Consider the following 1153433-nt stretch of genomic DNA (forward strand, 5'->3'; position numbering starts at 1 on the left):
AGAATTGAGAGATTGGCCATTTTACAAGATAAACCCAGGTTCAGAACATAATGGTCCAATTATTGTTGGCAAAGTGTTACAATGAATACACTTACAGCTGTGCATGCCACCGCAAAAAACAGAGGAAGGAGACAATCTAATGTCGCTTTTTCAAATGTAAAATAATTACAACTTTGTAGAAGAAAGGTCAGCAACATATAAAGGATTTTCAAGTGCTAATTTTCTGAAGACTTACCTTTTTTATACATACAACTAAAAGAAATAGTTTTTTACTGTTCATTCAGTATAGTTTCTATAATCCTGTAAACATTTGAACTGAAATAACATTAGGAATTATTAAATAGAAGTCCATAAGCAGGAATCTCACCTGAAATTATTGTAATGTCCATTAAGAACAACTCAGTTGGGCACAAGAGTTCACCTTTTTTGTTTTATCAAAATATGTGTTATATAGGTTTCTCAAATGGTCCAAGCAGTGTTCATTAGTTTAACCTGGCTTCTCCTATTCAACTACATGTTATTCACTTCAATTGTTATGAAAAAAACTTTAGAAAGCCACAGTAAATATTAGTAATTTGGCTACTGTAATTGATTATGTAGTGTTTGTTGCAAGAGAGTTATTTGATTGAACAATGTTGTTGTTGTTTGAATGTGGCTTTACAAAAACAAACATTATTATTAGAGTCTTACTGTGGCATTGTATTCACCTCATTATGAGTTACAGATATTATCAGGACTACACTAGATAATTAGAGATCACAGCATATGGTCAACATCCGGATTATTTTGTTAATACTGAAGATTATATTTAAGATGTTTGCCCCCTGATTCAGGTGAAATCCATGGGGAATCTGAGCTAAAATCTGAGAGACGGCCTCCAGACTTACACATCATTCACAATTACACTGTCCAGTCACATTAATATGGGCACCTGTCAAAAGCCTGAATAACCACCTTTTGCAGGTGGACCACTGTGAGACATGTAGGAAGAGAGTCGGTGGGATTCTGAAAGGTACAGATGGGGATGTGGAGCCATGTTGCCTTCAGTGCCATGGCACTCTCGTTTGAGCAGCCATGTCTCGAATAGCGTGATTGATGTGGACACCCCCTCCCCCCCCCCCCCACCACTAAATTCTCAATTGAGCTTAAATGAGTTTAAATCCAAGGATTTTTATGGCCAAGGGAGTATGGTACACTCATCTTGGTGCTCTTCTAACCACACAGGTACACTGTGAGCTGTGTGACATGTTGCATTGTCCTGCTGGTAGATTCCATCATGTGAGGAAATAAACTGCATGCCGGGACGGACATGCTCCCGAAGTATAAAATGCGTACTTATATTGATCCATTGTGCCTTCCAGAATGACTGTCATCCAGGGAATACCCCCAGCCTGGACCCTTCTGAAGAGTGTCGTAGACTGCTTACTTTCAGACATTCCACACCACACACACCATTGGCCATCTGTCCAATGGAGCATAAAACATAATTCATCTGAAAAGGCCACCTGTCGACATTTAGTGAACATCTAGTTGTGATTAAGTGGACAGCTAGTTGTGGTACTGGCATACAAATTCCAGCTTTCATCAATGATGAACAGTAAGTAGCATGGGTGCATGAACCAAAGCATCTACTGCAGAGTCCCATACACAATATGTTCACTGAACATTTGTTGAGGAGACTGTTTGTAGCTACTTGGTCCCTCTGAGTTGTCAGTTGCTCAACTATTGCACATCTTTTTGCCCATATGGACCTCCACAGTCATCATTTCCCCATCGTAGTGCACCACAGTTGCCGTGGCACTGGCTTTGTGTAGCGCCATTTTATCATACTCTGTATACCACAGCGGCACATGAAAAGTTTACAAGCTTAGGCATTTCAGAAATGCTTTTACACTTGACCCTGAAAGCCAATGATCATATCCTTTTGAATGTCAGTTGAATCGCTTTGTTTCCACATGACAGCAACTGCACTGTTTACCATTAGCAACATGCTTTATATACCCTCCAGTGCTAGTGCTGCCACCTACTGTGTGTGAATAGCTATTTCATGATGATGTCCAACATAGGTGGTATTCATTGGTTATAATAGAGGGAAACATTCCACGTAGAAAATATATATCTAAAAACAAAGATGATGTGACTTACCAAATGAAAGTGCTGGCAGGTCGACAGACACACAAACAAACACAAACATACACACAAAATTCAAGCTTTCGCAACAAACTGTTGCCTCATCAGGAAAGAGGGAAGGAGAGGGAAAGACGAAAGGATGTGGGTTTTAAGGGAGAGGGTAAGGAGTCATTCCAATCCCGGGAGCGGAAAGACTTACCTTAGGGGGAAAAAAGGACGGGTATACACTCGCACGCACACACATATCCATCCACACATATACAGACACAAGCAGACATATTTAAAGACAAAGAGTTTGGGCAGAGATGTCAGTCGAGGCAGAAGTGCAGAGACAAAGATGTTGTTGAATGACAGGTGAGGTATGAGTGGCGGCAACTTGAAATTAGCGGAGATTGAGGCCTGGTGGATAACGGGAAGTTTGCCGCCACTCATTCAACAACATCTTTGTCTCTGCACTTCTGCCTCGACTGACATCTCTGCCCAAACTCTTTGCCTTTAAATATGTCTGCTTGTGTCTGTATATGTGTGGATGGATATGTGTGTGTGTGCGAGTGTATACCCGTCCTTTTTTCCCCCTAAGGTAAGTCTTTCCACTCCTGGGATTGGAATGACTCCTTACCCTCTCCCTTAAAACCCACATCCTTTCGTCTTTCCCTCTCCTTCCCTCTTTCCTGATGAAGCAACAGTTTGTTGCAAAAGCTTGAATTTTGTGTGTATGTTTGTGTTTGTTTGTGTGTCTGTCGACCTGCCAGCACTTTCATTTGGTAAGTCACATCATCTTTGTTTTTAGATATATAGGTGGTATTCACATTAACATGAATGGACCAGGTATAAGTAATATGCATCAAGGATGCCCATATGACAGTTTGGGGGTCCCAATACCTGGGGTATGGAGTATTTTTAATATTTTGGAAGATGAATGGCATCTTGTAAGTAGCCATTAAAATTTTACAGTTCTTACCCTGTTAAAAACCTATGTAATACTGACTTCTAAATCATTTTCTGGGAAGGAAAAAACCTGACTACACTAACAACCTTTCCCTATGTTCTAGGGGGACCATGCCCCCTCCCCCCTTGCCTCTGTTTATGAGCAGTCTTGGTACGGGTCAGGAGGTAGAATTAATTTCATGTAAAATGAATCTGATGTCTTTAGAAACCACTGCAATTACCTGGCTTTTAGATAAAATTCATATGCTTCCAACAGGTTTACTAAAAGTACAGATATTTGGGTGAATACAACATCCAACAATATTTAAATTTTGCCCATGAGCAGTGAACTTTGAACATAGTGTTGTGTTCTGAGCATAAGTAATTAAATTCTGTGGAGCTTGTTAAATCATAATAGTCTTTATCAAAACATCATGCATACACACAGTGTAAAAAGAAAAAAATTCTCTCAGTTCTTAGAAAATATGAGTTCAGCTTTACAAGTATCAAGCACTTTTGTTAACCTATGGAAAAGGGAAACACATATTAGTACAAGAGTGTGCTGGAAAGTAATGCCTATAAATTTTTTATGTGAGAACTATTAAAACTTTTTAAATAAAGCAAACATTATTAATATTTTACATCTTTACTCTTCATGTCTACGCTTTGCAGCCCTCTGCTGCTAGAGGCCTCTGAATTGTAGTGTGTAACATGGCAGAGTGTAACAGAACTACGTTGGTGTATGAGAAACAGTCTGCTGTAATTGAGTTTTGAAATTGAGGCGTTCATGCAGATATGGAGCACCCTCCCTTTCATCATGACAATGCCAGACCACACTTGAGTGCTGCTACACCTGCAACAATCCGACACTTTGGGTTCATCGTCATCAATCTTTCTCCATAGTCCTGACTTGGCCTCATCCAGTTTTCATCTGTTTTCAAAACTTAAAGAACACCGAGGACTTAACTTTGTAGTGATGAAGCAGTGCAAGGCTAGGTTGTGGCTCCACCAAAAAGACAAACAGTCTACATTGACAGAATCAAGAAACTGGTCTCTTGTTGGGGGAAATGTGTTCATTATCAGGCCGACAAACTTGAGAAATAAATATGTAGACATAAAGAATAAAGATGCAGTATCTTAACAGCATTTGTTTTATTTAAATAGCCTTAAGATCTTTTGTACAAGAAACTCTAAGGGATTACTTTTCACCATGCATTAGTTTGTATGTTCATTGGTGGTGGTGGAGGCTGCAACTCTATTCCAAGAATACACAGTTTCTTCCTGAATAGAATGAGCATTTCACCTCAAATTATGGATGTGTTTCCAGTGCCTAGACAGACCAATACTGGTGTAAGACATGCATCCCTACAAATCACCCTGAACAGTTGGAGGAGGACAGGGTTGTAACTGACAGCGCTTTCTTGCTTGTCGCTTGGCCTCTTTGTGTCTGTAGCATTCTCCTTCAAACTAGTTGACAGCAGTGAATGTAGTGTTCCTCCACAGTAAGTGGTCCATAACACAGTCTTCCCATGTTGTCTAGTTGTCATCGTGATGGATTTTAAGTGACACTTAAAAAGCCTGAGAGAGTCTCCATGTCAGCTGTCAGAGCAGAGTTCACCATAAGGGATTTGGTGCGAAAGCTTTGTATTACATAAGAATAAACAGTCAGATTACATGAAATTGTTGTATGTTTTATCAATAAAAAATGAAAAGTGGTCACCCTGCTCCAATGCTATGTCTAGCATGTAGATACTGAACTCAGGGAGAGATAATCCTGGGGCATGTTGTGTGAGTACCTTCATTTTTCCCACATTGATGGTAAGACCAAAGTGATTACTTGCAGTTTTGAAGCAGTTGACTCACTGTTGTAATTCTGCTGGTATTAGAGCAGGAGTTGCAGTATCTTCGGCATACTGTAGTTCTGTCACACAGATACAGTGCAGACAGTATTGTTGCTCACAGTGGCCTTGTGTGCACTTGCTTATGTAAAAGAGATCATCTAACTGGTCTGGAGGTGTCTCCGATTGGATCATGGGTGTGAAGACATTTTGCTACAGACTTGAATAAGTCGAGGGAGGAATCATGATTTATTCATTTATCTATTGGACTTGACATCCATGTTATCACTTGCTAGCGTGACTTGGAGGAGTGCCTTTAACCATTCACTTTGCAAAGCTTAAACACTAGCACTCCTACACAAAGTTTGTAGTAGAACAGGCTTACATTTCTCATGTTAGGTGAGCATACATTTTAAAATTGGCCTCACAGATCATAATTTCTCAAGATACAGAGTACTACCAAAAATATTTACATATTTCATAGGAAACAAGAACTGTAATCTACAATGACCACATACATTTATAAGAGCGTGATGTTTTGGCCTTGACCATACAGACATGTGCCATCACAAACTTATCATACTTACTGAAGGTATAGGACATCATTGTTTATTTTCAAAGGTACATGTCTCTGCATATACTATACCTACATCAGAATATGAGAAGTACACTGTGTATAACCTGGAAAGGAAAGCAACGGTAAGCTCAAGAATGATAGACATCGAAATTTCCTAGCTGTGAACAAGTGTAAGTTGCACAGTAGATTGTGCAAAGCTCATATAGGTCTAATATTATTACCCCTATGTCTATGAATCTCCACAAACATGAACTTGGAAACTGTTCTTACACTACTGTCTTATATTGCCATGTATGTATACATACAGTAAAGGAAAGGCAACCGCTCACCTGTGGCAGATTGATGCATGGAACACAGTAACACAAAATAGAAAACAAGAAACAATATTCACACTAGCTTTTGAGCACTTTCTCTTTTCGCAGCAATAGTACACACGTTCACCCACACAGCCATGGGTTTGAATGTTGTATGTGTGAACGTGTTTATTACTTATGGAAAAACAGCTAGTGCTCGAAAGCTAGTCTGAATGTTGTTTTCCGTTATGTGTTACTGTGTCCACACATCGATACACTGTGGGTGAGTATATATATTGTGTGGCCAGAATCAGTCTGAGGAGCATGAAAGAGTGTTGCAGGATAGGTTGTGCTGAGAAATTATTTGTAAGAAAAAATTTGATATGTTGTGCTGCTTCTGAGCTAATTAGCATTGAAGTTAACCAATCAGGCTATTCATGTGCAAATTCAAGAGATAATGTTACCATACATGTTCTCTGTTTGAACAAAATAATGATAGAAAACTTGGACATGGGACAACAATAAAGATCAAACCAAAGCTATAGGCTGACCAAGCTCATGCAGTATCGTTTCTACAATGAGAACAACTGACACCAATTGTGTCTGGTGGGTCATTTGAACTTGTACTCACAATGGTCTGATTCGGTAACTTCAATGCTAATTAACTTGGAAGTGACATGAGTACTGACCTTTTTTCTTAACAATTATTTCTCAGTACAGCTGCAACATCCTTACAATCTTTGTAGACTGATTCTGATTACTATGTATGTTCATATACACATATCAAAAACAGTTTCGCATCATCCCTGTTCCCAGAACTCCTGAAGATAGACGTTGACTGTTGATATGGTATCACAGACATAATACCTTTGGCTGTTCAGAGATGCCACTAAACCTGCCTCAAGACATAAACAACCTTGCTTGAGCAGCAACTGTTAGACGGAGGGGGTAAAACAGCCGATCAGTTCCAGTCATTCCACCAGGAAGGAGGTACATGGCTCATGTTGTCTGTAGTTCAATCATGCCTAGATGGTCAATACCACGGTTCGATAGCATCTGCATTGCTACTTTGTGCCAGGAAGGACTCTCAACAAAGGGAGTGTCCAGGTGTCTTGGAGCGAACTAAAGCATGTTGTTTGGACATAGAGGAGATACAGAGAGACATGAACTGTCGATGACATGCCTCGCACAGTCCGCCCAAGGGCTACTACTGCAGTGGATAACCACTACCTACGGATTATGACTCAAAGGAATCCTGACAGCAACACCACCATGTCTAAATAATGCTTTTCATGTCATGTTATGACTCAAACTGTGCACAATAGGCTGCATAATGTCCAACTTCACTCCCGACATCCATGATGAGGTCCACCTTTGCAACCACGACACCGTGGAGAGTGGTACAGATGGGCCCAACAACATGCCAAATGGACCGCTCAGGATTGGCATTATGTTCTCTTCACCAATGAGTGTCGCAAATGCCTTCAATCAGACAATAGTCGAAGACATGTTTGTAGGCAACCCCGGTCAGGCTGAATGCCTTAGACACACTGGCCAGTGAGTGCGGCAAGGTGGAGATTCCCTGATGTTTTGGGGTGGTATTATGTGGCGCCAATGTACACCATTGGTGATCATGGGAACCGCCATTATGGCTGTACAATGCGTAAATGCCATCCTACAACCAATAATGCAACCATGTCAGCAGCATATTGACGAGGCATTCATCTTCATGGATGACAATTCATGCCCCCATTGTGCAAATCTTGTGGATGACTTCCTTCAGGATAATGACATCGCTCGACTAAAGTGACCAGCATGTTTTCCAGACATGAACCCTATCGAACCTGCCTGGGATGGATTGAAAAGGGCAAGTGATCATGCTACTGGGTATTAGAGGTATTGGTGTGTACAGCAATCTGGACCACCATCACTGCAGGTCTCACTGTATTGTGGTACAACATGCAGTGTGTAGTTTTCATGAGCAGTAAAAAGGTAAGAAATGATTTTTATGTTGATCTCTGCTCCAAGTTTCTGTACATGTTTCAGAACAGAGGAGATGCAACACTTTTTTTTATGTGTGTATAACCACAAAGAATCTTGAATTGTGTACTTATCCTACACTGCCCTTGTACATTTTCTTTTGTATCAGTTTTGCCCATAATGATAGTAAAAATATTCTTTTTACTGCTAATTATTACTCATGGAGCACAGGTATTATATCATGGACACTATAAATCATCCAGCTCTTGTCTTCACTGCATTGACAACTGTGTGAGTGTCAACCACAATCTTAGTGAATATATATTTGACTCTAGAAACCATATGACAATATACACAGTAAAACATACTGTCTCAGCAGTAACTTGTGCATTCCTAATGGAACACAAGAATATTTTGTTTTCTGTGCAGTCCAATGAATATCTCTTCTTAATAATATTAATTTTCATAGTTCAGTGAACTACTAATAATTATCAACATGGACACTGTTGTCAACAGAACTGTCATTAACCTTTGGTAGCACAGTCCTGTTCCGATTTCAAATACTTTAAAGAATTTTATCCTAGGTGCTTTCTCACTACTATATACTTACATAAAAGTAGGGTATAGATGGAGGGGGATTAGTCTAGTTAATCACTCACTCACTCTGTTTCTATGTTTGCACGACTCATTTAATTGTTGTTGTTGTTGTTGTGGTCTTCAGTCTTGAGACTGGTTTGATGCAGCTCTCCATGCCACTCTATCCTGTGCAAGCTTCTTCATCTCCCAGTACCTACTGCAACCTACATCCTTCTGAATCTGCTTGGTGTATTCATTTCTTGGTCTCCCTCTATGATTTTTACCCTCCACGCTGCCCTCCAATACTAAATTGGTGATCCCTTGATGCCTCAGAACATGTGCTACCAACCGATCCCTTCTTCTGGTCAAGTTGTGCCACAAACTTCTCTTCTCCCCAATCCTATTCAATACTTCCTCATTAGTTATGTGATCTACCCATCTAATCTTCAGCATTCTTCTGTAGCATCACATTTCGAAAGCTTCTATTCTGTTCTTGTCATTTAATTGACAGAAGGCAATTTCTGATTCTGTATATTCTTTGAATTACATATTAAATAACTATATAATATACCTATGTTATATGTTCTTGAAAACATTTCATCTCAATCACTACAGTTTATTCATACCCTTTGCACTGTTACATAAATTACGTAAATGGATTTTTTCTCAATTCCTATACAGCAGCAAACTTCAGTATAGATCAAAATTTTTTTGTACTTACACAAACACGTAATATTTAAAGTTACTGTACGTATTTCTTTAGGTGCTGGTGAAGGTACAGTACTTTAATCCTGTTTGAATCAGGGAAGACTAACAAGTAGCTCCCTTTGTTAGATATTCTAACTATTTTAAGTGAGCGTAAATACATCAGTTGCCATATATGATTTTTCTTCTTTAAAACAGGTGGCTTCAGGTGTGTCCTCAAAGGGATTTTATCCACCACATGGAATTCTTATGTATGTGTTAACCTTTTATCAAATTGTATCAATGAGAATAATCAGCTTTTGAAAATATAATATTACTGGTTAGCTAAAAATTCTACTTACAAAATGGTGGCAAGAGAACGCACATATCAAAGTGCTGAAATTTGCAGTCTTTAGGAACCAGTGGCTCCCTTTTTGTAGAAGGATTGAAGGGGAAGCAAGAAGGGTGAAGGAAAATTACTGGTGGGACTTAGGACAAGAGTCCAAAAAAGTCGTCCAGAGCCCCAGGTCAGGGAGTATCTTATGGGATGGGGAGGAAACACTTGGGGACTGCACCAGTCTAGATTTGAAAACCTAAGAGTTTAAAGGCAACGTGCTGGCATACAACTTTGCCAGCACACCGGTCAGCACTACTAAACATTGTATAGCAGGTGCTGAACTAAGCGCACTTGTGACGAGGAGACTGAGACACGCCCCCAGGCTATGCGCTGACAACACCACCTGGACAGCGTGCATATAGGCCACCGCCGCTGACAAGCTGTCTCAGTCTCAATCTCAGTACCTCAATATGTCACACTGTGCTCTAGTCTTCCACAGTGATAGTCATTGCCTGACACCTTAGCTAGCTGTGAGGGTATGTTAGTCATTGTACATAGTTGTGATATGGACACGGACAAGATTTAAGAATTAGTACATGTTATTTGCATGTAAGGATATAGAGGCTTATCTCATGAGGGGTAATATAGATACTGCCTACAGGAAAATTAAAGAGACCTTTGGAGATAAGAGAACTAGTTGTATGAATATCGAGAGCTCAGATGGAAACCCAGTTCTAAGCAAAGAGGGGAAAGCAGAAAGGTGGAAGGAGCAAAATACTAACATGCATTCTTTACAGACGAATGGAAAAACTGGTAGAAGCTGACCTCGGGGAAGATCAGTTTGGATTCCGTAGAAATGTTGGAACACGTGAGGCAATACTCACCTTACGACTTATCTTAGAAGAAAGATTAAGGAAAGACAAACCTATGTTTGTAGCATTTGTGGACTTAGAGAAAGCCTTTGACAATGTTGACTGGAATACTCTCTTTCAAATTCTAAAAGTGGCAGGGGTAAAATACAGGGAGCAAAAGGCTATTTACAATTTGTACAGAAATCAGAGGGCAATTATAAGAGTCGAGGGACATGAAAGGGAAGCAGTGGTTGGGAAGGGAGTGAGACAGTGTTGTAGCCTCTCCCCAATGTTATTCAATCTGTATATTGAGCAAGCAGTAAGGGAAACAAAAGAAAAATTCAGAGTAGGTATTAAAGTCCATGGAGCAGAAATAAAAACTTTGAGGTTCGCCGATGACATTGTAATTCTGTCAGAGACAGCAAAGGACTTGGAAGATTAGTTGAATGGAATGGACAGTGTCTTGAAAGGAGGATATAAGATGAACATCAACGAAAGCAAAACGAGGATTATGGAATGTAGTCGAATTAAGTGGGGTGATGCTGAGGGAATTAGATTAGGAAATGAGACACTTAAAGTAGTAGAGGAGTTTTGCTATTTGGCGAGCAAAATAACTGATGATGGTCGAAGTAGAGAGGATATAAAATGTAGACTGGCAACGGAAAGGAAAGCTTTTCTGAAGAAGAAAAATTTGTTAAAATCGAGTATAGATTTAAATGTCAGGAAGTCGTTTCTGAAAGTATTTGTATGGAGTGTAGCCATGTATGGAAGTGAAATGTGGACGATAAATAGTTTAGACAAGAAGAGAATAGAAGCTTTTGAAATGTGGTGCTACAGAAGAATGCTGAAGATTAGATGGGTAGATCACATAACTAATGAGGAGGTATTGAATAGAATTGGGGAGAAGAGGAGCTTGTGGCACAACTTGACTAGAAGAAGGGATCGGTTGGTAGGACATGTTCTGAGACATTGAGGGATCACCAATTCAGTATTGGAGGGCAGCGTGGAGGGTAAAAATCGTAGAGGGAGACCAAGAGATGAGTACACTAAGCAGATTCAGAAGGATGTAGGCTGCAATAGATGAAGAAGCTTGCACAGGATAGAGTAGCATGGAGAGCGGCATCAAACCAGTCTCAGGACTGAAGACTACAACAACAGACAACATGTTATTTGATTGCTATTAACAACAGAATTATAGATTGGACATCACTGAAGTTAAGAACTTTATTGGTTCCTGTAATAAAGTGTATTTTAACCACATGTGCATCTTGTGTTTTAGTGATAGGAAACCGGTCACCCACCTATCGTACCACCTTCTCCTTATGTAGCCAGGGACCACAAAACATTTCAATAATGCACAGCCACAAGAGGCATGAGATAGGATAATAAGCAAGACATAGATTACTGACAAAACATCATGAAAAAGCTAGTAAGAGCATAAAGTTAAGTGTGTTACATGTGCTACTGGTGGGGGACAGAGAAAAATAGGTCAGAAAACAAAAGATATACAAAACTAAAATGAAGCAAGAATGGACTAGTTACGTAGAAGAAATGCTGAGACTGAAGAAATTAATGTAAATTATGGCCAGGTCGGTAGTGAGAACCAAAGATACACTGTATCACCAGTTCCCATCATCCGAGTTCTGAGAAGATGTTGTCTGAGGAAAGCATGTGTGGTGAAACAGACACTAAAGCCATGACTGTCATGTTGTAGAGCATGCTCTGTGACAGGATACTGTGTGTTGCCAGTATACACCCTCTGCCTGTGCCCATTCATCCTAAGCAATAACTTGGTAGTAGTCATGCCAATGTAAAAGGCTGAACAATGTTTGCATAATGGTTGGTACATGACATGTCTCATTTCACATTTGGCTCTCCATTTGATAATAAATGTTTTGCCAGTTACAGGGCTGGTATAGGTGGGGGTAGGAGAGTGTTTAGGTCAAGTCTTACAGGGGGGGAGGGGGGGGGGGGGGTAGGTCACAGGTGTGGGAGCCATAGCGTAGGGAAAAGTACTGGAGCATAGGGTCTGACAAGGATATTGGGAGGGTGACAAAAATCTGTGTTAGGTGTGATGGTCAAAATGTCAGACAGAATGGACCTCATTTCAGAGCATGATTTTTAAGTCATAGCCTTGCTAAAGTAGCTGATTAATGCATTTGAAAATAGGATAATACTGATTGACAAGAAGTGTACTAATAAGTCATTTTTTGGAGGGATCAGCAGTTCCAGGATTGGATGTGATAGTGTGAGAAATCTGCTTTTGAACTAGGCTGATGGGGTGATTACATCCAGTGAAGGCTGATATAACTAGTTCACTGAGATAAGCATGGTGATGTATTGCTGTAAACAGTGTGCATCCGCACAAATATAATATCTGGATTACTTCACAACCCGTCTCTAGGTCCCTGCAACATGATCCTAACCTAGCCTTAGCAGAACTCTAGGTTCTTCATTCCCTAAAAACTGATGATTCCATCATTTTCCTCTCAGGAGACAAGTGATCTACCACTCTGATACTTGACCAATAGGTTTATGTAAAACCGATGGGGGTATGTAAGCGAGGTTCTACGTCAACTATCTGACACCTATATGTATAGCATCTACCATCAAGATCCCATCCCTGTGATACAAATTGGCTTACAGTCCCTCCTCTAAACTTGAGGTCCTTCAAAAGGTCTGTCACTTCAATCCATAGACCTTCTTACCCCATCCAACCATGCACCTTCGCCTTTTACCTTCTTCTGAATATCCACAAAACCAATCACTCTGGCGGTTGCATAGTTTCTGACTTCAAAGTATCCACCAAACATACGTCTGTCTTAGTCGATCAGCATCTGCAGCCTACAGTACCAATGGCTTCCCTCCTATATTAAAGACACCAACAACTTCTTAGATCATCTGAAATCTGTGCCCATAACACTCCTACTACATACCATGCTTGTCACCATTGACACCACCTCTCTCTATATCAACATGGCCCATGTGCTTGATCTGTCTGCTGTTGAACATTTTCTCAATCAGCACCTACCTGACTGCAAACCTATGATGTCATGCCTCTTCACCTTAATCAACTTCATACTTAGCAACAAGTACAGGGTTATTACAAATGATTGAAGCGATTTCACAGCTCTACAATAACTTTATTATTTGAGATATTTTCGCAATGCTTTGCACACACATACAAAAACTCAAAAAGTTTTTTTAGGCATTCACAAATGTTCGATACGTGCCCCTTTAGTGATTCGGCAGACATCAAGCCGATAATCAAGTTCCTCCCACACTTGGCGCAGCATGTCCCCATCAATGAGTTCGAAAGCATCGTTGATGCGAGCTCGCAGTTCTGGCACGTTTCTTGGTAGAGGAGGTTTAAACACTGAATCTTTCACATAACCCCACAGAAAGAAATCGCATGGGGTTAAGTCGGGAGGCCATGACATGAATTGCTGATCATGATCTCCACCACGACCAATCCATTGGTTTTCCAATCTCCTGTTTAAGAAATGCCGAACATCATGATGGAAGTGCAGTGGAGCACCATCCTATGGTACGTTTAGCTCCCTGCTTGCTTTATTCGTCAACTTCCGTGGGCTACGCGTGAAACTTGCCCGCACGCGTTCAACCGTTTCTTCGCTCACTGTAGGCCGACCCGTTGATTTCCCCTTACAGAGGCATCCAGAAGCTTTAAACTGCGCATACCATCGCCGAATGGAGTTAGCAGTTGGTGGATCTTTGTTGAACTTCGTCCTGAAGTGTCATTGCACTGTTATGACTGACTGATGTGAGTGTATTTCAAGCACGACATACGCTTTCTCGGCTCCTGTCGCCATTTTGTCTCACTGCGCTCTCGAGCGCTCTGGCGGCAGAAACCTGAAGTGCGGCTTCAGCCGAACAAAAGTTTATGAGTTTTTCTACGTATCTGTAGTGTGTCATGACCATATGTCAATGAATGGAGCTACAGTGAATTTATGAAATCTCTTCAATCATTTGTAATAGCCCTGTACTTTACTCTTGAGGGGTGGACATACAAACGGATCTGGTGAATGGCCTTAGGAACCACAGTGGCTCCTTCCTATGCCAGCCTCTTCTTGGGTTGCATAGAGGGGGCTTTCCTGTGATCCATAGACCTTCTGCCCCTGGTTTGGTTTAGATCCATTGATGATATGACCAGTTAAAATTCTTGGAATCTCTAAATACACTTTTCCAATTAAATTTCACATGCACCTTTTCCATATTCCATCCCAGTTTCCTTTGTGTTGGCCTCATCCTCATAAAGGGTCAGCTACACACTTCTATTCACATTAAACCTACTAACAATCAACAGTACTTATGAGTCATTTTGACAGTTGCCATCATTTCTACATCAAATGTTCCCTCCGTTACAGTCTTGGTATTTGAGGCAAATGTTGTTAATCAAATGCAGACTCTTTACAACAATACTCCGCTATTCTCACCTCATCCTTCACTGGATGTAATTACCCCACCAGCCTAGTTCAAAAGCCCATACCTCAGGCCATCACATCCAATCCTCATACTGATGATCCCTCCAAAAATCAGCTTATTAATACACCACTTGTTAGTCAGTATTTTCCTGGTTTTGAGTGTATTAATCAACTACTTCAGCAAGGCAATTACTTCTTAATAATCATGCTCTGAAATGGGGTCATTCCATCTGACATTTTCACCATAACACCTAAAATAGATTTTCGTTGCTTTCTCAATCTCCACAATATCCTTGTCGGACCCAGTGCTCTTTCTGCACCGGTTCCCCTATCCTGTGGCTTGAACCCCTGTGACCATCCTCACTGTAAGACTTGGCTTATGCATGCTCTACCACAACCTATAGCAGACCTGTAACTGGCAAATCATATACTATCAGACAGAGAACCACCTGTAAAATGACACATCATGTACCAGCCAGTAAACAAACACTGTTCAGCCTTTTACATTGGCATGACTACCACCAAGTTATTATTTAGGATGAATGGGTAAAGACAGAGGGAATATACTGGCAACACACAATATCCTGTTGCAGAGCATTCTCTGCAACATAACAGTTATGATGTTAGTGGCTGTTTCATTACATGTGACATCTGGATCCTTCCCCCAGACACCAGTTTCTCAGAACTCTGCTGGTGGGAACTGGCATTACATCATGACCTTGGTTCTTGCCATCCACCTGGTCTTATTTTATATTAATTTCTTCATTCTCAGGATTTATTCTCAGTAAATATTTCTTTCTTCATTCCCTTTCAGTTTTCTATGTCTTTTTATTGTCTGATCTGTTTATTTTCTCCTGCACGTAAAATGTGCTTAGCTTTCTGGTTTTATTAACTCTTGCACAATGTTTTGACAGTAATCTCTGTCTTGCTTATTATCTTATCTTCCACCTTTAAGCTCTCAGGTTTTCAAATCTTGTCTGCTGCAGTTGCCAACAATCAATCTATCCTTCTCGTCCCGTGAGGTATGTCTCCCCTGACCCTGGGTTCTGGGCATCTTTTCTGAACACTCCCCACTTCCTAAACCTCACCATTTCTTTTCCTTCATCCCTCTTGCTTCCACCTCAACCCTTCTTCTGCCACAAGAAGGAGCCACTGGTCCCCCAAGCTTGCAGACTTCAATATTCTCCTTCTGTTGCTTGGTTGAGCTGATTTTTTATGTATGTAATCACAGTATACTTTATCATATTGTGTTTTCCTTAAATGAATGGTTTCCGTTAATGTACTGTAATCAATGTTTGTCTTATTTTCTCTTCTCTGGAGTTTTCCTTCCTCAGGATTTAGGGTAGTGGTTCTATCCACTAATTTCTTTCTGATTGTTTAAGTGTGAATTCAGCTAGTGTGTACAGGGTCAGGTGTGTGGGAAATAATTGACTATTTATTCAAAATGCCTAAGGTTCTCAATGCAGTATGTTTGCTTATTGGCAGCATAAGTACGAATGAATTGATTAAATTCCCTATACTTCTTTCATCATAAGAGCAAACTTGATGTAAACAAACACAAAGGCAATGATTGGTCAGAAGCCTTATTATCTTTTTTCTGTGAAGTACTGAATGGGTTGTGCACTGGTGTTGTTCTGCTCTTGGAAGTAGATCCAACTTACATATTAGATATCTTATTACTATGTCACTGTAAAAGAAACTTTAAGACATTCTGATGTCTTAACAGCTATCTACATTTTTCTTGATCATACTTTAGCTGTGTAACTTTTTATTTCAAAAATCATGTACAGTCACAGTCTCTGCAAATGCTACTTTCGCTCTGATTGTCTTTCTCTTCATATGTACCGTGAAAATGGATGACCCTGCTTTCTGTTCATACCGACACGTGTGTGGAACACCACTAACGGTGTGAAACAAGTTGTTGTTAATGTTTTCCACAAGATTACGGAGAAAAATCAGCTTTGACGTTTTTTGAGAAACACTGTGCAGTAAAAATAAGGGCAGGCATTTTAATTATATTTGTGGTGTAATCAATAGCGTCATAGATTGTTGAGTGTGTGTGCTAGTGGGTGGCAGTTCAAAAAATTTTTTTTTCGGTTTGAATACCTAAATCATTTAAATATAAAATTCACAAATATATGGTAATTAACTCATATTTAACCATCATTTTTCAAGTAAAATGTATGTCTTTTAGTTTCTAAATTATATACCTCGTACAAATTTCTCGTTTTCATTGCAGAAACACATTCTTAATTATCCATATTTTATAAACAATTGTTAAAGATTGTTGAAGTTAAGAAAATATTATACAATTAAATTTTTTGGAGAAAAATGAAAGATCAAGTACTCTTTGTATGAATATGCACATAGTTTTGTAGGACAGATGTGGTCTCACATGAGCTAAAGTGATAAGCATTGTAGAAGCATGGAGAACATTAATGTTCATGATGTTGAGCACACTGTACAAAAGCTGTATTTTTACAGTTGTCACCTTAACACTGCAATCTGAATCCAATGGAATTGATCCAGAGCAAAGTTAACGGATTTGTCGTGAGAAATAACAAGACATTTGAGCTACCAAATATACTGGAACTAATGCACGAAGCTTTGTGACATGCCACTGCTGAACAATGGCAAAATGCAGAACCGCATGTCATTAAAGAGGAGGAGGAAATGCGAATTTTTTTTGATGGCTGCCAGAGCAGAGTTCACCATGAAAGATTTGGTGTGAAAACTTTGTATCACCTATGTGATGAACATAGCCTAACCGTCTCAGTTGATGAGCAGTGATGGTCGCCTCACAGCTGTTTAGATGCACTTTCTCGAGAACCACAATGTGGGTCACATGGTCCTCCCACTTAATGTTCAAGATGTCTCATTTTTTGTTGGTGGAAGTGCTTGTGTTTCTTGATATCACAGCAATAGAATGTTCAAGTTTCACAGCCATATAGGGGTGTGGAAATAACAACACGTCTGTACACTGTGAGTTTGGGGGAGCAGCTTTAGGTTTTTATTGATGAACACTCTGTGTATTAAACATTCAAATGCTGCTAGGGCAGTCCCAATCCCATTATCAACATCTTGTGTGCAGGTAAATTGTTTAGACAAGATGCTTCCAAGACATGAAAAGTAGTCAACCTGCTCTAGTGCTGTGTCTAGGATGTAGATACTGAACTCAGGGAGAGATAATCCTGGGACAGGTTGTGTGAGTATCTTCATTTTTCCCACATTGGTGGTAAGACCAAAGTGATCACAATCAGTTTTAAAGCAGTTGACTGACTTGTAATTCTGTTGGTCTTAGAGCAGGAGTTGCAGCATTTTCGGCATGCTGTAGTTCTGTCACCCGGGTAACCTCAGTACATCTTTGCAAACAAAGTCTTGCCAGATTGAAGAGATCTTCATCAAAACAAAATTTAATCTCCATGCCTGGATTGTCTGCAGATGTTTGATGCAGCACTGCAGCCATGAACAATTCAAAGAGTGTTGGAGTGAGCTCACAGTCTTGTTTCATACCCTGAGTGATTGGAAATGAGTTATGACAATGCGAGCTAGGATAGTTTTAATTCCCCTCTTGTTTTGCCATCTGCCTCCTTAAATTTGTTTTGTTACTTTTAACTATTTACCATTAACATACGTGAATATAATCTGCATTTTCATAAAAGAGAAAGGTTGGCCCTCAGTTTTAAAGAGTATAACACCAGATCTAATTTTGTGCTTAGTTTTATGTATGTAATTGATTTTCTAATTTATTTTGACTATTACTAGTTAGTATTTTTTATTATAGGGCAAAATCAGTAATTCTTTTGTAACTTAAATTCTATTGTTGATGTACAAACAAATATAAATTCTGTGCTAATTATAAACATTTGGAGGAACAACTAATATTATTCTGAAAGTATTTATTTGGTTCTATTCGAAAACATATTAGCAAAGCAAGCCCTTAATTAATTCCAAAGTAATTAACAGTTTTGTCCAAAGTATTGTATGCATACTTATATTTGTTAATTTCACGATTTAAACAAATAATTCAGCCTAACCCTTGTAGTAGAAGACACTGTTAAAAAGACAGAATTTTTCAATGTATTCAGTTAATTTAATGAGTTAAGTTTTAATTGTAAATTAAACTTCAAACAATGTGTAGTTTCAGTATCTATTATTGTGAGGCCCAGCTTTTGGTCATGAGACAATCAGTCCAAGGCAGAGTTTCAGATGAGAGGTGTTGGTTAGAACAACAACAATGCTTCAACTTAACTGTGAAATAAGTGTTACACAATTAGGTCGTGTCTTAAGACAATGACAATGTCTGCTCCATACATACCTGATTATTCTGAAAGAACTGTGAACTTTGCGGTTAGGTTTTAACAGCTCTTAGATGTTCAATAGTAAACTATTGTAGCAGTATGTGGAAGTTTGCCTGCAAATTATTAATGAGGCTTATCGAAAGTTAAACAATAGTGCACTGGCCAAATAACTGTTTATTATTAGGGAGTTTTGAACAGTGAAATTAAAGTACTGTGAAATACAACTGTGCACCTGTCGGCAACATTATTTACAGTAATCAGTGTGAGAATCCACAACCCATTTTTCAGCCAGTGTAGCAACGCAGTACGTCGACACTGAGGACAACAAACGAAGGAAATGAAGCAGGCGGAACCACTACAGAGCCTGATGCAGAGTTACCAGTAAGATCCTGTGCAGACACACCATAATGTAGAGCTTTACACAGTTCCACATAGTATCCATGATATCCAAAGTGTCTTAGTACCCTCCACACGGTAGATCTAGGTGCAGAATGAAAGGCTTTTTCCAAGTTATAAAAAACTAAATATAAAGGCTCTTGCTGAAAATATCATATCTGTTGTGTGTCTGGAGCCTCAAAAACACATTGAGATAAAAGCAAAACCCACTCTGAAATAATTTGGGTCCAATTTAATAGAAGTGTTGTAAGAAATTTACCTGCAACTGACATTAGTGAGATACCATGCCCACATACACTACGGACACCTTTCTTAAAGATAGTGATGATGGTAGCATTCTTCAAGTCATTAGGTACTTCTAATGTTTCCCAAATTAAGAGGAACAGTATAAAAGGTCTAGTCTTCAAAGGTATACCTCCATTTTGTTTCAATTCCAGAGGAAAATTATTTGGACCAGGAGCTGTTCTTGGCCTTAATTGTTTGAGTGCTTTGATAAAATCTCTGTATTTGGGTGGAAGTACCAGCCACGGTAGTTGGGGTTGCTGAGGGGCACAATTTAGAAGCACAGAGAAATGTTCCTTTGAATGCTGTAAGACTTTTTTCATTCTCAGTTAAATTGACGGAACTGTCAACAGTGGTGAGGATCGAATTGGGCCTTAAATCTCCCTTATGTCTGCATAGAAGTTTTGCAAGTCATGGGCATCAGATAATCTTTGCAGTTATTCAACTTCTCGTTGCCACCAGTTACTCTTAATTTCTCTAATTTGTGGCTGACATTTCCCCGTAAGTTCCATTAAATGTGATTTCTTCACAAGGTACATGGATCTTGAAGAAAGGATAGATGAACTTCCCACTTGGCATTGATCAGACCCATGATTTAAATGATTAATGGAAAATCTCATATAAAGATGTGAGACAAATACTAACAAAGAGATAGAGGGGCTGGCCAGTACTTACCTCAGCTCAGTACAGCCGATAGATACACAAAAAACAGAACCGAAAATTTACGTTCCTAGCTTTCGGAACAAATGTTCTTTCATCAGGGAGGAGAGAGGGGAAAGAAAGGGAAGAAGGGAAAGTGGATTCAGTTACTCACAACCCAGGTTATGAAGCAACAGGGAAGGAAAACAGGGAGGGTAGCAAGGATGGAGGCATGGTTGTCAGAGGGAAGCCAAAGATATTCTACTGTAAGTACTGTGCCAGCTTCAAACCAAAGAGGATGCAACAGAAGTAAAGAGGTATACAGTATAAAGATAAACACAACTATGTAGGATGAAAAGATGCGTGAATGGCTAAAGAGGAAAGGGAAACAGGAGAAGACTAAAGAGTAAATGGGAGTGAGGTTGTTTAACGTAGGTTCAGTCCTGGGGGATGGCGGGATGAAAGGATGTGTTGGAGTGCAAGTTCCCATCTCCGCAGTTCAGAGGGACTGGTGTTGCGTGGGAGAAGCCAAATGGCACATATGGTGTAGCAGGTTCCTAGGTCCCTAGAATTATGCTGGAGGGCATGCTCCGCTACTGGGTATTGGACATCTCTTAGGCGGACAGTTCGTCTGTGTCCGTTCATGCGCTCAGCCAGTTTAGTTGTTGTCATACCGATGTAAAAGACTGTGCAGTGCACGCATGTCAGCTGATAAATGACATGTGTAGTTTCACACGTGGCCCTGCCTTGAATTGTGTATGTTTTACCAGTAGCGGGGCTGGAGTAGATGGTTGTTGGGGGATGCATGGGGCAGGTTTTGCAGCGGAGTCGGTTACAGGGGTAGGAACCGCTGGGTAGAGAAGGTAGTCTGGGAATATTGTAGGGTTTAACAAGGATGTTACGGAGGTTAGGGGGGGTGACGAAAGGCAACTCTGGGTGGTGTGGGGAGAATTTTGTCAAGGGATGATCTCATTTCAGGGGCTGACTTGAGAATTTATTCATTATTTTCGTCAAACAAGTTTTGTCATTCTTTCTTCACAAAACCTGTTGTTCCTTAGCTGACTCCTGATTTGCACTGTTAGTGCTGACTTTACTAGATGGCTAGTCAGCTTATTTGTGGTAGTGTTTCTGTAATCTGTAGCAATCGATTTAATGTGAAGTTTAGAAGTGTTGACTTTCCATCTGGACAGGTCATAGATGGATCATTTTTGGTTTATAACAGACTGAGGGCCTCAGCTGCCAGGAAAGGAGCATACGATCTGTCCAGCAGTCCTCTACTTTTCTTGCAGTTCTGGTGACGAGGATATCCTTTTTATTACATTACCTTCTGATTACATAGTCCAGGATGTGCCAGTGCTTCAAGTGAGTATACATCCAAGTGATCTCGTAACGATTAGGTTGGCAGAACTGGGTATTGGTAATACCCTATTATCCCTCACCCTCCCTGCCCCAGCCTCCTCCTTACCTCCACCCAGTCACCACTCCCATCATGCACTTGTGCTGCTGCTTACACTATGACTTCAATTGCCAGAGACTGCAGTCATATGTGTGTGAGTTGTGTTTGCGAGAGTGTGTTTATATAAATGTATGTGTATGTGTGTGTGTGTGTGTGTGTGTGTGTGTGTGTGTGTGTGTGTGTGTGTGTGTGTGTGTGTGTGTTCTATTTTTGATGAAGGCCTACCTAGCCGAAAGCTCCTTTATGACAGTCTTTTTGTTGTGCCTATCTGCAACTCAGCATCTCCACCATATGGTCAGTAGCAACTTTCCTTTGATAAAATTAATAAGAGCTTGTTTCAAGATGGTACTTTGGCAGTGGTTGTGCTCAGTGGGCTATAGATCTGATCTTTAGTGTCTACATCAGCATCCAAGATGGGTTCATATGCAGAGATGAGAGTCATAAATTTATCTTCAGACAGTGGGATTTGGAGAGACATAATTCTTTCACTGACAGCAGCTGAAGTTAGCTAATGATCATTCACCAATGTGGTCTTCACAGAGAATCCAACACCATGAATGCAGCGTTTTCCCTCATCCTTGCACCTCCTGAAGATCATGCAACCTGATTTGAAGTCTGCAGTTTTACCTTTTCTGGACAATCTGGTTTCACTTAAGGCAGCAATATCAATGTTCATTCAACCAACTTCCTTGGTGACAAGTGCTGTTCTTCTCTCAGGTCTGTTATTGTCTTTCAAATCAAGTAAGATTTGAACATTCCAGGTTTCTGTTATTAGAGTTTTGATAATCTTAATATTTTACCCACATGTAGAGTGACCTGCTGGATGCTGCCTCCCAGCAGGCTTGGAGTGTGACTAATTGTGGTTAGCCCACATTTCATAGGGCTTACCCCTTTCAGGGTGTGCAGCAGTGATCCTAAAAAGACCTGCCGAAACACAGAGACAGACTTTCAAGTCGTAAGTCTTTTGACTGCTTTGATGTGGACAACCACAAGTTCCTCTCATGTACCAATCTTTTCATCTCTTAGTAACAGTTGCAACCTACATCCTCAATTATTTGATGTATGTATTCTGATCTCCATCTTTCTTTACAGTTTTTATCTTCTACAGCTCCGCTTAGTACCATGGCAGTAATTCCCTGATGCCTTAATAGATGTCCTATCATCCTATTCCTTCTCCTTCTCAGTGTTTTCCATATATTCATTTCCTTACTGATTCTGTGGAGAACCTCCTCATTCCTTACTTTATCAATCTACCTAATTTTCAACGTTCTCCTGTAGCACCATGTCTCAAATGCTTCAGTTCTTTCCTCTTCCAGTTTTCCCACAGACCATCTTTCATTATAACACAATCCTGAGCTTCAAGCTTACATTCTTAGAAACTTCCTCTTGAGATTAAAGCCTATGTTTGATACCACACTTTGTAAGCAATGCCTTTTTTTGATAGTGTTAGTCTGCTTGTTATGTCCCCCTTGTTCTGTCCCATGGATCATTTTGCCACCTAGGTAGCAGAATTCCTTGACTTTGTTTTCTTCGTGATACCTAGTTCTGATGTCAAGATCTCACTGCTTTCATTTCTGCTACTTCTCATTACTTCTGTCTTTCTTTGATTTACTCTCAGTCCACATTCTATACTCATTAGACTGTTCATTCAGTTCAACATATCCTGTAATTCTTCTTCACTTTCACTGAGAATAGCACTGCCATCAGCAAATCTTATCATTGATATCCTTCCACCTTGAAGTTTAATCCCTCTCTTGAACCTTTCTTTTATTTTCACCATTTCTCCTTTGATGTATAGATTGAATGGTAGAGGCAAAAAACTACATCCCTGTCTTACACCCTTTTTCATTTGAGCACTCCTTTCTTGGTGTTACAGCCTCAGTGTTTCACATGGTTCTTGTACACATTGTGTATTACCCATCTTCCCCTATAGTACCCCTATTTTCTCAGAATTTTAAACATTTTGCACCATTTTACATTGTCAAACACTTTTTCCAGGTCAACAAATCCTGTGAGCATATCTTGATTTTTCTTCAGTCTTTCTTCCATTATCAACCACAACGTCAGAACTGCCTTTCTGTGCGTTTACATTTCCTAAAGCCAAAGTGATCATCATCTAACAAAATGTCAATTTTCTTTTCCATTCTTCTGTATACTATTCTCAATTTTCTTTTCCATTCTTCTGTATATTATTCTTTTCAGCAACTTGGATGCATGAGCTGTTAAGCTGATCGTGTGATAATTGACACTCTTGTTGGCTCTTGCTAGATTGTGTAGATGTTGTTTTTCCAAAAGTTTGATGGTATATTGTTAGTCTCATATATTCTACACACAAATGTGTACAGTTACTTTCTGGCCACCTCCCCCAATGACTTTAGACATTCCAAAGAATGTTCTCTGCCCCTTCCAACTTACTTTATCTTACATTGTCCAAAGCTCTTTTAAATTCTGATTATAATACTGGATCCCCTGTCTCTTCCCTGCTGACTCCTGTTTCCTCTTCCATCACATCATCAGACAAGTCCTACCGCTCATAGAGGTGCCTTCAATGTACTCTTTACATTTATCCGCTCTCTCTCGTCAGCATTTAAAAGTGGAATTTCTATTGCATTCTTAGTATTACCACTTTTGTTTTAAATTTCACCAATGGCTGTTTTGACATTTTTGAATCCTAAGACAGTCCTTCTGACAGTCATTTATTTTTCAATTTCTTCACATTTTTCATGCAGCCATTTCTCCTTAACTTTCCTGCATTACCTATTTATTTCATTCCTAAATGACTTGCATCTCTGTATTCCTAAATTTCTCTGCAAATTTTTGTACTTCCTTCTTTTTTTAATCAGCTGAACTATTTCTTCTGTTACCCATGTTTTTTTTGCAGTTGTGGGTTTTACGTGGCGTTGAACCATAATAACACACTTTTAGGATTGAAACAACATTTATTTCATTGCTCAATAATGTGAATACAGAAAGATGGCTGTCAAACATAGTGCTAGAACACAAAGACAAGAAGACAAAACCAAAGATCATAGTTAAAGAACTGTCACTTCACATCAGAGATGCCACAAATCCCCCCCCCCCCCTCCTTCCCCCGTCCGGCAGTGCAGAGCACGTCAGGGCACAGCTAGCACACGTCCACAAAAAAATCTTTATGCCAGTGCATTGGGCGGAGGTGGCTTTTGGTGCGCAAAGTGTGCTGCTCGGGCACTTTGTTGTCAGGGTCTCGTGTGCCAGACTGCTGCACATGCAGTGGTGGGTTGAAGAGGGCCACGGTGGCAGCTTTAAACGTTGTACCAAATCTGTACTTGTGCAGCTGTTGAGAAGAATCATGAATGTATTGACCCCATAGCATAATACATGGTGCGGGCCAGAGTACAGAGATTGCAGAGCTGCATGAACAGAGTCATCTTTTAACATGATGAAATCACATGATATTAAGTCCTTGTGAACAAACACCTGTGGCGTGGTGTGAGCACAAGGTAGAGGCAAGTGAAGGCGGGGTGCGTGAGCACGCAACCACTCAGTAAGGGCCAGCAGGTCAGTAGTGTCCATTGGAGAAGGGTCCTTGATGAATTTGGCAGGCAGGATGAGTGGTTAACCATACAGGACCTCCGCCATCAAAGCATGGAGGTCCTCCTTGTGCGCGGAGCGGATTCCCAACAATACCCATGGCAGAGCCTCAGCCCAAACCCTGCCGTGGCACATGAGTGCAGCTTTTAGCGTTCTGTGCTAACGCTCCACTAGGCCATTGGCCTGCAGATGATATGCAGTCATTTGAAATTTCACCACCCCGCACAACTCACACAGGTGAGTGAAAAGTGACGACTCGAATCGGCAGCCCTGGTCTGTGGTAAGTGACAGGGCGCAACCAAATCTAGCCACCCACGCTGAAATGAACACATGAGCAATTGTCTCAGCTGTAATGTCCAGCAGGGGTACCGCCTCAACCCAATGGGTGATGCGGTCAATCATGGAAAGGATGTATATGTATCTCTCGGACGGGGAAGAGGACTGACCACATCAATGTGCACGTGGCACAGGCAGCCACTGAGGATGTCGAACTATCCTAAAGGCAGTTGTGCATGTCTGCTCACCTTGCTTCACTGACAAGGAAAGCACATGTATGACCACGAGTGGCAATCGTGCCGCACTCCCGGCCAGACGAAATGTTCGGTTACGAGTCATGTGGTTCCCCACATTCCGAGGTGGTCAAGATTATGTGTCACGTCAAAAATCCTGCGCCAAAGGAGGGAAGGCACCAAGGGGTGGGGCAAAGCAGTAGAAACGTCACAGATGATAGGAGTTGAGACCCGTGCAGGGCAATAGGTTTGATTACGAGCGAAGATCCGTCGTCCAATAACAGACGTTCGTTGTGTGTCCGCATCTTCAGCCTGAAGCCGCACCAGTTCCTCTAAGTTCAATGGGGCGGAGATAATTGAAATTCAGGAGAGGTAGTCGGCAACTACATTTTCCACACCGTGGATGTAACAAGTGTCCAAATAATGTTGGCAAATGAAGTCCATGTGCCAGAAGCGGTGCGATGGGAGATCTTTCACCGGGTTGCAGATTGCATCAAAAAGAGGTTTATGGTCTGAATAGATGATGAAAGCATGTCCTTTGATGTCGCTCCTGAAATGTTTGATTGCCTCATAAACCACGAGGAGCTTGCGGTCAATGGCCGACCATTTACACTGACTCCTTCTAAGCTTTTTTGAGAAGAAACAGAGCGGCTGCATTGAGTCTGCAGTGAGCTGTTGGAGGACAGCATCTACTGCCGACTTGCTAGCATTGGTAGTGATAGAAATCCATGCTTCAGGGTCGGGTTGCCTGAGAGTGATAGCCTGTGTGATGGTCGATTTCAGATTGTTGAAAGGGTCCAGCATGGGCCCAGTCCAGCCCAGTTTACACTTTCCTGTTGTATTTGTACCAGAGAGGGCGTCAGTTAGAGCCAACTGGATGGAGGCAGCCCGAGGTATAAGTCACCGATAAAAGTTCACCATACCTAGGAAATGGTGCAGTTGTGTGTAATCCTCGGGAAGAGGCAGAGTGAGGATGTTCACGATTCATGAGTCTGTAGGGTGGAGGCCAAGGATTCGGTGGCAGATGCCGTTGCTGACTGCTGACCCACAAAGGGAGGCATGCATGGTGGAGCGAGAGGGGGGGCACGAGTGGTGGCAGTTGACTGACCTTGATGTGCCAGGATGACGTGTATGAAGCGTCGGCATTAGACAATGGCTGAGCATGTGGCGCAATAGCCAGAGAAAGCGAGTGATGTGAAAGATCCCACAAAACGAGGCCAGGAGCGTCCTGCAGGTCCAACTGCATCTGTGCAGAATTGGCAGCAGTAAAGGTGCAGCTCGACACAGGAGCAAAGCAAAGCAAAGACTCAGTAGGAGAGGGAGGCTGCATTGACAGGAGTGGCTCTGCAGAGAGGCAGTGTAAGGCAATCCATGCATGAGACAATTCAGCAGACATGGTAACAATGCAGAAGCGTAACACCATGTTACAAGTGTGTAGTCAGTCGATCTGCCTGTGGACATCCGATAAATCAGAGAGGCAAGCCTTAATATCTTCATGCAGAGAAGCATATGTGAAAAGTGTGGCCAAGGATGCAGAGAGAGGAGACGCACTGCACTGAACGGTAGAACCAGATGCATGGCAGAGTGCAGCAGCCTGTAGGTCTGGCAAAAGCTCATAATGGTGTAGAAAAACCAACCCAATCACAGGTTTGTCCACATTGGCGATGTGGAAGGTTCAAGGAAATGTCACGCCCGAAGACAGACGGAGCAACATCTTGACGGAGTCAAGAACCACAATATGAGGGTGATTAGTGGTGATCAGTGCAAGTTTAGCAGGAGAAATCGTGTTGTCCACAAGCTTGGCCAGGATAATGCTGACATCGGCGCCGGTGTCGATGAGAAAGCACATGCCAGACGACAATTTTGTGTCATAGAGGTGTTGCGCCATTGGTGCAAGTGGTACGGCATTGGGAGGTAGATGCCATTGATGATCATGGTGGGACGTGGCACCTAAACATGCCTGCTGAAGTCATTTGTGTACGCACAAGGTTTGTGGCAGTAGCGAGTGGCGTCCCCGTAGGTTGCATGGTTCCAGCAAAGTGGGTAAGCTTTGAGGTGACACATTGCGGGGCAGGCAGGGGATGCAGATGGCTGTGTCATAGCTTGAGAACAGTCGGGCTGCTGCTCGGGTGAGGTCAGCTGCTGTCGGGAGGGTGCTGGTAGTACCTCCTGTAGGCCACCAGGAGGCAGCTCCTGGCAGGTCACTGAGCTACTAAGGCACATTCACTGGCCTCTACCGGCAGCTGAGGTGACCAGTGTCACCAAGATGGCATGCAAGGGGGGGGGGGCTTCAATGACGTCAAGCAAGTAAGGAAGTGAGACCCCACGTGCATGAGCGTTTGGAGTACAGTGCTCTAACTGTGCCTGCACATTAAACCAACCGGAAGGCGCCTGCTTAACTGGAGGGTGAAACACGTCCTTCACACAATTATCATTCACAATGTCAGTGAGCAGTGCGCACTGTCCGGGCGGCAGGCCCTGCTGCATAGTAGCATTTGATGGTGGCCCTGGTGGGCCGGCAATGGTTAAGTGGCCACTGGCATGGCAGGAGCCAGTAAATTGTTCACTTTTAACCAACTCTACATTAGGAACACTATTAAAAACACAAGCACAATTGCTAGGGTGCGACGGACTTGTACAAAACGACACTGATAGATCTATTGTTCTCAAGACAATGTGGGCTGGCACACGGAGTCTGTTACTGATGAAAATAAGCACAAAATAATTTCCGAATGCACAATGTTGAAGCCGGGTTCACCACAATATGTTTTACATGGTGTTTAACAATAATAATACACGTTTAGGATTGAAATAACATTTATTTCACTGCTTAGTAGAGCAAATACAGAAAGATGGCTGTCAAACATAGTGCTAGAACACAAAGACAAGAAGACAAAACAAAAGAGCATAGTCAAAGAACTGTCGTTTCATGTCAGCGATGCCACACAGTTACCTTCCTTGTACCAATGTTTCTCTTTCCAGCTTCTGTGATTGCCCTTTCTAGAGATGTCCATTCCACTTTAACTGAACTGCCTACTGAACTATTAACTGTAAAAGTATCTACAACTTCAGAGGACTTCAAGCATATCTCTTCATTCCTCAATACTTCCGTATCCCACTTCTATGTACCTTGATTCTTCCTGACTAGTCTCTTAAACTTCAGCCAACTCTTCAGCATTACTAAACTGTGACTTGAGTATATATCTGTGCCTGGATGTTGATTAGGTACAAAATGCCTAAAAAATGAAGCTAAGCATAGGAATGGTTTACATTTTTTTCAGCTAGGTGCAGGAAATTTTTTTGTTGCACTCATTTAGTCACATTTGGCACTATTCCCATAAACAAAATTATATGTTAAAGACATTTGATTTAACCTTTCCAGCTTTAGATTTTTGAGTTTTACAGTAATACCTGCATCTGAAAACTTCTATAATACTATTTCTATTGAAATAAGTTGTTCCTGCCTTGTGGATGTTGTGTTGAGTAGATTATCAACATGCAGGATTACCTTATCTAACAGATCAGGTTACAGCACAGTATTTAGTGCAATAATAAATATGCCTGTACTGACATTTAAATCAAAAGGCAAAAAATGAAACTGGCAAATTCTACCTGCAGATATAAACGTAGTATATATGTGAGATTCCCGTTAACAGGAACTGTCAATAGAAGATCCTCAAATCATTGCGTGTTCAAAATTCTACACCATGAAACTTTGGTATTTGTTCATCCATTTCTAAAGTGTAGTAGTGATGAGAAAAATAGCTTGATTAATCCCTCTAGCATCGGGCAAAAGGCAAATGTTACACCAGGTTTACCCATGGCTAATAGCAGACTGCAATATGTTGATAACAATGACTCAGTAGTCTTCCAGGATAACATTTTGTGTATTACTTGGTAACAGCCTCTCACTGTGACCATGGGGTGGAATAAGATGTATGACAATAGATTTTGTGAGGAAATATGTTGATGTGATATTTATAATCTCAAGTTTTGGTTTTCCTGCAAATAAGTCTACATATTTTAATAACAAATTAACTAGTTCAGCCTACTGTTGTGAATTAAGGTACGTGAATCTGATACTTTGTCTTTAATATAATCTTTATTAGAGTTCATAACCATGTAAGGAGACTGTTGACTGCAAGTATGTAGCACTTTTTTTAAACAAATTTGACCTTTACAACATGACAGTACTTGCCATGTTTGGCTTTTGTTTCCAATAAATCTACAGTAATATTCTTTCCATCAACACGAAGGTAGCATTTACTATTAGAGAGGCCTAATTTTAGATCCCTCTCTCATAAAAATTCCGTACCACACATGCTACAATTAGAAATATCCATCTAATGGCTCCATTTCTTAGGATTACAGGCACTTGTGTTTGCCTCTTGACATTGCTCAAGCTAGAACTGACTGCATGAGTAATCCTACAATTCTGGCCTGTACAATTGTAGTTGATATGTTTCTCACTACAGTATTAACAGGAATCTGAAGTAGAGTTTCATGTTGTTCATTACCCATGTTAAAATCAGTATACAACTCATCTCTGATATATGTTCCAACATTGTATTGCAACAGGTTAACAAAACTGGTATCACTGCCCTCACCCCACCCCACAACCATCATTGGAGGCATAACCTGGTCACTTTAATTAAGTTTGTTGAATTTGGCATAATAGGGTGACCATCTTCTGTTACCTAAACCACACTAACTGATGGAGTCTGAGTGTGCCATTTTGTTTTGGCAGTGTGGTCTTACACTTTGTTATAACGTCAAGTTGAACAAATATATTTCTAGGATGACACAATACATGTAAGTCACAAAGCATGTAAACAAAGTAAGATGAGTGTTCACTGTAACAGTCAAATCAGCACTGAGTGCAAGTCTAGCGGCCACTGGCTGGCTGCCCGCTTAGGTGGCGTGGCTGCTGCGTGGCTGGCAGACAGCACCGCATGTAGAGGATGCGTGTAACTGCGCGACAGCACTTTGAAAGATCGGCGAGTTACAACACACTTGATCATTACCTTGTTGAGTATTATTTTCATCTGAATGACCATGATTTTTTAATGTAGGATTCCACCTATTGTAATGGTTATTATGCAACTGATTTCCCTCATTAACAATGTTTCCAAAATTGTACCTACTGTCATGTCTTCTTCTGTTGTTTAGGTTCATCAGTCTCTGATTTCCTTGCATATGGTTATTCATCAGAGGTTCTACCAGTGGCTCCATGCAGTTGTCACAGCAATTGTTTGCTGTGCTTTGATTGTTGAAATGGTTATAGGTGTAACGCCGGAAATGCATATCCTCCTATTTCCATCTATTGTACTATAATTTGTTTTCCTTATTTTTGTTACCTGAATATATGGCATTTCTGTCTCTTTATATATTGTAATTGTTTTACTGTTTGTATATATATATTTATGCATTTATGTCAATGTATAATTGGTTTGTTTCGTAAATATCATTTGTATTTTTACGCTGGGTCTTGCCTAGGGAAAACTGCTATCGAACGATTACATCGATAGGTCGTGTGAAGACTCAAAGTGTGTAGGATTTTTGGTAGTGTTAACTCTGCCGCGTGAAGCGCGGGCGGAGCAGTGAGAGTCTGGCGGGAGTAGCGAGTGGAGCAGGTGTTGTGTGACGCTCCCGCGAGTTGCCGCGCTTTCGGGGTTTGGCAGCATGTAATTGCGCTCGACTCGCGATGATAGTTTCTGACATGGTGTCGCGGACGGGAAGCATTAGCTGGCGCACATCAAGAGCCCGTTTCGCCTGGTGACCGTGTCGAGAAGAAGGCGCGCCAACATCCAGCTTCTGCAACAGCGACGGCCGACAATGAGTGACTGTCGCCACCTCCTCGATCGACGGCTTCAAACCTTCAATCAACCAACAAGGAAGACTAAAAGCACGTAAAGTTTCAGAACTGTATGGCAGACCTCAGCTTTTCAAATTGTTCCATTTGCCTCGCAAAATTACAGCAACTTAGCATGAACCTTTGTTGCTCATTGTCCCAATTGCATTGCCAAGCAGGGTCCCTTCCTTTTCCGAAATGAACCCGAGTGTCGTTGAAATTCAAACGCCAGCATTAAAATAATATAATTAGATTTCACTGCTTTAATTTCAAAGTTCAGTAGCTGGCTACAATATTTAGGTTACACGAGCACAAATTAAGAGTGCGAGTTTTGTTACCGTATTTTAGTTACCTGTGACTGCAGCTCAGCTTGGTACGTACTAAATTTTACTATTGTTAATAGTTCAGAATCATTTAATTCAAGTTCAAAGTTAAATCTCTTGTTTCTAAATTGCGTAGAGTCAAGTTGCTTTTGAAATGATTGTTGAGGTAGTCCAAGACTAACCGTATTTTACTGGATTTCGATGTGCTTCAGAAAGAAAGCTCACTATTAACTTCAGTCACTAAATTAACTTTCGATTTTCCGGTTTTATTAATTCTTTTGCTAAATTAAGTCAGAGTGTAGCGAAATTTATTACTTCTGACAAACTTTCAGTTTTCACACTACACGTGTCAACCTTCAGTTGCCACGCTTCCAGTGTTAATTATATGTGTAATAACCTTTCTTTTTCAGTTACTATAGTAATTGTCCTTAGGACTGGCGACCGTGATTTCCCCCAAATCTCAAATATCTAATTACCGCTAGTTAATTGTTAACGTAACGGCCGCACATTTACTTTCTTTATTAACTTTACCCCTTTTCAAAATTGATTTCCACCAGTTTCATTTGCATTTTTCCTTTCGTTTAGATGTAACCCTTTCCTCCCTCTTTACCGACAGATTAACTTCGGTGACGATTGCTTTTCCCAAATTTCCATTAGGTACACGCGGTTTAATTTTTCACTGTCATTAAGGTCGATAAGTGAGGGGGGAGGTTACACGTGGCGACCTGGTGACAGGACAATCTTCAAATTTGAGGTTGTTCTGGACACGAATTTTGCATTGTGCAAATCTCGTAACAAAGTACTGGTTACGAAATGGTCGATACGTCAGCGAGAATATTCGTGTGAGGAATCCTAATTAGAGTTGAGATTTTGCATTTATATTAAAAATTATTAAAATGAGTGAAGGCAACAATTACCAAAATTTGGTAGACTTAGATACGGAACAATCGGTCGAACAGTGGGAAACGCGCACAGCGGTACCCATTGTTCCGGGGCAGGCGGCTAGCATGAAAGATGCGACCGCCGAAACGCAATAAAGAGCAGAAATGGAATTCCAGACTTTAGAAAATGTTTCGGAATCGGAAGTGAAAATCAAATCTGAATCCCTTGATGACGAATACGGGGGGACAATGAAAGAGGAAGCTGCTACGGAAGTAAAACCGGTGGTTTCCGGGAATTTAACTGATTTATTGAATGTTTTGATTAACGAAATCAAGAGTCAATCGGCAGAAATTAAAGATCAGGCTGCCAAGCAAGAAGCTCAGGCTGCCGAGCAAGCAGCTCAGGCTGCCAAGCAAGTAGCTCAGTCTGAAAAAATTGAACGAATGCTAGACAATCAGAACAAAGCTATTAATGTTGTTAACAACAATGTTGAAGTTGTTAACACAAAAGTTGATAAAATCAAAGACGATATTGTCGTGATTAATACCGAAATCGGTAACCTTAAACAGGAAATGATAGGCGTTCAGGCGGAAATTGCGAGCATAAATACTCATTTTGATTCCGAAATTAGCAGAATCGAGAAAAGTGTAGGAGACGCAGTTGCTCCGATCATCGAGAATAAGGTGACGGAACAAATTGAATTAGTGAGAAAAGAGGATCAACAGAAGGTGGAAACTTTAAAGGCTTTAGTATCCGAAGTAGATACCAAAGTGACGAAGCAGGCTAACACCTGCGAAGAGAAAAAGAGGGAAGTGGAAACGCTTGCGACAACCACTTGCCAAGTGATTACGAGGGTGTCGGAATTAGAAAGGAAACTTGACGAAAAACAGAGCTATGTGCCAATCTGTGCACATAGTTCGGAGTTGTTGACGAAAGAGGAGCGGTTCGACCCCTTGAAAAAAGGCGGTATACACCCGACGGATTTCATTAAAAATTGTGAAAGAGTTTTACCCAGATCATGGACTAATGAGAGAAAAATTAATGCGGTTATTGATGTGTTGGCTGGTGATGCCAAGCGTTGGGGCCTAAACCTCAACATTACGAACCTGACTTTTGACGAGTTTAAAAATTTGTTTCTGGCTGAATACTGGTCAGAGCAAAAACAGCAAAGTGTCTGGCGCGAATTTGTCGTATCGAGGCCTTTCGATGCGAATTCGCGCGGCTCGATGAAGGAGTTTTGTGAGGGCTGGATCCGCAAGTTGGAATATTTGCGTGATCGCCGCACGGAATCCGAAATAGTCTGGGAACTCTACAAAAAGCTTCCAGATGATAGAAAACGCTACGTAGGAAGCAATTACAGGACAATAAATGATTTCCTGGAAAGAGTGGAGGACAAGGACAATTGGCGCAATAATCGCGACAGTGGTAGAGGCCGTGGTAACAACAATGGGTACCACAGGAACCACACCAACGATAACCATGGGAATAATGCATACCGCAACCATGGCAGCAATAACAATAATGGTTCGGACCGTAATAACAATCGGTACAATGCAAATAATAACCGGAATGACGGAAACCAGTATCATACTAGCGTGATACGGGCTGCGCAGAATAGTAATAACGCCAGAGGGTGTGACCAGCCGCCTCAGCAGTATCCGGGGAGCGTATCTGCTGGGACGAGACAGGGAAACCATTAGCCGCGCCGGTGAGGGGCCGACCGGGCGTGGAGAAATTTTGGCGGCCCAATAACAGGAGAAAACCCAGGTGTCGTCGTTATGAAAATTCCGTATGGAATAATCAACGGCGGGAGAGTGTGCCAGTGTTAGGAGAAAGGAGTGCGCCCACAAGTAGTAGATCAGCTGTAGACACGGCAGTAGGAAGTACATTCACTGTCAGTGAGAACAATTTAAGTAGTGTTCCGGAAATCGATTATAAAGTGGCAGCTGTAATACCCACAGCGGAACTGGAGATTGAATTTAAGAATGATTCACAAGTGTTGAAAGAAGATCAGATGTCAGATAAAACGTCCGTCATCGAGCGAGGAGATGCAGAGAGGGATGAGGTCTGGTTAAGGCAGTTCGGTCGCTTATACGACGAACTAAGAGATTATAGGGGCCTGTACGGGAGAAGTGTTTATGGGGAGCGCGGGCAGGATTTGCCGCGTCTCGTCCCGCAGGAAGATAGTGATTGTGAAGTGATAGAAAGTTCTGGCCCTAACCGGCAGACTTTACTAGAAATAGTTGATGTTAATGGGGAGCACGAGCAAGATGCGTCGTGTTTCGTCCCGCAGGAGTTGAATGTTGAAGTAGTAACGGAAAGTTCTCGCCCTAACCGGCAGACTTTACCGAAAGTTGTAATGGTAGAAGTAGCCGACCCATCCGACGCGAACATCCAGTTTAAACATTGCGAGAGTATTAAGGAGAAAGATTACGAAAATTTTAGTGATAGCCGAACACGATTGGTAGAAAAGCACGTAGATTACAGCGTGTATGAGGTTAGAGCTGACATTATACGGTCAGAAGATAACAGTGTGGGTTGCGCAGATCTAGAGGAAGTAATTGCAGGTACTACTGGGCACATGTCTCCAGGTAGATTGGCAGATGAGATCAATCTGATTAAAGAGGAATCAACGAAGGTGACAATTAGTGAATTGATAGCAAAGCAACACTCACTAGTTGACGAGTTACAGGAAAAGGTTTCGGTATTGGAGGCGACGCTACAGACTAAGCCTCAGGACAAACGTGTTGAAATTAAAACTGTATGTGAACAGAGGCTGAAAAAGCCGCCAGATAAACCGGATTTAGGATCAAAGCCGGATGGTTTTTTCTGGAATGACCTGGATATAGACGAGGATTTACTGTGGGAAAATAAAGAAACAATCGAGGACAAGTGTAGACAGATAGTAGTGCCTGTTAATATGCACGACCTACAACTAAACGTATTGATTGACACCGGTGCAGAATTGAGTGCTGTATCTGGGAAAATATTTGAGTTACTGAAAGACAGACCTGGCATCGTAGTTATGCCAGTAACAGGAGTGAAAATTATCGGTGCTACTGGGAAGGCCAGTAAACCGGTCACAAAACAGATTTTTGGCAACTTCGAGATATGTGGGGCACGATTTGAACAAGAGTTTGTCGTCGTGCCAGACTTAACTACGGAGGTAATTATCGGGTTAGATTGGCTATTAAATTACCGTGCAGTGATTAACTGCGAAAGCAAAACTTTGACATGTACGTCCCAAGATAAAACAATAGTAGTTAGTTTTGACGAGGCAGGAGACGGTGTGCATAGGCAATACCAGCCTATACACATTGTTAACTGGCCGGATGACATTGACGTAGGAATGAGTTTGAACTGCCGTAACATGAGGAATTTCGGCATTGGAAAAAGTGTAGAAAGTGAATTAGAAGAGATAATCAAATTCCCTCCACGGATTAACATTAGTATTGGTGTGAAAAAAGATCGTTTGCGAGAAGTAATGAAGCTAAAAGCCGATGCTCGCATACGTCGTCATGACGCTAAAGCGCGTTTTGCTAAGTTTGCAATCGGAGACTTAGTACTTGTAAAAGCTCATGAGAAATCGAGCGAGATAGACAATGAAATCTCTAAATTTAAGTTTGTTTATAATGGACCATATAAAGTCATTGGTATACCTCACACAAATGCTTATTGCTTAGAGTATCCAAGCTCTGGAAAGCTATTAGGTATACGAAACATTGTAGACCTGAAATTGTACCAACCAAGGATTGATTAGTACCACAGATAGGGTAATTTGTACAGTATGTAGATATAGAGTGTAAGATTTAAGGATGTGCCATGTGGCGATGCTTTTGACTGACCAAGGTCATTAAAGAAGTTGTAATTAATAAGTAATTTATGTTGATTAAATGATTTAAGAGTTACTGAATATTAATCAATTTAAAAATCCAAGCTGCTAGTTTAAGTTTTCAGCTGGGTCACAGTAGATCAAGCAATGTAAATATGATTTTGTAACTAGCTGTAAGATTCCATGAATATGTGTTTTACTAGTCATTGCCGATGTACTTAGACGCTGTTTTAAGTTTCAGGCTTGTACATGTGTGATGATGGACAGTGTTGAGTTATCCACTGTGATAGTGTTAATGGACTCCTTGAGATTACTCGGGAGTGAGTTTTTCCGAAAGAATTCAGTGAAACGGACGTTCTGGAAATGCCGTTACACAGGCGAGTGAGATCAAGCGTGCCGCGCAGGCGGGCGCAACAATACTGGCGAGGCGGTGCCGCTGTCGGCTCTTGTGCCGCTGTCGGCATTCTTTGTACTTGCGAGTACGGAAGGCGGAATTGTTTTTCTTCCCGGACAGATGATGTGAAAGAATTCTGCTGTCAATACTTATGTTTTTTTCGATCTACATAATATTATTTTCTTGTTTAGCATTAAGTGGACTCTCATGGCAAGCGTATTAATTACGAAAAGGTTATATAAAATTTGTATTCTATGTAATTAATAATTAATTTGCGTATTTTGATCTACCTGTTTTTATGACCATGTACTCTGATTAATTTTGTAAATAGTATTCCATTTCATGATAGTGTTACGGATTTTGACGATTTTGGAATAGCTAAACCATTTTCTATTATCTTCTATGAATTTTAATATGTTGTCAACCTGTTTTATTTTGATCAAGATGACAGAGTGGAATAAGATTAGGAGTGTCTCCACTCAATTATTATCGTCTAAAAATTGGTTTATGGTTAATTAGGCGAATGCTAAATTTTTTTGATGTTTTGAGCATATGCATTTCCGCTGTTTCTTTTTTTTGGACATTTTATGAGTCTGTTTGCGTTACACGAACATCCTCAGACAATGTGGGGCACGTGTAACGCCGGAAATGCATATCCTCCTATTTCCATCTATTGTACTATAATTTGTTTTCCTTATTTTTGTTACCTGAATATATGGCATTTCTGTCTCTTTATATATTGTAATTGTTTTACTGTTTGTATATATATATTTATGCATTTATGTCAATGTATAATTGGTTTGTTTCGTAAATATCATTTGTATTTTTACGCTGGGTCTTGCCTAGGGAAAACTGCTATCGAACGATTACATCGATAGCTCGTGTGAAAACTCAAAGTGTGTAGGATTTTTGGTAGTGTTAACTCTGCCGCGTGAAGCGCGGGCGGAGCAGTGAGAGTCTGGCGGGAGTAGCGAGTGGAGCAGGTGTTGTGTGACGCTCCCGCGAGTTGCCGCGCTTTCGGGGTTTGGCAGCATGTAATTGCGCTCGACTCGCGATGATAGTTTCTGACATGGTGTCGCGGACGGGAAGCATTAGCTGGCGCACATCAAGAGCCCGTTTCGCCTGGTGACCGTGTCGAGAAGAAGGCGCGCCAACATCCAGCTTCTGCAACAGCGACGGCCGACAATGAGTGACTGTCGCCACCTCCTCGATCGACGGCTTCAAACCTTCAATCAACCAACAAGGAAGACTAAAAGCACGTAAAGTTTCAGAACTGTATGGCAGACCTCAGCTTTTCAAATTGTTCCATTTGCCTCGCAAAATTACAGCAACTTAGCATGAACCTTTGTTGCTCATTGTCCCAATTGCATTGCCAAGCAGGGTCCCTTCCTTTTCCGAAATGAACCCGAGTGTCGTTGAAATTCAAACGCCAGCATTAAAATAATATAATTAGATTTCACTGCTTTAATTTCAAAGTTCAGTAGCTGGCTACAATATTTAGGTTACACGAGCACAAATTAAGAGTGCGAGTTTTGTTACCGTATTTTAGTTACCTGTGACTGCAGCTCAGCTTGGTACGTACTAAATTTTACTATTGTTAATAGTTCAGAATCATTTAATTCAAGTTCAAAGTTAAATCTCTTGTTTCTAAATTGCGTAGAGTCAAGTTGCTTTTGAAATGATTGTTGAGGTAGTCCAAGACTAACCGTATTTTACTGGATTTCGATGTGCTTCAGAAAGAAAGCTCACTATTAACTTCAGTCACTAAATTAACTTTCGATTTTCCGGTTTTATTAATTCTTTTGCTAAATTAAGTCAGAGTGTAGCGAAATTTATTACTTCTGACAAACTTTCAGTTTTCACACTACACGTGTCAACCTTCAGTTGCCACGCTTCCAGTGTTAATTATATGTGTAATAACCTTTCTTTTTCAGTTACTATAGTAATTGTCCTTAGGACTGGCGACCGTGATTTCCCCCAAATCTCAAATATCTAATTACCGCTAGTTAATTGTTAACGTAACGGCCGCACATTTACTTTCTTTATTAACTTTACCCCTTTTCAAAATTGATTTCCACCAGTTTCATTTGCATTTTTCCTTTCGTTTAGATGTAACCCTTTCCTCCCTCTTTACCGACAGATTAACGTCGGTGACGATTGCTTTTCCCAAATTTCCATTAGGTACACGCGGTTTAATTTTTCACTGTCATTAAGGTCGATAAGTGAGGGGGGAGGTTACATAGGGCAGAGTAGACTGTGTAATGTATCACCTTTCTTCCCCTGTATGTACTTCATTGTTTTAATCTTGCTCATGAAAGTAAAATGTAATCAAAGGAAGGGTGCATGAATTGCTGATATGAGAAGAAAACGTGATCATAGAATTGGCAAATTCAGGCCAAACAGTCATCATTGGAAAGCAGCAAACTTGGTGGTGAAAAATTGTGTAGTCTTAATCATTAACAAAAAGAATTAATTTTGCATAATAATGACAACAACAATAATAATAATTACAATTGAACCTCATTTGAAACATATGCTGGATGTTCAGATTGTGAATGTTGAAATATGATAACGACAGCATGCTTCTGGCGCATAATCATCGTGTCACTGAACTGACTAATTCCAACTAATTTACAGGTCAAAAATCCTGCAAAACAAACTTTATTAACGTGGGGACACAGAGTTTCATACTATGCTACCAAAATGAAAAGAAAATATTTCAAACAGTATTGTTATTTAACACGGAACACAAGTTACAGGTATGATACAAGCTTATATCACTGATCTTTGAAGAGCAAGAAGTAAGAAGGAATATTGTCAGAGAAGAAGCTGAGTAGCACCATGGTGTAGTGGTTATGATACTAAACTGTTGCATGGAGGGTTGTGAGTTCAAAATGCACCTGGACTGTACAATTTTAATTTCTATATTCGGTTTGAGTACATTCTAGAAGTATCCACAAATATCAAGGATCATTGTACTGGAATGTTCTGTAGCTGTATATATACTGTATGTGTTCTTGCCGGAGGCAGTTTGCTCCATGCCCTTGTATGTGAAAGTGCTGAATAAACCTTCGTTAAGTGAAGTTGGTGTTCATCATTCATCTAATTACACCTCCTTCTACGTGACATTACTCTGGTGGAGGCACTGGGTATTGGAACTTGTGATAGCACACATTATCGACAACACTGTGGCTCCCATCAGGCCACGACGGAGCTGCAGTTTACGTGGTGAGAATCCCGAGTTCGAGCCATATTTAACAGTTCACAATCTATTGGAGACAGAAGAAGCAGAAGAAGAAGAGGAGGAGTACTTTACAATGACAGCAACTGTGTGCCACCACATGGGACATCCTTCCAGGTTCTCTGGTGATGATGGCCTAGATCCAAACAAGTGGCTGAAGGTATAGGAGTGTATAGCCAAATTTAACAAATGGGATGACACCGTGTGTTTGGTTAACGTAATTTTCTACTTGGAGGGCACTGCCAAGCAACGGCATGAGAACAACGAGGAGAAGTTCACAAGCTGGGAACTGCGGAAGTATTTCACCAACACACAATGACAGAAGTGCAAGGCTGAAGATAAATTAAAGTGCAGGGCACAGTGTCCAGGAGAAACTATAGCATCCTACATTCATGACGTCTTGGAGCTGTGTGAAATAGTAGATCCTAGAATGAAGGAGGAAGACAAGGTTGCAAATCTCATGAAGGGTGTTACTGAGGACATGTATCAAGTACTACTCCTGAAGGAAGTTTCGACTGCAGACGACTTCATAAAATGGTGCCAGTATATTGAGACAATGCATCAAAAAATGAATTACACGCAAGAAATTTGAATGGCTTCCAAACATTGTATTGATGTCTGTGATGGAGGAAGCAACTGATTTCACAAGTGTTTTCCATCAGATAGTGAGAGAGGAAGTTCAGAAGGCACTTGGATTGCATGGCTAGCAAAAAACCAAGACACATCAAGAGGTCATAAGGGAGGAAGTGGAACAGACATTGAACCCAATCTCTCGTCCTTCATTTCCCTTTAAAATGGTGAAAAATTTGAGACCCAGGCGGAGTTATGTCCCTACAATGGCGCATGAGGAACCTGTTTGGGCACCAAGGAAGAGTGACGTCTGGAGGACCCAGGATAACCATCCAGGATGTTTCCATTGTGGACAACTGGGGTATGTGGTGTGCTATTGTCAAGAAAGGTGGCAGATATTTGATGATGCCCGTACCAGAAGACAGCAGACTGATCTTAGCTGACGCCATCTCCAGGACAATAAAGATGAACAGGAAGATGTGGGTGCAGAACGACGTAGGTCACCATCGCCACATGCTAGCCGCTGGAGAGGACGCTCCCCAACACACCGATCAAGGTCTCCATCATCGTTTAAAAGCTCCAGCTGATCACCTAGCCACTGTAACCTGGAAAACTAAGGGTGCGACCTTTCTTGGAGGTGAGGCTGCCGAAAAGAAAAATCCTCCACCGTCAATCACTACAAAAATGATAGGAAACTACGTCAATATCCTCATGGATGGCCAACCAGCCCAAGCTCTTGTGGACTCTGGAGCATCATATTCAGTCATTTTGGAGAAGTACTATCACCAGCTGCAGAAAATCGTATTCGTTGACAACAAAACATCTTTGCTGAAGGTGGCTAATAGGAAATATTTAAAACCTACAGGAAGATGTACCATTCATGTGGGTATAAGTGGCCATACACAGCCCTTAGAATTCATCGTTTCCTTTGCTAATATCTGAATGAAAGTATTTACTTTGTCTGTGCAGAAGTGTCTTTTATATTCCCATTTATATTTTATTACATTGGGTATAGAAGAATTTAAACACATGATGAGTGTGTTGTGATCTGAATGACCTAAGTTTATGCTTTGGGCCTCAGTGACACCATTTTTAATGTTTGTGAAGATATTATCTAATAGGGAAGAGTGGTTTCATGTGAAAGCTGTTTAGGATACTCAGATGCTGTCTCTTTTCTTCACTTCCAGTCAACATGTTAATATTAAAATTCCCACATAAAAATAATTTCACTTCATTTCTATATAAAGTGCTTGAAGCTGCCTCCAGCCTTTTAAAAAATATATTTTTATCACCCATTGGTGATCTATATATTGATATGACAATTTGTTTTTTACTCTTCTCCTCAGTTTTTATCTCAGATATATTTCTCCTCTTCTTGTAGATATAATTAATGCATCTTTCAGTACTGGCACTTTCCCTAGAAAGCTGAAACAATCAATTATAAAACCATTATACAAAAATGGGGATCATTATGATGTAAAAAACTACAGGCCTTTATCAACGTTATCTTGTTTTGCAAAAATTATAGAAAGAGTAATGTATAGAAGACTCTCTACTTTCCTAAAAAAAAAGTGGAATATTGGTCGATGAACAAAATGGCTTTCGAAAGAATAGATCAACTGAAACAGCTATATACAACTTTCTAAAACTTGTCCTAAATTCCATTGATAATAATGAAGTAAATTGTGGGGTCTTTTTAGATTTATCAAAGGCCTTTGACGTTATTGATCATAAACTACTGCTCGAAAAACTTAGTTGCTACGGACTCCGTGGTACTGCTCATGCATGGTTTAAGTCATATTTATCTGGCAGATCCCAGAAATTAGAAATAGTTCATGATGGAAAGTCATACTTTTCTGGTTATAAGGAAGTTAGTTATGGGGTGCCCCAAGGTTCGGTGTTGGGACCCCTGTTGTTCTTGACCTTTATAAATGACTTGCCAAACTATTTAACACAAGCTGATTGTGTACTTTTTGCTGATGATACAAGTCTCTTTATTAAAGCTCAGAATGAGACTGACCTTAACAGCAACATTGAAACAACAGCAGTTGAAGCAAGTAAATGGTTCAGGGACAACAGTTTATTTGTGAATGAGGGGAAAACATTATGGATGAATTACAGACATGTTTCAAATAATATGAAGCCCAATATAACTGTGAAGCTAGGCCAACAGAATATACTACAAACGCCAAATACAAAATTCTTAGGAATTTGGTTAGATGAGCATCTAAAATGGGACAAGCATATAGATGTGCTCAATAAAAAGTTAAGTAAATGTTGCTATGTATTTAGAATGCTCAAAAATTGCTGCGGTGATCCAACAGTATTGTGTACATATTATGCATTTATGCATAGTCTTTTGCGATATGGTGTCATATTTTGGGGCAATTCAAGTCGAGCAAAACGCTCCTTTATTATTCAAAAACGAGCGATAAGAATCATAAAAGGAGCTGCACCTAGAGATCGATGTAGGGAAATTTTCAAGGAATATAAAATCATGACTCTTCCATCCATTTACATCTATGAAAGTATATGCTTTCTGAAGTCTCACCCCCCAGTTTTCTTCTTTAAACAGTGAGTTCCGTGACTATACAACAAGACAGAGTAATGAATTTCACAGAGAAGTGCATAAGAAAGCCCAATACAACAAGAGTGCAATATACCACCCAAAAATTCTCTATAGTGCTCTTCCCTTAAAAATAAAAAGGATTCAGCAGCTGAGCAGTTTTAAAAGTGAACTCAAAAGAATGTTAATCAGTAATAGTTTTTACAGTGTTAGTGAATATATGAATTCTTCAGAAAGATAGTGTGCCTTCACCTATCTTATAAGTTACTCATATACAAACTTGTGTCGTGGGGTAGACTCTTTTACGTACACACAAAAATTAATTAATCTGTCAATATAGAGTGTTACAATCATTGTTTCTTGTTGCCGTCCATTATACACACAATATATGTAACTTATTTGTGTCCTATATTGTTACAAATTTATATCATGTAAGCTATAATTGTTTTTGCCCATATATTTAATTCAGATTATTCACTGATAGTTTTTGCATAATATGTTGTTATTCATATTTTTTCTGTATGTAACATATGACAAATCCCATATCATTGTACATGATAAAATGGGTGCTCAATAAACTAAACTAAACTAAACTAAATGATTCAAAATGTTTCTCGGTATTTAGATGGTCCAGTTCTGCTTTTGCTTTAAAGTTTAATCCTGGTCTATTATAAATGCATACTCCACCAGTTTTGCATACGCTGTGGTAGTAATGAGGTGCTAATTTAAATTTTCTTATATTTGTACGACTTAATTAATTTTCCTTGCACCATTGTTGAGATAAACAAATATATGAGACACCAGCAAAATTATCTAAAGTTACTTCTAAATCTAAAACTTTGTTCTTGATGCTTGTATGTTTTCCCACATTATACTGAACATTTTGCAAATATTTTTGTTTTTGTCATTACCTGATAATGTGCTGCTTTTTTCCTGATGTTTGTCACTTATCTGCAAGTTTTCAGGCTGATTTGTCACAATCTTTTCCTTTTCTGCGTTTGAAGCCATAAAAAATCCTCATTAAGTGGAATAGAAGTAGCTTGCCTTTGGCTCCTCATTAAGCAGTGTTGTGCTCCTACTGCGATTGTTGTTGCTGTTGGTGCTGATGCAGATATGATTCTTTGGGCAGTAGCTGTCTTTGCTTCTTTTGCTGATGCTGTTGGTACTGCTGATGTTGGATCTGCTGTTTTGGCTGATGGTTTTGGAGCTGCTGTTGCTTTTGCTGCTGTTACTGGTGATGGTTCTACTATTTGTGCTGAATCTTCTGCTGCTACTGATGCTAATCTTGCTGTTTCTGTTGTTGTTGTTAGTGGTGGTTGTGATGCTGCTGCTACAATTTCAGTTGTATTAGCTGCTACTGGTATTTTTGATTTTACTAGTAGTGATACTGTTGTTGGTATTGCAGATGCTTATTTGTGCCTCTTGATTTCTTCCAGTAATTTCTGCATGTCAATTTGCTTCCCTAGGCCATTCAAGTGAAGTCCGTGTGAAGTGTAAAATCTGCAGCCAACACTATTAATACCAAGAACATAGACATTTTTGAATTGTTTGCAAATACTTGAAAAATGCTCATTGGTAGCACTAACCTCCTTGTTGGCACAAGACCAATGTTGCTTATTGTAGTGGTTTGGTATGTTCACAAAGTGGAGGTTTGTGTGTGACAAGTCAGCCAGCTACTCCTTTAATTCAATGCAAGCTGTGGATGTTTCATTCTTGTATACATCATTTGAGCCACCAAACAGGGCTAAAAATCATTTAGAGACAACTTGATGATTTTTGCAGTGTGGGCATTCTTGATTATCTCAGAGAACGATGTCTCAGGCTTGACAAAACTAATGGATTTCATAATTCATTCTTCATTAACGGGTTAGTTGGTTCTGTGTCTGTGGCTATCAGCTAGGATGTGAAGCTTTGCTAGTTGATTATGATATTTTTTCTGTGACACAGGTATATTTTGGTGTGGTTTTAGAGTATTCTGGGGAACAGTAACAGCTGAATCACATATCTGTGAACTTTCAGTAATGTTTCCTGAAGCACTTTGATAACAATTCATATCTGTCTCTTAGTGAAACATCTCTGCAGTTATCACATGTCCACTTTGTTATTGTGTTTTCATTTGTTTTGAGCAACAGATTAACTTTGCTCACCAAAAATGGAACTTAGTTCCACGTAAAATGCATATGTCCCCATTTCTGCCTACTCTGCCCAGTCTGGTGTGATATCAATTTTATCAATGTGTACTAACAGAGACAGTAAAACATGATGAATAAATGGTAGCCCAGCAGTGACTGAGCAGCACTGCTAAATGGCAGGGCTAAATGGCCAGGGCTATCACTGCTGAAGTACTGGTTATTCTTCATGTTTTTGCTGTCCCTGTTAATGTATGTCGATAGAATAGACATCTCACCAGGCTAATTGCAGACCACTCAATTGAATGGGCATGTACCATTCTGATTTAAAAATCACTGTGTAATGGGAAATGAACTGATGCTTTCTGTCAACACTGAGGATCACACAAAGTATGTGATGAGCAGAATTGTTTGCTGACACAGGTAGCATAGAGTAATGCAATACAATAAGAAAATGTTCTTATGGCAGTAGATAGCAGAAGTTATGGGATTCTAGATTGTGTTGGTGGTCAGATGATTCAGTTGATGAAAGTGAGGTAAGACGGACACAAGGACAAGATGCAGATGACAGTTGTTGGATGCTTGAGTATCCAATGTGAAGGACAGGATACAGACAGTGAGGTAGATGACCAAATCAGCTGATAGGATGCCTCATCATAGTTTTATTGCATCCCAAAGAGGCATTAGAAATTCCATTGTACTCAGGTTACATGTAACAGTTGCAGAAAAGAACCAGGAACATGTAATATATGGCTCACATAAGAATTATTTAGCAACAAAGGAGATCACTCACTGAAAGGCAGAAGTGCTGTGTCATCAATAGGTACACAAACAAAGCTACAGAGCTTGCTAGCTTTTGGCATGAACTTCCTTTTTTAAGCTTGTAAGAAACACACACACACACACACACACACACACACACACACACACACACACACACACACACACACACACACACACATATGCCTGTCTTGATACATTGAGCTCCGTCGACTGCCATCTCTTTCCTGGCCCATGGTGAGTGTATTGGGGTGAGGTGGTGGTTCAGACTGGGGTGGGATGAGGGATGGCGAGAGGCAGGAAGCAGGGAAGATGTTGAAGAGGAAGCATCTAGTGGCTCAGGCAAGAGTGAGGAGCCTTCTGTAGGCTAGCTAGTGGTGCAGGTAGAGGGCAGGTGGCACATGGTTTGGCATGTGATTTCACAGACTAAGGCATGAGATAGCAGCATACAGCTAGCTGACACAAATTGGGTGGGTGTACTGGGTCTTGAGTAGATGGTGCTGGGTGGATAGATTGGGCAGGTATTGCATCTGAGACTCCTACAAGTGTATGAACCCTGTGGCAGGGGACTGACAGCAGGAGTGGCATAGGGATGGACTGGGATGGTGTGGATGTTGGGCAGGCAGCGCAACACAACAATGGAAGTGTCTTATGTAGAATTTCCCTCATTTCAGGGCACAATTATACATAATCAAAGCCCTGATGAAGGAAGTGATTCAGTCATTCCAGTCCTAGGTGGTATTCAGTGACAAGGGGGGCACTTCTTTGTGGTTGGTTCTTGGGATGGATATGAGCATCAGATGTGTGTGGGCATGTGGCAGGAGAAATCTGTGTATTAGATCTGGAGGGTACTGCCTGACTGCGAAGGCCTTCAGAATACTGGGCAAGGAAGTTCTTATCATTGCAGATGTGTGAACCACAGGTGGCCAGGCTGTGTGGGAGGGAGTTATTGGTGTGGAAGGGGTGGCAGCTGTCAACATTAAGGTACTGTTGGTGAATAGTGGATTTCTTATGGATCGAGGTGTGGATGGAACCATTGAGAGGAGGAGATAAACATCTATGAAGGTGGCACAATAGTTGGAGGAGGGCCAGGTGAAGTAGATGGGAGAGAAGATGTTGAGATTGTTGAGGAATGAGGAGAAGGTGCCGTGGCCTTGGGTTAAGGTTATAAAGATGTCATCAGTAAACCTGGATTGGACCAGAGAGTGGGGGTTTTGGGAAGCTAGGAATCTTTCCCCAAGGCAGCCCATGAAAAGGTTGCCATAGGAGGGTGTCATATAGGTGCCCATGGCTGTGCCATCAATTTGTTTGTATACCTTCCCCTCAAATGAGAAGTAGTTATGGGTTAGGATGTAGTTGGTTAGGTGTGGGAGGAATGAAGTGGTGGGTTTCGAATCTGCAGAGCACTGGGAGAGGTAGTGTTTAATTGCGGCAAGGCCACGGGCATGAGGGATTTTGGTGTATAAGGAGGTTGCATAAAGAGTGATGAGTGGGGACTGGGGATGTAAGAGTGTGGGGATGGTGGAGAGCCAGTGCAGGAAATAGTTGGTATCTTTAATGTAGGGAGCTGGGTTTTGGGTGATTGGTTGTAGATGCTGATCAACAAAGGCTGAGATTCTTTTGGTGGTGGCACTGTAACCAGCCACAATGGAGCACTCAGGATTATTAGGTTTGTGGATTTTGGGGAGCGTGTAGAAGGTGGGTGTGCAGGCTGTTGTGGGAGTGAGCAAAGAGATGGGGTCAGGGTAGAGGTACTGGGAAGGGCCTAAGGATTTCAGCAGGAATTGGGGGTTATGTTGGACTTCTGGGATGGAGTTACTTCGGCAGAGCTTATAGGTGAAGGTGTTTTTAGGTTGTGTAGGTCAGTCCTCTTTCTGCTGAAATGTTGTAGTTCCTAGACAGGGACCTGGGCAAGGATGGTGAGGCCAGGTTGGAAGTTTGGAATTCCTGAAAGGTGATCAGGGGATGGTTAGGTGGGAGTGTGGGAGGGTCACAGCTGGATGGTGGAAGGAACTGGGACTGGCAGGGTTCAATGTTAGAATTGGACTGGCTTTGGTTGAAGGGTTTGTGACAAAGAAGTTTTCCCACTGTAGGGAGTGGGAGAAGGATGGCTGGTCTTTCACAAGTCCAACATGGTTAAAACTGGGAGTAGAGCTGAATGTGAGGCATTAGGATAGTACTGAAACTCCTGTGGAGCTAAGGATTTTGGTGGAGAAGTTAACATCAGTGTTCTGGGATTGTATCAATTCTGGATTTCGTGTAGTGTTGGTAGGGGATTTTGGAGGATGTGGTATGTTGAAAAGGTCAGCTAGGCAGGGTCTGGGTGCTATGTGGACTTGACAAGGAGGGAGACAGTGATTAGGATTTGGGGTTGGATAGTGGTGCCTCAAGGTGGGAGTTAGGATTTCAGCAGGCTGAATAACTTGTGGAAGTGGTGTTTGGAATGTTCTTCTAGGTGTTGGAGAGTCAGGTTTTCAATTTGGATGATGTGGTGTAGGTAGTGGGGATTGTATAGTGATGTGTTTTTGTAGAACCAGGTTTGTGCAGGAAAGAGACTTGCAGGATCAGAAAATGTGAAGTTCATTGTGGAAGGAGGGACGGGATCCAGAAATAGGGATCTTAATGGTTAGGCCACTGGGGGGACACCATGGCTTAGATAGCATTTAAGGAACAGCATATGGGAAAAGGTTGCAGGTGACTGCATGGAGTATTGAATAACATTTACGGGTGTAAGGAGTGAAAGGAATTCTGTTGGCGGAAGGGGGTAGTATTGTGACTGAGATATATTTGATCGTGAGTGATACATTGTCATATGCATGAAATGAATTTGATTTCACATGATTTATCATCACACATAAGAGAAAAAAAAGAAAACATGGACAGGCAGATTGGGAGCGATATGTGAGGGAGGGGAGGATTTTGTGTTGCTAAAAGTGTGTTATACTATTATTGAGCGTTGCATGGCACATGGAGCTGTGTGTGTGGCTATCATAACAGATGCAGCTGTAACAACAGGGTATGTAACCATGTGTGTCATGGCTGTTATGGTGTGTGTCATAAAGGTGAAAGGGAAGAAACATATGAGAAAGAAATGGACGAACAATAGGGGGCAGCTAGATAAAGGAGACAATAATGAAGAATGAATGACATGAGATTTGGTTGAAAGGGAGTCACTAGGTGGTATGATAATGTACAGAAAATTCTGGTTGAGAATTACAAATTATTTAGGAATAAAGGAGATGACTCACCAAGAGGCAGAAGTACTGCATTGTTGACAGGTATACAAACAAAGCTACAGAGCTTTGCTAGTTTTTGGAATGATCTTTCTTTTTCAAGCTTATAGGAAAAATGTGCACATAAACACAGACACATACTCACTCACAAGCCCACACCTGTCTGCCTATATTGTTCTCTGTTGACTGCCAGCTCTTTCCTGGCCCATGGTGAGTATACTGGCGTGAGGTGGTAGTGCAGGGTGGGGTAGGATGAGGGTTGGAGAGAGGTGGGAGCAGGAAGGGTGAGGGTGATGGGGTGAAGCATGGAGCTGCTCATGGGAGAGTGGGGAGCTGTCTCTGGGCTAGTTAGAAGTGCTGGTAGAGGGGCAGGTCATAGACAGCTGAACATGCGATTTCACAGACTAAGATGGGAGATAGCAGCACACAACAAGCTGACATAAATTGGGCAGGGGTACTGGGACAGGAGATGATGTGCACACACCCACACGCACACACACACACACACACACACACACACACACACACACACACACACACACACACACACACACTCTCTCTCTCTCTCTCTCTCTCTCTCTCTCTCTCTCTATTGGATGGGGGGGGGGAGGGGGGGGATAGGAGGACAGCAAGACAGCGAGTTACCTGAGGTTTAAGCCATGGCAGTTACGGGAGCGAAGGATATGCTGTAAGGTTAAATGTTGTGCCACTGGTGGTTCAGATAGATTTTGGCAACAGTTTGACGGTGACCATTTATTCTGATTGAGAGCTGGTTGGTTGCCATACCAATGTAAAACGCTGTGGTTGCAGCAGAGCTGGTATATAATATGGCTGCTTCCACAGGTGGCCCGGTCTCTGATGGGGTAAGATAAGCCTGTGACGGGACTAGAGCAGGAGGTGGTGGGTGGATGGATAGAGCAAGTGTTGCATCTGGGTCTTCTATTAGGGTATGATCTCTGTGGCAGGGGATTGGGGATGTGGGAGTAGCATAGGGATGTACTAGGATGTTGTGGTGGTTGGGTGGGCAGTGGAACACCACTCTGGGAAGGGATGGAAGTACCTTGGGTAGGATGTCCCTCAATTCAGGGCATGATGATAGATAATCAAAGTCCTGATGAAGGATGTGGTTTAATCATTCCACTCACAAGTGGCATTTCTTTGTGATTGGTTCTTGGGATGGATGTGAGGATCAGGTGTGTGTGGGGATATGGCATGGGAGATCTGTTTGTGTATTGGATCTGGGGGGTATTGCCTCTCTGTGAAGGCCTTTGTGAGGCCTTCAGCATACTGGGCTAGGGAGTTATAATAACTGCACTTGTATCTGCCACAGGTGGCCAGGGTGTACAGAAGGGGAGTTTTGGTGTTGAAGGGGTGGCAGCTGTCAATGTGCAGGTACTGTTGGTGGTTGGTGGGTTTGACGTGGACTGAGGTGTGAATGAAGCCATCCGAGAGGAGGAGATGTACATCTAAAAAGGTGGGATGATGGGTGGGACCATGTGATGTGAATGGGAAAGAAGGTGTTGAGATTGTGAAGGAATGAGGATAAGGTGTCCTGTCCTTGGGTCCAGATTATAAAGATGTTATCAATAAACCTGAACCAGACCAGTGGTTTGGGGCTTTGGGAAGCTATTAATGTTTCCTCTAGATAGCCCATGAAGAGTTTGGCATAGGAGTTTCCATGTGGGTGCCCACAGCTGTGCCACAAACTTGTTTGTGTACCTTTCCTTCGAAGGTGAAGTAGTTACAGGTTAGAATGCAGTCGGTTAGGTGTTGAGGAATGAAGTGATGGGGTTGGAATCTGTAGGGCGTTGGGAGAGATAGTGCTCAATTTTGTGAGGGCTGCAGGCATGAGAGTGATGGTGTATAAGGAGCTTTCATCTACAGTGACAAATAGTGACCTGGGAGGTAAGGGTGTGGGGATGGTGGAGAATCAGTGCAGGAAGTGGTTGGTATCTTTACTGTAGGAGGCTAGGTTTTGGACAATTGGTTGTAGATGTTGGCCAACAAGGGCCGAGATTATTTTGGTGGGGGCACTGTAACCAGCCACAATGAGGTGCTCAGGATTGTTATGTCTGTGGATTTTGGAAGGCATGTAGAAACTGGGTGTGTGGGCTGTTGTTGGGGCGAGCAGGAAGATTGATTTAGGGGAGAAGTTCTGGGAAGGGCCTAAGGATTTCAGTGGGGACTGGAGGCTATGATTGACTTCTGGGATGGGGTCACTATGGCAGAGCTTGAAGGTGGAGGTGTTGGACAGCTGGCAGAGGGCCCTCAGCCAGGTAGTCACTCCAGTTCATCACAACAGTGGTGGAATCCTTGTCTGAGACTGCAGTTGTTTGTGTGAGTTGCATTTGTGTGTGTGTGTGTGTGTGTGTGTGTGTGTGTGTGTGTGTGTGTGTGTGTGTGTGTGTCTGTGTGTCTGTGTGTCTATGCATATGCGTGTCTATTATTGACGAAGGCCAGTGGCCGAAAGCTTTAATTTTGAGAATCTTTTTGTTGTGCCTGTCTGCAAATCAGCATCTTTGCTATATTGTGAGTAGCAACTTCCCTCCTCATAATATTGATAACAATAGTAAAACAGACAGGTTACAAGATCAGATGGGTCAACTTAGTAATCAAGTTTCGAAGTTAAAAAATGGGTTGTCAGAAACGTTAGAAAGTGTGAATGAAAAAGATGATGTTTTAGAAAATAAGTTTATTGTTTCAGAAAATGAGTTTGTAGCTGAGTCAGCAAAACAATTAAAGAATGTTGATGAAATCAGAGTTGAACAGAAGGCCGTAGCAGAAATACTTAGTGAGTTGGAAGCTACCACCTAACAAAAGTCTCCAATTTAAACCAAAAAAAATTTAAATGTAGAAAACAATATGGAAACTAATGTAACTGTTTTAGATCAAAAAATTTCAGCAGTTGAGGAAAGTTGTATCAGCAAAAATCTGTGTGCAAACAATGGTACTGCATGGTACAACACTCCTATCAAAAGTGGATTTACGGCACCACTATGTAGATAGCTTTGTGTCAGGCATGAATGACAATCAAAAAGCTAAATTTGTTAAAAGATTTGTTGAAGGTGGAGCTCTGCCATGGGTAAATTTATATTTGAGTCAGCGAGAAACATAACAGAGTTTTGAGAAAAGTTTTTTAAGTAAATTTTGGTCAGAAGCAGAACAGGGGAGAACCAAAAGTGAATTTTTGATTGGTTCTAATCATAGGAATAGAGATGGCACTTTGAAAGAGTTTTGTAAGAACCAACTTAAAAAGTTAGCACATCTTAACAAACCATTGGCTGAAATGACCTTAATTTATACACTTAAAAGGAAATTACCAGAAAGAATGCAGTGGGATGTGGTACACGGACCTGACGAGTGTCTTAAACAGTTTTTACAATATGTTGACAGGCAGGATAGGGCAGCAGAAAGAAGTACGTAGCATAATAATAGGAATGATAGAAATCACAATGGGAGTAGTCACAGAAACAGAGATAATGGTAACTTCCATCAGGATCAAAGTGACAATAGAGAGATAAATCCTGAACAGCAGCAGTTTAGGAATAACGGGAACAATCATCGGCATTTAATAGGTGAAACAGTCACATAAGTAACTACTCAGGAAATAGCAGTTTGTCTCAAGATTGTTGATGAAATCAGAGTTGAACAGAAGGCCGTAGCAGAAATACTTTGTGAGTTGGGAGCTAACACCCAACAAAATGTTGCCAATTGAAACCAAAACGAAAACCCACAGTTTTGGGGTGAAGAAACATAACAAGAACAGGACCCCTAAGTTACACTTGCAATTAGACAGTAATGACAGTGTTAACTATATGGCACATATATCTGAAACTGAACAGAAGCAATATCAGATTTCTGATTTAAGCTTTGGTCAAAAGTTTTGGTATACTATGTTTAATTGTGGTGATGTAAGTGCTAATCACAAACCAGAATGTTAGTGTAGTGAGAATTTTGGTGTAGTACTCATATGTACTAATGATTTATTCTCTTGTGCACAGACTAGTGTTGTTGTCATATGTAAATTGTGTGATGACTGTATTGGATCTGAACTGGGTGGTTTTTTGTGTGTGTGTGTGTGTGTGTGTGTGTGTGTGTGTGTGTGTGTGTGAATGAGAGCTGTGAAGTAACTAAGGTTGGTAAGTCTAAGACTGATGGTTTATTGCAAATGAACAGAAGTGAGGTAAGTGACTTTGATGGAGATGAGACTTGTACTGCCAGTGATGTTGTTGATGAAGTAATTTTGGAGGAGTATGATAACAATTAGTATTAGGTATCTGTGGAGTATAAGAATAATGAAGTTCCTGAGATATTTGTAAATGATGTTGATAATACAGGTAAGGCAAGTGATGTATGTGATGTTGTAAGCAAGGGTCATGGAATAACATTCCAGTCAAAACAGTTTTTCACCAATGTCATGCAGAGTAATGATCCAAACAATGAAGGTGAGGTATCTGTGAACATGGAGAATAAAGGTGAAAACTTTTTGAAGTTTGTTTGGGACTAGCTTGATGATAACATGGATAAAGGTGGATTCTTGAATAAGTTAGCTGTGGTTAGTCATAATTTGAATTCCAATTGGTGGAATGAAGTGAAAGAGGATCTAAGCAGGGAGTATAATTTTGACAGTAAGGTGTTTTGTGTTCCTTCTGTAACAAGTGATGTTAGTTGTTCCATGGAATCTATTCATTGTGTTCAATCTTTACCTGACAACATGAGTAATCAAAGTAATGTTATGATACCTGTAAAGTTGATAAAACTTTGTGAAGACAGTGTGGATGGAGCATTTGATGAAATTGAAAGTGATGTTTTGCACGAAGTGTCTGACAACAGAGAGGATGATTCAAATTTTGCATGTCCTTACATTAAAATTAAGATTGATCAGTGGGAAGGCAACTGTTTGATTCATACAGCTAGTCCAATTTGTGGTATATCTGAACAATTTAGAGACAAGATTCAGTATAGTAAGAATTTTGTGGAAATGCCCATTGTAGGTGTAAAGTTAGGAGGAGCTACCAGTAATCAAAAGCAAATTGGTAAAATCTCAGATACTTTTAACTTTTAGTATAGAAGATGAGACCTTTGAACATGGATGCTTAGTGATCCCAGTTTGGAAGAAAATATAATTTTTCAGTATGGATTGGATAGCGAAATTGAGGATGGAATGTTAAAGAATTGTTTATTTTGGGATCTAAAAGTAATACTTATGTGAAAACTAATTTCTGTATTTTAAACTGTGGGAAAAGTTGTAACTATTTGCAAAACATTGTGAACTGAGGTGAGTACCAGATGTTTTATGACAATATAAATTTTGATGAGACTGAGGATCAGGATTTTGAAAGTGTAGTAGATTCTAAAGTGAAGGAAGCTAAAACTCTTAATGACCAGCAAAAGGAACAACTTAGGAATTTTTTATTGAAGTTTAGAAATGTGTTCACTGAAAGACCAGGCAAAGTGAAAGAATAAGAATCTTTATTAGCCATTCAGTATTTTCTTATACAATGGGCCTCATCAGTAAGTTCAACTATAGTATAAAGATGGTTATGTTCTCATAACAATGTATATATAAATCATATGAATGTTAGTGTAGCTCAATAGCACACATTTGGAATTTTGTATAGTGTTAATTCCACAATAAAAAAGAAAACATTATACAAATTTATATTAAGCGGGGAGTATTCATGTTGATGACACTATGTCATTATCATATACATGTTGATAACACTATGTCATTATCCTAAGATACTGATACAAATATAGAGCTCTCAAAATAGGTTCAAAAATGGTTCAAATGGCTCTGAGCACTATGGGACTCAACTGCTGAGGTCATTAGTCCCCTAGAACTTAGAACTAGTTAAACCTAACTAATCTAAGGACATTACAAACATCCATGCCCGAGGCAGGATTCGAACCTGCGACCGTAGCGGTCTTGCGGTTCCAGACTGCAGCGCCTTTAACTGCACGGCCACTCAAAATAGGTCTATGCCTATATGTTAGATATTGTTTTTCCAAATTTAGGTCCTACAACAGACAGAGTACCTTTCTCTATGTTAAAACAGCAAATCTGCCATATTACAATCTTTATATTCATCAACTGAGTAAAATGCTTTACCTTTGAGCCATTCACCCAATGTTGTCTTAAATTTATTTTTAGATACTGTCTGTACAATTTTAGGGAGCATATTAAACAGTTTGAGGCCTACATATTTATAACTATTATGTATCTTGGACAATCTAGAGTATGGCAGATCAATTGTGTGGTTTTGTCTTGTATTATGGGTGTGGACAGATGACCTAAGGGGATATTGAACTAGGTTTTCTTTTACATGTAATAAGCAATAATAGATGTATAAACAAGGAACTGTCATAATGTTAAGTTTTTTGAAATGTTCCCTGCATGCTTTTGATGAAATCAAAGGATAGTTGTGCCAAAGTAAGATATTGTTCAGACCAGATTTCTCTCTTCCTTTTTGTATTATGACAGACAGTAGTGATGTTGGTTTGGAAGCTCATTTATTTCAGGAGGTTGAAGTTAAAGGTGTTTTTGAGCACAGGTTACTTGCATTTGCTAGTAGAGCATTGCAGAAGTATGAAAAGACATATACTGTAACTGAGAAAGAACTTTTGGCTGTATACTGGGTGTTCAACAAGTTTAAAAGTTATTTACTAGGTCACAAAGTCATCATCTATACTGATTCAGTTATGAAATCAGATACATTAAAGCCACAGACAATGTAGCTGCTAATGGTCTGTCTAGGCTACCTTTTGGGAGTGACTCATCTAACAGCTTTGGAGAAGCAGAGAAAGAGTTTAAAATTATTTTCTTCAGAGGTGTGAAAGAGGAAAAAGAGATGTTGAAAATTTGCAAAGACATCTGCAGGTAGCAAAATCATGATCTAAATTGGAAATTGATTAAGAGCATGCTGGGTAAGAAATGAGGAGAAAAGACTGGACAATATTATAAGGTACACAAGGGTATTTTATTCAGGAGACATAAGATTGACTCAGATTATTGGAAACTGTATTGGCCAGAAAAATGCATTGATACTTTAATTACTTATACACATGAGATTTTTGGTCATTGTGGATCAGCCAAACGTATACAGAAGATTCAGGAAAACTTCTATTTTTATAACATAGGAAGGAGAATCAAGAAGAAGAAGAAGAATGCCATCTGTGACAGATGTCAAAAAGTGAAGGTAAGTAACCAAACAAGTAGAGGTCAAATGCAAAACATACTGCATAATAGTAACCTATACCTCATGTCTGTGGACACCTATGGGCCTTTGCCTACGTCTAAGAACAGATCTTGTTATGTTTTTGTTGATGTATTTTCGAAGTTCATAAGGCTGTTTCCTCTTAAGAAAGCTACCAGCAAGCAAATCATCTCTAAGTTTGAAAACATATATTTTCATTAGGTGGGTATTCCTAAAACAATTTTATCTGACAATGGTTCTCAGTTTACATCACAGGTTTGGAAAGACTTCGTTGATCATGCAAAAATAAGGTATACTCTAAACTCTGTGTACCAGCTAACAACATTCTTCAACAGGTTTTTCACCATTTGAAACCATATCTAACCACAGGCCAGCTAACTCTATTTCTGAGAATTTTGAGTTTCCACCATATAAAATTCTGTCATTGCAAGAGAGAGAAGAGTGTATCAGGGAGATGATGAAAAAGCAGGGGGATAAAAGAAAGCAGAGACATGATGGTGAAGGCAGATTTTCTAAGTTTGAGGTAGGAGCTCTTGTGTTGATCAAAGCCAAAAAGAAATCTAAAGTGTTGACATCTGAGATAAAGAAATGCTTTGATATTTACATAGGACCATTCAAAATTCTTGAAAATCTGCATCCTAATGCATACAGACTTGTGTATCCTAAATCTATGAAGTTGTTTGGATTATGCAATATCACTGAACTGAAGGCTTATGGACATCTACATCTACATATATACTCTGCTATCCACCAAGTGGTGTGTGGCGGAGGGCACTATTCATGTCAAAGTCATATTTCCTCTCCTCTGGTCCACTTGCGGATCATGCGAGGGAAAAATGACTGTCTGAATGGCTCAGTACAAGCTCTGATTTCCCTTATCTTTGAATAGTGATCATTGCATGACTTCAAAGTTGGTGGTAATAATATAATGCTCTACATCCTCGGCAAAGATTGCATTTTGGAATTTAGTGAGCAGTCCCTCCCATTTAGCGCGTCTTCTATCTGCAAGTGTGTCCCACTTCAATCTTTCTATGATATTTGTAACACTCTCATGATGGCTAAATGTACCAGTCATGAATCTTGCCAATCTTCTTTGGATCTTCTCAATCTCTTGAATCAGACTCAACTGGTAATGGTCCCATACAGACGTACAATACTCTAAGACTGGACGAACTAAAGTATTGTAAGCAATTTCCTTTGTTGAAGGACTGTGTCACATGTGTAACCTGATCATTCCATTTGAGATCATTTCGAATAGTCACAACCAGATACTTGACGGATGTTACTGTTTCCAAAGACTGGGCATTTATTTTATACTTGTACATTAATAGGGATTTTGCTTCGTTATATGCACTTACTAATATTGAGAGATAACTGCCAGTCATTACACCACACATTTATTTTCTGCAAATCCTCATTGATTTGTTCACAACTTTTGTGTGATACTACTTTCCTGTAGACTACAGCATCATCAGTAAACAGTCTAATGCCACTGCCAATACCATCAACCATATTGTTTATGTAAATCATAAACAGCAGCTGACCTATTATGCTGCCCTGTGTCACACCTGATGTTACGCTTGTTTCTGTTGAAGTCTCCCCATTCAAGATGACATACTGCTCTCTGTCTGTTAGAAAACTTTCTATCCAACCACATATGTCATCAGATAGACCATAAGCATGCACTTTTTGGAGCAAGTGACAGTGTGGAACTAAGTTGAATGCCTTTCGAAAGTCGAGGAATATGGCATCAACCTGGGAGCCAGTACCTAGAGTCTGTTGTAAATCATGCACAAAGAGGGCCAGCTGTATCTATATTTTTTTTTCTTTCTGCTTTGTCAGGAATGTAGTAAGTAAGATGATGTGATTTCTAAAGTTCTCTCTTGTCTAATGACTGAGTTTAAGTCTTTGCCACACTATATTTGCAGGTTCATACAACTATATAATTCTGTAATGTACTAGATTTGTGCTTTAGATTTTTATACATATATGTCATGTGACTAAATGGGTAGATCTTTTTACAATTTTGAAATGTAACAATGCCATTAAATATCTAGTGATAGATTTATATTTTTAAAACACTATTAGTGTTAAATGTTATTATTATTCTTGTGTACTCTGCAGATAGTGATTTAATTTAATTGTCAGGAACTCTTTTGGGTAAAGTCATAGGTGTTGTGGTAAATGTGCATACCAAACACATGGGTATGTTAAACACAGAATTTTTATGTCAGTATGTTGTGTACTATAGTACATACCTCATTTTGTAGGCATTTGTTGGATGCTGCATCAGTGCAGTCCAACTTGTCTTGCTTGTATACATAATTGCCAAGTTAATGTTACGTTGAGAAATCTTTAGTATATATATGTATATTACCTTACTAGTTCATTTTTTCATCACACTTAGCTCTGTATATTAATGTACCGTATGTGTGAACACCTTTTAATCCACTCTGACATAAACCCTGAATACTTATTTTCTCAATACAGATAGGCAAAACATTCGGTGTGTGATGTGATGGAGGTATTTAACAGCATACTTCATACATAAAACAATGTTTCAGGATTCGATGTGAAAGCTAGACAGGAAGTTACCTATCTGTTGGAGTGTGTGATGAGAAATCTAGGGAAGAAACTGAAATATGTGGGTGGATCCACACCCACACTCCTGCATGGCTGCACCCTTGTTGGTCCAGTCGACTTTCAAGAGATCATAGGTGCTGGGTAATGTACTCAAGCATCTGTCAACTACATTGGTCTTGTGACTGAAATTTGTAAATTTTTTCCAAGAAATCATCCTATATGCAAAATTCTTGTTTTTATATAAATTTCAAGGAACTGTTTGTTTAGAAAACAAGTCGCTGCTATGGACAGTGTTATTCCACATAAATGTTTCTTTTTTTCCCCCTTCAAGTAGGGGTATTGAATTCCCAATACATTATGTAACTTTAAATCTTGTTTGTCTTGGGTAAATGCTGTGGAAGGTTGTTGTTCTATTACTGATGATTTGTTATGTTCAACACTGAAATGTGAAAACTTAAAAAGTTCAGGAGTATGTTTTATGAACCATTTTGCATGTAAATAATCTTCAGATTCTGATAAAATTAGGCACTGTTAGGTTAGTAGTTATACATTTCAATGAATTTCACTAGCCCAATGCTCAGGCAGGTCGATAGACACACAAACAAACACAAACATACACACAAAATTCAAGCTTTCGCAACAAACTGTTGCCTCATCAGGAAAGAGGGAAGGAGAGGGGAAGACGAAAGGAAGTGGGTTTTAAAGGAGAGGGTAAGGAGTCATTCCAATCCCGGGAGCGGAAAGACTTACCTTAGGGGGAAAGAAGGACAGGTATACACTCGCACACACACACATATCCATCCACACATACAGACACAAGCAGACATATTTAAAGACAAAGAGTTTGGGCAGAGATGTCAGTCGAGGCAGAAGTGTAGAGGCAAAGAAGTTGTTGAAAGACAGGTGAGGTATGAGTGGCGGCAACTTGAAATTAGCGGAGATTGAGGCCTGGCGGATGACGAGAAGAGAGGATATACTGAAGGGCAAGTTCCCATCTCCGGAGTTCGGATAGGTTGGTGTTGGTGGGAAGTATCCAGATAACCCGGACGGTGTAACACTGTGCCAAGATGTGCTGGCCGTGCACCAAGGCATGTTTAGCCACAGGGTGATCCTCATTACCAACAAACACTGTCTGCCTGTGTCCATTCATGCGAATGGACAGTTTGTTGCTGGTCATTCCCACATAGAATGCGTCACAGTGTAGGCAGGTCAGTTGGTAAATCACGTGGGTGCTTTCACACGTGGCTCTGCCTTTGATCGTGTACACCTTCCGGGTTACAGGACTGGAGTAGGTGGTGGTGGGAGGGTGCATGGGACAGGTTTTGCATCGGGGGCGGTTACAAGGATAGGAGCCAGAGGGTAGGGAAGGTGGTTTGGGGATTTCATAGGGATGAACTAACAGGTTACGAAGGTTAGGTGGACGGCGGAAAGACACTCTTGGCGGAGTGGGGAGGATTTCATGAAGGATGGATCTCATTTCAGGGCAGGATTTGAGGAAGTCGTATCCCTGCTGGAGAGCCACATTCAGAGTCTGTTCCAGTCCCGGAAAGTATCCTGTCACAAGTGGGGCACTTTTGTGGTTCTTCTGTGGGGGATTCTGGGTTTGAGGGGACGAGGAAGTGGCTCTGGTTATTTGCTTCTGTACCAGGTCGGGAGGGTAGTTGCGGGATGCAAAAGCTGTTTTCAGGTTGTTGGTGTAATGATTCAGGGATTCCGGACTGGAGCAGATTCGTTTGCCACGAAGACCTAGGCTGTAGGGAAGGGACCGTTTGATGTGGAATGGGTGGCAGCTGTCATAATGGAGGTACTGTTGCTTGTTGGTGGGTTTGATGTGGACGGACGTGTGAAGTTGGCCTTTGGACAGGTGGAGGTCAACGTCAAGGAAAGTGGCATGGGATTTGGAGTAGGACCAGGTGAAACTGATGGAACCAAAGGAGTTGAGGTTGGAGAGGAAATTCTGGAGTTCTTCTTCACTGTGAAGTCTGCCAACCCAAAGTTTGGTACAGATTTATTGATGACATCTTCATGATCTGGACTCATATATATATATATAATTTTTAATTTATCAGCATGATTCTTTCTCTCAGGGATATTATCTTTTCTCATCACATTTACTTACATGCATAAGTAAATATGAAACAGGTTCTTGAAGGGCAGCTGTTATTCATATACCAACTTTAGATTTTGAACGTGATGACTAAAATATAGTTGCTTAACTGAATTGAATGTAATTTTGTTAATTTCTATTTATTGATTGCAAAACAAGGCTTGAGAGAATTTCGATTGTTGCCGTGGAGCTACCAAGATAAAACTTACTGAACTCATAGAACCTGTATAATTTAAAAAATGAACTTAAACATTAAATTAATTATCTGTTGCAATTTAGAAAGGTTGTTACAACGAAATCTCTCACATTTACAGTTACTATTAACACTTTGAAAAATAAATTAGTACTTCGGCATGTAATGGCCGAGCAGAGGCTGCATCGGAAGATGAGCTTCCCGCAGTGCAAATTACTGAAAAAAAATGCTTATTAAAAATAATTAGTTGCTGCGACCATTTGAGGTGACAACTATTACAAAGAAATTCATTTTGTGATAAAAATAATTAGTTTATTTTAGCAGAATACAGAATAACTTACATAAAATATGTGTAGCCGCTCAATGACTGCCTTCCGTATCGCGAAACAAAACAATGTGTGTACCATAAAGTACGTCTGTCCTCCTCAGCCATACAATTGCGTCTCTTAGCGATCCTTTTTTATTTTCATAGACATGTTTTATATAAAGGTGCTACTTTTAAATTATCGCTGCATATCAGTTTTTTTTATCAAGAACTTTAACTGTATCTTTTATGCTAATTATATTAGTAAAATATGTTAAGTGTTTACAAATAATGTTTAGTTCATCCTTAACACTTCACAATATTGTTCACTGCTTACAACTGAACAACTGATAAAAATGTCGATATTTATGAGATGTACCGTCGCAATAGATTAGTTTGTATGAACAGTTAGCAAATAGTGCAGAAGACATTTATGTTTGTGATCATAAATTGCGTGTAGACTGTATAACAAGACGTATGCATTTCAGGTTTCACACTTCTTTGGACTATAAACAAATTGTAAGCAAGAAGAATTCTGTTTGTTGTAATCAGAAATTTGTCGGATGCTATGTATTTCCTTCTGTACCTTTTGCAGTTTTTTGTGCGCTAACCTGTACTTATGTTCATAGGGAAGTGATAATCATACAACCTAAAAATTTTTTGTAATTTTAGAATTTAGCTTTGACAGTCTGTATTCCATCTTTTGGCATTATTTTGTACACCATTTGGAAAACCTTATAATAGATCACAAAATATTGTAAACATATTGTTTCCATATTATGTGAGGGAGATGTTATAACAGGACAACCTCCTCTAGTGTTACTTTTCTTCAACAGTTGTTGTTGATACAAGTATTATTTTTTTAACTTTGGACAGATCAATATCAGCTCAGTTGCTTCTCTGATAATTTTAATATAATTTTATACACAGTATGTTATATTTCAAGCTAAAATTTATGAAAAGGAATTACTTTATAAAATATTTTAGTTTCAGTGTTATAATTGATTAGTACTAGTTCTGACTGTCAGTTAAAATTATTTTTTTTTTTTTTTTAGATACATTTGAAATTACAAATTACTTGCAGACTGAAAATGTCTATTATTAATTACATAATCCTGAACTGTTTACAGTGTTTATTTCTGGATTCATTTATGAACTAATAATTGAAGTTAATAATGTAACAAAAACTATTAGGAGTTCATTTGTTAAGAAAAATTGTAAACCCTTTGGAATATTGTTATTTCCACAGAGTGTGTGAGTCATGAGCTTGCCTCTGATGTGATCAGACATATTTTTGTGTAATAGGTGCAAACAATGTAATTTTGGCTTTGTTAATGTCAAAAATCAAAATATTATGTGATATACTAAAATGTGAGAAGATCAGTGGAAAATACATTTATGTAAAACAATCTGCAGCAACAATCTTCCAATTTATTTAGTTCAAACCAAACATGAGGACCTGATGTTAGATTTTCAACTTCAATAATCAGACCCCTAGACAAGAAGAACTGGAGCCATCTCACATGACAAGCTAAGTAAACTTGAAATTTTATTGTAATCTCCACTTCTCTCAAATCTTCATAAAACACTTTGGTTATTAATTACTAGGACTGGGCATTGTTTAATGTGAACAATAGATTGAAGAAGGTAGGAGAGAGGAGAGTACAACCCTGAGTCCTTCCTGGTCCCTGTCTATCTTGTACAGGACACATAGCATTGCCACTGAAATGCCACTCACACTCAGGTGGATGAGTAATGACAGATCCCATACTTTCTTCAGAGAAGACAGGATATGCAGGAGAGGACAGTATTTGAGGTACCTTTGGTACTACTACCACAGGTACATGACTCTCGGGATATCTTCCAATACAATGATTTGCAGCAGTTACCAATTACTTGACAGTGGTCTGGGTGATTTCTAACTGTTTATGAATGTCAACCTACTCCCTTATACACACCAGTTGCCACAGAAAGCATAATATAACTGTGTTCAGAAGAAGTGCTTTCTATTATTTAGTAGAAAGTAAAAAAAAATTATCACAGCTTCCAGATCCCAGGATGAAACTGCAATGGACAAGAAGTGCACCTATTAATGTGTACTGCACAGTTTTTTTCTAAATAGTTAGCATTTCAGAATTTGAGGGTAACACTTGCAGTCTGAGCATACACATCTCAAAAATTACGGAAGGCTACTCTTTGGCACCATCGTCCAAGACCCAGAATAAATTATATGCTGAGAACCAATGTAATGTGGACAAGAAGAATACACTCAGAAAAAAATCAGAGGAAATCAACAATTTTGAAGAGAATAATTACTGATAAATATTTCTGTTGTCATTCGCAAAGAACTCAACAGCCATGAGTTCACCATGAAATAAAGAAACATTTATATCTGAGAAGAAGAAGAAATATTTTGTCAACAAATAGCAATTGTATAAACTGACAATAATTACATAGCAGAAGACTTTTAAAAACTATGATTCAGAAGATTGTCGGCTGGAGCTGTAAAATGACTATGACTGTTTTCATCAGTTCCATAATGATACCCCAGCAGTAAACAGTAATCACATTTGCTACTCATCAACCTACAGCAATGCAATGTGATGAACACAGTGATCCAGTTTCCTGTCATCTTCATGACATGCCAAGACATGCAAGCATGTTTGTGTGGTTTGTGTTGCGGAGCATTTCTTTAATGAAAAGATAGATACACATCATTAGTCACTAGCAAGAGAAGATTGGTTTCAATTGAGTTATTTTGTAAGTGTAGGCAGGTATCGACTTGGAGATTGGCACAACCACCAGAAGAATTATTTAAAACCTTCACAAACAGTTAACTGCTCAACTAGAGGCAAATAAGGCTGAATTAAAAGCAGTCCTAAAACATTTCAATACTAACTTAAAATAATCAATCTGTTGGATTCAAGAAAACTTTGGCTGAGAGGAATGAACAAAACTGATTTAAGTGAGAGATTAGAGATTAATAATGCTACTATGAAAACAGAATTAAATGTGCCTATAGACACTCAGCGGGTTAGAGCTGAGCACGCTATTACTGAAACCAATAAAAAGCTAGATATAACTAATACCAACTTAAGAAAAAAAAATTAATTGACCTATGTCAAGAAAAGGTAGAAATAAATAATAAGATTTCTAAATTTCATCCAGCAGCACCAAATTTAATAGGAGAAATATATTCAGAGCTTATTAAACAATGTGACTTACTAAAAAGTGAGGTTAATGTACAGTTAATGTACAGTTCAGGAATGTGAATAAGGATTCAAAAGAGATTAGAGATTATTCTGAACAAAAATTTACAGAAGTGCATAACAACTCTCAGACATTACAACAAGCTTAAATGTTTTAGAACAAAATAAAGATTCCAGCAGAACTGAAATCTCAGGCTCTACACCTCTTAACTTTGAAGAAATGTGTTAGTGAATTAATTTAATAAAAAATTCATGAAAAAGTTGAATTTTCTGTCAATACACCCCACTATTCAGTTGGCACAGATGTGGAGTTCCAAAAAACCTGGTATAAATTAGGTAAAACTAAGCACAAGACTGACAAAAATAGAGGGAATGACAATTGAAGCTTTGAAATACCAAAGGGGCCAAGGGTCATTTTGGTCAAAATATATATTTTTCCACAGATGCATGTCAATCGGGGTAAGTGCCATGAGCCTTGTAAGCAGTTCACAACAGCATTGTGTGCATAGTCCGTGGGTCTTTGCAGTTTCAAAGGGGGTGTGTGCCATAGGATTAAGAAAGAATACAGCTACTTCCCAACAACCAGGTAGTGATGTATGCTGTATCTATGTTGACTTGGAATAGGTACTATGTGTGCCTACTCCAACACACACTGAAATATTTTATAGAAAGCAGCTTTCTTGTATTATTATATTATTCTGTATTAATATAGGTGACAGGCACTCTTACATGGGATGAAGCTGTCACTGGAAGATGAAGTAGTAAAATATCCTTTTGCCTTTTAACTGTGTTGAATATGGGAGTCACTACAAAAAGCCACCAGACTACCTGGAGTGATAACTGCACAGGTCAGAACAAGAATAGGGTGCTTGTATTTATTCTCATGTATAGAGTCCTTAGAAAACAAGAAATTATATGGGTACTGAAAACATATTATTGTCTCTAGCTACGTGTTTGGAAAAAATCCACACTCTAAATCTGGGATTCAAAGACTATAATTTGAGGGGCTGTGTGGGTTTTGTTTCCTCAGATGGCCTGCCTTGCTGTTTGGTAGGATTATGCTGGTATTGGATCCATGTGACACACTGAGTTATAACCTTCGCCACTTTATTTCCTTGAGAGGTTGCACAACAGAAGGCATTGCAACATTTATCTCATTTGCAGACAGAGTAACGATTGGCACTGATGAGCAAGCTTTTAAAATCACAACTTGGCACATGACATATGCTGTAGACACAAGACAGATTAACAAAAGTAAGAAGAACACAATTTTGACTATTAAGTATGGATTAACATTACTTGAAGATTCAAACGATTTAATCCTGTTTGAATGAAATTTAACTCATTGTTAGCAGTCATTATTTTTTCTTGGATATCCATAATTGAATGATTTTCCTTGGGAAAATTGGTCAGGGAACGATTTGCACATGTTAGTGTGTATGATTCATTAGAGAAAACTGATAACATCCTCATTTATACAAGCTTTCCATATGCATGAAATGTATTTGGCAAAACAGATGGCATATCAAACAGATCACTTGATAAATCACAATGGATGGTATTTAAAATTAATACACTACCATTTAATTTAAGTGTGAAAGGAAGTTCAGGTGTATGAGAAGTTGTATGTGTAAAAGTGTCATAAAGAGTCAAACTGAAAGAGTAAATTTTACCTTCAGAACAGCATTAAGAAATAGCTGATACAGATGCATTAAACTCCTAGGGCAAATCATCTCTCAGAGGATTGTTCACAAACACTTTTTCCTCACACTCTACACTCAACTGTCTAAGAATATTGCCTATTCTGGGTAAATTAAATTATGACTACACTTATATGCATGCAGGTCATCCTCATTCAGAGATAATAAATACCTTCAATCCTTATTGATCAGTAAATAATGCTTTAGCTGACACATGACATGAATGCTAGCTTGTTGCCACATGACAGGGTAAGTATGTTGTAATTAACTTCTAGTAAGCATATAAATTATAAGAATTAAAAGGGTAAATCATAGTACGGATTGTATCTAACTTAGTTCAGTTAGTAGTAGGATCTGTACAAATTAGTCTGGATGCAATAGTACAGTGCTTAACAATCATTTGAACTATTTTCTAGAGCTGATCTTAATTAAGAGCATCAATTCTAGCATTTGATAGACTGTCAGCAATTCTTACCAAAAGGGTGTTTAAATCTAAGTGAGCACCTACAGCATCTAATTCTTCAAATGACTTGTGACTGTTGCATTCAGTTCACCATGGATAATCTTGAAATGTGTAATGATTAGCTTTACAATCTGCTCATCAAAAACAGTGTGGTTAGTAATGGTTCTTTGCATATTCCGTAATACAGTTATTTCATTAGAGATGATAACTGAATTCATCCTAGACTGTTGTTCAAGAGAGAAAATTTTGTCTTTAACATCCTGACTCTTCTTCAACTCTACATTTCGGAGGCAGATAAGATCTCTGATCCAATACTGCTTGGTGATTGTGTTGTTTTGCTTGTTACAGAAAAGATTGATTGTTCTGCTGTTTCACTCCCTTCCAATCCTCCTTTAGCTTGAGTGCTAAGTTCTTCTACACCTGCATAGATACTCCGCACACTGTATGGTGCATGGCAGTAGGTACTCTGTACTACTACCAGTCACTTCCTTTCCTGTTCCACTTGCAAATTGAGGAAAAAATGACTGTCTATGCACCTCCATTTGGGCCTTAATTGCTCATATCTTATTTTTGTGATCCTTAGGCGCAATGTATGTTGGTGGCAGTAGAATCGTTTGGCAGTCAGCTTCAAATGATGGTTCTCTAAATTTTCTCAGTAGTGTTTCTCAAAAAGAAATGTCGCTTGCCCTCCAGGGATTCTCATTTGAGTTCCCAAAGCATCTGTGCAACACTTGTGTGTTGTTTGAACCTACTGCAAACAAATCTAGCAGCCTGCCTCTGAACTGCTGTGATGTCTTCCTTCAATCCGACCTGGTACAGATCCCAAACACTCAAGCAGTACTCAAGAATAGGTTGCACCAGCATCGTATTATGCAGTCTCCTTTACAAGTGAACCACTCTTTCCTAAAATTCTCCCAATAAACCAAAGTCGACCATTTGCCTACATGCTCATTCCACCTCATATCACTTTGCAATATTACACCCAGTTATTTAAATAACTTGACTGTGTCAAGCAGGACACTAGTAAAACTGTATCCAAACATTACAGATTTGATCTTGCTACTCATGCACATTAACTTACATTTTTCCACATTTAGGGCTAGCTGCCATTCCTTTATTGTTCATCACTGATTCCAGTGCTCGGTCAGGCAAAATCCAAGGGTGATGCATCCTTCGTTCATATACAATTCCATATGGACTTAAGGCCAGTTGACTGTGCATTTTTGCATTATAAGCACCCATAACATATGGAAGACACAGATCCCAGTTGTGCTCACTGCTTACATAATAATAATAATAATAATAATAATAATAATAATAATAATAATAATTTTATTGTCTTTAAGCCATTACAGCAATAGACAAAGTCATACATATAATACAATACAGTACGGTACATGCTATAGAAGGACAGAATTGTTAAAAACTTTACAGTTTAATATCACAGGTCATGAAATCCTTTACATTGTAGAATGGGTTTGCAACTAACCAGTCATAAAGTGTTTGTTTGTATTGTTGCTCTGGTAAATTTTGTATACCTTGTGGAAGTTTGTTAAATAATTTGTGGCCCATAAGTTCATAACTGTTGACTGATTTTGACAGTCTGTGGTAGGGCATATAGATAGAGCTGTTTGTCCTAGTGCTGTAACAATGTATATTTGCCCTGCGTTTTACTTTAGGTAAGTTCTTTTTTGTGTAGATTAAAACATAATAAATATATAGGTTTATTATTGTCATGATTTTTTGTTGAGTAAACAAAGGTTTACAATGAGCCTTGTATGGTGAGCCTGTAATTATCCTAATAGCTTTCTTTTGCAGCAGTAGTATATCATGCACACAAGTGGAGTTTCCCCATAAAATAATGCCATAGGATATGATGCTTTGGAAAAATGAGTAGTAAGATACTCTAACATAATTTTTAGGTACACAGTGCATTAATCGCCTTAACAAATAGATTACCCTAGACAATTTACAGCTAATATACTTAATATGTGGATTCCAAGAAAGTTTATCATCCAAATATACCCCCAAAAATTTAACACAACTAGGATCATCTGATGGAAACTTGTCTTTTAAACTAAATACCATCTGCTGGGTTTTGCTTTCATTAAGCAAGAACCCATTTGCTTTAAACCAGAGTGAAGCTTGCTCAATTGTCTCTGTAACACATGTTTTAAGGCTATTAAGATCATTACTGCTGTTCAGAAATGTTGTATCATCAGCATAGAGTACTGTTCTGGATTTGATAAATGATGGCAGGTCATTTATCATTATTAGGAAAAGGAAAGGGCCCAGCACGGATCCCTGCGGAACACCTACCTCAACTTGTTCTATACTGGACATTTCTTTCCCAACACAGACGGCTTGCTTACGGTTTTGTAAATATGATCTTAACAGCTTAAGGCTGTTACCTTTAACACCGTAAAAGTCCATTTTTTCGAGTAGCAGTGTATGTTCTACACAGTCAAAGGCTTTGCTTAGGTCACAAAAAGTCACCTGGGCAAAGCATTTATCTTCAAATACTTGATGGATGTATTTAACAACATTGTCTATGGCATCAATGGTTGACAGGTTTTTCCTAAAGCCATACTGTGATCCACTTATTAGTCCTATGTTATCAAAGTAAACAGATAATTGTTGGTAAATTATGCATTCTAGAACTTTTGAGAAAACTGGGACTATGGATATTGGCCTGTAACTAGAGACAGAATTTTTATCTCCTTTTTTATGTACTGGAACTACCCTAGACAGTTTTAGCTCATCAGGGAAAAAACCCTCCAGTATACACTTGTTTATACAATATGTTAGGGGGTACACTATACAGTCTATTACTTTCTTAAGCATGTTACAAGACAGGTCATATATGTCTACACTGTCTGATGATTTTAACTGCTTCACTATTCTTAACACAAAACCAGGTGAGACCTCAGAAAAATTGAAGGTACTTGTGTTTTTTGATGACCTAGCAATATTTTTTGACAGTAACTGTGATGAGCTGATTTCAGGTTTAATTATAGCACTTCCTACTTCCTCAACTGATTTAATAAAAAAGTCATTAAATTCCTGGGGAGAGATACTAATTTTGTCACTTCTTTTATCTTTGGCGACACTATTTATTAGAGTCCATGCTGCTTTGCACTTATTGGTGGATTTCTCAATACTTCTGAGATTGTGTGCTTGTTTGGCTTCCACAATTGCTTTTTTGTACTCATTCCTAGATCTAACATAGGCTAGTTTAGCATGGTTGGTTTTCAGATTTTTATAAATATTGTACAAGAACATAACTTGATTTTTCATAGTAGACAGCTGTTTTGTGTACCATGTATTTTGTCTATTTGGAACTTTTGCTTTTAGGACTCTGTCAGTTACTTTGCATTTCTTTATTGGTATGCAGTCATTAAAGTGTCCAAAAAATGCTTTGAGAAACCTATCAAATAGTACCTTTGCTGGCAGATAATTGCTTAGAGTATAATGTGTCTCATCATAACACAGGCGAATAACTTTAAGCTGGAACTCACTCAGTCTCAAAGCCCACCTTGTTAATCTGGAACTTGGATCCTTTAAGCTCAATGATGATTTGCAAGCAATTAAAGGTCTTTACATAGATAGTCAGGCAGCGGTTAGAGTTGACGGTAAATTGAGTCCATGGTTCAGAGTAGTTTCAGGAGTAAGACAAGGCTGCAACCTGTCTCCACTGTTGTTCATATTATTTATGGATCATATGTTGAAAACAATAGACTGGCTGGGTGAGATTAAGACAGGAGAACACAAAATAAGCAGTCTCGCATATGAGGATGACTTAGTTGTGATGGCAGATTCTATTGAAAGTTTGCAAAGTAATATTTCAGAGCTAGATCAGAAATGTAAGGACTATGGTATGAAGATTAGCATCTCCAAAACAAAAGTAATGTCAGTGGGAAAGAGATATAAACGGATTGAGTGCCAAATAGGAGGAACAAAGTTAGAACAGGTGGACGATTTCAAGTACTTAGGATGCATATTCTCACAGGATGGCAACATAGTGAAAGAACTGGAAGTGAGGTGTAGCAAAGCTAATGCAGTGAGCGCTCAGCTACGATCTGCTCTCTTCTGCAAGAAGGAAGTCAGTACCAAGACTAAGTTATCTGTGCACCGTTCAATCTTTCGACCAACTTTGTTGTATGGGAGTGAAAGCTGGGTGGATTCAGGTTACCTTATCAATAAGGTTGTGGTTACGGATATGAAAGTAGCTAGGATGATTGCAGGTACTAGTAGATGGGAACAATGGCAGGAGGGTGTGCACAATGAGGAAATCAAAGAAAAACTGGGAATGAACTCTATAGATGTAGCAGTCAGGGTGAACAGGCTTAGATGGTGGGGCCATGTTACACGCATGGGAGAAGCAAGGTTACCTAAGAGACTCATGGGTTCAGCAGTAGAGGGTAGGATGAGTCAGAGTAGACCAAGGAGAAGGTACCTGGATTCGGTTAAGAATGATTTTGAAGTAATAGGCTTAACATCAGAAGAGGCACCAATGTTAGCATTGAATAGGGGATCGTGGAAGAATTTTATATGGGGGACTATGCTCCAGACTGAAAACTGAAAGGCATAATCAGTCTTAAATGATGATGATGATGATTTTAATGCGAAATGGTCTGTAAACACTGTAAATTCTCTTTCTGTCAAGAAACATCTATTATGTGTTTGAGAAGAAAACCAAAGCATGAAGTCAGTGATGTCTTCTGCTGGTGTGGAGCTGTGCTTTATTGTTTATTATGATTGCCACAGAGCCTGTGTAGGATGCAGAGAGTTTTGCACTGGTTATTATGCTCTGAAAATTGTGTTGTACACTTTTTTATATGACAGTTCTGCACTCATGATTTTGACAACTTCATTTCTCCTCCTTGGTACACTGGTGGAGCTGTAACATTACAATACTGCACCACTATTTATTTTTCACTGTTTTTCAGTCGTGGGCAAAGTAGGTGGTAGACTTAAGTTTATTGGTAGAATACTGGGGAAGTGCAATCAATCTACAAAGCACTTATTTGACCAGTTTTAGAATATTATTCAAGTGTGTGGGACCCATACCAGATAGGACTAACAGGGGATATTGAACATATGCAGAGGGCAGCACAAATGGTCACAGATTTGTTTACTCCTTGGGTGGTACTGAAGGAACTGAACTGGAGACTCTTGAAGATAGATTTAAACTATTCTGAGAAAGTCTATTAACAAAGTTTCTAGAACCGGTGTTAAATGATTATTCTAGGAATATACTACAATGCCCTATGTATTGTTCACATAAGGATGGTAAGGATAAGATTAGAATAATTACTGCAAACACAGAGGCATTCAAACAATCATTCTCTCCATGGTCTATACATGAATGGAACAGGAAGACACCCTAATAATTGGTAAAATGGGACATACCCTCTGTCGTGCACCTTATGATGCTTTGCTGAGTGCTGATGTAGATGTAATTCACTTTACAATTTTTTCTAGAAATATGTAAACACTGTACACGTAACACAACATGGTGGTCTTGCAGCATCTCAGTTATCACATTTCACAGTGGCATTCATCATGCTAATAGCCTGTTAGTCATTTGTTTCACATATACATATCTTAAATCTATTGCACTGGAATTGACTTATCACTACTGAAGTATTTTGAGGTTTTGAAATCGGTTATCTCATTAAAAATATTGTCTCCATATTTTGTATTATGATCAAAAATTTCAGTTCCTACCATGATATCCATTCTTTTAACTTCTGGTTTTCTGCAAAATTTCAAGACTGCCTTTGATTTTCAAAGAGTGGCCTGTACCTTCAATGAGTGTTGCTGCTGCTGATTTGTTACATTTACCCAATGTGTAGCAGTCCTTTAAATCAAGTTCTGAAATTTCTGCCTGTTTGGCCTATATAATATTTGTTGCACTCACTGAAGTTAATTGTGTAAATTTCAGATGCTTCAAGATCTGTATCTGGTGGTTTAAGGTGTTTGTAAGCTTCACACCTAGGTGGTTGTTGGTGCTGAAGCTAGTTTTTACATCTGTGTTCTTGAATAGCCTGGCTAATCTGTCAGACATTATACCAAGATTTGGCAGTTTTACATATTTAACTGCTGGGGTGCTGTCAGTAGTGAGGGCAGTTTGATGTTACTTGTTCAGCTAATTTTTTTATCTGTTGGGACACTGTATAAATGAGTGAAAGAGCATATCCATTATGTATTGCAGTACATTTTATGGTTTCTTTTTCTTGCTGAATACTGGATGAGGGCTTTGTATAGCATTGATCTATGTGCAGCTTTTTTGTAGGAGGTGGGATGTTTAGAGGAGTTCGGTACAGTGGTGGACGTACCAGCAGGTTTTCTGTAAATACTGAAAGACACCTTTTGGTTCTGTTTTGACATTTTCATGTCAAGAAAAGGTATGGTCTTGTTATTCTCATGCTCAAGAGTAAATTGGATATTTTTATCAAGGCTATTGAATTTATTAATACTGCATCGGTAACAACAAATAGACTGAAGGTGTCATCTAGATATGTCTTACAGAATTTAACATTACTTGGGATACTATCTTGTCATGTCAGTATTTTATTCTCTATATGGTTGATAAATATTTCTGCTATTAGGCAATCAAGAGGACTTCACATTGCTAGCCCTAGGTCCTGCTTGTAAATTTTATAGTTGAAAGAGAAGTAATTATGTGAGAGTACTAAATTAAGTACTCCTGTTAAGTTCTATTATTCCTGATCTACTCATGGTCTTGCTTTCTTCTGGTTCTTTCATATTATTTCAACCGTTTCATATATTGGTATAATGTTGTTCCCATACAGTGCAATTAAAAGGTGTTTTGATCTTTAACCATACAACAAAACAGGGATACATGCTATTGATAGTCAACAAAGGCATCAACAGATTTAAACTACTGATATATTGACAACACTATCAGCTACCGCCCATCCCTACTTTAGCCAAGACCAACTACTGTGTTGTTCACTTATTTGAGCTAAGCTGTTGTTTTTTAATTATTTCAGTTCTTACTTACAGCATTTAATTAAAGTGCTGCCATTTATTGTTTTTGTGCTGTTGTGATAGTTTCTAATTATGGATGCGTTTGTAGCACAAAAGAAGAGGAAAATCTATTTTGATGGTAAGTTTAAAATATTTACGCACTTCTATAATTTCCTAGTCACCTATCTATAGCAGTTTGATGTTAGCACTAGAATCATTATTTGGAGAATCACAGAACCTTGGTGTTGCAAGATTTCAGTATATCACAAGGCAGTGGAGCTGTTAACATCACTACAAATAACAGTAAATTAAAATCAGTTAATAAAAACAAACTTGGATTTTCCCGTGTCGCAAAATATCTTGCTGAGCACAAAAATAATGCCCAATTGTCAATGATTGCACTTCATTTAAAAAACCGCTCAAAAAATCTGTCATTAATAGCACAAGTCGCAGAATATTGTCCAATCTGATCACCCAAATGTTACTCAGTTATGAAAATCATTTCCAGTATGAAATGATGGGGAGGGGTTTGTGGAGAGTGCAAGGGGTCTAATAACAGCACATTTTATACTCTGTGTTTAAAAGTCTGCTTGCATTCGTCTGAGTCAACTGCCCCTCCAGTCTCCCCCCCCCCCCCCCCCCCCTTTTTTATCCGAAATCTATATACATTCTTGTAAAACTGCAATGCTCAACAAAAGTTTGGAAAACTATTGTAAAATTTAGTCTACGATACTACAGATCTCCTAGACCTAGGCACTTCATGCGTTATCCAGTTAGAGCCGATATACTGGATGGCGTTTACTACTAGCATGCTTTGTGACCATTTCCTAGTCATGTAAACATACCACTACCTTAACAGCACACCACAAACAGTCTAGAATCAATAACAACTTCACTCAGTTGTATTCAGCATTGCAGTACTTGCCACATAGAGGCAACAACAGTTTGACAGAATCACGATAGTGGCTTTACTTTCAGCGGGTTGTACACAGCAAGATGCTGCTGATTGGTTACATGTCACTCATAGTGTGTCTAAGGTTTGGAGAAAGTAGAGAGAGATGGGAAATGTGAATGACTGACCACACAGTGGTCATCCTTGTATGATATCATCAATGCAGGGTCACTTCTTCCAGGTGCCCAACAGAGTTGCCAGAAACGACTTCTCCCAGGCAACAGGCATTTGTATCTCAGGCCAAACGGACCATAGAAGATTGCATCAGTATGGTCTTCACTCCAGGACACCAATGAGAAATTTTACATTGAATCAATGGAATCCACGCAATTGAAGGACTTAGGCTCTTGCACATCAACATTGGGCCGTTGGAGAATGAACTAATGTCATGTTTGCTGACATGACCAGGATTGGTTTGGTTTGCAGCCTGTCACTAGAGGTGTTAGGGTTTTGAGAAGTGCTAGATGACACTAAGAATACAAATACATTCAGGAAGTCCACCCATTTTCCAGTGGAAGTGTAATGTTCGGGGCAGCAATAATGATGGGACGGCAGACCCCTCCAATTCCCATCTATGGTAGTTTGACTGGTGCCTCCAACAGGCCCTACAAAGGACTGTTAATGCCCTGTAGATGCGACATTGATGACAGCTTCATCTGAGTTGAGAACAATGCAAGAATGCACCATACTGTAGAAGTGTCTCGGTATCTTTAAAGATGCAACATCAACCAAATTCTTTGGCCAGGACAGGCCCCAGACATGAATGCGATTGAGCATGCATGGGACTTGTTGAAGGTGGCCATTACACAGCATCTGAATCCACCTGACAATCTTCAGGACTTCTCCAAAGTTGTCATTGGGATGTGGGACCTCATACTCCAACATAAACTGGACAGTCTCATCCAGAGCTTGCCTCACAGAGTAGAAATACTCATCCATGTGAGGGGAGGACATAAACGTCATCATGAGATAAAGGTTTCCACTGGTTTTGAGATACATACTTAGAAGAGAGAGCCTGCTCTTGTTTTCAGAAGGAATTATGTTTATTTTGTTAATAAGTTATTGTACAAACCTCAATGATTGTACTATAAGAAGTCATTGTAAACTGTACGATATTCAAAACTGTTGTTGAGACATGTATTATAACTGAAGCCAGAAGTACAATTAAATCTTAAAATATGCAAGTGTTTGTGCACTATCAAATGTTTTTCCAAATTTTCCAGCAACTGGAGTAGCTCTGTGCATCGAGACACTGAGCTAGCTATCTCTGGATTCAGAAGGTAAGGAGGTTTTTAAATCTGTCCACCAGCAACCTTGAAAATGGTTTTCTGTTGTTTCCCATTTTCAATTTTGACAAATGCCAGAGTTGGTCCCTCACTACAGATCTCAGCCAATTCCTTCCAAATTCCTTTCTTTAATGGCAGAGTCCAATCCCGTTAAACATGCTGCCTCTCTGCTTAAATGAAAGGACCTGTGCCAAAGGCAAGCTGAAAATCTCTTCAGAGACTCCTGGCACTACAAGCCAAATTTACATCATATTTATATTAGAAGTTGGCTAGCAATCACCATTTTGTACTATAAAGGGTGAGTCACTAACTATTGCCACCAAGAATGACTCTGAAAGTATGATAGAAGCTGAAAAGTTTTGGGACAAAAGTTGCATGGGACAACGGGGGCCATAATATGACGTCGGTTTTTTGTTGCTAGGTGGGGTCGCTTCAGAGATATGAAGGTCAACTTTTTTTTTTAATGGAGTGCTATAGTTTGGTACTTATTTTCTGATAGCGGCTATCAAGACGAATCCAATGATGTGTAACAATAAGGTCTTTAAAGGTCAACAAAGGTCACAAAGGCGGCATGAGCGTCCATTTACAGAAGGTGTTCGAAGTGATGACCATTGGTAGCATTGCAGTGCTGCAATCTTATCATCATGGATTGAGTAACATTCCTTATCACTTCAGCACTTATAGAAGTACATGTTCTGACAATTCTCTCTCGTATATTGTGCAAATAGTAAATATTCACCAAATGTGGCATACCCATCTAACATGCCATTGACATGTAAATGATTATTTGATGGGTTCACATTAGAACACTAATAGGAATGGTAAGACTAATATGATTGAATCAAGCAAATGTGAATGATGTATTCCTTCAAAGAACAAGTCGATATGCTTGTCATTTATGAAGAATGCCAATGGAATTCAGTGAGAGCTAGTGACCTGTATCCTCAACATACTCACCTTTCATGTCATACATTTAAATGTGTATGATAAATTGAGAACAACTGGATCTCTAAGTTACTAATAAGGAAACGGAAATTGGTACTCTTGCCACTGTGGTTCGAGATCCTTGTGTCAGTTCGCATCAGATCACAAGGGAATCTGGCATGAGCCAGAGTAGTGTTGTTTGTGTTCTGCATCACCATAAATATCATCCTTACCATATCAGTCTCCACCAAGAATTAACTGGTACAGATTGTATGCATAGCATTGAATTCTGCTGATAGGCTCAACTTCAGATTCAGAGGGATGACACATTTATTAATTTGATTTTATTTACTGACAAGGCTATATTCACGAACCATGGAAGTGGTAATTTGCGTAACGTGCATTTTTGAGCAACTGAAAATCCATGTTGGCTGTGGCAAGTTGCACACCAAAAACCGTGGTCGGTGAATGTATGGTGTGGGATTCTGGAGGACAGAATTATAGGCCCCTATTTCATCGAAGGAAATCTTAATGGTAGGAAGTACACCACATTCCTGCAAGAACCATTAGGTCAGTTACTGAACGAAGTACCTTTAGAAACAAGGAACAGAATGTGATATCAACACGACGTGTGTCCGGCACATTTTTGGCTGATGGCTAGAAATGAGTTACAGAGACAATTCCCAAATCATTGGATTGGATGTGGAGGAGATGTGTCATGGCCAGCTCTTTTGCCAGACTTGACGCCTCTGGATTGTTTTCTTGTGGGGATTTGCATGAGACATTGTTTGTAAAGACGTTCCAGCTACACCTGAAGATATGTGAGTGAGAACTGTCAGAGCATGTGTTTCAATAACTGCCAATGTGATAAGAAATACCACTCAATCCATGATTAGAAGATTGCAGCACTGCAATGCTACCAATGGTCATCACTTCAAACACCTTCTGTAAATGGACGTTCATGCTGCCTTTGTGACCTTCAAAGACCTCACTGTTACACATCATTGGATTTGTCTCAATAGCTGCTAGCAGAAAATAAGTACCAAACTACAGCACCCCTTTTAAAAAAAACAACGTTCACCTTTATAGCTCTGAAGCGACCCCACCTAGCAACAAAGAGCAAATGTCATATTATGGCCCCCATTGTCCCATGCAACATTTGTCCCACAAACTTTCCAGCTACTATCATACTTTCATAGTTATTGATTGGTGGCAATACTTTGTGACTAACTCTGTGTACAGTTGAGAATATATACATTATTTTATTAAGAAGAAGATTTTTTTTGCTTATATACCAAACACTATTTGTATGAAGCCCTCCCAAAAGCAATTTATGTACATAAAATTGAGAAAAATAGTTTTTTTCAAAATAAAATGAAAAACATGAGCCTCTTCAAGGTCCCCTTTAACAAATCAGATCACCTCTGACAAAGTCTGGCTACATCCTTGCAGAGGCACCAAAAGAAGAGGTGAAATGCAGATAAGAGAAGGTGTGAAACTTCTCATCTCCTTATATACCCATAGCAGTGTTTTGCAGAATTGTGGTGAAATTTAGTGCCAATTTGACACGAGTAATGCTCCATACATCTCTCACAAACTTCTGAGCTCTTCCCTTTTTTTTCGCAAGTGTCAACACCTTGCTTTTTGACGTGTCACCGAGTCTGAGGGTGCCACGCTTTTGTGCCATTACAGAAGGGTGTAGCACCTTGAGCCAAATTCTCCTTTGCAATTGGAGACAATTAAGGCATTTCAAAAAAGTGATCCTTTGTGCTTTGCAGTGTACTAAATTTTCCGAGTTTGCACTGACTATTACCTACTTCAAGTATTTTGAAGAAGTAGGTGGAGTTGCCATTGCATTCCCACTGGCACCTAGGCTGATAAATCTCTGCATGGAACATACTGAAATGGTAGCACTTGCAACCACCTGCCAAAAACCTAAGCACTGCTTTCCGCTATGTTGATGATACATTTGTGGTGCGCAGACATGCTGGACAGGTTCTGAGTAAGTTCTCAACAGCATCCATCAAAAGTTTCCATTCATTATGGAAGTAGGAGAATGGAACCTATCTTCCTTCCTTGCATTCCCACTGGCACCTAGGCTGATAAATCTCTGCATGGAACATACTGAAATGGTAGCACTTGCAACCACCTGCCAAAAACCTAAGCACTGCTTTCCGCTATGTTGATGATACATTTGTGGTGCGCAGACATGCTGGACAGGTTCTGAGTAAGTTCTCAACAGCATCCATCAAAAGTTTCCATTCATTATGGAAGTAGGAGAATGGAACCTATCTTCCTTCCTTATATATACTACTAAAGAAGGCAAGTAAGACCCCCACAGACCAGCGGATGAATGCTACAAGCTACCACTGCTGAGCACAGAGGCAGACAGTAGTAACTACCCAAGTACATAGGGTTCATCACGTCACAGGTCACCTGTGACAAAGAAAGCTTCTCAGATGAGCTGCAATACCTGAAGGAAGAGTTCTGTAAAACATGGGTATAGTCAGGCACAGATTAGAAGGGTATTCATGAAAAGAGAGGATGCAGCAAACTGGAAAGAGGGGGAAGAAGGCAAGAAACTCACTTTCCTTCCTTACCTGGTCCACTCTCAGCCAAGATTTCAAGGCTGCTTGGAAAATTTAACATAAACTCCATCTTCTGACCATCACTTAAGACCTGTAAGTTCTTTGCCTCTCCAAAAGATCCCACCAAAACTGAACACATCAGGGATATATAGTGTTCCTTATGAATGTGGCTGCCAATAAATGGGAAAACACAGTAGTGTCTAAAGCAGCAACAATGATACACCGAATTATTTATATTATCTGAAACATTAACTTTCCACATAATATGCCAACATATGACACTCTAGCAATATCCATCCACATGTACTGAAACTGTTGAATGTAGTTAATTTATATATTATTTTTTGCTTGGTCTAAATTCCACATAGCACACTTAGGAGGTTGCTAGTACCTATATAGTGGATGAACCAGAATTCCACTTACGAACTTTCAGAGGTTGCTTTATACCACCTTCAGAATATTTTGGTATGAGGGACCCATGGTCTCTGGTGGCTCATTGCAGAGTAACAATGTAATTATGATTTTAGTTAGTTATCCACTTTTTCTGAAAAATACCTTACAACTGTGGCAGTGGAAAGGTCTGAAAAATGTAATACAGAGGGATGAAGGACGGGTGGGGGAGAGGGGGGGGGGGGGGGGGGGGGGAGAGAGTTGCTAAATCTACAATCCAGACAGACCAGCAGAGATAGATGTAGATATAGTAAGATAATTAGTGGTAGTGGTTACCAAGCTGTCTAAGGAAAAAAAATTCTTGCCCTAAATCTAGTGGTAATTTGTTGAAGACGTATGTACCAGATCACAGAATCCCACTCTTAATTCCATGCAATAAAGCCACTCCCACATCAAAAGTACTTTGTGTGTCATTATGTCACAGTATCAGAAACTGATTATTATTTCAAAGAAATTTAATTAAGGAGCAAACATCCGGGATGTGAGGAACAAGCCTAACATCTTCGAAGAGGCCTCTACAGTAAGCAGCAAGCTTATTTTACACAATTTTTTTTACTACTTTCTTTAGCAGAATAAATAGTCTATTTACTTTAGCTGCACTGTTCCAGAAGAGACTCTTAAAACAAGAAAAGACAGCAGGAAGTGGAAGAAGCAATATATAACATTAGCAAGCACGTCAGTCTTCAGCTCAGCTCAACATAACTGAAGCAATGAAATTTCTTCAGAGCAGAATCACATGAACTTTGTAAAACTTAAGAAAATTTTAACATTATATATATATTTTGTAAGTGGAATCCTTTACTTTTTCACACAAGCTATTTCTTATTATACCACCATCACATCAAAGGAAAATCTCTTACTGAAGTGGTCTTTCTGTTAGTGAAATGAAAACTAAATGAGAGGCCGGAAGAGAAGGCACTGAAATCACTCCTTGAAAACTGCTTGGCTCACATACTGCTAGAGTATTTGCTTCTTAATTGTCACAATCAGTAAACGTGACACAAAACTTGAAAAATTTCCAATTTACTGATTACAAACACTATTTTTATTTTCAGAACTAGTAAAACCCTTCCCCAACAGGCATTACCACATAGCAGCAGCAGCAGATGAAGGGAACAAAAAGTGCTGTCTTCAGGACTAGATCCTTTATGGCTTCCACAGAATATTTTGGTGTCAACGGACACTGGTCAGATTCACAAAGGGCAGGGCATTTAGAGATGGTCAGGATCTGCAGCTGCAGCACAAACATTAAGCTGTTAGTGTGGTCAAGAGAGCTTTGGCAGCCACAAACTTATGGAACTAATTTGAATAGAACTACAATGTTTGCATTTAACAACAAACAACATTTACTTTTGGTTTTGAAACAGTAATCATTTTATAACACAAAAAGAAGTACTTTTTCAATGCTCTGCTTTATAGTTTTAGTCATGATCCATTTGGACTGGCTGATAACTGGTGAGTGCAGCTTACATAAGTTCACTTATGTATTCAACAGCTAGTTCACATCAATATTCAAATTTTATGCACTTTAAAGTAGAGAACAGTGATTCACACATGTAACTGGGCACAAACTGAATCAAGTCTCTTGTCCCACAATTTTTTTAGTTGTGTTTCTTCTGCAACTTCTCCCAAACTCAATAGTTGAACCCCTCCCAAACTCAATAGTTGAACCCCATCTCAATACTCTGTTTCTTCTTCTTCTTCTTCTTCTTCTTCTTGAAGTTCCAGTAGCTCTAAATACAAAGCTGCTAAATGCTATATAATAGATGGTGAAACAAGACAGCCTTTCCCACAAAACCAGCAGCAAGTGGTTCTTTTGATTTGTCAGTATATTTGTTGTCTGTAGGAATAGTGTAAAACCTGCCTTAAATTCTGCAGTATTTGTGTGTAGAGTTTCACTGTAGGCTGATACTAGTGATTATAGATACCTGTAGCCATATATCAGAAATCTGAGCAATTGGTATTCCCTGTGCATAAGCTGAAGAAACAAACATACTTTCTAGGATTGTGTCATACGCACTGTATGCAATCATAATGTGCAGCCTGTACAACTACTTTCACAGAAAATGTTGTTCAGACAAACAAACTAACACTCAACAACACTTTTTTTAACCTTGACAACATCGCACTAATGAGATTTTACCAAATTATCTTACCCATCTAAGGATTATGCATTATGCCATTTTTCAGAATTCAGTTTCACATACGTGGAAGAATGTATTTCATTTGAAAACACTTCACACTACTGGATTAGTCCTATAATAGTAATCAGCAATAACATAATTAAGTTATTAGTAACTGAAAACTAGGAGACACTGCTATAAATACAAACTTTTATTACATTAATTTACAAAGACTCTTTACTTATTTTTTCCTGTCTGACAGCAGTCAATACAGTACATAATGGCTTGCTCATTGTTCAACAGCATAGTCATCTCATAAAAATAAACTTCATAAATTTTCTAAATTTTAAAAGCTGCCAAATCAAATTAATTATCACATTTCTAATTGGTGAACATAATTTATAGTACTGAAAAATCATTCTGCTTCTCATGTAAACTGCACATTCAACACAGTAAAACAGTTGTTAGCAGTCATTATGACTGCAGACTGGACTCAATCCAACTGCAGGCACTAAATACACTGAATAAAAGTGTCTGGAATTACTCATGTAGGAAATGTTGAATTATCAAAAATATATTATGTATGTATATTTTTACTGTTAGTATTATACTTGAGCTTAAGTTTAACTATTCAAAGTTATATTTATTCTTCAAAATATATTTAAGGCAATTGGATACAGATTTAAAGACTTTTCATACCCATATTAAATGAATCAGTTTTGGACTTTTTAACTGCCTAAAATTACATCAACATAAATTTTATGTTGGGAAATTGTGCTAATGAATAAAAATTTCATTTAATGCCATAAGGTCATAAAAAAATTTGACAAGCTTTATATGGGGGAGGTTGGGGGGGGGGGGGGGGGGAGAGAGAGAGAGCGAGAGAGAGAGAGAGAGAGAGAGAGAGAGGCAAATATGCATCCTGTTTAAAAATAGATTGAATTTGCAGCTTTTTTTCCTTTATAAATGTCAGCACTGTACAAAAAGCACAGTTTAGCAAAGTTTATTAATAAATACTGTGTTCAAGGAAGTCCTGTACACATTTTCCATTTGTGTATTTACAGTAGTTTTAATACTAATATAAGTACATCATTACATTCTGATATTAGAAAATTAAACATCTGCAATGTATGAATTGTACACAAGTTATTTCACTTTTACAGTGAATCTTAAATACACTGTTATAATGAAGCAGTCCTGCACTACATGAGTGTTTATGCACACGAGAACTAGGTGACAAGCACCAAAAACACACACACGCTCTTTTAAAAATGTTTTGAATAGTTTGAGGAAAGTCAATAAATGAAGTTATGTTTAGTATAGCACCTCATTTCAAAGTTTTACTGACATTTCATCAGGAACAACACCAGAGTCTGGTGACTGAAGTTCTGTTGTTTCTTGTCCCTTCACTTGAACACCTTCGAGACAGGTTTTAAGATCTTCTGTAGGTGATACTGGCGATAATGAAGAATCAAGTGAAACAGATGTAGCTGAACTGTTTGACCGTTCTACATGCCAGTGACTTGCATCTGCATCCTCCGAGCCCAATGACATATCTGCTATGATCCCACTCTCTGTAAAAAAACAATAATTCATATGAAAAAACAGTTTGTGTAACACATAAGTTATAAACAATAACAATTCTTTGTGCTTTAGGAATTTTCTTAAAAACTAAGTCACTGAAGGGTGTAAATTGAATCATTTTCTTGTAGTACTTTACATGAAGCTACAGATATACTCTCCGATTTAACCCTTTTAACCCTGTTTCTGATGTGACACACTCAACGTAACAAAATTTCTCCCTCTGACTACCAATAAATCAGCAAACATAATTATTTGACACTTACCAGTAGAACACTGGCTGTGCAGTGTCGTGGAGCGATGGTGAGCCCTTGGGCTGTCTACAGACTCAAAGCCCAGGTGCAGCGTCCCATGGCTGCTGTTACTGCCAGCAGATGATGATGAACTGCTCACTGAGATTATAGAATGTGGCCGCTTGTTATTGCGCGAGAGCTCTCCTGGTGCCACCGTGATAGAGTTGCGGAATCGCGGGGCAGCTATGTAGGTAACAGAAAACAATATTCAAGTTATTTGTTCCAGTAAACAGTTTATAATAGCAGACAAAGACTTGAGGCAATATTCCAATATGAAAAGCCAATTAATACCTTATTGCTATTTAACGATATTTTTTGATGGTGTACTGAAAAAGTTCATTAATAATTCTGCTTTGCTTTGTTCTTAAAGCAGTTTTATCAAAATATATTGTTCTGCGTATGTTTCTCACAAAATAGTTGTGTTCTGGATGGAAAATAAATCTCTGTTTTTTAAAGATACTGTTCCAGCTCCTACAAATATCAATGAATAAGTTATAGAAGAAACCTCTTTCTCAAGCATATGTACACAAAACATTACGTATGTCAGGGGTACCCAACCTGCAGCTCAAAGCAAGTATTATATGATCAATAAAAAACCTGTCTACTAAATGATTTTTTTTTTTTTTATCTGCTGAAATTTTTGAATTCTTGTCATTTTGCAGTTCTCTACCAACACCGTACAGATGCAAATTTGGATTAACTAAATTTTTTGACAAAGCTATTGGCCTTTTAATGATGAAACTAGCATTCTGCAACATTCTCAATCTTTCCTTAGCTGGTCTTTATCTAACCATTATGGTCTGTCACTGGTACTATGGGTAAAATATGCAGTTTTTAAGTTCTTCAATTTCTATAAAATATTACCAAATGAACATGAAATGTTCAAATTATTTTTCTTCCATATGTAATAATTGTGCCATATTATTGTCAAAGACTAAGCAGAATTATAATGATGTGTGAAAATTCTACCACAAGATTTAATTCCATATAAGTTTAATTTATCACACTGCAGAAGTAAATTTCAATGTCACACACTTACTTTTGCTCAACTGTGCAATGCTGATGGACCTGTCATTAATCTGATCTGCGCTTGGCCTGATGTCTAAACATGGTTTGTTTCCAATGCCCATGGAAGACATTTCAGCGAGGCGCATCTCTGTAAACAGAGATTTCTTATAATTATCTAATTATGAAACTGACATACTCATACAAACTAAATTTAGAGAATTACAATTTCTACGGACTATCACAATTAAACACACCTCTATTTCTCAGCGCCTGTTTCCACAGAAGTTTTGATATTTCTTCAGTCCATGCTTGTTTAATTTCTTCAGACATGGACTGCAATGTAAAGGTGTCATTTGGTTTTCGTTTCCTAAACCATATTTCAAACTTGGTTGGGCTATCTCCAATCTTAGCTGTTAGTCCAATATCTGTCATTTTAATGCTATTCTTGTAGATATACAAGTCCAAATTCTGCAATAAAAAATTGTCATTAATATTAAGAAGAGAAGCAGTTTTAAACAAATTAAGGAATGCAATTCAAAATAATTACGTAGATAAATACCTTCCTGTCAGGAAACCGCCTTGCTTTACTAAAGAGGATAAGTTCTTCAAACAGAAAGACATGTCGAAGGCACTTCTTTCCTTTTCCCTGCCAAACTAGGAATTCATTTTGACGTAGTAATCTTCCTTGTTCTTTCACATTCACCTGAAACAAACGCATAATTAAAAAGCTGCAACTTACATTAAAGAAATGAAATATATCTAAAGCTAGTTTTTACTTCATTATTTATTGTGAGTCCAAGACTAATAATGTGTCAAATATGTTTTCAAGTATTAAAAAGTTAAACTCTCCAATTTTCCACCACATATGAACTTTATGTTGTGGCCTTTTTTATGTTCGGAAATTTCAGATTGCGAATCTGAAGTTCTGGGGTAATTCCTCTGTCAGTCTTTGGATTCCCCCTCCCCAACTTATCACTTCACTCAACTCTGGCAGTCATTTGTACATGCCCAAAACTTCAGGTTGCACTACGGTTTGGAATCTTAATCAAACTGCAATTCCATGTATCTTGCAGTTTCCATGTGAGTTTAAAGGTTGGAGGAAGGGAAGGGCGTAGCACCTCTATTCTGACCATTGCCAGTAAAAGACTGTGGTGGTGAAATCAACCTTCAGGTTTAAATGGCTCAATTTATTGTAGCATCTTCTCTGATACTTACAACATTCATTGGTGTCACTATTATACATACATTTATAAATAGTATTTACATAGAAAAAATTAATTTCTTTACAGCTGACAACATCTAGAATTTTACTGCTGTCATAATAAATATAACTGTTAGTATAATGTTCTCTAAATAACAAGCAGTATGAAAGTAATGACAGATATTTATAGGTATTTGTATCACAAGATTTGCCTAGAATTTACAATACTTACATCACAATCTCTAAGAGAGTCCATAGCCAGAAGATCATTGCCGTGACGTAGCTGGAAACGAACCATCTGTTCAGCTGCGCGGATATCAGCAATCTCACTCTCTTTGTCAGGATATGCTTTCATTAGCTGCTGTAGCAGTAGAGCATACTTTCCCATTCGCTGTACTGGTTTAAGTAGATAGCTAGCCAAATCCATTTTATCACCTAGCTCAAGCTGCTTACCCTGAAATCAACCACAAAAATTTTATGTTAGATCTAGTTAAAAAAAAATCCACAAGACAAATGTCATTTTATGCAAGGCAGAATTCCTTCTCTTCTTGCATTAACATTTTTACTTTTCATGGTATAGGTGATTTTCACTCTCCATATCAACCACATAGAACCTGCACAAGCTATATTAAGCTGTAGTCTAGAAACTGTTGTGATAAATAAAACAATGTAAATAATGCGTAAAATAAGGGAAAGGCAACCACTCATCTACAGCAGATCAATGCCTAGAGCACAGTGAACTGTATCACAAAACAGCATTCACACTAGCTTTCAAATATCAGCTCTTTTTCCAGCAGTAGTCTTGCTGTGGCCACAGAAGTATAATTTTGCTTGAAAGTTAGTGTGAATGTTGTTTTCTGTTGTGTGTTACTGTGCTCCACATATCAATTCACTATAGGTGAGTAGTTGCCTTTCCCTTCTTTTTTATAGATTTTCATCACTGTTATAAAAGTAAATAATTTAGGAGTACAGGTAACAAGTCTTAATAATTTACGAGTGATGGAAACAACAACTCTTATCTTTACTCCTAAATCATTCACATTCCAACATAACTAGCTGCTTAATTTGAACAAATAAGGTTACATGAATTAATTAAGACTGATGCACAGTTACAACACATTATAGGTTTAATAAGCAAGTTCCTCTTCAAAAAATCAAAATTAATCTTAGAATGTTTACCCCACATCTGAGGATAAAATATATTTTTACCTTAAAGAAGGAAGTTCCATATTCCGACATAAGAGAATCTGACTTTGGTTTGTTTTTGTTATACAGTGCATACAGGTAAAATTTCTTCTCCTGAAATGAGTACACAAAATTTCATTAAACAACATCACTGGCAAAAATCAGAGCTTACACACAAAACAATTAAACACAACCCTAAATTTGTAGCAACTTACATGTCGAAGGAAACTCTGCCCTACAAGTAACGGGCTGTTTTCACAGCGTTCCAGTTCTTGCAGAAAGTATTGGCTATGAAATTCAAATATCTTTTCTATATTGCCAAAAATAACATTTCTCTGTCCTCTTAGTGCTTGTGGAATATCTTCTCTTAGAAGTTCTGGAATGTAGTTCTGTAATATTTTTACAAATGTTGTTAAAGCATGTTCAACATCACAATACTCTCACATATATGCAAGTTTCAAGGATTATACTTCATAAAACACATTCACTCAGTGTCATAAAAACAGGATAATTCTTCCTGTTCTGTTAGAAATTTGAATGTATTACCTGAATAACGTACTCCAAAGATTTAACGTAATCTCGTTCAGTCTGTATCATCTCCCTCATTATTAACAACAATGTTCTGGAAAATAAAAGTTATGTTAATTTATTTTGACATTAAGCTGTCAAAGAAGAGAAGTAACATGAAAGGTACTTACTTCTGTGTCTTCAGCTCCTTAGCTGAGTCCGCCTGGATGTTTAAATTAGATGTGTGACAATGCAGGTGACTGTTCACAGGGACTGGTGGCATTGGTTTACTGCCACTTCCACTAGAATTATCATGCTCTTCCAAGTCCTCCCCACTATAGAAAAAAAAACACATAGAATGAAAAACAAACAAACACATGATGGACAGGGGGAGGGGGAGACCTTCCTTACAACTAAGCTCTTGCATGAAAATCAGTTTCTAACAAAACAGGCTTTTCAGGTACTTGTGGAGTTGTGGACAAATATTGCAATTTCTGGGTTTTTAGTTTTTTCTCTGATATTTTTTTTACACATGCCATAAAACTGCATAAGTGAAGAGTGACAAACTGCATTTTAGTCTGTGTATCATGCTAAACTTATACGCCCCCTTTAATGGCTGGGTGAAGGAAGGAGGCATACCTCCTTTGTGCCTATCAAAGTAATGACAGTGTAACATTTTGAATGATAACTACTTTATTTTAAACAACTTGAAAATTGACTCATGCTATGCTCTTTATTATTAATTGGTTGTTCACATTTTATAATCCCAAATTTTCTCAACTGAGAAACTGCAGAAGTTACTTACTTCTTTGGGCAGCCATCACTGCCATCTGTTGTGCTGCCGCCACCCGAGTAGCCACATTTATCATCTCCACCGGTACAGGAGACACCCTCGTCTTCAAAACTCTCCACAGGGTACTGCCAGGTACAGGCTCGCCTCAGCGGCCTTTTCCCCACAAACTGCTGGGGATGGTCAGTCTGCTGGTGGTCACAGCGGGTACATTCGTCTTCCGCTATGGTGGCAGACACACTGCTTTCTTCATCTTTGTTACCATCCTCGGAACCCTGTTCATGAATGAATTGACATATATTATCACAGCCAAGAGTTTTCAGTGCTCCATAATATGGTTTACAATTTTAATGGTTTAAGTGCAATGTATGACCAGTTCTTTGATCATTTTGTAACAGATGTCAGATTCACATATTTTTATGATTATGCGCAAATAGCTGAAAAACTGTACTTTAAAGTAGGCCCCTAACACCCTTGCTGTTTCTGATAAATAGAATATAGTGAGCAATCTCTGACTTCCATTAACTGTCCAAGATATAGTTAATAATTCAAGGATTAATGCTACAATTCCCAACTGAGTAAGGGATTTGCTGACACTTTAGATGACACTCAGCTACACAAATTTTTCTGCAATGAGAAACAGGTTTCTGATACTTAACACTTTGGTCACCAAGTGTGAGTGTAACTTTGGTCAGAACACTGTTCAAAGCACTGCCCACAAATATATATCTCGAGCTGTGATTTTTGTAATGCATGAGCCACCTGTTGCTCAAAACGGGAAAATGTATAGATATCTCACTATCTGTTTTGTTGACAGGAGCTGCCTTCTGTTACCAACTTCCAGAATCACTTTGAGATAAGTAGTAGCAAACATAAGAGCTTCCGACTCAACTGAGCCAATGTGCGATCTTTTTGTCTTGAGGTTCGTATGTGAACTCGAAGTTTTTAAGCTTGCTGTAATTCTGATATAAAGTTGCCATGTTTTTTCACTGCAGAAAATTTTTGGGAACTGTTTACAAGGAATTCAGTGTTTCTGGATAAGAGAGAAATATCTGAGTGAGTCTGTAGGTGGTTAGTCAGCTAAAATTTTTCGTCACTAATGTTGTCACTGCACATATTGCTGCTGTAATTACAATTTAATTATGTTTTATTTGTCTTACTATCATTGTCTAGCTCATGAATCTTATGATGAAACAGCGTCCCACATGTATTTCCAAGATTCATTCAGAGAACACGAGAAATTAGAGGGAAATCAAGCAGGAAAGAAACAACCTGTTATTGCCCTGATTTTAACATACCTCTCTGCATGCCAAAATGCTTTGGACATTTCCATACAGAAGCCAGTTGCTGAGCTAAATTGCTCAAGAATTAACCTTGAACTTGTTTTTGTCATCATTATTGTAAAACTTTTAATCTATTGAAGAACTGAAACAAATGTGAAAAATAAACTCTGAAGCTTTGTCTCTTTTTTAGTGAGTACTATACCTGAAGATAAATAAACACAAGTGCGTCCGTAACATTTTAAACAATGGTTTGCCTCAAAGTGTTAATAATTAACATTTGCATTCCAGAGCATTACACGTTTCAGAAGTGAAAACAGAAATAAAAACAGCGAAAAAACTTTGGCCTGGAATATCACTGTCTGAAGTATAATTGTGTTCTTAGACGACCAGCAAAGATCTGAAACTGCCCTGGACAGCAGTCAGATACCAACCTGACTGTCACCCTCCATACGATGGTCAGGGATGCCATTCATTTCACAGCCCTTCATGAGATAATGCCCACCCACACATGGAGAGACCTTCTACTGGTTATCTTTATGCTTGCCAAACCCTGCCTTGGCCAGTAAGGAGCTGTATCTATCTCCGACTGAGAATGTTTGGAGAATTATGGGCAAGGCCCTCCAACCAGCTTGGCAGTTTGACCATATAATGCACCAACTGGACAGAATTTGGCACAATATCAATTGATGCCAAGTTAAACTGTTAGTTGCAAAGGGCCAGAGGTGGACCAATGCATTGCTGACTTGCTCAATTTGTGAAGCTCTCCCTCTCATTAATATATCATCCAATTTTTCCAAAATTGTAACCATTTGTTTGTCTTTACATCTACTGATTTCCTACCCATTCTGGTAATTCCTTCATGGTGCATCCCTTTTTTAGTGCATTTGTTCACTGTGTTCATGATCACTAATCCATAATTTGTCCTGTCTGGGTATATTGGGCTTTGTTAGCAGAATAATGGGCTGTATCACATCTACAATGTCCACAAATAGCTTACAGGAAAACACTAAATAGTTCAACATATTTTCACACATCAATTTCCTGCAGCTCAGTCCTGTCTAGCAACTGTTGGACTATTCAGAATAGTGCACAAACTCTGAAAGAGCCTCCCCTATATTCCCTTCGATAGATGTAGGTAGCACTGCAGACAGCAGAGCTCCAAGAACTTCAACTTACTGTATCACCTTCATCTCGTGAAAGTGTCAGGAATGTTGGAAATGAGTTACTCTGTACACTAGCAGGTGGTGATAAGAACACGACTAGGCAAGCTCAGATTCTCAGACATTTGATCACTAGATTTGGGCTGGGAAAACTTTCCCCGCTTGCAAAATAACTTGACACTTTAAAGGCTCTTACCTCCCGCTCCTCTTCACGGATGCCATTGAGGCGGCTGCCAGAGGCACTTGCGCCACTCGTGCTGCTGTTGCCACTGCCGGTGCCACTGGTAGCAGACGAGGCGTAGTCCGGAGGCGGTGGTGTGGGGTCACAGCAGGAGCAGGCTCGGCCCTCTGCGTGGTGGCTGCATTTGTAGATGTACGGGAAAGCACCCAGCGAGCGGCGCCGTCCTGAGCTGCAAGGTGTCGTGCTGCTGGCGGAAGTGCCGGTGGTGGCGACTGCAGCTGTCACCAGCTGATCCAGCCCCAGCAGCAGGGCCTCGTCGCTGTCTGCATCCTCTGCCCCTAGATCGCGACGCATGCGCACCAGTCGCGTCTGCTGCTCACGGATCAGCTCCATTGTCTCTTGACACCGCGCCTGTGCCACCTGCACCACACGATTCACATGCCATAAGCAACTTTCTACAGAGGTATATTACAGTAAATCAGTTGGGGGAGGGGGGATCACTAAAAGAGTAATAATTTGGAGAAACAAAAACTGATATCATCATCTGATGAAGCAAATCTAAGGACAGGCCGTGGGGCAGAACTGACATATTGGTATACACATGACTGTTTTCCAAGAAGAAAGCTTACATTGCTAACAAATGCCAGTGACAGGTCAGACACCCAGAAGTTTTAGTGAAGCATTACAATTGCAAACCAATGGCACATTTACTGTTATAAATTTTAACAAATGGAATAAGAACTCAACAACTAACATGTAGCTCTGCTGCAGTAACCAGGAGGGTAATACACCAAGCAATATACACAGAAATCATTAAGATATGTTAATTTGGTGAGTAAGCATGTAATGTTTACTAGTCACAACACATGCAAACATTTGCAGTGGACATTTCGTCGCCTACAAATCAATTGAGTTAGTTCACATACATGAATCATTCCAGGACATTTAGTAGAGATGGGAAAGGGGGGTGGGGTATTATTCAGTAAGAAGAAACAAAATTCATCAAATATTTGTGATAATTATGCCTTCACATAAGGTATATGTGAGGGTATGTCGTCTTTTGGTGGACACACAGACATCGATATGCTCCCAAGTGAAATAACTAAAAGGTCTATACATAGTGTCATCCTTGTTACTAATTAACACCCTTATACCTGTGCAATGTGAGATTATTTCATTGTAGAAAACAATGCCTGATCACACGTGGCTCATCTTATGGACAAATAACAAACAGCATATGATTCTATGCATAGGAAGGATCTGACCTAAATCCCCCAGAGCATGTTTGGAATGTTCTCTTTGAGAGCATATTCAATAGAAGATAGCCAAAACTTTGCAATGAACTGATACATACAGGGGTTGCACAAATACATGGAAACGCCAAAAACACAAGACGTTACTGTGCCTAATACAGTGTGGAAAACTGCTGGAGTTCATAACAGATTCCAGTCTTGGAATGAATAAATACAGGTCCTGTATTGTTTTCAATGGAATCTGCAAAACAGTGGCAAGTTCAGGTAACTTGATGGAGGTGGAAAGAGGGGCCACTAACCCTCCTGTCCACAGTGGACCACAAAGACTCAATAATATTGACATCTAGTGACTATGGTGGTCAAGAGTGCATACAAAAAAATCATCCTCTCACAGAACCACTCCTGGATGATGCAAGCTGTATGAACAGGGGGCCTGTTGCCTCTGAATGCAGTATCACAATGGGAACAAACACTGTACCATTGGGCTGGAGCTGATCAGCGAAAATCGTCACTCAAATCTTGGCAGTGATGCGACCTCACAGAGTACCGATGAGCTCATAGGATTCTACAATATGGCTACCCAAATCCTCACTGAACTGCCAACTATCTTCAATCTTGGGGCATAAACTCTGCCTGAAGTTAAAAGTGTAAAAGTAGACTCATCTTACCAAATGACTTATGGCTATCACATCAGATTTTCCTGTTGCTGGCAGCTGAACCACTGACGAGTGGTTTTGAAATTCCAACTTTCCCTGCAATTCCCTGCTTATGGAGCTCCCTTTGTGTTACTTCGGTGCTCACAGCATTCACAAATACAGGTCAGTTCTGTCCCATGGCCTGCCCTTAGGTTTGCTTCATCAGATGATGGTATCAGGTTTTGTTTTTCCAAATTTTTACTGTTTTAGTGACCCCCCACTTTTGTTTGCTTTGTGAATTAGAAGCTCGTGTTTCTCTGTTCTCTCTGTACACAGTATAAATCTTCTATATGGTGTCTCATGAAATGCTGAACACTTCTGCTGCCTTGACTACAGAAGCACCCACTATTATGAGCATGAACAGTTTGTCCACGTATGAATGTCCTGAGCTCTGACATAATGCAGAACTCTGTTCTGACCATGACTAACATTTGCACTGTACTGAGATGTCATCTGTGGTCAAATACAACAGCCCAACCTGCAGTATTCGTTTCTCATGGTGTTCCCTTATTTTTGTCCAACTGCTGTATCATCACTAAGAGCACCATACATTCCCGTGTGTGTTTTACTTCTCAGTATTGACACTATGGTACTACTTCTGCTATATATTAAACTTACATGGACTAAAACAAAGTTTGAACAAATTTTGAGTTGCAATTTTGTGTGTTTTCCTTGCAACCTCCACACTGACTGGAGTGCTTAATGCTTGCAAAATTTAAGAATTATCAATAGTTTTCTTAATTTTCGGAAATTAGTGCATAACAATACTGGAACCAATACTACGCCCTGGGGTATTCTTTCTGGTGTTCATTAGTTTTGAGATATTCCTTTTACACTTGGAATACCAACAACAGCAGCAGAAGAAGGTGAAAGACTCCTGCATAAATTTTTCTCAGCTATGTGCGTTTCAGATGAGGCTTCTGGAATTTTGTCGAAAAGTTAAAATTAGTTACAGCTTACCCGACAAGGATTCAGAAAATTACAAGTTAAATTACAATCATTTATCCCTTAAAGCAGTTCCTGTCAATTACCTCATTTTCTAGCGTCGAGGATTGACAGCACTTTTACAAATGTAGCTCATTTTTAAGAAAGCCACAAACTGGTGAACTACAAAGACCAATGCCAATCTTTGACATGGGGACATGTAAATGGTAAGCAATCAGTTGCAAATCAACACGCACACAGCGTAACAGAAGCAACAGTTCTTTCAAAGAAAGTATCTTCCGATAAATTTTGCTGAGGTTTGGCAGTAATTTTTCCAATGCACAAAAATTGACTGAATTTGATAGCTGACTAACAGTTAAGTAGCACCAAATTTATGGAAAGAAGTTATTAGTAAAATATCTTATAATTTACGGTCGGTACGTAGCTTACTGATGACGCTGTATTGTGGGTTTGACAAGTCTGTCAAAAACACTAGTGTTGAGAAGTCGCCCAACATAAAAGTTTATAAAATTGGGTAACGGCACGAAGCTGCCTCAGAAGTATGAGTCACTTTCGACGGAAATGACACGTTCGGAGAAGTCTTCAGTCGGAGGGGGCATTGTCCAAGAGCGCTTTCCCTCTACGTAAAGCGATTGGCCACACACCAGCCACGCGTAGCCAATGAGAGACGAGGAAAAAGGCGATGTATTTTGAGCGCCAAAAGTTGAAACCATTCGATAATTTTCGCAGAGTATACGTAGTTAAGTCGAACCACGAAGTTGCCGCCGCCGCCGCAACTTCGATTTTTTTATACTATTTTTCGCAACAGGTTTCGGTGACCATAATTTGAAGCCTAGCCTCGGGCCTAGGTTCTAGGTTATCATCGGCTGCGAGATTGTCAACGAATGGGACGTCATGAGAAGCTCTGCTACAGGAGCCGAACAATTCAGAAGACAATACATCATAGCTCATTTGCAGTGAAATGTCGGCTGTAGTAATATCTCACCATTTGTAAGGGCTTGATCCTATTCCGAGCGGGTTGGAGAACGGGGATAATGATCGTTTAAATGACTGTGCTGTAATCAGGTTAATTTTGTCTTCGCGATCCCTTCGGGAGAGATGCGCAAGGAACTTTAATAATCTCAACATTCCTCAATACTGGTTCTTGAGACTTAGTAATTAGGTTTTTTGCGGAATAATTTGCGTCGATCGTGGGGCGCCCTGACCTTACAGGTATCTCGGGATTTCCCTGACGCTCTCCTGTGTTTCGAACCTATGATCATTCGTGCTGCCGTCTTTTGAATGCTTCAATATCCTTCGCTAGTCTCCTCTGGCAGGGGTGCAAAATACTTGAGCAATACTGTGAGATGGGCCGCACGATTGTTTTGTGAGCGGTCCTCTTTGTAACCAGAGTGCATTTTGCCAGTACCATACAAAAACCTGCCACCAGATTTACCTACGACTGAGGCTATGTAATAATTTCATTCCTTATCCCCAAAAATTCTTAACCCAGGTATTTGTCTGAGTTGACAGGGGGTTTATTGATATTACAGTGATAAGATACATTTTTTGTGTTTAGTGAAGCGCAAAAGTTTACTGTTCTTGTCATTTAACGCAAGTAGCCGATCTTTGCGCCATTTTTAAATCTTAGCAAGACGCGACAATATTTTTGCAGCTTCTTAGATTAGATTTTTTCGTTACACAGTCACAAAAATGAAATGATTCTCGTGGGTGTTGAGCATGGCAGAACGTATAACATGAAAAAACATAGAACATTTGAATATAATTCTCATTTCCCTGATCACTTGTCACAAGATTGTCAAGGTGTGGGAATACATTAAACTGGAACTGCTAATATTTACAGAATTACACTGTCGGGGTGAAAAATAGTTACGCACTTTTAATAAATTTATCATACACAAAATACCTAAGCTTGACAGGTACTGTTTCATGACAGACAACTGCATCTTTGCAAAATGGTCCGTCTACCGTTCGACAGTGTCTCCTAAAAATTAGGAACAGCTAATTATAAGCGCCAGATGGTAACTTTAGGTGTTGCTTTTATGACAAGAACTGTTTCTGTCGAAACCGATTGACTGTCATAGTTCTGTCAAATGTGATTAAGACTTTCGTAAATGAAAAAAACATTTCAAATTATTGCGTGGCACAGTTTGACAATGCCAAATTTCACTGACTCGAAATTATTTCTATGCCCGTGGATGAGTCCATTCCGCGGCTGCTTGGTTACGCGTGTGACCATATACAGGCTGCTTCTGTAAAACAGACAGTTTCTGTTCAGGATGTGAAGGAGAAATATCTAATTTACATCTGAAAACACTTCTATCTGTCAGACTTTTATTTCCCTGAGTATATGGTCGAAGAGCTTTATAGCTGCATATTTCACCCCTTTCTGTGCCGAAGTTAAATTCATTAAAAAGTAATGCAGATCATTTTTTCTTCAGGTGTCGTACTTGTGAATACCCCCTTTGCTCTCAAACTGAGATGGATTGTTGATACATGAGGCATGGTTAACCCTACAAGTGTACACCTGTGTATTCTGGCTATGGAGAGATTTTGTTGTTTTAATCAATCTGACCAATATTTTTTGAATGGTCACTGTGACACATATTCACATTGCGTACGTGTTACGTTGCCGAGTGTGAATTACAGTTATGTGGAAATGGCACGTAGGAACGGCATTTTACTAACGGAAGATGCTACACGGTAAGGACTGTTTAGAGGGATTCAATCGTGAGAGTGGTATGAGTGACTTCCGTGATTTAAGTCATTCTGAAGCTGATGTTCCTGCAGCAATTGTGGGCAATGACAAAACTGATCAGTCTGTCGAATCTTCAGACGGCGGAGAAGAAAACAAAACAGTCATCCACAGTAAGAGTGACCACTGCTGGAACACAACTGCCCCTAACAGAAGAGGCCTGCCAATTGCCGATAACATAGGACGTATGCGGTGTCTCAGTTCATTCATTGTTGTTGATAACGGAGGGCAGTCTCCAACTTAAGCATGTTTCTGCAGACTTCTTGTGAAACTATGGTGGATGTATTCGACGTCTGTGTCAGACACTCAGGGACGGGCCAGCGATTTGCCTTTACACAAACAACCTGTTTCTCGGAACTGTTCATGCCATCGTCTAATGCTCTCGGACGATCCACACCAGACCTAATACAGAAGTCACGCAGTCGCACTGCGCTAAACATAGAACACAAAACGCTTTCTGTTGTCCCAGCACCATTTTTACTAGAACTGAAGTGGACCAAGTTTGCTCTTTCCAATAGTTCAATGTTCACACACATCTCAAATAACACAATAGTTATTTTTTAAATCGGATGATTGTTTCTGAAACACACTGTATTCTATATTCAGGTATACATACCATTGAGGACCGATGCCGAGAACATCAATGGCACACTAGATTGCAACAGCCCAGTAAGTCGGCAATCGCTGAGCATTGCTTGTCGGAAATCCACAGCATAGATTATGACCAAACCTAAGTCCTGACACAGACTTCCAAATCTGGGACTGTGACATCAAAGAAGCTATAGAGATCAGAGTAAGGTAGCCACAACTAAATCGTGACAGCGGTTACATCTTTAGCAAGGCGTGGGAACCCGCAATCACCCGCATTAAGAAGAAAAAGGGTATTTCCCAGATTGTACCGACTTCGGGGGAGGAGGGAAGAATAACGAGAGCGGTGCCGGCAGACCCTCCTGAACGAGAAGACCTAGGACGCAGCGCCCAGACGGCGGGAGAACGGACGCTGCATATATATATATAATATATATATATATATATGGCGCCGGCCCACCGCCGGTCAGTACATCAGCGCACCTGATGACGGCAACGTGGTCGATTGCCGAAATATTGTGTCCTATGCACCTCATACCAGGCTGTTCACCTGAGATTTATTTCGTTGTATCCAGACAGTTTCTCTAGCAAATGACTGAGGTTCAATGTGACCCTAGTGTACAGTTCGTGTGACAATTTACGAGGTGTACAATACTAGGATTAGGCTGAAAGACGCCTGTGAGCGAGATCTTCAAACAATTATGTTTACTTCCTTTGGTGCAATGGATACTTGTTACCTATATTTAGTGAGAAGTCATTACCTAATACGACATCAGTGAATGATGAGTTACAAAGTTGGCTATTATTCAAGTGGCAAAAGTTGCCGAACCTGGACGTTTTATCAGTGCCATTCTGTAGACTTTCCACTTAAAAGTAGGTATTAAAGAAGTAGGTATTAAAATTCATGGAGAAGAAATAAAAACATTGAGGTTCGCCGATGACATTGTAATTCTGTCAGAGACAGCAAAGGACTTGGAAGAGCAGTTGAATGGAATGGACAGTGTCTTGAAAGGAGGATATAAGATGAACATCAACAAAAGCAAAACAAGGATAATGGAATGTAGTCGAATTAAGTCGGGTGATGCTGAGGGAATTAGATTAGGAAATGAGACACTTAAGGCTGTAAAGGAGTTTTGCTATTTGGGGAGCAAAATAACTGATGATGGTCGAAGAAGAGAGAATATAAAATGTAGACTGGCAATGGCAAGGAAAGCGTTTCTGAAGAAGAGAAATTTGTTAACATCGAGTATAGTTTTAAGTGTCAGGAAGTCGTTTCTGAAAGTATTTGTATGGAGTGTAGCCATGTATGGAAGTGAAAGATGGACGATAAATAGTTTGGACAAGAAGAGAATAGAAGCTTTCGAAATGTGGTGCTACAGAAGAATGCTGAAGATTAGATAGGTAGATCACGTAACTAATGAAGTATTGAATAGGATTGGGGAGAAGAGAAGTTTGTGGCACAACTTGACAAGAAGAAGGGATCGGTTGGTAGGACATGTTGTAAGGCATCAAGGGATCACCAATTTAGTATTGGAGGGCAGCGTGGAGGGTAAAAATCGTAGAGGGAGACCAAGAGATGAATACACTAAGCAGATTCAGAAGGATGTAGGTTGCAGTAGGTACTGGGAGATGAAAAAGCTTGCACAGGATAGAGTAACATGGAGAGCTGCATCAAACCAGTCTCAGGACTGAAAACAACAACAACAACAACAAGTTTCCATCACTACGCACACACAAGAACTGTTGGCGTACTATACTGTTAGGAGGTGGGCTGCTTCTCTCGTGGCTTACCTTGGCCTGCTCGAGCAGCTTGTCGTTGGCGAGCTTGCGCGCCAGCGCCAGCATCTCGTGGAAGTGGTCCTCCGCGATGGGCGGGTGCGCCATCAGGTACTGGCGCAGGTTGCGCAGCAGCTGCAGGCCCTGCTCCGCCGTCGCCGCCTCGCCAGTCTTCACGCGCGACACGTACTTCATCGTCTCCAGAGCCCACTCGTACGCCTGCAGGCACCACACCAAACAATGCACCTTTCTGGCGGCAAAGATATTGGTCTACCCCTCCCCCAACACCCTGAGAAACTGATTACGGTGACGTCGCCCGAGGTCTAGTTTAAGTTGAAAGGTAATAGATGAAGTTGGCGACACTAACGAATGTGAACGCCAAATAAAGCTTGAGATAATTTACAGGCCTGTAGTGTAGCCTAATGTTTACATTCGCGGCATATTTAACGTAGTTTTCGTAACATAAACAAAAGTGCACGGTAAATTCTAAAAGCCTTTATTAGACAAAGGGAACCTCTTAGACGATTTCTTGTGATGTGTATTAAGTACAGGTTGACCGCCTACCAATTAGGAGAAATGAAATGGGGGCAGGGAGTCAACTATCTTTTACCCATTTTCCACCCACCTTACGGGGAACTGCAGTCGGGTGAGATCGAAGATTGTACTTATCAAGGGTTAACCAGTTCTCCATTGCAAAATTAACTTAGCCGAAAGAACTTTCAGGGAAAAAAGTGTCAAGCAATAAGACAGGACCGGATTTACGCAGATGCCAGGTAGGCTCGGGCCTATGGCGAAGTTTTTATTTTCGGCAGATGTTTTAAAAGATGAGACATTTGCGTGGAATTCGAAAACATTTCAAACAAGCGAACAGCACCGTGTATAGCGTAGCCATTGGTTCATTGTCGAGTTCAGTGGGCAGGCGATTGTTGCCGTCGCTGATCGCAACTGTTGTAAGGTGTTTCGTGTCGGTTGGTGTACGTGTTTACATTCTTTTAGTTGTTAATTGTCATTTGCTCTGTTAACATGCAACACGTCTCCCGAAAGACGAAAATCGCCGATGTTGGCAGTGGCCGGACGCAAAAACACTCGTGGGCCTGAATCACACACCTCTACCGGCTTCAACAGATCTTGAGCTAGGGAGTGTACAAAGAACACCCGTCTTGCCATCCAGAACAAGGCACAAGTCGGCCTTGTTACTTCCCTACTTCCAATGTATGTCTTAAGAGCAGTGTAACAACTTTAGGGCTGAGCTCATGTTTCTTTCATTATATTTTTTGCAATATGGAATTTTAATTTTTTAGTTTAACAAAAAATGACTGGAAACTACAAACGTCGAAAACAAAATGGGAAAGAGTAGCGCAGGGAAAATCGTGCGGTTTGCAAGTACGGAAAAATCTCTGGCCCAGCGGGTAAGGTGAAGTTTCTCGTCTAGCATCGACAGTTCTGTCATCACAGCTGTATTACGCGATTGAATTTGCGTTACTCGGTTCTTCACACCTTTCCCTGCTAGACATTAGATGCACCAAATGAATCATCACGTGTTTCGATGTGTCCCTTTCATGTTTTATTATATCCGGACTGGATACACTAGCTGTTTTAGGTTACTTACGTAAGTAGTGGAAACGATCAAGCAAAACAGTGTATACGCAAAAACCTGCCAATTTTCTGAACGGAGAACCAGACCTGACACATTCAAGGCTTAAGGAAGTTATTGGATAATACAAGAGAACATCGTCGATTAGCCGACGAGAATGCAACTATTCTTGTGCTGAAGCAACACTGGTAGTGGAAACCTCAGAAAACTGACGCTCAGTCCAATTCGATCATGCGCGTCTTATTTACTTTGACCGGCCGGCACAACAATATAGGACATGACAGATACATTACATAAATAATATACAGGGTGTCCCAGCTATCTTGTCCACCCAAAGTATCTCTGGAACAATAACAGCTTTTGGAAAACGACTTTCACCGGTATCAATGTAGGGCTGGGCCCCATGATTGTACATATTTGGAAACATTCTAAAACGAAAGCATATGTGTTTTTTTAACACAAAAGCACATACACAATGGCGTTGATTGCACCGCTATATTCCCATTACATCCCGAGATATTAAGACGCGAAGTTGACGCTTGAAACACCCGACATGCGCTGCTAGCGCACGTCCTGAGGCTCAGGCGTGAACTCCATGCTGCCCGTAATCGCGATGTGATTGACATGCGTAATCACACTTCCATACTTATCAAGAGGTCCGAAACGAATAATACGGTCTGCTGCCATCCTGCATTTACGTCGTACATTCCAGCAGGTATTTATCCCATAGGCTAGGGGTGATACGGTTCTGTAACATATCTGTGTACCGCAACGTTAGTCACAAAGTTAACTTCGCTTATCGTTAATCCGTTACTAAAAAGGTAATGCCGTTCAACGTTAAAACTTTACTTTACTTTACTGTAGATCTAGTGCAAGTGACAGTTAATCATTCACTCGTAATAGTAAAATTCATGTTGATGGTTTTAGTGAAACGAGCAAGTGGACTAAAAGTTTTACCGTTGTTTCGGACCTCTTGAGAGGTATGGAGGTGTGATTACGCATGTCAATCACATCGCGATTACGGGCAGCATGGGGTTCACGCCTGAGCCTCAGGACGTGCGCTAGCAGCGCATGTCGGGTGTTTCAAGCGTCAACTTCGCGTCTTAATATCTCGGGATGTAATGGGAATATTGCGATGCAATCAACGCCATTGTGTATGTGCTTTGTCATGCTATGGATTGCTGAAGAAAAAATATAGGAGGTCCATTTAAAAAACATGTTTGTGTTAAAAAACACACATGCTTTCGATTTAGAATGTTTCCAAATATGTACATTCACGGGGCCCAGCCCTACATTGATACCGGTGAAAGTCGTTTTCCAATAGCTGTTATTGTTCCAGAGATATTTTGGGTGGACAAGATAGCTGGGACACCCTGTATATCTTTACAGTGTGGTAAGAATCAGTCCGAGAAACTCGGAAGGGTGTTCCAGGGGACGTTGTTCTGGGAAATAATTGTTAAGAAAAAATTCAATACGTTGCGCCGCTTCAGACATTTAGCACTCAAGTTAGCCAATTGGGTAGCTCCGCGCGCAAAATCAAAGACTTGCGGAGTCCTTAAATCATCACTGAAACGCTCATCGGCAGTTACGTGTGCCTCTTTCGGAAATGATAAATATAAGCAAGGAGAGCAAAAGCTACGCATCTCCGGTTTGAGGTAACTAGAATTTCCACATGAGAATATCTGATTGCCTGACTTCAATGCTAAATAACTGAAACAGCGCAACGTACCGATTTTTTTTTCTGAATACTTCTCTCTCAACACAACTTGCCCTGCAACTCTTTTCATGCTGTTTCTGGCCACCCTGTGTAACATATATAAAGTATAAATAGGCTCGGTGAATGCGAGGATAGGGCAGGAATTCGGCCATGGCCTTTTCAGCAGACCCAATATAGCATTCACTGAAGTTACTAAGGCGAATGTTAGGGTGATTCCATTAAAAAGGCCTAGACCGAGATATTGGCCCGTCGTCCTAATCCGACCTTACTTCATGTTTTGCATACCTATGTGATTATTACTTTAATGTATCTGACATGTCACATACTGTTGATCCAAATGGTCAAAGGACGAATGAATATGTTCAAAAGTCTTATGAGAGTACTTCGAATTACATGAATGTTAATCTTGCTTGTAGAATATTAAAAGCAAAGACTGCAAAGGCAAGGCGACGAAGAAAGACATACGAAATCCTGTGATAATCACTGTAGAACCACTGGTTGCGTGGTATTTCCTTTTAAAAAACAAAAGTAAACCTATTTTGAGAAAAAATATACGAATTACATAAACTGAGCGTTAAGATAGTTAAATTTCCTCATGATCTTGTGTATCGGAAAGCGTCATGTGGCGTGATGACTTAAACGTATATAACTTCGCACTATTTGTAAAACTAGGAAGTTCAGTAAACTCGTATGTATACAGCCTTTTCTAAATATTTTTGCCAAACTTCCAGTTCACCGCGTGGTTCATTCAGTGAAATAACATGCGAGATGCTGTGTTATTCAATAACCACATTCACCACCACCACTTACGTGAATCTGTAACGCACACGGCAGTGACAAATATCAATCCTCTTAATTTTACAGGAGTTTAAATGAAATAATTACCGATATGAAAGTATAAAGAGATTGGTGAAAAACATAGTAAAAAAGGCAGAAACTATACTTTTGCCGAGAAAAATTAAGCGCAGAAACATTCAAGGCTGTATGTAGACGCATGATTTACCCACAAGTCTTCAGTTTTCGAATCAGGGAAAACAACAATTATAGTGTAGACACTTCTTAGCTTGCAATGCTCCCAATTCGCTGCCCTCGTGGCAATATTATGAACACCTTCTGGCAGCTGCCTTGGCTGTTATAGTCGAGTCAAATTTAACAGCTTCAACTGAAATGACAGTTCCGTTTTTCTGCACAGTATGTGGAAAGCGACAGAAGTTGAAACCGTCTGAATTCAGACGGCGAGCATTCCTCAAGACCACTGCCGCAGCACTTTGAGACGATCAGGTTAGTCGTTTAAACGTCGTTGAAACTGATAGCGTCAACCGGTATGAAGGAAAGGTTTTGTGAATCAAGACCGGAAAAAACATGAGCATTTAACAGGTTTTCCTATAATTTAATGCGTGGCTGCCTGTACACTTGTAACCCCTTACCGTAACTAGCATGCAATAGTTTCACGTGTTGTTCACGTTTGCCGGCCGGAGTGGCCGTGAGGTTCTAGGCGCTACAATCTGGAACCGCGAAACCGCTACGGTCGCAGGTTCGAATCCTGCGTCGGGCATGGATGTGTGTGATGTCCTTAGGTTAGTTAGGTTTAAGTAGTTACAAGTTCTAGGGGACTGATGACCACAGAAGTTAAGTCCCATAGTGCTCAGAGCCATTTTTTTCACCACGTTTTTCGTTTTGTCAACATATGAAGTGACGTAATGGCCACCATATATATGACCATATGCTTATGACGTCATCGTCTGGTCATGACATGAGTTGCCATGCACTGTCAAAGCCCTCAATGATAACATGCAAAAGAGTGACTTTAGGTAGGTCGCCAAATCTAATGCCGAAGATGCATTCCAGAATTTTACTCTACTGATGCTAAGACCTCAACACGTCGAAGTATGTCCCAGCTGATTATCTATCTAATAGCATTTAACGAGTGCAATACAGTTGTCAGACAAGGCTACATTATGTCAGCAATACACTTTCACGGTTACTGATCATGGTAATAACACGACAGGAACTTTAGATTTATCTACAAAACGCTCTCGTAACCGACTCTCGCACAGTTTTTCCACTTGTTCGAGACAACACAATGGTTAAAACTGTTCAAATAATATTTTAGAAGCGTGTTGAATGGGAAAAAATTAGATAACATTAGTTAGCAATCAGGTCTTTTAACTACAATAGAGCTTTACTGTCCTGTCGAATGACTGAATTATGTAATAACACGAAAAAAATCGCGTTTCATGTTGATAACACTACTAAAAATACTCGGAAACACTCACGCCACAGACAACGGCGACTTTAAACGATATATCCTTCGCGTTGTCACTTCGCTCAACAGAAACCATCTCATCGAACTTCTCAGCTGCAGAAACATACATTTTGTCACTTCTCATCAAAAAGAATGTGTACACCAAGCAGAATGTAACGAGCACTTGAGTAATGGCACTGGAAAAAACAAGGGATAGAAAAGCGACGTCCGGGTAAAAACACAAACACAACCACAGCGCTAGCACAGAGCAACTGGCAACGAAAATCATCACACACGCTCTGCGCTGGTGGAGGATACTGGCGTTGTTTGCTTCGATATCCAAAGAGCAGACAAATGTAAACGTCATGTCGTTTGTTCTTCCCCTACTCGATCCGTGCCGATAGAGGGCAGCGATGACACGGGAGTAGTAATGTTACCTACATACACGTTTGAAAGCTCTCGCAAACGACTAGCAAAAAGAATTGTGCGGCACTACTAGTGTAGAAAGACACAGACAGGGCTATTATCGCGTAACCACAACAAACTGGCAATTTTTTGTTAACAAATATCTACGGTAGAAAGAAAGATCTTTTACCCTACAGTTTCACGATATGAATTATGGCCCGTAATAGCGACGACAAAATTTTACTGTGGTAGCCGAGGGTAACATAAAAACGTATAGAAAGAAAAGCAGGTACCGTCTGATATAATTCTATTTTCTGGTATGGATTGTTACATATTATGTTGATGATGTTTTGAAGTGCAATTCACATCTTTAAAAACGGATGAGAATTTAAATGTTATTGCCCCTTGTTGGATGTCAGAAGTAGTTGCATTAAATCGCAAACTAATAACCTCTGCTCAAGTGTAATCAGAAAGGATTTCCGCTAATTTCTTATTATTGATAAGCTCCTCAGCAAAAAAATCATTAGAATATGCTAGAATGAAGGTCTCTAAATTAATTAAGTTGAAGAGAAATTCTGGACTTTGTATACAATGTCCACGTTAACATGGACGCCCCTAATATTTCATAAGAGGGTCGAAATTCCAAACCCGACGTTCAGCAAGCAATAGAAGACAAAAGTGTGGCGACAGATTGATCCATAGCTTCTCTCGTAGTCTGGTTTAGGTTGTAAGGTGACAGTTCGGTTGTGAGTTTGCGCACACTGTGAATGTCATGAAGATCTTTTTGTTGCAGTTATATTTACGTCCCCGATGAACACCCCCATTTTCATACTATGCACTGATATTTTCAAGTTTTTAATATATTGAAGGCGTTAATAACAAGAACTTGGACGCCCAAAACCCTCATGCTGCCGCGGGTACCAAGGTGCAAATACTATAAAACAGGCGTGTTATGTGACGTCATTGTCGTCGTACTGACTGACAGCGTCACAAAACAGAGGTTAAAGATTGTATGTGTAATACTTCTGGTAAACGAGATGCAAGTAATCATAGAGTGAAATATTCACGGCTTCGAGTACAGCCACTTCCGCAAACATTGTCTCGAATATCTTGAAGCTTTTATGGAATGTCTGGGCTTACAGTTTCCAGATTTCACAACGGCGATGCCTATGTCAAAATCACTTCTGCCACCAGCAGACGCAGGATATCATTTCACGAATAACTGTATTCTGTTTGCAATCTTTGTTACAAGTTACCGACAAATTAAAAGCCATTTAATTTTTCCAAGTTAGGAACAAGCCATCGAATATTCAGAGTACTCTTTCAATAGTAAGATTCAACACACGTCCGAAAGTTTACTATTTTCTGAAACTTGTGGCAGGAACAGAGGTTGAACGAGAAAGATAATTATTAGAACTTTTTACACGTTTATAGTTCAACACTGATATATTACTGTAAAAACGTTGGTTCTTAAAGACGGACTTCCATCGGTATTTAGTAAGCAACAACTCGAAAGAGTCATTCTTAATTTTCCGGTTTTTATGTTCATCTGCCCTAACATCCCACAATGTCGACAATGGTTTGTACATTTAGACGCAGTCTAATACGGACGACTTTTCTATTTTTTTTGAACTCATTTTTGCAGGTTAACACAACAGGGAACACAAAGTAGCCTAGATGCTGTACTTCAACGAAACACGTGAACGACTGGAAAGGATATTCTTAATACTGCCTACAGACGGCACAGAATTTCCCTGGTAGCGCAATAATTTCAAAACTTGCTGATAAGCGTAAATCATTGCACTACCTCTCCACCCTTCCCAATATTACTGTACATCCGAAAATATTGACCGTTTAGGCGTCTCTTAACGAAAACAAGCAAATTCTAAGTGGAGCTTCGTTCGCCAGTAATGAAAAGCCGACAAGCGTTATCGCAACACATGCCAAATCGGACAAAATACGTCTTACCTTCAAGAAATGTAAGCACGATACCCACTGGCAAAAGGAAAATTGTTTTTCATTTCAGTATACATCTAGCTAACTTGAACATTTCTAGAAATTAGAACTTTGGACTCACATTACTGGATGGATACTAAGTCTTTTTTTTATTTTTGCAATATGAATAGCATTACCTTTCTCCAGAAAGCTGTGAAACGTGCTAAAGCATCCATTTTCAACATTCTCCCACTACAAGCACAGAAACAAAACAACGAATCGTAGCACTCAGTTTGCTTGCCGCGGACTTACCTGGCAGTGGGCACAACACTGTAGGCGCACATGAAAAAGAACCGCGCGGCAGCATGAAAAGAATGCCGCCTACTGTGGACCAACAATTGACGTGCTCGTGTGCGACATAATCAAACGACGGAACTGCAGCGAACTTTTAAAGTGGGGGAAATAAATTACTCATACAGAGAGCCCATTGACCTCGTACGGTATTCCTCGATCGCTATTACCCTCACAATGGCCGACAGTTTGTCACTTGTGCCACGACGTAAAAACATCACGACTGACTGAACTTCTCAGGCGTTCTGTTTCTGGCGGGAAAAGCTTCTGGTTCTGTTTCCTGCCACACTCCAGTTCTCTGTTTAAAAACGTTGTTCTTTATAAGTCGGGAAAGCTACTAAACAATAACTGTATATATTTCACACGAGGATGAAAACCACTTTCCGTTTATTGCAGACAACGCTTCAGTATTCAAATAAATAATATTAATGGCGTTAATGCGCACACATGACAAACAGTGAGTTTCATACACAGTTTTCAATTACTACATGCTTTTCGCCACTTTGAAAGTTCATTCCTTTACACACCCAACTTCCAATAGAACGCGGATCGATGTATTCAGCGAAAAAGGAAACCCTTATCGACCCCGAACCATGGTCGTACCCAGAAGGGGCAGCTGCCTCCTCCAGAAAAAAAGAAAATCTTACTAACTGAATTCGCATCACGCCTGACACCGGAGCATTTGAGGAATGGATCAGCTAGATCTTGGTATCTCGTTTCATATCTTGCCTTCTACAATTTCCGTGCTTTCCTGTTACAATTCAACACAGCACGAAGATTTTTACTAATACTTTATTCGTATTAGAGAGCGATGAGAACAAAAGAGAACGCTACTACCCTCAACTTAGCACAGTGCAATTAGGCTACCTGACGAGTACGGGTAAATACTGTGATGGTACCACGAGAAGAGGCTAGTGAACTCTATAAACAACTTGGCTGCCCCAAAAATGTCTCGTTAATGGACAGCGGGTTCATCCGTTGATAATGTGGGCTCTCTTAGTTACACGGATCAATGCGATTTAATCCGTAACTCAGTGCGTCAGAGTGTATCTTTCACCAGTCTACATGCTCAAGAAAACTATCATTTTCGGAACAACGTCTTTTCATAACCGCAACCCATCACAGTTTGTCGTCACCTAACCGTTAGTGAAACACGTATTTATTGACATTTACGAACGACGTCAGAATGGTTATACAGTGTTTTCAATCCGAAGTTTAAGAAACATTTTGTATAGCTTGCACATTCCTTTTTCGTAATAACGAGCTTTTTTATATTTCTTTACAAATACGTTTGTCCAGTTTTAACATGACCACTGCCCACCCCATTGACGGCTTCTTCCTGTTAAACGCTAGCTATACGGCTCAGTGTTAGTGAAGAAATTTGTACAAATAAAGCAACTTGTAATTGATTGCTTCACGTGTACATTGTTCAACTTGCAGATATTAAAATACTACTCGTAGCTGAGCTTAGATGCAAGGGATAACAGCCAGCGAGACTGAAATATACTGCTGCCGACGTAAATAACGAGAGTTGCTTCAGTTTAATTGGGCCAGATCAGTCACCAGTCATCATTTTATACTTACTGCAACCAACATTCTCAGAGACCTGCTTTGCTTTACTTGAGTCTTGTGCCTTTCTGCATCTTTTGATTCCAACAGTCTATCATACTAGTTAGTTCTACAATACGAGTACAAGTAGATCCGGGTCCCATCCATTGCGATGACAGCACCGAGATTTATGAACGCATTTATATTTCTCATTCTATGCACAAAGCTTCCTTTCCTGTAACGCCAGTATCCAAACTTCAAAGGTATAGTATTTCAGACACATTCAGCTACTATTCTGCAGGGAACATCCGACATTCCGTACAATTTTAGAACTTTCTGTTCGGTTCTAGGTTAACGTTGAACTTCAGTTATCTAATACTGTACAGCACATTTTTCTGCGTGAGTCTCAGTTAATTCGTAGATTTTCCTTCGTATTGCTCGTCATTTTAAAATTTTTGTGGATTACTGTTGTATTGTTTTCCTATCCTCGTTGTCCTTCTTTCCAATAAATGCCTCACACAGTAGGCAACACATTCCGCTTCGTAATACTACATGCCCTTTTTCCTGCGAAACACAATTGTACTGATGCCCTTTGTCTTGACATTCGTTCCTCTCCTCCATTTTAGTTTCCTTATTTTCAAAATATTCTCTTTTGACAAACTTTAGAAATGATGAAACTTCCTGGCAGATTAAAAAAATTTAGAAATGATGTACGTAACTCGTGGTTTCTCCTTTTGGGTAAAGACTTGAAGTGTGTTACGCAATAAGTTCACAAGTCTCGTTTCTTACTTGTCAGTATTATTTAGCTATCTATTACGTACTTTTTTCAGTCTATCGAATACCCTCTACCTTCACCTCGTCACGTAAAAAGCTTTTTCCATGCACTGAACCCAACTGGCTGTGTTAACTCGTTTTTATCTATTAATGAGTAAAATATGTAACAGCTGACTAGTTTGGTACAAAAGTCAAACAATTATTTAAGTTGCTTTGGTTTTCGAGGTGACTTCTCACGTGAGGAGTCTCGACAGTATTATCTGCCTGAGGCTATGCGCTAGCAGACTCCATTAGCCCGATAACGGGAGAAGAAAGTGGAAAGAAAAGCCGCCACCGAATGCGATACGACCATATCAGGGGCCTGTGACGGGGAAATCCCATTCTGTTGAGTGTTTTCCAAGACAATGGTCTACGGGAGAATGTCGTAGTTCGTAGAACTATATTATAAAACCTGGCACCTATCTTAACGCTGTATTTATTACAGAGATTATTCCATTCCATGGTCGACTGACTGGTACAGCAACCGGTTTTCATAATTATATAAAGAGATAGCCTCGGTTGCAAAGTTATGTTTTATGTTTTTATTTTTATTTCGCAACCTAGACTGTCTCTTTACTGCATTTATTTTTATTTGCTGTGACTGACTGCTGCGTCAATTCTAAATGGACATTTGTAAGGGTCTAATGCAGGTTGGCAAAAGATTTCAATGTGACACGTTCCTTTATGAATTCGGCTTTTCAGATTGTAATGTTCTACGCTTCTCGCGAGCATAGCGTTTGGCATGGAAAACAATGCTAATTTTTTGCAGGAATTTATTTTATTCTTAGTTATGTACACGGTATTTTAATTTTATGTGACTAGTTGAAACTGGTTCTTATTAATGAGCAACACACACGAGGAAAAATTCATAGCACCAATATTTCCCTGGTTCTCCTCTGTTTCTCATAAGTTCCAAATAAGAAAAACGAGAGAGCGCTCAGAGGCAAGTTGGAGCTTTGAATCTTTGCTCGTCCGGGCTCTTGCTCGTCCGGGCTCTACGATCTGAAGACACTATGGAGTGTACTAAAGAAAAGAGGTTATCCTATGCACGTCATAAAGCTGCTGAAATATATGTACACAGGTACTAAAATAATAATTAAAGCAGGTGAAAAAATTCCACGTATAGTACCTGTGAACCAAGGTGCCAGGCAAAGATGCAGTTTATCACGAACATTATTTAATACATACGCTGACGACATCATAAGAAGATGGAAACAAGAAACAGAAGCAGGGTTAGAGATATCGCAGCATGGAAGCACAAAAACAGCCTTCTTGCAGACGATCAGCTTACTGTATTTAACGATGAAAATAAATTACAATATGCTACGCCTAAGTCGCACCTGCTGAGCAAAGAATAGACTACGGAAATGTCAAATAATAAAACAATGGTAGCGGCATTTAAAGGAGTTGAGCTAATTAGATCAGAAACTATTATCAATAACAGAATAACTGAACAAGTCAGCAGTTTTAATTATTTAGGAAAACAAATAAGTTAGAATGAAATGAATACCCCCAGCTGCATACAGGCGTTGATGTAAGTCAACGGGGACAGTTGAAAATGTGTGCCCCGACCGGGATCTCCTGCTTACATGGCAGACGCTCTGTCCATCTGAGCCACCGAGGACACAGAAGATAGCGAGACCCACATTCGCAACTTACTGTCCCGCGCTATATTCATAGTGCCCCTGCCCATTATACTCATTACTCGTGGCTTTACCGCCGATCCCCGCCGTAAGAGTTCGGACGATGTTTGTGCATCTGCACAGGAGAAGATGGTCAAATGGCCGGTGAGCCTTAACTATATATATATATATATATATATATATATATATATATATATATATATATATAACCAAATAAGTTGCTAGCATAACAGAGATATAGACAACAAGCTTCATCAGTTTCGATATCACTGAATTATGTACACGGTGTTCCAGGAGGAATGGTCAGTATTCAAGGATATGACAGAAACGATCATTCGAAGCAAAGGTCTAGTGATCGTGGGTTCTGCATCTTCAGGTCTATCAGCGTGTCTTCATCTTCGCTACTGAGAAACAAATCTCTTCCGCTTTTAAGGTGTGCATTTTAGACCGCACGCTTACTAGACAATTTTTTTTTGTTTTCATCCATACTAACTGTTCCCACAATATGGAAAGCAAAGAGCTTGCAGTAGAAGAGATTTGTTTCTCAGTATCGAAGATGAGGAAGTGCTCACAGCTCTTATGGTATGCGTTTTAGAGGTCGTGTTTACCAGACCTTTTTGCTTCGAATGATCGTTCCTGTGATATCCCTGAATAATGGTCATTTCTGCTGCGACGCACTGTACACAGCGCCACCATTAATAAAACGGACAAATAGCAGTGAATGTTTCCTGACTGGAAATGGAGGGAACAAAAGGTCTTACGAACATGTTGTGCGGAAATGCATCGTTGCCACCGTAGATGGCGCTGACGAATGACAATTCCTTTGACCACGTGTGATGTGTTCCTCGTGTGTTGCAGGCTGTGTGATTGACACAGCGTACTGTAAGCGGCAGAATGGTCCGGTAGTCATGTCGGGAACCAACCGAGACTGTGTTTGTGCACATCACACAACATTTCAAGCCCTTTTTGTGCGTTTGTGTGATCAGGGGTTCTTTCAGACAGACGAACGTGCGGAGAGGCAGCGGTCTGTACGTGCACCAGATTTGGAGCTTGTACTAGGGTTCAGCTCAATGTCCTGTAGAACCCCGACTTCCAAATTTGATGTACGCATGGACCGCTGCCTCCCTGCACGTCCACCTGTCTGAGCAGACCCATGATCACACAAACGTTCAAAAACGGCTCGAAATGTTGTGTGGTTGGTATCTATGAGGGTACTTATTTCGCTATAGTTATGCTGCTTCTCGACTGTTTCCACCTGCTTCGTTGTACAGAAACAGTATTCAACTCTAGAATGAATTTTCACTCTACAGCGGAGTGTGCGCTGATATGAAACTTCCTAGCGGATTAAAACTGTGTGCCGGACTGAGACTCGAACCCGGGACCTTGGAAGGTAGGAGATGAGATAGTGGCGCAATTAGAGCTGTGAGGACGGGGCGTGAGTCGTGCTTGGGTAGAGCACTTGCCCGCGGAAGGCATAGGTCCCGAGTTCGAGTCTCGGTCCGGCACACAGTTTTAATCCGCCTGGAAGTTTCAGTATTCAACTCGTTCCCGAGATGAACACCAGGCCATTCTGCTGCTTACAGTACACTGCGCCAATCACACAGCCTGCAACACTCAAGGAACACACCGCACGTGGTCAGGGGAACTGTTATTCCTCCGCACCATCTACCGTGGTAACATTGCATTTCCGGACACATGTTCGGAGGACCTTTCCTCCTCCATTCCCAGTCAGGTATCCGTCCCTGCAATTTGCCAGTTTTATTAATGTTCACCCTGTATGTGGCACTATTAATAGATCCTTAAAGAACGGTGTTAGGATGGAAGCAAAAGCAAAGTTTTGTAAAATTATGGCTGTGACATCTCTGTAGTGAAACTACGGTTTTGGCAAACAGGGATAAGTGCAAAATACAAATAGCTGAAATGAGTGTAAACAGTCTTCACGGGTTTGCCGCCGGATGATATTGTGCAAATTCCACAATATTGCCTCGGAGCAACTGTCCGACATTTTCAGGTGGTTGACCCTTGCTGGTGGCTAGGAACAACTGATGACTGACGGCAATACTGTGGAATTTGCACAATATCATCCGGCGGCAAACCCGTGAAGACTTGTTGCAACATATCCACTGGGAAAGCTTGCAGAGTCACAGCTGAAATGAGATTTCTAGAAACAGTGATAGGCTGCACATAATAAGCCCGGATTAGGAATGGGCAAATTAGAGAAGAACTGAATGCTGAAGGGATGAACGACACGAAACACGTGGAAAGACCACGTGAGCAGAACGACAGGAGAAAGGCTGATGGAGCAACTGTGAAGGTACAGTCCGAAAGGAAGAAGGGACACTGGTTGGTCCAAAATGAAATGGGCTCAACAATAACCTTTGAAGACGGAACAAACTGTTAGCCAAATCCTACAGGGTTGGCGCAGACTGAACTAGGCTGACCTTGTCGAGGAGGCAGAAGCAGCGCGAGGTGTCCTCGAGTCGCTCCCGCGTGTCCTCGAGTCGTTCGCTGAAGCCGAGCAGGTGGGTCTTGAGCGAGCGCGCCAGCTCCCGCAGGCCGCCACCGCGGGCCTCTCCGGAGCACTCCTCCAGCAGGTCCGAGCCCTTGTCCAGGTGGCGCTGCAACAACAAAGACAGCCACATCAGCACCGCTGCAAGTTGTCTCTGTATACATACTCAATAAAAGCTTTCTGGTCCAAATACATGAAGTGGAAGGCCGAGTATGGGATCAAAAATTGCCTTGTCGCAAGGGCAACATATCCAACAGCTGGAAAACATACTGTGAAGCGCAGTAGTAAGACATATTTTGTATTGACCTTCGTGTTCAACCAAAAAGTCTCTCGTTTTCGGAGGCGCAATTCATGTAAAATGGGGCAAAAAATGGCTAATGGATCGCAGTTGAGGCCAATTGGATCAAATATAGAGTGTGTTTCAAAATCTTGGCATCAAACGTTTAGGGCTGACGGATCACTTCATGGGGAACAACTTTTGTTGGAGACAAAATTTTGGCTTACGCTCCCTGGCGACGGTGGGCATCGTTTAAGACTGGTTATGCCCCTTAGAGGCGACACGGTGTGGGCACTCTGCAGCGTTCCTATGTAATGCGTGTTGCCTATCATCCAGTCATCTGCCCCTTGCGAAACAGGGGGAGCGCGCGGACACGGAATTTAGCGGCAGTCAGTAGCGAGCCAGTGGGTGTGTTGGACCTTGCATCGAGCTACAGACCCCCTTGAAGATGTCTCCGGCAGACGAGGACGAAACGTTGGGAATTAACACAGAAATCATCAACCGACCACGGCATAACAGCCCGGATAATTATAATGGATATTACGGAAAAACAAATTTTTTGTCGAAAACGGACATATCGTGACTGGTTACCTTCTATCCTCGCCATTTCGCTGTAGAAACAACGGCGGTCCTTTGACCACTGTGTCTGAAATGCTGTTACTGAGTATTACGATCAAAAATATGTTCAAATGTGTGTGAAATCTTATGGGACTTAACTGCTAAGATCATCAGTTCCTAAGCTTACACACTACTTAACCTCAATTATCCTAAGGACAAACACACACACACACCCCTTCCCGAGGGAGGACTCGAACCTCCGCCGGGATCAGCCGCACAGTCCACGACTACAGCGCCCTAGACCGCTCGGCTAATCCCCCACGGCAGTATTACGATCCCTGTAATTTAGTGGTGTCCGAATTTATGAACTAGTGGTCTGTCTCGATCCCTCTTTAATGTCGCATATGCGACCGTATCTCTCCGGTTCTGCGGGCGGCAGCCGCCGCCACGGGCCGCAAGATGAGCGTCCGGCGGAAGGCGGCGGCGGCGGCGGCGGCGGTGGTCGCTGTTTGCTGACACAGCGTGGCGCCGATGCGCGCCCGTATCGACCCCCCGCTGTTTGGCAGTTCCAGATTTAAAAGTCCATCGCCAGCGCCTAACGGGGTCAGCGACGCTCCCGCTGTTTACGCGGCCCGCTGCGTGGCAGATGCCATAAAAATACGCCGGCACGATCGGAAACAAAACAGCGGCTCGTGGAGGTCGTTCACTCACGCACTGGCAAGGCGCCAACTCCGGGGGTGCTCTGCAGTTCCGCGCGGTGTCGTCCGGCTTTGAACACGTCACTTGGGATGAGCTAGAATAGGAGTTTATAACCAAATTCTGCACGGCCGCAGAGGTCAGTGAAAGCGGAATGACACACCGAGATCGTGACGACTCATATGTGATTTGTTGGCACAACATTGTCAGAGAAATCCACCATAGATTCAGCGCCGTTGTCTACAAAGCTCTCAAGAATCTCGCCATTGACGTCAGGAGCCTGTACATATGTACTGATATTGTTGTTGTCGTTGTGGTCTTCAGTCCAGAGACTGGTTTGATGCAGCTCTCCATGCTACATACAGTAAAGCTGCATGCCCTCGGGAAAAATTACGGCTGTAGTTTACCCTTGCTTTCAGCCGTTCGCAGTACCAGCACAGCAAGGCCGTTTTGGTTAGTGTTACAAGGCCAGAAGAGTCAATCATCCAGACTGTTGCCCCTGCAACTACTGAAAGGGCTGCTGCCCCTCTTCAGGAACCACACGTTTGTCTGGCCTCTCAACAGATACCCCTCCGTTGTGGTTGCACCTACGGTACGGCTATCTGTATCACTGAGGCACGCAAGCCTCCCCACCTACGGCAAGGTCCATGGTTCAAGGGGGGTGGGACTGATATTATGCTACCTGAATTTTCAAATTAAAACATATCCGTTACGCTGCCTAGCGTTTCTACACACATTTTTATATGTCGGTCGTCAGGAAGCGGAAGTTATCTACCAGTTGTAAGATGTAAAAAAACTGGCTGAATCTACCTTTTGCACATCTCCACAGACAAAACGTGTTCCGGCGTAACGTCAAGCACCGGCACTTCGGCCAAGAACGTTACAGCGGAGAGGGCTGCGAGACGACGTCATACAACAGTATGCTCACAGACCCCTCTCTAGGACGACACCGAGACAGGAGCGGCATCTAGGATTGGGTTGATTAGGAGGGAGGAGACCAGACAGCGAGGTCATCGGTCTCATCACTTTAGGACGGGGAAGGAAGTCGGCCGTGCCCTTTCAAAGGAACCATTCCGGCATTTGCCCGGAGCGATTTAGGGAAAGCACGGAAAACCTAAATCAGGATGGTCAGACGCGGGATTGAACAGTCGTCCTCCGGAATGCTCGGTGCGGCATCTAGAGAATATAAGCTCCGCTCCGCCTGGCCGCAGCCCCAGTCGAAGTCTAGCCGATCTACGAGAGCTCCAGCAGTGACTTAGGTAATGTATTGTTTTCCTGTATTGGAAATGTATATGCTGAAGAGACTGCTTATTTGTCTGTTCCCATTTGCTTGCGATACCACTGTAATTTGTCAAAGTTAAGTATTGCCATTTATCTTACTGTAATAAAAATCTATTAATACGATTTGCTTGAACTGTTGTTTATCGAGCCCAAAAAGCAGGTCTCCTAGGCACCATATACGATAGTTGTCCAGAAAGTAAGTTTCGATCGTTCTCGAAATGGAAACCAAAGTGAAAACCAGAAACGTTTGAAACTTCCTGGCAGATTAAAGCTGTGTGCCAGACCGAGACTCGAACTCGGGACCTTTGCCTTTCGCGGGCAAGTGCTCTACCATCTGAACTACCCAAGCACGACTCACGTCCCGTCCTCACAGCTTTACTTCTGCCAGTACCTCGTTTCCTACCTTCCAAACTTTACAGAAGCTCTCCTGCGAACCTTGCAGAACTAGCACTCCTGAAAGAAGGGATATTGCGCAGTTGCGGAGACATGGCTTGGCCACAACCTAGGGAATGTAGGAGAAGGTAGGAGACGAGATACTGGCAGAAGTAAAGCTGTGAGGGCGGGGCGCGAGTCGTGCTTTGGTAGCTCAGTTGGTTAGCCGGCACGGTAGCTCAGCGTGTTCGGTCAGAGGGTTAGCAGCCCTCTGTGAAAAAAAAAAAAAAAAAAAAAAAACTGAGCTAAACGATCAACAACGAACTTAAACGGATGTCTTACGACGTCCGCCTCGAGCAGAAGCAACGAACAACAGCGAACAAAATGAGATTAAAAAAAAAAGTTGGTAGAGCATTTGCCCGCGAAAGGCAAAGGTCCCGAGTTCGAGTCTCGGTCCGGCACACAGCTTTAATCTGCCAGGAAGTTTCACATCAGCGGACACTCCGCTGTAGAGTGGAAATTTCATTCCAGAAACGTTTTATTTGCAACAGTTAGGTACACCTTCCACCTACTTCTCTACATAGACGCTGCTCCAACTTCGAGTTTTGTCGTAGTGTCGTATCAACTTTCCAATATCCTCGTCATAGAAAGCAGCTGGTTGTGCTTTTGGACAGTTATCTGCACTGGTCTGCAGCTCGTTATCTGTGGAAAAATTTTGTCTTCATAGCCAGCGGTACTTGCGAGCCGAGATGAGACTCAGGGGGAGCTAATTATGGACTGAATTGTGGGTAATCAAACACTTCTCATCAGAAACGCTGCAGGAGCGTCTTCATTGCCCCTGCAGCGTGCGGTCGAGAATTGGCATGAAAAATGAACTGCTCGACAATTGTGTTATGTGGGCTGCATGACACAGGCGAAATCTCTAACCAGGCCCTCGTACTTGGCAGGAGACACTATTCCCCACGCATCTTTACGCGCTCACTGTTCACTCAAAACTGAAAAGAGCGACGCGACACGATCGACGGTCATACTAGAGACACTGTCCAACACATCTGTGCAAAGCTTTACCGGATTTTCGCAGTGGTTTCCATTTCGTGACCGATCGGAACTTACTTTCTGGACAACCCTCGTATTAGACGAGTGGGCAGAACACAACAAAAATGGGGAACATTAAGGTAGTGGTTCACTTTTTCCAAAGCCATAAGCTTGAGGAACTTGAACTCGTGAACTGTGATTGACAGCTAGGCCCATGATGAATAGTGATGGAATCCAAGGAGTCGCGACAGTAAAGACCCGTGACGCTAAAATGAAACCCTCAAGGAGAAATACTGGCTCTGGATGAACTCAGACGGTCAGCCACAGAGATGTAGTGGCTGTTATTCACTTTTGACGCTGGAGGTCCCGTACAAAGACAGTATTCCTCCATTTATTTCTTTCGCCGTCTCCTCAGAGAAGTGATTTACATACCAGTATGTGAGTCATAATATTCGTATCTTCGTACAGTACTGTGAATGGTATCGTAGATCGATGCCACCGCATTGGCGTCCCACAGTTGGTAGTGGCAATGCAAGTTTCTGTCAGTCCCCGAGAGCGGTCGTACGAGATCCGCAGACCCAATGGCACGCGCCCGCTGAGCCACGCCTCGAGTGCCTCCGTACCATGAGGGCCCTCTGCTACAGCGATACAGGATGGCCGGCGGCAGTCACACAGTCCATTCACAATGAGCTGCAGACCAGTCACAATGGTGTCGCCACCGAGGCACAGCCCAATCTCAGCCTTGTCACTATCGCTAATGCGATATTTAAGAGCGCCTCTCCCTGAAAAGCTCTTGTTACTATTACATTAGCTGGACTCTATTTCTTGCTGCATTATTTGGAATATGTCTTCATATGCTTTAAGTAAGCTACCAGTTAAGTAAAGCTTATGTTTACCGTGTTTACTTGTTCGCTAATCATTTCTGCTCCTGAAACTTCCCGTCAGATTAAAACTGTGTGCCGGACCGAGACTCGAACTCGGGACCTTTGCCTTTCGCGGTCAAGTGCTCTATCAATTGGGCTATACAAGCACGACTCACGCCCCGTCCTCACAGCTTCAATCCCGCCAGTACCTCGTCTCCTACCTTCCAAACTTCACAAAAGCTCTCCTGCGGGCCTTGCAGAACTAGCACTCCTGGAAGAAAGGAATATTGTGAAGACGAGGTACTGGCGGAATTGAAGCTGTGAGGGCGGGGCGTGAGTCGTGCTTGTGTAGCTCAGTTGGTAGAGCACTTGCCTGCGAAAGGCAAAGGTCCAGAGTTCGAGTCTCCGTCCGGCACAAAGTTTTAATCTTCCACGAAGTTTCATATCAGCGCACACTCCTCTATAGACTGAAAATTTCATTCTATTTCTGCTCCTGCCCCTTTAACTTTCCTACGACGACAACTGCTGCACCAATCTGTAGCCCACCTCATCTTATCACTGTGTACAAAGTAGTACACAACACTGTAAATAGCCTGTTTCTTTTCAAATCCAGGTCCAGTCCTATGACGATGGACGAATATAAACATTACAAAAAGCAAATTACAACTAGAAGGTAAAGGTCGTCATAAAATGGACAGTAGTGTTCGTAGTAGAGGTAAATCTAATGGTGGTAATGGGAAGTGGAATAATAGTAACTTTAGTAAGGGATAATCTAAACAACAAGAAGTAGTAACAGTAGTCATTTGTGGAACTATAATGATTGTCATCATGTGCAGGTGTGGTAGTAAAATCTGGAGCGTTCGTAAACGGACAAGCTGAAACTGGAAGCAGTACAAAAATCGTGTTGGAGGAGGACGTTAAAAATTAAATGGATTGACGAAGTGCAAAATGGTGTATTAGAAAGAAGAAGCGGGCATAATTTTTACCCCCAGTAAGGACCACATTAGTGAGACGTCACATAAGGCTTTTGGGAATAATGCACTGATCAAATGAGACTGGAGAATAAAGAAATACGAACTGCTGTTCATGATGATGTGGTGTACTATAGTGAACCAAGCTAGAGGCTATAGTGAATCAATAAGCAGACAGATGAAAGTAGATAAACAGTAACGTCTTTCGTACAGTAGAATCGATCTTAACTGTTTTAAATTTTCGAAGTGGCCGAGCGGTTCTAGGTGCTACAGTCTGGAACCGCGCGACCGTTAGGGTCGCAAGTTCAAATCCTGCCTCGGGCATGGCTGTGTGTGATGTCCTTGGGTTAGTTAGGTTTAAGTAGTTCTAAGTTCTAGGGGACTGATGACCTCAGAAGTTAAGTCCCATAGTGCTCAGAGCCATTTGAACCAGTTCTAAGTTCTAGGGGACTGATGACCTCAGCAGTTGAGTCCCATAGTGCTCAGAGCCATTTGAACCATTTTTTTGAGTCCCATAGTGCTCAGGACCACTTGAATTTTGTTTTAAATTTTGGAAGTAGCTTGCGCCAGAATGAAATCTAGGAGTTTTTCGATACCCCGTTCGACGAATTGCATCGCGTCCTGGCGGTATCTGGATAATGACAGTCAATGCTGTTGTTCGTGGCTCGGGAGAGCGCAGTGGGCTTATGAGCGGCAGCCACGGCTATCTGTAGCGTCAGGCAGAGGGACCGGAGCGAATGACGCACGGTACCCCGCTCGCGTCACAGCTGACGGAATACCGTGGCAACGTACCGGCGTGTTGTGCCCACCGTGTTATCTCCGGCCGACTGACTGACCTTCCGCTGCAGACACGCCGTCTCGATTACTTAATCTGTCCTGCGCTGGCGGTCAAGGTACAGTTCGGCAGGTTGATTACGGAACTCATAGAATTCTGCTCTATCTCTGTTTTGACTAGGATGAGGTGCGTATCCCGTGCATATTTTAATGGGTGGAACTTAGAAAATACTAATCTCTATATACAAAGGAAAATGTTCTGACTGACTCATGGACTCCCAGCCCAAACTGTTAAGGATACAAAGTTGAAATTTAGAGAGACTGTTACTGTTATGCTGCACGCATCGTTTAAGAATGGATTTTTTCCAAATTCCACCCCTAAGGATGTGAAAAATTGTATGAAAAGTTTTTTGAAAATATGTTGCTGTTACGGCAATATTGAAGCTAGAATTAGGAAAATTGGTATTTGATTTCTCGGCGAGAAATAAAATAAATTCGTGTTCCCGCGTTTTTAGAAATTTAACCCCTATGGGGGTGAAATAGTGGGTGAATGTTTCTCTAAATAAATCACATTGAAGAACTACTAAAGCATTTTTAAAGTTACATCTATGAAAATTGGTATTTGACTTCTCGGCTACAAATTATATAAAAAAAAAAAAAAAAAAAAAAAAAAAAAAAAAAAACGGGTTTTTATGTTTTGCCAAATTCAACCCTAAGAAGGTGAAATAGGTGATGAAATATTTTATTATGAAAGCATTTCTAAAGCTAAATCTATAAATGTTTCAGTTTGGCTTCACGCTTCGAAATAAAAAGATATATGTTTCAGTAATTTCGGAAGTTCGCTGAGGCTTTTTGCGGATGATGCTTATCGAGAGGTTGTCACAATGGAAAATTGTACTGAAATGCAGGAGGACCTGCAACGAATTGACGCATGGTGCAGGGAATGGCAATTGAATCTCAATGTAGACAAGTGTAATGTGCTGCGAATACACAGAAAGAAAGATTCTTTATCATTTAGCTACAATATAGCAGGTCAGCAACTGGAAGCAGTTAATTCCATAAATTATCTGGGAGCAGGCATTAGGAGTGATTTAAAATGGAGCCGGCCGCTGTGGCCAAGTGGTTCTAGGCGCTTCAGTCTGGAACCGCGCGACCGCTGCCGTCACAGGTTCGAATCCTGCCTCGGACACGGATGTGTGTGATGTCCTTAGGTTAGTTAGGTTTAAGTAGTTCTACGTTCTAGGGGACTGATGACCTCAGATGTTAAGTCCGATAGTGCTCAGAACTATTTGAACCATTTAAAATGGAATGACCATATAAAATTAATCGTCGGTAAAGCAGATGTCAGACTGAGATTCATTGGAAGAATCCTAAGGAAATGCAGTCCGAAAACAAAGGAAGTAGGTTACAGTACACTTGCTCGCCCACTGCTTGAATACTGCTCATCTGTGTGGGATCCGTACCAGATAGGGTTGATAGAAGAGATAGAGAAGATCCAACGGAGAGCAGCGCGCTTCGTTGCAGGATCATTTAGTAATCGCGAAAGCGTTACAGATATGATAGATAAACTCCAATGGAAGACTCTGCAAGAGAGACGCTCAGTAGCTCGGTACGGGCTTTTGTTGAAGTTTCGAGAACATACCTTCATCGAGGAGTCAAGCAGTATATTGCTCCCTCCTACGTATATCTCGCGAAGAGACCATGAGGATAAAAATAGAGAGATTAGAGCCCAAACAGAGGCATACCGACAATCTTTCTTTCCACGAACAATACGAGACTGGAATAGAAGGGAGAACCCACAGTGGTACTCAAGGTACCCTCCGCCACACACCGTCAGGTGGCTTGCGGAGTATGGATGTAGATGTAGATGTAAATTCAGACATCGATGTTCTGCACTATTTTCGCACAGGGGCAAAAAAACTACAGTGGTTTTGCAGGACGCGTTACACGTACGTATAGCGACCGAGCTGTCGACGTTGTGCTGTCGACAATGCGGGGCGGAGTTCGCCAGCGCCATCATGTGGGCCGTGGGGCGTGGGGCGGTGACAGCGCGTGGAGGCGGCGGCGGCGGTGGCCCGTGACGTCAGCGGGTACCCACCCTGCGCCGGAATGCGGCGCAGCTCCCGCCTCCGCGTTTTTCGCAGGTCCTAGGTCTGTAGGTACCTCCTGCTCCTCGCCGGCTTGGTTTTAATGTTGCTCGCACTCCGGAGGAAAGACGAATTCCCCGAAGCACATTGACGTAATCATCGTTCATCGACCTCTTTTACCTGCCACTTACAGGTTGGAGGGCGCTGAGTGGATGAGGGTGGGGGTTAGGGCGTTCAGTTCACAACTGAATCACTCTTACGCCGTAACAAGGCATTCTTGACGTAAACAAATAACTATCAAAGGAATCTTGGAGTGGGAAGTGCTACCAAATATTTGTGAGGCAAAATCGAACCTTTCGACCCAGTTATGTGTCCATGGGCACCTTTGCACAACTTTGTAATACACTACTGGCCATTAAAATTGTTACACCAAGAATAAATGCAGGTGATAAACGAGTATTCATTGGACAAATATATTATACTAGAACTGACATGTGACTACATTTTCACACAGTTTGGGTGCATAGATCCTGAGAAATCAGTACCCACAACAACCACCCCTGGCCGTAATAACGATCTTGATACGCCTGGGCATTGAATCAAACAGAGCTTGGATGACGTGTATAGGTACAGCTGCCCAGGCAGCTTCAATACGATACCACAGTTCATCAAGAGTAGTGACTGGTGTATTGTGACGAGCCAGTTGCTAGGCCCCCATTGACCAGACGATTTCAGTTGGTGAGAGATCTGGAGAATGTGCTGGCCAGGGCAGCAGTCGAACATTTTCTGTATCCAGAAAGGCCCGTACAGGACCTGCAACATGCGGTCGTGCATTATCCTCCTGATATGTAGGGTTTCGCAGGGATCGGATGAAGGGTAGAGCCACGGGTCGTAACACATCTGAAATGTTACGTCCACTGTTCAAAGTGCCGTCAATGCGAACAAGATGTGACCGAGACGTGTAGCCAATGGCACCCCATACCATCACGCCGTGTGATACGCCAGTATGGCGATGACGAATACACGCTTCCAATGTGCATTCACCGCCATGTCGCCAAACACGGATGCGACCATCATGATGCTGTAAACAGAACCTGGATTCATCCGAAAAAATGACGTTTTGCCATTCGTGCACCCAGGTTCGTCGCTGAGTACACCATCGCAGGCGCTCCTGTCTGTGATGCAGAGTCAAGGGTAGCCGCAGCCATGGTCTCCGAGCTGATAGTCCATGCTGCTGCAAACGTCGTCGAACTGTTCGTGCAGGTGGTTGCTGTCTTGCAAACGTCCCCTTCTGTTGACTCAGGGATCGAGACGAGGCTGCACGATCCGTTACAGCCATGAGGATAAGATGCCTGTCATATCGACTGGTAGTGATACGAGGCCATTGGGATCCAGCACGGCGTTCCGAATTACCCTCCTGAACCCACCGATTCCATATTCTGCTAACAGTCATTGGATCTCGACCAACGCGAGCAGCAATGTCGCGATACGATAAACCGCAATCGCGATAGGCTACAATCCGACCTTTATCAAAGTCGGAAACGTGATGATACGCATTTCTCCTTCTTACACGAGGCATCACAACAACGTTTCACCAGTCAACGCCGATCAACTGCTGTTTGTGTATGAGAAATCGGTTGGAAACTTTCCTCATGTCAGCACGTTGTAGGTGTCGCCACCGGCGCCAACGTTGTGTGAATGCTCCGAAAAGCTAATGATTTGCATATCACAGCATCTTCTTCCTGTGGGTTAAATTTTAGCGTCTGTTGCACGTAATCTTCGTGGTGTAGCAATTTTAATGGCCAGTAGTGTAGTAAACCGAAAACAAGTAGAACAAAGTTGGCTAGGACGGGATTTAAGTGGTGCCTATCTTTCTAAAATTCATCATATATTACACTACCGGAGTGAATGGCTCGAATGAAACCAAACACGAAGAACATGTAGGACCGAATGCTGGCTCTAATTCATCTAAAACGCACAGTGATATGGCACACGTAGGTCTTGCAGGCCTCTCTCTTCAAGAGCCTGGAAAGGTCAGTGTTGTGTTAAGCTTATTCAGTTAACAGCCACCAAACGAAGTGGAAACCTGAACGAACGTGCTAGTACACCTCGCTGACATCAAAAGGCTCAATATCAGTCTGGGAGAGAGTTCAAACGGGACGGAATGAACGGCCTCCTATAAATATCGTTACCTTCAGTTTCGTGTGGGGCATGCATGTTCGGTAGTGATACACGTGTGGAATCAGCGGGCAGCAGACGGTGCTGCAGAGCACCAAGCGGATGCAGGACCATGCAGCGTGACCAAAGCACAGATCCTGGCTGCACGTTTGTAGCTGCACTCATAGTTCTACATCTACATCAGCATGGATACTTTGCAAATCACATTTCAGTGCCTGGAGAGGGTTCATCGAACCACCTTCACAATTCTCTATTATTCCAATCTCATCCGCCCCTAGTAGCTGAGCGGTCAGCGCGACGGAATGTCCTACCTAACGGCCCGGGTTCGATTCCCGGCTGGGTCGAAGATTTTCTCCTCTCAGGGACTGGGTGTTGTGTTGTCCGTATCATCATCATTTCATCCCCATTTTTATTTATTTATTTATTTATTGTTCCGTGGGACCAAATTAAGGAGAAGTCTCCATGGTCATGGAACGAGTCAATACATGAAATTATAACACGCCTAGGAACTTGAACTGTTCCGTCTCGCTTATAATGTGCCCATTCTGTCTGATCAAAATATCGGTTCTTGTTGAAATGTGAGTTAGAAACTGTAAAAACTGAGTCTTACTGTGATTTAGCATCAAATTATTTTCCACAAGCCACGAACTTATTTCATGAACTACATTATTTAGATGGATAGATTAGATGGGTAGATCACATAACTAATGAGGAAATATTGAATAGGATTGGGGAGAAGAGAAGTTTGTGGCACAACTTGACCAGAAGAAGGGATCGGTTGGTAGGACATGTTCTGAGGCATCAAGGGATCACCAATTTAGTATTGGAGGGCAGCGTGGAGGGTAAAAATCGTAGAGGGAGACCAAGAGATGAATACACTAAGCAGATTCAGAAGGATGTAGGTTGCAGTAGGTACTGGGAGATGAAAAAGCTTGCACAGGATAGAGTAGCCTGGAGAGCTGCATCAAACCAGTCTCAGGACTGAAGACCACAACAACAACAACACATTATTTGTTACTGTTTCAATATTACACACAAGATCCTTCACTATCAAGCTGGTGTTATCAGCAAACAGAAATATTTTTGAATCACCTGTAATACTAGAAGGCATATCATTTATATAAATAAGAAACAGCAGTGGCCCCAGCACCGACCCTTGGGGAACGCCCCACTCAACAGTGCCCCATTGGCACGCAAGTCGCCGAAGTGGCGTCAACTCGAAAGACTGGCATCAGGCGAACGGTCTACCCGACGGGAGGTCCTAGCCACACGGCATAATAATAATTCCAATCTTGTATAGCGCGCGGAAAGAACGAACACCTATATCTTTCCGTACCAGCTCTGATTTCCCTTATTTTACCGTGGTGATCGTTTCTCCCTATGTCGGTGTCAACAAAATATTTTCGCATTAGTACACAGTGTTCGTCTGACTCTGAATATTGCAACGGATGTCGACCAGTCTGCGTCGACAGTTCGACGTATGCTGCTGCTTGATTGACAGGTGGTACGCGTGTCACTTAGTCGGTGTCCGCTGTCTAAAAACCGCAAACGTCTCAGACTCCTAGTTCAGATGGACAAGGATGGGAAAGGAACTCTTGCTTTACGGTCTGGCAGAGAAAAACAACCACATTGCCCTGCATTAATATTTTAGGGAAATCTTGTAACGGTGACGAATGGAAGTTTTCAGTTTTCTCTTAAATGGGAACAAGAAGGCTTGTAAATGAGACCTTGTGGTGCGATTATATTGAGATGAGAGGTACTTCCACTGTGATGCGATGGATGGACGGATGGAGAGGGTTTTAAGGGCGCACGACGGCAAGGTCTTCAGCGTCCGCTCAGTAACAGTTGAGACGGGTGTCAAGAAAAGACTCAGAACAATAAGATAAAACAGAAGGTAGGACACAGGAAACAAGCTTGGAAAAATATGTGCCTACCCACACCGAAGCGTGGGACGAAGGATGTCGTCAGCAGTAAAACATGGGCAACACAGGAAGAAAATGGTAAAAGGAGCTAAATATAGCAGATGGAAGTGGCTGGCTGATCGCAAGGAAAAAAGGGAGGAGTCATCCACTCTGCAATACACTAAAACTTCCAGCCTAAAAGTATAGACCAGAGTCCAGACATATCACAAAACTTTAAAATCCTAGACACATACGTCTCATCATTAGTTAAAACACAGAGCAGATCCCCATCAACTTGTCCTTCTGCCCTTGCATCACGGTATAAAATGCAGTCAGTTAAAATGTGCCGGACAGAGATGTGCACACCACAAGCATCACAAAACGGGGGATCCTCCCGCCGTAATAGAAAGCTATGTGTGAGAGGACAGTGGACAATCCGAAGACGCGTGAGGGTCTCTTCTTCCCGCCGGCAGGAGGGAGTTGCTGACTTCACCAACCGTAGATTATTGGCCGTCACCGCCAGCCATTCTTCCTCCCACAACTCCATGTGATGCGAAGTAGTAGGGCTGGTAGACACTGAGGAGCGGATGAAGCAGACACAGCGTATGGTAGTCGCGTGACAAGTCTGACCGAAATTACCTTCACTTTGCTTCTGGAGCATTGACGTAGCGAAATACACTCCTGGAAATGGAAAAAAGAACACATTGACACCGGTGTGTCAGACCCACCATACTTGCTCCGGACACTGCGAGAGGGCTGTACAAGCAATGATCACACGCACGGCACAGCGGACACACCAGGAACCGCGGTGTTGGCTGTCGAATGGCGCTAGCTGCGCAGCATTTGTGCACCGCCGCCGTCAGTGTCAGCCAGTTTGCCGTGGCATACGGAGCTCCATCGCAGTCTTTAACACTGGTAGCATGCCGCGACAGCGTGGACGTGAACCGTATGTGCAGTTGACGGACTTTGAGCGAGGGCGTATAGTGGGCATGCGGGAGGCCGGGTGGACGTACCGCCGAATTGCTCAACACGTGGGGCGTGAGGTCTCCACAGTACATCGATGTTGTCGCCAGTGGTCGGCGGAAGGTGCACGTGCCCGTCGACCTGGGACCGGACCGCAGCGACGCACGGATGCACGCCAAGACCGTAGGATCCTACGCAGTGCCGTAGGGGACCGCACTGCCACTTCCCAGCAAATTAGGGACACTGTTGCTCCTGGGGTATCGGCGAGGATCATTCGCAACCGTCTCCATGAAGCTGGGCTACGGTCCCGCACACCGTTAGCCCGTCTTCCGCTCACGCCCCAACATCGTGCAGCCCGCCTCCAGTGGTGTCGCGACAGGCGTGAATGGAGGGACGAATGGAGACGTGTCGTCTTCAGCGATGAGAGTCGCTTCTGCCTTGGTGCCAATGATGGTCGTATGCGTGTTTGGCGCCGTGCAGGTGAACGCCACAATCAGGACTGCATACGACCGAGGCACACAGGGCCAACACCCGGCATCATGGTGTGGGGAGCGATCTCCTACACTGGCCGTACACCACTGGTGATCGTCGAGGGGACACTGAATAGTGCACGGTACATCCAAACCGTCATCGAACCCATCGTTCTACCATTCCTAGACCGGCAAGGGAACTTGCTGTTCCAACAGGACAATGCACGTCCGCATGTATCCCGTGCCACCCAACGTGCTCTAGAAAGTGTAAGTCAACTACCCTGGCCAGCAAGATCTCCGGATTTGTCCCCCATTGAGCATGTTTGGGACTGGATGAAGCGTCGTCTCACGCGGTCTGCACGTCCAGCACGAACGCTGGTCCAACTGAGGCGCCAGGTGGAAATGGCATGGCAAGCCGTTCCACAGGACTACATCCAGCATCTCTACGATCGTCTCCATGGGAGAATAGCAGCCTGCACTGCTGCGAAAGGTGGATATACACTGTACTAGTGCCGACATTGTGCATGCTCTGTTGCCCGTGTCTATGTGCCTGTGGTTCTGTCAGTGTGATCATGTGATGTATCTGACCCCAGGAATGTGTCAATAAAGTTTCCCCTTCCTGGGACAATAAATTCACGGTGTTCTTATTTCAATTTCCAGGAGTGTATTACTTCAGATAAACGAGGAATGAACTGGGTGGACAAGCGTCACCACATACAAAGTCACTGAGCAGTAGATCTTAATGGGAACGGTGAGATCAATAGAAACAGTGGAACAAGGTAATGACCAGAATATGTGCCGCAGATTACTGAGGACAGACGTGTACAGATGCAGCTTTTTGTACAGGAGAGGTAGACACAACGGTCTACAACAAGGAAGTGCTGAACTGCAGTCTCGGCAGGTCCCTGGGCGAGCAGCTCGCAACGCCGGACTGATCTGCAGCAGCTGTGGCCCGCGGCCCGCCTCCGTGGCGCCGTGCCGCTTCCGGTTGCAGGAACCAGCCGACGTAATCCCCACAGCTAACGACCCGCGATTGTCTTCTATTTATACTGTGGCGGCGAGTACACACGCCACGCCCCAACACTTTCCGCACAGTACGCGCTCCCACAGTGCGCAACCAAGAAAGAGAGAGAGAGATAGAGGTGGGGGCAGGGATGGAGACAGCGAGAGCGGAGGAGGGAGAGATTGAGATTGAGAGATAGAGAGAGAGAGAGAGAGAGAAAGAGAGAATGGGGTACGGGCGAGAGCGAGAGGGGAGGAGGGAGGGAGGGAGAGATTGAGTGAGTGAGAGAGAGAATGGGGTAGGGGGGGGGAGAGCGAGAGGGGAGAAGGGAGGGAGAGACAGAGAGAAAGAGAGAGATTGAGAGAGAGAGACAGAGAAGGAAAGAGAGAGAAGGGGACGGGGATGGAGACAGTGAGAGGGAAGGACGGAGGGAGAGATTGAGAGAGAGAGAGAGAGAGAGAGAGAGACAGGGGGAGGGGGAAGGAAGCGGAGGGGGGGGGGTGCGAGAAGGCATTAAAAATTGAATCAGCTTACTTTACTTTTTCGTGTCTGGAAACTACAATTTGTTTGCCCAGTATTGGGCAATGTCCAATGCCATAGATCGGCGAGGGTGCATCTGTGGGGGCAGGCAGGGCATTGTAGAAGATGTTCCATTCCTGTCGAGTGCCGCAGTCGCATTTGTCGTCATTTTCGTCCAACAAACCCCATTTGATCATATTAGATTTCGCAGGAGCCACCCCAGTTCTGATGCGGTTAAGCATTCTCCAGGTTTTCCAATCACCAGAAACGCCGCTTGGTGGGTCCTCTCTTAGTGGATAGTAGATTGGGGGCTCATCTAAGGCGCAACTTAGGAAACGGCGTCTGGATTTGAGTCTGCTGGGGCCACACTCTAGGCCAAATATTGAGTGACGGGTATCCAAGGTTTGTTTTAGGTTCTCGGTATGTTCATGGGCTTTCCTACGTGAGTCAGGGTTTGTGAAACCTGCGGCCCTATGAAGATTTTCTATGGGGGTTGGTTTCATGCAGCCTGTCACTATCCTGCGTGTTTCATTCAAGCTAATATCTACCTTTTTTGCGTGGGTGGATCTGCGCCATACCGGGCAGGCATATTCGGCAGTTGAGAAGCACAAAGCTTGGGCTGAAGTTCTGACCACGGTAGGTTTGGCACCCCATTTTCTATTGGACAGCTTTCTTACGAGGGAATTTCGTGCTTCTACTTTTTTGCGTGTTTTTTCGCAATTATATTTGTATGTCAACAAGCTTCGGTAGATCGCTGCCTTGTCAGTTATTGTTGGGTGTTAAAGACTTATTCGCAGAAGCAGAAGCTGAAGCTGTCTTCAGTTAAAGAACGTGCAAGTATTTGTGTGGAGTGTAGCCGGGAATGGAATGAAACACGCACAGTTTACACAAGAAGAGAATGAAGATGAGGTACCATAGTCCAAGGAGCGTAGGGGACGATGCAGGAGACCCGCACCGCCGTACTAGGCAAGGTCCTAGTGGAGGTGGTATGTCGTTGCCTTCCTCCGACCGTAATAGAGATGATGATGATGATGATGATGATGATGATAATGATGCAGACGACACAACACTACCCAGTCATCTCCGCCGGGAATCGAACCCGGGACCCCGTGCGCGGGAAACGAGAACGCTACCACAAAACCACGAGCTGCGGACCAAGAAGAGAATAGAAGTTTTTGAAATATAATGCTACAGAAGAATGTTGGAGATTAGATGGGTAGATCACATAACTAATGAGGAGATACTGAATACAATTGGGGAGAAAAGGAATATGTGGCACAACTTGAGTAGATGAAGGGATCAGTTGATACATTCTGAGACATCAAGGGATCACCAATTTAGTACTAGAGGGAAGTGTGAGTGGTAAAAATCGTAAAGGGAGACCAAAAGACGAGTGCAGTAGCAGATCAGAAGGATTAAGTCGCTGTAGTTGTTCGGAGAGGCTTGCACAGGATAGAGTAGTATGGAGATTTGCATTAAATCAGTCTTCGGACGGAAGGCTACTACAACAACAACAAATACAAATGATGGAAGTAGATACGTATACGACCTAAAGAAACCACATATTGGTACAAGCGAACGATGTAATACAAAGTTTTATCAACATGTCCGTGCTGTACTGCAGAGTCTGCAATTCGATACCGGCAGACACAAAGCACGTTATGAGCCTTGTTAACTGGTGGCTCTCATTTATGAGTTGAAACTGCTGCGACCCTCCTAACTGCCCTGTAATTGGATTTATGCAGCTAATTCAAAGTCTGTGGTGCTTTGGAAGGGAGGTCACTGCTGAACTTTGTGATGAGACACTTGTTCCAACCACTGTGCACAAATACACAGCGCACCGCTTGGTGCGGTTGGATTTTTTAATATTATGATAATTATTCGTATTCGTACTCGCGATTACGGTATGCGTACACAGCGATACCGACTATTCACTGACGGGGCAGTGCGCATAGGCTGGCTGAGATACGACGTAGTTTGCCACTCGGTAGTAAGCCGCTGCTTTAGCAGAACCCTTTCGACAGTGCGCTGTCGCGGCCCACTTTTACAGACGGTGTTTTTCCCACACGTTGTTATGGACACGGCGGCCAAGGCCGCAGGGTCCGTTTCGTGTCACATAGCTCTTGCGGTATTGCCATTCACCAAGCCGCACCTAGACTGTGAAGTAAGAGGCCCATCGCCGATGCACATTAAATGATAGGGAAATATTTGTTACGTATCTTTACCCTTGTTTTACGTGAGTTAGCAGCAGTTACTTTAGTTGCCGGCACCTTTTGTGTTGTTGTATTTGGGGGGGGGGGGGGGGGTGCGTCATGAATGGTCACAGATACCTCGCGTTAATTTTCATACAGTTCAAAATGGTTCAAATGGCTCTGAGCACTATGGGACTTAACATCAGAGGTCATCAGTCCCCTAGACTTAGAACTACTTAAACCCAACCAACCTAAGGACATCACACACATCCATGCCCGAGGCAGGATTCGAACCTGCGACCGTAGCGGTCGCGCTGTTCCAGACTGAAGCGCCTAGAACCGCTCGGCCACTCCGGCCGGCCTTTCATGTACTATCACACACCGATCCGCAAGCTACTTGAAGTTTTCGAGTCTTTATACAGATGATTTCAGTAAGTTGTTTTCGTATATTCCACCGATATTTTCAACAGAAGATCGGAAAAAGAACTGAATGTTCGATGATGTTCTGCATTGCTGGTACAATCGGTGGAATATTATTCAGAGAGCTCTTGCCAATCTTCCGATGGTAGATACATAAATCATCTGTCCTAAAGTTTCCGAGACTAGTTTTATTCCTGGCGTATAAGCGGCGTCAGCGAGATACGGGGGCAGCCTGAACCAACAACTATAAACAACAAATGTGCTTTCGGCCAGTCAGTTGTGCGCAGGCAGTGTTAAATAGTGGGCATGTGGCCGTAGTGCGTCAATGTTGTTATGTCACAAATCGCAGTGGAGCTACGTCTCTAAATCAAGTGTTCAAGACATTCTTCAGAATATTCTGAAAAGGAGAAAAGTGTGTGCAAAAGTCTGTACCTCACACCTTGACTTCCGAACAAAAACAACGACGCGTCGACGACTGCCGCGACTTGATTGAAATGTAAAACGCGGGCAATTTCCTTCTGGAAAAAAATCATCACAGGTGACGAGACTTCGTGTTGTCAATACGAATCTACCACAAAACGACGAAGTGCAGACATTTACATGAAGGGTCAGCGCTCTGACGACACAACCCACATTCAAGCGAATGTGACGCGCGAGTTGAATAACATCCAAAAGAAGGACTTTTCTGACAGTTTAACATATTTGTGTGTACGCTCTGAGGGCTGTAGTCAAGTTTCGGGAGACTGTAGAACACCTGATGTATTAATATCACCATCTTACCTTTTGTCTAATTTTTATTCAAATGGTTCAAATGGCTCTGAGCACTATGGGACAACTTCAGAGATCATCAGTCCCCTAGAACTTAGAACTACTTAAACCTAACTAACCTAAGGACATCACACACATCCATGCCCGAGGCAGGATTCGAACCTGCGACGGAAGCGGTCACGCGGTTCCAAACTGAAGTAATTTTTATTGGTGCACTCTCGAAACAGTTTGGACTGACAGGGTATGTTGAATCCGAACCACGCTGAGAAGTTGAAGCTGAAGAGCATTTTAAAATCTTAGCGGTAGTTTACCATTAAGCCGTAGGAAGAGCAGTGGGAATCATAACATGAACAAATATTCACGGAATAGTAATTCTAAATTCGACAACAGTTGCTTTAATTTCGAGTAATGTGGTATCACAATGATCCTAACTTGTCGATTACGAGCGAGTTGATACATATCCATCACATCGTTCAACTTTACCGTGTTTCACACACACACAGACAGACACACACACACACACACACAAACACACAAACACACACACACACACTGACACAAACAAACACGTAACGGGTGTAATGTCTCCTAAGAGTCGTTAGACAAATTTTCTCTGGTGTTTCGAAAGATATTTACAATTGCGTTTCTGTAAAGTGTATCTGAAGTGAGCCTATATAAATACTGTTAATCGTATTTTAGAAACTGGAGAAACTACAGGATAGTTGCTTAATCCAAAATGATTTTATTGGGTACACGACCGGTTTGGGAACAGTTACGGTTCCATCATCTGGTGTGAAAAATAAAATCACTTAATCGTCTCAGGCCATCCTCTGCCCAGCGTTGTGATGGTACACTGTGGTACGACGTGTTGGTTCCACGACACCACTGGGATGAGGATGACATCAGGTGATTCGGTGATTTTCCTTTTTTACAGCAGATGATGGAACTGTAACTGTTGCGAAAAAGGTCGTGTACCCAGTAAAATGATTGTGGATTAAGCAGCTGTCCTGCGGTTTCTTCATTTTCTTGTGGCTGCCCCATAAGAACTCTTTGTTAATCTATGTTTCGTTCCATGACCAGTCAGTTTAATCTGATTACAAACAAGTTTTTATTTTTTTAATTTTTTTTTTACATTGGAGTTTTATGTGCTCATTCGAGAGTACAGTCCCCAATTAGTCTGCTGCGATGTTCATTTTAGAGAAGTATTCCGTAGCGCTTTTCTTACCCGTAGACATTTGTTCGCCACTTTTCCTCGCTTGCGGCGCACCACTGATATGCAGTAACGCTAGTCAGTCGCTGCTGGATTATTGGTCATTCTGTTGCTGTCCCTGTTAACCCATTAGACTAACCTGCAACCACCCTGCCGAATGGACGCGTAGAATTCCACTAAACAGTTGTTAGTAACGAGAAACAAACCATTTTTTCGTTGCCACATTGTGTAGTGGTATTTGTTTTACCTACAGCTGAAACAAAATAGTAAGTACCTGACGAAAACTAAAGAAAATGCGTCTGACTTGAGTACAGACTAAGCAGTACAGTACGAAATCCTCTATGCCTCTCCGCAGCTCGTGGTCGTGCGGTAGCGTTCTCGCTTCCCGCGCCCGGGTTCCCGGGTTCGATTCCCAGCGGAGTCAGGAATTTTCTCTGCCTCGTGATGACTGGGTGTTGTGTGATGTCCTTAGGTTAGTTAGGTTTAAGTAGTTCTAAGTTCTAGGAGACTGATGATCATAGATGTTAAGTCCCATAGTGCTCAGAGCCATTTGAACCTCTGTGCCTTTTATGTAGTTGTTTTCCTCTACTGCACGACTTCCTAGCCGTTTGGATTTGCCTAAGAGAGGGCAGTCGGCCGTTGTACTCACAAAGAAAGGAGAAAAACTTTTTATTTGCAATTAATTTAGTTATTAGGAACTTCGATAGACTTCGGTTCTACATTATTCAATCCAGGGCAAGGCAGTCCTCGTATTTTCGTGAAAAGAATCCCGTTTTGTGCCACGTCGCACAGAGACCCTTTGTTCTTCCATTCCGTACAGTGACCACCAGTTTATACTAAACGTGTCGTTTCTATTGGCGACTGGGTGCTGAACTCTTTTGAGACTCCTTCCCTCTCATCTCCCATCCACACCAAACGCGTCAGAACCTGTTTAAGTTACTTCATCATGCTTTATGAAACTAATCCTGTAAAAAAAAAAAAAAAACTAGAAGTTTAAATGAACGCATTCTACCTGGTTCAATATTTCCTTAGGACTTGCAGCATGAACACAAGAGTTTTAGTTGGTACAATGATTCTCTAGACACAGATATCTGGGAGTAAGTATTCCTCGGTGAAACTCACACATTTACAGTGTTGACAGTTCCCTTACAAATGGATTTCGGTAAGTATTCCGCATTTAGGAGGCAGATATTTTACTCCAAAAATGAGAAAGACACCTGAAACTGCAAACTGCGTCAGTAGCCTTTTTAGATACTGATTTCTGTAGGGTTTAGTCTTGATGTCCTATCGGCATTCAACAGTTTACTACAAAACCACAGTCGCAGTACAGGAGACTTTATACACTGAGAAAAAAATCCCATTTCACGACAGCTGGAACTTCTCGAGACGCCGCTCCTGGTCGTCTGGCAGCACTAGCGAGAAACAAAAGAGAGCGGTTGATGAAAACGCGTCTCGCTGGACGTCACGCCGTGCTTCTCATACCGTTTCTCGGACAATAACCTTCCCCAGGGCAGTGGCTGGCGGTAATACTACGAGCGGTCGCCGACCCCGGCCATTAAGCGTGACTGATGAGAAACAAGCTGGGCCTGTCTCGCGTCTCGGAGCGGCAACTCGGTTACCTTTTATCGGCATGGAAGAGGGTCCTTTGTGTGGCGGCCAGCGTTCGGATTACAGCCTCCCATTCATTCCGCTGCAATGGACAGAGGGCGTTCTCTAATACTAGAGTGTCTTAAGCCTTAGGAAGGACGCTTATGTAATGAAAGCGGTTTGCACAGCAGCGCCCTACCTACGGTCATGTTAGCGATGGGTTCATTTGTCGGCTTTCGTGCAAGCAGTTACTATAAAATGCGCGAGACTGCTGACAACACGGAAAGACGGCCGGGGTCCGTTCAGTGTGCAGTCGAAAACAGGATACGTTTCAGATCCGACAGTAATGCTTCTGGCGATAGTAAAAATGATGTGGAAGCGAAGGAGACTTACACTCCAGCTGTCGACATCTACAGGGTGTTCGGAATTTCCCGTTACAAACTCATAGGACTTGTAGAGGAGGGGTGAGTACTTAATATTTCGAACAGGATCCCACGCCGGCCGGCCTTTGAGGCCGAGCGGTTCTAGGCCCTTCAGTCCGGAACAGCGCGACCGCTACGGGCGCAGGTTCGAATCCCTGCCCGGCCTTGAAAGCACGGGGTTTTGAGGAATAAGAGAGAAAAACTAACCGACATACGTTTTCTACGCAACGAAAGCTAGCCCATTCGTTGTTTATGAAGGAATACTGGGCGAAAAGGAAGGCCAACAAATGTTGATTACGCGTGGTCCTAAGTGATCCATCCGCGAAGAAGAAGAAGAAGAAAGTGCGTAAATTAAAGCGTGAAAGGTGTTTTCCCAGAACCTTGTCTAGCCGTTCCACGTTCACTTTCTAAAACTGTTCTTACGTTTTGATTGGTCATCTCATCTATCCTACACGTCGTAGGACGAGTGATGATTACGCAGCCTCCTACTATAATCGACAAGTAAATTAGCTTCAGTGAGCATCCGCTAGGTTTGCTCACTCTTTCCTGCCGCGTGTACAATGGGCTTACAGGTGGAGCGCGCCTTGAAGACGATCGCTGTGTGGGAACGTTGCGTCACGTAGCGTACCGCTTAGCGGAAGAGCGCCTTCTTTTAAGGCTGGACACCTGTACAGGGCGCAGTCTGTCCTTTTGTAGCGGCTGCTGCCTGGAGGAAGGGCGGAGCCGCGACGGACAGTGATTAATGCCGCAGCTCTGTCTGGCCGGGACCGCCTGGGAACGTCGGCCCATGGCTCTGCGAGTCAACAACAGGGCGGAGGCGCGTCCACAAAAGACAAGTATCGTTCGACCTGGGCCGGCGCGATTTCTCCGACAAAGCCGTCCCAGTCAAACGTAGCCCTATACAAATTTTCCTTGCGAAGCTTGAAAGGAAAGAAAGGAGAAAAGAGAACAATAAAGCTTGTGCAGCCGTGTACTGAGACACAAGGGTGGCAAGCAGTTTTTCAAGGTGGAACCTATATTGTGCTGTTTGAAACTTTCCCGACGTAATAACCGCTTGTTGTTTCACGGGCATCGCGTCGGATAATGTTGTGAAAGTTGCATAATATTTGAACGAGACAGCTGCTCCTCATCTTCAGATGGTTACTAACGTGTAGCTGCAGTGGCTCGCCAATATCTTGCTTGTTATTTATATTACTAAAACGCTAACAATGGATACGGATCCAGTTGCAAGTTGCTTCTAGGAAACATAAATTTTTTTACTTTCAATATTTCATTCAATTACTGACACGATTTAAAATTCTGTCATAGTCTCCTCATTAAGAGCTATAATCTTATGTTAAAGGTTTGACATAATAAGCCAATTGTTGCAGTAAGGAAATGTGTATATGTCTTGGGCAGTGTAATTCAAGGCGCGCAAATTACCAAGACTCTCGTCATCCAGTATTTGAAAATGAGAGCGTTCAGCGACTTGGAACAAACTTTATACATAAACCCTTGCGAAAATTTTCTCGCTAACGCCCCCCACAATACGACCAAAGGAGAAAATGAATTTTTTATTACGTTTTCGCTGTTCAAGCAGTAAAACTTGAGAAACAGGCATGGTATTTTAATTTATTACTTCTTTACTACTTACTCCATTCGCAAGCCTTTATGCAGACAGTATCCTCATTTACCACTGAATGTTCCTGCAAGATTATATTACCGAACGATACATAGTTCAGTACATACGACGTTTCATACATGAGAGTTTATTCTTCAAAGAATCCGGTATGTGGTTTCACTGATTTTGACTAATGAAGCAGAGGTAGAAACTGGAAACAGTTCTTCGAAACCTGTAAGAGGACCCTGTGGCATCAAAATTATCGAGTGGTCTAATGTGAAGCGCAAGATCGAAAGAAATCGTGTCAATCACAAGATTGTCTTTACAATATGACGATGATGAAACTTAAAAACTGCAGCACTGAATTTTCATTGAACCTTCCTAGCAGTTTTAAATGTGTGTTGGACTGGGTCTCGAACCCGGAACTTCGGCGGTCCATGCTCTTACTAAGTGAGCTATCCGGTGGGACAAGTAGGCAGAAGTGGAGCCGGGAGGTCAGTCTGTGAGTCGTGCCTGGATAGCTCACTTGTTGAGAACATTGCCCTCCGGAGTCAAGGTTCTCGGTTCGAGCCTTTGTGCGGCACACAGTTTCAGTCTACCTGGAAGTTTGAAAACCGCACTCATTCCGCTGCAAAAACGATTAATTCTGGGACAATTTTATTGTTCGCCCAGTTTTGTGTTTATCTTCATCCTGAGAAAATAAAAGCCGTTAGCTAAGTAGCACGAATATCAAACTTCGATAGAAATTGTTATAGTACAGCTTCTGAGTAATGTTCTGACTGTCTGGGCATCCGTAAGTACGACACGTAAATACACAAAGAAATGTTTTCCTTTTTAAGTATTTTTATTGTCTCGTAATTGAATTATGTGACAAAAAAACCACAGAAATACATTATGTGCCTGCTTCGTTTTTCTAACATTGAAGTAAAGTTGAGTCTTGTTTGCAGCCTGATACTATGTGGTAACGAGGCCACTCTAGACAGATGGCACATATCACAGAGCAGTCACTGGTCTTCAGAAGCGTTCTCAAGCGACTCACTCTCATGCCTGTCTCGAGTGCGCGGTCTTTCAAAAAAATGGTTCAAATGGCTTTGAGCACTATGGGACTCAACTGCTGTGGTCATTAGTCCCCTAGAACTTAGAACTACTTAAACCTAACTAACCTAAGGACATCACACACACGCATGCCCGAGGCAGGATTCGAACCTGCGACCGTAGCAGTCGCACGGTTCCGGACTGCGCGCCTAGAACCGCTAGACCACCGCGGACGGCGCGCGGTCTTTCACTTGGCGCAACAGCATCACCTTTGCTTTGTCACTTTTATACATTGACTAATATCACTCTACATGTACTACCCGCCAGTTCGTTTCGTTTCCAGTCTTTCTGTGTCCAAGATGTAGTAATACACATTACTGACACTGTTATTTTTAAAGCAGCACCTGGGGCGTGACAAAACATGGAACGAGTCAGAACAGCAGAGTAACCGACTCCTTTGTAAATACACTGAGGGATAAAAAAATCGAAGCATCAAAAAAATAACTAATGTTGAGTAACGAAATTTCGGGTATACATATGTCCAGGTAACGTATTTAAGTGGTTAACACTGCAAGATCACAGATTAATGTAAGCGCGAGATAAGCTAGTGCAAATATAAAAGGCATGCATTGTGTTTTACAGGTGCCGGATGTCAATTTGTGTCTGTTGCACTTGCCGGTCAATACAGGTATGGTTAATGCTGTTTGGGATGACGCTGGAATTGTCGTTCAAAATGTTCAAATGAGTGTGAAATCTTATGGGACTTAAGTGCTAAGATCATCAGTCCCTAAGCTTACACACTACTTAACCTAAATTATCCTAAAGACAAACACACACACCCATGCCCGAGGGAGGACTCGAACCTCCGCCGGGACCAGCCGCTCAGTCCATGACTGAAGCGCCCCAGACCGCTCGGCTAATACCGCGCGGAATTGTAATCCGATGAAGTTCAATATATGGTCGACTGGACAGATTTGGTCATCGAACAGGCCAAGGCAACAAGCTGACACGCTGTAGAGCATGTCGTGTTACAACTGCGGTATGTGGGCGAGCGTTATCCTGTTGGAAGACCCCCCTTGGATGCCGTACATGAAAGGCAACACAACAGGTGGAATCACCAGACTGAAGTTCAGATTTGCAGTAAGGGTGTGTGGAATAACCGCAAAAGTGCTCCTGCTGTCACACGAAATCCCAACACCGACCGTAACGCCAGTTATGGTCAGTGTGTCTTACACGCAGACAAGTTGCCTGCAGGCACTCAAGCGGCCTTCTAACCAAGACACGGCTATCTCTAGCACCGAGGCAAAACCAGCTTTCATCAGAAAACACAACAGACCTCCACCCTGTCCTCCAATGAGCTCTCGCTTGACACCACTGAAGTTGAAAAATGGCGGTGGTTTGGGGTCAGTGGAAAGGCACAATACAGGGCGTCTGGATCGGAGCTGTCCTTGAAGTAACCGATTTGTAACAGTTCGTTGTGTCACTGTGGTACCAAGTGCTGCTCAAACTGCTGCTGCAGATGCAGGACGATGCGCCAGAGACATCCGCCGAAAACGATGGTCTTCCCTATTGGTAGTGCCTCGTGGCCATCCAGAGCCCGTTCTTCTTGCGACCGCCCATTGTCGTGGCCTCCTCTGCCAGCAATCATGTACAGTGGCTACATTTATGCCAAGTCTTTCTGTAATATCGCAGAAGGAACATTCAGCTTCTCGTAGCACTATTTCTCGAACTCGTTGAAACTCAGTGAGGTGTTGATAAAGGCCTCTTTGTCACCTTAAAAGCATTCATGACTAGCAGCTCCTCAACAACTTCATTCTTAAAGGTAACTAACGCTTACGACTGTTACCGCGCGTATTTAAAGCAAACCCTTTGTCGCCTCATCATGGGACTGGTGCAAAATCTGAATAGACTTCGTCTATTTGATGTTGAAACGCGGCTACCAACTTCCGTTTTTGTCGCAAAACTCCTTGTCGGTGTTGCGATTTTTTTCCCCGTCAGTGTATATCCCGCGCTTTGCTTCGTCGAGAGGCTTGAAACGGAGTACGATACCGTATGTGTGACGTCACGCAGCGCGGCTGAATATTGGCCTTTTGCCCCCGCGAGGACGATAAAGTAAGTATGCATGCCAAGGCCCATCGCATTTCGCCACTTCTCGCTCAACCTCGTACAGTTCCCCGCGCGCTGCGCAAACAGAATCCATCTCATCGCAATCGAGAGAATTCGCAAACTCGTCTCGCAATCCTTTTGGCAGCCAGGCACCGGAATGGCTTCATACCACGGTCTCTTGCTGCATAGCTGACGTCTCCAGCTGACCTTTGTCGTGTATATACGGCTCGGACGCAGATGTGCACATTCTGATACTTGTCCCTAGGACAACATCTATTCCACGCCCTACCTGCGCTAGTAGTCATATTTACATTAATCTTTCTTCACATTGTTCAAACACGAATTAATATTTACAAAACGAGAGCGGCACTGAAAACCACTTTCTCGAGGGGGGGCGGGGGGGGGGGGGGGGGGAGGGGCAGGAGGGGGGGAGATTTACAAAAGACAAAAAAGGCCGTTTCTCTTAATATCTGATTAGTTCGTATCCTTCGTACGTTTCAGCATCCGTCGACGGAGCTTTATTGGAAATAAAATAACGAAAGAAGGAACGAACTGCCAGGGAACTTGTCTAAAGTTTTTTTAAATTTTTTTAGAATTTTTGTTATGATAGAATAAATAAGGAAATTTACCGATGAATTATCAAGATGTGTCTTCAGAAGGGGGACCCGTTTTTCCCAGTAATGACTTTGAGGATAGCTTGGTTAAATAAGAAAGGAAATCTGCTGTCTCTGCTTTGAGCAGAGTCGGTCAGCATGTTTCGGAAGTGAGGTACTACGGTAGCCATTGAAACAACTGTCGACAGGATACACAATTACCCATATGTATGGCCCGCTCTTCAGTTGCCACTGTTCGAGTGAAACGATGGAGCTTTGGGGAGAAGTGTGCAGTTACGGAAAACGCTGCTTTCATTACTGCGACATAACCAAGAGTGTTTCGAGAGAGGCCATTATGGAGAGAGAATCGCACTGGCCCTCTGGGCGTTTAGTCAGCAGTTAATGGAACTTTAATGGGAGAGGGATGGCTGTGTCTCTGCCCACAAAAGTGCCGAGCTGAGCGGAGTCCTGTGACTCATGAGAAATTAATGTCATATTAGGCGTCTTTCGGAGATCGTCGACACTGTTGTTAGCAGCAGAAGGTGCAAGCTAGAACACGTGAGTACCACCGACGATATGATTCACAACATGCCGTTCATCCCTTCAAATAAAATGAGTAGTGACTCTGACCACCTTTCGAAAAAGCACCGCGGTAGTCCTATGCTGCTTCTTACTGCGATATTCAAGCGTCTTTTACACATTCCAATATAGGGATGATGATGCAGTCAGTGGCTCAGTATCTTGGTACTCATACTACAAAGTCTTCTAATTACTCGATTCGCTGCTAGCAACGACTGATGTGTTCCTCTTTGCTGTTTTCTGACGTAATTACCACTGGACTCCATGTACTGGCTTTATTATCTTATTAACTTGCTATTATCAAAGATATTATATATTTTCTATTATTTAATTCAGCGCTTCAAATGTTTTGTTTGTTATTCTTCTAGCTCTATTGCGTAACACTAATGTTTGTACAAAAAATAAACGGTAATAATACTCGATTAGTGTTGGATTCTTTTCTGTGTCACTAAAGATTAGTTTGCGTGACTGCAATAAAATTTAGGAATTCCTTCTGACTTCACGGGAAACACAAAATTCGTAGCAGTAGAAGTGGAAGTTCAAATCATATGTACAGATCCATGTAACTTACACATTCTTTAATCCTCCAACGGAATACTTCTCCGGTCCATTTCATTTTGTATGCTTAATTCGTTACCAAATCTATTACCTCCGTATCAGGACATGATGTACTGATGTTCGCTAACCACGAGGCAAAGAAATGTCTAATCTTTGGAAAATCAGTAACCAACTAATCTGCGAATATCCTCCGATTAGGTGAGCCCTGTAAGCCGGAGAAAATCGTCCGGCGGGCTGTCCACGGTTTATTTCGTAATTTGCTCTGCAGGCACCGAGGTGAAATTAGGTTATGATTACAAATTAGTTACAGTACGTCTGGTGCAGTGCCGCGGAAGCGAAGGGAAGCCACAGAGTCGCGTAATTAATTCATAATCCGTGAAATCGCGCGCGACCTCACGGTGAATGCGACAAATTTCCGGGTGATTTTTACGCCGGAAGTGTGACCCAAATAGGGTGTCACGCTGGCGTCAAATGTGGCGCAAAGCCTCCACTACCAATGCAAGCGGGCGGAGAGTACTTCTTACCTTACTGTTTCAGGTCCCCTCTGCAATTCCTATTCACTCTTATTCAGCCTGCGCAAGAACTCAAAAGTTATTTCCTATCAAGTTGACACTTTTGTTTTTTCGACATTCGTCCAGACAACACTTCACCAACCATAATTTTTACTTCAGTTTGCAGTCAATCAGAAGACGCAAAATTTGTCACTGCACCCCTGGCACCCACTATAGAGAAAACCAGTTTTAGCCAAATTTGTTGTGATCCCTCAATATAAGACTGAAGCAGAAAAAAAGTTTCATTTATATACTGTAACGGAGTTATCAGTGCACCATCGTAAAGGTAGATTATGTTCCTCCACCACAAATTTATGACTACACGTCAAAAGGCAGAATGATATTATCCGTTTTCTGGCTGTAAAGTATATCAGTGTTGTGCAGGTTCACTGTCGTATACAACCCATATAGAGCATAATTTTACTTTATTAGTCTTATGAAAAGTGTAAGGGAGATATTCTTACGTGCAGACGCTGTACTAATTATCGTATAATGTAGAATATAATTGCTTGATGAATGTCAGTCTCGTGATGACTGGGTGTTGTGTGATGTCCTTAGGTTAGTTAGGTTTAAGTAGTTCTAAGTTCTAGGGGACTGATGACCATAGATGTTAAGTCCCATAGTTCTCAGAGCCATTTGAACCATCTGAATGTCAGTCAGGAGACGAAAAATACAATACTAGTCTTTGTCAGACCACAATATAATTGTGCAGAAACAGTTTCCATTATCTTCTGTCAACTCCCATTATGTAATGTCTAGTATAATGAACGTAATAGAATACCTTATTAATGAAAAATTAATTACACAATGTCCCATTACAGATTTATTTTCTCTCTAGAGTGTGATATATATCCACAAGTATCGTTTCGTATCTCCTCGCCGTTACAGTAATTTTGTCGAAAACATTTCAGTAAATATTTTGACTGTTAATAATATTTTAGATACACCCGAGTACCTTTGAAAGTTAATTAGTCTTCAACATGACACTGCTTTTCCAGTCAGAGTCCCACAAGTGATGGAATGGGTTTGCCTTCCTACGACCTGAGAAATGATTATAGGGTGACGACAAGTTTAACATGTAATGGAAACCACCATGCATCTTGGAACTATTAATTGATGAAAAAGCGATAGTTATGAATGAAAGAGAAGATATAAGCTTGTAATTTAGTAATTTACGATTTCGCAGCAGTGTACAGATGTAGTCATCCTCTTGCATCTAAGCAATTTATGATGATAAATTCTTAGTCCTGGCAGCGTTATATTCTCGGTGCGGTTTTTCATGCCTTGTGGATAATCCATCCTTGTCAGTGGTGGTATATCCAGTTTCTGTTACCTGCTGTGAGGTCACCCGGCGTCTAGTACGACGCACAGCGGGCAGACGCGTCCGAGTTACAGTAGGTTGTGAACATCACGTACGTATCAGAAAATTACATATTAGTAATTATGCACTTTTTTGCAACGCCCTAGAAATTTTATTTACGATAACGCAGCTTCTTCAGATTTTCGATGTGTGGAAAATCAGTATTATGAAAAGTTCCACTGAAAAATCAAGATTAATCGAAGACTGATTCCTTGCTCGCCAGCAGATTTTTCAGGGTTTAGGAGTAGCAACTGAGTAAGAGATTCATATTTAGTATCTCCCTACAATAGCTTTCGGTGATCTTCCCGTCGCTGGCCAAATTATCTTCACAGATGTTGCATCTCTTTCTGACCTAATTGCTCTTCATGCTATTCAGTTCAACGCGTACTGTTCCAAACGTCACTTGAAACCTTTTTACGATGTCGGATGTCTGGTTTAGAGAGCTCATCCTTTGCTCGAGGTAGGACACATGCCGGCGGCTGTGGCCGAGCGGTTGTAGGCGCTTCAAACCGGAACCGCGCTGCTGCTACGGTCGCAGGTTCGAATCCTGCCTCGGGCATGGATGTGTGTGATGTCCTTAGGTTAGTTAGGTTTAAGTAGTTCTAAGTCTAGGGGACTGATGACCTCAGATGTTAAGTCCCATAGTGCTACGAGCCATTTGAACCATTTTTGCAGGACATATTTTCCATTAAAGGCCTCTTTCAAACTCTTGGCACGTTCGTAGGCTGCGTTTCTTTGCACGTTTTCTAAGGCTGAATGTTCCTTGCAGTTACGCCACACATTTATAGTAGTGCGTTTCTTTCCATGACCAGATTCTTCAGCACTGGGAAAAAATACTCAACTACAGAGAAATTTTCGGTGCGATTATGTCCGAGTGCCAGTCACATCTGGCTAAGTTTCCGAGGATCCCGTTTCATTCGTATAATTGCTCGGCCGTGTGTTGTCAGTGGGTTTAATGGCTCAGAGGTTCTCAGACGCATGAGTCCCGTATGGAAGCAGGGCAGCAGACGTCTACGTGTGCTTTCAGCTCTAAAGTTGGACTAGGCTCGAAGTCGTCGTACGCACGAGGCGGTGACCGTGAAAACCCGCACGCGGAAGTTTGCGGCGTCGGGTGGAAGAGAGCCAGCAGCCACGGCGCAGCGTGCGTGGGCGTGGGGAGGGAAGCTGGTGCCAGCAGCACGGGCCTTCCCCAGGACACACGCCGGCACGTCGCCGTGTACCGCTTCTCCACCTCCTACCTGATGTCTACCCGACATTTAGCATTTTCTTCCTAACTGCCGCCAAAAAACAACATTTCCTGTAAATAGGTAAAATCTAAGGGCTAAATGCGGCGGGCTTCAGTGATAGCCCCGAGAATGGACTGTTCGTACAATCTCCCTAGCCGCTGCCAATAGTCAGGGCGATGACATCACATGCAAGGGGATCAGGATTCAAATCCACGCCTGACTCTCCTGATTTAGGTTTTAATTGCTGTTGCTGCATCACTTCAGGCGTTCAAATGGTTCAAATGGCTCTGAGCACTATGGGACTCAACTGCTGTGGTCATAAGTCCCCTAGAACTTAGAACTACTTAAACCTAACTAACCTAAGGACATCACACACATCCATGCCCGAGGCAGGATTCGAACCTGCGACCGTAGCGGTCGTGCGGTTCCAGACTGTAGCGCCTTTAACCGCTCGGCCACTCCGGCCGGCTTACTTCAGGCGTGTAGGAGTGGTCCATCTCTCCCATGACCGCGACGTCGACGAGATGTTTAATTCTGATCTCTCTTCTTTCGTTCGCATACGTGCGATTACTCTCGTAGAACAGTTAACAGCAAAAGGAAAAGAAGGAAGGGCCCAATTTAACTTCCCGTCGATGTCAGAGTTATTAGGACGAAGGATTTGCTCAACTAGAGCAGGATACGCCCCGTGACCTTGTGGAGGAGTCATCCTGGAACACGATTTAGAGAACAATGAAGTAGCTGAACCAGGGTGGTCGAATGGCGATTTGAAACTGCCTCTGTTAGTCCAACACAGTCTTTGTCACATCTGCATATGGAGTAAATCTGCAATGAAAACTGGAAATCTACACCGTTTTTTTAGTTCCTTCTTATATTATATTGGTCAGACACAGGATCATATATGGTCCATCCCCTTATATGCGTATGATATACGTAGGGTGTAACGGAAGTAAGTGCGGACATTCTACTGGTGACTGAGGACACTGTTCTGAATTACATTACATCGGTATTTACATCATTTGCAGACTAATAATCACAGCCATTAAAATTCGTATGTTTTTCTACATCTACATCTACATTTATACTCCGCAAGCCACCCAACGGTGTGTGGCGGAGGGCACTTTACCTGCCACTGTCATTACCTCCCTTTCCTGTTCCAGTCGCGTATGGTTCGTGGGAAGAACGACTGTCTGAAAGCCTCCGTGCGCACTCTAATCTCTCTAATTTTACATTCGTGATCTCCTCGGGAGGTATAAGTAGGGGGAAGCAATATATTCGATACCTCATCCAGAAACGCACCCTCTCGAAACCTGGACAGCAAGCTACACCGCGATGCAGAGCGCCTCTCTTGCAGAGTCTGCCACTTGAGTTTATTAAACATCTCCGTAACGCTATCACGGTTACCAAATAACCCTGTGACGAAACGCGCCGCTCTTCTTTGGATCTTCTCTATCTCCTCCGTCAAACCGATCTGGTACGGATCCCACACTGATGAGCAATACTCAAGTATAGGTCGAACGAGTGTTTTGTAAGCCACCTCCTTTGTTGATGGACTACATTTTCTAAGCACTCTCCCAATGAATCTCAACCTGGTACCCGCCTTACCAACAATTAATTTTATATGATCATTCCACTTCAAATCGTTCCGCACGCATACTCCCAGATATTTTACAGAAGTAACTGCTACCAGTGTTTGTTCCGCTATCATATAATCATACAATAAAGGATCCTTCTATGTATTCGCAATACATTACATTTGTCTATGTTAAGGGTCAGTTGCCACTCGTTGCACCAAGTGCCTATCCGCTGCAGATCTTCCTGCATTTCGCTGCAATTTTCTAATGCTGTAACTTCTCTGTATACTACAGCATCATCCGCGAAAAGCCGCATGGAACCTTCGACACTATCTACTAGGTCATTTATATATATTGTGAAAAGCAATGGTCCCATAACACTCCCCTGTGGCACGCCAGAGGTTACTTTAACGTCTGTAGACGTCTCTCCATTGATAACAACATGCTGTGTTCTGTTTGCTAAAAACTCTTCAATTCAGCCACACAGCTGGTCTGATATTCCGTAGGCTCTTACTTTGTTTATCAGGCGACAGTGCGGAACTGTATTGAACGCCTTCCGGAAGTCAAGAAAAATAGCATCTACCTGGGAGCCTGTATCTAATATTTTCTGGGTCTCATGAACAAATAAAGCGAGTTGGGTCTCCTCGAAGTACATGTGGCAAAGAAAGACCTTAATGTTCATTTTTCCCTCGACAGTTGGTCAGGTGTGTAGACGCGTGGACGCAAAACGGTTAGTCTATACTGACAGGCGTAGGGCACTTAGTGGTGCAGTTGCGGCGGTGCACAGAACATTTGGTCGTAGAGTTTGTGACGTGGTTGTAGGAAGACTATTGGACGCAAACAAAAAAACAACTAACACACGAATGTATGTACATATTAAGGTAACACTTATAAAAATATCTGCACTTATGCCAACTGCATCCTGTACAGTGTCCCTCCTAAGAGTTGTCAGCCGCAATATGTAACTGCAGTCAGCCCAATTAAATACTACTCATCGCGTATTTCATGCGACGGAAAGCCTCAGTTTGTTTCCCGTTACAAACAAAATAATTTTTAAAGTGACCAGACTAACATGTGGAATGAGCGGATAAAATTCTGCTTAAAACATAATTTTGTTTGTAACTGAAAACAAACCGACGCTTTGTGTCGACACTGGGCGCCGTATGAAAGACTTTATGAACAGAATTTGTAACAAAAGCGGCACTGCAAATGTTTGCCGAAACACCAGTCAAAATACGCCTGATGGATGTTAGGAGGGTCACCTGGCGCCTGGTATATATGTAATTAATAATGCCATACGTACTGAATATAAGCACAGAATGATTAGTGTATAAAGCTGTACGAGCTGACAAGCTGAATTTTGAAAAATGTCTGCTGTTCGAGACAGAGCGGGGGAGAGGATGGCTGGAAGATGTAAACAAGCAGTCAGCGTAAGCGACAAAAGCCATAACAAATGCGGCTGATGGCGGCATCCTGTTACATTATAGCTAAAAGTCCTAAAAACTCCTACATATTGAATCATAAGGACGAAGAGAAGACGCGCAAACAATAATGGTCGGATTGATCGATGCAAGTTATCACTTTTTCTTGTAACGTACCCTTCCCTTGAATGACCATCTATTTTTGGAGATAGGCTAGGATACAGTCTAAAAGAATCCTATTACTTAACAGCTGTGCACGAGAATTTCAGTTTGCATAATGTAAAATACTGTTTAGCTCACTGTCTTTCCAGCGACATTACTGTTAGAGGAGGGCGCAGTCGTAAGATGTTAGACTAGCGTCCAGGTGTAGGATGATTAAAATCCACGTTTGACCAACTACATTTAGGCTTTCCGTCGTTTCACTAAGTCGCTGAAGGGAAACGCTGAGAAGGTTCCTTTCAAATCGACGTGGCCAGTAATCTTTGATACCGTTCCTCAATACGAGTTTGTTCTCCATTTTAAATGGTCATGTCGTCGAGAAGCGTTAAGCCCTGATCTTCCTTCCTTCTTCTTATTGATGATAAATTCGGTTGGGAGGAGCACACCACAGAACTGCAGAAACGCCTTAACAAATCTGTATTTGCAATTCGAGTGTTAGCAGACATAGGCGACATAAAAATGAAAAAGCTTGCATACTTTGCCTACTTTCATTCCATAACGCCATATGGTATAATTTTTGGGGTAACTCTTCAAGTCAAACAAAAGTTTTCAGAGTCCAAAAGCGTGTAATACGTATTATTTGTGGGGTAAATTCACGGACGTCTTGTAGAAACATGTTCAAAGAACTGAGTATACTAACTACTGCCTCTCAGTATATTTACTCCTTAATGAAATTTGTCCTAAATAATATATCTCTTTTTCCGACGCCGGCCGGGGTGGCCGAGCGGTTCTAGGCGCTACAGTCTGGAACCGCGCGACCGCTACGGTCGCAGGTTCGAATCCTGCCTCGGGCATTGATGTGTGTGATGTCCTTAGGTTAGTTAGGTTTAAGTAGTTCTAAGTTCTAGGGGACTGAAGACCTCAGAAGTTAAGTCCCATAGTGCTCAGAGCCATTTGAACCATCTTTTTCCAACAAACAGCTCAGTTCATACATACAATACCAGGAACAAAAATGATGTGCACAAGGACTTAAAAGCACTTACTTTAGTTCAAAAAGGGGTCCACTACTCAGGAACACTCATCTTCAATAATGTGCCAGCAAACATAAAAAATTTAGTTACAAATAAAGATCAGTTTAAAAGGAGCCTGAAAGACTTACTAGTGGCCAACTCCTTCTACCCCACTGCTGAATTTTTTAATAGAAACAAATGATGTATTGTATATATTCATACTATTAGTATTGTTATTTCAGCTTAAAAAAAAAATTGATATGTTCCACATCCACGAGGATCTCCTCAGCACGGATCTGTGGAACGAGAAACTAATCTAATCTAATCTTCATTCCTTCATGCCTTCGTATCTTTGTTTCTTCCCCTGACTTAAATAATTACCTGCAAGTGGATGTTGGAGCAGAAGTTCTGCCTAATTTATCGCTGTTTCTACGTTTACTATTCAATATTTATCGTCTGATCTGCATATCGTACGAAAACTACTGAAGAATTGCTCTTCAAATCACTTTTCGCAAGTTTTATATATTTTTGACAAGTAATACGACGAATGAGGCACACGAGGCTAGGCAGACGCTGGTGCTGTAGCCACAGGAGCCGGAGGCTGGCGAGGTTGGCGACCCTGGAGCGACCTGTGAGCGACGACGGCGGGCTGGCGCCGGCCGCTCCTGAGCTTGGCCTGGCCTGTGCCCTGAGCGCGAGGCCGTCCAGCCGTGACGTCGCGCCGTCCAGAGGCGCCGTGCGGGAGCTGCAGCGCGGCTCCCGACCTCCCGGCTACCTGTCTGCCTGTCTGCCGCGTCGCCGTGGCTACTGCTGTCCCGCGACCTGCTCCTCCGCCGAGACCTCCCTCACATGCTGCGCCTAGCCGTAACTCACTCTCTTAAACGTGCCCTTAGCGCTAGGATTTCACCCGGAACAAGTCCCGCCCATTCACCCCCCTCCACGCCTATCCATAGTGTAAGGCCCTCCCCTAAACAGTCGCCGGTTCCACAAACTGGAAGCTACATCAAAGTTGTTATCGTCACAGTTCAACACATGTTACACTGTGATGAGAGTCAGTAATGATAAGAAATTTAAGTTTTTCTGGATGGTAATATAGCATGAATTTGCATTATTGCCGGCCGCGGTGTTCTCGCGGTTCTAGGCGCTACAGTCTGGAGCTGAGCGACCGCTACGGTCGCAGGTTCGAATCCTGCCACGGGCATGGATGTGTGTGATGTCCTTAGGTTAGTTAGGTTTAAGTAGTTCTAAGTTCTAGGGGACTGATAACCACAGCAGTTGAGTCCCATAGTGCTCAGAGCCTTTTTTTTTGCATTATCAAAGAAATAAAAATATTTATAGAGAATTGATAGCATCGCCAGCAATAGAAAACAAAAAAATAACGCGATGTTATTTAAGGGCAATAAGGACAAATTTTCATTAACTAATTCACTTATTATAATACGTTTATTTGAGGGTAACAGCAGAACAAACATACAATGCGAAAACAATGGTCTTGAATCTGTCATGTCGGTAGTAAAGCCACGGATGCAGTCGACTAACTCTGTTGTCCTAAATCAACGTTATATAGAAATAAGTGAAAGTCGTTTTGTTTATGTAGGCCCTCATAGTAACTCACGAAAATTTAGGAATATAAGAATGCCATAAAGTAGAAATACCTAATGAAAGCAGTACGATATTTGCTTATATGACATATTTCGTTAGTATTTGCATGGGTAATGGGTGAATTTGTACTTGTAAATTCTTCCAATGCCATACCTGCGCATTATAAACGAGGTTATAAAGAATTGTGGCTGTTTCTGTGCGATTAATGTACTATATGCTGTTGCAAACGTCTCAGGGAAATAATCTGTCGTTATTCTTTGTCCTGTCTATTTTTAACCAAAAGATTCATTAATTTTGTAAATTTCATTCAAACCATTTTAAAAAAATAATAGTGATGATGTGTATGTTTGTCACAGACCAGTTATGGAAGAAATAAATGCTGCAGCTGTAAAACGTCCTTCATGCTGTGCTAGCTCTTCTTCCACCCCTAAAACTTTTCAGCAAAACTATTCAGTGAATAACACGCGAAAACAGCCTGGATCGATCTAGCAAAAACAAAGTAATTTTGATGCCCTCTGGAATTATAGTGAACACTGATGCCTGTTTCGCGTATACTGTCTGAGTTCTGAAACTCTAGTGTCAAGTATACCGTTGTTCATATCTCTCCGAGCAAATTATTCTTTGAGGGTAGATTTTTCCTGTTTTAGCTTTGGGTAGTTTTTCTCACATAGAAATATGTTTCTTCATAGGCTATTCATCTGAATACTGAGTTCTCGTATTTAAAGAATTCAGTGCACAATTGTTTTCTCCTATGTTTGCTGTGGAAGCACCCGGCACAGCTGAGGCCAACTGTGCACGTTTTTTGTAACGTGTCTTTTAACTATGTCGCAAAATTTAAGACCTAGCAAGATATTAGTTTAACATTCACTCTGAGCGAGTGCAGCCGAACGTGGTAAACCACGTGGGTCAACTGAAACGACGCCCAGGCGCCGAACAAAGACGGGGAATACCGGGGGTGAGTGGGCGGGACTTGTTCCGGGTGAAATCCTGACGCTAACGATTCCTCTCTCTTAAAGGCGACATTGACAACCTAAGTAGCCCTACGTATCAAAAGTGCTCCGTCGAGCGATGCTCCAAATGGTTACCACGACAGGTGCCAAACGGCAGTAAAGCCGGCTAAACGGTCGACACAGTTAATGTTGACTCGGACCCGGATGAGGGCCGTTGGCACGCGGCACGAGCTGATTAACGAGCTTTTGCACTCTCAGCGCTCTCCAGCGGCAGTTCTCGACTTTATTTGGCTCGTAAACTACACAGTTTGTTTACCTCCGAGGATGTCTCCCGCAGTCGGAGACGAAACGTCAGGGGAGAGTTTTATACTTCGACCATGGCCTATCAGCCCGGAAGCTTTAAGTGAAGACGTCCCCTTATTGGTCACGGGATGTGAAAGATAATTGTGAGGGTCGTTGCTAGGTATTTGCCGCCCTAGACGAGAACTGGAAAAAACGTCCCCTCATTGATCGTACAATGTAAGCTTTCCCGCTGTACCTCCGAGGATGTCTCCCGCAGTCGGAGACGAAACGTCAGGGGAGAGTTTTATACTTCAACCACGGCGTATCAGCCCAGAAGTGAAGACAATACCTGCTGTGAAAGCCTACATTGTATGATCGAACATGAACACAGTTTCTTTACGAACATGAACACAGTTTGTTCACGAACATGAACGCGGGTAAAATTCCTACGTTATCTCTATTAAAACGTAAATTTCTTCCCTTGTCCATGTGCTTCTCATGTTGTTCCGTCTGTGGTATATATAAATAAAAACTTCGATATGTAATCAGACAAAAAGGAAAGATACGTGTCCAGTCAGGACATCAGCTTCTAAAAGGTTGCAAAATCGAAAAAACTCTCTCCTGACAGGGAGCGCACTTATATTTACACAGCAACAAAATTACCGAAATTATTTCTCTTGACGAGTTGGATGTGACCTCCGCCAGTTATGCAAAACAGTGTGTTCTGCATAACTGGCAAACCTCACATCCAAAAATTTTAACTGCAAACACGGCCAATACAAGGAGCTGCAAATCAAAACGATGGATCTATTGACGAGTGCTACAAGCTTTTAGAAAAAGCGAAGGTGAAAAAAATCTGAATAGAGCAGGACACGATACGATATCCACTATTCTCTAGCATGGTGTCCATACCAGTTAAGCTACACTGGAGTCCCGCAGTGAACAAATGGCTCTGAGTACTATGCGACTTAACTTCTGAGGTCATCAGTCGCCTAGAACTTAGATTAGTTAGGTTTAATTAGCTCTAAGGACATCACACACATCCATGCCCGAGGCAGGATTCGAACCTGCGGCCGTAGCGGTCACGCGGTTCCAGACTGAAGCGCCTTTAACCGCACGGCCACACCGGCCGGCCCCGCAGTGAACAATTTTATATTTTATCCTACGGTCTTCTGAAAGCTGTAATCGCTCAAATTTAGTTATAACATGAAATTATAACAACAGCTATCAAGAACACGTATTTGATGAATCTTTAATATGTCATTGCCTTAAAACGGGGTACTGCATAGCACGCGAGTTGTTAAGACAAAAATAACTAAACACAAAAATTCTTTAAGCACCAATATGACGTTTTACTACACTTTATTACAACAAATCTCGATTCAATCTGCTGGTGCTTACAAGCGGCGTATATTCACAGGGTGTAAGCTATAACATGGAACGCACCGAATATGAGTTTCAGCTCAACACGACAACTGCAATATGACATCTATTATGTTCTGCTTGAGAAGTAGAGAGCGTTCTTGCTGCATATTGATTCTACTTTGTGTGACACGTTGCCGAAGTATCACAGAACTTATTTCATGTGGCGAAATGGATTCTCAAAGTGAACTTCCAGGGAGTGACGTCACAGAACTCGTGGAGCGCCACGTCAAGGTTAACTAACTCGTTCCGTCTGACGACAGCTTAAGGCAAGCTCTAGTGACCCCCAGGTAAATGAGGTACAATACGCTTTTTGCTTATTTGTTAGTTTTCCTGCATGAGGAGGGAAAATTTGAGTCTATTGAGCCTACCGATACCAGAAATAGGCTTTGACCCGTGAATTAATGCAGTGGCGTGTGACGTCACATTTGCGCAAACATAAAGATAACGGAACATTAATAATACCTGTTTTGCGTCTATTTTATCTTTTAAAATGTATTTTGTGACAGACTGATCTGTGGCGTAGCCTGAGGTCTAGGTTAAATTGAAACATGACAGTTTTGGCGGTGTGCTGGCGAATCCAATGAACGTGATGTCATGAGACACTATAATTCTTATTATAGTGCTCAAGTTACACGTACTGCATTTCGATGAGTCTTTTACGCCCGCCATTTTGATGGCATCGTGGCGCAAATCCGACGCCTGGTATCGTTGGCTTCAGTTAACCGTAATATTTCACTTTAGCATCTGGTTGACAACAGGCTCATTAGAATGACAGTCATTATTTACTGTACACCTTTCTTTAACGTTGATCAATCTATCGATATGCACTTTACTTATTTACCATGAAAGGGATAGTAAGAAAACTAATCCACAATTTTCTGTGACTTATGTTTTGATAAAACGTTTCCATTGTGTGTATAAACATCCGTATTGGACATAAATTTATAGTAGATCCTTTTTGCCTTGTAATGTCATTCAAAATCACACGTGGAACTAAAAGTGGAAATACCGAAACAATGAAATGTGTATTTGGCCTTTTTTGTTCTGCAGATCCTTTCTGGGGAATTCGGCCATGTGGTACAAGTATTTTTATTTGAAGCCGCTTCGGCAACTTGCGCGTCGATGATGATGATGATGAACTGCTGATGCGGACAACACAAACACCCAGCCCGGGTGGAGAAAAACCTCCGAGATGGGCGTGACTCGAACCCGGGACTCCGTGATCGAACATCAGCAAGGCTAGCCACAAGACCACGTGCTGGTAGAAATACCGAAGAAGCTATCTCGATCGATAAGAACCTTCACACGAGTCAAATGCGTTCACGTTCACTCTCCACTCATTGCTGTCTTCCGAGGTGCAGTACACAATCCTGGCTCTGAGAAGTGGCAATTTAGCTCATTTGGAATAGCCTTGCCGGGAGCTGTTTGTTGCACCGGCGATAACACAATACGAAACACAAAGAAACTATTTTCTGTGCTAAGCGCAACATAACGCCTACAGCGGTTTCAACAGCGGCTTTGGTTCTCAGTTAACTAAAAATGGTGAAGGTTTCTCTGAAGAACCAATGTGGCATTTTCGCGGGTAAATTAAGGAAAAGTATTAATTTTGCGGACCTCAGCAAGTGTGAGTCCAACTTTTCATTAACAGGCTCTTAGTTTCCAGAATGAGATTTCACTCTGCAGCGGAGTGTGAGCTATATGAAACTTCCTGGCAGATTAAAACTGTGTGCCGGACCGAGACTCGAATTCGGGACCTTTGTCTTTCGCGGGCAAGTACTCTACCATCTGAGCTATCCAAGCACGACTCACGCCCCGTCCTCACAGCTTTACTTCTGCCAGGTTCGCAGGAGAGCTTCTGTAAAGGTTGGAAGGTAGGAGACGAGGTACTGGCAGAAGTAAAGCTGTGAGGACGGGGCGTGAGTCGTGCTTGGGTAGTTCAGATGGTAGAGCATTTGCCCACGAAAGGCAAAGGTCCCGAGTTCGAGTCTCGGTCCGGCACACAGTTTTAATCTGCCAGGAAGTTTCAGGCTCTTAGTTTTTCTATTAAAAATGAAATTCCTCCAGCTGTACTTAAGATTTAATATTTATTTGGCTACTAGTTTCGACATTGCGTCAACGCCATCTTCAGGTCACGCCTGAAGATGGCGTTGACGCAACGTCGATACTAGTAGCCAAATAAATATGAAATCTTCAGTACAGCTGGAGGAGTTTCATTTTTAATAAAAATTACACCAGCTGATGTCCCACCATCATCCAATTTAAATATGGATGTACGAGGATCTTAGTTTTTCGCCGATGCGCTGTCTCACACGACGCAGAGTGGTATTTACATTCTGTCTAAAGATAGGTAAAGCTGAAATCAGGCCTTCTTAGATGCATAACGCCATTCTCAGCAATCTTCGTGCTACAGTGTCTTGTTCGAGAAGCTAGACAAGAAATAAAATAGAGAGTTTTTGTTTTATATGAGCCACTAACGGTGAAATATCTGTGGCTCTATAAAATTTGTCGCTGTTTGCTGTGCTAGCGCTCACAGCCGTAGCTATCGTCGCCCAATACAGGCAGCTCGCAAACTTGCACCGAACGGCAAGGTGCGCCCACTTGTGCGCCGTCAGTGTTGCGAAATGATTGGGTGCTGCTGTGACGCAGCTAATGGGCTCTTGCCAGCTGTGTAGGCGGTTTGCCAATACCCACCAGGGCCACACCGGTGGAGGTGGTCCAGGCCCACTGGTCAAATAACACACCTGACACTTATTCGAGAAAGGAGAGTGGTTGCAACCCTATTTCGACCATTTAGATTACCTTGGTTTTCCCCAATTTTGGGAGAGGTGATCACCACCTGGAATGCCTCGTATTTTCGTAACTGATAATTATACATGTCCGCCTCCGCAACTGGGTGGTAAGCATGTCCGATTTTCCTTTACAGGAGTACTCTAACGGCGACCTGTCAGCCTCGTGATGCCAAATGAGGAGCGATCTCAATTAGCATTAGGTGCTCCAAAGTCTGGAAAGCTAACAAGGGCCGGAGAGAGTTGTGCTGACCTCGTGCACCTCCATACCGCATCCGAATGAAGCAAATGGCAGAGGACGACATGGCAGCGTCTGGGCACCGAATGGACCATCTGGCCCAAAGCGCGGATCTCATCAGCCGTAGGAGAATACTACTGAATAGGAGGGCAGTGCAAAATTTGCCTTCCCATTCCGCACAAAGCAACTGTATGAAACAGGGAACTAGTCACAAAGAACGATACACACTGAAGAGCCAAAGACACTGGTACACCTGCCTAATGTCGTGTAGGGCCCCCACGAGCACGAAGAAGTGCCGCAACACGACGTGGCATGGACTCGACTGATGTCTGAAGTAGTGCTGGAGAGAATTGATACATGAATCCTGCAGGGCTGCCCATAAACCCGCAAGAGTACGAGGGGGTGGAGATCTTTTCTAAACATCACGTTGCAAGGCATCCCAGATTTTCTCAATAACGTTCATGGCTCAATTGGCTCTGAGCACTTAACATCTGAGGTCATCAGTCCACTAGAACTACTTAAACCTAACTAACCTAAGGACATCACACAACACCCAGTCATCACGAAGCAGAGAAAATCCCTGAACCCGCCGGGAATCGAACCTGGGAACCCGGGCGCGGGAAGCGAGAACGCTACCGCACGATCTGTCATCAAAGGTACACGAGTGGGCCTTCGGCTCCGAAAGCCCACATCGATGATATTTCGTTGAATGGTTCGCAAGCTGATACTTGTTGATGGCCCAGCATTGAAATCCGCAGCAGTTTGCGGAAGGGTTGCACTTCTGTCATGTTGAACGATACCCGTTCTTGTAGGATCTTTTTCCGGCAGCAGCGATGTCGGAGATTTGATGTTTTACCGGATTCCTGATATTCACCGTACACTCGTGAAATAGTCGAATAGTCGTACGGGAAAATCTCCACTTCATCGCTACCTTGGAGGTGGTGTGTCCCATCGCTCGTGCGCCGACTGTAACACCACGTTCAAACTCACATAAATCTTGATAACCTGTCAGTGTAGCAGGAGTAGCCGATCTAACAACTACGCCAGACACTTCTCTCATATGGGCATTGCCGACCGCGGCGCCGTCTTCTGTCTGCTTACATATCTCTGTATTTGAATACGGATGCCCATACCAGTTCATTTGGCGCTTCATGTAAGTGTTACTTCTCCACCAAGACGAATCCAGAATTGATAAGACGCATCGTGAAAGTAAAAGAGAAGGTTACACAATGAAAGTTGCAAACAAGATTAGTGGGAAAAACAGTTTACAGAAACCGTCATTTGTCGAAGAAACGGTATACAACGAAATATCGAATATTCGATGACATTTACATCCTGAGCTGTATAATTCACTGTGTTTTCTCAGGTAATATCTTCGTTATGAGTAATTTAATTGGAACTGTAGTGTAATATCAGATACAGGATGATGCTAAGACGCGAACAAATGTATAGCGACGGAAAGAGTGACTGAAAACATTATCTGGACTCCAACTTATAAGCGGCTTTGCTTCGAATCGTTTTCTCAGTACGAAAATACTTCTTACGTAAGGTCACGACGACCGCTTTGAGTGTGATGATCAGATGAGATGGATATAGTGAACAATTCTGGTAATCTTTTCTGTAACGGTTGCTATGACAAACCGTTGTACATCTGGCTAAAATTGCGTAAAAGTCATAAGTCACTTCCACATGCTCGAAAGCGAATGATATAATTTCATGTACTGCATCTTCTAGACCCATTACTAATGAAAGCACTCGGATGCCGTTATCATCATAATACTGATTATCACGCAAACCATAACATTAGGAAATTTACTGAGGATCATTCAGTTAATTCCTACCCACGAAGTTGAAAAGAATTAAATGTAAGAACCAATTCACTGATTTATAATTAAGGAAATAATAACTACCACAGGAAAGAATGCTGCGCAAAGCATGAAAGAGAAAGTGTTACGTCATGATGAAGCAACAGAGTTGAGCTGTTCACAAACCACCCATTGCTCTTAATTGCCGAGGAGGAGGAGAGAGATTATCCTTCCTGTCGAGAACTTGCGCCTGCGGCTTCCGCTTCGCTGCAACACAAAGGGGGCAGGCGGCTAGTCGGGGTACGATCCGACTCGCTTTCGTAGACGCAGCTTTTTGCGCCGATGCTTCACGTCTCGGGGTCTGCTATAGCGAAGAGCAGGTCCCTCAACAAACTGAGGCGCGTGTATTCAAGCGCGAGAGTATACGGCATAATGATCTGAAGAGAAGTTTTGGCAAAATAATTTCAGCAAAGGTAACGTGTGCCCAAAACTGATTCAACATCACATATCAGTACTGACAGGAACACCCTTATGTTGAGGTGGCCTCATCTCTGGTAACTATATTCAGGATATCTGGAATAGACAAGGGTTATGATTGCTATACAAAACAGTATTTTTTTTTCTCCGAACACGTGGATAGGCTAGTGAACAGCTGGGCTCTGAGAAGTATGCTACATCAGACACTTCAGTCAAAGCCAGGAGATAAACTCTAATTCCCGCTCGATTTCCCAGCTGGGAAGCAGACATGCAGTTGTCAACGAAATCAGTACAAATTAAAGCTTGTGTGATTCGCTCTTCAGACAAGAGTATGATCAGCGGCTAACAGCTCGGGATTTACTACAAATGTTAATCACACAATTAGAATGTTTTCTTTGCTGATCAAACGCTAAACTTGAGTTCACTCTTTCTCCTTGGTCGGTCACTCTAAACTTTAACAATAACAGTCACTAAAGAGATTGAGTGTAGTTTTATATTTATCTTTAAGATTTAAGCACTCAACTGTATTACACATTTACGAGCATAAAATTTGTTTCTCACTCTGATCTGTAAGAATGTTGACAGTCGTGCAACCACCTTGAAGTCACATTAATTACTACAGCCAGAAAGTTTCTTACCTCATCATGACGTATCTTCAGCCAATGATAAGCAGGTTAGGCAATGTTACTGGCACATTTTTATATCTAAGACCTCAATGCACTGAAGACATACTGTTATTACTAGAATGCTTAAACATCTATATGGGTTAAAAAAAAAGAAGTCTTCTGTTATCGAATTGCGATCTAGAGCCAGTTACGGTGATCACCAATTAGTTACTCAGCTTCGAAATTCAGTATCATCAGTAAATAAGCATACACCTAGGGTTTCTTTATTTACGGCAACAACTTCGGAAAAGTGTGTATGGCCGAACCAGGCGGACATGCGCGCTTATCATAACAAGCACCCACTGCCAGGTGCCGGAAACAGCAGCGACTCGGTTCGTGTTGACGATATGCGGCGGATACAAACAAAGACTCAGCGGCTCGACGACATTCGCCTGGGAACTTTGCATCGAGGCCCCGAGAAAGCAGGATGTTTCCTAAGTTACGGCCCTCTTCAATTGGTTCACTACTGAAACGTTTCGTAAATTTGGCGACCAACGTTCTCGTATACAAGGAGGAGCTTCATGAAATCTTTGTGAAGTGTTCATTTTGCGTACTGAATTTGTTGGTTTCATGTGTAAGTAGGCTGTTTAGGTTTTTATATTGGTAACGCCACGTAGCGCTCTGTATGAAAATCACTGGCTCTGCTGTGTGCAGTCTGTGGCTGGTTTGCATTGTTGTTGGCTATTGTAGTGTTGGGCAGTTGGCTGTTAACAGCGCGTAGCGTTGCGCAGTTGGAGGTGAGCCGCCAGTAGTGGTGGAAGTGGGGAGAGAAATGGCGGAGTTTTGAAATTTGTAAGACTGGATGTCATGAACTGCTATATATATTATGACTTTTGAACACTATTAAGGTAAATACATTGTTTGTTCTCTATCAAAATCTTTCATCTGCTAACTATGCCTATCAGTAGTTAGTGCCTTCAGTAGTTTGAATCTTTTATTTAGCTGGCAGTAGTGGCGTTCGCTGTATTGCAGTAGCTTGAGTAACGAAGATTTTTGTGAGGTAAGTGATTTGTGAAAGGTGTAGGTTAGTGTTAGTCAGGGCCATTCTTTTGTAGGGATTATTGAAAGTCAGATTTCGTTGCGCTAAAAAATATTGGCTGTCAGTTTAGTGCTGATCAGAATAGGTAAAGAGCGAAATGTCTGAGTACGTTCAGTTTTGCTCAGCTGTTTGAAAATCAAATAACGTAAGGGATTTACCAGCACAGTAATTCACTAATTTTTCTAAGGGGACGTTACATACATGTTCTTCCGGCTTGTCCTCTGTGAACTACAAATCAATAGTGATAACTCTCAAAGTACTGGTTTGCGTGAAGAAAGATACATAACTCTTCGATTCCTTCCAGCATTATCAATTGGATCTTTGATTTTACGTACCCATCGGAAAGTCGCACCGTATAACAATGTGACTTGTCGGTTATTATGTACTTTTTTCTCATTAAAATACAGACAAAGGGTGGGTAGCACGTGTTCTACGTTGCAAGAAGTAGAATCAGTAGTAAGACGAGGAAAATAAAGAGTAGGAGTTGCAAGCGTTGTCATCTGTAGAGGTCGTCGCGGAGAAGTGCTCGAATAACAGAGCAAACTCTTAAATCAGATTAGCGTGACAACTACTTACGGCAGTTAATAGGCCGTGCTCCGGCTAATAGCGTTCCGAACTCGTGAGGGGAGCTGCTAACGAAGTTTGCTTCCTTACAAATGTTTGCCCTCATCCGCTTTACATGCGGCGCCTCCAGACTTTGCCCCCCATTTCCTGCCAGGCAGGAAATCGTCCTTCAGACAATATGGCCGTCGCTACTGTCAACAGGCAGCAAGGCGCGATGGGTTCCTGGAGGACAACAGGAGCGTGGCTCAGAAATGAGAACGCCGGGTAAATTCTCTGCACGACGGGAAAAGAGCATGCGGCGTGCCGCTGAGTCCGTCACAGTGGCTTTTTTCCGAGAGGTCGTAAAAGTGAGTTGCAAGTTTTTCGATTAAAGATGCAAGCCTACTTTGGATTTTGTGGAGCAAGACCCCGATACAAGAATAGGAGCCGTTTCAATTAAACTTAAGGCGTCGTACCCTGTCTGCCTGACATCCAAGAACTTTACCTGCTGTATTTGTGTGTTATTCAGCTTTTTATTATGTGGCGCTACCACCACGACTGGAAATTATTTCAGTCATTCCACTGTTATTCAATTAAAGTCTTCCCTGCTGTCTTCGAATTTTACATAGTTGAAGAAGCAATTTGTCTAGACGCTTCTGTTTCAAGAGAGTTTATTCCTCAGGGTGTTTCATAACCTTTGCATCAAACGTGTACAGGTCACGAGATGCGGAACAACTTTTGTTAGAGACAAAGTGTTCGCTGATGTTTCCCAGTGATGCTAGGCGCTCTTTTGTATTGGTTATGCCACTGAGAGTTGACAGAGCGTAATCGCCTTGTGTATTGCCTATAATCCAGTCATCTGCTCCGTATGAATGGGAGTAGACCCAGCAAATTTAAAGTTCCTGATTTGCTGGTAAGATATCCTTCTCCACTTAGAGACAATTGTTTTTAAGGTTTTCTTGTTGAATGTCACTCTGTAAGTTTACTTGGGTAATTAGTATGCACCTAGTTCGGTGAAATCTCGTCGTCACTGGAAGCATCAGCGAATATTTTTTCTCTAGCCAAAGTTGCTCCTCCTGACGTGATCCACCAGTCTTACAAGTTTGGTGCAAAGAATTTGAAACACCCTGTATAGTTCCTTCCGTGATTCGCCAATAGACTGACCCGTGTCATGAACAAATAAATACTTGGACGTAAGTTACACGACTGCTTCTCGCCTTCTTTAATCTCCCCAGTTAGGGCCTATATGGTTGCGATTTTTCTGAACCATACCAATTTTGATTTAAAGTGATGTTGATGCATCGAAAAGAGTATGAATGACAACGTATTAGCAACCAGTATTAAAAATTGGTCTGTTGTAATGAGAGAGGTTTCCTTTGAAAATCTTTGCTGTCTTGTGGAGTTTCTAGGATGTATACGATAATATCATAAACGTGAAATAAATAATATGTATGAACCGTGAGAATCAAGATCAAAATTACATCACTCGTTATAATTACACAAATTTTAAAACAATCTCACTACAACACGTTTGTAAATCAGACTAAAAAGTATAAATTAATTTCTCCGACCCTTATATGGATTCCTAATCCCATACTTCTAAAAATTTGTGATTGTGAATTTTTGACAGCTGTGAAAATACTAGTAACATTCAAAGAGAAAATCGTGGGGCACAAGCAGTACATACAAGTACATGCAAGTCTAGTTCACCTCCTTATTATTATCCACTGGATGCACCCCAAGTTTTTCTTTCTAAATCTTCCAGGTATTTTGTTAAAAATTCGCAGTCACAAAATTTCAGGACTATCTGTACAGAGTTAGGAATCTGTATGGGGCTAGGAGAAATTATTTTATTCTTTTCAGTCTGATTTTAAAATGTGTTATATTAAACACGTATTTTTTAATTTAAATATTGTTTTCTGGTTTTTAGTCCATTGTATGAAATTTCTCGCCGGCCGGTGTTGTCGAGCGGTTCTAGGCGCTTCAGTCTGGAACCGCGCGACCGCTACGGTCGCAGATTCGAATCCTGCCTCGGGCATGGATGTGTGTGATGTCCTTAGGTTAGTTAGGTTTAAGTAGTTGTAAGTTCTAGGGGACTGATGACCTCAGATGTTAAGTCCCATAGTGCTCAGAGCCATTTGTATCATTTTGTAATTTCTCAAGGTATTTTAAGCATTTTGATTTGAATATAATTATAAATATATTAGATTTTTACCTGCAGTTTTGCCGGTCTACGTTTATGCCACATATATTGCACACCCTTCACCTGCCTCTGTCCATTTCCTCCGCTATCCTCCCCCCCCCCCCCCTCCTCCTCTTTGCTTAGCTGTGCATGTCCCCTTGCATACTGCCTGAAACACATTCCGATACTACCCACACAGCACAATGATCCTGCAGGGCAGCCGAGATGTTAGGCATTTCCAACATTTTCCACGCCCATCCCCAATCACACTGAAGAGCCCGACAAAAAAGGTTAATATTGCACTTTCATCCAGTTCTCAGCTACATTTAAAATTTCAAGTCTCCTACCACATTGGGAAGTTAGTTTAAATCAGTTGCAAAATTTGTTACTTTTGAATACATTCTGGGAGTGACAGTGATCAACGTGTTACAAATATTTACTATTAAAAACATTCTTGATCACAATTTATTTATCACGGTGACCAGTTTCGACCACCACTGTGGTCATCTTCAGACCAATGAGTAAGAACCTCGGCCCGCATCTCGTGGTCGTGCTGTAGCGTTCTCGCTTCCCACGCCCGGGTTCCTGGGTTCGATTCCCGGCGGGGTCAGGGATTTTCTCTGCCTCGTGATGGCTGGGTGTTGTGTGCTGTCCTTAGGTTAGTTAGGTTTAAGTAGTTCTAAGTTCTAGGGGACTGATGACCATAGATGTTAAGTCCCATAGTGCTCAGAGCCATTTGAACCATTTTTTGAGTAAGAACCTCCTCCTTCTGGAGAATCACTACTAGTGAGTAGTGAGTAGGTTCTTACTCATTGGTCTGAAGATGACCACAGTAGTGGTCGAAACCGGTGAGTAGTGATTCTCCAGCAGAAGGAGGTTCTTACTCATCGGTCTGCAGATGACCACAGTAGTGGTCAAAAGCAGTCACCGTAATAAATAAATTGTTCTCAAGACTGTTTTTAATAGTAAATATTTGCAAAATTTGTACTGAACAGACAGACAGGCAGGAAAGCGATCTAATAAAAACGCATTAAAAAAGATATCGTTGTTGCACAGGCGTCAAGTTTAACCCGATGGCAGGATTGACGAAACTTTTGTAAGCGAATGAGGGCATTGGTAACGGCGAAAAATGTGTCAGTCTGCTGTGATACTCTCAATTCGCGTCGTGATGGCTCAGGCTGGAGTGATCTAATGCGAGTGTATTAGCTGCATAACTTTCTTTTTCCTTTTACAAATCACATTCACAAATAACAACACCACAGCCGCGGCAGTCACTACCTGGTACACCGTGCTGGCATACACTACTGGGCCATTAAAATTGCTACACCAAGAAGAAATGCAGATGATAAACGGGTATTCATTGGACAAATGTATTACACTGGAACTGAAATCTGATTACATTTTCACACAATTTGGATGCATATATCCTGAGAAATCAGTACCCAGAACAACCACCTCTGGCCATAATAACATCCTTGATACGCCTGGGCATTGAGGCAAACAGAGCTTGGATGGCGTGTACAGGTACAGCTGCTCATGCAGCTTCAACACGATACCACAGTTCATGAAGAGTAGTGACTGGCGAATTGTGACGAGCCGGTTGCTAGGCCACCATTGACCAGACGTTTTCAATTGGTGAGAGATCTGGAGAATGTACTGGCCAGGGCAGCAGTCGAACATTTTCTGTATCCAGAAAGGCCCATACACGACCTGCAACATGCGGTCGTGGATTATCCTGCTGAAATGTAGGGTTTCGCAGGGATCAAATGAAGGGTAGAGCCACGGGTCGTAACACATCTGAAATGTTACGTCCACTGTTCAAAGTGCCGTCAATGCGAACAAGAGGTGACCGAGACGAGTAACTAATGGCACCCCATACCATCGCGCCAGGTGATACGCAAGTATGGCGATGACGAATACACGCTTCCAATGTGCGTTCACCGCGATGTCGCCAAAAACGGATGCAACCATCATGGAGCTGTAAACAGAACCTGGATTCATCCGAAAAAATGACGTTTTCCCATTCGTGCACCCAGGTTCGTCGTCGAGTACACCATCGGAGGCGCTCCTGTCTTTGATGCAGCGTCAAGGGTAACCGTAGCTATGGTCCCCGAGCTGATAGTCCATGCTGCTGCAAACGTCGTCGAACTGTTCGTGGAAATGGTTGTTGTCTTGGAAACGTCCCCATCTGTTGACTCAGGGACCGAGACGTGGCTGCACGACCCGCTACAGCCATGCGGATAAGATGCCTGTCATCTCGACTGCTAGTGACACGAGGCCGTTGCGATCCAGCACGGCGTTCCGTATTACCCTCCTGAACGCACCGATTCCATATTCCGCTAATAGTCATTGGATCTCGAGCAACGCGAGCAGCAGTGTCACGATACGATAAACCGCAATCGCGATAGGCTACAATCCGACCTTTATCAAAGTCGGAAACGTTATGGTGCGCATTTCTGCTCCTTACACGAGGCATAACAAGAACGTTTCACCAGCCAACGCCGGTCAACTGCTGTTTGTGTATGAGGAATCGGTTGGAAACTTTCCTCATGTCAACACGTTGTAGGTGTCGCCACCGGCGCTAACCTTGTGTGAATGCTCTGAAAAGCAAATCATTTGCATATCACAGCATCTCCTTCCTGTCGGTTAAATTTCGCGTCTGTAGCACGTCATCTTCGTGGTGTAGCAATTTTAATGGCCAGTAGTGTACTTTCTTCAAAAATATAGCTTTTAAGTTCAGCTGTAACACGTGGGGCAAGTTCGACGCAGTCTGCGTAATTAAGTCTCGTAACTCTCACCGTGCTAAGTGCAAATTTTTCGTGTGGAACGTCAACGAGAAAATGTGGAAACGTCGCGTTACGGCTGTGGAATGCGGGCTGGAGTTATGACGGCGAGTCACGCTGCTGCCCTGTACTGGCAGTGGAGGGGGCTTCAGAAAAGCGGTGACCACGCGCACCGGCATCGCCGCGTCACCCGGCAAGCACGCGCCGCCGCTGCTATCCTTAACGGGCGCATAAAGCGGCAGTAACGGCCGACCGTGCCGTCCTTCGAGTGTCGCCGAGGCAGCGCTGCACGTAACACAGGCTGTCGCGCAGCGCGCTGCTGTAAGGGGCGGGGTCCTCTGCGGGCAGAGGGTCCTCACACGGCGTTAATCAGGCCATTGAGCCGGCGGCGGTGCGTGCACGCACGTGCGTAGGGCGCTGGAGACGGTGCAGGGTGCGGGCTAATTAGAGACCCACAAACAAGCGCTGATTATAATCAGCCTTCTGCCGCGCTCATCTCGGTTCCATTAGCCGTAAAGCCGCACTTCGACAACATTAACGCGGGCTGTTTTTAGACCGGCTTTTAACTTTTACAGAAGCACGTTCCCTTTGAGTCAGCCGTGACCTGTCATAGCCAAACCACATGGGCAACCCACTGCTCTTTGTACTACGAATTAAAACTTGGTCACGAAGCAAACCGAGCGAGGTGGCGCAGTGGTTAGCACACTGGACTCGCATTCGGTAGGACGACGGTTCCATCCCGCGTCCAGCCATCCTCATTTAGGTTTTCCGTGATTTCCCTAACTCGCTCCAGGCAAATGCCGGGATGGCTCCTTTGAAAGGGCACGGCCGACTTCCTTCTCCGTCCTTCCCTAATCCGCACGAGACCGATGACCTCGCTGTTTGGTCTCCTTCCCCAAACAACCCAACCCAACCCTCACGAACCAACAGAAGTCGGCCGCTGTGGCCGAGTGGTTCTAGGCGCTTCAGTCCGGAACCGCGCTGCTGCTACTGTCGCCGGTTCGAATCCTGCCTCGGGCATGGATGTGCGTGATGTCTTTAGGTTAGTTAGTAGGGGACTGATGAACTCGTATGTTAGCTCCCATAGTGCTTTGAGCCATTTTTTAAAGCAATAGAAGCATCCTGATCAAAAAAAAAATGTTCAAATATGTGTGAAATCTAATGGGACTAAACTGCTAAGGTCATCATTCCCTAAGCTTACACAATACGTAACATAAATTATCCTAAGGACAAACACACACACCGATGCCAGAGGGAGGACTCGAACCTCCGCCGGGACCAGCCGCACAGTCCACGACTGCAGCGCCTTAGCATCCTGATCATCAATACAGAACTTCTAACCAGCGTTACAACTGGGAATCTTAAAATTTAGTACGGGGTCGGAAGTGAACCTTGTGGGTGTAGGTTAACAGCCGTCGACAAGAACGAATTGCGGGCAGCAGATGGCCTAACTGGAGTCTGGAATGATAGCTTGGTGACGTCAGCGGTTGATTACAGTGACAGAGAACGAACAGGTGTACTATCAGGAAGATGCACCAATCATTCAACAAAAAAGAAAAAAAAAACGGAAACTTTTAAAAGAATCTATTACAAGAATAGAATACAACTCTTATTTATGTTTGGACATAATCAACGTAAAGTTTTGCCAGAGCTGGTCAGGTTTCTCAGTTTCCATGTCCAAAGAATTCTTGGCGGCGTGTGAAATTCGAAATTTATAGTAAGGTCTTATGGGACCAAACTGCTGACGTCATCGGTCCCTAAGCTTACCACTACTTAATCTATCTTAAACTAACTGACGCTAAGGACGACACATACACCCATGCCCGAGGGAGGACTCGAACCTCCGACGTGGGGAGCCTGCGGACCGTGACAAGACGCCTCTGACCGCGCGGCTAACCCGCGGAGCTAGGGGCGCGTGTGAGTAACCAGTTCTGCACTGCTTCCTGGCAGATTAAAACTGTGTGCCGTACCGAGACTCGAACTCGGGATCTTTGCCTTTCGCGGGCAAGTGCTCTACCATCTGAGCTACCCAAGCACGACTCACGCCCCGTCCTCACAACTTTACTTCCACCAGTACCTCGTCTCCTACGTTCCAAACTTCACAGAAGCTCTCCTGCGAACCTTGCAGAACTAACACTCCTGAAAGAAAGGATAATGCGGAGACATGGCTTAGCGACAGCCTGGGGAATGTTTCCAGAATGAGATTTTCACTCTGCAGCGGAGTGTGCGCTCATATGAAACTTCCTGGCAGATTAAAACTGTGTGCCGGACCGAGACTCGAACTCGGGATCTTTGCCTTTCGCAGGCAAGTGCTCTACCATTTGAGCTACCCAAGCACGACTCACGGCCCCCTCCTCACAGCTTAACTTCTGCCAGTACCTCGTCTCCTACCTTCCAAACTTCACAGAAGCTCCCGAGTTCGAGTCTCGGTCCGGCACACAGTTTTAGACTGCCAGGAAGTTTCATATCAGCGCACATTCCGCTGCAGAGTGAAAATCTCATTCTGGAATGTGGTGTACGTAAATTATATATAAAATCAGCTTGCTTTAAGAAAAAAATGTGTTGTATTACTTGTTGAGCGACCCTCATACGTTGCCTGTCACGCCTGGCCGCTGTATATCTCACTTTGGAGGACGTGAGCGGTGAAAGGGATTCTGCTGACGGTTCGGCTGTGGTGCACCTGCCACATGGGCGGACACACCCGCGGCTAATCTGAGAGCTGTCAGAACGTGCGCCAACAGCTGTGCGGCAGATAGCGAGTACAATGGGCGCCGCGCGCCGCTGGGGGCGGCCTTTGTCGCACTTCTCCTGCCGGCACGTGCGTGGCCGAGCCGCAGCTGCTGGCCGTAGACAGCTGGGGCTCCGGGAATCGCCAACGGTCCCATAGCTCGTGAAACCTCCTTCCATCCAACAGCAGCCTGCCAGCGAAACACTAGAGCCATTAAGCGATGTACACGACGAGTCTTCTTCACCGAGCGAGGTGGCGCAGTGGTTAGCACACTGGACTCGCATTCGGGAGGACGACGGTTCAATCCCGTCTCCGGCCATCCAGATTTAGGTTTTCCGTGATTTCCCTAAATCGTTTCAGGCAAATGCCGGGATGGCTCCTTTGAAAGGGCACGGCCGATTTCCTTCCCACTCCTTCCCTAACCCGAGCTTGCGCTCCGTCTCTAATGACCTCGTTGTCGACGGGACGTTAAACACTAACCCCCACGACGAGTCTTCGTCACGTGACCGTCACAGGGCCCACGGAAGACATCGGAAGGATTAATGAAAAAGTCGAGGAATTGCAGTGAAGAGTTTCGTGACTTGGTCCACTGCGACACCTCACGTGTCGATTCGGTACGCAACCAGGATGAATGCCGGACATTTGCCACACCGGACATTTTCCACGCCGGACATTTGCCACACTTGCCCCTTCGCCAGGTAGCTTGAGTAGCGATCCCTCAGGTAAGGGACGCCCTTCCTCGTACTTCTTCTGTCCGCTTTGAAACCGCTGTCTCCACATCTTACTCGATACAAGCAGTACGTAAGGGACCTTCTTCTTCGACATCTTGGCCAAATACAGAGCTTCTTTTCCGAAACCGAAATATTTATAACTTTTGGGAAACGAAAACAATACCGACGATTATGTCAGTATGTAATTAGTTCTGCCGGGTATAAATACAGATCCCTCTGTCTGTATGGTAGCTTCCATTCGCGCTCACTGATTGCGATAGAAACAGTCCATTGCCGTGGGAGCAACAGGAAAGGAACGATGTAAAGTGAATGCGAATGTACGCTAATCATTTCTTTTTGATCACTGCATTTGTGCCTACTTTAATTACTACAACTGCATGCCCAAAAGACAACAAGGAAAGAAGAAATGGGTATGTGAATGTGTGACAAACATTAGTTAATAAAGTGTAGCCGGACAATGTTCAGAACATGACTGAAAATACGTTCACTAAATAGAGGTAAGAACACCTATGATTGACATGTCATCTAAAGTCGACGTACAATTTTAAAATGTTAGAAATAAGGAAATGAAGTAATACAGAATGCTATGCTTGTAACGTACGTTGTTGTTCTACATTGTTTAGCTCTGGTATTTACAGGGTCACAGAGAGAGCATCCTAGGTTTTGGAGGGATAAGCCTTAATTGTAATGATCTGCACTACAACGTAAACAAGAAGCACAACTTAAGGAAAAATAATGTAATATCTGTTCCAGCTCACAAGCGACATTGAAGCAGATAGTTCCTCTGACATAGTATGAGCAGAGGTTATATTCGACAACCTGAATAAATTAATAACTGGCTCCTTTTACCGACCCCCGGTCTCAAATGGAACAGTTGCTGAACAGTTCAAAGAAAACTTGAGTCTCATCACAAATATGTACCCTACTCATACAATTATAGTTGGCAGTGACTTCAATCTACCTTCCGTATGCTGACAAAAATACATTTTCAGACCCTACTGTAGATAGAAAACAACTTCCGTCATTGTTCTAAATGCTTTTTTCAAAATTATTTTGAACAATTAGTTCACGAGGCCATTCAAATTGTAAATGGTTACGAAAACACACTTCACGTGTTAGCCACAAATAATCCTGAGCATCACGACGGATACAGGGATTAGTGAGCACACAGTCGTAGCGAGGCTCAATTCCGTAACAAAGAAATTCACCAAAACTAAACGCGAAATATATCTATTTATAAAAGCAGCTAAAAATTCGGTTGACGTCTTCGTAAGAGACAGTCTCCAATCCTTCCAAACTATGTAAGTGAAGACCACATGTGGCTTAAGTTCAAAGAAATAGTATCAACAGCACTTGAGAGATTCATACCAAATAAATTAATAAGAGACGGAACTGATCCCCCATGGTACACAAAACACGACAGAAAGCTGCTGCAGGAGCACCGAAAAAGGCACGTATAATTTAGACGAACGCAAAATCTCCAAGATTGGCGAAGTTTTACTGAGGCTCGAAATTTGGTGCGGATTTCAATGCGAGATGCATTTAATAGTTTCCGCAACGAAACTCTCTCTAGAAATGTGGTGGAAAATCCAAAGAGATGCTGGTTCTATGTTAAGTAAACCAGCAGAAAGGCTCAGTAAACGATGAGGAGGAGGAGGGGGGGGGGGGAGGGGGGAGACAAGGGACCCAACCCTTCGGAGCAGGTAAAATCGTGGCAAATGTCCGGCGGGCGTGGCAAATGTCTGCACACCACCAGGGTTGCCGAGGGTCTTGCCTCGTTTAATACATCGTTGCCAGTACCTGGATGGGGAACGGGGAACGGCCTGGCACCAAGTGCCGTTGGCTGCTTTGCCCTCGCGGCAAAGGGGAGGAACGCTGGTGACCTGAAGTTCTTGGTCATCAGACTTCGCGCCAATGACCTGGATTAGATTCCAAATCTCTCTCATGAAATGAGGGCATTTGAAACTGTTGAGAGTGATCTGTCGCCTGATAGAAATGTTAAGACTGGCAGCTCTCTCTGTACTATTCGAGGGGAGGAGGCTGTGTGCCGTCGCCGCATTTCATCCTATCCCTTTCCTCATCATCGTCCAAAACAAACACAACATCACACCGTAAAGACCCATTAGCGTCATCTTGTAAAGCTTACTTTAAAGCGATATCGGTAAATCGTAATATGGTGCAATATGGCACAACACATACTGCCTGGGTAGAAGACAGTGGTGGTGCTGACATGACCATTTGCGGCGTCACAAACCTCCTGGAAACAGCGTCCTCGCTTGCTGTTGGCTGAACAATGTTCGACCATCTAAGGTGACCACGAGGTTTCCGAGACTGCTAGCGGCTAAAACGCTCGAGACAGAAGCTCGCTTGTGGTGGGATAGGCACATGGGTGGTACGAATTTTAAATCGCTGAATTATGTCGAACTTGACGAAAGCTGAAAAAGTACTTGATCCTGGCCTGCGCCCGAATGTTTCCAATAAAGAACCGCGGCCGGGAACCAAGTGTAGTGGCGTACGATTAGCAAGACTGTAAAATGCTGTTGATCTGTTATGATTCACGAGTGTCAAGCACTCCATGGTGTGGTGTTGTTCTTCTTGTGGTCTTCAGTCCTGAGACTGGTCTGATGTAGCTCTCCATGCTACTCTATCCTGTGCAAGCTTCTTCATCTCCTAGTACCTACTGCAACCTATATCCTTCTGAATCTGCTTAGTGTATTCATCTCTTGGTATCCCTCTACGATTTTTACGCTCCACGCTGCCCTCCAATACTAAACTGGTGATCCCTTGATGCCTCAAAACATGTCCTACCAACCGATCAAGTTGTGCCACAAACTCCTTTTTTCCCCAATTCTATTCAATACCTCCCCATTAGTTATCTGATCTACCCATCTAATCTTCAGCATTCTTCTGTAGCACCACATTTCGAAAGTTTCTGTTCTCTTCTAGTCCAAACTATTTATCGTCCATGTTTCACTTCCATACATGGCTACACTCCATACAAATACTTTCAGAAACGACTTCCTGTCATTTAAATCTATACTCGATGTTAACAAATTTTTCTTCTTCAGAAACGCTTTTCTTGACATTTCCAGCGTACATTTTATATCCTCCCTACTTCGATCATCATCAGTAATTTTGCTCCCCAAATAGCAAAACTCCTTTACTACTTCAAGTGTCTCATTCGCTAATCTAATTCCCTTAGAACTACTTAAACCTAACTAACCTAAGGACCTCACACACATCATGGCCGAGGCAGGATTCGAACCTGCGACCGTAGCGGTCGCGCGCTTCCAGACTGAAGCGCCTAGAACCGCAGTGATGTATGGAGGAGATGTTACAATATGAAGGTGTTTTTCGTGGATAGAGTATGGCGTCCGTAATGCACTTGGGAAACCACTAAATGGAGAAGGATATGAACGCATTTTACAGCTTATGTAACTTGAAGGATGAGGGGAGAGAAAGGAAATGAAAGCTGCATCGGAACTTTATGCGGAATGAGCGGCGAAGAGTGAAAATGTGTGTCGGACCAGGGTTCGAACACAGGAACTCCTGCTTACTAGGAAGCTGCGTTAACTACTGCACTATCCAGACCCGACTTAATTCGACTACATTCCATTATCCTCGTTTTGCTTTTGTTGATGTTCATCTTATATCCTCCTTTCAAGACAGTGTCCACTGCGTTCAACTGCTCTTCCAAGTCCTTTGCTGTCTCTGACAGAATTACAATGTCATCGGCGAACCTCAAAGCCATTGTGTGTAATATTTGTAAAATTAATAGTGCTGTGGCAAGAAGCACAGCATAGAAAAAAAAGGCGTCTCTTGGAACAAATTTTATGTACTTTTTACCGAAAGGGAGTTACGGATTTTCCTGCGATTCTCACCGTTACAGCACCACATCTACCGAGCGTTATTTTATGCAGCGAGAGGGATATCTTTAGGAGAAACCAGGCAAGAGAACTAGAACATTTGCTATGTGTGAAACAAACTACTGAGACACGTCTTATTCATACTGGACATGATGTAACCTATACATATCAGACACACTTACACACACAAGTCTCATACTTCGCGAAGGAAGAGTGTCATCGGTGCAGCTGGAATGTGTGTGCGGGATAACTGGCTATCGTATTTTGGGACTAGTCTTCTTTCCACGTCGCCTAACAGACCAGAACTACCGACGTTCCTTGCGGGTGACTTTGCATCCCCTCCTGCAAAAAGAGCCATTCATGATTCGAAGGCTGCTACATGATGGTGCCCCAGCCCAGTTCGCCGTTAACGTCGGAGACATCTCAATCGTGTCTTCCCTGGTCGATGGATCGGACGAGAGGGTTGAGGTGCACGGCCTGCTCATTCATCGGATCTCAACCCTTTCGGTTTATGGTTACGAAGCCATCTCAACAGCATCGTGTGTGCCGAGCCGATTCCAGGCGTGGAGACACTGGAGCAGCGTATTGATGCTGCCTATGACACTGTTGGCATGTGGCCTGGCCGATGTGAACGTGTGAGACAGCTACGGCGTATACACGTATGCGCTGAGGCACGTGGAAACCATTTTCAGCACATATTGTAACTGTGACTGCAGGGTACAGCGCGTATTACACCTCAGTCTCTGGAACAATGTATGATTGAATAAATGGTCTCTGAAGTGTTGGCAGAAGAGCCAACACCGTGTTGCTAGAGGAGGCCGAAATGCACGCGTTTAAGCTCACGCAGACTGGCGTGAGGTCTGGAACAGTTAAAGGAGTTGAGTCTAGTAAATAAAGTACGTAGTTGATGTAATACTTAACTTTAATCCACAATTGGTGTACATCGCTCTTGACGGTACATGTTATAACCTCAATATAAACTGGTAATGGCGCCTTGCTAGGTCGTAGCAAATGACGTAGCTGAAGGCTATGCTAACTATCGTCTCGGCAAATGAGAGCGTATTTGTCAGTGTAGCATCGCTAGCAAAGTCGGCTGTACAACTGGGGCGAGTGCTAGGAAGTCTCTCTAGACCTGCCGTGTGGCGGGGCTCGGTCTGCAATCACTGACAGTGGCGACACACGGGTCCGACGTATACTAATGGACCGCGGCCGATTTAAAGGCTACCACCTAGCAAGTGTGGTGTCTGGCGGTGACACCACAGTCTCTAGCATGGAAACCATGCGATCTGGGTATAGTTTCGTTATTCCTTTTTTGTTCCGTATTCTCTCGTCGATCAATCCGTAGAATTTGTACACGGTGAAAAAAAATGACGCCGTATATCGTTATTTTCTGAGGTATCGATATCGTTGTCCTCGATGGTGAGTGTTTATCGGAGGCGAGGGTATCATTTGGAGTGCCCCAGGGAAGTGTGGTAGGTCCGCTGTTATTTTCTATGTACATTAATGATGTTTTGGATAGGATGGATAGCATTGTGCGATGATGCTGTGGTGTACGGAAAGGTGTCGTCGTTGAGTGACTGTAGGAGGATACAAGATGACTTGAACAGGATTTGTGATTGGTGCAAAGAATGGCAGCTAACTCTAAATATAGATAAATGTAAATTAATGCAGATGAATAGGAAAAAGAATCCCGTAATGTTTGAATACACCATTAGTAGGGTAGCGCTTGACACAGTCACGTCGATTAAATATTTGGGCGTAACATTGCAGAGCGATATGAAGTGGGACAAGCATGTAATGGCAGTTGTGGGGAAGGCGGATAGTCGTCTTCGGTCCGTTGGTAGAATTTTGGGAAGATGCGGTTCATCTGTAAAGGAGACCGCTTATAAAACACTAATAGGACCTATTCTTGAGTACTGCTCGAGCGTTTGGGATCCCTATCAGGTCAGATTGAGGGAGGACATAGAAGCAATTCAGAGGCGAGCTGCTAGATTTGTTACTGGTAGGTTTGATCATCACGCGAGTGTTACGGAAATGCTTCAGGAACTCGGGTGGGAGTCTCTAGAGGAAAGGAGGCGTTCTTTCCGTGAATCGCTACTGAGGAAATTTAGAGAACCAGCATTTGAGGGTGACTGCAGTACAATTTTACTGCCGCCAACTCACATTTCGCGGAAAGACCACCAAGATAAGAGAGATTAGGGCTCGTACAGAGGCATATAGGCGGTCATTTTTCCCTCGTTCTGTTTGGGAGTGGAACAGGGAGAGAAGATGCTAGTTGTGCTACGAGGTACCCTCCGCTACGCACCGCATGGTGGATTGCGGAGTATGTATGTAGATGTAGATATATCGATAGATTATGAACAGCCCCAGTTTGTACCCGATATACGCTCGGCATCCCGGGATGCGCGAGACTCACTACCAGCTGGGGCCATCAGTTAGCCCGATTTTCCCCTACGTGTAGACATCTCTGTGTGTTTGTGGTGCGTCGAGCGCGGGCCCTTTGAGGCCAGCTTGTGCGTGTGCGATGTGTGAAGCGCCGTGTGCGGGGCATCGCGAGTGGAGTCACGCGAGGCCCGGACTGCCGGCAGCTCCGCTCATAAATATTTCATAGCGGCCTGGGCCGGAGCAGACTGAACTGAATCTCGGCGGCCGTGTTCTGAGGGCCGCTCCGCCCCGGATGTAACCGGCCGGCAGATGGCGAGCAATGTTACGCGCCACAAAAGCGCCGCCTGCAGCCGCGCGGACTGCTACAAAGCCCCGCTGTCCGCGGCGCGGCGCAGCATCTGCGACAGCGCGCACCAGCGGCGCGGGACGCCGACACGCCGCCAGCTGCGCAGCCGAGCTCGTCGGCTGTCCTCCGTCTAGGGACCGCCGACACACCTCCGTGGCAGACACAACTCTCTTCGTATAAGAGGCCCTGAGCCGACCCGGTTTCACACCGGCTGTCTCTCCTAACCCTCTTGGGACCCAACAGTCAGTGGCCCGCCTGACGTTCACTATCAGGTAAAAAATATCTGGACAATATTCTTCTCGGGTGTGCAGCCGGATCATAAAGTCATCTTGACACAATATTTCAGCGGTCCAACTGGCCGCCATCTTCAGGTGAGAGTGCTGGTACAGGATCTCGCCGGAACTGTGATCGTGTAGCAGCACTCTCACCTGAAGATGGCGGCCAGTTGGACCGCTGAAATATTGTGTCAAGATGACGTTATGATCCGGCTGCACACCCGAGAAGAATATTATCAATTATGACGCCGGGAAAGCCTTCGTAATCACAATATCTGGACAACTACCAATGGACACTAAAGTCGGGCGTGCCCACCCTTCGTCTTTACGACGACTTGGATTCTGCCTTCAATGACATGTCTGAATGTCTGTGGACGTATGACAGCCCATTCTTCCTCAAGAGCCGACACTAGAGACTGTAGTGCTCTTGGAGGCTGGCGTCTGCAGGAAGATGTCGCTCCAGCCCATTTCGAGGTGTTCCATTGGGTTCAGGTCGGGAATCTGGGCAGGCCAGTCCATTTCAGGAATATTATTGTCCACAAACCAGTGTCTCACAGATGCCGCTTTATGACAGCGTGAATTGTCATGCTGGTACATTCATTGTCTCCCAACTGTCCCTCTGCTGTAACCAGCACACAATGCTTCGAAATGTTATGTAAACTGAACATGGAGGGTGGAGAAAGGAAAGAAATGGAAAGGAGCTAGTGATGTCAATTGCATCGGGACTTAATGCGAAATCAGCAGCAACAAGTGAAAATATGTGCCAGACCAGTATTTGAACCTGGGATCTCCTGCTTACGAGGCAGTTTCGTCAACCACTGCGCCATCCGGATACAGTATTTATCGCAAATGCACAGACCATCTCGACACGCCTCCCGGCCAACCCACATCCTCACCTAGCGCCACATATCTGCAGCCCCCATCCATGTCCTCCACGCTCGCTACTTTGAGATTCCCGCTGGAGGTCGAACGTAACAAAGCATTCGCACTGAACAGGGACTGCGGATGGGAGGGGGTAGGTTGCAGTGTGGGTCGGCTGGGAGGTGTGCCCAGGTAGTCCGCGCAGTTGCGATAAATACTGTCTCTGGATGGTGCAGTAGTTAACGCAGCTTCCTAGTAAGCAGGAGTTCCTGTGTTCGAACCCTGGTCCGACACACATTTTCACTCGTCGCCGCTCATTCCGCATAAAGTTCCGATGCAGCTGACATCAATAGTTCCTTCCCTTTCATTTCCTTTCTCTCCCCTCATCCTTCAAGTTACATAAGCCGTAAAATGCATTCATATCCTTCTCCATTTAGTGGTTTCCCAAGTGCATTACGGACGCCATACTCTATCCACGAAAAACACCCTCATGTTGTAACATCTCCTCCATACATCACTGCGGTTCTAGGCGCTTCAGTCTGGAACCGCGCGACCGCTACGGTCGCAGGTTCGAATCCTGCCCCGGGCATGATGTGTGTGATGTCCTTAGGTTAGTTAGGTTTAAGTAGTTCTAAGTTCTAGGGGACTGATTACCTTAGCAGTTAAGTCCCATAAGATTTCGCACACATTTGAACATTATTTTTTTTGTTTGAAATTTATGTGCCCACTTTATAGAGCGGTGCCGAATTAGTCTAACGTTTGACGATATGTACTCCAGCAGCAATCGAGTAGCGATGCTGCATGGCTGTTGCAGGAAGACGTTGCGACGGAGACAGTCACACCAGGTGGGAGACGCCGGGCAAGGGAGACGTGATAGTCAAATGTTTTCGATCTTACAGTCGAGAGCAAGCCACAGTACTGATGCAGCATCATACAGTTTCACTTTCAAGACACTTTCGCCAGGTGTTTCAGTTTGCACATTCTTAATACGATAATATCTACAATATTTTTTGTTGTCTTATGATTTAAAAGCCAACGGCCTTGCCGCAGTGGTAACACCGGTCCCCGTCAGATCACCGAAGTTAAGCGCTGTCGGGCTGGGCTAGCACTTGGATGGGTAACCATCCGGTCTACCGAGCGTTGTTGACAAGCATGGTGCACTCAGCCCTCCTTGGTTCAAATTGCTCTGAGCACTATGGGACTCAACTGCTGTGGTCATCAGTCCCCTAGAACTCAGAACTACTTAAACCTACCTAACCTAAGGACATCACACACATCCATGCCCGAGGCAGGATTCGAACCTGCGACCGTAGCAGTCGCTCGGTTCCGCACTGCGCGCCTAGAACCGCGAGACCACCGCGGCCGGCTCAGCCCTCCTTGTGAGGCAAACTGAGGGGGTACTTGATTGAGAAGTAGCGGCTCTGGTCTCGTAAACTGACATACAGCCGGGACAGCGTTGTGTTGACCACTGTAATGATACTTGAATTACGTAACCATTACGGCACCTCACCTCAACCTCTCGATACCAGCAATATTCTACTGTGTTTCTGTAAAATAGTTAACATATTTGTGTGACAACATTCAGACCTGATTTCATTAACGTAGAGGTACTTCGATACATCGATATGTATATATTGCAATGATATTATTGTTATGTGTATTCTTTCTTTTGTCACTATGATCTTTGACGTACTTGTAACTCTGATTTTTGGGCGCGTAAGCGCTTATTAGAGGGTCAAGCTTTGGTCGTCATGTTAAAAAGATGGAAATTGTAGTCAGTTTATGAAATGTGAACTTTAACAGTGAGGAAGATATTTGCAAGTATGTTTTATACTGTGAACTGATTTTTTGGAACGAGTTAAGTGAAATTGCAACGAAAGTAATAAAAAAGAAGTGTAACTTAAATTCGGAGTGCTGATTACTTTTTTACATCACCATTGTCCTAACTTGCAAAAGTTTAAACTTCAAGAATGATTTATGAAACACATCTATAAAACTTTTGAATATCGCAGAATAACACCTAGGCCTCTTTGCATCCGAGGTTGGAATCATCACTACCTAGATTTTCGACGATTGAGCCATGAGTTCACAACGAGACCAGCGTGGGAAACACGAAAAGATGAGTGCCTAGTTTATCCATTATTTCAAGAAATGACTTTATTAACTGTGTTCTAATGACACCTTCCACATAATATAACTTTGTTGTTGCCCGAAAATGTAATATTTAGCAGCGTGAGCAACACTACAATCATAATTAACTTTTGACCTTTGTTGTGGTAGGGTTGTTAGACCACATACCCCTCCATATCCGCAATCGGTGACGCCTGTGGGAGGATGACACGGCGGCCGGTCGGTACCGTTTGGCCTTCCAAGGCCTGTTCGGGCGGTGTTTGGTTTAGTTTATGATTTAAAAGAAATGACAGCTACCTTCTGTGCCGCCTACAAGTGATCACATCGGTAAACAGTTATTCGTTTTCCTTACACTTCGGTGACAGCATTGCAGCTACACTTATAACATCCTCAGTAGTCTGACACGAGATTCTGAAGCGATGTCTGTAGTTGCTGTGGGCTTATTACACCAGTGGTGACTCACACAGTGTATATACAGTGGGTGTCTTCCATGGAGTGAAACTTATTTGCAGCTCCTACTAACAACCCGCTATGCAGACGTAATGAACGCAAATTAGCTCGCCGAGAAAGTCGTTCAGTGTGCAGCACGCATAAGATACCTGCGGCTAGGAGCCGCCCAGACGACACCTACACACACATACACACACACACACACATACACACACACACACACACGCCTGGTGCATCCGGCTGCACTCTGCGGTTGCCTCACCTCACGTGGCAGACCTTTCGCTGTGTCGCAACGCCTTCCGTCAGTGTTCGCTACCTTACATATTAATTGGCTCTTGTGTCACCGCCAACGGTCCGCAAAGCGGCAGTGGAAATTTATGTGGCAGCGCGCTTTCCTTCCCTCGCGCACAGAACCTACGCGGCATTAAAGTTGCAAACATTTACACTGGCAATCTGCGCACGCCCTGCCTCGTATATGTGAAACATGATCTAGATTACTTGCATTAGTGTTAGAGCCTCGTAGTGGGGCTTGTATTTACATTCCGAGGCGAAAAAGCAGTCGATGATGACAGCGAGAACATCTTCTCATGGGCACGGAATACATTATAGCATATAACATTTCACTGGTTTTTCGTATTTCTTTTTAAAAGTACTTTCCAGAATATGACGTCATTCGCATATTCCTTGAAAATTCTGGATTAAAACGTGGTCTGTCGTCTAACAGTCTTACATAACCACTTGTCAGTGCTAAGAAAATCATTGGGCAGGGTACATTGTACATTTAATAGTTTGAAGTCACTCAAAGATCGGAAAGAATTTAGCTCCGAAGTTAACAATATTTTTCCCCCATATTAAACCACTTCGTGAAAGAATCAACCAGCAGCCAACCCCTGACCATAACTACGTTCCGTATCAAACTTTACCCGCTTTAAAACTTGATCCCGTGCGATTGCTATCTGATTTGTTGGCAGCGGAGACATTATAACGGGTGTAACCTTGCCTAGTACGGCGGTGCGGGTTTCCCGCATCGTCCACTACGCTCCCCGGAGTATGGGACGACATCATCATCATCGTAACGAAATAGTGATATGACAGCTGAACTAACAAATTCGTTGATGTTTAGTTTAAGGAAGCAGTTATCATCGCACTGTTTCTCCACAAAGGCTTTATTGATATCTCTTCCCCTCCGTCAACTGCCTCCGCGTGAAAGGTCGCTGACGCAGACGAACGCGGTTGTGCTCGGTTCGGATGCTGACGTCTGTATCATTGTGGGGGTAGAACTTGGGCAACAAGATGAGGAGAGCTGTTGGCGTGCAACACCTGATCACGAAACCATGCGCCGTTGTCGTCGATTAAATACTAAACTCCTCTCTCTGTTCGTCTCATGAAAACAACACGTATGCGATTGTTGATGGTGATGGTTAAATTAGGTGAACCCCTCGGTAATATTCTAGAGGAGCACCCCATTTGATAGAAGCTTTCATCTTCGCTTTTTCATTCATTTCAAGATCCTTTACAACAAAATAACACCACATTTCCTTGTACACACGGATATCACAGCCACGTATACTATGTAGTTGCACACTTAACAGACAATTCGTCCACAATCTCCATACATCCGTTTGTCGATTAATAACAGTTGTTATTATATCTTTATGTAGTAAAAATGACACCTTTAGCTGTATTTATAGCTCTTATCTGCAATGTATTTCGGTGTTGCGTTACACAATCTTCAGGCTCCTCTGTGATCCTACGCGATCTTTTGGATACTTGGTAGTCATCATTATACATCTCAGACAGGGTACAAAAAAAACTGTTGTCCGTTGTGCTTATCCTTCTTTCCCGCTTATGTTAGTACTAGTTGTTTAGTTAGTGCCTAGTGTTTTATGGCGCTAAACGGCGAGGTCATTAGCGCCATTACCTCGAGTTCAGGAAATTGGAATGTGTACAATGACTGCAGTCATGCAACTTCAGCCATAAATAATTATGTAACTTGTAGGTAATTACACAAGCTGTGGCATGATAGCGAATGGAACAGTGACCCAAAAATGTAGAATAAATTTCATTTATTTCATGTCCATCGTCACAAACTTGTAGGTCCTCAGACTACCGGTTTCGGTCAGCAGTGACCATCTTCAGGTCCGTTTTATATTAAGACATGTTTTGTATGAAACAGAGCTGATAATGGTCACTGCTGACCGAAACCGGTAGTCTGAAGACATACAAGTTCGTGACCATAGATTTGAGATAAATGAAATTTATTCTACATTTCTGGGTCAATGTTCCATTCGCCGTCATGTCGCAGCTTGTGTAATTACATAATTCCGAGTTTAGTTAATATACTGCCGCCGTTGACACCATAAGCAGGAAGAGAAACGAGATGTGTAATAGTCATCGACGTGTACCACGGAGGGTCCTGAAGATCTTGTAATGTAACACCGAAATCGACTGCAAATAAAACGAAACCCATGAACACAGCTGAATGTGACATTTCTACTACATAAAGATACCGCTGTCAGATCCGAGGCAAGCGACCGCGAACCAGTAGCATTAGCATCTTGTCAATGCTCCGAGGCTCAACATTAGCTGTGATCGGCACTGACTTCGTTTCTCCGTTTTGCTGGACTTAGTATGGTAGATAACACACGTCAAACGAATGACGAGGAAGAACGTGTAAAAGAAATAGATTATGCACAGTCCTGCCCTATCCGTCCGGATAGCCACGCACGTTAACACGCCGTTTTAAGGGATTCGGGGAGACGCGCTGACAGCGGATCGAATCCATTCGCCGGATTAACGACGAAGGGTTGTGTGTCGGACGGCCTGGATGTGGTTTCCAGGCGGTTTCGAACATCAGTTTAGGTGAATACCGGATTGGTATCCACGTCCAACCTCAGTTACACAATTCGCATACATTTCGAAAACATTCTCACGCTTTTACATGGGATGAGCTACCGGCAGACAGATGGGGTATACAACTACCGTGCCGGGGGGGGGGGGGGGGGGGGAGGGGGAGGGAAGAAGAAGAGGAGAGGCACCCGGTCACTCTCTACCACTAACTTTGCCAAACCCAGACTAGCATGCCGACCCCGTAAACATACCGGTCAAGATCAGGGATATTGCAAAACTTGACCTCCTGGCTGCCGGCTGATCATCTTACCAGCCGCGGTTGGTTACCAAGAAAAAGCCATAACCATACTGGACATACATTTACTTCGGGCATTCTACAAAAAAAATCCCTTTTTTACCTACAGCGGTCGTAAAACAAAGCAGTTACAATATTACTCATTAATTAGAGCGTAAATTTCTTTATTCACCGTACACTATTCAGGGCTGTTTGAATACGAAACCAACAGTGTAAGTACAAATAAGACAGGTTAGGATATTTGACTCCGCCAGAGAGCGCCTTCGAACTGGTGGCGAGATGGCGATCTGGACGCTCGCCTATTGATCTAACGGGCGCGGGACTCCAGCCTTGACTGGCAGTTGACCTCGCACTCTCGACCTCGCATTTTCGACCTTGCCCCGTACATACAGCTGTTGAAGCTGACAACAGGAATGCGAATCAAACGCGGTACTTCCCGCGGCTGCCCGCGAAGGTCGTGCGAAAACTGCCGAGTCACCGACAGACAGCCAGTATAGTGATGGGCGTACGGAGACTGTGCCGTAAGGACCTCCAACGGGCAGAGAAACGCATAAAGCAAGACAGGGGCTCCACAGCCAAAGGACAGGCTAACAAGTTATTCTGCCGCAAATAGGGCTGGTGCATATTTCTTGGGTGTTTCACTATCTTCCTCCCTTTCTTTCCCAAATTCACCAACACTTACGCTCCGTGACACTTCAGAAGAACTCGTTAGGCTTGACAGCACTATGCGGTTACACTGTGATATGTCACAAACTAGGATCAAGAAATGAACTGACATTTAAACTGAGCTCCTGCCAAGGTTACATGGAAGAGCCTTCGTGGACACCATTTTTAGACTTTTCAGCGTGGAGCCGCATTTCTTTTTCTTTCCCTTCGTTATATTTCTATCACTGGAATCACATACGTCTTCTTCAGTTTTAATTTCTTTTAAGCAGCCCAGTAGTCTAATTCAATTGTTTCCTCATGGAGGACGAGATCGATAACCCGAAAGTAAAAGGTCGAATTTCTAGTCTGGGACACCTTTGAAAACATCTCGAAACGTCAGCCTAACTTCGAAATCCTGTGACTTGCTTTATTCTCCTAAATGATGGTCTCTTACGCATTCCAGCAGGAGTATTTCTGTCAACGAAGTGAAAACAGAAAAATAATAACTATATAAAGAATAAAAAGTATGAATCAGACGCTTAGTGGGTAAGAATCAGACTACTAATCCAATAGTCTGGGGTTCGATCCTGAGCCTATCCTAAGCTTTTTTGTATCACTCGTCGGTTATTTCACCTCTGCCATTGATTTTTCAAGTTTCTGTGGTTCAGTCTTGTCGTTAGAGGTGCGGAGTGTCCATGTTTGCACAGAAGTTTTAGAAATCTACGAAAGCCAGTTTAAATCAGAGATCCCTATAATGACGTGGACGTTTAGATGACTAATCTAGGTACGTGCATGGGGCCCTGAAGATTGTGCCAATGAAGGCACAGGTTGAGATGTTAATGTGAAAAGTGTCAGGCGATACCTTGATTGGGAAATTACGATAAATTGTAGCTCCCACTGCGAGTGGTAGGTCCGTTCATACGTCGGTAGAAGACATGAATATATCGTCTCAAAAAATACCATGCCTTGTCAGACACTATGTTGTTCAATCCAGCCTCCGGATTGACGACACTTTTACTTTCACTTGCCTTCCAAACACGAGTACAGAATGGAGGTTTAAGGAACGTTCCAATTGCGTGGTTGTTTAACCCCTTTCTAGGTAAAGTATTCTCTTACCCGCTGTGGGCACCTTGGTAACGACTGTAGGTATTTAGCAGGTGAGGGTCTAAACGTCCGTATATCATGTATCAAATAGTCTACAACAAAGAAACACTTGATTATTCCCGTACAATTGCAACCAAATTCAAATCACTCATCACAGAATTCAGTGCTGTCAGTGATGCGAATCCTTATCCTGTACACACTGGACTCGCATTTTGGAGGACGACGGTTCAATCCCGCGTCCGGCCATCCTGATTTAGGTTTTCCGTGATTTCCCTAAATCGCTCCAGGCAAATGCTGGGATGCTTCCTTTAAAAGGGCACGGCCGACTTCCTTCCCCGTCCTTCCCTAATCCGATGAGACCGATGACCTCGCAGTTTGGTCTCTTCCCCCAAACAACCCAACCCCAACCCCCTTATCCTGTAAGTTTAGCACATATCTCACCGCTGTGCGTAGTACCTTCCTTCACTGTTGAGGCACTCAGTACTTGTTTACCGTTAGGATTGTGAGTTGGCTAGTTCGTTACAGAGTTCCGTGCATGATTTGAACGACATCTTTTATCAAAATGACGTGGAACTAGTCAGTTTACAGGATATGTATACGTGGTCAGTTTGAACGTTAATTAACATACATTTTAGTCCTATTCACGCTATTACAGTTAAAATCTAGTTTTTTTTACAGACTACATTTTTTAAATAAAAATTCGCCCGTGGTATACAAGAAGTTGTCCAGAAGAAATGATTTTAGGTTACATTTCAAGTTTGCTTCGCTACATGTCAGACATGTTATGTTATTGGGCAAGTGATCAAAAATTTTTGTTACTGCATATTGAGTTCCTTTCTGAGCCACCGTCACTTTTAAGATGGGTAATAAACATCGCTTATCGTGTTATAGGAATGAAAATGGCTGTTCTTCTTAAACTCTGTTGGGTTATTTACGGCCGGCCGAGTTGGTCTAGCGGTTCTAGGCGCGCAGTCCGGAACCGCGCGACTGCTACGGTCGCAGGTTCGACTCCTGCCTCGGGCATGGATGTGCGTGATGTCCTTAGGTTAGTTAGGTTTAAGTAGTTCTAAGTTCTAGGGGACTGATGACCACAGATGTTAAGTCCAATAGTGCTCAGAGCCATTTGAACCATTTTTTGTTATTTACGTCGAATTTCATTAGCGAATATCTGTATTGTGATGGAGCAGCTAAAATGCCCAACTACTTGGAGAAGTACCTGCAAGACGACGTCGGGTGAACAGCACATATTCATCTTAGGATTGTTTTAATTTCCCGTTACCAACTGGAATTACAGCTTTTCTAAAGTAAGATCAGTGACTGGACAGTATACATTCTTATGAACTTTTATCTTATCTATGAAACGGGAGCATTCCTTGATGACGTGACGCATATTGAGAGACACAATAATACTTCGAGAGATGTAAGCGTAGGCTTCCGCGGCCGTTGTCTTCTTCAATAAAATTCTTCAGGGTATCAGACCGCATCGTCATAATTTTAAAATGCGCCAACGTTTCGGCCAGCGTTGCAGCTAGCCTTCATCAGGGCCTTACGTTAACGTAAGGGCCTGATGAAGGCTAGCTGCAACGCTGGCCGAAACGTTGGCGCATTTTAAAATTATGACGATGCGGTCTGATACCCTGAAGAATTTTATTGAAGACTTCGAGAGATGTTTGCAACAATCACGATACTTGAGGGATCGAGGTACGCTTCATGCCTCGAATTGTTTGTCATCTATTAGATGGCTTCCTATTACTAGATTTGTAGCATTCCCGTCAACTGAACGGGGCTTCCTCGAAGAATTTATTTTGCGGTGTCGAAAATTGCGTACCTAGCCAACTTGCGGGGGTCCGGGCGCGCTTAGGTGGCCACTCCAGAGAAGAAATACGAGGAGGGCGGCTTTGCGGCAATCCCATTAAGTGAAGTCAGCCCCGAGCGCTCCAACTTAATCAGCTCTGGGTGAGGAATTAGGGGGCGGTAAGATGGCGCCCCTCGGCTCCCCGTGCGGGTGTAGCAGCGGCCTAGGAAATCAAAAGGACGGAGGCAGCGGTGCGCTGCTCAAACTGAGCGCAGCGTCCGCCTGCTAATCGAATCTTATCGTTCAGAGCCCGCTGGGAAATGTACCCGCGAAAGAGCCGGCTCAGTTCCATCTGCAGGAAGGCGTGGCAATGAATGCTGCGGGTATTTATCACCGTTCAAGTATCGAAAAATGACAGAACCTTGTGTTCATTTGTAATTACGAGCAGGGAGCAACGGTGATCACTTGTTTCAGAAACCAACGATGCAGAACAACTCTCACCCGCAAATCGGCCATCAGAGAACCAGCAGGAGTCTGAGTACACCTACCAAAGTCTAGTCAAACTATGGTCTAAAGCAAATACCGAACAACCATAAATTTAAACAAACTGTATCCTTTTTCGCGCTTTCTGTTTCATTTTTACCCTTTTATAAGGTAAATTGTCCTATACCCTTACTGCAGCATAAATTGCTACCATTTCCTTCTGTATTTCTGTCAGTTATGATGCTAGTGTACGTATGTCTACACTAGAAATCTCTAACATCTCGTGCGGTATAAGAAAGGCCCTGTAAAAAGTAAATTGGGCGAGATACATAACCCTATAAATAAGCAAATAAAAATAAATGTGTTTTTAAATTTCGGGTATTAGATGAAAATATCGTCATCGTATTTTTAATTGTGGAGTAGCACAACTGCCCGGACTAGTTGATCGGCTCAGGCTTTTTTTTTGGTCAAATCTGCGTTTTATCTTCCCCATCATCGTTGTCCAAGAGCCATCTTTGGCAAACGTACACCTGAATTTCTTAAGTTTGTTGTCATCATCGTTGTCTTCGATTTTATAGTTCGCAGCAAAGATTTTCTCTTCGATTTAGATTGTTTTACAATTTCAAAGGCAGCCAAAGGCAGAAGAAATTCAGCTGAAAGCTTATAGCTATTATTCGTTTTTATTTACAGGCGAAAGACTTCTGGGATCTTTTCTTGAGTCAAATGATTTGGATCTTTTAACTTAGAACCGTTAACCTCAAGCTGCGCTTTTGACTTCTTAGAAATGCCTTGAGAAAACTTCTGATTAAGGGGTTTGTCCGTTGGGCCAGTTATTTAAACTGTTAACAGATATTTTGCTGTCGGACATCACGAAATGTCTCCGGAAAGAGAAGTGAGACATGAAGTGTCATGTTTTAGAGAGCGATTTTAAATCGTTGTTTGTGGAAAAGTCTAATGAAATTACGCTTAAGTTTTTTTTACGAAATAATAATGCAGTTTCCTCACTTCTAAGGAGACGCTACGACAGTAAATGCTTACATTTTGTTTCAGAATCGGTGGATGTACTGCATCCAACACTTTTTAATTCTCAGGGTCTGACATAGAGACGCTGTACTTTAATCAAGCAGCGAACGAGGCAGTGAAACGATTAAGGCACTGGACTCGTATTCGGGAGAACCGTCCGCAAATTTGCCACATGCATTCCGTAGTTACCCTGAACCGATTCAAGTGAACACCGGAGTGTCATCTTCATTAGGGGCACAGCACATTCCCTTTCATATTCACGTGTAGCCGCCTGTCGGCAGATGTCTGGAGTGATCTGTATTAAAAATCTCCAGATACCAGGCTTTGAACACTGCCCCCCCCCCCCCCCCCCATTTTGACCGGAATCGAGGTTGAAATCTTCCTACACCTTGGTCAGGGGGCCTCAAGATTGCGTAATATATCGCAAAAACTGGTTGCCCAATAAAATGACAGTTTGGAAATTAGACTGCTGAAAGGTGTTTGATTTGAAATTCTGAAATTGAACAAACTCCATAACTTATCTGGAAGTAGGCATTAGGAGTGATTTAAAGTGGAATGACCATATAAAATTAATCGTCGGTCAAGCAGATGCCAGACTGAGATTCATTGGAAAAATCCTAAGGAAATTCAATCCGAAAACAAAGGAAGTAGGTTACATACAGTACACTTGTTCTCCCACTGCTTGAATACTGCTCACCGGTGTGGCATCCGTACCAGATCGGGTTGTTTGAAGAGATAGAGAAGATCCAACGGAGAGCAGCGCGCTTCGTTGCAGGATCATTTCGTAATCGCGAAAGCGTTACGGAGATGATAGATAAACTCCAGTGGAAGACTCTGCTAGAGAGAAGCTCTGTAGCTCGGTACGGGCTTTTGTTGAAGTTTCGAGAACATACCTTCACCGAGGAGTCAAGCAGTATATTGCTCCCCCCTACGTATATCTCGCGAAGAGACCATGAGGATAAAATCAGAGAGATTAGAGCCCACACAGAGGGATACCGACAATCTTTCTTTGCACCAACAATACGAGACTGGAATAGAAGGGAGAACCGATAGAGGTACTCAAAGTACCCTCCGCCACACACCGTCTGGTGGCTTGCGGAGTATGGATGTAGATGTAGATCGCACGTGATCAGTACACAGCAGTGCACTGAATAAACGACAACTAACCTCTGGCGTCCGGAGAGTACTTCTGTGGACGGAACTACGGCTGTAAGAGGACGTCCAACCTGCGGTTTCGCCGCTAGCGGAACGGGGCATCGTTGCGTGTCGCCAAGGTCGAACGGAGACAGTACCAGGTCAAAGAAGAGATCTCTTGTGGAGAAGCGTGGCACTCCTTCTGTTACGATGTGGTTTTCGCACGCAGGATCCTTACGACAGAAAGCTGACATCAATAAACTGTCTCTAGTTTACAACGCAACCGTGCGCCACCTCCACCACGACAATGCCTTCTCCGCTACGGTATTGAATCGCCCACGAGCTGCTTCAGTCATTCAGCCGAGAAGTAGCGTTATTCTGGCCAGAACTGCGCTGTAAAGAAGCTTACGCTACGCGTTTATGGAGGTTAAAGAGACAGGAAGGCGTGACCGAGTGTACTTACAACGAACGTTTATTTGGCAGCTGCATTCAAGCGTTGCCGCTCCTCCGCCCTGTATTTCGCTATCGGATCATTTCAGTAACGCTAATATTTATCGCAATATTTGAGCAAGTTTCTAAATAGCCGTTTACTGGTCGGTTCGTCGGTAAGCGAGACGTAGCGCTGGGCAGTAACGTTGCCGATTGCCCGCCGGCGAGAGAGAGATCGATCTACCCGTAGATCGTCCAGGAAATGTCGAAGTCAAAACGGACAGCGCGTACGCCAAACCAATCCACGAATGTGAAAGGACAAGGGAACCCTGTAGAGGAATTAATCAAAATCAGGTAGCGGAACATGCGTGATGTTCGGCATTTTAATTACTTCGCGTTTTTCCAATACCATCACACTGTTACCTTACAAAAACGGCAGCCCGAGTACAGCGGTACGACAATGGAATTTGCTGATTTAAAAACGCTTGCCCTGTTTGGGCTGACCACGTTTTCTCGTCCACGTCAACCATTTTTCCGTCAGTAACGTTGCTTGGCAGTACCTTACAAACCGAACAGCAGTGGTCACCGTTCTGGACTCCAATTGGGGAGGAAGCCACTTCATATCCCTGTTTATGTCACCGACGTTTCCCTTTCCCCGGCATATTTCCTCTCGTTATCCTTCCCGAAATCCGATTTTGAGCTGCGTTCCTAATGGACAAGCCGTCAACTCAACGTTAAGCACTAATCGTCTTTCCCTTCTTTCTTGCACCTCAGACCTTAACTATCATCAGCTTGATTCTGCTGTGTTGTATGTATCTATGATACTTTCAACGTCATCCGTATAAGATGAGTCTTACAAGGGGAGGACGCCAATTGTGAAATTCAGATTCGATTCATACTGCGCATAATAAAAGCTCACGGCCAGAGGTGTAATGTGGCGAAGCACCAAGATGCACTTCTCAGCCATTGTCGAGAAAATCGACGGTTAAAAGAAACCGTTACGGTGAAATACTCTCTACGATTAATAATTTTCTACAGCGTCGTGGCGCAGCGGTAAGCGCTCGGGTTCGTAGTCAAAACTCCGCTGAACATCCGAAACTACGCCATAAACTCATCTTTGCAGTAAATTATGGAACAGACACTGAACGTGGTGGCGCAGTGGTTAGCACCCTGGACTCGCATTCGGGAGGACGACAGTTCAAACCCCTCGTTCGGCCATCCTGATTCAGGTTTTCTATCATTTCCCTAATCGCTTCAGGCAAATGCCAGGATGGTTCCTTTGAAAGGGTACGGCCGATTTCCTTCCCGATCCTTTCCTAATTCGAAGGGACCGATGACCTCACTGTTTGGTCCCCTCCCTTAAACCAACCAACCAACGAAACAGGTATAATCAATTACACATTGTCTCTTCGAATTGATTCTAAGCTGATATGTCTGTCAGTCAGAGAAGGGAGTGTTTCCCTTGAAACGGGGGGGGGGGGGGGTGTCGGGGGCAGAGGATGGGAGGGGGGGGGGGACTGCTCTCCGTCTCTCTTGGGAGCCCAAACAAGTATAATAATTGGTACTCACTACTCATGCAACTTGTCACCAATAACAGACACCAGCACAATCAGTGTGTATCGGGTTCTGCTAAATGCTAGACGCGTGAATAGCGCCGACGTCACCCCGGGCATCTCAAATGGTTCGCCGTTCTCATCAGGGTAGGAAGCCAACGAGTAGATGCGTGCTCGAGGAACAATACGACCCTCAATGTGAAGTGGAGTGCGCGGGGGCTACCAGTGGTATTAATCCAACACGACGGCAGCAGGGAATACTATTGAAAGCTGTCAGGCACAGCCGCTGTTTGTGGATCGCGGCACTAACAGCGCGCGGGAATACTCACACGTGATTCGTCACTGAATGTCCTGTCATCTGAGCAGTAACTCACCTGTTGCTCGCTGTTCTGTCGCCACAGCCGCAACGGCTGTTGGGTAGGAAACCGTCCGGACGGCAAGGTATCCTTTTAATGCCTACTGCAATCGTTGCATGAATTTAAAATTTACCTTAAAGAGAGGAAGAATACAATCGAGAGTCTGAGCTCTTTAACATAAGTGCGAGGTACTGCCAGCAGAGAAGTTCGTTCAGAAAGCCCTAGCCATTCGGAAGAGGGGACGGAGGCGTGAGACATTAGAACGCGTCGCATTCAGAAACTCAGAAAATCTGCCCTAACTGCCTTAAATCGCATCATGCGAATTTCGGGTTGGTTCATTTCTCAGCTGTTATCTAGTTGGAAAAATGTTACGTCGTCGATGTAGGTGGTAAACAGTTTATTGAACTTAGTCCCGGTTGTTAGCTTTCCCACAGAATTATTTCGGTTGAAAACAAAGTGTCTTCTGGTTAAACTACACATAAAATTTTGGACATAATCTCACTCATGGACTGTTTCTCCACAGCCCCAGAAAATGTTCAATTAGAGTTTGGTGTATTTTACGTCCTCATGAAATCAGTTGTATCCAAAAATATATGGTTCAAATGGCTCTGAGCACTATGGGACAGCTTCTGAGGTCATCAGTCGCCTAGAACTGAAAACTACTTAAACCTAACTAACCTAAGGATATCACAGACATCCGTGCCCGAGGCAGGATTCGAGCCTGCGACCGTAGCGGTTGCGCCGTTCCAGACTGTAGCGCCAAAAATATAGTCCACAGAAGAATCCACTGAATACATCTGACCCTGAAAGGAACTGCTAGTTATTAAATGACGCCGTGATAATAAACTTTCTTGCTTGCTCCACCCCACTGATAGTTAAAATAAAATAAAGTCGTCCTCGCTGGAGATCGAGTCGGCGGCCTTTGTAGCAGGTGATATGTCTTAAGCTGTTACGTGACGATTTAATTTTGCAATAGAAGGTATCCTTTTAATGCCTACTGCACTTGTTATAATACAGTACAAATTATAAATAAATGATGAGCCATTCTTGATTTTTCCGTTTACTTGCGTCTCACAATTTATGCGCAGAGCAGACATCAAGTTTCTACGTACTGATTGAGATGACGCTGTAATTAAGACAATGGACTACTCATTTTCGGGAGGACCGTGCCTCAATTCCCGTTTATGGTAATCGAGATTTAAGTTTCCTTGGTTTCCCTAAATTGAGTAAGGCAATTGCCATGATGGTATCTCTCAGAAAGACATATCCAATTTCACTTCTCTGCCGCCGGCCGCTGTGGCCGAGTGGTTCTAGGCGCCTCAGTCTGGAACCGCGCACCTGCTACGGTCGCAGGTTCGAATCCCGTGTGTGATGTGCGTAGGCTAGTTTAAGGAGTTCTAAGTCTAGGGGACTGATGCCCTCAGATGTTAAGTCCCATAGTGCTTAGAGCCATTTGAACCATTTGAACCCTTCTCTGTCCGAGCCTGTCTGTCTCCAACGATCTTGTGTCCGACATGACATTAAAGTCTAATCTTCCTTTCTTCAAGTCACAAGCAGTGCGAGGCGACTCATATACTTTTAACATAATTACGTGAGAAGGCAATGGAAATGCGGCGGATAAATTTCAGTACTTACAGTGTTTGAAACCGTATCCGACACAACTCCACAACCGAGAACAAATATCTAAAAATAAATAAATAAGAAATAAAAATAAGAAAAGGGTTTATAACCATTTAATCTGAAATACTGTGTAGTTTATTTATTTATTGTGCTTAACATAGTCCATTGGGTAAAGTGTAATTTCAACATTAAGAAACAAATTTGATGCACAACACTCTATGCAAGTGATTCTATCTTTGCCTATAATGTTTGGTTACCAAAGAATCAGTGTCCCGTTCAGACGGTAGTCGACTGTTTTCTGAAGATGGCCCATAAGCCGAAAGCTTGTTCGAAATAAATAAAAATCAGTAGTACAAGAACAGTGTACTTGTTATTTAACATTAAATATATACGGCAGTAATTTTGATCAGTTTCGCAGGCACACAACGTGAGTGAACCCATCCGACGACTCCTTGCAAATAGATGTTTCTTCTGGAATGGTATCACAGCCCAAGCCTCATAGCAACCCGTACCTCCTTTTAACACCTTAGTTCACTACAGATACCTTACCTTCCATCCAGTAAAAGGGAACAAGATCAAGAATTTCAGGCACGTGGGAGAAATTGTCCCACTGAACAAGGCAGGAAATTAAAAAAGAAAGTAGTAAAGTTAAACATCTGGTAGACGTCGAGGGCGTTAGACGCGGAGAATTAGTGCACTTGGAAGAAGAGAAGTGAAGGCAGTGGACTGTTTAATTGACCGAGAGGAAACAAAAGTTAGACTGAGAGGACAGGGGATCGAACTCTATGCCTTCCGAGAGCCAATGTAGTGCCTTAACGACTCTTATCGTTAGTGCCAGCTCTCGCAGTCACCAAAAGTGTGTTCCAGTGCTGTTAGAAATAAATGTACGCCTACAATTATTTAGGCACTTTCGTGTTTCTTATTTGACACCCATCAAGACAAAAGATGAAAGCGACGCATTACGGCTATTGTTGGGTGGGCCTACAAAAAACTTGGCGCGCGCAGTACTGTGTCTGCTGCGAATACTCCTCGACAACCAGGCCGTGACAGCCCGTAATTCCCCTCACTGCCGTGCCGTGGCCACAGATGAGAAGCACGAAGCACGCTCCAGGAACCAAGTAACGTAGTCGCTGCTGCACTCCAAGGAATAGGGAAGCGCCTCTGAGGTTCCCGTTGATCGTTACTACCTCGTTACAAGTTTACTCGGACGCGTTGTCGGGCTGATCGACTCGTCAGTCATCATCATCATCAGCATCATTTCCTTAGGGCTTTGTGCCACTTCAACGCGGGGTCGGCCTTGTTACTATCGATGTGGCAATGGTAGTGTGAGAGGGTGGCCAGATTCCCTTCCTGTCGCCATCCTGCAACCCTTGGGATAGAATTAGTGAACCCCAACTGTTTGCGTCTAGTGTAAGCCATGAAAGAGTGCGAACGTTTACAAGTGTCTGCGAGTCGTGTAACTGAGGCGGGACGAGAGGACCAGCCCAGTATTCACCAAGTGGGATGTGGGAAACCGCCTAAAAATCATATCCGCCGGGCGGATTCGATCAGGGGGCCGGCGCACCTACCCGAGTCCAGGAAGCAGCGCATTAGCGCTCTCGGCTAACCTGGCGGGTCTGATCGACTCGTCATTAGGTAACCAAAAATCTGTACTACTTCGAACAGAGCAGAGTTTCACGTTTGGTAGCTGACTAGGCCATCAACGGCTGACAAGGGATAAATATTCGGCCGTTTATTTCCAACACCAGCGTTGCAACTAATAATGTTCAAAGGCAGCTTCACGTTATACAGTGCTCACTGGTTCGGTCTCCTGTTACTTTTTTATTTCCATTAATTGCTATAAGAAAACTCTTTCATTAATAACAATAAAAATCAAATAAGATTGTGTAACAATATTTGGAAAGAAGAGAAAAAAAACATCATTATTACTATTAGTTTCTTCATGTCTGGATATTAGAATAACATCAATTACCGTCAGATGAAAATTCGTAGCTGTCTCCTCTCGACAGGAATAAATAATTAATGGCGCGAGCTGTAAGAGAGTAGTTTTACGAAACTCGCCCGCTCTGTGGACCTAGCAAACTGCATTTGCGTAATTAGTCGCTCGGTGAGGGAGTCACCATGCAGGGGATGGATGTATCATATGTCGGACAAGCCAGCCACCTGCATTAGCTGATATCAGGTTTCGAAAAGGCGGTTGCATGTACGTGTAACATACCCGGCCTTTCAACCGGAAGTAAGTGACCGTCCCCTAACTCCCATTTCGATTTTATCCTCACCAACATACATAAAAAAATAACAACTGCTGTAAGTACTGTATTCGTATTAACCGACCGACACACACAAAAGCGTTGCACATTGTCAGAATTATCAGAAAGAATCAAAGAAAAAGCAGGTACTATCGGCAAACATAGACTTACCGGTGTACAAGACTTGACATCTCGGTTGAGACGTTACTCGACTGGCAGAGTGAACGTGTTTCGCTAGAGAAGTCCTTATGCTCTTCAGTTCCACTAGTAGAAAAATACCTTTCTCTGTCTAATATTTCTGTTGACGACACGGAGCGTTGAAGCGTGTTGCAGTGGGTAATGACACCTTGGCGGAAACTTCAAAATGGTTCAAATGGCTCTGAGCACTATGGGACTCAACTGCTGTGGTCATCAGTCCCCTAGAACTTAGAACTACTTAAACCTAACCAACCTAAGGACATCACACACATCCATGCCCGAGGCAGGACTCGAACCTGCGATCGTAGCGGTCGCGCGGCTCCAGACTGTAGCGCCTTTAACCGCTCGGCCACTCCGGCCGGCTTGGCGGAAAGTGAGCAAAGTACTGGCTCGTGTATCTTTGGCGTTACATGATTTCTGCATGCAGATGAAATTATTCAGTTTCGTGTGTGGTATCGGACAGGCGGAAAGTGAAGAGGTTATGTGCCGATGTCAACACAATGCGTCTTTCGATTTTCATGGAACATCTATGGTTAAAACTCAAGGCTATTCTTACGATATTGACCAGTTATGGCATTTCACAGAGACTGCCCACGAAAAGATTATTGACAATGATGTAATGCACATGGAATTTTCCTTTGTTCCAGGCAATAGCTATTCTGTTTTCAGAAACGTTTTCACTCGCGTTTTAATGTGTATTGCTAGAGATACCCCGAATGCCAGGTGGTTCACAAAAAGTATTAATGAAGCACTGGAGTAGGAGCTGTTCTAGTGCGCCATATACTCTATGGAAACAGAGGACAATACGTGTATTTAGTGTTTTCAGGTCAGAGAGAAAGTCGCTTCGGAGCCAGTGTTGTTCAGTACGCGCTCAATAGGACGTGAGCGGAGCGGGTGGGCGGCCACAAAATTCGCCCTCGATATCGCTGATTTCGCGGTGGAATCCTCTTATCTGACGGAGCCGAAAAACAATCGATGTAGGGGAGGGGGCAGGGGGTGGGGCCGTTCAGGTGTGGGTGGCCGGCCACACCCCTCGCACGCTGTTGTCTGCTGCGACCGCCGCTGCGCGGCGCCACCTGTTCCGATCGATGGAGGACCGTCGCTGACGTCAGCGAGTGCCGCCCGCCGCCCCCCCCCCCCCCACCCCACCGGCTGCTCATTCGGGCGCCTCTGACATTGTGACGTCACTGGAAGCCAATCGCGCAGGAGCGAAGCGAGGCGAAAGAAGTGTTCGCGCCTTGTTAGGTCCCATCAGAAATTTCGTACACAGCCTCTTGATTCACATACGTCGGACTACCAATTCCTGCTTTCCAGTTTATATTCCCTTCTTTTAAAATTATTATTTCCTTTTTCCCTGACAATCCATGAATATCGAGTAGCTATACAAAGCTTTTTAGCTTAGTCTCGGCAAGACACGACAAGAAAGTTAAGTTGAAGCTGAAGGTATCATTTCTGACACTTCAAAGCTGTCCACGTCGGAGAGATTTTGCACTCTACCGCGCACGACACATTTCCATCGAGATCGCCCCGACCCCGTCATCCTCCTCCCACCCACAATGAAGCTTCACTGTGTAGATAAGGGATTCCTCACATTGCAAGCTAAATGACACCACAGTGACTGAGACCCTCACAGCGGGTCAAGCGTCATCGCCGTCAAAAAAAAAAAAGTTCAAATGTGTGTGAAATCTTATGGGACTTAACTGCTAAGGTCATCAGTATCTAAGCTTACACACTACTTAACTTAAATTATCCTAAGGACAAACACACACACACCCATGCCCGAGGGAGGACTCGAACCTCCGCCGGGACCAGCCGCACAGTCCACGACTGCAGCGCCTGCGACCGCTCGGCTAATCCCGCGCGGCCATCGCCGTCAGCCAGACGGTGTAAACCCTGATGATGGCCCGTAATTAAAAGGCAGAAACCGGTCAGAGGTTAATATCGGCCGCGGTCAAGACTGCTTTTAAATAATTTTATGAATGACTGAATGCTTTATTCTTGTTCGTACCGCTCATATATAGTTCTGCTGCCTCTTAAATGGGTATGGTGACATCGTGAATAAGGCTCTGAATTGCCATTCAGTAAGATAGAGGGTCCTGTCCTCTCCTGGATATTCTTACTTTTCCTGATCACACAAGAATAACCCGGGTATGGTTCCTCCATCAACGTTTGTCAGATTCCTAGAAGCTGCCCTCTCGGCGTTAAACCCACTCTTTCCTGCCGGCTATTACACACCACTTAAGGAAGTAAAAAAAGAAAAAAGAAAGTTTCCATTGTTTCTATTCCTGTATCCCTTGTCCGTTGCTTCGTCATTCGTTCTTTCTTTATCTCCCCGCAAGTACTAAATACCAACGCCTACCGTTGCACCACATCTTAGTTTGTTGCCCGACGCTTCCAGCCTTTGTGGCCGAGCGGTTCTAGGCGCTTCAGTCTGTAACCGCGCGACCGCTACGGTCGCAGGTTCGAATCCTGCCTCAGGAATGGATGTGTGTGATGTCCTTATGTTAGTTAGGTTTAGGTAATACTAAGTTCTAGGGGACTGATGACCTCAGATGTTAAGTCCCATAGTGCTCAGAGCCATTTGAACCGACGCTTCCTGGTGGTTGACCGTGTAGAATTACTTTGGTGGGCCTCCTGTCATCCATTCATCCTTTTATTTCGATACTTGCCTATTGTCTCCAGAATGCATATTGTCTCTGGCTCTTTCATTGCTTATGTGGTCTAGCAATGACACTTCTTCCATCCCTTCTTTGTTGTTATATGAGTTAATCCACACGCGTAACTTGACAGCAACAGACTCTTAATCACAAACTGATTATTTCATAGGTAATGAGGAGACTTGAAAACTGTTCAGAGAAATGAGGGTGTTTATAGGATCAGACAATTATTAAGTAGAAGCGAAAAAGAAAGTAATACACACATGCGTAAGAAAAACTCCAAAACTTATTCTGTTATTATGCCTCATTTAACTTTTCTTTGGACTGGAACCTTCTTATTGGTTTCCTACATTAGTCTATCAGGCTGTTCAATTCAAGTCGCTAAGAAAGCGTGCCTTCACACACTCTACATTCGTGTACTGATTTCTTCTATGCGCAAGCTCCAGTTTCCTCTAACACTGGATATGAACTACAACAAACCAAGCAACTCCTATAACTAGGCAACACTGCGAACCTCAACTTGTCGTCTACTTGCTACGTTGTTCCATACGGTTGATCACTTTTTGAGTGCCACGTCGCAACACTGCTGTCGTAACCGGCACTGTCAACGTCCGAAGGACAGACGCGCCGGAAAAAGTTGGAGACGAATCTCGGAGAAGAAAGAGAGACGCCCAAGGTTTGCGGCTACGACGATGATGGAAGCGCGTGTTTTGCAGACGAGTCACGCACTCATCCGTGAAGCGGGCACACGGCGCGCGGGCCTCCGCTGACTTTCCGAGCCGGACCTCAAGCACGCTTAAGGCACTAGGCTTGCGAGTTCGAAACGTCAGGTGAACACACCTGCTAAACTTCGAATCTGTTTTAAGATGTGTGCGGAAAACTCATATGTCTGCCAAAGTTTCTGTTTCTATTTTTCCTGTAGTCTGTATTCTGTTCTTATTTTCACATCACTGTTACTGACCTGCAAATGCAATAAACATTCACTTTTCATTGAGAGCAAGAAGTCAGATTAGGATTTGTCTTTATGCTTCCTTGAGCTGTGCTTTTTGGTTCATCAGTCACACGTGGACGCTTACGTTCAGAAAGTTTTGCTTTTACAAGATTGTAATGCAAGGTCTCTCTCAGGAAAGCAGACGGCGCCTCTGACTGTTATGAACGCCTGCGTTCGATATATTTGTGACGTGCGACTCTTTGATCATATTCCACCATCGTATGCACAGCTACATCTACATCTACATAGATATTCCGCAAGCCAACGTACGGTGCGTGGCGGAGGATACCTGTACCACTACTTGCCATTTCCCCTCCTGTCCCACTCGCAAATAGAGTCAGGGAAAATCGACTGTCTGTACGCCTCCGTATGAGCCTTAATTTCTCGTACCTTATCTTCGTGGTCCAAACGCGCAATGTATGTTGGCGGCAGTAGTAACATTCGGCAGTTATCTTCAAATGCCGGTTCTCTAAATTTTCTCAATAGGATTTCTCGAAAGAACGTCGCCATCCCTCCAGGAATTCCGATTTGAGATCCCGGAGCATCTCCGTAACATTTACGTATTGTTCGAACCAACAGGTAATAAATCTAACAGCCTTCCTCTGAATTGTTTCGATGTCTTTCTTCAGTTCGACCTAGCACAGATCCCAACCACTCCAGCAGTACTCAAGAATAGGTTGCACCAGCGTCCTCTATGCGGTCTCCTTAAAAGTCAACCACTGTTTCTTAAAATTCTTCCAATAAACCGAAGTCGACCATTTGCCTTTCCCCACCACAGTTCTCACATGCTCTTTCCACCTCATACACCTTTGCAACGTTACTCCCAGATATTTAAACGACTTGAATCAGTCAAAAATGGTTCAAATGGCTCTGAGCACTGTGGGACTTAACATCTGAGGTCATCAGTCCCCTATAACTACTTAAACCTAACTAACCTAAGGACATCACACACATCCATGCCCGAGGCAGGATTCGAACCTGCGACCGTAGGGGTCGCTGGTTCCAGACTGTAGCGCCTAGAACCGCTCGGCCACACCGGCCGGTATTTGTCATATTAAAATTGTTGTTACTTCGTAGGAAACTGTGATGCAAAAAAGGTATTGTATGCCTGAAACCATGGTCCGGCATTAGAGAGGGCCTGAAGGCGCTAATCCGATCACGTTAAATAAACAATAATGATTTCTCCGTTGCAGCACTTTAACCTTTGCATCTCAACTCTTGGCTTCCTCAATTTGACAGAGGCCACCTGCCCTACAGAAACCCACACGAAAAACTGTGTGTCATTACCCACCTGTACTTCCTTCCGTTCCATGATTCACTCTAAGAGCCAATACGAGTTCCCCCCATCCCACACCCGCACCCCCACCCCCGCCCCCCACCCTTTCGTTCTCTCTTCTACTCAGTACTCTCGTTGTCCCTACTGAAGCTTCCGCACAGAAAGCAAAATGATTTTATTTTTTGTTTTTTGAAAACGCCCGTATCACATACGTTTTCGCTCGTGACCTTTCTGCAGTCTCCCTAGACAACATCTACGCGTTAGACAAGCACCCGAATTCACAAGTAGTGAGTGGTCCAGCGCGGCACGCCAGTCACGTGCGGTTTCGCGAGTGGAGGAACCGCTAGCTGATGTCCTTGGAGACCGCCTGCTGCCCACGTCTGCAACAACGCCTAACACGTTCCTCATATGGGCAGCTACGAGCCGAGCTGCTGGCCTTGGCGAATTCTAACGTCACGCGTGATCTTGAAAAGAGAAGGCGGCTGTAACAACTATAACCAGCTACGGTCGTTCTTAGAGGGTGGTGAGATAAACATTGGCCAAGGGTGAAGGCGCAAAAAGTGACCATAAAGAACCGTGAAAGAAACATGGTTTAAGAAATAAGCAGGAAAGTTATCCTGATGTTCTTTCTTACGAGAAAAGCTTCTACCTCGGTCCGCGACTGTAAACATACGTTATTGTCACAGTGTCATTTCTGTAGTGCTATTTCGTTCAAGCAACCTCATACAAAACCACTGGTACTGAACAGACGTCTGTCACTATACTGTGTCCATCTAAGTCGAAAAAGTGAAAGTAGACTGTCAGTTAGTTATGCCGATAGAAGACGACATGTTGATCGCCCTGAAGATAAACCGCTGCAAAGTCGACCGAAACATCGGCAATTTAGTTGCTTTAGTGTTTCTTAAAGACGCAGCCTAATACCCGGAATTATTTTATCCAGAATACGCGACGTCTCCTAAACTTGACTCCGGGAACAAGTTGGCTCGCTCAAAGCAATAAAGTGCAATCTAAAATTATAATAATAAAATAATTCTTGGCTATGGATATTTTCTCAACTCTGATTATAGCCTTCTGCTTTTGTGTCTAATTAGTAATTTATGAGGAGCAAGTAAAATCTGTTCTTTATTATGCGTCATACCAAACCCAGCGTCCTGTAGCTGTCATAATCAATACGATATAGATTTTTCCCTTGTTTTCAATTTTCTTAGAAAGTTTATACAACTTGTAATTTATTTATTGTATGCTATATTTTTCATCAATATAGTTCTTTCATGTGTCAACGGCCTTACCACAGTGATCACCGAAGTTAAGCGCTGTGGGTTTGGCTACAGCTCGGATGGGTGACCATCCGAGTTTGCAGAGTGCTGTTGGCAAGCGGGGGTGCACTCAGCCCTTGTGAAGCCAACTGAGCAGCTAGTTCATTGCGAAATAGCGACCCCAGTCACGAAAACTGACAACGGCGGGTGAGCAGTGTGCTGCCCACATGCCTCTCCATATCCGAATCCAGTGACATCTATCGGTGAGGATGACTCGGCGGTCGGTCGAGAGGCTTTCCGTGGCCTGTTTTGATGTATTTTAGTTTTAGTTCATTTAGGTAATATTTAGTAATAATGATTCATTTTTATTAAAACTATTTCAAAATTTAAAAAGAAATTCTAAATTTGCGCAGTAAAAAATGCAGAAAGGTAAGACAAGTGGCGAGTGCAGGCAGCTTTGGCAGATCTGCCAAGGGCGCAGGACCACATTGGTACGACCCTAACTAGTGTCGAGAAAATGAGCCTGCTGACAGAAATAAAATGCCTGTCATGTGCACAGTTTTAATGTGCAATGGCAGCGCACACTAGGCTGGAAAGTGGAAGTCACAGCTAAACATAATTTCAAGTATAATCAACCGTAATGATGTTAGCGATGCACCTTGACCAGTGACTATATCAGCAGAAGTACATTTTTGTTTTCTCTAATATATACTGGTTTGGGAATATTTATGGAATATCCCGATAGTTCTTGGAGGAACATAGACATACTAATATTTGAATACAAAGTATTGAAGCACTCCGCATTCAGCCTACAAATGGACCATGGGGACCATCCGACCTCCGTGTCATCCTCATTGAGGGTGCGGATAGGAGGGGCGTGTGGTCAGCACACCGCTCTCCCCGTCGTTGAGATGGTTTTCTGTGACCGGAGCCGCTACTATTCGGTCGACTAGCTCCTCAATTGGCATCACGAGGCTGAGTGCACCCCGAAAAATGGCAACAGCGCATGGCGGCTGGATGGTCACCCACGCCCGACAGCGCTTAACTTCGGTGATCTCACGGGAACAGGTGTATCCACTGCGGCAAGGCCGTTGCCTGAATACAAAGTATTAGTGTTCCAAAATTAAATTGATTAGTTCGTTATGAATCGGCTTTCGGCTTCGTAGGACATCGTCAGATAATTTTATGCTAAACAGGTAGGCCACACAACTTCAGCGACAATTCGTAGCTGTGCAAAGAATCCTGTACAGTTATGTGACATTTTATGACTAGATCGACACAAAACATAAGCATGTTCTCGTACCTAGATACTGAACAAATAAATCTTATGGTACCATTTATTGAAATATTAAAATTTTTCGAGCGCATAAAACAGAAATGTGCTACAAGTGAGTAATGCCACCGGCTACTATGTCATATGGATGGTAAATGTGACGAACAGACCGAATAAAGGGAGGGGAAGAAAGACGTCTACGGAATGTGGGTATGTGACCTGGTCCTTAATGATCAAACACAGTTCCACTACTCACCCTTATTTAAGTAGCAGCCAGTTATTATTCTTCTCACTATAATGCTAGTAAGATTGCTATAACCTCATCCACATTCCATAGACGTCTTTCTTCCCGTCCCTTTATTCGGTATGTTCGTCACATTCACCATCCATATGACACAGTAGCTGGTGGCATTACTCTCTTGTAGCACATTTCTGTTTTATACACTAGCAAAGTTATAACATTTAAATATATAGTACTATAAGATTTGTTTGTTGAGTATCTAGGTACGAGATCATGCTTGTGTTTTGTATCGATCTAGTCATAAAATGTAACGTACCTCTGTACAGCATTCTTTGCACAGCTATGAATTGTCGCTGAAGTTGTGTGACCTACCTGTTTACCATAAAGTTATCTGACGATGACCTACGAAGCCGAAAGCCGGTTCATAACGAACTAGCAAATATTATTGTGGAACATCAATACTTTGTATTCAAGTTATTAATACTGGTACGGTACTTATGAAAAAAGAATGGTACGATTCACCTTCATGGATGGAACCTTTTAGGAGCGTTCAGCTTTCTTTATTGGTCTATTTAATACACATGATTTCGAAACTATACGATTGCATTTGCAGATGTGCTTGTCGCAGTCAGCTGCATTTCGTATGCGTAAGCCACTATCATTAATTGTTATTTCAAGCTGATCCAAAGCATGATTACATAAGAATATGCTTACGCTGGAACAAGCTGTAACTATAGTTGGTGTCTTATGGGAGTGTTGATGTAGCGGGGTGGGTGTGAGGGGTGGCAGGGGCGAAATACTAACTCCATTACACGCAGCCGCTCAACTGCGGCATATGTTGGAGGTAGTGAATCTGCCACCAACAGGTCTTCATTCTGCCCATGAAGAGGTTAGGTGCTGGCCACATCTGGTAACACTTAACTAACAGGCGAGAAAGTGCACAAAGAGCTTAACGCAGACGGAGTTTGACAGACGCTTCCTGCACAAACAGATAGATGGCGCGTAGACGGCGGACAGTGGGGGAGATAGGGGCAGCGTTCAGACGCAGTGCGAGGGCGCAGATCCCCTGGTTGGGCGTGGCTGCGTGGGGTGACAGTCGGTGGGCGGACCTGCTGCCAGGACCTGAGCTGCAGATCCACGCCGCAGCGCCGCACCTGCTTTCACAAGCCACGTCGTGCTGTCGTAGGTCTGTGGAATACTCTCGCGTTCCTGGACTTACAAGTCTCTGTTTTTATGGACACAATGCATTGCAACATTGATGTCGACTGATACGTGAAAGGGACGAACGCTTTACGCAGGAACTAGAGACAATGAATGATGGTGATGTCGGTAAATTCCAACGAAACTTGTACACTTTTAAATTCACGCCAACCAATGCTGGAGGGACTTTACTAGCAATCGAGTACCTTATGTGCCGTGGTAATATGTGAAGCTTCAGGAAAATCCCGATAGATAAATTGAAAAAATCTCTACTCTTACAGACACCCACTCAATAACGGTCTTTCTGTTTGTTACATGTACGATTACAGAAACAGCTTAAAATTCCTGTCAGATAACACATTGTATGAAATAATCATCATACTGTTTGTAGCACTTTAGTCAGAGAATTAGGTGTCTGTCAAGATACGGTTTAACCAATTAACGTTCCAAATCAGAATAATATTGCAACTTTTCTAGAAATTAGTATCGTAAAACTTTGGTTTCTTAGCCTTTTATAGTTCTCCAGATGCATCGCAACTCAGCTCTCGATTTATCGGCGGTTCGGCATTTCGTAATGAGATAAAGTCAGAAAGTTAATTTGCTTCGCAGAAATAACTTGGATACAAGTATATAGGTAGGACACTTATCTGTAATACGAAATGGTTCAAATGGTTCTGAGGACTATGGGACTTAACTGCTGTGGTCATCAGTCCCCTAGAACTTAGAACTACTTAAACCTAACTAACCTAAGGACATCGCACACATCCATGCCCGAGGCAGGAATAGAACCTGCGACCTTAGCGGTCGCGCGGTTCCAGACTGTAGCGCCTAGAACCGCTCGGCCACTCCGGCCGGCTATCTGTAATACGATTAGGAGTAGACACCCTAAGCTTGTGTACAGTATTGGTGAGATTGTTTGATGCTGTAGTAAAGCATTCGTTAAGTACTTCATTTTCTGTATAGACCAAATACTTGGCAGACTCCAAGATTAAATTCGGCGTCATGTAATACGTGGCTTTCAGCTTTTATAGATAAGTCCATTTAGAAACTTGCTCATCTAAACACACTCACGTAAAACTCGCAAGACTTCCTCACTCCGGCGCTGCTATTGCGTTTCCCACCATAATGTGTCACTTCCCCACCTTCTCCTCCTCCCTCCCCCCATCTCTGCCCCACTCCTATACTGTTCCCTTTATTGCCCACTTTTCAACTGATTAACAGCGTCTTTTTGAATCAAAGTTGCCCCAAGATTTCAAGTAACGCTCTCCGGTAGCATTCATTTCTTCTGGAAGACACAATTACGCTGACGATAACCCGAAAATATGGAGCCTGTGGTATTCGCCGAGAAATCCTCTTATCTCATAGGGCGTAAACTTATTACCAATCCATCCTCTTTACCATCCAGTCCACTGTATGTGTCAGAGGAGAAATTACAAACAAAGAACGCAGTTTTTTCTTTGAATTAAAATACAAAACGCTCCCAGTTATTCGGATGCGTGTTTTCCACGCATGCTTCGATGATTTTGAAAAAAAAAAAAAAAAAAAAGAACTCTGAAGTACTCCGTTATAACTGGAACTTATATTTCACTTGCGCGTAATTCGTTTTACCGCTGGAAACAGTCCGTAAGCAATGGAATAGGCTTTCAGATGCGAACTGTAGCATGTTTTGTAAATACTCGTACAATATACAGCATTTTCGAGTAAAAACATGAGTAGTTTGTATTATCCACGTTTTTCGGTTATCCTTACAGAGTCGGGACCGCATTAACCCGGATAATCGGCTGTAGATTACTTGCGTGCTATCCAGACAACCTCAACGTCTTTCTGCAATCGGCGTTAAACGTATAAGACAGCATGTGAGTACAGAACGATGCCGATGTACAGAATAAGATCTCTAGCCTTTTCCAGCAGTCTACAAAGTCATCTGCGGTCACGTGGTCACAAATAGTGCACCACCTTTGATGATTACAGAGCCCGTTTTATACGAAGCAGCAGCGAGTCAACGTGAGACCGATCCTAGTGGTAGTACGAATGCAAAAACGCAGGAGAGACTGCACTTTAGGCACGGTTGCAACGTCAGTTGGTCGCTAGTAAGGCTTCGCGTGTAATGGGCTTTAGCACTCTTTCAGTACAGCTTCCCCCACCACTGTGATTCGTCTTTGGATACCCCCACCCCCCTACCTCTTGCCTCCGAGACCACGTGATATTCCGCGCGGGCGCGAGCGCAAACACACACACACACACACACACACACACACACACACACGCACGCACACACGCTGCAGACTGACCTCCATAAGCCGGCAGCGACCGGCCGGCAGGTCTCTAGTCGGCGCCACGTAGCACGTCGCTCGGAGTACAGTCAGTGCTCCAGACGTACGGGGAACGACTGTGGCGCTTCGCGGGCAAGTCCGCTGCGACTGCCTAACCCGCCATCGACAGCAGCGTGGGCCCGGCTTGGCTTGGCGCCCACGGTCGGACGCAGCCGCCCAGTCCCTCCGCCTTACACGGCTCCAGACCACGCCACGCCGCAGGTGTCTGTCTCGCTGACTCAGCCGGCACTTAAAGTCTGCGCTACCCGCCGCCTCCAACCAGTTCGCCGATCCCAGCTTCCCCCTATGGTCAGCGCCTACGCGCATGCGATTTAATGAGAGCATAGCGGGGGCAGCTTGCAGGAGGAGCTTGAGACGATCTGCCTAGCCAACAGCCTGCCTGGATCCCAACTCAGCATTCAATTTGGACTTCACAGATACACTACTAGGGCGATTCACGGTCACCTTGGTAAGGACAAGGCAATCGTTACATCCAGCATGTAAGTGTAAGTTCAGACAGCTAAATTCAGACCAGACATTTTCATATATGATGAAATTACAAATCGAATGTCCGGAATCATCGAACGATTACAAAAAATGTAGCATCGCCCTGATACGTCGTGCAAGGGTGTTGTTATTATTTGTAAACATACACACGGGTTCGTGAGCGGCAACCTGCGGCTAGAACGCCTCGAAAGGACTGCAGCATTTCAGTTGTAAATAAAGCACTCGTTTGGCCCCATTAGGGACACCTGGGGAGCAGAGGAGTAAACATCCATTGTGCCTCGAAGGATAATCGCGACCAATGACCGGGTCCGCGTCATCACGTTAAATGTAGAAGTCTTATCAACCAGAGATGGCTTGACGGGTGTACCGGAGTCAGAATGGTGTGGATATGGAATTGCTTCCAGTGTTGAGGACCGCAGAGGCCGTCCATGTTCGACAGGTGCACAGTATGGTCGATATTCCCAATTTTTTGAGTCAAAGGAATCTTGGGCTGAGTGCTCCAGGACTCAGTTCAGTGTTCGAAGATGGTACATCACGTATCGCATCAGATTGTTAGCAGGTGACCGCATGATGTGAATCGCCGTTCCTGTCGAGTAAGGCGAACACCGTGTTGTACACCCAGCAGCATGGACTCCGTTGGAGATGGACAAGAAATCATACAGAATGGATGCCCCATGATTGAATTCTGGTGCTGAATGGTTCAAATGGCTCTGGGCACAATGGGACTTAACAGCTGAGGTCATCAGTCACCTAGAACTTAGAACTACTGAAACCTAAGTAACCTAAGAACATCACACACATCCATGCGCGAGGTAGGATTCGAACCTGCGACCGTAGCGATCGTGCGGTTCCAGACTGAAACGCCTAGAACCGCTCGACCACACCGGCCGTCTCGGGTGTTGATTAACAGACGAAACTCCGATCTGTTTGTGCCCCGATAACCGAACACAACGTGTTTGGAGAAACCCTGCAATGTTGAACACTATCAATATTGTGTTCCGCATGTGCAAAAAGGTATTGGTGGAGTGATGTTCTCGGGTGGCACTACATGGGGGCATCGTACAGTTCCCGGAGTTGTTGAAAGCGATCTCACTGCTCTACAGTGCACGAGATACTGCAACCATTAGTGGGACCGTATCGCCAGTGTTTTGGTGAAAATTTCATTTCGATGATTAATAACTTACATGGTCATCGTAGTGTTCTCGTAAACATGTTTCTTCGGCATGCTAGGATCACCAGACTGGAATTGCCAGGCTGTTGTCCGGCCATGAATCCAATCGAAAATGTTTGGAATCCACATGTTTTTGAAAATCGACAATGTCAACGTACTCCGTGCGACTTCCGTCCCTTCCAAGAGTGGCACAACGGGCCCGCCGAGGTTAATAAAGCATCTGGCGGACGAATCCTTATCAACACAGACAATCTCACATGCCCTCACTTCACGAAACACACGGAGAGATTTGGCATTTAATCCAGGACATTTGTGCGAAGTGTGTTAACCGGGAACTTTATTCTGTGACCTTTTCCTCCGCTAATTGGCAACATGTTGGCAGTTAAAAATTCTTCCATGCCCACAAATCGAACCGGAAAAATATTTAATGCTAACATTGAGTTAAAACATTTTAGTGGTAAAACCGCACCAATTTTCAGCTGACACTTACCGAAAAATAAGGAAAATTTATTTCTTTACGAGAGTACATTGTCAGATGATATTTAATTTAAAACATTGTGAGCATTAATTTGGATTTATTACTTTCGTCGAATCAGTGACATAAGTTATGGAAGGGTAAACTTTGACTTTACACCTTCCACCTTCGCTCAGCCCTGTATCACCTCCCCATTATTTTGTTGAGTCCTCATCGCTGCGGAGCCCGTTTATTGAGATCAAATGACAGTACAGTGAAGAAAAACGTACAAAACTGAAACATTATTTTTTACACTATTCAAAACGTGGAACAATAGACAGTCTAAAATCGTATTGCCCGCTATAATAACGCGATTGTCTCTTCAATGTTTCGTTGGAGATCAATACAAAGCCATAAAAAAATGCTCTTCACACTTTCGTTACTTTCGCTCATTTGGCATAACGAGAGTGACTCCGGCAAGTAACCAGAAACAAGCAACGAGCGTCTCCGTAGCTAATACGCGTACGTCTTACGGAACTATTGTTTCACGCAGTCCAATCCGAATCTCCGCATGATTTCCTTTCATATATCTCCGCCCCCTCGCTGTTTCGGTGGCCTCCAAAACATTCCCTTCTTCTTTGTTCAAAATGGTTCAAATGGCTCTATGGGGCTTAACATCTGAGGTCATCAGTCCCCTAGAACTTAGAAGTACTTAAACCTAACTAACCTAAGGACGTCACACACATCCATGCCCGAGGCAGGATTCGAACCTCCGACCGCAGCATCCGCGCGGTTCCAGACTGAAGCGCCTAGAACCGCTCGGTCACCGCGGCCGGCCCTTCTTCATCTTCTCCCCTCTCGTACTTTGCCCTCACCATTCCCCCTTTCTCTCGCATTCTTATTTTTTTTTCTTTTTTTTTTTTTTTTTTTTTTTGCCCGTCAAAAATTGCGCCTCCACAGAAACGGCGACCAGGACGTACGGCCCTGATGGAATATTGCAGTTACGGCACTTCCGTATCTATAGTGGCAAAAAGTCGACACTGTTGAATGGTGGTGTGAATTTTGCACCATACTTCGCCTGACACGCTATTATCGTGAAATGAATAATGTTCCTAGTTCGATGACTGGCAGGACCTAGCATACAGCAGAATTTCCGCTGTAAGCAGAAACACGGGTCCGGAGCAACTTCGCGGCAGCGCTGTCTGTGTTGTGTTGAGGCGAGGAGCGCAACACGGCGGCCGCGCCCGCCCATCCACCCCCGCCGCCACCCCCCGCCGCCCCCGGACGCTTCCGACGTCGTTAACCCGCCTCCCCAGCCACGACCGCGTCGTGACGGTAGCGTTGCGTCAGCCCCAGTTCCGGGCCAAGGATAACCGCCGCTGCTCCCCGCGCTTATGATAGCCTCTGAGCGCGTCTTCACCTGTAATAAGTCAACCGGGCGGAAAAGGTCTCACCGAACCGCAACCCGACGTGGAAAAGCGGATCTACTGAGCGCGCAGGAACTGCTGACTATGATCAACAAGCTGTCTAAAGTACTTAACGGACGACATCGTGCAACGACCAAAAGCCGTTGCAGTGCATATTTATTCCCAGACAATTAGTTTCCGACAAGCGACTATCTCCGAGTCACGGATTACCACTAGATGGAATTTAAGGAAGGTTCCTCGGCGTCAGATACGTAATTTCAAAATAATTTATCGACCGGTACAATCACAATAACTTCAAACGAAGTAATCGGTTTCGACCAGCATCGACCACGCTCGGACCATAAAACACACGCCGAGGTTCAATGGCATCACTGCGTGAACCACATTGTCAGTGTCACTGACCATGTCGTTTCCATAGTGGCGCCACTGAACTTTGGCCTGTGTTTTATGGTTCAAATGGCTCTGAGTACTACGGGACTTAACATCAGAGGTCATCAGTCCCCTAGAACTTAGAACTACTTAAACCTAACTAACCTAAGGACATCACAAACATCCATGCCCAAGCCAGGATTCGAACCTGCGACCGTAGCGTTCGCGCGGTCCCAGACTGAAGCGCCTAGAACCGCTCGGACACTCTGGCCGGCTGTGTTTTATGGCTCAAGCATAGCTGACGCCGGCCGAATCCGATCACTTCGTTTGAAATTGTTGTGACTGTCCCGGGCAATAAATTATTTTCAAAACAGTCAACCACTGTACGTCAAATGGTTCAAATGGCTCTGAGCACTATGGGACTTAACTTCTGAGGTCATCAGTGCCCTAGAACTTAGAACTACTTAAACCTAACTAACCTAAGGACATCACACACATCCATGCCCGAGGCAGAATTCGTACCTGCGACCGTAGCGGTCGCGCGGCTCCACAATGTAGCGCCTAGAACCGGTCGGCCACATCGATCGGCCACTGTACCTCTCCAGCTCCACTAGAACGTCGTTGTTTCCAAAATACATAGTTGTTTTTGGTTTCAGCATTTGCCCCATACAGCTGCGTCTACTATGTTATACATTTTTCATCAGTCATCAAATGCAAAAACAGAAAGACCGTCGCAGTGTCCAGTATGCTGTCTGGCCGAAGCCGTACCATAACTGTTATTATACACTGAAGAGCCAAAGGAACTCGAATACTTGCCTAATATCGTGTAGGGCACCCGCGAGCACGCAGAAGTGCCGCAACACGACGTGGCATGGACTCGACTAATGTTTGAGGTAGTGCTGGAGGGAACTGACACCATGAATCGTGCAGGGCTGTCCATAAATCCGTAAGAGTACGAGAGGGTGGAGAGGTCTTCTGAACAGCACGTGGCAAGGCATACCAGATATGCTCAATAATGTTCATGTCTGAGGAGTGTGTTGACCAGGGGAAGTGTTTAAACTCAGAAGAGTGTTCCTGGAGCCACTCTGTAGAAATTCTGGACGTGGGGGTAGTCGCATTGCCCTTCTGGAACTGCTCAAGACCGTCGGAACGCACAAAGGGCATGAATGGATGCAGGTGATCAGACAGGATGCTAACGTACGTGTCACCAGTCAGAGTCGTATCTAGACGTATCAGGGTTCTCATATCACTCCAATGCGCCACACCACTGCAGAGCTTCCACAAGCTTGAACAATCCCCTGCTTACATACAGGGTCTAACAGAAGCAAAGCGTAAAAAAGCGATAGGTGCATTTTAGGCCCAACATTTGGTAAATATACGTGACATTATATAGAAAAATACTGATTAATTGCAGATGACAAACTGGAGCAAAATATCAGCTCTACTGGAATTGTCAGCACTCACAAAACATGAATATGTGATTCTAAGGTATATGTTTTTCTGCTAATAATTTCATAAATGTAGATACGATAATCTCTAAACAATATGTATTATCATTCATAATTTCTTCACACGTTGATTGACAGAAAACAAATGGACCCACTGACGATGGTGAAACTTCACTGGAACACATTTGGGTGTTCCAACTAGAAGAATTTGTGTTTGCTCAAGGAAGAACCGAATTTCCATAATCATACAGGGATGATGAACGGTAAATGTGCCAAGTTGAACTAAGGGACGCCGGTCCGGAAACGACTTAGTCAAAAGTAATCACCGAAAGTCGTTCTGGTATCTCCGACAGTAGATTTCTTTTACTGTAAGCTCTTTGCTTTCCATATTTTGGGACGAGGTAGTATGTTTCAAAACAAGAAAAAAAAATCATGCCCTCTAAAAACCTTAAGAGCTATGAGCAGGTTTTCGGTAGAAGAGATGTGTCTCGTAGTAACAAAGATGAGCAACTTCTCATAGCTCTTAGGGTGTGCACATTAGAGCCCAAGACTTTTTTTATCTTGTTTCGGTCCGTACTACCTCCTCCCAAAATATGGAAAGCACAGAGCCTGTAGTAGAAGAGCGCACGGAGGAGAGAGTATTCCTGCTAACGACTGTGAAACTGTTGCATTCATTTGTTGCAGTTTATGTGGCAAACTCTTATGTTTTCACCACTTTTTTGGGAGTGATTATCACATCCACAAGAAAACCTAAATCGGGCAAGGTAGAAGAATCTTTTTACCCATTCGCGAAGTGTACAAGTTAGGTGGGTCGACAGCATATTGGTCATGTGACGCGCATGCCGTCACCAGTGTCGTATAGAATATATCAGACGTGTTTTCCTGTGGAGGAATCGATTGACGTATGACCTTGTGATGTTTTCGGTTCCCATTGGAGAGGCACGTCCTTTCGTCTACTAATCGCACGGTTTTGCGCTGCGGTCGCAAAACACAGACACTAAACTTATTACAGTGAACAGAGACGTCAATGAACGAACGGACAGATCATAACTTTGCGAAAATAGAGAAAGTAAACTTTTCACTCGAGGGAAGACTTGAAGCAGGGACCTCTCGCTCCGCAGCTGCTCACGCTAACCACGGGACCGCGGCGCTCCTGAGCTCACACTATCCTTGATGTTGCCTATCTTGCGCATGGACTACTCAGTTTGTATATTTCGCTTATTTTTTTCATAGTTCCACACAACTTCTTCCTGTTGTCTCGATTGATCTGTGTTCAGTTTTTCAAGGCCTATCCACTGTGCCAACTTATAACCAAATCTGAGGGGGGTGCGATGGGGAGGTTCCCTCGTGAGTCTCGGCTAGAAGGTGATGCCCGACCCCGGCGTGTCGGCTAGCTGCCGGAGACTCCCCCGCCGGACGAGACGCGGCTCCTGCCCTACCTGGTCCATGGCGTCGCGGCTGGCCCGGACGCTTCGCGCCGCCCGCTGTCCACTGAGCACTGAGCACTGAGCACTGTGGACTGGCGACCGCGCGGCCCACCGGCCAGCGCCGGCTCCGCCCGCTATTGAGGGCCGCCAGCACAAAGCGGCGCGTCCTCCCACCTCCTGGAGGCCGCCGCGCCGGAAGTTAATCACCCGCGCCCGCAGGTGACCGCCTGACCGCGGGAACGCAGCCGCTCGCTGCCTCTGCCGCTCACGTCGCAGACTCCCGACACCGAACAATATGGAGGACAAGTCCTGCACCGTCTGGGGTCTAGCCCGCCTGTAAGCTCTGGTGCGGCCTGCCGCTGCTGTCAGGCGAATACAGAGGAACGTATTGTTGAGATGCATTGGGGTATACAACACTAGTCCCACAGATTCACTGTTGGTAATCATGGGTCCACTGGACCTGATAATAAGGTAGCTCGCAGCCTTCTACTGGCTGCACAAACAGAACATCGACAAGGTGCAGAATATAATGGGCAGTCCTCTGTTGTTGGTTGTTTTTGGGGAAGGAGACCAGACAGCGAGGTTAGCGGTCTCATCGGATTAGGGAAGGACGGGGAAGGAAGTCGGCCGTGCCCTTTGAAAGGAACCATCCCGGCATTTGCCTGGAGCGATTAAGGGAAATCACGGAAAACCTAAATCAGGATGGGCGGACGCGGGATTGAACCGTCGTCCTCCCGAATGCGAGTCCAGTGTCTAACCACTGCGCCACCTCGCTCGGTGGCAGTCCTCTGATAAGCGTTAAAGCTATTAGAGAAAAAATGCTTGACATTTGGCAGGACGAATGGGATGGGTCCAGTACGGGCCGTAGAGTCCACAGGTTTCTACCCACGGTAAGCGAAAGACTAAAGAACAAGATAATGAAGCCTAGTTCACTTCCTTACAGGTCACGGTTCCTATCCCACTTTTTTTTTTTTTTGATGTGGCCCGCCACGAATTCCTTTCCTGTGCTAACCTCTTCATCTCAGAGTAGCACTTGCAACCTACGTCCTCAATTATTTGCTTGACGTATTCCAATCTCTGTCTTCCTCTACAGTTTTTGCCCTCTACAGCTCCCTCTAGTACCATGGAAGTCATTCCCTCATGTCTTAGCAGATGTCCTATCATCCTGTCCCTTCTCCTTATCAGTGTTTTCCACATATTCCTTTCCTCTCCGATTCTGCCTAGAACCTCCTTATTCCTTACCTTATCAGTCCACCTAATTTTCAACATTCGTCTATAGCAACACATCTCAAATGCTTCGATTCTCTTCTGTTCCGGTTTTCCCACAGTCTATGTTTCACTACCATACAATGCTGTACTCCAGACGTACATCCTCAGAAATTTCTTCCTAAAATTAAGGCCGGTATTTGATATTAGTAGACTTCTCTTGGCCAGTAGACTTCCCACGTACCTGCATAAACTAGGGAAAAGACCAACACCAGAATGTGACTGTGGTGCCCACGAGGGATCGCCAGAACACACAGTGTTTGAGTGTCCAATATACGAACAGGCTGTCTCAGTTGAGAGACAGCTTCTGCAAACAAGGAATGTCAATGAAATATTGACGAATGGCGAATTGTTCAGCAATTTCGCAAAATTGGTAAACAAAATATCGAGGGAGGCATGTGAAGCTGACTGCCACACGATTCTGCTGCCGCAAACATTCTTTGGGCGTAAGGACCACGAAGATATGAGAAATTAGGGCTCATACGGCGGCATCTAGACTGTCGTTTTTCCCTCGTTCTATTCGCGACTGGAACAGGAAAGGAAATGACTAGCAGTCGTACAAGGTACCTCCCACTACACAGCGTACGGCCGCTTGCGGAGTACCTATGCATATGTAGAAGTAATTACAGTAACACAGACAGAGCCGAAATGAGTCATTTCCTGTTCAACTTTTTTAGGATCGAAACTATTTTATGGTCTATAACAGGAACCGTCTACACAGAGATAACTGAACTACGTAATCGATTGAAATAACACCAGAGTAACCACGCGAAACAAGGCTGATTGCCTTGCGTCATTAACAGGGGTGCTGTTATCATGCAGCTTCCGCCCCGATAGCTCAGTGGTCAGCATGACGGATTGCCGTCCTACGGGTCCGGGTTCGATTGCACACAGGGACTGGGCGTTGTATTGTCTTCATCCTCATTTCATCCCCATACGGCGGGCATGTCGCCCAATGTAGCGTCGAATGTAATAAGAACTGCACCCCGCCAGGGGCTCCCGGCCAATGACGCCAAACGCTCATTTCCATTTTTCATCATGTAGTGAGCTAGAAGCTGGGACCTTGTAAAAGAACACCGGCAAGCGCAGACTAGGGTGGATGATTGTCACCATCACGTAACTTGTCGGCCACGGATTAGGGTAATCTCAGATATACGAGAAAACACAAACAAGTTAAATTAACAGACAAAATTCGATGAGTGTGTTGCACAGTTGTTTTAGGCAGCCTCCAACTTCAGATTGGGCTGCTTCTTTATTTTTCTTATACATCCACAAAGAATGGAGAAATGGTAGGAAATAGGGTGAAAAAAAACCCTTCCCCATATGAAGATTAGATGCGCAGATCGGACAATTAATGAACGGGTACTAAACCGAATTGAGGGAAAAATGGCACAACTCAGCTAGAATAAGGGATCGGTTCACGTAACACATCCTGAGACATCAGGGAATGGTTAATTTCGTAATAAAACGAAGTATTTATGGCTGCGAGCGCGTGTATGCTTTTGTGTTTGTATACATATGTATCTGTGTGTGTGTGTGTGTGTGTGTGTGTGTGTGTGTGTGTGTGAGAGAGAGAGAGAGAGAGAGAGAGAGAGAGAGGTCTCTTAGTATGAAACATCAGCCTTAAGTCGGAAATGATATTTTTGAGAGTGTACGTTTGGAAACAGCATTGTATGGATGCAAATCATGGGTTGTGGGAAAAGTGGAAGAGAATTGAATTTTTTGAGATATGGTTATGTACAGGGCTATTACAAATGATTGAAGCGATTTCATAAATTCACTGTGGCTCCATTCATTGACATATGGTCACGACACACTACAGATACGTAGAAAAACTCATAAAGTCTTGTTCGGCTGAAGCCGCACTTCAGGTTTCTGCCGCCAGAGCGTAACAGTGCAACGACACTTCAGGACGAAGTTCAACAAAGATCCACCAACTGCTAACTCCATTCGGCGATGGTATGCGCAGTTTAAAGCTTCTGGATGCCTCTGTAAGGGGAAATCAACGGGTCGGCCTGCAGTGAGCGAAGAAACGGTTGAACGCGTGCGGGCAAGTTTCACGCGTAGCCCGCGGAAGTCGACGAATAAAGCAAGCAGGGAGCTAAACGTACCACAGCCGACGGTTTGGAAAATCTTGCGGAAAAGGCTAAAGCAGAAGCCTTACCGTTTACAATTGCTACAAGCCCTGACACCCGATGAAAAAGTTAAACGCTTTGAATTTTCGGCGCGGTTGCAACAGCTCATGGAAGAGGATGCGTTCAGTGCGAAACTTGTTTTCAGTAATGAAGCAACATTTTTTCTTAATGGTGAAGTGAACAGACACAATGTGCGAATCTGGGCGGTAGAGAATCCTCACGCATTCGTGCAGCAAATTCGCAATTCACCAAAAGTTAACGTGTTTTGTGCAATCTCACGGTTTGAAGTTTACGGCCCCTTTTTCTTCTGCGAAAAAAAACGTTACAGGACACCTGTATCTGGACATGCTGGAAAACTGGCTCATGCCACAACTGAAGACTTCATCTTTCAACAGGATGGTGCTCCACCGCACTTCCATCATGATGTTCGGCATTTCTTAAACAGGAGATTGGAAAACCGATGGATCGGTCGTGGTGGAGATCATGATCAGCAATTCATGTCATGGCCTCCACGCTCTCCCGACTTAACCCCATGCCATTTCTTTCTGTGGGGTTATGTGAAGGATTCAGTGTTTAAACCTCCTCTACCAAGAAACGTGCCACAACTGCGAGCTGGCATCAACGATGCTTTCGAACTCATTGATGGGGACATGGTGCGCCGAGTGTGGGAGGAACTTGATTATCGGCTTGATGTCTGCCGAATCACTAAAGGGGCACATATCGAACATTTGTGAATGCCTAAAAAAACTTTGAGTTTTTGTATGTGTGTGTAAAGCATTGTGAAAATATCTCAAATAATAAAGTTATTATAGAGCTGTGAAATCGCTTCAATCATTTGTAATAACCCTGTACAAGGATGTTGAAAATTAGATGGACAGATAAGGTAAGAAATGAGCAAGTTCACTACAGAATCGCCGAGGATAGCAAGAGGTGGAAATCTTTGACAAGCAGGAGGCCCAGGATGATAGATCTGTTAAGAAATCAAGGAGTAACTTCCATGCCACTTGAGGAACCTACAGACAGTAAAAACTGGGAAGGAAAATGATTGAAGCACATCCAACAAAGAGTTATGACAAGTAGACTGGGTATTATGGGCATAAGTGCAGATATTTTTGTTGGTGACTGAGGATAGTGTACTGAACATCACAGCAGTATTTACTTCATTTGCAGACTAATAATTACAGCTCTTAGGAGTAGTATTTTTTTAGTTGGTTAGTATCTCTTAAGTACATATGGCAGGAGCACGCCATTAATCCTTATTTTCCCCTGGGCAGCAGTTCAAGTGTTGAAGTGTGGACACATAGACGTAAAATGGTTAGCCTATACTGACAGGCGTAGTCTACAGCCACGCAGAAAACATCAAGTAGTAAAGAATGCGATGAGTTTGTGGGAAGACTGTTTGACGCAGAAAAAAAAACACCCAGCACACTGATGAGTGAACATATTAAGGTACCAAATATGAAAATAGCTGTGCGTACCTCCGTTACACCCTGTATATATTTCACACCAAGAGAAATTGGTGAATATAACACTCACGTAACATCTTGTGTTGATCGTCCTTTCTTGTTCTCCTGCTTCATTGGTATTGTTCCCCACTTCTTCATTTTCCACACGATGAAAGAGACATGCTCTTCAAGGATCCAGCGTTGTTTCGTTTCTATTGATTGCTTTTTTTGTCTCCATGTGGTCCCCTTACTCTCTAAGATGGGAGGAAAAGACGTTCACTCTACTTGCACAGATTTTGATTGTGTGTTTTCGTGACTGAACTGTACATGTGATGAATCTTCAGGACACAGATTGGAGACGTGTGTGGGATTAGCCCGATGGGTTGTGGACCACCACCTGTAAACAACATTAACGTTGACCGGGTACCAACAGCAGTTAATGCAACACGTGGGTTTCAATCGAGTCTGGAGCGCCTAAAAGTGCCGCAACGTAGCTCTTCACCTGTTACAAGCTAGCTTTTCACCTGTTACAGTACATGACCGAATTAAACGATCAATCGTCCTGAATAGTGTGTGATGGCAGGGGAGGGTCTACCAACTCATCCATGCCACCTTCATTCATATCATGTACCACTCCTGCAGTACGCCAGATCTTTCCCTCCCCGACGAAAATGCTGCAGGCTAGCTCGGATATGTGATATAATCAACGGCATTTCGTCGTATCTACCTAGAGAACAGCTTACGCTATTCGATATTCATTAGAAAATGACACCATTAATAAAATAAACTGCTTTTTTATTCCACGTTTCCTACATACCTGTATAAGAAACGTTCACAACTCCTGATCGCTATTTTTCGACATCAAGACTAGTAGATTTATCTCCTTGGGTATATTTTAGAAATCTGTTCGTGTGCTGTCTGTAAAAGTGTCCTACAATTGAATGTAACGACGTTATCGGAAACATGTCTGTCGCTCATCACAGAATTATAGAAGCCTCATGCCTAGTACAGCACTGCGGTTCTCTGCCTATCTTCGGCTGGTGCGAACGACTTGATGTTTATGATGTTGCAGTAACGCAGAGTGTTTGACCGCATTAAAGCATATGGCACTGCAGTCATTCGCCACGTTGCTATAGCTGTTTGTACTGGAGCTCCTTCTGTTCCAGTTGCAAGAGAGTGTGCCAAACGAAGCGGAACCTAGCGGCCTGGATAGTGAGACGTGTAAATACAAGGTCTTAAATCGGGTGCGGGGCGGCGCTGGATTCATTGTGAAACCATGTCAACAAGATGTAAACTGGCGAAGTGCTGGCTGGAGTAGGGTCGTTTGCAGGGCCGAGTCTGCGCGTAATTTGCATCTGCGACCTTTCTTCCCTGCGAGGAGCGCAGCCGGCGGTGAATGGGCGCTCGTGACCAGCGCGTGGCGGAGGGAACTTTCACGGTTTTGGAGCGGCCGCTGTGTGGCAATGGCAGGCGCCGTATGGGTCCTAATTGGGTGCCGACGACCGCTCGGCATTTTTCCTTTCGCAATCCGCCGGCCCGCGGCCTACGAACAGTTATTCTCGCCTGGAGGGACCACTCCATAATTGGAGAGGCCGTACCTGTTGCTCTTAGCGAACCGTTACGCAATTCTGTTCCGTCTGGTCGTCACACGGCGTCTTGGTAGATCTGTAAGTGCCGGCTTACGGCAAAAGCTGCTTCGTGCCTCGCGAATTTTGAGCGAGCGGTCCTAAAGCGCTACAACGGTGCCCGTTCCGTTACAGTCGCTAAGAATAGCAGCGGAATGTTCTGTACGAGAGCTGACGAATGGGAGGAAAGGGAAAGCTCTGAGTGAACGTATGTCGAGGAGTGACTGTAAACAGATTTTATGTTCTCGAGATAAGGGGCTGGACAGCTTTTAGTGTTGTGAAAGGGGAATGTCCAGTTCGTAGTGTTACGGTAGTTAACTTCTCTACACGAGTTTTTTGGCTACGGTATATATTTTTACGATACCCTAAAGGAGTTTTTGTATCGTACCATGTTCAGTCTTGTGTAGTATCTAATAATATTCTACAGAGAGACGGAACTACTTTACAAAAAACATACGCACAGTGCCAGACGAATGATGTATTTCTTAAATGGTTTTAATGGATAATTTTAATGTACATATTTTCTGGTATAGTAGCAAGTTACGAGAAAATACGTTATATCTGTTACTTAAGAGAGAAAGAGATAGTCTTCATCTTTTGTCCGATATATTTTTCTTTTGTTTTTGCAAGTGTGACAACTAAAATATGTGGGCAAACTATGATGATCTCGACGTCTCGCAGCAGCTCACTGCTGCTCTGGTTCTGCGATTTTTTTTTTTTTTTTTAATTTCGTTTCTATCGTTACATGCTTCCTGTTCCTTGACCAACACTATTAGGAAAATGAAATCCTTATCTTTCTGTCGCAGGTTTCTTCAAGAGCTCCCTTGGCCGTACGTACTGCAGGACGCTTATACGAGTTATTATCAAAGAAAGAAAGTTATTGTTTGTTTTGTAAATAAAAAAACGCCTTCTCTTCGTGCACTGTGTTTTTTTCCGTACGCGTTTCTCCTTTTTTCGCTTTAAGGCATCATCAGTGGGATCTGTAATGATACAGTTACGATGCACTTTTGTTTTGATATGTATTATTCGTAGATTGTAATACAGTTCACTTCTTGCTTTTTATATAAATAAGTGATTACTTATGGTTCTTCCTGTTTTTAGCTACAATCGGTGTTTCCTCTCGTCTGGTCACATGAAGGTCGCACAACCGCTCTATTTACGAAATCTAAGCATGTTTTTGTGTTTCGAACATTTTTCTTCCTATTTTTCATTTTGTTTGCACTTTTTGTGTCTTCTGGGCTAATATAGACATAACCCTAATACTACTTTGAGTCCACTGTGTATGTCATCCCGTTCGGTTTGTTTACATGCACGTACACGTTGCAGTCTAACGAAGTACATGCTGAAAACTAACATCTATTCATTTCTGTTACGTCTATAACTCTGTGTGTGTGTGTGTGTGTGTGTGTGTGTGTGTGTGTGTGTGTACGTGAGCGAGAGAGAATATTCATGCACTCGGACACACACACACACACACACACACACACACACACACACACGCCGGCCGAAGTGGCCGCGCGGTTCTGGCGCTGCAGCCTGGAACCGCAAGACCGCTACGGTCGCAGGTTCGAATCCTGCCTCGGGCATGGATGTGTGTGATGTCCTTAGGTTAGTTAGGTTTAACTAGTTGTAAGTTCTAGGGGACTGATGACCTCAGCAGTTGAGTCCCATAGTGCTCAGAGCCATTTTTTTTTGAACACACACACACACACACACACACACACACACACACACACATTGAACTACAGATCCATATCACTGACCTCATTGCAGTAGGATTTTGGAGCCTATACTGTACTCGAACATTATGAATCACCTTGAAGAAAATGACTTATTGATACATAACCAACACGGATTCAGAAAATATCGTTCTTGTCCAACACAGCTAGCTCTTTATTCCCGTGAAGTAATGAGCGCTGTCGGCAAGGGATCTCAGATCGATTCTATATTCCTAGATTTCCAGAAGGCCTTTGATACCGTTCCTCACAAGCGACTATTAATCAAATTGCGTGCATGTGGAGTATCGTCTCAGTTGTGTGACTGGATTCGTGACTTCCTCTCAGAGAGGTCACAGTTCGTAATGATAGACGGTAAAACATCGAGTAGAACGCAAGCGATATCTGGCGTTCCGCAAGGTGTCATAGGCCCTCTGCTGTTCCTGATTTATATAAATGATCTACGTGATAATCTGAGCAGCCCCCCTTAGATTGTTTGCAGATGACGCTGTAATTTACCGTCTAGTAAAATCATCAGACGATCAATTCCAATCACAAAATGTTCTAGAGAGAATTTCTGTATGGTGCGAAAAGTAGCAATTGCCACTAAACGAAGAAAAGTGCGAGGTCATCCACATGGGTACTAAAAGAAAGCCGATAAATTTAGGATATACGATAAATCGCACAAATTTAAGGGCTGTCAATTCGACTAAATACCTAGGAATTACAATTACGAGCAACTTAAATTGGAAAGACCACACAGATAACATTGTGGGGAAGGCGAAATAAAGACTGCGCTTTGTTGACAGAACACTTAGAAGATGCGACAAACCCAGTAAAGAGACAGTCTACATTACACTTGTCCGTCCTCTATTGGAATATTGCTGCGCGTTGTGGGATCCTTACCAGGTAGGATTGACGGAGGACATCAAAAAAGTGCAAAGAAGGGCAGCTCGTTTCGTGTTATCGCGCAATGGGGGGTGAGAGTGTCACTGACAGTCATTGAAACAAAGGCGGTTTTCTTTGTGGCGAGATCTATTTACGTAATTTCAATCACCAACTTTCTCTTCCGAATGCGAAAATATTTTGTTGACGCCCACCAACGTAGAGCGAAATGATCATCATAATAAAATAAGAGAAATCCGAGCTCGAACGGAAAGATTTAGGTGGTCCTTTTTCCCACGCCCCATTCGAGAGTGGAATGGTAGAGAAGTAGTATGAAAATGGTTCGATGAACCCTCTGCCTGGCAGAATTGCAGAGTAACCATGTAGATGTAGATGTAGATGTGAAATAAGTGAACGAGAGACAGTATATTGAAACCTCCCCTTAGAAAAATTTATGAATGACTGTGCTGATAAACCTCTTACGTTATTTGATTTTCAAACAGCTGAGCAGAACTGAACGTACTCAGACATTTCTCTCTTTACTTATTCTGATCAACACTAAACTGACACACAACATTTTTAGCGCAACGCAATCTGACTTTCAATAATCCCTACAAAAGAATGCCGCTGACTAACAATAACCTATACCTTTCACGAACCACTTACCTCACAAAAATCTTCGTTACTCGAACTACTGCAATTCAGCGAGCACCAATACTGCCAGCTAAATAAAAGATTCTAACTACTGAAGGCACTAACTACTGATCGGCATAGTTAGCAAATGAAAGATTTTGATAGAGAACAAACAATGTATTTACCTTAATATATATAAGTTCATGACATCCAGTCTTACAACTTTCGCTTTTCTGACGGACACACGTTCAGATCGTCTGCTCTCAAAACTCTGCCATCTCTCTTCCCACATCCACCACTGTGCTGGCGGCTCACCTCCAACTGCGCAACGCTACGCGCTGTTCACATCCAACTGCCCAACACTGCAATAGCGAATATTCCAACAATGCCAACCAGCCACAGACTGCACACAGCACAGCCAGTGATTTCCATACAGAGCGCTACGTGACGTTACCAACATAAAAACCTAAACAGCCCACTTATATGTACGAGTCGTACCTAGCCACCAGTAAGGTTCAGCCACCTGAAGATGTCGGAAAGTTGCTCCGAGGGAATGATGTTGTGGAATTTGCACAACGTCATCCGGCGGCAAACGCATGAAGACTATTTGCAAGTGTACAAATTCTTCCCAGAATCAAGACAGCGTGTTTGTAACAGCTGCACCACAGAGCACTGGGAAGTAATCTGACGATTGAGCCCACCCGCGCGACCGCCCCCACAGGAGTAACGTGTGTGCTCACAGGAAAGGCCTTTCGTGGGCAGCTAACAAGGGGAGGCCGCCAATTGCGAAATTCAGATTCGATTCATACTGCGCATAATAAAACCTCATGGCCAGAGGTGTAATGTGGCAAAGCACCAAGATGCACTTCTCAGCCGTTGTCGAGAAAATCGGCAGTTAAAAGAAACCGTTGCGGTGAAATACTCTCTATGATTAATAATTCTCTACAGCGTCGTGGCGCAGCGGTAAGCGCTCTGGTTCGTAATCCGAAGGTCGCCGGATCGAATCTCGCGCTATGCAACCATTTTTTTTAGTATTTGTTTTTTATAATTCAAATATATTTAATTCCCGGCAATCAGTTGCAACAATTATGCATATAATAAGTTGTTGAAAGTCGTTTGTCGTGGAAAAACTGGCGACTTCGAACATCATTATGTTTTCGGCAAACAAAGTTGTATTTCACAAATGTTATTAATTGTCTTCAAAATGTTAACTACTTGTAGTTAACGGAAGACGTAGAAACGATATTCCGAAACGAATACGTATAGCGTAAGTCAAACGTTCGAATTAGAATAGAGACCCCACGAACACAAATTTGCTGTGGCAGGTATGAAATATAAAGTCCGTTACTCGCTCGTTACACTTGAATGACAGATGCTGAATGGGCCGAAACGAGCCGCCGCATAACAGCGTAGTTGCCTGCTAACTTCGAAAGAAGGTAGATGCGGTCCCTAGCGCAACTTATAACGTTGTCGAAAATCAGTGCGGACGGGAGAGCTTTGGTACACCCTGTTAAAAAAAACGGAAAAATGGAGGCGGTACAATTGGAGAGCGATCCGCCTTCACCAACATGCATACGCAATTCATTAATAGTTTGTGTGTGTGTGTGTGTGTGTGTGTGTGTGTGTGTGTGTGTGTGTATACACTTGAATTACAAAAAACTAATAATAAAAAAAGTTGCATGGCGCAAGATTCGATCCGGCGACTTTCGGATTACGAACCCGAGCGCTTACCGCTGCGCCACGACGCTGTAGAAAATTATTAATCATAGAGAGTATTTCACCGTAACGGTTTCTTTTAACCGTTGATTTTCTCGACAATGGCTGAGAAGTGCATCTTGGTGCTTCGCCACAATACACCTCTGGCCATGAGCTTTTATTATGCGCAGTATGAATCGAATCTGAATTTCACAATTGGCGGCCTCCCCTTGTAAGTCCAGTCCAGCGGCTGGACGTACAGGCTCTCCATCAAAGGGCCGGCAGCAGGGTGTGCGTACAGGACGGAGCGCGTCACGCGGCGGAGCACGAAAATGGGTCAGTGGGCGCCACTGTGCAGACAGGCGGGCATCGATCGCGGAGGCGCCGGCAGCCGCTGGCCACCTGCCTGCCACTGCGGGTTGTCTTGCCAGCTGCACCAGCTGAGGTCCATACCCCACGTTGGGCACTGCCAGCCGGTCCTCCCGTGTCGTAACAACGCCAGCAGGCTTGCGGGGTGGCAGCACTTCCCCTGAATCAGCGCACAAAGTGCTGATGAGATAGACGCCTCCTCCCATTCAGCACCGATACTCACTGACTTCAGTAATACAAGTTTAAAATACAGGGTGATTCAAAAAGAATAGCACAACTTTAGGAATTTAAAACTCTGCAACGACAAAAGGCAGAGCTAAGCACTATCTGTCGGCGAATTAAGGGAGCTATAAAGTTTCATTTAGTTGTACATTTGTTCGCTTGAGGCGCTGTTGACTAGGCGTCAGCGTCAGTTGATGCTAAGATGGCGACCGCTCAACAGAAAGCTTTTTGTGTTATTGAGTACGGCAGAAGTGAATCGACGACAGTTGTTCAGCGTGCATTTCGAACGAAGTATGGTGTTAAACCTCCTGATAGGTGGTGTATTAAACGTTGGTATAAACAGTTTACAGAGGATGGGTGTTTGTGCAAAGGGAAAAGTTCTGGACGGCCGAGAACGAGTGATGAAAATCTAGCACGCATCCAGCAAGCATTTGTTCGCAGCCCAGGAAAATCGACTCGCAGAGCTAGCAGAGAGCTGCAAATTCCACAATCAACTGTATGGAGAGTCCTACGAAAAAGGTTAGTTATGAAACCTTATCGTCTGAAATTGGTTCAAGCACTGTCTGCAGCTGATAAGATCAAAAGAATCGATTTCTGTGATTTTATCCTTGCTCAAATGGAAACAGATGAATCTTTCGTTTCAAAGATTGTGTTTAGTGATGAAGCACCTTTCCACACTAACGGGAAATTCAACCGTCACAATGTCTGTATATGGGGCACTGAGAATCCGCGGGAAACAACTCAGTATGAACGTGACTCGCCTAAGGTGAACGTTTTCTGTGCCATTTCAGCCAATAAAGTTTTTGGTCCCTTTTTCTTCGAAGGTGCTACTGTAACTGGACTACAGTATCTGGAGATGTTAGAGAATTCGCTGTTCCCTCAGCTCGGACAAGAAGCACAACAATTCATATTTCAGCAGGATGGAGCGCCACCACGTTGGCACTTATCTGTCCGTAACTACCTGAACGTCAACTACCCGAGGCGATGGATCGGCCGCCAGGCAGCCCGTGACACAGCACTTCATCACTGGCCTCCAAGAAGCCCTGATCTTACCCCCTGCGATTTTTTCTTATGGGGGTATGTTAAGGATATGGTGTTTCGGCCACCTCTCCCAGCCACCAATGATGATTTGAAACGAGAAATAACAGCAGCTATCCAAACTGTTACGCCTGATATGCTACAGAGAGTGTGGAACGAGTTGGAGTATCGGGTTGATATTGCTCGTGTGTCTGGAGGGGGCCATATTGAACATCTCTGAACTTGTTTTTGAGTGAAAAAAAAAACTTTTTAAACACTCTTTGTAATGATGTATAACAGAAGGTTATATTATGTTTCTTTCATTAAATACACATTTTTAAAGTTGTGTTATTCTTTTTGAATCACCCTGTATACACGGTACTAGGGTAAAAAAGCTAATATTTTTATTGTTGACTGAGGACGGTGTACTGAACATTATTACAGCAGTATTTACATCATTTGCAGACGTAATTCAAGCTATTAGAAGCAGTATGTTTTTAGGTTGGTTAGTTCCTCCGAGTTTTCATCCCCATCGACTCGCAAGTCGCCGAAATGGCATCAAATAGAAAGACTTGCACCCGGCGGACGGTCTACCCGAGGGGAGGCACTAGTCACATAGTACCTCCCAGTACATGTGGCGAGACCAAGCCATTAATGCTTCATTTTCCCTGGGCGGCAGGTCACGTGTTGAAGCTTGGACGCAGGGATGCAAAATCGTTAGTCTATACTGACACGCAAAGTCGACTCAGTGGTCCAGTTACGATCGTACAGAAATATCGGGTACTAAATTATGTCACTTTTTGCAGCGACACTGTTGTATACAGAGTAAAGACAACTAACGCACTGAAGTGGGGACATATTAAGGTAGCAATGATCACAATATCTGCGCTCAATCCCTTACCAAACGGCATTTATACAGGGTGTATGGGGTATAAGTCCGGATATTTTTATATGTGTTACCTTAATATGGACATACATTAGTGTGTTAGTTGTTTTTTGTCTGCCTCCAATAGTCTTCCTACAAACACGTCACAAACTTTACGACCTGATGTACTCTGCATGGCCGTAACTGTACCACTAAGTGGACTACGTCTGTCAGTATAGACTAACCGTTTTGTGCCCACGCGTCCATACACCAGATTCTTGTTTGCTTTTTCCTTGTTTCGAACAGTCTTCCCACAGACACATCAAATACTTTGCAATCTACACTATGTGGTCAAAAGTACCGGACACCCCCAAAATCATACTCCATACCAGCGACCTCAATAGTCATTAGACATCATGAGTGAGCAGAATGGGGCGCTCCGCGGATCTCACGGACTTCGAACGTGGTCACGTGATTGGCCGTCACTTGTATCATACGTCTGTACGCGATATTCCCACACTTCTAAACATCCCTAGATCCGCTGTTTCCGATGTGATAGTGAAGTGGAAACATGAAAGGACACATACAGCACAAAGGCATACAGGCCGACCTCGTCTGTTGATTGACAGAGACCGCCGACAGTTGAAGACGGTCGTAATGTGTAATAGGCACACATCTATCCAGATCATCACACAGGAATTCCAAACTGCATCAGGATCCATTGCAAGTACTATGACAGTTAGGCGAGAGGTGAGAAAACTTGGATTTCATGGTCGAGCGGCTACTCATAAGCCACGCATCACGCCGCTAAATGCCAAACGACGCCTCGCTTGGTGTAAGGAGCGTAAACATTGGACGATTGAATAGTGCAAAAAGGGGTGTGTGACGTGACGAATCACGGTATACAATGTGGCGATCCGATGGCAGGGTGTGAGTATGGCTCAAATGGCTCTGACCGCTATGGGACTTAATATCTGAGGTCATCAGTCCCCTAGACTTAGAACTACTTAAACCTAACTAACCTAAGGACATCACTCACATCCAGACCCGTGACAGGATTCGAACCTGCGACCGTAGCAGCAGCGCGGGTGGGTATGGCGAATGCCGGGTGAATGTCATCTGCCAGCGTATGTAGTGCCAACAGCAAAATTCGGAGGCATTAGTGTTTTTCATGGAGGGGGCTTGTACCCCTTGTTATTTTGCGTGGTACTATCACAGCACAGGGCTCCATTGATGTTTTAAGCACCATCTTGCTTCCCACTGTTGAAGAGCAATTCAGAGATGGCGACTGCATCTTTCAACACAATCGAGCACCTGTTCTTAATGCACGGCCTGTAGCGGAGTGGTTACATGACAATAACATCCCTGTAATGGACTGGCCTGCACAGAGTCCAAACCTGATTACTATAGAACGCCTTAGGGATGTTTCGGAACGCCGACTTCGTGCCAGGCCTCACCGACCGACATCGATACCTTTTCTCAGTGCACCACACCATGAAGAATGGCCTGTTATTCCCAAGAAAGCTTGAACGTATGCCTGTGAGAGTGGAAGCCGTCATCAACGATAAGGGTGTGCTAACGCCATATTGAATTCCAGCATTACCGATGGAGGGCGCCACGAACTTGTAAGTCATTTTCAACCAGGTGTCCGGATACTTTTGATCACATAGTGTACATCATTATGTGGATTACGTCTGTCAGTATAGAGCAACCATTTTGCTCCCATGTATCCACATTTCAACATCTGACCTGCTGCACAGGGCAAAATAAGCATTAATGGCTGTCTCTTGCTACATTTACTTGGAGATAATAACCAATCCAAAACACGCTACACCTAATAGTTATTATTATTAGTCTGCAAATGACGAGAATACTGATGTAATGTTGTTCAGTACACCATTCTCAGTAACCAATAGAAATATCTGCAATCATATCCATTACACTCTGTGTAACGTATACAACTTTTAAGTCATACAGAGGAAATGATGCATACTCGACGTTTTCCATATTGTTTGCTCTTCGCTGAATAACACAAAATAACTGTTTTTTCGAATGATCAGCAACTACGTTATTTTTATAGTTCTCTATATCAAACAAACAGCCTTTTTCTGTAGGCTGCAATATATTATGTCTTCTTGAAACAAATGTATTCCCTTTCATTTGAAAGGCAACTTCACCTGGCAACTTGCTTGGTTCTATACATAAAAATGCATTCTCCTCCTCCTCCTCCTCCTTTTCAATCTTGTCCTCCTGTCATAGAATTTGCCCTAGTTTCACAATTTGACAGTTATCACATTGGTTTTAACTTTGTGACCAGAAGTTCTTCCTGCCGCACAGTTGTGTCTGTGAACTGTGTACGTTCTCTTCCAAACCATCCCCCGTGAAAACTTTTCTTGTATTTGATTACTAAGTCATGGGCGTTTTGTGAACTTTGCCGCGAGGAAATACTGTGCAGAGTCATGGTATCTCCTCATGCAGTGTAAAACCAAGGTATACCAACAACAGAAGTCACATCAGTGCTGAATTTTTTTCAAACTGTTATTATTTGACATTATTGAATTAGAGTCCTACAAAAAATAAAATCCCTGGAGTTCTGTATTTTTACTACAAGAAATTCAGGCAGTTAAACCGGTATCATCAAGCGTATGAAAAAAGACCTATGAAAAACTGACGTATTATCAAAGGAGAAATTCGTGACCGACGTAACATTTCATCTGGTGTCAACAGACTGTAACAACGCACAACCTGTGTAACTGTGTGATGTTACAGCATGCTGTTTATTGAACGGCGCTCTGAAGATGACAAGAGATGATAGAAACCTGTCAGCTGTGAACAGATGAAAATGGTTATTAAACGACTACATCACTCCAAACCTCAGAGAGTTCTTCTTATTGTGAAGTTCTGACTTTTTATACGCATTATTGCGACCTATAGTACGTCTAGTTTTCTCTTCACCATACCTAAGAAAGCGGAATGTAGACACGTATATAATGTTTCCATTTTCCTGAACATCGGTTCAACAAATGTGATAAGCGCTGTCTCGACGTCATCACTATGTGCTTGTTTTTGATCTTGTACGTGTAGTACTTGCGTGTGACAAATATCTCACCATTTCCACTGCTCTTATTTGAATGCTCTCAACAGACCAGGTTAATCGAATCAGATTTGGGGATCTCACATACTAGAGCAGTGTTCTAATATAATTCGTACTGTACTTCATAAACAATCTCTTTCGTAGACAAAGGACAGTTCCCAACGTAAGTGAACAAATGTTTTCCACTTGATTCACATACACCAGGAGCTATGTACTCGCAAAGACCGATATGTATCTAAGAGTTAATTAAATGAGCTTCCGAATTTCAAGAAGGTATTCGATGTACGGTGTAGTAGTTACTGGAGTTAGCTAATTGTAGAATCCGAGGGAAGGGATTTTCCTCCAGTATCGGTTCCATGCCGCAGAACGCCTTCCCCTCGACACTACACTAGTGCGCGCAGGTGCTTGGACACTGGATATAGGGAGAGGAGGCGTGCGTGTGACTTTCCCAGCGCCCGCATGCGAGGCCCGCATGCCCCGTGCCGTGGCCCAGATGTTCGCCTTTCCTGGTCACCTGATGCTCCAGCCGACACAGAGCACGATTCACTTTCCAGTTTTCGTGTCATCTATCCGCCGGGGACTAAATTTCCACAGACTCTGCAACTTTCAAGCGGTTCTAAATATTCAGTGGCTGGAGCAGCAGTTGCTGGGAAACTGCCCATAAGCATGCTCAGCCTCATCTATATGCAATGTAGATGTTTACGAAATATACTGAAAATGTTAATTCACAAAACTACCACGTCGAATCCTGCCATAAGGAACCCAAATGATCACTGCAAGAGGGAAAAAAATATAATTAATCTTTTTTTTTAGGGAAGAGAATAGTTGCAGTATGTGAGATCACAGCTGCTGCATCTCGATCGATACAACAACAAACACAAGCTCCGTGGGCAGCGACAACGTGTGCTTAAGCATCTCTACGCCCAGCAAGAGCTCTGTGGTTGCTTACTTTTGAGAGCGCTCCAGCACAGGAATCGTTCAAGAAGAGTCCACAGATGCGGACGGACGCGGAGAAGTGGTCGGAGGAAGCAGACGAATGGTAACCGAGTAGCGTACTGAATATTATGGTCGCGCGACGGGCGAACTAAACTAATTAATACTGAAGAATAATTCGCAAGTATGGAATCTTGTCCAAGATTGAAGCATTGATGAATGTTGAAGTTTTATCCGAATATCGTGGCATAATTTTGTTACTGCAATTCAACTGAGGTTTCGTCGAAGGATGTAACAAACCAATAGGAACATCTCAGTCCATTGTTTTAATGGACTCCACGCGTCCGACTGTTACATAATGGTAGTTAAGAAACAGCCAATAATTAACAAGCAGAGGAGTAATTATCAACGACGTGAACAACCGGGAATCTCAAGGTTTAGATTAACTTCACTTTCTTATCAATGCAACAAGTAGAATTCCAGTGCACGAAGCCTGCTGGCTGCCTTCATGCCACTTAACCATGGAAGTCAACTCTTCCCCTGGGCATTACGGACATCTTGTCTCCTATAATCACCATTTCTTTGAGTGGGACTAAGATTTTTCTCAAAATAATTCTCTCTTTGGTTTCCATTCCCCAGTGAATTTTTTTTTCGTTGCGGGCCATTATGATTTACCCTAGTACCGTGTATACAGGGTGATTCAAAAATAATACCACAACTTTAAAAATGTGTATTTAATGAAAGAAACATAATATAACCTTCTGTTATACATCATTACAAAGAGTATGTATATATTCGTACAGGATTACTTGGTAAAGTTCCGTATGGCACCCTTGTTCCAGATAAGCCATTTACATTGTCTACAAGAAGAAAGAAGAAGCTCAATTCTGACGAATATATATATATGTCAGAATTGAGCTCATGTGATGCTATTCCATCTAAATAGTGATCGAATTCGGCCTTCAACAATTTGGACCTTTTGCTACAAACCCGCTTGATGTGCTGTTAGTCAGTTTTCATTTTGTTCAAGCTTGATGCGAACGTTTCGTTCTCTGAAGTGTTTCATTCAATACAGTCACCTACGCATTTTTGATTTCTGTTTCTTCTTCTTATTATTATTATGCTGGATGGTTATAATTAAAGTGCAAGTACTCACAGAGGTCCAGTGTGCGTTGTAATTATCCTATGGCAACGAAATTTGGTAGATATTCTAATGTGTTTATACGGAATCGATTTACGTTGACGAAATAGTTGCATTTTGGCCACCAGGTGCAAATCTGGCGCTGTGACTGCAAGAAAGACGTATAGAAATATTTCCATATGTAATGGATTAGGAACGGGACGTGGGCAGAAAAAGTCAAGCAAATGAAAAGGGCTTAATGTTGATTCTATTACTAACCGCCAGTTACACAATTTGTTGAATATGAGCACAGGGAACGTCGACGAGATTGTGTACAGCGCCAGATTTACACCTGGTGGCCAAAATTGGAACCAATTTTTTCCAGTGTAAATGGGTTCCGCATTAATGTTTCGGTGCTATGTGATAATTACAATCGACGCCACTTTAGTTATAATCACCCGGTATTTAGATTTTAACTTCGTTGCCAGTACTTGCTGTCTTACGTCTACTGAAGGAAAGACTCATTATTCGTTTCCAAAGATGTCCTCAGGCTAGAAATCCGACGTTTTATTGTAGGATCAATGGGATTGTACCGTATTAAGTACGAAATTGCAGGGAGTGGCTGCTAAAGCGGAACCTTATACCTCCAACAAAAAGTGCATACGTGCGCGTACAGGAAATTCCTTGAAACGTCACCGAGTGACCGAGGCCGTGACGTCACCACAGCGACGTCAGACGGCTGCCTTGCATCACGGCAGGTAAGCGACATTCCTCCGTTACACCGGCCTCGCGCCGCCTTTCGCGGCATACCGCAAACCACCCGGCAGCCGGCGCCCCATCAATGGGCAAGTGGCGGCAGCTGCCCTCTACCCGCGACAGTACATTTTGTCGCTGCGAGAGTGCGTCACTTCCGCCTTGCTCGATGTGGCACGTCACCTCTGACCTCCACAGGAGGAAACCTCTCGTGCACTCAGCAGTCTTCTACGCACAGGTTACACGATGACAGTCAGAAGCCCCACTCGCAGCAGTAATCGAATTGAAGCTGCTTCAGTCGCAGTATTAGCGACTTGTCGTCGAAACTCGTGCTCTGACGTTAATACAAAATGTCACTTCAGGAACTTCCACTAAGGAAAAGTACTAATGTGGTAGCACACGACTTTAGTGTAGTTTGGTGCGATGCCGCTCAACTCGGAAGTAACAGGTTCGAATCTTGGTGGTAGACAATAGCGATATGAGAAGAAGGGATGTGTGACAGTATATTGTCACCAAATCACATGTCAATAACCAGGATTCAGTCCCCAAGCGCTTCATAATGTCTCCTGGATGTAGGGGATGTCACACCATTGATGCTAATCTGCCCGTCGGATGGGATGTAGGCTCGGCGCCCCCCTTGGTGCTATTCGAGGGGAGGAGGTTAACTGCTTGCACACGGCTTCACTCCCCTCCGTCCTGTCATCTATAACGACACAGATACTGCACTGGGTACGCAATAATGACTGCCATCGACGCAATGCAGATATACGCTTGAGACTGATCTGTATAAAGGAAAGAGGCACTGCATACTATTTATCACTCGGACAAACATGAAACGTGAGCTCAAACTTCCGATTCTGGCTAATAACTAGACATGAGACGGAAAAGGAGGATATTTTGCAGTTGCAGATTCTGGCTCTTTGAGAATAATTTCAGTTCACACATAGATAATTAACTAACTAATTTATATACAAATACGACAAACACAGATATCTCCGTATATCCATAATTAAAACGGACGACTTGGGACGTCAGCTGGTATAATATATGTTAAAAAATGACGTAATTCCTCCAACTGATATCAGTTCCTGCCTGCCTTCCGCATGGAACACGCCCATCTCACCACTGACTACTAGTGTTAGACACATACGGTTACTGTCAACAAGTATGGACCTGAAGATGACGTAACAACATCAAAACTAGTTACCAATAAACCAATACCTTAATACAGCTGGAAGAATTACGTCATTTTTAACATATTTTTAACAAAAACGCAGATCTGTCCTCGCTTGTATTACTGTAGTACACAATCCTTCACGTTCTATGACCTCTTCTCCCTTCTATTTATTCTATTTTTGAGTAAAGTACCATCTCTGCATTTTAAATGTGTGTACTACATTAGTTGTGACTGAATTGTTCTTTGCATTTCAGCTACATTCCCCGCCGATATGGTAATCTTATTTACGATTTTATATAGTCATAAACCAAAAATTCATCTTATCGTTCTCGTTTCTACAAGTCAGAGCCGTTCTGTTTATAGGACTATGGATGGACATATGTTAATGTATTTAATTACAGCTTGTCCAACAGGTTTTACTAGAACCAAAATTTTTAGTCATACAATGTGCGTGGAAATTGTCTCCAGTTACTCCCACCCGACTGAACCTAGCTATTCCCACTTAATATTTTTGCTCCGTTTTCATCAAACAAGGAGTCAACGTAACTACAGGAAGTATTCTGCCTTTCGTAGTGCAGTTTCAAATCTCTGTAATCTAAAGTTTCACAGATAGTCAACTGGCGCTCATCTAGTGTGCTGGAATCGATACAAAAATTCCATCCTGAATCACATTTTCCGTTATTTTCTTGAATTGCTTAAGGTGAATGTTTGGGCTGTTCATTCAGCGAGGGAACATATGATTCACTCGCGCATCAATGTAAATCTAAGATGGTGTGCCGTTTCTGACTTCAAAGTGGATGTTACGTTGTACTCTCCTCCAAGTGACTTCCCTGACAGGTCACTGTGTTATTGTGAGCTGATGAATCACGGCCTGCTGCAAGTCGTTAACCTAACTTTGACTATTTGGGGGTTACATGTCTTATGCATAGTTGTCTCATGGAAAGGACTGTAATGAGACTGCGTATAGTGTTGTGTCGTGTTGTTATTGATGATGCTCATACATGACAGAGAGGGTGAAACTTGATGCCGAGACATGGATTGCGTTGTTAGTATAACATCAAGGAGTCGCCGTGCTTAAAATCCTCATCCGAAGGACAGAACATTAACAGTGTAGCATGCCGTCAGTCAAGGTGACATGTGGAGACGTTTATAACTTAACGCAGGATATTGTTGCACAGTCTGATGATCAGCAACTGTATACCATCACCTCTCGGCAGCCAAATATTGGCGTTGAAATTTTCTGCCATCACCGGGGCTTGAACTGGCTCAGCACATACGAATCCAATACAGCGGAGCACCAATCTGTTTGTCCAGCAGCAAGGAAAATGTTCAGACACACTATTCGGTCTCACAGCTAGTTTGTAAAGATACATTGTTTACTGCTGTTTCTCTGGGAAGACAGATGAGCTTTTCAGGTAATAACATCTGATTCACGGGGAAGAGGCCGCGACACGTTTAATGCATTATCGTTCAGGGATTGTTTCTATAGAAGACATTATATGAGTGCAAATAAATGCGAGCTCTGCATGGTACAGCTACACATAAGGCACCTGGTATGGAAAATGGCTCAAATGGCTCTGAGCACTATGCCCGAGGCAGGATTCGAACCTGCGACCGTAGCAGTCGCGCGGCCTGGTATGGAAGCCGCCCAAGTAGCATAAATTACAAAAAGATTTGCTGCACACCGCAATGTTCAAAATAAGCAGCCTGCAAAAAAGTGAAGCACCCAAAGAGGAGGAGGAAAGGAAATGAAACTTTGGTGGTAGAGAAAGCATGCAGGGCCACTGTGATATCTGTAATTACAAAACTGAGTAATTTTAAAAAAAAGAACCATGGCAACAGGAGTCCGCTTATCAGTATAACGCTGCGCCCCTCTGACCTGGATGCATGCAGTGATTCCCTTGTGAAGTGTGTCATAAAACCGTTGTGTCTTCTCCTGAGCCAAGATGGCTAACAAGTGTTGTGAGTGGTCCTTGATATCTTCGATGCTGGCTCTGAGGAGGAATTCACGTCTGAGCTAGTCCCACACATGTTCTATCGGGGACAGATCTGGCGATCTCGCTGCTGTGGGTGAATTTCAACGTCTCGCAGACAGAGCAAGCATTGTCCTGTTGAAAATTGGCATCCCGATACTGTCGCATAATAGGTAGCACGAGGACGCACGATGTCTGCGACACACCTATTCGCCACCATTCAAGCACAACTAGATATGACCTGAAATCATGCCTGATGGCTCCACACTGCATAACGCCAGGAATAGAAGCGCTGTGCGTCTCCGAAACATTCAGAACGTTGGAAGACTGGGACTTCACCCCAGTTCGCCACCATGCTCGACGACGATGGTCATCCGAGGTAGTGCAAAACAACGATTCAGTGCTGAACACAATGCGACGACATTCATCGGTACCGCTCCAAACGCAGCCATTTGTGTGGTGGTGTTAAAGCCAGCCACCGTGTGGCACCAGTTTCCTAGTTCGACTGCTGCTAGTCTCTGACCAATGGTCTCTGACCAATGGTATCATATAGAATGTTGCAGTGAATCCATTAGTTGTTCTCGGACAGCAGGCGCAGATGTTAATGGGTTAGGATGTGCCTGGTGCGCAATACGGCGATCCTTCCTTGTGTTAGGCAGACGTGCGGTCGGCCGGAACCTTGACGACGATTATGTGCGCCTTCATGCTCCCACGCAGTTCAGCATCAGGTCACTGTCATATCCGAATAGCCCACAAATCTCGATACTGCACGATTTGACCAGCAGCCTAATTAGATTCCTTTCCAACTCTGGCAGGTGCTGATAACACAATCTCACACGAGTACACAGCATGTCCGTGTCCTTCAGACTGATCACTCAAGGTATGACGCTTACCAGGGCAGGTAAGAACACCAAACTCGAACACACGAACGCACTCTGGTGACCGTTCTACCTGCTACAGAGAATTGCAACTCTGCCGAAGGTGCTACACCTTTTTTTGTGAGACACTATAACTTCATCGTGCATGATGATAGCGACGAAACGCTGCGATTTTACGCGAATATCCGGTCCCCAGTCCCACGATCCCTCACGCGGCGAACAGGTCGATGCGCTGGTAGAGACAGCGCAGAAAAAGTTCCGTCCACTCCAGCGCACTCCACATACGGTAATAGACGGCAACAGGAATGCGCCCCTAGCGTATGCTTCAAGCACTACACGCACCAGCAGCGGCGCTATGCCGAACAGTGGAATGCCGGCAGCCTGTGGTCGGGAGGCGGGCTCCAGAATGCCGCGCTGGTAGCGGAGGCGATGCATTCCTGAGCAAGCTGGGCTGGCCGCGCCGTGGCAGACTGGTTACGCAATGGCCGCGGGCGACGCCTATCTGGCGGGGGCATCTGGAGCGCGCCAGCCAGCGCTAGTAACGCTCCAGCTTTCTCCAGGACTCCAGCCTGCGTACCGAGGATGACTGCTCTTCTCGCCGCTCTGAAATCCACTGGTGGCACTCGCTCATTCGTTCATCGTGTCGTATGTCTAGCGGTTCGTGGACCAGATCTCTACTCACCTCCAGCTGAAATGAGAAACAGCTCCGTTCATGCCTTGTTTTTCCGAGCGAACCTAGCTGAGCGAGCCGGAGCAGCGGTTAGTTTATTTTGGGCGGGTTATCAGTCTTCAGACTGGTTTGATGCGGCCCGCCACGAGTTCCTCTCTTGTACCAACCTCTTCATCTCAGAGTAGCACTTGCAACCTACGTCCTCAGTTATTTGCTGTATCTATTCCAATCTCTGTCTTCCTATACAGTTTTTTCCCTCTACAGCTCCCTCTGATACCATGGAAGTCATTCCTTGATGTCTTAACAAATGTCCTATCATCCTGACCCTTCTCCTTGTCAGTTTTTTCCATAATTCCTTTCCTCTCCGGTTCTGCGCAGAACCTTCTCATTCCTTACCTTATCAGTCCTCCTAATTTTCAACATTCAACTGTTGCACCACGTCTCAAATGCTTCGATTCTCTCCTGTTCTAGTTTTCCCACAGTCATACAATGCTGTGCTACAGACGCACATTCTCAAGAATTTCTTCTTCAAATTGAGGCCTATGTTTGGTACTAGTAGACTTCTCTTGGCCAGAAATGCACTTTTTTCCAGGGCTAGTCTGCTTTTGATGTCCTCCTTGCTCCGTTCGTCATTGGTTATTTTGCTACCCAGGTAGCAGAATTCCTTAACTTCATCTACTTCGTGACCATCATTCCTGATGCTAAGTTTCTCCCTGTTCTCATTTCTGCTACTTCTCATTACTTTCGTTTTTCTTCGAACTGCTCTCAGTCCATACACTGTTCAGAAATGGTTCAAATGGCTCTGAGCACTATGGGACTTAACTGCTGAGGTCATCAGTCCCCTAGAACTTAGAACTACTTAAACCTAACTAACCTAAGGACATCGCACACGCCACTATAATTACCGACATTTTGTTCCATATCCGTGATGTGTTTATCCCAGAAAGCTCTGAATAGATGTATTTTACTATTTAAGAACTGATAAGGACCTTATGCGCTCGCTGCTTCGGTAGGTAAATACGTACCAAATAAATATGAATCGACAATTTGAAATTAGTAAGCTATCGTCAAATTGGGGTTTCTTTGATAGCCATAGTCGTGCATTACTCATAGTCCTACAGGATGAGACCCTTTATAGTCTCTGAATTTTTAGCCCATCACCTTACCAGTTGCGAAGTGATTATCGTATTATTTCGAATTAAAACCACAATACGACTCAAGAAAGAAAAATTACGGGCAGAGGCAGATATCAAGAGAGGGCGTCATAAAATTCCCACGGACTAACTTGGGGCAGTGCTCGGAATTTATCGATTAGTAGTCAGGTGACTAACACAGCAGAAAAAGTACGATTAAAAAATTTACCTACTATTTAGCGGAGTTTAATCAATCACAGATCACACCTAGAGTGACGTGGGGAAGAATTGTAAATATAAATCAAGGTATGTTACGTGGCATCTGAACTGCAACATTTCACAGTATAAGAAGCCATAACTTTCCGCTTCTTTGGGAATTCGCTCAGTGGTGATGTTTACTCCTAGCAATGACCTGACAACAAACACAAAATTGGTACAGTATTGCTTGATGCATTACAGGCGCTAAAATCATTCTGATGTTTGTAAATGTCGAAGGATATATTAATTATTGTACAATCACAAGGACGTCCAGCCGGAACTGCGGGTGTTCGTATTTTATGTCTTTCAGATGAGTCGTCAAACACTAAACGAATCGTGTTCAGAAAGCAGTGGAAAGCGGATGTAAACGAGGCGCAGGCGGAAGCCGAAGAAGCGCCCGTGTCAAGGAATTTATGAGGCAGGAGTGAGTGTCTGTTGTTCGCCCGTCTCACAATCGGAACCGCTGAAGGAGGCGGCCGGCGTTGAAAGCGAAGCTGAGCAAGCTTCCGTTCTGACATCAAAGGCTCCAGCGCGCGGAGATATCTCTGACGCAGAATACACATCCAATAGGCTTAGCGTGGCCTGTCGCCTGGAAATATGCGCCTAAGAAGATTTAAATGGATTTTCGGCCATTGATATCACAAGAAACAAAGGATTTTTAGGCTACTGCTAAATCTCAATTAGAATAATTCTTTCCGTGCTCTTGACAATAAAGCAAAGCGCGCATGCTGTTTTTTTAAGAGACCTTTGTGCGTAAGCGACATTTTAGATCAGACAGGGTAAGGCAATACGTTATTTTCCACCGTCTGCCCAAAGGCTAAGAATGAAAATAGCTTCTCGATGTAGAGCTACGGGGGATTTGTTAAGGGCACTGGGAGATTTCTGTCCGTGATAATTTATCTTCACAGGCCAGTGAAACAAGCAGAGTGGTCGGCCGACGGCCATGTTTTTTGTCGTTGGTCGATCTCTCTGGTATTATAGCACAGATACGGCAGTGTTGTCGCTTTGTTATCAAGATTACACTTATCACTGATTTAGGTACACAGCCAGATACTGCAGATCCCAAACGTCAACATGTGCACAGCTACAGTGGCTGTTTGTTTGGCTGATAACGCGCCAGCGAAGGAGGAAACACACCCGCACGTGTATTCGTCAGGCACGGTTCGTGAAACGAGTACACTGAGACGACAAAAATTGTGGATCGTCCTACCGGATCAATGAGTAACAGATAAGACGTCGGCCATGCGGTTGTGTGTGAGTGATGCCTTCTACAGAAATATCGACTCAGTCCTTCTCCAGGCTCAACATAAACAGCAGCGCATGGGTAAAAAGGTGTGAAAATATTGCCCCTTCTCCATATGTTAGTTCAACAGTCGTGTAATAACTTTAATTACGTGGATTTAGCTAATGTGCCGCGCGGAGTGGCCGCGCGGTTTGAGGCGCCCTGTCACGGACTACGCGGCCCCTCCCGCCGGAGGTTCGAGTCCTCCCTCGGGCATTGGTGTGTGTGTGTGTGTGTGTGTGTGTGTGTGTGTGTGTGTGTGTTGTTATTGGCACAAGTTAGTTTAAGTTGTGTGTAAGTCTAGGGACCGATGACCTCAGCAGTTTGGTCCCTTAGGAATTCACACACACATTTTTTTGTGAATTTTGCGCTACAAAAGTTGAATTTAACCTAAAAAACAAGAGAAGGACACGACAAAATGTAATATAGCAGCATATTACATGTTCCACAAACACGTTTATTGTATGTATAAAAGGAAACATGTATTACAAGCCACTGATGATGCTCCCCAAATAAAAGAAGCGAAACGCGTATGGCAATAACCGAACTGCCTTCAGCTAGTTGCATAGACCGTACATAGCTCCACGAAAGAAAATTCAGATCTGAAAGGGTTAAGGTAATGCGAGGGGTGTTCAAAAGAAAAGGTACGAAACAAGACTTTGGGTATAAGTGAACACTTTATTCAAAAGTAATCACCAGAGGCCTGATCGCAACTATTTCACTATTTCACGAGTTGAAGGATTCCCTGTTCGCAGAATTCCTGCGGCTACATCAGGAGGTACTTCACCACTGTATGCCTCAGTTCGTCGTCCGAGCTGAAGCATTTCGCTTCGAGATTTTTTTCTTTTTTTAGTGAGCCAAACGGGCTGTAGGGCATGTTCAAATGGTTCAAATGGCTCTAAACACTATGGGACTTAACGTCTGAAGTCATCAGTCCCCTAGAACTTAGAACTACTTAAACCTAACTAACCTAAGGACATCACACACATCCATGCCCGAGCCAGGATTCGAACCTGCGACCGTAGCGGTCGTGCGGTTCCAGACTGTAGCGCCTTTAACCGGCAGCCATTTCGTCTTAGCTTCCCTGCACTTCCTATTTATTTAATTCCCCAGCGACTTGTATTTCTGTATTCCTGATTTTCCCGGAACATGTTTGTACTTCCTCCTTTCATCAATCAACTGAAGTATTTCTTCTGTTACCCATGGTTTCGTCGCAGCTACCTTCTTTGTACCTATGTTTTCCTTCCCAACTTCTGTGATGGCCCTTTTTAGAGATGTCCATTCCTCTTCAACTGTACTGCCTACTGCGCTATTTCTTATTGCTGTATCTATAGCGTTAGAGAACTTCAAACGTATCTCGTCATTCCTTAGTACTTCCGTATCCCACTTCTTTGCGTATTGATACTTCCTGACTAATGTCTTGAACTTCAGCCTACTCTTCATCACTACTATATTGTGATCTGAGTCTACATCTGCTCCTGGGCACGCCTTACAATGCAATATCTGATTTCGGAATCTCTGTCTGACCATGATGTTATCTAATTGAAGTCTTCCCGTATCTCCTGGCCTTTTCCAAGTATACCTCCTCCTCTTGTGATTCTTGAACAGGGTATTCGCTATTACTAGCTGAAACTTGTTACAGAACTCAATTAGTCTTTCTCCTCTTTCATTCCTTTTCCCAAGCCCATATTCTCCTGTAACCTTTTCTTCTACTCCTTCCCCTACAATTGCATTCCAGTCGCCCATGACTATTAGATTTTCGTCCCCCTTTACATACTGCATTACCCTTTCAATATCCTCATACACTTTCTCTATCTGTTCATCTTCAGCTTGCGACGTCGGCATGTATACCTGAACTATCGTTGTCGGTGTTGGTCTGCTGTCGATTCTGATTAGAACAACCCCGTCACTGAACTGTTCACAGTAACACACCCTCTGCCCTACCTTCCTATTCATAACGAATCCTACACCTGTTATACCATTTTCTGCTGCTGTTGATGTTACCCGATACTCATCTGACCAGAAATCCTTGTCTTCCTTCCACTTCACTTCACTGACCCCTACTATATCTAGATTGAGCCTTTGCATTTCCATTTTCAGATTTTCTAGTTTCCCTACCACATTGAAGCTTCTGACATTCCACGTCCCGACTCGTAGAACGTTATCCTTTCGTTGATTATTCAATCTTTTTCTCATGGTAACCTCCCCCTTGGCAGTCCCCTCCCGGAGATCCGGAATCTTTTGCCAATGGAGAGATCATCATGACACTTCTTCAATTACAGGCCACATGTCCTGTGGATACACGTTGCGTGTCTTTAATGCAGTGGTTTCCATTGCCTTCTGCATCCTCATGTCGTTGATCATTGCTGATTCTTCCGCCTTTAGGGGCAATTTCCCACCCCTAGGATGACAAGGCCGTTGGCAGAATGAGACTGACTTCTTATGCCGGAAGTCTTCGGCCGCCAATGCTGATTATTTATCAAAATTTAGGCAGTGGCCCCGGGGATCGAACCCGGGACCGAAGACGTTTTGATTATGAATCTAAGACGCTACCCCTTTTATTGTTTTTTTTGTTTTTTTGTTTATTTTTTCTTTTCTTTTTCTTTTTTTAGACGCTACCCCTTTTTTGTTTTTTCTTTTTTCTTTTTTTATTTATTTATTTATTTTTGTTTTTTTTGTTTTTTTTAGACGCTACCCCCTTTTTGGACCACTTTTTTCCCTTAAAAAGCCCCTTAGGAAAATGGAACTAAAAAAATAAATAAATAAAAAATAAAAAAACCTAAGTGCCACCGCCACTTGTCATCCTATAACAAAAAAAATCTGATCCACTTGAGGCGTTGGCTCCTGAGTAAACCCACCCCAGAGAGCTGCCTATAGACCAGGGGAAGTATGGGAATCAAGGTTAGGGCTATTCGTTGCCACTTTTTCTTATTTTTTTATATGATTACATTTAGGGAGCGTGTACAAATGAGAATTCTAGTAACTAAGTGTTACAAGTAAGTGTTACAACAACAAAGGTGGCATAAAAGAGTAATCAAAAAAATAAAAATATAAACCACTGATGTAATTCTAACTAAAAGGTTCTTCAATAATGTAACTGGTTCCACTTGGAGCCTTGCCATCGTTATCTGAAATCTCCAATAGCGCCTTTGAAGGGCATCTGCTTCGCTAGTGCCTCAAGGAAAACAGTATCCTTGCAGCAGCTAGTCTCTTCCTTTGGTCGTGGCTGACAAGGCAGAACGTTGAGCCGTTAGTGTGATGCGGCACAGCACATTAACCACAGCCTGGCACTCCCCAGCTGAGTGGGGGGTTAACGAAAACGCTGCGTAAATAATTTGCGAAGAGCGTACGGTATTTCGGTGTGCGTTCGAGGGTATTGTGAGCATTTTGTAGGAACCACCAGTAATCAAGCTGCTCTTTCTCTCCGTCGCTAAAGATGTAGGCGACGGTAAGTCCCTTGAACCATGTAAGCGCATGATATTTTGCAGCCGGAAAGTAAGTTTCATCGGGACAGAGTAGGGTCTCCGGGTCAATCATATCAGGTGTGACCCGGAGGTAACAAGCCAGTATTTTCTGTGTTAGTCGCCAAACTCCTGACGATGATGCGCAAGTAAAACGATGTTCATCGGTATCCAAAAGGTGACAATCTGGGCAATAAGGGGAGTCTGCCAGTCCAATAGTGTGAAGTCGCTGGCGTGTGGCATATTTTTTGTTGGCGATCTGATACCACTTCGATCGCACCGTGGATGACAGAAAGTGGTGGTGTATCGTTTTCCACACTCTTGGCCAGTGAACCGTAGGGTACTTGTTTTCCACCACGTTATGGTGAACAGCCCGCAGAAGGTTGGTACAAAAATCTTTCGCCTTCGGTGGACGTGTGGCGGAGAGGTTCAAGCTGACATAGCTGTAATCAAGAATGAAGGTCGACACATGGGAGAGCTGTGGTGCGACGTGCGCAACCGACACCGGCGGGACGTTAGAGGCTGGCATCAGAACCTGTAGTAAACGACCCGTGAGAGAGGTATGTTGACTTTTCCATCGTTTCCTCATGTTGCTCATATAGACCACGGGTCTAACGAGGCAAAATTATGATAAACAGTTTTAAACAACCAGAGGCTCGTCCTAGTATTCATGTTGTCTTAAATGACTAATTATTGAATATAAATAAACAAAATCGGAGACTTTGGCGCGAAGATGGCGGTACTTCCCGTCATGTATATTTCCCAGGCCGACGCTTGTTGCTAAGGTCCAGCGCCGAGCCCCACCCCACTACGCGCGACATATGGTCGCTTCGTCACCTAGACAGCCAGCGTGGGAAATGCTCTCCGACTCCTGGCCGGCTACGGACTACAGCACTTCCTAACTATCGTGAATACATCAATGAGAGACAATAATTTATTAAAACTGGTAAAAATGTCTTCCTGACGTAAGAGGCACCTTACAACTCGCGTAGGCTGTGTCGCACTATACATCACTGTTAATGGTTTCTCCGTGCTCTAGGAATTCGATGAGTATCGGATATCGGACCTCGAAAAGACGGTGAGCATCACCATGTCTGCTGAAGGTACAGCTTTTTTTTGGGGGTGGGGGTGGGGGTGGCGAGGTGGCTTCCATTGCATAGATGTCACACTACGGTAATCCCTACGCAGCATACGGAAATTTCAACCGGTTTGGTTGTTGCGACGTTTCGTGCCTTTTCATTTGAACAATCCGTGTAATTTACCTTTTCGTAAATCTTGTAATAAAATATAATACTTCTACACAACGTTTTAGTAATGGTTCGCGGGGAGCTAGGGAGTGGCCAAGAGAAAATCGCACGTCTGTTGCTAGTTATACAGTGCCAGTACTCACGGTAAGGGCAGTTTCGGGCAAGTTGTGGAGTTCGGGTGCTGGGCAGGTAGAAGTAGCGGACTTCGTATGAGCCTCTTTAACAGGTATCGAATATCAAGAACCAGAACACATACGTTCTCACTGGCAGGGTCTTCAACGCCTACTGCGGCTTAGCGAGCAGCGCTCCTTGCAGTTGTCAGCGCAGCGCTACGTGTGTCTGAAAGAGAAAGCGGATCAGCGGCGCATTCCAGCGGGTAGCGGCGTCACGCGAGGCCAGCTGACGGGAGCCATCCGCGTCGGCGGCCTCTCGCCTGCAACGCGGCGCACCTTCCACCCCGCTGCGGCCTGCGGGCGCGTCTCATAACCCGCCGGTCGCTGCGAGTAATATAGCGGGGTGGCGCTCCCTTAATAATCCACCGCTCGCCGGGGGAGCGGCTAACGTGGGGGTGAGTGCGGCTCAGCCCTGTCTTCGACACGCCTTGGGGGGCGTCGCGCAGTTTTTTGCTCCCTTAGGGAAGGCGGGCCACACGAGGAAAGAGATCGGCGCCGAGTTCTTCGGTGTGAATACACGACAGAACGAGGCTTATTACATTGAATGCCTCTGAAACATCGATGTTGTTATTAGTGCGTACGAAAATCTCTTATTATTTTAATGGGATGAGTTGCCGGCCGGTATGGCCGAGCGTTTTATGCTTCATTGGATAGATGCTCGTTGGCGTGTATAGAGTGAAACGTCTGAAATCAAACACCTTTCAACAATGTAAGGAGACACCTACAGCCTTCCTTATGATGTCATTTATTGTGTGGCTAACAGTTTCGTTGCTTCTGTGCACCATCTTCAGGCCTTAGCTGACGTCCGAAATGGTATGGTCATTGGCTTTCAGACCGAAGCATTTCCGAGACGGCTAAGCTTGTAAACATCCGTATAGACGATGCATCAGTGGCCAACGTATCTGGTTTATGCAGACTGTAGCAGTGATGTTGTTTCTCCAAACAATCAACAATCGTCGGAAGGGTGCAGACCGGAGGTGGGGGCATTGTGGTCTGGGGAATGATTTCGTGGCATTACCTGGGTGATCTCGTAATTCTGGAATGGATCAACACAAGTATGCACGCGTCCTTCGGGACCATGTCACACCTACATGCAGTTTGTTTTTCCTCGGCACCATGGTATCTACCAGCAGGACAATGCAACATGACACACGACTAGCTGTGTACATGCGTGTTTCCAAGAGGAACAGGGTGAGCTTACCGCACGTCTCTGGTCACCAAACTGTCCGGGCGTAAACTCAACTAAGTACCTCTGTTATCACCTCGATCGGACTGTTTGCGCCGTGGATCCTCAAACGAGAAAAACAAGTGGAAATGAGCGTTTGGCATCGTTGGCCGGGAGGCCCCAACCGAGGAAGTTGGCGCCACATTGCGCGCCGGGAATGAGGATGAAATGATGATGAGCACAACACAACACCCAGTCCCCCAACGGAGAAAATCTCCAACGCGGCCGGGAATCGAACCCGGTCCCCCTTGCATGGGAGGGGAGCACGTTATCATCCAGCTAAGCAGGCGGACCTCAAACGAGAAACCTGGTGCAGCTGCCATGACATTATAGTCGGCATGGTTTCACATCTCTGTCGGTGCCTTCCAGAAGCACACTGACACTCTTCCTCCACGTTACGCAGGCTTTTAACGGGTGGTCACATTAATGTGACCGAGCGAGGTGGCGCAGTGGTTAGCATACTGGACTCGCATTCAAGAGAGCGACGGTTCAATCCCGCGTCCGGCCATCCTGATTTAGGTTTTCCGTGATTTCCCTAAAATCGCTCCAGGCAATCGCTCCAGGCAAATGCCGGGATGGTTCCTTTGAAAGGGCACGGCCGACTTCCTTCCCCGTCCTTCCCTAATCCGATGAGACCGATGACCTCGCTGTTTGGTCTCTTCCCTCAAAACAATACAATCCATTAATGTGACTGGACAGTGTATTTTCATTCACATCCCCTAATCACGGCCGAGTTTTGTTTCTACGTGTATTTATTAATGGCTACTAGTTTACAACAGTTGTGATGCTTCTTTTCTATTTATCTTGTGCGAAATCTTGCACGTCTCGATGAACCCTCTGCCAGGCACTTAAATGTGATTTGTAGAGTATCCATGTAGATCTAGATACACCGAACATACCCAACTTGTGTTACACGTACCTGTCTTTGTCGACCCCTGCCGTGTTATCCAGCTCGTGCTCCCTCGTTCTGTGCGAGTGTCGAATCAATTACGGACAAAGGAAGGGAACGGTAAGCGCCAAGAGGAAAGGAATCCACGAGGGCATCGGGGTCTTTAACAGCAGACGGGGAAGGACGCTCCCCCGGCATGCCGCATTCCTGGAGGGTCGCCCGTGACGTGTATCGCAGCCTGCGGCACAAAAAAGCTTCCGTATAGCTGCGAGGTGGCGAGGCCGCACGCACAGGGAAATCAGCTGCGTACCGCGCCAGCTGCCAGGTGGATTAGGGGCGGGGGGGGGGGGGGGGGGAGGGGGGACGCAGCGCCTGCCGAACCGGTTGGCGATGGGCGGCGTTCACTAGCCAGCGTCGAAACCGAAAGCGAAACCTCGGGCCGAAATAGCGCCGTCGTCATAGCGCTCTTGCTGGAAGCCCCTATGTAGTACCATGGTGAACCAGATTTTTCGAACAAAGAGCTGCATCTGCACAAGCGGAGGACATTTCTGGTACAAATAAAATTTTCCCTCCTTCTCTGTTTAATTCGACTATCGCGCGCGAGAAGAATGAGCTTCCGTTAGCCTCCACATGAGCTCTGAGCGAATTCTCTGTTTCTTTGTCTCTTTTTTTTACGCTGTGGAAGTCTCACGAGACTTACGTGAGAGGAAGTACTCTACGCTGCCCAACTCTTCTTGGAGCGCGCGCTCTCGGTACTCGACAGCAAAGCTCTGCTGACGCACAACTTATGTAATGTAGCATCTGCACCCGAAGTTTGCTGAGCTTTTCCACCGCAACGCTTTCGTTCTCACCAAACCACCCTATGGCGATAATAATGATGTAAACTCCAGTTAATAACAGCACTATAAATGGCTCTGAGCACTATGGGACTCAACTGCTGAGGTCATTAGTCCCCTAGAACTTAGAACTAGTTAAACCTAACTAACCTAAGGACATCACAAACATCCATGCCCGAGGCAGGATTCGAACCTGCGACCGTAGCGGTCTTGCGGTTCCAGACTGCAGCGCCTTTAACCGCACGGCCACTTCGGCCGGCTAACAGCACTATAGATTCGTCACAAGTAGTACGGCCTCTATATGATGATGGTATCTGTTGAAACTTCCTGGAAGATTAAAACTGTGCGCCGAACCGAGACTCGAACTCGGGACCTTTGCCTTTCACGAGCAAGTGCTCTACCACTGAGCTACCCAAGCACGACTCACGCCCCGTCCTCACAACTTTACTTCCGCCAGTAGCTCGTCTCCTACCTTCCAAACTTGCCCGCGAAAGGCAAAGGTCCCGAGCTCGAGTCTCGGTCCGGCGCACAGTTTTAATCTGCCAGGAAGTTTCATATCAGCGCACACTCGGCTGCAGAGTGAAAATCTCATTCTGGATGGTATCTTCATACAGTTAACGCTAACCGGGCATTGACCTTCTTCTGTGCGGATGCACACGCATTGCCCGAAGTCTTACGGGACTCGGTAAGATTGTCTGCCGCCAGTAATGAGTGTAATGGGCAGGGGCACTACGAATGTAGTGTGTGGACATTAAGTTGGGAATGTGGGTCTCACGGGAAGCGTACAAAGGATAAGTCCCTGGAGTCGCTCTATCCTCTGTGCCCTCGGCGGCTCACATGGATAGAGCGTCTGCAATGTAAGCAGGGATCCCGGGTTCGAGTCCCGGTCGGAGCAGACATTTTCAACTGTCCCCGTTGATGTATATCAACGCCTGTCGACAGCGTAGAGTCTTGATCTAATTATCATAGTACGGCCGGCCTCGTCTAGAGATATGCGATATCCGGCATTGTTACCACGACCAGGCCTACATCGATTCACTCAGTCAGCTAATGTGTAACCGATCGCTGTGTTGGCATTATAGTGTTGTTAGTCTCTTCAGGTTCTGTCAGTTTCATACTTCTGGATCAGTGAGATCCCAACAACATACTTTCTCACACTTTGTGTGTCTGTCTCTCCCTCTCTCTCTCTCTCTCTCTCTCTCTCTCTCTCTCACACACACACACACACACACACACACACACACACATACCTATACTGAATCCATTAACATGATCATCAGCTGCTGGCCAGCTTCTCTGCTTCATACGTGGCACTTATACAGTTTACTCATCATACGGAACATATGCAAGATGGATTAGTAAAAGGGAGTTGATACGATCGAAAGATGAAGAGGGGCCATTGTGTAGGGAACGGTTTTTAGCTACATTTTACGTTCTCGAATTTTATGGAAATAGCGGTGTTCCCACTAGTGTAACGAAATTAGCTTCCTGCTTCGTGACCTGCTACTAACGTCAATGTTGACGAATTGTACGATCCCCAATGATAAACTATCAAGGTATTAAATATTTTCACATCGACGGAAGATGAAGAGGGACGAAAATTTATTTCAGTTGCGGTACTACAGTTTGCCATATTGTTGTTAGTGTACAAGAATTCAATAGTGCCACGAATAACATTTTAGTGTGAGGACCGCTCGGTGAGTCGTGACAGAGATCATATACATTTGTATTTTCAGAGGTCCGTACGATATGCAGAGGAGGAAAGGTGCTGTAGCAATATTATTTTATACCCTTCCGTTCGCATTTCCGAATAGGATGTGAAAGGTACGAAGATCGCTACGCCTTCAGTACACCTGGGCTTCCTTCATTCTGCCGTATTTCTTATTACGAGAGATCTATTTTAAGTATTTGTCGGTGCTCTAAATTCATGGCGGAGAAGTAACATCATCTCCTTAGGTCTTTCCGTGATAGGACATCTCTATAGTTGCAGTTCTCAATAAACGCTTGGTGACGCTCTCGTGCTGGGTAAAGATACCCGTGACAAATCGCTCAGTTCCTATTCGAAGCTTCCCTGTTGCTGCCATTAATTAACATGGCAGGCCCTCTAGACTTAAGAATCCTGGGGATTCGGCCAGACGAGCATTACCGAAATCCTTCTACAGAAAACAACGAATAAATTTGAGTCTGGCATCCGCCTTCCTCTCAGATGTTGGTATGGTTGTTTCACCTCGAGGCGCTCCAACATATACCTCAAGATGTTTGGGGTCTGCAAAGGAGTTCAGCGATTGATAGGTAAATGTAAGTATTTTGTAAACAATATCGGTTCCTTTCGTCTTTTTTACGAAGGTTACACAAAGTGTTTACAGAAGAATGGGAAAAAAAACTGGTAGAAGCCGACCTCGAGGGAGATCACTTTGAGTTACGAAGAAGTATAGGCACACTCGAGGTAATAGTGATAATACAATTTATCTTAGAACATAAACTGAAGTTTTGTAGATTTAGAGAATGCGCTTGACAATTTTTACTGTAATACTGTCTTTGAAATTCACAAAGTAGTAGGGATAAAACACACGGTTAGCGAACGTATCTCCAACTTCTACATAAACAACACTGCAATAAAATAAGAGAAATCAGAGCTCGATCGGAAAGATTTAGGTGTTCCCTTTTCCCACGCGCCATTCGCAAGTGGAATGGCAGAGAAGTAGTATGAAAATGGTTCCATGAACCCTCTGCCAGGCATTTAAGTGTGAATTGCAGAGTAACCATGTGGATGTAATTGTAGATGAACTATAAGAGTCGAAGAACATGAAAGGGAAGCAGTAGTCGAGGAGCGAGTCATTCAGTCTATATTTAGCAAGCAGTAAAGGAAACCAAAGAGAAATATGGAGACGGAGTAAAAGTTCAAGGAGAAGAAGTAAAAAGTTTTCAGTTCGTCGATGGGAAAGGACTTGGAGAAGGAACTGAATCCAATGGATAGTGTCTCGAAAAGACGTTATAATGCGAATCTCAAGGAAAGTAAAACAAGGATACTAAAATGTAATTGAATTAAATCGGATGGTGCATACAAAATTAGATTATGAAATGAGACACTAGAAGTGATCGATGAGTTTCGCTCTTTGGGGAACAAGGTAACTGACGGTGGCTGAAGTACACGGGATATACGCAGCAGACTGGCTATAGCAAGAAAAGTGTTTCTGCAAAAGAGAAATTTCTTCAATACGAATATAAAGTAACTTAAGTGTTAGTAAAGCTTTTTGTTTTCAAAGGTATATGTCTGAAGTTTTTCATTGTACGGAAATGAGCCGGCCGAGGTGGCCGAGCAGTTCTAGACGCTACAGTCTGGAACCGCGCGACCGCTACGGTAGCAGGTTCGAATCCTGCCACGGGCATGGTTGTGTGTGATGTCTTTAGATTAGTTAGGTTTAAGTAGTTCTAAGTTCTAGGGGACTGATGACCTCAGAAGTTAAGTCCCATAGTGCTCTCAGCCCTTTTTGAACTATGGGACTTAACATCTGACGTCATCAGTCCCCTAGAACATAGAACTACTTAAACTTAACTAACCTAAGGACACACATCCATGCCCGAGGCAGGATTCGAACCTGCGACCGTAGCGGTCGCGCGGTTCCAGACTAGCGCCTAGAACCGCTCGGCCACACCGGCCGGCCCTAAGGACATCACACACACACACCCATGCCCGAGGCAGGATTCGAACCTGCGACCGTAGCAGTCGCGTGGTTGCTGACTGTAGCGCCTAGAACCGCACGGCCACTCCGGCCGGCTGACCTCAGAAGTTAAGTCCCATAGTGCTCAGAGCCATTTGAACCATTTGAACGGAAATGAGACGTGGATGATAAGCAGTTCAGACAAGGAAAGAGTATAAGCTTTTGAAATGTGGTGCTCCAGAAGAAAGTTGAAATTTAACTGGGGAGGTTGAATTAACTAATGAGGAGTTACAGAATCGAAATCGAGGAAGAAAGAAATTTGCGGTTCAAGTCGACTATAAGAAGAGAGCGTATGGTAGGATAAATGGCGAGGCATCAAACAATCATGACTTTGGTAATGGAAGGAAGTGTGAGAGAGAAAAAATGTAGAGGGAAAGCGGTAAGCAGGTCCAGACAAATGCAGTTTGCGGTAGCGATGGACATATGGAGAGACTTGCACAGTATGAACGTGCGTGGAGAGCTGCACCAGACCAGTCCTCAGACTGAAGACCACCATCACAACAACAACACTACGGTAGCAGGTTCGAATCCTGCCTCGGGCATGGATGTGTGTGATATCCTTAGGTCAGTTAGGTTTAAGTAGTTCTAAGTTCTAGGGGACTGATGACCTCAGATGTTGAGTCCCATAGTGCTCAGAGCCATTAGAACCAATTTTGAACAACAACAACAATAACAAAATTCAATTTGGTCATGTTGAGGGCGAGCTGCTAGTCGTTGCACCAAGCAGTTATCATCTTCGGATACTGATAGCAGCGTCACGTGTTACGGAATACAGAGAAGGTCGGCGATATTTTTACTGTTGTAAGAGTAGGCTACAGCGTATCAGAGTCGTGGTAATGGCTCGTGACGCGCTATTGGTGACACGGCCGGCCACGTACCGCTGGGTGCGTAACCGGGCGGGGGCGGCGTGAGGTGACGGACAGCAGGTAGAGCGGAGACGGCGCGGCCAGCCAGCGTGTCGCCCTGCGGCCGGCCGGATGCTCGGACAATGGAGCGGGCGCCGCTCAAGTGTGAGCGTCGGCGTGGGTGTGGGTGTGGGTGGGGGCGCGGGCAGTTAAAGCCGACGCGGCGCCGTGACAGCTTCCAGGCGCCCTGCCTTCCGGAGGGAGCGCCACAGACTGTACGACTCACTCGGCTGCCCGTACTGCGATCAGGTTGCAGCGCAATCCATCAGCTCGAGTGGGCACACACACACTGCGCGCTCCGCGTCTCGCGTTGCAGATTACAGCCTTCCTTGGCGTCGGTGTCGCGTCTCTCGCTAGTGGCGCGGATCAACGGCGCAACGGCGAGCTGTCAGCCTTCAATTTACGAGGGCACAGGCGCAACTCGTGGGAACAGCTCCCACACTTCCGGCCGGCGTATTGTTAGGCGTGTGTTCCCGCGTGTGTTACCTGTTACGCGAAACGAATTCTGCTGCTAGCTGAATCCATTTCAACGTCTGAATGTCTTCATTTACCTCTGTACTCTACGAGCAACGATGCATTGTGTGGCAAGAGGTACACATCGAACAGACAGCAATACACGCTGAGGAAGGCGTCTTGCAACAGTAGCCGAAACGTCGGAATTTTATAGATGACAATGCGGCCTCTAACCCAGAAGAATTTTATTGACAGCTTCTTCCCGATCTTCTACTAATTTTTAGACCGGTGTGGACGAACAACAACTGTCGGTACTCCTCTATAAGAAGGGAGTGACGTCAGAAGACTATAGCGATCTGCAGGAAGACGTTGAGTAGGTTGATGTATGGTCGAAGGACTAGCTGCTGACTTCCAACGTAAATAAATGTAACATATTTGGCATACATGAGAGAAAAAACCCGCTACCGTAAAAGGACACTATTGCTATCGTAAAATATCTAGGGGTAATCGTCCGCAGCGCTGTTTAAATATAATGACCACATAAAACAAATAGTGGGAAAATGAGATGAAAGACAGACTCTTACGAAGAGTCTTAAGCATACGTAGCTCACCCACGAAATAACCGGGGTACAAAACAACCCAAAAAATGTTCAAATGTGCGTGAAATCTTATGGGACTTAACTGCTAAGGTCATCAGTCCCTAAGCTTACACACTACTTAACCTAAATTATCCTAAGGTCAAACACACACACCCATGCCGGCGGGAGGACTCGAACCTCCACCAGGACCAACCGCACTGTCCATGACTGCAGCGCCTTAGACCGCTTAGCTAATCCCGCGCGGCTACAAAACAACTATTCGATATATTCCTGAGTATCGTTTATCAATAAAACAAAAGTATTGGCACTAGGAGGAAGTAAGTAAATAAAAATTATGCTGAATGGAGAAACACTAGAACAGGTGCAAAATTTTAAGTATCTTGGAAGCAGGATAGACACCGACTCGAAGTGCACCACAGAAATTAAAACAAAGATAGCAATGGCAAAAGAGGCGTTTTATAGGAAAAGGAGAATTTTCTGCAGCGGTCTGGACAGAGAACTCAGAAAGAGACTCATAAAATGTCTTGTATGGAGTGTTCTTCTATATGGCGCTGAAACATGCACTATGAGGAAGAAAGACAGAGAAAGGCTGGACGCTTTTGAGACCTGGACATGGCGGAGGATGGAAAGAATAAGTTGGATGGACAGAGTAAAAAATGAAGAGGTACTGAGAAGAGTGGGAGAGAAAAGACAGTTACTAGATGTAATAAAGAGAACAAAAAGAAATTGGATTGAGCATATATTAAGAAAGAATGACGGACTTATAAAAACAGTTTTAGAAGGTTATGTAGAAGGGAAAAGGAAGCGAGGAAGGAAGAGATTCCAGATACTGGATGACATGATGGACAGTACAACACACAGCAGCCTTAAGAAGGAAGCAAAGGATCGCAGAAAATGGAGAGGCAAAGGACCTGCTAATATAGCAGATAACTGATGATGATCGTTTATCAGTCTGGGAACCTTACTGGACTGGATTAATAGAAAAGGTAGAGAACATCCAATGAGGAGCGGCGCGTTTCCCCGACCTTTTGTCGGCGCGAGAGAATTACTGACATGCCCAACAAACTTCTGTAGCAGACATCACAAGAGGGGCGTTGGGCATCGTGGGCAGATTTAGTATTGAAATTCCGAGAGTGTGCGTTCTGGGAAGAGTCCTCGCACTTACGTCTTGTGAAATGAACACAACAAAAAAATTCGAGAAGTCAGAACTAATACGGAGATCTACCAACGACCATTCTTCCCACTCGCCATTCCCGAGTGGAACAGAGACAAGGGGATCAGATTTTGGTAAGCAGAAGTACCCTCCGCTAAACTTCGTCAGCTTGTTTGCAGAACGTAGATGCAAATAAGTAATTTTTGAGAACATTTCCCTCGGAGAACAGCGGTTTTTTTTACTGAACATAAACAGTCACACGCAAGAAACTTTTTTTTTTTTTTAGTTACCGGTTTCGGTCTGTTTTAGACCATCTTCAGAACTCATACCATGATGGTAACTGCAGTTAGCGTTCGTGGAGTCGAAGCGCCTCTTCCGTTCACCGTCACCGCGTACCACCATTGCATGAGGTCTGAAGATTGTCTAAAACAGAGAGGATTCGAAAACCTCAAAAAAAAAAAAAAAAAAAAAAAAGTTTGTCTCGGTTGTGACTATTTTCATTTTACAGATATAGATGTTCAAGAGTGAGACAAAATTTCTCTCATTTACATTCATCACTATTACGCCTTTATCTATATTACACATATCGTCGTTGCTGTAGTTCCTCGACATAGATTACATAATGACGTGCAAACTGCCAGAGGCAACCGTATCAGAATCAGAGTGCGACTGACCCATAGCTACTAAAACAGCATGCAGATAAATGCCTTTGCGAACCGGCGCCATATTAACCCTTTCGCTGCTACAGAAGTGCTCTTTCCATTCCGTGCTGAGGGCGTCTTCTCTTTAGCGTTCGGCCCAGATGCTAGTGCCTGTTCTGAGGCACGGCGTTCCGGCTTATATGAAACACTTTTTATCCGATTTTTCGAAAAGAATTCGACCAAAAAACTTTGATTTTTACACATCTTACAGTCTGATATCTTCTCTCGATAAAGAAAGGAACTTCTTTTCGCTATCCGTCATACTAACTGCGCTGCATAGGATTAATTAAAACATTCCACGAAATTTTAAAGATTTTTACTGAGGTAAGAAGCCATGGAGTAAATTTTGCGTATGACTGACTTTAGCTGACACTTTGCAGCGAATCGAATGTAAATAGGATATCGAAATTTTATTTAAAGCTGCGAGCAGAACGATATCTCACTTCGTTCTCGAGTTATTGGGTTTTATATCCGATGGATGATCGCGCCCTACGCGTCCATTCACGTTTTTGCGCGTCGCTAACTTTGTGGTCGTAACAGTCGTCATATCTCATAACCGATTCAAGATATCGAAACGAGGTTTTTTTTTTTTTTTTTTTTTTTTTTTTTTTTTTTTTTTTTTTTTTCCAAATTGTAGCACCCCATGAGGCACATATATTGTACGATAAGTACTCGACACTTTTTTGTCCATCGAGATATGGAAATAACGCGTCGCAGCGGTGAGAGGTCGGCGGCTCGCGAGGCATGCAGACGTCCGTAACACTGTAGGAAAACGCGAACAGCGCGCATATACTCGTCCACAGCACCTGCGAAACGACATAGTGGGACATATAGCGTGACAATTATTGGACTACATGAAAAAAAAGTGAATTAGTTACAAACTGTGGCGTGTATAGACTTTATTCAACATGTAAACGTCACTACAGACATTCGGATTTAGATTATGACATGTTCGAGATGCCTGCCATCATTGGCGATGATGTGGCGCAGACGAATAGCGAAATCCTGCATGACCCGCTCACGTGTCGGATCATCGATACTGTCCGGAGACATCCTGAATGGCTGTTTTCAGCTGAGCAATGGTTCTGGGGTTATTGCTGTACAACTTGTCTTTAACATAGCCCCACAGAAAGGAGTCGCATGGGCCCCCAAAGCACTCCTTCAGGACATCAAAAGTTTTCCTGCTTAAAGACAGCCAACACTGATTTCTGGTATAACTCTGGAAGTTGAAAGAGCGCAACATCTTTTCTGAGTCAGCAGGAACGAGTTGTCGGAGCAGTGAGCCACGCACACTGACTAATGAGAACACAGTGCCTCATACTGCAGGGTGACAATTATTGAACTATATGAAAAAAATGTAAATTAGTTACAAATTACGGCGTGCACACACTTTATTCAACATATAAACGTCAGCCGCACAAATAGGAGTCGCATCTCTTCAGATCCGGAGAATATGGCGGCCAATAGAGACCCATGCCAGTAGTCTCTGGGTATCCCAGAGCCAGAATACGGTCCCCAAAGTGCTCCTCCAGGACATAAAACACTCTTCTGCTTCGATGGGGTCGAGTTCCGTCTTCCACGAACAACATCTCGCGAAAATCAGGGCAACTCTGGATAATGGGGATGAACTTGTCTTCCAAAACCTTCACGTACAGTCGGTGGTCACCGTGCCATCAGGGAATATCGCACCGATTATTCCGTGACTGGATGCTGCACACCACACAGTCACCCATTTTGGGTGAAGAGACTTCGCTATCTCGAAATACGTATTCTCAGTGCCCCAAAACTCGCCAATTTTGCTTATTACGAACCCATCAAAATGAAAGTGGGCTTCATCGTTGAACCAAACCATATTTACGTACTAATTCCCATGATGCCCCGCGGCCAACCGTGCAGTTTGAACGTCCTAACGCCAACCGTTCAGAAGTTATCACTATTTTATTTCATATAGTTGAATAACTGTTAGCCTGGAGATACACGTCCACAGCAGCGAAAGAGGCTGAGTGTCGCAAAAAATATAAATAATAGAGGGCTAATTGTAACGCCCTTTCCTAACAAACAGATGGGAGGGGGGGGAGCGCAACCTTAAACTTAAATGTCCCTTCGGTAATGAACCATTAAGGAGGGTGTTACGAATTAAATCTACAAAAAATAACGAGTGCCAAGCTGCACTACACAGAGTGTTTATCGTCACTTTTATTTATGCAGCTGTGGAACCCTGTTAATAGATGAGACAGGCCACATGAATGACAGGCGGATAAAAATATAATGACAGCAGCGCATCAGCCCGAAACAGTGGAGCTGCGCGTGACGTAGCAATCTGGCAGGAGCCACGGAACAACAAAACGTTAAGACAATGCGTAGGAGGCGAACGGCAAAGGAAGCGCGAGCTAGCAGCGGAAGCCAACGAAAAGCGTCGGGTTGTCCCTCGTGGGCACTCAAGAAGACACACATCGGCTTCCGCCCTTCGCCCACAGAGCGCACCCGTGGCCGCCGAACCGGAAGCAAACATTCGGCCGCCACACGTGCAATTAACTGTGTACATCCAGACGAACAAATTTTTTTGTCCCTCCCTAACTTTGATTCCTCGATAATGTACGAAACGGTACAGTACAGTTTTAAGTATCACCTGGAAAAAATACAATTACTTAATTAATTTCGTCTTTGTTTGCAGGCACGTGTTCTCAGTTCCAGTTCACACTGAAAGCTCCACGGAACAGTACTGCAGGTAGTATGACTCTAGACGAGCCACGACGCAACGGTTCAGTCCATCTACACAGCGCTGCGCCAGTTTCTGTTGTACGCCATATTCAACAACAGAACTGCGACTTCAGTCGCTTGACAAATAGTACGGCATGCCCTGAAATATCGAACTGTTACTGACATAGTACTGACACTGGCTTGTGCGTACCACGAAATGTTAATAAGGATGTGCACGAAACTAGTAACGACAGACGAAATGGGAAGGCGTCCAGGTGAAGGCGGAGGTGTGAAAAAAAAAAAAAGAATCCTTCACTCTTCGTGCGAGAAGAAAAGCAAACGTGTCCTGTTGTTGTCGCCCCAATCCCCTCCAGCCTGGATGACAACCGTATCCACTCCCAGTCGAGAACCTGCCTAGAAAGACACAGCAAACGGGTACTCAAAAAAAAAACTCGAAGTTACTAATAACTCGATCACACCACTGGAAACAGAACGATCTCGTCCTAGCGAGCAATGAACTTGAGCTCCACAATACGAAAGGTTTTATACATTTCATGGTTTTATACATTTCATGGTTTGTTTACCCAATCTCTCCTCGGCTAGTATGAAAATCTCTTTACGCAGTAGTTCGTCCGTGCAAAAGAAAATAACAGCAGCATATATACACACTGGTGTATGATATGAATCAACAATACTGACACAAAGGGTACGGGAACTGTTGGGCAGAGGTTCAGCTAGTTCGCAAAACAAACAATGAGTCATACTCTTCGTGTCAGAACCGAAACAGGAAGAGCAAAGTTATAATGTACTAGTCTTTCAGGATTTCATGAACACTCTTCTGTCATTAAGAATATGTAGCGGAAGCTGGGAGTAACTTTGTAAAGAAATAAAACTCTAAATGCGCTATAATTCGCTGATACATGTACGACGGTTGGAACTTTAATAGTGGCAACTATTTATTTACAGCTCGTACAAAATAGATGTGTGTTTCAAAGTAGTCACCAGCATTGAGCATAACCCGTTGCCAGCGATGTGGAAGTCGTAGGATGCTCTTAGCAGTGCCAGTTGTGTTGACAGTTCGAGCGGCGCGGTGTACTGCCCGACGAATTTGTAGCATTTGTGAAGCGAATGCCGTGAAATGGTTCCTTCAGTTTAGGAATCGAGTTGAACTCACGACGGCTTAAGTCAGGGGAGTGCAGCAGGTGGTATAGCACTTACCAGCCCCATCAGTCAACAAATCAGTAACAGCTTGCACTGTACGTGCTTGAACATTGTCCTGCAAAATGATGGTCAGATCCTGCAGAAAGTGTCATCACTTCTGTCCCTGAGCTGGTCGTAGGTTGTGTTCCGAAAATGAACAGCATAGAGGAGGAAGTGATGACACTCTCTGCAGGACCTGACCATGTTTTTGCAGGACAATGCTCAATGATCTTAGAAGAAATATTAAAGAAAGGCAAACCTAAGTTTCTAGAATTTGTAGACTTAGAGAAAGCTTTTGACAATGTTGACTGGAATACTCTCTTTCAAATTCTAAAGGTGGCAGGGGTAAAACACAGGGAGCGAAAGGCCATTTACAATTTGTACAGAAACCAGATGGCAGTTATAAGAGTCGAGGGGCACGAAAGGTAAGCAGTGGTTGGGAAGGGAGTGAGACAGGGTTGTAACCTCTCCCCGATGTTATTCAATCTGTATATTGAGCAAGCAGTAAAGGAAACAAAAGAAAAACTCGGAGTAGGTATTAAAATTCATGGAGAAGAAATAAAAACTTTGAGGTTCGCCGATGACATTGTAATTCTGTCAGAGACAGCAAAGGACTTGGAAGAGCAATTGAATGGAATGGACAGTGTCTTGAAAGGAGGATATAATATGAACATCAACAAAAGCAAAACGAGGATAATGGAATGTAGTCGAATTAAGTCGGGTGATGCTGAGGGAATTAGATTAGGAAATGAGACACTTAAAGTAGTAAAGGAGTTTTGCTATCTGGAGAGCAAAATAACTGATGATGGTCGAAATAGAGAAGATATAAAATGTAGACTGGCAATGGCAAGGAAAGCGTTTCTGAGGAAGAGAAATTTGTTAACATCGAGTATAGATTTAAGTGTCAGGAAGTCGTTTCTATGGAGTGTAGCCATGTATGGAAGTGAAACATGGACAATAAATAGTTTGGACAGGAAGAGAATAGAAGCTTTCGAAATGTGGTGCTACAGAAGAATGCTGAAGATTAGATGGGTAGATCACATAACTAATGAGGAGGTATTGAATAGAATTGGGGAGAAGAGGAGTTTGTGGCACAACTTGACGAGAAGAAGGGACCGGTTGGTAGGACATGTTCTGAGTCATCAAGGGATCACAAATTTAGCATTGGAGGGCAGCGTGGAGGGTAAAAATCGTAGAGGGAGACCAAGAGATGAATACACTAAGCAGATTCAGAAGGATGTAGGTTGCAGTAGGTACTGAGAGATGTAGAAACTTGCACAGGATAGGGTAGCATGGAGAACTGCATCAAACCAGTCTCAGGACTGAAGACCACAACAAGAACAATGCTCAATGACGTACAGTGCAAGCTGTTACTGATTTGTTTGACTGATGGGGCTGCAAAGTGCTATACCAGCTACTGCACTCCCCTGACTTAAGCCCTCGTGATTTCAACTCGATTTGTAAACTCAAGGAAACACTTCATGGCATTCTCTTCAGAACTGCTACAAATTCGTCGGGCAATAGACCGCGCCGCACGAACTGTCAACACAACTGGCACTGCTAAGAGTATCCTACGACTTCCATATCGCTGGCAACGGGTTATACGCAATGCTGGTGACTACTCTGAAGGTCAGTAAAACTTTGAAACACGTATCTATTTTGACGATCTGTAAATAAATAGTTGCCACTATTAAAGTTCCAACTCTCGTATTTCCCGACTATCCACCGAAGAACGACTAAAGAAATATATTTGGTGTCAGAGGTCTCACGAAATACAATATATTATGGTTAACTAACTATAATGCTTAACATCATTCTTAATGAGTTGTCTGCAAGTGAGTCCTGAACTGCATCGATGCATTTAGTAAACTGTTATACCCGTGGATGTCATAAAAGTACTGACTCTATCGAAACAAAATCTGCAAATTATAGAAATACTGTTCGTAAAAGAGGAAACAGAATACATAGCAGATTAAAAAAATTTGAAAGCTCATAGGAAATTTGGCATTATTCTGCCCAATGTACCTGAGAAGCAGTCGAGCAGAACCTTTTAATACTTTACACAAAGAGATATCTAACAGCAGACTGGAATAGGGCAATTCCATATTATTTCTTCACATTTTACACAGAAATAAGACGAATTAAAATTGGGGGTACAGAACCTTCAATGTTCAAATGGTTAAAATGGCTCTGACCACTATGGGACAACTTCTGAGGTCATCAGCCCCCTAGAACTTAGAACTACTCAAACCTAACTAGCCTGAGGAAATCACACACATCAATGCCCGAGGCAGGATTCGAACCTGCGACCTTAGCGGTCGTGTGGTTCCAGACTGAAGCGCCTAGAACCACTCGGCCACACCGGCCGGCAACCTTCAATGTGCAAACAACAAATCGAACATATGCTATAAGACAACCAGTTTTCAAAACAAACAATCACTAAAGGCTCAAGTTTATGTCGTTCTCTCCAGTATAATTTGAATTCAGCAGTGACGCAGAAAATACTGTGACGCCATGACACAAAGTATTGCAACACAAATTTTATTCAGAAATCGAGCTCTTGCTGCTAATGTACAGAGGAATATTAGGTGAAATAGTCCTGTGCAAAGCCGGTACGATCTGGGACACATTTATCACACTTGCAATCGCCTTGACGTCGGCCCACTTGACTTTAATATATGTTGTGGCGATGCGTCTTACGAGATGGGCATTCAGGGCGAGCTGTCCGCTGCGCTTCGGCATCTGCTGCCAATTAGTCAACGCCCCTCCCGGAGATCCACTCTAGATATCAGTAAAATGGTCGCTTTCTGCGCTTATGAAGTCTGCATAAGGTGTGGCAGGCGTAGAAACCTGACAGGCAGCACGATGCAGACAAACAGATCAAGGCTCCACCCATGTCTGTGATGTAACTTGAGGCCGCGCTCTCTTCAGTAACAACAACTGTGTGCTGTTGATTTATTTCGGAGCATAAATCCCCACGAGATATGATCCAGACAGACACGCAGACTACGTAGTGAATCTAGAAAAACTGATAAACTATCGGCGATAATTGTTGACCCGAGTGTTCACTGACATAATCGGAATGAAGGAAGTTGCACTGCTTGTAGATGAAGAAAAGAGAATAATTACCACCATGCTAGGGATCTGAGCGCGAATATTTTCTGAGTTGTAGATTCATATCCAATAAACCAAGAAGCAACGTTCGTAGCTAATTGTAATAACATATTTACTTGCTTTGGTAGAAATCATTGCACCATTTATCGAAATTTGATTGTACATTTTCAGAATACATAGTAAGAACTAGAAATATATACGGATTTACTGTAACTACAGTCCAGAAAAAACGGAAACTAACATAGTAATTAAGTACAGTGAGTGATAATATCATTGTTATAAATAAGAAAAGAACTGTTTTGGACTTATAAGAATTAACGAAAGTAATATACAAAACCACATAACATCATCCTACGGATGATGGATTATAGGATAATAAACATATGAAATCCTCTGGGAAAAAGAAAATCATATTTCCGATACATTCTAATCAACAAACAAAGACAGATTTTGACTTCACTACGTAACTGCTAGCACTCGGCGAAAATCTGCAATAATTTACATGTGTTTATGCTCGTTTGAATACAAGCCGGCCGTTGTGGCCGAGCGGTTCTAGGCGCTTCAATCTAGAACCGCGCGACCGCTACGGTCGCAGGTTCGAATCCTGCCTCGGGCATGGATGTGTGTGATGTTCTTAGGTTAGCTAGGTTTAAGTAGTTCTAAGTTCTAGGGGACTGATGACCTCAGATGTTAAGTCCCATAGTGCTCAGAGCCATTTGAACCATTTTAGAGAATACAAGATAACTTAGACGGAATTTCTAGTTGGTGTGATGAATGGCAGCCTGCTCTAAATGTATATAAATGTAAGCTTATGCGGATAAGTTGGAAAACCAATCCTGTAACTTTCGAATGGTAATATGCTGCATGACACAGTCATATAGATAAAATATGTAGGCGTAACGTTGCAAAGCGACAGGAAATGGAATGAGCTCGTCAGGTTGTTAGTCGGGAAGGCGAATGCTCGATTTCGTTTGATTCGGAGAATTCTGGGAAAGTGTAGCTCATCTATAAAGCACGCAGGTGCGACCGATACTTGAGTACTGCTCTAGCGGTTGGGGTCCCCATCAGGTAGGATTAAAGGGAGACATTGAAGCAGTTCAGAAGCGTTCTGCAAGGTTTGTTTCCTGGTAGGTTCGATCAAGAAGGAAGTATTACGGAAACGCTTCGTGAAGCCAAATGAGAATCACTAGAGGGAAGGCAATATTGCGGAAATTTAAAGATCGGCATTTGAGGCCGACTGAAGGTCGATTGTACTCTCGCCGACGTTCATTTTCCGTAAGGACCACGAAGACGAGAGAAATTAGGGCTCGTGCCTAGGCTTATAGACAGTCGTTCTTCCGTTGCTCTACATGATAGGAAATGACTAGTAATGGTAGGCGGTACTCTCCGCCATGCACCGCACGGTGGCTTGTGGAGTGTGTATATAGATGTATATGTAGGGGGGAAGGGAAATTCGCGAGAAATGTTGCGCAGTGAACACCCGTTCAGAAATTCATGAGACTGTTAGATGCCATTTTATTCGTATAATGAAGCACGAGATACCGTACGTAGCTTTACGAGAGACGGTATTGTAAACTTCTGCAACATCCTGTCTATCACAGTGGAGACTAACGCATTCTATGGATTAAGTTCAATCCTAGCAGAACTGTAGTTTGCGCTATTCAGTGATTGCTGATTGTTTAAGGTTAACACTAAACATCTGCGTTGCTACAGCATCACGTTTTATTAGAGGTGAAGCCGTCGTAATCCTAAACTGACATTTGACAGACTGTTTTAAGCTGCAATACTTTCACCACAGTGTCAGGTGTCATCTGTAGAGAAGGCAGACACGGAGGGCCCATCACTGAGGAATTTGAAGCTGTGGGCGCTTTCACTCTGCGGCGACAGACGAAGTTGCCTTGCTGCGAGGAGATACGCTAACATTCTCCACCCGTAACCCCGCAGCCTGTTCGTTTCTGTTAAACGATTTTTAGCGTCACATTCAGACATTACGTAATTTCTGTGTTCGGGTAAGGCAACGTATCTTCTTTGCCTGAATCTTTTATCTTAGTATTTATACAGTGTATATGGTACCTGCGAAATAGCAAAATATCTGCTCTTTCCATCTGAACGAATCCAGCGCGAATGGAGTATTCCCTGATCTTTCTCCTCTCAAGTGGAGCATATAACAGAACAGTGCATTCGACAGTCCTCCATGAAATCTCTTGCCGGCCGAAGTGGCCGTGCGGTTAAAGGCGCTGCAGTCTGGAACCGCAAGACCGCTACGGTCGCAGGTTCGAATCCTGCCTCGGGCATGGATGTTTGTGATGTCCTTAGGTTAGTTAGGTTTAACTAGTTCTAAGTTCTAGGGGACTAATGACCTCAGCAGTTGAGTCCCATAGTGCTCAGAGCCATTTGAACCATTTTTTTTGAAATCTCTTGTCGATATGAAAATTATATGTTTAACTTTAGCAGTGTTGGTTATTGCGTAACTGTTCTTAAAACGTAGTTCTTCCAAAAATCGCTAAGACATTTCTTGGAAATGCTGGTGTGCATACTCGTGTCCACGACACGAAGTTTGACAGCATTTCTCGTTTCCATCTTCAGACCGTTCCAGGTGCTGATTAATACTCGTAGTATACGGTATAGTGCTCGGAAGTCGACTGAAGAAATAATCCGATGCATCGTGCTTCGGCTGTGACAAAAGCTAACGGCACTGTCCATTAGGTTCGGCAGACATTTTTTGTTATAAACAGTTTGTGCATTTCAATGACGGCACTTACACACGAAGAATTATACCGCCACACTCGCCACTTGACGGTTAAATAAATGACTAACCCGAAACTATATGGTGATGTACGCTGGCGTAAAAATAATAAACCACTTTCTGGTTAAATAAACGACTAATCCGAAACTGTATAGTGATGTACGCTGGTGTAAAAGTAATCAACCGTAACATTTTATCAAATATCGAAATACGCCAACAGGTGACTATCCTTCTAAAATGGAACAAAACAAATCTTGAAGTCATAATTTCTAGTTTGTGTCTTCTGAGGTTTTCATGTTAGTGGTACTGTAACTTTTTTCTCGTCTTTTGACAAATACTACTCAAGTAGCCTTTAATGTCTTACGTACACAGAACATAAACTGTCTATAATAATAATAATAATAATGATAATGATAAGAATACTACATATGAGAGATTCTCCCTCGATTATATCGAAGAACCGTTATTTGTACATGTCGAAAGGCTCGTGTTTACTAATACGAAAGTAACTATGTGTATTGGCTCTATGTTATCTGAAGTGTTGGTACAAACGAGAGAAAGTTTGCACATGATAAAGTATAAGAGGAAGTCAACCAAACCCATAATTGTGGTCGGTTTCAGATGGGAGAAGCTGTGCTCATACAATTTGTAAATACGAAATTGTGCGAAATGTGTCCTTAAAGACACAAGAAGCGAAGGACAAAACATAAATATTATTCTATTCATACGTGCCATGTGAGATAACAGACACAGAATTTTGCAGCATTGGAGGCTTAAGAACACAAAGGAGTTTGGGCTCGTTTCTTCATATGAAGCAAATGAAAAGCTGAGGAAATTTTCCAGTGACGTGCCAGTCGTCACAACAGCAGGTGTTTTTGGCTGCCAGAGACAGCCCCCGGGTGTCGTTTGTGTGGTGATTCCAGTGTCATTATGAGCAGCAGCGGGGAAAGTCGGAAGCCTGGGCGACGTGTCAGCGCTATGGCTATGATTTTCTACGTGTGCACGCACCAAGTTGCCGTGTACTATCACCAAGGACAGTAATTGGACACGCTGTTGTCGGAAGTGCCTGCATGGAAAGCTCACGGCTCACGTACTTTACCGCTCCTTTCTCAACTGTTACGTAAACACGACGTAACATGAGCTGTGCTTTCCGTGATATAACCAGACCCGTGGCGGTCGCTGGCTGGCTTGATCCACATTCCGTTTGTCCCCGTTTGTTCCGCTCCATGTCTCTTGTAATGGCGAGACACAGTTACAGTTGCACTCTACCAAAACTACGGTTCGGTAGATTTGGTAGACTATATAAATGACATTGTAAAATGGTAGGATTACCGGCAGTACAGGTTGCATTGGTAGAGAAAGAAACATAAATGAATATGTAAAAGAGACGACGACTTCTCTTTGATTTTTTGTTTGCTTTGTTGTTTGTTTTGCACATAATTATAACCGTACATTATTCAGTGTTAGTCCATTGTGGATTTTGTATCCTTACAGTGTATAAACTACATTTTGTAAATAATAAAAGTTAGTTGGTCGCGTAACTTCTGCGCTTTCATACAACTAAAGCAGTTACTTTTAAGGCACGTACAGTTTACATGCACAGACAGACAAAAATATGTATATATACACGTAATTATTGTTGCAACTTTGTATTCAACAGAACATTCTTCTCTATGATTGACGGCAAGAGTTTCCTGGTGTTATTGATAAATGTAAAAGTTGTTTATGAATAACAGAAACACTTTTTACACATGTTCGACGAAGTACTGAAGACATGATTTGCGTTTTTTTTTTTAAATTTTACCTTTTTGTTGAGGAAATTGCGTTTCCTAGAGCTATATGATAAATCTGTATTTTTTCTTAATTTTTCTGCAACATCTCTCTGTTTCACGTTACAAGTCAATAATTTTCGAGTAAAATCTGAATTAAACATTGACAATTTCAAAATGGTTCAAATGGCTCTGAGCATTATGGGACTTAACATCTATGGTCATCAGTCCCCTAGAACTTAGAACTACTTAAACCTAACTAACCTAAGGACAGCACGCAACAACCAGTCATCACGAGGCAGAGAAAACCCCTGACCCCGCCGGGAATCGAACCCGGGAACCCGGGCGTGGGAAGCGAGAACGCTACCGCACGACCACGAGCTGCGGACCAACCGTTTGTCACCGGACGGATAAAAACGTCCTTGCGAAATACATCACAGTTCACTATTAAAAAGTATTCAGCATTCTTGTGTAACGCCGCATTTCAAAAGCTTCTATTCTCTTCTTGTCGTCCACATTTCATTGCAGCACAAGACTACATTCTAGACAAAAACCTCGTAACAAACTTCTTTAGACTTAAATTCACATTCGATGTTAGCAAAAAAATGCAGATGGCTCTAAGCACTATGGGACTTAACGTCTGAGGGCGTCAGTCCCCTAGACTTAGAACTGCTTAAACCTAACTAACGTAAGGACATCACACACATCCATGCCCGAGGCAGGATTCGAACCTGCGACCGTAGCAGCAGCGCGGTTCCGGACAGAAGCGCCTAGAACCTCTCGGCCACAGCGGCCGGCGATGTGAGAAATTTGTTTTTTCCAGAAAAGCTGTCCTTGGTATTGTCAGTGTTATTATATCTTCTCTACTTCGGCTATTCGCTACGTCACACGAATGTCTTCTGTCTTACTGTCCACATGTTTCAACGTATATCAGACTTCATTCTTTAATTATCGCGTACGAAACTTAATAATTTGATTCTTTCAACGTCAGGAAAAGTTTCCATCATAAATCGAACTTTTACATTTGTGTTACAATGCAGTGGTGTTGGTACTACTTATATGTGATCTTGTTTGCGATTTGTTTACGCGGAGAGGCATTCAGTTGATGGGCGACGGCTTTCCTACAGTCCCGTTCAGTGCCTGAATGCCGTAAACACGTATACTTCCTGACGAACGCCTCACGAATCATCCTGTCTTCTTTGAACTATTTAGAAATCTTTTAGTGCGTTTTTTCGCATGATCCGAGGTATTCCTGTAAGTGCTTAAATGTAGGTACAGCAACAAGCTGAAGCCACTGATCGATTACTAGATTCCGTAGAGGGTACGACACTACTGGCATGTTGATCGCTACGTTTCACCCTCCGTCCAGCACTAGTAGAGATTTTCTATGGGCTGACATCAGCTGATTTAGCAGGCACGTATGCGGGCATCATCCCTGAGAGCACAGATGTGTCACCTTGGAGCGCCCACAGTACACTCGACACGAATACGTAGAACAAAGCGCAAAACTTGGTTACAGAGAATGTTGAAATGAACAGCCTGGCTCATGCTCACGGTAACTTGAATGAGTCGATCCAAGTCATACTACGGAAACACCCACAGAACCTCGTTCAGCCTAGACTACAACCTCGACACTGTGGTTTAAACGCTTCCAAGGGCCATCATTACACACGAAGGGGGATAAGCTCTGTCTGCCATTGTGAGCAATGCCTTTTGCGTAGTACCCGATTTCAGATGCCGATTATATGCAATCCCTTTCGCAATTTTCACTCGAAAACTAGTTCAGATGGGCCAGCATTCACCAACAGCCGCAATCCCTGTCAGGTTTTAAAGCGATTGTCATTGACGAGACGTGACATTCGTCTCCAGACCCTGCTAGAAGTCAGTGGTATCGCATATTCCAGTACCTCATAAGTGCAAATTCGGTCCAGAACACACATTGCATTCCTACTCACATGGTTGCCTGGTATCAGGTCAACTTCAGACGCTCGGAATCGACCAGTGTGCTCTTTTATAAGGGGGTGCCTGGATGTCTTAAGATTTTGTCTGGTGAGCGTGTACTGAGAATGAAAGTGTGGTAAAAGGCACTACGAAGCAGTAGGTTTATCAAAATGTTAAGGCAAGGCACAATCCACTGCTTTATAGTAACTCGAATTTTATGACTCACTGTAGCTAACATGGCGATGTTTATCACAAGGAGAACATCAACTTTCCATTTTAGGTGATACAGATGGTGCTAAGACGTAGCGGGCAGTGATAGCAGAGTAATAGGCCGGATCTCCCCGGGAAGTAAGACAGTGCGCGCGACCCCTCGACGTGATGAGCGCGTGAGGGAGGGATAAAATGCGGACGCGTCCCTCCCTTGTGGCTAGCCTTGAGGGGCCGCTTTCTTTGAACGTCTCCCCTCGCGCCAAGGCTGCATAGCGCCAGAAGATACACAGACTGAAGCCCCCTTCCTGCGTCCCGAGAGCACAAATAACGTCGAATAGCGCCTTAAAATAAATTATACGACTGCAAAGCTAACTAGAATCTGCCAGTGAAACGGTGTCTTGGTCATTGTTTACGAAGTGCTCTGTAAAATTAGCCGAGAGCAGCCATTACTAGGTCACCAGAACTCATATCGAAATGATTATGATGTTGAGAAGCTTGCTGCTTGTATCAGAGGTTACTTCGGCAATAAATAATATGCTTTGAGGCCTCTGCCTTGAGCAAAAAACAATTTATTGTTTGTTTCTCTTCACCCACATGTTTTTTGGTTACCCTCTAACGTACTTAACATCACTTCTTGTTGTTCATCTCGCTCTCCCTTCTGAATGTCAGCTGATGTTTCAATACAATATGTTATCCACAGATTTTTGTTGTTGGTAGTTTTGGTTCCTACTTCGTAAAAGCACTATGAACTGTAAGTTGCCAACACAGTTCACAAGAGTTTTACCGCTATAGAAAACACGAACACCAACAACAAATCTGCAGATGACAAACTGTACTGAAATATCAGCTGTCATGCAGAAGACAACACTGTTAAGTACTCCAAGAAATCACGGAAACTTGCATTGCTAAAGAACTTTATATGAATAGATTTCACCTGTGAAACCCTTTGTTATTATTGAAATTTGTTCTCTTACGTGAGCTGAATTTAGGAAAGAGTACGCGAAAAACACAAAGAACGGTTAGAGGCTAATTTATAGTTGAATGTATCAGTAGGAAGAGAAATAAAAAACCAAAGGGTTCTTGTTCAAGCGACTTTTGTCTAAATTGATTAAAGAAAAACACGGAAAAAAGTAAATCAGGTGCCCGAAAGGAGATCTATAAGCTTTTCTTCACATAAGTACACTCTTCAGTTGGTCGTGTAATCACGCTGCTCGGCCAAAACACGATAATTCTTTCTGTTATGATTGCGGATTTCATTTTGGAGATTATTATCTGTAAGTACCCCTGCAGAAATACTGAAATAGCAATAACAGACTCTGAAAGAAGGCATCAGCGTGCAAAGTTTTTGAATCCAAAGTGGCACAACATTTCAGAAATCGCCAGGAAAGCTCATTGCTCTTATTTGATTCGCAAACCGAGTGTACGTCACTGTGCTTGTTTCTGGAGGACGAACATCCAGAGTCAACTTCTCCACGATTGCCCCAAATTGTTTAAAGCGGGCCGATTTCCTTTCCTACATTTGCCCAATCCGACCTTAGTGACCTTCTCTAATGACATCGTCGTTGACGCAGTGTTAAACCCCAATATTACTTCGTTCTGATGCACACTAATGACGAAACAAGACCAGTTGTCAATACCGCTATATTTTCATATTTCTAACATTCGCTGTCCCACAGACAGGCCACCTTATGCAATAATTAATATGGGGTACAAGTATCCTTTGAACTAGTTGGATCCTACTTTTTTTGCATTGCTCACAGGTACTAGGATCGAAACAGAAGACAGAATGGATGTTCGATGATCATTGCAATATTCACAAAATATCGATGTTAAAGTTTCTGTAATACTGTAACATCGATATTAAAGACAAGATATCGACCGCCGACGCTGAAAATAGACAAAAAAAACCGCTAGTTTTCACCACAGTCAATAATTTTTTCGTTATTCAAAACAATCTTTTTTCAGAACATATCTAATAGCAACACCAGCGCAACAAAAATGCGACTTGTCAAACGTTGCCATAGAGTGGGGTGGGCAATATTTTTGAAGGAACGAACAAAGGCTATTTTTGTAATTAAGAGTGGACTAATGCCTTTCACTGTTCATCCATTTCATGCTTTCGTGATGTGAAATACTGTACGCTCGTACTGTCTGGATTATTTCTTTTAACTATTACGAATGATACTGCGAATTATGCAAGTACATTTTTATGAACGTACATTTCCCGTTCGTGATACGTAAGATTACATTTAATGCACCTAAATTTAAGCACTTACAGGAAATCAATATATTCACAATGTTTGTAGCCTATCAGTTCTCAAATAATTTTACACTTTTCGTTCGTTATTTTGAAAGCTACTTACTACGAATAATAAACACTTTCGGCTCTCTTTTCCATTTTCCCGAGATCTGTGTTAACGCCGGCCGAAGTGGCCGTGCGGTTAAAGGCGCTGCAGTCTGGAACCGCAAGACCGCTACGGTCGCAGGTTCGAATCCTGCCTCGGGCATGGATGTTTGTCATGTCCTTAGTTTGGTTAGGTGTAACTAGTTCTAAGTTCTAGGGGACTAATGACCTCAGCAGTTGAGTCCCATAGTGCTCAGAGCCATTTGAACCATTTTTGTGTTAACATTAAAGGCGATTACCAAATGGTACAACAGTATAGCAACGTCCCACTCGCCGACGACCGAAATCAGCGGCTTGTTAACGGTAGATATTTTTCATTATTTGACGTTTATATTGTTTCGGAAGGCATCACAAAACTGGAGGAGAATTCCGTGTTACGTGCAATGTGGAGTGAGCAGAAAGAATTGGTTTATAGGTGTATCATTACTGGTACTACCAAAATGTAATAAAAAGCATTACAGTCTGTAGACAAAACCTTATGCAATGCGTAATGTTAATTGTCGCTGTATTTACTGATTAATAAGTGTTACATATTTGTACACCTCATGATGTAAATTCATTATTTAGCAACGATGTTAACGGGTCGATTGAGCCGGATGACCGCTACGGTCGCAGGTTCGAATCCTGCCTCGGGCATGGATGTGTGTGATGTCCTTAGGTTAGTTAGGTTTAATTAGTAATTAGTTCTAAGTTGTAGGTGACTGATGACCTCAGAAGTTAACTCGCATAGTGCTCAGAGCCATTTTTAACAGGTCGATTATTATCGGTCATCGATGTTTAGACATCTTTGATGAAATCGAAATCAGCATCCGCGATTTGCCATATTTTCTCACGTATCTAGTGTAGAGTATACTATCTGTGGCTCTGAATACGCCGTCCAAAACTGCGAGACAGACGCGTTTACGAAGTGGTTTCTGCAGCTGTTTCCCCTGACTCTCAGGCCAAAGTTGGGAATGTTTGCACCTCCCCCGTGCTGCCCCCTGTCTGCAAATCAAATAGAGAGGAGTACCCCAACATCGCACACTGCGGCTGGAAATGATCTTGCGCTGCCCCTGGCTACCATAGCCAGCAGGGATGGGGAGATGAAAGACAGATAAAAAGAGTTGTACGAACGACACGGCGGGGTATGGAAGGGTGGAGACTGTAAGAGAAAGTCTGTGTATTGTTGTAACCAGACAGCAAAACGGGGAACGGATACTAAGATACGAGGGTTTCTCCAAAACAAATGCACACAATTTTTTTTTTAAATCCATCTCTTATTCTACATGTTTGAAAGTTTTACAGTGTGTAGATACATCCTTTAGGAACAATATTTTCATTTCTCCACATAATTTCCATCACTCTCAACTGCCTTACGCCATCTTGGAACCAACGCCTGTATACCCGCACGGTAAAATTCTGGACCAACCTGTTGGAGCCACTGTTTGGCAGCGTGCACAAGGGAGTCATCATCTTCAAACCTTGTTCCACCAAGAGAGTCTTTCAGTTTCCCAAAGAGATGATCGATAGTCACATGGAGCCAGGTCAGGACTGTAATGCGGGTGTTTCAGTGTTGTCCATCCGAGTTTTGTGATCGCTTCCACGGTTTTTTGACTGACATGTGGCCGTGCATTGTCGTGCAACAGCAAAACACCCTGCTTTTGCCGATGTGGTCGATTATGACTCAGTCGAACTTGAAGTTTCTTCAGTGTCGTCACATATGCATCAGAATTTATGGTGGTTCCACTTGGCATGACGTCCACAAGCAAGAGTCCTTCGGAATGGAAAAACACCGTAGCCATAACTTTTCCAGCAGAAGGTGTGGTTTTGAATTTTTTTTCTTGGGTAAATTTGCACGATGCCACTCCATTGATTGCCTCTTCGTTTCTGGTGAAAAATGATGGAGCCACGTTTCATCACCTGTCACAAGTCTTCCAAGAAATTCATCTCCACCATTCTTGTATTGTTCCTAAAGTTCGCTGCATACAGTTTTTCTTGTTTGTCTGTGAGCCACTGTCAACATACTGGGAACCGACGTGGCACAAACCTTTTTTAACGCCAACACTTTGTATTCCGTAAACACTTCCTTCCCCTATCCGAACGTAGCGTGACAATTCGTTCATTGTGATGCGTCTGTCAGCAGTCACCAAATTCGGTAACTCTCTGCACATTGTCTGGAGTGTGTGCAGCGCGAGGCCTGCCGCTGCGAGGACAATCCTCAATATTGCCGTGCCTGCTTTCATCACGTAACCTGCTTGCCCACCGACTAACTGTACTACGATCGACAGCAGCATCTCCATACCCCTTTTTCAACCTCTTGTGGATCTTTCCCACTGTCTCATTTTCACAGCACAGGAATTCTATGACAGCACGTTGCTACTGACGAACGTCAAGTGTAGCAGCCATCTTGAAGACATGCTGTGAGGGCGCCACTCACGGGAACAGTTTGAACTATGAAAACAAGCGGGAAGGATGTATCTACACACTGTAAAACTTTCATACATGCAGAATGAAAACTGTATTTTTACAAAAATAGTGTGCATTCTTTTGGAGTGAAGATAAAGCGAGGACAAAAGTAGTAGTGGTTTGGTTTTACATAGATTAGTCATCTACCTGTTTCGGTTTCACAAATTTTGTGTCCATCGTTTCGTTGACTGTAGCAGACGAGCGAGGGCGAAAGGCAGGCCTCTGGCGCCTCAGGACTGGAACTTTCCTTCTTGGGAAAACAATCCTGGGCCGATAAAGCGGTCACAAGAAAGAAACGCAAAAGCAGGGAGCAAAGTAAAGCTTGTCAACAGTTCGCAAGGGAAAAAGATTGAAGGACGAGATGGAGCGAATGTTCACGGACGGGCCCGCGCGCGCGATATTTTCATCTAGAAACTTGTCAGAGCGTTTATATAACATCATCCTCCGAGTTCCCAGAACTAGAGCGGCGCGTGCGGTGACGGCCGAGTTTAGCACCTGATGCACGTCCCATCAAAACACCCCGGCGCTAATTCGGACGGTGCCTCAGGGTTTGCTCGGGGACGGCCCTGCGGGCGCGTGCAGTCGCTGGGAGCTCGCCAGCCGCGCTTCGCCGTTGCCACGGCGACGACCCCGGGGCCTTCGCGATGGCAGATCACGGGCGCCCTTCACTCCGCGCACACAAGTGTGTCTGGAATCCGACGCCGACGCCGGATGCGGACCGACGCGCCACCTCCTTTCCATTCTCGCGGGACCGCCGCTGAAAGAAGAGACCGCCCCTGCCCGGTCTTCTGTCGGTATCTGCTTTCCAGCCGGCTACAGCTTTCGCCGCGCCCCCTGCTGCGAACTCTCGGAGCATTCAGCGGAACAATCGGAATTCTCCCAGTGGAAAGCCGAATCGAGAAAAGTATTTCTTGTATTTAGAGAGCGGCGCTGGAACTTTGCTCGTTAAACTGCACTCAGTGCGGACGTCAAAGATAAACATTTTCGCTCGGAGTAAACTTCCTTGTCGTGCCTCGAGGCGAAAGGCGATTAAGGCCATTTATTTGTTGCTTTCCTCCACCCGTCCCTCCAGAGGACTCTCAAACGAACGCTTTGTCAAACGGAAATATATTTTCAGAAGTCGCTATCAGTTCAGTTTCGTGAAGAAGTAAACTAACAAAATTCTGTAAAAACAACGAAACAACGCAAGTCAAAAACTTAAAAAAAAGATGCGATAGCACCAATAAATGCGCAACAGTGTTGATGATATATTTGTGTTGTCAAGGAGCGTTCTGAATCAATGACATTTTGTTAAAATTCTACTGTGGCATGAAACCTAAGTCTCAACGGCGAGTATCTGTAACTGTTTTCAATACTTGAGCCACCATTACAAGGATGCCTCTTGAAAGGCAACGTACAATAATTCCGCTGTTAGAAATGTGGTAAGATCTCATGGGACCAAACTGCTTAGGCCATCGTCCCCTAAGCTTAGACCCTACTTAATCTAACTTAAACTAACATACGCTAAGGACAACACACACACCCATGCCCGAGGGAGGACTCGAACCTCCGACGGGGAGAGCCGCGCGGACCGTGACAAGACACCTAAGACCGCACGGCTACACCGCGCGGCCCGCTGTTAAGAGAAGAGGTGTTAGTTTACGGCAAATGGTACTACTGCCACGTTAGGCGGAGTGTGAGGATGTGGATGTGTGTGATGTTCTTAGGTTAGTTATGTTTAAGTAGTTCTAAGTTCTAGGGGACTGATGACCACAGCTGTTAAGTCCCATAGTGCTCAGAGCCATTTGAACCATTTTTTTTTTGAGTGTGAGGATAGAAATATAGGTGAAAAATAAGTTAATTTCTCATATTCAGGCCTTTTGTTTTGCAGTAGTCGAATAGGAGACTTTACGGACATGTGCACCGAAGTCATTTTATAACCTAAGTCGATTAAGCATTGCAATTATTTCGCTTGTTCAAAGCTTGTGCTCGAAATTTTCCATCAGATGTCCTGTTCGCCGCGTTGTTAACATTCAGTTTCCGTCATCCAGTATCACGTCTCCCAAACAACAATAATTCATTTAGCAACATGATCCAGGTAATTCATCGGGTGTGGTCGTAACTCTGTGTGGATTACGTATGCAGGGCAGATGTCTATCACAAAATCGAACCTTAAAAATGTGTGAACTTTTCGCGTTGCAGATTAACGCTCGTATATTTTCGTTATTAACTATACAATAATACCCAGTGAATATGACTGAAACTGACAGAAAAATAACCCATATAGATTATAAAAATGTATTTACGTATTTTCCACAGCTCACCCTAAGCCACTGTACCGATTTCAACCAAACTTGTTACACATATTCCTTACTGTCAGGTAACACTCGCCGTGGGTGTAAGAAACACCTGCATCTCATAGTTCAGCAGATATGACGCCATAAACATTGAGATGAGTGAAAAAATGCATGAAGTTTTAATACATTTACTCTTCACTTCTAACACTTCTACAGTCGAGTCAACTTAAGGAAATCCCTGACACCTGGCAGCCCTTTCTGACAGCTTTCTTCTGCAAAGCGCAAACGGTTTTAGACGAAAACAATAACTGTCTATAGAGCTTTGAAGAGGAATTGCCATAGAGACGTTTACAAAACTGCGAAGCAGCTGTGCCCAGCATAAACAAACTCCCCGGAATACTATAAATATACATTTGCACATTATGCATATTTCATTTACGATTGCTTCACAATTTCGAAGGTGTTTTCAAGAATACATGTAACTGATTTTTCTCGATATTATACTAAAAACAAAACACATTTTCTATTTTTGTTTCTAACAGCAAATTGGCAAAATGACTACCTGGACAATGCCGTGTTTTTCGGCTAATATAAAGGACAACGTCGTGTTTTTCGGCTAACATAATGTACAGTGTGTATTTATGTGGGTGGCGCTTTTTGGGGTCTTAATAAAAATAGCTGCAGACAATCTGGCCAACGGCCATGCCGCAGTGGTAACACCGGTTTCCGTCAGATCACCGAAGTTAAGCGCTGTCGGGCTGGGCTAGCACTTGGATGGGTGACCATCTGGTCTGCTGAGCGCTGTTGGCAAGCGGGGTGTACTCAGCCCTTGTGAGGCAAACTGAGGAGCTACTTGATTGAGAAGTAGTGACTCCGGTCTCCGAAAATGGCATACGACCGGGAGAGCGGTGTGCCGACCACATGACCCTCCATATAGGCATCCAGTGACGCCTATGGGATGAGGATGACACGGCGGCCGGTCGGTACCGATGGGACTTCATGACCTGTTCGGGAGGAGTTTAGGTTTTTAGTTAGTAGCAAACAATCTGAATGGCTGTATGAAACTGTTTGCAAAAACAAATAAACGCAAAAGAAATAAACACTCTCTCAGGGTGGAGAAATTTTATGTGATATGATGAAATGAGTCCTATGAACTGGTCACGCAGGCACTGTGCTAGCGAAGGGCAGTACAGTGTATGGGCCATTATGTGCAAATGTGTTAGTGAAGTAATAATGAACTTAGTACACGTACTTCACTGCTTATGTGGAAGAGCCAATATCTACGGCCGAAAACGTTTTCTCTTTAAAAAGTTTCGAATATCCGTTTAGTGGGTGTGGCCACGCGACATGTGTAATCCGCAAATATTGTGGGCCAGCCTCTCCGACTGCAAGTATTAGGTCATATGCCTGACGCAGTAAAAGAGGAACAAACGATTGAAACCACTTTGAATTAACTCTACGAGAACGGAGCGACGAAAACGAGTGACACTACACTGTTTGGTGCGTCACAGCTCTTTTCGCTTTCTGGAGACGGAGTGATCAGTGCTAAACACCAGCAAGATATGGCAAATGTGTGAGTCACGCACGCAAGTGTCCTTCCATGTAGATTACTACAGCATTGAGACGCACCTGGAAAACTTATTTAACTTCTTGTATGTATAGATCACGCATATTTTATCAATTTCCTGACGTATTTCAGCCACTGACCACCTTCAAAAGCTCATGATACAAAATATCTCATCATTGTCTTCGGTAGAAAGCGCAAGTCAAAAATTTAGCACTCGCTGATGTTGGTAAAAATCGTACACGGAAAAAAGGGGTCTTTCATCTGTTCTGATTATTCGACGCTCTCTTTCGAGCGCACAAATAAGCAAGGATGTTTAAACGGCAAATACTTTGGTATCTACTACTGAATTCAAAGAAAGACTTCACATTTGTCCTTTCAATAGTCGTCATTGACAAATACGAACAGTAGACTCTTTTGTGCACCATGAGCAAGCGCCGCTGCAGAGTTGTCAATAACATAAAGATGTACACCTCGAAAGCTGAGTGGTGGAGGGTGGTTCGTCTACGATTGTCACTTCTTCCAGTCTCGAATGGTGGGCGGGAAGAGCAATTGTTGACACGCCTACATGTCATCTCCAGTCTCTCTCTAATCTTCGTTCAAGGCATCCTCGCGGTAAGAGGAAGCAATATAGTGGCTTTTCTATAAATGCAAAACGCTTCAGAAAGTTAATAGACTATTTCTGGCCCATAAAAACATGTAATTAAGTTACGTATGTGCAACGGCGACCGCTGCAGGTCACTTTGCGTTCACGCAATTTGTTTCCACGTCTGCAAGGCGTTTGTGGTGCACCGAGACTCACCCTGAGCCGTGGTACGGACGCCGCCCTCGCCATCGAGCTGCGCCGGCGGGCCATCCTCTGCAGGTCGCGCTCCCTGCGCTGCTGGACACGGGGGCAGCAGCCGCCCCCGTGCTCGGGGGAGGCGGTCGCCACCGCCACCGACTTGAGGTCGGCGCCGGGCAGGCTGCGGACGGCCACGAGGCGCACGCAGCCATCGTCGTCGGCGGGCACTGCTTCCATCGCCAGTTCACATCGCGGCCCACACGGACACGGGCGACCACTGCGAGCACTCGGTACACACGTCCGCACCGCGCGGCACCCACTGCGCGACTGCCCGCCTCCTGCGCTGCGCTGGCGCTGCGGGGAGCGGAGCGCCTGCCCGCTAGGCAACCCCTCCTACGCGCCACTCTCCTCGCCGCCGGCGCCGTGCGCGCGCCGCGCCGCACCGAACTAACCGCGAGGCCCGTAGCCACTTGCTCGGCCGAGTAACTTTTTCAGCCACCGTACGCACGCGATATTACGCTGCCGGTACTAGAATGTTTCTTCCGCCTCCCTCTGCGCGACAGCAACGGTAATGTTTCCGACGACAGTGCGACTAAAGCGGAGATACTAAACATGCTTTTCCGAAAAGCCCTTAACCGAAGAAGACGCAATAAATATTCCAAAACAAAGCAGCCGCCAACATGAGTAACTTAGACGTAGATACGCTCACACCCGTTCAGGATCCTCAGTACATGGCAGGTGTCAGCCGTGGTTAAAACAGTGTCCTGCGCTGGAGCTAAGCGAATTCGAACGTGGGCAAATTGTTGGTGCTCGAATGTGAGGTACTTCCGTAACTTAGGGATTACAATCACAAATAACCTAAATTGGAACGATCACATAGGTAATATTGTGGGAAGAGCAAACCAAAGACTGCGATTCATTTGCAGAACACTTAGAAGGTGCAACAGGTTGTAATGGTACTTGAATTACGTAACCATTACGGCAAACCTCTCGATACCAGCAGTGTTCTACTGTGTTTCTGTAAAATAGTTAACATATTTCTGTGACAACATTCAGATTTGATTTAATTAATGTAGAGGTACTTCGATACATCGATATGTATATATTGCAATGATATTATTCTTATGTGTATTCTTTCTTTTGTCACTATGATCTTTGACGTACTTGTAACTTTGATTTGTGGGCGCGTAAGCGGTTATTATAGAGTCAAGCTTTGGTCGTCATGTTAAAAAGACGCAAACTGTAGTCAGTTTATGAAATGTGAAATTTAACAGTGAGGAAGATATTTTCAAGTATGTATTATATTGTGATGTTTTGGAACGAGTTACGTGATATTGCAACAAAAGTAATAAAAAAGAAGTGTAACTTAAATTCGGAGTGCTGATTACTTTTTTACATCACCATGGTCCTAACTTGCAAAAGTTTAATCTTTAAGCATGGTTTATGAAACACATCTATAAAACTTTTGAATATCGCAGAATAACACCTAGGCCTCTTTGCATCCGAGCTTGGAATCATCACTACCTATATTTTCGACGTTTGAGCCATGAGTTCACAACGAGACCAGCGTGGGAAACACGAAAAGATGAGTGGCTAGTTTATCCATTATTTCAAGAAATGACTTTATTAACTGTGCTCTAATGACACCTTCCACATAATATAACTTTGTTATTGCCCGAAAATGCAATATTTAGCAGCGTGAGCAACACTACAATCATAATTAATTTTTGACCTTTGTTGTGATAGGGTTGTTAGAAGGTCTAACAAAGAGACTGCTTACACTACGCTTGTCCGAACTATTCTGGAGTACTGCTGTGCGGTGTGGGATCCGCATCATGTGGGACTGACGGATGACATCGAAAAAGTACAAAGAAGGGCAGCTACTTTCGTATTATCGCGAAATAGGGGAGAGAGAGTCACAGACATGATAAGTGAATTGGAGTGGCAATCATTAAAACAAAGGCGTTTTTCGTTGCGACGGCATCTTCTCACGAAATTTCAATCACCAGTTTTCTCCTCCGATTGCGAAAACATTCTGTTGGCACCCACCTACATAGGGAGAAATGATCATCACGATAAAATAAGAGAAATCAGGGCTCGCACGGAAAAATTTAAGTGCTCGTTTTTCCCGTGTGCCGTTCGAGAGTGGAACGGTAGAGAGACAGCATGAAGGTGGTTCATTGAACCGTCTGCCACGCACTTTATTGTCAATAGCAGAGTAATCACGTAGATGCAGATGTAGATGAAGCTAGCTGAAGTGTGTTTCAAGAGGCAGCGTATCGAAAATTAAAGCGCATTGTAGAAGATTATCACGAAAAGTAGAACGATAATTCCAAATGTCACTGTAGAACTGAATGTCACACTCCAGAACCCTATCAGCATGAAAACAACACGAATGGAGCTCCACAAGCAGGAAACTGAAAGGCGATCTGGAATTTCAGAACCATTTATGAGCGACGCAAATGTCCGTAACAGGAAAATTTTATGTTGACGTCATAAACATGGGCGATGCAGAAATGGAAGGAAGTCATTTGGTCGGTTGAGCCTTGTTTCACGCTATTCGTAACTTCTGCTCGAGTTTACGTCTGGCGTGCGCCATTCCAAGTCTACGATGCTGAATGCTTGCTGCCAAGTATGACATATGGCAAGGGTTTCGGTGATGCTTTGGCAGCAATGACGTCGCATTCCATGGGCCACATGGTTACTCCAATTTCGAGTTACTGCCGCAGATTATGTGACCATTTTGGCTGATCAGGTCTGTCCCGTGGTACAATGTGTGTTCCCCGTTGGTGATACTGTTATCCGAGACAAGGGCCCCTGTTCGAACAGCTCACATCGTCCAGGGCCAGTGTTGTGAGTAAGAGTATGAATTATCGCATCCCCTTTGGCCACCACAATCACTAGATCTAGAGTTGCTACTTGCAGCGCGGTTCCTCTATCCCCTTTGTTTTAAATAAGGAATAACGCTATTTGCTTACAACGGGACGTGAATAATGGAGAGTGGTTCAAAAATGGTTCAAATGGCTCTCAGCACTATGGGACTTTTCATCTGAGGTCATCAGTCTCCTAGAACTTACTACTGCTTAAACCTGACTAACCTAAGGATATCACACACATCCATACCCGAGGCAGGATTCGAACCTGCGACCGTAGCAGTCGCTCGGTTCCGAACTGAAGCGCCTAGAACCGCTCGGCCATCGCGGCCAGCGATGGAGACTGGCTCTGAGGCAGTTATCTTTCGGCGATTACCTATTAAAAAAAAATCTGTATCACCTGAGGATGCGTCTTTTAGTAGCGCGAAACAGGTCGTGACTGTTAATAAAAAGTATTCGACAGCCAGTGCGGATTACTTCTTTCAAATGTGGAATTTTGGCTGCGGTGGCACGCAATTTAAAATAACATGCACAGTACTATTGAGCCTTTCTCCTCTACTTTGGCGAGATGGGTGCGTGAGCTCTACGCACTTCAGTCGTCATTACCTGAACTTACCACTATTTCACACTGTTCCATTGAAAAGCATAGAGGACCTGCATTTATCCGTTTTGAGTGCCGACGGTTTTCCTACACCGTATTACGCATGGTAATATGTTTTTCGTTTTTTCATGTCTTCACCCATCCGAGAAAACGTGCGTTGGTACTCTTGCGAACGTGCTTAGCTAGCATACACTGTTTCCCGTAATCTGTGCTGTATTCGTAGCAGCAGCAAAAACGTGCTCCAAGGTCGGTGCAGATGTTACTCCTTGCTCGGTGGCGTGACATTTAAGCAACCTTGCCGCTACGCTTTCCTTATTGAGGTGCATCTGGGTTCGCGCCAGGGACCTTGGACATCAAGGGACCTTGGATATCACTGCTGAAAAGAGCCGATGATAGCTTAATGTTTCAGCTTTTCACACTGAAGATACTCAGTACTGCGTACTTCTGTAAGCCTCCGTATTCCAAAGCAGCTTCTAGTCGTCCCGAAACGGATAATTACAGTTCTTCTATGGTTTGCAAGACAATCTTATACCACTGTACCTGCAAAATAATGGCAAGTTCAGCTAAAGACGACGAGGGTGGATAGAAATAACACCGCCTTCTCTCCAAAGTAGACAACAAATGCTCCATAATATTGGTATGTGGTGACTTTGGCGGCAGAGACGCGTCAATTCGTCCTCATGCTCACAAAACCAAATCTGGACAATGAGAAGCGTGTCAACAGGAGCCCTGTCGTCTTGAAACACATCACCACCACTTGAAAACAAACACGATACCATGGGATGGACATGATGAGCCAAAATGGTCACATAATCCTAGGCAGTACTGCGACCTAGTAACCCCGGGGCCCATGGAATACCTCGATATTGCTACCCAAACATCACCGTACTTGCTGCCATTTTTCACTCTTGCGAAGTAAACATGGCCATAAGTTGAAATGATCTGAAACAAAATCGATCCGACCAAATGGCTTTTTCCATTGCCCACAATCCAAGTTTTATAACTTCGGCATCAAGTTTTCCTGTAACGGGCATTTACACTACTGGCCATTAAAATTGCTACACCACGAAGATGACGTGCTACAGACGCGAAATTTAACCGACAGGAAGAAGATTCTGTGATATGCAAATGATTAGCTTTTCGGAGCATTCACACAAGGTTGGCGCCGGTGGCGACACCTACAACGTGCTGACACGAGCAAAGTTTCCAACCGATTTCTCATACACAAACAGCAGTTGACCGGCGTTGCCTGGTGAAACGTTGTTGTGATGCCTCGTGTAAGGAGGAGAAATGCGTACCATCAAGTTTCCGACTTTGATAAAGGTCGGATTGTAGCCTATCGCGATTGCGGTTTATCGTATCGCGACATTGCTGCTCGCGTTGGTCGAGATCCAATGCCTGTTGGCAGAATATTGAATCGGTGGGTTCGGGAGGGTAATACGGAACGCCGTGCTGGATCCCAACGGCCTCGTATCACTAGCATTCGAGATGACAGGCATCTTATCCGCATGGCTGTAACGGATCGTGCAGCCACGTCTCGATCCCAGAGTCAACAGATGGGGACGTTTGCAAGACAACAACCATCTGCACGAACAGTTCGACGACGTTTGCAGCAGCATGGACTATCAGCTCGGAGACCGTGGCTGCGGTTACCCTTGACGCTGCATCACAGACAGGAGCGCATGCGATGGTGTACTCAACGACGAACCTGGGTGCACGAATGGCAAAACGTCATTTTTTCGGATGAATCCAGGTTCTGTTTACAGCATTACGATGGTCGCATCCGTGTTTGGCGACATCGCGGTGGACGCACATTGGAAGCGTGTATTCGTCATCGCCATACTGGCGTATCACCCGTCGTGATGGTATGGGGTGCCATTGGTTACACGTCTCTGTCACCTCTTGTTCGCATTGACGGCACCTTGAACAGTGGACGTAACATTTAAGATGTGTTACGAACCGTGGCTCTACCCTTGATTCGATCTCTGTGAAGCCCTGCATTTCAGCAGGATAATGCACGACCGCATGTTGCAGGTCCTGTACGGGCCTTTCTGGTTACAGAAAATGTTCAACTGCTGCCCTGGCCAGCACATTCTCCAGATCTCTCACCAACTGAAAACGCTGGTCAATGGTGGCCGAGCAACTGGATCGTCACAATACGCCAGTCACTACTCTTGATGAACCGTGGTATCGTGTTGAAGCTGCACGAGCAGCTGTACCTGTACACGCCATCCAAGCGCTGTTTGACATAATGCCCAGGCGTATCAAGGCCGTTATTACGTCGAGAGGTGGTTGTTCTGGGTACTGATCTCTCAGGATCTATGCACTCAAATTGCGTGAAAATGTAATCACATGTCAGTTGTGGTATATTTGTCTAATGAATAACCGCTTATCATCTGCATTTCTTCTTGGTGTAGCAAATTTTAATGGCCAGTAGTGTACATCACTGATGAGTAGTTTTGGAATTCTATCTTGCCCTGTAATTCCCTCCTTATGGAGCTCATTTCGTGTTGTTCTGGTGCTAACAACGGTCGTGAGTGCGTCATAAAATTCTGCCGTGTCTTCTGCACCTGTCGTCCTCTTATTTTTCGTCACAGTCCTCTTCAATGACGATAACTCAACACACACTTTCGTCCGCGTCATGACTTAACGGATCACGTTTTCCGACTTTCGCTGTATTCGGTGTAAACCTTCGATAAGGTGCCTCTTGACACACGAAAACCAAGTCACTTAGCTTCGTTACAGAAGCATCCACCGTAAGAGCAACAGCAGTTTGCCCACGTTCAAATTTACTTAGCTCCCGCGTAATGCAGCCACTACGAGAGAGAAGACTGTTGTGAACACGACTTACAATTGCAGCGTATTGGAAACATTCCACAGATGCTGTTCGTGGTCAAATACAATAGCGCAACTTGCACGCTTGGCTGACACCTGCATTTACGTTCAAGTATGCATTTCTCTCGATGTTTACATAACTTCGTCGCGTGAATGTGCAGTAAAGAGGAGTCTAGGAAATACGCTGCCGGCTAGAAGCAACTTTGCAGACGCCCGACGCGTCAGGAGCTCAGTGTACACGTCTTCCTTCTTTTATTTTAAGGATGTGTCATTGCTCACTCTCCTCTGGCGCATCCTCTCAGTCTTCGAGACTACTCTCGAACAATGATGGCGTGTCTGTTCCTCCAGTGCAGCTGGGAGATTTTGCATTCATTTCATGTTTGCAGTATTCAGAACACCGTAGCGGCATACGAAATAGAAGAGCTGGTATTCATCAATGGTGTTTAGAGACCGACAAGAGTCAGACACCTTTAGATGCATTCAGTATTAAATATCGAAGTGTTTGCGCTTTTGACGTAAGCTCACCAGACAAGCCACTGGAAGAAGTGCAGTTGCCTCCTGTAGATAAGAAGGGTAAAAGAACGGACCCGCAACAAAATTACAGACCAATATCCTCAACATCGAATTTCTGCAGTATCGTAGAACATATTCTGAGTTTGAATATCATAAATTTCGTATAGAGCGAAAAGCTAATGCCCACGAATCGTCACAGTTTCGGAAAGTATCGCTTGTGTGAAACTCAGCTTGCCCTCTTCTCACATGATATACTGCGAACTATGGATGGAGGGCAATTCCGTATTTCTACGTTTCCGGTGCACCACTGCAGACCGTTAACGAAAGCACGAGCATATTGAAGTGGTTCCCAGTTACGCGAGTGGCTCGAAAACTTCTTAAGTAAGAGAATCGAGTATGTTGTCCCTGACCACGAGCGTTTATCACATACAAAGGTATCGTTACGAGTGCCTCAGGAAAGTGTGATAGGAGTGATATTATTTTCTACATCCCTACATCATCTGGCGGACAGGGTGGGCAGCAATCTGGCGCTATCGTGTAAGGGTAGCTGTCGAATGTAGGTCACCATGGGAGGACACAGGATGATCAAATGGTTCAAATGGCTCTGAGCACTATGGGGCTTAACATCCGAGGTCATCAGTCCCCTAGAACTTAGAACTACTTAAACCTAACTAAGGACATCACACATACCTATGCCCGAGGCAGGATTAGAACCTGCAACCGTAGTAGAAGCACTACAACCGCTCGGCCACCGCGGCCGGCATACAGGATGACTAAGACACGGTTTCTAGTTGGTGTGATGAATGGTAGATAGCTCTAAATGTAGAAAAATGTGAGTTAATGCGGATGAGTGGGAAAAAATAACACCGTAATGTTCGGATACAGCATTTGTAATGTCCTGTTTGTCACAGTTACGGAGTTTAAATACTTAGGCGTAACGTTACAAAGCAATATGAAGTCGAACGAGGATGTGAGGATTGTGGTAGGCAAGGGGAATAGTCAACTTCGGAGAATTTTAGGAAAGTATGGCAGAGGCAGTTTGCTAGATTTCTTACTGCAAGTATTACGGAGATGCTTAGGGAACTGGGAATCCCTGTACAGAAAGGAAGCAGCATTTGCAACTGGCTGCAGAAAGATTCTACTGCCACCAACATGCATTTCGCATACGCACCATGAAGGTAAGACACGAGAAATTGGGTTTCAGGCAGAGACATACAGACATTCATTTTTACCTTTCCCTCTTTCTTTCGGAACAGGAAAGGAAATAACTAGTAGTGGTACAGGATACCCTCCGCCACACACCGTAGTATGTAGACAACTTGTTCCTCACCTCGTTAAAAGAGCACACAGGTTGCTTTGGAGTACTGTACGTGGAGCAGACCAGTACCGTACGGTCCTGTCACCCTCCACTGCTGAAGTAAGTCATGGTAGTGAAGTACCTGTCGGTTGGGTGAAATCAATGTCGATGTGGAGACGTGACACAATGACAGAAAGCAGCTGTCTTGTTTGGCTGAGCCCATGACCACACCGTGAATTAAGTTACGCAGTTCGTTGGTGATTGACAACGTGTCCACAAGGAATGGCGTACCACTCCCAGTCACGTACCAGGCGGTAAAAACGTGGATCATAAAAAGATACGAACCTACAGGGACCAGAGTCAACGATTGTCAGTGGCACTGGATTACTGCTGCCTGTGAATGGAGGTACATCTCAACGAGTTTCTGAGCGAACATTGCGAAGGATGCTACACGTAATGCACGTGCAGAGTCTGGTACCTCGCCTAATGTTCACAGCGAAATATAAAGCTGCAAGTCTTGAATGGGCCAACCATAGAAACTGGACAGTAACTGACTGGTGGTATGTAGCGTGCTCCATTTTGCCTTGACTCAAATGACGTCGAGCACAGAGAACTCCGACGACTAAATGAGATGTTCATACCACGGTGCGTAGAGAGAGTAGTGTAGGCTGGTGGTGATTCTATAATAATTTGGGGATGTTTTCCGTGCCATGATCTGGGGCCACTCATTTAGGTTACCGTGAACATGAACCAAGATGTTTCCAGAATGAAATTTTCACTCTGCAGGGGAGTGTGCGCTGATATGAAACTACCTGGTAGATTAAAACTTTGTGGCGGACCGGGATTCGAATTCTGGACCTTTGCCATTCACTGGGAAGTGCTCTCTACGTCCCGAATTCGAGTTTCGGTCCGGCACACAGGCTTAATCTGCCAGGTAGTTTCGTATCAGCACACATCCGCTGTACAGTGGAAATTTCACTCTGAAACCATGCCTCAGGCTGTTGCTAAGCCATGTCACCGCAGTATCCTTTTTTCCAGGTGTGCTAGTCTTGCAAGTACCGCAGGAGAGCTTTTGTAAAGTTTGGAAGGTAGGAGATGAGATACTGGCGGAAGTAAAACTGTGAAGACGGGTCGTGAGTTGTGCTTGGGTACTCAGTCGGTAGAGCACTTGTCTGCGTAAGGTAAAGCTCCCGAGTTCGAGTCTCGGGTAAGCAAACGGTTTTAATCAGCCAGGGAGTTTCATGCACCAGGATATTTATTTCAACATTCTCGGTGAACTTTTTTTCTACCTGCTCATGATGAGTGTGCTGTGGACACTCCCAAGACGATAACGGAGGTGTTCACAGGGCTGCACGTCTACATTCCTGTTCTGATGCACACTCAGGCACCCTGCCGCACCTCGAATGGCTACTGGTTCCCCGATCTCAATTCTACAGGAAACGTACGGGACTATTTGGAGCAGCAAATGGAACGTAGCAATCAACAACTCCGCAGTTTGGTAACTGTACGGGACCTAATCATCAACGAGTCGCTTCAGCTAGACTGGAATGATTGAGTGGACATGTGGACTCTATTGTTTGCCGAATTTAGGCATTTATCGAAACCGCAAGCGGTGTTACACGGTAACAGCGCGGTGTCTTTCGTGGCTGACAAGATTTTTGTTTCACAGCAGGGCGAAAGATGCAGCTACTTGCCGTCGTGGAGCGCTCCGGTAGTGCTACGGACGGGTTGATACAGCGGAAACTATCTGTGAGTGCGGAGGTGTGTAAACGTTGTTATCGTCAGAGGCGGACGCGGTGTGGCCGATAGCGGAGGCAGTGCCCGCTGCCGGCCAGAAGGACGGGGGACTTCGCGGCGGTGGAGGATCGCAGCCTGCTCCGTCCTGTTCTCGTTTCGAAGCCGCGAGCTGCCGGCGCCTTGCTCAATCGCGCCCAGTGCGTGCCCGGTGAAAGCTAATAATTGCAAACCGAAGCTGTCCGCGGGCCTGCGGGATCACAACCTCGTAACGCAACGCCGGCACCGCCGCCGCCTCCTCTGCTATTTGCTGCCGCCCTGTTCTGTCAGCCACCTGGTACCCACAACATTGCTCTCAGCGTAGGTGGAACGTTTTTCACTACAGGCAGAAGCACTACTTAAAAGCACACATTAACAAACATCTACATCTATCTTTATACTCCGCAAACCACCCAACGGTGTGTGGCGGAGGGCACTTTGCGTGCCACTGTCATTACCTCCCTTTCCTGTTCCAGTCGCGTATGGTTCGCGGGAAGAACGACTGCCGGAAAGCCTCCGTGCGCGCTCGAATCTCTCTAATTTTACATTCGTGATCTCCTCAGGGGGTATAAGTAGGAGGAAACAATATATTCGATACCTCATCCAGAAACGCACCCTCTCGAAACCTGGACAGCAATCTACACCGCGATGCAGAGCGCCTCTCTTGCAGAGTGTGCCACTTGAGTTTGCTAAACATCTCCGTAACGCTATCGCGCTTACCAAATAACCCTGTGACGAAACGCGCCGCTCTTCTTTGGATCTACTCTATCTCCTCTGTCAACCCGACCTGGTACGAATCCCACACGTTGTTAAGAAGCCACGGAAATCTGAAAGCCTTTTATAAAAAGTTCAAAATAACTAAAGACGCACAGTGCACATGTAATGGAGGACAAAAAACTATTGACAATCTGCTTTTAGTCTGTACCAATGTTACGACATCAATAAAGAACACTTAGTTAATAAATTTGTAAAACATTTTTACAACTTTTGTAATGCAATAAGATTCTCATTAGTATGACAGTCTTTTGATGTCAAGTGTAACTTCGCAAATGCCCAGAAAAACCTAAATGTATGCTGGAAGGCTAACAAATTTTTTCTTGCAACTCATACGATCATTGACGCAGTTATTATATATCCATAATTCAACGTTCACAGATACGTACATACAGATATAACTAAGTTAATTGTTACGTTTTGACATATTCTAATTTCGTACAAGTGGCGTTCAAAAAGTAATGCAACATAATTTTCTTTTCTGCAAGCAGGTTGGTTTTATTCAGAATTCCAATACACCGTATTATTCCCCACTCTTTTGCCTACGAAACCCTATTTTTGAGCATAATCTCCGTTCAGTGTGACGGCCTTATTCTACCTCTCTGTGAGGGCCTGTATGACCGCATGTTATCACTGCACTGGTTGACGTCGGAGCCAAAGTCTTGCAACAACAACAACCAGCCCATCATCCATGTACTGCTTCCCGCTGAGTGCGTCCTTCGTTGCGCCAAACAGACGGAAATCGGAAGGTGTGAGATCGGGGCAGTATCGTGGTTGAGAAAGAACTTTCCAATTCAGTTTTGTGAGCTCCTCCTGGGTGTGCAGGTTAGCGTTGTCATGGAGAAGAAGTCCGTTTGAATTTTTGTGACGACGAACACAGGGACAACATCAAACAGAATAAACCTTTCAGAGTCTCAGAAGACGGTCGCCATGACCACCGCCTGAGGGTGCGGCTTTGAACTTTTTCTTCTAAGGAGAGGTGGTGTGACGCCACTTCACACATTGCCGTTTTTGTTTCCGGTTCGAAGTGACGATGTTCGACAATAATTGTCTCGAAGCAGCCTCGCAACGCTCAAGCACATGGTCCTTCGTTGGCCTTTCTGCTCTTCTCTTAGGCGGCGAGGAAACCAGCGGCTGCAGTCATGGACTGTGCGGCTGGTCCCGGCGGAGGTTCGAGTCCTCCCTCGGGCATGGGTGTGAGTGTTTGTCCTTAGGATAATTTAGGTTAAGTAGTGTGTCAGCTTAGGGACTGATGAACTTAGCAGTTAAGTCCCATAAGATTTCACACACATTTGAACATTTTTTTGAAGTCAGCGGCCATACACCTTCGAGTTCCCCAAGTAGTGAATGTCAGCACTAAGAACACAGGCGTCCACTTGAGCAGGCAGATGTTTGATTGTGATCTGTCCATCACCTCCAATGAGAGTGTCTGCACGTTCCAACATTTCAGGAGTCACGGCTGCGTGCGGCCGGTCGGCATGCGAGAGATCGAACAGGTTTACGCGATCTTGTTGCGATGTTGACAGAAGTCTCGACCATCGACTCACCGTGCTTTTGTTCACTGCCAGGTCTCCGTAGACGTTCTGCAAGCGTGTATGAATATCTGCGATGTTCTGGTTTTCCGCCAGAAGAAACTCTCTGCCTGGAACGCACGTCCGTTACAGACGCCATTTTGAAGTCTTGATATAGCGCCGCCATCTATCGGAACTTCATGAAACTATATTATTTGATCCATACCGGATGTTGATTAACTCGGTGGCTGTTTTTCTGTTAAAGATTGAATCAGGCACCAACACTTTTAGAAACTTTATTTTATTACGATGACCCATTGCGGGCCACTTCTGACTGTTTCCAGCAGATAGGCGCAGGACAAATATCGAATAGTGTGCTAAGCGAGCGGTACGTAACATACACTTCAGCCAGTCAGAAGCGGCTAAATGACGACTGATCCCACGATGCACACTTCCATGGCCGGTATTTGTGTCCTTTATAAAATTTGTTTTTTTTTTTTGCATTAGGTTGTGGTCCAAGGCATGTTTATCTATGTAACGATTCGTCTGCTATGTGAGTTTTTACAACCGCTAAATGTCTTTAGCATTAGGTGACAAAACTTCAGGCGCAGAAACAGGCCATAAGCTACGTCGTCCTTCTCATACAATAGATCTCGTTAAATGACCACTGCCGAAGCCGCTTGTAGGGTTATAAGTAATTAGTTAGCTATTTGTAAATTTTCATAACAGTTTGTAAAGAAAAAAAAAGTTCAAATGTGTGTGAAATCTTATGGGACTTAACTGCTAAGGTCATCAGTCCTTAAGCTTACACACTACTTAACCTATATTATCCTAAGGACAAACACACACACCCATGCCCGAGGGAGGACTCGAACCTCCGCCAGGACCAGCCACATGGTCTATGACTGCAGCACCTGAGACCGCTCTGCTAATCCCGCGCGGCGTTCGTAAAGAAGAAATTGTCCGATCGACTCACAAAATCCAACAAACCCACCCACACACTAACAGTCTAAGTCCCTTGTCATCCACAGAGTCTGTCTATCTTCTGTTTATAGTATCTGAAACATAATCAATATGTTACCTGAACCATTTGTTACGTAACAGATGTAAGTTTTAATGCAGCCACTAACTGGTACATGAGCCACTAACTTTAGCTCCACACAAAACGCTCCACATCTAGAACTAGAATTCGTATGTCATTATTTATGTACAACTTTTGTGGCATGAGGCATACGCCTATTGCAAAAAAGATCCGTATTCTTAACAACCACAGCTCTGCCTTACTGCCTTACTTCTAACTGCGCTCTCTCTGAGACCTCCCCCCCCCCCCCCCCCCCCCACCTCTCTCTCAGACACACACACACACACACACACACACACACACACACACGCGCCCGCGCGCGCGCGCGCTCGCACACGCACACACAATATAAACCAATATAAACGCAATGATGTAATAACGGTGTTTAAAAATGTTATATAAATTTGTCAGTGTTCACAATTCACAACATTGTTATTTTAAATGATGCACTTGCTGGCTTCTAATACGGCAACTTCGCTCACTACAGTGCATAAAAAAGTGTAATTGACGTTGCAGGTGATGTGAACATAACATGAAAAGGAGCCTGAGAACACTGGATGTATTTACATTTTTATTACTGCCGGTCTTTGCAATCAAAGACCTCCACAAAACTTTAGGCTTTTACTAAAATAGTGTTTTGGGTTGGGTTGTTTGGGGGAACAGACCAAACAGCGAGGTCATCGGTCTCATCGGATGAGGGAAGGACGGGCAAGGAAGTCGGCCGTCCCCTTTCAAAGGAACCATCCCGGCATTTGCCTGGAGCGATTTAGGGAAATTACAGAAAACCTAAATCAAGATGGCCAGACGCGGGATAATAGTGTTTTGTTATCTCTGCTGCTGCCATACAGTTACCCAAAAGCCGTATACACAACGTATGCATATCTTATTCGATGACATTAATCCACCTGACGATGAATGTTTAACCCTCTGAAACGCGTAGTGAGAGTAAAAGTAAAATGTGACTGACTGCTGTAAGCTCGTAGGTACTGTTGATACGAACTGAATCGTTCGAAGCGAAAGGCTTTGTGAAATATAGTATCTTAGGGCTATGTGGCAACGGCCCAGTCGTTGTGGGGACGGCAGCATAGTCCCCATTCTGTTGATTGAGTATACGGACACAGATAAGGGATATGGTCGCCAGTCGCGGGTGTTTTAATCTGCACCCACAAATCCGGCACAGCGCGCTGGGGCCACGTGTGCGATATGGGACAGGCATGTAATAACGAGTGTATACAAGCGGGCCGTTAAAGTTAACGATTTTCCTCCCGTTTCCTCTCCCCTCTCGACCTTCCCCTCCTTTCCATGTCCACACACTAGATCGAGTCTGCCTTATTACCGGGCACATTGCTGGACGGTTTTGAACTTGCGATGTCTCAGAAAAGCACCCGCTGGTGGGATCGCGCTTCGTTGACGTTGACGTGTGTGTGTGTGTGTGTGTGATCCGTGGCCGAGAGTTGCCGGCTGCGGCTGTGTAACGGATGCTGGCTGGCTACGACGAAAGTGAAACGAAAGGTATTACCTGGCGCTCGTAACGCGGCGTTGTGCGCGACTCGCGGGCGAGACCGGCACAGCAGATAAGAGTTTTCGGGCGGACAATGGTCGCGGTGAGAGGCGGGCGGAAAATGGAGCGTGACAGTCGAGGAAGTGCCGTGCCGGAAGAATGCTTACCGGCTGGACGCACGCTGATAAGTCGGTTCTACGGAACTAGTGCTCGCAGGATTCTATACTGGCTGGAATAGCTTGTCACCCTCTTTTATCTTCAATTTGTACTCTGGAGGATTATGTTTAATAACTCATCACGACAGCTTGACATAGATAACATATGATTCTTTACCCCATCTCTCAGAGTACTGCTTTAATATACTCCTTTTTCTCCTCCCTCAGCCTTCAGATGCCCACTCTTAGACACAGACCTCCTTGTGGATCTTTTCCTGAGCGGTCTGGACCCAGTTTTTACCCGCGTGTCTCCAGAACTTCCCTTTGACTCCCTCGAACGTCACAGCATTAGTGTTTTGGTCCATTTGATATTGTGTCTGGCCGCGTCTGCTGCCCAACGCCATTTCAGTCTCGCTGTCCGCTGGACGCGCATGATGCTGTAGTATATCGAAAGGTTGTAACAATGGAAAATTGTACTGAAATGCAGGAGGATCTGCAACGAATTGACGCATGGTGCAGGGAATGGCAATTGAATCTCAATGTAGACAAGTTTAATGTGCTGCGAATACACAGAAAAAAAGATCCTTTGTCATTTAGCTACAATATAGCAGGTCAGCAACTGGAAGCAAGGAATTCCATAAATTATCTGATTATCTGGGAATAGGCATTAGGAGTGATTTAAAATGGAATGACCATATAAAATTAATCGTCGGTAAAGAAGATGCCAGACTGAGATTCATTGGAAGAATCCTAAGGAAATGCAGTCCGAAAACAAAGGAAGTACAGTACACTTGTTCGCTCATTGCTTGAATACTGCTCACCAGTGTGGGATCCGTACCAGATATGGTTGATAGAAGAGATAGAGAAGATCCAACGGAGAACAGCGCTCTTAGTTACTGGATCATTTAGTAATCGCGAAAGCGTTACGGAGATGACAGATAAACTCCAGTGGAAGACTCTGCAAGAGAGACGCTCAGTAGGTCGGTACGGGATTTTGTTGAAGTTTCGAGAACATACCTTCACCGAGGAGTCAAGCAGTATATTGCTCCCTCCTACGTATATCTCGCGAAGAGAGCATGAGGATAAAATCAGAGAGATTAGAGCCCACACAGAGGCATACCGACAATCTTTCTTTCCACGAACAATACGAGAATGGAATAGAAGGGAGAACCGATAGAGGTACTCAAGGTACTCTCCGCCACACACCGTCATGTGGCTTACGGAGTATGGATGTAGATGTAGATGTAGAAAGCGTCGTACGCCTCCGATCGTCTCCTTACCTCTTCATTCTTGGTCCTGTCTATCAGATTCACTCCACACACTGTTTCGGCTGTTGCAATTTGACAGACCCGGTGTCGGTTTGCGCTGCTTAGTGTGTAATTGTTTAGAGCCTATATCTTCTTACTGGCAGGACGCATGTGTGATAAACTTTCCACTGCAAATCTGTAGAGACAGTCGATTTGCGGAGAATGTACTCAATTTTATGGACTGCGATAAGGCGAGGCAAACTGGCCGGGCGCCTTTGCAAAGTGATAGGTGGTATTAGAAAACATCCAGGATCGCTGAGAACTGTAATACGTGGAAGATTGTAGAGGACGTCTGGGATATCAGTGGATACAAAGTAACTCATAGCGGATGATAACTCGACTCAGCGCTAGTCCGTATCTGTGGTTTTTGAGGCATTTTATAAACACCTAGTTCTCTTAGAAAGATAGATTGAAAAGATCAAACAGAAAGACTTAGCGGCAAGGTACGCAAAATGCGGCATTAATTATGAAAATGCTGGCGCCTTATGCAAAATATATACCAGAAGTACTAAATTCCTTTCTCATTATACGTCCGCAGCTCGTTATCTTGCGGTAGCGTTCTCGCTCCCCGCGCACGGGGTCCCGGGTTCGATTCCCGGTGGGGTCAGGGATTTTCCCGGCCTCGAGATACAGGGCGTTGTTGTGACGTCTTAATCATCATCATTCATCCCCATTACGGTCGGAGGAAGGCAGTGGCACACCATCTCCGCTAGTACCTTGCCTAGTCGGCGGTGCGGGTCTCCCGCATCGTTTCCTACGCTCCTCGGAGTATGGGACCTCGTCATCATGATACGGGATTTATGATAATGCTAATATTAAGCCTTCTCTTGTTGTCATCTAAGGTTGTTACAATACCCACGCAGTCCAAAATCTTTTGGCCAGGTTGGGATACTGAAAAAATGGTTCACATGGCTCTGAGCACTATGGGACTTAACTTCTATGGTCATCAGTCCCCTAGAACTTAGAACTACTTAAACCTAACTAACCTAAGGACATCACACACATCCATGCCCGAGGCAGGATTCGAACCTGCGACCGTAGCAGTCGCGCGGTTCCAGACTGTAGCGCCTTTAACCGCTTGGCCACTCCGGCCGGCTGTGATACTGAGATCTTGGATTGGGATACTGAGAGGTTTTATACTGCCTGGCGTAAGATTTCATAGATTAGTTACGAGGTTCCCATTAGACGACGAGAAGTATGAACCATCGAGTTAATTTATGGCGGTTTCCGACTGTTTGGCTGTTTATTTAGTTACAAATTATTAAAAACATGTGGCACTGCAATCCTTACCTTTACTTGCTGTGGTACTATAGCTTCATAAGCGTGCGAAAAGTAGGACTCACCTGAAAAGAAAGAAAAAAGATTTAGTTGATGCATTAAATATCATTTTGTCGACAGCGATTCCTCAACTTTTACTTTAATAAATCATTACACAGGCACAAACTGCTTGGTATAGACAAAAAAAAAATAAAGTTTGAGTTTTCAGTCCTGAATGCGCATTGCAAACAAAGGGTGTCTCAGCTCGTTCCCTTGTATGGGAACCGTCACATTTCGCCGTCTCTACTGTTTTTCATTCACCGAAACTTAGCTCACTTGCTGTTTTCTCCGAGCCTGGTCCCTTCTTTAGACGCAGGCGTGACGCGGCAGCGGAAGGTACAAGAGGCCAGGCAGCATTGTGACGAACTTCCGAGATCGCCGTGTTTGCACACGCCCGCTCGCTAACCAGCCTTGTGCTCATCAGATAGCCGCGTGCTTCCCGTCTTGCAGCCAGCGCGTGTGTAATGCTCCTTTCGTTCTGTTCCTCCCAATTCTCCACACACACACACACACACACACACACACACACACACACACACACACACACACACACGAACGCAATCACTGTTCTCAACAGAACATGGATTCAAAGTTGAGTTTATAAAAACAATATTTTCATTCTAAATTAGGTGTATAAGCATTATTATTTGCTTTATGCCAAGATCATCTTCACGTGGTTGCCCTTCTTCGAAATAAGCGTAATGTATACACTCGTGTTCAGAGGAAACAGATCACTTCGAACGACTGGAGATAGGACATTCATATTCACAGGATGTGTACATTAGTATGTTGTGCAGAAACGATTAGCATTTCAGTCGTCACGGTTCAGCATATGTCCCGTTGCCTAGTAAGCACAGCGTCCGCCATGGGCCGTGGTAACTTGTACCATGCGCGATGGCATCGACGCGTATAAGGCGCTAATGGCGTCCAGTGGTATACTCATCCATGCTGCACTCAATTAGTTCCAAAGTTTATGTGTGGTGGTTGGCACTGGGTCAGAACTCTGCACCCGTCGTTTTACCATACCCCACACATTTTCGACTAGCGACAAGTCTAGTGATCTGACGCGGTAGAACAGAAGGCTGATATCCTGTAACGCCGAGAAAGCACGTGTTCGCGCAGCAGCATGTGGCCATGCATTGTCTTGCTGAAAAATAGCGTCTGGGATGTCGCAGCAACATGTGGCCATGCATTGTCTTGCTGAAAAATGGCGTCTGGGATGTTGCAGCAACATGTGGACATGCATTGTCTTGCTGAAAAATGGCGTCTGGGATGTCGCAGCAACATGTGCACATGCATTGGTTTGCTGAAAGATGGCGACTGGGACGTCGCGGCAACATGTGGTCATGCATTGGTTTGCTGAAAAATGGCGACTGGGATGCCGCATCAACATGTGGACATGCATTGATTTGCTGAAAGATGGCGACTGGGACGGCGCAGCAACATGTGTTCATGCATTGTCTTGCTGAAAAATGGCGTCTGGGATGTCGCAGCAACATGTGGACATGCACCGGTTTGCTGAAAAATGGCGACTGGGATGTCGCAGCAACATGTGAACATGCATTGGTGTGCTGCAAAATGGTGACTGGGATGTCGCAGCAACATGTGGTCATGCACTGTCTTGCTGAAAAATGGCGTCTGGGATGTCGCAGCAACATGTGGTCATGCATTGTCTTGCTGAAAAATGGCGACTGGGATGTCGCAGCAACATGTGGACATGCATTGGTTTGCTGAAAAATGGTGACTGGGATGTCGCAGCAACATGTGGCCATGCACTGTCTTGCTGAAAAATGGCGTCTAGGACGTCGCAGCAAGATGTGGCCATGCATTGTTTTGCTGAAAAATGGCGTCTGAGATGTCGTCCAGAAAGGGTGGGCCTACGGGTCGCAGGATGTCATTCACGTAGGTCATTGGTGTGCTGCAAAATGGTGACTGGGATGTCGCAGCAACATGTGGTCATGCACTGTCTTGCTGAAAAATGGCGTCTGGGATGTCGCAGCAACATGTGGTCATGCATTGTCTTGCTGAAAAATGGCGACTGGGATGTCGCAGCAACATGTGGACATGCATTGGTTTGCTGAAAAATGGTGACTGGGATGTCGCAGCAACATGTGGCCATGCACTGTCTTGCTGAAAAATGGCGTCTAGGACGTCGCAGCAAGATGTGGCCATGCATTGTTTTGCTGAAAAATGGCGTCTGAGATGTCGTCCAGAAAGGGTGGGCCTACGGGTCGCAGGATGTCATTCACGTAGGTCACACTCACAGTGCCCTGGACGCACACCAACTGCGATTTTTGGTTGTACCCAATAGCACCCCACGCCATGAGGCTTTGAGTTGGTGCTGTGCGTCTTGTGCGAATGCAGTCACTGCGATCCCGCTCCCCTTTCTGCGGCGAAACAAAGTGCGGCTGGTCCAACAACAGTATCTGATGCCATTCCTGTCCCCAGTGACTTCGTTCGACACACAACTGCCGTCTAGCATGTTTCTGCACGTTCGCCGAAGGTAGGCGGAGAAGTGGACCACAGCGGCCGGCTACGCTGATAATCCTCAGCAGATTATTCTGCTACTCTGTGTGCTTTCCAAACATCTCGGATAAGCTATATATTTTAAAAGTACGAAGCGTAAGTATGATATGAGACACTGACTCTCAATGAAGCAAGCCGCCAGTGTTATAATGTGTAACATGCTCCTCCCAGAATATGGCGGTTCGCGGGAACTTCCCCAACTGTCTGTAAACAAGAAATACCACGGATTCCCCATCTTCTTCGTACGGTTCAGCGTCAGAAGATGATTTAAATGAACTGTTCTTTTCACATAAGAGATATTCTGAAATGACTACGTCGCTAGAGACTATGCAGCTTGGAAAAGCTATTTTCTAGCTGTACGACCTCTCCCCTCATATCAGAGGATACAACAGTTTGTAAAATCGTCACTGACTTTTTACGTGATTACAAATTGAGAGGATGCTCGTGGAGGGTGTCTGTACCATCCCATGGACTAACAGACAGTAGAGCTAGGCCTAACACACTGCTTAATCTCTACCCCACAGAAACCATCAAATAACCAGAAGATTCTGTAGCAATATCACTATCAGAACAAATTAGTGCTTTTGTACCATTCTTCATCTATTTTCCATGAATAATCTGAAAAAATCATTTGCCAGGTATTTTCGTGTTTTATGTCGCTATGGCAAAGTTACACATTTTTTCAAAATGGTTCAAATGGCTCTGAGCAATATGGGACTTAACATCTGTGGTCTTCAGTCCCCTAGAACTTAGAACTACTGAAACCTAACTAACCTAAGGACATCACACACATCCACGCCCGAGGCAGGTTTCGAACCTGCGACCGTAGCGGTCACGCGGTTCCAGACTGAAGCGTCTAGAACCGCACAGCGACACCGGACGGCCACACATTTTTCTATGATCAGTTGTTATTGTTATTGCTGTTGTTGTTGGTGGTTCTGTTGTGTGTTCAATCTGATGCAGCTATGCTGTGCACGCCTCTTAATCCCTGCGTCACTAATGCAAGCTGCATGCATTTGAAACCGTTTTATGTAGTCAAGGCTTACGCTACCTCCACAATCTCCCCCCCCCCCCCCCTCCATTACCAAATTGACGATTCGTGGATGCCTCAGGATATGTCCTATGAATCGGACCCTTCATTTAGTCAAATTGTACCATAAACGTGCTTTCTCTACGATTAGATCTGTTCTTTCCATTTAAGCTTCAGTCTCCTTCTGTAGCATACATTTGATTTTGTACTATTGTCCACGTTTCCCTTCCGTAGGAAGCTACGCTCTGGAGAAATATCTTCAAAAAAAGAATTCGTAATAATTTTAATTCGATATTATAAAATTTCTCTTTATCAGACAAATTTTTTTTCCTACGGCCAGTCTCCATTTCATATCGTCATTCGTTTCCCATCGTCAGTTACTTTCCTCCTCAAATAGCAAAACGCACCCACTACTTCCAGCATTTCATTTCCTGATCTACGTAATTCCCTCTGCATTCTATTAATCTCGTTTTACTTTTGCTGATATTTGCATCTGTGACTGGTGAACCTCTGACAATGCCAGGCGAAACGTCAGAAAAGCTGCTAAACAAACGTAGGCCCAAGATCTCGAGACAAAAGCCGACAGGCAATACGTCACTCGTATAGTAATGTGCTGTTTGGATGATATGTACACAAAACACCAACTTAAACAGTTTAAAGAAGTGAGTTCCCTAGTGTGAAAAATAGGGACAGTTTTCAGTCCACGTCGGCGATTGCGCAACAACTGAGTGCGGTGAACAGTATGTGTTCAAAGTACAAGCACAGTAACAGGAGAACAAAACTGCGTCATTATTGCGCGGACAGGAGCAGGTAGGTGCGTGTGTGTGTTTTAGGAGCTCGGCAAAGAACGCCATCCTCTGGTGGCTTCCGCCTTCCGCAAAGTAGTGGGAGTCGCTGCAACAGAGGCGCTTTTGTGCGGCCGCCGAGGCTGCCTGTGCAGCGAGAAACCCGGCGTACGGTCGCCGTGCGGTGCGGAAGCTGCGGCCGGCTTTGTCATCTGCCGCCGGTGTAGATAAGGCGCAGCGCTGTGAGACGTGTGGCGGCGCGTGGGCTCCCGTGCGTGCGTGCGTGCGTGTGTGTGTGTGTGTGTGTGTGTGTGTGTGTGTGTCTGTGCGCCACCGACTACCGAGAAGCCGCCACCGGAGCACAGCGCGGTCCCCTGTGCCGCGGTGCGGGCGGCCGGTGTATATAAATACCGCTTACGCGGGTTCTTTCGCGGAGACCGCCCGCTCTGACTCAGCGGCGGACGCTCGAACGCGTGAGCAGTCTTACGTGATGTGCAAGGTCTTTATTTCCTAACTACTCCAGCTATTCTAAACTGGGTATAAATCGAAAAAACCAACGTGGAATAACTTAGGGAGAATACTAGCGAAAGTTGATTACATTGTTGTTCTGCTCAAAACAAAGACTCGGCTCAGGTCCTTGCCGAAAAGCCTAAATGACGCTAATCTCTGACACCTACACGTAAGGTGCCGCCGAACGTTCTAATACCTACTTGCATGTCGTTATTCACGGCACAGCTAGTCAACAAATACTTGGTATAAAAAAAAAATAAAAAAAATGGTTCAAATGGTTCTAAGCACTATGGGACTTAATCATCAGTCCCCTAGACTTAGAATTACTTAAACCTAACTAACCTAAACGCATAACACACATCCATGCCCGAGGCATCATTCGAACCTGCGACCGTGGCAGCAGTGCGGTTCCAGACTGAAAGGCCTAGAACCGCTCGGCCACAGCGGCGGGCAACTTGCTGTCATGTCGTTTATTCCAGACTGTGTTAGTATATGATGTTGCCCCTTACTGTGTACCTCCATGTTTTTAATTATATTTGAATTTTGGCTCTGAGCACTATGGGACTTAACATCTGAGTTCATCAGTCCCCTAGAACTCAGAACTCAAAAATGGTTCAAATGGCTCTGAGCACTATGCTACTTAACTTCTGAGGTTATCAGTCACCTGGAACTTAGAACTACTTAAACCTAACTAACCTAAGGACATCACACACATCCATACCCGAGGCAGGATTCGAACCTGCGACCGTAGCGGTCGCTCGGCTCCAGACTGTAGCGCCTAGAACCGCACGGCCACTCCGGCTGGCCATGAACAAGTGATCACAACTCTTAACGTATGCATTTTAGAATTCATGTTTCTGTTTCCTGTATCCATGGCACTGAGGATTTTGTGTATTACACCGTGAGCTGAGTTTCGCATGATCGATCTTTTCGGAATCCATGTGTCATGTCACAGACTGCGCGGCTCCTCCCGCCGGAGGTTCGAGTCCTCCCTGGGGCAAGGGTGTGTGTGTTGTTCTCAGCATAAGTTAGTTTAAGTAGTGTGTAAGTCTAGGGACCGATGACCTCAGCAGCTTGGTCCCTTAAGAATTCACACACATTTGAACATTCGGAACCCATCTTGATTTCCACGAAGTACGTCATCATGTTCCTGCAAGGTCATTATGTTCGAGCTCTGAATATGTTCTAGGATTCCGCTGCAAATAGATGTGAACTATATAGCACGGTAGTTCAGTGGATCAGTCATACTTCCTTTTTTGTTAATGGAGACGCCATCCGGTCTTTTCCAAGCACGGGAAAATTTTCTCCAGTGAAAAGATCGGCCGCAAATTTTGTTCAAGAAAGGAACATTTTCTTTCGCAAACGCTGTGTTGAACTAATTAGGGGCTCCGTTGGGATCTGGGGTTTTATCGAGTTTTCGCGATCTGCGCTGCTTTTGAAAACCACTAGTGCCGGGATCTGCTGATACGTAGTCGATGGCATAGCCCCATGGCCCTATCCTTCCTCCAGCAGCCGGAAGGCCGATATCGCTGAGTGTTGTGCGCAGAAGGCGGCGCCGAAATGATGTATGTGGACACGAGGCGGCCAGTTGCGTGTTATCGTTCACGAGTCCCCTACGCTACGGAACGTACGCGTTCGTCACACTAGTATGTACACTGTACTGGGAATCAATGGAGGACCGTCCTCTCCACACATGATCCCGGTATGTACAGCAGATGTGTTTCTATTTGTCGAGTAGCTATAATCTGTTATCATTCATCAAACATCCGTGAAACGGAAGCTTCCGGAAAAGGCTGTTTTAGTATCAAATGTGTAGGTGGAAATACAGAGCTCAGTATCTTTCCAGGTGGAACTAAGACAGCCATACATCACCAACGCTTACGTACGTCATTTTTGTCGGCGCAATGGATTATAATATCGTCCACCAAGACAACGGCATACATTTCAGTGCATGGCGTTACTAGCTCGATCTTTCGACCTAGCGTGTTGGGGGTGATCACTGGAGTCGGGTGCTGCTCGCAGACTTTCAGACTGTTTCCGTGTTTTATTGAAGTTGCGTCACGTGCTCAGCACTTTAAGTTTCATAACTTTTTCGGTAAACACTGAAATAATATTCCGTGACAGAGACAGGGCCGGCCGCTGTGACCGTCCGGTTCTAGGCGCTACAGTCTGGAACCGCGCACGACTGCTAAGGTCGCAGGTTCGAATCCTGCCTCGGGCATGGATGTGTGTGATGTCCTTAGGTTTAAGTAGTTCTAACTTCTAGGGGACTGATGACGTCAGCAGTTAAGTCCCATAGTGCTCAGAGCTATTTGAACCATAGTATTACTTCTAATCTCAAACTTTTCGCAAATACTGCAGATTTTATTTTCGTGTAACCGAAACCTGTCATATTGTTAGTAATATCTGCGATTTAACCGGACAGTAAAATGTGTTGTAATTTTTTTCAGTGGATCCGAGAATAGGCACAACGAAGAAAAAAAATTGTGCGCCCTCAGATGGTGAAGTAAACAAAACGTCGAATTAAGTTTTATTGTACGCAACAAAATAAAATTTTGAGTGATTGTTAGTTTTGTGATTTCCATTCACTTTACAGAAATCAACGAACTGAAATACACGTGGGGCCTCCAAAAAGCTAAGTCAGTATTATGAAAGGCCAAGCATTTTGTTTTAATACGGCACTACAGTTCAGAATGACACAGATGAATGGCATTTTTTTTGCAATGTAGTCACCAAGTCTTTGTAAACAACGGCCGGAACATTCTACATCTAGTTCAGTTTCTCGACAATAGAAATTCGCTTCTTGGTTATGGAGCCACTCGACAACCGATGTATGAACGTCCTCACCGTTAGAATATCTCTTCTGCCCCTGGCATAACCAGCGCTCGAACCCGGGACCTTTGGTACGACAAACTAAGGCACTGCCGACTTCCCCGCGAGAGCTCTTCTCTTCAGATACAATTACACTTTTTCTGTGCTCCTTGGGTCAGGTGTTACTTATTGTTTAACGTTTACGCACGTTCTCTCGGACCACAGCACGTAGCACAAAATATATCGGAGTGTTAATCGATGCTCTGTCGATATACATACAGTGGTACCGATCTGACTGTCTAGCGTCTGGAGGTCTGGATGTCAGCTTTTATGCTACACTGTATTTAGGATGGGGGGAAGGGATGAACGAACTTTTATTAGTTCAGTCTTAGGAGATATACGTGGGCTGGCTGTTCCTCGCATTTCATACGCACTGCTACACAGCTGCGTCTCTTACAAAATTTCGTATTAGTAAAGGTCATTATCTTGTCACATGTAAAGATTCGTCCCTACATTACATCATTTTTCTGGACATTGTTTCGTGTCCATACAAGAGCTGGTGTAAAATCGTCGCGTTCAACACTTGACAAAGACGACTTGGTCACTTCTCGTAATAATGTGCCCATAAAAGTCTCATCGAACCATTAGGTCATGCCGAAACATAAGTTGCATCAACAACGCCAAGGAAGCTCCAGAAATCATTTTTACATTTACACGCTTATTAATATGCCGGCCTTTACACTGAAGTACTGTCTAATTGTAGTAATAACAGTTTTAATACAGGCTCCTTGTTACCATTAATTCTTCGGCACGGTTATTTTTTTCCGGTTCTTCAATACAAACTTCGGAGTGCTAAAATTGTCTACAGCTGCAATCGTTTACATGCATTAATGTGCTTTTCAGTTGTTTGTGACTGATGGGTAAGCCAGTGCTCCTCGCTTTCTCTCCCGTTAATACTGATCCCTCTGCGATGACATACCGACGTTAAACGGATTCGGTGTTACATATCCACCGCGGAACTAATCTGGAGTGAGCGCGTTATTTCGGCCGCAATAAATTCCGGACGATATTGGCAGGCGTGGGGCCCACCACAAGGGATTAGACGGCCGCATCTGCTGTGTAGTCGCCTGGAGTGGGACACGAGTGTGGCGAGCAGTACAAAGGACTGATTTGTCGCGTGCGGAGGCTTTGTGCAGCGCGGCTGGGTCCCCGGGGACGGCGATGCGCGTGGGAAGCGGCTGCGTGCGTGCTGTCTGCCCTGGGGACTCATCCAGAGGTCACAGTATTACATTATGGAGGTCCCGCATGACGGCTGCTGCACCTGTTGCCACTTATACACTACAGACGGCGACCGTCTTGCGCCAGGCGGGAATCTGAAAGCGCCCTCTAGACGGTCAGTATTGCTCTACAAAAATACTGTGCGATATTGCTGGGGTTATCACGTGACCCGCCCGGATAGCCGCGAGCGTTAGCACGCCGCTCCCGGGATTGGGAGAGCGCCATGGCCCCGGATCGAATCCGCCCGGCGGAGGGCCAACCAAGCTGGACGTGACTTTTACGCGGTTTCCCACATCTGACTCTATAAATATCGGGGTGGTACCCACGTTCCGCCTCGGTTAGACGATTCGCGAGCATTTCTAAGACGTATGCACGCTTTCAAAACACGAAATGCAGACGGGTGGAGTATACAGTTGGCCTGTCACTAACGTTATCAAGTCCGCAAATTAATATGGCGACGCCGTGAAGATTGAAAGCTGGCTACACTGAGCCACAGCGCCAGAGATTGCGCCAAAGAGTATTATTCAGCCGCCTCCACTGGCAGTTCTTGTCGAGAAGTCGTGGTGGAGAGTGCTTGTTGAGATGTGGTAGTAGTGAGTCGGTGTTGAGATGTTGTAGTAGGGAGTGCTTGATCCATGTTTCATGCATTTGTTTGATGGGCTAGACAGCAGATGTTGTTCGAATGGAGATATTGTAATGATCAGAGTGCTTTTAGTCAATATATATGAAGGTAAAAAAATTCCATTTTCTTTTTATTATTTCAGTGTCTTAAATAATGCCTCATTACAGGTTCAGTCAACAAAGCATCTGGCTTGTGTTCTTGTATTAGAGTGTAATTCTGGTTTCCTTACGCAATTATAGTATTTCTATTTTTTTTAATTACTTCAGTATAAATGGTATTTAAAATTTCTTGTCTTATTGAAGAAGAACCGTGCCAGATGTGTACGTTGAATCACACTTCCACACACAGAACAGTTACACTTGTGCTTTGGTTTCGTAGGTTTTATAGTTGCTGGGGACTTAATTAATTAATTGTGTTAACGGAAATTTCTTTTCATTCCTTGTTGTTATTCTATGCAGTCAGATTGCGTACTAAAAACTAGTCAGGGCCAACCGTTTACGAGAGTTCGCAATCGGACCGACAACTACTAAAAAATTAAAAATATTTGCATTAAATATATAATTAAGCCCCCATGCAAGATCTACGGCATAAATGCCACGAAAAAAAAGAAGATTTAAATCATTACGTGACTCCACAGCAGGGCTCTACAGCTGCCCCTTAGGGGTCCGCCGGCTCTTTCTAGGGGTCCAAGCGGCCACCCTTCACCAAATAGTGTAAAATAATGAGTAAAATTAATGAATAAAAATGTGAAAATCAATTTCATCCCTTTTTTTCCGTGTGAAAAACATGTGAACTTTTACTTCAAATCGTATTCCCAAGCAGCCTTTGCGGTTCCTAAGTGAGAACGCATACACAGGTTAGCGCCGGAGAACGCGGCTTCTCTGATCGACTGTTTCGCAACAATACGGAGGTAGTTTGTGCGTCGGCTTACGGCGGTAGATGCGCTGAAACCTTTTACGCATGCGCGGAGCGAGCTTTGTCGACCAATCACAGCGCTCGCTGGCACGTATGCGGCCCCAGGCATCATTAAATGTTAAACTTGCTGTGTCAGTGCAGCTCTGAAATTTAAAGTTACTGTGCTCTTGACTGACTAGGGGTCCGCCATGGATTTTCGACTATAGAAGGGGTCCACCAGCTGAAAAGGTTGGGAAGCCCTGCTCTACAGCATGTTATTAATTACGTGATAAATAACGAGATTTAGACCGATGACCACAAATCTTACATTGCAGTTGAATTCCATGAAGAACATGCTAGACGAGATCATAATAGAAAGTTTGGTGATGTGTTAAAACTGTTATTTGTTGCTTAGATCATTTGATCGCCTCTTCTACCGAAGCGATATCGAAACAGTCATTTTATAGCATATACATGTTGTTGTTGTGGTCTTCAGTCCTGAGACTGGTTTGATGCAGCTCTCCATGCTACTCTATCCTGTGCAAGCTTCTTCATCTCCCATGTACCTTCTGAATCTGCTTAGTGTAATCATCTCTTGGTCTCCCTTTACAATTTTTACCCTCCAAGCTGCCCTCCAGTACTAAACTGGTGATCCCTTGATGCCTCAGAATATGTCCTACCAACCGATCCCTTCTTCTGGTCAAGTTGTGCCACAAAATCCTCTTTTCCCCAATTCTATACAATACCTCCTCATTAGTTATGTGATTTACCCATCTAATCTTCAGCATTCTTCTGTAGCGCCACATTTCGAAAACTTCTATTCTCTTCTTGTCTAAACTATTTATCGTCCACGTTTCACTTCCATACATGGCTACACTCCATACACATACTTTCAGAAACGACTTCCTGACACTTAAATCTATACTCGATGTTAACAAATTTCTCATCTTCAGAAACGCTTTCCTTGCCATTGCCAGTCTACATTTTATATCCTCTCTACTTCGACTATCATCAGTTATTTTGCTCCCCAAATAGCAAAACTCCTTTACTATTTTAAGTGTCTTATTTCCTAATCTAATCCCCAAAGCATCACCCGACTTAATTCGACTACATTCCACTATCCTTGTTTTGCTTTTGTTGTCGTTCATCTTATACCCTCCTTTCAAGACACTGTCCATTCCGTTCAACTGCTCTTCCAAGTCCTTTGCTGTCTCTGATAGAATTACAATGTCATCGGCGAACCTCAAAGTTTTTATTTCTTCTCCATGGGTTTTAATACCTACTCCGAATTTTTGTTTTGTTTCCTTCACTGCTTGCTCAATATACAGATTGAATAACATCGGGGAGAGGATACAGCCCTGTCTCACTCCCTTCCCAACCACTGCTTCCGTCTCATGTCCCTCGACTCTTGCCGGCCGTGCGGTTCTAGGCGCTGCGGTCCGGAACCGCGGGACTGCTACGGTCGCAGGTTCGAATCCTGCCTCGGGCATGGATGTGTGTGATGTCCTTAGGTTGGTTAGGTTTAAGTGGTTCTAGGGGACTGATGACCTAAGATGTTAGGTCCCATAGTGCACACCTCGACTTTTATAACTGCCATCTGGTTTCTGTACAAATTGTAAATAGCCTTTCGCTCCCTGTATTTTACCCCTGCCACCTTCAGAATTAGAAAGAGAGCAGTCCAGTCAACATTGTCAAAAGCTTACAAAAGTCTACAAATACTAGAAATGTAGGTTTGCATATACATAATAACTGTTAAAATTGCTGACCTAATTAATATTCCTTTTGCAAAGGATACGACAAAATATGGCACGTAAGTGGCCAAATTGACAAAAAAATCGAACTGAAATGGCACCACCGTAATTAGTAAGATCATATATTTATATTCTATTTAATGTGTATCAACTGCGAGAACTTGCCTTTCTTGGTGATTGTATAGGATAAATCGTTGGACTGTCATACACCATCTGATTAGAAAATCGCAATGCACTCAAAGAACACACAAGAACACTATAAGCAAACCTAACAACATCGTTCCAAGCAACTACGCAGATTAAACTGCACAAAAAAGCATCCGTATGGAAACTTTTCAAAATACATCTCGTAAATGACTCGCACTAGATTCCTGCAAACAAACACCTCAGACATTCTAATTTATTCTACCTTTAGTTTGTTAATGTCAATAAGCATTCTTCCATTTATGAAGTGTATGTTTGCACAAAAAATACAATATCTACGTATTATTACAATGCGTTTATTGATTAATAGTACGAGCTCCTGACTACCAATCCACTGTGTGAAAATTGCGCACCAAAAGCACTTTCCATTTCCGCAATATTTGCGGTATAATGTTTCATAGTCGAATTTGGCTATAAAAAGCGGCGTGAGATCAACAATATAGTTGACAGTCTGGCTGGAGTCCACGCAGCGAGTATACATAACAGCAAAACTCACAGCGTCTAAAGAAGGCGGCTGGGTCGCTTGTCGAAACATCACGCAGAAAATGAAAATAACTCGGTAGAACACCGCGAAGCAGATTATTAATTAAAATTGTGTGTCGAATCAGCTCTCGAACTCACATGTCTAACTTTTGCAGGCAGTGAGGTACCAACCGCACTACAAGGCTATGCTACAGAGGTCACTACAACTTCATTTACACGTTGCTTCGCCAAGACTTTTCACGGTGCATGGAGGGCGGTAGTTCGTGCGAATATTACTAACTGTCTGTCGTATTCTGTTCTCCACAGAGACTGTCTCGAGATTCTGTGTGACTAGTGGCACTAGAATGAAGAGTGTACTTGTGTTGCTGAATCTGCAATTTCCTATTGCTCTTTTCAGTAAGATACAGTGAAATGTAGCAGTAACTACTCGTATTTGAAACAACATGACTGTTCTGCGTGTGCACTCGAATGCTGCGACAGAATGTTCATAAAGGATACTCGAATGCGGAGTGCGCTTCAGGGTGACATTGTTGCAAAGACAGAAAATCATATGCATACTTTACTTGATTGCAACTCATATGCGCTGTCATTACTCAAACGTGCTTTAGGTGTTTGACAACAAGTAAGACCTCCTAAGAGAGGAGGCTGTCATAAGACAAAAGGAGTACCAGTTCTTTAATGTAAATAGGTGCACGATTTGTCTAAAAGTTCAGTGTACATAAAATTAAATTTTCTTCGGAACATTTGAGTCTCATCTTTATCTATGATAATGACGAAGCTGAAGAAATGAATTAAAATATGTACAACGAGACCTGGTTTCAAGTCCCGGCCATGGCACAAATTTTAATTCATTTCTTCAGCTTCCATCACCATCGTAGTTCAGTGTATGTTCAGATCTGTTGTTGGCTAAGAGGACATGTCAATATCGTCAGAGGCCACCAAAACACTATCTGTAAATGGAAATTGTACTGAAATATTGGGTAATTCATATTCTTTGGTTTACTTACGAACGTTGTGGAGAGCAAGAAGACCTATAAAGCTTTGTTGCGGTGAACACGTTTTATCAAAAGCCCTAGTGGTTTCTGCGCTGAACCAGCATTTTAATATATGTATATTTTTGAAGTACTAGAGCTTCTCGTATGAAACCACCGACGCTATTTCAAGACAATGACATCTAGTGGTACGTTGAGGTACTTCTACGAATGTACTGCATTGCAGCAATAGCCGTTCCAAGCAACAGTCGGCGCGGAGATTGTGCTACGTGACTGTAGGAAATTGTGACGTTCTAACATGCCGTTTTTGTTGAACTGGCCATATTGAGGACATCATTGACAGTGAACGTAAGTATATCTAAGTTATTGTATCGTAAATTTGAGCCTGTGCTACTTTTTTCATGAATATTACTTAAATGAAACCACTTGGGCAGTATACAGGGTGATTCAAAAAGAATACCACAACTTTAGGAATTTAAAACTCTGCAACGACAAAAGGCAGAGCTAAGCACTATCTGTCGGCGAATTAAGGGAGCTATAAAGTTTCATTTAGTTGTACATTTGTTCGCTATTTCAGCCAATAAAGTTTTTGGTCCCTTTTTCTTCGAAGGTGCTACTGTAACTGGACTACAGTATCTGGAGTTGTTAGAGAATTGGCTGTTCCCTCAGCTCGAACAAGAAGCACAACAATTCATATTTCAGCAGGATGGAGCGCCACCACATTGGCACTTATCTGTCCGTAACTACCTGAACGTCAACTACCCGAGGCGATGGATCGGCCGCCAGGCAGCCCGTGACAGAGCACTTCATCACTGGCCTCCAAGAAGCCCTGATCTTACCCCCTGCGATTTTTTCTTATGGGGGTATGTTAAGGATATGGTGTTCCGGCCACCTCTCCCAGCCACCATTGATGATTTGAAACGAGAAATACCAGCAGCTATCCAAACTGTTACGCCTGATATGCTACAGAGAGTGTGGAACGAGTTGGAGTATCGGGTTGATATTGCTCGTGTGTCTGGAGGGGGCCATATTGAACATCTCTGAACTTGTTTTTGAGTGAAAAAAAACCTTTTTAAATACTCTTTGTAATGATGTATAACAGAAGGTTATATTATGTTTCTTTCATTAAATACACATTTTTAAAGTTGTGGTATTCTTTTTGAATCGCCCTGTATAGTTCTGATGCAAAATTTATTAAATTTTAGATTCATTTTTCTTTTTATTTACGATTTTAAATTGTCTTAGGCGTTATAAGTTTACGTAAGTTTTGAGGTGTGGACTTTTGTCTAGGAAAAATGCGACTTTGCTTCAAGTAGTTTGTATCGCACGAAGCGACGTGTGCTTCCCAATTCCGACTAGGTGAATATCGATCTGGTAACACGTTCCGCCTCACTTACACAATTCGTAAACATTTCGGAAACGTTCGCACGCTATCACATGGGATAATACTAGACGCAGCAGACGGATGGCGTGTACAGTTAGTCTATCACCAATGTTGTCATATCCACAAATTAACAGACCGATGGCATGAGGATAAGCAGGATAAAGATCAAGAAAAAGAAGAAAATTTAAGTTATTACGTGACTCTAAGACAATTTTATTAATTACGCGATGAATAACGAGGTTTAGGTTCAAATGGTCCAAATGGCTCTAAGCACTATGGGACTTAACATCTGAGGTCATCAGTCCTCTAGACTTAGAACTACTTTTTGCCAACATCGACAAAACTCCTGTAATAATAACAAGAAGAATGTGATATGATACATTGAATGTCTTACGACGTTATATCGCTGCAAGAAAAGTTAAATATTATGTAACTGAGCGTATACTACGGCATCAGCCCGAAATATGTGGCGCACTCTATGCTAGTCTATGTAAGCGCTGCAGCTAGTTGTTACGTGAGTAGATGACGTTTGTCTGTTCAGTTGCCATACCTGTTTTTATCTCAAAATTTAAATGACTGTTAATTATATTGTCTGTATGTGACTTAAGGCCCTCAGTTCGGGGTGGATGTAACATGTTTTACGCAATGTAATCCAAGTAAGTAGTAATTTTTATTTACTATTTATGAATTTTAATCACGTTTTATTCATAATTGACAGCAAGATATCACTTGTTGTCGCTAAAATTTTTTAGGCAACTCTTTGTTCTTCTGAAGAAGACGTCAGTATCGGTAATGGTATCCGACTCAAGTCTAAAAATAAATGAAAATCGACAACTCACTGACTGTGTACTTTATTAATTGGAAACATACAGTTGCTGCTAACAGCTATGTTCAAGACTGTGATGTGGTACGGCTCAGTCAACAGACTTAACTACTCCTTTCGTTTCACAGAAAGTAACTGGACACTGTAAGAACTAAAAATGTTCGGCGTAACTCTGGCATTTCGCGTGTCACTCTCTGGGAACCCACCTGGCGGTCTGCGGTTGGCAAGCCGCAGACACGCCGAGACACTCGGTCGGGAGAGAGTCGATTGGAATCCCAACGGCGCTGAACAATTTTCTCTGGAATTTGCCGGGAGGAGATCGGTGGCGAACATTGCCCCTACACCAGACCACCCGCCAAAGCGCTGCGGGATAATTTGGAAAACTTTCCGCAGATCTCTCACCAGAGTCGCGTGCAGTGAGAGCACAGGACAGTGCTGTCGGCGACCTACTCGTCAACTCTCGGCGTTAGATTGGGCGCTAGGTTGACGCACTTGAGCAGGAGAAGGTCTCTTTCTCTTCCTCCAACTTCACATGGTACTCATAAAGCTGTCACCAGTGAAAATACACTGCCGGAAAAAATTTGCGCACCTTTTCAGAGGTTTTCCCTTCACTACAGATTTATTATTGCTACAGTGCATATGGAGTACGTGAAACGATTACATTTAATTCGGCAGTGGTGAACAGTTATTGTCCGTGGCAGAGAGAAAGTTACTGCGGTCCTGATCCGAGCAAACAGTGAACGTTACAAAACCTGTCCACTTTACGTCATTCTTATTGTGGCCTGTATTATTCTTCTGTAAGTGAAACAGGGAAATTACGCAAACTGTACGTACACAGGTTGTCCAGATGATAATAATGCAAAATATTCTTTCCGTTCCTTTCGAAATTAAACATAAAGTAGTAATTTTTTATAATTCTCCTCCTCTTCCATACATTTTGTGGTTGCTATCTGCACTTTAATGGCCATTAGTGTAACAAATGAGATCGCGGCTCCTGGTACATGGTGTCAATTATGAAACAAGTACCAATATCCAGCCTTTTTTTGCGTAGCATAATTTGATCGGTGCAACCTGATTTTCAATCGTTTTTCGCCCGTTCCCCAAAGCGGCGCCGGTAATGGATGTGTTCTCGACAGGATTGTTTGGTGCACTTGGGTTCCGCGGCCGTTTGACACAGCTCAAAGCAGACCAACTTCAGCTATTGGCGCGAAGGTCCATGACAAGGCTCGACGAGTTTTTGACAAGATCGATGCCCTTAGGGACGAAGTTCGACAATTAGAATCGGTAGGAACAGTAAACCCTGCAAGATGGCACAAGTATCGAGTACCGAAGTCAATAACGTTTCACCCCCCATAGGCCATCTGTCATAACACGAGGAAGCAGTCACACATAACAGCCTTGACACATTTCACCCTCCACAGGAGATAGACATCATCAAAGACAGCAGGCTAAAGGACCCATTGCGTGCCCAAGCCTAACTGAATGTGTAATTAATAAAGTGTTTTCCTTTTATCCTTACATCCCATCCTAGAAGAATAAGTCATCAAGGATGATCTCTTCAGTCCACACCACAAACATGGAAAAAAAAAAAAAAAAAGCTATTGGCGCCATCGAGACTTTTAGAGACTGGCTGGGGCCGGCTCACCCGCGCACAGTGTCTCTTGAGGGCGCCCCGCCACTTCACCTGGCCAGTGACCACGGAGCTGGCGCGGCGCCGCGCCCCGCAGACTGGGCAGGTCCGGCTAGCGCCGTGTCACCGGGTCAGCGCGCGGCACGCACAAAGGCGGCGGCATTCCTGCGTACGGCGGCGGGTGACGACACGCGTGTCTACCGTGCGTGCGATCCCGCCTCGACGCTCTCCCACTTTCGAAACGACACGCATTCAGCACAAGTGGCACACCCGTCTAATCGTCTCGGCCAGGTCTTCACAGGCAGTGTTTACCTTCAGCTAGGTGCACTGAGTTCCAGGAAACGCATACTTGCATCGTGCACTATGTGTTGTCGAGGAAGGGCCATAGGACAGGTGCACATACACTACTGGCCATTAAAATTGCTACACCACGAAAATGACGTGCTACAGACGCGAGATTTAACCGACAGGAAGAACTTGCTGTGATATGCAAATGGTTAGCTTTTCAGAGCATTCACACAAGGTTGGCGCCGGTGGCGACACCTCCAAAGTGCTGACACGAGGAAAGTTTCCAACCGATTTCCCATACACAATCAGCAGTTGACCGGCGTTGCCTGGTGAAACGTTGTTGTGATGCCTCGTGTAAGGAGGAGAAAAGCGTACCGTCACGTTTCCGACTTTGATAAAGGTCGGATTGTAGCCTATCGCGATTGCGGTTTATCGTATCGCCACATTGTTGCTCGCATTGGTCGAGATCCAATGACTGTTAGCAGAATATGGAATCAAATGGTTCAAATGGCTCTGAGCACTATGGGACTTAACATCTATGGTCATCAGTCCCCTAGAACTTAGAACTACTTAAACCTAACTAACCTAAGGACATCACACAACACCCAGTCATCACGAGGCAGAGAAAATCCCTGACCCCGCCGGGAATCGAACCCGGGAACCCGGGCGTGGGAAGCGAGAACGCTACCACACGACCACGAGCTGCGGACAATATGGAATCGGTGGGTTCAGAACGGTAATATGGAACGCCGTGCTGGATCCCAACGGCCTCGTCTCACTAGCAGTCGAGATGACAGGCATCTTATCCGCATGACTGTAACGGATCGTGCAGCCACGTCTCGATCCCTGGGGACGTTTGCAAGACAACAACCATCTGCACGAACTGTTCAACGACGTTTGCAGCAGCATGGAATATCAGCTCGGAGACCATGCCTGCGGTTACCCTTGACGCTGCATCACAGACAGGAGCGCCTGCGATGGTGTACTCAACGACGAACATGGGTGAACGAATGGCAAAACGTCATTTTTTCGGATGAATCCAGCTTCTGTTTACAGCATCGTGATGGTCGCATCCGTGTTTGGCGACATCGCGATGAACGCACATTGGAAGCGTGTATTCGTCATCACCATACTGGCGTTATCACCCGGCGTGATGGTATGGAGTGTCATGGGTTACACGTCCCGGTCACCTCTTGTTCGCACTTTGAACAGTCGACGTAACATTTCAGACCCGTCGCTCTTCCCTTCATTCGATCCCTGAGAAACCCCAGATTTCAGCAGGATAATGCACGACCACCGCATGTTGCAGGTCCTGTACGGGCCTTTCTGGATACAAAAAATGTTCGACTGCTGCCCTAGGCAGCACATTCTCCAGACCTCTGGTCAATGGTGGCCGAGCCACTGGCTTGTCACAATACGCCAGTCACTACTCTTGATGAACCATGGTATCGTGTTGTACCTGTACACGCCATCCAAGCTCTGTTTGACTCTTAAGTGGCCGTGCGGTTAAAGGCGCTGCAGTCTGATCCCGCAAGACTGCTACGGCCGCAGGTTCGAATCCTGCCTCGGGCATGGATGTTTGTGGTGTCCTTAGGTTAGTTAGGTTTAACTAGTTCTAAGTTCTAAGGGACTAGTGACCTCAGCAGTTGAGTCCCATAGTGCTCAGAGCCATTTGAACCATTTCTGTTTGACTCAATGCCCAGGCGTATCAAGGCCGTTATTACGGCCAGAGGTGGTTGTCCTGGGTACTGATTTCTCAGGATCTATGCACCCAAATTGCGTGAAAATGGAATCACATGTCAGTTCTAGTATAACGTATTTCCCCATTGAATACCCGTTTATCATCTGCATTTCTTCTTGGTGTAGCAATTTTCAATGGCCATTAGTGTAATTATAGGTTTATATAGTTAACGTATTAAGCATAATTATGCAGTATGTTTTATAGTCATGTATTATGACTTTTTGGAGAACGAATATCTCCTCCAACATGGATTCCGGAACAGAATTTTGCACTGAGCATAATTTAATCATTGCTAACACTTGGTTTAAGAATCATAAAGTAAGGTTGTATACATGGAAGAGACCTGGAAACACTGGAGGGTTTCAGATTGATTATATCATGGTAAGACATATTTCTGAACAACATTTTAAATTATAAGACATTTCCAGGGAAAAATCTGGACTCAGTTCGCTCTTTTCCTCTATGAGATCCACAGCGCTAAAGTCATCGGCACTCGGGTTAATGCCGTGTTCGTCGATTTCAGGATGGCATTTATTACCGTCCCGCACTGCTGGTTAGTGAGGAGAAAAAAAAATGAGCTTGCCGTGTATCGGACCAGGTTTGTGTCTCGATTCAAGACTTCCCTGCAGATAGAACTCAACACGTCGCTCTTAACGGAATAAAATCGACAGATGTAAAGGTAATTTCCGCAGTACTCCAAGGAGGTGTGACAGGATCGTTACTAGAATGAGGTTTCGAAGGTACGAGACGAGGTACTGGCAGAAAGGATCTCTGAGGGCGGGTCGTAAGTCGTGCTTGGGTAGCTCAGTCGGTGGAGCAATTGCCTGCTAAAGACAAAGGTCCTGAGTGCGAGTTTCGGTCTGGCACACAGTTTTAATCCGCCAGGAACTTTCAGGATCGTTACTGTTTACGATGTGTGCAAATGATTTAGCACATGCGTCCGAAGTTATTGGCACATGATGTGGTTCTCTATAAGAGAGCAGAAACGTCAGAAGATACTAACGACTTCCACGACGATCCACAGAAGATTAATGAATGATGCAGTTCAACATTCTCCGTGCAGAGCTGTTGGTTCGAAGAGTGGAGCTCGTGCGTTCCAGTTCTATCGCAGGTGAAAGTGTTGGTTGTAAATGTGTACCATTATGGCCCACACGGAGATTGAACTTAAGACAGAAGTATGTGTGTGTGTGTGTGTGTGTGTGTGTGTGATGGCCAAGAGTGAAATAAAAGCAGTCGAAGTCGAAATGTGCGTAGCTAAAAGAAGAGAACGGTAATTAATCTTAACAGGTATACGAATAATAATAATTAATTTCCGAATGCTCTCCGTACGGAAGATACTGGACTTTCTAAGTACTTCGGCTTCACTTTCGTCGCATAACTGCAGCAGAAGCTGTAAAATTAAGCCGGGCAATTACTTGTATAATTACTGCATCAGTGGCAGGTCAGACAGGAAGTCGAGTCTTCCGTAATGTCGCAAATAACCTGGTGACGCAATTCGATTCGGTACCCCTGAAGGTACCGTAGCGTCTGGACGCTTTCACAACAGCAGTGAAACAGATCAATTGGCTCTCACTCGGTTTTATTCCTAGGGGCCAATTCACTGACTATAAATGCACTAATTGTACGACTTCTTTTCACTGAGGACGTGGTTTGATATACTTCGTAATTTTTTTGGAAATTCGCATACACTGGGAACATTAGAAACGACAATCACATACGCTATCGATGGGCAAATCTGATGTTACAGGCTTTGTCTCTGACCTATTACTGATAGGAGGGAATAATTTACAATCGTTTCATAGCCCACGCCGTTCCGTGACATGTACAGAACTGAGATCGCTGAGCGTCTAAATTATGTGGTACGTATCTAAATTTGATGTAGAGTTAATTAGAAGAGGACGTACATCCGAAAGCTATATGTGTGACAATTTTACGGAAATCGCAGATTAGCAGTTTTCTTGAAAATAATTGACGCGTATGTTTTCTCAGGAAACTGCAAATATACAGGGTGTTTCAAAAATGACCGGTATATTTGAAACGGCAATAAAAACTAAACGAGCAGCGATAGAAATACACAGTTTGTTGCAATATGCTTGGGACATCAGTACATTTTCAGGCAGACAAACTTTCGAAATTACAGTAGTTACAATTTTCAACAACAGATGGCGCTGCGGTCTGGGAAACTCTATAGTACGATATTTTCCACATATCCACCATGCGTAGCAATAATATGGCGTAGTCTCTGAATGAAATTACCCGAAACCTTTGACAACGTGTCTGGCGGAATGGCTTCACATGCAGATGAGATGTACTGCTTCAGCTGTTCAATTGTTTCTGGATTCTGGCGGTACACCTGGTCTTTCAGGTGTCCCCACAGAAAGAAGTCACAGGGGTTCATGTCTGGCGAATAGGGAGGCCAATCCACGCCGCCTCCTGTACGTTTCGGATAGCCCAAAGCAATCACACGATCATCGAAATATTCATTCAGGAAATTAAAGACGTCGGCCGTGCGATGCGGCCGGGCACCATCTTGCATAAACCACGAGGTGTTCGCAGTATCATCTAAGGCAGTTTGTACCGCCACAAATTCACGAAGAATGTCCAGATAGCGTGATGCAGTAATCGTTTCGGATCTAAAAAATGGGCCAATGATTCCTTTGGAAGAAATGGCGGCCCAGACCAGTACTTTTTGAGGATGCAGGGACGATGGGACTGCAACATGGGGCTTTTCGGTTCCCCATATGCGCCAGTTCTGTTTATTGACGAAGCCGTCCAGGTAAAAATAAGCTTCGTCAGTAAACCAAATGCTGCCCACATGCATATCGCCGTCATCAATCCTGTGCACTATATCGTTAGCGAATGTCTCTCGTGCAGCAATGGTAGCGGCGCTGAGGGGTTGCCGCGTTTGAATTTTGTATGGATAGAGGTGTAAACTCTGGCGCATGAGACGATACGTGGACGTTGGCGTCATTTGGACCGCAGCTGCAACACGGCGAACGGAAACCCGAAGCCGCTGTTGGATCACCTGCTGCACTAGCTGCGCGTTGCCCTCTGTGGTTGCCGTACGCGGTCGCCCTACCTTTCCAGCATGTTCATCCGTCACGTTCCCAGTCCGTTGAAATTTTTCAAACAGATCCTTTATTGTATCGCTTTTCGGTCCTTTGGTTACATTAAACCTCCGTTGAAAACTTCGTCTTGTTGCAACAACACTGTGTTCTAGGCGGTGGAATTCCAACACCAGAAAAATCCTCTGTTCTAAGGAATAGACCATGTTGTCTACAGCACACTTGCACGTTGTGAACAGCACACGCTTACAGCAGAAAGACGACGTACAGAATGGCGCACCCACAGACTGCGTTGTCTTCTATATCTTTCACATCACTTGCAGCGCCATCTGTTGTTGAAAATTGTAACTACTGTAATTTCGAAAGTTTGTCCGCCTGAAAATGTACTGTTGTCCCAAGCATATTGCAACAAATGGTGTATTTCTATCGCTGCTCGTTTAGTTTTTATTGCCGTTTCAAATATACCGGTCATTTTTGAAACACCCTGTATTTTCCTTACAGAACCAATAAATCTGGCTTTGTTTTTACATCCAGGCACGTGATAAAGTAAAATAGATAAAATTAACAAATGAGAGTTCTTCACAAATAAAAAAAGCAGCTTTAGTTTCCAGTGAGTCGCGTTTGTGCTGCGTTATTTACCAGCCCATTCTTTCCGCTGCCGTGAGACCACACATTAAGCAGGCATGGAGAAATATGTTGACAATTGCTATCTGTGTTGTACTTATTTATTAATTTTTTATTACTCCGTCTGTAAGAGATTATCTAACAAGAAATTTATGCTTATCTGTGGTGAAAACGATACCGGACAGAAAATACGGCGTATGTCCACAGCGAATTATAAAACGGGACGAGCTGTAATCACAGGCATTTACTTGCTTGAAAGCCTTCTGGTTGTCTTCCTGATTCCTCCATTAAGTTGCGCGAGCAAATAATTACTGAATCTTCTGCAATACTCGCTTGTTTTATCGATATGGATCCTCCATTTCGCGTAACATAATTAGTTCCTTGTAACTAACTCCTGATTTCTGGTTCTTGAGTCCTCATCAGTGTCACAGCCATTGCTGTGAAGCAATATCGTTTTCGCTGAAATGAACCAAGGCGTTTGTTTCGCAAGCGCCATCGGTGAGCAGTATTAAAACTGAAACGTGATGCCAGTCTGTGTTCTGTATGTAGCGAGTTGATCAGATTTGCAACATTACGGTCGCACGTGCCGTTTGCGAACAGTGTGTTGTGCAGAAAGCACGTGCCGTATTCGAGGATGTCTAAATTACCGTATTATTGATTCTCAACAGAAACAGTCATTTTAAAACGAGACTCATCTTTTATAGAAGCATTTTCTTTTTTAAAATTCAGAAGGAATAATTTGTGACGGAAATGAGGGAGAAGAGAGAGTTACCAGAATATTTGACAAACGTTAGTGCGCACGCTGTTGCGAGTCTTTGAAAAGAAGAAACTTTCATTTTCGCGGCGACAACTTTAGGCCAGCATTTCATATACAATGTAAGGTGGCCCAATGCTCTACAGTTTATCTTTGTCTCGTAAGGGGTATGATAATAAGATGAGGGAAATGAAGACGTACTTATTCGGAAGGCTAGTGCCGGCTCGGTGCAAGCACTCTTTCCTGCCACCGGCTGTTCGTTTCAGTTCCATGTAACTGACACATCCTATGCTCTTCCCCATCTCTTCCAAATACTTCATCCTTGGCCCTCCTCTTCCTTTCTTTCCCAGCACTTTCCTTTCACAAATATTAATGATGATAAGTTTTGTGTTTGATGACATGTCCAATAATTTGTTTGGTTCTTCCATTGTTGTTGTGGTCTTCAGTCCAGAAACTGGTTTGATGCAGCTCTCCATGCTACTCTATCCTGTGCAAGCTGCTTCATCTCCCAGTACCTACTGCAGCCTACATCCTTCTGAATCTGTTTAGTGTATTCATCTCTCGGTCTCCCTCTACGATTTATACCCTCCGCGCTGCCCTCCAATACTAAATTGGTGATCCCTTGATGCCTCAGAATATGCCCTACCAACCGATCCATTCTTCTAGTCTAGTTGTGCCACAAACTTCTCTTCTCCCCAATCCTATTCAATATCTCCTCATTAGTTATGTGATCTACCCATCTAATCTTCAGCATTCTTCTGTAGCACCACAATTCGAAAGCTTCTATTCTCTTCTTGTGTAAACTATTTATCGTCCACGTTTCACTTCCACACATGGCTACACTCCAAACAAATACTTTCAGAAACGACTTCCTGACACTTAAATATATACTCGATGTTAACAAATTTCTCTTCTTCAGAAACGTTTTCCTTGCCATTGCCAGTCTACATTTTATATCCTCTCTACTTCGACCATCATCAGTTATTTTGCTCCCTAAATAGCAAAACTCATTTACTACTTTAAGCCTCCCATTTCCTAATCTAATTCCCGCAGCATCACCCGATTTAATTCGACTACATTCCATTATCCTCGTTTTGCTTCTGTTGATGTTCATCTTATATCCTCCTTTCAAGACACAGTCCATTCCGTTCAACTGCTCTTCCAGGTCCTTTGCTGTCTCTGACAGAATTACAATGTCATCGGCGAACCACAAAGCTTTTATTTCTTCTCCATGGATTTTAATTCCTACTCCGAATTTTTCTTTGTCTCACTCCCTTCCCAACCAGTGCTTCCCTTTCATGCCCCTCGACTCTTATTACTGCCATCTGGTTTTTGTACAACAGCCTTTCGCTCCCTGTATTTTACCCTTGCCAGCTTCAGAATTTTAATAATCTTCTCTTTTCGCTGACTTCCATTACGAGTAACAGGTTTGATTTTTCTTTCCACACGGTCCGTCATTTTCTGCCATACCCACATTTCAGCAACTTCAAGTCGATTCTTTCCGATTCCTTTCCAATTTCACAGCAGTGTAATCAAATGGTTCAAATGGCTCTGAGCACTATGGGACTTAACGTCTGAGGTCATCAGTCACCTGGAACTTAGAACTACTTAAACTTAACTAACCTAAGGACATCACACACATCCATCCCCGAGGCAGGATTCGAACCTGCGACCGTAGCGGTCGCGCTGTTCCAGACTGAAGCGCCTAGAACCGCTCGGCCACAAGCGGCCGGCGCAGTGTAATACATTCAGATGATTTTGAAAGGGATTTTCTCCCATCTGTACAGATATGTGTGCTGTTAAAAATGTTTTTCTTAGTTATAAATACCCTCTTTGGCAATTTCACATCCATTAAGCATCTATTATCTTCTATGACTATATCAAAAATTGTTTCACCCGATCAGTTTTGGTGTTACCAATTTTTTAGTGGTCTTAATTGCTTCCACCTTTTTCCATACTACTTTTACTTTCGTGTTCTGTTTGTCCACTTTTAATTTCCGTAGTTTAGGAGTGTCTGACAGGACTTACAGCATTCATTTCTTTTTCTGAATCGGCAACTACTACAATGTCATCAACTTGATACAATGTATGCTTTCACCATTGGCTTCTTTTCTCTTTGTCTTCTCGTTCATGATATGAACAGCTTCCTAGCGGAACACATTAAATACATAGATATGAGATATCACTGTCGACCATGTTTTCTAAGCGTGGCCTTTTTCTCTATCTTTCTGATATTTACTTTTTGTGCTTTCGTTCTGGTTCATCATTCTTCTATCCATCCATTCTCCTAGTATTTTCTTCGTAGTTCTCAAGGATAGTTCATAGTTCACATTATAAAAAGTAAAGCTTTTTTAAAGTCAATGTAGGTAAGATGAGTTGTTCTAGTCGCATCCATCTTTCCCTTCAATTGCATGTGCGCAAGGCCAAAATCGCTTCGGTTCTTCCTCTGCGTTCTCTAAACCCATATGCGTACATAAAAATTCTACTGAATTCCTTGCGAGCAAGGAAGGCAGGGAGTGTTAGTCTCGTAAGATAGGCAGGAGAAGTTCTGTAAAGTTTGGAATGTAGAAAAGAGAGAGAGGTACTCACAAAAATAGGTCTGCGTGTGGGGGGTCGTGAGTCACGGCTGGACAGCTAAGTTGGTAAGAGCAAGGTTCCAGGTTCGAGCCCCGGTCCGGCACACAGTTTTAATCTGCTAGGAAGTTTCTCTTAGAACCAACCAGTATGCGCGAAAATACTCCCATCGTTTTGCAGTTAACCTATCAGCATTTTCAGGACAGTTTTTCTGTACTGGGGCCTATTTGGGATCTTCTCGTAATCCGTTAGCTTACTCTCTCACTTTACAGTTTTGTTATCTGGTACGCCCTCTACCCTTGGCTCCCATTCTCGCAGAGCCCTTAAGCCGTGAGCGTTGACGAGGCGCGCCGGACGTTGGACGTGTTGTTACGCGTTCGCGGTCGCGCCTTTCGCGGTTGCCGTGGTCTGGTCTGCCATCAGAGCGACCCGACCTTGTTGCTGCTGGCGCGCTCCGAGTCCGCATGCTTATCCAGCCGACGTCCTTGGGATGCCTGCGGGAGAGTGGCGAGATGGTGGTGAACCGGTGAATGAGAGCCGTAGCGAAGTGCGACTTCCCGAGCGGAACCCAGACGGAAACCAGTTCTACTCTGCATACAAACACAAACTAACCACCGCTCGCTCCATACGGGGCAGATACTGGGGACAGGCAAAATAACGTTAACACCTGTACTTACTTCGGAATGGTTTATTAATAAGGGGTTGGATCCCCCTTTTGCCCATAATATAGCTGCTTTTCTTCTTTGAATACTGGCATATAATACATACATTCAAGAAGAATGTAATAATTCCATCCCAAAAAATGGTTCAAATGGCTCTGAGCACTATGGGACTTAACATCTGTGGTCATCAGTCCCCTAGAACTCAGAACTACTTAAATCCAACTAACCTAAGGACATCACACACATCCATGCCCGAGGCAGGATTCGAACCTGCACCGTAGCAGTCGCGCGGTTCCAGACTGAAGCGCCTAGAACCGCACGGCCAAACCGGACGGCTCCAATCGCAAAGAAAGCAGGTGTTGACAGATGTGAAAATTACCGAACTATTAGTTTAATAAGCCACTGCTGCAAAATACTAACACGAATTCTTTACTGACGAATGGAAAAACTGGTAGAAGCCGACTTCGCGGAAGATGAGTTTGGAATCCGTAGCAATATTGGAACACGTGAGGCAATACTGACCCTACGACGTATCTTAGAAGCTACATTAAGGAAAGGCAAACCTACGTTTCCAGCACTTGTAGACTTAGAGAAAGCTTTTGACAACGTTGACTGGAATACTCTCTTTCACATTCTGAAGGTGGCAGGGGTAAAATACAGGCAGCGAAAGGCTATTTTCAATTTGTACAGAAACCAGATGGCAGTTATAAGAGTCGAGGGGCATGCAAGGGAAGGAGTGGTTGGGAAGTGAGTGAGACAGGGTTGTAGCCTCTCCCCGATGTTATTCAATCTGTATATTGAGCAAGCAGTAAAGGAAACAAAAGAAAAATTCGGAGTAGGTATTAAAGTCCATGGAGAAGAAATAAAAACTTTGAGGTTCGCCGATGACATTGTAATTCTGTCAGAGACAGCAAAGGACTTGGAAGAGCAGTTGAACGGAATGGACAGTGTCTTCAAAGGAGGGTATAAGATGAACAACAACAAAAGCGAAACAAGGATAATGGAATGCAGTCGAATTAAGTCGGGTGATGCTGAGGGAATTAGATTAGGAAATGAGACAAAATAGTAAAGGAGTTTTGCTATTTAGGGAGGAAAATAGCTGATGATGGTCGTAGTAGAGAGGACATAAAATGTGCACTGGCAATGGCAAGGAAATAGTTTCTGAAGAAGAGAAATTTGTTAACATCGAGTATAGATTTAAGTGTCAGGAAGTCGTTTCTGAAAGTATTCGTATGGAGTGTAGGCATGTATGGAAGTGAAATGTGGACGATTAATAGTTTCGACAAAAAGAGAATAGAAGCTTTCGAATGTGGTGCTACAGAAGAATGCTGAAGGTTAGATGGGTAGATCACATAACTAATGAGGAGGTATTGAACAGAATTGGGGAGAAGAGAAATTTGTGGCACAACTTGACAAGAAGAAGGGATCGGTTGGTAGGGCTTGTTCTGAGGCATCAAGGGATCACAAATTTAGTATTGGAGGGCAGCGTGGAGGGTATAAATCGTAGAGGGAGGCGATGAGACGAATACACTAATCAGATTCAGAAGGATGTAGGTACTGGGAGATAAAGAATCTTGCACAGGATAGAGTAGCATAGAGAGCTGGATCAAACCAGTGTCAGGACTTAAGACCACAACAACAACAATGATACCACAGTCTCCAGTGGAATGTTATGTCAGTCTTCGATCTCTTCGAACTCCTATAGTGATGAGGGTGGCGGAAATCTGCTTCGGAGTCTGCGCTCCAATACCGCCCACAAGGGTTCCATAATGTTCAAGTCCGACGGACTGTGCTGGCTAGGGAAGTCGCTGCAGTTCAGCTGCATGCACCTCACACCACGATTGTACCGTTCTATCTGGGTGAACGGGTGCAGTATCGTCCTGAAATACGGCATCATTGTTGGGGAACAACATTTCAATCATGTGTTGCACCTGATCACCTAAAATGTTCACAGAATAGTCGGCTGTAACACAGCCTTTGAGAGAAATGATGGGACCAGCAGGTACTCACGCCATCGCACTTCCATCTCCATGCTTAACCGTTGGAATTAAGCAATCAGGTCTGTAGGCTTCTTTTGGCCTTCTCCAGACGTAAACCCGACCTGATGCTGGAAATAAAGAAAAAGGTGACTGGTCGGAGGATATGACGTGTTTCCACTGATCAGCCGACCAGGATTTATGCTCCTGACACTTTTACTCCTCTTTGTCGTCAGTAATGGTTTCGGTATAGCAGCTCGCCCATGAATATTCGCTTTATGGAGCTCTCGGCGGACAGTGCCGATAGACACGGGGTCTCGAAGATGGCTATTGAGCTCTGCAGTCACTTTAGCCGCCGTAGTTTCGTGTTGTTTTGACACAAATCGTGTTAGCGTACGACGATCTCTGTCATTTAGTTTTGATTTTCACCCACTATTACGTTTACACGTTGATGTCTTTCCATGTTTTGTGTAGGCTGTCATGACGGTTGAAACACTTGCTCTTGAAACATTCAATAAGTTGGCTCTCTTGGTTAGTCACGTTCCAGCTAATTGGGCCCCCACAATCTGCCCTCTTTGGAACTCCGGTAATCTTTCATTGCACGACGACCTCGGCCTCTGAATGCAGAGAGCAAGTGTGCACTACTCGTTAACAACCTGCACTGTTCCTTAGTCCGTACTGAACACGCAAAGTCCAGCGCGACTCATGCCTTACCTCCGTTGTTGACCGTCAAACACAACCATCCCATTACTACCACTGTTCACATTATTTTGCCTATCCCCTGTATGTTCCTGTAAGCACCACAGTTCTTTTGACCACTAAATTAGATGCCCTATCCCAGCGTGTCTGAGATGTTGTTCACTCGTACCCCTCTGCCGGAGAGATGAATAAACCAGACTGTAAATGAATACGCAAAGAGACCCGAGTTTCTCTCGATACATACAATATCCAAATAACTTACTGGAATGCAGCCCAATGACGTCGTCGACAACCGCTGATATTTCGACAGGCGCACACCATTCCATTTCCAGGGCTGCAGTTTTGCCTCGAAAATGGCAGGTTGTGCTCCTGACGACAATATCAGCGGTTGTCGACGACATCACCCAGCTGCATTCCCCTAAGTTGTCCGAATAATACTCAAAGAGTTCGCATGTCCATTCCGTGAACAGGCGACTACGGCACAGCATCTCCGGAAGCAAACTTTCAGTTCCCAATGAAAGTGTTCAGTTTCAAATAAATTTCTCCATAGCGCTTTTCTTCTTCCTTCCTCCTTCCCCTCTTCTATATGTGTGGTTTGGTGAATTCAGAATTTAGTACAAGTCTCAATTTCGTACTTATTTGCTGTGTGTCTTGTTTTGTTTGCACCTCTAAACTTGTGCATTGCTACCTACAAAGAGAAAAAATTGACAAGACTCTTGTCCAAAGACTGGTTTGATGCAGCTCTCCATGTTACTCTATCCTGTGCAGGCTTCTTCATCTCCCAGTACGTCCTGCAACCTACATCCTTCTGAATATGCTTGATGTATTCATCTCTTCCTCTACGATTTTTACCCTCCACCCTTCCCTCCAGTACTAAATTGGTGATCCCTTGATGCCTCAGAACGTGTCCTACCAACCGATCCCTTCTCCTAGTCATGTTGTGCCACAAATTCCTCTTCTCCCCAATTCTATTCAGTACCTCCTCATTGGTTATGTGATCTGCCCACCTAATTTTCAGCATTATCCTGTAGCACCACATTTCAAAAAGCTTCTATTCTCTTCTTGTCTAAACTGTTTATCGTCCGTGCTTCACATCAATACATGGCTACACTCCACACAAACACTGTCAGAAAAGACTTCCTGACACTTAAATCTATACTCCATTATTAGACACGAAGAATAAAGATGTAGGTTGTCAATGATGTTTGTTTTATTTAAAAAAGATTGAAGAGTTTTCACATAAAAATTTCGGAGACATTACTTTTGAGCAAGCCCTCATATTTAGTAGGCGATGAGTATTGTGACACTGCTGGTTGCCGTACCACTGGCAATAAAGTACCATCATCTATGTTCCTCGAAGCTCGTCTACCATATATATTTATGATTTCACTTTTTTATAGTCAAACATAATTTTTGAATTCTGATATGGTTAATTACAATAGAGTAAAGCAAAAATCGATCTACATTGATTAAAAAATTCAGAAAAAACGGTACGGCGAAAAGGCAACGGATAATATAACGAATCGAGGTGATCACTGGCACATGAAACGTCTCACGTAGTGAAGCAATACAAGACATGAATGCAGAACTTAGCTACAGCTTCACAATTCGGACATAAAGTACTATTTTTTGCCCGGAGTAAAAGCGATATTGTAATCCTTGATTCACTCTGTGGTTCAATGAATGTTTTAGGTACAAAGAGTTACCCCATTTTCTGCTTATTCTAGAGTTGTTCTGGAGCTCCCACAATGTTGTAAGGACGTATCACGAATATCCGGCTTCATGCTTCTTCAGCCGCGTTTATTTCTGGCGGCCAGCTCCGTCGCATTCCCACGCAAAGGCGGTGTGTGTTGCTTTCTTTTTTACCCGCAGGTAACAGAAAAGAACGGCATTTTTTTTGCACTTGAAGTCGCAAGGTCAGCCCAGCAGGCAACCTGCCAGTTACGCATGAGCCTGCCATCTGTCCCGACCTTGCAGGCTTCCTCCTTTCACCGGGGGACGTCCAAAGAGCTGCTACGCAATGGCGATCTCTTTTGCCGGCGTGCCTCGAGTTGGCGCGTCTGAAGCGGCTTGTTAGAAATCGTAAAGTCCAGCTCCCCAGGGCACACAAGGAGCACTTACATGGAAATTGGAAGGGAGACTCGCAGGTCTTCTGTGGAAAAGAACCGAACGGAAACGCAATTTAGTGGGGAGCACTGTGCTCTTTGATTGCGTAGATGGTTGCCTCTGCGGCATAAGGCGGCGCTTCCAGTGAAGACTGTCTGACTTACAGACTTAAGAGGGCATATGACACGGTATACTGTTTGCGAAGCTGAGTTCGTAACAGAGAGGGAGGAACGAAGATTATGACTTGCTACGAGGGGACTTCAAAAGCTAAGTTACACATTATTATTTTTGTGTCGTCGCACTGTAGAGTCTTGTACCATGGGAAGCAAGGAGACTATGTTTCCAGAACGAGATTTTCACTCTGCAGCGGAGTGTGCGCTGATATGAAACTTCCCAGCAGATTAAAACTGGCAGAAGTAATGCTGTGAGGACGGGGCGTGAGTCGTGCTTGGGTAGCTCAGATGGTAGAGCACTTGCCCGCAAAAGGTATAGGTCCCGAGTTCGAGTCTCGGTTTTTTTCTGTAACACAACTGCACACATGTTTTAACAGAGTTCTTTATTTACTAGAAACGAAAGCTACTTGGTAGTCCATGTGTTGTGGTACAAGCTCTTCTGTAACAGTCCACAGTGCAATTCCCACTATGTACACTACTCTGATCGCTAGGTCCCAATTGACTCTGAGCTAGAGACTGCGACTCCGTCTGCGATTGAGCTGAATGTCTGTGACTGACTGGTCCCTCCGGTCCGCGGCGGCGATCTAAATACCGGCGGTCCAGAGGGCGTTGGCGGCGCGTTGCTTTCAAGTCTGTCTTTGACCACTCTCATTATACGCGCACTTGATTCAGCGCCTATTATCGATCTTCTTAAAACCTCTTTGCCGACCAGTGTGCTGGAGACAGCTTACGTCAGCACAATTACGGCAGGCCATGTAACTTTTATTGAATGCTGCACTACACTTCAAAGTGACGCAATACATGACACTATTTTTCACCATAGCTACCAAGTATCTGTAAACATTGGTCATAATGTTTTGCCAATCACCAGTTCCTCAACAACAGAAACCCACCCCTTGGTCAAGGAGCCATTCGAGGAAGATTGTGTGAACATCCTCATCGCTGGAAAATGTCTTTCCCCCTAGATATTCTTCCATCTTGCTGAAAAGATGAAAATCGCATGGTGTAAGATCTGGACTTTATGGTGGATGCTTCTAAACCTCCCACAGAAAAGGCTGACACGAAGCTTGCATTGTGCGTGCTGCATGCGGTGTTGCATTGTCGTGCATGAGAACAATGCCTTCGCTTAATTCTGCACTCTGCTTGGCCTTTATGGGAATGTGCAGAAAATTCAGTGTTGCACAAATCGGCATCAATGGTTGTGACTGTTGCCATAAACTCTGTGTGCACAGCTCCTCCTCAGTCGAAGAAAACGGTGACCGTCACGTTCCAAGCTGATGGTGCAACTCTGCATTCCTTCCGCAGTGGCGAAACGGAGTGTCTTCATTTGATACACACTGTCTTTGTTGCAGATGTGAAATGAGGGACCCATGTCGCAACAGCCGCGATGATGCGGCTTAGGATATCTTTGCCTTTCATGGAGTAACGCTGAAGGAAGCCCAGAGACGTCATAAATCTTTCACCTTTGTGTGCAGGTGCCAGTGGTCGTGAAACTCATGATGAGCGCAATTTCAAATACTGCAGACGATCTCGGACAATGGAATGATTGCTGCCTACTGGATGCGCAATGCGAACTGACCGTGACATTCGCTGGTATATGAACATGTAGTTCGAATGTGTTTCCTCTGAATGAAAAATAAAGTACTTAGATTTTCTCTTCACCTCAGTGTAAGAACATAAAACAATCTGAGCAACAGGCAAACAGGAAAGGTAATTTAAATGATTCATATGGCTCTGAGCACTATGCGACTTAACTTCTGAGGTCATCAGTCGCCTAGAACTTAGAACTACTTAAACCTAACCAACCTAAGGACATCACACACATCAATACCCGAGGCAGGATTCGAACCGGCGACCGTAGCGGCGGCGCGGTTCCAGGCTGTAGCGCCTAGAACCGGAAAGGTAATTACTAATAGTATTAAGAACATAAAAACTGAAGGTAAATACATAAAAGAAAGTGCTGAGTTGGTTAGGTGTGCTCTGATGCTCAAAGTGGATCCCCTAAGAAAAGGGTATAGAGAAACGTAGAACAAGGCAAGGTGAACTAATATCTAGAATTAAACAAGCTAAGTCTGCGAGAGCAAAGCTCTCTAGCTGGGGAACAATATGAAGGAGACGACAATCCGTTTACTTTCGGGTTTGATTCAAATTAAGCTCCCTGTAGGGGCGTGAATTTACAAATTAAACCCACCGCGCTAAAATGCGCAGACACTTCGTCATTCAAGACTTTAGGTACTGGATCAGACTGCAGTAAATCATCTAGTATAAACATACAGTGATATCTCTTATTATTGACTTGGCCTATTCAAGAGCTTAGTGTTGGCAGTTCACGCATGAAATTTCATCTTTTGTCTTTTTGACTTACCATTCAAGAAAAATCCGAACGCGAGTCCATTGATTCGCTGATGTTTTATGTATGACGAGATATTCAGAGCTGGCACTGCATATGAATGTGACAATAATCTTAGAGATTACCATCACTCTTCTCTATGAAGGGCAAATAATATATATTACTGACAAAAGTTTAATTATATTTAGTACTGCTTGAAAGTTAGCCATCCTCGAAGCAGGTAGGAAAAAGAAAGGTATACGAGGTGTAGCGGGTATAAGTGCAGATATTTCTATTGGTAGTTGAGGACTCTATACTGAAGAATATTATATCACTATTTACGTCATTTTCTGGGTTATAATTACAGCTATTACAATTCGTATGTTTTTAGGTTGATTAGTACCTCCAAGTACGTGTAACAAAAGCATGAAAAAGCAAATAACACGCTGATGTGTGTACATATTAAGATACCACATACAAAAATATCTGAATTTGTACCATTTACACCCTGTATCAAAAAAGCAGCTCTGGTGGAATGTAATTACAATGCATTTTATCAAATACAGTACTGCGTAGTGAACCATGAACTTCTAATGACTGCAAGCAACTGCTGCCTACGCGATTTAGCAAACAGCTGTTGCCAACATCATGTTGAAAGAAGCTGTTGCCATTTGCGTGACTACCTACTTAGTGCAGGGAATCAAAATCAAGGTGCTGTAAAATTTAAATTTTTGGAACAACGTCCTTAGATTGGACACGGTATAAGCGTACGCTTTCTCACTTCCAGCAAACACAAACAAACGTTTTTCTTACACTGGAACCTCCTTATTTGACAGCATTGACGGTCCAAGATAGCTGTCACAGTACATGAATTTCCATTTACTATGTCTTCTTCTCCCTGGTACATAGCAGTATCAGTGCTGCGGCTACCAGACCTACATAAATTGCCCAGGAAATATCTCGGAATGGTAATTACTTCCTTTCTGTCTGCGTTTCTCAATAATGAACCGACAAAAGCGAGTAAAAGGAAGTGATGATGCCACGCAAATGTCTAGATGTGGAAATACATGTCTTTACTGTTCTACCTGCCATGGTAGGGTCGCAAATAATTGTGGTAGGGATATGAAGAGTGAAAGGGGATTATTTAGATAACATTGAAGCTGCCGTCATGCATAAAAGAGCCGGAAGCACCCGGCTCAGCAACTTGGGGGCGTATTTCCCCTTCTCCTTGCTGCCTGTCAACCGTTTTCCCCATCGTCACGTCTCCCTTTTCATTGTCCTGTCGCTGTCTCACTCTCTTTTCACTGAACGAGGAATGGGACGTCATCTCTGTATTTTGATTACAGTTCTTTGTTTATCATTTGCGTCCAAGTATTACGGCTACAATATTCCACATGTCCTTGATTGTCGTTAAACAAACATGACACTGACACACATCTTGCTTGTTAATTATTTAAAAGAAATCTCCGAGAGTAAAATGAGGCACAGTTATCCAACTGAGCCCTGCGAAATAATGTTACACTGTCAACTAGGGACGGCTACAAATACATGACAAGTTTATCTTCCTCTTGCAGTTCGGCTTTGTACATCTCGCAGTAAGGAAGGGCCCTAAGCATTACGGCAAAATATATTTGTTAATGATGTATTTAATTTAAACTCTGAGAGTAAAAAGTGTGATATGTAAATTCTCCAATTCCCTCTCGTCACACTTCTTTTACCTCTTCATTTCACTTGCCTTCTGCTTCGCAACGTCGTGTATACCGACTGAGATCTGTTGTTTACTTTTAAGGAGTGAACTGCTCTGTTTCGTTTGGAAAACACGTGCAACTGGCCTCCATAGCGTATTTCGGATGCAAACGTCTATCAACTTTAACTGTGCATCAGATGACTGCAATGATGTTGACAAACAAGTGTCCTGTTACTTCCAGTGACATAAATGGGACGGTTAATATCGTTAAATTTAACTCACAATTAAAGTAACATGCCATAAAAAACTATTACATAACCGAAACGCATTTCCAAAGCAGTACATCCATTTAGACAAAGCATAAGAATATTAATGTTCTGTAGTCGTAAAACAGCTGATGGAAATTGAGTGCTTAAGTGTAACCTGAGCAAAATATTTCTTCACACAATGTAAAGAGACGAGACGGAGAAATCCTATTGATCAGTCAGCATGAAATGCCTTCCGCAACCAAAGAATGTGGAATTCTGGAGGCTGGCAAGGAATGACTTCCACCACTTCAGCAGATTGGAAGAAACTGTGGCTTATTTCAGTTTCAACGTTGGTATTCACTCAACAGTCGAGTCTCCAATACAACAGCATGTATCAAACGTTTCAAAAAAATGGTTCAAATGGCTCTGAGCACTATGGGACTCAACATCTTAGGTCTAAAGTCCCCTAGAACTTAGAACTACTTAAACCTAACCAACCTAAGGACATCACACACACCCATGCCCGAGGCAGGATTCGAACCTGCGACCGTAGCAGTCCCGCGGTTCCGGACTGCAGTGCCAGAACCGCACGGCCACCGCGGCCGGCAAACGTTTCATTATTGGAGCATGTTCACTAGATTATTGGGTTAAAGTCTGCAAAATTTTGCTGTTTTATCACCCCTGGAGGTTAACTGTGAGGCACAACGTTTCAGCATTTTGGCGCGATGGAGCTTGGGGAGGATGAAGAGTTAGGAGAAATAGTCGGTCGAGAACAATCGAGATGATGAGCACTGATGATTATTCACAGTGTGATGTGAAGATATTTTGTCAAGCGACAAAGTTATTTCGTTTTAATTCAAAACGTAGGAAAGACAAAAAATGCAAAAATCACAATAGCTATCTAATTAATAGGCCAAACGAGGGATCACAAGCCAATCGGATTTTTGTAATTTCTTTTTATGTTCATGGTACGTGAAGTTCAGAACTCAAATATTAATCCCCCAAAATAATTCAATGAAACTCTCCAAAATTTTCAATAAAATCGGCTCTGTTGTTTTCTGAATGTCTTTAATACGCTAACGCAAGGTCATTTCCTCGCGACAGGCCGTGTGGCTATAGGACGGGGAGTATCTGTCCTACTAGCAATTCCGCGAAGTTTGAAATACATATAGATGAAAAAAATCACTAACTCTCGAGATCGCTGGTTCAAGACTCGTTTCGGTCATTATTTTTTCGTGTTTTTTCCGTTCACTTCGATTATCTATGCCACTTAATTATAATATTCATCGAATATACTCGTACGCTAATTAATATATATCTAACTGCTATTTTTATGAAAAATGCACGTCGTCTTATTTATAATTGCATATCGTACACAAAAATTCAGTTTCCGCTGCAAACGTATATTCTTAACTACTGATCTAAGACGGTTTAAATTAAAAAAGAACATTACAAATTAAATTCTTTCTTGTTCTTAAGTATTTGACGCTCCATGGGAATGTTCATGTAACACGTACCCATGTTTAAAATCCCGGGAAGGTTGGGAAGCGAACCCGCGACCTGTCGAGACAAATGGTCCTTGCCTTAGCATATTAAAGATGATCAGAAAACTTCAAAGTCGATTTAATCGAGAATTTTTCAGAGTTGCGTCGAGCTGCTTTAGCACATTGATATTTGAATTTCTGAACTCCGTAAAAAGATAAGAATACAAAAATCCGGCTACCATATGGTCCACTTGTAAGTGACGGTTAGTGTCTACTTACGTGGATATTTCCGGTTCGTTTTAAGGTTGGCCGATCCGAGCTTTCCCCGAAAACCGGGAGACAGATCCACCCCGACAAGTGATGTTTTAAGACGTGCTGTTTGCACAGGTAAGCCGACTTACTGTGACGGAATCCGCCGAAACGATGACTACTTGTCAATAGCGCAACACTGACATTCACACGGAAAAGTGGCACGTATTCTTTGACATTCACTTCGTTTCATGATGGACCAAAGTCGGAGAGGTGAGATCTAACGAATTTATCCAATTTGTGGACTGATTTTTGTGTTTTACTCCAAATTACGTAAACGTGACTTGCTTGGTCATTGCACCAACGGCTTGAATTGTAAAAAGTACCTACGGTCGTATGTTCAAGCATGTAAAAGGTAAATCTATGTAAAGTCGTATTGCTGTTTCGAAAATAAAGGCTGGTAGTCCTCTGCGTAAGTTGAAATTTACCCCAGGTTTCTGTCTTCAGTTACGTAGAAGATATAGTTTTCTGAAATCGGATCAACTTTTTGAGAAGCCCTGTATTTGCAGGGACAGGGAGCTGACATGCTAGTTAGAAGCGATTTTTCGTCTCTTTGAGCAGAACAGTACTTCAGCTGAATGCTGTATTGTGGCATGCCATGAAGAATGTAGAAAATTATGTAACGCTGCCGACTAAGAATAGAAAAAAAATAAAAGGCATTTTTTCCCATTTTGTTGTATTTGTTCCAGTACTTGAGATACTTGAGATAAGCTGCATACAAAAATAAGACGACGGTTTGTAGTTGTAGCAAGGATGGTAGCAGGCGACAGAGGTTTGTAGCGTTGGCAGTAGCACCCAGCAGTAAAATCTGAGGGAGTTTTTACGTCGGCAATGTTGTCGTCACCTCACCGTCTTACACGGTGCCTGCCGGCGGATGCAAATTCATTTGGCTCCGTCTGCTGGTTGTGGTACGACTGCGAGAGGGGGATCCCACTCTCGACCAGTTCCTGCCCGCGCCATTACGCCGCCTCTCACATAAATATCTGCAACGCGGCGATGGGCAGACGGGTTTAGGAGAGAGAGGTGAGTAGCCAAGTGCTCGAACCGCCGAGCTTAATTCGTCCGCTGCCTCGTTATTAAAGGCGTACGGAGGCGCGCGTAATTCAGCGTCAAGGATGCCGCCGCAAGCAATTCACTTAGACGCCTAAACCACGAAAGAGCGCTGAGTAACAATCGGTGTACTTCATTAATTAATACAATGGAGAACGCAGGGGCGACATATATGCGGTCAGGGCTTTGATTACTCAAGATTTACTCAGCCGTTAGGACGCCGTTACTCTTCTCGTCTTCGTTTATTTTCTACGTACCTCTGGTCGTGGAACACGGACCGTAATATAGCGAAATAATTATTAGAGAGAACGAAAAACGTGTAATTGCTGCCACGCCCCTGGCAAGCATAAGACATCAGTAAGTGTTGCACTTGCCACAAATTAATTCTAATGACAATTAACAGTTTCAGAATATATGAACGTTTCAATTACTTCGCTAGTGGTTAGCGTCACTTCCACATCTACATCTACATCTACATTGATACTCCGCAAGCCACCCAACGGTGTGTGGCGGAGGGCACTTTACGTGCCACTGTCATTACCTCCCTTTCCTGTTCCAGTCGCGTATGGTTCGCGGGAAGAACGACTGTCTGAAAGCCTCCGTGCGCGCTCTAATCTCTCTAATTTTACATTCGTGATCTCCTCGGGAAGTATAAGTAGGGGGAAGCAATATATTCGATACCTCATCCAGAAACGCACCCTCTCGAAACCTGGCGAGCAAGCTACACCGCGATGCAGAGCGCCTCTCTTGCAGAGTCTGCCACTTGAGTTTATTAAACATCTCCGTAACGCTATCACGGTTACCAAATAACCCTGTGACGAAACGCGCCGCTCTTCTTTGGATCTTCTCTATCTCCTCCGTCAACCCGACCTGGTACGGATCCCACACTGATGAGCAATACTCAAGTATAGGTCGAACGAGTGTTTTGTAAGCCACCTCCTTTGTTGATGGACTACATTTTCTACGCACTCTCCCAATGAATCTCAACCTGGTACCCGCCTTACCAACAATTAGTTTTATATGATCATTCCACTTCAAATCGTTCCGTACGCATACTCCCAGATATTTTACAGAAGTAACTGCTACCAGTGTTTGTTCCGCTATCATATAATCATACAATAAAGGATCCTTCTTTCTATGTATTCGCAATACATTACATTTGTCTATGTTAAGGGTCAGTTGCCACTCCCTGCACCAAGTGCCTATCCGCTGCAGATCTTCCTGTATTTCGCTACAATTTTCTAATGCAGCAACTTCTCTGTATACTACAGCATCATCCGCGAAAAGCCGCATGGAACTTCCGACACTATCTACTAAGTCATTTATATATATTGTGAAAAGCAATGGTCCCATAACACTCCCCTGTGGCACGCCAGAGGTTACTTTAACGTCTGTAGACGTCTCTCCATTGATAACAACATGCTGTGTTCTGTTTGCCAAAAATTCCTCAATCCAGCCACACAGCTGGTCTGATATTCCGTAGGCTCTTACTTTGCTTATCAGGCGACAGTGCGGAACTGTATCGAACGCCTTCCGGAAGTCAAGAAAAATAGCATCTACCTGGGAGCCTGTATCTAATATTTTCTGGGTCTCATGAACAAATAAGGCGAGTTGGGTCTCACACGATCGCTGTTTCCGGAATCCATGTTGATTCCTACATAGTAGATTCTGGGTTTCCAGAAATGACATGATACGCGAGCAAAAAACATGTTCTAAAATTCTACAAGAGATCGACGTAAGAGATATAGGTCTATAGTTTTGCGCATCTGCTCGACGACCCTTCTTGAAGACTGGGACTATCTGTGCTCTTTTCCAATCATTTGGAACCCTCCGTTCCTCTAGAGACTTGCGGTACACGGCTGTTAGAAGGGGGGCAAGTTCTTTCGCGTACTCTGTGTAGAATCGAATTGGAATCCCGTCAGGTCCAGTGGACTTTCCTCTATTGAGTGATTCCAGTTGCTTTTCTATTCCTTCCGTATTGAAGTCAGGGCAGACGAACGCCGTGCTCACGTTAGACGCCTGCTTTGCTAGATTCCACACGCCTTTTACGTTTAATAAACTATTCCTCATTTTGATATAACATTTTAGCGAGTTCCTAACATCGCCAACTGAGTTCTCACTAGCCAGCCTAAAACATGTAATCTTTTTTAAGGTATACATATTTTAAAGGGAACATCTTACTTTTCATATCTTAACTGCAGCGAAATTATTGACCCGCCAGGGTAGCCGACAGCGCTAATGCGCTGCTTCCTGGACTCGGGTAGGCGCGCCGGCCCCGGATCAAATCCGCCTGGCGGATTAACGACGACGGCCGGTGTGCCGGCCAGCCTGGATGTAGTGTTTAGGCGGTTTTCCACATCTCCCTAGGTGAATACCGGGCTGGTTCCCACGTCCCGCCTCAGTTACACGCCTCGCAGACATCTAAACACTTTCGCACTCTTCCATGGATTACACTAGTCGCAGACACTTGGGGTGCACTAATTCTGTCCCGGGGAGTACGGGGTGGCGGCAGGAAGGGCATCCGGCCACCCCTTCCACTAACACTGCCACATTCCCTGCATATCCGCGGGAAAAAAGGCACAAGCTAAAGAAAGAAAAGAACTGCAGCGAAACTATTCATAGGCGTAGAATGGAAATGCGCTAAATGTGAGGTCGGAACCTGCTGGATCAGACCAGTTAATCGACGATTGTGAGAGGTCGCCCGCTATCATCAGTCCAGAGCTGGTTTACATTGCGTTCGACCTCTTTCGTCAGTTTGTGGCTGGATCAAGGGCGTTTGGTTAGGTTAGAATCTTTTCCACCGACGCGCTTAGAATGTATTTTAACCTTGTGCGGGAAGGACATCACAACGCCTCTGTACTTCGATAACGAGTGTTACACTGCGACGTTTGCTATTAACAAGACACTGAAAGCATGTGAAAGAGTCATATCTGACTGGAAAAGAACGTGGCGAGTACTGCGCTCTCTTTCCTCAGTTATTGAAGTAACCAGACAATTTTTGAAAATATATGAGATGAAGAGAGAAACGTTCTATTAGACGCTTGAGATCGTTCCTGGTACATTGAAATGTAAGATTACAAACATTCTGTACAATTTCAAATAAATTCAGCGAAACAGACATACGTCACTTAAGATTCACTGTTATTCGGTATATGTGTGAAACACAAACATAAAGTTTTAGAATAAGATAGCACTCACGCAACGTCCTTACTTATTTGTTGGATATATTCAATGTGTATCTACCCTTACAGTATGAACCCTCCACAGCTTCCTCGAGTACCATGCATTTTATTCAAATGGTTCAAATGGCTCCGAGCACTATGGGGCTTAACATCGGAGGTCATCAGCCCCCTAGAACTTAGAACTGCTTAAACCTAACTAACCTAAGGACATCACACACATCCATGCCCGAGGCAGGATTCAAACCTGCGACCGTAGTGGTCGCGCGGTTTCAGACTGAAGCGCCTAGAACCGCTCGGCCACTCCGGCCGGCTGCAATTTATTCCTCAATTTATTAAAGCATGTCCTGACATCCTGTTCCTTCTTCTTGTCAACGTTTTTCACATGTTCCTCTCATAACCAACACTACGGAGGACCTCTTCATCTCTTACCTGGCCAGCCCATTCAGTTTTCAACGCCCCTTATAGCATCACATCTCACGCTTCGATTCTCGTCTTTCGCCGTTTTTCCACAGTCTATGGTTAACTGTCATACAGTGCTGTGCTCCGAACATACATTCTCAGAAATTTCTTCCTCGAATTAAGCTCGATATCCGATACTTGTAGGATGCTTTTGGCCAGAAATGCCTTCTTTGCCTGTGAAACTCTGCTACGTATGTCCTCCATCCTTTGCCCATAATATGTTATTTAGCTTCCTAAGGTTGCAGAATTCCTTCAGTTCATCTCTTTCGTTGTGTCCAGTTTAGGTGATAAATTTATCGCCAATTTAGTTTCTGCTATTTCTCATTGCTTTTGTCTTTCTATGGTTGGCCTTCAATGCATACTGTGCAGTCATTAGACTGTTTATTCCATTTAACAGGTCCCGCAAGAAATTCATCCTCACTTTTACTATCGTCGGGGAATCCTTTCACTTTGAATTTAAATCCCACTCCTAGGCCTTTCTTTTATTCGTATCATTGTTTCTTCGATATATATGGGATGAACCAGAATCCACTGACAAACTGTCGCATAGCGCCGACAATTGCCCTGTTGTGGACTATTATTCGTGTAATACAGATGCAAAGGTAATTGACCGAGCGAGGTGGCGCAGTGGTTAGCACACTGGACTCGCATTCGGGAGGACGACGGTTCAATCCCGTCTCCAGCCATCCTGATTTAGGTTTTCCGTGATTTCCCTAAATCGTTTCAGGCAAATGCCGGGATGGTTCCTTTGAAAGGGCACGGCCGATTTCCTTCCCAATCCTTCCCTAACCCGAGTTTGCACTCCGTCTCTAATGACCTCGTTGTCGACGTGACGTTAAACACTAACCACCACCGCAAAGGTAATTTGGGCAAGAAGGCAAACGAAATTTAATAACTGTGCATCGCGCCGCCACAGACCGTGGGTCCCTTACACAAAAATACTCAGAAGGTATCCCTGAAAAACCACTGATAGTTTGTCGGTGGAGTTCACTCGCTTTATTGAACAGTAAGGGCGAAAGATGGCGTAATCCGAGCACTTCGTTCTTGACTTTCCAGTCTTATGTTTTACTCTTGGTTCTTGCACATATCGTATATTACCGCTCTTTGCCTACACGTTACACTTATTTCCTTAGAATTTCGCATGTCTTGTATCGTTTTAGACTAACGAACGGTTTTTCTGCAGCAAATTCTATGAACGTGTCTGTCCATACATTCTTATGTATACGGTGAATTTTCTCTTTTGCTTTTTAATAACAATGTGATTTTTTGCGTCCATTAAAATGAAATACACGTTTTACACAGTGAAGCGCTAAAGAAACTGATACGGGCATGCGTATTCAAATACAGAGATATGTAAACAGGCAGAATACGGCGCTGCGGTCGGCAAAGGCAATTTAAGACAAAAAGTATCCGGTGCAGTTGTGAGATCGGTTACTGCTGCTACAATGGCAGGTTATTGAGATTTAAGTGAGTTTGAACGTGGTGTTATAGTCAGCGCACGAGCGATGGGGCACAACATCTCCGAGGTAGCGATGGAGTGGGGATTTTGCCATACGACCATTTCACGAGTAATCCGGTAAAACATCAAATCTCCGACGACTCTGCGGCCGGAAAAAGATCCTAGATCCTGCAAGAACGGAGCCAACGACGATTGAAGATAGTCGTTCGACGTGGCAGAAGTGAAACCCTTACGTAAACTGCTGCGGATTTCGATGCTGGGCTGTCAATAAGTCGCAGCGTGTGAACCATTAAACGAAACATCATCAATATGGGCTTTCGAAGCCGAAGGCCCACTCTTGTAGCCTTGATGACTGGACGACACAAAGCTTTAGTTAGTTAGTTAGTTAGTTAGTTGGTTGCGTGTTCCATTGATCAATCAAAATGGTTCAAATGGCTCTGAGCACTATGGGACTTAACATCTATGGTCATCAGTCCCCTAGAACTTAGAACTACTTAAACCTAACTAACCTAAGGACATCACACAACACCCAGCCATCACGAGGCAGAGAAAATCCCTGACCCCGCCGGGAATCGAACCCGGGAACCCGGGCGGGGGAAGCGAGAACGCTACCGCACGACCACGAGATGCGGGCATTTGATCAGTCCCACGGTACGGTAGCCGTTATGATGTGGAACGTGTCAAGTGCACAAGAAATGCACATATGAAACAAATTTTTTTAGTATATATATATATATATATATATATATATATATATATATATATATATATATATTAGAATACAGAGTTAAAGGTTAATATTTCTATTATTTACCCCATTCCCTTAAATGGCACAAAATGCATATATTATATTTATAGATTTATTTACTCCTATTCATGAATTCATCTATGGTATAGAAGGAGGTGTCAAAGAGATATGATTTCGATTTATTTTTGAAGCTATTACTGCTGTCTGTCAGACACCTTATTTCATCTGGTAATTTGTCCAAAATTTTTATAGCAGCATATGTTACCCTTTTCTGTGCCAAAGATAAGTTGAGCATAGGGTAGTGTAAGTCTTTCTTTTTTCTGGTATTATAATCATGAATGTCACTGTTGTTTTTAAACTGGTACATGTTGCCTCGCTTGGGTCTGTCAACACCGACGTTGGACTGTTGATGACTAGGGGACTGTTCAAGCAGGTAATGGTGTGAGGTGTGTGCAGTTGGAGTGATATGGGACCCCTGATACGTCTTGATACCTCTCTGACAGGTCACACGTACGTAAACATCCTGTCTGATCACCTGCTTCCATTAATGTCCATTATGCATTCCGACGGACTTGGGCAATTCCAGCAGGACAATGCCACACCGCATACGTCCAGAATTGCTATAGAGTGGCTTCAGGAACACTCTTCTGAGTGTAAACACTTCCGCTGGCCACCAAACTCCCGAGAAATGAACATTATTGAGCACATCTGGGATGGCCTGCAACGCGCTGTTCAGAAGAGATCTCCACCCCTTCGTTCTCTTACGGATTTATGGACAGCGCTGTGGGATTCATGGTGTCAGTTCCCTACAGCACTACTTCAGGCATTAGTCGAGTGCATGCCACGTCGTGTTGCGGTTTCTTTGGATCTATGTATGACAGTGATGTACTCGTAGCAGAAATACTGTTGAAATGTTCGCTAGGCCATCTGCGAACAACATAAACGGACGGAAACTCTGGTAGTGATGCATCTACAGCGAAAACATGGATTCTTTTACTCTCGCACGCAGGATGCCCAACCTCAAACGCGTGACGTAAGAATGACGGGGACTGACTTTGTACTATGATCGGTAGGAAACAGTCCTGGGCGTGGCGCTGACTTTACGGGAGTGGCCGCTCTTTCCATTTTCACGGAGGATTCGCGTGACGGATGCTGAATAAGGGCCGGAGTCCCAATTTACGGCGCATTCGGTACGGCGACCGCGCTAACTTGATGACGCTCTGTTACGTGGTGCGAGTCGAGTGCGTAGCAAAACGGCACGCGCGCCGCCCTAACAGCCGTGCCGGCGGCCTCATCTGCATACGACGGGCCGGCGACTGGCGCCTGCGCTGTACTTAGCCGCATCTGCACTCTGTAACTAACTGTCGGAAATGTTACTTGATACAGCATATTAAAAAAAAGAAAAATAGTAACTGATATACTTACAGGTGATAGTACCGGACGATGTTGAGATAGGTGCCATTTTATTTGTACCTCGTACGGTGAGTACTGACTGGCGTCGGCTGTGTTACTGTTGGCGTTCATTGTTTATTTCTTACGGCGTGCCTTTGCCTCTGTATTTGTTCCTTTGATTGTAGTGCTGTTGTCAGACGCAGCACTTACAATCGTCTCACACGTCAGCCGTTCTGGATATGGCGTTGGAGATTGTGGTGGTATCGTCAGAACAATATTAGTGATTACGCGAAGTGTGAACAACGAAAACAGTGTAGTCGAAACTTACTATTCGAAGCTGGAAATTGTAGATACGGTATTTGTTACGCTTCAGCCAAGGGAGAAAATCTACAGGCACCTGCCATGAACACTTTGTGGGACAAATTAACAGGTGCCTTTTACTAAAAATTGCCCGCGCAACTGGAGAACGTTACCTTTGCAGAAAGACAAGAGAGGCACCACCCCATTTTCTATGCCACATACGACAGTATGTAACAGAACGTTTTATAAGCTATGAGTTGGTCTATGGGAGCCAGTAACACGGCCATCCATTTCAGCTGACCATAATCCCTTAGATTTCTGGTTATGGGACCTAGGTTAGTTAGGTTTAAGTAGTTCTAAGTCCTAGGGGACTGATGACCTCAGAAGTTAAGTCCCATAGTGCTCAGAGCCATTTGAACCATTTTGAACCAAAGTGGCTCATGCCATACAGCATGTTACAAGGTAAACATCTACAGCTATGGCTATCGCTTAGCTACTAACAGTACACAGGCATTTAATACTGATTAGCTGCATCCAGTCTGTAAAAATTGTTGTATGTTATAGTGTATATGTTTTTTTTAAAATTCATGACATTATTTCTGTAAATATTTATTAAACTGTTAAGTACTGCAGAACTGTCTTTTTGAGGGAGTCTTTTACTAGTTGACTATCGCAAGAAAAGGGACATCTATAAAATTATAAAATAATAGAAACAATTATTTACATATTCTTGAGGTATATGGGTTATGTTTGCACCGCACTTCATTTTAATCTGTGAGCGGCATCATGGCGGTACGTGTGGTTGTTTCCAACAGATTGTCGTAACTAAAATTCCTGATCTCTTCCTCTTTGGTAGACATTGCTGTCAATGAGTATCTTGATGGCTCAACATATCACTGTATCTTCAAACATCTCATGTAAATGTTAGCTAACGAGTTAGACAGACTCGTATGTTCATGTCCACGCATAGCCCGTAAAATGTAATACATTATTTAAATACTGTAGAATGCGTAATGACAGTTTACATATTATTTGAAAAAAGTATTTCAATTTACATATACTTTTTGTTCTGGTACTGACGATGCCTTTAACGTTAGTTCGTTGCGAAAAGGGTTTACCTGTATGGCATTAGCCAGTTTAGGCACTGATGTTAAGGAGGAATATTTACAACTGACTAGATACTGTGTATATACTAAGGTACGTAACTCAGCTTATTGCGTCAATGAACAGAAAACTGTTTCCCACCTTGTCTTTTTGCACCACAGATCTGTTGACTGTGATACCGAAAGGCAACAGTTGTGTGTTACGAGTGTAAAATAAAGTAAATATTTTTCCTGACCAAGACAAGCGTAATTTATTAGTGCCAACCATGGTCGCATGTACGCTGAAGGACATTTTGTCTAAAGCAGTCAAAAGAAAAGTGGCTTTAGCACCGAAACTAATTTATTGTGCGGTTTCTCTCCCTGTCATTGTGGTACTCTTGAAGAGAAGTGGGAGATCCTTTGCTAGATCTTTGCTAGACACAATCTCTTCAGGAATTAGTGGCCCAAATATTTGTATCTTTTTGGTCTCCAGTGGTTCGTACTGGAAAATTAAATGTGGTGCTGTTTCACCTCCGAGACAACACAGTCTACATTTATGGGCTTTTTTCTCTACTCTCATCGTGTATAGATGTCACGTGACGTTCCCATGGCCAATCAGTAAACTTACCATGACTTTAATCTGCCTCCTATTCAAATGCAGGATTACAGAAATTCCTTTCAATAATGGTTTCGGCGTCATTAACTTGCCATGTTTTTCTTATTGTGTCTTAGTCCAAAGTTATACGTCCCGCCTTTGATCCAGTTACGTAGTTTAGATTGTATCAGATCTCCTGACTGGTAGTTACGACAAGTCAAAGTACAACAAATGGGGTCCTTGCCACTGCCCTATCAGCCCGAATGAGCAAGGACTAATAGCATGTTTATCCTGTTGCTCTCCACTAGCTTCATAAGGACTTCCTGGGATTCTGCGACGATCTATGATCTCGCTGGAGTGGCTGATTGAGATTTCAAGGCTGCTTGGTTGTCAGAATGAATGTACTTGAGGAGATTAGTGTTTAACGTCCCGTCGACGACGCGGTCATTAGAGACGTGGCAGAAGCTCGGATTAGGGAAGGATGGGGAAAGAAATAGGCCGTGCTCTTTCAAAAGCACCATCCCGGCCTTTGCCTGAAGCGATTTAGGGGACTCACGGAAAAACTAAATAAGGATGACTGGACGCGGTTTTGAACCGTCGTCCTCCCAAAAGCTAGTCCCGTGTGCTAACCACTGCGCCGCCTCGCCCGGTGTGTTTGTCATAATTTGACTTGTCCGTCGGAGGTACGAACTAGACCAAGAAATACTTTTGAACTTTCTCTGCCAAATGACTTTTGAATCTTGGGGCAGCTCTGAATACCGCGTGAACAAGCAGAAAAAGAAAATAGGAAAGGAAGGGTGGTTACAGCTTCGCGTCTCGTCGACGTAAAGATCAGTGAAGTTGGATCGCTAATTAACGGGATACAGGAGGGCAAAACAAGCGACCTTTATCTGTTTATGGAATCTTCCCGGCACTCAGCAGGAAACCGGGTGAAAAAATTAAGGTCAAAAATGATTCAAATGGCTCTGAGCACTATGGGACTTAACATCTGAGGTCATCAGTCACCTAGAACTTAGAACTACTTAAACCTAACTAACCTAATGACACCACACACTTCCATGCCCGAGGCAGGATTCGAACCTGCGACCGTAGCGGTCGCGCGGTTCCAGACTGTAGCGCCTAGAACCGCACTGCGACTCCGGCCCGTCCGCAGTTCGTAGTCGTGCGATAGCGTTCTCGCTTCCCGCGCCCGGGTTCGATTCCCGGCGGGGTCAAGGATTTTCTCTGCCTCGTGATGACTGGGTGTTGTGTGCTGTCCTTAGGTTAGTTAGGTTTAAGTAGTTCTAAGTTCTAGGGGACTGATGACCATAGATGTTACGTCCCATAGTGCTCAGAGCCATTTGAACCATTTTTGAACTCCGGCCGCCGAAAGTAGTCACTGCACAACCTGTGACTTCCATACATTTTTGTAGCGTCCATGATATTACTGAAACAACCCTTCAAATTACCCATATTTTAACCACGTCCACCCCGAACGTTTATTGTGTCTTGGCTGGCCTGCCATCCCGCTCGCCATGTAGATGTTTTTCTCTGCTTGTCAAAAAATGCAGATAACGACTCTCGATAGGGCACTCGAGCATGGAATACTTGGTCATTTAACTTCTTTCAGTGGACGCTGGTATAGAGTTTCAGCTACTTGGTAGGCAGTTCCCGGCTCGCTTTCATGAACAAGAGGCCACGGTTGCGCTCCCGGACACGCGCGCATTCCCACGAGCAGAGCACGCACGAGCAGGCTCGCCAAACAGCGTCTCTCTCTCTCTCTCTCTGTGTGGTACCTTTTGCGTGGAGCTGTCGGCCTTGGACAGCGTCGTGTGGGCGGGGTGCTGGATCTGCAACTGTAACGTGCCTCCGCTAATCCACAGTCCTCTAAGTGACTGGCACGATCCGCGTAACGTGTCAACAAGGTGTGTGTGTACGTTTACTCGTCACTGATCCTATACCAGAACTGATGGCAGCTAGGAAGGCATCGCCTAGTATTCAAGTTACCCTTACGTTACCACTGTGACGCGACCTACGGGTCAGAATGAAGCTCGTTTCGCACGTGGATCATGTGAGCAGAACTGAAGGGGTCGACAGAAGATGTTGCTAATGCGAAATTTCGGAAGAATTAGCCTGATCACATTATTTGTTACGCTTTTGAATGCACCACATGCTGCTAACGACTAGTACTACTTGTATCGCTAGAAATATCTGTCTGCTATGTTAATTGTTTTGTCTAACCGCACTTACGTGGCGGCCGGTGTGGCCGAGCGGTTCAGTCTGGAACCGCGCGACAGCTACTGTCGCAGGTTCGAATCCTGCCTCGGGCATGAATGTGTGTGATGTCCTTAGGTTTAAGTACTTCTAAGTTCTAGGGGTTGGTTGGTTGGTTTGGGGAAGGAGACCAGACAGCGTGGTCATCGGTCTCATCGGATTAGGGAAGGATTGGGAAGGAAGCCGGCCGTGCCCTTTCAGAGGAACCATCCCGGCATTTGCCTGGAGTGATTTAGGGAAATCACGGAAAACCTAAATCAGGATGGCCGGACGCGGGATTGAACCGTAGTTCTAGGGGACTGATGACCTCAGATGTTAAGTCCCATAGTGCTCAGATCCATTTGAATCATTTGCATTTACGTTCCTGTATTTGAATCTGACAAACATACGAGTATAACATACAATACCTCCAAATGACACTCATGTGGGTTAGGCCTCTATTACACAGACAAAGTTCTTTGACAAATCTTTTATAAAAGCTAGGAACTGGCTCCCTGGGTTGCCCAGGTATTTATGTATTCCAATCTGTTCTTAGTTCATGTCCTTTTCCATACCCTCTCTGTCCATGTACTCCTCAGTCCCGGGATTCGAACCCAGGTCCTTCGAAAGGTAGTCACTCGCACGACCAGTCAGATATAGAGGCTGACATCTGTAATATACAGCGATGTAATAAAAGTGTGCCAGTACATCGTCAAAGATTTTATAAAACTTATTTGGCAAATATATACCCCAGTGTAATATGCGCCTTGGCATTTTCTACAGCCAACACATTCAATCGTTGAGGTACACTGGGGATTTTGTTTACGAAGTTTGCTCGCACAAAAGTAGGACGGGTAAGCTACGGGCAGTTGATTAAGCGGAAACAGCAAGGGTAAGAACCACGACGCTACTCGGAAAAGAACTGCAAAAAGGACTGACTACCGTAACTTAGGCGGCAAAGAAACGACATTCCCCTCACTTACACTCTCCCATTACAATATTCTGCAGACATGTGCTCATAATATAATCCGTGTTATTACGAATACACGCACCAGCTGTCATTGTCGTTATCATAAACTTCACACTTCAAGTACTAGGTCTCTCCCCCCCCCCCCTTTCTCTCTCTCTCTCTTTTTCCACTTGTTGCAGTACCTATCGCTTCCTTGGGCTTCCTCCCAACTGGGTTAATTAAACTTATCTGGAGAGCTAATATTTCTCCACTTAATCGTTCTAGATATTCGTTCCAATTTCTCCTATTTTATTGTACTTTATTCAGAATATTACATAACCTCAATTGTTCCGAAACCCCGAATTTCGAAATCTGTCATCTCTTGTGCATCCCTTAGCTGCTCTTGGAAATCTGATCTCTGCTGGTTCCATCCGACTTACTGGGCTTTTATTTGTAACTCAGATTCACTTCCATAAACAAACACTGGGACCGCAACTGTCTTATAAAATTTCAATCTTGTTTGTTTCCTCATTTTATCTTCAATAAATTTTTATTAGATGGCTTTCTTACATGCCTGTCTGTTTAGAAACAATTGGAAACTGATTTTAAATTAACTTATCGATAGTCTAGAGATCTGAAGTTTTAAACATACACTAATGGCCATTACAATTGATACACCACGAAGATGACGTGCTACAGACGTGAAATTTAACCGACAGGAAGAAGAAGCTGTGATATGCAAATGATTAGCTTTTAAGAGCATTCACACAAGGTTGGCGCCGGTGGCGACACCTACAACGTGCCGACATGGCGAAAGCTTCCAACCGATTTCTCATACAGAAACAGCAGTTGACCGGCGTTGACTGGTGAAACGTTGTTGTGATACCTCGTGTAAGGAGGAGAAATGCGTACCATCACGTTTCCGGCTTTGATAAAGGTCGGATTGTAGCCTATCGCGATTGCGGTTTATCGTATCGCGACATTGCTGCTCGCGTTGATCGAGATCCAATGACTGTTAGCAGGATATGGAATCGGTGGGTTCAGGGGGGTAATACGGAACGCCGTGCTCGATCCCAACGGCCTCGTATCACTAGCAGTCGAGATGACAGGCATCTTATCCGCATGGCTGTAACGAATCGTGGAGCCACGTCTCGATCCCCGAGTCAACAGATGGGGACGTTTGCAGGACAACAATCATCTGCACGAACAGTTCCACGACGTTTGCAGCAGCATGGATTAACAGCTCGGAGACTGTGGTTGCGGTTACCCTTGACGCTGCATCAGACAGGAGCGCCTGCGATGGTGTACTCAACGACGAACCTGGGTGCACGAATGGTACAATGTCATTTTTTCGGATGAATCCAGGTTCTGTTTACAGCATCACGATGGTCGCATCCGTGTTTGGCGTCATCGCGGTGAACGCACATTCGAAGCGTGTATTCGTCATCGCCATACTGGCGTATCACCCGGCGTGATGGCATGGGGTGCCACGTCTCGGTCACTTCTTGTTCGCATTGACGGTACTTTGAACAGTGGACGTTACATTTCGGATGTGTTACGACCCGTGGCTCTACCCTTCATTCGATCCCTGCGAAACCCTACATTTCAGCAGAATAATGCACGACCGCATGTTGGAGATCCTGTACGGGCCTTTCTGGATACAGAAAATGTTCGACTGCTGCCCTGGCCAGCACATTGTCCAGATCTCTCACCAATTGAAAACCTCTGGTCAATGGTGGCCGAGCAACTGGCTCGTCACAATACGCCAGTCACTATTCTTGAAGAGCTGTGCTATCGTGTTGAAGCTGCATGGGCAGCTGTACCTGTACACGGCATCCAAGCTCTGTTTGACTCAATGCCCAGGCGTATTAAGGCCGTTATTACGGCGAGAGGTGGTTGTTCTGGTTACTGATTTCTCAGGATGTATGCACCCAAATTGCGTGAAAATGTAATCACACGTCAGTTCTAGTATAATATATTTGTCTAATGAATACCCGTTTATCATCTGCACTTCTTCTTGGTGTAGCAATTTTAATGGCCAGTAGTGTAGCTTAGAAGTGGATGACAATGCGATATTAAGTCGCTTTATTGTCAGTCTGTCCGGTAGGGGCTGGATTGGGGGCGAAAGAAGTTGGTAACGCCTGACATCTTAGTTGCCCTGCAGGACCGGCATAATGTGCGGCTAGTATTGGAAAGGATACCACGCGGTATGGGAGTGGCGATATGGTTCAAATGGCTCTGAGCACTATGGGACTTAACTTCTCAGGTCATCACTCCCCTAGAACTTAGAACTACTTAAACCTAACTAACCTAAGGACATCACACACATCGCCGGCCGCGGTGGTCTAGCGGTTCTGGCGCTGCAGTCCGGAACCGCGGGACTGCTACGGTCGCAGGTTCGAATCCTGCCTCGGGCATGGGTGTGTGTGATGTCCTTAGGTTAGTTAGGTTTAAGTAGTTCTAAGTTCTAGGGGACTTATGACCTCAGATGTTGAGTCCCATAGTGCTCAGAGCCATTTGAACCATCACACACATCCATGCCCGAGGCAGGATTCGAACCTGCGACCATAGCAGAATCGTGGATGTATGCCTGGGCCGCGTTAGCCTACGAACTCACGGAGTCTGGACTGTTCATCGGAGATGATACCTGCAACGCCTGCCACTCGTCGGCCGTGGTTGCCGTTAGACAGCGGGGGTGGTCGCGCCCGCAATGAGATGTAACGGACGCCGGCCATCCCAGGTCCAGGTCCAGGCGAGGACAGCGAACCCCCGCTCACCGGTGCCGGCCAGGCGGAAGCGACCGCCGCGGCAATTACGGCAGCCGCCAATTACCGGCCACTGTTTGCGCTCGGCGCACAATTAAAAAGCCGCGGCCAGCGACGGCCGTGCTCCGGCGTGCACACAGTCCACCGCAGCCTGGCAAGCAGGCTCAGAGAGCAACAGCGGTCGCGAAGGGCGCGTGCGCCGTCCCTTTACCTCTCTACTCAACAGTTCTATGTCTTTTGTGCCAAAAAACAGAACTTGTTCCTCTCTGCAACGGTCCCTATCAATAGTTCTGTGCTCTGTACTCCTGCATTGTGACAGAGCGGCAAGAAGTTCCGACACAGACTGGGGCCTCGGCGGTCTTTCATCAAGTAGGAGTGGAAGTCAACTACCTCTGCTGCTGATGCGTCGACTGCCGTTCTCTTCCGACCCTTTAAGTTTTAGGCGTGAAAATCTGCGATCCTAAAAAATGGCTCTGAGCACTGTGGGACTTAACTTCAGTGGTCATCAGTCCCCTAATAAACCTAACTAATCTGAGGACATCACACACATCCATGCCCGAGGCAGGATTCGAACCTGCGACCGTAGCAGTCGCGCGGTTCCGGACTGAGCGCCTTAACCGCGAGACCACCGCGGCCGGCTCTGCGATCCTATACCGCTGGGTCTGTGAGGCAATGTCTCACCAGACTTCACAATACCACTTACAAACTTTACAAACTGTTATTGTTATTGCCTTGATTAACACAAAAAGTTCAGCGTTTTATAACCCCCTAAGTTGCAGTTGAGTCTTGAAACTGAAGAACGAAAGTATTTCCAAACTGCACCAACTTTTCATGAACTTGTATTGGAACTTTATCTACGCGTATATTAGTTACTTACAGCCAGCTCCTCAACCTTTATACAATTGCATTATCTTCCCAGTGCCACTCTTGGGATCCACGGCTTTCTTGACATCTCTCACCACACTGGATTCCCCTTCGGGAGGACGTCGGTTCAATCCCGCGTCCGGCCATCCTGATTTAGGTTTTCCTTGATTTCCCTAAATCGGTCCAGGAAAATGCCGGGATGGTTCTTTTGAAAGGGCACGGCCGACTTCCTTCCTCGTCCCTCCCTAACCCGATGAGACTGATGACCTCGCTGTTTGGTCTCCTCCCAAAACAACCCCTCATCAGTCACCCAACTGCCTGGACAGCCGTGGGTGTTAAGGGGCCTTCGTCCACGACGCGGATTCGCACCGGGCCCGGTTCGAATCTGCCCGAGGGCTGGTGGGCCGGCCAATCTGCATGTGGTTTTTGACCAATTTCCCACGTCCCACTAGGGCGAATACCGGGTTGGCACCCACGTCCCGCCTCAGACACACGGTACGCAAACATTGAGAACTCTTTCTCACACTTGCAGCGGGCAGAATTTTCTCTAGAAGCAGACTGATGGGGTTCACTGATTCTGTCATCTAGGGGGAGGGAGGGGAGGCGACGGATGACCTTAGTTGTTCAGTCTCCTTAAACCCTCAGTTACCAGCAGCCCAGCTTTTAGACGGTCGACCTCGTTCGCTTTTTCCCTTTAGGATCACCTCCGTACCTTCTATAGCCATGTATTACCATCTACCCGTCCTAAATGCCCACAACATGGTAACTTATTTTTCTCAAATAGCTGTTACCTGCAGCTCCGGGCCGGCCGTTGTGCCCGAGCGGTTCTAGGCGCTTCAGTCTTGGACCGCGCGACCGCCACGGTCGCAGGTTCGAATCCTGCCTCGGGCATGGATGTGTGTGATGTCCTTGCAGCTCCGGTAGCGTACAATAGCTTTGTTAAGACAAGTCGTGATGAGTAAGTAAGCTGTTGTATATGCGATAATGTCAGCTGCCCTCACGTGTCTGCCTGTTCTGGTAAGTAATAGCTATGTTACCTACAAAAAAAAAAAAATCCTTGAAACGTGCTCAAACAGACAGACACGACAGTATTAGATATAACTTTAAATCGCAATATCTTTTTTTTTTTCGTGATGAAGTAAAGCCTGTACGCTGCCCTATGCTAAGCTCAAGTTGCCTTTGAAAACCCCATGAAAATTCTTCTAACACTTTTTGAGATTAGCGTGCTCAAACAGACAGGTAGACAGACATGACGGTTTTAGATAAAACTTTAAATAACGATATCTTTTTTTTCGTGATCCGATTTTGATGAAATAAAGCCTTTACTTTGCCGCAAGCTGAGTTCAAGTTACTTGTGAAAACCCGTTGAAAATTCGTGAAACAGTTTTCAAGATTATCCTCTTCAAACAGACAGGCAGGCATGATGGTCTTACAGTATTATTTCTAGTCCCTTCCACGCCGATAATTTTTTTATGGTTTCTTCATTTTTGATCTTCAGACTCCAGTTTGCAGTAATCCATTTCCATGAATATAAGTACCTCATTTACTTTTTTCCGTATTTCCCACAATACTGACTCATACACACATACGCATTTTCTCCTATTTTGTATGTAATGTTTTTGGTTTTTCGTGCTCTTATTACCCCAGATTATGCAGCGACAATAGGCCACTTTTGCATCTGAACTAAGCATACCCAATACAGTTAGTTTAAAAATCAACACGTACAAAATTATTCTGCAGATCAAGTTGGTACATGTACTAATATAACATAATGAAAACAAACATCGATATAAATGCACCTCTGTGCCAGACTTGTAAATCTTTTCGTTGCGGTCTTACTACTGTGGCGAGTGGAAGTTTTATCTATCCGTGAGAGAGTTAATCAAAGTCCTAACGAAAACTAAACGTCCACTGTACGGGTATTGTCCTCATTAGCTTGGGCAGACAAGACGTTGCGAACAGTAAAGCTAGGAGCTGGACCAGACTCTCACACACAGCTCGCGTCGCGCTCTGACACACAGAAAGCCGCTCGCGTATTGCTACGAGTCCGTTCTGCGGCAGGGCGCCGCCACGCGCCGTTCTCCGCTAATGGGCGACCGGAAACGCACCCCCGCCGCTGCAGCTACCGTCTACGCAGCCGGTAGGCGCAACAGGTAGGAGAGTACTGTGCCGGCGCCGCGCGGTCAATGGCCTTTCGTAAACAAAAACAACACACCGCGGGACACGTGAATGTATGGCAGGTACGACGGCTCTTGGCATTGACGGCACTCACCTTACATGGTTATTACCGACGGTTACTGCAAAGTGCCTCGTGCCACATGAATTAAGATGCGTTAATGGCAGAAAAAGGAAAAAAAAAGGTTAGCAAGTTCACGGTAGTCATGATGGCTATTCTTGGCAATACGAGGCAGTGAAATAAATGGAATACTTAATAACGGAAACCTGTCTACTGTCTTTATAGCGTATTCACTTTGTCAACGACCACTTAAAAGTCAAGCTTCGTCATCTACATCTACATTTATACTTCGAAAGCCACCCAACGGGGTGTGGCGGAGGGCACTTTACGTGCCACTGTCATTACCTCCCTTTCCTGTTCCACTCGCGTATGGTTCGCGGGAAGAACGACTGCCGGAAAGCCTCCGTGCGCGCTCGAATCTCTCTAATTTTACATTCGTGATCTCCTCGGGAGGTATAAGCAGGGGGAAGCAATACATTCGATACCTCATCCAGAAACGCACCCTCTCGAAACCTGGACAGCAAGCTACACCGCGATGCAGAGCGCCTCTCTTGCAGAGTCTGCCACTTGAGTTTGCTAAACATCTCTGTAGCGCTATCACGCTTACCAAATAACCCTTTGACGAAACGCGCCGCTTTTCTTTGGATCTTCCCTATCTCCTCTGTCAACCCGACCTGGTACGGATCCCACACTGATGAGCAATACTCAAGTATAGGTCGAACGAGTGTCTTGTAAGCCACCTCCTATGTCCATGGACTACATTTTCTAAGGACTCTCCCAATGAATCTCAACCTTACAGCCGCCTTACCAACAATTAATTTTATATGATCATTCCACTTCAAATCGTTCCGTACGCATACTCCCAGATATTTTACAGAAGTAACTGCTACCAGTGTTTATTCCGCTATCATATAATCATACAATAAAGGATCCTTCTTTCTATGTATTCGCAGTACATTACATTTGTCTATGTTAAGGGTCAGTTGCCACTCCCTGCACCAAGTGGCTATCCGCTGCAGATATTCCTGCATTTCGCTGCAATTTTCTAATGCTGCAGCTTCTCTGTATACTACAGCATCATCCGCGAAAAGCCGCATGGAACTTCCGACATAATCTACTAGGTCATTTATATATATTGTGAAAAGCAGTGGTCCCGTAACACTCCCCTGTGGTACGCCAGAGGTTACTTTAACGCCTGCAAACGTCTCTCCGTTGATAACAACATGCTCTGTTCTGTTTGCTAAAAAACTCTTCAATCCAGCCACACAGCTGGTCTGATATTTCGTGGGCTCTTACTTTGTTTATCAGGCGACAGTGCGGAACTGTATCGAACGCCTTCCGGACTACATCTGTTATGTAAGAACCTCCACGTCAGAAACTCTTATCTGCCAAATTTCTTGATTTCTTTTGCATATGATACGAAGGTTGTTCAGAAAGTAATGCATCTCATTTTTGTTCTCAGCTGACAGCAATACTACAAATTTATCTGAAGTCTCCTGAGTGAGCGCTCCCAGTTTCCGCCACTTCCGACAGATAGCGTTGTTGCGGGACAGTTTCAAAATGGCGTCTGTAGGTCATGTACGTTACAAGCAATGTGCCGTCATTGAATTTCTCACTGGACAGAAAGAAACTGCGCAAAGTCTATGGAGCATCTGCTGTCGACAGAAGTACAGTCACTTATACGGATATGGTGTCTGTTTTTTCGGACACCATATCCATATAAGTATATAGTTCTGGCAATACCGGCCATGACTGTCTTCTTCTGTGCGGATGCACACATATTACCCGAACTCATACGGGACTCGGTAAGAATGTCTTCGCCGCGCAGGATTAGCCGAGCGGTCTAGGCGCTGCAGTCATGGACTGTGCGGCTAGTCCCGGCGGAGGTTCGAGTCCTCCCTCGGGCATGGGTGTGTGTGTTCGTCCTTAGGATAATTTAGGTTAAGTAGTGTGTAAGCTTAGGGACTGATGACCTTAGCAGTTAAGTCCCATAAGATTTCACACACATTTGAACATTTTTTTTTTAAGAATGTCTTCCACGAGTAATGAGTGTGTTGGGGTGGGACACTACGAATGAAGTGTGTGGACATACAAGGTGAGAATGTGGGTCTCGCGGGAGGCGTGCGCGAGATAGTCCCTGCAGTCGCACTATCATCTGTGCCCGCGGTGGCTCAGATGGATAGAGCGTCTGCCATGTAAGCGGGAGATCCCGGGTTCGAGTCCTGGTCGGGGCACACATATTCACGTGTCCCCGTTGGTATATATCAACGCCCGTCAGCAGCTGAAGGCATTAATATAATTGTAAGTACAGCCAGGCGCTGGCCACGGAGGGTGAAGGTAATCAGAAGGCGATTCGGTGGAGCTCCACGATTTGCAGCAGTCGGGGAGACCATCCACGCCTGTCACATCTGACATGTTGCAGCGAGCTGATGTTGTCATTCGAGAGGACAGACACATTCGTGGAAGATATTTCGAGGAGGACGAGAGGGTGATTCACAAAGTGAAGTACTGGCTCCGCCACCAGGAAAAGGACTGGTACCGATAGAGCATACGCACGCTTGTTTCGCGCTGGGGGGAAGACCATAGAACGGGATGGAGATTACGTGAAAAAATACGGTGTGTAGATAAAACTCCATTCTTTAGTGTGCGTAATTCTCGTTATATTCAATAACGAGCTGTTGAAGAAAAAATGCGATGATTACTTTCTGGGCAATTCTCGTATATTAATGACACAATTCCGACAAGTGCAACGTACACAGTCCGTCCGAAAATTTCCGCGATCGATTTCATTCCTGGCGTATAAGCCACGTCAGCGCGATAACTACGAGGTGCATTCAAGTTCTAAGGCCTCCGTTTTTTTTTCTCTGGACTGGAAACAGATAGAAACATGCGCATTGTTTTAAAATGAGACCGCGTTCATTGTCAATACGTCCCAGAGATGGCAGCACCGTACGGCAGATGGAATTTTACCGCCAGCGGTGAGAATGAGAACTGTTTTAAATACTTAAAATGGTGACATTTTCCTTACTTGAACATCGTGCAGTCATTCGTTTTCTGAATTTGCGTGGTGTGAAACCAATTGAAATTCATCGACAGTTGAAGGAGACATGTGGTGATGGAGTTATGGATATGTCAAAAGTGTGTTTGTGGGTGCGACAGTTTAATGAAGGCAGAACATCGTGTGACAACAAACCGAAACAACCTCGGGCTCGCACAAGCCGGTCTGATGACATGATCGAGAAAGTGGAGAGAATTGTTTTGGGGGATCGCCGAATGACTGTTGAACAGATCGCCTCCAGAGTTGGCATTTCTGTGGGTTCTGTGCACACAATCCTGCATGGCGACCTGAAAATTCGAAAAGTGTCATCCAGGTGGGTGCCACGAATGCTGACGGACGACCATATGGCTGCCCGTGTGGCATGTTGCCAAGCAATGTTGACGCGCAACGACAGCATGAATGGGACTTTCTTTTCGTCGGTTGTGACAATGGATGAGACGTGGATGCCATTTTTCAATCCAGAAACAAAGCGCCAGTCGGATCAATAGAAGCACACAGATTCACCGCCACCAAAAAAATTTCGGGTAACCGCCAGTGCTGAAAAAATGATGGTGTCAATGTTCTGGGACAGCGAGGGCGTAATCCTTACCCATTGCGTTCCAAATGGCACTACGGTAACAAGTGCATCCTACGAAAATGTTTTGAAGAACAAATTCCTTCCTGCACTGCAACAAAAACGTCCGGGAAGGGCTGCACGTGTGCTGTTTCACCAAGACAACGCATCCGCACATCGAGCTAACGTTACGCAACAGTTACTTCGTGATAACAACTTTGAAGTGATTCCTCATGCTCCCTACTCACCTGACCTGGCTGCTATTGCCTCAACGATTTTCCAGTGGTCAAAACAGACTCCTAAAGAAGCCTTCGCCGCTGCCATGGAATCATGGCGTCAGCGTTGTGAAAAATGTGTACGTCTGCAGGGCGATTACGTCGAGAAGTAACGCCAGTTTCATCGATTTCGGGTGAGTAGTTAATTAGAAAAAAAAGTCGGAGGCCTTAGAACTTGAATGCACCTCGTAGTGTGCAGCCTGAACAAGCGACTGCAAACAAGACGTGTGTTCGACCAGTCAGTCTTCAGGAGGCGCTGGTTAAGAAGTGGACGTGCGGGCGTAGTGCGTGAACGTTTTTGTGTCACGAATCACAATGGAGAAACATCCTTAAATGAGATGTTCAAGACGTTCTCCAGAACGTTTTCAGAAAGGAAGAATGTGCAAAGTTATCCCCGCAAATCTTGACTCCCGAACGAAAGCAATGAAACGTGGACGCCTGCCGTGATTTGATTGAAACGGAATGCAAAATGCGGATAACTTAATTTCGTTCATCATAATAGATGACTGGGGAAAATGTACAGCTGTCGCAGTCATGATTTAAATAATGAAAACTGCATCACTTATTTATTTTTTGATGCTTAGAACAACGTTTCGAGAATTTATTCTCATTTTCAAGGCCGTTTGTTTACATGACTAAGTTTGGTGGTTTTTGCATGTGTCATTTTCTGCGTTAGAAAATCACGCATACAAACACATTCATGCAAGCAAATGCACCTCTGAATTAGAGTTCATTCTCGAAACGGGTTGCGCTAAGCATCAAAAAATAACTAAGTGGTGCAGATCTCATTATTTAAATAAAAATGCGTATAATTATTCTCTGGAAAAGTCATGAAAGACGATGAGTCTTCGTATTATCAATACGAAACTATCACAAAACAACAAAGTGCAGGAACTCACATGAAGGATCAACGCTTTGGCGATATATCTGACATTCAAGCCAATGTGACTCGTGTGTTGGACAATATTCCATATTTTTTATTAATCAAGTTTCGAAACTTTTTGGACTGACGGGTTAGACAGTTTTGGTTCAAATGGCTCTGAGAACTATGGGACTTAACATCTGAGGTCATCAGTCCCCTAGAACTTAGAACTACTTAAACCTAACTAACCTAAGAACATTACACACATCCATGCCCGAGGCATGATTCGAACCTGCGACCGTAGCGGTCGCGCGGTTCCATCTGTAGCGCCTAGAACCGCTCGGCCACCCTGGCCGGCTAGACAGTTTTCAAAGATGCTAAGTAGCCCTGGATGCTGTATCAGGAGCTCCAACAACCTGTTCCTTCTTTTGGTAAGGGTCTCACACATATATTTTAGCATTTATACACTCCGTACTTTTAACATTGTTGCATAGCACCATGTTTCAAATGCTTCCGTATCTCCTCGTATGGATTTCCTGATTATCCACGTTTCACTTTTCTGTAATTCTTTACTACCGACATACTCTATCAGCATCTTCTTACGAATTTTCTTGTCACTGTCTGATACGAGTAAAACTCTTTTATTGAAGAAAGCTTTCTTCGCCTGCTCCGATGTCCTTTTGATACCTCCATCGTTTCGGCCATCCTGTGTAATCTTGCTTGGTAGACGGAAGAATTATTTCGCTACTGTGCCGTTCTTTCTTGGTTACATACTGTGTAATATTTTATTGGGTTATCTAATAATTTTTTTGTGGTAAGGTGTTATGGGACCAAACTGCTGAGATCATCGGTCTGTAAGCCTACACACTACTTAATCTAACTTAAACTAACTTATGCTGTGGACAACACACACACACAACCATGCCCGAGGGAGGACTCGAACCTCCGACGGGGGGCTTGTCTAATAAGACCTGTGACAGTATTGTGTCAAATTAGCGATTATTTATGAAATTATTATTCGATTATTTATTCATAAACTGGTAGAATTAATAAAAGAACGTTTAATACACACAGTGGGAAAACGCTTCGAAGCAAAAATGTACAGATACAATCAATTCTACAAGAAAGTGTACGCCATAATTTTAAATGCAACGTCCGCAGCGACATCTCTGGTGGTTGTCTCGAATCTGTAATCAGTGCGCTTTTGCACAGTGTATAGATAAACACTGAGAGAGCTGAATGTTCTGTGTTGTCGGTTCCAATTTAAAATGAGTACAGTGTTGTTTGCAAATCATCCGAAGGGACCAAAGCTTTTATATGGAGCTGCTGCTAAAATCCTAAGGAAGTCAAAGAAATTCGTTGCGAAGTGGGTCAAACGATATTTAGAGGTTGGAAAGTCGATGATTTACCGGAGATAGGACTAACGTGCCAAGAATCGAATAAGGCGGCTATTGGATTACCTATTAGGTGATTGCACAATTAGTAATAAAATGTATTTTCGTGTAAATATATATTTATGATAGTGTCTTTTATTTCATACAGATAACGGCGTACAATTTCCTGTGGAACTGGCTGTATATACCAGTTCGTCATTCGACAAGACCGGTGTTTGCAGACAGTGTGTTCCGTAGTTCACAGTTGCCACTGCAGCCTTGAGCAATGAAATGGCACGTTTCAAGAAGGTGCGTCATGAGATGTGCTGATGGGAGCGCAAGTCTGTCTCAATAACGGTTCCGAGAAGCATTGTTCGGGGACAGTAGCGGCACAACGGCGAAGGAATGTCTCTGTCACGGACGGCACTACAACCGTCTAGTCGTATCCACATCATAATTTAGAAACAGAGATAAACATAATAGCCACCTGCAAGGCCGATTCGCTGTAATCTATGTAGCACTAATTACACTAACTGCTTTTTTAAAATTCATATCTGTGTTTCAGATGAAATGCACATCAAATGCCCATTATTATTAACTGATAGCTACAGATCATCCACCAGCACTAGAATCTCACAAATATCGTAGTAATAGACGGCAAATCTTCGAGTAAAATTGAAGTGATATCAGGTGTTCCCCAGGGAAGCGTCCTGGGGCCTCTGCTGTTCCTGATCTATATAAATGACATGGGTGACAATCTGAGCAGTTCTCTTAGGTTGTTCGCAGATGATGCTGTAATTTACCGTCTAGTAAGGTCATCCGAAGACCAGTATCAGTTGCTAAGCGATTTAGAAAAGATGTCTGTATGGTGTGGCAGGTGGCAGTTGACGCTAAATAACGAAAAGTGTGAGGTGAACCACATGAGTTACAAAAGAAATCCGTTGCAATTCGATTGCTCGATAAATAGTACAATTCTCAAGGCTGTCAATTCAACTAAGTACCTGGGTGTTAAAATTACGAACAACTTCAGTTGGAAAGACCACATAGATAATATTGTGGGGAAGGCGAGCCAAAGGTTGCGTTTCATTGGCAGGACACTTAGAAGATGCAACAAGTCCACTAAAGAGACAGCTTACACTACACTCGTTCGTCCTCTGTTAGAATATTGCTGCGCGGTGTGGGATCCTTACCAGATGGGATTGACGGAGGACATCGAAAGGGTGCAAAAAATGGCAGCTCGTTTTGTGTTACCACGTAATAGGGGAGAGAGTGTGGCAGATATGATACGCGAGTTGGGATGGACGTCATTAAAGCAAAGACGTTTTTCGTCGCAGAGAGATCTATTTACGAAATTTCAGTCACCAACTTTCTCTTCCGAATGCGAAAATATTTTGTTGAGCCCAACCTACATAGGTAGGAATGATCATCAAAATAAAATAAGAGAAATCAGAGCTCGAACAGAAAGGTGTAGGTGTTGGTTTTTTCCCGCGCGCTGCTCGGGAGTGGAATGGTGGAGAGATAGTATGATTGTGGTTCGATGAACCCTCTGCCAAGCACTTAAATTTGAATTGCAGAGTAATCATGTAGATGTAGATGTAGATGTAGATCTCGCCAGTGCTGTCGAGGTTTTTCTGTAGGCACATGTTTTCTTTAGACCTTTTACTTGTTAGAAGCTTTGACAAAGACATTTGACGTATAGCTGTGCCACTTGCTTAGAATGCACTCAGATTCACTTGTTTACGCCAGTGTACTAGCACCTCAACGAAGCTGACACAATGAAACCAAATCTCTGGTGTTTTACACAGTGTCGTGGCAAAGCGGTCACGAGATTCAAATAACCGCTCGGGTAACCGGATGTTTTCCGTGGTATCAATAAATGATTTGCGGCAGGAATATAGAGCCGTCAATGAGGCCACGACCGATCACTGTAAATACGACTTCAACTTGTAAACTACGTCCTATTCCTCCCCCCTCGTTGTTATGCTTTATTTTTTTTTGAAGACACGGTGCGAAACAGGTCAAACACATAAAAATATCGATTTTAGATGCTGGTCACATCGTGCGAGATATCGGAATGATTAAAAAGGACAAACCACAACTGAATTTTTCTTGAGTATTGGAAACTCAACACTATTAATAACCACAGCGAACTCTCTGTTATCTATGCACCTATTCTCTGTAGGCCATAGTGCTAAACTTTATTGAGTTACACCGATAAAGGAAGAACTGCAGCTGTGAGAAACTTCGTAAGCCTTTTCTCCATACAAGACAGTGCAGCTGTTGCGGTCTCCGGCGCTGTGGGATACAGAGTACAGAACCGCAGAGGACGTAAGGCTATTTGCGCGTATGACGGAACGCCTGTAGTGTGACGGGAAGTCCATGAAAGGCGGGCGTTACTGCCAAGGGCAACGGCGGCGATGCAACGGCAGCACTCTGTGGCTTAGAACTGCATGGCTACAGGTGCACCTAACATATCTACGTACCTCGCTTAAATGAGTGAAGGCAAGCACACAGAACAGAAATTAAGCATAATAGTTACATTTCTCATGCGAACATAGTCCGCACTGCTGTCGGGAAGTATCAAAATTAATCTCACGTGTCATCTCAGTATGAAACTATGGCACATTCAATCTTTCCGCTCTTAGATGGCTTTATAATCGCCAGGCTGACGCGCACGTTGTACTTCCACAATTATTTACGAACCTAATTAGCACACTTACGTATTTGAACTGCTTTCAGGACGGCCAAAGACAGAAAAATAACGACGATGACTCACCATTTCGTAATACCACACAGTGTTAGACGCTCCGATATCCTCCATATTGCGTGAATCGTCCTTGACGTCAGTTTCGCCGTTGTGGCCAGGGCAGCGACCTCACACTAAATGCACTGCGCCAGACTTTCGCAGCGGTCCTGGTTGTAGCGGTGGTTGTGACTCTCTGCCTGTTCACCCGCCAAATCACTTCTGCCGCCGGTCGAATGCAGTGACGTAAAGACAAAGCTATGAGGCTGCCTCCTGTACGCTGGCTAAATTCCAAGAGCTCCATGGTAATAAAAGTGATCTAGGTACGACTGCATAAGTTGAATCTGTATTTCGAGAGACCACTGACCTCAGTTGGGATAGAGCGGGCACGTGGCGACAATTCACAAAAAAAAAAAAAATGGTTCAAATGGCTCTGAGCACTATGTGACTCAACTGCTGAGGTCATTAGTCCCCTAGAACTTAGAACTAGTTAAACCTAGCTAACCTAAGGACATCACAAACATCCATGCCCGAGGCAGGATTCGAACCTGCGACCGTCAATTCACACGTCGGTAAAGTTTCACTCATCCGGCTCTGTAACTGAGTGGTTAGTGCGGCTGACTGCCATGCGTCGGACCCTGGTTCGATTCCCGGTACTGCAAAGGGTTTTCATTTGGCGGAAGGACTGGTACGGGGTGCACTCAGCCTGTTGAGGCTAACTGAGGAGCTACTTGACCGATAAGTAACGGTTCCAAGATCGAGAAATCCGACACAACGACCGGGAGGGTGGTGCGATAACCTCTTGCCCCGCAATCTGCGTCCAGCGGCCGGCCGCGGTGGTCTAGTGGTTCTAGGCGCGCAGTCCGGAACCGCGGGACTGCTACGGTCGCAGGTTCGAATCCTGCCTCGGGCATGGATGTGTGTGATGTCTTTAGGTTAGTTAGGTTTAAGTAGTTCTAAGTTCTAGGGGACTAATGACCACAGAAGTTAAGTCCCATAGTGCTCAGAGCCATTTGAACCATTTTTGCGTCCAGCGACGCCACTGACAGAGGATGACATGACGGTCAGTCGGACTTGGTTGTCCCGTCAGGGCCAGGACGCGGAACTTTATCTTCTACGTTATTTACTCAAATAAATCGGAAACGACAAGGATGAGCATACTTGCAGAAAACCACGCTTGTGGTACGTTCTACTTGGTCAATGTACAAAATTAAATCGTGGACGATTTATATCTGACAGGAGGATTATTTGGTGTACTACGTGGTCAGATCCCAAATGGCCTTATTTATAACTGGGACTCATGGACAGCTGATCATTTCGATTGTGTTTCTTCGTCTATAATCAGCAAGCCACCTTACGGGGCCGGCCGGTGTGGCCGTGCGGTTCTAAGCGCGTCAGTTTGGAACCGCGTGACCGCTACGGTCGCAGGTTCGAATCCTGCCTCGGATGTGTGTGATGTCCTTAGGTTAGTTAGGTTTAAGGGGCTCCGGAACGCCCTATACTTGCAATGTTAAAATAGCGCTTATAAATTACATCTTTCCTCACAAAGTATTTGAGGTAGGAAGTTGAACTTTTTACAGATGATTTATTGGAATATGGGCTACAACTTAACACAGGGATTTTACAAAATTTTAGTCAGTTATTAAAGATGATTTTTTTTTCAATTGTAATGAAAATTCACAACATTTTTTTGCAATTTTTTATTTATATATTCAAAAATATACAGTTTTTTTGGAAAAAGGCTGTGTTAAATTATGCAGAAGGTACTGTGTAACATTTACTGAAAGTTTGAAACAAATATGTTTGGAAGATCCTTAGAAAACATGTAATTAGTATGAGAAAATAATAGTTTTGGGAATCGAGCGACAAAGATTGGATTAACTTTTTAGTGCATTCCAGGTCCATAGCATGGATTATCTTCATCCTCTGCAAACTCCTCCTCCAGCTTCCTCTTGTTCCCCCTCCTGTTTACTCTTGTTTGTATTTCTAGACTCTTTACAGCCCTGTCTGCAGCCCGAAGGCGTTCCTTGTCTAAAGCAAGCATCGCTCGTTGTTGTGTTCGTAGATTTTGCTACCATTTTCTTCAGTTGCGGTTACTGCAACACTGTTCCAAAAGGTGGTCATGTATGAACACTTATCACATTTCAGTTGTATTTCACTAGCAAGTCCTACGTGCTTTATTATGGAGAGTTCCAGACCAACTTCACTACAATGAATACATCTTACACAGTTTGAAAAAATTCCTTTGAGAACCGACATATCAAATATTTCATTCACATCCGATTCGCCCATAAAACATTCATAGTTTTCACTCATTGAACCAAGCTTCTTCTGTGAAGTATTTTCTTTCCCACTTTGACTGCTATGGGCAGGTGTACTTGAGAGGTTAGGTTCACTCACTTGGTTATCGTCTTTATTGTTTACAGTAATAACACATACCTTTGGCTTTCCAACATTTCTCCTTTTCTTAAAAGCCTTCAGAGGATTTCTAATAACTTTACTTTTACTCATTATTATACTTCAACAAAACAGAGACTCAAGAAACAGAATTAATTACGAATATTTTCGAGATAACGACAGAGTAAATAAACATGAAACAATCGACAATCACACCAGCGATATATATTGAACCATCACAGGTTAGCCACAACACATACTTTATCTCACATCACTAAAATGTACCTGATGAACACGGACATTAATAATAACACCATTTGACAGCAGTTTAACAGCGCCACAGTGGGTCACGCCCATGTAGAACACATTTCAAAAAAAATAGTCTGCAGATTCAGAAAACGCAAAAAAGTAAAAATTGAACTTTTCATGATTTTGATCCTTTCCGGAGCCCCTTAAGTAGTTCTAAGTTCTAGGGGACTGATGACCTGAGTAGTTAAGTCCCATAGTGCTCAGAGCCATTTTTTTGAACCACCTTACGGTCTGTGGCGGGGGTACTAGTGGTATCACTTTCTTTCCCTAGCACATTCACGAATAGTACGTGTGAAGGAATATTGTCAGCAAAGCTCCGCATGTGTCCTAATGTCTCTACTTTTCCCGTCTTGGTCATTTACCGAGGCATATCTGGGAGGAAGTGAGGACGAAACGCCGACTCTTCTTGGAACATACACTCTCGGAACTTCCATAATAAAGCTTTCCTGTGATGCACAAAGCCACTCTTTTAGCATTTGCCACCGTAGTTTGTTACCGAAGAAGTTAGCGTTGTTGTTAGCACGTTGGACTCGCATTCGGGAGGACGACGTTTCAAATCCCCGTCCGGCCATTCAGATTCCGAGTTTTCCGTTATTTCCCCAAAATCGCTCCAGGTAAACGCCGGGATGTTTACTAACACGGCTGATTTTGTTCCCGATCCGTTCGTAACCCGAACTTGTGCTCCGTCTCTAAATGACTTCGTTGTACATGGAATCTTAAACAACAAATCTTCCTTCCTGTAGTTTGTTGAGCATCTCCGTTACGGCATTCGCGCCGATAGAGGGATCCAGTGACGAACTTCGCCACTCTCCTCCTTTGTATCTTCTCTCTCTCTCTCTCTCTCTCTCTCTCTCTCTCTCCATGTTTTGTTAAAACAAATTGGTAAGGGTCCCATACCGATGAACAGTACTCCAGAATCCGTCTAACAAGTGTTGTGGAAGCCACTTATTTCGTGGATGAACTACATTTCCTTAAGTTTCTCCCACATAATATTAGCGTGATAGCTGCTTTTCTACAATTTTTTGTAAGTCGTTTGTTTAGTGACTTGTCGCCAATACTGTTAGAACGTGGATGACTATCATCTTTGAGCGCTATGAGTGTTTTAGCACATCGCGGTTTATAATTATTCACCAAGGCACAATAGTACATCATGAAAATCCAGTGTTACGTAAAACCACTGTTCGTGAAGTGTTGCAAACAAGACAAAGTGGGATGCCACTGTTGGATGGGACAAGAACCTGCTACATTACCCATTCTATAAGAGGCTGTCAAGTGAAAACGAGACAGACGAAAAAAGTAAGTACACTATTTAGTATTTCAAAAGTAATCAGTTAATAACCATAGCTGCTAATACAGTTGTCCCACGGCGAGACAAGACGGTCGATGCTCTCATGGAATAACATTTGCGGTTACCAACGGAACCATGATTGTACCCAGGCGTGCAAGTCTTCGTGGTGCCGCCCACAGCTGCCAAGATTGTTTCGAGTAAGCTGCAGAACTTCCTCTGGGAAGCCCTTACACATCCTTCTTACACATCCTTCAACGGCCCCGGTGTTTCCCCTCGCGATTTACAATTTTTAGAGCCCTGAAGAAAGAAAATCGAAGCTGTGGATTTTCTTCCAACGACGAGGTGCACGCTTGGCTACAGTCATGATTCCGTAGGCGACCGAAAACAATTTCCATGATGACATCGCCCATCTTGTCTCACAATGGAATAAACATATTAACAGTTGCGGCGATTACTTTTGAAATATCCAGCAGTTCACTTTTTTCCATCTGTCTCGTTTTCATATGACTGCCCCTTACAGCACAACACCCACAACAAGCGGAACTTAAAAAAAAAATTCTTTTATTTGACCCGACTTGAGTTTTGCTTCTGTGTTCACCTCACACTTGATACTACCAGACTTTCTCGGGGTCAGACAGCAGCCTCACAGTCTACATCGATACACTGCTTTTCTACACAAGTTTGGTTGACTCGTATCGCTCGGTGACACGAAGCTGTAACTAGTTTCCAGAGAGCTGTAAATGGGAATCTATACGAAGAGCCAATGCAACGACTCGGACAAAACCATGTCAACCATAACCAAATCTGTGTACAGCTGCGTTATCAGCCAGCTACGGTTCGGGCTGTGCCTGCACGTAGCAGGTGAGTCTCTCAGTAGCTGCTGCCATTTAGCTGGCGTGCCCGACTCCGCGGCCTTCACATACTTCCAGAGGGGGGCCCTGGCAGGTGAAACGGACCGGCGCCAGATGCAATCTCACGCCGCTACACTTGTTCGCGTTATTCAATATCTAATACAGACGTATAAAACATTACTTCACTCTGACAATGCGTATTTCTCTAATCAGTCAAATTTTAATTAATCTTCCAATGCATTAAACACGTTTTGACAGTCGATTGCCGCGCGGGATTAGCCGAGCGGTGTAGGGCGCTGCAGTCACGGACTGTGCGGCTGGTCCTGGCGGAGGTTCGAGCCCTCCCTCGGGCATGGGTTTGTGTGTTTGTCCTTAGGATAATTTAGGTTAAGTAGTGTGTAACCTTAGGGACTGATGACCTTAGCAGTTAAATCCCATAAGATTTGCACACATTTGAACATTTTGACAGCCGATTCTCCTCTTCACGTAATATTACTTAACGTTACGCACTCTAACTTATATTTCGCCTTTAATTTGCCTGTGAAAAGGAAAAGAAAGAGATCCTAAATGCCCTATTTCTAATTCATTTACGTCTGCAGTTAGAATCGAGTTATTTACCTGCAGCACAATGGACTTCTGGGGCTGTTCTAATACGTAGGATATATCATTATCACAGAAATAAAACCATGACAGAACATGAGACTTGTGGGGCTGTTCTAATACGTAGGATGCATCATTTTCACAAAAATAAAATCATGACAGAAAAGGTTTTTTATCTTGTATGTAAGAGTAAATACTACTCGTGTTTCGTATCTGAACTGTATAAGAGGCAATCAAAATTATTCCTTTCGAAGACTGTACATCCCAGAATCGGTATGCCAAGCAGGCAAAATCGCAGTGGGCTTGAGACAATTATTCCACCGGTATACCAGGTTGAAGATATACGTGTGATAAAACACCGTGTTCTGATTGATGAAGAAGACCGTCACTGTCTGCGGCATATCCTCGTCCGACAGCAATAGTCGGCCCTTCAAGGCCTTTTTTAAGGGAGCGAATGCGTGGTAATCGCATGGGGAGAGATCAGGCCTATTGGGCGGGTGCAAGACTCTCTCCCACTTGGGCTGGCGTAACTCTTGCGTTACGACATTTGTGTTATTATGTAGCAGCAACACCCCTTGGAGCACCATTCCACAACGGTAGCTTTCGACAGACATTCTGCCGGATGCATATTCTTCACTTTTCGATGGGTGTCCTTCGGCACCAAGAAAAGAATAACAGCACTTGGTCCTGCTTGGACACATTTGGTAATGAAGGTGTTGTCCACCTTCCCGTATTTACCGCAAGCACGTCGGAAAGACACGAATGCCACCCTTCTGCATCTACATCTACATCTACATGATTACTCTGCAATTCACATTTAAGTGCTTGGCAGAGGGTTCATCGAACCACAATCATACTATGTCTCTACCATTCCACTCCCGAACAGCGCGCGGGAAAAACGAACCCCAAAACCTTTCTGTTCGAGCTCTGATTTCTCTTATTTTATTTTGATGATCATTCCTAGCTATGTAGATTCGGCTCAACAAAATATTTTCGCATTCGGAAGAGAAAGTTGGTGACTGAAATTTCGTAAATAGATCTCGCCGCGACGAAAAACGTCTTTGCTGTAATGACTTCCATCCCAACTCGCCTATCATATCTGCCACACTCTCCCCTATTACGTGATAATACAAAACGAGCTGCCCTTTTTTGCACCCTTTCGATGTCCTCCGTCAATCTCAACTCGTAAGGATCCCACACCGCGCAGTAATATTCTAGCAGAGGACGAACGAGTGTAGTGTAAGCTGTCTCTTTAGTGGAATTGTTGCATCTTCTAAGTGTCCTGCCAATGAAACGCAACCTTTGGCTCACCTTCCCCACAATATTATCTATGTGGTCTTTCCAAGTGAAGTTGTTCGTAATTTTAACACCCAGGTACTTTGTTGAATTGACAGCCTTGAGAATTGTACTATTTATCGAGTAATCGAATTCCAACGGATTTCTTTTGGAACTCATGTGGATCACCTCACACTTTTCGTTATTTAACGTCAACTGCCACCTGCCACACCATACAGACATCTTTTCTAAATCGCTTTGCAACTGATACTGGTCTTCGGATGACCTTACTAGACGGTAAATTACAGCATCATCTGCGAATAACCTAAGAGCTGCTCAGATTGTCACCCAGGTCATTTATATACACTCCTGGAAATTGAAATAAGAACACCGTGAATTCATTGTCCCAGGAAGGGGAAACTTTATTGACACATTCCTGGGGTCAGATACATCACATGATCACACTGACAGAACCACAGGCACATAGACACAGGCAACAGAGCATGCACAATGTCGGCACTAGTACAGTGTATATCCACCTTTCGCAGCAATGCAGGCTGCTATTCTCCCATGGAGACGATCGTAGAGATGCTGGATGTAGTCCTGTGGAACGGCTTGCCATGCCATTTCCACCTGGCGCCTCAGTTGGACCAGCGTTCGTGCTGGACGTGCAGACCGCGTGAGACGACGCTTCATCCAGTCCCAAACATGCTCAATGGGGGACAGATCCGGAGATCTTGCTGGCCAGGGTAGTTGACTTACACCTTCTAGAGCACGTTGGGTGGCACGGGATACATGCGGACGTGCATTGTCCTGTTGGAACAGCAAGTTCCCTTGCCGGTCTAGGAATGGTAGAACGATGGGTTCGATGACGGTTTGGATGTACCGTGCACTATTCAGTGACCCCTCGACGATCACCAGTGGTGTACGGCCAGTGTAGGAGATCGCTCCCCACACCATGATGCCGGGTGTTGGCCCTGTGTGCCTCGGTCGTATGCAGTCCTGATTGTGGCGCTCACCTGCACGGCGCCAAACACGCATACGACCATCATTGGCACCAAGGCAGAAGCGACTCTCATCGCTGAAGACGACACGTCTCCATTCGTCCCTCCATTCACGCATGTCGCGACACCACTGGAGGCGGGCTGCACGATGTTGGGGCGTGAGCGGAAGACGGCCTAACGGTGTGCGGGACCGTAGCCCAGCTTCATGGAGACGGTCGCGAATGGTCCTCGCCGATACTCTAGGAGCAACAGTGTCCCTAATTTGCTGGGAAGTGGCGGTGCGGTCCCCTACGGCACTGCGTAGGATCCTACGGTCTTGGCGTGCATCCGTGCGTCGCTGCGGTCCGGTCCCAGGTCGACGGGCACGTGCACCTTCCGCCGACCACTGGCGACAGCATCGATGTACTGTGGAGACCTCACGCCCCACGTGTTGAGCAATTCGGCGGTACGTCCACCCGGCCTCCCGCATGCCCACTACACGCCCTCGCTCAAAGTCCGTCAACTGCACATACGGTTCACGTCCACGCTGTCGCGGCATGCTACCAGTGTTAAAGACTGCGATGGAGCTCCGTATGCCACGGCAAACTGGCTGACACTGACGGCGGCGGTGCACAAATGCTGCGCAGCTAGCGCCATTCGACGGCCAACACCGCGGTTCCTGGTGTGTCCGCTGTGCCGTGCGTGTGATCATTGCTTGTACAGCCCTCTCGCAGTGTCCGGAGCAAGTATGGTGGGTCTGACACACCGGTGTCAATGTGTTCTTTTTTCCATTTCCAGGAGTGTAGATCAGGAATAGCAGAGGTCCCAGGACGCTTCCCTGGGGAATACCTGATATCACTTCAGTTTTACTCGATGATTTGCCGTCTATTACTACGAACTGCGACCTTCCTGACAGGAAATCACGAATCCAGCCGCACAACTGAGACGATACCCCATAGGCCCGCAGCTTGATTAGAAGTCGCTTGTGAGGAACGGTGTCAAAAGCTTTCCGGAAATCCAGAAATACGGAATCAACTTGAGATCCCCTGTCGATAGCGGCCATTACTTCGTGCGAATAAAGGCCTAGCTGCGTTGCACAAGAACGATGTTTTCTGAAACAATGCTGATTGCGTATCAATAGATCGTTCCCTTCGAGGTGATTCATAATGTTTGAATGCCGTATATGCTCCAAACCCTACTGCAAACCGACGTCAATGATACAGGTCTGTTGTTCGATGGATTACTCCTACTACCCTTCTTAAACACTGGTGCGACCTTGCTTACATGTCGGTCCTTACAGAATGGTTCAAATGGCTCTGAGCACTATGGGACTAAACGTCTGTGGTCATCAGTCCCCTAGAACTTCGAACTACTTAAACCTAACTAACCTAACACACATCCATGCCCGAGGCAGGATTCGAACCTGCGACCGCAGCAGCAGCGCGGTTCCTGACTGAAGCGCCTAGAACCGCTCGGCCAGCGGCCGGCATGCCCCGTCTCCAAGATGATTCATTTCATAGCACTGATTCCATACAACCGAGTGATATATTCACACCACTTCACTGCCGTGAGGTATGTTAGTGGTCGAAGGACACACGACCTGCAGTCACCGCTCCTTAGCGCCCAATGTGGTCTTTTAAGGTGATGTTTATTACCGTCATATTGTCCGGTGAGCCGATGGTTGGGGTAACGAAGAATACCGTTAAAGCCGTCGGCACACGGACCGTGCTGTCGAACGTTAACGTTGAGCGTGCCAAGTTCAACGTGCTGCTGAACGCTCAGGAACTAGGCGACTTGTGCATACGGTACGCGGGCCCCAATGTGGTATACGCGATCGCAACGCACTCCAGCGGCAGTTGAGGGATGTTTCTAGTTCGTAAATCACACTGTTCACTCAACGGGCGCGCGTAAAATTCCCAGGTTAACTCTATTAAAACGCACATTTCCTTCATCGTCCACGAAAAGGAAAGTACCATGTCCAATCAATAAGGACACAGGCTTATAAAAGTTCCATTACAAACAGTGTGTTACAAATTTGGAATACTTCTCCCCATAAGATAAACATTATTTCATCATTCCCACATTTCAGTAAAACCCCAGGGTCAGTCTTACTTGATCACTGTTCCTACCCAGTAGCAGAATCTTTGATATTTACATAACATCAAATATTATAGTATATACTTATATTAAACTAATAATAAAGTATCAGAATCTAATAAAAACGCGAATGTTAAGAAAAAAAAAGTTTGGAAGTTTTTTCTTTTTTTTTTTTTAACTCATTTTGTTCGCTTTTGTTCGTTGCATCTGCTCGGGGCGGACGTCGTAAGACATCCGTTTTTTTTTTTTTTAATTTTTGTTCGTTGTTGATCGTTGTGTTTGGTCATTACGGACGTCACATGACATCCGGTCAAGTTCGGTGGTTGATTCTTGCACTCAGTTTTTTATTACAGAGGCCAACCGGCTCTCTGAACGAACACGCTGAGCTACCGTGCCGGCATGCTAAATGAACAGTACCTCTGCACTGAGTCATATTATCTTAGTCATTGGGGAAAACGTTAATGTAGGTAATTATGTTACTAATTGAAATTTAATTATAACAAATTGTACCAAGAACAGTGCGTTTTGGGTGGATCTTCAATGTGTCGCTGCCTTCAAATAGCCTACTCTCATAATCCGCAAGTTACAATAATTCTTTGGCTTCGAATATGATGTTTCTCTTTAATTTACTGGATCGAATCACACAACTAACAACGGGTTTTCCAGTGATTCTCAACATGCTGGTTCTCAGAAACGGCATATATAGATATAGGCTTGAAATGAATGCCAATATGGCGCCTCACAACTCTGTACTGAAGGCAGACGGCGTGCGTGTGACGCAGGTGGCGTTGTGTCATCTCATTGGTCAACGCTCAGACGCACGATCAGAATATCTGACATGCCAGATATAGCTCTGCACGTTCGAAAAGACTCCCGAACGTGCTATTCCACGCTGTGACGTCAGAAACTCGGCCCGCTCAACGTTCGGATGCACGGTCCGTGTGCCAACGGCTTAAGGAGCGGCTCGCGGCAGTGTCCAGCACGTGGTCGGCATGTGTGGGACGTGGACAGAGCGGGCGGTCACGCGTCGTCCCACGCCCCACGGCCCGCGGGCGGCGCGCACGGTGTTCCCGTATTGATCAGGGAGCGGGAGGCGCCAAGCCGCGCCGCTGCAGCACGGACTCCGCCCCCGCGGCGCTGGGCGGTCACAGACTTCGTTATCGCCGCCGTAGCTCATTTACACTCCGCCAGCGCAGTTGCTTCCGCCCGACGTCCTGTCCATTCATTGTGTAATGGGACAATTAGTTACATTTCACGCCACCGGGTCTACATCCATACACATACCCTGCAAGCCAACGTACGGTGAACGGCGGAGATTACCTAATATCACTTCGCCGGCCACTGTGGCTGAGCAGTTCTAGGCGCTTCAGTCCGGAACCACGCTGCTGCCACGGTCGCAGGTTGTGATCCTGCCTTGGGTATGGATGTGTGTGATATCCTTAGGTTAGTTAGGTTTGAATAGTTCTACGTCTAGGGGACTGATGACCTCAGATGTGCTTACAGCCATTTCAACCATTTTTTGAATATCACTTCTACCAATCAAAAATCAAATGGCTCTGAGCACGGACTTAACGTCTGAGGTCATCAGTCCCCTAGAACTTAGAACTACTTAAACCTAACTAACCTAAACCGAGCGAGGTGGCGCAGTGGTTAGACACTGGACTCGTATTCGGGAGGATGACGGTTCAATCCCGCGTCCGTCCATCAATGCTTCCACCCCCCCCCCCCCCCCCCGTAACTAACCTAAGGACATCACACACATCCATGCCCAAGGCAGGATTCGAACCAGCGAACGTAGCGGTCGCGCGGATCCAGACTTAAGCGCTTAGAATCTCTCGGCCACAACGGCCGGCTTCTACCAAACACTTTTCTGTTACACTCGCAAACGGAGCTGGGGAAAAACGACTGTCTTCACACCAGCTGTGCCAACTGCCAATACCGATTTTTTCAGTAACTTTTCGCGAAAAGATCGTCCTCTTTCCTCCTTTTATTTCCATTCGAGTTCACGAAGCATCCCCGTAATACCTGCTTGTGGATCAATAGATCTAGTAGCCCGCCTATGAATTGCTTTGAAGCCTTTTTTTTAAAAATACTATCTATGGCAATTCCAAACACTCGAAAGTACTCAAAAATGGGTCGCACTTGTGTTCGAAGGCAGCTTCATTGACAGACGAGCTACACTTTACACTTTCCTATAATTCTCCCAGTAAACCGACCTTATGTGCTTGTTACATTTTGTACCGCTATGCAACTTTACACCTAGACATTTAAACGACGTGGCTGTGTTAAGTATCACAACACTAACGCTGTATTCGAACACTGTGGGATTGTTTTACATTGGCGTTTACAATGTCTGTGTTTAAGGGCTGTGTGCATGACTCAAGGAACAGACACTGTTCTGACGATTACAGCTCTGGTAAATATTACGAAATGGATGCTCAATTTGTGAATCTGGATTGACGTCAGCTGTTTGTGACAGACGGAAATTCATGCCGGACCCACTAGAACCCAGAGTTCCCGATTATCGCAGCGGTCGCCTTAATTACTTCAGATATCCGAGCACGCCCTCAGACCGACCCAGACTTTTCCATATGTCACGGAGTCGACAACACTTACGTTCGCACATTTCGTGATTCCTGCATAGGGAGAGACAAACATTTTATCTTCATTTTAGCCTGTCAAGGCAAGCATACATAATTTTCTTAAATCTCATTTTGTTCGTTATTTTTCGTTGCATTTATTCGGGTGGACGTCCCACGACACCCGTTCACGTCCACCGATGATCCATTCACTCAGTTTTTTATTACAGAGGACGGCTAACCCTCTGACCGAATACGCTGAACTACGTTGCTGCATTACTTCGACTATCCGGGCACGCCCCCAGGACAGATCCAGACTTCTCCAAGTCACGGGGTCGACGACACATGTGTTCCCACATTTCGTGAGAGAAAAAAAAAATTATAGCCATTTTAGCCCGCCGATGCAAACACACATCATTGATTGTTACAATGTCTCTTTCTATAGAATCGTCAGAACAGCGTCACGCATGCATGTCTGAAGTACATTGTAGTGTGCAGGCACAGACACTCTTCAAACATGAACGAGTCCGTGTTATATGGAAGTTCGGATCGGTCCTGAAGGCGTATCTGGATAGATGAAGTGGTAAGGCGACCGCTCGCGAAAAGCGGGAAATCTGCGTTCGAATCCCGCTCCACAACAAATTTTCATGCGTTACAAACAGATGTCATCAGTCCGGAGTCGCAGAATGCGAATCTATTTCGTAATAGTACCATGAGACTCTTATTCCTGTTCATATGCGTTAACTTACTTTTTTTTACTTACAGACCAAGCTGCCATTCATCACACCTAGAAATTTTGTCTAACTCATCCTATATCTTCCTACATTCAATCAATGACGAAACTTTCTCTGTACACTGCAGCACCGTCAGCAAACAGCCGCAGAGTATCGCTGACCATGTCTGCCATATCGTTTATGTATATAGAGAACAAGGTCGGTCCTATCACACTTCCCTGGCGCACTCCTGACGATACCTTTGTCTCTGATGAACACTCGCTGTCCACGACAACGGGCTGAGTTCCACTCCTTACGAAGCCTTCGAGCCACTCACATATCTGGGAACCAATTCCGAATGCTTGGACCCTCTTTAACGGTCTCCAGTGGGGCAGTGTGTCAAACACTTTCCGGAACTCTACGACCATCAAATCTGTCTGGTGCTCTTCATCCATGGTTCGCAAGATATCGTACGAGAAAAGCGCAAGTTGAGTTTTGCACGAGCGATACTTTCTAAATACGTGCTGGTTTGTGGACAGGAGGGTAAGAACTAACTGAAACAACTGCGACTCGCAGTAATAAGAAGAAGCATGAAAATTGCATGTTCTACTCAACATCTCTATACTTCTGGGCTGTTGAGAGAAGCGTGCAGTGCGACGAAAGTACGCATGCCTAAGAAACGGAACGCAGAGAATGTGAAAACTCGTAATTACTACGCTATTATCATATAATTAGATTCTGTACATGCCGTATGAACAAGAAGCTACCACGGTAGCGGCCAGCTGTGAAAGTTTGCGGCTCTAACGGGTACCAGAATCCGTGACGACAGGAAGATCACTGCTCCACATGCGATCTTGCACGTACGAACTTCTAACAGAGATGCACTGTTCGGAGCGAACTTATTATTTCGTAAAAGAGGGTCTGTTTCCATATACCAGTGGCAGTAGACAACACGAGAGGCTTCAAGAAATCTCAACAGCATCTTAAGTGACGGCGAGGAAAAGGGACTGCTCGTTCAGTAACAGCCTGATGAAGTGTATTATCTCTAGACACTGCCCCTGTATACAGAGCTCTGTTTACATTTTGTGCTGTTCCGATCTTCGAAGAACTCCCACCTACCCGAAGAGCAGGAAACAGCAACATGTGTTACTCATCAATTAACAATGTCAGACTTTAGAAATAGGGGCCAGTTAATGTAAATGTTTAGAGGGGACAAATCTTGTTTGACACTACGAAACCAGAACCTCAACAGAATTTATTCTTGAAACACTAGTCTCACTTAACTACGTCTTTTAAAATCAAATGGCTCTGAGCACTATGGGACTTAACATCTGAGGTCATCAGTCCCCTAGAACTTAGAACTACTTAAACCTAACTAATCAAAGGACATCACACACATCCATGCCCGAGGCAGGATTCGAACCTGCGACCTTAGCGGTCATGCGGTTCCAGACTGTAGCGCCTAGAACCACTCGGTCACTCCGGCCGGCTACGTCTTTTAACACCGCCTGGCATATCTACATAGGAAAATATTATATATATTTCATAAATGGTAAAATTTTATACTATGGAAAGTTTAAAAGCTATTCGAGTTATCGCTACTGTTTCTCGTCTAAAAAGAAGATGTAAAGATGTCAGAGTGTCCCCATCGCCCATTCCTTCTAAAAAGTAGCTACGTGATTGAATCATACACAACAAGATTTGCGTTTCACAGAAATATATTACGCATGTCGTCTCCGCTAATTTCTACATCTATGGGTTAGGATTTAATTCACATAAAAAAGGAAAATAGAGACCGGAGAGATGTTAGTTTTTCTTTCATTTGGAAACGTCAGTACCTACGTCGTGTCAACGATGTAAAACCAATCGACAGGGTTCTCTATCATATCGGTCCTGATACGCGAGAAGGTTAAAAGGCATCGTTAAGCGAAGTGAATTCGCTCTGAGAGATTAATTGTAGAATTATATTTCTTCGCCGTTACACGTATCTGTATGTTTACAATCTTCGAGGAAATAAACCAATATTCAAATCAATACCACGACCTCCCAAAGCCAAATTAATTTATTAGGAATTTTTCAGCCTGTAGTAGCAAAGCTAAAAAAGAGCTTTTAAAAATTGTTCGCCCTTACAAGAAATTTCCATTCCTTCAGAAGCACGACTGAATTTGAAGATTTCATATGTAGGAGATGGCGAAAACTTTGTTGTTAATGACCTACGGAGTACTGTGCACGTCCACCCGTCTTGCGACATTCCTCCAGAGTTATGATCGAGACTGTGTCATTAACGGCGACTGTTCAGATCTAATGACTAGTGACGGCACTTTCGGTGCAGTTGAGTCTTTATATTTTTGCTGTCCCCTTACGATCGGCTACCACCATGGGCAACATGTATAGCAACAGCTATGACTGCCATTTACGGTGCCGTTACATCTAAAGCACTTCTGTATTTGAAAACGCTTGCTGGGGTCCATGTGACAGTGATGACCGACTGCTGCCTCATCATTAACGTCATTAAATGGCAGTACTGGAGATCAATGTGTGATCAGCATAGGGATCTCCGGGCGATAATATCGGCTTCTAAAATCGGAAGCGCTACTTGTCCGTCGTCCTCCAGCAATTGATCCCGGCACCTCCACGCGGCAGCCAGGGATACTGACGCACAACTGCCTCTCCATTTTCCGAAAAGGAAAAGAAAATCCACCACCAGAATTCCTCTTGGTAACTTAGGGGTGAATCTATTGTGCAGAATTGGGAAAGGGTTGTAAATAAGCGGGAACTAATAAGATTTAACGTCGCTGGCATTTGACAACTAGATGGTTAGACCGCTACCGCCAGTGATACACCAATGGGCCGCTGGCATTGTCGGCTCCCACTGCGTGACTACCTCCCTTAGGCAAAATGTTGTGTCTGCCAGTTATCAGACAGCACGATTTTTGAGCGCTACATTTTCACCCATTTCAAAAAAACACCTAACTCCGGTCTTCATCAAAATTAATAAGAAAGTTTTGACGTCCTTAGAGACACCGCAGTGATCTATACCGCGTGTGAGCTACATAACTTTTACGTGATTTTTGTAGCAGGTAAAGATATTAAATTTCACTTTTTAGGGTTAAATATAGACAGAATTGCAAACAAATGCCGTTTTGCGAATCGTTTGTTGGATGGGCAAAATAGAAGGGACGATCAAAAAGTTTGCGAAGGCCGTATAGTCCATAATCGCTTCGCTAATCAGGCAAAACCGCCGTGAGCATTGGGGAACCATCCCGCCGACGGACCAGGTTGAAGATACCCGTTAGGTGAAACATCGTGTCGTCCTGCTGCGTCAAGAAGTCCGTAGGTGCGTGCTGCACGTTCTCGTTCGACCCTCCAAGGCATCTTTTTAAGGGACTGAAGAAACGGCAGCACGCCTTGTTGAACGGGACTTGGCGCACGATTACACAACTGTGAAACTGTTCCGGAAAGTATTTAATGCAGCCCAATTTACATCGACCGCATCTGAAGTGGATGACACAAGTTGTCCTGCCTATTTTGAAAAGCATAAAGTATTTTTCAGGCAAGCTATATTTTGTAAAACCTGTTGACAACAAACGAATGCTATACACATCTTCAGAAACAACTGTTGCTGAGCAAGATAATTATGAGAATAAGAAGTATTTCAGTGAGTTCAATAGTTTTCAAAGTATGAGTTGATACTTTCACCTGTTTAAGATAATTAACCTAAATTCGGACTTAATTTAAATTAATTACAGATTTTTAACTTGATTAGAGAGTCTATAGAGATCTATTCCGTGAGTGAGCTTCAGATTTTTATGTCCTTTTTGTAGGACGTAGAGACTTTAAGGCGATTTTCTGTCGTCGCTGAGCCGGCCGGAGTGGCCGAGAGGTTCTAGGCACTACATCTGGAACCGCGTGACCGCTACGGTCGCAGGTTCGAATCCTGCCTCGGGCATGGATGTGTGTGATGTCCTTAGGTTAGTTATGTTTAAGTAGTTCTAAGTTCTAGGGGACTGATTACCTCAGAAGTTAAGTCCCATAGTGCTCAGAGCCATTTTGTCGTCGCTTACAGCATTGCGCTGTGGCTGCTCGCTGTAGACACTGCTTGCCGCGACAACGTTTTAAGTCTGGATGTTAAACGTCAGGCGCTAACTAATTTAAATCCGTAATGAAATTTTCACTCTACAGCGGAGTGTGCGCTGATATGAAACTTCCTGGCAGATTAAAATTGTGTGCCGGACCGAGACTCGAACTCGGGATTTTTGCCTTTCGCGGGCAAGTGCTCTACCAAATGAACTACCCAAGCACGACTCACGCCGCGTCCTCACAGCTTTAATTCCGCCAGTACCTCGTCTTCTACCTTCCAAACTTCACAGAAGCTCTCCTGCGAACCTTGCAGAAGTAGCACTCCTGGAAGAAAGGATACTGCGGAGGCATTGCTTAGCCACAGCGTGGGGGATGTTTCTAGAATGAAATTTTCACTCTACAGCGGAGTGTGCGCTGATATGAAACTTCGTGGCAGATTAAAACTGTGTGCCGTACCGGTAGAGCACTTGCCCGCGAAAGGCAAAGGTTCCAAGTTCGAGTCTCGGTCCGGCACACAGTTTTAATCTGCCAGGAAGTTTCAATTTAAATCCGATTATCATCAAGGCTTCCAGAGCGTCTGTTAGCAATTCACACGACACACCTGCTAGAGCCGACAAATGCCCTCATACAAATCCCGGTATTGCCTTTCAAGGCATCTGTAATCTGGAAAGGCCAACTCCTGTAGAACATCGCCTGACGGGTGAGTTCAACAGCCGCCGAAGGCGAAACGTGCTTTCTAGAGGGCAGACGCAGATATCTGCGGCAGCGGGTAATGGATTGACCCGCGCCTTGCGTGGCTGGCAGCTATGGGCGGCAGATAAAGGCGCGGCTTTCTCCGGGAAAGCCGCAGAGGGAGGTGCACAAGTGTCCGCAGAACAACACGCGGACAGGTCGCCACCCGCTGCGCTGACCCGGCGAAAGCATCCGCCGCCGACGCCGCTGTCGATGATTGCGCGCGATACAGGCGGTCGGTAACGGCGGATCAGGGAAAGCGTGGGTGCGTGCCGGCGGACGCCTCTGTGAGGCTGTAGGCTTCACACGCCACGGAACACTTCCTCGTCAGTCTCTGTCATTACTGCCTCACCCCCTTGCGACGTGGCGTCATGAAGTAACTAACGCATTGTCTTGCACTGCATGTATTTGAGGTGGATGGCGAAGCCAGCAGCACTTTGACCTGATGCTCGGCAAGGCTGGGGTTTACAAGATCCTCTGCGAGTGTGGCCTGTCGTACACCGGACTAATCGTGCAGTCCATGAAAGCTGCACGGAACATCTTAGCTACACCCGATTCTTACACCGCAATAAACCGACTGTTGCAGAGCACTGTCCACTCTATGCCAGTGGTTACCACCTGTCTTGGACTATTATCCTTGAATGCAATAAGATGTTAGCTAGTTGCCCCCTCCCCCCTCCCTCCCACGGTTAGATACATTAGCTTATATCTAAACTTCAGAACAAAAACGAATTTTATTGTACAATTTTATTTTTAAAAAGACGAAGTATAAATGACGGTTACTTTTTGTAGATGTTTCATTAAACCAAGAGCTAATCAGTCAGTGAAGCAACTTGTTGCTGCTTATTCCTAACACCTTTTTTTATTCTTGGTTTGTTCTCAGCCAGTACACACCATAAATCATGCTCCAAGTCCATTCAGTTCCTCGGTTTGGTTTCCATTGCCATCAAAGTCAAGAATCTACCTTCACATTTCTAATTCTTGTACGCTATTTTTTTTGTGTTCTGGGTTCGAGTAGTGTATATGATAGAATGAGTGAAGAAGCATTTCTCAGTATACTGTGAGTGCCAACTACGACCGTTTTCTAGAAAAGGTATTTATCCACAGAGAGGGTAGACATTTGTCACAAAACATGCTTTTTCTCCACCACTTCAGTCCCTAGCGACAATTGCTTCTCCAGTCGCTAACCGTGCTGCTGCTACACTCGCAGGTTCGAATCCTGCCTCGCGCATGGATGTGTGTGATGTCCTTAGGTTAGTTAGGTTTAAGTAGTTCTAAGTCTAGGGGACTGATGACCTCAGAGCCATTCGAACTATTTGACAATTGCTTCACCCGCACCCTATACGCTCATTTGAAATCAAACAAGTTAAAACCCATTAGCTACACTCAGTATTTCAAAATCACTTGACTACTGGAGTCTTATCCCTGAACTGGCAGAAACTGAAACATTTCATGTTCCCAATGCTTTATGTCCCACTACAGTAATAATAATAATAATAATAATAATAATAATAATAATAATAATACTGTATGCATCACTAGAGTATCCATTACGTAGTTACTGTTGTGTTGCGATGTTAATTCCAGATGTTAGTTTATCTGTTTCAAAGTGAATAATGAAGCAGTTTCTGGTCTACTGAAGGAAGTTCGTACAACTTGGAGAAGAGATTTTGATGAGATATTTAGGACGTGTTATGTGTCTGTCTCATTTTTTCTTTCATGGATCTACCATACAAAGCACAAAGTATGTTTGTAGGGAATGGATACGGTAACCTGTTATTCATACATTCGTTTCACAAGCTCTAACCTACATTGCATCTTGTCACGCATTAATGCTATTGGGCAAATGAAACTTTCACTCTGCAGCGAATTATGAGCTGATATGAAACTTCCTCGCAGATTGAAATTGTGTGCCGATCCGAGATTCGAACTCGGAACCTTTGCCTTTCCCGAGTTCGAGTCTCGGTCCGGCACACAGTTTTAATCAGCCAGGAAGTTTCATGGATGCTGGTATTTGAAAGGAAGTAATTATTTTATGTAATCAGTATTAGTCAAACAATATTTATGAGAATAAAAATGATCTTTGAAATATAGTTTAGTTACTGAGACACAATCGAACCTTTTTAGTTGACCCTTAAAATAATTTCATTTCACTCCACAGCGGATAATTTCATCCAGGTTGGGAACCACTGTTCTACGCAGTGCGAAACTGTCGAAATTCTATCGTCAACTTTATCTTTTTCGGACACGGTGGTGACAAATGTAATGAAATTTGTTTAGATAGAGACAGCGGTTACATCTTGTACAAATCAAGGAACCCGGCGCTTCCTTTAACAAACATGCAAAGATGTCGTTGCAGAGTAGTTCATAATGATACGTCGATATCCCAGGATAGCTCGACCGCATACTGCATACAGCTTTACCACCGATCAACGTCTGCAAGCGCAGTGGCGCGGTCCGCGGGTTTAAAAGCACGAAAAAGTGCTGCGGCGTCAGTCTGTCGGTTCACTCGAAACAAACTCGGCCGAAATATTAGGAGAAGAAATGCAAGTTATGCAGCTGCACGCCAGAAATTTAATGGGTAAGTCACATCGGCGCGAAAACATGAAAGCACACATCAAGCTCGACACTAATTCACTAGCTAAATAGACTGGTTCACCTGTCGCAAGCCATAGTTCTGATCTACACCGAAGCGCCAAAGAAACTGGTATAGACATGCGTATTCACATACAGAGATATGTAAACAGACAGAATATGGAGGCGCGGTCGGCAACGCATATATAAGACAACGAGTGTCTGGTGCAGTTGTTAGATCGGTTACTGTTGCTACAATGGCAGGGTATCAAGATTTAAGTGAGTCTGAACGTGGTGTTATAGTCGGCGCACGAGAGATGGGACACAGCACCTCCGAGGCAGCGATGAAGTGGTGATTTTCCTTATGACCATTTCAAGAGTGTACCGTGAATACCAGGAATACGGTAAAACATTAAATCTCCGACATCGCTGCGGCCGGAAAAAGATCCTGCAAGAACGGGACCACCGACGACTGTATAAAATCGTTCAGCGTGACAGAACTGCAACCATTCCGCAAATTGCTGCAGATTTTGATACTGGGCCATCAACAAGCATGTCAGCAACGGACTGTTCAAGCTGGTGGAGGCTCTATAATGGTGTGGGGAGTGCGCAGTTGGAGTGATATAGGACCCCTGATACATCTAGATACGACTCTGACAGATGACACGTACGTAAACATCCTGTCTGATCGCATGCATCCATTCATGTCCATTGTGCATTCCGACGGACTTGAGCAATTCCAGTAGGGAAATGCGACATCCCACACCTCTAGAATTGCTACAGAGTGGCTTCAGGAACACTCTTTCGAGTTTAAATACTTGCGCTGGCCACCAAACTCCCCAGACCTCAACATTACTGAGCATATCTGGAATGCCTTGCAACGTGCTGTTCAGAAGAGATCCCCACCCTCTCGTACTCTTACGGATTTATGGCAGCCCTGCAGGATTCGTGGTGTCAGTTCCATCCAGCACTACTTCACACGTTAGTCGAGTCCATGCCACGTAGTGTTGCGGCCCTTCTACCTGCTCGCGGGGGCCTTACACGATATTAGCCAGGCGCACCAGTTTCTTCGGCTCTTCAGTGTTTGTAGTTCTTCCTGCAGTTCGTCACTAAGTTGCTTATCCCCGTACGGGGCAATCGCTTTCGAAGTCGCCTGCTACACGAAGTAGCTCGGTGACATGGTGCGGGGCGCGCGGTCACCTACAAAAGCCGCGTAGAAAGCGTGCCTGCTATCAGGGCGGCTGCGGCTTCCGCACTATAGCACCGGAAGCGCGCCGGCTGCAGTAGTGGTGGTCGGTGTCGCAGGAGGAACATCGAGGCGCGAGAAAGCCGGCCGCACCGCCGCGATTCCGGCTCGCGCCGAAGCTGGACAATTGCCTACGAGGCTGGCCGCGTCCGCATACAAATGGAACGACGGCAAGTTGCGGGCGACACACACGTAACTGAGATCTCCTCAGTACCACGCGGGAATTAAATGTTCCTTCAAAAGATCGTCGCTCCACAAGATGGTATAGAAAACAATTCTCTTGAAGTACCACTAGACCGATAGTCTACTTGGACGTGGACATCCGAAATAACTGCACAAACAATTCTCTGTTACATGGTGGAACCGCTTAGTTAAGAGAGAGATATTCCGTGGCAGACCACGATCGACGGGTGTGTAAAGTAACAGTCACCTGTTTCTCTCTCACGGAGCCTTATGTTCCCCCAAGAGCAAAAAAACGTCGGACTGAGATCGCAGATGCAGCATTTTACAACCTTGAAGCTACCAGTTTTACTCATAAAGGTAACAGAGTATTATCATAGGGAACAACGTTTCATAGACGATAACAATTGCCTGCCATTTTACAGGTACTCCCTAAAATTTAAATCCGCCCAATTATCAGCACCAGGAGTGATTTCTCTCAGAAAATGAAGTCGCCTCTGAATGTAATACACTGAAAACTAAATTGAAAGAAAAAACTCTGCTTTCAGTAAAGCTTCTCATTGCAGAACAAGCATCCTCTGGTGGTCATTCGCTGGCTTTCGGGACGTGTCCATACGTCCATGTCAACACTGGAAATGTTATATTACAGTCTGTTTTGACAATTAGTTTGAGTGTACCGTGATACGAAGTTACATAGGCTTAACAAAGAACATAAAACAAATTTTACGTCCGCAATGTACGAACACGAGTAAATAAGACGAAAATGTATCACAAGATAAAAATACTACAGGTAACAAAATGAGAAATGATGAATCGCCGTTGGTAAACATTTGAGGAAACGTAGTTTTTCGCGGCGGCATTCTCGGATGAATACGGAATATTTGTAAACTCAAGCTTTCAAGGACCTGTGCTCTTGTCATAGACAAAAATTATCTATTGTATTATTAGGCTGCCTGGTACTTTCGTATTTCGTTGGCCCAACTATGTCGCATAGACGCCTCGAAGATACGAGTATATCTGATGAGACTACATGACGCAACATGCATCACCAGACAGGAATTCTCTCGTCAAAGGAGTCGTTGAGATCAGACGGTGCAACAACGGCTTTAATCGTGACAGTGTTTACGCCGTCAGTGGTGCACGGAAACGGGCACTCGATGCTTGAAGGGCTGCAAAGAAGTAAACTCAGTTATCTACAAACTAACGGAATCAGCATCGCTACTGCTGTACTTCACCATCTCTCGTAACATACGGAAGTTCCTTGACTTTGTGACGCTTCCACGCTATAATCCAACGCGCGAGGTAGCCGCCCGGTCTCAGACATCTTGTCACGGTCCGCGAGGCTCCCCCCGTCGGAGGTTCGAGTCCTCCCTCGGGCATGCGTGTGTGTGTGTGTGTGTGTGTGTGTGTGTGTGTGTGTGTGGTCCTTAGCGTAAGTTAGTTCAAGTTAGATTAAATAGTGTGTAAGCTTAGAGACCGATAACCTCAGCATTTTGGTCCCATAGGACCTCCCCACAAATTTCCAATTTCCGACATATTGCAGACAACTACGACAGATCTGACGGTGATGACACAGGGAGCAGTTTCAAACTTGAGTTTGCAGGCAAATCAGAAACAGCAAGAAGTCCGAGTAGCATGTATCCACGATTTGAAAACGTTACCTCTAGGGGCGATGTGTTTGATTCACGTTGCATTGACTATTTCACCAGATGAATCCCGATGCTCGGGCATATACAGCCATCGTATGGAGCCCAAGTCCATATGAGCGACATGCATATCGCAGGTTATCTTCGCCACAGACCGCGTGTGTCGCAGTACAATTAAAAGTAACACGTAGTGGCTTAACGGCTCTCAACACGATGCAGCTCCGGAAGGAGAAATTATGCAATCTTATTGGGCACATTGCACGATGTTGGCAGGGCTCCAAGGGTGCTACGACACAGAAATCAGTCTCCTAATAACACCACGACTCTTCCGTGAAGTGAACGCTACCCCACAGTCCCTGGGTAATCTCCCGGTGGGCAAGACACGACATTCACCGCGGAATGCGATGTTTTAATGTGAGATGAATTTCCTCTTGCGAGTCACTGAGAGCACGAAGCAGTTTGGTTCAAAAAATGGTTCAAAATGGCTCTGAGCACTATGGGACTTAACTTCTGCGGTCATCATTCCCCTAGAACTTAGAACTACTTAAACCTAACTAACCTAAGGACATCACACACATCCATGCCCGAGGCAGGATTCGAACCTGCGACCGTAGCGGTCGCACGGTTCCAGACAGTAGCGTCTAGAACCACTCGGCCACACCGGTCGGCGAAGCAGTTTGGAAGCGGACGATACACATTCTGATGGGGAACTTATGCCTAGTTCAATCCATTGCACGTATAGTGTTGATTAGATGTCTGCAGGTACCTCAGGCAAGACAACCATCCTGGCACTTTGTTGTCTTAGGTGACCCACATTGCCATTTCCGAGCACACGTCGCACTCATTCTCGCCTATAATCTGGTCTTGCCTTGTGCAATTTCGTTCACATTGGTTCAATGTGTCATCTTACTCCACTACAAATCGAGTGAAGTCTGCCAACTGCATCCTCATGATCTCCGACCACGCAGACTGTTTGCGAACAGTCTTTGCGGTTTCGTACTGGAGTTTCATGAGTGCTACAGGTTAGTCCTTATGCGTCGTTATGACGGACAATTTTTGTTTCCCGATGTCGGAGGTATCGTAACGTATGAAGATGAGATGTTATCTGTAAACAGAACTTCACGACTTACCGTATTTGAAGAAAGGCATCGCGAAAATAGCAGTGCTGCAGTAAATTACATTTATTCGCAAACAACTAGTTTCGATCAAAGGACCATTTTTAAGTCAAGGATTATCACTGAATCAAGTTTAAGGTTCCTTGCTGTCAACTACATCATTACTTTCAGTTGTATAATCTGTCCCATATACGTGCACCTATTATCTTATGTATTTTTGATCAGTAAGCAAGTGTAAAAACCGATAGTGTCCCAGGAGAAATTGTCAGTATTCAGGGATGTGACAGGAATCATCATTCGAAACAAAGAAGTCTAGTAAACATGGGATCTAAAATGCGTACCTTAAGAGCTGTAAGCATTCCTTCAGCTTCGATAATCTGAAACAAATATCTTCTGCTGGAAGCTCTTAGCTTTACCTTTTTGGGAGGAGGTAATATGGAGAAAAAATTGTATAGTATACGTGGGTCGTAAGTCCATACGTTAAGAGCAAAGAGCACTTGTTCAGTAGAAGATATGTGTGTCACATTATCGAAGATAAACAAATGCTCATAGCTCTGGGCATACATTTTAGGGCGTATGTTTAGCGGGCTTTTGCTGCGAATGATGGATCCTGTCATATCCCTGTTTTTTTTCAGCCTTCGCTCTTGCAGAAAAACTGACGGATTTCGTTTTGACGTATGTAGATTAAATATTTTCCGATTTCTAGTGTAATAAAAGTGACAAATAAAACACTTTTGGCAAGAAGAATCCCAAAATCTGTGCAGGGTCGTCAGAAACAGTCTGAAAAGGTTGTAAGGCTGTTGAAAGGTAGGCTGTGATGAAAAATAATTTTTAAGAAAGAAATTCGATACGTTGCGCCGTTTCGAGTTATTTAACATTGAAGATAGCCAATCAGGCCGTTGTGCGCGCAAATTCAAGCGGCCTGCCGGAGGCGGTGTCACCATACGTGTTCTTTGTTTGGTTTTCTGAAACGGAAGAAGAGAGCGATACAAAAACTGGACATCGGACTGTAGTAAGGATCGAACGCGAGCCAAAGGCTGAGCAGTCTCGTGCGCAATCATCTAACCTATGAGAAAAACTAACACTAATTGTATTTGGCGGGCGTCTTGAATTTGCGCGCGCCACGGTCTGATTGGCTAACTTCAATGTTAATTAACTCGGGAACGGCGAAAATTATAGAATCCTTTTCTCTTAACAGTTATGTCTTAGTACAAGCTACCCGGCAACAATAACAAGGATTTTGACTTGATTCTGATCACCCTGTATACACTTCATTGTATATGCTTCTCCGTATGATACGGCAAGAATATTACAAATGTCAGTGTCCGTTCACTGACTTTAGTCAAATGACCGCCTCAATCATTTCGTCACAGTCTCTTAAGGTAGCACTGTAGATCACCGGTCAGAGTGCAATAGATCGGAAGCTCTGAATTAACTATGTATGATAATCAGCTCTAAATTATAGTCTTTCGTTGTTAAAAACGTAAAAGAACTGTTTGCAGGTTTTAAAAAGTTATGCGTGGAATAATTTCTGCAGGGTTAGTAGTAAGTACCCCCAGCGCTTTCAGAAGAGGACTGCGTGAAAACTACAAGATATACAGAAAACAGACACTTATCAGTGGAAGGAGTATGTCTGCACCTTTTTAATTCACACTAGATGTGCTCCATATGTACACTGTCTGTGACGTAGCAGACGTCAACACGAGCAGGCAGCCCGCTCAAGTCGTCGGGAAGGCACGACAGCAACCCGCTCCGCAGATGTGTTCATACGGTTGCCTAGCTGCAGGCGTCAACTCGGCAGCGGCGGAACAGGCGCTGCGCGGCGCGGCGCGGCGGCAGCGGGCGGCCGACCTTGACCCCGTGCGGCGAGAGGGCCTCTTGCCACCCCTGCTGTACGGGCGCTCATTACGGCGGCCGTGAAAGCCGGGGCGGCTCCGATTAACGCTTTCGCGGCGACCTCAGACAGGCGAGTGAGTTACTCACACAGACACTCGCGCTTTCCCGCAACGGGTCTCACAGAAAAAGTGACTTCTGCGGTTTCCGTCCGCAGTAATACAGCGGGAGCAGGTTTAATAAGCGCGAGGATAGCGTCGCTTCCGAAGTGACTCCTGCCTGAAGTTGGCACTTTCTGCAGCAGCTGGAGATCGATACGAGTCAGCGGCAGCAAAGTAGCTTTCAATGTTCCGTCGACCACGATGTCATCATAGATACAGCACGAACAGCGATGAGTCAAGAAAACTGACCGTCCTTTACAATGGACTGATCTGCGCATTTGCGTCGCACACTTTAGGGAAACATTTGGGTTGGGGATATCGGTTTCCTGATTGATACTTTGAACAACAATCTGCGGCTGTTCGCTGATGATGATGACGATGAAGTGTACAGGAAAGTATCGTCGGTGGATGACTTTCGACGCAGAGAAAAAGCAAGCAAAAGACTGATGTGTGTACATGTTAAGGTACCACATACAAAAATATGTGCGCTTACACCCCTTACTTTCTACTGTAAGCTCTTTGCTACCACGAACGGCCTAGGGTATGCAATAAACACATGAAAACACATTACTGTCTTACTGTCAGACAGCAGGGCTTGTAATGTAATCTTCTTGCTATTATATAAGACTTGAATTTGTGGCCATTGTTAATGGACCATGTCCTCTGGCGAATAATTAGCTTGCTGATAAGTGCAAAGACAAAACCACATTTCACAAGCTTATCAATATAGAAATTAGATACATTAGAACTAATGTATCTGCTTCAATTACCCAGAACTGTGAACATCGTTTAGGGTAACAACCCTAAAAAATGTTTTCTGCATGCTGTATCCATGGACAATAACAAAGGAATGTGTCCTCGTTTTTTACTGTATTCTGTAGGTCGTCGGTAATAGCAAAGAGCTTGCAACAGAACAGATGTGTTTCACAGTGACGAAGATAAACAAGTGTTATTATCTCTTAACGCATGGATTGTAGAGATCATGTTTACTCAACATTGTTCCCTTGTTTTGTTCCGTACTGCTACCACTCGAAATTTGGATTTTTTTTTAATACCCTGTATATGCATTATGCTCTCTGTCGCTCTTGAAACGTAATAGCCGGCCGCTGTGTCCGAGCGGTTCTAGGTGCTTCAGTCCGAAACCGCGCTGCTGCTACGGTCGCAGGTTCGAATCCTGTCTCGGGCATGGATGTGTGTGATGTCCTTAGGTTAGTTAGTTTTAATTAGCTCTAAGTATAAGGGACTGATACTCTCAGAAGTCCCATAGTGCTTAGAGCCATTTGAACCCATTTTTTGAAACGTAATACCACAATATATGCAATATCATTATAAAAAGTGATTCACGATTATTAAAACGACTACCCCAACCACTGCTGCTCAAAGACCAACAAACTGTATCGCTTCCCCGCATGTCTGCAACGATGATTAAGGATCTCACTGACTAACCCTGTCGCTAAGCGCCAATTGCTTACTCTAAAAGATTGATTGCGAATGTGTCGTGAGCATAGGGCTGTGTTTAGAGTGTGGGAAAGTTGGCATAAATTAAGGATTTCCTTGCGTATTTCAGGTTGAAATGATGCCTCCACGGCAGCAAGTCACAGTTTAGAGTGCAATGCGGAACGAACTGTAAGAGCCTGGCAAGCAGCGAGTCGCGAGAAAATGGGATGCGGGGTGCGCTGCATCGTGGCAGCTGCCCAGAGCGGGTCCTGGCACTCTCTGACTACTTGCCGCGTTACGTCGGCAGCCAGCGTCCTCTTTCCTGTCACGAACACCTGCCTCCGGGAAACAGTACTGGCGGCACAAAAGCCGAGCCTTCCATCGCTTTGCGCAACAATGACGACTCGCAATCCCTCGCACGGCGCAAGCATACAAAAATCACTGACCACGCCCGTCTGAATTACGTGAAGGTCTGAGGGCAAACGATTTCGAACACTCTAAAGGCCTGTTACGCAACGTTTGCAACGAACGAAAAGCTGCCCTCCAGGGTTGATTTGAGTGCTGCAATGCTCTGCTTGGCATGGTCCTAATCAAGGTATTATGCCTTCCTCCGACCTTTGAACTGAATACCGCAGACGGAATGGACAGTGTCTTGAAAGAAAGATATAAGATGAACATCAACAAAAGCAAAACGAGGAGAATGGAATGTAGTCGTATTAAATCGAGTAATGCTCCGGGAATTAGATTAGGAAAGGAGACGCTTAAAGTAGTAAACGAGTTTTGTTATTTGGGGAGCAAAATAACTGGTGACGGTCGAAGTAGAGAGGATATAAAATGTAGACTGGCAATGGCAAGGAAAGCGTTTGTGAAGAAGAGAAATTTGTTAACATCGAGTATAGATTTAAGTGTCAGGAAGTCGTTTCTGAAAGTATTTGTATGGAGTGTAGCCATGCATGGAAGTGAAACCTGGACGATAAATAGTTTAGAGAAGAAGAGAATCGAAGCTTTCGAAATGTGGTGCTACAGAAGAATGCTGAAGATTAGATAGGTAGACCACATAACTAATGAGCAGGTATTGAACAGAATTGGAGAGAAGAAGAATTTGTGGCACAACTTGACTAGAAGAAGGGATCGGTTGGTAGGGCATATTCTGAGGCATCAAGGGATCACCAATTTAGTATCGGAGGGCAGCGTGGAGGGTAAAAATCGTAGAGGGAGACCAAGAGATGAATACACTAATCAGATTCAGAAGGATGTAGGCCGCAGTACGTACTGGGAGATGAAGAACGTTGCACAGGATAGAGTAGCATGGAGAGCTGCATCAAACCAGTCTCTGGACTGAAGACCACAACAACAACAACCACAGACAATTACTTGGTGACCTACAGTTTAACTTGGACCAAGAACCACGGGGCGACTCGGCATCTGTAATACTTAAGAGTCACTGGGAGAGGTGGAAAAAGCTGCAAGTGCAAGAAAAATCCTAACAGCTAACGGGAACTAAACCCCGTCTTTTGGATTAAACCTACACACCACGAAGGAATTATCCGAATGCGACGGAAATCGGTAGGTGTTATGTACATGTACAGACAAACGAACAGTTTCAGGAAAACTGGATGATTCATTAGACAGCAAGAGCTTCACAAATTGAACAAATCTGTAACGCTTTGGATCACCTCTGGTTCTTGTGTAAGCAGTTATTCTGCTTGGCACTGATTGACAGAACTGTTGGATGCCCTTCTGAGGGATTATCTTGGTGAAATTTAAGCCAAGATAGCCTGCCAAGCAGGGCAACAAAACGGGGTGTAGAGTATCGTAACGTACCGCCGTGTTGTAAGGGTGCCGCCGATGACAGCCAATGGGGTACTGCTACGAGAAGAAACGACAGCCCACACCATCACTCCTGGTTGTTGGTATCCCACCGCCGACCGCGGCGTTTCCAAACATGTCTTCGGCCTGGAATCTCATTGAATGGAGTAGCATTGTGTTCAGTGATGAGTCCCCTTCCCAAATGAGCGCCGATGACCAGCCCAAACATGTCTGGAGACGACCCGGAGAGCGGTGGGGTTACCAACCTGACTGTCGCTCACAATACGGCCCTAGACCCAGGAGTGGTGATGGTCTGGGGTGGCATTTATTTTCATAGCAGAACCTCTTTGGTTGTCATCCGCTGCACCCTTACAACACGGCGCTACTCTGACGATATTCTGCACCCCGTTTTGTTGGCCTTCATGGCATACCATTCGCGGATCACATTTCAGCAAGATAATACCCGCCCGCACACGGCCAGAGTTTCTACAACTTGCCTTCGTGCTTGCCAAACCGCACATTGGCCAGAAAGGTCGGCGAATCCCTCCCCAACTGAGAACGTTTGGAGGATTATGGGCAGGGCCCTCCAAGCAACTCGCGAATTTAACGGTCCAACTCGCCTGTTGGACAGAATCTGGCACGATGTCGCTCAGGAGGACATCCAACAATGCTATCGCTCAGTGTCAAGCCGAGTAACTGCTTGCATAAAGGCGAAGGTGTAACAACGCGTTATTCACTGGCTCAATTTGTGAAGCCCTTTCTCTGGAATAAAACACACAGTTTTTCTGAAATTGTAATCATTCGTTTTTCTGTACATGTACATCACATCTACCGATTTCTATCCCATTCGGATAATTCCTTCGTGGTGCGACGTCGTTTTTTTGGTCTTAGAATCTATTAAGTGAGGGAATTTGAAAAAAAGCGGCAATACCACATTTTGTATGCAAAAGAATACCCATTTTTTAATCAACATAAATTGGTTTTAACTTCTTCTTGCAGAATATTTCCTCTGTACTACTGTGATCAATTGTTTAAACTGGTTTTGGGAAGTAAATTAGAGATACTAAACAGCAGCATTTGCAACAACTGAATTTCCCGTGTACTACAAAAAAGTGAACCGAATCATGCAGCTAAAGCTGCGCATACATCGACCTTATACTTAGCATAGCGTGTGCTTTTGTCATTACAGATGGCGCACATGCTCGGCAACAGAAGAGAGGAAACAAAGAAAATCGGCCGTGCTCTTTGAAAGGAGCCATTCCGGAAATGGACATTTGATACTTAGGGAAATCACGAAAAATCTAAATCTGGACGGTCGGACGAAGGTTTGAACCATCGACCTCCCGAATGCGAGTCCAGAGTGCTAACCAATACGTCACCTCGCTCGATATATAGCAATGATAAAAACTGTTATGTTAGATTTGTCGCGAATCTTTATTAATACAAAAATTTACTGCCAAGAAATTTTAACAAATTTTGGGAAATATAATAATTTAGCTCTCTCTTTCGCTCTGGTGCGCATCAGCATATGTCGCTTTAGATCAAAGTTTGGTTCATATGAGGCTGTGAAACACTCAGACATTATGCACAAACTCCCTGCGGTATTGCAACATATTCGGTGTTCCTAACAGACAGAGTTCTCTACGATCCGAAGCCATAACTGTAAGAGGATACTTCCACCGGAAGGGAGGCACACCTTCATTTCATATGATAGAAGAATTGCTCGGTATTAAAAACAAATACCGTGAATAATCGGAGAACTGAGTGGAACGTGCATTTAGAGTAATAACTCAAATTCATTTCTGGAAGCGAAAGTATCATTTTGTAGCCACGAGGAAACCACTGCAGAGTAGATTGCAGTGTCGGGTAATGAGCGAGAGACATTTCGAGCCGTGTTCACGCCTCCAACGACCGGATGTACCACGTAATGTAGCTCCAAGCTAGCATTTTCTCACCTCCGCAATTACCTACACTTTCATTCTAACGAGGGGAAAAAACCGTACGCTCTGAGACACTCATTTTTCAGCGTTCTAATACGATGAATAACACCGGTGCACTGTATTTGTTGGCTCGTATGTGTGTACAGGGGAGTAAGAAAGAGAAAAGTAATTGTGGCTGATGGTAACCCGTAAATTGTGTCTGTAATTCCCCCTAAACCGGTAAACAGGTAGCCACACACTAATTTCGTTTTAGAAAAGCAACTCGGGAAAGTGCAGTTAAACTATTTTTCTGCATTCTCATCTTGTCCTCGGAATACTCTCTCTCCCTTTATTTTATTTCATTTCATTTTATTTCTTTATTTTTTTTAATGTTTTATAGCAATCCGTCACTGACAGAAAAATGCGTTTCGACAGGAAGCTCAAGATTTTGTTGTGGTTTTGCCTTTATTTTGCCTGATATCATCGTTACACAAAAACAGAAACTGTGGAAATTAGCCACTCTTTTTTGAAATGAGAAAGAAGTTGACTTCCCTATATCATAACGTAAATCGTTTCCTTATTATTAGGATTCACAGTCATGTAGAATATCTGAACGACAAGATTTTTCCTATTTGGCCGTTATCTGATTTTCTTTTGGATACATCACTGCAGTTTTGGATTTGTAGCCATTTGCAAGTGATTCTGCAATTGACATAGCGTATGACTTACTGCTTAATATGTTTATCTCATTTACGTGAATTACATTTGTTACTGCCGTCATTTAGCAAAAGAATAAATATCCTATTTTCTATTCGTCAACCTGTGGCGACGAGTAAGGTTCAAACACGACATATCCTGTTCCCAATATCGCTGTTGAAGACCTAAACGCCCAATATGTACTTTAGTTTTAGTGTCATTGCAGAATTATCTTCGCTTCTTCATTAAAAGTAATCACAACATGATTCACTCATTTTGTACTGTGACCTATCACACAAGTGACATTAACCCCTATATGGTCAAACAAAAAAGTAATGTACTTGGCGTATGCTACGAACCGCACAGCGTTATGTTTTCTGTTGACAGTATACCCAGTACGACGTTTCATGGCGTAAACAGCAATGCTTTAATGAAGCACTAATGCTAAGATGTGTGTGTAAATTACGTAAATGGTTACGAAGCCGAAATTGCATAGTGTATCCAGAAGGAAATCAAATGAAAGTGGAATGGCGAAATTATTATTTAACGCAATGTAAATGCTTGCAACAGTGAATGTTTCTCAACTAAATATTTTTATTTATTACCGGATATGGATTTGGAAACTTTCAGATCACTTCCGTCTCGGCTTCAGTCCGCTTCTAAAGTATCCAAATTACTGATTTTTTACGTTAATTTAGAGAAAGATGTAATGTTATCTAAATGTACACATACGAGGACATTTAATCCGCATAGGGTTCGATTCCCGGCGGGGTCAGGGATTTTCTCTGCCTCGTGATGACTGGGTGTTGTCCTTAGGTTAGTTAGGTTTAAGTAGTTCTAAGTTCTAGGGGACTGATGACCATAGATGTTAAGTCCCATAGTGCTCAGAGCCATTTGAACCATTTTTAATCCGTATATTCATATCTCCTCTTTTGGATTTCAGTTGTAGCACAAAGTAAGCTATAGTACATAAACATTTAACCTGCCGTGGTGGCCAGTGATCACACCGAACTTTTAGTTGTGTGGAATTGAGAATAAATTCCTGATATTGACTTTCGACGGTTTCCCTAAACCACTTCAGGCGAATGCCAGGGTTGTTCCTTGAGTGGGCCACGGCAGCTTCTTTTCCACATCCTCGTGCAAAGGAGCTAATGCACTGTCTCTAATGACCTCAACATCGACATCTTGCTTCCCTATTAGCATAGTCTGTATAGTTCCCACTGCTAGAAATAATACATACACTAAAAATGTACAGAACAAGTTGCTGCAATTGTTTCGTTGTCGATCCCCGAGGTGACATGCCATGTTTCGGTTAGGATATTTTAAAAATGCCTTCAAAGTAAGTAGAGTCGATGAAACACGTTGCAGGCAGTCAACATAGAACTAGGTTTTAAATGTAATCAGCACTGCGCCGGCAGGAGTGGCCGTGCGGTTCTAGGCGCTGCAGTCTGGAGCCGAGCGACCGCTACGGTCGCAGGTTCGAATCCTGCCTCGGGCATGGATGTGTGTGCTGTCCTTAGGTTAGTTAGGTTTAAGTAGTTCTAAGTTCTAGGCGACTGATGACCTCAGAAGTTAAGTGCTCAGAGCCATTTGAACCATTTTAGTCAGCACTGCGATAACTGACGTAGGATTTGAAATAATGTTGCAGCAATAAAAAGTACGGATGTCGCCCATTGAAAAGAAAGAAACGGCATGAATTATTTCGTGATCTTCCTTTGAAAATAATGTTAAGCGAGAAACAAAATCTGCAAAAGTGTCACAAATGCTCTCCCGCCCCCCCCCCCCCCCCCCGCCCTCGCTCTCACCCAGAGAGGCCTCGTGTTCACTTCTTCAATTATGTAGCCGGAGTACACACTGTCCTTTACAGTGAATATACTTCAGTAAGATCCACTACTGTGGTAGCTAACAACAGAATAATATTTACTAAGCCATGAAAAACTAAAGACCTCAAACACGGTCACCGCACGGTCGAAAAAATTTTTGTGAGCGTAACGTCGTAAATTTTGGGATAACAAATAAGACTGTTGTGCTTGAACAGTGCTACTGGATTTAGGACACTAACAAGGATTTGTGTTACAGCCAATGCCATATATTTGCGCCCGCACTTTGGACCGGTGCTGTTATTGCAGTAAAGAGCACAGATTGGAAAACTACGTTACGAGTACGTTTGGTTCCGCCTTGAACCCATCCTGGGGTGTCAAGCGAGTCTGATTGATTCGGTGGCGCCGTCGTAATGGCGCGGGATTGAATTATGGCCCTCGGGACGCGCGGTTCGTCCGACGTGTTTATCTCTGCACTGGCCAGGGGTCGGCGCCTCTGTGCGTGCCTTGCGTAATCCAGCTCCGATCGACGAATTCCTACGAACACGATAACACTCAGCATTTATCACGCATTCCATTTTGAGTAGTTCATGGCGGATGGCAGATGAGTCCATAAATGGGGGGGGGGGGGAGTGTTAATGGCAACTCCAAAATTCAAGGAAGATCGACTTAGAGTCCACCAATTCACCTACTTGAATTCCACAATTTCTCCTTCAGGTGAAATAGTGCTTATATACGTACTGGAGCACGAAAGAAAGATTACTGCTGCTACTATGGCAGGCTGTCAACATTTAAGTGAGTTTGAACTTTGTGTTACAGTCGGCGCACGAGCGATGGGACAGAGCATCTCCGAGATTGCGATGAAGTGGGTAGTTTCCCGTACGACCATTTCACGAGTGTACCATGAATTTCAGGAATACAGTAAAACATGAAATCTCCGACATCGCTGCGGCGGGAAAAAGATCCTGCAAGGACGGGACCAACGACGACTGAAGAGAATCGTTCAGCGTGACAGAAGTGCAACCCTTCCGCAAATTGCTGCAGATTTCAATGCTAGGCCATCAACCAGTATCAGCCTGAGAACCATTCAACGAAATAGCATCGATGTGGGCTTTCGGAGCCGAAGGCCCACTCCTGTACCCCTGACGACTGCACGACTCAAAGCTTTACGCCTCGCCTGGACCCTTCAACTCGTACATTGGACTGTTCATGACAGGAAACATGTTGCCTGGTTGGACGAGTCTCTTTTCAAATTGTATCGAGCTGATGGACGTGTACTTGTATGGAGACAACCTCATGAATCCATGGGCCCTACGTATCAGCAGGGGACTGTTCAAGCTGATGGAGGCTCTGTAATGGTGCGGGCCGTGTGCAGTTGGAGTGATGTGGGACTTCTCATGTATCTAGATACGACTCTGACAAGTGACACGTACGTAAGCATACGGTCTGATTACCTGCATCCATTCATGTGCATTGTGCATTCTGACGGGTTGGGCAATTCCAGTAGGACAATGCGACACCCCACACTTTTCTGAGTTTAAACACTTCTGCTGGCCAGCAAACTCCCCAGACATGAACAATATTGAGCATATCTGTGATGCCTTGCAACGTGTTGATTGAAGACATCTCCAGCCCTTCGTACTCTTACGGATTTATGGACAGCCCTGCAGGATTCATGGTGTCTATTCGCTCCAGCTCTACTTCAGACATTACTCGAGTCCATACCACGTCGTGCTGCGGCACTTCTGCGTGCGCGGGGGTCCTACACGTTACAAGGTAGGTGTACCAGTTCCTTTGGCTCTTCAGTGTATTTGGACAGAAAAGTCCTCTGCGATAAATGAGTCGAATAGTTTTGATTTTCGTTTGAACTCTTTGTTCAGTTGCTTGAGAGAAGTACAAACGAACTCTTACACTCCCTTACATACTATCGGCTCTTGTTTCGTACCAAAAACTTTATAAGAAAACCAAAGTGAGACTAAAAAAATCTTGTAATAGCAAAATGGCGAAATTAACAGGATACACGTTTTGAAATGTGTTCCGGACAAAGCTTCAATGTTAACGTTACCTTAAAAATATTTTCTGAATAACAGTACTCGCAACTGAAGCTCGCCACTTTGTATTCGTTGAACAGTTTATCGTCCTCTGTCTATCAGTATGGATATTTAAAATAAAATTTACATTTAAAAAAATGTGTTAAAATGTAGTGCTCCTCTTTAGCTCAATACTGCTATTAACTCCTACAATGACTCACTGGTATGTTCCCGAATGGGACCAAGAAAATCACAGATCTACTGCTAGTTATGGAGTAGTTGTGGAGAAAGTGCAGCTTTGGGGAAGTCGCTGAGTTAGGACATTGAGCAGCCTGATGAGCTGAATGTGAAAGCTTAGTTAATAATGGAGATATAGGCCAAAAATGTGACCGTGATATCACTGCACTTATTTGAAATACACGGAAGGGTAAAACACAATTAATCAAACAGCTATCTTGGAGAAGCATTAAACTTCTCAGAAAGGCACAAATTTCCCTGTCGTGGGTCATCCGGTCCACCTCAAGGACAGCAAAGCTATCAATAAATTTTCCATAAAATAACTGAAATCTTGAGTTTGTTTTTTTGTTAGTAATACAAGTTATCGTGATGAAATAATCGTTCCCATTGCAGTGCTTTTCAAAACGTGGTATTTAATTGTATATAGTGTGGGCAAAATAAAATTCCCCCGGAATATGTCTACAATACACTGACGCGGATTGGGATTGTTGCTGATTATCACAGGAGATGATGAAAATGGCCAGCAGTGACGTCAAAGCGGCGCTGTGCTCGATTTATCAAACAGTGAGATACATTTAGTAGCTGTGCCTGCGGGATACAGCAGTAGTGTTTAAAGTGTTCTGCTGCATCTCTTCTAGTGTGTGAGTATTATGTGAATACACTTGAGCCTTCAATTTTCCCCACAGCTAAAAATCACAAGGAGAGAGATCAGGCGAGCGCGGTGACCAGAAGATTTCACTGCCCCTGCACCCGTGAGTACGTTGACACGGTGGTGTCTGCTCTTGCTTCCACTTGCATAAAATACCCATACAGTTGTTCATCTTCTGTGAGTCCTCTTGTTCCTTAGGAAGGGTCAATCCCGCATCAGTCTTATTGCAATTACTTTCAGTGCCTGATACATTTTCCCCACCCTTTACTTCAGCTGCAGCTTCTGCATCACGAACGGAAATTGACACATAATTTTGTTTAATTTAAACACGACGGTCTACCAGCCCACTTCGGTGTTAATATCGAGCTCCTGAACGACACGTTCCATCATCGTTGAATTGGAAGGGTAAGTCCTGTCTCATGGCCAGAGTGACTGGCGGATGCCATAGCTCTCGACTTTTTCCTCTGTCGTTACGTCAAGACGTTGGTGCGCTGAATCTCCGGGGGATCTGTGGGGGATCATTGAGAGAGTGCGAAAGAACTTAATGTGTCATTGTCATGTATGCATTGAGACTGGCGGTCGCCACTTATTACCATGAGTTACGTTGTTATCACGAAGTGTACGCAGTCTACGTCCATAACACAACAAATACGCATTTCCGACCACTCGCTCCTCCTCTCAATATAATCGATTGTGGACCCATTATCACCTGTCCCAGTTTGACCCAAAAGGTTAGAGACACCCTGTACAGCAAGTATTTGAGTTTGCGATGTAATAATCGTATGTCATAAAATATGGCATTAACTGTAACTTATTGTACCTGTTCAAGGGGAATATATTATTTCCTGGCGTTACGACAAGAGGTGTTACGCGCGTAAAAGATCAGCCGCGACATTTGTTCATCTACAGACTCGCCGAGTGAAACAAATGGGCACAAGCGCTGAAGTATTACTGCGCCTGTAAGGAAGCAATACGCTTCACAGTTCGGTTAATGCGGTTGCATTGCCTTGAAGTCTGTGGCACAGTTTCGGTGCCACTCCCTCCGGAATTGCACTCTCGCTGTCTCGATACTGAAAAAAAAAAGAAACTAGGGAGCTAAGTTGTGTAAATTTAAAGCCTTTCGGACGAATTCCGCTTCAAAGGTGGTCGTCAAGGAATGAAGTGATGGTAAGGAAGAGGTTAAAGTAAAAGCGAGAACACTGATGTTGAGTTAACTACTGGAAATATTCTTCTTTCAGACCAATTACGCAACATACAGCATAATTCCGATGACAACAATCCTGATGACGATCATAATAATCTCGATTATACTTGTGACGATGGAACGGCAGTTTACTACGCCGAACGGCGGGCAGCCTTATACGCGCAGTGGCGTAGCGGGTTGCATACACAGTTACAGTAAGGGGAACACTTTCTAGAGATCTTTCAGCCTTTTCTTCAACAGCATTCTTCGTAAATCGATCGACACATGAAGTAAGTAAGAAAAAACAAATCACTGGTTTCAGGAGGATGCCAATTTATTTTCACCGAATTCTTGCTCTAATAGGTAGGTATAAATGCTACGCATTGGAGAAAGGAGTTTCACACATTGCTGGAGCATCCATAAATGGATTGAGAAACAATTCGTTCTTCGAATATCGCGAGCTTAGGAACGAGAAAAAAGTTCTCTTGAGTAAATTTCACAGAAGATTATATTTCACAAGGAAAGAAATTTGAGAAGGAGACATACCTGTTTTAGAAAGAATTATATGAAAAATAGATAGTACTGTTCTGCGATTTGTTGCAATAGTTTGGAGTGGTTTCTGTTTCAGCAACACAACTAGGGTTAAAGGTGAACAGCGTTTTGAAAAAAGAGGAATAGAGAAAATAAAACAAAAGAGAAAACCAGCGCCGGTTGATTTTATAGTGCTATGCATATTCATGACAAGAGTTTGCTGATCCAATGTTTCCGATGTTGTTTCCAGAACGTGTGTTTATTTTTTTCGCTTTCTGACCGTTCAGCATATTCATTGGAGGTGTGTGTTGACAAAAAGCTTCGAATTAATAAGTGGACCATATTGTTTATGGAAACGGGGGCGGTCCTTCCATCGTCTGCTTGTAAATTTATTTCCCAGCTCCCTAATTTATCGTAGCCTTAACTGTTTACCTCAACTTCTGAGTATGTTTAAGCACAAGTTTACAGTTATGTGATTCATAGTCTGCCTGCTTTACAAAAATTATTGAATTTTCTTCGCCCCTACAACAAACCTTAATTTTTATTCTAATACTTATAAATAAACGTCACACCGTTAGTCGATAATATGCGCCCACACAATGCTGACACAGACATGCGACAATTTCTATATCATGAAGATAACACAGTTACGAATTTTTTCGAACACCGTAACCATTCATCCTGATTCACGATTCTGTAGCAACTTACCCATTACTCGACTATTGTTTATCAAGTTATTCGTTGTATCCAAATAAGAAAGCTTTCCGAAACAAATGTCTGTAAATATGTATATTCGAAACAACATCAACAATAAGTGGCTCAAAAATGGAATAATTTATATGTGTTCACGGTGACTGAACTTAAGAAATATATAAATACGGGTTTAAATGGGTCTGGTGTACTGCAAAACATCGATTTTAAGATCTTACACACGCTAACAGAAACACATACACGCAACAGGATTTCACATTTTCATCAGGCACACATGAAAAAAAAGAGTAATACATGTCCTGTGTTCCATACATTCTTATCGTGAGTTTTTCCTAGGTTGTAAGGCAAATGCCGAGATATGAAACGCCTTCTAAATAATCCCAGCGCGAAAATTCTGGTTCCAATTCCAGTTCGCTGGCATCTTACTAAAAAGATCTGAGAGATAAAGATGCATCGAAGACCCTGTCATGTTCATTCACGAAAGGAATAAAATGCAAATTAAAAGTGATCATGTGCTGTAGTTGTTGTCCGTATTGGTGCGTCTGCTGAGAGCGGGTCTGTAATACAAGAAATATCGTGTCTGTATATGATTCCTAAACAAATGATGAACGTTAGTTGTAAGTACATAATAGTGGTATATGTCGTACGGGATCATCTTCCGCAGTCCTATAAGAGAGCAGGAATGATGACTAGCCCTTCGACTCCCACGAAAATATCCCCGTTTCTCGAACGTCCGCGTCACTGTAGATATGTAGTCACTGAGTTACTGATACCTGCTCGCAATCCGTTGCAAATTTCGATAATTACCTTTCCATACATTACTCGACGTCCCCAAAATAGCATCGTATCGGTAAATTGGTCCCCTATGTAAGTAAAAATTACAAATTTAACGTGGTTTCAAGGGCGTTATCGAAAAATTGTTACGTAGACACTCATATATACAACAATATTTACAGACAGGCCCAAGAAACTTCCATAATTGTGGCCAATGGTGTGACAACGGTTCGGACTGGACAAACAAGCAATGGAAATGTTTGTAAAATAATTCGAAACCGCTTTCTTGATGACAAAGTTTTACGAAATGTAGCGGTACGTTTAGTAAAAGTCATCGTCAGGTTTTTTAGGATCGTTATTTAAGATAGGAAATGCTTGACTTTTTTGTTTACGACGCGAAAAATGATTTTTATAGTTTGTTAACTCACTCACGCTGCACCATCCAGCCACTATAGTGGTGTGCAAGTCAGAAGTTGTCAGTTTCATGCTTCCTGCGCGAGGAGGGACGGCGAATACTTTGTGGCTTTACCAGTGTGTTCCCTGTCTCTGTGCCACGCCACACACTCCAGCCGCTGCCTACCGTGGCAACTGCCAACGCTGCGGCGAGCCCCACCTTGGACCACTGTTTCTGTTGCTGACAATTTGTACATTCCGGAAACTGTGGATGTAGCTTCTTAACGTAATACTTGTCATGTTTGTTTTATTACACCCGTAATAAAAACCAGTGGCCAAGTGCATTTACTAAACCTAATCTAATGAGAAAATAAACGCCAAACGTTACACGTCCACTAGAAAAAGCACTGACAAGCAGAGCAAGAGGACACTGGCTGCAGAGTAACGTGGCACACTTCCACTTTCCACCGCACACCTCTTCACCAACCGTTCCTCACGTGCTTTCCACTATTGCACAAATCACGGCAACGTCAATCTACAGCCAATCATGAATATCTACGCCGATAAATGCGAAAAATACTCTTCTCAAATTTGCATCACAGGCTGCACACAGTGCGTGGAATAAGGCCTCCGCAAGAGGGCCGATACGTGGGATCGGGAGAATTTGACATAAAAGACGCCCGCGTGGGGTAGCCGCAAGGTCTGTGGCGCCTTGCCACGGTTCGCGCGGCTCATCCAGTCGAAGGTTCGAGTCCTTCCTCGGCCATGGGTGTGTGTGTGTGTGTGTGTGTGTGTGTGTGTGTGTGTGTGTGTGCTGTCCTTAGCGTAATTAAGTTAGATTACGTAGCGTGTAAGCGTAGGGTCCAATGACCTCAGCAGTTCGGTCCCATAGGAACCACCACGTAAAAGACGTTGCACCAAAACACAACTTTAGACATTACCTACAAAATAATTGTTTCGGTGATATGCTTGGAGAAATATTTCATGGAATTCTTACTTCGTGAGATTTGTAAGTAAATTCCAGCTTTCAACGACTTGCTCTGTCGCCATCGTCAGAAGTTACCTATCGTAGTAATTGGCCGTGTTATACTTTCGTATTTAGTTGGCCGAATTATGTTATCGAAATGTCACAAGGTCACGGAAACGGAAGGAATAACATTGGTTCTCCATATTCTCGGGGCAGTGGCTGATTTCTTTAAGGAGGATTTCGAAGAAGAAGCGTTCATCCTACTTCTTTGGATATGCTGACGACGCTTTCTTTATCTTGACACACGGGACGGAGTCTCTTCAATAGTTCATTGATTATATGAATGGGTTCAGGAGGGTAATACGGAACGCCGTGCTGGATCCCAACGGCCTCGTATCACTAGCAGTCGAGATGACAGGCATCTTATCCGTATGGCTGTAACGGATCGTGCAGCCACGTCTCGATCCCTGAGTCAACAGATGGGGATGTTTGCAAGACAACAACCATCTGCACGAACAGTTCGACGACGTTTGCGGCAGCGTGGAGTATCAGCTCGGAGACCATGGCTGTGGTTACCCTTGTCGCTGCATCACAGACAGGAGCGCCTGCGATGGAATACGAAACGACGAATCTGGGTGCACGAATGGCAAAACGTCATTTTTTCGGGTGAATCCAGGTTCTGTTTACAGCGTCATGATGGTCGCATCTGTGATTGGGGACATCGCGGTGAACGCACACTGGAAGCGTGTATTCGACAACGCCATACTGGCGTATCAGCCGGCGTGATGGTATGGTGTGCCACTGATTACACGTCTCGGTCACCTTCTGTTCGCATTGACGGCACTTTGAACAGTGGACGTTACATTTCACATGTGTTACGACCCGTGGCTCTACCCTTCATTCGAGCCCTGCGAAACCCTACATTTCAGCAGGATAATGCACGACCGCATTTGCAGGTCCTGTACGGGCATTTCTGGATACAGAAAATGTTCGACTGCTGCCCTGGCCAGCACATTCTCCAGATCTCTCACCAACTGAAAACGTCTGATCAATGGTGGCCGAGCAACTGGCTCGTCACAATACGCCAGTCACTACTCTTGATAAACTGTGGTATCGTGTTGAAGCTGCATGGGCAGCTGTATCTGTACAAGCCATCCAAGCACTGTTTGACTGAATGCCCAGGCGTATCAAGGCCGTTATTACGGCCAGAGGTGGTTGTTCTGGGCCCTGATTTCTCAGAATCTATGCACCCAAATTGGGTGAAAATGTAATCACAAGTCAGTTCTAGAATAATACACTCCTGGAAATTGAAATAAGAACACCGTGAATTCATTGTCCCAGGAAGGGGAAACTTTATTGACACATTCCTGGGGTCAGATACATCACATGATCACACTGACAGAACCACAGGCACATAGACACAGGCAACAGAGCATGCACAATGTCGGCACTAGTACAGTGTATATCCACCTTTCGCAGCAATGCAGGCTGCTATTCTCCCATGGAGACGATCGTAGAGATGCTGGATGTAGTCCTGTGGAACGGCTTGCCATGCCATTTCCACCTGGCGCCTCAGTTGGACCAGCGTTCGTGCTGGACGTGCAGACCGCGTGAGACGACGCTTCATCCAGTCCCAAACATGCTCAATGGGGGACAGATCCGGAGATCTTGCTGGCCAGGGTAGTTGGCTTACACCTTCTAGAGCACGTTGGGTGGCACGGGATACATGCGGACGTGCATTGTCCTGTTGGAACAGCAAGTTCCCTTGCCGGTCTAGGAATGGTAGAACGATGGGTTCGATGACGGTTTGGATGTGCCGTGCACTATTCAGTGTCCCCTCGACGATCACCAGTGGTGTACGGCCAGTGTAGGAGATCGCTCCCCACACCATGATGCCGGGTGTTGGCCCTGTGTGCCTCGGTCGTATGCAGTCCTGATTGTGGCGCTCACCTGCACGGCGCCAAACACGCATACGACCATCATTGGCACCAAGGCAGAAGCGACTCTCATCGCTGAAGACGACACGTCTCCATTCGTCCCTCCATTCACGCCTGTCGCGACACCACTGGAGGCGGGCTGCACGATGTTGGGGCGTGAGCGGAAGACGGCCTAACGGTGTGCGGGACCGTAGCCCAGCTTCATGGAGACGGTTGCGAATGGTCCTCGCCGATACCCCAGGAGCAACAGTGTCCCTAATTTGCTGGGAAGTGGCGGTGCGGTCCCCTACGGCACTGCGTAGGATCCTACGGTCTTGGCGTGCATCCGTGCGTCGCTGCGGTCCGGTCCCAGGTCGACGGGCACGTGCACCTTCCGCCGACCACTGGCGACAACATCGATGTACTGTGGAGACCTCACGTCCCACGTGTTGAGCAATTCGACGGTACGTCCACCCGGCCTCCCGCATTCCCACTATACGCCCTCGCTCAAAGTCCGTCAACTGCACATACGGTTCACGTCCACGCTGTCGCGGCATGCTACCAGTGTTAAAGACTGCGATGGAGCTCCGTATGCCACGGCAAACTGGCTGACACTGACGGCGGCGGTGCACAAATGCTGCGCAGCTAGCGCCATTCGACGGCCAACACCGCGGTTCCTGGTGTGTCCGCTGTGCCGTGCGTGTGATCATTGCTTGTACAGCCCTCTCGCAGTGTCCGGAGCAAGTATGGTGGGTCTGACACACCGGTGTCAATGTGTTCTTTTTTCCATTTCCAGGAGTGTATATTTGTCCAATGAATACCCGTTTATCATCTGCATTTCTTCTTGGTGTAACAATTTTAATGGCCAGTAGTATATGTTATCGAAATATCACGAGGTCACGGGAACGGAAGGAATAACATTGGTTCTCCATATTCTCGGGGCAGTGGCTGATTCCTTTAAGGAGGATTTCGAAGAAGAAGCGTGCATCTTACTTCTTTGGATATGCTGACGACACTTTCATTATCTGGGCACACGGGACGGAGTCTCTTCACTAGTTCATTGATTATATGAATGGTATGGTCACCAATATCAAGTTGAGCGCCGATGTGGAGAGAGAAGGAAAATTACAATTTTTAGATGTTTTCCTTCAACGAAAATCAATTAGGCGTCTCGGCCACCTCAGTGCGCAAACCTTTCATCATCCAGCCAAATACACTTATACGGTTAGCTAAAACTGTTTCTTTCGAGGACCACCCGGAATCCGCGGTCAAATATATGAAAAAGGAGTTCCGGAAGAACGGCTATATTGAACGAGATATTAAAAATAATGGTCTCTATGAAATGAAAACACGCAGCTAGTCATTCACTACAAGATGTTTAGCCTACTGCACTCTGTCGATGGGACGTTAAACTTCCTTCCTTCCTTGCTGTATCACTCCTTCCTTTCTTCGGGTCTACAACAAGTAAAAATTACATAGATGCTGCACCAATAAGATACTCTTCTTCTCAGAGCGCCTTGAATTTATGAAAGTCCTTGTGAAACGGTAGCAGCTACATGCCAGGCTGTACTTACGACTTCAGAACGCTGCTCAGAGGACCGAAGCCCATTAAATATCGCGAGTACGATCAGAAATGTTGCGAAACACAGCCTCACAAAGAAACATTAGATTACGTTTGATAAAACTAAAATCTTGAAAATTTCTGGCAGATTAAAAGTACGTGCCAGACAGAGACTGGAACGCTGGAAACCTGAGACTACGAAAAAATCTGACGCGTCAAGAGTTCCGAGAAATATGTATCCATATACAAAATGTGTTTCTCTACTGAAGCCTTATTCAACTCTTTAGCGCCAGGACAAGGTATTCACGTTGAAATGAAAGATGGTGAAGTACAGGGGTCTACATTTCCCGCGCACGAGACCTGCCCCGGTTTCATACGCCCACAGTCCGTGACGGCGCTGTGAGAACGGCGGCACCATTTATACCGCTGCCGACTCACGTGTCAGCGCTGTGCACTCACTGCCACGTGCTCTCCCTGCCACGTGGGCTCCTCGCACGTGTCGCGCGCGTCGCCGGCCACCAGTCCGAACACGCGGATACATCACGTTTGCCGTAGCATTCGCTGTTGAAAGTCAATCGGATCACGAGTTTCTCTATAAATGGCACTCCAAGCTTACAGTGCCGATCCTTTTCCTTCAAAAACAGAGCGTCCGAGATCTTTCGGGCAAAAAGAGGTTTCGGAAAAAACCTGTAAGCACGGACAGGAAGGGAGGTTAGGCTTTATCGGTTCGTCGACGACGTCACTACAGACGCAGCACAGCTCCGACTAAACGGAGATTGAAAGGGACAGTCGGCTGTGTCTTTTTCAAAGGCACAGTCGGAATACGTCTCACTTGATTTGAGCGGACGACGACCTAGGCCGGCGCAGTTTGACAGGAATTTGAACCACACTTCTGCCGCATGCGAGTCGTGCGTTCAGACATTAAGGTACAATTTCAGTGGTGAAGCTCACATTGCCTGGAATCTGGGAGAAGCTGGAGGTAATGACGTCTGCTTCACAAGTTTTAATGGGAAACACAGCGTAGTATTAATATCGCTGCACAGAACTCTCAATAATAAATAATTCTTTTGTTTGACATTTCTTTTTTTTCGATGTTGCGTAAGTTCGCTGATACAATACATATAATATTGCTAGTGCGTAAACAACTCTTAACTAAAGAAACAGGAAGGATAATGCATATGGATCTCCCTGGCAGATTAAAAATGTGTGCACACAGTTTTAATCAGCCAGGAAGTTTCATATCAACGCGCTCTCCGCTGCAGAGCGAAAAATTCGTTCAGGATAACGGACGTTTTTATACAACAGTTTTTCATTATTGAGATGATATACGTAAATATTTTAGAACTCGTGTTTTTCATGAAAATTCTTTTTACTATTTTCACAGTGAGGAATGCTATGGTTTCTAACATCTTTTTTATGAACTACTAAGGAAGAACACATTTTACTCCGACAGTATAATGCAATTCACCCACTTCTTTGAAACTTCCGTCCTTTTCCAGTTTTTGGTACCCTGAAGAGCTTCTGCAGCTGACAGTGACTGACAGGCTTCCCGATTCCGTGCTTTGATTTTATTTTCTTTGTAGGATGCTGTTCATACACTATAAATTCGATACGTCCTCTAAAATTCTACCTTACTTAAGTCAGTCCACCGGCAGGACAACTTTTGTCTGAAGTACCGCTGACTAGGAAGGAAAAATGAGCTGTTAAGGAAAAATGAGCTGTTTATGATGATTTTTTTTAACAAAAGAACTACTTTGTATTTTAAATAATAGTGCAACTAGCACTCACGCTCTGACTGTTCCGTACAATCTTAATTATGTGTATGTATAGTTAGTTCATCTATAGGATTTGATGAGTGATTTTGCGAATATCAAAATATGTGATATAAATGGTCGTATTTTCTGACGACACTGACTTAGAAGCTTAAATTTTTTGTACAGCCAAGCGATTGTAGACGTTAGTATTTGACATAAATTTCAGCTGGATGCTTTTCCGTGTCCCTGAGAAAAATGGGTCTTAACAGACGGGCAGATATACGCACAGCAGAGTGGTCTTACAAAAGTTCAATTTCTACCTATTGAGCTACGGAGTCTTAAAAAATTAATTTTTTTCTTATGTTACTCAAATTGGGAACAATAACGGAAATTTATTTTCTCTCTATAAAATTAGTATAGATTTTTGTACTCCATTTGTTAGCCCACAGAAGATCTGTTTCTTGTCACCACGTCGGCCCAAGAATGACGGTATTCTGATTAAATGTCAAAATCTTGTCTCCTACCAAAAACAAACCATTTTCAAGACAAAATGTGTTCACTTTTGAGAGATCATTTCAACGGAACTAACATTGTACCATATTCCGGTGAACAAATGTGCAATCGAACTCGCTGTTTTCAGTTTTGAGCAAATTTTCTTCAGTGTGAAAATGACAACTCTCGAGAAAAATGCCTTGCACAGTAAGTCTCGGACACCACAGACATTATAGTCGCTCTTCTGTATCGTGGTCAAATTTTTTGTAGCGGGTACATTAAGCTTTAGAAACGATGTAGGTGACTTTATAGGCAACACTACGTAAATGGATAATGATGCGCATTAGACTAAGCCGAAGCAGAGCTGCAGTAATGTACAACATCGTGTGTAAGTTGTTTAGAGATCATCAAAAAATAAAAGAAACGTACCTATGTTTCTGTGTCCCGCTTGCGTAATCGGCAAACTTGTCTACTGTGCCATACATTGCCGCCAGTGATTGAAATATAGTTCCGAAAGACTGTAAAGAAATAATCTGTTGCAACTACGTACAGATAAAGAACTCTGCGCCTGTGATTCCCTTTACTCAACGAACGTATGTGTTCTGCGGGTAGCGGTCGCGCAGGCGAAGCCAGCAGAGGCAAATGAAAACTGACTGTCCATAAGAGCTCAATCTTCATCAGCACAACTATCTTACTGCACAGTTAACTTATTTGATACGCTAGTCACCGCAACGGCTGCTGTGTGGCATAACGGTCCTTCTCATTTTCTGTGTCATAGTATGATTCAGTACATGACACGCAATTGGAGGAAATGTACGATGTTTCTAAAGCCACGTAAGTAGTAATGTTTGACTTAGTGTACAAGAAAAAGAGAAAGAACGTTAAAGTTTAAAGTTTCGTGGACACCGAGGTCATTAGAGATGGGACACAGACTCGGAATCGACACGGCTGCGGATGGAAATCAGCCATGCCGTAGGCGCACTTCGCCTCTTCTTCCGGTTTCTTTCTGTAAAATAGTAATAATACTCTGTGACACTTCAAAAGTTTGGGCGACAGAATAAAAGTAACGCCTTCTGGAGGGATTAAAAAACGTAGATGAAGCAGTTAGCTATTGTTATACTTCTATGTTACTGAAAAATATGCAATAGGATTTTATAAAAAAAAAGATACTAACCTACTTCTAAATATTAACTTAACAGTGGATGTCAGAGAACAAAGTCCGTGAAATTTCTGGGGTGATACACATTTATATTTCGTACATCATTTGTATGAAGCAGCTTGTTGTTTCCTAGCAGTTGAAGAAGAAACTACGGAACTACAAAACAACAGTAGTAAAGATGTGATAACGGAGATAAATAGCATTTGACATTTTATTTTCTTTCCCATAACTCCCAGTGGTTACCTTCTTTACAAAAAGGGTTGCGGAGGAGGTGATGTATTTTGCTTTTATAAAGCGGACAGAAAAACGACTGGAAATTATGTTGGCGATAATTCTCGAAATTCCTTGGAAATTCTGGCATCTTCTTTCACACAGAATCGCTTAGAGGAAAGAGGAGTTCACAGAATTCAATTCGACGGAGCATTTTCTGTGACGAAAGCCACGTTAATTTAATGAAAAAGAACAGGTACAAATTTATATCTACAGTTAAATGTTTCCGTCACACGACTAATGCTTAGCCACAAACTTCTTATTTTTTTTTCCTAATAAGGTTTTGTCGGATCGAATACCTGGCCGTTTTAAGAAGTGACTGTAAACATCCGATTCACATGTTCTATCTCAGTTATGAGAAGTAGTTTTCCAAAGATGTTAGATATTCTTTTAATTAGCAGGATATACTACTTCTCATTCGAACCGAAAAACTGTTAATATTGTTTTCAGTTCAGCGTTAATTATAGCACAATGCTAGTGAAGATTTCTAGCACTAATTTAAAGACGTACCGATAGAAAATACTCTGTCTTCATATGTTGCATGAGACGAAATAAACGGCTGGGTGCTATTAAGTGTGTCACATGAAAATTAAGATTGGGGAAGTATTCACCTGCGCTGCAGCATTTCGTCAGTTAAAGGTAAAACTGTAGCTGTATAGATAAGAACTTGCTGTCAGAGAGTACTCACCATGGAGATGAAGTAGAACTTCTCGAAGTCGTTCTCCTGCTCCTTGATGGCGGGCAGGCTGGTAGCCAGCTGGGAGTGTCGGCGTAGCGTCTCCTCCCCCTTCTGGCACAGCCACGACAGTACCTGCAGCCGACACATGTGTGAATGTAATGCGGACGCGAGATCAGCGGATAATGAAGGAGTGGGATACAAACATTTAATAATACACTTCACAGAATAGACGGATGACATGAATGATAGTGTCTGCCCATGGAAGAGACTGCAAGAAAAGTGAGACAGTTTAACACTAGATACGTCATCGTGAGCAGTAAGGGACGGCTATGGCACCCCCCTTCCATGTGGTTCAACAGCACCTGTGCCCCTACTTGCAATGAAAAACTCGATTATTGCTTTTCGGAAACAAATATGTTGAGAAGCGTGACTTGTGTACAGTTACAAGAATTATACCTGGAAAACAGCAAATAGCCTTAAATATGCTACAGAAAATTTTATTTATGTTGTGTACATGGTTCCGCGTAGTCAGCGCGTACACAACTTTCCCAATAGAACGCGCCCCGCTAAGCACAACAGCGCAGGCGCAGCGCTCGTCCGTCTCCGCACTACGAGATGGCGCTGTCTTAGAGACGGACCAAATTCTGCTTCCGCCGATCCGCGTATTAATATGTCTCGCAGCCAATGAGATTGCTGCTAACGTAGAACCTTTTCTCCTCGCGGATCACACTCGCGCAGTGATACCTGAACGCTCGAGGTATTATAACGAGTGTACAGACCTCCAATCAGTCAGTCTGCATTAGTCTGTAGTCAAGTTCCAGTCTGCGCCTAATAAGATTATCATATTCCTGTACATAGCCATGAAGAGAAATGAACAGACACTTTGTCAAGTATCAGAGATATGTGAGAATAAGATTAACGTACCAAGACCAAGGAACTTCAGATTGTCAATTGTAAATAGCATCGAGAATCAAGTTAAGTAAGGTTTATGATTGTTATTATTTTAATAAATGTGTGTGAAAATTAATCAAGTTTTGTTTGAAGATGGTCACCGTCAATCTACTACTGTAAGCGTGCAAGTGGCATTTCTATCGTCTGACCTAACGGCAGACGATAAACACGCCACGATAAGACCACGAGACATATTGCTGACACTCGCCTACTTCGTTAGAGCGAAAAGTCAAATAATCTGATGGTGTGTGTACCGAAGGTCTTACAGTATGCACACCACAGTTAACATTTACACTTTATCTGTATTTTTTTTTTTCAAATCTATACTTATATGGCATCTACAGCTTTTCAAGATGGTAGCTTGCTTTGTGCTCGTTAAATGTTTGGATTATAACTGTAATACAGCTACTAATTTTAGAATGGTACTTGTTAATCCGATAATTAGTTAAGACACAGTGCACGCACGAACACAGTAAAATTTGGAAACCTACAATAGATATATTCGACGATTGCGTCGCTCAGGAACATTTACCACGTAAGTTTCTGCCAAATTATACAGAGTATAACAGGTGTAAGTGAAAATATTTCTACTGGGGACAGAACGGTGTTCTGAACAACATTACACCAGTATTTTCGTCATTTGCGACAAGCCATTTTACCTATTTTCCCCTGGGCAGCAGCTCAGGTGTTGAAATGTGTATCCGTGGACGAAAAGTGGTTAGTCTATACTAACAGGGGCAGTTCACTTAGTGGTGCAATTATGATCGTGCAGGAAATATCAGGTAGTAAATTATGTAACGGTTTCGAAGGAAAACTATTCAGCACATAGAAAAATAACCAACTCACTGATGTGTACACATATCAGGGTACCACATATAAAATTATATAAAATTGTGTGCATTTGTACCAATTACACCCTGCATATGCATGAAATTTAAGACCATTTCCAGTATGATTACTCAAATTAAAAAAAAAATTAAATATGTTTACTGGACGTTACATAACTTATTTTTTTATCTATCAGCGCCAAAAAATTAAAGACATATATTGGCATCGCCATAAAAGTTCGTAACAGATTAAAAAAAATCCGAAGCCAGTAATGATAAAATGTGAATCTACGGCTGATACTTCTTACTCACAGGGTTCTACTGTGAACTGTCACGGTTTTAAGTTGACTGCTTTTCTTACTGTTTCGAAAAGAGTACATCGCTGCTAGAAAACAAAATGTATTTGACTCGCAGGTGTAAGCAGATCGCCGGCCGCAGTGGCCGATCGGTTCTAGGCGCTTCAGTCTGGAACCGCGTGACCGCTACGGTCACAGGTTCGAATCCTGTCTCGGGCATGGATGTGTGTGATGTCCTTAGGTTAGTTAGGTTTAAGAAGTTCTAAGTTCTGGTGGACTGATGACTCCAGATGTTAAGTCCCATAGTGCTCAGAGCCAGTTGAACCATTTTTTTGAGATTATAATTTCGTAAATGTAAAGGGACGAAATAGTTAGGATTGGTAGTTTTAGCAAATAGTGGAAAGCAAGACGCTTTTTACTGTGCAGTACACATGAATGTGACAATTTCCTTCCGCAGCGTCAGTATCAGAGATGCGCTACTTTGACTTCCTACGATATTGTAATTTTCGTGTACTCACGATAGTAATATTTGCTATTAACACTGCAAACGCAATTTTGTTTTCTTTCAATAAGATCAGTATGTTTTATGATGTATTCTGTGACAAAGTGTCACTGTACTCGTGAAAGAAAACTAAACAAACAATTTTTTTAAAAAAAATATCTGTTCAACATATTTTTTTTCGTTTATCACTTGCTGTCTTTAGCACGTTGTTCCCATGACGTGAGTTGCGTGTATCACAGAAAAATGTACTACAGGAAGTTGCTGATCGTCACAGGATCTGCTCAATTCGCCCCTGTCCAAAGAACGGAGGCTACAAGACACTCACAGAAACGTGTCCAATGGACCACAAGGAAGCACGGCAGGGAATGAGGTGCACACATGGTTTTTTAGATGAGAGCTAGTGAAAACTGGAGACGGACGGTGTAGATTAGTAGGAAATAACAAAAATGTTTCTGGTGGCTTATTACCTATAACATATTTAAAGTTCATAATGGACATGATGATTCTCATTTGACAAAGAAGAGTGCTAGTACTCCCATACTTGTTACATTGACAACCTGGTGCCTCCAGATAGATGTTGTTTTAGGACGTTTCATGACCTGCGATTGCGCTCCTTGGCTTAATCGTACTGCTCAATAACCTATAGCTTATTGCTCAAAACAGCTGACAATAGCGTCGTTAGATTTTCAATGCGCTTGATTACTAATGTATTCCATTTTCTACCCAGTAACGAAAACACTCGATTCGATTAGTTGTCATATTTTGTCTACAGTGTGCTCGTTCAGTCAAGGTTAGTTATGGGTACGGACTCATTTCTTTCTTATTACTGAACTTTCTGTCAACACGGAGTCCATTTGTTATGAATTAAGCTAGTTTAGGTACTACAGGGAAACAACAGGGCTTGTGTTTTTAAAACTTACGTAGTCTTCCTTAGTGACAGTGAGATGAAACCTACTGCATATCAATGTCAACGCAACAGACCACAGTTGACTTCATAATAAGCCCACCTGTTGCATTGGTAATTGTGAAAAACTGTGATTTAAAAAAATTGAAGTGACAAATTGGATGATGTCGCACTGTCTCCTTCCGGCAAACACCCTTCTGTTAATCTGCTGCGTGCCACTACGGACACGAAATAGTGTTACCCATGCTAATGCAAAGGGCAACTCTGTTTGAAATGCAAAACAAGCTATGAATATTTTTGAATAACTTATTTGGCGTATTACTTGAATACCATCAAAGCGTTTGTGAATGTTGGTGTGAAAATCCTTCTAAAAACCATCCTCCTGTGGTTCAGTTTTACACGACGGTTGCTCTGTAGCAATGCGTACACCGTGAAATAGTGATGAAGGTACCCCTCGTTACGCAAGAGCACAGCATAAATCGTTGGGATGAACTTACGGTTCTCGCTGTTTGGTGTAGAAACTTGCGGGGTAATCACTTGCAGAGGAGACCATGAAAATTCGGGTTATACGCGTATCGTATTTGTTTGACGGAGAGGAGACGTCTTACATATCTTGTTTGGGACTGTTCTAGCTTCTAACTGTTTTAGCAGATCCCTTCATAGTACTTGTCGAGTGTTACTTGACGTAGTCTGTTATTGTACGAGAGTTATTCGAAAAGTAAAGAACGATCGGTCGCGAAATGGAAACCACACAGTAAATCGGATGAAGCTTTGCACAGATGCGTTGGGCACTATGTCTAGCACGCCCGTCGATCGCATCATGTCGCCCTTTTCACTCCTGAGCTCACAGTGAGAACGTAAAGATGGCTAGAAATTAGCGTCTCCCGACAAGTATGAGGGCCTGGTGAAAGATTTCGCCTGAAGCTATGCAATCCGCATAACATAGCTGTCATGCGGTTCGTTCTACACGACAATTCTCGGCCGCATTCTGCAGGGGCAATGAAGATGCTCCTGCAGCGTTTTCGATGGTAAGTATTTGATCACCCACAATACAGCCCGTAATTGGCTACCCCTGAGGTTCATCTCTGCTCAAATGAATCGCTGGCTATGAATACAATATTTTGACACAGACAACGAGCTGCAATCCAGAGCAGAAAATTGTCTAAAAGTACTGGCAGCTGTCTTCTGTTACGAGGGAAATGAAAAGTTGGTACAACGCTACGACAGATGTCTAAGTCTGAGCGGCAAGTGTGTAGAGAAGTAGCTGGAAGGTGTAGCTAACAGTTGCAAATAAAATAGTTTTGATTTTCACTGTGGTTTCCATTTCGCGACCTATCGTTCCTTACTTTTCGAACAGCCCTCGTAGTTAACGAAGTACTCGGCTGCAGGAGGACTGCATTAGCTTCGGGAACTTTTGGGAGCTCCTCTAACACAGTTGTAAAATGATTCAAACGTCACTCAATCGTGACCTAAGAATAACGACTAGGCAACGTTATTTTCGTATTATTTTGATTTTTATCGTACGTAATTTCACCTTACTTTTGCCTAAACAAATAAATCTGCAGGTAAGCTTGATTTACAAGCTGTGGATCAAATTTACAGTACTTACAGAATTCGTGTGTTCTCTAAGCAATTGCAGGTCTGGTATACCGTCTAGCCCGGGTGTGATTTTCACATGATTTCTTACATACGAACACCGTACTGGTTCCCGATTCACACAGGACAAAAACAGTCAGAAGGCAAAATCACACACGATCTGCAGACATACGGAGCACACGATGCACCTCGTGTTAGATCAGCATGGCCTTGTGACGCGTGTAAGAGCTCTCGTCCACAGAGACAGGTGACAAATTTACAGTGAGATAAGGTTGTCTGCTACTGAAAGAAGCATAGCGCCAGGAAATGTACCGAAAATAAGAAGTTGTTAATCAGAGTTATGCATTGTCACTTGCTATCATGCTCGTGAAAAGTGAAATATATCTCTCGAGGGATTCCTATGACGATTTTTTTAATCAGGTAACACGAGCTCTTACTGTGAAAGAAGCAGGAAAATCGAGAAACTACTATTTTGCGTTGTTATCTTTACTTCTGGACTGCGGTCAGACAGAGAACACACAAACACACCTTTCAAAAATACCAGTCGTAAATAATGCACTAAGACAAAGACAGCTGCATGCTAAATAAAATACGAAGAAGGATGCCAGTGAAGGTGTTTTTCATAGGCATAGCCAACATGTATTTTGTAGAAAAAGCTGTTTACCATTGTTGATCGCCAGTATTTCGATTATTTTAACGCTGTTGTTCATCTTTTCCTGTCCAGTGGTAATATTTGTATCTACACGTTGTTGTTGTTGTTGTGGTCTTCAGTCCTGAGACTGGTTTGATGCAGCTCTCCATGCTACTCTATCCTGTGCAAGCTTCTTCATCTCCCAGTACCTACTGCAACCTACATCTTTCTGAATCTGCTTAGTGTATTCATCTCTTGGTCTCCCTCTACGATTTTTACCATCCACGCTGCCCTCCAATACTAAATTGGTGATTCCTCGATGTCTCAGAACATGTCCTACCAACCGATCCCTTCTTCTAGTCAAATTGTGCCACAAGCTCCTCCTCTCCCCAATTCTATTCAATACCTCCTCATTAGTTATGTGATCAACCCATCTAATCTTCAGCATTCTTGTGTAGCACCACATTTCGAAAGCTTCTATTCTCTTCTTGTCTAAGCTATTTATTGTCCACGTTTCACTTACATACATGGCTACACTCCATACAAATACTTTGAGAAACGACTTCCTGACGCTTAAATATATACTCGATGCAAACAAATTTTTCTTCTTAAGAAACGCTTTCCTTGCCATTGCCAGTCTACATTTTATATCCTCTCTACTTCGACCATCATCAGTTATTTTGCTCCCCAAATAGCAAAACTCCTTTACTACTTTAAGTGTCTCATTTCCTAATCTAATTCCCTCAGCATCACCTGACTTAATTAGACTACATTCCATTATCCTCGTTTTGCTTTTGTTGATGTTCATCTTATACCCTCCTTTCAAGACACTGTCCATTCCATTCAATTGCTCTTCCAAGTCCTTTGCTGTCTCTGACAGAATTACAATGTCATCGGCGAACCTCAAAGTTTTTATTTCTTTTCCATGGATTTTAATACCTACTCCGAACTTTTCTTTTGTTTCCTTTACTGCTTGCTCAATATACAGATCTACACCAGCGTCCTGGATAAGTCATGTAACAGGTTGTTTTAATTACCTCCACAATCTACTATTTGTAACAGTACCAAGTTAACTGTTGCAGGGCACAACACTTAAAAATTGTAGAGCAATGCACGGAAACCCTTAGAAGACCGGCACTTCGTAGAGGGACAGGCAGTTCACCTTCAACGCAAAGAAAGGTAACGTATTTCTCATAAATATGCGAAAGTATTCGTTACTGTATGAGCACACGATTCTGAAATCTGGAAACAGTCACATCCGTTACATACCTAGTAGTATGCATACGGAGCGATTTAACGTGGAACGATCACATGAAACTAATTTTATGGAAGGCGCGTACTAGGCAGAGATCCATTTGAAGAGTCCTCAGCAAGTGCAGTTCACCCACCAGTGCGTTAGCTTACAAAACCCTCCTCCGAACGGTACTTGAGTATTACTCCCCAGTCACGCACCCTTTTCAGACGGGATTAGTGGAGGAATTAGAGAGGATCCAGAGAAGAGCAGGCTCGTCCATAGGCGCGAAAGCATCACGGAGAAGCTGATTCACCTCGAGCCGCAGACGTTACAAGAGAGGCGTTTTAGTTTACTGTTAAAATTCCGGGAGCGTATGTTGCCAGAAGAGTCACTTGCTTCCTTGGTAGTCTCCTGTGATCTGCTGTCGGTCCTAAATCCAACTCGATGTTTCGGCGATCCACCTGTCCGCCATCTTCAGGACAGACGTTGCTGCTGGCGAATGAGCGGGACAGGCAGCACGCCGTTTAATCGATTACATTGCATTGCTTTTTGGATACGGTAGCAAGCCCGTGGAGACTACCATGATTCATTACGCGGAAAAAAACCTACTCAGATACATCTTGCTTAATTCTACGAAAAGGCCGTGAAAGTAAAATCGGACAGATTCGAGCTCACACGAAGGCCTACCAATAGTTATTCTTGCCACGCATCATTCGCTGTTAGAACAGCATAAGAGGTTAAATGAGAGTGGTATACAAAGTGCCCTCCACCATATACCAAAAAGTGGGTTGTGATGTATATATGTAAACCAGAATGCATTTTTTAGTCTGCAGGTGATTGTGCGCTGATAGGAAACTTCCTGGCAGACTAAATCTGAGTGCCGGAGCGAGACTCGAACTCGGGACCTTTGCATGCCGCAGGCAAGTGATGTACCAACTGAGCTACTCAAGCACCTCTCACTGGCCACCCTTACAAAGTTAGTTCCGCCTATAGCTCATCCCTCATGACTATCTATCAGTTATTCAGTGAAGTTGATCAGAGCAAAAATTTAAACAAAGCAGTAGATATCATTTTCGCTCACGCTCAGCTTTTATATTCAAGACAACAAGTAAGGCGTGACGAAAATTAGAAGAAAAAAGCTTTGTGTGCCGGTGGGCACACATTGGCAGCAAACAAGAGGCTAAGTCTACTAAGTCTACAGTGAGACACCCGCCTTCTGTGACTTTTAGCCTAGGTTGATCATTGGTAGGATGGTTATGACACGGAAGACACAGAAGGTTGAGGACTGTAAGTGCTGGCAGACTTTCCTAACTCGTGAAGTCAAGGTCTGGGAGAAGTCAACGGAGAGGTTAAAGATGATGACTTGCCACTTAGTCCTCCACCCGGATGTGACTGGGTCAAACAAGGCGCTCAGGTTGTGAGTACTATATGTAGAGAGTATCAGTAGTTAGTTTGTCGTATAAATGTAATTACTGAGTGGTAGTTAGTTAAATTTAGAAGGAAAGGCAGTGGTTGAGCTGACAGTGGGGTTCCGCCCAGTTCCTCGTAGTGGGGACGGGTACTGGTGTCTTTGAGGGGCTTGCTGAGTGGCAATTTAATGTAAAATGTACAAAATTGTACTTAAGCTAACTATTGTATCAAAAATGTTAAGTAAAGTTTGCAGTAGTTGCTATTAGTGGTCTGTTTTTGTAGCCGCTCGGGATTAGCTGAGCGGTCTTAGGCGCTGCAGTCATGGACTGTGCGGCTGGTCCCGGCGCAGGTTCGAGTCCTCCCCGGGCGTGGGTGTGTGTGTTTGTCCTTAGGATAATTTAGGTTAAGTATTTTGTAAGCTTAGGGACTGATGACATTAGTAGTTAAGTCCCATAAGGTTCCACACACATTTTAACATTTTTTTGTTTTTGTATGGTGGTTAGCAGACCTGTAGGTAACATTAGACGCAAAAAAAAAGAGAAAAAAGGAAAAGAAGGGGAAAGAAAGAAAGAGGCACCTCATCTCCTACTTTCCAAACTTCAAACATCACAGAAGTTTTTCTGCGAAACTTGCGGTACTAGCACCCCTGGGAGAGATAATGGCGGAAGTAAAGCAGCGATGGCGGGACGTGAGTCGTGCTTGGGTGCTCAGCTGGTTGATCAGATGGTTCAAATGGCTCTGAGCACTATGGGACTTAACAGCTGAGGTCATCAGTCCCCTAGAACTACTTAAACCTAACTAACCTAAGGACATCACGCACATCCATGCCCGAGGCAGGATTCGAACCTGCGACCGTAGCGGTCGCGCGGTTCAAGACTGAAGCGCCTAGAACCGCTCGGCCACACCGGCCGGCCTGGTTGATCACTTGCCAGCCAAAGGTAAGGGTCCCGAGTTCGATTCTTGGTCCAGCACACAGTTTTCATCAGCCAGGAAGTATCACAAATATAGATGTTGTGGGCAATGGTACACGTATTACTAAGATGTCGTTTGTTTTCGGGAGATTGGGAAGATGTCCTCCCACTACCGTTCTTTCCAGTAATTCTCAACTTTTTGCTTCGTATACCCACTTATCTTCTAAAACGATGAAACAACACAGTTGCTATCACGTAGAAAACAGAGACTGCCCTGTTATGGGTACAGTGTTTTATTAATGGCTTCCCCTAATTAGTAACTTCCACCGAGTGCAACAAATGTGTCAATATCGGTAAGTGGTGATTAAAGTTGCGTCTGAGTCGTATTCCCACGTCCCGAGAAACAGGCGCGGCGGCTGTGGATGGCCTAGCCAGCCGCTGGCCCAAATCCTGGAGACGGGGCGACGCCAGTTCCGGGCTGCCATCCGCCTCTCCGGTCGGAATGCGACGCTAATTGGTTGGCGGACAGACAGCGGAATGCGGCGAGCGCCGGAACCCACTGGCGAGCAGGCAGCGCTCGCTCGCTCGCTTCCTTCCGTGGCGACGATAAGGGCCGCCCCGCAGCACGTGTGTCGCGCCGCGCCGCGCGGTCTGCAAACAGCCGCTAACGAGCGGCCCCAACACGGCGCGACAGGAGGGCAAAGCAGCGCAGCGGGGGAGAGTGGGGAGTGGGGAGTGGAGAGGACAGGAAGCGCGCGCTGGCATCCGCACACAGCCGGTACGGCGCGGGCCACGCCCAGCGAGCGCGTGTGTTCCCAGCCGCGGGATGCGGCCACGGATTGCTCTGCACTGAGGGCCCCACACAGCAGCAACAGACCGCAGCGACCAGTCACCAGGTCGCACGATCTGTCCGCAGACGCAACGTGTGCGCGTAGATCGCAGCGATCGATCGCTGACAGCTCGTAATTTCCAAGCAAACAGACGTATCGCCGGCGATCGCGTGTAGTAACACAGCTGACTGCCTGGATTCCATCTGTTTGTCTTGACCCTTTCGTGGGCAAAATTACTGAGCAGTTTTTTTTAATGAATGGAGAGCAGACAGTAGTTAACAGATAGGTATATTTATCATACAGAATATCAAATCTGCTCCAACTGTGAAAGTGAGGTCACACAACAAGGTGGGAAGTATTCTTCCCACTGCCCTTCCTTGGAGTTAAATAACAAAAACAACTTTTTCAATACAGGGCGTTACAAAAAGGTACGGCCAAACTTCCACGAAACATTCCTCGGCCGGCCGGAGTGGCCGAGTGGTTCTAGGCGCTACAGTCTGGCGCCGCGCGACCGCGACGGTCGCAGGTTCGAATCCTGCCTCGGGCATGGATGTCTGTGATATCCTTAGGTTAGTTAGGTTTCAGTAGTTCTAAGTTCTAGGGGACTGCTGACCTCAGCTGTTAAGTCCCATAGTGCTCAGAGCCATTTGAACCATTTGAAACATTCCTCACACACAAAGAAAGAAAATATGTTATGTGGACATGTGTCCGGAAACGCTTACTTTCCATGTTAGAGCTCATTTTTATTACTTCTCTTCAAATCACATTAATCATGGAATGGAAACACACAGCAACAGAACGTACCAGCGTGACTTCAAACACTTTGTTACAGGAAATGTTCAAAATGTCCTCCGTTAGCGAGGATACATGCATCCACCCTCCGTCGCATGGAATCCCTGATGCGCTGATGCAGCCCTGTAGAATGGCGTATTGTATCACAGCCGTCCACAATACGAGCACGAACAGTCTCTACATTTGGTACCGGTGTTGCGTAGACAAGAGCTTTCAAATGCCCCCATAAATGAAAGTCAAGAGGGTTGAGGTCAGGAGAGCGTGGAGGCCATGGAATTGGTCCGTCTCTACCAATCCATCGGTCACAGAATCTGTTGTTGAGAAGCGTACGAACACTTCGACTGAAATGTGCAGGAGCTCCATCGTGCATGAACCACATGTTGTGTCGTACTTGTAAAGGCACATGTTCTAGCAGCACAGGTAGAGTATCCCGTATGAAATCATGATAACGTGCTCCATTGAGCGTAGGTGGAAAAACCTGGGGCCCAATCAAGACATCACCAACAATGCCTGCCCAAACGTTCACAGAAAATCTGTGTTGATGACGTGATTGCACAATTGCGTGCGGATTCTCGTCAGCCCACACATGTTGACTGTGAAAATTTACAATTTGATCACGTTGGAATGAAGCCTCATCCGTAAAGAGAACATTTGCACTGAAATGAGGATTGACACATTGTTGGATGAACCATTCGCAGAAGTGTACCCGTGGAGGCCAATCAGCTGCTGATAGTGCCTGCACACGCTGTACATGGTACGGAAACAACTGGTTCTCCCGTAGCACTCCCCGTACAGTGACGTGGTCAACGTTACCTTGTACAGCAGCAACTTCTCTGGCGCTGACTTTAAGGTTATCAACAGCACGGAGAATTGTCTCGTCCATTTCAGGTGTCCTCGTCGTTCTAGGTCTTCCCCAGTCGCGAGTCATAGGCTGGAATGATCCGTGCTCCCTAAGACGCCGATCAATTGCTTCGAACGTCTTCCTGTCGGGACACCTTCGTTCTGGAAATCTGTCTCGATACAAACGTACCGCGCCACGGCTGTTGCTCCGTGTTAATCCATAATTCAAATAGGTATCTGCCAACTCCGCAATTGTAAACATTGCACTGACTGCAAAACCACGTTCGTGATGAACACTAACCTGTTGATGCTACGTACTGATGTGCTTGATGCTAGTACTGTAGAGCAATGAGTCGCACGTCAACACAAGCACCGAAGTCAACATTACCCTCTTTCAATTGGGCCAACTGGCGGTGAATCGAGGAAGTACAGTACATACTGACGAAACTAAAATGAGCTCTAACATGGAAATTAAGCGTTTCCGGACAGATGTCCACATAACATATTTTCTTTATTTGTGTGTGAGGAATGTTTCCTGAAAGTTTGGCCGTACCTTTTTGTAACACCCTGTATATGTCATATTTATTTGATAAATTTACTTCTCTTGTTACAATGATTGTTCACAATTACTTGCCATGAAATTTTTCTGAAACATGGGTCTATGCAAAGTGGTATTTGACAATATGTACAAACACAGCGAGTGCTCTTTTCCGCAGCTTTGGTACTACAATGACGGCACGTCCAGTAGGTTTCTCCTAAAATGGGTCGATGCTCACCTACAGCCACATGACGAAAATCTTCAGGAACTTTACCCCTTTTTGCCAGAAAGACAGGTTTTTGTCCACGCCTTTTTTGGGATGAAAAGCCAGCGATCAGTTGTCTCGCTAGCTGGATCCTGTATGTGAGCTGATCATGCTGTCCACTTTCTCTTTCACTTATTTCCCACAGGATAAAACTGTTCACTGCAGCAACGTCCATCAGGAAACAAAATATTCTGTGCCATCATTTTACAGAACGTCTGCCAATAGCATACCTTTCTCGTAATTGATCAAACTTATCGACACCACCCATTATTTTGTTGTATTCTGCCGCAACTTCAGGACAAGAAATCTCTGTAATAGTACCATCCTTGTTTTCCCTTTTCACTGTGTCTGTTTCTCATGGGTCACGAATTGAGGACAGGAAAGTGACTGGATGGTTATCCATTCATTTTACTGCAGAAATGGCTCCTTTTGTTTCAATCTGCAATTCTCCTCGTTCCAATTTTACGTTCATAAATTTGGGTAAATCAAAAGTATTTACCTCATACTATAGCTCTGAGGAAAAAATAACAAAAAGGCACGCAAACAGCACTGAAAGGCTCCTCTACAGAGCAACACTCAGCTATACAATGCCTCTGCGTGAAGGTACAGCAAAAACGGCGGGAACTTCCGATTGGCAGTAGTACCCTATACTGTTCACAGAGGTGGGAACTGTCAATCCCACGGGACTAGGAGCGAGTTCATTGTAGTGGGAAGCATGTTTCCCACAGGCTCACGAAAGGGTTAAGTGTCGTTGTGTGGCTTTGTTCTGTTTCGCTAGGGCCAGGTAGAGCAATGAAAGGGGACCGAATTGATCAATGTGTTGATCTCTCCGGGAGACGGATTTTCACAGGACGCTGTTGTCTCGAGAATGCAAGTTTTTTGAGATGAGCGTTTTTAAGCAGTCAGCAGTAGTCAGAGGATAGGAGCTGAGAGTCGAGTACGGAAGCGCGGTGCAAAAGTAGGTGAAACGAGTTATACTTAAAATTGTTGTTACTGAAAGAGACATAAAAATGTCGACAGACGGCAAGAAGAGGGAGTGTGATAAAAGGAGGCATACACTAATAAGCCAAAAGATTATGAGCAGTGCCCACTGCGACGTCAGATGCCGCCTCTGAGAACGGGACGCGGTAACAAAAGTAAGTAAAATGTTTTTTTATTCCAGTCTTTGATCACAATATGAATTCTTTAGACGATGACCGGTTTCAGTCCGTAATGACCATCCTCAGATCTATAATATACAAATATATACACCTAGTGATCAGTGTGTCTTATTATGTTTTTTGCGTAAATGATGACTACATCTGCCGGCCGTTGTGGCCGAGCGGTTCTAGGCGCTTCAGGCTGGAACCGCGCGACCCCTACGGTCGCAGGTTCGAATCCTGCCTCGGGCATGGATGTGTGTGATGTCCTTAGGTTAGTTAGGTTTAATTCGTTCTAAGTTCTAGGGGACTGATGACGTCAGATGTTAACTCCCATAACGCTCAGAGTCATTTGAACCAAGATGCCAAATTACGTATCTGGAAAACTGTCATCCTGCCCGTTCTACTGTACAGCTCTGAAGTATAGAGCATGGTGGAAAACCCAAGCTAACCAAAATCGTGCGAGTCCAGGGCACTTCGCATCGTCTGAGACGTGCCAAGATTTACCACCAACGAAGAGATTCGAGTAATACTGGGACATCCTACCATATATAAAATCGTAAACAAAAATCCACCTCATTCTACAAAGCATGCCATAACTCACAATTTCAGCTCATATGCTCACTCTGAGAAGAAGAACACCTCCATCATAACACACCCATCATCACCATCCATCGTCAGTTCAGACGATAAACACTAAAGCCATCGCATCTTCCTGACGTATTAAAACTGTGTGCCGGACCGAGACTCCAACTCGGGACCTTTACCTTTCACTGGCAAGTGCTCTACCAACTGAGCTGCCCAAGCACGACTCACGACCCGTCCTCACAGCTTCAATTCTGTCAGTACGTGGTCTCCTACCTTCCAAACTTCACAGAAGCTCTCCTGCGAACCTTGCAGAACTAGCACTCCTGGAAGAAAGGATATTGCGGAGACACGGCTTAACCACAGCCTAGGGGATGTTTCCAGAATGAGATTTTCACTCTGCATCGGAGTGTGCGATGATATGAAACTTCCTGACAGATTGAAACTAATCTGTCAAGATTAAAACTAATCTATCAAGATTAAAACTAATCTGTCAAAAAGTTTAGAATCAGCGCACACTCCGCTGCAGAGTGAAAATCTCGTTCTGGATACTAAAGCCATCGTTTAGCATAAAATATCCCCAACCATTATAGCTCCCTACATCAACATCATAAATCGGAGGACGGAATCCCCAAGCCATTACACTAACGCCATTTTCATATCCGCAGGTTAGCTAAGCGGAAGACAGTGTCACTGGACGCTGGATCTTCCTGCACAAAGTAGATGTCCGGTGCACAAAGAGGTCTCTAGAAGTCGAGGCAATGAAGGCAGTTCTGTGCCAGATTTAAAAATTGGGGCGATTGTAGAAATTTTGCTGGCAGTGATGGCGCGCTGTCAGGTGAGGCTTTTTTCCCGGCGGAGCACTTAGCTGCGGGGCAGGTCCACAGTGGTCGGCGGCGGCTGGCTGGGCATTGCGTGCCGGCATCCCGGCCGCGATTAGTGCTCATCGCTGCGCCGGCTCCCGCCAGTGAAACGTACCAATTACGCGGCCACAGACTGCTGACCGTGACGGATCTCCGAGGCACTGGGTTAAGTTCGCAGACGGAGAGCAGAGCAGAGCAGAGCAGAGGACAGGCGCAAGCCGCAAACAGCTGTTATCCCTAATAGCGCCGCAACTACCTGTTTCGCCGGGTGCGTAATTTTCCGGTAGCATTTACTTGTAGCAACACACATCTTCCACCTGCTGCCAGGCGACAGCGTATTACGGAATCCTCCGTGTACAATTCATCCAGCAGCAAATGGCAACAATCGTAATATTAATACGTGAACATAAAAAACTGCAGTATCAATTTTTAATATTACTACACAATGAGGACAACGAAACTTATACACTGAAGAGCCCAAGAAACTGGTGCACCTGCCTAATATAGTGTAAGGCCCCGGCGAGCTCTCAAAAGTCCCGCAACACGACGTGGCAAGGACTCCACTAACGTCTGAAGTAGTGCTGGAGGAAACTAACACAATGAATCCTGCAGGGCTGTCCATAAATCCGTGAGAGTACGAGCGGATGGCAACCTCTTCTGAACAAGCACGTTGCAAGACATCCCAGGTGTGCTCAATAATGTTCATGTCTATGGACTCTGGTGGCCAGCATAAGTGATTAAATTCAGAAGACTGTTCCTGGAGCCACTCTGTAGCAATCATGGACGTATGGGGTGTCGCATTGTCCTTCTGGAACTATCAAAGTCCGTCGGAATGCACAATGGACATGAATGAACGCAGGTGATTAGACAGGACGCTTACTGTACGTGTCAGCTGTCAGAGTCGTATCTAGACGTATCAGGGGTCGCTCATCTCCAACTGCACACGCCCCACACCATTACAGAGCCTACACCAGATTCAACAGTCCCTGCTGAAATTCAGGGTACATGGATTCATGAGCTTGTCTCCATACCTGTACACGTACATCCGCTCGATACAATTTGAAACCAGAATTGTCCGACCAGGCAACATGTTTCCAGTCATCAACAGTCCAATGTCTGTGTTGACGGGCACAGGCGAGGCGTAAAGCTTTGTCTCATGCAGTCATCAAGGGTATACCAGTGGGCCTTCGGCTGCGAAAGACCACATCGATTATGTTTCGTTGACTGGTTCGCACGCTGACACTTGTTTATGGCCCAGCATTGAAATCTGCTGCAATTTGATGAAGGTTTGCACTTCTGTCACGTTGCACGATCCTCTTCAGTCATCCTTAGTCCAGTTCTGGCAGGATCTTTTTCCGGTCGTTGCGATGTCGGAGATTCGATATTTTATCGGATTCCTGATATTCACGGTACACTAGTGAAATGGTCGTACAGGAAAATTCCCACTTCTACCTCGGAGATACTGTGTCCCATGGCTCGCGCGGCGACTATAACACCACGTTCAGACTCACTTAAATCTTGATAACCTGCCATTGTAGCAGCAGTAACAGATCTAAGAGGTGCGCCACACACTTGTTGTCTTATGTAGGCGTTGCCGACCGTAACGCGGTATTCTGCCTGTTTATATATTTCTGTATTTCAGTACGCAAGCCTATATCAGTTTCTATAGTTCAAAATGGTTCAAACGGCTCTGAGCACTATGGGACTTTACATCTGAGTTCATCAGTCTCCTAGACTTAGAACTACTTAAACCTAACTAACCTAAGGACGTCATGCACATCTATGCCCGAGGCAGGATTCGACCCTGCGACCGTAGCAGCAGTGCGGTTCCTGACTGAAGCGCCTAGAACCGCTCGGCCAAAGCGGCCGGCAGTTTCTATGGTGCTTTAGTGTATAATGAAGGGTATTTTGCGACAAATGTGTGCAAAAAATTATGTGTGTACGAACACCGTTATGAGAAGGAAGTGGATATACGAACGTGAGAAAAGTTTTTCACTGTCCCTCACACTGCTGTCAGCCTCTACTCCGCGTCCCGATCAGGTGCTACGTTAGAAATGCCGCACGAAACTAACATTTCGTGAAATCGCATTCTAGGGACGTTCCTGTTTAGATGTTGCAGATGGTTCATTTTCAGTAACACACGCGTATCCTACATACACTCCTGGAAATGGAAAAAAGAACACATTGACACCGGTGTGTCAGACCCACCATACTTGCTCCGGACACTGCGAGAGGGCTGTACAAGCAATGATCACACGCACGGCACAGCGGACACACCAGGAACCGCGGTGTTGGCCGTCGAATGGCGCTAGCTGCGCAGCATTTGTGCACCGCCGCCGTCAGTGTCAGCCAGTTTGCCGTGGCATACGGAGCTCCATCGCAGTCTTTAACACTGGTAGCATGCCGCGACAGCGTGGACGTGAACCGTATGTGCAGTTGACGGACTTTGAGCGAGGACGTATAGTGGGCATGCGGGAGGCCGGGTGGACGTACCGCCGAATTGCTCAACACGTGGGGCGTGAGGTCTCCACAGTACATCGATGTTGTCGCCAGTGGTCGGCGGAAGGTGCACGTGCCCGTCGACCTGGGACCGGACCGCAGCGACGCACGGATGCACGCCAAGACCGTAGGATCCAAGCAGTGCCGTGGGGGACCGCACCGCCACTTCCCAGCAGATTAGGGACACTGTTGCTCCTGGGGTATCGGCGAGGACCATTCGCAACCGTCTCCATGAAGCTGGGCTACGGTCCCGCACACCGTTAGGCCGTCTTCCGCTCACGCCCCAACATCGTGCAGCCCGCCTCCAGTGGTGTCGCGACAGGCGTGAATGGAGGGACGAATGGAGACGTGTCGTCTTCAGCGATGAGAGTCACTTCTGCCTTGGTGCCAATGATGATCGTATGCGTGTTTGGCGCCGTGCAGGTGAGCGCCACAATCAGGACTGCATACGACCGAGGCACACAGGGCCAACACCCGGCATCATGGTGTGGGGAGCGATCTCCTACACTGGCCGTACACCACTGGTGATCGTCGAGGGGACACTGAATAGTGCACGGTACATCCAAACCGTCATCGAACCCATCGTTCTACCATTCCTAGACCGGCAAGGGAACTTGCTGTTCCAACAGGACAATGCACGTCCGCATGTATCCCGTGCCACCCAACGTGCTCTAGAAGGTGTAAGTCAACTACCCTGGCCAGCAAGATCTCCGGATCTGTCCCCCATTGAGCATGTTTGAGACTGGATGAAGCGTCGTCTCACGCGGTCAGCACGTCCAGCACGAACGCTGGTCCAACTGAGGCGCCAGGTGGAAATGGCATGGCAAGCCGTTCCACAGGACTACATCCAGCATCTCTACGATCGTCTCCATGGGAGAATAGCAGCCTGCATTGCTGCGAAAGGTGGATATACACTGTACTAGTGCCGACATTGTGCATGCTCTGTTGCCTGTGTCTATGTGCCTGTGGTTCTGTCAGTGTGATCATGTGATGTATCTGACCCCAGGAATGTGTCAATAAAGTTTCCCTTTCCTGGGACAATGAATTCACGGTGTTATTATTTCAATTTCCAGGAGTGCATATAACATTACAACAGCTAGATTTTTTTGTGTTGTCGGCCTTGGAAAAAACGTCGTTTTTTCGCTTACTTTTGTCTAAGAGTAAACGGAAGGTAACTTTGTGTTATTTCCCGCCATTACCACAAAATCCTAAGTTTCTAGTTTTCCGTTTCTTCAATTTGAATAGCTACTAGACTATAAACTCCATCCGAACAGCCCTTGATGTCCCAACAGTACCAACCGACCGCCGTGTCATCCTCAGCCCACAGGCGTCACCGGATGTGGACATGGAGAGACATGTGGTCAGCACACCGCCCTCCCGACCGTTGTAAGTTTTTCGTGACCGGAGCCGCTACTTCTCAGTCAAGTAGCTCCTCAATTGACTTCGCAAGGGCTGAGTGCATCCCACCTGCCAACAGCGCTTGGCAGACCGAACGGTCACCCATCCACGTGCTAGCCAATCCCAACAGCGGTTAACATCGGTGATCTGACGGGAATCGGTGTTCGTACTGCGGCAAGGCTGTTAGTTGAATAGTTACGACTTCCCTTATTGTACGGAAACTGTATTTGTTTTATGCTATGCCTCGAAGACGAACGCTAACGGCTCGGACTCAAAGACAAAGAGCTATAGAAACACGATATTTGCGTCGACAAAGTAACAGGAATAGTGTGGACATGGATGGTGGTAATTCTTTTGTTGATTTGAAAGAGGTATTTAAATATAAACAGAACGTAATTCCCAACAGATTTGAAAGCTATAATTGCTGGTTGATGAATTTAGAGTGCAGGTTTTGTAATGCAAAACATTTCGCGTATGAGGTTACTTAACGTGATGCAACGGCACTCACATTTGGTTGTCATGAGGAAAAAGTTAATTTGCCACTGACAATACAAAATTTACTTTTCAATACACTGTAAAAAGGAATCACTTCAAATGATCGAACAATTAAAGGGAAATCAAATAATTATTTCAGTAATAATGGTAACTGCAATGCAGAATTTGCTATGGTCAATTCTGAGGCCAAACTTTCAGACAGTTTTACCTGGAATATATCACTATAAGACAGACGAAATTTTTTAGCATGGATCAGATCCAAGACTTCTAGTACATAATTACTGCACAAGATTAAACATTAATGGCAGTGTCGTGATGGCAGTTCGAATTTTGGCGCCGGAAGCTACTTTAACTTTCAGGATTTAATCAGCATAAGACGAAATGTTAACACGTGTTCTTCCTAATTTCCAGTCTGTACCGAGCCTTTCCGCATCGTCTTCTGAAGAGAAAGTACGTGAGACTGTTGATGCTTAGTCGTTCGTCTTGTGTGGACGTTAATCTAAGCTATGCGGGGTTGCTGGTGCTGTTCGAGAAGTACAGGTTATCCAGTCGTCCTGAGTTCCAACTGGCGGACACGAACTCAGAAATTCAGAAACGGTTGAGGAAAGTACACTAATTCTCGTTCCGTAATTCTGCAAATTTATCCTTTACATTGAAGAACGCATACGTATAACTGGACAGACGAATTCTCTACGCATTGGAGAACGACAAACGCATTCAAGATTTTCCGTCCTCGTTTTAATCCTTTGTTCGAATCGCCTCATCCTTACACATTTTTCTTACTTAAGAAGAGTGCAGACAGAATCTTACATCCGTCTAATTAGTATCAACTCTGACTTCGTACCAAAAACTGACACGAAGATCAAAGTAACACAATGGCAAAATGGTTCAAACGAACAGACTGCACTTACTCAAATGTGTTTCGTAAAAGCTTTAAATGTTACCGTTAGCTTAAAAATATTGACGACATCGTTCATCGATCCGAAGGAGGCAGTGTTAAATCTCTCCACACAATAACAGGACAATAATGCGAAATTCCACTTCGTATACATAACTACTAAGAGATAGTGACGTTTTTCTACCCGTATTGTGTCTCATATATGTCAGCTGAACAAAATTGTTCTGCATCTAGCGGTGATTTTGCTCAATTTTCTGTTCAATTAACAGGAAATTGGGGTACTACAGGGTAGTGATTTCACAGTAAGCATAAACAAATATCTTGTTTTGTGACACGAATAAAATCTTTTCTCCAAGCTGTGGCAGATATACTAAGGACATTAATAACATTTGTACATGACTATGTAACCCACCGCGTTGTTTCGTCTGATTTTCTACTCTGTGTTTCTAATTTTTTTTTTTAATTTCTCGGATCTAGCTTGTTGTTAATTTTTCCCCCGACATAACCTGTAACATTCATCCTTTATAAATGTCCAAAAAATATCCGTCTTATGTCGTCATTTTTCCTGTAATTTTGTTCTGGGCCTTGCTGTACTCCATTACGTCTCAATTTTTAATGCTTATTTGCTTCTTATTGGATCTAAAATTTTGCTCATAATTTGCCTAATATTTCTAATTTTTCTAATTTAAACTGAGTATAGGCATTCAATTGTGTAGGGGCATTCTGTTTTCACTAATGCGTGGTAATACATCATTTTTGCATTTCTTGATGTGCACGTTTCATTGTAAATATTTTATGTTATTCCATACGCCGTTTCCATTTGGTCAATAAGTTATTAGTAGTGACAACTGTGTACTCAAGTACTAAAATACGTTTTTTTTGGTCACCATGCACGTAGCATCTTACTTAAAACTTGTCTGTGGAGATGTTCTTCCTTCTGTTTACCTTGACTGTAGTATTCTTGCAAGCTTTTTTATTTACAGCCGCGTGGGATTAGCCGAGCGGTCTAGGGCGCTGCAGTCATGGACTGTGCGACTGGTCCCGGCGGAGGTTCGAGTCCTCCCTCGGGCATAGGTGTGTGTGTTTGTCCTTAGAATAAATTAGGTTAAGTAGTGTGTAAGCTTAGGAACTGATGACCTTAGCAGTTAAAGTCCCATAGGATTTCACACACATTTGAACTTTTTTTTTTTAATTTACAGCATCATCATCAAATGCGAAAATTGTGGAGAAAAAAACGTGCATGCAGACATTATATGCAAGAAACAGACAAGAAACCCTCCCTCATGGCACGAAGTTTTAACTAAATAAGATAAGATATGTGGCGTGAAGGAAAAAACATCGCGTTTCAGCTGTTGCTTGCACAGTAACAAGCGACCAGTTCATGGCGGCACAAATGAAGACTTTGTTTTATTATCCCGGAAGTATTAGTACGCAGAAAACATGTAATGATTTAAAAGATTTACGTCGTTTGCATATAAACAAATCAGTCGCACAATGTTGACGTAACTGCATTAACGATGATATTTTTAGAATGGTTGGTTTGGGTTGCTTGGGGATGGAGACTAGACAGCGAGGTCATCGGTCTCATCGGATTAGGGAAGGACGGGGAAGGAAGTCGGCCGTGCCCTTTGAAAGAAACCATCCCAACATTTGCCTGGAGCGATTTAGGGAAATCATGGAAAACCTAAATCAGGATGGCCGGACGCGGGATTGAACCGTCGTCCTCCCGAATGCGAGTCCAGTGTCTAACCACTGCGCCACCTCGCTCGGTTTATTTAGAATGGGGCATGCTGTTCTGCTCTATACAACAACACAATGCACACCCAATTTACTACCGAATTCCTCTTACGCGCAGGCTTCTTAGCAATGGGCTTTATACGCACGAGGACTTTTCACTTTTGAGGTAAGGTGGAGCTATTACCGTCCATTGCCAACAGGCGTTTCCGAACCACGGAGGCTCGACGGGTAACGCCCGACTGGAATATGCAGAAATACCAGAAAGTCTTATTTCTGCAAGCAGACAATGCACGCGCCTCTGGGACGCAGACAGTGGTGAAAGTGGCAGCGCAAAGATAAGACGGCAATTTACGCGAGTATCGCTTTCTAATCGCCAAACGATACTCGCCAGTGCAGAAAGGCCTCTCAGTAATATGGAAATAAGGCGAAAAGTAGACAAATGGACACGCGGGGGGGGGGGGGGGGGGCCCACGAAACGAACAAAACGAAAAGCAGTGACAGGTTGCCCGCCGCCGGAGGCAGCCAAACTGGAACGATTGTCTGGCGTCGACACAGCGGCCCGGCGGAGTTTCTAAAGCCACACGCCGTAATGGGATGCCTTCCCACGCAATTGGCTCTACTTGCGGTGCACCTGCTCACTGCCAATGACTGATACTCACGCTCCCAATCAATGGTCACGGCGACACCGTAACTGGATCATCGTGACTGCCAATATTAGTGGGACGCAAGTAACAACCCAACTTTCGCAGAAAATTGCTGTGTTCACCACGCCTTCGCCGTTGTCGCTGGAGGTAGTTAGCGAGATAGGGGGCACTGGAAGGACGCGCAGAAATAACGAGCTGCCTGGTGAGTTCTCAATGGCATCCAACATATCGTGGTGCAGGTGACGTAGGTTCTCAAACGTTACGCACACTGACAATCAGCTAGATGACTAAACGACTATCTTGGCGCCACGTGTAGAGGGCAAACGGAGTTGTAATGTGACAGAGCAGATGCAGAAGTTGTACATCGACATACATACTCCGGAAACGACCGTCCGGTACATGGAGGAGGTACCCTGTACCACTACTACTCAGTTCCTGTTCCACTCGCAAATAGAGCGGAAGAAAAATGACAGTCTAAAAGCTTCCATATGAGCCATAATTCCTCGCTTCTTATCTTCATGGTCCTTACGCCAAATGTGCGTTGGCGGCAGTAGAATCGTTCTGCAGTCGGGCTCAGATGCCGGTTCTCTAAATTTGTGCAACAGCGTCTTGCGTAAAGAGCATCGTTTGCCGCGCGAGATTAGCCGAGCGGTCTCAGGCGCTGCAGTCATGGACTGTGCGGCTGGTCCCGGCGGAGGTTCGAGTCCTCCCTCGGGATGGGTGTATATGTTTGTCCTTAGGATAATTTAGGTTAAGTAGTATGTAAGCTTAGGGACTGATGACCTTAGCAGTTAAGTCCCATAAGTTTTCACACACATTTGATCATTTGAACAAAGAGCATCGTTTTCTCTCCAGGGACTCTCATTTGAGCTCACGAAGCAACTACGTAATACTTGCGTCCTGATCAAACCTACCGGTAACAGCCCTAGTGGCACGCCCCTGAATTGCTTCGATGTCTGCCTTTATCCGACCTCGTGCGGATCCCAAACACTCGAACGGTACTCAAGAGTGGGTTGCACTAGCGTTAAATATCTTTGGGAGATGGCCTACACTTCCTCATAATTCTCCCAATGAAACGAAATCGTGCAGTCGCCTTCCCTGTTACCATTGTGACGTGCTCATTCCATTTCATATCGCTTTTACGCCTAGATATTTAATCGAGCTGACTGTGTCAATCTGCACTATACTAATGCTGTATTCGAAAGTTACAGGAATGTTTTTCCTACTCATCGACATTAGCCCACATTCTTCTACGTTTAGAGCATCACACCAACCAGAAATTTTGCATAAGTAATCTAGTTTTTTTTTCCCCTACAGTCACACAACGACGACTCCTTCCCATACGCACAGCATCATCAGCAAACAGCCGTAAATTGCTCTTTGGCTGTATGTATGAAACCATGGTAGTCAACTGTAGACTTACTGACGTTGAAGCTCTGCTCTATCCTTCCAAGTTGTACCACATGTTATAACAAATGTAGCACCTTTACAGCGATGAATCCTTCAAGCATGGCTGAGCCAGCTGGTCGATAAAAGTTGAAACAGTTGTCTACTGAGTCAGGTAGCGTGAGTGTATAGCCTGATAAATCCATCAATTGATTCGAAAAGGCCGGCCGGAGTGGCCGAGCGGTTCTAGGCGCTACAGGCTGGAGCTGCGCGACCGCTACGGTCGCAGGTTCGAATCCTGCCTCGGGCATGGATGTGTGTGACGTCCTTAGGTTAGTTAGGTTTAAGTAGTTCTAAGTTCTAGAGGACTGATGACCTTAGAAGTTAAGTCCCATAGTGCTCAGAGCCATTTGATTTGATTCGAAAAGACCAATTCTGCTAGCGGCGTTAAATCATTCAAAAATGCAAATTTCATTTCGCTAAAATGCGTAAGTGATCAAGAGAGAACTTCAGCAGAAAATGCGCACGGCGGAAATCTTCGGTTGTTTCTTGGCCATAATATACAATACTCATAGGAGAAGGTGGAAAATTAGACAGGCACTCTCATTAGCCTGGGCTATGGTGGAGAAGCTGCATCCCAATTTCCGCCTGAAACGATTTACGACTACTGCTGATAATTCTATCAGTACGACGAGACAGTCATCTGAACTTAATTTTTGGGTAGCTACTTTGTCTGCTGGTTCTGTTTGAACCTACCACATTTCAAATGACTATTTTGCTTGCGATTTTGATTTCCGTCTTCTCCGTTACACGTGCCGGGAGTGTTTGGAAACGAGAATCAAAATTAATTCTAACCTTTGAGTACGAACAGAAAGTTGCTGCAGCACCTTCTCCGACTTCAATTAGACTCTTTAAGTCCCATTCGCTAGACCGGCAACAACTGAATTTCCTGCTCTGTGAGGGAGTCTGAAAGTTAAATTTCCTTATACGAAAATTAAAGTACTAAATAAAGAAAGAAAGAATGAAAGAAATAGGAATATACAGAAGATCTACACAAATGAAACGAATTTGAAGACAATATTATGGAACGAGATGGAGAAGCATATGAAGAGGAGGTGGGATATATGATACTGCGAGAAGAATTCGACAGAACAGTGAAAGATGTAAGCCGACAAGGGATCTACAGTACACAACGTTCCCTCAGAACTGTTAAGATCCTTAGCAGATCGTATTAGCACGAAACTGTTCGGTCTAATACGCTATATATGTGAGACAGATTAAATACACATTATATTTCTGGATGAAGGAATAATAATACATGAGGCGATCGAAAAGTTTCCGTTCGAGGGCATTGCTGCGGTTCACATGCGCGTCTCCGATGCGGGTATATAAGACGAGGTATATAAGACGAGGTATATAAGACGAGGTATTAATGTCGCATTCGTGTCTTTCCGACGAGCTTGCGCTAAATTCGGTAACGTGAACTATGGAGACGTAATTACCACAAGCTTCCAAACAGGCCTGTTATTCTTTTCTTGACTGCGAAAGGACGAACACCGACAGACATCCATCGCAGAATGAAAAGTGTGTAAGGGTCTTTCGAAAACCACCTTTGTGGAATCATGCGCAAAGTTCCGTGTGACAATACATGCTGCTGCGTCATGATTACGCACGACCCCATATCGCAAATGTTGTAACGCAGAAGTTACGTCAACTCAAGTGAAGGGCGCTCGAGCACTCATCCTATAGTCCTGATCTCTAACCAACTGATTTTCACGCCATCGGTCGCTTAAATAAGGCCTTGAAGGGCAACGATTACTGTTGGGCTAGTATGCGCAACAGGTCTTTGCGCACTTCTTCATGCAGCAGGATAGCGCATTCTACCAAACGGGTATCTTCAAACACGTGCGTTGGTGCGATGACTGGCCTCAAGGCGACTTTACCTGACTGGCATACCGATTCAAGGACTGTACGGCCTTCGAACGGAAATTTTTATATTACTCCTTATACACTCCTGGAAATGGAAAAAAGAACACATTGACACCGGTGTGTCAGACCCACCATACTTGCTCCGGACACTGCGAGAGGGCTGTACAAGCAATGATCACACGCACGGCACAGCGGACACACCAGGAACCGCGGTGTTGGCCGTCGAATCGCGCTAGCTGCGCAGCATTTGTGCACCGCCGCCGTCAGTGTCAGCCAGTTTGCCGTGGCATACAGAGCTCCATCGCAGTCTTTAACACTGGTAGCATGCCGCGACAGCGTGGACGTGAACCGTATGTGCAGTTGACGGACTTTGAGCGAGGGCGTATAGTGGGCATGCGGGAGGCCGGGTGGACGTACCGCCGAATTGCTCAATACGTAGGGCGTGAGGTCTCCACAGTACATCGATGTTGTCGCCAGTGGTCGGCGGAAGGTGCACGTGCCCGTCGACCTGGGACCGGACCGCAGCGACGCACGGATGCACGCCAAGACCGTAGGATCCTACGCAGTGCCGTAGGGGACCGCACCGCCACTTCCCAGCAAATTAGGGACACTGTTGCTCCTGGGATATCGGCGAGGACCATTCGCAACCGTCTCCATGAAGCTGGGCTACGGTCCCGCACACCGTTAGGCCGTCTTCCGCTCACGCCCCAACATCGTGCAGCCCGCCTCCAGTGGTGTCGCGACAGGCGTGAATGGAGGGACGAATGGAGACGTGTCGTCTTCAGCGATGAGAGTCGCTTCTGCCTTGGTGCCAATGATGGTCGTATGCGTGTTTGGCGCCGTGCAGGTGAGCGCCACAATCAGGACTGCATACGACCGAGGCACACAGGGCCAACACCCGGCATCATGGTGTGGGGAGCGATCTCCTACACTGGCCGTACACCACTGGTGATCGTCGAGGGGACACTAAATAGTGCACGGTACATCCAAACCGTCATCGAACCCATCGTTCTACCATTCCTAGACCGGCAAGGGAACTTGCTGTTCCAACAGGACAATGCACGTCCGCATGTATCCCGTGCCACCCAACGTGCTCTAGAAGGTGTAAGTCAACTACCCTGGCCAGCAAGATCTCCGGATCTGTCCCCCATTGAGCATGTTTGGGACTGGATGAAGCGTCGTCTCACGCGGTCTGCACGTCCAGCACGAACGCTGGTCCAACTGAGGCGCCAGGTGGAAATGGCATGGCAAGCCGTTCCACAGGACTACATCCAGCATCTCTACGATCGTCTCCATGGGAGAATAGCAGCCTGCATTGCTGCGAAAGGTGGATATACACTGTACTAGTGCCGACATTGTGCATGCTCTGTTGCCTGTGTCTATGTGCCTGTGGTTCTGTCAGTGTGATCATGTGATGTATCTGACCCCAGGAATGTGTCAATAAAGTTTCCCCTTCCTGGGACAATGAATTCACGGTGTTCTTATTTCAATTTCCAGGAGTGTAACTTTGAGATTTGGCGGTGACAAAACAGTTCATTTAGAGACGGCAAAGAATGTGAAAGTGCAGTCGAAGGGAATGGAGAGTGCATTGAAAAGAGGCCTTAAGATGAATATAAAAAAAAGTGAAACAAGGGCAATGGAATGCCGTCGAATAAAGGTCTGATAACGCTAAGTATATAAAAATACACATTAGGAAGTGAGTCTCTAAATGTGGTAGATGAGTTTTTTTTGGGTGGGGATCAAAATAGCGGTGGCTAGAGGAGTAGAGAGGATATAAAATACAGACTAGCAAATAGCAACAGAAGAGTTTCTCGAAAGAAAGAGATTTATTAACATCGAGCATAAATGAAAGTACTAGGAAGTCTTTTCTGAAGCATTTGTATGGACTTGCGCGAAGTGGAAAATGGACGTATAAACACTTCATACAAGAGAATAATAGAAGCTTTTGAAATCTGGTGCTACGGAAGAGTGCTGCAAGTGAGGTGGGTAGATCAGATAACTGATGAATGTGTATTGGGGAGAAAAGAAATGTATGGCACTACTTGACTAAAAGAAGGGATCGGTTGATACGACACGTCGTGTACCATCAAGGAATTATTAATGTGGTAATTAAAGGAGCCGGCCGGAGTGACCGAGCGGTTCTAGGCACTTCAGTCTGGAACTGCGCGACCGCTACGGTCGCAAGTTCGAATCCTGCCTCGGGCATGGATGTGTGTGATGTCCTTAGGTTAGTTAAGTTTAAGGGGGGTAGGACGTCAAACGGGCCGACTTCAAGAAGGAGAGGCACCACAGGACATTTTAATTTACACTGTCTGTACTTTTACAAGTAAATTCATAAAACTTTGTTAGCATGACCAGGAAGGATTCAGGATTCACACTCATAGCAGAGGAAGTTCAAAAACATAAGAAAACAATTTTTTTTGCATGTGAAATTTCATCGTTTTCTCACTTGGAAACAAGACAAATTTCATCATTTTCTCACTTGGTATTGGCTGCATTTGTTGCTGTAGGTACACTTTTCTTCATAAGTAAGAGAGATTATTCGATGAATTTTGCACAGCTTACAAACCATACTTACAGGTGTATGAAACTCTAGAATTTATTTAATCTACCGAAAAATGAATGGGCTGTCACGTTTTAAACTTCGTGTTTAGAGAAAACTCGAATTTTATAGTTAATTATCTCAATTTTTACCACAGTTTTTAACAGATTTGGGAAATTCTCGAGTTTCATACACCTGTAAGTACGGTTTGTATGCTGTGCAAAATTCATAGACGAATCTCTCTTACTTATGAATAAAAGTGTACCTACAGCAACAAATGCAGCCAATACCAAGTGAGAAAACGATGAAATTTCACATGCAAAAAAAATTGTTTTGTTATGTTTTTGAACTTTCTCTGCTATGAGTGTGAATCCTGAATCCTTCCTGGTCATGCTAACAAAGTTTTATGAATTTACTTCTAAAAGTACAGACAGTGTAAATTAAAATGTCCTGTGGTGCCTCTCCTGCTCCAAGTCGGCCCGTTTCGTAGTTCTAAGTCTATGGGACTAATGACCTCAGACGTTAAGTCACAAACTGCTCACAGCCATTTTTGAATGAAAGGGAATGTTGGGGGTAAAAATTGTGGAGGGGCAACAAGATTTGAATGCAGCAAGCAGGTTCAAAATAATTAGGTTGCAATATTTATACAGCGATGGATATATTTGGACAAGATAGCCCAGCGTACAATCGGAGAGGAAAGGAATATGTGGAAAACACTGACAAGAAGAAGGGACAGGATAATAGGACATCTGTTAATACATCAGGTTCAAAATGGCTCAAATGGCTCTGAGCACTATGGGACTTAACATCTGAGGTCATCAGTCCCCTAGAACTTAGAACTACTTAAACCTAACTAACCTAAGGACATCACACACATCCATGCCCGTGGCAGGATTCGAACCTGTGACCGTAGCGGTTGCGTGGTTCCAGACTGTAGCGCCTAGAACCGCTCGGCCACTCCGACCGGCTAAGACATCAGGGAATAACTTCCACAGTACTAGAGGGAGCCGTAGAGGGCAAAAACTGTAGAGAAAGACAGAGACTGTAATGCATCCAGCTTTACTCTGAGATGAAGAGGTTGGCACACGATATGAATTCGCGGCGGACAAAAAAAAAAAAAAAAGAGCAGCATGGAGGGCTGGTTGTAACAAGTACTTGCACTGGAGAGCAAAACAACAAACTTCGTGGGTTAAGCAAAGGAATTTAAAGATTGCTGCTTATATGCAACACCAAACGTTGCGGCTCTACAAAAAGCTATTCCCTCACTGTTTGGAAAGATACCTAACATATGTGTTGTTGACGATGTTAGGGCTCCCCTAAACACCCTAGAGGTGTATCTGTCCGTGGCCAGTGCAGAGCATCCCACTCGCTCCCTCCAGCCGTGGCCGCCATGCAGACGAGCGGCCCACGTGCCGGCAGTTAGCCACGGAGCCTCCAGCGAATCTGCGGGCAGCCGTGGGGTCCCACCGAGATGGCCGATACTACGGCGGTCGCGGCCGCCACTTTCACCCATCACACCTCGGCCCGATCCCACAGAGCACAGAGCGCTCTACCGGTTCCGCGCCACGCCATCACCTGCCGACAGGTGAAATGTCGCGGGATCCCAGACACGATACGACAGAAGGGTGCAGCTAATTTCTTCCTACTCCCTCTTCTCGGCCTTTTACTACTTGCAAGGTGATTTCCGGCATATCGAGATTTTCTCACGCCACAACTGGACAGGGTGTACAAGAATAACGACCATCAAGCACCTGCCTTATCGATCGCACGTTTGCGTTTAGCAGGAACAGACGTAGTGTCTCCCAAGCGAATGAGCATCGAGTGCATCGCACTTTCACACTACGCTTGTCCACGTTAACCAGATCCTTCTATTTTATGTTAGACACACAACACTGTATTTTTATTATAGATATCTCCTTAACACGACGTTACAGGTTTGCCGCCATTGGTTACAGACCTTTTTCTCTTGTGATGCTTATCTTCATTTCCGCACCTTGGCTATCTAACCTTCATGTTTACCCCTTTAATTTATGGTCCTGCTGAAAGATAAGTTTTCGTTTTTTCAATCATCATGTCTTAGTTTTGGTGTCATGAATGATGCGAAACGATTTGTATTCCAATCGAAACATCAGTGCTATGACGTATCCTTGGTAAGGAACAGTCTAATTTGTTGCAGCTGTAAAAATACTGAGAGCGCAATTTTTCTGCTCTTAACTTCAACATTCAGTTAAAATAATGTTGTCTAAGCTCATATACCAATCTCAGGAGCAATCTATTCTTTAGAAATGATGCATCTGTCAGTCTCCTTTTTCACTGATTTCACGCCAGAGCGACGGCCATGTTGTAACTTATCCAGCCCATATTATTAGTATGTTGAAATGCCTTGCAACTATATGGTTTTTTTTCTGGGATTTGTGTTTCCTTTCACTGCAGGTCCATTTCGCATACGGGGATTACAGAGGAGTAGCAGTAGTTGGAATCAGAGCACTTATAGTCCAGAACGAATCAAGTTTCTTTTTCTGTCTTCTGCGTTGCTGAAGCTATAAATCTCCAAATTACATGAAAAAAGGTAAGGACGAATATTGGGATGGCCATAAATGGCTCTGAGCACTATGGGACTTAACATCTGAGGTCATCAGTCCCCTAGAACTTAGAACTACTTAAACCTAACTAACCTAAGGACATCACACACATCCATGCCCGAGGCAGGATTCGAACCTGCGACGGTAGCAACAGCGCGGTTCCAGACTGAAGCGCCTAGAACCGCTCGGCCACACCGCCCGGCTGGGATGGCCATACAGGTGGCGCCAGTTGAACATACAGCTAACAAATGAGTTATTTCAGCTAGCGTAATTTAATTATTCCTTTTGTCTTTAACCACAAACTGATATGCAGCACAAACAATATTGTTTCTATAGAAAAAGATTTTGCTAGTAAACTTGAAAATGTCCTCAAGTCGAAATTGTGTAATAGTATGAAAATAAACAAAAAACTTACAGCTGGAGGTGGTATCTAGTAACAAAAAATTAAAAAGAAAACTACTAACAACTGTGGACTTAGGTTTCAAGGAAAAAATACACTGGTGTGCAAAACTTAAAGGAAAAAAGTAACTTTCGCATGACGTGTCACTGCCAAGTAACATACATCGATGAAACTTTGACCATACGGAGAAAGAAGTGGTACAATATACTAGAGAAGGTAACTGAAAGATATACGCAATGAGATCAACAGAGATGACATATCTGTTCAATTTCAACACAGGTCTGTTCAGCCAACCGGTTGCAAATACACTCATCTAGGTACACTCAGCTAGGTTTCGACACCTCCATGGTTGTCTTCATCAGGACGTAATCTTGAGAAACCGTAAAATCAGGCTCACTTTGTATAATGGGGATGAAATCATCTTGCAAAACGTCCGCAGCTCGTGGTCTAGCGGCTAGCGTTGCTGCCCATGGATCACGGGGTTCTCTGCCCGGGGACTCGGTGTTTGTGTTGTCCTTATCATTTCATTATCATCATTATGACAACGACTAGATCGGATTGTGCAAAACTTGGACTGTGTAAAAATTGGGACTTTGCGCGGGCGCTGATGACCGCGGAGTTAAGCTCCCCACAAACGAAACACCATCATCATCTTCCAAAAGTCCGCCACTGGAAGCTGAATGGTCAGCACGACGAAATGTCGTACCTAACGACCCGGGTTCGATTCGCGGCTGGATCGAAGATTTTCTCCGCTCAGGGACTGGGTGTTGTCGTAATCATCATCATTTCATCCCCATCGACACGCAAGTGGCGTCAACTCGAAGGACTTGCGCCAGGCGAACGGCCTACCCGACAGCAGGCCGTAGCCACACGGCATTTCCATTTTCATCTTCCAAAACCTTCAAGTATCGTTCGGTAAACACAGTACCCTCAAGGAAAATCACACCGATTATTTCATGATTGGACTTTGCACACCACACAGTCACCCATTGAGGATGAAGAGACTATTCGATTGCGAAATGTGGAGTCTCAATCCCCCAAATCCGCCGAATCCCGACATTTTCGCCAGTAAATGACCGACAACAACAAGGGTCGAGTGTTTGAGCATACTAATTCCCAGCATGCACCGCGGCCAACGTGTACTTTGAACGTTCTAACGCAAGCCGTTCAGAAGTTATGACGATTTTACTCCATATAGTTCAATAACTGTCATCGTGTAGATACAGCCAAAGCTGCAAGATTCAGTTCAGACTGGTTAACAAAAATTGCTGGAAATCCGTACGTAATGTGTTTTTCCGTTCTTCCAATCATACGTGGCATACAGCGAACCATTGCTTAACAGTATTGTTTAAAAACAGTCTTGGTTGCAATTTTATTTATTTTTTATTTTTCAACGACGCGTTTCGCCTTACTTAGGCATCTTCAGGTTATCTTTTCTAGATGGGCGAGAGAGGCACCAATGTCCGCATAACGCGTTCCCGTTCACAAGAGCGAGTAACAGAGTAAGATGGGGGCTCAGGTAGTATCGTATACATAATGCGCCACAGCGTCGTGTGCCAGTACTGTATTAAGCTTCACGCTGTGGCGCATTATGCGTACTACCTGAGCCCCCATCTTACTCTGTTACTCGCTCCTGTGAACGGGAACGCGTTATGCAGATATTGGTGCCTCTCGCGCCCATCTAGAAAAGATGACCTGAAGATGCCTAAATAAGGCGAAACGCGTCGTTGAAAAATAAAAAAAAAAAACTAAAATTGCAACCAAGACCGTTTTTAACCAATACTGTTTTTCCGTTGTCAGTGTTTCTTTTTTTTTATTCTTCTTTGCAGGAATTGTAATTTAACTCTGGTTCACCCCACTAACGGTCGGCAAGGCAATGGGAAGCGTATAGAAATTCCGCACAGAAGACCGAGAGCTCGCAGAAGGGAGCCCAGGGAGGCAGTCGCTCGCGTTTGGCGGAGGTGGAAAGCGACGAGACGGACGCGGTGGCCAGACCGGGCCCTGCTGTTTCACGGCCGCAGCTCTCAGCTGCGATCGGGGTCGGCCGCGCCGCCACGCCCTCGCGAGCCCGGGCGGCAGCCACGTGGAAATTCGCCGCCGCTGCCGGCCGCTATGCCGCTCTCGTGTGTTAAGCATGCCTAGATCACCTTGAAGGAACCTGGCGTCGTAGAAGACACGCACGACAGGTGCCGGAGGTAAGGACAAATCGTTGAGGCAAGTGCAAAAAACGGAAAAGCTTCTAGTTTAAGAACGGAATTTGACATACACCGCCTGGGAACAAGTGTCAATGAAGCTAGCAGGATGCTCATGGGCTAAAGTTATAGACCTATCGAAAGTATGAGAAGTGCTAGCAGCTGACGAAGCTTCACAGGTCGGTACCTCATTCAACAGTGTGACTGAATGTAGCAAGCCAACTTCCCCGCGAACAGTATAGCGCCGGAAGAATTAATAGCCGTCGCGGAAGAAGAGCTGCGACAAGGTATTCTAATTTAGGCGGGATTGTTTGGAGTCTCTTGTTGAAAACCCAACTTCTAATAAAATTTTGTTGAGATACGCAAAAATCCCAATTACACTAAACGGGATAGCACTTTAATGAAAACCGTCTCTTATTATGCGAGTGTCTGACACGTAGTCTTACAAATATAAAGGATAGCAATGTTAAAACGATACAGATGGAAAAAAGTAAGTAAACTGTGTGAGACCTGAGTTTCTCCTGGTGTACACAATTTTAAATAATACCAGGCTGAATTCCCACAAGCTTTTGAAAAAAGTAAGTTCAAAATGGTTCAAATGGCTCTGGGCAATATGGGACTTAACTTCTGAGGTCATCAGTCCCCTAGAAATTACAACTACTTAAACCTAACTAAACTAAGGACATCACACACATCCATGCCCGAGGCAGGATTCGAACCTGCGACCGTAGCGGTCGCGCGGTTCCAGACTGTAGCGCCTAGAACCGCTCGGCCACCACGGCCGAAAAAAGAAAAAAAAGATAAAAAAAAGAAAAAAGGTAATTAAACTGCTTATTTTTTCAAAAGTAATGCCCATAACTGTTGGTAACATTCATCCCAACGTGAGACAAGACGGTCAATTCCTGCATTCCTTCGTGGTAAAACGTCTGCGGCTGTCTACGGAACCATGATTGTATTCAGGCGTGCATCTCCTCATCCGAAGCAAATCGACGGCCGCGAATGTCTTTCTTCAGGCCTCCAAAAATATGGATATCGCGTGGGGCGAGATAGGAACTGTATAGTGGATGTGTAAAGGGTTCCCAGCGAAACTTTTGCAGCGTACTGGAAACAACCATGCCTACATGTGGGTGTGCATTATCCTGCAACAGAATGATGCCGTGTGTCGGCATTACTGGGAGTTTGACTTTTCTTGTTGACACTGTGCTGATAGGTTTCGTGCTTCTGTGACTTCCTCGGTTTTCTCGAGGTCAGTATACACTACCTTCTCGAATGATGCTGACTTCGGAGAAAACGTAAACAGAGCCTTGAAAACCATTTTAATTAGCGAAGAAAACTGCTCATTTTCAGATTTCTTGCATGCGACTTTCCGACACGAACAACGTTTTACTGAAGACTTGATGTTTGAAATATATTTGCAATAGAGCACTTTCCTGAAGGAAGAACAGGAGACCTATTTTCAGCCTGAAGTCTGACGGGAAATGGATGAGTTGCCGGGTGTTCGAGGAGTGTTATGGTGAGCGTCTTCAACACCTGGTGAAACCACGTCCAGACGCCATGGGCTTGGGCGGGCTTATTATAGATGTCGGGCGTCGAAGGGTGGGCAGACTGGTGAAGAAGGACGGGAGGTGAACTGTGGCGATACTAACATACGTCTTTATTGCTAGACAGAGTACAAGTACGTCTCAACAGAGAGTACACAGAACACTCCTAACAGTGGGCCTCCGCAGCCGACGATCCTTGCGTGTGCCAGTGAACACCACGACATTGACAACTGTGACTGAAATTGCCTTTGGACGCTGGCGCAGTGGCAGAGCGTTGCATGGTCTGATGAGGCGTCTACAGACGTTAAAGTAACCTCTGGCGTGCCACAGGGGAGTGTTATGGGACCATTGCTTTTCACAATATATATAAATGACCTAGTAGATAGTGTCGGAAGTCCCATGCGGCTGTTCGCGGATGATGCTGTAGTATACAGAGAAGTTGCAGCATTAGAAAATTGTAGCGAAATGCAGGAAGATCTGCAGCGGATAGGCACTTGGTGCAGGGAGTGGCAACTGACCCTTAACATAGACAAATGTAATGTATTGCGAATACATAGAAAGAAGGATCCTTTATTGTATGATTATATGATAGCGGAACAAACACTGGTAGCAGTTACTTCTGTAAAATATTTGGGAGTATGCGTGCGGAACGATTTGATGTGGAATGATCATATAAAATTAGTTGTTGGTAAGGCGGGTACCAGGTTGAGATTCATTGGGAGAGTCCTTAGAAAATGTAGTCCATCAACAAAGGAGGTGGCTTACAAAACACTCGTTCGACCTATACTTGAGTATTGCTCATCAGTGTGGGATCCGTACCAGATCGGGTTGACGGAGGAGATAGAGAAGATCCAAAGAAGAGCGGCGCGTATCGTCACAGGGTTATTTGGTAACCGTGATAGCGTTACGGAGATGTTTGACGAACTCAAGTGGCAGACTCTGCAAGAGAGGCGCTCTGTATCGCGGTGTAGCTTGCTCGCCAGGTTACGAGAGGGTGCGTTTCTGGATGAGGTATCGAATATATTGCTTCCCCCTGCTTATACCTCCCGAGGAGATCACGAATGTAAAATTAGAGAGATTAGAGCGCGCACGGAGGCTTTCAGACAGTCGTTCTTCCCGCGAACCATACGCGACTGGAACAGGAAAGGGAGGTAATGACAGTGGCACGTAAAGTGCCCTCCGCCACACACCGTTGGGTGGCTTGCGGAGTATAAATGTAGATGTAGATGTAGATGAATCACTGTACGTTTTTCATCATGCCGATGGGACGGCACGAATCCGTCGTCTTCCAGGGAAACAACTGTACTGCGTGAGGAGACAAGCTGGCGGCGGCTCCGTTACACTGTGGGGAACATTCAGATGGACATCTATGGGTCCAGTGGAGCCCGTGTAAGGCACTATGACGGCCAAGGAGTATCGCACACACCCCTTCATTAGGGTCATGTTTCCCGACGACAGTGGCGTTTTCCAACAAGATTATGCGTCAAGTCACAATGCCAGGAGTGCGATAGAGTGGTTCGAGGAACACAGCGGCGAGTTACACTGTTGACGTGCTGGCCCCCCAACCTGCTAGATCTGAACCCCATTGAACACATCCAGGACGATACTGAACGTGGCCCCCTCCCTGGAATTTACTGGAGTTAGGTGACCTGTGTGTGTGTAGAGGTGGTGCCGGCTCCCTGCAGCGACCTACCTAGGTCTCACCGCTTCCCTGCCACGACGCGTCGCCAGTATTATCCGTGGCAAATGTGGGAATACCGGCTATTAGGTAGGGGGTCAGAATGTCCTGACCGATCACTCGATATGCTCACCATTAATATACAGTTATTTAAGTTATATTTGGGTCGTTCAACGCGTGTGTCAGATCGTTAGACGTCGAAATGGCTCTGAGCACTATGGGACTTAACATCTGAGGTCATCAGTCCCCTACAACTTAGAACTACTTAAACCTAACTAACCTAAGGACACCACACACATCCATGCCCGAGGCAGTATTCGAACCTGCCACCGTAGCGGTCGCGCGGTTCCAGGCTGTAGCGCTTAGAACCGCTCGGCCACACCGGCCGGTTTAGACGTCGAATTCGGTGTTATGAATAGGACTGCAAACAAGGATGGAAGATGAAGATTTATCGTCCCGCTGATGACGAGGTCATTAGTAAAGGAGCACCACCTCAGCTGAGACAAGGATGGGGAATGGAATCGGCAATGCCCTTTTCATAGCAGTCATCCCGGCACTTGGCTCAAGCGATGTGGGGAAACCACGCAAAACCTAAATGTGTGTGGCCGGACGGGGAATTGAACCTCCGTCTCCATAATGGGAGTGCAGTGCCTTACCATTGTTATCACCTTTGTCGGTTGGGCTTTAAGGCAATCACTTTGCGTACATTTATGCCTTAAGAACGTCGGGTACTTTATGTCCCGTTGTCGGCAGCCTTGTAATGCTAGGTGGTTCAAAATGGCTCTGAGCACTATGGGACTTAACATCTATGGTCATCAGCCCCCTAGAACTTAGAACTACTTAAACCTAACTAACCAAAGGACATCACACAACACCCAGCCATCACGAGGCAGAGAAAATCCCAGACCCCACCGGGAATCGAACCCGGGAACCCGGGCGTGGGAAGCGAGAACGCTACCGCACGACCACGAGCTGCGGGCAATGCTAGGTGGATTCTGCTGCGTCCCACAAGAGCTACAAAGAAACGCTGCGCACTGGATCCCGGTACAGTCACCGCCAGCACGGAAACTTCCGGGCGCGTGTGGTGTAACGGCGAGCAGGAGCGCCGTTTTCCGCGGGGCAGGTGCCGTAGGGCGCCCCCGGGGTGGCGGTCATCGGCGCAGTGGGTCGTTACGGTGACGCTGGAGAGCCTCGGCCCGTCCAATTACCGTGCTCCACCGCCAGGGCCGCGCCTCCAGCCCGCAACCGCACGAGCACGACCACGGGGCGGGGGAAATCCTGGCGCGGTCGCGTGGGAGACGGCTACGTACGTCCCAGGGGTCGTGGCTGCCGGGTCGCGGCCGCTGTTCTCTCATAAGTGGCCGTCCGACATACTCCGCCGGTACCGTCTGGCTCTCTTACGGGACCAGCGTGTACGGAAGAAGGCGGATTCATGTCTCGGCTTGAAGTAAAATGTTACATGTTTCACGATTTCAGCTCTACGCTTAAGGTTTTGGTGATGCCTGCGAGCAGCCGTATCATTCAGTTGTAGACGCTGCACACCATTCATTGCAGTAATGATCCTTTCGTAGACGGAAATCGTGTTCACGCGCATGTGGAGTTTTAACCCTTTAATGCAGGCTCATCCAAGAATTGCGCCCCGCGGCACTGTAGTTCAGCGCCCCGTCCACGACCGTGTGTCGCTAGTGTCAGCATAGGAGCGAGCGGGTGAGAGAGAGAGAGAGAGAGAGAGAGAGAGAGAGAGAGAGAGAAAGAGAGAGCTGCAGAGCGAGTGTGACCGCACAGCACTGCTCTGCGCTGGGCTGTCCCGCGGTCAGATCTAACGTAAAAAAAAATATTCTATTTTAGAATTAATTTTATGTAAGGGATATAGAGTCTCATACTTACTGTTAGAAGTTACAAGTAAGTATTTTTTGTTATGCTTCGTGCTACAATTTTTCGTATCCCTTTTCAGAGTCTAGAAATCGTATCCTTAGTTTGCTGTTTTGTGCGTAATAATTTGAACTGACCAAGTTTGAAAACTTATTAAACTAGAATTAAGGTTATAAAGCTCTTAAATTCTTACAGTCAAGATTGTTAGAGAAGACAATTAACATTTTACACTTTTTCTTTTTCGAGGAAACGATTTTGCCTAGGCTTGGTACAATATTCCGTGAGACTGCTAACTTCAAAGAATTGGTCAAATTTTTATCGCCATGGAATGAACGGTTCTTAGTTTTAGCAAGCTTTGAAAGAGAGAAAAAGCGCTCAAAAATATACGTGGAACAAAACATTGAGAGAACTTTGGCCGCGTGCTTGTGCAAAAGAGGATATTTCTCCCGTGGAAGACAGCTGTAAAAGTCATCCAAAGTTTTACACATAAGAAAGCGGTCCTTCAGGCCGATATGACAGTGGAGATCAATCAGCTCTAGTTGAAGCACTTGTGAGACGTCCTCTGACCGAAGGGAAAACGGGCGAACAAATACATCTGCCGGCTGACGTTCGGGCGGTCCGCACGGTCAGCTAAGCGGCGCGGCTCGGCCACTGCAGCAACATACGAATTCGCCCGAGGCGCTGGCCGCGGGCGATCGCGGGCGTTAGCGCCCCAGGGGCACAGTTTGGACGAGCCTGCTTTAATGCATAGTGTAGCTGATCAGCTACAGACTTCATTTCTGTGATGTATCCTATACTGAGCAACATTTTGTAACAAATTCTTTAAGTAGTTACGTGTATGCACTCTACTGCAGCTGCTAAGCTGCTAGTGGTTCTTCATAGCGAGCGTAAATGGCGGAACAAACTGAACGAGTTCGACAATCAGCTGTGTGGATGTACTACCACGCGTGTGTTTTGGCGGAAAGTAGAGACGTTATTTTGGCGTTTGTGCACTGATTGTGGGTCTGAAACATACTTTTTATTTTGAAAACGTAAGTAGATATGGTGCAGACAGTTAATTAGAGTGTTTTTACGACAGATTTGAAATTAGGTCTGTTTTTGTGTTTGTAGCGATTGTCAACAATAATGCTTTATTAATTTAATTAAAACATTTTTCAATATTTTTTTTCGTAATGTAGGCACTATAAACTAAACGTGATAATTTTTACAACCTGAAATAAAAAATCATGCATGTACGGGTTAATCTTCACTGTGTTTAGCTTTGTGGCACAACGAAAGGTTAACGCTACCCTGGCTTGCATATATGGTATGGCTTTAGTCTTTCTTCCTGCTTCTGGAGTATTCTTTACGAGTTTCGGTAGTTTACCTGATAATTATCAAGTAGAGCTGGAAGATGTGTTTATCAACATGCATCATGACCGACCTCTCGAAAACAGTATTCATCAGCTACGAAAGACCGACTTATTTTACTAATACGCAGTACATAAGGACAGCACATCTTTAGCTTCACAAACTATGTAAGGCTTCTCGCCTTTGTTTTCTGAGGAAGAAACTGAAATGACTCTAGATTTCATCCTCTCTTCCCTCCTTCTATAACACTGCACTTTCCTCGACTTAATACCCGATCAGTAATGGCTCAAGTTGTGGCGCGACAGCCTAACGCAACCTTTTCAGTTAAACGCTTTGTCGGGTTAGAGATAATTCGAAACGGGAAACAGAAGTTATGGTGGATTAAAGTTAATAGCGTGCCGCCATAACATTCTTTCATCCACTGAAATTCGATCAAAGTACAGAAAGGGGTTGCTCCTTCATTTTCAGAAGTTAGACAACACAAGGTCTTCAGACGTGGGCACACTTCTCATGAGTATGCTTCCCGTGGATAATCATCCAAAACTGCAACCACAGATAAAAACACTAACAGGGCGCATAGTATGAACTTTGGCGGATACCAATTAAAGGTGTATGAAATAGTTAACGCCATAGACGTATCAGATGAAACTACCAAACATTTTGTATGAAGAATTAACTGCGAGGACCTGTCTGCAAGGTAGACTCTGCATTTGTTGAATGCCGCTCTAAAGCGAATACGAAAATCAGTTTCTCTTTTTAAACAGAATACAGTCAGTTGCATTTGGCGGTTTGTTACTGCTGATGAATCGTGTGTCTAGCACTACGCGCCAAAACGAAGCAGCACTCAAGGAAGCGGGGGAAAGCCGTTGGTTCAGCAGTAAAAAGGAGAAGTCGATTTAATTTGGAATTAAAAGGGGTTCATCTTAATGAGTTTAAACCAATAAACTGTGAATACCAGGTAAATCTTGAGGACAAACTGAACGGAAAAATTGACGATAAGACGCTACAACCGCGGAAGAAGAAGATCTCGTTCTTTTCGGAACATAATCTGCGTGCAAAGTTACACTGGGAACGGCAAAAAATGAAGGTTCTGAAGTGGTATTTGTTGGAACATTCACACTGTTTCGGCATCCACTAATTCCCACACATTCTCATATCGAAAAGTATTTGTGGCTGGAAAAAGTTTAGTATCTGTGAAGAAAATAGGTAGCTCCAAAAATTGTAAAGGTACCAGGCATTAAATACAGGGAGTGCAAAATTATGTACAACTTGTACAGAAACCAGACTTCAGCTATAAGAGTCGAAGGACATGGAACGGAAGCTCTAGTGGAGAAGGCAGTGAGTCAGGGATCTAGCCTATCCTCGGTGTTATTCAGTTCGTTCACTGAGCAAACCCCATGCAAGACATCAAGATGATATTTGGAAAGGGAATTAAATGTCACAAGCCCTGGGTGGTGTGAGGGGAGGGAGGGGGGGGGGGGCGGTGTCATAGTTACCGACCGACCGCCGTGTCATCCCGCCTCCCCCCCTCTCAGCCAGTGGCGTCACTGGATGCGGGATGAAGTGGCGTGGGATTAGCGCTTTGAAGTTTGCCGATGATATTGTAGATCAGCGAGAGACGGCAAAAAGTCGGAAGATCTGAATGGAATGGCCAATATCTTGAAAAGATTTTATAAGATGAACATCAACAAACTTAAAACAAAGGAAATGGAACGTACATAAATTAAATCACGCGACCGTGAGGAAGTTAGATTTGTAGTGAGAAAGTTAAAGCAGTAGGTCAGTTTTGTAGAGCGAAATAACTGATGATGCTCGAAACACAGAAGATGTAAAATGCAAAACCCCGTATTTGTCTGGAGAGTAGCCTTCTACGGAAGTGCAATGCGGGTAAAACGAGCTCAGACAATAATAGAGTATAAAAAACACTACACTGCGTGCGAAACAGGTGCAGCTAAAGTAATATTTCTATGAAAACGACTTTTGTGAAAATTTACAAAAGTGGAGTACAAAAAAATACAAACGCTGAAAAAGAAAAAGCGGGATCCTAAAAGCCGACAAATAGCTAGGTGGAAGTACAACCACGTTATTTTCAACATGAACCGCCGCTAACAGTGAATGAGGAAGTTGTCGACTTCAGAACAAGCAGAAAGGAGCAACAAATTGAAACGACAACTGGAGATGCTTTGTAACGGAAAGCGAAACGTGTGTGATGAAAAGCACGGATAGAGTAAACTGCAGTAAATTTAAGACGGGAAAACAGTAACATCTGAGAGAATAGGAACATTTGAAATGTGGCGCTACAGCATGATACAGACGATCAGCTAACTAATGAAGTAGCACTGAACAGAATTGAGGGATAAATAAATTTATGACAAAACTTCACTAAAAGAAGGGATAGATAGACAGGCACGTCCTGAGGAATCACCGAACCATCAGTTCGGCAATGGAAAGAAATCTGGAGGGCAAAAAGTATAGAGGGAGACCGAAGCCGGATTGAACAGAGTAAGCAAGTTCAAGTGGTTGTAGAGTGCAGTAGTTATGAAGAGATGAAGAGGCCTCCACATGGTAGTCTAGCGTGGAGAGGGCTTCGTCAAAGCAGTCTTCGGACTGAAGACCTCAACAACAACAACAATCTCATCGATTTTCACGGGCCTTGCAAGTCACTTAGTCTGCCCCTTTCTCACATGGTAGCCTGCAAACGATGGATTAAGGGCAATAGGTAGATTTCATATTCGTAGATTTCCGAAACGCATTTGACACGGTGCTCCACTGCCGACTGTTAACGAAGGTATGAGCATATGGAATAGGTTCCCAGATATGTGAGTGCCTCGAAGTAATAGAAACCAGCACATTGTCCTCAACGGCAAGTGTTCACCAGAGACAAGGTTATTGTCAGTAGCGCTGCAGGAAAGTGTGGTAGGACGGCTATTACTTTCTGTACGTATAAATGATCAGGCGGACAGGCTGAGCAGCAATGTACGGCTATTTCGTGATGCTGCTGTGGTGTACTGGAAGGAGTCGTCATTGAGTGGCTATAGGAGGATACAAGATGACGTAGACAAAATTTCTAGCTGGTGTGATGAATGGCGGCTTGCTTTAAATGCAGAAAAATGTAAGTTAATGTAGTAGTAGTAGTAGTTGTAGCAGATTACGGCAGGTCTTGTCATGGGGTAAGCCTCTTCCACTTTTGTCTTTTCATTTCTGAATATTTGTCTCCTTTTATACTGTCCAGCATTTGATATCTTCTTTTTCCTCTTCCCCTTTTTCCCTCCACCATTCCTTCTATTCCTTCCTCTAATAAACGGTCCCTCCTCAAACAATGTCCAATCCAGTTCCGTTTTCTCTTTCTGATAACTTTCAGCATGTTTCTTTCTTCTCCAAATCTTCTTAATACTTCTTCATTCCCTACTCGGTCTTCCCATATCACTTTTTCCATTCTTCTCCATGTCCAAATCACTACTGCCTCCAATCTTATCTTTCTTCCTCAATGTCCAGGTCTCCGAACCATATAGTGCAACGCTCAGGATGTAACATTTGGCAAGTCTTTTCCTCAAATCTTTGTTTAGTGGTCCAAAAAGTAATTTATGTTTCCTCTTGAATTCTTATTTTGCCATTGCTATTCTTTTCCTAATTTCTGTTGAGCAATACATATCATCCATTATTACACTTCCCAAGTAATTGAAGTTATTCACTTGCTCTATTTCCTCTCCCTCTATTTTCATACGGCATTTTCTCCCCTTTCCTCCACTTACCACGCTTTCCGTTTTCTTCTTGTTAATCTTCATTCCATATTCTTCTAATTTTGTGTTTAGATCATCTAATATTTGTTCCCTCTCTCTTGCACTCTCTGCCATCACAACCATGTCGTCTGCAACTCTTATACACTCCACCCTCCGATCCCCTATATAAGCTCTCTCCTTCCATCAAAACTTTCTGTAATAATTTCCTCCAGATACATATTGAACAGTGTTGGCGATAAACAACAACCTTGTCTTACACCTCTTCCCAGTTCTATTTCTTCACTCATCACACCTCCTATTCTTACTCTTGCTCTCTGGTTCAAATATAAATTTCTAATTAGCCGTCTGTCCCTCCAGTCAGCTCCATGTTTCCTTAGAATTTCCATCAGTTTGTCCCACCTGACACAGTCAAAAGCCTTTTCAAGATCAATGAACACAAAATCTTCCTTCTTCTTCTCCTTCTTTCCTTTCCCATTTGCCCTATCTCTGGAGTCCTCGTCGTATTCCCCTCCCGGAGATCCGATTGAGGGGAATCTTTACCTCCGGAATATTGTACAAAGAGGTCCATCCCATGAACGTCTAGGGAAGTAATTCCAGTGGTGGTTTTCCGTTGCCTTCCACTGTCCTCCACACCCTGTCGGCTCGCTGACCCAGTTTCCCGCTGGGGTTGGTTACCCCAACCTTCCACTCGGTTGCTCAGCTTAACGGGATCACCACGTGTAGGTTGGATTGTTGAGAACTGAGGTGAGAGAAGCTAAGAGAACTCTTTGAGTTCTTGTATTCGCATCTCTCCCCCATTTTTAGCTAGTGTCTCAAGGTTATAGCAGCGACTCCCCCAGGTCATCTCGCAGAAGAGTAGGAAAAACAAAAGTAATGTTTTACTACAGCACTAGTAGTGTACAGCTTGAGACACTCACGTCGACTAAATATCTGTGTGTAGCTTTGCAAAGCGATATGAGATGGAAGGAGCAGCTGAAGACTGTAGTATGGAAGGCGAATGGTCGACTTCGGTTTATTGGGAGAATTCGAGGGAAGTGTGGTTCATCTGTAAAGGAGACTGCGTACATGATACTAGTGCGACCCATTCTTGAGTACTGCTCGAGTGTTTGGGATCGGCAGTAAGTCGGCTTAAAGGAAGACATCGAAGCAATTCAGAGGCAGGCTGCTAGATCTGTTACCGGTAGGTTTCAACAACACGCAAATATTACAGAGATAGGAATCCCTAGAGGGAAGTCGACGTTTTTTTCAGGGAACACTATTGAGAAATTTTAGAGAACCGGCATTTGAAACTGCCAGCAGAACGATCGATTCCACCGCCACCAAGGTAGAGTTTGCGTAAGAGCCACAGAAGTAAGGTAAGAGAAATTAGGGCTCTTACGAAAGCCTATAGACGGTCCTTTCCCCCTTGCTCTATTTGCAAGTGGAACAGGAACGGAAGTTCCTACACTACTGGCCATTAAAATTACTACACCACGAAGATGATGTGCTACAGACGGGAAATTTAACCGACAGGAAGAAGATGGTGTGATATGCAAATGATCAGTTTTTCAGACCATTCACACAAGGTTGGCGCCGATGGCGACACCTACAATGTGCTGACATGAGATAAGCTACCAACCGATTTCTCATACACAAACAGCAGTTGACCGGCGTTACCTGGTGAAACGTTGCTGTGATGCCTCGTGTAAGGAGGAGAAATGTGTACCATTACGTCTCCGACTTTGATTAAGGTCGGATTGTAGCCTATCGCGATTGCGGTTTATCGTATCGCGACACTACTGCTCGCGTTAGTCGAGATCCAATGACTGTTAGCAGACTATGGAATCGGTGGGTTCAGGAGGGTAATACGGAACGCCGTGTTGGATCCCAATGGCCTCGTATCACTAGCAGTAGATGACAAGCATCTTATCCGCATGGCTTTAACGGATCGTGCAGCCACGTCTCGATCCCTGAGTCAACACATGGGGTCGTTTGCAAGGCAAAACAACAACCATCTGCACGAACAGTTCGACGACGTTTGCAGCAGTATGGACTATCATCTCGGAGACCGTGGCTGCGGTTACCCTTGACGTTGCATCACAGACAGGAGCGCCTGCGATGGTGTACTCAACGACGAACCGGGGTGCACGAATGGCAAAGCGGCCTTTTTTCGGATGAATCGAGGTTCTGTTTACAGCATCATGATGGTCGCATCCGTGTTTGGCGACATCGCGGTGAACGCACATTGGAAGCGTGTATTCGTCATCGCCATACTGGCGTATCACCCGGCGTGATGGTATGGGGTGGCATCGGTTACACGTCTCGGTCACCTATTGTTCGCATTGACGGCACTTTGAACAGTGGACGTTACATTTACAACCCGTGGCTCTACCCCTCATTATATCCCTGCGAAGCACTACATTTCAGCGGGATAATGCAGGACCGGATGTTGCATGTCCTGTACGGGCCTTTCTGGGTGCAGAAAATGTTCGACTGCTGCCCTGGCCAGCACTTTCTCCAGATCTCTCACCAATTGAAAACGTCTGGTCAATGCTGGCCGAGCAACTGGCTCGTCACAATACGCCAGTCACTACTCTTGATGAACTGTGGTATCGTGTTGAAGCTGCATGGGCAGCTGTACCTGTACACGCCATCCAAGCTCTATTTGACTCAATGCCCAGGCGTATGAAGGCCGTTATTACGGCCAGAGGTGGTTATTGGGTACTGATTTCTCAGGATCTATGCACCCAAATTGCGTGAAAATGTAATCACATGTCAGTTCTAGTGTAGTATATTTGTCAATTGAATGCCCGTTTATCATCTGCATTTCTTCTTGTTGTAGCAATTGTAATGGCCAGTAGTGTAGTAGTGGTACGTGGTACCCTCTGCGACGCACCAAATGGTGGCTTGCGGAGTATATATGTAGGTGTAGATGTCACACATTAAAGAGTCGATTCTATTCACGGAATGTGTGCCAGACACTGCGCATTGATGAGAGCGAATTTTTACCTGGAACACAATTATTCAGTGCCAGACTGAGAAACATTCACCAGTGCAAGAGGCAACTTTGAGATACTCAGGTAGTGAAGAGAGGTGGCTTGGTGTTACTCGAAATGCAAGCAGAGCTGGTCGCGGATGGCAGTTCGCAAAAAGAAGACCCCGGCTCGGTGAAGCGCCTTGTGACAAAAAGTCTGGCCGCTGCGTGCCCCTGGCCAGCGTGTTTCCCGCGGCTCGCGCCGTCTGTTTGCTCGGCTCGCACGGCGGACGACTCCGACTAATTAATGAGGCGGGCAGCGGCCGGAAAACGAATGGGTGACGGCGCGGAAAGCCGTGTGTGCGCCACCTCAGAACGTCGGCGGTGCGGCACACTTGTTAACGGTCGGCGCGCGTCGCCCTGCGGAACGGCTCACGGCAAAAGTGTTGCGCTAGCGGTTTGCTTGCTTGCTTGCCTTTGTTGGAGCAGACCGTACTCTGAGTTTGTTCTTACGCCTGGAATATCAGCCGTGTAATTTATCGGCACCTCGCCTTACTCTTCTTTATTTGGTCATTCACCTACTTTTCTCACTTCCCGCGAGACGATGTGAGCTATAGCACCTCGGTCATGAAATGAGACACTCCATCATTTATAAAATCCCGACGAAAATGTGTAAATCTAGCCCCTCCAGACAGACATACGCGTCAGTTCGGCGTCTGTTTGAAGAAAAGCAAACACGTAATGGCTAGTGCGCTAGTGACTAGTAGCTGCACGTGTAAATAGAGACATTTGTCCTAAATTGTCAAAACTGTTTTGTCAGTCACCGGAAAATTAACATGAATTCCTCCCCTCCCACTTCCCCTCTAGCTCAGGCCAAAATGGTTCAAATAGCTCTGAGCACTATGGGACTTAACAGCTGAGGTCATCAGTCCCCTAGAACGTCTTAACCCTAACTAACCTAAGGACATCAAACACATCCATGCCCGAGGCAGGATTCGAACCTGCGACCGTAGCGGTCGTGCGGTTCCAGACTGAAGCGCCTAGAACCGCTCGGCCACACCGGCCGGAGCTCAGGTCATGAGTACGCTGTTGAAAAGGTAAGCTCAAAACAACGCCGAGAAATTCCTGTAAATAATGAAAGGAATGTGTCATAAGGAAGATCTGAAAAGCTACGTATTTATCTCTCATATTATCACATCTGAACAAAGCCTATTGAAAAGATGGTTCAAATGGCTCTGAGCACTATGGGACTCAACTGCTGTGGTCATAAGTCCCCTAGAACTAAGAACTAATTAAACCTAACTAACCTAAGGACATCACACACATCCATGCCCGAGGCAGGATTCGAACCTGCGACCGTAGCAGCCCCGCGGTTCCGGACTGCGCGCCTAGAACCACTAGACCACCGCGGCCGGCCTATTGAAAAGAGAACCAACAATGGTGCAAACTTTTCTATGCAAAAGTTAGGCAAGTAATACTGATGTCACTACCGGGCTGTTGTTAAAATTGGGCTCTATTCAAGATCCATCGATTTTCTCTGTATATATCAGCAATCAAACCATAGTTATGGCTCTGCATACTAGTTTTACCTGAGAGATTAAAGTGGTGTTACACTTCGCAGATCAAGTCTTTTGGAGTGGAAACCAGTTGGTTTTGCCATCTACATAACTGTTTCTTACTTAATGTCACTCCAAATGTTATCTCCCTGTAGGGGTGTAGCGTCTGTACATATCAAAATGGTTCACATGGCTCTAAGCACTACGGGACTTAACATCTGAGGTCATCAGTCCCCTAGACCTAGAACTACTTAAACCTAACTAACCTAAGGACATGACACACATCCATGCTCGAGGCAGGATTCGAACCTGCGACCGTTGCAGCAGCGCGGTTCCGGACTGAAGCGCCTAGGACCGCTCGGTCACAGCGGCCGGCTCTGTGCATATCAAGACATATTCATGCTCAGTTGGTTTTCCGTTTTTCACCATTTCAAATCTATTTCAGTATATTATATTAATTCGAAAATTATTGATTTCAGTCATTAATACCTATATTTGGGTATTGTAATCATCGATAGCAGCATCTGTCATAAGTACATCGTTTAGGAAAACTCAGTACTACAAGAATAATGTTAAAACGTTCAGGAAAACGGTAAATCAGTTTCTTGCGGTCAGTGTATTTAGCGACAAACATTTTCAACAGTATACAGCAAGAATTCATAATAAGTACTACTTGAACAGATTAATGTCAGGAAAAAACTGAAATGATTAGAGAGAGAAAACTATCAGACACAGGATGTGTGAGAGGGCCTCTACGATAGATATCCTCTTTGATTTAAGAAACAATGTTTGACTGTGTGGAGCATGCTGTAACAGTCCAGTTGTTGATGCAGTATAGAATTATAGGAGATTACCAGTGGTTCATTTCCTAATAAACTTTTTTTGAAATTTATCTCTGTACTCACGTAAATATTAAACTACCGGCATGAGATAAAATGCAGCTAATTATCGCAACTGAGGAGAGGGCAGCTTTCTCTGAAGCAGTGGATTTGCTGGTATTTTACTTGGTTAGGTTTAGATGACACACGAACAAACACTATGAAGCTCTTTAGTGGTAGTTTACACAGTGCGTATATGTAGTTTCTGATAATTTCTTCTCTTTTGCTAATGTATACCTTCACTCGTTCCCCATTCCTGGAGATTCTCCTTCTTTATAGGATCTCTGTCTCACGGCGAATGAGTGAGCACAAAGAGCGGAGTGTTAAAAATTACAATTTACACTACGCTGTTCAAGGGGAATTCAATACCTGTTTTGTAGGGACTAACACTGTCCCAGTAACTGCACAATCCGGTGCGTATGTGCCATCTCGAAAAAGAAGTGTAAAATTCAAGTCCTGAACATTTTTCAAAATGGTTCAAATGACTCTGAGCACTATGGGACTTAACATCTGAGGTCATCAGTCCCCTAGAACTTAGAACTAATTAAACCCAACTAACCTAAGGACATCACACTATCCATTCCCGCGGCAGGATTCGAACCTGCGACCGTAGCGGTCGCGTGGTTCCAGACCGCAGTGCCTAGAACCTAACATTTTTCATTCTATTTACCAGTTGTACGAGTGACGCGTCGATAATATTTCCTACGAACGTTAGCAAGAGTCATCGCCAGTATCCCGTACGTTGACCGAGAGAACCTACCTGTCAGTAAAGAAACGATTCATTCACCACACGAGACATACAAGCACTACCACAACTAACAGAGTTTACGTAGGGAGTGATCACAACAATGCAGCAATATTTCACGACGCCCATCGTCTGTCGCTGGATGGGCTGAGGAGACTTGAGCACACTGTTCGAGGCTCCGACGACTCCACGCGGCGCCGGAGAACAACGGAGAGCCGAGCATCAGCACGCGCCGTGCGTGACTCACCCGCTGGAACTCATGCTCCCTCGGGAGGTCGGACAGGAAGTCGTTGTGCACCATCCCTGCAGGGCTGTCTCTCGCCCGGTCGCGGCCGCAGCATCACTGAGCGGAGAGAGTCCGGCGCGGCGCGGCGAGCGCATTGTTGGTAAACACCACCACCTCCACCGCCTCCACCACCACCACCACCACCTGCACGTCCACCCACCACCGGCACCTCTTCTCCCTTTCTCCTCTGCCCCCCACCGCCGCCACCCGCGCAAGGCGATGCCTCTGCGGACTCAGCTGGCTGCTCTGCGGAATCGGGGTCGGCAGCTCGGCGAGGTCAAGGTCACGGAGCGGCAGCTCCACACGCAGGCACGCAGCGCACGTATATAGATTCCCACGGAGAAGTGCCACCGGTTGTGGCAGCAGGTACAGGGGGAGGGGGAGGGGGGGGGAGGGGGAAGTGGCGGCGCTGGGAGGGAGAAAGTCGAGCTGTGAGGACAGCTGTCCTTTCACCGCGTCCCCTCCAGCGCCAGGAAAAGGTTCTGCGCCAGAAACGATTCCGCGAAGGGCAAAAACTGCTTCACGCAGCGGGGATGCTCAAATAAGATGCCCATTGCTCGTTTAAACACAGGTACTGAACCCACAATAGCTATTAACACTTGCCTCTGAAAACAGGATTGCTTTCGATACAGACGTAGCTGGTTCGAATCTTTATGATTGAAAAAAAAAAAAAAAAATAAAAAAAATTCAGTCTTCAATTTCTGGCCAGCAAGGGCTAAGAGCTGATAGCTTACAGTTTCTAAAAAAAATGGACGTTCATATCCAGGATTAGATCATATCTACTTCCGCAGTATGTCACAGAATGAGGGTAGCCTGCGTCATAAATTCAATGGATTGGAAATAACAGCCCATCAGTTGTAAAATACAGGTTTATTAAACCTTGACGATGGTTTCGACAGTTGTAGAACTGTTTTCTACATCTACATCCATACTCCGCAAGCCACCTGACGGTGTGTGGTGGAGGGTACTGTACATAGAATCACATTTTATCTATATGTGAGTCGTATATGTAGTACTTGTCTCACCAATACACTGCGTGCCAACCACATGTACCAGACAGAACCAATGACTCCCAGACAGGGTGTAGATATGTGTGATTCTACGTACAGTATCTTCGCCGGTCGGTGTGACCGAGCGGTTCTAGGCGCTACAGTATGAAATCGCGCGACCGCTACGGTCGCAGGTTCGAATCCTACCTCGGGCATGGATGTGTGTGATGTCCTTAGGTTAGTTGGATTTAAGTAGTTCTGAGTTCTAGGGGACTGCTGACCTCAGACGTTAAGTCCCATAGAGCTTAGAGCAATTTGAATAATCTGAAACCCCGCCAAAGGTGTGAACAACCATGCATGAGTAGCGCCTATTACACAGAGGGGGTCCGACAGCCGATCAGTTCCAGTCATTCCACCAGGGAGGAGGTACACGGCTCGTGTTGCCTGTAGTTCAACCATGCCTAGGCGGTCAATACCGCGACTCGGTCGGGTCCGTATTTTTACTTTGTGCCAGGAAGGACTCTCAAAAAGGGAAGTGTCCAGGCGTCTCAGAGTGAACCAAAGCGATATTGTTCGGTAATAGAGGAGATACAGAGAGACAGGAACTGTCGATGACATGCCTCGCTCAGGCCGCCCAAGGGCTACTATTGCAGGCGATGACCGCTACCTACGGATTATGCCTCGAAGGAACCCTGACAGCAACGCCACCAGTCTGAATAATACTTTTCCTGCACCCACAGGACGTCGTGTTACGACTCAAACTGTGCGCAATAGTCTGCATGATGCGCAACTTCACTCCCGACGTCCATGGCGAGGTCTATCTTTGCAACCACGACGCGGTACAGATGGGCCCAGCAACATGCCGAATGGACCGCTCAGGATTGGCAGCACGTTCTCTTTACCGATGAGTGGTCGCATGTGCCTTCAACCAGACAACTGTCGGAGACGTGTTTGGAGGCAACCCGGTCAGGCTGAACACCTTAGACACACTGCCCAGCGAGTGCAGCAAGGTGGAGGTTCCCTGCTTTTTTTGGGTTCCATTATGTGGGGCCGACGTACGCCGCTGGTGGTCATGGGAGGCGCCGTAACGGCTATACGATACGTGAGTGCCATGCTTCGACCGATTGTGCAACCATATCCGCAGCATACTGGAGTCCACATCTTGTGAATGACTTCCTTCAGGATAACAACATCGCTCGACTAGAGTGGCCAGCATGTTTTCCAGACATGAACCCTATCGAACCTGGCTGGGATAGACTGAAAAGGGCTGTTTAAGGACGACGTGACCCACTAACCACTGTGAGGGATCTACGGCGAATCACCATTGAGGAGTGGGACAATCTTGACCAACAGTGCCTTGATGAACTTGTGGATAGTATGCCACGACGAACACAGGCATGTATCAATTCAAGAGGGCCTGCTACTGGGTATTAGAGGTACCGGTGTGTACGGCAATCTGTACCACCACTTCTGAAGGTCTCACTATATGATGGTACAACATGTAAATGTGTGGTTTTCATGAGCAATAAAAAGGGCGGAAATGATTTTTATGTTGATCTCTATTCCAGCTTTTGTGTACAAGTTCCGGAACTCTCGGAATCGAGGTGATGCAAAACTTTTTTTGATGTGTGTAATTAGTCTTGATGGCGTGAATTTCAATAGTCTAATTTTCGAAACTTATTTCAATGATGGATAATTAATTTCATCAGCGTCTGCATGAGGATCAAGAAAATACCATTCTCGAAGGTGCGAAAGTCGCAACACAACCGCAAGTAAGTGGAAACACCGGGCCAATAAATTTGTTCCAGCAGGAAAGCACACACGAAGTCAAGTAAGAAGCCATTCTTTGTCAATGAGAAAGACCAAAATCGAGCAGTTTTAAAGACCTATGTTGCCTGATACTAAAGACTTCGTCGACATTGCTGTACGATAGTTTTGACACAGAGACAGCGCGAAAGGTAGACTGGGAGAAAAGAGGGGAACGGGGTAGTTATGAAACTATGGAAAGCAGAAATGGAAGCTCGCGAAGCAAGTAACGACGCTTTGTGTCAGGCGGATACGTCTGGGGGCGCACAGCGGGTGGCCGTGCACTTCACACAGACGTCCAGTATGCTAATGTGCCGATTGTCCTGCGTTTCAAATGTGCCTCGGGCCAGTTCCGTCGTGCCGAGTCACACCCTTGAACTCGCTCTTGATCTTTGCCGAAGATCGAATTCAGAGAAAGTAAGAGGACTCGAGCTGCGAATAAAACTGCAGACTCAATACGGAGCTGCTACGTACATGTGAGCAGCTTCACCTACTAGAATTGTAAAATATATCTCCAACGGATCAGGCCTATGACATTATATAAAATGCTTTTTTTCCTTTTTTATAAAAATTTGAGATCATTTTCTGATGTACATCACAGTTTATTTCCTGCTTCGCCTTAGCCGCGCTATGGATTTTTATTGCGTTATCTGAGAAGAACATTGGGAATTTGATTATCTGCAGCCTGTTCGTCGATTTTCAACGTGCATATGACAGCATCCACAGGAATAGCCTATACAATGCAATGCGGGACTTCAGAATCCCTGAGAAGCTAGTGAGAACGGAACAAGCTTGTATGAAAGGGTCAAAGGCAGCAGTACGGTTCCGAGGAGCCACATCAGAAACATTCGAGATTGAGACAGGCCTCAGACAAGGGGATGCTCCCTCATGTGTTCTGTTCAGTGTCATCCTAGAGAAAATAAAAGAGTGTAGGCAACAGGAGTGGGCTGGAGTAGAGATGGAAGGTAACTTCAACTGTCTCGCATATGCATATGACACAGAACTATTAAGTGAATCAAAGTACGAGTAGAAAGAAATGTACCAGAAAATGGACAATTCTGCACAGAAGGTAGGGCTCAAAGTGAATCGAGGCAAAATTGGGTTCATGCAATTAGGAAGAAGACAAGAGCAGGTAGAATTTCTCGACATAGAGGGCAAGAGGTTCAAGAGAGCAGACCAGTTCAAATACTTGGGATCTTGGTTTACCACGGACAACAACATACAAATGGACATAAAGGAAAGAATAGCAGTGGGAACGAAATGCATGCATTCCCTCAGAGAGACAGTGATATGCCCATCAGTAATGTACGGTTCAGAAACATGGAGCATGACTAAGTGAGAAAAGGAAAAACTATTAATATTTGAAAGAAGCGTAATGAGGAAGATATGGGGACCAGTTTTAGATAAGGGAGAATGCAGGAGGAGGAAAATCGAGGAAACCTACCTTCTGATGCGACAACCAACTATCCTACAGAAAATAAAGAGCAAAGGAATACAATGGGTGGGCCATGTAGCCCGTATGCCAGATGGAAGACAGGCGAAGACGGCACTAGCGGGGAAACCAAACGCCCCGTTGGACGACCAAGGCAGCGCTGGATGGACGACCTGGCGAAGGACCTAGCAGCCCTGGTAGGTGAAGACACCTGGAGGACCCGGGCACAAAACAGGAAGGAATGGAGGCAGTTTGTGGAAGCAGCGCGTGGTCTGCAGGGCCTGTGATCGCTGAATATCTCTTATCTATCTATATATCTATCTGAGAACAACGAACTTCGTGTAGAGTGTCAAAGAGCACAGAAAACACAGAACAAGTGAGTAATAACAATCTTTCCACTGATATTTCAGCTTTCTCCATCTTTTGACAGTATAATCTTAGCTTTTCTGCAAGAACTAACGTCTCCCAATAGTTATTTACCTACTTTAATCTCTCTATGTCACTGCAGTTTTGCTCACCACTCCTAGGTACCTTAATGCAGCTGCCACTAACCTACACTACTGGCCATTAAAATTGCTACGCCAAGAAGAAATGCAGATGATAAACGGGTATTCAGTGGACAAATATATTATACTAGAACTGACATGTGATTACATTTTCACGCAATTTGGGTGCATAGATACTGAGAAATCAGTACCGAGAACAACCACCTCTGGCCGTAATAACGGCCTTGATACACCTGAGCATTGAGTCAAACAGAGCTTGGATGGCGTCTACAGGTACAGCTGCCCATGTAGCTTCAACACGATACCACAGTTCATCAAGAGTAGTGACTGGCGTATTGTGACGCGCCAGTTGCTCGGCCACCACTGACCAAACGTTTTCAGTTGGTGAGAGATCTGAAAAATGTGCTGGCCAGGGCAGCAGTCGAACATTTTCTGTATCCAGAAAGGCCCGTACAGGACCTGCAACATGCGGTCGTGCATTATCCTGCTGAAATGTAGGGTTTCGCAGGGATCGAATGAAGGGTAGAGCCACGGGTCGTAACACATCTGAAATGTAACGTCCAATGTTCAAAGTGCCGTCAATGCGAACAAGAGGTGACCGAGACGTGTAACCGATGGCACCCCATACCATCACGCTGGGTGATACGCCAGTATGGCGATGACGAATACACGCTTCCGATGTGCGTTCACCGCGATGTCGCCAAACACGGATGCGACCATCGCGATGCTGTGAACAGAACCTGGATTCATCCGAAAAAATGACGTTTTGCCATTCATGCACCCAGGTTCGTCGCTGAGTACACCATCGCAGGCATCCTGTCTGTGATGCAGCGTCAAGGGTAACCGCGGCCGTGGTCTCCGAGTTGATAGTCCGTCTCCTGCAAACGTCGTCGAACTATTCGTGCAGATGGTTGTTGTCTTGCAAACGTCCCCATCTGTCAACTCAGGGATCGAGACGTGGCTGCACGATCCGTTACAGCCATGCGGATAAGATGCCTGTCATCTCTACTACTAGTGATACGAAGCCGTTGGTATACAGCACGGCGTTCCGTATTACCCTCCTGAATCCACCGATTCCATATACTGCTAAGTCATTGGAGCTCGACAAACGCGAGCAGCAATGTCGCGATACGATAAACCGCAATCGCGATAGTCTACAATCCGACCTTTATCAAAGTCGGAAACGTGATGGTACGCATTTCTCCTCCTTACACGAGGCATCACAACAACGTGTCACCAGGCAACGCCGGTCAACTGCTGCTTGTGTATGAGAAATCGGTTGGAAACTTTCCTCATGTCAGCACGTTGTAGGTGTCGCCACCGTCGCCAACCTTGTGTGAATGGTCTGAAAAGCTAATCATTTGCATATCACAGCATCTTCTTCCTGTCGGTTAAATTTCGCGTCTGTAGCACGTCATCTTCGTGGTGTAGCAATTTGAATGGCCAGTAGTGTGGTATTTCTTCAGACGTACCCTTTGACACTTACTCTTGCACGACAGTGAAGGATAGAGGCCCTGAGGACTGCACGAAAGGAAGGCGAGATGTCCTTTCCCGCAAATGCTTCCTGATACGGAAGTGTCGGGGCTCCGCGTGACGAAGTGCAGTGGGGTGTGCGGAACGAAGGCCACGCAGAAGCACGCTTACCGGTCGGCGCGGGAGAGCGGCGGGCCGGTGAGTGAGTCACGGCGACCGGCGTCCATACCGGGCGGAAGAAGAAACGCGTCGCGGAGACAGGCCGTCTAGAAAGCGAGAAGCGCGCAGGAGCGCGCCGCTAGCCCGCAGGTGTCGCGCCGTTATTACTGCTGCACCGGGGCAGCGTGCGAGCTGTCCCCGTCCGTCCCCAGCAACAGCCAGCACCTCGCCCTCGCGTCTTCCACCACCTCAGCGCGACAACTCGTCTTTGTTGTGCACACCAGCTCCTGTCACACCCTTCAGCCATTTCACCTCCTGTCGCAACAGGTGGCTCCTCAAGGTAAACCCATTCAGAGAAGCATGCAATAATTTTGGACCTGACACCCAGTATCTTTCCTCTCCGTAACTTTTCCCTAAGCGTTTACGAGTGTCATACAGAATAAACTGACACACGAAAATTCGGCCTAACCTTCGTCCGTACATCAATGACTGCCGTCTATGTTTGCCCGGCCGTTGAGTCACACGGAATTGCTATATACTAGCCAACAGAAAGCCCAGAACAGACCAAGCTTACTCATCGGCCGAACATTGTGCATGATGTACAACAGTCTCTAGATTCCGGCTCCCAGGTTGATGCCGTATTTCTCGACTTTCGAAAGGCCTTCGACTGAGTTCCGCACTGTCGCTTGCTCCAAAACGTGCGCGCTTACTGTCTATCCGATGACATACGCGGTTGGATAGAAAGTTTTCTAACAGACAGGGAGCAGTATGTCGTCCTGAACGGGGCGACTTCAACAGAAACAAGCGTAACTTCAGGTGTGCCCCAGGGCAGCGTAATAGGTCCTTTGCTTTTTACGAGTTACATAAACGATCTGGTTGATGGTATTGACAGCGGCATTAGACTGTTTGCCGATGATGCTATAGTCTACAGGGAAGTAGTATCACACGAAAGTTGTGAATAAATCAATGAGGATTTGCAGAAAATAAATGCGTGGTGTAATGACTGGCAGTTATCCCTCAATATTAGTAAGTGTAACTTACTGCGTATAACAAGGCGAAAATCCCCATTATTGTACCAGTACAAAATAAATGCCCAGTCTTTCGAAGCACTAACATCAGTCAAGTATCTGGGTGTGACTATTCGAAATGATCTTAAATGGAACGATCAGATTACACAAGTAACGGGTAACGCGAACTCTAGATTGCGGTTTATTGGTAGAATCCTGAAGCGATGCAGTCCCTCAACAAAGGAAATAGTTTACAATACGTTAGTTCGTCCGCTCTTGGAGTATTGTTCGTCTGTATGGGACCCTTACGAGCTAGGTCTGATTCAAGAGATTGAGAAGGTCGAAAGAAGAGCGGCAAGATTCGTGACTGGTACATTTAGCCATCGCGAGAGCGTTACAAATCTCATAGAAAGATTGAAGTGGGACACCCTTGCACATAGACGGCGCGCTAAACAGAAGGGGCTAATTCCGAAATCCAATCTTCACCGAGGATGTAGAGCATATATTATTACCACCAACTTTCGAATCGCGCAATGATCACCATTCACAGATACGAGAAAATAGAGCTCGTACTGAGGCGTTCAGACATTCTTTTTTCCCCTCGCGCGATCCGCGAGTGGATCAGAGCGGGGGCGGGGGGGGGGGGGGGGGGAATATGACTTTGGCGCTAATAGTGCCCTCCGCCACACACCTCTTGGTGGCTAGGGGAGTATATATGTAGATGTAGATGTAAATCCCTCCGCCGACCTCCACACCTACAGAGGCGTGATACGTATCGTTCTCTGCAATGCCAGAATAACAAGGCTATCTACTCCACCAAATTTCTATGACTCTCTCCAAATCCTTCATCGCCAGGGACTCCACCTTGATTTCTCCATCTGTTTACCCTCCCCCACACGAATCCTTCAGCAGCTCTCCAGTTTCCCCTCCTTCCTCACACGCACCGAACACCTCTCTATATCCCTCACATGCCACAAACTCTACTTCAACAATCTCACTGTCCTCCCTTCTGTTCTCCGATCCTGATGTGCTGCCAACACGCCGAAACAACTCTTCACCTACGTAATCTGTACGGCCTCTCTTTACACAATTTCAACAGATTCCCTCTGTTAGACAATGAAATCCGTCCTTGCTGCTGAGTCTAACCAGTCGAAGCCACTCCCTATCTTCCCCCATATCACGCCTCCCCCTTCCCATCTCATCCTCTCATATTATTTCCTTTTCGTACACATGATCTGACCACTATTCTAGTTACACCTCTCCCAAGGCTCAAGTTTCCCTGCTACCCACACTCTTACGTCACACCCTTTCCGAAACGTCAACCGTCCTGCTCCACACATTAAACTATCAGAATAACTCAATCTCCACTTCCTCAAATAATCCCTTCCCGGAAAGGTCTTTCCCGTTTAGTCTTGTGAGATTTTAAAAGTATTCATTGAAAAAAAAAACACTTTTTAAAAAAAAAAAACCATAGCTATGCGGACATCATCTTGATAATTTAAGAAACAATGTTAACACTTAACTTTTCTCATATTTTAAAACTTATGTATTAATACAAATTTTTGGCGTTGTAAAGCAGTAGTTTCCTACACGCTAGTGTTATGGAGATGATTCTGTAACTCAAATGGGAATCCCTGGAGGGAAGGCGACGTTCATTTTCGAGGAACACTATTGAGAAAATTTAGAGAACCGGCATTTGAAGCTGACTGCGGAACGATTCTTCTGTCGCCAACATACAAGCCGCGTAAGGACCACGAAGATAAGGTACGAGAAATTACGGCTCATACGGAGGCGTATAAACACTTCTTTTTCCCTCAGTCTGTTTGCGAGTGGAACAGGGAGGGAAATGACAAGTAGTCGTTCAGAGTATGGCCCGCCACGTACCGTACGCTGGCTTGCTGAGTATGCACGTAGATGTAATCTAGTTTTAATCTGTCAGGAGGTTTCATAGCCGCGCGGGATTAGCCGAGCGGTCTCAGGCGCTGCAGTCACGGACTGTGCGGCTGGTCTCGGCGGAGGTTCGAGTCCTCCCTCGGACATGGATGAGTGTGTTTGTCCTTAGAATAATTTAGGTTAAGTAGTGTGTAAGCTTAGGAACTTAAGTCCCATAAGATTTCACACACACATTTTTGAAGTTTCATATCAGCGCACACTCAGCTGCCGACTGAAAATTTCATTCTGGCCACGTAGATGTAGATGTGTAGAAGTAGCAAGATTTTCAACGGCAGAGTAACTTGATTACTATTTCTTTCATTTGCTTTTAATGGTAATAACTATCTATTGTCTTTGTTTCTGACTCGAATAAACAATAATTTTCAGAAAAGTTTTTGCTTTTGGCCGTCTACACTTTGCTTCTGCCAACGTCATTTATTTTGGTACCCGATTAGTAAACGCAGTCTCCTATTTTTGGTGTCACATTTCCTAATTCCCTCTGCATCGTATGATGGAATACGACTGTATTTCGTTGACCTATTTGTTACTTCTGACGACGCCTAGTTAATAACCTCGCTTCAAGACGCTATTCATTCCATTCAACTGTTGTTCCAGGTCCTCTGCCGTCGCCGCCTCAATTATTCATTCCGTACGACTGCTCTTCCAGGTCGTCTGCCGTTTCCGACTGAATTACTGCACTATCGGCAAATCCCGTAGTTTCTGTTTTAGGGCAGGATATGAGCTTCCATTTTTCTGACTGCCGTGGCAGGTGGGATTCTAGCCGAATGATTGTCATGTCCGAGAGAAAGCTGATCTGGGACGCGGGCTGGTAATAGGTTTTCCGTGTGAACTACTGGTGTATTTACGGCTGGACATCAGAGGGGGAAGGGCCCGGCTCTCCCCCATCTTTACGTGGCGGTTTCCCGCTGCGGTGGCGTCGTAAAGCGCCACCTAATGCAACTTCCTTGCTCCGGTAGTAGCGCTCCCATTCCGTGTTTCGCGGGTTAGAACCGCGCACGAGTAGACAACACACGCCACACACACACAACATGATACCCTCTAGCAGCCGCTCCTACTGTCAATTTACACAACATGATACTCTCTAGCAGCCGCTCGTACTGTCAATTTACGGATAGCTCTGTTTGTTAGATGTTATCATCGAGTTCAATGGGGGAAGTCGTACCGAAACAGTTCCAGGATTCAATCTTATCACGTATATATTAAAACTTTATGGGGCATTGGAGGAACTCACTTTGTTGCAGTTATTCGGCACCGAGATACTTATGGACTGAACACCGTTCCTGCTGGGTAGTCTACCCTCTTGGTGGGTTTGTGGAAATATTATACACCGAAAACAAGGATATATGAAGATGGATCTAAAGCCAACTTCTCAAAAGAAGGAGAGGCACTGTCCATACCGGAGTTGTCCACCATTGAAATATCCAGTGCACACGTCGCAAGACGAGTCAAGCATCGCATTAAATCACTTTATATATATGTCTCGAAATGCTGATGGTAAAATTATAGAGATTCTAGCTTACAATTTAGCTTACAGGTAAGCCGTTCGTGCCACACACCATTCACGACAGCAGTACTAAAGGGAGCACCCTCTACCGCATACGGTACGGCGGCTCTTGGAGTACACAAGGAGAGGTAGATGGTCGTGCTATCCTACACTGACATCTACTGTACACGTCCCAAATATTTAAAAAAAAATTTGAGTATAAATTCTTTGTTCGGAATTTTGCTCTGATGTGTAAACTTATCACTCTGGACACGTAACTTTTTCTAGTTTCTGTGCCGTTGTTACGGTATTTTTTTCCGAAGACTGATTTGATGGTTATATCCTTGACAGTCTATCCTGTGCAAGGCTCTTCGTCTCTGAGTAAGCATGCGACCTACAGTCACTCCAACCTGCTTACTGCCGCTGTCTCCCTATATCCATCTACATCTCTCCAACTTATAACGAGCATATTTCCCTCCATTATGAAACCAACCTTCTCATCTGAAGACGTACTGCATCAGCCGATCCCCCTTTTTGTCAAATTGTGCCACAACTTGCGTCCTATTTCGATTCAGTGAGTCTCATTAGTTACCCGGTCTACGCAGCTAATCCTGACAATTTTTCTGTAGCACCACACTTGAGAAGGTTCAGTTGCCTTCTTGTCGGATCTGTTCCTTGTTCTACTTCACTTCCGTACAAGCCGTATCTTTTGAAATCATCATGATGGTAAAACTGAGGAGATTCCGGCTGACACGGCCAAATTGCACACAACTTAAATTTTATTTGTTACGATCAAATTTTAAGTTTTAAGATAAATTCTTCGTTCGCAACTATGCAGTGCTGTGTAAGTTTCATCACGCATGGCACATAGCTTTTTGAGTAGCGATTTTTGGTATTTTTTTCTGTTATACAGGGTCGGTGGCGCACAGGTACAAAGAAAGATAACGAATCTGACATAAAATGGCAATATGGAGAGTATCATATGATGTACATAATTTTTTATTTAATTGTATTGATCGCAAAGATTTTTGAACAGAGTTGCCGATTTAGACTATACAATAGCCGTCTTCAGAATCTACAGCACAATTAAAAGGAATAAAAAACATTACTGTCTACTACAATAAGAGATTGAAATGTCGTGTGGCTAGGGCCTCCCGAATAAGAGATTTAAAAAAAAGGACAGAAAATATAATATAAACACGACACACCTTCAGCTGCACTGCAACAAATCATAACCACGTAAAAATAATATGATTCAAAACTGCCATGCATGTCTCAATCGTGTATTACACAGGATGAAAAACCGAATAGCAGAACATGACCTGTAGGCAAGATAAACTAACATCAAACTTAAGAGTAGCCTGCGCCATCTAGCGACGACTGCCGTAATTCACTATCACTAAAATTTGCTCTAGCTATCATTTATTTCACTGAAATCTTGTTGAAATTTCCTTCTTTTTCGTCACTTCACGTTCGTCTCCTTTCCATTTTCATTTTTATTACTTATTGTTCTATCCCGCATCTCGTGGTCGTGCGGTAGCGTTCTCGCTTCCCACGCCCGGGTTCCCGGGTTCGATTCCCGGCGGGGTCAGGGATTTTCTCTGCCTCGTGATGGCTGGGTGTTGTGTGCTGTCCTTAGGTTAGTTAGGTTTAAGTAGTTCTAAGTTCTAGGGGACTGATGACCATAGATGTTAAGTCCCATAGTGCTCAGAGCCATTTGAACTTATTGTTCTAATCATAATACGCAGGTCGTATTGGGTATACCAGCAGATAATTTAGTTAGTGAGTGAGGACAGTGTACTGAACAACATTACATCAATATTTACTTCATTTGCAAACTAAAGCCGGCCGCGGTGGTCTCGCGGTTAAGGCGCTCAGTCCGGAACCGCGCGACTGCTACGGTCGCAGGTTCGAATCCTGCCTCGGGCATGGATGTGTGTGATGTCCTTAGGTTAGTTAGGTTTAAGTAGTTCTAAGTTCTAGGGGACTGATGACCACAGATGTTAAGTCCCATAGTGCTCAGAGCCATTTGAACCATTTTTTTGCAAACTAAATAATTATCGCTGTTGGCAGTGCTATGTTTCTAGTTGGATAGCATCACCAGGTACATGTGGCAAGAGGAAACCACTAACGTTTATTTTTCCCTGGTCAGCAGGTCAGGTGTTGCAGAGTGGACGCATAATGGTTAGTCTATAATGTGGCGCGTAGGAAGACTGTTAGATGCAGAGAAAAAAGAACCAACACACTGATGTGAGGATATCTTGGTTGGTTGGTTTTTGGGGAAGGAGACCAGACAGCGAGGTCATCGGTCTCATCGGATTAGGGAAGGACGGGGAAGGAAGTCGGCCGTGCCCTTTGAAAGGAACCATCGCGGCATTTGCCTGGAGCGATTTAGGGAAATCACGGAAAACCTAAATCAGGATGGCCGGACGCGGGATTGAACCGTCGTCCTCCCGAATGCGAGTCCAGTGTCTAACCGGATATCTTGAAGTATCACATATAAATATACATACCAATATACACTATGTGATCAAAAGTATCCGGACACCTGGCTGAAAATGACTTACAAGTTCGTGGTGCCCTCCATCGGTATTGCTGGAATTCAATATAGTGTTGGCCCACCCTTAGCCTTGAAGACAGCTTCCACTCTCGCAGGCATACGTTCAGTCATGTACTAGAAGGTTTCTTGGGGAATGGTAGCCCATCCTTCATGGTGTGCTGCACTGAGGAGAGGTATCGATGTCGGTCGGTGAGGCAGGGCAGGAAGTCGGTGTTCCAAAACATGTCAAAGGTGTTCTGTAGGATTCAGGTCACGACTCTGTGCAGGCCAGTCCATTACAGGGTTGTTATTGTCGTATAACCAATCCGCCACAGGCCGAGCATTAAGAACTGGTGTTAGATCGTGCTGAAAGATGCAGTCGCCATCCCCGAATTGCTCCTCAACAGTGGGAAGCAAGAAGGTGCTTAAAACGTAGGCCTGTGCTGTGATAGTGACACGCAAAACTAGGCGTGCAAGCTCCCTCCATGAAAACCATAAACACCATCGCCTCCGAATTTTACTGTTGGCACCACACACGCTGGCAGATGACGTTCACCGGGCATTCGGCATACCCACACTCTGCCATCGGATCGCCACATTGTGTACCGTGATTCGTCACTCCATACAACGTTTTTTTCACTTTTCAATCGCCCAATGTTTACGCTCCTTACACCAAGCGAGGCGTCGTTCGGCATCTACCGGCGTGATGTGTGGGTTATGAGCAGCCGCTCGAGCATTAAATCCAAGCTCTCTCACCTCCCGCCGAACTGTCATAGTACTTGCAGTGAATCCTGATTCAGTCTGGAATTCCTGTGTGATGGTCTGGATATGCGTGTGCCTATTACACATTACGACCGTCTTCAACTGTCGGCGGTCTCTGTCAGTCAACAGACGAGGTCGGTCTATACGCTTTTGTGCTGTACGTGTCCCTCCGCTTCACTATAACATCGGAAACAGTGGACCTAGGGATGTTTAGGAGTGTGGAAATCTCACGTACAGACGTATGACACAAGTGACATCCAATCACATAACCACGTTCGAAGTCCGTGAGTTCCGCGGAGCACCCCATTCAGCTCTTTCACGATGTATAATGACTACTGAGGTCGCTGATGTAGAGTACCTGACAGTAGGTGGCAGCACAGTGCACCTAATACGAAAAAAACGTATAGTTTTGGGGGTGTCCGGATACTTTTGATCACACAGTATACATGTTCTCTAACTTTATTCTATCCTCTTCCTTTATACTCGTAATACCAATTCTAGAGCCATAAGAATGTATTCTATTTTAGAATGATTTCTGTGACAGATTTTTATTTTTGCGCGTTTTGTTAAATTCTGGCAAGCCTTTAAATTGTCAGTAGAAAAACAATGGTCAAATGCAGTAGAGCATACTTTGATGAAATATATTTTTGAAGGAGTCCTCTTTTAATTACTTTGTATAATTAGTTGTAGTTCTTACATGGTTACGACTTGTTGCAGTGCAGCAGATGCGAGGTGTGTCGTGTTTATCTTATATTTTCTGTTTTCTTTTTTTTCACCTCTTATTATGAGACAGTAATGCTTTTCCTACACGTCTATTTTAGATTCTGAAAATGACCCGTGTACAGCCGAAATCGGTAACTCCGTCCCAAACATTTTGCGATCGAGACATTGCATAAAAAAGGTAAAGGTCTCGGGTTCGATCCCCAGTCAAGCCTAGGCGTCTTATCTGCACTTAGCCGTTCTTTTATCACCGAAAACGTTTGTTGATGTGGTTCGGAGTCCATGTTTAACTGTGGGACACCATACTGTAACTAGCTGAATACGTCAGTACAAAGATCGAAGGAAAGCGACGACATTCCACCTGCAGTAGCACCATGGCTAGTAAAGCACTGCGGAATCAAACCAACTTTCGGGTTAAGACCAGTTTTGTTTTTTTTATAAGGAAACGAGCGAGAACGCGTGCAGTGCACGAGAGACCGATCTCGTGGAAGAGATCGCTGGGGGGCATCACCGAGCAGCGTGCCAGTACATCGGCGGGAAGGGGAGGGGTAGAGGGAGGGGCGTAGCAGGGTCCTCCAGTTAGCGCACTTTCAGCGCGGCGCTCGCAAAAAGAAGGCGGCGCGGGGCGTGGCCGCCGTAGAAAGCCCGGCAGCCGGCAGCAAGTGCGCGGGCACCAGCCAGGCAGACAATGCCCGCGGCCCGGCTTTCTCCGGGGATCGCGCCCGCAGGTGGCCCTCCGATGCTCCGATAGCCGGCCGGACACGTACATTGGGCGCTCGCACGGCGGACCCGCCGGGCTACGCGCCAGAAATCGACCAAAATGAAGCGCTTTACGGAGGGTCAAAGATCCACCAACTTCACAGTAACATAGGTGAAATATCGGCCAAGTTACCTTCATTAGAAACAATTTTACTACCTTGTACAGGTGCTGTATCACTCGTCCAGGAGGAATAACTGAATACTGTTAGGTTACGATTAAATTGGCGAAGTTTTAATTAACATTTCGAAAAAATTCAGCTAAGCATTTCTTTTTTTATTTTCAGGAAAGCATCAGTAGTCGTGCCACAGAGTGAAATGTCCGAGCCACAGTGTCGTAGCAGGGCGGTGGACGTGCCAAAACGAAACGGTGCAACCCATTGATAAAGTGGAGACTGGCTGCGCCATCTTGTTTGGAGCGTCCAGCGGACTGCTACGATATCGTGGCGCAGAAATTTCACTGTGTACCGCGAGTGTGGATATTTTCCTGCAAGCAAACAAAAAAAGAAACAATTACGTAACTGTTCTGTTTTCGTGGTGACAATTAGAAATTTATGACTACCCTTCGTGTGCGAGGGTAGAGCAAAATTGGGAATGTTTTCAGTAGATGCGACGTACTTTTAAGTTCAGCGACGCAGGGCGCTCGGATAAAAAACCATTCCTGTTATTATGTTCAGACGTGAACATCAGCGAAGTTTCTGCACAAATTCAGTGCTCCTGTCGGTGGTGGTAGTACTCGGAAAACACAAGCTGACAAATTTTGTAACCACCCCAGTGATTAAGGACACTGAGGGGGACGTCTAAACTATTTGGTCCTGAGCTGTTGTCAGGGAGCAGGCCGTTGTGGCCGGGCGGTTCTAGGCGCCTCAGTCTGAAACCGCGCGACCGCTACGGTCGGAGGATCCAATCCTGCCTCGGGCATGGATGTGTGTGATGTCATTAGGTTAGCTAAGTTTCAGTAGTTCTAAGTTCTAGGGGACTGATGACCTCAGCAGTTAAGTCCCATAGTGCCCAGAGCCATTTGAACCATTTGTTGTCAGGGATGCACCGATATTTGAGTCTGATAGATTTCTTCAAGGGCGACTATCTATCAATTCCTTACGTAACTGTATTGTTCCGGAAAGAATTCAACCAACGTACCCATAAGAAAATGGAATAGCAAATAGGACGGATTGTTTCGCGAAAATGCAGCACTAGTTACATATGATAGAACGTAGAAGTCTCACGCCCCACTTTTTTATGGTTCTGCACGATATAACGCCGTGCTTCGGACTGCGTCATTTTATAGGCTATATAATACAACTTGTTGTCATAACTTCAAACATGTTTCCCAATCACAGTAGTAATATCTTTGGGAGCTTTTATGTCCCTTTCCTTTCATTGTGACAGTATCACCACGTAGGGGAACAGTTTTCGAGGTACTAAGTGGTCCAAACGGGTGCTACTAAAAACAGCACCTTCTTCTTAGTGATATTCCTTTTGCACGTCACGTTAAACCACGTTCTATGACGAAAATGATTAGTATTTTTTAGAGAATACATGACGAAACAGACGCGAAGAGGAGCCTAACTAAAGCGCACAGAAATTATGTGTAATGATGAATGATCAGTGTACCTTGGAGATAATCATACTTCTAAATAAACTCAGCCTTTAATATGCATTAACTCCTCGTTGAGATTTACTATTACTGGGACAATATTATAAATTATTCGGATGCGAGCCATACTGGAATGTTCATGTTATTCTATCAAAACGACCTACGGCACACTGGGTACGGGAGGAGAAGCATCTAACAAAAGGTGATGAAAAATCGTAACAGGATAGCACTCACTTCTGCCTTTTTTTCTTTTGCTCTGTTATCTGACACGCTCTGTTCTGCGTACTATTGAAAATCTGTGACAGCGAACACATGTTGGTACATGCTGACGATCAACTAAAGGTGAACCACTGAGGAACACAACCACCATAAGTTCAATCAATTATGGAAATTAGTTCTGAGGCAGTCATGGCCTCTCCTTATCTCCAAATAGCCAATATAAGAGGTTTTTGTCACGTGATTCTTAAATATGGTTCAAATGGCTCTGAGCACTATGGGACTTAACTTCTGAGGTCATCAGTCTCGCCGGCCGAGCGGTTCTAGGCGCTACAGTCCGGAACCGCGCCACCACTACGGTCGCAGGTTCGAATCCTGCCTCGGGCATGGATGTGTGTGATGTCCTTAGGTTAGTTAGGTTTAAGTAGTTCTAAGTTCTAGGGGACTGATGACCCCAGCAGTTAAGTCCCATAGTTCTCAGAGCCATTTTCATCAGTCTCCTAGAACTTAGAACTACGTAAACCTAACTAACCTAAGGACATCACACACATCCATGACCGAGGCAGGATTCGAATCTGCGACCGTAGCGGTCGCGCGGTGCCAGGCTGTAGCGCCTAGAACCGCTCGGCCACCGCGGCCGTCTTAAATATGGAGGTTGCAATCCTTACGAAGGAGGTGTGTGCTAATTGTTCCAGTGATCAAGAGACGCTTGAAAAGAGTTCCACTCGTCCAAGAAACCACATCTCACAGCGACTGCGTCTTGTCTTTAAACGCAGTCAGCCACGGCGCGAACACTGTGTGCCCTGGGCGACAGCCGACCACCAGTGGCCGCATTCCATAACTGCCAAGTCCTCGGCTCGCAGTCCACTCGAGGCGTGGCGGTACTGACCACCGGCAACATTCCACAGTGTAGAATGTCTCGGTCCTCACCTCCCCCACTGCCAAGAGCCCGCTCCTTGGGGGTCTCGACTCGGGCAGCCTTGGCTCCGACTCTGGGGCTTATGCCCTGGGCGCCGACCAGCTCTCAGTGGCCGCATTCCACTCACGCGGTATCTCCAGCCGCTTTAATTCTGTCTCAGTACACTCCAAATGTTGCTTTCGCCTTCGCAACACCTTTGTTAACGGGTCACCTAAGTGCAACTGAGGATGGAACGTGAAGACATCGTATTAACAATTGCTGATTGAGAGAGAATTTTTTTTTCCTTTCGTCACGGTTGACAGCCGCACGCTGGCCGCATTCCACAGTGAGTGTGTCGACACTGCTTCAAGTACGACCCAGGCGGGCAGTTCGTGACCACGCTCAACATTCCAGAAGGCGCAATGTCGCGGCCGCTAACTCCACTCTGTCAAGTGTATATCAAAGTCTTACTGCAGCGAGCACGAAACCAGGCCTTGAACAGTTGGGTGAAGAGCGATTCCGTTGAAGACGCGATGCCAATGTTCCTCTTTAATATCTATGATATAAACGACCCATCAAATTTATATTCGTTTCAATAGATTACAAGAAAGTGCGGCCACACCATGGGTTATACAGGGTGATTCAAAAAGAATACCACAACTTTAAAAATGTGCCCAGAATGAGATTTTCACTCTGCAGCGGAGTGTGCGCTGATATGAAACTTCCTGGCAGATTAAAACTGTGTGCCCGACCGAGACTCGAACTCGGGACCTTTGCCTTTCGCGGGCAAGTGCTCTACCATCTGAGCTACCGAAGCACGACTCACGCCCGGTACTCACAGCTTTACTTCTGCCAGTATCTCGTCTCCTACCTTCCAAACTTTACAGAAGCTCTCCTGCGAACCTTGCAGAACTAGCACTCCTGAAAGAAAGGATATAGCGGAGACATGGCTTAGCCACAGCCTGAGGGATGTTTCCAGAATGAGATTTTCACTCTGCAGCGGAGTGTGCGCTGATATGAAACTTCCTGGCAGATTAAAACTGTGTGCCCGACCGAGACTCGAACTCGGGACCTTTGCCTTTCGCGGGCAAGTGCTCTACCATCTGAGCTACCGAAGCACGACTCACGCCCGGTACTCACAGCTTTACTTCTGCCAGTATCTCGTCTCCTACCTTCCAAACTTTACAGAAGCTCTCCTGCGAACCTTGCAGAACTAGCACTCCTGAAAGAAAGGATATAGCGGAGACATGGCTTAGCCACAGCCTGAGGGATGTTTCCAGAATGAGATTTTCACTCTGCAGCGGAGTGTGCGCTGATATGAAACTTCCTGGCAGATTAAAACTGTGTGCCCGACCGAGACTCGAACTCGGGACCTTTGCCTTTCGCGGGCAAGTGCTCTACCATCTGAGCTACCGAAGCACGACTCACGCCCGGTACTCACAGCTTTACTTCTGCCAGTATCTCGTCTCCTACCTTCCAAACTTTACAGAAGCTCTCCTGCGAACCTTGCAGAACTAGCACTCCTGAAAGAAAGGATATAGCGGAGACATGGCTTAGCCACAGCCTGAGGGATGTTTCCAGAATGAGATTTTCACTCTGCAGCGGAGTGTGCGCTGATATGAAACTTCCTGGCAGATTAAAACTGTGTGCCCGACCGAGACTCGAACTCGGGACCTTTGCCTTTCGCGGGCAAGTGCTCTACCATCTGAGCTACCGAAGCACGACTCACGCCCGGTACTCACAGCTTTACTTCTGCCAGTATCTCGTCTCCTACCTTCCAAACTTTACAGAAGCTCTCCTGCGAACCTTGCAGAACTAGCACTCCTGAAAGAAAGGATATAGCGGAGACATGGCTTAGCCACAGCCTGAGGGATGTTTCCAGAATGAGATTTTCACTCTGCAGCGGAGTGTGCGCTGATATGAAACTTCCTGGCAGATTAAAACTGTGTGCCCGACCGAGACTCGAACTCGGGACCTTTGCCTTTCGCGGGCAAGTGCTCTACCATCTGAGCTACCGAAGCACGACTCACGCCCGGTACTCACAGCTTTACTTCTGCCAGTATCTCGTCTCCTACCTTCCAAACTTTACAGAAGCTCTCCTGCGAACCTTGCAGAACTAGCACTCCTGAAAGAAAGGATATAGCGGAGACATGGCTTAGCCACAGCCTGAGGGATGTTTCCAGAATGAGATTTTCACTCTGCAGCGGAGTGTGCGCTGATATGAAACTTCCTGGCAGATTAAAACTGTGTGCCCGACCGAGACTCTTGCACTTGCCCGCGAAAGGCAAAGGTCCCGAGTTCGAGTCTCGGTCGGGCACACAGTTTTAATCTGCCAGGAAGTTTCATATCAGCGCACACTCCGCTGCAGAGTGAAAATCTCATTCTGGAAACATCCCTCAGGCTGTGGCTAAGCCATGTCTCCGCTATATCCTTTCTTTCAGGAGTGCTAGTTCTGCAAGGTTCGCAGGAGAGCTTCTGTAAAGTTTGGAAGGTAGGAGACGAGATACTGGCAGAAGTAAAGCTGTGAGTACCGGGCGTGAGTCGTGCTTCGGTAGCTCAGATGGTAGAGCACTTGCCCGCGAAAGGCAAAGGTCCCGGTCGGGCACACAGTTTTAATCTGCCAGGAAGTTTTAAAAATGTGTATTTAATGAAAGAAACATAATATAACCTTCTGTTATACATCATTACAAAGAGTATTTAAAAAGGTTTTTTTTCACTCAAAAACAAGTTCAGAGATGTTCAATATGGCCCCCTTCAGACACACGAGCATTATCAACCCGATACTCCAACTCGTTCCACACTCTCTGTAGCATATCAGGCGTAACAGTTTGGATAGCTGCTGTTATTTCTCGTTTCAAATCATCAATGGTGGCTGGGAGAGGTGGCCGAAACACCATATCCTTAACATACCCCCATAAGAAAAAATCGCAGGGGGTAAGATCAGGGCTTCTTGGAGGCCGGTGATGAAGTGCTCTGTCACGGGCTGCCTGGCGGCCGATCCATCGCCTCGGGTAGTTGACGTTCAGGTAGTTACGGACAGATAAGTGCCAATGTGGTGGCGCTCCATCCTGCTGAAATATGAATTGTTGTGCTTCTTGTTCGAGCTGAGGGAACAGCCAATTCTCTAACATCTCCAGATACTGTAGTCCAGTTACAGTAGCACCTTCGAAGAAAAAGGGACCAAAAACTTTATTGGCTGAAATGGCGAACAAATGTACAACTAAATGAAACTTTATAGCTCCCTTAATTCGCCGACAGATAGTGCTTAGCTCTGCCTTTTGTCGTTGCAGAGTTTTAAATTCCTAAAGTTGTGGTATTCTTTTTGAATCACCCTGTATTTTGTTCTGGAGGTCCAGTAGGTCATCTTCCAACATTATTACAAAAGACTGTCTTGGAGAACTGTTGCCAACACCACCATCAATCGTGCAATACAGATGGACTGGCAGTATGGATGACTATTACAATGACCAGGCTTTACCAAACAAAACTTCTGAATTTATGGTACAGATAAAGAGGCAAGAAATTTGAGCTTCTCGCTATCTAGTAATGGCTCTTTGACATGTGTTAGTGGAATTAGATTTTAGGTGGACTCGAACTAAATTCTAGGCCAACAGCAAAGTACTGTTGCCACAACTGAAGCGCGCAGAACTAATAAAATCCACGCGGGGTAGCAGAGCGGTCTGGGGAACTTAGCCACGGTTCGCGCGGCTCCCCCGCCGGAGGTTCTAATCCTCCCTCGGGCATGGGTGTGTGTGTGTGTGTTGTCCTTACCGTAAGCCAGTTTAAGTTAGATTAAGTAGTGTGTAGCCTAGGGACCGATGACCTCAGCAGTTTCGTCCATACGAACTTACCACATATTTTCAAAATTTTCAGTTAATAAAAAATAATAACAAACTAGGAATAACGCCTTCCTTCCTAAACGCAAAATTTTCCTTTTATTATCGCTCTACTTTTTTTACCATATGACTGTTTTTGAAATCTTTACATGTCGTTTTACTTCCATCGAAAGGTCTGCAGAATGTACTTTTCGATTGCCCGGGAGGGAGAATTTAACCGGCTGCTGGCTGCGCATTAAGGTTGCAGCGGTCTGTGATCGGGAAAGTGTAATGTGTGCCATTTTGGTCGACACCTTTGAACTCCACCTCATTTCTCCTTAATTAATATGCATACGAAGGCCGTGTATGGATACGTCTGCTGAAAGCCGCTTCGGCTTCATTCGCCTCATCAGTATAGGCGTGGCGGAAATAGCCATTAATTTTCCCACTGTGAAATTCCACGCGACAGCAGTCTGCGCTTCAGCACCGAAAGTTTCAACCAGAAGTGTAGCCGTGACAGAAGACACACCTGGACGACATTTCTTTGAGCCTACATATTTAAGATTCACAGCGGGGAGCTGTCAACATAAGATTGAAAATCACTAGGAACCGCTTCGATAGTCAGTTTATTATCGTTTGCGTTTATTTTTTCCTGGTAGCTTTCACCTCTTATCAGATTCTGGACCATTATGAAGAAGTCTGGTGTTTGAAGCATCGTACTACATCGCTCTTGTTTCGCAACTGAGAAGCATTTCAAAAGCGGTTGGAATATTCTAGCCTAATTGAGTTATTCTAGATTATTGGTGAGTTAAAAGAAATCTTTGTTGTGGCAAATAAATTATTTAATGCAGGTAATTCGTGAATAAAACGGCGGCTAATTGGTGACTGTACGATGTTTTCGACCTCTGGAAGCGAGATTTACTTCTACAGCAGACGTTCAGAATGTCCATACTTCGGTGTTATTGTTGACACATTCGTTAGCATTTCATACAAACCCCAACACACACACAGCATTTCATACACGTTCACTGGACATAGGACAGGCTGCAGAGTTCGACGACTATGAAACATTATGATGGCAAAACCAAGAAGATGCTGTGACATCGGAGCGGGTCATTTTCTTGCAGCCATGTCCTTTATTTCTCACTACTGTTCCGACGTGTTCGCCGCCGCCATCGATGTACGCGCCTCTGACGTACGTCAGGCGATGAAAGCTACCTTGGCGCGTCGTATATGTCGAGGCAGACAGCGACACTTGTTTCTGGAACTCGGCAAATGATGAGGATGTTTCAGAACAAAGATGTACCAAGGCAGCAACGACGAGGCGCTTCTTTTTCCGATTCGAAAAGTCGCCGACAGCTCGCAAAGGCTGGTGTAGAAACTGCCCGGCGGGCGCGCAGAGAAATCCAAGCACGGTGCAACCTCTTTCGAATGGGAGACACGTACGGCGGCCGTCCGCGAATGGACCAGCGCTTGCACGGAAATGCGTCTCGTATTCCGAGCCCACAGTATCGCTTAGTCCTCGCTGAAAACCCTGCACGCTGCCATAAACTTCATTGAGAGACAAAAGCGCCGAAAAAAGATGGGGCGCTGCACTATTTGTAACTGAAACTTACCCTTCCCTTACGTGATTAATATCATTGTAATATGCAAATATTCACTCAGTATCACATGTAGTGTATGAGAAAACGGTGAAGCAGTTGATTAAAATGGAGATGACGTAAAGCTGTAACGTCGACTTGTACTTTTTTAAGAAGGCTAACTGCCAAAACCGTTAATCCAGTTTATCATGGATTCAGCTGCTGGAATTTGAAAGTCAGTTACGTTGTTGCCTTTTTTATAATAATTAGCAAATCTCAGGACACAGATTTTCTCTTCTATTAACAATTACTACTCAACACTGCTGGAATTCCATGTACTGGAACCAGTGGCGTCAATACGAGAAACTTAATTTTTTCTTAACTTGTTAATAAAAAGTTCAGCTCCCTTTTATGTTCAACGGTAATTTACTGACGGATTCCTTTCAAACTTTCGCTTAATTATCATCGATTCGCTAAGCTATATTGCAGAATTATCATTACATTTACGAGTTGAAATATTTCCTAGTACTGAATGAACGTTATGTCTGAGCCCTTTTCAGAAACAGGAAATTTTCCAGAAAGTCAGCTGTGACAAAGAACTGTTAACTACAAAGTCTTAACTTAATTGGTCTAATATACAGCAAGAGATACTGTCTATATCAGTACAGTAAGTTCACAGCAGTTCATACCATTCTGATGCCTGCAACAATAAATTACTTATATACCTCCCGTAACTTTTATTACGCAGGAAATTTGCTCCTAAAGAAATCACATTTTTCGTGTTTAGTAACTTAAAATGAGTGTTAACATATGAACACGGTTATCAACTGCCTGACAAGTCTGATTTTTCGACTACGCAAAATCTTGTTGTCTAAAGCCAGTGAAGATGCTGTGTTCACGAATGACTAGTGTAATTCTTGAGAGAACCCATTATTAACGGGACGTGAAGCTCTCGTTTGATACGGACTGCTTTTACGGAGAAGTGAACCGAAGGCTTTCACGTATGGGTGAAAGCTGCGCCCCACTGCTTCAGATTTAATTTAGGTCGACGATTTAGGATCTCGCGACGGGGTGCCTCGCAGAGGAAGGACTTTGCATAAACTCCTTATGCTATTCCACTTCTAGTCTCCTTGCCAAAATTTTATCGTTTCGTTTAAGGCAACTTCTACTAAAATAGATTTTGAGTGGTATTCATTTATTCAGTGACGTGTTGCCTGACCGTGTATTCGTTTTCAGATTCTGTTTTAACAAACAAGTATTGTACATTCTTTACTACACAAACTATTCCAAATTATTGTAATTGTCTAAAGAAGTTTCAGGAGAAGTAAATTCCTTACAGTTGAGACGAGATTAACTCTTACATATGACTATTACTTAAAGCCTTAATTTATGTTTCACATGATTCTACACTAGTCGAAACATGAGTAATCTATCACACAGAGTGTAATGAAGAGTCCTTCCAAAAAATCCATTATTTTTTCCGTGACTTTAATGATTTCCTATAATATTCACTTTAACTGCAGTTCCGTAACTTCAAAAACAATTTTAGTGAAAAGCTATGTACACACACACACACACATCAGAAACGAAACGAAAGAGATACTCATTCTATAATGAAATTTATATTACTTTTAATTTCGATTTTGAAATGTTATCTAATATTCGGAAGACGTCGGTCACTGCCAGTATGATATAAATAGAGGATTATTTTGGCAGGAACAGCGAGAAGTTGAGAATTTTTCTCAGGGAAGGATAAGATCATACACAAAATCTAATGGTTCCTCGTAATATCTCTCAGAAGCCGAGTTTCGCCGCAGTGAAGTGGTTTCACATTATTAACTACTGCTGACCGCCGTTCAAAAGTAGTAACATAGTCGAGCACTAGCGCAGGTATTGAAGAGAAAAAAAAAATCATACCCCACACTCCATGTGTCATTGAGATAAGTTAATGGTAAGCGATGTGTCACGACTTCCGTTAAAGAAAGTATGGTTCTGAATACTAATGACCTTCGCCTCTGTCGTATTCTGCGTTGTCTTCCAGATGGGGCCATGTGCAACGGCAAACATGTTGCTGAACATGTCTTGTAATATTGTAGTTTCGCTGAAATCTACGGAAAAGAAAACCCTATTCTCTCAGAGGTAAAAAATAATAACAAAAAAATTTGTGTACTACTAATTTTTTTATGCTACTTCACGCGAAAATCAAACGAAGTCAGACAATTACACCGAGAGAAGTTATAGAAATTTTTCGCAGCATCGTCGATACTGTAGAAAGTCAGACTATTATAATTCACTTATCTGTTTGTCCAAATACGACAACGAATAACAGCCATATTAATAGAAATTTTAAGAAAGATCTTACAGCACCTCCATTAATTAGACTTTAATCTAGGATTACAGATTTACAGCGGAAGGAAAGCTGCCCTGGAGTAGAAGCAACCTTGTTCCTTATCTACTGCTTCAAAATGATTACATACAGTACTAAGAACGCTGGATGGAGAGGAGTAATGGACAAGATTTTCATTCACTTCAAGCACTAAGCTGATTTTTGCTATTTGAAGTCAGCTTGGATATATAAGTACCTTTACACAAGTAAATCCGTTAGATGCGAAACAATAACTAATCAGGGTAAGTAAAAATAGAGAAACGAAATCAGAATACTCTCTTGAAACAAAAAATTACTCGGTATCTTCGTGTGTGATCTGCGAGTGTTTATGAGTTACTGGCGAATTATTCTCAACATGCAGTACCAGGAGTTTCGCAAGTAGCAGTATTTCCTCCCAAATCTTATATGGTTCTTGGTAAGGTTCGCCAGATGTGATTTGTAGGCATAAGTAATTATGGACGGTTAACACAGAGTCAGTATTACAGTTTAAGCAACTGAAGTTAGATATCTGTACTGGCTAGATTACATCATCAAAATGTTGGTTTATTCCACGGTGTAATCGCCTAAATAGGGTTTTACTGAGGATGCGATTATTGTAATCCAGTTAGACTTCAGTCACTCTTACAATAAAAGTGTATACAAAAGAAAAGTTCTGCTGCAGTTTTGTCATGTAGTGTACGATATACTACGAGACACTCTGATAAAGCTTAGGTTATGTTTCTATGATCGCTGTTATTCATTTTAATCTTCTTTCTAGTATACATGTAGTATAATGGAAAGCGAGAGAAATTCCAGTTCCTATTAAGATGATTATTCTCTTAGGATTCACCAAAGAAATGTCTATCCAATAAAAGTCTTCCATTTTTTCTTTATCAACGCGACCCATTTTTTGGATAAACGTTCCTCGGTTTCTTACCGCATCAAATTTGTTTGTATATTCAAGTTTTCAACGACTTCCTCTTCCATAATGGTCAAGAGTCACTGTTCATACTAATAAGCCGAGCAGTGGGCCTACTTGGGTGTGTGCGTGGCCGAATTATATCACGCAGCCATCGGACTTCAATAACCTACGATGTCTGAGACAGAGGAACATTATTAGTGATTCCGTTAGACGCATATTTCTTTACAGTTTTTCGTCATTGAGCGTCCGTTTCCATGCCCAGAATAAACTTGTTGCACATTCTGATCTGTTTATTGAATCCCAGTAGATAGATGCGTGGAGTAAGATTTTCGTTCCAAACAACGTAATCGTATCAGTACAACGAAAACCAGCCAAAGTTGTAAATCCCACGTTTGTTTATATTCAGTCAATGACTAGTTTCGGACCGGTACCCATTTTCAAATCACCGTAATATAGTCAAAAATGGTATTTCCGAAAATGCAAAAACGATATCAAAAGTATGCAAACAAACGGTTACAGCGCATACAGATAACATATGAGGTTGTGTATGAGCTGTTTGTGAGATTGTGATCAACAAAAGCAAATTTGTCAAAAATTGCAACATTTAATGTTGCCCATTGCAGCGTTCTGAAATCGTACGCAGAGACCGACCAAAGTAACTGCGTTCACAAGGAATTTCATGAATTCGAGGAACAATGCTGTCTTTTGCTGCACACAACAGATTTTTTAATTTCTTGAGTGGTCGGAAAATAGTTTGAATACCTTCTCTGTTCGAGACTTTGCTTCTTTCATTCGATTTGGCAACAACTTATTTGTTGTTCTCGTACGATGTTATTTTCCTGTGGACCACTGATGGTGTATTCACACTATGTTGGAACCATTCACATACTGATCTGAATAAACCAACAGCTAACTGTCTATGAGTAACCAGTACCGATTTCCCGTGAGTGTTACTGGAATTCGCAAAACATTTCTGGGTTCATCATTTATGTAGATAAAACAGAACGATTATTAACACTCTCATACTGGGAATATGCAAGTGCTGCGTAACCACAAGCAACAAAAAAAGTGAAGGAACAATAGCTCAACATGTACAACTCGCAACGCGATAAGACTTAACATGAGTGCAAAGAGAGACGAGAAACTTGGTTTAGTAAACAAAAACATCGCTATCAGTATTTGCACCATTTTCCATCCCCTTACAGCGCGTGTCTGTATTTGTTGAAACACATTTAGTGTGTGGTGCAAGTGAAAAATAATGTCGACTTGGACATTTGATGCACTATTAGCCCGGCCGCTGTGACCGAGCGGTTCTAGGCGCTTCAATCCGGAACCGCGCTGCTGCTACGGTCACAGGTTCGAATCGTCCTCGGGCATGAATGTGTGTGATGTCCTTAGGTTAGTTAGGTTCAAGTAGTTCTAAGTCTAGGGGACTGATGACCTCAGATGTTAAGTCTCATAGTGCATGGAGCCATTTTTTTGCACGATTAGAACCCACCGTATATCTAAAATGCAACTGTGATTTGTACTACAGACTAATAATTCCTCCTCTGACGATGAAAACTATGAGTAGTAGATCAATATATTTTTAAAAATTAATAAGTTAACTATGTCTTTCTGAGCTATTTACAAATATTTCTGAATTATTGATTTTCATCCAGTAGGTGTTAAACTGTATTTGTCCGTTACACTTCCGCTAGGGATGCGCTGTTGTAGAGGTACCGGGTGGTTATAAATGAAGTGCAGCTACTCCAGAAGGTCTAGTGCAGGATATAACTACCGTGTGGTAGCGAAACTTGGTAGATATGTTGTTGCTTTAGTGCGTAACTGATTTACGCTGGAAAAACATCAGTTCCAACTTTTCCCACCAGGTGCAAACTTGGCGCTGTACGACGTCTTGTCGATGTTTCAGGTGCTCGTATTAAACAAACCGCATAAGCGGCAGTTAATAATAAAATAAACATTAGGCCTTTCTCGTTTGTTTGACATTTTCTGTCCACGTTGAGCTCCTAATCCATTACATAAGGAGACATTTCTATACATCTTTCTTGCATTCACAGCGCTGATTCGCACCTGGTGGCAAACATTGGAACTAATTTTTTTTGAGTGTAAGTCGATTGTGTGTTAACGCATTAGAATGTGTACCACGTTCGGTTGTCATGCGATAATTTCAATCTACACTGGACCTCTGTGAGTAGCCGCACCTTAATTATAGCCACCCAGTTTCTAAGGCTGGCGACTTGTCTGGCGTAGATGTAATACACCATCTTTACTCGTGGATCAGCCTATACAGGGTGAAAAGTATTTCGAAGTAGCCGTGCGGTTAAAGGCGCTGCAGTCTGGAACCGCAAGACCGCTACGGTCGCAGGTTCGAATCCTGCCTCGGGCATGGATGTTTGTGATGTCCTTAGGTTAGTTAGGTTTACCTAGTCCTAAGTTCTAGGGGACTAATGACCTCAGCAGTTGAGTCCCATAGTGCTCAGAGCCATTTTTTTTGAAAAGTATTTAAACCGACAAACTCTGGGAGGTTGTAGGGGACATCAAAACAAATATTTTTTCCTAATGTCATTTTTTTCGTATGGGGACTATTTAAACCGGTAGAGGAAGATTTCTCTGGCGGCAAATTAATCAAACCAACAAACACTTTTCCATTTTTTTATGACCAAGAGACAAGAACTAGGTAGTAGATACGGCCCAATTAAACAGTCTACAACAACACCGACCCACACATTAACGAAGAACCGCACTTGATGAGCGCTAGTAACTGTGGCATGTGGGTTATCCTCACTCCAAACATGCGAATTGTGCATATTGAAGACTCCATCACGCCCGAACGTTGCTTCATCGGTAAACAACACATAGGATGGAAATCTAGGATGGATTTCACACTGTTCCAGGTACCACTGCGAAAACTGTGCTATGGGTGGATAATCAACTGGTTCCAGGTTGTGGACACGCTGTAAGTGAAATGGACGTAACAACTGCTCTCGAAGGACTGTTCTTACATTCGTCTGATTCGTCCCCACGTTACGTGCAATTGCACGAGTGCTGATTGAAGGATCCCACTTCAAATGCTGCAAGACAGCTTCCTCAAATTGCAGCGTTCTTACCGTGCGACGGCGTCCCTGTCCAGGTAATCTGTTAAATGACCCGGTCTCACGCAGACGTTCGTACACAGCACCAAAGATCGTATGATGCGGTATACGGCGATTGGGATATTGTTGTTGATAAACCCGCTGTGCAGCTCGTCCGTTGTGCTGCGCTACGTAGTACGCACCAACCATATCAGTGTACTCACTCCCGGTGTATCGCTCCATTAGTAAACAGAGACAATGCACTACTACACTGGTGGACAGCAGTTGCCTGCAACTGAAGAGCGTAATACGCCCTCTAACTACTGAAGGTCGTAATACGGCCTCTATCAACTGAAGAGCGTAATACGGCCTCCAACGGTTTAAATAATCCTCGTAGGAAAAAAGACATCACGGAAAAATATTTGTTTTGATGTCCCCTACAACCTCCAGGAGTTTGTCGGTTTAAATACTTTTCACCCTGTATATTAGTGAAAACCATATCAAAATCCCTATAGTAGTTCCTAAGATTAGTCTTCACACACAGAAAGGAAAAGGCGGAGGGGGAATTTAATGTGCAATATGCGAAGATTAGTGCGTCTGCAACATTAATAGACCCGTGCATACGACGTTATTTATATGTATTTGACGATGCTGGTGCTGACTCTGCATTTAACATTTGACGATGCCACTATGCACTCCGTCTTCAGGCCACAAGTGGCCCATCGGGACCATCCGACCGCCGTGTCATCCTCACGTGAGGATGCGCATAGGATCAGCACACCGCTCTCCCGGTCGTTATCATGGTTTTCTACGATGCCACTATGGCTGCAGTACATTGTTTTTATGAAACAGATGTGATGATGGTCATTAAAGACCGAAACTGGTAATCTGTTAACAAAAAGTTTGTGACCACAGACGTAAAAAAAAGGAAACTTATTGTACATACGGGTTACTGTGACTTTGTTTTTATGAAACAGATCTGATGATGGTCATTATAGACCGAAACCGGTAGTCTGTTAACAAAAAGTTTGTGACCATAGACGTAAATGAAAGGAAACTTATTGTACATACGGGTTACTGTGTTTTCGCGACAGTATCGTAGCTTGTGAAATCAATAGACCCGTCTACTTCAGAAGGACATGCTCTGTTTTGCCTGCGAGTATTTCTGGTATACTACGATATGTCTACTCTTCTAACGAGGTGTTGCGCGTCTTGAGGAACAGTGCAGGAGGGACGCCAGAGCTTTCGTGCGCGCCGGGCGCCTAGCGGAGTGGCCGAGCCGCGCTCCATAGCAGTACAGCTCGGCGGAGTAGAGTCGGCAAACAGGCGCACTGCGGCTGCACGCGCATAACTCAGGACGGCGCAAGCGGGGCCTCTTATATCGAGATAGGCGTGGCGGGCCGTGTCGGGCCTATTATAATAAGGCGCGCGGCCCACAAATCAAACGCCGGCGCCCGCCGCCATAAATACAGCACTGCGCGAGAGTACGGCGGCGCAGTGCGAACCCAACCGCGCGCCGTACAGATCTGCGTGACGTCTCAATACGGCGCCGGAATGCCGCACCGGAGCAGACCACGCGGCTGCCGCTGCGGAAAAAGTCTGGCCGCCGTTATAGGAACCACATTCCGAAGCCTAACCTTTAGGAACTCCGCACTGCACACAGAATCTGACCAACATGTTTTACAATCCCCTTCATGTTTTCCAACACCAGAAGCTGAGCACGAAAAAAAAAAAAAAAGGAAAAAACATACATTTATAAACAAAAAAAGTAACTCGTATGTCCATAGTTTAATATACAGGGTGTAGGTGCACATGCTTTTGTATGTGCTATGTTAATATGTATTCACACCTCTGCGACGAACAGTCTTTCCATAAACACGCCACAAACTTCACGACCTAATGTCGTAACTGTACCGCCAAAGTGTACTACGCCTGTCAGTATAGACTAACCGTTTTGCGTCTACGCATCCGTACCTCAACATCTGACCCGCTGCCCAGGGGAAAATAAGCATTAATGGTTTGCCCTTGCCACATGTACTTGAGGGTACTACTCCGCCTAAAACATACGAGTTGTAATAGCTATCATTATTAGCTTGCAAACGATTAACGTACACCGTCCTCAATCACAAATAGCTATATCTGCACTTATACCCGTATGAAAACGAATATCTGTTTGTTTGTTCGTCTTCTATACGTTCCTATACCATCCATCCGATTACGCTGAAACTTTGGTGAGGTTTTGGGCTCAGGTCCACCGACAAACTTAAGCGATTGGTTCCTTACACCAAAACAAGAAATAAATGTCTAGTAAACAAGTTCAAAATGGCTCTGAGCACTATGCGCCTTAACATCTGAGGTCATCAGTCGCCTAGAACTTGGAACTAATTAAACCCAACTAACCTAAGGCCATCACACACATCCATGCCCGAGGCAGCCGGCCGGTGTGACCGTGCGGTTAAAGGCGCTTCAGTCTGGAACCGCGTGACCGCTACGGTCGAAGGTTCGAATCCTGCCTCGGGCATGGATGTGTGTGATGTCCTTAGGTTAGTTAGGTTTAATTAGTTCTAAGTTGTAGGCGACTGATGACCTCAGAAGTTAAGTCGCATAGTGCTCAGAGCCATTTGAACCATGCCCGAGGCAGGATTCGAACCTGCGATCGTAGCGGTCACTCAGCTCCAGACTGCAGCGCCTAGAACCGCACGGCCACTCAAACAATGGCACCAAAGCGCAAAAGAGATGTATTTTACACTAGCGAAGATGGACAAGTTCTCATAGCTCTAAATTATGCACTTTAGACCCCAAGTTTACTGGACTTTTTTCTCCCAAAATATGGAAACCAAAGACCTTGCAGTAGAAGAGATATGTTTCATAATATCGAAGACGAATAAGTGCCATATCTCTTAAGGTTACGTTACTTATTTCCTGTCCCTAAAGTCTGTCAGTGTTTTTTTGGGACACCCTACATACATAAAACGAACTCCATAGCTTTAAGTATAAATTTAATGGGGAAGCTAATGAAAAATTACAATAAGTACATATCATGAAAGAGAATTCCTTCAGGTTTTGTTTAACGTTAGTAGACTTCAACGTAAGATCCATTTGTTGCTCTGCACCCGTCAAGACGATATTCCACTTCTCGCCACGTATTCACCAACATTTCAGTTGGAACAGTCCCAACAGCAGCGACGATTCTCTCCCGTAAATGACTGATGTCTCTGATCTCTTCACTGTACACAACCTTTTTTATGTGGCTCCAAAAGGAGAAATCCAGTGGGGTTAAGTCTGGGCATCGTGGTGGCCAACGTATTGGGCCAGCCCAGCCTATCCACCTTCCTGGAAATCGGGTGCCAAAAGCAGCAGGCACATGGTTGCTATAATGAAATGGGGCGCCATATTGTTGGAAAAGCACAAGCTCCTTTTCACGCCTGAGCCTCAGGACGTGCGCTAGCAGCGCATGTCGGGTGTTTCTAGCGTCAACTTCGCGTCTCAATATCTCTGGATGTAATGGGAATATTGCGATGCAATCAACGCCATTGTGTATGTGCTTTGTCATGCTATGGATTGCTGAAGAAAAACTATAGGAGGTCCATTTAAAAAAAAACATAAGTTTGTGTTAAAAAACACATAAGCTTTCGTTTTAGAATGTTTCCAAATATGTACATTCATGGGCCCCAGCCCCACATTGATACCGGTGAAAGTCGTTTTCCAATAGCTGTTATTGTTCCAGAGATATTTTGGGTGGACAAGATAGCTGGGACACCCTGTATATATAATGACTGTGGCCCCACATTATGAAAAAATTATTAATTGTCGAAACGTTGCCGCAGAACGAGGCCTTGACTCGGCTGACTACCCGAGAGGACTTCATCACTGATATTCGCCGCCGAGCTGTTACACGGAATTCGGCTGCCGGAGAAGAGTGGATTCCGCTGTTTACTGTGCCGGTGGGTGACAGGGGCTGTCGAATTAGCACGCGCTGTCGCTTTTGGGAGGATGGCACGCGGTGAGAGAGGGCAGGAGAGGAGAAAGGCAGGCAGGCGGGGCGTGGATGCGCAGGCGGCAGGTCAGCAAAGGTCAGCGCCGGCCTGGCCGCTGATCAATGCGGCGTCACGCGCCGCCGCGCTGAAGCGCACGCCGCGCCGCAGCGACGAGGCGGCTCGGCCACAGTGGTACAGTGGCAGAGTGGTCAGCCGGCCGTTCTGGCGCGACACGCAACAGGTTCCCGTGGCGCGGAATGCCCGGACAGCCCCGCTGCGTGAGAACGCCGCTGATGCCGCAGGTCTGCTTTACACCTGCCGGAACCGCGCGAGTCGCCGTACTCGCGAGGCGAGCGTACTCCCCCAAAAGGATCACCCACTTTTGGTACGACTGCGGGACATAACTAACACTAACAACTGCCGCTCTGGCACGATTCATATCTCAACCGTTTTCGAGAAATCAAAGGTTTGCAGACCTTTCCAACTCCTGACGGGAGGGCCAACTGCAGAGTCGTTCTCACAAGGGAAGAGGCAGCTGACGGGGGCGTTAAAACCAACGAGACAGCGCCCGCGTTGCTTGGGACGTGCCGGTTAACGTGATATACGAAAGCAGCGTTCTCCAGTGGCAGCTGTCGGTTACAGATGTCTAGCAAATTACACAGTTTGTTTACGAAAATGGACGGGCATAAAATTCCCCCATTAGCTTTATTGAGACGCACATTTCTACTTGTACATCTACATCCATACTCCGCAAGCCACCTGACGGCGTACGGCGGAGGGTATCTTGAGTACCTCTATCGGTTCTCCATTCTATTCCAGTCTCGTATTGCTCGTGGAAAGAAAGATTGTCGGTATGCCTCTGTGTGGGCTCTAATCTCTCAGATTTTTTCCGCATCGGGCTAGTGGAGCTCGTGCAAGGCAGAATTAAGGCCAAGGAGTATCGTACACCGGTTGCAGACCACATATGTCAGCAGTGGCATGTTTCAACAAGGTAATCCGCCATGTTAGAAGGCCAGGAGTGTGGTGGGGTGGTTCGAAGAATATAGCGGCGAGTTCCAATTGATGTGCTCGTACCCCATCTCTCCAGATCGGAACCTGATCGAACGCATCTGGAAAGTCATTGAACGTGGCGTCAGACTTCATTTACGGGAATTAGGTGACGTGTGTGTGCAGGTGCGGTGCCATCTCCCTCCGGCGACTTAGCAAGGCCTCATTGCTTCCATGGCACGACGTGTCGCCGCTGTTATCCTTGCCAAAAGTGGACATAACTCACTCCTGAAACGGTGTGCACTTACGTGTACGTAACATGGAATATTATAGAAGGCACGTCTATTAAATTAATAAAAAAAAGTCCAGAACGTTTTAGAAAATACGAAGACGAATGAAAAAATTCTCGATGTAGCGACAAGTAAGACACAAACGAGAATGAGATTTTCACTATGCAGCGGAGTGTGCGCTGATATGAAACTTTTATGGCAGATTAAAACTGTGTGCCGCACCGAACTAGGGACCTTTGCCTTTCACGGGAATGTGCTCTACCATCTCTCTCGCCGGCCGCGGTGGACGAGCGGTTCTAGGCGCTTCAGTCCGGAACCGCGCGGCTGCTACGGTCGCAGGTTCGAATCCTGCCTCGGGCATAGATGTGTGTGATGTCCTTAGGTTAGTTAGGTTTAAGTAGTTCTAAGTTCTAGGGGACTGATGACCTCAGATGTTGAGTCCCATAGTGCTCAGAGCCATTTGAACCATTTTGAACCATCTCTCTCTTTTTTTTTTTTAAATCTCATTTTGTTCGTCTCCGTTCTTTGTATCTGCTCGGGGCGGACGTCGCAAGACACCCGTTTCAGTTCGTCGTTGATCCATTAGCTCAGTTTTTTCTTTTTTTTAATCACAGAGGACAGCTACCCAAGCACGACTCACGCCCCGTCCACACAGCTTTACTCCCTCCAGTACCTCGTCTCCTACCTTGAGGAGAGTCGTGCTTGGGTAGCTCAGACGGTAGAGCACTTGCTCACGAAAGGCAAAGGTCCCGAGTTCGAATCTCGGTCCCGCACACAGTTTTAATCTGCCAGGAAAGTTTCAAGACACAAACGAGCCACACATTCCTATGTAACTCCGTACCCCTAACCACTATGTTATGTCCAACTTGTGTAAAATATGGCCATGTCTTTTATATTACAATCTCCCAGAAGCTTTCCCTAGTGATATATTATTAACCGAGATTGAATTATACCAAATCGTACCAAGGACAACATGTGTTTGATGAATCTTCAATGTGCTGTTGCACTGAAACTGCATATTTTCCTAACACCCAATAATACGAAAATAACTAAATACGGAAACTTTAACCTTTCTCATCAAGTTATTACAACAAACCGTACCAATAACGACGCATTTTCTAGACATCTTCAACGTGCTTGCGCTTGGAAACGACGTACAGGGTTTTAAGGGAATAAGCGTACATCTTTTCATCATTGCACTTTACAGTGTACAACGTTCAGTGTGTTAGTTGTTTTTTCTCTGCGTCCAACAGCCTTCCTGTAAACATGTCACACAATTTACTACCTGATGTTTTCTGCACAGTCACAAATGAACCAACTAGCGGACTACCGTGGAGTAACCGTTTTGCATCAACGCATGCGCACTTCAACACCTGACCTGCCGCCTAGGAGAAATTGACCATTAATGGCTTCCTCTTGCCACATCTACGTGGAGGTATTAACCAACTAAAAACATACTAGTCCTAATTATTAGTCTGCAAATGAAGTAAATACTGATGTAACCTTGTTCAGTATTCTGTCCTCAGTCACCAATACAAATATATGCAGTTATTCCCATAAAATCCTGTACAGACGGTATCATGTTGCAGAAGAACTTCAACAAAATCATTTTTTTTGTTGTTGTATCTCAGCTTCGCCTGCACCATTCCGGATGACTTTTCCCACAATTTTTTACACTACACGGGTAGGAGAGACTGCAGTATATTAGGGCTCTAGCGGTACTGACCCAGTAACATTACATACTGTGTTGAAAACCATTTGGATTAGTGTTTGCAACAACGGCATATTTCAGAATACGATGCAGTCTATAGCACAGATATTTCATCTGATTATAGCCACTGAACCCGATGCGCATATAAAACTAGAAAATGTAAATTAGATTTTTGACTGTTGCATCTGATCGTGTCGCTGAAACATTGCAGTATTATGCCGCAACTTCTGAATAACATCGAAAGCTCCGGCACTTCTTTCGAGAGGGTGAAACGGATGTAAATCGACCATACAGTTAATTTCGGTGCTTTGTTACCTTAGACTCAATGAAACTGTAAAGAATATACTACAAGTAGTAATTTACAACTTTTATTCTTTCATCTATCAAGCTGTAGTTAAGACAATAGTGTGTAACATGCAGAACAACTGTACTAAAAAATCGAGCGGTGTGTGTGTGTGTGTGTGTGTGTGTGTGTGTGTGTGTGGGTGGGTGGGTGGGTGGGTGAGATTGGTTGGTTGGTTGGTTTTGGGGGAAAGAGACCAGACAGCGAGGTCATCGGTCTCATCGGATTAGGGAAGGACGGGGAAGGAAGTCGGCCGTGCCCTTTGAAAGGAACCATCCCGGCATTTGCCTAGAGCGATTGAGGGAAATCACGGAAAACCTAAATCAGGATGGCCGGACGCGGGATTGAACCGTCGTCCTCCCGAATGCGAGTCCAGTGTCTAACCACTGTGCCACCTCGCTCGGTGGGTGGGTGAGACAATAGGGTAATATACGAGGGGATTTAAAAAAGCAAGTCACACATTATTAACGCCGACCAAATAACTTTTACTGAACGCTGTACAACACTTCATGATGGCGCAGAGACATAGTCAAGACATACATAACTCCTCGACGATGGAAGTCCACTCTTGGACACAGAACCACTCAAGAACTGTCGTGTGAACGTCCTCATCGACGGAAAATCTGCGACTGCTGCGAATCATTCCTCCGTCCGTTTTTGTATGTCCATCCTTCCGATTGGGGGCTTGGGGGACTTCGGCCGTTCACTTACGTAATAAAATGGGACACCAACAGCCGTCCTTATGATATTTATTATATGGCTACCAGTTTCGGCGTTTCAGTAGGACATCTTCAGGCCTAAGCTCTCGCTGAGGGGGTTAACCCCAGTCCAATCGCATACACGATTCACCAGTGGCCAATATCTATGAACTGGTTTTCGCAGACTACCAGTGTCTTGGTAGTTGGAGACACAACAGCGTTGTTACGGTCTACGGAAATCAGTTCATAGATGTTGGCCACTGATGGAATCGTGTATGCGATTAGACTGGACTAACCCCCTCAGCGTGAGTTTAGGCCTGAAGATGTCGTACTGAAACGCCGAAACTGGTAGCCATATAATAAATAACATCATAAGGACGGCTGTTGGTGTCCCATTTTATCACATTGTCGTCCGTTGCCTACATCGATGGTCTTCCTCTCCGTCCAGCATCATCCACGACTGTTCAGCCTTGATCAGATTGTTGGCATCATTACGGTACGGCTGGACGCGATCTTGGACTTGGTCCATATACTGCCAGAATTCACGGTGAATCTGCGTGCAGTTTACACGGTCTGCCCACAAAAATCGTACAGTCGCGAGTACTTCAACACTGGAGTAGGTGTCCAGTCGTGGAGTCATTTCCCTCGCACGCTGTGGTGCGGCCACCAGAGCTGTGTGTGCGGGAATCCCAGAAAATGCGTTCTCTCCTGAGAATGTGCCACTCTTGCTACGCCATCATCTTAGTTTTAGAAGATATGTACAAGATACTTTTTGAAGTTGCCCCATATTACGCATAACAAAGTGTAGACGGCGTAAAACTAAAATCAGCGCACCGGAAATCTGTCATTTTACGCCGCTTGAAGATTCGCCTTAGTACGACTGCTGGGTCGCACTGTATCAGCGTATACGATGGAAACTTTGTCGAGCACCATTAGTCATAACCCGTTTCTCTGTTTCCTCTGACGTTTGGAAAATTTTGCGACTGGCGGATGCGAATATCCGGTACAGCTGAATTCCCCGTACCGGCTACTGGCACACGGGAAAAATCCGCAGCCGTCCTCGGGCGCTACGTCTCGAGCCTTACACGCCTCGAAGCGCAAGCGAGGCTTTCCATTTCTTTCTGTGGAGCTAAACTGCAGCCTACTTTCTTTCTCCCTGACTTGCATAATTAGGCTCTGCCGACTGACTCTAAGTGTATGTATAATTGGGTTACCATATTTTAATGTTCAAGAAATGGGGAAATTCAGATAATGTGATTTATTTCATGTATTTTTCATTTCCCTGGACCATTTTTAGGAAATATTTCTACGGATAAAGCTGTCATAGCACTCATCACGACTTACATTTTTCGTATTGTACAGTGCAATAAAAAGCTTTAACTTTTCAACACTGAGCTTATTACGCTCATCCGTCCACGGATTCTCTCTATAGAGAAAAAAATTCTTAATTAGTAATACACTGAAGAACCACAGAAACGGGTACACCTGCCTAACATCGTGTGGGGCCCCCGCGGGCACGCAGAAGTGCCGCAACACGACGTGGCATGCACTCGACTAACGTCTAAAATAGTGCTGGAGGGAAATGACACCATTAATCCTGCAGGGCTGACCATAAATCCGTAAGAGCACAAAGGAGTGGAGATCTCATCTGAACAGCACGTCGCCAGGCAGCCCAGATATGCTCAGTAACGTTCATGTCTGGGGAGTTTGGTAGCTAGCAGAAGAATTTAAACTAAGAAGTGTGTTTCTGCAGCCACTCTGTAGCAATTGTGGACGTGTGGGGTGTCGCATTGTCCTGCTGGAATTGCTCAAGTCTGTCGGAATGCACAATGGACATCAATGGTTGCAGGTGATCAGACAGGATGCTTACGTACGTGTCACCTGTCAGAGTCGTATCTAGACGTATCAGGGGACCCATATCAGTCCAGCTGCACACACCCCAAACCATTACAGAGTCTCCACTAGCTTGAACAGTCCCCTGCTGATATGCAGGATCCATGGATTCATGACGTTGTCTCTATACCCGTACACGTCCATCCGCTCGGTACAATCTGAAACGACACTTATCCGACCTGGCGACATGTTTCCGGTCATCAACAGTGCAGTGTCGGTGTTGACGGGCCCAGACGAGGCTCCGAAAGCCTATATCGATGATGTTTCCTTGAATGGTTTGCACGCTGACACTTGTTGATGGTCCAGCATTGAAATCTGCAGAAATTTGTGGAAAGGTTGCACTTTTGTCACGTTGAACGATTCTCGTCAGTCGTCGTTTGTCACGTTCTTGCAGGATCTTTTTCAGGGCCGCAGCGATGCCGGAGATTTGATGTTTTACCGGATTCCTGATATGCACGGTCCAGTCATGAAATGGTCGTACTGGAAAATCCCCACTTCATCGCAACCTCGGAGATGCTGTCTCCCATCGCCCGTGCGCCGCTAATAACACCACGTTCAGACTCACTTACATCTTGATAAGCCTCCATTGTAGCAGCAGCAACCGATCTAACAACTACGCCAGACATTTGTTGTCTTATATAGCGTTGCCGACCGCAGCGCCGTATTTTGCCTATTTACATGTGTCTATACCAGTTTCTTGCTGCTTCAGTGTAGCAATACAGTATTTACGTGTAGATATCCGTATATTTTATAATAGGCACAACGTAAAGTGTTTTAATCGAATTGACAAATGAGCAACAATACAATCATAAAATTACTCACTTGCGTAGTGTGTACTCTGCTTCTGTAATAAACTTTAAACTGGCACTTATAGTTATTTTTTAGCATTCTGTTCTCTATAAAGACTCACCAACACACTAGTCGATCCAGATTCCAGAATACGTAGCTCCGCTGCAAACGTTCTGTGAAGCTTCTTTTGTTCACCTCGTCCTCACAAAGGCGTAGAGACGCGGTTTTGTAAATTTTAAGCAGAGTTTAACAAGGACCCGCTACAGAGCAAAGAGACCGTAAAATTTACAAAACAATTGCCGAAAGTGCGATAAATTACCTAGATGACTGTAGACAGAGTCAGGATTTAGAATAAAGTAAAGTGATAAATAAACAATATATTTTGTTATATACTCAAAACACGGCTGGCATTGCGAAAAAGTTCACAGCTGAATGCGGGGCGTCGGGAAAATGTTTCAAAAATGGGTGCCCCCAACTTGCAGAAAAAACGCGTAATATGGTAACCCTAATGTATAAGGAAGTGTGTATTACAATTTGAAGGACTGGGCAGGGAATCCTTTTTAAGGAGGGACCACTGTGAGTGAGAGAAACTGCAGGAAAAGTGATCGAGCTTGACCGGCGGGAGACTGGGACCGTGTGTTGCCGAAGCTGAGGAATGCAGAGAGCGGAGACCCTGCGTCAGAGCGCGGCGCAACTGACGGCCCGCCCCTACGGTAAAAGCTGCGTTTCGCCGCCTCGCCGGCCGCTAATGGCACTCATTTGCGATTTTCCAGGCCCGACCTCGATGCCGTCCCACTGTGCAGTCGTCCACTTGCCGCCAGGGCAGCCAACCACTGCAGGTGGGCCGCGAACGGGACGTCTGGGTGACACAGCGGAGCGGCCCAGCGGAAGGGTGGCGAAAGCTTTCAGCTCTACTGCCCGAAATACACTCTCTGCAATTCCGGAGTAATCAGGGTTAAATTACAGAAGAAAAACGTTTACCTACAAGTTGCACAGAAAGCAGGCTGTAGTTACTAAAGCTGAAAGACGCGGAAGAGAAACTGTAGTCGTGAAGGGGGTGACGTAGGCTTATAGACCCCAACTCCCATGTTATTCAGTCAATTCAATGAAACAGTAAACGAAAGCAAGGAAAAATATGAAAAAAATGATAATTTTGACTCTTTAGATTACGCTGTAATTCTGTAACAGACGGCAAGGGACCTGCAAAATCAGTAGAATAAAAGGGGTGCTGTCTTGAAAAGAAGTTACGAGATAAACACCGACGAAAGTAAAGCATGAGTAATAGAATGTAATCGAGCTTTGCAAAATAACTAATGATGGATAAAGTGGCGAGGACATATAAAATGCAGACTGGCAACAGCCAGTAAAACATATCTGATGAAGAGAAGTTTGTTAAAATCGAATATAAATTTAAGTGTTAGGAAGTCTTTTATGGAAGTATTTGTCTGGAATGCAGCCTTGTACGGTAGTGAAGGAAGTGTGTGGCGCAAAGATCGGAAGTCAGATATCAAGGCACGAATACAGCAGGCAGGTCCAAATGGTTGAAGGTTGCATTAGTTATGAAGAGACGAAAAAACTTGCACAATTCAGTTTAACACAGACAGCTGCGTCAAACGAGGCTTTTGACTGGTAACTACGTGACGCCGATAAATTTTTCAGCATTTAGATATATTTTTTAAAGTAAGATATTTTATAGTAACCATTTTGTATGTATTTTTGTAAAATAATGGTATCTCCTATTTTACATTATTTTCAAAGTCACAAGCTTTTTGATATACACTATCCGAAGCGGCTCATGGTGAAGACTGCAGACTTCAAGAGAAAGAACAGAGTGCAAAACCCCTTCGGGTCAGCTTCATTTAAGTTTTCCGTCGTTTCACTACATGACTTCAAGCTACTCCTGCAGTGGTTCTTTCAGAGACACGAGAATAATTTCCTTCCTTAACTTTCAACAACTAATCTAATGCTGTGCCTCTAATAACTTTGTCGGTGGGGTATTAAAATCGAACAAACGTTTCTTCTTATTCTTTTGGTAAAAAGAGTGCCGTTTTTCCGTCTGCAGTACTGCGTGAAAGAGTCATTCGATGGACTCCGGAGAAGCGACGAAACTGATGAGATGAACTTGCTTACACACCGAGCTCTGTCTCATGGGGGAGTTGTCAGAGGCTGGCACAGATTCCTTACTCCAAACTGCTCAGTAGACACTCCCCATGTCATCTCTAAAAGTTTGTCAGCACACGTCATACCAAACTGTATAACGTGAAAACTAAATTACTGTCGTCTACAGCAGAAAGAAGCAAAGTTACTGTTATCAAACTTGACTACTTTTTTTTTTATTTTCTTCTGGGTGGGACCTACGATCTCAATAAAAGTGACAGCCATTTGAACAGGTGAATATAGTGGGACCTGTAGCGAACATTACATAGTTAATTTCACTGGTGTTTCTGGCTAGATGTGATTTTTAATAAGGCCGTAATATTATCGTTATCAAAAGCACTTTGCATGTCATGCAACTTATATTTTAGATGACGATCGTTGACAAACTTGCTGTGCAGAAATATGCATAGCACACGAATTTATTTTAAGAACTGACAATGAGGTGTCCACATCTGTTACTATAGATGCACTTGTAAATCAACAATGTCTGAAACTAGAAGTGCAAATAAAGTAATTTAAAAACACAGTCTGGTGGAATCATGTCATTTTTCAAATCTTATGAAACTGTCGTTACTGAGTTCTGTAGAAGAAGAATTTTATTTCCTCGAGCAACTAACTTTTGTGTAATCTTCATACTAAATAGAAACCAAAAGTATACATCTAATCTGAATAACGAAGCTGTTTAATAGCTGACATTTTCTGATCCTTTACACTAGAATGTAACAGCTAAACGAAATACGAACGAGTGCGCCTTTAGAACGTTCGACTGCTTGCCTAATGCAACTCGTATCGCGCTAGACAGCAGAATAAGAATGTGAGCCCGACGCAACTAAAAGTTTCGTACCGAAATAATAGGCGCTCGTTTGGTACCTCTGAGTATGAGTTTTGGATCATGTCTCACAGCCATCTACGGAAAGGGCGGTCTAGCCATACAGCTCATTTAAAAGACGGAAGTACGCTGAAGAGAACTGGCGTAGCTTTTCCTCCACTCCTATCGTAAGGACAATATGGCGACACAAGTGGTATCTATTCGAAGAAGTTAAAAATTCCTAAATCCTGATCGACGAGTGTTCACGAAAGTGGACCTTGCACTTCGAAATGATGAGAGAGAGAATGCGGGGGGCGTAATTAGGGTAACTTGGTGTCTAGGGCGAATTTTGACTTTGCTCACAACCCCTAACGACAACTATCTATTTTATCTTCAATTTTCATCTCTGCATAGCATGTTTATTCGTTTGCTGAGATCAACACTGTTTTACACTATTCAGTGACAAAGTGCGAATTTCAATAATTCTCCCTTGAATAACACAATTTGAAAACGTGAGGAACATACAATTGAAAGCAGCATTGTTTGCAACAATAATGCGATTCCCTCTTCATTGTTTCATTTCCAAACAACGAAAAACCACAATAAAAAAGGTAAATACACACAGTTTACATTTTCGTTGCCGTGGCCCACTTTGCGTAAGAAGAGTGGGCTGCATCTGGTAGCCGAAAACAAGACAAAAGCCTCTTCGTACCATGGGGATGTAGGTCCTATGAAACTGTCGCTCAGCACCGTCCGGTCTGAATCTGTTCACCATTTCCTTTCATACTTCGGAACCACCGTAACATTTTGGTCCCCAAATCCTTTATCTTTCTCTTCCTCTGTTTCTTCCAACTCTTCTTACTTCGTCCTCCCTCTTTCGCAGAATTTGAAGATTTGTTTCAGCTGTTAAAAAAAGCTGGGCGCCCAGTAAAACGCCGAAGGGGAAAGGGGGGCGAGAGGGAAGGTGTAGTACTGCTAGTAGTGGCACATTTCCTCAAATCATATGTCAGGAAGCGTAACAGAAACATACGATTCTCAACAAATTATATTTGTGCAATTTCATCCTTATTGGCCATTTGACATCGACTACTCCAGAAACTACTTAACTACTTTTTTAAAAGTTGTTTCGGTACTTAAAAGTACCAAACAATACCAAAAGTGTTTCATTTTAGACAAAAATGTTTTAAATTTCTTGAAATGTGGCCGCGCGGGCTAGCCGCGCGGTCTAGGGGGCCTTGTCACGGCTCGCGTGGCTCCCCCGTCGGAGGTTCGAGTCCTCCCTGGGGCATGGGTGTGTGTCTTGTCCTTAGCGTAAGTTAGTTTAAGTTAGGTTTAGTAGTGCGTAAGCTTAAGGACCGATGACTTCAGCAGTTTGGTCCCATAAGACCTTATCACAAATATCCAAAAAAAATTTTGTTGAGCCGCGCGGGATTAGCCGAGAGGTCTAGGGCGCTGCATTCATGGACTATGTAGCTGGTCCCGGCGGAGGTTCGAGTCCTCCCTCGGGCATGGGTGTGTGAGTTTGTCCTGAGGATAATTTAGGTTAAGCAGTGTGTAAGCTTAGGGACTGATGACCTTAGCAGTTAAGTCCCATAAGATTTCACACACATTTGAACATTTGAACAATTTTGTTGAAATGTGTAACTTGCAGAACCTTTTCCTGAGCAACTTCTTTTATATAATTGTTAACACGCAGCCACAAACTCATACGCCTTTTGTTAACACAGAGCTGCTACGCAAATATAATGAAATTATACTGAAACACTTTAAAAACTGCAGTTCTTAATTTGCTGACAGTTATATTTTTAACAGTATATATATATATATATATATATATATATATATATATATATATATATATATATATATATATATATATATATATATATATATATATATATATAAAACTACAGTTGTAAAGCGTGCTGTTGGGGCAGATCGGGAAGCCCTGCTAATCTTTGGCGACCGCAGTTCGAACGGGAAGAGGAGCGCAAGTCGCTGGAACAAGTAGTGCATTCCCTCGGGCAAACAAAGTAAGATGGGTTGGAGAATACTAAATTAAATGACTAAACCCACTGATCAAGACTATAAATTCGTGTGCTTAACTTTGGTACAGATTACAGAAATTACCATTTGATTTTAGTTTAGTTTGAAGTGTCGGAGGAGACAATCGCCCCCTCCGTCCCCCTTCACCACCCTTTAACCCACCATTGTCTCTTCCACACACGACGGTCTAGAGATATACATATCCGCGCTGCTCTATCATGTATCGTAATGTCTTCTACCTACCTTACACTAGGTTGACGCCTCAATCTTGTCTTGGAATACAGCAGACAACGTGCTCAGCCTGCCTGCTATGCCTTCGCCTCGCGACGTGTGTTATCCACCTCACTCCAGCTGGTTCCATGATCCACCTGTTTCTTTCTCTCCCACCTCTGCTTGTGAACTCGTTTACGACACATTATACGTGAGCTGGGAGACAGCAGGGTGAACGGAGCAGCTGCTGGACACGGCAGAGCCCACGGCGTGAGGAACGCGCAGCTGCCCCGCGGCGCGGAAGGCGTTAATTTCCTCTGGAGCCTCCAGGCACTCGGCCGCGCGGTGCGACGCCGTACCTCCCCTGATCAGCTCGCGCTCTCGGATTTGCTGGGCGGAGAGCGCAGAGGCGGACAGTCGCTCGCGGACGCGCGGATTAGTTTCGCTGGTAAACCGGACCACTGCGCGGTTCCCACGCCGCTCGGGGCGGATGCTAACGGCTCTTTCTGAGCGGCCGAACGCGGTCTGACCACTGAGGCCGGGGCATTCTGGTAACACACCAGCTGGTGCCTTCCTTTCAGGTACCAAATCTGTCTCTTTATTGCCGGCTCTCTTGCGGTACGTACGTGTCACACGCAATTAGAACTCTCCACTTGCGTATTCATGAGCGTATATCGGGTGTTCGAATCGCTCCACGCTGATATGGTCTGAGCAAGTCTTCTGGTCCAGACTGTATACCAATTAGGTTCCTTTCGGAGTAGCTGATGCATTACCTGTTATATTGCTAGAGAAGGCCGAAATGCACGCTATAAGCTCACGCAGGATGGCGTGAGGTCTGAAACAGGATACGTAATGAATGCTATAAAGAAAAGTACGTAGCTGCTGGAATACTTAACTTTAATCCATCATTTGTATATCGCTCTTGATGATACAAGTTAGACTCTTTAGATACATGCAATATGATGCTAATGGCGCCTTGCTAGGTCGTAGCCATTGACTTAGCTGAAGGCTATGCGAACTACGGCAAATGAGAGAGGCTTCGTCAGTGTTGCATCGCTAGCTAAGTCGTCCGTACAACTGGGGCGAGTGCTAGTAAGTCTCTCGAGAACTGCCGTGTGGTGGCGCTCGGTCTGCGATCACTGACAGTGGCGACACGCGGGTCCGACATGTACTAACGGACCGCGGCCGATTTAAAGCTACCGCCTAGCAAGTGTGGTGTCTGGCGGTGACACCACATTACCTCCATACTTAATCATATACAACCGTTCGCTCGACGAAAGATCCGTACCCAAAGACTGGAAAGTTGCACAGGTCACACCAATATTCAAGAAAGGTAGTAGGAGTAATCCACTAAATTACAGGCCCATATCGTTAACGTCGATATGCAGCAGGATTTTACAACATATATTGTGTTCGAACATAATGAATTACCTCGAAGGAAACAGTCTATTAGCCCGCATCTCGTGGTCGTGCGGTAGCGTTCTCGCTTCCCACGCCCGGGTTCCCGGGTTCGATTCCCGGCGGGGTCAGGGATTTTCTCTGCCTCGTGATGGCTGGGTGTTGTGTGCTGTCCTTAGGTTAGTTAGGTTTAAGTAGTTCTAAGTTCTAGGGGACTGATGACCATAGATGTTAAGTCCCATAGTGCTCAGAGCCATTTGAACCATTTTTTGAAACAGTCTACTGACACACAGTCAACATGGGTTCAGAAAACATTTTTATTGTGAAACACAACTAGCTTTTTATTCACATGAAGTGCTGAGTGCTATTGACAACGGATTTCAGATCGATTCCGTATTTCTGGACTTCCGGGAGGCTTTTGACACTGTACCACTCAAGCGGCTCGTAGTGAAATTGCGTGCTTATGGATTATCGTCTCATTTATGTGACTGGATCTGTCATTTCCTACCAGAGAGGTCACAGTTCGTTGTAATTGACGGAAAGTCATTGAGTAAAACAGAAGTGATTTCTGGCGTTCCCCAAGGTAGCGTTATAGGCCCTTTGCTGTTCCTTATCTATATAAAAGATTTGGGAGACAATCTGAGCAGCCGTCTTCGGTTGTTTGCAGATGACGCTGTCGTTTATCGACTAATAAAGTCATCAGAAGATCAAAACAAACTGCAAAACGATTTAGAAGAAATATCGGAATGGTGCGAAAAGTTGCAGTTGACCTTACATAACGAAACGGTGAGCTCATCCACATGAGTGCTAAAAGGAACGTGTTAAACTTCGGTTACACGATGAATCAGTCTAGTTTAAAAGCAGTAAATTCATCTAAATACCTAGGTATTACAATTACAAACAGTTTAAATTGGAAGGAACACATAGAAAATGTTGTGGGGAAGGCTAACCAAAGACTGCGTTTTATTGGCAGGACACTTAGAAAATGTAACAGACCTACTAAGGAGACTGCCTACACTACGCTTGTCCGTCCTCTTTTAGCGTACTGTTGCGCGGTGTGGGATCCTTACCCGATAGGACTGACTGAGTACATCGAAAAAGTTCAAGGAAAGGCAGCACCTTTTGCATTATCGCGAAATGTGGGAGAGAGTGTCACAGAAATGATACAGGATTTGGGCTGGACATCATTAAAAGAAAGGCGATTTTCGTTGCGACGGAATCTTCTCACGAAATTCCAATCGCCAACTTTCTCCTTCCAGGGCGAAAATATTTTGTTGACACTGACTTACATAAGGAGGAACGACCACCAAGATAAAATAAGGGGAATCAGAGCTCGTACGGAAAGATATAGGTGTTCATTCTTCTCGTGCGCTATACGAGATTGGAATAATAGAGAATTGTGAAGGTGGTTCGATGAACCCTCTGCCAGGCACTTAGATGTGATTTGCAGAGTATCCATGTAGATGTAGATGATACCTTGGGAAATGACGCCTTATTCACAGCTGGTTTAAAATGAGTGCGATGGACGATACGTGCGACATGGCTTGATTTATTTATTGCTGTTACAACAACAACGACTGCCTTGTCATTCTGTACATTCTACACAGAAGCGCCAAAGAAACTGTTATAGGTATGGGTATTCAAATACAGAGATATGTAAACAGACAGAATACGGCGCTGCGGTCGGCAACGCCTATGTAAGACAACAAGTGTCTGGCGCAGTTGTTAGATCGGTTATTGCTGCTACAAGGCAGGTTATCTTTACGAGAGTTTGAACGTAACGTTATAGTCGGCGCACGAGCGATGGGACGCAGCATCTCCGACGTAGCGATGAAGCGGGGATTTACCCGTACGACCGTTTCACGAGTGTACCGTAAATATCAGGAATCGGGTAAAACATCAAATCTCCGACGTCGCTGCGGTCGGAAAAAGATCCTGCAACAACCGGACCAATGACGACTAAAGAGAATCGTTCAATGTGACAGAAGTGCAACCCGTCCGCAAATGGCGGCAGATTTCAATGCTGGGCCACCAACAAGTGTCAGCGTGCGAACCATTCAACGGAACATCCTCGATATGGGTTTTCGGAGCAGAAGGCCCACTCGTGTACCCTAGATGACTGCACAACACAAGGCTTTGCGCCTCATCTGGACCCGTCAACACCGACATTATACTATTGATGACTGGGAACGTGTTGCCTGATAAGTCGAATCCCATTTCGGATTGTATCGAGTGGATAGACGTGTACTGGTATGGAGACAACCTCATGAATCCACGGACCCTGCATGTCAGCAGGGGACTGTTCAAGCTGGTGCAGGCTCTGTAATGGTGTCGGGCGTGTGCTGTTGGAGTGATATGGGCCCCCTGATACGTCTAGATGCGACTCTGACAGTTGACACGTACGTAAGCATTTTGTCTGATCACTTGCAGCCATCCATGTCGATTGTACATTCCGAGTTTCTACATTTCTCAAATACTTCTGATACACTTGCTCACAAGCGGCTTCTAATCAAATTGCGCGCCTTTCTTAGTAACGCACGGAAAGTCATCGAGTAAAACAGCAATGATATGTGGCGTTACCCAAGCAAGTGTTACAGGACCTGCGCTTTTCCTAATCTACGTAAAAGGCTTAGGTGACAATCTGAGCAGCCCTCTTAGGTTATTTGCGGATGCTGTCATATACCGTTTAGTAAAGTCACCAGAAGATCAGAACCAATTGCAAAGTGACTTAAGCATGATATCTGTACGATGCCGAAAGTGTGAAGTCTTCCACGTGAGTAGTAAATGGAATTCGTTAATTTTCGCTTACATGATAAATTCCACAAATCTAAACACTGCTAATTAAACTAAATACCTAGACAGTACAATTACGAACAACATAAAGTGGAAGTTCCACATGGAAAAAGTCATGGGAAAGACGAACCGAAGACTGCGTTTTATTGGCAGATCGCTTGATCGCTTAGAAGATGCAAGGAATTCATTAAAGAGACTGCCTACACTACTCTTGTCCGTCGGCTGCTAGAGTACCGCTGTGCAGTATAGGGCCCTTACTAGACGGGACTGACGGAAGACATCGAAAAAGTTCAAAGAAGGGCAGCGCGTCTTGTACTATCGCCAAACAGGAGAGATTGTCACGGCTGTGATATGGGAGTTGGGGTGGTAATCACTGAAACAAGGCGTTTTTCGTTGCGGCAAGATCTTTTCACGAAATTCCAATCACCAACTTTCTCCGCCGGTTATCAAAATATTCCGTTGACGCCCACCCACACAAGGAGAAATGATCACAGTAATAATATAAGAGAAACCAGAGCACGCACGGATAAATTTAAATCTTCCTTTTCGCTGTTTGAGATTATAACGATAGAGAAATAGTGTGACAGTGGTTCATTGTGGAGTGGAGAGTAGTCACGTAGATGTAGATGAAAGCAAGCAGGATATATTATAATTACCAACGAAAACTGGCTGGGGTGAAACTGCACGACAATAGAAGCAAAAGCTTTCCATTAAAACAAGGGTGATGGAATGAAATGGAATTAAATCAAGCGATGCTGAGGGAATAGGAAATGATTCACCACAAATAGTACTTGAATTTTGGTATTTGGGCAACAAGATAACTGAGGAGCCGACGTAGAGAGTCTGTAAAATACAGAATATAAATTTAAGTATTACGAATTATTTTCTTACGGTATTTGTTTGAAATGTAGTCTTGTACGGATCACAACCCCAGGTGTAAACGTAATCGTCCAAAAACACTACTAGTTAGGGACAATTAACCACCTATAGATGGCACCAACACACAGACATAGCAAATACTGACGAACCCCTGCAGCATAAAAAAGTTAACCGGCATTGTCAGCTGTAATCCAGCCGACGAACAGACAACGCAGGAAAGCCGTACTGCATACTAATGCGCAAACAAACCAACCAAAACCCTTACATTGTGCGATGGATTTATGGTCAATCGACCATTCATATAACAACCTTGGCTTGTTAAAGGTACAGACGTTGCAGCCAGCCCAGTACACTTCGTAGGTGCCGAGCCCAGCAGTACCACCCCTCAATAAGAATGGCAATCTTTATCGTGACCTAAGCTATGACAACGGTACCGACCATTGCACGATACCCAAATTAACAACCTCACCCTTGCACGATCTGTCACAGATAGCAAGAAAATCGCACTGCTCTTACTACAAGACCAGGCTATCGCGGAGGTTTTTTCCTTCGACGTTTCTTTCCCTTGGCGCTTGCCTTGACTCTTTTTCATTGAATTTCTCATTGCAGAGAAAGAAAGTGTGGGAAATATCCACAAACGGTTGTGCAACGTCTGTAGAGCAGCATCTGCTGTCGGCAGAAGTACAGTTAGTCGCTGGGGACGGAGGGTGAGTTCATCAGAAGGCGGTTCGGAGGAGCTCCACGGTTTGCAGCGGCCGGGGAGACCATCCACGGCTCTCACACCTGACAGCCCAGATCTAGCCCCCTCGGTCTTCCATCTGTTTGGGCCATTAAAGGCTGCCATTCGTAGAAAACATGGGGACCATGAGGAGGTGATCCACACAGTGAAGCACTGACTGCGCCACCAGGACAAGGATTGCTACCGACACGACATACACGCTCTCGTTTCGCGCTGGAGTAATGCCATAGAACGGGATGGAGATTACGTGGAAAAATAGGGTGTGTAGATAAAATACCATTCCTTCGTGTGTGTAATTCTCATCATGTTCAGTAAAGAATTGTTGAAGAAAAAAATTCGGAGTATTACTTTCTGGTCAACTCTCGTAGAATGTCAAATCAAACACCTTTCAGGGTCTAAATTTACAAATTGTTATTTTATTGGGCTACCAGTTTCGGTGATATACTACGCCCCCAGAACGATGTGCAGGTAGATTCCCAAATCTAGTCCAGTCGAAACGGGGGCCAACATTTAAAGACTGGTAGCTGTACAACTGCAGGTGATGTTTGAAGTGGTCGCTGTCTCAAATAGACATCTACGGAAACCAGCCTTTGAACGCCGGCCCCTTTATCGACTGGACTAGAGCTGAGAATCTTCCCTACACGTCGGTCAGGGGGCCTGAAGGTTGCGTAATATATTGCCGAAACTGTAGCCCAATAAAATAACAATTTGGAAATTTAGACGGCTGAAAGGTATATGATTTGACATTCTTTACTGAACAGTTGAGGTACCGCAACTATATGTGAAAAGATGGCCGGCTGGCGTGGCCGAGCGGTTCTAGGCGCTACAGTCTAGAACCGCGTGACCGCTACAGTCGCAGGTTTGAATCCTGCCTCGGACATGGATGTGTGTGCTGTCCTTAGGTTAGTTAGGTTTAAGTAGTTCTAAGTTCTAGGGGACTGATGACCTCAGAAGTTAAGTCACATAGTGCTTTTTTGGTGAAAAGATGGACATGCAGAGACAAATCTGCAGATGTTTCGAGACGTCATCCACAAGTACGCCAAACATGCGTTGCGTCTGAAATACGGCGCAGGGTTTTATTTGGCGATCTCGTGACATTTGGCGCCACGCTGCACTTTGCCGGAGGCGCGCTGTACGTGGGAGAGGCACGGCAGCATTACCATAACTCGCCGGCGGTCAAACGCCGGACCTGGAGCGAGCGTCGAGTTACGCGCCGCGCTGCAGGCAATTTGTAAGCGAGGCGGCGGCGTATGAGCTGCGCCGGACTGTCGCCCCTCGAGTTATTGCCGCGTGAGGCCGGGTCGAACACCGCAATCATTTATCACGGCAGGCCCGTGTAAGACAATACGCCGGGCGTAAGACGCCTGGGCCCACCTAACAGTCGGCAGTCTCAGGGAGTTATACTGAGGGCCTGCTGTACTACACTGGCGGAGACTTTAATATCGGAGGAGCGAAAGAGCTACTCACAGCATCAGAATTTCTGTTCCGAAGACATTAGTACAACGGAACGTAACGTGATGTATGGGGCATATCATAATTAATAGAGAAAGGAGACACTGGTGAAAGTATACTGCGATAATAGGAGAAAAAAAACCTTCTAACAAACATGTGTATTGTGGTTACAAGCCGCAACGACTTCACTCTGAGAAGAATAATATAACTGCCATAAATAAACCGGTGACTGAGTATTCACAGTTAGCGAAATAACTGGTTATCGGTATGAAGCAGCTATTTCAATAACTGCCAAGACCGCGCATCATCTGTTTGACAACATGCGTACGTCGTACTTCACTACTTCCACTTTTATTTCCCTCTGCCTTATCACGGACAATGAATACATTGACCATGTGATGTTCGTACTATCATGGAAATAACTGTTGCGTAACAGCTAAAATACCGCGCCATTTTTTACCGATGAATGTACTTCTAATTCGGTCTCGCTCTATCTGACCATACATAAATTGCACTGACCTTACGAATATCGTACTTCTTTGGAAATAACTGATGGAATAACTGTTTATTTCCAAAGGTATAGAAATACTAGAGATTACTGGCAACCGGAATACTGGATAATTCTATTCCATTCCTGTTTCGAACCTCGAAGGTGCTATAATGATAATTTTCTATCGCTTTCGATACAGACAGTGTACCGAGATGAAGAAATCCACAACCAACAAAATGTGGAACTACCTCACTATTTTAGAGATAGAGTTGGCGAAGCATGATTTGCGCTGTAAGAAATTACTGTGTAAGTGCTGCGTAACGAATCCACTATTTGAAAGGACGTGTTGGTGAAGTGTGATTTCAGCTGTAAAAAATTATTCTGGAAGTGCTAAAAAAATTTAAGGAAAAAGAAAAGACTTGCTAAATTCACACATGGCAGTAAATTATCGGCTCCAAGACCTTACGCGCCAGACTCAGGCGAGTAATGAAAAAATCGTAGGTATGATGACAGAGTTGCTTGAAGGAATGTGTAATTCCTTTTTTTGGTGCTCACTGTCAGAAGCAGCTGCAGTAATATTGAAAAAGAAAACAAAGGGCGAGAGCCTTAGATTTCATGAGTAGCTATCTCTCATCTTCCACAAGAGGCATATTACCCGAGATATCCTTTTACTTTTACAAATATATGGTTAACATGTCTCCCCCTTCTTCCCCCCCCCCCCCCCCCCCCCCCCCGGCCCCCAGGTTTGGAGTCCACAAGAAATTCCTAAAGCTTAACTAACTTACTTCCTGTATCATTGGATAGTCATAACAGAAGATGGTCAGTCTTATCTGCGTTGCGAAGAAGTTTATTGGAGAACAACCAGTTAACTGGCTCCGAGCACTATGGGACTTAACTTCTGAGGTCATCAGTCCCCTAGAACTTAGAACTACTTAAACCTAACTAACCTAAGCACATCACACACATCCATGCCCGAGGCAGGATTCGAACCTGCGACCGTAGCGGTCGCTCGGTTCCAGACTGTAGCGCCTAGAACCGCTCGGCCACCCCGTCCGGCAAACAACCAGTTAACTGTAACATCTAGACATTCCTGTGACATTTTTGTGACGTGATATACAGTGCGTTTATAAATTAGTTACGTCAAAATAACCTTTAATTGTGAATATAATAAATAACTTACAAAAATGTTTGATAGAGCAATGAATACAGTATATATTCAACTTTTATATACATATGTTCGGTGTGGCTATCTTTTGCAATGTAAGACTGCCGAACTTGTTCAATTGCTGCGTCAGACATTGCTGCCGACTCTAACCTGGCGTTCTACCCGATACACGGCCACTTTCGGTGAAACAATTGTACCAATCCAATAGCAGTTTGTCTTTGATGTGGTGGCTTGCCATATTTAGTACTCAGTTATCTCTGAACTGTCGTAAAGGATTTGGATTCGTGAAACCCTAAACAGCACGGTGCACACACCGTTATTCGATTCGATGACAACTGTTGGGATAATTTACACTGCTGGCCACCGTAAATGCAACACCCTGAAGGAAGCATCCGAATCAAGTGAAATTTACACCATGGGTTTGCAGCGATGAGATATGCAACTGATTAGAATTTCAGCGCAGACGCACATCACGCGCGCCTGTGGCGCCACTTCATAGCGCCATTTAAGGCTTGGCGATTTCGACGAGTGTACGTTCGGCACGTGTGTTTACCTTGTGGTTGTTTCACAAGACGATCAGTTATGCCTCGTAGACAACAGCGAACATCTTTTGATCAAGTATCCGAGTTCGACAGAGGAAGGATAGTGGCTTACCGAGATTGTGGATTATCATACAGAGAAATCGCTAGTCGTGTTGGACGAAACCAAACAACTGTAATGCGGATATGTGACCGTTGGATGCAGGAGGGTACGACGGACCGACATGGTCGATCGCATTCACCTCGGTGCACCACTGCACGTGCTGATAGGCAAATTGTGCGCATGGCAGTGACGGATCGCTCAGTGACATCCCGAACCATAGCACAGCACATTGCGTCTGTAACGCATCATCCAGTGTCTGCGCGTACCATTCGACGCCGTTTACAGCAGAGTGGTCTGTCCGCAAGACGTCCATTGCTTCGTCTACCATTGACGCAGAACCACAGACGTCTCCGTCGCCAATGGTGTGATGACAGACGGATGTTGACGGCAGAATGGAATGACGTTGTCTTTACTGACAAGGCACGCTTCTGTCTGCAGCACCACGATGGTCGGATTCGAGTGTGGAGACACTGTGGAGAGAGGATGCTGGACAGCTGCATTATGCACCGCCACAATGGTCTTGCACCGGGTATTATGGTATGGGGCGGTATTGGATATTACTCTCGCACGCCTCTAGTACGCATTGCCTGTACTTTTAAATAGCCGGCGCTACATATCCGAGGTGCTGGAGCCAGTTGTCCTTCCTTACCTTCAGGGCTCGGCCACGGCCATATTTCAACAGGATAATGCGCGACCACATGTCGCACGCGTTGTCCAAAGGTTCTTCGTCAATAACCAGATTGAATTGCTTCCCTGGCCGGCTCGCTCTCCGGATCTTTCGCCGACAGAAAACATGTGGTCCATGGTTGCTCAACGAGTGACCCAGATTACATCCCCAGCTGCCACACCAGATGATCTCTTTGGCAACGTGTGGAAGCTGCTTGGGCTGCTGTACCCCAGGAACACATCCAACGTCCCTTTGACTCAATGCCGAGACGTGTGGCAGCGGTGATCTCCAACAATGGCGGCTACTCTGGCTACTGATTCTGGCAGGAACCACATGTCACAGACGTCTGTAAACGTAATCATTTGACACTTGGTCAACATGTTATCTACAAAATAAATTTTGTTGTGCTACCTCTTGTCTTTCTTGGTGTTGCATTTACGGTGGCCAGCAGTGTATTTGCGCACGCAACGTAGTAGGAACGTTGGGAACTAACAGTTTTAGGCGGGAATAAAACCTGAGGATATACTACATTCAGTGCTGTATCAAACATTTGTTTAAGATACATACCCTTTTCGCAGTTAAAGGTTACTTTTGCATAACTAATTTATAAACACCCCGTATGCATAGTAGGCCTACCGGGTAAGAAGCAGTACGGAATTACGTTTAGAGCAGGACGTGACGTAATAACCGTAGTAACTGCCAAGTGTTCTGCGACCGCTATATTGATAAATAGATGCATCCCCAATAACTTATACCACATGCATACTGTTCGTGCATTGACAGTACGAATGAGTTAGTTTTGGCAGTTATTTGTAACCGTTACTGACAAGTAACTTAACGGCGATACCTGATAATTGTTTAGCCTATCCCTACTAGTCCGTACAAATGTACTTGAAATATAAACTTTTCGATTAACTCCCCATCTAAATAGGCTCAAATTTCACATATGTTCTACTTTAACAACAAATGCGGTAGCGACTGATGTTTCAATAGCTCAGTCCGTACAGAACCTGCCCGCGAAAGGCAAAGGTTCTAAGTTCGTGTCCCACTCCGACACACGATTTTAATTTGCTGGGAGTTTCAAATCAGCGCGCACTCCGCTACTTCAGAACGTTGTATTTCGCAATTTGCTGTATCCTCGTATCTGTTAAAGGACGCTTACCACAAGATGACCACAAATGTGGGCAAAATACTGCACTCTTTGTTCCAGTGAATTACGAATTCTTTTACACGCCGCCGGATCATCCCAAAAATCCTGACAAAACTTTAAATTTGTTGGGCCTGCTCTTCAATCGTATCAATGTGAATACTGTACACTTCACTTCTGTATGATCCCATACAGAAAAATCCAGAGGTCAGGCGATTCTGGAGGCCGACGTGAGGTCCCGTTCCATCTATCTGTATAGGATCACATTGGCGGTTAGATGTCGTCTCACATCATCCATTCTGAAGCATAAGCGAAATCTCTTTCTTCGCTAGGAAATGTGTCAGGGCCTCATAATGCATGTAGCAAATTTCCCAACCATGGGCTATTAGTGACATTTCAAATGTCTCTTAGCACTATGGGACTCAACATCTTAGGTCATAAGTCCCCTAGAACTTAGAACTACTTAAACCTAACTAACCTAAGAACGTCACACACACCCATGTCCGAGGCAGGATTCGAACCTGCGACCGTAGCAGCCCCGCGGTTCCGGACTGCAGCGCCAGAACCGCATGGCCACCGCGGCCGGCTTAGTGACATTTGAGTCCAATTACATAGAGATTTAATCTTAAAGTTTATATTTGATACGCATTTTTGCACTAACTAGAACAATATCTCATACTGAAGTCATTGGTGGTTCGTGAGCAGACTTTCCCAGTTATCTCAACGGCTAGTTTCTAAGTCCAAGTTTACCGGAACTATTTTACTTCTACTATTGCACATTCTCAGCAGAGTCAGTTTCCCCTATTAGTTATGACAGACCCAGTAGAAAAGACAATCGCCAAGAGTCCAGTTACCAAAAGTTACAATGCAGCAATGTTTTATGCAACAGCGAAGAATTAGTTTCTTGTTATGAAAACTCTTCACTGCTAATGCCGATTTGAAACAGAAGTAGCTGACGATAGCCCATCAGTAAAAAACAAAGAAAACCAGCGCAGAAGAAAGAAGCTGAAATGATGAACTAACTGTGGGCTAATAGGTTAGGACACATTCGACAGACACGATCTGTGATGCAGTCTGATCTACCTTTGCAGTCTAACTGGCAGAGACCAGTCCTTGAGAAACAGAGACGTAGGTTCGATACCCGGATTGGCATACTGCTAATTGTCGGTGGACGTTTTGGACAGTAACTGAGATAGCCCCTTATTGAAATATAAAACAATACCCTTAAGAGTGTTTCACATCAGGGCTCCAATACTTTAGATAGCCCATGATATGTTTGCAATGTGAAGGTGGTTAACGGTTGGGCATCTTTAAGTATGTTGATTCCTGCTTGCCGTATGTTAGAAGCTCAGTTATTCAGCTGTTTCTTTTTGGGAGGGTCGTGGTGGGGGCCAGAGGAGGGAATGGGAAATGGTCAATTTCCACAAGCTCTCATTCCCGTGTAACTTAGGTTGTCGCAAATAATTACAACTGTGACACGATACTTTATACTAGCATTGTGTATCGCTGAATATTATTCTGTCTTTTGTTTGCAGGCACCGTTTTGCGGTAGTGTCATTTCACAGAATATCTCATAATTCTGTTGCACCTCCACACTGTAGTTTATGAGAAACTTGTTAAAGAGAACTATTGTGAACCCCACTTTAGCTATGAGATCGCCAATCCTACTGAACAGCAATTAGCCTCCGAAATATAGATAAATAAAAAAGATGAAAATCACAATATCTTATCCTACATATGGAAAAAATATCAAACGTCAAACACTACAGACACGTCATCGAATGAATTTTGTCAATACGGAGAAGAATGTGATATGCCTTTCACGAAAGGTGGAAGTGTTGTTCATTACCCATCGGAGCTGGAAGTTAACCGTTACCTTCCCACCACATTGCTTCAAGCTAAGTGATAGATAAGGCTGTAATACTTTATTATTTGCCTTGTTAGATCGAGGGGCTACATAATTTCCCTTTCAGTTGGAGAGATGTGATTACTGAGTGGCCTTGTATGCTTCCTGTTGTCGCGGATGCTACAAATGACGCATTACCTGGTTTACCGTACTTTACAATAGTTGCAACAGCGTAGATTAAAGCGCCTTAGGTAAGGATAGAGAGGTCACAGTCAATGCCAGACAGGTGCGTAGATTCTATTTTTGACTCATTTCAACATCGTTCTAACTGCCAGTTAGTTCGTGGGATCTGCTACAGCGAAATCGTATGCTCTTTTACAGCCTGCAGATATCAAGATGTATCGTACTTACCACTATTCGTCTTAGAGTGAACTGTGTGTCCCAATCACTTTTTAAGTAGGATAAACTGATCTGGAGTGTAAATTCTGGTCGATATAGTGGTCACTACGGAAGGGGCGCCAATTATGCTTAGCAAAACAGGCAGAAACCATCGTCTGAAACTTTACCGGAATAATAACGAATGACTAACATCAGAGAAATCGGAGGGAAAATTGGACCACGCTGCTTTCGAAAATCGATTGAGTGTCTTACCCAAAATTCCATATCACTTGTTTCTTTTAACAACAAAGGCTTTCCTTTTAACAAAGATCACTATTTCTCTGAGAAACGAGTATATTCAATTATTGCTCCTGCGTTTAATATCAGCTACGGTGTCCATAACTGTGCAAAAAATTATTTATATTGCTTTACATAAGAAGTCCCGGCTGCGACCACGTTTGGCAATAATAAACTACTCTTGCATTGGTTGCCAAAATATTTCTTTTATTTTTAACCCCTTATGACGCGTTTCGGTGTTACCATCATCAGGTGAGACGGATAACAATTTTCTGCGCATTAACGCAGTAGGTTGAGCTACACACTTAATCGATACACAGTATCAAGTCAGTTGTAAGCACTCCACCTTAACATCAGTGCCCAAACTGGCGCAAGCCATACAGCTTATTACGACGTAAACATCTACAGCTACTGCATTCACTTACCTACCAATAATATACTCGATACTGATACAACAGCGTCCAACATGTAAACATTGGATGTTAATTGTGTAAATATTTGTTTAACTGTTGTTTAGTACTACATTTTAGATTGTTTTATTTATTTAGAAGAAGCCGTGAATTAGTTCAAAAAATGGTTCAAATGGCTCTGAGCACTATGGGACTCAACTGCTGAGGTCATTAGTCCCCTAGAACTTAGAACTAGTTAAACCTAACTAACCTAAGGACATCACAAACATCCATGCCCGAGGCAGGATTCGAACCTGCGACCGTAGCGGTCTTGCGGTTCCAGACTGCAGCGCCTTTAACCGCACGGCCACTTCGGCCGGCGTGAATTAGTTGACTACAATAGGGAAAGGAAATGTCTATAGACTAAAAGACATAACAGTATTACACATTCTTGAGCTGTATCGGATATACTTGCGCCACATTCAATTCTAATCTATGAGTGGCGTCCCAACAGTTCTACATTACATAATGATGACCCTACAAGTAGTCGTTATAAACGTTGCTGTTACCTACCTGTTTTGTTAAAAATTGCTGTTCGTTATTATTTTGATAGTTGAACAAAGCACTCTGTTTTCATATACCTGTAGTCATAGTAAGCTACAAAGTTATATAAATTCGAACTATATGTGTATGCACATCTTGTAAAATGTATGTAATACTTAAACACCGTAGAATAGGTAATGAGGATTTAGATATTATTTGAAATAATCATGCGTACGTCACAGGCATTTTTGTTCCAGTAATGATGATGCGTCTAACGCCATATTGCGGCAGAAGGTGTTTACTTTGTAAAATGCCGTATCGCATGAGCCAATTTAGGCAGTCATGATAAGGAGGAATGTTTACAATTTACTAGATACCGTGTATCGCCTGAGGTATGTAATTCAACCTATTGCATCATTGTACAGAAAATTGTTCTCGTCTGATAACAGTTGACAGTGATACCGAAACGCATCGTAATGGGTGAAAATAAGGAAATACACACATTCAAAAAAGTTTTGAATCACTCCGGTTCCGAGAACTCCTGAAGATAGACGCTACAGTCTGGAACAGCGCGACCGCTACGGTCGCAGGTTCGAATCCTGCCTCGGGCATGGATGTGTGTGATGTCCTTAGGTTAGTTAGGTTTAAGTAGTTCTAAGTTCTAGGGGACTGATGACCTTAGAAGTTAAGTCCCGTAGTGCTCAGAGCCATTTGAACCATTTTTCTGAAGATAGACGTTGACTGTGGATATTGTATCACAGATACAGTACCTTTGATTGTTTAGAGATGTCACTAAACCCGGCCAAAGATGTAAACAACTATGCATGAGCAGCACCTATTAGACGGAGAAGGTCCGAAAGCCGATCAGTTCCAGTAATTCCACCAGGAAGGGCGTACACGGCTCATGTTGTCTGTAGTTCAACCATGCCTAGACGGTCAATACCGCGGTTCGATCGCGTCCGCATTGTTACTTTGTGCCTGGAAGGTATCTCAACAAGGGAAGTGTCCAGACGTCTCGGAGTGAACCGAAGCGATGTTGTTCGGACATGGAGGAGATACAGGGAGACCGTAACTATCGATGACTGTCTAGCTTAGGCCGCCACAGGGCTACTACTGCAGTAGATGACCGCTACATACAGATTATGACTCGGAGGAACCGTGACAGCAATGCCACCATGTCGAATAATGCTTTTCGTGCAACCACAAGACGTCGTGTTACGACTCGAACTGTACGCAATACGCTGCATATGCGCGACTTTACTCCAGATGTCCATGGCGAGGTCCATCTTTGCAACCACGACACCATGCAACGTGGTACAGATGGGCGCAACAAAATGCCGACTGGACCGCTCAGGATTGTTCTCTTCACCGACCAGTGTCGCATATGCCTTCAGCCAAACAATCGTCGGAGACATATTTAGAGGCAAACCGCTGAGGCTGGACGCCTTAGATACACTGTCCAGCGAGTGCAGCAGGGTGGAGGTTCCCTGCTGTTTTGGGGTGGGATTATGTGGGGCCGACGTACGCCGCTGGTGGTCATGGACGGCGCCGTAACGGCTGTACGATATGCGAATGCCATTCTCCGACCGATAGTGCAACCATATCGGCAGCATATTGGCGAGGCATTCATCTTCATAGACTACAATTCTAGCCCCCCATCGTGCACATATTGTGAATGACGTCCTTCAGGATAACGACATCGCTCGACTAGAGTGGCCAGCGTGTCCTCCAGGTATGAACCTATCGAACATGCCTGGGATACAATGAAAAAGACTGTTCATGGACGACGTGACCCACCCATCACTCTGAGGGATCTACGCCGAATCGCCGTTGAGGAGTGGGACAATTTGAACCAACAGTGCCTTGATGAACTTGTGGATAGTATTCCACGACGAATACAGGCATGCATCAATACAAGAGGACGTGCTACTGAGTATTAGAGGTACCCGTGTGTACAGCAATCTGGGCCACCACCTCTGAAGTTCTCGCATATGGTGGAACAATATGAAATGCGTGGTTTTCATGGCCAATAAAAAGGGCGGAAATTATATTTATGTTGGTCTCTATTGTTGATATGTGTTCATCCATGAGCGTATTTTGGTGACCAAGCCAGGAGTAATTTATTTGTGGAAAATATCATTAACCTAGATGCTCATAAAGCTTGCGTAAATGTTGAACTTGGAAAGTGGTTCTTGCAGAGGTGGGTGACTTCTGTTGCCTCGGAAGCAGAATACATAAGGAAGCACGACCACAGTGTCCAGAGAGTAGTGACCATTTTCAAGCAACTTTCTCCAGCTCTCAATGGCTTACACCCGATATGTTGGCCACACCTCTTACCAGAGGTGGCAATTGTCACGAATAGCAGTATTCATAAGCACCAGGCATCTGCGTAATGAAGCGCCTGCCGACAATTAAGCGTAACGCCGACTGTCAGTATTTCATGGCGAGGAAGCAAACGCTCGAGAGCGCAGCGACGAAACGGCGTGTTAAGTGTGGGCATGCGCCCACCGCCGCCCTACATGGCTGCGTAATTGGCCGTAAAAGCCGGTCCGCCCCATCGGAGGGCACTGCCGCTGAACCAGTACAGGCAGAGGAGAGCTCTGGCTGAGCTGTGCGGGGCAGCCTGACCCACAGGGGCACGGCCTCGCCGTGCAGCTTTGCAAGTCTCGAGGATTTCGTGGAAGGTCTAGTCTAGGCGGTTATGGCGACCCCCAATCCCCTCCCACCAACCTTTTTGAAATAATTTATATTTTTACACGTTTCTATTTCCAAATTTCTCAGCTAATTTGATAATACAGGACCACGAATGCTTAAGAGGCTAGAAAATTAGGAGCTTTGTTTAACACAGTCTACTTTTCGGTTGCTTGCCCAAGGGCTTGCCAAGGAAATGTGCCCTTTCACAGGCTGACCACGGATGCTGGCAACAAATCTGACATAGTTCTTGAGTCCATAATTAGAACTGCCAAACCACAGAAAGTTGAGTGACGAAAGACAGAATGGAAAAGATCATTCACTAAAAAATGAATTGCATGACAAAAGTAAATCTCAAATTTTTAGAACGAATGCTTTTCAAATTTTGTATATCTCTAAATTTTAAATTCTTGGAAGTTACGTTACGGCGACATACTGAGCACTCATGTAAACAGATTATTATTATCATTAATAAGAGTGTTCCACTCGTAAGAGGCCCCCGGAAAAGTGTTATAAAAATAGTAAATAAAAACGATATAAAACCAAACTGGTGCACGATGTACATTTAGAGTTGAGAAATGAAGATACCATACAAGAGGGCCTAGAAGTGACCTTTTCCACCTGTATACATAGTTCAACAAGGCGCTGAATGTTCGTGAATGTTGCTGCCAGCTTTTAGTGTTTTGGGAAGAACTGCTCGTGAAGGAGACGCTGTATGAATTAATCTCTTACACATTACACTAGATACAAGCATCACGCAAGTTGTCACACCTTCTACTCTTTCGTTGTTCAGATGTTGACATATGATGGAACAATGATCAATGCAAGAAGGAGGTACTACGTACCAGAGGCTACTGAAAATCGAACGGAACTGATTTAACAGAATAACGGCCTGAAGTAAAACATGAATGATGAAAAATCTGACAGCTCAAGAGATAGCAGGGTGCTTAAGCTGAAGTCCAAAGAAAGTTTGGAAATATTTTGCATTTTATTACGTTGGCGGTGATTGGTCTCTTATCTGTTCTAAGTCTGTTCCCTAAAACTGTGACAGATTGCATAAAAATGAGCCTAAGAAGGCTGAGTAAGGCAGATGATTATCGCTAGCGCATGTGGTAGGCCTGATATACCCACAAAGCGCAACATTTCGAAGAACGCAGACAAGTACCTGGGGATTCGCCCTCACAAAACCTGCTGCGACAGTTGGCTTGTGATGCCTTTTTAAGCTTCCACACTCGCGATACGGCCCAAGATTACGCCGTTACTGGGACAGGCAAAACAATTGTTCGACTCGCAAGTGCATCGCTGCCAATGTGACGCAGCGCCGGCGTCCGCGGCGGTTGGATCGCACGCTGCAACGGAGGCCGGGCGTCACGTGCTGTTACCCAACGCCACGCGACCCAGAAGCTTGCGTCAGCAACGTGACGCTCTGCCGTCACCGTCACAAGGACGACAGTGGATTATTCGCGGGGACGGCTTTTTACACGACCAGCTACAGGACTTTTTTCTCAGCCTGTAAGATGCCTCACAAGCATACTTAATGCAATAATTAGAGTGGTTTTCGCTTATAATAATATGTCCAACAAAAACACACGATTACGTCTACGTAACTACTGACGGAAGATATTAAAAATAAGGAATACTGTATACTATATGGATAATACTGTATATGGCATAATTACCACCCTCTTTAATCGAGACTAAAACTACTTTTCTTTTAACATATAACTTTCTTGCGCACAAATTCACACCAACCTTTACGCTATCGCTCCTTGATAATTTGCAGATACTGGTCTAGTTGGCTGACAGTTGAAGAACAGCATCAACAAGCATCATCAAGTCCTGCTCATGCACTGCTCAAAGTGAGTTTGTCTTTATATTACGATTACACTGAATTTTCTTAATAGCAAACAATATGATGATGCCTTTAGCTGCTACCAAAAAGATAGACGAGAAAAGTCGTTGAAAAATGTTAAATGATACCCAATATGTCTAAAATCATCTCTGCATATACGAAAGACATTTTATTGACAACATATACTGAAAACGGAGCCAACATATTTTGCATTATAGCTTGGGCCAAAACTCCGTGTAAATAATCTTATCTAGTACATCTAATCAAGGGAAAGATCACAAGTTGTTCTTACTTATTTTTTGTAATACCTTCGTCGAGGACAAAATACGCTTCTCGTCGTTCAAAGAAATATTCAATAACAATATTCGTGTGATAGCATAATGTGGAGTTTTTACAGGTTTCTGCAAGGAGTTCAGAATCATTTTTCGTACTTACGGGTGGAGCAGTTAGTGGTAGTCACATGGATGCTGGTTGATGACTGCGAGGTCATCGGTCACATCGGATTGGGGGAAGGATGGGGAAGGAAGTCGGCCGTGCCCTTTGAAAGGAACCATCTCGGCATTCACCATAAGCGATTTTGGGACATAACGGAAAACCTAAATCAGGATGGCCGGACTCGCGTTTGAACCGTCGTCCTCCAGAATGCGATGGGTGGTGCTGAAATCCAGTAAAAATAGATGGGGAACGAGGATACACAACGTCAGACTGAGTTAAGACATACCGCTAAAAATTATAAATGTCGCCTAGTAAACCAATGAGGTATACAAACCAACCTTTCGAGTTTACATACCTTAACCTTAGCAGTTTTCTAGTGATATTAGGTAGGAAAGGAAAAAAGTAACGAGACTATGATTTGTACTTCTCTGGGGAACGTATATACCACAGATATTACTGTGGAACACTGCGCCCATTGCGCTAAAACCTAGATACTCACTGTGAAATGTTGATCATGTCATTTTGATGCAAAATTCTGATTCCAGAAATAGCCCATCTGGACAGCGAGGAGACGCGTCCATACCCCTGCTACACTGAAGAGCCAAAGAAACTGGTACACCTGCCTAATATCGCGTAGCGCCCCATGAGTGCGCAGAAATGCCGCATCACGACGTGGCAAGAAACTGGTACACCTGCCTAATATCGCGTAGCGCCCCATGAGTACGCAGAAATGCCGCATCACGACGTAGCATGGACTCCACTAAAGTCTGAAGTAGTACTGGAGGGAAATGACGCCATGAATCCGGCAGGGCTGTCCATAAACCCGTAATCGTACGACAGGGTGGAGATCTCTTCTGAACACTACGTTGCAAGCCATCGCAGATATGCTCGATAATGTTCTTGTCTGGGGAGTTTGGTGGCTAACGGAAGCGTTTAAGCTCAGAAGAGTGTTCCTGGAGTCACTATGTAGCAATTCTTGACGTGTGGGGTGTCGCATTGTACTGCTGGAATTGGCCAAGTCCTTCGGAATGCACAGGATGCTTACGTACGTGTAAACTGTCAGATGCATATTAAGACGTATCAAGAGTCTCATATCATTCCAACTGCACACGCCCCACACCATTACAGAGCCTCCACCAACTTCAACAGTCCTCCGCTAACATGCAGGATCCAAAGATTCATTAGGTCGTCTCCATACCCGTACACGTCCATCCACTCGATACAATTTGAAACGAGACTCGTCCGACCAGGCAACATGTTTCCTGTCATGAGCAGTCCAATGTCGGTGTTGACGGACCCAGGCGAGGAGTAGAGTTTTGTGTAGTGCAGTCATCAAGGGTACACGAGTGAGCCGCTTCGGTTCCGAAAGCGGATATCGATGATGTTTCGTTGAATGGTTCGCACGCTGACACTTGTTGATGGGCCAGAATCGAAATCAACAGCAGTTTGCGGAAGGGTTGCACTTCTGTCACGTTGAACGATTGTCTTAGTCGTTCTTGGTCCCGTTCTTAAAGGATCTTTTTTGGGCCGCAGCAATGTCGGTGATTTGATGTTTTACCGGATTCCTCAAATTCACAGTACACTCGTGGAATGATCGTACGGGAAAATTCCCACTTCATGGCTACTTCGGAGATGCTGTGTCCCATCGCTCGTGCGCCGACTATTACACCACGTCCAAACTCATTTAAATCTTGATAACCTGCCATTGAAGCAGCAGTAACTGATATAACAACTGCGCGAGACTATTGTTGTCTTACACACGCGTTGCCGACCGCAGCGCCGCATCCTGCCTGTTTACGTATCTTTGTATTTGAATACGCATGCCTATACCTGTCCCTTTGGCACCTCAGTGTATGCTGGCTACAGGCACGTCTATAATGCTGGGCGCAGGGTGCGAGCAGGCAGCGAGGTGCTGGGAGATCCCCGAACGTCCGCCTGTCAACGGCGCGTCCAGGGTCTGCTTATTTTGCTCGCGGCTGGCCTGCCGTAACAAGATCGCCAGCTTGTAAACTGCCGAGCGACGAACTCCCACCGGTTATTTGCGTTGCTCTTCCGGCACCGACGGTCGCTTAAGCTGTCACTGCCGGAAAAACAAGGCCGCGCTGTCAGCAGACAGCCCGTGTCAGAAAGAGGGAGTGGCGAGATTAATACTGTGCGTTCCAGATCACCTAACTTTATTTCTGTGCGCTAATGACCTCATTCACTCGTGATTTTTCAAGACAAAAACCATATTTACAGACCTAGCACGAGAAGGCTTGCGGCCTAAAAAAAGGAGGTCGCACGATCTTCAAACGTAAACTGATGGCGTTAAACACATTCCGCTACATTACATAAGGTAAAAAACTGTAAAGGAAAAAAGAAAACGTTTGTGTAAAAGATGCTAAACCTACACAATTGTGTACCTGCGAGAGGCACGCAAATGAAGACGAGACAGAATATACATGTTGTAATGGGTATACGTGCAGTTATTTCTATTCGTGATTGAGAACGGTATACTGAAGAACATTACATCAGTAGCTACGCCATTGCAAAGTAATATTATAGCTATTATCAGTCTTATGTTTTCAAGTTGGGTAGTATCTCCACATACGTGTAGCACAAGCAAGCCATTACGGCTTTTTCCCTGGGCAGGGGGTCAGGTATTAAAGTGTGGATGCGTGGAGCCAAAAAAGATAGTCTATACTGATAGGCGCAGTTCACATCGCGGCTCAGGTATGGCCATGCAAAAAACATCAGGTCCTAAAGTTGGTGACGTTTTTGTGGGAATCCGCGCGGGATTAGCCGAGCGGTCGGGGGCGCTGCAGTCATGGACTGTGCGGCTGGTCCCGACGGAGGTTCGAGTCTTCCCTCGGGCATGGGTGTGTGTGTTTGTCCTTAGGATAATTTAGGTTGAGTAGTGTGTAAGCTTAGGGACTGATGACCTTAGCAGTTAAGTCCCATAAGATTTCACACACATTTGAACATTTTTGTGGGAAGACTGTTCGACACAGAGAAAGAACATCCAACACACTGGTATGTTTACATCTTACCAAATACAAAAATATGTGCAATTATGTCGGTTACACCCTGTATAACGACCATGGCGGAGATGTCGGTAACGCAGGTAGGTCTGTGTATAGAAGTGCCCTTTGTTGGGAATCAAGAACAGCGCGAACTTTCACTGCAGTGCCGATTTGTCTGTTAGACGTGCTCGACATGAGGTCTGGGAGAAATGTGTATGTCCAGTTTCACTATGGAATCCGGGAAAGAGGACCAGCGAGGTGCAGTGCTGTTTCTGACTGTAGAAGGAGTGAAGGGAAATGAATTTCATACCCAAATGTCTGCTGTGTATGGCGAAGATAGCATGTCACGTGGACGTGTGTTTGCGTGGAATAAACCATTTCGAGAAAGCAGTTCCATGTAACTCTCAATAATTCTTGAGAAAACTGACTTTGAAATTTTCCTTGCTTCTCTAATTTTCCAAATCTACGATGTTGTTCCGATGGACCATGTAGCAGAACGCTCAGTTGTCATAAAGGCAGCCCGTGTTCGTGTTCGATTCCCGGTCGATAAAAATTCTTCAACAATTTCACATATTCTACGAGAGTTTCCCTCAAGCGTAAAATACACAAAGATGGGGGGAGAATCTGTTGCGCTAGAGACGGGTAATCGCTCATTCGAGTCTTGTTTTTGTCATTTTTTTCGCTTTTTCTGTTAAGTTCGAATACTTATGTTATTTAAATACAAAATTCATCAAATACTGGGTGATCAAAAAGTCAGTATAAATTTGAAAACTTAATAAACCACGGAATAATGTAGATAGAGAGGTAAAAATTCACACACATGCTTGGAAATACATGGGGTTTTATCAGAACAAAAAAAAAAAAAAAAAAAAAAAAAAAAAAAAAAAAAAAACACACACACACATACACACCATATTGCTAGACGCGTGAAAGATCTCTTGCGCGCGTCGTTTGGTGACGATCGTGTGCTCAGCCGACACTTTCGTCATGCTTGGCCTCCCAGGTCCCCAGACCTCAGTCCGTGCGATTATTGGCTTTGGGGTTACCTGAAGTCGCAAGTGTATCGTGATCGACCGACATCTCTAGGGATGCTGAAAGACAACATCCGACACCAATGCCGCACCATAACTCCGGACATGCTTTACAGTGCTGTTCACATTATTCCTCGACTACAACTATTGTTGACGAATGATGGTGGACATATTGAGCATTTCCTGTAAGGAACATCATCTTTGCTTTGTCTTACTTTGTGACGCTAATTATTGGTATTCTGATCAGATGAAGCGCCATCTGTCGGACATTTCTCGAACTTTTGTATTTTTCTGGTTCTAATAAAACCCCTGTCATTCCAAGCATGTGTGTCAATTTTTACCTCTCTATCAACACTATTCCGTGATTTATTCAGTTTTCAAATTTATACTGACTTTTTGATCACCCGGTATATGCTGATCAACACATATATAATTGTAATATTTTTCGAAAAATGCATGTCTTCTTACTTCCAATTAAATATTGGACATAAAATTCCAGTTTTCATGGCAAATACAAATTCTTAATTACCAATACTTTGTAAAAGACGGTTAATAAAAATTGTTTAAATTAAATGTCATCACAAATAGTTTTTCATCTTTACGTATTCTGCATTTCGCGGGAAGGAACGTAGAACATCCATCTTTGTTTAAAAATTTGCATAGGCCATGAATGAAACCTGGGCCACCCATGTGGAGGGTGGGCATTTTACCGCAGTTGCACATGACTTCGTGCATGCGACACTACCGCCATCTGTACAGGTGCAAATCGCTATCCCATGACTTTCGTCATATGTGTAAAACAGTGACAGCCGGCCGGGGTGGCCGAGCGGCTCAAGGCGCTACAGTCTGGGACCGCGCGACCGCTACGGTCGCAGGTTCGACTCCTGCCTCGGGCATGGATGTGTGTGATGTCCTTAGGTTAGTTAGGTTTAAGTAGTTCTAAGTTCTAGGGCACTGATGACCTCAGAAGTTAAGTCCCATAGTGCTCAGAGCCATTTGAATCATTTTTTAAAACAGTGACAAAAATCTGAATGCCGTGTGGTGCTCTTGTATGAGCTACAAGCATCAGAAGGTCGACAAAAGATTGCTGGTTAGCCGGAGAAACAGTGAACGATCTTGCCGCTCGCTACTTGCGACGATAAGAGCATCCGGAATGGCAGCTCGTAATTGCGATCGTACCTAGACCAGCGACGCCCTGCAGTCTCAGCTAAGGTAATCCGCCACGTTTTATTGGCGAATGGCATCATTAGCATCTCTCTCGCTCGCCCTCAATTACTGAACCAGTTTTATTTCTTTATTTTGTACGTGTCCTCGCATGTGTGTGGTTTTTCTTTATTGACCGAGCCTTCTCGCCCGACCCGGTAATGACTGTTTCGTATCCAGGCACCTTTGCCTGTTACCTATTTGTGAAGATTGGGCGTCATTACTAATGTATTTGCGGATATTTATCAAAATATACGTACTTAACTGAAACGATAGTCGAACCTTATTTCAGTGAGTTGTGCTACTCCCTGCTGTCATTAATCTCTCGGCATGTCTCATCCACTCCACATGGAATGTGATGTCACGGCAGGACCAGGCCTGTAAGTTAGTGAGAGGTTAAACTGGAAGCAACACATTGATGGTCTGCTGAAACGTCTGAGTTCAGCTACGTATGCTATTAGGGTTATTGCAAATTTTGGTGATAAGAATCTCAGTAAATTAGCTTACTATGCCTACTTTCATTCACTGCTTTCGTATGACATCATATTCTGGGGTAATTCATCGTTGAGTAGAAAAGTATTCATTGCTCAAAAACGTGTAATCAGAATAACTGCTGGAGCCCACCCACAGTCATTCTGCAGACATCTATTTAAGGATCTAGGGATCCTCACAGTAACCTCACAGTATATATATTCACTTATGAAATTTGTTGTTAATAATCCAACCCAGTTCAAAAGTAATAGCAGTGTGCATAGCTATAACACCAGGAGAAAGGATGATCTTCACTATTCAGGGTTAAATCTGACTTTGGTACAGAAAGGGGTAAATTATGCTGCCACAAAAGTCTTTGGTCACCTACCAAACAGCATCAAAAGCCTGACAGATAGCATTGGCTGAATTTTTAGACGTAAATTAATGGAAAAAACAAGAAGTTAAACATTAGTGTCATGCAATATTTTGTGTAATGTAATAACTTGTACAGACATTAACCTGACACGTTCCACATCATTACGAAGTGTTGTATTCATGGTCTATGGAACAAGTATTAATTTAATCTAATCTAATCTTAGTAAGTTAGTTACATGTTCCATATATCATCTGAACGATTTATTTTATCGAAATGATGTGGACAGAGTAAGTTTACAGATTGTGTATAAATGATCAGTGTTAACATTTATGAACACATCATTATTTTGTTTTACTCATGCAACTGCACTTACAAACAATTTTTTTACTGACTACCAGTTATTTAAGAAGAAATTCGTTAACGGAATGGAAGCGGTTGGCCAGGAGAAATAATTTTCAGCTAGATTCAAAACTAGCTCTCTTCACTGTTATGTTATTGGGAAAATGATCCCAGATCTTTGTTCGTGCATATTGAACGCCTTTTTGGGCCACCGACAATTTTAATCATGGGTAATAAAGGTCACTTTGCCCCTACAATGTTGTAGATATGCACATCATTGCTCTTCTCAAATTCTGATGGATTATTTGACGAATTTCAAAAAAGTGGTTCAAATGGCTCTAAGCGCTATGGGACTTAACATCTGAGGTCATCAGTCCCTTAGACTTAGAACTACTTAAACCTGACTAACCTAAGGACATCACAAACTGTAATGTTATGTGAGCCTCACTGCCCTTTTCTTAACTAATTTGTGCCTGATTTTAATCTGAGAAGCTCAGTAATGTATGTAAATACCGTAAATGTAAATGTGAATCAAAAAGTACTTGAAGTGAAGTGAAGCGCTGCTGGACAGCAAGAAACTCTCAAGCGCGCAATCCCCGCAGCGATAGCAGTTGTGAATCTTTGAAAAGGAGATGAACTTCACTGTCGTCCCCGTCTATCAATTTATGGTGCTGAACTGCACTGACGGATTTTGATGTAGCAGGACGTGTAGTTTGAAGGAAGTTTGTGTGCCAAGCAATGTCCTTTTCTCACGAAAAGCAGATTGCTGTTTGATCTTATTTACTTACAACAGTGGTCCCTTAGGTATAAAAAGCTACGAAAACTTGGGCTCAAAGCTATCCGCAATACGGCCAAGTAACTAACAGAGTCGTATTTTAAACCTTAAAGAACAATAACTTCCTCCAAATTATAATACGTCACCAACTAGTGCAGAAGCTGATCATTCAAGGAGGCAGCAAAAACAATTCAGGTACCAATTACGACTTAAAGTAAAAATCTCAATCAAAAATCAATCTCTCTCTCTCCAAACACATATATAAATATTCATATTATATAAGATAAAAGTCATTTCATCACACATCTATGCCCGAGGCAGGGTTCGAACCTGCGACCATAGCGGTCGCGCGGTTCCAAGCTCAAGCGCCTAGAACCGCTCGGTCACAGTGGCCGGCTGCGAAATTTCACAAGCTAATATATGCACTGTGACGGCGCAGTTAAAATGCCTGGCTCCTTGAAGAGATACCTGCTTGAAGACAGATTCACTACTTTCGGCAGAGTCAGGGAAAGGAATCGGATAGAGGGTAATCGTTTATAAATCAAAGAGCTGGGAACTCGGTTTCACGTTGCATGCCACGTGTACAATCCAATAGTGGTGTACTGAGTACTCCATAAATTCTATCACGAAACGTGACCCGCTCCTCCTTAACCAAAACGAAAAATTTCGTCCACAGAATAGAATTACACATCGGACGAATCACCCAGTACCGAACAAGGCAACGGTAAAACTTTCCCTCTACGACTTCTTTTAGGAAATTAATGCGAAATCTTAGTGTAATTTTCAACATTACTAAGCCGCTCATTGGATTTTATCTACCGCATCTCAAGCCTGTTGGTCACCAACACATCGCTTTCTTTTGTAATGACTAGCGTTCACGATTAAAATTGTCAGTATCACTTTGCCGCCGTTGTAATTTGCGTGCAGATAAAGAGTTATGGGCCGTGTATTATTTGATTTATTCGGCTGCGGGCAAAACTCGACTATTGAGGAGCAAAATTAGTCAAATAAATCAAATAACAGCTGTACAGTAATAAAAACATTTTATGAAGATGATAAACGTTTGCAAGCGTGTGGAATTTCATTCAGAAGTGTTTTATTTTAGTGTACTTGTACAGCGGGTTTCAGCTGCCAAACTCACGGAGAGAATATATCAAGCTGTGGCCGAGCGGTTCTAGGCGCTTGAGCCTGGAACCGCGCTGCTGCTACGGTCGCAGGTTCGAATCCTGCCTCGGCCATGGATGTGTGTGATCTCCTTAGGTTAGTTAGGTTCTAGGGGACTAATGACCACAGCAGTTGAGTCCCATAGTGCTTAGAGCCATTTGAACCATTTTTTGAGAAGATATCAACTCTAGCACTTGCTTTGTGCGGCCATTCAGCGGAGTTTGCCGAGTGATCGTCTCCAATGATCGTTTCCGCATAATTTGATACTAATGTGTTAGCCATACAAATGTCTTTGGCAGTGGGACAAATGGACTCTGATGTTAAGCATCAGTCAGGTGGCAAGTATCGACGTTCTGACGATAGTGATATCTGTTGTTCAGGGGCGACCGCTCATCATAACAAGACAAATTATGTAATATAGCAGTTGTCAAGCGAATCACATCCGCATCTTTTAGCGTGCTGTTCAAGAACGTGTAGGTTCAAATCATATCCATGCTCATGTCGCGATACCAGTCAGACGCTTTATGTATAGTGTTACTTAAGCAGTCCATATAACCAATCACCATCAATACTTTCATTTTATTAGACTACTTACTGCATGCTCTTTTTCATTGTCACAAAAAGTGTATGTATTGTAGTTTTCTGTCGGTTGCAATAAATTGTGTGGTTTTAGTTCTTTACAATTATAAAACACGATTTAAGCTACAGAAAAAAATAAAGGGTCCTCTGTTCCTGGGACATGAAGTCAGTTATAATCCTCACTCTAATGAATTATATTAAAACTGTCTCGAAGAAGTTAATACGAGTGGATACAGGATTTAAAGATACAGACGAGTGAGAACACACATTCCTTTCCTTCCTAATAACTGTTCTGCGTAATACTCGCCAGTTCCGAAAACTATTTTTCTTACTGTCTCGATGAGTCAGCCTTTGACGGCGAGTATGGGTCCAGGTTCTTCTGCAGTCCGGCATGGGGTCACTGTCACGATTCGACCAGCCGGCATAACGAAGACCGACAACGTGGCCCATTTCAAACTTTGTCAGGTGCTGTGTGCTGATAATGCTGACTCTCACGTATACGCATCATCACCGTGTGCTTCAAAGCGATCACTCAATTTATGAAACATCCCCTTAAAAAAATTTATGAATTACTGTGCTAGTAAACTTCTGCGTTATTTGATACAGAGACAGGTGAGTAAATCTGAACGTACTCAGACATTTCTCTCTTTACTTATTCTGATCAACACTAAACTGACACACAATTTGACTTTCAATAATCCCTACAAAAGAACGGCCCTGACTAACAATAATCTATACCCATCATGAATCACTTACCTCACAGAAACCTTCGTTAACTCAAACTACTGCAATATAGCGAGCGCCAATACTGCCACCTAAATAAAAGATTCTAACTACTGAAGGTACTAACTACTGATAGGCGTAGTTAGCAAATGAAAGATTTTAATGGAGAACATACAATGTATTTACCTTAATAGTATACAAAAGTCATAATATATATATCAGTTCATGACATACAGTCTTACAAATTTCCTTTTTCTGACGGACACGCGTACAGATCGTCCGATCTCAAAACTCTGCCATCTCTCTCTCTACATCCACCATTGCTGACGACTCACCTACAACTGCGCAACGCTACGCGCTGTTCACATCCAACTGTCCAACAATACAATAGTAAATATTCCAACAATGCCAACCAGCCGCAGACTGCACACAGTACAGTCAGTGATTTTCATACAGACCACTACGTGGCGTTACCAACATAAAAACCTAAACAGCCTACTTACAAATTTCTTACGCTGTTCACGTCCCTTGTACACCCTACAAGGCTTGGTAGCAACACTAAAAACGAATAGGAGTAATGCACTCCCGTGGCCCTTTCTAAATGTCACAGAGAACAGCAGTTCTAATCATTCGCGTACCAGCCGATGGTGTGTATCTGTACCAAGTTAACTGACATCCGCCCATGTCTTGTGCGTTACCGTATTTACTCGAATTTAAGCCGCACTCGAATCTAAGCCGCACCTGAAAAATGAGACTCGAAAGAAAGGAAAAAAAAATTCCCGAATCTAAGCCGCACCTGAAATTTGACGCTCGAAATTCAAGGGGAGAGAAAAGTTTTAGACTGCACCTCCAAATCGAAACAAAGTTGGTCCACTGTAACATGAGACACGATTTAGGTCGAATGGATGAAGATACAGCTACAGTAGTTTGATTTGAGTCGTAAGCTTAACATTTAAGCTTTACCAAGAAGCCATTGCTATGTGCCAGGCGCTCCATCCGTATTTATACGGGTACCCTTCCTTTGTCGCGTGCTTCGTCTGGTTTGAATCGATTGCTTATTTGCTTTGATCTGATGAGTGCAGTTCTCTTTGTTATAGGTGTTTACGTCACTCTAAGCTGAAAATGCATTATTGTACTGTGTCATGCATTGTTTGTCGCATTCTGATAGTGCGTGTTTACGGCCTGTCGCCGCTCGCGGCAGAGCTTGCTTTTGCGCGCGCTACCGCCGCTTTTTTTTTTTTTTGTCATCAGTCTACTGACTGGTTTGATGCGGCCCGCCACTAATTCCTTTCCTGTGCTAACCTCTTCATCTCAGAGTAGCACTTGCAACCTACGTCCTCAATTATTTGCTTGACGTATTCCAATCTCTGTCTTCCTCTACAGTTTTTGCCCTCTACAGTTCCCTCTAGTACCATGGAAGTCATTCCCTCATGTCTTAGCAGATGTCCTATCATCCTGTCCCTTCTCCTTATCAGTGTTTTCCACATATTCCTTTCCTCTCCGATTCTGCGTAGAACCTCCTCATTCCTTACCTTATCAGTCCACCTAATTTTCAACATTCATCTATAGCACCATATCTCAAATGCTTCGATTCTCTTCTGTTCCGGTTTTCCCACAGTCCATGTTTCACTACCATACAATGCTGTACTCCAGACGTACATCCTCAGAAATTTCTTCCTCAAATTAAGGCCGGTATTTGATATTAGTAGACTTCTCTTGGCCAGAAATGCCTTTTTTGCCATAGCGAGTCTGCTTTTGATGTCCTCCTTGCTCCGTCCGTCATTGGTTATTTTACTGCCTAGGTAGCAGAATTCCATAACTTCATTGACTTCGTGACCATCAATCCTGATGTTAAGTTTCTCGCTGTTCTCATTTCTACTACTTCTCATTACCTTCGTCTTTCTCCGATTTACTCTCAAACCATACTGTGTACTCATTAGACTGTTCATTTCGTTCAGCAGATCATTTAATTCTTCTTCACTTTCACTCAGGATAGCAATGTCATCAGCGAATCGTATCATTGATATCCTTTCACCTTGTATTTTAATTCCACTCCTGAACCTTTCTTTTATTTCCATCATTGCTTCCTCGATGTACAGATTGAAGAGTAGGGGCGAAAGGCTACAGCCTTGTCTTACACCCTTCTTAATACGAGCACTTCGTTCTTGATCGTCCACTCTTATTATTCCCTCTTGGTTGTTGCACTTATTGTATATGACCCGTCTCTCCCTATAGCTTACCCCTACTTTTTTCAGAATCTCGAACAGCTTGCACCATTATATATTGTCGAACGCTTTTTCCAGGTCGACAAATCCTATGAAAGTGTCTTGATTTTTCTTTAGCCTTGCTTCCATTATTAGCCGTAACGTCAGAATTGCCTCTCTCGTCCCTTTACTTTTCCTAAAGCCAAACTGATCGTCACCTAGCGCATTCTCAATTTTCTTTTCGATTCTTCTGTAAATTTTTCTTGTAAGCAGCTTCGAAGCATGAGCTGTTAAGCTGATTGTGCGATAATTCTCGCACTTGTCAGCTCTTGCCGTCTTCGGAATTGTGTGGATGATGCTTTTCCGAAAGTCAGATGGTATATCGCCAGACTCATAAATTCTGCACATCAACGTGAATAGTCGTTTTGTTCCCACTTCCCCCAATGATTTTAGAAATTCTGATGGAATGTTATCTATCCCTTCTGCCTTATTTGATCGTAAGTCCTCCAAAGCTCTTTTAAATTCCGATTCTAATACTGGATCCCCTATCTCTTCTAAATCGACTCCTGTTTCTTCTTCTATCACATCAGACAAATCTTCACCCTCATAGAGGCTTTCAATGTATTCTTTCCGCCTATCTGCTCTCTCCTCTGCATTTAACAATGGAATTCCCGTTGCACTTTTAATGTTACCACCGTTGCTTTTAATGTCACCAAAGGTTGTTTTGACTTTCCTGTATGCTGAGTCTGTCCTTCCGACAATCATATCTTTTTCGATGTCTTCACATTTTTCCTGCAGCCATTTCGTCTTAGCTTCCCTGCACTTCCCATTTATTTCATTCTTCAGCGACTTGTATTTCTGTATTCCTGATTTTCCCGGACCATGTTTGTACTTCCTCCTTTCATCAATCAACTGAAGTATTTCTTCTGTTACCCATGGTTTCTTCGCAGCTACCTTCTTTGTACCTATGGTTTCTTTCCCAACTTCCGTGATGGTCCTTTTCAGAGATGTCCATTCCTCTTCAACTGTACTGCCTACTGCGCTTACGATAGAGAAAAGAGACGAATTGTCTCATAAGCGAAACAATGGCAAGAGACTGCTATTTTTTGTTACTTACACTGCTGCTTTCTTTGATAATGATCAACAAGAACCAGATAATAGACTGCGTATGATAGAAGATGTTCTGAACGAGAGTTTAGCAAACATTTTTCTCCGTTTGAAAATCTTTGCAGACGCCTCTTTAGTACCAAACATTCTGCACAGAAATTAGAGTCATCGTAGATTTAAAAATCTAGTCAGTTGCCGTGCTTCATTTCTGACTGTATCACTATACAGCATAAGAATAATACGAATATGAACATGACATGATACGTATATTCTTCCGCATTTGCTGTTGTCTCACACTAGTTTCGTAGTTTATTAGGCAGACAGGATTTAAATTAGATAGTAGCAAACACGAAAGAATACATGGCATAATGTTCACATTCTTCTACCTTTTCTTTTAATTTATTTACTGACGCAGAGGTTCTGGCGCCAGTATTTATCTTTGTGGCTGCAAAACATGCCTGTGTAGCGCTACATATATTCGACGGCAGAAGTTTGTTGTGGCGGCACCTACCAACATTTTTCAGAACTTTCGTTTACTCTGCACACGATTCTAAGCCGCAGGCCGACTTTGGATTACAAAAACCGGAAAAAAGTGCGGCTTAGATTAGAGTAAATACGGTACTTTTTTCGTCAGACAGTGCATGCGCGTTTCGAGTGACACGTTGGTGCGCATTACGCTCTGCGAAAGCTCGGCCGCTGCCAACACTGGAAAGCGGAGAGCGGCGGCCGAGCGCTGGCTGGGTGCAGCAGGTTCCCAGACTGTAAAAGCGGCGTGAGTGTACGACAGCACCGCCCGAGGAACGCACGGCCCGCGGCGGCCACGCAACGCGAGTCGCTAGAGGCGGTGAGACGCGGCCGCTCGCCACCGGACTGTATGTTTCCCTCCGCGCGTCTGTTTACTTTCCCACCACTTCACTTCCACGCACGACGTTAAACGAGGACTTGGACCTCCGCGGGCTTCGCCACCCAGTTTGTATCCAGCTACAATGAACATACAACACAACAATTTATCGTCAAGTCGACTGCAAGATCGTCAGAGGGCGACTTCGAAATACATGATAGTGATACATTAAAAAAAGTCGATAGAGATAAATAGCTATGGTATCTGAAACACAAACTCTCAAAATTTTTCGTACAGTGTTTATAAATGCACATACACTACTGGCCATTAAAACTGCTACACCAAGAAGAAATGCAGATGATAAACGCGTACTCATTGGACAAATATATTATACTAGAACTGACATGTGATTACATTTTCACGCAATTTGGGTGCATAGATCCTGAGAAATCAGTACCGAGAACAACCACCTCTGGCCGTAATAACGGCCTTGATACGCCTGAGCATTGAGTCAAACAGAGCTTGGATGGCGTGTACAGGTACAGCTGCCCATGAAGCTTCAACATGATACCACAGTCCATCAAGAGTAGTGACTGGCGTATGGTACGAGCCAGTTGCTCGGCCACCATTGACCAGACGTTTTCAATTGGTGAGAGATCTGGAGAATGTGGTGGCCAGGGCAGCTGTCGAACATTTTCTGTATCAAGAAAGGCCCGTGCAGGACCTGCAACATGCGGTCGTGCATTATCCTGCTGAAATGTAGGGTTTCGCAGGGATCGAATGAAGGTAGAGCCACGGGTCGTAACACATCTGAAATGTAACGCCCACTGTTCAAAGTGCCGTCAATGCGAACAAGAGGTGACCGAGACGTTCAACCAATGGCACCCCATACCACCACGCCGGGTGATACGCCAGTATCGCGATGACGAATACACGCTTCCAATGTGCGTTCACTGTGATGTCGCCACACACGGATGCGACCATCATGATGCTGTAAACAGAACCTGGATTTATCCGAAAAAATGGCGTTTGCCCATTCGTGCACCCAGGTTCGTCGTTGAGTACACCATCGCAGGCGCTCCTGTCTGTGATGCAGCGTCAAGGGTAACCGCAGCCATAGTCTCCGAGCTGATAGTCTATGCTGCTGCAAACGTCGTCGTACTGTTCGTGCAGATGGTTGTTGTCTTGCAAACGTCGCAATCTGTTGACTCAGGGATCGAGACGTGGCTGCACGATCCGTTACAGCCATGCGGATAAGATGCCTGTCATCTCGACTGCTAGTGATACGAGGCCGTTCGGATCCGGCACGGCGTTCCGTATTACCCTCCTGAACCCACCGACTTCATATTCTGCTGAAAGTCATTGGATCTCGACCAACGCGAGCAGCAATGTCGCAATACGATAAACCGCAATCGCGATAGGCTTCAATCCGACCTTTATCAAAGTCGGAAACGTGATGGTACGCGTTTCTCCTCCTTACACGATGCATCACAACAACGTTTCACGAGGCAAGGCCGGTCAACTGCTGTTTGTGTATGAGAAATCGCTTGGAAACTTTCCTCGTGTCAGCACGTTGTAGACGTCACCACCGGCGCCAACCTTGTGTCAATACTCTGAAAAGCTAATCATTTGCATATCACAGCATCGTCTTCCTGTCGGTTAAATTTCACGTCTGTAGCACGTCATCTTCGTGGTGCAGCAATTTTAATGGCCAGTAGTGTATCTCACATGCGACACATCTGATCGGTAGATCAGAGAGGTCACAGTTCGTAGTAACTGACGGCCAGTCATCGAGTAAAACAGAAATGATTTCTAACATTTCCCAAGGTAGTGTTACATACCCTCTACTGTTCTTTAGTAACATAAACAACTTAGGAAACAATCTGTGCAGCCGTCTCACATTGTTTGCAGGTGATGCTGTCGTTTGTCGTCAAGCCATCAGAAGATCAAAACTTAGAAAAGGTATCTGTTTGGTGCAAATGTTGGTAATTGACCCTAAATAATGAAAAGTGTGAGGTCAACCACGTGAGTTGTCAAAGGAATCCGTTAAACTTCTGTTACTCGATAAATCAGCCAAATCTAAAGGCCGTAAATTCAACTAAATACCCAGGAATTACAATCATGAACAACTTAAATCGGAAAGAACACACAGAAAACGTTGTGGGGGAAGGCAAACCGAAGACTGCGTTTTACTGGCAGGACACTTAGAAAATGTAACTAATCTACTAAAGAGACTGCCTACAGTACGCTTCTCCGTCGTCTTTTCGAGTACTGGTGCGAGACGTGGGATCCTAACCAGACAGGATTGTCAGAGAAAGTTCGAAGAAGAGCAGCACGTTTTGTACTATCGAGAAATATGGGAGAGAATGCCGCTGAAAAATGGGTCTGAGCACTATGGGACTTAACATCTGAGGTCATCAGATTGATATTTTTAAGTACCGTATTGATTGAGGAAATTGCAAAACACATGAAGACGGCGCTCGATTTCTTTTATGCATTGAATGGACAAGAAAATGGTAAGTACGAAGTCTGCACCCACCACATAGCTTACAACTTTAGATATGAACTAACGAGGCCGCAGCGTTTAGCGGTTTCACTCAGCGAATGCATCAATGAAAATGTAAGCCAAGATACTGATTCACGACTACTGCCGAAGCAACATGCACGCCACATGTACGCCATTATTCGACTTTTCCAAGAAGTAAACTTTGTGATGAATGTTTTTCAAACCGTCGTCTCTCTCACTGTTTGCCACTCGGTCGATCAGTTTAGCGATTTTACCTACGGTTGCCGCAATTGTCAAATTTATATGTAGTAACAACAAATTAATTTCATTACAAAATTAGCGATGTGCAGGTTGGTTAAAGGTTGCATTAATAACTGACCGCATTTCAACGAGAGGAGCCACTGAAGACAAACAAGGCGAATACGTGTATAGAGTGACAATTATTGAACTATACGGGAATAAAACATAAATAAGTTACAAACTGCGGCGTGCACATACTTTATTCAACATATAAATGTTACTATACACAATCGGATTTAGGTTTTGACATGTTCGATACGCCTGCCATCACTGGTGGTGAAGCTGGTGGAGACGAATAGGGAAATTCTGCATGACCCGCTGAAGTGTCGGGACATCGATGCTGTCGGTGGCCTTCTTGTCAGCTCAGCAAAGGTTTTCGGGGTGATTGTTGCACCACCTTGTCTTTAATATAGCCCCATAAAAAGGAGTCGCCTCTGATCAGATCCAGAGAATATAGCGATCAATCGAGGCCCATTTCAGTGGCCTCTGGGTACGCCAGAGCTAGAATGCGGTCCTCCATAACATCGAACACTCTGCTGCTTCGATGGGATCGAGCTCCGTCATTCATAAACCACATCTTGTCGAAATCGGGGTCACTTTGGGTAATGGGGATGAAATAATCTTCGAAAACCTTCACATACCATTCTGTAGTCACCGTGCCGTCACGGACTATCGCACAGATTATTCCGTGACTGGACATAGCAGACTCAGCCGTTGAGGGTGAAGAGACTTCTCGATCGCGAAATGCGAATTCTCACTCCTCCAAATGCGGCAATTTTGCTTATTGACGAACCCATCCAAATGAAAGCGGGGTTTATCGCTAAACCAAACCATGCAAGCGCATACTAATTCCCATCCTACCCCGCGCCGAACAGTGCCGTTCAGAAGTTATGACGATTTTATTTCATATAGTTCAATAATTGTGACCCTGCAAACCACTAGACAGACGAATCGTTGAAGCAGTGTATGCGAAATATGGAATGTTTAGCCGCTCCGGCTAGATCAAAACGACTGAAAGGCCAAACGACTGTAATCGTTGCGATACGCTCTTAAAATGTGAAGCTTTGTGTACGCTGGTTGCAAAATCTCATTAACTGTAAACGCTGGAATCTGCATTTAGATGCAACACGTAATACTGATCAAACACGAGCTGAACAAACAGCGAGTCACGTACGCGAATGTCGGCAATGCCGCGCATCTACAGGCTTGTCCAATAAGATGGGAAAACATTAGGCTAAAGTGGGCTGTGGCAGTGACGGTTACGAAACACACGAGACGGGGACGCCGACTTTGCACACAGCCACGTGCCTGGCGTACAGACGCGGCTAGCGGTAATCGCCACGCAAATACTTGTTAGGCGCGCAGCCGCTAATTTGCGCTACCCCACCCCTAGCCCCTCACACTCCCCTACCGAGTCATTAACGCTCGGGCGTGCACACTCCATTCTGCGGCGCGCCACGCCTCGGAATTCTATGACGAGCGCAACGGAACACAAAGGGGAAAAATTACAGTTGCCCATTAACGGGCTGTGCAGCTGCACCAGAATTGAACAGTAATTGATACTAACTAATGTCAACGCTAATCTACAAAGATGCAGTTTGTTACTGTCTTATGTTTGAACTGTCTGAGTGTTTGGGAAGGAAGACAAGCACGTACTCAGATCGGGAAAGCAAACCGGGAGTGTCCTCGTCACGGCTGCCAAGGCTCGGGGGAAACAGTATAGGTCACAATCCGCGAATAAACTGAAGGCGGTATTCCAAACCGAACAGGTGAAGAAAGCTGTTCGGACCACTTCGTTGCCGGCCGGAGTGGCCGAGCGGTTGTAGGCGATACAGTCTGGAACCGCGCGACCGCTACGGTCGCAGGTTCGGATCCTGCCTCGGGCATGGATGTGTGTGATGTCCTTAGCTTAGTTAGGTTTAAGTAGTTCTAAGTTGACAGATGTGAAAATTACCGAACTATCAGTTTAATAAGTCACAGCTGCAGATTACTAATGCGAATTCTTTACAGAAGAATGGAAAAACTGGTAGAAGCCGACCTCGGCGAAGATCAGTTTGGATTCCGCAGAAATGTTGGAACACGTGAGGCAATACTGACCCTACGACTTATCTTAGAAAATAGATTAAGTAAAGGCAAACCTACATTTCTAGTATTTGTAGACTTAGAGAAAGCTTTTGACAATGTTGACTGGAATACTCTCTTTCAAATTCTAAAGGTGGCAGGGGTAAAATACAGGGAGCGAAAGGCTATTTTCAATTTGTACAGAAACCAGATGGCAGTTATAAGAGTCGAGGGGAATGAAAGGGAAGCAGCGATTGGGAAGGGAGTGAGACAGGGTTGTAGCCTCTCCCCGATGTTATTCAATCTGTATATTGAGCAAGCAGTAAAGGAAACAAAAGAAAAATTCCGAGTAGGTATTAAAGTCCATAGAGAAGAAATAAAAACGTTGAGGTTCACCGATGACATTGTAATTCTGTCAGAGACAGCAAAGTTCTTGGAAGAGCAGTTGAACGGAATGGACAGTGTCTTGAAAGGAGGCTATAAGATGAACATCAACAAAAGCAAAACATGGTCGAAGTAGAGAGGATATAAAATGTAGACTGGCAATGGCAAGGAAAGCGTTTCTGACGAAGAGAAATTTGTTAACATCAAGTATAGATTTAAGTGTCAGGAAGTCGTTTCTGAAAGTATTTGTATGGAGTGTAGCCATGTATGGAAATGAAACATGGACGATAAATAGTTTGGACAAGAAGAGAATAGAAGCTTTCGAAATGTGGTGCTACAGAAGAATGCTGAAGATTAGACGGGTAGATCACATAACTAATGAGGAGGTATTGAATAGAATTTGAGAGAAGAGGAGTTTGTGGCACAACTTGACAAGAAGAAGGGACTGGTTGCTAGGACATGTTCTGAGGCATCAAGGGATCACAAATTTAGCATTGGAGGGCAGCGTGGACTGTAAAAATCGTAGAGGGAGACCAAGAGATGAATACACTAAGCAGATTCAGAAGGATGTGGGTTGCAGTAAGTACTGGGAGATGAAGAAGCTTGCACAGGATAGGGTAGCATGGAGAGCTGCATCAAACCAGTCTGAGGACTGAAGACAACAACAACAACAACAAAGTTCTAGGGGACTGATGACCTCAGAAGTTAAGTCCCATACTGCTCTGAGCCATTTGTTAAATCATGAAAACAGCGAACCACGTGCGCTAGGAAAAGGGACTGACTGTAATATCTAGGATACTAATCAATTTAAGATACTTTCCGCATATCGGTTCTGTTCTTGTGGAAGTTAACTACTAGCTTGAGTAACCAACCCATTTGCCTTAAAGAAATGTTCAGACGAACTAGAAATTGTAGTGAATATTGCATCTTTCTAGGAAATTCATGCATGTAAGTCATGGTTCTTCCGAGTGAACAGAAACGCTAGTGTTCCCCGTTAAGAAGAAGACCACATGCAATGTTCGGAACAGTGATAACGTACCTGTGGTGATTACTACCAGAACATTGCGGATATCGAACAGGTACGTCTTGCTGACCGAAAAGCGAACAACGGGCGAAACCTCTCTCGCCGTATACGACATCGATCTGTCCCGGAAGACCAGCACATGCGAACCTGTCGAGGTGTAGCAAGGCGATCGTACCCGCGCAAAGTGGAGAGAAAAACAGGCAGGAGGGCCGTGGGACCCCCTGGTGCGTCGGTGCCTCTTTTCCCGCGGACGTGTTCTCGGAAAACGCCCGCCGACGGCAAGCGCAGAGAGACCGACTGGGAAATCACGCTTCTGCGAGCGGGATTTCAGGATGTGGAATACTTAAAGGGGGATGGCAGGGAAGTGGGGCACTTTTTCCCGTTTTGTTGGTCCTGTACGTGCGCTGGATCGCTGCGGTGGTGCGCTGTGACGTGCTCTGCTTGAAGTTAACTGGCTGCTCAGGCTGAATTCGAAGTGAGTCATTTTCTTGTTTGTTCCATCGAAAAATCAAACAAGTAAACAATATAGTCCACCGTGGCAATATTGAGTATTTCAATCATTAGAAACTTGAGTATAAGGAGAGGCCTCATAAAATTCGGGCGCAAACATAACCACAGTAGATCCTTACGTATGGTCCAACAAGTACTGTGATTTATAAGGTGACTCACAATATATATAGTGCTTCATTAACGCAGCGAAGAACTTTAATAATTTACCCTGTGTCCCGTGGTTTTCGAAATTCCATTGCGAACGAACGAAAATTTGTCTTTCTGAACAAAATAACGGTGGGTTAATTAGATAAAAGTTCTAACTGGACAAGCACGGGGAAGGAAATTAGCCTTCTAAACAGAACTATTCTTGCATTCTCCTAGATCGATTTATAAAACACTCGGAAAATATAAATCTGCACTCACAGACAGGGTTTTAAACCAAGCTCCTCTCAAGTGCGGCTGCAGCGTGTAAAAAACTGTGGAAATCGATATATTTCTTAACAAATAATGTTTGAAAATATCAGATTGTTTGAAAATATCAGGTCAGTGACACGCATTTTAAAACAACTTTCACTTACAATAAGGTTTATAAGGAAGATATTCGCGAGACGGAAGTGATCGAAGTAGTTGTTTATAATTAAAATTTATACCCTTTGACTTCGCCTCTCCACTCCTATACCTTTATAATTCTTCGTGACTGGCGAGCCCTTCTCTTTCACCTGTTATTCAAGAGTATTTACTGAAAGTGTTGGGAACTGCATCACCTCAGATTATTTTTTGTTTTAACTGTCAATTTCGGTCACATTCAGGCTATTTTCGAGTAATAAAAAAATGTGGCCAACTGTGCATTCCACAATTTCAGTAACTCATCATTCTTGAAATGTTCTGTTTACGTATAACATGTGTTATAACTAACATGTGCTCTCTATCGCATTGTTCAATTACAACATATTCATGGTTATTCAGGGCTCAACAGTGATGTTACTGTTACCGGTTAATTTAAACTCAGAGTACTTGCGAAGTTAATATTAGCTATAACGTATCTGATCTGATTCCCAACAGATCATCGCGGATATTAACGCTTGCACTGGAAGACAGAAACAGGTTTGTTACAACACGTCATACCAAAATGGACCATTTCAAAAATGATTAGTTATTGTAGTTTTGGAACGCACAGTTCTATAAGTCCTTTATGATCGGAAGATGGTTCGAAATAGACCGAAATCGATACTCAAAATAGAAAATAAGCACAGTTGTGAGTTAAATGATGCAGTTCCTAACATTTATGTTAGTACTGCTATCTTACCCTTACTGGGAAATGTGTCACTAATAATTCGCAGGCTTGGTAAGTTTAAAAACGTATGGTGCAAGTTCATTTAGTATGTGAATTTAGAAGGCACGTTAACCCTGTGGTCCACAGCAGTGGACAGCTGTTTTACGTAACTTGTTCGGCGTTTCTAATCAGTCCTAACGCTGCAAATGCACGCAGCCCACTCCAGTGGACTCCCCATACTGGTGCTGCGCTCTGTGGGAATTTGCAGCTTCAGCACAATTTGCAGCTTCAGCACTGACTGAAAACGTCAAAGAAGAGACATTAACAGCTGTCCACAGCATTGGCTATACGGGAATATGCGAAATGACAGTGACTGGTTTAGGTCCAGGAAGTCATTTGAAGGGCTTGCTTTGGGAGACTGAAGACGACATCACAGTGAGCCGGCAGCTAGGAGTGTCGAAGACGCTCAAGTCAACCCGAATTTCCTGGGTGCTAGAGTTTGTGCGACAATCCTTGACGCCACAATAAACATGCTGAAGTGACCACACATCTTGGCATCTGAAAAAGCTTCTTTAACGGAACAGTAATAATATAGTATTCAATAGTTGTGTATAGCAGAGTACTGTACCATGGTTGTAACGATTTGATTCTACACATGATCACTTTATGTCACACGAACTTAATAGGTCATTTCAGTATCAGTGTCGACGCTGCGTACCACATAAGGTGTCGTACATCATCATCAAAGTACTGTGTAGGACACTATTGGAGGTCTTGTTGGTAAAATCTTGAAATTTCTAGAATACTCGACGTTTCGACAACTGTGCTGGGATCTTCTTCTGGGTCGTACCGCACTACACCAGTAATATTTTTCTAACATCGCACCCCCCCCCACCCCTCCCGGGGTGGCCCAGCGGTTCTAGGCGCTACAGTCTGGAACCGCGCGACCGCTGCGGACGTAGGTTCGAATCCTGCCTCGGGCATGGATGTGTGTGATGTCCTTAGGTATAAGTAGTTCTAAGTTCTAGGGGACTGATGACCTTAGAAGTTAAGTCCCATAGTGCTCAGAGCCATTTGAACCATTTTGAACCCCCCCCCCCCCCCCCCCCACCCTCTGTCTCTCTTTCACTACCTCCTATCAGTATTTACGCAATGACTCCCACTCGCCAATGGTAGCCTGACAGTTTGCACCCAGTAACTCCATTTCTCTTGAAGAGCGACAGCGTTCAGTCACCCGGCATCACCAGAAGAATCCCGAAGAAGATGTCAGCAGAGGTGTCGAAAGTTCGTGTACTCTAGAAGTTTGGAGATGAGTATTACGCAGTCTACAACTCAGAAGATTTTACCGTCAATGACAACGACGCCAAAGTCTGCGGACCTTGTCTACGATGATCCCTACATTAAAGAAACCGAAGCTGGCGAAAGCAGTGTCTCAAATGTTAAGCAACATTCTGTTACCTTCGCGATGTTGTTGTTAATCGAAAGTACCTCATAAAATAGTGGCAAGACTGTCACGCGTAGAAATGAACCGCTAGGTGTTCTGTGTGTGTGTGCGTGTGTGTAGCTGCGGCTGCCCCTTGCTTACCGCCGTGGCTGGCCCTCGAATGGACGGCACCACATCAGGGCCAGCACGTGCGCAGGACTCTGCGATCACGGCCGCAGATACGGCCATCTCACGCGTGCTCCGAATACCGGCCGTTAATGGCCGGCCTGTCCGCTACTTGTTCTCTGCCACGTCGCATAGTACCCCAGCTACAGCAACGCCTCCCACGCGTCTTTCCTTCTGATCATATATGTAGCACACCCGGTGTATTTGCATGGATGATGATGCCACAAGCAAGTGCTGATCCAAGGAAGGGGGAGGATGGGGGGGGGGGGGGGGTGTCATTACCCTTAACGTAGGACGTCAAACGGGATGACTTGGAGCAGGAGAGACACCACAGGACATTTTAATTTCCACTGTCTATACTTTTAAAAATAAATTCATAAAACTTGGTCACATTGACCAGAAAGGATTCAAGATTTACACTTATAGTGGTGGAAGTTCGAAAATATAAGAAAATTATTTATTTTTTTGACATTTGTATTTCACCTTTTTTCACTTACCATTGGCTGCATTTGTTGCTATAGGTACACTTTTCTTCATAAGTAACGGAGATTCTTCGATGAATTTTGCACATCATACAAACCATACTTACAGGTGTATGAAACTCTAGAATTTTCCAAATCTATTAAAAACTGTAGTCAAAAATTGAGATAATTAACTATAAAATTTGAATTTCTTCTAAACATGAAGTTTAAAATACAACAGCATATTCATTTTTTCATGAATTAAATAATTTCTAGAGTTTCATACACCTGTAAGTATGGTTTGTATGCTGTGCAAAATTCATCGAAGAATCTCTCTTAGTTATGAAGAAACGTCTATCCATAGCAACAAATGCAGCCAATAGAAGTGAAAAAATGATGAACTTACACATGCAAAAAAAATTATTTTGTTATGTTTTTGAACTTCCACTGCTATGATTGTGAATACTGAATCCTTCCTGGTCATACAGACAAAGTTTTATGAATTTATTCGTAAAAGTATAGACAGTGGAGATTAAAATGTCCTGTGGTGTCTCTCCTGCTCCGAGACGGCCCGTTTGACTCCTACCCCCCTTAAAAAACGCCCCCCCCCTCAGTGCAAAGAAACAAATATCAGTAGAAACGTTTATATTTCTACATGTAGCAATTTCCAAATTTCTCAGATAACTCTCTGAGAATAAAGTAGCATCAGAGACTAGAGTTTCTAAAACAGCGAGAAATTCCATAAACTGCAAGCTACATTTAGCACGGGATACCTCTCTGTTGCTTGTGTGAGGGCGTGCCTACGCAAATGGGTTTACGATCTACTCCGTAGGAATGTAACCTTATAAAGGCGAACATTCCAACACTGACATCCCGAACGTAGTTTGGAGTCTCCTCTCGCTTACACCCTAAAATAGCCACGGCTCTCGGACCTAGGTTCAGAGTCGTAGAGCTAAGTGAAATACTGAAAATGGTGAGAGCACGCTACGATTTCATATTGAGCAAATTATGACATTGTTGACGTTCAGAATGTTGGTTATTACCACAGTTCCCAAAGTAAATGCATGATAAATGTTCTTCTCAAGCTTTCAGAAACTTGAGGTAGCTACGACCAGTCAGTTACGAAAAACTTACTTATTTTCATGAACTAGTACCTCTTCAGATGCGGCACGCAGAAGTTTACCAGTTTCAAAGCAAAGGGTGGGGGTTCTCTAACGCGAAGCCTAAGCGACATTCAGTTTCTTTTCCGGTGCTTACTAATGGCTTATGCAGAGCACAATGTGACGTAAACATCACTAACGAATTAGGTTCAAAACGGCTCTGAGCACTATGGGACTTAACATCTGATGTCATCAGTCCCCTAGACTTAGAACTACTTAAACCTAACTAAACTAAGGATATCACACACATCCATACCCGAGGCAGGATTCGAACCTGCGACCGTAGCAGCAGCCCGCCTAGAACCGCTCGGCCAAAGCGGCCGGCAACGAATTAGGTCTCTGTAAAGTTGAGACCTACCAAAACTACGATTCAGTAATTGTGGTACAGCACATAAATGACGTAGTAAACGGTCAGATTACAGGCAAAATAGTTATCACTGGTACCAATAAATTGGAAATTTGTGGTAAGGACTATGGGACCAAACTGCTCAGGTCACCGGTGCCTAGGCATACGTACTGTTTAATCTAACTTAAACTACCTTTCGGTAACGACAACTCACACATATCCATGCCCGAGGGAGGACTCGACCCTCCGACGGGTGGAGCTGCGTGAACCGTGACAAGATGCCCTAGACCGCACGCCCAACCCGCGCGGCTAGGAACCGAAACAGAAAAATGGAGGAACGTGTAAGAGAAGAACAAGGAGCCGACAACTTCTCTTTGTTTTTATATTTGTTTAGTTTTTTTGTTCTGTATATAATTAGAACAGCCCATCAATCAGTGATAGTCCATTGCGTATTATCCTTATAGGATATAAATTGCTTTTTATAAGTAATAAAAATTAGTTGATCTCGTAACTTCTGCACTTTTATGCAACCAATGCAATTCCTTTTGATGCAAGTACAGTTTAGACGCACAAACACGAAAAAAATCTATACAATTATTGTTTTTATTTTGTACTCAATAGAACGTTCTTCGTCATGGTGACAGGCAAGAGTTTCCTGATTTTAATGAGTTGTTTATGAACAACAGAAACGTGGTTCACAAATGGCTCTGAGCACTATGGGACTTAACATCTGTGGTCATCAGTCCCCTAGACTTAAAACTACTTAAACCTAACTAACCTAAGGACAGCACACACATCCATGCCCGAGGCAGGATTCGAACCTGCGACCGTAGCGGTCACGCGGTTCCAGACTGAAGCGCCTAGAACCACACGGCCACAACGGCCGGCAAAACAGAAACATGGTTCATACAAGCTCGACAAAGAAGGAGCTTCCTCATCTGGCGTCACGAGGCTGAGCGGACCTCCCTGTCTCAGAAAAATCCGAGGACGTACCAGAAATCGAACCAAGGTTCTTCCTTAGCCGAGACAACAAAGCTAACCATTCGGCTACGGAAGGGGTCCTGAGGCACAGTTTTTGAGTTAACCTGGCCGGTTTTGCGTGGCGTGAACCAAAAATGCACACAATAAAAAGAGGTTGTGCCAAAAGGAACCAACAAGTAAAGAACTGTAGATGGTGGAGGGAGAAAAACCGGTGAACGGTTTCGTTACAGAATCAGACTCAGTTCTGATTGTCTGAAACACTGAATGGAACCCTTTGGGAAATGTTGCGGAGAAGGGGAAGAAAATTTCGTTGAGTGCAGTTGATGCATACCATGCATATTGCCGGGTACAGAGCAATGGTGCTAATTTTGAAGCTTATTTCTTACTTACTTGCGCAATATTTGCAGGTAGCAGTCCTGTGGCTAGGAAGAAAAACATACACCGTTGGATCTCTCTGTCTGTTTATGCCAAATAGCGGGTTCGACCTTTGTTACAAGTGAAAATGTAGGCAGCATGTAGTTAGTCCAAATAGCAGTTCGTTAACAGAGTGAATTTCATTGTTAAGTAAATCGTCTGCTGGCGAACTGCGATTCGCAATACTTACACTTTGGACCTGAAGATGACTCGCGACAAAGTTCGAAACCGCTAATTCGTATAAGCATACTAACTGACGGAGACGGTGTACGTCTTATATTAAAGGTGGGCACGGTGCCCGCAGATGTCTTGTCTTCAATTACCAAACGACCTGGCAGGATGTGAAGATGAGTGCTAACAGGCGAATGGCTTCGTTACAGTACGTAGTTGGATTAAAGTGACAATCGTTGGTTTCTTTTCGAGGAAAATAAAGTGTTTGCAATTGTGTGGCTTTGGCGTTTTATCTTTGGGCTACTATTCTGAAGCTTAGCGCTTCTGATCTTAAACGACACTGGCTGATATTAATTAGCGATTGAATGGATATTACAAGCGGATTTGGTTAGATCAGGAGTTTTCTGAGTGCAGTCAGATAGCAGCAAGGTTCAATCGGCAATACAGAACTGAATGGTAATTAACCCTGTCTCGTGTGTCAACATACGATTGGCGGCGCTTTTTGAAACATGTTAATGAACACAGTAGTGGGGCAGATGGATCCGTAAACGCTAATAACGAGATTTCTTTGCCAACTGTGTGGTGATTACGGAAACACGTGCGATGCACAGCATCTGCTAAACACGGATGAGAGTGGAAAGAATCCTTCAGCCACCATGCGAAAGGAAATAAAGATATTAATCACAGTAATATGACAGACTTAAATTGTACACTGGAGCAAGGCACATTGGCGGTGACGCAACGACAGCAGCCTGTGATCATCTTCCACAATATAACTTGTCTTATTTGCACTCACTGAGTTCTCAACTGTTGTAGATACTGTAAATAGCGATCACGTAGACCTGTGCATTATCAGGGTTCAACAGCCCTACGTCCAGCAGTAAGAATGGACCTTCGGTGGGCTATTGAGGGCGACATTATAACGTACGCCAGCTGTTTGCCAACCGAAATAAGACATCGAAGTGCGCTGGCAGCTCGATTACACGCTTCAACACCTGCTGTTTGTGTTTCGTAATTGGATGAGGCGTCTCCCTCCTGAGGCAGCAGAAATAGAAGAGATCATGGTCTTTCACACTCAGATCAGGCAGGCTTGGAAATGCCACCAGGTGTTGATGGAACATCAACGTAGTTACTGCAACTACTTTCATCCTTTAATTTCACCTTCGTATTCATTTCAAATAGTGACATACTAATATAACTCATGTTTAACGTCTTGGGGCATTGGACAGGTCAGTTACACTGTCGGCCGAGGTGGCGCAACGGTTACTGGGCTATCATTCGAAATAACAACGGTTCAAGTATCCGACGGATCATCCAACAGTAGAATTTCCGGGGTTTCCCTTAAAGGCAAATGGCGCGGTGGTTCCTTTGAAAGAACTTGTGCGCCGTCTCAAATGTCCTCGCAGTTGACAATACTTCAGACCCTAATCTTCCTTTCTTAGAATGTGGAGGGATATGGAGGGTAAATAAAAGATCTATTTCTTTCTCTTCTACTTTCTTAAGAACAAAAAATCTTATAGAATCTCACGTTCCCTTTTAGGTACCTCTAATTACACATAAGGTGAAGGATTTAGGTCCGCTTATCATTGGTACAGTCATCGTAATAATAGAATTTAGAGCTTCGAATGTTAGGCGTCGTCTATATGCAGTCAAGTACAAATTAAGTCAACAAAATGGTAGCTTACCCGGCATCAGACAAAAATTTGTGAATGCGTTCAAGAATTCCTTGCTGGCAGAACTCAACATGTCGTCCTTAACGGAACAAAATCGACGGATGTGAAGGTTTTTCAGAAGTATCCCGAAGGAGTGTTACAAGGCTGTTACTGCTTACAGTACACGGTGCGTCTGAAAGGTTCGGTAAAGGATCTGGCCTTCAATACAATCACCATTTAGGTACAACAGACTTCTGACATCGTCTTGTGGAATGGTTCGAAGCGTCGTGATCAAGCGTTGTGGGACATTCGCATCAGTACAAGAGATGAGAGCTGGTGCTACCAACGCGATCCGTAGACCAAGGGACAGTCGGTGGTGTGGTGTTCATTCTCTTTTACGCCTCCCTCGTGCACAAACTCATGATGGATGAACGCCTCGCAGTTGGAAAAGGGGGTAAACATCGCCTTAATCTTGGATTTTGTCAGCCGACTTTTTTCGAGAGGCGGGCAAGACGATAAACAGCACGCCAATGACTGTTGCCCAGCCTCCGGATCGTATTGGCAGCACCAGCTCTCATATTCTGTAACGATGAGTATAGCCAGCAGTGCGTGACCATGATGCTTCGAGCGATTCCCACAGCTTTATAACCGATGTCAGACGTGTTTTATAGCTAATGATGAATACTTTGAAGGGCAGTAAGGGTATTCTCTTAGTAATTATTAGTTCCTTTATTTTCTGAGATCATTCGCTTAAGTTTCCAGACGCTTCTTGTATTTGTGATGCAGCGAATAACGTTGGAGCTTCCGTAATGATATTCACGGACGTCGCTGTTGTTTATGGTCGTCTTGCAAGACCAGAAGACTGTAGCTAAATGTTAGAAGACCTACACATGATCGATGACTGGTGCTGGGTCTGGCAGTTGACCCTCAACGTAAATAAATGTAACTTTGTGCGCATAACAATGCGAAGAGATGCACTACTGCGCGATTATACTATTGGTGACGAGACAGATCGTTGGAAACAATAAGTTGAGTAAAATACCTAGAAGTAAACATACGGAGCGACGTAAGGTGGAATGACCACGTACAACAATATGTAGAAGAACAGCTGTCAGACTGAGACTCTGTGAGATGATCTAGGAAAACGTAATCTATCCAAGAAAGAAGTGGCTTACAAAATACTTGTCCGCCACATTCTTGAGTACTGCTCATCTGTCTTAGAGCCCTACTGAGTCTGGTTAATAGGAATAAGGAGGAAGATGCGCGTCTCCTCGGAGGATCGTTTGTTCGGCGCGGAGATACTCAAAAAAATCCTAGTGGCAGGCAGTACAAGAGAGGCGTTGTGCATTACGGAGAGGGTCACTGTTGAAGTTACGACGCAGTTTTTCCAACAAGAATTTCGCAATATATTACTCAGGACAGCAACCAGCCACAAATTTACTTTCAGTTGCTGTCCTAACACCATCAACATTTGTCTTCAAACGACAGCCATGGTCTCCATCATGTCATCATATGACAAAATTGCATATATTACTTAGTTCCACCCATGTTTCGACGAAATGAACGCAACGAGAAAATCATATAAGTTAGAGCTTGTGCGGACGTTTATCGACAGTCGTTCTTGCCACCTACAATTCGTAAGTGGAACTGAGAAACGCAGAAAAACAGCGATACCGGAAGTAACTCCCCCATATCCCGCCCGGTTAGCCGAGTGGTCTAACGCATAGCTTTCCGGATTGGGAAGGAGCGCCTGGTCCCTGGCACGAATCCGCCCGGCGGGCTTGTGTCCGGTGAGCCGGCCAGTCTGTGAATGGTTTTTAGCCGGTTTTCCATCTGCCTCGGCGAATGCGGGCTGGTTCCCCTTATTCCGCCTCAGCTACACTATGTCGGCGATTGCTGCGCAAACAAGTTCTCCACGTACGTGTACACGACCATTACTCTAACACGCAAACATAGTTCACTCGTCTAGTGTGAGACCTGCCCTGGGGGGGGGGGGGGGGGGGGGGGAGGGGTCCACTGGGGGCCGAACTGCAGAATAACCCTGAAAGAGTGGTTCGGCGTAGGGCGGTGGATGGGTGACGTGGACTGCGGTAGTCGTCGCGGGGTTGTGGACCACTGCAGCTGCGGCGGGGATGGAGCCTCTCCGTCGTTTCTAGATCCCCGGTTAACATACAATACAATACAACACCATATCCATATACCGTACGGTGACTTGTAGAGTATAGGTATGGATGTAGGCGACAACGCTCTCTCCAACGCAGTTGTTACCTCTAATTGAAATGCTGGTGAGTGTATGTTCGAACTCCGCCTACGTCCTATTTCACAGCTTGAAGACTACAGAAAGGAGAGTATTGTGGCAATCAGTGAGGTAGATCATTTAATCTGATAACCGTGCAAATGGTTGAAATGGCTCAGAGCACTATGGGACTTAACATCTGTGGTCATCAGTCCCCTAGAACTTAGAACTATTTAAACCTAACTAACCTAAGGACAGCACACACATCCATGCCCGAGGCAGGATTCGAACCTGCGACCGTACCGGTCGCGCGGTTCCAAACTGTAGCGCCTACAACCGCTCGGCCACAGCGGCCGGCTCTGATAACCGTGCTAATGAAGTTCGCCTCCGTCCTACTACACACTTCGGTCACCCCTTCCACAGGTGTCCGCTTCCAGTGTTTGCCAGTCTGCATGGAAGAGGTTCTAGCGCTCTCTCCACCAGTCTGTAATGCTACAGCACTACAGATACGCAACAGTAATTCGTGAGAGAATGTGGCGTGGCGGAATGCTCACACAACCGTAGTCGGCCTAATGCTCCATGCTGTCAGTACCGAGCGAGGTGGCGCAGTGGTTAGCACGCTGGAATCGCATTCGGGAGGACGACGGTTCAAACCCGCATCCTGATTTAGGTTTCCCGTGATTTCCCTAAATCGCTCCAGGCAAATGCCGGGATGGTTCCTTTCAAAGGGCACGGCCGACTTCCTTCCCCGTCCCTCCCTAATCCGGTGGGACCGATGACCTCGCTGTTTGGTCTCTTCCCCCAAAAAATCCAATCCATCACGTCAGTGGTGACGAACTGGCGCCAGTCGCAGGCAGAGGCGGCGGTGTGTGCGCTTGCGCTGGGCGGCAGAAGGCGGCGCTGGCTCTCCGTGTGAGGTGATGTGGGTCAGGGGGACGAGCCAGCAGCCAGCAGCCAGCAGCCAGCAAGCGGCGTCCAGCCGGCAGGCCGGCGCGGCGGTGCGGTGCCCGGGTGCGCTCGCCAGCGACTTGCGGCCCGCTTCTGTCGCCGCCACACGCCACCCGAGTGATGGCTTCGCGGCAGGTGGGACGAATGACTCCGGTTCCGCTCCGGCCGATCTCCGGGAGCTAAGCGGCCTCCTAGCGAGCCTACTGGCACACATCCTAACAGCCGAGGAGAAATTGGTGCAAATGTCGTCCGCGGACCAAATGACCGAGCTGCTGTTCCGCAAATTCTGCGGACTTTCTCAGAAATGGCTGCCGAAGCAGTTCCTGATTATTCTGTGCCACCTCTCGCTCTTACGTCCACATCTGTTTGCTGACCACTGTGGAAGACGTATTACCCACCGTACGTGGTCTCCTATTCAGCTACTCTGAGACTGAAATGTAGCGAGATATTTTCACTGTATAGTGCAGTCGTTAGTAAATTTGGCTCGTGCTTCAGATAAACGGTCATATACTTGCTCTGCACAAACTTGCTTGAAGTTTATTTGGCTTTCCTATGTCCACAAAAAGGAAGGGTTGGAAGTTTTGAAATACAAATGGTTCAAATGGCTCCGAGCACTATGGGACTTAACATCTGCGGTCATAAGTCCCCTAGAACGTAGAACTACTCACACCTAACTAACCTAAGGACATCACACACATGCATGGCCGAGGGAGGATTAGAACCTGCGACCGTAGCGGTCGCGCGGTTCGAGACTGAAGTGCCTAGAACCGCTCGTCCACAGCGGCCGGCTTTTGAAATACAGCTAATGGTTTCCTCTCCAACGTTTGTTCCACTGAGCTACTCGCCAGGGTAACCGAGAGTGCAAACGCGCTGCTTCCTGAACCCGGGTAGGCGCGCCGGCCCCAGATCGAATCCGCCTGGATGTGGTTTTTAGGCGGTTTTCCACATCCCGCTAGGTGAATACCGGGCTGATCCCCACGTTCCGCCTCAGTTACACGCGTCGCAGACGATTGAAACACGTTCGCACTATTTCATGATTTACACTAGATGCAGAAAGCTGAGGTACACTGCTTCCATCCCTGGAGGGTATGGGGTGGCGGCAGGAAGGGCATCTGGCCGTTCCTAACACTAACCTTGCCAAATCCGTTCTAACCACGCCGACCCTGCGATCGCTGAGGAACTATGGCGTAAGCGAAAGAAGAAAGAAAGAAGTTTGTTCCACCGAGCTATTGTTGATAACACGTTTTTGGCAGTCCATCCCCTTTAGTTCCGATTACATGAATAACATTTCCACGACTAATTTGGTTTCTGTCAGATGCTACGAGCGATGATCTAATGCATGTCTGGCTAACACCATTCCTCACGGCGTCTGAAGAGGAGGCTACCCTAGTCGCCCTACTATCATACATGGAAATGGAATTTTTTACTTAGTTGAACGCCTAAAATGCAGCTTTGGATCCTGCGTCGTTAGAACATTAACCTCTGCCATCTCTTCATCTCAGCCACTTTGTCAAAAATTCAACAATGAGCGCTTTAATCACTTGCTCTGTATCTTATCAGACTTCGTACGCAACGAAATTGCGTTGGAATGCTACTGCTGAGGATTTCAATTGTGTCGCGGACCAGTGTCCATGAATAGAAAAATCAGGAATTATCACCATCATCATAAGGATGTTCTTCCCTCACTCTGGGTAAAACGTATGCATATATTTTCGGTTCCTTTGTCTCTGTCCACGATTGTTTCCTCTGCTGCTCCAGTATCGCGTCGTATTAATTGGAAAGAAGTTTCTAACGTTATGCAGAGGGTAAACTGCAGAAAAGCAATTCGATTACTTAGGGCGTGCTAAGTAGTGAGATATTTTACACATGAACCATACTGCCTTCTACGACATGGATTAAGGGATAAACATGCAGGATGATCCAGCTGATACTACCCATGGGTTTTATGTAACCTGCACGCCTTCAAATACCACACGCAAGATTTTTCATATTCCCTCGCTCGCCACGTGCAAACTATTAGTTCTACCAAAAAAAAAAACAGTGGGACCCTTTTGTAGGAAACTTTACTTAGTTAAATTTTTTACTGGCATACGTTTTTGCCAGAAGCCGTACTTCTTGAATTATTCAACAAAAATGTACAAAAATGACCTTCAAACGCATTTTTCTTGAAAACCGTGGTATCCAGCGAATACCTACCACAGTAAAAAATATATGTACATTACATTTTCACAAGCAGGCCCTATCTATTTTTCCTGTAGGACTAACAGTTTGCACGTAGCGAGCGAGAGAATATGAACATCTCGCGTGTGGTTATTGAAGGATTTGTGTTTTGCTTAAAACCTATCAGAAGGGACAGCTGAATCACCCTATACAGAATTGACTGTACGCATTTTCGTACTGTCCATTCTGTTTTCAGAATACGCTACAGAGAATTGTAGAATATTTTTCAGAGTGTCACCGTTTTGTTAAAAAGCTTTTTAAAAAATACCCCTACGTACTACGTTAGACAGCCAATGGTAACACGGATTCCCGCCAGATCACCGAAGTTAGGCGCGGTAGGGCTTGGCTAACACTTGGATGGGTAACCGACCGGTCTGCCGAGCGCGATGCACCCACCTACTTGACGCGTAAACAGCGGCTCCGGTCACGAAAACTGACAACGGCCGGGAGAGCCGTGTCTGACCACATACCCCTCCATACGCACATCCAGTGACGCCTGTGGTCTGAGGACGACACGGTGGTCGGTCGATACCGTTGGGCCTTCATGGCCTGTTCGGACGTAGATTAGTTTAGTTTCGTTTTACTTCGTTCGACAGTATCATCAGTTTCGAAGCAGTTTCTGAAATTTTGTTCTAGGTTAAAAATTTTGGAGTTCAGACCTCCCACCAACCGCGCTCGCTCTCCGCGATGTCGTGTAGTGTCCTTAGGATGCATAATACAATCTCAAGGGTGTACAGCAGAAGTCTAAAGCGAGTTTGGTAATTTGTTATTTTATTGGAAAAACATCACGCTAATCGATTCCGAAATCGAGTCTCGCCCTGGTATACAGCCTTAAACCCATAATCATTATCATCGTCACTATCAATATTATACTCTTATTACACTACTGGCCATTAAATTTGCTACACCACGAAGATGACGTGCTACAGACGCGAAATTTAGCCGACAGGAAGAAGATGCTGTGATATGCAAATGATCAGCTTTTCAGAGCATTCACACAAGGTTGGCACCGGTGGCGACACCTACAACGTGCTGACATGAAGAAAGTTTCCAACCGATTTCCCATACACAAACAGCAGTCGATCGGCGTTGTCTGGTGAAAAGTTGTTGTGATGCCTCGTGTAAGAAGGAGAAATGCGTATCACCACGTTTCCGACTTTGATAAAGGTCGGATTGTAGCCTACCGCGATTGCGGTTTATCGTATCGCGATATTGCTGCTCGCGTTAGTCGAGATCCAATGACTGTTAGCAGAATATGAAATCGGTGGGTTCAGGAGGGTAATACGGAACGCCGTGCTGTATCCCAACGGCCTCGTATCCTAGCAGTCGAGATGACAGGCATCTCATCCGCATGGCTGTACCGGATCGTGCTGCCACGTCTCGATCCCTCAGTCAACAGATAGGGACGTCTGCAAGACAACAACCATCTGCACGAACAGTTCGAAGACGTTTGCAGCAGCATCGACTATCAGCTCGGAGACCATGGCTGCGGTTACCCTTGACGCTGCATCACAGACAGAAGCGCCTACGATGGTGTACTCAACGACGAACCTGGGAGTACGAGTGGCAAAACGTCATTTTTTCAGATGAATCCAGGTTCTGTTTACAGCATCACGATGGTCGCATCCGTGTTTGGTGACATCGCGGTGAACGCACATTGGAAGCGTGTATTCGTCATCGCCATACTGGGGTATCACCCGGCGTGATGGATTGGGGTGCCATTGGTTACATGTCTCGGTCACCTCTTGTTCGCATTGACGGCACTTTGAACAGTGGACGTTACATTTCAGATGTGATACGACCCGTGGCTCTACCCTTCATTCGATCCCTGCGAACCCCTAGATTTCAGCAGGATAATGCACGACCGCATGTTGCAGGTCCTGTACGGGCCTTTCTGGATACAGAAAATGTTCGACTACTGCACTGGCCAGCACATTATCCAGATCTCTCACCAACTGAAAACGTCTGGTCAATGGTGGCTGAGCAACTGGCTCGTCACAATACGCTAGTCACTACTCTTGATGAACTGTGGTATCGTGTTGAAGCTGCATGGGCAGCTGAACCTGTACACGCCATCCAAGCTCCGTTTGACTCAATGCCCAGGCGTATGAAGGCCGTTATTACGGCCAGAGGTGGTTATTCTGGGTACAGATTTCTCAGGATCTATGCCCCCAAATTGCGTGAAAATGTAATCACATGTCAGTTCTGGTATAATATACTTGTACAATGAATACCCGTTTATGATCTGCATTTCTTCTTGGTGTAGCAATTTTAATGGCCAGTAGTGTAGTATAATGAATGAATGGAGTGTTGAGACACTGCAGGCGCGTTTTGGAGGACGCTTTTTTTTCCCTCGTAACTGGATTTCTTTTTAAGCCCGCAAAGGCGTCACCGGAAGCTTGAAGCTCGGTGAAATGTCAGAGGCGGCCGGAGAAGCAGAGAATGGTGTGCGAGGCGATAGCCGCGGAGCCGTAGAAAAGGCGGGGAGGCGTGCGAGAACTACCTGTGGCGAATGGGCGGCGCGACGCCCCGGGCTGCGGGGCGCGCTCCCTTGTCGGCGCCGCAACCGCGGAAGACCGCGCCGGTGACGGCAGCCGGCGGCTTTCTCCGCGAGACGTACGGCCCGCGCTTCACAGACCGCCGGGGGACTCGCGTGACCGTCCGCCGACGTGAAGCGGAGCTTAACTCGCGAACCCGCGGGCTGTAATCGATTCTCGTAACAGAGCAACCTGGTCTCTCCAGAACTTGACGTCGATAGTTCTCTGAACCTGTTAGCGGAAGATGCAGGTGTATACAGCCCGATCTCATCGTTACAAAAGTGCTCTTAAATGTACAAAGAACTGAAAATATTAGGCTAGACGCAAACTGCCTACTGATCCGTATCGTAAACGAACCCCTTGTAGCGCGCGTATATAAGAGAAAAACATGATATCGATCCAGTCACTCGAATCAGTCGCAACTTGAAACTTCTAGCAGTATATCTCTGGAGCGATTTACGGAGGAACATTTATTTATTTGCTGCCGTTTACAAATGACCTGCCACCTTGTTTCAAAGACAGGTCGTACTTTCAAAATACGAAGTTGTACATGTACAGAATGTGAAACTTATTTGTTATTTCTGATTTTCAATAAGGTTCCAATGGCTTTCAGCACTATGGGACCTAACTTCAGAGGTCATCAGTGCCTTAGAACTCAGAACGGCTTAAACCTAACTAACCTAAGGACATAATACACATCCATGCCCGAGGCAGGATTCGAACCTGCGACCGTAGCGGTCGCGCGGTTCCAGACTGTAGCTCCTAGAACCTTTCGACCACACTGGCCGGCTTTCAATAAGGATTAATAGTAGTACAGCTTTAAATACTTATAGACTTCAAAGTAATTGAAACTTCCTGGCAGATTAAAACTGTGTGCTGGACCGAGACTCGAAGACGGGATCTTTGCCTTTCGCGGGCAAGTGCTCTACCAACTGAGCTGCCCAAGCACGACTCACGTCCCGTCCTCACAGCTTTACTTCCGGCAGTACCTCGTCTCCTGCCTCCCAAACTTTACAGAAGCTCTCCTCCGAACCTTGCAGAACTAGCGCTCCTGAAATAAAGGATACTGCGGAGACATTGCTTAGCCACAGCCTGGGGGGATGTTTCCAGAATGAGATTTTCACTCTGCAGCGAAGTGTGCGCTGATATGAAACTTCCTAGCAGATTAAAACTGTGTGCTGGACAGAGACTCGAACACGGGTTCCCGTGTTCGAGTCTCGGTCCAGCACACAGTTTTAATCTGCTAGGAGGTTTCATATCAGCGCACACTCCGATGCAGAGTGAAAATCTCATTCTGGCTTCAAAGTAATTATAAGGAAAAAATCTTAAAATTAACTATGTATGAGTAGAAGGCAGAGAAACATCTATTTAAATATATGTTTGAGGAATGCTGATTCTACACGGAGATTCATCGCAAGAGTCCTAAAGTAGTGCTATGCATTTATGAAGACTATTTCTGAGTATTGTTCGTCAAACGAGGATCCTTTCCAGTTTGCCCTAATGGCAGGAAGAGAGAAGTTTTAGTGAGGAACTGAAGAATTTGTCACGAGTGTGCTTAGAAAGCACTTGAGCGTCACAAAAATATTCCAACATATACAGTACGTGCTTCAGTAGGAAACATACTGTGTGTCTCATCTGAGAGTTTATTCTTTAAATTCGTATAGTGTTCGTTCCAAATGAAGCCGAGTGCCATACTGCCTTTCCCACACACGGGTCATTTAATAAACATATCGGTGAAGTTAAAGAAATTTGCGAAAATCGTACTTCGCACGCATCACCTGCGAACACACACACACACACACACACACACACACACACACACAAAAGAGGACATTCATCTTATGGCACACCACGTAACCGATGCATACATGTATTTTATAATACCTAAGTAAAGGTAAAGGTGAAACGTGAATTCGCAACATGCTGAACTGTTTAAATTTAGGGCTGTTCCTTTTTCATTTAGCTTCCATTTCGCTTTGAAGCCCTGGACTCTACTTCAGTCGAGTGGAGTACCGACTAAAACCGCAACCCCGTTACATTTCTCGAAATCATATCTGGGGTGTAGATCGTACTCTTGAAGTGTAGTTAAGGTACAAAAGAGTAGCCCAAGATAAAAGTTCGGAATGTGAAGAAGAATTAAGTAATTTCGACAATGACTTTTTTGCGTAGGAGCGTACGAACGAGTGGTTCACGATATCTACAAGAGCCAGACAGAGACAGCATGAGTGTAACGCAGAAATAGTCAGGCCTATCTTAAAAATGTTGAAAGACAGCAGACCTGTTCACAGTTTAACTGATTTACTTCTGTACTGAAAGTTAAAAAAGGTGTTGAAGTTACACAAAACTAGAAAAGTAAAACAAGGCGTATAGACCGGGGCTTCTGTAGCTGTTTGAGAATGTCATTGTTGTTCTTGTTAAATTCGAGAATGAGACTAGCTATCAATGGGATAGTTAACTTTTTAGTTCGAGCGTTTGTTAAGAACGATTAGTAGAAAGAGGAATGTAATTAGGAGATCTAGAAAACAATACAGCCGGATAGAAACAAAATAAGGAAAAATATAACATAAAACGAGGAGGAGTTTTGGTATCTAGGAAGGCGTAAAAAGCAGAATACAGCAGGTGAAGAAAATGTTCTCCAGCAAAGGAACTCTGCTTGGCTTAAAAATTTAGATATTATGGAATAAAAGGAATGTACAAGCAATTTAAATCATATGTCACAGAAAGACGTCAGAAATTACAAATCACGGAAAGAACAGGCATTATGATATGCGAGGGACGAATACTACGGAAATTCCGTAGTAATAAAGAACAATTTGTTGGGCTATTGCTAAGAACCAAGGATTGTCCGATCTGCTAATGTCGGTGGCAGCAAACTGTATAAATTAAACGGAGAGGTTGCATATTATTGAGGATTCGCGACTCTGCATGTACACCAAGCTTATGACATTGCCACAGCAGGCAAAATAACAGACAGCGTGAAACCAGTAGAAAGAGTATCAGTGAAAAGGAAGAGCTGTCGGAATCCTCCCTGCCAACATCCTTTCCCCCCAACCGCCCCCTATCCCCCTCCCACCCTCCAAATCCAACCCCCACTACCGCAGGGATCACGAGGCCACTCCTCACCTATTCTCTAATATTAAGCAGCGCAACCGGATTGGTGATCATATCTCACAAACGGCGAAAGTCCTAAAAGGCTGTTTTTACAATCCGGGTGATGAGCTACTTGCGGGTAATATCGAATTAATTAATCTTAATACGGGCGGTAATGATTTTCTCCTCTCATGATTCGGAACTACTAATTTCGGCTTAGAGAAAGGCGGAGCTTTTCGCGGCGTATCGGCATCGAGCCTGCTGACGCTTCGGGCGAAACATCCTCTGCCTATCGCGTAGCAGAACGGTGGGCCTAAGAAGTGACACACACAGGAGCACGACAAAATGACGTGCTCTGTGTTTCAGATACGATTATCTTAACGGGAAGTCCTCAATAAGCCATTCTTTCTGGGGATGCTTCTGTTTATGATATTAATTAGGAAGGGTAGAGTATTTACTTCGTTACGTGATTCATGCTATACACTGAAGCGCCAAAGAAAATGGTACAGGTATGCGGAGATATGTAAACGGGCAGAATACAGCGCTGCGATCGGCAACGCCTACATAAGACAACAAGTGTCTGGCGCACTTGTTAGATCGGTTACTGCTGCTACAATGGTAGGTTATCAAGATTTAAGTGAGTTTGAACGTGGTGTTATATTTGGCGCACGAGCGATGGGACAGCATCTCCGAGGTAGCGATGGAGTGGGGATTTTCCCGTAAGACCATTTCAGGAGTGTACCGGGAATATCAGAAATCCGTAAAACATCAAATATTCGACATCACTGCGGAAAGTGGCTTCAGGAACAACAACCGCTGGGCACTAAATTCCCCAGATATGAACATTAATGAGCGTATCTTGGATGACTTCCAATGTGCTGTTCGTAAGAGATCTCCACCCGATCGTACTCTTAAGGGGTTTATGGTGTCACTTCCCTCCGGCACTACTTCAGACATTAGTGGAGTCCATGCCACGCCGTGTTGCGGCAATTCTTCGTGCTCGCGGGGGCCCTACAGTATATGAGGCAGGTGTACCACCTCCGTTGGCTCTTCAGTGTACAAAGCTGATACGGGGTGTGTACTCTCCATTAACAAAACAGACTAAAGAATGTGACAATACATGCGGAAGCCTATGTACAAGAATTGGCTCTGCAGTGACCACCAAAGCGACTCTACGGCTGACTCAACAACAGTTCACAGAACACATACGACACGCATTGAAAAATTCTGCAACATCTGTCCTACGTGGTTTGTCTACTGTTGTTGAGCTAGTCCTAGTGCCGCTCGGACTTAACTGCAGGGGTAGTTCTTGTACACAGGATTTCATCTATATTGTCACTTAACATGGTTTCAAAAAGAATTTTTGTCTGCGTGGCCATCTTCCGCAGCAAGCACAGAAATATTTCTTCTGTAAATGAAACCGCCTTTTTTTTTTTAACTCGAAGGCATCTTCAGTGGGATCTAGAACGATACAGTTTTGTTCTGGTATGTGTCATTTTTAAATTATCAGACAGCTGACATCGCTTTTTTTATGTAAATAAGTAATTACTTACAGTTTTTTCACATCTGCGTTTCCTCTCATCTGGTCTGGATGTTTGAAAATGTGCATGGTTGTCCAAAACTAGTCGTCATCACGAAATAAAAAACATACTTCTTAATGCAACTTATGACGGGGCTCCAAACATTTATTTCAGCCAGATTTGTGTTTTAAACGGTTTCTTTACATGGCTAACGCAAATGCCTGAATGGTTCCCTTAAAAAGGATGCAGCCGATTTCCCTAGCCATCTTTTCCTCAGCTCGAATTTTCGCTACGTCTGTAATGCCTCTAAGCACTATGGGACTTTAACATCTGACGTCATCAGTCCCTAGACTTAGAACTACTTAAGCCTAACTAAGTGTTCGAACCTGCGACCGTAACAGCAGCGCGCTTCCAGACTGAAGCGCCTAGACCCGCTCGGCCACAGCGGCCGGTGTCTGTAGTGGAGTGCTCGTTGAGTTTCCTTCTTGTTGTACATAACATTCCCCGGCACGGCATCCAGTCCACAGTGGTGGGTGGCACCCCGCCCGCACAACCGCCAGACACAAAGGGCCATATACAGTGTATAGCGGGCGTCTGGATTCGCGACTTTGGCCTCTGGCCCGGCGTAGTGGATCCGCACATCCGTCATTGTTCCTGCGGTCGGGCGCGTGAGGCTATACTGACTCGCACGTCGCTGGCGATCAAACTACTTCCGTAAACAAATAAGCCGGCGACAGGCGCTGCTGCACGGCAGAGGATGGACCGATGATTGATAAAGGCGCGGCCGTGGAAGGGGGCCGCAGGGAGGAGAAAGGGCCGCGACCTCTGGGCGGCGTGACTCTGCGATTAAGGCGGCGGCAGTACCTGCTAAGAGCCCGTGAAATCTGCCCGCCCGCTCGCGTGCGCCCGGGAAAGTTTTCCCTGCGGGGGAGGTGCCAGGCCGGGCTGTTGTAAACGGATTTAAATCGCCGAGTACTTTGACAGCTACAGCGGCTAAGCCGTCTCCGTTTCTAATGAGCTCCGTGCCGGCAGAATCACGAGAATTCTAGCCGCTCTGTCTCCTTGAAGTATTACTGCGAAACGCTGTTTAAGAACCATGAAAGGTTAAAGACATCGAACTCATTCGCAGACGCGTTTCTAGCTTCGTAACTGACCGGTGTGACCCGTACGCAACTGTAAGAAAAATGCTCGGGGTACCGCTACGGTCGCAGGTTCGAATCCTGCCTCGGGCATGGATGTGTGTGATGTCCTTAGGTTAGGTTTCAGTAGGTCTATGGGGCTGATGACCTCAGAAGTTAAGTCCCATAGTGCTCAGAGCCATTTGAACCATTTGAGCTTAAATGGAAACCTCAGGAAGTAAGACTACTTAGTTCTTGGGGAATCTTCTCGGGTACATTCAGAGCACTTATGTTCGAAGAACACTACGGGGTTTATGCTACCACCATCGTATAATTCGCGTAGGAATCGTGAGAGTAAGATAACAGAGATTGAGGGATTAGAGAAGCATATAGACATTCATATTTTCTCGCTCAGTATGGGAATGGAATAGCTCAGAAACTGAGCAACGCTGGTACGGTGTACTGTCCGACATGTACAGTACATGCGTAATACACGTTTAAATGCAGACGTTTTAAACTATCGACTTTCTTCAGCTGAAACTTCCGGGCTGAGACGCCGTGGTCGATGTATAAAATTTCCCCCTGACGTTTCGTCTCCATCTGCGGTAGTCATCTTCCGAGGTCGTCCGGCTACTGCCATTGAGGCTCCAGTTACTCTAGCATTTACAGAGCGCATAGAGGGCACCACCATTCGTCACGTGATGCCAACGGTATGCCTATCTTTGGAAGGCGTCATCATTCTCGTTTAAGAGTATCGAATTTCTCTTCAAAATCTAGAGAGTCAGTGACGTCAGTAATCAACTGACGGCCCCGAATGTAGAGTTCTAAAATCCTGAGGACGCTGAAGATCGCACCTGCTCAGTGATAGGGGACGCCAGCGTTTTCTCTTAACATCGGGAGCTACAACCAACTCTCCCTGCTTTCTCTCATCTTATGCTAATGTAGTTTAGGTTGTTTTGAAAATCGACCTTATGCTAACACCATTCATTTATTTTTATTTTTATATTTACCATACATGTATCGATACCCATGTGTCAACTTCTGGGAGTCGAATGTTTATTTCTTAAAATTATATCGCTAAATGAACTGCATTCTTATACATCGGTTTTTGTGCCCCTTTTTGGTAATTTTTTGACAGCATGTCATCTGCAAAATTTTACGTGCTGCTGCGTGTCTCTGGTTGGTGTCTCAATCAAGCTGGCCGGTGAGGCAGAGCGATTCTAGGCGCTTCATTCTGGAACCGCGCGACCGCTACGGTCGCAGGTTCGAACCCTGCCTCTGGCATGGATGTGTGTGATGTCCTTAGGTTAGTTAGGTTTAAGTATTTCTAAGTTCTATTGGACTGATGACCTCAGATGTTAAGTCCCATAGTGCTCAGAGCCATTTGAACCATTTGTCTCAATCAACTGCTGCTCAGTGCATTGTTTCCACGGTTTTTCGCACAATTTTCGATCACTAGATCACCTCACATGTACTTTCACAAAATGTGACGAAACGTGATCTGAGCAGACACTTCTCACTCCATACTGAGTCCATTTTTAAATCTCAAACACGGAAAAACATCAAGGAGAGCTTCAAAGCTTAGTAAAATCAGTAATGCAGTTTCTTTATTTTATTGTTAGTCATGTTTTACTGAGATGTTGCAAAATTGCAGGATGACTTCGTTATTTCTTTCCGTGAATACATACACAAGAGATACCAAATGCTTAAATAGATTTTATAATAGCTGAATGAAGAAAAAGGCTATATTGTGCATAATGATGAAAGTAAATTGATTTGAAAGCTTTATTCTTAATTAAAACTCTTTCAACAGTGACAAATTCAGCTCTGTTTCATTTGGCACTTAGAAAGAAAACAAGACACAAATGATCAAGAAAACATGCACTGTATACTGCTTTCTAAATATGGTTTGAAGTGTATTTTCACGAGTTATGGAATGGTGATGATTTGAAATATTTAGACTACACTTTTTCTTTTACTTAATTTCCAAGCAGTGTTCTGAGAGATTTATTGAGCGTAAGTTTTTAACTAAAAAATAATGGTTTGCTGCGCGATCGCCAGTTGTACTAACCACAGCAGACATATAACTGAGCTAGAAATTAAGTTGCCCATATTTACTAAAAACAAAACGAAACGAACTTTGTTACACGGTTGTGAACGTGGAGATTCGTTTTCAGCTGAAAATGCTCGTGTCTGCTCACTAGATTTTACTGTTTCGGATCACGAAAGGAGCTTGAAAAGTGAACTAGCAGTTGAATATAGCTTATAAACGCAAGATGAAAACTGGTGCTGTTGCAACTCTAAACCTACCACCCTCTGGTGCTGATTTAGGGCTTAGTAATGAGTCTAATAATGAGAGAAATATTTGGGTACAGAAACGAAGCTACCGTAAAGATGTAGAAGATGGCTCTGAGCACTATGGGACGTAACATCTGAGGTCATCAGTCCCCTAACTAACCTAAGGACATCACACACATCCATGCCCGAGGCAGGATTCGAACCTGGGCTCGTAGCGGTCACGCGGTTCCAGACTGTAGCGCCTAGAACCGCACGGCCACCCCAGCCGGCACTCCGGTGGTGATTTAGGGCTAAGTGATGAGCCTAATAATGAGAAAAATTTCCAGGCACAAAAACCAAGCCACTGTAAAGAAGTAGAAGATATTTTAGAGGTAAACATACTATCAACTAATGAAGAAATAATTATTAGGTAAAACGTTAACCTTAAAAACAGACATTGCTGCGAATTGCGACAGTGCGTGCTTTTGCCAACAATTAGAAATTATGGAAAGAGAAATGAAATAACTTAGGCAAAGGAATGCAGATTTACTGGATCATCTCGATTTGGTGCTGGGTTACTGAAGTTACACATGTTCAAAAAGTGATCCACGACTCCTTTCTGATTGTCAACAACAAACGATTATGAAAGGACGGTGTAATTATAAAAGGGGTTTGAAAAGTGAGGAGGTTCGAGTCCTCCCTCGGGCATGGTGTGCGTGTTTGTCCTTAGGATAATTTTGGTTAAGTAGTTCAAAAATGGTTCTAGGGCACTGATGACCACAGCAGTTATCAGTCCCCTAGAACTTAGAACTACTTAATCCTAACTAACCTAAGTACATCACACACATCCATGCCCGAGGCAGGATATTTTAGAGGTAAACATACTATCAACTAATGAAGAAATTATTACCAGCAAAAACGTTAACCTTAAAAACAGACAGTGCGACAGTGCGTGCTTGCGCCAACAATTAGAAATCATGGAAAGAGAAATGAAAGACCTTAGGGAAAGGAATGCAGATTTACTGAATCAAATACTTCAAATGGCTCTGATCACTATGGGACTTAACATCTGAGGTCATCAGTCCCGTAGAACTTTTAACTACTTAAACCTAACTGACCTATGGACATCACACACATCCAGGCCCGAGGCAGGATTCGAACCTGAGACCGTAGCGATCGCGCGGTTCCAGACTGAAGCGCCTAGAACCGCTCGGCGACAGCCGCCGGCTTTACTGGATCGCCTCTCTCGACGTAGTCCTGAGTTACTGAAATTATATATCTCCAAAAAGTGATTCATGACTCCTTTTCTGATTGCCGACAACAAGTGTTTATGAAAAGACAGTGTACTTACTGGTCTGTGTGGTTTAAGCCTGTGAGAGCCTCCGAGATGGTGAAGGAGGCTGATGTCCTTCGGAGGCTTGAAAGCTAACATTTCACCTACAGTAGACGAAAACAGTCAGTTATAAAGCTTAATAACAATAATAAACGAAAACATGGAAAAATCGGCTACGTTCGTAGCTGTGTATGAGTTGAATCTGCGTGCGCCGTGTGCCAATAAGCTCCAGTGCAGTGCGGCGTGGTGAGTGGGTTCACGGTGACGTCACAGACCGCCTGCACGTGACCCCTACAGCGTATTCTAGTACGCGTGGTCTAAACTAAACAGGTTGCGAAATACTACATTGTAGTATGACTAAGTTTTATTTTAGCCTGTACGGTGAAAGCGAATCCTGACAAAGTGCCGCGGTAACTGTGTAGGTGAGAGGTCGTGCTTCCCCCCGTCACGACGGTAAATGAATGGCAGGCCGGGAGGCCGGAGTGGTGCATGCGGAATGCGCGCCCCCAGGCAGGCGCAGCTTCTCACGACCCGGCGCCGCCCTGCCGCCCTGCCGCCGCGGCCGGTAGTGGGCGGCGAGCGCCACCGACCCGCCGGGTCAGCGAGCAGCCAATTAGCACAGCCGCGGCGGAGCGCTCGCAATGCGACCTGCCAAAACAGGCGCTGCGGCGGCTACGCGATCGTGCCACACGTATGCTTTCTTCCGCCATCCCCGCTCCCCCTCCAAACCCTCTCTTCTCTCTTTCTGCTCCCTCCCCCTATTCCGTGCCGATTCCTCCATCACGTGAAGACATCGGCGCAGCGCCGACGTCGCGATACGCCGCGCCACTCGCTAGAATAAACTTTCTCCGCAGACAGATAAGCCGGACAAAAGAGCAGCTTGTCTCTGCTAATCGGGGCATTAAAGACGCCTAATTATCCGGCCGCGAGGAAAGGTGATTGGCGGAAGGAAGGGGAGAGCTCGGCGGTTATCTGATGGGGGCGCGCCGGCGGGTCACCTAACGAGCGCACAGCAGCCAGCGCGCCGAGCCTCCTCCGCCAGCTACTGGATCCTACGTTTCACTTTCCCGGGGGCATCTCTAATGAGAAACCGCCCGGTGCGCAAACGTCCCCTACCAAATTCTGACGTTTTCGATGCAAAACACCTGTCACTGACTCGCTTTACTCTTTGCCTTGACGCTCTCTCCTGTCTTTCCAGTCGAGCTCAGCAAAGAGAAGACACACTTATACAGGGTTATTACAAATGATTGAAGCGATTTCACAGCTCTACAATAACTTTATTATTTGAGATATTTTCACAATGCTTTGCACACACATACAAAAACTCAAAAAGGTTTTTTAGGCATTCACAAATGTTCGATATGTGCCCCTTTAGTGATTTGGCAGACATCAAGCCGATAATCAAGTTCCTCCCACACTCGGCGCAGCATGTCCCCATCAATGAGTTCGAAAGCATCGTTGATGCGAGCTCGCAGTTCTGGCACGTTTCTTGGTAGAGGAGGTTTAAACACTGAATCTTTCACATAACCCCACTGAAAGAAATCGCATGGGGTTAAGTCGGGAGAGCGTGGAGGCCATGACATGAATTGTTGATCATGATCTCCACCACAACCGATCCATCGGTTTTCGAATCTCCTGTTTAAGAAATGCCGAACATCATGATGGAAGTGCGGTGGAGCACCATCCTGTTTAAATATGAAGTCGGCGCTGTCGGTCTCCAGTTGTGGCATGAGCCAATTTTCCAGCATGTCCAGATACACGTGTCCTGTAACGTTTTTTTCGCAGAAGAAAAAGGGGCCGTAAACTTTAAACCGTGAGATTGCACAAAACACGTTAACTTTTGGTGAATTGCGAATATGCTGCACGAATGCGTGAGGATTCTCTACCGCCCAGATTCGCACATTGTGTCTGTTCACGTCACCATTAAGAAAAAATGTTGCTTCATCACTGAAAACAAGTTTCTCACACAACGCATCCTCTTCCATGAGCTGTTGCAACCGCGCCGACAATTCAAAGCGTTTGACTTTGTCATCGGGTGTCTGGGCTTGTAGCAATTGTAAACGGTAAGGCTTCTGCTTTAGCCTTTTCCGTAAGATTTTCCAAACCGTCGGCTGTGGTACGTTTAGCTCCCTGCTTGCTTTATTCGTCGACTTCCGCGGGCTACGCGTCAAACTTGCCCGCACGCGTTCAACCGTTTCTTCGCTCACTGCAGGCCGACCCGTTGATTTCCCCTTACAGAGGCATCCAGATGCTTTAAACTGCGCATACCATCGCCGAATGGAGTTAGCAGTTGGTGGATCTTTGTTGAACTTCGTCCTGAGGTGTCGTTGCTCTGTTATGACTGACTGATGTGAGTGCATTTCAAGCACGACATACGCTTTCTCGGCTCCTGTCGCCATTTTGTCTCACTGAGCTCTCGAGCGGTCTGGCGGCAGAAACCTGAAGTGCGGCTTAGCCGAACAAAACTTTATGAGTTTTTCTACGTATCTGTAGTGTGTCGTGACCATATGTCAATGAATGGAGCTACAGTGAATTTATGAAATCGCTTCAATCATTTGTAATAGCCCTGTATTTATGGTTCGTGAAGACCAGAACTCAAATATCGAACAACCAAAGCCGTTCGATGCGACTCTAAAAATTTCTGGAGAAAGTCAACTTTGAAGTTTTCCGACCATTTTAATACACTAAAGTCAGGTCGATTATTCAACAATCACCGAGACTCAGCTGTAGAGTACTAGCTTGCCATTTGGGCGCTCCTGGTCTCGATTCCAAGCAGATTCAAATTTTTAAAGAAAGGCGCTTGTTGGAAGCCAACTTCCTTGCCACAGTAGTAACGCCGGTTCCTGTCACGCCACAGAAGTTAAGCGCTGTCGGGCTGGGCTAGCACTTGGATGGGTGACCATCCGGTCTGCCGAACACTGTTGCCAAGCGGAATGCACTCAGCCCGTGTGAGGCAAATTCAGGAGCTACTTGTTTGAAAAGTAGCGGCTCCGGTCTCGTAAACTGACATACGACTGGAAGAGCGGCGGGCTGCCACATCCTCCTCCATATCCCCATTCTGAGGGTGACATGGCGGCCGGTCGGTACCTTCGAGCCTTTATGAATTGTTCGGGCTGAGTTTAGTTTAGTTTTAGGCGCATGTTGTAACAGCATTACTGTGAAGCGTAAAACACACACAGACGAAAAAATAATTTGTAACCTTTTTTATCTTAAAAGTCGTGATTAGTGATTTTTTGCTATAGATCGGTAACTAAGAATTTATATTTGCAATGAAAACGAGATTTTTGCGTGTGATATATAATCAGAAATGATAAGTGTGCATTTCTCCTAAAAAGGTGTCTTAAGTATAGATTGATGACTTTTATGTTTAAATGACGAAGGTCTTCGGAACTGAGTGGTGCTGATGGTGATCTGGCACTCGGACGGGGACGTTAAAGCTCGGCTGCCTCTATAATGCTCTTCGAGAGGAATAGGCTATGTGCCGGTATCGGGTTTCACCCTCTCCTCATCTCCAACACCAACAGGAAACTACACACCACAGCCAATTACATATACACTTACACCCACGGTGCTAACGCTTCGCGAAGGAAAGGTGCCTACGGGTGCGAAGTATAGAACACATCTTTCCAACTCATGTGGATGAACCTTCAGCGTCTCCCAGCAACTCATGCGTTATGAATTCAATTTACTCCACGAGACACTGGGTAAAGGTTTGGAATTTATTCCACCAGGACACTGGCGCCAAGTGTGGTGATCAGGAACTTGACGCCATCATTCCTCCTCCCGTTTGACTGCAAAGCCATCCAACATTAGGTGACGTACCTACGGCGGTTACCCATCCAGTTACTGGCTGATGTTGCTTGACATCGGTGGTCCGAAATGTTGACAGATGACAAGCGACGCGAAAAGATAAAACTATTCTGAACATTAATAATCGAAACAATAACGTTTTAGTTTGCAAGGAGAAGGCAAACGCCGGTAGCAACTACCCGAATACACAAAACTTAGACAGTATCTCCACAAACTACTGAGTTGTCTTGCAATATCTGAAACTTGATTTGACTGACATTCATGTCCTCCATTAACTACAGCTCGCAAGGCTGCTTACTGTCTCGGTAGTGATGATGTATATATGGAGGAGATTAAATGATAAACACAAAGTGTACTTTGCAAAAAACAGAACGAATTCTACTACACGTAAGGTGGGTGAAAGAACAAAGGAAGTGATCAAGCCGACGGAGTAGCTGCACGCCTATTCGCTGGGAACGACCGACGCGCGCCAGCCGGGTTGCAGCCGACGGGTTGTCGTGGTCAGGTACTGAAAGCGACAGTGCCGCTAGGGGATTACCTGCCGGGATCTCGAGCGCCGGCTCCGAGAACTTGGGGAAGCGCAAGGCCTGTCACGACGGCCATCTATTCCGGGCGCCGACCTATCCTCCGTGAATGGAATTAGCAAGCAGACGGGAGAGCAAATCGTGAGCGAAACGGTAACGCGGGGGAAAGTTGGCTGGCGACGTTGCGACAGCGGCAGGCCCTGCAATGGGCCGCAGACCTGGAGGTGGGACACCGTAGCTGCACCTGCCGGCCCGGAGGGGTGTCGCTGCACCGGCGTGGGTGGCAACTGCAGCACTGCCGTCCGTGTGCCAGCGAGCCGCGCCGAGACATCGCCCACAAAAGGCCCCGTTACCGCTGCACTGGCTCGTTAAACGCCTACGGGGTCACAGCTGAGTTCTTCTTAGCTCTCGTGTCGCGTCGTCTCAAAAGCAGTTTCCAATGATGCTAAGGAGGCTTGGCCCAGAGATACTCGGATCAATTCCTAGAAGGGAAAGAAATGGTAATAAATTTGGCAAGCAAGGGAAGGAGACCTAACCGCGAGCAGTAGATTGTGTGCCAGTCCTGAGCTAAATCCTGAAATTCAATCCAGTATCTTTTGAAGTAATCCAATGAGAAACTACTGATGGTGATCCGTTCACACGAAATATGCTCCATGTTTTAAGTAGCTGCTAAAGTTCAGCCAGAGAGAGGATCGTTGTCACACTAACCAAATGCAAAACGAGTCAGTTTTTCCAAATGGTTCAAATGGCTCCGAGCACTATGGGACTTAACATCTGAGGTCATCAGTCCCCTAGAACTTAGAACTACTTAAACCTACCTAACCTAAGGACATCACGCACATCCATGCCCGAGGCAGGATTCGAACCTGCGACCGCAGCGGTCACGCAGTTCCAGACTAAAGCGCCTAGAACCGCTCGGCCACAGCGACCGGGGCCAGTTCTTACATAATGAATTTTCACTGTGTAGTGGAGTGTGCGCTGGTATGAAACTACCTGGCAGACTCGAAGACACGACTCTTGCCTTTCTCAGACAAGTGCTCTGCCGACTGAGCTACCCAAGCACGTCTCACGACCCTCACTCAGAGCTTCGCTTTGAAGTCTGGTAGGTAGGATACGAGGTACTGGTGGAAGTAAAGCTGACAGGCCGGGTCGTGTGTCGTGTTTGGGTAGCTCAGTTGGTGGAGCACTTGCCTGCGACAGGCCAAGTTCCCAAGTTCGAGCTCTGGCGCGGCACACAGTTTTAATGACAGCTGGAATGACTGTCGTGAGAACTAAACAGGAACCATAGCTGAGCAGGATTACGTCAGAACTTCACAGACAATATCAGAGAATACAGAAAGAAAATGTTATAGTTAAGTGTTGCGGCGAGCAATGCTGGCTGATGCTTAATGGCAGACTGGAACAAGTCTCGGAATTAAAGCAATGGAACCTAAGAGCAGCTTTCATAGATACTGTTAAGAGTCTTGTGACTCGCAAGGAAGCATTTAAAATAGTACCAGTGCGGACTAGTTGTAGAGTCCTCTGTCGATCTAAATGCCACTGGTTCTCAAAAATGAAAAAAAAGTCTATTACAGTTGTGAAGATAAATGTACGGACTTTTACTACTGCAGAAACAACCTGCGAAAGACATTAGACCGGTAAAAGACGCGTCAGCATTATTGTGGAATACCTTACAAGATATTATCGCCTTTTTGGAAGCCTTAGCAAATTTTTGTAATCGGTAGTCCATTTACTTAATTTATATGAGAACTAGACGTATTCGTCCTGATAGAATTACCTCTACAAAAGGAGGGCTCTTCCCAGCCGTGTAGGTGTTGCACCAACAAGTTTTCTTATTTTTTAAAAAAATATGAAGTAGCAGCAGGCTAGCACACGGCTAGTTATTTCAGTGAATCTCTGTTCCACATTCGACATGTTACTCTGTAACTGTAACAATTGGTACGTTGCACAAATTTGCATTAGGGCTTATAACTAGATTTTTTAAGAATCTTGATGCTTTCTAACGTTTTAAAAATTTTAAACCCTTTGTAATTTGCACCAATCGTAATTACAAAATAATTTTTTATAATAGGTCTGAAGATGGGCAGCTGGCCCGAAACCGGTGATAAGGAAATAAAGGAAACCGATCTGGGGGCTGAATTTGGCCACCCTTTTGCTTGAATTACGGCCGTTTTTAGCCGTCTCTAGAACACTGTGGCACTCCAATAGAAGTAACTTCGGGGGCAATGGAAATAAAAAAGAAAAAAGATCGTTGGCAAAATGAAGTTGCTCACAATGGTGTTTTCTCATTATAAAAACTGGGGAAGTAGGTGTACGCATTGCTGGAAGATCCAACCTATTCAGACTTCTGACTTGTCCCAGCTCCACCTTTGAAGGAAATTTGCACCTGGAAAACTTTTGAGTCAATGCAGAATGGTAACCATAGGTGGATATTTCGCAGACCTTTCAGAGCAACACTTCAGGAACTGACCCTAACCACTGGAACTTAGCTGGGCAGTATATATTGGCCTGAAAGCGGTGTTAAAAATTAAGTTAATTCTTTATCTAAAATGTAGCTATTGGCACTAACAGGTCGTGGAGCTAGTACCTCCTCTGCTAAAGTGGCCGTATCATCTGAGGAGCTGTCAAACAAAATGATCATCACGATGGTATCCACTTTCGTTCTCGCCGAGATTTCTAAGCAAGTCACGACACGCCAGCTCAGGTCTAGGAAACGCAACATTACCTACGCAAGTGATCTCACAAATCGCGATGGCGAGAAGAATGAAGTACGCGTTTCGATGGAGGCAAAGAGAAAGCGACTGACGGACACGATACCGAGTCCGCCGGCTCGACGCCTCGGCAGGTGTTCAGAGGGCGGCGCGCAAGTCGGGGTCCGCGGGTCAGCGCTAATGATGCGGCGCTTGACCCCTCACCGGTGATTTACGGCGCTTTGCGCGGATCATCTTCAGATGCGGATACCGGCTATTGCGTTCCGCGTATCTCCGCGGCAGACTTCACTCACTGTCTTGCAAGGAGCAAAGCCGCACTCCACTGCGATATTAATAGGCGTGCACAGTTACCTAACGGCTTTGGCGGATATCAAACCAGGCAAACGAATCGAGACGAATTGACCTTGCAAGGGCACCATACTTCTTCCATTTTCTTCATACAGTATTGTAAAACCGTCCGATGAAATTCTAAAAAAACATCTGGAAAAAGTCACCTTGGAAGATCAGAAGTATCACGACCACCCCCAATTACCAAAATAGCCAGCGTTCGCTGATCGCGTAGCGTACAAGTCTTCTAATCACGAGATCGCTCGTTCGATTCTCGCTAATGGCAACTTTTCTTTCATTTGTATACAAATTCTGTATTTATTATCAAATGAAAACGTCAAAAAATAAATACTGAATCATTTTTAAGTAAAAATAACACTTTTTCATATTTAATCACTAACCATATGAAAATAAAGTATCATTCAGACATACGAAAGGCCTTATTTCCAATGAATATATATATATATATATATATATATATATATATATATATATATATATATATATAAACTGGCAGCATATTAGCATACTTATCTGTTATGCGCTGTTACTGTTAGTTTGCACAATTTTGACATGGTTTTTGCGTTTTCGGAAATATCATTCTTGACTATGTTACGATCATCTGAAAATCGACACCATCTCGAAACTAGTCATCGTGTGAATAAAAAAAGCGAAATTTGTAGCTTTGGCTGGTTTTTCGTTGTATTGATATATATGTACGCCAATAGTACTGTTCAATATCTAGAAATAAAAAAAATATTTTATTTTCTACTTGATGTTGTGGATTTATCTACGACATTTTCATGCGATCAGTAATTTAGAAAGATATTATTTGTTTAAAAATTTACAATTCAATATTTAAAGGAATTGGTACGTTTTCTTCTTAACAGTGCACGGAAATTATATAATCTTCAACTGCAATGTGTGCATATACATATAAAAATCGCATTTGGAGATTAGATAATTTCCGTGCGCTGTTAGGAACAAAACTTCCCAGTTCTTTCCAATATCGAATTGTAATGTTTCTACAGTGATCGATACTTCGATTCAAAATACAAACTCGGGAAAAAATGCAAATTTGTTTTCCATAATACGATAAGCTTTCGCTCTTCTTTAGTTTTCCTCTGTACTGTCGCGACTTTTTAAAGTCATGTTTACGTGTTTATTTGTATGAAACGAAGAACTGAAAAAAATATACATTACATACAGACATGCTATGCTCACAGAATACCAGCAGAACATTAATAATATTAGCTGACACACTCAGGTTTAGACTAGCTTCAGAAGTAACTCAGTCACGTGAATAACGATCAGCCACGTTGTCCTTTAAACGAATGTTCATTTTTATCTCGCAATGTAGGTACACAAAGTTGTTACCAAAAAATGCTTTACATTAAAGGGTCGGCAGCTTATTGTTATCGTTTGTATCTACATATGCTCACGTACTCCCCAAGCCTTTCACCGGTGTGTGGTGGAGAGTAAAGATAGCTTTATGAACTTGAATGGCGGCTGGAAGAACATACTAGAGTCTACGTACGGAAAACGCTTCCAACAAGAAAAAATGCCTAAGTTCCCTAATGCGAGTTAATTTTCAAAGTCAGTACCAAACAAGTACATTTGCGTGTGAAAATATGTTAGTGCACCTGGCGTGAAGATTACAGGCAGCACCATCTGAATGAAATATCACTGGTTTGACCACCTTCCTGTTTATTCTGTCGACAGTAGGCCGAAGAGGTGGAAAGGCACAGTTATAAATAATTTGATATTCTGTTCATGTTATAGAGTAGGAAGAGAATGAGTTAAGCGTTCTGTCGAAATCCATCCCTTCAGAAATGCAAAAGAATTGGAGAGGTAATCGGCACAGATTTTTGACAGTAGAGATTTCAGTGTATACCCTAAGCGATACAGCGAAATTGCCAAAATGATTGAACGAATATTTGGAACCAATTCCTCAGAAATAGTAATCCCATTTCTCAGAGTACTACGTAGTCTGCGATATCTCGATAATTCAAAGCAAATACAAAATCTTAACTGCCTGCATTAATTCAACATGAAAACCAACATACCAAAACAATATCTATATCTTCCCATTGTAGTTAATCTGCCCAAAGGAGACCCGTTTCTTTATCATTACAGGTGGAACTCTATTGTAGCGACAACTTCGTACCAAGCTTTTCCGGAAGCGAAGAAATCTAGGTACAAAATTATTCTGTTGAGGCAAAATTATTTTTTATTGTCATTACTTGTGAATTCATAAAAGCTCCCTGCTTTCGTACATCTTTGCATTGATACCAGATTTTTTATTAAATTTATTGCTGCGTACTAAGTGCGCTATCTCGATACTCTATTGCGAGGCGCACAGAAAAATGGTTCAAATGGCTCTGAGCACTATGGGTCTTAACTTCTAAGGTCATCAGTCCCCTAGAACTTAGAACTACTTAAACCTAACTAACCTAAGGACACCACACACATCCATGCCCGAGGCAGGATTCGAACCTGTGACAGTAGCGGTCGCTCGGTTCCGGGCTGTAGCGCCTAGAACCTCTCGGCCACCCCGGCCGGCGCGAGTAGCACATTTACAAATAACATCCCAGCAGGGTTATCCCTTCGAAAGCTCACCTCAATTTCTGAGTATTTCTTCATTCTAGAAGGAAGAGATTATTATCATCATTGGGGACATGTCGAAAATGTGTACCCCGACTGGGACTCGAAAGCAGGATCTCCTGCTTACATGGCAGACGCTCTATCCATCTGAGACACCGAGGGCATAGAGGATAGTGCGTCTACAGGGACTTATACCTTGCACACTCCACGTGAGACCCACATCAATGGTATTCAATGTATTTCAAGGGTAATGGCTCTGAGCACTATGGGACTTGACAGCTGCGGTCATCAGTCCCCTAGAACTTAGAACTACTTAAACCTAACTAACCTAAGAACATCTCACACATCCATGCCCGAGGCAGGGTTCGAACCTGCGACCGTAGCAGTCGCGCGGTTCCGGACTGAGCGCCTAGAACCGCGAGACCACCGCGGCCGGCACATCAATGGTAACTGTTCTTTCGGGAACAGATACTACCTTGATATATAGTTAAAATATGGCTACCCAGCCATGGACCTTCTTGTGCAAACGCACACGCTATGCCCCAACTCGTACGGGAGTTGGTAGATTAATCTACCACGGGTAATGGGTGCGATGGGCAAACATCTATTATGCGCACTACGAATGTAATGGTGTGGATATGACGGGAATGTGGGTCTCACGGGGAGCTGCAGGCGCATTATCCTCTGTGCCCTCGGTGGCTCACATGGATAGAGCGTCTACCATCTAAGAAAGAGATTCTGGGTTCGAGTCCCGGTCTGGGCATACATTTTCAACATATCCCCAATGATGTATAGCAACGCCTGTTTGCAGCTAGGGTGTCGATTTTAATTACCATTTCATTCTCGAGAAGGTGCACGGTCATCAATGGTATCTGTTCTTTCGGGGACAGATACTACCTCGTTTCGTAGTTTCTCGCAGGACTCACGATGCAATAACAGCTTCGAGAGAGCACTGTCACGCAGTCAGTAAAAAGAAGCCCACCTGCAGTGAGCAGTCTTGTAAGAGTTGATGCGATTGGTCGTGTACCTGGTGATGGATGAGACCACCATGTTATCTAAACACTGGTCCCAACTGTAATGACGAACCAGTGCTGAAAATGGAGCCGCCGAGTTCCGTTTCCGAAGCAAATGAGGGCCGCGATTGCTGCAGCAAGTAGCCCAATATATTCTCGTTTAAACGGACAGTACGAGAGCGCCATACTGGAAACGGCCAGCCAGCTATTTGTATACCGAACGTGCCCGGCACCCGGAACAACCACCTCCAAACAAGGCGACACGGGGGAGCAGAGAAATTTTACGCGGACCAGTCGAGCATTCATCTCGAGCTTCCACCGAAAACAAAAAAACAGTGCTGCAGAGAGGCTGAAACGTGCACAGATGAGAGAAAGGCCAGAGTATAGTATTTTATTATGGACAAGCGATGTTGACGCACGTACTGCTGCAAATATGAAGCTATATAGACTGAAGCATTATTTGCTAATCCTGCGAACGTTTGACATTCGCGAAGCAGCGTTCCGCTGGACGGAAGTTTGGAATAAAAATAATAGACACCCGTAAGATTTCAATTGAAATTCAGGGGATAATATTGGTAATGGCCGCGCGGGATTAGCCGAGCGGTCTCGGGCGCTGCAGTTATGGACTGTGCGGCTGGTCCCGGCGGAGGTTCGAGTCCTCCCTCGGGCATGGGTGCGTGTGTTTGTCCTTAGGGTAATTTAGGTTAAGTAGTGTGTAAGCTTAGGGACTGATGACCTTAGCAGTTAAGTCCCATAAGATTTCATACACATTTGAACATTTTTTTTATTGGTAATGTAGGTGCAGGGTGCGTGCCGGCACCGGATTTCGCGCTATGGCATACACTCATGAAACAAAACATTATGACCAGTGGCCACGGCGTGACCGAATGTCTCCAGATGACGCGGTAAGGAAAGTATACAAACTGACCAGGGACGAATTGGGAGACATTCTAGCGGCGTTGCGGGTCGGAAATGAAGAAATCCACAGACATAGGTGACTTTGGCAAAGGGCAGATTGTTTCGGCCCGTAGCGTGAGTAAGGGCATCTCGGAACCGTCGACTCATCAGGTGATGGCGTACTACTGTTGTGTGTATCTACGGAAAGCGGTTTAAGGACGATGAAATTAAATGCAGGCGAAAAAGCGGTGAGCGTTCCCATCTCATCGTAGAACGTGGAATTCTGAAATTTTCCGGCTCTGTAAACTAAGGATAGACGGCGACCTGTGGCATGCCAAACGAGAGGGAACGGCGCTGGTGCAGACACAAAGGTTTCCAAGCACAGTGTTCAGCGCACAGACAACCCTTACTTGTTCCCAAGTTGACCCAACGACATCGTCATCTACGATTACAGCGGGCACAGAATAATCGAGATTCGACCGTGGATCAATGGAAACGGAACGCCTTGTAGGATGAATAACGTTTCTTCTTATACCAGGTCTATGGCCGCGTCCGGATACACCTTCATCCAGGGGAATTGTTTCCTGACACTTCCACCGCGCCACCGACGCGGGCTGGTGGCGACAGTATAATGTTAAGAGGAACATTCATCTGGACTTACATAGGACATGTGCCAGTAATCGAAGGCACCATGACTGTGCTGCAACTTCTTGACGAACTTGATAGAGAACTCATGCTGATTTCGCATGAAGGACACTCTCGGGAGCCAGCTCCATGCCCACAACAGTCCTTACTTTAGGGGAACTATGTGGTCTGCCATAGATATACGTCGTTACATACCTACAGAAACGACGTAACAACTTGTCGAATGCACGCCACTAAATATAGCACTCCTAATCAAGACCAACACGCTACTAAGTAGACGGCAATTTTGTTTTGGCTCCTTAGTGAACAATCCCTCAATAAAGGGGTTATACAATGGTGTGCAACTTAACCCGTCTCTCTTTTCTCATACGGTCTTGGCCCACTGAGACTAAACAATTGGAATACAAAACTACTGACCTGGTCCGAGTCACGCCAAATCGCATACAGGAAACGTAACATTTTATACTACCGACCAATATTACGTCATGTTGTGTGACGGAGTATACTTTGCGTACAACGCTCACTTTCCCCTTCCTTGCCCATTCGAGAATGTTGCGCTGGAAATACGACTGTTTATAAGCCTCCGTACGCGCTTTTACCTTTATGGTCCTTTCGCATGATTAGTGTAGGAGGAAGCAATATATTGGCTGACTCTTTTAGGCAGGTCCCCCTCAGAACACTGACAGTAAACAACTCCTTTGTGCAATCTCCTCTCTCGTAGCGCCTACAATTGGAACTGTAAGCGCATCTCCGGGGCGATTTCTCGTTCACTAAAGATTGCTGTATGGTGTGGCAGGTGGCAGTTGACGCTAAATAACGAAAAGTGTGAGGTTATCCACATGAGTTCCAAAAGAAATCCGTTGGAGTTCGATTACTCGATAAGTAGTACAATTCTCACGGCTGTCAATTCAACTAAGTACCTGGGTGTTAAAATTACGAACAACTTCAGTTGGAAAGACCACATAGATAATATTGTGGGGAAGGCGAGCCAAAGGATGCGTTTCATTGGCAGGACACTTAGAAGATGCAACAAGTCCACTAGACAGCTTACACTACACTCGTTCGTCCTCTGTTAGAATATTGCTGCGCGGTGTGGGATCCTTACCAGGTAGGGGAGAGAGTGTGGCAGATACGATACGCGAATTGGCATGGAAGTCATTACAGCAAAGACGTTTTTCGTCGCGGCGAGATCTACTTACGAAATTTCAGTCACCAACTTTCTCTTCCGAATGCGAAAATATTTTGTTGAGCCCAACCTACATAGGTAGGAATGATCATCAAAATAAAATAAGAGAAATCAGAGCTCGAACAGAAAGGTTTAGGTGTTCGTTTTTCACGCGCGCTGTTCGGGAGTGGAATGGTAGATAGATAGTATGATTGTGGTTCGACGAACCCTCTGCCAAGTACTTGAATGTGAAATGCAGAGTAGTCATGTAAATGTAGAAACGAACTTGTGACGAAACGCGCCGCTCTTCCTTGGATCTTTTCATTCTCCTCTATTAACACCACCAGCGGAGGGTCCCATACAGAAAAAATTGGAAATTTGTGGTAATGACTATGGGACCAGACTGCTGAGGTCATCGGTCCCTAGGCTTACGCACTACTTAATGTGCCGGCCGCTGTGAACGAGCGGTTCTAGGCGATTCAGCCTGGAACTGCGCATCTCCTACGGTGGCAGGTTCGAATCCTGCCTCGGGCATGGATTTGTGTGATGTTCTTAGGTTAGTTAGGTTTAAGTAGTTCTAAGTCTAGGGGACTAATGACCTCAGATGTTAAGTCCTATAGTGCTTAGAGCCATTTGAACCATTTGAACTACTTAATGTAACTTAAACTAACTTACGCTAAGGACAACACACACACACACACACACCCATGCCCGAGGGAGGACTCGAACCTCCGACGGGGGGAGCTGCGCGGACCGCGACAAGACGCCTGAGACACGACGGCTACCCCGCGCGGCTCCCATATGGAGGAACAAAACTCAAGTGGAGGCCGCACGAGGCTTGTGTAAGTTACCTCCTTCGTACATGGAATGTGCTTCCTGAGGATTCTTTCAGTATATTTGACTGTCGTATCCAGCTTTTCTACGATTAGTTTTATGTGGTCGTTCCAATATAAGCCGGTCCGTACTCATACAACCAGATATTTAATGGAGGTGGTTGTTTCGAATGATCGTTAGTCAATCGGGTAATCAAAGAATAACGGGTAATAACGGGTGTGTCCGCCTACATACACACGATACATTATATTTATCGTTGTTGAGAATGTACTGCTAATCGACGCATGGCCAATTTATACCGGAGTTTCTAACCCCAAATGCTATGAGGAACGTACAGATCCTTGACTGTTGGAACCAATCTCCAGATTTTTCACTCACAGAACGTGTCTGGTATGCGACAGGAAAACCTGTACTTTAATACCAGCTTCCAGGCAGCTATCTTAATGAAGTGACACAGCATATTTTTTCGGACGTGGCAAGAAATTCCTCAAGAATGGCTTAAGAGCGTGTTTTCTCCCACGTCAAACGAACGGAAAATTGTATTTGTGCTCGTGGCCATGACGCTTTATACTGACGTGGATGATGCACATTAGTTTCGAATGAAACGAAAGTTTCATCATCTGATACTCGTCATATGATGCACATCGCCATAAAATTTGATAAGTATCGGGCTGCTGCTTAATTGTGTAACACATATCATTTAGCGTGTTTAAATAACTGTCATATATTCTTAAACGGGTAATATTGGTCACAACTGGAAGAAAGTGTTACTGTACTGATGTGTCCGGAAACCGGTACCTGTTGAAAAAACGGGCCAATCTATGCGGTCATTCCCATCGGTCTGGCACGTAGCAATAGACTCTAAGTTCAATGCTGCAAGCGTTTACCACACTTCCTAACACATCCTTCCACCCTTCCACGCGGTGAATAACTTACTCTTTTAAATACAACTGGCTCCATTCCGATAGCGCCATATGCATTGGCCACGCCCTCCCATAAGATCTACAGACTGACGGTGGGTTGGGCATACACCAGTGCTCTTAAATGTCCCCAGAGCCACAGATCCAGCGGAATCAGGTTCGGATAACCGGAAATCCTCGACAAATTCACCGCCCATGAAATGTCGCGGTGCGATACTGCCTCACGATCCGTACAAAATAGGGTGCTGCCCCGTCTTCCATAAACCGTAGCCACTGCCTTTCTGCAAGTGTATCGTTCTCCAACAGCGCATTTTTTTCAGACGTGGCAAGAAATTCTTCACGAAAACCTTATGAGCGTGTTTCCTTCCACGTCACACGAACGGGAAACTGTATTTGTGCTCGTGGCCGTGACGCTTTATACTGTGAAATGCGTGATACACAGCACGTGTTAATCTGTTTGCTACATTGTTTGCTCTATGAGTCTGTCACTGACAATTCCTATAGATACAATGATACTGAAGCAACACTGATGCCTCACCTCCATGGTTTCTAGAGGATTTGCTTCTGCCCACACCTGGGTATGGTGGTAATCTACTATGCCATCTCTTGTGAATCCCGCCTACAACATTGAATATCATAGCTTACTCGTCCCAACTAAAATGGCCCATATCTCAACAGGTATCGGCTTCCGGGCAGGTAGTTACCGGATGTTTTCTTCTAGTTTTCAGCAGTACTGCCTTCTGTTGGAATACGAGACACTTCCTTTAAACGACCCAGTATGTACAGGGTGTTTCCGTAAGAGCGTGCAAAAGTTTAACAGGACATGGAGGATGCTCCACTGAACAGTTTGACGTAGGGAACCTGGGGTCGGAGAAGTCAGCTTAAGGAGATAATAGGAATAAAATCACATTACTGTGTACCTTTTTATTTACGTCAGTTGACTGCAAATACCTTCATCGACACAATGAACGTGCCATTTGTACTGTTGTTGTTGTGGTCTTCAGTCCAGAGACTGGTTTGATGCAGCTCTCCATGCTACTCTATCCTGTGCAAGCTTCTTCATCTCCCAGTACCTACTGCAACCTACATCCTTTTGAATCTGTTTAGCGTATTCATCTCTTGGTCTCCTTCTACGACTTTTACCCTCGACGCTGCCGTCCAATACTAAATTGGTGATCCCTTGATGCCTCAGAATATGCCCTACCAACCGATCCCTTCTTCTAGTCAAGTTGCGCCAAAAATTTCTCTTCTCTCCGATTCTATTCAATACGTCCTCATTAGTTATGTGATCTACCCATCTAATCTTCAGCATTTTTCTGTAGCACCACAGTTCGAAAGCTTCTATTGTCTTCTTGTCCAAACTATTTATCGTCCACGTTTCACTTGCATACATCGCTACACTCCATACAAATACTTTCAGAAACGACTTCCTGACACTTAAATCTATACTCGATGCTAACAAATTTCTCTTCTTCAGAAACGCTTTCCTTGCCATTGTCAGTCTACATTTTATATCTTCTCTACTTCGACCATCATCAGTTATTTTGCTCCCCAAATAGCAAAACTCATTTACTACTTTAAGCATCACATTTCCTAATCTAATTCCCGCAGCCTCACTCGATTTAATTCGACTACAATCCATTATCCTCGTTTTGCTTTTGTTGATGTCCATCTTATATACTGCTTTCAAGACACTGTCCATCCCGTTCAGCTGCTCTTCCAGGTCGTTTGCTGAAACAGACGACCATCAACGTCAGTGCAAACATGGCATGGACGAGAACGATTCTGACGCAGCCTGACAAATATCTCTGGCGTGTCTCGAATCACATCACAGATAGTTACATTTTTGGCAACTAATTGCATCTCCGTATCCACTGGGGTCTCATACACAAGTGACTTTATATAGCTCCATAGGGAATAATCAAGGGGACTCATGTCAGGTAACCTCGCAGGCCACGGAACAGGACCTGCCCTTCCAATCCAGCGAGCAGGAAATACTGTACCGGTATTGGCCCATCGTATTGTACTGTACGCCTCTGAATAACACTGAGTAATGAATGCGTCTGTAGCTGATTCATACCACGTTCTGTCACGGGACAACGTAAATACGATACAATAGAGCCATCTTATGGACAAGTAAAGTAAACAAAACTTGCATCATGACTTTCTGGTATTCATATTTGTCCTCCTTGTTCCTTGCAGCAGGTGTAAACTTGTACGCATATTAATTGTAAATAAGCTGGAACACAGTAATGCTAGACAACACGGTAAACAAGTTTACTTCCATACCTCCTTAAGCTGGCTTCTCCGACCCCAGGTGCCTTGTCTCAAATTGTTCAGTGGAGCATTCTCTATGTCCTGTTCCATTTATGTACAGGGACACACTGAATGTGAAGAGTTGCTCCAATTACACTTCATTCGAGAATGCCTCAAGCTAAAGCTATGTCTGAAAGTTTCTGTCTCCGTTAAGAATGACGGACTGTTCTCTGTTTGCGAGGAACTCTCCATTACAACCACAAAGGTGGTCTGATATCTCGTCCGCTCGTATTTTATTTATTGGGCGACCAAGCGCACGGTAGAAAACCCGTTATTCAGTGACGAATACGTACCATTTATAACAGCCCTAACAAGAAAAAAAAATGTAAGTGACAATGCAGCGGCGTTTGAAAGCCGATTAAGTGTGCCGGCGCGGTGCGGCGCAGCTCTCGAGACGAGAAAATCGCACTGGTTTCTCCGGCCACTGCGGCGGCTGAAACGCGACGCGGACAGAGCACAGAGGGGGAGAGAGAGATAGCATCGGGAGCGCCCTGGGGCCGCGCCGGGCCCAGATCGGCTTGTCCCGGAAGCTTCCAGCTCCAGCCGTGTCGCGGAGCGGCAGCACGTGAAACGCGCGGAACCCGTTCCGTCCCGCACGCTGCGGGGTGGCGCCCGCCTGCGCAGTATCGGTACGCACCGCCCACGCCGCCCGCGCACCCACTGGCGCCAGCCGCGGCGATTTTCAATTAGTGGCGCCGGACGACTGGCGAGGTCCCCCGCTGCGAATCGTCCGCGCGCAATGTCGCCGGCGAGCTATTATCGGCCGCGATGGAGGTACCTCCGCCGCCTAATGAGCAGCCGCTAATTAATTGGCTACATCGGCGGCTCGCGCGCTGTCGCTCCGTTCCCAATTAGAACCGCTGCCGCGGCAGCTTTATTAAGCGAGCGGCGTGGGCGGGTCCCGAGCTGGTACTGTACTGCGCTTCATTTGCATGTGGGACACGAGAAAGGCGAAGGCGGGCGTGCCTGCTGCGACGGAAGCCGCACATACACCGTCACGCATGTGTCGGCCTGAGATTCATTGGGAGGATACTGCGGAACCGTAATTCATCCACCAACGAGGTCGCTCGCAAAAATATTGTCCGATGGAGTCTTGAGAAGTAATCTTCCATCTGCGACGCACACTACGTTTGATTAGCAGAAGAAGTGAACAACTCCAGAAGTGTTCCCCTACACATCACGAGTTCGTTTACTCAGCAGGAGGGTGTCACAAAATAGTCCATGGCTGACGGCACAAGCAAGACGCCGTGCATGATACAAAGTGCCCCACAAAAAGATCTCTAGTCGCCTTGCTTGTGAAGTGGCAACAATGTCTCAAAAGTTGGCTACAGTGCGTTTTATCGGAAAGTTGAGTGCAGCTGTGTGTTCGTGCTTCACTTGCTGCGAGAAGCTCATATTGTTGAGTTGCTATAGAAATGGGGCAGGTTGCTTTAGAACAGTGAGTTGATATTGTGGAGTGTTACATAAAGGCAGGCTTCATCAGGGAATGCAAAGAAATGTTTCACGCGAAGTATCGTGGTAAGAAACTCCCTACGACCAGCACTATTCAAGGCCTATACAAGAAATGGAGAGCTGTAGGATCAATTCAGAATGTGCAGAAGAATGGGCTACCGACAGTGGTGACTCCTGAAATTGAAGACAGAATTGGCCTGGAAATTACCAGAAGTCGCGACAAGTTGGTAAGCAGGTTATCAAAAATGGTTCATATGGCTCTGAGCACTATGGTACTTAACTGCTGAGGTTAGCCGGCCGGAGTGGCCGTGCGGTTCTAGGCGCTACAGTCTGGAACCACACGACCGCTACGGTCGCACGTTCGAATCCTGCTTCGGGCATGGGTGTGTGTGATGTCCTTAGGTTAGTTAGGTTTAAGTAGTTCTAAATTCTAGGGGACTGATAACCACAGCAGTTAAGTCCCATAGTGCTCAGAGCCATTTGAACCATTTTTTTGCTGAGGTCATCACTTTCCTAGAACTAAGAACTACTTAAACCTAACTAACCTAAGGACAACACACACATCCATCCCCGAGGCAGGATTCGAACCTGCGACCGTAGCGGTGGCGCTGCTCCAGACTGTAGCGCCTAGAACCATTCGGCCACTCCGGCTGGCTCAGCAGAAGCCTCTGGCCTCCAAGGTCCACGCAATTAACACCATGTGATTTTTATTTATGGGTCACACTAAAAAGCAAAGTATATACCTTTTTTCACTTGCCACCCTGATTTTACGACCCACCACCTAACTGCTTAAGGTGGGTCTTTACTGACCACTTGGCCGTTGCCGTCGGTATATGGGCGCTGATGTAGCTAGAACCTCCACACCAGTTCCCACGTACGGGCGCACCCTTGCCCGTGTCCCTCCACGTTGATCGTATTTTGTTTTTGTCTCTCTTATTTTTGTTTTCTTTCATTTGGTTATTTGTTTGCTTTTTTTCTTTCTTTTCTTTATGGCACGATTCCCCAACCGTTTAGCAAATATTGACATGAAGTTTAAAATTTGAAAAGGAAATACAAAAATTTTCTTGAGAATGAAGAAGAGGAAAGAAGATAGGAAAGGAAGAAGTTTGTAGTCCCTCCACCCTGGGGAACTGAGGATGAAAGCCTTGGAATTTGTCGTCAAGCCATTGATCCTCAGTCTTCAATCCCTTGTTTACCTTTAAACTACGAAGATCTATGCTAAACTGTAATTACTAGGCTATTTACTAAAGCTATTACTAAAATAATTACGCTATTGACAGGTTTAAAGTGCCATGTTTGCCTGTGGCAATTGCGACGGTGCGCCGACACTGTTTACATCTATTCATGTATAGCTTTAGTTACGTGTCATGTATTGTGTATCTGTACATTATGTTTAGACTAATGCATTTCTGTCAGGTCTTCTTTCTGTCTCGGTTTTCATCCTCCACACTATGGCGTCTATGTAGGTGCTCCATCTAGGTTTGTTGTCTGAACGGTCTCTCGCATCTGTACTCTTTATGGCATTCATCTGAGATTTTTTCTGTCAGTACGTTTAGTTCGTCCCATAATTCTTGTGTTCTAATTGCATCGTATATGTGTCGTTCAGTTTGTAAGTGTTGTATTCCTGGTGTGTTCCTGTGTTGTCTGACAGTCACAATGGACGATCTTCAACTGATTATTATTAGAGAAATGAACAACATCACACCTGCAGAATTTATAACGTGTTGCTGGTAACGTCATCACACGAAGTAAGCGATGCCCGATGCCACTACGCCCATGGCCACCTCTTCCAGCATCGCTTATAAACAGGTAACTACATGTTTTTTACGTTACAATTATCTGTGATTTTTTAATTAGGTCATTGTTACTTGAATTCGGGCGTGAGGCGTGCCGATTTTATGTAACACCTACTACATCTACATGAATACTCTGCAAATCACACTTAAGTGCCTGGCAGAGGATTCATCGAACCACTTTCACAATAAGTCTCTATTATTCGAGTCTCGAACAGCGCGCGTAAACAACTATCAATATATACCTTCCCCTGTGAGCTCTGATTTCCCTTACTTTATTATGATGATTGTTTCTCCCTATGTAGATCGATCACAACAAAATATTTTCGTACTCGAAGGAGACAGTTGGCGATAGAAATTTCGTGATATGCCGCCGCAACGAACAACGCCTTTGGCTTGATGTCCACCCCAAACCCTGTATTTTATCAGTGGCACTCTGTCCCATATTTCTCGATAGTACAAAACTTGCTCCTCTTCTTTGAACTTTCTCGAGGTACTCCGTTAATCCTTTCTGGTAAGGATCCCACACCGTGCAACACTACTCCAAAAGAGGACGGACAAGCGTAGTGTAGGCAGTATAAGGACTTACTCTTGAAAGTCTGGTTCGGTTACTAAATAAGAAATTTCTAGATACAAAAAGAATTCCGTCGATGAACCTTCAGTCGGTTCTAAGACATTTCGATCTCCTCAGTGGCAGTAAAACATTAGAAATAATAATTACCTCAAAATTCTTAGGAGTAACCATCCGAATCGACCTAAAATGGAAAGACCTATGAAACGAGCAGCTGGAAAACCAGATGCCAGGCGTAGATTCAAAGTATCTTAAGGACATCCAATTTATTCACGAAAGAAATGGCTTACAAAACACCGTTTCTACCGATTCCTCAGTGTTGCCTATCAGTGCGGGATCCTTATCAGGTTGAAAAAACAGGAGAGAGAGAGAGAGAGAGAGAGAGAGAGAGAGAGAGAGAGAGAGAGAGGCATTCGACATCTGTTGTTGAATGAACGCGTCTTCTATACTTTCCATATGCCTTGAACTATACTTCTTCGCCGGCCGAGGTGGCTGAGCGGTTCTAGCCGCTTCAGTCTCGAACCACGCGACCGCTACGGTCGCAGGTTCGAATCCTGCGTCGGGTATGGATGTGTGTGATAGGTTGGTTAGGTTTAAGTAGTTCTAAGTTCTAGGGGACTGATGACCTCAGAAGTTAAGTCCCATAGTGCTGAGAGCCATTTGAACCATACTTCTTCCTCCTGCATCTTTTCCATGGTCACCTAATTGCAACGAACGAGGTCAGTGTCTCGATATTTTACTACCTCTTGGAGTCAAGCAAAGAAGTTCCTTGTTCCTCGTTACATGATAACAAACGGGCACAAAAGTCAATTTGTAATTTTTGTACTCTTTGAAACCCACTGACTTCATGTAAATCGAAACCCGAAATTGCACGTGTTGAATGGAGGATATCACCACTACTTCCGGGAAGGGGACATAACAAAATCAATCTTGTTTCACACTAACTTCTATATACTTTTTTGCGGTTTCAATCGATTACGTAGCTAATTCGAGTATTATCTGTGTAGTTCGTTGCTGTTAGAGATCATGAAACATTTTCAATAGGAAAAAAATTAAGTAAGCAATAAAGGCTCACTTCTTTTCTGACTGCGTGATTGCACGGACGCAGAAAGGATTGCAAACGCGCTATTTCCATAACTGGAAGAATTAAATCATTTTACGGCTGCCGCTTTCTGGAGAACTTTCCGACATCTCGACGCTATTACGGAAATACAGGCGTTTTTATATTGGTTTGGAGTGGTGAGCTGGGACATTAAACAAGCGGCCAAAATTTGTACTTAAGCCCGAGTTCTTTATAATAGGATGGAAGAAAATTGATACAAGAGCAATCAAGGTTCAATCGAAGCCACAGAGTCGACCGTAGCCAGACACAGTTGCACGTATAAAGTTGTTTTTGCGGCGAACTTAACTTCGTTTTGGACGAACTACGAGATGAGGTTAACCTGTAAGGAGGACCGCTGCACTATCGGACACCGAAGAAGACAGCTAACTAGTTCCGCTCCACGTTGAGCGGCCCACAAATAAAGCAGTCCATAGTTGAGGAAAGCGTGTTGTCAGCGGCGCGAAAGCATGTCGGACTCGGCAGAAATCGATTCGTTTCATCTCGTCTCCCTAACGACGTCCTCCGCGCACCAGCCGTTTACTGCTAAGCTGGCCAGCTCTCTGCGATCGAGGCGACCGCGCCGAGCAGCTATCGGCCCGCCGAATTCGCCCGCGGCGCTCTCGTATTATAAACGGCCGCCATCCCGGACGGTAAACGCCTCACCGTGGAAGCGAAAAACGGCGGCCAGGACGTCCGGCGGGAAGAGCCGTAACGAGGCTTTAATAAGCTGTCCGGGCGTGCCGGCCGGCCGGCGGATCTGCGGCGCGCGATCTGCTCCCGATTTGCATGTGAATGGGCGTGGCGGGACACGGCAGTTGCCATGGCGACGGCCGGGCTGGCCCATCGCGGGCCGTAATGAGGGCCATACGTTAGGGCGGCGTGACCCGCGCGTCGCTCGTTATGCCGGCAGACAGCGAAAGGTCGCCCGAGGAAAGTCGCACTTGCGACCATTCCGCCGGGCTCTCGCGTCTCCCTATCGAAGAAGATCTGCATAGAAAGCGTGCGGCGGCCCGTGGTCGGGCTGCGCACGAGTTGTAGCTCTGGCGTGGTCGCAGGGTCGAGCAAGGCAGGCTGGAAGCTGAGCAGGTACGAAACACGGAGGACTGCATTAATTTGCACTTCTACAGTGGAGGGGAACACGACGCTTAACCTATTTCGTTAATGTTGGGCTGTTAGAGAGCAACGAATATACAGGGCGATTCATCTGCCCCTACTGTTCTCGTTTTATGCAACCCGCAAAAGAACCACTCTCGGGATTTTCATATTCTGTCGCTGGCTACGCGGAAACTATTAATCGTGCAGAAACGGCTGCCTCAAGAGGCCGTTTTTATGCCGCCGTCGATCACCAACATTTTATGGTAGACATTTCTGTTCCTTACACGAGGCACGAGACGATTTTCTCGCAGACAACCAACATTCAAATGATACTTACGATTGAGAATTCCACTGTATAACAGACCTGGTACACAAAATGTGGATTACGTTACACCAGTCTACTCTGAGCCGTTTTTCTGAAATGCTAATTACTTCATATCCAACCATGCAGCACACTTCATGTCATTTTAGCCTTTGTTGGATGCTGTCTTGATGTTGCTGTAATTTAAATGAACAGCGTTGCAGAGAAACTATTTGTGTCTTACGAAAACCTCCTAACGATTTCTAAGCGTTTGGAGGTTCAAATGGCTCTGAGCACTATGGGACTTAACTTCTGAGGTCATCAGTCCCCTAGAACTTAGAACTACTTAAACCTAACCAACCTTAGCGGTCGCGCAGTTCCAGGCCTAGAACTGCTCGGCCACTCCGGCCGGCAAGCGTTTAGAGTTTCATTTCCTGTAGACAGTGTGTCTTTCTTCATAACAAAATAGCCCCCACTTTAAGTTTCGGAAATATCGATTTAAAATGTAAGAAAACTGAATGGCAGCATTCAGAGCAAATCCACATTTACATATCGCAAGTCGTATAAAAACATGTAGTGTCGAACTCGAAGAACGTTTGTGTCAGCCCGCGAAAAATTTCATACTGGCGACCTTGCAATTTGGAGACCTAAAAGGAAAGGAACAGTTTGTGAATGACACTGGAAACACGTGATCAACTGAGATAACTTTTATGCCCTTTTATATCACGATATTCTTCATTAATACGCGTGAGGCCATTAATACAGGGTGATTCAAAAAGAATGCCACAAGTTTAGGAATTTAAAACTCTGCAACGACAAAAGGCAGAGCTAAGCACTATCTGTCGGCGAATTAAGGGAGCTATAAAGTTTCATTTAGTTGTACATTTGTTCGCCATTTCAGCCAATAAAGTTTTTGGTCCCTTTTTCTTCGAAGGTGCTACTGTAACTGGACTACAGTATCTGGAGATGTTAGAGAGTTGGCTGGTCCCTCAGCTCGAACAAGAAGCACAACAATTCATATTTCAGCAGGATGGAGCGCCACCACATTGGCAGTTATCTGTCCGTAACTACCTGAACGTCAACTCCCCGTGGCGATGGATCGGCCGCCAGGCAGCCCGTGACAGAGCACTTCATCACTGGCCTCCAAGAAGCCCTGATCTTACCCTCTGCGATTTTTTCTTATGGGGGTATGTTAAGGATATGGTGTTTCGGCCACCTCTCCCAGCCACCATTGATGATTTGAAACGAGAAATAACAGCAGCTATCCAAACTGTTACGCCTGATATGCTACAGAGAGTGTGGAACGAGTTGGAGTATCGGGTTGATATTGCTCGTGTGTCTGGAGGGGGCCATATTGAACATCTCTCAACTTGTTTTTGAGTGAAAAAAAAACCTTTTTAAATACTCTTTGTAATGATGTATAACAGAAGGTTATATTATGTTTCTTTCATTAAATACACATTTTTAAAGTTGTGGTATTCTTTTTGTATCACCCTGTATACCAAATGGTTCAAATGGCTCTGAGCGCTATAAGAGTTAACATCTGAGGTCGTCAGTCCCCTAGACTTAGAACTACTTAAACCTAACTAACCTAAGGACAGCACACACATCCATGCCCGAGGCAGGATTCGAGCCTGCGACCGTAGCAGGAGCTTGGTTCCGGACTGAAGCGCCTAGAACCGCTTGGCCACAACGGCCGGCCATTAATATATCAGGCAACTCAGAATAATTTAAAATTTGTTATTATGTACGTAATCGAATTACGCAAAGTGATCCAAGGGAAAACAGAATAGGCGAGAACACGCTGAAAGTAGTAGAAGCGTTTCACTATTCGAGGAGCAAAATGAAGGAGACATCTTTACTGATACTCAGTAATGTGCTTTACGATGTGTTGCGACAGTGTTTATGGCATCGCTATGAATGAAGTAGTGAGGGTATAAGATACAGAATGACAATACCATACAAAGCTTTTATGAAAAGTTGTAAGTTGAACTGTTAGGAAGTTTATTCTGGGAGTGTTTTTCTTATATGGAAGCGAAATGGTTCAAAATGGCTCTGAGTACTATGGGACTTAACATCTGAGGTCATCAGTCCCATAGACTTACAACTACTTAAACCTAACTAACCTAAGGACATCACACACATCCATGCCCCAGGCAGGATTCGAACCTGCGACCGCAGCAGCAGCGCGGTTCCGGACTGAAGGAAGCGAAATGTGGGTAATAAACAGTACGGACAAGACAATGGAAGCAATATTAGGGTTTAATGCCCGTCAGCTACGATGTCATTGCAGACGGAGCACAACTCCAGAATGAGGAAACATCACGACATTTGCCTCAGGAGAGCTAGGGAAAACATGCAAACTGTAAATAGTGAATGGAGGTTTGGACCGTCGTATTGCTGACTGCATGTATACCGTCTTAACAATGCTCCCCTTACTCCTCAGTATAGACAAGAAGATTGGAAGATGCTTGAATGTGGTGCTACAGAGGAATGCTGAGGGTTAGAAAGGTATATCGGTTGACTCATGAGGATGTTTTGGAGCGAATTGAGCGGAAGAGACGTTGTGGCACAAGTAGACTAGAGGAAGACTGCTACGACACATCCTGAGTCATGAAAAAGTATGTACTTTGCTAATGGAGCTGAGTGGGAGGATGTTGTATCTCACGTATACTGCGGAATCGAGGTTAGTGCAACATTTGGGAAGTCTGAAGTTCCCCGTTAATTTTTTTGTCTGACTGGTCGTTCAAAGCAACAAGGAGGCACAGATTCAGTTTCTCACCACTTTTTCCTCTGTTTCCTTGTACGTGCGCCTGTCTTCAGTGCACACGTTCCAGCTGCTCGAGACTTCCCTGGCGGACTTCGCTGCCGCCATCAATCATCCTAATTCTGTCCGTGGGCAGCGCGGAGCGGCCGCTGACTACACCGTGATCTCATTACGGGGCGACTGTCGTACAAGAGGCAGCTATTTGCTATCGGACCATCGAGCCCATTGTGAAGCGAGAGAGAAAGAGAAAGCGACTTTGGCAGGCGCCGGCCCGCTCGCAACACGGAACAAATCGAATTTTGCGTTGGTCATCGTGACGCTTTGATAGCAGCTGTCCGGGGTAGCGGAACACGTGTACCCAGTCGATGCTAATCGCCCGGGCGCCTGTACAGTCATTGCTTACTCAGCCGGAACGCCGGAGAGAAGTTTGCTGACGTGTCGATAGGGGGACTGTCACGGTGGAGTGACGGAGCCACACCTCAGCAGTGTCGGCCATACGTATCGAGAGTGGGGTAGCAGTTAGAGAAGACACTGTAGTCTTTTGTATAAGTCTTGTCCTGCGTAAGCTGTTTTTATTTTTGGAATAAACACTTTATTTAATGTTGTTTCCCTAAATCATTTAAATCGAAAGCAGGGATAGTTCCTTTGCAAAAGTCACAGCTTGTCTCCTATCACATTCTTTTCCACTCTGAGCTCTATAACTAAGAAGTTCGACGTTGTTTCGTTATCAGTCACTTTTCACCCCCTTGGTCACGAAATTTGCTTGATGTGAATCCAATGGAACCCAGTTTAGGTCTGACACGAAGAGTATTTGGTGAATACGACAATTCTATACTGAGACGCCAAAGAAAATGGTACAGGCATGTGTATTCAAATACAGAGATATGTAAACAAGCAGAATACGGCGCTGCGTTTCACAATGCCTTTATAAGACGACAAGTGTCCAGTTGTTAGATTGGTTACTGCTGCTGCAATGGCAGCTTATCAAGATTTAAGTGAGTATGAACGTGGTATTATAGGCGGTGCACGAGCAATGGGACTCAGCATCTCCGAGGTAGCGATGAAGTCGGGATTTTCCCTTACGACCATTTCACGAGTGTACCGTGAATATCAGGAATCCGGTTAAACATCAAATACCCGACATCGCTGCGGGTGGAAAACGATTATGCAAGAACGGGACCAACGACGACTGAAGATAATCGTTCAACGTTACGGAAGCAAAACCCTTCTGCAAACTGCTGCAGATTTCAATGCCGGACCATGAAAGAGTGTCAGCGTGCGAACTATTCAACGACAAATCAACTATATGGGCTTTCGGAGCCGATGGCCCACTCGTGCACTTTTTATGAGTGCGCGACACAAAGCTTTTGCCCCGTCTGAGTCTGTCAACACTGATATTGGACTGTTGATGACTGGAAACATGTTGCCTGGGTGGACGAGTCTCGTTTCAAATTGTATCGAGCGGATAGACGTGTGCGGGTATGGACACAACCTCATGAATCCATGGACCCTGCATGTTAGCAGGGGACTGTTCAACCTGGTGGAAGCTATGTGATGGTGTGGGTCGTGTGCAGTTGGAGTGATATGGGACCCCTGATACGTCTAGATACTACTCTGACAGGTGACACGTACATAAGCGTCCCGTCTGATCACCTGCATCCATTCATGTCCGTTGTGCATTCCGACGGACTTGGCCAATTCCAGCAGGACAATGCGACTCCCCACATGTACAGAATTACTGCAGAATGGCTCCAGGAACGGTCTTCTGACTTTAAACGCCGGCCGTTGTGGCCGAGCGGTTCTAGGCGTTTCAGTCTGGAACTGCTCCACCGCTACGGTCGCAGGTTCGAATCCTGCCTCGGGCATGGGTGTGTGTGATGTCCTTAGGTTAGTTAGGTTTAAGTAGTGCTAAGTTCTAGGGGACTGATGACCTCAGATGTTAAGTCCCTTAGTGCTCAGAGCCATTTGAACTTTAAACGCTTCCGCTGGCCACGAGACTCCGCAGAGCGTATCTGGGATGCGTTGCAACGTGCTGTTCAGAAGATGTCTCCACTCCCTTGTACTCTTACGGATTTGTGCACAGCCCTGCAGCATTCATGGTGTCAGTTACCTCCAGCACTACTTCAGACATTAGTCAAGTCCATACTAGGTCGTGTTGCGGCACTTCTGCGTGCTCGCACGGCCTCTACACGATACTAGGCAGTTGTACCAGTTTCTCTGGCTCTTCGGCGTGTTTAATAGTCTCTCGGCAGGAAAACGGCAGTTTTCTACTTTACCTGTTGACCTGAGGGCGCCCCGTACCCTCACTTCGTTTATTACGCTGTTTAGAATCACCGGAGGCTTTTGCAGGTTCTAGAGTTCCGAGGCTTAGTTTCTTCGCTTCCACTGCTGACGCTAGACCAGCCCCAGGGCTGTGGCTGCGCGGGTTCGCGGCCCTCTTAGGAAGCGAAGCAGGTCGGCAGCGCCGCCGGCGCTCGCCGCTGGTCAGCAGCAGCAGCACGTGGTAGGGGCACACACACACACACACACACACACACACACACACACACACACACACAGACGGGGCCGAGGAATTAAGTTAATTCGGGCAATTTCACGCACGCACCGCCATTAGGGGGCGGCGCGCCGCCCGCGCACCGCACACGGCCGCCGGCTCCGGCAGGGGTCTTCCAAATTGCCCCCGCCGCGCAGCGATATTTTACCGTGCGGCATCCACCGCTGTGACCAATACCGAGTAATAACCGCGGCCGCACTGCGAGAAACAGCCACCAATTTTAACTTTTTTTTTATCGAAATGGGAAGTAGCGCTGGCAGTAAACAATCCGCCGAAAATTACATCGAGAACATTTGGCACCGAGGGCAGAGAGAAAGGAAGCAAATTACGTGCCATCGCTGCTTTTTTTAAATTTTTTTTTTAGTTTTTGACTCTTCGATCTCTGTGAACCAATCGCCGTCAAAGGCGTGAAAAATTGAAGTTTTATACTGCTGCTTAAGGCGAGAGCGGGCGTTAATGGGCGCCAGACATGGAAGCCGGTGTTTTTACAAGGACTTTCACTCCACCTCTAGAATTTTTTTCACTGACCCACATCATCAGTACGCCTTCACCCTCTGCATCGAACAATTTGGACGAGCTCCTCCTACAACAGGTAACTTAATTTAGGAGAGCTGTTGTTGCAATGGCATCGATACAGAAGAAAGTGCCATGTCTTTCGTGGCTTCGCGAAACACGGTCAATTATTGAAGCTCGGCGACAGTTCGGAAGTGGCTACGGTCGAGACCGCGAGATGTGACGAGCATCAAAGGATGGTACGGAAAATTTAAAGTGACTGGCAGTGTCGGTGACAAGGGAAGAAGTGCTGGACGTGGAGCGTGCATACAGGATTTCGACACAGTCCGCGGAATTCGACGCGTCGAGCTTCCAGAGATACAGACATTAAATCAGAGCACTGTGTTGAAGATTTTACACAAACGGCTGCATTACTCTGCATAAAAAGCGCACTGCCAGAAATTTTACAGCTATATTCTAGGCCCAGGCGACAGTGGCTACCTCAATAAAGTTTGTTTTTCCGACGAAGTGACTTTTCACATTTCCGGGAAAGTTAACAAAATGGTTCAAATGGCTCTGAGCACTATGGGACTTAACATCTGAGGTCATCAGTCTCCTAGATTTATAACTACTTAAACCTAACCTAACCTAAGGACATCACACACATCCACACCCGAGGCAGGATTCGAACCTGCGACCGTAACGGTCGCGCGGTTCCAGACTGAAGCGCCTAGAACCGCTCGGCCACAGCAGCCCACTCAGAAACGGCTTATAGACATACGAGCTTCAACTGAAAGCCAATATGGCGCCTCACAACACCGCACCGAAGGGAGATGGCGTGCTTGTGGCATAATGACGTTATGCCATCATATTGGTCAACGTTCAAACACACGTTCAGAATATGTGACACGCTAAGTATTGCTCTTCTCTCCTGTCTGGTCTTCATGGCGTAGTGTTAAGTTTAAAGTGAACAGTTCACCAGTTCCTGATGTGAAAATTCTTATGGCACAAAAACTAGATATGGAAGAGATGTTGGCGAAGACATGGAGAGAAATTAATTGTCGGGCAGACATTGTACAGGCAACACGTGGTAGAGTACCCATAAGAAACCATATGAGTTAAGCAACCACCTGCAACAGACTGGATAGCTGTATCTAGCATAATTCATCAGAAATAAATTTTTCTGAGCAGGAAAGGATTAGAAGCCGACCCTGTGTGTATAACGGTACATTTATTCGCTGTCACTCAGCGCTGACTGGAGTGCCGACATACAAGCTCGGCTGCGTGTGGCGGCCGCTAGGAGCGCTGCTGCTGCCTAGGTAACGCCGGCTGGACAGGAACAGCTGTACCTCATTTGCAATAAAGCCGTCGCCGGCCATTACGCGGCAGCTTTAAGTCGTTACCATCGGCGGACTGCGGCAACTGTCGGCTTGATTCATGGCTGTCCAGCAGGCGGCGCTGCGCCTGCTCGCCTGTGACAACTTCTAATAGCCGTGTCCCGGGGACCGGTCTGCGCGGAAAGCCAAGGCGCTCAGTTAGCACAATACGTCTATTCAGTCGTTTGTGAGAAAGTTACCCGAAACTACGCCTGCTACTGCTGACAATTTGATACCGAAACGAAACTTTTTTTTTCGAGAACAATGAACTATGAACACGGAAACACCCTTTATCTCACAAGGGGACCATCAGACCTGTGAATCACGAATTTTGACGAGTGTAACGTACATTGTAGAGGTTCCTGTCCTCAATACCTGACTAGCGAATTTTCTTTCGATGGGCCCTAGTACTCGAAAAAATCGAGGTTGATGTTTTATGCGTACCTGCCGCACCTCTAACGTTAATTACCTTTTGACTAGGAGAGCGTGGCGCAGGGGCTAAAGTTTACAGCTACTACGCTGGCGGTATGGGTTCAAATCTCATTCATACAATTTTTTTCTCCAGTTTCATCGTACACTACATCACTAAATAGTATTTGCCACACAAAGTTATTCAAAAATAGTCCTTTCCGTCATAGCAATGTAATTAATAAATCAATTAGTACAGCAGATTTTCTTCAAGTCTGTAGCCCGTTTGTTACAGAACGGAATACCGAATCGTCTCACTCTCTATCGTTTGGTACACTAAACCAGATCTGCGGATGGTGATTTCCGGGTTTCCCCAAGGTAGGGTTATAGCCCCTCTGCAGATTCATATATTTATAAAGGATTTAGGAGACAATCTCAGCAGCCGTCTTAGGTTGTCTGTAGACGACGCTGTCATTTAGCGACTAATAAGGTCATCAGAAGACCAAAACAAATTGCAAAACGATTTAGAAAAGATATCTGTATGGTGGAAAAATAGCGATTGATCCTAAATAACGAAAAGTGTGAAGTAATCCACATGAGTGGCAAAAGGAACCCGTTAAACTTCGGTTACACGATAAACCAGTCAAATCTAAAGGCGGTAAATTCAACTACATACCCATGAATTACAATTACGAATAACTTAATTGGAAAGAACCGATAGAAAATGTTGTGGGGAAGGCAAACCAAAGTCTGCGTTTTATTGGCAGAACACTTAGCAGATACAACAAGTCTATCAAAGAGACTGCCTACACTACGCTTGTCCATTCCATTTTGGGGTGCTGCTGCGCGGTGTGGAATCGCCGGCCGAAGTGGCCGAGCGGTTAAAGGCGCTACAGTCTGGAACCGCACGACCACTACGGTCGCAGGTTCGAATCCTGCCTCGGGCATGGATGTGTGTGATGTCCTTAGGTTAGTTAGGTTTCAGTAGTCCTAAGTTCTAGGGGACTTATGACCACAGCAGTTGAGTCCCATAGTGCTCAGAGCGGTGTGGAATCCTTGCCAGATAGGACTGACAGAGTACATCGAGAAAATTCAGAGACGTGTGCAAGATTGTAGGAAAGTTGGAGTTAAACGTCTCCTTGGCGTCACACACATTAAAGAATCCGTTCTCGCTCAGTTAGACAAGGAGATCATAAACTATTTGAAGAGAGAAATGAAGTGATTTAGGCAGACAATGGGAATCAATATCGCGTTGGCCGAAGAGGGCTTGAAATTTGTGTGTATGCAAGATGGAGTTAGTTACGCGTAGCTGTAAGTAACCTCAAGGTTAGTTTGGGGTCTCTTACTGAAAATGGTACGCCCTTGCCAGGGCACGATCAGAAAAGAAGCCCACTCGGACACTAATGGTTGAATTTAAGTCCGTCGTGGAATAAGAACCGCAGAGAGGATTCGAATTACTTTTTCATTTGCAGATAGTGTTGCTACGGGCGAAATTCACGTTAGGTGGCATGAAATAAAATCTTCTGTCTCGCAGTAGATATACCACCGTCAGTCCAAAAAGTTTTAACACTGCAAATAAATGGTTCAAAGAGCTCTGAGCACTATGGGACTTGCCTTCTGAAGCCACACACATCCATGCCCGAGGCAGGACCTGAACCTGCGACCGTAGCAGTCGCGCGGCTCCAGACTGCAGCGCCTAGAACCAATCGGCCACCCTGGCCGGCGCTCTAACACTGCATTAAAACTAACAGAGAAGAGTTGATATGGTGGTTTCAATGCTTCGAGTGTTTCACATAGTTCTCTCAGTACAACGCACGCAACATTTATATGAGTATGTGAACCTGTCAGAAAAGTCTTTCTTTGGGATTATTGATCATCTCACGCTTTACACTGGCCTGGATTGCGCTTACGTCGTGAGTGCGTTGAGCCTTCATGCGAATATCTGCACTTAGTCATTCTGTGATACGATCAAATCGAAAACACCTAATCTCGTCACCAGTGACGATTTTTTCCAGGAAAGATTGTCCACGTTGTTGATATCAATCAAGTAGCAGCAGACGTCCTCACGACGTTGCTTTTGTTCGGGTGTCAAGGTGTGGAAAACGTCTTGAACATTTCATTTAGATATGTTGCGTTCGTCCATTGCTCCACTGCGATTTGTGACACAGAAATGGCTCATCAAGTCCCAGCGTAAGACTAATTTCAATGGAGATGCAGAACTCAGTATATCAATTCCGTAAATTAGAACTAATTCAGGTATAACTCCTTGACAGAGCAAAAGCAGCTTAATGTGTCCTTCTACGAATGAGCGTGGTGCCTCTTTTACAAATGTATCAGACTGGCTTTCCGAGACTTGAGCCATCTTGACACGAGACGAGGTAGCTAACGTTGACGTGGACGAGGACAGGAAGCCCAACCTCAGGAGATGCACCTAACGCGATTTGCGACTACATATATATATATGGTTTAAATGGCTCTGAGCACTATGGGACTTAACATCTATGGTCATCAGTCCCCTAACCTAACGACATCACACACATCCATGCCCGAGGCAGGATTCGAACCTGCGACCGTAGCGGTCACGCGGTTCCAAACTGAAGCGTCTAGAACCACACCGGCCGGATATATATATATATATATATATATATATATATATATATATATATATAAAAGAAAAAAAGAAATACATTAGGAGGCGAACCCACTATACATTGTTAAGTAATTCGGCGTTCGGCGCATGTGACAACCCTGAACGACCTTGTATTTGATTTTCCGATCTTCAAATGGTTCAAATGGCTCTGAGCACTATGGGACTTAACATCTGTGGTCATCAGTCCCCTAGAACTTAGAACTACTTAAACCTAACTAACCTAAGGACATCACACACATCCACGCCCGAGGCAGGATTCGAACCTGCGACCGTAGCAGTCGCGCGGTTCCGGACTGAGCGCCCAGAACCGCTAGACCACCGCGGCCGACTCAGATCTTCTGAATGGGGTTTAATCGCCGATATGTTATGACTGCCATTTAATTATAACAAATACTACCGAAAACTATTCAGATTTGATGAATCTTGAATGAGACATTGCCTTAAAGCGACTAACTTTCATGAAACACGGGTTGTAACACGAAAATTCTGTAACCTACAATACGACGTTTCCTGTCATTTTATTACAACAAATCGAGCCAATAACGAAGGGCTTTCAAGGGATCCTCACTGAGTTGGTGGTTAGAAACAGTACATATTAATAGGAGGTAAGTTAAAATACAAAGCGACCGAATATGGGCTTCAACTGGAAACGATAAATACAATGTAACCTCCCCACAAAAATCATTCTCATTTAACCTCCGCACAAAATTCATTCACATTTAGTGTAACCTCAAAACAGAAAAATTGCTAAACCTCTCAACAGTAAAAAATATAATTATGTCGTTCACATTCAGTGTAACGTCCCAACAAAATTTAAAGTCAGTAACCTGATGATAATACAATGTAACTAACCTCTCAATTAAATTGTCGCTCACTTATAACTTTTCAATAATTGACTGTGAATTTAACCTGGTAAATTCTGGACGTCTGCAGTGCTGCGTCATGGCCCTGAAAGATCATTCTGAATAAAAAAAAGGAAAATTCTTACCTCAATGAAGTCGCCGGATAACGCATATATATCTGCTCTTACAATAAATTTTTCTGGCACAGCCCTGTGCAATGCTGGCCGATAGATTTGTCATTTATGAAACGAAACAACTGATTTTTCTTTTGCAATAATCAGGATGATCATGGATTGGAGAAATTAGCAAATTCTTTAAATTGAAATAAATAGTTGTTAAAAGTTACTTTTTATGAGAAAGATTATTATTACGAGATTTTTAAAACATTTACATGGGAGTTGAAATGACGTTACTACATATGCGCGAGGGTGCTGGGAGTTGAAATAAACTTACTACATATGCGCGAGGCTGCTTTTTACCTTATACAATAATTCTCAGGCTCCGGCATCGCTGCACCGCGACCGGCCCAGCCAACACGATACACCACACCAGACCAGAGCAGACCGCAGACTCGCAACAACTTACTGCTACAGCTACACAGTTCCTACTGCAGTCAACACTGCTCTCTGGTCAGAGATTCTCTTATACCTTGCATATCGCAGGCAACGCATGATCGAAATTACATCTGCTCGGACCTCTTACAACAATATGGCGTTTCGTAAGTTCTGCTTGTGACGTAGAGAGTGTTCGTGCCCCTTATTGGTTGAACATTTCGTACCACGTTGCCGAAATATTGCATAACTTACACTCCTGGAAATTGAAATAAGAACACCGTGAATTCATTGTCCCAGGAAGGGGAAACTTTATTGACACATTCCTGGGGTCAGATATATCACATGATCACACTGACAGAACCACAGGCACATAGACACAGGCAACAGAGCATGCACAATGTCGGCACTAGTACAGTGTATATCCACCTTTCGCAGCAATGCAGGCTGCTATTCTCCCATGGAGACGATCGTAGAGATGCTGGATGTAGTCCTGTGGAACGGCTTGCCATGCCATTTCCACCTGGCGCCTCAGTTGGACCAGCGTTCGTGCTGGACGTGCAGACCGCGTGAGACGACGCTTCATCCAGTCCCAAACATGCTCAATGGGGGACAGATCCGGAGATCTTGCTGGCCAGGGTAGTTGACTTACACCTTCTAGAGCACGTTGGGTGGCACGGGATACATGCGGACGTGCATTGTCCTGTTGGAACAGCAAGTTCCCTTGCCGGTCTAGGAATGGTAGAACGATGGGTTCGATGACGGTTTGGATGTACCGTGCACTATTCAGTGTCCCCTCGACGATCACCAGTGGTGTACGGCCAGTGTAGGAGATCGCTCCCCACACCATGGTGCCGGGTGTTGGCCCTGTGTGCCTCGGTCGTATGCAATCCTGATTGTGGCGCTCACCTGCACGGCGCCAAACACGCATACGACCATCATTGGCACCAAGGCAGAAGCGACTCTCATCGCTGAAGACGACACGTCTCCATTCGTCCCTCCATTCACGCCTGTCGCGACACCACTGGAGGCGGGCTGCACGATGTTGGGGCGTGAGCGGAAGACGGCCTAACGGTGTGCGGGACCGTAGCCCAGCTTCATGGAGACGGTTGCGAATGGTCCTCGGCGATACCCCAGGAGCAACAGTGTCCCTAATTTGCTGGGAAGTGGCGGTGCGGTCCCCTACGGCACTGCGTAGGATTCTACGGTCTTGGCGTGCATCCGTGCGTCGCTGCGGTCCGGTCCCAGGTCGACGGGCACGTGCACCTTCCGCCGACCACTGGCGACAACATCGATGTACTGTGGAGACCTCACGCCCCACGTGTTGAGCAATTCGGCGGTACGTCCACCCGGCCTCCCGCATGCCCACTATACGCCCTCGCTCAAAGTCCGTCAACTGCACATACGGTTCACGTCCACGCTGTCGCGGCATGCTACCAGTGTTAAAGACTGCGATGGAGCTCCGTATGCCACGGCAAACTGGCTGACACTGACGGCGGCGGTGCACAAATGCTGCGCAGCTAGCGCCATTCGACGGCCAACACCGCGGTTCCTGGTGTGTCCGCTGTGCCGTGCGTGTGATCATTGCTTGTACAGCCCTCTCGCAGTGTCCGGAGCAAGTATGGTGGGTCTGACACACCGGTGTCAATGTGTTCTTTTTTCCATTTCCAGGAGCGTATTTTGTGTTTGTAGTGAGGCAATGAATGGCCGCTCATCGTGAGACAGCAGCAATTAAGGAAGATTAGGTTTAACGTCCCGTCGACGCCTTTCCCTGCTTTTGCCCGGAGTGAATTAGGGAAATCACGGAAAATCCAAATGTGGATGGCCGGACGCGGGCTCGAACGGTCGTCCTCCCGAGCGCGAGTCCATTGTGCTCACAACTGCGCCACCTCCCTCGGTGAAACAACAGGAAATGACAGCACAAAACCAGTACAGCTACACGTCAGCACTAGATAACTCGTCCGTTGTCGGCTTTAGCTCCCACGTAGCGCGAGCACGCGAACACCTGCTGGCGTGAAGTCGCGGACGGGTATCTGCAGGCGCGGACCGCGCGCTGTACAAACAGCGGCAGTCAGTTGCCGCAGCGTGGGTCAAGCGGGCGCTGGGGAGCGAGCATGACCCCGGCCGCGCTTCCAGCATACCAATGCGCCGGGCTCTCGCGCCTGAGGCACGCACTGGCCGCGCTGAGAATACCAAACGTGAAGGGGGGCCCGTGTGCCGGATAATAGCAGTCCATCCCTCACCCCGGCTGTTAAACATACCCGACAATCTTGTTAGCGATAAATACCTTCATTTGTCACAATCCAGCTCCGCTGTAGGCCACAGAAATGAGTCCAGTCACAGGTATCACCATGACAAGAGAATCGAAGCACATGTGTCTTTTTCTTCTTTGATGTTCATTAACAAGTCAGTCACTTCAGATGTTATGTACCGCCATCACCCAACTCGAAAACCGCCATCCCCTGCCTCACATCACACCGACATTCCTATATGATTGCAAACGTATACAAACAATACAAACATTTGAACTCAGACGCACAATCTCTCTCTCTCTCTCTCTCTCTCTCTCTCTCTCTCTCACTCTCTCTCTCACACACACACACACACATATTGGTCACCGCTGACTCTTCCAGGATGTGTGGATTCTACAATTTTTTATAGGGTCATACACACAGTGTGGTATACTTTGTCCTAACCTTTATTTAGTCTTGTAAGTTAATGGAAATGAAATGTGCATTTGGCGTCACTGCCGGGAGGCCCCTTACGGGGCGGGTCCGGCCGCCTTGGTGCAGGTCTTATTAGATTCAACGCCACACTGGGCGACCTGCGCACCGGATGGGGATGAAATGATGATGAAGATAACACATCACCCAGTCCCTGAGCGGAGAAAATCCCCGACCCAGCCGGGAATCGAACCCGGGCCTCTTAGGACGGCAGTCCGTCACACTGATGTGCCATCGGGCGGACTTGGAAGTTAATAAGCCGCACCTTAAAGCCGCACCTTAGAGAAGTCCATTAAGTGCAAGAAGTGTTAACAACTACGTAAAGAAAGTCAAAATTTCAGGATGAGTCCCGTATGACCCAAAACGTGCCAGTAGCAACCAAATGGAACTAAAAGAGACTCTGAACGTTATATAATTAGTATATAGCTACTAATACGTCCGTAGGGACTTCAGAAATTTAGTTAATCATCTTATAATTAAGTTTTCCCCGCGACATTTAAGGCTCATCGTTATATACGATAATGATAAAAGCTGAAGAAATGGATCAAAATTTTTCCCACGACCGGGACTCGAACCCGGGTCTTCCCCCCCCCCCCCCCCTGGCCGTGGCAAAAATTTTAATGCATTTCTTCACATTCCATCATTATCATAGATAATGATGAGACTTAAATGTCGCGGGGAAAATTTAACTATAGCAAGAATACCCGGGTTCGAGTCCCGGCCACGGCACAAATTTTAATTCATTTCTTCAGCTTCTATCATTGAGTTAAACACGTCGTTCCATGACCCTAAGACCGAGGTCCGTTATAAGTGTCACATCATCAGAAGAGAGAAAATGTTGGCGGTTTCCTGCAGAGGCAGTTCTTCCTGCTGCGGTACCGGTAACAGATGCACCACAGTGTGGGACTGAAATGCCGCGGCAACTGAAAATCTAATCCGCAGCTGAAGTTCGGGGGACAGTACTATTTCGGCGGGCGAAACGTCTAAATTGTACACAGATTCAGCATTAAATTCTGGCGGTATACGGACCAAATGCAGTGTTGGGTCCAGGGGTAGTGAAATGATACCAACAAATGACCACGGCCGGTATAATTTACGTGTTGCTGATCGGCAAGGAAGGCCATCGACACCGACGACTGCGGACACGTCCAGGCAATCGAGAAGGAACATCTGGTGGGTGAGAGTTTCTGCAACGTCGAGGACGTTCACGCAGCGGTTATCGAATGGCTCTGCGACCGAGAAGTGGATTTCTATCGTCGAGGAACTGGAAGATCGGTAGAACGTTCGGATCGTTGTTTACAAAGATTTGATGGCAATGTTGAAAATTAGTGTCATGTATCTGTGTCATTTTGAAGTGCAGTGCAGCGGTCAGTAGTTAGTTGGACTGCTATAATAATGTGTGATTTATTTTACGGGTTCCCTCGTAAGAACCGGCTAATAGTTCCTGCATTTCTCGGCGCTACGTCTCCGTTAAGGAATCCAATTTGCCGAAATTCATTCACTCAGTTTCTTTATTCAGTGTTTCAATGATTGGGGACCATTTCATAGCATCCAGTGGTGCAAGTAAAGAAAAATAATCCAACTGTGTTGAAACACGAATATTCAGTCCTCGATTCCAGCATCCTTCATACTTAGCAACACTAAATGCATTCCAAATGCTTGCCTTTCTGCGAAATTATGCTGCTTACAAAGCTGTGTTCTGAGGAAACCAGTGATTAGCTGCCAATCTTCTACAATATGTTGAACATATCTTCAACGCTGACATTACTGTTGCCATAGATAAACGAAACCCGTATAAAATTTACGAGATCTGAAACTGTCAAGTAATTCATCCTCTTCAATTTTCGGACGTGTACAGTGACGTCATTTACACTGAACCGGGAGTGCATTTCAAGTATCTTTCTGATCTATCCAACTATCCCTTCAGATAGCCCCACAGGAAAAAACCGAATGGGGACAGATGGAGTGATCGTGGTGGCCTTTCGACTAGCCCATCGCGACCATTCCAGGGCCCTGGAAAGGCTGCTTCCAGGTGTGCCCTCACTTGTTTGCTGTTATGTGCTGGAGCTCCGTCTTGCTGAAATCGAATGCGGCTACGTTTAGGCATGAGAACATCATTCAGCACGTCCCACAAAATCTCTCGCAGGAATGCGAGATACGTGCGACCATCAGTTCAGCCTGGGGGGAATGTACGGCCCAATTAAAGTCTCCGACAATGCTAGGCAACACGTGACAGAAGCACCCTCTCGTGGCGTTTACGCCCCCCTGTTCCTATGTGATTACTGATCCTTGTCGTATGCACGACGTGCCTTGTCAGTTTTTTAACTTTTTTCGAATCACCCTATGTAAATGCAATAAATAAGTGTGGTGTGTCATTTGAAACATTGAATCCTGCTTTAAGTAGCTGTAAAAGGTGGATTGTGAGATAGAAAAGTAGCAGATACACAAACAGTTTTACTGAACCATGTTTTTATTCCGGAAAAGAGATTTGTATACGCCGTTCTTGCACATAATTTGCCCGAGTATCGTATGCTTCGAAACATGCAAGCATACAGAGAGCGGATCACAATTTTTACACCACCAGGACGTTCTTCCCTTCTTTCTCGTACTGACAGACGGAAACAGTGCGGACGCAACACGGAGCAGCAACGTACGAGGCGCTGAGTTCGAGTAGAGATAGGTCAGAATTCGAATGCTACGTGGTAGCACAACGCCGAGATGTTTTCTTCTGTTGTCTGCATTGTTATCGATAGCCGGAATGAAGCTGAATGGGAGCTAACAAGGGAACCTCCCCATCGCACCCCCCCTCAGATTTAGTTATAAGCTGGCACAGTGGATAGGCCTTGAAAAACTGAACACAGATCAATCGAGAAAAACAGGAAGTTGTGTGTAACGATGAAAAAAAAGCAAAATATACAAACTGAGTAGTCCATGCGAAAGATATGCAACATCAAGAACAGCGTCGGCTTAGGAGCGCCGTGGTCCAGTGGTTAGCATGAGCAGCTGCGGAAGAAGAGGTCCTTGGTTCAAGTCTTCCCTCGAGTGAAAAGTTTACTTTCTTTATTTTCGCAGTTATGATCCGTCAGTTCGTTTATTGACGTCTCTGTTCACTGTAATAAGTTTAGTGTCTGTGTTTTGCGACCGCATCGCAAAACCGTGTGATTAGTAGACGAAAGGACGTGCCTCTCCAATGGGAACCGAAAACATTTGATCGCAAGGTCATAGGTCAACCGATTCCTCCACAGGAAAACACGTCTGATATATTCTATACGACACTGGTGACGGCATGTGCGTCACATGACAGGAATATGTTGTCGACCAACCTAACTTGTACACTTGGCGAATGGGTAAAAAGATTCTTATACCTTGCCCGATTTAGGTTTTCTTGTGGATGTGATAATCACTCCCAAAAAAGTGATGAAAACATAAGAGTTTGTCACTTAAACTTCAACAAATGAATGCAATAGTTTCGATGTTTGTTTAGGTGTAGCGTCCCCATACTACGGCGCAGTTACCTCGCATCGGACGGACGGACGGATAGATAATAATTGTCTGAAAATAAAATATTAAACTTTTCACTCGAAGGAAGACTTGAACCAAGGACCTCTCGTTCCTCAGCTGCTCACGCTAACCACGGAACCACGGCGCTCCTGGGCTCACATGTTGCCTATCTTGCGCGTGGACTACTCAGTTTACGACTTCTTCCTCTTTTCTCGATTGATCTGTGTTCAGTTTTTCAAGGCCTATCCACTGTGCCAACTTGTAACTAAATCTGAGGGGGGGTGCCATGGGGAGGTTCCCTTGTAAGAAGTTTCACGCACTGCATAGATAAAACTCAGGCGCTGTCCGCGTAACTGCCGTTACACCAGTCCTACGCCTGTCGAGAAAGTGGTAAAGATTAATCTTCTAAGAGTTCACATTGCTTTTTACTTCTTCTAGGTGTCCGCTGCCGTTTGAACCATCTTTCGAACAAAATATTCGTGATGAAGTGGCGGCGTCGGCAGAAAAGATGATATTGTAGGTCATAATACGTAAAATAAATCAAAAGTATATTATCTCCCTTGGCTATATGCCACTCGAGGTTACGGCGACGTGTTTGTCGTGTGAGCATTTCTACTGTGCAGGCGCGGCGCGTGGACAGAGAGAGAGAGGCACGGTACCTGCTCGCTCTCGTGCTGGAGCGCGCGCAGCCTGGCCAGGTCCCGGAGCCGCTCCCGCCGGGCGTCGCACAGCGTCTCCAGGCGTCGCGACGCCATCTCCACCTCCGTCAGCAGCCGCTCCGCCCGCTCCAGGGACAGCCTGACGAACAGCAACAGCACTCCGCTCAGCAGGAAGCTAACCATACAGTAAAGCGGCACTGTCCTCGAGTCTGCTGCGGGACTCTGAAACCAACGTAACTCTATATTTCGGGGCTCCACCATCTACAGGAGAAAGCTCCTGCTGAGTTCTGTTGAAACCTAATGCAGTCGTCGTCCTATATAGCACCCTGTACCGTTCAAGGCGCATGCGTCGCCCGCCACAGTTGCTGCCCCCCCAAGATGTGGCTGGCTGAGTCACCACTGGTAGAGCATTGGCGCCAAAGATACATTTTCAAACACTAGGGCCGACTGCAACAGAGGACCCTGTATTTTAATGCGAGATAATACAGTGTTCCTGGGTCCTTTGTTGCAGTCGGCCGTAGTGTTTGAAAATATATCTTTGGCGCCAATGCTCTACCAGTGGTGACTCAGCCAGCCCAATCGAGGGACAACAACTGTGGTGGCTGGGCAAGCTCTTTGTACGGTACGGTGCCTATGTATCAGTTTTCTGCGTTACCCAGCAGTAGTAGCAGCAGGCGTGCTCTCCTGAAGATGGCGGACAGGTGGACCGCCGAAACATTCATTTATGATGATTTTAAGATCCGGCAACAAACCCATGGAGAGTATCAAGAATAATTACACAGGGAAAACCTATGCAGTCATTTCAATACAATAAAGTCTTTCACTTTCCAGAGTTGAGAAGGAAAGAGCATAAGAGTACAAAGAGAAAAGAACAAGAACTGGAAACTGTCTGTAAAAAATGTCTTTCACTTTCCGAAGTTGAGAAGGAAAGAGCAAAAGAGTGCAAAGAGGAAAGAACAAAAACCGAAGACTGTAAAATATGTCAATCCGTTCACTCACTGATACATCGTGTTCCGTAAATGCCAACATGTCTTTATGTGTGTGTAAAATGGCTCTGAGCACTATGGGACTTAACAGCTATGGTCATCAGTCCCCTAGAACTTAGAACTACTTAAACCTAATTAACCTAAGGACATCACACAACACCCAGCCATCACGAGGCAGAGAAAATCCCTGACCCCGCCGGGAATCGAACCCGGGAACCCGGGCGTGGGAAGCGAGAACGCTACCGCACGACCACGAGATGCGGGCTATGTGTGTGTAAGTAATACTGTTTCACAGTGCGTTTCTAGAGGAAGAGCATAAAAAAATATCAGCCAACCAGCTGGAAACCAAAGATTTACTTAGCAGTTGACATAGGTTTCGATATTTGTAAAATATTTTCTCCAGATGGAGAGGGCTCTAAAAATGTGTACAAACGGTTACGAACTATTTTTACATACATAACAAAATATTAATAATAGAAAAATATTTGTGACGTAAACCTACTCAGTTGTCATATCACATGGTGATAAATGGCTTCAGATAATGTAATTTACCGCCATCTGATGTAACAAGTGGGTACGTTTACCTCACAGAAATTTTTCTATTATTAATATTTTGTTGTATTACGTAAAAATAGGTCAGGCATTTATGGAAGAGAAGGATCCAGCAAAGCAACGCCGACCCCACATGATGTGGGAAAAGGCTGAGGTGATGATGATGTAAAAATAGTTTGAAACCGTCTATACAAATTTTTAGGACCCACTTCTTCTGAAGAAGATATTTTTACGAATATTGAAACCTGGGTAAAAAAAACTTTGGTTTGCAACTGGTTGGCTGTTTTTTTTTTTTTCAACCTCTTCAAATTTATACAGATCTGAGTCACAGCCACGTTTAACATTTTGTTTCAAGAAGGTTTATCCGAAATCATAAGACTTTATCTTCTACGCGAATGAGGGTAGAACCTTGAGGTGACTTTTAACCTAGCCGCGACACTAAATCTTTACCTCGGCACCAGTTGTAAGTTGACGTTTCACGTTGTTGCCAGCAGGGGCTCACCCCGCAGCAGCTAGCTCTCTCGCTCACTTCGACGGCTGTGGGAGACCTGTTACGAGCTGCCTCAACAAAGGATCATCCGTAAGGGGCGCAAAGATCCCGCATTGCACAAGAGGCTTCCGAGATATCTCGATCTCGTGGAGGCGCTGCGTGATTTCCTCAATAAAAAGCTGCCACAGTGACGGATCGGGCGCTAGGGGCAAACTGATCTTGCGTTCCACTATTTGCCTGCAAGATCACGGTGTGTTTCTCCTGTATGAGGGTTTATGAAAGACTTGGTCTGTGCTATTCCCCTTCCGTCAGCTTTGGGTAACCGCCATTCTACACAGCAACAACTCCAGACAAGGTATGGACTAGTTAGATTAACTTGTGGGTGTTAGTTGTGTGCCAGATAAGAGTGCTCATTCAATTTTTGTGAAAGGTAAATGAAAACTTAGATCCTAAACGTAAGTGCAAAAAATACCTCGAGGTTGTAGGTGTATATTTGCAAAAAAGTATATCCATATAAAAAGGGACGGTTCTTTTGAAACCAAGAAAATCTGTACTACCACATATAAGTTAAAATTTACCCCAAGGTTCTGTCTTGACTCATGCTATGATTGTATCGAAGTGGAAGCTCAATCTTCCAGATTCTAGATTTTCATACGAGGAACACCAGCTTGATCTGGGGAGACGGAATAATTTGAGAAACAACATGTTACTCCAAAAAAAGGGGGGGTTATAGTCTTTTAATGGAGTAATAATCGTAGGTAGATTATGTCAGAGCTATTACTTGAGCTTCTTACAATTTACTGCAGAATTCAAGAAGTAGAACATTTTTCATTTCGGATAACTAGTAAGCAATACACTGGTGCCAGCGACTAACAAGAACACGATATCTACGCTGATATTGTAAACATATCTTGAAATTTATTGCAAATTACATAGGTCCTCTCTAGCCCTACCACTCTTCCCATGCCAAACACTTGATCCACTTGTCACCCTCATTCCATCACCAGCACCCTTCTCATTCGTCGCTCAAGACACTCCAGATGGCTAACGTAAACAATTTTGTGTCCCAAGTACAGGCTGGTCCATGTCATACATACAAGAGGGTCTGAAAAGGCGTGTGATTGGAAACAAAAGGATTTATTGTTTGATAAATAGTAGCTGGCGGCGGTCCACATCAGTACTGCCTCGTTCTCTTCAAAGATTCCAGTTCTCAGACTCGTGAGAACACGAGTCCTGCGACTTTAGTTATCGCGTATCAGTGTTGGCATCTAGCGATACGACAACCCCCCGTCGTAACTCTAGAAGATGGTGGTGCTAGAGGGAGCGCAGTGGAGACGACTCAATTGCGGCCATTAGGGCCTCCGCGAGATCAGAGGTGGCGCTGAGTGCCTCAAGAGTGGTCGCCAGCACTACCGGTTTGCTCGGAGTCCGGTCGTGGGAATTGAGATCCCTGCCATCTGCGGAGGCCGTTGCCGTCTACTCCTGCGTCCGCGGCTCTGCCGCTCAGGACTGTATAGCGATCACGGCGAGCCCACTCTGCCATATTTAGCCAGCTCTTAGGATGTAGGGGAACTAAACGATGCGTCGAAGTGGTCTCACTGCTAACGGTGCAGCTGTCGCCAAGATGGCGCAGCCACGCTGCAGAGAGTGTCCAGCAAAGTCACCAGCCCCGTGTGACCACTATGGCGACCCGGGCCCAAATATACATTTAATTGCTTGCACTATTCTAGCTGCCTCGCTTCGGGAGACGAACTTCGGGACAGAATTATAGAATCTCTGTCAATCCACTGTGGATGAAATATTTACCAAGGAAAATCGCCGAACAACCGTATATTTTGAGAAGTTATTTTACACTACTGGCCATTAAAATTGCTACACCACGAATAAGACGTGCTATAGACGCGAAATTTAACCGACAGGAAGAAGATGCTGTGATATGCTTTTCAGAGCATTCACACAATATTGGCGCCGGTGGCGACACTTACAACGGCCCGCCGAAGTGGCCGTGCGGTTAAAGGCGCTGCAGTCTGGAACCGCAAGACCGCTCCGGTCGCAGGTTCGAATCCTGCCTCGGGCATGGATGTTTGTGATGTCCTTAGGTTAGTTAGGTTTAACTAGTTCTATGTCCTAGGGGACTAATGACCTCAGCAGTTGAGTCCCATAGTGCTCCGAGTCATTTGAACCATTTTTTTGACACTTACAACGTGCTGACATGAGGAAAGTTTCCAACCGATTTCTCATACACAAACAGAAATTGACCGCCGTTGTCTGGTGAAACGTTGTTGTGATGCCTCGTGTAAGGAGGAGAAATGCGTACCATCACGTCTCCGACTTTGATAAAGGTCGGATTGTAGCTTACCGCGATTGCGGTTTATCGTATCGCGACATTGCTACTCGCATTGGTCGAGATCCAGTGACTGTTAGCAGAATATGGAATCGCTGGGTTCAGGAGAGTAATACGGAACGCCGTGCTGGATCCCAACGGCCACATATCACTAGCAGTCGAGATGACAGGCATCTTATCCGCATGGCTGTAACGGATCGTGCAGCCACGTCTCGATCCCTGCGTCAACAGATGGGGATGTTTGCAAGACAACAATCATCTGCACGAACAGTTCGACGACGTTTGCAGCAGCACGGACTATCAGCTCGGAGACGATAGCTGCGGTTGCCCTTGATGCTGCATCACAGACAGGAGTGCCTGCGATGGTGTACTCAACGACGAACCTGGGTGCACGCATGGCAAAACGTCATTCTTTCGGATGAATCCAGGTTCTGTTTACAGCATCATGATGGTCGCATCCGTGTTTGGCAACATCGCGGTGAACGCACATTGGAAGCGTGTATTCGTCATCGCCATACTGGCGTAACACCCGGCGTGATGGTATGGGGTGCCATTGGTTACACGTCTCGGTCACCTCTTGTTCGCATTGACGGCACTTTGAACAGTGGACGTTACATTTTGGATGTGTTACGACCCGTGGCTGTACCTTTCATTCGATCCCTGCGAAACCCTACATTTCAGCAGGATAATGCACGACCACCGCATGTTGCAGGTCCTGTACGGGCCTTTCAGGGTACAGAAAATGTTCGACTGCTGCGCTGGCCAGCACATTCTCCACATCTCTCACCAATTGAAAACGTCTGGTCAATGGTGGCCTAGAAACTGGCTCGTCACAATACGCCAGTCACTACTCTTGATCAACTGTGGTATCGTGTTGAAGCTGCATGGGCAGCTGTACCTGTATACGTCATCCAAGCTCTGTTTGACTCAATGCCCCGGCGTATCAAGGCCGTTATTACGGCCAGAGGTGGTTGTTCTGGGTACCGATTTCTCCGGTTCTATGCACCCAAATTGCGTGAAAATGTAATCACACATCAGTTCTAGCATAATATATTTGTCCAATGAATACCCGTTTATCATCTGCATTTCTTCTATGTGTAGCAATTTTAATGGCCAGTAGTGTATACAAATTATTATATCCAGAAATTTGTATGAGTTGACTGATTTCAGCTGAGAGTCATTAATATTCTAGCAATACGAACTACTTTTGGACGTTTTCTGAGGAGAACAATTTTACGTTCCTCCAGATTTACAGGAAGATGCAAAGCTATGAACCTATTTGAAAATGTATTAAGATATGATTGGATGTTTGTGCAGCTTTTTTCACGTAGTGCTTTATTACAGATAACTGCAGCGTATGATGCATTATTATAACGGAAAGACCAGAGCTGAGTACGAACAATGAATTGAAATATACTAAATATTCAGACTGCAACCGTCGTTAGCGAACTCCAGAGCTGCCAGAGTCTATCCACGCAAACCCTGGTATCACCTCATGTATTTTCATAATACGAACTGGAAGTGTACTTCTAGAACTATTTGGACTCACAAGAAGGAAACAGGTTTTCGGAAGCGTAACATTAATTGCAGGGCAGGCGCCGTAAACTGCTACATCAACATATTACACACTAAGAATTTTGAAAGTACTCTATCCTGAGACAAATATACGAACACATTCTCAGTTTGTTAAAATTTAAGGACGAAGTGAAACACTCACACAAGAACTAGAAACATCACAAATTACCCTTGAACGTCGCATAGCAACACTAATTTATTCATCAGTTAACAAATCTCACATGTTTTTACAACAAGGTACGTTACTCGTATTACTTCAACACCAATTACTTCTCGAGAGACGGTAGTGAGTCAGAATTTCGTGCTGGTCTTTGCATAACACGATGCATAAGGGATTAAGCTTTGCACACATACAGCAAAATACAGCTGTCTCCTGATGAAGTACTGGCCTACCTACATAAACGTAAATTCGTGCCACGGTCTTTAACAAAACAATTATCATTAAAGCTCGTTAAAAGCTCTCAGTGGGTTTCTGCCAGCAGCTAATCTGATTTTTGAGAGCTGAGACAACTTCAGAATGATTTACATCGAAGCAGCTAGTACTACTATTTTACAAGACACGTGCTTCCTGGTGTAATTGTTGTATGTCGTCCAGTTCAGCAGTGTCATGCACGGAACAGTGATACATTTACGCGATTTCCCACAATCACGTGAGGTGTAGACCACATATGATTCCCGTCCCCATGCTTGTAGAACTGCCAGCCACGTCTTCGACATCAGTCAAAACCAAAGTTCTTCCTCGTTTCCTTTAACCTGCCATCTTTCCTGAGAAACGGCAGATGACGCTTTTGCGCCAGGAGTCAATTAGCAACGAAAAAAATGGTTCAAATGGCTCTGAGCACTATGGGACTTAACTTCTGTGGTCATCAGTCCCCTAGAACTTAGAACTACTTAAACCTAACTAACCTAAGAACATCACACACATCCATGCCCGAGGCAGGATTCGAACCTGCGACCGTAGCAGTCGCGCGGTTCCGGACTGCGCGCCTAGAACCGCTAGACCACCGCGGTCGGCATTTGCAACGAACGCGTGTGCACTGCAGCGAGCGACAGACACGGCTGAAGAAAAACGGCGAAACTCATTAAACGCCAGTCACTGCTCCAGCTTACCCGCATCTCTAGGTAGCCTTGCTCTTCTAACAGTGGAAAAATAGAAAGGAAAAATGAGGCTAACGCCCTGCCGTCCCCGACAAGGTCGTTACATACAGAGGGCAAGTCAGACAGGACAAGCATGGGAGGAAAAATCGTAAAATCGTTCCCGTCCTGATTAACAAAACCATCCATGGTATTCGCCTTACTGGATTTAGGAAGACGACGGATGAGATATGAACTGAAGAGCCAGCACGCAGAAGTTCCGCAACAGGACGTGGCATGCACTCGACTAATGTCTGAAGTACTGCTGGAGGGAATCCTACAGGGCTGGCCATAAATTCGTAAGAGTACGAGGGACTGAAGATCTCTTCTGAACAGCATGTTGCAAGGCATCCCATATATGCTCAATACTGTTCATGTTTGGCTAGTCTTGGGGCCAGCGGAAGTGTTTAAACTCGGAAGAGTGTTCCTGGAGCCACTGTATAGCAATTCTGGACGTGTGGGGTGTCGCATTGTCCTGCTGGAATTGCCAAACTCCATCGGAAGGCACAATGGGCATGAATGGGTGCAGGTGATCAGACATGATGCTTACGTACGTGTAACCTATCAGAGTCGTATCTAGACATATCAGGGGTCCCATATCAGTCCAACTGCACACGCCCCACACCATTAAAGAGCCTCCACCAGCTTGAACAGTCCCCTGCTGACCAATTCTCTTCAGTTGTCGTTGGTTCCGTTCTTGCAGGATCTTATTCCAGCCGCAGCGATGTCGGACATTTGATGTTTAAGCGGATTCCTGTTATTCACTATACAGTCGTGAAATGGTTGTACGGATAATTCCTGATTTCATCGCTACCTCGGAGATGCTATGTCCTATCGCTCGTGCGCCGACTATTATACCACATTTAAATCCACTTAAATATTGATAACCTGCCATTGTAGCAGCAGTATCGGATGTAACAACAGCCGACCGCCGCGCCGTATTCTGTCTGTTTACGTATCTCAGTTTTTGAATACGCATGCCTATATCGTCGCAAGCAGAGGCCGCGAGGTTTGAGGCGCCATGTCACGGATTGCGCGGCCCCTCCCCGCGGTGGTTCGAGTTCTCCCCCGGGCTTGGGTGTGTGTGTGTTGTTCTTAGGATAAGTTAGCTTAAGTGGTGTGTGAGTCTATGGATCGATGACCTCAACAGTTTGGTCCCTTGGGAAATCACATACATTTGAAAATTTGTCTATACCAGTTTCTTTGGCGCTTCAGTGCATTAGGAAGACAAGATGAGGGTATTAACTCCGCTCCTGCCAGATGCCTGTCGACTGTTGTAATAACTGAGAAACCTCGCTTTCTCTTTCAAACGGAAGTCAATCGGGAGCTTGGTACGTTTATCACAGTGCACTATATAGCGGTTGTAGCTGCAGCTACACATGTTAGAGCTTGAAATTTGAACCCACTGGTGTTCTTTCGATTATGATCCAAACTTCGGCAAAGCACAATAACACTGATACTTCAGAATGGCATTAAATACCTTTACGTGTTAAATGGCAATTCGTATTTTAGAACGAACGAGATACTGTCACACGCAATGCATAAGTTGTCGGGTTTACAAAGATGGCAATTACAGAGCTCTTCTTGGTGATCACCTACGTTTCTCAGTTTGAATCTTAGTTTTAGATCGCTAATCACCTCTGTTCTGTGTCTGCTGGGAAATGCAACCAACCAATATATATATATATATATATATATATATATATATATATATATATATATATATATATATACAGGGTGTTTCAAAAATGACCGGTATATTTGAAACGGCAATACAAACTAAACGAGCAGCGATAGAAATACACCGTTTGTTGCAATATGCTTGGGACAACAGTACATTTTCAGGCAGACAAACTTTCGAAATTACAGTGGTTACAATTGTCAACAACAGATGGCGCTGCGGTCTGGGAAACACTATAGTACGATATTTTCCACATATCCACCAAGCGTAGCAATAATATGGCGTAGTCTCTGAATGAAATTACCCGAAACCTTTGACAACGTGTCTGGCGGAATGGCGTCACATGCAGATGAGATGTACTGCTTCAGCTGTTCAATTGTTTCTGGATTCTGCCGGTTCACCTGGTCTTTCAAGTGTCCCCACAGAAAGAAGTCACAGGGGTAATGTCTGGCGAATAGGGAGGCCAATCCACGCCGCCTCCTGTATGTTTCGGATAGCCCAAAGCAATCACACGATCATCGAAATATTCATTCAAGGAAATTAAAGATGTCGGCCGTTCGATGTGGCCGGCCACCAACTTGCATAAGCCACGAGGTGTTCGCAGTGTCGTCTAAGGCAGTTTGTACCGCCACAAATTCACGAAGAATGTCCAGATAGCGTGATGCAGTAATCGTTTCGAATCTGAAAAATGGGCCAATGATTCCTTTGGAAGAAATGGCGGCCCAGACCAGTACTTCTTGAGGATGCAGGGACGATGGAACTGCAACATGGGGCTTTTCGGTTCCCCATATGCGCCAGTTCTGTTTATTGACGAAGCCGTCCAGGTAAAAATAAGCTTCGTCAGTAAACCAAATGCTGCCCACATGCATATCGCCGTCATCAATCCTGTGCACTATATCGTTAGCGAATGTCTCTCGTGCAGCAATGGTAGCGGCGCTGAGGGGTTGCCGCGTTTGAATTTTGTATGGATAGAGGTGTAAACTCTGGCGCATGAGACGATACGTGGACGTTGGCGTCATTTGGACCGCAGCTGCAACCCGGCGAACGGAAACCCGAGGCCGCTGTTGGATCACCTGCTGCACTAGCTGCGCGTTGCCCTCTGTGGTTGCCGTACGCGGTCGCCCTACCTTTCCAGCACGTTCATCCGTCACGTTCCCAGTCCGTTGAAATTTTTCAAACAGATCCTTTATTGTATCGCTTTTCGGTCCTTTGGTTACATTAACCCTCCGTTGAAAACTTCGTCTTGTTGCAACAACACTGTGTTCTAGGCGGTGGAATTCCAACACCAGAAAAATCCTCTGTTCAAAGGAATAAACCATGTTGTCTACAGCACACTTGCACGTTGTGAACAGCACACGCTTACAGCAGAAAGACGACGTACAGAATGGCGCACCCACAGACTGCGTTGTCTTCTATATCTTTCACATCACTTGCAGCGCCATCTGTTGTTGAAAATTGTAACTACTGTAATTTCGAAAGTTTGTCTGCCTGAAAATGTACTGTTGTCCCAAGCATATTGCAACAAACGGTGTATTTCTATCGTTGCTCGTCTAGTTTTTATTGCCGTTTCAAATATACCGGTCATTTTTGAAACACCCTGTATATATGCTTGTACCTCTGATAGTTCAATGGCAAATTTGTGAGTACCGAATCACCCACGGACAAGAACACTGTCTTGATGTGGTGATTGATAAGTTTTATTATTTGTGGTGTTTATTATCAGTTAACATTTTCTGACTGAATAACTAATTATAACGCTTTCTTTTAAATGATATTGCATCTTTGAGGTAGCGAGAATCGTGGTATATAATTTAGCAATTGTTAAATGTTCTGCTATAATCGCACTTTTTTTATTTGGATTAAAATCCATAAAAGACGAGTTCGGTAACTCTAGTTTCAGATGATGTGAGCTGAAACATAAAAATAAATCTTCCAGGAACAGAGACAGAGCCGGCCGAAGTGGCCGTGCGGTTAAAGGCGCTGCAGTCTGGAACCGCAAGACCGCTACGGTCGCAGGTTCGAATCCTGCCTCGGGCATGGATGTTTGTGATGTCCTTAGGTTAGTTAGGTTTAACTAGTTCTAAGTTCTAGGGGACTAATGACCTCAGCAGTTGAGTCCCATAGTGCTCAGAGCCATTTGAACCATTTGAACAGAGACAGAGTACATCAGGACAGTTCTTCGTTATACAATCTTAACTGACAGATATACAGTAAGAGATCATTTTCACACTATTGCTGAGGCAAGTAGAACTAATGGCAGGAACTGGCAAATACCGGGTGGTTATAATTGAACTTTCACTGCTCGAGAGGTCCCCCACGAAAAGCGAGTGCTCATAGGACATTGAAACTTCGTGGTAATACTTGTATGGACATGCGGAAGAAAAATAACTAATGAAACACTGAAAGGCACACATTTTAATTTGAGAAGATAACATTTGTTATTTCTTTGCGTACCATCTTTACGTTGCAGGTGAAAAGCGATGCCCAATGTACCGACCATCTGCATTCGCGAGGGCCTGGAACCGCACTACAATTCGCGTTTGTTGACATCACTTTTCGAAAGATCGATCATGCAATGGTCAGTTGTCGTCACACAGCTCGTACAGTGCTTGAAGGTCACACATTGCATCCAGCATTCTCAGACATGGCAACACTAACTTCCTCAACAATTTGCGGCGCCTAAAATTAAAATTGTAGAGCCGCCACAAGTCGGATGTAGCTTTTCTCTGTTTTACGTGTTTCACTCGACAAACGCGAGCATCCTCAGAAATCAGGTGGCGGACGGCCACTCGTTGCAAATATCCGGCTTTTGCGTATGGCGACGGCGCTATACACAGCCCTGGTATTTGTAACGAATGGCCCTCGGCCACGTAATTTCTGAGGATCCTCGCTTTGGTCGAGTGAAACACGTAAAATGAAGGAAAAAGTTACGTCCGACTTGTGGCAGCTTTTCAATTTTAATTTTTAATAGTCGCTGTTCCCCCTCTAGGCAAATGCCTGCGCTCGCTGAATTTGTGGCGGAATTGGCTGCCGGCCTCTCCCAGGAGCTGTTCCGGAATCCCCTGTTAATTACAACTTCGGAATCGTGTTTTTTCAACCCCGGTGCGGAAAGAGGATCTCTCCGTAGTCCATTAACACGTCGATACAACGATGTTGTTTTAATAAAATGGTTTTACGAGTAAGGCCCTTCTCACCTTGTACAGAGTCATGTTGGCTGTCTGCAACTGGAAATGAACACTGGCGCTTGCGGTTCAACCTTACGTCGCCGTAACAGTACCGGTTCCTAACGGCATGTAATGGACACTAACGCCACTAACAAAGCGCCCATAACCGCTCGGCGAACACCGGCTGGCTCTAAAGTGTTCATTGTCCATGTTTCACTTCCATACTTCGCTACACGCTTTACTAATACTTTCGGAAAAGACTTCCTGACACTTAAATCTATACTCGATGTTAACAACAAAAAAAGGTTCAAATGGCTCTGAGCACTATGGGACTTAACATCTGAGGTCACCAGTCCCCTAGACTTAGAACTACGTAAACCTAAGTAACCTAAGAACATCACACACATCCATGCCCGAGGTAGGATTCGAACCTGCGACCGTAGCAGCAGCGCGGTTCCGGACTGAAGCGCTTAGAACCGCTCGGCCACAACGGTCGGCAACAATGCAAATACTGCAGCACACAATTTGAACACGATTCCTACAAATCTGGCTACCCATACGGTAAACAGTTTTCCGTCTACAGTGCGGCTCAAGTAGCTGAAGTTGAATTATGACCACATTGTACGTGCTGTAAAACTACTTACGAATATTTTATAATCTTCTTTTAGTATTTTAGTATTTAGTATTTAAAAAGAAAATTTAAAAGAAACAATCCCAAGAATAAAAGAACCTGTGTTTGTACCAAGAATGAATCGTCATTACTTACTTGTTGTTGCTGTTGTGATCTTTCAGTCTGAAAACTGGTTTGATGCAGCTTTCTATGCTACTCATTACTTACTTGACGTTTTGTTAATAGCCAGGGAATGGAAATGAAACAGAAACAATTAAGACGATTGCTGCACCATATACATAAGAGATTTTTAGCGTTCATCAAAGTGAATAATGATGCCATCGAAAGCTTGGGAGACGCGTAGAGGTGGTTGGTGTAGAGAGGCTCGTTACTATCTCTCTTGTTCGTAGACAAACGTGTAAAATCTTTTCCATGTCATTGTTCTCGGTTTTGTTGTTTACCATCCTTTAAACCGTCAGTCCTGCTATTTTCTAACAAGTGCTGCTAACCGACCGTACATATTCTGGCTCAAAATGGTTCAAATGGCTCTGAGCACCATGGGACTTAACATCTGAGTTATCAGTCCCCTTACATATTCTGTTCTGAGAGCACGAAAGTTGAATTTTTCTGGCATGTTAATACTGTACCCCAGACCGCCACACAAACCGAAACCTTGCCTTTTGTAAGCACTGCGCCAGCCGCGGTGGCCGGGAGGTTCTATGCGCTACAGTCCGGCACCGCGCGACTGCTACGGTCACAGGTTCGAATCCTGCCTCGGGCATGGATGTGTGTGATGTCCTTAGGTTAGTTAGGTTTAAGTAGTTCTAAGTCTAGGGGACTGATGACCTCAGATGTTAAGTCCCATAGTGCTCAGAGCCATGTGTGTGTGTGTGTGTGTGTGTGTGTGTGTGTGTGTGTAAGCACTGCTCTTGCCGAAAAGGGGATGGTGGGGGGGGGGGGGGGGTTGGGTTGTTTGGGCGAAGATACCAAACAGCAAGGTCATCGGTCTCATCGGATTAGGGAAGGAATGGGAAGGAAGTCGCCGTGCCCTTTCAAAGGAACCATCCCGGCCTTAGCCTGGAGAGAATTACGGAAATCACGGAAAACCTAAATCAGGATGGCCGGACGCGGGATTGAACCGTCGTCCTCCCGAATGCGAGTCCATTGTACTAACCACTGTGCCACCTCGTTCGGTCTTGCCGACGGGTATGCGAGAATTACTGCCCGGAAGTAATGTTGTGAGGAAGAGTAATGACTCATGCTTGGATGATGATGATGATGATAATGTTTGGTTTGTGGAACGCTCAACTGCGTGGTTATAAGCGCCCGTACAAATTCCCAACCTTTGCTCAGTCCAATCTCACCACTTTCATGAATGATGATGAAATGATGAGGACAGCACAAACACCCAGTCATCTCGATCATGCTTGGATAGCTCATCAGTCGGTAAGAGCATTTTCAGCTCAAGGCAAGGTTTTGGTTGGTTCAAATGGCTCTGGGCACTATGGGACTCAACTTCTGAGGTCATCAGTCCCCTGGAACTTAGAACTACTCAAACCTAACTAACCTAAGGACATCACACACATTCATGCCCGAGGCAGGATTCGAACCTGCGACCGTAGCGGTCTCGCGGTTCCAGATTGTAGCGCCTAGAACCGCGCGGCCACTCCGGCCGGCAAACTGTGTGCCGGACCGAGAATCGAACTTGGGACCTTTGCCTTTCGCGGACAAGTGCTCTATCAACTGAGCTACCCAAGTACGACTCACGCCCCAAGGTTTTGGGTTCGAGTCTCGGTGTGGTACGCGGTTTTAATCTGAAAGGGACTTTCGAAATGGAACACACTCTGCTTTCAGGAATGTTATTTGTGACCCAGTGATATAAGTTAAGATGACTGTTATATTGGTCTTATTCTGCTTCCATACTATACGGGATAAGAAGGGGGAAAAAAAGAATAATGGTGTCAACGTAGTGACAAACGCGACGACAAGAGATGGTGACGCATTTGCATTACGGACTGAAAGAAGGAAGGAACTCTGTACAGAAGTGAGGAGCCGGTGAGAGCCGGGGTTCCAGGCTTTCGCTGACAGCGCCGGATGAATCGCGTTAACGCCGCACAGTCGCCCCGGAACGACAATCACTCACCGGCGATGACAGTAATACCAGTTCGTCCAGCGACCGCTATGCGGCGAATTACACGTCTGAATGGGTTTAACGGGAGCGTAAGTGGTGTGTAAAAGAGCCGAATGCGCTCGGTGTCCCCATTTGAGGCCACCACCTCGCAGGAGTGACGAGAAAGGCCGTGACGCGACAAGGTGTGCACAAAGGGCGCTGTCGGGAGCCGTAAGAGGCTGGCCGGGCAGCGGAGGCGGGCGCGGTGGGGTGCCAAGGCCCATCCCATCCCGCCCCATTCCATCCCATGCCATCCCATCCCAGCACAACAGGCTCACTCATCCCTCCCCGGCACCGAGGCTTATACGTTAGTAAACCGGGACGCGCACGCGACCGCCAGCCGCTGGCGGCTGTACAGCTCCCAGCTAATTAGCAGCAGCAGTGCGGCGAGGTGCGGTGCGGCCACCGGCTGGTCGAGCGAGTGCTACAAACTCTTCTGCAAACGCTGCTGCCCACTCTGTAAGCAGACACCCGAGGCAGAGGTAACTGAAGCATCTAGTAGGGCAGAGGCGACTTCCTTATCCCGGTGATCACCGTGTTGAGCCAACACCGACTCAAAGGAGGGCCTCGGCGCTTGTTGGTGACGTCACGTCAGCTAGGCACGGCGAACGCCAGGTCTGTTGCAGGCATAAACGCCTGGGCGTGCTTATCACTATAAATCTATTATTTTTTGACAAAATGCTTGGTATTGTTTTGGATTCTGCAGGTTTATTTAGACGGAAGATTTTCTTACTACCGTTAAGCTTCAAATGAAGATCATAGTTCTGTATTACTGAATCCTCTCGAAACAAACGTAGATAAATATGAGAAGATGCTTTGCCCCATTGCAAGCTTCGAAAATTTTACATTCGAGTAACTATATTTACTTCATCCATTTTGTTATCGAAACTTACCCCAACTCCCTTACAATGAACTCGTTTCTTTTATTTATTTATTTATTTTCGTTTGACATCGTCACTGGAAATGTGAACTAATTTACGTGTGTAAATGTCCAACTGTTGCCAGTCATTAGCTTACAGTCGTTTTCAACGAAAGGAATTCTAAACATGAAACAAAATAGCTTCATACATCGAAAATACTGCTGAGCTGAAACTTTTTTAAACATGCACATTAGAAAAGATAAATATTCCCCTCCTGCAACTGAAAGGAGAAACTTTATAAGATAAAAAAATTTTATTTGATAAAAGAAGTATCTCTTTTTTGCCTCTTCTTCTGTCCCCCACCCCCTCCCCCAACGTGTACAATCGCAAGATATTTCATTAACATTCAGTGCTCCTCACCCCATAGTCAACCAAGATACCTAAAGAAGAGCACCAATATGTTCACATTTTCTTGTAAAAGCAACCCGGTACAAACGTAACTTCCTCATATTTACAAATAAGGTAATAAATAAGCACCAATTCCGTTGCTGCTGGACCATGAAGTTGTTTTTATATATCAATCCTTAAAACAGGTGGAAATTTAAGTTCAGGAGAACACTATTTCTTAAGAAGTGTAATGAATTGCACAATTAATTGATTGCAGAAATCTCTCAGAACAATGTGTGTTGGCCAACCACCGCCAATAGTTTCACATTTTCCTGTGTCAGGGAGGGAGACACCACCATTATTGGTATTCCTGCAACAGACCTGGCGTTCGCCGTGCCTAGATGACGTGACGTCACGAACAAGCGCCGAGGCCTTCCTTTGAGTCGGTGTTGGTTGAGCTCGTAGAGCACCACAGTACTTCGCTTGGTAAAGTCTGCAAACGGTGAAATACGGCACACGTTGGCCTCAAATTTACACTCATCAGCATTTCAATTAGAGCCAGCAGCTCTGCTCAAAATTCTCCCCTACATTTACACTTTCTCACCAAAAGTATCCGGACAGCCACATGTAATGCTTAAATGGCCACAAGATGTCGTGAGAGGCAGACCTGTCCGTGTAAAAGGAGGGTGGGAGTACTGTATTGCAGGCAGAGAAGCAGCGACAGCAGGATCGGCGTGAATTAAGAGACTGATGTCGCCCGGGTAACAGATCCACCAGGGACACCCAAACCGTTCTAAAGCTGTCCAACTCGACTGTTGGTCATGTGATTGTGAAGTGAAAACGCGAAGGAGAAACTACAGCTAAACCAAGAGCAGGCAGGCCTCAAGTTCTGACGTACATGGACTGCAGAGCACTGTGGAGGACGCTCGTAAAAAGTCCTACGAAATCAACAAAATAAATGACTCGGGAGTACCAAACTGTTAAAAAGAATGCGGCGCAACGGTCGAGAAGCGTCTCATAAGTTAAGTATTCCTCTAAAACCAAAACTAAACTCCTTCCGAACAGGCCATGAAGGCCTAACGGTACCGACCGGCCGCCGTGTCATCCTCAGCCCACTGGTGTCACTCGAAGTGGATATGGAAGGGCATGTGGTCAGCACGCCGCTCTCCCGATCGTATGTCAGTTTACGAGACCGGAGCCGCTACTTCTCAGGCAAGTAGCTCCTCAGTTTCCCTCCCAAGGGCTGAGTGCATCCCGCTTGCCAACAGCGCTCGCCAGATCGGATGGTCACCCATTCAAGTGCTAGCCCAGCCCGACAGCGCTTAAATTCGGTGATCTGATGGGAACCGGTGTTACCACAGCGGCAAGGCCGTTGGCAAAAATTTCTCTAGTCACTGCTACCAGTGTGTCAAATGAAAACCTTAAACTTGTAATAACAAGTCGAAATTCCGCGCCGTTATCCTGTAAGTTGGTAAGCGTGCTAAAAACAGCTTTCAGAATGGCCTGTAGGTGCCAGTATAGTGGAGATGCACACATACCATCACAGTATCAGTATAAACATGGCGCCCCACTTGCGCCAGGGAAGAACAACGTTCTGTTATTCGGTTTTTGCGCAGTGAAGGTGTGAAACCTATTGAAATTAATCGACAAATGAAGGTTCAGTGCGGTGATTCATATTTGTCACAGCAGCAAGTCTACGTATGAAGTAGGAAGTTCGCAAATGGTGTGACTTCGCCGGCCGGAGTGACCGAGCGGTTCTAGGCGCTACAGTGTGGAACCGCGCGACCGCTACGGTCGCAGGTTCGAATCCTGCCTCGGGCATGGAAGTGTATGATGTCCTTAGGTTAGTTAGGTTTAAGTAGTTCTAAGTTCTAGGGGACTGATGACCACAGCAATTAAGTCCCATAGTGCTCAGAGCCATTTGAACCAATTTTTGGTGTGGCTTCAGTGGAAGATGCTCCTCGTCCATGTCAGGCACAACGAATTGTGACTCCACAGAATACTGGAGCAGTTGAAGTCATAGTGAAGCAAAACCGCCGAGTGACACTGAATGACACTGCAGCATGTTTGCCCCGCATCTCGTGGTCGTGCGGTAGCGTTCACGCTTCCCACGCCCGGGTTCCCGGGTTCGATTCCCGGTGGGGTCAGGGATTTTTTCTGCCTCGTGATGGCTGGGTGTTGTGTGATGTCCTTAGGTTAGTTAGGTTTAAGTAGTTCTAAGTTCTAGGGGACTTATGACCACAGCAGTTGAGTCCCATAGTGCTCAGAGCCATTTGAACCATTTTGCAGCATGTTTACAGATTAGTCATGGGTCAGCACACCACATTGTGCATGATGTGCTCCAGTTTCACAAAGTGTCCGCAGGATGGGTGCCACGGCAGCTGACTCCTGAAATGAGAGAACGACGTGTTGATGCTCGTCATGAACTTCTTCGGCGCTTTGAACGAGAAGGTGATGGCTTCCTTGCAAGAATCGTTACTGAGGACGAAACCTGGGTTCACTTCAACCAACCGGAAACGAAGAGAGCGAGCAAGGAATGGCGCCATTCCTTATCACCAAGTGATTTCCATATGTCTGGACCACTCAAAGACGCAATGGGGGAAAGAAGTTCCGTTCTCATGAAGAGGTACACCACGCGGTACATGAGTGGTTGCGCAGACTACCAAAGGAATTTTTTTCTAAAGTAATTTATGCACTTTGTAAGAGCTGGAGGACTTGCATTGAGCGTGGGGGAAATTAGGTTGAAAAGTTATACAGCTTTGTACCACTTCTGCACAATAAATATTTAAAAAAATATTTAAGGTTTTCATTTGGCTCACCCTCGTATGCGAGGCTTGAGTTGGTGTAAGAAGCGACGCCATTGGAGATTCGATGACTGGAAACTAGTGATTTGGAGTGATGAATCACGCTATACCTTTTGGCAATCCAATGGGATGGTTTGGGTTTCGCTGATGTCTGGAGAACGTAACCTGCTACCACATGTAGTGGCAGCAGCGAAGTAAAGAGGAGATGCTGTTACGGTATGGAGGTGTTTTTCATGGTTAGGGTGTTGTCACGTCATTGCGCTTAAGAAAACGCTGAATGCGGAAGGATAAGAACAAATTTTACAGCACTGTGTGCTGCATACAGTAGAGGAACAATTCAGAGACGATGGCTGTTTGTATCAGTACGATAATGGACCCTGTCGTAAGGCAGTATCTGCGAGGAAAAGGTTTGTGGACAATGAAGTTCCTGAAATGGACTGGCCAGCCCAGAGTCCCAACACGAACCCAACTGGAACACCTTTGGGATGAGTTAGAACGTCGGCTTTGCTCCAGACCTCAGCGTCCAACATGATTACCTTCTCTGGTTTCGGTTATTGAGGGAGAGTTGGCTACCATTCCTCCACAGACATCCGTACACTTCACAGGAAGTGTCCCCAACAAAGTTCAATATTAATGGTGCAACAAGTATCTTCCGCCACTCACCGTAAGTTGGCTTGCAGAGTACAGATGTAGATGTAGATATGAGTTGGAAGAGAAAGGCTGACAGAGATGTTGATATAGACTGCGAGACACGTCGGCAACGTCTGAGGTTACGGAGGTCAGTGAGATGCGGCAAAGCCACCATGAAACTAATGGATGCTGAGAGGCTGATATAAAACTAATGGATACTGAGAGACTGATCATACGCTGGCTGGGATCCTGACTGGAGCCAGGGCCTGTGAACAGGCACGGCAAGGCAATGCCAGGCTCGCTGCCTCGCATCATACGGGCACGGGTAATTCCTCGTTACGGTAATACCCGCCGCTGGCGGGAAGCAGGTTTCACGTTGCGGCATGTAGCGGAGGCGTGGCGCTGCAAGCAAGCTGACAATGGCTCGTACGTCACGAGGCCACTCGGCGAATTATTTTAGATTACGCCGCTTAAGCGAACATTATTTTGTGACTCACTTCCAACACGGCAGCTTCCTTCTTCTTGTTTTACTTACGTAACATGACAGCAAACTTCGTCTTTCGTCTATGTAATATCCAGATCAAGAAAGTTTTCATTTATTTGCGTGTAACATCATCGTTTGCAAAATGCACTGGAACTGATAAAAATAAGTATAGCAATAGTAAATAAGAGAGAACAAAATGATGTAATTGTTTTGAAATAACGCAGATATCGGTAGCTCAATAATGCTATTATTCAGGGAAGGCCTCCTTATCCTCAGGCAATGTGTTATACAGAAACTGTTGACTGAAAGAGAGACATGTGAGAGAACACTGTAGGCAACTGATGGTCATGGCTGAAATCCCTTGTACGCCTCCCGAACAACAAAAATACTTTTATTTAAAATATCTTTCCAACTGCCCGTGAATATTATGTTTCTCAGGCAGTTTATATTGGTAACTATCTGCGCCTCTAGTTAACACTGAATTGAGAAAAGTCATGCAATACCTCCTAATATCGTGTCCGATTTTGCCCAGCGTTGTACAGCAACTCGACGTGAGATGCACTCAACAAGTTTCTGGAAGTCCGCTGCTAAAAATATTGAGCCATGCTGCCTCTACAGCCGTCCACAATTGTGAAAATGTTGTTGCCAGTGTAGGATTTTGTGCGAGAACAACATCTCGATTACGTCCCATCAATAATAGATGAGATTCACGTCAGGCGAACTGCTTGGCCAAATTGGTTCAAATGGCTCTGAGAACTATGGGACTTAACATCTATGGTCATCAGTCCCCTAGAACTTAGAACTACTTAAACCTAACTAACCTAAGGACATCACACAACACCCAGTCATGACGAGGCAGAGAAAATCCCTGACACCGCCAGGAATCGAATCCGGGAACCCGGGCGTGGCCAAATTCAAAAAATGGCTCTGAGCACTATGGGACTTAACAGCTGTGGTCATCAGTCCCCTAGAACTTAGAACTACTTAAACCTAACTAACCTAAGGACATCACACACATCCATGCCCGAGGCAGGATTCGAACCTGCGACCGTAGCAGTCGCGCGGTTCCGGACTGAGCGCCTTAACCGCGAGACCACCGCGGCCGGCGAGCCACCATCAGCTTGCACAGTGCCTTGTTGACAACTTGGCTGCACGGCTTCGTAGGATCTGCGGCACACTTGAACCTTACCATCAGCTCTTACCAACTGAAATCGGGACTAATCTGATCAGACTACACTTTTCCAGTCGTCTATGGTCCAACCGATATGGCCACTAGCCCACGTCAGGCGCTGTTGTGCTGTTAGCAAAAGCAGCTGCGGCAGTCGTGTGCTGTTGTAGCCCATTAACGCCAGACTTTGCCACGTTGCCCTAATGGATACGTTCGCCGTACGCCCCAGATTGATTTCCACTGTTATTTCACACAGTGTAGGTTGTTTGTTAGCACTGACAACTATATGCAAACGCCGCTGCTCTCAGTCGTTAAGTGAAGGCCGTCGGCCAGTGCGTTATCCGCGGTGAGAGGTAATGCCTGAAATTTAGTGTTCTCTGCACGTTCTTGACACAGTGTGTCCCGCAATATTGAATTTCCTAACGATTTCCAAAATGGAATGCCCCATGCGTCTGGCTCCAACTACCATTCCGCATTCAGAGTCTGTTAATTTCCGCCATGCGTTGAAAACCCTTTCACAAGAATTACCTGGGTACAAATGACAACTCCGGCAGTGCGCTGCCGTTTTACACCTTGTGCACGCGATACCACCGACATCGGTAAGTGTGCATATCGCCATCTCACGACTTTTGTCACCTCTGTATATATGCCCCCAGATTATCCACCGGTGTTGCGCATTCTATCACTGCAGTCTGCTCGCCAGTCATTGGTCGAAACTGCAGCTAAGTTCTACCACCTCAATGAGCAGCATCATCAACTGGGCGGAGACAGTGGTCCTCAAGCCATCAGCTAGCGCTCATGGTTCTGGGCCTCGAACTGGAACTGCTGAAATGACGCAACCCAGCCGGTCTCTGAGGGTCCTGGGTCGTCTACACTTACCTCCATTGGACCCTGGGCTGTGTGCACTGTACACTAGCCAAGACAAAAAGCTCGCTGTGCTGCGGAGCTGAAACCAGACTTGAGTCAGTGAAGGCACCGTCACTGCCAGCCACTATTTTGGCGCCAGAGCACTTCGCTGCGTCAGTAGACGTCACCTGCCGCTACCAGTCACTACAGTCGCCACCAGTCCGGCTCCTTAGCTGAGCGGTCAGCGCTTGTGACTGCCGTGCAGTGGGGCCGGGTTCGATTCCCGCCGGGTCGGAGATTGTCTCCACTCGGGGACTGGGTGCTGTGCTGTCCTCATCGTCAACGACACGCAAATCACCCAGTGTGGCGTCACTGCAACGACTTACAAATCGGCCGCCGAACTTCCCCAGGTAGGGATATCCGCCCATGAACACCATATGACCAGAAACATCCCCCAGGCTGTGGCTAAGCCATGTCTCGTCAATATCCTTTCTTCCAGGAGTGCTAGTTTTGCAAGGTTCATAGGAGAGCTTCTGTAAAGTTTGGAAGGTAGGAGACGAGGTACTGGCGAAATTAAAGCTGTGAGGACGGGGCGCGAGTCGTTCTTGGGTAGCTCAATTGGTGGAGCACTTGGCCGCGAAAGGCAAAGGTCCCGAGTTCGCGTCGCGCTCCGGCACCCAGTTTTAATCTCCCAGGAGGAAGTTTCTTACCATATGACCATTTCATTTCATTTCAGTCGGCACCAGGGGCGCAGCTGTAACAGCAAGCAGAGGAGGACTAACACCGTCACCAAAGTTCATGCTCAGAACAGGCTTTTTTTTCATGAAAATAATTCAGACATTAAGACTAACCGCAGTAGGTTGGTTGGTTTTTTGGGGGAAGAGACCAAACAGCGAGGTCATCGGTCTCATCGGATTAGGGAAGGACAGGGAAGGAAGTCGGCCGTGCCCTTTCAGAGGAACCATCCCAGCATTTGCCTGGAGCGATTTAGGGAAATCACGGAAAACCTAAATCAGGATGGCCGGACGCGAGATTGAACCGTCGTCCTCCCGAATGCGAGTCCAGTGTGCTAACCACTGCGCCACCTCGCTCGGTAACCCCAGTAGGTCCATGCTTTACCAGAACTGTATCGAAACACCTTTTGGGAATCACAGAACGCGACATCATTAATTGCTGCCTTCTGTATCTAGTGTACCAGTAGCGTGCAGTGAATTTCACAACACTGTTCCTTGTCCAGTACACGATCGTAGTCTTGTAGTATAAGATACCAGTGTAGGGTACTGACCGGACGTCCTGGGAGGCGGGCAGCCACTGCGCGCGCTGCTGGAGGCGGGCGAGCGCGGCGCCGCCGTCGGCGCGGAGCCGCGCCAGCTCGGGGTCGGCGAGCGCCTTGGCCAGCAGGCGCTGCTGCGCGTGCAGCTGGCGCCGCGACGCCAGCGCCGGGTCGCCCGCGCGCAGCTCCTGCAGCGCCGCCACCAGCCGCCGGCCGCAGCCGTGCGCGAGCGCCGTCAGCGGCTCCAGCTCCTGCCACAGCGACAGCACCGTGTCCGAGAGCTAAGACTAATTCCCACCTAACACAATCGAGTGGCGGATTTCTCCTAAATTCTCAAATTATGTTATGCTGAAATTAATTACTCCTCACACTGCAAACCTAATTAATGTTTACTATTACAAACAGTCTTGATCACGATTTATTTAACAAGGTGACCGGTTTCGACCACTACCGTGGTCATCTTCAGACCTATAAGTTGTATACAAAGCTCTAATTAGAGGGCTACATACATTAAACAGAATACATAAACTTATAAAGCTACACTCCTGGAAATTGAAATAAGAACACCGTGAATTCATTGTCCCAGGAAGGGGAAACTTTATTGACACATTCCTGGGGTCAGATACATCACATGATCACACTGACAGAACCACAGGCACATAGACACAGGCAACAGAGCATGCACAATGTCGGCACTAGTACAGTGTATATCCACCTTTCGCAGCAATGCAGGCTGCTATTCTCCCATGGAGACGATCGTAGAGATGCTGGATGTAGTCCTGTGGAACGGCTTGCCATGCCATTTCCACCTGGCGCCTCAGTTGGACCAGCGTTCATGCTGGACGTGCAGACCGCGTTAGACGACGCTTCATCCAGTCCCAAACATGCTCAATGGGGGACAGATCCGGAGATCTTGCTGGCCAGGGTAGTTGACTTACACCTTCTAGAGCACGTTGGGTGGCACGGGATACATGCGGACGTGCATTGTCCTGTTGGAACAGCAAGTTCCCTTGCCGGTCTAGGAATGGTAGAACGATGGGTTCGATGACGGTTTGGATGTACCGTGCACTATTCAGTGTCCCCTCGACGATCACCAGTGGTGTACGGCCAGTGTAGGAGATCGCTCCCCACACCATGATGCCGGGTGTTGGCCCTGTGTGCCTCGGTCGTATGCAGTCCTGATTGTGGCGCTCACCTGCACGGCGCCAAACACGCATACGACCATCATTGGCACCAAGGCAGAAGCGACTCTCATCGCTGAAGACGACACGTCTCCATTCGTCCATCCATTCACGCCTGTCGCGACACCACTGGAGGCGGGCTACACGATGTTGGGGCGTGAGCGGAAGACGGCCTAACGGTGTGCGGGACCGTAGCCCAGCTTCATGGAGACGGTTGCGAATGGTCCTCGCCGATACCCCAGGAGCAACAGTGTCCCTAATTTGCTGGGAAGTGGCGGTGCGGTCCCCTACGGCACTGCGTAGGATCCTACGGTCTTGGCGTGCATCCGTGCGTCGCTGCGGTCCGGTCCCAGGTCGACGGGCACGTGCACCTTCCGCCGACCACTGGCGACAACATCGATGTACTGTGGAGACCTCACGCCCCACGTGTTGAGCAATTCGGCGGTACGTCCACCCGGCCTCCCGCATGCCCACTATACGCCCTCGCTCAAAGTCCGTCAACTGCACCTACGGTTCACGTCAACGCTGTCGCGGCATGCTACCAGTGTTAAAGACTGCGATGGAGCTCCGTATGCCACGGCAAACTGGCTGACACTGACGGCGGCGGTGCACAAATGCTGCGCAGCTAGCGCCATTCGACGGCCAACACCGCGGTTCCTGGTGTGTCCGCTGTGCCGTGCGTGTGATCATTGCTTGTACAGCCCTCTCGCAGTGTCCGGAGCAAGTATGGTGGGTCTGACACACCGGTGTCAATGTGTTCTTTTTTCCATTTCCAGGAGTGTATAAAACGTTGAATTACCATTGAGTAGGAACCTCTTTCTGTTGGAGAATCACTACTGGAGAAACCAGTGCACGTCTTACTATATATAATGGAGGCTCCACCCACTTCTGACTGCATGATGTCATTATTAACCAATGAGTTATAAGTCGAATTACAATTTAAAATTTCTTAGTTAAAAGAACATTGTCAAGAATTAGAAATAAATACACACTAAACTTAGCTTATTAAACAGCTATTGTCAATTAAGAAGCGCTAAAAATATTTAAACATGTAGGAAAATGAACTTCGGTTTGGCAGTACATGGGTTGCCCTCTCCAGGCCTGTCAGTGAACCATTTGGAACCACTGGTTGCTGTGGTGAAGTTAGACGCCGTTGCAAAGATGAAGCAGCAGGCTTTTTTCACTGAAGTTGTTGTAAAGTCGATAGTCGAACTAGTGGTTGCCATGGTGAGGACAAACGCCAGTGCAAAGATGTGGCAGCAGGCTTCTTTCCAACGAAGTTGTTGCGAAGTAGAATGGCAAAGACTGTGGCGTCAGACGATGTATTATTGAGCAGCAACTTCTCTTTATTGAAACGAAAAGAGTAAGCTACAATAATCTGTAGCTAACATGTATACTACATGCTGCCCAAATATGATACGAAGTAGTTGTCCGTATATATGAAATATTATCTATGAAGTTGATATGTAGATTACATGAGCCTTTTTTTCATTTAATGCATTGCTATTCCTCTGTTTATATGCCAGTCATATAAGCAAATAAAAATGAAAGAATTTAAAAAATCATAAAATTATGAGCCAGTGTCAAAAATAAAACGATACGAATTAGCAATATGCAGTCTAAAAGCATAAAAGCAAAAATTCTAAAACATATAGGCTGCTGCTTCATCTTTGCAACGGCGTCTAACTTCACCATAGCAACCAGTGGTTCCAAATGGTTCACTGACAGGCCTGGAGAGGGCAACCCATGTACCGCCAAACCGAAGTTCATTTTCCTACATATTTAAATATTTTTAGCGCTTCTTAATTGACAATAGCTGTTTAATAAGCTAAGTTTAGTGTGTATTTATTTCTAATTCTTGACAATGTTCTTTTAACTAAGAAATTTTAAATTGTAATTCGACTTATAACTCATTGGTTAATAATGACATCATGCAGTCAGAAGTGGGTGGAGCCTCCATTATATATAGTAAGACGTGCACTGGTTTCTCCAGTAGTGATTCTCCAACAGAAAGAGGTTACTACTCAACGGTAATTCAACGTTTTATAGCTTTATAACTTTATGTATTCTGTTTAATGTATGTAGCCCTCTAATTAGAGCTTTGTATACAACTTATAGGTCTGAAGATGACCACAGTAGTGGTCGACACCGGTCACCTTGTTAAATAAATCGTGATCAAGACTGTTTTTAATAGTAATTATTTATAAGACATTGATCACTGCTGTTCCCATAATGCATTCAAAAGTAATTCTAATTAATGTTGATTCCATTTAATAACTGTAAAATAACTGCACTGGAGTGTGGAATTTCTAATTATCATATACATATACAAAAACACATGTGTGTCTGTGTGTGTGTTTTCCACATATCCTCCTACACCACTGGATCGTTTTCAACCAAACTTAGTACTCATCCAACTTATAATATGGAAAAGAAGTACTGCAGGTGTAACAACCACCTAGCTCCCATACAGCTGTCGGGAAATGGCGAAAAGGATTGGTGACCCCTGACATCTACGCTGTCTTGCGAGACAGACGTTTCATGTGGGTAAAGTGCGCATCATTTACGACGGCGGCCGAATTTAGGTTCGTTCTGTGCATCTGACGTCACAAAACACAGTCAGCCAATGAACAGAGAACGACAGCTCGACTGCAGTGCAGAGCACGGAGGAGTGTCTTCAGTTTTAGAAACGTTCAGTCATAAATAAAGTAATTGAACAAAATCGATGTCTTGATAACAGACTTCCTATAAAAGAAAGTTTGGAAAAAGCATTCTTTATACCAATTGCTTCATATTGTATTAATTAATTAAACCAAACAAGCAATAAGTCTCCTAATTCAGGCGATAGCAAGGAAATTCATTCTCACTAACCGCTTTTTCACAATAAAGAACAGTGGTAATTGTTTATTTCCTATTGCACTGCTCCGAAACGTAATTCATAGTCATACCAACAGTGTTTATCGGTATTTTGCGTGCTTCTTTAAACTCCTCCAGGAATTCAATTGAATGACGAGTTGCGGTAGCGTAATGGTTAAGGTGCTGCAGGCATGGTAGCTCAGTGTGTTCGGGCAGAGGGTTTAGCTACCCTCTGTAATAAAAAAAACTGAGTAAACGGATCAACGAACAACCCGAACGAGTCATCGGACGTCCGCCACGAACAAATTCAACGAACAATATAGAACAAAATGAGATTTAAAAAAATAAAAATGGTGTTGGGATTCAAAGCAAACGGTTCTGAGTTCAAACCTTATTAGATGCTTAATATTTTCTTTATTTAAAAACAATATCGAAGTGTCTTACTTCATGAATTTTATTCGTTTGAATGCAATTTTTTGAAATATCTAGTGGCAACTAAAATCGACCATACGGAAAGTATACGCTGTGGACTTTTACCTCTGCAAACTCTTCAAAATTTCGTGCAATGGCTTACCACATTTAATGCTGCACAATAACTGCGTTGAACATCGAAACAAAATTAAGTCATTTATGGGGGGGGGGGGGGGGGGGGGGAAGGTATCAGTCAAGAAGATGTGTAAAAATCAAATTTCTGGGCCAAATAGTTTTTGTGAAATCGAATGACAAGTTTGTCAAAGCAGTCGGAACACCATGTGTCTGCACTGGCGAGCAGTGCAGTGATGACAAAACCGCGCACAGCGCGGAATGCGGGGAGCACGTCTCTGTAGCAGCGAAAGGGTTAACGCGGCCGTGGTGGCTTTACTTCATATACTGCGTCCTCTCCCCTAAACGTAAGTTCGCGAACTATTCTATACTACGACGCTGCTTCGCTTGGCGCGTGCAACTGGCAACGCCGCAATATCCCGCGTCTGGGCGGGCATGCGCGAGCCGCCAAGATAAAAGAATTGAACTATAGTATTGGCATATGTTCCAGAGATATATGGGCAAATGGGCACAGCTGAGAAGAGAGAGAGACGACAGAGAGGGGGGGGGGGGGGGGAAGGAGGGGACGAGTACTGAGCGATGGGTTCTGAGATGGAAAGGGGAAGGATGAGATGGACAGATGGAGCTGGGACTAGGAGATTGACAGAGCAAAATGTGGAGGAGGAACTGGAGAGACAGAAAGGAGGAGGAGGACAGACATGGGGGACAACGAGATGGTCACAGAGGAGGAGATCAACAAAGAGAGGGAGAAGGAGGGGGACATGTACGAGGCATGAGGAAAATGGAGAGAAGTAGTGGGGAGATGGAAATGAAACAGAGGGAGGAAGAGATGGACAGGGGGCAGGAGATGGGGCAGAGAGAGTGGGAGGAGTTGGACAGAGGTACAGGGGAGGAGGAGGATATCGACAGAAATAGGGTGAGAAACAGACGAACAGAGACAGGCAGAGAATGACATGTACAGAGAGAGGACAGAGGATGAGATGGACAGACAGAGGGAACGGAAGAGGAGATGGACAGAGATAGGAGAGAGGAGAAAAATATGGACAGAGATATGGGGATGATGAAGAGTAATGCAGCCAAGAAAAATTCCAGTTCATTCCTCCTTTTCTTTCTTAATTTTCCGACGATATGTTTTCAGTGGAGCGATATATAAATAAATGGTCATTGAAAAGATCTATTCTGCTCATATTACATTAATTTCTCTTCCGTTGCTAAACTCTTGATTGAGGTATATGTAACGGAATACCAATAGCGAGCAGAAAAATTGCGACTAGAGCGCACATCACACAATATGGAAACAATTTTCTAGTAGTTGAGCGTAATAGATCTCCCTTTTCAGAAAGGAGATGTAGTAACATTGCCTCAGCTTTGTTTCGGAAAACTGGTTCTATATGTCATGTGAAAAGTAATAATAAGCAATAACTTATAAGTTAGAACGTAAGTCAACAGAAATACATGCTTTTGATTTAGTCAGTGCCTGCCAGAGTCCGAAAACAAAAGAAATTGGGAAATTTTTAATTTATTTCGTCGCGTCTAGTCTGTGTCGCGCGTCGGCTCGCCGCCACATAATCTCCGCGTACAGCGGAGATGGCTGGCGCAGACGATTCCGTTCTACACCGTGCTGCTGTCGCCGACATCGAAGGGTTAATGAGAAACGCCATGAATGTGGATTTATATCAGAACAGTTATTTGCGAATAAGCCACTCAGATCTTCGCAAAGTACTGAAAGGTAGGCATCTGCCTGCCGTCCTTTGTGCCAGTGTTTATTTAATTCTCTTCCTGGCTCTGAGCACTATGGGACTTAACATCTGTGGTCATCAGTCCCCTAGAACTTAGAACTACTTAAACCTAACTAACCTAAGGACATCACACACATCCATGCCCGAGGCAGGATTCGAACCTGCGACCGTAGCAGTCGCGCGGTTCCGGACTGAGCGCCTTAACCGCGAGACCACCGCGGCCGACAATTCTCTTCCTGTGGACTTCCTCTCTTCAGACTATGTCGTTCCAGTCTCCTTTTTGGTTTTTCCTCTTGGTCAGCTTATTATTTGTGAATTTTGGAGCTGAATATTTCGCTGTCTGGTGCAAGTTCTGCCAATTTCTGATCAGTTTTCATCATGCCAGTCAATTTCATCGTGTCCGTTTTCGGTATACTCCTCTTATCAAAGAAATCGACTACTTGTTTTGTAAATCTGGCTGGATTCATTCTTTCAATACATTCATGGAATTTGCGATTTTTATTGGCGTATTCGCGTTGATTTGCTGATTGACTCTGAGTCGGCATTCTTCGCCTGCAAATTTTGGGCCTGGAATTTTTCTTACGATTCTGCATTCTCTTTTCTCAAAGTTTTCAGTGACTATTCTCCTGTTCAAAATTAGCGTTTCTGATCTATACACGCATTCTGGTTTAATGACTGTACTGTAGTGTCTCAGTTTTGTGTGTTCGCAGATAAATTTTTCGTTGTAGTCATTTTGACGAAGTTGCTATGCAGTTTCCATCTTTTGGCATCTAATTTCGTTTGCTCTTGTTTCGATTCCACTTTGCTGAGTGGTTTCACCGAGATGCGTAAACTGTGAAACTCGTTCAGTTGTGCCATATCTCGTTTCCAGGGATGCTTGTTTGCTGCGGGTCGCGTACGCTGTCTATTCAAAAGACACCTAGAGACAGAGTTTTTCTGTACTTTGTTTCGAGAGTACAATCTGATTTTGGACTGATGAAATGTCACGAGTTAATATAGGCAAATGGTCTGATATATATTACGTAGTAAAAACCGTACACTTGCCTTATATCATGTAATTGTTCTGCAATTGATGTCGCTGTCCAACAGATGAAGAGGTGCTATGTATGAGAAATCGGAGCACCCAAAAGTCGAAGCGACCCCTTTCAAGTTAGGGAGAGGAAGGGAGACTAGCCAGTCGTGCGCGTGGGAGTAAGCAGAGAAAGAGACAGGGGGAGGGGGGGAGTGGGGACAATGACGGCACTTTGGGAGGAACCACTAACTTGTACACGTACGTGTTTATTAAGTGTCGCTGGGCACAAAAGGGCCTGTCGAGGTAATGATTTAAATGAGAGTAATAACGTGCCGCCTAATGTCGTAAACAGGGGGTGCCGGCACCGCGGCGGCGCAAGTGAAAACGGAGCTCGTTTAGGGCGCAAGTGGAACGGCAGGGGCGTGGCCCGCAGGCCAGGGGGCGGTCACGTGGCCCCGCAGAACACAGTCATCCGGGCACGGCGCTTGACCCTTAATAAGCCCGTCCGTCTGCTCGTCCATCACATTACGGCGTCATTAAGCGCGCGCCACACAGGACTGCAGCCTGCGTTTACGAGTCGCTCCGAGATTTCTCCGGTAATTGCCGATGCTCTGCCTATTCTCTTAGAATCGCACGACGAAAGTCGAGAGGCCATCGCTAAATCTTAGGAACTACGCTGTTGGGAATAATACAGGATATTGTAAACACATACAATACTTTCAATGTCGATAGCTACACTGCCGGAACAGAAATGTAACACCCCAAAGGACAAGTTCATTCTATCGATAAGTAATGTGACAGGTAGTTCATCATTGTACGAGTATACGGTAAAAAAAATTAGACCAACTGAAACGCTTTTTTCACAGTACAGGCTGTCCAGAAAGTTGCATCAGTAGACAAAAAACATGAAATGAAGTGACTGTATGGCATTGTTGTCCAGGAGGCCCCGTCCGGGGGACTTCGACCGCCGGGTTGCAAGTCTTATTTCAGGCCGGCCAGAGTGGCCGAGCGGTTCTAGGCGCTACAGTCTGGAACCGCGCGATTGCTACGGTCGCAGGTTCGAATCCTGCCTCGGGCATGGATGTGTGTGATGTCCTTAAGTTAGTTAGGTTTAAGTAGTTCTAGGTTCTAGGGGACTGATGACCACAGCAGTTAAGTCCCATAGTGCTCAGAGCCATTTTTTTTCTTATTTCAGGTAACGCCATATCGGGCGACTTCTATAATAGTTATACAAATTAACCCACCACCTTAGTGATTAGTGGGTCCTCATGTTAATACAATATTGTATGTTATCAGCAGCTATTATTGTTATTACAATGTTAAAATATTTGTTTATGAGCTACAGACAGTGTGAAAAAGTACATGTTAATAGACAGATTACAGTTGTTAATCTATACGCTACCACCTAGTTGTTAATTTTCCTACCTACTTTTTCAAAAATGGCTCTGAGCACTATGGGACTCAACTGCTGAGGTCATTAGTCCCCTAGAACTTAGAACTAGTTAAACCTAACTAACCTAAGGACATCACAAACATCCATGCCCGAGGCAGGATTCGAACCTGTGACCGTAGCGGTCTTGCGGTTCCAGACTGCAGCGCCTGTAACCGCACGGCCACTTCGGCCGGCTACCTACTTCTTAATTCCTAACTGCGTGCAGCGTTACAGGTGTGTGAGCCTGGATATAAACAAACTTCAAGGCCCTGCTCATCGAGCTAATTCCGATGAGCGTGCCCCTATCACCACGCAGGCCAAAATTGCTTGTCGCTGCAGGTTCCTAATTTAGTATCTACTTCTAATCCTACTAAGTACTGTACTAACCTACGTCAAATCCGGTGCTGTCTTAGTCAAGAATAGGTGTACCCCGGTCCCCCTAGTCCTGCACGTGGTGGGCGACTTGCGCGTCTGTGATGATCAGGACAACACAACAGCCTGTCCACGGGCGGAGAAAATCTCCAACCCAGCCGGTAATCGAAGAAGGCCCGCGGCATGTAGGCAAGCACGTTACGACTCACTTAACCAGGCGCACGCATCAACACACAGTGTATTCCCCTCTGGCGGCAACGGAGGTGTGTATTCTTGGGTGCAACCCATTACAAAGGTGCTGGATGACGCCTCGCGATAGTGTCCGAAGCGTATTGCGCCTTTTGTTGCGGTTCGGCAATTTTTCTAGCAGGCTCTGGAGAACGAGTAATTGTCCGCTTCACCATGTCCCACAGTTGTTGAACTGGCGACAGATCCGGCTATCTCGCTGGCCCATTCAGTGGTTATACACCACAGAGAAACACGTTACGTCGCAGAAGCTGTTTGTGCACGTGCACTGCCCTGCTGTAAAAGCACATCATCTTCCTGTCGACGAAATGGGGATAACAAAACGTACAATGTAGCGGGCGCTGGTTACTTTACGCTGTAGAAACACCAAATGTGATCGCGAGTTGTTACTGACGGGTCGCCACACAATGGGGTGGGACACGAATGTCGTGCGTCAGTACACTACAGAATACCCCGGTCAACATGTCTACGCCGTACACGTCGCTCGTATGCACGCAGAACCTCTTCTCATCACGGAAGACAATAGAGAGAGATTCCACTCTCTAGTTGACTCTTTTCACAACACCACGTCAGCCGTGTTTGGTGGAGTCATGGCGTCGGTGGTTGCCTGGCTGAAAGCAGACGCGATCTTAGCACTGTTGCAAGCTGACGGTTCCCAATGTCCTCGGTGACAGAGCACGTGCAACACACAGCGTTTCCTGGATGCTGTCCGTTGCGGCACCGTTGATCGCACAGTGCATCTATCCTGACGTGCATGTTTAGTACGCGGACGCCCAGATGCTGGTCTACGAGTGCGGGGGTGTTGCACACACCACTGCAGAAGGCAGCGACGCGTCACAGAAATGTTGTGCCGAACACGTGCTCCTATCCCCTTAATGCGTCCATCCTTCTACATCTACATATACATCCATATTCCGCAAGCCACCTGTCGGTATGTGGCGGAGGTTACCTAGACTACCTCTATCGGTTCTCCCTTCTATTCCAGTCGCATTGTTCGTGGAAAGAAAGATTGTCGGTATGCCTCTGTGTGGGCTCTAATCTCTCTTATTTTATCCTCATGCTCTCTTCGCGAGATGTAGGAGGGAGCTATAGACTGCTTGACTCCTCGGTGAAGGTATGTTCTGGAAACTTCAACAAAAGCCCGTCCAGAGCAACTGAGCGTCTCTCTTGCAGAGTCTTCCACTGGAGTTTATCTATCATCTCCGTAACGCTTTCGCGATTACTAAATGATCCTGTGACGAAGCGCGCTGCTCTCCGTTGGATCTTCTCTATCTCTTCTATCAACCCTATCTGGTACGGATCCCACACCAGTGAGCTGTATTCAAGCAGTGGGCGAACAAGTGTACTGTAATCTACTTTCTTTGCTTTCGGACTGCATTTCTTTAGGATTCTTCCAACGAATCTCAGTCTGGCATGTGCTTTACCGACGATTAATTTTATATGGTCATTCCACTTAAAACCACTCCTAATGCCTACTCCCAGATAATTTATGGAATTCACTGCTTCCAGTTGCTGACCTGCTATATAGTAGCTAAATGATAAAGGATCTTTCTTTCTATGTATTCGCAGCACATTGTCTACATTGAGATTCAATTGCCATTCCCTGCACCATGCGTCAATTCTTTGCAGATCCTCCTGCATTTCTGTACAATTTTCCACTGTTACAACCCCTCGATATGTTACACCATCATCCGCAAAAAGTCTCAGTGTCTCACGCTTCAGTGGCTGCAAAATACAGCAACTTTCATTTCTGGCTCTGTTAGCACGTTTCTAGACACAGGTAATCCGTGTAAGACACCGGAGAGCAAAGTGCCAAAAGCCCCGACATAGATCCAGCGAGCAGTCGCAAGAAATCAATCAAAAAATCCTTAAGGGGCTCCGGAAAGGCTCAAAATCATGAAAAGTTCAATTTTTACTTTTTTGCGTTTTCTGAATCTGCAGACTATTACCTTTTAATAGATATATAATTTATTCAATTCCGAAGACTACAACTATTTTTAAATTTTTTTTTGAAATGTGTTCTACATGAGCGTGACCCACTGTGGCGCTGTTAAACTGCTGTCAAATGGTGTTATTATTAACGTCCGTGTTCATCAGGTACATTTTAGTGATGTGAGATAAAGTATGTGTTGTGGCTAACCTGTGATGGTTCAATATATATCGCTGGTGTGATTGCCGATTGTTTCATGTTTATTTACTCTGTCGTTACCTCGAAAATATTCGTAATTAATTCTGTTTCTTGAGTCTCTGTTTTGTTGAAGTATAATAATGAGTAAAAGTAAAGTTATTAGAAATCCTCTGAAGGCTTTTAAGAAAAGGAGAAATGTTGGAAAGCCAAAGGTATGTGTTATTACTGTAAACAATAAAGACGATAACCAAGTGAGTGAACCTAGCCTCTCAAGTACACCTGCCCATAGCAGTCAAAATGGGAAAGAAAATACTTCACAGAAGAAGCTTGGTTCAATGAGTGAAAACTATGAATGTTTTATGGACGAATAGGATGTGAATGATATATTTGATATGTCGGTTCTCAAAGGAATTTTTTCAAACTGTGTAAGATGTATTCATTGTAGTGAAGCTGGTCTGGAACTCTCCATAATAAAGCACGTAGGACTTGCTAGTGAAATACAACTGAAATGTGATAAGTGTTCATACATGACCACCTTTTGGAACAGTGTTGCAGTAACTGCAACTGAAGAAAATGGTAGCAAAATCTACGAACACAACAACGAGCGATGCTTGCTGTAGACAAGGAACGCCTTCGGGCTGCAGACAGGGCTGTAAAGAGTCTAGAAATACAAGCAAGAGTAAACAGGAGGAGGAACAAGAGGAAGCTGGAGGAGGAGTTTGCAGAGGATGAAGATAATCCATCCTATGGACCTGGAATACACTAAAAAGTTAATCCAATCTTTGTCGCTCGATTCCCAAAACTTTTATTTTCTTATACTAATTACCTGTTTTCTAAGGATTTTCCAAACATATTTGTTTCAAACTTTCAGTAAATGTTACACAGTACCTTCTGCATAATTTAACACAGCCTTTTTCCAAAAAACTGTATATTTTTGAATATATAAATAAAAAATTGCAAAAAAATGTAGTGAATTTTCATTACAATTGAAAAAAATCATCTTTAATAACTGAACTAAAATTTTGTAAAATCCCTGTGTTAAGTTGTAGCCCATATTCCAATAAATAATCTGTAAAAAGTTCAACTTCCTACCTCAAATACTTTGTGAGGAAAGATGTAATTTATAAGCGTTATTTTAACATTGCAAGTATAGGGCGTTCCGGAGCCCCTTAAGCGGCGCCAAAGAGAGAAAAGGCAGGAAGTGTGTCATTGTGCAGAAATTGGCTGGGTATCTGGACTTTCCAAAACGTGAATGAGAACGCGTGTAGCCGCAGAAGCTATGCGAGTGGTTCAGTGCGGCCCCTTTTTGCGTTTAGGTGCCGTGTCGCTGGCGAGGTGCGGTGCGAGATGAAAGACGACGCCGGCGGGGTACGTCTGCGCTAACGGCGGCAAGTGGCGACGCGGCCGCCGCCGACGCCGCCCCCGCGCACTGGACCGTGACGGCGCGGCCGCGGGGCCGGCGAGAAAGCAGCCGTAATGGCCCGCAATTAAGCGCGGGGTTGGCAGGTGGCCGCCTGCACGCGGCTCCGCCCAGTTGGGCCGGCCGCTCCGCGGGCTGCGGGCGCGTCGCGTCTGCTGATTAACGAGCTGCGAGCACCTAATTGAAAAACCGTATCGCAGGACCGATACGCCCGCGGGTGCCGAACGATGCTTTCCTTCCGAGAACTCGGGAGCTCATTGGGCAAGCACCGCCTCTCTGGTCTCGCGGTTAGCACACTAGACAGCTGAAGCTCAGGTTCCAGAAAAGACAGATATCTGTCGAGAATGTTCCACCTTCTTGTCTCAGAACCAGTACACCATCTCAAGGTGAAAACCGGTTCATGGAACTAGTAGCTATTTCAAAGAAGTGACTGGTTGGAGTTTTATGTACACTACTGGCCATTAAAATTGCTGCACCACGAAGACGACGTGCTACAGACGCGAAATTTTAGTCAGGAAGAACAAGCTGTGATATGCAAATGATTAGATTTTCATAGCATTCACCCAAGGTTGGCGCAGGTGGCGACACCTACAACGTGCTGACATGAGGAAAGTTTCCAACCGATTTCTCATACACAATCAGCAGTTGACCGGCGTTGCCTGGCGAAACGTTCTTGTGATGCCTCGTGTAAGGAGGAGAAATGCATACCATCACGTTTCCGACTTTGATAAAGGTCGGATTGTAACCGCGATTGCGGTTTACCGTATCGCGACATTGCTGCTCGCGTTGGTCGAGATCCAATGGCTGTTAGCAGAATATGGAATCGGTGGGTTCAGGAGGGTAACACTGAACGGCCTCGTATCACTAGCAGTCGAGATGACAGGCATCTTATCCGCACGGCTGTAACGGATCGTGCAGCCACGTCTCGATCCATGAGTCAACAGATGGGGACGTTTGCAAGACAACAACCGTCTGCACGAACAGTTCGACGACGTTTGCAGCAGCATGGGCTATCAGCTCGGAGACCATGGCTGCGGTTACCTTTGACGCTGCATCACACGACAGGAGCGCCTGCGATGGTGTACTCAACGACGGACCTGGTTGCACGAATGGCTAAACGTCATTTTTTCGGATGAATCCACGTTCTGTTTATAGCATCGTGATGCTCGCATCCATGTTTGGCGACATCGCGGTGAACGCACATTGGAAGCGTGTATTCATCATTGCCATACTGGCGTATCACCCGGCGTGATGGTATGGGGTGCCATTGGTTGCACGTGTCGGTCACCTCTTGTTCGCATTGGGGACACTATGAACAGTGGACGTTACATTTCAGATGTATTACGACCCGTGGCTCTACCCTTCATTCGATCCCTGCGAAGCCGTACATTTCAGCAGGATAATGCACGACCGCATGTTGCACGTCCTGTACGGGCCTTTCTGGATACAGAAAATGTTCGACTGCTGCCCTGGTCAGCACATTCTCCAGACCTCTCACCAATTCAAAACGTCTGGTCAAAGGTGGCCGAGCAACTGACTCGTCACAATACGCTAGTCACTACTCTTGATGAACTGTGGTATCGTGTTGAAGCTGCATGGGCAGGTCTACCTGTACACGCCATCCGAGCTCTGTTTGACTCAATGCCCAGGTGTATCAAGGCCGTTATTACGGCCAGAAGTGGTTGTCCTGGGTACTGATTTCACAGGATCTATGCACCCAAACTGCGTGAAAATGTAATCACATGTCAGTTCTAGTATGATATGTTTGTCTAATAAATACCCGTTTATCATCTGCATTTCTTCTTGGTGTAGCATTTTTAATGGCCAGCAGTGTATTTACGTTAAAGAGACAGTCACGGGTTCTTAAATATTCGTAATGGATAACCTAAATCTAATTTAATATTTCTAGTAGCAGCCATAACCATATTACAAACCGCTCACGGAGTGAGGCTACGCGGTTTGGGGCCGTTACAGAAAGAAGACACTTTTAACGTGATCGTCCGTAATGTTTATTTCTCCGGGAAACCGAAGCAGCAGAGCCTTGGTGTACCATCATGCTGATTTGTGATACACAGTCTTCCATAAAGATTCATCATAATTTACAAGACTACATCCGTCCCAGGGATGAAGATAGAAACTTGGTGTGAATTTTAACGTATGCATCCAAACTAAAAGCTCACCTTGGCAACAGATGTACGAGGGGCGTTCAGTAAGTAATGCAGCACATTTTTTCCTGCAGGAAGGTTGGTTTTGTTCGGCATTCCAATACACCATATTATTCCCCATCCTTTAGGCAACAAACCCCCATTTTTCAACGTTATCTCCACACAGTGCGACGGCCTTACGCAACCTTACTGGGAGGGCCCATATGCCTGCACAGTACGGCTCTAATGGTCGACGTCAGAGCCAACGTATTGCTGCATCAGCAACCTACCCTCACCAAGAGAGACGTCCAGTTGAAGAGCAACGTGTTTGACTGTGATCCTTGGATCACCTCAAATGAGAGTGTCCGCACGTCCCAACACTGTAGGAGCCACAGCTGTGTGTGGCAGGTCGGCATGCGGGAGATCCGACAGGTTTGCGCGACTTTATTGCAATGATGGCAGAGGCCTTGCCCAACGACTCAGCGGGCTTTTGTTCACTGCCAGTATCTACGGGCAAACAGTTACAACTGCAACTGCTGTCAGTGCTATTGGCAACGCTATCCCTCCCCCCCCCCCCCTCCTCCCGCATTCTTCATCTTCCCTAGAGTGTTCTTTAAAGACCATTTCATAAAGGCATAAAGGGAGGCTACAGTAGCAGGTTCGAATCCTGCCTCGGGCATGGATGTGTGTGATGGTTAGTTAGGTTTAAGTAGTTCTAAGTTCTAGGGGACTGATGGCCTTAGAAGTTAAGTCCCATAGTGCTCAGAGCCATTTGAACCATAAAGGGAGAGGCGCCAGTGTGTATTGGCACTGCACATCCATCTGGCTGGATGACTGGGTCGTCGTTCCTAACTTTTATAAAACACTTTCACAGCCACGTTAAGTCTGCACCCGAACATTCCTGCCTTTTGATGTTTGACACTCACGATTCACACTTGTCCATACCGGTGTTAAACTTCTGTAAAGACAATGGAGTTGTTTTTCTGTCTTTCCCTCCCCATACGTCTCTCCGCCTCCAGCCCTTGACATATCTGTTTATGAACCATTCAAGAAATACTACTTTACAGCTGTAGACAACTGGCTAATTATCAATCCTGGAAAAACTGTAACAAATTATGACATTCTTAATCTTGTAAATAGTGCCTTTGAAAATGTCATGACACCAAATAATATTGTGGCAGGATTCAAAGCTTCAGGGATCATGCCGTATAAAGCAAATATTTTTAAGGACGAACATTTTTTGTCAAGCTTTGTAACTAATCGTCAGCTTTATACAACGCCAGAAGACCAACAACCTCCTACGTTAGCAGGAGACCAACAGCCTTCTACATCTGCGGGAGTACATCAGCGTTCTTCATCCGCAGAAGTCAATCAGCCTTCTATATTAGGAGGCGTTCAACATCCTTCTACATCGGTATTAGCCGACATCACTGAAAAGGTATCACCACTTGTAACTGCTGGCCTTGGAGCTATCTCTCCCATTGTTACGCCAGAACAAATTCGCCCTCTACCAAAAGCAGGAGAACGTAAAACAAGCGGTCAAGGCAAGCAAACCTCTTTAAGTCCTGTATTCTTACAGATACTCCTATAAAAAATAAAACAGAGCAAGGTACAAAGGAGAGGGAGAGAAAGAAGTTCATTAAAGACAGAGAAAGGTAATTTAAAACTAATAAAGTTATTTGGTTGCGAACAAAACAAACAGCTCGACAAACCAAGGAAACAAGATGAAAAAAGAGTCAAACCTAAAAAGAAGAAACATGAATCTTACTCTGACAAAGACTCTTTTTGTTTGGTGTGTCTTAAAACTTATTCGTCATCCAAACAGGGTCAAGGCTGGATCCAATGTGTTTCCTGCAAGACGTGGGCACACATAGCTTTCAGAGGACAGCTTTTTTTTACACTTGTATCAACTGCCAATCGGACCCATGTTTCTCTTCAGAATCGGAATGACTTGCCACCACTAAGGGCCTGTGAGGCTAACTGGTTTACTTTATAATCTTATGTTTAAACGTTGTTTAAATAAATCAAGTTACCTTCCATTCGGAAAGCGGTTGCACTCTGCGACTGTTATATTGACTTCTAATTATAGATTGCAGCATAAGTCGTCCTTTTTAAATTTTATTATGCAGATCTAGATTTCGGCTAGAAGCTAGTCATTGTCAATGCACTATTATTTTCGCTCAATACATGTAAGTCCCTGTTGATCGTGCTTCACCCACAGTTCAAAAAAGGCTCTGAGCACTATGGGACTTAACATCTATGGTCATCAGTCCCCTGGAACTTAGAACTACTTAAACCTAACTAACCTAAGGTTCAAATGGTTCAAATGGCTCTGAGCACTATGGGACTCAACATCTTAGGTCATAAGTCCCCTAGAACTTAGAACTACTTAAACCTAACCAACCTAAGGACATCACACACACCCATGCCCGAGGCAGGATTCGAACCTGCGACCGGAGCAGTCCCGCGGTTCCGGACTGCAGCGCCAGGACCGCTAGACCACCGCGGCCGGCCCTAACTAACCTAAGGACATCACACAACACCCAGTCATCACGAGGCAGACAAATTCCCTGACCTCGCCGGGAATCGAACCTGGGAATCACCCATAGTTCATTGAGTATTCATTACATGTATTGAGCGAAAATATTAGTGTATTGAGAATGGCTGTCTTCTAGCCGAAATCTAGATCTGCATAACAAAATTTAAAAAGGACGACTGATTGCTGCAATCTATAATTTACAAGTTATAAAAATGTTAATTTTTGTAAAACTAAGAAATTTATTAGAACAATGTAAAAATCGATTATATTCATTTTAAAATATATCTTTAGGCTATTAGTTTTTGGTTTTAATATGTTTGCATATTTTAAAACAATAAAACCCTTTCAAAATACATGTTTTGGTTACTATTATCCTGAATTCTGGCACCGTACCAGCTTCTCAAAGGCGTCTCAGCTTGACCCATAACTGTATCAGTTTGACCCAGACTGGGTTAATTTGATACATCAGGTAAAGTTTACAAAATATTTTTAGACACCGCAAATTTGTTTTTATAAAGCTTTGAAATGTACCAACTGATAGCGAAATAGTTATTGTACCTTATTACGTTGCATTTGTTTCAGTGCAATTGTAGAGAAAAAATACAGATACCAGAAAGTAAAAAGCGTATCAACTAGACACGGGCCCGCATCTCGTGGTCGTGCGGTAGCGTTCTCGCTTCCCACGCCCGGATTCCCGGGTTCGATTCCCGGCGGGGTCAGGGATTTTCACTGCCTCGTGATGGCTGGGTGTTGTATGCTGTCCTTAGGTTAGTTAGGTTTAAGTAGTTCTAAGTTCTAGGGGACTGATGACCATAGATGTTAAGTCCCATAGTGCTCAGATCCATTTGAACCATTTTTTTGAACTAGACCCGGTCTCCCCTAACCACAGACATGCTTGTTACAGTACGACAGTAGTTGCACTATCGTCTGCATGTTTGACGTGTGTCCGATGGAGATGTAATATGCCGGTCTTTCTTTCTCTTGGTTTCGAATGCATAACCAAAAACGGCGACCTATCTTTCAGACATAAAGACTGTGTGTCCTTGTCTTTAATGGCATCACTCTCCAACCCCGCGGTACCAGATCGCGCCTGACGTCCCATTTCGAAGCAACAGCATGATAGGAACACAGTTCACGGCGCCTCAGTGGATAGTACGGTACGTTGTTCACTAGACAGACTGGGTTCACTTCCCAGCCCAGCATCTGTCACAATGGCTCCTTCCAGTAACACTCAATTAGCGAATAAACGCTTCACACCGAATGAAGAAGACTTTTAGACACGCACCGTAGACCTATGCAGGAGGGCGCATTTACTACGATGTCGAACAGCTGACGAATCCCGTTAGATGACAGATTTTACTGTGCACCACTTGCCATCTCACGCTGACAGTTACCGTTGAACAAACGTCTGTAATCTGTGTGTGCTTGAAAATTCAACAGCGGCTTTCGAATTTAAGCACTGCGGACACAACGAAAAATTTCAGAGGGGAGACATTAACGAATCTCTTGTTCGAAGAAACGGATTTCAACTCCACCCCTCGGCACAACGAGACGCCAAAACAATGTAATTTAAGCGATTGTGTTGCTGCCAAACGACAAGAACAATGGCCACTTGGGCGAGCGCTAAGTACCTTTAAAACACTGGGCGGTAATGAACCGGTACAAGTACACTCCAGTGATTAGCTACGTGCCTTTCCAGCGCCATCTGCTGTCACACAATGGCACGCCACGAGCGGCGGCGTTCTGTCCCTTCCGGTCGGGTTGCTGCGTGCGGCGGGCAGCCAAACGACGGTTATTAGACGAAGGATAGTTCTCACTTCTTCTTACTGTAACTTTCTATTCCTCTATCTTGTTCTACGATCGATGAAGGAAATGGCTTCTTTTTTCTCCCCTTTTTATGCCTCCTATCGTTCTATGCGAATTGTTGGTCTTTCTGTACTGACGGTACTGAAGTTACCTAATAAAAACTCCATGTTGCAAAAAGTTGTTACGCAGCTGTAAGTACCGACAATACAGCCCGCTATCGTATTTTGTAACTCTACTAAATCTTAAAACTTATTACGCTATTTCGAATCTACAGCCGGCCGCGGTGGCCGAGCGATTCTAGGCCCTTCAGTCCGGAACCGCGCGACAGCTACGGTCGCAGGTTCGAATCCTGTCTCGGGCATGGATGTGTGTGGTGTCCTTAGGTTAGTTAGGTTTCAGTAGTTCTAAGTTCTATGGGACTGATGACCTCAGATGTTTAGTCCCACAGTGCTCAGAGCCATTTGCACCATTTTTTTTCCGAATCTACATAGACAAAGGGATAACCAGATAGAATTGATACTTCCTAAGTTTATCTAGAACAGGACCCATGAACAAAGTCTTCTCTAAATGTAAGCAGTGTCATTTCAGATGTTTCACATGAATGAGAAAGAGAAGCAGAAAGACAATGACAGGTGACAAAGAAAAATAGGTTCAGAGAATGAGATTTTCACTCTGCGGCGGAGTGTGTGCTGATATGAAACTTCCTGGCAAATTAGAATTGTGTGCGGGACCGAGACTCGAGCTCGGGACCTTTGCCTTTCGCGGGCAAGTGCACTTGTCCCGAGTTCGAGTCTCGGTCGGGCACACAGTTTTAATTTGTCAGGAAGTTTCTTAGGCTCAGAGAGTTTACAACCTATTTCCAGATAAAATGAGAGAGAGAGTGAGAGAAAGGAAACAAAAGTACCACGAAGAAATTATGCGAATGGCATGGAAATCAGTAGCTTTGACGGACATGTGCAGTTTAGCAAATGATGATAATTTCAGAAAATTTGGATGCTTTATTCAAGAGAAAGAGCTTCCTGAATAAAGCACGTAAATAACGTGTTGGTCCAACTTAGGCCCCTGTGCAATGAGTTATTCCTCTTAGCACTCGTTGATAGGCGTGTTTTATGTCTTCCAGAGGGATATCGTCCCCAATAATGTCGAAGTGATGTGTCAGAGCATCAAAATCCCAAGCTGGTTGGAGCAGCTTGCCCATTTAATGGTACAAACATTTTCAGTTGGGGAGGGATCCGGTGAAATTGCTGGCCAACGTAGGATTTGGCAGACACGAAGGTAAGCGGTAGAAACTCTCGCCGTGTGTGGGAGGACATCGCGTTGCTGAAATGTGAGCCCATGGTGGTCTGCCATGAAGGGCAACTAAACGGGGTGTAGAATATCGTCGGCTTTCCGCTGAGTAATTGTCAGAGACAGCGAAGGACCTGGAAGAGCAGTTGAACAGAATGAACAGCGTCTTGAAAGGAGGGTTTAAGATGAACATCAACAAAAGGAAAACGAGGATAATGGAATGTAGTCGAATGAAGTCGGGTGATGCTGAGGAAATTTGATTAGGTAATGAGACACTTAAAGCAGTAAAGGAGTTTTGCTATTTGGGGAGCAAAATAACTGTTGATGTTCGAAGTAGAGAGGATATAGAATGTAGACTGGCAATGGCAAGGAAAGCGTTTCTGAAGAAGAGAAATTTGTTAACATAAAGTATAGATTTAAGTGTGAGGTAGCCGTTTCTGAATGTATTTGTATGGAGTGTAGCCATGTATGGAAGTGAAACATGGACGATAAATAGTTTGGACAAGAAGAGAATAGAAGCTTTCGAAATGTGATGCTACAGAGGAATGCTGAAGATTAGATAGGTAGATCACATAACTAATGAGGGGGTATTGATTGGAATTGGGGAGAGATTTGTGGCACAATTTGACTAGAAGAAGGGATCTGTTGGTAGGACATGTTCTGAGGCATCAAGGGATCACCAATTTAGTATTGGAGGGCAGCGTGGAGGGTAAAAATCGTAGAGGGAGACCAAGAGATGAATACACTAAACAGATTCAGAAGGATGTAGGTTGCAGTAGGTACTGGGGGATGAAGATGCTTGCACAGGATAGAGTAGCATGGAGAGCTGCATCAAACCAGTCTCTGGAGTGATCACAACAACAACGCCGCTGAGTTGTAGAGGTGCCACGGATGACAACCAAATGCGTCTTGCTATGAAATGTCGTCCCAGACCATCTCTCCTGGATGTCGGGTCGCACGGTGTGCGACAGCCAGGATGGTAACCCACCGCTGCCTGGCGCTTCTCAAGATACGTCTTCGCTGGTCGTGAGAGCTCAGTTCGAAGCAGGACTCATCACTCAAGACAACTCTACTCCAGGCAATGAGACTTTCAGGCCGAAGACGTATCTCGAGAAGCCGCAGGCAGCGGTGGGATCCATCCTGGCTGTCCCCCGCCGTGCAAGCAGACAACCAGGAGAGATGGTCTGGGACGACATTGCATTTCACAGCAAGACGCATTTGGTTGTCATCTATGGCTGCTTTATAGCACAGCGGTACGTGGATGATAGTCTACGCCCCGTGTAGCTGCCCTTCATGGCAAGCCATCCTGGGCTTACATTTCAGCAAAATAATGCCCGCCCGCAAACGTAGAGAGTTTCTGTTGTTTGTCTTCGTGCCTGGGACATCCCATCTTGGCCAGCCAGGTCACCGGATTTCTCCTCCATTAATAAGGTTTGCAGCATTATCGGGAGTACCTTCCAAGAATCTCGAGATATAACGCGCCAATTGGACAGCATTTCGTTGCGATATCGTTAAGGAGGACATACAACACTTCTATCAGTGAGTGCTCAGATAAATAACTGCTTGTATAAGGGCCGGAGGCGGACCGATATATTATTGAGTTGCTCAATTTGGGAAGCTCTTTGTCTTGAATAAATCATATATTGAAGTTAAAATCTTCTGTGTTATTACGCCGCGTCATGTTTCTTCTAAAATGATCGACGTTTCGACCTCTCTGCTGAGACCTTCCTCAGCATCTTCTAGTGTCCACTATTGCTAGAACACTGTCAGAGGCGAGTGTCGCGTCCTCTTATAAAGGGGGAGTTTTCACGCGTTCGTGTTGGGGAAGTGGTAGTACTGGTTAAAATTCATATGGCTACCATTGGTGGGCCATAGTCATAGGCTAATACTCCCGCTCTGATGCAGAAGAAGGGGCGTTGGTAGCTCATCTCCTGTGGATACTATTGGCGGTCCATCGTCATTCGACAGAAAGGTACTATTCCACACTTATGCTGGAGGAGGGTTATTGTTTGAAATGCCTGCTACCGCTATTGGTTGGTCGTCATCAGTGGCTAGATTCGAAACGGACAGAGCTAGAGAGGGGAAATGTTTAACCAAAATATTATTGTCCGCTGAGGTCACTTTCAGCGTGTTGTTTATGCCGCTCACACACGGCGGCCGCGTATTTACTTCCTTGATGGCAGGGAGCCATGATGCCGGAAGCCTACAGCCGTCCTCTCTATTGAAATTATATGAATTTTTAGAAATTTAAACCGCTTCTGGGACCTTTCTTCTATAAATGTCTGTTTCTTTAGCCAGTACACGTACGTTTTTAAAGTCGATGTCAGAGCCAGAGTTCTCATGATCTTCCGCTACTGCCGATTTTGCACTTTGTTTTAGCCGCGTGTGCCGTTCGTCTTCCTTAATGCGTTCTTTAACAGTTCTTCCCGTTTCGCCTATATATACCTTGCCGCAGCCACATGTCACTTGATAGACGCCTGCATTGTGGAGGCACTCAGGTGCATCCGTTTTCCGTCGGAAAAAGTGTTTTATTTTGTTCTGACTAAAGAAAGATGTCTGAATACCATTTTTCTTTAAAATTCTGCTTATGCGGTCAGTGACCCCAGAAACGAACGGTAACCTGACGGAGTGAGAAGGCGGTTCCTCGTCATTCTTATTAGCGGTATAAATAGGCTATTTATACCGCTAATAATGATGTATGAATTTTAACCAATACCATCACTTCTCCACCACGAACGCGTGAAAAGTCCCCCTCTATAAGAGGAGGCGACAGTCGTCTCTGACAGTGTTCTAGCAGTAGTGGACATCAGAAGATCCTGAGGAAGATCCCAGCAGAGGGGTCGAAACGTAGATAATTTTAGAAGAAACATGACGCGGCCTAATAACCCAGAAGATTTTAACTTCAGTGACAACGGCCACAAAAGCCTGCAGACTTACATAAATCATACATTTTTTTCTGAAATTGTAATAATTTGTCTGTCTGTACGTGTACTTCACAGACTGTCCCATTCGGATCATTCCTTCGTAGTGCGTCTTCTTATTTTTATTTTTTAAGAGTGTAGTTGACTTTTGATGTTCATCTCAGCTGCCATCGGCCTGTAACCTCGTCACGGCCCACAGACGCAAAACTACACAGGAATGACTCTTCATCCCGGGTCCGCTTCATCTTGGTTTCTCTTTCCACATATTCCAAAAAAATGGTTCAAGTGGCTCTGAGCACTATGGGACTTAACTTCTGAGGTCATTAGTGCCCTAGAACTTAGAACTACTTAAACCTAACTAACCTAAGGACATCACATACATCCATGCCCGAGGCAGGATTCGAACCTGCGACCGTAGCGGTCACGAGGTTGCAGACTGTAGCGCCTAGAACCGCTCGGCCACTCCGGCCGGCCCACATATTCCACTAAGTGCTTCAGTGAAAGGAGACGAAGTGGGTGGAATCACATTAAATAAAATCTACAAGAAATGCAGAAGCGATTCAAGTATAGTCCGGTTGGAATGCAGCTAACAGGTCGACGTCCAGCTATAGAAATAAAAAAAACGAGAACTATAGCACCTCAACGCGGCCGGATCGTCCCGATACGTTTCCGACGTAATAAAGAAATCGATTGACGTTATAAGCAGTGCCGTTTGAGCTGTTATTTTGATTACATCGCCAATTGTGCTCTCATTGGGCACTCTGTTCAACAAGCCGTTTCAGGCCTGCCACCATCTTCGGCGAAACAATCGCATCGGCAGCCGGCAGCCCGGGGCGGGCTTCTTTTCGCCGCACTCGGCTGCTAGTTCCAGACGCGGCCGCCTGCCCGGCAGCGGCGCCACTTTCTTCCTGCGCCGCTTCGTTCCAGGGCGCCGATCGGGCAGCCGACGTCGGCAGCCACACGGAGCGCCGATCGCATCTGCGTCTGCGCCCGCGCTCCTCTAAAGAGAAGAAAACGTGAGACGGCCGCGGCGAGCAGCGCCTCCCCCCCCTCCCCCTCCCGCGCAGATAGGCGATAACGAGGCGTGTTTGCAATGGGCAGCCTAATGTGTACCGACTAATAACGCAAATGCGATTCCAATGACCCAAATCGATTAAGAGCGCGATTCGACGTGGCGCCGACTGGAAAGCGGCCCCACACAATAGGCGGCCGGCGAGGAGGGAACCCCGCCCGACGCGTCTCGTTTCCGTTCCGACGCTGCCGGTTTTTTTATCTCGCGTCTCCCTTTCGAGTGCCATTGCCGTTTGGCAAACAGCTCTCTTTGCGGTTATAACGGCCCTAACGGGCTGCGCGCTTCTTGTTATTAACTGCATTTATTGGCTCTGGAGGCCCTGCTCCACTTAGTCCCGACCCGCAACGGGCTCGTTACGTTTCATTGTCGGCATTCTGACGTGACGATTACAGAGCTAGAAACTCGATGCTCGAGAATTCCTCGCGATCTGCGATCCACTCGTGTGCAGAAAGCATGTTTAGCTCTGCCTCCTGTTTCCATTCGCTTCAGATACCGGTTGTAGCGTACGAATTACGACAGATGGATGGGCGAGTATGTCGACTCCTCTCCTGTAATATTGCACTACGCCAATCGACCACGGGTCGCTGGCCGGTGGTTTGAACCTCATGCCTCGCCTTTACACATCGGCCTAACGTGATACACTTTTTATTATCTATTTATTAACATTGCAGAGTGACCCACCGCCTTGGTAACTATGGTGGGTCGTTTGCTACCCAAATTAGTAACAAAGCTGCAGAGATAAACTCTTCTTTGCCTGCATATTTTCTCAGTAGTGTTATTTTTCTTTTCTGGTATACAACTGTATTGTTAATTAAAACAAGAAACACACGTGACACATAAAGTACGTTTGTGGAAGGGAAAACACATTTTACTATGTTCTTAAAAAAATAAACGCTAGGAAAAATTTAGATAGTAAAAAAGCTTGCTATAGCTGGCTGTTTGATCTGTGAAGGCTTCTCATCTGAAGTAGCATATTTTATTCTACAAAGGTTACTACTATATATACGTATGTCGTGAGATTTGTTCTACGAGCTTTGTGTATGAGGAATGCCAGTACTACTTTTTGCCTGCAATTACTTTCTCCATTTGCCCGCCCCATAAGCTGGAGAGGAGTCTCGAAAAGGTGACCTCGAACCTCGACTGCCCGGTGCGACCTTCTTATCAGTGTTATGCAGTTGTGCTCGTGTAGTTGACTCGTATTGTACTGCATACGTATATTTATGTAAGATGTTATAAAGGTAACACCTTTGACAGTTTGCATCTTACACAATTCAGACATTACACAATTGCATGTTTAAAAACAATAGAGACCAACGTAAACATAATTTCCCCCCTTTTTATTGCCCATGAAAACCACACATTTGCATGTTGTACCACCATACAGCGAGACCTTCAGAGGTGGTGGTCCAGATTGCTGTACACACCGGTACCTCTAATACCCAGTAGCACGTCCTCTAGCACTGATGCATGCCTGTATTCGGCGTGGCATACCATCCACAGTTTCATCAAAGCACTTTTGGTCCAGGTTGTCCCACTCCTCAACGGCGATTCGGCGTAGATACCTCAGAGTGATTGGTTGGTCACGTCGACCGTAAACAGCAATTTTCAATCCATCCCAGGCATGTTCGATAGGGTTCATGTCTGGAGAACATCCTGGTCAGTCTAGAAGAGCGATGTCGGTATCCAGAAGGAAGTCGTTAACAAGATGTGCACGACGGGGGCGCGAAATAGTCGTCCATGAAGACGAATGCTGCCGATATGGTTGCACTATTGGTCGTAGATGGCAATCACGTGTCGTACAGCCGTTACGGCGCCTTCCTTGACCACCAGCGGCGTACGTCGGCTCCACATAATGCCATCCCAAAACATCAGGGAACCTCCACCTTGCTGCACTCGCTGTACAGTTTGTCTAAGGCGTTCAGCCTGACCGGGTTGCCTCCAAACACGTCTCTGACGATTGTCTCGTTGAAGACATATGCGACGCTCATCGGTGAAGAGAACGTGATGCCAATGCTGAGCGGTCCATTCGGCATGTTGTTGGGCCCATCCGTACCGCGCTGCATGGTGTCGTGGTTGCAAAGATGGACCTCGCCATGGACGTCAGGAGTGAAGTTGCGTATCATGCAACATATTGCGCACAGTCTGAGTCGTAACATGACGTCCTGTGGCTGCACGAAAACCATTATTCAACATGGTGTCGTTGCTGCCAGTGTTCCTCCGAATCATAATCCGTAAGTAGCGGTCACCCACTGCAGTAGTAGCCCTTGGGCGGCCTGAGCGAGGGATGTCATCGACAGTTCCTGTATCTCTGTGTCTCCTCCATGTCCGAACTACATAGCTTTGGTTCATTCCGAGACGCCTGGACACTTCCCTTGTTGAGAGCCTTTCCTGGCACAAAGTAACAATGTGGACGCGATCGAACAGCGGTATTGGCCGTCCAGACTGAACTACAGTCAACACGAGCCGTGTACCTCCTTCCTGGTGGAATGACTGGAACTGATCGGCTGTCGGACCCCCTCTGTCTAATAGATGCTGCTCATGCATTGTTGTTTACATCTTTGGGTGGGTTTAGTGACATCTCTGAACAGTCAAAGGGACTGTGTCTGTGATACAATATCCACAGTCAACGTCTATATTCAGGAGTTTTGGGAACCGGGGTGATGCAAAACATTTTTTGACGTGTATATGTAAGTCGCACTTTGCATTGGTTAGAAATTAACATGCAAATGGTGGAGCATCCTCAGATTGCTTGTCGATATACTCGAGACAGATACCACAGCTGCAAAACTGGAACGAAGTCCAGAATTTCTCAAGACTAATCTTCCATTTCCTGAATACCACGACGGCTTAAAAGTAAACACACCGAGAGCGGGTGTACAAATAAGACAAGAAACCTCCTGGTTGGTAACCAACTGAGGATCATAAAGTTCCCAGCATGACTCTCTCGTCCCTCGCCTCCATCAGGGAAGTTGTTCAGAGCACTTACCTGCCACACATGGTTTCATTCCTTAGCGAGAGGAGCCACTTGTGTCGTGGTAACTGGGACGTAGTTGTGGTCTCTTCTACTTTACTTGCTGATAAGCGAACGTCTACGCAATTAACTGGAAGACCCGTCTCCTATTTTACGTGACGAGTGGATGGGTGACAAGCGGGATTCAAATAATGTGTGGGCATCAGAACCTTCCTAAAATAATGGAGTTGAAGTCTTTTGTAATTGGTATCAAAGCGGCTCGCTCTTAGTCATTTTTAAAAATTAGTCGCCGGACGGATACATGTATCTGAAAACCTTCTTCACTATTACCTTGATGATTAGGAAGGTTATTTATCTCACGTCTGTCTATATCTATCGTAACGAAAAATCTGTAAAACTGTCGTGTCTTTCTATCTTTCTGTTTGAAGAAGCTTCTACGAAACTACTAGACGAATTTTCATCGGGTTTTCGAACGTAACCTGGGCATAACGTGCGATGGCGTGTGGATTTTAGTTCGTCAGAATCGGATGACCGAAAAAAAGTGATTTTAAGTTTTACTAAAACTTCTCTTTCTGTTTGAACATGGTGAGCTCAAAAACTACTAGGCGAATTTTCATAGGGGTTTCGCGCGTAAATTCAGTACAAAAATGGTTCAATGGTTCTGAGCACTATGGGACTTAACTGCTGAGGTCATCAGTCCCCTAGAACTTAGAACTACTTAAACCTAACTAACCTAAGGACATCACACACATCCATGCCCGAGGCAGGACTCGAACCTACGAGCGTAGCGGTTGCGCGGTTCCAGACTGTAGTGCCCAGAACCGCTCGGTCACACCGGCCGGCAAATTCAATACAGTTCCGGGCACCAGATAGGCGTTATTGTATGAAAATTGGATCACGGAAAAGAGATATCATGATTTAAAATTGTATCTAAATCGTAGTACCTGTCTGAGCACGTTAATCTCTTTCATGGAGTTTTCAGAGATAACTTGAGCATAGCTTGGGGCACCGTGTGGGCTTTACTTCATCAAAACCTGATCACAGAAAAAAAGCATATCGTGATTTAAAGTTTTATGCGCACTAATATTATAAATGTAAAAGTACCTCTATGTGTTACGTTTTCACTACTAACGCGCTGAACCGATTTCGATAAATTTCGTAGGGAGATAGATTGAACCCTGAGGAGGAACATAGGCCGCTTTGGAAAATGTGTAGTACGAGATGCTTTGTGGTTTGAAGAATTACTAGAATAGGAAAAAATCGTTATGATGACGACGAACGAGTCGTCGCCAATGTTGACTGGTGGCCAATGCTAAATAGAAACATATAAATCACAGCAGGTTTTGTCAGTAATGTCGATAAGGCGCTGGCTGCATGGTCTGAATCTGCAACGACTAAAATAATTGGAAGTTGTTGGTATAAAAATAGTATGTATTGTACTTAACTTGTTGTACAGGATTCTTCTTGGCTGCATACATATAATTACAAACAGATAGCTATTGAGGCCTCACTTAGGCCATACGTTGTATTGTATTGTATGTTAACCGGGAACCTAGAAACAACGGAGAGGCTCCGTCCCCACCTCAGCCACTGTGGTCCCCAACCCCACGACGACTACCGCAGTCCACTTCACCCCTCCGCCGCCCCACACCGAGCCCAGGGTTATTGTGCGGTTCGACCCTCGGTGGACCCCCCACCCCAGGGAACGTCTCACACCAGAGGAGTGTTCAAATGGCTCTGAGCACTATGGGACTTAATATCTGTGGTCATCAGTCCCCTATAACTTAGAACTACTTAAACCTAACTAACCTAAGGACATCACACACATCCATGCCCGAGGCAGGATTCGAACCTGCGACCGTAGCAGTCGCGCGGTTCCGGACTGAGCGCCTGAACCGTGAGACTACAGCGGCCGGCCCAGAGGAGTGTAACTCCTATGTTTGCGTGGTAGAGTAATGGTGGAGAACTTGTTTGCGCAGCAATCGCCGACATAGAGTAGCTGAGGCGGAATAAGCAGAACCATCCCGCATTCGCCGAGGCAGATGGAAAACCGCCTAAAAACCATCCACAGACTAGCCGACTCACCGGCCCATGTCACAAGTCCGCCGGGCGGATTCGTGACGGGGACCAGGCGCTCCTTCCCACTCCAGAAAGCCGTGCGTCAGACCGCTCGGCTAACCGGGCGGACTGGCCATACGTTACTAAGCGCCTTGTTAGAGGTTGCTTCCTATCAGCTGAAGGCTATGCTACTTTACTACTTGACGTACCGGGCAAGAGTGGACGAGAGGTCGCTGGAAACTTGATACAAGCCGCGGAGCGGCGCTGGTCGCGACTCACGGGTCCAACGATACTAATACGGGCCGCGGTCGATAACTGCAACCCCTAACAAGTGTGGTATCGAACGTTGATACCACAAAAATATGTACTCTTTGATTTTTTAACTTTATCGCAATTGCGATAGTGCTTTTTCTATTAATATGTACTACATTATACTATTCAAAGTAATGAATACAATCCTTTACAGTCTTCAATGTGTTAACCCACACTTCCACAATATTTGTCACATGACGTATATGATGTATACTATATAGCTGCTTTAGTAGCTCGATGCATAGATGCACTCTCCTGTCCACACCCCTCTGTATTCACTGTTCGGCAATGACACAGTGCATGCCGACGCATCGTATGCCGGACAGCGCGGTGGGGGACGGGAACGAGGGGGGGGGGGGGGGGGTTGCAGGTGAGAGAGGGGCGCACATCACGAGCCGTGCTTACTTGCAGGGGTAGACGCGTGAGAGTAGCTGAAGTTACTCCACACGCCGTAGCTTACTTCCCACTTTCGTTCATCTTACCAAAACTACTCATACACGAGTGCAGCTGTGGGAAGATGTAATTGTGTATGCACGGATATGTCTCCTGCTTCTAATTTCATTACTCTGGTGTATTACAAAGCGAGTTTTAATCATTTTTGCCTCATTTGTGCCATACGTAGTTTGTATGGTGACAGTAAGCTAGCTTCTGTATGGTTCAGTTACAAACCAGTACCACATCTGATGAGTTTATGAAACAGACTGAAAATGACTACTGCAGTGTAGCAACTGATTAAGCTAAAACAGGGACAGATAGCCATTATGGGCGAGATGGCCAATGTCTGCAGTCCTCGAAGTACTCGCTTTGCAGTGCAGCCGGTCAGTTGATAGTGAGTCTTTGCTACGACTGACACGCTGCTGCTTCCCTTCACTCTTTATTTCGACAAAAACCAAATATTTTTCATGAGTTTAGTTTTAAATGCATTGCATAGCATGCCAATACTTTTCAATGTTCCCATAATTTACACTGTCACTAGTTATGGAAACTTACATTTCAGGAGGTGTGTAAGTCTAGCTGCACTCCGCCATGCTGTTTCCCTTTGTGTTCTAGTCCGCCATGTTTGATGACGTGTTATGGCCATCTCTCTCTGCCGATTGAGAGATGGCTATACTATCTTTAATGTTGCTAGCCTTCTCCTTTTCGTTTTTTCTTTACAAATGCCAACTAAGGATGTTCCCACGATTGGTTCTACTGGAGGCAGATGATGGGAAGAAGACGTCAAATTTCTATTAGTAAAGTAAAAAAGTATAGTTATTAAGTCAGAAAAGGTTCTAAGATTCCAAGGAAAATACTAGAGCGAAGTATAAATAACCGGTTGTGATTCAAAAACTGCAATGGGCCCACGTACCAGTTTGGGTTTATCCATTGAGAAACGACTTGTCTGATTTCCTACAACTTCCTCGCAAAACTTACGTATAACAAGTAGTTCAACACAAAGATGTTAAGACTGTTGGATACTCTTTTAATACGATTTCCTCTTTTTTTTCGAGTGTTTTGCCATCTGTCCCTTGCATGTGCAGTCATCTAACCCTGATACGTGCGTGAAATGGCTACGTGTTAAATAACTTTTAAAAAATTTGTAATTAATTTGAAAATTTATCTAACTTAATGAACGAAATCTTACTTTGCGAGCGCATAAATCAATACATGTAAATTTCCTAGTTTTTTTGTGTATTGAGGTTTGATACTGGCATTTGAAAAAATCGCGCTCATCCATACCTATTTTATTATCCCGAATATTTTCACGCGTCTTCATTTATAAACTCGAGTATTAACAGACAGTTTGTAAGTAGGCTGTTTAGGTCTTTATGTTGGTAACGCCACGTAGCGCTCTGTATGAAAATCACTGACGGTGCTGTGTGCAGTCTGTGGCTGGTTGGCATTGTTGGAATATTAGCTATTGTAGCGTTGGGCAGTTGGATGTGAACAGCGTGTAGCGTTGCGTAGTTGGAGGTGAGCCGCCATTAGTAGTGGATGTGAGGAGCATGGGGGCTATGTAAGTAGACTGTGTAGGTTTTTATGTTGGTAATGCCACGTAGCGCTCTGTATGAAAATCACTGGCTGTGCTGTGTGCAGACTGTGGTTGGTTGGACTCATTCTAGGAATATTCCCTTGTGTAGTGTTGGGCAGTTGGATGTGAACAGAGCGTAGCGTTGCGCAGTTGGAGGGGAGCCGCCAGCAGTTCTGGATGTGGGGAGAGATGGCAGAATTTTGAGTGTGGACGATCTGGACGTGTGTCCATCAGAAAGAGTAAATCCACTATTAAGGTAAATACATTGTTTGTTCTCCATCAAAATCTTTCATTTGCTAACGATGCCTATCAGTAGTTAGTGCCTTCAGTAGTTAGAATCTTTTATTTAGCTGGCAGTATTGGGACTCGCTGTATTGCAGTAGTTCGAGTAAAGAATATTTTTGTGTGGTAAGTGATTCATGAAAGGTATAGGTCATTGTTAGTCAGGGCCATTCTTTTGCTGGGATTATTGAAAGTCAGACTGCGTTTCGCTAAAAATATTGTGTGTCAGTTTAGTGTTGATTAGAATAAGTAAAGAGAGAAATGTCTGAGTACGTTCAGCTTTGCTCAGCTGTTTGAAAATCAAATAATGTAAGAAGTTTACCAGCACAGTAATTCATAATTTCTCTAAGGGGATGTTTCAAGTTGAACTGTTAGTGGGTAATAGTTGATGGCTTATGATTATGTGTCAGACAGCCGGACCCCTTTGAGACGGACGACGCGCTCGCACCCACCTTGTGGAACTCGACCCACTCGAGCTGGTCGTGGTCGCAGCGGCCGCCGCACACGGCCGGCGCCTGCTCGGCCGCCACGAACTCTCGCAGCGCCTCTTCCCCGCTCACCACGTGGTACTGCAACAAGGGCACGAGCGCACGCTGAGTCGCCGGCGCACGCCAACACTGTGCCGAGCTAGCGACCGCCCCACGGCGCTAGGCTCACACACACAAACAAGGCCGTGCATTCACACAAACGTACTGCATCAGCAGAAGAAGAATGGCTAGCTTTGAGGGATGAAGTAGTGAAGGCAGCAGAGGATCAAGTAGGTAAAAACACGAGGGCTAGTAGAAATCCTTGGGTAACAGAAGAAATATTGAGTTTAATTGATGAAAGGAGAAAATATAAAAATGCAGTAAATGAAGCAGACAAAAAGGAATAGAAACGTCTCAAAAATGTGATGGACAGGAAGTGCAGAATGGCTAAGCAGGGATGGCTAGAGGACCAATGTAAGGATGTAGAGGCTTATCTCACGAGGGGTAAGATAGATACTGCCTACAGGAAAATTAAAGAGACCTTTGGAGAGAAGAGAACCACTTGCATGAATATCAAGAGCTCAGATGGAAACCCAGTTGTAAGCAAAGAAGGGAAAGCAGAAGGGTGGAAGGAGTATATAGAGAATCTATACAAGGGGGATGTACTTGAGGACAATATTATGGAAATGGAAGAGGATGTAGATGAAGATGAAATGGGAGATACGATACTGCGTGAAGAGTTTGACAGAGTACTGAAAGATCCGAGTCGAAACAAGCCCCCAGGAGTAGACAACATTCCATTAGAACTACTGATAGGCTTGGGAGAGCCAGTCCTGACAAAACTCTTCCATCTGGTGAGCAAGATGTATGAGACAGCCGAAATACGCTCAGACTTCAAGAAGAATATAATAATTCCGATCCCAAAGAAAGCAGGTGTTGACAGATATGAAAATTACCCAACTATCAGTTTAATAAGTCACGGCTGCAAAATACTAACACGAATTCTTTACAGACGAATGGAAAAACTGGTAGAAGCCGACCTCGGGAAAGATCAATTGGGATTCTGTAGAAATGTTGGAACACGTGAGGCAATAGTAACCCTACGACTTATCTTAGAAGCTAGATTAATAAAAGGCCAACCTACGCTTCTAGCATTTGTAGACTTAGAGAAAGCATTTGACAATGTTGACTGGAATACTCTCTTCAAATTCTGAAGGTGGCAGGAGTAAAATACAGGGAGCGAAAGGCAATTTACAATTTGCACAGAAACCAGATGGCAGTTATAAGAGTCGAGGGGCATGAAAGGGAAGCAGTGGTTGGGAAGGGAGTGAGACAGGGTTGTAGCCTCTCCCGGATGTTATTAAATCTGTATATTGAGCAAGCAGTAAAGGAAACAAAAGAAAAATTCGTAATACGAATTAAAATCCATGGAGAAGAAATAAAATCTTTCAGGTTCGCCGATGACATTGTAATTCTGTCAGAGACAGCAAAGGACTTGGAAGAGCAGTTGAACGGAATGGACAGTGTCTTGAAGGGAGGACATAAGATGAACATCAACAAAAGCAAAACGAGGATAATGGAATGTAGTCGAATTAAGTCGGGTGATGCTGCGGGCATTAGATTAGGAAATGAGACACTTGAAGTAGTAAATGAGTTTTGTTATTTGGGGAGCAAAATAACTGATGATGGTCGAAGCAGAGAGGATATAAAATGTAGACTGGCAATGGCAAGGAAGGCGTTTCTGAAGAAGGGAAATTTGCTAACATCGAGTATAGATTTAAGTGTCAGGAAGTCATCTCTGAAAGTGTTTGTATGAAGTGTAGCCATGTATGGAAGGGAAACATGGTCGATAAACAGTTTAAACAAGAAGAGAATAGAAGCTTTCGAAATGTGGTGCTACAGAAGAATGCTGAAGATTAGACGGGTAGATCACATAACTAATGAGGAGTTATTGAATACAATTGGGGAGAAGAGAAGTTTGTTGCACAACTTGACTAGAAGAAGGGATCGGTTGGTAGGAGATGTTCTGAGGCATCAAGGGATCACCAGTTTAGTACTGGAGGGCAGCGTCTGCAACCCAGTCAACAGATTTGCGACGGAGTCTGCTGTCGCACCTTCCCAGACTGGTAGTGCCCATACTGAGCACCTGTGATGTGAGTTACAAACTTGGAGAGATGGTCTGTTCACAGATGTGTGTCTGTTTTCTGTATGTCTCGTATATTTTGCGCAGTCGTTTTCTGAAACCCTGGAGGTACTTATGAAACCTGTATGTTCCACACGTCGTTGCGCTGGAAAATGAAATGCCGGGAAATACTGTTTTCGTACTGTCACTTCTGACTATGACATTAATTAAAATAACCGTACATTGATGTCTTTCGCTTGGAAAGAAATTGGTAGTGTAATGGACTATCGAGGATTTTGGGTGTGACAGAGAGATGAAGGCATCGGCACGAGGCAGAGTTGCAAGGTGTGATGGAAGCAGTGCGGGGCGCACCTGGACTCCCGAGGCGGCCAGCGCGGCGGGGGCCGCCTGCGCCTGCGCTTGCCCCGGCCTGGCCTTGCGTCCCGCGGGCCGCCACAGCAGCGCGCAGCCCACGGCGGGCCCCCCGGCGGCGGCCAGCAGAGACAGCGCCTGGTCCACCAGCTCCAGCGACGGCGCCTCGCCGCCCCCGCACGACGCCACCAGCACGCACACGCCGCCAGACAGCCGCTCCTCCCTGCAACACGGCCACAGCTCAGCAGCCGGCTCACCCACCGCGACCACATCCTCTGTTATCCTAAGCGACACCCACAAGGGGAGGCCGCCAATTGTGAAATTCAGATTCGATTCATACTGCGCATAATAAAAGCTCATGGCCAGAGGTGTAATGTGGCAAAGCACCAAGATGCACTTCTCAGCCGTTGTCGAGAAAATCGACAGTTAAAAGAAACCGTTGCGGTGAAATACTCTCTACGATTAATAATTTTCCACAGCGTCGTGGCGCAGCGGTAAGCGCTCGGGTTTGTAAACCGAAGGTCGTCAGATCGAATCTCGCACCAGGCAATTTTTTTTAGTATTTGTTTTTTATAATTCAAATGTATATATATATATATATATATATATATATATATATATATATATATATATATATAATTGCCGGCAAGGCAATCAGTTGCAACAATTATGCATATAATAAGTTGTTGAAAGTCGTTTGTCGTGGAAAAACTGGCGACTTCGAACATCATTATGTTTTCCGCAAACAAAGTTGTATTTCACAAATGTTATTAATGGTCTTCATAATGTTAACCACGTATAGTTAACGGAAGACGTAGAAACGATATTCCGAAACGAATACGTATAGCGTAAGTCAAACGTTCGAACTAGAATAGAGACCCCACGAACACAAATTCGCTGTGGCAGGTATGAAATAAAAACTCCGTTACTCGCTCGTTACACTTGTAGGACAGATGTTGAATGGGCCGAAACGAGCCGCCGCATAACAGCGTAGTTGCCCGCTAACTTCGAAAGAAGGTAGATCCGGTCCCTAGCGCAACTTATAACATCGTCGAAAATCAGTGGGGACGGGAGAGCTTTGGTACACCCTGTTAAAAAAACGGAAAAATGGAGGCGGTACAATTGGAGAGCGATCCGCCTTCACCAGCATGCATAAGAATTCATTAATAGTATATATATATATATATATATATATATATATATATATATATATATATATTAGTCGTATTATTATATAACTATTAGTAGTAGAGAGTATTTCACTGTAACGGTTTCTTTTAACTGTCGATTTTCTCGACAACGGCTTAGAAGTGCATCTTGGTGCTTTGCCACATTACACCTCTGGCCATGAGCTTTTATTATGCGCAGTATGAATCGAATCTGAATTTCACAATTGGCGGCCTCCCCTTGTCAGTGTGTAACGCGTTTCTTGAAGCAGCTCCACCACACCGGAAGCACTAGCTTCGCCTCGTCTCCGTATGCGCATTCAAATAAAGACAGAAGACCGGAGGCTGGAAAATCCAACTTCATCAGAAAACTATTATTCCATTCGTAAAAATAATTTCCTTACATGTAACCTGCCAACAATAGCACACTGGAAAGGACAGACTCAAGAGGTTGCTGAGGATCTGAGCGTGGGGAGGTGCGGTTCGTGTTTGTTTCGTGGAGGAGGGACTGGCAGAGGAAGTAAGCCACAATTTGTTGGGAAACAAAACCATTGAAAAACCGTCTGTTAGTCACTAAACACATTAATGCTTTGCAACAGCTACCTACTACCTGTGATGTATTTAACTGAGAAAGACAATGTTACATGATATTTTTACATATTACTTTGCTGACTCTTATTTACACTAAGGTTGCAGGGTCATGGGATATCGATACGGCACAGAGAGATGGCAGTAGCATCGCTTACACTAGCAATAAAAGGCCAGTGTACTGGCGGAGCCATCATTTGGCGAGAATACCAAATCTCAGGCATCACCTCTCACAACGGATAACGAAGATCAAAAATGGTTCAAATGGCTCTAAGCTCTATGAGACTTAATATCTGAGGTCATCAGTCCCCTAGAACTTAGAACTACTTAAACCTAACTAACCTAAGGACATCACACACATCCATGCCCAAGGCAGGATTCGAACCTGCGACTGTAGCAGCCGCGTGGCTCAAATGGTTCAAATGCCTCTGAGCACTATGGGATTTAACATCTATGGTCATCAGTCCCCTAGAACTTAGAACTACTTAAACGTAGCTAACCTAAGGACATCACACAACACCCAGTCATCACAAGGCAGAGAAAATCCCTGACCCCGCCGGGAATCGAACCCGGGAACCCGGGCGTGGGAAGCGAGAACGCTACCGCACGACCACGAGCTGCGGACGCAGCCGCGTGGTTCCGGACTAAAGCACCTAGAACCGCTCGGTCACAGCGGCCGGCGATAACTAAGTGGACGACGGCTTTCACTCAACGACTGAGAGCAGCAGTGTTTGCTTAGACTTGTCAGTGCTAACAGACAAGCAATTCTGAGTGAGATAATCGCATAAATGGGCAAGGGACATACGATAAGCATACCCCCTTACGATTGTGCGGCGAAATTTGGTGTTGAGGGGCTACGGCAGCAGCCGACCGACAGAAAGCGGCTGCACCGCCCCTCCTGGGCTCTTGACCGTGTCGGTTCCACCCTAGACGACAGGAAAATTGTGGTTTACTCACACGGGCCCCGATTTCGATTGGTAAGAGCTGATTGTAGGGTTCGAGTGTGGCGCAGACCCCATGAAGCCATGGATCCAAGTTGTCAACAAGGGCCGGCCGAGCGGTTCTAGGCGCTACAGTCTGGAACCGCGCCACCGCTACGGTCGCAGGCTCGAATCCTGCCTCGGGCATGGATGTGTGTGACGTCCTTAGATTACTTAGCTTTAAGTAGTTCTAAGTTCTAGGGGACTGATAACCTCAGCAGTTAAGTCCCATAGTGCTCAGAGCCATTTGAACCATTTGTCAACAAGGCACTGTGCAAGCTGCTGCTGGATCCGTAAAAGCGTGGACTGTGTTTACGTGGAACATACTGGGTTCTCTGGTCCAGTTGGACGGGTCATTGACTGAAAATGGTTATTTTCGACTACTTGGAGACCATCCTCCCAGAAATGATGGGATTTTTATGAATGTACCGTGTCATTGGGTCACAACTGTTTGCGACTGGTTTGAAGAACACGTTGGATAATTCGAGCGAGTGATTTGGCCCAATTGTGGGCGGGTATAGAGGCAACACGGGTCAGTATTTCTGCAGGAGACTTCCAACGACTTGTCGAGTCCATGTCACGTCGAGATTACGCCGGGTAAAAGGAGGTCCCATGTGACATTACGAGGTACCCCACGACTTTCGTCACCCCCGGTGTATCATGAACAATGTACAACATGTCAGTGTATATTAACCCATTTCACAAAGTAAATACCGGTAACTGCCACTGACCACTTCTGCAGTATTTCTTTGTTTCTGTGACATTACGAGGTACCCCACGACTTTCGTCACCCCTGTGTATCATGAACAATGTACAACATGTCAGTGTATATTAACCCATTTCACAAAGTAAATACCGGTAACTGCCACTGACCACTTCTGCAGTATTTCTTTGTTTCTGTGACATTACGAGGTACCCCACGACTTTCGTCACCCCTGTGTATCATGAACAATGTACAACATGTCAGTGTATATTAACCCATTTCACAAAGTAAATACCGGTAACTGCCACTGACCACTTCTGCAGTATTTCTTTGTTTCTGTTAACTAGTTTCCAATCTTTTCCCAGACTCAGCGACACGCGGGAGTTCCATATCTACTTTTGCAGCATGATAACGGGTACCAGCTTCCTACAGTGTAGGCGGTGCTCTTGTCAGCATTCACTTGGCACCTTCAATTTTCATGGCCTACTGGCCAGGGAAGTAGTCTCTAGCCATTGTAATCACTGAGAAACCAAGCGGTTGTTAACATTGATATCGGTTACACTGCTGCAAGACAGAACCCAGCGGTAACGTACAGGCAGAAAAGGTACAGGTAGAACTGCATGTCGCATTTGATCAGCCCGAAAAGGCTTGAAAACTAGTTAATAAAAACAAATACTTCAAAAGTGAAAGATCGACGTAACTGGTACTTATATTCTATATTTTGCCTCGTGGAAAAAATGGGTCAAATGGCTCTGAGCACTATGGGACTCAACATCTTAGGTCATAAGTCCCCTAGAACTTAGAACTACTTAAACCTAACTAACCTAAGGACATCACACACACCCATGCCCGAGGCAGGATTCGAACCTGCGACCGTAGCAGTCCCGCGGTTCCGGACTGCAGTGCCAGAACCGCACGGCCACCGCGGCCGGCTTGCCTCGTGGAAAGGAATGTTGAAATATATTGCAGTACATTCTACATTCACATGTTTAGTAGTTTTTGTATTGGGTGGTAACACGAGAAGAAACACAGAGAATAGAAAAAAGACAGTACTGCAAGCTTTTACAACCTATAGCCATTTAGCATTTTCAAGTTCCAGAAGAACAGCGGTGAACGGGTAACCAGTTTTTAGATTTCAGGGTGCTTGTTACATCTGACTGGGGGGTCAGGGAGATCGCGGATTCAGTTGGAAAATAAAATAAAATTTCTTTACAAACTGAATTCCAAGTGGAGTGTCGGTGGGGGAAGAAGGGGGGGGGGGGGCGACGCATTTGACCTCATCTTCTCCTCGCTCGGTATGCCCACGTGTAGATTCTCAAGAGTCTTAGTTTAGGAGACAGGGAGGCAACGTACCTCCACTTCAACCACCATGTAGGATTAATGGGCGTTGATCTGGTAGCTCGTCCAGTCTGGGTATGTTGTTCAGGCAGAAAATGGCACCAATTTACGCGAATCTGAAACCATTTTGATATCTCTGACTCGGAAACACAATACGCAAATAGAACGTTTAGAAGAGAATGTAGACCATCTCAGACAGATTTTGCACAAATCATTCTTTCCCTCACATTAAGTTGCCAATGCAGTTTCAGGAGGGGCATCTGGCCACGGACACAAGAGCAGCATCTATGCCGAGCATAGGGTCCCCGAGTGTCGATCCAATATGAAAGCGAGATAACGGCACGAAAGAGGAAAAATGAGTTTTTGTTTTCAAGGTGAAAACAAGTGCTGGTGCGAAGAAAAAATGTGTCAGTAATAGCAAACTGCACAATCCTCGTCGTTGACTGTAGCTTGAAAACGTTTTATTCAACGAACAAGATATAACCAATCATTTCTAATCTTTTATTACAAGGAAAAACTATTACAGCTTAACGACGTTGGTTTTAGTTTTATCAGTCAGTGTGCTTTCCCCACAATAATTTGTATGTTTAACCAATCAGACCATTCATTACCATTCACCGAATGAGTGGTCGCAGTGGGACGACACTGAGCTTGAATTCGGGAGCAAGACGGCTCAAATCCCTGACCGGCTGCCTGTTTTACGTTTTGTATTGTCTCCCCCTAAATCACTGAAGGCAAATGGCGGTACTGTTCCTCTGAAAACAATACGACCTACTTACTTCCGCAATCGGAGTTCCTCCTCCGTCTCTAATGACCTAAATGTCAATAGAACGATAAACTCTACTCTTCCGTTGCTATGCAAACGTATTTCTTAATACCGCGAATGTCTGTTGTAAAGCATAAAAGAATTAACATACTACTTAGACATTGTGACGAAAGATCTTGGTAAGTTTGGCATACATAATATTAGAAGAAGCAAGTTTGTGGCAATTATCATGTGATGGCCAAGAGTAATAAGTCTTCTTCTAGCTACATTAATTACGTACATATCGTAATAATTTATCTGTACCAACGACACAGAGAATGACTACACTGTTCCATGAAAAGATTGAGTCTTCTGCGGAGCACCGCGATCAGTAGAAGCGATCGATACCATTGAAGTGAAATGCTATTTTTCTTCCTATACGAAATACTACGAACGAAAATCAGTTTGTTTGTAGTGATAATTTCTATCTATTGCTCCAACAGCTTTCTGCATCATTTAACATTTCATTTCAGACATCTACTTCAGCTATGTACCGTCACATAATCGGTTCAAAAGTATACGGACGCTTAGTAGTGGGTTTGCTTTCATGAGGACTTTGCTGGGGACACTTACCATTATGTGCTTGAACGTCCGTGAAGGAATGGCAACCCATTCTTTCTCAAGAGCCGAAACGAGAGAAGGTAATGATTTTCGTCCCTGGGGTCTGGAACGCAGTAGTCTCTCTAACTTAACCCAGAGGTGTTCCATTAGGTTCAGGTCGGGACTCTGAACAGAGCAGCCCATTGCAGGAGTGTTACTGTGCGCAAAGCATCACCTCAAAGATTTTGGTTTATGACAGTGTGCACTGTCATATTTTCCTCTGCTGTATGCACCACACAAAGTCGTAAAAGGTGTTCATATCCTTTCGCCTTCAGCGTTTTGTTAAGCGCAATGAGAGGTCCACTCCCTAACCAAGAAATAAACCCCCATACCGTAACAGCACCACCTTCTCGATACCCCACACTTGGCACTACACACGATGGCAACTAATGTTGTGCAGACAGTCGCCAAACAAAAACTCTTCAGAGTATTGCCACAGGCTGTAGCGCGATTCATCACTCCAAATCACTCACTTATAGTCATCCAACGTCCAACGAAGTCGCTCTTAAAAACTGACTACAGAAGTGCGTGGCATGTGAGGAGTCGTTCGACCACTGTGCCAGATGGACTGCTGACAGCTCGATGGAACTCACAGGCGGTTCCTTCCCCTGATTTCACGCAGTTGTTTAGTACTACTCTCCGCAGTTATCGACAGTTCGTTTGCGTCAGTACATGAGGTTTGCCCGGTCTTGGGTTTAGCTGTGGTTGTTCCTTCGCGTTTCGACACCACATTATCACTAACAATCCTCGTGGGCAGCTTTAGGACGGTGGGAGTGTCCCTGGTGGATATGTCCACTGACACAGCTCTCCTGACAATATTATTCTGCTGCTATTGCTTCCCTGCTGGCAACACAATACTCCCCAGATCCCTTTGTATCGATGGGTCTTTCTCTCGTGACTTCTAGTGCTTACTTCCACATTACACGTGGATTCTGCGTTATGTACACTGAGGGGCGGCTGGTGGAATTTTATCGTTGTTTATAAAAATGTCTGGTTTGTAATGTAGAAAAGATGCATTTCCGCGCCGATTAACCATATGTGGGGCGGCGGGTGGAAGTAATCGTTATATAAATGTTCCTATTATTTATGCTGTTGTTTGCCGTTCTCAACACTGGCTCTCTAACTACAATATTGGCAACCAGAAAGTGATTAGCAAAACGTGAAGCCTGTAATTAGAATTCCTAGTGCCTACTTCATCTGAGAAATACACTTATAGCTACAGCTTATATCTCTGAGGAATTAGGAGATTGTCTAGGATCCATAATCAAAAACGAAGATTGTCTAGGATCCATAATCAAAAACGATTCTCTAAAAATGTTCACTATATTCTGAAAGTCACAGACCAAAAAGAATCCACACAATCCAACTAACAGAGCAGTTCAGAGTCTAATGCGCTGATGCAACTATAACTGTTCAAATTAAATGTTTAAGTGAATGCTCGCCATAATTTGATGATAATGTTCATCAAACGCCACGCTAAATAATGGTAGAATGTTTGTCCCGCGACGGCACGTGAAAATACGACATACGCAAACTGAAGGTAGATCATTATAGTCATCCCAGAATTAACACTTCACTCGAAAACGATTTCATGGTTACGCGTATCCCGAGTAACTTATTACGGCATCCGAGGCTGTTTATAGCAATGATACCGATGCGACGCGACTCCCGGCACAGATGGTGCGCTAATCACCGTCTGGAGAGAACTGGGGCCTTTCTTCCTCGCGCAGCTTTCTTATATATAAAGCCGCGGTGCGGACGGCTTAGGGAACGCCTGATCAAATCGGCTCTCCCGACTAGCCGCTGGGCTAGTAATGCACCACATTAAGTTACCGAATAAATCATTGCTTCCTTTGCTGATGGCCGATGAAGCTCTCAGTTTAAATGTGCAATCAGCACACAGGTAAGTAATCATAATAAAAGTCTGACGTGGCTAAGTCAAATAGTTTGGGCGAGAGAATTAATTTAATTACACTACACGCAGTAGACGAGCTCTGAACTTGCCCTTTGGAGATACGCTATCGCTATAGTTTTATAGTTATTCAACTGAAACTTCTCACATCTTTCTGATTATAGCGGATCTCCCTTCTACTTAAATTTAAACATCTTAGCCTTATTTATTCGCCTACTTAATCTATCTTGCTTCCTTAATTTCTAAGACAAAAATCAGAAAATTATGAATTTCAACTAAAATTTTAATTTGTGAGATCCAAAATACTGTTTCTACTAAATTATTATGAAAAAGGAATCTAAATATAAATTTTTAAGTTTCTAGCTCTTTTCTGTTGCGCCAATGATTTTTACAGAGAAACGTCCAAATTTCGAAAATGGTTAAAGTTATTGAACTGATATTCAACACATATTGATTTAGTATTACTACTGACATGCTAGAAACGTTTCAAGTTATTCACTTGATTTTTAAAGTATTGCGCAACATTTATGACGTCAGAGCTAGGCTGGCACACAACGGAAAGACTGATGTGAAGTTTATAAGGCTTGAGTAGGCTGCTTCCCTACAACACGTGTCCGGATACTTTTGATTAGAGCGTATGTGCCTCGTGAACGTAAAGAACAAGTTTCTGTTCCGATTTACCTTACTGCCTCTTTTACGATCTTAAAATGCTAAAATCTACTCCAGCTGAATTGTTCTGAATATTGTCACGGCACAGAATCAGCGAGGAACTTCGTGTTTGAGAGACGTGGTGCAAGAGAGAGGGGGCCGAAGTGTGCACCGCCTCGTGCGGGCGCCGGCTACGGCCCGTGTGCGCCGCCGGCACGTGGGCGCGGAGCCGGGCTGCACGTGGAGACGGGCCCGCACGTGGCCTGGGCGCTAACAGGCGCTAACTGTAATCGCTCTGGCCGCCTCTCTTCCCGCACGCCCCCACACCGGATGTCGGCGTCCGCTGCACCATTCATTCACTGGCCGGCGCCTCACGCCTCAGCTCGCGGCTCCAGGCGCTTGCAGGTGCAGGCTGCATTTCTTCCACTCGTGCCGTGTACGCAGTTTCCTCACTGGTTCTCGCTCTCTTGAGTAGCCGGTAAGCGCACTGGTGTGCAAAACTTAAGGACAGAAGTAGCTTTGGCGTGATGTGTCACTGGCAAGTAACCTAACCCGATGAAACTTGGATCACACGTAGAACGAACTGCTACAGTATAGTACAGAAGGTAACTGAAAGGAATGCCGAATGAGACGAAAGGAAATGACAGATGGCTCTGAGCACTATGGGACTTAACTTCTGAGGTCATCAGTCCCCTAGAACTTAGAACTACTTAAACCTAACTAACCTAAGGACATCACACACACCAATGCCCGAGGCAAGATTCGAACCTGCGATCGTAGCGGTCGCGCGGTTCCAGACTGTAGCGCCTAGAACAGCTCGGCCACCGCGACCGGCAAAAGAAATGACACTTTTATTCAAAGATGAAGATTAGACTGAAGTCACCGCGACTCAGTCACTACAACGATGGGACACGGTAACAGTTGTGTTTGTATATGTGTGTGTGTGTGTGTGTGTGTGTGTGTGTGTGATTACCGAGTACGGCAATTCATGCGCCTTCCTGCGGCCGTTGAAGCGGCTGGCAGCGGACGGTTCGGGAGAGCGATTTGGCGGTGCTGCGCCAGGTCTTCTCGAGAAATCGCAGATAAGTGATTGGTGATATGTTGTTTGATTTACTCTTGTTAAATTCTGCATGTTTTTTTGGTGAGGTCACCATCCGTTTTGCTTTGGGGTCGTCCCACCATTCTTCTCCCTTTGCCCACCCGCGAGAAGGTGGTTGTTTATAAATTGTGTGGTCCGTTTTTCCCTTGTGGAGTAGGGCCGGGTTAGAGCAACCTGCGGTTCGGGTTGTTCGGTAATCTCACTATCAATCTACCGTACGTTAGTAGCTGCCTCTGTCATGTTTGTCGGATTTGGTGTGTTAACGAATTTATTGCTTGGAGTGTAACGGCCTAATACCTGAAAAATGCTTTGATCTTTGGAAACTTTGACATTATTGCCTATGATCTTGAGAGGCGGTATCTGTGTACTGCAGAGCATCTTAACTATTGTCTGGCCAACCTTGTAGAATTTTGTATAAGATTGCATTTCGTGGAGTTTTATTTAAATGATCATTTTAGTATATAAAGTTGCCAACCTTTCACCGTAAGACTTTTCTTAGAACTTAAAATTAAGTTGCACCTTCGGTGGCAAAGTTAATATTTTAATTGTTAGTGTTTTGTACCACTTCCATCCCTCCTACGGGGGGTGCATAGTTTGTGTGCTTGTGTAAATTGTTAAAACTGTTAGTTTAAACTTATCTGGTGTGTTGCAGTTTTGCACCAGGGTAGTCTTTCAGAGGCTGTTGTGAGCTGTGATACACACCAGCTTTACGAAGATGTAAATCATCCTTCACAGAGCCGAGTAAAGCTGCAATCCTCGTGCGGGGGCCGCAAGATCACTTTACACTGTGTTTCTCAACAGAGCTTCGTAAAGCTGGTGTGTATCAGATTCCTTGCGGAAATTGTGAGAAGTCGTACATAGGTCAAACAACACGCACCGTTCATGAGAGGTGTGTGGTGCATCGAAGATACACACGTTTATTACAGCCAGACAAGTCAGCTGTGGCCGAACACTATTGACACAGGGAATTCCGTGAATTACAGTGATGCGAAGATTTTAACATCCACCTCTCCTTTTTGGGAATCTGTTTTCAAGGAAGCTATAGAGATTAGATTAGCCAATAATTTCATAAATAGAGATAATGGTTTTAATTTGGACAAAGCATGGAATCCGGCTCTTGGGGTGGTTAAACTGCAGAGAAGTCGTCATCGTGTCACCGCCGCCGATCATACATCGATAAGCGAATCGAATGCCTGTACGCCTTCGCCACAGGTGGCGCATGTGTAAACGTATTTCTCTGCCGCCGACCAGCGTCTGTGACCAGCATGCGCAGTACCGCCGAGGTGGAACATACAGGGTGTTACAAAAAGGTACGACCAAACTTTCAGGAAACATTCCTCACACAAAAAGAAAGAAAATATGTTATGTGGACATGTGTCCGGAAACGCTTAATTTCCATGTTAGAACTCATTTTATTACTTCTCTTCAAATCACATTAATCACGGAACGGAAACACACAGCAACAGAACGTACCAGTGTGACTCCAAACACTTTGTTACAGGAAATGTTCAAAATGTCCTCCGTTAGCGAGGATACATGCATCCACCCTTCGTCGCATGGAATCCCTGATGCGCTGATGCAGCCCTGGAGAGTGGCGTATTGTATCACAGCCGTCCACAATACGAGCACGAACAGTCTCTACATTTGGTACCGGGGTTGCGTAGACAAGAGCTTTCAAATCCCCCATAAATGAAAGTCAAGAGGGTTGAGGTCAGGAGACCGTGGAGGCCATGGAATTGGTCCGCCTCTACCAATCCATCGGTCACCGAATCTGTTGTTGAGAAGCGTACGAACACTTCGACTGAAATGTGCAGGAGCTCCATCGTGCATGAACCACATGTTGTGTCGTATTTGTAAAGGCACATGTTCTAGCAGCAGAGGTAGAGTATCCCGTATGAAATCATAATAACGTGCTCCATTGAGCGTAGGTGGAAGAACATGGGGCCCAATCAAGACATCACCAACAATGCCTGCCCAAACGTTCACAGAAAATCTGTGTTGATGACGTGATTGCACAATTGCGTGCGGATTCTCGTCAGCCCACACATGTTGATTGTGAAAATTTACAATTTGATCACCTTGGAATGAAGCCTTATCCGTAAAGAGAACATTTGCACTGAAATGAGGATTGACACATTGTTGGATGAAGCATTCGCAGAAGTGTACCCGTGGAGGCCAATCAACTGCTGATAGTGCCTGCACACGCTGTACATGGTACGGAAACGACTGGTTCTCCCGTAGCACTCTCCGTACAGTGACGTGGTCAACGTTACCTTGTACAGCAGCAACTTCTCTGACGCTAACATTAGGGTTATCGTCAACTGCACGAAGAATTGTCTCGTCCATTGCAGGTGCCCTCGTCGTTCTAGGTCTTCCCCAGTCGCGAGTCATAGGCTGGAATCTTCCGTGCTCCCTAAGACGGCGATCAATTGCTTCGAACGTCTTCCTGTCGGAACAGAACAGCTTCGTTCTGGAAATCTGTCTCGATACAAACGTACCGCGCCACGGCTATTGCCCCGTGTTAATCCATACATTAGATGGGCATCTGCCAACTCCGCAATTGTAAACATTGCACTGACTGCAAAACCACGTTCGTGATGAACACTAATTTGCTGATGCTACGTACTGATGTGCTTGATGCTAGTACTGTAGAGCAATGAGTCGCATGTCAACACAAGGACCGAAGTCAACATTACCTTCCTTCAATTGGGCCAACTGGCGGTGAATCGAGGAAGTACAGTACATACTGACGAAACTAAAATGAGCTCTAACATGGAAATTAAGCGTTTCCGGACACATGTCCACATAACATCTTTTCTTTATTTGTGTGTGAAGAATGTTTCCTGACAGTTTGGCCGTACCTTTTTGTAACACCCTGTATAAGGCCGCACTTGGCATCTGGTCGTCAGTCTTGTGACTCACTCTGAGGATGGCCGGACGATACGCGGCCGAAATATCAGTGGAGGAAAATTTATTTGCGCGGTTGCATGCCCGAAATTTAATGGACTATCATCATTATCATCAGAGAATAACCTACGAACAGCGAAGAAGTTTTTGCCAGAAGAGCTTACAACGGGTGCATACGGTAGGAGCACCGTTATCTGCACGCTATCAACTGCACACAAACTGCGCCTTTGTGACCGTTTTAAATTTCATATCGGACAGGCGTCACATGCAGGCGCGTGTCGTGTCGGTGACGGCCGTATTTGGATAGGTGCGCTGACTCACGCCGCGTGGCAACCGGAGGTGCGGCATGCTGTGCTGTGTTGTGTTGCGCGCGCCTGAACCAACACTGCGGCTCTCGGCCGCCGACGGCAGGCGATTGTTCGCCGGGCGCCGCCCCCGCCTCGAGTGTCCGCCCAAACCGCGCGCGCACGTGCTCCAGTGTTTACCAGGAAATCTCATTCCGCCCGGGGGCCTGGCGCTCCCATGACATCCGAAGCGGCCCATTATCCTAAGTGTGTTCCCTCCGACGATACGGTCCTAATTTCATCACGAGACACTGCTTTACATCTGCCTACATCTATTCCCCGGGAGAGACCTAATGGTGTGTGGTGGAGGATGTATCTGATACCACTATCTCCTCCTATTCGCGAAGGTCTCCGTATCAACTGCAATCTCCCTGATTTTCTCGTCGCTGTCCTTTCGTGAGACGTGTGTCAGTAGAAGCAATGTGCTGGCTGATGCGCCTTCGAAAGAAGGCCTACGCTCTTGGAATTTTAGCAACTACATCTCTCCGTGATACACAGCTTGTCTCTTGTGCAACGTCTGAGCATTGGAAATTTGTGGTAAGATCTTATGGGACCAAACTGCTGAGGTCATCGGTCCCTAAGCTTACACACTACTTAATCTAACTTACTTTAACTTACGCTACAGACAACACACACACACACACACACACACACACACACCCATGCCCGAGGGAGGCCTCGAACCTCCGACGGGAGGCCGCGTGAACCGTGACAGGACGCCCTAGACCTCGCGGCTACACCGCGCGGCGCAACGAAAATGCTTCAAATGGCTCTGAGCACTACGGGACTTAACATCTGAGGTTATTAGTCGCCTAGAACGTAGAACTACTTAAGGGGGGTAGGACGTGAAACGGGCCGACTTGGAGCAGGAGAGGCATCACAGGACATTTTAATTTCCAGTGTCTATACTTTTACAAATAAATTCATAAAACTTTGTCAGCATCACCAGGAAGGATTCAGGATTCACACTGATTGCAGTGGAAGTTCGAAAACATAGCAAAATAATTTTTTTACGTGTGAAATTTCATCATTTTTTCACTTACTAATGGCTGCATTTGCTGCTATAGGTACACTTTTCTTCATAAGTTAGAGAGATTCTTCGATAAATTTTCCACAGCATATGTACCATAGTTACAGGTGTATGAAACTCTAGAATTTATTTAATTAACGAAAAAACGAATGATCTGTTGTATTTTAAACTTCATGTTTAGAAAAAACACAAATTTTGTAGTTAATTACCTCAATTTTTACCACAGTTATAATAGATTTGGAAAATTCTAGAGTTTCATACACCTTTAAGTATGGTTTGTATGCTGTGCAAAATTCATCGAACCATCTCTGTTACTTATGAAAAAAAGTGTACCTATAGCAACAAATGTTGCCATTAGTAAGTGAAAAAAATGTCACACGTAAAGAAAATTACTTCGTTATGTTTTCGAACTTCCACTGCTATGAGCGTGAATTCTGAATCCTTCCTGGTCATGCTGACAAGGTTTTATGAATTTATTTGTAAAAGTATAGACAGTGGAAATTAAAATGTCCTGTGGTGCCTGTCCTGTTCCAAGCCGGCCCGTTTGACGTCCTACCCCCCTTAAACCTGACTAACCTAAGGACATCACACACATCCATGCCCAAGGCAGGATTCGAACCTGCGACCGTAGCAGTCGCGGTGTTCCAGACTGAGGCGCCTAGAACCGCTAGGCCACACCGGCCAGCGCGGCGCAACGTCTGGAGTTATTTGATTTGATTATATGTGGATGAATTTCTGGTCACCCAGCGCTTGTTTGAATTAATCAGTCTCATTATTAGCGTCGCACTGTTACTAATAATTTATTCGTCACCGTAATAGCCTTCTGACAAGCATAAGGAACATGATCCGGCTAAGAACAAAAGAAAGGCGACTTTTGTGGCAGGACCATGCGACGTAACTTTTACTAACGATGCGCACATTGAGAAAAAAAGAAGCGCACGCTACAGCAGGGAAACAACCTCTGTCGCACAAGAGCACAAACAAGAGTAAGTGGACGTCAAGTCAGATTGCTAAGAACCAAGCATTCTCTCCTTGAACAAATTAACAAGCATTCCTCTGGTGCAGCAAAGTAATATGCGTAACGTATGCCACTCAGTCTAGTAGTGTGCCCTGATGTACATCAATGAAGAAAAATCTTACGGTTGACCGAGCAAGGTGGCTCACTGGACACGCATTCGGGAGGACGACGGTTCAAACAGGCGTCCGACTATCCTGATTTAGGTTTTCCGTGATTTTCGCAAATCGCTTCAAGCAAGTGCCAGGATGGTTCCTTTCAAAGGGAACAGCCGACCTCCTTCCACATACTTCCCTAATCCGATGGGACCGATGACCTCGCTGTTTCGTCCCCTCCCCTGTATCAACCAACCAGTCTTACGGGCGCTCGCGAACAGTGTCTCGGGTCAGTCTTGGATGGTTCAAATGGCTCTGAGCACTATGGGACTTAACATCTGTGGTCATCAGTCCCCTAGAACTTAGAACTACTTAAACCTAACTAACCTAAGGACTTCACAGACATCCATGCCCGGGGCAGGATTCGAACCCGCGACCGTAGCGGTCACGCGGTTCCAGACTGAAGCGCCTAGAACCGCACGGCCACACCGGCCGGCTCAGTCTTGGTACTCAAAACTTGTGCATTTCATCTTGTGGCTGCTGCTCCCATATAGTCTGTGGTTTCTTTCAAATATATAATGATGCATATAGGATTCTGCCTTGACCGAACACAATTTTCTTCTTTAACGTCCAGACACCAATTTTCTTCTTGAACGTCCAGACACGTTTCGGTGAAGCTTCTCCGTCGTAAGTGGGTTCGTATTCGACAGAAAATAAAATGAAGCCAATGAAGGCTGTGAAAATTCACCCGAACATGTATGGGTGTTAAAAGACAAAACTGTCTACTGCTCAAGCCAGAACGCTAATTCCATAACTGAGGTATCTCCTGGAAGAAGGATCCATAAGTCTACGTGTTCTTTCTCGGGAAATTGTTTAAAATTAATTAGTGCGTTATGTAGATAGGAGTTTCGTTTCTATTGATTGAAGTAAAAATAAAAAATTTAACAGAATAGCAGAAATTCATAGAAAAATGAATTTATATCAGCTCTAGCCCTAATTTGTGTAGAACTGGGAACTTTCTGGGACACAGGGTGTACCTCGTTCTCCATCACAAGTTTCTATTACCAAATTTTTTTCCTTCAGAATATGAACGATGAGGAAACGCCTAATATCCAAGCTCCAATGAAAAGGGCGAGTACCGGAGATCAGCAATGATATCCACCGATCATATCGGTCATCTGAACAGATAATCTAAATAACGAGTTATTTAGAACATGTTAAATTTTTCTGCAGTATCTGTTCAACTCTGCTCCAGCGCTGATGTGACGAAAACCTGAACAATATAGGTTGCTTCTCTTCCCTTAGAACAATCTGGTAACGCACAGGGAAGGGTAGTATCTTGAATGGAGAAATGCCAATTAAAAGCAGGCACAGCTCAGCTCTTTATTTCGATACAGAGCAAATTTCCTTTCTGCAGTGGAGTGTGTGCTGATTTGAAACATCCTGGCAAATAGATACTGTATACCGGACTGTGACTCGATCATGGAAACCTTCCCATTCGCGGGTAAGAACTCTGCCAACGAAGATCAACTCACGACCCGCCCTCGCTTCGTTTCTTCCTCCAGTACCTTCTCACCTACTTTTCAAAGTTAGTTTTCACTCACTGCTGCACTGTAAATATCAGATTGAACTTATTTGTTTTTATGTGGTACAGTGTTCGCATTTACTGCCGGACTGGTGGAGCCTACGGCGTGGCGTTCGCCGCGTGTGCCCGGACACGGCTGGGAGGCGGTTCAAGGCCAAGCGACTTTCCTGCCTGATGGTCCGCTGCGCCTGCCCGCCTAACTGCCGGGCGCCGGTCACCGCCCACCGACCGCCGCCCCACTGACACCCCTACCTCATTCCGGCTGTCGCATCTGCTATTAATGACGTATTATTTTCGGCAGTAGAGATGCAACTGCTGTGTGATGTCACAAATACCCCTCAGTTTCCACCATCTCAGATGCACAATTTTTATGGTGGTTAGTAGTTTCAGTCTAACTACACCATCTTCAGATGTGAAATAAAATACAACAAATCAAATTAAAAAAACTACGTATCTGCTTTACATAAGCTGACAACGAATAACAAATATTAGGGCGATAATTACAGAGTTTACCTCCGTAACTGGCTATGCAGCGGTTCATATACACATTTTTGACAGAGTAAACTCTGTTACAAGATTTATTGCAATTTTAAACAGAAAACCTTGCTAGGCATGCGGTAAAAGTATCGACGTAACTCGAATGGGAGGGGAAAGGGGATGGCGTGGGGGAGGTGCAAGAACGATAGCATGAAGAGGAACGATGACACGCGTACAGTAGAAAAGTAACTTTCACTTGCGAACTTCCAGCATGCTGGAGTAGCCTGGGTCCGTAACCTCTGTTAGTCAGTAGAACGAGTTGCAAATTTTTACTTTTTATTCATTCCATGACTAGTTTCGGGCTTAGACCCATCTTCAAATCATCATAAAGTCGTAAATGGCATTTCCGAAGATGTCAAAACTGTGCAGTAAACATTTACATTTATCTGCATGCACTGTAAATGTTTACTGCACAGTTTTGACATCTTCGGAAATGCCATTTACGAGTTTATGATGATTTGAAAATGGGTGTAGGCCCGAAACTAGTCATGGAATGAATAAAAAGTAAAAATTGGTAAGCTGGACTGGTTTCTCGTTCTACCGATAACTTTTACTGTTAACCTTCCCGTCTCTTTCCCCCAGCAGTTCGCCAGTCGTTGCTGTAAACTTTAAAGAACTGATAAAGCTTCTAGAATCCATTTCTTAAAATCCAGTTAGTTAGTTCATTTTAGTTATCACTGTTTTTTTTTAGTTAGATTAGCTTTTAGTCATAGTAAACACTACGTCAGCAGGTAAAACGCAGAAAGGGGCTATATCAATATAAGTCACTGACTTCGGAGATTTTCTATTTTCTATCTGTACGTGTCAATTGAAATCTTATAAGAATATCTTCTTATAGGCACTTTTTAGCGGAGTAGTACTGCCGACACATGCAGTTACTTTCCAGCTGATGGCAGCTACGTACAGCGCGACAATGGTTAGCGTAACATTGCGCACTTTTTTTTTTTAGTGAACTCGTTTACGATGTACATTGTAGACTTGAGCATCCGAAGAATAATGCAAAACAAGAGAAAACTGATTCCGTGTTCATGCGGGGAGCGTTTGTCAAAGAAATGGAGTGAACGAAGTGTAAAAAGGTACTGCGGAGCGCCGTAAATAAACAGACGTATAAAGAGACGCTGACACTGAGCCCATGTAGAACACTAAAATCAAGAAAGCAGGCGGGGAAGTATTTGGCACTGACTATTCTTCGAGAAACATGTAAGAGTCTACAGGAGGATAGTGAAAGGGCGTTGATCTCTGGGTAATTCTGCAAGCTGCAGCCGTCCACCGAGACGAATAAGACCATTATCCAGCACGTCTGCATTGTATTCATCGTCAGAGAGAAAATTACGAATAGCGTCATCTAACGAAACGAGCTTCTCTAGAGTTTCTTGAAGACGTTCCCTGTAATGTTCAAAATCATCAAACGGGCTTTCTGTGGTAAGAGCATCAACAGCCGCACAAAACCGTGTGGCATTAGTCCTCTCCCACGTTCGCTTCCTTTTGAAGTTTGATAACTGTATCTCTGATTCGTCCTGCTTTGTGTCTTACTACAGACGGTTGTTGTAAGATTGTTTACGAGTGCGCTTGTGAATAGCTTAAACGTTTAACAAGCAACGTATGCGCAAGCGTAAGTGAACGAAAACCTTTTAACAAAACTAGCTACTCTGAGTGCAAGTTTCAGGCTTGCAATACAAAGCCATAAAAATTGTTTTGAAGCAACCAGTTCATGCGATCATATTATATTGGAATGGACTTAGCTTGTGATGCGGTCCGACGTCGTCTCTTGTTTCCTACAGCGTGAAGTAAGCCGTTAATAGTTGAAATCACGCAGCAGGAAATCGCAATTTCTTCCCGGGTTTCGGCACCAAAATATTACGGACACGCAACCCCGTGATTCCAATACAACATGATCGGAGGCGCTGGTTGTATGAATTGCCAACACATGTTAGAAAGTATCTTAGCTAACGAAAGTCGTGCAGGCTACTCAGAAAAGCAACTGTCTCGAAAACAGGCATTGTCAAATAGTGAAAATGTAAAAAAAAACAGTTAGTTCTTATAGTAACACAAAAAAGCAACCAGTCACTGATCATACTACAGTTTGTTAAGAGCTAGTAGCATCGCTGTCGGTTTTGAACCGACAAATTCAACTTCAGACATCTGTTCATGTTTAAAATTATTTGTAACTTAGGCGTTGTACATGTAACGCTGACTGTTCTCGCTGTGTCGAAAGCTACTTTGTTAGAGAGTTTAAAGTAAATCAGCCTTCTTCTTACATTGTGACCTACTATAAAGTACCATAACCCCAAGGAACTCGCGCCACCCCGAGAATTAGTCAGCGTCGTACGTACAGCATAAGCTACATACAATTTCAAACTTGACCTGGCGTTTGATGATAAACCTACCGGTTAGAAACCAGTCACTTCACCACTTCTTGCCAGTAAACAGAACTGTTAGCAGTGTCTGGTTGCTGTTTTTACCTTATTTTTGGAGTTGGCCTACATTTATAACACTGACTAGTAATTACAAGCTCAACATGTGTGAGTGTGAAATCTTATGAGACTTAACTGCTAAGGTCATCAGTCCATAAGCTTACACACTACTTAACCTAAAGTATCCCAAGGGCAAACACACACGGGCGGCCGGAGTGACCGAGCGGTTCTAGGCGCTACAATCTGGAACCGCGCGACCGCTAAGGTCGCAGGTTCGAATCCTGTCTCGGTCATGGATGTGTATGATGTCCTTAGGTTAGTTAGGTTTAAGTAGTTCTAAGTTATAGGGGACTGATGACCTCAGAAGTTAAGTCCCCTAGTGCTCAGAGCCATTTGAACCATTTTGAACCACAAACACACACACCCATGCCCGAGGTAGGACTCGAACCTCCGCCGGGACCAGCCGCACAGTCCATGACTGCAGCGCCTTAAGCCGGCCGGAGTGGCCGAGCGGTTAAAGGCGCTACAGTCTGGAACCGCACGACCGCTACGGTCGCAGGTTCGAATCCTGCCTCGGGCATGGATGTGTGTGATGTTCTTAGGTTAGTTAGGTTTAAGTAGTTCTAAGTTCTAGGGGACTTATGACCACAGCAGTTGAGTCCCTTAGTGCTCAGAGCCATTTGAACCATTTTTTGCCGCGCCTTAGACCGCTCGGCACAAGCTCCACAAATCGAACCAGATTAGTTCGAAGAACCTAATAAAGTGAGGCGCAGGTCACGTGCGGTACTCACGTGGGAATGGAGGCGTAGTAGAGCAGCAGCGTCGCCACCTGGTGGCGGTCCAGCGACGCCCTGGCGACGCTCTGCGAGTCGATCATGATCAGCGGGCGCCCTTTGACGTCATGCGTTCCTGCAAACAACGTAAACACCTGTCAGTCTCCCTGCGTAAAAATGTGTACTTACGAGCTCTTCACCACCGCACCTTTCCCTCAGTCGAGGCATTTGTTTAAAAGATTCCAAGTTTTTTTTAAAGGTGTTATTGTTTGCTACAGGAATAGCCCGCGACGAACTTCAAGGAGCTTTACTTCTTAAAACAAGGCGATCTTTTGTCATTCAGCCAATACGCTGTGGAGAGACTGTTTGGGCTGTTTGGGCTGTCCAGCCTTCCTCTGAGGTGTTTCACCACCACTGGAGTAGAATACGTCACGATAATTTGGAATAGGCTGGGTTTAGACTAGGTTGCAGATAGATTAGGATAGGAGTTGGGTTTCTGCCTTTCTTTATCTCATGTTTATGCTTACAGTGCGGATAACACTATCGGACAAATATTCACTTGTACTCTGAGTTCCTCGGCTGATGTCCGCAGGTATGTCTGTGACGTCAGTGATGACATCGGTGGCCGATTGTGGAGACAGATACGAGCCACTTGGAGAATCAAGACATACTGATTAAACATTGTAATGAGGCAGGATTCGGCAACGACTGGCTACTGGTAGTATCATGGTAGTATTTTCCCACAGTTATGGGGGAAAGGTATATTCACTGGCGAAAGTGAGCGTACCCATTGAGGCAGACTCATGGCTGTGAAGATCGTGGTGGAGCAGCGTCTTCTCATCCCTCCCGTTTGGCGGCAGATTCATTCAGCCAGGACGGACAGCCACGCCCGTGCAGCAGTACTGCCCGTCTCGCGCCGACGCGGCTCATTACCCTCCACTCGCCACCTGATGGCGTCGCCCACTTCTGGGTACTTCACTGTAGCGCCGTAACGGTATCGGCTGTTACTTAGATCGCAGTACTTCCTAATTCCCAAAAGCACAACTCATATTACATCGCTACTCGGATTTTATTGTAATATATAGTGATGCTCCAATTATATAGGCAATTGCTTTCGCTATCACACGAAACACGTGAGTTTTTTATTGCATAGCCATCTTACTGTGAATTTCTATCGTGAAAGGTTAAAATACGCAACACTTCTGTGGCTTAGCCCCGCCCCCCCCCTTCCACCTTCGATGGATCATTCCAGCGAAGAAAGCTAGGTACTCCTGAGAGATGGAGCAGTGGTTAGCACACTGGACTCACATTCGGGAGGACGACGGTTCAATCCCGCGTCCGGCCATCCTGATTTAGGTTTTCCGTGATTTCCCTAAATCGCTCCAGGCAAATGCCGGGATGGTTCTTCGGAAAGGGCAAGCCCGACTTCCTTCCCCGCCCTTCCTTATTATGCTGAGACCGATGACCTCGCTGTTTGGTCTCCTCCCCCAAAAAACCGAACCAACCCAATACACACATTTCACAAAATAATGATTAAGACAAAAAACCGGACAATTCAGTTGCGAGTACGAGTCACCCTTTGAGGGTTCGTACAAAGTTAATACATACACAAACAATTAAACACTGTCCGAACACGCTTTGAAGGCCCAGTGATACCGACCGGCCGCCGTGTCATCCTCACTCTTAGGCTTCACAGGATACGGATACGGAAGGGCATCTGGTCAGCACACCGCTCTCCCGGCAATTACCAATTTTCGTGAAAGATGGGTCTACCTCAATCAAGAGCGTCACATTGGCTGAGTGTAACCCGCTTGCCAACAGTAATTACGTCTGTAGATGATAACAACTTCGTGTAGCTCAGTGGCCCGGTGCAAGTCTTTCTACTGGATCCCGCTTCAGCGACTTGCGTGTCCCTAACCAGTTTTGCAAATGGGGTAAGAAGACGCACTGTTTAACGTGGTATACGAACTACGTCTTGCTTCTGGTTACTCCTCACATGAAGAGTGAAGACTAGTTTAAAACGAAAAATGAAAAATCCGTGATTCGACCCAAATTCCATCCCGCGATCTTTCGGTTTCCAGACATTCGCTTTACCGGTACGCCACAAAGCTCAGTATATATAGATAGTTCATTTATAGTTTTTGATCAGTGAGTTTGCGATTATCGACTTATGTGACGTATATAGCCGTATCTGTCGACTGCAATGACTTAGAAGCTTGAAGTTTTCACACAGCCAAGAAACCGTAGACTTAAGTATCTGACGTAAATTTCAAATTGATACTTCTACCCATTCCTCACAAAACGGGGCTTAATAGTGGCTCAGACAGACAGATAAGAAACAGGCGGACAAAGAAAGTGATCCCGTAAGGGTTCCGTCCCTACCGGTTGAGGTACAGAACCCCAAAAACGACGAGCACATGGGATTTATGATATAGGGTGCATAGTAATTAACCCTTCCCAGCCCAGTGGTTCCGACTGGACACATTACAGGTTTTAGATATTTCTGCAGTATCCACGATAGCCCACTGGTTCCACACAGCACCAGTGCGTTGTAGCGTGTAAACTACATCACTAGATAGCAGCACGAAGAGCATAATGAGTACTGAGCCCATATGGACACATCAGAAAGAAACCGCACCAATTTAGACAAAAATTTTTTGAAATCGTGTTTAATACGTTTCTTGTAGAATCTACAAGTCAAAAATAATATTTTAAATATTTTTTCTAATGCAGCATAAAATTTCGGCTGGAAAGGGTTAATAATGGAAACTCAAAAGGGTGAAAATTTACAATAATAAAAGCAAAGTTCACAAAGGAGCCATCTGGTAGGTAATCCTGAATGTGTTGTTACGAGACACCACTGACCTGAGTGTGAATTATTGTCACAGACAGAAAAAAAGTGCTCGAAGCTTGAACTTTTCAGTTAAGTCCCCATCTAATTGCGCTCATATATCGCCCACAGCCTACCTTAACATGAAATACAACACTACATCAGTAATCTAATGCACACGTGTATCTCTTAAAGGAGGTATTACAGGCATCGTTCTTGCATTTGGATGGAATAAGGCACTCGCCTCTTTGTCTCTGCAATGAATTACAAATTACTCCTAACATTCATGGCAAGTGGCAGCACCACAAATCGATTGTATATAAAGCGTATCGCGAAGAAGTGTAAAACAGTGCAGTAGTTATAATAATGAGGAAACGGAGCGATTTATCCGACGTCCAAAAGGGGATGATCATTGGCTTTCGGGCCAAGGATTCCCGAAACGGCCAAGTTCATAAACCATTCGCGCGCCGTGGTTAAAGTATACCGTGCCTGGCAAAATGGCGTCCTCAGATTCAACAGATATATAATTTCTCTTCCAGTGATAATAACTGAAACCAGCCAAAAATAAAGTTACATATATACAGATGATGGCTAAAAAAATGCTTTCCTTTAAATAAATTTGAACAATGGGCTACATGGTGTCTACCACAGATCACTCTAATCACCATTTACAGCTCCAACAATATTATTTCTGAAGATACAGACTTGTCGCACAACATGGTAAAAACAACAAAGCTTCAAAATGTCACGATACTCGCCACACTCGTTCATTACTTATGCTCTTCCTTACTAAGGAGCTTCAGAGCGGTGAGTAACTGCCTCATCTCCTTTACTGTACGTTTCTACTAGGCTGTTCGAGGAACCTCAGATTTCTAATTGGCGGTGGACATTCAAAATAACATAGGGATTTGCAATCTAGCAAAAACGTCGCTTTCAAAATAACGTGCAATTTCGTAACAAATCATAGGGCGGGTACCTCTCCAGAATAACGACGTGTTCGAGGACAGGGCCGGAGAAACTGACACGCACCAGTGCGTACGTCGCCCCTCCCTGCGCGCGATTGCAGACGATCGCGAAAGGCGGCCAGAAGGAAGGCGCAGCGCGGGGCCGACGGCGACCCGCTTCCCACGGCTGACCTTGCATCGGCAGGGACGATGCCCGGGGGTCACCACCTGTCACGCTGCCGGCTAACCCCGTCGCCCGCTCTGTCGGCCCTCCGTCGCTCCAGCACCGACACCGCCTGCGCTCTTCTCCACCGGCCGCGCACAACCGTTCTGCGGGTAGCATACCTCGCATCCGTCGCGGCTCGATAGAGCGGCAAAACGTCGACTCTTTGCAACGTTTAAGGACAACGATTTGCTCAGCGCTACAATCTACAGAATTGCGCTCTGTTACGGGCTGCGAACGAGTTTGTTAGCAGTGGAGGTAACATCGTTCGTACCGTTTTGTAACTTAGGAAGCGCTCGTACCGTGTTGCAACTCCCGTATTTTCCTGCCACACATTTTTAGAGTTATCGAGCGTGTCTTTTGCTGGGCTAATATAGACGAGGCGAATTACGGCGGTACTGTAAGGTGTCTCCAAAGTTTATTCTAGAACAACGTTGTAATATTTTCATGGTAGGTTATGTGTCTTTTCGTCCAATAAGATCACCTTGTAGCGGATATACGAGGGTGACTCAAATGAAAACCTTAAATTTGTAATAACAAATCGAAATTTCGCGCCGTTATCCTGTAAGTTGGTAAGCGTGCTACAAACAGCGTGCAGAATGACCTGTAGGTGGCAGTATAGTGCAGATGCACACATACCGTCGCAGTATCAGTATAAAGATGGCCGCCCTACTTGCGACTTGCACCAGGGAAAACAGGGTTCTGTTCCTCGGTTTTTGCGTAGTGAAGGTGTGAAATCTATTGAAATTCATCGACGAATGAAGGTTCAGTACGGTGATGCATGTTTGTCACAGCAGCAAGTCTATGAATGGAGTAGGAAGTTCGCAAATGGTGTGACTTCAGTGGAAGATGCTCCTCGTCCAGGTCAGGCACAACGAGTTGTGACTCCACAGAACATTGCAGCAGTTGAAGCCATAGTGAAGGAAAACCGCCGAGTGACACTGAATGACGCAATGGGAGGAAAGAAGTTCCGTTCTGATGAAGAGGTACGCCACGCGGTGTATGAGTGGTTGCGCGGACTAACAAAACAATTTTTTTGTAAAGGAATTTATGCACTTGGTAAGTGCTAGAGGACTTGAACTGAGCTTGGGGAGATTATGTTGAAAAGTGATACAGCTTTGTACCACATCTGCACAAATAATATTTTAAAAAATATTTAAGGTTTTCATTGACTCACCCTCGTAATATTGATGAAAGATTCTTAAAAGTCGTTTTATAATCTCTCTAGAAGCGGCATGCTTGTCACGCTCGCACCTGCATTACTTTCTGCAGCTGGCAATCGGGCAAAATACCGGTAGAGCATCTGTCGAGATTGCAGCGAAGGCACTGGCAATATGAAGCTTTGATGCGCTCCTTGAGACGTAATCTCGTGGCTAAACTGATATAGTACTGCACCTTAATGGCACCTGTTCGTGTTCACGTTTGATTTTCAAATTTTTAAAAAAATCTGTGATCTCTGTCTGGCAAAAAAAATTAATTTTACCTCGGATTATTAGCATATTTTTGCTTACTACAAAATTCAGTATGTTATATGAAAGGGGCCCTTTTAAATAATTATATGTGCAAAATTTTTATAACAAAGTATGTAATATTAAGTTTATGAGTTCCAGCAATTAGTTTAGAAAGTGAATTTTTTTAAAGAAAAAGTGACTTATAATTGCTGAAAGGGATGGTGTCTATGAAAAGAGCCCGAATAATAGTGTACGAGTGCAGCTTCTTTATGCAAAATCCATCAAATGAAGGACAGGGGGTGAACAGAATTGTGACTACGAAATTAGAAAATCATTGCAGTGAGAAAATACTGTCCGGTTTTCCATATGCACAATCTTTGGCTCAAATGGTTCAAATGGCTCTGAGCACTATGGGACTTAACTTATGAGGTCATCAGTCTCCTTGAACGTAGAACTACTTAAACCTAACTAACCTAAGGACATCACACACATCCATGCCCCAGGCAGGATTCGAACCTGCGACCGTAGCGGTCACGCAGTTGCAGACTGTAGCGCCTATAACCGCTCGGCCACACCGGCCGGCATCACATGCTAGGTGCTTGAATCAGTTCTGTGTTCAGTTCATCAATTTCCCCGGTTATTTATCCTACCGATAGTGCCTAATACGAGGAGCATTCAATAAGACTTTTCCTGAAAGGAGGGTGGTTTCATTCACGATTCCCACAATCGTATTATTCCCCACTCTCTTGACTACAGTACCGTATTTCTGAGAGTAGTCTCCGTGAAATGCGACCGCCTTACGCCACCTTACTGGGACGGCCTGTATGACCGCACGCTACCACCCTACTGGTCGACGTCGGAGGCAACGTCTTGCTGCATGGGTAACCTCCCCCTTAGCCACAAACTCTTCCCGCGTAGTGCATCCTTCATTGGACGAAGCTTGTTGCTCGTTATGGTTTTCTGATACGCGGCCAGGAATCCGGCAGCCAACACACATTTGAGTACCGCAACTGGTCGAAGTGTGTGTCAGCACTACCAACGGAACGTCCAGTCGTGCAGCGAGGTGTTTGATTGTGGCCCGCAGATCACCTCGAATGAGAATGTCCGCACGATCCAACACTGCGGGAGCCACAGCCGTGTACGGCCGGCTGGCAGGCGAGAATCGGACAGGTTTCCGGGACCTTGTTGCGATGAGAGCAGACGCCTCGCCCACCAACTCACCGTGCTTTTGATCAGTGCCAGGTCTCCGTAGACATTCCGCAGGCACCTATGAATATCGCCGATGCTCTGGTTTTCCACCACAAGAAACACTATGACAGCTCTCTGCTTGCTACCCTGCTCCGTTACAGACGTCAGCCTGAAGGCTGCAAATAGCGCCACCACATATCGGAACTTCATGAAACTATGGGGGCTGAAGCAGAAATGTTCCGGGATGTCACAAAACAAATTTCGTATTTTTTCAACTGAAATTGGCCGAGAAAAAAAGTGTTGATTACTTACTGAACGTCCTTCGTAGTACGGCTTTAATCATTCCATCAGTAGAATGTGGATAGTGACATCAAATTTCTTTATAAAAAGTCTGGATGCTTTAGGTAGTTTGATTAACTAAGTAAAATTCACCAACTGCGACATAATTGCGTGTACAAGCAGTGATCCAATACTGTAAAATGCTTTTTTATTCCAGTCTCTGATCACAAATGAATTCTTTAGACGATTTACTACTGTACCTCAGTAGCTAGTTGGCAATAATCGCTATGTGGTCGATGTGGCCTATTCTACAACATATTTTAAATCTATGTGACGATGCTATGCTGATTATTTTATATGTTTTGACGATGCCATTATGACCGTATCACTTTAGGACATGGTGTAAAAAAGGTACATTACACCATATTTTATCTGTACATTTCCCTGGTGTATGACAGTATATTGTGATACATATTGCTGTTTTATGTTAAAAGACACACTGCTCACTAGATGTATATATCTGTATATTATAGACCTGAGGATGGTCATTACAGACTGAAACCGGTCATCGTCTAAAGAATTCATTTGTGATCAGAGACTGGAATAAAAAAGCATTTTAAGTAAAATTCCTTTCAACGCACATTCTTCCGCCGGCTGCTGTGGCCGAGCGGTTCTAGGCGCTACAGTCTGGAACCACGCGACCGCTACGGTCGCAGGTTCGAATCCTGCCTCGGGCATGGATGTGTGTGACGGCCTTAGGTTGGTTAAGTTTAAGTACTTCTAAGTTATAGGGGACTGATGACCTCAGATTTTAAGTCCTATAGTGCTCAGAACCATTTGAACCACATTCATCGACGTATGTCCTAGACTGAATATGTCACAAAAATTATGTTAATAAATCTAATACTGCATTGGTATAATGCAATTACTCGTGATACACAGCCGTGGACAAGTGGACTTATGATTCCTGAGCACTGACGAACTTCAGCGCACGAAATCTTATACTAATTTTATTGTACTTCTCAGAAAAGATTGACTGGATTCCATGTGGATTTTATTAATTCTTTTGTTAACGTCAATATCAAGTTCAGTAAACAGATTTAAATTTGTAGCTAATGTATTTAGGAGCTTTTTCTAAGATTCCTAACAGCAGCCGTTTCTCAGTGATAATACTGTTTCATTATAGGCTAGAATATTCTTGGCTGCCAACCTTGGGTATCTGTGCTTGTTGGATGCTGCTGGTGCTTCGCACGGGTTACAGCTCTCCTGTCCCCTGGACGAAATCAGCGACGCTAGACGCTCAGCTACAGTTAGGTTGTGGAACTGAGGTAATGTACAGTTTTTCTCGCGATCATGTCATAAATGCATCTGACAGCCATATAGCACTGAGAGAATAATGAAACAAATGTAATAAAAGAATCACAACTGTGACCCGAGGTGCTATAAAATGTCGCTTCCAGTGCGAAGACCTCTACTGTACATTTATAGAGTGACGGAGTGATTAAACATTATAATTTTTTAAGGTTGAAAACGTCTGAACAAGTGTTCACCAGCGTGTTTTTAGGAAAGATCCTAACCGTTCACTAATGACAGTACGTTTACAGACACTGGCAACTGAACGGGCCACTCAGGATACGTACGTTCGTCAAAGCGTTTGTAGTGTGAACTGCGTGTGAGGTCCTGCAATATCCTGCTGGAATACGCACAGCCGTCTCCTAACTGTGCTCATCCACGAAGCAAAAACATTACCAAACTCATTCGCTGTTGAGGCCGTCTGCCTCTGAAATGCATTCTCCCTTTTAAGAAGAAGCCGAATCATTTCCCTTTGTCGCCACCATAACGTTTCCCCAAAAAATTAGCGTATGTGACATATTTTCCATCTGTCAAACAGCGAAGCAAATATTAAACGCCTTCTCCCACTTCCCCTTCTTTCTCTTTCCTTTTCTCAATGAGTCACGTCAGTTTCTTTTTCTTTACTTCATTAATTGTGCTTTATCACGTTCGTCTTTCTCTCCTTCCTCCACTTGTCTGACGTCTATTGCTGCCAGTTTACTTAGTTTAGATCTACCTGTCTGTAACTTGTCCTTACTGCTGCAGTTCTCATGAACGAATGTAATGTGTTTTTTAGGGTTCCGAAACTCAGTCAGTAAAAACGGAATCCTTACAGAAACACTCTGTTATCCGTCTACCTGTCCACCCGTCTGTTAGGGCCCTTTACTTTCAGGAATGACCGGAGGTCTGAAGTTGAAATTACCTTCCATTAGGAATGTGGAATGCACTCAACGAGTGTGATATGATTTTCAGTCATTTTATGTCTGGATTTATAAAACAAATCCAGATTTCGTCTAGTAACTAGCTATTATCAATGCAGTGTTTCAGGTTTTTAATACGTGCCCCAGTACGTCAACCCCTGTTGTTCGGGCTCTTGTCACAGTTGATTCATGATCAGTAGTCTAGGCATGTATTAAAAGTATGAAATACTGCATTGATAATGGCTAGTTACTAGCCGAATTCTGGATTTGATTTAATAAAGCCACAAAGGAAACAACTCATAGCTGCTCTCCATCATTTTGAAAGTTGAAATTTGAGGAAAATATTGAGGTCTACCGTGCTTTAGCAGTGTTAAACTTTAAGCTTCTAAGTCAATGCAGTCAAAATATACGGCCATTTATGATGCATATTTCGATTCTCACGGACTCACCCATATATATGTACATACATAACTATGTTTGTACGGAATTCTGAGAGCGTGAGTGCTCCTCGCATCTACCTTTTTTTTTTCATTTCTCTGGACTACAGTAATCACTACATTTTTGTAATGTAGTATATTAAATATAACTTCAACATGAAAAATTTTTAGGACGCCTGTTTGGATGTAAGAGATGGCCTAATGACCCTAATCTTGCAATGGTAATAAAAAGCAACAAATGAAATAAAATAAATATCGTAGCTGGTCATGAAGGTTAGGACAACAGAGTTTATCATTCTCGCCACGTATTGCCGAGAAATCGATCTTCAAGCAATAATTATCAAATCAGCCCTTTTGTCATATCCAGTAGCTCGCCACGCCATGATAACAAAACGTGGTGCGGTATGATCTCGACAATCGGTCCCCTGCGTGACCTTTCCCCAGGTCATCTAGGGGGACGATGCCGACGATCTGACGGTCGAAAACGCAAACGAGTCTCATCGCTCAGTACCACAGTCCATGCCACTCAATGTATCAGGCTCTACATATTACAAATTTCTGTTGTCTGTGGTATGATGTCAGTGGTAAACGCCGTATGGGAACTCGAGATCTATGCGAAACTCACATTAATCTGTTCCCGATAGTTCGTCGTGACACACTGCCTGTAAACTTTGACTGGATCACAACTTTCATAATCCGACTATTCCTAAGAGGGGCAACGGCCTTGCCGCAGTGGATACACCGCTACCCGTGAGATGACCGAAGTTAAGCGCTGTTGGGCGTGGCCGGCACTTGGATGGGTGACCATCCAGCCGCCATGCGCTGTTGCCATTTTTCGGGGTGCACTCAGCCTCTTGATGCCAATTGAGGAGCTACTCGACCCAATAGTAGCGGCTCCGGTCAAAGAAAACCATCATAACGACCGGGAGAGCGGTGTGCTGACCACACGCCCCTCCTATCCGCATCCTCAGCTGAGAATGACACGGCCGTCGGATGGTCCCGATGGGCGACTTGTGGCCTGAAGACTGAGTGTTTATTCGTAAGAGGCAGTCGAACAGTCTTACGATCTTCTCGCAGTCCTTCTGGAAGGACCCCTTCCTACTTCTGAGACAAATTGTCACCCCCACCTTCCGCTGTCATCGGGCTAAAATGAATTGGCTGTACCATCCCTCTTCCCAATGACTGCACCTTCCTCAGTGTCCGACAGGTGGCGATCATGTGCACGTGGACGTCCTCTAGTGCATACTTCGTTGCTATCTCCATCTAGAAACTTCCGCTAACTTTAGACACATCCAATCACCTCTGATTTACTGACACCGCTCTCCATCTCTAGGAATATTTTTTTCTATACTGAAAATAAGCTCGCAGAAGGATTAAATTGTAATCAATATATCACATAGGAATGGAAATGTTTGAATAGCAGTTCGGCAGTATTCCGTCGAGGTGTTCATCGTATAATACGTCTCAGTCAGTCTAGCATCGTAGAACATGTACCGCCTTTACAGATTTCTACATCTACATCCATACTCCGCAATCCACCATACGGTGCGTGGCGGAGGGTACCTCGTACCACAACTAGCATCTTCTCTCCCTGTTCCACTCCCAAACAGAACGAGGGAAAAATGACTGCCTATATGCCTCTGTAAGAGCCCTAATCTCTCTTACCTTATCTTTGTGGTCTTTCCGCGAAATATAAGTTGGGAGCAGTAAAATTGTACTGCAGTCAGCCTCAAATGCTGGTTCTCTATATTTTCTCAGTAGCGATTCACGAAAAGAACGCCTTCTTTCCTCCAGAGACTCCCACCCGAGTTCCTGAAGCATTTCCGTAACACTCGCGTGATGATCAAACCTACCAGTAACAAATCTAGCAGCCCGCCTCTGAATTGCTTCTATGTCCTCCCTCAATCCGACGTGATAAGGATCCCAAAAGCTCGAGCAGTACTCAAGAATAGGTCGTATTAGTGTTTTATAAGCGGTCTCCTTTACAGATGAACCACATCTTCCCAAAATTCTACCAATGAACCGTAGACGACTATCCGCCTTCCCCACAACTGCCATTACATGCTTGTCCCACTTCATATCGCTCTGCAGTGTTACGCCCAAATATTTAATCGACGTGACTGTGTCAAGCACTACACTACTAATGGAGTATTCAAATATTACGGAATTCTTTTTCCTATTCATCTGGATTAACTTACATTTACCTATATTTAGAATTAGCTGCCGCTCTTTACACCAATCACAAATTCTGTCCAAGTCATCTTGTATCCTCCTACAATCACTCAACGACGACACCTTCCAGTACACGACAGCATCATCAGCAAACAGCCGCACATTGCTATCCACCCTATCCAAAAGATCATTTATGTAGATGGAAAACAACAGCGGATTTCGAGCGCACTTCTGTCACAGAACTAAGCACGTCCACATACGGCTACGGGAGTGCACAGATAACGTGAGCGAGACATTTCTAGATTACAGACCGGGAGGAGCTACTTCGGAGTTGGAACAGGCACTACCGACAACACTGGACAGACGGTGGGACGCCTACTAAATGTTGTTAAGTCCCATCTCGATAGCCGCGTGCCTACTCGTTTACCGATCGTATTCCGCCCGTGATGGATGGCCCCGAACGGAGAAGGCGTACGATCGTATCGAGCGACTAATAACACGGAGATATGAGGTCGGCGGCTCGCCGACGTGGCGGGGTCGATGTCGTGCGAGTGGTGACCGGGGCGCGGCGAGATCTGTCAGATGGGCGGCCGCGGCAGCTTCTGTAATTAAGACGGCCGACCGCTAGGCGGCTGCTACCTGCCAGCCCCAGTACCACGACCAGGACGTGCGCCTGCCTACCTGTGGACGCCCGCTCCCCGCCACGCATTCCACAGCCCGAGCCGGCACACTTCTGGCCATCGCTGTCGGCAGCTGACGCGCCCTTTCCACTCTGCTGCCCTTCTGTTTGTTTCAACTAAGATACTCTCATTTCATTGTTTCACGTATAGCCCAAGGTAGGGGCCATAACGTGATGGAAACCACTGAAACATCAAGCACATCTCACGTTATAATGTGCACATGTGTTCGACTGCGTTTTCCTTTTCTTTTTGCCGGCCGGAGTGGCCGTGCGGTTCTACGCGCTACAGTCTGGAACCGCGAGACCGCTACGGTCGCAGGTTCGAATCCTACCTCGGGCATGTCCTTAGGTTAGTTAGATTTAAGTAGTTCTAAGTTCTAGGGGACTGATGACCTCAGAAGGTAAGTCCCATAATGGTCACAACCATTTGAACAAAAGATTTTTAGTCATAAAAATGATTTTAATAATTTTATACTGTTTCCGTTGAGGTGTCGTACGTATGATACATCACAATTGTTCAAATGGCTCTAAGCACTATGGGACTTAACACCTGAGGTCATCAATCCCCTAGATTTACAACTACTTAAGCCTAACTAACCTAAGGGCATCACACACGTCCATGCCTGAGGCAGGATTCGAACCTGCGACCGTAGCAGCAGTGCGGATCCGGACTTAATCGCCTAGAACCGCTCGGCCACAGCCGCCGGCTATATCATAATTAACAGAGAAAACTGATACAGGTGAAAATATATGATAACAAAAGGAAAAATGTTCCAGTAAAAGTGGGTACGAAAAACTGCCACATGCGGGATAATCAGTCTGTGTAGTTGCGAGCCGGGACTTAACTCAATATGAAATATTGTCCTACTCAGTATAAATGTTTGAAACGTTAACTTCGCGATTAAGTCCCCGTCTAAGAGTGATCAAATTTCAATCATGGACCAATTCTGGAAATATAGTAGATTCATGACGGAGAATAGCTGTCAATATAATACGACATCTAACTTACCAATACATGTCCAACACGGCCTGTGTTCGGCCTTAAAAATCACCTGATGTCTATCCTCTGGGTTTATCTGCTTGGAGTCACTCGTAAGAGATGTGCACATATCTCTCGCCGATAAGGTCGAAGAACTGAAGCAGCGAGTTCCACGGTTTTGTCATACTTTAGGAGATGACCCGAAGGTGTTTCAAATAATTCACAACTCACTTCAAAGACGAGTGTAGTATTATATCCACATTGGACGACATCAGAGAAACGCCTCGTTGAGCAGGTACATGTGTACTTCGTCTGCAAAATGTAACGTACTGTAGTAGTAGTAATAGTAATAGTAGTAGTAGGGTGGGTGCAGCAATCTCTGGATGTTGTTGTTGTTGTTGTCTTCTGTCGGAAGACTGGTTTGATGCAGCTCTCCACGCTACTCTATTCTCTGCCAGACTCTTTATTTCCAAATCACTACCGCAACCCACACACCTTGAACTTGCTAACGGTACTCGTCTCTTGGTCCTCTTCTGGAATTTTCACCGCTTCCGCCTCCCACCCCTCCACACACACACACACACACACAAACACACACAAACACACACACACACACACAGCCGTCCAATACTACACTGACAATACCTTGGTGTATCAAAATGTCTCCTATCAACTCATCCCTTCTTTTAGTCAAGCTATTCCACAAACGTCTTTTGCCCACAATTCTCTTCAGTTCCTCCTCATCTTCCGCATTCTTCTGTGACACCACTTTTCGAAAGCTTCTACTGTCTTCTTGTCTGAATTGCTTATTATCCACGTTCATCTATCATACAAGGCTACAATCCCGACCAGCGGCTTCAGAAAAGAGTTCCCAACACTTAAATGTACATTCGTTGTTAACAAACTTCTCTTCTCCAGAAAGGCTTTCCTTGCCACTGCCACTCTACATTTTACATCCAGTGCACTTCGGTGATCATAAGTTATTTTACTGCCCAGATGGCAAAACTCATCTACTACTTTTAGTGTCTAGCTTCCCAGTCTAATTCTCTCAGCATCGCCTCATTTAATTCAACTACAAACGCCATTATCCTTGTTTGGCTTTTCTTATTGTTGATCTTCTGCGCTCCTTTCAAGACACCGTTCATTCGTTTGACCTGCGCTTCCAAACCCTTTCCTCTATATGATAGAATTACAATGTCAACGCCACACTGCAACGTTCTTATTTCTTCTCCAAGAACTTTAATTCGCTTCCCAAATTTCTCCTTCCTTTTCTTCACAGCTTTCTCAATGTACAGACTGAATAACGTTGGGGTAAGCTACAACCGTGTCTCATTCCATTCTTAACAGCTGCTTTCTTTTAGGCCCTCCGTTTCTTTTAGCTGGCTTCTAGTTGCTGTATAAGTTGGAAATAACCTTTCGGTGCCTCTATTTCACGCCTACTGCAGTCAGAAATTTAAAGAGTGTTTTCCAGTCAACACTGTCAAACGCTTTCTCGAAATCTACATACGCTATAAATGCAGACTTGCCTTTCCTTGACCGAGCGAGGTGGCGCAGTGGTTAGCACACTGGGCTCGCATTCGGGAGGACGACGGTTCAATCCCGTCTCCAGCCATCCTGATTTAGGTTTTCCGTGATTTCCCTAAATCTTTTCAAGCAAATGCCGGATGGTTCCTTTGAAAGGGCACGGCCGATATCCTTCCCAATCATTCCCTAACCTGAGCTTGCGCTCCGTCTCTAATGACACTAACCACCACCACCGCGTTTCCTTGACCTGTCTTCTAAGATAAGTTCAAATGGTTCAAATGGCTCTGAGCACTATGGGACTTATCATCTGAGGTCATCAGTCCCATAGAACTCAGAACTACTTAAACCTAACTAACCTAAGGATATCGCACACATCCATGCCCGAGGTGGGATTCGAACCTGCGACCGTAGCGTCTCGAGGTTCCAGACTGACGCGCCCAGAACCTGTCGACCACACGGGCCGGCTCTAAGATAAGTCGAGGGGTCAGAGTTGCCTCGCTTGTTTCGACATTTCTACATGTACGAGAATGCAGTAAACTATAACATGTAAAGTTCTGTAGTAGTACTGTATTTCTCGTTCGGGTAGGTCATGGGTGAAATTTCGGATGATTTAGATACGGATGTAATTGAGATGTTTGCGTTTCAGGCACATGTGAACAAACCCGAACAATACTTCATCTTGAGCTCAATGGGGACTCGTAGACACACATTGAAAGTTATCTGTGTAACTGCTCATTTACGGAATCACGTATAATGGAATGACTTCGCTTACATTATGTTGTACGTTCACCAGTGTCAGTTCTCGCTACTAAGAGTGCGATTTAGTATGAGAGCGAGCGCACACAGACTGCAGTTTTGTACGGCAGTCTGGTGATTCGACACGTTGTGCTGACATTCATGAGCAGCATTTTTATTTATTTTTTTTTTTTGCTTTTTTTTGATAAGTTCCTATGGGACCAAACGGCTGAGGTCATCGGTCCCTAGGCTTACACGCTATTTAGTCTAACTTGAAGTAACTCACGATAAGGACAACACACACACTCGCGCCCGATGGAGGACTCGAACCTCCGACGGGGGTAGCCACGAGAACCGTGGCAGGTCCTGTCGGAGGTTCGAGTCCTCCATGGGGCATGGGTGCGTGTGTTTGTCCTTAGGATAATTTAGGTTAAGTAGTGTGTAAGCTTAGGGACTGATGACCTTAGCAGTTAAGTCCCATAAGATTTCACATACATTTGAACATTTTTGAACCGTGGCAAGGCGCCTCAGACCGCGCGGCTACCCTGGCGGTATGAACAGCATTCGAGGGGTAGTGTTTTCCAAAAGAACAACGCTCGCTCACATTCTGTTGTTGTAAACCAGCATCCTCTACAGAGTGTCGACGTGTCGCCTTGGCCTGCTCGATCACGAGATCGGTCTCTAATCGAGCACACATGAGACATCGTCGGACGACAACTGGAGCGTCATCCACAACCAGCGTTAACCGTCTCTGTACTCACCTACCAAACGCAACAGGTATGGAACACCATCTCACAAACTGACATCAGGCACCTGTACATAACAATGCATGTACGTTTGCGTGCTTGCATTCAACATTCTGGCGGTTACACCGGTTACTGATATACCAGTGTATCACATTTGCAATATTAATCACTTAAATATGTTATCTAGAGAAATGTATTCCCTAAATTTCATTACCATACATTAATTATCTTTTGGTGTTGCGATTTTTTTCCGCCAATGAATGTTTCAAGTATCTCTGAACTATTGAACCACTGAAAATTGTTGAAATTCTAGAATGAGATTTTCACTCTACAGTGGAGTGTGCGCTTGTAACCTCTCGCTTACTAATCGACCTATCCTGCTTGCGATATAAAATATGACCGTGGATCGCGTGTATACCTAATGGAATTTTTCTAATTGGATAAGGCTATATTTGCTGAAGAAGTAATACCGATAAGTAGGGGGAAAGTGTACAACCCATCTTTCTGATAGAAAAGTCTACTAAAAAAATAATTAAACTGAACAGGACTACAATCTGGAAAAATGAAAGTTATTTTAGGCATTCACTCACGAATAACACTGGACATAAAAGGGGTACCACTGAGAATGAATGCAAAAGTTACACTAATGAACGAAAAGGAAATAATTACGGTCGCCAGCCCACTAGGGCGATTTACATCCAAAATCCTGTACAAGATGGTGGGAAAGAGAAACATTTGTTATTAAACACTGACGTGGCAACTAAAGGTTGTCACGTTTTTTGACACTAATTTTAAGTGAGTATGTAATGGTAAAGAAAACTGAGAAGTCACTTTTACGTTAAGTTTGTCATTAAAGTTTGAGAAAGGCAATCGAGTAATGATTTGAAAATATCCACTTAAACTGTATGTTAGTATTGAACTTCGTTACGTGAACAATGACTTTCAGAGACCTCAACATAACGTCATCAAAGAGCTTTAGAGAAAGGCAAGCACTTTTTACTTTGCAGTTACTTAATTTTCAAAGTGGATTTCATGTTATTGTCTGAACAACTGAGCCTTTTTTTACTGACTTGAACGGAATTAAATACTAGAATACGTACCAAACCAAACAGCCATGTACTCCAAGCTATATGTAAAATAAATAAAAGTTCAGCACTCTTAATTTGCGCATTTTCTTTAGATTTGGATTTTTTGCAGTGATAGATCATCGAACTTCGGTTAGCATATAAGGGAAAAAAAGGAACAAGGACCCTGCTTCGTAACAATGTCGGGGGCAATGAGGACACAATAACCCTGAATGTTTAAACAAAGTTCATTAATCAAATCACATTCAGTTGCGATGCTGGGTTAGCCGTTAATACCTTCTACCAACGAACAGTCTTACTTCAGCGCTGTTGAGTGCGACGAAACTCGGAGCCGACGACGAATCTGTGTTTCTGGAACTGCTGCTGTCGTTGGAAACGGTAGCATCTTGTGGGGCCACGGCTAATTACAGGAACGGGCAATTGCAATTAATACAGCCTCTTCTGCCCGTCCACTGTTCTTCCTCCAGCTACTAATCATCTGGCCGGCGCGCGTACATGATGCCGCCGAAAATGGTACTCTCTACTGCGAGAGCGTTAACACCACACTTCCGCACACTAAAAGCTCTCTACGCGCGCTCTCCGTAACAACTCCCTACCCAAAGATTTTACAACAAACAAGCACTGTTATTATCGTTGCTTGTCGATGCAAATAACAATTCCTTTGGCTTCTTCCCAGAGCTTATAAGTTTCACAGATAAATACAATGAAATGTCAACAGACTTCTACCTAAATGTACACATACAGTGAAGCAATGTCCTTACTTATTAAAGGAAAGCATTTAAATTACAAATTTTTACATACAATTCAAAAAAGATTTATATATCGGTAGCAGGTGCCATGCAGCCTGCATTTTCGGTGGTACACGTTGATATGACACTACCTGGCAGATAAAAACTGTGTGCGGGACCGAGACTCGAACTCGAGTTCGAGTCTCGGCCCGGCACACAGTTTTAAATTGCCAGGAAGTTGCAATGTTAAAACTGTGTAGCAAAATAAATTCATCCTTTGCGGTAGAAATGACAGAAAAACGAATCTCTTCCGCCTACGAGGAACTGCCGTAAGAGACGACCGTGTCAAAGTTTTTTACGAGCCGTGCCAGGCGTCGGTCTGCACGGCGCCCGCACAAAGGAGCAGGCGTTTCTCCCAGGCGCCCCGCAGTCGATGGCGGGCAGACGCAGACAATGGAGACGTGCAGGCGAGAGGGGCGGCTGGTATCGCCCGTCCACGGTTCATACTCTGGTGCGGCCGGCACGCGAGCCCGCCATTAGCGCTTGTGTCCCACGCGGCGCCACCGGGTACCACCTCCCGTGTTACACGAGGACCCCCTCCCCCATCCTAGGCAAATCTGCTCACGTCTCGGTACGCGACGTTTGCAAGCGCGTGTGGTACAAGCCGCTGCCGTTTCACTCTGCTGTAGGAAAGTACAAGCCACTGCCGTTTTACTCTGTTGTAGGGAAGTCTCTACGAAGAGCGAAGGAAGATGAGTGTTTAACAGCTCCTCGTCGAAGAGGTCATTACAGACGGAGGACAAGCTCAGATTAGGTAGGGGAGAAGGTGCGGTAAAGTGGCCAGCGCGGGAAAAGTGCCCACTGCGTACTTTTTGCCCTGGACAGAACTGCTGCTGTCGAGAAGTGATCAGACTAATTCTGACATACACGTACTCTGTAGGAATCAGCATGGGTTTCGAAAAAGACGATCGTGTGAAACCCAGCTCGCGCTATTCGTCCACGAGACTCAGAGGGCCATAGACACGGGTTCCCAGGTAGATGCCGTGTTTCTTGACTTCCACAAGGCGTTCGATACAGTTCCCCACAGTCGTTTAATGAACAAAGAGCATATGGACTATCAGACCAATTGCGTGATTAGATTGAAGAGTTCCTAGATAACAGAACGCAGCATGTCATTCTCAATGGAGAGAAATCTTCCGAAGTAAGAGTGATTTCAGGTGTGCCGCATGGGAGTGTCGTAGGACCGTTGCTATTCACAATACACATAAATGACCTTGTGGATGACATCGGAAGTTCACTGAGGCTCTTTTTGCGGGTGATGCTGTAGTATATCGAGAAGTTGTAAGAATAGAATATTGTACTGAAATGCAGGGGAATTTGCAACGAATTGACGCATGGTGCAAGCAATGGCAATTGAATCTCAATGCAGACAAGTGTAATGTGCTGCTAATACATAGAAAGAAGGATCCTTTATCATTTAGCTACAATATAGAAGGTCAGCAACTGGAAGCAGTTAATTCCATAAATTATCTGGGAGTAGGCATTAGGAATGATTTAAAATGGAATTATCACATAAAGTCGATCGTTGGTAAAGCAGATGCCACACTGAGATTCGTAGGAAGAATCCTACGGAAATGCAATCCGAAAACAAAGGAAGTAGGTTACAGTACACTTGTTCGCCCACTGCTTGAATATTGCTCACCAGTGTGGGATCCGTACCAGATAGGGTTGATAGAAGAGAGAGAGAAGATGCAACGGAGAGCAGCGCGCTTCGTTACAGGATCATTTAGTAATTGCAAAAGCGTTACGGAGATGATAGATAAACTCCAGTGGAAGACTCTGCAGGAGAGACGCTCAGTAGCTCGGTACGGGCTTTTGTTGAAGTTTCGAGAACATACTTTCACCGAGGAGTCAAGCAGTATATTGCTCCCTCCTACGTATATCTCGCGAAGAGACCATGAGGATAAAATCAGAGAGATTAGAGCCCACACAGAGGCATACCGACAATTTTTCTTTCCACGAACAATACGAGACTGGAATAGAAGGGAGAACCGATAGAGGTACTCAAAGCACTCTCCGCCACACACCGTCAGGTAGCTTGCGGAGTATGGATGTAGATGAAGATTGTCCGTGAGTTTGAAAGAGCAAGCTTGTTCGGTTATCTTTTCGTAAAAACTGTTCCAGTTTTCAGTCGTCTCATGTAAGATAAGTCATTTATACTATTATTCTTGTTAACTCACACGTAGAGTAATATTACTTTATCAGATTTCGAACAACATATTTTGGCTTAAAAACGTTGTTTCTTGTTGTTTCTTTCGATTTGACAGTTTTATGTGTGAACCACCAATGCCGATACGATTACTTGTCGTGAAAAGTGACCAGGGTGGCCGTTTTCCCCAACAGTTCATTTTTAGTGTGTTTATCCCAGTAAGACATAGTTACTTCCCTACAAATTACATAATACTACAGACTGGCTTCTACATTCTGTAACAAACAAAGCTACCATCCGTCGTTTTGTCACTCTGTGACGATTTTGAATTAATTAACAAATGTTATTTCAAAATGGTTCAAATGGCTCTAAGCACTATGGGACTTACCATCTGAGGTCATCAGTCCACTAGAACTTAGAACTACTTAAACCTAACTAACCTAGGGACATCACACACATCCACGCCCGTGGCAGGATTCGAACCTGCGACCGTAGCAGCAGCGCGGTTCCGGATTGAAGTGCCTAGAACCGCTCGGCCGCAACGCCCGGCAAATGTTATTTAAAACCATTTTTCGGCTACTAGAAAAATGCGATTGAAAACGGTCTGTTGCAGATATTAGGGCATAAAGAGGCCTATAAAATATGTCGAGAAATCACAGCAGCAAACGTTGGGTCACATTGCGATGTAAAATGGGATTGAGGAAGTAAAGAATGATAATAAGTCTTCTTCTACAGCAGTACAGCAATTTCATGTTCCACGTAATGCGCTGGAAAGAGGAGTCCTAGGAAAAAAAAGAGACGCTGTAGATGGTAAAGGATTATGGGAAGCTTGTGCAGAGTACAATACTGACAGAAGCTGAAGAAGTGAATTAAAATTTGTGCTGTAGCCGGAACTTGAACCCATCACTTCTGCTTACTTGGCAGATGTGTTAGCCATTACACCACCATGGTAGTGCAGTAGCACAGTTGCATGGACTACCCTAGTCCTATGTCCTCCCTAACACAAACACTAGGGTACTCCTTACAGCTGTGTTATCTGCATTGACAGTGGTGTAACCGCTAACACATTTACCAAGTAAGCAGGAGACGTGGGGTCAAGTCCCAGCTTTAGAACAAATTTTAAAAATTTCTTCAGCTTCTACCATACTCACTGATAAAGTTGAGACTTACATGTCTCAAGCAAAATTTAATTATATAAGCTCTATAGACCATATACACCTGAGTTACAGGTAGGATTTCCCCACTATGTAGAAACCTGGGATGTTATTCCAGTATCAGAGAGGCCCAGCAATACTAAAAGTTTAAGAAGTGAAAAATATGTGGAAGGCGTGAATCGAAGGGACCGATGACCTCAGCAGTTTGGTCCCTTAGGAATTCACACATTTGTGAATTGAAGTTTGTGTTAGGGAGGGCATGGATACGGCAGTCCGTACAGGTGTGTTACCTATACTGGTATAGTGATGTAATGGCAAACACATCTGCCTAGTAAGCAGAAGATCGGGGTTCAAGTCCCAGCTATAGCACAAATTCATTTCCCCAGCGTCCATCATTATCGTAGATAACGTTGAGGCCCATATGTCTTAAGGAAAATTTAATTATGGAAGACATATAAAGTGCGTCCAATAAACTTGAACAAGGCGTCATTGATTACGTTTTTGAAAAGGAAAAGCCATTTTATTGGATTTACAGAGAACGATCTAGGCACATCAGCATTCCATTTTATAGAGTGGAACCAAATAGGGCCTCGCTTTAACAAATAGTCGGACATGACAGACAAAGGCAGCACCTTAATATTGGCCTTAGGAAGCCCAAAGCAATGGCTAGAGACCAGCTACTAACAAGATCAACGTAGAAAAGTTTTTTTATATCCTTAAAACAGTGCAAGGAAAACAATTTCGTCCTGCTCATTCTACAGGGTTATTACAAATGATTGAAGCGATTTCACAGCTCTACAAAAACTTTATTATTTGAGATATTTTCACAATGCTTTGCACACACATACAAAAACTCAAAAAGTTTTTTTTGGCATTCACAAATGTTCGATATGTGCCCCTTTAGTGATTCGGCAGACATCAAGCCGATAATCAAGTTCCTCCCACACTCGGCGCAGCATGTCCCCATCAATGAATTTGAAAGCATCGTTGATGCGAGCACGGTGTTCTGGCACGTTTCTTGGTAGAGGAAGTTTAAACACTGAATCTTTCACATAACCCCGCAGAAAGAAATCGCATGGGGTTAAGTCGGGAGAGCGTGGAGGCCATGGCATGAATTGCTGATCACGATCTCCACCACGACCGATCCATCGGTTTTCCAATCTCCTGTTTAAGAAATGCCGAACATCATGATGGAACTGCGGTGGAGCACGATCCTGTTGAAAGATGAAGTCGGCGCTGTCGGTCTCCTGTTGTGGCATGAGCCAATTTTCCAGCATGTCCAGATACACGTGTCCTGTAACGTTTTTTTCGCAGAAGAAAAAGGGGCCGTAAACTTTAAACCGTGAGATTGCACAAAACACGTTAACTTTTGGTGAATTGCGAATTTGCTGCACGAATGCGTGAGGATTCTCTACCGCCCAGAATCTTACATTGTGTCTGTTCACTTCACCATTAAGAAAAAATGTTGCTTCATCACTGAAAACAAGTTTCGCACTGAACGCATCCTCTTCCATGAGCTGTTGCAACCGCGCCGAAAATTCAAAGCGTTTGACTTTGTCATCGGGTGTCAGGGCTTGTAGCAATTGTAAACGGTAAGGCTTCTGCTTTAGCCTTTTCCGTAAGATTTTCCAAACCGTCGGCTGTGGTACGTATAGCTCCCTGCTTGCTTTATTCGTCGACTTCCGCGGGCTACGCGTGAAACTTGCCCGAACGCGTTCAACCGTTTCTTCGCTCACTGCAGGCCGACCCGTTGATTTCCCCTTACAGAGGCATCCAGAAGCTTTAAACTGCGCATACCATCGCCGAATGGAGTTAGCAGTTGGTGGATCTTTGTTGAACTTCGTCCTGAAGTGTCGTTGCACTGTTATGACTGACTGATGTGAGTGCATTTCAAGCACGACATACGCTTTCTCGGCTCCTGTCGCCATTTTGTTTCACTGCGCTCTCGAGCGCTCTGGCGGCAGAAACCTGAAGTGCGGCTTCAGCCGAACAAAACTTTATGAGTTTTTCTACGTATCTGTAGTGTGTCGTGACCATATGTCAATGAATGGAGCTACAGTGAATTTATGAAATCGCTTCAATCATTGGTAATAGCCCTGTATTTACAATGCTGTTGTAACGGTGCAGGTTAGACCAAGAAGAGCAAAGCATTTGCTCTTACAGGAAAACGCCAAGCCGGTGGCGTTACTTCAGCCGAAAGATGGTTGCGGTTCACTTTCAGAGTATGCATATCCGCGGTGACCACTCTACAACTTCACTTCTCAGAAAACGTACCACTGGTCGCTGTTCCACCGCGGCGCAAGCCGACAGAGCAGCGGTAGTGTTTGCACAGACACAGCTTCATTTTCTGTTATGCAACAACAGGCTGTCGACTTTTGGTCATTTCAAGGACAACTCCCGCCAACTGCGAAATCAATAATAGAACTTTTAGGAATTTTAGTGATCTTTCACGATTTCCATTTTACTCGTACTCGTATTTTCGTTGTAAGGCAAATTTTATTTTCCATCATTTCGACACAGAAGTTCAAACAGAAGTCTAACAATCATATTCTGATGCACAGATATTGTTCGAATCGGAACTCCTCTACCGTATTTGGGACTCACATCATGCATCAGACGAAAGGAAAAGCATTGACACACCGGAAACAGTTGATATTTGCCTTAATATAAACAGTTTCATAAAGAACTACTGAACCTATTAAACAGTGCCGGTAAAATGAACAAACAGCGGTGAAAACAGCCCAGTCATTCCGTTCATAATCAGTCACCAGCGCCGATATAATAGTTCGCGGGAGCTCACCTGGTAGGGTGATTCCCGCCATCAGGAGGCGGTCGGGGACTTCAGTGATGCTTCTCGGTGTGGCCACCAGGGGGCAACACTCTTCGTCAGTGCTGGTAGAACCTGCCAACACAAAAGTCAAATCATAAGAGCTGTGAACAAGATATTTCCGTGACATTACAAATAATGAACAGAGAAATGAACAGTTCTCTCATAAAATTTTGTCTTTGTAAGTACCGTAACATCGGTTTACATTCGTTAAGTAAGAATAATACATAGAAATCTAAGTTCGATATTTTCGCGGTAATATTTTGCTTTCAAGCAATGTAGGCAAAAAGGAATTTCATCTGATATGGATTCATAATGTTCCTACTAGATATTTGCCCATTCACTCATTACTCGCGCCATACTAAGCTGACGAGTCCCGTAAGAGTTGGGGCAAAACGTGCGCAGGAGGTGAATGGGCGGGTAGCCTTTAACTATATGAGGTAGTATCTGTTCCCGAAAGAACAGATACAATTGATGCCCGTGCAGCTTTTCTAGAATGAAATGATAATTAAATCGAAACCCTTAGCTGCCGACAGGTGTTGTTGATATTAATCAATGGGGACAGCTGAAATGTGTGCCCCGACCGGGACTCGAAAGCGGGATCTCCTGCTTACATGTAATGAGTGAATGGGCAAATGTCTATTAGGAACACTACGAATGTAGGTTGTGGACAGTTGGGAATGTGGGTCTCACGGGTAGCGTGCAAGGGATAGGTCCCTGCAGTCGTACTATCCTCTGTCCCCTCGGTGGCTCAGATGGATAGAGCGTCTGCCATGTAAGCACGAGATCCCGGGTTCGAGTCCCGGTCGGGGCACACATTTTCAGTTGTCCCAATTGATGTATATCAACAACACCTGTCTGCAGTTAAGGGTTTCGATTTAAAACCCATTGACAATGATGAGCCTTTAATGAAACTTCTAAGGGTGGAAAATTAAGAAAACTGTGTTTGTTAATGCAGAATTCTTCTTCAAAACATATTTACACCTATGGAACTATAATCACTGAATGCTTAACGGGTACGGTAACTGCCTACAAATCCAGGAAATTTTGTAAAGTAGTCTAGTTAATAAGCGTAATTAATATAAATCGCCTATTCCAGCTGGATAGCACAATAAGTCCGTCCCATATAAACGAACTTTCCAGCGCGCGTCTACATAAACTACCTACCTAACATGAACCTGACTATTGCTCAGCATGTCCGCTCCGATAGCTGAGTGATTCAGCAAAGCCGGAACGGTAGCTCAGCGTGTTCGGTCAGAGGGCTGCTCGCCCTCTGTAATAAAAAAAAACTGAGTAAAGGGACCAACGATCAACTTGAACAGATGTCTTGCGACGTCCGCCAAGACCAAACGCAACGAACAATACCGAAAAAAAAAGTGGTCAGCGTCACAGATTACCGTCCTACGGGTCGGGTTTCGATTCCCGGCTAGGGCGGGGATTTTCTCCGCTCATCATTTCATCCCCATCCGGTGCGCAGGTCACTTAATGTGGCGTCGAATGTAATAAGACCTGCCCCGTACGGAGCCAAACGCTCATTTCCATTTCCATTGCTCAGCATAACGCCTAAAAGTTTTTAAGTACAGCTTGGATTCGCCATGCATATACTACACAACTAATCCACATTAGGTTTAAAGACTACTTCTTGTAAGTTCATAGCGATATTTTCTTTTCTCTAACACTAGTTTCCCGGCGACGAAATGCTGAAAGAGGTTTAGGGGTAGTCCAGGAGAAAAAAAAGGTTAGGTTAGGTCCAACAGGTGCTGCGACAGCCGCTATCAGCTGTGTGTGAACGAAGTGCTTGGATCGCCGACCCTAACAGCCGAGGGTGGTCCGGCGGCCCGCATCCCGTCTCCCGTTACGGGTGTTCCGTTTCTCTGGGACCCGCACAGGGGCGGCGCGCTGAATGACAGAAACGGGAGAGCGTCGCGAATACTCCGAGGGCTACCTGGAACTCGGAGGTACCGGATGCACACAGCGAGGGCTTGCCGAAACCCAGTAGCTCCAACTGAGGCGCATTGCGTGCGCGACAGCTTGTGCATCGTAGGAAATATTCTGCCTTTCTCTTGCGTGTAGGCTGCGAAGCGCGGAAAAGTCTCTACAACATAATAAGCTGCCGTCCACTGTAAGAGGGACACTATGTAGGCGGCATGCAACAATTGTCAAATTGGTGCGCTCGAAAACACAGGCGATTGGCATTCCAGCGCAACGCCACAGGATAGGTATAGGTAGTGCCGCCAAGATTCTGTATATTGGGAAAGTTCACACAACTGGATTCTCACATTGAGAAAACACGTCTGAATGATGGCTGCTCGTGTAAGGAGGAGGAATGTCTACACCATCTGTCGGCAGGATCGTGCCCTAATGAGACGCGGTTCATCGTCCCAGGACCCCTTGGCTGTCACACGAACTCAAATACGGAATCGAGGGTTCAGAAGGACCATACTCTTGCCGCCCCGTACGTCAATGGCTTGCGCAGCTAGCGCCCCTGAGGACAGACATGTCAACGGTGTGCTTCCGGAAGCTCAGCCATGAAAACCTGACGTATCACAACACTCCACTCTATAGCTGGGCCAGCCACGACCTGCCAAACCGCACGCACGCCGGGTGTTCGGGTCTCGTGCAGGCCGACGCTCGGCCTGTCTCGGCTTTATTCGGTTCTTCTCTTACTTCGATAAGTTTTGACAATTACTATGGTTAAATCGCTCAGAAATGAACCGCGAATTTCCAGACAAGAATTGTCAGAACGATGTGTGCTGGCTTTTCGCGATTCAGTGTAGGCCGTTCGTCACATGCCCAGAAATTCTATCGTGTTCATCCCAAATCATACAGCTCCTCGCGAAATTCATAGTTAACAGTATCGTCTCTATCAAAGTGAACTATGGTAACTCATTCAGAAAAGACTTGGGATTTGACACAAGAACAATTTATTCTCTTATTTAACACTTTCGTAATCAGTATAAAGAAAAGGCAATGCTGTTATGAATATTCCACTTTCTGTAGGGATTCAACATTAGTAATAAACAAAATAAGAGCCTTAAATCACCCGTTTTTATATAAGACGATTCTAAAAGGACTTCGAAATTACACTTAATAGTAGAATTTTACTGAGACGAAGTAAATATGTGATTTAGGTGCCATCTTGTAGCGAAAGTTCCATTCACTTTCCGTTGTAACACCGAATTCCGCCACTAGATGAGCCAGCCGGAGTGGCCGTGCGGTTCTACGAGCCACAGTCTGGAACCGCGCGACCGCTACGGTTGCAGGTTCGAATCCTGCCTCGCATGGATGTGTGTGATGTCCTTAGGTTAGTTAGGTTTAAGTAGTTCTAATTTCTAGAGGACTGGTGACCTCAGAAGTTAAGTCGCATGGTGCTCAGAGAGCCACTAGATGACAGAAAAACGAAAATAAAAATGACAGACTTCACAGGACAGTACTCGTTGCGTGTTTCGGATGGAAAAAACAAAGTCGGCAAGAAGGGTTCAACAACTTCGTACCGAGTACCATAAGGAACCTCCTAGTAGGCCTCATGGAATCAGAGTTTTGTTCAACTAGTTGTAGCATTCGTCATGACAAGCCTCCACGTCGCCCTCGAGTTTATGAGGATGTCGTCCAGCGGATGAGAGAGAGTGTTTTGTTCGAAATCCAAGCAAATCAACGTACCGTGAGTCGAGAGAGCTTGGAGTTCCACAGTCACCTGTGTGGAGAGTGTTACGAAAAAGTTGGCGCATGAAGCCATACAGACTGACACTGCAGAAATGACACCAGATGTGCTGAACAAAGTGTGGCAAGAAACTAACGTTAGATGGCACGTTTTCTGTATGACCAATGGCAGTCACATTCATTCAACCAAAGTGAAATTGAGAGTGGAAGTTAAGGTGAAAGTGAATGTGTGGGACGAAACGCATATTTTTCTACAAGATGACAGCTCTACTGCCTGTATAAGTCTTCTCAATAAAATTCTCTAAGTAAGTAAAGTAGTGAAGTCCTTTTATAATCAAGCTGGTATGTATTTGAAAGATGTCCGTATCACACATACTTTTCATTCTGTGCAGGATTATCCTGAAGTAGTTCAGAGGCGTAATGTAGTACGTATATGCCTACCCTCTTGTTTCTCGTGCTTGCGATCAGCTTCGTGTGAGCTATAAAGCGAAGTGTTCCACTACAAAATTAGGGTGGCCCATCGAGACCGAAATAACGAGAGAAATAAGGGAACTTCAACATCTGCGACTGTTCTATCACCACGAGAATGAGAACTGATATTTGTAATGCGCCCACCATACATTCATTACTGTTTGGTTAGGATACGGGCGTACTTAACGTTAACTAGTAGTTTAAGTCATACCTACAGAACAGGAAGCAAAAAGTTTACTTATATGGGTCAAGTGATTTAAATAAGTTTGCCACTTCACCTAACTGGGGTGAAATTACATTAGGTGTTCCACAGGGTTCAATCATGGGTCCCCTTCTGTTCTTGATATATGTGAACGACCTCCCTTCCTATCTGAAACAGAAAGCTGAACTGACACTGTTTGCTGATGATACAAGCATCATTATTAATCCAGTAAAAGAAAGTCCAGTTGAAAATGATACAAATATGGTCTTTGGAAAAGTCATTAACTGGTTTTCTGCAAATGGGCTTGCTCTAAACTTTGAAAAAACACAGTATATACAATTTTCTGCTGCAAAAAGTACAGTTCCTTCAATAAATATAACACATCAACAGAAGTCAGTAGACAGGGTAGAGCATACTAAGTTTTTGGGTGTACATATAGATGAGAATCTTAATTGGAAAATTCATATTTTGGATCTCCTAAAGTGACTAGGTTCAGCAACTTTTGCGATAAGAACAATTGACAATTTTGAGAGTATAGAAATTAGTAAGCTAACATACTTTGCATACTTCCACTCTCTGATGTCATACAGAATAATATTTTGGGGTAACTCAACATTTAGACAAAAAGTATTCACTGCTCAGAAGAAAGTGGTTAGAATAATGTGTGGGGTTCATAGCCGCACATCTTTCAGGCATCTTTTTAAAAGATATGGAATTCGTCCAACAGCCCAACAATACATCTACTCACTAATGAAATTTGCTCTCAACAACATGGACCAGTTTAAAAACAACAGTGACATTCATGATTATAATACCAGAAAAAAGAAAGACTTACACTATCCTTTGCTCAACCTATCTTTGGCACATAAAGGGTTCAAATATGCTGCTATAAAAATTTTCGACAAATTACCAGATGAAATAAGGTGACTGACAGACAGCAGTAACAGCTTCAAAAATAAAGTGAAATCATATCTCCTTGACAACTGCTTCTATACCATAGATGAATTCTTGAATAGGAATAAATAAATCTGTAAATATAGTATATGCATTTTGTGCCATTTAAGGGAATGGGGTAAATAAAAGAAGTGTTCATCTTTAACTCTGTATTGTAATATATATATATATATATATATATATATATATATATATATATATATATATATATATATATAATTTTTTTTTGTTTCATATGTGCATTTCTTGTGCACTTGACACGTCCCACATCATAACGGCTACCGTACTGTGCGATTGATCAATGGAACACGCAACCAACTAACTAACTAACAAACTAGCACAGGTAGGGCCCAGCGGAGTGATAATGTTAGGGAAGATACGCGAGCGCTGAGGTTATTTAGAAAAAAATATTCAAAACAGCCGAGGTGAGATTCGACCATTCGAACCTTTTAGAAGCTGCGACATGCCACGCTATGCACAGGCCATGTTCTTAAGAACCAAGATACGAGCACGCACGCATGCACACGCACACACACACACACACACACATACACACACACATACGAGCCGCAAGGAGAAAGAAGCCGAAACTCGCAGTACTATTAGCCAGAAGAGCTGCCCTTTGTCTCGCGGTACGGGTACCCGCGGGCCAGCTGCGCGAGTCGGAAGGGAGAGACGTAGAGTGTCCCCGGGACTCCTTGAGAGCGAATTGCAGTACGGGCTGCGGCCCTTACGTCCATTGGAAGGACCGACTGGCCGCTGCGACAGAACAGATGTGCCGGCACTGTTGGAGCCGCGCTTGCTGAATGGAGGGAGATCTTTGTGCGCAGTGCAGGCTGCCAACGCTGGGGTTCTTAGGCTAATATGACGAGGCGGCGGCGCGCAGATGAAACACCGTAACTAGCGGACGCAGTGGATCGTTCAGTCGCTGTCAAAGTGTTCACGTCGACTGTCAGTTGTAAGTATTAATAGAGCGTCGTATTGTGGGTCGTCTAGAACGGTCATAAAATGCTCCAGGATCTGTTGGCTGGGATTCGTATCGCCTCTCAGGATTGTGTGGTTAGGATACCGGCCTACTTACCATTACCTAACATAGGTACGGCCCAACGCAGCGATAATGTTAAGGAAAATGTGCCAGCACTGAGGTTATTGGATGCGGAACATTCGCTCTGAACAACTAATAGTATGAAAGATGCTGGGTGTTCTTGTCGGAACTATCCCAGCATTCGTCTCAAGTAAAGGAAATTAAGGGGAGGTTTACTATCTTTTGGTTACAAAAATCGATTTTTTTTAAAATTGCATTTTTGGATCCTTAAAAGTGTTTAGAATCCACCCCTAAAACGGTTTTTCCGAATACGGAACGGAAGTATTTGCAATTCGCGATTGAACAAAAAAATGCACCTGCCTGAAATCGGCCTTATTCACGCACCATTTTTTTTTCTTTCGGAGGACGAGTTATTCTACCCGTGCTGCGGAGGAAACACACAAAATTCAAATGGAAGTTTGAACGCGTGTGTTTGGAAGTTAGCCCGCAAGCATTTGCATTCTGGTGCGAATACTGTGGAGACGGTGACTTTCCTGGCAGCGAGCAGCTTCAACGAAGGGTATTCAGCAATTCTAAAGACCAAGACAACGATGGACGTCGCCCTGGGACTCTATTCGACGCAGTTCGCCAAGAATTCAGACGACGACCGGATTCAAGCGGCCGAAAACCGCTTGTCACCGGCCGTACGAGCGGCTCTGGAGCAGCGCAGGATGGCCCAGGTCGAACAAAACGCCATCTATGAGGAAGAGGAAGGACTAGTTTATGGACCCTAAACAGCAGATTGAACGTAAATTGCATAATATTGCATTTATATGTACTCAAAACCTCAAACGCGTTTTTCTCGTAATGACTTTTTTTTATCGCGCGGTATGGTAACTTCAAATCTACTGAACCGATTGGCATGATTCTTTATTTTCTACGAAGCTAACTAAATTTCCTAGGAGTTATATCACTTTTATTCCGATCCGTCAACTATAAATATTTTTACTTGGCCGACGAAGTCGAAAAATTGATGGAAAAAACCCTTTTTTTCAAATGGCTGCCATTTTGTTTCCTACGTTCGAAATAACTTCAGCGAGGTACAACTCCTACAGAATGTTATATTCTTCGCTAACGTCAGCTCAGTTTTGATTTCAGACCAGCCGGCTGACCTGTGACATACCGCGCGTGGAGGTCTACATCGAAATTTTGTTTCGTTCCGACGGCACTTCCGCCTTTGCTCTTCGGCATTTCCGGTCGAAAAAATTCCAGTTTGTAGAGGAAATATCAGTAAACATTTTGACCAAATTTGAGATTGATATCTATAACATATCACGAGAAAAAAAAATCTCAAACAACATGCTTTTTTCGGGCCAAAGATAGTAAACTTCCCCTTAAGAAAGGGCTAGCAAGACGACATCTGAATCCCAGTTCTTCTCTACTGTGAACCGTCCTCTCCAAGTCCCTCGGAGAGTACGAATGTTACATCGGGTTCAGGGCAGTCCACTCTATGATCAATGTAGACTGCTAAGGTACAGCTGATCACAGTCGAATTTGTATATCCTAGAATCGGCAGACGCATAATATCAAGGCGTTTCATACTAAATTCCGGTTCCGGGAAGAAGTTTCCTGAGGTGTCAGTTGCCGCTCCTGTCAGATGTCAGCGACGTCAGGTTGTCCAGGTTTTCGCATCCGCGCTGGTGGGACATAATGGTATTTTCATAGGTGCTGCGTTTAATGCTTTAGGGTAAAGGGCAGAACAAAAAAAAAGAGATGTTTGCAAGGCGAGCAAAGCAAATAGCTGTGCGAACCGTAACTTTATTGTCAGATGTATTGCCCTTAATGTGAAAGTATAACGAACGAAATGTTTAAGGTGACTAGATGAATTACGAAAAACTGCACGAAAAAGTGCAAAAATTTCAGTGTGTGTATGTGTGTGTGTGTGTGTGTGTGTGTGTGTGTGTGTGTGTGTGTGTCAGAGAGAGAGAGAGAGAGAGAGAGAGAGAGAGAGAGATAGATGATAGATAGATAGATAGAGAGAGAGAGAGAGAGAGAGAGAGAGAGAGAGAGAGAGAGAGAGAGAGAGGGGGGGGGGGCAGACGTGCAGAGTGAGGAGAAGTATTTTTATGTAATGCAATGTTTATGGAATGGATACGAATTAATAAACTCGCCACCAAATTTAAATTTAAAATTATGTCTGCACGCATCTTGCTGAGTGGTCTTATGCAGCGATTTTTGTTTTTTCTCTGTAAGCCTAGAGTGCACGGAAATGTGTCACCGTCGACTGATTCTAGGAGCATACAAGATGACTTACTCAAAATCTCTAGGTGGTGTGATAAATGACAGTTTGCTTGAACGTAGAAAAATGTAAGGTAATATAGACTAGTAGGAAAACCAATCATCTAATGTTCGGATATAGCATTAGCAGTGCACTGCTGCCTACCGCAGCCACGTCAATTAAATATCTGGGAGCAACGTTGTAAGACGATATGAAATGGAACGAATGTGTGAAGATTGTGATAAAGAAGGCGAATGGTTGACTTCTATAGGGAGAATTTTAGAAAAGTGTAGTTAATCTCTAAACGCCACTGCGACGTATTCGTGAGTACTGCTCAGATGCCTGTGATCATCACCAACTCGGACTCAAAGAAGACATCGAAGGAATTCAGACGCGTGCTGCTAGATATGCTACAGGTACGTTAGAGCAATACGCAAGTCTTCGAGGGATGCTTCGTGAACTCAAATCGGATTCCTTGGAGTGAAGACGACGTTCTTTCGCGAAAGATACACGAGAAAATTATGAGAAAATTACGAAAACTGGCATTTGCAGCTGTTTGCGGAGCGGTTCCATTGACGCCAACATACATTTCCTGTAAGGAGATAAAAGAAATTAATGGTCGTACGAAGGCATATAGACGATAGCTTTTTCTTCACTCGATTTGAGAGTAGTGGAAAAGGAAAGGAGTGACTAGTGCTGGTACACGGCAACCCCCCCCCCCCTCCCCCCGCCAAGCAATGCACCATACGGCGGTTTGCGGAGTATGTATGTAGATGACGATTAATTATATGAGTTAGCGACTAAAAACTTGCAAAAATGAGATCTTTTTAAGGTATCATTGAATCAAAAAAGCTTAGCATCTTTTATTGACACACCGTAAATACCGTCATTTCAGTGAGATTCAATATGTTCAAAAATTGTTTATCGAATCATACGGCTCTTGAAGCTTACTAAAAACCTCTGGTAGCATACAACAGAAGTTTATGACAGTCTGAATGTCAGCGTTTCAACTTGGGCTTGTTATGGCTAGCTCAGCCAGTGGTAGTTATTTTTACACATTGTTACACATTGTTCCCGTTACAGTTTGTTTAAAATATGAATGAAAAGCAACTGAACCAGCCACTATATTCATATTTTTTAAATTTATAATGCTTTTCGGAGGCTTTTCTCCATCATTCGGCGACAGTTTCGGTGTTTCGATTAGCTGCATTGTTACTGGCAGACCAAAAATGTTGGTGTGGCCGAACGGTTCTAGGCGCTTCAGTCTGGAACCGCGCGAGCGCTACGGTCGCAGGTTCGAATCCTGCCTCGGGCATGGATGTGTGTGATATCCTTAGGTTAGTTAGGTTTAAGTAGTTCTAAGTTCTAGGGGACTAAGGACCTCAGAAGTTGAGTCCCATAGTGCTCAGAGCCATTTGAACCATTTTTTCTAGGGGACTGATGACCTCAGATGTTAAGACCTACAGTGCTCAGAGCCAATTGAACCAAAAACGTTGAAATACATGTAGCCTTATGCATATTTTTGTGGCGGTGTTCGTAGCGACAAGCAATTCGCTGTAGAACGGCTTACGAAGTCACCGCCACACTTTTAATAGCGGGCCGACCGGTCCGCTGGAACAGTGAACAGAAAGAGGAAAACCCAAACACTCATATTAAATAAAAGTCGGTACTTATCTTTATTAACGAAGATACAGCAACACAGTAGTGAACTCCGTGTCTACAAAAATCTGTCTAGTTCGAGTCGGAGCGGCTAGGTCAGCGTCGGCTGACGACAAACAACAACTCTGCTGCGATGAACACACAACTGACTAGCAAGTACACAATTCGGTGGCGAGTATACAACTGAGCGGCGAATACAGAACTCCTAGCGCTCGCGACTCCAGCGCTTAAGAACCCAGAAGCCAGCTGTGAAGATGTCACAAGTAACACAGTGTTTTCAAGTGTACAAAAAAAGTAATTCCACGCGCACATTGTCTTAAAATTCTGTTCAGCATTAGGAAGAGAACTGCGAAAAGTGTGGTGCACTCCTCCGTAGATGACGCCACGGCTGCGATCGTGGTGTTGTTTACACGGCTTGCAATTGGCGGGCTCCTCCCCAGCGTGGACAGATGCCGGCAGGGCAGCAGGGCAGTGAGTCAGTGGGCTGGAATTGCATTAGCGTGAGCCGACAGCCGAAAACGAGACGGGAGCAACCGCGGCGGGGGTCGGCAGCACAATCCCGGCCTCTCGTGCAAAACGTCAGCGCTGACAGCTCGTTAAGATATCGCATGCGCCGCTAATTGCCCGGCCTGTTAATCAAGCGCCGCCCCATTAACTGTGGTCTCCGCGCCGGGCGCAGGGCAGCAGCGGCAGCAAGCTGCCTTTGTCCGCGTGTCGGGCCCGCAGTGCGCCATATGTCCCGATGTTTCCCAGAAACATCCCAGCAGGCGGCCTGCAGCACGAGCGCAACTGAGAGGGGCTATCATGTGCGGAGGCTCTTGCCAGCCAGCTGATCACACCAAGAGACAGCCTCAGCCGTTTCATGGGCTATCCAAAAAAAAACCGACTATGTCGAATAAAAAAATTAAAACTTTTTGCCACATCGGACTCGAACCCGGACCTCCTGCTTATCGCGGGGAAGCGCCGTAGCACATCGGCCGTCACAGCACGCCTCCAGCGCCGACTGCCAGAGATAAGCCAGACATCCGAGTTCGTATCCCAGTCTGTGCGCTGCCCGACGTGGATGAGCGACAGAACAGACTAAGCTCTCCACTGAATACAAGGTGCGACAATATAGTAATGAGACTGATTTTCATTGCAAGGTGTGACAACTTTGCATGCTTGCGTAGGCACAGTATCTTTGACCTTGTTCTATAAGCTGCTTCTAGTCCAAGCGGCACATCGATGCTACTGCTCAATCGTGAGTTGTGCTGTAATAAGTTAACATGTGTTTGTGTCTCTCGTCACGGAAATGGAACCGCATAATATTGCGCAACGGTATGACATTTCTTTTTGCGTTAAATTTGGTGAAAACGCGACGACAACTTACGGTAAGCTTCAGAAGGCTTTTGGAGAGGAGGTTGTGTCAAGAGCTCAAGTTTTTCGTTGGTGTAAAGTGTTTAGTGGAGGCAGGACGAATGTTGAAGATGAAGACCGCAGTGGACGACCATCAACCCCACGGACGGATGTCAACTCGGCCAGGGTGTATGAACTCGTACGATCTGATCGAAGATTATCCGTGAAAATGATTGCAGAAGAACTGAACATCAATCTAGAAACGGTTCGTCTAATAATAACTGAAGATCTTGGTATGAGAAAGATTTGTGCAACAATGGTCCCCAAAAATCTCACACCACAACAGCGAGAAGCACGGAAAAATGTAGCAGCCGAGCTGTTGGAGCAAACGGAAATCATTCCAAAACTGTTGAACCGTGTTATCACTGGTGATGAAAGTTGATTTTTTCAGTACGACCCAGAGACAAAACCCCAAAGTTCGCAATGGTGCTCAAAGGGATCACCCAGACCAAAGAAAGCTCGCATGTCAAAGTCAAAAGTGAAATGCAGGGAATTGTTCATAAAGAGTGGGTGCCTCCTGGACAAACATTTAACCAATATTCGTGTCCGTACCGACAATGCTGATAATTGGATTCTTCATCACGATAATGCGGCATCCCATGCTGCTCTGTCAGTACAGCAATTTTTAACCTCAAAACAAATTTTAGTACTACCACAGCCACTTTATTCACCAGATATCGCTCCGTGCGACTTTTTTCTATTTCCAAGTGTCAAAACGGCGGTCAACGGACACCATTTTCAAACAACACAATATGTTCAAAAAGATGTGACGAGGGTCTTGCGAGATTTTACAGAAGATGAGTTCGAGAAATGTTACCATCAATAGCAGAAGCGCTGGAAAAAGTGTGTGCAATCAGAAGGGAACTACTTTGAAGGAGACAACACTAAACTCGACTAAAACGGCAAGCAACATTTTTTTCACATCAGTCTCATTACTTTATTGTCGCACCTCGTACACAGGAAGAACGACCATTCTCGACATAACAATATGTACTGTGGTCACATGATGGGTTACGAACGTGGAGGTCAGAACCTGCTCAAACATTTCACATTCTTTCTAACCGATACCACATAAGCTGGAACTAGCGAATTACTATCCCCTACATAAATTAGGGACCATACTATAGGTATCAAATAAAGTTTTTATTATCGCCACGAAAAAACAAAATTTACGTAATTAAGTAGTTGTTTGTTTGCAGGTTCATGGGCTTCAGTCCTGCTATACGGTGAAATTCCCATGTCAGTCGCCGTGGCAAACCTCTAGAGCAAGGTTTCCCGAATTCTGAATAGGAGCTACGCGAGCAACTATTAACAACATGGCAGTTCTTCTTTCGACATTTTGATGGTACTAATTATTTCTAAAATTTTATTATGATTCTTGTGTTATTAGTTAAGATTTAAAATGAAAGTAATCAAAGAATAAAAAAAAGTATTTTTCATTTTTTTAAAAATTTTATTGACCTTCAAACATAAAGTATTCCATCAGAGTATCAAGATTCTCAAAGTGTTTCATCACAGAAAAAGGTTACGAACCCCAGACTAGAGAACCCAAAGCCAAATGCTGCATCGTATCTCCCCTTTCTGCATCGTTTTCTATTCGGTCGACAAGCTTTTACTACGGCACTGTAACGAGAGAATTCAGCGTATACTAATACTGCAGACATTTACTTGCATAAAAACAAAAGGTTCATTATGTAACTTTGTTTTCCGTAGTGATTATTACAAGTCTGTCTCCCACCCCTCGTACTGCCATCTGTACATTGACTCGATAACTATATTCTGTAGATGAACCAGTTGCTGAGTTTAGCTTGCCTAGGCTCGCTGTGAAGACGAATGTTCAATAGTTTTTATTCTTCTGTACTTAAAAGTTAAGGTTGCACCTTAGCATGTAACTATGCACGTAAAATGGACTGACGGGCTCTCTGAAAGGAACGGAATGATGTATGCTCTAGTCGAATAACTGTATTGTAGTGTTCTGAACTGTCAATAAAGACAGTTGTAAATTAGAGGGAAAATGAATTTCTACTTTTATTACACCAACTTAATGATTCCACTTCACGGTGAAGTGTAGATAAACAGCATCCACGAACGTTAATCTGCCTCTGGTGAGTACCTCACGGTACATTTTAAGAGAATAACAAGATAACTAAGCAGGCGCTAAAAACTTGCAAATCTCCATACAGCCAGTTCACATCACACGCCGCTAATTTCCTTCGGCGAGCTCCGCAGACGTTTACGACACTTCATAGTATGTTGGTTTTCGTGTGTCCAATGTTGTGTTCTAGAGAAGCGAAGTTCGTGTCCTATAGCTTATTATCCAATATGGCAAGACTTAAAGGGCCGGCCGGAGTGGCCGAGCGGTTCTAGGCGCTACAGTCTGGAACCGCGCGACCGCTACGGTCGCAGGTTCGAATCCTACCTTGGGCATGGATGTGTTTGATGTCCTTAGGTTAGGTTTCAGTAGTTCTAAGTTCTAGGGGACATAGTGCTCAGAGCCATTTGAACCATTTGAAGAGTTGAAGTGAAGACGTCTTGAACGAAGTGTAGCAGAAGATCAAGCTGTCAATGTACAAATAAAAGCTAGAATGAATAAACTCCAAAATAGAGTATAACACAATACATCATCAGTAGCGTTTCCATATCCACAGTTGTATAAAGGCATACCATAGGCTATTACATGCAATAGGGCGTGTATGTTGGTACTGCGTATCTCATCCATTCACTCCAGATTAGGTCACTGTCTCTTTTCTTACCGGTCCCTCTATGAATACTGCAAAGAATTTCTTCGGTAAAACTACCATTCATTCGTGTGGCCACATGACCTGCTTACCTCAATTTCATTTTCATCATTGACATAACTGCATTTTCCACTGCAGTATATTCTGTCATCCATTTGTTGGCGATCTTGTTTCTTTTTGTAATTCAGAGCGTGTCTGTATCTATCGATTACTCAGCAGTACCCCATACTTGGATATTGCGTTAAAAGTCAATGTCTCATACTGTAAGTCAAAACAGGTAAAAAATCGTGTTTGTGCACTTTCAGTTCAGACGCACAGGTAACTTCGTTTTGGAAACGAACAGTGAAATCTATTGCTGGAATACACAAACACCATCTGACAAAAACTGTCCGGACTCCCCCATTACAAAAGGCAGCGCGAAGTACTGTGTTGTAACAGTAGAGAGCCCGTAACAGTCAGGAGACCTCGTAAACTACGAACGAGGGTCAATCATTGGTTGTTATCTGACTACAGATTATTCACTTGTGTGGCCATACTGATCGTAGTTACTTTACATTTCCTGCGGGTCTTTTCGTTCTGTCGTTGCAACTAAAAGAAAATGGGTGTTTTATTCCACCACACGCGTTTCGCTTTATTGAGGTAAAGCATCACCATTGGTTTTGTAATTAAAGTTGTTTACAATTTGATTTGCTTCTAAGGTTGAAAAATAGTTCGTTAGCAATATGTTGATTTTTACTTACGTTGATTTCCGCTTTGTTCCCGCCTACATCAGGAAATGCCGCTTGATAGCACGTCTTTTGTGTTTTTCCTCATTAAACCGTCTAGTAAAATCATCAGACGATCAATTCCAATTACAAAATGTTCTAGAGAGAATTTCTGTATGATGCGAAAAGTAGCAATTGGCACTAAGCAAAGAAAAGTCGAGGTCATCCACATGGGTACTAAAAGAAATCCGATAAATTTTGGGTATACGATAAATCGCACAAATCTAAGGGCCGTCAATTCGACTAAATACCTAGGAATTACAATTACCAGCAACTTAAATTGGAAAGACCACATAAATAATATTGTGGGGAAGGCGAAACAAAGATTGCGCTTTGTTTGCAGAACACTTAGAAGATGCGACAAACCAACTAAAGAGACAGCCTACATTACACTTGTCCATCCTCTGCTGGAATACTACTGCACTGTGTGGGATCCTTACCAGGGAGGATTGACGGAGGACATCGAAAAAATGCAAAGAAGGGCAGCTCGTTTCGTGTTATCACGTAATAGGGGTGAGAGTGTCACTGATATGATACGCGAGTTGGGGTGGCAGTCACTGAAACAAAGGCTGTTTTCTTTGCGGCGAGATCTATTTATGAAATTTCAATCATAAACTTTCTCTTCCGAATGCGAAAATCTTTTGTGTTAGCCCACATATGTAGGGAGAAATCATCATCATAATAAAATAAGAGAAATCAGAGCTCGAACGGAGACTTTTTTTTTTTGTTTGTTTTTTTTGCCGGCCGGGGTGGCCGAGCGGTTCTAGGCGCTGCAATCTGGAACCGCGCGACCGCTACGGTCGCAGGTTCGAATCCTGCCTCGGGCATGGATGTTTGTGGTGTTCTTAGGTTAGTTAGTTAGGTTTGAGTAGTTGTAAGTTCTAGGGGACTGATGACCTCAGAAGTTAAGTCCCATAGTGCTCAGAGCAATTTTTTGTTTTCTTTCGCGTGCGCGCTTACTCCACAGTTTACAGTGTTTTAAAAACTCTGCAAGCGGCTCACATTCGGAATGGCTAAAAGGTCGTCACCCTAGATGTTGGTAAAACAGTTAATAATGTCCTGGACTCATTGCCGAAAAACGATGGGATAAAACTCCGATAATAGTTTGCAAGTCAGTGGGTGAAAGGAGGACTGGACGACGTCGAAAAACATGGCAATCAGAGGAGCTGGAAAAAGGCGAACATCCTAAATTTGTTGAAGAGAAAGAAGTAGCTAAAGAAGAACGCCTTAGTTACATTGTAACATTCTGAATATGTTTGGTAGTATAAGCCCAATGAGACATTATTAATCGTACTTTCGTTAGGATTCATACAGTATAATACAGCTCTGTTGGCATTGACGTTCTGCTGGATAATACTGCAATCCCAGTGTTCAATATCGTGGACAACAGCCACGAAATGTACGCTCTAACGATTAAACTAATTACAGAGGACACAGAGGAATGGAACCAGTCATTTGTCTCGCCCTCCATCCGCCGAGGAAAGGGAAGTGTTGTGTTGGCAGAAGAGCCAACACCGTGTTATGAACGGAGGTCGAAATGCACGCGTTTTAGCTCACGCAGGCTGGCGTGAGGAGGAAAGGAATATACTGACGTGAGGTCTGGAACATGACAAGGAATTAGAGTTCAGAAAGCGGACGTAATTAGTTTGATACTTAACTTTAATCCATTAATGATGAACGTCTTTCTTGACGGTACATGAGTCACAATATTATCCGTTCAGAAGACATAGTAACTGAACATGGCGCCTTGCTAGGTCGTAGCAAATGACGTAGCTGAAGGCTATGCTAAACTGTCGTCTCTGCAAATGAGAACGTATGTAGACAGTGAACCCTCGCTAGCAAAGTCGGCTGTACAACTGGGGCGAGTGCTAGGGAGTCTCTCTAGACCTGCCGTGTGGCGGCGCTCGGTCTGCAATCACTGATAGTGGCGACACGCGGGTCCGACGTGTAGTAACGGACCGCGGCCGATTTCAAGGCTACCACCTAGCAAGTGTGGTGTCTGGCGGTGACACCACAGGAAGAAATTCTGTCATACAGTGGGCAGTACTCTCTGCCCTGCTGTTCAGAGTACAGATGCGTATTTAGACCCCGTATGTACGGACTCGAGGACCGTGGCTGGTGAAGGAGCCGCCCCAGAGTGCACACTGTGTGTGTGTGTGGGGGGGGGGGGGGGGCGGAGCTTCCGGCGAGACAACCTGTGTGTGGCGCCAGCGGGAGACAATGAGTGCCAGCGGCAGAGGCGCCAGTAATTAATCCCCAGCCGGGCGCTGCGCTTCCGGTTTCCGGCAGCCATTGTACGCCCGCCGACTGCCTCTTCTGCCCGCCGCTCCCTCGCCACCCGCTGCTTTAAATGGAAATTGCTCCGCTCGGGTCGAACTTAGGCAGCCAACCGTTACGGAAATTCCAGCTTCTCGTCTTTTAATTGCCGTCTCACCGATTTCAGGCCTTGTTTGTTCGAGACAAACCCCTTAACGCGAAGAAACTTTTCGTCGCTGTTTACCATGTTGACTCTCTCTCTCTCTCTGTCGTGCAGCAGCTTGTCGTGAATAAAATCAGGGACGTTTAGTCGTGCCCGAAGGTATGCTGAACAAGCAGTCTACTTTAGAAAAACAACGAATGACTGCTAGACGCTATCTACAGTAGAGATGGGCAAACTCGTTCATCCTTGGGAGCTAGTTCACTGCTGATCGTTATTTTTTGGGAACCGCTCATTTTTACTCGTTCACCGTTCATTTGTGCTTGGTATATGGTTCTTATGAAAAACTGAAAACTAGTAGTGTAGGCGACAGAAGGGTGGAGGGCACCAAGAGGGGCACTTGCCTCCCCCCTGGACTGTAGAGTTTTTATTCATTACAGAATTCTTACACACTTTTAGAAGTAATTTCTGTGATTCTGCAGAACCTCTCGTTTAGCCAACCGTAGCCTTGTGTGGCTGATAGCAGGGAAATAATATAGGGTGGCGCACGGAAAACCGGCCCCGACTACAGACTGCTCGCCAATTACGGACGATGTGTTGCCCCTTACGAGCAGATACTACAAACAGACAAACATGTAATAATTAGGCAGTGAAGAAATAACAAGCTAATGCAAGCAACAATTGCAAAACAATCGATGACGGTGTGTAGAGAGCTGGAGAAGAGAACATGAAAATCTCACGCGACGCGTATGGGCTATAGCTCATATAGTCTTTTGGTGGCTGTTTCCCAACTAAATACACCACAAGTGTCTTGTATAAAATTCTTCGTTTCGACTTCCACTACATAGCTATGCTACGTTGTACACAATAATCGTTTACACCCTATATATACTTCAAGTTGTTTCTGAGTTCGTAGGCGAAGTAGAGACTTTATGGAAGCATAAAATAAAATGTGGTTTTCTCATACTTGCGTCACACGCTTAGTAAAAATTAGGTTTTTATGTTGCATTATTAAAGTAAATGCATCAATAATAATAATTAACTTCGCAGTAGTGAAGTTTTTGGTTTGAATGCTCCTTCTGAACAAATGTTTTTGAGATAATAAGTAAATACGATTTTATGGCAATCTATGTCTATTCAAATGGAGAGGCACCGCTTTTCCTACTGAGCCAAAATGACCCACAACCCACTTTTTTTTTCCAAAGAAACCAGACTAGCAGGTAATGCAAATTGGAAACAACCAAACTCAAAAATAATTAGAGCCATCCTACGTGTGATGTTTTATATATGAAAGATACACGAAAATCGTTTTATATGAATTTTCTTACACTAAAAATTAAGCAAATTATTGAAAGTTAGCAGCTAAATCAAGTCGATGAAACCAAAAAAATATGAATAACAAAAAAACTTGCCTTGTTATAACTATGTCGTCTACTGTTCATCGATATAAGGAAGTGAGCTGATATACCCTTTCGTTACCTGAAAAGACGTACCTATTATATACAACGTAATTTTTATGAAATTTACGTAACTATAAAATACTTTTTGATTACCGGTCGTGGACGCTGAATAGCCAGAACCAAGTGCAAGAACAGTTTGGAACACATGTAAAATAGGCGAGCGCAGTGAACGAAACGAACAACTGGATACTGAACTAACTAGGAGCAGTCGGCAGTGGAACTGAGACAGGTGGTCATGACAAGAACGACGAGTGCGGCCAAGGGAGACCGAGACTGAGACGAGCACGCGACGGAGGCTGGAACGAGAACTGCCGAAGTGACCGCCGCGACCGAAGTGAACTAGTGAACTATGAACCCATCGTTCCTCTTTAGCGGGAACTATAAGAAGACCGCCACGACCGAAGTGAACTATGAACCGATCGTTCCTTGAAATTAGTTCCTCGGTCCTTTCGTTCATCTTGGTGAACCGTTCCTTTGCACCCGTTCGTTCGCGAACGATCCATCTCTAATCTACAGTACGCTTGTAGGAGTGAAAACTGTTAATGAATCAGCTATGGTTTACTTTCAAAGATTTACCGTAGCTATCTGAATCTTTAATTGCGGCAAATCATTACCCTATATGATCGAAAGTTTCCGGACACCTATTAGTGAACATCTGTCCACCCTTCGCTTCTATGACGGATTGAACTGAATGTGTGTGGAGGAATGGCAGCCCATTCTTCCTGAACAGCTGGAACCAGAGAAGGTGGTGGTGTTGGACGCTGGGATCTGAAGTGAGGCCAACCATCGAGCCCATCCCGGAGATGTTCCGTCAAGTTGAGATCGAGACTGGGCAGGCCAGTCCAATTCAGGAATGATATTGTTTACAAACCACTCCCTCGAAGATGCTGCTGCTTTATGGCAGGGTACATCGCCATGCTGACACAAACAGTGACGTCTCCGAGCTGCTCCTCTACTGCACACAGCACACAGTGCTTTAGAATGTACAGGGTGTTTCAAAAATAACCGGTATATTTGAAACGGCAATAAAAACTAAACGAGCAGCGATAGAAATACACCGTTTGTTGCAATATGCTTGGGACAACAGTACATTTTCAGGCGGACAAACTTTCGAAATTACAGTAGTTACAATTTTCAACAACAGATGGCGCTGCAAGTGATGTGAAAGATATAGAAGACAACGCAGTCTGTGGGTGCGCCATTCTGTACGTCGTCTTTCTGCTGTAAGCGTGTGCTGTTCACGACGTGCAAGTGTGCTGTAGACAACATGGTTTATTCCTTAGAACAGAGGATTTTTCTGGTGTTGGAATTCCACCGCCTAGAACACAGTGTTGTTGCAACAAGACGAAGTTTTCAACGGAGGTTTAATGTAACCAAAGGACCGAAAAGCGATACAATAAAGGATCTGTTTGAAAAATTTCAACGGACTGGGAACGTGACGGATGAACGTGCTGGAAAGGTAGGGCGACCGCGTACGGCAACCACAGAGGGCAACGCGCAGCTAGTGCAGCAGGTGATCCAACAGCGGCCTCGGGTTTCCGTTCGCCGTGTTGCAGCTGCGGTCCAAATGACGCCAACGTCCACGTATCGTCTCATGCGCCAGAGTTTACACCTCTATCCATACAAAATTCAAACGCGGCAACCCCTCAGCGCCGCTACCATTGCTGCACGAGAGACATTCGCTAACGATATAGTGCACAGGATTGATGACGGCGATATGCATGTGGGCAGCATTTGGTTTACTGACGAAGCTTATTTTTACCTGGACGGCTTCGTCAATAAACAGAACTGGCGCATATGGGGAACCGTAAAGCCCCATGTTGCAGTCCCATCGTCCCTGCATCCTCAAAAAGTACTGGTCTGGGCCGCCATTTCTTCCAAAGGAATCATTGGCCCATTTTTCAGATCCGAAACGATTACTGCATCACGCTATCTGGACATTCTTCGTCAATTTGTGACGGTACAAACTGCCTTAGACGACACTGCGAACACCTCGTGGTTTATGCAAGATGGTGCCCGGCCACATCGCACGGCCGACGTCTTTAATTTCCTGAATGAATATTTCGATGATCGTGTGATTGCTTTGGGCTATCCGAAACATACAGGAGGCGGCGTGGATTGGCCTCCCTATTCGCCAGACATGAACCCCTGTGACTTCTTTCTGTGGGGACACTTTAAAGACCAGGTGTACCGCCAGAATCCAGAAACAATTGAACAGCTGAAGCAGTACATCTCATCTGCATGTGAAGCCATTCCGCCAGAGACGTTGTCAAAGGTTTCGGGTAATTTCATTCAGAGACTACGCCATATTATTGCTACGCATGGTGGATATGTGGAAAATATCGTGCTATAGAGTTTCCCCGACCGCAGCGCCATCTGTTGTTGAAAATTGTAACTACTGTAATTTCGAAAGTTTGTCTGCCTGAAAATGTACTGTTGTCCCAAGCATATTGCAACAAACGGTGTATTTCTATCGCTGCTCGTTTAGTTTTTATTGCCGTCTCAAATATACCGGTCATTTTTGAAACACCCTGTAAGAACCTTCAACCTCGCAGCGCGTCATCAATCGTTGGTTAATATATTAAAAAACTAAAAACTCGCCTCGATTGCGAATAAAGCACCTAGTGTTAACCCAGGTTTCGGCGTAGATAACTACACCTTCAGAACAACAATAAAACCCACAAGTGCCTAAGAAGACCTTTGTCAATGATTAAAAGAACACAATAGCTATACATTTATAAACGAAAAAGAAAAGGAAACACAAACAGTACATACGTACAAAGTCAAAACCATTACTTAACTTAATAGTGTACGCTCCACCTCACACCGTCCTATTTTCGATGGGCCATGACCCGCCATGCATATGTCCTGTTTGTGTTTCCTTATCTTTTTCGTTTATAAATGTATAGCTATGGTGTTCTTTTAATCACTGACAAAGGTCTTCTTAGGAACTTGTGGGTTTTATTGTTGTTCTGAAGAAGGTGTAGTTATCTACGCCGAAACCTGGGTTAACACTAGGTGTTTTTTTTTCGCAATCGAGGCGGGTTTTTAGTTTTTTAATGCTTTAGAATGCGTTCCTATCCTTCCCTATTCAGTAGTTTCTTGAAAGCAGTAAGGGTACCACACCCCAAACCACGAAAAACACTCGTACATTGTAACACCACCTCCTCTGTACGTCATTTGCTAGATGACTCTGTAGAGTGTAGCTTTTGTAACTGGACACCGGTTGTGACGATGGTTCGTAACAGTCGAAAGCGATATCTGTCATAACTCCACCGAATGCGGTCAGTACGCTTGCGAAAAAGGAACAGCCAACGCACTTCTCAAAACAGCCCGCACGCTCCAGATTTACAATGTCAAACTTTATGATAAATAGGAATCATGTGTACTGAAGATATTCATTCATCGTCTAACGCAGTAATGTTGAGAAAAAAAGAAGAGCATTTATCGATACGTCATGATGATAAACGGCTGAAAAGTTGAAAGAAAAAGTTCGGAAAAAGTGGTGTGTGAGCCGTACTGCGGCTCGCGTTGGTGCTCTTGTAGGTTTCCGTCCTCTGTTGTAGGCCAGACTGTATCGTTTAGTTGACATGGTTGCGGTTGTTTGTATTCTTCTTGTGTTGACTGGCGCCACTTGGTTTCGTAAGCATTGCCTGTCCGCTAGTGGCAGCAGCGGCGTTATCGATATGTAGTAACTGTGGCCCCCTATCTTTGGGGTGACGTCATTGTTTCCAGAATGAGATTTTCACTCTGCAGCAGAGTGTGCGCTGATATGAAACTTCCTGGCGGATTAAAACTGTGTGCCGCACAGAGACTCGAACTCGAGTTCGAGTGTCGGTGCGGCGCGCAGTTTTAATCTTCCAGGAAGTTTGACGTCATTGTTGTTCCAGGTCGCGTGAGTGGGCAGTTCGGTTGGTGACTCCGGAGCAGCCAAGAGGGCAGTGCGCGAACACGCCAGGACTGCTGGCGGCACGCATGCTCTGCCGGATGGAAGGGCTGTGGTCGCGAGTGTACACGACCTAGTCGTCAACCGGATCCAACAACCTTTAAGTTGAGTGGATTTTAATTGTAGCAGTGAAGCCTCCACCATTGTGAGATCTCGCAATTCTCCAGTTACTTGGGTTCGTGTTGCTGCTCGCAGTGTTGCTGAGACGAAGTGCAGCGAGTGGAGTGCTTGGGGATGGCGGATCTAATTAGCTTTCCTCGACTTCTTGTTACTAATTGCTGCATTCTATGTGCTACTATTTGTTAAGTTCAACCAGCGGTATTTTCCCTGCCTGGTGGCCGCTAACGCCCCAGTTACCTGCCCTGGAGGTTAGTGTATGTAACGGCAGTGTACGTTTCCTCGCTTTGCCGCTGCTGTCCGGTAAGGCGTGTAGTTTTGACAGTTCCCTTGATTTGTAGGTCGATTGGTATTTCTTCTACTCTAGTAGTAGTGGTTCCTTTCTCCTTTCAGACACACTAAACACGGCATTCTGAGGACGTAGTGCTGGTCGCCGGTTCCGGCTTTGGCGTGGTGTTCCATCATTGCATTGGTTATCGGACGTGAGGCAGCTTCAGCAGATTATCATTAGGCAATCGTTAGACTGCCACTAGTCTGAGTTACCATCTTGTGAAGTGAATGCAACTCTTGGCTGCCTTTCTCATCGCTCGCGAAAGTGTTTTTTGGCCTGACCTACTCAGAGGTCCACTCCTGGAGCAACGACTGTGACTAGCTCTTGTGTTTTATTATTGTGTTATTATTTTATTAGTGTATTACCAAGTTACCATCATTTGTTTCACCTGTTTGGTCCTTTGTCCTTTTGAATTAACCTTGTTATTATATTTGCGGTTTTATTACATCAAAGTGTAAACGGTTGTGCTACCAAATTGCTATCATTTTGTCTCAACTGTTTGGTGTCAGTTGACTGTCTTTTAAATTAACTTTTGCTATTTTGCTGTTTTACAGTATGGTTGTCAAATTTTTTTTAATAATTGCCATTCTTGGCGTGAAAGGTTTTCAGCGGTGACTGTCGCTACTTGTATTAAAATTCTACAGGGTCATTACAAATGACTAAAGCGATTTCACAGCTCTACAATAACTTTATTATTTGAGATATTTTCACAATGCTTTGCACACACATACAAAAACTCAAAAAGTTTTTTTAGGCATTCACAAATGTTCGATATGTGCCCCTTTAGTGATTCGGCAGACATCAAGCCGATAATCAAGTTCCTCCCACACTCGGCGCAGCATGTCCCCATCAATGAGTTCGAAAGCATCGTTGATGCGAGCTCGAATGCGTGAGGATTCTCTACCGCCCAAATTCGCACATTGTGTCTGTTCACTTCACCATTAAGAAAAAATGTTGCTTCATCACTGAAAACAAGTTTCGCACTGAACGCATCCTCTTCCATGAGCTGTTGCAACCGCGCCGAAAATTCAAAGCGTTTGACTTTGTCATCGGGTGTCAGGGCTTGTAGCAATTGTAAACGGTAAGGCTTCTGCTTTAGCCTTTTCCGTAAGATTTTCCAAACCGTCGGATGTGGTACGCTTAGCTCCCTGCTTGCTTTATTCGTCGACTTCCGCGGGCTACGCGTGAAACTTGCCCGCACGCGTTCAGCCGTTTCTTCGCTAACTGCAGGCCGACCCGTTGATTTCCCCTTACAGAGGCGTCCAGAAGCTTTAAACTGCGCATACCATCGTCGAATGGAGTTAGCAGTTGGTGGATCTTTGTTGATCTTCGTCCTGAAGTGTCGTTGCACTGTTATGACTGACTGATGTGAGTGCATTTCAAGCACGACATACGCTTTCTCGGCTCCTGTCGCCATTTTGTCTCACTGCGCTCTCGAGCGTTCTGGTGGCAGAAACCTGAAGTGTGGCTTCAGCCGAACTAAACTTTATGAGTTTTTCTACGTGTCTGTAGTGTGTCGTGACCATATGTCAATGAATGGAGCTACAGTGAATTTTTGAAATCGCTTCAATCATTTGTAATAGCCCTGTAATGTGGCAATTGTATTTTAGCAGTAAACCTTTAAGACCTTGGTGATTTGTTGTCAAGATTTTAATAAATGTAGTTTGTAAGTTGCAACAAGTTCAACAATTCTTAATTTACTGCCATTAAGGCCTTCAGCCGTGAAACAATTCTTAAACTATTGCCATTATTTTAATTTGCTGTTGATTTTAAAGAAGTTGCGTGTGATTGAAAGAAAAGCCAACCAACAGTAACAGATTACGGGCCCGTCCACAATCGTAACCGAATCCTGCCTTCCTTGACCACCAGGCCCGCATCTCGTGGTCGTGCGGTAGCGTTCTCGCTTCCCACGCCCGGGCTCCCGGGTTCGATTCCCGGCGGGGTCAGGGATTTTCTCTGTCTCGTGATGGCTGGGTGTTGTGTGCTGTCCTTAGGTTAGTTAGGTTTAATTAGTTCTAAGTTCTAGGGGACTGATGACCATAGATGTTAAGTCACATAGTGCTCAGAGCCATTTGAACCAACCATTTGACCACCAGGTCTCTGTCGTTTAATCATCCGACACTGCGGGCAACAAACGCAGTGAAGTCATTACAACAGGTGCAGTGAACGTGGTAGCAATCTTCGGCGTCTGACCGGTGGTTTCGCGTGCACCGCCCGGCATCTGCCGGCGAAGACAATGGCGGCGACGGCCGGCCGGCTGGGGTCGCGAGGCGCAGTCAGCTGATTGCCGCGTGCGCGCCGGCGTTCTGCGGCGATGCGGCGCCGATACTCCGGGTCGGCCCCGGGATCAGCACTACCGTAACCAGGGGACGCTGCCTCGTGGGAAACAGGCGCCGCCGGATTCCCAAACCACCAACACAGCAGGCCGCACTGTGCGGCGCGGTAGGCCGCCGCGCCCGGCAGGGGCGGTGTGTGGTCGACCTACGTGTCGCCAGATCACGACTTCCCCGGGACGTCCCAATTTTTAGTGGCGTCACGGCCCATCTCCGTAAGCCTTACGCGCGGCGCCAAATGTCCCGACTTTTGAGCACTGTCAATACACGGTTTATCAAAGAGAATCATCCGATTTTAAAAAACAAAAATGGTGACTATAATGAACCATACAGAGGGTCTATACAAGGGCGATGTTGTTGAGGACAATATTATGGAAATGGAAGAAAAATGGTTCAAATGGCTCTGAGCACTATGCGACTTAACTTCCGAGGTCATCAGTCGCCTAGAACTTCGAACTAATTAAACCTAACTAACCTAAGGACATCACACACATCCATGCCCTAGGCAGGATTCGAACCTGCGACCGTAGCGGTCGCTCGGTTCCAGACTGTAGCGCCTAGAACCGCACGGCCGCTCCGGCCGGCGGAAATGGAAGAGGGAGTAGATGAAGATGAAACGGGAGATACGATAGTGCGTGAAGAATGACAAGAATGGGGGAAAGAAATACAGTAGAAGAAGAACGAGTAGCTTTGAGAGACGAAATAGTGAAGGTAGCAGAGGATCAAGTAGGTAAAAAGACGAGGGTTAATAGAAATCCTTGGGTAACAGAAGAGATATTGAATTTAATTGATGGAAGGAGAAAATACAAAAAGCAGTAAATGAAGCAGGCAAAAAGGAATTCAAACGTCTCAAAAATGAGATAGACAGAAAGTGCAAAATGGCTAAGCAGGGATGGCTAGAGGATAAATGTAAGGATGTAGAGGCGCATATCACTAGGCGTAAGATAGATACTGCCTATAGGAAAATTAAAGAGACCTTTGGAGAAAAGAGAGCCACTTGTATGAATATCAAGAGCTCAGATGGAAACCCAGTTCTAAGCAAAGAAGGGAAAGCAGAAAGATGGAAGGAGTATTTAGAGGGTCTATACAAGGGCGATGTACTTGAGAACAATATTATGGTAATGGAAGAGGATGTAGATGAAGATGAAATGGTAGATACGATACTGCATGAAAAGTTTGACAGGGCACTGAAAGACCTGAGTCGAAACAAGGCCCCGGGAGTAGACAACATTCCATTATAACTACTGATAGCCTTGGGAGAGCCAGCCGTAACAAAACTCTACAGGCTGGTGAGCAAGATGTATGAGACAGGCGAAATACCCTCAGACTTCAATAAGAATTTCAATCCCAAAGAAATCAGGTGTTGACAGATGCGAAAATTAACGAACTATCAGTTTAACAAGCAACGGCTGCAAAATACTGACACGAATTCTTGACACACGAATGGAAAATCTGGTACGTAGAAAATTGGCCGTGCGGCCTAGCGCGGGAAGGAGCGCCTGGTCCCCGGTACGAATCCGCCCGGCGGATTTGTGTCGAGGTCCGGTGAACCGTCCAGTCTGTGGATGGTTTTTAGGCGGTTTTCCATCTGCCTCGGCGAATGTGGGCTGCTTCCCCTTATTCCGCCTCAGCTACACTATGTCGGCGATTGCTGCGCAAACAAGTTCTCCACGTACGCCTACACCACCATTACTCTAACACGCAAACACAGGGGTTACAATCGTCTGGTGTGAGACGTTCCCTGGGGGGTCCACCGGGGGCCGAACCGCACAATAACCCTGGGTTCGGTGTAGGTCGGCGGAGGGGTGCAGTGGACTGCGGTAGTCATCGTAGGATTGTGGACCACTGCGGCTGCGGCGGGGACGGAGCCTCTCCGTCGTTTCTAGGCCCCCGGTTAACATACAATACAATACAATATCTTAGAAAATAGATTAAGGAAACGCAAACCTGCGTTTCTACCATTTGTAGACTTAGAGAAACCTTTTGACAATGTTGACTGGAATACTCCCTTTCAAATTCTGAAGGTGGAAGGGGCAAAGTACAGGGAGCGAAAGGGTATTTACAAATTGTACAGAAACCAGATGGCAGTTGTAAGAGTCCAGGGGCATGTAAGGGAAGCAGTGGTTGGGAAGGGAGTGACATAGGGGTTGTAGCCTATCCCCGATGTTATTCAATCTGTATATTGAGCAAGCAGTAAAGGAAACAAAAGAAAAATTCGGAGTAGGTATTAAAATGCGTGCAGAAGAAGTAAACACTCTGAGGCTCCCCGATGACATTGTAATTCTGTCAGAGACAGCAAAGGACCTGGAAGAGAAGGTCTCATTTGCCTCTAGTCTGTCTCGGAGATGTGTTATATTTGTTCATTTACGCGTTCACATTTGTGTGAGTCCCTGAGTGTGGTTTGTAGTGTGACTACTGTTACGTTTAGCAGTGCGTGCGAGTACCGCCCACAGTACTGCACGATGTGTTCAAGGGATCCACGTTCACTGAACTGGCAGTTGCCGCCCGCAGAAAGTGAGCGCTGGATATGGGCCATACCCAATCAGTAAATGAACCGTGCCACGACCAGGATCGGTATGATCACTCGTAACCGTTCCCTTGTTTTCGGGAAAAGGATTTACACTCTATGGCCTTTCTCACTTTGGTCCCACATCCGTTGTCAGTCGTTAAACCGCCAAGTACAGGGTTATTACAAATGATTGAAGCGATTTCACAGCTCTACAATAACTTTATTATTTGAGATATTTTCACAATGCTTTGCACACACATACAAAAACTCAAAAAGTTTTTTTAGGCATTCACAAATGTTCGATATGTGCCCCTTTAGTGATTCGGCAGACATCAAGCCGATAATCAAGTTCCTCCCACACTCGGCGCAGCATGTCCTCATCAATGAGTTCGAATGCATTGTTGATGCGAGCTCGCAGTTCTGGCACGTTTCTTGGTAGAGGAGGTTTAAACACTGAATCTTTCACATCACTATGCGTGAAACTTGCCCGCACGCGTTCGACCGTTTCTTCGCTCACTGCAGGCCGACCCGTTGATTTCCCCTTACAGCGGCATCCAGAAGCTTTAAACTGCACATACCATCGCCAAATGGAGTTAGCAGTTGGTGGATCTTTGTTGAACTTCGTCCTGAAGTGTCGTTGCAATGTTATGACTGACTGATGTGAGTGCATTTCAAGCACGACATACGCTTTCTCGGCTCCTGTCGCCATTTTGTCTCACTGCGCTCTCGAGCGCTCTGGCGGCAGAAACCTGAAGTGCGGCTTCTGCCGAACAAAACTTTATGAGTTTTTCTACGTATCTGTAGTGTGTCGTGACCATATGTCAATGAATGGAGCTACAGTGAATTTATGAAATCGCTTCAATCATTTGTAGTAGCCCTGTATTTAGTTGACGTTCCTGTTCCATATCTTCCCCTGTTATTTCTCTGATCGTACCGTGTCTTCCCCTCCTAAGCCAGTAGCATTCGGTCCGACATCTGATTGGTATGTCGATCGGGAACAAGCAGCACGTCACATAGCGGGTGTTTCCGTGATAACGTTACAGCCTTTCTGGGGTGATAATGGTCGATAAATATGTCTTGAGATAACGAACCCTACACCGAAAATAAACGAAAATCGAGTAAAGTTCTACCTCAGTCTCGCGCAGCGCTCAGTCTAAGCGACCATGACGTACAGAATTCCCGCTGAATACTCGCCAGCACTCCCAGATAATTTCTCCTGTCGATAGCCTAGTAACGGTTCACGCAGTTTGATGTCAGAGAGATCGAAAATTCCAAGTCTATGGTAAAGTAATAATGAATTCCATTTACCAGCACAGGTTTCAGAAGCTGTTACGGCATCGTCGCACAAAGATTTGCTCTGCCTGTTCTAATATCTCAGGTGTCATTAGAAGCGAGTCGCAGGAAGAGAGAATTCTTGCCAGGAGAGCCTCCTCAGTCTCGGCATACGTCTCGTGCACAAGACGTTTCACAGAAGAAGAAATCAAGTGGGGGTGAGATCAGGTGAACGTGCAGGCCACGGAATAGGACGTCATCCACCTACCCACTTTTCGCAGAGTGTCCGATACAGGTACCCACCAACTCTCAGTCCAAAGTAGTGAGGGGCTCCATCATGCTGGACCTACACCCGTTGACGCGTAACAACTTGAATATGTCCCAGGAACATCGGCAGTACGTCCCTGATGAACAACGGCGCACACTGGTACTTTTAAGCGAGGAGGACGAAGTAACAGCCCTGGTACGTCATAACTGACAACGCCTGCTCAGACGTTGACTCACAATCTGTGTCGGTGGCTCTTCTCAACTGTAGCGTGGGGATCCCTACCGGCAGAAAAATGACTATTGCAACTAATTAGAATTCAGTCTCTGTTGATCATTGTGGACATGGGACAGCGGCTCGTCAAATATCTAAGAACGAAATTCGTCAAGCAGCCGTTCAATTCACATGTTATTTTATTTTATTTTCGCTACCAGTTTTGGCAATTCATTATGCCTTCTTCAGGCAGACAGGTGTGCTCGGTTGCAGTCAGGTCTTCGCAGGAAGCACTTGAGCTATGAATTCACGACATCCAGAATCATATCCAATAAAACAATACCAATAGTCATTATTTAGGTTTTATTTGTATTTTTAGGCTATCAGTTTCGACGACACATTACGTCATCTTCAGCCCTGCTTCAATTGAGTAACCTTCGTGTTACAAGATACAGCAGCACTTTTAACTGGTCTCGTAACGATTTTACGGGCATGCGTGCTCCTTGGATACCTGTCAGAAACATATGGCCGCAGTTTGCCAATATTAATTATTTTTGAGAGGTGCATACACGGCCAGAAGACAACGTAATGAATTGACGAATCTAGTAGTGAAAATAAATTAAAATAACATCTCAACTGCACGGCTATTTGGCGAATTTCATTGCTGAATAAAAAGTTAGAATTCCGTCTATGGTAAGACAGACTGCATCCGCGGAAAGGTCATACGCAGAAAAGCGAGGGTCGACTACAGGGTGCTGTACAAGTAACGTAACTAGACGGTTAGCTAGAAGGGTAATACTTAACACATCATTTTTCAGGAGAGGTTCAAAATGGTTCAAATGGCTCTGAGCACTATGGGACTTAACATCTGAGGTCATCAGTCCCCTAGAACTTAGAACTACTTAAACCTAACCAACCTAAGGACATCACACACACCCATGCCCGAGGCAGGATTCGAACCTGCGACCGTAGCAGTCGCGCGGTTCCGGACTGCGCGCCTAGAACCGCTCGGCCACCGCGGCCGGCTTTCAGGAGAGGATGCAGGCACACGATATGTTAGCTAGACTAGCTAAGGCGTCTTTCCCCTACCTGCACACATCACAGAATTTGAAGGTCACCACTTCTGTCTTTGTGTCTGTGAGCAGATTCTGCTGCACACGGATCACACTGTATTAACCGACCTTCATAATAAAATGCGTATGTTGTTTCCAGCTGCTTAGCCTTCTAAGACTTCTTACATATTACGTCTTCGGCGATGTAAGTGGAGAAAAGAACGTCGGGTGTGTTCCAGCAATGATAGGTTCTCTGGCGAGTCTCGCTTTGACTTCGATGCAACAGAGTTGGACGCGGCAAGGGGTACAACAACGCTGCCTGGTACGAGGAGTCAGTCGCGGTCATGACTGGTGGTTTCTTTCCACCACTGGCGAGGTACGGAAGAGTTGGGAAATTTAGTCGATCCACTGTTTGCTTTCTGTGGGCTACGCTCACCATAACAGGTGATACAGCCGCTGACAACACGCAACAGACTTTGCGACGTATCAACTCCATATTTTAGCATGTGATGCACGCGGATTTCTCGCCGGTATAAAACATTTTGAGTCCTACAACGACAACTGTTGCAGCTGCTTGATCTGCTGGAACTGTAAGACGTTATGGAAACGTAACAAACGGATTAGATACCTAATCTCTTTTTTCAAGATTCGAATATCAAAATCACCAAATAATTTGTAAACATATTCAGTAAAATACGTACGTGACTGCAGTAACGCAGTCCACTGACTGATTTTTCAGCATAGTTACCACAGGCCTAATTTCTTATGGATACAGGAAAATCCACAAGTTAGCTGATTACTACAGAGAATAACAACACAACGAAACTAATGCTAATGTGAACGAAGAAGGCTACAAATTAGTAAGAGAAGAGCGAATATTGTCAAACCCATGTGCTCATCTACTCGAGGACTACCAAATTTCCTTTCGCTGCATGGTACTAACGGTTGTTCGTATCTTAAAGTTGAAGATCAACTAATCTAGTCACTTACAAGACCTACTGCAGTTTAATACTTTCTCAATCTCAGATCAATTTCACACGTTTCACAGACACGAAAAGTTCTTACATAATGCGCCGAAAGGATCCTAGACTGAACCAGGAATCGGTCTCTACACTTTACCATTAACAGTCTTAGCGTGTAACCAAGTTACGAATCCATAGCAGTGAACATCAGCTTCCGCAAAAGGAGCAAGAGGTAAATTACCTTGGGATCCTTCTCATCTTCATTGTGCCTAGAGCTAGTTGAGATGTAATTTAATAATAGCTCACTTGCAGCGCCCGTCTCGGTCTCCCTTTTTTCCTATTTATCTTGTATGTAACGGGAGAATAAGTTCCATTTATCTTTTCGAAGTCAGAGAGCTCGGTTGTGAAATGATATATGCCGTGTGCCCAGCTCTTTTATTATATGCTAATATCGACAAGCAACGACGATAAATCAAGTCACGAAGCCTGACCCTTCAGGTACCCCCATTGGTTGGACGGTACAGGACAAACGTTGGATGTCGTCTTCGAGTTGTGGTACTTCCTCATGCGTACGTGATCAAGTGTCACTGCGTTAGACAGCTCTGTTACTGCTGAATTAAACTTTCATTACGGCTGTACGGCTCGCAGCATGATGCAGACGTACCACATACATCGATCTATCAACGACATATCTGCTAACTCGACTCTGAAGCAAAAACATCAGAAAGTCTAAAAGTATGGCATATTTTATAATACTCTACCCAAATCTTATAGCTAAAACGTTTATAGCAGCAGTGATGCAAGTGGCAACTCTTATTCCATATGAATCATCCTACTGAGATTTCGATGTTAACGTGCAAGATCGCTCTGCGAGGTTATTTATTAACGACAAAGTACAGGGTGATTCAAAAAGAATACCACAACTCTAGGAATTTAAAACTCTGCAACGACAAAAGGCAGAGCTAAGCACTATCTGTCGGCGAATTAAGGGAGCTATACAGTTTCATTTAGTTGTACATTTGTTCGCTTGAGGCGCTGTTGACTAGGCGTCAGCGTCAGTTGATGCTAAGATGGCGACCGCTCAACAGAAAGCTTTTTGTGTTATTGAGTACGGCAGAAGTGAATCGACGACAGTCGTTCAGCGTGCATTTCGAACGAAGTATGGTGTTAAACCTCCTGATACATGGTGTATTAAACGTTGGTATAAACAGTTTACAGAGAATGGGTGTTTGTGCAAAGGGAAAAGTTCTGGACGGCCGAGAACGAGTGATGAAAATGTAGCACGCATCCAGCTAGCATTTGTTCGCAGCCCAGGAAAATCGACTCGCAGAGCTAGCAGAGAGCTGCAAATTCCACAATCAACTGTATGGAGAGTCCTACGAAAAAGGTTAGTTATGAAACCTTATCGTCTGAAATTGGTTCAAGCACTGTCTGCAGGCAGCCCGTGACAGAGCACTTCATCACTGGCCTCCAAGAAGCCCTGATCTTACCCCCTGCGATTTTTTCTTATGGGGGTATGTTAAGGATATGGTGTTTCGGCCACCTCTCCCAGCCACCATTGATGATTTGAAACGAGAAATAACAGCAGCTATCCAAACTGTTACGCCTGATATGCTACAGAGAGTGTGGAACGAGTTGGAGTATCGGGTTGATATTGCTCGTGTGTCTGGAGGGGGCCATATTGAACATCTCTGAACTTGTTTTTGAGTGAAAAAAAACCTTTTTAAATACTCTTTGTAATGATGTATAACAGAAGGTTATATTATGTTTCTTTCATTAAATACACATTTTTAAAGTTGTGGTATTCTTTTTGAATCACCCTGTACAATGATCCGTGTTGTAGTAGCTGAAAATATTGTCAAGTTTGCACTGTGAAAACTTTTTACAGGTCACGACGTTGCGGAAGAGTTATACTGACTACCCTACGTACTAACGGAGTTACGCGTACATTATAAATTCAGTTTTTGTCAAAACACACGAATACTTAAGTGCTAAATCATTTGGTAATACCGCAGACAGCAGTCAGGCGACGTGAACGGCAGCGGCGCAGACGCTAATAGGCGGCCTTCATGGGGCGAATGCGACGGAACTTGTCACGAAACAAGTTCTCCTGCAAGACTGCTGCGAAATAACGCTAATCGATGTTATCAAAAACCTGAAGTATTACGGTGCTGTGCGAATTAAGTGATTTTTCCTGTCATTCGTTTGGGGACGCTAATAATCTTGACTGTTTTATGTGGCTACTTATACCGCAGTGCGATTTTATCTGCGTAGCAGAAGCCACAACTGAAGTTGCGCCATAAATGGGAAGCAATTAATCTTAATGTGCATTAAGGACAGCTACCATATTTCTTTCTTTTCTTCGCTGCTTGGGATGCGAAAATTACCTCTAGTACGTAATTAACCGAAAATTATTTATCTTTTTAATGAAGTACAGTACGTCACAGGTGAAGTAAGTCTCGATGAGTAAAGAAACTAATTACACTAACACAGATGTCATGTAATCTAAGAGGTCAACAGTTAATGGAATTAATATGTTCAATCAGTATGAGTGTATGAATCACGATGCCTACCACATTATTGTCATTAAGCTATAGACAGCATGTCGTTGTTATTTCTGAAACGGTAACGCTTAGAATACTCTGCCCGATAGCAGATACCCGCATCGATAAAAGTTGTCTAAAGTAATCTGGTGTGGCCGGGAGGTTCTAGGCGCTTCAATTTGGAACCGCACGACCGCTACGGTCCCAGGTTCGAATCCTGCCTCGGGCATGGATGTGTGTGACGACCTTAAGTAAATTAGGTTTAATTAGTTCTAAGTTCTAGGGGACTGATGACCTCAGATGTTAAGTCGCATAGCGCTCAGAGCCATCTGAACCATTTTTTTGAAAGTCTGCTACACTGAAAGATGTTTAATAACAAAACTGTTGAGCCTATGACGGCCGCTGTGGCCGAGCGGTTCTACTCGTTTCAGTCCGGAACCGCGCTACCGCTACGGTCGCACGTTCGAATCCTGCCTCGGACATGGATGTGTGTGATGTCCTTACGTTAGTTAGATTTAAGTAGTTCTAAGTCTAGGGGACTGATGACCTGAGATGTTAAGTCCCTTAGTGCTTAGAGCCATTTGAACCATTTTTTGTTGGGTCTACGCTTAAATAGCACACACTTACGTAAAACGAGCCCATAGATACGGTGGTCAGAAAAGTCCGAAAAGCTTCTAAAGGTGTTGCAGGATAGGTTGTGCTGGGAAATAACTACAAAGAAAAAAATCCGATGCGTTGCACCTTTTCCAATTTAATTAGCACTGAATTTAGCCAGTTAGGTCACTGCGCACGCAAATCAAAGCAGTCTCCTTGAGGCAGTGTTGAAAAATGTGTTCTCAGTTTGGTTAGCTGGAAATAAAATCGCGCTCGTTTGTTCGGTTTGAACAAACCAAATGAAGAACACGTTTGGCAACACCATCTTATGCAGACTACTTGGATTTGCGCACGCAATCGCCTGATTGGTTAACTTCAGTGCTAATTAAATTTGAAAAAGCACAACGAATCGAATTTTTTTAGTAAAAATTATTTCTCAGCAAAATCTACCCTGAAACTTCCTTACAAGCTTTTCATACTGCTTTTGAACAGCCTGCGTACTCAATGGCTACAGGAAATTGCGTAAGTAGATCATTTATCTGACACCTCTGTGTAACGTTTATTAGTAGTGGTCAGTATAAAATTAGCAAGCTAGAAGGCATACGTCACGCTCTACCTGACTGCTATTTTTCTCACTTTCTAAACCTGCACTACTCGCCATTAAAATTGCTACTCCACGAAGATGACGTGCTACAGACGCGAAATTTAGCCGACAGGAAGAAGATGCTGTGGTATGCAAATGATTAGCTTTTCAGAGCATTCACACAAGGTTGGCGCCGGTGACGACACCTACAACGTGCTGACATGAGGAAAGTTTCCAACCGATTTCTCATACACAAACAGCAGTTGACCGGCGTTGCCTGGTGAAACGTTGTTGTGATGCCTCGTGTAAGGAGGAGAAATGCGTACCATCACGTTTCCGACTTTGATAAAGGTCGGATTGTAGCCTATCGCGATTGCGGTTTATCGTAGCGCGACATTGCTGCTCGTGTTGGTCGAGATCCAAAGACTGTTAGCAGAATATGGAATCGGTGGGTTCAGGAGGGTTATACGGAAGGCCGTGCTGGATCCCAACGGCCTCGTATCACTAACAGTCGAGATACCAGGCATCTTATCCGCATGGCTGTACCGGATCGTGCAGCCACGTCTCGATCCCTGAGTCAACAGATGGGGACGTTTCCAAGACAACAACCAACTGCACGAACAGTTCGACGACGTTCGCAGCAGCACGGACTGTCACCTCGGAGACCATGGCTGCGGTTACCTTTGACGCTGCATCACAGACAGGAGCGCCTGCGATGGTGTACTCAACGACGAACCTGGGTGCACGAAGGGCAAAACGTCATTTTTTCGGATGAATCCAGGTTCTGTTTACAGCATCATGATGGTTGCATCCGTGTTTGGTGACATCGCGGTGAACGCACATTGGAAGAGTGTATTTGTCATCGCCATACTGGCGTATCACCCAGCGTGATGGTATGGGGTGCCATTGGTTACACGTCTCGGTCACCTCTTGTTCGCATTGACGGCACTATGAACAGTGGACGTTACATTTCAGATGTGTTACAACCCGTGGCTCTACCCTTCGTTCGATCCCTGCGAAACCCTACATTTCAGCAGGATAATGAACGACCGCATGTTGCAGGTCCTGTACGGGCCTTTCTGGATACAGAAAATGTTCGACTGCTGCCCTGGCCAGCACATTCTCCAGATCTCTCACCAATTGAAAACGTCTGGTCAACGGTGGCCGAGCAACTGGCTCGTCACAATACGCCAGTCACTACTCTTGATGAACTGTGGTATCGTGTTGAAGCTGCATGGGCAGCTGTACTTGTACACGCCATCCAAGCTCTGTTTGACTCAATGCCCAGGCGTATCAAGGCCGTTATTACGGCCAGAGGTGGTTGTTCTGGGTAGTGATTTCTCAGGATCTATGCACCCGAATTGCGTGAAAATGTAATCACATGTCAGTTCTACTATAACATATTTATCTAATGAATACCCGTTTATCATCTGCATTTCTTTTTGGTGTAGCAATTTTAATGGCCAGTAGTGCAGGTAATGTGTTGCAAGGTCCAAATTGGAAAAAGAAAGGAAGAGTCGGTCATGGTATTCTTGATAGTATTCTCAATAGGTCTTGCCAAGCATTTATATCATTTTTTGATGAGGAACAACTTGCTTCAAAAAGGCGTATGTCACATGCCTTTGAGGAGATTCTACTATCCTGAGTTTAGGACTTTATGAAGATGGCATAATGCATTAGAATTTCAAAACTATTGTTTCCACAGCAGCTACGAAGCTCATCTTTTCACGGACACTAAAGCGAAGTGATCAGTACTCGAATTTTTTGCGTGCAGCGACGGAACCAGGTTGGCACATGAGGCAGCCACTGCAGCGGGTTCTGTCGCTGTCAGCAGCGCGTGGCATTTCAGAGACCGCCTTCCAGCACCTGCGCCACACCTGTCGCGTTGACGCTGGCCGTTGCGACATTCTCCAGCAGAACGGCAGCGGGACGAAGGCAAGGCGCGCCGGTCCATTCAGGCCGCGTACAAAGGTGTGCTAAACTCTCTGCTGTACCACTCGTACGTCCCAATGGATCTGAATTAGACAGTCTGCGTCGACGCCGCTCTGTCTGGAGTCAAAAACATAGCGCAGATGCTCGCTGCGTATGTTAATCTGTTCAAGGCGCAGCCTCTCCGAAACTCTGAATAAATCCAGCTGAATCGGGTCCCTGGATGTTGAGCATTACATCAACTTTTACAAGACACGGCGGAAGGAATCGCGCGTAACATCGTAGCATTCTTGTAATAGGTTAGGGGAGTGAAGTTCAAATCAGGAGAGCTCGAGTTTCTGACCAGACAACGGCCTTGCCACAGTGGATACACCGGTTCCCGTGAGATCACCGAAGTTAAGCGCTGTCGGGCGTGGCCGGCACTTGGATGGGTGACCATCCAGCCGCTATGCGCTGTTGCCGTTTTTAGGGGTGCACTCAGCCTCGTGATGCCAATTGAGGAGCTACTCGACCGAATAGTAGCGGCTCCGGTCAAAGAAAACCATCATAACGACCGGGAGAGCGGGGTGGTGACCACACGCCCCTCCTATCCGCATCCTCAACTGAGGTGACACGGCGGTCGGATGGTCCCGATGGGCCACTTGTGGCCTGAAGACGGAGTGAGTTTCTGACCGTGGTTATTCTCGATGACAAGTCTACACATCTATTGCCGGCCGCAATATATACTTGACACCTGCAAATGATCTGAGGTGTGTGAAGTAATGACACGAGCTAACTGCCACAAAAATTGAACGGAGCCGCTCGTTCAGTAAGCAAACATGATAATTGGTAAAGAGAACAACATTGGTCAACTCACATTTCCTAGGTAAGGGCAGTCTAAACGATCGGGTACGCCGCAGCCGTAATTTTCATGCAGCTGTATTTCTTAGCAAATCAGGATGCTAACATCATCGTATCCAGTGCTTCAATACGATGAACATCTTGCCTGGTCATCAGTTGACATCACAGCCGCTGAGAAGAGTGCTCCACCTACCATCTTCGAAGGATGCCATGGGTCTGATGATGGTCATGTGATATGACTGAAACCGGTCACCTATGTTCTTGTAGCATACCTGGTGCGATTGAATTTTAAAAAGAAATTTTTTTTACGTCAAACGTGGTCAATGTTTGACAAGCGCGTCGAACTGCGCCACAACTGGTCAAATATTTGACAAACTTTGTAATGTTTGACAACTTGTTTGATGCCGTGCAGCTGCTGTCATTACGCAGCCGAGTCCGCGGCTCGGAAGCCGTGCTAGAGCTAGTGTTGCGGCCGTGTGTGACCTTTGTCGGCCGGGCGTTCCCTGCCGCCCATCCCGCCGGCGGAGACGCCGCTGCCGCAGCAGCCACGACCGCCCGCCTTTCACCGCGCCAAATGTCAGGCGCCACCCCGAGCTCCGGCGACGCAACTTGCATCTCCCGTGTCGCCTAGCAACGCGCAACCACTTGCCGAGATGCGCGCGCAATCCGTCCTCTGACCGAGAGCGTGCGTATCACTGGCCGAGTGCAGTCGCCCTCGCGCAACCCACTATAAACGACTCCCTCTATACGTCAATCGTTACGGCTGTAATAATGCGCCACCGACTGTTGCAGAGACAGACTGATAACAAAAGACAGCGGACACTACTATTGCAACACCATTACTACACTACTGGCCATTAAAATTGCTACACCAAGAAGAAATGCAGATGATAAACGAATACTCATTGGACAAATATATTATAGTAGAACTGGCATATGATTACATTTTCATGCAATTTGGGTGCATAGACCCTGAGAAATCAGTACCCAGAACAACTACCTCTGGCCCTAATAACGGCCTTGATACGCCTGGGCATTGAGTCAAACAGAGCTTGGATGCCGTGTACAGGTACAGCTGCCCATGCAGCTTCAACAAGACACCACAGTTCATCAATAGTAGTGACTGGCGTATTGTGACGAGCCAGTTGCTCGGCCACCATTGAACAGATGTTTTCAGTTGGTGAGAGATCTGGCGAATGTGCTGGCCAGGGCAGCAATCAAACATAACGAATACACGCTTCCAATGTGTGTTCACCGCGATGTCTTCAAACACGGATGCGACCATCATGATGCTGTAAACAGAACCTGGATTCATCCAAAAAAATTATGTTTTGCTATTCGTGCACCCAGGTTCGTCGTTGAGTACACCATAGCAGGCGCTCCTGTCTGTGATGCAGCGTCAAGGGTAACCGCAGCCAGCATCTTCTTCCTGTCGGTTAAATTTCGCGTCTGTAGCACGTCATCTTCGTGGTGTAACAATTTTAATGGCCAGTAGTGTATTTAGTTTTACAGGCCCCTTTTCATCCTTGAAGGCCATCTACTAATTATGATACACATCTCGTTTATTACCTACTTACTTGTTGAAGAAGCAGAAATGAAGATCAGAACTGAACCTCTTGTCGACAGTGAGGTCGTCAGGAACAATGTAAAAGTTCCATAGGACAAGTATTGGGTAAGAAATCAATCACATCTTCACAGAAATTTTTCTGTCCTGCTCTGCGTCGGTAGAACACAGTTTATAATCATTCGCAGTGGTGCCAATGCAGAGAGCGTCGGAAGGAACAGGCGGTTCCTGAGGTCAATGGAAGCGGTGTTCGAGAAGTGAATGAATAACCAAAACAAGTCCTCGGCGTGGCAAAGTTATCTTGAGCGTTCGCAGTAGTGAAGGGAACAGTTCAAATCATACACGTGAATCACGCAATGTCAAGACTCTGTAACTCAGTGGCGTCCAGATAAAGGCTTCAGACACCGTAACAGAGAAACTGAGACGAGCAGGATCGCGTGCTTTCTGTGGCCGTAGCCGCCCTAGGTGGCCCAGGTGTGTGTGACGTGTTCCCCCTATCGATACTCAGGCTACGTGGGATACCAAGGAAACCATTCTGGCATTCGTCTTGTTCCTTTCGTTCCTCTACGCATCTTACATCACGTTCATCACCAGACGTTCCGCTCTCGAGCCGCGGCAAGATTCCGTACACTCTTTGTGAGGTGCGGCGCCGCGAGACAAATCACGCGACTTACTGTGCCTTTGATTCGATCGAAAATGTGTCTCTGCTGCAACATCTGCCACCGGAGTTTGTTGAGCATCTCTCTAACGCTCTCGTGCCGGCCAAACGATCCCGCGACGAAACGCGCCGATTTTCGTTGGACATGGCCGTCTCTACCTGGTAAGGATCCCATTTGATGAACAATAGTCAAGGATCGGTCGAATAAGCGCCTTATAAGCCACTTCCTTCGTGTATGTATTATATTTCTTTAACAGTTTTCCTATGAAGCTCAGTCTGGCATCTGCATTTCCTACTTTTTATTTTATTTGGTCATTCCACTTGAGGTCGCTTCGGACTTCTCTCCAACACCCCATGCTGGCCACCGACCGAATCCTCCATTTAGAGAGCTCCTAGCTGTTCCACGAAATTATATATCCAGATCTATCCACCAACTAGCTTCACGAACTGAATGCAGGCGTTTTAGAGGGCCGTTTCCTGTCTCATTAATAGTCCTTAGCAGAGAGCTACTGCCTAATAACATTTTTCAACAGTTCATTTTCAAAATGTGCTAAAAAATACCTACCGTCTTGGAAACTGACAAGCCCCTAAAGCAGCCCAGTAGGTTCAGAACACACATACTTAGCATGGATAACGGAAACGCTGGTCTGGTACCTCATGGCTGGAAAAAAACACTCGTCCTCCAGATGCCGGAAACTGAGTATTACGTCCACATTAGCAACCAGGAAGAGCTTACAAGCGAGGCCGGAAAGCGATATTTCACAATTTTCAACAGAAACTTCAGTAAATTTTAAACGAACAGCTGAACTGGGACTTGAACCCTACTCCCTCTGAATGTGAGTCAGGTGCTTTGTTCCCTGTACCGCCCTGATCGGTGCGCTCATATGGACAGATAGACATGCATGACATTCGTTACCACAACCTCAGAAATTTAAAAGGTATTAGAAAAGATGAATGCAAGATTAATTAGTAAATAGAGTAAACAATTGCTTACTTATCACTGGAGTATGAAATCCGAAATTAATATTTTTACTGTCCTGTTAACGTAATAGATAAGGATGCTTCTTGCAATTATTGGATTTTCTTCTTCCTGTACTTCGTTCACATATGGAAGTTACTTTAGCGAAAACATTTCTTGTTTTAATTATTCTCTTCCTAGCATCGAACGAGGTTTAGTGTAAAAATATTGCTTTATGCAATATTATGAAGTTTTTCGCATGAAATATTACTTTCTCGTTTTTTTTTCGGACAACTTTAATGTACAAACGCCGGAGTAGAAGTCTCCTATCTGCTTTATTACAACCGCTAATGACCCGAATAAACGTAGCGACTAGCGTACGAATCATGTGGCTTTACTACTTTAATGTGCACATTACAATACGTTTTCTAATTAAAAAGTTGTGTTACGATGCATTTGATGGCAAACTTCCACATTTATGAAGTTATTATAGGAACTCAATCTTTAACTTGCCTTTCTAATACTTCCTCGTTCCAGAGAAGTACGGGTCACTGCACAAAGCTCTACGTGTTAATGTCGGATCGAGCTACCGAAATTAAATTTCTCCCACCATTTTCAACTTATTTTCGTTAACAATAGTGTTATTCCCTTTTACTTCGGAGGCTTTTAACCTTTATGACTTCACGAACTGTTTTCTCATTAACATTATCGCTTTCACGCCTATTTTTCCCGCTGACTGCTCGACGCACGCAAGTACAGTACAGCGCTGAGTTGTAAGGTTCGTTACACAGACTGGATTCCTAGAGCATAAGAGATGATGCCTGATAATTGCTGTCGTCACTCGTTGTTATTTGTAAATTACGTACTAGCATCGGAATTCTGTGTAAAACAGACAAACGGATGATATAGCTGTCGTAAAAATGAAGAAGTTCGTCAAAAACATGTTAAAAACACAGCTGGACGTCAGGAAAATGATGAGTATTATAATGACAAGTAGATTTCGTTAATACTATCGAAATAGCGAGAAAGTTAATTCGAAAGGATTTAAGCAAAGTGAGAAATGTTATGACATTGACAAAGACCTCAAAAATTGGCAATCTGTCTGGAGGGAAAGAGATATACTCGTATAACATTCATCATACACATTGTCATGGCTAATGCGGTGTAGGAAAACCTTTGCCATTCAGAACACCTTTCAGTTGACTCAGAATGGATAAATGCAGGTCCTGTATGCTTTTGAAGGGCATCTTGCAGCATCCTCAATGCAAAGTGGTGACATATTCAAGTAACGACGATGGATGTTGATAGTAGACCACACAGGCTCAATGATACTGAGATCTGGTGACTGTCGTGTATAGGGGAAATACGGCAGTTCATCCTGGTGCTCATAAAAGCAGTTCAGTACGATGAGAGCTGTGTGAACAGAGGTCCTGTTGCCTTGGAACACTATACCACTGGACGAATATGATCAGCCATAATGGTGACATAAATCTTGTCAGTAATGCGAGCTTGCTGAGTAAAGCTGGGGCCCATGGAATACCACGATGTGGGTGCCCAAATCATCGCCGAACCCCCGACTTATTTTACTCTTGGGATGTGAAGTCGGGCAGAAGTTGAAAACAGTGTGAAGCAAGACGCATTCGACCAAATGAAGTTCTTCCATTGGTCCACCGTCCAGATTTTATGGCTTCGGAACCATGTTTTTCTGTTATGGTTATTTGCATCACAGATGAATGGTTTTGGAATTCAGGTCGCTCTGCGATTTCCTGCTTATGGAGCTCCCTTCGTGTTGTTTTGGTGCGGACAGGATTCACGAGTGCGACATTCAGCTCTGCTGTGACTTTTTCAGCTGTCCTCTTAGTTTTCGTCTCTATACTCTTCAGTGAACCGTCCGTCACGGTCATTCACCACACACTTTCCCCTGCGTTGTGACTTAGTGGTTGATTTTTTTTCTCTTTCCTTATTGCGATATAAATGTTCGATACGATGCCTCTTGACACATCGAGCACTTCGGCTGCCTTGGTTACGGAAGCACCTACCAGCAAACGAGCACCAACAGTTTGCGCACGTCCGCATTCGCTTAGCTCCGACATGACGCATCCACAACTACACAGAACACTCTTCTGATCACGGCTGACTGACACTCGCAACGTACTGAGGACATTACACAGATGCCATTTGTGGTGAAATATAACAGCTCTACTTGTAGAGTTATCTAGCATCTGCATTTATGTTCATGCCTTTATTTCTGGCGATGAGTCCGTATTTTTGGGCACCCCCTGTAAGTTCTTTGGACAGTCAGTTTCGATTCATGTTCATGGTAACATCTTAGGACCGGTCGAATACAATCATTGAAATTTTTTTGTATAAATTGCTCCATTCCATTCTGGCAGTTGTTTCTGTATTTGGATGCCGAGTACAAAAGTCCTCTTGACACCTTCCCGACATAAATTACCGGAAAGAGTCTAATTATAGACTATGGTAGGGGAGACTGGAGGCGACCATTACGGCAAATCCATCTTCCACGAAAGTCGTATCAGGATATGCATGAGACGCCTTCCTACAGTTGGCAAGAAGTGATATCATGATGACGCTTAGCTGTTTGTTGTTACTGTGGTCATCAGCTCCGAAAATGGTTTACTGTAGCTCTGCACGCTAGCGTATTCTGCTCAAGCTTCTTCACCATATCTGCATAACTACTGTAGCCTACATCCACTTCATTCTGGCTGATGTAGTCAATCCCGAGTCTCCCACTACAATTTCTGCCACGTTCACTTCCCTCTATTACAAAACGGATTATTCCTCGATGTCTCGGAGTGCGTCGTATCAATCAATCCTTTCCTCTACAGAAGTTGTGCCACAAATTTCTCTCCTCCCGAAATGGATTCAGTACCTCCTCATTAGTCATTCAATATACCTATCGAACCATCATTTTTCTGTAGGGCCACATTTCAAATGTTTCAGTTCGTTTCTTGTCAGCGGTAAACCGCACCAGACAAGTACCATCAGAAAAGCTACCAACATTTGGAATTTATATTCGGGATAAACAAGTTTCTCTCTTTCAGAAAGGCTTTTCTTGCTATTGTCAGTCTGAATTTTATATCTTCTCTATTTCGGCCATCGTGAACTATGTTGTTGCCCAAGTAACAAAAATCATCTACTAGAAGTTGCACATGTTGGTGGGAGTGATCCGACATTTTGGTAAATATGAATACTTGCCAACCAACATCGCGTTTTGTAATGTTTTTTATATTTTTCGCCAGTGACCGGTTTCGACAGTGTCTATCTGTCATCTTCTGGAAATAATATTATTCAGCATGAATCGCACAAACATGAAAAGAGAACACTCCATTTATAAAAAAAAGAGGCACCACACTGGCTTGTCTGCTACGACACATCACGGAAGACTGATATGCCGTAGTTATAACGGCTTCGTCGACGGGTTCGCCCCTACTCCAGGGCACTCTGTTGATGCTGTGGACTTTTCATTTACTCTGTTTTACATATCTGAGAAGCCAATGTGGCGCCTTTGTTTTATAAGTGGCGTGTGGTGTCGTCATGTTTGTGCGATCCATGCCCAGTAACGCTATTTCCAGAAGATCCGAAGAGGACGGCTAGACTCTGTTGAAACCGGTTACTCAGGAAATAAAATAAAAATAAGAACATTGCAACACCCGTTGCTGGCCACCAAATATTCTTATTTACCTATCACCTACTCTTAAATGTCTCATTTCCTTATCTAATTCCCTCTGAACCACCTCATTTAAAGTGACTACATTCCATGACAAGGTAGTACAATGTAGATGTGGCGTCACCGCCAGACACCACACTTGCTAGGTGGTAGCCTTTAAATCGGCGGCGGTCCGTTGGTATACGTCGGACCCGCGTGTCGCCGCTATCAGTGATTGCAGACCGAGCACCGCCACACGGCAGGTCTAGAGAGACTTCCTAGCACTCGCCCCAGTTGGACAACCGACTTTGCTAGCGATGGTTCACTGTCTACATACGCTCTCATTTGCCGAGACGACAGTTTAGCATAGCCTTCAGCTACGTCATTTGCTACGACCTAGCAAGGCGCCATATTCAGTTACTATAATTACTTTGTGAATCATGTACCGTCAAGAGCGACGTTCATCATTAATGGATGAAAGTTAAGTATGAAACTAATGACGTCCGCTTTTTGAATTCTAATTCCTTGTCATATTCCAGACCTCACGTCAGTATAGTTCTTCCCTCCTCACGCCAGTCTGCGTGAGCTAAAACGCGTGCATTTCGGCCTCCATTCGTAACACGGTGTTGGCTCTTCAGCCAACACAACAGTAGATATTTATAATACAAATAAAAGAATCTCTGCGTCAGTCACTTATTTATTTTGCCACTATGCGTTTCGATGGTTCACACCATCATCTTCAGGTGAATTTCTGACAACGAATTGTACTGTCACTGTCAGATATTCATGTTTTTTAGCCTCTATAGTGCCATTACTAAATCAACGATTTTATCATTAGCAAAGGATGCAAGATAACCTACACTGCCCATGGTCTGCGATTTGAAAAGACGTCTGTAATCTTTATCAAAGCAGCCATGTAAATAAACAATTCTTCCCCTGAAGATGATGGTGTGAACCATCGAAACGACTAGTGATAAAATAAACAAGTGACTGACGCAGAAACTGTTTTATTTGTATTGATAAACAGTGGCAGCCGCCATAATGCCGTCCCTTACGGACGAAATATTCAGGTTTTTGTAATCTCGAGCAGACTTGTGTACGCGGCACGAGCTACAGAGTCCCCACCGTTGCCCTCCGTTGCCAGCGCGGATATAACGGTCGCCTGATCGCCGATGAGAACACAGCGAGGCTGCTTTCCACACAACTTAGTTCCGAGTCGGGCGCAGACAGCGGGGAGCGAAACGCGCTCTTTAACCCGACCTGACAGCACGCGTCGCGGCTAATAAATTTCGCCACCGAGAAGAGCGCGGCGCGCGGCGCATTTGCATGCAAAGGGCCCGGGAGGGTGCGGGCAACCCACTTTGGTAAAGGAGCCGGCGACCGGCTGCGAGAAACCGCGACGATGAGAGCTCGGTCAGCAGCTTTCTGCACAGTTTACTGGCAAAGCCGCTCAGCTAAGACTGCTAACCGTAAAACTGGCTCCTCTCAGTCTCGGATGGGCAGGGACTGGGCGGCGTTTTATGAAAGAAGACGGAATCGCGATATTCATATCTGTGTGCTTGGTGCGTGTTCGTGAAACCTTTCATCGCCTGGCCACAGGATCAGGTAACCCAGTAGTAGAAAGGGGAGATATGGGGACTGGTAGTAGAGACTCGAACATGTAATTTTGCGCCAAGGTGTGGAAGATCTTTTCGCGGCGTGGACACGGAAATGCGTGCGGGTCGGGACACTTCTTAGCGGAAGCCCAGACATTTTAGGCAACAATTTAACAACTCTTCTTATTTACAAGGTTATGCTGATACGAACTGTTAGAGAATGTTATGGCTATAAAGAGGCTGTGTATTGATAATCTGTGAAGGATTTCACCATTATATTCTTTACAAAGTATCCTCTTTGAACATATTGGTCTGTGTTACAGTGGCCGGCCGCGGTGGTCACGCGGTTCTAGGCGCGCAGTCCGGAACCATGAGGCTGCTACGGTCGCAGGTTCGAATCCTGCCTCGGGCATGGATGTGTGTGATGTCCTTAGGTTAGTTAGGTTTAAGTAGTTCTAAGTTCTAGGGGACTAATGACCTGAGAAGTTGAGTCCCATAGTGCTCAGAGCCATTTGAACCATTTTTTTGTGTTACAGTACGTGGTCACAAACATAATGTATTATGCAGAAGCTTAAACAAAGGTGCTTCGTATATAAATGTCCAAGTTGTGGCATGTTATCTTTCGATTCCCCCTCAATATATAGTGTGTTTAAAAGTATTTGCACCAAACGTCTACGGGTGATGAATCACGTCATGGGCAACAAATTTTGTTAGCAGGAAGATGTTCGATGGCACTTCCCGAGGACGCTACGGGCCCTCTAGTATTCATCAGCCACAGAACGACGAGGTTTCACTGAACTAACAGGGCCTGCTAACCAGGTGTGCTGCATACTACCTACCCCAGCAAAATGACAAGAGTGATTTTTAAGAAGGCTACCATAAGAATGAGTGTCTCTAAGCGGAAAAAGATATTTTAGAAGCAAACGAGGAATTTCAGTTTTGCTCGATCAAGCATCTTTCAGGCGGAGCAGATGACTGGATTATAGAGAACCCTCACTGCATACGCATGTCGAGGAGTACCAACTCGCTGTCACCTCTCAGGGGCATAACCGATACGAATTGACGCCTATCTTCAGCAGGAAGTGTTAAAATTCATGGCGAAACTTTCAGCTGTCATTTATTTCCAACAAATCGCTGACAGTGATGTCTAGAACGAGCTCTTAGCTTGAAGATTTATTAGTAATAACAAGTGTGATTGGAAATAAAATATGTTTCTTGTAAAGGGAAATTATTCTCCACCTTGGGAGTGTATATACTGATAAACCTGTACCTATCAGCCAACAGTTGTCATAAAATAGCGTTAAATGTGGCAACGTCAATTACAAGGTAGAAGCTATGTTATGGATGCGAGTGTTCACTAGAAACGCAACTAAAGGTATCGATGAATCATCTAATGTTGGCAGTCATTCCGCTGTGCTCTCGTTCGTAACGAGCCAAGATAATCGGTAGCCGAACGCAAATCGCTACTGCTGCCTTGAGTTATCTTCTCTAATAAGCCCTTCAGAGACATATAATGCCGCAAATAAGTACTTGCAAGCACGTGCCAAAGAGTCCAGATGAGTGATTTGAGATGTGCGAAAGTTTTTATTTCAATTTATTTACTTATTTCTTTTCCTGTTTTATTCTGACGTTCGCCTTATAGCCAGACCATTCGCGATGAGGTCAACCGCATTTGTAGTTACGCATCCATATAACATTCTCATTTAAAATTAACGTAAGATGAGTCAGTCCTACGTTTGTTGACTATAAACACAGCAACGATTCGTTTAAAATTCACAACCACGTCAGAGGTGAAATGCGAACGCACAACCATCGCTTTGCTTCCCGACCACGAGAGCACAGAGTGCAACTTAGATGTGTTTGATGTTTTAATGATCCTTACGAATGTACTACGATGTCGAAGATACTTTTCTTGACTGTCTTTAGCGGATTCATTCACTATTTGACCTTTTGATCTGATGTCAGGCGACAGTCAAAAACAAAAAATTCAACTACAGCTGATCACAGTTGTCAAACGCACAACGGTATCATACGCCGTGTCGGATTTCTCATGTGAAATTGGAGACCATGCTCGTTTTCTTCGGGAAAACAGTCTACGGAACAGTTTACGGAAAAGAACGCACGTAGAATTCCTGTGTTAGCTTTATTAAAACGCACATTTCCTCCCTTGTCCGTACGCTAGTCACAATGTTTTCTCTGCAGTATACATAAATAAAAACTTCAATATCCATGAACATATTATAAGACGAAAAGAACAATTCCATATGCAGCTAGTAAGAACATCTGGTTATAAAAGTTCACAAAATCGAACGAAGCCACACTTTTAATTTTATGTAGACTTTTTAACTGTCCCCCAGTGCATGTCCCCGTATCAGTGTATATTTTATCTCCCATTACCTTCATTTACTGTGTTTTTTTCTGTTCCTCTTTGATCCCCTTTTTATGTAAGAGTTCCCCTTTCCATGTTTTTTTTTTTTATAAATCCACTTGTGAAATTGTAATAAAATAAAAAAAAAAACGAAGTCACTCCTGAGAGTGAGGACACTTAAATTTACATAACATGAAATACTGCAAAAAATATTCCTTTCAAATTAACAAAAAAATGCGAAAACTTTTAAGGAAACATGAAGGTCACAAAAATAATTTAGGCTACAGAGGCTGCGCAGTTATTGCATTTTACCTCGTAACTCGGCATCTCTGTCCACAGAGCTACGCTGAACTTTTGTTACGTTAGACCTTGTATTTTATGTTACGATTTCCTGAAGGCTTTAATGGCTTATATATTGTTAACTGACATTTAATTATAACGAATCCTACGCATTTTTAATTAACCTTCAATTTCCAGTCGCCTTAAAACAACGTACTTCCATAGCATGCAAGTTGTAATACGAAAATGACTAAAGAAAACAATTTGTAAGTAGGCTGTTTAGGTTTTTATAATGGTAACGCCATGTAGCGCTCTGTATGAAAATCACTGGCTGTGCTGTGTGCAGTCTGTGGTTGGTTGGCATTGTTGTAATATTCGCTTGTGTAGTGTTGGGCAGTTGGATTTGAACAGCGCTTAGCGTTGCGTAGTTGGAGGTGAGGCGCCAGCAGTGGTGGATGTGGGGAGAGAGATGTCAGAATTTTAAGAGCGGACGATCTGGACGTGTGTCCCCCAGAAAGAGTAAATTTGTAATACTTGATATTATGAACTGATATATGATAACTTTTGAACACTATTAAGGTAAATACATTGTTTGTTCTCCATCAACATCTTTCATTTGCTAACTATGCCTATCACTAGTTAGTGACTTCAATAGTTAGAATGTTTTATATAGCTGGCAGTATTGGCGCTTGCTGTATTGCAGTAGTCCGAGTAACGAAGATTTTTGTGAGGTAAGTGATTCATGAAAGGTATAGGTTATTGTTAGTCAGGGTCATTCTTTTGAAGGGATTATTGAAAGTCAGATTGCGTTGTGCTAAAAAATATTGTGTGTCAGTTTATTGATGATCTGAATAAGTAAAGAGAGAAATGTCTGTGCACGTTCAGTTTTGCTCAGCTGTTTGAAAATCGAATAACGTAAGGGGTTTCAAAAATGGTTCAAATGGCTCTGAGCACTATGGGACTTAACATCTATGGTCATCAGTCCCCTAGAACTTAGAACTACTTAATCCTAACTAACCTAAGGACATCACACAACACCCAGCCATCACGACGCAGAGAAAATCCCTGACCCCGCCGGGAATCGAACCCGGGAACCCGGGCTTGGGAAGCGAGAACGCTACCGCACGACCACAAGATGCGGGCTCGTCAGGAGTTTATCGGCACAATCATCCACAAATTTTTCTAAGGGGACGTTTCAAATTCTCTAGCCACCAATATGACGTTTCCAGCCATTATATCACAACAAATCGTATGGATAACGACGCTTTTTCGACAGGCCCTCAATGTGCCATTGCTTTGAAACTGCACATATCCATACGACGTAAGTTATGATATGAAACCCACCAAACATGGACTTCAACTGAAAAAAGATGAAATCCAATATGGCGTCTCCTAAGGTATGTTTGTGGCGTAGAGAGCATTCGTGCCTCTTGTTGGTTCAACTTCTCGTAGCACGTTGCTACGGAACTTATTTATTTTGTGTTTCGCCCTAGGCAGTACGTCCTCAACGTGAAACAACACGAAGTGGCGTCATAAAACTCGTACAGATTCTCGTAAACGTCAGCTAACTCGTCCCGTGTGAGGACAGCTTTGCGAGGGTCGCTGTACGAGCACGTCTGAGTTTCAAAACACACGGCAATAAACACACCTGTCAGCAGGCATGCATTCAGCAACGTATCAATGGGGAGCCTCAGGTAGTTCAAGGCTCTGGCTGAAGAAGCTGATGCCCCTCACCGCGTTACGTGTCCCGCACGCAACGGAGACCAGTTCCCAGACGTAATTTCCGTGATCACGAAATCCGCCGAAGCATGACTTATTAATTCCGGGACGAGGTGCGGCGGCCCGGTGAATATATTACAGGAGGCGGCCGGCTGCATTCCCGCGTCCCGGGCGCGCCGAGGGCCGTGGGAAGAGGCGGCCTTGCCCCTCAGCGGCAGCGGCGGCGGCCGTCACCACAGGCGGTCACCGGAACGGGCGGCTGAGCCGCCGGGCAAGCGACTTTCGCGTCGCCGCGCACAATTGGGAATAAAAAGGCAATAAATAACAGAGCGCGCTGGCTCCGCGCATTCGCACACATGTGCGCCACACCCCGCCGTAATGTGGAGCGGCCGCAATTTGGACCGGGAGAAAATGGTGACGGCCAACTTTTTTTACCGGCGCGGCTAATAGCGTGAGCCGACAATGCCGTGGCACCTGGACCGTGACGCCGTAAATACCTCGTCTGAAGCGAGCTCATCGACAGGTCCCTCGACGCTCCCCTCTCTCTCTCTCTCTCTAGCCTAGCCCCTAGCCCTGCCTGTAAAGAAAGTCTAAGCTGTAAAACCACAGCCGTGACTGAAAGCCGCCCATCGGCCTGTGCCAGGTGGAAAGTGCCGCGACCTGGGCGCGTCCAGGGGGGCCTTGTCTGATCCAGATCTGCCCTGCCCCAGCTGACTGACAGCTAGCACAGTGCGCCTGTCATACGGGCTGGCTAGCGGTCGGGCGGTCTATTTTCACTTCAACCTAGTTCTCAAGAATTGTCAGGTACACGTCATAATACGAGGTGCATTCAAGTTCTAAGGCCTCCGATTTTTGTTTCTCCGGACTGGAAAGAGACAGAAAAAAAAATGGTTCAAATGGCTCTGAGCACTATGGGACTTAACATCTATGGTCATCAGTCCCCTAGAACTTAGAACTACTTAAACCTAACTAACCTAAGGACATCACACAACACCCAGCCATCACGAGGCAGAGAAAATCCCTGACCCCGCCGGGAATCGAACCCGGGAACCCGGGCGTGGGAAGCGAGAACGCTACCGCACGACCACGAGATGCGGGCAGACAGAAACATGCGCATTGTTTTAAAACGAGGCCGCGTTCATTGTCAATACGTCCCAGAGATGGCAGCACCATACGGCAGATGGAATTTTACCGCCAGCGGCGAGAATGAGAACTGTTTTAAATACTTAAATTGGCGACGTTTTCCTTACGTGAAGAGCGTGCAATCATTCGTTTTCTGAATTTGCGTTGTGTGAAACCAATTGAAATTCATCGACAGTTGAAGGAGACGTGTGGTGATGGAGTTATGGATGTGTCGAAAGTGCGTTCGTGGGTGCGACAGTTAAATGAAGGCAGAACATCGTGTGACAACAAACCGAAACAACCTCGGGCTCGCACAAGCCGGTCTGACGACATGATCGAGAAAGTGGAGAGAATTGTTTTGGGGGATCGCCGAATGTTGAACAGATCGCCTCCAGAGTTGGCATTTCTGTGGGTTCTGTGCACACAATCCTGCATGACGACCTGAAAATGCGAAAAGTGTCATCCAGGTGGGTGCCACGAATGCTGACGGACGACTACACAGCTGCCCGTGTGGCATGTTGTGAAGCAATGTTGACGCGCAACGACAGCACGAATGGGACTTTCTTTTCGTCGGTTGTGACAATGGATGAAACGTGGATGCCATTTCTCAATCCAGAAACAAAGCGCCAGTCAGCTCAATGGAAGCACACAGATTCACCGTCACCAAAAAACTTTCGGGTAACCGCCAGTGCTGAAAAAATGATGGTGTCCATGTTCTGGGACAGCGAGGGCGTAATCCTTACCCATTGCGTTCCAAAGGGCACTACGGTAACAGGTGCATCCTACGAAAATGTTTTGAAGAACAAATTCCTTCCTGCACTGCAACAAAAACGTCCGGGAAGGGCTGCGCGTGTGCTGTTTCACCAAGACAAGGCACCCGCACATCGAGCTAATGTTACGCAACAGTTTCTTCGTGATAACAACTTTGAACTGATTCCTCATGCTCCCTACCCACCTGACCTGGCTCCTAGTGACTTTTGGCTTTTTCCAACAATGAAAGACACTCTCCGTGGCCGCACATTCACCAGCCGTGCTGCTATTGCCTCAGCGATTTTCCAGTGGTCAAAACAGACTCCTAAAGAAGCCTTCGCCGCTGCCATGGAATCATGGCGTCAGCGCTGTGAAAAATGTGTACGTCTGCAGGGCGATTACGTCGAGAAGTAACGCCAGTTTCATCGATTTCGGGTGAGTAGTTAATTAGAAAAAAAATCGGAGGCCTTAGAACTTGAACGCACCTCGTAACAGGTCAATAGCTATGCTATTTGGTCGAAGTAGGTGGGCTGGCCGGTGTGGCCGAGCGGTTCTAGGCGCTACAGTCTGGAACCGCGCGACCCCTACGGTCTCAGGTTCGAATCCTGCCTCGGGCATGGATGTGTGTGATGTCCTTAGGTTAGTTAGGTTTAAGTAGTTCTAAGTTCTTCCGCGTGTGACTGTGGCGTGTCAGAGGGTACTACCGACCATGTGGTTTACGAGTGCCCCCTCTTCAATGATGTTGCGACTACATTTCGAGACAGACTTCCAAACCACAACACATATCAACTGCTTAGACGTGAGGACACTTTCCAGCTGCTAAATAGATTGGCCAACGATTTATCACGGAAAGTTTTAACAGAATACTTGAGGGACATGAACTGAATAACTGAGACAACCAACACTGATTGCGCCCAGAGCCCTATTCCCATACCGCCTGTGCGTGGAGTGGCCGACTTTCCATCATAGTTGGAATCCGCCACGTCCAGGATTAGAGAGAGTGGTGGTCAATGCTACGGATAAGGACATGCACCGGATATGACGTAGGATAAGTTAGGTTGTAGGACTTAGTTTTAGGAAAACTATGCTAGGGAACTGCAGCGAATCAACATCGTGGCCTGCCCAGTGTCAGGGGGCACGCTCTTCGGGTTTAGCTCGATGAGCAAGGCTATCAAAGTAGGTTTTTATCTCTCACTGGCACACATGTGACGCTGCAGGCGATAGGAATTAGTTACAAGAAATAGATATAAGTCCTAGGTACTAGACATTAAATGCCCATTGTATGTAATACTAACTGTAGCTCACCTGAAAATAGCAACTAGTTGCAATATAAGTAACAGTTGTATAATTATTATGACCCACTAATCAGATAAGGGAGTGGGTTAATATTGTATAATTATTATGGTTTGTAATAAAGATTTTTTTTAAAAAAAAAGGGCCTAGGGGACTGATGACCTCAGCACTTAAGTCCCATAGTGCTCAGAGCCATTTGAAGTAGATGGGATATAAAATGTAGACTGGCAAGGCAAGAAAAGCGTTTTTGAAGAAGAGAAATCTGTTAACATCGAGTACAGATTTAAGTGTCAGGAAGTCTTTTCTGGAAGTATTTGTATAGAGTGTAGTCAAGTATGGAAGTGAAACATGGACAATGAACACTTTAGACAAGCAGAGAACAAAAACTTTTGAAATGTCGTGCTACAGAAGAATGCTCAAGATCAGATGGGTATATCACATAACTAATGAGGATGTACTGAATAGAATTGGGGAGAAAAGAACCTGACTAGAAGAAGGGATTGGTTGGTAGGACATATTCTGAGGCATCAAGGGACCACCAGTTTAGTACTGCAGGGAAGCGAAGGGGGGGGGGGGGGGCGTGTAAAAATCGTAGAAGGAGACCAAGAGATGAATACAACTATCAGATTCAGAAAGATGTAGGTTGCAGTAGTTACTCGGAGATGAAGAGGCTTGCACAGGATAGAGTACCATGGAGAGCTGCATCAGACCAGTCTTTGGACTTAAGACCACAACAACACTAACCACCTGAAAACTAAACCAACAAAAACACAGGTCTGCTTGTAAGGCGTCCTGATTTTACGGACCTTACAAGAGCTTGATCCATAATGACAGTATGATACACTATGAGATCGTCGGAAAATAATAATTATATTACATCAACAAAAGGCAATTGCAGTTAGTCTCATGTACCAAAAACTAACAAAATAATATCTATGTATATACTAAGATGGTATCTGTTCTTTCGGACATGCCCGAAAGAACAGATACCATCTTAGTATATATATAGTTAAGGCTCACCGACCACCTGACCATCTTCTTCTTTTGTGCGAGTGCACAAACAGTGCCCGAACTCTTACGGGAATCGGCAACGCGCCGCGAGTAATGAGTATAATGGGCGGGGGCACTACGAATGTAGTGCGGGACAATACGCTGAGAATGTGGGTTTTGCGGAAGGAGTGCCAGAGATAAATCCCTGCAGTCGAGCAATCCTCTGTGTCCTCGGTGGGTCAGATGGATAGAGCGTCTGCCATGTAAGCAGGAGATCCCGGGTTCGAGTCCCGGTCGGGGCACACATTTTCATCTGTCCCCGTTGACGTATGTCAATGCCTGTAAGCAGCTAAGGGTGTTCATTTCATTGTAAAACAATATCTATCAACATATGGACAGGGGCGTGAATAAATAAGTTAAAGAGAAAAGCATTTTGGAGACGAACCGAGCAGGTGGTTAATGGCATCGGAAAACCTCACTTAATAAGAGAACAGCGAGCTTCAGCGCAGAAGGGGTAAGTCCAGAACAATACATTATTCCTTTTAATGTAAATACGGTTGGGGCTGTGGGTAAGTGGCTGGATGGCTTTAACAGGGCTAGGCTGTGACCCGTCAAGAAAAGTAAAATTCACCTCTAATGAGACGGCGGTTGGCTGAAGCCATACTGGGCGATGCAGACGATACACAGTGGGGAGTTCCTCATTATATAAAAGCGTTCTGAGAACTAAAATTTCTAGATAGCTCTCTAGTCACACGTGTGTGGAAAATAGCACGGGCGTTGAGAGCTTTGCTTTCTGCAAAGTGTGGATGATACGCTTCACGTATCATGGCGACAGATAGCAAAGGGGTAGTTGATTATTCCTGCAGGAATTTTTACAGACAAAGAAATCGTGCAGATCGCTCCAACCGTTAGCGAGTGTGCAAATCAACAACCCTAATTTTATGTTTTGTAGAAATTAAGAAAGATCAACAGGAGCTGAGAATAATTCGCAAAGACGTAAAACAGACATGAATGCAGAGAGGAGGCACAAAAAGTGAAAGGTTCCCAGAAGAAAACACAAAATGAGAGAGGAGGGACATGGACAGAATGAAGAAGAGAACAACAGAGAGCAAGAATTAAGAACACGAATTAAGAAGTACTGAGAAAATAAAGAAATGTCATAAAACAGATGTTTCACGTGATCTTGAGTTGGCCAAATATGAATAACAATAATAAATAATAGGAATAATAATAATAATACATCGCGAAAGGCAATCTGTTATAGAGTTATGAAACACGTTTATGTTCAAAATTATGATCTTTTTGGAATACTAAAAATGCTCTCTATAGGAATTCGGAAAACAGAAGTCTTGAGAAACTCAGTTCGCTCTTTTCGCCGCTGAGACCTAGCGACGCGTGGAGAAGGGGCCCCAGGTTGGAGCCGTATTCCTTGATATTCGGGAGTGTTTCTCTGCCTGCCATTTAGTCAACAATAGACGAGCTTACGGAGAAGCTCAGTTTGTAGCATAAGAAGCCTTGTAACTCAGAGGTGCACCTGGTTTGTTACACGCATACATTACAGTACTCTGAGACTTCGTAGTTGCAACACTGGAACTGAAGATTGTAATGGTTCTTCATTCACGTGACCATTACGGCACTCCAACCCCAGTTCTCGATACCAGTAACATCGCACTACTTTTCTGCGAAATAACAGACATATTTCTGTGACAATATTCACTGTGTGTATTCCTTTCTGTGAAACTGTCATAATCTTTGACTTAATTGTAACCTTTTTGGCGCGAATGCGCACAGAGCAGTCTTTGTTTCACTTTGCAGAAGTTAAGTTGTGTTTTTGCTTTGTAAAAGAACAGTCGAGTCTTGTGCTTAGTTAAAGTGGAAATTAAATATATGAAGATAGATACAAAACTGTTTTCTTGATGATGTGACAATTAAGAAGAAGTATATGTGAATTTACAAGAAGTTTAATAAAAATGTGGATCGTGAACACCAAGTCAAAAATTATTTCTACCATACCATTGTGCTGATCTGGAATTGTTTGATCATTAAGAATTTCCTGAAAAACGCATATTGTTAGAATACAGATCTGGACCTTCTAGCAGTCAAAGTGGAATCACCCCAGAATCAACAATATGAGCCGTAACGACATCGACGAAATATACGTGGGAATCCATTCAACATAAGTGCCAAAATTAATGACTTACAGGGACTTCATTATTTCCATTCTGACGATACCATCCATAGTCAATACCTTTGTTGTTGCCCGATAAAGCGAACATATGCTGTGTGAGCAACATTATTAAAAAATGGCTCTGAGCACTATGGATTTAACATCTATGGTCATCAGTCCCCTAGAACTTAGAACTACTTAAACCTAACTAACCTAAGGACACCACACAACACCCAGTCATCACCGGGCGCGAGAAGCGAGAACGCTACCGCACGACCACGAGCTGAGGACAGCAACACTATTAATCTGATTTCTAACCTACTTCGCAAGTGGTGGTATTGTTAGAAGATGACTGTAGATCTAAAACAGTCTGTTTAGAAAAAAATGTAGCTTGTGTTTGTTTCTGCAAGTCTGGGTTTCAGTCGCCACTCGACAGCCGTTAAAGAGCGGAGCAAATTTTTCGGCGGAGAACTGCGGCGGCAAGTGGAAAATAAATAAGGAAGAAAAGCGCCGGGAATTTCGGGGGGAGCCCTAACATCAAGGGCGATATATCTCTGGCGACAAGCTACGGGCAGACGGCAGAGTAAACAAGCGGCCGGAGACATTACGCGAAGCCCAAATTAACATAAAACATCGGACGTCGTAAATCAGGGCGACACGTGCTGGGCCGGCTGCAGGGGACGCGGAGCAGCTAGCAGGCAGGCATCGCACTGCCGTGGAGGGGCAGATACCGTCTGCGGACGACTAACAAGCAGTTCGGTTCGGGGAAGGCCGGTCCTCGCGCCCGAACCAGCAACGACGTGACACGTTATAGCAGAACGATAGCCCAGGAATTAGCAGCGAGCTTATGCTGCCACTGATACTGCCTCGTGGCTTGCTTTATGGCCGTACTTGTGAACGCACTGCAGCATCAAATATGCGGAGAACGGACACTTGCGTGCGAACGGACTCTGTTCCGGGGCCTACAAACGAGCCGCGAACCGAAACCGGCCGTGTTACCAGGAGACTGCCAATATATTTCACCCACCCGAGATATTTTGTTCCTTGAAGTACCGCAATGGCGTGCAGTGCTGTTAGGAACAGTGTGTTCCCTTATCGCCTACAAGTCAGGGGCAATGTGATTTACTATCGTTTAAACAAATCGAAAGATGTCATTGTAACAGCCATGGCGACGAATAGGAGAGAGCAGGCGAACACGAGTAAGACTTTTAATTCAACTGCAAAACACTAAAATATTGTTACAGTATTATGACTTCACCCCTCCCCCCCCCCCCCCCCCCCCACACACACACACAAATATTTCTGAAACTACCTGGCAGATTAAGATATCAGCGCACACTCCACTGCATAGTGAAAGTCTCATTCTGGAAACATCCACCCGGCTATGGCTAAGCCATGTCTCCGCAATATCGTTTCTTCTAGGAGTGCTAGTTCTGCAACATTCGCAGAAGAGCTTCTGTGAAGTTTGGAATGTGGAAGCCGAGGTACTGGCGGAATTGAAGCTGTGAGAACGGGTCATGAGTCGTGCTTGGGTAGCTCAGATGGTGGAGCACTTGCCAGCAAAAGGCAAAGGTCCCGAGTTCGAGTCTCGGTTCGGCACACGGTTTTTATCTTCGAGGAAGTTTCATAACAGCGCACACTCCGCTGCAGAGTGAAAATCTCATTCTGGAACGTAGAGTATGACAACCGCCAAGACTGCAGAAAGAGAACAAACATTTCAATGACAGGACAAGCAGTGCATAATGTTGTGAAACAATACATAACTAAATAAATAGCACGACGGAGTTCTGAAATTAGCTCGCCTGCTTGGAAGTCCAACACCACGACCGCTTACCCACGACGCCGTTGCTGTTTCACATTAAGGTGTATTGCCTCCTTTTTCTTGAACCGTTCACTATTCCTATTTAGCTTCTTTTTTCACAGTTCAGTACACCTTCTTCCCGTTTTCATGCTCAAACAATGTTCCGTTTCTGACGGGCTATCCTCTGGGCCACCTTCAGAAGATTCCAGGTTCGAATCCTGGCAGGGTCGCCATATGAAACTTCCCTTTAGAAAAATTAATGAATTACTGTGCTGATAAACCTCTTACATTATTTGATTTTCAAACAGCTGAGCAGAACTGAACATACTCAGACATTTCGATCTTTACCTATTCTGATCAACACTAAACCGACACACAATATTTTTAGCGCAACGCAATCTGACTTTCAATAATCCCTACAAAAGAATGGCCCTGACTAACAATAACCTATACTTTTCAGAAATCACTTACCTCAAAAAAATCTTCGTTACTCGAACTACTGCAATACAGCGAGCGCCACTACTGCCAGCTAAATAAAAGATTCAAACTACTGAAGGGACTAACTACTGATAGGTATAGTTAGCAAATGAAAGATATATATATATCAGTTCATGACATCTAGTCTTACAAATTTACCGTCTTTGATGGACACACGTCCAGATCATCCTCTCTCAAAACTTCGCCATCTCTCTCCCCACGTCCACCACTGCTGGCGGCTCACCTCAAACTGTGCAACGCTACGTGGTGTTAACAGCCAACTGCCCAACACTACAATGGCGAATATTACAACAATGCCAACCAGCCGCAGACTGCACACAGCACAGCCAGTGATTTTCATACAGAGCACTACGTGGCGTTATCAATATAAAAACCTAAACAGCCTACTTACAACCTGACCACCTAATCTGAGGGTGTTGCAATGGGGAGTTTCCCTTGGGAGTGTAGGAACCTTATGGCACCAAGATGGCGCCTGTAGCCCCGCCTACCGCCGCGATAGACCAAAATGTCTGTTACTTTCAGCGTGTATGACGTTAAGAGACGGCCGGCTTGCTCACCGCTTGGGACGCTAGCGTCGCTACAACAGTGAGATGGGGAGAATTTTTGACAGCAGCAAGTGTCGCGACTGAGTACATTGGACAGTGGCGTGAACTGAGATCCATCTGCGGAGCGCGCAATGGCGGCAGCCTGAGCAACTTCAGGGGTGAGACGGCGAGGGGGCGACGGCCCGGGTGCTGCTGGCGAGGAAACAAAGGAGCGGAGCCCGCGGCAGCTGCGCGCACCTGGCTGCCGTGGTCGCGGCCGTGGCGGAGGACGCACCCACCCTCCGCCTCCGCCCCCGCCACACACGCGTGGTAAATCAGCGGCCGCACCGCCCCGCCCTGCTGGTTGCATCACGGACACCTGGTCGCTAATTAGCCTCCAACCCGCCTGACATCCGCAGCCGGTGTGTTCCCCAAAGCCTCAGACCGCTGCGTGCCCACCACGATAAAGAGCAGATGGCCGTTACTGATTTCGTCCGCCAGCTACCACGTACTCACAGGAAAGCGCTCGCGTCTATGCTTTAAAACGATCTGGCACAACTCTGAAATAAAGAAAAGCCTTCAGCTCACAGTTCTTTAATAAGCGTTACGCGTTTCGAAATTTCTTCGTCACACAGAAGCTGTGGAATGAAGCGTACAACAAATTAATGACAGAAAATAAACATAAGTATGTATGTAAGTGTAAATTTCCTTTGCTTCACGTCTATGGTCACAATTTTGTTGTCATCAGACTACCGGTTCCGGTCTATAACGACCATCTTCAGATCTGTTCTACAAAAACTAGGGCCATAGGACATGCTTTTATAAAACAGATCTGAAGACGGTCATTATAGACCAAAACCGGTAGTCTGATCACAAAAAATTTGTGACCATAGACGTGAAGTAAAGGAAATGTATTCTCTATCTGGTCACTGTTCAATTGGCGACCATGTCGCAGCTTCTGCATCTAAGTATTCCAGATCACAGAAATTGCAAATAGTCTCGTACTAACATAAAATTCGAATTTTAGTAGAAAGTTCACGAAAGTGGGCACATCAACTAAATACGAAAAAAATGGTTCAAATGGCTCTTAGCACTATGAGACTTAACATCTGAGGTCATCAGCCCCGTAGACTTAGAACTACTTAAACCTAAATAACCTAAGGACGTCACACACATCCATGCCCGAGGCAGGATTCGAACCTGCGACAGTAGCGGTCGCGCGGTTCCAGACTGTAGGGCCTAGAACCGTTCGGCCACTCCGGCCGGCAACAATATTTTCATATGTGTGTGTTAAGTTATAGCGAAGTATACACCACTAGGTCTGTAGGTGATTTCTTTTTCGCGGGAGGGGGGGGGGGGCGTAAAGGGAGTGCGAAATTTAGAACATAGAGCTGCCACTAGTAGCAGCAACAAAGGCTCTTTGCTGGAAGGTTATGTCTCTGACACTGCGAAGACAGGGCTGGTCTTTTACACATCAGATATGTAGTTGGCGCTCTCCAAATTACGTGCTTAAAGCACTTGAGGTGTCCAGTGCTACACTATACCATCACGTCAGGTGCTAGGCAGCTATAACGATGGCAAATGTAATATGGCAACGTTCATTATCCTCGGAACCGCAACACACGTCTATTATCACTGTAACGCCGTATTCGGAGATACAGATCTTCTGAAAAGACAACACGGTTCCAAACCTCTGTGTGCAGGTTTGTCGTTCGACGCTCTACCGTTTGAGTGACTCTCTCTCTCTCTTGTTGCGTCGTGGGAAGCCGCAAGTGTTGTCCCGAACTGACAGTTCATACAGCTCAAGCCACCGTCAGACTGTGCATGGGGACATTTGTCTTGCTGTAAACAAATCCGACACAAGATACGTGACGTGGTGTACGATTTTGCACGGCCGAGCGAACGATACGTCTGTCTTCTACGGCGCTAGTAGCACGTTGCAGTTAATATCCTGCATGGCGCTGAGGCTGATTGAGCCCCACTGAAAAAATCGATTCCATCATTGATGACGTCATCGATGAAACGTGATTTCTGTGGCGGACCGAAAAACCGCAGTCTTGATAGGCCACGTACCTGCAGCTGTCGAATTCTGACAAGTGCTGGCAGAAGTTTGCTCTGTATCCGATGTATGTAGGCAATTGTACTGTGTGTGTGTGTGTGTGTGTGTGGAATTTTAATGCTGTGTTTGTATTTTGATGACGATGAAAGAGAGAGACAGAGAGGGAGGGAGAGAGAAAGAAAGAGTGAGGGAGAGAGAAAGAAAGAGAGAGAGTGAGAGACAGAGGAGGGAGGGAGGATGGAAGGAGACAGGTAGCGACGGAGAGTGTGAGAGAGTGACAGAGGAGTGGGGGGGGGGGGGGGGGGGGAGGAAGGCTAGCGTAATTTCCGGTGCCGACACACATCCATCTTTTGCTGTAGAGTACCCAAGGAACCACCAAGCTTAATGTTCGCTTTAGACTGACGGAGCATTAACACTGCAACAAGTCCTCACAGTGTAACACATTGTGGAAACCTTAGAAATTAACCCAGGACAGTAACGGAAAGTCTGGTGGCCAGCAACTTCATGCTACCACTTCTCTTCCCCATTCCGCCTCAAAATGAGCACTGAAAATTTATTCCTCCACCACGATTCGGACATGACACACCCGAGCCGAGCTGTACAACACAGGCGTGCTTCGGGAACCTCGTGTGAGAATTTTAACGCTACATCTTTTTTCTCCCGGCGCCAGCTAAATTGAGCTCCGTCGGCCCAGCTTCTCTGACCTCATTTCCTGGCCTCCAACAGGTTCTCCCGTTGGAGAAGGTAAGTACATGCTCCTCATTTTACAATTTACATCCAAGAACTCTTCTTCAGAACTAAACAAAAAGCTCTTCTTGCAAATGAAAAATACTTTCCTTGAAAAACTGCGACTTACGTTACAAACTAAAAGCTCTCGTACAAACTAAAAAACTCTGCTTCGCCAAACAGAAAATTTATTTTTCGATACACAGAGAGACTCTTCTTCGAAAAACCAAAGACTCTTTAGCGAGAAATTAGTAAACTTCCTTCGATTTATTAGAAATCTTCTTAGAAAAAAGTAATTCTTTCTTCGAAAGAAAAATTCGAAAAAAATTAAGGCTTCTCCGACAGAATTACGACAATTCATCTGAAAAATTAAAGCCCCTCTTCGGAAAAATTTACAGCGCTTTCGGAAGAACCTGACTCTTGGTTTACAAATGCAAGTAATCATTTAACAAAGTGCTTACTTCGGTTTCACGTTTCGGAGATGCATTACTGTACTGTTCTCAAGATTTAAAACTAATCGCTGATATTAGCAGTTCGATAGTAACTTATTATTACCTGCTGTCTTAATTGTACTTCTTTTTCGAATGACACTTCCTCACAGATCATCGCGTCATCTGATATTCCAACTGCTATCCTACTCTGAGTCATGAACTTATATGTGACATGAAGAGTGGTGTCCACCACGCCGAACTTGCACCGGAATTTTGTAATGGCAAGGCGTAAATACATTGCCAGAAATGAATTAGTACGCGCTTTTAGAAGTTTCCAATTCACTGCCGATTTATTGTTGCAACACTGCATATGGAGTACACGAAGTCATAACATTTACAGATCGATAGCACAAGCAGTTCTGGGGTACCAGGTATCGACTCATGCTGAAACAATCGTATTAGCACGTGGTGTGACCTCCACGGGCGGCAATGCAAGCGCTGAATTTGGCATCCAGTCGATCGTACAGATGGCGAACACTGTCCTGGGATACGTTATGCCTCGCCTGTTCGACCTGCTCACGTAGTCCTGCAAGAGTTATTGGTTGACGAGTCACTTCTTGTGCCATTACACCCCACACGTGCTCGACTGGAAACAACTCAGAAGGTCGTGCTAACCAGGGAAGTTTCTGCGCGCCTTGCAGAGCACGCTGAGTTTCGCGGACAGTGTGCAGGAGAGCATTGTCGTGTTGGAACAACAAATGACCTTCCCGTTGCAAGAATAGCAAAAGAACGGGCTTAACAACATACTACACGTACCGTGCGGTGGTTAGCGCCCCTCCAGAGTTGTAACTTATGGTAACCCAGGCCATAAGGTCTCGGACGGGGCCCTTGTGTCTTGGACGATTGCACACTTCGTGACAGCGCTAACCAGGTCTACTTCACGCATACGATCATCACTTGTGTGATATCAATAGCTACGATGCCACGGCGTAGGTGCAAGTTCGTAGGTTGGCACTACACCGACGACAGCGCCCTATAGCCGGCGCTGGGCAGCTCTACGAGCGCCGCTCCAGATTCAGCCCATTTGATTCCGAGGAGACGACCTAGCAACATTGTTTCTATTTCATAGTGGGCGAACCACTACTTGTAGCTTTGTAACTCGATGTACGGCTCGCCTCAGTGCAAAGTTATGTATTCATCTTCTTGCTAAAGTAAAGGTGATTTTAATTCACACTGCAGTGCCGAGAGTTCCACCTCACCTGCTCGTCCTAGCTTCCAACATTCGGCCTACCCTTCAGTTTTCGGGAGCAGACCCACGCGCCGCCTTCCAGGCGGGATACGGAAACTTGAGCACAAACAGAATCTGCTTTCATCACTGAAGACCCCGGCGCGCAGTTCCGTCTTCCAAGTGATCCTCTGCGCCATCAGTTGAGACGCGCCCGCTGATGCTGTGCCGTGAGAGGAAGACAGGCTAGAGGTGTTCCACGGATAATAACCGGTTCGCAAAAGTTCCTGTTAACACATCTGTGCTCACAAGCCTCCCTATCCACGCTGTGGTAACCGTGCGATCTACCACTGCTGTCCTTAAGACAGAACGATCCTGGCCGGCGTCTGTGGTGCTTGCACGTCCTGTACGAGGTGCATTCAAGTTCTAAGGCCTCCGATTGTTTTTCTCCGGCATGGAAAGAGATAGAAACATGCGCATTGTTTTAAAATGAGGCCGCGTTCATTGTCAATACGTCCCAGAGATGGCAGCACCGTACGGCAGATGGAATTTTACCGCCAGTGGCGAGAATGAGAACTGTTTTAAATACTTAAAATGGCGACGTTTTGCTTACTTGAACAGCGTGCAATCATTCGTTTTCTGAATTTGCGTGGTGTGAAACCAATTGAAATTCATCGACAGTCGAAGGAGACATGTGGTGATGCAGTTATGGATGTGTCGAAAGTGCGTTCGTGGGTGCGACAGTTTAATGAAGGCAGAACATCGTGTGACAACAAACCGAAACAACCTCGGGCTCGCACAAGCTGGTCTGACGACACGATCGGGAAAGTGGAGAGAATTGTTTTGGGGGATCGCCGAATGACTGTTGAACAGATCGCCTCCATAGTTGGCATTTCTGTGGGTTCTGTGCACACAATCCTGCATGACGACCTGAAAATGCGAAAAGTGTCATCCAGGTGGGTGTCACGAATGCTGACGGACGACCACACGGCTGCCCGTGTGGCATGTTGCCGAGCAATGTTGACGCGCAACGACAGCATGAATGGGACTTTCTTTTCGCCGGTTGTGACAATGGATGAGACGTGGATGCCATTTTTCAATCCAGAAACAACGCGCCAGTCGGCTCAATGGAAGCACACAGATTCACAGCCACCAAAAAAATTTCGGGTAACCGCCAGTGCTGAAAAAATGATGGTGTCCATGTTCTGGGACAGCGAGGGCGTAACCCTTACCCATTGCTTTCCAAAGGGCACTACGGTAACAGGTGCATCCTACGAAAATGTTTTGAAGAACAAATTCCTTCCTGCACTGAAACAAAAACGTCCGGGAAGGGCTGCGCGTGTGCTGTTTCACCGAGACAACGCACCCGCATATCGAGCTAATGTTACGCAACAGTCTCTTCGTGATAACAACTTTGAAGTGATTCCTCATGCTCCCTACTCACCTGACCTGGCTCCTAGTGACTTTTGGCTTTTTCCAACAATGAAAGACACTCCCCGTGGCCGCACATTCACCAGCCGTCCTGCTATTGCCTCAGCGATTTTCCAGTGGTCAAAACAGACTCCTAAAGAAGCCTTCGTCGCTGCCATGGAATCATGGCGTCAGCGTTGTGAAAAACGTGTATGTCTGCAGGGCGATTACGTCGAGACGTAACGCCAGTTTCATCGATTTCGGGTGAGTAGTTAATTAGAAAAAAAATCGGATTCCTTAGAACTTGAATGCACCTCGTACCTAGTCTACGGGTGTCACTCAACAGGCCCTGTAGTTCTTCCCCACTTTCACTGAGGATAGCGACGTCATGAGTGAATGTGATCACTGATATTGTTTCTACATCTACATCTTCATACATACTCCGCAATCCACCATACGGTGCGTGGCGGAGGGTACCTCGTACAACATCTTCTCTCCCTGTTCCACTCCCAAACAGAACGAGGGAAAAATGACTGCCTACATGCCTCTGTACCAGCCCTAATCTCTCTTATCTTATCTCTGTGGTATTTCCGCGAAATGTAAGTTGGCAGCAGTAAAATTGTACTGCAGTCAGCCTCAAATGCTGGTTCTCTAAATTTCCTCAGTAGCGATTCACGAAAAGAACGCCTCCTTTCCTCTAGAGACTCCTGAGTTCCTGAAGCATTTCCGTAACACTCGCGTGATGAGCAAACCTACCAGGAACAAATGTAGCAGCCCGCCTCTGAATTGCTTCTATGTCCTCCCTCAATCCGACCTGACAAAGATCCCAAACGCTCGAGCAGTACTCAAGAATAGGTCGTATTAGTGTTTTATAAGCGGTCTCCTTTACAGATGAACCACATATTCCCAAAATTCTAACAATGAACCGAAGACGACTATCCACCTTCCCCACAACCGCCATTACATGCTTGTCCCACTTCATATCGCTCTGGAATGTTACGCCCAAATATTTAATCGACGTGACTGTGTCAAGCGCTACACTACTAATGGAGTATTCAAACATTAAAGGATTCTTTTTCCTATTCATCTGCATTAATTTACATTTATTTATATTTAGAGTTAGCTGCCATTCTTTACACCAATCACAAATCCTGTCCAAGTCATCTTGTATCCTCCTACAGTCACTCAAGTACGACACCTTCCCGTATACCACAGCATCAGCAGAACATTGCTATCCACTCTATCCAAAAGATCATTTATGTAGATGGAAAACAACAGCGGACCTACCACACTTTCCTGGGCCACTCCAAATGATACCCTCACCTCCGATGAACACTCACCATCGAGGACAACGTACTGGGTTCTATTACTTAAGAAGTCTTAGAGCCACTCACGTACTTGGGAACCAATACCATATACTCATACCTTAATTAGGAGTCTGCAGTGGGGCACCGAGTCAAGGAATATGGCATCCGTCTGATACCCTTCATACATGGTTCGCAAGATATTCACCCTGAATCCCAATGATTCAGCCTGATGCCTATTCCTGAACCGTTCCTTTATTTCTGTCATTGTTTCTTTGGAGTACAGAGTGAACAATACGGGCGATTGACAGCATCCCTGTCTTACAGCCTGTGATTTCCATCACTATAGTTCCCCTTGGCACCTGTATATATTATACGAGAAGCCGCAAGTAGTGCTCGACTGTGAGTTAGCGGTCTGCCAGCAGACAGACGGGAGGCGGCTGACGTCGGGCAGCGAGTCGGCGGCGCTGCAGTGGCCACGCCCCGCCGCCGCGGTATCCGGCCATCTGCATGTGGCGGTGGCATTGTTAGCACTTGTTTGCGCCTGGCCGCTTCGTTACGCCGCGGCGTGACGCCCGCCTAACAGTACCTGCCCGCAGATTGCGCCGATGTGACCGCCCTCGCGTCCCTATCGACACTCGCCACGTCTCGATACCGGCCCAGCCGCGGTCGTGACAGCCCGGCGGAATCCCACACGGCAGCTGCCACAACACCGCCACTTCGCAGAGATGTCGGGCGAGTGCGGTAGTGGCCACCACAAAGCACTGTGCCAGGCGCGACTAACGTGGAACTGGACGTACGAACGGAAAGAGCGCTAAGTATGGAGTTGCGTCGGAGCTCAGGCTGCCGATGCAGTAACGAAATGGGTGCTAGAATGAAATTTTCACTCTACAGCGGAATGTGCGCTGATACGAAACTTCCTGGCAGATTAAAACTGTGTGCCGGAGCGAGACTCGAACTCGGGACACAGTTTTAATCTGCCAGGAAGTTTCATATCAGCGCACACTCCGCTGTAGAGTGAAAATTTCATTCTAGAAACATCCCCCAAGCTGTGGCTCCGCAATATCCTTTCTTTCAGGAGTGCTAGTTCCGCAACGTTCGCAGGAGAGCTTCTGGAAAGTTTGGAAGGTAGGAGACGAGGTACTGGCAGAATTAAAGCTGTGGGGACGGGGCGTGAGTCATGCTTCAGTAGCTCAGTCGGTGCCGGCACGGTAGCTCAGCGTGTTCGATCAGAGGGTTTAGCTACCTTCTGTAATAAAAAAACTGACTGAACGGATCAACGAACAATCTGAACGGGTGTCATCGGACGTCCGCCACGAACAAATGCAACGAACAAAATGAGACAATAAAGAAAACAAAAAAAACTTAAAAAAACCACTCGCAAACTTAAAAAAAAAGTCGGCAGAGCACTTGCCCGAAAAGGCAAAGGTCCCGAGTTGGAGTCTCGGTCCGGCAAACAGTTTTAATCTGCCAGGAAGTTTCGAAATGGGTGCTGCTGATGATCCTGCCCCAAGTTTAAACCACCGATTCTTTAGAGATTCCAACTTCCAGTACAGAACAGCTTCAGGTGTCTGGTTACTCCCCACTCGCTGCTACAGATACACTTTCAGATCTGAGTTACCTATTGTTCTCATTTGATTGACATGTACTTAACCTATTGTCCTGTTAAGTGGTTTTCCATGTCACTGCACTTAACCTATTGTTCCCCCACACCTTCCCCCATCGCTGCTACAGGTACACTTTCAGGTCTGAGTTATTGGAATATCCCCCGTCACTACTATCAGTTTGATTGACTATTTAATTAAGTTGATTAATTAAGTAGCCTCTCCCCCTCTAGCAAACCCCCTCCCCACCCACCCTGCCTCCCTCCCAGAAAATGGTTGGCGAAAGAGGTTCATTGGATCGGTCATTTGGAGCGAAATCGTTTACTGTGTATGGAATATTGTTTTCGAGGACTCCATACACTGCCTTGAATCCTCGAAAACAATATTCCATACAAAGTAAACGATTTCGCTCCAAATGACCGATCAAATGAGTCTCTTTCCCCAATGATTTTCTGGGAGGGTGGCAGCGTGGATGGGAAGGGGGATTGATAGAGTGGGAGAGGTAAATTAATTGATCAACTTAATTAAGTGGTCAATCAAACTGATAGTAGTGACAGGGGATATTCCAATAACTCCGACCTGAAAGTGTACCTGTAGCAGCGAAGGGGGAAGGGGTGGGGGAACAATAGGTTAAGTGCAGTGACATAAAAAACCACTTAACAGAACAATAGGTCAAGGACCTGTCAATCAAAAGAGAACAGTAGGTTTACCCCTGAGCGCGTACCTGCCCCAGATGTAGGCAACCCGAAAAACGGCTCCGCACCCCTTTGCCCCATTATTACTGTATTTTGATAAATTTTACTTTTGGGCCGCCTAACTACAACTGAATGAAACACAATTTTCGTGTGATATGCGTTTCAACTTTATTCTTTGCAAGGCATCTTCAGTGGCCTGGAATTATGAACATATTTTTACTATTTAGTTTACATTTTGGGATCATGTGTTTTTAGGTTATAAACAGTTATGGTAGTTGGCTTTTCTATTGCGCAATAATATTTTTAATTCTGCTTACAGATTCCGTGGTGTTGTATTTTTGTTCTATTATTGGCGCTCTTCTTCTTCTTATAATTGCCATTTGGGTTTTTGTTTTCCAAACTTGACAGCACTACAAACTGAACACTTGCTTTGATGCTATGTTTCGGTTTGCGTTGCCGACTGTCGGATGTTATTGCCAACTTTCGAGTGTAATTTTTGAGATATCTGTGATCTATTTGCTTATGCATGTGTGTGTGTGTGTGTGTATGTTGTCCTTAGAATAAGTTAGTTTAAGTTAGATTAAGTAGCAGTGTGTAAGCTTGGGGACCGATGACCTCAGCAGTTTGGCCCATAAGATCTCACCACAAATTTCCATTCGAGCCACGACAGCTGTGTTATACGAATTGCAGACATTATCACATTGCTGGCTCCCATAATTGGTTGTATCACTCTTCATAAGGACCATCCGCGACATGTCATAACTTCTCCTCTGAAAGTCAATTTTCAGTACCAGTAGTTTCTTTCTTCCTCTCTCTCTCTCTCTCTCTCTTTCTCATTCAGATGTCAAGTATCTTCACGATACGTAGTAATACTCTTAACAACGATATGCTTCATCTAATTTTTGCTAAAATATAGCATTTTTTGCGGCCATGTGCAACAAGAAAATATTTTTGACATATTAACAAATGTATCACTTCCGGGAAACTTTTAAATTCCATTGTTTCCGATATTTCTTTCATTTTTGCTGTATTCTTAACGAATAATATGAGACAGGAGTCCTTCCCCCTTTCTGCATGATATTAGTCAATGATACGGTCTTTTACGAAGGTTCCACTGAATTCAGCTTCGCCATAGTTTTAAAGTGGTAGCTTCAGAGAAAATTCTAAATGCAACCAGGACCAACAAGATGGAACAGTAACACGGACGCGTACGTAATTACCACATAAAAGTAACGAACTGCTATGGATATATGCATCTGACATCAGTAACAGATGGGAATGGACTTTCTCACACCCATCTTAAGCTTACGAGGTTTTTTTTTTTCAGAACCACAAGAAAGTTTCAATACAGTTTAAAATGTGACTCATGGCAGGACCAGTGGTGTACGTAAACAGAAGAACTGAAACACGCGCGTGTATGAGTGTGTGTGTGTGTGTGTGTGTGTGTGTGTGTGTGTAGCATTGCCGATATAATTAGTTGCTACAGCGATTGCCGTTATGGTAGCGCGAACTGTTTCAGTTCGGTTCCGGCTACGATTACAAAGAACGCAACGAAACGAAATTCTTTCCACCCTGCAGTGTTCCCCGTCGCCCGTCGTCGCCTTTCTTTGTTGGAAAGGCGTCGATTTTCTGAAGAAACAGCGCGCCTTACGAGAGCCAGAATGCTCCATTTATTAACATTTATTCTACAGTCCATTGTTACGAGGCATTATCTTATCCAGTTTCAGAACAATCTCGCATACATAATCGAGTGCTTCATCAGGTTTTCTACGTAAATTCATTATTTGATCGTTTTTGCTTTCCATTCGACAACGTCATGAGCATATATACAGCACGACATGTGAGGCCAGCCAAAGCACTGCAATCGACGCTCACTAGACTGAACGGCGTGGATTCACAAAAGTAGCCGTCCAACACAGAGACCTCTCGAATCCAATAGTTTACCTGGAAGAAAGTGCAGCCTAAATGATGTACAATCTTAGGGTTCCCGGGAATAAAGAGAATAATGGCCGCTACGAAGGCAAGAACACTCAAATAACAAAACTATGCATAATATTACCAAATTTAGATTGCAGTCACGTTTTCTTCCTGCTATCGTCAATTAACTGCACCGACGTAAGGTATAACGGAACTCCTAAATTGCACACAGTTTCACCGTGAAATTCTGAAGGTGTACGGTCGAAATGAAACGCCACGACCAGCCGACCAACGACTTGCTCAAGGCGGCACACATGTGACGGATGCTGATCAGTAGGTCCAGATGTTGTACCATGCAGTTTCCATCTTTTCGGCAAGCTGAAAGAATATTTGGGGGGGGGGGGGGGGGCTTCTACAACGATGAGGACGTTCACAGAGGGATTCCTGAATGGTTTCGTGACCAAAGAGAGGGTTTATGTCGTCTACACTTGGTAGAAAGTTCCGACCGTTGTCTACAGGGACTTGGAGACTGTAATGAAAAATAATAGACATCCTCCGCAGCAAGCATGTAAATACTCGTTTTGTAAATAGAACTGCCTTTTCCTGCTGCTAGTTATTTCATTTATCCCATACGCGTTTCGCCTTCTCCTGTTCTAAGGCATCATCAGTGGGATCTATAACGATACAGTTTTGTTGGTTATAGATTATTAAACAGTTCACTTCGCGATTTTTTTGTAAAAAAAAGTAATTACTTACGATTTGCTGATATGCGTTTCCTCACATCTGGTCTGGAGGTCGCACTACCACTTTGATCACTGCCATATAATCACATCTCTGTGTTCTCGACTTCCACACACTGTTCACCATGTTTCTCACTTTTTTGTGGTATACTATTGTTCTTTTGTCACTCGATACAACTATTTCGTCCTACACTGTTTTTAACAATGTAAATATTGCGACTCCATTACGTGTGTCATCTTCTTTGGTATGTTCACCTATTTGTTGCTAACCTAACGAAATATATGTTCGAGACTAACTTCTATTATGATGTTTATACCGTGTGTGTGTATGAGAGAGGGGGATGGAGCCGAGGAGTTTTTTTTGTGGGGTGGGGGGTCGGGGGGGCGGGTGTACTAGCTGTTAGCGAGTGGTTGAAAACTTTGGTGACAGCTGATTTGACTTTTCGTTTCAACATTCTGTGGAGGGGTTCATGGATGAGTGAGTGTAAACATGTTGGGTTCTATTATTATTATATTGGACAGTATCATTAAGTTAATACTTTTTGCGAACGTTATTCCATTATTTTATCAGTTAGTGTAAATAATGAATTGCTTGGTATGTGTACTTGGTCATTCAACAGAATTTTCCCCTCTGCTTTGGTTTTCTGCATGTGCTGATTTTCTTGCATGGTTAGGAGGTGTTTTTTGTTGTTGATTCTAATTATTTTCATGTCATCTTCTCGAGTGGTTGGTTTGAGGTCATTTTCTCTTAGGTGTTCTGCAAATGTGGAGTGGTTTGTTTCATACTTCCAGGCTCTCATGTGTTCTTTGTATCTGACATCAGATGTTCTCTCTGTTTACCCTATCTGCCATATATCTGTATCTTTTGAAGTGCATTGAGGAAATCAATAAAAGTTACTTGCCTTGCTATAATAATGTGTAACTTATGCTTCGATGTCCCGTTGAACGCCATCGGCGAAAATATAGAAATACTACATATCTATACAGAATGTAACTTAGCAGAAAAGTGATGACTGATGTACATTTAGTTTGTGTTTCCATTCGTTTGCTGTCAATACCAGCAAGTGGGCGAGGTACATTTACCCGGGAACGTGCACTATATGATAGTATGGGGGAGTCAAAGTCAATTTTGCATTAAGTCTTCATTAATGTTATATTTACGTGAGTGGTGTACACTGCGATATGTTTTTGAACAGGTTATGATGAAAGGAAATGTTTAGCCGAATAAAAATTATAGCAAAACCCACAAAAGATACCTGTTCTGGCCTTGGTGTACCAATCGGGAGCGATCGACTATCGTGCCATCCTCTGCCAATGGCGTCACTGGATGTTGTATGGAGGGGAGTGGGGTCGCACACCACACTCCTGACTGTCTGTTTTCTTGACCTTGGAACAGCTGCTGATCAGTCAGGTAGCTCCTCAATCAACCTAATTAAGCTGAGTGTACCCCATCCCAGACCTCTCACGAAGGAAAAAATCCCTGGCGGTACGGAGAATCGAACCCTCCGCATACCAGCCAGACACGTTGACAACTGAGCTACGGAGATGCACAATAAAAAAATATAGGGTGCCATTTAAAAGAAGACGTACTGCTGTTTTTTATCTTAGTAACGAAGAAAGTTACAAGAAAGGCAATCACAGTACTGAAGTAGATTTGTAATAGTGTTACATATCATCGACACTCTGGAAAGGTTAGGAATTTAATCCAGAACATTGACGCAAAGTCTGGTGATCATAAACTTTACGCCAAAGCTATCCCCCCGTGCCAGTCATAAACTAATGATGAACATTTCTTCTGCGACGAGCATTATCGACCTCGGTTATGGCGGCGGATATTCTCCACGTAAACATGCAAGGTATCGAAAGCAAATATGTAATATCTACCAAGGTTTTAACCAGCTAACTCTGGACCATTACACCGAAAATTAAACAATCAAGTCCACAAGTTACACTCTGGTTACGACAACGAACAGAACTTAACAAGGGTCTATACGAAACTGCCAAGTACAGCTGCTGGCTGTGATTAGAGACTGCGGTTATCGCTGAAACAACCGGTTTTCGTTTATATCGTTTTTTTCCCAACACCATTCTAACCAGACAATTAAAACCGTTCAAAATAACCGATTTCTAAAATAACCGATTTGCGAATTTTATTCCTATTATTTTCTGTAACTGTAGGAAGATTTCGAATCCCTTAGTTTCAAGATACATAGAATAAAGTATTAAATTAGTAGTAAGTAATGAAATCTTCACGGGTTATCAGCCAAGTGGCGTCGTCTTCTAATCGGAACGTTTCAATGGACTGCGTATCCATCATCTTCAGGTGATGGTGGATACGCAATCCATTGAAAAGTTGCAACTAGAAGATGACGCCTCTCGGCTGATAACCCGTGACGATTTCATAGCTGAAATATGCCGAGAAAGCCTGCAATCGCATATAGTGGTAAGTAATTGACCACTACAAAAAATCAACAGTATTCTCCCATTGGTTCTAATTTTTTGAAACTCTGCTCCAAAATCAAGTTGTAATCGAGGATCATATCACTATTTCGACTTAAGGAATAGTTTAGGTGCGAAGAATGAAAACTGAAGCTAAAGAACTATGTTTTTCTTGTTAATTTGTCCGTTTGCAAAGGTTACAAGCAGATAAAGACATGTTATATAGAGACAGCCAGTAGGTCAGATAATTTCTGTTTTTTGTTGTTAACCATGAATGAACTGTTAAGTTTCAAGTTTTTTTCCTTATATTATGATGCAAGTTTGTTGTGCCTGCGCGCGTTTTTATTTTTTTACAACATATGAAGCATATTACTTCACTGATACTGCAGTTCGTAAAGTACTTCCAGACTGGGGATGGTGCCGTTCTGTAAAAGAAATGATATCCGAAGACGACAGTGAGAAACTATTGTGTAGACCAGACGGGACAAGTCTTTCTCACTGCATGTACACGTGTACCACCTAACAGGCCACGCCAGACGATAACAGGTACACTACTATCTCGGAAGTGCTGTATAAAGTTCTTATCTCATGAGTCTGTTGCTCGTTTCTGTTGGCATTGAACGAAGCCTATTCTGAAAGTAAGGTCTGATCGTTTGCGAAATGGAAACCACTGCGAAATTCAAAAATGTTTTTTTGGCAACAGTTAGCTACCTCTTCCAACTACTTTTCCACATAGTCGCTGCTCCGACTTAGATATTTGTCATACTGTTTTACCAGCTTCGCAATACCCTCGTAATAGAAGGCAGCAGCCGCCTGTGCTTTCTGCCAATCCTCTGCACTGATCTACAGCTCACTGTCTGTGCCAAAATGTTGTCTTCCTTGCTAGTGGGTCATGGGCTGCATTATGATTGATTAAACACTTCCCTTCATAAACGCCGCAGAAGCATTTTAATTGCCCCTACAGAGTGCGGCCGTAAACTGTCGTAAAGAGAGAATCGCATGACAGTTACGTCAAGTGGGCTGCATAATTTGAGGGGAAATCTCTCTCCAGGCCCTCATACTTGGCGGGAGACGCTATTTCCTAGGCATCTTTACGCGCTCTCTGTGCGCTCAGAACTCAAAAGTGATGCGATTGACGGGCATACGAGAGACACTGCCCAATACATTCGTGCAAGGATTCATCGAATTTTCACTGTGGTTTCCATTTCGCATCCGTTCGGACCTTGCTTTCCGAACAGCCATCATAATCACTGATCACTTTTCCCATTTCTCATAAGAATAAAAACTACTCGTTTTTTAAAAACGAAAAATTTAGCATTGCTGCTACAGCTATTCATATTTCGGTTTTTTTACCCTTTTCCTACTACAAAAACAAAACTCCTGCTATGACTGGGACCAAACAAATACCGAAAAGCACATGTAGTGTTCCTTCACAGTGGGCCATGTGAGCAGAGATCCAACTCAGGGGGAGCCAATTATGGGCTGTATTATGGATGATTAACACTTGCCTTCGAAAACGACGCAGGAGAATTTTCATCGCCCCTACAGAGTGCGGCCGAAAATTGAAGTGAAGAAAGAAGCGCATAACAGTTACGTCAAGTGGGATGCATGATATCAGGCGATATCTCTCTCCAGGCTCTCATGCCTGGCGGAAGACACTATTTCCTAAGCATCTTTAAGCGCTCAGAACTGAAAAGAGGGAAGTGATGTGATTGACGGCCAAATGAGAGACACTGCCCAATACATTCGTGCAAAGATTCATTGAATTCTCACTGTGGTTTCCATTTCGCACTCGTTCGGACCTTGCTTTCCGAACAGCCCTTATAAAGCACTGATTGCTTTTCCCATTTCTCATAATAGCGCAAAATTTCAAAGCAATGCAAATTTTAGGAATAAAAGCTACTTGTTCTTTAAAAACGATAAAATTGTCATTGTTGCTATAGCTATTCTCATTTCGGTTTTTTTATCTTTTTATTAGTACAAAAATAAACGCTCCTGCTATCACCGAGACCAAACAAATACCGAAAAGTACCGGCTATTCGGAGCTGAAGTAAAAAAGCACTCCATCTTCAGGGCACGAGTGGCCTATCGGGACCATTCGACCGCCGTGTCATCCTCATTGGAGGATGCGGATGGGAGGGGCGTGGGGTCAGCACACCGCTCTCCCGGTCGTTATGATGGTATTCTTGACCGAAGCCGCTACTATTCGGTCGAATATCTCAATTGGCATCACGAGGCTCAGTGCACCCCGAAAAATGGCAACAGCGCATGGCGGCCTGGATGATCACCCATCCAAGTGCCGACCACGCCCGACAGCGCTTAACTGCGGTGATCTCACGGGAACCGATGTATCCACTGCCACCGGTGTCGGTTTTAACCGGTCGGTTCTTCCCACCCCCAGCTGTGACACGGACGCAGGCACAGTGAGTGCTGGCTGCCACGACTGCCGCGGCTGGGAACTGGAGCGGAGGGCCGGCGCAGCACGCGCGCCCGATGGACCGTGTCGCGCCGCCTCCATTCCATCCTTCTTCCCCGGCGCGGTCCCCAGCCCCATGCATAATTCATAGCAGCCCCTGCCGCCGATACTCGCCACTCCGGCACGGCACACATCCGAAACGGAAAGCTATATCGCAGCTCTTTTACTTCTCTCTGCCATATGTCGGAGTTAAAGGTCTCTAATGGAGATAGGTCCCGCCTCTACACCCAAATGTCGCTACATGACTCACTAGATTCGCCTCACAATGCTCTTCCACATAACAGGAAACTGAGGCCAGTTATCCTTTCTTATGCAAATTCTGCACTTGCTAATCATGACAATATATCAAACTGGTGAAGGAAATTAGAAATGAGTCGCAAGCTATTACTAGATAATTACCATACAAATATGTTGTCCTCCTTTATGCTGTTTTGATTTATAATAAGACAATGGTTGTACAGGTGAACTTGAACTCCACCGAAAAAAAAATCGGAAGTTGTTTGAGGATACTTTTTGAGAATTTTGGTATAAAGGGACACATTATCTCCGTAACACAGTAACTGCACTTCGTTTGATTTGCTATCCACATTTATTAATTTGTATCTGTACTGCGGAGGAAGGCAATGGCAAATCACCTCCGCTAGGACCTTGCTTAGTCGGCGGTGCGGGTCTCCCGCATCGTCCCCTACGCTCCTCGGAGTATGGGACATCATCATCATCATAATCTGTGCTGCACTGAAGCCGCACCATTTCAGTAACACGAAGAGGGTAGATGTTACGAGGGAGGCGCAGTATACTGAAAACAACAAAGATTACTGTTCTTAAGATGTTGACACTAGCAGTCTACGATAGCCTACTGGGTTTTATCAGTAAAATATTTCGAGTCAGTCACACGTACCTAGCAAGACACATCGCATGCTGGTACGCCTACTATCGGTCGGCATATGCTGATACAGGGTGTACAGAAAATCCGAGAACACTTTCAATTATTTATTGCACAAGAACCAAATATTGTACAGATATCATACATATGTCATGTTGAAGAGAAACCTTGAAAGTTTTTTTCATGGTTCAAATAGCTCTGAGCACTAAGGGTCATCAGTGCCCTAGAACTTAGAACTACTTAAACCTAACTAACCTAAGGACATCACACACATCCATGCCCGAGGCAGGATTCGAACCTGCGACCGTAGCGGTCGCGCGGTCCCAGACTGTAGTGCCTAGAACCGCTCGGCCACACCGGCCGGTATACCGCCACAGCGTAGTTTGGTAATTTGCCGATAGTCAGCGCTAGGCGAAAACATGGCGAGTTCAGGTGCGGAGCGAGCTTTCTGTGTGTTTTGGAGTTCGACAAAAACAGGTGTGCTACAGCTGTTCGATGTTTAGAACGAAGCACGGTCAGAAGCCACCAACGAGGAAGGTCATTTACCACTGGCACAACAAATTCGTTACGCAGGTTTTTGTCGAACTCCAACACACAGAAAGCTCGCTCCGCACCTACACTCGCAATGTTAGCGACTAGCGCTGACTATCGGCAAATTACCAAACTACTCTGTGGCGGTATACATGAAAAAAAAAAAAAAAACTTTCAGGGTTTCTCTTCAAAATGACGTTTCGTTCTTGTGCAATAAATAACTGAAAGTGTTCCCGGACTTTATGTACACCCTGTATATTCGCGCTCAGCCGCTGCCTGCAACAGCTCAGCACCTTAGCGCTCGTGTGTGCACCGTAATCAGAGCAGCGGCCGGCGTGGGAGGCGGCGGCAGCGAAACGTAAAGAGTGGCGGGCAGTGGACAGTGGGCAGTGGGCGAAGTCTGGTGACGCTGCCTCCTGCCTTTACCAGGGGGCCGTGGCCAACCCAACCCCCACCTCTGTCTGTTGTGCGTCATGCTGCTCGTAGCTACGGTCGCGCCGCTTAAGGCAGCCAACACCACTGGCTGGCTGAATTAAGGAGTACGCGAGCCGAGCCCAGCACTCCAAGGCAACGGCCAACGTGTAGAAAGCGCCCTCCGCCGGGACGCTGGGCGCTGTGGCTCATGGGAGCAGCAGGTACCATACAAGACGCAACACGGTGCAGGACTTCGGACCGATGGTTTTCGGTAGCTATCAATCATTACCAACTGTAGAAACCGGGCCGGCCGGTGTGGCCGAGCGGTTCTAGGCGCTTCAGTCCGGGACCGCGCGACCGCTAATGTCGCAGGTTCGAATCCTGCCTCGGGCATGGATGTGTGTCATGTCCTTAGGTTAGTTAGGTTTAAGTAGTTCTAAGTTCTAGGGTACTGATGACCTCAGATGTTGAGTACCATAGTGCTTAGAGCCATTTGAACCATTTTTGTAGAAATTGGTATCGTTGTTGCTATTCTGCGTTGTCTTTTCTCTGTCTTGCTTCTGCAGCTATTAAAAAAAAAGTGAAGAGATGTTAACCCGTACTTTAGGCTGTATTTCGTGTACAAAGACAGGCGACGCTCTAAACTGGGGATAGCAGTTACCGCTGAAAATGTTCAAATGTGTTTGGATTCCTAAGGGACCAAGCTGCTGTGGTCATCGGTCCCTAGACTTACATACTAATTAAACTAACTAATGCTAAGAACAACACGCACACACACACCCGTGCCCGAGGGAGGACTCGAACCTCTTTAGGGAGGGACAGCGCAATCCGTGACATGGCGCCTCAAACCACGCGGCGGTTATCGCTGGAACAACAGCTTTTCGGTTGTATCGTTTTCTTTTTCCCCACGCCACACGTACCTGCCTGTTAAAACTGTTCATATAACCGGTTTTCGGTGTTTTATTTCAGTTTTCTGTAGTAGTCGTAGAAATCGAACGAAGATGGAAAATTTTTGACTCTCTCAGTTTCAAAATACCTACAATCAAAATATTAAATTAAATAGCCGAATAAAACAAAACTTTGTCCGCACACTGCTCCCTGCGTTTCTAGAAACGTGATAAGCGGTTGAATGCGTCAAAAAATCACCAGTATTTTCCTATTCATTCTAATTTTTTGAAACTCTGTTAAAAATCACGTTCGTAATCGGTGATCGTACCACTATTTGGCATGACGAACAGTCACTGCTGAAGGGTGAAAACTGACACTGAAGAATTCTTTCTTTCGTTTTAATCTGACCGTTTTCAAGGGCCACAAGCAAATAAAGGCACATTATGCAGATACAGGTAGCAGATCAACTACGTTCTATTTTTATTGTACACTATGAACGAATTGTTTTTAAATTTTTAATTCATCAATATTACCACAATTTCCTTCCTCTTTTCTTACTTCATAGAGACTCGCAGACAAATTCTTACTCTTTTAAAGTAATTGACGCACTATACTTCAATGCTACGTCACTTCGTAAAAGTATTTCCATATTATGATTGGTGCCATTCTGCAATACAGTGGATCTCCGGCGACGGCAAGGAACTACCATTTAAATCAGGTGGGGGCAAGTCTTCCGCAGTGCACGTCACGACACACGATTCTAGGAACATTACTGTCTCAGCAATGCTGCACCAGTCCTTAGGCCGGCCGTAGTGGCCGTGCGGTTCTAGGCGCTGCAGTCTGGAACCGCGGGAACACTACGGTCGCAGGTTCGAATCCTGCCTCGGGCATGGATGTGTGTGATGTCCTTAGGTTAGTTAGGTTTAACTAGTTCTAAGTTCTAGGGGACTGATGACCTCAGAAGTTGAGTCCCATAGTCCTCAGAGCCATTTGAACCATTTTGAACCAGTCCTTATGCCACGTATTCGTTGTTCGTTTCCGTCTGCCCTGTTAATAAAATAGCACTTAAAGCTTTCCCTATTTTCTACAATAAAGCATTATTTAAACTCAAGGCTAATTTTACGAATAAAAATTACTCTTTTAAAAAAGTTTTTTTTAAAAAAAAACGAAAATTTTAGCACTCCTGGTGCTGGTGATTGATATTAACCGAAACCAAATATCAAAAAATCCCGGTTAAACATCACTAAAATACCCCTATCGGTTTGAACCGATAGTTTTCTCCATCCCTTCTCTAAACTCAGTGCTGTATCCTAACGAAGATTAGTTACGTTTGCAGAATCCGGAAAACTATCGCTACTAGTGGATAGCTTTCGATTTGAAACGATTCAGCTACCCTCTTCAGCCACCACGGCAAATGTCTTCGTCCACTGCGCGCTTAGTAACACACTTCACAGTCACCTGGAAGGAAGCACATCTGACGAAGCTAATCTAAGGCATACTTCATACGTTTATCTGTCCTACAGTAGAAGAAGCGCAATGTCCAGAAGTTAACATGTTACATCTTATGTTGCAGGAGGAGGTTGAATAATGTGAGTCTTGTCGATAGACCCCATAGGGTGAAACAAACCTGCTTTGGAATTAAGTTTCACTGACCGTACTTTTCTTTTTTGTTTTCTACGTCCCGGTGGTGGTAACGCTGTAAACCAAATTCTGCAGAAGAGTGGGTCGTCACGCACTATGCTATACCTAATGCTTGAAATGTAATGTACAGATTGATGTGAGCACAGTTTTAGTACAATTTCCCGTTGATGGAAGAAAATACGTTCAAACGGATGAAATGAACAAGTTTCAATCAAAAGTCTACAAAAGCAGCAGCCAGTGGTGCGTTTGAAGAAGAGCGTGTCGACAGTGTGGAAGAGACTGCCTCTCTGGATACAGATGAAACAGCGGACATTGTCTGATGGAACGTCAGCGTGTTGGTCCTTCTACAAGACGTACCGAAATCGTTAGCTGTCTCACTATACTGCATGTATAATAACATTTTCAGGCGTTGTAAAAGATACTAAATGATATGCATTACACACATGAGAGACTTTCGAGCGATTAAAGGAAATGCCATTTCCCTATCTTTATGAAATAAACAATGTAGATTCCGATTAGCAGGTAGAACTAGCAAACCGGGCCGGACGAGCGGTTCTAAGCGCTTTAGTCCGGAACCGCGCTGCTGGTACGGTCGCAGGTTCTGATCCTGCCTCGGGCATGGATGTGTGTGATGTCCTTAGGTTAGTTAGGTTTAAGTCTAGGAGACTGATGACCTCAGATGTTAAGTACCAGAGTGATTAGAGCCATTTGAACCAACTACCAAACCGACGTTTAAGGTCCAATGTTGCCATGACAGGTATTGTCTGCAAGAAGCAACCAATGCGCTCAACTCTCTCTGCACTGCCATAGAAAATCGCTTTAAAGCGCCTAGCTTCTCCAAATTCACGTACAAAATCTGAAATTCAAGGATGATATAGATGCCCATATCGTCTACAAGTATTTCTTAATGTCAGTTACGGTAAAAGATATGTTTTTATCTTGAAATAGGAGTAATTTTCGCGTCCCGAAGTTTCCTGCTTGAAAACTGCAGGTACAAAGTTTTGCGCAGCACAGATGGCGACGCAGGCAGAGCCGGCACCGCCAAGGCGCCGGCCAGAGCAGTTCAACTCGTTCGCTGTCATATGGCAACTGATTTACATTGCTAACCGCTAAAACTGCGAAACCGTGTAGGCGGCACGCAACAAACGACAAAGTGGGGATGAAGTATACTGCATGTTTGAACAGGAAAATGAATAACGCAACAGCACAAATAAAGTAGCAGCAACGTCCTATATATATTCTTTATATGAGGAAAGATTAAGCGGCTGGTTTCTTCTACGGAAATTGGATTTGAAAGTTGTTTGTTAGTGTGAAGGTTATGCCTTGTGTAAGGGGCCGGCCGAAGTGGCCGAGCGCTTAAAGGCGCTACAGTCTGGAACCGCACGACCGCTACGGTCGCAGGTTCGATTCCTGCCTCGGGCATGGATGTGTGTGATGTCCTTAGGTTAGTTAGGTTTAAGTAGTTCTAAGTTCTAGGGGACTTATGACCACAGCAGTTGAGTCCCATAGTGCTCAGAGCCATTTTAGCCTTGTGTAAGAAGGAATGTCCACTATCGCGTGTTGGAATTCAGCAGCAGCATTGTGGGCTATTGAGAGCGTGTGTGCGAAATCTTATGGGACTTAACTGCTAAGGTCATCAGTCCCTAAGCTTACACACTACTTAACCTAAATTATCCTAAGGACAAACACACACACCCATGCCCGAGGGAGGACTCGAACCTCCGCTGGGACCAGCCGCACAGTCCATGACTGCAGCGCCTAAGACCGCTCGGCTAATCCAGCGTGGCTATTGAGAGTGCGTTATATCGTTCTGCTATACGGGTTGTCCCAGAAATGATGCGGCGAATTTCGAGAGGTTCCAGAAGGTGTCTTTAGAAGAAAATTGAGCATAGCAACCCGTGTCTGGAAACACGACCAACGGAGCTACCGGGTCGCTAGGCCACCCCTTCTGCAGCAAATGTGGCTTTGCAAGCTGGCAGACAGTTGGTGGAACGTCTCACAATGTTGCTTCTTGTTCAGCGCTTGCGTCTGACTGCCGCAATCTCAAGTGGAGAAAATGAAGATGGCTGCTGCCTAGATAGGCCTTCTCTCCTTTGAATGTAATGCTCTGTTGCCTTGGTGCATGACGCTCTTGGGCCTGGGACTCCATCTGTTGTTTATTTTTTTCCTGTATACCCAAAACCATTGGAGGTTTCAGTGGGCTCCAGAAGAAAAATAAACTGCAGATGGAAACCCATTTCTGAATCAGTCATTCACTGGGGCACCAGAGCATTGCATTCAAAGGAGACTAGGGATGTCTTCTTCACTGGCGATCGCGCCAATCAGTCACGATCACTGGATAACAAACGACACTGCGAGACATTCTGCCTACGGTACGTCATCGTACAAAGTCACGTTTGCTACCGAAGGGGTAGCTTAGTGGCAGGCAATAGCCCCTGTAAGTTCGATGCTCTGTAGCGTTATTGAATGACGTTACTGGACACGGGTTCGATCCTCGATTGGTTCCTGAAGACACCCTCTACAGGGTCTCGAAGTTTGTCATAACATTTCTGGCACATCCGGTGTTGTTGCTCGCGCTGATCAAGATCCCTCGACTGTGAAGCGCATGTGGAACTGATGGGTTCAGGAGGGCCATACTTAATACCATGTAGGATCTCAATGGTAACACGTGACTAGAGCCCGAGAGGGCAAATATACTCTAGGATATTTCACACCTAGGTCAGATACTTGTCAAGAAACGATCTTGTTTGCAGCAAGGCTGGGACAGTGGGACAATGTTTGTACTGTCACACGATGAGAAGCAGCGAACGTTGCCAGTCTGCATTCGTGATCTTCATACGGGTCCTCTACCTTCCTGATGAGACGGGGTGCCATTGGGTACACAAAAGGATCCACAGTGGTCCACATAGCCATTATACAGCCTTCCAAACCTCCCACATTTCAAAGGCCGAGGGAAAAAATTTGCAGTAGGTACGATAATGAAATTGGACCATATCCTAGAACATCTGAAAGGGTATCTATTTACGCGCCAGATGCTGCAACTACTGCCGCCAGACTGCAGGAAGATAACATGAAATGAAAATGGCGACTCCAAATAAGTGCGCGCATGCGGTACCGTGGTTTCCAGAAGTAAAATCGCCGACTGCCGCCCAAAGAAATTGTTGTAGACGTCACTGACTTGAAGTGAAAACAATTAAGGAATCGTACCGTAAGTTTCTGGGAACTAGAAGTGTTCTGAATCATTATGGCTGCGAACGTCTGTTTCGGAAGATACAGTGGAGGATATCGTATCGTAAGTTGCTGGGAACGAGTAGTGTTCTGTAACATTCTGGCGATGAATGTCCTTGGGTTTTGCAGAGACAGTGGAGGATATCAGATAAGCGTTTCCCAGTAGCCCACAAGCCCACGTCTTTCACTTCCGCAGGGTCCTAGGCAACCTAAGGTACTCCGAGCAACATTTCATGGTCTATCACAACAGTGTTTTCGTTTGTATTCTTACAAAGTTCGAATTCTGTAATATCTGACGCTGAACGACAAACCATACCAACAATAATTTGCTTTCGATATGCTGCAGCCTATTATGATGAATGCCAGCTTCCTGGATAGATATTTTATTCTCAGATGAGGCTAACTTTGAAGTATGAGGAACGGTTAATCGGCACAATGTTCAAATTGGGCGCTCGCAACTTCAGCACGCTGTAATTGAACATGTTTGTGACAGTCCTCGATTGGTCGCCTCGTATGAACACCAGAATCTGAAGATGCTGTACTCCAGGCAGTGGAAGAGGAAGCGACGACACGTACCAGAAACATAGCAGGTAGACTGAATGCGGATCACCAAACTGTTTGACGTGTTCTGCTTGAGCAGCAGTTACACCCGTACTGCCCGAGTAGGAATAGGCAGTGCAGCCATAGGATTTTGCGTCACGGGTCCATTTCCGCAGGTAATTCTTGCGCCGCCCTGTAGACGAGCCCGACTTTCGACGACGGATCTTTATCACGGATAAAGCCCAGTGGACCAGGGAAGGTTTTCTCAAATCGCCCAACAGTCATCTATGGAGCGATGAACACCTGCATGTGCGCGTCTCCATGGTTGGTTGGTTGGTTGGTTTGGGGGAAGAGACCAAACAGCGAGGTCATCGGTCTCATCGGATTAGGGAAGGACGGAGAAGGAAGTCGGCCGTGCCCTTTCAAAGGAACCATCCCGGCATTTGCCTGGAGTGATTTAGGGAAATCACGGAAAACCTAAATCAGGATGGCCGGACGCGGGATTGAACCGTCGTCCTCCCGAATGCGAGTCCAGTGTGCTAGCCACTGCGCCGTCTCCATGGGTTTCAGGACGTAACGGTCCGAAAATTTCAGCAGGGTTGCTGGATGGACGTGTACATGGCCACACCTTCTTCCGCCACATCTCACGGGTGCCGGTTACTCGTGGTTCATTGAACGAGCGCTGCATGGGCTCTTAGAAGAAGTGCCACTATATGTCCATTAAAAGATGTGGTTCGAGTCGCACCACTTCAGTTTTCACGTGCAGCCAGAGGTCATCTGGACCAAAGATTTAGGCAACAGTGGATACGTCGTGGTGGTCCGCACATTCTCCCGACTTGCACCTGCACATTACTACTTCTAAGGTCACATGAAATTCTTGAATTTCGAGACTCCTGTGGCATCCGAGGAAGACCGACTGGCGTGGGTTATGCCTATGGCGGATACTGCAGGACTAGTAATTCGTAATCCTGTGTACTGGAGCACGGTCCGGAGATCCCTTATTTGGGCGGAATTCAGTGGTCGACACGTTGTGCCCTACTTGTATGTGACCCTAACGACAGGTGTCCGAGAGCAACGTGTGTTGTGGTATTATATGTACGAGGGCAGTTCAATAAGTAATGCAACACATTTTTTTTCTCGGCCAATTTTGGTTGAAAAAATCGGAAATTTCTTATGGAATATTTTCAAACATTCCCGCTTCGTCTCGTATAGTTTCATTGACTTCCGACAGGTGGCAGCGCTGTACGGAGCTGTTAAAATGGCGTCTGTAACGGATGTGCGTTGCAAACAACGGGCAGTGATCGAGTTTCTTTTGGCGGAAAACCAGGGCATCTCAGATATTCATAGGCGCTTGCAGAATGTCTACGGTGATCTGGCAGTGGACAAAAGCACGGTGAGTCGTTGGGCAAAGCGTGTGTCATCATCGCCGCAAGGTCAAGCAAGACTGTCTGATCTCCCGCGTGCGGGCCGGCCGTGCACAGCTGTGACTCCTGCAATGGCGGAGCGTGCGAACACACTCGTTCGAGATGATCGACGGATCACCATCAAACAACTCAGTGCTCAACTTGACATCTCTGTTGGTAGTGCTGTCACAATTGTTCACCAGTTGGGATATTCAAAGGTTTGTTCCCGCTGGGTCCCTCGTTGTCTAACCGAACACCATAAAGAGCAAAGGAGAACCATCTGTGCGGAATTGCTTGCTCGTCATGTGGCTGAGGGTGACAATTTCTTGTCAAAGATTGTTACAGGCGATGAAACATGGGTTCATCACTTCGAACCTGAAACAAAACGGCAATCAATGGAGTCGCGCCACACCCACTCCCCTACCAAGAAAAAGTTTAAAGCCATACCCTCAGCCGGTAAAGTCATGGTTACAGTCTTCTGGGACGCTGAAGGGGTTATTCTGTTCGATGTCCTTCCCCATGGTCAAACGATCAACTCTGAAGTGTATTGTGCTACTCTTCATAAATTGAAGAAACTACTTCAGCGTGTTCGTAGGCACAAAAATCTGAACGAACTTCTCCTTCTTCATGACAACGCAAGACCTCACACAAGTCTTCGCACCCGAGAGGAGCTCACAAAACTTCAGTGGACTGTTCTTCCTCATGCACCCTACAGCCCCGATCTCGCACCGTCGGATTTCCATATGTTTGGCCCAATGAAGGACGCAATCCGTGGGAGGCACTACGCGGATGATGAAGAAGTTATTGATGCAGTACGACGTTGGCTCCGACATCGACCAGTGGAATGGTACTGTGCAGGCATACAGGCCCTCATTTCAAGGTGGCGTAAGGCCGTAGCATTGAATGGAGATTACGTTGAAAAATAGTGTTGTGTAGCTAAAAGATTGGGGAATAACCTGGTGTATTTCAATGCTGAATAAAACAACCCCTGTTTCAGAAAAAAAATGTGTTTCCGGTGATGAGTTCCTGTGCTAGGCTTAACTGTCTTGATCTCCAAGTCATCAAAGGCTGTGAAGAGAATTTAGTTAGACCTCGTGAGACAGGAGATACGTGGGGTACTTACGGTCCTCGTGCGCCGGCGGCTGCAGGGGCGGCGCGGCTACCTCGACAGGTGGAGCTGCGACGTCGTCGTCGTCGTCGCTGTCGATGTGCGGCAGCGAGCCGGCGACCTCGAAGAGCGGGCACGTCTGCATGGCGGAGTCGCGCACCGGCACGCTGGGCCGGCGCTGGCGGGCGCCGCAGCCGCAGCCGCAGGCGCCGGCTGCCTTGCACGGGAAGAGCGCCGCCTCGAGCGGCAGGCGGTCGGGAGCGAGCGCGCGCTCCGCGGACGCGAGCAGCGAGCGCAGCTGCGCCGGCAGCTCCATGGGCGAGCCGACGGGCGGCGCCGCCCCGCCGCCGCCGCCGCCGCCCCCGCGCCACACCAGCGCCGCCTCCACGGCGCCCGCGCGCTCCGCCGGCCGCACGCAGCAGTAGCAGTCGGCGCGGCCCAGCCGCAGCCGCAGCGCCTCCACGTCGCCCAGGTGCAGCACCAGTCGCTCGCCCAGCGTCAGCGGCCAGCCCGGCGCCCAGATCGCATCGCCACCCTGCCGGCCACGGAAGAGAGCGCCGCGTCACGCAACAGCATCACACTCACCGCCTGTCTTACAAAAGATACAATCGTAAAAAAAAATCGTGGAAGTGTTTTGTCAGTAGACGTCACAATTAGGGTTCCAATTACTGTATTCTACACAGAAGCTCCAAAGAAACTGGTGTAGCCATGCGTTTCAAAATACAGATACAGGGTGGTCCATTCATAGTGACGGGGCCAAATTCTCCCGAAATAAGCGTCAAACGAAAAAACTACAAAGAACGAAACATGTCTAGCTTGAAGGGGGAAACCAGATGGTGCTATGGTTGGCCCGCTAGATGGCGCTGCCATAGGACAAACGGATATCAACTGCGTTTTTTTAAAAATAGGAACCCCCATTTTTTATTACATATTCTTGTAGTACGTAAAGAAATATGAATGTTTTAGTTGGACCAATTTTTTCGCATTGTGACGTAACGCACAGTACACTGCCCGCAGTCACCAATGGAAATTTACGCACTCATACCTAGAACTGTAAAACTACCACAAGTAATTGTAGCCTATGGTAGTTTCCTTACTAGCGTGGGTCAGTTAAGATCGTAGCTGCGTTACCGGCATGTTAGGTGTGTTGCATACCTATCGGGCTTTACCTCATTTCGATCGCCTTGTATGCTTATGCGATCAATTTCTCAATACATTACCCTAGAAAGCGAAAACTGCGAACCGCCTAGAAACTGAGTGAGGATATATAAAGGACCGCGTAACCTATGGAATATTTTTGGTCTACATAGCTATCACCCTGCTCCTTACTTAAAATAGGCACTATTTATAGCAACATTGAAATTGTCAATGTTTGAACCAGGTTTTATTCGAAAAGTGTTAACTTTTAATGTGAAACAGAGGAATGTTGTAGCAAAAATTTAAATAAAGGACACAGATTTATTATACAGCACTAGAAAATGCAAATTCCTCTAATAAAAGGTGGTAGTCATAAAAATACGCGAAAAATATAGCAGACATCGCTTCAACACTTTGTCGAGCTTATGGGTGCCTGTTATTCAGGAACACCTTTGGCATTTGTCGGTAGTAAGAGGAAACTCTTGCCTTTTACCATGATCAAGAACGTTCTATTGAGTACAAAATAAAAACAATAATAACAGATTTATTTATGATAGTCCATCCAAACTGTTCTTGGATCAAAAGTAATTGCCTCAGTTACACAAAAGCGCAGAAGTTACGCGATCGACTAATTTTTATTAACTATAAATTGCAACTTTATTTTGTTAGAATACTGACTATATAACGGTCTAACACTGAACGATTCTAATTATATGCAAAACAAAGAAACAAAAAACAAGGACAAATCTTAGGTTCCCATTTCCTCTCCCACAGGTTAATTTATGATTATTTTCCTATCAATGCTACCGGTAATGCAACCATTTACTACATCATTTGTGTACAACACCAAAACGACCGAACCGTAGTTTTGGTACAGCGCAAATCCACTTACACCGCTAACACCTTGCAAACACAGGTACTGACCACCAAGTTCACGGTATTTTTCTTTAACTGGTCAGTTTGTCTCTTCCCATAACGGTTTCGAACGTTTTGTTCATCATCAGATGGCTGGGAGAAATGGTCAGAATTCAGGGATATGACTGGGAGTATCATCCGCAGCAAAGTAGCAAACGTGGGCTCTAACATCTGTACTTTAAAACTTATGAGCACTTGTTCATCTTCGATACTGTGAAACATACAGGGTGTTTCAAAAATGACCGGTATATTTGAAACGGCAATAAAAACTAAACGAGCAGCGATAGAAATACACCGTTTGTTGCAATATGCTTGGGACAACAGTACATTTTCAGGCAGACAAACTTTCGAAATTACAGTAGTTACAATTTTCAACAACAGATGGCGCTGCGGTCTGGGAAACTCTATAGTACGATATTTTCCACATATCCACCATGCGTAGCAATAATATGGCGTAGTCTCTGAATGAAATTACCCGACACCTTTGACAACGTGTCTGGCGGAATGGCTTCACATGCAGATGAGATGTACTGCTTCAGCTGTTCAATTGTTTCTGGATTCTGGCGGTACACCTGGTCTTTCACGTGTCCCCACAGAAAGAAGTCACAGGGGTTCATGTCTGGCGAATAGGGAGGCCAATCCACGCCGCCTCCTGTATGTTTCGGATAGCCCAAAGCAATCACACGATCATCGAAATATTCATTCAGGAAATTAAAGACGTCGGCCGTGCGATGTGGTCGGGCACCATCTTGCATAAACCACGAGGTGTTGGCAGTGTTGTCTAAGGCAGTTTGTACCGCCACAAATTCACGAAGAATGTCCAGATAGCGTGATGCAGTAATCGTTTCGGATCTGAAAAATGGGCCAATGATTCCAGTACTTTTTGAGGATGCAGGGACGATGGGACTGCAACATGGGGCTTTTCGGTTCCCCATGTGCGCCAGTTCTGTTTATTGACGAAGCCGTCCAGGTAAAAATAAGCTTCGTCAGTAAACCAAATGCTGCCACATGCATATCGCCGTCATCAATCCTGTGCACTATATCGTTAGCGAATGTCTCTCGTGCAGCAATGGTAGCGGCGCTGATGGGTTGCCGCATTTGAATTTTGTATGGATAGAGGTGTAACCTCTGGCGCATGAGACGATACGTGGACGTTGGCGTCATTTGGACCGCAGCTGCAACACGGCGAACGGAAACCCGAGGCCGCTGTTGGATCACCTGCTGCACTAGCTGCGCGTTGACCTCTGTGGTTGCCGTACGCGGTCGCCCTACCTTTCCAGCACGTTCATCCGTCACATTCCAAGTCCGTTGAAATTTTTCAAACAGATCCTTTATTGTATCGCTTTTCGGTCCTTTGGTTACATTAAACCTCCGTTGAAAACTTCGTCTTGTTGCAACAACACTGTGTTCTAGGCGGTGGAATTCCAACACCAGAAAAATCCTCTGTTCTAAGGAATAAACCATGTTGTCTACAGCACATTTGCACGTTGTGAACAGCACACGCTTACAGCAGAAAGACGACATACAGAATGGCGCACCCACAGACTGCGTTGTCTTCTATATCTTTCACATCACTTGCAGCGCCATCTGTTGTTGAAAATTGTAACTACTGTAATTTCGAAAGTTTGTCTGCCTGAAAATGTACTGTTGTCCCAAGCATATTGCAACAAACGGTGTATTTCTATCGCTGCTCGTTTAGTTTTTATTGCCGTTTCAAATATACCGGTCATTTCTGAAACACCCTGTATATCTTCTACTCCATGCTATTCGCTTCCCATATTTTGAAAAAAAAAAAAAGAGAGAAGTCCAGAAAACATGCTGTCTAAAAGCAGTTGTTCACCCTCGCTACTGTGAATCATCTCTTCTACTGAACAAGTGCCCACAGCTCTTAAGATATGCGTTTTAGAGCACATATTCACTACACAGTCTTTTTTTCTTTTGGTCCGTGGTGAGTCCTCCCAAATTACAAAATGGTTCAAATGGCTCTAAGCACTATGGGACTTAACATCTGAGGTCATCAGTCCCCTAGACTTAGAACTACTTAAACCTAACTAACCTAAGGACATTACACACATCCATGCGCGAGGCAGGATTCGAACCTGCGACCGTAGCAGCAGCGCGGTTCCGAACTGAAGCGCCTAGAACCGCTCGGGCACAGCGGCCGGCTCCCAAATTACAGAAAGCAAAAATTTTGCAGTAGAAGAGATGCTTTTTACAAAATCGAGTATGAATAAGTGCCCATAGCTATTAAGGTATGCCGTTTAGAGGCCTTGTTACCAAGACTTTTTTGCTTCGAACGATTGTACCTGTCCTATACCTGAATCTGACCATTCATCTTGGATATGTTTTGTTCGCCATCCTCACAGCAGACACAATATGTTGTTAGTTTTTCGGTAAAAAGCACGACCGCCGTCGTACATGAATTTTTTGTATTGATTAACTTATGGGTATGAACAAAGAAAACTACTACTTTTTGACCAATCAATGCGGTGATTTCAAGAACTGAAAGAATGTTATCTAAAATAATATTTATACTGCAATAATTTCTAATATTTATACATTCTGAGAAGTGTTTCAGGGCTTAATATCTGCCAGGGGTTGTCTCAAGTGAAAAATGAGGTTTCTGCCATAATTTATCTAGAAAACAGAACAGGCATCAAGCCAATGCCTATCAACTAAAAAACGTACGGTAATTCCGCCATGTCACTTTTCTGCTTGCCCTTAACTCGTCCATTGCTCCAAACGGAATAACAAAGAACGGAGTTAATCGTTACATCGCTGTCCAACTCTGGTTTGGCACGACTTTTAACGCTTCACGAGTGAAGGCACACACTGCTCTGACGACGAGCCAAATCGTGACCGAAGCGTTTCGTAACTGTACCTCGAAATCCAGGGAAAATCTCGCAACTTTGCGTCTCGTCGAGTGTGACAAACCTCAGGACACTGCAAACCACAACAACCATGCACATGTAAACCGACTCTGCCTAACATATCAGCAGCTTCAAGCGAAAGGACAGCAAATTGATTGCTTGTGTACAAAACGGTTTCATGAAAAATGCCCCGGTAGAACTGGGACTGAGGAAGCCTCAATTTTCGCCCACTTTCAATAACAAAAACAGCCAACACTAGGAGTCCTTCTCGTAAGAGTGTAACATTCTGTTGGGAATAAAATCGTTACGAAATAAATGAAGTACTAGCTCAGTTTTCAGTTTAATAGAAAGAAGGGGAGGAACTGGCTGTCGCTTGCTGAGAGATCCTCCTTGTCAGTTAAAATGATTATGGAATTACTAAAAATCTAAATAATGGTAATCGTAACAGGACTTGAGCTTCGTTATGTCGATTAAGGATCAAACAGGCTACGGCTTCTCAGCAAACAAATGAAGAACTGTTGATCTAATGAATTTTACATGTTTCAAGTTGTCTCCCTGAGAGTTGGCTGTTGCTAGATAGGGATCATGATCAACAACTGGCTGTGATGTCCACCTGCTTAGCTGAGAAGTAAAGTATTTGCCTACCACGTAGCGAGCCCGGGTTCGATTCACGGCCGAGTTGGAGGTTTTCTCCGCTACTGTGTAACATTCCAGGCTTATGGTTCCCCCCCCCCCCCCCCATTATGTGATTCTAGATCAATACTCTTATATCTCCAGCTATAATTAAAGTCAATTACTTGTCGATAATAGGAAAAAGGCTTTTAGAAGAATAACAGCAATACCAAACAATAGTAGTTACAACACCTTTTGTACCATGAACAATCAAAATCAGATACAGGAAATTAATACATGGAAAATGTTTAGATAAAAGAATAATATATTTCTTTCTCATTATCTGTAAATGGTAGGAATTAAATCTCGAGCCTAATTAATAAAATATAGATAATTGATCGTTTAGTATTGTTCGAGTGTGTATTTCTGCAATTTTAATATTAATGTGATTTTTATGTGTTTCGAAAATGTCTTAAACGTGTTCTAGCAACGTGGGGAATATTATAGAGTGTTTGATAATGTTGTTAAACTGTCTCTTATTATAAATTATGTTTTGCATTATTATAACCAGTAGTACATTGTAGAAAGGGTACAAACACTCGGCCTCGAGTACTGTTAGGGCAGATGAGTGTTGGACCCACTAGAGGACAGATCTGTGCGTGCAGTTGAGATAAGTTCTTGGTGAATGATTCAGGTTTGGATTTACAATAGAACATTGGACATTGTCTAAAACAGAGTATTAGAACAGTGCAGTGACGGATTATTTCGGAGTGTTATGCAGTAAAATGCAGAATGATATGTGACTTTATAATCGTACTTTGTTGAGTATTAGTACTGAACAACGCATTTCTGTCAAATTACAGCATCTGGACTATTTAATACCGCCAGTGTAGTATGTACTACGATCGGTTAGCTGTAGTAGTAACTACGAGGCTTATTACACCGAAGATTGATCATGAGCTCACAAGATATAGGTTCTGAAGTGAATAAATCTACGTACTTACTTTACTTCAGCTGTAGCCTATATAATTGTAGTGGAATCCATTATGGTATCCTGTATTTATTGAACAAGCATATTTTAGCTCATGTACGCAGTCGTCGAGGGACACCGAAGGGCCGCGCGGGGTTACCCGAGCGGTCTTAGGCGCTGCAGTCATGGACTGTGCGGCTGGTCCCGGCGGAGGTTCGAGTCCTCCCTGGGGCATCGGTGTGTGTGTTTGTCCTTAGGATAATTTAGGTTAAGTAGGGTGTAAGGGACTGATGACCTTAGCAGTTAAGTCCCATAAGATTTCACACACATTTGAACATTTGACGCCGAAGGCAAGATATTCACAGGTATTTAAACCATTGTTAACTACTCACTAACCGGTGGGACGTTACAAGTGGACTGGGTGATGTGTTGTCCTCGTCATCATGATCATCTCATCACCGAAGCGCAAGTCGCCCAGTGTGGCGTCACCTGAATTAAGACCTGCAACCACCGGCCGAAAGATTCCCGGATGGGGCCTCCCGGGTATCAGTGCCACACGAACATTTCATTTTCAATGGGTGTGATTAGTATCACTGTAAGACTTTTGATGACGGACTTGCCCCAACACCAATCGAATAACAAATAACTCGTACCCAGCTGTAAGTTTTAAAAACGTCGATTATCGGAAACACCCCGGTGTTTGCAGGATGTACAGCAAGCTCACGGCGCGCCGTGGTTCGCCCCTGATGTCGGAACCAGCGCGGGCCGTCCGCGGCCTTGGTGCGCCAGCGATAGATCGCGAGTCCCACAAGTCGAGTTGCCCAAGACGGACGGTGGAACAATGACCCAACAGCTCGTAGCGCAACTCCGCGACCATCCGCGCCGCTCTACAAGGTCGTCCCTCGCTCTCTGGCCACCCAGAGTAAATAAGAGAACGGCCGCTTTCCGTTTGCGCAACTGCACCGGTCTGCGGTCACTGGCCTGTTGGCGAGACTGCTGGACTCAAAAGCGATTGGCAGCACTGCTGCTGAGTACCGTCCTGTATAACACGACAGTGCTGGCGCTTTTCACAACACGGGTTAATACACTACTGGCCATCAAAATTGCTACACCAAGGAGAAATGAGGGTGATAAACGAGTAGTCATTGGACAAATATATTATACTAGAACTGACATGTGATTACATTTTCACGCAATTTGCGTGCATAGATCCTGAGAAATCAGTACCCGGAACAACCACCTCTGGTCGTAACAACAGCTTTGATACGCCTGGGCATTCAGTCAAACAGAGCTTGGATGGCGTGTACAGGCACAGCTGCCCATGCAGCTTCAACACGATATCACAGTTCATCAAGAGACGTGACTGGCCTATTGTGACGAGCCAGTTCCTCGGCCACCATTGACCAGACGTTTTCAGTTGGTGAGAGATCCGGAGAATGTGCTGGCCAGGGCAGCAGTCGAACATTTTCTGTATCCAGAAAGACCCGTACAGGACCTGCAACATGCGGTCGTGCATTATCCTGCTGAAATGTAGAGTTTCGCAGGGATCGAATGAAGGGTAGAGCCACGGGTTGTAACACATCTGAAATGTAACGTCCACTGTTCAAAGTGCCGTCAATGCGAACAAGAGGTGACCGAGACGTGTAACCAATGGCACCCCATACCATCACGCCGGGTGATACGCCAGTGGGGCGATGTCGAATACACGCATCCAATGTGCGTTCACCGCGATGTCGCCAAACACGGATGCGACCATCATGATGCTGTAAACAGAACCTGGATTCGTCCGAAAAAATGACGTTTTGCCATTCGTGCACCCAGGTTCGTCGTCGAGTAAACCATCGCAGTGTCTGTGATGCAGCGTCAAAGGTAACCGCAGCCATGGTCTCCGCGCTAATAGTCCATGCTGCTGCAAACGTCGTCGAACTGTTCGTGCAGGTGGTTGTTGTCTCGCAAACGTCCCCATCTGTTGACTCAGGGATCGAGACGTGGCTGCACGATCCGTTACAGCCATGCGTATAAGATGCCTGTCATCTCGACTGATAGTGATACGAGGACGTTGGGATCCAGCACGGCGTTCCGTATTACCCTCCTGAACCCACCGATTCCATATTCTGCTAACAGTCATTGGATCTCGACCAACGCGATCAGCAATTTCGCGATACGATAAACCGCAATCGCGATAGGCTACAATCCGACTTTTATCAAAGTCGGAAACGTGATGGCACGGATTTCGCCTCCTTACACAGGGCATCACAACTACGTTTCACCAGGCAACGCCGGTCAACTGCTGTTTGTGTCTGAGAAACCGTTTGGAAACTTTCCTCATGTCAGCACGTTGTAGGTCTCGTCACCGGCGCCAACCTTGTATGAATGCTCTGAAAAGCTAATTATTTGCATATCACAGCATCTTCTTCCTGTCGGTTAAATTTCGCGTCTGTAGCACGTCGTCTTCGTGGTGTAGCAATTTTAATGGCCAGTAGAGTAGTTCAAAGTGGGGAAGCGTGTGCAAGAAAGGAAGAAGGAAATTAGGGTTTACAGTCCCGTCAACGAAGAGCTCATAAGAGAAAGAGCACGGGCTCAGATAGGGGAAGCCAATCACCCGCGTCTCTTTCAAAGAAACCTTCCTGGCATTCTCATTATGCGATTTATGGAAAACGCGGAAAACATGTATGTGGATGATCGGACTGGGATTTTAATCATCGTTCTATCGAATACAAAGACCATGTCGTGACCATTTTGTCACTTCGCTCGGTGGACCAGCGTGTTGACTTCCAGGCACATGTCATGACTGTAAACGAATCCACTTAGCGTGTAAAACGGCACGGCGACCGAAGTATAGTGCATGCCTTCTCCCTTTTTTTTCTTTAGATCAACTTATTTATTCCGTATTAAGCAATATTGAGAAAAGGATGTGATGTCAGTCGACATTATGGATCGGTCCTGGCGGAGGTTCGAGTCCTCCCTCGGGCATGGGTGTGTGTGTTTGTCGTTAGGATAATTTAGGTTAAGTAGTGTGTAAGCTTGGGGACTGATGACCTTAGCAGTTAAGTCCCATAAGATTTCAGACACATTTGAACATTTTTTTGACATTATGGATCACTTTTTAACATTATACATATATGTATTAGACACTGCTGTTCAACAGTATGAGGTTTGTGAATATCTGTGAATGAAGTCTTTCAGGATCATACTTGATGATCTTTCCGCGACTACTGTTAGTTTTGTTGGATTCAGTATGTGAACAATATCTGTGGATAGGTCACTCATTGTCAACATAAAAGTTTTCTGGGTATGATACCGCATCATAATGTATAAAACTACTGCTGCTGGAGAAAAAGCAACGTTTCGGCCACGGTTACAGCGGCTGTCTTCTGGTCTGGGTTTTTCTTCAGCGGCAGTAGTTTTATATGTTATGACGCGGTACCATACCCAGAAAGCCGGCCGCTGTGGCCGAGTGGTTCTAGGCGCTTCACTTCGGAACCACGCTGCTGCTACGTTCGCAGGTTCGAATCCTGCCTCGGGCATCGATGTTTGTGATGCCCTTAGGTTAGTTAGGTTTATGTAGTTCTAGGGGACTGATGACCTCAGATGTTAAGTCCCATAGTGCTCAACTCCATTTTTTTTTTATACGTCGACTGACTCTGGCTGCGGAAGCCTACGCAGTTATATCACTCACTGTCTTGGGAAGAGAACATAAGATCCGCAGGAACCAGTCATTTGTAATTGGTCTCTGCTTGCTCGTATTTGAAGTTACGTCTCGCCAGTTTGTATGTACGTATGGGAGATAAGCGCCTCTAGTTATGTCATCTCATCAACGAGTTTGAATCCTTCCTAGTGATGATATCGGAATCATATCAGTGTGATCCAATTAATTTCACTGTGTTGCTCACGAACCTGAACAGCGTTCATGTAAGGAATTCGTCTGTTGAAAATAGTGGACACCGACGGGATCTGATACAACGGCGCCAACCGGTTAGACTTCACAAACATCCTCGGCATATATGGCTGCAATAGCAGTAAACAGAATATTGAGAACACGCCCTACTGTGTGTCCGAGAGAACAAAGCTTGAAACAACAACAATGAGACACGGTAGTTTAGCCCTATTATGTCAACACGTTTAGTTAGTTAAAAAATTTTCTCATTGTTTGTAATAATCTCGAGACTTAGTAGCTTATATTCACTGACGGAAAAAAATTGCAGCATCAAGAAGGAGATGTGCGACATAAACGAAAGTTGGTAGGCTTGTGTCTTCATCTGAAAGATTACGTCTACTCAAATTTCGCGCCAGTCGCATAAGAGTGGTGCTAGTAGCGGCACTATGATGATACAAATCAGGTGTGTTTTAAATACGCACTGTAACGGTCGTGACCGTTAGTTACCTTTGAGATTGGACGTGGTGAGTTGACGTTAGTCAAGAATGTCTTTAAGGCGACAAAGACGCCATCATCAATATTTCACTGAGTTTGAACGAGCATGTGTAACAGGGCTACGAGAAGCTGGATGTTCCTTCTACGATACCTTGGCAGGAATGTAGCCGCTGTACACGATTGCTGGCACCGATGGTCAAGAGAATGTACGGCCATGTGGCCCTACCGAAAGGGAAGAAATTGGAATTTGTGGTAAGTTTTATGGGACCAAAATCCTGAGATCATCGGTCCCTAAGCTCACACACTCATGCCAAGGACGACACACACACCCACGCCCGAGGGAGGACTCGAACCTCCGTCGGGTGGAGCCGCGCGAACCGTGACAAGGCGCTCGAGACCGCCCGGCTGCCCCGCGCGGCCCCGCCCGACTGCCCCGCGCGGCCGAGAGGGAATACCATCGTGTTTAGAGTATGGCTCTGCCGCAATGTACTGCATCTGCAGAATGTATCTGAGCAACAGTTGCACCATAGTGACACAGCGAACTGTTACTTCAAAGACAGACACCCTGTAGCATGCATTCCAGTGATACCAAACCACAGTCATTTGCTACTTCAATGGTGTCAAGCGAGAGCTCTTTGGAGGACAGGATGGAGGTCTGTTGCTGATGAAACCTGATTCTGCCTCGGTGCCAGTGATGACCGTATGTTAGCTGGAAGGAGACCATTTGAGGACCTGCAAGAAACCTGTCTGCGTGCTACACTCACTGGACGTACAGTTGGAGTTACGGTCCGGGGTGCGATTTCGTATGACAGCAACAGTACTCTCGCGGTGATCCCACGCTCTCTTGCTGCAAATCTGTACGTCAGCCTGGCGGATGCACCTCCTGTGCTGCCATTCGTGAGCAGCATTGCAGGGAGAGTTTTCCAACAGAGTAACGCTCGCTCACATACTCTGTTGTTAGCCAAAATGCTCTAGAGAGCGTTGATATGTTGCCTTGGGCTTTCGATTAGCAGATCTGTCTCCAGTCGAGGGCATATGGGACATCACCGGACGAGAACTCCACTATCATCTACTAACAGCATTAGCCATCATTGTATTGACCAATGAAGTGCAACAAGCATGGAACTCCATGTCACAGACTGACATCCGGCAGCTGTACAATACAATGCAAGCACATTTGCACGTTTGGATTCAACGTTCTGAAGCTTACACCGGTGAATAATGTACCAGTATTTCACATGTGCAATGGCTTACCTCGCCCCGTTTCATTAAACTGTGATCTTGCAATGTCAATAACTTAAATATGTTACACCTCTCTCTCTCTCTCTCACACACACACACACACACATACACACACACACACACACACACACACACACACACACACAAATACCTGCAGCACGACATGGCAGAGCGCTGCCCTCATTGGCGGGCACAGAAACCGCTAGGCGCACCTGTGCACTGTCAGTGTACGGCTTGGAATCCGTTGATATCTTTCCGATAACGAACTTTTTGCTGCCATCCATGTACCATGCATCTTCCGTTGAGTGCCTGAGTGATACAGATAGTTGCACCGCAAGGTGGGACCACAACGAAGGTCGTCGGTGTGTGGAGAGGCCAGGCTAATCCGTGGCTCCTGAAGGGGGCCAAGAGGCTCTTCAGTAGTTGCTAGGGCAACGGTCTGGATGATCGACTGGTCGGTGGAATGTTCAAATGTGTGTGAAATCTTATGGGACTTAACTGCTAAGGTCATCAGTCCCTAAGCTTACACACTACTTAACCTAAATTACCCGAAGGACAAACACACACACCCATGCCCGAGGTAGGACTCGAACCTCCGCCAGGACCAGCCGCACAGTCCACGACTGCAGCGCCTCAGACCGCTCGGCTAATCCCGCGTGTCAAGCGACTGGTCGGTCTTACAACATTAGCCAACCTGGTCTTCCTGTGCTGAAGTGAGTAGCTCTATTAACGAATGGGGACGTACTGATGCTAACTGAGGGAAGAGGAAATTGATGGCACAAATAGGGTAAAAGAAGGGGTCGTTTGATACGACACCGCCTGAGATATCAAGGAACTGACAATTTGCTAGAAGATGAAAGTTTTGGGAGTAGTAATAGTAGAGGGAAGCCACGGCTTGAATACAACATGCAGGTCCAAATGTGTGCATCTTACAGCAGTGATGCAGAGATGAAGAGTCTTACACAGAACAGACAGGTATGGACTGAATAACACCAGCACCACCACCACAACAATAACAACAACAACGACAAGTTCTTGTTGCGCAGGTTTCCGAACCACTGGCGATACAGCACTGGTAATAGCTTCATCAGAGAACGAAGGTCCATACTGTCAGTTTAGATATAATCATTATAGGCATGCTCAACATCACACCTGGTTTCCGTTCTTTTTAATGTTATTCTGCTGTTAAGTATCACTCATAGATGAACGTCCTAAGTGTTTCCCCTACAGTAAGATTCGTCGAGGGTTAAGAAGATTTCTGACATGAACGTAGTAAACGACTTACTGATACAAAAAAACAGACCCCAGAGAGAATTTCCATCCCCTACGGAACATTTAACAAACATTCATCACATTACATTTCCCTTAAAAGAGCACGACAGTCATATACATTTTTATGGTCGATGACGCTTCGCTCCCCCCTTTTACCAACAAACACGAAAAAAAACTTTGTTGATTTTTGACGTTCCTGCGCGATCATGCGTATATCGGTGCAGGGGTCACTTTTTTGCGCTCCTGCCACCGCAAAGAATGGGCCGAATGTCAATAAACTCTGATTAGCCGTTCGGGGGCAGAAAATACGGAATTTCGGGGAGACGAGTGCTCCCCTCACGCAACAACCCGCAGCTGCGTCGGGGCCAAGCGGTATTGGGGCGCAGTGGACCGTGATCAATAGCGAGGAAGCTGACGGCCGCGTCAACAATGCACCGCGGACGTATCTTCTGCAGAGGGGCTGTTTAGCAGACGGCCGCACGTGGCCGGCAGTCGCCCGACACGTGCACTGCGGGTACACTGCACCAGTGTTCCCATGCCGTACATGCCAAAGAAACACTTCACGGCCATATGTCTTTTTTCTTCCTCTAGGTAATTGTTTGTTGCGTATAATGAACCGGCTGTACATGGCTCTCTACCAGTGGGAGATGGTGTACTTAGTAGAGTGTCGGACGTGGAACAAGTATATTAGCCAAAATTTGTACAGGGTCTAGTGGGGATCAGCACATGCCTCAGACTTGAGTGTTCGTGAGTCCAACTAGTCGCGAATGAAGTGCTTTAGTTATGACCAGGAAAGGTCTTTTCCAGCGTAGACTCCCACACGCATTGTAGTCGCAGAATAACATTACGGGATAGGGTGAAAGTGCAACTGCGAATGAAGTTTAGGTTCTTGCGAGCTAAGATCGAGACTACTATCTAATAATGTGATGCATGCGTCAGAGTTAGTAAGGATAATAAAACTCGTTATATGAAGTCAGTTGATGTCTTTCGAAGCACATCTTTTGCTTGTTTTCGACTCCTCTCACATGGCTGTGCTACATTCGTTCCTTTTCTCTTCCTTGCTTATGCTTCGGTCTCAGCCATTTATATCTGGTTCAAATGGCTCTGAGCACTATGGGACTTAACATCTCAGGTCATCAGTCCTCTAGAACTTAGAACTAGTTAACCTAAGTAACCTAAGGACATCACATACATCCATGCCTGAGGCAGGATTCGAACCTGCGACCGTAGCAGCAGCGCGGTTCCAGACTGAAGCGCCTAGAACCGCTCGGTCACAACGGCCGACCATTTATCTCTCTTCTTCAGCAGCAAGCAAAGTTTTGTCCAGTGAAATGGTTACTTGTGATACTTAATAGCAAACTTACACTGCGTTTATCTGCTGCTTTTGCTAATAGGAACACGAAAGGTACAGGAAGCACAAAACTGTGTGATGCATCACAATCATTCAGCAGTAAATAGTAAGATAACCAAAATGTGCTGCCAGGAAAAACTACATGTCTCGTAAGAATATATGCATAATTAAATAATTACCTTCTACTTTTTTAGACCACTGACGATGTTTAATACGAATAGGCGAAACATGTGTGTCGAAACGATACTAAACATTCAGTTGAAAATACGGGTAATATTCTTTTTATTTATTTTTATGCTGAAAATAACTGCAACAGCTGCTGAGGAAGATTAGTTAGATAAATTTTCGATATTTTTTGTCTTTTTACTCTGGGTCTACGTCGAGGGCGCAAATATAATCTTAACTGATGTAACACAGACACAAAAATGTGATGTCTGACTACCCAGAGCTAAGACAACACCCTAAGTAAACAGCAGTGTGCGGGCGCGGCTTACATCTTACGCAGTGTGTCCACGCAGTTGTTGTCAATGTTGCGCCTACGATGCTGCTACAGCAGGCAAATACGCTTCGACCGTTTTACGTGATCCAGAACACGTACTGAACTTTATCCGTATCACAAGAACAAGAGGCCGCTTTTCTAAAATGATTAATTCGGGAAGTTCGGCACGAATTACTATGCGTGGCACGACACAGTTCCTGAAAAGTTTCTGCAGCTCTGTTATTAATTTGCTGTTATTTGGTGTCAAAAGAAGGAGCTATGGGCTACGTCAGTTTTTGTACTGTATATCAGCTCCATATAGTCATACTTGTATGACTCGGTGGCTACAAAAGAGTATTCCTTTCTCTCTCTATGTAAGAAATTCCAAGTTGCACTGCGGTTCGTAGTACACTTAAACTACAAATTTTACTGTAACTGCCTCGGTATGTCAGTTTAGAGATGGTAGCAGGGCAGAGGGTACTATTTCCAACTCGACTATTCCTAGGAAAGGACTGTCGTGTCCAAACTAAACTCCGGATTGAGGTCAGCTTCATTTATAGTCTTGACTGAGTTCTTGTTAGGGAACGTGCTGGGAAGAAACATATTGCCAACCGTAAAATGTATGTGACGATCAGTGGTTCGCTATATTTAAAGAAGTAACAATCGTTAGGCCTCGAAAGGGCAGTGCGTACAATCACTCGTAACCAGGTGAACATTTCTTAGTTTCCTTGTGCTCTTTGGAAACAATAACAAACAATTTTAAAGATGTTGGTATTCATTTCTGCTGTAAATGAGTTCCCTGTATGACAAGACGATCACCGGTCACTTTGTGCAATCATGCCGGCCGGGGTGGCCGAGCGGTTCTAGGCGCTACAGTCTGGAACCGCGCGACCGTTACGGTCGCCGGTTAGAATCCTGCCTCGGGCATGGATGTGTGTGATGTCCTTAGGTTAGTTAGGTTTAAGTAGTTCTAAGTTCTAGGGGACTGTTGACCTCAGAAGTTAAGTCCCATAGTACTCAGACCCATCTGAACCATTTTTTTGTGCACTCATTATTTTGGAAAAGTGTGAACACCTCTCCTACGCTGGCAAATTTCCATTTTCTTTAAGTCGGTCTTCTCACTGGTTCGAGGCGGTCTGCCACAGCTTTCTTTTCTATGCCACTCTCTTGATCTCAGAGCAAATGGTTCAAATGGCTCTGAGCACTATGGGACTCAACTGCTGTGGTCATAAGTCCCCTAGAACTTAGAACTACTTAAACCTAACTAACCTAAGGACAGCACACAACACCCAGCCATCACGAGGCAGAGAAAATCCCTGACCCCGCCGGGAATCGAACCCGGGAACCCGGGCGTGGGAAGCGAGAACGCTACCGCACGACCACGAGATGCGGGCAATCTCAGAGCAGTACTGGCACCAAAAGTTGTCCATTATTTGTCACAAATATTGCAAATCCACTTAGTTTTTACCATCTTTATTCGTATTCTCCATAATCTGCCTTGTTGTGCATTCAGAACACTGGTTCGCCGAGAAACAAAAAAGAAGCGTAAAATGTAATAGAAGCTCCATCAGTGTCAGGCACAGTACAGCCCAAAATGACCAGTGCCAGGCGTCATGGTGTTATGCGAAAAGCAGCGAGGCTGGCTGTCTTTGCGAGGTGCGAGTTACAGGGTATTGGAGATTCCAGAGGAGGCGCCCTCGGAGCATAACAAAGTATGATGGATGGAACGGAGACAGGCAGCGGCGTGCAGACGCGCTAGGCATGCGCGCCCCCCGTTCCCAGGGCCGGCTGGGTATATGTCCACGTCCGTATGTATGTGCGAGAGCGAATTGTCTTCCAAGAAGGGGGACGGGACCGGCATCCCGACGGCGTCTACCTGCGCGCCGTATGCGGACGGGCCCGCCGTGACGTGACCGGACTGTTTGGGAGCGGCGGCCGGGGCGAAGGCCCGCTAGCTTCCGGCGGCGCGGGGAAGCTGGCTGCAGCGCCGGTGCCGCCGCGGTACACCCACAGGGAGCATCGCGAGAACCTCAGCACTGCTCGTCCACCAGAACCAGGATGTTGTGGATAGAACCAAGGTTGGTGCCGTGTTTCCCCTGTTCAATATGGTAGCAGTAAATATTTTGGTACTGAACATCGGAACAGGAATGTTACTGCAATGAAGACTACCTGGCACAGAGTATTCATTGGGAAAACGTTCGCCAAGGGCGGAAGTAGCTCTTGATGCGCCTTATGGAAATGTTAGAAGACTGTTGTTGTCCACACTGCATAACAAAGCTCCGAAGCTCAAATGGCTCTGAGCACTATAGAGGACTTAACATCTGAGGTCATCAGTCCCCTAGACTTACAACTACTGAAACCTAACTAAGGAAATCACACACATCCATGCCCGAGGCAGGATTCTAACCTGCAACGGTAGCAGCAGCGCGGTTCTGGACTGAAGCCACTAGAACCGCTCGACCACAGCGGCCGGCAACAATGCCCCGATTATCAAGTTACACACTATCCATTTTCCTCTTTATGCGTGCTTAGTTTGGCGATTTTCTGATGGAAATAATGTTTCGTTGTAATGCAAACGAATATTCTCGTTTAAACCACACTCAAAGCATGTAACACTTATCTACTTGTAAAGACGTAGATCATGAAAGTTTACGCGAGTGGTTAAATAGTGGTGCCTATTGAATTGACTTCTTAAGTAATAGAACCCAGTACGTAGTCCTCGATGGTGAGTGTTCATCGGAGGTGAGGATATCATTTGGAGTGCCCCAGGGAAGTGTGGTAGGTCCGTTGTTGTTTTCTATCTACATAAATGATCTTTTGGATAGGGTGGATAGCAATGTGCGGCTGTTTGCTCAAAATGGCTCTGAGCACTATGGGACTCAACTGCTGTGGTCGTCAGTCCCCTAGAACTTAGAACTAATTAAACCTAACTAACCTAAGGACATCACACACATCCATGCCCGAGGCAGGATTCGAACCTGCGACCGTAGCAGCAGCGCGGCTCCGGACTGGAGCGCCTAGAACCGCACGACCACCGCGGCCGGCGGCTGTTTGCTGACGATGGTGTGATGTACGAGAAGGTGTCGTCGTCTAATGACTATAGGAGGATACAAGATGACTTGGACAGGATTTGTGATTGGTGTAAAGAGCGGCAGCTACTCTAAATATAGATAAATGTAAATTAATGCACATGAATAGGAAAAAGAATCCCATAATGTTTGAATACTCCATTAGTAGCGTAGCGCTTGACACAGTCACGTCGATTAAATATTTGGGCGTAACATTGGAGAGCGATATGAAGTGGGACAAGCATGTAATGGCAGTTATGGGGAAGGCGGATAGTCGTCTTCGGTTCATTGGTAGAATTTTGGGAAGATGTGGTTCATCTGTAAAGGAGACCGCTTATAAAACACTAATACGACCTATACTTGAGTAGTGCTCGAGCGTTTGGGATCCCTATCAGGTCGGATTGAGGCAGGACATAGAAGCAATTCAGAGGCGGGCTGCTAGATTTGTTACTGGTAGGTGTGATCATCACGCGAGTGTTACGGAAATGCTTCAGGAACTCGGGTGGGAGTCTCTAGAGGAAAGGAGACGTTCTTTTCGTGAATCGCTACTGAGGAAATTTAGAGAACCAGCATTTGAAGTTGACTGCAGTCCAATTTTACTGCCGCCAACTTACATTTCGCGGAAAGAGCACAAAGATAAGAGAGATTAGGGCTCGTACAGAGGCATATAGGCAGTCTTTTTTCCCTCGTTCAGTTTGGGAGTGGAACAGGGAGAGAAGACGCTAGTTGTAGTACGAGGTACCCTCCGCTACGCGCCGTATGGTGGCTTGCGGAGTATGTATGTAGATGTAGATTTCCACTGAAGCGCCAAAGAAACTGGTATAAGCCTGCATATTCAAATACAGAGATACGTAAACAGGCAGAACACGGCGCTGCGGTCGGTAACGTCTAAATAAGACGTTGTTAGATCGGTTACTGCTGCTACAATGGAAGTTTATCAAGGTTTAAGTGAGTTACAACGCGGTGTTATACTCGGCGCACGAGCCACGGGACACAGCATCTTCGACGTACCGATGAAGTGGGGATTTCCCGTACGACCATTTCACGAGCGTACCGTGAATATCAGGAATCGGGTAAAACATCAGACCTCCGACATCACTGTAGCCGGAAAAAGATCTTTCAAGAACGGGACCAATGACCACAGAAGAGATTCCTTCAACGTGACAAAAGTGCAAGCCTTCCGCAAACTGCTTCAGATTTCAATGTCGAGCCACCACTAAGTGTCAGCGTGCGAACCATCAAACGAAACAACATCGATACGGGGTTTCGGAACCGAAGGTACATTCGTGTACTCTTGATGAATGCACGACACAAAGCTTTACGCCTCGCCTGGGCCAGTTAACAATGACATTGGACTGTTGATGACGGATAACATATTGCCTAGTCGGACGAGTCTCGTTTCAAATTGTATCGAGCGGATGGACGTGTACGGTGTACGGGTATAGAAATAACCTCATGAATCCATGGACCCTGCATGTCAGCAGGGGAATTTTCAGGCTGGTGGAGGCTGTGTAATGGTGTGGGGCGTGTGCAGTTGGAGTGATATGGGACCCCTGAAACGTCTAGATACCACTCTGACGGGTGACTCGCACTAAGCATCTTGCCTGATTTTCTGCACCCATTCATGCCCATTGTGCATTCCGTCGGACTTGGGCAATTCCAGCAGGACAATGCGACACCCGACACGTCCAGAATTGCTACATAGTGGCTCCAGGAACACTTTTCTGAGTTTAAACTACTATGGACAACACACACACACACACACACACACACACACACACACACACACACAAGCCCGAAGGAGGACTCGAACCTACGACGGGAGAGGGGGGGTGAGGGGGGGGGGGGGAGCCGCACGGACCGTGACAAGGCGCCTGAGACCGCGCGGCGAAGAGAAGAAAGAACAGCTCTTTAAGCCTACTGTTAATACAGCACATGTTCTTTGTTTGTTTTAACACAACGCGCATTTAAAAATAAATATGATTCAATAAAACTGGGCAGTTATGTTGTAATGTTGTAGTTACGTGAGCTGTTGAAATACGAATATCATAAAGAGTTGTGTATATATTATACCTCAGTCTCATTGTCCCGAAATGAAACTGGCTTTACGTCTAAAACCAGTGGAAAAATGTACCGAAACATATAATATTCTGGTTTAACTATATGTTCTGACCATTTGGCATTGATTCGCATTTTTATGTAGCAGGGTCTGCATTTCCGCTAGAACGTTTACGGTGGAACCGCATTACCACGAGACTGTTGGCATTAAAGCACGAATGAAGAATATAAGTACGGGCGGAAAGGGGGTAAAACGAGTATATTTGGTTTTATGCTTTCGCTTTTATTCGAAACCTATTTCTATCTGTAGCAAGGAGATCCGCACAATCGTTTCTGACGTCAAAGAATGGAGAGAACTGGACTGCATGCACTGAACAATCCCTGAACACCGGCCGGTGTGACCGTGCGGTGCTAGGCGCTACAGTCTGGAACCGCGCGACCGCTACAGTCGCAGATTCGAATCCTGCCTCGGGCATGGATGTGTGTGATGTCCTTAGGTTAGTTAGGTTTAACTAGTTCTACGTTCTAGGGGACTGATGACCTCAGATGTTAAGTCCCATAGTGCTCAGAGCCATTTGAACCATTTTTGAATGCCTGCACACTTTTTCCGTTCGCTGATGGCATACGAAAAGAAAAACAGTACAATCCCGAATCTCTCTTACGTGATGATCTTTTTATACAAAATAATGTTTCATTCTGGAATGTGCTACTCTTCTTTTAATTTATTTAACCCTTCCCTTAACCCCAGTTTGTAAGAGTCCCAGGCTGACAAACGGTACTTTGTAAGTGACTTCGTTCCTACCTAAGTTACACTTCCTTAGCATGCTTCCAATAAATCTTTCTGGGGTGTAACAATACCGATATGGCCCCTGTACGTAACGTATAGATTGTTCCCTTACTTACCTCCGACGGGCTAGAATAGCACAGTAAGTTCGTTTAAGTAAGGTTAAGTAGTGTGTAGGCTTAGGGACCGATGACCTCAGCAGTTTGGTCCGATAAGTCCTTACCACAAATTTATTTTTCTTCTATTCTCCCTCTTAGCTATTTAAATGATGCTCAACTAGTGGACTGTGATTATCGTCGTAATGCGAGAAATTTAGGAGATGAGAGTGTTTTCCGAGGCCGCTCAACTAGCAAGAGTAAACTTAATGGCAAACAAACTCATAAAACCAGTACATTCTACTCAAAATAATGGCAATATCACTTTCCAGTGTCACTTCGAAGATACTAATTTGTGTCTCTACATGTATGAAGTATTAATGTTGGGAGTACCAACTGTCCGTTGGAGCAACATAACAAGTACCCCAAACACCTTTCAATAAATAGCGGCTGAGATTTGGTTCAAATGGCTCTGAGCACTATGGGAGTTAACTGCTGTGGTCATTAGTCCCCTAGACTTAGAACTACTTAAACGTAACTAACCTAAGCACATCACACACATCCATGCCCGAGGCAGGATTCGAACCCGCGACCGTAGCAGCAGCGCGGTTCCGGACTGAAGCGCCTAGAACAGCTCGGCCACAACGGCCGGCGGCTGAGATTTATTCCAAGGCTGTGCATTGTACGTGAGATACCATAACCTACGCTCAGAAGAAAAGTTACGAAATAGTGACTGCTCTACCAGTTACGGTTAGAAGACTCACCCCAAAATTAGGTGTTTGTGCGATTATGTACTTCTTTGACGACCGTTCGGGGATTTGCACCAGTACGTGCTTACAGACCGGTACGTTGCAATCATGACATTGAGTTTCCTACATCCGTGTCGGCTGTGGGGGTAGAGCGTGATTGAATAAAGCGGAACGAATATACCACAGAAATGGAAATGTTCCAGCGTGTGTTCTTAGACACGCGCTCCGTCTGTTGAGCTGCCTGCCGAAGCCTGCGAGGTCTGGCATTAGCTGACATCACAGCCGCGCCTAGCAGAACCGCCTCCGTTGTCAAAGTACAGCCGATAGACCGCGGCGGTCACGGCCAATCGAACGGAGAGCAGCACCCGCTAGTACGGCGTTAAATCTAATTAGGCGCACCGGCGCGGCGGCCGTCTGAGGAGGTGAGGCCTTCACGACACGCGGGGAGACAAGCGCAGAAAAAAGGCGCCGGCGGCAGTGCGCTGCGAGGTGCGGCAAGCGCCTAATTAACGGTGAACAGAAATTACACGGAGGTCGCTGGTGCCGGCGCGAAGAGTACAAACAACGGGTGGTAGCAGCAACACGGAAGGAGTTGGCCTGCATTCGGCCTTGCGCTGTTACGACAGGCCCAGCCGTTTGCGATGCACGATTGGAAGGGAGGAAGGTAGGTAGAAGGATGATCAACCTCTGACGTCCCACGGGCCATGAGCTAATTAGAGACATAAGAGAAACTCACAAGGAACACCTTGATTGTGAGGTTGCAAGCTCAATCTTTAGTAACGCTAATTTGAAAGTGTTGAGTTAACAATTATGACAGGAAAAATATTAGCTGCTAATGACTCATCACGTGGTTCACTGTTGTTGTTGTTGTGGTCTTCAGTCCTGAGACTGGTTTGATGCAGCTCTCCATGCTACTCTATCCTGTGCAAGCTTCTTCATCTCCCAGTACCTACTGCAACCTATATCCTTCTGAATCTGCTTAGTGTATTCATCTCTTGGTCTCCCTCTACGATTTTTACCCTCCACACTGCCCTCCAATGCTAAATTTGTGATCCCTTCATGCCCCAAAACATGTCCTACCAACCTATCCCTTCTTCTAGTCAAGTTGTGCCACAAACTTCTCTTCTCCCCAATCCTATTCAATACCTCCTAATTAGTTACGTGATCTACCCACCTTATCTTCAGCATTCTTCTGTAGCACCACATTTCGAAAGCTTCTATTCTCTTCTTGTCCAAACTGGTTATCGTCCACGTTTCACTTCCATACATGGCTACACTCCATACAAATATTTTCAGAAACGACTTCCTGACACTTAAATCTATACTCGATGTTAACAAATTTCTCTTCTTCAGAAACGCTTTCCTTGCCATTGCCAGTCTACAATTTATATCCTCTCTACTTCGACCATCATCAGTTATTTTACTCCCTAAATAGCAAAACTCCTTTACTACTTTAAGTGTCTCATTTCCTAATCTAATCCCCTCAGCATCACCCGATTTGATTTGGCTACATTCCATTATCCTCGTTTTGCTTTTGTTGATGTTCATCTTATATCCTCCTTTCAAGACACTGTCCATTCCGTTCAACTGCTCTTCCAATTCTTTTGCTGTCTCTGACAGAATTACAATGTCATCGGCGAATCTCAAAGTTTTTATTTCTTCTCCATGGATTTTAATACCTACTCCGAATTTTTCTTTTGTTTCCTTTACTGCTTGCTCAATATACAGATTGAATAACATCGGGGAGAGGCTACAACCTTGTCTCACTCCTTTCCCAACCACTGCTTCCCTTTCATGCCTTTCGACTGTTATAACTGCCATCTGGTTTCTGTACAAATTGTAAATAGCCTTTCGCTCCCTGTATTTTACCCCTGCCATCTTCAGAATTTGAGAGAGAGTATTCCAGTTAACGTTCTCAAAAGCTTTCTCTAAGTCTACAAATGCTAGAAACGTAGGTTTGCCTTTTCTTAATCTTTCTTCTAAGATAAGTCGTAAGGTTAGTATTGCCTCACGTGTTGCAACATTTCTACGGAATCCAAACTGATCTTCCCCGAGGTCCGCTTCTACCAGTTTTTCCATTCGTCTGTAAAGAATTCGCGTAGTATTTTGCAGCTGTGACTTATTAAACTGATAGTTCGGTAATTTTCACATCTGTCAACACCTGCTTTCTTTGGGATTGGAATTATTATATTCTTCTTGAAGTCTGAGGGTATTTCGCCTGTCTCATACATCTTGCTCACCAGATGGTAGAGTTTTGTCATGACTGGCTCTCCCAAGGCCATCAGTAGGGCGACAGAAAATGAGAGTCCGGGAGGTGCAGAGATCAACTTTCTATGGGATGTTCTGTTATGTACTACACTTAACGAAAGTAGACGTCGTCGCCATTCAAGAAACGCTCAAAACAAATTATTAACTTGCACCAGTAACACGTAATGAAACATGGCGCGCCACAGTGATCACGAAGGTTGGCTCCATCAAGATCTAAGGCGAACTCATTGGGAGTTACAAACCGTGCGGTACGCTCAGTCAGGTATCCACTCTTAAAGAACGCATACGGAATCATCTTGGTGTAACGACGTGATGAGAACATGAAATGTGAAGGCGTGCAACCGAATGCGAAACAGTCTGTCGCATAACCTATCGTGAATCTGGCTATCCTTTAGCGCAGCTGCAGATAGTGCGATAATATATTTCACGAACACGGAAAAAAAAACCATCCAGAGGCTGAATTTGTCCAGTGTTTCTAAGTGGTAGGCATTTTCAGGAGGGATACTTCGCTATAAACGAGTACGATTTCTATATGCAGACCAGAAATCAAGCGAAACCAAGTTATTCCAAAAATGGTTCAAATGGCTCTGAGCACTATAGGACTTAACTTCTGAGGTCATCAGTCCCCTAGAACTTACAACTACTTAAACCTAACTAACCTAAGGACATCACACACATCCATGCCCGAGGCAGGATTCGAACCTGCAACCGTAGCGGTCGCGCGGTTCCAGACTGTAGCGCCTAGAACCGCTCGGCCACAAGTTATTTCGATCAACTATAAGCCAAAAGCGGTGCTCATGCCATACTTGTAGTTCTCTTACGCCCATTTTCCCACTCTTGATTGCTGTGACATAAATATTCCCTACTGTCCTTGCAAGATCGCGCGCACGAGAAAGAATCGTAGGGGGCAAAGCACCTCCGACTTTTCACAGCACACCAAATAACTTTCCGGCCAATGTATCATCCACATTAAAAGTCCGCTTAATTGTATACGAATGCGTTAGGGCACTGATGTTAGGTGATCTTGATACAAGTTTCTTGGTACCTTTAATTTCCAGGGTTCCTTTCAAATGCATTTCCTCTTCAAATCTCAATTGGTCGGATTTGAAAATAAATTCCTTACTAAACAATGGGGTAAGTTTGTTTATCTCATCTACAAATTTTCGGGCCGATTCCGTAGTATGCTGTGCACCGTCAAGTTGACGCTTTGTTTGAAATTTCGTGAACTTACATCTTCCAGTTCCGTAGCACTCTTTGTAGTTATGCAACCAACCACTGCTTCACTTGAAATCCATTAAATCTATGTCGGGCGCAATATAATGTACATAACGTAGTAGGAAATTATCATGGACATCCTGCAAATCGTTTCGAGCATCCTCGAAACGCGCAAACACCAGTTTTTGCAACAAGTGCGCCTTATCCTCCCTTGGGTGTCTATACTTTTTCTTACGCACTACACAGTCATATTATAGTGCACTTATTCGAAATCTGTTAATATTTGTTTGTTTATCATGCGGCAGATGATATTCCACGCACTTAATTATGCTTTTACCCGCTCCTTGCACAACGATTGTCCTTTACTACCTTTTACTGGAGACGGGATTTGTGGTTCTCTGTCCGACAAGGGTGATGAACCACACGGCTCGGCGCCTGTTACAGTATCACTTTCATTTATTAAGCACGTATCTTCATCATTGTACTCCTCGTGTACATTCTCCACCCAGCCGACCGTATAAACCACACATTCCACTGACTCATCTTGCAGGAACGCATATGCACTATGTGATCAAAAGCATCCGGACACCACAAAAACATATGTTTTTCATATTAGGTGCATTGTGCTGCCATTTACTGCTAGGTACTACATATCAGCGACCTCAGTAGTCATTAGACATCGTGAGAGAGCGGAACGGGGTGCTCCGCGGAACTCGCAGACATAGAACGTGGTCATGTGATTGGATGTCACTTGTGTCATCCGTCTGTAAGCGAGATTTTCACGCTCCTAACATCCCTAGGTCCACTATTTCCGATGTGATTGTGAACTGGAAACGTGAAAGAACACGTACAGCACAAAAGCGTACAGGTCTACCTTGTCTGTTGACTGAGACCGCCGACAGTTGAAGAGGGTCGTAATGTGTAATAGGCAGACATCTATCCAGACCATCACCCAGGAATTCCAAACTGCATCAGGATCTACTTAAAGTACTATTGTGGTGTCACCGCCAGACACCACACTTGCTAGGTAGTAGCCTTTAAATCGGCCGCGGTCCGGTAGTATACGTCGGACCCGCGTGTCGCCACTGTCAGTGATAGCAGCCACCACACGGCAGGTCTAGAGAGACTTACTAGCACTCGCCCCAGTTGTACAGCCGACTTTGCTAGCGATGCTACACTGACGAAGACTCTCTCATTTGCCGAGAAGATAGCATAGCCTTCAGCTAAGTCAATTGCTACGACCTAGCAAGGCGCCGTATTCAATTGATATTTATTATATGAAGCATGTATCATGAAGAGCGATGTTATACAATTATGGATTAAAGTTAAGTATTCCAGAAGCTACGTACTTTTCTTTATAGCATTCATTACGTATCCTGTTTCAGACCTCACGCCAGCCTGCGTGAATTTAAGCGCGTGCCTTTCGGCTTCCTCTCATTGTGTCTAGGCTGTCTTGTCTAGACACAACAACTATGACAGTTATGCGGGAGGTGAGAAAACTTGGATTTTGTGGTCGAGCGGCTGCTCATAAGCCACACATCACTTCGGAAAATGCCATCGACCTCTCGCTTAGTGTAAGGAGCGTAAACACTGGACGACTGAACAGTGAAAAAAACTTCCTGTGGAGTGACGAACCACGATACACAATGTGGCTATCCGATGGTAGGGTGTGGGTATGGCGAATGCCCGGTGAATGTCATCTGTCAGCGTGTGTAGTGCCAACAGTAAAATTCGGAGGCGGTGGTGTTACGGTGTGGTCGTGTTTTTTGTGGAGGGGGCTTGCACACCTTGCTGTTTTGCGTGGCTTTATCACAGCACAGGCCTACATTGATGTTTTAAGCACCTTCTTGCTTCGAAATCCTGCGCACATTTGTCACAAGATAATTTGTACGATAGTAAAATACTGCGCGGGGAAGTCGTGCAGTGAGAGGCGACTTGCCACAGTTCACGCTGCTACCCCCGTCGGAGGTTCGAGTCCTCCCTCGGGCATGGGTGAGTGTGTTGTCCTTAGCGTAAGTTAGTTTAAGTTAGATTAAGTAGTGTGTAAGTCTAGGGACCGATGACCTCAGCAGTTTGGTCCCATAGGAATTACCACCACTTCAAAAAAAAATGGTTCAAATGGCTCTGAGCACTATGGGACTTAACTTCTGAGGTCATCAGTCCCCTAGAACTTAGAAGTACTTAAACCTAACTAACCGCACATCCATGCCCGAGGCAGGATTCGAACCTGCGACCGCAGCGTTCGCGCGGTTCCAGACTGTAGCGCCTAGAACCGTTCGGCCACCCCGGCCGGCACCACCACTTCGAAAAATAAAATAATGCTTCATGATAGTTGTAAATAAAGTTCTTGCAGCGACAAGAGTTTTTGGATGTTAGTGTAAGCTCTACGATTTCCCTGTACATTTGCTCTGCGCAGTGGAAGACAATCTTTGTTTACTTCGGACGACTGTCTCATTAACGACGAACAAACCCATAATATACAATAAATCGCAGCTGTATTTAGCATTATATTTTTGTCGTGAATTTTCTTTGTTTGTTTTATTAGGCACGAAACGAAGCTTCGGGCATAAGGGCGGCGGATGAATGGGTATGATCTGTTCTCCACTCTCGTCCCTTTGTCAGTCATTAAGTGTTTGCTTGTGGTGGTTGTGGTGTCCAGCAGTTTTGATATCCATTTGCTGAAGTATATATTACCTTAGTACGAAGGACAAATTCTGTTACAATAAAACAAGTCTTGCTTATGTAGCATGTCTGAATCATTAGGTAATATACAAAGAAATTGTGCCACCAAAAACTAATGACAGATATGTACTCGTCGTATAAATGTGGAGCACAAATATTTGCTTTTCTCTCGGAGGAGGTACTACAAAGACAAGAAATCGAGATTTTCGTTAAAAAGAATATGGATTGCATCACAGTTGTGGTATTCTTCGTTCGTTGATCTACCAACCTGTATATCACCCAGGCAGAGTTTCTGTATTTATGCAACAACTATGAGTGGAGTGAATTTTGTCCTTCGAGTTTTGTTAACCTTAGGTTAGCGTCGATTTTTAACAGGAAATTACTTCTCCACATTTATGAACATGCGTAGTTGCAGACTTCATGATTTGCGTAACGATCACCATGGTGGCAAAAAAAAAAAAAAAAAGAGCAAACTGTAAGCCACTTGTTTTTCTAGCAGACGGCTGTGCGAGGTAGCTGACAATCGTACCGCGTTACCAGAACATCAGCAGCGCAGCGCTTTCCGCTACTTAATTACCATTTTTATTTCGCTTGTTTGGTCGATCTGTCCCTCCTCGTTGCCGAATCAATTGTTCGCCGGCCAGTCAGAACTTTTCCTCGTGTTCTCACACGGCGTGTTTCAGTCCCCCTCGCCGCGCAGCGCGGCAGATGCCAATCGCACTCGGCGTAATTCCAATTAAGTTTAATGGGCGCAGTCCGAGCGCTAGCGCGGCGGCAAACGGAGCTCTCCGACGTCGCGGCGGCCAGAAACGGCTTCTGGTCAGCCGGGGTCGCCGGTGCCGTTTGGAGTCTCCTACATTCCTGCGAGGACATCGGACGTAGGCTTTTTCACGTAAGGCGTTCGGGAGCGCGCGGCATTGCGCAAGGCGCCGGCATTAGCATGCTCGGCGCGCCGCCGTCGACGTTCTACTCGTCTGGCGAGCCGTAAAGCTGCCGCGTCAGCGCCGGGCCGGGCCGGCCCGGCTGCAGGCGCCTTACGTAATTTTTCAATCAGGCCCCGAAGGAGAATGTGGAAGCCCGCGCGCGCCGCCGGCCGCGAGAAAGCGGACTGATGAGATGTCCTCCGCGGCGTGTCAATAATTAACCACTCTGCGATTGCATCACTTCCAGAAAAGCAGCAGTGGGCAGCGCTCTGGATCACCACACAGTTTCACCAAGTGGAACACTGCTCTCACATATTTTTGTACGGAGCAAAGTGCAGTGACGGTGTAACTATCGTCAGCTAAGATCTGACGCAGACAATAACATAGCGGGCAATAGCAGCGTGGTTAGAACACTGTATGCTCTATCCAGAAACCGTCTTTATAACAACGGAACTGTCTGAAAGTTTGTGGAGGGATGGCAGCCCATTCTATCTCAACAGCTCAAGCCACAGAAGGTAGTGATGTCGGGCGCTGGAGCGAAGTCGACGTTCTAATTCATCCAAAAGATTTTCTGTTGAGTTCAAGTTGGGACTCTGGGCCGCCCAGTCTACTTCAGGAATGTTATTGACCAAAAACCACTGCCCCACAGATTCTGCTTTACGACAGTATGCATTGTCATACTGAAAAAAAAATCATCGTTTCCGAACTGTTCCTCTACTGTACACAGTACAGAATGCTGGAAAATGCTTTCATACCAGGCCGCAGTTAACGATTTGTTAAGCGTAATAAGGGGACGACACCCTTATCACGAAAAACACCTGCACACTGCAACACCACCTTCTTCGTACTTCACGTCTGGCGCTACACATGATGGCAGGAAACTTTCTCGAGACATTCGGCAAACTCAAATCCTTCCATCGGATTGCCACGAAGTATAGTGTCGTTCAAGACTCAAAGCTACTCCTCTCCAGTCATCCACTGTCCAGCGCTTTCGCTCCTTTTACACAACCTCAAGCATCGCTTACTACTGGCTACGAAAATGGATTCTTTATTACTAGCTGCCCGACCCGACCATCCCATTCTTTTTAAATCCCTGCGACCAGCCACCGTGCTAGGTGTAGTGCTGGTAGAACTATAGTGATTCCTTCCGTTGATTTTATGCGATTTTCTTACAGCCACCCTCAGCAATGCGCAATGGTCCTTGTCCCTCGATACATGAAGTCTACCTCGTCTATGTTTGGCTGGAATTGTATCTTGGTATTTCCACTTCACAATCACATCACCGACAGTAGCGGATTTAGAAGGACTGAAATGTCGCTGATGGATTCGTTCCTCAGGTAACATCCGATGACTGGTGCTCATTTGGAGCCACTAATCTCTCCTATTCCGTTGTTACTGTTTCCTTGCTGACAAAACAATATTCCTCGCCTCATTTTAAACTGACTCCTCCTCTAGCGAAATATAGTAGTCAGTTTCGCATTACATATGGTTGTAAGGATACATTTAATCAAATATTGTATCATCACGGTCGACTTTGAAATTGTGATCGTACAAAAAGATAAATGTGATGTAGGAACGTCTCGCGACCATCTGAGCCGAGAGTGTGATTATAATGGTAACGAGTATAGCAGAAACAACGCGCATGCACAAGAGAATTACAGCTGGCCGCCGAGGCCGAGCGGTTCTAGGCGCTTCAGTCTGGAACCGCGCGACCGCTACGCTCGCAGGTTCGAATCCTGCCTCGGGCATGGATGTGTGTGATGTCCTTAGGTTAGTTAGGTTTTAGTAGTTCTAAGTTCTAGGGGACTGATGACCTCAGATGTTAAATCCCATAGTGCTCAGAGCCATTTGAGCCATTTGAAGAAAATTACACAGATATACATGTCTTACTCCGCTAGGCCCACAAACAAATACACACATACATCCACAGATTAGGCGTTCATATTCATGTCTGGGTTCTTGTAGGAAACAAGAACAGGTTTCTTCTCCCAGTTGCGACCAAGCTTTTTGGAAGGTTTCCTTGGTAGTGAGGTAAATGGTGGAACGGGAATTCCCGTCCCAAATACACTCAAGTGAAAACCCCTCTGCCCTACTCTCAGTTCACTGGCAGTTGCCGGAAAGGAGTCGATCTCTATAATAGGGTGAATGAAAAGGACTGGAAAAAAAAATCTCACATCACTGTTCTACGTGGCGAGAAGGTCGTCGTCTGGACTCTGCTACACTTACTAGGACTTACATACAAACACGTTAGGCGTTTACGTTTTTCTCTGGGAAACAAATTGAAACTAGCGCAATCTCCCGGTTAAGAACAGTTGTTTCAGGAGGGTTTACCTTGTTGTTCTCTTGTAAATATTATTAGTTGGGATCCTGCCTGCCTCTTTTCCAACTCTTTGGGACTTGGCTACACAGAAGTGCGAACTCTACAACCGGCCGGACCGCACGGTCATGGAATTAAGGAAACTAGTTTCACACGCAAAGGTAGCAGAATAACGATCAGGGTGGTCAGAAATCTGAGTTAGACATCCGTTGCTTATACTATTACTTCGCTTCATCTTATCATTGTTAACTCCTGATATAGCTACCGCTGATTTTGTGAAAATAGATATTTCAATGAATGATGGAACGTTAAATGTCCCGACGAGATAGAGGCCACAGAGAGCATTAGCTCGGGTTGGAGCAGTTGAGGAAAGGAATTGTCCGTGCCGTAGTGAAGCAACCTACGCAGAATTCAGTTTAAGTAATTTAAAGGAACGATAAAACCACCAAATATTGGTAAGATAACACATTGTCGATGTAGACCATGCGACTGCCTGATTGTCTTCTTGCAACAATGATAAAAAAAAACATTTCAAAATACAGTAACCTGTTTTGACTAGCCACTGATCATCAACACGCTGTTTAGAAGTTCCATTGTCAACAGACGTCTGATACTTACATTGAGAAGACAACGGGAGCCATATGGTACCGCTTGAGCCCTGTACTTACAGACGAGTGTGTTGATGATCAGTGGCTGGTCGAAAATGGTCACTGGATATTGAAATGCCTTTGGCATTGTTGTCGAAAGAAAACAAAAGAAGACCGTCAAATGTGTATGACTTGGAGGACATATGAAACCCCCCTCTCATAAGCCACTCCTGCTTACTGTCCCCTGTGCATTTCACTTAGTACATGTATTACTGAAACAGCACCTACAAATTATACCGGACGGTGACGTCTGTTCTTTTCCTTTGAGGATTCTAACTTGTTTTTCAGAGAACGTTTCAGAACACGCTTCTATGCAACTCGTCTTACGTGATTAACATCTGATGCCACCGAAGAAATCGATATTTTCTACACATTGTGACAGTAATTTATACCTGAAATCTAAGGGATTTCATGAACTCTGTTTAACCACCCTCGCAGATTTCCCTTTTTCGCCTGGTCTCATTCCCCTCTCGTTAAGGAAAGGGACAGACTAGAAACATTATAAAAAATCAATTACGGCGTACATTAACAGCCTTGCTAGATTACAGGCAAATATACATAAACTTCTGATCCAAAGGCTAAAGTCATACTTGTTGTCGTGCGAGATACTTTACACTGCGGGTTGCAAGAAGAGTGTTAACTTATATTCGGAATTTATTTGGAAAAACTTTAGGCGGAAGAAACCGATATTCGCCTTCAGCTGAGGAGGCCTTCCGAAAGCCTGTCCGGAATTATCTGGTAATGTTACACGTGAACCGTCGGCTTAGTACCAAACACCGTGATGTTGTTTCCAATTTAATTCGTCATTTTCAAAAGGTCGGCCGTAAACACTGCGTCAAAGAGTTATAAGTGATGTCACAACGGGATAAAAATATCGCTATTTGCACAGTTACTGAGCCCACAGCCTTGCAGTTAGTCGCCACACCGAAAACATATCTACTCTCATCCTGGTTTAGGAGACAAAATGGATTACTACGGTGGGACCTCGCTTCTAACTTCAGCATAGTACTTCAAGTGTACTCATGTGTCGTCTGGACGCCTGACGAATGATTGTGCAGTATAGTGTTGTGATTATGATGCGGTGGACAATTTAGGGAATGTAAAGAAGGAAGAGTGCTGGACCATCTGGTGAGTCACTCCGTCCCATAAAGAGACCAGAATGAATGATGTCACATGAGACGGAGTTGGGATTTAATTACAGATTTCTCTCTGGTCAAATAACCACCATCAACGGTATGAGGAACGACTTTTTGGACAATATGGTTGAAGAGACGAAGCAGCGATTAGTACGATTAATTAATTATTCAAAAACAATCTTAATCGCATTTATTATTATTATTATACCGCCATCTGGTTTCAACCCGACGTAGGGGTCATCTTCTGGGCGTTTACACCATTGGTCGGCTGGTGGTGGTGTCACTCTTGTCTACATAACGGCACCACCAGCAGTCGACCAATGGTGTAAACGCCCAGAAGATGTCCCCTACGTCGGGTTGAAACCGGTTGGCGGTATAATAATAATAAATGCGGTTAAGACTATTTAGTCTTTTCGTCCACGGAGGCCTGTGACCCACAGAGCACGTAGCGAAATTTCATTGACTCGACCGTGCAATCAACAGATTGGCGTTACAATTAAGTTATTGGCAAAATAAGGAAGAGGCAGAGCTACTTAATGATGATGATGATGCTATCGGGTGTCCGAAACGGCGGGCTACGGGGCCTCCGTGGGTCCAGGATGTGGGCACTTAGTGGACAGCGGCAGCGTCCGCGCAGAGGAATCCACGGCGGGAACACAATGGCGCCATTAAGGCGGGGGCACAGTGGGCTTTGTGACGAATCACATTACGGGAGGCGCGCCCAAGGACGGCGCACAATGCGGTTCCGTGGGCGCTGCCGCCGCGGCGCCGGAAGGCTGCCGAAACCGCGCAGCGCGCAAAGCGCCATTCATAGCCCCCCACCTGGCGTCACTTTCCACCATTTGCGAGCACTGCCATTACATCTCCGCGCAGGAACATTATGTATTTCGCACAGGATTGTATGATTACATGATAGCAGAACAAACACTGGTAGCAGTTACTTCTGTAAAATATCTGGGAGTATGCGTACGGAACGATTGGAAGTGGAATGATCATATAAAATTAATTGTTGGTAAGGCGGGTGCCAGGTTGAGATTCATTGGGAGAGTCCTTAGAAAATGTAGTCCATCAACAAAGGAGGCGCTGCAGTCATGGACTGTGCGGCTGGTCCCGGCGGAGGTTCGAGTCCTCCCTCGAGCATGGGGGTGTGTGTTTGTCCTTATGATAATTTAGGTTAAGTAGTGTGCAAGCTTAGGGACTTTAGGGACTGATGACCTTAGCAGTTAAGTCCCATAAGATTTCACACACATTTGAACATTTTTGAACAAAGGAGGTGGCTTACAAAGCACTCGTTCGACCTATACTTGAGTATTGTTCATCAGTGTGGGATCCGTACCTGGTCGGGTTGACAGAGGAGATAGTGAAGACCCAAAGAAGAGCGGCGCGTTTCGTCACAGGGTTATTTGGTAAGCGTGATAGCGTTACGGAGATGTTTAGCAAACTCAAGTGGCAGACTCTGCAAGAGAGGCGCTCTGTGGCTTGCTCGCCAGATTTCGAGAGTGTGCGTTTCTGGATGAGGTATCGAATATATTGCTTCCCCCTACTTATACTTCCCGAGGAGATCACGAATGTAAAATTAGAGAGATTCGAGCGCGCACGAGGGCTTTCCTGCAGTCGTTCTTCCCGCGAACCATACGCGACTGGAACAGGAAAGGGAGGTAATGACAGTGGCACGTAAAGTGCCCTCCGCCACACACCGTTGGATGGCTCGCGGAGTATAAATGTAGATGTAGATTTTACACTTACACACTACTGTACTTTTCCAGAGAAAAACGCCATTTGCACATCGGCTGCAGAGTTTGAAACGTCACTTCTGTCTCGTCCTCGGAGTTTACTTAGGGTCGTGTTAAGACCATCGGCCCACGGGCCGTGCATTCGAACGTTGAGCGTGCCGAGTTTCTGACGTCATAGTGCGGAGAAAGCACGCTGGGAGTCTGTCCGAACGTTCCGAGCAATAGCTCCCATGAGAGACATACTGAAAGTGCGTTTGAACATCGACCAATGAGCTGGGGGAACGCCACCTACGTCACACGCACGCCGTCTCTCTTCAGTACGGACTCACGAGACGTTGAACCCGATATGTATATATGCCGTTTCTAAGCACCAGAAAATTCAGGATCTCTCGAAAAGCCGTCGTTAATTCATGATTTGTTGTAATAAAGTGACGAGAAACGTCATATTGGTGGTTAAAGAACTATTGTAATTTGTGTATTATGAAAGTATGCAATTTCAAGCGAAACAAGTGCAATGTTCTTAATACAATTTGTTATAATTAAACGTCAGTCAATAACATATCTACGACTAAAGCTTTCAGTAGACGGTAAAATGCGAAGTATGGCCACTTAAAGTCATGGTCGGTATAGCGGAATAGGTCTGCCGGCATGGTAGCTCTGCGCGTTCGGTCAGAGAAATAGCTGCCATCTATTTAACTTGGAGAGTGAATATTATTCATGATTATATAATTTTTTGAACAGGATGCCACGGACGATTATATATATTTTTTGAACTGGATGTCACACTGTTAAGGTAATAATACATTGTTTGCTTTGCAACAAAATCTTTCCTTTGCTAACCACATGCATATCAGTAGTTAGAGCCTTCAGTAGTTAGAATCTTTTATTTAGCTGGCAGTATTGGTGCTTGCGGCATTGGTGTAGTTCGGGTAATGAAGATTTTTGTGAGGTAAGTGACTTATGAAATGTATAGGATATTGATAGGATTTCTACTAATTCAGGGCCATTCTTTGTATTACTTATTTGAAGGCAGGTTGTCAATTTTAAAGCAGTCGGATCGCGTTATCCTTGAATATTGTGAGTAATTAATGAATAGGAAAAGTTTGAGTTCTGTTTGTCAGGACAAATTCTGTAGGTCAGTGTTGAAACGACAAGACAAGCTAAGTGACAGCATGGCAATTTCACTCAGCAGTTGAAGTAAAAATTAAATGAAGAAGTTTCAACTTTGTGTCGCACTGTTTGTAATGGAGCTTTTCCAAGCCGATGTCCCTATTGACGGGACACGATACTTTTCATTTTGTCTTATAACTTGTCCACAGGTATTGAAGTTTCTATTTATGTGTACTACAGGCACAACAACATAGCTCGCGTAAAGGGAGCAAATGTGCGTTTTTAATACAGTTAATGTAGGAATTTTACGCCCGTCCATTTCGTAAACAGTGTGACGTGGGAGCCAGTCACTGCGGTGGAAACCGTACTTCTACGGATATCGGTCCGTCTGCCGTCACCTGCAGCCACAATGGCGATGAAAAGAGTCTAGATTGTCTGACGAAAGGGCCGAATCCGGTTGCTGGCAAATCAAAAATCTGAAAACGCGATCGAGACTCTTTATTTGATGTTTTCATCACATATTGTTTGTTTCTGTATTCCTGGCAGGTACTGATTTCTCAAAGCAATATCCTGAACTATATACAAACAGTTCGATAGCTTCAAATCGGTACTGTTAACACTACTCGGTAATTGCAGTGCAGTATCTACTGCTCTCACACAGATCGTGCACTCCAGGGCTGCAACATTCAGTATGTGTTATGCGACCTGAAGATAATGTATGTACCAATGAACACGCGCGCGCGTGTTTGTGTGTGTGTGTGTGTGTGTGTGTGTGTGTGTGTGTGTGTGTGTGTACGGTGTGGGATCGTGGGACCGCGCCGTTTCTCGTATGCCTGCCTCCTCGCTCACCTGCAGAGCCCGCCTCGTATCTCGACCCTTGTATCGTCCGACGACGAGAGCGACCGATTACATTATCGATCCTGTGATCGACTGGAAGTGACAGAGCGTGGACTCCGCCACGTGGGAGGTCCCGCAGTGCCTTATCGGATCGCTTGTTAGCATAGCTCTGGCTGCCCCGCGTCCTTCCGCTGGTCTGGAGTCTCACGGAGACGGTGACATCGGAAGGCACTCCACCAGAAGGCGTAAACAAGCGGAAAATCGGAAAGGCGAACCAAAAGAGGAATAAGAAAATACTTCATCACCAAAGTGGAGCGACCATTAGAATCTAAAAATTAACAATACATGTAATTATGCAACAACCGGAACACTAGACCTCCTCAGAGACGAGGTATAAGTCTAAACGGGAATCTCAATATGTGGGAAGTCGAAGCTCGCCTTACACACCAGCTTTACTCCGTATTTTAATCTTCTGTCAGCGGGATACTCCACGCATCAGAATGTAAAGTTCTTAGCGCAATGAGTTGGTCGTTATCATACGAACGTTGTTTCTACATCTACATCATACTACGCAAGCCACCTAATAGTGTGTGATGGAGGGTACTTTCGGTACCACTATCTGATCCTTCCAACCCTGTTGCACTCGCGAATAGTGCGTGGGAAGAACGATTGTCGGTAAGCCTCTGTATTGGCTCTAATTTCTCAAATTTTCTCCTCGTGGTCAATACGCGAGATGTGCGTGAGGGGAAGTAATATGTTGTCCGACTCCTCCTGAAAAGAGCTAACCCGAAATTTCAATAGACTCTCCGTGATGCACAGCGCCTCTCTTGTAACGTCTGCTAGTCTCTCGCCAGCTAAACGATCCCGGGAAGATCCACTCCGCTCTTCGTTGGATCTTCTCTATCTCTTCCATCAGTCCTACCTGATAGGGATCCCAGACAGATGAACAATACTCAAGAATCGGGCGAACAAGCGCCTTATAAGCACTTCTTTCGTGGATGAGTTACATTTCCTTAAGATTCTTCCGATGAATCTGAGTCTGGTGTCTGTTTTTCCCACTATCTGTTTTATATTGTCATTCTACTTAAGGTCGCTCTGGATAGTTACGTCTAGATAGTTTACGGTAGACACTGTCTCCAGCTGTTTGTCATCAGTAGTGTAGCAGTGAAGTAGTGGATTTCTTTTCCTATGTATGCGCAATATGTTACATTTCTTTACGTTCAGGGTCAACTGCCAGAGTCTGCACCATTCATCAATTCTCTGCAGGTCGTTCTGCAAATTCTTAATATCTTCTAGCATTGCTACTTTGGTATAGACAACTGCATTATCTGCGAATAGCCTTAAAGAGTATCTGACACTTTCTACTATATCTTTCATATATATTGTAATAGCAACGGACCTATCACACATCCCTGTGGTACTCCGGATTTGTCGATTTAGTTCCGTTAAGAGCGACGTGTTGAGTTCTGTCTGCAAGAAAGTCTTGAATCCAGTCACAAGTCTGCTCCGATATTCTGTAGCCCAGTATTTTTTTTTTCATTAAACGGCAATGCAGGACGCTGTTAAATGCCTTACTGAAATGAAGGAACACGGCATCAATCTGAGCGCCTTTGTCCACTGCGCCGTGGATCTCATGTGGAAACAGAGCGAGCTGAGTTTTGCAGGATCTCTGTTTGCGGAATCCATTTCGATTTTTATAGAGGAGATGTTCATTTTTCAAAAACGTCATAATTCTTGAGCCGCTGAATGCTTTAGATGAAAATTACGGACCTCGAGCTAGTATAGTCTTCGGTGTGTATGAGGTAAACTATGATGTTGATTTAAACTTAATGATTGTGCCGTAAGACGGACACGGAGAAGTGTTATAATTACAGCTTTTAAAGAGGCAACGCCAGTCTTAATAACAGAAAGAAGCGCTCAAATGTCAGAGATGAGACTTGCTGCAGAACTAACAGCATGAATGTACTTTGTAAAGTACTTACGATCTTTTTGTGGACGTCGTTCTCTTCGCACTTATATAGTAATAAAGGTCATAGAACATGTACAGTGGAAGCGAATTTTCATTAATTCTTTCCTTTATCTTGATGAACACGCCTACCAAGATGACGTGCTACCGAGACAAAACTTACTATGTCTTACAATAACATTGAACAGTAATTAACACAACACTGGAATAAAAAAAACAGTAAGACACGAGTTTTCGACATTATTGGAATGTATTTAAAAGTTTTAGATGTAAAAGAAAACTACGAGACCGATGATGATGGCATTAACGTGCTGAAACGCATTTGAGCAAGCGAGTAGGCGCACTGGTTAGCACGCTGGACTCGCATTCGGGAGGACGACGGCTCAAACCCGCGTTTGGCGATCCTGATTTGGGTTTTTCCGTGATTTCCCTAAATCGCGCCAGGCGAATGGCGGGATAGTTCTTTTGAAAGCGCACGGAGTTCACCATCATTCCGTAATCTGATGGAACCGATGACATCGTTCAAATGGCTTTGAGCACTATGGGGCTTAACATCTATGGTCATCAGTCCCCCTAGAACTTAGAACTACTTAAACCTAACTAACCTGAGGACATCACACAACACCCCGATGACATCGTTGTTCGATCCCCCCCCCCAATCAACCAACCAACCAAACACGTTTGAGTAAGACGTTAGAGAAGAAAACTATATTGTGAAGGAGCAAGCGGATTCAACTGATTATTGGAGATCCTTTCTAATAAAGACTAAGATCTGATAAGCATTTCCATGTACTACAATGAGGACAGAAAGTTCGTATATTTTTGAGATCATCGACGTCCGTAGTTTAGGAAGCTAACGATGTAGGATAAATTTTTGCTCTCTCTCTCTGTGTGTGTGTGTGTGTGTGTGTGTGTGTGTGTGTGTGTGTCTGTCTGTCTGTCTGTGTATGAGTGTGTGTGTGATATATATATATATATATATATATATATATATATATATACTCTTGATGTAAAATATTTTATTTTGATTTTAGTATAGTTCTTTTCAACTTTAAGCCATATTAACTGCACTCATCTCAGCATAGTCTGCAACAACAAATAAAGGAGACCTTGAAGGCATACGCCCAAAAGATACTATCATCAAAAAATGGTTCAAATGGTTCTGAGCACTATGGGACTTAACATCTGAGATCATCAGTCCCCTAGAACTTAGAACTACTTCAACCTAACTAACCTAAGGAAATCACACACATCCATGCCCGAAGCAGGGTTCGAACCTGAGACCGTAGCGGTCGCGCGGTTCCAGACTAACGCGCCTATAACCGCTCAGCCACAGCGGCCGGCTACTATCATCACCATCATCATTATGCGTTCTGTAGGCCTTACAGAATACTTTTCAGTCATCGGACGTACCAGCTGTATCATAATGGTACGCACACAGTGGTACGTTCCCAGACGCCAGTTAAAGAAATTATCTAAAAACTCGCTACGTCCGTTAGGATTCTAACCCCTCGGCGTCCGTCGAGGACGGATGTAGTGAGTGGCAAGGCCCGTAGACGCAGCGCAGGGTGCAGCGTTCCTCGCATGCAACGGTACGGGCAGTTTACAAACAGGAGCCGCGGTCATTACGTGCGCTGGTACGGCGGGTTACGGCAGCGGCCTATCTCCAATCAGCGGGCTTAGTGGAACACGGAAAGGTGAGCGCCAACCGGTTCCCAGCGCCGGCCAAACAGGTGACGACTGTTTCAAAACTGGCCGCGCCGACGCCCTCCGGAGCGGCTCGCCAGCATCTCGCCCGCCGCCTCCCACGAACTCACTCTGCCGATACCTGGAGGTGGCACCGAAAGCACACGGCAGCAGCCCGCACCGTATCGGCGCAACGTACAGAACACCTGTTACGACTGCCACGTGTGCACTGGTCATCCAGAATGTTATGATCACCTAGCTAGTAGCCGGTATGTCCACCTCTGGCACGGATAACAGCGGCGACGCGTCGTGGTACGGAAGCAATGAGGTCTTGGTAGGTTTCTGGAGGAAGCTGGCACGGTATCTGCGCACAAAAGTGACGTATCTCCCGTAAATTCGAAGGAGGAGGGCGATGACCTCTGTCGCGACGTTCAGTTCCATCCCAGTTGTGTTCGATCGGGTTCAGATCTCGCGAGTCACCACATCAACTGGAAGTCGCCACTGTGTTCTTCGAACCACTCCATCACACTCCTGGCCTCCTCACGTGGCGTATTATCTTGCTGAAAAATGCCAGTGCTGTCGAGAAACATAATCGTCATAAAGTAGTGTGTGTGGGCTGTAGGCACCGTACGATACTCCTTGGCCGTCATGGTGCTTGCACGAGCTCCAATCGACACATGGATATCCAACTGGAGGTTCCCCGAAGCACAATCAAGCCACTGTCAGCTTATCTCCGTCACGGAACTGTTCCCCTGGAACATGACGGATTCTTGCTCCTACCAACTCGGCTCAGTTAGCATTTCATGGTTGGAGACACAACGTTGTTACAAGTAGTCCTCGAAAACCAGTTCATACCTGTTGGCCACTGAGGAATCGTGAATGCGATTGGAGTTAACCCCCTCAGCGTCAGTTGAGGCCTGAAGATGGTGCACTAAAGCACCGAAACTGCTAGCCACATAACAAATAACATCGAAAGGACGCCTGTAGCCGTTCAATTTTATTACATAAGTGAATGGCCAAAGTGTCTCAAACCTCAAGTCAGAAAGATGGACGAACAAAGACACACGACGTCGAATAACAGTTGAACGGAATGGATAATTTTGTGAATAGATATTATCAGATGAGTATCAGCAAAAGCAAAAAAAGGGTGGTGGAATGTAGAAGGTTTAAATCACACTGTGCTGGGAGAAACAGATTAAGAAATGAGACACTAAAACTAATACAAGAGGTGTTTGTTACTTGCACAGTAAAACAACGAACGGTGCCCGAAGTAGAGAAGACATAAAATGAAGACTGGTAATAGCAAGAAAAGCGTTTCTGAAAAGCAGTAATATGCTAACATCGAATATAAATTTAAGTGTTACGAAGTATTTTTTGTGGAGGTATTAGCTTGGGGTGTAGCCCTGGACGGAAGTTAAACGTCGACGATAAACATCTCAGACAAGGAGAGAAGAGAAACTTTCGAGACGTGGTATTACTGAAGGAGAATGAAGATTAGAAGGATAGGTGGGATAGCTCATGAAGGCCACCACAACAGCAACAACAACAGCGTAGTCCAGTTTGATAATAGCTCACTTCCTTCATTCCAACGCCGAGTTTATGCCTTAACAGTAGCTTCCTCTGTGTAAAAGAATTCTTGGTGGTACGTGAGGTACCCTGAACACTTGTTTCACTGGAGAAATGGCTCAGCTTCTTTACGAAGAACTTAACTGTTCTCAGTATTGTGGGGAGCTTTTAGAAAAAAGCTGTTCCAGTCCAGGGGGAACTGGAAATGAATATGTGAGTGGTATTCGGCCTGGTACGTCGAACATTAGAAAGTCTCAAATTGTTTTCGGGATATGGTGCGCCACAGTTCCTATTTATTGCCTTGAGCTACTGGTAAAACATACACAACAAGGTTCCTATGTACAAAATAAGGTAATACATACGTATCGTTACAAACTTAAACTGTCACGAATCTATTAAGGAAACAATGATCAATTGTGTAGTCGGCTATGTGTGGTAGTTACTCATGATTCACCGATTTACAACCAAGTACAGATACAAAAATCAAACATTTCGCAAAAATACCAGTGAATGCATGACATTTTCTTTTCAGTTAGCACTACTTGCAAATGTTTAAAGAAATGTTAAGACAAAATTGCGAAGGCTCAATAACAAGTTTCAGTCAACTGAATCGAAGACGACTTTGCACTGAGATAGACAAGGTAGAGCAGGAAAGTAGCTGAGGCGCTTCTGAGGGACGCACTCCGCCAGTCCGCTGGAGTAATTTAGCGAAATTACTCAACTTAAATCAAAGTTGTGCACGTAAATTTAAATCCAAATTTCGCAGCTGAATCAGTGTCACTGTTGCTCCATAACTGTGACATTTCTGAAAAGTCATTTGTGCTGTCATTTTGGTCCTACAATTATTTACAAAGGGTGGAATAGAACACCACAGAAACCACTACAATAGTACATAGGGAAGTGCAAACAATAGCATTTTTTATTAATTTTCCACGGAATATGAAACTTTTGAAATACAGTCGACAATGCTATAAAATGACGTAGGATTTCCTATGGCACCGCCAACTCATGAACCTTCTAGTGTCGAGCACAAGCTAAATGAAATTACACTCACAAATAGCCGTCTGAGGGTGGACCTTTGGTCCTAAATCCTTAACTGAGCTGTCGTTTTCATAAACAGCGTTATTAGCTGTTGCTGTTTTTTTTTTTCAGAATTAACCTATATCTTTACACGGCCATTGCCTCATCATGACAATTTTTAACAAGACAGAATGAAGCCAACGGATATCGTAAAATAAAAGTTTTTATGTAATGTACTGTTTACAGGCAAGAAACCCTGGGCGACAGTAGGCCAGTAGATTAAAAAAAATATTGCAATTCTTTTAATGTGCTCGTGTAACGATGTCGGTGAATCGATCCAAGTGAAATAACTTCCTCGAAAACTTTAAAGGCTATTTGTCTCCCTCAAACCTTTCTAACACACACACACACACACACACACACACACACACATTGTTAGTGCGGTGATTAAAGTCAGCACGAAGAATGTGTAGCAAATGATCTTTTAGCCGTCCTTGTCAGATAGATGATTAATTAACGCAGAAATGAGCGCAAGGCTGTGCGACTTAATTCACGCCTCTGAATTCTCGTGCTATTATCGCCATAAGAAAGGTATTACATAATTATTTTAGTCTTCCAGCACTCCATTAAAGTTTCAAAAATCGGAACAGCGCAGCAGGTTACTGCCGACAGTAGGCCGAGGGTAAAGAAAATGAGACAGGATAGATTCCGCTGGTACAGGTGCGCAGAAGACTCCCTTTCATCGGGACGCCAGCGACCGTTCTTCGCGCCGGAACCATTTACCCGCAGCAGCGAGGCGAGAATACGCGCGACCCGCCTAATAGAGCTACCAGTCGCCGCTTTTAATCTCGATAGCTGGGCTCCGGCGCCATTGTGTTTTTAAGTTCTCCCCCAGGGCGACCTTGTAGCCATTATATTCAGATGCGCTATAATTAAATCTTGGCGTGACAGAATATCATTAAGTAAACGTCCTTTGTGACGGCGCGGGCGAACGATAAGCCCTGGGCGACCAGGTGAGCCGCCGCCTGTGTTTGGGAGACGGTCTGGGGCCAGGTGCACGCAGCAGGCAAGTGGGCTCTGGAGCCCGTCTTACTACATTCCGCTCCGAACCCATCACTCACTGTGCGTGTGTGTTTGTGTGTGTGTACGTGCGTCACCTTTCTGCGTGTAAATCAACCTGTTTAGTAGGCCAAAAAAGTCCTCTGGATTGGCGTGACACAGTGCAGTATTTCCACTTCTGCCGGAAATAGAATACCTCACTATTCTCAACTTTATCTATGAGCTGCGTCGTTTTGTTTTAGTTTCTCTAGCGAAGTGCTAGGATTCTGTCGGACATCGATTTCAATCTGTACCAGGAATACTGACATTCACCTGCAAACGAAGAAGGCGATAATTAGAGCTTTAAGGCCTACAAATGGGTCGTCTGGGTCCGCCTGACATATTGCAAACCTTCCGCTACAACACATTTACATGCAAGTTGATTCCGTGATGGTGTTACTAACTTTCAGGGACGATAGGGAAGGTTCAAATGGTTCAAATGGCTCTGAGAACTATGGGACTTAACATCTGTGGTCATCAGTCCCCTAGAACTTAGAACTACTTAAACCTAACTAACCTAAGGACATCACACACATCCATGCCCGAGGCAGGATTCGAACCTGCGACCGTAGCAGTCCCGCGGTTCCGGACTGAGCGCCTAGAACCGCTAGACCACCGCGGCCGGCCGATAGAGAAGGGTAAGTGTATGAATCTGAGGTAAGTGACATTGGTCCGGAAATGACTGAGTCGAACATTATAAGCAAAAATCATTCTGACACGAACTCTTCTACCGCAAACTCTTTGCCTTCCGTATTTTGGGAGGAGACTTTATGGATCAAAACAAGAAAAGAAAAAGTCTAAAGTGCATACCTTCTGAGCTACGAGAACTTGTCATTCCTTGCTACTGTGAAACACATCTCTTCTACGGAACACGTGCTCGTATATCTCCAGGTATGCCCTTTGGAGCTCATGTTTACTAGACAATTTTTCATCCTTTTTACTACCTCTACACAAAACATGGAAAGCAAAGAGCTTCTGGCAGAAGAGGTTCACTATCAGAGGTGTCAGAGCGATTTTCGCTTATGTAACTTTCGAGACTCGGTCGTTTTCGAACCAGAGTATCTTACCTCTAATTGATTCATTTACCCTTCTCCATCATTCTCGAAACTTTGCAACATCGTCATCTACTAACAACCATCTTCGAGGTACCAGAAAAGATCCAGCTCTGATACTAGTCTTCCGGACACGTCCAGTGCACTGTGAATGCCATTTGGTAATAAAGGAAGAGAACATACTGCAATGAAATCATCTTACCACGTATTTAGGGGACAGAAATACGTTCTTGCTATTTGTACTCATTCCATACTCAAGCGACACCCAGCAGATAAGAGAGAGGGAGAGTGAGAGAGTTAAAGTTAATTATAAAAAAAATTGCCCGTAGCAATTGAATTGGAATCTCTTCAACGCACTGCAAAACGAACAGTTTAAACATATTTCTACAAGTCAAAGCAACAAGAACGCCATTGCTTGATTCTGACAGTCTATTGCTGGCACTTGTACCTTGCCCTCTGTTTCACATCAAATTACTGCCCGCGCAAAATGAGTCTGTCGCATAAGAGGTCAAGTCTTAGTGTATACTGCATACTACTCTGATTTGTGTAACACTACACCATCAAGAAAACATTCAGAGTACATCTAAATCAGCTGTTTATCCCCATGACAGTCCTGCTTAATCGGAAAATAAGGTGAAATAGGAAGTAATATGCAAATACACTGAAGTTGTAAAAATCATTGGATATCTCCTAATATGGTGTCGGCCCTCCTTATGCCCGGCCTAGTCAGCAAGTCGACATGGCGTGGACTCAACAGGTCGCTGGAAGTCCCCTGCAGAAATACTGTACTGCTTCTATAACAGCCCGTAATTGCGAAACGTGTTGCTGGCGAACTGATTTTGCGCACCAACTGACCTGTCGATTATGTCGATTTTCGACTCGATTCATGTCGGAACCGTGCGGAGTGGCCGCGCGGTTTGAGGCGCCATGTCACGGATTGCGCGGCCCCTTCCGCCGGAGGTTCGAGTCCTCCCTCGGGCATGAGTGTGTGGGTTGTTCTTAGTAGTGTGCAAGTCTAGAGATGATGATCTCAGCATTTTGGTCCCTTAGGAATTCACACACGTTTGAACATTTGATTCATGTCGGGCGACCTGGGTGACCAAATCATTCGCTCGAATTGTCCAGAATTTTATTCAAACCAATAGCGAACAAATGAGGCCCGATGACATGGCGGAATGTCATCCGTAAAAACGAAATCCATGAATGGCTGCTAACAGTCTCCAAGTAACAGAACAAAACCATTTCCAGTGAACGATCGGTTCAGCTGGATCAGGTAACCCAGTCCGTTCCATGTAAACGCAGCCCACTTCATTCTGGAGCCACCAGCGGCTTCCACAGTGCCTTGTTGACAACCTGGGTCCACAACTTCGTGGGGTTTTCGCCACACTCAACCCTACCATCAACTCTTACTGACTGAAATCACGACTTGTCTGTCCAGGACGCGGTTTCCCAGTCGTCTATGCTCCAACCGATATCGTCGCGAGCACAAGAAAGGCGATGCAGACTATATCGTGCTGTTAGCAAAGGTACCGGCGTCGATCGTCTGCTGTCACAGCCCATTAACGGCAAAGTTCGCCGCATCGTACTAATGGATACGTTCGTACGTCCCACATTGATTTCTGCGTTTGTTTTACGCAGTGTTACTTGTCTGCTAGCACTGACAACTCAATGCATAAGCCACTGCGCTGGTTGTGATGAGAGGTAATGTCTGAAATGTGATATTCTTCACACACTCTTGACACTGTATGTTTCGGAATACTTAATTCTACATCTACATCTACATTTATACTCCGCAAGCCACCCAACGGTGTGTGGCGGAGGGCACTTTACGTGCCACTGTCATTACCTCCCTTTCCTGTTCCAGTCGCGTATGGATCGCGGGAAGAACGACTGTCTGAAAGCCTCCGTGCGCGCTCTAATCTCTCTAATTTTACATTCGTGATCTCCTCGGGAGGTATAAGTAGGGGGAAGCAATATATTCGATACCTCATCCAGAAACGCACCCTCTCGAAACCTGGCGAGCAAGCTACACCGCGATGCAGAGCGCCTCTCTTGCAGAGTCTGCCACTTGAGTTTATTAAACATCTCCGTAACACTATCACGGTTACCAAATAACCCTGTGACGAAACGCGCCGCTCTTCTTTGGATCTTCTCTATCTCCTCCGTCAATCCGACCTGGTACGGATCCCACACTGACGAGCAATACTCGAGTATAGGTCGAACGAGTGTTTTGTAAGCCACCTCCTTTGTTGATGGACTACATTTTCTAAGCACTCTCCCAATGAATCTCAACCTGGTACCCGCCTTACCAACAATTAATCTTATATGATCATTCCACTTCAAATCGTTCCGCACGCATACTCCCAGTTATTTGACAGAAGTAACTGCTACCAGTGTTTGTTCCGCTATCATATAATCATACAATAAAGGATCCTTCTTCCTATGTATTCGCAATACATTACATTTGCCTATGTTAAGGGTCAGTCGCCACTCCCTGCACCAAGTGCCTATCCGCTGCAGATCTTCCTGCATTTCGCTACAATTTTCTAATGCTGCAACTTCTCTGTATACTACAGCATCATCCGCGAAAAGCCGCATAGAACTTCCGACACTATCTACTAGGTCATTTATATATATTGTGAAAAGCAATGGTCCCATAACACTCCCCTGTGGCACGCCAGAGGTTACTTTAACGTCTGTAGACGTCTCTCCATTGATAACAACATGCTGTGTTCTGTTTGCTAAAAACTCTTCAATCCAGCCACACAGCTGGTCTGATATTCCGTAGGCTCTTACTTTGTTTATCAGGCGACAGTGCGGAACTGTATCGAACGCCTTCCGGAAGTCAAGAAAAATAGCATCTACCTGGGAGCCTGTATCTAATATTTTCTGGGTCTCATGAACAAATAAAGCGAGTTGGGTCTCACACGATCGCTGTTTCCGGAATCCATGTTGATTCCTACATAGTAGATTTCCAAAATGTATTGATCCGTGCGTCTAGTTCCAATTATCATTCCGCATTGAAGTCTGTAATTACGGTAGTGCGGCCATTATGTCGTCGGAAACCTCTCCAGATGAATCACCTGAGTACAAATGACATCTCCGCCGATGCATTGCCCATTTGTACCTTGTGATTCTTTAAGTTTTTCCGGCGTATTGAATGTTTGATGAGATTTCGGGATTGCAGTCGGATCGTTTTCACTTCTTGCCACGATACTTCGGCTGGCAATCGTCCAGCCATCTTCAGGTGAGTGTCCGTCTCTGGAGACTGCAAGTTCCCGGAGTCAACTTTATAGCAAAAAATTGGCGCGAAAACGCGTGCGCATTGGCCTCCGTCACAGGAGCGTCCTCTATCGAAATCCGCGCCCTCTAGAGCTACTGTTTTATCTGTGGCGCGCAGGCGGATGCGTAAAGGTGAAAACTACATGTCCGCCCTCTGTCGGAATGCGCGCCCGCGTCGCTAAAAGCGGACGTCAGATGTCGCCAGACGTGTCATTATGAATAAAATGTCTTCTCTCAGAGGAAATTAGAGAGATCAACGGGTCCCAAGCCTTGTCCAGTTGAAAACCGCCATCACGATTTATAAGATTTTGCGCTAGGCGTATCTCCACAGATTCTTTAATTACTGAATCCCAGAAATCTTTCGCTGGGGTCAAGATTTTCGTGGCAGAAAAATCCATAGCGTGTCCTGTGGTAATACAGTGCTCAGCAACGGGGGTCAATGCGCATGCGTTTCCGCGCCAATTTTTTGCTATAAAGTTGACTCCGGGAACTTGTAGTCTCCAGTGACGGACCCTCACCTGAAGATGGCTGAACGATTGCCAGCCGAAATATCGTGGCAAGAAGTCAACATGATCAGGCTGCAATCCCGAAATGTCATCGTCATTTGCACCTTGTGTACACGATACTTCCGCCATCTGTATTCGTTCATATCGCTATCCTACGACTTTAGCCACCTCAGTGTACATTCCCTTTGGATAGTCACAGAGCATAATTGGCTTCAAAGTAGCGGTCCCTAGTTACTTTACGGGAGAAGGGAATAAGAAACGAGACGCTTCCGAGTAACCTTTACCTGGGCGCTGCCTTAGTGGGTCGTAAAAGGTGTTTATGGAGGTCGAGGGTGGGACTCGTGTTACTCCACGGTGGAGGTAAGACCCACAGCCGCAAATGGAGCGAGGCTCGGCGCGTGGAGTGTTTGACGAGCGGCACGCTTCTCTGCGCCAGACGTGGGCGTGACGCAGGAAAGCTGCAGCCCGCCGCGTGGGACGAGTGTGCACACACACACACACACACACACACACACACACACACACACACACACACACACACACGCCGACGGGGAGAGAGCAGACGCGACGCCTCCGTAGAATGGGACGCGCTCTTGCCGGCTTCCCGACACGGAACCGCGTCTTCGCTGGTCGCCTATGTCATGAATGTAGCTGACCTATCGTTTCGTACACGCGTACCGAGGACGTTGCACAGAAACCATCACACGTCAGGCGGTGAAGAAGTAAACACACTCGACAAAAAGTGTCCACCCACAGCAGACCTCGCGCTCATAGTGTAACGCGGCCACCAGCACGAATTCGCTGACGTAGAGTGTCCTCAAGTTTCGGGTGGCTACCGACTGCACGCGAATAGGTTTCCTGTTTGCCCAACTGTGCAAGAACAGGTTCAGCAGTACCTCAGCAAACAGGTCGATTGCGCGCGGGTGTTTTATTTGCTTCTTGGTAATGTCTGCACTGAACTGTTGGTAGCACTGTTATCATTAGTCACTTTCTCCTAGTGCCGTGCAGTGTGCGCCAGATCCTACTCCTCGTATGTGACTAGTAAGTTAGAAGTGGACTGTAACGTTCTTGTGGATCATATGACAAGTGAAAGAGCCCATAAGTTGATTGTTGTAGGAAGAAATAATTTTCGTAAAGACGAAGAAATACAGTATGGAGTGACATGCAGGTGCTGCAACCCACAGTCTGTTTAGTAATGAAGCCGTCAGAACCATGAAGCCACTGATAATTTAAACAAAGGAATAACTTCCGATAGTGTAAAACGGAAGACTACTGCTGAGTTATGTGAGACTTTTAAAACTAGTTCTTAAGGAAGTTGCCTCCGATGGACTCGATATTTCCAGCCGAGATGTTACTAATAGTCAATGACATTGTGGATTTATTGGGCCAGAAGGCCTACTTTTCCGCCGTTACCACAAACATTAAATGATGTTCACGGTCTTTTACAGGAAATGTCTGTTTTAAATGTAAAAAAAAAAAAAAATGCTTCAAATGGCTCTGAGCACTATGGGACTTAACATCTATGGTCATCAGTCCCCAGTGATTGTGTTTCCCTCGGCTGTGCGCACGCCGGTGACGTGGGACGGGCGAGTCCATTTGCTCGTAGGTAAGGTAGGTATGTCAACAACGTGTGTCTCCACAGCAGTGTTGCCACTATTTAAGTTCCTACCTACATAGTTGAATTTACAGCGTTTTGGTTTGTGTGTTTTATCGTCTAACCGAAAGTTAACGGATCTCTTTTAGTACTCGCGTGGATGACTTCTCAGTTTCATTACTTACATTTAAAAAAAGAAAATGGTTCAATTGGTTCTGAGCACTATGGGACTACTTAAACCTAACTAACTTAAGGACATCACACACATCCATGCCCGACGCAGGATTCGAACCTGCGACGATTCGGTCGCGCGGTTCCAGACTGTAGAGCCTAGAACCGCTCGTATTTAGATAAAATTGTCACTTTTCGGACCACAGAAATAACTTATCTAAGTCCTTTTGCAATTTCTTCTGGTCATCTGATTACTTAACAAGACGGCAAATGACAGCATCATCTGCAAACAAGCTAAGAGAGCAGCTCAGATTGTCTCCAAAATCGATAACGCAGAGCATGAACAGCGGTGGGCCTACAACGCTTCTTCGGCGAGCGCTAGATATTACCTCTGTTTTAGTCGCTGACTTTCCGTCGATTACTACAAACTGTGACCTATCCGACAGGAAATCACCAATCCAGTCACACAACTGAGACTACACTCCATAATCACACAGTTTAATTAGAAGTCGATTGTGAAGAACGGTGTCAAAAGCTTCTGGAAATCTAAAAAGTTTGACATCACTTGTCGATAGCACTCGTAACTTCCTGAGAATAAAGAGCTAGCTTTGTTACTTCGCTAATTTCATACACCCGATTGGCACATACACACCACGTCACGTGCATCAGCTGTGTAGGGCCACATGACCTTTTGCTACTAATTATCCATCATCTCCAGCGCACGAAAGCGGCCACTGTCATCCTGTGAGGGGGTGACTAATGCCTCGACCCGTGAGCTCGGATTACGTAAGTCAGGTAGGGTTGCACTAGCATAGAGAAGACAACAGCTGTCATAATAAACCGTTTCCAGTATCAATTACCATTGGGGGTGCAGGCTTAACAAACTACTCGAAAACACCAGAACAAACTCTAGTCATTACCAGCGGCAGGATTATTCCGACATCTGGTATCTTGATAAAAAACAGGCTGCCCTTCAAGATGAAAAAAATTACGCCAGTTTGGATTCCGTAATTGTTGGCTTTCATGTTGTCCAGCAAACGGCGGTCATTACGGAAGGGGAGAAGTGTCTGCCCCCTGTCTGTAACGATCCCAGGGTCCGACCCCGCCGCCCCCGGCCTCCTCCAGAACGCTGCGCCCCCAGGTGAGCCGCGCCGCCCCCACACTGCAACAGAGGCGGTCGTTACGCCGGCCGGCCTGATTGCGCCGCTTCTCCGCGATCATTTCCCTGCCCGCCAAATGAACTGCCGGTACAGATGGCGCTCGTGATTACAAGACTGCGTCCTACCGTCCCGCCGTCTGCTCCAGACGTCCACGGCGGTGACAGCGGCCGCACCCACCGAGCCAATCCGCGGCGACTCGCGTAAATACGCCTTTACACACAGCGGCCGACACGCCCACCGGACGCGAACGCCGGACCTAATTTGATACGCGCTCGTCATCCTGACGGCTCGATGGGCCGTAATGCGAGGTTAGGGTTGTTGGCGATACGAGATCACGAGCGACCCCGGCGCGGCCGCAGCGCTAAGTCGCCGCTAGCGCACGACGCGCAGGGAACGAGAACAGGCGTGCTTTCCCGTGGAAACTGCCGCCTGACGCAGATGGTTCGCCTTATCCGAACTCCTCGCTTTCATGACGCGCTATCTCATCCATCACATCCGGACAACCTTTAGTGGACACTAATACGACAGTTCGCCTTCATGACGGCTTCATCTTTACTGTGAACGCTTTCACCGAGGTGTATGAATATCTGTGTAGGTACCAGTCCGTTCTTCTACAAGAGCCGGAACCAGAAAAGGTGGTGGCGTTACACGCTGAGATCTGGAGCGAAGTCGAACTCATCCCAAAAATTAACAATGAAATTAGCCAACAGCAATATAATTGAGATGATGTTATATTTTGAGTACCTGTTTCGGCATTCCTCTCAAAAATAAACGACATTGTCATACTGTGCCATATATTTCTGGATGTCGTGAATCCAAACCGCATTCCAAATGTTTCATTCGAAGATTGTCGGCTATTGGTGAATTTCATTGATACGAGGGTTCTGACAAGTAATGCCTCCAACTTCGTAACTCTTCAACAGTTGGCAGCATTCGTATGCGGCAGGTTCAAATGGCTCTGAGCACTATGCGACTTATCTGCTGAGGTCATCAGTCCCCTAGAAATTAGAACTACGCAAACCTAACTAACCTAAGGACATCACACACATCCATGCCCGAGGCAGGATTCGAACCTGCGACCTTAGCAGTCGCGCGGTTCCGGACTGATGCGCCTAGAACCGCTCGGCCACCGCGGCCGGCACACTAAGATGTTGTAAAATAGTTGAATACACATTATCTGGAGTTCAAAATAGAAGTAACGAGGAAGAAAATAAAGAAGTATGGACTGGTAGCATTGTGCAAGGTCTTATGTCGACAACAGAATTAGCTCCAGCATTGGTTCCTGTGATATGCTAATTGCGTCCCCGCAAGCATTTGTCTTATCAACTTCCTTTCGCTTCCAATTTCTAGTATGAAATGGCTTAAGGTCACTGAACAGTTATATACCAACAAAGAAAAGTGAATAGACAAATCAACAAGAATTTTCATATTCATTTCTCGGTTCGAAAGCTATTTAATTTTTGACGGCACGAGACAATATCTCCGAATTATCTGGGCGTTTACTTGGAGACGTTTAGGGTACTCTGAGAAAAGTTTACTTAGATATCGAATGTGTAAAAAACATATGGACGATCACGGTTTAGCGACAAGGTGACCAGAGATTGAGTCACGCTGGGACTGCGGAAGGAAGATGAACAGAATCTGCTTTTCCTATTTTCAAAGGAGACATCCCGGCGTTCACCTTATAAGATTTAGGGAAACAACTCAAAACGTATATCTGGGTGGCTGGACGCGTATTTGAAGCAGCGTCCTCACGAATACTAATGCAGTCTCCTCCCCGCTGAGCCGCCTAGGATGGTGACTGTGTGCTTCGTTGAACTAACTTTCGATGTATTTCTTCCCCATCATGTATCATCTTGCCTAGCGCTGCGTTCGGGATGTTAAACTCTAAATTAGGTTTCGTGCGTGTGAGAAGAAACCAATTTATACACCAACTGACGTATTTGAGCCTCCGGACAGTGTGTGATGAACCACAAAAGGACAAAAATGCTGATGGGGCTGGTAAGTTCCTATGGGACCAAACTGCTTAGGTAATCGGTCCCTAGGCTTACACACTATTTAATCTCACTTAAACTAACTTAACACTAAGGACAACAAACACACCCATTCCCGAGGGAGAACTGGAACCTCTGACGGGGTCACTGTGTTTCTGCGGTTGTTTTCTAATTATAAACAAATAAGAACGGTGTAATCGGTATTTGAATCAACTTTCGAATAAGAACAGGGTTTCGACATTGCATCACCAAGCTTGTTAAAACAATGAACTGCATCAACGACAAAATTTCTCACTTCACATTCTCATTTTATGCTGTGCTTACTAAGAATTTACTTCCTGTTTGGTATTATCTGTGTCTCCAGAATGAGATTTTCACTCTGTAGCGGAGTGTGCGCTGATATGAAACTTCCTGGCAGATTAAAACTGTGTGCCCGACCGAGACTCGAACTCGGGACCTTTGCCTTTCGCGGGCAAGTGCTCTACCACCTTTGTTTTTTGTTTTTTTTTGTTTTTTTATATGAAGGAAGGTAGGAGAAACAGAAACCTTTATTATTCACAAAATAAACATAGTACGTCCTGTCACATGATAACTGTTCTGGAAGGATCCTTGCTGCCGTCCTACCATGCAGCATGAAATAACAACAAAATCGAAGTGGGGCCACCTCCGGCACCCTAAAGAAAAGTATTTTGGATATGAAAACAAAATTTGAAATACATCCATTTGATAACTGTTCAAGCGCGAGTTTTTCGCAAGTCGCATACTCGCATAGTGTTCTTAGTCGATCACTTTAACTTGGTCGGTTTCACAAGACAGCACCGCCGCTCATCTTTGCGCACCCGGCACACCCCAGGTATATGGCGGGTCCGCAAAAACCGTTACTAGGAAATTGGCATACCAATCCTTGTACTTTTGTAGCCGTAATAGTTTTGTGTGTCCATCTTGCAAGTATTGCCAGTAATCCAGGACGTTCAGTAAGTTCGTACGTGTGTCTCTATAGATGTAATGGACCGTCATACCTGTGATCCACGCCACTGCGTTCGTCTTATGACGCGGAAAATACGTTTCCTCTGGAAAAAATACTATGTCAGAAGAGACTGCTGTATAGATAGTGCGCCGCATGAACGCTATTATCTTTCTTGCGAGAGTCCAGACAGCCAATGCCTCGCCGCAGACCAGCCGATGGTCGTCCGTATCCAGCACGCCGCATTGCTGACACAAGGGCGAATCCGCCAAATGTATTGCGTACTTTTTGTCATTTGTAGGGTATTTTCGGTTGACGACAAGGTACCATGTTGATCTGACTGATGTAGTTAGGTGGGGGTGGTGGACCGTGCGCCACACCACGTGCCAATTAACAGCTGGATGTTTGCGTTCCACCCTATTCCGGGCAATCTGTCGAAGGAGCAGATGGTACACGTCCTTCGATGTCGACTGTCGGGTCGTCGGTAAACGCTCTCGAACGTAACTGTGTTCCACGATGAACGTGCGCACATACGTTAAAGGGGGCGATATATGGCCGACACTGACTGGAGGAAGATGCGATGTTGGTACGAGTTCTTCGATTATCGTCCCCGTAAGCGAGTGGTTCCTGTTGCGCCACCGTTTGAGCATAGTATTAATAAACATGGCACGCGCCTTCTCGTGCACGTTCACTAAACCAACGCCCCCCTCTCGCGCTGGGAGGGTAAGCGTGTTGTACTGTACCTTAAAGAGTTGTCCCAGGCACACATAGTACCCAAAAGCCGCCTGAATCCTCATAGCCATCGTACGCGTCAAGGGGAGAAGGTGTGTCAGGTGGCACATCATGGGCGCGAGAAAAAGGTTGACGAGTAACACTCGCTGCAGCATATCCATCGACCGTAGGGCGTTTAGTCGTACTGCCGTGCGGACTCTGAGTAATAGTCTTCGGTAGTTGTCCGCAGCCGTTCCCGCTGTCTCTTTATGAAAGGTGATACCCAAACAGCGAAGGGTTTCCACCGCAGGTAAGGGTCCTTCCGTTCCTGGTTCTAGGCCACGCCCCACATGCATGAATTGTGATTTTCGGTAGTTGACCACACTTCCAGCTGCCATCCCATACGTCTGTAGCCAATCCAGTGCTGTTTGAGTCTCCCTCTCATTCCGTACGAGGAACACAATATCATCCGCATATGCTCTGCATTTGAATGATAAATGCCGTAGGGAGATCCCGGTAAGACGGTGGCGAAGGCCTGCGAGGCACGGTTCTAAGGCAATCGCATAAAGGAGGATCGACGAGGGGCAACCCTGTCTCACTGATCTTAAGATCTTAAAATACTCAGTTCTCCCTCCGTTGACCACCATCGCTGATCTGGCGCCGTGCAACAGCCGCATCACAGCATTGGTCAGTAATGGCGAGACACCCATCCTGTTCATCACCGCCGCGAGGTACACATGATCCACGCGATCAAAAGCATGATCGAAATCTACAGCAACCATCGCCCCCCGGAGGCGGCATGCAGCCGCGAGGGCGACGACGTCACGATAGTCTCCCAAGGCTGTGTGGATATTACTGATGCCGCCAAGACAAGTCTGATCGGCATGTATTCGATGCTCCAGCGACTTTTGGATACGACTTCCCAGGATGCGCATGAAGATCTTGTAGTCACTATTAAGGAGGGTCAAGGGGCGATAATCACAAGGCCGTTTGCCACCACGGGGCTTCGGTATCGGTATCATGAGTCCTTCCGTGAACTGAATGTGAACCGGTACTTCTTGCCGCAGAAGCTCATTAAACATACATAGCCACATCGGTGTCATAATGGTCACGAAGGCACGGTAAAATTCCAACCGGATTCCATCTGGACCTGGGGACTTGTTGCAAGCACCTCTTGTAATCGCTTCTTCCAGCTCTTCACACGTAATTTCGGATAACCCGTCTGCTTCCCCGTTCACAGTCGTCGCGTCAGGGATCTCTTCCAGGACGTTCCCCAGCTCCCTCTGACCCTCCCCGCTGCTCGCATAGAATCTGCTAAAATGATCCGTTAACGCCTGTGCTATGCCCCTTTGTGTTGTATAACGACGTCCATCGCCGAGATCGATCTCATGTATCAAATTCCTGCGTCTTCTTCGTCTTTCCTTTATCACGTAATGCATCGAGGGAACCTCGTTGGGCAGGAAATCCTGCGACCTCGCGCGTATCATCGTACCTGCCATCCTCTGCGTCGCAAGTTGTACCAGCTTCGCCTTAACTCGGTGGACGGCCGTCTGGCGTTCTGGTGTAGGTGGTTGAGCTAACAGTTCCCGGAGAGCCGTAAAGTAAAACTCAGTGGTCGTGCGCTGCCATTGAGAAACCTCCTTCCCATAACCTATTAACGTCCTCCGTAAAGCTGGCTTCGCGCACTCGATCCACCACTGCAGGATAGAACCGAAAGAATTTCGTCGACGGAGGCAGCCATGCCACGCGTCCTCCACCATGCGTCGGCATTCTGCATCTCGCAGGTGGGAGACGTTCATCTTCCAATTACCCCTCCGTCTCCACACCTGCTGTCTATCAAGGTTAACTGTACAAATATATGCCTCGTGGTCTGTAAACGCTGTCGGCCATATTTCTGCGTCCACCGTTGACACTGCTAACGCCCTTGAAACGTAGATTCGATCCAAACGGCCCGCGGAGTGGCTAGTAAAAAATGTATATCCTGGTTGGTTGCGATACTTCAGGTCCCATGTATCGACTAATTCCATCCCGTTGACCAGCTCCCTAAGTTCTTGGCTAGTAGTATAGTTAGGTTGTTGGTCCTTTCTGTCAAGCACACAATTAAAATCTCCGCCGAGTATGCAACCATCGTATCGTCCCTGGAACAACGGTGCAACCTCATGGGCGTAAAAATCTGCTCTGTCCCTTCTCTTATCCGAACCTGACGGTGCGTATATGTTGATCAAACGTATTCCTCCTATGGTCACGGCCGTACCACGGGCAGAAGGCAAATACTCTACTTCGTCTGCACGTATCCCTTCCTTTAATAGTATAGCTGTACCAACGCCTCTCTCGTCACACGGGGAACAGTAAATGTCGTAACCGTAAAAGTCCGAGGGGGGAAGTACCCGAACTTCTTGTAATAGTGCGATGTCTAAATCCGTAGCCTTTATCATGTCACTGAGCATCTTGATTTTCACCGGCGTCCCAATGCGATTGATGTTAACAGACCCTATCCGATAAGCTTGGTGCATGGCGGTCAACGTAGATAGGGTACCGTACGGTCGTTAATTTTGCCGTACATAGGTTGCTGTCGGACTAACGTCCCCCGCCGTCCCCTCATACGGTCTGTCATTATTCCGTGCACACTGCCGGTCTTACACCGGGAGAGTGCGTGGGAGCAGTTCCTCCGGCATCATCTGTTCCCCAAGGGGGTGGCTCTTCTGACCAGTCCCCTAGTGTCCCATCGTTGTCGTGCGATGCAGGCGCCGTAGCCTCCTCAGTAGCCTGTTGCCGTCTATCGAGCTCCTTCGCTGTGTCTGGAGCATCGTCAGCAGTAGGTCGTGCCGCCGTCCCGCTGGCCACCGTTGCATCCACGCGAGGTAGTTCTTCTGTATCCATGGTCGTCTGTTCTGTACCCGTAAACTTCTCAGAATTGTCTGCTAGACCAGAGTGGTCGTTCTCCACCGTGAGGCGGCGCTTCTTCCGGCGTTTTGGTGAGCGCTGCTTACGTTGCCGGGCCTCGGAATCAATAGGTCAGCATGGTCTCCAGTTGTTCGTGGGGGACGTCGGAATCGTGCGCCGTCGTATTATCGACGTCTCCAAGTACCTTATTTGAAGGGGCCGCAAGCGGAACCGAAGAGAGGGCGTCCTGTGACTGCTGCAGGCGGTCCAGCGCAATGTCGTCTTTCTGTGGCTCGCCACGATCCGCCGCTGTCTGTGTGTTCTGGTACGCGTCTGTCTCGCGGCCCACGTCATCGCGTAATGCGGCGACGTAAGTCATGGGGAGCACAGTCGGATGCGGCGTGAGGGGTGGATCATCCCGTGGCAGCTGTAATAACCTTCGTTGAGCACACTCAGAACGTGTGTGTCCCTCCTTCCCACATCCAGAGCACGTCCTTGGTTGTCCGTCGTAAATGACAATCGCCCTACAACCGGCGATGTACAAGTATGACGGGACGTGTTTTCGGAGTTCAATCCGTATTTGTCTGACGCCATTGAGGACAGGATACGTCTTGAAGCTCGCCCATTTTTCAGCCACGTGGGATAGGACCGTTCCGTAAGGACGCAGGGCGTCTGTCACCAATTCTTCTGGCACTTCGAATGAAAGCTCAAAGACGCGGATCGTTCTGAGTCCCATGCCGGCGTGTTCAACTGTTACCGCTCCAACATTCCCGTCCGAATGACAGAAACGAAGTCCTTGTCGGTGTCGAAGTAGTAGTTCGTCACATGCCGCTTCATTTATAAGCTTGACATAAACCACGCTGCTGACTATAGATAAGTGGATTCCAACTAGAACGGCAGGTTCGATTTTCACCTCGTCCCGTAAATAACTTTCGATCTCGTAAGCCTTCGGTCGAGCATATTCGTTAACAAAACTAAATTTCAGTGTCGATTTGCGGAAGGACAAGGCCATGATTCGTTCTATGTATTACCGCGACACACCGCTACACACGTAACGTAAACACCTCTCGCGCAGACGTGCGGCAGGGACGTAAACACCGTCCAAACCGCTGCGCCGCCGAAGGCTGACTGAACCTCTGACGGGGTCACTGTGTTTCTTCGGTTGTTTTCTAATTATAAACAAATAAGAACGGTGTAATCGGTATATGAATCAACTTTCGAATAAGAACAGGGTTTCGACATTGCACCACCAAGATTGTTAAAACAATGAACTGCATCGAACGACAAAATTTCTCACTTCACATTCTCATTTTATGCTGTGCTTACTAAGAATTTACTTCCTGTTTGGTATTATCTGTGTCTCCAGAATGAGATTTTCACTCTGTAGCGGAGTGCGCAGTGATATGAAACTTCCTGGCAGATTAAAACTGTGTGCCCGACCGAGACTCGAACTCGGGACCTTTGCCTTTCGCGGGCAAGTGCTCTACCATCTGAGCTACCGAAGCACGACTCACGCCCCGTACTCACAGCTTTACTTCTGCCAGTACCTCGCCTCCTACCTTCCAAACTTTACAGAAGCTCTCCTGCGAACCAAGCAGAACTAGCACTCCTGAAAGAAAGGATATTGCGGAGAAAATCTCATTCTGGAAACATCCCCCAGGCTGTGGCTAAGCCATGTCTCCGCAATATCCTTTCTTTCAGGAGTGCTAGTTCTGCAAGGTTCGCAGGAGAGCTTCTGTAAAGTTTGGAAGGTAGGAGGCGAGGTACTGGCAGAAGTAAAGCTGTGAGTACCGGGCGTGAGTCGTGCTTCGGTAGCTCAGATGGTAGAGCACTTGCCCGCGAAAGGCAAAAGCTCCCGAGTTCGAGTCTCGGTCGTGCACACAGTTTTAATCTTCCAGGAAGTTTCATTATCTGTGTCTGTTTGTGAGGCAGTCCAGGAGCTGATAATTTCGGGGTATGATATATTTCACCTCCAGAAATGGTTACGAATATCTTGTGATACAAAACTGACATTATCTGAGTGGCAGACGCCAAGATTACTAGTGGGAATCTTTTGAGTCTAACTGACGAGAAAAATCAGAAGATATCGCCAAGTAAAAACGGCGTCACGCGTTAAAATAACTTCAACGTTCGTGGGAAAACTTGAACCCGTTACCCTTTGCTTACTGGTCGTTCTCCCCCGACTCATCAGCTTCACCCCAGTATTGTAATTACCCCACTTCATTGAAGGACCGTTACCTGCACATCAAAGCCAGTTTTAATTTTCGTATGTTAATGCTCGGCTCACAGGCTAACCAGAGGAGGTAGAAGGGACGGGCGAAAATATATTCTGGGTTAGTGACCGGAGTTACCTTAAATGAAACAATTTTACGTACTAAATCAATGCCAGTAATTTCTTGGCATATAGCGTCAAAGGAAGTAAAATTTAAAGAACTCTTTCTGAGGAAAGCGTAGATGAATGCACGTAAATGAATACAAAGTTTTTTCCTCATTAAAGTTCTTGTTGTAGTTACATGTTGTTATGGCCTTGACAGCAAAATTACCGACAGAATTCATATTCCAACGAAACCCCTTTATTAAAAGGCCAGCGTAGGTTCTACGATGCGGGTTGGACTAAATTAAATTATCCCATTACGGAGATCGCCCGCATGACGAGAAATAATTCCAGGCTGGGAGGTCGTGGGATAAGTACACTCGCTTCCCGTAGCCAGGTGCACCAGGAAGCTAACTGGGCTGCCTCAGTCCCGGGCATCAGACTGTACTCGTTATCACGCTGTGCCGCGTGTCGTGTAAACACGCCGCGCCGCCGCGCCGACCTCCGCAGCGGGAGTCCAGCCTTCACATTCCGCCGCAGCCGCTGTCCGAGCTGTCAGCGGCAGCAGCAGCAGCAGCACGCACGCCCTGTCACAGCTGCCGGCACGGACCACTGGGACACGCCGCTCACGTTCGATTAGAACGGCGGAACGCGAGAGGCAGCTAAGGGCAGCGCGACGCTGCCACTGCCAAGTGACGCACGGCTGAAGAGCGCCTCCAGTGGCTACGAAAATGTAGGGCTTAGTTTGACGGAGAAATTTCGGAGGATGTACGTTTCGAGCACAGTACTGTGTGCATGTGAGTCACAGACTGTGGGATAAGTGGAAAGGGAGAGAAACGAAGCATTTGAGGTGTGGTGCTACTGAAGCTTGTTAAAATTAAATGCTGATGGAATCTGAAGAAACAAATTAAACTTTGTGCGATGGCTGGAACTTGAATCCAGGTCCCTTTGCTTACTTTATTTTTTTATTTTTTTTAATTTTTATTTTTTAATTTTTTTTAATTTTTAGGAAGCCCCCTAGGAAAATGGAACTAAAAAAAACCTAAGTGCCACCGCCACTTTTCATCCTATAACAAAAAAATCTGATCCACTTCAGGCGTTGGCTCCTGACTAAACCTACCCCAGACAGCTGCCTATATACCAGGGGAAATATGGGAAATCAAGGTTAGGGCTATCCTTACAAACAAAAGAAAAGCTTCCTTTTTCTGAATTTTATTTTTATTTTTTTTAGTTATTTTTTTGTGTAATTGATCAGAGGCCTTCTGCGCCCTGCTGATAATATGTTGAGTCACGTCTTCTCGAAATGGATGTGTTCCGTTCAATTGCTCAGAAAATTTGCTTACTAGGTACGTATGCTAGCTATTACACCAGCACAGCAGTATACCTAACATACATGCATGGACTACATTAGGCCAGTGTCCTGTCTAACACTAACTTCAGTTCACATCTTCAGCTGTGGTAGTGTAATAACTAGCATACCTGCCTAGATAAAAAGGAGACTTGGGTTCATGTCCTGGCCATGGAACATATTTCAATTCATTTCTTCAGCTTCCATAATTATAGTAGATAAAGTTGAGACTCAAATGTCTTAAGGAAAATTTAATTATATCCGATGTACAAAGTTGCATGCATTAATAAGATAGGAAGCGATGAATTTCTCAGCAGAATCGGCGAGGAAAGAAATATTTATGGAGAAGAAGAAGAAATCGGATGATAGGACATGCATTACATCCTTAGGAAAAAACTACCATAGTACTAGATGGAGGTACAGACACGAAAAGGTGTAGGGGAAATATATTTAACAAATAATTCAAAGCTTTGGATGCAACTGCTACTTTGAGATGTAGAGGGAAATAAGGACGGAAATAAGGTGTCGAGGGTGGCATAGAGCCAAGCCTGATGACCCAAATGGTGAAGAAGGGGTGGATGAAAATGTGGAAACATCTGAGACCCAACACATTACCGTGTGGTACAGGAAAATCAGTGGCATTCCAAACTGTTTACAATCGTCTCGGACTAGATAAATACAAGACCTGTATAGTTTTCACATTAATCTTATACCATTCTTGCTGCGAAATAGTTGCAGGTTCATGCAGCGATGATTGAGGGTTGGGTTGTTTGGGGGAAGAGACCAGACAGCGAGAACGTCGGTCTCATGGGATTAGGGAAAGACGGGAAGGAAGTCGGCCGTGCCCTTTCAAAAGAACCGTCTCGGCATTTGCCTGAAGCGGTTTCGGGAAATCACGGAAAACCTAAATCAGAATGGCCGGACGCGGGATTGAACCATCGTCCTCCCGAATGCGAGTCCAGTGTGCTAGCCACTGCGCCACCTCGCTCGGTCAACGATGATTGAGGCGGACAGCGATCACACGCACTTCTCTCCAAAGTAGGCCACAAAGGCTCAATAGTATTGAGATCTGGCGACTGCAGTGGCCACAGGAGATGCAACAATTTATCCTCGTGCTCACAATGCCAGTCCTGCACGATACAGCTGTGTGAGCAGAGAGGGAGGGGGCTGTCATCTTTGGAAAACAACATCTCTACTCGGAACAAAAATTGTACCACTGGAGAGACTTGATCAGCCAAAATGGCCACTTAATCCTAGGCAGTAATGGGACCTTGCACAGTAACCATGGGGCCTATGCAACAGCACGGCATGGCTGCCCAAATCATCACTGAGTCCCCGACAGTGTGAAACGAGGCACATACGACCAAATGAGGTTCTTCCATTGCACCATAGTCCAGGGTCTATGACTTCGACACCACGTTTTGCTGTTAGAGGGATGCTGATCAGTAGTTTTGGAAATCCAACTAGCTCTGCAGTTCGCTGCTTATTGAGCGCCCTTCGTGTAGTTTTGGTGCTGAAAGGCCTCGCGAGTACGACAGTCATATCTGGAGAGACCCTTCCAACCGTCGCTCGCTTATTTTCCGCCACAGTCCTCTTCAATGACCGTCAGTCAGCATCACTCGACACACAGTTTCATCCATGCTGTGACTAAGCGGATGAAGCTCTTCCGCTTTCACTGTGTGCGGTGTACATCTTCGATATGGTACCTATTGAAACACTAAATACTTCGGATATCTTGCTTACGGAAACTTTCACTACACGAACGCCAACAATTTGCCCATATCCGAACGGAGTAAGATCCGGCACAATTCACTCACAGCTACACAGGACACTTTTGTCACAAGGACTGACACCTGCAGCGTACTGATGGCATTGCACAGGTACCATTCGTGGTTCAAATACAACACCACAACCTGGAGGCTAGGTTACAATCTGCATTTATGTTGAAGCACGCCTTTCTCACGTTGTTCACACGTTCTTCTCCAACCGCTGTGTATGAACACGTAGCATCCAAACGATGATATCGTCCTTGTTTGGTCGCTATATTTCTGTCAGTACTGGGTTTTCTTCGGCAGGTGTAATGTTCACGTTACTGTTTACTCTTTTCAGTGTTTGAGTACCGTTTTCGTGGTGTATTATTTGCAGGTGGGCGCATGCTACACTTCGCCGCACTATTGCACGTCTTTCTTCATTTCGTTTTATAACATTTAACAGTGATAAACTGTAGTGATGAAAGTTGGTTCTGCGATGACAGCTTACCAATTAGATTTTTACTGCAATTTTTGTAGATTAAATTGCTACTGAAGATGCTTTGCTAACTATAACTGGTATAGATTATGTAATAACGAAAGAAAATCTAGAGAGATTAGAACGTATATTTCGAAACTATGACAACTTACAAATGTAATGTGCAACCCAACAATTAGAAAACATTCAGGTAATAATAACAACGTCTAATTTCGTCAGAATTATTATTACTTATAACATGTTTCTATTTCACGGAACTGAATAAAGAATGCCTACTGACGACGCAGAAAGGTGCTGAAACATGTTTGACTTTCTTGAGGGTATTTTTGTTCTGTCGTTGCAACTACACACGGTTTTTTGTCTGTCTATGGGAGGAAGAAACCATGATGAGTGGACATAAGTGTATAGCAGCGTGATGGAGGAGAGTAAGATAGAGGAGAAGGTTAGGAGCAGGAAGTGAAATGAAATTGTGAATGGGGGAGTGGAGGGGGGTTTGTGGGAGAGTGGGACGCGTTGAAGGATGAAAAGGCTCTTTCCTTTTTCATGTAATTTCATCAGTTATTCTATACAGAGTCTGATTTGCAATATGTATTTGGTAATTGAGCAACTGTTTATTTCGTTGCTCAGTGAGCATATAAATATTGGAAACTAGACTCTATATAAAATAACTGGTGGAATTACATGAAAAATAAAAGAGCCTTTTCTATCCTTCACCCCCTCCCACTTTCCCACAATTCCAATTCCCCCCATCCCAATCACAATTTCACTTCACTTCTTGCTTCACACCTTTTCCTCTAACTCACACTCCATCACACTACTACACGCTCATGTCCACTCATCACTGTTTCTCCCTCCTCCACACCAAAAAAAAAAAAAAATCCGTTAATCATTACTCCTTCCCCGCTCTTACACAGTATATAAATACACAGCAACATAATTAAATAGAATTTCACACATACAATAATCTAATAAAAAAATAAAAGAAAAAAGTTGTAGATCACAGACAAACTTGTGGAAAGGCTATGTTGGCAACATTACAAAACACTAAACACAGAAGTATAAAGACAAACAGAAAACAGTGGTGTGCTTGAAAGTGTGCTGTGAAACATAAGAAATGCATAGTGATGGAGAACAACTAAAAATTAGACCAAAATTATCAGTGTCTAGCGCAGAAAAACAACGATGTGTTAGCGGACAGCATTTCACGGTGTAAGCAAGAGATCAGCCGAAAAATCTCCGTAAATAAAAAACAACATATTCTTAACGAACTGTTTTCGATCTTAAAGAAAATCAAAATGTAAGTAACTTAATTACAGACCACTTGCGGTGCTTTACCTGAATAAAGCGAAACGCGTCTGGTGAAAAAACAAAAACAAAAAAAAAACGCATTTTTGCAGTTGCAACGACAGAACAAAAAATATCTTCAAAACTTGTAACGCAACTCGGACAATATGGCCACACAAATGAAGAATTTAATGTTTGAGTTCACATAAAAAAACCATGTTTCCGTAACTTGCACAGTCGCAATCCGAAACGTTGTCTAAAAACACGGCTACTACAAGAGCTTCAAAAGCAAGTGATGACGAATACTCTCCTGATCCCCGTCCATCCGATATCTGTCACGACATCACACACAGTTGGGGACGCCATTGAAGCGGCGATGGTTTAGAGGACGGCTTATGACTAGCAGATTACAAGTAATATTCACTGCTGGGGAACCTCCCCATCAGAACGCCTACAGCAAAAGCACCAGTTAGGTAGAAGAACTGATGTTTTATCGATTAAAATGACATCTTAGCTGACAGCATGAGTTACAACAATGAGTTTTTGGTATCTGCTCAAACCCGTGAGGTCAATATTGAGACGCCCTTCTGTCCCTATCACGGACGAGCGGTAACACGCTAGCAATCTCGTTACTCATCTCCTGCCTCTATCGACGTGTTGCACCATTAATTCTATTTTGTCGCGCATTCCCCGCAGCGCCGCAGCTGCCGAATCGTCGACTCGTGGGGGCGGGAAGGAGAGGGGAGGGGACCAGAATGGACGGAGGCGAGCTGACGCTATCGGCGGCCGCGTCCTGCCAGATGGTCAGCAGAGGGCGGCCTGTCAGCGCCGGCGCTGATAGCGGGGGCGGCGCGGGGGCGGACACGCGCGCTCCCTTTCCGGGAAAGCAGCTGCCCCGGCGCCGCACAAAAGGCGCCCCGGCGTTAACGCATTCACTGCCCACCCTTCTGCACGGCCACACCGGGCTACCCGTGATACTGAAACCAATATTTCCAGCGGCGACCGGCAGCTGGGAGGACAAAAGCTTTTGCGAATACCGCGCGCTGACGCAATGTTGACAATGGTTTGAGGTTACCAATGCGTGTATCATCGGAGCCAGCTGACTGAGTAATTTGTCAGGAATACGGCTATGTACAGGCTACACAACAATGTGAAGCCAGTCGCACAAATTACTCGTTTTTACGGGTTAACAGAATAATGTACCACTTCGTACAAATTGCACATTATGCTTTCATATTAACAGTAGCGGCAACACAAAGCTGTTGGCAGCACTGATTAGACCTGCTCACCACTCTGCAGCCACGGACCCAGTAACTGCGGATTCATGTGATTCTGATTGCCTGAAACTCGCAGTTGTTCACTTTTAGACATACTATCTATTTGTGTGCAAATGATAAGTTTTCCACAATAAGGGATTTTTGCTGGACTGTCCACGAAAGATATTTATTGCCAAAAATTCAGGATCAATTAACTAAGTGTGAAGACACTCAGGAGAGATTGGGTAAAATCTCGGGAAAATTCTTCAAACCAGTACAAACACTAATTACAGTGTTTCTTTGACAAAAACACAGACTATTGCCATTTACATTCCAAGTAGATTATCTGATTTTACATAGATAGCGCTGTTATTTTCACACTGCCTGTAGCTGACCCTCAGAAAAACTTAACTAAAGCCCAGTATACTGTCTCATTTGTCCTCATACAAGCAATTTACCTGTCTCATTTCTGTTTCGTTCATTAACTTCCACGTGTGATGGCGGTAAAACAACACTGCATCTCGTGCAAAGACATACTTTCGAAAGCAGGAGCTGATATGTTCAACTTCGGAAATGTTACACGTCACCAACGAGGTAAGTAGAGAGTGGTAAAATTATTAAGGATCACTACACCATCAGGGAGGAGTGTTAAGGACACAATAACTTTTAAAAATTGGGATTCTCCTTAAGAAAATTTATTGCAATCCGAGGGGAAAATATAAGTAAACAGTAAGATGGTATAGTCTGCGTCGAATCCAATCGTCAGGCTTGATTTACAACAACTTTCGAACATCACAACATCAGGTTTAACACGACATATTTTTGTTAATAAACGGAACGAATTACAAATACGAGTCTGAAGCTAGATTTACAATATACATTTTAATAGGCTGTTGAATGCACACATTTTGAACGCTACCAGTGCTGTGATCTGACAGTCGGTGGCTGTCTTCGAACCACAAGCAAAGAAAAGAAAAGGCGTATGTAAATAACAAACAGAACTGATAGTCCGAAAGCTTGTTTGTAATTCGCATTCACGATCAGGTTTTGGGTTAACAGTACTTTCGGAAACACAGAAGTTTTTCTATATCAAACATTCAAGCACACATACGACAAGAGATTGATCTTTCCGATGTACACAGTGTTAACCCGGACACAACCGACAAAATTGGGGAGACGGTTGAATATTTTGGTTAACGCACCTGCGGTGTTTGGTGGTTCGCTACGCAATAATAATATAATTGTAATTTATTCGATTTGTTACCCTCTTCTAGATCTACATCTACGTGATTACTCTGCTAACCACAATAAAGTGCCTGGCAGAGGGTTCAATGAACCACCTTCAAGCTGTCTCTTTACCGTTCCACTCTCGATCGGCGCACGGGAAAAACGAGCACTTAAATTTTTGTGTGCGAGCGCTGATTTTTCTTATTTTATCGTGATGATCATTTCTCTCTATGTAGGTGGGGGCCAAAAGAATGTTTTCGCAATCGGAGGAGAAAATTGGTGATTGAAATTTCATGAAAAGATACCGTCGCAACACAAAATGCCTCTGTTTTAATGATTGCCACTCCAGTTCACGTATCATGTCTGTGACACTACCTCCCCTATTTCGCTATAATACAAAACGAGCTGCCCTTCTTTGAACTATTTCGATGTCATCCGTCAGTCCCACCTGATGCGGATCCCACACTGCACAGCCATACTGCAGAATAGGGCGGACAAGTGTGGTGTAAGCAGTCTCTTTAGTAGACCTGTTGCACCTTCTAAGTGTTCTGCCAATGAATCGCAGTCTTTGGCTCGCTCTACCGACAACATTATCTACGTGATCGTTCCAATTTAGGGTAGATGTAATTTTAATCCTTAAGTATTTAGTTGAATTTGCAGCCTTCAGATTTGGGTGACTTACCGCGTAATCGAAATTTAGCGGTTTTCTTTTAGTACCCATGTGAATAACTTCACACTTTTCTTTATTTAGGGTCAATTGCCACTTTTCGTACCATACAGATACCTTACCTAAATCATTTTGCAATTCTTTTTGGGTATTCGATGACTTTACAAGACGGTAAATGACAGTATCATCTGCAATCAACCTAAGACGGCTACTCAGATTGTCTCCTATGTCGTTAATGTAGATCAGGAACAATAGAGGGCTTATAACACTTCCTTGGGAAACGCCGGATACTACTTCTGTTTTACTCGATGAGTTTCCGTCTATTACTACGAACTGTGACCTTTCTGACAGGAAATGACAAATCTAGTCGCAGAACTGAGGCGATATTCCGCAGGCACGCAGTTTAGTTAGAAGACACTTGTGAGGAACGGTGTTGAAAACCTTCTGGAAATCGAAAAATATGGAATCAATTTGACATCTCCTGTCGATAAAATTCATTACTTCATGATTATAAAGAGCTAGCTGTGTTTCACAAGAACGATATTTTCTGAATCCGTGCTGACTGTGTGTCAATAAATCGTTTTCTTCGAGGTAATTCATTTTCGAACACAGTACATGTTCCAAAACCTTACTGCAAATCGACGTTAATGATATGGGCTTGTAATTCAGCGGATTACTCTTATTTCCCTTTTTGGGTATTGGTGTGACCTGAGAAATTTTCGTCTTTAGGTACGGATCTTTCTGTGAGCGAGTGGTTTTATATAACTGCTAAATATGGAGTTATTTTATCAGCATACTCTAAAAGGAACCTGACTGGTATACAATCTGGACCGGAGGCCTTGCCTTTGTTAAGTGATTTAAGCTGCTTTGCTACAACGAGGATACCTACTTCTATGTTTCTCATCTTGGCAGTTGTTCTTGATTGGAATTCAGGAATATTTATTTCGTCTTCTTTGGTGAAGGAGTTTCGGAAAACCGTGTTTAATAACTCAGCTTTGGTGGTATTGCCATCAGTGATTTCACCGTTGTTATCACGCAGCGAAGGTATTGATTTCGTCTTGCCACTAGTGTCCTTTATGTATTACCAGATACTCTTTGGGTTTTCTGCCAGATTCCGAACCAGAGTTTCGTTGTGGAAATTATTAAAACATCTCGCATTGAAGTACGAGCTATATTTCGAACTTCTGCAAAACTTTGCCAATCTTGGGAATTTTGCGTTCTTTTAAATTTGACAAGCTTTTTTCGTTGCTTCTGCAGCAGCGATCTGACCCGTTTTGTGTACCATGGGGGATCAGTACCATCACATATTAATTTATGTAGTATATGTCTCTCAACTGCCATCGATACTATCTCTTTGAAATCATTTCATATTTTTTACGCTTATGTGATCAGATCAAAAGGAGTGGAGATTGTCTCTTAACAAGGTGTTAAGAGCATTTTTATCAGCTTTTTTTTAAATAGACGTACTTCGAGTTTCTTTTTGATGGTTGTAGGTGTTACGGTAATCAGCCTAGCAGGGGCTGCCTTGTAGTCGCTAATCCCTGCATTCGTCATGATACCTTTGTTTCAGTGCAATCACCAAAATGTACAACACAAAACGCAAATTAAATCCTCAGACGCAAAGGTATTTTTATGTGGGTGCCGTAGTTGCGATAACTGCTCAACTTAAGACCGATCTTCCATTGGATTCAGTGAACCCTTACTCGAGTTGCGGATCGGGAAATTCTTCATCAGTAAATCTACCCATACTGCTGAGTGTAACTGTTAACGTACAGCTAACACTGTGGGAAAAAACAAACTGCTGTACTGACTGGGAGATGCAAAGCGAGGAGTAGTTAAGTCGGTATTAGTCTTGTCAACAGCAGGAACCGCAAGTGAATGGAACGAGATAATTTCTGAACAAACACATGGGGCGTACTGTCAATATTTGCACTATGGTGGCTGGCCGAAGTGGCCGTGCGGTTAAAGGCGCTGCAGTCTGGAACCGCAAGAGCGCTACGGTCGCAGGTTCGAATCCTGCCTCGGGCATGGATGTTTGTGATGTCCTTAGGTTAGTTAGGTTTAACTAGTTCTAAGTTCTTGGGGCCTAATGACCTCAGCAGTTGAGTCCCATAGTGCTCAGAGCCATTTTTTTGCACTGTTGTGCATGTATTTTCAGCGCAATACAAACGCAAAGACAAATGGAGTTAAGAAAAGAACCTAAACGCAATTACTCTGATACCGCGGGTCCCTTGCACCAAAATTAGCAGAAAATATCCCTGAAAACCCTCGAAAATTTTGTGGAGGGAGTTCGGAAAGAACATAACGTTAATAACCATGTGTAGCTAAATACAATGCCAGTCAACAGTAACCAGTCCTGCTGTCTGTATTTTGTCTTTTCCACCGATAGTGACCACTGCACACTTGCCAAAAGAGAGACGACAAGTCTATGTGCACCTGCAAGTGGTTCACGCGGCTCTCGTGAGTCAGGAGTGGCAATTCCCGGGCTGCTATTTCCGCCGGTGCACGGCCGGCCACGCCCCACGCGGCCAGCAATTTACGTCGTCAGTGCTGCCACCAAGCGGCAGCCATTGAAACTCCTGGGCGTGAAGTTGCTGCCTCGAACGAGCCGCCCGCCGCCGTTTTGTATTACTTTTAAGAACTTCGTTAGGGCTCTCCGCCCTTCCTCTCCACTTTTTATTCGCTCCTTCCCCGCTCTTTTTTGTTGCTTTGTGCTTGACGCCTGGCGTTTCTAGTTCCCGCAAGAGTTTATGCTTCGAACATAAATATGGCCGGGCGCGGGTCTGGGAACATAAAAACCGAGGCAGGACCGCATTGCTGCCTTCAACTCTCGGCGAGACACAAAGCTGCCGACGCTCGTTTGTTTTAAATTACTTCTTTTAATCTGGCAAACTCTGAACCCCTCTAGTGAGCTTTGTCCAGAAGACCCGTATACGGGCCCATAATGTTCGAGGGTAATTGTTTCTTCTATAAAAGGCCCGAGCTAGTTAGTAGTTTGACTCGATGTGTACGTAAAAAATAAGAAAGTATTATCTGTGAGCAGGTGCGATGGAATTTGGAAATTATGCTAAGCATCTGTAGGGAGCCATTTATGAAGTCCCTGGAGCGTTTAACATTTCCAAATGGCGTGGTTGACTGATATTGCAGTTTTAATTTTTTTTATGGACCCCATACTGCTCCTGCCGACTTCAGGCAACTTCCTCAACTTTGGGTACCTTGGTGACATGGTATTTTTAACATAATGTTTTTAATACCGTTTCTACAAAAGAATTTGAAGATGGTTTGATACTGTCTAGTATCACACGTAAATGCTGCCTCATTCATATAAGCTACATATATGTGTACCTACAGTTTTCTCATCCTAGTTCACCCTTTCTTACGAGTTTCTTGTCGCGAAAGAAGACTGAAAGTACATAATCACCTCCCTTCTATCACTATGTAACCACGACGAAAAATACTACATTTGGCACATTTGACGTGTATGTTATGCGCTGGAACGTTTTTGATTGCAAAATATTTTCACCATCATTCGCCAACCCTATTTACATTTGAGAGATAACGCATACTTGAACAAAGATGACTAATTAGTACTACCTACAAGGAATCCTCGTTACCGGATGCTTCGTACGTTAGTTTTTCTTACTTTAATTTGTTTTCAGAATGAAAATGTGGGCCAGGTAGCTTGTATTCTTTTTATTATCAATGTGATTCGCTAGTTTCAATCTTTGGTCATTTTCAAGCGTGTATGTTGAGCTTCCAGCTTCATTTTAAAATATATCTTTGGTACATGTGGATGGGAATACATCTTACTCCTGTGCGTACGTGGCACAAAAGCAATATACCGTACTATTGTACGTGGTTACGCGTATTAGCCGACACAAACAGCCGTTTGTGTCGGTTTGGAGACGTAACCACGTGCAACGATCACGTTCAACGTTAGCACAATGCCACATTTGTTCGCTGAGAAAAAAGGACATATTCCTGTCCACATGTACCAGTGCTACGTTATAACTTAAAATGAAGCTGAAAGCTTAACATACGCGCTTGAAAATGACTAAAGGGTGAAACTGGCCAATCGCATTGGTAATAAAAAGAATACGGCCTATCTAGATCCTGTTTTCATTCTCAAAACACGTTGGGGCTGTGGATCACCATAAAAATAAAATTTTAACTTGTTTCTTTGAAATAATTCATCTTGAACGCCACTACACAGGCGAACTGTATGACAGTGTCCAACGAGAATTGCTATTATTTATATGCAGCGCAAATAATTAGTCGATGTATTGAATACCAATATGTAGAACGTAGAAAAGCATCAAAGAAATGGCAAAATCTGTTATAACAGAGCATGATCTTCCGCTTTTTTTAATAAAATATGGAATTAAGATGTCCAGACAGTCGTATGAAACATCACACCAGCACACAAAACATCTTACCGAAACGAAAGAAGCATTCACATATTTTCAGCGAGAAAGGGGATCTTCGAGTGGCGTTCAATAAGTAACGCAACACTTTTTTCCTCGTCCAATTTCCGCAGAAAAAGTGGGGAATTTGTTGTGGAACATCGTGGAATATTCACACGGCAGCTCGTATAGTTTCATGAATTCCCGATAGGTGGCGGCGGCGCTATATCTAGACTTGAAAATGGCGTTTGTAGCGGAGGAGCGTTCCAAGCAGGGAGCTGTCGTTGTGTTTCTTTTGGCGGAAAACCAGAGCATCGCACATATTCATAGGCATTTGCAGGAAGTCTACGGAGACCTGGCACTGAACAAAAGCACGATGAGTCGTCGCGCGATGCTCGAGATTCCCCGCTCTCTTATGCTGCCGTCTTAATCAGATATTTCGTTAACATTATTAATTTAACTGCAGTTATGTTTTGTCATAAAGGTAAGAAAACTTCGGTCTCTTGCAAAAGAAATTTGTTGTTAAGTACCAGACGTGTTTCGCCTACTCATGTTGCGCTTCTTCAGTGGTCTATAACACACACAGAATTAATTATACATACTTTAAAGTGGGATTTGTACTCTTTCTTCTGCAGTTTGTTCATATCTAGCAGTTCCTATTTACAATTATATCTTTGTGTTTCTTCCTTACACGTAAAACACAAACATAGAATTGTAAGTAGAAATAGCTACATATAAACAAACTGCAAAAGAATAATTAAATAATTTTATATGTTTTATGGACCACTGAAGATGTTTAACAAGCGTAAGCAAAATATGTTTGGTACTCAAGAATAAACTGCAAGAGACGGAAGTTTTCTTAACTTTATGATAAAACATATTAGAAGTTCTTATTAGGAACTAAGGAAAATAGCTGCAGATATTAACAATTTTATTGATTTTGCTTGTCGGTGCGGGAAATGAGAGAAAAAAGACTTGTAAAAGTTATTCATAAAACCAATTACTTTTGCAATTGGATCCAAACTTAACCCTTAAAAGTACATTAGCTGCGTAGTAGGAATGTCCGAAGAACTAAACGATTTAAGTCTTAATTTTATGCTGTTACAATACGCAATATTTTTGAGGTAAAATTTACGCAAAAGTCACTTTTACATTCTGTAAGAGCATGAACGAAGTTTTTTCAATATTCAAGGACGATTTTAGGGAGAAAGAGAAACGAACGCGCGTGGCGTTCATGCTCAGTACTTTAGGTGGTATTTGCAGGCCACTTTGTGGTTGTTTCCCGGCTTGATAGACCGCAAGTGCCCGTATTAGTCCGTCTTGAATTCACCGACTCCTCTATGGTACTCTGTCAACAGTTAGCGTTTGCGCCATGTTTAGCTTTCTGTTTCTCGATATGTCAGTGCTGATAAATTTCATGGTCTTCGTCTGGTTTAAGTACAAAGCTCCGTGCAATTTCAAATTTGTTACCTTCATGGGTATAAGCAAATATGTATATGTACCAAGCATGTGCTTGGTCAATGAGTATGTATGTTGTAAACACCTTCCTTTGCGTAACGGCACTCTAGTAGTTGTAAATGTAAGAGGAATCGTGTCAACATCTATTAATGGTATGCTTCATCTACTTTAGCATAAGTCAGTTGTAATGCTATTAACAACCTGTTATATACATGAACTGTGTATTCACGCCTGTAAAAAGTGGAAACGATAATTTCAATTTGTAATTTTACCATGTTCCTTTAAGATTATTTTAATAGCAGGGTGAGTTTTTTGGACTTGTATGTGTGAACGTCCGAAAAAGCGGCGGTTATTTGCCATAGTTTAGTGATATTACTGCATCTTGTATTACACAGTTTTACATAAGGCTTCATAAGGTAGTTTCAACAAAGTGCATGGCTCGCTCAAAAAGAAATGGTATGTCTTGCTGTTTGATCTCAGAATGCAGTGACCAGAGAGTTTACGTTAACTGTACAAAAGCAACTTATACCATTTTATTTACGACGGCGGCTCTACGCACAACCCTATATTTGCAACGAGTGCCCCTCGGCCACGTAGTGTAAGTTCAAATGGTCCTGTTTGGTGTAAGTCAACACATGCCAAACGGGTGGATATTGCCCTAAACGACACACGTAGAATTATAACAAGCTGCTTGAAGTCAACTCCAGTCGAATGGCTCTACCATCTTGCAGGAGTTGCGCCACCTCCTGTTCAAAGTGGAATACAAGCAAACAGGGAAAGAACGAAACTGGAGCAGGAAAGAAACGCATCCCATGCACGGGCAACAACCCTACCCACAACGACTAAAGTCAAGGAAAAGTTTCCTCAGAATGTCGGAGAAACTAACAACCGGTGGTGAAGAAGCCAGGCTGCAACTATGGGAGCTGAGACATACCACCATACCATAGATTTTCAGAATCTTTACCCTTGATTATGAAGAGAATTGCCCAAGATGGAAGTCCTTGAGTAGGCTGAGGAGTGGGCAGATCACGGGTTAACCTGGCAAGATTGGGATACATTGAAGAGAACAAAAGCCAGTGTGACTATGGGGAAAAACAGGCGGTTCAACATACGCTTCAGTGTCACCTGTTTCTAGCCAACTGCACAGAAGATGATCTTCACCAGACAACGGAAAAATGCAATGTAAGTGGCCAAATTTTGGTCAAAAACTATATAAACCAAGTTGATCTTGAAACTTCTTCTCAGATCAAAACTGTGTGCCGGACAGAGACTCGAACTCGGGACCTTTGCCTTCGCGGGCAAGTGCTCTGCCACTTTTTTTAAAAAAAATATCTCATTTTGTTCGTTTTCGTTCGTTGTATCTGCTCTGGGCGGACGTCGAAAGACACCAGTTTCAGTTCGTTGCTGATCCATTAACTCAGTTTTTTTATTACAGAGGGCAGCCTAGCCCTCTGACCGAACATGCTTTTTTTTATTCTTTTTTTAATCTCATTTTGTTCGGTTTCGTTCGTTGCATCTGCTCGGGGCGGACGTCGTAAGACATCCATTTAAGTTCGTTGTTGATCGATTAACTCAGTTTTTTTTATTACAGAGGGCAGCTAACCCTCTGACCGAACACGCTGAGCTACCGTGCCGGCGGCCACTGAGCTATCCAAGCACGACTCACGACCCGTCATCACAATTCAGCTGTGAGCTCTATCTGCAACAGCATTGAAGCACTGTGCCTCGTCGACGTGTGTATCGTCATCGTCGCCACCGCATGCCAGGATACAAACACATAATAAACCTGGAGAATAAACTTGGAGGAAATGGGACTGCACAATCTGTTATTCTTAATGGACCAATTTTTTTCCGTGGATGTCGACTTAATTTCTCACTCGATGTCGCAACTGGAGCAGCTGGGAGTGGGTGGTTTACACTCGCAATTGTCCGCTGCGAGAACGCATCGCTTCCTGGACTAGAATCTTTTGCCGACCGAGATGTCATCGCCTACAAGACATGGCACTGTGAAATCGATTCGAAGACCCAAAGTAGACCCACTTTTTTGTATAGTAATATGCCTTTTACTTTGTATACCCGTTCTTCCAGAATTCACAGAAGTTTTCTTGCGGACCTTGGAGAAGTAGCACTACTGGAAGAAAGGATATTGCGGAGACATGGCTTAGCTACAGCCTGGGGGATGTTCCCAGAGTGAAATTTTCACTCTGCAGCAGAGTGTGTGCTGATTTTGAAACTTCCTGGCAGGTTAGAACTGTGTGCCGGACCGAGACTCGAACTCGGGACCTTGGCCTTTCGCGGGCAAGTGATCTGTCAACAATTGTATACACTGTGTTTTGTGCACGTTTCTGACGCGTGAATAGTAATATTGTCCGCAGTATTCGCTGGCAAAGAGAACCGCAGCGCAGTTCTCCAGAGCAGACCAGAAGGCGCCGTTTTGATTACACCGAGTTGTGTATCGCGACGTCACTGCATCCGGAGCGGAATAGGGAAGCACGCCAACACACACGTACACACAGCCTAGATCGGCTGCTTTTATTTACGCGTGTCCTCTTTAGGGGCCTGTGTCCTATTTCGTGCGCCGTCTAAACAGTTCCCGGGCGAGTTCCACGGTAAACAACAAACACTCGTATCGCCGGCCGGTACAGTGGGGGAGAGCCTGCCGGAAGGCAAGTGTATCGCGGGGCGGCGCGGAGGCCGTGTGTGCACAGTGCTGTGTACGGCCGTGTTAGGAGCCGCGCCGTCTCGAGGAATTATAGAGCGGGCACCGACGGCTACAGCGAGACCACAAACAAGGGGCACCTCACACACGGCACTCGCCTCATGAATACACAAGCCGGCCGGCGCACGTGTGCCTGGAGCGGCGCGCCCGCTCCGGCGACTCTCGGGGCCCGTCTGAGCTGAGTGCTCCGCCGCTAAAAGCAGCGACTCCGCCGTCTCTGAGGAAGTAGCCTGGCCAGGTGCTCAAGAGCGGGCCCAGTCGGGCGTTCCAGCGCGACACGGCTTAACCGCCTCACTTGAGCAGGCCCTACGTTCCCTTCATTTCCTACTGAAACTTGTAAGCGTACACCTATAGCAGAATCCTTAGGAGACGTACATTCGTTGCAAATTGTAGTGCTATCGACTCGAGCGCGCGTTCATTATCGAGAAATTGCTGTTGTTGTGGTCCTCGGTCCTGAGACTGGTTTGATGCAGTTCTCCATGCTACTCTATCCTGTGCAAGCTTCTTCATCTCCCAGTACTTACTGCAACCTACATCCTTCTGAATCTACTTAGTGTATTCATCTCTTGGTCTCCCTCTACGATTTTTACCCTCCACGCTGCCATCCAATACTAAATTGGTGATCCCTTGATGCTTCAGAACATGTCCTACCAACCGGTCCCTTCTTCTTGTCAAGTTGTGCCACAAACTCCTCTTCTCCCCAATTCTGTTCAATACCTCCTCATTAGTTATGTGATCCACCCATCTAATCTTCAGCATTCTTCTGTAGAACCACATTTCGAAAGCTTCTATTCTCTTCCTTGTCCAAACTATTTATCGTCCACGTTTCACTTCCATACATGGCTATACTTTGAGAAACGACTTCCTGACACTTAAATCTATACTCGATGTTAACAAATTTCTCTTCTTCAGAAACGCTTTCCTTGCCATTGCCAGTCTACATTTTATATCCTCTCTACTTCGACCATCATTAGTTATTTTGCTCCCCAAATAGCAAAACTCCTTTACTACTTTAAGTTTCTCATTTCCTAATCTAATTCCCTCAGCACCACCCGACATAATTCGACTACATTCCATTATCCTCGTTTTGCTTTTGTTGATGTTCATCTTATATCCTCCTTTCAAGACACTGTCCATTCCGTTCAACTGCTCTTCCAGGTCCTTTGCTGTCTCTGACAGAATTACAGTGTCATCGGTGAACCTCAAAGTTTTTATTTCTTCTCCATGGATTTTAATACCCACTCCGAATTTTTTCTTTTGTTTCCTTTACTGCTTGCTCAATATACAGATTGAATAACATCGGGGAGAGGCTATAGCCCTGTCTCACCCCCTTCCCAACCACTGCTTCGCTTTCATGTCCCTCCCGGATTAACATCAGAAAAATCGACATCGATGTTTCCACAATGAGATCTTCACTCTGCAGCGGAGTCTGCGCTGATATGAAACTTCCTTGCAGATTAGCACTGTGTGCCGGGCCGAGACTGGAAATCGGGACCTTTGCCTTTCGCGGCAAAGGCAAAGGTCCCGAGTTCGAGTCTCGGCCCGGCACACAGTGCTAATCTGCCAGGAAGTTTCATATCAGCGCAGACTCCGCTGCAGAGTGAAGATCTCATTCTGGAAACATCCCCCAGGCTGTGGCTAAGCCATGTCTCCGCAATATCCTTTCTTTCAGGAGTGCTAGTTCTGCAAGGTTCGCAGAAGAGCTTGTGTAAAGTTTGGAAAGTAGGAGACGAGGTACTGGCAGAAGTAAAGCTGTGAGGACGGGACGTGAGTCGTGCTTGGGTAGCTCAGATGGTAGAGCAATTGCCCGCGAAAGGCAAAGGTCCTGAGTTCGAGTCTCGGCACGGCACACAGTTTTAATGTGCCAGGAAGTTTGACATCGACGTTCTTTCCGATGCTGTACACTGATCATGCAGAACATTATGATCACCTAGTTAGTAGCCGGTATGTCCACCTCTGGCACGGATAACAGTGGTGACGTGTCGTAGCATGCAAGCAGTGAGGCCTTGGTAGGTCGCTGGAGGGAGTTGGACCCACATCTACACACACAAGTCAGCTTATTCCCGTAAATTCCGCGACGGGAGGCGTAAGCTCTGACGCCACATTCAGTCACATCCCAGATGTGTTCGATCAGGCTCAGATCTGGAGAGCTGGGTGGCCTGCACATCAACTGCAACGCGCCACTGTATTCCGCGAACCACTACATCACGCTCCTGACCTTGTGACATGCCGCATTATCTTCTTGAAACATGCCACAGCCGTCGGGAAACACGATCCTCATGAAGGGGTGTAGGTGGTCTACAACAAGTGTACGACACACCTCGGCCGGCGTGGTCCCTTGTACGAGCTCCACTGAACCCACGAGTGCCTACGCGGATGTTCCACAGAGCACAATGGAGCCGCCGCCAGCTTGTCTCCGTCCCGCCGTACAGGTGCCAAGGAGCTGTTCCCCTGGAAGACGACGGATTCGCGCCTTCCCATCGGCATGACGAACAACGTATCCTGATTCATCAGATCAAGCAACGCTCGGTTCTGTTTCACTGGTGTTGCTATTTTGACAAGGAATTCCGTCTACTTTGTGGCTTGGGAAAACTTTCTATTCTTTCACTGGACTCGTACGTGACCGATTTCACCACGTGGTCACCCAGTTTGTTTTGCACTGGACGCGCGATTGGCCATTGCGTGTATTCACTGCTTAGAATTCCACAAACGGCATAGACATTTCTGCACAGTAGTGCATGTCAGTAAGGTAGTGTTTTGTTCTTCTCAATTTTTGTTTTTCTCTTGTGTGAACCCAGTGTGAATGATAGACTGTGTGCTTTCCATATTCCTTTGTGTTCTTTTCTTTCGTTCAATCCATATTCGAGATCTCACTGATGCAAGACACAGTAATATAATTTGTTGGTGAGACACCAGGTCCTTCTGGTTAAATGATTTCCTGCCCTAACATAAATATTGTTCGGTGGATAAAAATTGTTTCATAAATGATACCATTGTGCCTCCTGCACCTTATTTATGGAACATTAATTTAGTACCTTTCTTATTATATTTAAAAAAAATTAGTTTTTGACCCCCTGATTCATTACAAAGTTAACTGGATGTGAGATTCTCCTTAAGTACAATGAATTGGCTAATTTATGCATTCGTAAATAATTATTCTTGCTGAATTGCATAGTTCATTCATTCTTTCAAACTTAATGCTCAAACCTTCCTAGTTCAGTTTTTCTTAAACAATAGGAAGGACTTGAGTTGGTGGCGCTCATGAAAATAATAGTAATGGTTCAAATGGCTCTGAGCACTATGGGACTTAACATCTGAGGTCATCAGTCCCCTAGAGTTAGAAATAATTAAACCTAACTAACCTAAGGACAGCACACACATCCATGCCCGAGGCAGGATTCGAACCTGCGAGCGTAGAAGCAGCGCGGTTCCGGACTGAAGAGCCTAGAACCACTCGGCCACAACGGCCGCCGAAATTAATAGTTACATTAGGTCTAGATGCTTTCCAGCTTTGGACGTGCAGTCATTGCAGGCATTGGCAGTTTGAAAACAGCAAAGAAACGATGCAGCCATAGACGTTTTGAAGGATCTAGTCTGGCTTCCTGCTAAAATAATTTACAGAAGGTATGAGGAATCTGAATACGACGAGGTCACGACTTTTGCGGAAATAACGAGAAAGGTAACTGAGGACAGCAGAAGATGGATCCCCACCAGGTCCGCTTAGTACACCCAACGCAACATCGAACAGTCATTAAACTCACATCAGACTTTTAAAGAACGTATGACTACCGAGAAACGCTGCAGGCAGCACACTCGGTAAGAGCATGCGGATTCGAATCCCAATCTGACACACAAGTAGTTTCAAGAAAGTATAAAATTTGAAGATAGCGAGTCCAGCGACTCCTGCCACAGTCTCCATTCTAGCAGTCGGGAGTGCTGCTGCCGGGTTTCAGCTGCAAAGTGCAGAACAGTACAGCAAGTGTCGAAGTCGACTACCGAGCGAGACAGCAACAAGGCACTGTCGAAGAGACGCACATAAAAGAGCACTTCAGATATCAGGAGTCACCTGTCTTCATACGGACTGTTAACAACATTTGGCCCACCGGGTGAGATGGCGCAGCGGTAACGGCTCTGGACTGACATTCGGGAGGACGACGGTTCAAACCCGCACCCGGGCATCCTGATTTAGATTTTCCGTGATTTCTTCAAGCAAATGCCGGGATGGTTCCTTTGAAAGGGCACGGCCGATTTCCTTCCCCATCCTTACCTAATTCGAGGGGGCCGATGACCTCGCTGTTTGGCCCCCTCCCATAAATCAACCAACGAACCAACATTTGGCCACCTCTCCTTGTAGGAAGCTGTCTCTCGTTACACGTGGTGCCAAGATTGTTTCGGACCGCTGCAGAAGTTCCTCTTGGAAGCTCCTACTCACCCTCAAATAAGTTCCGGCTTCTGCTCATGCGATGTACGTATTTAACGAGCCCTCAGTAGCCATTGGATTCTAGTACACAGGTCATATTTCAAGAGTAATTTGTAGCAAATTTTTTCTGCATATATTTACTCGCTCCGAGAGCGAACATCAGCCGGTCTGAGAGAACACGCCTTGAGATACATACTCAAGGCGTAAGTCATTGCAATCTCGCCAAAGTCGTAACGAGAGATAGGTGCTGCCTAGCTGATGTGCGGCGAGCTTTTATGTGAGTCCAGCCGGCAGCGCTGTGAGATTGGCTACCCCGTCGTTTAGTCCCAAGTGCCAAATGCGCGAGACTTCCTCGTGGGCTGTTACGAGGCGCTAATGGTCCCACCGCGGAAGCAGACACGTTAATGCGCTCAGCGCGCCAGTGTACTAGCGCGGCGGCACGGCTTAACGAGTTCCCCGCGAAAGCATACGTTTGGAACTCGGTGTGTACTCCCGGGGGTTGCGGCCAACAGACGCAACATGTACTGGTTCGCCGCTAGCACCGTCTACAAATGCACTCGCGATTCCCTTCAGACTGCGTTTTCACGCCACTGTTGGCAACAGTATCTGAGTTTCTCTTTGAAACTCACCCTTAGGGTAAATGTACCAAAGAGTGTGCAGTCTCAAAGAGAGCGCAGGTTGTCTTCCTGACAGCTGACTAAACTGATCAGTTCCCAACTGACGCAGTTGTGTTGAGAGTGGAATCAGTAACGCCTTGTAGAAACTGTGTAAAAAATCCTGTTTTCGAAGTGAAACAGGTAAGAATCACTTTTCACCTTTCTTGATGTAATTCTGGTACTTTGCTACATAAGTTATACACAAAATACGCGAGCAGTAGCTTTTAATTCTCGACTCCATTTTGCAGTCTACCATGCTGCATCCACATGTTTTGCAAATGTGACCCGTGCTGCCATCTGTTGGCTTCGCTTGAAATACTGTTCCTATAAGAAAGAGCGCGTTATGACGCCCCCAAAGAGTACGTGCGTTCTTCATAGGGTTCGTTGGTTGACTGATTTTGGGGGAGGGGACCTCGAGCGGTCTAAGGTGCTGCAGTCATGGACTGTGCGGCTGGTCCCGGCGGAGGTTCGAGTCCTCCCTCGGGCATGGGTGTGTGTGTGTTTGCCCTTAGGATAATTTAGGTTAAGTAGTGTGTAAGCCTAGGGACTGATGACCTTAGCAGTTAAGTTCCCATGGACCAAACAGCAAAGAGCGAGGTAATCGGTACCATCGGATTAGGGAAAGACGGGAAAAGAAGTCGGCCGTGCCCTTTCAAGGGAACTATCCTGGCATTTGCCTGAAGCGATTTGGGAAAATTACGGAAAACCTGAATCAGAATGTCCGGACGCAGGTTTCAACCGTCGTCCTCCCGAATGCGAGTCCAGTGTGCTAACCACTGCACCACCTCGCTCGGGTTCTCTTTAGGGCACAACTGCAAATTTGTACCTCTTCAGTGCGTTGTGGCTTCAAATTAAAGACGAAAATCGGAAAGAAGCTCATGTAATCTGAAAGGCTACTGAATGAATTGAAATTGGAGAAAGCAGACAAAAGTTGCCGCTGGTCTTCCTACAAAGGAGTCTGCTTTAAGAAAAAGATGGAAACCTGCGATTAGAGGACATGGATTTTGGCGTTTCCAGAGGACTGGATCCAGTGCATTAACTGTGGGAGATGGTCGCACGAACAGTGCTCTTCATTTGAGGGTGATTGTGCGTTCATTTGTGACATTTGCTAAATGCGCCCTCTTTGGGTATGTTTTGCGTACTCTTAAGGGCAGACGAAGGGAAGAGTGCGCATTTGCCGTTTTTTTTGTATTTTTGAAAAGTTCAATAAAAGTATTACCTCTCTAAACAATCCTGTTGGAAAAACATCCGCAACTGAGCATTATAGCATAGGTTGAAAATACCGCTTCAGTTGTAAATTACTTTATTTTCACACGACCGGTTTCGGACAGTTATAAGCCCATCCTCAGGTGTCGTACTGGAAATAGCAAAAGATGGAGATAATTTTCAGACGCGTGTAAAGCAAACTAAACGAACAGAGAAATAGGGTTACGCACAAATGCGTCACAAACAAGATGCGCGTTTCGCTTTTTCTCTGGACCATTAGAAACATATAGTGTTTTAGTCTTAAATACAAGAACATTCATGTTTCCATTGTCTAAGATCACTCCATCAAATACAGCGTTGTACATGTGACGGGAACACCACTGGTACGTCACGAAAGGTTCGATGCATCGTCAAAAGTTTTCAGTAGCTCACAGTATGCTAACAAGCGAGTATAATGTGTTCGTCATAAGTGTAGCTTTTTATCCACTGAAATACCAAAGCAGCTATGATATCTTTAATGGAACTACGTAGTTTTACATGGCGACATCAGAGAACCATTGAAGACAGTAATGTGGTGATGATTCGTCTGTTAATGTACGTATCTAAACAGCTTGCAAAGGACGCTGAAGTGGACTAAACACGAAGGCAGATGGTTCTGGCAAAACTCACTTTGAAGGGCACTGCCTCGTAAACATCGATCGGCTAGAGATGCAACAACACCATACTTCTTTCAGACAATCTTGAGCCATTTACTTTACGTTTTAGCACGTAAATAACTTACGATAGTGAGACGTATAGTGAAAGTAAACTCTTCTTCGCATAAAAGTAGCAGTCAGTAAGCATGTTTCGTTATGCTTAGTTCTTTACGTAATATGGTAGTAGTGCTAATACTATGTCAGATGGCTCGCGTGAAAAGGCATTCTGTATTGCAGTAACTAACGCTTCTTCAAAATATTGGCTCAAGTTGTTTGACGTTAGAAGTATTGCTTAACACAAAAACTTCAAAGGCGTCGCTGGCAAGCAGCGTAGATACAGTTTCATGTATCTGTAGTGCTGCTCTCAGTCTGCTTTGTAAGTTATTCCTCATCGACTACAATTTGCATTTCGTATTATTCTAGAGAAGGACGTTTTTTCCGTGCATGTGAGTGTACATTAAACCTGGAAAGGAAGGTAACAAATGAAATCACCGAAGGCTTAGGTTGTCGCGTCTAGTCCATCAGCTAGTTCGAAGTATAATAAAGAAGAAAACATAGAATAAGATTCACGTGGACCAGCAACTGCTTCCAGAAACCAGAGTAACGCACTTCGTCTTCTTCCAGTCGAAAGTGGAACAGACATACAGATTCTACAACTACCGTAAAAACAGGAAGACTGTACTTTTACATACCTGTCGCTACCTAATACCACTCATTAGGCTTTGTGAACGATTCTCTTCTGTCCTGCTGAATTTAATAACGACATATGTAAGATGTTGTATGTGATTAATCCTGTTCTGTAAATTGATGGTGGAGGGGAGAGACAGGAAAGGAAAAGGAAGGAACTACTGATGTCAAATGCATCGAGAATTTATGCAGAATCGGCAGGGACTAGTCAAGATGTGTGCCAGACCGAGATTCGAACCCAAGATATCCTGCTTACTAGGCAGGTGCATTAACCACTGCGCCAGCCGAGCACAGTGTTTATCGCAAATGCGCGGACTGTCTCGGCACGCCTGTCGTCCGACCCACATTCCCACAGAGCGTCACCTGTCCTCAGTCCGTCCATATCCCCCATGCTCGCTACTTTGAGATTCCCGCAGGAGGTCCGATATAATTGTGCATCCGTACGTAAGGCGGTGGAGTCATTGCCGAAATGTAGTGTGAGGAGGGCTATGCGAGAGGCGTTCAATGAATTCGAAAGTAAAGTTCTATGTACTGACTCGGCAGAAAATCCTAAGAAATTTTGGTCTTATGTCAAAGCGGTAGGTGGATCAAAACAAAATGTCCAGACACTCTGTGACCAAAATGGTACTGAAACAGAGGATGACAGACTAAAGGCCGAAATACTAAATGTCTTTTTCCAAAGCTGTTTCACAGAGGAAGACTGCACTGTAGTTCCTTCTCTAGATTTCCGCACAGATGACAAAATGGTAGATATCGAAATAGACGACAGAGGGATAGAGAAACAATTAAAATCGCTCAAAAGAGGAAAGGCCGCTGGACCTGATGGGATACCAGTTCAATTTTACACAGAGTACGCGAAGGAACTTGCCCCCCTTCTTGAAGCGGTGTACCGTAGGTCTCTAGAAGAGCGTAGCGTTCCAAAGGATTGGAAAAGGGCACAGGTCATCCCCGTTTTCAAGAAGGGACGTCGAACAGATATGCAGAACTATAGACTTATATTTCTAACGTCTATCAGTTGTAGAATTTTGGAACGCGTATTATGTTAGAGTATAATGACTTTTCTGGAGACTAGAAATCTACTCTGTAGGAATCAGCAAGAGTTTCGAAAAAGACGATCGTGTGAAACCGAGCTCGCGCAATTCGTCCACGAGACTCAAGAGGGCCATAGACACGGGTTCCCAGGTAGATGCCGTGTTTCTTGACTTCCGTAAGGCGTTCGATACAGTTCCCCACAGTCGTTTAATGAACAAAGTAAGAGCATATGGACTATCAGACCATATTGTGTGATTGGATTGAAGAGTTCCTAGATAACAGAACGCAGCATGTCATTCTCAATGGACAGAAGTCTTCCGAAGTAAGAGTGATTTGAGGTGTGCCGTAGGGGAATGTCGTAGGACCGTTGCTATTCACAATATACATAAATCACCTTGTGGATGACATCGGAAGTTCACTGAGGCTTTTTGGGGATGATGCTGAGGTATATCGAGATGTTGTAACAATGGAAAATTGTACTGAAATGCAGGAGGATCTGCAGCGAATTGACGCAAGGTGCAGGGAATTGCAATTGTATCTCAGTGTAGACAAGTGTAATGTGCTGCGAATACATAGAAAGAAAGATCCTTTATCATTTAGATACAATATAGCAGGTCAGCAGCTGGAAGCAGTTAATTCAATAAATTATCTGGGAGTACTCATTGGGAATGATTTAAAATGGAAAGATCATATAAAGTTGATCGTCGGTAAAGCAGATGCCAGACTGAGATTCATTGGAAGAATCCTAAGGAAATGCAATCCGAAAACAAAGGAAGTAGGTTACAGTACGCTTGTTCGGCCACTGCTTGAATATTGCTCACCAGTGTGGGATCCGTACCAGTTAGGGTTGATAGGAGAGATAGAGAACATCCAACGAAGAGCAGCGCGCTTCGTTACAGGATCATTTAGTAATCGCGAAAGCGTTACGGAGATGATAGATAAACTCCAGTGGAAGACTCTGCAAGAGAGACGCTCAGTAGCTCGGTACGGGCTTTTGTTGAAGTTTCGAGAACATACCTTCACCGAGGAGTCAAGCAGTAGATTGCTCCCTCCTACGTATATCTCGCGAAGAGACCATGAGGATAAAATCAGAGAGATTAGAGCCCACACAGAGGCATACCGACAGTCCATCTTCCACGAACAATACGAGACTGGAATAGAAGGGAGAACCGATAGAGGTACTCAAGGTACCCTCCGCCACACACCGTCAGGTGGCTTGCGGAGTATGGACGTAGATGTAGAATTACGTGAATACTTAGTGTGTGTTCTTTCGGACATGTCCGAAAGGACAGACACTCGGCGTTCATATACTTTTTCTTTCTTCTATGAATACCTAACGAGGGAGATAGGTGACGTGTAGCACCTCATAAGCCAGAATTAGATTTTACGTTAATTATGAATAATGTTTAATAGACTCTTGCTGACGTACATTGTACATTTCACTTCTCGTAAAACGCCAAATTTATCACTAACGTACTGTAGTTCAACAGCGTAGTTATTATTTAATCCTGGATTCTGCCTATGGGGTAGTGTTAAAGAGCCCCGTAACAAGACTTTATGGAGACATATTGCACGCGAGAAGGAAAGTGGGGGTGGCAGTAATTTAGCTCACCGCAGGGAGGCGGGGACCCCTGGACGTCGGAGACAAGTGTCCCTCCGTCACGCGTCTTAATAAAGAAGGGGGAGATACCACCCCAGAGTAGCGTCGCGTCACCCGAGCAGGGACCAGGCGTGTGTGTGTGCGTGTGTGCGTGCGAGCGGGGGCCACCCAGCGTCTCAGCCGCCAGCCGCAGCTGCCCCGCGGGGTGCCCGTAATGACGATGCAGCCTGCTTATGCTAATTGGCGGTTACCCACGTCTCGAGGATGGCTCACTTCTCCCTTTCCCCAGCAGCAGATCATGGTACCACACGGAATAACCGCGTAAGCCCACCCGGACGTAACCACTGTCTCCCAGGCCCTTATCCCGACGAAACGCGAGGTTCTTGAACTGAACAGTGCACGCGCCTTTCATCACTGTGTTTACTACACAATTCCTAATGTCAAATACAGGGTGACGACGGCAATCTGTGGTCCCAATGTCAACTAGTCGGCGCGTCTTTCTGCACTGCTACTTCGTCTGCTGCAGTATCTGTCTGAAATGACAACATGTGCGATATTGTACCTCAAGCTCTGGTAACACTTCAGTCCAAATAACGACGCAATCACATCATTTTACGAAACATTTTCTTTACATTATTTGCAAGTCTGCTGGTAAGAATTTCGTCTATGGGAGTTGCAACGACTAATTAAATTCAAAGTCAGCCTCCGTAGCGTAGCGGTAGCGTTTCCGCCTGCCACGCAGGGGGCCCGGGTTCAATTCCCGGCAGGGGACTGGAAGTTGTTTGTCCATCATCATTGACCCGCAAGTCACCGAAGTGGCGTCAACTGAGAAGGTCTTGCAATACGACGGCCGAACTCCCCCGCATGGGGCCTCCAGGACAACAATGCCATACGATCATTTCCATTAAATTCAAATAAACACGAACTTCTAGCACGCTGGAATAATTGTAACTTCTGTTGTTAATCAGTAGAACGAAAAACCAGCAAAAGTTGCCAACTTACCTTTTTTTATTCGATCCATGACTAAGTTCGGGCCGAGACCCATTTCCAAATCACATTAACAGATAGTCAAATTGGTATTTACGAAAGTGCAAAAACTATGACAAAAATGTGCAAACGAACAGGTAACTCTGTTTGCGATGTAAATGTTCGTTTGCTCATTTTTGACATGGTTTTCGCAAGTCTAGGAACACAGCATCAACCTGAGCGCCAGTGTCTACGGCGCTGTCTATGGATCTCACGGAGGAACACACGAAACTCAGTTATTCAGAATCTCTGTTTGCGGAATCCATGTTGATTTTTATAGAGGAGATTTTTGTTCTTCAAAAATGTCATGATATCTGAGCACAAAACATGTTCCACACTTCTACAACAGACTGACACAACATTACAAGTCTGTATTTATGTCATCTCTCCTACGGCCCTTCTAGGAAACGAGAACGACCTTCGCTTTTTTCCAGTCTCTAGGTACCCTTAGCTGCTCCAGCCATCAACGATAAACTGCTGCTAGAAGGGAAGCAAGCTCGTTTGCGTGATATGTAAGTCTGCAGTCTTTCGTGGCTGTTGTCACTGAAGTTAAATCTTCTGGGTTATTAGGACGCGTCATGTTTCTTCTAAAATGTTCGACGTTTCGACCCCTCTGCTGGGATCTTCCTCAGGCTCTTTTGGTGTCCACTACTGCTAGAACACTATCAGAGACGAGTGTCGCGTCCACTTACAAAGGGGGAGTTTTCTGGCGTTCGTGTTGAAGTAGAGATAGTATTGGTTAAAATTCATATGGATACCATAGGTGGGCCATAGTCATAAGCTAATGCAGGATCCTGAGGAAGATCCCAGCAGAGGGGTCAAAACGTCGAACATTTTAGAAGAAACATGACGCGGCCTAGTAACCCAGAAGATTTTAGCTTCGTTTGCATGATATTTGTAGAATGTTACACGTATGTCATCTGCTCCCGGGTACCTTACCAGTTGCTCTTCTGTTCCGCGATCGTTTATCTCAATATTCGCCATTTCGACGTTCGTACGATGACTGAAGGGAAGGACCGTGTTACGATATTCCGCGGTGAAACTGGTTCTGAAGACCGAATTCTCTCTGTTGTCTTCAGTTTCGGTGCCAGTATCGTCATTGAGTGAATTAATAGAGGATGTCGAACCGCTTACAGATTTTACGTAAGAGGAAAATATCTCAGGGTGTTTACTCAGATCGGTTGGCAAACTTTTAATTCAAAGTCATTGAATGCTTCTCTCATTGCTCTCCTTACGCTCCTTATCGCTTCCTCCAGCTTTCTTTTGTCGGCTAGGTTTTCATTTTTCTTGAATCTGTGATGAAGCTCTCTTCGTTTATGTAGCAGTTTTCGAACACAGCCACTGAACCATGACAGTATTTCCCATACCGTAAGACCTTTCTCGGGACATTCTTGTTTAAGGCAAACTGAACAATGCTTTATGCTTTTGAATTTTTCCCTTTTGTGCTCCACTTCTTCGTCCTCATCACTGAATATTTTCGTTTTGGTAAGTGCTGCTGGACATTACTGACGATGCGAAAGCTACAGCAAGCGATTAATTTCGGAGAGACTGGCCCCACACGGTCCACAAGACGAAAATATGGCGACATGTGTTTGTGGGAAGTGAGAAATAACGGACCAGAGGCGCCATGCCCGTGTTGACCCGGGCTGCCGTGACCTCAGGACGGGTTCCAGACTGGACCTGACGGCGCGGCGCCCCGTTCTGGATCGCTGTATAATTAAGGTTGATTGTCTGCTATTAGTCTTCGTTAGGCGGCCTCTGCGCCAGTAATGAAAAGCCGCGAAGCTGACAAGTCGTCTCTTCCCTGTAGGGCGGTGGCGCCCCGTCCCTAAGGCCGTTCCTGAGCGGCGTTTCAGCCACTAGGCTCACATTCGGGAGGAGCGAGTTTCAAATCCCGCTGCAGCCACCCCGATTTATGCTTTCCGTTATTTTCCTGAACGAATTGTGGCAACTTATGATGGTCCGTGCCTTTCTATCATCCATCTACAAAACGATCCGTTGTTTACATAGCAACGAAACTGCAAACTCTAGCCTTCCTTCCTTTCAGTTAATACCGACTATTAAAATATTATGGCGTGGATCCGGTGCAACTCTCGTGTAACCTTCACCTTCTGTCTGATGAAGCTCGGAGCTGAGAGGTGCCTAACAATCCCGATATTGCAAGACGCAAATATCGGTACGATTTCTCGGAGAAAAGCAGATTTTCTCGACCATTCTTATTCTATCCGAGCTTTAGTTCCATGTCTAATGACCTTACCGTCGACGCGAAGTTAAATGCATATCTTCCTTCTTCCTTTAACCTTCAGCATAACCATGCACAGCCGGCCGCTGTGGCCGAGCGGTTCTAGGCGCTTCAGTCCGGAACCGCGCTGCTGCTACGGTTGCAGGTTCGAATCCTGCCTGGGGCATGGATATGTGTGATGTCCTTAGGTTAGTTAGGTTTTTTAGTAGTTTCTAAGTCTAAGGGACTGATGACCTCAGATCTTAAGGCCCAAAGTGCTTAGAGCCATTTGAACCATTTTGAAAAACAATTGCCGCCTGCTACGGTCGCAGGTTCGGATCCTGCCTCGGGCATGGACGTGTGTGATGTCCTTAGGTTAGTTAGGTTTAACTAGTTCTAAGTTCTAGGGGACTAATGACCTTTGTAGTTGAGTCCCATAGTGCTCAGAGCCATTTGAACCATTTTTTGAATTGCCGCCTACGGAGTTATGAAGAAACGTTGCCATGCAGGCATTTACAAAATCGCCTTGTAGACACGCGAAACAGATGCACTTACACATTTGTATATCATGGGTATTTCTTTGTACTGATGTTTTCACGAATACGTGGAAATGAAATTTTTTCGATACTATACTACGAGGGCAGTTCATTTTTTTGTTTTCCATTTCTAATAAAAAATTATCAAGATGAACACCCGAGCAATGCCAGGTTTGTCAGCTAGTATACCTACCAATGTGCTCATCGCTCTTCAGAGCCTTGTTTAACAGGCAATTTTCTTCTTGTTTTGGTCCATACCACGTTCTCCCAAAATACTGAAAGCAAAGCGCTTGCAGTAGAAGAGGTCCACGATCAGAGGTTCAAATGGCTCTAAGCACTATGGGACTTAACACCTGATATCATCAGGCCCCTAGACTTAGAACTACTTAAACCTAACTAACCTAAGGACATCACACACATCTATGCCCGAGGCAGGATTCGAACCTGCGACCGTAGCAGCAGCGCGGTTCCAGACTGAAACGGTCAGAGGGATCAGAACGATTTTCGGTTGTATAACTGACGACCAGATTCCCTCTATTCAAATTGATGCATTCAACCTCCTCCAACATCCCTGAAAGTTAGTACCGTCATCACCGAATCACCACGTATAAACAGACAAGGTCTAGAAGGCAGTCTAGCAATGGGACCCACACTGTGACGTGCTGCAGTTTATAGACAAACAGACGCAGATATGATCTCATTGCAATAGAAAAATAGAATTTAAATGTGACTTGCTATATTCGAGGTTCTTTTCTATTCGGAGGAGAAATACAGAAGAGGAGGGAACAAAGGGGATCTGTGGTAAACGCAGCTCCGTTCCTCCGCGGCACACACTTGTAAGTAGGCTGTTTAGGTTTTTATGTTGGTAACGCCACGTAGCGCTCTGTATGAAAATCACTGACTGCGCTGTGTGCAATCTGTTCAAAATGGTTCAAATGGCTCTGAGCACTATGGGACTCAACTGCTGTGGTCATAAGTCCCCTAGAACTTAGAACTACTTAAACCTAACTAACCTAAGGACATCACACACATCCATGCCCGAGACAGGATTCGAACCTGCGACAGTAGCGGTCGTGCGGTTCCAGACTGTAGCGCCTTTAATCGCTCGGCCACTTCGGCCGGCGGTGTGTGCAATCTGTGGCTGGTTGGCATTGTTGGAATATTCTCTATTGTAGTGTTGGGCAGTTGGATGTGAACAGCGCGTAGCGTTGCCCAGTTGGAGGTGAGCCGCCAGCAGTGGTGGATGTGGGGAGAGAGATGGCAGAGTTTTGAGAGCGGCCAATCTGGACGTGTGTCCGTCAGAAAAAGGATATTTGTAAGACTGGATGTCATGAACTGATTATGACTTTTGAACACTATTAAGGTAAATACATTGTTTGTTCTCCATCAAAATCTTTCATTTGCTAACTATGCCTATCAGTATTTAGTGCCTTCATTAGTTAGAATCTTTTGTTTAGCTGGCAGTATTGGCGCTCGCTGTATTGCAGTAGTTCGAGTAACGAAGATTTTTGTGAGGTAAGTGATTCATGAAAGGTATAGGTTTTTGTTAGTCGGGGCGATTGTTTTGTAGGGAGTATTGAACGTCAGATTGCGTTGCGCCAAAAATATTGTGTGTCAGTTTACTTTTGATCAGAATAAGTAAAGAGAGAAATGTCTGACTACGTTCAATTTTGTTCAGCTGTTTGAAAATCAAATAACGTAAGAGGTTTACCAGCACTGTCATTTATAAATTTTTTCTAAGGGGATGTTACACACTTCCGTTGTAAATCACTCGCTGCGCAGAGGAATACACCTGCCTAGAACAACACGCTTCCAAATAGGATAGTTAACTGTAAAACTTATAAAGAGACGCGCGTTGCTGAGTAGCAAACGACCCCGTCCGCTGAATCTTTGATTCCTCCGCGACTGTCACAGAGCTCCCGCCAGTGCAGCTACAGTACCCCCGCAGGCTCGGGTTCCACTCTAGTCTGTCGTTAAGTAAACCGGGACGAAAGTTCAGAGCCCAGAAGGCGGTCGCGCCAGGGCGCCGCGGGGTTTATTTGCTGTCAGGAAGAGATGCAGAACAGCCGCTGCGCCGGTCCGGCCGAGGTGCGGCGCGGTTCGTGTCCGCTGACGTAACAGGAGCCGCGCGTTTATTTAGCGGACGCCACGAGGTGGGCACTGCCGTCTCCGCACGCGGTTAGTCGACCCGTGGCTGAAAAAGCCGCTCTCCCTGCCGTTAGTGCGACGGCTGACAGATGCGCCGCCTTGCGTAACACCCTGCGTAAGCCGGAGAGACGTCGGCCAGACGGCGGCGCAAGCAAGAAGTTTGGTAGAAAAAAGCAAACATGAGACATAGTGCCACGATACCTCGACGAAATCGCGGCGTCGTGAATGTCAGCGAGAGATGGAGGAAAGACAATGGAGATGATCGTCCCGGGGACAGCGAGGTCATTAGAGACGGATCACAAGTTCAAGTTGAACAAATGTAGAGCGAGAGACTGGCCACAGCTCTTTCAGGGCACGGATCTGATGTGATTTACGAAGACTGAGTTATGCATAAGGGAGGATAGACGTACTGGGACTTATAGACTTCGCCCTACCGTGGCAAAACAAGTTTGTCTTCCGGGCACATTTAATTGTATCTGGTTTCAGCAGCATTACAATGTTAGCAACGATCTACACGTTTCCGCTGTAATTCTGTAAATGTTAACTTGTGATGACAATAGAATTGGAATTAGTCAATGAATTTAAAATAAAATACGACTACGACTATGGCACCGAGGTTCCGTACGAACTCATGTATACAGAGATTTCACTCATCCCGGAAATCGAACATTTCGTCGATTTTTGCCTCCAATCGATATCGATATTGACAAGATATCAAAATATGTTTCATAATTGGCCGTATCTTCTGACTTCACTGACGTAGAAGTTCAAATGTTTTACACCGCAAAGTGAACATAATTACAAATTAACATTTTTCCATTAATAAAATTATAAACAACCGACCAGTTGCAATGGATAAAGAATTCTTTACCTAGGTTTCAACAAATTTAAATTTGTCTTCTTGAGAAGGTGGCAATTTTACATTAGTATGTACTGATGTATCATCGCCGTTTTTACAAATGTCTGCATAGATCCATTTGTCAAAATTAAAATATAGCCCTAAAAATAGGGTTTGTCACGTAAATATAAATTAGTACATGGATGTTGCAGAGCTCACAACCGACTATTTTTTTAGGGCTATATTTTAATTTTGACAAATGGATCTATGCAGACATTTGTAAAAACGGCGATGATACATCAGTCCATACTAATGTAAAATTGTCACCTTCTGAAGAAGACAAATTTAAATTTGTTGAAACCTAGGTAAAGAATTCTTTATCCATTGCAACTGGTCGGCTGTTTATAATTTTATTACGTGGAACCGTTGCTGTTGTGCAGCTATGTTTAAAATATTTTTCCATTAAGTTTACTGTAAAACTTGGCTTCCTACCGAATTTCATGATTCTATGTCAACAGAAGTAGCCTCGAGGTTTTGATGAGCAAGTTTCCGAGTATCAAAATATTTGACACAAAAGGCCGCATCTTTCGACAGCGTTGGCTTAGATGCCTAAGTGCTTTAGAAAGCAAATGCACGGTAGACTGTAGCACGTGACACAAATTTCAACTTCATACTCCTACCTGTTAATGAGGGAAAGGAGTCTTAACAGACGGTCATATAGACAGACCGATAACAAAGGACAAAAAAATATTTTTTTGTTATCTACTAACAAATTAACAATTTTCTGTTTTTTCTTTTCCTCTTCACTTGACTCTGAAACCTTGCCTCTTGCCAAATTTCATGATGCTAGGTCAACAAGAAGTACCCTATAGGTTTTGAGAAGTGAACAGACAACCTTGTAGGTGGGGCAACCACAGCTATGAGGATTCATCTTGGGTATTAATAACCGCTTCAGCTGTATTTAGTCGTTTATTACCACTACCGGTTTCGTAGCGCTAAAAGCCACTTCTTCAGGTGAACATATGTACAACAATAAATCCAGAAGGAATAACAACCTTGACTCATACACTGGTATGGTAAATTATTTTAAGATTTAAAAAATTAAAAAATATTAAAAAGTTTTTATACGAGAATAAAAAATGTTATTACTCACATGATTAAAACATTAGAACGGAAAAGCTCGGAATCTTTTTTCCCAACATTCGTGAGAAGTGAGTCTGCGAGTGTCAAAATATGTGACATAAATGGCGGTATTTTTTGATTGTACTGACGTAGAAGCTTAAATGTTTTACATCGCCATGGGTGGCATACACTTCAGAGTGGTACGTCTACCCGTTCCAGAAAGAAAAAATTTCTTAGCAGACAGACAGACAACCTTTGTTCCTTTGGACACTATAATCGCTCGTTTTTACGGACTGACGAACGGAAACCTAAAAACATCTCAAGCAAGATCATTGGTTATAATTTCACAAAGAATGGTCTGTAAGTCAGTAGTTTCGGTTTACTTTGAACCAGACTAGAAACGGTAATCAATCACGTTCTTCGTAACAGTGTAGTGTGGGGCGCTTCAAAGGTCAAAAAGTATAACTCTTAGGTATAACACGTTTGTTACCCGTTCCGACTTCACAGATCACTTATTATCGTATCCAACGCTCGACATTATTTTCTATTGTTAAGAGGCTATATGCATCTTGATGTGACTATTTAATACGAGCTTCTTGCCAAAAAAGAGCTATACTACACCACATGCTAGCGACTTGATGATGTGGTTATAAACACAGAAACTGGTTACTCTGTTTATATTTTTAATGTTCACTGTATCCCTGATCCAAAATGTTTAGTTTCGACAAATTAATCTATCACATATTATTATCGACTCATTAAGAAACTATCTATAAATTCCAATGGATACGTATGTCACACATAGAGTGATGCTATGAAATCTTGAGTTCGTCGACGAAGGAGATACACGAAATAAAATAAACTGACCAGTGGTCACAATGGTAAAACTACTGCAGAAAAACAATTACAATTAAAAATCTTTTGACCACCCAAAAATTATTATTATATTCTCTACTATAATTTCTCGTCAACAAAAGTACATCCAGTGCTGTATAATAACTGCTTATCCACAATGGCGTAGCATAAGTGACCGTGAAATTATTCAATGCTAGATGCGCTGTTGACGACGAGAAATCTTGAAAGATAACTGGTACAAAAACTAATATCGACTTAAAAGCGTCTTAGCACGACGAATTAGGTTTCGCGTGTTGCGTACAAGTGAAAAAAAAAATTTTTTTTCCTCAAATGAACTTTACATTTCGCTCGGGTGACTGTCTGGGCTGCTACTTGCTATTCGGGACACGTAACACTATGCAAATTAGGCGGTCACGCATAGCGTCATTTGAATAAACAGGGTAAGTAGGACTCCGGTAACTCCCAAAGTAACTTCTGGTGGCCGCTTACGACAGCCACGTCGTTACAAGTCAGAAGGCAGCACACACCACCCTTACACTCGGTACTCGAGCTCCATCTGTGGCAGTTGCACGAGGGGATGGACAAAATCACAAACGTTTATCTATACAGAGAGAGAATGTAATGCATTCCGTACAAAAGTGCACGTGCGATTTAAAATGGTTCTTAAATTGCCACACCGTACCAGAGATACAAAATGAATATTGAATGAATACGTTCTATTGATGTAACAGTCGCCATAGATGGTGAGCAATCTCGGCTGGACTGCGATGGGAATGGATTTTGGCCCCTGCTTTGTTTTGAATCCCGATACTTCTGTTCAGCAGCCCGGTCATAAATTTTCCACAACCGCGACCGATTGGATGAAACAACGTTGAATACTTCGATCAGCTGTCGTCTACCTGGTTGCAACATTGCTTAATCGAGAAACTTAGTTTGGAAATAATTACCTAATGGCCATATCAGAAGTTGAAGCAAGCTTGTCAGGAAAACGTATTCTGGTGTTCAAATAGTGGTCGAGTTCCTTGGATGCTCCGTATTTCCTCAGATAATACAGATATTACGGAAGAGCAACTTGGGTTAAATACGTAGTCAGCTCTTGGCGAAAATGTTCAGCATGTTCCAGCTGCTGCTCGATATTTGTTTGCCGTCATTTATGTGTTACTAACAACACCGGCGGCTTCATGCATTTTATAGGCTCCATAGGCCGTTAGTAGTGTGTGTTTACATTTGATCTGTGTGTATGCGTATCTTCATATGAACCATATCTTCCCTGAACACATGGTGGAAATCTGTCTGCCATCTAGAAGTTCTCTACAATAGCTTATGGTGTCTTCTGAACGACAAGTTTCTAAGGAGACGGAACAAATTTAGATTTATTGGTAGATTAGCCGGTTATAAGAGAAAACATACATGAACTGATTATTCAGGTGCAGTCAACGTATGAGAAGGCTATGTACAGACGGAACAAATTTAGATTTATTGGTAGATTAGCCGGTTATAAGAGAAAACATACATGAACTGATTATTCAGGTGCAGTCAACGTATGAGAAGGCTATGTACAGCGTAACAGTGAAAAAAACAAGGATACGGACAGTGAGTCTTACTAAAGTTTGAACTCAACCACAAAACACGCGGTATCGCAGAGATACGGGGAGAGTGACGAATCGTTGATTCAGGTCGAGCTTAGTGTCCCGGTAAAGGTTCGTTATCGTTCCTTTTACAATACAGATAAACACGACGCTTTTAGACGCAGTCGGAGAACAAGGTCTGTAGGTCCCAGGTCAGATGAAATCCTTCTGTGTAACTGTTTGCTGTGGCAGTACTGATGCAAGGAGTTCTCCAAGAAATCAGTTTAAAAAATAGGAACATCGTTAGTACCTCACATTCCTCTTGCGCAGCCGAGCAAGGAGTCGGAGTCACAGTATTAATTCCGGACATGTACACTGCCTATTAAAGCATAATATAAACAATGTAACAATATTTGTGATATTTTAAGGTTAGTATCAGTCTCATTTTTATTTGTAGTGCTCTTGCAAGCTATACTGCAGTATTATGAAATATGAAAAGCAAAGCGACAGAAAAGGAACAGAACCGTGGATTAGAACAAAAAATGATAAAGAAAGTCGGTCATGTTGATTTCAAAGAAACTATAACGGAATTCGTCTCAAGCTACTTAAGGAAACCACGGAAACATTGAATCTGGACCGGTGTTCGAACCCCTGCCTCCACCGAATTTCTCTTACCTATTGTTAAATGTAGCCTAAAGCGTTGAAGAGTACAGTAGGTGTAGTACAAAATAATCAATAACTTTCCGCCTTTCTTTCGGCTACAAAATTACTGTCAAGCACGTAATGCATTAAATTCGAAGGTTGTGCTCTACTGCTTAATGGATAAATTCGTGCCTCAGTAATAATATTGGTTTCGCTTTTAATAGAAGAAGGGAGAGGGGGGGGGTGCAAATATAGCACTGTCGAAAGACATGATGTCGTTTTTCAAAGCAGATGTACAGTATTAAGTGTAAATTTCGAAGTCTTGGAATCTATACTTATAACATAATCGATAGAATGACAGCCGGACGCTGTGGCCGAGCAGTTCGAGGCGCTTCAGTCCGAAACCGCGCTGCTGCTACGGTCGCAGGCTCGAATCCTGCCTCGGGAATGGATGTGTGTGATGTCCTTTGGTTAGTTTGGTTTAAGTAGTTCTAAGTCCTATAGTGCTCAGAGCCATTTGAACCAACTGAACAGCACATCGCCTGCAGCGTCGCTCCTGGACTGGGGCATATCGGTTGGACTGCAGACGACTGGAAAAACGTGGCCCGGTCGGTGGAGTCCCTATTTCAGTCGGTAAGAGCTGGTAGTAGGGTTAGAGTGTGGCGCAGACCCGACGAAGCCATGGACGCAAGTCGTCAACAACGCACTGTGCAAGCTGGTGCTGGCTCCGTAATGGTGTGGGCTGTTTTTACAGAGAATGGACTGGGTCTTCTGAATGATGATGATGATGAGTCCCATACTCCTTTACAGAGCGCAGGGGAGCGACGCGGGAGAACCGCGCCGCCTTACTAGGCAAGGTCCTAGTGGAGGTGGTTTGCCATTGCCTTCCTCCGACCGTAATGGGGATGAATGATAATGATGAAGACGACACAATAACACCCAGTCATCTCAAGGCAGGAAATCGAACCCGGGACCCCGTGCTCGGGAAGCGAGAACGCTACCGCGAGACCACGAGAGGCGAACGGGTCTTCTGAATACTTGGAGACAATTTGCTGCCATCGGCAGACATCGTGTTCCCAAACACGATGCAGTTTTTATGGATGACAAGACGCCAAGTCAGCGGACCACAATTGTCATCCATTCATTTGAAGAACTCCTGGACAGTTCGAGGAAATGATTTGGCCACCCAGATCGCCCGATATAAATCCTATCGAACATTTGTGGGACATAATCAAAAGGTCAGTTCGCGCACAACCGGCAACACTTTCGCAATTACGGACGGCTATAGGGGCAGCATGGTTCAGTATTTCTGCATGGGAGTTCCAACGACTTGTTGAGTCCACGCCAAGTCAAGTTGCTACAATACGCCGGGCAAAAGAAGATCCGACACGATATTATGACGTAACCCATGACTTTTGTGACCTCAGCGTACGTTGCTACGTGGAAGCACGAATCCTGCTGCTTTAAGTGCCTTTTTGTTCGTGTAACCTAGTAAATTAGAGCCGCCTGGCAACTGCTGGGTTTTCCACATTATGCAAGACGGAAATTTGTTATTTCACGCGCAACGGAGTAACACCGATGTGGTGCTGTCTCTGCCTTTCTGGTCCTGCAGCTGCGCGCCTGCAGGTGTTTGTGGTGTGCGTAATCCAGGATCTGGAGCCCGTCAGCAGTCGCCTGGATCAGCGGGGCGGCTCGCTCGCCCCTGTCCCGTGGTGGGAAGGGGCCAACATTGGCTGCCAATAATTAACTCCGGAGCGGCGGTCGCGTTTTAAAACCGAAGGGCCGCGCGGCGTGCGACCCCTGATAAGCTGCGGGGACCCGGGGCTGCCTTTGAAAACATCAAACGACGAGAATGAAATTAAACTAATTAGCAGGGGCGTGTTGACGAAAACTCGCTAGTTCACCGAGCAGATGCTACATAAAAAAGAAAAAAAAGGAGCTAAAAATACTCGCCTTTGCTGTGTGTCAAGCTCGTCTGGAGAGTTTTTCTTGGTCACCTAATGGAGTGCAATCTTTTCAGTTACTTTGTATGTCGAATAACTCAAAGCTGCAGATTATCTACGCCGAATAATACACCAGAAATGAACAACCTTTGTATTTTTCAGAGAAGCTTGTCTCCATCCACGGAGCAAACCTTCTGGATCCGGTATCCAACTCATAATTAGGTAATTCTTAATTCATACATGACTAGGAACCCATATGCAAATCATCGACACAAGGAAGTATGAATGGAAAGTGTGGCCACACCCTAATGGAATTAGCAACAGTAACATTTACTGTTTAAGATTCGGAAAGAAGGTACGAGGGTAATCCCAAAAGTAAGGTCTCTTATTTTTTTTATAAATACATAGACCTGTTCATTTCTACAATGGTTTACATCAGTTTACAGCTTGAACATTTAGCTATTTTTCGACACAATCACCATTTCTGTCGATGCATTTTTGTAGACGCTGTGGCAGTTTTTGTAAGCCCATGTCATACCAGCTCCCCGGCATGCTGTTCAGAAAGTTATGAGCCTCTTCCTTCTCCTCGTCGTCGGAGCTGAATCGCTGGGACCACAATTAACGCTGACAGGTACTGTGCGACTCTGAAAAAACTCAAACGGGCAATTCAGAACTGGAGAAGAGGAATGTTGAGCAAGGGAGTACACATTCTCCATGACAACGCTCGTCCACAAATCGCTCGGCAAACCGTTGCTCTCCTGGAACATAATCACCCACCCACCCTATAGTCCTGACTTGGCGCCCAGTGACTATCACCTGTTCCCTAGATTGAAAGAACATTTGGCCGGAAAGCGATTCAGCTTACTTTTGGGATTACCCTTGTAAAATGAAAAAATACTTTCATTACTGGTTTTAAGCGCAGTGAAACATTATTTAATCGTCTTTTCAAAAGTTGTACATCGAAACTCAGTAATACAAGCATAGATTTTAATATAAAAACTTCATAACGCACGAGAAAGAAGAGTCACGCTCTAACGCTGTCCTCAACCTAAAGGCTGGTCAGAGTTCCTTTGAGTTGCTATATCCTTTCCTTTCAACGATCCTAGAATTAACTTACTCAGGCAGTTATGGGGGACCTACAGTTTTTCGTCAACTCTGTACCACAGTTCAATGTGGCATTTTTCACACACACGCACACACACACACACACAAAAAATCATTGCCACAAGTAAGAGAAGCGATAAGTGACAGAAAATATCTTGGGACCGATTGAGGATTCCTCCTCGGACCTTTGGACTTCAAGTCTGATACTCTTAGCCAACGGGGAAACCCTGAGAAATCTAAATCAGGATGACTGGATAGTTATTTGTTCGTCATATCTGCCGAGTACGAGTTCACCCTTTAATCACTGTGGATCCCGGAACGTAAAACATACCAGGAAAGTGTCTTGGGTTCAAATGGCTCTGAGCACTATGGGACTTAACATCTGAGGTTATCAGTGGCCTAGACTTAGAACTACTTAAACCTAACTAACCTAAGGACATCACACACATCCATGCCCGAGGCAGGACTTGAACCTGCGACCGTAGCAGCAGCGCGGTTCCAAACTGAAGCGCCTAAAACCGCTCGGCCTCAGCGGCCGGCTTTGTCCTAGGTGAAATATGTGAAACAAGTACAACTTCTCACAGACGTTTCACACATTCTTCGGTGTTGTCAAACTGCAAATACCACAAAGATACTTTACCAGGATACTACAAAGTCGTTGGCTGGTTTCCCACAGAGTCACCGTATTGATCCCGGGAAACACTATGTTTCTATCACGAAAATGTAAACGTCTGACGTTAACTTTTGTTCAGAGAATTGTTGTGGAAAAGGTGCAAGTGAAATTTCTTGCCCAGCACATTAGAAGGTACGGTGACGCATCCTCATGGGAAATTACAACCGTGAGCGGGAATGGGACTCGAAAGCGGATCGCTCGAGCCAGAACCCAGTGTTACCAGGCTATAAGCCACAAGTTGGTTTCTGAATTACCGAGCACCACAAAACAGAAGAGGCAATATTGTGGACCTATGTTCCGACGGAGATGAAATACGGAAATCAAACAATAGTTCTTAAAGTTTTAAACAACTAATGCCCACTGCCGAATACTCAGTGCGCGATAGAAAGCTTCTGAAGTCTTGTTGTATATTAAATAAGAAGTAAAACTAGTAAAACTGTGGATGTTCTGAAAATGTCAGTCTCATTTTAGCCACAAGTGGAATCCTTGTTTGGCTTCTCTGACCACTGCCTTTTTGTTCTCATTTGCTGATTTCGTGAACGCTACAGTCGATTCTACATCTACACCTAGACTCCGCAAGTTCTTACGGGGTGAGGCGGAGACAGCTCAGGTACCTCCATCTACTGCCTTCTACGCAGTTCCATTCGCTACTGGCGCGTGTGAGAATGATTGTTTGAAAAGCTCCGTATTAGTTCTACTGATGAGCAATACTAAGAATTGGTGGAACAACCGATAGTAAGAAGTCGATTTCTTTAAGGTTCTTGAATTAATTTCAGCCTGGCACCTGCTGTTTCTACGATTTGTTTTACGTTGTCAACCCAAATTAGATCGCTCCGAACAGCTGCTCCCAGGTACTTTGTCCTTACAATTTGGTACAGTCTTCTGGCGCTGATACAACTTCATCATGCACAACCAGACTTCCAACGTTATCCGAGCGCATACTGTACACAGTAAACTATCCTCTCACACTTCCTTGGGGTGCTCCTGAAATTACCTTTACCTCTATAGATTTTGTTTCGTTAAGGGCGACGTGAGTTGTATCTATAATGACTTTTAATATCCATCACTTAGCTAAGGGTTTAAGTCCTACAATCTAAGACAGACATTCTTTACCAATCCACCTTTTGCCGATAACGCATGTTTGGAACATACAGGAAACTTTTAGAAGAAAATGCCGGCTTCATACGTCACCTGCCGTCTTCAGTTCAGCAGGGGAAGCAGTGGTTTACCCAAATAAGCACAGCGAGAAAACTGCATTGTCAGTGGACTTTCGAGTCAATTAGTGCTTCCCATTACGATCTGAAAATGGGCGATGACCACCGAAACCAGTAATTTCCTGCTGCCTTATGTGTCACTGTGCCGGACAGCAAACCATTTCTAAAAAATATTCCAACAATCACTGACGTCTCCATGGTGACCGAAATGACATTCCTCAGAAAACGGAAGGATAGTACAGTGTAAAGTAAAGTTCTCAATCCGAAGAATGTGGAAGCTACAAAATGTGAACAGTGTCGAAGCTTAGGTCCAATATCACATGCATCAAACCTTCTCATAAAGATAATTCTGAAGAGTATCGCAGAGAAGATGAAGAATATATTGAATGAAGATCGGTTTGGATTCAGGAGGGGTTCACGAACAAGAGAGGCGATTCTGGCACTGGTGCTTCTTATATAGTGGTAAGCAATTACAGAAAAATAAACCTACTTATATTGCTTTTAGAGACCTACGCAAGGCAATTGATAATTGCTTTGAATGAGAGTCCATCAGGAGTCTTTGATAATGTTATTTGGCAAAATTTGTTCAGAGTGCTGAAGAAAGCAGATCTAATAAAATAAATAGTCGCCAGACGTTGTGGCCGAGCGGTTCTAGGCGCTTCAGTCTGTAACCGCGCGACCGTTACGGTCGCAGGTTCGAGTCCTGCCCGGGCATGGATGTGTGTGATGTCCTTAGGTTAGTTAGGTTTAAGTAGTTCTAAGTTCTAGGGGACTGATGGCCTTAGATGTCAAGTCCCATAGTGCTCAGAGCCATTTGAACCAAAATAAATAGTCACGCGGTTAATACTCAGCTTCTATAGAAACGAAGCGGCTTTAATTGGCAACTTTCATCAGGAACAAGAAGCAAAAGTTATAAACGGAACAAGGATGAACTCTTTCTCCTCTTATATTCAGTGCTTACATCCAGAAAGGTGTAGACTAGCTCCGTGAAACTACCGAGGCGATGATCAAAATTAATTGGCAGAGGTAGGCCTTATGCTTTAGCACTCCGTCTTCAGGCCACAAGTGGCCTACCGGGACCATCCGACCGCCGTGTCATCCTCAGTGGAGGATGCGGTTAGGAGGGGCGTGGGGTCTGCACACCGTTCTCCGGTCGTTATGATGGTTTTCTTTGACCAGAGCCGCTACTAATCGGTCGAGTAGCTCCTCAGTTGGCATCAAGAGGCTGAGTGCACCCCGAAAAATGGCAACAGCGCGTGGCGGCCTGGATGGTCAGCCATCCAAGTGCCGACCACTTCGGTGATCTGACGGAAACCGGTGGATCCACTGCGGCAAGGCCGTTGCCGGCCTTATGCGTTAGGCAGATGATATTGCTGTAGTCACGGAGATTAAAGAAGCTCTAGGGATGGTTTTTAGCAGAATGAGAAGGATCTTCTGTTATCAGTATAGAAATAGAATAAACAAGAGAAAGACTAAAGCTACATAATGAAGCACACAAGAAGAATATGAACCTCTGAGAACAAGAATTGGAAGAAACGAGGAAGTGAAAGAGAAATTTAAATATTTGTGAGGCAGGATCACAAGGGCTGTTAGAAGGCGGAAGAAAACTGTGAGCAGAAAACAGCAGGCCAGAATTGGATTTGAGTTGAGAAAGAATTTACTCACCAGCGAGAATATCAGTGTCTATATATGGAAACGGATCACGAAAACACTTGCTTGGAGCGTAACCCTATGCGGGTTTGAAATTTGTAAAACAAGAGAGAAGACGGTTAGAAGCCCTGGATATTAGGTGCTAGAGAAGGATAATTGAGAACAGCTAGAGAGATAACCGTTACCAATAAAGACGTGCTCAGACTACAGGAAACCAGTGGAGGCAGGTCCAGACAAGAAGAGACAAACGAGTATGACACGTTTAAACACACAATAGTGTCACTGGATCAATAGCTGGAAGAGTTACTGAAGGAAGGAATGGCCGGGGCGACCAAGGATGTCATACATGCCGTTGATATAAATGATGTGGGATGCGCTTCATATGCGGAAATGAAGAGGAAGGTAGACGAAAAGTGGAGCGGCGTGCTGTTGCGAACCAACCGCAGAGCTGAACACCAAAGAAGAAGTAAGTGTGTGAGGCGCTAGGATGTAGATATTCTCCCACGTACCATGGTAAAGGATGCCATCAAGTCCCTCGAGGCTGTGAGCGACCACTGGAAGCGACGGGCCCAAATTACTGTTGCCGACGCGTATATCGGCGAGACTGTCTGTAACACTGGCGGTGTGACCGCAGGAAACAATGCTAGGACCGCTGCTCCCGCGCGGAGCCGATGGCTGGGAGATACGAACCAGCGAGACAGTTCCTGCTGTCACGGCCGGCTGCGGCGTTCCCATCGCCTTGACATGACGAAAGCACTGTCAGCCAAGTTCGACTTCTTATCGCAAAAGTTGTAATCACGCAAGGTGTTTTGCATACAATGCTCAATTACCTTCCTCCCCAGCAGAGACCTTCGCATTTCTAGAGCTTCAAGCTGCTGTTCGCGCACGCACAATGCATTCGAGAGATCTTGCCGCCCCGAGTTCGTCGTGGCAGATGAAACTAATAAGCTGTGCATACGCTTCCGGTACAAAAATTATTTTGTTTGATAGCTAGGGAAGAAATGACGTTGTGAATAGATAGTGTCGCACATAAAAATCACAAGAGTTTTGATATCAAAGCGTAGGAAGAATCAATATACTACAAGCAGATTACGGTGCTACTTGATTAAAAGAGAAATTATTTTGTTACGTTACGTCCACATTCCCAAGTTTGTGCTAGGTTTTCACAGAAGCACAGAGCACTAAATATTAAATGCAGTTAGGTCCACAACTTCAAGAAGAGAGAAGAATTACGATCCAAGAATTTATCTGACGTTCTCGCTGTTAATATCGCAAGACCACAGACATAGGCACTATGCACAAATTAGTGACGAATCTGTCTGCATACTAATCACAGTTTAATTGGATTTGAACTTTTGTACGTGGGATGACACGGATGCGATACACGAACTTCGTTGCTGACGTGGCAGATAAATCATTACATATCTAAAGTAAGCAGAAATAATTCCTTACATCAGCAAAATTTTCAGAAGCAGCATTTCAACAGTTACTACGAAGTGTTCCAGGAGCGGAACGTTCGTCTCGTGTCACTCGAAAAATGGCTTGTAGCATTTTGAGAAACAATTTATAAACAAGAGATTATGATAATACTACTGCACATATATTTGAAGAAGCAGATACAATAAATTTCTTTTTTTTAATCGTCAGAGCCGGTCAATGTAACAGAAAAGTAAAAAATATAGTATAAGGCAGTTTGTGTCGTACAGTATATGGTTGCGGATGAAAAGTGGTTGCAAGTGATAAATTTGGATTCTGGATAACAGAGTAGCCGACAGATGTGTAAACACCAAATTAATGGCCAAGTGCTTTCTCTCCACAACTGTGACCCCTACAGAATTTCAAAGTACATCTTGGTTCCACATCCAGAAATACGACACACACCACTTGAAAGTAATGTAAAGTAGAACGATTTAGAAGGAATTCTAATAACTAAGCATACGAAAACTCATCACTGTCAGGCGCCGTGCCGCGTCACCCAATGGCGGCAGGCTCGGTATTAATGGTCAACGGCAGGCTAGACGATCGTTTTATAGCCGTCCCTGTGCACTCATCATTTGGCTCAAGAGCCATCCAGTGTAATGACAAGCCTTTCCCTGCCTGATTGGCAGCCGGTGACCCCGCGAGCTGAACAAAGATGCGGGGTCGCGAAGAGACGCCTGCCAGCGACAGAAGGGGGCAGCTGCCCGGTCAGTGTCCGACGTGGAGTGCCGAAGGGAGTTGGAGGGACGCGGAGGGAAAGTGCTCAATCTGTGTGGGAGGCAACCAGCCGGCCGGAGCGTGGGCGTGGGCGTGTGTTTACGTAATTACGAGGGTGCAGTGATGGATGGTGAAAGGGGTGAGGGCCAACAGAGGGGGAAGCCGCCACTGAACCCGCAGCTTGCGGTCGCCGCGACAAAAACGCTGCCCACTCGAACCGGCATTTCGCAGCACTCTTGAAGCTGGACATCATTCACTGCACTAGAGGGATATGTTAAATTACGGGCCAAACCAGCAGCAGTGCCAATGTACAGGGTGAAAAATATTGAACGAGATGAAATACAATCGTCGTACCTTGTGAACGCTTTGCGTCAGGACGTTCAAACTGCACGGTTGGCCGCGTGGCATGATGGGAATTAGCACGCGCATGTATGGTTTGGTTTAGCGACGAACCTAAATCCGAACGTCTATAGTGACGTTTAAATGATGAATAAAGTGTTTGCACGCTGTAGTTTGCAACTAATTTACTTTTTTTCTCATACGGTATGAAAGACAGTAAGTACAAACGAGAAAACAATATGAAATTTCCTAACTGTCTATATCCAGCTGATGTCACATTAACCACGATGCATCCACTTCTCTTGTAATATTATAAAATACCATGAGGGGACTATGAAGGTTAGTTGATAAACGATGAGTTGTAATGAAAAAGTTTTCATGAGAATATCTTCAGTGGTGAATCGCGTATCTAACGAAACCATTTGCACGTAAAATTAACGAGTCGCGCTATGGTTCTTATTCTACATTGAAATGCAAACTTTCCGAAAACTTTCTGGATAAGTGGAATACAATGTCACGACTCTACCATTATCAGCATAATCATATAATCATGTTGTAACTTAGTACAATTTACAGACTTTCGCCTTCTATGTAACAGAAGTCTAATTTACTTTCTTACACCATTTTAAATGATGGTATTCAGTATTCATGTGTTGCAGTTTTTTCTGAAATTGGAAAGATTACACTGGATAATTGAGAGTTTATAAATGTCAAAACAAGGTACGACATGGTCATGTAATGAAGAACAAATATTCGACGGAAATTTAAAAGTGTTACATTGGAGAAAATATTGTTAACAGTGTATTTAATAGTCAATTACATTTTTACTGTACTACACACCAATAATCAGCAAGTGAAATCAAATTAAGCGGCAGCATTACCCAAAGTTAAGCAAAAGCATTATCAGAAACCAGTATCCACATGTCACATAAATAATTGTAAAAGTGGAAAGCATTTTACTCAGAATAAAATTCTGTACCTGAGGAATTAACATTAACAATGTGCTCGGCCGGCCGCTGTGGCCCAGCGTTTCTAGGCGCTTCAGTCCGGAACCGCGCTGCTGCTACAGTCGCAGGTTCGACTCCTGCCTTGGGCATGGATGTGTGTGATGTCCTTAGTTTAGTTAGGTTTAAGTAGTTCTAAGTTCTAGGGGACTGATGACCTCCGATGTTAAGTCCCATAGTGCTTAGAGCCATTTTTTGAACAATTTGCTCCAAATAGCTTTAATATAATATAAAACACTTAAACATGTAGAACGGAAAATATTTACAAATGCTGAGCAAAATACCTCACTCTAACAACAGTAACAACTGTAGAAAATGGCGGAAAGTGCTTATGGCGGTCTGTAGCACGCTTTCCTGCGTGTGATTGTAAAATCAGTCACTGAACCCGAAGTACCGACCGAAGCACATCGGGAGTTCCTAGGTACGCCATCCTCTTAATACCTCCTACTTTTTAGTAAAAAAAGGTCGTCGTGTGTGTATATGAAAATTAGTTCTGATAAATACTACCTTATTTATGAATATCATGTAAGTAGATATTGTTTATACTGATAAAATATCGTAAAATGTGCACTGTCGAAATGGCGCTGTCAAAACATTGTTGCTAGAAGGCGTTATTGAATATTGAACTGAGATAATTCTCAATTGGCATGGATAGCATAATGTACCATGGATTTTGATAGTTCTGAAAGATTTTCTGTCATGCAACACGTAACATATCTTACGGGGCTTTGACAGCAGTTCGTGCCAACCGAAATTTAAGCTGCATTCTAAACTTTTAATCAATACTGGAAACCCACAGCAGAGATTATTCTATGTTACCACGTCAACGTAACATACAGTATTGGGTTTCAGTAGCAGTAAAACAGATTTCTGCTGTACAACTTTCTACATGTGGACTTTTAAATCGTTGCTAAGAAAGAAACCAGTCGTTTCAAGACTGATATTCTACACTGACTGAAGGCAGAATTTTATATCGTTCTTTCATATTGCGGGAGTACAACAAAATATTGTTGCTACTTTCTTTTCGATGTGTACAGTAATGATGCTTCTTCACATTTCTCTAGCTGCAACAGAAAGATCAGGTACTTTATTTTTTGAGCATTCAAATCGGACGACAAACGATGCTTCAGCTTGTAAGCAGGCTGTTTAGTTTTTTATGTTGGTCTGTTTAGGTTTTTATGTTGGTAACGCCATGTAGCGCTCTATATGAAAATCACTGACTGCGCTGTGTGCAGTCTGTGGCTGGTTGGCATTGTTGAAATATTCGCTGTTGTAGTGTCGGGCAGTTGGATGTTAACAGCGGGTAGCGTTGCGCAGTTGGAGGTGAGCCGCCAGCAGTGGTAGATGTGGGGAGAGAAATGGCGGAGTTTTGAGAGCGGATGATCTGGACGTGTGTCCATCAGAGACCGTAAATTTGTAAGACTGGATGTCATGAACTGATTATATATATATATATATATATATATATATATATATATATATAAAATGACTTTTGAACACTATTAAGGTAAATACAATGTTTGTTCTCTATCAAAATCTTTCATTTGCTTACTATGCCTATCAGTAGTTAGTGACTTCAGTAGTTAGAATCTTTTATTTAGCTGGCAGTATTGGCGCTCGCTGTATTGCAGTAGTTCGAGTAATGAAGATTTTTTTGAGGTAAGTGATTCATGAAAGGTATAGTTTATTGTTAGTCAGGGCCATTCTTTTGTAGGGATTATTAAAAGTCAGATTGCGTTGCGCTAAAAATATCGTGTGTCAGTTTAGCGATGATCAGAATAAGTAAAGAGAGAAATGTCTGAGTACGCTCAGTTCTGCTCAGCTGTTTGAAAATCAAATAACGTAATAGGTTTACCAGCACAGTAATTCATTAATTTTTCTAAGGGGACGTTACAAGCTTTCGTGGAGTTTCGTGTCGCTGGGAACGACGTTAAGAGGTCGAGAAGCACCACCTTCCTTTCAGGATTGCAGCTGCCACCGATCGCCGGTAGTGCGGCTTTACTTTCTCCATTGGTTAGTACGAAGATAGCAACCGGTGGTCCGGGAGAAAGGAAGCGCACAGCAGGGCTAGAGAGAGAGAGAGAGAGAGAGAGAGAGGAGGGTCTCCGAACAATGCTGGAAGTCGGCGCCGGCTGATGCTGCATCCTTACACTTTTAACAGTCCTTTCCGGGGCCACGCCAGACAGCACAATGAGACGCCTCTCGCCTGTCCACTAACTGCGCTTCCGTTTCGCCTTTCCTGACGGGGATTTACTAGACCAGGAGAACGTTCTTTACCGGGGATATCGCGTGAGCTGAAGAGAGCAGTGCGTTCCAGTCCCAACTGTTACTGTACAGCAGCAACTTAAATGACGAAGGAGGTCGACCTAAGGACGTCAAAGTCACCAACAGAAAGCCGGGCTTTGGAAAACAGCCGGTACGAGAGAACAATGGGCCAATCGGGGAACACGAAGCGTAGGTAGCGCACTGTTTCGTGAAGTTTCACTAGACAGAAAGACGGCTTTGTTATTTGGAATTTGGTGTCTTACTGACGGCTCCGGACATTATACACTTTCATCTTAATTTTAAGAGCAAAATAAAATGCTCTAGCGGTACATAGAAAAAGCTGTGGACGACCTAACATCATTAGGCTTAAACCAGCATCAGTCTTCGGAACAAACAGGATTTTCACCTGATGATAAATGTAATACTGGTCATTTCTATTGTTTTCTTCAATCACAGCAAAGAATTTATTGTGACATTCAGAAGAATTTCGTCAAGCTTTTCATAAACCAGTGCGTTTCGCTGCGCAGCACGATTTTTTTCCGCCTTGACGAGACAAATTTAATTGAACGAAAAGAGTAATGTATGCAAGGTAGAGCACAAAAGACTTCCGTCATGTTCACGTTACTTTTTAGAGTCATAAACGACCGAAAAGTCGGTATTTTCTGCTAGCATGTAAGCTACATAGAAAAATCACGAAAGGGAAAAGTAATATTTTTGATATAAGTTCTCGTACGATATTATCTTTTCATATCAGAATAAGAAATAAAGAAAGAGTTTACAGGAAAAATTAATCGTCTCACTTTAAACTCGAAACAGACCTAACTTGCCAGAATTCCATGAATGTACGAGGGTAATCACAAAAGTAAGGCCTCCTATTGTTTTACAAGTACATAGACCTGTTTATTTCTACAATGGGTTACATCAGTTTACAGCTTGAACATTTAGCTATTTTTCGACGTAATCGCCATTTCTGTCGATGCATTTTTGTAGACGCTGTGGCAGTTTTTGTATGCCCATGTCACACCAGCTCGCAGCCATGCTGTTCAGAAAGTTATGAACCTCTTCTTTCACCTCGTCGTCTGAGCTGAATCGCTTTCCGGCAAAATGTTCTTTTAACCTAGCGAACAGGTGATAGTCACTGGGCGCCAAGTCAGGAGGACTATAGGGTGGGTGATTATGTTCCACTGAAACTGTTACAGGAGAGCAACGGCTTGCCGAGCGATGTGTGAGTGAGCGTTGTCATGGAGAATGTGTACGCCCTTGCTCAACATTCCTCTTCTCCGGTTCTGAAGCCCGTTTTAGTTTCTTCAGAGTCTCACAGTACCTGTCAGCGTTAATTGTGGTCTCAGCGATTCATCTCCGACGACGAGGTGATAGAAGACGTTCATAACTTCCTGAACAGCATGGCGGCGAGCTGGTGTGACATGAGCATACAAAAACTGCCACAGCGTCTACAAAAATGCATCGACACAAATGTTGATTATGTCGAAAAATAGCTAAATGTTCAACCTGTAAACTGATCTATACCATTGTAGAAATAAACAGGTATATGTACTTATAAAATATAGGAGACGCTACTTTTGGGATTACCCTCGTGTTGGCGCAGCTGTCAATGAAATTGCACCCAGGAGCTTTCAGAAATTCCATATTGACGCGTGTAAGGGGGAATAAATGCACGTGAACGAAGCTGATGTCATGAAAATATGGTATTCGTGCAAGGTGGTACAGAGGCAGTTGCGTGCAGTCAAACGAAAGGCACTCAGGCCAGTGTTTGGTGGAGGAGGAGAATGGTTCACTCAGGTGCACTGTCAAACCCACGGAGGTCCAGTACTCAAACAAGTGCAGTGGCGTTGTAACCAACAGTCGGAAGTCGTATTCGGAAAAACTGGGGCTCAAAGTACCCGCCCAGTCAGTCTCATTTAAATTTTCCTAGGTTTTAAGCAATCACTCTTGGAGAATACCTGGATGGATTCTTGACAAAGCCACGGTCGTTTCCTTGCACCACACTCCTTCCATGCGATAATGTCGTTCGGCTCTTAACGAGCTCCATATGTAGGCGAGAGGTCTAACTCTCACTTACCTGTATTCCACTTTGTAATACTGCGCACAAAGAAGGGTCTAAGCCAGTGTGTGTTGCGAAACACTCCAACAGTCATCCTAGAGATCGGGTCTTTGACCTTGATGTTTCAAATTTACGTGTGTGGTGTACTTTGGTAAAAGCAAAATGATTGCCGAATTGCGGTGGATGTTCGAGATCCTGTCATATACATTCTCAGCTGTTACAAAAGAAAATTCAGATGTCATCTTTTAGAACGCTTGTTCGTAAATCAGTCAGTTGTTTCAGATTTGGAAGTGCATACGTCTAAGATGTGTTGAACTGTAATAGAGTAGGCTGGCTCAGTACTTTAGACGATCTAATCCAATATGGTAGAAGATTCGGACTTAAATCTGCCCATCCACTGTAGAAGTTCTGTGGTTTCCTAATTCACAGCAAGCGAATGCCGAGATTTTTCCTTCGACAAGACCCCGGTAGTTTCCTTCGTCCGTCGTTTCTCAATTCGAGCTAATTCTTTGTCTATAATCACCTTGATGCCAACCGGAAGTTAAAATATGAGCTTTCTCTCTCAGCTTGAGTGCATTAGAAGGCACGTACGCAGCTGAGAACTAGTCGTAATGTCTGTACAATGAAGATGGCGACAACATTGTGGAAATTCGGTTGTAAAGAGAAACCCACTTTAAAATTCAACAAATATTGCTCTTGGACGCACAGTTACAATTTCAGACAGTATCAGGCAGTATCTCTGAACCAGTTGGGAGTAATTATATTATGATAATTCACGTCCGTCATTTATGCAAACGAAACGATTATTGTTCATAAGCGCCCAAATATGCTTCAGCAACTTTCTGGTATCATCAACGGGAACTTGCATCCAGTTCAAACATGTCTAATATACCAATTATTCAGACAAAGTCAGGGGTAAAATAGTTTACGCCTATTGTGGATATTAACTTATTTTCAACAGAGTTTGGTTCTATAGGATCGTTTTTATATCGCGTTGGTAGCTTGTCACCTGTAACGAAATGTTGTTATTGTGGGTTTGGGCGACGAGTTTTTTCCACAAGAAGCGGACCTGAATTCCAGTAGTTTAGTCTGTAAACAAGACTGCTGCAAAAGCTTCTATACCATAAAGGCTCTGAGCACTATGGGACTTAACATCTATGGTCATCAGTCCCCCAGATCTTAGAACTACTTAAACCTAACTAACCTAAGGACATCACACAACACCCAGCCATCACGAGGCAGAAAAAATCCCTAACCCCGCCGGGAATCGAACCCGGGAACCCGGGCGTGGGAAGCGAGAACGCTACCACACGACCACGAGATGCCTCTATACCATAAGGATGTTATTTATATGACATTTTCATGTTATAAACGTTCATTTCATGTTCACTGAGTTTATGTTTTCTCCTGAAAAGGCTTATATTGGATGTGTAAATAGTCTTCTCCGGATTATAATTCCGTTGAACTTACAGAAACGCAAAAGGCTAGAGAGAGAAGCTCATCAATCTTACCAAAACCGTGTTTTTTCTGTTCTTTATACACTGAAGTGCCAAAGAAACTGGTATAGGCATGCGTATTCAAATACATATGGCAGGATATGGCGCTACGGTCGGCAACGCCTATAAAAGACAAGTGTCTGGCGCAGTTGTTAGATTATCACTGCAACAATCGCAGATTATGAAGATTTAACTAACTTTGAACGTGGTGTTATAGTCGGCGCACGAGCGATGGACCACAGCGTCTCCGTGGTAGCGCTGAAGTGGGGATTTTCCCATACGACCATTTCACGAGTATACCTTGAATATTAGGAATCTGGTGAAACATCAAGTCTCCGACATGGCTACGATGGGGGAAAGGTCCTGCAAGAATGGCACCAATGATGACTGTAGAAAATCGTTGAACATGACACAAGTGCAACCGTTCAGCAAATTGCTGTAGATTTCAACGCTGGACGATCAACAAGTGTCAGCGTGCGAATCTTTCAAAGAAACATCACCGACATGGGATTTCGCAGCCGAAGGCCGAAGGTTGGTGATTACATGGAACAAAGCTTTACGCCTCGCCTGGGCCTGTGAACACCGACATTGGACTGTTGATGCTGGTCGGAGAGTCTCGTTTCAAATTGTATGGAGCGGATGGACGTGTACGGGTATGGGAACGACCTAGTGAATCCATGGACCGTGCATGTCAGCAGGGGGCTGTTCAAGCTGGTGGAGGCTCTGTAATGGTGTGGGGCGTGTGAAACTGGAGTGATGTCGGACACCTTAGTACGTCTCGATAGGACTCTGACAGGTGACACTTACGTAAGCATCCTTTCTGATCACCTGCATCCACTCATGTCCATTGTGCATTCCGACGGACTTGGGCAATTCCACTAGGACAATGCCACACCCCACACGTGCATAATTGCCACAGAGCGGCTCTAGGAACACTCTTCTATCACTTCCGCTGGCCACCAGACTCCCCAGACATGAACATTCTTGACCATATCTGGGCTGCCTTGCAAAGTGCTGTTCAGAAATCTCCACCCTCTCGTACTCTTACGGGTTTATAGACAGTCCTGCGGGATTCGTGGTGTCAATTACCTCAGACATTAGTCGAGTCCATGCAACATCGTGTTGCGGCACTTCCGCGTGCTCTCGTGGGCCCTACACGATATTAGGCAGGTGTACCAGTTTCTTTGGCTCTTCGGTGTATCTGCATTCGCGTCATCTCCAGTGCAGCGGCAATTTGCATTTAGGTGTCACGCAGAACGCAAGTTGTTCAAATTCGATACGAAGAGCAGTGCACCAGTACCTCAACAGAGGGACGGCGCGCAGTGGGAAGAACCTGTCGCAACGCGTGTGGGCGTACGGGGCGCGTTGCGCGCTAACGGGCCATCGCAGCGCCGTAGGCCAACATTGCCGGACTTGTGCAGCATTCAGCCAATTAATAACAATAGGCGCTGTGAGTCACGCCCGGTGCTCACCTCCGTTACGGACCGGGCCGGACCGGCGCCGAGGCGGAAGGCCGCGCCGCGATCTGCGCGCGCCTATGACGCATTGCAAATTGGGCGGCGGCGCGGCGTCCGCTAGGCGGCGCTAACGAGCCGAGGCGGCGGCGGGCAGCGACTCGCCGACCTCCGGCGCAAGCGCGCACACGCGCGTTCTGTACAGCAGAGGCCGCAGTCGATTAGCGACTCACCGCCGCTTACGGAAGGTTGAAGACGCCGCGTAATGGCACAACCGCTCTGCGGGAACCCTCGTTCCACGCATTTGACCGCCGTTCAGACGATAAAGCAATTATCTTCGATAGCAGAGAGAAATTATTTCCGGTATTAAGGGAAGAATCTAGCAATTGTAATATTTCTGGCTTTGTCAGCCATCATATTAGGCTCCAAGAAGCTGTTCCCAGAGCAGTGGAGATGAAAGAAGTATATAGATGACGAAATGTGGTGTGAGGTACCTGTGACAGAGGTCAGATTCGGTACCATTCCCGCAAAGACCGCCTGCATAATACTACTGCTCTGTGGTTGGCTGCTGAGTTCGGAGCAAGGGCGCCAAAACGTTAATTATTATTATCGGTTAAACTACTCATTGGAACCCGGGTTCGATTCCCGGCGGGGTCAGGGATTTTCTCTGCCTCGTGATGACTGGGTGTTGTGTGCTGTCCTTAGGTTAGTTAGATTTAAGTGGTTCTAAGTTCTAGGGGACTGATGACCATAGATGTTAAGTCCCATAGTGCTCAGAGCCATTTTTTACTCATTGGAATGACTTCACTTTTTAATGTAAATATGTCTCAACAGTTGACTATCAATCAGTCATTTTAGAATTATTAAAAACAATTTAAATCAAAAATAAAAGACTGACGAAATTGCAGTCGAAGCACTTCGGAAGCGTTCGTGTCACGCCTTTATGTGGTATGGCGCGCGAAGTGTTTCGGGCTGTTCGTCACTCTGGATTAGGCAGTCGAGAAGAACAGACATGTTGTCTATCGTAGGATGTGTTTCCAATTTTTATTTAAGTTCCTGTTCGTCACTCTGGATTAGGCAGTCGAGAAGAACAGTCATGTTGTCTGTCACAGGATGTGTTTGCCAGTATTCAGTACTAAAAGATTCACTCCGGTAGTCATGAGGCACAGACACGTGCCACAAATAGTGCAAACATACATTTTCGTAAACATTGTGTTTGATCATGTACTTTGCTGTATCAGAAGGTGTTGTATTAAGATACGCAAGTGGCATCCCAAAGAAGTGATACATTATTTCAGAACAGAACCTCGCTAAAAGTCAGTTTCAGCCTCAAGATACAGAACCTACGACCTGCGTGCTGTTTTCTGCGCTGAGGACATAAACTTGAAGACAGCAGGTTAGTGAAGTATAACAGAACCTTCGTATTCCACACAGTGTAGTGGAAACAACTAGGCGCCTCCCGTGTACAACATGCACAGAACAAGTGTGCTCAGTGACACGTCATCTGCAGTAATGCAGAGGAGGTAAAGGAGGATCATCGTTATTAACACCAACAATCAATTCATTCTTCCTTTCTTGCCGTACAGTATACTTCAGGATAGTACGTACCGTTCCCGTAGGGACCCCGAAGATCCGTTTAAACTAATTATACAGGAAGTTAACCTCTCATTCTTTTCGCACTTCATATCCGATTGAAACGAAAAAAAAAAATCCTAAGTTGCAAGTCTCTCTGAGGCCATACGACATGCGATACACTTTGCAGTAAAGCTTATTGTGGACGTGGGACAGCGGCTGGTCAAACACTTAACAAAGAAATTCGCCGAACAGCAGTGCAACCTGAAAGTTATTTTATTTCGGCTACCAATTTGGGCATTTCAATATGCCGTCTTCAGTCCCCATATGCAACTCTCAAAAATTGTCGTTATTGGTGTACTGGGGCCATCTGTTTCTGTCGCGAATTCGTAGCTCAAGCGCTTCCTTCGAACACTTGACTGCAACCGAGCACACCTGCAGTCCAAGAATGCTCTTGGACTCCAGCCGTGCTCAGTTGCAGTCGAGTCTTCGAAGGAAGCACATGAGAATTCACGACGAATTCTAGAAACAGTTGGTCCCTTTACGCCAATATTGACAATTCTTTAGAGGTACATACGGTACCTGAAGATGGCATACTGAGTTGCGTAAACTAGTACCGAAAATAAAGTAACTCCTCAGTTTGCACGGCTGTTTGGCGAATTTTTTTGGTTAAGTATTAAAAATGCTGTAATACACGTCGCTCAGCACAGCGGCGACTTACAACTCGTGAGTCAATCTATACGCATCTCCAAATGGTTAGTCGTTCATTCTGGTACTATCTATACCTAGTATACTGCTCTTATCGTCATAGAATGAGGAATGAGTGGTGTTGAAGAATGAGCGGTGTATTCCCCAGAAGGCATCCCTTTACCTTACTGCCATACAATTACCGTTCAGTAACGCACAAACTTGTGAGTGCTAATCCGAAAGTAAGGTCACATCTGTTGCGAAACGCAAACCACTGTGAAAATCAAAAATGATTTATTTGGAACAGTTAGCTGCACCTTTTAGGTACTTCTCTACATAGTCAGCTCTCCGAGTTACATTGCCGTAGCCTTGCATATCTTTCCAGCAGGCTCCTCATAGAAAGCAGCCGCCTGTGCTTTCCCTACGCCGGTCTGCAGGTCGTTGTCTGTATCGAAATGTCTTCATAGCCAATGCCTCACGTGACCAGAGGTGAAGATCAGAGGGAGGTAAGTCGCGCCTGTATGGTGGGCGACCAAAGATTCCCATCGCTGCAGGTGTTTCTTCGTCGCCCCTGCAATGCGCTGCCGAGAACTGCCATCAAGAAGGAAATGCATGACAGTTACGTTGTGTGGGGTGCAGGACATCAGGCGAAATCTCACGGTTGGCCCCCATACTTGGCGGCAGATACTGTTTTCGAGACATCTTTATGTGTTTACTGTGCACACAGAACTGAAAATGGTGATGTGACGCGATCGACGGGCATAGTCAGAGACACTGTCAAACACATCTGTGCAAAGCTTCATCGGATTTTCACTGTGGCTTCCATATCGTGCACGATCGGACCTTACTTTGCGAAAAGCCCTCGTATTTCAGAAGCACTAAAGTGTCCAAATCGAAAATATCTGTACTAAAATTCTGTTAATACAGATCTTTTGTCCACGACACAGAAATACTGTGTTGATTCAGTCCAGCTCTATCGCCAGCAGTAGAAAGTCTTTTCGATCAGAATAATAGAAATGAGGAGATCGTTTCCAGAAAATGTCAATATCAGATTTGGTGTCTTACACAAGTGTTACCATGCGAAGCTGGATGTGGAATTACGAAAGCTGGTCTCAATCACTGCACCGTCTATTAATTACTGTCGGCAGATGCGGGCTATCTGTATCATGTGGTTGTCTGGGTCAAACAGGGGACTGGGTTTTCTTTTTCTGTCTCAGTTGCAGTGTGACTAAAAAAAAACTGTTGTAAATGGTGCTCTTCATGTTTCAGTCTTCTTTATCTGTCCTCCAAACACAACATGGGAAGATGTCTAGAGATTAAGTAAAGGGTCTCCGTCGTGGGTTCATTATACTCTCCTATGAATTTTTTCTCCCTTTTGCAATGTGCTGACAAGGTAGGCCGACGCGTGTGGCCAAGCGGTTCTAGGCGCTTCAGTCTGGAACCGCGCGACCGCCACGGTCGGACGTTCGATTTCTGCCTCGACCGTGGATGTGTGTGATGTCCTAAGGTTGGTTACGTTTAAGTAGTTCTAAGTTTAGGGGACTGATGACCTCAGATGTTAATTCCCATAGTGCTCAGAGCCATTTGAGCCATTTTGACAAGGTAGATTGGTTGGTTGGTTTGCGGGAGGGGACGAAACAGCGAGGTCATCGGTCCCATCGCGTTAGGGAAGGATAGGGAAAAAAATCAGCCGTACCCTTTCAAAAGGAACCATCCCGGCATTTGCCTGAAGCGATTTAGGGAAATCACGGAAAATGCACATCAGCATGGCCGACGCGCGTTTGAACCGTCGTCCTCTCGAATGCGAGTTCAGTGTTCTGACGCGGAAGTGTTACTACATCTACATCTACAGCTACATGGATACTCTGCAAATCACATTTAAGTGCCTGGCAGAGGGTTCATCGAACCACCTTCACAATTCTCTATTATTCCAATCTCGTATAGCGCGCGGAAAGAATGAACACCTATATATTTCCGTACGAGCTTTGATTTCCGTTATTTTTATCGTGGTGATCATTCTTCCACATGCAGGTCGGTGTCAACAAAATATTTTCGCATTCGGAGGAGAAAGTTGGTGACTGGAATTTCGTGAGAAGATTCCGTCGCAAGGAAAGACGCCTTTCTTTTAATGATTTCCAGCCCAAATCCTGTATCATTTCTGTGACACTCTCTCCCATATTTTCCGGTAATACAAAACGTGCTGCCTTTCTTTGAACTTCTTTGATGTCCTTTGTCAGTCCTACCTGGTAAGGATCCCACACCGCGCAGCAGTATTCCAAAAGAGGACGGACAAGCGTAGTGCAAGCAGTCTCCTTAGTAGGTCTGTTACATTTTCTAAGTTGTCCTGCCAATTCACTGCTCTTGCTAAGGAGTGCACAGACGTGTAAAGCAAATGGTATAATTGTGGCTCCATATAGTCAGGCACTTTTCCCACGATCAAAACGTCGTGTAGTGGTTTCCTCGGCAGAAGTGGGTGGAATATAAGTGGTAGGCAGGGCGGAACTGTCGGACAGGTCGCTATGTCACCGGAAGTGACGGAGAGACAGTACAGTGAGAGGGTGGTCCTTGTGACGGGGGCCAGTCAAGGACGCGGCAGAATTTCGCGAGCGTGCGATAAAGAGCGAGTTAAAAGGTAGTGAGGGAGGTGCCCGCCGACGCGAGCGCTATCGCGGCGCGGACACAATGGCCGCGGCCCGCCCCCTGACAACGGGACACGCGCTGCGCCTGCGCCGTTTCCGCCGCAGATCGGCATCTCGCGAGAGCGCTAATAAACACCCCGGCGCCGGCGCTCGGCCGGCCTATTTGCATAACAAGGGCGGCGTGACGGCGCGCCGTGGGAGAGCGGGGCAGGCGAGTCGCCGCCGCCGCGGGGTGGAGGGCGCGGCGCCAGGTCGCGGCGGCCGAGGTCACAGCAACGCGGGGGAGCGCTGCAGGCAACGACCAAAACCTGCAGCCCGTCCTCTGCCAGCCACCGTTTCTCAGAGAACATTAATGTATCGTTATTTCCATTAAATTTGTAGTCAGAAGTAACAACATGAGGTCAACGGGTCCTGGCTTCCCGTACTCCATCGAACGACCGTCGCAAGTAGCAAGAGGAGAACCGCACCGGAAATGACTAAGGAGTAGCCCTCGGACGTAGCGCGCCAGGTACATACGGTTTGCGGCCGCGATCTCGGCTCCACTTCACCACCGGCGATGGAGGGTGAAGCTTTGACAATGCCAGCCACTCGTGCAGGCGAAACGTCAGTAAAATCATTAAATGAACGTCGGCCGAAGAACCCGAGACAGAAGCCAATAGGCAGTTTGTCAACAACTGGCCACGACAGCCTTAACAATTTTGTAATATTTCCCACCCTTTCATTTCCAATACGGCGAGGGCAGGGCACACATTTTATTTATAAGTACCTCCGCGGTGTGATAGACTGAAGCGCTAAAGAAAGTGGTGTAGGCATGCGTATTCAAATATTGAGACATATGTAAACAGGCAGAATACAGCTCTGCGGTCGGCAACGCTCGTACAGTATAAGACAACAAGTATCTGGCGAAGTTGTTAGATCGGTTACTGCTTCTACAATGGCAGGTTATCAAGATTTAAGTGAGTTTGAACGTGATGTTATAGTCGGCGCACGAGCGAAGAGACACTGCACCTCTGAGGTAGCGGTGACCTGGGGTTTTCCCGTACGACCGTTTCACGCGTGCACCGTGAATGTCAGGAATCCGGTAAAACATCAAATCTCCGACATCGCTACTGCCGGAAAAAGATCCTGCAAGAACGGGACCAACGACGACTGAAGTGAACCGTTCAATGTGACGAAAATGCAACCCTTCCGCAAACTCCTGCAGATTTCAGTGCCGGGCGACCAAAAGTGTCAATGTGCAAGCCATTCAACGAAATATCATCGATGAGGGCTTTCGGAGGTGAAGGCCCACTCGTGTACCCTTGATGACTGGACGACACAAAGCTTTACGCCTCGCCAACACCGACAATGGATTGTTGATGCTAGTCGGAGAAGTTTGATTTCAAATTGTATTGAGTGGATCGACGTGTACGGTCATGGACACAACGTCATGAATCCATGGAGTGTGCATGTCAGCGGAGGACAGTTCAAGCTGGTGGAGGGTCTGTAAAGGTGTGGGGCGTGTGTTGATGGAGCGATATGGGACCCCTGGTAGGTCTAGATGCGACTCTCACAGTTGACACGTACGTAAGTATCCTGTCTGATTACCTGCACCCATTCATGTCCACTGTGCAATTCGACGAGCCTGGGCAATTCCAGCAGGACAATGTGACACCTCACATGTCCAGAATTGCTTCAGAGTGGCTCCAGGAACACTCTTTTGAGTTTAAACACTTCCGCTGGACACCAAAATCCGCAGACATAAACATTACTGAGCATATCTGAGATGCTTTGCAAAGTGCTCTTCAGACGAGATCTTCAATTCGTCGTACAATCCTGGAGGATTCGTGGAGTCAATTATATGAGACGTTATTCGAGTCCATGCCATATGGTGTTGCGGCACGTCTGCGTGCTCTCTAGGGCCCTACACGATATTAGGCAGGTGTACCACTTTCTTTGGCTCTTCATTGTTAGAGGAATGCCCAAGAACTATATCACACAGATATAGATAGATAGAGCAGTCATATTACAGGTGCTCAGTATGCGCTTCCTTTGTGATTGGCAAACGTCATAATACGTGATTGCGATTCACTGACACGATGTGTCTGGAAAGGCGCAACGGCAGCCCGTTCTGCAAATGTGGTAAACGGGTTGCCTATCTGCAGATCGGAACTAACTGGATGCTGCACTAAGGAGACGACAGTTAACAGCGAAACTTGAGGACAGAACAACCTACAGGTGCAACCTGTAGTTATAAGAAGCCTGCAAACCATTAACTGGTTTCACTTTACCAGTGGGGCATTAAGGCACAGAAATACCATGCAGCAAATTCCCACTGGTTCTCTGACATCCTATCGCGGGATACATACGTCCAAGTAGTAGCCAAAGGTTTAACGTGGACGCCTCTTTAGGCACTTATACACAGAAATAAACTGTACCAGTTAACAGCAATGTTGTTGTGGTTGTTATGGTCTTCATTCCGAAGACTGGTTTGATAGAGTCTTCAACGACAAGTCCATCCTGTGCAAACTCTTCACCTCTGATTGACTACTTCAACCTACATCTATGAAAAATTGCTTACGTATTAAGGCTATGGCCGCTCTCTACAATTTCTGCCTTCCACACTACCCACCGTTACCAAATTCACGACTCTTTGATGTCTCAGTATCCGTATGGAGTCTTTCTTTTCATTAAGTTGGGCCATAAACTTCTTTTCTCTCCAGTAATATTCAGTACCACCCCATTAGTTATTCTGATCTTCGGCATTCTAGTGTAACACCGCATTTCAAAAGCTGCAATTTTTGTTCTCGTCTGAACCGCTTATCTTCCACTTTGCATTTACGTACAAAAGTCTTCAGAAAAGACTACCTAATACTGAAATTTATATTAGACATAAAGAAAGTCCCCTTCTTCAGAGAATGTTTTATGGCAAGTCCCGGTCGGCATTTCATATTCCCTCTAATTGAACCATCATCAGTTCCTTTCCTCCTCAAATAGTAAAACCCATATACTACTTTTAGTGCCTCGCTTTCTGATCTAAGTGCCTCAGCATCGTGCGATTTAATTTGCCTATATTCCATTAACCTTGGTTTACTTTTGTCGATATTCATTTCATTATGTCTTTTCATGACACTGCAGTCCAACAACTCTTCCACTCTCTTTGGCGACTCTGACACAACTACAACGCCATCCCCAAACCTGCATGTAAATCCCGCTTCCAGGTTTCTCCTCGGTCTGCTCTGCAGCTTGTGCAGTGTAAACACTAACATCGGGGATGGGCTCGCTCCCTTCTCAACCAGTGCTTCCCTTTCATACCCATCCAGTCTTACAACTGGAGTACGGCTTCTGTTCGGGTTGTGAACAGCATTTCACTCTCTCTATTTAATACCTACTATCTTCTTAATGTCAAAGAGTGTGTTCCCGTAAAACTCGTCATCGCTTTCTCTAAATCTACAAATGCTCTGAAATTAGGTTTGCCTTTCTTAAATCTATCCTCTAAAATAAGTTGCAAGATCACTAACTTCTCTTGTTTTTCTACACTTCTCCAGAACCCAAACCGATCTTTCCAGCGGTCGGCTTCTGGCAGTATTTCTTTTTTTCTGGATAATACCTTGGTGCACTACCAATGCCGGCAGTAGTGGCCGAGCGGTTCTAGGCGCTTCAGTCTGGAACCGCGCTAACGCTACGGTCGCAGGTTCGAATCCTGCCTCGGGCCATCGATATGTGCGACGTCCTTAGGTTTGTTACGTTTAAGTAATTCTCAGCCTAGGGGACTGATGACCTCAGATGTTAAGTCCCATAGTGCTAAGAGACATTTGAACTATTTGTATAACCAAAAAATGGTTCAAATGGCTCTAAGCACAATGGCATTTAACATCTGAGGTCATCAGTCCCCTACAACTTAGAACTACTTAAACCTAACTAACCTCAGGACATCACACACATCCATGCCCGAGGCGGGATTCGAACCTGCGACCGTAGCAGCAGCGCGGTTCTGGACTGAAGCGCCTAGAACCGCTCGGTCACAGGGGCCAGCTGTACTACCAGAACGGGGTGCTCTTCCCTAAAATGATGGCCTCCCTTTCCTACCCACTCATTTCCCTTCCTCCTCCCCTTCACCGGTATCACCCCACTCGAGGGTATATGCCTATGAAAGCAAAAACCACTGTTCTTCAAAGAAAAACAGTCTTCCCCAATTACGTAGCAGCAAGCAGGCAACAGAAAATAGGAAGGCGCGTGTCAGACTCATTAGTGAAAACCTAAGAAAGTGTAAATGATCGAAATATGTCCCTTACAAAACGGTTGGTAGACCAGTTGTTGAGTGTTGTTAATCGGTCTGACGATTTTAACAGAAGATACAACAGAGGTTCGAAGAAAAGCTGCACGAATCGCCACGGATTTGTTTTGTGAGCGCCGGAATAGCACAGAAACGCTCAAAGTTACAGGAAAGATATTCTGCTTGAGAGAGACACTTACTCGCAACATTCTTCACAACACTCCAAGGACCCACGTTCCAAAATGTGTCAGGAAACATACTATTCCTTGCAATTTGTGCCTCGCAATATGAACCCGACCCCAAAGTCCACAAACGAAATGGGACGGGGGCGGGGAGAGGGGGGATAGATTCTGGTGCTGAATGTATCCTCTTCCGCGCATTGTACGGTCACTTGCGGACAGCAGATGATAGAATAAAAATTTTACAGTCGAAAATTTATAGAAATCAAAGTACATGCGGTAGCTTATAAACCCTGATCCTCTGATTTTGAACATACGGCTCAAATTCGGAATTTCTGCGCAGTATTTGATGGAAGAAAAAAAGGGAGGTCTGGAACCTCTTGAAGGTCGAGTTGATGAGTGGCGAGGCCCTGTCTTTCGTAGAGACGGGTGGAGGGAAGAGTCTATCGTGGCCTGTATAGCAAAATTCCCGACATTCACCTTGAATGGTTTAGGCAAACTAAGAAAAACATACATTAAAATAGCAAGAAGTGCATACGAACGATGCGAACGAGCACCACCTGAAAAACGCAGAGAACCGCTCGGCGAGGAGAGCAAACGGCCTGCAGCTACAATGCGGACTCTTGACCGCGGCGCTTCATTCGTTCTGCGCCTGAGTACGGGCGCGCAGTCGCCAGCCACGTTTTGCATTTTGACAGGCGCCGCCGATAAGCGCGACGAATGGCCGACGATTTACTGCTTAGTGAGCTCGCGCCCTTCTCGCCCACGTCACTAAACGCTTTAACGCCGCGAGCACTTCCGTATTGGCAAACGCGCCAACTCTGAGGCTCGCACAAGCGAAGTACCACTTACTTGTTCGAAGGATGAGTATTAAAACAGCTAACTAATAATAAACATAATACGAGGGTTGGAACTTTAATAGTGGCAGCTATTTATTTACAGCTCGTACAAAACAGATACGTGTTTCAACGTTTTACTGACTTTCAGAGTAGTCACCAGCATTGTGTATAACCCGTTGCCAGCGATGTGGAAGTCGTAGGATACTCTTAGCAGTGACAGTTGTGTTGGCATTTCGGGCAGTGCTGTCTATTGCCCGACGAATTTGTATCAGTTCTGAAGCGAATACCGTGAAGTGTTTCCTTCAGTTTATAAATCGAGTTGAACTCACGAGGGCTTAAGTCAGGGGAGTGCAGTAGGTAGTATAGCACTTAGCAGCCCCATCTGTCAAACAAATCAGTAACAGCTCGCACTGTACGTGTTTGAGCATTGTCCTGTGCTGTTCATTTTTGGGACACAACCTATGACCAGCTTAGAAACAGAAGTGATGACACTTTCTGCAGGACCTGACCATCATAGACTCCACCAATGTCCACCATGAATCCTGTAGGGCTGTCCATAAATTCGTAAGAGTACGAGGTGGAGGAGATCTCTTCTGAAAAGCACGTTGCAAGGCAGCCCAGATATGCTCAGTAATGTTCATGTCTAGGGAGTTTGGTGGACAGCGGAAGTATATGAGCTCAGAAGAGTGTTCCTGGAGCTACTCTGCAACAATTCTAAACGTGTGTGGTGTCGCATTGTCCTGCTGGAATTGCCCAAGTACGTCGGAATGCACAATGGACATGAATGGATGCAGATGATAAGACAGGGTGCTTACTTACGTGTCAACTGTCAGAGTCGTATCTAGACGTATCAGGAGTCCGATGTCACTCAAACTGCACACGCCCCACACCATTACAGACCCTCCACCAGCTTTTTCAGTCCCCCTGCTGACGTGCAGGGTCCATGGACTCATGAGGCTGTCTCCACGCCCGTACGTGTCCGTCCGCTCGATACAATTTGAAAAGAGACTCGTCCGACCAGGCAATATGGTTCCAGTCATCAACAGTCCAATGACGGTATTGACGGCCACAGGCAAGGCATGGAGTTCTGTGTCGTGCAGTCATCAAGGGTAGACGAGTGGGCCTTCGACTCCCAAAGCCCATATCGATGATGGTTCGCACGGTGGCACTTGCTGATGGCCCAGCATTAAAATCTGGTAGTAATTTGCGGAAGGGTTACACTTGTGTCACGTTGAACGATTCTCTTCAGTTGTCGTTGGTCCTGTTCTTGCAGGACCTTTCTCCAACCGCAGCGATGCCGAAGATTTGATTTTTTACCGGATTCCTGATATTGACGGTACACTCGTGAAATGGTCGTACGGTAAAATACCCACTCCATCGCTACCTCGGAGATGCTGTGTCCCATGGCTCGAGCGCCGACTATAGCACCACATTCACACTGACATAAATCTTGATAACCTGCCATTGTAGCAGCACTAACCGATCTAACAAGTGAGCCTCGCCTGGATCTGCACGGAGATAACTTGTCTTCCGATGTGTGATGGAGTTCGCAGCAGTTATTGCTTTGCCTCCCATGCATGCCGATGTAATGCGTCTTCACATGTAGATTGTCTTCTTGGGTGTCTGGTCAGCACAGTTCTGCAGTGCTAGCTATGCAGCGAGCAGGTGTGGCCAGCGGGTGGTGAAGCTGCGCGGCAGTTTGCGGCCCAGCGTCCGGATTTGGGCGTTGTGCGACCGGCCAGCACGTTCGTAAAAGGTGCGGGCTGTCGTCTGGAAGAGGTTACGGAGCAGAGGTACTTCCGCGATGTCGTGAACATGAGCGGTGGGGAAATCGTAAGGCAGGTGTAAGGCCAGCTGAAGGATGCGATTCTGCAGTACTCCAGCTTCTTCAGGTTCGTGTCGGGGGCGTTCCCCCAGACGACGGCGGAGTATTGGAGTACAGGGCGGAGCAGCGCCTTGTAGGGAGTGATGCCCAGACGCGGTGGTAGTTGGGAGCCGGGGTTCAGCACCGGGTACAGGATGCGGAGCCTGTTCTGCACTTTGGTCTTCACTTCGCGGATGTGCGGAACCCACGTGAGTCGGCGGTCGATGGTGACGCCGAGGTAATGCGACGTTGGACGCCATGGGACAGGGCTTCCACCGACGGTTAACAAGTGCGCCAGATATTTGTTGTCTCATATAGGCGTTGCCGACCGCAGCGCCGTATTCTGTCTGCTTACATGTCTCTATATTTGAATGCGCATGCCTATACCAGTTTCTTATGCGCTTCAGTGTGTGTAAACGGGCGTACATCCGATGAATGATCTGCTTTCATAAACTATATTAGTACGACATGTCGAACGTTTTGTAAAAATATACTACTAGTATTTGTGAAAATACGTGTTGCGCTATATTCCTATCAACTCGAAGTAATACCGAGCGAGGTGGCGCAGTGGTTAGCACACTGGACTCGCATTCGGGAGGACGACGGTTCAATCCCGTCTCCGGCCATCCTGATTTAGGTTTTCCGTGATTTCCCTAAATCGTTTCAGGCAAATGCCGGGATGGTTCCTTTGAAAGGGCACGGCCGAGTTCCTTCCCAATCCCTCTCTAACCCGAACTTGCGCTCCGTCTCTAATGACGTCGTTGTCGACGGGACGTTAAACACTAACCACCACCACCACCACAAACTCGAAGTAACCATGCAGAAATGCGATGTGCGTGAAAATGAATATATTGTTGGCTGAGAAACTCAAGTAGAAATTTGTCAGTTTTTGCCCACTTAGCGTTGTACACGGTGTCAGGATGACAGCATGGTTTCAGACGAGGAAGCAATACATCAGAGCACAGCCCACGGACCAAAATCTGCCGTTATCAGTAGGCCATCTGGTTGACAGAGGCGCGCTTTCAGAGACATTTTGCTGCGTCTGTCGGAGCCGCCAGAAGACAACGTGAGGCAGTGTCGTACGGATACCTCCCTTCTGTAGTAACCTGCGCGTGTGTATCTAGCGGACGTGCGTGTAATCGCGCGCTCTCCCAAGTGCTGTACGAGTGAGCCGCGGGCCAAATTAGCGCTAATGAGAGGCGACAATTAGCGTTTTTGTGTGGCCCGGAGGTTGCGTGCGGGCGGGCGCTCCGTTGACCGGGGACGGGTCAGGTTCAGGTTCAGGTTCAAGGTGAGCGGCCGGCGGCGCTAGCCGGGCAGCCGGCATTGTGCCGGCGCAAACACTCTCTCCTGCGCGGTAACTCAAGCAGACTGCTCCTCGCTACATCTTCTCGTTTGCACGGAAAATGGGCCCATTGTCCCGTCTCGCGACTCGGGCCGCTCACCACAGTGAAGGCAATTGTTCGCCTGTTCCGTTATCGCCGACACCGCCGCGGGCTGTTATTCGCGTGTAAACGGCATTAAGGCTGTGACCGCCACCGCAGCAGTCATTAGCTGAAATGAAATACACGCGCCGGACTACGCTGCGGCAACGTTGTTTCTGGGCTTTACTCCTTCCCTGGGAAGCTGCTGTCGCCCATGGAGCGCGTGTACGATTTTCCATCACTGTTTCGGAGCAACAGACCCACCACGCAGTCTTGACGCGTTTAATACTAACAGCTTACCACACACACACACACACACACACACACACACACACACACACAAAGTTACTTCGTCAATTATGTTCTGTTACACAGGGTGTCCGGGTTAAACATATAATAATATAATAACTTGAGAGGTAATTCAGATATTTATTGACGTCATGTTTCTACAACTATAGTAACGAAAAACGTTTATTTACACACCTAACACAAAATTGTTGTGTGTGCAATGTTATGGGGCTTAACTGCTGAAGTCATCAGTCCCTAAGCTTACACACTACTTAACCTAAATTATCCTAAGGACAAACACACACACACACCCATGCCCGAGGAGAGGACTCGAACCTCCGCCGGGACCAGCCGCACAGTCCATGACTGCAGCGTCTAAGACGGCTCGGCTATTCACGCGTGGCAACACAAAATTCAAATGGCACTATGGGACTTAACATTTGAGGTCATCAGTTCCATAGAACTTAGAACTACTTGAACCTGACTAACCTAAGGACATCACACACATCCATTCCCGAGGTAGGATTCGAACCTGCGATCGTAGCAGTCGCGCGGTTCCGGACTGCAGCGCCTAGAACCGCTCGGCGACAGCGGCCGGTGAAGGTTTTACACTCAGGCTCGATAGGGACTGTGAACCTAATAATCCGTGACGTATAGACGATCCATTCCGCCGATCTTCTGAGGTAATTCAAAGCAAACAAGGAAATTATAAATCTCAGTTGGCTGAACCGGGGTTTTGAGCAGCGTACCGCCTGAATGCGACTCCGATATCGATACACCGCGCCACGCCGCTGGAATACTTCTCTAGGAAAGCACCAGGAAGACAAAAAAAATGGTTCAAATGGCTCTGAGCACTATGGGACTTAACATCTATGGCCATCAGTCCCCTAGAACTTAGAACTACTTAAACCTAACTAACCTAAGGACAGCACACAACACCCAGCCATCACGAGGCAGAGAAAATCCCTGACCCCGCCGGGAATCGAACCCGGGAACCCGGGCGTGGGAAGCGAGAACGCTACCGCACTACCATGAGATGCGGGCCACCAGGAAGACAGCAAGGCTGTTACCTCTCCATCCCGATAATGTGTGACCACTGACAATCTCTTGACACAGAGAAACGTTGTGGCTTCTAGCTCAACACAAGGCGTAGCTGTCTTCCGGTCAGGAACTGTTCAAAAAAATGGCTCTGAGTACTATGGGACTAAACATCTGAGGTCATCAGTCCCCTAGAACTTAGAACTACTTAAAGCTGACTAACCTAAGGACATCACACACATCCATGCCCGAGGCAGGATTCGAACCTGCGACCGTAGCGGTCGCGCGGTTCCAGACTGAAGCGCCTAGAACCGCTCGGCTTCACCGGCCGGCTCAGGAACTGTATCAGGCGTCGTTACTCCCCAGTGTGACCTTGACATCAAATGGATCAGAATGAGCCATCTACAAGTCTAGCAAGTGTTCTGCGGTTCAACTGAAAAGCAAAAAAAAATAAAAAAATAAAAATAAAATATAAACTCGTCAGACCTCTTGCGCTTCCTTGTTTCAGTACCGCCACCGACAGGCATCTCGGGACCAGCGTTTGATGGAGGTAAGGATGAAAGTTCTAATGGACGGCGAACGTACGTCACGAAGAGTTAAGCGCGCGCTGTCTGCAGTGACGGCAGCCGCCTCCACGCGACCTCCCTGGAGTGTATTATCCCCTCACTCCCGTCGTAAACTCAGTTTGCGTTCAGTGCCGCGGAGTGACCTCAGGAAGCGTCGGCAATGCAGCCGCCACCGCAGGCGCAATTTTCTCCGCGGCGTCGTACATCCGAGTACAAGCTTAACACAGAAAAATATCTTCGTATAGAAAAGACTTCCAAACGAGACTAAAGAGTTGCGACAGACCAGTGTGCTGCAGTTGAACGCTAGTTCTGTCCGTTAAATGGGTCCCCTGTTCATGATCTGCACGTCGTCGTTTAGAATACCACAGTTATATTCTCCACATCGTGGATACTAACTGTCGCAGGAAAGTGAAAGGAATCGATGAAATATTTCAGTAGAAATCGAAGCGTACGGGGATAATATTGTCTCAATGGTATAGGGAAATGCTCTGTACGGAATGCTGCAACCAGCCACAAGTGCGAGCGAGGTGGCGCAGTGGTTATCACAATGGACTCGCACTCAGGAGGGCGAAGGCTCAAACCCGCGTCCGGCTATCCTGATCTAGGTTTCCCGTGATTTCCCTAAATAACTTCGGGGAAATGCCGGGATGGTTCCACAGAAAGGGCACTGCCGATTTCCTTCCCCATCCCTCCCTATTCCGACTGGACCGATAACCTCGCTCTTTGGAGAATGTCTCCCATCGCTCAAAACTGCTGCCACCAGCCTACGTCCGTGGCGCGCTGCACGTATCGAGCCGCCGTTCACCTCGATGACGGCGTTTGGGGAGGCAACCAGCGACCTAGTGTAGCACAAATATGATTCACTCGAAGGAATCGACACGTCTCCATTGATCCAATGTCCAATTCCGATGGTCCTATGCCCACTGCAATCCTATCTGTCGATGTCTTTGGGTCAAGAAGTGAAGACGTAATGGGGGTCTACCGCTGAGCTCCATGTTCTACAGTTTACAATCAACGGTGTGCTCCGAAACACTTGGCCGTGCACCAGCACTGTGCTCTTTCGGCAGAGATGTCACAGGTTACAATCAATCCTACTTTACAGGGCAGACAAGCCTCCGAACCACAATTCCTGTGAAGAGTGGTGGACATCCACCCACTTAGCGCCTAGTGGTAGTTTCACTGTCCTTCTACCTCTTTCCGTAGATGCTCACGACAGTAGAAGGTGAAAATTCGACCAGCTCCTCCGTTTTCGAGATACTCGTTCACAGACTGAGTAATACACCACGAAGATGGCGTGCTACAGGCGCGAAATTTAACCGACAGGAAGAAGATGCTGTGATACGCAAATGATTAGCTTTTCAGACCATTCACACAAGGTTGGCGCCGGTGGCGACACCTACAACGTGCTGACATTAGGAAAGTTTCCAACAGATTTCTCATCCATAAACAGCAGTTGACCGACGTTGCCATGTGAAACGATGTTGTGATGCCTCGTGTAAGGAGGAGAAATGCGTACCATCACGTTTCCGACTTTGATAAACGTCGGATTGTAGCCTATCGCAATTGCGGTTTATCGTATCGCGACATTGATGCTCGCGTTGGTCGAGATCCAATGACTGTTAGCAGATTATGGAATCAGTGGTTTCAGGAGGATAATACGGAACGCCATGCTGGATCCCAACGGCCTCGTATCACTAGCAGTCGAGGTGACAGGCATCTTATCCGCATGGCTATAACGGATCGTGCAGCCACGTCCCGATCCCTGAATCAACAGATGGGGACGTTTCCAAGACAACAACCATCTGCACGAACAGTTCGACGACGTATGCAGCAGCATGGACTATCAGCTCGGAGACCATGGCTGCGGTTACCCTCGACGCCTGCGATGGTGTACTCAACGACGAACCTGGGTGCACGAATGGCAAAACGTCATTTTTTCGGATGAATCCAGGTTCTGTTTACAGCTCCATGATGGTTGCATCCGTGTTTGGCCACATCTTGGTGAACGCACATTGGAAGCGTGTATTCATCATCGCCATACTGGCGTATCACCCGGCGAGATGGTATGGGGTGCCATTGGTTGCACGTGTCGGTCACCTCTTGTTCGCATTGGCGGCACTTTGAACAGTGGAAGTTACATTTCAGATGTGTTACGACCCGTGGCTCTACCCTTCATTCGATCCCTAAGAAACCCTACATTTCAGCAGGATAATGCACGACCGCATGCTGCAGGTCCTGTACGGGCCTTTCTGGATACAGAAAATGTCCGACTGCTGCCCTGGCCAGCACATTCTCCAGTTCTCTTACCAATTGAAAACGTCTGGTCAATGGTGGCCGAGCAATTGGCTCGTCACTATACTCCAGTCACTAGTCTTGATGAACTGTGGTATCGTGTTGAAGCTGCATGGGCAGCTGTACCTGTACACGCCATCCAAGCTCTGTTTGACTCAATGCCCAGGCGTATCAAGGCCGTTATTACGGCCAGAGTTAGTTGTTCGGGGTACTGATTTATCAGGATCTATGCACCCTAACTGCGTGAAAATGTAATCACATGTCAGTTCTAGTATAATATATTTGTCCAATGACTACTCGTTTATCACCCTCATTTCTCCTTGGTGTAGCAATTTTAATGGCCAGTAGTGTAACAATATGCCCTTAGTCAAAGTCGCTTACCAGAATGGATTTCCCATTTGCAGCCCATATCTTCGCTAGGGCCATCCCCCGTCCGTGTCTGTTCCGTTTACATACCTTTGCTATCGCATCACGTGTTTGCAATGCCACCAAGCGGCATCCGACGTCGCGGCGAGCAGTGGTTATAGTGTTTTGGCTGGGTGCAGTTTTGTCAGGCTAAATAACAGAATGACTCCTGTAGCTTAGTCGTGTAACAGGTGTCCCAATGGGCTAAGTATTTTTCAGACACGAAGTAGTAATGGTACCAAAACGTAATAAAGAAACCTCCAGTGGAACTGATCGCGAGTCAGAAAGCATCAATTTGCTAACGGAAATCGACACGAAATCCTGAGCTGTAATTTCAGAGCAGTCGTTCATTAACGCACACATGTTGCTCGGCACCCATTGCGCGCTCATTGAAACGTGATAGCCCAGAACGCGGGAGGACGGGGGGCCGGCCAGCGCGGCTGCAGTTTTCCCGCGCGCCCCTGCCGCGGACAAATACGCGCACGTGCTTCGCTTCGTGGTCCACGTTTCTCGAATTTCGCAGGGACGGCGGCGGCGGCGGCGGCGGCGGCGTGCAGCTGTTTGCCGAGGGGTCACGCATGTTGACCGAACGGACGGCCACGCACACACGACACGTGCCCCTCGTCAGTCGGCTGTGGAGTTCGTTCGTTTTGCAGCAGCCTCCTCGCCGCGTAGCATAGCGCGCTCATCTCCCGTAGTTCTGTTCACCGTCACGAAATACTGCAACCGTGCTGCAAATCGTTCCATCAGTTATTCTGACCAAGCTTCATAGTGGAAGACACGAACAGTAAAATAAGAGAGTAACAAAAACAAAAAAAAACAAAAAAAAATCGACGAGTATCAAAATGGCTCTGAGCACTATGGGACTTAACTTCTGAGGTCATCAGTCCCCTAGAACGTAGAACTACTTAAACCTAACCAACCTAAAGACATCACACATCCATGCCTGAGGCAGGATTCGAACCTGCGACCGGAGCGGGCGCGCGGTTCCAGACTGTAGCGCCTAGAACCGCTCGGCCACTTCGGCCGGCCGACGACTAACATGAGAGGTATGTAATTAGACCAGTGTCGATGGTCAGAGTGGCAGTCGATTGCAGGGTGCGTCGATTCGAGAAAAATCGCGACCACTGGGAACATCTGCCTCGTGCATCAACGAGCTGACGTCAGGGTTCGTCGTCGACTATAGCGGAGTGGTGCACACAGTAGTGAATCATTTCTAAGGTTCTGTTTCAATCACTTTGGCGGCACCAGCGGATCCTACTCAGGCAGATACAGACCAAGCAGTGTTTTGTATATCAACAAAAAATTTAAACATGAATCATAACCACTGTTCTCAGCGCAGGGGTAACACATCATTTTGTGCCCGCATATGTTTACACTTCCTGTTCCAGGGCTAGATCCCGATAGCAAGGAGAAGGCGCTTTTGTTATGCCTAAACGTGTGGTTGCTGAAAAGGGGCAGCAGCCTTTTCAGTAGCTGCAGCGGCAACAGTGTGGATGATTGACTGATCTGGCCTTGTAAGACTAACCAAAACAGCCTTGCTGTGCTGGTACTGCGAACGGCTGAAAGCAAGGGGAAACTACAGCCGTAATTTTTCCCGAGGGCATGCAGCTTTACTATATGGTTAAATGATGTAATGTAGTCGAATTAAGTCGGGGGATGCTGAGGGAATTAGATCAGGAAATGGACCACTTAAAGTAGTAAAGGAAGTTTGCTATTTGGGGAGCAACATAACTGATGATGGTCGAAGTAGAGAGGATATAAAATGTAGACCGGCAATGGCTAGGAAAGCATTTCTGAAGAAGAGAAATTTGTTAACATCGACTATAGATTTAAGTGTCAGGAAGTCGTTTCTGAAAGTATTTGTATGGATCGTAGCCATGTACGGAAGTGAATCATGGACGATAAATAGTTTGGACAAGAAGAAAATAGAAGCTTTCGAAATGTGGTGCTACAGAAGAATGCTGAAGATTAGTTGGGTAGATCACATAACTAATGAGGAAGTATTGAATAGGATTGGGGAGAAGAGAAGTTTGTGGCACAACTTGACCAGAAGAAGGGATCGGTTGGTAGGACATGTTCTGAGGCATCAAGGGATCACCAATTTAGTATTGGAGGGCAGCGTGGAGGGTAAAAATTGTAGGGGGAGACCAAGAGATGAATACACTAAGCAGATTCAGAAGGATGTAGGTTGCAGTAGGTACTGGGAGACGAAGAAGCTTGCTCAGGATAGAGTAGCATGGAGAGCTGCATCAAACCAGTCTCTGGACTGAAGACCACAACAACAACAACAACAATCGTTCTGAATGGGTAGTGGTCTGCGAATACTAGAACAAAGTCGAGGGTGAGTAATTTTCCTGTAACGGATGGTGTCTTCCAACGCCTATTGGCACGAAGCAGCAGCTTACACCATGTGCTGTTAGCATCTGCAGGACACGGCCAATTTAAGAGCTTACATTCTGCTCTGGATGTTGATTGCCTGAAAGGGCTGACTGTTGAAATAATTTCGTGGAGCGTTTTTGGAGCACGCGATATGGGAAGTCGGCCGGGAGCTAGTTTTGTGGCCTCTGAGGCGGAGATGGTAGCGTGGGTGTATCTCGGGAGTCGGTAATCAGTGATCCTCGGTGATCAGTAAAGTTGTTCTCCCCATTCTGGAAGTCTCTAAAGAGTTCCCAATTGCTTACGCAGTCACACCGTGGTCGGAAACAGTCTGAAAATCTCGTAAGTGTGTTGGAATGTAGGCTGTGCTGAGAAACAACGGTTAAGAAAAAAATTCGAAAAGTTAGACCGTTTCCGAGTTAATTAGCACTGAAATTAGCCAATCAGCGCGCAAAATCAAACGACCCGCCAGGTAAAATTAGCGTCAGTTTTTCTCATAGCGTAGATGATGGCGCACGAGAGTGCTCAGCCCTTGGCTCGGGTTCGACCCTTACTACCATCGCACGTCCAGTTTCTACGTCACTCTCTTGGCGATACCATCTTTGGCGGGTCGCTCGAATTTGCGATCACAACGGCCTGATTCGCTAACTTCAACGATAACTAACTCGGAAACGGTGCAAAGTATCGATTTTTTCCTTAACAATTATTTATCAGCACAACCTCTCTGTAACACCCCTGCAAAATTTCCAGACAGTTTCTGATCACTCTAAAGAACCTCCTTAGTCACTTGTCGGTGGTGGTTAAGTGGGGCTGCAGGGAGTGTGTTGGAAGAGGCCACATAGCAAAGTGTGGAGCCAATAACTAGCTGCTACGAAGCAGACTTGATGAGGTCTCCCACAGTAACATGTGCAACAGTGTAAATTCTGAATCTGGTATTTTTTTTTGTCTTTTCTCTGTTATGTTTATGGATAAGGTTATCGACGGGAGAGCCTAAAAGCCATTTTGAGGTGAAACTTCCTGGCAGATTAAAACTGTGTGCCGGACCGAGACTCGAACTCGGGACCTTTGCCTTTCCCGGGCAAGTGCTCTACTAAGGTCCCGAGTTCGAGTCTCGGTCCGGCACACAGTTTTAATCTGCCAGGAAGTTTCATATCAGCGCACACTCCGCTGCAGAGTGAAAATATCATTCTGGAAACATCCCCCAGGCTGTGGCTAAGCCATGTCTCAGCAATATCCTTTCTTTCAGGAGTGCTAGTTCTGCAAGGTTCGCAGGAGAGCTTCTGTAAAGTTTGGAAGGTAGGAGACTAGATACTGGCAGAAGTAAAGCTGTGAGGACGGGGCGTGAGTCGTGCTTGGGTAGCTCAGTTGGTAGAGCCATCAGTCCCATCGGATTAGGGAAGGATAAGGAAGGAAGTCTGCCATGTCCTTTCAAAGGAACGATCCCAGCATTAGCCTGAAGCAATTCATGGAAATCACGGAAAACCTAAATCAGAATGACCAGACGCGGGTTTGAACTGCCGTCCTCCCGAATGCGGGTCCAGTGTGCTAACCATTGAATCTCCTCGCTCGGTTCTTTAGATGGTCTTGAGGATATCTGCGGTACTCGTTTTCCAATCCAGTGGGCAGACGAAAATAGATTGCTATTGTTACTGGTTACTGATATAAGAGGAGTGACAATTTCAACCCTGCCCCGCGGTTCAAAGCAATCGTGGCGACCCATATTTGGACTGACAGTGAACTTGCATCAGAGAAGAGAACTGATCCTGGCCCGTCAATGGACGTCTCCGATATATATATTCTCGAATCAGAAACATACAAAATTACAGAAGCCATACAAATCAATAAATATTTACGTATATATACAAAAATTGTATTTATATTACATGTGCCCAGTACTTTGCAACCTCCAAGGCGCTTGGAGTGGCTTGCAGGAGATCAATCTTCGTGCAGGATGTAGGATGGCTTGTGGTTTGTTCTTGTCCGCAATCACAGGACGTATCTTTTGTTATTAAGCCCCATCTCTTCAGGTTGTCTCCGGATCGTCCAACTCCTGATCGTAATCTGTTTAAAGATTTCCACACGAGCCAGCTCTCATTGTGTCCAGGTGGTAGTACTTCAGCTTCTGGCGTCTGCAGGTGAGGCGTCGACTTCTTCCATATCCAGTCTTGTATATCCAACTTGTTGACTTTTTGTGCCACAAATATTTCAAGGAATACATGAAAGGAGCCTCCACGAAGATTGCAATGATTTCCGACCAAGATAAGACTTGCAATCGGGCGTACCCTGGGCGTCAGGTTTCTCTGGCGGCTGATGCTTTCACACCAGAAACATCATTTTGGTCCTTTTCAGGACCACAGTTGACGTCTCCGATCAAATGAGGGGAGCAATACGCCGCGTAATTTGTCCCGCGTTGAGTGTCTGTGGATCCTGGCAGCAGCTGCGATTGGCATTTGAGCGCGACGCAACGGAAACTCCGAGGAGGTGGACGTTAAGGCACGTTTCGCAGGCTGCCGGGCGCCCCTGAGTATACAGCAGTGGCCACAGTATCTCGCGCCTATCGGAACTAGGGAGCGCTGGGACGCGAGAGGCAGCGCCCGATGCGGACGATACCGAAGGCCGGACCCTCGAGCAGTCACGGGAGGGTGGTCAAGCGAGGAGCGAGCGGTTCCTGCCCGAGCAGGCGGCGCCAATCGCTTCGGCACACCTGCCGACTTCTTGCCGCTCGCTGTGTGGCTGCGCCGCCTGCTCGAGCGATGACAGCTTCTCCATCCTGGCCACGTGTCAGCCGGCTGCATACCGAAGTTCACGTTTACCTTGCTTAACTGTGTCACTCTGAAACTAATTGTGTTCAAACGGTTAAACCCTTACGTTGGGAGCACTGAACCGGGACTGCAGCTCACGGACCACCCCTGAACTGAGCGAGCCCACCATCAAAGAACGTTGAGCGTCCTTTCGATCTGGAAGTTAAGTATCAGTTTTTTTTTCTCTTTTTTTTCTACCTTCTAAGGTTTTTTCCTACCTTTTCGGATAAACCAACTAAGGACCACGTGACAATTTCAATTTCTCATTCATTGTTCATTAATGTATTGTGTCTCACTGTTCAGAGGCACAAAACGCGTGACTGTTTTCAGCTCGTTACTAAATGCAAATAAGTTGGAGGCCGAGTTGATAGAAGCTGAAGGAGTCCAGCTTGCAATAATATGCGGTACGGCACACTGATAGAGAAGGTTTATTATTCAAGAAACACATAGCACAATGAAACTACTTATCTTCAGTAGTTTGTAGGCATCTGCGGCTATGAACTGACAATCTCGTAACATGGAATACCATGAACTAATACAACATATTCTCAGGGACTAAGCCTGATGGGCCCTCCTCAGAGAACCAATGTAAACATTACAGAACTGGCTGAGGGCTGATTATGAAAGTGCGTCTGCCTAGGTTGAAATCTTGCTAAGACGTGAACGAGGCACACTCCAGTTCCGTCGAGCTGCACAGCCCGCTAGAGTGCGCTGTGCTCGGCAGACGGGCTGCCAACCTTGTGTTGGCGCGGCTTTGTAGTAGTAACTATGGCAATGATACTACATCCACTACTCTCATTTGTTCACTATGTGTTTCCTTTCTGCCTTTTGACCACTTCAGGCCGCATCTTTCACTCTCCTGCATTGGACTCTTCCACATCCAACTCTCTTCCCCTAACTACTTCTCTGTCAGTAGTTCCTACACCTTATGCTTCATTTTTTCTAAATTCTTTTTTACTTTGCAGATCCAACTTGTTGACTTTTTGTGTCACAAATAATTTCGAGGACTCTTTGGTTAATCTACTGTTTTCCATTACATATAAATGCCCATAAAGTACTAGTTTTCTCATCACCTCTGATACTTTTTCTACATTTCGATAAATTTCATTGTTGCTTCGTAATTTATAGCCTTCTAAAGCTTTTCGTGGGCTCAGTATTTTCGGAATGATTTGCCTTTCTGGTATTTGTAATTTTTATAAACTTTTGTTTAATGAAGATTTCCGCTTGCATATAGACACTGTGGCTTCACTACTGTATTGTAATGCCCTATTTTTGCACTTTTAGAGAGGAACTGTTTATAAAGATCTTCTGTTATACCGCATACCCTTCCCATTTCACGTGTCCTTTCCTCTACAGTTGCTTTTCCAAACCATTTTCTCGCATTGTCCCCCCAAAATATTCTCTATTTGGCCAGTATCTGTTTTCAGAAATTACGGTGCATTTTTAATGTTGCTAAAAAAATTGTATCTTTTTCCTGCAGATATTGCTATGCCGGACGTACTCTTTCTTCTGAATTAATTTGTATTACAGTAGATGCCACCTTTTGAGAAAGTATAGCAAAGTCATCTGCAAACACGAGACAGTTTATTCCAATTCCCCTCTCCCTTTCCCAACCTTATTGGTGATATTTTATGTTCATTCAGTTTCTCATATCAAATTCTCACTGTTTTTTTTTCTAGATTACAAGTAATCAGAATTAGGATAGTTCATCAGGTTGCCGTACACCTGGGTTTATGTCAAGGAGCTGAGATGTTTCTCCCATCAATTTAGATTTAGATACTTCTTCAATACGTATTTCACGAATTAGGTTTGCTACTTTAGGGTTTACCCCAGATTCCCAGAATATTTTATCTGAAATTTCTCTGTCAACAGAATCAACTTGTTTGTTGCTTTATTTCTGTGTAGATTTTTGTCGGTTTGTCCATATTTTTATAATGACTGGTATGTTCTTGTCTGATGTCTCGGTAAATGTCTTTTGCGATTGGCTGTCCTGTAATGTTTTAATTTCTTCCTTAATTGTGCGGTTTTTATTCTGAAACGTTAGGAAGCTAAATCTACCGAGCTCAGTCTCTGTATTTTCACTGACAAGTCCTTATTGCTTTTATCCCGTCGCTGGCAGTGCACCTTCTATACAGTAGTTCGGTATTTATTAGTTAATGGTGTGGGTCGGTACTTCAGACGTAAATTGTCAGATTACTTATCCAAAAGCCAGTTATACGATTTTTGTTTCTTATTTATCACTTGTTTCACCTCTAGCAATGTTAGTTAACACGAAAAGCGCCGAGCTGCACCGTGATTCGGAACTGCAGGTCTCCGGATAACTGGGTGGGTGCTTCACTTCCATTGTCGGAGAAAGGTAAGGGTGTACCGCCTGCCGGCCGCGGTGGTCTAGCGGTTCTAGGCGCGCAGTCCGGAACCGCGCGACTGCTACGTTCGCAGGTTCGAATCCTGCCTCAGGCATGGATGTGTGTGATGTCCTTAGGTTAGTTAGGTTTAAGTAGTTATAAGTTCTAGGGGACTGATGATCTCAGATGTTAAGTCCCATAGTGCTCAGAGCCATTTGAACCATTTTTTGGTGTACCGCCTCCAATAAGAACGTGCCTAATAAAGCGCTATGGTGTTCAAACTTCACCTTTATAATTATACGAGGGCTATCCACAAAGTATATAACGTTTTGGAATTAAAAATAAATAAAGTATTGTAATTTTTTTATTATATACAGGTGAAATCCACACTTAAATACTACTTTTCTACATAGTTGCGATTTAAATTAAGGCACTTATTGTAGCGATGGACGAGCTTGGAAATTCCTTCGTCGTAAAATTCGGCCGCCAGCGCCTTCAACCACGTCGTTACCTCTTTTCGGACAGAAAAGGTGTGATTTTTGTGGATTTCCTGGAAAGAGGCACTACAATAAACTCTCAAAGGTATTGCCAAACTCTGCACAACCTCAGAAGAGCAATACAAAACAAGCGCAGGGGAAAGTTGGGCTCAAAGATCTTGCTGATTCACGACAACGCCCGGGTCCACACGGCAAATGCCACTCGTGAAGTTCTCGAATCTTTTAAGTGGGAATTGTTTCCTCATCCGCCATACAGTCCCGACCTGGCACCGAGCGACTTCCACTTATATCCAGCAATGAAGAAGTGGTTGGCTATGCAGCATTTTGATGACGACACACAGCTTCAAGAAGAGGTAACCACATGGTTGAAGGCGCAGGCGGCCGAATTTTACGACGAAGGAATTTCCAAGCTCGTCCATCGCTACGATAAGTGCCTTAATTTAAGTGGCAACTATGTAGAAAAGTAGTATTTAAGTGTGGCTTTCATCTACATATAATAAAAAAAAATTCCAATACTTTATTTATTTTTAATTCCAAATCGTAATGTACTTTGTGGATAGCCTTCGTATATATGCAGTGTGGTTGGTAGAAGCATAGCTAGAATGACTGCAACGCCAACAGTGCTAATGTGAATCTGATAGAACGACGCAACATATCATCGATGTGTTATAGCGTTTCTCTTGTACTCCCCAAATCAATCAACTCCGGACGGCAACGAAAGTCAAAATACAAAAACAAACCACCTGAATTGTTAATCTCCAAAACATCATTCTTTATAGAAGAGAACCAATACTAGACATTCTAACAAGGTGCTGAACCAACTTTCTAATCAATAACCGTCTAACCCGAGATTTCACTGAATCTGGTTCAGGAAATTACGCAATTGCACGAAGACGGAGTTAGCTGTGACCTTAATCTGCCATCTAAGAACATTTATAGGAGGAACAGGCGATTTTTATACCAGATAACTTTACAATCACTGAAAACCTATCGCGAGAATGGAACTGCTATCACAGATGAACAAAGAATCGATCAGCTGTCACAAAGACATGACTGTCCACTCATTGAAGGAAACAATTTAGCTCTTACCGAGGGAGGTTCCGACAAAGTGCGGAAGCTGGACATAAGCTCAAGCAAACAAACAGAATGTGCAAGAGATGCTCGGTGCCACTGTACCGCCCAGCTAGGTCGGAATATTACGCTCTGATGTTGTAACCTTTTCTGAGAAAACAGGTTCCGTTTACGTATCGTTAGCCGAACATCAGCGGACGTGGCTCGCGCCTCGGATCATGTATCGGCGGCCAACTGAGAGGGTATAATCAGGTCACCCAGGCCAGCAGACCAGCAAACCGCTAACAGCGATCCTGCAGCCGCCTGAAAACAAGAGGCCAATCTCGGCAACCCGATACGGCGTCTGGCGGCGAAACCCTAACCCCTGCGTCCGGCAGCCACGCGCTACCTTCTCGTGGTCAACGGAGCGCAGACCACCGCCTCCAAAAGGGACCGCCAAGCCCCCGCCGCCCCACATACGGTTCGCGAGCGGAGGCGCCGCCCACGCCTCCTGCTGTCACCCACATCGGCGAACGCCGCACTATCTCACCAATCAGTACTGGACGATTCGCTGCCCACCACGGTGTATTTTCCAAACACGGAGTGTAAGGCGGGGCTCCAGACAATAGTTTCCTGCTCGGCGTGTGATAGAATGTATAGTACCGACTAGTAATACTTTGCGAGACAGCGTTGTAGCCTATCCCCGATGTTATTCAATCTGTATATTGAGCAAGCAGTAAAGGAAACAAAAGAAAAATTCGGAGTAGGTATTAAAATCCAAGGAGGAGAAATAAAAACTTTGAGGTTTGTCAGAGACAGCAAACGACTTGGAAGAGCAGTTGAACGGAATGGATAGTGTCTTGAAAGGAGGATATAAGATGAACATCAACAAAAGCAAAACGAGGATAATGGAATGTAGTCGAATTAAGTCGGGTGATGCTGAGGGAATTAGATTTGGAAATGAGACACTTAAAGTAGTAAAGGAGTTTTGCTATTTGGGGAGCAAAATAACTCATGATGGTCGAAGCAGAGAGGATATAAAATGTAGACTGGCAATGGCAAGGAAAGCGTTTCTGAAGAAGAGAAATTTGTTAACATCGAGTATAGATTTAAGTGTCAGGAAGTCGTTTCTGAAAGTATTTGTATGGATTGTAGCCATGTATGGAAGTGAAACATCGACGATAAATGGTTTGAACAAGAAGAGAATAGAAGCTTTCAAAATGTGGTGCTACAGAAGAATGCTGAAGATTAGTTGGGTAGATCACATAACTAATGAGGAAGTATTGAATAGCATTGGGGAGAAGAGGAGTTTGTGGCACAACTTGACTAGAAGAAGGGATCGGTTGGTAGGACATGTTCTGAGGCATCAAGGGATCACCAATTTAGTATTTGAGGGAGGGTAAATATCGTAGAGGGAGACCAAGAGATGAATACACTAAGCAGATTCAGAAGGATGTAGGTTGCAGTAGGTACTGGGAGATGAAGAAGCTTGCACAGGATAGAGTAGCATGGAGAGCTGCATCAAACCAGTCTCTGGACTGAAGACCACAACAACAACAACAACAATTTGGAACTACACATCTTATTACGAGGGTCTCGTAACTGTGACCTCTACAAGTCATGACATTCGGCGAGTGTCTTTCATTTCAGAAATATGACAAACACTTAACATCTTATAGGACTTCCTTTGGCTTCGAAAATAGTTTGTGTTCTCCCAGTAATCGATTCATATATTTCCTATATGGTATTTCACAGGATTTTATATCATCCCCGCACCATTCAGACACGGTGCGAGTTGCTGGAGGAGACCAATGACGCCTTCATTGCTTGTTTGTTTTTAAGGATAAACAACAATGGGTTAATAACCAAACCTGGCGATTTTAGATACCAGGAGAGTCCCATCATGGACGTTTGCAGCTGTGTGGTTGGGTGAACCAAAATCTTGGAAGATGCCACCCACTGCTAAGCACAAAGCAACAAAAGTCACCTGGAATGTTTTCCAGTGCACCTACAGAAAGCTCTGTCACAGCGACCTAAACGACTACAGCGAACACTCACACGCTCCACAGATTGAAGGCGGCATTAGGCGTTCTTCACACATTTCCTCCGGTAGAGAATAGTGTAAATACAGACTCGTCGGAGCATATTATGTATCTTCATTAGTCAATAGTTCATATTTGATGGTCATTATATCACTGCAACTTACGGTCAAGAGACGCATGTTAAGCTCATTAGTCATTTTCGTAGAAGTAGTCCTGTTACTAGGGATAACAATTCTAATGACCCCTAGGTCGAGTGGTAATATTTGGTTTCCTTCCTCTATTTAGTTCACTAAACTAAGTTTTCGTCATGATGACCGTGTCTTGTTATGATACTGGTGGATCTTTTATAGCCGGCCGGAGTGGCCGAGCAGTTCTAGGCGCTTCAGTCTGGAACCGCGCGACCGCTACGGTCGCAGGTTCGAATCCTGCCTCGGGCATGGATTTGTGTGATGTCCTTAGGTTAGTTAGGTTTAAGTAGTTCTAAGTTCTAGGGGACTGATGACCTCAGAAGTTAAGTCCCATAGTGCTCAGAGCCATTTTTTGATCTTTTATAGCCCTACGTCTCGTATACGAGACTGCTGTCATGGCTGGACCAAGTAAGCACATATCGAGAATTTAAACTCAATGGGAATCTATAACGTTCCATATGTCAGTAAATCAACATACCATTACAACGGCCATAGACAAATTGTCCGGCTCAGGGCTCTTCCACGGTTGGTATGATACTAGAGCAACATAAAATACGTCAGTGCTTCACAGCAGTGAAGTACTTGATCAGATCTCGGACGGCTGGAGCGTTTTACGTCGCCGTTGGGGACATGTCGGGTTCTGGTAGAGCGATCCATCGTCGTGCGAGCTATCGACTTCTGTTGGTGTTACTTCCATTAATACAAGTATGGATTTCAATAACAAAAATAACTGTCAAACACTACAGTGTCTTCTATCGATGCAAGTCGCGTGTAAAAACAGGCAATCAATAAATAATAAAATATCCCAATGACGAATCCTTTCAACTATCGAGCTTTCGCTCGTCCCACGACCGACTGATGTCTGTCTGTACTATCTCCAGGACGAGTCTCGACGCTTAAATTTATTCTTGTGGCTGAAATTAGAGTCATTACTTTTATTACGTACTTAATTCCTAAGTAATTTCGTCTGTTTTTTGTTTTCAAGCTGAGTAAAGGCTGATAACTTCTTTACCAGTTATTGTAAAATGTGAACAGGGCTCGAAATGTTCACTTGCTGCCCACTTGGGAACTCACTATAGTCTTTAATACGTAAGTAAATTTCAGCAATGGTTTTCAGAGACAAATAATACTTTTTCAAAGGACAAAATCTTCGCATCTGACTGTTAACGTTACTGATAATTCACCAGAAGAACTTATTAACGGTGTCGCTGGAGGAATGGTCAGTATTCAGGGACATGACAGGAAGCATCATTCGAAACAAAAAAGTGTAGCAAACGTGTTTAAAATGCATATCTGAAGAGCTACGAGCACTACTACATCTTCGACACTGTGTATCAGCTCTCTTCTGCTGCAAACTCCTTTCTTTCCATATTTTAAGAAGAGGTATTATGGATCAAAACAAGAGAAATTTTTCTTAATATTAATTTGAACAATTAACAGCCTTAGTTGCACCGTTTACCTAGAATTTACCTAGGTTTCAGTCGGGATGACCCAACCTTCTTCAGAATAACAGTAACTACCGTTTGTCCATAGTGGACATCGTCAAGCTAAAACTACAAATCCATAAATGACATCATGGAGGCAAATTGAGTACCCCATTCCAGCCACATTATCCCCTACTATAGTGTTTTCTGCAATTCAAACCATAACTTCGCCAAGAAGCTCAATCAGGCACGTGCATTAGTTTTTGACTTGATTATAGACCATTCCAGGTCAAATATACTAATATTGAATAATGACCATCTATTTTATATGACCCGTATTGCCGGATATTACAGATTAGATATAGACTTGTTCATAAGTTCAATCATGACCATTTGTGTGCTAAGTCAATAGGATGTTCATACGTTGTAACCTTAGCTAACCAAGTGCTTAACAATTACGTCTTGAAAATTTCTAGACGTAGTCGTAATAATGACGATGTTGGCTTTATATTATCCTTCCCACTCCTAAGTTCTTTTTAAGTGATAAAACTTCGTGCTTAAGCACAAAGATTTTCCTTGATAGGCCATACTTTATAAGCACATGATGTCTTCCTCATATCATGACCAACGAATACTGCATAAATGTTAAGACAGTCGATCTAAGTACATTCTGCACAGGTTAACATATCCGCCCTTTTCCTCAGCTATACCTTTTATTTCAGTTTACTAGTAAATTCAACGTCAGGAGTTTAGTTCACGTCTTGTCCCAACAACTATCATACAGTTTATGCGCAGGCGCAAGGTGTTGTGTCCGCCTAGGCAGGCCTCATGACGCTACGGTCAGTTCCAGTACAGCACTCGTGGCTGCCGCATCGCGGCCGCGAAGTGGGGCCGAGGCAGTTCCAGATAAGTTTTATAGTCTCACGATAATTTATGGATTTGTAGTTTTAGCTTGACGATGTCCACTATGGACAACGGTAGTTACTGTTATTCTGAAGAAGGTTGGGTTATCCCGACTGAAACCTAGGTAAACTCTAGGTAAACGGTGTAACTAAGGCTGTTGATTGTTAAAATCAATATTAATATTTACACAGTTGCCGACAGGGCCGCGAAATGTTGAAGATATTAAAAAAATTTCTAGTAAGGATGGGCTCTAATGCGCATGGCAAAAGAGCTATGAGCGCTTGTTCAATAGAAAGGATGTAGCGAAGATGAAGACACGCTGACAGATATTAAGATAAGCATTTTAGAACCCACGTTCTTTGCTTCGAATGATCGTTTCTGCAATATCCTTGAATACCGACCATTCCTCCGGTGACGCCATGTATATCAATGCACATCGTACTGTATGAGTACGCTTAACTGCAGACTTGTTCAGATACAACAGGGGTTTGTATGCCGGTAGGATTTATTGCACTTTCCTCCTGTGTTTCACGAAACTGTCAAATTTTTAGCAGAGCTATGTTGCTGTGACTTGTTGGTAGATAACCGCGTAATTATAGGGCTCGAGTCTCAGAGGTCCGAGCGGTTCTAGGCGCTACAGTCTGCAACCGCGCGACCGCTACGGTCGCAGGTTCGAATCCTGCCTCGGGCATGGATGTGTGTGATGTCCTTAGGTTAGTTAGGTTTATCTAGTTCTAAGTTCTTTAGAACAGTTAGTTAAGAGCAGACAGTAGATCTTACCCATTAAGAAACTAACTCATTATTTCCTGTAGCATGTAAGTATACTAAAACTAGAATTAAAAAAGTGAAAATGCTGTTAACATTATCAAAATGCATTGTAGATATTAAGACCCACTAATGTACAAGGTGGTGGGTTATGATGTATGATATTATTGGATTGAATATAGAGTTAAAAAAAAAATTCTAAGTGACTGATGACCTCAGAAGTTAAGTCGCATAGTGCTCAGAGCCATTTGAACCATCGCATAGGTCAAATGTCACGTGACTGCTCGAGCAGCACTCGATACCGTGCCGAGCTCTGCGTCGTATCAGGAGATCTCGACCTCTGTCGATCGCGAGTATTATTTGCCCAGCCCTACTTTACAGGCCATTCGGAAACCACGGGCGCACCAGCATTTCATCCACCCCTTCACTACTTGTGTCCCGCTGCAACAGTGGAGTGCTTTTATCATGCACTGTGCAGCTCCTGAGGTCTACACGTACTTTCTCGACAGCGGTCGTGCCGGCGTGTGCAGTTAACACAGATACGCAGACTCGGCAGAAGAGGTCAACGCCGTCGAAGGGCGGGGTGGAGGGAATCTGGGTCCGCATTGAGATGCAAATGACGCAGGCGTGACAGCTCGCGTGCTGTGGTGCGCAGCCATCAGTCAGCGGCACGCAGCAGCGCAGCGGGCTGGTTCAGCCACCGGCACTCGCGTCCCTCGCTCACATTCTCCGTGTTCTCTCCAAACTTTTCACAGACAAAAAGCCGGGATGGTTCCTCTGAAAAGGGAACGATTCTTCTTCAGACCAATACCGTGCCCCATCTCTAACCACTCTGCCGTCGACGTACAGTCATGTAATCGTTCCTCCCTTTCACAATGTCCGCATTAGTCAATATTAGCTTTGTAACAGATCGAGCTATCTGCCGTTCTAAGCACTGGAACAGATCTAAAGACACTTTTCATTACGATCTGAAACCTATTCGGCAGAACAAGATCCTCTAACCTGAAACTACTGCCCAAGCGCCGAAGATTGTGAAAATTTTAAACATAGCTGAAGCAGCAACTGCTGAAAATCTTCACGGTAAATGATAACAGCCAAACAGTTGCAGAATAAAGATTTATTGGAATCCTTGATCACGGTTTCGGTATATCTAAAAATACCTTCATTAGCAAAGAACTTAGCAACATAACTAAGATACAAGAAGAAAAAACACGTATAGCTTTAATTAACTATGAAAATTACCAAAGTGTTAGAAGCACAAAAACTTTGGTCACTTACTAAAATCACATCCTGCAGTGGAGATGCATAAAACATCGTGCCAAAGGCGTCGTCAGTAGTTAAAATATCACCTCCATCTGTGCAGTATAATTATGAAGAGATGGTCGATGTGAACACGGCGTGCTATCAGTACTTAGCCTGTGAACTAGCGTGAGGAGGGTGTGCAAGCACTAGGGCATTCAGTTTCACCGAGAGAGGGCACTTGTGGTATGCGCGAGACACTCGCGCACGTTGAAACACTGGGATACATACTCATGCTCATCACAATTTTAAAGGTTGTGCTAATTTAAACCCTCTGTTTTAATAAATAAAACATATCACAACCATTTAAAACACCCGCAATAGAAAATGTGGACGCCAACTTGCATGTGTCCTAGTGTCAAGCAGGTGAAGCTTGCGCTAAGGAACGTATCCCACGAAAGACGGCACTAGTGGTATGCGCGAGAATCTCGCGCAAATTAAAGACTAGGATATATACTAGAGAAAACGAACAAAATGTTGTAAATCGAAACCATCTGTCATAATAAATAAAAAAAACATAACAGAATCATTTAAAACACAGGTACACATCCAAAACCGCGAACAACAATCATCAAAAATACGTAAAATCGCAACAAGACAGGAAAGGAGCATCTCACCAGCATCAACAGACAAGAAAACTAGCTTCTAATCAGCCAGACTATATTACGTTAGAGCTAGAAGGGGTTTGAAACTATCCAAAATAATTTTGTTTCTAAGCTGCACCTGTTCGTTACGAAGAAATCCATCTTTTTGAGATAGATGTTTGAAAATTTCTAATTCATCGAACAGGTCCAGTTTGTAACCCTTACTCACTTCGTGTAGCAATTCTACGTCATCCAGTTTACGTGGCGTATGTTGTAAGAACAATAGATGTTCGTGGGACTGTACCCATTAAAGTAAGATATAAAGAACACATGCTAGCACAACCTTTAAAATTGTGATGCGCACGAGTATGTATCCCGGTGTTTCAACGTGCGCGAGTGTGTCGCGCATACCACAAGTGCCCTCTCTCGGTGAAACTGTCTGCCCTAGTGCTTCCACCCCCTCTTCACGCTAGTTCACAGGCGTGTTCGTGTCGACCATCTCTTAATAATTATGCTGTACAGATCGGGGTGATATTTTAATTTTAACTACTGACGGCGCCTTTGGCACGATGTTTTATGCGTTTCCACTGCAGGATGTGATTTTAGCAAGTGACTAAAGTGTTTGTGCTTGTAATACTTTGGTAATTTTCATGGTTACTCAAAGCTACAAGTGTTTTTTTTTTTCTTCTGTCTCAGTTATGTTGCTAAGTTTTTTGCTAATGAAGGTGTCTTCCTGTTCAGGTGTATTTTTGCTTATGATGAAGGTATATTTAGATATATCGAAACCGTGGTCAAGGATTTCAATAAATCTTTATTGTGTAACTGTTTGGCTGTTATCGTTTACCGTGCCGAAGATTGTATTAATGCATCATATCACATAGTATATAATATCAAAAGGAAGAGGAACGGTAGGGAGTCGGGAGGTAATTCCATCATCTTTTGGGGCGTGTATCTGAAAGAGCAATATTTCTTCTTTCTTTCCGGGAAGAAAACATTGTTCGTACTAGACTGTACAGCTAGCCTTTATTTGTTGTGCGATTGGCGATTTTCGGCTCTAAGTAATTTTATAGCACTTCTTCACAAACAGTACGCTATATCTCCTACATGTTGTGGCACATAATAGAAAAAACACTGCATATGTTCATCCATACATGGAATAATACATCTGCACTGCAATCTGAGACCCAAAACGTCGTACAAGAAGCAAATAACCGCTTCATCTCACACGTAAACCACAGTACTTCCACATTCCGTCTGTGGCATAAATCAGCTGCTCTGATTTTTTTGCACGATGTTTTCGATCTCTGATTGCTGTGCAGGTGTATTCTTTTATGTACGGGTGGACACATGGAATGGTTTTTTTCGACTGTATGCCACAACGCGCTGAGCATATAGAGTTCTGGCATACTGCTTGTGAATAAGTCCTGGAAAATGACTTAGAGTCGAAAATGGGCGATAGCACAAAAAATAAAGCATAATTATACAGCCTGCTACGGACAATGTTTTCTTTCACAAAATTCATGGAGGCTCTGGACGCACATACGAACAAAATATTTATTCTTCCGACACTTCGGCTGTTACCCGTAACTGAATTAAATAAAAGGAAATCTAATACAACGAAGAGTAGCCAAAGTTCATTCGTTTTCCTCCGTGATTTCCCTAAATCGCTCCAGGAAAATGCCGGATCGTTCCTCTGAAAGGACACGGCCAGCTTCCTTCCCCATCCATTCCTAATCAGATGGGACCGATGCCATGGCTGTCTGATCCCCTCCACTCAAATCAACCAACCAAATGCGCATGCATCATGGGTGAGACAACTGGCGCAACGCCATCCACGTCTATCATAGATAAAACATCCCGGGTTTAAGAATAAAACATAGCAAGCGCCGAGTGAGAAAATCCACAATTCGCACGAACTACGTTGTTGACTATTTAAACAGACTGCATATATTGGAGCGTCATGCAGCGAAAACTCAGGAAATTATTTCCGCTGAAGGCGTAGAGGTCAAATGAGTGGTTTTCATGATTTGTCACTCCAATAGATCTGCAGTGGCTGAATATTGTACTTCCACTGGCCATTCCACAGGTAGTGGCCACAGCATCATTCTGTTGTAATTCAGTGGCCAAGGAACGTGTGGAAATTCAATCGGCATCCATCCTGCCCAAAGGAGACGAGGTTTTCCAGCTCCATAGATCATGGAAGTCACTCATTTCAGTCGATTTTCAAACTCAATGCTTGCTATGTTTTTTTCTTAGATGCATATACACTCCTGGAAATGGAAAAAAAGAACACATTGACACTGGTGTGTCAGACCCACCATACTTGCTCCGGACACTGCGAGAGGGCTGTACAAACAATGATCACACGCACGGCTCAGCGGACACACCAGGAACCGCGGTGTTGGCCGTCGAATGGCGCTAGCTGCGCAGCATTTCTGCACCGCCGTCGTCAGTGTCAGCCAGTTTGCCGTGGCATACGGAGCTCCATCGCAGTTTTAATACTGGTAACATGCCGCGACAGCGTGGACGTGAACCGTATGTGCAGTTGACGGACTTTGAGCGAGGGCGTATAGTGGGCATGCGGGAGGCCGGGTGGACGTACCGCCGAATTGCTCAACACGTGGGGCGTGAGGTCTCCACAGTACATCGATGCTGTCGCCAGTGGTCGGCGGAAGGTGCACGTGCCCGTCGACCTGGGACCGGACCGCAGCGACGCACGGATGCACGCCAAGACCGTAGGATCCTACGCAGTGCCGTAGGGGACCGCACCGCCACTTCCCAGCAAATTAGGGACACTGTTGCTCCTGGGGTATCGGCGAGGACCATTCGCAACCGTCTCCATGAAGCTGGGCTACGGTCCCGCACACCGTTAGGCCATCTTCCGCTCACGCCCCAACATCGTGCAGCCCGCCTCCAGTGGTGTCGCGACAGGCGTGAATGGAGGGACGAATGGAGACGTGTCGTCTTCAGCGATGAGAGTCGCTTCTGCCTTGGTGCCAATGATGGTCGTATGCGTGTTTGGCGCCGTGCAGGTGAGCGCCACAATCACGACTGCATACGACCGAGGCACACAGGGCCAACACCCGACATCATGGTGTGGGGAGCGATCTCCTACACTGGCCGTACACCACTGGTGATCGTCGAGGGGACATTGAATAGTGCACGGTACATCCAAACCGTCTTCGAACCCATCGTTCTACCATTCCTAGACCGGCAAGGGAACTTGCTGTTCCAACAGGACAATGCACGTCCGCATGTATCCCGTGCCACCCAACGTGCTCTAGAAGGTGTAAGTCAACTACCCTGGCCAGCAAGATCTCCGGATCTGTCCCCCATTGAGCATGTTTGGGACTGGATGAAGCGTCGTCTCACGCGGTCTGCACGTCCAGCACGAACGCTGGTCCAACTGAGGCGCCAGGTGGAAATGGCATGGCAAGCCGTTCCACAGGACTACATCCAGCATCTCTACGATCGTCTCCATGGGAGAATAGCAGCCTGCATTGCTGCGAAAGGTGGATATACACTGTACTAGCGCCGACATTGTGCATTCTCTGTTGCCTGTGTCTATGTGCCTGTGGTTCTGTCAGTGTGATCATGTGATGTATCTGACCCCAGGAATGTGTCAATAAAGTTTCCCCTTCCTGGGACAATGAATTCACGGTGTTCTTATTTCAATTTCCAGGAGTGTATTTTTATCTATGATTCACGCTCTTGTACAGACTGTTTTGTGTCTGACCACATACACATTTACTGCATAGAATATCATTGTAATCTCTCAGGTTTTCTCCGCTTGAGTGATCAATATTGTGCGTCTGTGTGTTTTGCTGAGGTGCTGTTCCCATTTCCTGCACGATATCTCGACGACCGACCCAGCTGTCTTCAGGTGCTGCGAGTTTTACTGTTGTGTATACTCAGTGTCTGTCTGGGGTCCAGGCAGCGAATACAGATAACAGCAAAAGTCGTAGGACCTGCAGAGGGCAGCTGGGTCGGTCGAGCGAGTATCGTGCAGAAAATGAAAACAGCACCTCGGCAAAACACACGGAAGAACACTATATTATGTTCTACAGTGGTTGCAATTGAATCGGCAACTCGTCTTGAAGATAGCTCTGTAGTTAACAGTCGAAATATTGGAAGAATAAATACTGCTGTCTTGGATGTCTGCTAGTAAGGAGATGGACTACTCTATCCGTCGGGAAATTTTCAAGAAACAAGTCGAAAGAGTGCCTGATTCCCAGACATACCTAAATTGTAGTGCGGAGAACAGGTCCTGTCTTGCTGGACGAGTTATTAAGAATGAATTACAGAATGGCTTGAAATGCAGTAAACTTTCATCAAGTACAGGCCTTCCTGAACCTAGCACATACTTTGTTTCATAAAATAAATGCAGTTGGCTTCAGAATGTTTCTGTGCATTATTCTTCGTTATTAAATGTCTCACGAGCCTCTTTGTCCTTGTTGCACTTCGCGTTCACCGTATTGCCCATTAATCAAAGGACCACTTACCAATAAAATAATAAGCAATAACACTAACATAGCAACAAATACTTTCTATTTATAAGGACGATTCATTGATACATTCATTCTTTGTTGCTCACAATTATTCAAAAGCAGCTTTTTAGAATGTAAAATAGCCATACTAACCATGCGGTATTCTCAACAAAAATGCTCTCTTACAATATACTGTCTCAACAAACTTACTTACAGCACATCATAAAACTGCATTTCATGTTGTTCGCCGAACATTCAGACTCTCAACGGCACCAGAAAGTTAAACAAAAACGCGTGGCCGGCCGTGGTGGCCGAACGGTTCTAGGCGCTACAGTCTGGAACCGCGCGACCGCTACAGTCGCAGGTTCGAATCCTGCCTCGGGCATTGATGTGTGTGATGTCCTTACGTTAGTTAGGTTTAAGTAGTTCTAAGTTGTAGGGGACTGATGACCTCAGATGTTAAGTCCCATAGTGCTCAGAGCCATTTGAACCATTTGAAAAACGCGTGTTTTATGTTCGGATCTCGCAGCAGGTCGTTGAATTGATGGTACATATCATGTGAAAGCTGCTTATAAATCGGGAAGAAGAGCTGTTAATCACGCCTAATCTTCCGATTGGCAACACTTTTATATGAAAAAGCCGGTGTCAGTCGGAACTAACAGACATTTGTTTACAGAAACAGATTTCCAAAATTCACACTTTAGCCCCTCGTGCTCTATTCTGTTATTACATAAGATATCACTGTAAACTGCTAGATTTTAGGCTATCTGACTATAAGTTTTATTTTGATTTCTTATCTGTATGAAGCGTTTCGTCTTCCTTTTCCAAAAGCATGTGTCGTAATGGAGCCTAAGACTTCTATTAACTGGCTGCGCCACAGTAGCATGTATCCGTTGGGAGAGGTGTTACGGAGATGTTAAACACTTCTGTACGAAAAGGGAAAGCTTCGGTGCAGTTCCCAACAACACTGTTGTGTGTCAGAATTGCAACGTTCTGAGTTCCGAAATACGCAGTATGATATAGATATCCTCCTACTGTATAAAACTGTGCGTTTTCTTAGTTTAGAACTTCAATTTGCTCAGAATTCGATGGAAGGTCGGTTAGCATAAAGTGAATAATACCTTTTAATACTGTCTGACACTGTAACGTACTGTCTCGGACTTTCTTACCTCTGCCCTCCCAAAGCATCTTTTACAATCTTACGAAGAAACAACATTCCAATCTGCCCCTCGTTATCCTTTACATGGCCTATAAAGTAAGGAGTAACATCTCAAGATGAAAAGAACGTGTCTTTCGAGCATATCGTCGTTAGGAGAGCAGTATCTTACATCACAGCGTTGTTAGACCGCTTCTTTTCATGTTTCCGGTTAAAAAGGCGAGGAACGTAGAGCATGAATGGTTATAAGCTATCAGGTGTTACGTCAGAGGCCTAACGCAGGTCGTTCAGGGGCGCAGATAAATCTCTGGTGGAAGCAGACTTACAAGTTTTTCAGCCGCGCCTTTGAATACAAATAACGGTTCCCGTTGAGCTTACCGTTGTACACGCAGGCCGTATCTCTTCGGTGGCTCCTTTCCACGCCACCAACATTTGTCTGATGAGTTAATGCAGCGTCCGGAAACATAGGCACGTTTTCAGCAGGTCACTATCTGTGAATCACGGCTAGTTTCCATAAACAGCAGGATGCACTTACTCACAGCTGGTACCACTGCACGTATTTTATTACTGAATGTGAATGTCTAGACATTTAACGCTAATAGAACGAGATGTTAACAGGTTTTCTCTGGTGGGCGAGAAAAACTGAGCACATTACGACTAAGTTTTACTTCAGCTGCACTGAGAAAACAAATGTTTCGAACACCATTACGGAAAGTGAAACTGAAAGCAATTGCTGAAAAATATACAGGTAATTAAAAGATGCCGAAATGAAATTTTATAGTGCTCTATCTATTTTTCACGGCAAAACAAAATAGTGCACTGCAACTGGTAACGAAGCAGTAATTTTCTTACGGTATGTTCTTCAAGTAAATTATGAATTTCTCTTCTCCCCAGTTAGATGTGGTAGGGTTTCACTGTCCGTTTGGTGTTGTATTAGGAGTATGGGGGATAAAAACTGCTTCACTGCAGTAAGCGAGTTCAAGTGGACGTAGGTTGCAATAGAGTTGCTAAGACGAAGAGCCTTGCTTAGGACAGTCTAGCTTAGAGAGCTCGATCAAACCAGTCTTTGTTGGAAGGCTCACAAAACATGTTAGTTACTTTTTTCTCTTTGCGTTATCAGTCTTCTGGCTTTTTTGATGCGGCCCGCCACGAATTCCTCTCCTGTGCCAATCTCTTCATCTCAGAGTAGCACTTGCAACGTACGTCCTCAATTATTTGTTGGATGTATTCCAATCGCTGTCTTCTTCTACAATATTTGCCCTCTACAGCTCCCTCTAGTACCATGGAAGTCATTCCCTGATGTCTCAACAGGTGTTATACGAGGGTTATTCCAAAAGTAAGGTCCGGTTATAAAAAAAAAATCAAAACTAAAATGTTTTTTCAAAACAATTATTTTATTTACATTCCTTACATCTTTATCTATTTTTCTACATAACTTCCATACTTATTTAAACATTTGTCACATCGTTCAACAAGCTTTTGAATGCCCATGTTATAGAAATCGGCCGCCTGTGACGATAACCAGTCCTTAACTGCTTCTTTCACTTCATCATCTGTGTCGAAGCGCTTGCCGCCGAGAAACTCCTTTAAGTAACGGAACAGGTGGAAATCACTTGGCGCCAGGTCCGGACTGTAAGGAGGATGGTCCATCTGTTCCCATCCAAATTTCTTGATCAGAGCTTGCGTTTCATTTGCAGTGTGGGGTCTGGCATTGTCATGCAACAACAAGATTCCAGACGACAAAAGACCACGTCACTTATTCTGGATTGCACGTCGAAGTTTAGTCAGGGTAGCGCAGTAGGCGGCTTTATTAATCGTTGTTCCTCTCTCCATAAAGTCGACTAACAATACTCCACGTCTATCCCAGAACACAGTCGCCATAACCTTACGTGTTGAGATTGTCTGCTTTGCCTTGACCTTGACTGGCGATGACGTGTGACGCCATTGCATTGACTGACGTTTAGACTCTGGAGTGATGTGAGAAACCCATGTCCCGTCCCCTGTGACAACATTGTCTAAAAGACTGTCACCTTCCTTATGATATCGCTCCAAAAAATCAAGAGCAAAAGCCATTCTTTTCATTCGTTGGGGCTCAGTAAGCAGCCTGGGAACCCAACGGGCACACAATTTGTGAAACTTCAAATGTTCAGACACAATTCTGTACAAAGTTGTTCTACTCACATTCGGAAAATACATGTCTACGTCTGTAATAGTGAATCGGCGATCTTCACGAATTTTTTTGTCAACCGCATTGACCAAATCGTCTGAAATCACTGATGGTCGGCCACACCGTGGTTCATCGTGCACATTATCCCGTCCTTCATTAAAAGCTCGCACCCACTTGCGCACTTTACTGTCGCTCATTATGTTAGGACCGTACACTTCAGTAATCTGCCGATGGATTTCCGCCGCTGAATTGTTTCTTGCAGACAAAAACCGTATCACTGCCCTTACTTCACAATCGGCGGGATGATCAATTGTCTTAAACATTGTAAAGTGACACTGTGAACTACACTCAGCAACAGTAACAAAGCGAATGGCGGCGTTTGACGCGCAAGGCTTGCCGGGAGTCGGCGCGCATGCGTGTTTTGTCATTGGCGCCAAATTTCAATAGTTACGGCGAATCGGACCTTACTTTTGGAATAACCCTCGTATAATCCTGTCCCTTCTCCTCGTCAGTGTTTTCCACATATTGCTTCCCTCGCTGATTCTGCGCAGAACTTCCTCATTCCTTATCTTACCAGTCCACCTAATTTTCAACATTCGTCCGTAGCACCACATCTTCGGTACTCTTGTGTTTCTGTTTTCCTACAGTCCGTGTTTCACTACCATACAATGCTGTGCTCCAAACGTACATTCTCGGAAATTAAGGCCTATGTTTGATACTAGTAGACCTTTCTTGGCCAAGAACGAGCTATTTGTCAGTGCTAGTCTGCTTTTTATGTCCTCCTTGCTCCGTCTGTCGTTGGTTGTTTTGGCGCCTAGGTAGTAGAATTCCTCAACTTCATCTACTTCGTGACCATCAATCCTGATGTTAAGTTTCTCGCTGTTCTCATTTCTGATACTTCTCATTACTTTCGTCTTTCTTCGGTTTACTCTCCGTCCATATTCTGTACTCATTAGACAAGAGGTCATGTAATTCTTCTTCACTTTCAGTCAGGATAGCAATGTCATCAGCGAATGGTATCATTGATATCCTTTCACCTTGATTGAATTTCAATTCCACTCCTGAACCTTTCTTTCATTTCCATCATTGCTTCTTCCATGTACAGATTGAACAGTACGGGTGAAAGAATATATCCCTGTCTTACACCTGTTTTAATCCGAGCACTTCGTTGTTGGTCGTCCACTCTCATTAGCCCCCCTTGGCTCTCGCACATATTGTATATTGCCCGTTAGTTACATACAGACTGAAAATGTATTCCAGAAACACCCTCCAGGCTGGAACTAAATCATGAGTGCTAGTCTCCTAGGTCCGCAGGAGAGCTTCTGTGAAGTTTGGAAGGTGGAGGTGAGGCACTGTGAAGATGGTCGTGAATCGTGCTTGGATAACTCACTTGGTAGAGCACTTGTCCGTAAGGCAAAGGTTCGAGATTCGAGTCCTGATCCTGGCAAACAGGTTTCATTTGCCAGGAAGTTCCATGTTCGTTGCATGTTTCCCGAGATACGAAAAATCTTCAAGTGTTGGAAAGATGAACTGACCTTTGTTTGTGCAGCCATAAAAAAAATGGCTCTGAGCACTATGGGACTCAACTGCTGTGGTCATAAGTCCCCTAGAACTTAGAACTACTTAAACCTAACTAACCTAAGGACATCACACACATCCATGCCCGAGGCAGGATTCGAACCTGCGACCGTAGCGGTCGTGCGGTTCCAGACTGTAGCGCCTTTAACCGCTCGGCCACTCCGGCCGGCAGCCATAAATTTTCAGAGAAGAAGTTATTTACTCGCGTACGTAGACGTACTGTAAAAGTAAAGTAATATCTGCGTTCGTGGAACTGAAGTATTACGAAGTATTTACCAGAAGAACAAATGAACTTCATCGCCGCCTACTGAACCGTTGATGAGGAGAGAGCGACACCCAGAAAAACACTGGAAATGGCAGTATACTCTGGGCTCGGATGTTACCGACAAACAGAACATTTAAAGCACAGCATGTCGCGTGTAAATCAAGGAAGAATTCCCCCTAAACGAAGTAGCTATAGAACCGTGTCAATCTGCTAATCAGTGCTTCTCCTTCAATCGCCAATAAATGTAGAAAGTGAGGAGCCATCTGCTGCCAGGCGCACAAACATTAATGCGTAGTTGGCTAGTGTGACAATGAGACGCAACTGTTTTCGGAGACAGCAGTACTGGCGGACAGGTCGCGTGGGAAGGGGATAGGAATGAGGAGGAGGTCGAAGAGAGAGAGAGCTCGACAACCTAACGTCTTCTGCACTCTTTTCCGCTTCAGTGTCAAACACTTGGACATAAACGACGCAAGGATCGATGTGGCTGCGACATGAGTTAAGAGAACCATGGAAATCGTGAAACTGGAGCGCCAGAGATCACTTTAAGACCGGTTTGTAACGGTCAACTCGCTCTCAGTAACTCAGCATTTAACGCAAGGAAACTAGTATTTTGTACACACTGTTAGCAAAATAACAAGAAACTACATTTTTCAAACAGTTTGATTACAATCACCAAGTTGTGTGGTCTTTTCGCTGGAAGTTCATGGTGTCCGTGTGGAATGTTCAAACGAAGTTAACTCTTCGTACTTCGGAGCAACCTTTTGTCTCTTTTCCCGAGCTAAGATTCAGGTTTACGCTAGTATCTCAGTGGAAAAACTTGCTACGAATAATTACGTACAGCCTCTCTGCCTCTCCCTCTACACTCTTTCAGTTCCGTCTCTCTTCTGTTACGACATGATTGCACAGTCAAAGATTTCCACACTGTGAGTTTCTCAACACGCCTTTCGTAACTGTTGTTTTCTACAAAATTTGTGACTACCCTCCTACCGCATTTGACGAGCATAGTCAGTTATTGTCTGATGATGACCTCGTAAGACAGAAACAGGTTTATAAGATATTTAAATACTATAGAATATCCAACGTTTTTGGTTCAGTTACTGAACATATTATTCTAGTAACCAGTAGTGAATGCCTAAAGAATAGTGTTTTACCATAGGGGCTCGTAGATAAAAAAGAGATGTCTGTCGTCTCTCTGACAAATTAATATAATCGATGTTGCGCGTGATTTCGATAGGCTCCCGTGTTTGGGCTGTCGATAAACCACCTGCAAACGCGAAATCGATAGTCTGGATAGTGAATAGAACATTTAAATTACTGGAATATTATAGGGTACTGATACCGTATATGACATTCTAATACTGCTAAAGTGTCTAGCAGACTGAGGGAAGATGTAGCTGGAATGCAGAGACACGCTGCTACGATAGTAGCAGGACTGTAGGGTCTATAGCGCGTACGAAAGCTTGATGAGGATGTTCACGGAACTTAAATGGGAATCGTTGGAAAAACTTTGTTCTTGTAATGCCGTGCGATTTCAAGTTAGTGAACAGTGCTACTTGTGGTGAGCCCATCTACACCGTATATCTTGCATAGAGCCCGTCGGACAAAAGATATTTAGGCACTCACTAGGTGAATGGAGCACGGCGGGAGTGACTTATACTGGTGAGAGGTACGGTAGCGATCGTTCACTATCACCTTTTTTCTTCAGGTGAGACTCAAGTTTCGTCTCCGTCCCGGTAGCTGAGTGGTCAGCGCGACAGAATGTTAATCCTAAGGGCCCGGTTCGATTCCCGACTGGGTCATCGACATTTCACCCCCATCGACGCGCAAGTCGCCGGAGTGGCGTCAAATCGAAAGACTTGTACCGGGCGAACGGTCTACCCGTTGGGAGGCCCTAGTCACACGACATTTAAATTTATTTTCAAGTTTCTTGGCGGGGATATACCGACTCAAGTTGATTTATGGTTTCAGTTATCATGCACTGACCACACCGCGTATAAGCAATGAATAGGCCACTACACTCTGGTATCGGGGAATGGAGACGTAAACTTCTCACTTTTGCCAGTCCATTATCACATTATTAGTTACATAGCTTGTAGTGGAAAGTCAATCCTTGGCATGAGAACGACGTTCACGACTCGTAAAAACAGGACGCGGGCGCCTTTATGTAAACGCCGTAACAGTCAACAAGGCGCGGAGAACTTTCCCGCGGACACCGCAGACGTAGAATGCCCAAAAGGATTGACGCAACCCACGCTGCACGGCAGTGCGCCAGCCCGCAGGGACGACAAACGCCGTGTCTCTCCGCGCGTCGCGGTTAGGGAGAAAGCCAGTAAGTACACGGCGGTTTTCATTTAATTACAGAACAGTCCTCTGACCTATAACGACAACGTGGACACAGAAACAACAGCGAACTTTCACTCGGTGCGCGACCCGCAGGACGCCGGAACATGAGCCGAGAATCAGGTGCGCGTCCGAAGTGCGTCACCAAAACTCACACGGATACCATCGTGTTTGCTGATGGGCCCAGTGTGACGAAACACCGACATTTCTGACTCTAGTCAGCTTACGTATAACAAAAGTTTTGAGAAGATAGAACTTCTTAACGGTACTAACAGTACGTACACTGGCGTGGAAAAGTTTCGAGAAGCTAGAACTTCTTACAGTACTAACAATATGTACACTGGCGTGGAAAATTTAAGGACGAAAATAACTTAACTTCGATGTGCCACTGCCAAGTAACATAGGCCGACAGAACATGAATGATACATAGAAAGACCTTCTACAGTATAGCACAGAAGGTCACCGAAATAAACGCGCAATGAGGCGAATAGAAATGATACTTTTATTCAAAGACAATAATTACATCGAAGTCACCACGAGTTACGATGGTCGCCTGGACATTAGAAAAGGCGGGACATGATTTTCAATACGATGTGTCATCACCACGTAGTCCCAGGTTATGTTCGCGGACGAGTCGAGGTATAGTCTGAACAGTGATTCTCGCCGGGTTTTCATCTGACGTGAACCAGGAACCATATATCCACACCTTAATGTCCTTGAAAGGGACCTGTATGGAGGTCGTGGTTTGATGGTGTGGGGTGGGATTATGATTGGTGCACGTACACCCATGCATATCTTTGAAAGAGGAACTGTAACAGGTTCAAAATTGTTCAGATGGCTCTGAGCACTAACTTCTAAGGTCATCAGTCCCCTAGAACTTAGAACTACTTAAACCTAACTAACCTAAGGACATCACACACATCCATGCCCAAGGCAGGAGTCGAACCTGCGACCATATCGGTCGCGTAGTTCCAGACTGTAGCGCCTGGAACCGCTCGGCCACTCCGGCCGGCAACTGTAACAGGTCAGGTGTATCGGGACGTCATTTCGCACCAGTATGTCCGCCTTTTAAGGGGTGCAGTGGGTCCTTCCTTCCTCCTGATGGATGATAACGCACGGTCTCACCCAGTTGCCATCGTGAAGGAGTACCTTGAAACAGAAAATATCAGGCGAATGGAGTGGCCTGCCTGTTCTCCAGACCTAAACCCCATCGAGCACGTCTCGGATGCTCTCGGTCGACGTATCGCTGCACGTCTTCAAACCTCTACGACACTTCAGGAGCTCCGACGGGCACTGGTGCAGGAATGGGAGGCTATACCCCAGCAGCTGCTCGACCACCTGATCCAGAGTGTGACAACCCGTTGTGCGGCCTGTGTACGTGTGCATGGTGATCATATCCCATATTTATGTTGGGGTACATGCGCAGCAAATAGTGGCCTTTTGTAGCACATGTATTTCGGGACGGTTTTCTCAATTTATCACCAATACCGTGTGTGTTTATGCCTATGGTATTAGCGCCAGTTTTGTGTAGTGCCACGTTGTGTGGCACCACATTCTGCAATCATCCTTAACCCTAGCATTACCAACGGGGGGGCCTCGTAGGCCCACTGACTCAGTTTTTCTATGTTGTATCCACACCCTTTGATATATGAACTTGAAAGCAAAGGTAATTGTTCGTTATTGAATGTACTATTGAGTCATTACAGAATTTCGGAATAAAAATGTAATTAAAATTCATTTACTTGATTTAATTCTCTGTGGGCCTTAGAAGCCCACCCGTTGGTAATAGCGAGGAAAGATTTACGAGGTTGAGTCTCTCGTTTCAAATTCTTACCATGAAACGAATTTTGGCATTGTTGCCTTCAGACATAATATTATGAAGCAGACCATTGTTATTTTCAGTGTTTCTGCTGCTGTTGAACCAGCAACATGAGTAGACATCGTTTACGTGATAGTTCCATTGAAAGAGTGCTAGAAGAAGTTTTGAACGAATCAGATTTAGAGGAAAGTGAAGTGGATGATGATGTGGAAGAAATTAGAACTGATTCATCGTCTGAGAATGAAGATGAGGTTGAAGCCAATCCACCAGATGATAATGATACGGAATGTGATAAATTCATTGCAAAAAGTGGACGAGAGTATATTACGAAGCCATCTCGACAATATCGGCGTTCTGTACAAAATATAGTGCGAGAAAGAATGGGGCTAGGACAACAAGGAAGAATTGCGTCTCCGAAAGAGGCTATAGAGCTCTTTTTTACACCTCAAATTATGAATCTAATAAAACTACACTCAAATGAAGAGGCTTCTCGACTAGGTATTCAGCAGACAGATGAAGATGAGTTATTTTGTTATATAGGACTCTTGCTAATCATGGGTTCAAATCATGACAATAAGATACCTGTCCAAGATTTATGGTCTTTGCTTCAGGGCCGACAAGTGTACTATGGATCAATGAGTCGGACCCGATTTTTCGAATTGACTAAAATATTGAGGTTTGATGATAAGAACACAAGAGAAATTCGTCGCCAGACTGACAAGTTTGCTCCAATGAGGGAAATTTTTGAAAGCTTCAATTCTTCACTTCCATTGTATTTCATTCCTGGTCTACATACAACAGTGGATGAGATGTTGTCTTTGTTCCGTGGTCGCTGTCCATTCAAGGTGTTTCTAAAAGAAAAACCTGGAAAATACGGCATTCTAATTCGAATGCTGTCTGATTCTGAGACTAGATATGTGATCAGCATGGACATCTATACAGGCAAGTCAGGAAATACACAGCATTCAAATGGACCGATGGAAATTGTAAAGAGACTAATAAAACCTATTGAAAAATCAGGCCGTAATGTTACCACAGATCGGTACTATACTTCAGTGGAGCTTGCTGAGACTCTATGGAATGATTTTCACCTCACACTTGTTGGCACCCTACAGTCTAACAGACGACACATACCTGAAGAGCTGAAGACTACAACTGGCCGCAGTTTACACTCTTCCATCTTTGCTTATACTGACCCTCAGACACAGAGGCCACCAGTTACTCTTGCATCAACGCTAGTCCGCGAGAAGCCAAAACGACTGCTGTTGATGCTTTCAACTTATCACTCAGAAGGGGTGTTGAATGAAGACTCAAAAAAGACTAACATAAATCTTTTTTATAATTCTACAAAGGGAGGCGTGGACACCATAGACCAGATGGCAAGACACTACAGCACAAAGAGAGGAACAAGAAGATGGCCTTTGTCCCTCTTCTACACACTCATTGACATAGCAGCAATAAATGCATATTCACTCTTCCTCCTCAACTTTCCGAATTGGAAAAAGAATTTGCTAAACCGCAGAAGAGTTTTTATCACTAACTTAGGTCTCGAACTAATAAGATCTCAAGTAGATAAACGGGCACAAAATTTGTATGGACTTCAGAAGCCAGTAATAATGGCAATGGAAAGCATCACACAACGGAAGCTCAGCTGCTCTGTAGAACCATCATCCTCAACAGCAGAACCAGGAACACGTGGACGGTGCCACCTATGCTGCCAAGAAGCTGCATCTAAAAAGATCAAGTACAACAAGCTGGGAAAGTCAACTGTTACCTGCTCTCAGTGCCACAAACACGTCTGTGGGAAACACTGCAGGAAGACAGTGTTGTGTGAAAAATGCGTTGCAGAATGAGACAGTAAATTTTGTTTGCTTCATGTAGTGTATCGAATTAAAAAAGTCGTTTTTATAAGAAAACACTATTTTGAAACATTATTCCAAAAAATATATAAACTGAATCTCGTGATTTGTTCATTTTATTCCTATTATAATAACATCTTTTATTATCCAGTATACAAAAACAATGTCTAAGCATTTTGAATTGTTATTAGAGGTATCAGAAGTAAATAAACTTGATTTATGATAAAATAAATTGTGGTATTCTTTATGGGCCTTTGAGGCCCCCCATTGGTATTACATGTAACAAAAAATACGTTGGTAATGCTAGGGTTAATTTATGAGCATAAGTTGTAAGTAGGCTGTTTATGTTTTCTTATTGGCAACGTTACGTAGCGCTCTGTATGAAAATCACTGGCTGTGCTGTGTGCAGTCTGTGGCTAGTTTGCATTGTTGTCTGCCATTGTAGTGTTGGGCAGCGGCAGCTGGATGTGAACAGCGCGTAGCATTGCGTAGTTGGAGGTGAGCCGCCAGCAGTGGTGGATGTGGGGAGAGAAATGGCGGAGACTTGAAATTTGTAAGACTGGATGGTATGAACTGCTATATATATTATGATTATTAAGGTAAATACATTGTTTGTTCTCTATTAAAATCTTTCATTTGCTAACTATGCCTATCAGTAGTTAGTGCCTTCAGTAGTTTGAATCTTTTATTTAGCTGGCAGTAGTGGCTCTCGCTGTATTGCAGTAGTTCGAGTAACGAAGATTTTTGGTGAGGTAAGTGATTTGTGAAAGGTATAGGTTAATGTTAGTCAGGGCCATTCTTTTGTAGGGATTTCTGAAAGTCAGATTGCGTTGCGCTAAAAAATATTGTGTGTCAGTTTAAGCACAGTCATGTATAATTTTTCAAAGGGGACGTTTCAAAGTGAAGATCCGTACCAGAAACCACGCACTAGAAGAGAAGCACTAGAACAGCCGTTACTTGTGATCCATATGAACTTGTGTGGATTATCTGCATGGACACTGTATATAGCGCAGGGCATTGATTACTTGCATGTCGCCATTAGCTTTGTTGTAATAAAAACCGGTAACGAGATTTGCTTGAAATTTTGTTTAGCTATCCGAGAAAGCAGCATCCTTTGGACACCAAATAAGAGGCGAGTGGGAAGGACCCCACAGGGGGAAACAGTCCATCGTCACAATAACGCTGACGGGACAGTATACCGTGTTCAGAGATTTGTAGGCCAGTACGACCATGTCATATCATGCCTCCCCGCACCATAACACCTGGACCAGACAAATGATCACATTGAACAGCGTTCCTCGGTGCGTCATGAGTTCCCACCTCTCGCCATATGAGGGTACGTCCAAAATCGCTACTCTGTATCTGCTCTAATTTGAGAAGAGCGCGCGGCCCCACTCCTCGTCGGTTCAGTCCCTGTACTCTTGGCACCATCGCAGACGATACCGCCGATGTGCGAATGTCAACGGTACACAGTACTGGTCGTCGGGCAAAGGGGCTGCCACCGTGCTGTCGCCGGGACACTCTGGCACGTGAGGGAGCGTGTCTCGGAGTCCTGTTAAATGCAATTGAGCCTGCAACTGGTATCTGGCGTGAGTCCCTTCTCGCCTGTTGCACAACGCAGCAGTCGTCTGCTGCCGTAGTCGAGAGTGGTTTGACCGCCTCCTCTCCTGCGGACAGCAAACTGTGAAACAATACTGTGAGCAACACCAAACTCCTGGGCCACATGCGTCACATTTCGTCCTTCTTCCAGTTTTCCGATGATTCTACCACGTGTGAAGTCATCCAGGTGTTGTCTCCGGGCCATGCTGTAATGAAGAAAACCACCACAGCGCAGTGTAACTTCTCTCTCACTGACACGCATTGTCTTTTCCCGTTACTTCAACTGCCTCGTTCAAATGGTTCAAATGGCACTGGTAGTGTCATTTGGCCATCCGGAGCTCGATCCTCTTGCCACCGTACATTCCCGTCACTACCGCTGCCAGCAATCATGTACAGTGGCTACATTGCTGCCATGTCTATTTGCAGTACCGCAGAAGGAATGTCCAACTTCTTTTAGCCCTATTACGAGACCTTGTTCAAACTACCAGTGCCACGCTTATGCGACTGGTGCTAAATTTGAATAGACATCATCCTTCAAATGTAGAAACACGAATGCCAACTCCTTTTCTTGGTGCCGCGATTTTCTTTCCTTCAGTGTAGGACTATTTACAATGAGTCATGATGAACTGTATAGAATGCAGTCGCTGAAGTCGATCTGCAGTAAACAGTTTAAAAATTTAAGATCGATGCTGCCCTTCCTCCTGCCGCAGTGGATACACCGGTTCCCGTGAGATCTCCGACGTTAAGCGCTGTTGGGCGTGGCCGGCGCTTGGATGGGTGACCATCCAGCCGCCATGCGCTGTTGCCATTTTTCGGGGTGAACTCGGCCTCATGATGTCAATTGAGGAGCTACTCGACCGAATAGTAGCGGCTTCGGTCAAGAATACCATCATAACGGCCGGGAGACTGGTGTGCTGACCCCACGCCCTCCTATCTCCCAATGAGGATGACACGGCGGTCGGATGGTCCGGTAGGCCACTCGTGGCCTGAAGACGGAGTGCAGCCATTCCTCCAGCGGAGTGGCTATAAACACTCTCCAAAGCGGCTCACTGTTGCCTGTAAAGCACAGGGAAGGTGTTGTGGGTAGTGTGGAGCCAGTGTAAGACAAAAGCGTGAGAGATCAGTGAAGACCTCTAGGAATGTGTTTTGATTGCAATGATGCGTACTAAACAACACTGTCACTTCGGTTGACAAACTGATGCAAGTGCGCTGATGACGTAGAACGGGTGTTACATTTACTGGGCGCCGCAACGACTTTCTCTCGTCGCCCGATCGATTGACGTGAAATGTGAAAAAGCGGAATGCTGCTGCACCTGCGATGCGGCTTGCAGCGGTCAGTAGCCGGGAGATTGTAATTTCAGATGCGAGAATAGGATGTGCCGCGGTCGGGACGGCGAGACTGCTCCGCTGCGGGCGTTGCGCAACAGATGGACGGCGCGGGCAGCCGTGCGCGTGCTAACGAAGGCCGGTGGCGGCCGGCTCGCTTTGTTCTGTTAATTAAATGGCCGTCCGCGGCGCTGCCTCTGCCAGATTTACTGCCTCTGTGGGCCTTTCCGCTTAAATGAAACGCGCCGTTACTGCTGCCTCTGGCGCATGGGACACCTACACATGCGCCGCAATGAAACTGTTTTGTTTCACTCTGTGGGCGTGCGAGAGTCGCACACAATACCGACTGCTCGTATTGTGTGCTCATCATTTGAGTGCAGTGATAAACTCACTGAAAGTGTGAGAGAGTGGTATGTCAGAGAGACTGGCAGAGAGGGAGGGAGGGAGGGAGGGAGGGAGGGGGGACAGGGAGGGAGGGAGGGAGAGGGACGGAGAGAGAGAGAGAGAGAGAGAGAGCAAGGAAGGAGGGAGGGAGGGAGAGCGACGGAGAGAGAGAGAGAGAGAGAGAGAGAGAGAGAGAGAGAGAGAGAGAGAGAGCAAGGAAGGAGAGAGAGAGACAGGGGGGAGGGGAGGGAGGAAGGAGAGAGAGAGGGGTGACGGAGGAAAGAGAGAGAGAGGGGGGGAGGGAGGAAGGAGAGACAAAGAGGGGGGAGGGGAGGGAGGAAGGAGAGAGAGAGGGGGGGAGGGAGGAAAGAGAGAGAGGGGGGAGGGGAGGGAGGAGAGGGAGAGAGAGGGGGGAGGGGAGGGAGGAAGGAGAGAGAGAGGGGGGAGGGGAGGGAGGAAGGAGAGAGAGAGGGGGCAGGAGAGGGAGGAAGGGGGGAGAGAGAGAGAGAGACGAGGGGAGTAGAGTGGAGAGTTGGACTGTGAGGCGATTGAGGCGAAGCTCAATTGGAGAAGGCGCTAGAGACAGAGGGGAAGAAGCGGCTGATCTAAATAAACCCTCTCGGCATTCGTTTGATATACAGGGTGATCAAAAAGTCAGTACAAATTTGAAAACTTTATAAACCACGGAATAATGTAGATAGAGAGGTAAAAATTTACACACGTGCTTGGAATGACATGGGGTTTTATTAGAACAAAGGAAAACAAAGTTCACAAAATGTCCGACACATGGCGTGTGAAAGATCTCTTGCGGGCGTCGTTTGGTGATGATCGATTGCTCAGCCGCCACTTTCGTCATGCTTGGCCTCCCAGGTCCCGGGCAAGTGTATCGTGATCGACCGACATCTCTAGGGATGCTGAAAGGCAACATCCGACGCCAATGCCTCACCATTACTCCGGACATGCTTTACAGTGCTGTTCACAACATTATTCCTCGACTGCAGCTATTGCTGAGGAATGATGGTGGACATATTAAGCATTTCCTGTAAAGAACATCATCTTTGCTTTGTCTTACTTTGTTATGCTGATTATTGCTATTCTGATCAGATGAAGCGCCATCTGTCGGACATTTTATGAACTTTTGTATCTTTTAGTTCTAATAAAACCCCATGTCATTCCAAGCATGTGTGTCAATTTGAACCTCTCTATCTACATTATTCCGTGATTTATTCAGTTTTCAAATTTATACTGACTTTTTGATCACCCGGTATTTACAGGGTGCTCGGAAATTCCCGTTACTAGCTTCTGGGACTTGTAGAGGGGAATCAGCAAATAATGTTTTGGACAGCAACCCATGTCCGGAAACGTCATCCAGCGACGCCATAGAGCGCCGAAGCTATAGGCGTCGGGGCCTGTAAATGTATAGGATGACAATTATTGGACTATATGGAAGTATATCGATTAATGAAGCAACCCAGTATCATCCAGAAATTAAAAAGTAGGGGACTGCAATGGGCTGGATATGCGGCCAGAATGGAAAACAACAGAATCACCAAGAAAGAATTTGGAGGAACTCTCCAGGCAGCAAGACCATTGGGCCGACCACGTACAAGGTGGAAAGATGACATAGAGAATGACATCGTAGCATTAGGAATTTCCGCAAGATGGAGAGAGGCTGCAAGAGATAGAAGGCTGTGGAAGCAGACTGTTGATGCAGCGGGTGGTCTACAGGGCCTGTGGTCGCTGAGAAGAGAGAGAGAGAGAGAGAGAGAGAGAGAGAGAGAGAGAGATATGGAAAAACGTAAATTAGTTACAAACTACGGGATGCAGCCGCGCGGGATCAGCCGAGCGCTCTCGGGCGCTGCAGTCGTGGACTGTGTGGCTGGTCCCGGCGGAGGTTCGAGTCCTCCCTCGGGCATGGATATACACTCCTGGAAATGGAAAAAAGAACACATTGACACCGGTGTGTCAGATCCACCAAACTTGCTCCGGACACTGCGAGAGGGCTGTACAAACAATGATCACACGCACGGCACAGCGGACACACCACGAACCGCGGTGTTGGCCGTCGAATGGCGCTAGCTGCGCAGCATTTGTGCACCGCCGCCGTCAGTGTCAGCCAGTTTGCCGTGGCATACGGAGCTCCATCGCAGTCTTTAACACTGGTAGCATGCCGCGACAGCGTGGACGTGAACCGTATGTGCAGTTGACGGACTTTGAGCGAGGGCGTATAGTGGGCATGCGGGAGGCCGGGTGGACGTACCGCCGAATTGCTCAACACGTGGGGCGTGAGGTCTCCACAGTACATCGATGTTGTCGCCAGTGGTCGGCGGAAGGTGCACGTGCCCGTCGACCTGGGACCGGACCGCAGCGACGCACGGATGCACGCCAAGACCATAGGATCCTACACAGTGCCGTAGGGGACCGCACCGCCACTTACCAGCAAATTAGGGACACTGTTGCTCCTGGGGTATCGGCGAGGACCATTCGCAACCGTCTCCATGAAGCTGGGCTAGGGTCCCGCACACCGTTAGGCCGTCTTCCGCTCACGCCCCAACATCGTGCAGCCCGCCTCCAGTGGTGTCGCGACAGGCGTGAATGGAGGGACGAATGGAGACGTGTCGTCTTCAGCGATGAGAGTCGCTTCTGCCTTGGTGCCAATGATGGTCGTATGCGTGTTTGGCGCCGTGCAGGTGAGCGCCACAATCACGACTGCATACGACCGAGGCACACAGGGCCAACACCCGGCATCATGGTGTGGGGAGCGATCTCCTACACTGGCCGTACACCACTGGTGATCGTCGAGGGGACACTGAATAGTGCACGGTACATCCAAACCGTCATCGAACCCATCGTTCTACCATTCCTAGACCGGCAAGGGAACTTGCTGTTCCAACAGGACAATGCACGTCCGCATGTATCCCGTGCCACCCAACGTGCTCTAGAAGGTGTAAGTCAACTACCCTGGCCAGCAAGATCTCCGGATCTGTCCCCCATTGAGCATGCTTGGGACTGGATGAAGCGTCGTCTCACGCGGTCTGCACGTCCAGCACGAACGCTGGTCCAACTGAGGCGCCAGGTGGAAATGGCATGGCAAGCCGTTCCACAGGACTACATCCAGCATCTCTACGATCGTCTCCATGGGAGAATAGCAGTCTGCATTGCTGCGAAAGGTGGATATACACTGTACTAGTGCCGACATTGTGCATGCTCTGTTGCCTGTGTCTATGTGCCTGTGGTTCTGTCAGTGTGATCATGTGATGTATCTGACCCCAGGAATGTGTCAATAAAGTTTCCCCTTCCTGGGACAATGAATTCACGGTGTTCTTATTTCAATTTCCAGGAGTGTATGTGTTTGTCCTTAGGATAATTTGGGTTAATTAGTGTGTAAGCTTAGGGACTGACGACCTTAGCAGTTAAGTCCCATAAGATTTCACACACATTTGAAAATACGGCATGCACACACTTTATTCAACATGTAAACGGCTCTATAAATATCCGGATTTAGGTTATGACATACTCCATATGCCTGCCATCACTGGCTATGATGTGGGACAGACGAATACCGAAATTCTGCATGACCCGCTGAAGTGTCGGAACATGCTGTCGATGATCTCCTGAATTTTTCCTGCTCAGCAATGGCTTTGGGGTTATTGCTGTACACCTTGTCTTCGATACAGCCCCACAAAAAGGAGTCGCATGTGTTCAGATCCGGAGAATATGGCTGCCAATCGAGGCCCATACCAGCGGTCTCTGCGTACCCCCGAGCCAGAATGTGGTCCCCAAAGTGCTCCTGCAGCAGCACATCACTCTCCTGCTTCGATGGGATCGAGCTCCGTCTTTCATGAACCACATCTCTCCGAAACCAGCGTCACTTTGGATAATGGGGATGAAATCATCTTCCAAAACCTTCACGTACCGTTCGGTATTCCCCGCGCCATCAAGATATATCGCACCGATTATTCCGTGACTGGACATTGCACACCACACAATAACCCGTTGAAGGTAAAGAGACTTCTCGATCGCGAAATGTGGATTCTCGGTACCCCAAATGCACCAATTTTGCTTATTGACGAACCCATTCAAATGAAAGCGGACTTCGTCGCTAAACCAAACCATGCACGTGCAAACTAATTCCCATAATGTCCCGTGGCCAACCGTGCAGTTTGAGCGTCCTAACGCAAACCGTTCAGAAGTTATGACGATTTTATTTCATATAGTTAAATAACTGTCGCCCTGTGTTTATACGAAGGGTGATTCCCCGATGATGATGTTGCAGACGTTCAGGGATGATGGAGAAGGATAAATGTGTCAATTTGAGGTAAGAGTCCTTTTACCGGAAGGGAAATAGTTGAAAGGTATAAGCGAAAACCGTTTTGATACCTCTGACAGTGGAATACATATACCAGTAGCGTTGTTGCTAAGATTGTAAGGTAGGCAATGTTCAGAGGTGGTAGTATGGACCCAAACAAGACAAAATGTCTAGTAGACATGGGGTCTAAAATCCATAGCTGAGGGTATATGAGCACTTATTCACCTTCGCTAGTATGAAACACATCACCTTTATTGAACTAGTTCTCATAGTTATATTTAGATTAAAGTTCAGTCTTGATCACGTTATGTCTGTTTTAACTCTGCACAGCAGCAAGGAGAGCTCCACCTACCAACCCAAGGGAGCCAATGGGTCTGATGATGGTTTTATAGAAAAAACCGAAACCGGTTACTCATTAAAACAGACATAACGTGATCAAGACTGAACTTTAATCTAAATATAACAATTAATTGATCACTGTATTCCAAAAATGTTTACCAAAATAGTTCTCATAGCTCTCAAGGCTTTTCCGATGATTGCGTCGAAATTCCGAATGTTTCTTCTCATGACGGTTCCAGTTCGAGTTTTGAGGATGACGAACGTAATGCAGGACCAATCGATTCTGAGTCTAATGATGACGTTCCTCTTGTGAATCTTTCAAACCGGAACACACGGAAAACTCAGCATTTTAAAGCAGATTGCGGTAGCTAACGGCTTTTCTGTAAATGAGGTGACGCGCCCCTACAGTAGGCTAAAGAAACGTATAACAATCAGCAGGCACACACACATAGTCACACACAAAATAGAACCAGTAAAGATAGAACGAAAATCATTCCTTTGAAATTCAACGGCAAAATGTACCTGGATGCCTGATGTCAGATGTGGCTTTCAAGTAACAACACCCTAAAACTGCGAATAAAACATAAACTGAAAGGGAAGTATGACAAATTTGATGGCTCTGGAGTATACTGGACTTACCGCAGTAACTGTGACAAATTTTATATCTGTCAAACTGGTCGCTCTTTTAACTTAAGGTTTAAAGAACATTCACAGCCACGAAACAAAACTGCTTTGGCACAGCATTCATCTGAAACTCGTCATTCTGTAGGGAGCATTAGGAATTGTATGCGTATTCTCCACAGAGTGGAAAAACGCCGTGCTCTTAATTAGGTAGAGAAGCTTGAAATTTATGAAGCATAAAAGAAAGAACCAACAAAACCACTTAAGTGGCAGAGCGAGGTCATGCTCAGTACCTGCTCTGCTTTATTTGACAACGTTTTGCTTTAATTATTGAACGCCGCTGTTATATATAGTTTCTTGATAGTTTCACCTAGTATAGAGTGCCTTACATATTTACTTCGTTGTACGTATAACTCTAGTACTTTCTTGTTCCTTTTCTTTTTACATAATATACTGCATTAACTAGATAATGTTGTTCATGCACTAGTACGGAATTTTATCATTATTTTCTTGCAACGGAGTGCAGCAGGATACGAGGAGCCCTCCGGCGGTCACGTTCCCTTAACCACTTCTCGCTTATGCGTAACTCTCAAAATGGTTCAAATGGCTCTCAGCACTATGGGACTCAACATCTGAGGTCATCAGGCCCCTAGCACTTAGAACTACTGAAACCTAACTAACCTAAGGACATCACGCACATCCATGCCCGAGGCAGGATTCGAACCTGCGACCGTAGCAGCAGCGCAGTTCCGGACTGAATTAGGAAGGAGCAGGGAGATTTCAAAGTGTAAAATGTAAACTATTACGGCCGGAATTGTCACAACAGGCAATCATCGAACAACTCGCTCCTTCCGGCTCCTGGATTTCTCCCTTACCGTCTGCACCCGTCCTGTCCGCCTCACCCCCACCCTCACCTACCTTGGCCTCACCATTGACCGTCAGCTCACCTGGATCCCTCGTCTCCGCTCCATCCAATCCAAAGCCCACAACCGCCTCCGACTCCTCGAACTCCTCTCTGGCCGTACATGGGGGTTGCACCCCTCTACCATCCTCCACACCTACAAATCCTTAATCTGTCCCATTCTCTGTTATGCCAGTCCAGCCTACATATCTGCCCCCCCCCCCCCCCAAACTCTATGTCCCTCCAGATCCGTGAGCATCATGCACTCCGTCTCATCTTCCGTATATGCCTCCCGTCCTCATGCGGATCCTCTATGACCTCATTCCTTTCCCCCATCTGTTCCTATTCCTGGAACATATCCACATACTCTACACTTCCCGCCGCCTTGATCCCCCTCACCCCCTGGTTGCTCCTCTCCCATCCTCGCCCCCTGCCACGTCTTCACTGTTGTGTCCCCCCTACCCTCCATCTCTACACCCTTCATCTCCTTTCCCAAAGTGGCTTCCATCAACTCCCCCTCCCGGATGATGCCCTCTCTCCCTCCATTTATCCCTCCTATCAACTCTGATCCTCAACCCCCTCCTTTCCTCCATCCTTTTCCTGGGCTCCCTCTCCCCCCCTTCCATTCTCTTTTTTCCCCACTTACCCTCTCTCTGCCCCCTTCTCTCCTCCGAGTCCTTTTGCATTTCCCTCCTCTGCCTTTTCCCATTCCCTCTTGTGTCTGGCCTGCCCCCCCCCCCCCCCCTTATGAGTACTCTACCTCCTTCGGTTCCCCCCCCCCCCTTTCGTTTTTTCTCTCCTCCCCTCATCTGTCTAGGTCCCCCCCCCCCCCCATCTGCCCTTGGCTATTGTGTGTCGTCTTTGTGCTGAAATTTTAGTGCAGTGTTTACAGTGAGTGTTCAGTGTTGTGTGTCTTTTCTGAAGTGTTGCGAACGGAAATCATACTGTCGCTGGGTGTGATTATAATATCTCTTGCGAACAGAAACCACACTGTCGCCATGTTTTTTAATTGTCTGTCTACTTTTTTACCTGTCTGCTTCCTGTGTATTTTATTAGCGTTGCCAACCCTTTGTTTTATGTTTTAACTTTCTACAATTTTCCGCCGTTTTACAATTTAAGTCACCGTTTTATCGCCTGCTTTTATTGTTCCTTATGGTCTTCTTACGTTTTAAAATGTCTGTAGGCTGATGAGTAGCGTACTAAGCTGCTGCCAGCCCTCCTCCTTAGGGGGGAATCGAAATTCAATAAAGGGAAAAAAAAGCATTGTCACAATTAATGAAATATTCCGGGCTATTGTGCCGTGTTCTGAGGGATTTCACTTCAAAATTCGCCGTTTCGTCCCCATTTGCGGAGGACATTTTCAAGAGGGTTCGTAGCTTTGTTGAACGTCCGATACACACCCTGTCTCGCCACCCTGGCGAACTGGTTTTCGCAGACTACATGTAACAACGACGTTGTCTCTCCAACCATCAAATACCAACTCCGTTTAGGTCTGAAGATGGTGTACTGTAGCAAGACAGGGTGTGAATCGGACGTTCAACAAAGCTACGATCACCCTTGAAAATGTCCTCCGCAGATGGGGACGAAACGACGGGTTTTGAAGTGAAACCCCTTAGACCACTGCATAACAGCCCGAAATATTTCATTAATTGTGACATTACAGAGTGCAGGTGAGGCTCTTTGCGTGCAGTGCAGGTGCCAGCACGGCCGGGCTCGGCGGCGGCGCGCCGTCGCGTCAGCCGAGATTAATCGGCCCGGCTGTGGCCGGCGACGATGATTTACGGGGCACGTGGGCGCGGCGCGCGCCTGATTGAAAGCGCCGTCTGCGCGCCGTCAGCGCAATCGCCCACCCACCTACACACACACAAACAGTCACGCCGCGGCAGCGTAGACCATATATTTCAGCGGAGGCCAGAGCTGTTACGCCTGGCGAAAGGACGCCGTGCGACACTGGACTATGTCGGCGTCATTGCCGCCATCAGTCAGCCGTAACTGCGCGCGGTTGTGTGTACGTGTGTGTGTGTGTGTGTGTGTGTGTGTGTGTGTGTATAGGCGCCTCGAATCTGCATGTCAGACCTTCGAGAGAAACAGGTTCACCACTGCAGACCAGGAACGGAGAACTGGCGGCTGTTGCACCGCACATTCGACTAAGCACATACCATTGGCCGTGGCGTCAGGTGACCAAGGTGCCACAACGAAGAATCTGTTTCGATGGACGTCACACTTAATCTGCGCCACAGATTGAAACACTAACATAACGAAGTTCATTCACACCGCCACCAACTAATGCGCAACTGTTAGGACTGTCTGATGGCCGAACGCTTTTTAAGCTACTGAACTAGCAGCTGGAGAAGCTCATAGAAAGGGAGAGTTAGGCGGAGAAAAACTGCACAACATTTTTTGTATGTCTATCCTTGTGATTGGAGGCTTGAGGGACTTCGGCCGTTCACTTATGTAACAAAACGGAACACTTACAGCCGTCCTTACGATGACATTTATTGTATGACTACCAGTTTCCGTGCTTCAGTACGCCACTTTCGGGCCTTCACTGACGCTAAGGGGTTAACTCCAATCCAATCGTATACACGTTTCCATCTGTGGCCAACATCTACGAACTCATATAATTGCGTAGGCTTCCGCGGCCAGAGTCAGTCGACATAAAAGTTTTCTGGGTTTGGTACCGCGTCATAATGTAAAAACTACTGCTGCTGGAGAAGAACCAACGTTTCGGCCACGATTGCAGCGGCGTTCTTCTGCGTCTAATGGTGCGTTCTAGCTACGCAGTGTCCTTTATATTTTGTTGTTAGTGTTCACTGCGCATACCATTATGTAACAATTTTAAAAGGTAGTTGGTTTCATTGGTCACTTAAGGAAGAAGGAGAGGGAACTTTATTTTAATAGGTTGTTGCGGTGGAGGGAGAGCGTGACCTCCGTTGTCTATTGGCTCTTGTATTATGTACCATGATTGCTGGTCGCCGCAATAACCTATTAAAATAAAGTTCCCTCTCCTTCTTCCTTAAGTGACCAATGAAACCAACTACCTTTTAAAATTGTTACATAATGGTATGCGCAGTGAACACTAACAACAAAATATATAGGGCACTGCGTAGCTAGAACGCACCATTAGACCCAGTAGAAGGCCGCTGTAATCGTGGCCGAAACGTTCGTTCTTCTTCAGCAGCAGTAGGTTGGTTGGTTGTTTTGGGGAAGACCAGACAGCGAGGTCATCGGTCTCATCGGATTAGGGAAGGACAGGGAAGGAAGTCGGCCGTGCCCTTTGAAAGGAACCATCCCGGAATTTGCCTGGAGCGATTTAGGGAAATCACGGAAAACCTAAATCAGGATGGCCGGACGCGGGATTGAACCGTCGTCCTCCCGAATGCGAGTCCAGTGTCGAACCACTGCGCCACCTCGCTCGGTCAGCAGCAGTAGTTTTTACATTATGACGCGGTACCAAACCCAGAAAACTTTTAATGTCGATCTACGAACTGGTTTTCGCAGACTACCTGTAAAAACGATGTTATGTCTCTGACCATCAACTACCAACTGACTCAACAATTAAGGTCTGAAGACAGTATAGTGAAGCACCGAAACAGTTGATCATATGATAAATGATATCGTAAGTACGGCTGTATATGTTCCACTTTATCGCATGATATTTTGGTAGCTGTTTTTTTTCTATTGTACTTCAATCTTTATCAATGCTAAAACAGTTTTAAATTTCCACCGTGGGCTAACAAAAAGGTTTTTAGGTTAAATTTATTGCACCATGTATGACGATGTATTACTGTCCAGTTTCGGTCCTTGGCCATTTTCAGATACCTGCAATAAGAATATGTAGAACGTAAAACATTCTTTTAACACGAGGACTCTTTACAAAGTTTTATAAATTGTTTTACATATTTACTTTCTCGTTATTATTTTTGCGGCCATTTGAAACTGGTCAGACGGAGCTGCACATCTCCAACACCCTCGCGTGTTCGATCTACCTGTTAAGACCAGACACAGGGCACGTAACTCGTTAACGCAAGGGGATCGTTGTAGACTGCCGCTGATACGATGCGTGCAGCGTGCCGTAAATGAAGAAACATTTGCTGCGCGTTTCCGCACGTAAGATCGTGGAACAGGGATACGGTCCTTAGTTCCATAGCGACAGCCGCTACTGTTGACGTCCGGATGCAAGGTCTGCCGCGGTGCGCCAGCAAGGCCAGTGGCTCATCTCTCGACCGTGTATGACACGGGTAACGGCTGTCGTAACGAGCGCGATAAGCATCATCGGCCCAGAGCGCTCGTCCCGGGCGGACAGGTGCCGTCGCATGGGAACCAGTTCCCCTGTTCCCCTGCCGTCACCTGGAATCCGGTCCCCTGCGCGCAGCCACGCAGCTCCGCTCTGGCTGCGGGGCGGGCACAGAGACCGGAAGCTGCGCAACAGGTGCCGATGACGTCAACACGCAGGTCCTACCCTCATCTAGGAATTCGCAACTGGTCCTCACGAAGTAAAAAGCGCAGCAGGAAGAAAATAAGACTTCCCTAATCTTTATTAGCTTGTTCCTCAACATGGTAAGTACTATGTGAAGTAACATCACATTCAGCAAACCCATCAAGTCGAGCAACACCAGCTATGCCCCCTAACAATAGCAACAGTCAACCAAGCATTGCCATGCGAGAACGTATCATTATTCTCTACACTGAAATTCAAATAACACCCTATAGAAACAGAAAGACCATTAGTCCAGCCTGTGCAGCGACTGATTTAACTGGTATTTTATTAAACTTCGTGGAGGATTAAAACTGTGTGCCGGACCGAACTCGAACTCGGGACCTTTCCCTTTCGCGGATCAGTGCTCTACCAACTGAGCTACCCAAGAACGACTCATGACCCGTCCTCACAGCTTTAATCCGCCAGGAACTTTCATACGAGAGCACACTCAGCTGCAGGGTGAAAATCTCATTCAGGTATTTTATTCTTCTTGTCAGCCGCCGTGTCAACTCGATATTACTAATATTTTTATAAACAGTATACGAGGATATATCGACGACGTGTAGGAAATGCTGTTTATAAAAATATTAATAACATGCAGCTGACAAGTCGCTGATCAGGCTGTGCTGGATGGTCCTTCTGTTTTTGTAGGATGTAAGCTAATTTCAGTACAGAGAATGTTACTTTTCTGCATGGCACTAAAGAGACAGCCTACATTACACTTGTCCGTCCTCTGCCGGAATACTGCTGCGCGGTATGGGATCCTTACCAGGTAAGACTGACGGAGGACATCGAAAAAGTGCAAAGAAGGGCAGCTCGTTTCGTGTTATCGCGCAATAGGGGTGAGAGTGTCACTGATATGATACGCGAGTTGGGGTGGCAGTCACTGAAACAAAGGCAGTTTTCTTTGCGGCGAGATTTATTTACGAAATTTCGAACTTTCTCTTCAGAATGCGTAAATATTTTGTTGACACCCAGCTACGTACGGAGAAATGATCATCATAATAAAATAAGAGAAATCAGAGCTCGAACGGAAAGGTTTAGGTTTAGGTGTTCCTTTATCCCACCTTCGAGAGTGGAATGGTAGAGAAGTAGTTGAAAATGGTTCGATGAACCCTCTGCCAGGCACTTAAGTGTGAAATCTAGATGTAGATGCAGAGGTTGACTGTTGCGACTGTTGGTGACTGAAGATATTGGCAAGCCGATCAACTCTGTGTTAAATTTGTGGTACGGTATTATGCTGTAGCACAAGAACCGAACCATCGTAGATGCCGATATGGATATTATAACGTTAAGAAAATCAAGTGGTTGTCGTTGTGGTACAAGTACCAATAATTCGGGGCCTGGGGAAGATATACCCCGAAAAGAAAAGAAGCGTCTGGGAACTCTTTCCCAGCGAAAAAGAACACTTAGCCAAAAGATCGATAAGCGATTTCTTCTTAGTGTTTGTGATCTACCTTTTACATTTCTTGCTTTCATGTTTTCGTTTTCTTCAAAGGCAAAAAGAAAAGGTGACGCGGTAGCCCAGCTTAGAGCCTGCGCCTACCGTCATTTTGAAATGTTAAAAAACATAAGATGTTTTTCCTGTTCCTCGGTAAGAGGAAGGTCTCGCTCTCTATTAATGAACGAAGATAGACGCACGTTATTTTAGAGCGAAATCGGCGGTAGCCATTTTGGTTGTGAGAATAAGCAAAAAGAATTTTTTTTATGTGCGTAGACGAAAGAATATAGTAGTATTTCAACAGTGAAAAACTGAGTTATTATTCCAAGTAGTACTGTAATACATAAAAATCCAAGAAGCCCATCTGCGTACTTCGTCGCTATTACGAAGATGCGATTACAAAATGAATGATGGACAAGGTCAAAATTTTGTAGGTGGATACGGCGATCGGACGTAGTATTACTAATTGGTAAGCACAAATCTACAACAAGAGAGAGACTACTTCGTTTATGTGGAACTAATATGAAAGGATTCTTTACCCATTTACAGGCATAGCCCAGCTTAGTGTGCTTCTCTGACACGCTGAAAAATCGATCGCATGATTTCCATATGTCTAAACATTTATTACTTTTTTATTATATTACGTGTTGTAGCCTTCCCTGGGGCCTGGGATTTCTATGTGCTCTGAACAACACGGTGAAAACAACTGGAGAGCTCACTGTGTAGATTTAAGCAAGACGTACTTTGTCAGCACGATTGGGGAACCTGCGGAATTCAAAATGGCATCAAGAAGGACAACAGAAGATTTTCAGAGACTAGACGACATACTTTGTGGATATCCATCTAATCAGAAGTAACTTACCTGTCAATATAGTTTACAAAGCCAGTTTATTACAGGGGGATGGGGTTCGATTAAACCAACTGCCACCGCTTATTTGTTCTTAGTTCTGGTCACTGTCGGTCATTTGCGATAGTTATTAACTCACAGCAACTGTCTTGCTACTCACCGTCGATGCATATTATTATGATCAATTCCTTAAAATTGAGAGTAAAAGGTAGGCGAGGTAGATGCGACACGACAAGACGCTAGCTAATACGTATTCACTCCGCCCGCAGTTCCTGCCACAGTTTGTGAGCGGAGCATAAAACAGGATTCAAACAGGAAAGATGGCACATGTTGAATTACAATGAGATTTGCTGGTTTTGTGTGACAGGTCTCAGACATTTTGTGATAATTCTAGAGATGTTATAAGGCGTTTTGACTTCCTGAAACACCGCACTCTTCCTAAAAACACAACGATGTCGTTGAATGATCCTCAGGAATTAGTCGGGGGTGAGTCTCTAATTCCTGAAGTCAATTATTTCTACTTCGCTAACGACGCAACAACTAATCTGGCACATCAGAATATACATATCTGTGAATTATTACATATTTTCTGATAATAAAATGTACGGAAAACTTGACGAATAACATCTGCCTTAGCGTGCATACCACGCTGCAACAATACAGAACAGAATAACAAGCATTCATCAGAGATCATTACATAATGATGATCTCTTGAAAGAAAAGATCCCTATTTGTAAATATAATTCAGCCTTCTACAAGGATTTTTTTTAATTGTGCGCCACGAAGCGTATGTTCTGAAAGAGGAAATGTATTCTTTGGTGCATATTAATTACGAAGACGTGACGAACGAAGCAAGTCCAGTCAATGAAACAAGAACTCACAATCCGGCGCGGAAAAATTTTGGTTTGATTTGGACTGAAAAAGGGACCAGACCTGCAAAAAAAGTCACTCTTCCATTCAAACAGTAGTGCAAAGCTTTCTGATTTATTCACCTGGCACGTTTATTTAGTGATGTATCAGAAACATTGACTCTACATAGCGATTTGACTTCTCCTCTAAACACAAGCTGTTGTTCTTCGCTCCTTTACGTCACGTTCCTGCTAAGTAAATAAATTCTCAATGTCAAGGGTTCAATGCTGCACTGATTGGTCATCTGTTGCAAATAACAGAAACCGATAACGCAAAGACAAAAGAAAGACTAAACAGTTCGACAACCCAAAGCTGTATAATGAAGAAAACACTAAAAAAAAATATGCCGTAATATTTTAAGACCTTGCAATTAATTTTTTGTCTGTATTTTCAGATAATAGTGCCGCAACGTGGATTTGCAGCTGTCGATAAGACGTTGAAATAACGACTTTGTAATAACTATGGTGTTCTGTTCTGAGCATACTCAAGCTCACAAATAATAACTGATGGTCTGGATTGTGAATGTGGGCGTGGGGTAGAGGTTGCAAGTACAGTGATTTCGTATTGCACAACGTGGAAATGGAACGCGACGATCGTGCAGGTAGAAGTGCTTTAATTACCAGAACATGTACTGCGTTGTGCAATGCAGAGACACGTTTAGCCGAGAAATTATACCTGCAAGAAGAATGTTCCTTCGTGACTCTCCTGCTTAACAAATTAAACTTTTGCTTATGGTCGAAACTTATCACAAGTCATTGTCTAACAAGTACACGAACACGGAACAGTATTGACTGCTAGTAGCGAAATAATGGCGTGGCTCCTTATGCAAGCTGTGTATGTTTCCCACGGCCAGCTATATCCAGTACAAGTTTTGACCGTGTTACTGCTACGTTACGTCTGTTTGCTAGTGCTGTTTAACGACCACTATGAAATGACCTACTTCCAATTCGCAGGAACTATATTCAGTTTCATAAACTCCATTTGTCACCTTAATGAAGAAGTATAAATAACAGTTCGCCGTTTTGAAAAGTTCCGTGGCTTAAAGGTCTGTGGATTACACGTTTGTTTACATTTTTATGTTACAGAAAGAGAGGATTACGAATACCTGAAGATATGTTTTTCCACAAGCTACCAGAGTGTTCCACTGAAGAAGTGAACGATTTGAGGTGAACAGATGAGGAACTCTAACAGAGGGACACCTCGCTGTCATCACGTGAATCAGAGAAGCGTAGACTTTGTAGATTTATTCACGCACTTGTAACAGCCATACGTATTAACTTACAACATCTATACCTAATATGCAATATATTACCATACAAGAGAGGGGTGAGACACGAGTTAATATCCAATGTCTGTATGAGAAATTATGAGACAAAGGTAATGCAGAAAGTTTTAAGTTGTCCGTGGAATTGGTACCTTCGTGGGGAGAAAGCCACGATTTTTTGCAGAATGGAAAGAAATGATCACACGTATAAAGAATCGAAATAGCCAAAAGTTTCTGCAGTAGTACAAGAAACAATGTTTGCATCAGATTGCTTGACCAAGTCATTTTCAGTTCAAACAATAGCATTAAAGTTACTTTGGCTATCTCCAGTGACATTGGCAGCTTGCAGTTTAGCGCACGTGTAGGAATATAAAGTAATAAATCAGATAACTTAATTAATTTCGTCACTATCTAGCGGTGATGCAATTTGAAGATTACGTGTAGTGTAGCTGGCGTTAGAAAGTAGTCGTTTTTTGTGAGAACAAAGTCAAAGCTGCTACTAGCACACATTTGGTACTACGTCTGAGGAGTAAGAAGAACGTGCAGTTCTACGATTGGAGAGGTAAGCAGAAGAGGAGCAGAATATATGGATGCTTGTGTGTATATGTTCCAGCAAAACTCTGAAACGCCTAAAGCCATTTTAATCAGATCTGACAAACACTACTTACTGTTTGGGGAGGGGGGCGGGTGGAGGAAGAAGAAAAAGGTATATGGATAAGACACTCGAAGAGCCTTTTAGGGGTGGGAATGGGTAAGACGAAGGGTTGAAATTGGAAGATGGTCGAGGCGACCTATATTGGTGTGGAATCCATACTCTTTGGGGTTGGTAAGGTGTATGGTAGCAAACTCAGTGGTACATCTCGAGTTTATTCGAGTAGAATGAACACGTTAGTATAGTCTCTTTTCGAGTTTTTTTACACGTGCATGGAAAATTCTCGAACCATCCACAAAAAAGTAAACGTGTAATAAATCATTTCCCGTGCCAGTACGGTCTGATAAATCATTGATCTTCTTATACCCCGCGACGAAGCAGTAACGTAGCTGGCTAAGAAGGGTGGAGGGATCGACCATGGCCTTTTCCAGGACGTGTCCGGAATCTCAAGAGCATCATGAGACTACAAAAAAACCTACTGACAGTGTCTGGAATTACACTTCATCTTTTCCGAAGACGACTCCAGCGTCTTAGGCACTGCGCCATCTTCCACACAGACCGTTCGATAACCACGCAAAATATACACTGCTTTTTATTTTCTCCCCCATTTGGTCCCCTTCTTTTTCGGTTTTTCAGAACTTTATTAATTCATAACATTTACTTATATCTCTGTAAGTGTTAACTGTTGTGCAAGAAAATCATGATGAACCCCTCTTATACTGCGAGATAACCATACCGAGTCCGGATTAAATGTTTTTAATGAATACGTCGTATTAAGAGAAGCAAGTATTGAAGTAAAACATACACTCCACTTGAGTAGACGACAGACTGCACTGCGTAGCCTGGTAATCCAAATTACAGTTTAGAACGCATTCAGTGTCCAGTGCACTTTCCAACGGCCGTACTTCGGTGTGACTGGCTTAATGAGATACATTCTTCCGAATTTTTATTTTATTTGTGAATATGCAAATACTCTAATAAAACTCCACCAAGTTACGAAAAGCTTCCAAGGACCCACATTTTCTTTTTCTTTCGCCATTAGAATTATCTGTTTTTATCACCATCATCGTCGTATTAAAAACAGCAGCATGTATTCTTTACACAGATCCACGCTTGGGAAGGCGAGAACAAAAGCTCAGTAGTTCTGCAGGCAATGCTGTAGAGACTTCTACCAGTCACCAGCGTGCCTGTAAAACCAAATACAGCAGCGGGCAATAGAGTCGGAAGAAAAAGACAGAGAGAGAGAGAGAGAGAGAGAGAGAGAGAGAGAGAGAGAGAGGAGAAATGCCACAGCAGCTGAAGTCAAGTTCTCGCTCCTAGTCGGGCAGGTCACGTCCAATTGATGAAAGCTAACACCGCAGACGTCGCTACCAAGCGCTGGGAACTCAACCCGCGACCACGTACACTACGTCACATTTTAATAAGCGTCGTAATTTAGCGCAATTAAGTGTTTGACGGGCAACGTGAAACCCGAACCGCCGTATACGGCGCGGAGAGAAACTGCTACCTTGCCTTCCACGTATGTGCAGAAATGCTTACCGCAAGTGCTGCTTATAACGACTTTATTCACGGCGCCATAATAATAAGCAATTGCTGACTCCGTCTTGCGTGATGAAGAGTCTGTCATCAGCGTGATTTTACGTTTAATTTCGAAACAAACTGCCCAGTAGTTTAAAGTTCAATGTGTTGACGTACTAAATAGTAAAGTACCAGCGGTATTTTGGTTGCTAAAGATAACTTGTGTTTTGTTTTACATATTTCGTTACGCTATTAATAATCCTCGTAATTCTGATAGAAGTGTATATGTTTCAAAACCGATAGCCAATCGTTACCATAAACTGAAATTGCAATATTTAATCTGGTATGAACCAGACTGTACAATCGTTTGAATGGTATTCCCCACTACTTACCTAAACTACATAATACTTCACCTGTTTCTACACTAACTTTCGCAGAAGTTCAGCAAAAATAATATACATGAGACAGCCTTTTTGATATCGTAAAACTGAATGTATGTAGTAAACTCTAAAGAAGCTGAAATCGTGTTTCGGTAATTGTTACAGTTACTTCGACATCTGTGAGTAGAGAAGACCAACTTGCCGTAGCCTGACTAATTGGAACGTGCTACTTTATACATGAAGGCACTGCAAAGCGCTTAAAATGAAAGACATCCACAAAATTTTGATGCTCTTGAACGCAAACGACACACGAATCGAATATATTTCTATGATAAAAATTTTAATGGGCTCATCCAAGAGACTTAATGCTGCCACTGAAAATCACTTTGATATGCCATGCTAATCACTAAATACCTGATTCAATAGGAAAAAGTTGCTCACCTCACGCATCTAAAACATTCGCCGCCGTTACACCCTACCACGTCGACTTGATTCCGCACCTCAATAGGTAAAAACGGAATCTTTAAAGGATCGCTTTCTTACGTGTGTGTGTGTGTGTGTGTGTGTGTGTGTGTGTGTGTGTGTGTGTCCTCCTCCGACTGTTAAAAACGGGTACTTATCAAGGAGAAATTTATGTCACGTATTGTCTACGGTCCGTGGGCGGTGTAAAAAACAGAAGCTTCCAGCCATTGCATATTTTGACACTCGCAAACTCACTCATCAAGAGCTATAGGGTGCAGAGCAAAAAGGGGAAGAAATTTATCAAGAATGGATGTTTCACAATACAAGTAAAGGGAAAAAATACGCTGTGAAAATGAAACATCGTTATGCAGTATTAATAAATTTATCATACACAAAATAACTAATCTTGACTGTTGTGATGAACTGCTGTCAAAACTGAAATCTGGCACACATTTTTACTTAAGCTGGCGTAACAGTCTTTGTTAAGATATTCATCTATAGAGTAGGAGTTGTCTATCAAAAAGTCTTGCAAACTCTGTTTAAACCGTGCTTTATCTGAAACCAAGCTTTAATGGTTGCTGGCAATTTATTGAAAATGAGTGTTCCTGAATATTGGACTCCTTTTTGGACCAAGGTAAGTGATTTTAGGTCTTTATGTAGCATGTTCTTATTCCTACTATTGATACTATGTATTGAACTATTGGTTGGAAATAGTGATGTATTACTTGCAACAAATTTCATTGCAGAATAAATATACTGAGACGCTGTGGTCAGAATACAAAGTTCCTCGAACAGGTATCTATATGATGTTCTTGAATTTACACCACAAATGATTATGACATGCTTTTTCACCCTAGAAGCTTTTGCTCGGTTTGATGAGTAGCCCCAGAATACGATCCCATACGACATAATAGAATGAAAGTAAACAAAATATCCAAGATTTTTAATATCTGTATCTCCTGCATCTGACATCATTCTCACTGCAAATACAGACTTATTTAGGCGCTTAAGCAGTTCTATGGTATGCCCTTCGCAACTAAATTTATTACCAAGTTGTAATCCCAGAAATTTAACTCTGTCAGCGTCTTCGATCTGCGTGTCTCCATATGTTATACACATGCTGGAAGAAAATCTCTTACAGGTTCTGAATTGCATATAGTGGGTCTTCTCAAAGTTTAAGGACGCGAATCAGCTTTAAACCACTTATTAATGTCAATGAAAATTTCATTAGCAGCTATTTCTAAATCTGTCATCGACGTGGTACTTATTGCAATGTCTGTATCATCTGCAAGGCTTCTAAGTGAGTTCAGTCAAAAGATACGGCTACTTACGTCACATACGAGTATTTTGATACTTGCAAACTCACTCGTCAAAACCTATAGTATCCATCCCGTTGACCTACAATCATGAAATTTGGCAAGATGCAGGGTTTCGCAATACAAGTTAAGTAGAAAATTTGAAAACTCTTAGTTCGTAATTATATTACGTGAAAAATATATCTTTTGACATGTACTTATTCGTCTGTATGTGTGTTCTTCTGTTAACATCACTTTTTACTCAGTAACGGAAAGGCATAATCAAGCTCAAATTTATGTCACATACTAAGGTTTACGGTTCCTTGGCGTTACACAACATTTAAGTTTTTAAGTCAGTGTAGTCAAAAGTTGCGGCCATTTATATCACATGCACTGATATTCACAAACTCACTCATTACAATCTACAGGACAGTCCCGTTGACGTAGAATCATGAAATTTGGCAAGAAGCAAGGTATAATAGCACAAGTAAAAAGAAAAATCCGAAAATTGTTAAAGTGTAATTATTAGACATAATAATATCTTTTTGCCACTACAACTTATATTGCTTTCATTAACTGTCAGAAACACACTGGAAAAACATTATTGTATGAAAACATAAAATGTAAGTTTGAATTACTTTATTAAAACGTAATTCAAGGTTACATAGACAAAAACTGTATTATTAAGTCTTCTCTCTCTACATATATAAAAACTGAAATCGCTTGCTGACTTCTTTGTGTATGTCGCTGCTTGTCTCATTAACTACTGCAGGGATTTTGATGGGGTCTTGGAATTCCTTGGGTCGGTATGTTGCCTGTATCGATAACGATAAAAGGGCAAAAAAAGTCGAGATTCTGAATTCTTGGGTTGGATGAACTGCCTATAAGCAAACGTAAGTTTGTACGGAAGCCTCAGTGCCAGTTTTTAACAGCCTCCTTAGTTCGTTAAATAGCTTCCGCCACGAATTAGTGGTCGATATTTCTGGGCCACAGGGTTTATATGCCCTTTTATTATTATTGGGATTTTACGTGCCACCCCCGTCCCTCGAGTTGGTGTCTTTCTTGACACAGCGCTGCCTTAACTTTGTTCGATCATTTTCAAATATTCATAAAATTCCCAAATACACTCCTGGAAATTGAAATAAGAACACCGTGAATTCATTGTCCCAGGAAGGGGAAACTTTATTGACACATTCCTGGGGTCAGATACATCACATGATCACACTGACAGAACCACAGGCACATAGACACAGGCAACAGAGCATGCACAATGTCGGCACTAGTACAGTGTATATCCACCTTTCGCAGCAATGCAGGCTGCTATTCGCCCATGGAGACGATCGTAGAGATGCTGGATGTAGTCCTGTGGAACGGCTTGCCATGCCATTTCCACCTGGCGCCTCAGTTGGACCAGCGTTCGTGCTGGACGTGCAGACCGCGTGAGACGACGCTTCATCCAGTCCCAAACATGCTCAATGGGGGACAGATCCGGAGATCTTGCTGGCCAGGGTAGTTGACTTACACCTTCTAGAGCACGTTGGGTGGCACGGGATACATGCGGACGTGCATTGTCCTGTTGGAACAGCAAGTTCCCTTGCCGGTCTAGGAATGGTAGAACGATGGGTTCGATGACGGTTTGGATGTACCGTGCACTATTCAGTGCCCCCTCGACGATCACCAGTGGTGTACGGCCAGTGTAGGAGATCGCTCCCCACACCATGATGCCGGGTGTTGGCCCTGTGTGCCTCGGTCGTATGCAGTCCTGATTGTGGCGCTCACCTGCACGGCGCCAAACACGCATACGACCATCATTGGCACCAAGGCAAACTGGCTGACACTGACGCCGGCGGTGCACAAATGCTGCGCAGCTAGCGCCATTCGACGGCCAACACCGCGGTTCCTGGTGTGTCCGCTGTGCCGTGCGTGTGATCATTGCTTGTGCAGCCCTCTCGCAGTGTCCGGAGCAAGTATGGTGGGTCTGACACACCGGTGTCAATGTGTTCTTTTTTCCATTTCCAGGAGTGTACATGGACGCTGTCTGACGTGTGAAAAGGGACACTGTCACAGATCTGTGACATATTTTGAGAACTGTTCCTATGAACTGGAATGTTACCCCTCTCATCCAAGCTTCCCCTTTCCCTTGCACCCTCTGTGTTTGCGTGCACGGCGGGTAGAAAGGGCAACCCTGAGCCAAGTCTATTGCATCTGCTCATCGCAGGCGGCGCACAGCGAAGATGATTTACTCCGCTGTATAAACGCCTGCAGGATGAAGTCCCGCCATTGTTCACTGGGCGGTCGGCGATCTCCTAATTACCGACAAAGGCAAACGAACGGCACGCGACTTTGCGGATGGAATGAATTATCCCGCCCAGGAGACGCCGCGAACACAAACACACACACACACACACACACACACACACACACACACACACACAAACACACACTGTCTCCCCTATGGGATGATGCGAGAGTCGGCGGACAGTAAACTTAAAAAGCTTTTACAAGACTGTTTGATTACGCCTCTGATGGGCTTAATGCCCGGCCGGCGCCAAACAGCTGCGTGGCAATTGCAAACACATCGGGCTATTCATTTAAGAAATTTATGAGACGTTTCCTGCCGTCCATTACGATTAATTCGGCGGAGGCGGTAGGGGTGGATGCGGCGGCGGGGGGCAGTGTTGATATTGCTCGCTGCGGGGTGCCTGTGGTGGGAAAGCGGGCTCTAGAGGAGGGCCAAGCTGGGGGAGGGCGGCTCTCTGCGGCCGCCTCCGGTCAAGCAGCTGCCCCACAGGGGGAACCGTTGCACCGCATGCAAATCCAAGGCGACGTATTATTAGTATGCTTCAGATACAGTAATCGCATTGCTTCCTTTCTAAATACGCGATAAATTACCTATTACGTGCACACCGAACACCTCTGAAACGTAAGGTGCCACTGACGTGCTCTTCGCGCAGAAATGCGGGAGTATAACCCTGCGTCCATTATCGTGCATCACATTTTTTTAAATGGCGGAATATCAATTGACTTGAACAAAATGAAACTGGGTTAAATCAGTAGGGGAACGGCGTTTGGTTTTGGTGACTCTCGGGATTGCTGCAAAATAGCTGACGCGTGCAGTTTTCGGAATAAAGCGGACACATCACTACTCCTCTTGCTAAAACTTTACTGATGTAATTACTGAGTTGGTGTCACAACTAAACTTTATTTGTTTTTGAGCGGCGAAGATGGTGAACACTATTTTAGCGTCAGTTTAAACACGTAAAGGTAGGAAGCAGTCTTATCACAATAATATTAAAATTTTAGTAGTCTAATGTAGACTGTTTCAGTTTAATAAGTCACGGCTGCAAAATACTAACACGAATTCTTTACAGACGAACGGTAAACCTGGTAGAAGCTGACCTCGGGGAAGATCAGTTTGGATTCCGTAGAAATGTTGGAACACGTGAGGCAATACTGACCCTACGACTTATCTTAGAAAATAGATTAAGGAAAGACAAACCTACGTTTCTAGCATTTGTCGACTTGGAGAAAGCTTTTGACAGTGTTGACTGGAATGCTTTCTTTCAAATTCTGAAGGTGCCACGACTAAAATACAGGGAGCGAGAGGCTATTTACAGTTTGTACAGAAAACGGATGGCAGTTATAAGATTGGAAAGGCATGAAAGGGAAGCAGTGGTTGGGAAGGGAGTGAGACAGCGTTTTAGCCTATCCCCGATATATTGAGCAAGCAGTAAAGGAAACTAAAGAAAAATTTGGAGTAGGAATTAAAATCCATGGAAAAGAAATAAACACTACATCTACATCTACATCTACATCTACATTGATACTCCGCAAGCCACCCAACGGTGTGTGGCGGAGGGCACTTTACGTGCCACTGTCATTACCTCCCTTTCCTGTTCCAGTCGCGTATGGTTCGCGGGAAGAACGACTGTCTGAAAGCCTCCGTGCGCGCTCTAATCTCTCTAATTTTGCATTCGTGATCTCCTCGGGAAGTATAAGTAGGGGGAAGCAATATATTCGATACCTCATCCAGAAACGCACCCTCTCGAAACCTGGCGAGCAAGCTACACCGCGATGCAGAGCGCCTCTCTTGCAGAGTCTGCCACTTGAGTTTATTAAACATCTCCGTAACGCTATCACGGTTACCAAATAACCCAGTGACGAAACGCGCCGCTCTTCTTTGGATCTTCTCTATCTCCTCCGTCAACCCGACCTGGTACGGATCCCACACTGATGAGCAATACTCAAGTATAGGTCGAACGAGTGTTTTGTAAGCCACCTCCTTTGTTGATGGACTACATTTTCTAAGCACTCTCCCAATGAATCTCAACCTGGTACCCGCCTTACCAACAATTAGTTTTATATGATCATTCCACTTCAAATCGTTCCGTACGCATACTCCCAGATATTTTACAGAAGTAACTGCTACCAGTGTTTGTTCCGCTATCATATAATCATACAATAAAGGATCCTTCTTTCTATGTATTCGCAATACATTACATTTGTCTATGTTAAGGGTCAGTTGCCACTCCCTGCACCAAGTGCCTATCCGCTGCAGATCTTCCTGTATTTCGCTACAATTTTCTAATGCAGCAACTTCTCTGTATACTACAGCATCATCCGCGAAAAGCCGCATGGAACTTCCGACACTATCTACTAAGTCATTTATATATATTGTGAAAAGCACTTTGAGGTTAGCCGATGACACTATAATTCTGTCAGAGACAGCAAAGGACCTGTAAGAGCAGTTGAATGGAATGGACAGTGTCTTGAAAGGAGGATATACGATGAACATCAACAAAAGCAAAACGAGGGTAATGGAGTGTAGTCTAACTAAATGAGGTGATGATGAGGGAATGGGATTAAAAAATGAGACCTTAAAGTAGTAAAGGATCTTTGTTTGCTATTTGGGGAGCAAAATAACTGATGATGGTCGAAGTTGAGAGGATATAAAATGTAGACTGGCAATGGCAAGGAAAGCGTTTCTGAAGAAGAGAAATTTGCTAACATCGAGTATAGATTTAAGTGTCAGGGAGTCGTTTCTGAAAGTATTCGTGTGGAGTGTAGCCATGTATGGAAGTGAAACGTGGACGATAAATAGTTTAGACAAGAAGAGAATAGAAGCTTTCGAAATGTGGTGCTACAGAAGAATGCTGAAGATTAGATGGGTAGATCATATAACTAATGAGGACGTATTGAATAGAATTGGAGAGAAGAGAAATTTGTGGCACAACGTGACTAGAAGAAGAGATCAGCTGGTAGGACATGTTCTGAGGCATCATGGGGTCACCAATTTAGTATTGGAGGGCAGCGTGGAGGGCAAAAATTGTAGACGGAGACGAAGAGAAGAATACACTAAGCAGATTCAGAAGGACGTAGGTTGCAGTAGTGACTGGGAGATGAAGAAGCTTGCACAGGATAGAGTAGCATGGAGAGCTGCATCAAACCAGTCTCAGGACTGAAGACCACAACAACAACAAGGTAGACTGTATCGTAACAACGAAATTCCGGTCACTCAGGCCGGTTTCTGTTTCCAACATTTTTAAACTGCAACGTCAGTCGAGTGGTGTGGCCTATGCAACTAATTTTTAGTTTTGTTTTTAGGGAAAGATGCCTAGGTTGAAGAAGAAGAAGAAGACTGCTGGTTAGCGTCATGGCCCGACACTGCAATTAAGCAAGCGGTGTCAGTTATTTTGGAAGGCGAAATGAACGAAAGGGCTGCTGCTGCTCGATTAAATCTTTCTTGAAGTACATTGTAAAGAAGCATTAATTATACTGCAGGGTATCAGCAGACATGTAGGACACCTCAGATGGAGTTCTTCCAAACAAACGTTTGAAGAAAATTACTAAGAAATCGTTCGAGTACATTTGAGAGATTCAGATTTCAGGTTAATGCGCCTAGTTAAGATTGACTTGCAAAAGATGGCTTAAGATTTGACAGAAATTTTAAAACTGCCTCACAAATTTAACAGAGAAAGGAAACTAGCAGGTACGGATTTCTGTCAAAACTTTATGAAGCCGGGAATTTCTTACAGAAAATCTCGGTACTCAACTTTAACGCGTAGAGTCAGGTTCAATAGACTTAATAGTATAGCGACAAATTCCATTTAAGGACAATCCGTGTTTAGTAGCTGTTCAGATTTCGGGAAATACGTTACCATAGACTTGCTAACGTGAATGAAAGGATTTGTGCTTGGCAGTGAACGTGTAATCGTCAACTTCAGAATATACCGAATTTTTACCAGGATTTCCACCCTTCATTCAAAATTAAGACCTTTTCCCGATTTTTAGAATAGTTACGTTGTATGCAGTCTGGTGCGAGTTGCAGTACGGTAGATTTCTACTCGGCTTTCTTACCGGCGATCTGCTGCAACGAGTTCACAGGTAGGTGCAGGTAAAGAGACAGAAATGATGAAATTTCATTTATTCGGTAGCGATTGTGTTCCGCCCGTCAACATTGCTTAAGAATGTGACACTTTATCCTGGTCACCATAGAACTTACACGGAGAAAGAAATATATGTGATGCAGTTAAGAAATAAACAAGAGAAATTCAGGAACACACCTATGGAAGACAGATATTTACTGCACAAAAACAGTTCACGAGATGTAGCTCGAAACAGAAATGCTTGCGCAAGGAAATTAAACTAGTTGCGCTGTGTAAACCTGTTTTGTTTATCTCGAATCTAGCAGCGAGAACTGATTTTATCCGTGATTCCTATCTTTCAATTACAGCCCGCCTCCGCAGCCGAGGTCACTAACGCATGTGCAGTGGTGTTCAACTTGGGAGGTAAGCCGGTTCGAATCCTGGTGGCGGAAGAAATTTTCAGCGCCGCACTTGTCCGGCAATGGAAGAGAAGTGGTCGCGTGCAGTTCCTGACCACCAGTCTCTGAGCTAATCTTATAGACTAAATAGCAAACCTCTCAAAAGTGTCTCACGAAGCGACGGCATGTGACACCGTTGAATAGGACGGATGGGGACGTTTAACTCGGCGGCGCCGTACATGCGCGCCTCTCTCTCTCTCTCTCTCTCTCTCTCTCTCTCTCTCTCTCTCTCTCCCTCTCATCGTCTACATCCACACAAACATTACACTGAAAATGTACTTGCACTCTGCACAGACACACTTATGCCTCACAGCCATAGGTGGCTGTGTCCAAGAGAAAACAGATTTTCCCGTTCGATAGATGGAGATTACCTCAGTGATCTCAAAGAGAGGCCCACCAGAAAGACAGCCCATGGCACATACGTCACAGCACGTGACACTGCGGGTCTTACGGGAGCCGAGCGTTCGCGAAGTGTGGCGGGCAAGGCGACTAGTGTTACGTCACAAGTTCGCTGCAGGGCCCGTATATCTCATTGGCCCCGTCTCAAAGATAGGTATTAGATCCAATTTTGCCTAGATTTATTAACGAGTGTTAACAAAATTTTTTGGAACACGTTACTAGAAGCACAGATCACAATTTAGTGAAGATCCAACAAGTTGTCGTGTGTCGATACTAGAGATTTTGTTGAAAGACCATACTTCAGACATGTGTGAACTCTTGTGTCTGCATGTAGCATTTGGTCTTTTCCCAACGTCGTCAGTTTTCTACGGCTACATTCTGGCCTTTTCACAAACAATCACCGAGCGAGGTGGCGCAGTGGTTAGAACATTGGACTCGCATTCGGGCGAACGACGGTTCAAACACGCGTCCGGCCATCCTGATGAAAGTTTTCAGAGATTTCCCTAAAATCGCGTCAGGCAGATGGTGGGGTGGTTCCTTTGAAAGGACACGGCAGACTTCGTTTCCCTTCTTTCAGTAATCCGATGGGACCGATAACCCCGCTGTTTGGTCCCCTCGTCCATATCAGTCAATCAACCATAAATACTCAGTAATATTATTCGGCGCCGCCCTGAGTAGCCGAGCGGTTCTAGGCGCTACAGTCTGGAACCGCGTGGCCGCTACGGTCGCAGGTTCGAATCCTGCCTCGTGCATGGATGGCTGTGATGTCCTTAGGTTAGTTAGGTTTAAGTAGTTCCAAGTTCTCGGGGACTGATGACCTCAGCAGTTAAGTCCCATAGTGCTCAGAGACATTTGAACCATTTTTTTGTATTATTCGGCGATTTTAGTCCATGTTGTTGTTGTGGTCTTCAGTCCTGAGACTGGTTTGATGCAGCTCTCCATGCTACCTTATCCTGTGCAAGCTTCTCCATCTCCCAGTACTTACTGCAACCCGCATCTTTCTGAATCTGCTTAGTGTATTCATCTCTTGGTCTCCCTCTACGATTTTTACCCTCCACGCTGCCCTCCAATGCTAAATTTGTGATCCCTTGATGCCTCAAAACATGTCCTACCAAACGGTCCCTTCTTTCTGTCAAGTTGTGCCACAAACTCCTCTTCTCTCCAATTCTGTTCAATACGTCCTCATTAGTTATGTGATCTTAGTCCATAGGAAGAACGAAATTCAGCTCATTAAAGGTTTCCATTTGTTCGTAATGTGCCATTTACAGTATGTCTAAATGGCTTTATTTCTACATTTCACAGCAAAGTAGAAACAGGTACACGAAAATAGTATGTACAGCTATTGTGTGTGGATAAAAATGTATTTGTGCACTGGGGAAAAAAATTAAATCACGTAAGTTAACAGAGGGTGGTGAAGTGTCAGAAGCGAAAGTCACAATTCGCGAATAATTAGATACGTGCTACTCAATACATGGTCTCTAAAATGCAGCTCACAGTTTAGCTGTGGGAGACGTACTTCACTCTGTACCTACAAACGTGTCGAAAATATTTTTAAATTTTTGTTTTCAGAAATATCGCTCACTAAACTAACCACAGAAGAGAGAAAAAATAGCAGGGCAGAAACGGCTAGCATACTCGATGCTGCACGCGAGCGGTCTGAAGGGTTGGCAACAGTTGACCCATATCTGCCAGCCACTTGTTTTTTGCCGTCCTTCCTTTGAGAGCAGTTACGAGCGCGTTTATTCAATTACTGCAATCGTTTTGCGGTGGAGCCTCCGGCGCTTTGGTCTTATTTCTTTGGTCGATAGCCTGTCGTGCTAAACTTTCTCCCTGATCATTGCTTCCCTTTTGAGCCAACACAGCCTTGCAGCTTTCAGTGCCTTCTTGTTGCTGGGAGGATACCTTCAACTACAATATAAACCTCTGTCATTATTTTATCATTTTCTACACATCATACGTTGACTACGTGGCTTGGAATCGAAAATAACAAGTAAGACTTGGTTTCGAGTTAAGAGCTGTCCAATGAAGACTGTGGAAAAGTTAGTAACGATATACTTACGTGTTGAAAGTAAAAAAAAAAAAAAAAAAAAAAAAAGGTTAAGAAGCAGAAAACAAACAGTTTTCACAACTTCGGCAAACTTCTCACTCTCACTTTTTCTTGATTTCGCTGATAACTCCAGTCTTCACAATAAATTAACAGAACATTTCTTAATCCACATATACAATAAAAAGCACCTTTTATCACTTTTCATTTACTCTAAGGAGTTCCAACATTCGCCTGACAACAAACAGAAACCTCACGAAAATCTTGGTCTGAGAAAGGAAGAATGGAAATGTTTTAATTTATTTCTAAGGTAATGTTGCCCATTGTTATAGGCAAAAATTGAAATTTAAGTTAAGTTTATGTATGTTTAAATTTTTTGTGTGTATGTGTTATTTGAAGATTGCAGCTTTTGTGGGGCACACAGGTAATCTAGCCTCGACTAAGAGGATTTCAATTATTCTTTCCCATACTACATTTGTTTCTTATTTTCTGGACTAAGTGAGCCACTCCGTCCACGGCTTAACATTATTGGCTTACGAATATAGAGATCCTACACACAATTCCTTATACCAACAGTAGCATACTTTTCTCGTACTAGATTAGAATGGGACTCCTTCATTTCCTGGGTACAAAATGGTTCAAATGGCTCTAAGCACTATGGGAATTAACATCTGAGATCATCAGTCCCCTAGACTTAGAACTACCTAAACCTAACTAACCTAAGGACATCACACACATACATGCCCGAAGCAGGATTCGAACCTGCGACCGTAGCAGCAGCGCGGTTCCGCACTGAAGGGCCTAGAACCGCTATGCCATAGCGACCGGCTCCTGAGTACAAATGAGAAAAGTTTTACTACCTGCAAGGTCGGAACGTGGCACATATTATCTGTAATAGTCGTATTCCTGGACCTACAGGCGAAAATGTGGATGCACTCCTATAAACTTCGAAGAGAGTGAGGAATCATAATGGCTCTGGTACAGGGTGTCTATAGGTGGGGGCGCAACTCGTAGGAGCTATCGCGACAGCGGCGGCCATCTTGAAATCCGCCATCTTGAATTTGGGTTACGTGTTTCAAATAGGACGGGGGTGATGTGGCACATCGTTTTGAAGTGCTTCTTTCTCAAAAATACACACGTGAAGTCCATTTTAGAGTATCTTTATTGTGCAGGAGCTATGACCTGTTAACTCAAAACAAATTTCACATGTGTATTCCTGAGAAAGAGGTAGTTCAAATTATTGTGCCACATAACCCCCCTTTTTTTCTCATTAGAAACACGTGACTCAAACCCAAGATGGTGGACTTCAAGACGGCCGCCGCTGTTGCCATAACTCTTAGAAGTTGCGCCCTCACCTACATACACCCCGTACCAGACGCCATTATGATTCCTCATACCGTTCTACTTTTATAGGGATGTATCCAGACTTCTGCCTCAGCGGACCCGAGGGCGTAAATTGTTACCCTTTTAAGAAGCCACAGATAACATTTTGAAGAAAACTGATAGTTAACTCTCTTGAACCCTTTTCGTGTGTGCTCTACTCTACTATCTGCGTTGTACACGTGCCAGTCTTATTGATATGCTGGTCACCTACGTTGGTTTCGTAATCGGAACAAACATCTACCGATAGCAGTGTATTATGCTACATCTGATAATAAAACAATAGCTTCTTTAACTGCGGCAGTCCGCAGCTCGTGGTCGTGCGGTAGCGTTCTCGCTTCTCGCGCCCGGGTTCCCGGGTTCGATTCCCGGCGGGGTCAGGGATTTTCTCTGCCTCGTGATGACTGGGTGTTGTGTGCTGTCCTTAGGTTAGTTAGGTTTAAGTAGTTCTAAGTTCTAGGGGACTGATGACCATAGATGTTAAGTCCCATAGTGCTCAGGGTCATTTGAACCATTTAACTGCGGCAACGGCCTTACCGCAGTGGATACAAGGGTTTCCGTCAGATCACCGAAGTTAAGCGCTGTCGGGGGTGGCCGGCAATTAGATGGGTGACCATCCGGGCCGCCATGCGCTGTTGCCATATTTCTGGGTGCACTCACCCTCTTGATGCCAATTGAGGAGCTACTCGACCGAATAGTAGCGGCTGCGGTCAAAGAAAACCATCATAACGACCGGCAGAGCGGTACGCTGACCACACGCCCCTCCTATCCACATCCTCAGCTGAGGATGACACGGCGGTCGGATGGCCCCGATGGGCCACTTGTGGCCTGAAGACGGAGTACTTTTTTTCTTTCATTGCACAGCTTTCCTGCATAAATGGTCTAATTTTTCCTTGCCTACATTTCAGAATAAACCACTTCGACTATACAATGGCAATAAATTTATCGTATTATGATTCATTCACTGATTTATACTACAGTTAAACGTTTGGTTTTATAGTTCAGACCTCGAAACCGATGGAGGTAAACAAAACGAGGAAGAAGGCAACGCCAGATGAGAAAGCTTACACAAAAGAGCTACCTTCTTACATTGCAGACTAAAGACAACTGGAAAAAAATTCAGTGTTCGGTGTATAGGTCCAGATATTTTTATTGGTGACTGAGGACAGTGTATTGCACAACATTACATCAGTATTTATTTCTTTGTAAACTAATGATTATAGTTATTACGATTAATAGGAGTTTATGTTGCTTAATTCCTCCAAGTGGGCCAACGGCCTTGTCTCATTGGTAATACCTGTTCCTTTCAGGTCACGGAAATTAAGCACCGTCGGGCTTGGATAGCACTTGGATGGACGACCGTCCATGTCTGCCAAGCGCTGTTTAAAAGTAGGGTGTACTCAACCCTTGTGCGGCAACCGAGGAGCTACGTCACTAAGAAGTGGCGGTCTCGTAGATTCACAGCGGCCAGGAGTACGATGTGCTGGCCAAGTAACCCTCCATATCCGCTTCCAATGATGCCTAGCGACTATAGATGACACGATCGTCGGTCGGTACCGTTGGGCCTTCAAGGCTTAGTTTAGTTTTTAGTGCCTCCAAGTACATGGGGCAAGAGAGGCCAATAATGCTCATTTTCTCCTGCAAGCCTTCAAGGCTTAGTTTAGTTTTTAGTGCCTCCAAGTACATGGGCCAAGAGAGGCCAATAATGCTCATTTTCTCCTGCACAAGATGTCAGGTGTTGAAGTGCGGACACATGGATGCAAAACGGTTAGTCTATACTGACAGACATAGTCCACATAGTGGTGCAGTTAGGGCAGTGCAGAAAACATCAGGTGGTAAATTATATGACGTGTTTGAAGGAAGACTTAGACGAAGAGTAAAAACGACACACTGAAATGGTACTTTCTACAGTACCAATGACCACAACATCTGCACTTATATCCCTAATACCCTGTATAAGAATAAATAAGAGAACGATGGAAAATTAATACACAGGTAAAAAAAGTCAGATGTAAAAATCCGGATGTAATGAAGAAATAGCCTGTAAAGGGGAAGGCGATTCAAAATGTAAAATTTATTGCACAGGAAAGGTCAGAAAGAAATTAGGATGAATACGAGGTGCAACAATAAAGTAGTGAGACTGATTTTCTTTGCAAGAGTTGGCAAACCTGCAGGCTGCATAGGCACCATATCTTTGACCTTAGTCTATAAGTTGCTTCTAGTCCAAGAGGCACATCGATGCAACTGCTCAGTCGGGGGGTGTGCTGTAATAATTCAACATATGTTTGTGTCTCTAGTCACGGAAATGGAACCGCATATTATTGCGCAACGGTATGCCATTTCTTTTTGCGTTAAATTGGGTGAAAACGCGACGACAATTTACGGTAAGCTTCAGAAGGGTTTTGGAGAGAAGGGTATGTCAAAAGCTCGAGTTTTTCGTTGGCATTAAATGTTTAGTGAAGGTAGAACGAATGTTGAAGATGAAGACCGCTGTGGACGACCATCAACCTCACGGACGGATGTCAACTTGGCCAGGGTGCGTGAACTCGTACGATATGATCGAAGATTAGCCGTGAAAATGATTGCAGAAGAACTGAACATCAATCGAGAAACGGTTCGTCTAGTAATAACTGAAGATCTTGGTATGAGAAAGATTAGTGCAAAAATGGTCCCCAAAAATCTCACACCAAAACAGAGAGAAACACGGAAAAATGTGGCAGCCGACGGAAATCAACCCAGAATTGTTGAGCCGTGTTATCACTGGTGATATAAAAGTTGGTTTTTTCAGTGCGATCCAGAGACAAAACGTCAAAATTCGCAATGGTGCTCAAAGGGATCACCCAGACCAAAAAAATTCGCATGTCAAAGTCAAAAGTGAAATGCATGCTTGTGGGATTCTTTGATTCGAAGGGAATTGTTCATAAGAGTGGGTGCCTCCTGGACCAACAGTTAACTAATATTACTACAAAGAAATTTTAGGAAGACTTTGTAAAAGAGTTCTTCGTGTCCGTGCCAACACTGCTGATAATTGGATTGTGCATCAGGATAATGCGCCATCCCATACTGCGCTGTCAGTACAGCAATTTTTAACCTCAAAACAAATTTCAGTACTACTACAGCCACCGTATTCACCAGATATCTCTCCATGCGACTTTTTTCTATTTCCAAGAGTCAAAACTGCGGTCAAGGGACATCATTTTCAAACAACACAAGATGTCCAAAAAGCTGTGACGAGGGTCTTTGAGAATATTTAGAAGATGAGTTCCAGAAATGTTACCATCAGTGGCAGAAGAGCTGGAAAAAGTGTGTGCAATCAGAAGGGAACTACTTTGAAGGAGACAATACTAAACTTGACTAAAACGGTAAGCAACATTTTTTTTTTCACGTCAGTCTCATTACTTTATTGTCGCACCTCGTACTTCCATCGGAGAAGAGGACTTGCTGGTAAAACTAATCTGTGGATTGGCAAATACATTCTATCACGAAAGAGAGGAGAACGTTCAAAGAAAAACAGGGTGAAAGTGCATCAAGAAGGCAGAATTTAAGATGTCAGAAAGAGACGAAACGAGTTACTTATTACGGAAGATAGGCAGATAACATCAGAATATAAGACTTCCGTGTTCATTAGATATGTTTTGTGAAGTAGGCCTATTCTTTCAGCTATTCCTTCGTAAGATGCCGTGAAATGCGGAAATTTGTTTCACGATATCACTCCCTGATACCCTAACAGGAAAGAATGGGGACACTTGCGTATGAAACGAGCGCAACAAGGGGAAAGTTGGCGTATTGCCGAAAGGCGACCGATCACCACGCACGGCAAACATGTAGTTGTCCGGCGCTTTTTGTCCGACCGCAGAACACCGCTGCGGTCGCGCATAACCCCGTTCGCCGCCACAGTTATCACCTGTGGAAACGCCGCGACGGATCGTGCAACTTACAAAGCAGGGGCTTAGGCCCAAAGAAAAATACTGGGTCATCGGGGAAGCCGCCGTCCAAGAGGCACCGACAGACGCGGCGGCGGCCACGTGTAATTACAGAGAAGTGCGGCCTTGTCTGAGTTTTTTAAGTGGCAGATCACATCCGGTGCCTCTGCCAATCCCAGCTGCAGCGCGGCGCCAGCGCTCCTGGGTCTGAGCGAGAGTGGCAACCAAAACTGTGGTTCCGCGTACTGACACAACACCTGAAACTGCTTTTCGAGCAAGTTCAGGAAGAATCTATTAAGCATGGGATTCCTAACAATCGCCATGTACTGCAAGTACGAGCCGGCCGGAGTGGCCGAGTGGTTCTAGGCGCTTCAGTCTGGAACCGTGCGACCGCTACGGTCGCAGGTTCGAATCCTGCCTCGGGCATGGATGTGTGTAATGTCCTTAGGTTAGTCAGGTTTAAGTAGTACTAAGTTCTAGGGTACTGATGACCTCAGAAGCTAAGTCCCATAGTGCTCAGAGTCATTTGAGCCATTTTTTTGCAAGTATGAGCTTTCGGAGGTCCACCGCTGTCCCATGAGACATTGGCGAGCCATTACTGAAACTGCTCAAACGCGTAGACTAAATGGGAAGTAACCTCAAAAACGTATTTGGTGTCGACCGAGTGTATGAAAGCAATCGCAATATAGACGAATGTCAGACAGAGGAATTCTGTGAAGGTGGTATTCAGTCGCGAAGGAGGAAGCTTACAAAACCCACATTCAGTCGGTTCATCAATATTGCTCTCAAGTCTAGGGCCATTTTCTGCTAGGCGTAGTAAAGGAGAACAGTGCGTTTCCCCGTGCATTTGTTTTATCAACTCGATAGCGCCACGGAGATTCTGTTCCAGATGACACAACAGATGCACTCCTCATCATAAAACTTAAAACTAGGAGACCGCACGTTGAGGAAAGGGAAATATTGAACCTACTGTATTGGTTAAAAACTACCTGAGCCTCATCTTATTCTGTTACTCGCTCCTGTGAACGGGAACGCGTTATGCAGATCTTGGAGTCACTCGCGTCCATCTAAAAAAGTTTTTACTGAGTTTAACGAAGGCGATGTTGGCCTGATGTATTCGACGATGCCCTTTGGCTACACTGTCTAATGTATCGCTCTAAGATATACCAAATTAAGATCAACTTGAAGATGCCTAAATAAGGCGAAACGCGTAGTTGAAAAATTAAAAAACTAAAATTGCAACCAAGACTGTTTTTAACCAACACTGTTAAGCACTGGTTTAGGGAAACATAGTTGGGGTCGATGTTATTTGAGAATTGCAGCCGCCTCGTACTTGTAAAAGCTTTGCAGGAGCCGCTTATTAGCATGCCGGAGCACCGACTGGGAGACAGCCCGGCGCCGGAAGATGGTCGCCTGGTTCACGGAGGACGCAGCGACATGTGCGGGCCACAACGGTGGGAGATCCGGCCCGGCTGGCGGAACCCCCAGGGCTCGAGTGCATTCCCCGAAGCCGGTTCCGCCATTATTTATAGCACAATTACAGCGCTAACGGCGAGCGGCCATTGCGCAACGGCCGCCACGGCTGCAGCCTCTGATCTGCGCGTGGCGCCAGGCCACTGGCGCAGAAAAACTAGCAAAAGAAAAAGCAGTCCCAGCTGGTTTTGCTCAAAAATAGGCGCGCCCGCCCTGGCTGAGTCAGCGCGGCAGAAGCGCGGCGACTCGTCCCAATTAGAGGGTTGCGCCGGAGCGGCGGCCTCCGGCGATGCGGCCAGGACGTCAACCCCGGTGCGGGGTTTATCGCCGCTATAAAGCGGCTTACACCGCTCCATAAACACGTGCACAGCAGTAGCTGCGCAGAAATGAACGTTTTACGTGCACACAAACGAGTCCGGCACCTGTGGACCGATACAGTAATGCTCCGAAGATGAAAGCCATTCTGTCCGCCAAAGCCTGTTTCATTTGTCGGAACGAAGTAAACCCTGCATCGCTATCGGCTGTTGTACTTACACAGGATGTAACGCGAACTCGACGACAAAAGATTTGGCATAGCCGGATGAGATTTTTCTGTGGCAGCTCTTTGTGGAGATGCAGCGGTATGCAGAAGAAGATTTGTACTTATGTTCCGCAGCCAGAGACGAGGAGATAAACACGCGGACACCAGAGTGCCTGGTGTGTGTTGTAAGCGTACTGTCATATCAAATGGTTCAAATGGCTCTGAGCACTATGGGACTTAACATCTGTGGTCATCAGTCCCCTAGAACTTAGAACTACTTAAACCTAACTAACCTAAGGACAGCACACACATCTATGCCCGAAGCAGGATTCGAACCTGCGACCGTAGCGGTCACGCGGTTCCAGGCTGAAGCGCCTAGAACCGCACGGCCACTCCGGCCGGCTTGTGTTGTGTGTAGCTCTGCACGTGAGAGGCATTGTCAGTATGGAAGTTGAAGTGTTGCTACAAGTGCTATTACAGTAAAGTGATAAAATAAGCCAATGGTTCAGAGGAAAGGGAGTCAAGAAGTAATTTAAAAATGAGCAGTGACGCCGATAACGTATTTGTGTATCCTCTCGTTGCGTGTCGCACAGTATCAATCATCCGCGCCATGTTCGGTCTCCCAGAATGAAGTGATGTGAATCAGTAGAAATTAGTTACCATAAAAGAGTGCAGTCAAGTGCCAGTGTCTTGTAGCGAGCGTGAGAACGTGCGTTCGGTCATCGCGTTTCCGCATTATCAACAATCAGCCGCGCCGCACCGGCTACGCGCATGCTCGTGCAAGTGAGAACTGAGAACTGAAAAATTAACTTTACGGACAAAGTCATATCATGACTAGTGTGAAGGAGGACTGGTACCAAAATAAATCTGTGTATGCCTGGCGAGCGTAAGAACTTTCTTTCGATTATTCGGCTTTCGCATCATGAACAATCATCCGCGCCGTCTTCGGTACGCGTACGCTCGTTCAAGTGATATTTTGGACAGAAATCATCAAGACTGTTAATTGGAATAAACATTTACGACTCAGAGTGTAAACAGTGCAACCTGCGATTTTCCTTTAATCGTCTCAGAATATATTTGTTCATACCAGACGTCTAACAGTGTTGTGTTTTAACGTTGAGTGGCTCCCCTAAACCCGCTTGCATCTTTCGACAGATAATTTCTGGCAAGCCGGCAGCAGTGTGGAGCAGAGCAGTACGACCGCCGTCGGATTATCAAGGATTATCAAGTACGTGGTGTGGACAGGGCGCACGGTCAAGAAGTGGAGAAACCACTTTAAGGTACCCAACCCATTTGTACTCCCAGCCTGTTACACTCTCTCTCTCTCTCTCTCTCTCTCTCTCTCTCTCCGTGTGTGTGTGTGTGTGTGTGTGTGTGTGTGTGTGTGTGTGTGCGTGCGTGCGTGCGTGCGTGCGTGCATTGTGTTCCACATGTTCTCCTATACCACTGGACCGATTTCAACCAAACTTGATACACATACCACTTACAGTCAAGCCACAATCGCTGTGGGGCTAAGAACTACCTACCTATCACAGTTTACCGGATATGACGTCATAAACAATGAGATGCATGATAAACTGCAATATAATGCATAAAATTTTAATATATTTATACTTTGCTACTAAGACACTCCTACAATCGAGTCAACTTAAATAAATCGCTTTTGCCAGCTTTCAACTGGGAAGCGCCAACGGCTGTAGGAGAAAATGATAGCCGTCTATAGATCTCTGAAGACCCGTTGTCACAGAAACGTTTACAAAGTCGCGTTGTAGATGCGTGAAGCAGATGCGCGCACCAGAGAGAAACATTGGGAGATTATGTTTTCTAATTTGGGAACTGTGCTTATACAACAGCATATTACGCATATTTCTTTGTACGACTGTTTCATAATTCCAAACGTGTTTTCACGAGTAAATCGAAATGAAACTTTTCGATATTTCATTAAAAACGCAGTTCATTTTGTGCAAATCTCTCATAGAAATTTTTTTAAATTAATACCTGGGCAATGCTGGGTTTTTCAGGTAGTAGCCTATAAAACAAGTGAACTCGTAATTGGTTAATGCGTAGTAATGATTCTGGCGCCTATAACATTGACGTGCTGTATCGTCGTTGGATGACATTTCCGGACATGGTTCCCACTGAAAATAATATGTACTAACGCCCCTCTACAAGTCTGTAAATGGGAATTTTCGAACACCGTATATGTCGTGGTGCAGTAAAACAAACGTTCAGGAGTGAAGAACAGCAAGGTAGATATACACAAATACATTAGAACCTGTATTCATTTCAAAATTCAAATTAGTTCAGTCATTTGCAAAAGTAATATTATATATTGTTTCACAGCTGATGTTTCCTTCAGTTAAAACTTCCGGGCTGAAAGGTCATAGTATAAGTATAAAACTCTTCACTGATTTTTCGATCCCTCTTTGTGAAAAATATTCAGCAAAACCCAATATGATTATAAAGTGATTTCTTCACATAATTATCACAAATACATATCTTGTATAGTCCACCATCATTTGCGGAAGCTAGTTTTTTCCTATGTTTCGCGATGCTTAGGAACGAACTTTCAAAGTCAGATACAGGCGTTCGAAGCGATTGTAATCCCCTAACAATAATTTGATATTTAAGGCACCTTCACAAGATTGAGTGAATACCAAATATCGTTCCTTTTTCTTCTGCTTGCAGTGAACAAGATGTCATCAACACCGGACCCATCGGAGCCATTTGTCCTAGGATGTTCTGGGAGAACACGACACTGGACGTCCGACTCCACCTTCACAGTTACGAACACAACAGTCTTCTATTATAATTTCTTTGATTACTGATCTTTTGTAGACTCTTGACTGCTAGATTCGCTGCAAAGGCCTCACCCTGACTTCGTCATATCAAATTTTCTAGTGACGTTTCTCTATCTGCTGGTCTGCAACGACCAACGAAGTCTCCTGACTGCTACTTCACTTTCTTGCTTGAGGTCTCCTCGATTTTGATATTCATCTAGTTTAAATTTGCAAATTTTATAGGAACGTAACAATATTTTGCATAACTTTTGTAGTTCTCAGATTAATATCCGCAATATGAGCTAAAAACCGTTTTTCGTCAAGAATGGCACCCAAATATTTGCATGTGATCAAAAATGGTACAAATGGCTCTGAGCACTATGGGACTTAACATCTGAGGTCATCAGTCCCCTAGAACTTAGAACTACTTAAACCTAACTCACCTAAGGACATCACACACAGACATGCCCGAGGCAGGATTCGAACCTGCGACCGTAGCAGAAGTGCTGCTCCGGACTGAAGCGTCTAGAACCGCTCGGCCACAGCGGTGGGCTTGTATGTGTTAGTTCTTCGAATCAAGACACCGTGCAGCCTTATAATAGGATTTCTCGCCAGCTTGACTTCAAGCAGAATATGTGTTGTAACTCTTCAGGCTTTCCCGGCGATCTAATGACATCTTGGGTTGTCGGGTGTTCTGCCGGATATTAGCGTCGTACTTGCACGATATTTCGGTCACGTAGCTCGAGACCTTCATCAGGTGCGACCTGAGTCTCAGACGCTGATATCCGGCAGAACACCCGACAACCCAAGATGTCAGAATATGTGTTGTTTTATTTGCCGCTACTCTTGGTTTTTGGTGTGAACACCATGATTCCTTTAATTTTTTTTCTTGTCAACAATATAGCGCCCAGTAAAGTCTCTCATTTCTGTTAGATTACCTCTGCGCACGCAGTGACGAGCTCGTAGACTTAGCACCACGTTACCCTCGTTCGGTCTCACTCGAACGCCGCTGCAAAGGCAAACAGGCCGCGGAGAGCCTCCAAGTGCAAGTCATAAATGCTCCTCCACTCCGCCATACTCCTTCCATTTTTGCAGCCTGCGCAGAGGTTAACGGCTACCCGCGGGGCAGGAGGCGTGCGGAGAGTCGGCGACGCACCGGCGGCTTCCAGGTGGGCGTCCTCGAAGCATACGCGATGGCGCCGGCTTTAGGTCTGGGAGAGCCATGCGAAATCAGGCACTCGGGAACGGATGCGGCGGCTGTCCCGTTATCAGCTACGCGACACGCCGTCGTGGGCTTAGCTGGAGAACACACTATAGCGCGGAGATGATGGCAGTTCGCATTCCTATAGGTCGCTGCAACTGTCGATATTAATATGAAGAATGATCGCCACTTCACGAAAGACGTAAAACTTTGATAAACCTGCAGGACAGTCATGGAGCTTTGCAGTGGGGAACTGACACTGTTTTTTAGATTTTTTGATGGTTCCATATGTTGGGAGCATTCTAGGATGTCTGTTCCGTCCACTAACAAGAACGTCTACAACCGCTCCGTACGATACGTTTTCAAGGGCTGTGAGAATATTTGATATCCTTACGAAATCCATTAAAATGAAAATCAGGGGGACTCAGACATTCGTTTTTCGTGGTTAAGGTGCGGTTCCCTTATTGTGGTTAAGGAAACGCTAAATATGGAAGGATATGAACACGTTTGGCAGCGTCGTGTGCTGAGTACAGTACAGGAAGTGACTGGGGACGATGATTCTTTGTGTGAGCACGAGAATGCACCACGACATAAATTAGAATCTGTGAGGCAATGTTTTGTGGACAGAGATATTCCTGAAACGGACTAGACTGTGGAGAGTCCCGAGCTGCACCCAAAGGAACACTTTCGGAATGAATCAGAATGTCGACTTCGCTCCAGACGTTACCGTCCAACATAGCCACCTTCCCTGCATTCAGGTGGTGAAGAATCGAGTGCTGTTCCTCCACAGACAGTAAGAGACCTTATTAGAAGTGTCTCCAGCACAGTTCTAGCCGTTATGAAGCGGAGGGTTCACATACCCCGCCTTAATGTCCAGTTTGTCCGCCCCCGGTAGCTGAGTGGTCAGCGCGCAGAATGTCAATCCTAAGAGCCCGGCTGGGTCGGAGATTTTCTCCGCTCAGGGACTGGGTGTTGTGTTGTCGTAATCATCATCATTTCATCCCCATCGACGCGCAAGTGGCGTAATATCGGAAGACTTGCACCCCGCGAACGGTCTGACGTGAGACTTTCATCACACGACGACCATGCCCAGTTACTTTTGATCAGATAGTGTCTGTGTATCGGTAGGGAAGAAGCCGTAATGCGTGGCACAAAGGGAGGTACCCTATGCCATGTACTTCCAGGGATTTACAGTGTATGAGTGTAAATTAGACCTACAGACATTAGATGTCAGATTGTTTATGTATGCTGCGAACAGCAACTTAGTTATCTCTATTCCTCGAAATACAGCTGGCGCTGTTCTGGACAATCACGATGTATCACTGCTGAGAACACTGAACTGATTCCTTCTACACCCACGCTCATAAATTAAGGATAATTGGAGAATGTAGTGCCACACAACGTGGCACTACACAAAACTGGGGCTAATAGCATAGGCACATAGGGAACACACACGACACAGATCTGTAAGCCCACGGTATTGGTGATAAGTTGAGAAATCCGTCCCGAAGCACATGTTCTACAAAACGCCACTGTTTCCTGCTAATGTACCCTGACATCAATATGGGATATGATCACCATGCACACGTACACAGGCCGCACAACGGCTTGGCATACTCTGGATCAGGTGGTCGAGCAGCTGCTGGGGTACAGCCTCCCATTCTTGCACCAGTGCCTGTCGGAGCTCCTGAAGTGTCCTAAGGGTTTGAAGACGTGCAGCTAAACGTCGACCGAGAGCAGCCCAGACGTGCTCGATGGGGGTTTAGGTCTGGAGAACAGGCAGGCCACTCCACTCCATTCGCCTGATATCTTCTGTTTCAAGGTACTCCTCCACGATGGCAGCTTGGTGGGGCCGTGCGTTATCATCCATCAGAAGGAAGGTGGGACCCACTGCACTCCTGAAAAGGTGGACGTACTGGTGCAAAATGACGTCCCAATACACCTGACCTGTTACAGTTCCTCTGTGAAAGACATGCAGGGGTGTACGTGCACCAATCATAATCCCACCTCACACCATCAAACCACGACCTCCATACAGGTCCCTTTCAAGGACATTAAGGGGTGGGTATTTGGTTCCTGGTTCACGCCAGATGAAAACCCGGCGAGAATCACTGTTCAGACTATACCTGGACTCGTCTGTGAACACTACCTGGGACCACTGTCGCAATGACCAAGTACTGTGTTCTTGACACCGGGCTTTACGGGCTCTCCTGTGAATGCACCTTGCAGGTCTCCAGGGGAATAAACCTTGTCTGTTCAGTCGTCTGTAGACCGTGTGTCTGGAGACAACTGTTCCTGTGGCTGCGGTAAGGTCCCGAGCAAGGCTACCTGCAGTACTCCGTGGCCGTCTGCGGGCACTGATGGTGAGATATCGGTCTTCTTGTGGTTTGTACACTGTGGACGTTCCGCACTGTAGCGCCTGGACACGTTTCCTGTCTGCTGGAATCGTTGCCACAACCTTGAGATCACACTTTGTGGCACTCAGAGCACCGTGGTACGACCTGCTGTGTTTGACCAGCCTCCAGTCGCCCTAGTATTCTAACCCTCACAACGTCATCAATATGTGTTCTTTGAGCCATTTTCAACACACAGTCACCGTTAGCACGTCTGAAAACTTCTGCACACTTACTCGCTGCACCGTACTCTGACATCCAACACACCTCTGCGTATGTGGACTCCTGCCAGCGCCACCGTGCGACGACCGCAGGTCAAATGCACCGCATAGTCATACCCCGAAGAGATTTATATTCGCAAACCGCAGACCAGAGCGTTGTTTCACCATGTATCAGCATTGTTGTTGTTGTGGTCTTCAGTCCTGAGACTGGTTTGATGCAGCTCTCCATGCTACCCCATCCTGTGCAAGTTTCTTCATCCCGCAGTACCTACTGCAACCTACATCCTTCTGAATCTGCTTAGTGTATTCATCTCTTGGTCTCCCTCTACGATTTTTACCCTCCACGCTGCCCTCCAATGCTAAATTGGTGATCCCTTGATGCCTCAGACTGTGTCCTACCAACTGATCCCTTCTTCTAGTCAAGTTGTGCCACAAACTGCTCTTCTTCCCAATTCTATTCAATACCTTCTCATTAGTTATGTGATCTACCGATCTAATCTTCAGCATTCCTCTGTAGCACCACATTTCGTAAGCTTCTATTCTCCTCTTGTCCAAACTATTTGCCGTCCATGTTTCACTTCCATACATGTCTACGCTCCATACAAATACTTTCAGAAACGACTTCCTCACACTTAAATCTATACTCGATGTTAACAAATTTCTCTTCTCCAGAAACGCTTCCCTTGCCATTGCCAGTCTACATTTTATATCCTCTCTACATCGAGCATCATCAGTCATTTTGCTCCCCAAGAGCAAAACTCATTTACTACTTTAAGTGTCTCATTTCCTAATTTAATTCCCTCAGCATCAGCCGACTTAATTCGACTACATTCCATTACCCTCGTTTTGGTTTTGTTGATGTTCATCTTATATCCTCCTTTCAAGATACTGTCCATTCCGTTCAACTGCTCTTCCAAGTCCTTTGCTGTCTCTGAAAGAATTACAATGTCATCGGTGAACCTCAAAGTATTTATTTCTTCTCCATGGATTTTAATACCTCCTCCGAATTTTTCTTTTGTTTCCTTTACTGCTTGCTCAATATACAGATTGAACAACATCGGGGAGAGGCTACAACCCTGTCTCACTCCCTTCCCAACCACTGCTTCCCTTTCATACCGCTCGAGTCTTATAACTGCCATCTGCTTTCTGTACAAATTGTAAATAGCCTTTCGCTCCCTGTATTTTACCCCTGCCACCTTCAGAATTTGAAAGAGAGTATTCCGATCAACATTGTCAAAAGCTTTCTCTAAGTCTACAAATGCTAGAAACGTAGGTTTGCCTTTCCTTAATCTTTCTTCTAAGATAAGTCGTAAGGTCAGTATTGCCTCTCGCATGGTCATAGCCCGAGGGAAACCGCCCACCAGAACGTTGTTTCACCATGTATCAGCACTATCCTTAATTTATGAGAACGAGCGTAGGTAGTAAGCCTTCGCTCCAGTGACACAGAAGCAGGTAGGCGGCTCTTAACACATGACGAGACGTGCCTAGGACAGAAGTTGGTGGGGACGGGCGGCAGCTTCGTGGTGACCCGCGGCCGCTCCCGGATGCTGCGGCGACACTGCCCGGGGACGGCGAGTAGAGGAGGCCGTCCCGTGCACCGCTCAGCCCCGCGGGCCGATTACGGCCTGTAATAAGCAGCGCTACGCACTGCGCGCCTTTGTGGAGGCCGCCCCGGGCACAGCGCCGCGTTATGCTCACTCCTGAGGGCGGCCATCTGCTGGTTGCTCCGACTCTTTGGGGACCAGCCACGAGTGTGGTGGCGCCCAGTCGGCTTCACCCTCTATCCGGTACACTGAATGTACACTGTTGCACATTAAAAAATTGCAACACCAAGAACTAACAAATGAAAATTTACTTATTGTGCTTTTGCAGTATAGTACACTACTGCCCATTAAAATTGCTACACCAATAAGAAATGCAGATGATAAACGGGTATTCACTGGACAAATATATTATACTAGAACTGACATGTGATTACATTTTCACGCAGTTTAGGTGCATAGATCCTGAGAAATCAGTACCCAGAACAACCACCTCTGGCCGTAATAACGGTCTTGATACGCCTGGGCATTGAGTCAAACAGAGCTTGGATGGCGTGTACAGGTACAGCTGCCCATGCAGCTTCAACACGATACCGCAGTTCATCAAGAGTAGTGACTAGCGTATTGTTACCAGCCACTTGTTCAGCCACCATTGACCAGACGTTTTCAGTTGGTGAGAGATCTGGAGAATGCGCTGGCCAGGGCAGCAGTCGAACATTTTCTGTATCCAGAATGGCCCGTACAGGACCTGCAACATGCGGTCGTGCATTATCCTACTGAAATGTAGGGTTTCGCAGGGATCGAATGAAGAGTAGAGCAATGGGTCGGAATGTATCTTAAATGTAACGTCCACTGTTCAAAGTGCCGTCAATGCGAACAAGAGGTGACCGAGACGTGTAACCAATGACACCCCATACCATCACGCCGGACGATACGCCAGTATGGCGATGACGAATACACGCTTCCAATGTGCGTTCACCGCGATGTCGCCAAACACGGATGCGACCATCATGATGCTGTAAACAGAACCTGGATTCATCCGAAAAAATGTCGTTTTGCCATTCGTGCAGCCATTGTCTCCGAGCTGATAGTCCATGCTGCTGCAAACGTCGTCGAACTGTTCGTGCACATGGTTGTTGTCTTGCAAACGTCCCCATCTGTTGACTCAGGGATCGAGACGTGGCTGCACGATCCGTTACAGCCGTGTGGATAAGATGTCTGTCATCTCGACTGCTAGCGATGCGAGGCCGTTGGGATCCAGCACGGCGTTCCGTATTACCCTCCTGAACCCACCGATTTCATATTCTGCTAACAGTCATTGGATCTCGGCCAACGCGAGCAGCAATGTCGCGATACGATAAACCGCAATCACGATAGGCTACAATCCGACCTTTAACAAAGTCGGAAACCTGATGGTACGCATTTCTCCTCCTTACACGAGGCATCACAACAATGTTTCACCAGGCAACGCCGGTCAACTGCTGTTTGTGTATGAGAAATCGGTTGGAAACTTTCCTCATGTCAGCACGTTGTAGGTGTCGCCACCGGCGCCAACCTTGTGTGAATGGTCTGTAAAGCTAATCATTTGCATATCACAGCATCTTCTTCCTGTCTGTTAAATTCTGCGCCTGTAGCACGTCATCATCGTGGTGTAGCAATTTTAATGGCCGTGAGTGTATAATGGTTGATCAAAAAGTTGTCATTCGATGACCGTGCGGCCCAGAATCGACATGTCAGTGAGGCAAAATCGCCGTGAGCACTGAGCCAATTACCTCACCGAGGCACCAGATGGAAGATACCCGTTTGGCAAGACACCGTGTCCTGCTGCTTGAAGAAGTCCGGAACTTCCTGCTGCTCGTCATCGTGCGAAAGGAATCCTCGATCCTTCAAAGGTTCTTTAAGGGACAGAAGGCATGATAATCGCACTGGGAAAGATCAAGACTCTGGGGCGGATGCTCCAATGCTTCGCACTTGAGTTGGCGTAACTCCTGCGTTACGACATTTGCGACATGGGGACGTGCATTACCACGAAGCAGCAGTACTCTTTTTGACGCACGCCCTTCCACAATGGTGGTTTCCTACATACATGCTGCCCCATACACATTCCGCATTCTCCGACGGATGTCTACCGGTGTTTGTCCTTCACCAACAAAAAAAAAAAAAAAAAAAAAAAAAAAGAAAAAGTAACAGCACGATGGGTCCTGTTTGGACGCATTTCTTAATAAAGTCCCCGTAGTTCACGTTTCCGCACTTACCTCACGCACTTCGGAAAGACACGAAGACCATACTATCCCTCGCCTAGACGTCGGTGATTACAGGGGGTGTTTCAGTAAGAGCGTGCTAAAATTTAACAAGACACAGAGAACGCTCCATTGAACGATTTGAGGAAGGGAACCTGGCGACGGAGAAGCCAGCTTAAGGAGGTACGGAAGTAAACTTGGTTACCCCTTTGTCTAGCATTACTGTTTTCCAACCTATTTACATCTAACATGCGTGCAAGTTTACACGTATTGTGCTATTTACTTAGATGTATAATCTTTATTTCCTTCAAGGAAGCAAGGAGGACGAGCCTGATTACTAGGAAGTCATGATGTAGGTTTCGTTTCTTGTACATTAGGTGGCTCCGTTGTGCCGTATTTACATTGTCCCGTGACAGAGTCTGCTATGAATCAACGACAGACCCATTCATTAGTTAGTGCTCTCAGAACTCACGAATCGTAAAGTCCATTTATTACCGAACGTAGACTGGCAATGGCAAGGAAAGCGTTTCTGAAGAAGAGAAATTTGTTAACATCGAGTATAGATTTAAGTGTCAGGAAGTCATTTCAGAAAGTATTTCTATGGATGTAGCCATGTATGGAAGTGAAACATGGAAGATAAATAGTTTGGACAAGAAGAGAATAGACTCTTTCGATATGTGGTGCTACAGAAGAACGCTGAAGATTTGATGGGTAAATCACATAGCTAATGAGGAGGTATTGAATAGAACTGGGGAGAAGAGGAATTTGTGGCACAACTTGACCAGAAGAAGGGATCCGTTGGTAGGGAATATTCTGAGGCATCAAGGGATCATAAATTTAGTATTGGAAGGCAGCGTGGAGGGTAAAAATCGTAGAGGGAGACCAAGAGATGAATACACTAAACAGATTCAGGTTGCAGTAGGCACTGGCAGATGAAGAACCTTGCACAGGATAGGGTAGCATGGAGAGCTGCATCAAACCAATCTCTGGACTGAAGACCACAACAACAACAACAACGATACAAATGGTACGTTTATTGCGTCAGTGATGGTATCTGCAGTTAACTGTAACTAACGTAAATTAAAAAGTACATAGGAATGTGATTTTCTTCCTATTATCTCCTTAAGCTGGCTTCTCCAACCCCAGGTTTCGTACCTCAAATTGTTCAGTGGAGCGTCCTCTGTGTCCTGTTAAAGTTTTACACGCTCTTACGGAAATAACTTGTATAACCGCATCCGAGTTGCACTACATTGCATATCCGGTGCGGCAACGGTCTCAAACGAACACGCTTTTGATCGCCTCTCATCATTTGGGTAGTGACTACCGATTTATTTTCTTCCTATTTAGTGAAAGTTTCTCCCGCAGCAGATTAAACAACAGTTTGCTCAACCAGGACGCGATGCTGGAACGTTGCCTTTCGGTAAGAGAACTGTAGACTAAAGACTCCAAGTCTGGCACACAGTTTTAATATGCAATGAAGTTTCGAAACAGCGCACACTCCTCTGCAGAAAGAAAGATTCTTTCTGGATTTTCAAAATGTTCTTAGAGGCTACGTCATTGATCATAGAGATAAAGTCCATTTATTACCAAACGTAAGTGATACGTGTTACAAACCGGACACAGTAGGAAAGACCAGGCCCCTTTGTTTTTTTTTCTTTTATCACTCGTTTATTACATCAGAGAAATACACATTTTAAGACAAAATTTAACTACATGAAATATTGCTCCCAGTAAAGGTTAACATAAGCAGTGACAAAACTTAGTTCTCTTAAGGGTTTCTCCTGGCAACAAATTTTAAGGAGGCAATGTAAGGTTTGTATCAATTTACCTCAAACACGTAGCTAGTGATTGTATCACGACACAGACACTAACAATTTCGGCAACAAATAAATAGCATGAATTTGTACTCACAGTAACCAACTAATCAACAGCCTTGCCATTGAATAAGCAGTAGGCCATTTGGAACGAATTAGCAACACGCAGCAACTAGGGGAGTTAATACCAACAGTCTTTAAACGTCTTGCTCCCCATTAAATAAACAAACTTACAGTAATTAAATGAATAACAAATCAAACATACTACGCTCCACTCAAACTCTTCAGTGGAAGCCAAGCCAAAATGAACTGACTAGCACTAAAGTCACACTAAAGCTCATCTCTGTGTTCCCAGACACACATCGGGCAAACTTATACAAGACAAGATTTTGAAGGGAGCACATCAGTAAAACCGGTAGTGGAGCCAACTCGTGCCACTGAAAATTAAGGTACTAGACCGGGGCACAGTGTGGTATACAATGAGGTTGCCTTAGTGCTATACTGCGCTCCAAAATATTAATTCAAATGGCCAATTCAAAATTAAGTACACATAAACCAGCATTAATTAACGAGGAGTGACACCAGGTCGCTCGAAGGGATGACAACACTTAATTGAAAAGACGAATGCCGGAGGCGGCAGTAACATCAAACATCTTCTCCGAGTTTTAACCAGGAGTCACTTCTCGCTAAGCAAGTAAACATTTAACGAAGCACAAGGAAGGAACCCCAAAGAGGAAATTCAAATTAAACATCCAAAAGATTATAAGCACAGGAAACCCCAACTACTTAAATTTAAAAGAATTCGCTCTCCCCAAAGGCAGTGTAAACGCTAAGACCACACTTAAGAGGCCACCAAAATTGGTTACAAAGGTCTTATACATTTGCTCCTTTTCTTTAAAAGAAACACAAGGCTGCTTAACTTCTGCTGGACGTCCGGTATGGCTCGTGTAAGACACAGCAGGCAGCAACCCAAGCTAGGCGGCCGCAAGGCACGGCTAGCAAAGTCAGGAGAGCAGACAGGCAGGCAGCCAGCACATATCCTCCATCCTGAACCGGCAGACCGCGTACAACCAACTCCACATATACGTGGTTGCTTCCCACCTCGTGCCTCGCGGCGTCTCAGCAGGTAGCCCGAGCAAACGTCAACTGCCACTCGCCCCGCGAATGCGGAAAACAACAAGGCAAGCACAGATAAGAAACATCGAAGGATCGATAATTGACATCCAAGAGACTGGCGCGCCAGTAACGAGCGCCACGGCTCAGTAAGATCCGGAGACGGTCACTGTTAATATACCCGCTGTTTGATGTCGATATCTTCGATAACCAATCATGTTTATTCTCTGAAACATTTTTAGTATACAAGTTATCTGGAGGCCACGGCAATTTCATGCGTCAGTAACGAACTGGCGATTAGGTAAAATGAATTTACGCTAATGCGTCTTTGAGGCAGAGTGCAAACTGAAAAAGGTGTGAAGAGAAGAGTGCAGTTGCTTGCAGCAGAGCGGAGCCACCTGGCAAGTCGGGACCAATCGACGCTCTTCCATGAGCCAGCTAACAGGCCTGCCTGCCCACATGCTGACACGTTTTGCGGTTATCTCGATTATCGCGCCGGGTTCCTCGGTTTTCTCCTCACCGCAAGGGGGCGCCGAAATATTGATTACGACAGCCTTACGTAAGGCACTTTCTCCGAGTCCGTGACTGCAGCGGTAATGGTGAACTTCATGCGGGGGATCTGACAACGGCGTCACGCGTCGCGGCTGCAGCGAAAATTCGTTATCCACGCCGCAGGCGCCGAGGTGCACGCGGAGCCCGTGTGCACTTCCGGACCGCGGCGGCAGCACCCGTCAGCTGTGTGTACGCTCGTTCGCTGAGTGCGAACGGCATTTTCCCAGCGCTCTCACCTCTTTTTAAAGCGGTAATTTCTCTTGCAGCTGAAAATGCACTGGCAGTCACAGCACCTGTAACGTTGCCTGTAGTTATTTCCAATTTACGCCAAGTCCACATCCCAGAACCAACTACACGAAGAGCAACAATGTTTTAGTCATGAATCAATCGACTGGTTTGATACAGTCTTATTTTAAGTTAATATTTTCATCATACATTGAAGGTTTTCGTGACGAGTCATGGTCGTTCGGCGTCAAGGAACCAATGACCACCTGTGAAGATGCCCGGCGCAACTCTCTACGAGACGTAAGGAACGGAAAAGTTTCGTGAACAATGACATATAACCCGGAAGATTTAGCTCCAGTTAATCTTTTCATCTCTGCCTATTTACCATCGACTACCATATAATTACTCTCTCCACTGGTCCAGCCAGCACAGTATTAACCATTGGCTTCAAATGGCTCTGAGCACTATGGGACTTAACTTTTGAGATCGTCAGTACCCTATAACTTAGAACTACTTAAACCTAACTAACCTAAGGACATCACACACATCCATGCCCGAGGCAGGATTCGAACCTGCGACCGTAACGGTCGCGCGGTTCCAGACTGTAGCGCCTAGAACCGCTCGGCCACTCCGGCCGGTTATTAACCATTCCTTGGTGCCTTAGCAAATAACTCAATTACCTTTCTTTTTATTTTCTTTGCGCTAGCCCTAAATGCTGACAGTAGATGATACTGGAAACATGTCCAGATGTTAAATAAACAAAAAATTACATTAAAACGTCATTTCAAAAATATTTACCAGCTGCTAGGTCTAGATTTAACAACGTTTTTAATTCATTCAATTCGATATTTGGATTGAATGTACTTATATTACCTTTCTAAATAACCTGTAACGTTTGTTTGCCAGCCGCTGTGGCCGAGCGGTTCTAGGCGCTTCAGTCCGGAACCGCACTGCTGCAACGGTCGCAGGTTCGAATCCTGCCTCGGGCATGGATGTGTGTGATGTCTTTAGGTTAGTTACGTTTAAGTAGTTCTAAGTCTACGGGACTGAAGACCTCAGATGTTAAGTCCCATAGTGCTTAGTGCCATTTGAACCATTTTTTAACGTTTGATTTCGGCACTGCGACACGAGAGGAAAACTCGGGCATTAGGTGAAATAGGTATTCAGAGCTAATTAATTTTGACGACTCACGCGACAGTGAAGCTGAAAATAGCAGGCGAATGACAGAGATTGAAATATAGAGTAGGAATGACTGACTATTTTGGGCTTAAAGAGTGTGCAGGGACGAACAATAAGTTATCTACAGGAATAATGTGCAGTACCGCCTTCCTTCTCCTTCCTGTTTTCGGAAGGCAAGTGTCAAAAAGTGTCGCTACTTTTGAAACTTCCTGGCAGATTAAAAGCACTTGCCCGCAAAAGGCAAAGGTACCGAGTTTGAGTCTCGGTCCGACAAACAGTTTTAATCTGGCAGGAAGTTTCATATCGGCGCACACTCCGCTGCAGAGTGAAAATCTCATTCTGGAAACATCCGCCAGGCTGTGGCTAAGCCATGTCTCCGCAATATCCTTTCTAGGTAAAACACACCCAATACATCTGCCATAGCTTCAGGATACAGGACGTTCCTTTAATAACATAGAGGACAGAGTAATAATACTTCACAAAACGAACAATGGGCACTAACTCAGTCTTTATGAAGAGCTGGAAATTTTCATTCGCGACAGAAAACACGGACAGAAAACACTGAATGAAAAAGCTGAGACAGTCGCAATGAACTTCTTTAAGAGCTTTGCATTACATCTCGTTCGATCTTTTATTTCCTGAGTCTGTTATAAATAAATAAGAAACACCAAAGTACTGTAGGGAAACAGTATGTTCGCACTATGTCTGCAAGTTTATACAGGGTGAGTCGCGTAAGACGTAACACCCCCTTTATTCCGGAGGCGATTGCACGTATCGGTATGCGGTTTTCGGCGAATCATAGCGGACTATGGGGCACATACGTTGACACGTGCACAATAATCACAACGTTTATATTGACCGAGATAATGAGGCAAGTACATATTTTTTAAATGGGACGCTATACTTTTTTATCATCATCGAAAGCTCTGGAAAAGACGCGTATAGTGACGTAACGCATGTTGCTATTGTGATTCACACTTTGCTTAAAAGAGGGCGTATAAGGATTTACCTACGTAGCGTATAGACCACGGCAACTCGGCCTGCGGGTCGCACGAGGCGTGTTTACAGTCTGCAGCCGCTTCCGACCGCCTCGATCTTCAATCGTACAATATTTCCCAGCGTCTTTTAAGCGAAGTTTGCATCACAATAGCAACATGCGTTACATCACTATCCGCGTCTTTTACAGAGCGTTCGAATAATGGTAAAAAAAGTGTAGCGTCCCATTTAAACCCCCCTGCGGGTTCGGGGGTTAGAATCGGCCCGCGGTATTCCTGCCTGTCGTAAGAGGCGACTAAAAGGAGTCTCAAACGTTTCGGCCTTATGTGATGGTCCCCTCTCGGGTTTGACCTCCATCTATCTAAATTATTCCGAAGAGCGAGCCAATTGGGGAAGGGCACCTTACATGGTGCACTGTATCCTTCGTGCAATTAGACCTATAGCCGTCTTTCTCGTCGTTGCAATGGTGTCCCGCTCGTTTTCGATCTCTTGGGCGATTACCACGCTGCACTCTGCAGTGTTTCTTTTAACTGTGACGACGACCTTGGCCATTTTTGCACCTAAGGTCCAGCACGGTAGCCAGTCCGTTGTGGTGGGGTCGCCATGTACCCTCTTGGTTGTAGCCCCCTGACAACACAGGGATCGCTCTACTGATGCCTGCGCCGTTCACTCCCCACGTATGCCAAGGAGTAGATGCCCATCTCCCTGGGGCATCAGGACTCCCGGCAATGGCCATCCTGCCAGGTGGCCTTTGCTGTGGCTGGGTGGCGCCCGTGGGGAGGGCCCTTGGTCGGAGTAGGTGGCATCAGGGCGGATGACCCGCAATGAAGCGTGGTACATCATCTCTCGCTGGCGGCCAGCCGTCAGCAGTCTCTAAGCGTTCGAGAGCCCATTTTAAAGGTAACGTTTATGACCCCAAATCGTTCCCCTCCCTCGCCACACCATGGGAGGAACGACAGGCATTGCGTGACACTGAGACGTATTCGCCCAGATATCTTGTCTGTACCAGAGCTGATGGGGAATCTTTTCTATCCGTGAAGCCTCAGTTCTTTGTAGAGCATTTAGAGGACAAGTTCGGTGAGGTGGAGGGCTTGTCCAAGATGCGGTCTGGATCGGTGTTGATAAAAACGGCATCCTCTGCCCAGTCACGGAGGTTGCTCAATTGTGACAAGTTGGGGGATGTTTCCGTTACCATCACGCCGCATAAGAGTCTGAACATGGTCCAGGGTATTATATTCCACCGGGATCTTCTTCTGCAGTCCGACGATGAATTACGCGCCAACCTCGAACGACGAGGTGTTCACTTCGTCCGGCGCGTCAATCGGGGTCCGAGGGATAATCAGGTCGCCACCGGTGCCTTCATCTTGGCCTTTGAGGGTGATGTCTTACCCGAAAAGGTTAAGGTGATGGTTTATCGTTGTGATGTGAAACCATATATCCCTCCTCCGATGCGGTGTTTTAAATGCTGGAAGTTCGGGCACATGTCATCTCGCTGTACTTCCAGCATGACGTGTCGGGATTGCGGACGTGCTTCGCATCCCGATACTCCATGTGCCCCGCCTCCTATCTGTGTTAACTGCGGAGAACACCATTCCCCCTGCTCGCCGGACTGTAGGATATTGCAGAAGGAACGGAAGATAATGGAGTATAAGACCTTGGACCGGCTGACCTACCCCGAGGCTAGACGGAAATATGAGAGGCTCCATCCTGTGGCAATGCCGTCCACCTACGCCGCTGCTGCAACGACGGTTCTCCCGTCATCACGAATCGGCTCTAAGATCGGTCAGCATCCACCGGCCCCCTTGCTTGTGGGGGGCACTTCACACCCTGTTGCTCCTGCTCCATCTTCTTCAGGAGCAACACCCTCCCAACCTTCGGGGACATCAGCTCCCCCTTCCCAGCCGGAGAAGCGTAAGACTTCTTCGGCTGCTCTCGCCAGGAAGGGATCCCTTGGGGACCTCCCTTCGCAAGTTCCGACCAGTGGAAAAGCGGACGCCCGCAAGTGGTTGAAACAACCGCCAGTCCCTGGTCGTCGGGCCTCGCGGTCGTCGTCTGTCCCTGAGACTGACCCAGTGAAGCCCATGCAGCCTGAAGCGCCGAAGGCACAGCGTGACAAGCACAAAAAGAAGAAAGTCCCCAAGACCAACGGTAATGCGGTGGCACCGATCCCGCCGCTTCCTACAAGCTCTGCCTCTGAGGACGAGGTGGAGATTCTGGCGTCCGCTGAGGACCTCGTTCTTGCCGGTCCCGCGGACGCAATGGATGGCATTTGCACGAATGCTCCATCGGAGGCAGCAGATGACCCAGTGGCGTAATCTGCCTTCCCAGTCCCGTCCCGCCTTTCCCAGCCATGGACAACACCATCCTCCAGTGGAACTGCAGCGGTTTCTTCCACCATCTAGCTGAGCTCCGCCACCTTATCAGCCTTCACCCTTTCTTCTGCATTGCTCTCCAGGAAACTTGGTTTCCAGCAATGCGAACCCCCGCCCTCCGTGGCTATCGGGGTTATTATAAGAACCGAGCAGCTTATGAAAGGGTGTCTGGTGGCGTCTGCATATACGTCCTTCACACTCTGCACAGCGAGTCTGTCCCTCTCCAGACGCCTTTAGAGGCTGTCGCTGTACGCGTGTGGACGCCACAGGCTGTTACCGTCTGCAGTCTTTACATTCCACCGGATGGTGATGTCTCGCAGCATGTCCTGGCTGCACTGGTCGCCCAATTGCCGCCACCTTTCTTGCTATTGGGCGACTTCAACGCTCATAACCCTCTGTGGGGTGGGTCAGTGGCAACAGGTCGAGGCGCCATCGTTGAGCATTTATTGTCGCAGCTCGATCTCTCGCTGTTAAATGATGGTGCCTTCACACACTTCAGTGTGGCGCATGGCACCTACTCCGCCATTGATCTTTCAATCTGTAGCCATAGCCTCTTACCGTCTGTCCAATGGAGTGTGCATGACGACCTGTGTGGTAGTGACCATTTTCCGATCATTTTGTCACTACCACAGCGCCACTCTTCTGGGCGCCCTAGCAGATGGGCTATGAATAAGGCTGACTGGGACTTGTTCTCCTCCACTGCCGCTTTTGAGCCTCTCTCTACCGATGACATTGATGCGGTGGTTCAATCGGTCACCACCGGCATCGTTACTGCCGCCGAATCTGCCATTCCCCATTCTTGTGGGTCCCCTCGGCGGAAGGCTGTGCCTTGGTGGTCGCCTGAGATCGCTGAAGCGATTAAAGATCGCCGGCGGGCGCTCCAGCGTCACAAGCGACATCCCTCCCTCGACCACCTTATCGCCTTCAAACGGCTGCGTGCGCGGGCCCGCCTCCTTATCCGCCAAGGCAAGAAGGAGTGCTGGGAGCGGTATGTGTCCACCATTGGCCTCCATGTCACTCCATCGCAGGTCTGGGCCAGGATTCGACGCGTCTACGGCTATCGGCCACCTGTTAGCGTCCCTGCGCTCTCACTGAATGGAGCAGTTTGTACTGACTCCGACGTCATTGCAAATCGCTTAGCAGAGCATTTTGCTATGAGTTCCGCTTCTGCGAATTACCCCCAGGCCTTCCGCTCCATTAAAGAGCGGATGGAACGTCGGAGCCTTTCGTTTCGCACCAACCTCCCAGAATCTTACAATGCTCCATTCAGTGAGTGGGAATTTCGCAGTGCCCTCGCTGCTTGCCCTGATACCGCTCCTGGGCCAGATGGCATCCACTGTCAGATGCTGAAACACCTTTCAGTGGACTGCCAGCGGCGCCTTCTCGCTCTTTACAACCGTCTTTGGGTCGAGGGGGAGTTTCCGTCGCAATGGCGGGAAGGCATTGTCATCCCCGTTTTGAAGCCTGGAAAGAACCCTCTGGGGGTGGACAGCTACCGTCCCATTAGCCTCACCAACGTTCTTTGCAAGTTGCTTGAACGGATGGTGAGCCGGCGCTTGAATTGGGTACTGGAGTCTCGGGGCCTTCTGGCTCCATCTCAGGGTGGGTTCCGCAAAGGCCGCTCCGCCGCCGACAATCTGGTGAGCCTGGAGTCGGCCATCCGTACTGCCTTTTCCCGCCGTCAGCACCTGGTCGCTGTCTTTTTCGACATGCGGAAGGCGTACGATACGACGTGGCGTCATCACATTCTTTCTACGCTTCATGGATGGGGTCTTCGGGGTCCTCTGCCGATTTTTATCCGCAATTTTCTGTCGTGTCGTACCTTCCGCGTGCAAGTCGCGGCCTCGTATAGTTCCTCCCACGTCCAGGAGAACGGTGTGCCACAGGGTTCCGTTTTAAGTGTCTGTCTGTTTTTAATAGCCATTAACGGTCTTGCTGCGGCCGTGGGAAACTCTGTCTCCGCTTCCCTGTATGCTGACGACTTCTGCCTTTATTACAGCTCTCCTGGCATTGCAGCTGTTGAACGTCAGCTACAGGGAGCTATCCGTAGGGCGCAGTCTTGGGCTGTAGCGCATGGGTTTCAGTTTTCGGCAGCCAAGACCTGCGTTCTGCATTTTTGCCGGCGACGTACTGTCCACCCGGAGCCGCAGCTTTCTCTTAACGGCGAACTTCTTTCGGTGGTGGAATCGCACAGGTTTTTGGGGGTGGTTTTCGATGCCCAGTTGACTTGGCTGCCTCATATCCGGCAGCTCAAACAGACGTGTTGGCGGCATCTCAATGCACTGCGATGTTTGAGCCACACCCGCTGGGGAGCCGACCGCTCTACCCTGTTACGGCTCTACCAGGCGTTAATCCAGTCCCGTCTGGATTATGGGTGCCTGGCATATGGCTCAGCATCCCCGTCTGCGTTGCGGGTGCTGGACCCAATTCTCCACAGCGGGATACGCCTTGCCACTGGTGCTTTCCGCACCAGCCCTGTGGACAGCTTACTCGTGGAGGCAGGTGTCCCTCCACTGCGGTTCCGACGCCAACGTTTGCTAGCCGCTTATGCTGCCCATGTTCTAAGCTCGCCCGGGCATCCTAACTATCGTCTCCTGTTCCCTCCGTCAGTCGTCCATCTGCCGGAACGTCGGCCCCGGTCGGGTTGTCCGATCGCCATACGCGTCAAGGAGCTTCTCTGCGGGCTTGGGTTTTTCCCTGTTCCGCCTACTTTCCAGGCGCCTCTGCGTACACCCCCGTGGTGTGTTCCTCGCCCTTGCCTTCGGCTCGACTTGGCACAGGGCTCGAAGGACTCGGTCCCTCCAGAGGCCTTCCGCCGCCGCTTTTCTTCCATCCTGGCCACGTATCAGGGCTCTGGCATTGTTTACACCGACGGCTCGATGGTTGCTGGTCGAGTCGGTTATGCGCTCACTCTAGGGGACCATTCCGAACAACGTTCCTTGCCGGCTGGCTGCAGCGTTTACACTGCTGAGCTGGTCGCCATCTTTCGAGCCCTAGACTATATCCGCTCCTGCTCAGGTGAGTCCTTCGTCATCTGTAGCGATTCCCTGAGCAGTTTACGAGCACTTGACCAGTGTTTTCCTCGTTCCCGTCTGGTGTTGGCTATCCATGAGTCCCTGCATACTCTTGCGCGTTGTGGCCGCTCTGCGGTCTTCGTGTGGACCCCAGGCCATGTAGGGATCCCCGGCAACGAGAATGTTGACCGGCTGGCGAAAGAGGCGACTAGTGCACCATCTCTGGACATTGGCCTCCCGGAGACAGATTTGCGAGCGTTCCTACGCCGCAAAATTCTGGACCTTTGGGACACTGAATGGCGCGGCCTGCCTTCACGCAACAAACTTCGGGCCATCAAGGGGGCTACCGGTGTGTGGCGCTCCTCCTTGCGGGTCTCTCGCAAGGAGTCTGTTGTCCTCTGCCGGCTGCGCATTGGGCACACTCGGCTTACGCACGGCCACTTATTGCGCCGTGAGGACGCGCCTCTATGTCGCTGCGGCTCCGTTTTATCCGTGGTTCATGTCTTATTGGAGTGTCCGTTTTTAGCTGCGCTCAGGCAGTCGTTCGCACTGCCTGACTCGCTCCCTGCCCTTTTAACAGATGACTCGGCTATGGCTGACTTAGTTTTACGTTTTATTCGGGCAGGGGGTTTTTATTCTTTAATCTGAGTGTTTCTGTTTTTCTCTTATTGTTTTGTGTTGATTCTGGCCTTTGGCCTCCGGTTTTAAACTGATTTTTTAATGTGTTTCTAGTGGTTGGCTTTTCCTTTTTTATTTCTCTGGTCGGCCAACCACCGTCACACTCTGTGTGCTTTTAGTTCGTTTGGTCTGGTCTTTGTCTCAGTTTCTCTTGTTACGTGTCGTCTGTGCTTTATTCTGTTACTCGTTTTTATTCTCTGTGGGTGTTCTTTGTCTTTGGAAAAAGGGACCGATGACCCTAGCAGTCTGGTCCCTTTAAATCCCCCAAACCAACCAACCAATCCCATTTAAAAAACATGTACTTGCCTCATTAACTCGGTCAATATAAACGTTGTGATTATTGTGCATGTACCAAAGTACAGGGCTATTACAAATGATTGAAGCGATTTCATAAATTCACTGTAGCTCCATTCATTGAAATATGGTCACGACACACTACAGATACGTAGAAAAACTCATAAAGTTTTGTTCGGCTGAAGCCGCACTTCAGGTTTCTGCCGCCAGAGCGCTCGCGAGCGCAGTGAGACAAAATGGCGACAGGAGCCGAGAAAGCGTATGTCGTGCTTGAAATGCACTCACATCAGTCAGTCATAACAGTGCAACGACACTTCAGGACGAACTTCAACAGAGATCCACCAACTGCTAACTGCATTCAGCGATGGTATGCGCAGTTTAAAGCTTCTGGATGCCTCTGTAAGGGGAGATCAACGGGTCGGCCTGCAGTGAGCGAAGAAACGGTTGAATGCGTGCGGGCAAGTTTCACGCGTAGCCCGCGGAAGTCGACGAATAAAGCAAGCAGGGAGCTAAACGTACCACAGCCGACGGTTTGCAAAATCTTACGGAAAAGGCTAAAACAGAAGCCTTACCGTTTACAATTGCTACAAGCCCTGACACCCGATGACAAAGTCAAACGCTTTGAGTTTTCGGCGCGGTTGCAACAGCTCATGGAAGAGGATGCGTTCAGTGCGAAACTTGTTTTCAGTGATGAAGCAACATATTTTCTTAATGGTGAAGTGAACAGACACAATGTGCGAATCTGGGCGGTAGAGAATCCTCACGCATTCGTGCAGCAAATTCGCAATTCACCAAAAGTTAACGTGTTTTGTGCAATCTCACGGTTTAAAGTTTACGGCCCCTTTTTCCTCTGCGAAAAAAACGTTACTGGACACGTGTATCTGGACATGCTGGAAAATTGGCTCATGCCACAACTGGAGACCGACAGCGCCGACTTCATCTTTCAACAGGATGGTGCTCCACCGCACTTCCATCATGATGTTCGGCATTTCTTAAACAGGAGATTGGAAAACCGATGGATCGGTCGTGGTGGAGATCACGATCAGCAATTCATGTCATGGCCTCCACGCTCTCCCGACTTAACCCCATGCGATTTCTTTCTGTGGGGTTATGTGAAAGATTCAGTGTTTAAACCTCATCTACCAAGAACCGTGCCAGAACTGCAAGCTCGCATCAACGATGCTTTCGAACTCATTGATGGGGACATGCTGCGCCGAGTGTGGGAGGAACTTGATTATCGGCTTGATGTCTGCCGAAAGGGACAAATATCGAACATTTGTGAATGCCTAAAAAAACTTTTTGAGTTTTTGTATGTGTGTGCAAAGCATTGTGAAAATATCTCAAATAATAAAGTTATTGTAGAGGTGTGAAATCGCTTCAATCATTTGTAATAACCCTTTATGTGCCCCATAGTCGGCTACGATTCGCCGAACACCGCTTGTCGATACGTGCAATCGCCAACGGAATAAAGGGGGTGTTACGTCTTATGCGACTCACCCCGTATACCGGCCCCCGTGCCGCTGTTACGGCTACGGCTGCAGCCGCTGAACCAATACGCGGCCGCTTGCGTCACGCGCTGCGCCTGATGCCTAGCATTAGCGCCGGCAGAATCACTATTGTTCCGCGGAGAGCGGTGCCTTTCATTCGCGCTGGCCGCGCCGGCACGCGCGAGACTACAGACCCGCAACCCAGGCTGCGCCGCCATCAATTCCCTCTGCCAAGTAAAAGCGGCGACGGCTGCCGGCTGCAAGCCTCTCTCAGCAAGGAAAGGTCACTCACACACACACACACACACACACACACACACACACACACACTGCGTACAGTCTACATTCAAACAAGATTTAATGGTCAATGGTACTTATCGTCTGTTGAAGCCAAGAAGCTGTGTTAGCCGTACCTGAAACAAAAAGAAAAGACAATTACAAAACTCATACTTTAACACTGTCACGAGACTTAGCTACGTATCAATAACCCCCTCAGCCGATTCTTTAAGTAACGGAATCACCACGTATTAAACTGCTTAAAACGTGTGGTTACTTTACAAATGAATTAACGTCTTAAATGTTCGAGGTTAAACACACAGGCAAGAAACAGTTTAGAAAAGGTTTGAAATTACGTTTAAAGATTGTTCAAAATAGCTATCATCATCAAATACAGAATGAGTATAGTGTGGGTAATTTGCGCTCCATTTTAAGCACTAGCTAGTTTATCACGCATGTCAAAGTTTATGACGTCATATCTCCTGAACTATGGGTTGTACAATGATACAATTCTGCAAGTACACTCAGTGGCACATGTGGACAGTGTCTGCAAAACGTGTTGCCAATACAGTTGCTAGTAAAGAAGTAATACATTAGAACGTTATGCCTGTTGCGGCAGTTTTATTGCACGAGTAGCCAAAATGTGGCAAGGATAAATGTTCTCCCTTTCATCATTTCCTGGGGACGGGGAGGGGGTGTCGGCGAGAAAAAGTTTCTTGTTATTGTTGTTGTTGCTGTCGTCTTCATTCCAGAGACTGGTTTGATGCAGCTCTCCATGCTACTCTATCCTCTGCAAGCTTCTTCATCTCCCACTACCTACTGCAACCTACATCCTTCTGAATCTCTTGGTCTCCCTCTGCGATTTTTACCCTCTACGCTGCTCTCCAACACTAAATTGGTGATCCCTTGATGCCTCAGAATATGTCCGACCAACCGGTCCCTTCTTCTAGTCAAGTTGTGCCACAAATTTCTCTTCTCCCCAATTCTATTCAATACCTCATAATTAGTTATGTGATCTACCCATCTAATCTTCAGCATTCTTCTGTAGCACCGCATTTCGAAAGCTTCTATTCTCTTCTTGTCCAAACTATTTATTGTCCATGTTTCACTTCCATACATGGCTACACTCCATACAAATACTTTCAGAAACGACTTTCTGACACTTAAATCTATACTCGATGTTAACAAATTTCTCTTCTTCAGAAACGCTTTCCTTGCCATTGCCAGTCTACATTTTATATCCTCTCTACTTCGATCATCATCAGTTGTTTTGCTCCCCAAATAGCAAAACTCATTTACTACTTTAAGCGTCGCAAATCTCATTTACTACTTTAAGCGTCTCATTTCCTAATCTAATTCCCTCAGCATCACCCGATTTAATTCGACTACATTCCATTATCCTCGTTTTGCTTTTGTTGATGTTCATCTTATATCCTTCTTTCAAGACACTGTCCATTCCGTTCAGCTGCTCTTCAAAGTTTCTTAAAGGTTTGAAATTATATTTTAATCATGTCTGAACTCACTAATATTCTGATTCTCAAATACTGAATCAATACAGTCTCGATACTTGCGAGTCGTTAGTTGCCCTACTTCAAGAGATATACAAACTCTAATGCTTCGCTTACTGTGTTAAACGTTAAACATAAAATCATAACTCATAATGAGTAGACTAGGATAGCATTTTAAATTTTTAAACTCGGTCAGTAATTCTATGGAAGACCGAAAATAAAACTGTTATTGCCCCTGGAAGCTGATAGATACTTAAACCCGAACTGAAACAGCACACAGATTTTAACGATATTTATTAATTGTCTCTTTACAAATTATAGTGCACAGTAATACACAGCGTTGATGGTTAACGGGGTGTATCCGTGGTCTAGGGCAGTTTTCTGATATTCTCGGTGGTATTAATGACAAAAATAAATAAATAAACAAACATAAAAAAGAACGAAAAGAAAAATAAATAAAGAAACGATCTTCATTATATCTCTACTCCAGCTTCCCTACGCTTTCCTTGGTTCCTAGGGGGTGTGACCGGGATATGGTGGCCAGGCCTGGTGTTGTGACCCTGCCCACTTTGGCCCCACTCTTTCCTTTGCGCGAGGGGAAGGTTCCTTAAAGAAAAAATACAACCTACACTGAGGGTTACTGCTAATAGTCTAGCGTTATAGTTTTTCTGATCAGAGTTGACAGCAAACCAACAGCGACAACAATAGTTCTTGGTATAGGAGGATATTGAACAAGTAATTCAGTAAGTGAAGGGAGATGAAAATCATGATGTGCTTGGGACAAGGAATGAAAGAGGAGAAAGACTCATTGTGCTCTGCAATGGAGTTCAGCTAGTAATAGCGAATACTCTGTTCAAGAATCACAAGAGGAGGAGACATACTTGGAAAGGGCCTGGAGATACAGGAAGATTCCAGTTATATTACATCATGGTCAAACAGAGATTCGGAAATCAAACCCAGGAGCAGATATAGACAGATCGAAATTTAGTAGTGATGAAGAGCAGGCTGAAGTTTAAGAGATTAGTCAGGAAAAACCAATGCGCAAAGAAATAGGATACGGAAGTACTAAAGAATGATGATATAAGTTTTTTTTTTCATCAGACACGAAAATAATCATTTACCAATAATTTAACACCTCAATATTCTACATGCCGTTTGTTAAATCAATCTCCGAAACACACACTTTTGATTTCCCCTAATCTCTGCCAATGTAGTTATTGAAGTGACAAAGCTAAGGTGTATCATTGATATTAATACAGTAAATTTGTTAGTCGCGTGTCAGTAATAGAAGTGACATACACCTTTCAGAAGACAGAATCGAAGCTCAAGTAAAATGTAATTATGATGGCAAGTACGGCAAATTGCACCGGATACGGCCTCAGAAGTCGTCTTCCTTGCTTTCTAGACATAGAACACAAAACAAAATAAATAAAGGAAACTGGAAAATAATTACTTCATAGCAGGAAGGAGTGGTAGGACCATAAGAAGTGCAGAACACTTGTTCTCCTTTTATAGCGTGGTTGTCACAGGTAAAAGGCAAAAATAAGGTAACATGGAGAAAGGCTGAGGTTCTGTCAGTACAACGGGAGACAGTGCCGCAGAAACCAGGTTTTTCTTGAGTCTGGTAACGAGGAGTCGAGATGCGCAGGAGCGAGGTAACTGGATCTCTCGGCCCACCAGAGGACAGTCTGTCCGCTTCTACACACCTCCGAAACATGTTCTCAGCGTCACGTAGTGAACAGAAAAATTTGAAAAACGTCCTTTTTCCTAAAGTTTTTGGAGTGCCTTTAATGTTTTTCCATATAAACGAGGCTGCCTCCTTCTATACTATTTTCACTATACGTTTTGTTCTTTGTCTGCTTCACTTTGGAAAACCAGATCACGTTATATCGCTCTCTTAAAGTACAGAAATGCGTCTGGGGGTGATCCAGCCATCTGCTATCCTTGAATTATCGGATGGTTACGTCTTCACTGCTAACGGCCCTGCCGCAGTGATAACATCGGTTCCTACCAGACCACAGAAGTTAAGCGCTGTCAGGCTCGGATGCGTGATCGTCCGGGTCTGCCGAGAGCTGTTGCCAAGCAGCACGCACTCAGCCCTTGCGAGGCCTATTGAGGAGCTATTTGACTGAGACGTGACGGCTCCCGTCTCTTAAGCTGACAAGGGCCGGGAGAGAGTTATACTGACCACACGCCCCTCCACGTCCGCATCCACCTATGTCTATTGTCTGAGGATGAAACGACGGTCGGTCGGTACCGTTGGGTCTGCACGTCCTGTTTGGAACGAGTGAGTTAGATACCTCTTTACTGATATACGTTGAGCGTCGTCGCGCAGGCATTACATGTGATACGGGTCGTATTAATTTTAATCGTGTACGCCTACTACTTTCATGACTTATTTTCAAATACCGTATCATATTTAGTTTTGAATCGTAGTTGTTAGGATTTTTTTGTACCCAACTACTGCTTAATCCGATTTATCCGCTCATTGCTCGATATTTCTCTCACTCCCTTTTGTCCTTCTAACTGTAACAGCTTCTCTTATCCTATTCTTGTTGTGCAAGTTCTATTTTCCGGTATTTCTTGTGACGATGTGTACATATATTTTATCTTTGTGGAAATATTCTGCAACTTCTGAACGACAGCTATGAACAAAATCATATTTTGCTTATGACAAGTTGTTACGCAACATTATTTATAATTATTTTACGCGTAACTGTGGGGCCTTATTTTACGAAGCTTGCAGTCAGTTCTAACTACTTGAAAATTGGCCGGCCGTCGTGGCCGTGCGGTTCTAGGCGCTCCAGTCCGGAGCCGCGTTGCTGCTACGGTCGCAGGTTCGAATCCTGCCTCGGCCATGGATGTGTGTGATGTCCTTAGGTTAGTTAGGTTTAAGTAATTCTAAGTTCTAGAGGACTGCTGACCACAGCAGTTGAGTCCCATAGTGCTCAGAGCCATTTGAACCATTTGAAAATTGCCAAAGAGCCGAAACAGGTCGTGGAAATATTTGCTCTTCAAACTGGTGCTGTGGTTAAATGAAGATAATTCAAATTAGTTATAGGATAAGCCAAGACTCCCAAATAGATTTAGTCGATGTCGTTCTGCTCATAGACGTCAACTAGAAACATAGAGGAAGAGGTACACTCATTCAATACTGAATCTGCATTAATCGCTAGTATTTCGTGCTGGAGTAGGAGCAAAGGTGCTACAATGCTCAACAAAGTGGTTTTCCACATTTGGTGAAGTAACGAGTCACTCATAAAAAAGCAGCGCGTGAGTAATAGAGAAAGATATGAGATGCCGCTGGAGTACACCATTTGGAAATTTCAGAATTATACTGATCAGAACAATCTCATCCATGAGCAAGTACAATCACACAGTATTTTCTTTTGAGCTCCTCAGAAGCCCAAATCAGACTGGTCTCAACGAAGGTAGAACATTGCTCCTCCAGAAAATCGATTCAGTTTTTGAAACATTTCATCACTTCAGTTGTTGGAATTAGTGTATAAAGTGTTGCAGGATCCTAGCGCTGACTAAATGGTTTTGTAAATAATCGCCCGGATTTACTTTGGAAATTCCCTAACTCTTAAACGAATACAGTCCGATCAGGGTTACAAAAGGCCTGTAATTGTAACGTTAGTGAATGAATACATTTCGCAAGAATTGTTCCACTATTTCCCAACCTAGCATCTAAATTCTTAGCGAAGGGGGCTTTGCAGTGGTTTAGACATTGGATTCGTTTCATTAGAGAACAGAATCAGAATCGCTGTTGGTGTTGTTATAAACTCCCCTTGGTTTAAGAAAAAACGTTCAGGAGAATTAACGCGTTAGTCCTTAAAGAATAACGCGTCGATTCTTTACGCTATTCTTTAACAGTCCGTTTTAGTGCTCAACGTCTGGTTGTAAAGGACATTAAATTTAATGTTGCTTTATTCCTCTTCCGCATTACTTGCTGGCAATTAGTTACACATCGAAGATGTCGTTGTGTTGAGTAGCGATCGTACGTAAATTCTACACATTTTCTATAACAACAGCAATTCACAACCCAAGGAATCATCTACAAACAATGTCAGAATCGTTATCATCATCATCTGACAGCACCTTATATACAGAGATTTCATTTATCTTGACGACACCAAATACCTTTTTGTCCAGAAGCGAAATCAGAAATGTATCAAGTAAATGTTATTTAGCAACCGGAGAAACTTTATTTGTCACGAAGATATGGAGAGTGGTACGTATATTTTAAACAGCAGCCTATATATTTTATTCAGCAGTACACTTCCTCCGCTCAAGATCTGTTCGAAAATTTATCACAGCGTACCATTCAAGTAAACATGACGTTTCTAAAAACGTAACACAAAATTGGAAATGCTCACCGGTCATTCAGTCAGCCGTCTTCAGTGGGAGGTAGGCGTGAGTAGAACGTACACCAACGAAGTGAAGGTAAAACTGCTGCTCATTTGAAGTGGACAAGATAAACGGTACTGAACGACTAGCGCGTATTTCACTCGTGTTTCCTTTTGTTTATTGTACTCACCTACGCTGTGAGCTAACACAGGGGGAAAAGTTAATTTTGTGTTATGTTTTTGATAACTTGATGTTTACCTGAATGGTAGACAGTAAAACGTTTCTGAACAGGTCTTGAGGGGAGGAAGTGAAATACTGAAAAAATTTTAAGGTGGTATTTAAAAAAGGCGTACTGCTGTCAGTATCTTCGTAACGCACAATGTCTCCTTGTAGCTAAACAACAGCCGCGCGGGATTAGCCGAGCGGTCTTGGGCGGAGCTGGTCCTGGCGGAGGTTCGAGTCCTCCCTCGGGCATTGGTGTGGGTGATTGTCCTTAGGATAATTTATGTTAAGTAGTGTGTAAGCTTAGGGACTGATGACCTTAGCAGTTGAGTCCCATAAGATTTCACACACATTTGAACATTTTTTTGGCTAAACAACATTTCATTCACCCATTTTTTTATTTTGCTTCTGGGAAAAAAAGTTATTTGGCGTAGTCAATATACAATGAAGAGCCAAACAAATTGGTACACTTGCCAAAATCGTCTAGTGTCCCGCAACACGAGTACACGGACTCGACTAATGTCTGGAACATTGCTGGAGGTAATTGACATCATGAATGCTGCAGGGCTGTCCATAAATCGATAAGAGTAAAAGGAGGTGGAGATCTCTTCTGAACAGCACATTGTAAGGCATGCCAGATATGCTCAATAATGTTCATGGCTGCGGAGTTTGGTGACCAGCGGAAGTGTTTAAACTGAGAAGAGAGTTGTTCCGTGGCAATTATGGAGATGTGGGTGTCGCATTGTCCTGCTGGAATTGCCCAAGTCCGCCGAAGAGCACAATGGACATGAATGGAGGCAGGTTATCAGACAGGGTACTTACGTACGTGTCATCTGTCAGTCGTATCTAGACGTAACAGGTGTCCCATATCACTCCAACTGCACGCGCCCCACGTCATTACAGAGCCTCCACCAGCTTGAACAGTCCCCTGCTGACATGCAGAGTCCATGGATTCATGAGATTGTCTCCTTACCCGTCCAGGTCGATCCACTCGTTACAACATGAACCAGACTCTCCAACCAGCATCAACAGTCCAATGTCGGTGTTGACGGGTCCAGGTGAGGCGTAAAGCTTTGTGTCGTGCAGTCATCAAGGTTACACAAGGGGGCCTTCGGCTCCGAAAGCCCATACCGATTACGTTTCGCTGAATGGTTCGCACACTGACACTTATTGATGGAACGGCATTGAAAACTGCAGCAATTTGCGGAAGGATTGCACTTGTGTCACGTTGAACGATTCTCTTCAGTCGTCGTTGGTTTAAAATGGCTCTGAGCACTATGGGACTTAACATCGATGGTCATCAGTCCCCTAGAACTTAGAACTACTTAAACCTAACTAACCTAAGGACATCACACTACACCCAGTCGTCGTTGGTCCCGTTCTTGCAGGATCTTTTTCCGGCAGCAGCGATGTCAGAGATTTGATGTTTTATCGGATAACTGATGTTCACGGTACACTCGTGAAATGGTCATCCGGGAGAATCTCCACTTCATCGCTACCTCGGAGATGCTGTGTTCCATCGTTCGCGGGTCGACTATAACACCACGTCCAGACTCACATCTTGATAACCTACCATTGCAGCTGCAGTAACCGGTCTAACAACTGTGCCAGACGCTAGTTGTCTTATACAGGCGTTGCCGACCGCACCGCCATATTCTGCCTGTTTGCATATCTCTGTATTCGAATACGCATGCCAATACCAGTTTCTCTGGCGCTTCAATGTAAATAGGACACTCTGCATACTGACAATGTCAGCTGAGCAATCACGTTTTTCGATGGTACATTCGACGATATATTTGTTTGTTTTTAGGTGTCTAACACATCTACAACAAAGAATTTAGGAATTAATGAATGAATGAAAACTAGGATTTAACGACCCGTCGAGCCCACGTCCTGTTCAGAGGAAACATTCCCGTATTCGCCTTAATGATATGGGAAAACCACTGAAAATCTAGATCTGTATGGCTGATCGGGGAGTTGAACCACCGCCTCCCTCTCGAATGAGAGACCAGCGTCCGTTGAAAAGTGGCTACACTGAGTCACAGCGCCAGAGATTGCGCCAAAGATTATTATTCTTCCGCCTCCTCTGGTGCATTAGTAGTTCAGAGGCTGTCGAGGGCAGTAGTAGTTCAGAGGATGTCGAATGCAGTTGTTCTGTTGGGCGAGAGAGTAGATGCTGTTCGGTTGGTGTAATGTATAGATGGAAGATGTTGCAATGATCACAGTGTATTTTTCGTCAATATATATTGAGGTAAAAAAAAAGTATTACAGATTTCTTTAATGACAATGCCTCTTGGTCACAGGTTCAGTCAACAAAGCATCTGGCTTGTGTTCATGTATTAGACTTGTAATTCTGGTTTCTATGTGCAATTACAGTATTTCTGGTTTTTCAATTAGTTCATTGTAACTGGTGTCTAAAATATCTCGACGTATTGAGGAAGAACCGAGCCAGATACATGTACGTTGAGTCGCACTACCACACACAGAATAGTTACACTTGTTTCCAGAAGGTTCGCAGGAGAGCTTCTGTAAAGTTTGAAAGGTAGGAGACGAGATACTGGCAGAAGTAAAGCTGTGAGTACCGGGAGTGAGTCGTGCTTCGGTAGCTCAGATGGTAGAGCACTTGCCCGCGAAAGGCAAAGGTCCCGAGTTCGAGTCTCGGTCGGGCACACAGTTTTAATCTGCTAGGAAGTTTCAGTTACACTTGTGCTTTGTTGTTTCGTAGCTTTTAGGGTTGCAGGAGACTCAATTAACCAATTGTGTTAATGGAAATTTCTTGTCATTAATTTTATTTTATGCAGTCAGATTGCGTGCTAATACTACTCAGGGCCAACCGGTTACGAGACACACAGCTACTAAAGTTATTGCATTTATTCATTACCCTTTCTTATTAATTAAACCCTCATGCAGTGTCTACCCACTGACTCTCCTAGCTCTGCCATAACGAAGAGTACAGTGGTTCTTATGATTTATATCATCTCGTTTTCCGTCTGCACTTTTTCAAATATTTTTCCTGGCAGAGCCTGGTGAAATGATTTTAATTTGAAACACGTAGTCGTACTGAAGCTAGACAGACGGTGGCGGAACTTCCGAAGACGAAGCGGCTGTAAGCTTGGAGATGGACGTCAGCGGATGAGTGGTACGCGCCGACAAAGGGCGGCCGATCGTGTGATAGCCGCAGCCGGAAGCTGTAGCCAGATAAGGGCCGCCCCTGTCCTTGGCTGGGCGAGCCATGCATCCTCCAGGCCAGTCGGCACAGGTGGTGGTCAGCAGTCAGCGTAACTTCATTACTGCCTCTGACATGACGAGGAATCCATAGATATGATCTCACATTTTACAGACTTACAGTCAACATACATCGTGATGATGACGTAAAAGGTGAATCGTAGAAGATTCCGTGCTTTATGCAAGGCTACACCAGCGCTCAAGATCTACAGATTAAAGCCCATTTTCTTTTCTTGTACAAAGTACGATGCATTGCAGAAATTTGTCCCCACAGTCGAGATCTGTGGCAACTATTCCTTGTTAGCGTTATGTCTCAATGTGTTTTCTCCTGCTTCGATATAGACACACAGACTCAGATTCATAGCTCTGGTGAACAGGAATAAATTTCTGAAAGTAGAAGCTCCTCCTGAAGAGGTGTGTAGATGTCAGTTTATTTTCTTGTATCTCCGTTAGTACACGCTTACAGACTTTAAAAATGGTTCAAATGGCTCTGAGCACTATGGGACTTAACATCTGTGGTCATCAGTCCCCTAGAACTTAGAACTACTTAAACATAACTAACCTAAGGACATCACACACATCCATGCCCGAGGCAGGATTCGAACCTGCGACTGTAGCGGTCACGCGGTTCCAGACTGAAGCGCCTAGAACCGCACGGCCACACCGGCCGGCGAACCGCCATTAGACTTTTGTTTATTGACAGTCCTGCATTTACACTTACACAATCATGATTTCGGCTTCAAAGTTCCATTATAAAGTGTTTTAAGTTCAAATGGTTCAAATGGCTCTGAGCACTATGGGACTTAACTTCTGAGGTCATCAGTCCCCTAAAACTTAGAACTACTTAAACCTAACTAACCCATGGACATCACACACATCCATGCCCGAGGCAGGATTCGAACCTGCGCCGGAGCGGTCGCGCGGTTCCAGACTGTAGCGCCTAGAACCTCTCTGCCATCCCGGCCGGCGTTTTAAGTGTTATAAATTGCCTAATTGGCATACTGTCGCATTAAAATACACTATTAGACGACAGTATGCCATCTTAGGAAATTTATAACACTTAAAACACTTGATAATGGCACTTTGAAGCCGAAATCATGATTGTGTAAGTGTAAGCGTAAATGTAACACTATAAATAAACAATAGTGTGATGGTGGTAATGACTTTAAAGAAATATATTATGATTGTGGCCCCTCATTAAGAAAAAATTTTTAAAACTCAGGTCTATCATTTATGATGGATAAAATTAGTAGTTCTGGGTGCAGCTTTTAAGCTGTATCACATTACTACTTCCAGAAATACTAATTGCTTTCAAGTAAAAAGACTGTCGAAAATAGCGATACATCTTCCGTGGTAAACTTGAGTGAATAATGCAACACGTCTTCACTCTCTTTGTGCACATCATTGTTCGTAGAGCACGTACAATAGAACAGTGACTATGGTACCGATCAACAGCGGCTAATAATAATTCTGCATCTACAAATTTATGAGACTGGAAGTACTCACACTGACATGTATCACGTGCGTGTGAGCTTTACGGGCGGCCAGCGGGGAGGTTATCAGCTTTCATGCGTCACATATGACTACATTTCAATGACAGCCATGTACAATCAAGAACCATTGGCTCATACAGTCTCATTTAGCAAGCCGTTGTAAAACCGTTCGATGCACTTACGAAGAAAAAACTTAACCAGCTCGACATCATCTCTATTACTGTGAATAAGTAAATGTGAAGCATTTACATAATTTAAATAAATCCATTTTGAAATGGGTTTGCGGCTGCATACGAACGATATCTTCAAAGCTTCTAGTGATTGTATGAAGATGGTATCTGTTCTTTTGGACATCTCCGAAAGAAAAGATACCATCGGTGACCATGCAGCTCTTTAGAATGAAACGATAATTAAATCAAGACCTTAAGCTGCCGACAGGCGTTGATATACATCAACGGGGACAGATGAAGATGTGTGCCCCGACCGGGACTGGAGGATGGGATCTCCTGCTTACACGGCAGACGCTCTGTCCACCGAGGGTACAGAGGATAGTGCGACTGCAGGGATTTATCCCTTGCACGCTCCCCGTGAGACGCACATTCCCAACTTAATGTGCTCACACGTACTACCCGAACTCTTACGGGACTCGGTAGGATTCTCTGCCGCGAGCAATGAGTGTAATAGGCAGGGGCACCACGTATGTAGTGTGTGGACATTAAGTTGGGAATGTGGGTCTCATGGGGAGCGTGCAAGGGATAAATCCCTGCTGTCAGACTATCCTCTGTGCCCTCACTGGCTCAGATGGACAGAGCGTCTGCCATGTAAGCAGGAGATCCCGGGTTCGAGTCCCGGTTGAGGCACACATTTTCAACAGTCCTCGTTGATTTATATCAATGCCTGTCGGCAGCTTAACGTCTTGATTTAGTTGTCATTTCTTCTACTGATTGTTCCGAAATCGTATAATCATAAAACAATAGGTCTTTCTGCCTTCTCATCTGCAGTACGTCACATTTGTTTACGTTGAAGGTCAGCTGCTAATCTCAGCATCAAGCGTCGTTTCTATGCACGTCTTGCTGCAATCCGCTACAATTTTCTACCGTAGCGACTTCTCTGTCTACAATAGTATCATCCGCGAAAAGCCTTATGGAACTTCGGACGTTATCTGCTAGATCGTTGTCTATATTGTGAAAAGTAATGGTCCTTTAATACTGCGTTTAGATAATCCCGAAGTTACTTTCGCGTCTGAAGATTTCTCTCCTTTAAGAACAACATACTGAGTTCTTTTCGCTAGAAACTTCTCAATGTAGACAGAGAGCTGATCTGATGTTCCATACGTTGCTACTTTGTCCATTAGACGACTGGGCGGAATGCATAGAATGCCTTACCCAAGTCAAGTATGTTCTGTCTTCTGATTTTGACACGATCGTTGCTCCGTTGCTATAGTTTTGTGCTTCTATTAGACGGCCCCTCGTCAAGGCGGGAGTGACTGCGTTTTTTCCCAATCAGTAGGAACGCTTTGTTCCCGCAGCGACCTAGAAAATATTTACACATTCATGTATTAAAATCATCTACAATCTCTAGCAGATAAGATTTTAGTGGCGCTGACATCGGAATGAGAGAGCTTCAACAGCCGTCTGAAGCCGTGACGGTAGAATAGTGCTTCGAAACTTTAAACATGCTATTTTAAGACCGTAGACTGTCTGCTCCAGAAGGAACGCAGTTGGAGTTTGCCAATTACCTGAAACAGAAGGAAGGGGTGAGGCGAGACTGCAAGAGCACTTAACGCTGCTCGGGTATAGCCGCGCGAGAAGGGGCTCGGCGTCGGAGAACAGGTGTCGCCGGTTCCGGGAAGCGGGGAATCCAGGTTCCGGGACGCGACTGCGGGGCTGTGCCCTCTTGGGCAGGGACTGCTATAAATCTGCAGAGGGAGCGAGGGGGGCCGGATGTTGGGACGGTGGGCAGGAGAGGCACGCGGAGTGAATGCGGCGTCGGCCGCCGCGTCATTAGTCGAAGCTTCGGACGTGACGGGAAGCGGCCGCGGCGCGCATACCGAGCGGCGCATGCGCACTGACTCACCGCGTCCGGCAGCCGCCGCTACACCCACCACCACTGCGCGGTGCTCCCTGATCACGGGGATGCGAGGCAACGGCCCGTACATCTCGCTTTAGTCATTAACCACTGTTTTGGAGCTAAGCACTTTTTGAAGTCCATACACTATACCCAACTGACAACTTCCATTCTGAACGGTTTATAAAATAAAGATTGACAACTGCTATAACTTCTTGAATGGGCTAAAACACTTGTCAACCACAGACCCCTTCATAATACGTGTAACGTTTCATAGGCGCGGCGGTGGGCTACATTCTTGGCTGTGGTGGGTAGCAGAACCACTTTTTGGCATGGCCGTGAAGCAGTATTTTGTCCAGCCCCAAAGTGATGGGCTCATCTTCCAGTAATGCTTTCGGGAGCAGTGAGGTCTGGATCAGTATGCTGGCTCAAGGGCGAGTGGTGGTAGAAGTTTTCGAACACCCGCCAGATGAAGAATGTGGAAGGCCCTGGCAGAAAGCAGTGATCTGCTGAAGAGTGTTGTTACTGCTAGCAGGAAATGCCCAGTAGAAATGCTTCAACTCCGTTACGGAAGCTGACTGTCTAAAAGTGATAAGAGTTATAAATAACTCCCTGGAGCTGCTTGGAGCTCGGCTACATTGAAAAGGAGTGACCTGGCAGCCCAGGACACGTGGAAAGTTTCGGTTCTGGAACAAACTGAGAATGTCATAGTTTGGTATCGAGGACTACGAGAAAGACAGGCTGCGGCGTGTACGTGACGAAGGTAGTCCTGCGCTCTCTCGCTCGCTCAAATCAGCAGACAAACTACGTTTCTACACCTGTTAACTCGTAACTAGACGTGTCCGTACAAACGAAAACTGAATGTTCTACTGGAATCCGTTATTATGGAATGCCACTATTATTAGTCCTGTAGTGATGGGAAGTCCATGGGCCTACTTATAATTTGTTACGGCTGTACTGGCGTACAATAAAATCAAATCATGCTAAAATGATTATCAGTTGCATAAGGCACCACTTCCAGCGTGTAATGAGTACTGTTAAGCAGAAGAGACTAAATGCTATAAACAAGCCGTTATACTATTTAAAGCGAGTATTGATCTTAAATTAAGTTTTGCTGTAGTACTGTTAATCAGTAAGACATCATAATAGCAGATTCCAGTGGAAGATGCAATTCTTGTCAGTACTTACAGGGTTATTACAAATGATTGAAGCGATTTCACAGCTCTACAATAACTTTATTATTTGAGATATTTTCACAATGCTTTGCACACACATACAAAAACTCAAAAAGTTTTTTAGGCATTCACAAATGTTCGATATGTGCCCGTTTAGTGATTCGGCAGACATCAAGCCGATAATCAAGTTCCTCCCACACTCGGCGCAGCATGTCCCCATCAATGAGTTCGAAAGCATCGTTGATGCGAGCTCGCAGTTCTGGCACGTTTCTTGGTAGAGGAGGTTTAAACACTGAATCTTTCACATAACCCCACAGAAAGAAATCGCATGGGGCTAAGCCGGGAGAGCGTGGAGGCCATGACATGAATTGTTGATCATGATCTCCACCACGACCGATCCATCGGTTTTCCAATCTCCTGTTTAAGAAATGCTTCTGCTTTAGCCTTTTCCGTAAGATTTTCCAAACCGTCGGCTGTGGTACGTTTAGCTCCGTGCTTGCTTTATTCGTCGACTTCCGCGGCTACGCGTGAAACTTGCCCGCACGCGTTCAACCGTTTCTTAGCTCACTGCAGGCCGACCCGTTGATTTCCCCTTACAGAGGCATCCACAAGCTTTAAACTGCGCATACCATCGCCGAATGGAGTTAGCAGTTGGTGGATCTTTGTTGAACTTCGTGCTGAAGTGTCGTTGCACTGTTATGACTGACTGATGTGAGTGCATTTCAAGCACGACATACGCTTTCTCGTCTCCTGTCGCCATTTTGTCTCACTGCGCTCTCGAGCGCTCTGGCGGCAGAAACCTGAAGTGCGGCTTCAGCCGAACAAAACTTTATGAGTTTTTCTACGTATCTGTAGTGTGTCGTGACCATATGTCAATGAATGGAGCTACAGTGAATTTATGAAATCGCTTCAATCATTTGTAATAGCCCTGTACATGCCCAGCTGGCAGTTAACAGGTTCAGAAACGCATTTTGCCCGCTGAGCTGAGTGAGCGAGCGAGTTCAGGACTACCTTCGTGACGTACGCGCCGCGGCCTGTCTTTCTCGTGGGCCTCGTGGAGCAAAGTGGGAGTGTCATAGTTTGGTACTGTCTCTCTCCCCATCCATAACATAACACGCCCTCGGACATATTTGCAATGTTCCACATATTCCTGTCATGTTAATGATAATGGCATTAAATTATATAGTGAATCTTTTAGTATAAAAGAATTGCGTAATCACGTCCTCACGCGATGGCGACGGGCCACCAAGTCAGCATCTGTCATACGGCGTCATACGCATGTTGTATGCAGGGGTACAGGATCGAGACACCGCTCTCCCGACCGTTGTCACCTTTCCAGATCTAGGAGTCGCTGCTTCGATGCTAGTAGCTGTTCAGTTGGCACCACGACGCTGAGTTGACTCTGTTCCAGTCCTCCCGTCCAGCAGCAGTCTACTGTACCTGGAATCGAACCCTGGTGCTCCACCTGGCAGTCAGAGACGTAGACCACTGAGTTACAGGGCCGGAAAAAGTTTTTAATATAATAATAATAATACTTTATTTATCATAGGTTACTTATGAAGGAAGCAGCATTGGAAGCGGTGTTACACAAAGTTGTTGCCTCTCCCGTTTATTGTTCAATTTATGGTTGGTAGAGATTATTGCAAAAAGCTTGGATGGGAAAAGAGGAGTGTGTATTCGTGGAAAGAGAATAGAATGTATACGATTTCCTGATAGCATGGTATTAATGGCAGAAAGTGAAAGAACTGTAAATGAAATGCTGAAACGTGTGAAAGATGCTTGTGTGGAATAAGGGATGAGAATCAATACAGCAGAAACAAAGAGTGTGGTGATCGCCAAAGGAAGGAGTTCGGCACGTATTAAGATAATAAAAGTTGTTATCAACCAAGTAGGAGCATTTAAACATCTTGGAAGTACGATTACTGAAGACCTGAGATGCCACGAAGACGTGAAAACTCGCACTCATTGCCGAATTAGGCATTCAATAAACAGAGGGAATTATTGTGCGGCAAACTAGATAAAAGTCTGAGGAAAAGACTTGGCAGGTGTTTGTCTGGAGCGTGGCACTCTGTAGGGTACAAACAAGGATACTGAAAAGAGAGGATGAGAAAAGGCTAGGAGCATTTGAGAAGTGGATGGGGAGGAGAAGATAAGCTGGACGGAAAGGGCAAGTCACGGTAGAGTGTTGGAAAGTGTTGGTGAGAGGAGAAGACTGCTGCATGTTATAAGAGAAAGGAGGAAGAAGGGATGGGACATCGGATGAGACAGGAGCGTCTGCTAACAGACGGTTTGGCAGGTCTGGTTCGTGGGAGGAGATTGAGAGGAAGGAGGAGATACAAGATGACAGATGACATAAAAGGAGGCGGAAATTACGCGCACCCGAAGAGGATGGCAGAAGACAGGAGAGCACGAAGAGCTACCAGGCGAAAAGCTGCATTTGGACAGAACACTGGTTATGATGATGATGAATTATTTATTTTATCAGTCCATAGTACATTGCTTTAGCATAACCTCACAGAATTTGCATTAAGAAAAATGTAGCGCCGAAAACCACTGGTCCGAGAATTTAAGATTTTTTTATTCTTAGTACTTATTGTTATGACAGGGACTTTCCCTTCCTGTCTTCCGTTACCCAGCTCAAGTGCCACAGATGTCTGAGGACTCGGTACCAGATACATTGTCGCCAGGTGGTACGGCCACCTGTGGATGCGCGGCTTCACCGGGCTGGAATGCTACCAGTCGGTCCGCGAACCCTATAACGTGGACATTTCCTCACGGGAGAAACTAAAATCTGTCTAGTATTAAACGTAATTTCTAGAGCCCATTGCCATCTTCGAGACTCTTAGTTTTCACAGTTATTTACTCACTTCAAGTGAGCTTATAAGTTTGAAAACTCATATACAGTATGTATAGATACGAATACTTCTACTAAAATGTTTTTATTTGGAGGAAGGGAGGGGGGGATGAGATAGTGCATTCCGTGACCCTCACACCTTGCAATGTGTACGAAACACGAATAGTGCCCTTTGGGGCGGAGGTGGTATTTCGAAATGGAAAGCCTGAAAGATCTGAAATGCATTCGCTCGCGTTGGTGTGGATCTCCGAATGGGGTATTTTCGGTTTTCTGGGCGAGTAGTGCGATTTAATTAGAGCGCATGTGCTCCATATGCAGACGCTTCATGTCAGATCGCAGATCCAGTAGCTAGGTGGAACTGACGTTTGACGGAAGTGCGATGTTCGTTGTGTCGTTGTTTGTCTTTCGACTAATAGTCTTTGAAGTGTCTTTGTGTTTTGCTGCTGTACAAATGTCCTACGGTAACTGTTAGTAGCACGGAATATTTCTAAAATAAATTAAATTACTACGGGGTATTTATTAATGGTATAAGAGTACTGAGAAGTTTAATCCTGTGTTACGGGTCAAACCGAGATAGGTGGCTGTTACTTAAAATGGTTTAATATGCCCACCAAGTTATCGACTGTACTTTGTACACACAAAAACAATTGGACGTCGCCATACGGTAGCCTTTAGTATTTTATTCTGGGAGATATTATCCCAGAATTAAATTAAAAATAGATCCCACTGGCCAGCCGGTGTGGCCGAGCGGTTCTAGACGCTTCAGCCTGGAACCGCGCGACCGCTACGGTCGCAGGTTCGAATCCTGCCTCGGGCATGGATGTGTGTGATGTCCTTAGGTTAGTTAGGTTTAAGCAGTTCTAAGTTCTAGGGGACTGATGACCTCAGATGTTAAGTCGCATAGTGCTCAGAGCCAAAAACTGACAACTGTTCAAAGCAGTGCGTTTGCTAGCGTAATCAGCAGTGTTGAGAGGTGAGGTAAGCGAGCCGGCAGCAGACGGCAGCGGCTGTGGCACGTGCGGCGCCGCGATCGGATGCGTGGGCGGCGGCGGCGGCAGCGAGAGGTCGCTCACCCGGCAGCCGGCAGCCGGCGCCGCCCCACTGCACCGTTTCCGGCGCCGACTGGCGGCCAGCAGGTGAGGCGGGGAGGCAGGGCCCGGCGCCGCAAAGACTAGGGGGGAAGGGGAGGGGGACGAACGCACAGTGTGGGTCACATTCCCATGGCGGAAGGCATGTTGTAGACATCATTCTGGAGAGTGGTTTTGGTGCAGCTCTTCTCGCTAGTGTGTCCTGTGCAAACCTCTGCATTTTGAATAGCTACCGCAATCCAAATCAACTTCCTCATCGCAGTCAAGTCACGGCTTCCCTCAGCTGTCTTTATCCCATACCCTACTCCCAATTATCAAACTGGTGCCTCGGAGTGCCTCAGAATCGGTCCCATCAACCGGTCCCTCAATTTGGTCAAGTTGCACCGTAGATTCATTTCCCCGTCAGTTCGATTCATTGTCTCTTCGTTCATCATCCTATCTGACCATTTAATCTTCAGCAATGGTACAGCAGCAAAAATGCTCATCTCAAAATGCGTGTCGGAATGAAGCTGCTCGGTCGCGAGGAGGCCGGCGCCCTGTTAGCACAGTTGTACGGAAATGGTGAGTCGTGGTGTGGGTGACGAAGCGCGCCCAGCCTGCGCACTCAGGGCCCGCGACGCCGCGGCGAGACGGCGGCGCGTAGCCATGGCGACCTGCCGCGGCCGGGCTAATTGAAGGCGAGCCTCCCCGCGTCCAGAGGCGCCGGTCAGCCGGAACGCTGCACGCCCGGCCGGCCCTAATTCGATTTATGCCAACGTGCGCTGCACCTCACCGCATCGCACCGGCGCTCGCTGTCTGCCTACCTGCGGGGAGCCCCCTGCCGAGACACGTCCGGCTCTGCAGCAGACGCGATGTACCCTCATCACTGCCCAAGTGTACGCGGCACGTGTTTTATCACGGACGCAGCGTAACAGGCCGATTGCGTCCGATTTCTTCTTTTTTCGCTCCCTCTCTTAATAGAGCTTCTCAAATCCCAGAAAAGCTACAGTGGTAAAAATATTGCAAACATGCTTCTTTTTTCATCTCCAAACATGTTACGACACCTTTGTCCCACCTTCAGTACCATCGTCTCTACTTTGCAGATCTTCAAAATGCACTTATGTTTTATGTAATAACTACCCTAATGAAAATTAGTCCTAAAAATATTTTGTTGCGACCTGACGAAAATTACAATCGTCCAGCCACAACTATGGGTTTTTTGAGTGCTCTGAAAGATCGTTTATTTTTGATTGCAACAGACAAAATATTAATTAGCAAATAGGCAGCAACTAGTCGCAAAATCATGTTTTCTTTATTCACTTTTGCAAATCGATTTCAACTAATTAACATCCATCATCGGTGCTACAAATACAAGATTAAAAATAAAAAATAATTAATAATAGCGACAAAATGAATAAATGTACATAAAGCAACGTAAAACCAATTAAATGTATATAGACGCATTAAACCATTATACACATTTACCTTTCAACCAATATGTGCCCTGGGTAGTAACACTGTCTTAAGCAGAGGTCAAACATAAAGTGATACATCGAGAATTGACTATGACAACGAGAAACCAAAAAACCAAAAATGGGGCGCTGCAAAGCAAACCCGCCCTCTATGCGAAAAGATACAGCTAAAATAAAAATGAGAGGAACAAATAACATACAAAGTGAGGTAAAATATAATGATAAAACACTGAAATATTTACAAAAAATGGATATATTGACAAATATTGTCTCAACCACATAGTACAGTTATATATGCCAAAAAGCGATTGTACAAATTAGTGGAAAAAGGAACAAACATAGGTAAGAAGCACATCATAGAAAAAATTTTAAAATTATTTATCATATTATCGAAGAGCAAAAGGCTAATGCACATCGTGTGGATTTACGTCTCTTGTTATACGAGCACGCCGTAAGGGCCCCTACGAGTTCTGAATTCATCCTATCGAGCCTGTGTTAATTTTCCCATGTATGAAGAGTCCTAGCACTTTATTTCTGCATTTGGTCTTGTTTCTTTAATACGTTTGTTTCGTTCGTGTCCGTAATTTTCTTAACTTAGTTTACTTTACATGTGCATTCAGCGATGTGGCGCCATCTGCCGAAAAAAAATCCGATCTTCCTGAATATCATTACCTGTACGCTAGATGGATGCCAATACCGTTTTACGTTTTGGCATTATGATTAACTTTTGCTCTTGCATGTAAATAAACAGCACAGTACGCGTAAACTTATACGCATATTAGTTGTAAATAAGCTGGAAAACAGTAATGCTAGACAAAGCAGTAGACAAGCATTTCCTGGGTCGCTGGATTCGAAGGGAAAGTCCGATCCCAGGATCTGCGAGGTCACCTGACCTCCAGCCACTTGATTATTTCCTATGGGGAAATTTAAACGCACTTGTGTATGAGACCCTAGTGGCTATGGAGATGGAATTAGTTGCCAGAACTGTAGCTGCATGTAACGTGATTCGGAACACACCAGGGATATTTGTCAGGGTGCGTCAGAATCTTGTTCGCCGATGTCATTCTTGCACTGACAAGGGGAGGCCGCCAATTGTGAAATTCAGATTCGATTCATACTGCGCATTATTAATTAAAGCTCATGGCCAGAGCTGTAATTTGGCAAAGCACCAAGATGCACTTCTCAGCCGTTGTCGAGAAAATCGACAGTTAAAAGAAACCGTTGCGGTGAAATACTCTCAACGATTAATAATTTTCTACAGCGTCGTGGCGCAGCGGTAAACGCTCGGATTCGTAATCCGAAAGTCGCTGGATCGAATCTCGCGCCTTGCAACATTTTTTTTATTATTAGTTTTTGTAATTCAAATATATATATATATATATATATATATATATATATATATATATATATATATATATATAAACTATTAATGAATTGCTTATGCATGTTGGTGAAGGCGGATCGCTCTCCAATTGTACCGCCTCCATTTTCCCGTTTGTTTAACATGGTGTACCAAAGCTCTCACGTCCGCACTGATTTTCGACAATGTTATAAGTTGCGCTAGGGACCGCATCTATCTTCTTTCGAAGTTAGCAGGCATCTACGCTGTTATGCGGCGGCTCGTTTCGGCCCATTCAACATCTGTCCTTCAAGTGTAACGAGCGAGTAACGGAGTTTATATTTCATACCTGCCACACCAATTTTGTGTTCGTGGGGTTTCTATTCTAATTCGAACGTTTGACTTACGCTATACGTATTCGTTTCGGAATACCGTTTCTACGTCTTCCACCGAGCGAGGTGGCGCAGTGGTTAGCACACTGGACTCGCATTCGGGAGGACGACGGTTCAATCCCGTCTCCGGCCATCCTGATTTAGGTTTTCTGTGATTTCCCTAAATCGCTTCAGGCAAATGCCGGGATGGTTCCTTTGAAAGGGCACGGCCGATTTCCTTCCCCATCCTTCCCTCACCCGAGCTTGCGCTCCGTCTCTAATGACCTCGTTGTCGACGGGACGTTAAACACTAATCTCCTCCTCCTCCTCCTCTACGTCTTCCGTTAACTATACGTGGTTAACATTATGAAGACAATTAATAACATTTGTGAAATACAACTTTGTTTGCGGAATACATAATGATGTTCGAAGTCGCCAGTTTTTCCACGACAAACGACTTCCGGCAACTTATTATATGCATAATTGTTGCAACTGATTGCCGGGATTATATATATATATATATATATATATATATATATATATATATATATGTGTGTGTGTGTGTACACACATTTGAATTACAGAAGACAAATACTAAAAAAAAAAGAAGTTACATGGCGCGAGATTCGATCCGGCGACCTCGGATTACGAACCCGAGCGCTGACCGCTGCGCCACGACGCAGTAGATAAACATTAATCGTTGAGAGTATTTCACCGCAACAGTTTCTTTTAACTGTCGATTTTCTCGACAACGGCTGAGAAGTGCACCTTGGTGCTTTGCCACATTACAACTCTGGCCATGAGCTTTTATTATGCGCAGTATGAATTGAATCTGAATTTCGCAATTGGCGGCCTCCCCTTGTGAGACTGACAGCCGTCACTTCCAGCACATTTTGTAAGATACAGCACAGATGGTACGTTCGTTGTGTAAATGATACTATCTCCAGTTAAGTGTAACTAAAATAAATAAAAAACTACACACTAATGTTATTTAATCCTATTATCTCCTTAAATTGGCTTCTCCGACCCCAGGTTCCCGACCTCAAATTGTGCAGTGGAACATCCTCTGCGTCCTGTTAAATTTTTGCACGCTCTTACGGAAACACTCTGCATAAATGATTAAAAAGATTTACTTAAGTTGAGACACTTCTTTGCCAAAGGAGAGCGTAAAATATTTACAAGTGTCATTGACTATGAAAACACACTTGATGCATACAGTCACAAACTGTACTCTTGTGGTCCAACGTTCAACATTAACACAAGTACACACACGTTCCACAGAGACTTCGACTTACACTGACCTACTACACGATGTTGACTGCTGAAGCTAAGGTCACAAACTGAACCAGCTCTTCCACGCTCGACACTATACTGACCTCAGTGTGAGGGCGCTGCTGTTGATAAGATGGAGGCGTGGTCTTCTGCAGTGCCTTCCATACGTTTCTGCAGATTGCAGCGAGCCCACGCCCCTGATGCACGTCGAATCTATTCAAATTATCGACTGTGGCGTGGTACCACCATATCTGGACGATACCTCATGTTTTATGTCTGCTGTGATTATTACCTTATTTTGTAGAATATTAAGTTGACTAGAATCTCATAGGACATCATTTCGCTGCAGATGGCATCCTAGGCAATAACCGACATAAGATGCTATCGAACTTCGCATTTTACAAAATAATGTAATAATCGCAACGACATAAAATGTTATACACATAATTTTATTTACAATAATTACCAATTAAAACACTATCTCTTGTCAAAGCTGATGGCAGGTGACGCTCCAAAGACGAACAGTAATACTATGCATTCACGGTCTTTGCGAGAGAAGCGGTGACACTCTCTGCGCAACCCACCCATTATTTTCTACGACAATTCGCGGGCGGATACAGCGCAAGCTGTGGGCCGCTCTGTGCGGTCGATGGGACTAGGAAGTACTGTACCATCCACCATACTCCCCAGACTTTAGTTCTTGTGACTTTGATTTGATTCCGAAGATGAAGGAACCACTTAGTGGCATTCGCTTCAGAACTGTTCCAGAGATTCGACAGGCAGTAGACCGCTCCATTCGCACCATCAACAGAACAGGCTCTGCTAACGGTATACTACGCCTTCCACATCGCTGGCAACGGGTCCTACACAACGCTGGTGACTACTTTGAAGGACAGTAACAGGTGCAAACATGTAACTCTGCCGGCCGCGGTGGTCTAGCGGTTCTAGGCGCGCAGTCCGGAACCGCGCGACTGCTACGGTCGCAGGTTCGAATCCTGCCTCGGGCATGGATATGTGTCATGTCCTTAGGTTAGTTAGGTTTAAGTAGTTTTAAGTTCTAGGGGACTGATGACCACAGATGTTAATACTAAAATGTAAACTTTCACGGCCGGAAATATCATGTCCATTATAATTATCCGGGCTGTTATGCCGTGGTCGGTTGATGAATTCTGTGGTGATTCCCAACGTTTCGTCTCCGACTGCGGGAGACATCTTCAAGGGGGTCCGTAGCTTGATGGAAGGTCCAACACACACACTGGCTCGCTACTGACAGTAGCGTTGGGAATCACCACAGAATTCATCAACCGACCACGGCATAACAGCCCGGATAATTATAATGGACACAGATGTTAAGTCCCATAGTGCTCAGAGCCATTTGAGCCATGTCACTCTTTTGTGTCGGTTGTGAATAAATAGTTGTCACTATTTAAGTTCCAACCCTCGTATTAAGATATCACATATAAAAATGTCTGCATTTATACGCGTTAAATCCCGTATAAGTTTCTCCCTTACGTGTCTCATGATGTTGACACCATCGTTGATCACTCTGAATGTACACAGCAAGATCGTGCAACTTTTGGTAGGTGGATTTCGTTAGTAAACACAGCTTTATGCGCCACCACGAGATGTACATGGCAGAGTCTTATATGTCTGACAACGCATCTTAGCAGCTCGCCCGCTATTTTCCAATTTGCCTAATGACTTATTAATTTTAAGGTGCGGCTTGCTACATATCCACGTAGACAGCTTTCCCTCACACGTACGTTAGCATTTGTGGCAATGAGAAGTAATTATTTGTATTTTCCTTGTTTTGTACAACTTGATAATGGGATCATGTAGTCCCGAAAGATGTTGTGTTGTGTAAACCACACGTTTTCCACAAGTGGTGCGTAACAGTCTCAATGCTGATACTTAAAACATGTTTACATTTTACACGCATGATAGAAGTACCCACTGATGATGGTGCAAAGGTGTCAAAACATGTTTGCTCATTAAAAAGAACATACGTTTGCATAATAGACAGACTGAATTACCATAATTTAGGCTATACACATGGCTGCTTTTAGAGCTTCGAAACCAACCGACTATTATCCTGATACAATCTAGAGATAATATGGGAAAGTTTTTAAATCGCTGTTCGTCACTAGAGGAAGAAGGGAACAGGATACTTCTGCTCACTTGAGCAGATCAGCTGGACATGTGACTGCCAAATGGAGTCGTGAAGTTGCAGCAGTCAGCACTGCTTGGTGGTCGACTTCACTTCGATACGAGAACAGGTTACAGTCAATTTTCTCCGGCAACGCTGGAGTAGTAGTGGGGAGGCTCTGAGTAAACAGATCAGCGGGGCGTTATCATGGTAGACCAGTGGGAGCTAAGCACGTCGGTGCTACAGGATTTCGGTGGTTGTAGCTTTTATGGAAGCAGAGAGAAGGCCAGAACTTTCGGGAAACTGTGGCACCATTCGGTTACTGCGCAGTGTAGGCGACATGTTTCAACGTTTTAAGTGGCTGCTCCACCTCACGCTTCGAATTCTATAACAAAATAAGAAAAAATAACATATTAACAAATACCATATTTGTCTCTTTCATAGTTGGTGGCTATGTCTATGGGTGTTGTACTTTAATCCACTTGACACGTACAAATCAATTTAAAGATTTTCCTTAACAAAAAAAAAAAAGGTTCAAATGGCTCTGAGCACTATGCGACTTAACTTCAGAGGTCATTAGTCGCCTAGAACTTAGAACTAATTGAACCTAACTAACCTAAGGACATCACATACATCCATGCCCGAGGCAGGATTCGAACCTGCGACCGTAGCGGTCGCCCGGCTCCAGACTGTAGCGCCTAGAACCGCACGGCCACTACGACCGTCTTTTCCATAACATATTTAACCACTGTGCGTTTCGAAGTCTTTGGGAGCTCATCGTCAGGGACAGCATACATGTGATGAAACTTCTAAGTGTGTGAGTGGTGTGTTACATTATGTGCATATATATACAAAAAGTGCATTATACACTTTTCGATGTTGCAACCTGCACTAGAACGTAATATCCCGGATTCTTCATTGGCATCACCGCCCCAAAGAAGCTTCGTCAGGTGGGGAAACAAAACACGAAATGTAATGTAAAACGTGAACTAGCCGTCTGAAGATGAACCTATCGGTTCGAAACTGGTAAACGCTGTTTAAATAAATGAACAGCATTGTAAAAAGTGGCTGGTTGCTGTAATCTTCTATGTAATAGTCAACCTATATTTTGTACAGAGCCACGGGCTCAATATGTCACTTTTTAACAAAACAGCACAAAATGTTTGAACAGAGGTAAGATATTTTGTATGATTATACGTCTAGATACAGAAACGCAACTCATTATTACTATTAATTTTTTACAGCGATCTCAGCAACATGACTGCCAGACCAACGGAGAAGGCATTTGAAAGAGCATACAATAACCTACCTCAATACAAACATTTTTACAGTAACTCGAAAAGGTGTACATAATTCTGATTAACCTCGTATAATACTTAATTGCTGATACTTGCTTATTTGAGGGACGAAAGTCCGTCTATACATGAAATGATTTATCAGTGGTGGAAGATGAGCTCCCAAGAGCTCGAAAAGGAGAGCGATGAGGTAGATCAAACAAAACTTGTCACTGGCAGCTGTTGTGGAGCCTCCTATTGCTGCCTGCGGTCACTTGTACGCCCAGCCAGTATTCTCCACCTCGTAAAGATACATGAAAGCGAGGTGAGACAAGACTGTGAGTCATTGCACTCAATATTTTTGATCAATAAGTTTAAATTCAAATTTTTATCATCAGCTATCTGCATTGATTAGCGAGCCAAAGACGCTCATTAACAGTTACTAGGCGGCCGATTCGTGTTTCAAAATGAACTGATATCCTTCAAAAATCACAAGGTTCATTTGACACAGTTTATTTGATGTGATTCACTACGATGTCTAGTCAAACTTAAGCTCGATAGTAAATATCCAAACAGGGTCTATAATCGAATGTCAAAGAAATTTATTTTTAACTAGCCCGGGTTACAATGAGGTTAACTAATACTCGCAGTGGCGCATGAACTTAACGAGTGGCGAATATTCAGAAGTACAACACTAAAAATTAGGACACTAAAATCTCCAACACAAAGACTCGCAGACGCTTAAGACTCGAAGACGCTGAAGACTCATAGACGCGAAAGACGCAAACAATACGTGCTTTGGCTTCATATAATAGTTATGGAACAAAAGGGGCTTTCATCAGAAACTCTTTGAATAAATCCATTTGCTACTTTGCATAAAATATTCTGTTCCATTGGCTCTTATTATTCTTTCATTTATTTTTTCTACTTTAAAACGGGAATTGATTTTTTATGAACGAGGGGTTACACTGTCAAGCAAAATAAAATATATTTACATCTTACAAATGTATATCAGCTTTCTGCTGTTTACAGAGCAATGTACTTAAATGTAACTCTAGCACATCCACCATAGCACACCCCTCGGCGTCTCGTATCGATGGAAATTAAGGTCGGTATTTATGAATATTACGAAGGAAGTAAGCGAACGAAATATCCTGCATAGGTTCTCGGTAAGGATAAACACTTAATTGAGCTACGTAACTGGCTTTAATCGTTCTTTGCATGTTGCGGAGGCTGAACGACCTGTGGCGAAACTGGTTTGGAGCATTCCGTGAACGAAAGCGAACTCCAGGAGTAGTAGCGGCGGCGGTGGCGACGTCGTAAAGAGCCGTGTAGTGACAGGACGTGGGCCGCATCGCGACGCGCCAGCGCGCCAACCGGTTCCCCTCTGCCTCTGCCCGCCGACTGCAGACGCTGCTCTGGTCTGCTCTGCGCTGCACTGCCGCCAACGCTCTGAGGAAACCAGCAGCTCCTCTAAAGTAGCACGTGCTAGTCTGGCAACGTCACCGCCGGCTGTAGACGTCTTCGTGGAAGTTTTCGAAAGAAAGGGTCTAGAACGAAAGTCTGCAACACCACCGCATTCGTTCCCTAATACCGTCTCACCACGTGGACAGGAGAACCTGCCGGATTTCCACAGGTACCTCAACAGTCAGGTTAGTATCTCTGTCCAGGCGCCTCCAGACACCTCTTCGACATGGAATCTCAGTGACTGGAGCAGCATTGTCTTCACTGATGAGTCCCGCTTCCAAATGAGTCCCGATGGCCAGCGAAGAGGTGTCTGGAGACGCCCCAAATGCCGCACGGGATTATCCGAGCGGTCTAAGGCGCTGCAGTCATGGACTGTGGGGCTGGTCCCGGTCGAGGTTCGAGTCATCCCTCGGGCATGGGTGTGTGTGTTTGTCCTTAGGATAATTTAGGTTAAGTGGTGTGTAAGCTTAGGGACTGATGACCTTAGCAGTTAAGTTCCATAAGATTTCACACACATTTGAATTTTTTTTTTGAACACCCCAAACAGCGATGGCATACCAACCCGACTGCCGCCCGCCTAACGGACCGATAACCAGGAGTGATATACATCTACACCTACACACATACTCCGCAATCCACCATACGGCGCGTGGCGGAGGGTACCTTGTACCACAACTACCATCTTCTCTCCCTGTTCCACTCCGAAACAGAACGAGGGAAAAATGACTGCCTATATGCCTCTGTACGAGTCCTAATCTCTCTCATCTTATCTTTGTGGTCTTTCCGCGAAATATAAGACGACTATCCGCCTTCCCCACAACTGCCATTACATGCTTGTCCCACTTCATATCGCTCTGCAATGTTACGGTCAAATATTTAATCGACGTGACTGTGTCAGGCGCTACACTACTAATGAAGTATTCAAACATTACGGGATTGTTTTTCCTATTCATCTGCATTATTTTACATCTACCTATATTTAGAGTTAGCTGCCATTCTTTACACCAATCACAAATCCTGTCCAAGTGTTCTTGTATCCTCCTACAGTCACTCAACGACGACACCTTCCCGTACACCACAGCATCATCAGCAAACAGCCGCACATTGCTGTCCACCCTATCCAAAAGATCATTTATGTAGATAGAAAACAACAACGGACCTACCACACTTCCCTGGGGCACTCCAGATGATACCCGCACCTCCTATGAACACTCACCATCGAGGACAACGTGCTGTGTTCTATTACCTGAGAAGTCTTCGAGCCATTCACACATTTGGGAACCAATGCCATATGCTCATACCTTAGTTAGGAGCCTGCAGTGGGGCACCGAGTCAAACGCTTTCCGGGAGTCAAGGAATATGGCATCCGTCTGATACCCTTCATCCATGTTTCGCAAGATTTCATGTGAAAAAAGGGCGAGTTGCGTTTAGCAGGAGGGATACTTTCTAAAGTCATGCTGATGCATGATGGACAGCAACTTCTCTGTCTCAAGGAAATTCATTATATTCGAACTGAGAATGTTCGAGAATCCTGCAACAAACCGATGTTAAGGATATTGGTCTGTAATTTTGAGGATCCGTCCTTCTACCCTTCTTATATACAGGCGTCACCTGCGCTTTTTTCCAGTCGCTCGAGACTTTACGTTGGGCAAGAGATTCGCGATAAATGCATAGTGATGGTTTGTGGTGCCATTTCATTTCATAGGGGGACCCGTTTCGGTCTCATCCCTGGCACCCTTACAGCACAAAGGTACGTAGACGATATTCTATACCTTGAGTTTACGTTTCAGCAAAATAAAGCCCGCCCATACACGGTAAGAGTTTCCACTGCTTGTCTCCGTGCTTGCCACACCCTACCTTGCCCAGCAAGGTCGCCGGTTGTATCACCGATTGACTGTGTTGGGAGCATTGTGGGCAGGATCCTCCAACCGTCTCGGTAGTCTGACGACCTAAAGCGCCAGTTGGACAGAAAGTGGCATGACATCTTTCAGAAGGACATCCAACAACTCTGTCAATCAATGCCAAGATGAATAACTGCTTGCGTAAGGGCCAAAGGTGGACTGACGCGTTATTCACTTGCTCAGTTTCTGAAGCTCCTTCTGTTGAATAAATCACCTAACTTTCCTGAAATTATAACCATTTGCTCGTCTGTAAATGTGCATCATATCTGGTGATTTCTGTTCCATTCAGATAATTACTTCGTTGTGCGTCGTTTTTCCCCAATGTTTTGTATCTTTTCAATGTTGTAAATTAACATCCGGTTAGGAAGTCTTATTCACGATGGCTCCAACAGCTGAACAAACGGAACTGGAATCCCATTGAGTCATTCGTCTACAACAACTCCGAAGAAGTTACCGAGAAGCCTGTTGCGCCGTGTTCTCTACCTGCTGGACAAAGACATCCTCTTCTGCAGAGCTGGGGAAGTAGCATGCACCCAACCAGTCCGTGGACAGACCAACTGGTGTCAAGTTAGGTGCTGTCGATGACTGGCCGGGCTGTTTTTGCGGTATCGTTAGGAGAAGACGTCGGGGAAACAGGTTTCCCTTCTCGGCCACAGCCAGCTACAGGTAGCTGGCGCCTTGTGGAGATGTTGGAGCGAGATGGTGCTGGGAAGTCGCTTTCGAGAGGAGCGCGGTTCAAATCTATGTCCAGCAGTTCTAATTTCTGTTTTCCGTGGTTCTCCCACAACGATTAGAACTGAAATCTGTGAAGGCTCCTTTGAAAACCACACGGTCGGTATCCTTCTCTTATCGTAGTTTGGGTTCTGTTTCTAACAACCTCATTATCGACAGAACGTAATATCACCATACCACTTCTGAAAATGTTAATATGTACAGTGTAAAGAACTAGTTGATACATTCTACAGTTGTAGAAGATACATTGGCAAACAACAAGTGAGTTACGTATTTGTGGCGTGAGCACCAGAGAATAACTGCACCAGAGAACCACTGCCCAGCACTGAGGACTTTTGTAGTCTAAGAAACACTCTGTTAAACATAGGATTGAACTTCGCAAGTACCCTCACCAGATAACGCCATAATCTGGAGAACATTTTCTCATGGCAGAGAACAGAAATCGACGTTCCCTCACATTTGAAACGATTGTGATCCTAGTTCTGACAAATGACGAACAAGAATTCAGAAAAACGTTCATCTGAAGAGAAAATAATGATTCCATTATCGAGAGGAGGCTCCGGCAATGAAAACTGTATACTCTTAATAATTGTGTGGCTACAGCTTAGAAGATATGTAAAGTGTGTTAATTTAAAGATGTCCCCTTTCATATTGAGACTGATTATTACCGAAAAAAATATGGGAAATAGGCTGCTAAGGACACTGGAAGAATCTGTTATTGACGACATTTATTCGTGTCAATATTGCATCTGAGATATCCCTCAATTTTCCAGGTAATCCTATGGCCTGTAGGCTATACTTGCTGAATAGCCTACTTGTGTTCCTTTGAACAGTGATGATGGGATATAAGGACATTATTCACAGGTTTCAGCAACTACACCACTTTGTGTACAACGCGGCCAAGCGAAGGACGATCCTAGAAACACACTGAAGCATTTCAGAGGTACTTAATATTTCCGGAGTCGTGCTGAAAAGTGATGCCTCCGACTTTTTTATGTGAAAATTCTTACAGCTTCTTAAATAAAACAAGCGTTATTAACATTCTACATCTTCATTCTTCATGTCTACATATTTATTTCTCAGCATAATCACCCTGCGCAACGAACATTGTTCAAACGGTTCAAATGGCTCTGAGCACTATGGGACTTAACATCTATGGTCATCAGTCCCCTAGAACTTAGAACTACTTAAACCTAACTAACCTAAGGACATCACACAACACCCAGCCATCACGAGGCAGAGAAAATCCCTGACCCCGCCGGGAATCGAACCTGGGAACCCGGGCGTGAGAAGCGAGAACGCTACCGCACGACCACGAGATGCGGGGAACGAACATGTTTCTCCCAACGAGAGACCAGTATAATGATACCGTGATGTACAATGTTTGACATTTTTGACAGAGCCACATCGAACCCTTTGATTGCACGGCTCCATCACTATCAAAGTGAAGTCCTCGAAGGTGTTCTGTAAGTTTTGGAAACACAAAACAATCGAATGGAGCCAAGTCGTATGGAGGATGATCGACGATAATGAATCCAAGGCGTCGGATTGTTGCAGATGCAGCGCTCGTGTCTGGACTAGCATTGTCATGCTGAAGCAGAGTGTGCTGCACGAGCGGACGAACTCTTCGTATTCAAAACTCGATTACAGTAAGTTGTTTCTCACTTACTGGCATAGTTACGTTACACACCATCATGTTACAAACAACAACTCGGAGCCCTCTAGCGGCAGACGGTTGCAAATATGTAGACATGAAGAATAAAGCTGCAGCGTCTTAATAACGTTTGTTTGTTTGTTTGTTTTTAAATTTAACACTTTCACATAAAAATTCGGAGGCAGTGGCTTTCAGCGCGCTCTGCTAGGGCGTTTGAGTTCCTTATTAAGTAATATTCTTTCCACGGATAGTCGAGAAGAATGCAGAGTATAAAACATTTCATACAGCACTATGTTTAATTTTTCCTGATTAAACGCACAGCTGCAACTATTTCCCTCCAAAGCTGCCTACACCACCAGGCACACCCAACGCTTGCGCTGACTACAGGTTTCAAGTATATGCTGCGCTTTAAATGAGACTTCCCACGATAATAGTTGTGGCCTGCGGTCACAGGCGTTAACTCCAGTCATACTGATTTCGTCACGCCTTCTCGCTTTGCGTGCCTCCTGATATAACCCACAATTTAATGGAAGTGACGCAAGACTCTTGACCGATTCCGTGGCTATTACTTAAAGCTACAGATTGAAATGCATAGAATATGCGTTCCCGTGTATCCCTTTCTGCGTGCTACAATTTTCTCCACCCAAGGATAACTACTAGGAAACGAGCCTGTTCTAAAGACACCGTTCTGTTTCTAAATCGATAGCGTGACATCACCCTGCGGCAAACTAGCTCACAGATATGAGGGAAAGTCATTCTGTCACGTGCCGCACGCATGTGTTAATCTGGAGAGCATATGCAGCAGGCATCACACTGACATAGACTGCGCCACACCGTGTGCCGCTTCGTGCGGTGGGGTGGACACGATTTACGACGGTGGCGTTTCAAGAGATTTGCGTGGTGCTCTAGCGCAAGTCTACCGCCGAATTTATCTCGTCCATGCGTAAAATATCTCGCACTCAAGTCACCCTTTATTTATCGCGGGCCCTGGTACATTCTAGGAAACACAGAAACCAAAAAAGTCAATTGTCGAAAAGAGTTTGTCCCTCGTCATCAATCATTCTGTCCGCAGGTAAGTTTGCCGGTACACATCACTATGTTCGTACAACGCCTGCGAAATTAATGCATAAAAACCACCCTTCTGAAGGGTCGGACTTCTGCAAGAGTATTAACTGGCCTGCGCGAAAGCAGCCGAATAGTGCCGAATGGAAACCACACGCAGGCGGTGCTTATGAGACATCCGCGTAGTGATGTTTATCCCGCCATCACGTACTGCGCCCGCTTATCCTCTGTGGACATTTTCTGGCATCACATTTCGCGTTCTGTGGAGTTGCCGTGTGGGTCTAACTTAAAACTTTATCTGTTACGTGTTAATTACTAACTGCACGATTATTACTTTCTGTGCTTCTCGTTTGGACTTTAGAATTGGAAAAAAAACATCAACAACCTCGGTGTCTGTCTCTACTCGTCCCAACACTTCCAGGTGCAATGATACGATCCGTATTTAATTTTATTGTTTAAACTGTTATAGCCGGGTCCTCCAACTTCTCAGACATTCTGGGTGGTTGTACTTAAACCTTGGCTACTTGAGCCACAGACTGTGGCGTGCAGGGTCTGGGTTGTTAGCAGTGTGATAGAGTAACGATTTGCCGTAAGGAGCCAGTGCTGCTACGCCGACGAAGGGTTGAAACACAAGCAATAGTGTGCATTACAGTTGCAGACAGTCAACGTGGGTTCCGACTAAGTGCGAAGGGATTTTTATCAAAACAACAGCGATAGTGATGCTGCTAATTGCGAATTCCTCGCATAAGACGAATACGGAGAGGTCTCTTTTTCTGCACCGGTGTTGAAAGACATGATTCGGAAGTTCGAATTGGCTGGCTCTGAGCACTATGGGACTTAACATCTTAGGTCATCAGTCCCCAAGAACTTAGAACTACTTAAACCTAACTAACCTAAGGACATCACAAACATCCATGCCCGAGGCAGGATTCGAACATGCGACCGTAGCAGTCTCGCGGTTCCTGACTGCAGCGCCTAGAACTGCACGGCCACACCGATCCGCGAATTTCGAATTAACTGGAGATTTGAGAACTGCTCGTTAGTCCTCTTGGCAATAGTTGAATATGAAGGAGCAGCGTCCCGCAATGTGTTTCAAAAATAGGTATGAATTTCTAACGCTTTCATAGCTTTCTTTAAGAAGTACTTAATCACTGCTCGCTCTCGATTTTTTCCATCTTCACATATCACTACACGGGAACACCAACAAAGATTTATGTCCGGAGCACTGACGCCTCAGGTTGTGGTGTAGCCGGAACAACGGGGTCTCAAAGCAAGGTTGGCGGCTCGCAACGACACCGCAGAAGGGTACAGTCGCTGCATGCCGCACGGACAAATGAATAACGCCGGTGCGGCCACGCCTCCTAGAGCTAGGCTACACCACCACAATGACTCTTCTCATGTCAGAGCACAGGAACTCGCGAAACAGTTCTCTGTCAACGGTAAGACGACAGCATACTCTCTGATCGGGCACCGTATGTCTTAGCCAGATCATTAAAGTGAACATAGCTGCTATTCGTCAAGCGAACAGTCGTAAATGTGTTCGTATCGAGCGGTACTTTAGTGTTCAGAGGCAGTTATAAATACTCAGAGCATGGATCTTGCAATGTTAAGTAAATCTTCATACCTATATTGTAATGAAGTCAACTAATATTTTACAAGTCATAGTTCCACCCAGTCTACTCCCGAAGCAAATCAAAGGACCCACCGTTGAGCCGGCGAGGGTATTTTCGTACGGCACGACACACGCGTTTACTCACAAAAAGATGATCTATTAGTTAGTTAGTTACGTGTTCCATTGATCAATATCACGGAAAACCTTTATGATGTGGAACGTGTCAAATGCACAAGAAATGCGCACAGAAAACAAGTTTTTTTTCTTTTTTCTGTTTACATTACAGTGCTATACCTAACTATTTCTATTATCTATCCCATTCCCTTAGATGGCACAAAATGCATATATTATATCTCCAGATTTATTTACTCATATTCAAGAATTCATCTATGGATAGAAGGAGATGTCAAGGAGGTATGATTTCAGTTTGTTTTTGAAACTATTACTGTTGTCTGTCAGACATTTTATTTCATCTGGTATTTTCTCAAAAAGCTTTATAGCAGCATATTTTACCCCTATCTGTGCCAAAAATAGGTTAAGTAAAGGATAGTGTAGGTCTTTCTTTTTTCTGGTATTTTAATCATGAATGTCGCTGTTGATTTTAAACTGGTCCATGTTGTTGAGAAAAAAATTCATTACTGATTAAATGTACTGTGAAGCAGTTGTAAGAATTCCTAACCTTTTAAACAGATGCCTACAAGATGTGTGACTATGAACCCCACACATTATTCTAATTACTTTCTTTTGAGCAGTGAATACCTTTTGCCTAAGTGTTGAGTTGCCCCAGAACATTATTCCGTATGACATCAGAGAGTGGAAGTATGCAAAGTATGTTAGTTTACTAATTTCTACATCCTCAAAATTGGCAATTATTGTGATTGCAAAAGTTGCTGAACCTAGTCGCTTTAGGAGATCCAAAATACGACTTTTCCAATTAAGATTCTCATCTATATGTACACCAAAAACTTAGTATGCTCTACCCTGGCTACCGACTTCTTTTGATGTGTTACGTTTATTGAAGGAATTATACTTTTTGCAGCAGAAAAAAGTTCAGAGAATGCCCATTCGCAGAAAGCTGTTGATTTTCCAAAGATCTTATTTGTATCATTTTATATCGGACTTTCTTTTATTGGATTAATAATTATGCTTGTATCATCAGCAAACAGTGTCAGTTCAGCATCTTGTTTCACATAAGGAGGGAGGTCATTCACATATTTCAAGAACAGGAGGGGACCCAAGATCGAACCTGGTGGGACCCCTAATGTAATTTCACCCCAGTTACATTAAGTCGCAAACTCCCTTGAATCACTTGAAGCATATAAAGAGACTTTTTGCTTCCTGTTATGTAGATATGACTTAAACCAATCATATGCTGTTCCATTTATACCACAGAATTGTAATTTCTCTAACATAATGTCAAGGAGTTGGAAGAGCAGTTGAACGGAATGGACAGTGTCTTGAAAGGAGGGTATAAGATGAAAATCAACGAAAGCAAAAAGAGGATAATGGAATGTAGTCGAATTAAGTCGGGCGATGCTGAGGGAATTAGATTAGGAAATGAGACACTTAACGTAGTAAAGGAGTTTTGCTATTTGGGGAGCAAAATAACTGATGATGGTCGAAGTAGAGAGGATATAAAAAGTAGACTGGCAATGGAAGGAAAGCGTTCCTTAAGAAGAAAAATTTGTTAACATGGAGTATAGATTTAAATGTCAGGAAGTCGTTTCTGAAAGTATTTGTATGGAGTGTAGCCATGTATGGAAGTGAAACGTGGACGGTAAATAGTTTACATAAGAAGAGAATAGAAGCTTTCGAAACGTGGTGCTACAGAAGAATGCTGAAGATTAGATGGGTAGATCACATAACTAATGAGGTGGTATTGAACAGAATTGGGGAGAATAGGAGCTTGTGGCACAACCCGACTAGAAGAAGGGATCGGTTGGTAGGACATGTTCTGAGACATCGAAGGATCAGCAATTTAGTATTGGAGGGCAGCGTGGAGGGTAAAAATCGTAGAGGGAGACCAAGAGATGAATACACTAAGCAGATACAGAAGGATGTAGGCTGCAGTAGGAACTGGGAGATGAAGAAACTTGCACAGGATAGAGTAGCATGGAGAGTTGCATCAAACCAGTGTCAGGACTGAAGACCACAACAACAACAATGTCATGGTTCAGGACCAGGAAAGTCGTTGTACAAGTGCTGACATCTTGTGGCGATTCCGTGAACTTTTCAAACCACCCTTTCATTAATTACGCAACTTTAATTTTTCGAACTGATGGCGGTATGGCAGCTGTCGAGTGGGATGCGGAACCAGAAAGGACGCACTGGCGCTGGCGGACCAGACGCGCGCTAGGTAGGTCAGAGTGGCGGAGCCCGCCCAGCTACTTGCGGCGGCTGGCGCAGTTCCTGATACGCCCACCGTAAGTAGGTCTGCTCGCTACCCGCTGGTGCCGGCGCCACACGATCGTGACCCGCAGCCCAGGACGATCCTCAATTAGGCGCCGTTGACCTCGCCGGACCGGTGCCCGGATGGCGCCGTATGGTCCCGAGTCCGCAATCTCTGCCCCGGCGCTACTGCCTTCCCTCGGCGAGATTCTTCCGGCTATGGGCGAAAGAGCACCTCGTTATCTCCGAAATCTCGAGGTAGTTCCCACAGACGAGATATTTTCCCCATTACAGAGGGTATATTTAATGCAGTTTCTCGTACCAGATGTGCCACAAGACCGGATGTCGAGTGCCTCTGTAGCGCTGACTGCTGCACGCTCTATTACAGGCGCCCAGAATTCAATCAGGGCACTAGTCGTAAAGAGCTACACAAGCGAACCATGTACTCATACACGTCACCGACTTCGCCCATCTTCCGATCGACTGGGGTACACAGATGTACAAAATGCTTCTCCGACACGATGCGTTTCTCAGGTTGCCTACCTGTGGGCTTCCAGGGGCAACAAAAATTCGCCTTTCAGTAGTTCATACAATTATCGATCGAATTTAAAAAGCCGTCAGAATCCGCTCATTAAGAGGTATAATTTTACGTTAAAGGTCTAATAAATACGTCAAGTATTAAGGTTAGGACATGTGTGTATGTCATGCCGCAGTGTGACTCGTGGAGCGCAAATTAACCAGACTCTCTTAGTTTCGTACTCTAGTAAGAACACTCAGCCACTTCCAACAAACTTCAAACATAATTTCGAAACTTTCCTGAACATTTTCTCCCTTATAACCATACAATTAAAGGAAAACAGTCTACTGCTTACAAAATGTTCGTTGTTTATGCGTTAAAACTTCAGCATCAATGAAGATAGTTTATTTTTTTTTACTACGAACTCTATTTGCTACCCTTTTCCCAGACAATATCCACATATACCACTGAAGATATCTATTAAATATATCATTGTACGATACATAATGAACAAAACCGATCAAATCAGCATAATCAGGGTTTCGCGTCTTTACATGTTTAACACCAAATATTTATCACGTGATCACATCTCTGAAATTTTTTTCAAGACGGCATATCGATTCTTTAAAGAATCAGTGATGGAGCGTTTACTTAATGTTTGCGTTACGGCTTTGAGCGATTACGTGATGATTCGTCGCGCACGTCACGTGGTCGCAACACTGGTCACTCGATTGTAATTCAGTGGACACTAGGAACACTAAAAGTTTTCCAATATAAAGCCAGGAGTAATGGTTAAATAATATGTGTCTGCTTAGTGTGAAGGCTGTAGCCCACATTAGAAACTAATTTAAGCTTTCGTTGAGCGAAGTCTGTTTATTTGATATAATAATTGAATTAACAGAACTATGAGACATTTGTCAAAAGCAGTGGGATTAAATGAACGACATAGCTAATATCATCTTACTTTGGGCAAGCAGCATTCTACCAGTTAAGTTATTGAGGAACGTTTCGCAGTCTGCTTCACAGCTTGAACCTGCCATTACGTCTTCGTACTTTCCAGACTGCACAGTACCTCAATGGACTACCGCTACTGCAAGAAAGGACAGTGTGAAGAAGTCCTTAGTCTCAATTTTGCCTGTGAAAGGATATTTCGGTGGTCGACGAGCGATCCGACACAGGTATTGCATCTGAAAGGACATATAACTATCGATATTTAAAATATCTAGTAAACAAAACAGAAGTCAATGTAACCTTTTCTATTGCTTATTCGAAGTATGTCTCTACTGTCAGACGAGTATGTCTACATTACCTCGCCGGAGGTTCGAGTCCTCCTCGGGCATGGGTGTGTGTATTGTTCTTCAAATGGTTCAAATGGCTCTGAGCACTATGGGACTTAACTTCTGAGGTCTTCAGTCCCTTAGCACTTAGAACTACTTAAAGCTAACTAACCTAAGAACATCACACACAACCATGCCCGAGGCAGGATTCGAACCTGCGACCGTAGGGTAGACTGTGGCGCCTAGAACCGCTCGGCCACTCTGTTCTTAACACAAGTTAGTTTAAGTAGTGTGTAATTCTAGGGACCGATGAACTCAGCAATTTGGCCCCTTGGGAATCCATACACATTTGAATATTTTTTGTCTACATTATGAACAAGCAAATAACTGAGGCGAAAGGTAAACAACTGTTGCTAAAGATATACGGAACTCTTTCGTTCAATTCTGTGCGCAAATAACACAGCACTTAAGGGCTTTTTTTCCACAGGACGTGTTGTTGCCTCCTGTCGGATAACGACTAGCTCCACGCAAATGCAGAAGCTTGTGACATGTTAATTTTCTACCTTCGTAGCATCAATTACAGCGAAAAATTACAATGATACCACAGGATGTTGACATGGTGTTCGATGCCAATAACTCAACAAATAAAGAGGAAATCCAAAGCGAAACAGGCGACAAAAGCGATAAAATCGAAAGCACAGTACAATGTTGATGAGACTCAAATATTACGAAGGAAACACATCATCGTACTCCATCACAAATGGTGCCATTGTAGCAGACAATTGCAACGAGGCCAGCCGCTGTGGCCGAGCGGTTCTAGGCGCTTCAGTCTGGCACTGCGCTGCTGCTACGGTCGCAGGTTCGAATCCTGCCTCGGACATGGATGTGTGTGGTGCCATTAGGTTAGTTATGTTTAATTAGTCCTAAGTCTAGGGGACTGATTAACTCAGATTTTGAGCCCCATAGTGCTTAGAGCCATTTGAATTGCAACGTGTAGCCTTCTTGAACCAGACGGAAACGGAAGGTCAGTTACAGTAACTGCAATGGACACAGGAACATCGTGATCATGGAACAATGGGAGGGACATACTAGGCCAGTTGAAGCGTGCTTCCTGTTATATCATCGCGATGATCGAGTCGAGATACCTGTTACACAAGCCTGCCCGCTGTACATACGTAACACGGCTGATCGCAGAAGTATTACGCTGGGTGGGACGGGAGTATACACTTCCAATTAGAACTTTCTGCAAGTCACTCAAAAGCCGTGGGTTACGACGAGATTAGTGTTGACATATTACATCCTATTGTCCCAAATTTGGCATTGCGTTTTGTCCATGCTACAGAATAAAACAACGATGTACGTCAATAGCCTTGCGCTCCCATTCATTACCTAGTTCCACAATTTGTCAGATAACCTTAAGGCGGAAAACTGAGGCGCCACATGGTGCCAGCTCTGATTCCAAGAACCATTTTCTCGTAATCTGCATGAACATCCTGACCTCTGCGTGATAATCTGGAGCTAAAGCAAATCTAGAATTTATGGCATGAAAAACTGCAACTTCTAGTCTCTTTCATCAACGTACTTCACGAGACTATTCTCGAATCGCCAACTGACTCTTTTAACCCTGCTGTTGTTTTCAACAAATGTACTTTTCGGGCCAATATGACCCCACATTAAGATACTACAAAAACTTCCACTAATACAAATTTTTCGTACAGTTGTTGACATTATTATGTGCTAATTACTAACATGTTGTTGACACTGAGTATAATAACTAGAACTTCATTTAAAAAATATTCTTATAATAATAACAATAATAGTAATATACAGAACTTTATTTAAGAAAATTTCTTATTTTAATACGGGTTAAATTTGGAACAACACACAGTTTTCAATACGACATTCTTCTTAGAAAGCATTACATTATTTTTCTTTTCATACTTTTTTTGATACTTTACTGACTGCAGTCAGAAATCAAGCAGTTACATAAATATCGACAAAAATATGAGCAAACAGTTTCCAACACACGCAATTATTTTTGAAGGCATTAATATTTATTTTTAACTTTTATTCTTACTCATTTTGGAGAAAAGTAGGTCACGTATGTTTTGCAAACACAATATGTTTGTTTTATTGTCATTGGTTTTTGAGCACAGCTTACTGCGTGCACGTTTAGTAGGTTTTCTTGTTGTCGCTGATTCAAAAAAAATTACGTTATGGGAAATACTTCCTTGATGCAATGTGTTCTGTTGTCAGTGACTTCCCTAAGTTGTCCAGGAATATTCTGCCCCTCAGTATTTGACATATTCATTACTTCATGTTGAAGCACTGTACAAAATACTACTTTAGATGAAATTTTTACGCCACTTAGTATGCTGGTTGTATACTTGGTAACTCCTGGAGTACTGCTAATGATATTCGAAGTTGACAGGCGGCCATGTTGTGCCGTTGGGTGTGACCGCCATCCTATGTTCCCATTTTTAGAAAGAAAAGACTGTACACTATTTTATAGAGACAGTGGACTGACGTAACTATCATCAGAACACTTGCTTTCAGATACATTACTTCCATGACCTCCGAGCTTAGAAAGTGTTTCTTCATCTGTTTAATAATTTACTAATTCTTCCAACTCAACATCAGTCAATTATTTTTCTGCCATAGTGTCACAATTCACACTGAGTAGAAACAATGGAGGGTCAAATAATAGAGAAGTACTAAGTGATTTTTTGGAAAAGGCAAGAAACAAGTACATTGTTGTACACAAAGAGGCCTTATTGACTATTCAGAGTAAGTTGGAACGATGAAAAGCATTATTGCCATAAAGTATAACATAAAACTACAAAATATTTGACATCAGAGTAACAATATGTGCCGGGTCACAATGACCCGAACGACACATATGTAACTACCGTGTCGCACATAGCGTCCACTACAGTGGACAGCAGTTTTAATGGTCGCTTGTTTCGGTGTTCAGTCAGTCAAGAGGCTGCAAATAGACACAGTCCACTGCAGTGGGCACTTCCTACCTGTGCTGTGCCCTGCATGCGTTTTCAGCTTCGTGACTGACTGAAAACGACAGAGAAGTGACTATTAAAAGCTGTCCAGTGAAGTGAAAATCGTACAGCACAGGGTTGAGATTTATGACCATACTACTTACAGTATTTCAAAATATTCTTATGCATGTATTGGTTACGCATTTACACTAAAGTTCACGAAGTTATCCTTATATTTAAACAACGAGAAACGAAATTTACAACAATTTCGAGTCATGTAGCTCCCAGTCGAACAGCAGTATTAAGGCAGTGCTGTAAACATGGTAGAAATCAGAATATTTCGTATGGAATGGATGTCAATATCCCATACACGAGATAACACGAAAAGAAATTCATCACATGTACAGCATTTCGCAATTAAATACGCCCGTAACATAGTCGTGATATAACGTGAACTAGTCAGAAAACCTTAGTCACTAGTAAAAAAAAGGTGACATGACTGGCACAACGAATATTGCGATGAGGAATAATCGCGTCGAGATCCCGGCTGGCTGCTTGAAAGGGGATACAGGAGGCAGAGGTGGTGTAGGTGGAGGCGCGCAGTTCCCAGGCGCGCGTCCGTAATAACTGGTTGTCGCGGCGAACATTAGAAGCTGAGCGCGATAATTACGACGCGCCGCTCCTAACAGACAGCCGCTGTTATTCGCGAGGCAGAACAGCTTTCCAAAATCAAAACTGCAATCTGCGGGAAAGCGCCAAGGTCGCTGTCTCACGCGGGTGCGAAAAGTGCTCTCCCGCAAACAAAACCCGCCCAGGTTCGCTGAAAAGTAAACTGGAATCAGGTCGTCACGGCCAGGGACGAGAGTCGGTAGGTGAGCGTCTGGACAGTGGAGGTGGAAACGGTCAACAGTATAAATCCGTATCCAAAATACGGGTTCAAGGGTACGGACAACCCTGTTGCTGTAACGTTATAGCGTGAAGCGGGCGTCGAGACTGACCCATTTAAAATCCAGTTCTAGCCGATGAAATCCGTATTTTCCACTAAGTTCCCGAAATTACTTCCTGTGGATTTCGTTACAGTTCATTTAAAGCCGGTTTGACGGTATGCTCAAAACTTTATGTTAAAATTGAACTGTAAATCTGTTTCCGCCAGCTCGTGATTGGACTTTACAGAGCAGAAAGAGTCCCGTGTGCAAACATGTACAGACTCAATTGTGCGCACAATCCGCAGGTGAAATTGTACGTACATACTCCTCAATTCACTGCACAGTGAATAGCGGAGGGCACTTCGTAGCAATATTATCGATTTTCTGTCCTGTTTCATTAGTGTATTGAATGAGTGGAAAAATTACTGTCTAATCTGACTTCTCTTATTCAAGTCAAAATTTTAATACAATAGGTGTTTAAGTTGCAGATGTCCCACTACAATCATTGAAGGTGCCATATTTGACCAGAGCAACCTTCCGCGTCCGCGAAAAAAAATCTAAATGATGTATATATTAATTTTAGCAGAAGTACTGATATTTGTGTCGGTTTCAGGAAAAGAGCCGTGGACATCGGTCCAAACAACTGGAATTTCCGTTGAATAGTGCAGATGAAAACTTGAGCATTGGGAAATACTGCATGTGTTCCTTTACGACAGATCAAATATGCGGTGGCTTGTCGATAACAACAGACTTTTGGCGCAACAGACTGGAACAGAAAGCTAGTAGCACAGGACGGAGCCCCTCGTATGTGAAACAATTAAGTACAGTTTACAGAGATTTAACGCGAAACAACGGGCGTAAACATTTGGCTCGCTGCATAGCGTAAATGTGGTTTCGATCTACATTTGTGATAAACGACCATTTTTAGGACCGTGCACAGATTTAGACATTAAACTTTACTGTGTATCGATTTCAAATGCCTTACAGAAATTCTTTAACAACCGAAACCATATTAAAATAGATATTTCCAGTTATATGTCTAGTTTACATTTTTATTATTTGGTACCAGTCCCCAATGTTTAATCAATTGAAATTACAATGACTATTTACGCAAACAAATTTGTGATGGATTTTTCCAGAAGTTGAGAGTTCGGCTATGCTAAATCCATTACCGATAAATATCCAAACGGTACTCCTTCAGCAAGTAGTGACTACTTTTTATAATATCTGGAAATCCTAAAAAAGATATAAACAATATACTGGTAGGCTACGGTCTGAATTTACACTCACCAGCTAAATATAAGCAGCAGATGATTTTAATTGCTGACAAAAGCTGATCCAATGACTTTCATATATCAAGCGAAACGCTTGTAAAATGCGTCAGTAAGGGACTCCGTCGGTTTCTTCCCTCGAGATTTAAATTATTCCTAAGATTTATTTTGACTACTGAATAAAGTTGCAGCGAAAATATTATAAAGCACAGTTTGAAGTTCCACGAAGGAAACTTTTAAATTGTTGCACTGAAAAAAACAATGTTTCTTGAAATAAACTCAGACACATGGAAGATATGGGGAAGATTGCACAGATATGTTTTCAATGAGTGAGTTATCAGAAGTTAAATGTAAAAGGTAAAGAAGGTGCAAAAATATTTAGAAATTGGCAGCTTTTCTATTAGGTACGAGGAAAGAAGTGGTGCAGCTACTGACACACAGGACTCTTATTCGGGAGAACAAGTGTCCAGATACCTAGAATTACGTTTTCCTCATTTCCTTGTATCCCTGAGATCAATTTTGAAATGATTACACTTGTCTACATTGAGATTCAATTGCCATTCCCTGCACCATGCATTAATTCGTTGCAGATCCTCCTGCATTTCAGTTCAATTTTGCATTGTTACAACTTCTCGATATACGACAGCATCATCCGCAAAAAGCCTCTGTGAACTTACGATGTTATCCACAAGGTCATTTATGTATATTGTGGATAGCAACGGTCCTACGACAGTCCCCTGCGGCACACCTGAAATCACTCTTACTTCTGAAGACTTCTCTCCATTGCCAATGACATGCTGCGTTCTGTTATCTAGGAACTCTTCAATCCAATCAAACAACTGGTCTGATAGTGCATATGCTCTTACTTTGTTCATTAAACGACTGTGGAGAAATGTATCGAACGCCCTGCACCATTGAGGATGGTCATGTATCTGCCATCAGAAGCATGTTGAATATAAGCCTTTTCCTGGTCTCGCAAACTGCAGCTTCGTGTATGACTCACGTAGTATTGCCGAAGAATGACTTCTCGCAGTACCCTGCTTCTGTAGGTTTGCTATACGATCTCCTTTGGTGTGCCTTCGCAGTGCCACTTTGTTGCGGAGAATTCAGGTCTTACACCTCGTAATTCCGGTTTTTTGCGCCCCGGCGAGGAAGCAATTTGCGTAAAAGGCTCGACGTGGCGACTAAAGCCCGTCTCACACGGAGCAAGGTTCGCCACAAGTTTGCGAGATGGCGTGCATGCCTGCCAGCTTGCAGGGAAAGGAGCCGGCTATCGTCCATGCCGAAGCTCTCCCACGGTGCAAGATCGGCAGCTAGTTGTGTTGTGATCGGCTGCATGTTGTATCGAACGAAGATGGCTGCGTCAGGTACAGATGTTCAGAGCCAATTGGCGTTATTAGCTGTTTTGGTGCTAAACGATGCAGAAATGCATGCTAATGAGAGAAGAAGAAAGAAAGAATGGACGAAAAACTGGATTAAGAGGAGAAACGCTGGAAAAGGTATGCTCTCGATGCTTCATAAAGAGCTGAGGTTAGTTCGCATAACACCTACTTTTGTGTGCTTTCAAAAATCGAGTGAATATTCAGTGTGATATTTCTAGGAAATAATCTTAAATGTGGCCGATTTTTTCAAGTAGTAGGTTTCTACATTCAACACAAAATTCATGGTTTTGTACTCACGTCGTTCATCCCAGCGCCACTGCTTTTCGATGATTTTACTTTGGCGTACTCCACTTTAAACTGAGTACGTAAATTGTGCATTTTGCTGTAGCACTCCTTGCTCGTCGTATATGGTCGAACAAGACAGACGGCACTTGCAACTCTTTCGAGTGCTTCTGCACGCAAGTGTTTATTATAATAGTTCGCGCTTTTCACGACGTACAGACACTGTTCTTCCCTATAAGTGCATATAAATGCTTCAGTCGCTTCCTTGGACCACTGCGGTCCCATTATTTAATAATTAATTAAAATTCATGGAGAAGAAATAAAAACTTTGAGGTTCGCCGATGACATTGTAATTCTGTCAGAGACAACAAAGGACTTGGAAGAGCAGTTTAACGGAATGGACAGTGTCTTGAAAGGAGGATATAAGATGAACATCAACAAAAGCAAAACGAGGATAATGGAATGTAGTAAAATTAAATCGGGTGACGCTGAGGGAATTAGATAAGGAAATGAGAGACTTTTAAAGTAGTAAAGGAGTTTTGCTATTTAGGGAGTAAAATAACTGATGATGGTCGAAGTAGAGAGGATATAAAATGTAGACTGGCAATGGCAAGGAAAGCGTTTCTGAAGAAGAGAAATTTGTTAACATCGAGTATAGATTTAAGTGTCAGGAAGTCGTTTCTGAAAGTGTTTGTATGGAGTGTGGCCTTGTATGGAAGTGAAACATGGACGATAAATAGTTGGAAAGGAAGAGAATAGAAGCTTTCGAAATGTGGAGCTACACAAGAATGCTGAAGATTAGATGGGTAGATCACATAACTAATGAGGAGGTATTGAATAGAATTGGGGAGAAGAGGAGTTTGTGGCACAAGTTGACAAAAAGAAGGGACCGGTTGGTAGGACATGTTTTGAGGTATCAAGGGATCGGTAATTTAAGGGAAAGTATGGAAGAACATAACGTTACGATTAACAGCGATGTTGTGACACAGATGTGAATAAAGATCAAAGTACATGTTTAGCAAAGGTGTTTGCTGCTCTGTAAACTTTTACATGACAATTTAGCAGAGTTAATTGTTCTGGCACCACAAAGTTAAGAAATAAAATGAAACGGGGAGGAACAACGGTAATCCATATGTCCAGTGCCTAAACTGAAATAACTATACATACGAAGTGCATAACAACATGAAACGACGGCTGATGTAGTTCCAAGTCTGTGTTATTGCTAAAACATATCTTGGCAGCCCATAAAAATTTATAAACCTCTGTAGTATATACCGGGTTGATCAAAGAAAGTAGAATGCTGGCACACGTAGGACAGTCTGTTTTCAAATCGATTGTTTGTGTCTCATTTTGCATATGCATTGGAGGGAAGCGTGGAGCGTAAAAATCGTAGAGGGAGACCAAGAAATGAATACGCTAAGCAGATTCAGAAGGATGTAGGTTGCAGTAAGTACTGGGAGATGAAGAAGCTTCCACAGGATAGAGTAGCATGGAGAGCTGCATCAAACCAGTCTCAGGACTGAAGACCACAACAACAACAACAACAACAACAACAAGAATGTCCTACCGCACCTCACAACAGCGGAAAAGCGACTATCAACAAAGGCCTCCCGCCGAAGCTTTCCGCGTCTGACGTCACAAACGAAACATCTCATGATTGGTCAACGCAGGTAGCACGCAGGGAACCTTGCAAGAAAAATAGCGCCGGACCTATCCTGGAAATCTTACAAGGTACCAGAAAGGTAGCCCGCTAGAGGACGACGGAGCCCGCAAGGTAGCCGTTTCGCAAGCCAGCAAGGAAACTTGTAGCGAATCTTGCTCCGTGTGAGACGGGCTTAACGCGAAAATGCGGGTGCGGAGTGGCCGCCCCCGGTGATTGCCGGCTTCGTACCCGGCCGGGGCGCTGGTGCCGCCGCCGCCGCTGTCCTTGAACGCCGCTACTCGGCAAGGTCTCGCGGCCGCGCGCTGACCAGCCCCGCGCGAGGCGGGGGAGGGTCGTGACGTGACGGCGCCTGCCGCGCGATGCAGTATCGGCCGATCCACTTGGGCGCCCGGCGCGGGTCGTTCGGTACCTGCCCGCGCACCCGGAGAAAGTCGCCCCGGTATAAATCACACAGAGCCGACCACCTGCGACCGGCCCGTTTTCTCCGCTCGCCTGATGCCTCAATCGCGGCTGGCGGCGTGACTGGGGCGGCGTCGCCAGCCGCCTGCGTCGCGTTTGGAAACCGCCAGTCACGACCGGTGACAGCGAGCGGGCGCTTCCCCGCTAGCGGACAGACAGACAGATCACTTACGGCGTCCGCCGGCGGCTGCATTAATTCCGGGGACATCGTCCCTCCTCTCATCTGAGTGCGGCGTCACGACCACTTGCGCCGGCCCGCCTAGCTACTCAAGCGTGGACGTTGGCGCCGCTATTGTGCAGCGACACACGGCGTTAGTTCCTCGCTATAGCGTGATTTAGCACGGAAGTAAACATCGCGCTATGTACAGTATTCTTCCGCGTTTGTTATTGTATCAATGGAGTCTCCTTCTCGAGGAACACACACTACTATTGCTACACCACGAAGATGACGTGCTACAGACGCGAAGTTTACCCGACAGGAAGAAGATGCTGTCATATCAAAATGATTAGCTTTTCAGAGCATTCACACAAGGTTTGCGCCGGTGGCGACACCTACAACGTGGTGACATGAGGAAAAAATGGTTCAAATGGCTCTGAGCACTATGGGACTCAACTGCTGAGGTCATTAGTCCCCTAGAACTTAGAACTAGTTAAACCTAACTAACCTACAGACATCACAAATATCCATGCCCGAGGCAGGATTCGAACCTGCGACCGTAGCGGTCTTGCGGTTCCAGACTGCAGCGCCTTTAACCGCACGGCCACTTCGGCCGGCTGACATGAGGAAAGTTTCCAACCGATTTCTCATACACAAACAGCAGTTGACCGGCGTTGCATGGTGAAACGTTGTTGTGATGCCTCGTGTAAGGAGGAGAAATGCGTACCATCACGTTTGCGACTTTGATAAAGGTCGCATTGTAGCCCATAGCGATTGCGGTTTATCGTATCGCAGCATTGCTGCTCGCGCTAGTCGAGATCCAACGACTGTTAGCAGAATATGGATTTGGTGGGTTCAGGAGGGTAATAAGGAACGCCGTGCTGGATCCCAACGGCCTCGTATCACTAGCAGTCGAGATCACAGGCATCTTATCCGCATGGTTATAACGGATCGTGCAGCCACGTCCCGATCCCTGAGTCAACAGATGGGGACGTTTGCAAGACAACAACCATCTGCACGAACAGTTCGACGACGTTTGCAGCAGCATGGACTATCAGCTCGGAGACCATGGCTGCGGTTACCCTTGAGGCTGCATCACAGACAGGAGCGCCTGCGATGGTGTACTCAACGACGAACCTGGGTGCACGAATGGCAAAACGTCCTTTTTTCGAATGAATCTAGGTTCTGTTTACAGCATCATGATGGTCGCATCCGTGTTTGGCGACATCGCGGTGAGCGCACATTGGAAGCGTGTATTCGTCTTCACCATACTGGCGCATCATCCGGCGTGATGGTATGGGGTGCCATTGAATACACGTCTCTGTCACCTCCTGTTCGCATTGACGGCACTCTGAACAGTGGACGTTACATTTCATATGTGTTATGACCCGTAGCTCTACCCTTCATTCGATACCTGCGAAACCCTACATTTCAGCAAGATAATGCACGACCGCATGTTGCAGGTCCTTTACGGGCCTTTCTGAATACAGAAAATGTTCGACTGCTGCCCTGGCCAGCACATTCTCCAGATCTCTCACCAGCTGAAAACGTCTGGCCAATGGTGGCCGAGCAACTGGCTCGTCACAATACGCCAGTCACTACTCTTGATGAACTGTGGTATCGTGTTGAAGCTGCTTGGGCAGCTGTACCTGTACACGCCATCCAAGCTCTGTTTGACTCAATGCCCATGCGTATCAATGCCGTTATTACGGCCAGAGGTGGTTGTTCTGGGTACTGATTTCTCAGGATCTATGCACCCAAATTGCGCGAAAATCTTATCACATGTCAGTTCTAGTATAATATATTTGTCCAATGAATTCCCGTTTATCATCTGCATTTCTTCTTGGTGTAGCAATTTTAAGGGCCAGTAGTGTAAATGAAGCGCTCTCGACTACACTCCCGTACCATTGCTACGGTAGGCTTCTGCAAGGCACGGTCCTCACTGGGGCGATACTACGAGTTGCAGTAAAAGACGAGCGAAGCGACGGTTATCCGTGCGCCAGGGTCGTCCCACAGGAACTCTACGACAAGCAACCAGGCACAGCAGGTGTCAATAGCCGCGCGCGTGGAACGTTGCTGCCAACCTTCGGAATTCACTGTCGTCCAAAACTAAAGCAACAAACCGCTATTTCCGCTACCTGTGTCTAATCCACGATACAATCACACAAACTGTCAACAGATGTCGGAGCAATCATATTCTGCCCGAAAGATGGCATTCCGGTCAACGTAACACCACGCCAACGATGACGTCAGGGCACCTACCAAACGGAGTAATGTTTCCAGGGCCGAGCGGTTCTAGGCGCCTCAGTCTGGAACCGCGCTGCTGTTACGGTCGTAGGTTCGAATCCTGCCTCAGGCATGGACGTATTTGATGTCCCTAAGTTAGTTAGGTTCAAGTAGTTCTAAGTCTACGAGACTGATGATCTCAGATGTTAAGTCCCATAGTGCTCAGAGCCATTTCAACCTTTTTTTTTTTCAGTTATTTACCTTTCAGGTGGCTAAATGGCCGTTTGCTGCCGAAGTCCAAATAAAGACATGAAAAGAAAGAAAAGACTATATCGTAACGACGGAACAATAAAACAGAAACTTCCTTGCCTATCGAACTCGTAAAAATGATGAACAGCAGGTAAACAGTACAACTTCAGATTGCGTTTAGTACCGTTTGCAAAGACAATGAAATAACATACGGTAATATTCCATAAAACGCTATGCAGAGATCAAGCGGAAAGCGAAAGACAAGAGACACAACAAACAGAGAAAACGCTGTCGCAAACAAAGGATAATTAATCTTCACGATGTATGCGAAATGCAAAAGCGTACTGTCGAGATATCAACTGTTCGCATTTTGCCCGTGTTCTGTTTTCCTTCCCGCGCACCTTACGCCAGCTACTCAAATGTTGTTTCTAATATTTGCCGCATCGGTAGCAGGAGGATTTTGCTTTCCTAAAATATCTGGAAGACAATGAGAGCAGTCTGTTTCTCATCGCTTTTGAACGGTTCTCTGCGCTTTTACTTCACTACATAACACGAAGCAATGTCACACATTTTGTCAGCATGTGTAAACGTCGAGACCACACGCTGACGACCGCCGGGAGAGAACGCGTTTTTTCAGTGAGATGTGAAACAAGAACTACGCGAGTTGTATATTGACTACATTGACTGGCACATACAGTGTAGACGTCCAGTGCCTTACCGTGCCTCGTTCTCAAATAACAAAAAAAGGCCTGTTTTCGGCGGCTTCACGACATGTGGTGTACTCCACCCGACCACCGACCGTTGAACAGGTTTATATTGTTTGTATTACGTTTCAAATTAAGATGAACAAATTATAGTAGAAATGTGACGTTGAATGTCAACGGTCGCTGCGATTTCGAGACAAGCATGTTCCGCAGACTAAGCCGCCACAGCGCCCCACACCCCACGGCGACAAAAATTGCTTTAAAGTCTCCGTCTCCTACAAAAAATAACATAAACATTTGAAATTCACTTAAATCTATATACAGTCCTTACGCATGTCAAACCTTTTTCTTTTATTTTTATTAGGAACAGTGTTACGATAGTTCCTCCAACGGTCGAAATTTTCCCATCCGAGATACGGCTTCAGACTTACCACATCGCATCTTCGAATACTACTGAAGTCGGGGAATTTTTGCTGTCGCTGATTACCAATACATCTCGCCCCGACAACGAATCCACTGGACGTGACATGCTTTTGCCCTTCTTCGTCTTCTGAAGTGAACCACACAGTCATTCATAGGGAGGTCCATAGTTTAGCGTGGACTCTGAAAGATGAAGCAACTTACCCGTTTTCTCAAAATACTTTCATTGGGAGTAACCATAATACCTGCCTGAGACTAATTTAGCAGTATGTTACACCTCCTTTTTTTGAAATTCGATACCCTTGTGCTGAATCCCTGTATCGGTCTTGACGCTCACGTACCTTCTAACTACTTTTTTATTTTTATTGTTTAAAGAACATCATATTTGCCGTTGACTGCATTTATTTCAACATTGCAATTTAGGCCTTTGGGCTACTTTCACGTGGTACTGCAAAAGAATTTGCTTCAGCTGTAATATTGCCACTATATTCGCTTCTGTATGGAATTTAGCCCAAATTTACCTCCCACTCTATAAAAGTCTACGTATTACCAAAACTATGTACCCACAAACTGTTATCCAACTTAAACTCGTATGCTAGCCTTTGACTGAACGGAACTTAATTTGAACTGAACTGTAACAGATCTGACTGCAACTTGTCTTTATATCAAACGCGTAACTGAACTACAACAATTATCTGGCCCTAATCAAAATTTCGGCTTACCTCGCGTCTTGACGGCGTTCTTGCAGATTTCTCAAAAGCACAACAGCACACAGCAAGCACGCAGGAGCTAAGCTGGATTTCAATTTCTAAATTAAATTTCCAACTGTTGTATACCACATGTGATAATGCGTAACGATAAACAGGGGGGGGGGGGTTGGGTAACTATTTGATATTCCAAGACAATGATTTTAGAATGAAGTATTTATTCAAAACGACAGAGTAAAACTTCGCGAGATCTTCACACGTAACGTACGTGTGAACAATACTACGCTTAACAAAGTGAACAATGATTTGAAGAGGGTACAATGTTACCATAGTATTTCTATTAAAATCAAGCAGCTTAATCAGTTAATATGTTAATGCATGACTCAGGGAAGTGGGGTGGTCTCTCTCTCACCTCTGAGCAAGTTAACTAGCTGACAATAGTCATTCCTAGCTGCGCAGTGCTGAAGTCTTATCTTAAGCTTCTTCTCTTCAAAAAATAATAACATTATTCAAAATTTATATTCTCTTAGCTTTCTAATACATACATCTTTTTCATCCTTGCTGTCCTTTACAATCTTTCTTCACCTAACAGATACAATCACAAGTCAGCACTACACAATGCGTCCACCTCCTACCAGACTTCAACCAAGAATGAATAAGACTGCGCAGAGGCAAAGACTATTCCACGACAAGACCAAAGATTGTTTGACAGTAATGCAACTTTTCTCTCTCTCTGACGTGCATATCGATAACATACAAAAACCAAAATCACATTAGCACCTTACAAGGAACACATCACTTTTACAGATTTTTTTTATTTATTCAGATTCAATGTAAGTGAGTCAGAACAAGTGAAGTGTCTCAATAATTTGTGTTGTTGCCCAACAAATGTGAATAATAATGAAGACCACTGTGAGTGAAAGTGGAAATACGAAGAACACATGCATGTTATTCGGTGGAAAAGTACCTCGAAAATAAATGTTCCAGGCGGTCATTTCACGTAAGACGCATTCTAAGCTCAAACATGCGTTTGTAGCGCAGCGATAAGCGTCACACTTTTGGAACTATGACACTTTTTTTTTATCTTAGAGCAACTAACCTGCACCATGTATTTTCATAAGAACATGCAAGCCAGCTGATGATGTATTTGTGAATTCGAAACCGTTAATAGTGCTTGTTTTCGAAGAAAATGAACCAAAATCAAATGGTGGCTGGTAGCTGTTGTACGTTATAAGAATTTAGTATCGTATTAGAGACACGGTTCTCTAATGTGAACATTAATGAACAAAATAACAAGAATTAAAGTATTTAAAGTATTTGTTCCAAATTTCTCCATTCATTTCTCATTCACTTTTGTACCCACGAAGTGTTATCGTAGTCAATGCATCAAGGCGCAGTTCTTTATCCACTGATATAATCAGTCAAGATTTCGTAAGGACATTTGACGAGGAAACATGAATGACAGTCTGAGACAAAAGAAGAGTTGGGATCATAGGTGTCCGCGAGGGTGCTGCATGGGACGAGGAGGAGGGGGGGGGGGGGGGGGGGGGGGACACACGAAGGGAGCAGGCAGCAAGCAAGAGTGGGACTTTCCTGGAGAGGCCAGGCCGGCCTCAGTTCAGTTCTAGGCTGTTAAATCTCAATTCCATCGGGCAATTTGAGAGCGTTTTTGGGAGACTTCCTGTGTTCATCTAGTTGTGTGCTGACCCTGGTCTACACTTCACCTAACCACCATTGAAAACACAATTTGTTGAACTTTAGTTGTAGCAGTCAACATTAATAAACAGAATCAATGGATGTAATGAGATAAATCCACTCACATGATCCCCTGCGACATTTTGTAAGTAAACAGAGTGCTGTGGATAGCATGAATGTTGAATATGCCTTTTTTAACGTATAGCGGCACCTGCTTCAATCCAACAGCATTTTCTCAGTCGTTCCAACTTTTTTTCTGTTTCAGAGTTTTAATTTTCAATTTGAACTTAAAATTATGGATAAACTATTTTGTGCATATTGTCTAGCTTTATTTTAAAAGTCGTTCGCTAACCTTGTTTCAATCATGTGGCGATGAAATTTCACGTCGCTGAATCAAAAGGTGCCATCCATACTGGTACTAATAACATAAAGAGCTGCACTTCGCATAAACTATTGAAATACGCTTACTGTTTCGGTGCAAAAGTAATACAGCTAATAACATATAAGTGGATAACTATCAACCGTTTCAGATACAACGACTTTTGTGTATTTCTTGGGGCATTAAACGTTTCAAACTCTCCGAACAAGTTACATCGAAGCTGGTAATTATAGAATCATGCCCCTCTTGGAGAAGTTTCCGCGGGCGCCCATGCGTGGCATTCATTCTGGAGTACGTGTAACAGCTATTCGACGGACTGCAGTTAGTTTCCCGTTACTCGGGCACCGTCCGCAACGTTTTACGTTTGGCAGCGCCACAGCCTGATGTGCCGACAGTTGCTTTACGGCGAAGGCGCTCACCTCTGCGGCTCCAGTCTCACGTTTCCAGCAGTAAAACGTACGTCCACTCCCGTAAATACAGTTGTACGCCGCGACTGAAGTGCACATAACCGAGTCGCGGCGAACGTGGCCAGTACGGCTTTTTTTACTAAGCTCTTTCCACCTCGTTATGCACCACTCTACGTAGGAGCGCATACGTCTGTACAAACCGAGTACGTAGCGCAACATTCTCAACGTTTACGGTCAGCTTAGAATGCGGTCCCACCGACAGCATTTCTGCCCCGCCGAGAGCATTCGTACCCTTACCCCCCAGACTTCATTGCCCATGCAATTCAACGAACATTCCCGAACAACAAAGAACTCATAGATAAAATTAGAAAGAGAAGAATGTAGTAGTAGTAAATTCAGTGAAGTGAAGTGGCCCACTATCTCCCCCCAACTCTCTCCAACCACCCCAGTGAAGTGAAGTGCAACGACCCTCCACAAACCGTCGAACCCACAACTCAGAATAAGTTAGGAATAGAATTCACCATTTAAACTATTAGTCAGACACACCCTAAAATAGAGCAGTAGGTTAGACGATATAAATAACTCTAGAACAAAACTCTAAACAGAGATGAAACAATCTACCAATAGATCACTATTTAGTATAACCTAGCATAATAAACACAATTCAACAGACGATAACCCAGTGCCATCCCGACTGGGGTTTTGGTGGTTTCCCTCAGTTGTAAGGCGAATGCCGGGATGTGGAATTCCACCACTTAGGCATAAGAAAACTGACTACAAAATGGCATGAGCCAAAACATACAGAAAATCCAAGTAGGCAGGTTTCCCCACTGAAATTAATAAACAGAGTCCCAACAGCATCAAACAACCCCAGGCTGAGAAGGACCCGAGTCCTCAGCAGCCGCCACTACCCGAAAGGGTATGGCAATCCCTAAAAAAAAAAAAAAAAAAAAAAAAAAAAAAAAAAAAAAAAAAAAAAAAAAAAAGTAGGGGCGCGACGTCTGAAACCGCGAACGGGTCGCAGTCCGGGCGCGCAAACACGCTACAAAACGACCGCTGTCCGTATTGCAGGATTGATGGCGCCACTTCTGGTTCAACAGTTACGTACATGTAAGCGATGTACTAGTACGGCTCACGATAACAGCGGCGTTGCATCCAACCTGAGGCAACGGTGTCCTCATGGCATTAATTTCTATTACCACACGATATGCTGCTTCTAGCAGCTGACGATTCAGCCTTTCAGACTTGATTTTATTGATAAATATGACCAGACTGTTAATACACAGGAAGCAGAGTACATAACGAAAAATGACGACAGCTCATACGAAAGCAAGGAAACTGATAAAAACTGAATTCCGAACGGGCCATGAAGGCCCAACGGTAACGTCCGGCCGCCGTGTCATCCTCGGCGGACAGGGTCACTAGATGCGAATATGGAGGGGCATGTGGTCAGCACACCGCTATCCCGGCCGTAGGACAGTTTACGAGACCGGAGCCGCTACTTCTCAGTCAATTCAGTGTCACAGTAAAGCTCGGCAGACGATATGGTCACCCATGCAAGCGCTAGCCCAGCCCTACAGCGCTTATCTTCGGTGATCTGACGGGAACCGGTGTTACCACTGCGTGAAGGCCATTGATACTTCCTAAAATAACAATAACAACATTAATGGGATTCTAAATGCTAAAAAGAAAAATTACTTTTGAATGCATTATGGGAACAGCAGTGATCAATGCCTTATAAATAATTACTATTAAAAACAGTCTTGATCACGATTTATTTAACAAGGTGACCGGTTTCGACCACTACTGTGGTCATCTTCAGACCTGTAAGTTGTATACAAAGCTGTAATTAGAGTGCTACATACATTAAACAAAATACATAAAGTTATAAAGCTATAAAACGTTGAATTACCATTGAGTAGGAACCTGTTTCTGTTGGAGAATCACTACTGGAGAAATCAGTGCACGTCTTACTATATATAATGGAGGCTCCACCCACTTCTGACTGCATGATGTCATTATTAACCAATGAGTAATAAGCCGAATTACAATTTAAAATTTCTTAGTTAAAAGAACATTGTCTTTGCCATTCTACTTCGTTGGAAAGAAGCCTGCTGCCACATCTTTGCACTGGCGTTTGTCCTCACCATGGCAACCACTAGTTCGACTATCGACTTTACAACAACTTCAGTGAAAAAAGCCTGCTGCTTCATCTTTGCAACGGCGTCTAACTTCACCATAGCAACCAGTGGTTCCAAATGGTTCACTGACAGGCCTTGAGAGGGCAACCCATGTACTGCCAAACCGAAGTTCATTTTCCTACATATTTAAATATTTTAACGCTTCTTAATTGACAATAGCTGTTTAATAAGCTAAGTTTAGTGTGTATTCATTTCTAATTCTTGACAATGTTCTTTTAACTAAGAAATTTTAAATTGTAATTCGACTTATTACTCATTGGTTAATAATGACATCATGCAGTCAGAAGTGGGTGGAGCCTCCATTATACATAGTAAGACGTGCACTGGTTTCTCCAGTAGTGATTCTCCAACAGAAAGAGGTTCCTAATCAATGGTAATTCAACGTTTTATAGCTTTATAACTTTATGTATTTTGTTTAATGTATGTAGCCCTCTAATTAGAGCTTTGTATACAACTTATAGGTCTGAAGATGACCACAGTAGTGGTCGACACCGGTCACCTTGTTAAATAAATCGTGATCAAGACTGTTTTTAATAGTAATTATTTAAAAAGAAAAATGTCGTGTGACTAGGGCCTCCAGCCAGGTGCAAGTCTTTCGATTTGACGCCACTTCGGCGACTTGCGCGTCGTTGGGGATGAAATGATGATGATTAGAACAACACAACACCCAGTCCCTGAGCGGCGAAAATCTCTGACCCAGCCGGGAATCGAAACCGGCCCTTAAGGATTAACATTTTGTCGTGCTGACCACTCGCATACGGGAGGACGACGGTTCAATCCGGCGTCCGGCCATCCTGATTTAGGTTTTCCGTGATTTCCCTAAATCGCTCCAGGCAAATGCCGGAATGGCTGCTTTGAGAGGGCACGGCCGATTTCCTTCCCCGTCCTTCCCTAATCCGATGAGACCGATGACCTCGTTGTTTGGTCTCTTCCCCCAAACAACCCAACCCAACCCAAACCAGGGCCCTCCGCGTGGAGGCCAGCTGCGCTCAACACACAGCCACGGAGGCCGACAGTGGCAGCGTAAGGCAGGAACTTTACTCAGACGTCGCTACTACTGCAGTGCTGCTAGCAGAAGGAACTTAGGCAACAGGCGCTGGGCTGTCGGGTTGGCTGTGGAGGCCGGTTCGCCAAGCATCTGCCGTGGCGCGCCCGCATGCGGTGTACAAGGCCACTCAGCGCAGCGCACTGGCTCGGCTGGCGTGAGTTACCGCAGCCAGCGACGAGCAGGAGGGCACGCCGTCTCGTAATAAACGCTGAGCTGTGTCAGTTCCCGACACAGCGACTTGCCGAAATTGTTGCTTTGCTCTAAGTCCCTTCGAAGGTCAGTAATCGCACTGCAACCACTAAAAATCATATCGCTACTTCTACTTGGCTTTCACTGTCTTCGCGATTTTAGAAGCAAAGGAACAAAAAGTGTGGCAACTTCAGGTCACACTGCAAAGAATAAGGACCTCGCAAGGAAAGTTTGGTGCTTAATGTACCATCAACGACGAGGTCATGACAGGCGGAATACAAACCTCTAAATAGAACCAACCTGTCATTTGCCTTAAGGGATTTAGTGCAACCACTGAAAAACTGAGTGGTCAGCTCGACAGAATGTCAAACCTAAGGGCCCGGGTTCTATTCCCGGCTGGGCCGGAGATTTTCTCCGCTCAGGGCTGAATGTTGTGTTGTCCTAATCATCATCATTTCATCCCCATCGACGCGCAAGTCGCCGAAGTGGCGTCAACACGAAAGACTTGCACCCGGCGAACGGTCTACCCGACGGGAGGCCCTAGTCACACGACATTCATTCACCAGCGGCCATTCTATTAACTAAATTTCCGGGCTTCGTGCGACATCGCCGCTGATGCCTGCCACATGGGCACTGACATTATCGTGCAACAGAAGGAATTCAGAGTCACCACCGTATGCAGCAGGTTCCACATGATACAACAGAATCAGTTCGATGTACTGCCTGGCGGTAAGGCGACAGTGGATAATGACATGTTCAGTATGACTGTCAACACCGACGGCACCCCAGAAGTTTACAGTACCCTGAAATCGGAAATGACAACTTGCTTATGAGGGGTGATCATCTGGCACTGTAAACCATAACACTGCCGAGAGATGGCGAATGAGGTTAGTTGTTGCATACACTGAAAGCGAAGATCTCAAGCTATGCATTAAGACCACAGGAACCAACTGTATCAAAATAGATTTAACATACTCGACGTTGATACACACACACACACAACGATATATATATAGTTGCGCATGTTGACGTTATGTATACGGGAAACTATTTCCAATTGGCGTCCTAGCAGATAAAAAAATGGTTCAAATGGCTCTGAGCACTATGGGACTTAATATCTGTGGTCATCAGTCCCCTAGAACTTAGAACTACTTAAACCTAACTAACCTAAGGACATCACACACATCCATGCCCGAGGCAGGATTCGAACCTGCGACCGTAGCAGTAGAAGTTTTCATTCATTGCTTCAATCTGCATATATACATCACAGATGCTTGACACCTGAAAAGGTCTCTGGAACCATATAGCTCCATTTGATTAAAACACCTTCACCTAGATTCGGGCAGGATCCCCAATTGCGTTCGATCCTGAGGTGCCATGGGGAAGTTGAGCCGCCGGGTTGCAAGTCGTATTTCAGGTGACGCGACACTGGGCAGCTTGCGTGCCGGTGATTTTGGTGAAAGGATGATGCGGATAACAAAAAACCCAGTCCACGAGAGAGGAATATCTCTAGGCCGGCCGGGAATCGAATGGGGGTCTGCTGCATTGTAGGCAAACACGTTGCCACTCAGCTGTTGGAGAGCCTCTGCAATGCTGTTCAAGTTTAAGGGGAATACCAAGTGGGCTGAAGCGGGAACACGAATTTCGACTGAGGAGGGAGAGGTCCAAGGGTACTACCTACAATTGTGCAAAGCCACTTCGCCAGAGTGGCGTATGGGTTAGTGCACCTGCCTATTGAGCAGGAGACTCAGGTTCGAATCTTGGCCTTTTATGGTTCAAAAAATGGCTCTGAGCACTATGGGACTTAACTTCTGAGGTAATCAGTCCCCTAGAAATTAGAACTACTTACGCCTAACTAACCTAAGGACATCACACATCCATGCCCGAGGCAGGATTCGAACGTGCGACCTAAGCGGTCGCGCAGTTCCAGACTGTAGCGCCTCGAACGGCTCGGCCACTCCGGCCGGCTTGGCCTTTTATCGTCGCTCCAGTCTGGAGGTGTACACCATACACGCTTAGGCTGAGGCGATCACGGTCAATAATTTGGCGTAACAACGGAGGAGGTTACGGTGAAACTGGACCAGCTGGGACCACGGATGACGGACAGCTGCTGGAAATGGAGATGGAGGGCAGTCTTTAGGGTGGCGACGGGCTTTCGCCGACACCTGTAGCGCTAGAAAGTAAAATACGGACCGGCCGCCGCGAGCGGTAAATAACTGGCGCCGGTGTCGTGTGAGTGACTACGGTAGAGGCGAGGCGAGGCGCGGGTTGTCTCGCCGGCCGATCAAAGGCCTGCCGGAGGAGCGGCGCGCGGCTACGGAAGGCTGAGCACCGAGCACCGCGCCGAGCCGCGCCGCGCCGGCGGCCTTTCCCGCGATCGTGATCCGCCGCTCGTGAACGCCGGCACCCGGGGAAAAGCTAACCACCGGCCGGCGCCGCGCCCTCAGATCGCCAGCGCCGCACACCTGGTGTCGCTTTTGGGCCAGTTTCCTCATGTGCGTGACTCTTTCCGCCTCGCACACTGACGCCGTAGCAGTAGCTTCTGTCCGCCGTCCACAGTACGAGTAGAAGGTAAGCCAGTGAGTGGCTACTGGCCTCAACTGCAGGTGGAGTGCAGCCTTTCTGCGGCACTACGAGGCGGAGGGTGTCGGTCCCATCGCCCCGGCCACCTTCTACCGCCTACCGCCGGGAAAGGGCCCCGGCACTCGTTTTAATAGCAGCTCGAGTCGAGCTGCGGCAGTGAGTGGAACGAGTAAAAATCCCCGCCCCTCTCGAAGACTGAGCCCGGGACCTCCAGAGCTGGAGTCTAGTGTTCCACCTGCTAGACCACCACGGTCACTTGACATCGAATAAGCTCACACGATTCGTTTAACCGAGATCTGATCTAATCAGGAGGCTCGTCAGTTTGTGTGATTTCCTAAAAACAAAAGAATTTCGTTAACGAACAGTAAAGTGGATTATGAGTAGCATCACCTGAAACAAAGACTAAAATCGCACTTTGCCACACAAGTCTTATTAAGAAACAACGGACTGTAGTCGAATTAAATCTGCATCCAGTGACTCCTATCGCCTGAGCGTGACACGGCGGTCGGTCGGTACCGTTGCGCCTTCCGCGTGTAATAACACATTCCGCCGCAGAACCATACAATACCTTAAAGGCTACGTCAAAGATTAAATTGAGAGGGATGTAGAATATAATCTCTGTAATGTTCATATTGGATTCTCTTTTGTTTCATACTCCAAGAAGAAGTTAAGATACACTTTCGATTGTTGCCTTGTAGGGGATGGACGTAATTTTTGGTGTGTGCGGAAAAGCAGCCATCTTGTTAGTATTTATGGTTTGTGCGACGAGCAGAGCAAGTCTTATTGTCTTGTGAATAAAAAATAGTGAAAAGTATCTAAGTTTTACGAGAATTATTTAAAGCGACGTAGCATTGCATTCCTTTGTTTCCGCCGTCTTCGTGAAGGAAACCGATGCCAACTTAGGAAGAAACACACTGTCAACAAAGAGAAGAACATCGATGGCGACTAATGAATTAATATTGTGGCAGAAGGACTAATTCTACGTCTAAGGTGAGAACTCTGATTAAATCAACAATGACGTAGAATTCAAAAATTTATTAATCACCGGCCGGTGTGGCCCAGGGGTTCTAGGCGCTACAGTCTGGAACCGCGCGACCGCTACGGTCGCAGGTTCGAATCCTCCCTCGGGCATGGGTGTGTGTGATGTCCTTAGGTTAGTTAGGTTTAAGTAGTTCTAAGTTCTAGGGGACTGATGACCAGTCAAGTCCCATAGTGCTCAGAGCCATTTTTTTAATTAATGGGAATTGTAAATTATATTATAGGCAAATTTCACGCAGCACTGAATTTGTCCGCATTCAAGTCGGTCAGTATAGTCCGTAAAAAAGCCTTTCAAAAATTCTAAAGTTACAGTTCCATATCCATAATTTTTTCTCTTTTCAAAAAATCGATAAATTTAATTTTTTTTTATTTCGCCACACGAGGCCTGTTCGGACGGAGGAATGGTTCATGTACTGTTCTGAGGTAGGAGAGTTTTGATATATGAGCAGAAAAATAACTGACAAACACTGACGTAGAGAGAGTGTTAAATGCAGACCAGCAATAGAAAGAAAAGAGTTTATGGAGAAGGGAAACCCGTTTCAGTGTGTGGATATTATAAATTAAAGTACCCCGCCCAGTTTTTTCTGCCCGTGAAAGAAGGCTAATCTCAGGAACTGCTGCAGAAACTGTGATACGGTTTTCACTAATACGCTGATTCATGGGAAATATAATTTACACACATTTCGAGCAAAGTGGCTCGACTATGGTGAATTACAGCCACCTGCGGCCTTCTTCTGTCTGTACGTGAAGGCTAATCTCAGGAATTACTGTAGGGATTGTGATGCGTTTTCCACAAACTGATAGACTAATTCACGATCAAGGTTTTGTGTATAGAATAAATTACCGCTACGCCACACAGATCGTGGGCCCGCAGACAGAGCTACCCGTACGAAGTCGGGGCACGTCGCTAGCTGAATAGAAATTTAAAGTATTTGTGCCTTTGTATGGAAGTGCAACGTGGAAGACCGGTAATTTAGGCAAGAAATGAACACAAGGTTTTCCAATGCGGTGCTGCAGAAAAATGCTCAAGATTGCATGGGTCGATAGCGTAATTAATGCAGAGGTGCTGAATCGCGTTGGAGAAAAACAAATTTATGGCACATTCCGTTTAAAAGAAGGTTTGGTTGGTTTGTTACGGGGGAGGAGACTAGACAGCGAGGTTATCAGTCTCATCGCACTAGGGAAAGATGAGGAAGGAAGTTGGCTGTGTCCTTTCAAAGGAACCATCCCGGCATTTGCCTGGTGCGAGTTAGGGAAATCAAGAAAAAACCTAAATCAGGATGGCCGGACGCGGGATTGAACGGTCGTACTCCCGATGCGAGTCCAGTGTGCTGACCACCGCGCTACCTCGCTCGGTTTAAAAAGAAGGGACCGGCTGTTAGCACACATCTTGAGGTATCAAGAAACAGTTTGGCACAGGACGAAAATGTGTGTGTGTGTGTGTGAGTGAGTGACGGGGAGGGGAGGGGGGAGAGCAAGGATTGAAATACATTAAGGAGATTTAAAAGAATGCAGGTTGCAGTAGTAATGCAGGGATGAAAACGCCTGCTTAGGATAGGCTAGAGGAGGCAGCCGCATGAAACCAGTGTTCCGACTGAAGACCACAACAACAATGTCTACATTCCTCCGTCATAAGTAATGTATACGTATGTTGATCTACAGACAACAAGAGCACTGAGGCATTTGTCTCTAAATGCCGATGTTTCATGCAATAAGGACGTTATCAACATAAAATGTTCGGGATATCGAAACAAATTGTTCTTCAGAATTAAAAGTAGACAAAGGAGCGACTAGTTTTCCATTTACTTAATGTTTTTATTTTTTGTATATACACCGAGATAGTAAAACATCTACGCTCCGTTTAAATGAAAGGCCAACATATTTTAAATGGCGTCTGATAGCTGGTGAATGCAAGTATACAACACTTGTTAACACTGACAGCGGAATAATTTGATAAAATAGCAAAGAAATGCGTAAATATTAGCAGCAAAGTAGACAACAGGGTACGGTAGGCCTATCACGTCCATCACAGCGTACGGATCGCAATATTACAATGTACCTCTAGATAAAAGAATGATTCATTGTTTTAAAATTGTGTACGTGGCTCGAAAAGCAGCCGTAGGATGATATGTCTGTGAAGGAATATAAGACAGACAATCAGTTGCAAAATGAAAGGTTTATTTAAAACCCTTGATCATTGTTTCAACATTCATAAAAACGTCTTCTCCAGAAAGATATTAGTGACAACTGCGTTCCATGTTGTAGCGGAGGTACGTTAAAAATATAGAGAAAAGGCGTCAGTAAACTGTAAAATTTCACTTTCATAATATTAAAAACAGGCACAACATGGAGATCGTCATAGAGTATCTGAAGGTGCATGAAACACTGTCTGGGGCAGTTTTATTTTATTCTTCTTGTACAAGTTAAGACCACAAAGCGGATTCATTCACAAATCACATCTGAACGTTGCTTGATTGCGAAGGGGTCATACGCTAACGGAGAAAAATCATAACACCAAAAAATTAATAATGTAGAAAAATGAAATTTCTGGACTACATCTGTTTCGTTAACACATTTAAGTGATTAACATTGCAAAATTACAGGTTAATGTCAGTGCGAGATAGGCCACTGCAAATGTGAAACGCAGGTACATTAATAACCGGTGTAACCGCCAGAATGTTGAATGCAAGATGCAAACGTGCATGCATTGTGTTGTGCGGGTTCTTAATGTCAGTTTGTGGGATGGAGTTCCGGGCCTGTTGCTGCACTTGGTTGATCAATACAGGGACGGTTGATTGCTGTTTGGGGATAACGTTGGAGTTGTCGTCCGATGAAAAAATGGTTCAAACGGCTCTGAGCACTATGCGACTTAACATCTGAGGTCATCAGTCGCCTGGAACTTGGAACTAATTAAAACTAACTAACCTAAAGACATCACACAACATCCATGCCCGAGGCAGGATTCGAGCCTGCAACCGTAGCGGTCACTCGGTTCCAGACTGTAGCGTCTAGAACCGCACGGCCACTCCGGCCGGCGACGTCCGATGATGTGACACATCTGCTCGACTGGAGACATCTGGCGATCAAGCAGGCGAACGCAGCATGTCGACACTCTCCAGAGCATGTTGGGTCACAACAGCGGTATGTGGGCGAGCGCTATCCTGCTGGAAAGAACCCCTGCAATGCTGTTCGTGAGTGGCGGCCCAGCAAGTCGAATCACTAGACTGACGTACAAGTTTGCAGTCAGGATGCCTGGGATAGGTACGACAGCGCTCCTGCTGTCATACTAAATTCCACCCCAGACGATAACTCCAGGTGCAGGTCCACTGTGTGTGGGTCTCGTGGGTCTAGCACGCGATCAGTTCGGTTGCAGGCCATCAACTGGTCTCCTTCCAACACATGGCCAACATTGCCACTGATGTAGAACCAGTTTTCATCAGATGACACAACAGACCTCCATCCTGCCCTCCACTGAAGTCGCAAATAGCGGTGGTTCGCGGTCAGTAGAATGATCGCTACATGACGTTTGGCTCGCAACTATCCATAAAGTAACCGATTTGTAACAGCTCATTGTGGTGCCAACTGGTGCTAAAACTGTTGCTGCAGATGCAGCACGATGCTCCAGAGGCATATGCCGAACACGATGGCCTTCCCTCCCGGTAGTGCCAAGTGGCTGTTCGGAGCCCGGTCATCTTGCTACTGCACATTCTCGTGTGCACCGCTGCCAACAATCATGCACAGTGGCAGCACGCCTTCTGAGTCTTTCTGCTGTATCGATGAGGAATATCCGTCTTCTCGTAGCTCTATTACACGGCCTCGTTCAAACTCAGTGAGGCGTTGATAAAGGCGTCTTTGTGGCCTTAAAAGTATTGCCAACAAACATCAACTCACCACGTCCAACGTCAAAGCTACCAAGCGCACAGGACCGTTATAGCGTGTATTCAAAGTAAATTTGAGTTGCATCCTCATAATGGCTTTACTATGTGCGTAGTGCGAAGTGTGAACAGACATCATCCTTCCAAGCTGAAACAACCTATCAACTTTCGTTTCTGTCCCACAACTCCTTTCGTCAGTGTATATGTTTTGTATGAGAAGGCGGAACATATCCTGGATCGTGTCGCATCTGACATTCTCAGCCGCCCGATGTGGCAGAGCGGTTCTAGGCCCTACAGTCTGGAACCGCGCGACCGCTACGGTCGCAGGTTCGAATGCTGCCTCGGGCACGGATGTGTGTGATGTCTTTAGGTTAGTTAGGTTTGAGTAGTTCTAAGTTCTAGGGAACTCTTGACCTCAGAAGTTAAGTCCCATAGTGCTCAGAGCCATTTGAACCATTTTTTTGACATTCTCAGGATCATGATTTTCGAGACTGCAGTTTATTGTTCCGCGATTTTGCGTCTGTGAGCTTCCACGAGTGACACGTGTATATGAAATGTCAATGGCCCCACGTGAAGATCACTCAAGAAAACAGGCATACTGTTTGCTAGCATGTGCAAACCAATACAGCCGCGACTAATATCTGGAGGTAGAGCTGGAGGGAATTGACACCATGAATCCTGTCGAGCTGTCCATAAATCCGTAAGAGAATGAAGGGGGTGGAGTTCTCTTCTGAGCAGCATGTTGCAAGGCATCCCAGATATGCTCAATAATGTTCATGTCTGGGGAGTTTGGTGGCCAGCGAAAGTGTTTAAACTAAGAAGAATGTTCCTGAAGCCGCTCTGTAGCAATTCTGGACGTGTGGGGTGTTGCATTGTCCTGCTGGAATTGCCCAAGTCCGTCAGACTGCACAATGGACATGAATGGATGCAGATGATCAGACAGGATACTAAAAGTACGTGTCACCTGCCAGAGTCGTATCTAGACGTATCAGGGGACCCATATCACTCCAACTGCACACGCCCCACACCATTACAGAGCCTCCAACAGCTTGAACAGTCCCATGCTGACATGCAGGGTACATGGATTCATGAGGTTGTCTCCATACTCGTACAGCTCCATCCGCTCGGTACATTTCGAAACGAGACTCGTCCGACCAGCCAACTTGTTTCCAGTCATCAACTGTCCAGTTTCGGTGTGCACGGACCCAGGCGAGGCATAAGGCTTTGTGCCGTGCAGTCATCAAGGATACACGAGAGGCTTCGGCTCCCAAAGCCCCTATTGATGATATTTCGTTATTTTGAGGTTCAGATGGCTCTGAGCACTATGGGATTTAACATCTGAGGTCATCAGTCCCCTAGAACTTAGAACTACTTAAACCTAACCAACCTAAGGACATCACACACATCCATGCCCGAGGCAGGATTCGAACCTGCGACAGTAGCGGTCGCACGGTTCCAGACTGAAGCGCTTAGAACCGCTCGGCCACACTGGCCGGCTTTCGTTATTTTATTTATTGTATGATAATACAGAGCTTGGATCAAATACATCATTTTAAGAGTATACAGTGTAAGAAATGATAAGCAAAATGCAGGTACAGATTCTAATGTCCAAAGTATAATACTGAATTATGTACACATTACACAAGTTATTAGATTTCTAAGTCAAATCTGTTGAACCACTTGCGCGCTTCAGGTGATGCATGGTGGATGTCATTTATTGATCCCCCGAAGGCTCGTTTCGGGCTTTCACCAACAACGTGATTTATTGTTTGCGGGCCAGCTCCACAGTCTTTCGTAGAATGGTTCGCACGCTGACACTTGTTCATGGCCCAGCATTGAAATCTGCAGCAATTTGCGGAAGCGTTGCACTTGTGTCACGTTGAGCGATTCTCTTCAGTCGTCGTTGGTCCCGCTGTTGCAGGATCTTGTTCCGACTGGACCGATGTCGGAGATTTGATGTTTTAACGGATACCTGATAGTCACGGTACACACGTGAGATGCTCTACGGGAAAACGCCTACGTCATTGCTACCTCAGAGATGCTCCATGCCATCGTTCGCGCGCCGAGTATAACACCACGTTCAAACTCACTTAAATCTTAATAACCTGCCATTGTGGCAGCAGTAACCGATCCAACAACTGCCTATTTACATATCTCTGCATTTGGGTGCGCATGCCTAAAATGGCTCTGAGCACTATGGGACTTCACTTCTGAGGTCATCAGTCCGCTAGAACTTAGAACTACTTAAACCTAACTAACCCAAGGACATCACACACATCCATGCTCGAGGCAGGATTCGAACCTACGGCCGTAGCGGCCGCGCGGTTCCAGACTGTAGCGCCTAGAACCGCTCGGCCGGCGCGCATGCCTATACCAGTTTCTTTCGCGCTTCAGTGTAGTTAGTGTTAGAAAATGGTCTTGTTTTTGCAGCAAGGATCTACACGAAGTGAAGTGTAGGATGACTTCTGGACCATGGCACACGTCACCACGACGACCATTGATGTGGCTTGCGCTCACTGTGGTGCACTCAACCACAATAGTGGAGACAGGAGTGGCGTATCGGTTTCTGTTGTGACTGGCCAGGTCCCGCGAGGAACGTCACGATGGACTCCTCCGTGGGTGAAGGACCGTTCCCAGACTTCCGTCCATATCTCCCATCCGCTGAAACTACCCTGGTCGCGCGGTGCCCTGGCTCGGCTGGTGGGTCTGGCAGCGCGGTGGCGGCCTTGGCGGTTATTTTCTGCCCGCCGCGGCCACGGCTGCTGGCGGCGGAGGCAGCGCCTGCGGCGGGCGGCAGACACGCGGGTCAAGGAGACCCAGCCCACGCGCCGCGCCGGCTCGCCCACCTGACGCCGCAGCGCGCAGCGCGCTGCATTTCCGCATACGCGCCACCTCGCGGGGACACGCCTGCGCGTCGGTCTGTGCTGCTGTGCAGTAGCCGGTACAGTTAAACCGTATGGGGATGGGTTGGGTTGTTTGGGGGAAGAGACCAAACAGCCAGGTCATCGGTCTCGACGGATTAGGGAAGGAAGTCGGCCGTGCACTTTCAAAGGAACCATCCCGGCATTTGCCTGGAGCGATTTAGGGAATTCACGGAAAACCTAAATGAGGATGGCCGGACGTGGGATTGAACCGTATGGGACTAACTCACGATGAAGTATGTGCATGCGGAGAAACTGGGACACCAGAACATGTCACACTGCTGTGCAACACGCTAGCACAAGTGATGCCTATACAGAATGACAATGACTTCGCCAGACTGATACGTAATCCCGATGACTGGACCACAATAAATAACGTAGCCGACATCGTTTCGAACACTCTGCACGAAGAATACAAGCGCCAAAACCCATATGGAAGAAGGCGTAGACATGCACAAAGAACACAACAAACCACACGGGAGGACACGAACACGACCACGGATTCCGAAACCGAGGAAGGAACACTAAAAAGGGAACCTTCCCATCGCACTCCCCTCAGATTTAGTTATAAGTTGAGACAGTGGTTAGGCCTTGAAAAACTGAACACAGATCACGAGAAAACAGGAAGAAGTTGTGTGTAACTATGAAAAAAATAAGCAAAATATATAAACTGAGTAGGCCATGCGCAAGATAGGCAACATCAAACATGGGGTGAGCTCAGGAGCGCCGTGGTCCCGTGGTTAGCGTGAGCAGCAGCAGTGGGTAACTCTGTTCTGTAATGAAATAAATAAAAATAATAAATAAATGTGCAGTCGCGGCATCCTCAAGACCGCGTGACATTATGCGTATGTAGGCGAGGCATTTAGCCACGTTGAGTTGGTAGTAGGTATGGTGAAGTTACTTGTGGGGGCCCGGGGCTCGGGGGCACGGAATTGCCGCCACCCCCCCCCCCCCCCTTCCCGGCGCCTCCAAAGCGCTGTGGCTGGGAAAGCCGCAGTAACCGGTACATAACAGGCCACTCAGATTCAGAGACGATCTGCGTCACCGGGAATGGGTAAATCCCAAAGCTGCGAATCTGTACGGTTGTTGATCGCGGCCGCGCGGGATTAGCCGAGCAGTCTATTGCGTTGCAGTCATGGACTGTGCGGCTGGTCCCGGCAGAGGTTCGAGGGCATGGGTGTGTGTGTCTGTCCTTAGGATAATTTAGGTTAAGTAGTGTGTCAGCTTAGGGGCTGATGACCTTAGCAGTTAAGTCCCATAGGATTTCACACATAATTGAACATTTTTTTGTTGCTCGCGTGGCCTCTGTGCAGGAGCCGATGCTTCAAAAAATGGCGGAGTGTCAGGCAAACTGAAAGACGGCTTCTTACAGCTATCTGAGAGCGTATTATAATTCACAACCAAATGTTAATTCAAATTTGAATATACCAGCGATCCCATAAAAATGAGGCACATCCAACTGCTCAACAACATTTCAACATCTTTCAAACAACAGAAATTAATATTTCCTAGTGAATAAACATTTTCAGAATAAACCTCCGAATTAAGAAGATTTCATCGTGTCTTGCGATTTCAACCAAATGACATCTCAGATGATAACATCTCACTCCCAGAAAGCAACTTATCTAAATCTGCTTATTTATTGACATATTACGTCTTTTATATCAAGGGATCACCAATTTAGTATTGGAGGGAAGCGTGGAGGGTAAAAATCGTAGAGGGAGACCAAGAGATGAATACACTAAACAGATTCAGAAGGATGTAGGTTGCAGTAGGTACTGGGAGATGAACAAGCTTGCACAGGATAGAGTAGCATGGAGAGCTGCATCAAACCAGTCTCTGGGCTGAAGATCACAACAGCAAACAACGTCTTTGGTATATTTTTATTACGCAAGTGCTTGTCAGAACATCGTATTCTCCACGATTATACAGGAAATGGATACATCATCAATACCTCACATATTGTCATATTTTAGTGTTTATTTAATCAACAGTTTATTATTTTGCCAGTAAATTTTGGGCTGACGGCGCTCACGACTCTAGAAAGTACCGCACCACAATATAAAAGCCACGCTCGAAATCCTCGTAGCGCAGCAACTGTATGGGTTTGCAGTACGAACTATACCGAGTTCCGCAACCCATGAGCATCACGTATGTAGACAGCAGTTGGTCGACGCCTCCTTAAATACTGGAGCACTGAGCTACGGCGGACAGTTCTCTTCAGCGATCTGAGTTGTGTACAGTCTCCAGTTAACGCCGAGTCCACAAGCTGCAGTGTTCGTCCGTCGTCTCCGAGACTCAGGCTCCGCAGGCATCTTAGGCCAGCTCTGGACTCTACGTATTCTCAGAGGCACAGTGACACGACTTTAATATTTTAGAGGACTTGTAATAATTTCACTCGTCTAATTGCGCTTGACATTTCACAAGGAGAAGCACGATTAAAGTTGAGTATTTCTTCGGATTTAAGAAATATGATTTTATTGTTAATCGTTGCCGGCCGTCGTGGCCGAGTGGTTCTAGGTGCTTCAGTCTGGAACAGAGCGACCGCCACGGTCGCAGGTTCGTATCCTCCCTCGGGTATGGATGTGTCTGATGTCCTTAGGTTAGTTAGGTTTAAGTAGTTCTAAGTTCTAGGGGACTGATGACCTCAGAAGTTAAGTCCCATAGCACTCAGAGGCATTTTTTGAACCTAACTAACCTAAGGACGTCACACACATCCATGCCCGAGACAGGATTCGAACCTGCGACCGTAGCAGCAGAGCGGTTCCGGACTGAAGCGCCTAGAACCGCTCGGTCACAGCAGCCGGCGCTACTGTTATACAGGGTGATTCAAAAAGAATACCACAACTTTAAAAATGTGTATTTAATGAAAGAAACATAATATAACCTTCTGTTATACATCATTACAAAGAGTATTTAAAAAGATTTTTTTTCACTCAAAAAAAAGTTCAGAGATGTTCAATATGGCCCCCTCCAGACACACGAGCAATATCAACCCGATACTCCAACTCGTTCCACACTCTCTGTAGCATATCAGGCGTAACAGTTTGGATAGCTGCTGTTATTTCTCGTTTCAAATCATCAATGGTGGCTGGGAGAGGTGGCCGAAACACCATATCCTTAACATAACCCCCATAAGAAAAAATCGCAGGGGGTAAGATCAGGGCTTCTTGGAGACCAGTGATGAAGTGCTGTGTCACGGGCTGCCTGGCGGCCGATCCATCGCCTCGGGTAGTTGACGTTCAGGTAGTTACGGACAGATAAGTGCCAACCTTTTTCGTAGGACTCTCCATACAGTTGATTGTGGAATTTGCAGCTCTCTGCTAGCTCTGCGAGTCGATTTTCCTGGGCTGCGAACAAATGCTTGCTGGATGCGTGCTAGATTTTCATCACTCGTTCTCGGCCATCCAGAACTTTTCCCTTTGCACAAACACCCATCCTCTGTGAACTGTTTATACCAACGTTTAATACACCACCTATCAGGAGGTTTAACACCATACTTCGTTCGAAATGCACGCTGAACAACTGTCGTCGATTCACTTCTGCCGTACTCAATAACACAAAAAGCTTTCTGTTGAGCGGTCGCCATCTTAGCATCAACTGACGCTGACGCCTAGTCAACAGCGCCTCAAGCGAACAAATGTACAACTAAATGAAACTTTATAGCTCCCTTAATTCGGCGACAGATAGTGCTTAGCTCTGCCTTTTGTCGTTGCAGAGTTTTAAATTCCTAAAGTTGTGGTATTCTTTTTGAATCACCCTGTATTTTAGCGTTTAAATAACTAGTTTTATTCTATACAATAACTAGTTTTATTCTATACAAAAACAATGGCACTCACAACGCGATAAATGTATTAGCAGCTGCGATAATCACGAGAATAATTTGCCGAATGTCGGCGAGAGTACAAGGCGAATAGCGGCAGAAGCGTTAGGAAACGGCAAGCGATAAGCAGGCGCTCGTTTTGCGGGCAGACGTGGCGTGACGGTCGTCAGACGGCTGGGAAAGGCGCCGCCTCCTGCCCGTGGGATTCCTGGTGTGTGGGAGCGGCGGCCGCCCTGCCCCAGCTAGTTAGAGGAGCTTTATTACCTCCGGCTAGTTTGGGCAGCGGCTGCGCCTGCGCCTGCGCGCGGCTAACGAACTGCACGGCGACGCCGCTCGCGCTCCGCTGCCAGTTTATCGGGCCATCTCAGGAGACGGCGACGCTTCGGACGTGACACTCTCAGACCCCGCACAGTCACAAACTGCCGGCTATTTTAGTGGCTGCGGGCTGAACGCGAGAGTGTGGCGTCCTCCGCCGAGATTCTAACTGCCTGTCGGGAATATACGTCAGGTTTCGCCGAGTGGAAAGTTGAAAGCATGAACTCCAGACCCAGAAGAGAGGCTAGCAGGCACCTACGCGCCTTTCAACCGCAGGAAAAGCCAGCATTTACTGCAAGGACAGGAAACACCGTCGACTTTTCTGACAAACTACGTGATGTCCAAGATTTCAAAGGAGGATAGCTAACAAGGGGAACCCCTCAGACACGGCCAACCGATTCGTCTCATATTTTGCTTGAAGCTTATCTACAACCTAAAATTAAATATTCTAAGACACAATGAGCTGAAATACTAAACACCTTTTTCCAAAGCTGTTTCACAGAGGAAGACCGCACTGCAGTACCTTCTCTAAATCCTCGCACGAATGAAAAAAATGGCTGACATCGAAATAAGTGTCCAAGGAATAGAAAAGCAACTGGAATCATTCAACAGAGGAAAGTCCACTGGACCTGACGGGATACCAATTCGATTCTAAACAGAGTACGCGAAAGGACTTGCCCCCCTTCTAACAGCCGTGTACAAGTCTCTAGAGGAACGGAAGGTTCCAAATGATTGTAAAAGAGCACAGGTAGTCCCAGTCTTCAAGAAGGGTCGTCGAGCAGATGCGCAAAACTATAGACCTATATCTCTGACGTCGATCTGTTGTAGAATTTTAGAACATGTTTTTTGCTCGAGTATCATGTCATTTCTGGAAATTCAGAATCTACTCTGTAGGAATCGACATGGATTCCGGAAACAGCAATCGTGTGAGACCCAACTCGCTTTATTTGTTCATGAGACCCAGAAAATATTAGATACAGGCTCCCAGGTAGATGCCATTTTCCTTGACTTCCGGAAGGCGTTCGATACAGTTCCGGACTGTCGCCTGATAAACAAAGTAAGAGCCTACGGAATATCAGATCCGCTGTGTGGCTGGATTGAAGAGTTTTCAGCAAACAGAACACAGCATGTTGTTCTCAACGGAGAGACGTCTACAGACGTTAAAGTAACCTCTGGCGTGCCACAGGGGAGTGTTATGGGACCATTGCTTTTCACAATATATATAAATGGCCTAGTAGATAGTGTCGGAAGTTCCATGCTGCTTTTCGCGAATGATGATCTAGTATACAGAGACGTTGCAGCATTAGAAAATTGCAGGGAAATGCAGGAAGATTCGCAGGGCATAGGCACTTGATGCAGGGAGTGGCAACTGACCCTTAACATAGACAAATGCAATGTATTGCGAATACATAGAAAGAAGGATCCTTTATTGTACGATTATATGATAGCGGAGCAAACACTGGTAGCAGTTACTTCTGTAAAATATGTGGGAGTATGCGTGCGGAACGATCTGAAGTGGAATGATCATATAAAATTAATTGTTGGTAAGGCGGGTACCATGTTGAGATTCATTGGGAGAGTCCTTAGAAAATGTTGTCCATCAACAAAGGAGGTGGCATACAAAACACTCGTTCGACCTATACTGGAGTATTGCTCATCAGTGTGGGATCCGTACCAGGTCGGGTTGACAGAGGAGATAGAGAAGATCCAAAGAAGAGCGGCGGGTTTCGTCACAGGGTTATTTGGTAAGCGTGATAGCGTTACGGAGATGTTTAGCAAATTCAAGTGGCAGACTCTGCAAGACAGGCGCTCTGCATCGCGGTGTAGCTTGCTGTCCAGGTTTCTAGAGGGTGCGTTTCCGGATGAGGTATCGAATATATTGCTTCCCCCTACTTATACCTCCCGAGGAGATCACGAATGTAAAATTGGAGAGATTCGAGCGCGCACGGAGGCTTTGCGGCAGTTGTTCTTCCCGCGAACCATACTCGACTCGAACAGGAAAGGGAGGTAATGACAGTGGCACGTAAAGTGCCCTCCGCCGCACACCGTTGGGTGGCTTGCGGAGTATAAATGTAGATGTAGACACGGGATACCTCCTACTATCGTGTCGCACGTCCCTTTTCCCGGCGTAGTGCAGAAATTCGACATGTTTCAGGATCAACAAATCGTTGGAAGTCCCCTGTAATACCGAGCCATTCTGCGTCAATAGTCCTCCGTAATTACGAAACTGTTGCCGGTGCAGGATTTTGTGCACGCACCAGCTTCTCGATTGTGTCCCATGGATCTACGATGGGCTTCACGTCAGGCGACCTGGCCAAATCGAATTGTCCAGAACATTCTTCAAACCAGTGGCGAACAAGTGTGGCCCGCTCATATGGCACTGTCATCAGCGGACTGCCTACTGCAGTGCCCCGCGCGGAGGACACAAGTGACAACTGTTCATGGTTGCGACCCTCCCGTGCCGTCACACAGATATACACTACTGGCCATTGAAATTGCTACACCACGAACATGACGTGCTACAAACGCGAAATTTAACCGACAGAAAGAAGATGCTGTCATATGCAAATGATTAGCTTTTCAGAGCATTCACACAAGGTTGGCGCCGGTGGCGACACCTACAACGTGCTGACATGAGGAAAGTTTCCAACCGATTTCTCGTACACAAACAGCAGTTGACCGGCGTTGCCTGGTGAAAGGTTGTGATGCCTCGTGTAGGGAGGAGAAATGCGTACCATCACGTTTCCGACTTTGATAAAGGTCGGGCTGTAGCCTATTGCGATTGCGGTTTATCGTATCGCGACATTGCTGCCCGCGTAGGTCGAGATCCAATTACTGTTAGCAGGATATGGAATCGGTGGGTTGAGGAGGGTAATACGGAACGCCGTGCTCGATCCCGACGGCCTCGTATCACTAGGAGTCGAGATGACAGGCATCTTATCCGCATGGCTGTAACGGATCGTGCGGCCACGTCTCGATCCCTGAGTCAACAGATGGGGACGTTTGCAGGACAACAACCATCTGGAGGAACAGTTCGACGATGTTTGCAGCATCACGGACTATCAGCTCGGAGACCGTGGCTGCGGATACCCTTGACGTTGCATCACAGACAGAATCGCCTCAACGGCGAACCTGGGTGCACGAATGGCAAAACGTCATTTTTTCGGATGAATCGAGGTTCTGTTTACAGCATCATGATGGCCGCATCCGTGTTTGGCGACATCACGGTGAACGCACATTGGGAGCGTGTATTCGTCATGGCAATGGCGATGGTGTGGGCTGCCATTGGTTACGTCTCGGTCACCTCTTCTTCGCATTGACGCCACTTTGAACAGTGGACGCTAAATTTCAGATGTGTTACGACCCGTGGCTCTACCTTTCATTCGATCCCCGCGAAACCCTTCATTTCAGCAGGATAATGCACGACCGCATGTTGCAGGTCCTGTACGGGCCTTTCTGGATACAGAAAATGTTCGACTGCTGCCCTGGCCAGCACATTCTCCTCTCACCAACTGAAAACGTCTGGTCAATGGTGGCTGAACAAGTGGCTGGTAACAATACGCTAGTCACTACTCTTGATGAACTGCGGTATCGTGTTGAAGTGCATGGGCAGCTGTACCAGTACACGCCATCCACGCTGTGTTAGACTCAATGCCCAGGCGTATCAAGGCCGTTATTACGGCCAGAGGTGGTTGTTCTGGGTACTGATTTCTCAGGATCTATGCACCCAAACTGCGCGAAAATGTAATCACATGTCAGTTCTAGTATATTTGTCCAATGAATACCCGTTTATCATCTGCATTTCTTCTTGGTGTAGCAATTTTAATGGCCAGTAGTGTATAATGACGCCACCACGCAGGCTCGTAGATGAGTACAAGCAGTATATGTGCTGCAAACAGAAGTCAGTTGGTGTTGCTTTTCGCGGGGAGTGCTGTATTCGCGCCAGCTGTAGAGTTCCGGAAGCCCGGAGCCGCCGCAGTCGCCCCACGCACACCGGCCGGCCGCTGTCCCCGCAGTTTTACGGCAGGAGGCGGCGGCGCCCCTCGGCGCGGCGCTTTTTGTTATTTCGGGCGTCGCCGCCGAGAGCCGGCATTCGCGACGCGTCGGCGTGAATCACTGGCCAGGGCGGCGAAAGCTCGAGGGCCAAGGCGCGCGGCTGGCACGGCAGCGGCGGCCAGCAGCACGCGCGGCCGGGCCGTTCCTCAGTTCTACGGGGTGTTTCTGAAGAGCGTGCAAAAATTTTACGGGGGATGCAGGATGCTCCATTGAACAATTCGAGATAGCGAACCTGGGGTCGGAGAAGCCAGCATAAGGAGATAATAGGAGTAAAATTACATTTCTGCGTACGTTTTTATTTACATTGGTTAGAATTAACCGTAAATACCGTAACTGATGTCCGCAGCTCGTGGTCTTTGGGTAGCGGTCTCGCTTCCCGTGCACGGGGTCCCGGGTTCGATTCCCGGCGGAGTCAGGGATTTTTCCCTGCCTCGAGATGACTGGGTGTTGTTGTGTCGTCTTCATCATCATCATTCATCCCCATTACGGACGGAGGAAGGCAATGGCGGGTCTCCCGCATCGTCCCCTACGTTCCTCGGAGTATGGGACCTCATCATCATCATCATCATCATCATCATCATTATCATCATCATCACCATCACTGACATAATGAATATACCATTTGTACTGTATCTTATAAAATGTGTTGAAACTGACGACCATCCACCTCCATGCAAGCATGACGTCGACGAACAAGATTCTGACGCACCCTGACAAATCTCCCTGGTGTGTTTCGAATCACATCACAGGCAGCTACAATTCTGGCAGCTAATTCCATCTCAGTATCCATTGAGGTATGACGCAGAAGTTACTTCAGATATCCCCACAGGAAATACTCAAGGGGCTTGCGGTCAGATGACCTCGCAGGCCATGCAATGCGACCTTCCCCTCCAATCCAGCGACCATGAAATACAGCACTGAGATGGTTCCGGGTATCCACATTGAAGTGAGGCGGTGCACCGTCATGTCGTATCCACGTTCTCTCACGAACAGCCAAGAGCAGGTTCTATACGAACTCAGCCGGCCGCAGTAGCCGAGTGGTTCTAGGCGCTTCAGTCTGGAACCGCGTGACCGCTACGGTCGCAGGTTGGAATCCTGGGCATGGATGTGTGTGATGTCCTTAGGTTAGTTAGGTTTAAGTAGTTCTAAGTTCTGGGTGACTGATGACCATAGATGTTAAGTCCCATAGTGCTCAGAGTCATTTGAACCCTAAAGCAGCACCTGTGGCGTACTGAAATGAACTAGCCTGTCCAGAGTGCCGACCTGATCTCAGCAGAACACCTTAGGGATGACTTAGAACGTCGACTTCGCTCCAGACCTCAACATACGACATCACTATATATATAATTTCAGAAGCTAAAATAGGTCATGCAATTCACTATTTAGTATATATATATATATATATATATATATATATATATATATATATATATATATATATATATATCATCCACTACATTGTGAACTGCATTGAATGGCATATTTTAGCTTCTCAAATAAATGACTACACTTTATAAGAATAAATAAATCATCGTTAAACTGTCTGGCTTCGGTTCTTGAGAAAGAACGGGCCGCCCCACTCCTCAACAGACATTCAGAGACCTCACAATGTGTCCTAAGCAAAGCTGAAACAGTCCAAGAAGCGAAACGGAGGGAAAGTATCGTTTTCTGTAGGCCAAGCAGCTTAAAATATTGATTTGATAACTGCTAAGTAAAACGGGCCCGTTTCGTCACTTGCATTTTCATGAAAATACCTCCCTGGACTTCTGCACTTGTATCACAGTGGCAGAAAGACAAAAACAGGGCAGTGAAGAAGCCTGAAAAAAAAGAAGGAGAGGGAGAGCGGGAGAGGGGGGGGAGGGAGGGGGAGAGAGATATGAAACGGCCAATGACTAGCAAGAAAAAAATTACCTAAAACACAAATCGTTGGGCAAGAGAAACCAAGAAATTTATATAATGGCTTACGAGACTCAGAGTTGGCCCATTGTAACAGCTATGACATGCTGCTTTTATTGCATACCATGGCTGAAACACATATGAAGTCACAGAAATAACCAAATGTAATCTAAAGAGGAAGAAATAAGTGCCCGCTGAGGTTTTTACAACAGTCGTGAAACGCTTTTTATGGCAGACAAATATAGAGCGTGGCGCACAAAAAACCGGCCCCGACTATTAGACTGCTTATTGTCGCCCATCAGCTGCCATCTTTTGTTTCAAAGCTGTTGCGACTACGTTTTGTATTGTCAGTAAGAAAGCCGTGGCGACTTGGTTGAGACGTGTGAAGTAAATATCTCAGCGAGATGTATCATCTTCCAGGAAGAATCGCTGTAGTGGAGGCTACGTGTTTTCCGGTTCATACAAGGAAACGCGGGACATTGTTGCAAGGAAGTTTCCTGGCGTTTCGATAGCACAGGATGCGGTGACAAAGTGGCGTATTACATGGTCAGTTGCAAACGCAAAAAAGAATAGAGTCCCGTTCGTTCGTACACCTGCTTTGGGAGCCGGTATTCGAGCACAAATTATCCAGAGTTCAAAGAAATCGACATGTAAGTTGTAGCAACAGGTGAACGTTTCGCGTAGTCTTGTCAAAGTTTTTTACACGGCATAGGAATGAAGTCCTACAAAATGACAAGTGTCCAAGAACCGAAGGAGGCGAAATGTGTGAATTACTATAGATGGCCATATCAAACAATTGAGAGGGGAATGTTGGATTCGCTGCTGTATTTCGTGAATGATGGAGCCTGGTTCCATCTGACAGGACATGTGAACTCCCAGAACAACAGATGCTGCTCATCAATCCGTATACCATTAACGAGGACTCTCTTCACGGTGAAAAAATCCGAGTGTGACGTGCCGTGTCAGCAAGTCAGACTGTGGGCCTCGTTCAAATGGTTCAAATGGCTCTGAGCACTATGGGACTCAACTGCTGAGGTCATCAGTCCCCTAGAACTTAGAACTAGTTAAACCTAACTAACCTAAGGACATCACAAACATCCATGCCCGAGGCAGGATTCGAACCTGCGACCGTAGCGGTCTTGCGGTTCCAGACTGCAGCGCCGTTAACCGCACGGCCACTTCGGCCGGCTGTGGGCCTCGTACTATTGGAAACAACAGTAAACACTGCTGTGTATATGCGAATATTTGAGGAATTTTACGCACAGATGACGTCTCATGAACGTACGTATGTTGTCTCAACAAGAGGGAGAGACACGTTACTCTTCACGCGGGTCAATCTCACGACTTTATGAAGGATTCACAGAAGAAAAGACTGTCAGCAAAGGATTTAGGCCGTTATGTTCTTCGGACCTGCGCACCTGTGACTTTTACCTGTGGGGCAGTCTAAAAGGAAAAGTGTACGCCAATAACCTAATAACGTTAGAAGATTTAAAGGGCAATATTCGTAATGAAATTTTGGAACTGATGCGGCAGAGTTGCGCAAAGTGTGTATTAACATGTCAGGGGACGCGCAAAAGTACACTGAAGCACAAGAAGGTTAAATGGTTCAAATGGCTCTGAGCACTATGGGACTTAACATCTGAGGTCATCAGTCCCCTAGAACTTAAAACTACTTAAACCTAACTAACCTAAGGACATCACACACATCCATGCCCGAGGCAGGATTCGAACCTGCGACCGTAGCGGTCGCACGGTTCCTGACTGAAGCGCCTAGAACCGCTCGGCCACACCGGCCGGCCACAAGAAGGTTATTTTCAGCACTTAATGTAATGTAATGTAAGAGGCAAATCGATTCACTAAATATAGACCTTTGCATTAGCTTATTTCTTACTCCTTAGCTATTTAATTATTACATGTTTATTTGGTGTTGATCTGCTCATAGTGGGCAAAAATTGGTGGGTACTTCGCTACCACCCCCTTATACAACTGAGTTTTACTGGAAGACCCACCCAATTAATCATGTTCCAAGAGCAGTAGGACACTGAAAGTGCAGTCATTAAAGACATCATCACCGCAGCAACAGTGTCCCATTTTCGTTTCTGTTAATGAAATACACCGCGAAAATAAAAAGATACAACCCGTTCCGTTTCGCACAACCACGTTTCAGTCGCAGAACGTTCTAAAATCTGCATACATTACGTAGTGAAAGGATGTCAGATCCATCTGATTGCCTGTGAATGGCATTGGTTATTGTAATCGAATTGCGTAATTCCACGGCCAGGAATATCTGACCCCTGCGCAAGTAATCGAAACGAAATTTATTTACGAATGTCTTGAGCGCGCAGTAACTCGTACCTCAAGGAATTCTTGGGGGCAGAGATCTCTCGAGGTGATTCCTCTTTCCGTGGAAACCGCTGCTGAGTAGCTCGCCACGGATCAGTGCCCGGGTCGATCTGCCCGAGCTACCTGAAGATTGCCCAATCTGCTGATTGGTACAGCTGTTGCAGTACAGCATACCCTCCAGGTACGGAGGTTAACGGGCCATCTGTAGCAGCAGTAAACTGTCAATGGGCTCCAAGAAAAGGAAGACAATAATAAACTAAAAGATTTCTCTGAAACAGGACATGTTACGAACACCGCTGCTCCTCCAAAGTGAAAGCTGCATTAGTAAAAAAAGTCGAACCTGTTTTCAGAACAACTGCAGTTCCACGGCCATCATGAAAAGTTTTTATATACGAGCACCTACTAGGGGTGTAAAGGACCTTCGATTTCGATGCCTAAAGACTGGAACTTGCAATAAAATTTGCACATCTGTGTCCTCTGAGTCTGATAGTTTCAAAAAGAATGTTTTACTGAAGGCGATGGTTCAAAGCTTGAACTCCAAACCTCAAAAATTAAAACCTCAAAAACCAAAACCTCAAAAACCAAAACCTCAAAAACCAAAACTTCAAAAATCAAAACCTCAAAAAGCAGCACCAACGTAGGTAACTTTTTTTTTAGATAAGTGAACTAAAAAGGAAAAGTATATTCTTAAAACACAAAAGTGTTATGAGGATTATATGTGGTGTCATATTAATCCTGCAGTGATCAACTCACAAAAACTTTGTATTTTTGACATTTATTTCGCAATATAAGTACAGGGTACATCGGTACAAACGAAAGGGGCGAGTGGAGTACAACAAAGCAAGAAAATAATCCTAACAGACAAAGGTCTGGAAACCGATGGTTTCTCTGGTACGGCCACATTTCCTTCTCGGCCAACTAAATGGTCGTGTGTACGTCAATTTCCTGTAACGCAGGCTAATAGACTCACTGGATGCCGTTCCTTGTGATGAAAAGATGCATATGTGCTTGACGTATGATGGTGCATCGGTAAACTTTCATATGGTTAGTTGGGAATACTTAGCACGAATCTATGACAATAATTGCATCGGAAGTACCCCACAATATCATACCCTACCAGATCCCCCACTTCAAAAGCCTGGACTTTATTTCTACGGGGATGTTTAAAAGGTTGGGTGTATCCCATGCCTACTGATAGTGTCAGTGAACTCCGGAACGCATTGTGGACGCTTCTAAATGCTTGCGGAACACGCCTGGGATTTTTGGCGGTGCACTGGCATCGGTGAAAAGACGTGCTGCAGCCTGACGGTGGCCATGTGGAACATGTCCTGTAATGTGTTGGTCGTAAAATGAATATGTTAAGTTTGGATCCTTGTTTATAAGGTCTTGATGTACTCAGTGGTAAAACGTCGTATCGGGGAGACCACTAGTTTCCAGCCCTATGGTTGGAGTGAGACACGGTTTCAGATATATTCTACAAAGTTGTAGAACATAGTGCAAGCGTTATGGGGAATGTGGTGGAATTTAAGACTTCTTGCTGGGCTACTTTATCTACTCCGTCGCAGATTATCTCCTATCCTAGTAATATCTTTAATTAACGTCTTTTATTCCTTCGGAATTAATTTTAGTAAGTTAATACTTCATAATTTTATGGTGATGGCTCTGACCACTGCTGAGGTCATCAGTCCCCTAGAACTTAGAACTACTTAAACCTAACTAATCTAAGGACATCACACACATCCATGAGCGAGGCAGGATTCGAACCTGCGACAGTAGCGGTCGCGCGGTTCCAGACTGTAGCGCCTAGAACCGCTCGGCCACTCCGGCCGGCTGATAATGTTAAGTCATTTCATTGTACTACAAATAAATGTCTTGACCGCTTTCCACATCCCACAAGTCTCTCTTCGCGGGATCCATAGGATACCGCCTCATATCATGTAACGAGAAATGATGGACTGTTTTATCAAAGATGATCTGGCATAACATACGGTAAGAAAATTCTCTAAGTACATACATGCTGAGGGAATTAGATTAGGAAACGAGACACATAAGGCAGTAGATGAGTTCTGCTATTTGGACAGCAAAATAACTAATGCCGGCTGAAGTAGAGAGGACATAAAATGCAGATTGTCAAAAGCAAGAAAAGTGTTTGTGGAGAAGAGAAATTTGTTAGGCATAGAATATAGTTTTAAGCATTAGGAACTCTTTTCTGAGCGTATTTGTGTAAAGGGTGGACATATATAGAGCTAAGGTAAGGACGATAAAGAATTTAGACAAGAAGAGAATGGAAGCTGTTCAAATGTGGTGCTACACAAGAATGCTGAAGGTTGGATGGGTAGACTGCGTAACTACTGAAGAGGTACTGAATAGTATTGGGGAGAAAAGAGATTTGTGGAATAGTAAGACTAAAAGAAGGGATCAGTTGATACGACGCATTGTGTGACATCAAGGGATCACCAATTTAGTACTGGAGGAGAGTGGTGGGGGGTAAAAATCGTAGAGGGAGGCCAAGAGGTCAATATGGTAAGCAGATTAAGAAGGATGTAGGTTGCAGTAGGTACGCAGATGTGAAAACTCTTGCACAGGACAGAGTGGCATGGAGATCTGCCTCAAACCAGTCTTCGGACTAAAAACCACAACAACAATAGGCTGTTTCGTAGTTCCTGTCACAGGAGCCTAGGATTTGTAGAGGGGGACTATTAAATAAAGTTCTGATCAGAAATCCATGTCTGGAAATGTACTGTGTCGATATAAAATAAATTTGAATATCGGATCACTCTGAAATCTCCTGTCTCACGGTACGGCAGCTAACTGTAGAGGCGCACAGTGGATACATGGAGAACGTTTTCCAGCTCGCTTTAGTCCACCGTATTCCAGTTTCGTCTGTCTGCAACAACAGTTGCACGAAACTGGTCCTTTCGCAACTAGGAAGACTGGCCGCTGTGCTCCACCGTTAGTGGACCGTGTGTATGAAAGCAGATGCACCTCGTGCAATCAACAGTCGGGTCGTGGACCAGCTCCTTAAGAATACGTTGGTCAGAGCTCTTGTCTGCACTGTGTGCGTACCGTGAAGCAGGAGACTGTAAGTTACCCGATCTTTAAATCCAAACGCTACATCTCTGGACATGGGCTCTTCATCGAAAATTTATTCAATAAGTCCGCTCTACAGTCTAGCTGTGATTGGCGAGAGATGGGAGAAAGGCTGTTTCCTATCAGAGGAGCCATACCAGCATTCGCGATTTACGGGAATTACGGGAAACCCGAATCTTGGTGGTCGGACAGGGGTCTGAACCGTCGTCCTCCCGAATACGCCTCCGGCACTGCAACACGGCACCACCTCGATCTGTGTAACTGCTCCCATTCCAGGCGTTTCGGCAACAAATGTAACTAATATTAGTCATGTACTTAAAATCACACGTTCAATACGCGGAGGTACGGTACTGTTTTTGGTTCGTCGAATTTCACCACAAAGCTTTATGTGGCAGTGCACAGAATACCTGGTATTTGTCGAGAAATCAATTCGTGCAGGTATACAATATCACTGACGCAGTGATCACGTACAAAATCAGAGACGATTGTCAAGCGTCTTCTAATCAAACTGCGTGCCTACGGAGTATCGCCTCAGTTGTGCGACTGGATTCGTGATTTCCTTTCAGAAAGGTCACAGTTCGTAGTAATAGAGGGGAAGTCATCGAGTAAAACAGAAATAACATCCGGTGTTCCCAAAGGAAGTGTTATAGGCCCTCTATTGTTCCTGATCTATATTAACGACATAGGAGACTGGTTCAACTGGCTCCGAGCACTATGGGACTTAACATCTGTGGTCATCAGTCCCCTAGAACTTAGAACTACTTAAACCTAACTAACCTAAGGACATCACACACATCCACGCCCGAGGCAGGATTCGAACCTGCAACCGTAGCGATCACGCGGTTCCAGACTGAAGCGCCTAGAACCGCACGGCGACAACGGCCGGCGACATAGGAGACAATCTGAGGAGCCATCTTACATTGTTTGCGGATGATGCTGTCATTTACCGTCTTATAAAGTCATCAGATGACCAAAACAAATTGCAAAATGATTTAGATAAGATATCTGTAGGGTGCGAAAAGTGGCAATTGACCCTAAATAAGTGTAAAGTTATTCACATGAGTACTAAAAGAAATCCGCTAAATTTCGATTACGCGATAAGTCACACAAATCTGAGGGCTGGAAATTCAACTAAATACTTAGGGATTACAATTATAAATAACCTAAATTGGAACGATCACATAGATAGTATTGTGGGTAGAGCAAACCAAAGACTGCGATTCATTGGCATAACACTTAGAAGGTGGAACAGGTCTACCAAAGAGACTAGTTACACTACGCTTGTCCGCCCTATTGTGGAGTATTAACATGAACTGTGAAACACTTTGTAACACACGTAAGCGAACTACGCAAATGGCAGGTGACAGTGTAGGTGTAGGTGGAAGCTGGCGTAGACTCAAAATTACGCGCCGAGCGGGCGGGCGGCCGGCCGGCCAGAGCGGGCAGCGAAAGTGCGGCGCCTTCTTGTGTAACTGCTGGCTGGCGCAGCGGCCTGCCGAGCCAGCAACCCACCAGCCCACCAGCCGCTCGCTCGGTCACTGCTCCAGCCATTCCAAACTGAGTCACGTCCTGCGACAGCGACCGGTCCGCTGCGCGCCTCGTTAGCTGGCTCGCTGGCGGAACTCAATCACTGAATGGGACGGAGGTTCGGTGTATCACTCGCACTTGGCACACAGTGTACATTCCAAAATGAGTGCCGCGTGTGTTCAGAACACTGCCGACGCAAATCCGTCCCGACCTCAAGTGAAACAGTATCATTTTCGGATACCCAGTGGCCCTTCTTCCCGCTGATCATCTTCCTTCCTTCATCCCTCATCTTCCCCCTTCCTGCCACACAGATACTTACACGCGTAGCCGGCCGAAGTGGCCGTGCGGTTAAAGGCGCTGCAGTCTGGAACCGCCAGACCGCTACGGTCGCAGGTTCGAATCCTGCCTCGGGCATGGATGTTTGTGATGTCCTTAGGTTAGTTAGGTTTAACTAGTTCTAAGTTCTAGGGGACTAATGACCTCAGCAGTTGAGTCCCATAGTGCTCAGAGCCATTTTGAACTTACACGCGTAGACGTACACACGTACACTGGCGTCCAAAATTAAAGCAACGAACCGAAATTTTTCCACAAAGCAGTATAATCAGGTGATAGTAAAGTAGAAACAATATAAAGAATAAACAACGTAAACAACTGCCATGTGCGTAACGGTAGGCAAAAATGTTCTTTTTTTCCAACTTTACGGATTTACACAGGCATTCTGACAACTGGTTAATGCGCTCAGTACGGAGCGTGACCGTCTCTGGCAGAAACACAGGCCTGACAAACGTTTGGGCATGCTCTGAATGATGTCATCAGTCTCATGTTGAGGAATAACGCCCATCCTTCCTGCAGAGCAGCATGTTGGATGACTTGATGTAGTCCGTGTCCATAGTACATCCCAGGCGTATTCCATGGGGTTCAAATAGGGACAGCGAGTAGGCCACGCCATAAGTGCACTATTTTCCGTTTCCAACAAAACATCAACCACTCGTTCTGTATGACGTCGAGCATTACCGTCCATCAATGCGAAGCCTGGGCCCACAGCACCCCGCAACAACCGTACGATACCTCACAGCAGTTAAACCCTGCCCATTCACCCATGCAATTTCATGAAGAGGTGCTCCAGCGGTCAATCTCTGCCCACACCATTACAGATCATGCTCGACATCGGTCTCTTTCCACGATGGTTGGGTCCCAAAATCGTGCTCCACATTCCCTCCAGATGCGAAGTCCTCGAGAATCACTGTCTAGCCCAAATCGGGACATTTATCTGCGAAAAGAACATTGTCCCACTGTTCGACCGTCCAAGTGGAAAAAAAAATGGCTCTGAGCACTGTGGCACTTAACTGCTGTGGTCATCAGTCCCCTAGAACTAACTAACCTGACATCACACACATCCATGCCCGAGGCAGGATTCGAACCTGCGACCGTTGCGGACGCTCGGTTCCAGACTGTAGCGCCTAGAACCGCTCGGCCACTCCGGCCGGCCGTCCAAGTGGAATTTTGACGCCTCCACTCTAGACGTTCCCTTCCGTGAAGACGCATCAGAGGTGCAAATACAGCAGGTCACCGACAATAAACCGAGTGAGGTGGCGCAGTGGTTAGCACACTGTCGAGAGGATGGCGGTTCACACCCCCGTCCAGCCATCCGTGATTTCCCTAAATCGCTTCAGGTAAATGCCGGTATGGTTCCTTTGAAAGGGCAAGGCCGACCTGCTTCCCCACCCTTCCCCAATCCGACGGTACCGATGACTTCGCTGTTTGGTCCCCTCCCCCAAAACAACCAACCAATCCGACAATAAAGGCCACTCTGCCGAAGCCTTCTGCACACAGTTTGCCTCGCTACAACACGTCCAGTAAATGCTGCGAGGTCAGATGCCAGTTGCCCTGCGGCACTAAGGCGGTACCGTCGTGCCCTAATAACCAAATAACGGTTCTCTCTCTCTCATGTTACACGTGGTCACCCGTTCCTGGTCTTCGCGATACAGTTGAGATCTCTATAAACTGTCAACATATCCGAAAAACAGCAGGACGATTCACACTAAGCCACCGGGCCACATCAGTTTGCGATTGTCCTGCTTCCGTTCTTCCCATGGCCCTCCACCGCAGACAGTCTGGTGGGCGTCTTCTCTGTGCCATATTGCACCGTCTGCGACTGTGCTCACGGCGATTGTGGATGTGGGACTACTCGGCAAAAACTACTCTGTGTTCAAATTCAAATGTGTGTGAAATCTTATGGGAGTTAACTGCTAAGGTCATTAGTCCCTAAGCTTACACACTACTTAACCTAAATTATCCTAAGGAGAAACACATACACCCATGCCCGAGGGAGGACTCGAACCTCCGCCGGGACCAGCTGCACAGTCCATGACTCCAGCGCCCCAGACCGCTCGGCTAATCCCGTCCGGCACTACTCTGTGTGATAGGTACCCTGACGTCATCGTTGCCGTGGTTTTCCGTTGATCTGAATGCCATCTTCCGTACAGAACACGATCTTATGGACATCTGTTGACAGTTTGTACGATTATATCGCGAATTAGAGACAGGACGAGGAAATTGCTGCTTTAATTTTGGACACCAGTATATTTCTGTAACAAGCAAGGACTGAAAATGGTTCAAATGGCTCTGAGCACTATGGGACTTAACATCTGAGGTCATCAGTCCCCTAGAACTTAGAACTACTTAAACCTAACTAACCTAAGGACATCACACACAGTCATGCCCGAGGCAGGATTCGAACCTGCGACCGTAGCGGTCGCACGGTTCCAGACTGAAGCGCCTAGAACCGCTAGACCACCGCGGCCGGCAAGCAAGGACTGAACGTCATATTTTGATACCTCTCTCTGTCCAAGCATTTATCCGTCGTACGGGCCCGTGGTTTGTTAATGATTTAGGGGGTCTATTTTACTTTAACTGTGTGGCTGGACGCTCTTCCGGTCACGACGGCCGTCAGGAAGAGACGTTGTGAATCGTGTAAACTTTGTTCTATGTGTTCTGTATTTTCTGAGGTGAAGATCAGGGAGTATCCCAGTGTTAGCCTAAAACACCCAGGATGGCTAGTGTGCTAGATACCGTGTCTTTAAAACACAGTGGTCAGCCGTAAGGTCGGAAGTAACTTTCGCACGATGTGTCAAATTCAAATGGCTCTGAGCACTATGCGACTTAACTACTGAGGTCATCAGTCGCCTAGAACTTAGAACTAATTAAACCTAACTAACCTAAGGACATCACACACATCCATGCCCGAGGCAGGATTCGAACCTGCGATCGTAGCTGCCGCTCAGTTCCAGACTATAACGCCTAGAACCGCACGTCCACTCTGGCCGGCCACGATGTGTCACTGCCAAGTAACATAGCTCCATGAAACTTGGATCATACATAGCAAAAGCTTCTACAAAATAGTACAGAAGGTAACTGAAAAAAAAGCAGTGAGACATCAGGCTCTGGATGGACAGGATGTCTTTTTTTCTACAGTTCAACCCTGGCTATACTTTGGTCTCTGGCTATTGGAACAGAAGACTGTACGAAGTTCTTCCTGGACTTCAGTCGAGGTGGTGGTGGTTGTTGGTGTTCGTGCAAGAGGGGTGGGCCGGGTTATTGCAGACCTTTTGCCTGGCGTTGCTAGCAGCTATCTCGCGTCTAATATCGGATGGGGCTATATAAGTGCAAGTCTATACAGCTCCTGTATTGGCGTTGGCTTCAGACAGACTGTGATCAGCCTGTAGGTTTCATTCAGGGCGGTGTGCACTTTTTTTTGCCTGTGCAGAACTGTACCACACTGGAACGGCATATTCGGCAGCAGAGTAGCAGAGCGTCAGAGCAGTTGTTCTCACTGTCTGGGGGTGGGCACCCCACACAGAACCACTCACCTTGCGCAGTAGGCAAGTTCCCGATGAAACCTCGGCTTTAAAGTTGGTGCAGTGCGCCTTGAAGGTCAGGGAGCTGTCCAGGGTAACACCAAGGTAGTCTGGAGCGCTGCAGTGTTCCAACTCCTTTCCACACCGGTTCACATGCAGCAGTCGAGAAGCTTCTCTGTTCTTCAGATGAAAAGCACATGTTTCAGTTTTTGATGGGTTTGGCTTGGGATGGTTTTCCTCATAATATTCTGAGAGAATCTTCAGAGCAACAGTGAGATTTTCTTCTATTGTCTCAAAATTCTCACCCTGAGTTACCAATGCCAGGTCGTCTGCATTTAGGAAGCTTCTTGTATGGAGAGGAAGTTGTTGGTCATTGGTGTACATATTAAAGAGCATTGGTGCAAAGACACTGCCTTGTGGGAGCCCATTCTTTTGTGTTCTCCATCTGCTCCGACAGCCTTGAAATTCTACAAAGAAACGTCGATTCTGCAACAGGGTGGCAACGATTTGCGTAAGCCTGATGTCCATGGTAAGGTCGTTAATCTTACTTAAGATGATTTGATGTTGTACAGTGTCATAAGCTGAAGATAGATCGATAAAGGCCACGTCAGTGATATTTTCGAGCCATCCGTGCTGATCACACATCATAGGGTTATCTCTCGTGACAATACGCCATCCATTGTTAAAATATCTTTAATTCGAGTCTAGCTTACATCTCTGTCTTGCAAGCGAGAGCAAAATGGTCCTTGTTTCGACGCCAAATCACAGTGTGTGGTAGACTGTAGCACCAAAAAGATTAATTTCTCTAAGAGATAGCGCACAACTACGTTCTGCAGAATCCTCTACTTGTCACCGCAAAGGTCAGTGGTGATGAAGATCAGTCACTGAAAAAATGTCAAACGAAGCGGAAACGTCAAAGGAGATGCAAATGTGTCTCCTCGACGGTCCGAAGGCTGGTTTGATGCCGGCTTCCACGCTATTATATTCTCTGCGCGTCTTTTCGTATCTGTAGCTATCGCAGCCTACATCAGTTTGAACCTAATTACTGTATTCAAGGGTAGGCCTCCCTCTACAATTTTTATCACCCATGCCTTCTTCCATTACCAAACGGACTATTTCTTGCTGTTTCAAGGCATGTTCAATCAAGTGATTCCTCCTTTTAGCCAACACGTGCAACGTATTGTTTTCTCCCCGATTCTGTTCGTTAGTTATCCGATCTAGGCATCCAGTCATCATTCTCCTGTAGTACCACATTTCGAATTCTCCCAGTTTATACTGCTTATCGTATAAATTTCATTCCCGTACAAGGCTGCATTACAGAAAAATACTTTCAGAAGAAAATTCATATAGCACGAAATCTGTGCTAGATGTTCGTATTTTTTTTCTTTTTCATACTGACAAGGGAAGGCCGCCAATTGTGAAATTCAGATTCGATTCATACTGCGCATAATAAAAGCTCATGGCCAGAGGTGTAATGTGGCAAAGCACCAACATGCACTTCTCAGCCGTTGTCGAGAAAATCGACACTTAAAAGAAACCGTTGCGATGAAATAGTCTCTACGATTAATAATTATCTACAGCGTTGTGGTGCAGCGGTAAGCGCTCGGGTTCATATATATATATATGAATTACAAAAAACAAATACTAAAAAAAAAATTTTGCATGGCGCGAGATTCGAACCGGCGACCTTCGGATTACGAACCCGTGTTGTTGAAAGTCGTTTGTCGTGGAAAAACTGGCGACTTCGAACATCATTATGTTTTCCGCAAACAAAGTTGTATTTCAGAAATGTTATTAATTGTCTCCATAATGTTAACCACGTATAGTTAACGGAAGACGTAGAAACGATATTCCGAAACGAATACGTATAGCGTAAGTCAAACGTTCGAATTGGAATAGAAACCTCACGAACACAAATTTGCTGTGGCAGGTATGAAATATAAACTCCGTTACTCGCTCGTTACACTTGAAGGACAGATGTTGAATGGGCCGAAACGAGCCGCCGCATAACAGCGTAGTTGCCTGCTAACTTCGAAAGAAGGTAGATGCGGTCCCTAGTGCAACTTATAACATCGTCGAAAATCAGTGCGGACGGGAGAGCTTTGGTACACCCTGTTAAACAAACGGAAAAATGGAGGTGGTACAATTGGAGAGCGATCCGCCTTCACCAACATGCATAAGCAATTCATATATATATATATATATATATATATATATATATATATATATATATTTGTATTACAACAAACTAATAATAAACAAAAAGTTGCATGGCGCGGGATTCGATCCGGCGACCTTCGGATTACGAACCCGAGCACTTACCGCTGCGCTACGACGCTGTAGAGAATTATTAACCGTAGAGAGTATTTCACCGCAACGGTTTCTTTTAACTGTCGATTTTCTCGACAACGGCTGAGAAGTGCATCTTGGTGCTTTGCCACATTACACCTCTGGCCATGAGCTTTTATTATGCGCAGTATGAATCGAATCTGAATTTCACAATTGGCGGTCTCCCCTTGTGAGTAAGGGTTACGCCCCCCTAACCAGAAAAACTGATATTTCCCATAGTTACCACAATGTACACGCATAAAAATAGTCGTTGGGGATTTTAGTATTACGCGGGACAACGTACCTGAACTGTAGAAGTGTATTTGTTAACGATGAGTGAAATTAGAAATGGCCGAAACAACCACTAAACACGTTTCAGGTGTTTGTAAGTGGGCTGCCTCTGTGTTGGCAGCGCTGTGTAGCGCTTTGCATTGGATCTCTGACTGCGCTTTCTTTGTAAGAGACTCTGTGGCTGGTCGGACTGTTGGGCAGTAGAAGTTAGTCGCCAGCAGTGATGAAAGTACTGATGGGCCGTTGGAGGTGAACAGCCAGCAGCGATGGATGTTAAATGTGAGAAGTTAGCATTGATGAAGGGTGGATGTCTGAAGTGTTAGCGTAGCCTAGCGATCTGGAAGTTCCGACTTGGAGAATGAAACTTTGTACTGGATGTCACATTGTTAAGGTAAAAAAATACATTATTTGGTTTGCAACAAAATCTTTCCTTTGCTAACCATATTCCTATTAGTAGTTAGTGTCTTTAGTAGTTGGAATCTTTTATTTAGCTGGTGGTATTGACGCTCGCTGTATTGCAGTAGTTCGCGTAATGAAGATTTTTGTGAGTTAAGTGCTTAATGAAATGTATAGGTTATTGTTAAGATTTCTTTTTAGTCAGTGCCATTCTTTTGAATTAATTATTTGAAGTCAGGTTGTAACTTTTTTGAGCAGTCAGACTGCGTTGCGCTACAATATTGTGGGTCAGTGTTGACATGATAAGAAAAAGTAAAGAGAAAGTAGGCACAGTGCGTTCAGTTTTACCCAGCTGTTTCAGAATCAAACAACGTAGAAGCTTGATCTTTCAGTCACTCTGCAGTTTAAGTACAGACCCACGCATTTAAATAAAGAAGTTTCAGTCTTAATGATATGTATTAAACATTCGGCGAATGTTATGTGTTATATGTGGAGACTAGAACTGGACAAAACTACTGACTGACAGTTTCTTATTATTATACTATCACGACTAGTCTCACAACGGACATATCACTAACACGTCGTCACTTTCGTTGCACTGCCTCACACAAAGGATTCGTGCCTTCAGTACATAAGTGCGATACTGTGTCCTCCGATTTGTTACAGATGTAATAATTTTCGGTGCTTCCCCAGTAACGTCGAAGGGACCTTTCGTTTAATAACGGAATGGACTGCTCCGTGACCCGGCTACAGTGTGCAACTACGAGTGAGAATATACTGTCACATCAAGGGAAACAGATTTCACGCTGTGCCCGCGGTGAAACTACTCTTTTAACCTGCAGCACCGTAATCTGGGTCCGACGCTCGATTCCGCATTGGAGAAGAACCCATTTCTCCGCTAAAAGTTCGTCTCGCCGCGCCGCACCGCTTTCTTCATTAAGTTTTTCTGTCCCTTCTCATCACCCAGTGCGCTCCCGCCGGATTGGACTGGGGCTCGGGAGAGTTGTCTCCGCGTGCTGGCGGAGGAGAGACATGGGAACGGATTCCGCTACCCTCTCCACTGGTCACAAATTGTTGGCCACTCAGACTTCCGCGCCAGCTTCCTCGTCCGACTGCCCACTAAGGAACGACTCTCACCCACTGCTGAGTTCGAAACACAGCATGAATTCCAGCGGTGATACAGTTGTCGCTTCCTCGTGCTACTTCTTTTACGGTGGAATGAGTTCCGTCTCCCGCCAAGCGGGAAACTGAACCGGTGGTTTGTTCCAAATCCTCCAGCAATTTTCCTCGGAGTGTGGTTGCCAATTTATAACTAAAATGCCTCCATCCCAGGCTGCGATAAATATTTCACTCGCGTCTGACCTGGTATTACGGTTTCACGTGAGTGGTAAGCTCGTGTCTCACTTATTTCTTCAGCTGCCCTCTTGACCGATAATTCCTTTCACTCTATAAAGAAAGTTGTCCCGCTTCGGCCCACTCATTCAGCTAGACAACACTGACAACTGTTTTCGTGTTGTTTACATGTGAAGAAATGAACGTGTAATTGATAATCATTTAACTTCCCGCGACTCCAGTCCACATGATGGAATTTTTCGAAAGAGAGAACCCTTACTTTGTCAAGCGTGAAGTCCATTAAAATACTTAAACAGAGTGACAGCTGGGACACTATTTAGAGATTAAAGAGAAGCAAATTCAGAGGAGCAAACACTAGCTTCCGTGTTGTTTTTCGGACCTGAGACACCACAGTTTTATATAAAACCTAAATATAGTACCTGAAGGTTTGAAGCTTATAAAACAGGCAAAACAGTTAAACAGCTGCTACTGTGGAGCGCATATGTTGAAGCTGGTCATGGTGCTTAAAGATAGTTACAACAAAACAAATTCAAACTGAAATCTATTTGTCAACTGAAAGTTGCCTTGTGAAAACATTTCTGGGGCAGGAAGACGGACCTTATAGTGTTAACTATGTTAACTGGAAGAGACTTCACTTCGACGGCTTAAACCTTTGTTTTCTTCATTCCACTATAAAACACTGCAGTTTTAACGTGCTCCATTCATGTCCTAAGCGGGAGGTAAGGTCTTGTAAGGGTTTTGTCATGAGATCACGTCATATCGCTTGTTACACTTTGACAGTCGCTGTAGGATTTGTAGTTGTATTCTTACCAGAAGTGGGATATAGCTATCTCCTTGATGGATGGCCATCACGCAACAGTTCTGATTCACAGACCTCCATTCCAGCGATCTTTTGTTCCACTGCAAGCACCGGCAAGCGATGAATGCCTTCACGCAGCCAACGTCAGTCTATTTTGATTCCACACACAATGCAGCGACATACTTACTGCTAAACTAATTTCAAACATTTCATATTTTGTGGCACTGTATTACATAACAAATGTGCTTGACAAAACACCAACACGTGACACTGCTTTCCTTTTTAAATTGTCATTTAAAGTTGAAGCAATTATATCTCAGTATTTCGTCGAGCATTTTGTTTGCAGAAAGCGTTCAGTTTTATGACAAAATGGAAATTTGCTATCAACAACGTTGGTGGATGAAAAAAATGGTTCAAATGGCTCTGAGCACTATGGGACTTAACTGCTGTGGTCATCAGTCCCCTAGAACTTAGAACTACTTAAACCTAACTAACCTAAGGACATCACACACATCCATGGCCGAGGCAGGATTCGAACATGCGACCGGAGCAGCAGCGCTGTTCCGGACTGAAACGCCTAGAACCGCTCGGACATAGCGGCTAGCGGCAGATTTCGGATATCACCTCGATGTTGCAGCAGCGGTGAGTGGCGCACACCTTGAAGTACTGGCATAAGAGGGAAAAAAAATTAAAAAATAAACTCTGAGACCTCATAAAAGTTTCACAACAAGCCATAATGTTATGTCTGTAATAGTTTCCAAGTTATGACGGGACCTTATGAACATGCCACATGCCTTCCACCAATCTGCTTGTTGTAAGTCATTGATGATTTAAGGAAAACGCTCGAAAATGTCACTTCGTTCTTCATCACGGCAATGCCAGCTTTCAAGCAGCTCATTATGTGATGGAGAAAACTATCGGATTGATGTCTCGTTGTTCAAGTTCGCCCCATTCGTCGCCCGAAGTAGTTTTATTATTCTCTCAGGTGAAACATAAAGTGCGTGCACAGTGACTGTCATCCCTACAAGTAGCATCTGAATCCTTCCAAGACCATATTTTCAGTGAACAACATCAGGCAGGTAAATGTTTTCAGAACAGGTTCGACAGCACGCTGTAGAGGGTGTTTCACAATTCATGTTCTCACTTCCATAGGTTGTAGAGGGGACATAGTAGATCAAGTTTTACATAGGAGCCCATGTCCGGAAACGTCAAAGTTATAGACTCCGGTGCCTGTAAATGTGTATATACACACAGTGACTCCGTGATGATGACGCAAGCTTTCTACGATGATGGAGAAGGATGAATGCGTCAGTTTGAGGTAAGGATTCCTGTACCGGTAACAAACGGATCGAAAGTTACAAGCGGAAACCGTTCTGATACTTCTGCCAGTGGAATACATGTACTGTTATTGCTAAGATCAAACGGTAAACAACTTTCAGATGGAGTAGTATGGACCAAGGCAAGAGAAAATGTCTTCTAAACAAGGGCTCTAAAATTCATACCTGAGGATATATGAGCACTTCACAACACTACCGATACATGTATTCCATAGACGGAGGTACCAGAATGGTTATCGCTTATAACTTTCGACTCGTTCGTTCCGGTTACAGGAATCCTTACTTCAAACTGATACATTTATCCCTCTCCATCATTGTAGAAAGTTTCCGACATCATCACGGAATCACTGTGTGTGTACCTACACTACTGGCCATTAAAACTGTTACACCAAGAAGAAATGCAGATGATAAACGTGTATTCATTGGACAGGTGATTACATTTTCACGCAATTTGGGTGCATAGATCCTGAGAATCAGTACCAAGAACAACCACCTCTGGCCGTAATAACGGCCTTGATACGCCTGGGCATTGAGTCAAACAGAGATTGGATGGCGTGTACAGGTACAGCTGCCCATGCAGCTTCAACACGATACCACAGTTCATCAAGAGCAGTGACTGGCATATTGTGACGAGCCCGTTGCTCGGCCACCATTGACCAGACGTTTTCAGTTGGTGAGAGTTCTGGAGAATGTGCTGGCCAGGGCAGCAGTCGAACATTTTCTGTATCCAGAAAGGCCCGTACAGGACCTGCAACATGCGGTCGTGCATTATCCTCCTGAAATGTCGGGTTTCTAAGGGATCGAATGAAGGGTAGAGCCAGGGGTCGTAACACATCTGAAATGTAACGTCCACTGTTCAAAGTGCCGTCAATGAGAACAAGAGGTGACCGAGACGTGTAACCAATGGCACCCCATACCATCACGCCGGGTGATACGCCAGTATGGCGATTACGAATACACGCTTCCAATGAGCGTTCACCGCGATGTCGCCAAACACGTATGCGTCAATCATCATGCTGTAAACAGAATCTGGATTCATCCGAAAAAATGACGTTTTGCCATTCATCCACCATCCGTCGCAGGCGCTCCTGTCTGTGATGCAGCGTCAAAGCTAACCGCAGCCATGGTCTCCGAGCTGATAGTCCATGCTGCTGCAAACGTCGTCGAACTGTTCGTGCAGATAGTTGTTGTCTTGCAAACGTCCCCATCTGTTGACTCAGGGATCGAGACGTGGCTGCACGATCCGTTACAGCCATGCGGATAAGATGCCTGTCATCTCGACTACTAGTGATACGAGGCCGTTGGGATCCAGTACGGCGTTCCGTGTTACCCTCCTGAACCCACCAATTCCATATTCTGCTAACAGTCATTGGATCTCGACCAACGCGAGCAGCAATGTCGCGATACGATAATCCGCAATCGCGATAGGCTACAATCCGACCTTTATCAAAGTCGGAAACGTTATGGTACGCATTTCTCCTCCTTACACGAGGCATCACAACAACGTTTCACCAGGCAGCGCCGGTCAACTGCTGTTTGTGTATGAGAAATCGGCTGGGAACATTCCTCATGTCAGCACGTTGTAGGTGTCACCACCGGCGCCTACCTTGTGTGAATGCTCTGAAAAGCAAATCATTTGCGTATCACAGCATCTTCTTCCTGTCAGTTAAATTTCGCGTCTGTAACACGTCATCTTCGTGGTGCAGCAATTTTAATGGCCAGTGGTGTACACTGACAGGCGCTGGTGCCTGTAACTTTGACTATCAGTAGCAACGTTGGATGGTGTTTCTGGACATGTGGTCCTACGTAAAGCTTGATCTACCAAGTCTCCTCTGCAACCTATAGAGGTGTGTAACACGAATTATGAAACACTCTGTATAAATGTTGGAAGCGAATGTGTACAAAAAAAAAAAAATAATAATAAAAAACGAATGGTACCAAAAAGTAGTTTTCTTACGATGTTCTTGTAGAATCTTAAAGAAGGCGACCCTCAGACAAGTTACTTGTTACTCCTCCCTGACTGGTACATGCCCCTGCGTGTTCTGTTCTCCGGTAGAGACGAGCAGCGCGGCGCTGCACGTGTGCTATGGTCACTTGTAGGCTCTCCGCCAAGGACAGACGGAATAAGGAGGCGCGCTGGTGGTTCATCAGGTATTCCGTCGGCGCGGCCGCTCACCGCAATTAGAAATAATAAGAAGGCAGGAACGCGGATGGGAGCCGCCACCGTCGCCCCGGTGACCACCTACGGCAGCGCCGAGCGTCCCTCCATCCTTATATGGCGCGATCGATCCAGAGCGGAGGACCCGACCAGCTGTGTCCTCCGCTGACGCTGAAGAGAAAAGTCTAAATATCCTCACTCACCTCCGAGAGACAACTAGTTCAACAAGCTGATGAGAGAAGTTTTGCAGACGGTCCTCGAAGTAGCATTCCTATCTAGAGCCCTACTTGGGAACTTTGGCGGCTAACTATGGAACACAGAAATTTTTTCGATAGTTAACGAGGAAACGTGAAGCAGTGAATTCACATTTTCGTAGGGATATTGAGCCGTGGCGGCTGGCGCTAGGGTGTTCTACTTGAATCGCTGATATCGATATTCGGCTGTCTCGCTATCTTTGACTGCTCCCGCCGGCGGATTTTCCGGGTGAACGTGTGACTGGGTGTCTCCGGTTGGCGTTCATCGCGCCAACTTGTGTTGAAAACAAGCCCGCGTCCCTAACCGTGGTGCATGCCCCCCCCCCCCCCCCCCCCCCCGTGCTCGCCAACCCTTGTCTTTTGTCGCGCCGGATGTACGGTGCCGATCACTGGGCGCCTTGACGTGCGAAATTGTGGTGGGTTCGTCGTCTCACGCTGAACAGCTTGCCAGCTCGTAATTTACATGCTCCAAGTTATTCTCTGTTTAACCAAGAAGATTGCTGAAACTTATTGTGGCATGGGCAGCTGCCGGAGATGGTTCTAAACTTGGCTCCACAGTGGCTATTTTAAGGAGGCTGATATTCCTCATTTCGTTTCTGATCATTTGTGGAGTGTGTGTTTTAAGTGGTTTTCACGCAAGTTTTATCTTGTTTTAGGATATATTGACCGCTTGGGGACTGGTTGCCGTTGTGTACGCTCCCGGCAGCCATAGAGTTAATGGATTAACCATTTGTCACGGCAAGATTTGGTATGTTAATGTTGAAAGTGCCTTAAGGCAACTGCAAGTGATCTCTAAGTTTTCTGCTAATTTACTGGCAGACGGGTGCTGTTACAGTATTGCTCCATAAGAATTTGGGGGCATGGTTATTGTATATTCCAGTGTCGCTGTGATTTGACCTTGTTTTCATTGCAATCTATTTGTGCTGCAAGCCATCTGTTAAGTCTGCTCGTTTCCTGTCGTCGGTACGGATTCTTGTCAGGACCGCGCATTGTGAGGCCGCTCTGACTATATACAGGGTGTTACAAAAAGGTGCGGCCAAACTTTGAGGAAACATTCCTCACACACAAAGAAAGATAATATGTTATGTGGACATGTGCCCAGAAACGCTTACTTTCCATGTTAGAGCTCATTTTATTACTTCTCTTCAAATCACATTAATCATGGAATGGAAACACACAGCAACAGAACGTACCAGCGTGACTTCAAACACTTTGTTACAGGAAATGTTCAAAATGTCCTCCGTTAGCGCGGATACATGCATCCACCCTCCGTCGCATGGAATCCCTGATGCGCTGATGCAGCCCTGGAGAATGGCGTATTGTATCACAGCCGTCCACAATACGAGCACGAAGAGTCTCTACATTTGGTACCGGGGTTGCGTAGACAAGAGCTTTCAAATGCCCCCATAAATGAAAGTCAAGAGGGTTGAGGTCAGGAGACCGTGGAGGCCATGGAATTGGTCCGCCTCTACCAATCCATCGGTCACCGAATCTGTTGTTGAGAAGCGTACGAACACTTCGACTGAAATGTGCAAGAGCTCCATACTGTGACGTGGTCAACGTTACCTTGTACAGCAGCAACTTCTCTGACGCAGACATTAGGGTTATCGTCAACTGCACGAAGAATTGCCTCGTCCATTGCAGGTGCCCTCGTCGTTCTAGGTCTTCCCCAGTCGCGAGTCATAGGCTGGAATATTCAGTGCTCCCTAAGACGCCGATCAATTGTTTCGAACGTCTTCCTGTCGGGACACCTTCAGTCTGGAAATCTGTCTCGATACAAACGTACCGCGCCACGGCTATTGCCCCGTGCTAATCCATACATCAAATGGGGGATCTCCCGACTCCGCATTTGTAAACACTGCACTGACTGCAAAACCACGTTCGTTATGAACACTAACCTGTTGATGCTACGTACTGATGTGCTTGATGCTAGTACTGTAGAGCAATGAGTCGCATGTCAACACAAGCACAGAAGTCAACATTACCTTCCTTCAATTGGGCCAACTGGCGGTGAATTGGGCCAACTGGCGGTGAATCGAGGAAGTACAGTACATACTGACGAAACTAAAATGAGCTCTAACATGGAAATTAAGCGTTTCCGGACAGATGTCCACATAACATCTTTTCTTTATTTGTGTGTGAGGAATGTTTCCTGAAAGTTTGGCCGTACCTTTCTGTAACACCCCGTATGAATATATACCGCCTGCTTGTGAGCCTGCGCACAAGCCGGGGGGAGTGAACGCTCGTGTTGCCTGCCGGCCGTAGGTAGCGTTATAGCTTCCAAATACTGCTGTGGGCCTTAACGCTGTACTCTAAAGTTAAGTGAGGCCACGTTGTTAATATTAGCGTTCCTGTAAGTTATTTTACTGGTTATTACTAGCCATTCTCATTCAACACTTATGTTAATTATTTGTGTGTCTTTAATGAATATGGTCCCGGCGGAGGTTCGAGTCGTCCCTCGGGCACGGGTGTGTGTGTTTGTCCTTAGGATAATTTAGGTTAAGTAGTGTGTAAGCTTAGGGACTGATGACCTTAGCAGTTAAGTTCCATAAGATTTCACACACATCTGAACCTTTTTTAATGAATGTGCAACTTGTTATTTTTCCTGTGTGCTAGTTTTGCGACCTTGGTTGGCACACTTTGCATTTTTAGTGTAATCATGTTTAACTGTGGACCCTTATGTGGCAACTACAGTTTTAGGTTAGACAAGAACGATTGTTTGTGATTGATTATTCACTATCTATGTTTTTGGTTTCAGATGCAAAATATGATTCTTATGCGTGTTTATGTCATTCAGTTAAAGTGAAAATTTGCATATTGCATCAGTAAGAAAGCAAATGTCCGAATTGAAGTTTATAATAAAGTCTGTTTTGAGTGAAATTAAAACTGTAAAACAATCACAAGCTTGTCTATCACCAGTGATCCCGGCCTTCCTATTTTCTTTAAATAACTGTAGTGAGGTTGTAATTTTGATTTTTTTTTAAGAATTGAGTAGTACAATGGCTCAGATATTTCGATGAAACGGTGAAAGGATACATTGATACATTTTCTGTGGCACAGTATTCCTACAATGTCGAAATGAGTTGGAGAGAAAGTGAACTAGCTACTGCAGTCAAACAGAAACGCCTTTAAAAATTAATTAAAAAAGAGTTTAACGTACCGTCGACATCGACGTCAGTATAGACGTAGGTCTAGCTGTGATTGGCGAGAGATGGGAGAAAGGCTGATTCCTATCAGAGGAGCCATACCAGCATTCGCGATTTACGGGAATTACGGGAAACCCGAATCTCGGTGGTCGGACAGGGATCTGAACCGTCGTCCTCCCGAATACGCCTCCGGCACTGCAATACGGCACCACCTCGATCTGTGTAACTGCTCCCATTCCAAGTGTTTCGGCAACAAATGTAACTAATATTAGTCACGTACTTAAAATCACACGTTCCACACGTGGAGGTACGGTACTGTTTTTGGTTCGTCGAACTTCACCACAAAGCTTTATGTGGCAGTGCACAGAATACCTGGTATTTGTCGAGAAATCAATTCGTGCAGGTATACAATATCACTGACGCAGTGATCACGTACAAAATCAGAGACGACTGTCAAGCGTCTTCTAATCAAACTGCGTGCCTACGGAGTATCGCCTCAGTTGTGCGACTGGATTCGTGATTTCCTTTCAGAAAGGTCACAGTTCGTAGTAATAGAGGGGAAGTCATCGAGTAAAACAGAAATAACATCCGGCGTTCCCAAAGGAAGTGTTATAAGCCCTCTATTGTTCCTGATCTATATTAACGACATAGGAGACTGGTTCACTGGCTCTGTGCACTATGGGACTTAACATCTGTGGTCATCAGTCCCCTAAAACTTAGAACTACTTAAACCTAACTAACCTAAGGACATCACACACATCCATGCCCGAGGCAGGATTCGAACCTGCAACCGTAGCGGTCACGCGGTTCCAGACTGAAGCGCCTAGAACCACACGGCCACAACGGCCGGCGACATAGGAGACAATCTGAGGAGCCATCTTATATTGTTTGCGGATGATGCTGTCATTTACCGCCTTATAAAGTCATCAGATGACCAAAACAAATTGCAAAGTGATTTACATAAGATATCTGTAGGGTGCGAAAAGTGGCAATTGACCCTAAATAAAGAAAAGTGTAAAGTTATTCACATGAGTACTAAAAGAAATCAGCTAAATTTCGATTACGCGATAAGTCGTCACACAAATCTGAAGTCTGTAAATTCAACTAAATATTTAGGGATTGCAATTATAAATAACCTAAATTGGAACGATCACATAGATAGTATTATGGGTAGAGCAAACCAAAGACTGCGATTCATTGGCATAACACTTAGAAGGTGGAACAGGTCTACCAAAGAGACTAGTTACACTACGCTTGCCCGCCCTATTCTGGTGTATTGCTGTGCGGTGTGGGATCCGCATCCTGTGAGACTGACGGATGACATCGAAAAAGTACAAAGAAGGGCAGCTCATTTTGTATTATCGTGAAATAGGGGAGATAGTGTCACAGACATGATACGTGAAGTGGAGTGGTAATCAAAAGGCATTTTTCGTTGCGACGGTATGTTCTCATGAAATTTCAATCACCAGTTTTCTCCTCCGATTGCGAAAACATTTTGTTACCACCCATCTACATAGAGAGAAATGATCATCACGATAAAATAAGAGAAATCAGGGCTCGCACGGAAAAATTTAAGTGCTCGTTTTTCCCGCGTGCCGTTCGAGAGTGGAACGGTAGAGAGACAGCATGAACGTAGTTCATTGAACCCTCTGCCAGGCACTTTATTGTGAATAAGAGAGTAATCACGTAGATGTAGATGCAGATGTAGGTCAAGTGATTTGTAAATGTTTATTGTACGTTGATGCGGTATAAGCGAAAATGACGTAAGAAGTAACACATACGGCAATAAGGAGTCGACAGTATCCTGCTGCTATCCTCGAACCTCACGGTATAAATAGAATGTTTACTGTGGGAAAACGTTGAAAATGTAATAGGCACTTCACCGTTGCGGCTGGCTTCAGTGATTAAGGAACTGTCAGTTGTCTCCTAGACTGAACAATAGAAGCCGCAAACGGAAACCGAGACGCGCACGCTTCAAGGGGTTGCGGTCGCGGCTGAGGACATGCAGGTAAGGTCAGACACGTTGACTTGCTTGCCCCACATCTGACACCGCTACGGAACAACAAAATGGTTCCGCTTCACAACGGACTGGGAAGGAGTGGCCACCGTTTAACTGGGTGGTAACAGCGACTTAAATAAAAAAATAACTGTCATTATTGACTGCGTAAAAAGCAAATAGACTATGCTTATAATACTGCCACTGTACATTAACTTTTAACAACAAATTTGTTATGGTATTGCTGATGTCAGGGGATATGAACGCGGATATTCGCATCGGTCACGGCTTTTATCTTCGAAGTAACTATGTGTTACTGCGAAAATCAGCATCCGTGCAGACCTCTAATTGTGGTGCACAAAACAGTCATGACGAATATGACCGTTGTTGTAACGCATCCACTGGTGGGAAAATAATAGGACTGCTGCCGCCATACAAATGCTAGCCGAAAAGGACAAGAGCCCGGTCTGCACTGTTTTAGGAGAACGAAGATCTCCTCTGTAGAAATCAGCATGGGGCCATAAACAGACATCTCGCGAAATCAGGCTCGCTCTGTTCCTCCACCGGCGTTCTGGTAGTTTCCCCGTTCCTAGATTTCACGCAGGCGTTTGACACCGTCCCGACCTGACCTTTAGTGAAAAAAAAAAACAAGAGCTCACCGAGTGTGGAACTAGATTTCCGATTGAACTCAAGACTTTCTTACAGACAAAATGTCGCTCTTAACGGATCAAAATCGACAGCTGTAAAGGTAATTTCCAGAATACCCCAAGGAAGTGCGAAGGGCCGTTGCTGTTTACAATACATAGCACAAAGTGTTGGAAGCTCTGTGAGACTGTTCGAAGATGATGCGGTTGTAACGCCAGTAACACAAAAAGCCAATGAAACTTCCTGGTAGATTAAAACCGTGTTCCGGACCGGGACTCGAACTCGGGACTTTTACCTTTGGCAGGCAAGTGCTCTAAAAGCTGAGGTACCCAAGCACGACTCACGACCCGTCCCCACAGCTTCACTTCTGCCAGTACCTCGTCCGAGTTCAAGTCTCGGTCCGGCATACAGTTTTAATCTGCCAGGAAGTTTCATATCAGCGCACACTCCGCTGCAGAGTGAAAATCTCATTCTACAAGAAGCCAATATCGATTTGCAGAAGGACCTATAGATGGTTGATGAATTGTGCAGACTCTGGCAGTTAATAATAAACGTACTCGGAGCATATTGCGCTTACATAAAAAAAAGAAATCCACTACTGCACAACTACACTATTAATGGAAAAATTGCTAGAAACAATATCTGCCTTGAAACATCTATCTCCAGTACAATATGTAGGAGTAACTATCCAGAGCGACCTTGAGCCGAATAACCACATAAAACAAATAGAAGGAAAAGCAGGCACCAGACGGAGATTCACAGGAAAAATCTGAAGGAAATTTGGATGTCACTCATCCACGAATGGAAGTGACTTACAAGGCGCTTGTTCGACCTATTCTTGATTATTGTTCATCAATCTAGCATCCCTACCAGGTAGGACTGATAGTTGGGATAGAGAAGATCCAACGAAAAGTGGTGTCTTTCGTCACGGGATCGTTTAGATGACGCGAAAGCGTTACCGAGATGCTCAACAAAGTCCACTGGCAGACGCCAGAAGAGAGGCGTTGTGTATCATGGACAGGTTTACTATTGAAATTTCGAGAGAGCACTTTCCGGGAAAGGTCGAACATACTACACACAACTCGCGAATGATCACGACAAGAAAATTCGAGAAATTAGAGCCAATACAGGAGTTTTACTGACCACGATTCTTCCCACGCGCCATTTGCGAGTGGTAGAGAAAAGGGTGGGGGGGGGGGGGGCAGGGGGACAGGGGGAAATAGTGATACGAGAAGTACCTTCCGCCACCCACTGTCAGGTGGCTCGCGTAGTATTGACGTAGACGTGCACGCACTTCCTCCGTGCGGTTCTCTCGCGACGGGCTCGCCGGAGACAAAAGCCGGCACAGTTGCAGAGCAGGGGCAGCGGCGCGGACGGCTGACCTTGGCGACGTGGAGGTGGACATCCCTGGCGACCGGTCGCCCTTCGCTTCCGCAGACAAAGAAGCCCTCTGCTCTGCCGCGAACAGAGAGGCGCCCTCGGCATACAGATGAGCCGGCGTCGGCATTCGCCGGGAGCCGATCGCGGACTCGGCGACATCGGTTTCGCATAGGCGGGCTCTTGCGTCTTCCGCTCTGTTACACGGCGTCAACACTCACAAATGTCCGCCACGTGTGATTCAGAAACTGCGTTACATAACGAGGTCCAGCGTTTGGTCTGAGAATCATTTTTGTGTTGCGTACAAAGGCCAATTCATACTGGCCGTCACGTCACGTAACGGCACCGTCCCGTCAGAGTGTATTCACACTGTGCGTTACGTCACGCCACGTCACTTCGCTTAGCGCAGTAGCGAACGGCGAAAATGAGGTTTTGAGGTGCAGTCGTGATACACAAAGTCGGAGCTTAGTATCGGAATTCAGGAACTAACAACGACAAAGTTTATTAACGGCCAAAGCCAGTTTTGTGCAATAATGTGCTGAGAAGTGAAATAACATTTCCAAACATCGACATTTATTTGCTAGAGAAAATACACTGCCGGAAAAAAAATAGTACACCCTTTCAGAGGTTTCCAAATTCACTCAACATTTATTGTTGAAACAGTGCATATGCAGTACATTTGCAGATCAATAGCACGTGCGGTTCTTAGATACCAGGTATCGACCCCTGCTGAAACATCCATATCAATACGTTGCGTACGTCGTGGGATACGTTATTCCACGCCAGCTCGACCTGTTCACGTAGTTCTGTATGAGTTGTTGGTTGACGAGTCACTTCTCGTCCCATCATCTCCCACACGTGTTCGGAGATGGTACCGCCCAGGGAAGTTGCTGGACGTCTTGCAGAGGACGTTGAGTTTCACGGGCAGTGTGGGGGCGAGCGTTATCCTGAAACAACGAATTACCTTCTTGCTGCGAGAACGAGTCTAACAATATTCTGCACGTATCGAGCGCTGGTTAGCGTCCCCTCCAGAAACGCCAAAGGTGAACGAGAGTTACAACTTGTCGCATCGCAGACCGTAAGGCCTGCGGCAGAGCCAGTATTGGACGAATGCACTATACGAGACGACGCTCACCACATGTAAGTCGTACGTGCAAACGACCATCACTTGCGTGCAGGCACAATCTGGTTTCATCACCGAGAACTTTGACGCACCATTCCACCTTGCAAGTGATCCTCTGACGGCACCAGTCCAGTAGTGCACGTCGATGCTGTGGCGTGAGTGGAAGAAGGGCTCGAGTTGTGCGTGCCCGTAGTCCCACTCATAATAACCGACTCGCGACAATTTGTGTTGACACGTCTGGACTCACAAGCCGTCTTACCTGTGCTGTGGTAGCTGTACGATTTGCCACTGCCGCCTGTACAGTAGAAGCATCCTGGCGAGTGTCTGTGCTGCGTGGACATCCAGAACCTCGTCTACATGTGTGAGAATATTCACGTGACCACTGAAAACCGCCATAGTTGCCGTCCTCCGAAAGGGACCATCCCGCCATTCGGAAGACCAGAATTTGACGACTTTGAAACTCACTTAGTTGGCTGTAGGAAGCCCGAGTGAATCTCTGTGGCCACATTGCCTGCTTGATTCACACGTTTGCATCACACTGAGCCTTCTGGCTCTCAGCATTCTCTATTAAAGGGCAGAGACAGATGGCGCTCTGATAGCTATGCCACTACTCCAGGGCCGGCCAAACGCTGCACAGGGTGCAGACGTGCGGAAGTGCTGCACATGTGCGCACGCGTGCGACAGCGACATCTGTTATTAGACATGTGTCCTAAATGAACGGCGGCGGCTCCACTTCCCTGTTTATGTGGTACAAGCAAGAGCGCAACATACCCAGTCTCGTTTACCCCTGGTGACCGTAACCTTAACAGAGAAGTACTGAGAAACGGCAGGTACTGTGAAAAAGCAAAGGACGGGAGATCTATGTTCTCAGTCGTTTAAAAATAACTGGGAACTGCAATTCTTTTTTGTAGCCGTTGGTGAAAACTCACAGTGTTTTCAATTGAAAGACACTACAATACATATCACAAAGACGAGTGTAGTGTACTCAAGAGTGAAGAACGGCAAGCAAAATTAAATGTCCTTAAGAAAATGGATGAGACACATCAACTCGATTATCATTTCTCATGACCAGTGATAAACGTGTTTGGATTTATTCCTTTCATAATTAAAAATTATTGTTTACTAACTGTGCATTAGTGTCTCATTCTGCTCCATGTTACATTATTATCAGGAAATTTGGTCATTAAAACGATTGTTCCAATGTATACTTACATTTAGGTTTTTTTTAATGTGTGAAGGGCTACGCTCAGCTGAAGTCGATAAAACGTGGCATTCATTTAATTGTCGGTTATTATTTATTATGCAGATTTCAGATGGAGTTGATGAAAGATGTAGCAATAATGGTATTGAAATAACAGGTGATCATCCAGAGGTCTGCGGTTATCATTCTGTTCAGAGGTCAGTGAGACAGAAATTATGTGGGTGTAACTGAGGGCACCGAGAATTAGTAATAGCAAACCTTGCATTAGTTTAATGTTATTTGAAATCATGAATAAGGTTCGTTGGAAGTCACTAAGTGCTCTCTTTCTTAAATACTAGATCAAAAACATTACGCGTATTTACGTGCCGTCAGTCAAGCTGCCTTAATAAAAACCCACGGTTGTTAACTGTATTACTTGTCTTACTGGGTTAAACTGTTAACATAAAAGTAGACGTCTCAATGAGTAGACTGTGACAGTATTTTAAATGTTTAATACGCGAAATACCTTCCCATGGTTGGCTTGCAAGCTGTGGAAAGAGCACTAGAATGCGCCGGTACAGAGTATCCCAGCAAGTGGATAAAGCGACATCTGTGGGTAGAAACAAGCACTACATGAACGCTGACGGCTGCGGCGTGCACGCTGTGACCCGGAAGTTGCACATGTGCAGGAGCACCGCACGCGTGCAGAATTTCTGGCCGGCCCTGCACTATTCTGTTGGTGGACGACGTTGAAACCATTATCAGTACATCTTCTGCTCGCCCAGGTGGCATACGCCGTCACCGGATCAAAATCTACGTCGTCTTTCCAGGTGTACTAATTTTTTCTCCGGCAGCGTATATATATACAAACACATGAGACAATATTTATAATGTAATAAATAGAGCGTGTTTATATTATTCATCGTGTTTTTACGTAACTAATAACATCATAAACAACTGTATTTCTCTCGCTCATTAAAGCTCACTTTTTCACTTAAAATGTTATTTAATGAAAATTTTTGCAAGAACTTATTTCTATACACTGTGGACGTCGCTCTATTCTGTTACTGTAAAATGAAATTATTTTTCTGTTTTTGATGGCTGACCTCGCTTGTGGAAGAGTACTCAATACAAAAAAAATATCCGAGTCATCATGGAACATTTACAATAAGCGACGAAGACAAAGAACAACAATAAAAATAAAGATTGAGAGAGACCAAAAGCACAAAATCTACTTCTATACTATCAGCACGGCGAAAACAGGTTCAATTCTGATGTTAGCGGACTACAACAACGTAAAAATATTCTTGCAGAGAAACCGTGATGCAATGTGTGACAGTCCGTGACCGGCATTCTTGAACGCAGCCATATGATACGCACTGCCGCGCGGAGTGGCCGCGCGGTTTGAGGCGCCATGTCACGAATTGCGCGGCCCCTCCCACCGGAGGTTCGAGTCCTCCCTCGGGCACGGGTGTGTATGATGTTCTTAGGATAAGTTAGTTTAAGTAGTATGTAAGTCTAGGGACCGATCACCTCAGAGTTTGGTCCCTTAGGAATTCACACACATTTGAACATTTTGATACGCACTGTGGAATGTTTCGACGTGACGCGACGGCCAATGTGAGTTGGCCACATGCGACTCCTCGTCTACCACTGCTTTGCTAGTGCCAGAAGGTCGAATAACTGTCCGGATTCTACGATAAGCTACAGGTCTCCTTATAACTGCCAGTGTAAATATGATCCCAGGCATGTGGGCACCGAAATGACTTAATAAATAAAGTGCCGCGTAACCGCGCCCCCCCCCCCCCCCCCCCCCAAAGAGTTGATAAGCCGCTGTACGTCAGCCATTTGAACAGCCGAGTTTCAGACATTTTTATGAAGCCATCGTCCCAGATCTGACTCACAGAAGCACCAGACATGTTGTTTAATGCCTGCCAGGCAGAGCGAAACGAAACCGCCAAACAGCGATCTCAATACAGAAAACAACGTACTCGAATCCGAATTCTAGCCCCGCATTTAACACGGTTGATTTACAGACTTGACAGTGATACTGCTAAGCATCATTTACTTCTCCACGAAAGCCATGAGGATCAGATTTAACGTAATCAGGATCACGACGCCCAACTGCGGGCGATATCTGCTTATATATCACTTGCAAGCAAGGTGCTGTTGTGTTCACCTTAAGTTGATGGATAAATGTGTGTATACCATATTGCAGTGCCTTTGTTATTCTGAATTACAAGTTCAACTGGACATGCATGCATGTCCAAACGAACTTTGCATCGTTATTCAGAATAACACAGCCACTGCAATATCGTATTTATCCGCCGACACCGGGCAAGCGACTTTCAAGTAAAATGTCTCACCCGTACGGGAATATACATAATGGATGTACAAGTACCGGCTGTAGAAAAAATGGCTGTCATTATGGGACTTAACTTCTGAGGTCATCAGTCCCCTACAACTTAGAACTACTTAAAACTTACTAACCTAAGAACATCACACACATCCATGCCTGAGGCAGGATTCGAACCTTGAGAGGTGGCATGAGCCCCCTCTCATATTTCTATCTTACGATTTTCCTCTCTAATTGCATGCAGTGAAAAGTCGCTATTCCTTCACACGCGGACTTCCCACGCAGCGTCTCTCGTCACCCGGGTGGTCCGGTGACAGGCGGGCCCCTGCTGATCTGGAAAGGGTTAAGTCGACGGGTGTGAGGAAGTCGAGTGAATGCTTTGCAGACGCCGACATTGTCAAAAGACACGCCCGGAGGGATCTGAAGTAGCGGCTGGGCTAGAGGTTCCGTTACTTCGCAGAAACTTAGCGAAAACACTTTCTGGCGGGCTACCAGCGAGGCGTGGGAATGACTTGTGTACCCAGGCAGTTGTGGCGGGAAAATTCCCGCGCTTTCTGGAAAATAGTAACTGTGATTGGCTTGCTCAGGGCATAGCTCCGTGACGTAGCAAAATCAGCGCAGAAATTGGCGCCAAGAATCTCCATTGGTGGAATGGTAGTGCTCTGGCAATGGAGTGGAATTTTCCGCCGGTTTTCGAGTTGCTGATTGGAATGTTTAACCACGGCCACTGTCGTGGGGGCGGGAATGTTGTGTGTTCGGCCTGTACGGGTGCTCTAGGTAGTCGGCTCTCGCCTTTCGGTCGAGGACGTCGAAGCAACCAGCCATCGCCTCCGGTACGCCAGATCGTGTTCTGGCAGTTAAGAAGACAGTTTGGTAATGTATGTCCGCAGCACTGGCAGATAGGGATTTTCCTAGGTGATAATCAGAGCTCAGCAGAGCGCACCTGTTCGTCTTTTTCTAACTTTGTTCTGTCTTGAGTAGTAGCAATTAATGTTGGGTTAGCTGTGTGTCTCTCTTAAGATTTGAGTGGCAAGGAATTGGCTCCACATACCACTTCGTCATAAACCTCACAATCTAGTTTAGGGACAACATCACCTTCACAGCGTTTGTTTGAGTATCCAATTTGAGCCAATTTGATGTATTATAAATGTTTCATGTGTTTTTGTTTATTATTTTGTGTTTAGTCTTAATAAATCATATTGTTATTTTGGACAGAACTTTCATTCTGTTAATCGGTAGAGCAACCCTATCATTCCCCACTATGTTAACGAAACCTTCGTTTATTTAACTTATTTATCAAATTAAATTATTGCAGGTGCCAAACTCTCTTCTACACCACTGGCAGTGTTGATCAGAGTCAGTTCGCATATTTGTTTTTTTAATCCTTGTGCAACAGCAAAAGTCGGAGTTAGAATAGGGGGGGGGGGGGGGGGGCTTAGAGCATCATTTACATATGTAGATTCTAGAAGAATTTAGTGTTAAATACACTGCTAGCCCCGGCACCTCGCAACCAGCGGTCGCTCGGTTCCAGACTGTAGCGCCTAGAACCGCTCGGCCACCCTGGCCGGCCCGTCTGTAGACACATGGTTGACGACATACGGGAGTTTCGGTGTGGTCGTGAGTTGTGCACAGACATCCAAACAGTAAGGCGACCGCTCGTGATTAGCGGGAAATCCGAGTTCAAGTCCCGGTCCGGCACCAATTTTCATTGTCGTCATTCCATTCTACAGCCGACAGTTGTCCATATTCGACACTGCGAATACGTTTAAGGTAAAAATATGTATGTGCTTATGACCTATTATTTGCTTATCAGAACTCCGACCCGATAGACAGTTATATAGTGCATTTAAATTGAAGTGCAGATGCAGTATACTTTGTAACAGCCTTCGATGTTCGATATGACATACAGAGGATAGGCGAAATAATGTGAGCAGTGGTCGTGATTGGATGGTTGTGTGACGATCAACAACGCAGGTAAGGCACGTTCCGCGCTGGACTGTGCGTGTTCAGTACGGACCAGACATCAGGGAAGATTGTTTACGAGTTGTGGACACATCGTATTTGCTTTCAGAGGCTGAGGCCGACGTGCAACAAAAGATCTAACAAAGTTCCAAAGAGGGCAGATTGTGGGAGCCCGATTAGCTGAAGCATCAGTAATCAAGACAGCCAACTTATTGAATGTTTCAAGTCAAAAAAATGTTCAAATGTGTGTGAAATCTTATGGGCTAAGGTCATTAGTCTCTAAGCTTTCACACTACTGAACCTAAATTATCCTAAGGACAAACACACTCACCGATGCCCGAGGGAGGACTCGAACCTCCGCCAGCACCAGCCGCATAGTCCATGACTGCAGCGCCCTAGACCGCTCGGCTAATCCCGTGCGGCAATGTTTCAAGTGCAACTGTTTCAACAGTCATGACAGCCTACACGAAACATGGAAAGACATCATCGTGTAAACACAATAGTGGGCTCAAATCAACACTAAATGACAGGGATCGTCGTACGCTAACACAAATTCTGTCAAAACAACACAAAACTACAGCGGCTAAAGTGACTGCAGATCTCAATAGCCGTATTCGAGACCCAATATCTATCGACACTGTCCGCCGAGTACTCTATAAAACGAATTTTCATGGACGAGCTGCTATACCGAAACCATTTGTGACTACAACCAAAGCAAAGAAGCGAAGAACATAGTGTCACGAGCGAATTAGTGGAAACACGTCGTTGTTCCGACGAGCCAACGTTTTCGTTACTTCCAACATCGGACCGGATTTACGTCCGGAGAACGCCAAAAGTAGCCCTAATTCTGACTGCTTGATTCGAACAGTTGAGCATGGTGGAGGAAGTG

At 44.8% G+C, this 1153433-nt stretch overlaps 1 protein-coding gene, 2 non-coding genes and 3 pseudogenes across 3 annotated transcripts; 4 read left to right on the forward strand and 2 right to left on the reverse strand.

Annotated features, from left to right (window-relative positions):
• Positions 1-82880: 82880 nt before the first annotated feature.
• Positions 82881-811302, reverse strand: LOC126481741 (puratrophin-1-like). Its single transcript, XM_050105696.1, has 22 exons — positions 811002-811302; positions 722832-722933; positions 698435-698552; positions 677878-678100; positions 675369-675485; positions 642597-642835; positions 619427-619565; positions 414726-414848; positions 114578-114754; positions 99901-100104; positions 91889-92293; positions 89265-89524; positions 88651-88794; positions 88499-88574; positions 88168-88341; positions 87977-88066; positions 87000-87221; positions 86126-86269; positions 85821-86034; positions 85598-85714; positions 84532-84741; positions 82881-84258 (listed from the first exon to the last, which is right to left on the reverse strand). Exons 1-22 carry the CDS (start codon positions 811300-811302, stop codon positions 84017-84019), a joined length of 4041 nt encoding a protein of 1346 aa, XP_049961653.1. The 3' UTR covers positions 82881-84016.
• On the forward strand, positions 179962-180079 carry LOC126482789 (5S ribosomal RNA; annotated as a pseudogene).
• On the forward strand, positions 279258-279375 carry LOC126482543 (5S ribosomal RNA; annotated as a pseudogene).
• LOC126483046 (5S ribosomal RNA) lies at positions 636639-636756 on the reverse strand (annotated as a pseudogene).
• An 88098-nt stretch (positions 811303-899400) lies between the features above and the next one.
• On the forward strand, positions 899401-899472 carry Trnag-gcc (transfer RNA glycine (anticodon GCC)). Its single transcript has one exon. It is a non-coding gene; the product is annotated as a tRNA-Gly (tRNA).
• A 152827-nt stretch (positions 899473-1052299) lies between these two features.
• On the forward strand, positions 1052300-1052374 carry Trnat-ugu (transfer RNA threonine (anticodon UGU)). Its single transcript has one exon. It is a non-coding gene; the product is annotated as a tRNA-Thr (tRNA).
• Positions 1052375-1153433: the final 101059 nt, after the last annotated feature.

This window comes from Schistocerca serialis, chromosome 5 (genome assembly GCF_023864345.2).
Source record: "Schistocerca serialis cubense isolate TAMUIC-IGC-003099 chromosome 5, iqSchSeri2.2, whole genome shotgun sequence".
Classification (NCBI taxonomy): Eukaryota; Metazoa; Arthropoda; class Insecta; order Orthoptera; family Acrididae; genus Schistocerca; species Schistocerca serialis.

Bases quoted from the DNA above. Each gene is read 5' to 3' on its own strand.
- LOC126481741 (XM_050105696.1), bottom strand. From the start codon at position 811,302: ATGGAGCTGCCGGCGCAGCTGCGCTCGCTGCTCGCGTCCGCGGAGCGC. The intron at 114,755-414,725 runs GTGAGTACTCTC...TTGTTGTTGCAG, and splicing joins AGTTCTACTTCATCTCCATG to CGCCACCTGGACAAGGGCTC. The intron at 89,525-91,888 runs GTAAGAGCCTTT...ATTCATGAACAG, and splicing joins TCCGTGAAGAGGAGCGGGAG to GGTTCCGAGGATGGTAACAA.